Consider the following 1,153,433-nt stretch of genomic DNA (forward strand, 5'->3'; position numbering starts at 1 on the left):
GTGAGATCAAAAAAGACCTCTGGACCAATAGTCAGAATGCTGGGGTAGGTAGAGGATGCACTTATACTGCAGAGTCACGGGCATATCTCCATGTAGACCATAAATAACCAGGGATGTGCAGACTGTGCCCCAAGATGACAAGCCCCGCTTTTACTATAGCTCTTACACGAACTCCTTATCACCACCAGGTGCAGTCATGCATCGTGACAACTTGTCCCTACAATGATGATGAAGGAGGAATTATAGAATACAAAAGGGAGCAGACTCAGCCAAAACAGCCAACACTTGAGGGAATTAAAATCAAGACAAAAGAAAAATTAATGGAAAGACTAGTACATGAAAAAAAATGAGTCGGTAGGCCAAATAAAGACATTAAAAAATAAAGATAATACCCATGGTCAAAGATTAAATAGACCATTGCTTCACACACAGCTATGCAAAAGAATCTGACATTTTGACATTTGAAATCTAATCACACACAAATGGATGAATGAAACAGTTGAGAAGTGATATATCTTTAAATTATCCTAGAGCATGGCAGAAAAGGGCAAAGATGCAACTTGGGAAAGAAAATTCAACAGACAAGGATAGAATCAGAAATAGAACCAGAAGTAATATTAATATTAAATAAATATTAATATATTTAAATTGAAAAACACACTTTAGTCATCAGATTATAAAAGGAGTCGATTGTACGGAAAAGTATTAATATAAAAAGATCAATATCCAGACATGTTTTGGAGAAATTGTGAAATTTGAGGATAAAAAAAAATAAGAAAGCCCCTAAAAGGAAAAATAGATCTGTTATCTATTGTAAAAAGATAACTGAGCAATAACTTCAAAGTTCATATGAACATCACTGTATAAATGAGAATCTCATAACCCAGAAATACTAGCATTAAAATTAAAAATACATTAATTTAAACATTTATGCATACAAGAAATTGGAAAATGTATTACGGTCACATCTCTATAAAAAGATAACTCAAAGATTTAAAGCAATAAAATGAAAAGTACAAATGTGGAAACTATGAAATAACAATATAATTAAACACAAAAAAACCAGGTGTCAATGTTATTATCAGATGAAGTAGAATTCCAGGTGTAGATAGTAATAGGACCAAAGTGATTATTTTTCTTTTATAAATTGTTCAATTAACCATGGATATATAGCAACCATGTACATTTCTTTACATAGTTACACATTTCCTCTATCCCATGAGCTACAACAGCTGCAAATCGATAAAAATAAAAGTAGATATTTAAAAAAATCTATAATGTGAAGTTTGATTTTGAAAAAAAATTATCAATAAAATAGAAACAGGTAAATTATTTAACAGTAATCAAAAGCACAGAATCTATATAATTTATATAAATTTTACCTCACATGGAATGCTCATTTTGGGGGGGTATGACTATTTATTTATTTATTTATTTATTTATTTATTTATTTATTTATTTATATTTATTATAGATAAGATAAGGAATGTGAGTTTATTGAAGTATAGTCAGTTTACAATGTCGTATGAATTTCTGGCGTACAGAATAATGTTTCAGTCACACATATGCATACCTATATTCATTTTCATATTCTTTTTCATTATAGGTTACTACAAGATATTGAATATAGTTCCCTGTGCTATAATGGAATGCTCATTTTTAAAACACATTTAGACCAACTAAAACATAAATACGCTTATTTATTAAAACAATGGCGAAACACCAGTGATGGCAATAACATTGACAGTGCAATGAATGGAAATTGAAACTGGGAATTGTTACAGAAAGGGAGGGGGATCGATGGTGATCTGGGGAATTTTAAGGGATATAATCTGCTGTCTGCTTCTCTGATCTCAAGCTTATCTGGGAAAGAAAATTCTAGAGAGAAGGATAGACTCAGAAATAGAATCAGAAATAGTATTAAATATTAATATATTTAAATTTTATGGGCTGTAACATTGTGGTCGAAGGTCATGCAAACTGTTGAATTCTCATGGTCCAATTATGAAAGGTGCTTGGTCAGCTTTGTAAGACTGGGATAAAGGGTAAGGATGGAGAAGCAACCACTGATGGTCGGTGTGTTATAGACTAAATTGTTCACAGTTAGCTTTTGTTTTAAGAAATAATAATAAAATACCTGTTTGGCACACTGGGTTAAATGCGGAGGAGCTTCAGCTGCTCCCATCCCTACTAGGTGCTTCCAAGCTCAGGAGAACAGCATGTTGGCACCTACAGCCAATTCACAGAACAGTTGTCAGCTTGCATTGCTGTAGGAATCAGGCTCGGATGATTTAGAAGTGTAGGACTTAAGAACATGTGCATAACACAAAGAGAAGGCATACCAAAAAGGAAAATAAGACGATAAATATGTGGTTTAAGTATTTTTTAATATAGGATACTCTGTGTGTGTGTGTGAAAGAGACAGAGAGACAGAGACAGAGGCAGAGATGGAGAGACAGAGACAGAGAGAGAGAGAGGGAGAGAGACAGAGAGAAGGAGGGAGACCTACCGAGCATGTTTGCCCTTTTCTTGTCCATTTCAACGTGTATATGAGCAAATTAGTAATTCCCCTTGAGTAATCTCAAAGCTCAAAGAGCTCTTACATTTTTATAGCAACGTGCCACATTCAAACCTTGTTAGGATTGTTCTTTTTATTTAAATTATACTAGAATGTTTGGAATATTAACACTGAAGCTCTTCAGATTTCCTCTTGTAGGAATAATACTCACAGTTGACTAAACTATATTCCTCAGTAATTACTTATTGATAAAAAAAAATTGGGGGATACATTACTTAGGTTAATTAAATTTTGTTTAACAGGCATTTCTGCTATCTTTCTACACAGTCAATTCTGAAATGATGAATACATTTGCTCATTATAATTATAATACATGAACTTTTTGGCAGACATGCATCTGGGCATGAAAATCACTCTTTGGATGTAGAACCCTATGTGCCAATTTTATAATATTTACAGATGCATATTGACCCTGTTTCCTACACACATACACACACACACACACACCCTAACTGGATACAGAAGAAATCCGGAGGATTAGAAGGTCATCAGTTTAGAATCAGACAGTCCTAGGATTCTCATTCATTGACTGGATGTGTGATTTTAGCATCTTTTTTAAAAATTGTCAATGTAATCTTGGAATTTGCTTCACAGTAATGTTGTGGATGATGTAAGTAGTATATAAACATTCTTAATACAGAACTTTCTACCTGATGCTCAGAATATGGTACCTGATACCATTATACACTGTTTAGTCAAAACTAATAATATACATTTATTGCTTTCTATGTTGCAGGCATTATTTTAAGGCTTCAGTGCATTAACTCTAACAAAACCCTGTGAGCTGGGTATTAGCAAAATTATCTCCATCTTATAGCTGAGATCACTGAAACACAGATAAGCTAAGGGACTTATCTAAAGTTACATAGCTTGACAAAGAATACCAGGTAGTCATTAATAGTTCCCCAAGCATCCTTATGTTGGTCTTTGTGTGAGTGGTGCTTCCAAATTCAGGTGCCTCATACCACATAAGTGACCAGGTATGGTCACAAGAGTTCTTCCTACTATGCCCTCCAAACCCAATTTCTCTGATAATTACATACCTCCTCCTTCTCTTTACAAAAACTTCTGTGATCCCAGGCCTGGTACCACTTCTAGGAAGCCATATTAAAATTGTCACAGGTCGTTTTCCTACATCTGAGGAACTTTGAAAATATTTTTAATATCCATTTCATTCTACAGTTCATGGCCATCTTTCACTGATTACTTTGAAAAGTCACCCTCTCTCCTTGGCTTAGAAATGGTGTGTTCACCATCCAACACACCGACCTCTCATTTACTTAACTTTTCAATTTCAATCACCTTTAACTGCTCTAAAAACTGTCAAATTCAAGTGTGTCACTTACTTCTACTACATCATATCATTACTTTATTCCATTACTTCTGCTCTGTTCTCTCTAATTTCATGAGCTTCATGTGGCAATGATTCCCAACCCTGACACATATTACAATGTTCAATAAGAAGTCAAAACGATGCATTTGCCTAGCCCCGACCAGCAGGGATTCTGATTCAGTTGATCTGTTTGAGTTCTGAGCATCCATATGTTTTAAAAATCTCCTCCTGTGTCTTAATACACAGCTACTATTAACCCCCACTATTCCACATTCTCTCAATTAGTCCTTGTTTTACTAGGCAAAAAGTAAAGTCATCCCTCTCTTTCCACCAGGCATTGGTTCCAGTACCCACCTCAGGTATCAAAATCTGCAGAAGTTCAAGTCCCATAGTAGGCCCTGCCTGTCCACAATCACCTAGAGATTCAACCTACCAAAGATCGTGTGATACTGTGTTTATTGGAAAAAATCTGCATACAGGTGGACTTGCGCAGTCCAAACCCACGTTGACAAGGGTCAACTGTGTTAAATTCGATGGAAGCTCCCCACTTCATCTTTTTTGAGTAGTCTTAACTCGCCTTTTCTTTTGGCCATAAGGTTCTCCAACCACAATTGGGCCATTACTTCTGCATTTCAATTCTTCCAAGTTTCCGTTCCATCTCTGATTCACCATGGGCTTCTCCATTCTCTTTTCCTCCTGGTCTCTTGTTCTCAAGAGCTCCCTAAAAAAACATTCTTCCCTTTTGACCAGGCTGTATATCTTGTGAAGGAAGATAGTCATATGTATTTATTCTGCTATCTAAAGTTGGAAACTCTCTAATAGTTTTAACTCAGTTGTATTTGTTTTGTCTTGTTTTGCTTTTTAATCCTGGCCATCACAAAGTCTGTTACGCTAATGGACAATGTAAATTATCAAATGGCGTATGCAGTTCTTACCATTTCTAAAACGAATTGGTCTGTGTTCTTCTTCCAACTTCCCATGTTTTCCTATTTTTTCTTATTTTTTCCCCTTTGAAAATTTCTTAGCAGCTCTTTTAAAAAATGCTGGAACACTGAAAAAAACCCTCCGATTATAAAAAAAGAAGTCGTCTCAATTTATTCAGCATCATGACTGATGGTCATTAGGTCTTAATGTTCCATCAGATGCCCTACTCCAATGTCTTATCTCCGAAGTCCTATGTCACAGAAATCAGAAATATTAGGTGGGAAAAAGAAGGATTCTTTCCTGTGTTCTGACCACTAAAATCTGTAGCTATCACACCTGAGCCCTAAAGTGAATGCCTCCGGGCATCTATCTCTTTAGAGCCACAGTAAGTTGGCAGGACAGCTTCCATCTTGGAGACTTTCATTAGAAAAGCAAAGGAGCTGAGAATGAACCATTAGGGTTTATAGAGAGCGTTTTTTCAGAATTTGAAAGAAAAGCTCTGATAGATTGATAGACTTCAGAGGTCCTCCTGTCTAAGAATTCATCTCGGTTCACTTTGATTCAATTTGAACATCTCCTAGTTAAATCTACCTCATCTTTTAAAATGTCCTGGATGGTTTCCGAGGAGATATGTAGGTTATTTCCTGGGGGGAATGACAGGGCTTTTGAGACTAATGATTTGCCCTGGAGGATCTGGTCCTCCAGCAAGGGCTTACATTTCTGACAATATAAGAGAAAGGGGATTACTTTTTAACACAGTGGCCATTATTAAAGTTTCATGAAGAAGAAGATTAAAAAGGTTTTAGAAAATGTGCTAGGGCAGAGAAAGGGAACTGCCTGCCTAGCAGGGAGACCAGATGTTTCAGGTTTGTTCCAAGGATGATGGACAGATTGAGAAGAATGTAGTGCTGATATTAGGGAACAATGGATGATGCAGTTCTAAGAGTACCATCAGACCAGATTCCCAAGTTGTATATATTAAAGTAAATCAAAGTTCTCAACCTCAATGCTTGTGACACTTTGCATCAGACAATGCCTTGTTGTGGAGCTCTTCTCTGCATTGATGGTAAGCAGCATTTTTGGCCTCCACCCACTAGATGTCAGTAGCACCTCTGACCTCAGTTGTAATAACCAAATATTTCCCTGCTTGAGAACCACTGGGCTAACTGAAGGTTTTTAATTAGGAAAAAACATATATATCCTTTCTGAGGTAATTCTGGTGAGATTATGCAGAATCTATTGCTGAGTTGCAATAATGCGGAGAACCAGAACTAAACGGTGGCCATAAGAAGATGAGGACAAAATGTTAGTGAGAAGAAAGGGTTTAGGGAAACCAGCAGAGTGATGACTGAGCTTGAGGAACAGAGAAGAGGGAGGTTGATTGTTTCAAGGATGTAGGTGGTAGAGACAGTGAATACCGTCTTGTTCTCATTCCTTTTACTCTTGTGATTTTGTTGTGATTCCTTCACTTCCACCTTTGTGCAGGGACGAGTTGAATGTTTGTTCTTGATATGATAAAGAGAAAAAATGTGCAGTACTTCGATGGTGATTTAGAATTAGTTATGGGTTAAAGCTGGAGAACAACTTTGAGGAATTACAGGTACAGAAGTTCTTGAAGAAATAATGTGATTGTCTATGAAGAGAAATCCAGGTGGAAAAATTAAGGAAGATGACGAATGTCATAGATAAAGTCTTCCTGTAAAGAGGAGGAAGAAGCAGGGGACAGGAGGAGGAAATGTCAGAAGGGTCAACAAAGACTCTAAGTCAGGAGGAAAAGGAAAAAAAAAACCTTTCAAGAAGTTTAAAATCAACTTCAATATTTTGGGAAGTTAAAGATCATAAGACCTCACAGGAGACCAAGATATTTGTGTGAATGAAAGACAGAGATCATTTATTGAGTAGTGGTGGGGCTGGAATTAGATGAATATGAGTTATGAGGTGATGGGTGGTTACAGAGAGGCATATGATGAGGACTTTTCAACATTTTGTCAGAATGAGAAAAATAAAGAAATGGAATGTTATCCTGAAGGCAAATACAAATCACATAAACAATTTCTGAAGCTAAGTGATAGCTATGGATATAGGAGGAATGAGTAAATGGGAGAGAAAACAATTGAAAACTTGAGAGATGAATTCCAACTATTATGGATGCTGGTTAAATGTGGACACATCCCTGTGTTAGTGCGGCTTTCGCAAGTGAACTACTTCTTGCTTCAAGAAGAAGTTTTTGTCTTTGAGCTGTGTTGCACCTTTTAACAGAACTAAATGAGGATGACACAGTTGGATAACGTATCTATTTATGCCAAAAAGAAAGTGCAAATCCTATGAAGCTAGCCATTTTTCAAGAATTAAAAATGTATGCCTACAAAAGGGAAAAGAAATTAACGGTGTTCTTTAAATGTCAAAATCAAGAGCAGAAGGACATCCACAAGAAACAATAATACTGGTGTATGTATACCCAGTGCTCCTGGATCTCCAACATGTAGTCTTTTTTGTTTTTGCTTTTTTTGTTTTTTTGGATTTTTTTTAGTGAACTATATACTCTGGCCATTTGTTGCTCTTTAAACCTTTGCCATATTTTTGCAAGAGGCCTCAAATTTTCTCAGCAAAGATTATTACCCATAGATGTTGAAACAACAAAGTTGTGCAGACCATGTTTACCCAATTTGTTTCAGAAAATCAAACAGAAATAACTTACTTACTGGCACTAAAACAAGAAGCTTTAGTCATTTCAATGGAAGGACTTTATTTTTGTTTTGGTTTAGACATCAAGATGAGGACTGACATTAAAATGCAGAGCCTCAACCCTGCCTGTCTACAGCTCTCCAGATCGCTGCCTGCCTGTCCCAGATTCCCACTGTTGACTTCAGCTGGGGAAGGTAAAATATTCAAATAGATTCTGGGGCATGCTCTTGAGGTGAGTTAGAATTGTGGACAATGTACACATTATTCATTTAATGCTCTGTTTCAAGTCAAGGGTGAAAAACGAATGCAGTCACTAGATAATGTGAAATAATGCAATGTCATTTTTGTATGTATGGTCGTCCCTTGTATCTGCAGGGAATTATTTCCAGGAACCCCTGTGGATACCAAAATCCATGGATGCTCAAGTCCATTATAGAAAATGGCACAGTACTTGCATATAACTATACACACCCTCTGATATTCTTTAAATTTTCTTTAGCATACTTATAATAACTCATACAATGTAAATGATATGTAAAGAGTTATAAATACAATATAAATGCAGTGTAAATAGTTGCCAACATGTGGTAAACTCAAGTTTTGCTTTTCTGGAGCTTTCTGGAATATTTTCAATTATTTTTGATCCTTAATTGGTTGAATCCGTGGGTATGAAACCTGCAGATGATGAAGAACAAGTGTATAGTCATAGTTTTTTAAATTATTATTTAAAGTTAAAATTGAATACTTGATTATTCAACATGTTCTTCAACTATAACCTTAAAGAAATCAGACTGTGCATCATCAATCTTTATTACCATAGGTATTGGTGAACTTCATCTCTGTTTCCATCTACAAGTTAAAAATACAGACCACAGAAACTGACTACAGAAATTTAGTTCATGTGAACGTGTTGCTGATCTCAGGTTTGTCTGCTCACTGCTCAAAAGCCAATACTCGAGAAACAAGTGTTGGTAGAAGGAAAAATTGCTTTAACCAGAAAAGCCAGCAATCTGGGGAGAGGGCAGACTCATGTCCTGAGACCACCTCCAAAGATTCTGCTCAGTCATGATAGTTTTTAAAAGGGGAAAAAGGAGAAGTAATATCTATTAATCATTGAGGCAGAAGATTAGAGTCTGCATCATTTTCCATGGCATGCAGGCTGGCTGATTCCTCACAATCTTTCTTCATTTGTTATCTTGGCCATGTGGTCTGCCTGCAGAGTTGCAAATGGGACTACTGGGAGGAGACAGCTAATCATTCTTTAACTACTTAGTTCTTCATTCTGACTTCTTTTAATCTAGGGAAAGAATCAACAGGTTAGGAAAGATCTTGTGTGCATTTAGCAGAGCTTAAATCAAGAGTTAGAGCAAATGTTATCTAGGAATCTCATTTTTATAATTAAGGTTAAAGGGGAACAGAAATAGACAAATAGGAAAGGAACAAAAGAACTACTTGCAAACCCACTTGCCAACCCCTAGCTACTTTCTGCCCACATTGTCCTAACTGTTACTCACTGGAGAAAGACTCTGGAATGCCTTCTTTGTGCAGGCCTTAGACTAGAGACTGAGGATAAAAAGAGGAAATGAGAAATACCTCCTACATTCTCATGGCTCACAACGGGGAGAATCACACAGAAGGTGCACCTCCACAGTAGGGGAGTGGGGAAGAATCAAGGAAACCTTCAACAGAGGAGGAGACCCGTGAATGACATATTGCAATATGCCAGGTCATCAGATGTGTTAAGGTGACTGGGCATCCAGGAAGCTAAAGCAGCAAAAGCACAGAAAATCCAGATTCTGAGAGCCCATGATGTATTGGCACATTTTAAGTTTTTCAGAATCTCCAAAGCCTGGAGAACATGGCTCCATGATTAAAATGAGGAAAGGCTTAGGAATAGCAGCGTGCGGAAGTTGCAATGAGAGGAATGTTCTGGAAACTGCATCTCCCTAACAAAAATATGATCAATATTGACTGAGAGTAGCCTTTGTGCTAATGGAGAATATGAGGAAGAGAAAGTCTGTCCTGCTCTCCAAAACCAGCATCTGAAGCTTCCTCCAAGGATGGATTTTTTTTTTTCCCTCAAGAAATCAGACAAAAAAGGCAAAGGATAGATCCTAAAGATCTTCTTGCCCTATTTTTTCCTGAAATGATGGGAGTCATAAAATGTTCTCAGCCAGAATGAGACATTGGTTTCACAATTCAAGAGGAGCTTTGAGGAATTCAGCAAAGTCTGGGTTGGAGGGGGCCATGGCTGGAGTCGGGGTGGGTGCTATGTTTAGCACTCTGTCTTGGGAATTAAAGGACACAAAGATGTGGTTGAGATGAGGCTATGAAACTCCTGTGGGACAGACTGGCATTTAATTTGTCTGCCATTGATCACACTTTAATTACTTCTGTTTTCAAGTGGCATTAGGTAATGAAGTCAGACAGTCAACTTCAGATTAGAATTTGCCCAATCGTTAGCCACAAGACATCGGGCAAATTCTAAAACCTACTTCCCTCCCTTGCTCCTTTCCTCTCTTCCCCTTTCTCACATTGAACACACACACTCTGGTCTGCCCATCTTCATCTCCTCCATTCTCCCAACACAGGTGAGCCATAATTAAATCAAATCGATTTTTTACATTTTTATGATCATGTGGGAGCTGCTGTTCCCAGTTGGAGCACATGTCACACCACCTTGACCTTCCCTCTCCTCTACAATATTTTAGTTGTGTTGCAGTTGAGCTTTGTTGTCATTTTCTATTTTCTTTCTGCCTAGTTTTCTATAAACTTGTAATTCGTTCAACTCTAAACCATCTCTCTCCATATAATGTTTCTGTCAGTTGTTCAGTGTTACTTGGTATTATATTGCTTTTATTTTTTTGGTTGTTGAATAAATGAATCCTGGAGCCTCTGGTCTACTCTAGTTTCCCAGTTTCTACTACTGGAACCCCTGTACAGGCAAGGCATAGCCATCATCCTAGGCAGAATTTGCCAACAGAAATTGAATGGAAGCTACATTTGTAAGTTTAAAGTTCTAGTAAAAAGTAAACATCAAACAGGCAATTTTAATTTTAATAATATAGCCTAGGCAAACTGCTATGTTCAATAATCTATCGTTTCAGCATACGATCAATATATAAATTTAAGATATTATGTATCGCTTTTGTTTTTAACAAATGTTGAAATCCACAGTGCACTTTATATTGAGAAGGGATCAGCAAACCTATTAGCCAAATCCTGCCTCCTACCTGCTTTTGTAAATAAAGTTTTATTGGAACAAGTCCTTCATCATTTGTTCCGCATAGTCAATGGCTCTTTCATGTTAAAATGACAGAGTTGTCCAGTCTACAAAGCCTAAAATATTTACAACCTGGCCCTTCGTAGAAAACTTTTGCCAATTCCTGACTTAGGTCATGTCCCGATTTGGACTAACCACATTTCAAGTGCTCAGCAATCTTGTGTGGATAGCAGCTTGCATGCTGAACACCTCTTCAATGTGTACCTGGAGATTTTGCTTTCCTTTCTCTTGGCTTATAGACTTCTAGTCTATTCTATTCTTCTTCCCCTTTTATTTTTCTTCCATGTCTTGGTAGATAGAGGATATCTTCCAGCATCTTTTCTAGAAAAAAGTGCATGGAAAGTAAAACATTTTTTAAACTTCACATGTATATTGTATCATCAAAATGAATCAATCGATTGACTAGGTAAGAATATCCAGATTGGGAGGCATTTGTCCAAAATTTAAAATTTAGCTTCTTGGTCTTTTGACATTCAGGACTACAGCTGAGAATCTGAGACTCCTTCCTATTTTCCTGATGTTTTATATGAGACTTGTGTGTGTGTGTGTGTGTGTGTGTGTGAGAGAGAGAGAATGTGTGTGTGAGTGTGTGTGTGTGTGTGTGTCTCAGGAAGCTTGTAGCATCTTCTCTTTGTCCACAGTACTCAGCGCCTTTACAAGGTTTAACCTGAATTTCTATTTATGAGTATTCATTTAAATATCCTTTACTAGTGTCACTATTTTTAGCTCCAAGTGGTGTCCCCAAAGCCAGAAACACTCTGTTTTGACTACTGTAGAAGATAAATCGTTCCTCTTTTTGTTACGAAGCAGTTGTCCAATTAGGCAAAGTGGGAGAGGGAATAAGAAGAAATATGTCTTTAGCCTCGCCTTCACCCCTACTATTGTAAGGAAGTGCTAACACCAGATTATGGACATTTTCATTTCCTTCCTTCCTTCCTTTTTATTTTGTTTTATTTTTTGGTACTTGGTGACTTGCTTTTTATTTTTTCTAAGGCTAGCTAAGGGTATATCTCTCTCTGGTCTGAAAAGACAATTTCCACGCATCTGTCTGCTTTTCAGTTTCCAAAACATTATAGTCATTATCCTTGCTTCTATCTCATTGTATATTTATGGTTGTAAACAAATTTTTTTATGTAATTCTCATGGGATATTGGGATAGAGTATGCATGTTTAATCCAACAACTTAAATAAGAATTCCTCCAATTGCTTTTAAACTCATATTTCTCATATTTAGAGTGGGGGGAGTAATATTTACCTCACACAGTTGTTTGAAGACTAAAGACAATATTTTCCTAAACAATATTTCTCACCTATACACTCCATAAAAATAAATCAAACCACTTTGTTAAATGTCTTCAGGATAAGACACAGTGAGAACAAAATCAGATAATGACAAAATGAGAAGATTGTGTCACTAGACTTTCGCTTTCATAATTGGACTACAAATTCAATTGTCATTTGTTTGTACTTTCTAATCTCATTACTTCATATGACTGCTCATTTGTACTGTGACTTAGAGACAGATAGAACTCAGGCCAATTATAAAGGAAGTAAAAAGTTTGGTGAGGCTAGACTTTTTAAAAATAATATATATTCTTTAAATAAATCTGTAATCCTTTGTTTCCATACTATATATTTTTTATTGAAGTACAGTCAGTTACAATGTGTTCACTTCTGGTGTGCAGCACAATGTCCCAGTCCTGCATATATAGACATACATTCGCTTTCACATTCTTTTTCATTAAAGGTTATTACCAGATATTGAATATAGCTCCCTGTGCTCTACAGAAGAAATTTTTTTTTTATCTATTTTTATACATAGTGGTAAACACTTACAAATCTCCAACTCCCAAATTTATCCCTTCCCACCCTTTTCCCCCCAGTAACCGTAAGATTGTTTACTATGTCTGTGAGTCTGTTTCTGTTTTGTAGATGAGTTCATTAGTGTCCTCTTTTTTTTTTTCTCTTTTTAGATCCCACTGATGAGTGATATTGTATGATACTTTCTTTCTCTTTCTGGCTTATTTCACTTAGAATGACAAAGTGCTGCAAATGGCATTATTCTATTCTTTTTTATGGCTGAGTAGTATTCCATTGTATAAATATGCCACAACTTCTGTATCCAATCATCTGTCGATGGACATTTGGGTTGCTTCCATGTCTTGGCTATTGTAAATAATGATGCTATGAGCATTGGGGTGCATATGTGTTTTGAATTAAGGTTCCCTCTGGTTATATGCCCATCCATTTTGAGAAGAACTGAGTCATCCTAAAAGAGAAAGGACAGTTAAGCTCAGCAGAAGTCATCCTTCTGATGCTTTCAGGACTGGGAGCTCATGGGTACCTGAGTAGCCATCACAGGAGAGGTGGAGAAGCTACCCTTTTCCAGGAGCTCCAGCAGCCATGAAGCAAAGCATCCTCATTCAGAATCCAGTCTACAGAGCAGACTGTATCTGTTCCAATCATATTGCCAGGAGGCAATCAGGAAATGGACATCAAAAGAAAATTGAAGATCCTGAAAAGCTATGGACAGTGAAAAACCCAGAGGGTTAACAATAGAGAAGATCATTAACACCTCAAGGGGCACTGGGAGGAGGCAGGTATATTTAGCCCAAGATCTGGGGTCACCAGGCAGAAGCTGGAACCCTGGTGTGCCTATTAAATTGGAGATGAGAGCCCAGAAGAAGTGTCACCTGGGCCCAAAACAAGGGAAAGAAATACGATGGTTTTTCCTTTCCTCTTGGTCTTGAGCTTATTTCAGTGCCTTCCATTGGTCAAGCCTGTTAGCGGTCAAAGCCTTGGTGGAAATGCAGTTGACAAGCGCCAATTTCAGAGCAGAGGGGAAGGTTGTGGAACGTACCTGAGACAAAGGTGCCCCAAACAACCACAGCATCAAATGAGACCTGCCCCCCTGTGGTACGTGGTACAGAGAGGAGAGAGGGAAGCAGCGCAAGACAGAAGACAGAGAAGAAACCAGCTGTTTTCATCCCCCTGCCGCTCACTCCCAGACCCCTCTCCACGCTAAGCCTGTGCTCAGGGAGTCTAATCTCTGTAGTATTAGGCGGCCTGGCAAGAGCAGACCAAGTGCACATCCACACCCTGCCCGCGGCTCAAGCTACACCCACCGCAGGCTGGTTCTATTCACTGGATGACTCACTGACAATAACAGCCTTTTTCCTTAGAAAAGAAGGCAGAGTTAGGAATTCTACGGATTCTGATTCAAATCAGGCTCTGTCTCTGTCATTACTCCTGATGTCATTCAAGTTGTTTACCCTCAGAAATGAAATGTCCTCCTCAGGGTGTGGGGGTAGAAATGTCAGTCATTAGGTTTTCCCAAGGACAACGCCGCCATGTGGACCAGAAAGATGCTTGCTAGTATTGGTCTCTCTGCAGTTTCATGAATAGGGTTATTTTTAATCTCCTCTCTGTCTATGAGAAACCCATTTATTGGATAAAACCCTTCATAAGCCTCTCTTTTTATGATAAAACTGTCAGAGAGGAGTTCTGTTTATCCATACATCTCTTTTCACCAAGCTCATTCCGCAGTGGCCACATGGTAGTTATTTGATATATTAATTATGAAGGGTCTGGAGGATGAAGTGTGTGGGATTCAGATGCTTGGAACCAAGTCCGGTGCCTGGTGGGCACTAGGTAGACATTGGATATTGTGGTCCTTTAGATGTACAGATAAGCTTTTAGATCTCCCATTAAGTTATTAATATTCAATCAAGTGTGGCTTGTTAGTGGGGGCTTTTTCTACTATTTATTTGGCATTTATTTATTTATCTATTCATTCATTCATTTTTAAAGATGATTTTTCCAATATATTTATTATCCAGGAATATACACGTGCACATAAATAATTGCCAAGATGCGGCCCCCTAAATACTTTGGAGAGACATAATCTGTTTTGTAGATGGCTTCCCTACACTAAATGAGAGATATCTGTATAAAAATCAGCACAGACTGAATGGAACCCCATGGTAAAATGGAATCTTACCATGTATGTATTTAAAAGGTACCCGTATATACACCATCTTGGTGGTTGCTCGTTCCTCCCATAATAAATGTTAGGAAATTAACTCTTGTCTATGCAACGCATCCATTTTATTTTTGCAAAAAAGGAAACAAGTGAATTTATGTTTTAATATGTTTTTGACGTGTTTGCTTTACCATCTGTTTGTATAAAAACTTTGGTCCCTGATTTTTGCCTCTAGTGCTAAACTCTGTGCATCCCTGCCGCGTGCTGTCCTTCTGCACAATGTGTAGGTTGCAAAGAAGAGGAATCAATTACACGTCGGTCTGCCCTGGCAGAGGTCCTCACCTTAGCAGGCAATCAGCTACAAATCTACAGGTCTACAGCCTTACATCGCTTACCTTTGGGTCACTTTTGCTTCGCCAGTGGTCCTCTATGAGTTTGATTCTCTTGGCTTGTGCCTTTCAGGTAGGGTGATGAACACCTGTCATTTTTAGACCAATATAATTTTAAGCACTGTTTGTTTATTTTTCTCTCCTTCCCTCCTTTCTAAATAAAGATTATATCACCACCCATGACCCAGTACTCCCCCCACATACACTCCTCTACCACCAAAGGCACATCCAGCCACACTGTTTTATGTCCAATTTGTGTATCGTGATGAGAAATGTGAAAATCTTTGGCAGAGATCATTAATTTTATAGCTTGTGTTTCGAAAAGTAGTTCCTGGGCTATTTACATCTCTTCATATTAACACCTGAGAAAATGAGTGTGCTGAAGATATAAAACTTGAAAGCAAATTGTGTTTACTGTCTCCTTCTAAGTATAATTCATGGCTTAGAACAGATCTTTATGACTCATGATCAAATATTTTCCTGGTGTTGCGTTTGATGTGTGCTGTAGTGACACTGAAGGTCTTTGGGCCCTTTGAGTCCAAGGCATTTAGCTGCCTTTTGGATTTCGATATTCAAGGTGAAATTATTACAATTCATCTTGGCAGGGACAATTGCTCTTGAATTAACTGATATGAGTATGATGAGTTGCAAAAGATTTCCAATTCTGGAACTCAAAATTTATTCACCTTATGAAAGGAGGAGTTGAAGGGAATCCCAGAAGTTATATAAGGTCATTTTATTTATTCTATTTCATTAATTTTTAAAATTCAGCTTCATTGAGGTATAATTGATGAAAATGTAAGATATTTAAAGTATCCATTATGATGATTTGATATATGCATATATATTGTGAAAGGATTCCTGCCCCCTATCTGGTGAATTGATACGTGTATCCTCTCAAGTATTTTTCTGTTGTGTGTGTGTGAGAGAGAGAGAGAGAGAACGTTTAATTTCTATTCTCTCAGCAAATTTCAATAATACAAACTAGTGTTATCAACTTGAGTCAGCATGTTTTATGTCAGATCACTAGACCCCAGAATTTATTCATCTTACAGCTGAAAATTTGTACTCTTTTGCCAACCTCTCCTTTCTCCTCCCATCCATCAGCCCCAGCAACCATCTTGCTATATCTGTCTCTATATGAGTTTGACTTTGGTTTTTAGATTTTATACGTAAGTGTGATCATACAATATTTGTCTTTCTCCATTTGGATCATTTCACTTAACATAATGTCCCCAGGTTCGATCCCTGTTGTCGCAAAAAGAAATTTCCTCCTTTCTCGTGGCTGAATAATATTTCATTGTATGTTTACACCATATTCATCTTTCCCTTTATCCATTGATGGGCAACGGGTTTGTTTTCATATCTTGGCTACTGTGAATAATGACGCATTGAACCAGGGATTGCATACATCTCTTCAATATCCTGTTACAACAGCGGTGAGAACACAGCCCACAGAAGCTTAAGGGCTTTGTGGCTGTTTTCACAAGAGAGAGGCTCTGGTTTGATACTGGTGGGCAGAGACCACCAGAGAGGGGTAGGATCAGAGAGGTTAATCAGTCGGTGATCAGACGCACCAGACTGCGTCCCACTCCACACCTCCTGCAGAATCACAGGCACCAGAGAATTACTCCAATCGAAAGTGAAAAGATGATCAGCCAGTGGCATTTTACCATTTCCCCTAGGAGAGTCAGCGCTCCTCATTTGTACCTAATATAAAGCCTCTGCCTTTGGAGCTGTGGGGTGAAAAAAGTGTAGGTGATTTTATACCCCTCCATGGTCAACCACCTGCAGTAAAATTCTCACTCAAAACAACCCTTCCCCATGTTCACGCTCGGCAGCGTGATAGTCAGCCCCCATCTCCTTCAGACACAGGAATTTACAGGCAAACAGATCCATTCAAGAGCAGAGGAAGCTCACGACAGCTTCTTATGCCAATTAGCATTGCCTTTCATCCATAGCTACAAACAAACATCCAGAGATTCTCACACGCCTTTGAGAAAAACAAATCTAAACAACAACAATAAAAAAAAAAAAAAGAAAAAAAATGAAGATGCAAAGTGCATACGCCCAAAGAAAAACAAGAATTCGAGGGGGAAAAAAAAAAAAGAGAACTTAAAAAAAGCTAGGAGAAAAATAAAATACTGTCTTCATGAATGAATTGACTTATTAATAAGAGTACATATTTAGCAGACGTCTGCTATGAGCCAGACACTGTTGGGGCAGAGAGGGTAGGGTTACTGCAGTGAGAAGACGGGTAATGGCTCTCACCTTGTATCGCTTACTTTGTTGTGGGAAAATAGACACTGAAAAAAAAAATAGCAAATAAAAGATAAGTTCAGATAGCAATTAAGTACCAAAAAGGTATTTAAGCAGGTTAAAAAACTAAAGAGTTGGCGGTAACAAAAAACTGAGTCTGTCTGTCTGTAACAGAGAACACATTTATTACTTGGATTTCAAGGAAGCCTGGGGAATCAGGCTTTTATAGCTCCAGAGAAAATTACCCTGACCCAGATCCCACCACGAAACCAGTACGATGGAGAGATCGGTGATTGAACCCCTGAGGGCTCTCTGTGTTACCTGGCACCCTCATCATCAGACACACTGAGAAAGCACTGCCACGGTGGCTTTGGGACGGTCGATGGACTCGTCCCCTCTGTCAAGGAGAGGCGGCGACCCCACCTGAGACACATCACTAGCTTCCAACCTGAAGTCGAAGGTGGATGCCTCTGGTGGGGGAGCCCTGGCCTTCCTAGCAGCCAGGAAGCGGGTAGAAGTCGGTGGCATTTTCAGTTCTAGAATAGGAGGCACACTCCGACTCATAAATGGGGGAGTTTTTTGAAATACAGGAAAGGGTTTCAGGTAGTGGGTCACCCAAACCAGTGACAAACATCTTCCACAGTGGATGGATGAAAGGATCAACTACAACTCTAGGACACACTGTCATCTTCCTCTGCCTTCTGTGCCTTCGTTTTCCTCATCCGTAAACAAAAGACCAGGATCTAATTATTGCTGACGTTACTCCCATCTTTTACATTGTAAGACTCACTGGTTCAAAGAGAAATGGCGAGACGAAAACAGTTCACACAGAATGTTCAGAACGAAGACAGATGAAGCCAAATGAGGAAAGAATTCTCTGAGGCAAACAAGAAACTCAGAGCAGCCTTGTCACGGCAAAATGATGACAGAATTCAGCCTTATAAGAGGGGGGAGAGGGAGAAAGAGAAAAAGCGAGAGAGACTGAGAAAAAACAGTCTACAGAGAGCTGAATCATGCATCTGAGAGGCAGTTGAATTCCGCTTAGAAATGCAATCATCCGAACCGACTGATGGAAGAACATAACGATGAATATTCCTTAGCTTCACATTCACGGCAGCGTTCTCCAGACAAAACTTACAATGCTGAGTGCCTGACCCGAAGGGGGGAAGGTCTAAGACTGTAATGAAGGCATCTCACACATTCATTCATTCAGCAAATTTTTGTTCCACCTTCCACATTTTTTTAAGGACGAGACACGTGCTCCCAGCTGGCAGTGACTCACAGCCTAGAAATCAGTGATTGCAAGATCATGGCACATGTCAAAAAGTTAGGAACACATGTGACATCAGAGAACAGAGGGAGAGTACCCAACAGCCCCAGAGGCACAAAAAATATGTCCAAAAAGTGTTTGACTTGATTTGAGAATTCAAGGTCAGCGCTGTTGAGATGGGGTTACATATGGACAAAGCACCCGGGAACCTAAGACGGGAGCCACGTCACACCAGGCTTTGTGCTTCTTGCCAAGTAGTTGACACGCAATCCTGGAAACAACAGACTGGCACAGAAGGAGGTGGAGCCCAGGACAAATTAGAGGATGGTTTTAATAGTGCCCGAAAGAAGTGATGATAGATTCAGGGCAAGGGGATGGGGTTGAAGGAAATAGCATGATGGATTCAAGAGAAAATACAGAAGATCAGTAAAGAAAAAAGCTGCAGTGTAGTATAATCCTGGGTGTGGTGTCCTCAAGCCCTAACTTCAAACTAATTTCAACCTGAAAAGTAGGACAAAAAAATATGTGTTTTTATATGTGTGTGTGTGTGTGTTATGGAAAAGTCTAAGAGGGTCTATTTTCACATCAGAATTGTTTTGTGATCAATATTCTGACTGCCATGTTTCCTAAATGTTAGCATTTTTATAAGGCTAATGTATTCAAGAAGCACTTGTTTTACGGAAAAGGTGGAATTTGTAGTACATCTTTAAAAACAGGTGATATTTATCTCCCCAGAAGGGAGAATGGCAGGCTCTGCTCCATGGGAAGCAGATTGATCGGTATCATGAGGTCGAAATGAGTCTGATTCGGGCTAGCGATGATAAGAAGATGACACCAGCTAAATCCACCAACCACATACGCAGAGAACAAGTGTAAAAATAATCAGCTTCCTCTGGAAGAACTGCTGATCTCCGCTTACCGGCGGTAGTAGGAGAAGGAACTGAAGAAGGTTGGTTTAAGAAATCATTTGAAGGCAGGATGGGGTTAAATTAGATGAGCGGACTGCCCCATGAGGGACAGGCGAGTGGCTTTCAGTAGCTAGGGGAAAAAAAAAAAAAAGACGGGAAGAATCAGGAACTGGGAGGGTTGTGAGTGTTTCTAAGATCAGGAGAGATGGAAGAGATACACTTGATAGCTGAACTGCGATCTAACAAAGAGACAAAACAGAAATGGTCATTTCAGAGAGCAGCACGATTACCTGTGAGAAGACAGGCGAGCTCTCAAAGGCGAGGTGTGTTTGCGGCACTGAGAGTGACTGAGCAGATTGGAGCCAAGGGCACGTGTGAGTGCGGGCTCGCCCATGCGCACCTGGGCTAGGGATGCTGAAAAGGAAGTGCCGCTCCGTGTTGGGGGTTGTAATGGATGAAGAGGGCATGAAGTTAGACAGGCAGGAGTCAAATCTTAGCTAATCTTCTATAGAATACCATTGAATTTGAGCTTTATCTGATAATGTGTTGTCATTAAGAAGACCTGGGACATTGTGCTGTACACCAGAAACTGACCCATTGTACTGAACGTACTTCAATAAAAAAAAAAGAAGAAGAAGACGGTGGGGAGGAAGGTATAGCTCAAGTAGTAGAGTGCATGCTTAGAATGTACAGGGTCCTGGGTTCAATCCCCAGTACCTCTATCAAAAAATAGAAGTAAATAAGTGAAGCTAATCACCCATACTGAAAAAAAAATTTCCTTAGGGGGAGGGTATAGCTCAGTGGTAGAGCGCATGCTTAGCATACACAAGGTCCTGGGTTCAATCCTTAGTACCTCCTCTAAAAAATAAATATATAACTAAACTTAATTACCACCCCCCAAAAATAAATAAAAAATTAAATTAAAAAATGTTTAATGAAGAGCAGGAGAACTGAAAAATAAAAAAAGACCTAGGATAAGATTTGCAGTTTTGAAAGATCTGTCTTTATGGTGGACAATGAGGGGAGGTAGGAGAGAGACAAAACTGAGCCATTCTGTTTTTCCTAGTGATCCTCAAAATGTATTCTCTATACGAATCACCCAAGAATCTTGTTAAAACACAGATTATGATTCATTGGTTCTGGGTGGAACCTGAGTTTCTGTATTTATAAGATTTCTTTCAATTATAAGATTCCAATTGCTAATCCTCAGGCAGCATTTCAAATAACAAGAGTTAAAAGGTCATTTTTCTGACCCTGGTGAAGTGTTGACAGCCTGAAAATTAGACTGTAGCTGTTGCTGTACAACTAATTAGTCTTAACTAGGTGATTTCATGATTAGTCATATTCCTGATATGTGACACACATGAACTTCCATTATTAACAGCTATAACCACTTAAGAACGTTGACACAAGCCTGTAGCCTCTGGGTTTTCTCCTCTGTATAAATCAAAAACACATTCTATTAACATGTTTCCCTTCTTCATGTAAATACCAGTTCCACAAAATTATATGTCTGATTTTTTCCGATAGAGATATGAAAACAGGTAACAGAATCATAGTGCAGTTCTTGCGTTTCTCCAGGACTCACAGGATTGAGTTTCTGCTCCAGCCTGGAGAGATGGTGTAAATTAAATATGCCCTTTCCCAGCCTATGTTTGAACACTGATGTAATGAGGCTTCTGTTTCCTCTCCTGGACAAATTGATTTGAGAATCAATGAGAAAATTTTCTTGTGCTTTCATATTCTTCCAGTGCATATTGCTGTATTTAGTGACTGGTTTTAGTTAAAGAGTTACTGGGTATTCATTTTCTAAACACAAGAACCAAAGAAGAAGGGAATTTCTGCAGAGGTTTGATTTTTGTTGACTGGATCAAGCCATTCCCTAAAGTCACTCCTCCATCACTCCCTGCATACGTTTTATATATGATTTGAAAGAATAATAATGGATAGTTGATTTAGTTGTGAAATATTTTCTCAGGCTCACTTGTGGCTTTTATTTCTTCCTACCTCATGTTTATTCTTTTTTATCTTCTTGGCCCCTTTTCTAGTCTCACCTGGGAAATTTGCTTACTCAAACTACCCTCCAAGTTTCTCTTAATAAAATTAGATGCATATTGATTAAATAAAAGGAAGGAAAGTAATGAAATATTTCTTTGAAAATAGAAAAAAAAATAGATTTATTGTCAAAAACTGTGAATGATCAGAGATTTTAAGCCACGAAGTTCATCTGCTGGTTTCAGTGTCCTGAGAGGAGATACAAGCAAGACTCCTGGGTCAGGATCATAGGACATTAACAAGAGATTCAAGATCCAGTCCATCTTCCTTGTTGCCCCACCTACTTTCACAAGGGGGAGAGCCCCAGTTGGATGTCACCCCTGCAGTGAGTTTGCACCACAGCTCAGAACACTGAGCTTAGGGAATCTGAATATTTTATAACGGGCAAGCAAGCAAACTTGCCCAATATTTCCCCTAGAGGGAGACATGATCATGATTATAGAGGATGGTAAACAAATCTGCCCTCTGCTCTGGAGGGCGACGCTAGCTTTGTATTCCTAGGCTGTTCATTGTACAAACATCCTTGAAGAGACAGTCGAGTGGAGAAGATGTTAGTTCCAGCAGTTGAAAGAGGTTTAGAAATGGGAGAGACCCATGGACAATTATCTCCCAACACTTATAAAATGATTTTTTTGTAATTTAAGATATAAACCAACTTGATGACTCTAAAAGATTTTTTTAAATTTCATTTTGAGCAACTGCCACAATGAAAAGTCACCATTTCATTATTCAAAAAAGGCAACATTAAAGGGCTTTGGATTTTGAAAGTTGTGAATTTCATTGTGCTCAGCTACACCTTGATAAATAACTTTGGACAATACATCCTGCCTGCCTAAACCTCAGACACCAGGAACCCAAGGAAGGTAGAGCAGCTCTTCTGCAGCACCGATCTCCCAGCGTGTGCCTGGCGGAGTATCGAAGGCCATCACTAAGTATGTCTGCCTCCCACGTCCTTCTCTCCTCCCCTCACTCTGGGAGTTTATCCCTCTACATAACAGCATCCTCACCTTCTGACTCAGTTCTAAATATCATGAGGAGTGCTCACGTCTGCTATTTATGTTCCATTTATTCTCTGATTGACCAAAGCAGGAAAGAAAATGAGGTATCAGTATTTTTAGAGGCACAAAAAGCAGATACACTGGACCACATACCTTATCGCAAAATAATTGAAGAAGGCTGTAGTTACAGTGGTGCAACTGAATTTAGAATTATCTCTGGGCACCTTGCATAGCAGCTGGAAAAGAACAGAAACTTCAGAGCTATGCCCACCTGAAGCCTGACTCTGTTGGCTTAGTTGATAAACTGGTAAAGTTATCAGACCTGGATGATTTCAGTCTTCCACAAATAAATAAATACATAAAATTACTGATTCAAACACGTGTCTTTGTACATTGAAGTTCATTGTAGTTTTCCTGTGATATACATGACCCCTTTTCAGCTTTGACCTTTCCAGTTGGTTGTGATCAGTACAGAAATATTGTCATTAGTGAGCATTGTTCAATATTACATAATATTGAAGATAATTTTCTAATCAAATCAGTGAATTGCAGAAGGATCTTGGAAAGAGAAAAAAATCTGTCATAGAAGACTATCATTTTGATTTATCATAGAAAAGAAAATAAATAACAAGTTTGCAGGGCAGTATCTCAAAAAGACTGTATTTTGCAAGAGAACTGCTCCTTCCTTGTAAGTATTGGGTGGTTTATAAATAATTAAAAATCTGTGACCCAATATTGATAAATTGCAGATACATCTCCCCTAGGGAGTTGAACAGGGACAAGTGACTGAGATTCTTGAAAGGCTATGACTGATGCATTCCTTCAAGACACTGCTTTTGCATCTGGAATGCCTCTAATTTGAAAAGCAAGAAAAATCTGGCGTGAGGAGTCTATTGAGACACCTACTTTCAAGTTGTAGCAGTAACATCTGAGCCCCGGTCTCATCATCTCTAACATTTCATATCAACCATTAGATCTATTAACAGAAAAAATATATATATAAAATCAAATGTATTTGCTCCAAGAACATAATGCATTTATGATGAAGAAAATGCAGATCGCTACAGATCAAAATGCCTCACCCCTGATATCTTATGATTAACGTAAACAATGAGCAAAAAGGTCCAAAATGTGTGAATTCTGTCAGATGATTGAAAACCATGCATTCACTCTGACTTATGTTTGAAGTGCTATCCACTGGCTTGGAGAATGGCCAACAGGCTAGACCTAAAGTCGGTTGACAAACAAGCTTATTCAGTCAGGAGGCTTTCCTGCGAGGCGCCAAAGGGATGAGAGTGGGTTGCATTTAATTTATCTTTGTTATTAATGATATGGAGCAGAGGATAAACAACAGAGAAATTAAATGAGCAGGCGATAGGGGATCGGAAGGAGTTTCAGGCCAGTGCAATATAATGATAAGCCCCAAAGCAAGCTGGAAATCCACAATGCACCCAGGAGATGAGAAAGAACTTTTCAAATTGGAAAATACAGAAATACACACAACAAGAAATAAAATACTTAAATTCAGAAAAAAAAAATTAAATTAAAAAGGGTCAAGTTAAAATAATTAAAACTTGCAAGACTTAGAGTAAATCAGATATGTGATTTTAACCGGGTCAAACAGCCAGGGACCTCTGAGCACTGTATTGACTTACTCTCTGTTGTAATTCATCACAATCGCCATGCCAAGTAAATGTATTAATGTTTATCGTCAATGTTTACTTAAATGAACATGTATAGATGGTTAGTGTGTGTCCTTCTGGAAAAATGATATAAACCAAAGTAAAAAGGACAATGAACTTGTCAAAATTCAGCTTCTTCGTGACTTTTTTTCAGGACCCTATCAGATGTAGTGGGGACTCTGGGGCAGGGAAGATGCCTACTGAAACGGGCTCCATCTGCTCTTGTTCCCATCTTATCTTGTTTTCTTGACTAAATGCACTGAGGCTTATTGCTCACGTTGGTGTGGTCACTTTCCATGGATTTAAAACCTTACAGTCCTATAGCCCCACTTTGGAATTGCCTTCTATGAGATCCTAGTTATCTTTCAACTCTTTGAAAGAGTTTACAACGATTTTCATGATTTTACAAATTGTGAACCATAAAGGGGAAAATAGAAAAAACTTTATTTATTTTTTGTGCAGAAAAAAATAAAGATTCTTGAGAACAGTGTTTGGTGCTCACCTCTGTACATATTATGGCTGATTGCTTCTTCTCTCTCTGTGGGAAGTCAGAGCGAAGCTGGGATTGGAAACACCAATCAACATAAGAGAGCCAATTTATTGACTCCAGCTATAATAGACTTCAAGAAGGTATATAACAAATAACAAAACACTAAAAAAAAAAAAAATCAAGGGGCTGCTGAATTGGTCATAGATCCGCCAAATTGTGTTGGCTCAAGCTGCTAGTAATCACATTAAACCATTCTTGGAATAGACAAAACCAAGTATCAAATCATGGGCTCTCAGAATGGGAAGTAAGATTAGGTCTATATTAACCCTCTAACTGGTTGCATAAATTCCACATAAGTGGTCATGTAGCCTCCAATTTCTCACTTCCAGTGATGGGGAATTCACTGCCACACCAGGCACTTCGTTCCACATCAGGACAACTATAATCATTTGAAAGTCCTTTCTTCCATTTAGCCCAAATCTAGCGCCTAATAATTTCCACTTGTAGATCTTAGTTCTGCTCTCTGTGACTACAAAATAGAAAAAGCCTAACAATTCCACCTTAACATAAGCCACTCACTTTTTGCAGACAGCGATCACGTTAGCCTAAGTCTTTGGCATGGGCTAAATACCACCATTTTCCCAATTTTTCTCTTGATACACCCTCAGTTGCATACCTACCACTATCTTGGCCTCCTTTTATGCCTTCATCTCCAGTTTATCTTGGTCATTTGGAAGAGTTTTATGCAGGATTCAACATGCCACTGCTCTAAGTGGTGACACAGCATGAACCAGAGTCGCACATCCTCACCTGGTGTGAACACAGAGTTCATTCTATTACCAAAGACAACACCAGCCCTTCCAGAACCTCTGCTGGCTGATGGTGGCTGTTTTCCACCTGCACTGGGTGCTTTCTTGTCCCTTCTCTCAAAGCTCTTTTTTCTCAAGAGACCATTGGTACTTCAATAATCTTCGAGTAAAAATGTAATTTCTCATGCCACAGTCCCTTGGTGGAGGGCATATGATGATTTTAAATCAATTATGTGATGGCACAGATACTTATTATTAAATTATTGATGAGTGAATGAAGAATCTAGTAAAGTAAATGGGGATTTGTATAGAGAAGAAAGTAGGGTAAAAGGACATCTCTCTGTAATAAAAAAAACCTACTTTTATAACTTATATGTTTTTCCTATAACCATTCCTAAAAAAAAGAATGTGAGGAGATATAAATGTCATCTTTGAAGACAAGTAGATCTGACCATGAATCTCTGCTCGTCCACCCATGGGAACTGAAAGGATTTGCAAAATTTCTCTAATACATAATTTTCTTCTTTCTAAAACTGAGATAATTCTAACATCTAGTCTGAAGATTTAAAATGAGAGGTAAGTAAAATAATGTACGAAATTGATGAGCTCAATTTAGGAGTATGAGGCTCTGCATGAATGCACAGTAACTTCCTTCACCTCCCCGGTACCTAAGATATGACTCATGAAAAGTTTTAAGTCTGCAGATAACTCCTTAGTCATTCTGACTGCTCTTCTTTCAAACACAGCCTAAGAGTAGATAGATGCCTATGAATTGTGACCAGAGAGCAAAAAGGTAGCTTTGTCTCCAAGCACCCTCTCCACCTCACCGCCACTGTGTCTTGATTCCTTCTTAGTACTTTCTCAAATCTCTTTTCCCTGTGAAAGCTGAAGGATCAGGAAGTTTGGGGGAAACTGAAAGAAGGTAGAGAGAGGAAGATGAGGACATGAATCACTGACCACCCGGAGAAGGTCAGCTCATGAAGGATGCTCTGTACACCCGGGAAATGGGAAAGCCACAGAGTAAGTGACGTGGATGGTAATAGGGGGGACCAAATGGGATATTTGCTTCTCCTCCAATATTTATTTATATCATATTCCAGAATGTCTAGACCTATACCTAATTGGCATAGTAGGCATTCTACTACCTCTGCCCTTGGACCCAGCATGTGCAAAATTCTGTGTACACTTCCCAAGAGAGTAACGTCTCTGTTTCCCCAGTCCCATGGGGCTCCTGGACTTCAGCCCCACCTGGGGGTATATCACAAGAATGCCCCTCCTAATGTCTCTCTGCAGTTCCCTCTTTATGTTTCCAGTTGAAGAGGATCATTTTTGCTAGAATCCAGTCCTTTTTTTTTTTTTAAATCTGATGATTGTTTAGCAGTCAGTTGTGGTTTTGTTGTAGTCATGTGGAGAGATGAGCTTGTGGTCCTACTGCTCCGCCATCTTGACTGGAACTCAGGAGGGGCATTCCAAAGCCAAAAGATAGCTGATCCAAAGGCAAGAAAGACTCATTTTTCACTTTTTTTTAATTACCAGAAGAAAAATAATAAGAGCCAGGGCATAAGACTCATGGCAGGGCATAAGGCAATTATTCAGGAGCCACGTGTTGTTGAATCAGGATGCAGAAGATAAGTGAGATGAAGGGCTCTGGATACCCCTTGGGGAGAGCAGGAATACTAGATTTGCGTTGCCAGTGGACAATAGTCTCTGGGAATGGGAAATGGGATTCTCCAAGGGTTCAGACAGAAAAAAAAAAAAAGCCAAATATCCTTTTTAACTGTATCCTGTGCTATCCATGACCAAAGCAATGGACTAGTTCAATATCTTATATCCTTTTTTTTTTTTTTTTTTGAGGTACTGGGGATTGAACCCAGGACCTCGTGTATGCTAAGCATGTGCTCTACCACTGGGCTATAGCCCCAACCCCTTCTTACATCCTTTTGTTAAGACATTTTTATTTTTCAAGACCTAGAACTATTTGGAATGTAATAATATACATGATTAGGATAAATCCCACCACCACAATTATCACCGGCATTTTAACCAAACATAATGAAGTTGTTGGTTAGATCTGAGCACGTAAAACAAGAGGGCATCGGTGACTGAATCTGCCACAGTTACGCCTGGTCTGTTGTTTATTTTATTTTAATTCTGTCTATAGATAATGGTGGTGCCTGTTAACTTGCCTTGCTTTAGAGGAACTCTGGTTTTGGTTTGTTTCATTATGAGATTTTTTTTTTCACCTACAAATAGATATGATTACGATATTCTTGGCAACTGTATTCTGTCTCCTATTTACCATAAATGAAGTAAGTCAGAAAAAAATAATCCTTTTCTTGAATAAGAAGAATTTTAAAAACTACTTCTCTAAAAGAGCAAGTCAAATCTATCACCTTAATCATGGTTTGAATAAATCCAATTTAGTTTTTAAGGACTCCTTCTGCCCTAAATAATGTGCAATTTCAGTTCTTAAAAAGGCTATCTTGAAAAAGGTCAACTGAGCTGTGAGTCTTTTGTCAAGAGCTTTTATTTCAGACATGTATATAAAGCAGCCTAAAACCAGTGACTTCACTGCGTTCCTGTGCACACGTGCGTACACACACACACACCCCAGCCTTGGAGAAGAGCAGAACAAGATCATGCTGCAGAATCAGACTAACCCAGACTCAGTTCAATGCCCCTGAGTGTGCTAGCTCCGTGACCTTGGGTGATGCATCTAATGTCTCTGAACCTCAGTTTCCTTGCCCGCAAAACGTCTCCACGTTTATTGTACCAGGCTGAATAATGCTAGCACTGCTCCTAGCAAATGGAAGATGTGTATCATATAGTGGCCAACAGTTTCACCATCCACATGAATAAAGAAATTCGCATAGTGCCACAGATATAGATGCTAGTTAAGAAATAGCGATCGTCATTCTAAGTGATGTAAGCCAGAAAGAGAAAGAAAAATACCATACGTGGAATCTAGGGGGGGAAGAAAAGGACACTATGAAATCATCTACAAAACAGAAACAGTCTCTCAGACATAGTAAACAATCATGGTTACTCGGGAAAGGGGGTGGGAAGGGATACATTTGGAAGTTTGAGATTTACAAATGTTGACCACTATAAAAACAGATTTTAAAAATTTCTTCTGGATAGCACAGGGAACTATGTTCAATATCTTGTTGTAGCCTTTAATGAAAAAAATATAAAAATGAATATATGTATGTATGTGCATGACTGGGACATTGTGCTGTACACCAGAAATTGACACATTGTAATTGACTGTACTTCAATAAAAAATAAATAAAATAAAATAAAACAAAAAGTGCCTAGTGGTATAGTTACTTCTCTTTTATCCCGCATTAGGGGTAAATCATCAGATAGAATTACCACACACATAACTGACGAGGAATAAATGACAGCTGCACCGTGTGATATTAACCAAAAACTGTTCTTACACAAACAGAGCAGGGAGCAGCACCTCGGTCAGGACCACAGGCATAGGAGGCTGGGGACAAATGGTCCCGGTAAGAGGGGTGATTCGCAGTGCACTTGAAGCTCCAGGTACCAAGCTAAACCCACAAGAGCTGCTAAATAAGTGGTAGATATTAGGGTCTCCATAAACAATATCTGACCTGATCTCTTTATCCATTGTCTCAACTGCTTCACATGTGAATAAGGAATATTTACACTTCTTATGCGGGTGGTTCACTTTACTTGAGGCATCCAGTTTGCCTTTTCAGTAAGCCTTCTGGTATTTTGTTTTGCTTTCTTTTTTCAAAGTGTTTACACCTTTATTGATAAAGTCTTATCTAAAACCAACAGCAGGAGTCTGCACAAAGGGACTGTACGTGAAAGGAGAGAGGTGTCGGAGTCAGAATCCTGGTCAGTACAGGCAGATCCAGTACCTGCTGACAGGGAGAGTCCACACATCCTTCCCTCTGTGCTGGAGTTCCGGAGCTGGCAGTCACTAAACAAGCTCACTGCAGAATGCCGACGGCGAGGCACACATCTAAAGGGGGGCTTTCTGTTGAGGAATTTCCTCCTCTGTCCACAATTCCAAGAAGGAGGACCACAATCTCTTCCATCTCCGATGGGGAATCTGCCTTAGCCAGATTTCACTACCATGCTTCTGATAAAAGTGACTGCAGCCAAGCTAATGGAGACCATGGCTACCTGCTTTAAAAGTGCTTTGTTGTTTGTTCTGTTTGTTTGCTTTTGTAATTGGTCCTGGCTCAGAGCCATCTAAGCCTGCTATTAGGTGGAGCTTCTGATAGTTGACTAAATTCATCCAGGATTCACTGGGAAAACACACATATATTCTCCAAACAGAAGAACAAATAGAAATTTTCAAGTACTATTTGACACAAGCTTAAGGATAAATCGTATTTCGTGTACCATAGATTTAGACGTCCTAGGTTTGTGTGCCTACTGGAAATCAGGCATAAGTTCTCAAATAAATGCAGTACTTCTTCCTTTCTCCTTTGAATGTTTTTGTTGACTTAGGTTTATCACCTATACTCAGGAGAACGTATGTTTGATGTTTGAAGTTACCCTCAGACTTGCTAGAAAGGTGTGGGTCATGGTTATAATTAAGCAGACGAAGTCATGTTTCTCATGAATGAATTTCAGAGGCACAGGCCTTCTGGTTTATCTATCATTTCTTTGACAAAGCCTGACACTCTTTTTTTAATTTTTTAAATTAAAGTATAGTTGATTTACAATATTGTATTAGTTTCTGCTGTACAGCATAGTGATTCAGTTACACATATATATTATTTATCACATTTTTATTATAGATTATTACAAGATACTGAATGTAGTTCCCTGTGCTGTACAGTAGGGCCTTGTTCTTTATTTTATATATAGTGGTTTGTATCTATTAATCTCAAACTCTTAATCTATCCCTCCCTGCCTTTCCTCTTTGCTAAACATGTTTGTTGTCTATGTCTGTGAGTCTGTTTCTGTTTTGTAAATAAGTTCACTTGTGTCATTTTTTTTTAGATTCCACATAGAATTAATATCATATGGTATTTTTCTTTCTCTCTCTGACTTACTTCACTTAGTATGACAATCTCCAGGTCCATCCATGTTGCTGCAAATGACATTATTTTATTCTTTTTTTTTTTTTTTACAGCTGAGTAGTATTCCACTGTATAAATATATCACATCGTCTTTATCCAGTCATCTGTTGATGGACATTTAGGCTGTTTCCATGTCTTGGCTATTGCAAATAGTGCTGCTATGAACACTGGGGTGTGTATATCTTTTCAAATTAGAGTTTTATCCAGATATATGCCCAGGAGTGGGATTGCCAGATCATATGGCAGCTCTATTTTTAATTTTTTAAGGAATTTCTATACTGTTTTCCATAGTGGCTGCATCAAACTACATGCGCACCAACAGTGTAGGAGGGTTCCCTTTTCTCCACACCCTCTCCAGCATTTATTGTTTATGGGCTTTTTAATAACTACTGAATGAGTGAGAATATTTGCCAAGGATGTGATTGACAAGGGCTTAATTTCCAGAATATACAAACAGCTCATACAACTCAATAACAAAAAAAAAAAAACAAACAACCCAATCCAAAAATGGGCAGAAGACCTAAATAGATGTTTCTCCCAAGAAGACATCCAGATGGCCAATAGGCATGTGAAAAGATGCTCATTATCACTCATTATGAGAGAAATGCAAATCAAAACTACAATGAGGTGCCACCTCACACTGGTCAGAGTGAGACTCTGTTTTTAAGAGGTGACTATAAACTCTAGGATCTTTGGGGAATGAACACGATGACTTAAAGTTTATTCAGTATAAGTGACCATCCACCATCTTTCCTGAAAGTGGATTCAGATGCAAGAAAAAGGAGAAGAGAGAAGAAGGTGTTGGAAGATAAAGAAGGGACCCATGTTGGGGCAGGTCCTCCCATGGGGCCACAGGTGGACTGCAGGTTGAGTTGCTGCTCAGTGGTGTCTGCTCCTGGGCCCACGGGAAGGAGGGCACAGAGGTGCCACCATCCTGAGTCAGAGTGCAGAGCACAGACCTGCTAAGGCTGCTGGCAGTGCTGGGGGTCTGGAAGCCCGTGGGGGTAGCGAAGGGGCAGGGTGGGGCCCTACGGACAAGGACGACCACCCAGCTCATGCCGTGGCTGAATCACTATCACGATGCCAAGCTGAGCATCATGGCAAATGAGCCAGAGGGGGCTGAGCTAATTTTCTGTGACGTTCTTCATCTTGCTTGTCAGAGTGATAACAAGACCATTGGGATGGCTTTTACCAGAAAGACACGGGATAACAGATGTTGTAGGTGGTGTGGAGAAGTGACCAAATTCATTGATTAGTTCAGTTAGTGATAGGGTAGAAATGGGAAACCCCAAAATAGCTCATTCCTATTATAGTTTTTTTTTGGCCTGAGCCACTGGGGAAATGATATGTTTAATAAATGACCTTCGGAAAATGAGGGAAAGCATAGATTTGGGGGTTAGTGAGCTAAAAATTCTGGGGCATGATAAATGTAACTTGTGTCTTAGCCACGCAAGTAGGAGTATAGAGCAGGCAGAGGAATATGCCATATTTTATTGATTCCAGGGCTCATTTTTCTTTCACACTTTAATATCAGTGTAAAATAGGAGTGTCTCTCCCAATCGCTGTTCTCGTCCATCACGGGTGGCCAGGGGCTGGTCGTGATGTGGTCGCCATCATCAGATCCTGGACAAGCTTGCTTACACTGTTTATATTTTCAGGACTTCAATTAAGTGCTGTGTAATGTTAGTCCTTTGTTATATCAATGCCTTTCTTTGAGTTATTGGAAGTATTTGAAACTCTACAGCATATAAGTAGCATTTAAGGCGTAGGAATGGATAAGATGCCCCATGGCATCAGTAAAGAAAGCAAGACAGTAAGACCGAACCTTAACCCAGTGACATGGCAACAGTTAGAACTCTTAAAGGCAGGGTGGGCTCAGTGAGGAAATTTAAAAAAAAAAAAAAAAGGGTCATCAATCAAATAGACAGGAAAATGAAAGGAAGTGGATCCTAGACACCAGAGAAAGTGTTTACAGAAGGACCAGCTAATCAGCTGGGTGAAATGTTGCTGAAAGCTAAATTAACCCAAAAACTGAGGACCGACCATTGAAACTGGCAACATGTAAGCCTTCAGTGACCCTGACAAAACCAGGAACAGCTCTTTGGGAGAGGCAGAAACAGAGATAATTGACGTGACTCGGACATGAGGAAGCAGCATCATAGGAGGGAACCGCTTTGAAGAAGTTTGCAATAAGGAGGCAGCGAAAACACAGATGAGGCGTGTGTTGTCAAGGGACCTATTTTGTTTAAAGAGATAAGATCTGACAGCCTGTGTATAAGCTGATTATAATGTCCTAAAGGAAAAAGAAAAATATGGTATAGGAAAGAAGGTGTCAACTGAAAAAAAAAAAAAATGCACAACCTGAAAGTTAAGAAGTATGTTTTATTTGGCAAACTTTCTGAGGACTTCAAGCCCAAGAGACAGCCTCTCAGGTCTCTGTAAGGGACTGCGCTGAAGAGGCGAGGGGAGCAGCCAGGATGTATAGGAGTTTTTATAACAAAGTGCAGGTAGTCTGAACATTAAAAGATCACTGTTAATTAAACAAAACCAGACATCTCAAGTTAAGGAATTTAGTGCTTTTCTATGTATGGGAAGATGCAAGAGTCTGGGCTCCTTGAAATCATTCCTTCGAAATGCACCTTAGCTGTCCAGGGCCAGCATCCTGTGCTTTCACATTCTGAGTGCCCCCAGGGTGCACCATTGGGGTGGCCTCAGAGGCTAAGTACATGCAGGGGGTGCCCTGCTTGTGTCCACCCTGAGCTCCCTCCAGCTCACCATAATGGGCGGTGGTAGTGGCTGATGACCTGATGGCCACAGCATCCTTCGTTTACTGATGCGGCGGGCGGCATTCCTAGTCCACAAAGAAGAGTAATTACGGGAACAAAGTTGCTAAGTACGTGAGAAGGGATGAGTTTCGGCCAGAGTGGGTTTGGCCTTAAAAGAAACAGGAATAAGGCTGCCTTTGCTGCCTTGAAGAACTTTCTTGACATTGAGTGGAGGGGAGGTCACACACCTGTGCTAAGGGTGGGCAGAGTTATGTGCGGACAATGACCTGGACTGCGGACTAAGGTGCGGGTCTCCAATGCCCTCCTCTGTCAAGTGCGTCTACACCAGGTGCCTTTACATGACACCCACGATACTTACAAGGACTCAAGGCGAGTGAGATGCTAGGGTCGTCTGAACAGTTCCAAAGAGTCTACCACAGCAAGGCGCTATGATTGCCTTCCATCCCACTGCTGTCAGCAACATTTCCTCATCCTTGTGCCACTGTGTCTCTGTACACCACCCCCACCAGCACCCGGATTTATTTTATTAGCAACAGTAAGAAAGCCTTGCAGGAGGAGAAACCATGTGTTCCACTCCACGCGGCATGTTGCACGCCAGTAGCTTATATATCAGGACAATTTGGAACACAGTGGGTGCCCGGGATCTCCTGGTGTGACTTTCTTCAGGGTGTGATGGTTGTCCCAGCACCACCTGGCACCCCCAGAAGCCACCAACTGTTGTGCTTTGGAAGAACCCATGAAAGCCTGGGATGCAGGAGAAGATGTCAATACCATACATCTGCAGAAAATTAGAAGATGTGAGAGAATTGCTCGCATTTGCTAAACAAAGAGTTTGGGATTTTTTCTTTCTTTCTTTAGGAACTTCAGGTAGGTGCTGTGTGTTCATTTCTATGATTGCTGTCAACTCAATCCTGCAGATACCTGTGAAATTTCATTTCAGGTATGGCCTCAACCTTGAGGGGCTCATAGCCTAGTGACAAAATTGACGAGCACACAAGTACTTGTCTCAGGACAGCTACGTCAGGAGAAAGCTCAGGTGTCAGGGTTTCACAGTGGAATGAATCGATATCTCAACATCAAGCAGGTATTCAAGGACCTTGCTTCGGTAGTTGGTTTTGAAGGAGATGGCGGGGTGGAGGGGTGGGCCATTGTGGGAATTCCAGAAAGAGAAAACAAACATTTTAAAAAGCCAGAGATATAAAATGGCAACATTTGGGAGACCTGTTCATTTTTATCACTCTTCTGGAGATGAATTGGATCTATTTTTTATTTTTCTGTGATCTAACCAAGGAAGTGGTCAGTAAAAGATGTACCTGAGGTGCGGTCAACACGGAGATGCATCACCAAGTCCCCTTCCGAGGAAGAGTCTCTGCCCAGCTGCGGGGGTACCACCAGCAGACCGCATCCGGCTGGCATCCGTTCTGGACTGCTCTTCAGCTGCAGAGAGTAGCCTCACCTGGGGACACCCTCTTCCTGGGATGACCCACGTGTGGTCACTGAGCAAGACTGGACCATCCAGGCCCAGCCTTTTGACTCTATACGAAGACCGCACCATCAGCCAGTATTCCCTCCAGGGCTTCCCGCCAGCGTGGCTGAGGCTTTGTGGGCGTGTGTGCCAATCCCATTTGCCTTTCGCAGGAATGGATTCCTATGAACACACTGCATTTTAAACTCCGTGTCAGTGTCTATCTCTGGAAAGCCTAAAGTGTAGCAAGGGAGTGCATGGTTGGCTGCCTTTAAGCTCTGGGATGCCCTATAGGAAAATATCTTTTCCTTTTTTTTCTCCTTTATAATTGATACATTCTTTTTTTTAAAAATATTTTTTATTGAAGTGTAGCCGATTTACAATGTTGCCTTAATTTCTGGTGTACAGCATAGTGATTCATTTATATATATGTATATTTTTTTCTTTTCATATTCTTTTTCACTATATCCCATTGCAAAGTATTGAATGTAGTTCCCTGTGCTCTACAGTAAGACCTTGTTGTTTATCTATTTTATATATAGTAGTTTCTATCTGCTAACCCCAAACTCCCAATTTATCCCTCGACCCCTTTCTTTCCCCAAACCATAAGTTTGTTTTCTGTGTCTGTGAAGGACATGAAAATATCTTTTTCTTATGGGATATAGTTTTTACTTTCAGTCGTATTCAATTTTCCTTAGTGAATTAAAAACTCTTTATAAGGATTTAAACTGTCTTTTACAACATTTTTTTCCATTAGAGTGTCAGGTTTTTTTTTTTTTTTTTTTTTTTTTTTTAAATGTGAGAGGCAGTTGAGATTAGGGCATTGAAGGGCAGGGACAGGAGAGAGAGAGAAGCTTTGAGGAATTAGAAAGCTGTGACACAGAGGAAGCCGAAAAGCAGTAGGAGGGTCAGGAACCCAGTCGTCCCCTGGGTTGGGTAAGAGCAAAGAGCGGAATGAAGGAGATTCAGGGCGGAAACAGAAGATGCTGCCTGTTGGGGTGAGATGGGAACTAATCTCGTAATGCCATGAGGCAGCGCCTTGTTACAGCAATATTAATATTACAATACAGTGTATTGCTATGGTAATAACGCAGTATATAGTGAATATTACTATTTTCCGTTGTTTTCATTATAGTTATTATCAGAAAGAGAAGAGGGAGAGAGAGAGGTGAAGACAAGCTTCCACTGCTCTGTAACTGTGCCTACAGCCAGTCTTCTTGCCCGGCCAAACTGAAGAAGCAATTACTTAGCATCAGTAGTTAAGCAAAAATAAATGAACAAAAGAATGATAATTTTCTGCAAAATCTTTACACAAACGCAAAAATGGGGAAATGAGAAACAAGAAATTAGAGATGATAATAAAACTTGAGGTAATGAGCATTGGAGAATTAATGGTGATTCATTCTTTTAATTGTCATACAGATCAGCATGGATTCAGGCCATCTGCAGAGAAGAAATGTGAAGAAGAGGAGGAGAGGGGTCTGAATACCAAAATGATTGCAAAGGCTTCAAGAGAAACTCAGATAAAAGGCCTGTGAAATATTGAATTTGACATAAGCATTCAAGGGATTAAAAAGCTGTGGGAAAAAACTCCTCTCTCCTGTATAAATAATGAGGTCTGCTTAAAAGGGGTGTGTTTATCTTAATATCTGTTGTTTTGAGAGATATTAACCAGGTTTTCTTCTATGAAATTATTTTATATGTATTGTCAGGCAAGTAGCTTCAGAATATACTTCTTCTAAGTCAAAAGTTACCCATCAGGAGAACTTTTGTTTCAGTTTAGCCCAATCCGTTCATTGTGAAACTGATGCTACAGATCCCAAGGGGAAACAAAGTGGTTTATATGAGGAGACAGAGGTATCAGAACCAGGATGAGAGTTCAGGTCCTGGAACTCAGGCTAGCATACTTTAAAATATCACAAGATAGAAAGTATCATTTAATTGCAAGTAAGAAGTGTTAGGCAGTTAGATAAGTGGGGGCACCGAGCAAATAAGGTGGAGGAGAGGAAGGATGGTCCAGGAGATGGCGTTATGTCTGCCTCCAGCATAAAGGGGCTTTACCTCCTCCAAATGAGTGCCAGCAAGAAACCAGTTAGAATCTGACAGCCACGACTGGGTGGAAGTAAAAAAGACTTAACCGGACACAACCCAATGTTCATTGTATTATAATTAGCATTGCAGTTTATCAGCCCCCAACACATACCCCGTGGGATTTTCTGTGTGCATCATGGGCAAGCACATGAGCAAAAGGAGCCGAAATGACTGAGTATTCCAGGGACAAGAGCTGTCAATCAATCAAGAGACCACCTCTAAGTGGGGGTGTAAGAGAAAGAAGAGACAAAAACCCATTTTTCCTCCCTTGGATCAGCCTGCCTCCCTCCCGTTCTTAGAGACACACTTTTCCTTTTTAAATAAATGTTTTAAAATCTTTCACTACACAACGCACTGTCTCCCAACTGTAAACTTATCTTTCTGGTGTGGCAAGAACTGGGGTCTTTCCCTTTTGGGGTATCAGAAGCAGTTCCGTTTCTTTGTCAGAAGTAACAAAATTTTCTTTGTTTGCGATAGTGGGAATTATGAAATAACTCGGGGTGGAGGTATGATAAACTAGAGAGTGGAAGAAACAAGAGATTGGCCGCCTTGTTGGTTTCTGTGATGTAAGTATTTACACATTTGTTCACCGTGAACAATTTCAATCCACTGAAATGGCATCACCAGACTTGAGCGAGATGTGCATAAACAGCTATAATCACAATCACCCAGACTCAGTTGGTGCGTGGCAACCCTCTCCAACCCCTCTTGCCTTCCCGGATGCTTTGTGTGCTCAAAGAACACATTCCTTGTAGGCTGCGAATAAGGTTAACTAGACAAGAAACAAAGTTCAGCTCCCCCGAGGAATCAGTAGAACGGATCCTGCAATGTGAATCACTTGCTTTTAAGGTCCTTAGTGAACAGGTGGGAAAGACGAAATGGCTCCAGATCTTCAGGGATTAGGATACAAGATAATATGCTTGAGAATCGTGTCTCAGTTTGTACTTTAGAGTCCTGGATCCGTGCAACTGATGTCATTTAATCACTTAAACTAATGAACAACTTTCAACACATAACAGAGCTTTCCTATTGTTCCCCATAATAGATGAGAACCAGAACTCTCTGTACAAAGCATCCGGGCAAGATGAGCATTAGAATCCTGTCTCCTGACTTCCGAACATTCTCAATCCACTCCTCTCTGCTGCCTTCCTCAGGCTTTTTTCCCAGGCACATTCCTCTGCCTGATCTATACTCTTGCTTGCATGGCTAAGACACAATTTACATTTATCATGCCCCACAATTTTCCAGGAGTAGTAATAAGTTTCTGTAAAACCATTTGTCTCTCCCAGAAATAGGAGGTTCTGGAATTTTTTTCCCACTGTGGGAGAATCTTAATACCAACTGTGCCCTAGATGAATAGCTCAAGCCTCTGGTTCCAACATCTCCCTCTTGAATTCTTTTATCTCAGCATGATATTCTTTCCTTCATGTGTTCATCCTCTGATCTACTGATAAAATATGTAATATACAGTAACAAAACCTCAAAATTAGCATTCAGAATGCCCGTAGTCTAAGATGGAAGGAAAACAGGGCAAAACAAAAACAACAAAAGTAATATCAGGATTAAAGAATAAATATAACAATGGATGCAAACACACATGGGAGACAGGAAGGGATGTGTGGTAGGCAATTTTCTTTGGTAAGCAATAACAGGTTTAAAGGGTTTTGGAGTTTGCCAATGGGTTGGGGAAAATGATTCAGGAAGAGGAAGTAGTAACATGTCCACATGTTCAGATGCTTTTTTCAAGATTTAATCAATGAGCATATTTGCTCCTGGTATATAATCACTTTGTACCATTTTCTCTATCAATCCATGCTACTGAGTCCAAGGAATATCATGAACAAGTGATCATGAAACATATAGACCTCAAATCTTAGCATACATTGAAAAAACAAAATTAAAGTTCTCACACTTGAAAGATTTTGAAAAAGAAATACCTTTAGATGTAATGTTCAGACCTTAGAAAATATATGAAATTGTTAGATCTAGGGGGCTGAAGGTTTGTTAAAGAGAAGGTAAAATAGAGTAGCTGGTGGTATCTCTGAGAAAGTGCATGGGTCTAGGGAGTGTTCTGAGCTGGAAGAATATTAATAGAACCCTCAGTTAAGTTTGGCAGTCTGAGGCCAGCCATCATCTGCAACCTGCTTTAGGGTATAACCCTGAACGGTACCTGCCTTTTAGGGGTTTCTCTTTGCACTGAGTTTCCAAAGCAGAAGAATCAGATATGTGCTGGGGAAGAAAGGAACCAAACTGGTAGCTTCATGGCTCTTATTGCCCCAGAGAAGAATGGAGGAAGGATTGCATTTCCCTTAGTCACTGAGAAGAATTCTCATTTGTTCTGAAGGACAATGTTGAACACTCTCATGACAGCATCAGGACCTGGGGATGCTGGAGGGATGAAGACAGTGGACAGCATGGCATCAGAAGTCAAGGTGGGGAGAGGATCATACCTGAGATCAGACAAGAATGAACGCCTGAAAGAATTCCACAGGATGTCGATGAACCCTGACTTTTCCATATTTTTTTCTCCCCACCTTTAAAAGAGTCTCCTGAGAGTTAAAGTAACCCCAGAGTAAAGAGAAGAAGGAAAATTAATTAGCATCCTGAATGTCCTGTTTAAGCTAAAGTAACTGAGAAACTGAAATGACTGATAGGGGACTGGAACTGACTAGACTGGGTTTTCAGCTCTCTAATAGAAGAGATGATTTCGATGAAAATTTAGTTCAGATATAGAAAAACAAAGTGTGTGTGTATGTGTGTGTGTGTGTGTGTGTGTGTGTGCGCACCTGCATGTGTATGTATGTAAAGAGGTTGGGGATAGAGAAAGATAACAGCAATATTAAAGGTGCTGAAAATTCATCAGAGGATTAACTTCAGGCAGAAAACTACTGGGAACTCTTGCAATTTGCACTCCAAGTAAAACTGATAAAACTTATGTAATAACAAACAAACAAACAAGCAAACAAACAAAAACATTTAAAACTTAAAGAAATCATCTGAAGGAGAAGGAGCAAATGAGGAAAGATCTTTTTAAGCAAATCTATGAAAATTTGTCGAGAATGGCAAGAGTACATGGTATTTGAATCGAGACTGATCCATCCCTGGACACTTTCGGCTCAGTAAGACAAACACTCCACTCCAGATTTCTGTAGCCAAGAGGACAGCACTCCCTTTCCACCCAGGATCCAGACAGAGGGATTTCTAGGACTTCAGCATTTCTTATCTTATTTCCTGGTGATTGTTGTTGAGGCCAAGTCCCGAGTAAGTGCAGTTGAGAAATGAGGCAGAGGGGGTCTCTTTTTCTGCCCATCCTATGCTGGTGGAACAGAAGCTCTACTTTGGTCATGGGATGCTAAGAATCCCATGCTTATAGCCCTTCCTCCAGCTCATGAGGTAGTGATAATATGCCAGGAGATGCAAGCCAAGAGGCTGTTGTCTCTGCTTCCACTGAGCACTCAACACCTAGAGCAGAGGTACCACTCAGAGAAAATAACTCATTGTCCACACTCCCAGTTCCAGAGCCCTGGCTTACAGATATTGCTTGGGGGAAGGAGAAATCAAATGACTTCTTATCTCTTCCCAAAGGAACATTTTGCTTTTACTACAAAGTATAGAAAACCTTAAACCTAAGAAAATCTAAAAAGTATGATGAAGGCAATTGAGAAGAGATCTGTGGATCTGATGATGTCATAGCCTAGACTGTAGGCTATTTAGTTTGCCAACGAGAACTGGAGGATAAGAGAACATGGAGAAGACATCTTGCGATCAGAATAAATATCCAACACCAATCTCAGGTGATATTTTGTTTAGGGAGCCATGATTTTCTTGGAGTAGTTGTTTATAGAAGAACTTCTTTGCAAGGCATTTTTTGGAGACAGTAGAGCAATTGCTGTCAATTAGTGGAGTACAGAAGCTGGATGCAGTCAGGAAAAGAGTGGCAGAAAGCCTTACCAGTGCTACCGTCATCCCAGAGTGACAATGAGCATATGAAAATATGTGCCTTGCTGAGGAAAAACACCAGAGGCTTAGTGCTGTTTATGGGGGTAGATCAGTGGTGTGTTGACGTCACTAAAGAAATTCAGCTGGTCACTAAACAAATAAATAAGCAAATCATAATAACAAGCCTCAGAAGGGGGCAGAAACTAATACCCATAATTTCTACAATAAATTATCAAACGACCACTTTTCAACAAAAATTTATGAGGCATACGAAGAAAGAAGAAAGTATAGCTTGTACACTGGGGGTGGGGAATGCAGGTGATGGCAGATGACAGACGGCTTGTGAGAGCAACTAGATATTGGATTTAACAGAAAAAAGATTCAAAGTAGACATAATAAGTAGATTCACAATATTGAATGAAAGCATGATTCAGGAAGGATGATGACAGTGTAACATGATACATAATATGAATAAATAAGCAGACATGATAAGGAAGAACTAAATAAATATTCTGGAATTGGAAAGTATAATAATTGGAATTAAATGTTACTAGAGGGTCACAAAAGTAGATGTGAACTGGCAGGAAAATTAGTGAACTTGAGGATAGATTAATAAACTTTATGGAAGATGGAGAACAGAGAGAGTCATGGAGGAGAATGAGCCGAGCCCCAGAGAATGTGGGATACCACAAAGTACACCAATATAAGCATCATGGGAGTGTGAGGAATGGGGAGGACAGAGAAGAAAAATATTTAAAGAAATAATAACTGAAACTTTCCAAGTTTAATGAAAAAGAATAAATAACCTATACAGACAGATAGTTTAACAACTCTTAGGTAGGGTGAAAACCAGCACATCAGAGGAAATATGTTGAAAATCAAAAGACAAAGAGACAGGGGAGGGTGTAGCTCCAGTGGTAGAGTGCATGCTTAGCAGGCATGAGGTCCTGGGTTCAATCCCCAGTACTCCCTCCAAACAGAAATAAACCTACTTACCTCTCCCCAAAATAATAAAAATGAAGAAAAAAATTGTTTTTAAAAGACAAAGAGAAATCTCAAAAGCAGCAAGAGACAACTAATGTGTCATTTATAGGAGAAAGCAATAAAATTAACAGATGACTTAGCATAAACAATGGAGGCCAGCACGCAGTGGGATAGCATATGCAAAGCACTAAAATTTAAAAACAAAACCTGTTAGCCAAGAATCCCGTATCCAGCCAAGCTATCATTAAAAAATAAAAGCAAAACAAAGACTTTCCTAGATAAACAAACACTAAGAAAATTTATTACCAGCATACTTTCCTTATGAGAAATACTGAAAGAACTTCAGAACTTAAACAAGTGACCTGACATGGTAATCTGAAGCCACAGGAGCAAACAAAAGGACACCAATAAAAAGGTAGTGATTTAACTATAAAGACACTGTAAATGTATGCTTTCCCATTTCTTCTTTTAACTGATTTAAAAATCCATTTCACGAGATCGTAAGTTTATAATGTATTGTTGGGAGTGTAACATGTAGAAATATAATACCGGTTTCTCTTGCTATCCAAAAGTGGAAGATGATTTTGAAAACTTCCTTTCATAAAGTGTAATGACATGAAGCAAAGAAGCAAGTTTACCTTTGGACACGTCTTGCTAACGGATGCACACAATAAATGTAAATAAAGCAGAGATGCTCAGACACAGTTCAAAGCGGTGGCAGCTTGGTGCCGAGATGCTGAGTGTAGTTCATGGGGATGCCCTTCTCACCGCTCAACGTGTGACCTGCCTCTAAAGTGTCTCACTGCAAAACAAATGCTGAATGCTAGGTTCACTCTGAGTGTTTTTCTACAAGCAAAAATCCTCTTCAGATTGCTTTTGGCTAGTGAAAACAGGTACTAATGTAGACCTTTTATGGAAACAAAGTGGCATGAATCAAACTTCAAAAGGCAAGGGATACCTACATATGTGTAATAGAATTACTAATTATGGCACAAAGGAGATGGGTGAAAGTAAATCTCTAATATGCTAAGTAAATGATGGCAGATGCTCAAGTAATAATTATAACAACTTATTATTCAGTTTACAGCATTAGTGGATATAATGTATATGAGCTATATAGGACCAATGATTCCATATGTTACTTGATTCAAGCTACTATACATTTAAAACTGATTCTGATAAATTAAATGTATACAGTAAGCCCTGCAGCAACCACTTTAAAAAATCAGAAAAGATACAAACAACCGTTAATGAAATTAAAGTGCTACAATAAAACTTCTTCACTTAATGAAAGCAAGCAGTAAATGAAGGAGAAACAAATGAAAAGAGGTATGAGATATATAGAAAACAAATATTTAAACGACACATAAATTCAATGGTATCAATAATAACAATGTGATAATCTTATCAAAGGAAAGTGGTTCTCATATGTTAAAGAAGAAACAAAATCCAAACTTTATGTTGTTTATAAGAGGTATATTTATAGTCAAAAATACACAGATTGAGAATAAAGGTATGGGAAAGCATTTATCATGCAAACAACAACAGAAAAACTGGAGTGCCTATTTTAGTATCAGACAATAAAATTAAAAACAAAAAAAATGAGTTGAAAATAGTGTTCAAAAAATAGATTTTGTTTTAAAACATTACAAAAAGGGACCTCTTATAATGATAAAGAGGCCAACCCATCAGGAACAAATAATAATCATAAATATACATGCACCTAAAACAGAGCACCAGAGTACACAAAACAAAAATAACATTTTTGAAAAGAGACATAGATAATTCAACACTAATAATTGGAGCATTCAATACGCCATTTTCAATAACGGACAGAACAATAAGGCAGAAGATCAACAAGAGAACAGAAGACTGGAACATGAATATAAATCACCTAGTCCTGATAGATAGAGATAGATGGATAGATGGATGGATAGATAGATAGATAGATAGATAGATAGATAGATAGAGAGATAGATATCGACTGATCAATTGATCAATCTACATATATAGGATGTTCCACCCAAACAGCAGAAAATGCACACGTCTCAAGTTTACATGGGATACACAATGCAAAGTATGTACCCAACCACAATGGAGTTAGGAAACTGATCATTTCTTTATCCTGAAAGAAAAAAGGATCAGAGGAAATCGTTTAAGCAGTAATCTATTCCACCGTAATTAGGAAGCTAGATCAGACTTGATTAGATGAGCTGGAAGGAGACCAATTAAAGGATCTTGTCAGTGTTCTTTGTCTGAGTAAAGGCCCTAGAGGGGCCAATTTAGATAAAACTCACAAAACGTTACCTTTATCCTACCACTTTCCTTTTGAGTTTGTACTTTGAATCACAGACAACTTCTCAGCCAGTTCCAATTTAACTGCTATCCCCATCAATGGAATGCACTACTTAATAGTCAATTTCTTTTGGGGGGGAGGCAACACTATTAGCCAGAGCTTCTGTCTCTGTGAAGTATGACCTGACCCAATTAGAAGGATGCTGCTATCGACAACAACAACAAAGCCCAGTCCATGTAGTAGCAATAGTAACAATAATAGCCACAGCAAGGACAAGTGCCTAAAGCAAATAAATCAGAGTGAGGAGAGCGCGTACAATATCAACAATACTGAGAAATGTTTGGGCATGTTGGGTCTTCATCAATAACGTGTGAGAGAGTACAGTGTACATCAAAATGAGAGAGCTCTTAGGAAAAAGAAAGCCTGCATTTTGCAATGGAATTTTTGCCCCTGAGTTTCTTCCTGTGAATTGAGGCAGAAGACAGCCATCAGGTTAGTAAGGTGATTTTGACTAGGTTCTTCATTGATTAAAAGCCAGAGATACCAACCCCTATGCAAACTCACATGGGGGTGAAGGATAAAATTAACACTAGGTGGGAGGGGACACAAGAGCTCCTAGCTGAGCTCACCTGTGCAGACACAAAGGGGGGAGATGGAAATGCGGTATTGGACATAACTCCAGATGGGATTCCCAACTGCAGATGCAGACAGAATGGAAGGTAGTGGGTGGAAAAAAAGCAGATGACATAAAAAGGGCTGCATATAACGAGGGTCAAAAAAATTTGGCATTAAGCATCAGATCGAGTGGCCCTATGAGTTATGGGACGACAACCAAGGTGTTTCTTGCAAAGCCCATTCTCCATTGGGTGGGTCAGAATTTCTGAGGTGAATTAAATTTACCTGCCAGCCCCAGTCATCAAAGGGAAATAAGTTATTTGAGCAGGGAAGAGATTCTGCTGCATGGCGTGGGCTGAAGATTCATCTTAGGAAAAATCTTCATTCACAGTACAGTCAAGGGAATAAATAGAATGCCAATTAAACTTACATCTCCAGAAGTGTGGCAAATACCCATATTGACTGAGAAATTGTTCAGAAGTGCCTAAAGAGGTGATAATTGTGATACAGTAAATGAAATAAGCTATTGGCAGCACAATGTGTTGAATCATAAAATAGGGCTTAAATTTAAAAAGAAAAATCCATCAGGAGATGGTGAACACAACTGAACTACTTATTGATCTGCAGACACGACCTCCCCATTCCCCTCCTCTGTGCCTTTGCCGGCACATCCACACAGTCCAGATGCCAGCACACCTGGGATCTGTACTCCCTGGGAAGTCCTTCCATGATTCCTACCCCCTAAATGTGCACATATCCACTTCTCAATGGTCTGAGAATATTTTTGAACTCCTTATACCAGAGAAGCCTCCTTGATTGGTAGTTCATTATGTAGATTGAGCCTCCTACCCAGCTGCCCTCTTGCTAGGGTGTTAGATGTGTAATTGCAACTCCTAAAATGCTTTAGGTGGAAGAGGAGGAAATGAAGAAGAGGAAAAGATCGAGAGGAGAAGAGAAGGGAAGGGAAGGGAAGGGAAGAGAAGACCAGTGAACTGATGCTTAAGTGTTTAAAGTGTTGATGCTTGAAATCAAACACCGTAATTGGGAAGTGCTCATTTGCTCACATGTGGACTTACATATTCTAACCCATAAAACTCTTCCAGTGTATCCAAAGAGAAAAAAATGAGGGGTGGGGTGAGGATACATTAGGATGTTGGGATTAAGAGGTACACATTACTATATATAAAAGAGATAAACAACACGGTCCTACTGTATAGCACAGGGAAGGAACTACGTTCAATACTTTGTAATAACTTATAATGGACAAGAATCTGACAAAGTACACATATATGAAGTATTTATGTATATATAAAAAGCATTTATACATAAAGTGTATATATACATCTAACTGAATCACTATGCCGTACCCGTGAAACTGACATTGTAGACACATTGTTGTGAGACAAGGCAGATCACGACTGCAGGCAGTAAAAGAATTTACCAAAGACAACGGGTGAAAGTTGAAAAGGAGTTTGTTAGGTACGCTGTCACAGACAGCAGTGGACCACACAGAGAAGGGGTGTCTCTGTGTGCACTGATGGGGGTGAAAGCTTAGGGTCTTTTATGGGGAAGGGGCTGGTGAACACAAGGAGTTGGCGGCTGCATGATCAGCTGGTGCACAAATTTCTGATTGGTTGTAGGTGAGGCAAGAAGGTGAGGGTCTGTGAAGGGGCGGTGGGATTTATGACCCTGATAAGGTGGAGACCTGGGTTGAAACAAACTAGCCTGAGTTATTGAGAGATTAGGCATCACCAAAGGGCTATTAATTCTGCAAGGGCAAGCACATGTCAGAAAAGAATATACTTTATTTTTGAAGGATCGCAGGCCGACATCTGGGAGCCCAGAAATGGGGGTCGTTGGCCTTTGAAGGATGCCAATTGGCCCCACATACATCAATTAAAAAAAAAAAAAGAAAAAAATGCATTTATAATTTCTTTTGTTTAAAATTAGAATAATTAAGTTTTGGAAAGATTTAGAAAAAAGAAATAATTGTCAGTTGTCTGTGAATGGTTAAGATGAAACTTGGCCCAAACACAGAGAATCTGATAAAAAAGACAGGAGCAGTGAGGAGATCTCAGAGTCAAGAACATCTTCCTGGGTCCAGATGATTTCTCATTGGAACAGGGAAGCCAGGGCCATAGAACGTTCCTATAGCATCCGAATTGATACCATAAACAACAAGTGTGTTTAGAGGTGCCAGTGAGACAGGAAGGGGGCAGGGCACAGCCATTCAAGGAATGACGCAGCAATTAACACCAGGATGGCAAAAGATTCAACCCCCAGGAGGCCTTGAGGCTCGAGATGGTGAGAGATTTGACCTCTAGTGGACCTTGAGCTTCATTATATGCCCATTGTAATATATTAACATGGTGAATAACACACCCACAGGTGCCGTGGCAGTCCCAAGTCTAGCCAGGAAAGGTCAAAGAGTGGAAAATGGCCAACTTCCTGGGAATCCCAGCTGCTTCGCCAGGCTAGTTAGACTGGTCCTTCCACTTATTAGCATATGAAGCTACCAAGCCCATAAAAACTGGCAATACCATGTCTCCTGGCTGCCTCTCTGACTCCCTCCTCTTTGGAGGTGGCCCACACTCTGTCTGTGGAGTGTGTACCTACTTTTACTTTAAACTGAGCACCCAACCCCCACACCTCGTGGCCTTTCTCTTGCCTTTTGATGTGTCTCTAAATAAATCTACCTTTTCTCAACTGTGGCTCGCTCTTGAATTCTTTCCTGCGCGAAGCCAAGGACCCACACTTGGCAGGACATGTCCCGAGGGCTCAACCAAAGCCTGGGACATGGCCCTTTTCATGTTCCACATCTGTTTTTCCTGCATCATCAGAACTTATTTTATTCTTCACTTAGATGAATATAAAATATAAGATCACTGTGGTGATGTTTTTGCTCTTCCTTCTAGACTTACTCCTGATTTTTGGAAAGACATGGTTTAATGCAGAAATCCTTTCCCACAAACATTTTCCTACATTGCCTCAGAGAGCAACCCAAGGACTTAATGTTATTGATGAAAAGGAGGAGGATGTGAGAGGTTACATGATTCCTCTAAGGACTTTATCTCAGCATTTATAAAGCTATAGTTGGAACCCAACTCTTCTTATTCCCAGGGCCAATGCCTCTCACATTCTCCTACTCTCTTAAGAAACCTCCATTTATGCGGACTAGCATTGAGGCCACAGGTAAACACTAACATTTCTCTGAGAGAAAAGGGCTCTGATCCAAATTCCAGTTGATCTGGAAAAGCCAGACTTTTCACAGAAGCAGGAATAAGATTGGCATTTTGGATTATGTTGGTTAATGATGACCTGGGATAACAAAATGTTCTCTGTCTTTGCCTGCTTCTGCGAACAGAAAAAGAGCAAAGAGCATCACTCATCATCCAATTATACAGGGGTTAAATTGCAACCTGCTACAGTCAGTGTGCCCTGAGGGGAATTCCAGATCCACAAACAGGATGTTGCACTTTGTGCTTCAGATAATTGCCCCCAGTTAAGACACATTCCTCAGGAAGAATTTCAGTGACCACGGATTATAGCATCCTCACCTACATAGAAAAGCACTAAAATCATTAAGTTGAGAAATCTGTTCTTTGTTATTAGCAGTGTTTTTTTTTTAATCAAAATGCTTGACTACATGTATTTCCCAGCCAAAGATAACTGGGAAATCATTCCAGTTTCCCAGTTATTTTTGTGAACTGGGGTTGGCTGTGGAGGCTGACAGAGCCTGCTGGTCTCCGTCCTCAACTCCCTTCCCCTAACCTTGCTGGGCAGTGATAGTGGCTGTTGGCTGCAGCATTCTTTGTTTACTGATATGGCAAGTGGCATTCTTAGTCAGGTGACAATATTCTCAGAATTTGAGATGCTTTAAAAAAGATTAGCTATTTTCTCTTTAGTTATTATTGTACCCACCTTATAGTTAGAAAACGGAGTCTCAGAGACATTCAGAAATTTGCCATAGTTACACAGCTAAAGAATGTAGTGTGAAGGAAAACCTTCCAAAGTCCTGCTTCTTCCAAGAGACCGTATTTATCTCCCATATAGCCTCCAATGCCTTTTCCAAGGTGTTTCCTCCATCATCCCATTAAAGCAGCCTTCCCTAATCTCCCTTCATATCAGCATGACCCCTCAACATTTTTTGGTTGCTAAAGCATCTGATATAAGATTGTTCAAACTGTTGCTGGTGGATGCAACCGGTGCTCTGGGTTCTTGTCCCGTCCCAGAAAGAATTCAAAGACAAGACATAGTGGTTAAAAAAAGTAAAGTGAGAATTTATTAAAGGATGGATAGTACACTCTTAAGGGGAGAGCAGGCAGGCTCAGGGGAGCGGCTGCCCTGAGTTTCTTTGGCAACTTAGTTACATAGGGTGTAAAAATGAATGGGTAGAATATTCACTGGGGAGGGAAGGGCTTTGGGGTCATATTCCCTGATTTTCATCCCAGCCCCACGTTCCCAAAGGGAGGAAGGATTTTTGTCCTTATTTAGTCTAGATGGGAAGTGTCATGGCATTGGTGTATGATGGGTACATCTAACCTGCAAGGCAAATTTTATTGAAATGAGGGCATAAAGAGCAAAAAGTTACATTCAGACACTAGAAATTCCTATCTTTTCTCACCTTCCTTTGTTGGTCTCCAGGCCACTCATCACCCCAAAATGTATGACCATTTTGACCCAAAGGTTCCTACTTTGCTTTTTCTGCCCAGGGACCCCTGGTGCTTACATGATGTGTGGTTTCCTGCATTTGGCCTGTGCCCCTCCTCTCGGCCCAATTCCTGCCATTTGGTCTGTGTCTTCCTTTCTCTGCTCATATCTAGCTCTCTGCCTGCTCTAACAAAACTATAGTAATGATGGTGTTATAATTACTCCCGTACCTGTCAATCCTCCAGCTGGACTTATGTTCTAGGGAGATGAGTCAAGATAGTCCCATCCATGTCTCCCTTGGTCGCAGAATTGTTTAATAATTGTTTTTAGAATAAATTGCATTCTCCTTTCAAAAGAAAACTGAATTGAAAATCCTATGGAAGAAAAGATTAATAAATTCTATGTTACAAACTTGCACATCTTCCTGTTAATTTCTTCCTTGTAGATAAAATACCCTGCATTATGATTGAACCCCTGGTCTTCGTTTATCTGAATGTATACCTTAGGAAGTTATTTACCTCCTTCTATTTCTCTCTCTCTCTTTTTTTTTTTAATTAGACATAGCAACTTCTAGTTTATAGGGTTGTTTAAAAGTTGACATATGAAGGCATTTAGCGCTATGAATGGCACAGATTTTCTATTAACATCCTCATTCTTATTCTCAAAATTCCGACAGGATCTACTTACTAACCCAGAGCTTGTGATTAATAGATAGCCTTTAAAATTTTTATTTTCTCAAATATCTGTTCATCTGATTAAAAAAAAAAAAGACAAAGCTAGCCTAGATATTGTATTTTTTTTCTGTAGTTGCTTCAGTATAATCCAGAGACACAGCGAAGTATTTGTTACACTATTCACCAGAGCAATCGTCAGACTAACATGTGATTTTATCTTTCTACACTTGTGGCTGCCCAGAGCATGACGTGGAGAATGATTCTGAAGTCACATCTGAACTCTTGGAAAGGGTGCCAAGGCTGATCATCGAGGACTGTCATGTCAGGAGGAAGAGGGAACATATATATTGGGAACTGTTCATCTCTGCACACTGTAATTCATCAGGAAGTCACAAAAGTGGAAAAGAAGGACTTGGTAGCTAAGGTTGATGTTTGATGCATCCAAACACTCCTCTTGAGTCTTCAACTTGTGGAGTCCTGTCCTCTTCTTACTAAGGAGTCAGTGTGATAAAGGAAAATGGGTGTGAGAGGACAGCGATGTCCCAGGTCCCAGGCATGTCCCTGGGACCCACAAGTGAGGGTTCTTAGCTTCATGAGAGAAAGAATTCAAGACTGAGCCACAGTTGAGTAAAAGCTGATTTATTTAGAGAGATACATACTCCCTAGACAGAGTGCAGGCCATCTCAGAAGGCCAGAGAGGCCACAAGGTGTGGGGATGGGTGTTGAGTTTAAACTAAAAGTAGATGCACACTCCACAGACAGAGAAGGCAAGAGAGGTGGCCCCGAGATGTGGGTTAGTTTTTATGGGCTGAGTAACTTCATGTGCTAACAAGTGGGAGAATTTTTCCAACTGCTTTGGGGAAGGGGTGGGGATTCCCAGGAATTGGGCCCCTGCCTACTTTTTGGCCTTTTGTAGTTAACATGAAAACTGTCATGGCGCCTGTGGGTGTGTCATTTCGCATGCTAATATATTACAGTGCACATATGGTAAAGCTCAAGGTCTACTGGAAGTCACGTCTCCCACCATCTTGGGCCTCAAGATCTACTGGGAGTCACATCACCATTTGCTGTGTCATTCTTTTAAAAGTTGTACCCTTTTCCCTTCCCTCCTGTCTCAGTTGTGTTACCCCAGCTGATGCTCAGGGGACTTACAACTTGACTAACCTGAAGGCTTCGGCACCCTACCCACCTACTCTGATCTCCTGCTATCTGCTTTATTAGCATGTGTTACATTTGTTCTCTAATCTACTTCTTGAATTATTTTATCTAATACTTTACTTTTAAGTTCTTCATTGGTCTGAACCAACTCTGAGTAAAACTCATCTCAGATGCTGTGTTTCTTCAGCTTTGTCCTCAGTACAAGTACATGAGCAGCCGGAACACTAAAAACAGTTACTATGTGAAGGTGGTTATTTATATTGAGTGTTTGCTGCATGCTCAGCCAACATGTGAAAAATGTTTGTATGATTCTCTTCTGAGAAATTCGAGGCAATCTATTGAAAGATGAAATTCCTTTGTATGTGAGACTTAACAATTAGAAAGTTTAAAAACATGGAATGGACCCATGGATTCTGAAGTGCCTTAGCCTCAGCTTCCCTGAAGGCAGAGCTGGAAACAGAAGTTTCCAATGTCAATAGTTCATTTAAAAATGTGATTGTGGGTAGCAAGTGTGAGGGACAAAGGAGTGAACCGAGAAGAGGGAAAAGGTGAATAATGTATCCGTGAGGTGTCCTTTGCCACAGGCCTTTTTGAAGAGCTCATGGAGAGCTTCACAGAACCAGCTGCCCAGGAGGCCAAGGGGAGAAGCATTGATCCAATGGCTCCTCTTCCCAGTTGGTCAAGGTGACCATGTGAGTGTCAACTTTGATTTTATTTTGGATTACCCATGATGAGCAATAAGCAGTTTCCTGTGGCTATATTATGCTACAGAGTCAGAAAAACTCCAGGATAGGAAGTGAGAGGTCTACAAAACCAGGTCAAGGTGAAGCACTGACATAGTGCACCTGCGTGAACACGTGAACACTTACACCCAGCTAGTCCTGGTGGTGGTTATAGAGAATAAGAGGTGGGTTTAGAAGATAAAAAGTAGTGCCCGAGGGAAGTAAGACTGTCTGCTCCTCCTGTTCAGACCCATTTTGCCTTACATTAAGTCCACTTTGTCTCAAAGTCTCCTTCAAGTTGGTGACCAGTCATGGTCTCTACAAAGGCTCACTACAAAGGGTAAATGGAGTAAGCGAGGCTCCCCACTGTCATAGCTGGACCTAAGGCAATAATGGGTTTTTATCCTCTTCCTCTTCTATTCCAAGTCCTACAACCCTTTGCTTGCTTGATGCGAAGACCCAGGTATTATGTGCCTGCAGGTCCCTTGCCCTTGTTGATCTGAGGTTATTCATCTATCCCCTTCGCCCTTGCCACCTACGTGTAGGCATCGGGAGTGACCTTGATGAATTTCTGGGATTGTGAGATCCCCTGCTCACTGACCATATCATGAAGCAGAAGCTCTGCCCAACGGTAACCAGGGTTACTTACCCTTACTAGTAAGGCAACCCATCCTTTGCCTTTTGGTCCACGGGCAGGAAGAACCCAAAGTGTCTACATTATAATTGTGGCTTGAAGTTCTGAAGAATGGTTTCTCTCTGTCCCCTAACTGAACATTTCCCCCACCTCTGCCCCAGAAACAACACTCTCTACTACAGCACAGCTTAAGTTTGGGAGGAAAAGGAGAAAAACAATTTATAAGCATGTCGCTGTGAGTGATGGTAAAACGGACATCTTAACTTCCATCTTCTGCTTCAAGGACTCTAAGGGCTAGCTTTTGGGGGCATAAAGACCACATATGAGCAATTTATTCAGCACAGACACTTGAAAGATCACTTCTCAGTGCTATGCAATATTTTCTTTGAACTGGCATCTTCTCTGAGACCTTACTGGAACATCCCTTACCCAAGCCTTCTGTACCTCCAGTTACATAGTCGTTAAATATCTCAGTGGCAAGAGCTCAGGCCCTGGTTAGGGTCCACAGCATGCCAGTGCTGATTTCAAACGCCGAGTTGTCCTCTGTCACCACAGACATAGCTTTGTCCTAGAAACCTAAAGGTGTACCCTGCTAATATTCCGTTGGGGCTTGCCAACTTCACACAGCATTTTTATCCATTCTGTGTAGTCACAGCTCCAGTAGATTTGCCAGGTCATATGACTCTGGTAGGATAGCAGTTTGCACCCCGCTTAGGCCTGCTGTAGAGATTCCATTGTTTAGGACATTTCTCAAAATGGCCAGCCTTGTGAGTCACTAGGTGAGTAAGTGAGGGTGGTGTTTCCAAGCACAGTATGTGCTGACTGCAAAATCCAGAGGCCCACCAAGTGCTGTCTATGCCTCTTTCTTGGTGATAGCAGGAATGAGAAGCAGCAATGTGTTTTTGACCTTAGATACCATATCTCAACATGCTTCAAACTCTTGAACTAAAAATTCATTCATGCAGCAGACCCACAAATCCTTGCTGAAGTTTATCCCCTTTATCCTGGCACAACAGAGTCTTAGCAGGGTAGAGTACTTACTACCCTACTCATCTGATCCCATTAACATTGTGCCATCAGAATAGTGGGTTCGCAAGATGATCTAGAGGCCGGCAAGATAATCCACATCCCGTAGGACTATATTGTAAAAGAGAATTGAATTAACGTAGCTCATGGACAGTTAACGTAGATGTCCTTCCCAAAAATATTCTTTTTGTCAATTTTGCTTCATTTCAATAAAAACAGCTCTCAGTTTTGCTGATCTTTTCTGATGTTTTTCTTATTCTTCATTACATTTTTTTTTTCTGCTTTGATCTTTGTCATCTACTTCCTTGTGCTAACTTTGGGCTTAGTTTGTTATCATTATCATTATTTTTTTCTCCTTGAGGTGTAAATTTAGGTTGCTTATTTGAGATCTTTATTTTTAATGTAGGCATTTACTGAGATACAGTGGAAGCTCTTGTTTATTTGAGACCTCGTAAGTTTTGGTATATTGTGTTTCTGTTTTCGTTTGTTTCAAGATTTTTTTCAAGAATTTTTTTGATTTTTAAAATTTCATCTTTGATCTATTGGTTATTCAGGAGTGTTTTGTTTCTTTTTCACCTAGTTGTGAACTTTCAACTTTTCCTACTGTGATTGATTACTAGTTCTATACGATTGTGGCTGGAAAAAATACTTGATATGATTTCAATCTCTTAAAATTTCCTCAGTCTGTGTGTGTGTGTGTGTGTGTGTGTGTGTGTGTGTGTGTGTGACCTAACATATAATCTATTCTGGAGAATGTGGCAGGTGTACTCGAGCAGAATATGTATTCTACTACTGATTGCTATAATGTTCTGTATATGTCTATCAGGTCCATTTTGTGTAAAGCATGGGTCACGTCCAACATGTGTTTACTGATTTCCTGTCCAGATGATCTATTCACATTTGAAAGCAGAGTACTGAAATCCCCGATTAGTACTGTACCGTTTCCTATTATTCCCTCCAGATCTGTTAGTATTTGCTTAACCAAGAAAAGTGAAGGCTCAAATAAATACAATTATAAATGAAAGAAAAGACATTACAACTGGTACTGCACAAATACAAGGGATCATAAAAGAAAACTATGAACCATTGTATGCCAACAAATTGGACCACCTGGAAAAAAAAATAAACAAGTTTCTAGAAACATGCAAACTACCAAGTCTGAATCATGAAGAAATATAAAATCAAGACCAACCAATAACAGATGAAACTATTTAATTAAAAATCTGGCCTGCATGGAGAGCTGACGGAACTTGCCCAAAGGCCACAGATCGTTGGCCAAACACTGTCCCCACCGACGACCTTGGATCACTCAATCCTCATCCCACCCTGGAGGTGTGAGAGCAGTGATGAGGCAAGTTTACTGACCCTGGATGAAAAACAAGGGAAACAAAGTGCCACACTGTTAAAACAAAACAAAACAAAACAAAACAAAACAAAACAAAACAAAACAAAACAAACAAAAAAACAGGTTGCTTCTCTTACCCCACAGCTGGCTCCTTGGTTCCAAGCCATACAACAGGACATTTCGTGTTCCACAAACACTACATCAAGCCCAAGGACATGCCCCAGTATCTCTTTCTTTGTTCTCTTTTTTTCCCCACCAAAGTTTCTGTTTTAGGGCTGAGATCCTCTGGACTAATAGAAGTAATAGAAGATGATTGGTGCCAGGGAATGAAGGTGAGGATAAAAGACCCTGAGGCACAATTGGGGCTGGAGCCAACTCGACCAGTGACCTGGCTGAACGCTCTCCATTGGAGTGTCTTCCTTTTCTGTTTCTTTCCCTTTCTTTCTCTGAACAATAAAGTGGCTCTTTTTCACATTGTCCCTCTCCGTCTACTGAGAATTCTTTCTCAATCGGTGGGCAAGGACCCTCATATTTGGGGGGCTTGCCCACTCATTTGGTGGGTTTTCAAATCTGGGGCGTCTCTCTCTGCTAACAGGCACATTGGGGCCAGCATTTCAGAGAAGCCAGACAATGTGCCTGCAGTCCCGAGGTGATATCCAAGCGGTCTGAGTCTAAAGACAGACTTAACCACTGTGCCCTGCTGGCCTCTTTTGATCAGTGAAATTAAAAAATTAAAGGAAGTGATGGAAAAATGACTCAATCTTGTAATCACTTTCTGATGAAACACTATTGCTTTTTTAATTGAAGTATAGTTGATTTACAATATTATGTTAGTTTCAAGTGTAACAACATAGTGATTCAGTTTTTTTTAGACTATATTCTGTTTAAAGTTATTACAAAATAATGGCTCTATTTCCCTATGCAGCAAAATATATGTTTGTTGTTATTTATTTTATATATATATAGTACTTTATATCTCTTAAACCCCAATTTCTATCTTGCTCCCTGACTTCTCTCTGCCCACTGGTAACCAGTAGCTTGCCCTCTATATCTGTGAGTCTGTTTCTGGTTTTTTTTTTTAATTTAATATTTATTCATTTATTTTATTGTTTTAGATTTTAAATACAAGTGATAACATACATTGTCTTTGTCTGATTTATTTCACTAAGTATGATACCCTTTAGGTCCACCCACGTTGTTGTAAATAGCAGCATTTCATTCTCCTTTATGGTTGATTAATAGTCTATTTTTACTCTTTCTTTATCATTCTTTATCCATTCATCTGTCGATGGACACTTAGGTTGCTTCCACATCTTGGTTGTTTTAAATAACGCTGCTGTGAACATTAGCATGTGTATGTCCTTCTGAATTAGTGTTTTTGTTTTCTTTGGATATGTATCCGAAAGTGGACTTGCTGGATCCAATGGGAGTATTAGTTTTAATTATTTGAGCAGCCCCCATCCTGTTTTCCATAGTGTATGTGCCAATTTACATTCTTGCCAAAGGTTCCTTTTTCTCCACATCCTCACCCAAATTTGTAATCTGTAGACTTTAGGATGCTAGCCATTCTGACAGGTGCAAGGTGATATTATGGTTTTGATTTGCATTTATCTGATGATTAGTGATGTTGAGCATCTTTTCATGTGCCTGTTGTTCATCTGTATGTCTTCTTTGGAAATAATTTGTTATTTTTTATATCATGTTGTATGAGCTATTTACATATTTTGGATATTAACTCCTTATCAGTAATATCATTTGTAAATAGTTTCTCTGATTCAGTAGGTTGTCTTTTCATTTTATTGATGTTTTCCTTTGCTGTGCAAAAGCTTCTAAGTTTAATTAGGTCCCATTTGTTCCTTTTTGCTTTTGGTTCTTTTGTCTTAAGAGATTGATCCAAAAAATGATTGCTGTGATTTATGTCGAAGAGTATTCTATGTTCTCTTCTAGGAGTTTTATGGTTTCAGGTCTTATGTGGATAATTAACTATCAGAAAGGGAAAATAAGCAAACAACTCCATTTAAAATCATATCAAAAAGGATAAATAACCAAGGAATTAACTTAACCAAGGAGGTGAAAGACTTACATTATGAAAACTATAAAACACTGATTAAGGAAATTGGTGATGATACAAATAAACAGAAAGATATCTTGTATTCATGGATTAGAAGAATTGATATTGTTTAAAATGTCCATACTACACAAAGCAATCTATAGATTTAATGCAATCTCTATCAAAATACCCATGACATTTTTGACAAAAATAGACCAAATAATACTAAAATTTATATGGAACCACGAAAGACTCTGTTTCCAAAGCAATCGTGTGAAAAAAGAACAGAGTTGGAGGTATCATGTGCCTCGACTACAGATTATACTACAGAGCTACAGTCATCAAAACAGCATGGTCCTGGCACAAAAACAGACACATGGACCAATGGAACAGAATAGACAGACCGAAAATAAGTCCAAGAACTTATGCTCAGTTAATTTACAACAAAGGAGCAAAGAATATACAATGGGGAAAAGAGTCTCTTCAATAAGTGGTGTTGGGAAAACTAAACAGCTACATGTAAAAGAATGAAATTTGAACATTTTCTCACATTTAAAAAATAAACACAGAGTGGATTAAAACCCTCAGTGTGAAACACTATTGTTTTTTGTGTGTGCCTTTTCATTTATTTTATTTATTATTATATTATATTATTATTTTTTTTATTTTGACAGGATGGGGGGATGCAATTAGGTTTATTTATTTTTGGAAGAGGTACTGGGGATTGAACCCAGAACCTCATGCATGTGAAGCATGTGTCTACCACTTGAGCTGTACCTTCCCTCCACCATTGTTTTTAATTATAGTGCATTTCACGGACTCGTGGGACCACTGGGAGCCTCCTCTGAGGATGAGAAAGGGAGAGTGATGTTTCTTCTCCCCACTGCAAGGGGGCAGCTCCTGTAATACACACAGCATCATTCTCAGCTTGACACAAAGTCAGTACCCAGCTGCAAAGCAGAGATAAATGGGGACCTAATTGGTTTCCACATCTCAAGTGAGATGTATATTTATATTTATATTAAAATAATTTGATTTAGAAACAGTTCTGAATAATGCCCCCATATTGTATGTGATGAAGGCAGAAGGGAAGATATTTCCAGTTAAACACTTGAAAACATCTTACCCACAAATTATTTTTTGCCCAGTTTCCAGCAATAAATCCCAGAGAAGCTAATATGTGACTGGGAAAAAAATGTTTTCTTCCAGTGAAAGAGGGATAAAGAAAGCACATCAATCTGACCTTAATCTCTTCTGAGACACTCCCTGAGGAAATGTGGTCTTTACTGAAGTAACTGTCTTGCTGAGTACTTATAAAAATATTTCATCAATTTTTCTTCTTTTTCTATTAACTCAAGTATGAGTTGTGTTCCACATCCACCCATGACACCATGTAATTAAACCTTACCACGTTGTGTTTCAATTCTCCGTTTATTTCACTGTCTTCTCCACTAGACTGTGAGCATCTTGAGTCCAGACACTTTGCATTGCGTTCTGCTTACAAGAAACTCACAGTCCATTTCTGTGCTTCTCAACTGTCCTTATCCCTTGTTGGTCCAACCAAGATTTTTGAGGGACTTAATTTCTACAGTTTGTGTTATGAGAACAATACATACTTATTCTAAATATAAAGTCATAGCAAAATACTGAGCCTGTTATTTGTTACTACCTGACAGCCATGTCACTCCTGGAACGCTCATCCTCTTTAGAGAGGAGTGTTTCCTCGCCACTGATTGTGAATAATTGGTATTGGCTGAGTAAAATCATACCGCCTTTAAACATCTGTATCTAATTGAATTAAACCACTATGAAAAGCTGGATAACTAATCTGCACTGTTTAGCATGTTTTGCATATGCGCATGTATGTTTTAGAGATTCAACTGGCGTCATATTTGAAGCAAGCATCCTTTGTCTACTATTGTCCCAGATTAAAATGGATATGTTTAATCATCAAAATAGAAAACTTCATGATAAAGCTGATCAATCTCTCTTTTTGCTGCTGTGAGTTTTTGGCCTAAGGGGGTGACTCCACTTGAAGATAAGGACACAGAAAATGTTATCCCCACTCCTCAGTTCTGAATGCTTCTGCTGAAACCGCTTTGCCTGTCAAGAGTCTGAAGCTCACGTCAATACATTTAATTTGGTCTCAGCTTTATTTTGCTCTGAATCGTGGTAAGCAGACCCCTTTCAGTTTCATAAACCTCACTTGTTCCCTTTCTTGCCTCACACCTTCCTGACAATGGCTCTTCTGCCCCATTCTCTTCTTGAAGTCTGTTTTCCCACTGGTCCTCTAAAGACTATTTCTTTATGCTATAGTTCATGGCAACTAATCCTCTAAAGACTTATTTCCTTTTGCTAGTTTATGACCACTAAAAATAAACAAACAAGGTGGAGATACTTTTCTACTGTGGAACTAATTTATTTATGCTTTTCCAATTGCAGAATCTTCTCATCTGTTGGTCAATTCACAGCGATAACAATTCTCACAGACTGGTTGGTGGTGTCAGCCATGCAACTTTAGGCGAAGTTGTGGAATTTGGAAACGACCCCTGGAATAGCTGGAAAAACTCAAGGAAATATTTCAGGAAATGTGGTGGCTTCTGGCAAGTACATTCATTCCTGCCGTGTTCCCTTCCTGTGTACGTGCGCCAGGCACTGAGCTGGGCTCCGTGGGTGAGGGAGCAAAACCCAAGGATGGGTTCTGCCTTCCAGAAGGTGATAGCCGATTGAAGAGAGACTTGTGTACAGATCCCTGCAGCTCACCGTATGGTAAGTCACTGCTTCCAGAGTCCAGGCAATAAATACTGCAGTGGTTTAGAAACACGAAAGAGTAATAAAATGTGAATTGGAAAAAAAATAAGTTCTGTCACTTATAGTCTCAGTGTCCAGAATCAATGCCTTTTTATGAATTAGGCACAGGTCAGCTGGCTTCAAACACTCCCCTTTCTTCCCCATAGTACACACTCCAACATTGCTCATGGAGTGGGGGCTCCTTTGTTTTCTTGGAGTTTATCTTGGTGACCTCATTTTTAATCTGTCTTCTGCCCTTTCAGCGTATCCTCACATAAAAAGGCACTAAAAGAATCTAAAACAAATGGGAAAAAAATTAGTCCTTCTACTGTGAGCACTGGAAATCACCCTATGTTTACAGACATGGATGGATTTCCCATAACAGAGATTGTTTCAAGGGTTCCCCAATGTGGGACAGGCTCTGCAGTTAGCATTCTGAACACATTTTCCTGTGGGACTGACGTGTAAATCAGGGTTAGTTCTCAGGTCAACAATACCCACATAGGAACACATACAGTACCAGAAGCATCATGTTACACTGTTTTAAAAGCTAAGTTCACTGTAAAGCAACGCATTCCAGTAGAAATCCCAAAGAGGATCTAATTTGAAATTCCAGAAAGTTTGATATGGGATCCAGGGGAAAAGGTATCATAAAGAATCAAGGATTGACATCACTGTCCAACAGTGTATCTTTTCCCCCACTCCACCATTCCCAAGCTCAAGTTTCTGTCTTGAAAATTCTGGTAGAATAGATGGACAAGACTATTCTGTATAGCACAGAGAAATATACACAAGATTTTATTTTAGTTCATGGAGAAGAAAATGTGACAATGAATATATGTATGTTCATGTATGATTGAAAAATTTTGCTCTACACTGGAATTTGACCCAGCATTGTAAAATGATTATAACTCAATAAAAAAATGTTTAAAAAAAAAGAAAATTCTGATCATCTATATAATTACTTCTCAAACCACCATGGATAACCCTACCACTTTATCTTTCCAATATGTATTGTCTTTCCTTGAGCTCTGGGTTCTTGCAAAGTTTCTCTCCTGCCTTCCAGAAAGTACTCTAATTGAAAAACATTTCAGGGCTAGAGAAAATGGAAAATAGACAAGGGTCATGATAGCTATTTGAGGCATCTCCCACTTCCTTCTCTTTGTTCCTGACTGTAAGACTTTGGTGAGTGGTGGCTTTTGTTAATAGTTGTACCGCCATGGGTTCCCAAGGGATTTAACAGATGGATGCCTTATAACTATTTCTTAAATTGAATACTTTCCCGATATTAAAAAAAAAAAAAGCCTTGTCAATTTCTTTATAAAATAATGAACACACAGTTTAGTTTTATAATGCTAACTTCTTTACTTCTTGACATAAATGCCTACTATAATATTGGAAAAGCTTGCCATTGTAATGGACACAGAGTAGCTTGTGTTAAACATACATGCCCGTGCATTGAATTCCTCAAAACAGAACTTCTCTCTCCCACTCCCTTTGTTAGACAGATGGACTACCTGGCAGTCATGCTTGTTCAATGTAACAAGGTGATATCTAGTGATATGGTTCAGTCCAAGGACCAAGTCATGGTAATAATTTTTGCCAGATATAAGGAACCAAATATTCGTAAGATGGGTTCAGTGAAAGTGTCTTCTTAGTGGAGACTAGGTAGTTTAAGTTCAGTAGAGCCAACAGCTGGAGGATCTCAAGTATGAATGGGAACAGAGGGTCAGAACCATAATTCACAGCATCAAAATGTGCACTGACGTTCTGATAACTAACTCTAGGGTTTGCTGCCACTTATGGTTGGACAGCTTAGGACCAGGATAGCAGAAAGGTACTGAATCCATTACTTTATGCTGTATTTTCAATGTGAAAATAGATAACCTTCAGAACCTTCTGTTGCACTTGGAAGAATGGAGATGATGTCAATCATTCATACCTCACTCATGTGGTGGGATAAAATGAATGTAGATTGAAAAGTACATTGCAAAACATATCATTGAATGGCCTCTTGACCTTACTTATATCTCACCTGAAGCCTTCATGGTCCATATCTAAGGGTAGACCTACATCCTTGCACAAGGGATGGCTTCTAATCGCTTTCTGCAGTTGAATTCCAGATCCAAATATGGCCATCTGTAGATATTTCCCATCTGTATGGTACTTAAGTCCTCTGAGGCAAAATGGCCTCAAGAGAATTCTTTAATGTCTTCCAGAAAATTTCATCCTTTTCTGAGTTATGACTGGCACCCCTAAGTGCTAAACCAAAAAATAAGCAGTCACCTTTATTCTAAACAACGAATCTAATTCATTTTCCTCATGTATTGTTGCATCTGTCTTGTTGCTACTACTGTTGTTCTTGTCTTATTCCAGGCCCCCAGGTTGTTGCATTAACCTTTTAATTTTTTTTTTAATTCCTTTCTGACCTGTCTTATACATGCTCTGGCACCAATGACAAAGTATTCTTTTGTCATTAATAAAATTAAAATTTTACTTTGACAGAACTCTTCATTAATGAGCACTATACGTTGTCAGTAGATTATCTCCTCTACCCTCACCTGGCCCCATTATTTGTCCCCACCAAATCCTGAACTCTACTCCCCAACCTTGATCAGTATTACACAGCAAGGAAGGGGTAGATCAGGACCCAAATCCAGTTCTAATGACTTTAGGACTCTGTATGGCTTCCTTCACTTGCCTGTAAATTTGGGGGATTTTTGGTTTTTGTAGCTGTCTCATTCCCCAGGAATTACATTCCACAGAATTCTCTTCCTCTCGCTTACTCTCAGAAGGTGCCCGGCTGTGTCTATCGTAAGTCACTCCCTCTGGATAAGTGCATTGTGTCGTGTTCACTGAGATGGAAATTGCTACTCCCACCATTAACCCCGTGCCACCTCCTGGCGAGAGCAGCTGTCATTACAATCACCTTAACATCACTTAAAACCAGTCAGGCTATTCCAGTCTTTAAAGGATATAAAATCGATAGAAAAATAAAAATGTAAACAGTCACTTAATGAGTTGCATGTAAGGAAAAAGGTGTTTGAAGGGGCATGCCAAGGTGCTGCGGATGATGGGAACCAGACAGGCACTGCTGAACTCATAGATCAGAGAGAGCAACTGCATCTGAGTATCTGGAACAAGACACCAGTGTCCTACAAGGTATCGCCTGCATTGTCAGTGAAAGGAGTGTGGGGCAGAATGGGGTACCATATTGGGAAACTGAACACAGCATTAAAAGCTACATCATTGGAGGTAGAGGAACCGTTTGGAGGAGCAAAAATAGTGACACTAAAGATAGAGGTCTGGGAAGAATGTGATGGTGTGCCTCCTCCTGGTCAGTCATCCAAACACAGAGAGATGCATCCTCTGCGTAATCTTAGAATCAAAAGGAGACTAAGCAACCTAAATGTCCATGGACAGATGACTGTATAAAGATGTTGTGGTATATTTATACAATGGAATACTACTCAGCCATAAAAAATAGTAAAAAAAAAAATAATGCCATTTGGAGCAACATGGATGGACCTGGAGACCTTCTTTCTTAGTGAAGTCAGCCAGAAAGAGAAAGACAAATACCATATCATTCCTATGTGGAGTCAAAAAAAAAAAAAAAAAAAGAGAATGAGAGAAAGAGAACACTAATGAACTCATCTACAAAACAGAAATATACTCACAGACATAGTAAGCAATTTTATGGTTTACCAGGGGGAAGAGTGTGGAAGGGATAAATTTGGGAGTTTTGCAAATGTTAGACACTATATATAAAGATAGATTTAAAAAATTTTTCTTCTGTATAGCACAGGGAACTATATTCAATATCTTGTAATAACTTTTAACAAAATAAATATGTGTAAGTGTACATATAACATTATGCTTTATGCCAGAAATTGACATATTGTAACTGACTTACTTCAATAATAAACAAATAAAAGCAAAAAAAAGAGGAGACTCGGAAGTCATCTTAGTCTCATTTCTATCCAGTTACGAGTCCCTCTTTCAGAGACGTAATCCAGCTTCTGCTTAAGGAAATCTAGTCCTTTCATTGTTAAGAGGAGCTGTTACTTAATTTAGTTACTTTTTCTCCTTATTTTGACCCTAAATCATTCTACAAATATCACAAACCAACAGACAAGCTCTGTTCTCTACTTTTAGGCGGAAAACAAAACAAAACAAAACAGAAGAGACCAGAAATGAAAAGAAAGAGCTCGTGCAATCTCCTACATGTCACCTTTAAAATGTGGAATTTGAAAGTGACTTTGTTCCTCAAAAGGGGGTATGTGTGTCTATACCTGAGGCACATCCAGAGATGGCAAAGGACACACGATGCCACAGGATCAACGCCGGTAATCTTCTTAGAGTAATAGTTCCATTCAGATAAAACATTGGGTGAGAACTCTTAATTTTAAATTTTAAAAGGGTTTGTATTACACCTGCACCACCTAATTTAATAGAATTTTCATGTTGGCTAGTCTCACGGATTTTATGAAAGCTGGGAGAGTATAAAACTTATATGTGCAAGAAATGAGTGGAAAATTTGGTTTAGGCTCTTTTCTGTTATAATTCTTTTCCTGAAGGTAAGTGATTTAATTTTGATTAAATGGACATCAACTTATTATTGAATAAAATAAAATATTTCACACACATTTATAATGGAATATGGATCTTAATATAGCATTCCAAGTGTTTTTTCAACCATTTTAGGTAATTTTCTGAGACGTCCTTGAGTAATGTATAGAATTTTATAGAAGCATGGAAATGATCCATCCCTGGTCTCCAATGCCAAATCCTCTACTATAATACAGCTTACTTGTTTTTATTACAAAAATAGTCATTCTCATTGCTTGCAATTTAGAAAATGTAGTAAAGAGAAACTCAAGAGTTAAGGTCATTTGTAAATAAAATTTGGCATCTGACTTTTTCTAATTACCAGCACATTATGAGCATTTAACAGGTATCTAAATATTCTTAGTAAATAGAATTAATAATGGCTGCATATTATTCTGCCAGAAGTTTACAGCATAATTTATTTAATCTTTTCTTTATTGGGTTGGGAACTTACGTTGTTTCAAGATATCCTCTGTTATAAACAATTCTTTGTAATGTCATTTGCAGCAACATGGATAGACCTGGAGATCGTCATTCTAAAAGAAGTAAGCCAGAAAGAGAAAGAAAAAATACCATATGGTATCACTCATATATAGAATCAAAAGAAAGAAAGAAAGAAAGAAAGAAAGAAAGAAAGAAAGAAAGAAAGAAAGAAAGAAAGGAAGGAAGGAAGGAAGGAAGGAAGGAAGGAAGGAAGGAAGGAAGGAAGAAAGAAAGAAAGAAAGAAAGAAAGAAAGAAAGAAAGAAAGAAAGAAAGAAAAAGAAAGAAAGAAAGAAAGAAAGAAAGAAAGAAAGAAAGAAAGAAAGAAAGAAAAAGAAAGAAAGAAAGAAAGAAAGAAAGAAAGAAAGAAAGAAAGAAAGAAAGAAAGAAAGAAAGAAAGAAAGAAAGAAAGAAAGAAAAAAGAGGACACTAATGAACTCATCTACAAAACAGAAATAAACTTGCAGATGTAGTAGGCAATCTTATGGTTACTGGGGAGAAGGGGCTGGGAAGGGATAAATTTGAAAGTTTGAGATTTGCAAATGTTAAATGTTAAAATGTTATTTATAAAAATAGATAAAAAATAAATTTCTTCTGTATAGCACTGGGAACTATATTCAGTATCTTATAATCTTTAATGAAAAAGAATATGAAAACGAATATATGTATGCATGTGCATGACTGGGACATTGTGCTGCACACCAGAAATTGACACATTGTAACTGTACTTCAATTTTTTAAAAAAACTATTTATTAAATTTAAAAAAATTGATAACAATTTTTTTATAAATATTTGTCATTTCATACCATATGTTTAAAAAAGATTTCTAGAACAAAAAACAAAAAAAAGAAACAAACAAAATTCTTCTTTATTAAGGCTAAATAAATTATTCCCATGTGTCTCTCTGATACAAATCGATATTCTTATCTAAACAAGTCTTATAGATCAATCAGATTACTTATGAGTTCCCCATAGTAGGTAATCTTCAGACAACTCCTTAGCATACTGTTGCCCAGGGGAGAGGCTTTTGCCAGAAGTGAGGGCTGCCTTCTGGGAAGCCCTGTGCCCTCTGTCTGATAGGTAGAAATCTTGAACACTAAAAACACCTTCAGTTTTGGTAATTCACTCGAAGTACTCACAGAGCTCACTGAAAGCTATTACACTCACAGGTATATTTGAGAACAGTGAAAGGATACAGATCAAAACCAGACAAAGGAAGAGAGCTGGGGCAGAGTCTGAGTTAAACACTTTGGCCAGTGGAAAGTCAGAAGAGTCAAACGGGCTGCTTGACGTAGGCTAAATAATTTGAATATTCTATCCTCAACCTCGAAGACCTCCTGGAGAAAGAGAAACGTGTTTGAGAAGGAAAACATTTCAGAAAGAAGAGATAAACACAGTGACAGTAATATCTCTGAAGATAGTCATGGAAAAGTGAGGGGCCCAGAGGGGGGATAACTAAAACCCAGTCAGAGTGAGGGGACTGGAAGGTTTTGAGTAGGAGGCGGACAGTCAGGACAAATTGGGATTAGAGAGGTAAAAGTTAGAACAAAAAACTTTGAAAAGGCTTATCTCATGCCTGTACACAGGCAAACACGTACACGCACACACACATCACACAAGAACAAAATAATCTATGTTAAAATAGTCAAGATAACAATAGCAAACCCTTATTGAACATATAATTATGGTTCAGGTGCTGTAATAAGCTTATTGCTTTTATTAACTTACTGTTTGACAGACAGTCACAAAGAACCAATTTTATCTTTTTTATTTTTGGTGGGGGCTAGTTAGGTAGGTTTGTTTGTTTGTTTATCTATTTGTTTTAATGGAGGTACTGGGGATTGAACCGAGGACCTCATGCATGCTAAGCATGCGCTCTACCACTGAGCTATATCTTCCCCCTTATATTATTTTTAATCACTCCCAGTTGTGCAGTAATTCCACTGGGCATGACTGATGCCAAAATCATACCACCTGCAATTCAGCGTGTAAGTTTGACAACATCAAAACCTGTTTCCACCCTATTCAACAAGACACATCCACTGATTACACATTTAGATGTCAACACATTGACAACTTAGTATAAAAAATATGGATTCTTCTTCTTAATTTCTCTACATTTTCTGGACCAGTAACTAACAAAGCTGCACAGATAAAGCCCCTTCATGGATGTGTGACTGTGAAGCTGTACAAGACACGTGCCCCCAGTGGTCTCATGTTAGTTCTAGGCTCTGTGGTTACCATCTTGAAATTCTTAATAAATAGTGGACAAGAGAACCCTCACTTTATGCATTGGACCCTGCAAACTGCACAGCTGACTCTATCCAAAGGCCACACTTTGAGAAGCACTGTATTAATACACTGAATTGTTACAAACACCCTAAAAGGTATTTACTAGTGTTATCTTCATTTTCAGGAGAGAAACATGAAGCCCAGAGTGGCGGAGGTGCATACAGCTGGTGCGGGGACAAACAGACCTTAAGCCAGACAGTCTGACTCCCAAGCCCAGAGTCTTAACCTCATGCAAAGCAAGATGAATTTAGGGGAAATTATTAAATATCCAGTGTTGCCAAAACAGAAGAAGAAAAAGTGAAAATAAAAATCTCTTAACAGATTCTTTTCCACTATATGTGATTACAAGAAACTGAATCAGAAAAGAAGAAAAATATCTGTATGTACAGGTATAACTGAATCACTTTGCAATATACCTGAAACTGGCAATGTAAATCAACTACACTTCAATACAATAAAATAAAAAATCCCTTAACAGAGAAAAATAATTTGCCTTTGACCACCAGAAGGAATAGCAGTGCTCATTTCAAAGACACTGGAGTGTGGACAGTGAAGCTTTACTTTCTGCAGCTTGGTGAAGACGGCAAGGAAGAATACAGTACCGGGCATTTGTCCTTCGTGGAGCTCCCACGGCTGTAATTCCTGTCTATTTGGAGTGCAGTCCTGCTAGAGATCCGAGTGTTCCAGAATCTCTCTCTCTTTTTTTTTCTTTTTCATCCTTTCTTGTATCAGAGGATGGGCAAGTGACTGGGTATCAATGAGATGGATGTTCGATCCGCTGTATCAGACGAAAGGCTAGTGAGGGATGGGAGCAGCTACGGCAGAGGCTTCTCGCTGGTGGCTAAGGATGGTGGCAGTCTGTCTAGTCGTGGGGTCGGCGATGGGGCTGGGCCCATGTCCAGTGCAGAAGTCTCGGAGGTGCCTTCGATGGTGGCGTGGATTCAGTGAGGGGGCAGTGGTGTCCCTCACTCACGCAGTTCTGGGATGTGGGTGGTAGGTATGACCTCTTCTGGCGTCTGCACATTTACAAACCAAGTTTTCCAACCTTCACTACTCTGTGTGACATTCGTCCAATAACTTCCACTTTTGCTCGTATCAGCCCTAATGTGTGGCTTTGACTTGCTAATAGGAGCCCTTGTAAAGAAAAAGACCAAGTACAAAGAGGGCATAAATCTTGGCATTTCAAAAGCAAATGACGGCCCGGAAGAGTGAGGTGCTCTGGGGCACGCGTGAAAGAAAGTACAAGTTCCCGAAACACCATAAAAAGGTGGAATTAGAATGAGGTTAATTATTCATTTTAAAATTAAATAGTAATAACCAAGATTAATAACAATCTTACATTTATGGAATGCGTTTCCTATTTGAAGAAACTCCAAGAGCCCATTTGGATTTATAAGCCAAGGTAATATATAGAACATAAAATCATTAATTAAAACATGAAATTCATGAAATATATACATCTTTAACCAGCAAGAAAAAAAAGATTACAGGAACCTAATTAGCATTCATCAGTAACAGAGTTTCAGGAAGTCACCAGCACTGGGTTGACCAGTTTTCCTTACTGATGCCTTCGTGGTGGACAGTCCTCTGCCTCTTTTGTCTTGGGTCCCCTAGCAACCCCTTTGGGCTACTTCCCCGCCTCTAAAACTTGTTCATGGCCCTGGATGACCCCTGCCAGCCACTGTCTCAATAACTGGGGGTTGGAGGAAGAGCCCTGGGGACTGGCACCTTCTCTGGGTCAGGACTGACATTTATACGGGCTTCCATTCCAGTCCCCTGGGCTGCAGGCCAGAGTTCTGCGTCTGGGGTGTCCTGGGTGGGTGGCATCTTGGAAATATAAACCATCCACTTCCTCATCGACCACCATCTCTTAGAAATACGTTACGCATTTGCATTTTAATAGGCATTTTATATGCTTTCTCTTTTAGTCCTCATTAACAATGCTTTTATTAAAAAAAAAAAAATCTCATTGTCTAGGTGAGCACTAAAGTGCAAAGAGAAAAAAGAAGTAACTCACTCAAGGTCACAAGGTTTAAAATTGGAGGACTCTGAGTCCCAAACCCACACTAACCAATGCTAGTCCTGCTCTGTCTGGATTCAATCTCTAACCCCAAAGACATGATCCCACGGGACAGAGTGACCTTGGTGGAGACAGAGCACAGGCCTTCCTAAAAGTGGTGTCAGAATTCTGTGTTGAGTTAGGGCTTGAGTCTCACCATCAAAAGGAAAACAATGAACAGTGATGGCCCCTGTCACACCCTATGATGGTGCCAGCCAGCCGTGTCACATCTCAGCCAAGGTCAGGGGCTGTAATCCCAGGGACCTGGGCTCATGCTCAGTCTTCCTCATACATGTGCCAAAATCTCTGCCAACTTATTCAACTTTCCCAAGCTTCTGTTTTTTCATCTGTAAAAAGAAATAAATAGTCCTCTGCACGGACGCCTTTTTGTACTGCACCTGAAGCCTGGTTCCTGGATCCTAAGGTCTTGCAGCAACGTTACATCTGTCACCTTGATATCACCCATTAATATCCATTGTCTATGTCTGTATAACTAAAAAGAGTTGATGTGTTTTGTATTTAGGAGAACCAAAGAAAGAATTCAGGTTTAGAAGAGAAAAGAGATGGCCAAGTTAGGGTGATGAAACTTGACCAAACCCCTGGGACTGGGGGCGAGAAAGAGGGAAACGGGCCAGCTGGATGCCTAGCAGTGCCCTGGGTGGGACTCACCTCTTACTAAAGCAGTGCAAGCAGTGTGGAAGCAAGAGTGAACCAAAGACAATTTAGGAAGTAAAACATTTAATTGATTGATTGCGTACATTCAAAACACCAAAAATATGAAACCTTTCTTGGCAGAAAATGATGAGCACGTTATTGCCCAATTATCTATGCATCTCTCCTCTACCTCCTGCCATCTTGGAGGAGATGCTTTTCAGCATAAATTAGTTGAGATAGTAACTTCACTCTTTAATATCTTATCCATACACGTCTCCAGATCCTAGTCGGGCACCATATTAGGGTCAGAGTGAATGTTCTTTAGTCCATGTGTCACTGTTAGCTGGCTGGTAGGAGACTTCTAATATGACCGTGTAAGCCAGATATGGTATGTATGACCTTCTGAACAGGGAGAGCAGGTGGAGACGGAAACAAAAACAAAACACCACTGTCAACGGCAACACCATAAATCCTCCCTCAGGGCCCGATTAGCTTCCTCAGACCTGAAAATGTATGACTCTCCTAGGGGTAAATGTTCCCTGAAATACTCTGAATTCTTCTGCCTTGAATATCATCTCGTATTTTTTTAGCCATCGCCTCCCTGCAAGGGCGGGGCTAGTAGAGATTAAGGGATAGATCGTTTTATCGGAATTAAAAGGCATCTTCTATGCTTTCTGTTAAATATGATTTACCAGACCCTATAAGGGAGCGAGGCCTCAGATGGTTTGACATTCATCTTCCTGATTGTCATCAACTGCGCTGACTTGACTGGAGAAGTAGCGGGAAAGATGATCATTTTCCTATAATAAACACCCAACCAGGATAAGCCATCCAGATGCAAAGGGAGTTTTGAATGTGACCTTATGGGGAATGAAGCAAAGCCAGTTTAATGTTGACTGAAATGCCTTGTTCTTTCCCGCCAGCCCTTTTGTTTATTTCTTCTCCCCTTTGGAACTTTCTGCCAGTCCCTGTGGCAATTTCTTCTGCCATTTCATGACTTGCGCTTAGAATCTATGCAGTGAAAGGCCACTTCTGTAATTTAAAAACAAAACCACGTTGTTCTGTGGGTTAGAGAGATCCCCCAGGGGGAGAGGGCGTGAACTGGTCCAGGTGTGCGGGACTGACCTTCACCCAGCAGAGAGCAGGCAGTCACCCTGCAGGAGTGATGGATGACACCACTGGATGCTCCCCAGTGGATTTTGTGTCCTTCTGCTGGTCTGGGGAACCAGCCTCCCTTCTGGTCTAAGCTACAATGGCTCTGATTAGTGGCAAATGGGTGAGAGAGAAAAGCTCTCCAGACTCCTGGAATGTGTCTCTTATCTGTACCTTGGACTTGCCAGGTCTCTCCCGCATCAGGACCTCTGTACTTGGTCTTTGTCTCCTCAGAGCACTGTCCTTAAGAAAATGTTATATCCACTTCTTTTCTGCACCTGGGCCTCATTTGCAATATCTCCTTGTTAACCTATCTGAATCGCACACTCTAAGCCCTGTTACTCTCTGAAGTTATATTCTTCCCAACACCCAGCTCTACCCCAAGTTGTCTTCCATTCATTTCCTCCTTTGTTGTCAGTTGCTTCCCACTCAGAGTATCAGGTCAAGGAGAGCGGGGACTCAGATTTCTTCCTGGCTCTATTTCTTGCACCTAGAACAGGGCTGATGATGTAAACATGGTCTGAGATGGAACCAGAGTAGAAGGATGTGAGGAATACAGACAGTGTGGTTATACCCAAGCCAGAGAAAGCTCAGTTTGAGCGCAGGCTCACCCACTGTTTGCTCTTGAGTAGAATATTTAAATCCTCTGGACTTCAGTCCTTCCATCTGGGCACAGAACACCTAACTTGGAGGGAGGCAGGTAGAATTCCTGTTGGATGGGAGCAGAGACACAGAGCTGTCTTCTCTTCTGGCTTCTGTGTATCTATAGACGTATGGATTGGAGTTGCATTCAGAAGGTGCATCATTGAAGCATCAGTGGTGCCTTGGCTGCTGCAGATGAGGTGAGATTATCTGTGAAAGGATGCTAGCAGAATACCAGGTGAGTTAGCACTCCGTGAGTATTAGCATCTTTATTCCCTATGACACTGTATCAAAGGTCCGATTTCCCTGACTTTTCCTAGACACTAACAGACCCCCCAGGTACAGCTAAGAGAGAGCTGCTGTTTTCTTTTTTTTTTTTTTTAACATTTTTTATTGATTTATAATCATTTTACAATGTTGTGTCAAATTCCAGTGTTCAGCACAATTTTTCAGTTATTCATGGACATATACACACTCATTGTCACATTTTTTTCTCTGTGAGTTATCATAACATTTTGTGTATATTTCCCTGTGCTATACAGTGTAGTCTATTCTACAATTTTGAAATCCCAGTCTATCCCTTCCCACCCTCCACCCCCCTGGTAACCACAAGTCTGTATTCTCTGTCTGTGAGTCTATTTCTGTCCTTTATTTACGCTTTGTTTTTGTTTGTTTGTTTGTAGAGCTGCTGTTTTCATGCTTGTAGAATGAGGTGAAGGGTAGAGGGAATTCAGGGGGAAAAGGCAGAGAATAAATCTTAATCTTAGCGGGAGCATCTGGAAGACAATGGACAAAGGAGAGATGCTGTAAGGCCATGCCGTATCTGTTCAGCCTGCTTCCTCGGAGAAGACTAGACGGTGCCCATAGACAGCTGTCATCAGGCAGGTACCAAAAATCAACCTTTTGCTGCACCAACTCTCCCGCTGGAGTATTATAGCAGCTGGACCTCAAGAGATCATCCAGCTCAAGTCCTACAAAGACAGCACTGCATCCCAAAGGAGTCAGCGCACTACATCTGAATCCCGGATGTGGTCCTCACTGCCTTGTTCACTTTGGACAAGCTACTTAACTTACATGAATCCCAGTTTTATCATCTTCAAATTGTTGATAGTATCACCTAGCCTAAGATTACTATGAAGAGTAAATGAAATATTTCAGGTAAATATTCCTAGTCCAAGATCTTCTTAGAGTAGATTTTCAATAGCAGGGACCTATTACCACTCTTTAGCAGAGAAATGACAGTATTTTATTATGTTTCATTGCATTCTATTGTGGTACATTTGACAAAAAAGCAACTGAGGTCATAATGTTAACTGATTTTTTTTCCCTAGGTCCCAAAGTCCAGTAGAAAAGAATTTGGAACCACTTCTGGTGCTATTTATTCAGTGTTGGCTTTGCCCCCACCCCACCCCACCCCACTCCATGAAGCAAGGATTTGGACATTTTCAGTGACTTGATCAAGTTCCCCATGTTTAAGGATTTATAGGATCTCTTTTGCCTTGTCTGTTGATCAGCAAATCTATGAAAGTTTAATGACCTCTCAGAGTCTGGCAGGATGCTGAAAGACATTGAATAGATAAATGGTCTAGTTGGGGCTATAAAAAAATATTATTGTTAGAAAAGAACTTATCATCATCTGATTGTAACCCAAACTCCAAGATAGGTTAAAGGCACAAGAATGGCCTCCTCCAAAAAAAAAAAAAAAAAAAATTAGTTCTGCCTAGATTTTCTTGTAGTTGTCTGTCTGATTCTTCAAATTTAGGTAGATGGGGAAATGGCACGAGATTCACACAGAAATGGTTGGAGGCCACCGAGAATGGGCTACGCCACCACGCTTGTGACAGTAAGAACGCCTTGTGTAAACACTGAGGGTAGATGTTTACCCCCGACTTCTGTCATCAGAACAGTCTGTGGAGAGGGGCACATCTAAGTGAAGGATGTTGAATATTGACAGAAAAAGTGAAGTAGAGGGTGTTTCTGCACAATATGCCACCAACTGATTACATTCTGTTCTGTCAGAGAAGTTTATTGCCGTTTCCTGGGTGCTTTTAGATTATACTTTCACTTTTCATAAACTCTGAGAAACTTCTCCCCAAGTTTATCTTATGTTTTGTGATCTTTCATATCCAGCATCTAGACATTCCACATTATATTCTTGGCCACAAGGAGAAACTAACCACTATTTTTTCTTCATCCTCAAATGCCTTTCTCTCCAACTTGGGACTCTGATGGGAAGGGACCCGTCTTAAATGTGAGCACCCAGTGTGAAAGCCCCTTGAAGCAGAATACTGCCCAGGGTCAAGGAAGAGAAGTTTCACAGGCTGTGTCACCATCCTGGGTTGAATAGTGCCCCTCCCCACCATTCACTCCCACTGGGAATCTCAGAAGGTAACCTTCTTTGGAAATAGAGTTTTTGCAGATGGAATTGATTAAGTTAAAAATGAGACCCCCCCCCCAAGCCAAGGATGGATAAGGAGGAGAAACAAAGACAGAGGAGAATTTAGAGAACGCCGGGTGAAGATCATGAAGATGGAGATAGAGATTGGAGTAATGTGTCTGCAAGTTAAAGAAGGCCAAGGGTTCCAGCAGCCACCAGAACCTAGAAGAGGCCGGGAAGGATTCTTGGTTAGAGCCTTGAGAAGGAGCATGACTCTGCCAACCCTGTGATTTTGGTTGTTTAGCTCCAGAATGGCGGAAGAGTGAAGTTCTTTTGTTGTACACCACGTGGTTTGTGGTACCTCATTATGGCAGCCAAATAAAGCCAGTAGTCATCTTCAGGGTGAGAGGAAATAGGATACAGACCATGGGAACTTGCAGGATGATGCTTTTATCAACATTTTGGGAATAACTGGGAACAGAATACCACTATAACATAGAGGGTGGTAGCAAAAGTGGCAACATTTATTCTGACTTCTTGAGAGAAAGAGATAAATTTCTGGCAACCATGAGCAACTTAGACCTTACAAGACATTCTCTTTTAGAGAAGACAGCATTGGATTACTGAGCCTCGCCATCTCCTGGATGGAAGTCTTTAGAAAATTCTCTCTCTCTCTGGTAAAATTTCACATTTCACAAGCCTTAGCTGGAGGCACAAACACGCTTGTCCATAGAAAGGACTATTGATCCTTTATCAATAATTGACCCTATATCAATAATATTGGCATATTATTGACTAAGAACATATTAATAAACTGGCACACTAGCATATTAGACTTATTTTTCTCCAGGTTCTCATGAAGTCCGGTTTCCAGTCTAGCAAGGACGGGGGCAAGATTCCACGTGTGGAGGATGTGACGGAGGGTAATCCCCTATCAGGGCAGGGATATCGACTTCATTCTAAGTGGAGTAAACACTCACTGAAAAATTATGAGTTCAACTCCTTTGGGAAGTTTTTTTAAATTCCCTCACGATACAACCACAGTTTACTGCAAATATGTGTAATTCCTGCAAATAATATTCCTCAAATTTGCCTGCCCAATGGAATCACCCAGGGAGCCTGGAATGTATTTATGCATGAATTTCACCCTTAGAGACTCGGACATAATTGCTGAGCACAGGATTTGTAAAACCTCCAGGATGTGGGGCTGGCAGAGAAAAAGCACAGCAGACGAGTAGCTACAACTTGAGAATTTTACCAGAAGTAGGTAGGACTTTCGTCTGCCCATGCAGAAAGATGACTTAAGCTAAATTTTGGCTTCCTGAAGAGATGGATGACTAAACGAGACTGCTTACCTTTCAGTCAGGTCTGTTGTCAGTGGAGACAGCCTGTTTCAAAATCCAGTACTAAGCCCACATATAATTCTAGAACTTTCTCCCTTCCACCCTACTCCAGGTCTTTCGGCCGGTGAGGATGCCTTTGGATGTGGAGAGAGAGGAGCTGACAAGAGCATCTGAAATGGAACAAGGAGACCCACCGACCCAATGATTCCCATGAAAGGACTTTCTACAGGGAGAGAAGAAGGACCTCAGTTCGCACCACAGCTGAGCTGGGCTGGGCTGGAAAGGTGAGAACAGGCTGGCTTTGTTCAGGTCCAGCCTCCGTCCACAGAGACAGTTCCACACAGCTGTCATCGGACGATGATGGTGCAGCTTGTGCTCTCCCTCTGGGTTTCTGGAATTCTGCAGGTCTTGGAAAGCTGGCCTGATGTAGAACACGGAGAACAAGACCTGTCCCCTCCCCAGTGACTTCAGTGCCGCCTTCGTTGTCTGCGGATCAGCCCCTCAAACAGTAAGATGCACTTCTGCCCAGAACAGCCACTAAAAAGAAATGAAGTTTTTATCTCCTGCCTGAGATGAGTGTGGAGATGAGTGTGGACAGGAGGGCAGAGTGCTCTGTGGGGAAGAGTGGCATCTGGATGTGACTGGAGAGTGACCTTCTGAAGCACATTGTTTAGGCTTTGTCTCCACTGAAAAGACTTGCAATCTCATTTCCCCCACAGGGTCTTCGTCTTTTTTTTTCCCCCCTTCTTTCATTTCTCCTATTTTCTTTTCCTCTTCCCTTCCCTTCTATCCTGTCCTCCTCTTTCTTTCTTTCTTTCTTTCTTTCTCTCTTCCTTCCTTCCTTCCTTCCTTCCTTTCTTTCTCTTTCTTTCTTCCTTCCTTCCTTCCTTCCTTCCTTCCTTCCTTCCTTCCTTCCTTCCTTCCTTCCTTTCTTTCTTTCTTTCTTTCTTTCTTTCTTTCTTTCTTTCTTTCTTTCTTTCTTTCTTTCTTTTTTTGTGGGAGGAGAAAGTAATTAGGTCTATTTATTTATTTTCAGAGGAGGTACTGGGGATTGAACCCAGGACCTTGTGCATGCTAGGCATGCACTCTACCACTGAGCTATACCCTCCCCTCTCCCTGCAGGATCTTAAGTTTTTGTTGTTTTTTTTTTTAATTTATTTAAAATATTTTCCTTTTTAATTAAAAAAAGTTATTGTATTTTTTAATTTTTTAAAAAAAATTTTTAGAGGTCTTAAGTCTTTCCACAGGTTTGCTCTTACAGGACTTAACTCCTCTTTCTACAGGAACCCTGAGAACAGCAGCAGTCCTTCACTCTCAGAAGGGTTAACAGCTGAGACGGGGGGAAGGGGTCAGGGCACAACCACTGAAGGAAGGACACAGCCTCTGAGGACAAGACCAACTAGTTAGAACCATGATGGCAGAAGATTGGACCTACAGTAGGCCTTGAGCTTCATGGCGCACCCACAGATGCCATGACAGTTTCCAGGCTGACTTTAAAAGGCCAAAAAGTGGGTGGTGACCTGATTCCTGGAAATCCCTACTCCTTCCCCAAAATAGGTGGAATAACCCTCCTACTCATTAGCATGTGAAATCACCAAGCCCATGAAACCTAACAACCCGCACCTCATGGTCACTCTCCCTCTTGCCTTCTGAGACGGCCCACACTCTGCCTACAGAGTGTGTATCTATTTTTACTTTAAACTAAACACCCCACACCTCTCGGCTTCTCTCCGTCTCACTTGTTGAGATGGCCCCCATTCTGCCTGTGGAGCATGGATCTCCTGAGCTGCTCTCCCTTCTGAGTGAGATGGACTGCACTCTGTCTGTAGAGTGTGCATCTCCCTTTACTGTGCCTTATTCTTGAATTTTTTCCTGCGCGAGGCAAGAACCTATTGTCTGGCAAGCCAGCTACTGTGTTCTAAAATCGCAAATGAATCTCATGAAGACTTTGCTCCATACCTTTGACTACGTGCTGTGCTGGGCTGAGCATATTTATTCAAGGGGCTTGGAGGGAAGAAGCAAAGATTCTGGGAGGAGGTGGCAGACCTCATCTGTTAATCCATGAAGCACTCAATACATATTTGGGTTGGGGAGGAAGAGAGAAGAAAAGAAAAAGAAGTGAGAAAGTGAAGAAAAGCAACGGGGGGCGGGGAAGCCAGCAAAGAGCTTGGACAATCTGATCTTATAAATGGGAAACCTGAGTTTGAACCCAGTCAAAGGAAAAGGCTGTGAGTTCCCAGTGTGAGAAGCTGAAGGGACTGTCCTCTGTACCCCACTAAAACTTCCAGGTACTCATTCTTCAGGCAGAACCTGATTCTCATGCATATGAATGAAGAACGTTGCCAGCCATCTCAGTAAATAAAGGATGCTGCGGCCATCAAACCATCAGTCACCCCCACCCTGATGGTGAGCCCCAGGGAACTCAGGATGGAGACCAAGCCCTCAGCCTCTGTAGCCACCTCAACAGTGCCCCCTGAGGGGACTCAGGTTGGGAAAGGACAGGATACTGGCCCTAGACAGCTAGGTGCACAACAAAGGAATGATTCCAATGAGCCCAGAACTCTGCACCTTCCCATGCATAGAAAAGGGCTAAATTCCTTAACTAGTTTTCTTTACTTTTTTTTTTTAATTGAAGTATAGTTGATTTACAATGCTGTGTTCATTTCTGATGTACAGCCTAGTGATTAAAATTATCAGTAATCTTTTGACGTTCCAACTACCTGGTCTTTGTTGCAAAAACTCATATATATCCTAGCTCCTCCCTTTCCTCTTCAGAGCAGTCTCTTAGGGCTTGAGGTCCTCAGAAAGTCTTCCAAATAAAACATAACTCTCAACTGTTAGGTTGTGCACTTTTCTCAGTCAACAGGCAGGATTAGTCTTGGAACAAACAGTTAGAAGAAAGTAAAGAATGCTGGTTGATGGGGGAGTGAGGAGGGGAGCGGATGTGAGCTCCTAAGAAAAAGTCCACAACGCTCTGTGATGGATCAGATCGGGGAACGTGAAATTCCAAAGGGAAATATCAACCCGCTAAGTTGACACTCCCCTCCCCCTTCTTTCCCTGCCATCACCCCTTCTGATTGGATGGATAACCAAACTTCCTCAAATTTGTCAACATGGAAACCTAAGCCAAGTTGGAACATCATGTATGATTTATAAACTCATAACTCATCATGTCCCCAAAGAATTTGAGAAGTTTAAAACCACTTACAAAAGTCCACATAAAGTTTACACATTTGATGGCCAAATCATGGAGCACTGTTATGAAAAAAGAAGGCATTTTCATCTATTTTAATACATGAACACAGTTTACCTTATTGTTCACATATAAATGATTATACGTATATTTGTTTAGAAATAGACACACAGAGTTTCAAGCCTGAAATATGAGACAAGCTGACATTTTACTCAAAGATGCCGTTTTATTGGAAGATAAAAAGTAAAATCTGAAAATCTTACTAGTAAGAAGAGACCAATGTTGCAAAGCCAGGTGCCTTAATTGAATTAGTCACCTGGATCACGTGCTTCTATTTTGTTATAAAAGAAAATAAAAACTGTAAGCAGATAGCTAAGTCTAAAGAGATTTGAGAGAAAAAAAATTGAAATATTTTCACCTCCCAAGAGAAACCATATATCTATAAATGGGGACATGGGGAGTATATATTTTCCTCAAAACACATCTGTTTCATGCAAAGAAAATTGCTAGCACACTTATATTTCCATACAGAAGATGTAAACTGTAATATTTTACACTTTGAATGGCTCAGAAGAACAATCTTATATTACTCCATGGATGGGAGATAAATTGATATTTTTCCCAGGCTTATTTTTCCCCAATTCCAGAGTGATTATGTCTGATTCAGTGAGATTACAATAGAGAGAGGCAGAGCTGAAATACAGGCTTATACACTATGTTCCATAGAAATCTTGGCGTTATAATGGAGAATACAATTCTGCCAGCCAATGTGTCTCCACTCACTGACTGAGTCATGACCAAACCCTTCCCCCTTCCAGTCTTCTCTCTGTCTGTCTGTCTGTCTCCTCTCTCTCTCTCACACACACACACACACAGATACACACAACTCCCACTTATACAACCCAGTGATTCTTTTTTTGTTTTCATTTTTGTATATATATTTTATTGAAGTATGGTCAGTTTACAGTATTGTGTCAATTTCTGGTGTACAGCACAATGCTTCAGTCATACATATGCATACATATATTCATATTTTTGTATTCTTTTTCACCATAAGTTACTAAAAGACATTGAATATACTTCCCTGTGCTATACAGTATAAATTTGTTGTTTATCTATTTTATATATGCCAGCCAGTATCTGCAAATCTCAAACTCCCAATTTATCTCTCCCCACCCTCTTTCCCCCGGTAACCATGAATCTGTTTTCCATGTCTGTAAGTCTGCTTTTGTTCACAAAGCAGTTATTCTGTCTTGTTACAACTCAATAAGTCAGTCCTGAGGCTCTGTCCCCTTTTATTCCAGAAGATCTAAGGGTTGAAACTTTATACACTGCTTCTCAATGGTGGTTGAACCCCCATTTAATTCGTTAATATAATAGACGGATATTCTTTATTTGGAACTGTAGTTTAAACTCTACGTAATACTTAACTTGAAACAGTAGTATCACTCACAGAGCTGATGTCCAAAGGGTGAGGCTGGATAAACCAAAAGGTCCTACTGCAGCGCACAGGGAACTATAGTCAATACCTTGTAATGGCTTATAATGAAAAATACGAAAAGAAATGCAAATATATGTGTGTATAAATGAATCGTGATGCTGTATCCCAGAAATTAACATTGTAAACCAAATATGCTTCAATAGAAAAAGAAAGGGTGAGACTAGCAATGTGTGATACCACACAAGAACAGAGGAAATGCTGTGTTCTCCATATTTCTTCCCACACGGGAGTTTATTTTCAAGACCGACCTGAATAGGAAGTGTTGGACATGAAAGCGTGAAAATCTCCTCTTTCGCTCCAGCCAACCAGAGGTGACCACACAAAAGGACTGCTTACGTTAGGCTGGACCAGAGTTACAGGGAATCTTATTGGCAGAAATAATTTTCCTTAGACCTTCCAGTGAAAACCAAAATGATCAACCAATCCTAAGAGACTTAACGCAAAAGAGTGAACATAGTCTATTGTCAACCACGGTGAGACAAAGTGAGGGTGAGAAATGCCTTCAGAAAGACCAGAACACAGACTGTTTAAACGGGGTTGATTGTTCGTAACTGTTTCTGAGGAAGGAAACACCAAAGCTTGTGTATTATTTCCCTTATGGTTTATTGACAATATCTGCCCATCATTTATTCTGACATGAGTTCAGACACATCTAATAAAACCCGGTTATGTTTTTTTAGGTACTGAGTTTTCTGATTGTGAGATGGGTGATTGGATTCAGTGGGTCACCTCTGGCTACCAGAGTAAATGTTCTGCTCCCAGGAATGGGGGAACCAAGTCTTCGGTCTTGTTTAACAACTGTACTTTAGTAAGTTGTCCTGTGTAGAACCTACCACGCATTCTATCACGGTACGTGAAATATTTCCACAATTGTCTGTAATGGATTTTTCTAATCCCTATTCTTTCTTTCAAAAAAATTCAGACAAAACCGACTCTGAACTGTTTTGTGTCCTTAGACCAAGACGGATAACTGACCAAAGTGTTCTGGAAGTGTAGTGATTTGTAATCACTTCTCACTCTGTGGTCTGGGGAAGCTTACTTAACCTGTAAGCTGCCGTTTCTCTGCATGTAAAGTATTATAAAAGACTTTGTGGAGCTGCTGGAAGGATTAAATCGATCCAAAGTCACTTACCTCATTACTAGTTTCGTCTTAGTACCATTCTCAGTGAATCATGAATCTCTGAAACAGAAAGTAAACTCAAATGCTAAAAAAGCCAGTGCCTTGGTTTTGAAGGGTTTTTTCCCCCCTTTTTCTCATCTTATGAGTCTTACTTATTCTCTGGAAGTCTGATTTGCTACAGAAAATTATTTAGCAGTTGAGGGTTGGTTTTCCCTCCACTGATGCTACTGAAAATTTTACTCCTGCCGGCAAGACAGGCTTATAACTCCTTGTGGTGCTCTGTCTTCTGCAGCCTCACCTGCTCTGCTGGCCAGTGAGGGGCCTTGGGGCTCTCAAGTCCTTTCTGCCTGCAGTGTCCTCATGTACCATAGAAGGAGATTTTAGAGTCTTTCTAAGAATTGAGCATAAAGCATTACAAAATGGCTTGCAGGTTTAGGGGGAAATGTTCTATGCAGATTAATGTTAACTTATCAGAACAGCAGTGTGGTTGCTTCCTTTTTATCTAATGAAAGATGAGAAAATCTCATCTTAATCTAATGTCGCTAGAAAGTAGTTCTGTTTTCTTTTTTTTTTTAATCCTGGCTGTGACTATTTATAATAATTTTAATTAGTAAACTAAAAATAGTTAATGCCTTAGCTGGTATTATTTGTATAATATCTTGGCCACAAGATGACCTCTTTTACCTGTTCCAGAGCTGTTGAAATAAACCTCAAATGTTCGATGGCACGAACTCGGCGTCAAAATTTTCTCTATTTATCACCAAGTTACATAAACAGCTGATTTGTTTTAAAATCTTTTGAAGTCAGCTATTACTTTAAAAACATGGGAAGAATAGTAGAAATCAAAATAGGAGATTTCCAAAATTGACTGTTTTTCTAAAAATAGTTACCATATGATCCAACAATCCCACTTCTGGTTATATATCCAGGGAAAACTCTAATTCAAAAAGATACATGCACCCCAGTGTTCACAGTATCATTTTTTACAATAGCCAAAACATGGAAGCATCCTAAATGTCTATCAACAGATGGATGGATAAAGAAAATGTGATATGTATTTTTCTTTTACTTTAAAAAAATAGACAATTGCAAGTAAATTATCATTTAGGTGAACATCAAACAGAACAAAAAATGTTGCAAGGAAATGAGAAAGAGCCTGTTGTTGAAAATGTGAGTGCATATTATTGTTTTAACAATATTAAGCAGCAAATATGAATTTCCCAGATGACTAGGCGTACATCAGCATCCATCAGCCCAAAAAAGCCATTAAAGATTTTGCAAAGCATCTTCCTTGTAACATGTATGTTAATGATGAGGCAAAAAACCTGGTTGACAGGGGAGAACATGTTATTCAGAAATCTTCCACATGTTATAAACTGATGTCCTTGGATGGGAGTCGAGGCTGACCATGTCAACTGCAGATCGAGGGCTTGGCATCCTGGCGTCATTTCGAGGTGACTCGATTTTCTAATACACCACGCTGCTGCTGCTCTAGACAGGAATGGTACCAAATGGGACTACGGGCTTTAATAGTCGGGGGGTAGGCTGGAACATCATCTTTGGGCAAGACACATGGCTTGTGTGAAGAGGAGTTTGGAACTAAGGGTACTGAATAAAGGAAAATTCTCTTTAGCTGCCTTTTTGCTGAGAGACTAAACACACCTCCCCCAACGGCCTGAGGAAGTGTCACGTAAAAAGCAGTGAGACCCAAATCTACAGCACCCATGAATGCAGAGGGAAAATTTATATGCCACATACTGAATATAAACCAACAAACTGAGAATTTAACACAAAACTGTCAGTGCATCTGCGGTCTGTGAGCAATGCACCTGGCTCCCCAAGGTCACATCCATAAACGCAGGGTAAAGTAACATGTCAGCAAAAGTAATCCCCAATTGTATTGAGCCCACAAAGAAAACTCGAAAACCACACATGAGGGAAAACCAAACGAAAGAGTCAGAAAGATTAAGGGTCCAAAGAACTTAAGATAATAAGACAATTTGATAGACACTATAAATATGTTTAAGATTATTAAAGGGATAAAAATAAGAATATAGATCAAAATGAAAGAAAGGAAGAATACTATAAAAACAAAATAGAGCTACTTTCAAAATGTACTAACTAGAACTTCTAAGAAAGGAAAATGTAATAATTTTGATGAAAAATGCAACAGGTAAGTTTAACAACAGACTAGACACAGCTGAACTGAGGACTGACCAGAGAAAACCCTTTGAAATGCAGGACTGAGAGATGAAGATGAAAAAAGTAAATAAATAGATGAGCAGTAATGAAACCTGCCTAGTAAAATCATACGATCCATTGAACGAATACCCAGGAGATATCGATGTGAATTGAGAGAACAGAAGAATGCTACATAAAACAGAAAATGGTGAACATTCTCCAAGTTTGGTGGGAGAACCCCTGGATTGAACAAACAAGCCCAGGGCTGAGCAAGATAGACTTAAATCCATACTCAGAAATTTTTCCAGAAATAGCAGAACACCAAATGCTGGGGAGATAACTGAAAAAAGAACCAGAAAAAAAATGGAATCATATTATTATCCCTGTGCTGATGGAAAGTAACTCTCAGCCGAGAATTCTCTGCACAGCAAAAGCAACCTGCCATTCAGCAGGGAGGGAACACTCAAGCTATTTTCAGCCAAAAGGAGTTGACAGGTCACAGATCCTCTTGGAAACAAGTTTAGGGGGGAAAAAAGGATATTGGAACAAGGAGAAGGAATGCCAGATGCGATCATGAGCAAATAAACATAAACGTAAATGAAAACCAGGTATCCACCAAAAAAGCAAAAACAAAAGGACTAATTTTGGATTTGAAAAGTAGACAGACATAAAATTCTAAAGCCCATCATCAAAATAAATCATTATATATCTCCTCTATTGTTCATAAGGAGGGTGGTGACATTAACTCTAAACTTTCCTGTGGGTGCATGTTCTATTTTAAGGGAAACGATGAAAATAATGCAAATAAAAGAAAGGCTTCCAAACGGGAGCACAAAGCAATGAAACAAATTTTAAGTTTAGTGGAAAGATGGGAATAATTTTTTTTAAAAAAACAAGGTAACAGTATAAAAAATTTAAAAATGATATAGGGAGCAAATTTAATTTATTAATGATTTGAATAAATTATAAGTAGATTATACTTGTCTTTTAAAGCTTAGAAATTTGTAATCTGAGTAAAACATTATTTTCTTTAATGTATTTCATTTGGAGGGATGATAATGTAAATGATATCTTCTTAAAATTTTCAAATTCCAGTTGTCCATTGTGTATGTATATATATATATATATATATATATATATATATATATATATACACATATATATATATAAATTGACTTTTGTATGTAAGCCTTGTATTCTGCATCTTTGCTATAATCACTTACTAGTTCTAGGCGTTTTGTTGGTGGTGTTGATTCTCTTTAACTGTCTACATAGACAATCATGTCATCTGCAAATAGACAGTTTTATTTCTTCTTTTCCAGTTAGCATAAATTTTCTTTTCCTTCTTTTCTTTCCTTTTCTTTTTGCTTTCCTTTTCTTTCCTTTCATTTTCCCTTTCCTTTCATTTTCCTTTCCTTTTCTTTTCTTTTCTTTCTTTTCTTTTCTTTTCTTTTCTTTTCTTTTCTTTTCTTTTCTTTTCTTTTCTTTTCTTTTCTTTTCTGTCTGTTGCTTTAGCTAGGACTTCCATCCAATATGATGTTGAAAAGAAATATTGAGGGTGCACTCTTGTTCCTGAACTTAGTGGAGAAGCTTCTAGTTTTTCACCATTAAGCATATTTATCTATAGGTTTTTTGTTAATCTCTTAAGTTGAGAATGTTTCCCTTTATTCCTAGTCTTCTGTGAGCTTTTATCATAGATACACGATGCATTTTGTTGAATGACTTTTGTACTTCGATTGATACAATCATGTGATGTTTCTTCTTTAGCCTACTGTTGTGCTAGATTACACTAATGATTTTTGAATATTGAACTAGCCTTTTATACCAGGAATTAATCTCACTTGATTATGTTTAATGGTTTTTATATATTGTTGAATTTGATTTGCTAATATTTTGTTGAGAATTTTAGCATCTATATTCCTGAGAGTTATTGGTCTGTGGTTTTCTCTCTTATAATGTCTTTGTCTGGGTTTGCTTTAAGAGAATGATGGATTTGTAGAATGAATTAGCAGTATTACTCTGCTTCTGTCTTCTGAGATTGTAGAAATTTAGTGCATTTTGTTTCTTATGTTTGGTAGAATCTGCTAGTGAACCCATCTGGCCCTGGTGATTTCCATTTTGGAAAGTTATTAACTATTAATTCAATTTCTTTAATATATACAGACCTATACACATAATCTTTTTGTTCTTGTGTGAATTTTGATAGATTTTGTTTACTACTACTACTATTGGATGAACATGTCATTGAGTTTAGATGGTTAGTACTGTGCTGAAAATTATTGCATCTCTATTTATAAGGGATATTGATCTGCAATTTTCTTCTCTTGAATTGTGTTTATCTGGCTTTGGTACCAGGGTAAGACTTGCCTCATAGAATGCACTTGTTCTATTTCAGAGGCCATCTGCTGGCAGAATGTCTTCTCGCTTGGGTGAGGTCAATCTTGGTTGCCCTTCAACTACTTAGGCGAGGCCCACCCACATTATGGAAGGTAGTCTGCTTTGCTCAAAGTCTACCTGTTTTAAATGCAAATCCCATCCAAAAAAAAAAAAAATCCTCAAAAAAAAAACATCCAAAATAATCTTTGACTAAATACCTGGGCACTGTGGTCCAGCCAAATTGAGCCATAAACTTAAAGCAGCACACCCTTACACACCCCTACACAAACATAAACATATATGTATCATTTTTATTTTTCAAAATTAGTCTTTTTATGAAACACAGTGATTAAGAATAGGAGTTCAGGCCTTAGAATCAGGTAGATCAAGAATCTACCTATTTTATCTAAAATTCACTTTATTCTCTTCTTCATCCTCTGCTGCTGCTGTCTCTCCCTCCCCTTCCTCCACCTCCCCGTTCCTCCTCCTTCCCACTTCTCCTCCTCCCTCCACCTCCTCCTCCCCCTTACCCCTCCTCCTTCTGTTTCTTCTTCTTCTGTTTTCTTCATTTTCTTATTCTGAGGAGGAGGGCAGTATTACACACCCTTCTAAGGAGAGTGAGGGCTTATGAAGTAGTTAGAAGAATGAATTGACACTATGTGTGTGAAGCCAGACTGCCTATCTGGCCTGTAGGAAGGTCCCCACAGTGTGTCATTTCACTTTGGTTACTACTATGGTCCTTGCCTAAATATTAATTAAACAGAGAAACATTTCCTTCCATTTTATCTAAAATAACGTTCTCCATCACTCATTCACCCCCTCCCTTCTGTATTTCAGCACTCTAGGAGGGCAGAGGTCTTTCTGTTTTGTTCATCACCGTATTCATACAAAGTATCTCATATATGAATTTAACTAAAAAAAGAAGAGAGAAAAACTGAGTAAGTGGATTATCAATATCACAGAAAGCTGATATCTACTCCAACCACTTGCACACCTGTCTTCACCTCTGACTATATCTCAAAAAGGATTAAGACAGTTTTCAAGACGAAGCGTGATATAAACGACTCTCAGTAATAGAAAGCAGGATGATATTAAAAAGGAAACAATGATCTTTTGTCAAAATAGAAAGTTTTACTCATTATTTACATCATTAAGAAAATAAATGAATAAGTCACAAACAGTGAGAATGTATTAAAAACAAAATAGAAAACCTATAGTTGGCAAAGGACTGGCGTTCAGGATACATAAAGAATTCCTACAATTTAATAATAAAAAGCCAACCAATCTAAAAATACTGAGCAAAATATTTTGACACCTCACAAAAGAAGATATAATGGCCATTAAGCACATGAAAAAATGCTTAATATTATTATGATAACAAAGAAAATCTATGATAACTACCATCAGTGCGATACAGTTATCTCCCAGTAGGAGGGACGGAATTAAAGACTTGAAGGGCAGGAGACAGCTCAGTGGTAGAGCGCGTGCTTAGCATGTGCAAGGTCCTGGGTTCCATCCCCAGTACCTCCATTAAAATAAATAATAATAATAAACAAATAAGTGAACCTAATTACCTTCCCCTGCAAGAGAAAAAAATTAAAAAATAAATTAAAGACTGACAACAACGAATGTTAACAGGTATGTGGAACAGGAACTCTGTTACAGTGTTGGCATGAATATAAAATGATACTGAACACACATCTCTCCAGCAGCTCTAAAACCATGTGTGTACCTAAAATAAATGAAAAAAATATATACCTGCAAAATGTGTATCCCCAAAAATATATATTCACAGAAGTCTCTATCCACATATGAAAGGATTTTTACATGTTCACAAAAGTTTATGCATGATAAACAAAATATGAAAACAATTTGATATCAGAAATGGATACAGAAACAGCCTGATATATATACATGAATAGATAAACTGCAGTATATTCAGACAAAATATTATTCAGCAATATAAAATGAGGAACTATGTACATCAGCGGTGAATCTCAAAAATATTATGCTGAGTAAAATAAACCTTTTATGAAAAATCACATACTGTATGATTCCATTTATATAAAATAATAATAATAAATAATAAAATATAAATGATAGAATCAAAATTAAAAGATAATAAAATAAACACATCCAATCTATGGTTGAATAAAAAAGAAAAAAAAAAATCAGAGTTGTATTTGCCTGTGGTGGGGGTGGAGGGAAATGTCTGGCAGAGAGGATAAAGACTGTTCATAGGTGGTTGTAAATTTTAGTATATTAATAGGAGTTTGGTCATACAGTGTCAAAATTTGTCAAAATTTAGCCAAAAATTTAAAAAAATGAGATATATGCAGTTTATCATTTGTAAGTGTTTCTTCAAAGGCGGGAAACACTATTCACAAAACAATATACATGATATATTGTAATTATGTACGTAGTAGAGTATTCAGTATGTTCATTTATTTAACTTACTTTGAAATGCATCGGAAATGACAACTTAATAGAAGAAGAGAGGGGTGGATAGAAAGACAGGCATATGGTAAAGCAAGCATTATAAAATGTTAATGATAGTTTCTAGAGGTGTTTATTGTAAAATCCATTCCATTTTGTTGTATCTTTGAAGATTTTTTGTAATAAAATGTGGGAAAACATGAAATGAGAATAAAAGAAAATAAATACAAATCAAAGAGACTGTAGGTTTTCAGACACCTGAGGTTTGACTGCTGCTCTAGTCATACATTCAAGGTTTGAGTTTTCAAGATGTCAGGACAGAGGATGGATGAGGAAGGGCATGGAGTCCTTGTTGCCTGGACTTGGATGGCCATTGGCCCTACAAAGGCCTTCCTTGCTCTCAAAATATCACTTTAGCTCAGATACCAGCTCTCCAAAAAGCAGACATACTCCTCTTTCCCTTGTCTTTGAGAGTACAAAGAAAGCCATGTTTTCCAGGAAAGTTCCATTTAAATGTCAAAGATGTGAACCTTATTCCAAGACCACAGAGCCTCTGCTGCTGACCTCTAGTGATACCGGCCCCGTGAAATTTTTCCACAACAATCAAACTTCCTCTGGTTAAATCAATACCTTTAACTTGATGCCTGGAGTTTGGGTGTTTGATTACCACTGAGGGGTTCCAAGCATGCTGTTTCACTGAAGTTAGTTTAAACACTATTGCTCAGAAGAGGGTTTGGGAAGAAAAAGACGGTGCTATGTGTCCTCAAAAATGGATGCTCCGTGATGCAAATATTGCAAAGTGGAGAGAAAAGATTACAAAGTCCACACACTTTAAGACTCACTTTAGACAATTTTTTGCATCCAAAGCCTTCTTCATTTTGCAAAACAGACTTAGTTGCTCCAGGTTTAAGTAACATTCATCTTAACAATTTTGGGATGGGGAGGCATTAATAACAGTGTTCACCCTGCATTAGAGCCATTTGCAAAGAAAACTTTCTCCTAGACCATGAACCCTCTTAAGCAAGGCCAATAAATTTTTATCTTTATTTTTCATCTAGGTACTCAATATATTTACAAAGTACAAGTAAAATTAACTATTTAATAAATCACTGATTAATTAAAAATGGATCTGTTGGTCAACTTGTGTTTAGATTTTGATTCTACATATTATCCTATGCCACGTCATAAGATGGTGTATAACTTAGGAATGTTGTTACTGCAAATAAACAAGAAAAACAGCCCAAGTTGGCTCAAGCGAGAAGACTCATGTAATAAGAAGGTCAGTGATAAGACTGGCGGTAGATACATGTATATAATCTGAGACTAATGTGAGTCTGTGTTTCCTTCATCTTCTCCCCTTCTCTTCTAACCTATGATTCCCCACATTTTTGTCTTGGTCTCTCTTAGAGCCTTCCTCAAGTTCCCAAAGTGGCTGCCCACAGCCCTCAGGAAACATCCTTCCAGGTTCTGAGCAAGAATCTTTTTCCCTGTGTCCCAGCCGTAGTTCTGAGCACTACACTGATTGCTGTAGTTTGAACGTTTCCCCTTCTTGCACGTCAAAATTTTTGCTTCACATAAACTACCACATTCAATATACAATAAATAAATTAAAAAATCTGTAAAGAACCTACAGACTCTTATTTGAATGACCTATATACTGAAATTGTTTTTCTCAAGCATTCTTCGTATGCAATACTAGACAAATTGGTTTTATTGCTTTTTTTCACTCCAATTTATCTTTCCGCCAGACAGTAGATGAAATAGAAAACCACTTCCTTAATGTGTTTCTCCATCTTGCCATAAAAACTTAACAACTTTTCCTGGTTGCTAAAGCTTTTTCTTGCTTATCTGAATCCCACCTAGTCATCCTTCAAGGCCAGTTCAAATTCTCTGTCTCCTCCCTGGAAATTCTTTCCAAATATCCCAAAGACAAAGGTCTGGGCCTCCTGTCTCTGAACTACGATGATGTTTAAGGTCCTTGCCAATCATTTTGTATCACCCACAGTATATTCTCTGGCAGTGAATAAGGTCCTTTGTTTTGTACAGTAGATAGAAGCATTCTGCATGAACTTTGTGGCAACATTTCTCACCCTCATTTTTTCTTAGCTGAGATGTGAGCAGAAAAGGTACACATCAATCTATCCAGGAATAAAGAGGGGCCAGAAGCAGTATTTTCAGCATGTGTTTGGGATATGGTAAACATTCCAGAAGTTGTAGCTGCAATTGTCATTATTTTTGCCATTACCTTTTAAGGACAGATAATCTATACCAAAGGTTTTTGTTTTGGGAGGGTTTGTTTTGTTTTGTTTTTTTAGTTTCTGTTTTAGTTTTTTGTTTTGTATGCTCAACATATACCACAATGCCTTGAAGATCAATGACGTTCAATAAATTTTGATCGCATGTCCCCAGGTGTTATTATGTGCTATGCGAGGTTTGTGCAGTGGAAACTTTTAAGCATAAGATACTATATGCTGGTTGGAAGGTATCTTTTTAGTAAAATATTTATCACTTTTTAATGGAGTTTTTGTCTTTTGTGAAACTGTTTTGTCCCCGGTACATTTTTCAAGGGTCCTTGTCCACAGAAGTTCATCCACACAGACCGTATAACACTGAGTTATTTCTTTTCCTTTTTTAAAATCCTATTGAGATAAAACTCTGACAGTAAAATAATTCAGCAGGGAAAAAAATTGCTCTTCATACGTGATGACTTTAAGGTGGACAGGCTCTCTTTAAGAACATTCTTAGAAAAGGATTTTCAACGAAAGTATTTGCCTCCATTGTGCGTACCTCTGGTAGATCTTCTGAGCTTGATTTTCCAGATATTTCTAAAATGAGTAGCTTACGTAGAAATATGCTATGTTGTGACGTGCGATCATGATTTGCTGCTGGAGTGGTTTGAAAACGTATTTGCAAATTATATATATTTGCTCTCCATCAAAAGACGGAGCCTACATTCCCTCTCCAAGAAACTGGATAAGAATGTGGGGCTGCCTCAAGGAACAGGAAGTGACGAAGATGATGTGGCCTGACTGTCACAGCTGGTTTAAAAAGAGACATGCAGCTCATGCCAGTTTCTCTTGGGACGGTCACTCCAGGAGCCCTGAGCCAACATGTAAGATGTCCCACTGACTTGAGACCGCTTTATGGAAGGTCAAAGTGGAGAAACCTCCTAGAGACAGGGATGCCCGTGGAGCCCCACCTCGCTCAGGCTCCAGCTGCTTGTCTCCCCAGCCCAGGAGCCAGGCATGCCGAGAAGGGGCCCCCAAGGTAGCTCCAGCCTCAGCCACCATCTGACTGCAAAGGCATGAGAAATCCAAGTCAAAAGTGCTTAGCTGAGCCCAGTCTCAAACCCCCCAAATCGGTGATCAAAATATAATACTGCTAATGTTTCAAGCTACTGCTTTAAGACTGGTTTGTTTTGCAGCAATAAACAGCTGCACTAGATAACCGCTAGAGATAGCAATGTTTTTCACAAAGTTCTAATTCCAACGTATCGAAGCCAATCAAAACTACAATGTAATAGTTTTCATCTCCATATGGGTGGTTGGAAACACTTGACTGGAAAAGGAAGACGAGCATTCGGTTCTAAGTGGAAGATAAAAGTGGTGTATCTAGTTAAGTCTTTTCCTCCCAATTTTTGGTGAGTATATTTCACATCGTGTGATAATAGAGGGTGCAGAATGTACTTCTGAGGTCTGACACACTAATTTACTAATGTGTTATTGATAACACTTATTATCTGTGTCCCTTGGCCCCACAGGAGAGACATTTTTCTCCAGTTTGTTCACTGAGGTTTCCCAGAAGGTAAGACCAGTGATGGACACATAGTAGATGTTCGATGTAATATGCAACTTTATCAGTGATCAGAAAAAAACTTAAAATACTAAGATTTTATTTCAAATTCATCAATCACAGATGACTTAAAGATCACAAACTCTAAAAGTTGACAAAAATGTAGAGAAGCAAGCTTTGAAGATGTAGCAATAGATTGTTTCTGAGATTTCTGTCCTTAATAAATGGATAAGTTGTGGCATAAACAATAGAATGTTTTATAAAATAGCTTTCAGTAATAAATATGATCCACATGAATAAAAACTGAAAATTTAATGGAGAATGAAAATAAACTAGCAAAAGGATATAGGCACTATGATACCAATTATGCAATTAAAAAAGGAAACAAAAATTTAAAAAAGAAATTTAACAATGTATATAAATAATATACATTATCTAATGTGTATTTATATAAACTAGTATGTGCATATAAATGATATATTTTGATGGCCACACACATATATAGTAAATGTATAAAAGATTACTCAGAAGAATACATATGAACTTCAGAATATTGGTTACTTTTACTAATAAATGGACAGAAATGAAAACAAGAAGAAAAATTACCTTCATGGTATATATTATATTTTACATCCTTTATAAAATTTAAAAGATATGAATCCTAAATGGCAAAGTGTTACCGTTTGTTAAATCTAGTCGGTTGGTGCATGAGAACTATTTTTTTTGTACTTCTATCTATATTTGAAAAATTTCACAAAAAAGAAGGTAATTAATGTCGTCTTGGGATCTGTTTGTAATATTCCACAATAAAGGAGTAGATTATGTAGGCGTCAGGAGAGAAGAATTCACGGAGAGCAGTGGGGCTCAGATGAGACATTGAACAATATTCCTGGAGCAGTGGTAAGAAAGGTTTCATAAAGCAGATAAAACCATCTCTAAGCTTTAATGACTTCTCAGGCTTCATGAGGGAGTCACACTGAGAACAGAAATCCCAGTTAGAAGACACTGTATAACCAATGGCTTGGAGACACGAGGGGAGATGCTGAGGCTGAAGCTAGCTGCTGTGCGGAGGACCACAGAGGAGGGGCCAGGCTGGTCCTCAAAGTGGGCAGAGAGCTGGATGCCTTGGTTGGCACCTCTGGTGTAGACACGTCCAGGTCCCAGTGCTTAGTGGTGAAAAGGCTGCACTTTCCCCCAGTGGCACCACTAATATATTTTATAACCACAGCAAGTCATTCCTTAAACAATTTCCTCTTTTATTGGACATTATTTTCAGTATTAAAGATTAATAAAACTAGTAATATCAATGGCAAAGAAAGGAAATATGGATGGTAAAAATGTCCTTTTAATGAATTTTGTCTATATCATCATGCCAATCAAAATTTAAAAAAAATTAATAAAAGGGGAAATAAAGTGAAGAATACAGGACAAAAAAAGGCAAACAAATTACACAGATAATTTTTAATTTTAAATATATGGTTCATGTAAGAACGCTATGTCATGAGCGAATTAAATTTTATATATATGAAACAAAAATGTTCTACCTCAGTTCCCACTTTTTGATGGATGGGTTAATCAATTTGATTGCAGTAATCATTTCACAGTATACGTGTATATTACATAATCACGTTGGACACCCTGAATGTGTGCATTTCTTATTTGTCAATTATATCTCAACAAAGCTGAAAAAATGTTTAGTCCAATATGAATTCCAGTTGATCACCTTGAAGTAACTGAAGTTCTCTTTCTATATGTTTTAATCACTGTTATTTATTTATTTATTTCTTCCTCCTACAGAAATCTGTGCAGTACCCTGGGCAGGCAAGACACAGCATAACAACCAATCTTAAATAATTCCAACCCGTTCCTAACTCCTCTTCAAGTGAACACATGCAGTGAGTCCAGCCAGACATCTCATTCCCTTATTCTCTGCCTTTCTTTAGTGGAATTGGAAACATCAGCTTGTAAGTAAGTTCTTCAAGGTGTGGGATTTGACCAAGAAAAATATTACCTTCCCTACCCCTTCACCATAAACAGCCTTCTAGCCAGAAACAGCGTTTCCTGTTTGGGAAGGAGAGGAGTTTTAAGTTTCAAGCCAGTAAAGTTTTGATGAATAACTAGACATTTACAATTTCTCAAATGAGACTCTGTCTGGGATCTGAAGTACCTCTAGACTTTCAGCTAAGAGCTCCACAAGGTCACAGAGACCAAGGTTCACACAGAAGTAGAGAAAGGAGGTTCTTACTGTTCTTTCAAGCTGATCATTCCTGGAAATTGGTGGTTGGATTCACCCCACCGGACCCAGTATAGCACAGTCAAAAGAGTTTGTAAAAGTTTGATTTATTAGATAACTGTATTAGTCCACTAAGGTGGCCATAATAAAATGCCACCAACTAAGGGGCTTCAACAAGACCTTTGTTTTCTCGCAGTTTGGGAGGGTAAAAGTCCAAGGTCAAGATGCTGTCAGGCTAGGTGTGAGCTTTCTTCCTGGTTTGCAGATGGCCCCACCACCTCCCTCCTCCTCTACCTCCCAGCCTCCTCCTCACATCACCTCCTCTGTGTGCTCACCCAAAAAGAGATGGACAGAGAGCTCCCTGCGTCTCTTCCTCTTAGAAGGACGTCACTCCTATTGGATTAAGGACATACCCCAGTGACCTCCTTTAAACTTTCATAACCTCTCTGAAGGCCCTATCTCCAAATACAGTCACATTGAAGGACTGGGCTTCAACGTATAAATTTGCCTGGCGACATAATTCAGTCCAAAAAAATAATTCTGGTAGAGAAAAGACTAACTGACAAGTATTCTTGAATACTGAATTTATTTCAATACGATGTAACATCAAAGCATCAGCTGATGAGATGTGATAAAGTGCGGTTAGCAGTGAGGAGGGCAGGGCAGTGAAACCAGCCCAGGACGGGAAGGGAGGTCGTTGGTCTGCTGGTCCCAAGTCCTACTGTTTTAGCGCTGGTATCTCGGAAAGAGCCTGTCTTCACACCTGAATCACAAATGTATGCTTGAGGGGGAGGGTATAGCTCAGTGGTACAGCGCATGCTTAGCATGCATGACGTCCTGGGTTCAATCCCCAGTACCTCCTCTAAGAATAAATAAACAAACCTAATTACCTCCCCTTTCAAAGAAAAAAAAAATGTATATTTGAACAAATCTAGTTTAAACAGAGCAGTCTGTGTGAAAGGAGTTTCACTCATAAGAGTTTTCCTCAAAGCTATTTGACAATGTGAATTTGCTCAAACTTGTAATGTAGATTTGCCCAAACTCGTATCGGTAATGCAGTTAATTTTGATGAAAGAAGACAGAACATGAAGGGGGAAAAACAGGATACTATAATAAAGGAAACATTAAGATAATATAAAAGGACACTTGGAAAGCAAAATTATAATAGCGGAAGCTATCAAAGGTCCAAACCAGAGTGGACAACATGTGAAAGAAGAATAAAATGATGGAAGAATAGACCAAAAGAAAAAAAAAAAAAAAAAAAAAAAAAAGGGCGTGGGGAGCGGAGAGAGAGAGAGAGAGAGAATCAGACCCAGGTGCCCAAAATCACTTGTTCCACCAAGACAGATGGATAAATCAGAAAGGAGAAATTTGTCAAAGAGAGGTTGAACTTTTCAAGCCACAGCCTGGAGCAGCTTGCTGTGTGCAGGGCACAATGAACGGAAAAGCACTCATTCCAGACGGTAGTGTCGTGGAATTTCAGAACAACAAAGGGAAAACCCACAAGGTTTTAGAAAGTGTAGATAAGCAGTCACCCTATGGTGAGTAAGGAGTCGGCACGGTATCAGATTTCCCAGTCGCTACATCAGAAGCTGAAATTTCACTGGAGCACCGCCTTCACAATTCTAACGGAAAGCCTTTCCAAGCTACTAGCTCTGTACCACACCTGGCTAGTAATCAGGCATGAGAAAAGAGCTAGGTCTTTACGAATAAGCAAAGTCTAAATTTTTTCCTTTGCCTCATATGTTTTTCTTAAGATACACTCTTCCAAATCGAGGGAAAGAGCCCAAGAGCAGAAAGGCATGGATGGTATCCAGGCAAAGGGAATATAATTGCAAAATGAAGCACAGTGTATTAAGCTTCCTGGATGCCCGGGATGGGATGCCCCAGGTGGATAGCTCAGCAAGGAGGCTGGAAAGCCAAAGTCGTGGCAGGAACAGGCAGATCAAAGGCTTCAGGAGAAAAGGATGAAATGAAATCACAGACCTGATGTGTTTCAGCTTATTAAAGGGAGATGCCCGCACCAGGCAGTTCAAGGATAACCCGGTGATAGGCATTTAGCCAAATAAGAAGGTGAAGATATAAGGAAATAAGGATTTGCAAGGGAATAAATGCAATTATTATACATTAATTGGCCTGGGTTGGACAATAGATATGTAGTCACAGTGATATAAACACTGATTATTGACGGAACCAACAATGATGGCTTAACTTTTCAGGGTGGATGGCAGAGGGTGTAGAACAAAGCTAAACCCTTATTGTCCCCAGTAGGAAAATCGTAGTGATACTTAAAATTGAAAAGTCAAAAGTTAGCTGCATAAACGTGTTATTTAGAAAAATAGAGGATGATACTGTTAGAGCAGGCAGAGAGCTAGATACGAGCAGAGAAAGGGGGACACAGAGCAAATGGCAGGAATTGGGCAGAAAGGAGGGGCAAGGGCCAAATGCAGGAAACATACATCATGTAAGCACCAGGGGTCCCTGGGCAGAGAAAGAAAAGCAGGAACCTTTAGGCTGATAAGGGGCCATGCCTTTTGGCCTGGAGACCGACAAAGAAATGTCAGAAAAGGCAGGAATTTCCAGTGTGTGAATGTAACCTTTTGCTCATTATGCCCTCATTTCAATAAAATTAGCCTTGCAGGTCAGAAGCACCCATCAATCACGGACTCCATGACACTTCCCATCCAGACTAAGTAAGGACAAAAATCCCTCCTCCCTTTGGGAAGGTGGAGCTGGGATGAAGATCAGGAAAGATGACCCCAAACCCCTCCCCGCCAATGAATATTCTGCCCATTCATTTTTACACCCATATAACTAACTTGCCAAGGAGACTCAGGGCAGCTACTCACCTGGGTCTGCCGGCTCTTTCCTTGAGAGCGTATTACCTATCCCTGAATAAACCCTTGCTTTGCTTGTTTGATCTCTCTGTCTCATTCCTGAGTTCTTTCTGGGATGAGACAAGAACCTCATCACTGACAGCACTTGCTCTAAGACCTTGGTGTTTAAACTCTCTAAGATTCTGCTTCCTTATCTGAAATCTAGAAAAGAAAGAAAGAAAGAAAAAAAAAAAAAGAATGCTTATTTCACAGGGCTGTTATATTAAAGGAGGTAATTAGCATCAAGCTTCTAGCATCATATCTAGCATTTTAAGTTTCCAATACATATCAAGTATTCTTATTTGGTTCAGTTTTTTTTTTTTTTTTTTGAATTTTTCAGGGACTTATCAATGTGTGTTTCCATCTTAACCCCAATCAACCCACCGGTTACTTTAGGACCAGCCTTGGTTCACTAACTGCAGAATCAACTTTGAAATACACATTAACCAGCCACGCCCAGACGTACATCTGAATCCTTGTCCTTCTCTCTTGTCCTTCTCTCTTTCTCGGGACACTTCTTTTAAGGAGGTGAACAGAGTGATGTCGGTTACGCTGAAGAACAAGGCATTTGGAATGACATCCTTTCCCATCGGCTTCCTCCCTCTTCCCTCAGGGACTAGTACAGCAGTTATTGGAGCAATGATGTGATCTTTTGGAACTACTTTGAAATGCCAGGACCGACCCTGTAAGGTAGCGTGAGAATTAGAAATAATGCATGCAACTCAGTGCATGGAATGTACACTCATTAGAAGCTGTCATCACTGTTGTGGCTGGAACGGAGCAGGGCCTGGTGGGGCTCTTCCCCTTTCCATGTCCCCCCTTTCTTGTTTGTAGGAAATAAGCCTCATTCAGCCTCCTTGACCCTCCCTGAGTTCCTAAGGACAGGCTCAAACGTTTGCTAATCAGGGAAGGGAGGGATGAGCAATCTGGAAACAATAGTGCAGCCTTGGGGCAGGTCCTGATTCCTCCTCAAATATGCATAACAATATCTTTGAGTTCTTCTGCAGGAACTAAGGCCCCCCCCACCCAGGTGGCAGATGGCAACTTCTGGCTGAGCACAGGATTTCTGAAGCACCACCCTGCTACCTCCCCAATCAGCCAGAAGACAGCCTGCACACAGTGGAAGAAGACTCTGATCCCCTCCCCAAATGATTCTCCCTGAAAAAAAACACTTTCATGGTCCAGCAAAATCTTCAGAGTTGAGTATTGGACATGAGAGCCCCGTCTTCCTAGGTTACAAGACCCCTGAATAAAGCAACACTGCCTTTTCCAACCAGCACTTGTCTTTGGAGCAGCCAAGCCTGAATTTGGTAAGGAGACTGCTGGCCAGAAGGAAATATTAACTGGTCATGATTTTCACTTCTGATTTTGATCATGATAAGTGCTAAGATTCCTTTTCTTTTCTTTTCTTTTCTTTTCTTTTCTTTTCTTTTCTTTTCTTTTCTTTTCTTTTCTTAATGGGGAGGTAATTAAATTTTTATCTTTTGATTCTCCCCCAAATATTCTGAAAATATTTCTGAACTCTCAATGATCTATTATTTTTCTCCGAAAGAATCATACAATTATAAATTGAGTGGCAAGGAATCCCAGAACACATCTTGTCTAGTCTCTTCATTTTAAGAGGAAGAAACTGAAGCCCAGGATGGTAAAAGACTGATTTAGACCCACACAGCTCATTAGGAGAATTTTGCCTGGTCAGAGGGGTTTCACATCTTTATGGAGCAAGGTTCAATTGCCTGTTCTTTGCTGAAGTTTAATAACATATTCTACTTTTGGAAGTCTTTTGAGCATTTGAGATTTTTGAAACATGTAAACACCCAGGATTAAATCACGACACTGCCATTCTCTTGGCTCCTTGCTCCACTCTCCACCCTTAACACAGCATCTGGGCTGTATCTTCTCTGCACAGAGATGAACTCGGATCTTGCCCGTTCACATCACTAACCTGTTTAAAGCCAGGCTTCAGGGACAGTGAGCATATCGGGTACCCTGCTCCAGCTACCACGGAGCCATTCAGAAATGTGTTTTGTTTTTGTTTTTGTTTTTGTTTTGTTTTTAACTAACAGCCTAGCTCCCATCAGTTGACACTTTCATAGTCATATATCTGATACTGAAAGCCAGCACATTCAAGCCCTTCTCAATTTTCATCTGAATTAATTCTGATTCTCCTAATTCCCCTTTTTGGGTCTACTGTGATGGTCCATTATCTTCTCAGCTTTCTCTCTTTCTTCATTCCCAGGGGCAGGCTCCCACAGTTTAAGGGTATTGTATTGCTTTGAATGGACCCAGTGGGAAACTTCTTCCTGACAAAAGGATCTGAGGACAGGCTAAGATGTTTAGGTGCCCTCAGCATACCTGTGGGAGGATGGAAAAAGGCAGAAAAATCAAGAGGAGAGAGACAATGGAATTCCAAGGCTCCTACAGCCGTCTGTAACTAAGACCATCCCTCGTGTCCAGCTGTGACAGGCTTAGCGGATGTGTCTGAGCCTTGAGTTCCCCTCCATGTGTCACTCTCATATTTCCCTGCTCACCCCTTTCAGGCATATGAAATTACTGAGCCATCCCACACCTTGTGATCGCTCTCTCTCTTGCCTTCTGAGACGGCCCGCACTCTGCCTACGGAGTGTGTATCTGCTTTACTTTAAACTAAACACCCCACACCTCTCAGTCTCTCTCCCTCTCACCTGTTGAGATGGCCCCCATTCTGCCTGTGGAGTGTGCAGCTCCTGAGCCGCTCTCCCTTCTGAGTGAGACAGACCCCACGCTGCCTATGGAGTGTGTGTCTCCCTGAGTAAACTTCCTTGCACGTCACTGTGCCTCGCTCTTGAATTCTTTCCTGTGCGAGGCAAGAACCTATTCTTCCACAATAATCTCACTTACCTTCAGCTTCTGTATGGAGGAAAATGGGGGTATGAAAGCCTGGAATTCATCCTGTGAAAATCTGAAATAGTCACTCAGCATGTGGGAAGAGAGACGCTGCCACCATGGGTGGGGAATCAGGGACAATGGGCAGAATTCACCCCAAAATATTGGGGAAGATGATGCTTCCTTAATTCTTCAGGCTATTATTTTAGAAAAATAGGCAACAGTAGTTTGTTTCATCCTGGAACTCTAACCTGTGGAATTAGCTATGCAGACAAATTTTAGCAACTGAAATAGGGCTGAAAGAGAGACTGTCCTCATATAATAGACTTTGGGGGCGGGGGGGGTCACCAATACTGATGTGAAGGTTAATGAGGATGGCGGGAGGTGAATTTTACTTTGTGGACGATGTCAGGACAGCTAACTAGGAAAGAAAAAGAAAGAAAGCACAAAGAACTTCTGTGTCTTCTGCTCACATGCTGTAATCCTGGGCCTGATGTGCTGGACTTGCATTCTCCCTCATCAGTCTCTCTCCTGTGTCCGGTCATCCTTCAGACTCATCTGGGTTCAAATTCTTGATCACATTCAGGGTACAATTTGAAAATTCTTAATGTTTTGTGCTAATTTTTTTGTTGTTGTTCTTGTTGTTGTTTTTCTTCTCCAAAAAGGTAACTCATTTATCAGCCCTCAGTCTTATCTTCCATTGATATTTTTCTTCTTAAGGCCGACTTAGACTCAAGCTGAGAAATCAACATGGGAGAAGCTGCATCCTCTTTGCTGAGAACTTTGTTAGTTTCATGAGGCTGCAGATCTGCACCAGCCCCGAGCTACATCTGCATTAGCGCCCTCTTTTGATAGCAGAGGGAACTGCATGGCTGAGAGTTGAAATGTCCAAGGTCAAACAAGGTGCTAGGAACAGATTTGAAGCTAGGATCCAGCCAGGCTTTGGACTCCTGGGCCGGTATACTGTCTGCTTTCGTAACTAGAAATTAGTTAATGGGGTTTGGGAGACAATGTTCCATATTCACAAATGCTGGTGTACGTGGGATAACCAAAGGTCATCTTGTTTCTTTACCACAGAGATGCTTTCACCTTGTGCACACACACTGAACTCCCAGATTTGGAGAACACACTTCTCAAATATCATTGCTTATGTGGTTCTTTTTTTTTTTAAATTTTATGGTATTTTAGTTTTTCATAGGACATATATGTACAGCTGTTATAACTCTTTCGCAGACCACAGTTTAAATGGTGCTGCATTAATTACCCGCAGCCTTAACTCAGCCTGTTTTTAATGCCCTCAATCCCAGGGCCAGCATTAGTCATTCCATATCTATGAGACCACTGAAGACCTGGCGTGTAGTGGGTCCTGTGAGTTTAAACACTATTTCTTATTTTCTTATTTTCATCATAATAAAAGCAAAGCCAGTGAGCGGTTAGGCCAAGAACTGAAAATGAATGGCAAGTGTTGTACCTGAGATAGCCTACCATGCTACTGTTGGGAATGTAGTTTAATAAATGAGTTGGAAGTGGGGTGGGGGGGTGTAGCTCAAGTGGTAGAGCGCATCCTTAGCATGCACAAGGTCCTGGGTTCAATCCCCAGTCCCTCCTCTAAAAATAAATTTTTAAAAAAGTAAATGAACCTAATTACCTCCCCCTCCAAAATAAATAAAATGAAATAAATTAAAAAAATAAATGAATGGTCTAGAAGTCTTGTCTCTATCAGTTAAAAGTAATCAACTAAAACCTTAAAAAACAAAACAAAACAAAAAAAAACTTTCCTTAACATGAGGTTCATGTTTAAAGGGCATATTTATGAAACTCATCTACAGAAACTCAGTAATCGCTCGGTGACTAGAAGCTAGGGACAATATCTGAATTTTCTGGGAGAAACGAATCATTCACTTTCCTGCCAGATTTTCAGGATGTATTCTCAACTTTATGTATGTCTTTCTCAAATCCCAAATATTTTGTGGGATATATTTTCAAATACTTTAAACTATTTTCTGAATACCCATCACAGGCCTCACTGGCCCACACTTCTCACTAAAGTTATTGGGGTATTTTAGTCTGACAAATCATTGAGTGATGCAACGATAGTAAAGGAGATGTCCCAAAGCCTTCTCTGTTTCCACGAGTGTCTCAGGGAGGGTACGAAGGTCTGGCCACTGCCCTCCAGAGGCTCAGATACTGGCGGGTAAGCATGCAAACGGACCATAGGCAGGGAAAGTCCTAAAAACAGAGGCAGGCATATGTTACTGAAAATCTCAAAAGAAGACATCTTTGGCATAGATGAATGATACTCAATGGAGACAGAGGTCTTCATCCTCACTTTAATTTATATTAAAATTTTGGTCTTCACTGACCTCTGTTTATCTTCCCCCATACAAATTCTTCCCCTTTCTGAGTACACGTGTTTGCTTATCTTCCTCGTGTTCATCACATTTCATCACCTTTTCTTTTTTTTCAGTGGTGAACTTTGGCCAGCTTATAATATCATCTTGACGTATATTTCTTTCTTTTATATGAATAGTTTTGCCTTCCGAGTTTTATCCATAGATTTAACTAGCACATTCCCGATTTTTAAAAGAGCAATTCAGTTATAAAATGCAATATATTCTAGGACTCATTATTGTTAAATAATACATATGACCCTCGCTGAGACTGGGTCAGAGATAATCACTTCAAAGTCAGTTATTTTTCTATCAAAATATTACAAAATATTATACTCAAGTCTGCAGTTTTGTCCCTTATTGAGAAGAATGCCCTTTTGAGGTGGAACTGATCAAAGTCTTCTTGAAAACAAGACAGATGGCTGCTCCATTGCTTTACTGTTCCAACTTTCTGGTACATTTTTGTGGAAATAAATTGGATTTGTCTAGAAAGAGTCGTTCTCTTCAGAATCTTGCATTTAATACCGTAGGATCTCAGGCTGTCTTAGGTGACCCACAATAGGTTACTTGGTGGTTTTCTAGGATCTTTCTTCCTTTCTTTCTTCTCTTTCTTTCTTTCTTTCTTTCTTTCTTTCTTTCTTTCTTTCTTTCTTTCTTTCTTTCTTTCTTTCTTTCTTTCTTTCTTTCTTTCTTTCTTTTCTTTCTTTCTTTCTTTCTTTCTCTCTCTCTTTCTCTCTTTCTCTCTTTCTCTCTTTCTTTCTTTTTTTCTGACTGGTCAGTAACTTTTTAGAATGTTGTTTTTCCTCTCTTACGGGCAGGTACCTGGGGTCAGTGCCAGGGATCACGGCCAAGCCCACTGAAAGCCTGGAGGGCACAGCGTTCAATTCTTCTGATTTAAATATGACACTGCTCCTGGTTCTTCTTTATCTTTCAACATTGAGATCTGACCTTGCAACAAAACTGACAGTTATTCTCCTCAAAAAATTCACATCCAGCTTTCTTAAAAACAAGAAGTGAATAAGTCACACAAACCCTCAGGGTTTGTGCAGCTTTCTGTTTAAGAGTTCCACATTTAAGGAAAAACAGAGAACTTTCGATTTTCATCCTTTTTCCTTTTCTTTTGCTTAACATTGATTGTCTTACTGGCTGTAGTCTTAAATTTAATCCTTAAATAGCCTTTCCATGTTTTTCTGATTTCTGCTAAGCTATTTAGTTTGTCTTGTCTGTCTTATTTCCAAGGTGGAGATTGGGGTTACGGAATTTGATCTGCCCTCCCCACAGTGTCCCTTCTAACCAGACCATTATTTCAAGACTTCAGACATGATCACCAACCTAAGTATTCCCACGACCCAGAGCCCTGCGGTACCTAAGGACTCAGGGAATTGATATCTTACTATACACCCATCCTCCACTCAAGACACACAGGTTTGGAAGTTTAGAACTGTCCTATTGATCCTCCTGTACATAAACATCATCCACCCTGGGCAAGCAAAACCTCTTCTCTTCACAGTAATTCCTATTTTTCTTTAAAGTGACTCAACCTAATTAGATGTATAATCCTACAATTAAACGTATAATCCAGTTTTATCCTGGGGCTTCTGCAAAAGTGTCTAACTTCCTTTGGGTCTCCTAAAGGAAACAAGTGAGATTACATCAAAGGAGAGAGTTTGTCACAATTCACATTTATTGTGCTTTATGGATAAGAAGTATTTTGAAAAACTTTTCTCTATAAACCATCGAGGCATTTGGGGGTTTTGAGCACAAGCCACTCATTCTCCTTGCTTGGTCCTGCAATAAACCTTTCTCTCCTCAAAAAAAAAAAAAAGTGTTTTCATATTTACAGTCTCTTCTTTTTTTTTCTTCTTCTTCTTTGTTTTTTTTATTTTATTTTAATAGCAACTCTTTGAGTTAAGCAGGAAGCTGAGGTTATGCCTGTCAAAGCTGTGGCCCAAGGGGACCCACTATTTAAGTCCTTTCCCATTCAACTAACTCAAGAGCAGTCTCGATTTCTTTTGAATTCAACACCTCTCTGTGAGAGCTCTCAGAATTTCAACCTTATTTTCTACGTTTGTGCACACATTTTAACGGTACTGGACAACAGTACCAGGACAAGAGAAATTATGTTGTACCTCCACTTCTCACACTCAGAGAGGCTAGATTTCAAGTTCAATGGAGGGTTTGTCCAATTAAAGGGCTAGTGAACCATGGCCTGTGAGTCCAGTCTGGCCAGCTGCCTGTTTTTGTGCAGCCTCTGAGTTCATATTTTTTGTTTATTTGTTTGTTTGGTTTCATTTTTAAATAGTTGAAAAAAATCAAAAGAAAAAAATTTAACTTCATGACCTGTGAAAAGTCTATGTCATTTAAGTTTCAGTTTCCATAGATGAAGTTCTACTGGGACTCAGTCTGCTCGTCTGTTTGCACACCGTCCACACGGCTGCTTTCATCTCGCGAGGGCAGAGTTGAGTATCTGCACCAGAGACTGGCCCTCAAAGCCTAAAATATTTCCCATCTGGCTGTACCATAATGATACGTACGTTTTCCCGCTCCAGGCTTGCAGGTGTAATAGTAACTATTACAGATTACAATTAATTACACTTTATCACAAATAAATAATATTTGCACCAGTCTGTTTAATTTACAAAATACATTTGCATCTCTGGTTTTTTTAATTATGGAAAAACTCAGTGAATAAATATTTCACATTCGTATTACCAATTAGACACCCAAAGCTCAAAGTACTAATTTGATGGCCCCTGGGGTACACAACCAGAAAGGAGAAGGTTTGGACAGGATGGGAATCTTCTGACATCAAATCCACCTAATGCTTGCTTGGACATGGTAGATCCTAAATATAATTCCATTTCACTCTTACACATCCCGTTTGTCACCTAGCTTTCCTCATCCCTATGCGGAAACTTTGATGCAAAAGGTCATTCTCACACCTTTGTGGGGCTGCCTGTTACATTTGAATAACAACCTTCTAAACTTATTCTGAGCTGTACTGAGCTACAGACAATTTCCTGAATTGGCACACTCACTCTCGTCTTTGTGCCTTCTTTCAAATGCTGTTTCTTTCCTTGTAAGTGCCTTTTTTGACCCAACTTCCAACCATTCTCTAGACCTGTGAGACACAAATGAATCAATACCTCCCTTGGTCATGTGCCGGCTGCCCCATCATTTGTGTTAATTAGATACAGCTTGCCATTTCCCCGCTGGCGTCCCCAGCTAGACCTGTAGACCCTTTACCAGCAGGTGCCATGTCTTATTATGGGATGATCTCCATCATCTCACTCAAAACACACATCAAAAGAGCACACAGATTTTTGCTGGATGAACGAATGAGCAAGAGAATGAATGGTTGCTCTCAGATAACACACAACAGAGGTGGTATGACATAGGATAATGTTAACACTGTGAAGTCATCTTACAAATCATAAATGATGACAGACTAAGAAGATGTCTTTTCATATAAGGTCAAGTGCGGAAGAGCCCAAACGCACACACACAGTAAATCGATCTCTGTTTGACTTCGTGCAGTTTGTTTTGTAAGTCTGTGGGCCTTATAACATTTAAATAAGAAAAGCAGAAATAGGAAGGTCAGCATATAGCAAACTGCAGGCTCTCAATTCATATCACATCATCATGTTCCCCAGATAAGTTTACCAGCCTCTTCTTAGACCCGCAGGGAAGACACACGGGAATTGGAGAATATTATCGCTAACCCATGAGTGCACCTGCAACATTCCAGAACGGGCTCCGTGGGTGGTGGAAGTTCTCTACCTGCTCATTGGGAGAGGAGCATTTGCTTCTTACTTGGTTGAACAGGTATGTGCTTCAAAATGTTTCCTGTTGGCCCCAGCTTCAGGTGAGCACTATTATTCCAGAAGAGACTGCCTTTCTAGACATCCATCAAAAAATTATCACCTACTCTCCCTGTTCACGAGAGACTGGCTCAGAAGTAGGTACATCACAGGGGGCTTTTTGCAGACACAAAACCATTCCTACCGTCCCAAGTCATGCTCTGCTGGTACCTCAGTTTCAGTGCCAGTTTAATGTAACTGCTTAGAGCTTGAGAAAGCTTTGTCTTGATATTCAAAGCCTCTAACAACTCTCTTTAGCACTTATTTATCTTTTTAGATGGAGGTGACCCTCTAGTTTCCCTGAGCAGGAGAAGTCAGGACAGAGCAGGTGCATGAGGGCTCCAATAGATTATCTGAATTAGTTCTAACAGCAGCTGGGGAGAGCCAGGTGTGATTTAAGGCCGAAAGGATTTGAATCTTTACTCCTTCACTAACTAGCTATATGATTCTGGGAAATAGGAAATAACATTCCTATTTTTCAGATGAGAAAGTGAGTCACAGATCAGGTAAGAACCTTACCTAAAGCTACGTAGGTGACCGAGTGGGCACAGAATCCAAGTGTGTGTGACAGCAAAAGCTATGCAGTTCTTTTTAGCAAATCAGTTTTCTCAAGCTGGACATTTTTATTGTGCACAATGAAAAAAAAGAGAGAGAGGGGAAAAGAAAGGAAGGAAGGAAGGAAGGAAAGAAAGAAAGAAAGAAAGAAAGAAAGAAAGAAAGAAAGAAAGAAAGAAAGAAAGAAAGAAAGAAAGAAAGAAAGAAAGAAAGAAAGGGAAAGAAAGAAAGAAAGAAAGAAAGAAAGAAAGAGGAAGAAAGAAAGAAAGGAAGAAAGGAAGAAAGGAAGAAAGGAAGAAAGAAGAAAGAAAGAAAGAAAGAAAGAAAGAAAGAAAGAAAGAAAGAAAGAAAGAAAGAAAGAAAGAAAGAAAGAAAGAAAAAGGAAGAAAGGCAGGAGGAAAGGAGGAAAGAAGGAAAGGAAGAAAGGAAGAATGAAAGAAATTCCTCTCGTACAGTTTCCGTGTGACCATAAGAAGTGATGTGCCGAGTCGACCTACCATAGACCCAAACAATCGGTAATTATTTGATTACTGCATTATTATTGCCCGAGAATTTCTGGCTCACGCCCACGCTCTTCATCAAGCCGGCAGCCCTTAAAGGAAAGCACTGCACACAACAAAGGGCGCTGGGGGACAAGAACACGCTGTCACATTTTCCAAACCGGAGTGCGGGGGAAGCGCCCGGCCCTTTCACGGGAGCGTCTGCCTGCGCTGGCTCGCGGGTGACGTCGCTTCTTCTCCGGCCAGGGAAGGAGATGCTGTGACAGGCTTTCATTCTCTCAGGCCCCTTGGGGCAGCTGGGGCTCCTGAGAGGCCGAGGCCGAGCTGGATTTGCCATTTCAGCTGGTCAGCGCTGTCAAGAGCGCCCCTGTTTCCTCCCCACAGATGGGCTGCTCATTCCAACCTCTGCTCTCGGCCCCCGGGGGTGTTGACGTCAGGACTGGGCTGCGCCAAGTGCTTCCAAGCCTGGCTCGGATGTGGATGTGCAGGTCGGTGAGATCATTACCTGATCCAATTCAGGCCCTTGCCAATCTGTTACTTTTAAAGCTTCCCGAAAAATAAAAGTAATTCCTATATAGTTTCAGCCTTTATTATTGAAAGTACAAAGAGGGTTTTTCTCCCCGCGTGTTACGTCTGTTTGGACTGACGGTCATCTTTTTCTCCTCTTTATGTCACAGGCTTAAACCAAATACAGACAGATATGAAAAGAATGATGAGATTAACACAGTCCATCACTAACTTCTTTCACTCTCTGGTTACATGATGTAACTAGAAAACAGATCGCAAAAAAGAAGGTAGGGAACAGAATTTTTTTTTAGTACGTGAGTATTGTTTCACAATCTATTAAGCGATGAAGCACTGAACATCAGAAATGAAAGGTTCGTTTAGAGCTGTCCCTCAGCTGCTAATTAGAAGGGTTGGAATTTGAAGTCATGAGTGTCTGGCCAAATTCTCTGATCAGTTCTTCTGATACGAAGATGTATTGCAGAAATTTCTTTTAAGATACTGGATTCATTCCATTACTTAGAATCCTGTACTCTCTTTTGGAGGGACAGGTGAGGGCATCTCAAAAGCTCACTGATGGCAGAACCAGAGCTAGACCTCAAGACATCTTCCCAGTTCCGTCCACAGATAAAATCTCCTGAACCCCCTTGCCGAACAAAGCCTTTTCTATACCTTACTTTATTCAACTCTGTGATATGGGTCATTTGTCATCTGTGCATTAATAAATGGTAAGGAAATCATGTTAGGTAGCTTTTATGGATGGATCTACTGCCCAGGTACCCAGCTAAGTGGTTAACTCTTCAGGCTCTGCAAAGCTTTTTATTTAAATTTTTTTGTATGTATAGTCAGTTTACAATGTTGTATCAGTTTCTGGTGTACAGCACAATGCTTCAGTCATACATGAAGATACACACATTCATTTTCATATTCTTTTTCACTATAAGTTACTGTAAGATATTGAATATAGTTCCCTGTGCTGTACAGTATGAACTTGCTGTTTATCTATTTTATATATATATTAGTTTGTATCTGCAAATCTCAAACTCCCAGTTTATCCCTTCCCATCCCTTTCCCCCACTGGTAACCATAAGTTTGTTTTCTATGTCTGTGAGTCTGTTTCTGTTTGGTAAATAAGTTTCTCTCTCCTCTCTCTTTTTTTTTTTTTTTTTTTTTTGGATTCCACCAATAAGTAACGTCATATGGCATTTTTCTTTCTCTGTCTGACTTACTTCACTTAGAATGACAATCTCCGGGTCCATCCATGTTGCTGCAAGTGGCATTTTTGCTTTTATTTTTATTTGCCAATTTACATCTGCAAAAAGTAACAGTTACAGGGGTTTCTTTATTTCACCAAAACTGGAGGATGGGCTTTGATGGGACTTGAGCCCCAGCTTGCCTGGCTCCCAAGTCCACGAATCTCTACCACATTAGACTCTAAGCCTTAGTCCATGCTGTCCCCAACCTTCTCCATCACTTCAGCTGACCCCCAAATGGAGTTTTCTCCCCACTTCTTCTTCAAGTGCCTTTAAAAATGGTCATTGGTCCCTTCATCTTGCCAAAGCCAATGGTGTTTATCTATTCTCATCTGACTTAGTTTTTCATAGATTTTCAGTAGCATTTAAGGACAGTGCACTCCCCACTGATTAAGCATTTTGTTTTCTGGACTCCAACTTACCTAGTTTCCTCCTTCCTCAATGTCTGGTCCCTTCTCCTGTAATAGACCACTGCTCCAGGCTCTGTTTTCTAGTTACACTCATGCTCTAGGTGAGCTCGATGAGTCTGTCTCTCTCACGCACACATACACTCATCTATATGTGTAGACCTAAGTGTACATATACATATACAGAGCTCTCCCAGGTGTCTCTCTGGGCCCGACCTCACTCCTGAACCGTAGACATAGACCCTGATCTACACCCACACTCGTTCCCTGGTTGGAATCTCAAACTTAACAAAACCCCAGACTGAACTCATCTTCCCCCATTCCCACTTCACAGCCACCTTTCCCCAAAACAAAACGATTTGCTGTCATCCATTCAGTTGTTTAAGCCTCAAATTCTAATCTCTTCTGATTCTTTTTTCCCCTCCTACTTTCCTTCTAGTCCATCTGGGTCTGTGTGGCCCTAGCTGTCATCACAATCATTGCTGGGACACCCATAGTCCAAGCCACCATCATGCTCCCCCAGGCTTCTGAAATGGGTCCCGACTCCTCTCTCTTCCTCTGCTTTTGTTTCCCTGTGGTCCACTCTCCACTGTGCCATCAGAAGAGTTTTTGCAAGTTCAGTCTGATAGTGTCATGATCTTGTCCTGTTTAAACCCACGTCAGTGTTTAATTTCTCTGTTAACTGACTACCCCACACACAGAAATCTGAATAAACACTCTATGAAGTGAGTTCTGTTTCATGACGATGTCTTTTGAGTATCTCAAGCAGTTGGAGTTAAGACTTTCTGTAAGAAGAGGAAAGCAGGGAGAGATAAGAAATCTGGCCGCTGTGAGTGGGTGTTGATGAAGGTTTAGGAGAGGCACCAGGTTTCAGGAAACCAGAACAGCCTCAGAGCCCTGAACGTGACTTCTGACCAAGTCAATGAACTTGCTCTTGTAGATGTGAACCGGGCGTACAAGTCAATATGAACCACTGGGCGCTGAGAGAGCCCACGGCAGCACTTTTTGGTCTGTTGAAATCAATAAACCCTGAGAGTGGGAGTTTCATGTTTCTCCAGCAGCCCCACAGCTCATGTTGTCTGGGAGTTAATGGTCTGAGGAATGAGAACTGGAGCCGAGGGATTAATTGTTTGACTCTTCATTAACCCAAGAAAACACAGCAAGACACATTTGTCTTCCACACAAAATCATACAAAATTCTCTCTTTATTAAATATACATTATTTACAGTTTAAGTCTTTCTTCTGTACAACAGGAACCATAGAAAACAAAGAAATCTAAGGCTAACTTTTATTTATTTTTTTTCCCCATACAGTGTATTAAGACTTGTTACGTGGTCTACAAAACTGACTTGGAACGAGGCAACATCACTTGGGATTCTGTTTTGGGAACGAAAATGAGCAGGTCCAAAGGAGAGGCTAGACTCAGGAGGATCTACAAAGAGAGGTGACCTGTTTTGTGCTTTTGCCATAATAAAGAGTCTGACATAGATTTTGAGGGAGGAAGTTAATTTGTACTTTATTGTTTACTTGTTCAAAAGTATCTCCCTACTCTTTCTCATTCTTCAAAAAGGAGGACCTCAATATTCCAAAGTGGGACCGATTGCCCAACTGAAGTGGACAGGGTAATATTCTATAATAGGGGTCAGCAAACTATAGTCCTTGGTTCGAATCTCTGACCTGTTGCCTATTTTTGTAAATAAAGTTTTATTGGAACACAGTCATGTCTGGACCACTTCCTGTGACAACAGCTGAGGGGAGTAGTTGCAACAGAGACTGTCTGTTCTGCAAAGCCTTAAATATTGAGTCTCTGACCCTTTACAGGAAGTTGGCCGACTCCTTCTCCAGCACACCCTGGGGACAGACCCTTGGTTTGCCCTCAGCCCTCATTCCAGCGATGTCTCTGTACCTTTTTGGCCTCTTCTGGTTGACTGGGGGAAGTGATAGCCAAAGACAGCACAGTCTGTCAGGAAGTCTGTCAACTATCAGATTCAGGAGAAAATTCTTGGTGTTGGACCTCACTGGATACAAAGTCCCTCTCATGATAGAACTCTGCTGTTGTAAGCAAGATTTGGTATTTTTTTGCATGAATCTTTAAGGCCGGACAAGTTTACATGGGTGGACACTGCCATTTAAAGAGAAGAGACTACGTTAATATTTGATGTGAAGACTTGAGGATGGGGTTGACTAATATGGGAAAGTCCGACTAGGCAGAAGCTCATTAATACTATCCCTCAGGTCTCACTGAAAGTTCTACTTGTGGGGAGGCCTTCCAAAGAGTCTGCAGAGTGATACAGCGATCCTGTTGCCTACCCAGCACATCTTCCATGTCCTCAAGGCTACTGCTGGCTTCTGAGGCAGGGGAGAATACACGGCTAATGACAGTGAAGACTGGGATTTAATCACTGAGACAATGAGCTTCACCTTTGGCTATGGCCTTAGACTACTCTCCTAAGTTTGTCCTGCTATCTTGCCAAAGTTCCCTTGGATGACTGGGGAGGATTGAGGACAACAGTGTTCCCAGAGAGCGTCAGATGATGGGTCCTTGGCAGTATTCACTGTCAGGGATGGGATGTACCATCTTCCTCCTCTTCATGGCAGATCTATGCGTGGTAGGACCAATGGAGGGGAGACAGAGACCACTAGACTGATTTCAGGACCTCAGGGCTTCTACCCATGGGGATCCTGATTCAGGAGAGTGGACCCAGGGAGCTATCTGACAGCCCCTTCTCCTTAAAGTTGTATCTGGGTGTTCACTCACTCCGGGCAGGTTAGGTCACTGTGGTGATAGCTCTAAAGCATCCTGGGACAATCAATCCTGATGGAATAAAAATCTTGGGGGAAAAAAAGATGTCACTGAAGTAGAGCTGGGAAGGGTCAAAAATATCATGCAAAGGTAACTAAGGAACATTTCATGCAAAGCCCATTGTATTGCCTCTTTCCTTAATGTGTAAGATGATGACCCAAGTGCACTAAAGAGACTCCCGAGTTAGGAGCCAGGAAAGGGGGAAGGGCGGCTGCAGGTGGATGATTCACGCGGAAGCCAAGCCCCTCCTCCTGTGGACAGGCTGTCACTTGTTGCCAAGCGTCCCTCTTCCTCCTCAACCTCTTCCCAGCAGGTGCGCTCAAAACACTGACACCCACTTTTGCCTCAGTCCTTGCTCACGTCTGTTCGGCCACTTTGTAGACTATAAACGTTATAAAAGACAGACGACTAGTTTACAAAGTATGATATTTCACTAAAAAATGTGCTTTTCTGTTCCCCCTCAGAGTACCTTAGTGCAAAAATAAGACCACCGTTACTCAAAAGCAGAAAAAGAGTTAAATAAGAAAATCTTCTATGAAGGTTTCAAATAACTGTCAACTCAAGTGGAAATGTGTCTCTCCCTATCAAACAGACATGTATGGAGGATGTCATAGGGAAGGAAGCTTGAGTAACAACCCTATTTTTACAATGTGTTTGTGTGTGTGTGTGTGTGATTTTTTTTTCCCCATTAGGAGGTTCAGCTATTTGGAATTTGTGAGAGCAGAGATGAAAACTAGGGACCAGCAACATCTGCCAACTAGATGTCTTGACAAGTAAGAGTGTGGGTTGAGGACATGAGAGAGGAGGGTAGGAAAGACCTAAGAATGCTGTGTGGAAGTAATTCAATTACACTATGTCTCTGTGTGTGTGTTTTAAAGAAAACATCTTCAAACTGCACAAGAGGCATAAAATAGCACTCAGGAGCCTCCAAGTATTCTGAAGGTTTGGAGTTGCCTGCATGTTGTTCCATTAACCACTTTTGCATCTGCAGGAACAAAGAAAGCTCCTGATGTATTTGGTCGACTTGTGACCTGCAGGACAACCGAGGACTAAGTCTGCCCAAGCCTTGAGGTTAAGGAAAAATGAGTAGCGGCTTATACGCTGTGTCTCCAGTTCCCTTTGGCGGGCTGATCTCACAATGTGGTTTTGATGGATCGTAGCTCTGGGGGAATTCAAAGGAAACCCAGGAGTTGGTGGACAAGCTGTCAAGACTTTTTATAAGAAAGAACTCACAGCCTGATTCCTATCTCCCTGAACACCTTGGAGAAGACGCTCTGCCTGTCTCCTCTCAGTATAGCTTCTCTAACTGACTGAGCTTCCTGCGGAGGAAGAGAAATGTGCAATTTTTCAGGACTGGAACAATTCACCCAGAGCACAGAGTGGAGATCACTCTTAGAGGGACAACGCCTTTTAGTCGATTACTTACTCAAAGATACATTTCATTTCATTCTCAGAGATCTTCCAAAGTTAAGTCAAAAACGGTTGATCAGGATGAAGGTGGGTTTTAGGAGGAGCTGGGGGACAACAAAGATACCTTAAGGAACGTCTGGAAAAGCAATGCGTGCAATCGGTCACCAAGAGATGGCAAAAAAGCACTGAGAAAAGAGAAAGAGGGGTGCAGGAGTGGAGATTTTTGTTTCCTGCCTCAAAAAGAATGCCCAGGTCATCTTTAGGTCTGACCCATGGAAGAAGGACTTGCAGAATTCCCCAACCAGAATTAAAACAAGAATGGAGAGAATCCAGCCTCCCCAGAAGGACTGTGGACACAGAGACTGTTCATTCTTGCTGTCACAAAGGAGCCAATCCATCTCTCTCCACAGAAATATACCTGCATAGATAGAGATTTGCTTTGAAGAAGAGAAACGAAGCAGCTCATTGAGGGTGGAAGTAATAAACAAGAAAAACAATACTTTGCAGAAAGTATCTATTTCTCTCAGTCTCTAGCAAGGGCTTTACAAGAACGACAGTGTCGAACCTTTATTCTCCATTTTATAGCATCTCATGCAAACCCCTAGTGCAACGATACCTACCTCCCCTGCTAGACTCTGAGCTTCCCAAGGGCAAGAATAAGGTGTGATGTATATTTGTTCACCTAATGCTTAGCGCAACCCTAGGAATACTGGGTAGTCAAGAAAAGAAAGAACAAAGTAGAGATCAGATTGTGTCTTTTGTCCTGATCCTCCTCCCCTCGCCCTGTGATGGGGGTTGGTTGGACAAAATATGGAAGTCAGGTTAGTACCATCTCTGTTATTACTAAAGGGAATCAAAACTGTTTTTTAAAAAAATCAGCCCTAGGATCCTTAAAAGAAATATCACATTTGTGGTTGAGTGTAGAGAAAAGGCTAAGCTTTTCTTAAAAAATATATCTAGAGGAGTGGCACATGTTTAATTCTCCAGACAAACTCTGGTGGAAACCATGGCAATCTAACCTACATGCACAATGAGTGATGCAGTGGCAAGTATTTATTTAGCGGAAGCAAATGTACTGTTGCTTACATACACAGACTCTGATGGGAATGACTTTGATGTAGTAGCCCCCTTAGAATGTGAAATTGCACGGGTATTTTTGGTTTAATAGTAAAGTGACCACATTCCATCAAATAATGTTGTAAACAGCAATTACCAAAGACTGAGAGTTACAGTGTCAGATCATGGGGTCCAGTTGCCCAGAGCGTGGGGTCGGGGAAACCCGATTACTGAAGCAGGAAAGGCCGATTAACGTGGGGATTAGGACGCTTTCAAGGACTGGGTGTTTCAGATGATGATTGTTCAAGAATCGGACCACTCACACAACTAAACAATTGCACAAAACTATGTGGATTTTGGTGCCATTGAGGGAAAGACAGGCAGAGTTAGCACTTATCTGTAATTGAAAGCTGTGTTCTCTTTTTTGCAGGGAGCAGCTTGCTTGCTCCTCAAATACGTCTGGTGAAAGTTAGTGATCTCTGGGGTTATGAAATATTCCAACCCTGTAAAAATAATTCTGGTTTAGCCCTGAGACTCTGCTTATAAGAGTGGCATGCAGATTGCCCTGTCTTGGTATTCGTCTTTAAGTCTATGAAACGTAGTAGGTGTGTCTCTGTGGTCTACGTATGCAGGGAGGTATGCTTGGGGACTCTGCAATGCAGATGCAACAGAGATGGAGCCTGACAAATTCTCCACCCTCCAGAACTACCTACAAGAGTGTATAAGTAGATGAGAAAAGCAAGTACTCTAAGTTGGCCTTTGCTAGTCCTCCAGTTCTCTCAGCACCATGTCAGCAAAATATAGTCCTCGCTCCTCAGAGACCTGAATAATGAGCGGTTCCAGCTTTATTACTCACACCTTTCTTTGCCTTTCCATTTCATTATTGGGAGATGCTTCAGGCTAAACCCACTCCACTTCATGGTGACTTTTACGTCAGGGGACAAAGGACTACGTAGCCAAGCAAAAGGCTGATTTATACAACCTTTTTATGGAAATAGAAAATTCAAAAGTGAAAATTGGAAACAGAGGAGAACAGGGCAGGAGGAAAGAGTATTTAAAGCTTTCTCCTCTTATTAATGGATCATTCATCTTATTAAAGCTAGAAGGAAAAAAAGTGCCCTTGTTAGAATCACTTTAAAAGAAATTTACTAGCAGAAAGATACCATGGGAATGAGTAAGAATCCACAGAAATATTTTTAAGGAGAATGTGTATTTAGAACAACACCTTAAAGTTGAGGAATCGGGTGACAAGCTAAATCCTTACCCCACGTGCTCGAACACTGACAGAAAAGTCTGACATGGACCTGAAATGGGATGAAACTGAGGAGTTCCTCAATGGGAGCCTCTTCACGCAGGAAAGTGTGAAACATTCGAGACGAGGGACACACTGAGAACAAGAAGGGATGCCTGCCAACTGTCAAGGCTGGAGAATGGAGATGTGGTCATTGTCTTCCAAATCGAGCCTGTGTTGTGAAAAGAATCAGCAAGTATTTTCCACATCTGTGGACTGTTATACCGGCATTCCCAGCATATGGAGCATTTGTATTGTTCCCCCGTTCTCTTTTCCCTTAAGATGGCCCAAAGGCAAAGAATGAGGGATGTCACTATAGCAAAATCACCAGGATTCTGACCGCCACAATGTGGAGCAGCTCAGGATACCTTCTTGAAGGAATGACTGTGTTTCTTGTATGTTTCCTTGTCAAAAGGGGGAAATGGCCTGACATTGATCACTGCCTCGTCTGGGAATGTATGCCTACAAAAAGAAGTGTGGTGGGCCTTTATACACACAGGATGCTGCAGATCTGAAACTGTGATGTGCTATAGAGCTTAAGGGCTCCTCTGAAATTAAGCAGTGGGGGTTCACTGGAGCTAACCAGACGCCTCGTATGACAGTGCAGCCTAAGCCTCTAAGATAAATGGCTCGGTGGACAGTAGTATGTCTATTCTAAAACGTGAAACCTCCTGTATTTATGTTCCTCACCAGATCTTTAGTGAGTGGATGGGAGGAAAGAACTGTGTTTGGTGTTTCTTTTCTTTCATGCAGTTTTTTGTTTGTTTGTTTTACTTTGCTTTTTGTTTTTGCTTTTCTAAAGCTGCATTAAGATGATTTAAACTCTTTCATGGAACCAGGCACTATTTTAGACTTTTATTTGAATTGCTTTATGCTTCAGCATATATATATATGTATATGTATCAACATACATACATATATATATATATGTATCAGTATAATTCCAGGAATAACCTAGCTAACATTTCTTACAAAATTGGAAGAGGCGTGTTTGAAGTTATGGAACATCTACTTCCTAGCAGATTTCTTATTGTCTCCTGGTTTCAAGCTACTGGTTTCCACGCTTCCCCTAGGTTTCTGCTATTGTGTGCGGTTCTAAGTGTCAGCCCCAGGAGAGAGCAGTAAGAACGGAACAAAGAAATAGCTCACTACTATCAGGTGTCCTATATTTGAAAATACTCAGGGGCCAGGAGTCAGAGTGAAAAATGATGATGTGTTAGGGCTTCCTATGGGAAGGAACATTAATATGAAAGCAAACCTCTCTTGTTCCTTTTAAAGTGCCGCCGACACAAACCAGGCCTTGGCATCTTCTTTCTGCACCCTGAGTTCCCTGGTAGGAGTGGACTCGCAATGGGGGGGATGACTGTTAAATGCTGAAGTCACAGAGCTCAGGTTCAAAGGAGCCTGTAAGCCTGGGCTGCAGGGTGCCTCTTAGAAACTGGAAATACAGAACCGACTATTCACGTGTGCACACATGTGTCTCTTCCTTGTCTAAAGGGGTAAAGTCAGTCTCTTGAGCCAACACGTTCACCACAAGAAGTGTGTCAAAGAGGAAGGCAGTGGCCATAGCTGCCTGGTGTTCTGGGCTGGTTCAAGGGGATAGGTGCTGGGGTGGACGCAGGTATGTCCCCAAAATAAACAGAAAACAAGTAAGAGAAGGAGAATGACCAAAAGCAAAAGAGAGAAGGAGGAGGAGAAACAAACAAATGAAATGAACAACCGAGGAAGAGAATCCACTGACCCTACAGTTCTTCAGATGAAATATTCCCGCTTACACTCGCTCACTGTGTTTTGCAAATCAATGTCATTTCTAAAGGAGCTGTCCAAATTTTCAGGATATTCCTTCTCCTTCATCTGGTTGGTACGATGTGACTGCTTGTGCTGGTAAAGGAAGCGGGTCATGATGCCGATGACGCAGAAGATGATGAATATCACCACGGCTATGACTCCTGTGGGGAGACGCGGGCGAGAGAGGGGACAGCACCGTCACAGAGCAGCCCATCAGAGAGTAAAGTCAGTTTTGATGAGAAAGCCACATAGTGGAGAGAACCAAACAAAACCAAACATCACACCCCGCCGCAGGTCCGGAAACAAACACGGACCTCCAGTCTTCAATGACAAAATACTTCCTCTTTCAGACTAGCTAGGAAGCGAGCAGGCCAGTTTAAATCAGAGAATGTTTTATTTCATCGACTAAGAACTCCATAAAGGAGACAGGAAATCAGACCAGCAAAGATTTCATAGACAATTTCTTCAAGATCTGCTTTAAAGAATGCATCAAAATCATTTTTAATCAGTGCATTCCTTTGCTACCTTGCAAATAAGCATCTTAGAACTACTCTAGCATCCTGGAAAGTAATAGAAAATGATATTTAAATATCTCACATTTCAACACATGCACTTTGGCTATAAATTTGTTTATGGTTTGCTAAAAATGTTTTGTTAATAATGGAATGTTTACCAAACATTTAGAGCATTCCTCCCTGCTCTGCACTCTCCTAGACTCAGGCTAGCTCGAAGATGGTACCCTCTGTCCCCCAGAGTCGGCTGAAACGGCACACTTCTGTCCTGTTGCGTCAGATCCCCCTCTACTTTGATTGCATGTGATTTTACTGGATTTTGCTGGCAAGTTGTCCTCACTGACCCTAGGGTCTTGTCCCTATCTTTTTAGGAAAGATCTTGAGATGTGCACAGCCAAGTCAGCAAAGGGACAGTGAAAATGTGGATACTGTCAAATTTTAAAAGGGAACAAGAGTCTATATGTGAAGAGAGGTTTTTCAGCATTAAAATATTTGAAAATTATTTATGACATTCAGATATAAAACTCATTCCTAATAAAGTGTATTATCTGCTGGGTTTTTTTTTTTCTATGTATAATGGATATTGAGAAGATGTTTATTTTACGAAGTTATTTTTGGAAACCCTGCATTATACTTTATATAAGCACGAGCATTTGAGAGTTAAATATACTGAGTGCATATCTGACACCAATTTCTATCAGAGCTGAGCCCATGATTAGGATTGCTTACTTTCTAAAATATTCCTAAGCCAGGATGTGACATTTTTCCCCAGCAATTTTAGAGCAAGGCGGAGTAGAACCAGGTAAGTTAACAAACCTAGAAATAAACTGGATGTGGTGAGTGACTCTCATGAAGGGACTAAACTGCTAAACGATGAGCTACAGAACTGGTTTCTACTCCTTCAGTGCAGGGAGTCTTCGGAGTTGAAGACTCTGAACCTGCAGGAATTTTCCCTGGAAAGAACATCTTGCTCTTAAACAGGCTCACAGGAGCCTGGACAAGGATGGGGGAAAGTCAGCAGTTACAAGAGTCTTTTCTCCACCTGTCAAATGAGAAATTACAGGAAGAGAAGCAGGCACCAAAATGATTCCTACATTTCTTGTTGCCGAACAAAAGTCAAGGTGGACTCTCTTCCCTGAAGCAGAAATTCAGGTCAGACAATTTAAGAACGTCCTTGAGGACAGGTTTTGTGTGTGTGTGTGTGTGTGTGTGTTTCCCTCACAATCTTATGGTAAGGATGCACCTCTGTGTTCCACTAACCATCCGTCCCTCCTCCCTCAAGACCCTACTCACTGGCTCTACCGTTATCTGTTTATCTGTCCCATCCCTACCCCACCACCCCTACCAAGCTGTGAGTCCTTTAAGGACAGTGTCCCCGTCTTTCATCTTCCTATTCCTTTGCTTAGCACTGGTTCTGACCCACAGTGTGGACTCATTACAGAGAAGTTAAATAAATGGTTACTGGTGATGGTTAAGAGGAGAAACCCATCTGGCGTGGGTCCGTCCATCTAGCCCGTGAGGCAGAGATGTGGGCATCTCCTCAGCATCTTACATTAAACAAGGCTTGGGAGTCAGGCTGTGTTGCAAGGCACAGGCAGACAGAAAAATCAGGCTCCTGGAGGCAGCAGCCAGGCTGAGGCAGAATAAAAGGGGGTGAGGCCAAGAGGCAGTGAGAAAAGGGAAAAGAGAGGGAGGAGGGACTGGGGCGGAGTTCACAGCAGAGCTGAGACTCTGCCCGGTAACCGTGCGCACGGCTGGATGTGAAAACACAGTCCTGTGGGCTTCACCTCCTCTTTAGACCCACTTGGTGGAGAAAACCCGACAACCCTGTGGCTTTGCCCATCTGTCTGCCCCAACGTGGCTTCTTCCCATATGTAGCTTTATTGGTTTGCTTTGTTTGTGCTTTAGGAAAAGTGACAACTGGATGTGAGGAACAGGCTGCACACTGCCTGTCTCCAAGTACATTATCCAGCTGTTGACTCGGTGTTCAGCTGCCTGGTGGTTCAGGGGAGGGACGTGTCCACGGGGCTGCTGGTACCTGGCGGGGAGGGGAGGTGCATTTGACCATCACAGCACGTATGATGGACAGATTCATGTAAAAGCTCACAATCTTGTAGATCATGCAGGGTTCTGGGCCCTGGGGAGCTGCAGTTGAGGATAATTTCCTCCAAAGCACAGAATCGCTTACATATGCCTTTCCTGCTCTCAGCAACAAAGAATGGTTTACCTCCAATGACTGCCGAGTCGCTTCGAACTGCATTGGTGAGTGGTTCTCGCTCGTCCGTCTTCCCAAAAAGATCTGAAATGATGAAAAGACACTCAAAGTCCTAGAAGGAGGTCTGTGATATGGAGTGGAGGTGACACACCTGTGGATTAGACCAGGTGCTCTCAGATCGGTGGGAGCTGGCATTTTGGAAGGAACCCAAACAAACACACAGATAAAAGCATTTGAGGGACACTGCGTACACCGGGTGGTTTCAGGACCCCGTTAGCTTCTATGTGAGTTATGAGATAAGGGGTTAAAATAGACGATGGTGGTTCTCTGCTCATTTGTCCGCTCTGGCCTACAGCTTCCCTCTCAGCCTACCCTTGAAGTCCCTCTCTGCTGGGCTGGACAGTTCCTGTGCATGACTTTGGCTTCCTACCTCAAGGACACTTGCCTCTGCTTCAGAGGTTTCTGTAGCTGCAAGAGATTTCTAAGTCCATTAACAGGAAAGGACAAAAGTAGAATTAACACCCGCCAAGAAACCTTCACACATGCTATTGTATGTTCATTAACATACATCGTAGAAGGAAAAGAGCATCAAGTTTGAAAACACACAGACCAGAGTTTGAATCTTTGCTTTGACACTTATGGGTTGGTAACGTTGAGCTACATACATTTTAAAGTAACAATCTGCAACTATATTAAAAGGGGGTAATGACACCTTTAGGCATGCTTATAGTGCACATGAAATTGCCAGGACCCGTAGCATCTATCACTAGTGTCATTGTACCATTTACTCCTCAGAGAATGACTACAACAAGCTTATTATTTTTCCCATTTCACAGATAAGATTGTTATATCAAAGCCATTAATAACCTGCCCAAAGCTCTAGAATTCATTCACGGAAGATCTAGAATTCATCTTTACTATTTCTTTTTTAATTGAAGTACAGTCAATTACAATGTGTCAGTTTCTGGTCTACAGCACAGTGTCCCAGTCATGCATATACATACATATATTCGCTTTCGTATTTGAAGATTTAGAATTCAAATCAAGGCCAGCCAAGGGTCCACTCAGGCTCTTGTCTATTACCCGATGCCACCAACAAAACAAGACCAGTGACGAGCAGGGCAAAACCCCATGCCCTTTCTCTGCCCGTAAATCATAACTTATTTGGCAACTGACTGCCACAACTGATTAAATCAAATCCTAAAACACTCTGAGGCACCTAGGATGATGGTAACTAAGAAAAGATAGAAAGGTATTTCAGGGAATGGTAAAATAAGAGAAGATAAATGGATGACAGTGCTGTGACACTTTCTTATTATTAAGGAAGGTTGATTTTAATCACATGAATTATTAGTTCAACAACCAGCCTTCCTTCCTGACCTCTAAACTCTTCATCCTCAGACCAGTAGCCACTTAAACAGTAGTGAATATACATATATATATAAAATTATATATATATACATATAGAATATATTTTATATATAGAATATATATAAAATTCTATATGTATTCTATATGGAGAATATATATATTTCTAGCTACTCAACACATTAAAAGTAGGATTATTTACATATACTTAATACCACTCTAAGAAACCAGTCATAATTCTGTAATCATACAAGGCAAAGAACTGAATAATCTTAGCTTTAGCCTGGAAGCACCTTCAAGACATCAAAGTAGCATGAGTTGGAGGTGGGTAGGGCTATACTCAGTGGTAGAGCACATGCCTAGCATGCATGAGGTCCTGGGTTCAATGCCCAGTACCTCCGCTAAAAAAAAAAAAAAAAAAAAACAGATTAACAAAAGAAAAAAAATTTTCACTAGTGAGCAAAGTTCCCTTGAGTATTTTTTTGTGTACCTGATGAAGAATGCACCGTGGTCACTGCGTTCACATCTGAATCCATCATGGAGGCACAACTGGATTCTGTCAGGGTCCCTTGGACAGTTACAGGTGCAACGGTGACATGGCGCAGGGCTGCCTTTAGTGGTGCGATGTGGTCGTACTGGACGGAAGCCAGACATCCAACAAAACCCAGGGTGTTTGCTTTAGCAACTTCTGAATCCAATCCAAGATTATCTGCAATATGAAAGAGAATCAGTTTTTTTTTTCCAAACTATGCTCCATATCTTCTTTAAATAATGTCTGAAATTACAGAAATTATCTTGTTATTCTTGGAATAAAAGAAATTATCCCCTCTCTCTCCTCATCTCCTCTTTCCAAACTCCATCCCCACTACAAGTATCAGTGTATCAACCACATACAGAAAATTGCTAGGGCTATCTCTACTTTAAGATAACGTTTCAAATTTCTAAATTTTCACTCATGTATTTTATGAACTGTAACAAATACTTCATAAATCTCTTTTACACTCTAGATGTTTTATAAAATTTATATCATTATCTCCATCAGCATTTATTTACGGATACTGGTGATTAACTCAAGCATACGATAATGCTCATTACAACATTTCACTCAAAATTACAGCAAGGAAAAAAAATGAAAAGAGGCAGACAGAGAGATCAGAATTCAAAGTGGTCCTTTCAAGTTTATCCCATTCGGTGTTTTAAGTGCCCTGCACATGCTGACCATCTATGCAAGATGGTCACATGCTTAGTTCTGTCCATGGTTCTGATGGGTGAGCATGGGTTTTATATGACAGCACTCAACCTCCCGAAGAATCTTTGAGTCTTCATGGAAGATAAAGAGGCTATCATTTATGATTCATGGCAAGATCAAATGTCTCATTGTCTTCAAATTGTGTGATAAGATTACTCAGAAGCCCATTTCTTTATTTTAATAAGGATCATTTGAACAAATGGCTATGCTGCAATTACATAAAACTGCAATGCAGAATGAACTTTTTTTTTTCCTTAAGGCATAATAGTCTCAACAGAGCTAGATGGTCCAAATAGTTATTTTATTATGACAATCTGTTTATTTTCTGGAAATAGACAAGGACTTTCCTTTCTGTCAGGTGGAGTACAATTGAGTTCTATTCACATATGAGCAAAGAATGCCTCCATCAATCACGAAGCAAGCGTTTTGTTGGCTGCATTTAGGAAGAGATGTAACGGACAGAGCAAAATGAGAAGTTAACCTCCCTTAACAGAGCTTTTTCTAGTTTTTGACCTCATTATACTTCCCCACTTCAACACCCATGTAAACCTAATTTATCACCTCTCTCTTCTTACAGTAAAAAAAAAGAAATCATGTGCATTAATTTTTTGTGGCTTTATTGTAACAAATTAGCACAAACTTAAACACTTAAACAGAATAAAACAACACAATTTGTTGTCTCATGGCTCTGCAGAAATCTGACACGGGTCTCCTTGGGCTAAAATCGAGGTGCTGACAATCTGCATGTCTTCCAGAGAGTCTGAGGAAATAATCCATTTCGTTATCTCTTCTAACTCCTCCAAGCCACCGACATTTCTTGGCGTCCAGCCCCTTCCTGTAACTTCAAAGCCAGCAATGCTGCATTTCCTTGCTTTTCTTCCAAAGTCACATCTACTTCTAATGATCTTCTTCTGTCCCCTTCTTTCACTTGTAAGAACCCTTGTGATTGCACTGGGCTCAGCCAGATAATCAGGCATCATCTCCCCATTTTAAGGCTAGCTGATTAGCAACACTAATATGATCAGTAGCCTTACCTCCTCTTTGCCAGTGAGCCCAGCATATTCACAGGTTCTGAGGATTAGACACTGTCTTTGTGGGTCGATATTCTTCCTACCATTGCATTCTTCTAGATACTCCATAGCTGAGATCCTGTGAAGACTTTTCAGGTGATTGATAATAAAAATCAAACACAGATGTGAAGTGACACCCTTCTTCCAGTGTCAGAGACCATTGGGGTCAGGGAGGAAACTGCTTCTAAAAATTCCCACAAGTATCCTACGGTGGTGGTGCGTATCTGTTACTTACTTATGCAAGCATCACGAGTAAGCTTATTCCTTATTATAAGCTTAAAAAAGACAGGTTGTGAGCATACGAGACTTTTCAAACATTGTTATGCAACAGTCCTCCACACCACACAGCTTTAATTAAGACGAGGTGGTATTTGCCAGTTAGCACTAGAACTCAACTTACCGGGGGTAATAATTCAGAACACACATTAGCTACCCATTGGTAGTTATCACGGGGCAGAGTTAGAGATCAGAAGTCTTCACAGAAAGAGGCAGAAGACCAGAGAAGGGAAGCATTCTCTGGCAGGAAGTTTTTGCCTTGTAGGATTTCAAAGCAGTAGAAAGTGACATGCCACTGTAGCTCTGTGTCAAGCGTCTAAGTCAAAAGTGCCAGATCTCATTTTTAGAACTCAGTTAAAAAGAAGCCCATATTGGTGCCAAGATCTTGGAAGGGTATTGCTATTGTGACTGCCATGAACACAAGTTCCAGGTACAAGAACAGGCACATGGGGGAAGTCAGGGGAAACAGCAAAACATGCCCATCTCTCTTTAAGCGAAGAAATGTTTTGTATAAAGTCCTATCTCTAGGAACGTTTATTAAAAAATGTGACAATGAATTTATATGTTCATGCATAACTGAAAAATTGTGCTCTACACTGGAATTTGACACAACATTGTAAAATGATTATAAATCAATAAAAAATGTTAAAAAATTATTCTATATGTATAAAAAGCAAACCTTGAGAGGTTTCTGAAAATAAATGAAGAGAACAAGTGTCTTTGATAGGAGAAAATATTCTCAGTGTGAGGCCCGACATAATGATTTCTCAGATTGTTACATATACAGAGAGACAAAAAAATGGTAAGATGGTTCCCAATTATATTTGCTTCTTATAACTTTGTTAACTAATATATGGTAGGACACAATTACTTGCATTTGTTTAATATTTAACACTTACTGAGTACCTCCTCCGTAATAATGCAGTATTTTTTATTATTGAAATGTAGTTGGCGTTCAATGTGATACTAGTTTCAGGTGCCCTCTATAGAGATTTGATATGTACATACATTGTGAATGATCCCCACGTTAAGTCTAGTAACCGTCTGTCCCCATACAGAGTTATTGCAATATCATTGGCCATCTGTTCTCCTACGAAGTTATTACAATATCATTGACCATATCTCTTAAGCTATATATTATATTATGATGGCTTATTTATTTTATAACTGGAGTTTTATACCTCTTAATCCCATTCACCAATTTTGGCCACCCACCACTCTCCTACCCCTCTGGAGACTGCCAGTTTGTTCTCTCTCTGTTTTAATTGTTTTGTTTGTCTTGGTTTTTAGATTCCACATATACGTGAAATTATATTATATTTATTTTTCTCTATCTGCCTTATTTCACTTTGCATAATATCTTCTAGATCCACCCATGGTGTAGCAAATGACAAAACTCCATTTTTTATGGCTGCATATTACTCCATTGTATGTATACCACAACTGCTTTGTCCATTCATCAATCCATGGGCACTTACGTTGTCTCCTTATCTTGGTTGTTGCAAATAATGCTCCAATGACCTTGGGGTGCGTAGACATTTTCAAATTAGTGTTTGTTTCCTCTGAGTAAATTCCCAGAGGTAGAATTGCTGGATCATGTAATAGTTCTATTTTTACTTTTTTTGAGGAATTTCCATAAAATTTTCCATAGTGGTTGTACTAATTTACATTCCCAACCAACAGTGTATGAGGGCCCCATTTTCTCTACATCCTCACCAGTAGTTGTTACATGTTGTCTTTTTGATTATAGCTCTTCTGACAGGTGTAAGTTGGTATCTGATTGTGGTTTTGATTTGCAATTCTCTGATGATTAGTGTTGTTGACATCATTTTATGTTTCTGGTGCCCATCTCTGTATCTTGCTTGAAAAAAAGTCTATTAAGATTCTCTACTCATATATTTAATATTTTGAAATTGAGTTGTATTAGTTCCTTGTATATTTTGGATATCAACCCCATATTGGATCTATCATTTGCAGTATCTTCTCTCAATCACTAGGCGGCATTGTCATTTTGTTGATAGTTTCCTTTGTTGTGCAAAAGCTTTTTAGTTTGATGTAGTCCCATTTGTTTATTTCTGCTTTTGCTTCACTTGCCTGAAGAGACTCATCCAAAAAAAAAAAAAAAAATGGTGGTAAGATTGATGTCAAAGAGTATACCCCTTTGTTTTCTTCTAGGAGTTTTATGGTTTCAGGTCTTACATTGAAGTCTTTAATCTGCTTTTAGTTTATTTTTCTATATGGGATAAGAAATTTATCCAGCTTGATGTTTTTGCATATAGCTCTCTGGTTTTCCCAGCACTATTTATTGAAGAGATTTCCTTTTCCCAGTGTATATTCTTGAACTACTTTGGTGTGGATTAACTGACATATAAATGTGGGTTCATTTCTGGGTTCCTTATTCTGCTCTGTGAGTTTTCTGTTATGTTTATTGATCTGTGTGTGTGTGTGTGTGTGTGTGCCAGTATCATACTGTTTTGATTATTTTATCTCTAGTATAGTTTGAAATTTGGGAGTGTGATACCACCAGCTTTTCTCTTCTTTCTCAAGATTGCTTTGACTATTCATGGCTTCTTGTTTCCATACAAATTTTAGAATTATTTGTTCTAAGTTTTGTGAAAAATGATTTTGTATTTTGATGGGGATTGAGCTGAATCTGTAGATTGCTGTGGGTAGTATGGCTTTAACAACATGAATTCTTCCAATCCATAAACACAGTATATCTTTTCATTTGTTTGTATTAAATTTGTTTTATCGATGTCATAGTTTTCTGAGCACAGTTCTTTTATCACCTTGGTTAGATTTACTCTTAGGTATTTTATTCTTTTTGATGTAATTATAAATGGGATTGCTCAATTCCTCTTCCCAATAGTTTGTTAGTGTATATAGACACACAACAGATTTCTGTGCATTAGTTTTGTATCCTGAACCATTACCAAATTCAATTATTAGTTCTAATGGTTTTTATGGCATCTTTAGGATTTTCTACATATAGAATCATATAATCTGCAGACTGTGACAGTTTTACTTCTCCCTTTCCAACTTGGATTATGTTTGTTTCTTCTTTCTTGTCTGATTTCTGTGGCTAGGACTTCTAACACTATGTTAATAAAAGTGGTGATGTGGGCATCTTTGTCCTGTTCTTGATCTTAGGAGAAATACGTTCAGCTTTTCACTGTTGAGCATGATATTGTGTATGAATAGGTTTTTCGTCTATGTCCTACATTATGTTGAGATATGTTTTCTTTATACCCATGCTGTTGATAGTTTTTGTCATAAACAGATGACACATTTTGTCAAAAGCTTTCTCTGTATCAATTGAGATGATAATGATTTTTTATTCTTCATGTTGTTAGTCTGGTGTATCACATCGATCGATTTGTGGACACTGAACCATCCTTGCATCCCTGAGTTAAAGTCCACTTGATCATAGTGTATTATCCTTTTAATGTATTGTTGAATTTGATTTTCTAATATTTTATTGAGGATTTTTTGTAATTGATGTGTTTTTTTCCCTTTTCTTTTCTTTCTCTATTCTTTTCTTTTCTGCCAATCTGGTTTTGTTATCGGAGTGATATTGATCTCATAGTATGAGTCCAGAAATATTCCTTCTTCTTCAATTTTTCAGTATATTTTGAGAAGTATAGGCATTAACTCTTCTTTAAATAATTGATAGAATTCACCTGTAAACTCATCTGGTCCTGGAGAGTTTAGATTTCTAAGAATTTACCCATTTCATCTAGATTGTTTCTTTTACTGGCATGTCATTTTTATAGTTATCTCTTATGATCCTCTGTATTTCTGTCATGTTGGTTGTAACGTCTCCTCTTTTATTTCTGATTTCATTGATTACATCCCTCTCTCTTTTCTTCTTGATGAGCCTGGCTAAAGGTTTATCGATTTTATTAATCTTTGCAAAGAACTAGCTCTTAGTTTCTTTCATATTATTGTTTATTATTGTTCAATTTCATTTATTTCTACTCTGATCTTTATTTATTAGTTCTTTCCTTCTACTACCTTTGGGTTTTGTTTATTGTTTTTTTCTGGTTCTATTAGGTAAAAAGTTAGATTGAGATTTTTCTTGTTTCTTGAGGCAGACTTGTATTGCTATAAACTTTCCTCTTAGATCTGCTTTTGCTGCAGCTCACAGAGTTAGGGTCATTGCATTTCCATTTCCATTTGTCTCCAAGTATTATAAATTTTTGCTTTGGTTTCTTCAGTGACTCACTGGTTCTTTAGTATCATGCTATTTAGACACCACGTGTTTGTGGGGGTTTTTTGCAATTTTTTTTCCTTGTAGTTGAGTTTTAGTCTCACAACACTGTGGTCTGAAAAGATGTTTAATATGATTTAAATATTCTTAAATTTATTGAAACCTGTTTTGGAGTCTAAGATGTGATCTATCCTGGGGAATGCTGCATGTGCATTTGAAAAGAATATGTATTCTTCTGTTTTTGAATTAAATGTTCTATATGTATCTATTAATCTATCTGGTCTAATGTGTCATTTAAGGCCGTGTTTCCTTATTGATTTTCTATCTCAATGATCTACCCATTTATGTAATGGGTATTAATGTCCCTACTGTTATTACATTACTGTCAATTTCTTCCTTTATGCTGCTTCCTATTTGCTTTATGTATTTAGGTATGCCTATGTTTGGTGCATACATATTTTCAATTGCTATATCATTGTCGTTGGATTGATCCCTTTATCACTATATAATGTCCTTCTTTGTTTCTTGTAACTGTCATTATTTTAAAGTCTATTTTGTCTGAAGTAAATATGCTACCTCAGCTTTCTTTCATTTTCATTTGCATGAAATATCTTTTTTTATTACCTCACTTTCTGTGTGTGTCTTTAGATCTGAAGTGAGTCTCTTGTAGGCAGCATATATATGGTCTTGTTTTTGTCTCCACCTAGGCATTGTGTCTATAATACTTGTTTTTAAAGTGTTACTTGTATTTTCCTTAAAGGCTCTTCTACATATATGTTATTATCATCCAATTTTACAGGTTAAGAAACTGACACTATGAAAGTTAAAATATATATAGGAGATCATGTGGTCAAGTTGAGACTTAAACCAAAATTGTTACGACTTGAAATGCCAAATTCTTTATGTAAGCTATGCTGCCTCCCTAAAAGACCTCCCCAAAATATCTTAGATATTTTTGAAAGATATTTTTTACATAAATGAGCCAAAAATAAATAGGTTGCAAAAACTAAGGAAAGCACAAGTCATTCTGAACTCCTCATTATATTAAAGATAATGTACTTCCTAATTAATTTTATTCAACTTTTAGGCTACACCTGCATTAGATTTATAAGGAAAAGGTGAGAGGACCCTTGTATGTGCTGAGCTACAAAATAAATATGGAAGACAAGCTTAATGGTAAATGTGGCTCCTGAGACGTGGGAGGGTGAGAGTGCAAACAAAGGTCCCTCTACTGGAAAACACCACTGTTCTCTTTCTCATTCACCCCAAGGTTTTTAGCTAACATATAAGGGTCCCATTCAATCAAGATGAATTACAAGTTTTCTCTCTCTCTCTCTCTCTCTCTCTCTCTCTCTCTCTCTCTCTCTCTCTCTCTCTATATATATATATATATATATATATATATAAAATGGTTTTGAGAAGTCCCAGGTCTCTTACAAATAAAAACCTTCAGAGCTTCTTATTTGAAACTGACATAGCTTCTACCTCCCAACACATTTTAAATATCATTGAAATATAGTTTCCAGTTCTCATTAGAGGTCCCCCCTCCCCTCAGATGCTGATGTAGAGGTGGCATGGTGTGCCGAAATAGCACAGGTTGGAGGTTAGACAGACCCAAGCTGATGGATTATGACCACACACGTACCACCATCATCATCATCATCATCTTTATTCTTCCCACTACTCATCCAAAGAGTTCCAAATGCCTTTGCCTAGACTCAATGGCCCTCAAAATGCCCAATTGATACTGCATTTATATGCGAGAACTAGGATGTAAATGTTGAAACGCTTGCTGTGAAGACGAAATTCCCACTTCCTGGTGATAAATGTAGCACTAAACGTCTGAACGACTCAGTTGGTTAAGTTATTATAGACTAACTTATTTAAGCATCTTAAGACTTGATTTTCTACATTAATTTACAAACACTCATTTCTTCAAAGCAAAGCTATGTGCCCCTCTATAAAGTCAAAGATTTATAAATCCAAGGGAAATGGCACAGAACCAATTTTAGCCCTAGAATATGCAATACTTCACACAGTCACTATTGTTCAACACTAAGAGAATGATAGAGCCAATCCAGGCTAATTTTATGCAGGCAGTTTTTTTCCCCCTGGATATTAAAAAAAGAAGAAAAGATCAGCAATTTGCTAAAAACAGACATTGCTCTAGGATGTAACATGACATTTGCTATATGTCAAAAGCCATTTATAACGTTTGAATCATGAAGTGTCAAAATACAAGTCATGCGGACCCACATAACCCAGGGTTATGAGAGAAAAATGTACCATCATAAAATATAAATAGAGGAAACTGATGTTAATGGAAGGTATAAGCATTATATACAAGTAAAGAGTTTTTCCCTTATGAGTACTTTGTAGCTTTCAGGTAAGAGAGGAATGGTCTGAAAATTTAAGTACCAGGAGCATCCAAAGTTTAAGAACTGCATCTCTCAGATAAAGCTTCTAATCCTGAAAGGGGAATGCCAAATTGCATTTAAAGAAATATTTAGCATTTACTTAATACGGTTGGAATGCACATTTGTACATCCTGTGTAGTTTCATCTTGGTGAAATAAGAAAGTGTGAGATAATGACAGCCACTTACCCATTAGGAAAATTAAGACACAGGGTCGAATAATTGTTTAAAGGAAATTAACCAGTTCATGGCCAATCCAGGTTTAACATCTAAGATTCTAGTTTTATGATCGAAGTGTCCCTATTTACTTTACACTAATGACCTATTTCTTAACATAGTATTTTGGACATAGAAGTTGCTAAATAAATATTTTTGTATGATTAAACGAGTGAATTGCACAGAGTCTGGCACATAGTAGGTATTCCATTACTCTTTAAGTAAAAATATATACATACAAATGATTGACAGACAGCTAGACAGATGCTAGTGATACAAGAAACCTAAACAAATAACAAAGGTTAGTCAGTCAACAAAAGTTCTAGCACTTGAGAATTCATTATCTCAACTGAACAACTCACTGGCTGAGCTCTAGTTTTCATTCTTTAATTGGGTTGCTTAGTTACGTGCATTATATAAAGGCAGCTCCATCGATACATGACAATCACTCCTGAATCAGTAAAACCTGAGCAATACGTCCAAATTTTAAAATTCTAGATTTCATACTCCCAATGTTAATTCTCCTTATTTTCCACAGAAAAATCACTTTTCTGACTTTAAGTCTGCAGTTTGCAAGTTGATGTGTAAACTTACTCCTTTGAGACTGAAAAAAAATACACACACAAAAAAATTCCTCCTCGGGTGCTGATAATTTATTTGATGTGGGCTCAGACACTTACCTATGTTGTTTATGCTGTTAAAGGAAATGCGCAAAACTAGAGGCTGGCATGTCCCAACAGAGTCTTTTATCAAAGTCCAAAAATAATCCATATAAATATATTCTACTCTGATGTGGAACTGCTGTAACCAAGCAGATCCTGGGGGGCCTCCCCAGGACAGACCCCTCCCCCATATCCTCTGCTGCAGCTCCTGTCTGAAGGATGCAGTATCTCATGTATGTTTCCTGAATTTTTCAGATGCTTAAAACCACCACCAAAGGGAAGGAATTAATTACTCAATAATGGAGAGCATGTGGCCCCCAGACCTTCTGGTCCTCAGGGGTTGATGGTGTTGACTGCCTTGTTCCTTCAACATCAACCTATCACAGAGCTGTACACAAGCTGATCACATACCTGCCACTCCTTTCCCTTAACTGGCCTTTAAATATGCTTTGCTGAAACCTTTCAGGGAGTTTGGGGTTTTCTTGGGCATGACCCACCCCATCCTCCTTACTGGGCCCTGAAATAAACCTTTCTCTGCTCCAAACTCCGATGTTTCAGTTTGTTTGGCCTCATGGTGTGGTGGGCACATGAACTTCCCTTCAGTAACATTGCTAGTTGTGAAGTTAAAAGCACCAAGAAGCGTGAAAGCCATATTGAGCACCTCCAGTGATTTGATGTTATTTCATTTTTTGTGTGTACAGAGGCAGGCATAAGGCAAATTTTGGTAGGAGGCATTCTGCTGCAGGAAATAGAGACTCCAGTTTGCATTAAACATTACAGAGACAAGTTACCTCAAGTAACAAAGTGTTTAGAGTCAAAGAGGTCTCTGAGGATGGAATTTCAGGGGTCTCCTCTGTGGCTTTCTTATCCTCACCTGGAAATGCAGTTCCAAGCATCACATGCAGATGCAACTGCGTCGAGAAGCAAATAATTAATAAATGAATGCATAAATCTGCCTCATTCTGTATTTCTTTTTAAGCCTGGAGAATCCTTTCTCAGAAACACATACTGTCAGCTACCCTGCAGATATTTTCCTATTGGTCAGATTGTGTCCCAGGTTTATGCTACTCCATCACTGGCAATGGAGAGGGAACCACAGACATTTGCTTAGATCAGCAGTTCTCAAGACCTGTTTTTAATCTCAATTCCCATTTCCACTCTTAAAAATCCTGAAGAGATTTTGGATATCTGTATCTGTTTTGTATCTATCAATATTAACTGTGTTCAAAATTAAAACTGAGAGTGGTATCATCACACATCCCGTAGCTTCTGAAAAGCTCCATTCTGTAGTGTAAGAAAACAGGAGTGTCAACATTCATTAATGTCTGTTAGTAAAATGAAGATAGTTTTGACCTTGAGGATTCCTTGGAAGAATCTCAGAATTCTACCCTCCCAATGACTGACCAAACTTTGAGAACCACTGGCTCAGATCAATCAGGAGGAATCCTCAGGAATTAAAGATAAAAAAAAATTCCTAGGAGGGCACAACTCCATAAAGAAGCATGAATGGTTAAATAGAATTGGAATTCTGTTAGAAAGGGAAAAAGAAGTCACAATAAATTTTGAGTAGGCAATCAAAACTGTCAGATACATATGTGGGAGCCAATTTCTGGAAGCCCAAAGAGAGAGGAGGAAAGACAGGAAGAAGGAAGGGAGGAAAGAAGAAAACAAAGAAAGAAAGAAAGAAAGAAAGAAAGAAAGAAAGAAAGAAAGAAAGAAAGAAAGAAAGAAAGGAAGGAAGGAAGGAAGGAAGGAAGGAAGGAAGAAAGAAAGAAAGAAAGAAAGAAAGAAAGAAAGAAAGAAAGAAAGAAAGAAAGAAAGAAAGAGGGAGGGAGGGAGGGAAGAAGGAAGAAAGGGAGGGAGGGAGGAAGGAAGAAAGGAAGAAAGGAAGAAAGATGACGAGTCATATATTGACCTGTATAAAAATTCGCATGTCTAGGTTGAATGACCTAAATTTGGTTGCCCTATATAAGGGAAAATAAAAATGAGCTATTCCTTAGGGACTGAATGGAGACCAGCCATCGGTAAAATTGCCCTGTTGGTGACGATTATATTTAGTGCTGCTTTTTTTTTCCTCTTTGGTGCCAATTATTTTCTATTCTGGTGCGTATCTGCATCACACATCTCATACTACTAGACAATACTGTGTGTCACTCAGGAAGGCTTTGGAGAACTGTTCTATAATAATAGAGGATACTTATCACTGAGCATCTTGTATGAGGGGTGAAGTATCATGCAGACAGAGGGCACAGAGTAGCTTTAAGACTTGGAAAAGATGGAGTACTGTGCCATTATACCCACTCTGCAGATGAGGAAAAGAGTCACAGGAATTCAAACTTTCTGTAGATAAAATTCCTTGCTCTTCCACTATATATATAATGTACACTACCCTTTGAACCACAGATCAGAGTTTAGCAACCAAGCCCCCAGCTTGTCTGTCTTTACAAAATGGCTCACCTTGTAGTTTTAGACAGTCAACTAGTACACATGGTGGCTACAGTAAATCTCTTTAAAAAGAGGCCATTCTCAAGGCTCCTGGGATAAGGCATGCAGGAATTTTAGTCACTGCAATTTAAATAACACCAGTCCCCCGACAACATGATCCAAGATATAAGTGTAAGTAATCGCATAAGGTACAAACTCTGCTGCTAGCTCTTCGGTCCACAAATTAATATATAAGTAACAGGCATGCATCAGGAGCAGTGACCAATCACATCATTTCCTTCAGAGTCTGTGCGTGCTTGGTCACTGTGCCATTGTTAATTCAGTTCACACTCAGACAGCAAAGCGTATGGTTGTGTAGCTTCTTTGTATTTCATTAATAAACACATGCAAAGTTTTACAAAAAAATAGAAAAGTCAAAAGAGAGAACTGGTCAACAAAGATGATTATGCAGTCAAGAAACAGTAAGTGATTACACTGGAAGGGAAAGTTAAATGCTAATGGATTTATAGAAGAAATAGCCAACACTGATATAAAAGGAAAGAACAAATTGATTCTATATTGAATCTGTTCCTTTGGCTCTGACCCTGTGCTCTGTCTCCTGGGCTCAGTCCTGCTGGTTCTGCACCTTTTGTAAAAGAATGTTGCCTAGAGCCTGATATAGACAGGAGAAGCCCTTCTCAAGGCTCTGACCTCTAAGGGTGTAACACTTTCCCATTCATATAGAGATAAAAAGTTGCAGAATGGAGAATAATACTTGTCTTGTTGGAGGTTTACAGGAACATAATGACCTGATCTACATGGTAAGCAGCAAGAACAAATGATTCTAACCCCAAGAGATTTGCAACAACCAACCACAAGCCCCCTCTCCCTCTTTTTTAGTATAAAAGGAGCCTAAATTCCAACTTGGGGAAGATGATTCTCCAGGACATTAGTCTCCCATCTTGTCAGTCTCCTAGCTTTCTGAATAAAGTCATTATTCCTTGTCCCCAACACCTTGTCTCCCGATTTATTGGCCCGCTGTGTGAGCAGAACAATTTGGACTCAGTAACACTGACATTGAGAGGCACTAGATCTGCAGTGACAGGAAACAGTGAAGGTGATATGAATTGATATAAATGATGTGGTTCATGACAAACAAAGTGACAGTGTCCCAGAGGAAGTGAGGCCAGCAAAAAAATTCACATTAAGGGACCTCTCCAAGACATTTCGTGACATTAAAAACACACAAGATAAAATGTTACAGGTTGATCCAGAATTGGGAAGCAGTAAGGCAGTTCACCAAGGCATAGAAAAGATGTCACCTCCGTATTTTTCCCACACATCTAGAAGGCAAATACCATGAAAACTACTCTTGAAGTTTTTTACAAACAAATGAAAGACTAATTCTCAAGGTTTCTAATATTTTAGATGACAGTCTGCTAAATTATTATCAGTTTTTTGTCTGTTTCCCTAAGAGTGATTTTAATGTTTTGACAAAACCTTTTCAAAGATCATAGAACCAATTGCAATTTTTCTCATGAGTTATTAACACGTCTTTTGCTACTTTCAGTGTGTGCAGTCACCTTTACTGTTCTGCAGTTGTGTAAAGTAACGCCTGCTTCTATGATATCTATCACGAAATGATTGCTTAAGAAGTGCCACATGCTGCTTTAAGTGCCTTATAACACTCTGCCATCTTCTGTGACATTATGCCCATTTTAAAGGTAAGAAAATGGAGACCAAAGAGGTTAAACAATACAGAGTAACAGCTGGGAAGTGGTAGAGCAGGGATTTGAACCCAGCCCATCTAAGCTCATTCCCAGACTGCAGGACACGACACCAGCTGCCTCTTGCAATTGCCAGCACTCCTAGGACATGAATGATGTCCCAGCTTTGCCCTGCTCAAGTTAAGTGAACAGTTGGGTTGTGTTGATCACCTCACAGTCACCTTGCAAAATAGGAGTTATGCTACTGTCCCTTTCACAGATGAGTAAAAGTAAGGTTTAGAGAAATGAAAGAACGTGTCCAGGGTCTCACAATTAATGATGAAGCCTGATTCTAGACAAAGAGTCCAGGTGTGGGAAATGTCAGGTCATAATATATTGTGTTGAATAAATGTGGTCAGTGATTGGACCTTTAAATTCTCTTCTCACATGTTTCAGAACTTGGTAGATATTTCTCCTGTGAATTGGTTAACCTACTTCAGCAAAATGTGCTCCTCCCAGGGATCCAAACTCTCTTCCACCCTGATACAAGGAGCAGCTAACTGGCTGGCCACCCAATGACACCATCCTGGCTGATGATTGCTTACTTGCTTTTCTTTGGGCCAGCATCTCTGTGTTTTAAAATGAATCTGCAAAGACTTATGGAAAAGAAAAGCATATTTCCTGGGATTTTTATTCCAAGAGGGGGTTTGAAACTAGTGTGTTTTGCTGTCTGTTTCAAATGATATCACAAATTTAATTCAGTAAATATGAAATGAGGATGGACTGTGTCCAAATCATTGGTTATGTGGTCTGCAGAAGGACTGAGTCCGCTTAGCTTTTGGAGAAGCCAGGCTACAATTCCAGTGCCATACCCACCAGCTTGGAACAGCCCCAGCCCAGAAGCCTCCCGCTAAGGCAGCCTCCCAACCATGCTGGTTTAGAGAGAGCTCTTTCCTCCACAGCCTGCAGAAGCCCTCATCTACGGCTCTTGTCTCACACTGGATCTTCTGCTCTCTAGTATTGTCCTTTGAACTGTTTTCTTTGATAAACCAAGAGGTGGCCTCCAGCAGAACCAATAGTAACTAGTGTCAATGACCCAGATGTGGGCAAATCTATTCCTCTGCTGACTTCTCAGTACAGCAAGAAAACCCATGAAGGATGTTCCTAGCCCTCACTCATCAGTTCTCAGTCATTTAGACAACTGTTCTTCATCTTTGAGCTTTGGATTTGGCTAAAATGCGAACATATTCTTCTGTCTTTCTCCATCTGATTTAGAGGGTATAAAATCACAAATTATCCCTGTGAGTGATCATTTGCATTTGATGGCATGTATCAGAAAATCAAAAAGAAAAAAAAGGAACAGTAGCTTGAATCAAGTAAGAGCTTATTTTATTTTTTATTCCCAGTTAATGAGAAGTCTGATGTCAATTAGTTGAGGGTTGATATTTTGGCTCCAGATATCATCAGGGGCCCAGATTTTTTTCTAGATTTATACTTCCCACTTCATAGAGCACAGCTTTTTGCTTCTTCCTCATAAGAGGACTTGAGGGGCTTCAGCCACTACCCCTACGTCCAGGCAGAGGAAAGTCAGGAGGACAAAGGGTAAAAGGGTACATACTTGCTAAGTCAGGCTTTTTGAAAACCCTAGTGACTTCTTCTTGGAGCCAATTGTCCATAGACAATGTTGTATGACCATTCTTAACTCAAGAAGGAGGCTGGGAATGTTCTGGTTTTAACTGAGATCTTTGCTCTCTCAAAACAGAAATGAAAATTAAAAACAGAAAACAAAACAAACAAAAAACAAACAAACAAAAAACCCACCACTGTGTTCAATTAAGATAAAGATAATGAATATTGAATGTCTGGTAGCCTGTGAACAGGCTTTGGCTCAATCCCCTTCTGACAAATAAACTTGCTTGTCTAAACTTTCCTCCAATTAAGCTGCTACACAACATCTCCTCCAGAAACAGGTCTCATCTCCAAGGATTCAGAGTCCCTGGTTCAACATTCACCACTTCTGTTTATTAACATTGTATCCTTAGGGCAGCCACATGATATCTTTTGGACTGTTTCCTCATCTACAAAATCAGAATCCATGCAGTGCATGCAACTGGCAGATTAAAGGAGATCACCTTTGACACACTTTCTGTTGAGACACTCCTGTTTTCTCTCCCTTGTAATATGAGTTGACTTGGGACTGCTGTGCTCAGTGGAACACACTGCAAATAGTACTCTGACTGTTCTGGGACTAACCTTCCAGAGGGCTAGTACCTCTGCCTTGGGGACTGGGAGCCCCAAGTTACCATGCAAGAAGCTCTATCATCCTGAGAAACCACGCAGAGAGACCTTGAGACTAAATGGACCTCAGCCTTCCAGATGTCCCTGCCAAGGTACCAAGCATGGGAGTAAACCTGTCTTGTCCACCAGACTGGCCAGCTACTGGCCACGTCTCACTAAGGGAGTCTTATCAACTCAGCAAGGAACTGAAGAAATCAACCAGGGAAGCTCTGTCCAAGGTCCTGACCCACCAAACTCAGATATTTGAAAAACAGGTGTTGGGTTAAACTATCAAGTTACAGGGTAGTGTGATAGCAATTGCTATGCAAGATTCTACCTCGTATGTTTGTTGTGATGATTAAATGTAATAATGAAGGTAAAAGTCTTAACTTGTGGCCTGGCACATGGTAAATAATAATGTTCGGCTTGTACGTATATTATCCTCTAAGATTCCATACATCTGCCTGTGGAAGAAGACATTGGAAGGAGACATCTAACATGCACTCACCACCCCAGAACTAAGTATTCTCATTAGTGTATGAGCTGATATTTCACTTGGATTCAGTCATCCCATTTCACCTTCACACTTCATGTACTGATATGAGTGGTTCTAAAATTTCAAGCTCTGTATAATGGGTTTATGCTTTCTATGCCTTTTATGAAAGGCTATCTGGTATAGTGGAATACATAGGGTGTCTGGAGTCAGGCCAATCTGGTACTGCACACCAGGTCAGCAGGATTAATGGAAGGATGGGCGAATGTTGTTCCTTGAATCCTGCCCCCTACCCCTGCCATGCCCCAAGCAGTCTTGAAGGCAGGCATTAGAGTGCAAATATTTTATTTACAAAGTGAAGAAAACACTGGTGGTGGTGAAGATAAGGCTTGAAAGGAAACTAGTAAAGTTGTTTTGTTTTTTTTTAATCACACCAACCAGCATAAAGGGCAACTAGAATTTAATCTTACTGGAAAAACTCCAGGAACCATCGGGAAATACACACCCAAACGTCAGACTTCTCCCTCCTGATGGTTAGGAATTGGGGTATGAATACACTGGTTCACAGGGTGTTCCCAGCAGGCATTAAATCCTTGACACTTCTGGCTTGTCTCATAAACAGGCAAAGAATGCTTCAGCAGCCAGAGAAAGCCCTCAGCAAAATAATTCAGGTTTTGGATGCTGTAAATGAGCCGGCTCTGCAGTGATAAAGGCAAGAGAATAGGGTGGACCACCAACAGCATCTTCTAGGGGAACCCTGGGCAAGTTACAGAACCTTAATCCCCTCATCTCTCCAATTAGGATGAAGAGAACAAATCCACAGTGACTACTCTGAACTCCATGCACATTATTTCTAAGACTCATGGAACTCGCAGATATAGAATAAAGTTGGAGAAATAGCTGGGGCCAATAGATGGTGATTGACTGAAACTCAGTGGTTCTATTAAAAATAACAATATCTAGCTCTCTTCAAATACTTCTCCCCATCTTCCTAGAAATGGCAATGGAGATAATATTGTCTTTGTTTACATAACTCAAATACTGTAATAAAAACAAAAAGAACATACTAAGCCAGAAGAAAATCCTTCTGTGAAATGATAATACAAAGCAAAAGCACCCACCTGTGGCTTCCATCCTAGGAATTACTGGCATTAGCAGTAACAGATAAGAGTATTTGCATTGTAATTCAATCAATAAGCACTCGTTACATTGTAGAGGAGCGCCTGAGTATGTGACTATAAAAATATTCCACACTATGATAAAAAATATGATACCACAGCTTAGAAAAAGAGCTCTCTAGATAAAGACAAAGAAAATCGTACACTTAAGAATTCCATCTTCTTTCTATTTAAGAGGGGAGAGTTTAACTCAAGTGGTGGAGCACATGCTTAGCATGCACAAAGTCCTGGGTTCAATCCCCAGTACCTCCTCCAAAAATAAATAAATAAACCTAATTACCCACTCCATACAAAAAAGCATCCATAACTTTGCATCATATTACAGATAAAGTAAAATCAACAATCTTGACTTTGCAGGACCTAGAACCACCTGTTTATCTCATCTCACCCCAACTGCCTCAGCTCTGGGCTGTACAGAACTGTGCTTTTAAAGGGGACACTCCTTGCCAAAGAGTAGAAACTATACAGGAGAGAGTTAGGAGACACAGAGTTTCTCACCTGCTGAGTTTTATCCGTGGCCTGAATTTCACAGGAATTCTTTTTATCATTTCCACTTTCAGATTCCCCCTTTTGCAATTGTCCCCATATAGTATCTCAATATTAGGCAGTCACTGTACCCTAAGCAGTGTGTTTGCAAATAAGTAATACGTACCTAGTCTTCCACATACACACGCAAGCACACAGACACTATTATTTAGTTATCAAGACAATCCTGATAAATAGCAATGATTATTCCTATTTTAGAGATAAGAAAACCGAGGCCCAGATAAAATGAGGAAATTGCCAGGGTCTCAACCAACCAGTGGTTGAGACACAATTCAGGTTCAGTCTTCTCCCTGATGCCAGACCTGTTGCTCTCACAGTGTACTCTTCTGCCTTTGTGACCTGTGCAAGTTTCACTGCACTCGGCTATGCAGATGAGTCCTTAGCTGATGATAAATAAATAAGTGGCTGTCATTTACGACAGCCAAGACATGGAAGCAACCTGAATGTCCATCAACAGATGATTGGATAAAGAAGATATGATATATTTATACAATGGAAATCTACTCAGCCATAAAAAGGAATGAAACAATGCCATTTGCAGCAACATGGATGGACCTGGAAATTGTCATACTAAGTGAAGTGAGTCAGAGAGAGACAACATTATATGATAGTATTTATATATGGAATCAAAAAAATGATAAAAATTCAATTTACAAACCAAAAATAGACTCATGGACATAGAAAACAAACTATGGTTATCAAAGGGGAAAGGGCAGTGGGGAGGGACAAATTAGGAGTTTGGGATTAATATATACACATACTATATATGAAATAGGTAAACAACAAGAGCCTACTGTATAGCACAGGAAACTACATTCAACCTCTTGTAATAAGCTATAATGGAAAATAATCTGAAAATATATGTGTATATATTTGCATGTATATGCATAACTGAATTGCTTTGCTGTACATATGAAACTAACTTTGTAAATCAACTACACTTCAATAAAAATAAAATAAAATAAAATAAAATAAAATAAAATAAAATAAAATAAAATATAAAATAAAATAAAGTAAGTAGCTCTCTCCTAAATAAGAGTCATATATTTAGAGACATTTGGGGAGGTGGGACCACTAGCTAAGATCTTCAAGAAAGCTAAACCCACCCTTCATTGTCCATGGAAGCCCTGGATAGAAACACTCCTGAAGATATTTGTCCATGAGCCAAAGGATGGCAGTTGCAAATCTAAATTTGGTGCTTTTCAATGTTACTGACATATTGAAATACAAACCACAATTGCTAATAACTTAGATGTTACTCATAGAATTTTAGAGCTTCCAGGAGCAGAGCCCCAGGAAGGCTAAATGTTTCATATCTCATGTACAGACAAAGGAGATGCTTTTTCTGATCAACATCCTAGGGGCATCCTAGGTGGCTAAGGGCAGTTTCAGAACCGGAACCCCCACTGTATGAGGCATGGTTCTCCAGAGAAACAGACCAATGGGAGGTATAGATAGATAAGATATATATAATGTACATATTATTATGAGGAGTTGTTTTGTGATTACAGAGGCTCACAAATCCCAAGATCCGCCATCAGCAAACTGGAGGACCCGGAGAGCCAATGGTGTGGCTATAGTCCAAAGCCAGCAGGCTCCAGACCTGAGAAAGCCAGTGTTCCCATCCAAGTCTGAAAACCAGAAAGGATCTATGTTATGCTCAGTCATTCCTTCGACCCAGCCTTTTCGTTTGATTCAGGCTTTTAATTGATTGGATGAGGCTCACTCACATTAGGGAGGGTAATTTTCTTTACTTCATTGATTCAAATGCTGATTTCACCCAGAAACACCTCAATGTCTGGATGGTCTATGGTCAAGCCAACACATAGACTAACCATCACATACATAGATACATAGATCAACACATCTTCTTGCCTCCCTTGACTGAAATTTTCTTTTCCCCACCTCACGCAAGGGAAGTGTTGTTTTACCAAGTATCAAAACCTCACAGTGAGTAGATTACATGGGTACACCATGTATATAAACAGCACATAAGGGAAATTTTAGCCGTAGAAAAGACACCACCATCATCCTCCGATGCAATCAGATGGGATGACATTCTGAGCACTCTCCAGACAGAATCTTCCACAGAGCGCTGTGAAGTCCTGAGTCTTATTTGTCACCATGGCTTTTGGACAGCCTCCTTCCTCCCCGTTTGAAATCCCTTGGCATGGCCAACACCACGAGTCCCAAATCCCTTTAGTCTAGCAGCCCTGAAGTGAAACTAACAGCTTTATGTCTCTTATCACAAAAGCACCAGGGGTGAGAAATCTCTTGTTAAAAAGGTTTTATCTTTTAAAAAGGATTCTCCCAGCAATTACACTGCAGAATCCAGACTACAGTGGACGTGGGTGGCGTGTGACTCCAATGCCCACATTCTTTCCACGAGGTCAAGCAAAAGGAAGAGGCGTAAGGGTAGCTTGGATGGCTAAATGCAGAAGTTACAATATATTTCAAAGGAGAATGAGAGTCCCTGATGGTCCCATGGCCAGGCACATGTCTGCAGAGCCAATGAAAGGAGTGATGTCACAGCAAACCCCAGATACAGGCATGGGCCACACACAGGTTCAAAGTACGTATATAGAAATGGTGCTGCCCAGTGGGGTAGGGAGGGGGAGCTTAATCTTTAAAATGTAAAATGGTGGTAGCTCAGTGGTAGAGCGCATGCTTAGGATGCATGAGGTCCTGGGTTCAATCCCTAGTACTGCCACTAAAATAAATAAATATACCTAATTACCTCCCCCAACTAAATAGATAAATACATTTTTAAACATATAAAATATCATAAAACTTCCAAATGTCTGCCTCAAAATAATTATTGTATTCATGTCAGTCTTTTAACACACAGACTATCATTAAGCTCAGTTTCCTTTTATTTCTGATATTGAAAAGCATTTCTACCAATAGCGTGGTGATTCATCCACTGGGGTCAGCAAAAGTGGCTTTCAGTTGCCTTTGTTTTGTTTTGTTTGAACAGTGTTAAAAAAAAATCACTTTGGCATTAGGATTTTCCAGTCCAAGTAGATGAAATTTCCATATATCTCAAAATCCTGTCATGCTCAACATGAGAATAAACTTCAAAGATCGTCTGGCAGACCTGGCAGCTCAAAGAGGACGGGTTTGCAGCCAGGAGATGTTGAACAGCTGCTGAGTGTCAGAGCTCTTGTGAGGATGGGCACTCTCTGGCCTCGGATCCTACTACTCCTTCCTACATTGGTTGTTAACAAAATCTCCTTGAACTACGTATTACAAAAAACAAACAAACAAACAAACAAAAATAAAACAAATAAACAACATCAAAAAACTGTTGGGATGGTAGCCAGTGATTGTTCTCATTCTAAATATTTTATATCTAGGGCTTAGCAGAGTAAAGTCCAGCAGTGTGTTTGCCTGCTCAGGGACACACACAGGTGAGGTTTTCAAAAGAATCAACACAACCAGGAGTCTTCTTTAAAGACCTCTTTGTATTAACAGAGAGCGTGAAAAACACAGCTTATAAGGCAGGATTCCCTGAATTGCTCCCCCTTCGCTAACCTCTGGGTGTGATGGTTTTGTCAAAGGTAGCAATATCCTCCTAGATATAAACCTAAGAAGATGTAAACCTGGTATTCCAATAAATGCATGTACACACGTGTTCGTAGCAGCACTGTTCAAAATAGCCAAAAGGTGGAAATAATGAAAATGGCCCTCAGCAGATAAATGGACAAACACAATGTGGTATAACCATTTAATGGAACATAACCATTTAATGGAACGTTACTCAATTGTAAAGAGAAATGAAGTATCAACATGTGCTACAATGTTTCTGAGCCTCAAAAACTACACTAAGCGGGGGAGAAAAAGCCAGAAGTAAAAGGTCACAAATTGCATGGTTCCGTTTATATGAAATATCCTAAATAGATAAATCCATAGGGACAGAAAGCAGATCATTGGTTGTCAAGGGCAGGGAGGAAGGGGGAATGGGGAGTACCTGCTTCTTGGTTCAGGGTCTCCACTGTTGGGTGATGGTTGCCCACCCTTGTGAATGTACCTAAATGCCCCTTACACTGTAAAATAGGTAATTTCATGTTATGTGAACTTTACTTCAATTAAAAAATAAAACTACAGAGAGGGTGGGATGATGGTCAACTGATGGTTCAACCTGGCTAGACTACAGTGTTCTGTTAGTCAATCAAATACTAATCCAGGTGTTGCTGGGAAGGTGTGCTGTAGATGTGAATCAAATCCATAAGCAGTTGGATTATTCCAGATAATCTGCGTGGGTCTGATTCAATCAGTGGCAAAGATTTAAGAGCAGAATGGCTCTCAGGCTCCTTGAAGAAGAAATTCCACCTGCAGCCAGTTTATGCCTGAGAGTTCCAGCCTGAACTTCCTGATAATCTGCCCTGAGATTCCAGACATCAGACCCAGTCTCTATAATCACCTACACTGATTATTTGCAGTACATGCCAATAGATCATCACCTACTAATTAGGCTTCACTGGTTGGACCCTGACTGATACAAGTGGATTCCAAATTTGGAAGGCATGTCATCTAAAAGCCTTTGGTTTTCTCTTAGCCAGTTCAGCAATGATTGTGTCACCAAGATGGAAATCCTAGAGAAAGAAAATGGTTGCAAACAGTGTACTTTAGAACTTCACTCAGCCACACTTATTGGAGAAATGAATGAATAATTGCTATCCTATAGTCAACATCTTGCAGTAACCGATAATGAAAAAGAATACGAAAAGGAATATATGTATGTATATGCATGACTGAAACACTATGATGTACACAGAAACTGATGCAGCACTGCAAACTGACTATACTTCAATTAAAAAATAAGAAAAATAAGTGCTGTGGTGGTGTGGGATTGTGACAGGTAGGCAAAGGAAATGCCCATAGCTGCGGGCAAGGATGCTCGTTGAAAACAAAGGACATAAAAAGATATTTCCCCAGCAGATAATGAGATCCACCAGCTCTCTTTGCCAACCTGATGTTTCAGGACTTCCCACCCTCCAGGAGGGAGATTGGAAAAGTCTTTCCTAGGAAATATGCCTATTCCAAGAAGAATGACCCAAAGATGAAGTTGATGTTTCTGTAATTAAAGCCCAACCCTATCTTTCAGTGGAGCCCCCGATCGATGCAGTCTAGTCACCTTGTTCTTAAAAATGAGCAGATTGCTCAGGGACTTCAGAAATCTGAGGAAATCCTCTAGCAGGAATGAGAAAGATCAAATGACATAACGGAAAAAGCAACAAGGCAGAAATGAGCGAAACCCAGGTAGACGCACACACAGATCATTAATACACTCAGAGTGATAAGAAAAGATAATTCAATCTTGAAACCTCATGTTTATCTCCAAGAGCTAAGCTGATTCCCATGGACAAAAACTTCCATTCATGCTTTGGGAGAACCACTTGACCTACATTTGTCATCAAGACCCCCTCCTCCTACAAACATGGCCAAGAGAGGTCCCAAGAGAAAGAACTCTTGCTGGAATGGAAAATCCACATGAGACTTCTGGTTCCAAGATCCGGAGCAGCTAACATGATACGCATTTGACATGCTTTCCGATGGGAAGACATTACTGCTCACATGGCTAGAAATGGTTGACTCATACACAAGGACCCGACCTTCCACCCAAGGTCCGTTGGGGAACAGCAGCCTGGCTACTGATAGTTTTACTTCTGATTTTTCCTTTCTCTGACATCCTAATGCCCCTGGAATCCAATTTCCATGAGCTAGGCTTCCATTATTCTATAACTACTGCTTGTGTGCAATTTTATGTCCCTACCACATCCACTGGAGTTTTAAGGGCAGAAAAAACATCACATTCTTTTCCAGTTATCTCAGGACACCTGGCTGCTGGGATCTGCACCCCAGGAGGGCTCGGCGTCAGCAGATGGGCTGATTGGTTCATTCTCACTCTTCCCGCCTCACCTGGGTCAACATACGGCACATCTGCTGGGATGGTGGCAGCTGGGCTCAGCTGTGACTGGGAAAGACATGAGACTAAGTTGCTCATCTTGAACAAATTTGCCAACCCCAGAGTCCAGCTCCATTGAATTATTCAAAATCCCTAAACTAAGTGTGGTTTAGGGGGACTGACTGCCTGATTTTTGGCCAGGATTGTTTCAGTTTTAGCACTGATAATCCCACATCCCTGATAATCCCTCAGTCTGGCAGACCAGAACGACCGTCCACCCTAGTATAGATGATAAAATTAGGAAGATGAACCCAGGCACCCTCCTCCTGAATTGAAAACAGGGACTCGTAATATGCAAATTAAAAGAACTGTATTGTTAGCCAAGACATGGAAACAACCTAAATGTTCGTTGACAGATGACTGGATAAGGAAGTTTGGTGTACACACACACACACACACACACACAGACTACTACTCAGCCATAAAAAATGAATAAAATAATGCCATTTACAGCAACATGGATGGACCTGGAGATCATCATTCTAAGTGAAGTAAGCCAGAAAGAGAAAAACAAATATCATATGGTATCACTCATATGTAGAATCTTAAAAAAAGAAAAAAAATAAGACACTAATGAACTTACCTACAAAACAGAAACAGACTCACAGACATAGTAAACAAACTTATGGTTATCAGAGGGGAAGGAGGTGGGAAGGGATAAATTGGGAGTTGAAGATTTGCAGATACTAACTACTATATATAAAATAGATAAACAACAAGTTTCTATTGTACAGCACTGGGAACTATATTCAATAATATATTCAATACTTGTTACTTCAATACTTGTAGTAATCTATAATGAAAAACGATGTGAAAAGGAATATATGTATGTGTATGTGTGACTGAAACATTATGCTCTGCACGAGAAACTGACACAACATTGTAAACCACCTAAACTACACTGCAATAAAAATTCTAAACACTCAATCTGCATAACAGTTATCAAAATTCCTCATATTGTAACTATTAAATGTGTCTTATTCCCAGAGATAAGGGTTTTATCGCCTTGGGAACAAGGATACTTGGGTTCTACCTCTTAAAAATGTTCCCAGTTTCACCTAATGTCTTGATTTGTACATAACAGAGGCACAAATGGCACGTGCTGAATGAATTACCTATGAATAACGCTAAGGTGTAATTTCCCTAATTCCAAATATTTATATAATATTATATTTCACGAGAGCCTTGACCTACCCAAAGGTTGTATTCTGGAGATACATTTTGAAAAAAAGTGAGAAAATATAGGGGAAAGAGAAAGCACATATCCAAGTTTTGCGGTGGAATAGAATAGAGAGCAATTCATTCTAAGACAAATTCAAACAGAACATTTCCAGGTAGAAAGTTTCCAGATTTACTGCTTTCCCCTCCCCACAGGAAAGCCAGCAACGTGCCTCTTTATAGAGCAGAAGGTGGAGAACATTAGTATGTTAGCCACTAGTCTCAAGTCCTGACTCTGATCCCTGGCCATAATTTTTGTGGAAGTAAAATGGAAAAATACAGGGACTGAGATCAAATATATCCTAGAAGTGGATGTCCTATGATCACATCTAAGCATAAAGGGCTTTATGTTATTTTAACCTGGCTTTTAAAAATTATTTTTATGTATCTTTTTGTGGGGGAGGTAGTTGGGTTTATTCATTTTAATGGAGGTACTGGGGATTGAACCCAGGACCCCGTGCATGCTGAGCACACTCTACCACTGAGTAGTACCCCTTATTTTAACCTGTTTTAATACTCAATGTATTATCACTAGTGGCATGTTCCAAAAATAAAATCCCAGTGGACGACGAAATGAGTCACCGGTAACCACATGACCCTCTTTGTGTTTGATTCCTTCTCCTCCTTTGTGGAAAAATGGCCAGAAATGTGATCTGTGCTGGCCCCACGTGTTCCTTTCAACTCCTGACCACTTGGGTGTTTCCATGCCCGCCGAGCCTGGGAGAGAGCTCGCAGGCTGGTTGCAAGAGTAGGCTATTCTTAGCTAGGATCCTCCTCACTTCCATCCCTTGTCAACACTGACATCTCTAACACCGGCCCAGATTCCCCAGGCAACGGTAAACAAATCAATAGCAGTGCCACCAGCAAGGAACGGGGGTACCAGCCAAAGGAAAGCTGTAAGCCGCATGGCTGTGTGATCCCAGGGGCGGCAGCTGCTGCTTTCAGAGCCCACCTCGTGCCAGGCACTTCACACACGTGATGTGTTGTCTTCACAGCAAATCGATTAAAAAAAAAAAAAAAAAGGATTTCTCTTACTTTACAGATGAGGAAACTGGAAATCAGAGTGGTAAACGAAGGACTGACAAAGGTAGGAAGTGACCATCGTAGGATTTGAGCTTTGGACTGTCTGATTCCAAACTCAGTTAATTTCCGCCTCACTGCCAAGCACCATGGTGAGAAAAAAGTCAGCGTGCAGGGAGACTGGAGGTCCTTACCCACCATCTAGCTGCAGCTAATTGTGTGACATTGAGGATGTGAATGTCCAGTCTTGGGACTTTTCAGTTTCTACAGCTCTAATGTTTATGTATTACCTTTTATTTTTCCTTCAAGAAACATTACGGAACACTTCATACGCACCGGCCAATATGGTAGCGAGAAAGATAAAACCATAAATGAGATGGTTAGGGTTAGGGTTAGGCATGCTTTAAAACACATTATTCATGAGGAGGTCAGATTAGACAAATGAGTCTGAAATATTTTATTACTCAGGGAAATAGTATCATTAAGAAATTTCTGGACATAATATGAGATGATTACACACAATAATAGAATTTGAGTCAGGAAGGGCCTGTGGTTTGGAGACCTTTTCTATTTACGAAAGATCTAGGAATGACCATAAACAAAAGGGAACATTACTCAAGGAACCTATGCATTCAAAATGCAATAATTTTTCAGGAGTCTCTTGGGAAGCTATAAACTCGTTCCAAAGAAGACAATGTGTGTTTTTCAGAAAAGCAACTCTCAACCGTTATCTTTTCTCCAACATGCTTGGACGTAGCACAGTGCAGTTGCCAGATTATGCAAAATTCCAAACCTACCTCAATATAATGGTATCCTATTAACTTCTGGTTAAAAGACATAGCAGAATGTGAATGAGAAAAATCAGTGTTGTTATTGCATTATTGTTTTGTCTTCCTAAGTGTCAACCTCATTCTTCAATGAGAACACTTGTGTTCCTTTTGAGAAATAACACTTCCCTATTCTCAAAACGTGTAGTTAATACTGAGCATAACCCTTCACTCCATCCAGGGCTGGGTGCATAACCCAAGCACGGCCACTCAGTGTCTGCCAGTCCCTTGGACATTGTAATCATCTGAAATTGTCACTTGACGCTAATGGGCTCTTTGAGACTCAATCCACAACTTTTTCTGGAAACTTTAGAAATGAGAAACTTTCTTTGCACCAGGGTTGTTGACATGGTAGTATTTAAGCATGGAGTTGGTGATTCCACCTTTGTCATCATCGGAAGTCTGCCTGAGAATAAAGCCCCATAGAGAGGCAAAGAGGGTCAAAGATGGAGTGAGAAACAGACAGATGGACAGACAAAGACTTATCATGGTCATGTTTGAACTTCTGAACCCAGCTGTGCCTGAAGCAAAGCCTGCACTTTGAACCTTCCATTTTCACCAACTATTACGTCCTCAGTTGTCACCGTTTCAACTGGTTGAGGCTTGATATACCCTCAAGACAACCTTACTTGACAGCAGGGCTCCCTCTCATCTTCAAGACTTGTCCTGGTTGAGAACTGCTCTGTAAGTTTGTGTCCCTCTTTGGAAGTTACCTCTATGGCCACTTTTCCAGACACATGAAAACAAAAACAGAAGCAAAATAAAACACAATGCTCAAAATATGTTCCCACAATTTTCAAACATCAGAAAGTTCTGACATGTACGGAGCCTGTGCTAAATACCAAACACTTTGCAAATGGCATCTCATGAGATGCTTAATCAGCTCTGTAAGTTAAGTGAATTCAGTGTTATCAGCTACAGACTGGACAAGTTCACAATGGCCACACAACAGTCATTACAGGAGAGAGAACCAAACAGGAGTCAGTTTGTCTCTAAAAAGCTGAGTACTGTGTACTGTGTATAAAATTTAAAAAGAGAGAGAGAGAGGAAACGGTCTTCCAAAACGAGTACTTTAAAGTACCCACCATTCAATTATATGCAGAAAAACTTCCTGTGCTTTTTCAAAATGGCAGGCATCCCTCAACATCTACAAAATGTTTGGGAAATGAGTTAATGTGAAAACCATCAGGGTATTTAGTCAGTGATGCTCTGATGTGCCTAAAGACAAGTTGGCTGGAAGTTCAAAACTGAGGGACCTGGGAGAATCAAAGAATCCTGTTCTAAATCCATAATCAGAACTCACTTCAAGGTAACAGGTCCAAAACATATGCAAGTGCTCATAGCTGGCCCTGCAATTTCTAGCTTAGCTGGGCTGTGTGCAGGTTGAGAAGGAATTCTTCCAATTTCTAGATGGCATGTTTGGGCCAAGTGAACTTTGAAGCTCCGTGGGCCAACAGCCATCAAAGCTAACAAAGAATGTCTCTGCCAGGTGTGAGTTTTGACCTGTCATACTGGCAAGTAGGCAGGAAATTAATACACGCTGGCTGCATAAAGAAATAATCCTGAGTGCAAACCTCATTTTACTGTCTATTCAGAATCTGGGAGCTAAATGTTTAAAAGCAATACTATAATTCCTTTTCACCCACACTTCAACACGTTTCCATATTTTAAATAGGAATGTGCAGGATAGTTAAGAGTCTCCTCTTGGGAAAGAAAAAAAAAATAACAGCAGTAATTCCTTAAGTTTTCATTCCACCAAATATCTATATATTACATAGATATTAATGTATATCTATTTAATATATGTGATGTATACAAATATATAGATTATGTGTATATATATATATATTATATACATACACATAAGTTTGCAGTCAAATTTGATGATATATTCTGGCACTGTAAATTAAGAGAAACCAGGACCAAAAAGAAAAAAAAAAATTAAAAACAACAAAAAAACACAGTTTCTTTTAGAAGTTCCAAGATTTTTAAGTTCTAAATCTATCTGAATGTCCATGTTCTTATACCAGGACTGAGTTAGATAGAGACTTGGAAACACACAGATAAGTCAAACTACTTGAATCTAAGGAAAGCACTTCAAAATTTTCTGAAGAATTAAGTAATTTTCCAGAAACAGATGATCTTGTCCAAAAAGGGTGACTTCTCTAAATATATATCCTCTCTTTTTTTTCCTTTTTAAGGATAATTTCCCTTAAATCCATTGATGCAACAGACCCAAACCAAGAAACCATTCTTAAAAGTCAAAAAGAGAAAGTAAAATACCATATGATACCACTTATATGTGGCATAAAAAAAAAAGACAAAAATGAACTTATTTGCAAAAAAGAGACAGACTCACAGATATAGAGAACAAACTTATGGTTACCAAGGGGGAAAGAGGGTAGGAAGGGACAAAATGGGAGTTCTGGATTTGCAAATCCTAACTACCATATATAAAAATAGATAAGCAACAAGTTTCTACTCCAGCACAGGTATACCAAAAAAGACAGAGTCAAAGAATGTCAGTAAACCAAAGAATCAACCTGACAACATTCCATGACTTACCTTCGGTAATTGCCCACAATACAGTTTTTTGGATTTTTTTTTTAATTGAAGAACAGTCAGTTACAATGTGTCAGTTTCTGCTGTACAGCGCAGTGTCCCAGTCATGCATATACATACAGTCATGCATATATTCATTTTCATATTCTTTCATTAAAGGTTATTATAAGCTATTGAATATAGTTCCCTGTGCTCTACAGAAGCTTGTTTTTTTTTAATCTATTTTTATATATAGTAGCTAACATTTGCAAATATCAAACTCTCAAATTTATCTTTCCCACCCCTTTTCCCCAGTAACCATAAGATTGCTTACTATGACTGCGAGTCTGTTTGTTTTGTAGATGAGTTCGTAATGTCCTTTTCCTTCTTTTATTTTTGTTTTAGATTCCACATATGAGTGATATCATACAGTATTTTTCTTTCTCTTTCTGGCTTACATCACTTAGTGTGATAATCTCCAGGTCCATCCATGTTGCTGCAAATGGCATTATTTTATTCTTTTTTATGGCTGAGTAGTATTCCACTATGTCTGTCTGGTCGATCTATCTCTCTATCTATCTATCTATCTATCTATCTATCTATCTATCTATCTATCTATTTATCTATCTATCTATCTATTATCTTTCTATTATCTATCTTTCTATCTGTCTGTCTGTCTATTATCTATGTATCTATCTATTATCTATCTTTCTTTCTATCTGTTTATCTATCTGTTTATCTCTCTATCTACCTATCTATATCTCACAACTTCTTTATCCAGTAATCTGTTGATGGACATTTAGATTGTTTCCATGTCTTGGCTATAGTAAATAGTGTTGCTATGAACATTGGTGTGCATGTATCTTTTCAAATCAGAGTTCCCTTTAGATATGTTCCCAGGAGTGGGATGGCTCGATCCTATTACAATGCAGTTTTAACGTCAATGATTCCATGTGCTATTATCATGGACTAGTGGAAACTACTCCACAATCTAGGAATTCTCAGGAAAGAGAATGTTTTACTCATCATGGTGTGTGTGTAGCACATACCATTCAGCGCCATCATTGGTACGAGATCACCACCCTCTACAATGGTGAAATGGCCCTTCCTCCTACAGAACGAAAATGGATAAATCTGTTCTTGCTTTATGATGAAAAGCTATTCGTGGTACTGAAGAGAGTGGGGACAATAGATTCACTACTCTCGTGAGTGCTTCAAATCGACTGTGAAAAATGCTTGCAAAACCTTGCTTTAGAGTCAAACATGTCCAACAGGTACTAGACGCCTCTAAAGTTGTGGAGTAGGGTTACATTTGTCATAAATAGCACCCTTCCATGTCTGCACCATCTCTTCCCCTAGCATCTGTCCCTCCTGCAAACTCTTTCTGACGCATGAGGCTTACTTCCAAAGGGTCTGCAGGACAGGTGTCCCCACTTAATAATAAACCCGATCTCTGTATCATCTTCCCTCACCTCCAGCTATAGACCTTTCATAGACTAAAAGCATCGAGGTTAATTGTGGATCCAAATGCTCTTGTCTGCTGAACAGCGGTTTGGATGGGAAGGCAGGGACGTAGGCAAGATATGCTGACACTTAGCACAGTGAAGACACTTTATTGGATACTTACTCGATCACAACCAACTTCTTTGCTATCCTTCCTCACGAAGAATCTCAAGCACAATGACAAGGTGTCCCTCAATAATATAGTACCTTGCTTTAAATTTTCATCCTTTCAGTCTTTTGTATAGATGAATGGAGAGAAGTTTTTAAATACAGGAGGTTTCCAGGGCTGCGCCACATAAACCAGCTGCTGTGAAAGGAGCCTGGGTTTTCTGACCATGCAGCCCTTCTTATCTCTCCTCCCAAAATTCCTCAGGTTTGGTTGAAGCGAGGATTAAACGACTCAAGATATATTTAGGTAGCAGAGGGCATACAATAAACCAGATGCCCTCAAAAGTAATTCTGCTTCATTAAAACCAGACAAACACATTTGTAATGTTTTGCTAAGTTTCCACTAACAGGAAGAAGCCTAAGTTTCAGACGGGATTTGGAGGAAAGGAAGAGGAAACCAAGGCAATGAGTTATAAACCTACATTAAGTTTGCATCAAGGGAGAAATAACCTGAATCATGTTGAAGAATAAGAACCCTAGCCTCCAGCTATTGCCAAGTAAAGATGTTCAGAGCAAGACTCACATTTAAAACAGTGAAAAGTGGACTAGAAAATAAAATCACCTAACAGAAGAGGGAATAAACACAAAACCTCTTCACCTCAGATTGTGGCTGTGGATTGAAAAAAAACTGTGATAAAAATAATCAAATGACGTATTATGATATTGACAGGAACAACATTTCTACCAGAGGCTTGCTCTCATTTGGGCCTGGAGGACAAGTGTATACTCACTCTCGTACCAAAAAAAAAAAAAAAAAAAAAAAAAAAACCCAAAGTGAGAAACTGAAATAATCTGAAATTGGCAGCACCACCTAGCCCCTGGCAGAAGTAAACTCAAATCTTGCCTGGAAGAAATCTTTCCAATGTCTGATGATCAAGGTTCCTGCAGATTAATTTCACCCAAGTATGAGCTCACACACACATAAACGCACAGTAATAAGAGAACAAACCACCATAGGAAAGAGTTAAAAAACAGAGAAGAATAGATTTAGATCCAACAGACTTCCAAGATTGGAAATATCAGAGACAGAATGTTCAATAAGTATTAGTGGAATACTTAAAGACATCAAATATTTTAAAACTAAGGGGGGACAACAGACTATCTCAATTAACAGATGTGTGTGGAAAAGAATTAAAGTAGTCCTTCTAGAAATAAAAAATATGACTGATGAGAAAATGACTAACTGAATGGGTTTTATGGGCTATTAGGCATAGATGAAAAGAGAATTTGTGAATTTGAAGATAAAACCCAATATACTGCACAGCACAGGGGACTGTATTCAATATCTCATAGTAACCTGTAATGAAAAAGAACATGAAAAGGGTTATATATATGTATGCTGCACACCAGATATTGACACATTGTAACTAACTATACTTCAGTAAAAAAGTGAAAAAATAACCCAATAAATTGGCCAGAATGCAAGTTAGGGAGAATAACACTTATTATAAGAAGATGGTATATTTCTACAATGGAATACTACTCTGCCATAAAAAAAGAATAAAATAATGTCATTTGCAGCAACATGGATGCACCTAGAGATTATCATACTAAGTGAAGTAAGCCAGAAATAGAAAGAAAAATACTATATGGTATCACTCATATGTGGAATCTCAAACAAACAAAAAAGGACACTATGAACTCATCTACAAAACAGAAACAGACTTGCAGACTTCGTAAACAATCTTATGGTTACGGGGGAGAGGGGGTAGGAGGGGATAAATCTGGAAGTTTGAGATTTACACATATTAGCCACTATATATAAAAATAGATTTTAAAAAAAAGTTTATTTTGTATAGCACAGGGAACCGTCTTCAATATCTTGTATGGAAAAATTATGAAAATGAATATATGTATGTATATGCATGACTGGGACACTGTGCTGTACACCAGAAATTGACACATTGTAACTGACTGTACTTCAATTAAAAAAAAAAAAGATGGTAAGAGACAGGAGGATAGAGTTAAAAAGTCTAAGATTTTTCTGGTGCATGTCTAAAATAACCAAGTAGAGAGAATAAGAGAGAAGCATTACTGAGACGCTGAGAATTTCTGAGAACTAATGAATAGAAACATATGAATAATACATAGGAACCAGATACACAGGAACTAATGAATAAATACAGGAAATGTAAACATAGCAAATAAGACAATTAAAAAGAAATCTACCATCAGATGTCTGGTAATAAAACTGCTGAACACCAAATTGAAAGAAACGGTCCTAAAAGTAGGTTGTGGGTGTTGGGAGTGGGGGTGATGAGAGTGCTTTTCAAGGTAGGACAGACTGAAAGCCACCAGCCTGTCTTTGCAGCAGCCACATTAGGAGACAGAAGAGACCAGTCATCCAGGGATGTGCTGGTGAGGGTTTAACCTGACTGTCCAGCAGCGGGGTAGCCCTGACTTGCAGCGTTCCTGAGCTCCATGGCATTAACACTCCTGGTATGGTCTATTTCAGACTACCATTGTGACATCACTGAATGCAGAATTGGGCAGAGATGTGTGTATAACAGGTTCTTATGAGCCAGCCGAGCTGGCTTCAACATAACCATGAATAATTCTCAAGATATGAGGGAAAATGTCCTTCAGCATTGAATTCCAGGTCTAGCAAAATTATCTTCCAAGAATGAAGGTGAAGACTTTCTATTTTTCAGATAAAGTCTCTCTTACAGAGAAAAACTTCAAAATAATTTACTTTGGAAAGAAGGAAACCAAATCTGGTAAAAGGCGAGGTTCTGGGACAAGGCAATTAGTGACTGCACTGGTAAATCAAAAAAGCAGTGTCTACATAAAATAACAGTTTTCATTCAAGGGAGAGGGGAATGAGATGAGAAGGAAAGATAAAATTTAGTCTAGAAGTCAGTCACTGTTGACTGGCTCATTCAACTGCAATTTTGGAAAGGAAAATGGACATTTTCCAGACTTGACAGCCCTAGGGTTTTGGACACAGATTTAGCTATGAAAATTAGATACTGTTTAGGAATCTGGAAAGCTGGAATGGGACAGAAGTCATTTTTCAGGCTTTTTAGCTCTTTCTCCCGGACAGCAAAGTCATGGTAACGCGAAATGGTCTTTGCCACTGTTTTAACGAGACCTTCTGCCTCTTGGGAGTTGAGATGCAACCCTGTGGCCACGGTGGCATCTGGACTCTCGCTCAGCATTAGTGATGACCTCAGAGTTCACAGCTCTCTGTTAGTCAGCTCGGAACTGCTTGGGGAGCCATTCCAGAAGATTCCAACAGGAATGCACACTTCAGGGTTGCCACCATTTTGCAAGCAATTGATTTCCTGCTTAAAATGTCTCCGGTTGTTAATGTTTTCTACTCTGTACTGTGACTCAGAGAATAAGAAAGAACAGGATAGAATCCCAGGAAAAGGTGAACAAGTAGAAAAGAAGGAGGCAGACACCAATCCAACCATACCAGTAACTGGAAATTGTCAAGGGGCTTAAATTTGCCAATTGATAAAACTGAGGTGACCAGGTTGGATCAAATGATGTGCATTCAGCTGTAAGCTCTTCATAAGATTATATATAAGGCTTAAAAAAAAAAAAAGACTAAAAGGAAACATATGCAAATGATATATCAGGCTAACGCTAACTAAAGCAAAACTGAATTAGCTGTATTAATAACAGAAAAAACAGGTTTAAGCAAAGAGAAGTTCAAGTTAAACACCATCACTTCAAGTATGAAAAAAAGTTTAATTTGCCAAGAAGATATAAAAATTTCAATCTTGCCCACACCTAATAAAAGCCCTCACAGTATATATAATGAAAATTCACAGAACTTCCTGTAGAAAAAAAGAACACTCATTATCGTGGGAGATTTCAATCCTCTTTGAAGTTTTGGTGAGTTCGCAAAGAGATTAAGGATTTGCAAAATCCAGTAGTTGGGTTGTGCAAATCCTTAATTTCTTTAGGTAAATTTCATGTAAATTTAACAAAAAAATCGAGTCAACATTTTAAATTAAAATAATCTTACTTAATTGCGATGCTAATTTACTTTACTCAAGCTTCTATGAAGTCGATATGAAGGGGATGTCAGTTTCCAAACTTGACATGTATGTATCGCAGTGTTTCATACAGCAGACATCTTGGTTCTAGATCTTGGATATTATCGAGACCTCGTGCTTACTGTGATGAAAAGTATTTGCTTACTTATTTGTTTTAATAGAGACTGCTGGGAAGGAACAAACTAGAACAACAAACCTGTGACTTTGCCCAAGGTGAGTGACCTGATAGCCCTGAACTCGACTTCTGGGGAGAAGTTGTAACTGAGTCGGAGTTGCTGGTCCATCTGCGGGAAAACAGAAAACACAGGCGCATCAGCAGAGGTCCCCGTGGACAGGGCATAAAACACTCCCGTCCGGAAATAGCTTGAAAACACACACAGGGCAGACTCCTCTCTGGGATGATCTCTCCAGAGAGATGAGAACTGCCTTGCTAATTCTCCAATAATGCACATAAAATATGCCTTTCTTTCCTCTTGGTGAAATAAAGGCTTTCACACAAGTCTGCTCCCTGGGAAATTCTGTGCAGCTTCTGACAGGTATTTATCTCCCCACTGAGATTTTCTTACCAAACTCTTTGCTGCAAACAAGCAAACAAGCGAAGCCTTCTCGGGAGCGTGCGGTGCTGGATTAACATTAAGTGGAAGTCGGGCGCTCGCCTGTTTTTCCCTCCTTCTTGCCATTTGGTCCTTAGAGCCTTCACTGCTCCCTCTCCTCCGATAATTCTGACCTGGTCCCATTCAGGTGTGCACAGAGGGATTTTTCCCAAGCAAATATTTCAGTTTTACAAAAGACTGGACCCTGGGGAGGTGAGGCCTGCTGAACGGTTGCCACCAACAAGAACAGCTGATAACCGCAGCCTGCAGGTAAGCAAAAGCCGCCAGGGAGATTCTCCAGGACTTTATTTCTGGGATCGTCCTTTAGGAAGCCTTCATTTCCTTGGGCAGTTTTCTCCAGTTCCATCTCCTTGTTCTCCCCTCCCCATTTCAGGGCATCATCCACCATCCATGCCCATCTAGTCAAACCCTACCAGATTCTTCCAGGCTCTACTCTGAATATTCACATGATGTCATCCCTGGGAAAGATCTTCGTAAGGTATTTGCGTTCCTTTGTAAGAAGAGGAGACTAGGAGCCCTTCGGCAGTGTGCCCACCTCCAGGCTCCCAAGGGGAGCAGCCCCCTTGGGGGGCAGCTGCTGGGAGACTGATACCCAGTACTCCTGGCTGCCACTGCCAGGACTCTCCCGCACCCCCTGCTGCTCAGAGTGAACCCCACCAGCAGCAACCTCTGCGTCCTGTGGTGGCGTCTGCTATGAGACACGTCTGTGGCTGTGACTTGTGCTATATGATTATGTGCATTATGGCTTTTTCATTTACAAAATTAGACTGTAATAATATTTGGTGTTTATTGAAGACTTGGTATGTATGAACCACCAAACTATTGGTATGTATGAAGATACCAAAGTATCCTTCCAAATGCATTCTTTTGCTAATTATCAGAGAAATGCAAATCAAAACAACAATGAGGTATCACCTCACACCAGTCAGAATGACCATCATTCAAAAATCCACAAACGACAAATGCTGGAGAGGCTGTGGAGAAAGGGGAATCCTCCTATACTGTTGTTAGGAATGTAGTTTGGTGAAGCCATTATGGAAAACAGTACAGAAATTCCTCAAAACACTAAAAACAGACTCATCATTTGATCCAACAATCCCCTCTCCTGGGCATATATCTGGAAGAGATTCTAATTTGAAAAGACACATGCACCCCAATGTTCACAGGAACACCATTTACAACAGCTAAGACATGGAAACAGCCTAAATGTCCATCAACAGATGACTGGATAAAGAAGGTATGGTGTATATATCCAATGGAATACTACTCAACCATAAAAAAGAATAAAATAATTCCATTTGTAGCAACATAGATGGACTTGGAAATTGTCATACTAAGTGAAGTAAGCCAGAAAAAAAAAAGAAAAATACCATATGATTATCACTTATACGTGGACTCTAAAAAAAAAAAGGCACAAATAAACTTATTTACAAAACAAAAACAAATTCACAGACATAGAAAATATACCTATGGTTACCAGAGGGGAAAGAAGGTGAGGAGGGATAAATTGGGAGTCTGGGATTAGCAGATACTAACTACTATATATAAAATAGAGAAACAACAAGGTCCTACTGTCTAGCACAGGGAACTATATTCAATATCTTGTAATAATCTATAATGAAAAAGAATCTGAAGAAGAATATGTATATGTATAAATGAATCACTATGCTGTGCCCCAGAAATTAGCACAACATTGTAAACTGACTGAACTTCAATTAAAACAAAATGCACGCTTGGCCCAGAACACACAGTGCCACACAGTCGTGTCCCCTGGTCACGCGGCCCACCAACCACATGGCATGGTGTTTGCCTTACCTGCCCTTGCCTCTCTAGATACTGAGCAGCTGTAGACCATCACTGTGTTTTTATTGCTGAATTCCTGCAAAATTCATTCCACAAACATTTGAGCACCTACTATGTGCCAGACATCGTCCCAAGTGCTCCCAGAATCCACCCCTTCCAGGAAGATTTCCTTGATGGATAACATGGTTAGATTAACTGAGCCTCTCCCCTGTTCTCACAGTGTTTGTTTTTTTTTTTCTACCTCTAACCTTGCATTTAAGATGCTGTATTGTAATGATCTGTTCTCGCTCTTTCTCTCTTTCATGCTCTCATTTTCTCCTACGAGGATATGGGCATTTACTGATGCACATTTTCTCTAGGGCCTACTAGAGAAACTGGTAAAGGAACTTCCAACACAGGTTTGCTGAGTGAATACATGTAAGTAAACGGTCTGTATTGATTCCCTCTCTGTCTCCCGGGCTATGGAGACAGAGTCCATCGCATCTCAGGATGCCTCTGGCCGCCAGGTGGCCTCCACACCTACAGATACAACATACGGTTTTCACACCCGTAGTCTCCATCCACAGTCTATTTAGTGCTCAGATGCTGTCCTGGACCTGAAGGAGTTTTCTCCCTGCCTTATCCTTACTGGCCCCGCCTACTCTCTGGAATTGCCCCTCCCAGCAGGGGCCAGGGTGCCGCCCCTCGTGATTTGCTGCCCAGCTTGGACAGGAGGCTAAAGAGACTGAGAATCTCCTGCTGAGTGGAGAGCAGCAGAAGATTCTCAGGACAGAAGGTTGAGCTGAGCCTCCCCTGGCTTCTGCCTCTCACCTCCTCCCCAGGATCCGCATGCTCGGATCCCTCTGCAAGTGATTCCCTGAGCCTGGACGGGCCCCGCTCACATGCCCCGTGAGGAAGCTCTAATCGTTCTGGTACACGAGTCATTCCTGCCCTACCTCTCTACTCTGTGGGGACTTACCTGTCCTGACACTTTACCTGGAGGACAAAGGAAAGAGAGAGAAGGTCAATAACACTTAGTTAAAGGGAGTTTTAAGAAAATCAGTATTTGTAAAGGTTTGGAAAGGAGGACAGGGTGACTCAGAGAAGGCTTGAGGCTTCTGGTGACTGGTGACTCTGGATAGCTGGGGGACAGGTTCCAGCTCTGACATAGAGCAAGAGCTTCACTAAGACTGGCCCAGGGGCTGGGTCACCGATTTGAAAAGCTTAGCAAACGCACAGGGCAAACTCCAACAACAAAACAGGGGATGTACCACAAATATTTATTTCTAATATGTTGACATTTATGATAGGGCATAGGCAATCTCTGAAGTATTCAATGGGAAATTCATTATTTTGTTACATTTTGTTGTGTTTATGTTATGTTTTAGTATTGTTTTTATTTTTAATTACTCTTGGTGAGGGGGTGAGGGGGTGAAGCACTATTTTCCTTCAAACCTTAGGTTGCCTGAAGACTTGAGCCTTCGGAACCACTAGGCAAATGACAATTCTCAGATTGTCACCAGGAGTTTGTCCTCTGGGCTGCAGCCCGGTCCCTAAGGACTGCTTCCTACAGCACACAGAGCAGAGAGGAGAAGGTATGACCATTCAGGGCCTGGAGGCCTTGTGAAGACCGTTCTGAGCACTTGGATGCCTCTGGCTGAGTTTAGTGATAAGCATCTGCCCTCTCCTTCTAACAGGTTGTGAGGAAGGTCGGGGACTCTGCGCCAGCTGAGGGGTGAGACTGGGCATATAGCAGTAGCTTTACCTTTTCTGTTCTTACTGTACAGCCTGTTCTAAGTGAGGAGGAAAAAGGAACAGTAGGATGAGGGTAGGAGTGTCACAGAGACAAGTGTGTTGTGTTAATAAATCAATAAACTGATTTCAAGTTGAAAAAAAAAAAAACAATTAGACTCTCAGCCTCTGGATCTTTCTGCTCCTTCAGTGCTTTGGAAATCATATGTCTTCCCCCAACGTATGTTCATCATGGACTATTCGTTCTTTGGTAGAAATCCTTTAGCTGCAGAAGAGGAGGGAATACGCCTTACTGTTCCCTTGCTGCCCTATTTGTGTCTTTCATTGTTGGAAAAGAGGACAGGAAATATAAAGAAAAAGAAAAGGAGCCTTTTATACTAATGCCCACCAGAATGTGTCCCCAATGTCCCAGCAAGACCTCAGGCAAAACATATTCAAACAAGAAGTCTTCGTTTCCATCGCTTTTATCCTCCAATCTGGCTTCAGCCCGAATTTGCTCTGAAGACTTTTTGACCCCTAAATTCCAGAGTTAATTCTAGAGGTAAGTCCATTCAGTTATTATCACTCAGGAACTGCGATTTGTGCTGGGTATTTGCCAATTATTCCGGAACTTCCACCCAATCAAGAAAATGAACGGTCAATCTTGACTTCTCCCATAGTCCATACCCAAAGGGTCACCCAGTGCTACTGATGTTACTTCCAGACCTCTCTCAGTTCCCCTGTCACTGGCTGCCCACTGCACTGATGAGGACCCTCCTCTTCTCTTCCTGCCTGGTCTCTGCCTCATGTCTCATCACTCTCAAATACATATTTCCACAGACAGATCATAGCGCCTCTGGAAATGAAAATTGACCCCATGATACTTCCTCCTCCCCCTCCACAGGGCCAATTTAATGATCTCTACACAGAACAGTAAGCCTTGTGGAATTCATCCATTTAGTTCACATGTATTTATTAAGAACCTGCCGTAGGTTAGGCACTGCTCGACAAAGTGGGAGTTCCGTGGGAATGAAAAGAGACCAAAATCCCTGTCCTCGTGAAGCTTACATTCTAGAGGAGGGAGAGGGGACAAGACAGTAAGTAGGTAAGTTACACTGAATGCTAGATAGTGTTTAAGTGCCTTAGAGTTGAGGTCAAGGAGCGAGGCTGCTGTATTAAATACGGTGATCAGAGATGGTGTCATTGAAGATGACGTTTCCAGTGAAGTCCTGGCTGATGGGCAAGGACAGCTGGCAATGCAGGTGTATGGGCAGTAGCATTCCAGGCAAAGCAAGCTCAACCGAGTTTGAGAGCTCTGGGAACAGCCAGGAGGCCAGGGTGACATGCGTAGGTGACGGGACAGTGATGGGTGAGCTCAGAGAAGTCACATCAGGAAGGGAACAACGGGTGTGGGGTCGTGGAAATCCTCTGAAGCCACTGCTAGGTCTTTGGCTTTTCCTCTATCTGAGAAAGGAAACTGTTGTGAAGGAATAGGAAACAAACTTACAAACTGGCTTCCCTGATGCTAAAACTGCTGATTCGTTCTGACTAAGACATCCTGCAACTTGCCTTTTCTCCCTCACTGCGTTTGTTCTAACTCCCAGACTTTTCCATTAAGCTCTCCTCTCCGTACACATTCTTTACTGGGAATAGCTCTAACCAACAGGCTACGCTCCAGGAAGGAGGTAACAGGCTGATAACCTCAGAAGAATGGACAGACCCTCTGGAGGTCCCCTATGATGCCAAGAGGATTCATCGAAGTTAAGAGGAATGTAGCAGGCTGTGAAATGCCCTGATTGCTATCACATTTTCTGTTCCATCCAGTTTTTCTATAAAACCTCAAGACCCCAAACCCAAGATGGATTCACAGTCCCTAAGGCATGACCCTGCTGCGACTTCCCTTTGCCTGGCAAAGCAAGAAAACCATTCTTTTCTGATTCTTCCAAAACTGCCTCCGAGTCTCAACGCATGCAGAGGCCAGTCTTGTGGCAACAACTGAAGGGTTTTGGAGAGAAAAATGCTGCAATATGACTGATGTCTTAATAGGATCCCCCTGGCTGCTGTGTTGACAAGAGGCTGAAGTGGAACAAAAAGATGAGCAGGGACATGTCAATGAAGAGACAAACTTCAAACTGCAACAATCCAAGGAAAGGATGAGGATGGCTTGAGGCAGAGTGGAAGCTGTTACCATCAGGATGTTGCCTGTGAGAGAAAGAGAGGTTTCCAAGATGACACCACAATTTGAAGACCAAGAAAATGCAAGCATGGAGCTGTCAGGACCTGAGATGTGGAAGGAGATGGGGAAAGGGGATTGTGTGGGGGAAGAATCTCAGTAACTCAGCTGTAAATATGCTACCTTCAAGATGCCTAGCAGACATCCAAATAGCTCTGGAATTCGGCCAAAGGGCTGCAGTTAGATATACATTTGGGATTGGTCCATAAGTATAGACATGATATCTGAGAATGTGAGTTTGAACGGGATTCGCCATGGAATGAGTGTGCATGCAAAAGAGAAGGAACTTAGAGTCCTGGGATTCTCCAGAGATGAGAGTGTGGATGATGAGGCAGGACCAGCAGAAGAGATGAGAATGAGCATCCGTCAGAAGCAGGAGGAAGAAAAGGTGAGCGTGGTGTCCTTGTAGCCAAACACCAGTCAGCTTCAAAAGCAGAGAGCACCACTGAGTCAGATGCCAGCGAGAGGACACGTGAGGAAAAGGTCATGGATCTTGCAAGATCAAGTCACCTGAAGTGTCATTTTGAGGTAGCCCAGTGACAAGATCTTCATCGGGTGGGTTTAAGAAAAAAGGAAGAGGACATTTGGATACTAAGTATATAAGCAACATTTCCAAGGATTTGAGCAATAAACTGAAAGAGAAAATGGGGCCATGTATGAAGTCGATAGGACAGTAAGAAAGCTTCCCTTCCCTCCTGACACAGGGTTTTTGGTTTTCTTTAATGCTTGTAATACTTGCATGCATTATGCTTTGGGAAGCCATGTAGTAGAGCTGGAAAAAAGGGAAGGGGGGTGGTAATGCTGTAGTGATGTCTGAGATCTGGTCCACAAGTGGTGGGTCAGGTCTTAACTAGAGCCACGAACTGGCCATATTCAGCAACAGAAGGGAAAGAGGGGGAACAGACAGAGAAGCAGGCAGGTGGACACGTGTGCTGAGAGTGTGTGGATTTCCTTTTCTGAATGCTGCATTTTTTTTTTATAAGAAAGAAGGAAGCAAAGTCATCTGTCAAGAGTGGAGGTAGAATTGGAATTGTTGGTGGTAGAAGGAGAAAGAGAAGGGTTAAAATTGGCATCTAGGAGATCAGGAGGATGGGTGAATTTTTTAAAAAATGGGGTGATTTCTGGGTAGATTGAAGAGCTCACTTGAGGTCCTGATTCTAAAGAGGATGATGGGGACTCTGCCCATTTTCTACCGTGATCCACCGTCACCTGCTGCTGCTCCTCAAACCAAGATCACTGGACCTTTGTGGTGCGCCCTCTATGCACTACACTCTTTCAGACAGTTTTGCAGATCTTGACTCGGACCCTCTGCCTGAACACTGCCCTCTTTCTTCTCCACCTAACCAACTCCTACTCACCTTCCAGACTCAGTTTACTGCTAACTTCCTCCAGAAAGTAAATCCAGTTGACCCTTAAACAATATGGGTTTGAACCATGCAGGTCCACTTATATGAGAAGTTTTTCACCAGTAAATACTACAATAGTACAAGATCTTCCATTGCTTGAATTCACAGATGTGGAACCATGGATACAGAAGAACTGAGTTCAGGGAGGACCATCCATAGCGACTCAGACTTTTGACTGTGCAGAGGGCTGGCACCCCTAACCTCCTCTCCTGGTTGTTCAAGGGGCAAGTGCACTGATGCCTAGATGAGAAGAGTGCCCTCCTCCGTGCTCCCACATCACCTGCGCACACTCCGACCTTAGACCTTGTCGGTCCCTTGTGATTCCTCCCACTCCTTATCTCCCTCATTATACCACAGTTATGGGTTATCAAAATTGAACAGGCATCAGGGTCACCTGCTGTCCCCTCGCCCCCAAAACAGCTTCTGGTTAAGTAGATCTGATGTGGGGCAAGAGAATTTGCATTTCTTACAAGATCCCAGGTGATGATGATGCTGGTGGGAAGGGGAAGGCGCTCTGAGGACCACTAGTCCAGTTCTCCAAAGGCTGGGGTTGAGCGCAGCTCACATCCACCCCCAGAACTTGGCTCCACACTTGGCTGGGCATCGAAGCTCAGAAAAGTTTTCTTCAGCAGCCAAGACACGTTTGGTTGAATGAGAAGAAGGGAAGTGAGTTACCTGAATGGTAAGCCCTCTGCCTTCTCGGCTGATCTTCAAGTGGTGCAGTCTCCTGTCGGCAAAGTTCTCCGTATCGATGGTGAATACGTGAGGTTTTTCCTTGCTTAGCTGATAACGAACTTGTAAGCTTCCTTGGAAGAAAAACATGAGAAATTAGAATTAAAAGCGGGACTTGTAAAATGCAAACATAGGATCAGATTGTCTTTTCATTGATTATGACTATTCTCTAGGGACACACGTCTCAATTCTTTCATCATTCACATTAAAAAAAATTTATTTATTATTTTTTTTTACCATTTGCTGAACCCTGTTGTATTTTTTTGAAGGGGCAGGTATTAGGTTTGTTTATTTAGTTATTATTATTTATAATGGAGGTACCGGGGATTGAACCCAGGACCTCGTGTATGCTAAGCACGGGCTCTGTCACTTGAGCTATACCCTCCCCCTTCATCATTCACATTTTTAAATGGTATTGCAAATATGCTGTTACTACAGCATCTAGGTCCATCTAGGAAATCCTGAGTGTAGCTGAAAACTGTGTGTGTGTGTGTGTGTGTATGTGTGTGTGATCAGAAACCACAATACCAGTTTGGAAAAGAAAACAACCACAAGTTTATTTTGTAATTAGATTATGAGAACTTTAATGAGACGAAGTTCTCTTCCACGCTCTTCAATTCCCATGACTTCCTAGAACTCACTTTCTCCCTAACTGCCTTCAGGGAAGTTCAGGACACAACGGAAAATACAAAAAGTCACGCAAGGCAGGACAGGGGAAAATAATCTGGGGCGATGGGGCCATCACCCAAGAGTCAGCAAATGGAGGAAGCTCTGTACAGCTGCGCCTGGTTCTCCTGATTCGCCCTCTCCTTTTGGTCCTGACCGTCACAGATGGGGAACTGACTGAGGGAAGACGCTATCTATGAATCTAATAAACAAAAAGATGAATTGTCCCAGCTAGGTTCTCACTATGATTTATCTAAGGTACTATAATGTATTCTCCTCTATGGTCTCAATGTTTTTGTTCTATTAATATATGTTACATTTCTACATTATAAAGAGCGTGCATTTCTGTGTGTGTGAATATGGACTGAAATAAGATGTTCGTTGTGTGGAAATTATATGTGAAAATGCCTTCAGCCCCAGTCACGGCTTTGCCAAATGTGCTTCTGGAATAGACATATATATATATAATCAGATGACTTTTGGTGAACAGAAGTATGCTGTAAAAGTTTTAATGCATCCTATTAATGTTGGGGCGCTCCAGATCTATCTTGTCTTTTTTTTTAAAGGTCTTCTGGCAAAATCCATGTCATTATTTTTAGAATTGAACAAATATATTCATGTCACTTAAAAATATTGGGGAGATCTCAATTACAAAAGAATGTGTTTAAACACAATGATAAGGAATCTACTTTAAGTCAAAGAAGATGTCGTCATATTCTATTAAACTTCCTTGCTACTTGCTGGACAAAGTTATGACCCCTTGGCTTATATCCAGCTTGAGTTCCTGCTTATGACTCCTCTTTCATCTACAATATTTTTTTCCCTTCCTCTGTTTTACAAATGAAGAAACAGAGGTGTGGGGAGGTGAGTAACTTTTCATCATTTGTAGCAAACGATGGACGCAGATTTAGAAACTAAGTCTTGTTAGGTCTGAAGTGCATGGTTTTCCATGGAACACAATGGTCCCATGTGTTCATCTCATCCAGAATGGTCTTCCACTCCAAACTTGCCCATTAAGCTTGTTCCTACACAGACTCCAAAACTAAGCATGATTACCTCTTCCAGGAAGCCTTATCTGGCTTCTCCAAGGCGCCCTCTTTGGCTCCTACAAGTCCTGTGCTCACTTTGATCCTAACACGTACTGGGTTGTGTTGTTTATTTACTCGTCTATTTCTTCTCTCCTTTTTTCCTTCCCTCCGTCCCTTCCTCCTCCCTTCCTTTTATAAAAAATTGAACTAAGTTTACAATGTTGTATCAATTTCTGGTGTACAGCATATAATGTTTCAGTCATAAATATACATACATATATTCCTTGTCATATTCTTTTTCACTATAGGTTACTACAAGATATTGAATATAGTCCCCTGTGCTGTACAGTAGGACCTTGTTTTTTTTATCTGTTTTATATATAGTTGTTTGTATCTGCAAATCTCGAACTCTCAATTTATCTCTCCCCACCCCCTTTCTTCCCTGGTAACTATAAGTTTGTTTTCTATGTCTATGAGTCTGTTTCTGTTTTGTAAATCAGTTCATTTGTGTTTTTTTTGGGGGGGTGGGATGGATTCCACATATAAGTAATATCATATGGTATTTTCTTTCTCTGTCTAACTTACTTTTCACTTAGAATGATGATCTCCAGGTCCACCCGTGTTGTGGCAAATGGCATTATTTTATTCTTTTTATGGCTGAGTAGTATTCCATTGTATCAATATACCACAACTTCTTTATCCAGTCATCTGTCAATGGACATTTAGGTTGTTTCTGTGTCTTGGCTACTGTAAGTAGTACTGCCTTTCTTTCTTTTTTAAACATTAATTTATTGTTTCCAATTCCAGAGGCTAGAAGTCTGAAATAGTCTCTCAAAGGCTCTAGGCTAGGATTCTTCCATGTTTCTTCTTGTCCTCTAGTGGATGCCTGCGTTCCTTGTCATTCCCTGGCTTGTAGGTGCTTAGCTCCAATCCCCATCTTCTTCACATGACCTTCTCCCTGGGTGTCTCTGATAAGCCTATAGGCAAGACGGCTCCATTACTCAACAAAGGACAGCTATGTTCCTTTCAGCCATTTTACTCTTTATGTAATTCTTGACCATCACCTACTCATGATATTGTGAAATTTATGGACTGGAAACTCACAACTGGAAAGTCCAAAAGCTATCTACGTGAGGTCTTGAGGTGAGCCTGAGGATAAAGATTCTCCCACTTCAGTTTTTTCAAAACATCATTTTATTTTGTTTTGTTTTCCTTGTTCCCACTTTTCCAGTTTTCCGACACTAATCTGTCTCAACACTGTCATTAGGGTGAGAATTATATACTTACTCGGCCATATGATTTCAGTGCTTTAAAAAAGACCAAGTCTCCCTAATTTTGCATGATACATTTCCACTTCTTAGCCCGACATGCAAGGGCCTTTTGTGACCTTTCCAACTTTATCATATACATATTATTCATAACTTAACACACCTGAACCATCAGCATCCCTTTAAATAATGCTCCTCCTTGCCTGTGTGTCTTTTATTTCTTCCCCTGGAAATTCCCCTGCCTCCTTATCTGTATAGCAAGACCCTCTTCATTCATTAAGACCCAACTGATGTGGCCCAGGTCAGGTAAGGCCAATATTATCTTTCCTTCAACTGTATTGTCACTGTGCTCACCGTGCTCAATTTATCATGCTTCATTTGTCTCTCTCCTTGAATTTAAGCTTCTCTAGGAGAAACAGCTGCTTACTCATCTTTGTGTCTACAGCAAATAACACGAACCTCTTATCTGAAGTCTCCAGAAGACATCTGTTAAATAAAATAGCTGGTCTGAAGAATGCTATTACCATTCACCAAAATTATAAATGAACCGTTGTTTGATGCCTACTGTGAGTCAGACGCTAATTAACATACAGTTATAATGTTACAATCCTATATTGAAGGAGTTCAGAATCTAGTTGAAGTAGGCGAAAACAAGGTCATACTCGCCTACTTATATGGCGACCATGTAATTAGGCTTTCAACCTATTCCTAAAGACGTTTTTTAAATCAAATTCTCAGATTAGAAAATATCATTTCAGGGAAATAAAATGCTCTACAAGCAAAACATAATCATCATAACTAATAATAATGATATCCATAATGAAATGAGGAATGCAGACCGAGGAGCACAGAACTTTAACAGGTGTTCTTCCATGACACCACGTTGGCCCCAAAGGCATGTCTGGTCAAGAAGATGGAGGAGCTGATGTGAACAGAGAAGTGGCTTAGTCTGTGGACTTCTTTTCACTGTCAACACTCATTGACTTGACGATCTCATCCAGCGTTATGGCTCCAAACACCATCTTTTTTGGTGTCGTAGGGTTGCTGCACCACACAGTTCTGGTTGCTAGAGGTTTGAAATCCAAGTGTCAGCTGGTCCGTGTCTCTATTAAATGCTCTAGGGGAAGTATTTCTTTGTCTCTTCCTAGTTTCTGGTAGCTCCTGGCAATGCTTGGTGTTCCTTGGCTTGTCACTAAATCATTCCCGTCTCTGCCTCTACTGTCATGCTAGGCGGCCTTCTTCCCTTTGTGTGTCTCTGTATCTCTAAGTCTCTGTGTCCATATCTTTCCTTTCTTAAAAGGACACCAGTGATTAGATTCAAGGCCCACTCTAGTCCAGCGTGACCTCATCTTAACTAATTACGTCTCTTATGACCCTTTTTCCAAATAAGTTTATATTCAGAGGTTCCAGGTGGATACAAATTTAGGGGAGACACTGCTGAATCTAGTATACTATGTCAATGCAGACCAGGTTCTAAATTTATATCCCCAGCCTGGTCTTCTGCCCGCCATTCCAGACTCCTCCATTCTATGATCTGTACCTCCAACAGTGAACTTACAATCTCTTCTTGATCTACTATTTCTATGACTCTTCCCAACTTGAGCATCAGCCATCCTATACTTCCAGGTGCTCTGCCAGAACACCGTGGCTTCCTCCTTGATGTCTTTTTTTCATACCTTATGTCCCATGGGCTTTTGACATAGTTTTATGCTCCACTCTTTAGAATGTCTCTTGAGTCTAACCCCTTCTTTCACTCCCCACCGATTCCATCATTACCATCCTCACCCAATCGACCAACGTTTCTCATCCAGACTATTTCAACATCCTCCTAACTAGTCTCTTACTAGTGTAATCTTTCATAGGCTGTTCTCACCAGAGCATCTAGAGCAATCCTGTTAATGCACAAATATGCTCATCAGGCCTCTGCTCAAAGCCCTGCAGGGGGTGCCCATCATCTTTCCCAGAGCAGAAGTCAATATCTTTGCTGTGATTACAAGGTCCTCAGGTCTTCCTTACCTCTCTCTTCATTATCTACTTCCTCCCCTTTGCCCCTGGGGCCCAGCCACCCTGCTCTCCTCACCAGTTCCCAAAGAACAAGCACACTTCTGTTTCAGTACTTTGCATTCCCTGTTTTCTCTGTTTGGAATGATCTTCTCTGGATATGCACAAGGCGACTCCACCCCATCCCCAACTCCGCCATGTCTTTGCTCAAATATCGCTAGTTTCAAGAGTTCTTCTCTTACGATCATACTACAACCTGCAAGATCCCCACCCTCCTCATACACGCCTCCAATTCCTTTACCTTGCATTTTTCCCAACAGAGCTTATCTTCTTGTAATATTTTGCTTCCTCTTACAATTACTATTTATTGCCTATCTCCATCCATTAGAATGGATAAGAGCGGAGATTTTAATAAGGTAGAAGCATCTAGAACAGAAAATTTGAATATGGTCCACCATACGTAGGGAAAATATTGTTTCAGACATACAAACCCTTGCTGGGTCATTATGTGAAAACATTTCTTACTGTAGATTTTGGCCAGACATTGTTGGAAAGGCCTGATCTTTCAAATAACTTTCTTTTTTTTTTACAGTATTATCACCAACCTACTCATGTGTTAATTTTTACGTTTTTCAATTTGTTTAGTGATTTTCATCCTATGTTTAATTGAAATATCCCTGATAAGAGAAATTTACCTGTATTTTCCCTGGGGTATTCTCAGTGTCAGGAAAATTTCCTAGCACATAGTCAGGGTGGGGTGGGGGAGCTCAGTAAATATTTATTATATGTTTTTTAATAGAATAAATGAATGAATAGGGAGTTTCAGTGATATATGAAATATATCTCCTTTAATCTCATCCATGCTTAAACATATAAAATGTAAGCAATTGGTCAAAGGTTGGTAATAATAATTATAAGAATTATCATTGCTATAGCTATAAATGTTAGCTATTGTCATAATCAGTATCATTAAAATATCATTTATTGCCCATTTTGTTCTAGGAATTGTCTTAAATGCTTTTCTCATATTTCATCTTTAGACCTCAAAAATATTTCATACACGTTAGTACTTTACGCTAACTGTACATATGGGGGAGATTTAATTTGTCTAGCCTGGTCGAACATTTAAATGTCAGCCATTTCACAAAGACTTGCCCTCTTACCTGACTGTGATCTGCATTTCCCAGAACCTCACAAACATGGAAGGGTGGCGTCCACGCTTGGCCTCCCTTCCTTAGCACTCATCATGTAAAGATACAACATGTAATAAAACCTATTTAGATGAAGGCATATCTCTGTATAATAATCCTACTTAGAACTCACCGAGAAAACATGAAAACACAGTTTGTGGCTATTCTGAAGCCAAACCCATATGTCCTGAGCTTGTTCTCAAATCACTGCATGCACAAATGCATGCTAAATTTCATGAGATGCCTCCCAATTAAAAAAAAAAAAACCTTGCATTTTTAAGCTTCTTTGAAAAAGAGACAGCTTATACTGAAAGGAATTGCAAAGTTCGTGGAAGATAAAGTCAATTTTCATGGCAAAATGAAACATGATGGTTATTCGCCTTACTTTCTATCTTCGGCAAGGTGAGGACAGATTAGAACTGAAAAGAATCAGCTACCCTAAAGAAAATATTCTCAGCTACTTGAGAATTTCTCATGAGTCAGTAACTGCGAGGCACTGGGCCTTCCCAGATCCACTCAGCTATGATGGTTTTCCAGGGCTCAATTCATTTCTTATTCAAAAACAACCTTGAAAGCTCTCAGAGGAAGTAATAAACAGGTACCACGTCTTCCAGCCTATTCGGTGATGGGTTCTGGTTTACTTCGTTCAGCCCTATTCTAAGCACCTTCATAAGCAACAATTATCTTCTATTTCTGTTTACATTTGTACAGAATATTCTACGACCTCCCTTACCTTTAAGGGAAAAGTCATTTGCATTGAAAAGGAGACTCATTCCTGGGGGGTAAATGCAGACCCATCGTCTCCCTTCCGTGGGACTCTGTCTAGACCCACTGTTTCTCTACTGCCTGCATCACATGGTGGCAACCTTTTTTCAACAAAAGGAAGATGCATTAAATTGTAAAATTGGGAGTTTATTTCTTTTTTTCCGTTGCTCTGTGTGAATGAAACCAAACAGGTTCCTCTGGTTCAGTCTTGCCCTCTGAATTTAGTCGTGTAGGAGGCACAGACCACGAAACTCCAGGGGAAGGACCAGCTGATGCTTCATGCGCTCGGAGGTTTCATTGCGCTACTAAAGATCTATCTGCCTTTCTTCTGAGACCTAATTAGTGTTCACTTACATTTAAAAACTCTCTCCTCTTATTTGTGTATGATTTAGGGGGTTTGAAGGCAATAGTAGTTAGAACTCGAGATCATAATTAGTCTTGAAAGTATTCATGGTGAGGCAGCTTTGTAAATTTTATGTTCACTTTTTACGATCCAGTTGCTTTTGAGTATAGATGCTTTTGATCACGGCACTTACAGTTTTACAATATTTGGAACTAATGCTAGTTGTGCGTGTGTTTGAACTTTTTTTTTTTTTTTTTTAAGTTTTGATGACCACCAATTCTAACGATACAAAGCAACGCAAATTCACTGGAATCCTGGGTCACGATTTGTGATTTACTCCCTGGTTGGGGACCATGCTGCTGCTTCCCTGTAACAAGGAGCTCTTTCCTGCTCATTTCTTTACATCTTCCTGGTGCCCAGTGCAGGGGTCCCAGGGCAGCACCTCCATCAACACAGAGTAGACTGAGATCCACGCCCCTGGATATGCCAAGAAAGGTGTTACTGACACCGACTGAGAGAAGAAAGATGCAGCCTTTCTCCCCAGACACACACAGCCTGGTGTGCAGCCCAGAATAATAAGACCATTATGAGAAGGGAAAGGGAAATGCTTAGAAAAAACATGCAAAGGGAAGAAAAATCACAGGAAGTCTTCAGGGATGTTACACCTGAAGCGGAGTAGCAAAGAACACATCCAAGTTAGCCACGTGGAGGAAAAGAAGGTGTTTCTAGAGGAAACAGTATGTCAAAGGGAAGGAGGTGGAATAGAGGATGGATTGCGAGTCTGTGGTTGGGTGGAAGGCAGGTCTGCACGTGGAGAATAAGCAGAAAACCACACTTAATACAAATTTGAGATGGGAAACAAAATTGTGTTTCTAAGGAAGCCATAAACCTTATTGAGCCATGATTTTTTTTTAACTCATCCTTTTGCTTTTTCCAACTGTTATTTATAAAGTTAATTTCAAAGGCACTGCTCTGGATGACTGCTCAAATACATTTTCTAAGGCTGTCATTTCAGGCAGTGGGGTGGGTGGTGGTTTGACCCACCACACAGACATATCCCTACAACCAGGAGCTGAGCCACCTGGCATTCGATGATCAGATCTGAAAGGTACCCTCAGCATCCACCATCATGCGCACCACGTAACAGAAGGGGTAAGGAAGTACCACTCAAAAAATGTTGAGCATAGAATTTATACATACTTTTTAAGTTTAAAGAAATGAGAAGTGCAGCTTTGTCAGAATGGTACCCAGACTCCTGGGTCTCTGGGTTTTCCTAACGTCTATCAGTTCCAAGCAGGCTGCCAAGTTCAAGGATGGCAAAGCAGCTCGTGCTGGCTTCAGGCACTTTCATAAATGAAAATATAAATGATGGTCAATTAGAGATGATTTCCTAAAGCATTTTCTAAAATCGTTCACAAAGAGCGTGACTAGCTCATGAATAACTTCAGGCACTTTTCACAATGCAAAGTCATCAAGACAGAACCACAGAATCCTGTTTCATGACCCAAAGACAAACAGATGGCATTCTTTCCTGGGAGGCAGGGCTCCTCCGGTTTCTGCTGGTGGAGTCCCACCTGTTCAGAAGTGAAGTGAGGGTCCCGTCCGGGAGGCGGTCCCTCCCTAATTCCTTATTCTTATTCCAACACTAGCCTGAGTGACGAAAATGTTGATTTGCTTCTGAAAGATGCACTTGGAGAAGAGGATGGACATGTATGTGGAGGGCCTATTCTGTGCCTAGGCTTGGGCAAGCCCTTGTGTGCTTATTCAGGACATTTCACTTGATGAAGGAGAACAAGGTGGTACTTAGGGAATGTCCAGGATGCAGGCCCCTTGAGTCTGTTTCTGGCCCCTCCCCAAGATCCGCTCTAAGATTCCTGCACCCATCTCTAAGAGGAACCAGCCACTCCCCTGAGTCAGAGTTCATGGCAACAACAATGTACAATAGTGATTATATTCTGCTATAAATGTGAAAAAAAAGAAGCTCAAGGATATTAAACATCTACTGAAAGTCTCAGTGGGAACATGAGGTTTTGAACTCCAGACTTAATCCTCTAATCAATGCTGTGGATTTGGGGTAGGTTGAGAAGCTCAGGGGAGGGTCTCTGCCTACGAATGTGAGATAGAACAGAGAGAAAGACTACAGCAGCAGCCCAGAATACTTTCTGTTTTTCTCCCCAGTCTTTCCTTCCTTCCTGAAGATTGGATAAAATGGAACTGAAATAACAATAAAGAACAACATTGCCCCCAACAACATACTAATATACTGACTCTCTCACACTCATGCATTTGTCCACACGCACACTTACACACACAGTACCTCCTTCCTAACTATTCAGTTGACCTCAAAAAAGATTTAAACATCACTTATGCACCAAAGAGGGATGACAAGCAACCTTGTTGCCTCCCGAGACAGTGAATGCCCTGTAGCAGGCCTCTGGGAAAAACAAGAGCAACACGAATAATGGTCCTTTGAAGTGGGGAAACCAAGGGCCTTCTAATGATTCCTCCATATTTTACAGGTAAGGAAAAGTTGGGTTCAGAAAGCATGAGTGAGGTCACGAGAATGAGCCATGATGCAGTGATGTCATCCACTCGGCAGTCAGTTCACAAGTGTTTATTGAGCATCTACTGTGTGCCTTCCTTTTGTTGGTGCTGGGACCACAGCCAAGACTTCTGCTCCCATGGAGCTCAAGCCTCCAGATCAGGATGGAAAGTAAACCCACATCTACTAACAAAACTAATGTCATGACCCAGACGAAATGTCCCAGACTCTGTGGGAGCATGTAAAAGGTAGACAGGGATCCAGCATACTCAAAGAGGTCCTGTTAGAGCAGGCAGACAGCTAGATATGAGCAGAGAAAGGGGGAAACAGGCCAAATGGCAGGAATTATGCAAAAAGGAAGGGTGTGGGTCAAATATAGGAAACCATACAATATAAAAAAACAGGGGCCCCTGGGCAAAGAAAGAAAAGCAGGAACCTCTGGACTGACAGGAACACATACATTTTAGGGTGACAAGTATCCTGGAGGCTGACAAAGAAAGGTGGGAAAAGGCAGGCCTCTCTGGTGCCCAAATGTAACCTTTTGCTCATTATGCCCTCATTACAGTAAATTTAGCCTTGCAGATTAGAAGCACCCATCATGCACTGATGCCATGACACTTCCCATCCAAACTGAAAAAGGACAAAAATCCCTCCTCCCCTTGAGAAGGTGGGTCTAGGATAGAGAACAGGGAATATGACCCCCAAACTCCTCCCTCTCCAATGAATATTCCACCCATTCATTTTTACACCCTATGTAAACAACTTGCCAAAGAAACTCAGTGCAGCTGCTCACCTGAGTCTGCCCACTCTCCCTTTGAGAGCATCCTATCACTTAATAAATCCCCAGTTTACTTTCTTGACCTCCATGTCTCATTTCTGAATTCTTTTGGCAATGAGACAAGAACCTATTCACCAGCAACAGTCCCCCCACCCCAATATTCTCCAATTCCTGAGCCAGTGTGAGGTCTTCACACTGACCATCCTTTCTGTAGCATCCTTCTACAAAACAACAACAAATGCACCTTCCTTTACCACTCCTGTGACAGCGATACATCTCTGAACAACCCTACCTATCAACATCGTAAAGTCCAATGCCCTGCCTGTATTCTCCAATCTGATCTCCACCTTTCTATTAGCCACATCCTCACAAATCCCCTCCCAGTATCCTGTGCTGTGGCCCAGAGGGGTTCATACCCTTGCAACCTTTATTGTGTTTCTTCCAAGTGTTCCTATATACAGTGAGTGCTGCTCACCAGATGAAAGAAAGAATGCCCTTAAGAAAAACCCATGGCTAGGAGAAAGAAAAAAACTCATGTGACTTTTCCACATTGTCAAATGTATTTGTTCACTGGTGGAAAAGTTGAAGCAGAGACAGGTAAGCATTTCTTGAAAGAAAAGCAATATATAATTGCACTTGAGTTTCCCCACCATCCCTCACAGATCTCCAGAGCTCCCCAGCCACCCCTTCTGATGGACCAAACGTTCTAGCTTAGAGAGCAGAGGTCAGAGTGGGACACTTGCTGACAGGAGGTGCCATTCCCCATGTAAAACTGGGCTAGGACATTAGCTAAAAGGCTTTGTACACCATGCCATGGGGTTTGGGTTCATACTGCAAAAGTTGAAAAGTCAGAGAGGGTTCACATGGAAAGAGTATTGTAAGTTACATATTTTAGAAAAATCACAAAGAACCCCCCCCCCCAGGCCTCAGTGAAGGGAGTGTCCTGGGGCGATGAGGGCTGGAAGGTGGACAGACGACCTAAAGTCCTCTAGAAAGAGATCAGGCAAGATTGAGGAGATCAAAGATGATTTTGAGAGGGAAATAGCAAGACAGCAAGACCAAGGGGATTTGGTGGTAGGCTGGGTGTATTAAGGCAAGAGGAGAGCTATGACCCAAAGATTCCAGGTCTGGGGGTGATCAGAGCCCAGCTGGCTCACTAACCCCTCTCTGTGGCCAGCTGGACCACCCCTCAGTGTCTCCATGTACACCCTTCCTTCCAAGAGGGCTTTTGCACACAGTTCATCTCCTCTACTGGAACCGACCGCACACAACCAGCCAGCCCTGCCCCCGTTTCATCTTTCATTAGAGATGTTTCTCCCAAGGGGAAGTCTTCTCTGTGTCCCCTCCCCCTAGTTTTGATACGAGCTCTCAAGGTATCATGAATTTTATCATGTGAAACTTTTCATGGGTTGCAACTGTATTCCTTTAAGTGTAGTTACTTTATCAACATGTGCCTCTTCACACAGAAGCCAAACTCTAGGGTGACAGAGGTCCTATTGGTTTCACTCCTCTCTGTCTCTTCAGTGCTTATCAAAGACATCTGGCAGTCAGTGGTCAATAAATAGTCATCTGGTGAATACATGAAGGACTTAATTCATAGCTTTAACTAGAGAAAGTAGGAAGAAAAAAGACAAGTTTTAAAATGGGGACAAAATAGGTTTTGATGACTTAATTTTATCTGGGGTATTAAGGTTATGATAGAAATATAAAACTGAAGATGGCAGAGAAACAGCAAGAAAAGTGGGGACTGGAAATTTGGAGAGAAGTGGAGGCTGGACATGGAGCTCTAAGCGCCATCGACAGGGAGGTTGGAAGCCTGCCACCCTCCTACAGTCACAGTCAGTCAGACACGGCTTTACAGGAAGGGAGGAATGTTGCCTTTAGCTCAGTTCTTCCCGGCTCCCCAGCTCAAAGACGTATTATAATATGTGAGAAGAAAGCCATGTTCTTTCATGAGATACCCCATGCCCCTTCCAATGACAGAATCATTAGAGTTCCATGACATTGGAAGCAGCTCTTTGTAGAAACTGCCCTCAGCAGGAAACCCTATCCTTGTCACTTTAGCTACATTGTCACTAACTTTAATTCAGTCACCCCCATTCTCTACTCATCTCTGGCCACAAGCATGCCTTTCAAGTCTTTTGATCAGACAAACCCTTGCTAACATGTTGTTTTTTTCCCTACAGATCAAAGAAGTACAATGGAGAAAAGTAACAGATGGCCAGACCTATTTCTCAGCTTCCCCTTCAGACGTCTCATGAAAACACTATGTGAGCAAGATGGCATCTAAAGAAAGATCACAAGAAGTCAACAAGTCTGCACACAGTATGGGATGGCAACGACTCTGACCCCATAACTCAATGATTAGTTGAGCTTACTTCTCCTTTTCCCTGTAAAAATTCTCATGGCTAAGCAGAATCTTTGGAGTTGGCTTTGGAGGACACGAGTCCACCTTCTCCCCAGATTGCCAGCATTCTGATTAAAAGCAATTTCCTTTCTACCAACAATTGCCTCTTGAGTATTGATTTTCCAGGGGTAAGTGAGCTGGTCTTGCATTCAGTAACAATATGGTGACCCAGTTCAAATCTTGAGCCTGTGTGCTTGTCAACATGTTTTCAGAGAGGTAGGACAGAATAAGAGCTCTGATTAGCTAATCTTCCTGGGTCAGATCCCAGTACCTCTTACATGTCACCAGTGAGGCCCCAGGCAAATCAAATGGAGTCCTGGTACTTCAATCCTGTGTGCAAAATGGCTATAATCATCGCAGGGGCTTCATGAAACTGATCGAAGTTTTATTAAGTAGTTTAAGTGTACACGACAAATAACATTCATGAATGTTAACTCCTATCATGATCATTATTTAATCTCTCTAAACAGTTTGAAGATTCCTTAAAAAAACTGAAAGTAGACTTACCCTACGATCCAGGAATACCATTCCTGGGCGTGTATCTGGAAGAAACTAATTTGAAAATATATATGCACCCCAATATTCATAGCAGCGCTATTTACAATAGCCAAGACATGGAAGCAACCCAAATGTCCATTGACAGATGACTGGATAAAGAAGCTGTTGGTATATCTATACAGGAGAATACTACTCAGCCATAAAAAAGAATAACATAACACCATTTGCAGCAACATGGATGGACCTGGAGATTGTCATACTAAGTAAAGTAAGTCAGAGAAAGAAAAATATCGTATGATATCACTTTCTTGTGGAATCAAAAAAAGACACAAATGAACTTATTTATAAAACAGAAACAGACTCACAGACATGGAAAACAAATTTATGGTTACCAAGGGGGAAGGGGTGGAGGGATAAATTGAGAGTTTGAAAGTTGCAGATACTAACTACCAAATATGAAATAGACAAATAACAAGGACCTACTGTATTGTACAGGGAACTACATTCAATACCTTGTAATGGCCTATAGTGAAAAAGAATATGAAAAGAAATATATATATATATATATGTGTAACTGAATCACTATGCTGTATATCAGAAATGAACACAACACTGTAAGTCAAATATACTTCAGTCAAGAAGAGTATATGACATATAACATTTATAAATATTAACTAGTACCATGATTATTATTTTGATTATTATTTAATCTCCCTAAAGTTACATTTGTAGTGATTCCTTCAGGAAGCAGTGAAAAGAATGCACCATCCTCATCACAAGTTGTCTCGGGCTCTATCCTTTGGGTCATCATTTGGACAGTTAAAATGATTCTGAAAGGAGCATCATTAATGCAACACCATATTTAGAGCTCCGTTTACACAGAGGGAAATTCGGAAGACGCGAGTGTGCTGTTGAACACAGACACAGCTGCCCGGAGAGCTGGTCTCATTACCAATTGATAAGCAATTGAATGTGTGCAATTTGCTCGGTAGCAGCAGCCTAGAAGAATTTTGAAAGGCCGAATCCTCATCTCAAGTTCAAATTTCTGCCTACTGAAAGGGAGATTTTGGAACAGTTTCCTGGGTGAAGTGGGCTTATATAGAAAGTAACCAGCGGTTCTTATTTATTTACTGTTTTGTAAACAAAACTGTGCTGAAAATATCACATTTGCTAGATCCTAATTCAATTGCAGATGAATTCTGTGCTCAACTCCAAAATGGCTCAAATAATTCTTCTACTGCTTCTCCTGGAGGAGGGACTAAAAATAGAGGAAATTGTTAAACAAATAGGTCTAACCTATCTGTATATATTTCATCTAGATAATTCCCTCCCGTAGGAAAAGAAATGAGTTATTTTAGCCAAAGATGAGTTAGTCACCAAGGTACTTCCAAGCCAGCAATTAACTCAGGATCGTAAAATTGTAGCCCATGTTTCGTTCACTCCTTCTCTTCTCATGTGTGTGGTTAATTAATGACCATTTCTGATGGCCCCAACTTAGTGTCAAGCCTTGGTGTTCCATCTAAAAGCCACTTACTGTCATCTGTCTGGTTTCCAAAACCCAGTTACAACATCATTCTCTCTCTATTCAAATTCTGCTTTGGTAAAATGGAGCCTGGTAATAATCCACAACTTTTCTTACAGGGGAAGATGAAAGATGGCTCTTCTTGCCCTTGGGTTGCGAGGGATTCACTCCTGTTAGGATGCTGAGACCAGTGTAAAACTAAACCCTAGGGATAAGTGTATCAGAAACCTAAAGGCATTATTTATTGTGAGTGATGTATATTTGCGAAAGTGCTCTGAGCTCTCTGGGGAACGCTAGAACACAAACACTAGGTACGTGTGTAATTAATAACCCTTCAGTAGGGATTATGGTCTTCCCGAGTAAGTGTATTTATAGGTTGACACTCACCAAAGATAGTTAAACAATTTCAAAACAGCTCAAGGCATATCCCCCCTGGATATAGGGAGAATTCATGTGCCGGACTCTCAGGAGCATGGGTGGCAGCTATCACAGACAAGGTGCATTTCAATTTCATCCCGGGAGACATTCCCATGGGAAATGACTCGCCGGCCTTACTTGAGGACTTGCAGGATGGAGCAGAGATGTCAGTAAGACTAAATGTGCACAGAATCCTCTCCGTGAGAATCATAAAGCAAAACAAAACCAACCTCTGGTTTTCAGTTCTTCCTTTGATTAGCAGTCCACCAAGTGGACATGCATGACTGACCTGAAGGTACGGATGCCATGAAAGCCAGCAAGGAGTGAGCTGTCTGTGGCAGAAATCGTTTCATTTCAGAGCTTCCTTCTGTTTTTCGATGATGATTCAAATATCATCCCTAACATAGCATCTTTGGACCAATCCCACTAATAATATACAAGCGTATTTGTAAGGAGTTTCTGGGCTTTGCAGAACATTTGATTAACTACCCACTGACTCCAGAATCACACAGAAGATCTCTGCAGTGAATAAGTTTCCTCCATCTGCTTCTCGGCACGGCTTCCCTATGGTCGTTCCCTTGGGAAATGCTATATTTTCCCCAATGTCCCTTCATTCTTGTTTCTACCCTCCCCGTCTTTAGACCTTTCTCTGCCTCATTACATAATAAAGTTGAAGGTTCTTACCATGCATGATGAACGACAGTTCCTAGAAGGAAGTGTCGCTGTTCTAACTGGGAGACTGGATAGGGCAGTGTAATTGTCGTGACATTAGTGTCTCCCTTAGTGATGATGGTGTGTGTGATCTGGGGCAAGACACGGAGCTGCTGAGTCAGGACAGAAGGAGGTAGGCAGACGTTCTCTGTGTAATTTTTTTTTTTAAATAACTTTTTTTGCAAGAGGTAGGTAATTAGATTTTTTTTTAAATTTTTAATGGAGGTACTGGGGATTATACCCAGGACCTTGTGCATGTTAAGCACGTACTCTACCCTTGAGCTATACCCTCCCCCCCTTTTTGTGTGAGCTTTGCCAAGCCACCTAACCTCTCTGCACCTTAGATCAAAAGAAGAATATTAACATCTACTACAGAGATGCTGTGTTAGATCTGAAAAAAAAAAAAAAAAAGAAAAGAAAACTAAACTATGTTCCAACCATGCACGATGCAAAATCAGACATTCAACAGTCACTCACTGCTCAGAAGCCAGACACCCAGAACTACCCTGGGGACAGGGTAGTGCTAAATGCTGTGTCAGGGTTTGGTTTTATGACTCCGACCTCCTCATTACCAAACTAGCTTTCTGGAGCGGCTCTGGATGTGGGCATCCTGGAAGATGCTCACTCCCTAGGTAAGCCCTCTTCCTTCTAGGTGCTGGGCCAGAGATGTCACAGGAGAGCTTTACCAAGTTCTTCAAACAACCCTGGTGATTTGGCAGTGTAGACCTAATGCCTGAAAAGATGTGCGTCTACATCGATCCAGAAATTCTACATCTAGGAATTTACCCAGGGCAGTAATGGAAGCCCCAAAGACTCAGCAGGAAGTAATTCATTGTAACATTTAAGAAAAGCGTAACATGAAAAATCAATCTAAGTATCCAACAGCAGGCAAAATATGAACACACCATATAATCTAACACAATTTATCTGCTGGTATATAACAATATAGAAGGATTTTAGAACGTGGCATTAAATGAAAATAATTCTAAGACAGTATGCATAGTCTGATTACATCTGATTTAAATAGCAGTTGCCAGAGAGAGTCAAGTCACTGTTAATTACACTTTCCAAGGGAGGCACTGTGTCTAAGTGCTTCCCTTATGTCATCTTATTTAATGCTAGCAATAACCCTTCCAAGTAGGTATTAGCTGTGAGTCATTTTAAAGATGTCCTTAAGGCAAATACAACAGATTAAGGCTTTGAAGAGGCACCTGCTGGATGTGTAAGTGGTACCTTTAATGCCAGGGCGCGTTCGCATCCATGGGGATGGTTTCGTCCAGACTTCCCTTGATGTGATTTAGGGGAACCTGCTGTCCTGTTACTTACAGATTGCACCGTGCCCGTCCCTGCTCCCAGTGCCATTCAACACGAACTATCTCCCGGCAGCTTGCAGAGCACCCGCCCTCGCTGCCACTCCTCCCCTTCAGGGCCTGGATGTTTAAACAGGAACTGCCTCTCTCTGCGGGAAACAGCTGGCTGGGAAGCCTGCGCCTTAATTAGCCATTTCTCCCCAGGGATCTGTGCTCAGTAAATTCACTCTTCAGAGCAAGTACAGATGGTGAGATGAAACAACAGAGCCGATGGTCGAAAAATTTGTTTTGAAGGGAACCGTTATCTGTGACCATGTGTGGAGATGGTATATGAGGACACTAGACCTCTGTCTCCAGACTGAGAGCCACTCCTCCGACCTAACCTCTGGCCCATCGGGGTCAAGAACGGAGATTTTAGTGTTGAGTCACTGGTGTAAATCTTGGCTCCGTCCCTTTATTAGCGCTTGGTTTCCCCCGCGCTACCTCAGTTTCACTCTCTGTGATTTGGGATGGTGCTGCCGGCCCCCACTGCGTGGGACCATCCTCAGTTCAATGCCCAGGATGCAGTGTGCAGGCATCACACACGTTTGTTCCCTTTTCATCTTTTATCCTTTGGGTTTATGTGCAAGGCACGTAGTGGGTCTTCAGGAAACATCTGTTAAGCCAATCCTTATACTTTACTTATATAGACGCCACTCCTCAGGCAAACCAACCATACAGACGTCTGAGAACTGGCTGCAAGGAGGCGGAAACTTGCATCTTTGAAAACCTATCAGTACAGGTATGGTTTCAGCTATTTTACATATTCTTCCTTTTTTTATAGCACATTTTTTTAAGAGAAGTAGACATCATTCTCGAACTCTGTCCAAGAGATCCAGCAGCCCTTGCAAGGTCAGGGCTGTGACGACATCAGGGCCCCATGTGTGACCGGTCAAACCAGGACACTGCTCCTGACTCCAAGGTCTGTCCTCCCGGCCCATGGCCCCCTGTTAGCACCATGCGGAGGGGGCGCAACTAGGGGCTGACTTGGGACACTAGTTTCCTCCAACTTTACACAGCGGACGGGTGACCCAGACCAGGGACGACCGGAGACAGCAAGTTAAAGGGCTCCCTGTCCAGCAAGCCCCTGGATCTGAGGTGGCTGACGCAAGGAGGATGGGGAAAAACCACAGAACACAGACAAGAGGACGCAGCTGCCTTAAGGCACACGGCAAGCACTCGTGTGTATTGGCCTGACACAGAGCTACTTCAAAAGGACACGTGATGTCTAGCTGATAATTACAAGACAGAAGCAAAATGTACTACACAAAACAAACCCTGAAATGGTCCTGTTTTATTTAAAAAGAAAATAAGGGTGTAAGTGGGCTATGGTCTCCCTGACTCCCTCCCTCTGTCGTGAGATGCTGCTCTGTCTCTGAGAGGTCCAGGGTTCGGGACTGAAGCACTGCTATCTGGATGGCTTGAGTCGCTCCCGGGAAAGTGATGGGGTATGAGGGGTCAGGTCTGGAAGGCTTCACGATGCTCTCAGCGTACCACCTGTTAGAGAAGCTGCAGTCCCCCCACCTGGCTCTTCAGAGGTGACCAGTCCAGGATGTCCACCAAGGAGTCCCAGCTCAGGGACGTCCTGGAAATACTGTCCGGGGAAGGTGGTCATTCTCAAACTGGAGCCTGCCTGCGTCAGAGTCACCAGGGGACTTCTTAAAGCAGATCGCTGGTCCCCCCACCCCACCCAAATTGTCCAGTTCAGTAGGTCTAGGGTGAGGCAGCAGAATCGGCATTTCTAACACATCCCAAGTGATGATGATGTGGCTTGTCCAGAGACCACACCTTGATAACCTCTGGGTTAACACAGCACATCTGGTCCTGCAGTAAAATGGGGCAGGGGACAAGAGGACACCCTCCCGGAGCTGTGTTCTGGAGCACGGAGATTGGGGTTGGGGGAGGGGCTGGAAAGTGTGTGGAAGCCCCACTCACCTCCTCTCTCTCCTTCTCTCTCCACCTCCCACCTTAAAAATTTCTTAGTTTCCTTTGCATCCCTGCTCCCAGTTCTAAGCCTTCTCCATCAACAACCCTGAACACCTCCTGGGGCCCAAACTGCCTCTGAGAAAAGGCCAGGCAACTAACTTAAGATATTTTGCTTCACTAGCAGTTCAGGGAATGAGATTCAACAAGACAGAATAGTTCAGAAAGATTTTCAACCGGTACAAGTATGGTCCTAAAGTTTCTTAAACTAAGGTACCTCTTTCAGTGTTTAACATTTAATGTGGTGACAAATCTGAGTAAGGTCTCAAAATCCAAATGATTCAAATTTTTAAAAATATCATTTGAAAAGAACGTGTTAACTAAATGTATATAATATGAAAGTATTTTGGTCATATAAAAATAGCAAAGTGGACTAAAATGCAAGGCTATCCAAAATAGAAGTTTAAATCCCTAAAATTGCTTATTTAATTTAAAAAAAATTAAATGATTTAGAAAGACTCTTGAGCCCTCTTACTTTTCTATAGTTAAAGACATTTTTGAGGTTCAAATAAAAGCTATGCATCCTGTCCCCAGAAAATTCTCACACACACGCAGGTGGATCTAATTCCAGAGGCTCCGGGATGGGCTGGAGGGGTCACCTCACAGCTCCCTTCCAAGACTGCCTGGTGCAGATGCTACAGCATGTCTTCTGCAGAAAGCGTATCTCCCCCCTCCTCCCCAGATTCCACAATTAATCAGACCTCTGATTAGCACACACCTCCATGCCCTGAACTATAATCCCCCCCATCTCAAAAGCTGTTCTGATTGGGAACCGTTTGTGTTAGACCAAGCATTCATATCTTCAGCTCGAAGGTTCTGTTTCCCGTCTTATAATGTCCTTACTCCCTCTGCTCTTCCACAGAGCAAAGGACTGTCCCACAGCCAACCTGAAATAATCCATGAGGCTTTTCGTAGATCTGTCCCGTTACCTGTGACAGCGCTTCCGGGAGAGAGTCAGCTCACATGGAGCTTTAGATCAGCAACGACATGGAAACGTTCCCGGCACTGACACACCTAACTCCAGATATAGACCAGGATTTTTGGGGAGATGGGGACAATATAAGAAATCACTCCTATTGGAGGCAATCAATGACTGTTTTCCAATTATTTTAAGAATAAAAACTTGTTATTGTGACTATGAGTAAGGTGAAGAGATGGTACAGATCTTTGGCCCTGGGCGAGAAAAATAGATGATGGATAGCAGAACGTGGTACTTTTTAAAACCAGAAGTCAAAATATACATGTATATTTATATAATTTATAGTATATTTATAATATAAATATAATTTATAGTATATAATATAAATATAATACACATCTATGAATATGCATACACATGTATGTATATATGTATATTATATGAACAAACATGTATATATGTATGCATATTCACAGATATGTATTATATATTCATATATGATATATGTATTATGTATTCATATATATGTATTATTATAGATATACATACATAAATAGTGTATACAAAATGTGCATTGTGTTTATAATATAAAATTATAAATAATAATTAGATAATTGTTGTCATCATCCATCAAATTCTTAGCTTTTGCCACTTTTTTTATTGGCTACTCTCCCATGATTAAGAATTATGAGCAGCTGTAATATTTGTATGACTAGAAGTCTATTGTTTTCAAGAAAAAAAAAAAGGCATAGGTGAGAAAGAACAATGGGAATTCGAACTGAATTTGGTTTTCTCCCTGAGATGTTGCGGAAGTGTCACACCTAGGAATAGAAGAGCTATTGGAAGATGGGTAGGTGAATAAATGAGGCATAAGGTCTTTTGCTGGCTTGCCGGTCCTGCAGGCAGGCAGTTAATTCAGGGACTAGGACCAGCATGACCATAAAGGGACACAGGAGCACAGCCACCACCCGCCCCCGCCCCAGGCAGGCACCTCTCACGTCCTCCTTCCACCCAGGGCCAAACAGCTTCCCAGTTGTTCCCAGGGCTGCCACTATTCATCGGCGGGAGTCTCCACCTCTGGACAAGATAGTATTTTAAATGATCGCCATGACACTGCTTTCCTTGTGCCAACATTCACCGGGTGCCGAGACTGAGTGATGCGCCTGCCGACTCTGCCTCAGGCACCCTTCAGAGTGAACATCTCACCCAGGAGCCCCCTTCCGCGGATAAAACACACTAGCAACCTGCATCCTCCCAGCTCTGTGTCTATTCCTTTCAGTCAAACACCAAGCACCTGCGGGCAACACGCTTCTTCCTGTTTGCAAATGCAGCAGGCCACGAGCCGCCAACTGTTTGTGGCATTTTAGCAGGAACGTGGAAAATAACACACAGAGCTGGAAGGAAAGGAACGACGGCTCCCAGATGCTTCTGGGGAAGGGCAGGGTCACTTGAGGAAAAGGACATCAGGACGGCCGCTGACTGCCAGCCCTGGGGGTGCGGCCTGCTGTTACATCAGCAATGGTAACGACAGAAACGCATCTCCCTGTACCGGTTCCCTACTTTGCGGGAGACCCTCTGGCGGGACGTCCAATTCTGGACCCACCACTGCTGTCAGCCCACACAGCTGCCCTCTGTGGCGCTCTGGTTATTACCAATGGCGACCCTGCGGTGCAGACATGTCCGTGGACTCTGGTCAGCCAGCTGGTCCAGGTCACAGATGGGATGCGTCCTGAAGTCTACCCGCTTCGCTACCCTACCTTCTTCAGTCTGATGGGGGCGCCAGAGAACAACGTGAGTGGGGACAGCGCTGGGCGCCTTCGTGAGTGGCGTCCGCTGACCTGCCCACGTTGCGTGGCTAGTCTGCAGGAAAGTCAGGGTTAAAACCCAAGTGCTTATTATACACGTTACTACTCTTCCTGCATTCAGTCTACAGGGCACGGGGTTAGAGCGGGGAAGGTCCTCGTCGTGGGGGAGGGTGTGAAGGTGGTAATGGGAGTTCCGGGGACCGCGGGTGCATCAGGGAGCCAAGCATTTGAGACTGGGCCCGCTTTAGAAGGTGATGCCTACACCGAACACAAGAGCTCATAAATAAATAACAAGGGACATCCAGATATCTGGGTGACAGTGATGCATACTCGCTCCTTTAGCTCTTAATCTGGTGTCTCAGGGAGCTTTCCCAGAAATACCCCTCAAGAAGAGGTTGGTTCCCAGCCTACTCCCTACCTGTGGGTATTGATTGCGGCGAGGGCAACCATTTAACCAGGGTGCCAGGAGCAGTGCCCAGTCGCACCTGTTATGAGCATGACATTATCATTAGCATTCCCTTTTACTGTTGGAAGGTTTCCTGCTTTGGGGGTAAATTATTGGTTGTACTACACATAGCATTTATGACAACATACTTGATTTTTTTTTAATGTTGTTTTTATTCTGCAAGACCATGAGCTCCTTGCGAACAGGAAGAGAGCTTTGGGCACATCTACATCCCCACATTTCAGGATGATGCGGGGAGCACAGAGGTACAGTGGGGGCTCAGTAAATATTGACTTGTTACTAATTAGAGTCTTCCTGAAATTTTCACCTAAGATGCACCTACCTCCGTTTCTGCTAAAGATCTATTTTTTTTTATTATTGAAAATTTCTCTCAGCAGGCAAACCACACACTGTCTTACAGAATCCCCCAGTACAGTTTCCCATTCTTTTAAATTCTCTTTTAGCAAATGCTCTAGAGATGAGTAAACATAACATCTGTATTTGCTATATAAAATCACAGATTTGGAATAAAATGACCCAGGATTTTCCCAGAAATCATTTGAGATGTTGATGTGTTGCTTGGACTTTATTGTCTGCAGCCTTATTTTTCCTTTCTCTCTCCCTTTCTCTCTTCCTTCCTTCCTCCTCTCCCTCCTTCCTTCCTTCCATCCTTCCTTCTTTCCTTCCTTTCCTCCCTCCCTCCCTTCCTTCTCTCTCTCTCTTTTTAAAGAAAAGGCTAAATAATTTTCAGATACAGAAATACTTTACAAAAATGACATTACCACATCTGGTTGGAAAGGGGCCACTAACCACATAATGTTTTCCACAAACAATCATGCAAAGGCAATCACGTTGATTCTTTAGATGGTTCGTGTTCCATAAATACACAGTAGTATGACTGTAATTATTTGTTTAATAGATTGCTTAAAATTGCCCATAATTCTAGTCTCAAACGATGAGGGGAGTTAAATAGGAAGATCTTGTAATGAAGAAAAGTGAAGAATCAAATTGAGAGACTCAGAGGCACGCACTTCTTTCTAAACCTAGAGAGGTCACCCCTATGTAAACTTCCCCACGCCAACCTAGCTGAGAAGAGGGTTGGGAAGGTGCACCCGGGCTAAGGTTCTGAGAGCTCACATTGGCCAGGAAAATACTTCGTGTTGAGCTCTGAGGCTGGAGATCATAGAACCAAGGGTCACAGAGGGGTAAGATCACATCAAAAGTCAAGCAGAGAGCCTGGTGTAAGTTAGGCTAAATGGATGGATAATAAGACTTGATCCAGATACTCGGCAGTGAGAGGAACGTCCAGGGTGGGAGGAGGAGTCAGTAGGTCTAGGGTGGAAACTGAGAGCCTGCGCTGCTCACAGGGTTCCTGGTGATGGAGATACTAGATACTGCTGGTCTGTGGACCAGACTTTGAATCTCAGGGACAGAGTCCGGAACCTCGGCTGGGTGTGGCGGTGCAAGTGCAGGGCGGTCTGTAGGACCAAACCCGATTCTCAGCGCAGGGTCTCCATCAGAATCACGTGGGTCCCTGGTTAAAATTCGACGTCCCCCAAACCTGGGATTCGGTTGGCTTGGGGCAGAACCAAGATGTTGCACTTCCAAGTGCCAACACTGCCGGTGCGGGGACCACACCTAGGGAGCTCCTGCTGGGAGGGCGTTCCAGCCGCTCCTAAATTCCAGTGGTACCCGATAAAGTCCTGGGCCCAACTCATCTCATTCCCTGCCCACTTTTCTGAGTAAAGCACAAAAACGAAAAGCCAATTTAGGAGTTGTTTATTACACCACGCTCTGGAAATGGGGCCTTAAGGCAGTGATTTTTGGAAGTGTGGTCCCTGGACCAGCAGACTCAGCCTCCCCTGGGAATCTGAACAGAATGAGGACGAGGCCCCACTCTAGACGTATCAAGACTGGGGCCCATCGACCTGGGATTCAAGGAGCCCCAGAGGTGATTCTGACACCCACTAAAGTCTGGGAAGAAGTACCTTAGGGTGAAAGAAAACACAGGTGGGAGAGAGAGACGTAGGTGGATATCATGGCAAAATCAATGCGCTAGAAATTAGATGACCTGAGATCCAGGCCATGTGCTGCTTCCCTTTGGTTTTATGAGTCTGGGGAACCGCTTGGACTTTTTGTCTCAGTTTTCCTATCTATGAGTGGAGCAGACCCACGAGCCTTACTTCCTTACTCGGGTAATGAGGCAGGCTGTCCCATTTTCCTCAAATAACATATGTACACATCCTGTAAAAGGATTCTACACCCCTGCCCGAGGCTACGAGCTGGCAGTGCCCTAGCTGACATTGAGCTGACTCTCTGACTTGCCAAGGGCTGATGAGCAGAAGTTTTAAGAAGCACTGCCTGCTTCCACCGGGGTGTTTGCCCTTCGCCGCTCCTCCAAGACTAGAAAGTCCCAGAGGGAACCACTGCCTCAACCTGGGACTGACTGAGATGACACACAGGCAGCGAATCACACACGCTGACCCACCACCAGAGGATGAGGACTTGCTGTTGGGAGCCACGGAGATTCGGGCTCCGTTAGATGTGACAGTAAATCAGACTCATGTGAGCAGAGCAACCAGATCAAAAGACACAATGCATGATGTAAAAGCTTGCTGATTCAGTATAAGGCGTGGCCATATTTCCAGGAGGATTACAAAGGCTGAAAGCTGGAAACCAGTCAATTTAAGGGCTTGCCCAATAGGACGTTCCTAACTGGACTTTGTCAATAAGCTTGATTCTCCTTGGGTGGCGCCCCTTTCCTTTCTCCCTTGTTTGTTCCCCTTTCCTCCTTCTATTTCTCCTACTGTCTTTGTATTGTCATTCCCCACCACCTTCCCCACCTGATATGAGGAGCAGGGTTGGGGATACAACCGGAGAAGGAGGAGAGATGCTCCTGTCTTGGTTACTAATCAGGCATTGGTTTAGACCTCATTCCAGAGTACCAAGCCATCATTCTCCCCAGGTATGATAAAATGGGCCCAAAGCACTGAAATCTCTATTCTAAATGGATACAATCCCAATTATTATAATGACAAAGCCTCCTAATTAAAAATGTCTCAACATTTGACATCACATCCACCTTCTGGGCAAGCAAACAAATGGACTAACGGCTCCATACAAGTTCCAGCAGATGATAGCTTGACTCTGGGTGTGTAACACACAACAGAGGAAAGGGAACACAGTACGGTCAGTGCACACTCATGGAGGTTCTAGGACTATCTAGATCTGCCCAGTTCCAGAAGAGGAACCTTCTCTCTTCCAGGGCATTCCATTAGTTTACAAATCAGACAGGTATGTTTCTCTGAGGAATTAATGAAAGCAGCTGGTTTTCCCCTTTTCCTGTTTGCCCATTTCTGTCCCCTTCTGACCTTAAAAGAACCCAATTATAGAAATGAGATCACTAGATCCTGATTTGCCCTCTCCTGAATGCACACCATGCCTTACCTAACCTGTTGATTCTTTTCCTAGATTAAAAGAAGAATGAAGAATTAAGCAGTTAAAGAATGACTAGCTCTCTACCCCTGATAGCCCCTTTAGCGGTCCTGCAGGCAGATCTCATGGGCAGGATAACATCTGAAGAGAGAGTCAGCCCACCTGCATGCAATGGAGAAGATACAGAACCCAACCTCCTGCCTCAAGGATTCACTGAGATTCTCCTCCCACTTCCCTTTAAAAACTGTCATGGTTAAGCGAATCTTGGGAGTTGGTCTTTGGACATGAGTCCACCTTCTGCCCAGATTGCTGGATTTTCTAATTAAAGCACCTTTCCTTTCTACTGACACTTGCCTCTTGATTATTGGCTTTTGACTGGTGAGCAGCAGAACCTGAGTTTGGCAACATTAGGAAGATTAAGCTATTGCACTCACAGGCTAAAATCCCCACAAAGAGAGAGGGCTAATAAGTGAGGTAGAGCCTGTGTGGAAAAGCATGAGGACCAGGAAAATAAATGTCAAGAAAAGAACTCCTGGTAAATGTGCAGCTGTGTCAGGTGAGGCAGCACTGATGGGACACCTTTGTGTCATGGAGCATGGTGGTGAGAATGTTTTCTCTTGCTGTCTTTTCTCCTCCTGACTCTCTGTTTCTCAATTGACTTTTTTTTTTCACAGTTTTGCTGCTCTTCCTTCTTCTCATTCCTTTCATGTCTGTTTATGTTTCTTTCCCTTAATTTTATATTATCTAACCTGGTTCTCCCTGGAGCTAGAGGAGTAAGTCATGCAAACAAATCTCAGTTCATCAGGTCCTCAGACCAACTGCTACTTTAAATATAAATTTAAGCAGAACTCATAGACATAGAATACAAACTTGTGGTTGCCAAGGGGGCAGAGGGTGAGAAGGGACAGACTGGGATTTCAAAATGTAGAATAGATAAACAAGATTATACTGTATAGCACAGGGAATTATATACAATGTCTTATGGTAGCTCACAGAGAAAAAAATGTGACAATGAATATACATACGTTCATGTATAACTGAAAAATTGTGCTCTACGCTGGAATTTGACACAACATTGTAAAATGATTATAACCCAATAAAAATGTTTAAAAATAAATAAACAAATAAATTTAATTCTATGATGGGCTAGCTACCAATTTCATGTAAGTGCCTCATCCACAGCATCACCAATTGTTTACTGATTTTTAAAAAATAAAATGATGATGAAACTGTAATGGAATAGATGATTCAAATTTCCAGCACACCTCAAGTAATGGGGTCCAGCAGACCCATGTTGCCATTTTATTAGTTAGAAAAAAATGTACCTGTAGGAAACAGAAACCCCCTGCCGTGATGGTGGGGAATCTAGAATGACACATGGAAAAGCTAGAGGGAACTTCCAGTTATTCAATCAGCTGATTGAAATGGATTGAAGCTGATTGAGTGAAGCTGTGCTGAGCTCTGTCCTAGGTCCTGAAGATACAAAAACTCCAGAGCATACATTCTAGTTTTCATCACCAGCAACAAAAAATGCTATAGTAGACTATAATGTTAGGTAATAAGTTGGTGAAAAAACGTCAGGCAAAGAGAACAGCAGGGCCAGACTCGGACACAGTGTGGTCCTTATAAGCCCTACTCCCTGGGGCCATCACCTTGTAGTGTGTGGTCGGGTAAGGATGCTCAGATGCGATGACATTCACAGGGGCCTAAGTGAAACTGAACCACTTGGTGTCTGGTGAAGGAGGGTTGCAGGCAGAGAGAAAGTTAGTGAAATCTCAGTGCATCGGCCTGCTCCACATTCTAGAACAGGGAGGAGGCTAGTGAGCCAAGCCCAGGAGAGAAGGTGGGAAAGCCTGGGGGTGAAGTCAGAGGCCAGACTGTCGAGGGCCTGTGGGACCCAGGAAGAAACCTCAGTTTCCTTCTGAGTGACAAGAAAGAAGTCACTGCATGGATTTGAGTAGAGGAGTGACAAGACTGGCCACCCACAGGACAAGAGCAGAGGGAGGAGGCCTGCTAGGGGGTGAGGGCAGCCAAGTAGGGAGAGTGATGATGGGAGCCCAGGGGCCTGGAGCAGTGCAGGAGGTCAGCAGTGCTTGGCTTCACAGTCCCTCCTGAAGCTGCAGATGACAGGATTGTCTGGGAATTCCTATACTGAAGATTCCTAGCATGAGCTCACTGCCAGTTTTAACCTAGGCAGGTGTCTCTGGGATCCCAACACTTAGTCATTCCAGAAGTCACTGTTGGTCAGTGGGGTCTGGATGAGGGACCTAAGGAGGCTAGAACACATTAAGTGTCTCACCTTATTTGAAAATCCAGAATCTTCTTTGGAGTAGATATTAGTTTCAGCTGGAGACACAGCCATCTCCTTAGCTTCTCTGTCACATTTTCCAACATAGAGACTCACATCTTAGCTATTTCTGTAGCCCAGGGCTTAGCACGAGTCTGACACAGTGATGGCCCCACAGAGGTGGGCACAGTGTGGGATCACTGGTGTCACCTAGGATGGCAGGTGCACGGTGATTATACAAGTGGACCAATTTTACTCACTTTGATCATTGTTTTCAAATTCTCTACAATGAACCCCCTTTTTGCCCCTATATTAAACCCTCCCACTGACTGCTTTCTACCCTTACAATACCACTGGTGCCCGGTCTGATTTCAGCAAGCCATAGACAGTTCCTGAGCTGAAAGGCACTAAGGAAACAGAAGTCCAATGAGACAAATTTGATTTTCTATGGCCAATACTTTGTATTTGTGTTTGGAAGTGGTATTTGGAAGTATTTTGAAAGTATGTATAGAATGAAACCATCATTCGGAGCTGTATTTGGGACAGTACTGATTCTGGGCACCGAACAGTCATCCAGGGAGTTTAACAGCCCTTTGGTATTTCATGCAACTGCACACATCACGTCAAAGGGTCCTTAAAAGTCACCAAGGCCAACCTCATGGTAAGGATCAGAAAACTAAGGTCCATGGAAAATAAGTGACTGATCTAAGGTTACCCAGGGACTTTGCTTTAATTTCTATTGAACCATGATATGTAATTCTACTTATGTTAAGAAAAGCGCACATATCATGAGGGTGATGCTCCATGTACTTTCACAGATGGACGGCGTCCAGGTCAGGAAAAACATTCCAGCGCCCCAGAGGACCCCTCAGATACCCTTATCATCACTGTGCCCCAAGGTTAACCTGTCTTATGCTTTCTAATTGCATAGTGTAATGTTTCCTGATATGGAAATTTATAAAAGTGGAATCAAAAAGAATGTACATTTTTATGTCCGGTTTCTTTCAACATTAAGTCTGTGAGGTTTATCAATTTTGTTTTATGCTTATATAAACCGCTCATTCTTATTGCTTTGAGAAAATATAGAAGAGTACCAAATTTTTAATGACCAAGAACACTATAAATGTGGTAGGAAGACTCTAAGGTGGACCCCACATTCAAGCCCCCTATATAGCCCCGACCCTTAAGTGTCGGTGAGATCTGAGACTTGCTTTCAACACATGGACTATAGCAGAGGTGATGGGCTGTCACTTCTGTGATTACATTTTGGGATTCATCCATTTATATATATGCTGGTACACCCTTGCTGGCTTGAAGGAGCAGCTTTGATGGCCTATGGAGGGTACCATGTGGCCAGGAACCCTGGGCCACCTTTAGGAACTGACAGCAATGCCTACTCGACAACCAGCAAAACACCAGGAACTCAATCCTAAAACCCCAAGGAACTGAATTCTATCAACAACTCATGGAAGCTTAGAAGCAGATCTTTCCCCAGTGGAGACTGATGAGAACACAGCCCACCCGACACTGAACAGAAGATCCAGAGAAACAGCGCTTGGAATCTAGACCCAAGAGGCTGAGATACAAAGCAGGTGTTCTTGTAAGCCACTGAGTTAGTGGAAAGGTATTAGTTAGCAGTGGAAAACTCATTCAGGAACCCAGTTTCCTGGATTTTTAGCACAGTGATTTTTATCCCTTTGTGCTGCTAAAAGTAGAGCAAACATCCCATAAACACCTCAACATTCTTTCTCTGTAACCCGTTTTCAACAAGAACCAATTTGGCAACCATAGATCATGAAGTACCTTAATCCTGGTTTCATAATTTAAAATATATATAACGTTTTAAAGGTCTCTTACCCTTTAAAAAGTCAATTATTAATTGGTGAGACACAAATGGGGAAACAAGCGGTAGAGACTAAGTTTGGGCATCTCGGGAAAACTTCTGGGAAGAAAGATCTTAGAGGAGGAAAAGAAAAGGAGGAGAGAAAACTGGGCTTGTATAATTCCATGGTGCTATTTTCAGCATGTATTTCCCATCGATGCTTCTTGAGCACTTTGGAGCAATGCCAACCAGGGTGTGATGTGGACATAAGTCATTATCATCACAACACAGGTGCCTCACAGGAAGACGTGCCTGATGCAATACACTTGCCCGCAGGAGAAGAAAGCTCCCCGGCTCTGGGGAAATACACTTCTGATGGCCCATTTCTATTCCTTTTCTCTTTGTCTTTGATTTATTGCCTTTGCCCGGCTTCGGCATGACCCAGGCTTCAGCTTCCAGCACAAAATGATATTCCAGACTCTACTAAATATGTTTGTTAAGACAAAGACAGCCAACAAAATTAAACTGCCGGCACCAAGATCGGTGGTTATTTTCAGCTGGAGAAAGATTAGAGAGGATTATTACTTTATCAAAAAAAAAAAAATTCAGCCACGAAACTAGTGTTTATTTCTCAAGTTTCTTTGGCTGTGTGCTGCTGTATCTCCCACCTCGCACAGATTTGGTCTTTCATTGCCAATTTGTTGAAAAGCCTGACAAATGTCGGCAGCCTGTGTTTTAGGACACTCAAGCTTACTTAGTTATTGCTACAGAGAGCTGGAAATTAGGGCCCTCACAGGGGGTTACGTGTGCTGTTTCTTTGACTTTTATTGTTGTGCTTTTATTTCCACCATCAGGTGCTTCATCTTTAATCTCGTTTGTCTTTCTAGACGTCCCACCTACAGATGGCAACTCAGACAACTAAAAACCCAAGAGCATGACCATCAGAGAGCCAATGACTCCATCATATTTTTTTCTCTATCTTTTTTTTTTTAAATTGAGTTACAATCAGTTTACAATGTTATGTCAATTTCAGATGTAGAGCACAATTTTCTTTTTTTTTTTTTTAAGGCAGTATTTTATCTATTTCAAATTGCCTCCCTTTTAAGATGTTTTTCCTCAGAACCTCTAATATACTTGGAGAGGAAAAATACCTAACCAAATTAGAAATAAGAGGATAAGAGTAATCTGTTTTTACTATCTGCTGCTTTTTAAAGTATTTCTCCCATTTTAGCTTCATTCATGCTTTTAAGTAAATTTGTTATCCAATTTCATTTATTTCCCTTGATTCTTGACTGTGCTTTAGTGAACCGCAAAGATGAGACAGTGAACTCTTTTAAAGATGAACCATTAGAATATACTTCTAAAAAGGCCCTTTGCTTGAGAAGAAAATGTGTTCTATTGTCATTAAAAGCTCTCAAGCAATGTCACTGGAGAATGTTGTCTGTAATGGTGGCGCATTTATCACGTGCAGACATGGGGCCCCCGAATGGTGCTGGAGCAGCCCTGGTCCCTGAGTTAGTGTCATTGTGGGGGATCCGAGAAGTCAACAGAGGTTGTGAAAAGGTGTGTATCAGGCTGTTGCAGAAGTCCATTAAGAGAGCACTTAACATAGTCTTTGGAAGGGAACCAGGGGTGCTTCCCAGAAGTGACATTAAACTTAGACTTGAAGAAACAAGAGTTGGCCAGCAAAGAAGGAATGAAGGTGGGAAAGGAAAGCATGTTTCAAGGGAAGGTAAAAATATACAAAGACCCAGACGTGAAACAGAACATGATTTATTCAATAATCAGAGTGTAACTCAATACGGGTAGAGGGTCCAGTGAGGTGTGAGGATAATAAAAATTGAAACTTCATAGGAAAGCAAGAACCTGGAATTGCGGAGTTTGGAAATAAGCCCAAGGGCAGTGAGGAGCTATCAAAAATGAGTGGCATACCCATATATCTAAACTTTAAAAAGATCATCCTGGTCAGAATAGAGAATGAGTCAAAATGCACAGGCCTAAGGGTTGTGAGAAGTGTTGGAACACCTTTGCAATAATCTGATTCTGAGATTAGGGAGGTCAGAACGAGGCTAATGATCATAGTGGGAATGAAAAGAATCGGACAGGTATAAAAGAGCCTGAGGAAGTAACTATGGTGCAATGCAAGGAGACGGAACACACCTTGGTGACTGATGGACTCTGGGGAGGCGAGGAAGAGGAAGACATGGGTGAGGCATCGTTCTGACTTGGGTAAACGTAGAGCACTTCTTGAGAAAGGGGAAACTCAAGCAAGAGAATATCTGGCTCTGTGTGTGTGTGTGCGCGCACATGTGTGTGTGTGTTGGGAGGCAGGGTTAAGCTTGGGGTCAACTGGGGACACACGGAGTTGGGGGAGTCTATGGGACAGCCAGGCGAAGTTGGCTCAAACACTTAAGACAATTCTCTTAAAGTCACAAAGAATCTCCATGAGAGCTAACTGAAGTCATGAGAATGAATAATCCATCTCAGTGAGGGTTTGTCTTTCCTCCCCAAAAAAGCCAGAACCGCCACAAGAAAGCCAACATTGAAAGGGCAGGCTAGGGACACAGTACCCACAGTATTTTGTTATCGCGGCTCAGTCAGACGAAGGCAAAGCCCAGAGGAGATGATGCAAGCAGACGTGCCCCTTAGAGCATAAAGTCAAAGTCAGAGGAAGCACCCAGAAGCATTACTCACTCCATGAAGTGCATGGAAGTTAAGGTCTGAAACAGATCAGGCAATGGGGCCACTTCGTAGTAGTCTGGACATGGACCACTTAATAAAGTGAACTTAACCATCAAAGAAATAGAATCACTTGTTTCTGATTAAATTTATTTCATTTATTCTTCCATTTATTCACTGAAGGACTCAGTTCACTAATGGAAGCCATGGAAACGGGGTATCGTGTGCAACTGTGCAGATAAGCATCTGAGATGTCTTCAGCCGATAGCCTTTAAGTGCATCTATCGGTGAGGGGAAGGACCCGTTTTTCATCAGCTAAACTGTACACCTCTTTCTTTATATTCAAACAATGGATTTTTTCATGCTTTTAATGATTTCTTATGAACATTATACATCTTAAAAGTCAAATAGTGTAAAAAGGCTTAAGATGAGGAAGTCACCCCTTCCCCAACACTTCCTGTCCTTAACCTGCCTCCTCTTTTAGTTCTATTAGTTTTCTTGCTATTTTCCTTCAAATGTATTTTATTAAAAATATCACTATTTCTTGACTTACAAATTTCAGATATTATATTTTGCCTTCTGACATGGAGGAATTACCTTCCTCGGACCCTGTCCCCTATGCCTCTAATACAGGTATACCATGGTTTTAGACAGGTTGGTTTTCTGACATAAATATCCTTTGCTGGTATCTATTACTTGCAGGTTTTCTGTAAGAGTCCTCATGTTAAAACCCTCTGTCGGTATGCCTCATTCTAGGCCCAGTTTTCTCAGTCTCAAAGCTATTGACTTTTTGGGCCAGATAATTCTGTGTACTTGTGTGGGGTGGGGGCGGGGCGGTGACTGCGTTGAGTCTTTAAGATGTTTAACAGCATCTCAGCATCTCCACCTCCGGTCCACTATACACCAGTAGCCCTTCTCATCCTGACAACTACAGACGTCTCCTAACAGTGTCATGCACTCCCTGGCAGGGGGGGCAAATCCCGCCTATAGTTGAGAACCACTGGCCCTGACCATAGCCGTTATCCTGAAATTACCTTCCTGCTCTGCAGAGTGTGACCTATTTATTGGACCCCATATCTTTCTTTTGAAAATTCTGCTTCCTTTGGGTGAAGCACAGGGTGGCAGGCGGGTCCTATGATGGCCCCCGGATGACTCCTGCCTCCTAGTATTCATATGGAAGCTCCCCCCACATGCTACACTATGTTTCCGGGCTGAGTTTAGGCTCTAAAAGATTTTGATTTCTGCCTGAAGCACTCTCCTTTTGTGTATCTCTCTCTTGCTCACTTGCTCTCCCCTCCGCCTTCCTCCCTCCATCACTCCTTTCTCGGTTGGGGTGAAGCCAACTGACTTGTCTGTGCAGCCCTGTCTTTGACTTGTCTTTGCAACTGACTTGACTCTGCAGTTTTGCAAAGTCTAAGAGCAAAGAGCGGAAAACTCTTGTCCACAGTCACACAACGGAGTTTGGAGGAAGGTGGTCCAGTCCCTTCTCTTCCCTGAAGGCCAGGCCAAGAGTCTGATTCCATGAGCGACCATGAGACCATGAGCCAGAATCATGCAGCCAAGCCCGTGCCGGACTCCTGACCTCTCACAGAACCACGTGAGGCTTTAGATGTTTGTAGTCTGAAGGTGCTCAATTCAGGGGTGATTCTTACATAACATTAGTTAACAAATACATTTGAATCATGTGGCATCTTAGTAAAGGTGCTTAGGAAGGTTGAAAGGATGACCTGAGATATCTCTGCCCTTTTATGTACAAATTCTTTTTATTTCTCCATGACACACAACTAATCACTTGATGCAGCGTAGAGTCCTAGTTTGAAACCCATTTTCCCTTAGAATTGTGAGGATGTTCTTCCATGATCTTCAAAGTGCCAGTGTTTCTGTTAAGAAATTGAATACTAGCCCGAGTCCTGATCCCATGTTTAGCAGATAAAGGATTTTGCCTTTGTGCATCTTCTGCTCACTGTGCTGTGGAGGATAGCACACTTTTAGATCAGATTTATTTCACTCTAGAAAGTGTTTTAAATCACATCTTTGCTCATGTCTCCACTCCATCTATTCTCTCTTTCTGTAAATCTTATTAGACATCAAAACGTGCTGTTCGACCCTCTGATTTTCTCTTCTGCTCTCATACTGTCTACTTTTTTTCTGTGATTTGCTCAGCTTCCTGGGAGATTTCTCAAATTGTATTTTCCAATTTTCCAGGTCCTTAAACGATTCCTCTGTTGCATTTTCAGAGTCCTTTCTTTCTCTTTGCTAGTTTTATTTTAAAGCACCATGTTCCTGCTTCGTGGTTTTATAGATTCCCCTACTTCTTCTTTTTACTGAAATATAGTTGGCTGACAATGTCTCCTCCTTCTCTGAAGATGGTTTCAATGTTTTGTCTGCCTCCTGCCTTGTCCCTGTTTCCTTCAATTATCTGTGTTTGTTCACTTTGAGCTTCATCTTTCCTGTCGGAGGTTTTATGGGAGCATCTGATGGTCCTTGTTATCTGTTCGCACTTATGACTGAGGTGTTACAAACTGGACTGAAGATTCCACTGCGCAGGGGCTGAGTTTTTTCAATAGCTGGGCTTCACTCTCAGGTCATGATATGGGTAAACTTTTTTTTTAGGGAGCATCTCTAACATTTTAGTTATTACACATATTCCTAATGGGGCTGTTCGGTTCTTCTACGAAAAAAATTCTTCATCTCTTGCATGGAGATGGAAAACTCTCACTCAAGGGCTCTCGAAAGAGGGCAAAAAATAATGCGAGGGGTCCCCAGCCCAGGGCACAGAGTGTCACTTTTTTGCTACCTTTAGTCTTTCTTCTCTCTCAACTCTTGACCCCACTGGGTCCAGTTCTTGTATGCTACAGAATAAACCTCTGGTCTCCTGAGATGGAAGAGGAAGGACTTGCTTACCTGGCTGGACATGGAAAAGTGGGTCTAGGGACAAGAGCTCCATGTAAAAGCTTCAGCCCACTTCCCCCAGCTCCATGTCTCAGCAGAGCCTCTCTGATGTACAAACAGCCCAAGTCTGAACCTCTCCCACGCCTTCGCAGAGACCTGAGGCAGCTTCTGCCTCCATCTGCTGCCCAATTTTCAAAACTGTTTTGAACCTCTAACCCATCCTGAGTTCTCTCTTTTGTTCTTTGTCTTCGTGAGTTCCTACCTTTTCTCTTGTAGTTTTTCACTTCTTTATGTCATCGTGGAGGAGTTTAAGAAGAGACTGACAATATATTGGCGCACTCATCCTCCATGTTTAAATAAATAAGAACATGCCTTGCTTATGTGTAATTTTTCTGAACCCCCCCAAATTTTGCGGAATTCTATTAATAATTATAAAATCACTTGTTTTGAGAAAGTAGCACCCCTCCCATGTGCTGTTTCATTTCAAAATTTCCACTGAAGAGTGGTCGCCATGTTTAGTTGGCTGGTCTCAGAGTGGGGGGCTCGAGCTGCACCCTACAACTTGCATCATAGGAATTGGCATCGAATGGTATTTTCTTTCCACCTGCTGGTCCTATGTGCCTCAGTACACAGCAAAGTACACTTTACCAAATATAAGAGCTATCTGGCAACCTCTTTTGTTGGCCATGCCTTTCTAAATATTCCAATGGGGTTTTAGAGCTCCTGGTATTTTGCCCCATCATTTTTGTCTGGTGCAATTCCCCCCCCGACCCCTTGATGGAGATGCTGGGGATTGAACTTAAGACCTCATGTGCACCAAGCATGCACTCTACCACTGAGCTCTATCCCCACCTCCTCGTCCATATTTTAAGTAGCGTTCCATCAGCAAGGCAGGCACTGTGAAGTGAGCATGGCATTCCTGACAGGCGCACAAAGTACCTGGAAGCCAGCACAAATACCAGAGAAGCCGACAGGTTCCACAGAGCTGTTCACACAGTAGAAGGAGGGTTCAGAGCAGCGAGCAGAAGAGTTCACAGCATGACAAGTGAGATGAGCGGGGCTGTTCAGCCTCACCGCTTCAGCTGTGTCTTCTTGAACAAGTCACTAACCTTTCTGTGCCTCAGTACCCTCATCTGTAAAATGGGGAAAAGTGGGTGCACACAACTCCACAGCCATTGTGTCAGAACTGAGCGAACGGGTGTAAGCAGGTGCTGGAAGCGCAGCTCGGCACACAAGGGGCACTTTGAAAGTGCTGGCTGCTGTCAGCTGTTTTCCGGCTGGGAGGTCAAGGGCAGAAACTTCCACTGCACTGCAAGGTGGAGACCGGGTCCTCCTTGTCCTCACGACTGCACAAGAATACGGCATCCTGTTTCCAGAGCCTTCACTTCTAAGCATCAAGAGGTCAAGCTTCTCATTATAGTGGAAACTCATTATCAATATCTTTAAATGAAGAGAAACAATGACAATCCAGGGCCCACTTGCTGCACAGAAGGCAATTAACTGCACAGAGAACTGAACGAGCCCTGAGTGTGGGCTTCCTGCTGAGTTTGTCCCGCATCCCAAGACGTGAGTGTTTACAGGTCAAGTGGGCAAAGGAGAAGAGAAATGTCTTTTTTTTTTTTTTTTTTCTGAGAAAAGCTTTTTTCACACAGACTTCAGCTACTTCCTTCATCCTGAAGCCTCTAATTAGAATTCTAATCCGTAAGGTAAATATGCCGCCCCCTGTTCTCTCCACAAGCTTGAAACAGGAACATCAAGGTGGCTCAGTTACCTGCCAGCTCTTTGGCCTGTTTGGCGATAACCCTTCTTTGTATTTATCCCACATCTTTCGTCTGAGCTCCCTCAGCCCCTCTGCACACGGGATCTCATTATCCTCAACACCAGCACAGCGAGACCCTTGACCCCTGCAATTATCCCCGATTCACACATGACGGAGCCCAGGTTGGCAGCACACGCCATCCCTCGTCTCAAAAACAACGAAGCCTAAGAACAGAGCAAAATTCTCCTGCTTCTCACTCTGCGGTTGTCAGCAACTGGCCTTGACGAGATGGCACAGGGTCGCTCAGTTCCTGGGAAATTTCTGAAGAGTTGTCTAAACTGGGAAAGTCCAAGCTGAGACGACCCAAAAGCCTTCAGAAAATACAACCGAAGTAAGCCAGCTCCACAGAGCCCCGCTGCCCAGATGGCACTGCCTCTCCCTGTGTATTACAGGTGACAGAATAGAATCTCAGGGAAAACATTTTTGAGGACATTAATACTCAATGAATAGAATGTATACTCATGACAATCTTCACTAAGGTATCTTTGGTGATCCACTGGGAGGAGCTGCTCTCTCTCCCCAATTTGGCCCTGCTGTCATCCTGTAAAGACTCTTCATGGAGTGTGTGAGGTATTCCCACGCTTGCTGGGTCTGTATCTTCTCCTACTGGATTCAAAATACATCATTCAGTCCAAGAACACCAAAGCCAACTATGTGTAGGGTACTCTGCAAGATGCCAACATTACAAAGATCACTTATACATGGAAGCTGACCTCAGGAAACTTTCTGAAGCCAGCTACACCCTAGTCATGATTCTGAGCACACAGGACAAGATCTAGCTCATGACAGGCATCAGGGACTGAGTGCTTCATCCCCCTCAAATTCCTGTGCTGAAGCCCTAACCCCCCATGTGGCTATATTTGGAGACAGAGCCTCTAAAGAAGTACTTATAATCACATGAAGTTATATGGGTGGAGCATTGATCTAACAGGAAGATTTTATTTTTTTTTCAGAAGAGACACTGGAGAGCTCTCTCTCCCTCTCTAACTCCCCACCTCCCTCTTCAAACACCCACTGAGCAAAGGCCACAGGGAGAAAGTGCACCTGCAACCCAAGGAGGGGAACTCCCCCGAGACTCCGCCCCTGCTGGCACCTGGATCTCAGACTTTCCGTCCCCAGAACTGTGAGAAAACACACTTCCGTAGATCTAGGCGTCCAGTTTGTGACATTTTGTTATGGCAGCCCTGGCCAAGGAAGGCAGTAGGTATCAAATAGATGCTTGTAGAGTGCATTGAAATCTGTTTCTTTTGTCATTAGCCTTATTTCCATGGCAGTCTTTGATGTCTGCTCTTCACCTGGAAACTACCAATGGTGATTCGGGAGCCATTCTTTCCCTATTTTGGTTTCCTCGATGCCGCCTCACTCGCTCCACAGCGAGAGGTTGGGGTTGGAGAAAGAGTTTGCCAAGTGCTTAACTGTCTCCGCAGCTGTGTCCTGCTGGGCCTGGCCTTGTGGCGAGCAGATCTCCCCAACTCTCCATCAGCCCTATTCTTGCATTCACTCTCTCTCTGTCTTTCCTTTAGAAACATCAGACAAGTTTCCCAAAGGTCTGGTTCAGAGGGTATTAGGGAAAGCCATTCTTTAAGTTATTTTTTTCCATTTCACATTTTTCTATATTACAAGCTGCTGTCCACGCCTAGTGACCGCAGCTGCAGTGCCAGGCGGACACCCTGTGTCTCATCTTCCGCCGTCCTCAGGCGAACGCCCTGCTCATTGGTGCCCTGCCTCTAGGAAAGGGGTGACTGGCATGTCGGCTGTGTATTCACGTTTAATCCCAGTTATCCCAAACCTGGCGTTTTATATTCGTGATAACCCAAGCATGCAGATCATTCATACTAGTTTATTATCATCAATAAGGCAACACAATGTGTTTTGTGCTTTACAGCCTACGGGGCACGTCCACTTGCACGATCTCATCTGAGCTTACTCTTAGCCTGACTGAGCTGCGATTTCAAAATGCTGTTGACTGAGTGACCCAAACAACGGAGTTTTATTTTCTCACAGTTCTGGAGGCCAGCAGAGCCAAGGTGCTGGCCAGTTCAGTATCTGGTGAGGGCTCTTCTCCTGGCTTGAAGTTGACCACCTGCTCACCGTGTTTCCACGTAACAGAGATGAGAGAGACAGAGAGAGAGAGAGAGAGAGAGACAGCAGTGGTGTCTGCAAGGACACTAGCCCTATCAGATCAGGGCTCCCTTATGATCTCATTTAACCTCGTTACCTTCTTACTCTAAATCCAGCACACTTGAATCAGGGGGTTAACCTATGAATTTTAGGGGGTCATGATTCAGTCCACAGTAACCTTCAAGGACCAGTGAGCACCCCACGAATGAACAGACCCACTACAGCAAAGAGTCGAGAACGATGCCCTGAACTCAGGCGTACCCATCATGGCTCCATCTCTCCTCTCAGACCCACCCCTCGGCACGTGGACCAACTACGTGGAACTGGAGATGCCATCTGCTCCTGCCCATGTCACTGTCCCTCCTCCAGAGGGAGAAGAGATCTCTCAAGGTCACAGTGTGTCACAGCCACGTTGTTGTGGGCTGGAGGAGACACCTGGCGTCCCCAAGCCAGAGAGGGCTGGAAAGCTCAGAAGTGTAAGAAGTGAACCGATTAAAACACAGTCTGGGAGATATCAAAAGACTTGGGGACTTTAAATTCAAAGCATCCAAGTGATGCTTGACACAAGCCCAGAGATGGAGGTGATCAGGGCTGATTAGGGCCAAGAAGACAAGCCTTCTGTGGCCTGCTTCTCTTGGGCTATTTATCAACATTCCTGTTGCTCTGAGGAACCCCAGCACCTGCCAGGGTCAGAAGGTGGGTGGTGGGGACAGCAGGGAGCTTTGAAGCTCTCCTGGGAGAATCAGCCAAGGCAGGGAGGTTCTAGGGTCACCCTAGCCCAAGCTAGACACTGTTGAGGATTGCACTTGGAAGACACTCCCTCTCTGGCTTCCTCTTTATCCCCATCTCCCTGGAGCCAGTCTGTTCCAAATGTGAAGTGTCTGGGTTCATCATTATTCCTTCCAAGGTGTGTGCAATCACACAGGCAGACAGTGCATCTCATGAATGTATATATTGAGAAAAGACTGATAAAAAGAAAACGCTGAAGCAAAGTCAGACATGCCATTTGGTGCTGGAGGGCACCTGAGCAGCCACCAAGGGGAGGTGACCTGGGAACTCTGCTTGGATTTCGTACACAAGTGATTTCATCACAGATCGATGGTCTTAGAATTATCACATATTCTAAATTCAATTTTTTAAAATTTCTACCATCAAGAAGCCAAGAAGGACAGATGATGAGAGAGTAGAAAAGGGAATTGATTGGAATAAAATATATATATCTCAACAATGGGAATAAAAAAGGGAAAATGAGGACCAATCAAAGGAACAACTTATTTTATTAAAAAATATAGTATCTGCATAGAGAACACTGATTTATCTTTCATAGACCAATTCAAGGGTCACTATCTCCATGAAGACTTTTCTGAAGACTTTCCAGGAAGAACTGTTCACTGCAGCTAGAACAGACCTCTAGGCAAGCATCTCTGACACATTGTGGTCCTTATTTGTTTTGGATCTCTGTTCCCAGACTGATCTTAAAGGCAGGATAGGAGCCTGTCTATCTCTGTCTCTCTGGTCCATGAAATAGTGCCTGCTACACAGTAGATGCTCTGTGAATATTGGTTACAGATGAGCTTGAAGGCGATCTCCCTGGTACCATACAGAAGGCAGAGCCATCACTCAATAAGATGCTGAGAAAGTTAAGTGTGTCTTTAGAACATCTCCTTCCCTAGACCCTTTTCCTTCTTCAAATGCCCATTGTCCCCCAACTGCCATGCCTCTGAGAAGTTTCCTTTTGAGAGAGGATGGAAGGGGGCAGGGCACAACCATTGAAAGAATGACACAGAAACTATCACCAAGATGGCGGAAGATTCAACTCCCAGTAGACCCTGAGCTTCAGTATACGCTCACTGAAATATAATAGGTGCTAAATGGTCCTCCCACAGGTGCCAGGACAGTTCTGAGGCTGAACGTAAAAGGTCAAAAAGTGGGTAATGGCCCAGTTCCTGGAAATCCCACCCCCTTCCCCAAAGCAGCTGGAATAATCCTCCCACTTGTTAGCACATGAAGCTACCCAGCCCTTAAAAACTAAACATCCCAACGCCTCGTAGCCTCCCTGGCCTTCTGAGATGGCCTGCACTCACTCTGTCTATGGAGTGTGCATCTCTCTGAATAAATCTATCTTCACTCTTCTATGGCTTGAATTCCTTCCTGAGTGAAGCCAAGGACCCTCACTCGGCGGGGCACATCCCAGGGATTCAACCAAGACTTGGGACATAACCATTCATCCTCTGGCCCCATTTTTCTGTCTCACGTCTTCTGACTCTCTGACCCCAAAATGCCTTCCTTTCTGCCACTCTTTTTCTATCTGAGAAATTAAAACCATTGTTTTCCTTTAGGAAGAACCTGCTTTCATTTGCAAAGACAGCAGCCCCTCACCCTGAATGTCTCTAGTTGGAGAAAAGTCGAGAACAATGATAAAGGATGAAGAAGAATTCCAAGGCCGTTGTATCCAACCCAGCCAGGGAGGGACCCATCCGCATGGCTTTGAATCACACTGCTCTTGCTTCTCTGGCCTGCACATCCTTACTAAAGACATTTGCCAAGAATTCTGCTCAAGATTTACACAGTTCATCCACTTGCCCCCACGCCCTGGCTTCTTCACCCTGAGAACTGAAATTGGAGCCATCTTGTATAATGGGGCCATAGGCATTTTCTTCCTCTTGGGAAGAACAAAATAGACTCCTTTTAAGAGTGACCCTGTCCTCATAATTTCCACCAGACTCCCAAAAGTGTCTTAAATCAAAGTAAGGTCAAAAACTTGTACCAACAGAAAACTCTTACACCACCTCGGAGAGATGGGCATCAATCTCATCCTAAAACCACTTCCAGAGACTTTCCCAAGTTAACCTTTTACTGCCTTTGTTCTCCTGATCTTTTTTTTTTTTCAATCTGTAAATACTCTTCACTTCCATGAATGTTTTTAGAGGTACGTTTCCACTAAAACGTACCAAAGTTAGTTGTATTCAAAATATTTCTAGCTTGTTACAATGCAGTGCCCCCCATATTCGTCACTGGCAGGTAGGCAGGTGGCCTAATACTGTGAAACTTCTGCAACAAGTTGTAAGGAGACCAATTCTTAATCCCTCATAGAAGCATTTCCAAGTCTGCAAATGGAGCCCTTGCGGAAAGAAATATGAATGTAAGACTACACAGGAAGGAAATGGAGACTCACAAAAAATAAGATTTGGCAAGAAACTCAAAGATGATTTTTCTCTGCCAACCGCTGCTGGAATTCTCACTATAGTTTCTCCAACAAATCATCATTTAACTATTATTCAAAGACCCCTCTCATGACAAGGAATTCAGTGTCATACAAGGTATTTATGCTACTGCTATAATTCCTTAATTCTTAGCAGATGCATCCTTAATGTTAGGCAAAATCTAACTTCCAGCGAGATTGCTTGAGAAATCTGGGCAGCTGGTGTATCTAAATCATCTTCCAAAAACTGTAAGGTGGCTTTTGAGTCTCTTTTTCCTTATTGTGTTAAGACAGCACTGTATCCTGCGTCCCGTGTGTCTTTGTTGGTCTCCGCAGTTCCTGATAATGTGCAGCAAGACTAGTCATCACTCCGGCATTAAGGAAAGGAGGAATGACTGAGCGCACATCTTAGCCATGTTTCTGTGGTAGAAAGAGATGTCAGGAAAAGCCCCAGGATCCTAAATCACTGAGCCAGCCAGCACCACTATGAGCCAGGAGGGAAGGGGGCAGGGCATAGCCATTAAAGGAACGACACAGCCATTAGCACCAAGATGGCGGATGATTCGACTCCCAGTGGACTGTGAGCTTCAATATACACTCACTGGAATTCAATAGCAGCTACATGGCGCTCCTACAGGTGCCAGGACAGTTTCAAGACTACCCATAAAAAGGTCAAAAAGTGGGTGATGGCCCAGTCCTTGGGAATCCCAGCCCCTTCCCCAAAGTAGTTGGAACAGTCCTCCCACTTGTTAGCATATGAAGTTGCCGAGTTCATAAAAACTGACAACCCCCCGCACCTCATGGCCTTTCTCATTTCTGACTAAGATGGCCTGCATTCTGTCTACAGAGTGTGTATCTCTCTGAATAAGTCTACTTTAACTCAACTGTCACTCACTCTTGAATTATTTCCTGTGCAAAGCCAAGGACCCTCATGTGGGAGGGCACATCCCAGGGACTTGACTGAGACCTGGGACGTGACCATCCTCTCGCCCCACATTTTTCCTCTATCACTCCTACAACAAGTGTTCCCTAGAGCAACTGGGGCGGGGCGAGGTGGGCGGGAACAGTCAGTCTCTGAACTGAGTGAGGGGAGTGGGGGGCACTCTGTTACTACCAGCGCCTTGGAGCCCATTTCTTGTATCTTAGACGGAGCTGAAAGGCTGGTACTTCTACACTACCCCTGAGATCTAAGCTTAAACAAATTTGCAAGCCACACATATCTCCTTGCTTCTTGCTCCTAGTCAGGATTCAAAACATGTAAATGCCTATGGGGTCAGGTAGAGCTTTCAGTGAACTGAGACTTTAAAGTATAAGAAAATAGAGGATAAGGCAAAATTCAAGAAGGCCTTCCCAAAATAAGGAAAGGAAAGTTATTTAACTGGAGAATGTCATTCTAAGTGAAGTAAGCCAGAAAGGGAAAGAAAAATACCACATGCTATCACTTATATGTGGAATCTAAAATAAGAACAACAAAAGACAAACAAACTTATTTACAAACAGAAACAGACTCACAGACATAGAAAACAAACTTGTGGTTACCAGTGCGGAAGCGGGTGGGAAGGGATAAGTTGGGAGTTGGAGATTTGCAGATACTAACTACTATATATAAAATAGACAAACAGCAATTTATACTGTACAGCACAGGGAACTGTATTCAATATCTAGCAGTAACTTATGGTGAAAAAGAATATGAAAGCAAATGTATGTATGTTCCTATGTGACTGAAGCATTGTGCTGGACACCAGAAATTGACACAACATTGTAAACTGACTGTACTTCAATAAAAATATATAAAAAATATGCAATCTTTTGAAAAATAAATAACACTCTTAGTTTATCTCTTGTGGTTAAACATACCTACTAGACTTAGGAAGGGCGGATTGAATTCCCAAACTTCTCTTACTGGCTGTGGGATTGTAAACAAGATGTTTAATGCCTGTATGTCTTGGTTTCTGCAACTGTAAGATACTGATTATATTAACACCACTAATGACACAGCTCTGTACATTAATTAGAATGGTGTCCAGGGTAGAGTTTAAAATACATATGTTATAATATAACAAAGTATATGAAGTAATATACATGTAATCTGATATATTTTTATGATGCACTGTCTGTATCCATGAACACGAACCTACAGGTGCCAGTATGTCTGCAGAACCACACCCAAAAGATGCTTTGGGGGAAATCTTGCCTCTCAGTGCTCTGTAACCATCTTAACACAGTCCAAGCACATGAGAGCAGGATGACCTCCTTTAGAGGAAAGATCGCTGGGCTGATTACCAAGATACCTGGCTTCCGCTCCCAGCTGTGTCATGAATTAGCTGGCTGGCCTATGTGAATCAGTGAGTCCATGCCTCAGTGTCCTCAGCCATCCTTACTGACCTTTCAGAGACATTACAGGCGCCAGGTTTAAGAACTGACATGTTGATATACTGGTTCTAATCAGACAAAGGTCTGCTAATAAATAAGAGATCTAACTAATAACCCATAATGTTTTCCTTTTCTCTTATAGTCTTTCAAGACCAGACAGTCTTGGAATGACCATTCATAATCCTAATCTATCTAGATCCTTTTTTTCCCCTTCCCTTCCATGTTGCTTTTATTTTTTATTTTATTTAATTTTTTTGTTGGATGTATAGTCGATTTACAATGTTGTGTTAATTTCTGGTGTACAACACAGAGATTGAGTTATACACACATGTATATATAGATACAGATATATATAAACATATACATGTTTCTTTTCATATTCTTTTTCATTATAGGCTATTCCAAGGTATTGAATATAGTTCTCTGTGCTGTACAGTAAGACATTTTTGTTTATTCATTTTACATATAGTAGTCAGTATCTACAAATCCTGAACTCCCAATTTATCCCTTCCCACTCCCTTCCCCTCCTGGTAACCATAAGTTTGTTTTCCATGTCTGAGAGTCTGTTTCTGTTTTGTAAAGTTCATGTTGCTTTTAGAGGGAAGGAGTCCTGTGACATGGAGTTAGCTATTATTATTATTGTAAATCAGGGCCGATTCAACCCACAGGTCCACCAGTTTGGATCCTTGCTTGGGGCTCACACATCATTCTCAATTTTCCATGTCGTAAATAGTTGAAAAGCAAGATGGCACAAAGAAGAATAAACCCAAGAAAAAGCAGAGCAGGGGAAATTTCTAGAGTCTCCAACAGCCATCAAAACCTATGCCCTTCAACATCCCTTCTATGAATTGGGTTCTGTCCCTTGATTATTCTAACCTTTACATATTTCATTTTGTCCACTTTCTTTCCAAAATCTGATTCTCACAACCGAGCCCCATGTTCCACTAGGTTAAGACTCACAGAGACTACTTCTCTGCAAGACCTCAGCCATCCCCTTCCATTAATACAGCCTGCACAGATGCTAGGTGTTTTGACAACCCTCCAGAAAGGATATATGTGACGAGTGTCCTTCGGCAACTCAGCTACGCCTACGATCTTCTCCTTCCACTTAATGGATCCCAGCACAGAATAAATAATAAAGAATTACTGCTACACCGTTGAGGCAAATTAAAGTCAATGCATTCGAGAGTTCAGGAATGCGTCAACACGGGTCCTGAATACCAACTTTAAATCATAAAGGCAAAGTACAGTCAAAGGCTTGGCTGGAGATCTGGAAATAAGCTGCCCAGATGGGACCACACTGAGGTTGCAATTACGCAGAATTTGGAGGGCATCTCCTGTCTCTCCAGCCCAGAATGACACTCATCAGGCTTCGTGCCCTCAGGACTCACCATTCTTACAGAGCAGGACAGCCAGGAAGTCCTGAGAAGACGAATTGATGAAGAGCAGGAGGCTGGGGGCCCGGGCTGTCACAAAGCTAAATGCGATATTTTCTTTGGATGGAGCAGCGTCCGCGTAAATTGCGGAGGATGAGAAGCTTACGTTCTTGGTCACCGGGTAGGGTTCTTGAAACCTGTAAGTCACTGAAGTGCCAGCCTCAAAAACAGCAGAAACCTCTGCAAAATAGAAGAGAGGAAAAGACATATGAAAACATTTAGTCGCGTTTTCAGAACAGCAATGCTAGCGTGTTGATGGTGTCCTATGAACCAGTTACCGTGTGAGGGTTTTTGCAAGAGTTCTGGAATATGCTTCCCACCATCACTTTGAAGTGGCAGAAATCATCACTTCTATTTACAAATGAGAAACATGAGGCTTGCCAAGTTCGAGCACCTTGAACAAGGTTGCACAGCTAAAAGAGAGAACTCAGATTTGTGCTGTGAAATGTCAGTCCAGCCTAACATAGATTTGCAGAAAAACCATCATGTGCCAGGCTGGTTTCTCAAGAAGCAAAGATGAAATGTCCCGGCCTCCAGTAGAGTAGAGAGAAATTTCACCAGGATTACCTTACTTTCAGAACAGAAATCCTAACCATTCTGGCTGATGTTTTTCTTGTGTGTCTGGAAGATGTTAAGTGGGCTCTTAGCTACTGGGAGTAAGACACTGGGACAGAAGGCAGTCATTCTCTGTGGTGTCAGATAAAGTGCAGGGACCCATGGAAACAGAGGAGAGGAAGGCTGGGGAAACAGGATGAATTTGGTTTTAACCACTTGTTCAGTCTTTTTTATTTTAATATTTTTAATTGAAGTATGGTCAGTTTACCATGTTTTGTCAATTTCTGGTGTACAGCACAACAGTTTAGTCACATACATATATTCGTTTTCATATTCTTTTTCACTGTAAGTTACTACAGGATATTGAATATGATTCCCTGTGCTGTACAGTATAAACGTGTTGTTTATGATCATTCTTATCTTCACATTTTGTCCATCTTCTTCCCAAAATCTGATTTTCAGAACCATGCCCAATGTTCCACCAAATTACAACTCACAGAGACTACTTCACTCTAAGACCTCGACCATCACCTTCCATAAATACAGCCTGCACAGGTACCAGGGATTTCAGTAGCCCTCCAGAAAAGATCCTGCAGGCAGGTGCCCACCAGCTCCTAGGAATTGGTGTTGAGTTCCAAAAAAAGAGCAAAGACTTGGGTAAGTAGGTTCTCCCCTGGGAAACAACTTCTATAGCCCAACATGTTGGGTAGAACTCTGCCACCACTGTGGAGAAAGGAAGCTTCTAGAGGCCAATGACATTCAATTAGCAGGAACAGGCAAGTCATGCCATCCTCCCTCTCTGATGTCCTCACTCCAAATGCTACCATTTTTGTTGCGTGGGACCAGCAAGGATTTGGCTTCAACACTGATCTTCAGACTCACTCGATTTCATGCTAGCTGTGTGGTCCCAGGCAAGGTAGTCAGCTCTATGGACTGTTTTCTTGTCTGGCCAATGGGAGGCAACACAACTCCCTCAACAGGATGTCTATGTGGATAAATTAGATGGATGTGTCAAAGAGCTTAAGAGAGTTAGCCAACACTGATTAAACCCATAGACTCTCCAGATTCAAAGAGAATTTAACCTAAACCCATCCCAGTTTCCTCTATGTAATATAGCTGTTTAATGATTGTGCATGTATTCAAAGGCTGAGATATTTTCTTCTTTCAATCAAGGCTGTTCTTAAGTTCACTCCCGATTTTATCTCTGCACGGTACCAGGGTCGGGGGCAAAGTTTCCTTGGTATAACACAGCTGAAATGTGGCAGTAAACCTCTGTCATAAAAAGAGTACAATAAACATGAATCTATATGGGCATGATTAATTTATCCTTCTCCTGAATGGTCTGTAGAATATCCCCAATTCCCCATGAAATTCTCTGATTAAGTTGGTGGCACCTAGAACATAATCCAAACTGGTTTTTGCTCTCTAATTCTATTGCAAATTTGTTCTACCTTGGTGAAAACTGTAACAACCTGTAACAGTGCCAAAGAAATTAAAGTTGCATATTTTTGCAGACGGCTTAGCAGATTGGGAATACTGGCTCATTTTTACTGAAGGTTCAGGGAAAGTGTTTTGCATTTCTCATGCAGGTTACAACCTCGGTACTCCTGATTGCAAAGATCTGCAGCAGAAACTTGTGACAGGAGCCCAGTTAATCATCAGTTTGATTAAAGCACTTTTCTTAATGTGAATTACCTCGGGGACATTTGGCCTGCATTTTGTGCTCTTATCCCCTGGTTAACAGAATAATGGCTTTTATTTGATGTTGGTGTATGTGTTCAAATGTAAGGATAATTCAGAGCATTTTGTAATGAATAGCATATTAAATACAGGCATTCGTATTACATTTTTTTCTTTATACTCAGGACAGGAAATTAAAATGAAAAGCATATTCTAAACTACAAACGTCCTACTAAGTTTCTGTGTCCCCTCCTCCCCTAGCCCCACTTTGAAGTATTTTTTATCGTTTAGATATTGTGAATTTCAACTTTAAACTAAATTCAGCCAAAAACCTGGATTTGATTATACTCTGTTTCTTTTCTTTTATAATCTAAGAGTTTAGACTCTCTGATCCTGTTTATGTTCTGTGATTGATTTATCTGAACATCCAAAATCGCTGGGGTAAATAGAAGAAAAATCTTCACTTGAAAGTGATTGTCAATGACCTTCAGGCCATGCCAAGGCCGCAATAACCAACATCAGCAACATCTCTCACAAGATCCCATTCCACCTCGGGTTATTCAAGTGCACACAGGGATGAATTCAGTCTTGCCGTGGCTGTAAGGATTGGAAGAACGTTTATAAAGGAACAGCACACAGTAGGGATGCGATCGACAGCAGCTGGTCTATATAACAGTAAATGAATTAGATTTAGAATTAGAATAAGTATAAAGATCAGGCCTGGGTAATGAATGGGCTACCAGTTACACAGAAATCAGTCAGGCTGTAGTTGATTTAGAAAAAACTTCATACAAACTGAAAATAAATGAAACACTTGGAAATCCGAATGCTGAAGGGATATTTCATCATATTAAAAAAACTATTCTTAAAACTTTCTTATAATAGTCCTGTGGGTATATGTTTTTATGGGTCCTCATTTTTTAACAAAACCTATTGCAATATTTATAGATGAAGTGATGCGGTACCTGGGATTTGCTTCAACATAAAAAAGAAGAGAAATGGATGTTAGCATATAGACAAAATAAAACTGATCATGAGTTAATAACTGTGGAAGATATCTGCAGACCCATGGTCAATTAATCTTTGACAAAGGAAGCAAGAACATATAATGGAGAAAAGACAGTCTCTTCAGCAAGCGATGTTGGAAAAACTGGACAGCAGCATGTAAATCAATGAAGTTAAAAGACTCCCTCACTCCATATACCCGAATAAACTCATAATGGCTTAAAGACTTAAATATAAGACATGATAAATCTCCTAGAAGAAAATATAAGCAAAACATTCTCTGACATAAATTTTATCAATGTTCTCCTACGACAGTCTACCCACGCAATGGAAATAAGAGCAAAAATAAACAAATGGGACCTAATTAAACTCAAAGCTTTTGCACAGCAAAGGAAACCATAAGCAAAAAAAAAAAAAGAAAAAATAAATAAAAAAAGAAAACAAAAAAAAACCAACCACCACCACCTAAGGAATGGGAGAAAATATTTCCAAATGGTGTGACTGACAGAGGCTTAATTTCCAGAATATATAAACAGCTTATACAACTTAGTAACAAAAAGACAAACAACACAATCCAGAAATGGGCAGAGGACCTAAACAAGCAGTTCTCCAAGGAAGAAATACAAATGGCCAAAAGGCATATGAAAAAAATGCTCAGTATCACTAATTGTCAGAGAAATGCAAATCAAAACTATAATGAGGTATCACCTCACAGCAGTCAGAATGGCCATCATTCAAAAGTCCATGAATGATAAATGCTGGAGAGGCTGTGGAGAAAAGGGAACCCTCCTACACTGCTGATGGGAATGTAGTTTGGTACAGTGATTATGGAAAAGAGTATGGAGATTCCTCAAAAAACTAAAGATAGACTTGGCATATGATCCAGCAATTCCACTTCTGTGTATATATCCAGAGGGAACTCTAACGCAAAAAGACACATGCACCCCAATGCTCATAGAAGCACTATATATAATATCCAAGACATGGAAACAACCTAAATGTCCATCGATAGATGACTGGATAAAGAAGTTGTGGTATATTTATACAGTGGACTACTACTCAGCCATAAAAATAAAATAATGCCATTTGCAGCAACATAAATGGACCTAGAGAACATTATTCTAAGTAAGCCAGAAAGAGAAAGACAAATGCCATATGATACCACCCAAATGTGGAAACTAAAAAAAGGCACTACAAACTGATACACAAAACAGAAACAGACTTGCAGACTTAGAAAACAATCTATGGTTACCGAGAGAAGGAGATGAGAGGGGATAAATTTGGGAGTCAAAGATTTACAAATGTAAGTCACTATGTATAAACACAGATTTTTTAAAAAAATTTTTCTTTTGTATAGCACAGGGAACTATGTTCAATGTCCTTTAATGGAAAAAAATTTTGAAAACAAATGTATGTATGTGTATGCATGACTGAGACATTGTGCTATGCACCAGAGACTGACACACTGTAACTGACTGTACTTCAATTAAAAAAGAAATGTGGAAGTTAAATAATGGCTACATGCCAGTTCTGAAACTCTTCTCTCTACTACAGAGTATAATTGAATGTTTCTGTAATAAAAAGTTAAAAAAATAATATAAGTTGGCAGGAAAGTATTTATTTAAGATTTTTTTAACAGGTTTTGGCAATTGCTAAATTACCTGAATATACATACTATTTTTTTTCACTGAAACTCCATTATTAAGGAAATAATCAATATATATTTTTTATCACAGCATGATTTAAGTGCAAAATTTTGAGGAATTAAAATTCCAAAGCATTCATAAAAGTAATTATTTAGTGGGACTTTAGATGTCTGGCATTCTCTCAATGGCTTTATGACATGCTCCTTAAATTTTCATCACAGTCTTTCATAAAGAATTTCATGAACTTTCCAAATTCTGTAGACAAGAAAACTAAGGGATCAAGATGTTGAATGACACAACCAGTGTCACATAGTGTAGACTGTAGATGAGCCAGCGTCTGACAATAAGCAGATCTGGTGTTGGAGATCTATTGCTAAGCTGAAATGCTCCGGTGATAGGGTGGGTTAAATACACAGAGGCAATTCTACCAGATGGAATATTTTGCAATCAAAACCAATGACATGTAAATTTGTAAATGCATCAGTAAAAACTGATAAATTATATGGGAATGCCTATGAAACAAAATAAAGAAAATTCAGGATATCACATGGAATGGATAGAATTATCTCAGCTACAATAAATGCAAAGGAAAGAGCTAGAGGAAAATCATATTTTCTTCTTATTCATTGTCTTTGAATGATTCAACTGACTTTTATTTTCCTAGATTTCCAAATGAATCTCCAAATAGAATGTCAAATGCATTCTCTAACTTGTTAAATTATTTTTTTTTAATTTTTAAATTGAAATATAGTTGATTTGCAATGTTGTGTTAATTTCTGGTGTATAGCTTACGTTTCAGATATACATATATACATATGTTTTATATATATATATATATATATATATATATATATATATATATATATATTCCTTTTCATATTTTTTTCATTATAGGTTATATTTTTAATTCAAAAAAATTAAATGACAGTCATTTCCAGAATCCTCAGGTAGTCATGGGATGAAGGCGGGTTAAAGACAAACACAAATCAAAAAATGATGTTGGAACAACTGGAAAGCCACAAACAAAAGAACACAGTAGGGCTCCTACCTCACACCATATACAAAAGTTAACTCAAAATGTATCAAAGACTAAATATAAGAGCTAAAACTATACAGCACTTAGAAAAAAACACAGGCATACATCTTCAGGACTTTGGGTTAGACAATAACTTCCTAGATATAATACCAAAAGTACAAACACAAAAGAAAAAATAGATAAATGTGACTTCATCAAAATTTGAAACTTTCGTGCTTCCAAAGACACTGTCAAGCAAGTGAAAAGGGGAGAAGTTTTTTGCAAATCTTAGATCTATTATGAGTGATATTCAGAATATAAAAAAAAATTCCCACAACTGAACAATATGAAGAAAAATAACCCAGTTTAGAAATAGTCTAAAAATTTGAAAAGACATTTCACCAAAGAAGATACACACTTGGCCAACAAGTACATGAAACAATGTTCCACATTATTAGTCATTTAAGAAAATGCAAGTCAAAAATTACAATTTTGATACAATTGAGGTGCCATTTTGCACAGTCACAGCAGAACATCTCTTACAGAAAAGACAGTGACAAGTGTTGGTGAGGATGTAGAGAAACTGAAATTCTCATACATAGTTGGTGAGAATGTAAAATGGAACAGTTACTTTGAATAGAGTTTGGCAGTTCCTCAAAATGTTAAATGTACATGTGATTACTATGTGACTCAGCAATTCCACCTCTAGGTTTATACCCAAAGGAACAGAAAACATAAATCCATACAAAAATGTACATGAATGTTAATAGCAGCATTATTCATAGTAGCCAAAGAAAGGGGAAACATCCCAATGTCCATCAACTGATGAATGGATAAATGAAATGTGGTATACACAGACAATGGGATGTTATTGAGCTTTAAACTAAAATCATTTTGTTAAAGGAATGTTGAAAACATTATGCTAAGAAACCAGACACAAAAAGGCTACTGACTGTATGATTCTTTTTTTTTAAAAAATATCCAGAATAGGCAATTCCTAGCAACAGAAAGTTGGATGAATGGTTTCCAGGGAGTAGAGTGGGGGGAAAGTTGAATGGGGAGCAGCTCTAATGGATGTGAGATTTATTTTGGGGAATGATGAAAACGTTCTCTTATATAGTGGTGATGGTCCTGCAACTTTGTAAATATGGTAAAAACCCTTGAATTGTGCATTTTAAAAGGGTGAATTTCAGTATGTAAATTACATCTCCATAATTAGAAAAGGAGAAAAATACACACACAAACAACAACAACAAAACTATATATTGGAATCCTATGACCATATTCCTATACAGAATGAAATTAGGGTCAAAAAAGGGAAAAAGGAACCCGAAGATGCTGGATGGACCTCCAGCTCTGACATTTATTAGCAAGTCACTAAATCAATGTAGCCTTCAATATTCTCATGTGTTAAATGCAAATATTACTTCTTTCCTTCTAAGTTGGGGAACAAATGTTGTAGTCAATAATTACTAACTAATACATGTTATCATTCTGTTCTATCACAGTCAGAAACAGAAAGCGGGTCAGTAGACTGTGGTTCTAACCCAGGCATTGATAACAGACAAATGTCCCTAACTCCACCCCAGATAGCTTCAGTGTTTGCATACCCTAAAACACACATGCTATAGAGTGTTGGCCCAGAGCATTAGCCAGGAGGGAGCACCCTGGTCCAGGACCATCTTGTAGCTAATGGCTCCCATCTTGGTGCCAAGCCACATTTCCCAGAGGCAATTTGCATGGCTAAATAACGCAGTTAAAAGGTTCATCTTACCTACTTTCCTGCTAATACAAACGAACTTGTTTCCTTAGATTTATTAGATAAGGGGCAAAGTTTGGAAGCAGTGAAATATGAAGCCAGCTGAAAAGGCTAAGCACATATTTGTCTATTTCTCTTAGAGATCAAAATAAAAAGTGGGGGGACAGCCCTGCAGATATTTCAACAAATGCAGTCAAAAGATGTGTGGCATGGACAAACGACAATTAATGCCAGTTGTTTCTGAGAAAGGAGCCAATGGAAAACTCGGCTGAATTTGGAACAAGGTGATCTAGGATATGTTTGGACAATGACCCTGAAGAAATGCAGTTTTCCTTTCCTTTAATTTAATTTAATTTAATTCAATTTTATTTTATTTTATTTTTTCACAAGCGGACACTTGGGTATAGATCTTGTCAAATGATGCCTGTATACTTTGGTGACTGGGCTTGATCGTGTTTGTTCTGCAGGGGCCTCGAACGCAGCCTGTCTAAGGATGGTATTCAAAATTTTAGGGGAAGTTATTCAGAGACTTCCATCAGTGGGAAAAGCCAGGAGCACTTTGTCTGTCTTTGCTCATGTAAAGAGCCTGCTGGGATGAGACCCATTTATCTCAAGCTACATCCAGACCCAACACTCCCTTGGCTCCAAAATTTCTACCATAAATTTTCTCCCAGGAGCATGATACTTCCCAGTAATAATAAGCAAGTAATTCAGACTAACTGGGGAGAAGCTCAGTGTAAATGAATGAAGAGCTTAAACTACAGAGTCCTTCAAAGAGAACACTGGGTGCTTTCCCCCTAATTTCCAATGATAATTGGAACTAAATAGAACATGGTTTGTTAACGGTGTTTGAAAAAATGTGTTTTAATGAACTGGAAATAAGTATTTATAATTTTCATCATTGTTCATATGTAAATAGTGTTTCATTTTAATAGGTTAAATGATCTCTTGAAATATTGTTTACATTATTTGCTCAATAAAACTTTTTTTTTCCCGTCAATAAACTAAACTTAAAAAAAAAAAATCTGTGAAGATGGATAGACCGGATCTTCCGTCCTTCTGTTTGAAAAATGTGAAGTATTTATACAAAATAACAAGTTTTTATAGTTTGTAGAGTTACCTTGACTTTCTGTAGAGAATTTACACCAAAACCATCATTCCTTTTCCAAGGTATATATTTTTTCTTGGTTAGCTTTTGTCAATGCAATGAATTCATAAGTTTAGGAGGTGATGTGGAAAGGCACAGGGGCAGGAATTTTGACTTCTGGGCTCCATACTTAGCCTCCTGATGGACTAAATGTGAATCGTTGGGTAAGGCTTTTAAAGCCTCAACCCCCACTCGTGTCACCTGCAGAGTAGGGAGATTTTACTAAATACATGATATTGATTTTACTGACTTACTCACGCTCTCCCTACTGTAAAAATGATTTACAATGGCTTAAAGGCCTCTAAGGGTTTTCCAGGGCTAGATTCTATGATTCTTTGAGCACATCCAAGGACTGAAAAATTGGAACTGAAAAAGTTAGTGCAACAGAAATCACAGTCCACTTCTCCCCGTGCTCAGCGGGCTCTGGGCCACGTACAGTGTTTCCCTGCACTTCCATCCAGTTTAACGGTACAGCCAGTATCCACACATAATGATGATCAGGACATGGAATGATGTTGAAGACTATACAGTCTCTAAAGAGAGGGAAATTGAGGAAGAGTAAATGACTGAGGACTGTGAAAGGGTGCAGGTAGCCTATGGCTTGACCACAGCCTGTGGGCGTTGCAAGGCAACACATGGGAAAAGCAGAAGCGCCAACGGTACCTTTTTTGCAAAAGGGCCCTTCGTACGGTGAGCGGGTGCAGTCACAGAAGTAGCCACTGCGCTTCTCCACGCACTTGCCCCCGTTGTGGCAGATGCCGCCGTAACTGCTGCAGTGGCCTGGGCAGCCCGGCCGGGCTCCGGGCGCGGCCTTCGCCCTCTCCTCCAGGTCCAGTTTCTGCCCGTTCAAGTGGAGAGAGCGTATGCACCCTAGGAAGCCTTTCTGTCTTGATGATGTCCCCCCTAAGCCGTGAAAAATAAAAGAAAAAATACATGTATAAATATAAGGTACAGAGTTCAGAATTTGTGGTTTCATATCAGCAGTAGTAAGAGTTAACCATTGTTCTGTTGGCACGTGGTGTTGAACTTTTTCGCTAAAGTTTCCAGGGAGAATTCGGAATTCAAAGAACCTGGGGAAAAGGCATGTATTTCTGGGATGGAAAATGCAACCCTCCACCAAAAAAAAAAAAAAAAAAAAAAGATGAAGTTTCTATGTCTGAAACTATGGCTACCAAAGGGGAAAAGGATTGGGGGGTGGATTGTGGTACATCCTTAATCATTGTTCCTCACTGTCCTTTCCCTTGAGCCCTCAAGATGACTAGAACCACTAGGTTGTATGTGTGTGTATGTATATATATGCATGCATATATATGCATTTTTTATATATATATAAAAAAATCCTGGTTAATACCCTCAAATTATTAGCTGGAAAATAAAACTCTCCATTTGGAATATAGAATAGAATGGCCACCCAACTTTCTGCTGAGGGTACATTTTGAAGGTTTTAGAGGAATTCATAATGATCAGTGCAAATTTTTCAAGAGCAGAGGAGATTCAGGGACAGAGTGTTTAGTCATCACTGGAAATCTAGGATTCTAGCAGCCTGCATCAGAGGATATTAAAACCATGTGTACTGAGAGACAGCAGCCAATAATTAAGCTAAATCCCATCCACAGATATTTTTTGGTGTCGAGAATTCTGGGAGATCCTAGAGAAAACACAGGGCCAGCTTGCTCTTAAAAAGACACAAATGTGATGTTTTGGGCTCAAGTCCATACAAGTGGATAAATGGAAGACACTCTCAGGTCTTCAAAGTCTACAAAGTGTCCTCATGGACCAGGGAAGGTGTGTCGGGAAACAGAAAGGGCGGGGCTCATGTGCCATTTGTTACTGTGTGTATCACTTCTCCTTTCTGAGCCAGTCAGTTGTAGTCCCTTGTGCTGCAATTTCATTAAATCTTGATCTAGTAAAAGACCAGATAAAAGTATATTTCCATCAGGGTGGCTACAGATGTGAATTCCAAATGTGTTATTCTGACCTGGAGCATCACCTTAAACAAGAAACAAAGCTGTACATTAAATAAATGAATATGTAACCTAAAAAAATTCTGGCATTTGTCTGCCTGGACGGGCGGACAAGATAATCATTAAAAATAGTGTTGGAAGAAGGGAGAACTCTGACTTCCTTGAATCACACCAGGCCATCAGAACCATAAATATATGTACAGCCATCACTGGCTGCGTCTAAGAGACTGAGACAGGATGTTCCTAAAGGATTAATCTAGTCTCTTATTCTGGAGTAGTGATAAAACTCCACTCTATTTTCAGTTCTGATAAGTGATACCCAAGCAGGCCAGAAGGTCAAACCCAAATTGCTTTCTCCTGTCTGTCTCAATTTTAGTGAGTAAATCTCCTTTTAACCACAAGATAAATCAATTATAAATACCACAGATCACAGAGAGAGGTTCATGATTTCTTTCCTAGAGACTGTATAGAACAAAGAGAGGAGGATTTATGTAGTCAAATGCTTTGTTTTATTTCCCCTTATTTTGCAGTCACCCCCTGTGGTGGATTTGAATAATTCTTTATGCATCTTGTTCGTGGCATTTCTCTTCTAAGCAGAGAATTCGAGATTTATTGCACATTTTCTTGAGTGTGACTTAGTCAACACGGTTATAAATGGAGAAGAAGGTGGCTGGGCTGTTTCTCCGGCAGAAACGCACTCCTTGAGGTTTGAGACGTGCAGAGTATGGTGAGAGTGACCCCAGACAAGGGGATAGTTTCACTCTTAGATGCTGATAAAACACAACAACACGGGAAACATGAATTCAATTGCCCAATGAACTAAATTTAAGTTTTCACCTGATTGCTGTTTATTCTTGAAGAGGGAGAAAAACTAGAAGTCAGGCTCCCTTTTTCTTCACAGAGAGGTAATACTGTAGACTAAGAACAGAATAGTTCTATAAAGATGCTCCCCTCCCACCCACACTCATCCCATCAGGGCATTGCTGGTCTCCGTTTTCTGACAACGTTACCAACTGCGTATGGAGTGTTGGTGGAAGTGTGAATGTTCTGTGAAACTTGAATTCTGTACAGAGATGCGGCCACAATCTCCCCTCCCCGCCCTCACTCCCAGCCCTCCTCCCCAAGCCTGTCCTGTGGATATGGTCTCCCCGTTATCTCTGGATCCATCTGCTTCTTTCCACACCAAGGGCTGCCGTCTTGAACTCCTCTCATCCCCATCTGAATCCATGGAACCCCCTTCCAGCAGATCTTCCCCCGCCTCAACCCTGACTCCTTCCATCCGTGGGCCACTTTGCAATCAGAGAGATCAACCAAATGCAAAAACTGGATTCTGCTATTCCTGTTTGTTGCCCTTCAGAGACTGGTCGTTGTCCTGAAGATCAAGCGCAACTGTTAGCGCAGCTGTTACAGCAGGAGGGATCAAGCCTCCACTTAGCTCTTCGTTCTCCTCCTTGTGCGCCTTCTGTCCTGACGTCGGTGCATTGGGCTTTCAAAACTATTAATGGCCCCCCAGCGCCCCATGGTCTCTCTTGACTTTGGACCTCCCCTTGGACTTTGCATTTAGGTGGGATGTTGCACAATGCACATCTCCCCACGGCTCACCCTACCCCATCCCTCAAACCTCACACCTGCACTCACATACATGCAATCTTTAGTCACATATTTTCCACCTACCCTGTATTTAATTAGTTGCCAATGTTTTTAAAACATAAACTGTTTTAAAACTTCTAATAAGTCTTCCATTGAAAAAAATCAGAAGCTCTGTTAACAGGAACCCTGTTTTCCTGCAGGATCGAGCTCAGCAGCACTGGGGTCAGTTCCTTTAAGACAGGCCACGCCCTCTCTGCGTGGCCGCATTTCCCACCAGGACCACTTCATTCATTCACCCTGCCTTCCTGGACCTTGCAGGTATTCGATTTTTCAACTGCTGCTCTAATATATTTTTCTCTTTACTTGTTGGCCTCTTGTCTGGAGTTCACTGTAAACTTGGAAGAATAACAATGACAAAAATGTAGCATTATCCTTAAAGCAGCTGAAAGTCATGTTTTTGAGGCTGCTACTTAATCTGCAAGCTGTTTAAAAATCAGAACAATACCTCTAATTTAAAAAAAAATCAAATATACCTGTATGCTAGAAACTTTACAATGAACTCATTCAATATTTAATAGGAAAGAAAATACTCTTCGTATTATTCACATTACACAGTTGAGGAAACTTATTAGTGTTGGAGAGGTTGCTTTGGCCAGAGTCAAGAATCAAACCGATTTTTTGTGGCAGAGCCAGGAATCAGACCGGAATCTCTTGACCTTCAAAGCCTGAATACCTTCAAAGCCCTAAAATCCTAAAATGAACTATTTTGATGAGACACCTTGGGTCAGTTCCACAGCTCACTGCTTCTTCTACATTCCTCTTCTCATTTCTCACCCGGTTTCTCCCACCAAGTAATATACACGTATGCATTTATCCTCTTGGCTTCTGTATCAATCTTCTTGATCATGTGCACAATCCGTTCGCCAGCCTAGCTAGAAGCAATTTTGTATGAATCTCTTCTGTTGGCCCTTGGTATCAAGTGTGTTCATTATGGTGATGCTTCCTGGGACCGAGTATGAATCAACTCTTAAAAACGCTAGCATCATCATTCTAAGCTTGTCTTAGGAAACCTCCATGTGTCAGCTCGACAAATGCTCATCATTCCCGGAGAAACATCTCAATGCCTACTGCCCTCCTGGAACACAAGTGCAAGGCCCCCATTTCTCTTGGGTGTGTGTCCATTGCCTTTATTTCACAAGTGCAAACACAACTCCTGTGTGGAGGACCTTTTTTTCCTGGAACAATATTGAATGTACTAGGTTGAGGTTGTACTTCACAAAAATAAGCAGTGTAGTTATCTCTCTCTCTTCTTGAACTTGGAGCCGCTGTTTTCTATATGAAACACTTTGCATAAAGTCAAGAGCTGGCTGAAGTGCAGGTGCATGATCACCTAGATTTCATACTAAAGTGGGGGCAAGGCTAGCATACACATGATGAACAAAAGCAGACGCACCACCCATCAGTTATCTTCTGTGTTTATCCTGCCCCTTCCACTGGCAGAGTGTTGGTACCAGAAGGAAATCCCAGTGGAGGCTTCCATTCTAAAATGTAATTTCTTTAAGGACACGGCATGTCTCTGGTTAAGTTTTTCCAGATGCAGTGATGGCTCACTCATGAATCAGTAAACACACACTGTGCAATAATACAGTTTGTACTAATTGGTTGCCTACAAAGTAAAATAAGGATTGCATTAGTCAATTTGAACTAAAAGCTTAGTTCTGAAGCACCTTCAACCTGCTGGGCTTCACGGGCCCTTTCTATTTAACCCTCCCTACAAACTGCGGCACCCCAACAGAATGCCAAGCTCCTTAGAAAACTGGAAAAGGGTTCGCTGACGATGTAAAATCAGTTAAAAAACAGATTGAAATTACTTCCTTGTTTGTTTGGAAGACTTGAACGCTGTGAAAAGCTTTTGAAAAATAATTCAACGACACTTATCAAGATCCATTAAAGTGTTATTATCATTGGCCTTAGTCCATATTTTAAAAGAAACATCCTAGTTGGAGCTGGAAGGATGATTATACCCAGATTTACTTAATTTAGCTTTAAACACAGTCATTACTAATGTTTCATTATTTGCACATATAGTAGGGTTGTATACTTCCAATTCTCCCCCTAAATAATAATGGCAAATTATTACAATTAAAATGAAAATATAAGAATGTGGATGGATATAAATACCAATATAGAAAATCAATAATGGTCCTATACAGCAACAGTAACCAACTAGACCATATGATAGCAAGAAAAAAATCCCGTTTAACAATCAAAGCAGCAAAACACCTAGAAATTGACTTCAGGTCTATGACTATAAAAATAAAATAATAAAATTTTTTCTTGGCTCATAAAGAGTATATAAAGAAATGATAATTTGTTTCTGCATAATTTAGAACATATGGTTATTCTCTTTAATGCAATAAAATTCCAGTTGATAACCCAAGAAAAAATATTTTCATAGAACATAAAAAGATAATTCTAAAATCCATAAAGAAGATGACTGACTGTTAAGAAAAGGAGTCAGGTCTGTGTGTGTCGGGCGGAGGGCTTCTCCTATTTAATATGTATCAAAATATACTCTGTACGTGGGATGTCCACGTGGTACCTGGGGAGTGGGGGGGAGCTATGCAAATAAAGCAGAGTAGGAAATTCAGAAACACACTCCTTATAGAAAGAGACTGTATACCTAATAATATATATTGGAGTTCCAAGCAACTAGGTAAAGGGGGAACCGTGAAATAAATGGAGATGAGAATAAAACGTTTTGGAAAACAAATACAATTACAATCCTACCTCAAAACCAGAAGCAAATTCCAGACGCAATAAAGACATAAAAATAACAGCAAACAAAACAACAACACACACAAAAACGAAAAATATTAGGGAAAATACCGTAGAGCAATTTAAAATAATACACTATTTATACTGACATGCTGTGTTTCCCATGGCATATGTTAAGTAAAAAAGCAAACAAAAACAGAAAACAGCAAGCACGCTGTATTATAATACATAGAAGTATACTGTTTATGTAAATATATCCACAAACAATAATATCATATGATGTTTCCTGAGGGTATTTAAACGCATGTAACCACCTTGAATAATGTCTGGCAAGTGTTACATTGTGTTAATATCTGTTGTCTGTCAGAAGAGTACTAGGATTATCACTGAATGTGTTTGTGTATTGATTGTACAATTTAAAATAAACCTTTTCATCTATTATGTATGTTCTACATAATGCTGTTGATCTCCTTTTTTGAGTCATTTAAGAAACTATTTATTATTTCAAGTTTCAAAAGAAACCCCTTGCTATAGAATTATGCCTATCTCAAAAAACCCTTTACTAGTCTATGTGGTATTTGGATATTAGCAAACCCCTTTCCCAGAAGCAGCATGTTGGTGCCCGTTGTGCGGGTTGGACTGTGCATGGAATGGCCATCTTTTTTTTTTTTTTTTAAGACCACAGGCTCAAAATAAAATTTGCCTTCTTTTTAGCAGAATGGTAGCAAGGCACAAGACTTTGCCCAGACAGAGTGCTGTATGTGTGCTGTATGGAAACCCCCATTTGGTCATTATGTACGATCTAGGGGGACTCGAGGAGGAAACAAGCGAAGACTTGAATTGTGTGTCTCTGTTGCCAGCAGAATTGTGGAGCGATGGGAAACCAGCCCCACCGCAGCTCACGGCGGCTGACTCAGTGGTCCAACCGTCCTGCCAAAGCTTCCTCTGAATGCCTGCCTTGCCCCTCATTTGGAGAGACCCCCCAAGAAAACACCAAGATGATGGGGCCAGAAAGCCCACCACAATCCTCATCACAGAGTCTGGAAGGGTAACCGGAGCCATTTTGGCTGAAAGGACCATCTCCTGCGTCCCAGAGACAAGAGCCAAGTCACAGCTCACCGTGCTTCCGCTGCCACAGTGAATGAAGACGGAAAATCACAGGTGCTCTCGCTATCAGAAGCAGCCTCCAAGGAGGACCGTCACCAAGGGCCCTTGCGAAAGCGCAGTGGGTACCGCCCTCCTTCCAAGAGCAGCGGGACAGGACATCTCATAAAGCCCCAGGCTTGTTCCAGACTCAGCTGGAGGGGCTCCCCCCTTCTCCCAGGCCGGCTGCCAGGCCAGGCAGTGCCCAGTAGGCAGCAGTTTCAGGATTTCTTGGATGTTGAGGCCCCTGGGAATCACTCTGGTTACTTTCTCCAGGGAGGCGCTCCTGAGGGGAGAGAGTCCCAGGAGCTGAACCACAGACTCATTCAAAGAAACAAGCAGATAAATAAAAGCCTAGAACTATAAACTTTAAGGATGCTCCCTAATAGTCTCACCTGACCTGGAGTGATTTTACGGGTGAGCCCAGGACACTCTGAGATATCGAGGGAGCCTCAAACTCACTAGAAGGACCACAGCAATGGCAGCTCACAGCCAATGTATTAACATCACCGTGACACTCAGATGCATTTGGGTAGGCACCGCTTCAGGGCTCTTTGCTGGCCCAGCTTCCTTTGTGGACGTGATGGCTGTAGTCCGACTAGGGACACACCATCGAACGTGGGAGGCAACTCTCTTATCAGGAAAATTAGCTGAAACTTGGATAGAAAGCAAAAAACATGGAAGATATCTGCCCAGTGGAGATGCAGCTAATTTCTTCTCAGTGCAGCAGGTGACTCCAAAGATGCTCTGGTGAACAACCGTTTCATATTTAACCCAACAACTTGATTCTAACGTTTTTGTTGCTGTTAAATTGCCCACACATATCCAAGCTTTTCAGACACTCCCTGAACTGGTCGTTGACATCCTAATGGTTTCCTCACTAATTAATGAGTTAAATAAAGTCTTTGACACGTGTACTGTTTCCATTTGCCCAAGACTCATGATTTTAGCTTTTTGAGGATTATATTTTAACACATACTGCCAGTATTAGTTAAAATGGTGTTGCTCATTATTGGAAAGTAGGAAACTGGTATGAAAAGGTCTTAATCCCACAATGCACAATAGCTGGGAAATAATAATAATAATAATATAATAATAATAATAATAATAATAAAAATACAAAGCTAACAGAGGTTGGAAAGGGATAAATCTGAGAGCTTGAGATTTGCAAATGTTAACCACTATGTATAAAAATAGATACAAATAAGTTTCTTCTGTACAACACAGGGAACAATATTCAATATTTTGTAATAATCTTCAATGAAAAAAATCTGAAAATGAGTATCTGTATGTATGCATGACTGGGACGTTGTACTGTACATCAGAAATTGACACATTGTAACTGACTATACTTCAATAAAAAAAATACTAAGCTATCTAAAGAGCTTATAGTCTTTTGTAATCATGAAGCAAGTTGGACATATTATCAATCTACATTTTCTTGCTGAGAATGTGGGCACCCACAGAGACCTTCAGAAATAAGGAAGGAAGCAAGGCAGCTTTGCAGAAGGGAAGGGAGAAGAAAAAAATGAGGGTGAACAGACAACGGGACAGTATGATGTCCTCTGATGGGACTGGAGCAAACATGGAATGCAGCAGGATCTGGAGGAAAGGGGAGGCTGTAGACATCAGGGACCCCAGAACGCTGCTGCTGTTGTAAAAAGAAATGAAAAACCACATACACACATATATATAATTGATCCTCTGCCTTGTACAGCTTCTAGAATGGAGCGAGAACTACTTCTTATTCCAGGTGGTGCAGGTGAGCTCCTAGTAAGTCTACACCACAATCTGGTTTCAAGGTGACAATCTCACCCTAATGGTACTTCCGATCCCTGTGCTTTTGATGAATTAGTTTCCTTGGGAAGGTGCACCGGTATGAAAGTTTGGAAGGGAAGGTTCCCAGGAACAAAGGTGTAGGGGGATAGGATGGGAACAGACAGCAGAAGAGCACCTGACCCCGTTGCTGAGAGGAGCACCATCTCATCGTATTAATATAGACCCAAGCTCCGAGCTGCAGGGAATACAATGTCCTGAGGTTTCTGTAGGCAATGGCCACTTGTGATACCCAAATAAGCAACAGGACAGCACAGTACTGATCTCCCTGAGGTTCTGGACACTTGGGCTTCAGTGGTACTCCCAGAATTCTAAGTAAGTGAGTGACTGGTGAAACTCAGGTGAGAGATACTCTCCTTACACCCTGAGTGTGCACACATCCCAGGCTGCCTTCCAAGGGCTGATTCCCTGAAAGCCTAGGTCTCATATCAATCTATTCCCCCAACAGAAGGAAGAAAAGCAGCAGGATATCAGTGCACACTGTGTAAGGGATCTTGTCTGCAAGCTGTGTCCCCTGGGCCCCTTGGATGGATAACCTACACACTACATCCTAAAGGACCTGTCTTAAAATCTCTCTTCCCTGTTTGATAAATCTATTAATGAACTTGCACTATGCCCAAGGATGTAAAGATAAATTAACCACTGTATCTGTCCACAAGGAAACCAGTAGAGGAGAGGGAGACAAGATCAAGTCACTATAACCCAGCTTGATAGGTGGAGGTGGAGGGTGGTTGGAGAATACACTCCCCTGGGAGAAGACAGTTCATCTGAATCATCACAGGTCTGTACCATCACCAAGACATGGAAACAACCTTACTGCTCATTGACAAATGACTAGATAAAGAAGTTGTGGTATATTTATGCAATGGAATACTACTCAGCCGTAAAAAATACTAAAATAATGCCATTTGCAGCAACATGGATGGACCTCAAGACCATCATTCTAAGTGAAGTATGACAGAAAGAGAAAGAAAAATACCATGTGATATCACTCATATGTGGAATCTAAAAAAAAGAAAAGAAAAAAGAGGACACTAATGAACTCATCTACAAAAGAAACAGACTCACAGACATAGTAAACAATCTCATGGTTACTGGGGGAAAGGGGTTGGGAAGGGATAAATTTGGGAGTTTGAGATTTGCAAAGGTTAACTACTGTATATACAAATAGATTAAAAACAAATTTCTTCTGTACAGCACAAGGAACTATATTCAATATTTTGTGATAACCTTTAATGGAAAAGAATATGAAAATGAATATATATATGCATGACTGGGACACTGTGCTGTACACCAGAAATTGACACATTGTAGCTGACTATACTTCAATTAAAAAAAAAATTTAAAGTCTGTGTCATCAATATACAGGAGTCTGCCAGGCAGCTCCAGGGTGGGATTCCTCATTCTAGTTTGAAGGACAGGACCACCAAAAGGGTATGAATCAAAACAATGCAAACTCAACCCTAAGAAATCCATTGGATTTTAGAATGTTTTGGAGAAAAAAGTGGGAAAAGAGGAGGTATGATTTTATGGTTAATCCTGGGGAGGAATGCTTTGGCAATTCTAGTTCTTTTGTGTTTCCATACAAATTTTATTATGATTTGTTCTAGTTCTGTGAAATATGTCCTGTGTAATTTGATAGGGATTGCATTAAATCTGTAGATTGCCTTGGGCAGTGTGACCATTTTAACAATATTGGTTCTTCCAATCCAGGAGCATGGGATATCTTTCCATTTTTGTTAAGTTTTCTTTAATTTCCTTAATCAGTGTCTTATAGTTCTCTTATAGTTCTATAAGTTCTCTGTCTTATAGTCTTTCACCTCCTTGGTTAGATTTATTCCTAGGTATTTTATTACTTTGGGTGCTATTTTAAAGGGGACTGTTTCTTTACTTGCTTTTCCTGTTGATTCATCATTAGTGTAAAAAAATGCAACTGATTTTTGTACATTAATCTTGCAACCTGCTACCTTGCTGAATTCAAAGCAAAGCATTACTGAAGAAAAAGAAAGAGACTGGACTCTCTCAGACTTCAGACAATACTACAGAGCTACAGTCATCAAAACAGCATGGTATTGGTACAAAAACAGACATATGGACCAATGGAACAGAATAGAGAGCCTAGAAATGAACCCACAAACTTTTGGTCAACTAATCTTCAACAAAGGAGGCAAGAATATACAATGGAATAAAGACAGTCTCTTGAGCAAATGGTGTTGGGAAAACTGGACAGCAGCATGTAAAACAATGAAGCTAGAACACTCCCTTACACCATATACAAAAATCAACTCACAATGGATCAAAGACTTAAACATAAGACAAGATACAATAAACCTCTTAGAAGAAAACATAGGCAAAACATTATCTGATACACATCTCAAAAATGTTCTCCTAGGGCAGTCTACCCAAGCAATACAAATAAAAGCAAGAATAAACAAATGGGACCTAATGAAACTTACAAGCTTATGCACAGCAAAGGAAACCATAAGTAAAACAAAACGACAACCTACAGAATGGGATAAAGTTTTTGCAAAAGATGAAACTGACAAAGGCTTGATCTCTGGAATATATAAGCAGCTCATGTGACTTAATGAGAAAAAAAAAAACAACCCAATCCAAAAATGGGAAGACCTAAACAAGCAATTTTCCAAGGAAGAAATACAAATGATCAATAGGCACATGAAAAAATGCTCAATATCACTAATTATCAAAGAAATGTAAATCAAAACTACAATGAGGTATCACCTCATACCAGTCAGAATGGTCATCATTCAAAAGTCCACAAATGACAAATGCTGGAGAGGCTGTGGAGAAAGGGGAACCCTCCTACACTGCTGGTTGGAACGCAGTTTGGTGCAGCCACTGTGGAAAACAGTGTGGAGATTCCTCAAAGGACTAGTAATAGACTCACCATGTGACCCAGGAATCCCACTCCTGGGCATATATCCAGAAGGAACCCTACTTCAAAAAGACACCTGCTCCCCAATGTTCATAGAAGCACTATTTACAATAGCCAAGACATGGAAACAGCCGAAATGTCCATCAACAGATGACTGGATAAAGAAGAAGTCGTATATTTATACAATGGAATACTATTCAGCCATAAAAATGACAACATCATGCCATTTGCAGCAACATGGATGTCCCTGGAGAATGTCATTCTAAGTAAAGTAAGCCAGAAAGAGAAAGAAAAATACCATGAGATAGCTCACATGTAGAATCCAAAAAAAAAAAAAGAGCATAAATACAAAACAGAAACAGACTCATAGACATAGAATACAAACTACTTGTGGTTGCCAAGGGGGAGGGGAGTGGGAAGGTACAGACTGGGAGTTCAAAATTGGAAGATACTGACAGACATATGTAGAATAGATAAACAAGATTATACTGTATAGCACAGGGAAATACATACAAGGTCTTGTGGTAGCTCACAGAGAAAAAAATGTGACAATTAATATATGTATGTTCATGTATAACTGAAAAACTATGCTCTACACTGGAAATTGACACAACGTTGTAAAATGACTATAACTCAATAAAAAATGTTTAAAAAAATCCTGTGGAGGAATGAAAAACAAATGTCTCTTAAGAAAATTACTTTGATTTCAAAAGGTGTGTATGTCTGTGTGCACATGTATGCGATGCACAAGAAATCGACCTGATTCCGTCTCAGGTAGGGCTCTCCAGTACACAGGCTGTGAGATGAAGTTAAAAGGGGCAGGAAGCAGGGGTGGGCAGAGGAGAAGTGAGCTGTGGGGCAGGCCTGAGGACAGTCTGGAGCTAGAAAACCTTGGAGAGGTGGTTGAGCCTTTATCCCCTGGACTCGGTCGATTACTGCCTTGGACAGCCCTGAGAGGGATGTGATATGGTGCTGGTGTTTTACCAGCAGGGGCAGTACCCACAGGGAAGGACAGATGGATACTGTCCATCTGTCTGCCAACAACACTCCCAGAGGCAGGGCCTTCTTGAGTGGGGACCCATGCAGCCCCTCCCAGTGTCCACACCGGCTCCTAAGCCCCTCCACACATAGTAGACGAGGCCTGAGACATGCATGATGATGCCAAAGCTGAATTAAAACTAGGCACGCCTCACCTCCTCTGCAGAACTGCCTTCCCTTCCTCAAGTGGCTTTGAAGCCACATCCGTTTCTTGCTGGATCAGGAGAAACTTGGTCACAGAATGAGAACAGAGTGTCAATCTGCCAATTTTCAGAGGGTTTCTGAGGACAACTTCCCTTCTATCTCTCTGTCACAGGCCCTCTCACCTCCTCCGCTGAGTCATCCGCTTTGTACCCAGAGCCTTGGAGAAACGGAAGCAGGTTACAGGCAGCTCGCTCCATCAGCACGCCTCCCTGGGTCTGATCTTCCTACACTAGGGTTTCCCTAGTTGTCCTGGTTACACCAGCTCAGTGGCACCTTGGCTTTGGAAAAGACTCCACTGTCCCTCAATTTGGGTCCTTCAGTGTCCAGGGAGTACTGTTTAATTTTCCAGAAAGATCTGGCTTGGAATTCCTTTTATATTACCACCCTAGCCCCACATAAACGGTGCCGCCCTGATTTTTTCTTCGATTACTGAATTTTAAAGTGATCAGAATGACGGCGTCTACCCTTGGGTTTTTGTGTGACCCGTATCTCTGGGCTTCTCTCCCTGGGCTGTATGAGAAAATGATGCTGTATTGCACCTTCCTTTAAAAAAAAAGTGTGACTTGAGATATGTTTTGCCAAAGGCAAAATTAAGGCTTAAAAAAAAAAAAGAAGAAAGTCAAACCAAACAAGGCACCTCAGCATTCTCCTTCAGCCTCCCATTATCAGTTCCATGCAGCCGTATGTGATGAAATGTGCTTCAATTAAAGCATAAGAGATTATTGGATAAACATTTCAAAAAGTTTGTGGAATATTAGGGGGCGTCAGACACTAACCTGGGCTATCGGGATGGGTTCATTGTGCTCAACTGTCAACGTCTCAAAGGCGAGACAACATTTCGTGGAAGGGGTCATTTAATCGGTCACTTCTCTGAAACTAAAAAGAACCAACGTTCTTTCAAAGCACTTTCAAGCAGAGGAGCCTGATTTTGTGGAGCAGGGGTGTTGGTGAAGAAAAGCGTGTGGGAAATCAGGTACATTTTCATCGTTATCCCCCCCTCCCATTGGAGAAGCATTCATTGAGTGACTGCTGGTCACTGAGTAACAAGGAATTAAAGCCTTTGTGGGACTTGTCCACGAAGCTTCTGAGGTCTCTTGTCAACTTCTTAGGCTAATCAGAACATTTTCTCTTATTTAGCTATTATGGAGGACATCAGAAATCATGCATTTTTTTAAACTAAGGGAAATGATTCAAGTGTACTTGATATATTTAATTTTGAAAATATAAACTTTGGGTGAATCAGACCTGCTAATCAGAAATTTTTAGGATGCTGAGAAGACAATTAGTTCTTCCCTGTTTTGTCTCACCACTGACACAACAATTCGTACCCTCCTCCACTCATAATGGTTTTATATAAAAGATGGGCTAAAAGGTGATTTCCCAGTTATTCCTTAATGTGAGGAAGTACCCCTTCTCCTGCGCTATGAGACATATCACATCTTCTCAGACAGAAAACCCTGCTGGCCTGTGTTAGGAAAGCCCCCCATGGAGGGCACTTATGAGGACAAATAGAAGTGACTACTCCACAGAGAGACTCTTGACCGCTTATCCTTGGGGACACATGTTGCCACCAAGCACCAGCTGACGACGTGAAGGTGTGCTTGTCTGGCCGGCTTCACGGCTGACCGTGCCCAGTCTGATGTGCTTCACCTGAAAATAGGAGTCATGACTGCCAATCAGTGCAGAAGCTGGAGCAGCACTGGGTGGGCTGGGGGAGTCTTTCCAACTTTATGATTTATCAGATCAGTGCAGTATTTTCCCCAAGGAGTTGTAAGTTGAGAGTGATTTCAGTTTACTTTGGCATTTGGACCAAAAAAGGAAGGGAAGAAAAAGGTGCCACTGAGCTGGTGTAACCAGGGAAAGGAAAGGAAAGGAAAGGAAAGGAAAGGAAAGGAAAGGAAAGGAAAGGAAAGGAGAGGAAAGGAGAGGAAAGGAGAGGAAAGGAGAGGAAAGGAGAAAGAAAAGAAAGAAAGAAAAGGAAAGGAAAGGAAAGGAAAGGAGAAAGAAAAGAAAGAAAGAAAAGAAAGAAAGAAAGAAGAGAGAGAGAGAAAGAAAGGAAGAAAGAAAGAAGAGAGAGAGAGAAAGAAAGGAAAGAAGGAAGAAGGAAGGAAGGAAGGAAGGAAGGAAGGAAGGAAGGAAGAAGGAAGGAAGGAAGGAAGGAAGGAAGGAAGGAAGGAAGGAAGGAAGGAAGGAAAGAAGGAAGAAAAAGAAATCCATGAAAGGCAAAAAGGGTCAGAAGTAAAGTCACCCAAAAATGAGACTCACTGGTCCATGTCTTGACAAACCGTCCATCCTGTAACTGCAGCCTACTTGGAAAGATGGGCTGTCCCAATTGGGGAAAATGAGCTATTTTCCTTGCTTTTCCATACCCCTGGGCATGAGGACAAGGACGATGGTCACTCCGAACACACATGGAGGGAGCAGATCCTCAGATTGTAAGAAACCAGCTGCCTGACTATGTTCATCCTTCAGAGAAAGACAGTGACGACACTTGTTCCGCCAGGGTCCCATTGCCTGCTGACAGTCGACCTGGGGTCCACACCCAGATCTCGCCATACACTTTCCCCTGTAGGGGCCAGTTCTCGGTTCCTCCTGCTGCACCCTCGGATGGGCGGGCAGAGCCAGCAGGGAACAGCAAAGCAGAGGGGCGATATCCCCAGGAGTTTTAAAGATGAGACAAACATGAGACATTTCGGAAGTTCCGTGTTCTGCAGTTTCTCCGACCCTATTAAAGAAATGGGCCCAGTGAAGTGGCATGGTTGCAAATGTCCCTAACCATCACAGTGGCAAAAGCCTGAAGTTAAAATGTTGATTGCAGGAATCCAGTGACAGGGGCAGTGAGAAGAGGTACATCAATTGTATCCAATTCAACCCGTTTCGGGTACTCAGGAAGCACTCGCCAGCACAACGGCGACGCCCGTGGTTTCCTGGCAGAAGGATGCTGTTTGGATGGAAAGATCCTTCCGTGTTTAAAGGCATCGAGACAAACATATCCAAATTAATATTTACATACTGCCACATTCAATCTATCTCAGTAACAGAGTGCACAACAATCATATCTTTTTCTGCCTAGCAAATACAAAAATCCAGTGTCTCTAAATCTCTGAATGAAAGGAAATAGGATTCATCATTTGGCTACTATACCTGAGTAGGGGGCTTGAAAAGAAAAATAAAACACTGAATCAAACACATTGGAATTACTGGGACTTCTGTAGGTTTTTTTGGCCACGTGACATTTCTAAATGGACATATTGCTGAACACAAAACAACGAAATTCAAGCCAACAGACTAAAATGACCTCCAACAGCATTTTTTGTCTTCTTCAAGTACATTAAGACAAACTCAATAAAGTGGAGTAACATCTGAGATGGAACTTATTGGAAACAAATACAAAAAAAGCCGGGGCTCTTGCTGCAGCCGACCTTGGCTCCAGCCCGAGCCAGATATCTCCCACAGACCCATCGACGTGCTCTCAGGACACACTGCATCTGTGATCAATTTAATTGAAACGTCTGGAGAGGAAAACCTGCAAGGAAACACAGCTGCCTCTTTTCCCTTTTGACTTGCACAAAGTTTATCACATATTCAGGCCATATGATAATTTCAGAGCCACATGAAGTTTGCATGAAGCGATTAAAAAAAATAATCCATCTCAATATACACCTTTCAGCCAGAAAGAGTCATAAACGTAGCCCAAAGATAAATTAAACTCCAGCATGGAATAAAATTTATGAAAATTGCGAACTACTTGAATTGATTACACCAAAAAAGACATTAAATCTTGATGACTAGCAAACTTATTCAGAGAAATAAAATGGGATGCTTAAATAGAATTAAAACATCAACATAAATTTTAAAAAAATATTTTAATAGTAAATCATGTCACTTATGTAGGTTAATGAAGTGAATGTCTTTTAATCATAAAAATGTTTTTAATCACTTACATCTTTGCTTCTGCTGGCTATGTAAAACATGACAGATGAAGAAAGAAATCTGATTCTTGTTGGGAAGAGCGATATGATATATTCTGTTACTTCCTTCCTTTTAGCTGGTGTGTTTTTAATGACGATTTTTCTCAGACTTACAAGTTGCACAGATCCAAATTTAAAAGAAGCAAGTAAGAAACACCCATTGATTGCTGATGGAGTTTCATTACTAGCAGTAAAGCTATGCTGTATTAGAGTTGGTAAAATAAATAAATAAGGAAAGAAAATTAAATCTGGGTATATTGGCAAATTTTGGAATTTATTTATACCACTGTTCTAAGTATCTGAACTCTAAGTTTTATAGAAGAGCAGCCTCTTGGCTTTGATAAAATTACATTACCCCTAACATGCGCTGCTCTGCTTTTTCCTTTAAAGTTGTACCAGCCCTGCTCAAGGGAATTTCAAAAAATCCTTTTTTATATTATACCTATAAGGCTGACTGTTCCTACCTGGGCTAATATGGCTAAGTTCTCTCTCTCTGTCTCTATGTCCTTCTGTCTCTTTGTTTCTCCCACTACACACACACACACACACACACACACAGAACCATGAGCCCTTTGAAAATTAATGCCATTGTCCAATTTCTCTTGAAATCCCTACCATCCAACAAGGTGCCTGACTTGTTTTAGGTGCTCACTATTTCTGAAATGAAGGAAGGAAGGAAGGAAGGAAGGAAGGAAGGAAGGAAGGAAGGAAGGACTGACTCAGAGAATGATGTTTCAGCCTTTCCAGTCCCCACCGCCAGCTGGTGGCGACCAGTTCAGTTGAACGACTTGTCTAAAGGCTGATTCTGAGTCTCATGGAGATCAACCAATGGAAAGACGTCTGCTTGGGGACATTCCAGGGTTACTTGTCTGTGCAAGTGTAAGGCAGCTGCCTCAGTGATGTGATCTCAGGGAGAGTCAAAGCTCCTGGTCTGGAAACCAGCAGTCCCTTTCCCCACCACACTACTGATGACCAAAATCCCTTTGCGATGCTGTAACATAGTTCACTACATGGTTATCAGTAATTACCAGGAGTTAGGTATCACTAGAAAGGGTGAAGGATGTCCCAGTGAATTGGAGTGGTCACTTCTTAAGGTGTAAATAGCTGAAACGTCCTTTTTGTAAGAGTAGACTTTGATTATAAGGATGAAAAATAACAGAGATCCTTGGATCTCTGAAGACATAACATGAACAAGGAGAAAAGATACCGAAAGAATCTGAGACCCCCTCAAAATTTGCTAAGGGATGGTATCATCTTCCCTTTGCTGTAGATAATTAATCTAGAAAGGAGGAACCTGTACAATTAAATTTATGATTATAAATTCTTTATGAAATAGTCTAATAATGTCCTAGGTCTACAGTAAAATAGTAATCGTCCTTGTTCCTGGTCACACAGTGGTCCTGTAGGGCGTTCGGCACAAAGGGCGCCCTAGGATGTCCCTTACCTACAAACAGCTGGCTGTTGAGCTGTAGCCGGAAGTGGCCCTCCTCTGACGTCTCCCTGGTCACCCTCGGGAGGCTGTCCACCTGGAGCGAGGTCTCCTTGAGGTTCCTCTCGGCTCGGATGTAATGCCACTGGTTGTCGTTCAGAACGGAAGGAGACTGAACTACGAGCTCTATGGGGCCATTCCCAACATCAATGGCGAAAATGATCTCAGACGGAGCTGAAACCAAAGAAGGAAACAGGTGGAAAGATGAAGGGCATCATCAGTGCATTTAGGGCACAAGCATATCCTGAATGAATGGTATACGTGATCATAAGTCAACAGCTAGGTAGGGAGGTCTTCGGCTGAAATCCCCACAGCACTGAAATTACCATCACTAGTAAGAATTACCAACTGCTAAGTCCCAAAGTCTATTTTGGGTCCAGTTGGTTCTCACTGTGATAATTCAGGAAACAGGACAGAGGCCAGGAGCACTGATGCTGAACTGACAAACATGCACCAGTGCCAAGGTTCTGGGCTTTCTGGGTCTATTCTAGCTTCAACATTGTCCTCACAGATAGCTATAAATAGTGAGTTAAAATAAAATTTTTTAAAAAAGGGAGGCAGGTATAGCTCAGTGGTAGGGCACATGCTTAGCATGCATGGGGTCCTAGGTTCAATTCCCAGTACTTCTATTATGAATAAATAAAAACCTAATTACCTCCTCCTCCAAAAAAAAAAAAAAAACAAAATAATAAAATAAAATAAAATAAAATAAAATAAAATAAAATAAAATAAAATAAAATAAAATAAAATAATAGTGGGTTAGCAAAGTAGCTATATTCCTACAGGGAGAAGACCCACACCCTGGAAAGTCCTAGTGCTCTGTATTATTCATTATGTATATTATAATATTTCATATATATAATTATGTAACATTATATGTATTTATATATTAAATATTATACATATATTATTCTATAATGTTATTTCATCAGTACATATGATACAAGCATTCATGCTATTCCTATGACTTTTTTTTTAATTGAAGTATACTCAGTTCCAATATGTCAATTTCTGGTGTACAGCGTAATGTCCCAGTATATACATATATTCATATATGTGAATATATACATATATTCACTTTCACATTCTTTTTCGTTAAAGGTTATTACAAGATATTGAATCTGGTTCTCTGTACTATATGGAAGAAATTTGGTTTTTATCTATTTTTATATATAGTGGCTAACATTTGCAAATCTCAGACTCCCAAATTTATCCCTTCCCACTCTCTTTTCCCCAGTAACCACAAGATTATTTACTATGTCTGTGAGTCTGTTTCTTCTGTAGATGAGTTCATTAGTGCCCTCTTTTTTTTTTCAAAGAGTTTTTTAAAGATTTTTTTTAAAAAGATGCTCAGAAATTTTAAGTGCCTTGTCCACATCGCTGCAAATGGCAGTGTCTGGGATCAAACATGACTCCCCCCCTCTTCACGCTGGGCTTTTTCTTCCATGACTCTCTCTGCCCTTCTAGAACAATCTGCATATCATAACAGGGAGCAGCGTCAGTGGTAATGACACCTATGACAATAATGATGACAGTGATAGGAAGATAACAGTGGTGGTCATGATGGTGGTGGTGGCGATACTGATGATGGTGATACTGGTGATGGTGATGGTGGCAGTGGTGGTGATGATGATGATGGCAGTGATGGTGATAGTGGTGGTGATGATGGTGGTGATGGTGATGATGACCATAGTGATGACGGTAATGATGACAGTAGTGGTGGTGGTGATGATGGTAGTGGTGGTGGCAGTGGTGGTGATGGTTGGGATGGTGGTGATGGTGATATTGGTGATGATGATAATGATGACAGTAGTGGTGATGTTGATGATAGTAGTGGTGATGGAGGCAGTGGTGGTGATGATCATAGTGATGATGGCAATGACAGTTGTGGTGGTGGTTATTTTGGTGGCAGTGGTGGTGGTGGCAGGGATACTATGACCACCAAGAGAGAGAGAAGTAACAGCCACACAGTGGGTACAATGAACTCTGCTAAGCACTGTACTAAGCACTGACCACAGATATTCTCATTTTTATCCTCAAAACAACTCTAAGAGAAAGGCATTATTTTTATTGCTATTTGATGGGTGAAAAAATGAAAGTTCAGAGAAGTGTAAATATTTGCTCTAACTTTCCCAGGTAGTAAGTAGAATCTTCATCATTTTTCTCTGCTTTAGTTCATCTTGATGTAGTTTCCATTATTATGTAAGAATTCTAAATCTGAAGATTGTGGAGAGGTAAATTACAAATTGAAGCTGAAGAGAAGACAGTTCCCTTTCAAAGACTGGAGCTTTCCTGTTTGAGGCCTTCCCTTCCTTCTCAGGACCTTGTGATGCCCCCTCTCTGTTACTTTCCAACCAGGACATGGGTATTTATTTGACAAAGTCATCAATGGACAGATCTGAATTGTCAGCAATACTAAAGGTCAAACATCACCCTGGATCACTGCCCGCTCAGCCTTTAAAATCTAACAGGAAGCCGATCTGGGTATAAGAAGCTGAGGTCTTGCACTTGGGATTTGGGACATCAACTGTGGACCCACTGTGACCTAAGGCAATTTTTTTTATCTTGTCACCTCTTGGTTTTCTCATTTGTAAAATGGGAATAAAAACTATACCTAACTGTGAGATTGTTTACAAATTAATCCTGATCAAGTTCTTAGAACTATGCCTGGTACACAGGACGTTCTCAACAATGAGCGCTATTACTATTATTAGCATAGCAACACGGTTCACCCACCCAGGTAAATTGTCTTTGGCTCATAAACACATGCATTAAAAGAACCAGAATTGAAGGGAACAAATTGGATACAGCAATGAAGAGAGTAAATAAGTGTGAAATTGGCCCTATGAGCCATTTCCTGTTTCTTATCAGGCCCCTGGTGCTGCCTTGCAGCCGGCACATCTTGAGACCAAATAAACAGCTACTGAGAGATTAAACCTAAATTTACTTCTAAACAACAGGTGAAGACGGGTGAGAGCTGGAGGAAGGAATGCTAAAGATTTTGCTAAAAGCCGTTCTGAAAGCTGGTCCTGTGGATATTAAGTTCCATGCAGACAGCACATCTTTGGGAAGGGCTTGCTGGACCCGCCACCCTTTGTCACCTCCGCCTCCATGTTGGTTTCCCATCTGTGCTTGTCTCTGCTTTAACACTCATCTCTGTTGTATAATGACCTGTTTATGGTCTGTCTCCTCAATAAATCTGCAAACTCTAGATGAACACCTCGTTTATTGGAGACCTGGAACCCAGGAATGAACTATGCATGAAGGAATCTAAAGGTTCATTCATTAAAATGTTACATTGCACATACTAAATGCAATTTTGGATTTTTTTTTAGTTTTATACCAAGGTATTAGTTTCCTTAAAAATCTTTTTAAATGATTATTATTTAACATTTACTATTAAGTTTGAACTACTATGTTCAAACTATTCCTCTTAAAACTGAAGCAGAATCAGTGAAATGCAATACTAATAGCTAACATTTATTGAGTGCTTACCAGAGCCAGGCACTCTGCTAAGCATTTTTCATCAATCAGCTCACTTAAATCTCATGACCATCCTAAGAGAAAGGCAATGTTTTACCAGTGAGAGAACTGAGACACAGGGAGCTGACACGTTGCTCCAACCCAGAGGGGGCACAGTCAAGACTTAAATCCAGGTGATGTGTGTCTGGAGCTCACTGTTGAACTGATTCTTCCTATAACAAAACCTATGTCTATTCCCAAAACCTGTGTGCAGTCCCCACTGGCAATCAAAGCTAGAATGTGTAATGTAGGTGGCTAGAAACGATTGAATGAAAAAAATTAGTAAATGGTGATACCTCCAACCTTGGCTAGTGACTTCGTGGCCTGAGGCATAGGCAAACTAGCTCTCAGTTGTGGAGGGGAAGATGTGGAGGTAGCCCAATGGCCCTACTGGGAGAGCTGGAAGCTCTGGGGCTGCATCAGCTCCATCGTGAATGTACCCGCCTGCCTCTCTCCTTCCCCCAACTGTCTGACATCATTTACACTGTATGGTTCAGGACAAAGCTAAGAAGTTACCTCAGACTTTTGTTTTTTTTGCTTGTTTGTTTGTTTGTTTGTTTTTATATCAAGCCATGTCCTGTGATAGGCACTGAGGATGCAGAGATGAGTGAGAAAAAAAATGGAATCTCAGCATACTTTTGAGAAGACTGACCAAGAACGGGAGTGACTAGTGGAGGAAAGTCTCATATGCATAAGAGAGTATGAACCCCAAGAACTCCTGGGAGGTGAGAAGACACCTTCTAAAAAGAGGCTTCCTTAAACAGTGACACCATCTCTGTGTCCTCAGCCCCCAGCAGGTCAGGCAGGGGAGAGATCTCAGGGACCACTACGGAACAAGGAAGAAGATGCAAGTCTTTAATATAATCTCTTAACCTCTCTGACCTCCCATGTATTCATCTGTAAAATGAAAAATGCAAACTAAATGAAATATTTTTTGAGACAAGGACTTTTTGAGGATCTGGTGACAACTGGGGCTCCTATCTCCAGAAAACACACACACACACACACACACAGTTTTGCATAAAATTGTCAGGACATCCTGAATGTCCAACACTTTATTATATGGAGGAAAATAATTCTACTTTCTTGAGTTCTAAAATCCTTGGTTCTTGAGGCAGTTTTGCAGAGTAGGGAATTCTTCTATTGAACAGAGAATTAAATCCTGCATTCCAAATCTCGCTGCGTGACTCTGGGTGTGTTATTACCCTCTGGGCTCACCTGCCTCATCTTGTATTGGACTGTGAGTTGAACAATGAAAATCATACTATAATAACCTGATGTTTATAGACAGGACTATTTGAAAACAAAGTTAAATGATGAAGATAAAGCATTTAGGACTGTCTTTATTCAGAGTAAATACTCAACGATTTATTACAAATATAATTATCATTAGCATTAATTTTTACTGTTCTTTGAGGATCTGAGGATTGTATCTTCGAGTTGCCAGCACATTTGATAATACTGTTGATATGATACCTCTGAAAACCAGAACTCAAATTTCTCTCTCTCTCTCACTCATATAGATATAGATCTAGATATAAATATAGATGCTCCTCCATTCTTCTTCCCCTCTTTACCGTTATCGACAATTAATCACCTGGGACAACTTTAGACCCTGTCAGCCTGGAGGTGGTACCAGAGGAAACTGTATAACAAGCAGTAGCCTTTATCTTTGCCACTGGGAGCTGTTACTGCGGAACTTTAACTTATCATTTCTCCATAAACTGACTGTTCTGAATTTAAGATGCTACATAAGCTGGAGTTTGATGCCACCTCTTTGAGTTACTCATTTTCCCCTGTGTATCTTCCATGCAGACATGAGGTATATATTGTTAACAAACTTATGCTTGTTTTTCTCTTATCAATGTGTCTTTTAGTACAAGCTCTCAGCTAAGAATTCAGAAATTTAGAGGGAAGATTAGTTTTCTTCACTACAGGCTTTAGGGACAGCCAGCCCCCCTGCCCAGGATAAAAGTGAACTCTGGCAAAACCAATCGGCAGTCTTAACTTCCCTGGCTAGAGGCATGAGTTCACAGGTGGCCAGATGAGTTGCACATCAGGAGGACTGTGTGGCCAGGAGGCAAAGAAGTGTTTTCCCACCAGCTGAAATGTAGCTCTCTCTGGAGGGAGAGCTAGCTTTGACTGAAGTAGATATTCAGAAGGCAGAGCTGGTAAAGAAGTAAAGCAGACCACTGACAACATTGTTCAACTGCTGAATCCAACCAGAAATAAAGTGCCTCACCAATTATGGACTTAGTCACATGTCCCAGTACCACTGAATTTCCATCCTTGTGTCTATCAGTTCAGGTTGAGTTTTCCTTCAATTGCAGCCAAGTACATCTGATTGGCATATGGGTGTGACCAATTCCATTTTGCATAACTAAGCACCGAATGGGTGAACAACTTGCTCACAATTAGAGAAACAGAAATTTGCATCATATTGGGTTCAAGAAAAAAGTTCCTTCCCATTATGCCATACTGAGCTCAACAGCCTTTCCTTCTGTTCTTCTCAACCACTCTAAAATACCTATTTCTATTTGCACAGCCGTCGTGAGATAGTTGCCAAATAACTAATTTTTCTCAATCTCATTTGAAACACATCCACTAAGATTTAAGGACATAGTGAAACATCTTGCCTTTCGAGAATATGGGCTAATCTCAAGGTTGCAGAATTCAAATATCTTAGTGGGAAATGACCCAGAAGGAAATAGATTTAGAATTTTATGGAAATTTCTAGTTCTCTGTCCAACAACTTGGATATATCAATTTTGAAAACTTCCGTTCAAACAGTTACAAGGCAACACTCCTCGGGGGTGAGAGAGAAGTCTACTCTGAGCTACCACATCTGCGTGAAGTTAATTTTCTTTCTAAGAAGTGGATCTGTAAAGAAATCTTGCTGTGAACCCTTTAGGGTGAAAATTCCATCCTACATCCTGTGGCTATTAATAAAAAATGCAGGATCTCCCCATTTGTTTGTTTTTCCTTTTAAATTATAATAATAAATCAAAACATTTTAGAAAACATGAGGCCTTGTACTTTAAAAAAATGTATATAAAATCTTCTTGTTTTCAAATAGTATATATTCTCAGATCTGATGAAAAGGGGTACACCAAACAATTATATCACTGGCTTTTAATTTTTTACCAGATTTCAAAGCACTTGCATTTCAAATATTGTACAAGCCAAAGGAGAAAATCTAGCACCCAGAAGTACAAACCAATCAGACACTGAAATGTAATTAACACTAAATCATCGCTCATTGCTTATGATAACACGCCATAACATTTGCTGCTGCTTTAATGAAAGAAAAGGCTTTAGGGCCCAGTTTTTATTATATTTGCATTGAGGTTATGATGTCCATAGTAGGAAATGGTTGGCATTCAACTCCACCTTTTCAGCCTGGCCAAGTTAGGTATGAGGGGTCTCATTTCACACTAAAGCCAGAAGCGTTTCCTCCCATTAATAGTCTAAATCCTTGGAGAAAAAGGAAGTTAAAACTACCAGTTAAAGAGATCTCTTCCGCTGTGTGTCTTGTGTTGTAACTGAAGAGGAGACACTTAGCTCCTTTGTGTTTTGCAGGAGACTTGTACCAACACCTCAGCCAGCTCCTCCAGACAGCACTTCTGTCTCCCTTCCTGGAGTTCTCAAATTTCCAAGCTTCTGTTGCTAAGACATTACTTATGCTTTCAAGGGTATTTTGTGCCATCACCTTAGTCTTGTAAAACGGTCAACTGCCTCCGTGAAACCACAGAAAACATCCTTTTAGAGCCAGATAAAGGAGACGCCTAATGGCAAGCACAGGTTTTCATGGTCATGGGCTTAACAAGGACAAGGTGATGGGGGCAGTCCACCCTGTGTGTAAGAAATCAGGGGGCACACTGAGGGCAGGGAGTCAGAAAACTTACAAAAGCAGCTAAAAGTAGACCTGTATTTTTAAAATTATTATCATCATTGCCACATAGCAGTTATTCTAAATGATGTCAGCAATAAAACATCCCTCCACCAAAAAATAAAACAAAACAAAAACAAAATAATGCTGTTGGTCTAAGTTCTAACAAATGCTGATGCTAGTATTTTTAATAATGTATATGTAAGTGTCAAATAATACATTTTATTACCTACCACTGATAAATGTTCTATTTAAGGGGGAAGTTAGTAGAGAAAACTTCTGATACCCCATTGGCTTGGCTTCTAAACGTGCAGACACAAATATATGTGTTTGTTTTTAAGAATAAGAATTCAAGTTCTGGTTTTTCATTTTTACAACTACTATACTATCATTGTTTAACTCAAAGCTATTGTTGAAACACATGAGTATATGGTATGATAGGGGTTGTGGACAAAAATTTCTCCCAAAGAGAACTTAAGCAACTCCAAACCCTTAGGAACTCGGTAAAGTTTTACCAAATTGAATACTAACTCATGATGCATTTTCTGGTAAAAATAGTTCAGTGGATTTTTTTTTTTTTTTAATTTTAGAGATATTTGAAAGTTGGTAGGATTTATCCTGAAAAAAAAAAAAAACAAGTAGGAAGTACTGTTAATTCCTGGAATTTATTATAAAATGGGATTTTTATGAATCTTTACCAAACTCAACCTTAAGTTTAAAAATCTCCTAAAATGTATATATCTGTTGCTTAATGTGAAAAATATTTTAAATTTAAAGTTAATTAAAAAGTATCCTTTGATCCACATGAGAGAAGATAAATGGGTAAATCTGATCCTACTCTCCTTCAAACATGAACATGCAGAGAAAATCCATTCTGATGAAGTCATTCACAAATCTGTAGTAATAAAGTCTAAGGGGCAGAAATCTTTTTTTTTTTTTTTGGTAGGGGGGAGATAATTAGGTTTATTTATTTTAATGGATGTCTGGGGATTGAACCCAGGACCTCATGCATGCTAAGTGCACACTCTACCCCTAAGTTACACCTTCCTGCGTAAGAAGCAGAAATCTTAATGTTACTACTATTACTGAAACAAATCAATATGCGATTTTTTTTATAAAAAAATTAATGTAATGAAAATTATTTATATATTATACTGTCTTTTATTTTTGTACTGGAATATTTTTATTGGCATGATTATATATGAAGGTTTATTAACAGAACACTTCCTCATCCGTATGTCTATTATTTTACATTTGTCTTTATGATTATTACTGAATGTAACTTGTATAGAGGAGATGGGTTGTGAAAAATGATCCATGTCCTGGCATCAAATTCGCTATATACACCAATGCCCGTGGTGAAGTGGTTGGGAAACAATGGAAATCCTGATTGGGTAAGTCACATACTCCTAGTGATGGCATATAAATCAAGAAATCATTTCAGAGCAAATGTCTAACAAAAACACTGACCCCAAATGTGAGTAGAATGCAGAATACTAACATTTTCAGCTTTGCAGTGAAAAAGTTTCATGGTGTGGAAGTTTAGAGGAATAGGTGAGAAACACCCATGGGTCAGATAAAGGACACCATAAAGAATTATCTGTGGGAATTTTGGGAATGTACTATTTTGAAGAGAGAATGGCTGATTAAACACTGTCAGGTAATAGGGAAACAAAAAGTATGGGAAGGAACTAGAAATAATCATTGCTAATTTTACAGAAGCCCAGGGGGACCAAGTTAATAGTCCAAGTTGTTGGTGGCAAAGATAAGACTAAAACTTCTGTTGACCAGTTACGTCCAATTCATAAGTGAGAGCACTTACAGCTTATTTCGAGTCGGATGAAGTCTTTAATGCCAAGGTTTTCTAGGAAAACTCCAGATAAAGCCGTGGTCTTAAAAAAGAAGGAAATGTCAGCACTGTATTCCGCGTGGAAGGTTGGGAAGTGGAGGTAAGAGGCTTCTGTATAAAACGATACCGCATTCCAGAAGTGTCCTGCAAATGAAAAAAACCTTAAGCGTGGTTCATTGCTTCAGAATAGGGTATAGGAAAACATCGGGCATGTGGATAATTTTCAAGACTGGGGGACACTGCAGGGAAAAGGGAATGAAACACCTTGTGCTTATGCAATGCAGAGAGAAAGCTTCTTTCAATTTAACACTCACGGTCACCATAGCAACGCAAGGGACCAATTCTCCAGGCAGCTTCTGAGTTTGATCTGTTGGTATCCGTGATAACTATCTGAGTGACAGGCAAGTGGTCTTTGAAGGAAAGAAAGCCAGTATCATTTGTCCTGCAAAACATAAATGAAAGAACAAAGAGGAGAAAATGTAGAAAATCCAGGGACTCTTTACCAAGATTCCCCTTTTCAAAAGTGATGTGGGTGGGGGCCGGGAGGGGAGAAACAGGAGGCGTTTCATCTCAGAAGTACGTGTAAAAGTCTGGATGCCAATTACAAAACCCATGGCTGCTTCCAAAAACAAGTGGATGTTACATCTTCCCTAAGTCTTTCCAGAAACGCAGATAGTTTACAGAGCTGGCTGCTGCTTTTTGTAGCTAGGAGCACCCCTCCTGCCCATCGCAGTGCTGATGTAACATTAAACATGCCTCTTTTTCCAGGAACTGATCGGCTACCTCAGTAACTAACCTGAAACAGGCATCACAAATCCCGCTGGAGATCCCTCCCGGGGCTTGTCACAGCTACCCGCCAACAGATTCTCAACAGCCTAGGACAGTTCTCATCTCCTTTTAACTCTAGGTGCTTTATTCCTTTTTATTCTGTTTGATGTTTTCAAGATGTTTGTAGTTAATGACTCCAGCCTTGTCTTTCTTAATTATACAAATAGGAAACTGACTAGTCACCCTTTGACAAGAAAATTAAAAATGAATGGAGTTGAGCGATTTGTTGGGTTTTTTTTTCCTTTTTTTAAGTTTTTTCCTTTTTTTTGAACTCGTGGTAAGGACATACCATATAACTGAGTGAAAGAATGTAGGTAAGAAACTGACATAGAATGAATGTGTAACTATTTTGAGACAGAAATATCCTAGTGGATAAGTAACACCCCTGTGCCGTGGGTGAGCGATTTGTTGGGTTTTTTTTCCTTTTTTTAAGTTTTTTCCTTTTTTTTGAACTCGTGGTAAGGACATACCATATAACTGAGTGAAAGAATGTAGGTAAGAAACTGACATAGAATGAATGTGTAACTATTTTGAGACAGAAATATCCTAGTGGATAAGTAACACCCCTGTGCCATGGGTACCTGTAATTTCCACTCACAAATGAGGAAACTGAGGCTCAGAGATAAATTACCTGTGGTCATGTGGCAGAGGGGAAGGTCACATACCATCCTAAATTTAACAAGAATGCCATAAATACACAGTAATCTGAGCTGGGCTGGATGGTATGAGGCAGCCTGACAGTCGCACACAAGTGGACTGGACTCCCCACCCACACAGCCCCCGGGAAGCACAGGAGGGGTCGTCTTGTCTGTACCTGGGAATTGGGACACACAGCACCGGGCACCAACAATCAGGAAGAAATATATGATGCAGCAGCCATAACAAAAGCCCAAAGGAGCAAATTCATATTGGGTCACTCTCCATAGTCACAAAGATGTCAACACCACGCTCAAAAAAACACTCAAAATCAACGTTCTATTTCATTGTCATTTACATATTATTTAGGGCTCTGAGTTTAGAGACAAAGAAAACAATATCCCAGATGATTAATTAGGGAGATACGGCAAGGACCAAGTCGTGTGTTGAAGTGCTTTAGGGACATAGCTTTCGAAGCACACGATTGGTTCTGAAATCCCAGATCCCCAGTTTCTACTTGGGCTAGTTTGGGCAAATCATTTCATTTCTGAGACTCCAGTCTCTTTAGTTTTAAAATGCAGGCAATGTCTAGATCACAGAGTTATAGAGGTGATTAAATGAGACTATATAGTCAGCATGGTGCCTGGTTTATGCTAAATGCTCAAAAATGGTAGTGTTAACACACATTTTAGTTCTCATCTTTGTCCCTGAACCACTCTGCAGCCTCAGGCAAGTCATCCTTTTATACATCCAGCTATGATTGTGTCTCAGAAACTTCATACTGCATAGAACATAGTGGAAAATTAAATGTTAAGATGTAGGTAACCCAACTCATGAGACTTGTGAAAACAAAACAAAACATAATAATTCATCTTGGTTATGGAAAAATCAAACATTCACCCGTACACATATCCTTACAGATAGAAACATTAACCAAAAATGTGAAGAAACACATTATCCGTTGTCTATAGTTTGAGGACCTGTATTTGGAGGCCAGTCAAAGGATCTGGAGTAAGACTTCTGATTCTGTCTGAAAGCACATCTATGACTGTTACATGGACACGGAATAAAATGTGAGTCTTCTGTTATCTTTACAAGCAAAATTGCAAAGCCAATTTCATGTAACCAAAGTGGAATAAAGACCAAACCCATATCCTCTCCTGAAGAAAGTTCATATTACTATAGGATTTTATTTCTCACCAGGTTTTTTGTTTTCATTTTCAGGTTGAAAATGGTAGATTCGGAAGTCTGTCCATCAATGCTGACAACTGTTTCCCTCACACACGGTGACACCTTGCGTCCATCTATTTGATGTCTTTGTGTCAAAGTGGTGGAAATATATACGAAGCACTCTAAGAATAAAAATCTGTTCCAAGTAACAGAGGAAAGGAACTCCATCTTCAATTTGATGATGCAAAGCACATTACCAAGTATACTTTTTATATAAAAACTACACAAAGGAGGCTGCTCTCCAAAGTTGCTTAGCATGATAGAAACAGATACAAACTCGAATGCCTACAGGGGCCGGGAGAGTAATACAAATGAGTGAAGCCACTTTTGTGTTAGATGAAAAATGGAACCTGACACACAGCTTCAGGGTCGGGGAGGGGAAAGAGGGAAAAAGAGAAAGAACCAGAGGAAGACTGGTAGAAAGTAGGTGTTCCATCTAAAGGAGGCAGGCATCCATTCATATCAGGTAACTTCAATATTCACGAATGTCAGACCAGCGGGCCAGACTGGAATATTAACACAAAACTTCTTGATTTTTAAATCTTGGAGATGGATTTAAAATTATTAAAAAAAAAAAAAAACCCTCAAAAAACTAGGGTGGGCATCATCACTGCTCTGGCCGGTAAACCACAGGTAATGGCTGTGTTCAGCCTGCAGGCATCAAGGGAATTTGCAAATTGACCTATGCACTTATGATAGATTGGATTTAATTCAGTGTGTGAGTGATAAGGTTGATTCAAACATTTCAAAGCATTAACGGGTAGAATATTTGGGGGGTGGGTGGTGGTGGCATCAAAAAGTGACACACATTAGGGTAGTAGCTACGGATACGTGGGGAGCCTACAGCTACGGAGTTGATGGTCTACATGCTCGTTTTTCCTTTGGCTTTTGTTTGAACTTGCCTTCTCAAGAGCAAACACTCCCCAGACTCTGTCTTCCTTTGGAACGCTCTGCAAGGACTTTATAAGTACAGAAGTGTTTGCTTGGCCTCATGCACAGGAACTTGCCTTCGGTAACACTATGAATCATCCCCTTTGGGCGTCAGTAGTCATCTGTAACTAACATGCACAAATCCCCTCCACTTTCCACATTCTGGGAGGTGGATGGATGCCCTCACCTGTCTGTGTTCCTCCTTTATGAGGATGCCCTGGCCCCGGGCTCCTGGCTGCTGAGGCTGCACACCTGCAATGCTCCATTTCTCCTCTTCTCCTCACTTCCTCCATCATTCATGACCAACAACGTCCACCAACCTCCCTTTCTTGATGTCTCTGTTCAACAGCTTTAGCCTCATCCTCTCGGCCTCAGTTTTATTTTGAGGCCCAGAGCCTCAGCAACAGGATCTAACCTGGCCCTCTGCTACTCATCCTCACCCCACCCTCCTCCTTCTTACTTGTGCCCACACCCCAGAGACATACACAGAAACACAGACCGACAGTCAGACTTTATTGCTTAAAACCTTTCAAGAAGTCTCTGTCTCTTATAGGTAGGGTCCAAATTCCCAAATATTTAACATATTAAAGTGGACAATATGATGCTATTTAAAACCACACTTGCCGGGGGGAAGGTATAGCTCAGTGGTAGAGTGCATGCTTAGCATGCACGAGATCCCAGGTTCAATCCTTGGTGCCTCCCTTGAGGAAAAAATAAATAAATAACAATGGGGAGGGTATAGCTCAGTGGTAGAGCACGTGCTTATTAGCACGCACGATGTCCTGGGTTTAATTCCTAGTACCTCCATTAAAAAAAAAAAAAAAGTAAAAAAAACTTAAAAAAAGAAAACTATTTAAAAACATAAAATAACACCACAGTTGCATTTTACAGGAGGAGTTCTTCCTCAAGAAAAGGATCCATGAGTTAGAGGCACTGCTGGAGTGTAGGGCTGCCATTCTTAGGATCTACTAAGGGATGGCTCTGGGGTCCAGCTGAGCAGCTCATGTCCCTGGGGCCAAGGATGGAAGCTGCCCCTCTTGCCTTTCCCTGGCTACGTAAGCATCAGATGAGAGTTGGGCACACAATCTCATGTCACCTCCAGAACAATCCTATGACGGCATTGGAATCAGTACCTGCCTTGCACAGGAGGGGAAACTGCGGTTGACAGAGGTGATGTAACTTCTCCACGGGCATCGTTCAGGAGGGGAGAGGCCAGGGTTGGAATCAAAGCTTTTGCTGCAAGCCGCAGGCTCTCCTGTCCTCCAGGGAGGGAGGGGCTCTCTCATGAGTGGAAGCTGGTGTTCCCCATGTCTAGTCCACGTCTCCTACGGGCGGTGCTGGAACAGCACCGCGGGGCCCTGAGCCCTTGAGCTGCCCTCCCGGGTCCCGGGCTGACCATCCCCATTCCGTTCACACAGGCTTTCTCACACAAGATACACTTCAATTGATTCGGTTCAGTTTTCTAATTTGCAGTCATCTTCCAGCCCTGCGTTCACTGAGATTACACATGGGTCACCTTGACGGGAATTCTGGGAGTCCGCACACTCTTCGGTGACACCATTAGGAGTGATCTCTTGGTTTATTTCTATTGAGGGAGACCCAGCCTTTACATGGTGAGTTTCACTTGTGAACTTTCGAGAGCAGCCCAGTTTGGGGGAGATGGGTCTCCAGTTCTCTTTCCTTTTTCCTCCCAGAGTTTGATGGCTGGATGGCAGATCTGATTTCTCTGGTATGCTATGTAATTATCCTATGTATTTTGTTGCATATGTGTGTATTTGGTTTTCATAGAAATTAGTTTAATGTCTCTAAATCAATGTTTCCTCTTATAGTTTATTTAAGATACTGTAAAAATTAAGAACATAATTTTTAAAACTTACAACAAACACGTTTTTGAGAACAGAATATCCAGCACATCTGCTCCATGTGCAAATTAATGCGAATGAACCAGCACTCCTCAGAGACAGGTACTCTCTTTTCTTTTTCTTTTTTTTTTTAATAACGTAAGAATCTGAAGCTCAGAGAGGCTAAATGATAGTTAATAAGTGACAAATCCAGGATTTGGATCATCCCACCACATAATGCAATATCACTTAGAGATAAATTACATTTTACATGCAGACAATGAGGGTCCTGTCAGCAGAAGCAGCCATAATTGTGTGTGTCCTGAGTGTGTTACATGTATTATTTCATGATATCTTTGCTAAAAACCTTAAAGGTAGATTTGCAAAGCAGACAGAACTATTTCTCCTCCTTCTCTTCTTCCTTCCTGGCTTTTTTCCTAATGATGACTCTTTGAAAACAATACAGGACCCTGAGATGTATTTGTAGTTGCCACGGACCTCAGAGCAGCACCAGGCGTGGTAGAAATGACAAACAGAGAGGCGGAACTGGAGAGGAATACAGCATCGTAGGGTCCTGTCACAGCATCCACAGCTGGTGCAGGGTTCCAGCAAGTTCTGAGCAAAAAGAAGCTGTAACTCACATCTCCGTGGATGCTCTGTTTGAGGCGAGCAAGTCCTGCATATCTAGTGAGTTCTGTGGTGAAGCCACCTGCTCAGGGAGACCATCACTTCACCCCAGAGTCAAGGCAGCTACTTCTGAACTGACTCCCCTGGGGTCTGCACAAAGTCCTAAGTCCCTTCAGCACCTTGGCCACATCTACCCAAATAGAAAGGCGGATGTTTTAACAATTCTAAGCCAGGAATCTATGTGATAGAAATAATAATTTTAAAAGTGGGGAAAAAGTGTAAGTCAAGACTCAAAATATTCATTGCCACATTTGTGTCTAATAGTAAAACATCATTTACCAATAAACTGTGTTACCATTTTCAGATCAGCTATGAGTTATGATACAACAATACTTTGCAGCCATTAACATGGACAGGATGCATTTGTTCTCATGTTTGTTTAATGATGCCAAGTAAAATCTCTCCAAGATATATTTCATGTAGGAAAGCAAGTTGCAGAATAATAGGTTTAATATGATCTCACATTTAGTGAAAAATGAATAAGCTTCCATATTAATAAATACGGCACATGCATAGGAAGATGTTTATATGTAGAAGTCCCCTACATGCTGCACTATTATCTTTAGGTATAAATTACATATTGGGTAGAAGAGGATTCCAAGTGATAGTGAGGGAAGAGCTTCTTTATTTAATATTTCTGAAATATTTCATTTTTTTACAATAAGAATATAATAGAATATATTGATTTTGTAATAAAAAAAACTTCCTAAATTTTAAAAATTCAGGACAAATTATTTTCACTATGCATTGTTAAATATAGATACCTACACTGGGTGAGTCAGAACTGACAGCTGTAAGTGAATTTGAAGAAAAGACAAAAACGGAGGCAGCTCATCTAATTTGGATCTGAGTCAGAGCTACCATTAGGTGAGTAACACCGTATACTTCGAGGTAAGTAGGTACATTCACATAGAAGCCAAAGTCTCATTGCATTTCTAAGTAGAATTATAATAATTTTGGTATGCAGTGATTGCCCAAATTAAAATAGTTGTAGAAAATGTATTATATAAATATGAACTTTTAATCTTGATATTAACTTTGAGTTCTAGTTTTACTACCAAAGTGGTTTGTTTCGTTTGTTTGTTTGTTTGTTTGAGGGGGAAGGTAATTAGGTTTATTTATTTACTTATTTGATGGAGGTGCCAGGAATTGAACCCAGGACCCCAGGCATGCTAAGCACGTGCTCTACCTCTGAGCTATACCTTCTCCATCGCCCTGAGTTCCGTCAATTTTTGTTACCCACAATTTGGCAGTTACCCAAATAATGAGACTCTATAGACAATTTAGAGTTGGTACATTTGTACAGCTGGACAGATAGTTGAGGCAATAGAAGATTCAGTTTACATCTTTGTTTTCTGTAATCATAAGAAGGACTATTTCATAGCTATGTTTTGTTTTCTAGAACTCACCAGGTCTTAAATTGCTTATTAGATATTTTCCAAATGGAGGTCAGGATGGTGGCATCATTGAATAAAAAGCACAAAACAAAACACTCCTTAAGGCTACCCTTGGTGAAGTATTAACTATTTCACTTCATCTAGAATTCTATAAGATCATGACATGATATGTTAGTTTTAAATTATCAACCCTTGGCTATAAGTTGTGCTTTCCCATTTTTTGTATTGTTTCTTGTTTTCTGGAGTGTCTGACACCCTTCAATTATCTGCTATCAGATATACTGCAAAACATTCTATCAAAAAAAAAATACCCTGAAATCCAGTCATGGGATTGTTAATGTGAACAAGGCAGTACCAAGTTGCCTTAGAATGCATGGTTTAGGTGGAAATGTAATGAGTGAAACAGCAGAACATAATTAGCAAGTGGAGGCCATATTTGTCCAGAAAGGGAGTGGGAGGAGAAAGGCATTCAGAAGTTCATGTATGAAGAACCTACCATGTCCCAAAGCACACTCTTTCAAACACGAGCTGCTGGCCCTGATTGTATCATAGATGGCTGTGGAATTCAGAGACTTGAGTAAAAATCCTGATAAATCCTTCAGCATGTCTGCATGGAATAGCTCATAAACAGATCCATGCATAAGAAAGATTAACTAGTAGAGATTGTACAATATTATTTTTTTTCAATAAGAGATAAAGCCTTAATGTGCCCTGAAGTGATCCTTTCTTTTCTTCAGGATTCAGAATTCCCCATCTTAGGACACTGCCAAGTATAAGGCAGCCTCATTGCACCAAGCACCAAGTCTGGGAATCTCAGGGGAAAGTTTTGAGGAAATCAAAGGAGGCTTGAGAGATCAAAGAACAGCCTATGTGAGGAAACAACAATCCTTAACTCTCAGCATCACTTCCCCAAAGGCAATTATCTCATTAAATCTCATGGGAAAGGAGTGAAGGGCCTTTCTGAAAGTCAAGATCCCGGGACTGGATTAGACACGCATTTACCAACAAGGCAAATGTATAAAAATATTGCTTTTAGAGCAATGTGATCACTTCTGACTACTCTTTGAAACCAGGAGAAAATCAATCTGCAGCAAAAAGTTTAGGTTGAACTTTGGGTAAATATTTCCAGTGAGATAATAAAATATGGGTAACAACCAGCAATAAAATAAATGTCAGTTAATCCTAGAATGACCATGGCCTAACCTGAAACAGAGAAAACCAAATCTGACTCCATACGAGATCTGTTCCTGTAGCTCCAACCCTGTGCTCTGCTTCCTGGGCTCAGTCCTGCTGGTTCTGCGCCTTTTGTAAAAGGATGTTGCCTGGAGCCTGAAATAGACAGGACAGCCCATTCTCAAGGCTCTGACCTTTAAGGGTGTAACACTTTTCCATTCATAGAGAGATAAAAAGTTGCAGAACAGAGAATAACATTTGTCCTGTTCGAGGTTTACAGGGACACCATGACCTGATCTACGTGGACAGTGGCAAGAACAAAGGATTCCAACACCAAGAAGTTTGCAACAACCAGCCACACCCTCTCCCCTTTTTAGTATAAAAGCTGCCTGAATTCTGACTTGGGGAAGATGGTTCTCCAGGACATTAGCCCCCCATCTTCTCGGTCTGCTGGCTTTCCAAATAAAGTCACTATCCCTTGGCCCACAACTCATCCCTTGAAATACTGGCCTGTTGCGCATTGAGCAGATTGAATTTGGACTCAGTAACAAACCTACCAAAAGACAAAGAGGTAAAAATGTCTCCAACAGAAGTCATTCACCCACCACTCACTCATGGCTTCAGCACCATTTATTAAATAATTTCTCTGTGCCAGAGAAGGGAAATCAAGGGTTAAAGAGTGGTCTGAAGCTCCAGGATTCCACATACTAAGAAAAAACATTCCCTAAATATCCTGCTTTAAAAAAAAAAAAAAAAAAGAACAATAGGTTTCCATTTTTGAATGATCAGATGGCCAGGATTTGAACCTTACAGCATTCTCTCTTCCTATGTTATGCCATATCACTTGATACCAGGGTGAAGTAGGGGCAAGAAGCAAAGAACAGGGTTATTAAAAATCACATAAAAATGCCTGCACCTACTTATGAATAAATAAAAGAATGTTCTGCCGTGAAGAAAGAGAGCTTCATCTTAGTTCTACTTGGTTGTTTGGAGGAGAAAACTCTTCATCTGGGCTATGGGCCATGGGAAGGGGAACACTCTGGATCATGTCCCTGTCCCGTCCAACTTACCCCCCTGCCAGTCTTTTTATCATTCTACCACCATCCTCTGTACCCTGACATGCACCCCTCTACCAGCCACCACCCGCACAGCCCGACACCCTCCTGTGCTGTCTCCAGGTTGTAGATGGTTTTCTCTCCTGGTCTCACCAGCCCATTGGTCTGAAGTAGGTGGATCAGAAAGCACCTGAATGGGTGGGTTTCTCGACGTTGAGTCATTGTATTGAGGGAAAGGGCCTTGGTAAACCATCATCAACCATGAGATTGCTATTCATTACAAGTTTTCTCATTTCTTTGTTTTCCTTCCTGTTTAGTTCTCTGGCTGGGATGGAAAGCCCAGGAGAAGTCAGCTCCATGAAAAACCCCATTCAGACGTCTCCCTGGGCCTTCCCTTCACTCTGAGAAGGACCCGTGCTCTGTGGTCATTGAGTTCCTTCTTTTGCCTCCCGCCACCCACCTCCCTCTCCTGAGCTGCCTTCCTTTCTCCCCCACCCACAGCATACTCACTTTTGCCATGTACTTGGGCCTCATTGAAATATATGACAGCAAGCTATTCAGTTCCAGAGGTTTATTAAAACAGAATAAAATATCAACAATTACCAGAATCTCAGGAGATAGCTGAGGATCTCCAAGCAGCCCCAGTTTGCAAAGAAACAGTGAAGTGAGGTGATTTGAGAGGCCCTGGGAGCCGTCTCTCTGGCATCCTCACTGGCTACCATAACTCACAACGCCAACTTAGCAGCTCCTGTGATGGGGTCAGCGAGGCCACCCTAGCACCTAGCTGGGATTCCAACTCTGCCCCCTTCGTCATGTGATCTTATCCAAGCCACTGATCTTCTCAGAACCTCCATTTTCTTCTCTGGCAAAAGGAGAGAATAAAACCAACCTCAAGGGTTGTTGGAATAATGTGAGATAGTGTCTGTAAAATACTAAGAACACCTAAGTGTATGATACTTAACATTTCTAAGAGCTAATATTGTCTAGGAGTCATAATATATTAAACTGCTGTCTACTAAATGCTATACCAGCTCAGATCAGTATTCTGATTATGTTTACCAAGAGCAGAAAGTTGTGGAAGTTTCTAAGGTAAGGATGTCAGAGCTCTCTTAGAAGCATCCAGACACCAATAGCACTAAAACGGGGATCCTTGTCTGAAATGAACACTTGAAATGTATGGAAAGCCAATCTGACCACATTATCTAAGCATCAGGCTGGAAGAATCTTAAAGAACATAATTAATTCACAGCAGTGCCTGATTTTGCACTTATCCCTTCTGTAGAAGGTAATAGAATTGGATAGATAAATAATGGATGCATTTCCACAAGGCTCTGCCCGGTTTCATTCTGAATGTATATTCTACATCCATAATCCCTGTGACAGACCAAGCCATCTCATGGTTATAGGATTTGACCTTCTCCCCTGCCTCTATCTCCTATAAATACCCCATGTGAAGACTGTACAAAAACCACACCAAGATGCTCATCTTTTGGGGAAGTCATGATTTTTATATTCTCTCACATTTCCCTGTGTGAACACATAGAATGATTCCACCTCCCTATGCTACACTAATTTTAGTTAACTTCTTCCAGTTTTTCAAAACTTAACTCCACTTTTCCTTCAAATCTATCCCGGCCCATGTGCACCCCAGGTCTGATCCATTTGTGCTGATATCTATAACCAAAATCATCACAATGATGCACTTATTGCTAAATAGCCAGCCTTTTCTTGTCTACTGTTCTGTGAGTTCCTTGAGGGCAGGGATGGTAACGCTCTTGACTTTCTCTGCACAGCAGACTGCCCAGAGCAGACACTCATCAGACATGAGGTATACGAGTAAATGTCAGATGGAACAGTACATACAGTTGCTCCATAACAAATTATTTTTCAGATTCATTTATGACTTGTCCTAAGACAATGACACCTAGCAGAGTTCAGTCTGAATTTCAGCCCCTGCTCCCTCTTGAGAATGATAGAAGGAACTTGCTGATCTCACCTGGATTGGTAAAGTCCCTCAGAAAAGTGATCTGGGCCAGCATGGCATTTAGTAGACAGCAATTTAATATATTCCAACTCCTAGATAACATTGTCACTTGAGGTTACCTGTCATACACTGAAATGCTCTCAGTATTTCATATACTACATCTCATATGATAGATATATGAGATGCTCACCATGTTACTCCAGGACTCTTATGGGTGAAACGGGCATCTTTACCCAGGGAAGTTCAAACCATTTGTCCTGATCCTTAGTAGAATGGTTGTTGAACAAAACCTGAATCTAAAATTAAATGGTGATGTCCTGATCAAGGTTGCTTGCCACAGAGGGTTGGACATGATAAGGGTTTTTTTTCCCCTCTGGCTTTAAAGGAAATGGAAAAGATTATGAAATATGCAACAACCGGTGTTGACAAAGGCATGATGGCATCAGAGTTGAGGCAAAGTTTCTCTGAGCCCGGCCGAGATGATGATGTGTCAAGTCAACATGAAGGGCTCAAAGGTTAGTGAGGGACTGAGTAGGTCCGAGGAGGGAAAGACTGGAATCTGAGTTGGAGAGACGATCAGTGGAAAGTTCCGGAGAAGAAAGTGCAGACTCACATCAACGCGAAGTTGGTCTATTTCCACTTCTAAGTGATGTGACATCATTACGCAGCACCGGCCCTCAGTGTTCAGTAAATTAAGCCCAGCCCTGGACCTTTGTTCCCTCAGAAGGGAAGGCAGTGTTCAGTGTGGAAAGGGTTCTGCCCAAGAAAATGAAAGAGTGAGCGAAGATCCAAAATTCAGCCCAAAAGCAAGTGAGAGTTGAAAGTACTTGGGAGAAACACGCCCCGTCCTCAGTCACTCTTTGTATGTTACCTCCCATATCAACCTCTCTGATTAAACACAACGAAATGAAGATGTTTCCATTGAAGTCTATAAATCTATAAATGTCTAATGTCACGCGGAGTGAAGAAAAATTGAAGAATCAAAACAAAATGAGTGAGTCTAAGCTGTTGGTTGCAGAGGGTTGTGAATATGTTGTCATGGCAACACAACCTTTTAACCTTGCCCACCTCTCTCAAGCTTGGAGATCACCCCTCCTCCTCAAAGATGGTCTAAGTTCATCTATTCAGCTAGCTGCCATCAATGTCTACTGTACACAGAGTTGGGCTTGAGGGGTAGAATATTAAGAGAGACACAGTTTACAAACAGAACACGAGTTATTTTCGATCTGCAGACCTCCTAGGATGCTGTGATAGAAGTCACTGCAGGGTAGAGAAGGGGCCAAGAGAACGGAGAAGTCCATTCAACTTCATCTGATTTTACCCACGTGAAGAGTGCGAGGTGGGGAGGCGGTACCCAGGACAGGTGTCTGGGGCCCAGCATCCCTACGGCACCCTGGAACGGTGGTCCATCCAGCATGACCTTGATGGAGCCACACGTTTGGTCTCTTCCTCACTGAACTGCGATTTGGACTTGAACTAAAATTTCATTTGAAACCATCCCCCCGTCATCAATTTAAACAGCAGAGGAAAAGCACGTGACAGAAATTTCAGCTGGGTTGAGAGAAGCGTGACATGGGAATCGTTAACCGTGCTTGAGTGTGATGGAGCGAGCACAGGTACAAAGCCAGAACCAGAGAACGTCTTAAATTCAGCCAAGACAAAAGCTGGCTGGGAAACGTCCTGCGCATATGCTCACGATCGACACAGCGAAAAGCAAGCCGCTGACCTGCAGGGCAGAGGAAAGCGGCTGTTACGGACATGTGAACGAAACGCTAAACTTTATCGACCAGAGTAACTCAGTGTGGGGCAGTCAGAGAGACTCTGGTCTCAGCTATACCTGACTTCACATTTTGGATCTGCCACTCAGTCGACGTGTGTGACCTGGAGAAAATACTTAACTTCTCTGTAATCTTCATTCCTCACCCTTAAGATGCGAAAGTGAGAAGATTATGAAGAATCAATAAGCTGTTATGAGGACTAAATAGATGCTCTCAATAAGATAATAATAGATGCTCATTTTCTTTGCTCTATTTTTATTGGCAACACTAGGGCAGGCTGGTGACTGGATCCTCAGTGGGTCAATGTGGGAATGAGGAAACTGTATAGTGACACCTCCCTGCCTCCCACACTCTGTACCCAGACCCACAGCCTACCCAGTATAAAATCCCGACTAAATCCCAAAGCTAATGTTGCCATATTCTTTTGTTTAAAGTGAAAGTTTCAGAATATAAGGAGGTGATGACGTGGCAACAGGCTTTGTGTTAGGAGCGTCAGTCCTGGCCCTGAAAGTACTAGAAATGGCGATTTTCAAGGTCGAGCACAATCACAATTGTTCAGGGGCCCAAGTTCATACTGCATTGGGACATCTGATGCCCCACTTAGTACAGAGAGACCACGGCGCCCCCTTACCATTCATCCTTGTCGGCGTCACAATTGCAGAAGTGTCTAACATCCAGGCAGGTCTCGTCCAGGCCGCACGCACACTGCTGGACCCCAGGGGGGACGCCGCCCCAGTAGGGGTGCCTCTCACCGGATCGCCCGATCCACCAGGTCAGTGGGGTTCCATCTGAAAGACAAGATACTTCACAAGTCAGAGTGGAGCAGCCTGGAGAGGGCACCGAGGGTGTCCCAGGAACCGACGTGAAAATGTTTTGAAGAATCTCTATGTCTGTGAGTCAGTTTCTGTTTTTTAAAAAATGCCAGAAACGAATACAACATTGTAAATAGACTATACTTCAATTTAAATTTTTTTTAAAAAATTAAAATATACGTATGCTCTTACGAGCAACACTACCACAAAAAATATTTCTATAGTAGAATATTGGTTAATCACAATGTTCAGACTCAGGGTCACACGGTCAAATGCTAACCAAATCAAGCAGGCATCACAATTGGGAACACAGGACTAGATTTTAGACCAACAAAACTGAATACATAGATACAAAATTAATTTTCTTTTAAAACCACCAAAGGAATAACAACACCATGATGGCCAAGATGAGCCTGACCTTAGTCCTCAGTTTCTAGCAGGGGAAAGGTGCAGAGAGGTGGACACTAAGGTGAAGGGGAGAGAGATGGCTCAGAAGAGGGGCAGCCCTGTCCCCTTGATTTCAGTCATGACAAAGATTAGCCCCAAGGTTACCATAGCGTTTGAATTGTTTTAAAGAGAAGTCATACGTTTCAAGTTCAAAGATCTGGACAAAAAATATATTATGAAGGTCACTCACTGTTGCATGAGCCAAAGACATCCTTCTAAGTGTCATATTTAACCCATACAAAGCCAGGATGCCACCTCTAATTTCTGGGTTTTGTAGTTAATGGAAAACTATTTTTGAATTTTTTCTTTGTCATCTTTTTTTTTTCCTTTGCTAAGTTTAGTGTGGTAAAAACCTGTTGAAGTTTTTCTTTTATGATTGGGACGATTTCAGTAGATAAAAATATTATCCAGAAGATGATACTATATCCAAAACAGCAAGTGTAGACAGAGATGGAGGGGTTATACACCATTAGGCTGAATGGGGTTAGGTCTAGGTTCCTTTGGAAACCACTGTATTGTTTCTGTTGGGCACACAACAGGCACTTAATATGTGTTTATTTAAAAAACAATGAAAGAAATTGTTCTTGAGAGCCATTTGTTATGATTTATCATTTTGAAGTGGAAGAGTAACATTTGTCTGAGGATGCTCCTAGGTGGAAATTTGGATCAGTCAAGACATGATTTCGCATGATATCAAACATATCATGATTTACAAACATATCATTTACAATTTACTCTGTGTAGACAAATAGCAATAACTTTCTCTGAATTGCTGTTGCTGCTAATGTCCTTATGGGAGTCACTGAGGCAAGGAGGAAGAGAATGGCAATCTCAAGAGTTCAAGAACCTGTAGGTCATGAGAAGAAGGTAAAAAGATACCATGAAAAGCAGAAGTATCTTAAGAGTGTGAGTCAGGGGACAGCCAGCCTCAGGGGCTAGTTTCAGCCCCAAATACCTCCCTTCACTCGATCTAAAATGTTTCAAGTCTTTTTATTATCTTTTCTTTTTTTTTTACTTTTTTATTGAAATATAGTTGATTTGCAATGTTCTGCTAGCTTCTGGTATACAGCATGGTCATTCAGTGATACACACAAGTGTGTATATTCCTTTTCATATGCTTTTTCATTATAGGCTATTACAAGGTATTGAATACAGTTCCCTGCGCTGTACAGCAGGACCTTGTTGTTTATCTATTCTTTACATAGTAGTTTGTAGTCTAGTTAGAGGTGTTTGTTAACCAGCGTCTTCTTTTAAGGAATAATCCTAAATGGTGTCAATCCACTTGACCTTGTTTTGAACAGCTGAAGAGCACTGGGCGCTAGCTCAAATGAACTGCTTTCTTTCTAACTCCCAACTTCGATAACCCATCCTCACGTCCCTAGACGGCTGGTGGGTTTATTTAGAGCATCAGACACTTTCAGGACTAGGGTCAGCTTAGATCAGTCACGCCAGAGTGTGAGTCCAGGTGACACAAGGGTGAAGCTTTGCATCTTTGAGTACGCTTGCTGATGCTGGCTTTGGGCCCAGCAGTGGGAAGACGTCTCTCCACGTCTCCCTCCTCCTGGTCCTGCCCAGACCTCTTCTCCCTATGGCATCATTAGGAAGCCACTGTTTGAAACAATGAGATTTCTGCACATACTACAGGTATTTTATTTCACTGACTGTAGTTGAGCATTTTGAGCTTAAAAAACGAGAGAGGAGAAAGGAGCCACCGAATTTGTAAGGACGAACTGTCACGGGTGATTGTACTAAATGTTTCATGGCATGATCAAAACACAGATCATCCAAACACTGGTTCAGGAAAGAGTCTGGAAACCAATGAAAGCATTTTATATACTCGTTCTTTCTAAATAGGATATAATTTCTAAAGGAACGTCTGGTCGGAAGGAAAAACAACCTTACCCATATCATAAAATAATGGTAGACATTCATCACAGTCAAGCTCTGTCTCACAGCTTGCTGGTCAGGATGATTCAATCAGGACAATCATCTAATAGTGGGATTAAGAGCGAGTCAGTGACATTAGGAATTAATTTTATAATGTTGTTCAACATTCTCTTCTCCTTGCCTATTTAATTGAAGCGAGCCCCAAAAGGCGGGTGGTGGTGCAGACAAGATGAATGATGTCACCTCTCAAACACATGATGAGTGACTTTGATGAGGTCACTTAAACCTATCCTGGACAAAGCTCCCTAGAAGGTACCACAGGGCCCTCTGCAGCAGGGCAAAGACACAACGGAGAACCCCAGTGATTCTATTTGCAATGTTTTGGATTTTTGATTTAATAATATTTTCCATTCTGATGGCATTTTATTGGACGAGCTGTAAGGAAGAGTCCTAGGAAGCTTGTTCAAAGTCACACAGTAATTGAAGGCCAGCCTGGACTCAAGGCTCCAGGTCCCTGAACCCCACACCACATGGTTCGTACCCTGAACACCCCCTTCCCAAAGGCTCACAGACCTTTTGCCTTTTAAAAGTGCGAAAAGACACAGAGATAAGGTAAGAAAACTTGAAGGTAAAAATGACCAGCTAGAGAAAAATGACCACTATTATAAATTTGCAGGAAATGATCATAGTAAATGAAGTCTGTGATGTGGGACTAAGATCGTTAGTTTGTGCAGAACTTCTCTGACGTGACAAACTCGAAAGCAGTAGTTTTTAGCTGTCAGGTGACACGAGGGAGGAGAATTCCTGTATCCACATCAAATAAGCCTTCCTTGTGTTGAGCCCCCGAGATGGGATGATTCCTATTTATAGCTTAACCTGGACTGATTAATACAGTAAACAGTAACGCATGAGAGGAGAGGGGGGTAGAGCTCAGTGGTAGAGCATGTGCTTAGCAAGCACGAGGTCCTGGGTTCAATCCCCGGTACCTCCATTAAATAAATAAATAAGTAACCTACTTACCTCCCTTCCCCACCCCACCCCCAAAAAGAAAATAAGTAAAATTTAAAATAATGAGAAAGAAATTAAGAAAACTAAAATACCTAATCTACACACAGTCAGGGAAATAGAGAATTACAGTAAATCTCTGTACTAAAAGGTCGTGTGTCTATACTAGTAATGCTAATTAAAAAACAAACAGACAAACAAAAACACCCAGCAGTGTGGATTGAGCATTTAAAATATTCCAGGCAGTTCTTTGCACTTTTTTATATTCTAGTTCACTCAATCTCCACAACGACCTTATGAGGCAAATACTTTTATCTCCTTTTGCAGATGAGGAAACAAGGGGTTTAGGCAGAAGACACATTGCTCGCCCAAGGTAACTGACTCAGCTGGTAAATTGCAGACCCTGGCCAAAGCCACAGTGATCTCTTGTAGGTGATAGCAAGAGACTCAAAAGGAAAATCCTTGCCTCCATGATTGTTCTGTCGATTGAAACAAAAATCACACAACGTGAGAGTTGTGGGTTAAGTTTCATTTGGGGCAAAATGAGGACTATAGCCCGGGAGACAGCATCCCAGATAGCTCTGAGAAACTCTTCCAAAGAGGCAGGGGGAGCTCAGTATGACACATGATTTCAGTGAAGGGGGCATGAAGTCAAGCACACGTTTAGATAGAGTCTGCTGCTAGTCACGAGGAGCAGATGTCACCATTAATGATTTTAGTGCTTTTCTGCATATGAGGAGATGTGAGACTTGAGCTCCTAAAATCTTCTCTTGAAAATATCTGACTATCTGAAGGCCTGTTCAGCAGTTTTCCCAGAGCACACAGTGCCTCATTCCTGATCTCCACCCTGAACTCCTTTCAGGGAGTGCTGGAGGTCAGCGGCTGCAGCGGCTCATGACTTAATCCAAGCAGCATTAGATGGCAAGTGCCAGCGTGATCCAAACCTTGTCGAGGCAGGTGACAAGTGCCAATTTTTAGTCAGCAGTTCCAGCCCCTAAAAGTTATTCTTAGAGCAGGAAATAGGGACTTTTAAGTTTATATCAGATGATTTAGCTCTGATTAACATCATCTGGTATTAGCTCCTTACAAGGATAAACCAAAACATCTTATGATGGCTCTGAAGACCTCATGGATCTGGTTCCTGACTTCTCAGCTGTATTTCCTTCCATGATCCAGTCCCGTCCACCTGCACTGATGGTCCACAGGCCCACACACGTGCACTTCCAGGTCTGCTGCTTCTGCCCAAATCCACCCTCTCCTGGGTTTTCCCAGGGGCCAACTGTGCTGTATCATGGGATCCTGGAATTCAACTCACCTCCTCCCCATGGACCTTACCTACAGTACTCCAAAGTCACCCCATTATTTCCTTAGGCATACTTACTATACCTGAAATCTGACTTTTGTCTCTTTTTGTTGTTCATTTAGTATGTGCCTCATACATCACCCCTCATCAGAATTAGAGCCAGGGCTTCTGAGTTCCCACTCATGACTGCATCCCTAGCATGTAGAATAATCCTGGTCTGTGCTAAGAGCTAAATACTGACTTGTTGAATAAACAAATGACTAAACGCCAAGAAAAAAAACATCAACATAGAAAGATTTGCCAAAAATGACATTCCGGATTTGCAGACACACACACTACTATGTATAAAATAGATAAACAAGGTCCTGATGGAGAGCACAGGGAGCTGTATTCAACACCTTGTAACAGCCTATAATGGAAAAGAAAATGAAGAACATATATGTGTATGTACATATAACTGACCCACTGTGGGGTACACCAGAAATTGATGCAAACTGTAAACTGACTATACGTCAGTGAAAAATAATGTAAATTAATTAAAAATTTTAAAATCACACACACACACAAATAGGTGACCAACAAAGTCCTCAGAACTATATTCAATATCTTGTAATAACCTATAATGAAAATAATATAAAAAGAAATATATATACAAATATGTATATAACTTAATCACTATGCTGTATGCCAGAAATTAACATCATAAACCAACTATATTTCAATTAAAAAGCAAAAACAAAACTTATTACAGGAGTGTATATGATCGTGCTGCCTTTAGTCTTTACATGGGTATATTCACCTTTTGTATTTTAGGCCATCACTGAAGACATTAAACATCTTTTTTTTGGTCATTGTAGTGGTAGACCCAGAGAATGACACCTATCAAAGCTTTGACTAAGTGCTTACTATAAACATGGCATAGAATGAGATCATCACACAGGAAGGTGTCCACACACCAGCTCATTTGTGTTTTTAACACAATGATATAAAGCATCTACAATGGACTAGACACTTGCCTGGCAAGAGTATAAAAATACAAAACAAATGTCAGCCTTGCCGACAGGACCCTCACAGTGTAGCAAATGAGAAGAACACGTTAAACATTATCTTTAATGCAAGTTAGAATTAAGTAAATTTGAAGTAGAATTTTAAAGAACACGTCGAATGTCAAGAGGGAAAAACAAGCTAATGTTTAGTGAAGCGCACAATTCTAGAGAAAACCCCAAAGTCATTTCTATTTTGAATACGCTTGCCATTTCTGTTTTCCAGCCAGGGAAATGAGGCTGGATTTCCATACCATTAGCATTCAAAACAAGGTTTGCACAACTTATGTCATTCAACTCTCCCTCCCAACAGCTCCGTGAAGATTTTCATTTTTATTTCACAGACAAATGGAAGCTAGGAAAAGACGAGTAAATTTCTCAAGATGACACAGATAAATAAACTTGTGTTTAGATCTTATGGGTCCAAACCCCAACAACGGTTTTGTGATCTCATATGAAACATAATTTTACGATGGGAATAAAAGGGTGTCACAGGTCTTCACTGAAGTTGATCTTAGGTCAAAATTATAAATATGAATCACAGAATTATTTTATTGGTATAAAGCTGCAGGGCTTTATTGAGTGTACATCCCCGACTCTCTTGGGAATATTTCAAACTATTTTGTCTCCCCAACTACGTCAGTCTATTTATTGATTTATCTATCACACAATGATTCAAACAGTAAAATTCCTGCAAAAATAAATGTTGTAATGATTACCATTGTTTCTAAGAAGACCAGTTTCCCTAAACTCCTAAAACTTTGCTTAACAGCTACGTAAGGGACTGAGCAACTGGAACTTCTGTCTAGAAATCTTAGATCAGTGATACGCAGCATAGTTTTCTGTCTGACTTTAATCACAACGATCTGGTGTGCTGGTAAGAACACGGAGTCACGGGGTCCTTTCCCAGACACTCAGGGAGTGGGGCCCCGAATTCTCCACTTCTACCGAACTCATCAAGTGCTGCTGGAATTTTACACCCTAAAATTCTAGAATCGCTGGTTAGAAGGTTGGAACCTTATTCAAAACGTTCAAACAGCACCCTTGTATTCTGGAAAAATTCTTGTTTAATGACACTACAGATTGCTAAGTACTAATAAGCTTCGTTTTAGGTTTAATTCCATCATTAAAATGCCCGAATTAGGTTTTATTAGTCCCAGCTAAAGACAGATATAAGAGGAGAGAAACAACATACAGAACAGAAATTAAGTTTCACTTGTCACTGAGAAAATGGTCCCTGAAGTCCACATGAGCTCATTTCTTCTATTTTGTCTTGGTCTATTGCAAACCTAGTCAGTGTGCATTTGATGACGCTAATTGTCTCACGAATTACTGTGTAAGCAATTCTCCCTAGAAGCTTCCCCAGTCATTCTTCCTTCTCTAGCTCCCAGCCCCACCCTACTTCGGCTCATTTTTTTGCAGCAAACTCTGTTCCTTACTTTAGAAAGATGAGGGAGGTTCCAGGTCAAGTTCTTTTAATTTTCTTCCACTCAGACTCAAAAGAAAAAAAAAAAAAGTGGCCACCTCCCACTTCCAGTGTCCAAGGGCCCTCCCGCCCTCACGTTACATTTGTTTGGGTGGAAAGAAGATGAATTTGCTCCTCTACCCGCTCCCTCCCTCTCTCCGTCTCCCCAGCAGTCTGTCCACCGCCCCTCCACTTAGCTGTGCCTACCCGAATCCCTCCCTTCGTGGGGCCTGGCCCTTAAAGATACGAGATATGTTTCCTTTGTCCTTCTTCCTAGATATTCTATCTGTTACTTACAAATGTCTACAAAAACTAGATTTCCCCAGCCCTGCATTCTTTCCTGAGTTGCTAGGTGCACATGAGGGTTCCATCAGTATTTTCCAATATGTCCTCACAAAGCGTGAAGAATATTTATGTGTTACTTGTTCTCCCATGTGTATATAGATGAAATATATGCACAGAGGTACTCACACATACATGTGCTCCAATAGCTCCTTGTCGGGGGAGAAGAGGTTCTTGCCTCGCACAGGAAAGAATTCAAGAGTGAGGCACGGTAGAGTGAAAGCAAGTTTATTAAGAAAGACACACACTCCACAGATAGAGCGAGGTCTGTCTCACTCAGAAGGGAAAACAGCTTAAGAGATACATGCTGCATAGGAAGAATGTGGGCCATCTCAGAAAGGTGAGAGAGAGAGAGACCAAGAGGTACGTGGTACTTAATTTAAAGTAGAAGTAGACACAGACTCCATAGACAGAGTGAGGGCCATCTCAGAAGGCAAGAGAGAGAGCGACCAGGAGGTGCGGGGTTGTTAGGTTTTATGGGCTCAGTAATTTCATGTGCTAATGAGTAGGAGAATTATTCCAACTATTTTGGTGAAGGGGTGAGGATTTCCAGGAATTGGGTCACCACCCACTTTTTGGCCTTTTAAATTCAGCCTGGGAACTGTCATGGTGCCTGTGGGTGCGCCATGAAGCTCAAGGTCCACTGAAAATCCAATCTTCCGCCATCTTGGTTCTAGCCAGTTGGTCGTGTCCTCAATGGCTGTGCCACTCCTTCCGTGGTGGTGCCCTGCGCCTTCTCCTCCCACTTCATCCTGACCTTCTACTAAATAAATCAATGACAGTGTGTTAAAGTGAGAAAGGAGTGAATGCTGAATGGCTAAACAAAATGCCCTTGCGATCGTTCGTGTTGAAAGACCGCCTCTAGGTCTCTGTTACCATTTACCAAGACAACCAACCCACTGTGGTTTAGAGCGTGGGTCTTTCAAGCATATTGTAAATTCCTTCTGATGATGGCATATTTTGTGGGATTTTTGTGTGAAAAACATGTAAAGCGTCAGCATTTCCTATCATTTAATCTATGGGGACCGATTTCATGTAAATTGCAGAAAGTTAGAAACACACACACTTCTCCATGCTCTTGGTAGCCTGAATGTTCTGTTTAATTTCTTCTTTCCTCCTCTTTTTTCTTTTTTCTTTCTTTCTTTCTCTTCTTCTTTTTCATTCCCTCTCTCCTCTCTTTCCCTTTTTCTCTTCCTTCTTCTTCCCTCCATCCCTTTTTTGGACGCCCCTCCAACAATAACTTTTAATGTCCTCTCTTTTAAGCACATAAACACATTTCACAGATGCAAGAAGAATTGATCACAATTCTATCTACAATATTCTATCACTGATGGTTAATAGACATTACTTGGTCACATTAAAAAAAAAAAAAAAGAAAAGGAAAGAGCTAGCAGGAAACCTTTATGTAAATATCTCCACCAGTCAAGCTTTCCTTCAAATTATAATCAGTGAGCAAATCCATCAAAGAGAGCGCCAGAAAGACAAAGTGAGCTTGCTTTCCATGGTGCTAATGAACAAACAGAAGCCCCAACTCATTGACTTCTGTACTTGAAACATGATTGATGGCTGCAAGTCTCATATGCATTAGAGGCCTGAACAAGGCAGAGGCAGAGGGCTGATGGAGCCCACAGATCACACGCATTAGGAAATGCTGCAAAAAGTGCGAGTCAGCGGTGCAAGAATGGGCCCAAAGCAGCTCGTCTGATGAATAAAATATGAACAACGCTGCAATTACACAGACCAGAGAGAAGTGGCCAGAGGACCGTCAGCATAATGACAATAATAAAAACAGGATTTCATGCCTGTATCTCCTATTTCACATCCCTAAATCCGAATAATATTTATGAACCACTCTCCTGTTTATGGTTATTTGCAGGGGACATAACAAAAAACAAAGCAAGGCCATGAGTTTCCTGCCTTCAAGGATTTTTTTTTTTCTTCCACGAGAGCCCACAAAGGTCATTTAATTATTCTGGAAGATATTCTACCATCAGAAAATATATGAAAGTGATAATTCTGGTTTCTGAGCAGGAATATGCCATTTAAAAGAGTACTTCACATTTTTTAAAAAACGAGATAAAATGACCAGCTGAAAACACTCATTGACCATGTGGGTCCATATGAAGTAATTTTCTAAATACAAAAGTGAAAAAATATTGGCTAGTGTTTACTCAGGACCCACAAGGTACCTGTTGCTCTGTTTCCACATCATAAAAAGTGGAAAGTGAGAAATGAGATTACAAGAGGTTGGCAGTAATCTACCCAAGGGCACGGATGATTTGTAATCATTAAACACCCAGCATATACTAGGCAGTCAGTAATTCTTTAAACAAAATTGAATACATATACATATATATATTGTACATGTTTGTAGACATATATGTCTGTACACACACATATGTGCAAAACATAAAGCACTCTCCTATTTAAAAAGTATGGTGGCATAAACACTCAGTGCTAATTCCAGTACAATCCCCCCAAAGGAATTATTGTACCCAAGATCTGAGACAGGACCTTTATTGAGAAATCTGTAGCTATCTTGCTCACAGCCAGGAGCACATTGTATCAGATAACATGACGCAGGAGTTTCATCCTCCAAGAGTCATTTTGCTGCGACCGTGAGGCCAAGCAAAGTGACTGGAACAGAACATGATACACTGCATCCAGGGCTCGACCCAGCGCTGGCAAACCTTCCTCGTCTCCTGTCAGGAGACACCATTAACAAAGGCCGCCTTCTGGGATCTCAGTCAATTGTTACAAGTCAATTAGGGGGCCCTGCAGTTGGCAGAGACTGCTAGTGCATCACTGGTTGCTCTTAGAAGTCTGGAATCAAACTAGAGACGAGCGTAGTACCAAAGGTGGGCAGGGGGACTCTTCTAAGGGCTAACAGTTTTTCCACGACAATGGAATCCAAGCAAGACCTAAGATCTAGGACTCATTTCTGGTTGTATGGAATATTGCCCCAAACAGAGGGTAAGATTGTATCCTAAGCATCTACGATTATTCTGGAATTGTGAATAACAGCTATCATATTTCATCGTATTAGTTGCTATATGTGCCATTGTTTTATGTACCACTTGGAAAGAAATGCTACCAGCAGTTCAGCTAAAATACACCATTAATTGTAAGACTCATTCCAATTTCAGAGATATTAAAAATGTAAAAAGAATGGTGGCTTTGATTACGTTTACATATACGGTCAAGCTTCCCATGACTCATTTCATCTGCAAACTAATCTCCTTTTTTCTCTAGTCAGGAAAGTTGTCTCAAATTTAGTTTTTGTTTGTTGTCCACATAATGAGGATAAAGGGTGTCTCCAAAAGGAGACAATAACAGAAAATCCATCAGGCAACTAATAGTTTTCTTCTGAACAAGTAACTGCTGTTTACCTTAAATTAGACATTTAATGCAAATATTTTATAAACGTATTTCAATGCTAGAGTTCTCAAATAAGAGATGGGTATACACGTGGTGATTTCAAAAGAGGGCTTGGAAATTCTCTGGCGTTCCCCTTCCCTTACATCTAGGTGGGCTTGTGACTGCCTCAGCCAATAAAGCAGGACAGAAGTGACACAGGTGACTTGGCAGACACGGGCCTGAAAGGTCACGTCCAGGAGTTGCTGGTCAGTGATTTCATGAGACGCTTGCTGATTGCATTCTGTGAGCCTGAAATGCACTCACCCTGTCTGAATGCAGAAATGAGGTGCCCACGCCGGAGTCTAAGGGTGCATTTTTATTTGGATAAATACCAGGATAACAGAAAATAGCTCATCTTACAAATTGGATTATGGATTATCATTTAGTTTAGTTCAAGAATTAGATTATTTAGAAAAAAATCAGATTATAAAGAACCATTCAACCATCTTTCTGGGAGTAATCAGCTTCCCAAAAATATCATTCAGAAGATTCAAAAGGACTTGGAATCATATTAACGTTTGTAATCTGATATTTCTAGTCCTCAAATTTTACTAAAAATGTTACTTATTCCATTTTTTCTTTGATCGAGTCAGCTCTAGGTAGGTACTTACTTTTTTTAAAACTTTTGTGATAAAAAATAAATATATTATTTATTCTGTATTCTGAAGATAATTTTAAGTACCTCAAGGGAAAGAACAATATTATTTATATCTATTCATTTCTTTGACTTCAGATGGTTTTCAAAAAAACAGATACATAAATCCATAATAAAATATGGATTACAATTGTCTTAATGAGAACAGAAATGAAATTATGGAAATGAGTTACTTTTCATTCTACTTTGGCAGGAAAAGAGAAAAAGAAGTTACCATTCATTATATGTTTCTTAATCACAGAAAGAAGAACTCCAATCCTCAAGGAAGGTAAAAGTTTTTTGAACACTGAATTTTGAAAAAGCTTTCATAGGAGATCCTTTAACAGATGACACTAAGGAATCCCCTGGGAAGTGTCCTCACGAGCCTGCTCACCACAGAGGGATGCACTGAATTTCACATGGAAGAATTTCTTGAAGGACTTTGCGTAAAGGGATTTCTTGGAGGTCCTGTGGAGAAAAGCTAAGGAACTACTGTTGATGCATCAATGTATCACCATTAAGGACTAGCCTTCAAATTACTGGCTTGATCTAAAGAGTGAAGTTAAGGAACAGGTGGGACTGCATGGCCTTGCGAGGACCCTCTCATCCCCTGATGCTACTCTTGTGAGCTGGGCTTTGTGTGAGGACTTGATAGAAGACTCTCTGAGAATGCTCTCTCTGATGATGTCGCTTTGAATCTGGCCCGGATGCTTTAGACAACGGATGAGATACTGAAAGCACCATCCATCCAGCCAGGAAAGGGAGGGAGGGAGGAAGGTGGACCCTTCTCCTGAATTCCCACACCCTGCATCCCCACGCACATGACTGTTCAGGTCATCTGAGCAGAGCAGGCTCTCAAAAAAACATCATTAACTGATGATGACCTGTGTCATTGTTGTTAGCTCTTTGTAACTGGAATTGGCTGGGTTGTGACCCCCAACGTCAGACATTCAAGTGCCAGCTCCAAATACCTGAGAACATCTTCACAGTTGGAGACAAGGTCTTTAAAGAGGTGATGAAGTCAGTATGAGGCTGTTAGGGTTGGACCCCAATGAATCCAGTGTGACTGGTGTCCTTGTGAGGTCTCTTTCTGTGAAGAGACACAGGGGATGTGCATCCACAGAAGAAAGACCATGTGGGGACATGGCAGGAAGGTGGACACCTGCAGGCCAAGGGGAGAGGCCTCAGGATGGAAAGCCAACTTTGCCTGCACCTCCATCTTGGACTCTGAGAACTGTGAGATAATAGATTTCTGGTTGATTTTGTTTTGTTTTAACTGAAATATAGTTGATTTAGAATGTTGTATTAGTTTCTGGTATACAGCATATGATTCAGTTATTCATATATATATGTGTGTGTGTATATATATATATATGTATGTATGTATGTGTGTGTGTGTATATATATATATATATATTCTCTTTTTCATATTCTTTTCCATTATAGGGTATTACAAGATATTGAATGTAGTTCCCTGTGCTGTACAGTGGGACCTTGTTGTGAATATCTAATAAATTTCTGTTCTGAAGCCACCCAATCTGTGGTGTTTGGACAAAGCAATCCCAGCAAACAAAATGAGTACTATTTAGGATTCCCCCTGATTTTTGAGAGTTTTGAATTTTAAATTCTCTTCATGATCTTAATGTTAAAGTTTCTCAATTGAGAATTAAGTAATTCTTAATTATCAAGGGAGATGATGGTATCCAAGAAAGGACATAGGGCAAAACAAATTCAGTTTGTCAGTTTTGTTCCGAAAAGCTGCTAACTTCAATGTCGTCTGTGATGTTTGCTTTGACGTTTGCTTGGTTTCTCTGTCTGTTTCCAGCGTCTTTCATTTGATAAACCTTTCAGATAAACCAAGTGGGCACAGGTCCGTCTGGCAGTTCTGAGCACCGAGATCTGCCCTCCACCCAGAGGAAGAGAAAGTTGAGCAGTGCAAAGTAGTGTTGAAATACACTTTTTTCTTCTGTCTTTTGAGTAGCATTTGTCTTCATTTGTCTTCAGAGAAATGTAGCATTCTATTTTGTAGCTAAAGAGGGTATAGCCACAAAGATGATATATTGTGTCAATTCTGGGGGAAAAGTACCATGAATATATTTTGCTATAACAAACTGATTGAAAGTTGACCTTTTAATTTCTGAATATTGTGGTGTTTTGTGTTTTTAAAACTCCCAGCAAGGCTCGTTCAGGGAAAAGGAAGTCCCTGCTCTATCTTTTCTCTCTCCATGTCCTGTCTCTACAAAATGGAGCTCTAAAAGCAGCAGAGTCATCTGAAAATGCACAACAAATTTGAAAAATGGATCTTCTGAGTCATTTTAAAATTGGGGATTGAGAAAAACAAAGCAAAACAAAAACAAACAAACAAAACACTAAAAACATTGTTCTGCAAAATACCATCAGCTGCTAAGTTATTCCTGGTTTCCTCTCGACTCATCGGAACACAACAGGGATTGGGAAGAACAGCCAGATGTGATCTCAGCTTCCACTGGAGAGTTGGGAACACATGTTTTCAGAAAATATTCAAAGAAGGAAACTGCTTGGTTTTTCAACAGCTTGAGTGACAATATTTAGCATTTAGTTAAAGTAGCTTCAGACACACACTGGAAAGACAACTAATAAATCAGTCAACAGGAGATATCCAGGAAGCACACAGTGCCTTCTCACAGATGGAGGAATGGCGCCCAGTTCTGGGGACTGGTCTCCAGGTGTGGGGTCAACATGAGAACGAAGCGACATTGAGATTGTGGAGGGACAGGTGTAACACTCAGATAATCCACATCCACTCTTGAGCTCAAAGCCTCACCCCCACCTCGTCCCCACTCTCAGTGTGGCCACCCATGATTCATTCATTCATCCTGGAGGGACTCGTACTTGTCTTAAGACTTCTCCTTTCCTTCTTTCCTCAAAGAAATCATCTGTGTTTCAGCAAAGAAACTAGTCTCCCACCAGAATTCTGATTACTGGGCCTTGGCTTCAAAGACCAACCTTATTGTTTTTCTTGTGAAAATCTCATAAGGTCTCCTACACTCTTGGCAGAAATGTCAATTAAGACAAACCTTCAAGGTGGGGAGGGTATAGCTCAGTGGCAGAGCAAATGCCTAGCATGCACGAGGCCCTGGGTTCAATCCCCAATACCTCCATTAAAAAAAAAAAAAAAAGGAAAAACTTTCTAGAGGAACATTGACTATTTTTTTAAAGGTTTACCATAAAAAGCTGCTTATAAAGATCTTTAAAAAAATTTCTTGGTTAAGAGTATTCACCCTGGTATTATTCAGAGTGGAAAAAAAAAGATATACTATTTAAGTTCCCTCAAAAGAAGAATGATTAAATAAATTGTCACACAATCACACGAGGAACTATTATGCAGCCACGGAAAATCACCTCATATAAGAACTTTTCCAAATTTCTAATGTGGGTTGCAATTAGGAAAGAAAATTGAAAGTAAATGTCATTTAAAAATCCCTTTTTAATAATCGGATATCAGAAGAATTGATATTCCCACCATTTCCAGTCCCAGGAGAAGTTTTCGACCTGGTCGGATCACTGTTTATGTGTGCTTGCAGATTGTGCATGTTCATAGACAGGAACTTTGATTTCATTCATTCACCAAACACTTCTCTGTGTCAAGCACCGTATTACAAATCTTTGCGTCTCCCACGGTGCATGCACGTCACAGGAGACGATGAGGAATTCGACACTTCTTAAATATGCCTTATTCACTAGAAATTGTAGGTGGTGATTTAGAGCTGTCATTCTATTTAAATCCTTTTAATAGTCTATGGAAGGAGTTTCATTATACACGTTTTATAGCTGGAGAGACTGAGACTCAGGGAAGTGAAACAATCTTCCCAGGATGTAAAGAGAAGAACCCACATTTAAACCTGGACTTCTCAGAATCTATCTATGCTGCTACCCAGGACAGGGATGTTTCCCCTTCTTTTGGGGGACACGCAGTAATCTGTGCTCAGCAAAGTCGCTGGCGACTTTTCATGAGTCCCCGTCACTCCTTTACATCACGGATCTCATATCACTTGTTTCCAGGGTCTAGAAAATTCACAGTCTGGTCCCAAGGAAACAGAGTATGAGCACACATCACATCCAGTAGGATTACGTTCAGCCCATGTAATCACCAACACTGTTCCAGCAACAGCAACATATTTAAAGATGATGATTGGAATATTTTTGTTTGCTTGTTTCCCAATAAATGGGCAGCTTGAGCTCTTTTCTCTTCCCCCTGCCCCAACACATGATGAAACAGTTGGGAAATGCCACAAAAGAGAAACAGAAAAAAACAAAACAAACAAACAAACAAAAAAACAATGTCAAGAAAATTCATCGATGGGAGCTTCCACTGAAAATGAGTGTGTTGGATGGATTTTTTATACTTTTTCTGGGTATAAAGGTGGGTTTGTTAAGTGAAAGTGGAAAGGAATATCTTTCTCTATTGCCAGACTCAGGTAGGACATAGGAGGAGCTTAATGAATAATAACAATTTATCTTTGTATTTTCATAGTTTTTCTATTTTAAGGTTTTTATGTTCCACATCTTGTTTGGTCAGAATGCGGCAGGATTGGAAATGTGCACATTCAGGTGAGATCAGCTGGTCCTCGAATTTAGTTGTTACAAAGATGTGGAACAAGTATGACAGGCTTTAATAGCATCATGTGATTGGTGTGGTCGTGAACATGTAGCTGAACCCACACCCAAGCTGTAACATTTTTTTTCCCAAGTGGGCAAGAGATTTGGAACTTTGGGTATCCCAAGACATAAAAAAAATCTAACTTTTTCTGTGGGCTATCCTCCTCTTACTTACTCCGGTAAAGTTTGTATGAGCATATTCATATCTGGATGCATCCGTCAAAAAATCATGAATTGAAACAGGAACGAATCAACTAGTTCTGTTGAAGGTGAGAGTTCCTTGAGAAAGCACCACCCTCGTCGCCCTTAAGTTTCAGATCATTGAAATCAGCATGGCTTCCATCATTGGTGCCGTATTTCCCAATACTCTGCGAAGGCTGGCATCTAGGTAGGTGCTTCCACAGAATCATACATAGTTGTTTTTCAATTATTTAAATTGCAGAGTCTAGGGTTTTAAGTCCCACTGACTGAATCAGAATTTCTGGGGATAAGGCCAAGAAATAAGCATTTAGCACCTCCCCAGATGCACATCAGTGTTGGGGGGGATCCTGTCCCACACCAGTGCTTGATTTTCCCATCACCTGTTTTATTATCTCTTTAAACCAATGTTTACTGATTGCCTCTGGGCAGGTGGTACTGTTCTGCCCACTAATGTGTGGCAGTCAACACCACAAGTATCCCCTCAATGTTAAAAAGCTACAAGTTTCAGAATTCCATTCTGAAATAGATGCCTTTCGTAGAGTAGAGATAATGCCAATCCGGCCGCACGCAGCCTCTCAGCCTCATTCTGGCAAACACAGCACACGGTCCCCTCCTCTATCCCCTCTGAATCACCATCACGCTGCAAATCAAACTGGATTCTCACCGTTTTAACTTTCCACCCTCCTCTGGAAATGACATCATTTGCTATCGTGGTTAAAGGAGACAGTGCTCCTGATTAAAATAATTATGCAGTGGGAGCTTGGCCAAATGAAAATAAAGTGTGGGGGATGATCATCTAGAGATTTAGCATCGTGCTGAACAGAAGAAGCACCCAGGGGATGAAGGCAGAGGGTGATTATGAGTAACGGGAAAGAATTAGGCGAAGAGACACTTACACTGAATACCGCAGAAGTTTCGCCAGACCAGCCCTATTTTCAAGCAGGATGATTTCCCAGGAGATGAATATTTACCCACAGGTTGTTGGAGGTTGCACAGAGACCAACAGCCTAATTTTATTTCGTCTCATCCTAACTAAGTTCTATGCCAGAAAAATCTATCAGCTAATCAATAGCTGTTTAATCTTCATTTAGTAGTTACCTATTTCAAAGAAACTGTGTATATATTTGTATTTACCGTTCACCAAGGCCACCCTGATATCCACCACCGGAGCAGGTGTTTGATTGCCAATGAGGGATGGAAGAAGTATAGAGAAATATATGATTTTTTCATTTCTCCTAAGTTTACAATCTAATGTAATTTAAAAAAAACTGATAAGATGACAGTCTGTGAAAGATACTTAAGAGTTTTCAGGAATCACATAAGTGATAGCTTTCACTAACACTGCTCCTGCTACCTCTAATTTGTCCAGCAATTCCAGAGAGGGAGATATTCCACAAGTGAATTTTCCAAATGAGAGATGTGAATTTTTTTTACATGTGATTAGGAAAAAAAAAAAAAAACCCAAAAACTACTGTAATATTTTCATGGCAATTTTAAACTGTCCTGGACTTTCTTTAGTAGAAGACGGCTCAAAATATTCCGGGTCATTGTTGCGAGCAAGAACTGTATGTACCAGGATTCGCTTAAGTATTTAGAGCGATTTTAATCTTTTTCACTTTTTAAATCATTTTCCTTTTGCCAGTGGTTGTGTAGGGGGGCTTGGCAGGAATATGAGAATTGAAAAATAAAGAAATGTCTATGGGGAAGAGAAAAGGAGAGAGTAAACAGAAGAGTGCAGATGAGTTTTTTCTCAATGCAATCTTCAAAAATTAAATGAGAGAGGAACTAAATCAAAGTACACCTGAGCTTGAAACTGTAACTGCTCACAGGGCTTTCATAAACATACATCTCAGAAGAGTTGTTTTAAGACGAGTTATAAACTTGTATTTTTATAGGTTCTGGTATGTTTCAATAGGAGGTCATGTTGGGAAGTCAGTTTGAGAAGGGGTTTGTTGTTATCTTAGCATCCACCTTTCTTTATTAGAGAAGGCAACAGAGACTTTCCGCCATCTGCATTCTCCCTCTTTGTATAGCAATGGAATTTTTCAGGGAGTAGAGTCACTGGAGTAAAGACTGTATTTCCAGTGCTTCTTGGCAGCAAGGAAAAGCCATGTGACTACGTTCTGGTTGGAGGTATCTGAGGAGGAATGGTGCTGTTCTTTAAAGGAACAACCACCCTGTCCCTAGCTGCTTCTGTATCACAGCTTCAGTGGGAACTTGGTACTGAGAGCCAGGATCATGCAGAGAAGGTCAGCTTCTCGGGGCTGGCAGAGCAGTGAGAAAGAGGAAGTTTGAATGGAAATAAATTTGGATCATTATGTGAGCGACATAAATGGATCTGTGCGAGACGTGGTTCTTGTCACTGTTGTTTCAGGACTCACATGTGTTTCTAAAGAGTAGGTTCCCAGTGTGAGGAGAACCATGCCCCGTGTCTTCCTTCCTTCTGTCTCCTCTGAGTCAGCCCAATGCCTGATGCACAGTAGGTGCTTAAATATTTGAAACGTGCCAGATGGCCTCCTCCTCAGTGAAATACCCACTAAGAGCAGCTGCCATGTGCATCTGATCAAATACTGAACAGAGGCTGCATTTCTAGGGCCAAAAATGAGAACCTTTTTTTTTCCTCCTGATTACAATTTCCTATCGTCTTCTTGTTTCTTTACCCCTTTGATGACATTTTATTTTCTAATCTATCTTAAAAGTTAATAACCAAAATGTGCTGGAGTTATGTCTAAAGGGTCAATGGGGAATTTTTTACGAGTCAAGAACATGCCTTTTGTGAATCTTTACAGATCAGAGGTTTTTCCAGATCATCTCTGAATTTGGAGATATATGTATCTGAGGGTCATTAAACTCAGAATGGAAATGATGTCAGGAAGAAAACCGAGAGACGGTGACATAATCTTGAAAAAGAAGAGCCCAGGGACTGGTCAGAGAGAGAGAGAATAATTGCAGAGTCGAGGGTGTATGAGAGAACATGGTTAGATCTGGAAATTATACTTAGTCAATTGGAGCACAGAGTACAAGGAGGGGAGTTTTTCTGAATGAAGGTGGAGAGAGCGGGAGATAGGGAGCCAGACAGTGATGGCCCTGACAGAGCGACTGATATTTCCCCGAAAGCTTATAGAGAGGCATTGAAAGATGTGTGTATCAGGGGAGATAAACGACAAGATTGTATTTTAGAAAGGACACTCAGGCAGTAGTACAAAAGCTGCTTTGAGAAGGAGGTGAGAAGGAACAAAATTGGAAATAAAACATGCTATTTGAATGTCATCAAGGTAGGAATAGAGCAGATATTCTTGGTAGCCAACCCAGCAACTCTCCTTCCCACAGACCCCTAATAAGACCTATATTCGGTAGAACGTAAAAGAATAAAGAGCAGAACCCAGGATTAGGCAGTTTGGATATGAATCCTGGTAGCTATATCGTCTTGTTCAAAACCTTTAACTTCCTAAGCTTTGGTTTTCACTTCTGTAAACTGGAGATGATCGTGTCTACCAAATATGGTTGTTGTGAGGGTTAAATAAGGTAACTACAAGCAAATGCTCGGAACAGCATCGGGACTGCTTCAGTTTAGCGTCCTTATTGCTATTGTTGCTGTTCTTATTTGGCTCACATATCCCCCCTGCATGAGCCTCAGAGGAGGTGGGTCCCAGAAGAAAAAGTACTATTGTAACTGATCTAAACTGATCAATGTAATTCAATTTCTTTTTTAGTAATTGTTTTCAACAGAGGTGTGTTATACAATTCTGGCCAATTAGATGTGAAAGGATACCAGATCAGGGACGAAATATGAGTTGCAAGGAAGACCTTCTCTCTGTCAAGATGGTGAAACTTCTATGTTCATCTGGGGATCCTGAGGGTGAGGCTTGTAGAAAACATTGAAATACTGAAAGAAACTTATCTGTGGTGAGATGCTGAGTTAAACAATCCTAGAACTGTCCAGATATAAAACTTTTTGTAAATAAGATCATTCATCTCTTTATTGTGTAAACCATTTTGCACTGGTTTCTGTTACTTGTGGCCACAGCGTCTTGACTGTTTGAATTCATACAAAATAAGAAGATCTGGAATGATAGCAGATAGAGACGGGGGAAGGAGGTGATTTTGAGAACATTAAGAATGCAGGATATAATAAAGGATCCAGCAATCATTGTTGAAGGCAAGGAGACAGGGAGAGTGTCTGTTGGTGCCACCCAGATGACTCATAGGAGAAAGGTTACTTGTGATGCTAAAGTTCACGAGCTCAAAGGACTTGGGAAGGGAAGAGGGGGGATCCTGTAGGAGACTGGGGAGCAGTAATGGAAAGGAGACCAGTAGAGCACACTTTCTGGAGACCAAGAGCAGGACTTTCAAAGAAATCAGAACGGACTCCAATGCCACAGAAAATTCAGCTCCGATAAGAACTAGGAAACATTTGTTCTATTTAACAATGACTTGGTCCCAAATTTCCCTGAAAAGAATAGTTTGAGAAAAGTGCTAAAAAATTGCTAAAATTTATTTTTCAGTGGAGTAAGGAAGAAGCTGGGGATGAAAAGTTGGAGATTAGGAAATTTGGCTGCCAAAGTTTAAAGAGCGATGGAATCACATTCGTCTTCATATCTTCTGCACTGTGCTTGGCAAATCATTGATACGTAATAGACATCTGCTAGGTGGATGGATGGACAGATGGATGGACACACACAATGGGTATCAAGTCTCCTCTTGTTGAACTGAGAAGACTCAAGCATTCTAGGCTGAAGGACACACATTTATACATAGCGAATCCGCTAATTTTCTACCCCAGGTCTTGTACAAAGCCATCCAAGAAACTAAAATTTCCCTTGAAAGACTGTTCTATTTAACTTTAGGGAGATGCTGCAAGATGGCAGCTCCATGAGCAGAAGTAGCCTGCAGACAGTGTTTTTAACTTGTCAAATGAATTTGCCAACATGTAAAACTCAAGAGATTTATCAGAAAGGTCTGGATTTCTGGGCTCACTGGGAAAATCAGAAGACCTGGCAGTACTGGGCTCACATTCCTACAAATATGTTTCCCTGTTAAGGCTGAACTTGGACCTCCAGTTCCTGTTCCCATCACCTCCAGATCACCACATGACCATCAGGCACTGAGGTCGAGCATCTGCTACCCTATTCATTCACCAGGGATGACAAAACTAACAAACAAAAACATGGGACCTGGATATGCTCTGTGTTTTTGTAATTTTGTAGTAGAATTAAAAGGAAAGCAACTATTTATTTCACTTTTATATCTATCAAAACTGGGGCAGCTAAGAAAACCAGGTGGTTGTGTGGTTAAAAAAAAAAAAAGAACACAGCATGTTCCCTTGTTAAATCAGTTACTTGAAACTCGGGAATAAGGCCAAGGAGTGACTGGTACACTTTCAAGGTCATACGAAAGCATTGGTTAACAGGCCCATCCAACACTTAATTCTCTAAAAGGTAATTACCTAGGGGATCATTTCTTTAAAGGATTTATCTTTATTTGACTTGCTCTTTTTATTACTGATGATAATTACATAAATATATTTTATTGAAGTATAGTCAGTTTACAGTGTTGTGCCAATTTCTGGTGTACAGCATGATGTTTCAGTCACACATATACATACACGTGTTCATTTTTATATTATTTTTTCATTATAGGCTACTACAAGATATTGAATATAGTTCCCTGTGCTCTACAGTAGAAATTTGTTGTTTATCTACTTTATACACAGTAGTGTGCTTCTGCAAATCCCAAACTCCCAGTTTATCCCTTCCCACCCCCTTCCCCTCTGGCATCCATAAGTTTGCTCTCTATGTCTGTGAGTCTATTTCTGTTTTGTAGATGAGTTCATTTGTGTCTTTTTTTTTCTTAAGATTCCACATATGAGTAATACCAGACTCGTTCTTTACTAATGATTAGGACCACATACACGTTGCTTTGTAGATTTTTGCCCAGTAGAGATAAAAATGATCTCTAACTCCAAAAGTTATAATTTTATTGCCCTCTAAGATATTAACCAGTTTTGTCTCTAACAAAGGACAGTTACTGTAGCAAGCTTTCCTGATGTATGCTGTGTTCTTCAAGTGGTCTTTGAATCAGCTTCACCAGCTTGCTGGTTCCCTCACCAACGACTTTATAAATCTTTAATCTGTGTTTGTTCTATATTTGGATGCAAGTCATGGTTTTAATTTGATGAAAACTGTAATTTGATATCTTTGAGAAAGACAGAACTTTTCCTAAGTATTTCTTGTTTACAGAAAATGGGTCTTTCTAGAAATAATGCTTTCAATTATGTTAGCTGGCTGGCCTCTCAAGACACTCTCATTTGTGATTCCTATGAAAATGAATACACAGCAGTGAAGCTGGCAGCAGTTCTTTAAGCAATGATCTCTCCTTAATCTCAGTGGGAATGAATGTTACAATAAGGATTTCCCGAGGAAACTTGCTATCTTTCAAAGGCCTGGGGCAGAAGAAATATGAAATAAATGTGATGTTAGATGTGGCCCACTTCCGCCCAGGAGAGACTCCATCGAACTGAACGCAGGACACAGTGAACAAGTTGTCATCGCAACTCAGTGCTCAGAGAAGGACGCCTCGAGCTGGGGTCTCTCCCCTGGTACAGTACAGAAAGACCCCGTTTCTGAAGTTTCTCTGTAGGCAGGTAACACATTAAGGAGAAACCACACGTGAATAACTGCTCACCCACCAGCGTCGTCAACTGTGCAGGCTTAGAGAACTCAGCAAAGAGGGAAGAGAGCTAATCACCGCTCAGCGACGGTGTGAGAATCCACCGCTACCCTAAACAAAGTCACACACACTCATTCTTAAAAACGCAGTAATAGCAAGGAAACTGTAGTGACCTCGCCCTCTGGGACCCCGGGAAGCTATTTCACACATGCGGTTCCCGCAGAGCCACATAAACACCGGGATCTGACATGATAGCAAAGAGCAATGCCACTGACATCCCTCCTGGGCTGGTTTTCTCCTTGGACCTCCGACCCCCCAGGATGCCCTCCTGCCTTTGCTTGCCTCTGCAGACGGCATCCCTGGTTCCCCCGTCTGCCAGCTGATGGAGGCACCAGCAGGAAGCTGAGAAGACATTTCCCTCTGGGCCCCCTCTCTGCTTTGGTAGAACTACCCACGGTGGAGCTTCTTGACCACATCCAGCTTTCATCTGGGAGGCAGCCTGATCCCCTCTCCCGGCCCCACCTGCCCCCAGCTCAAGGGGTAGCGATGGCCCCCACGTTTGCTCGTGTCTGGGGGTCTCCACGTTACGTGTTGGGATCTCTGTTCCTGCTGTCACCACTGTAAGCAGCTCCTACGGTAAAGCCTCTTCATTGTGACTCAGCTAAAGTCTACATCACACAGTATTAAATGTGATAGAAAAAGTCCGCTGGACGAAATATATTAATTATAAACTCAAATAACATTATGAGCTCAACTCTCAATGATTTAAAAGTGATAAACACAACAACCAAAACACCCTATGGTCCGACAGGTGACTTGACATATTAGTTACCTTGATTCAAATGCATAGTTTCTGTTTACATCGCTATTGATATAATTTTTGTTTTGAACTGTATCCTGCCAGCATTGGGTAGTCTATGAAAAGTGATTCATACTCACTTACACTTCAAATATCCAAATTGGAGTAAGTATTTTGTGTAATCTTGCTTGCATGAAAAGAGAATTTAATACTTGAGGCTAATGAAAGGACATTTTCTTTTATAATTAAATTTGTTAAGTACCCGGAAGATAAAGGAAGAGATATTCATTTCATAGAAATAGAAAGAGAGGCACAGAGGTGTCAGGAATCCTACTGCCATGAACTGAGTCCCTGCAGAACTGAGACTAGAATCCAGTGCTCACAGCTCTGTTTACCTTCCCTCATCCCTGACTACGCCAGCGATTCCCGACCGGGGTCTAAATGGGATGCTTTTGTTTGCATTCAGTCTCCTGAATGGTCAAGAGACGGCAAGGACGGGGTAGGTGGAGGAAGGGAAAGATTTTTTTTCCTTCAAACATTATTTACCTCTACTGCACCCTGGATGTATGTAGATGATATGGTACAATGTGTGACGCACTCAATAAATGAGCCATTCTTTCTGGAAGTACTTTTGATTCCCGCTTACTTGAGAAAATGACATTTGCCCATACCACAAGTGAAACTTTATTTTAAATTTTGATGCCTTGTTAAAGGAGGGATCCAAGCCCTTTCGCCAACCTCTGCACTCCTGTGTCCATCATCAGGACACCCGTTAGGGGAGGGGAAGGGTCAGGGTCATTGTTGACCAGAGACTACCACCCTCTCTCCTTGGTGTCACTGAATGTTTGGAAGTTTCTTCTCCTGCCCTAAGAGACTTTAAGGGCTATGAAAATCATGACAAGTAAGCAGCGAGCTAACCAACAATGCTTGGGGAGAAAATATATCAGATCGGATTTTCACCCAAGTTCAAATTGTCTCAAAATAAAATTACCCTGAAATGAGTAATCAGCATTGGGTTTTAGCTGGCTAAGAGGAACAAAAGGGTTGAAACCACATAAAACTTTCAATTCTAATTTTTTTCCTTTTTTTCTCTTCACTGAAGGACATTGACCCCAAGGGACACAAGACCCATCATTTTTAACATTTAGGAAAGAAGCACTTGCTGTTCTGACAACTCCACTTCAAACTGAGTGATGGAATCTCAACTGACATGGAGCTCGAATCCCAGCTACCGCTCCCCAGTTCTCAAGTGTGTCAAGGCCGAACCCACAAAGCCTCACTGTCTTCTGGGCCCAGCACCTCATGTGCAGGTAGGAGGGACAGGACCAGGGAAGAATGATCTGTTAGATTTCCCCTTCACCTGGGAAAACCAGAGGCCTGCAGGGGAAGACGCATAATGGAAGTCCTTACATTCTCAAGCCAAAAAGCATCCTGCAAGGAGACAGCAGGATCTGAGCACATTTTACTGAGTTGCTTTACTCATTACAGTGCCAGTCTGTTTCCAGGCACTTGAACATCTTAGGAATTTGCTTTGATTTTGAGAGCACTCATTTTATTACACAGGACACATTCTCCATTTTTTAAAGAACTGTTATCCTATCAAGTTGAATTCCTCTATTCTCATTACAAATCACCTACCATGCCAACCCCTGTTCATTTATCCAGTAGTGAGAGTGTCTACTATATTCCAGGCACTGATCTAAGCACCAGAGATACATCACCTGATTTAAACAGAATAAACACTACTTGCCCTAATGGAATTTGTACTCGAATGGGAAGTTACCCACCCACCCACACACATATCCCATGTATCTATAAAATATACGTGTTTGTGTCTGTGTATGTAATGTTAACTATATACTTTACATTATGTGGTTGCATAGTGTGCAATTAAGTGAAAAGTACTAAAAAAAAAAAAAGCAAAAGTAGAAGATTCTAAGGGGGATTTGATATGAGGAGAAGAAGAAACAGGAACGGCACTAAATAGGATTTCCATGAAAATAGACCTCCTTTTGTTTTATTACCCAATCTGCCACTCCGTGTCTTTTGATTGGAGCATTTAGTCCATTGGCGTTTATAGTAATTATTGACAGATGTGTGTTTATTGCTATTTTGAACTTTGTTTTCCAGTTGGTTTGGTATTTCTTCTTTATTCCTTTCTTTTCCTTTGTTTTTCTTTTTGTGGTTTGATCATTTTCTTTTGTATTAGCTTGGTTTCTTTTTGGTTTTCATGACTCTATAAAATGCTTTTGATTTGTGGTTACCCTCCATGACTGAAACATTGTGCTGTACCCCAGAAATTGACACAACATTATAAACAGGCTATACTTCAATAAAAATACATTTAAAAAATAGACTTCCTTTAAAAAGTTCATTTTAGTCAGCTCAGGCTGCTATAACAAAAATTCCATAGACTGCATGCCTTGAACAACACACCTCTACTTCTCACAGTTCTGGAGGCTGGAAAGTCCAGATGAAGGAGCGGACAGACCCAGTGTCTGGCTGTGTCCTCACGTGGCCAAGAGAGAGATCATCTCTCTTCTCAGAAAGGCACTGATTGCAGCCATAAGGGCCCCACCCTCATGGCCCAATTACCACAGTAAGCCTGCCTCCAAAATCATCACTTTAGGGATTTAAGTTTCCACGTAAATATCGGGAGATACAAACATTCAGTCCACAGCAAAGTGGCACTTGGGTCAAACTTGGAGGAGGTGAGGGAGCCACTGAGCATCTACACGCAGGGAGAAGGTCCAAGAGGTAAGACCTACCAGTACAGAGATGTTGAGACCTGGAGGAAAAACAAGTGTGCTATTTACGTGGGGAGCACGGGCAAGTGAGGAGGGGAGAGTGTGCGTTGGGATGGAGACGGGATCGGGCAGTCAGGACCCGTAGGTATTTGCAGAGCACTGCAAAGAACACTGTCACCAACTGTACACGTTCTGGTGTTTTTCCTCCTGACTCTTTTTTTTCTATGTTTACACACCGACAAATATTGAAAATGGTTTGATGAAACAGGAAACATACAAGAGATTCTCTGTCTTATTGTTAGAGCAGGCAGGTAGCTAGATATGAGCAAAGAAAAGGGCACAAGGGTCAAATGGCAGAAAACAATACATCTCATGAACTACAGGGGTCCTTGGACAGACCAAGAAAAACAGGATCCTCTAGACTGATAAAAAACCATACCTTCTGGGTTGATAAGTGTCCTGGAGGCAGAAGGGTGGGACAGGACAAGAATCCCCACCATCTGAAATATAACCTTTTGATCATTATGACCTCCATCCAAATGTAACCTTTTGCTTATGATACCGCCATCCCAATGTAACCTTTTGTTCACTGTGACCTCACCCAACTTCCCAGCTGAGACTAAATAAGGACGAAAATTCCTCCTCCCCACCTGGGAAGGTAGAGCTGGGATGAAGATCAGAAAAGACGACCCCAAACCCCTCCCCGCCAATGAATATTCTGCCTGTTAATTTTTACACTCATATAAAGAGCTTGCCGGGGAAACTCAGGGCAGCCACCCACCTGGGTCTGCCCGCTCCTTCCTTGAGAGCGAACTATCTGTCCCTTAATAAATCCTTGCTTTGCTTTCTTGACCTCTGCATCTTGTCTCTGAGTTCTTTCTGTGGCAAGAACCTCTCACCGACAACACTATCAATGAATGAGACTTTAAAATGAGTTCCCATGATATGAAAGACATCCTGTATAAACACATTAAAGGACCGTATAACCGTCCACTTATCCTTCCAACAGACAGGTGGAAGAAAACAGACCTTGCCCCTTGCTTGTTCCTGGAATGCAGTGAGCTTCACAGTTGATGTCCAAACACTCCCTTGTTATATTTGTCATGCTTTGAGAAAACCAGGAAAAAAAAAAAATGGCCTCTCACTTGGGTATTAATGGTCTTTTCAATGTGAGTCTTTTACTTTTCCAGGCAGAAAGCCCCCAAGAGGATCCCCCAGAGAACTCCCCCAGGGGGGGATAATTATATGTGCATCCACTGAGCTGGATTCGGGGCCGCCAGCTCTATCTCTGTGAATTGAGTTCTCTCTAGTTCATGCCTTAGGGTGGAAACTGAAATCCTGCATGTTATTATCCTAATAAAGAATACAGAACTAAAACAATTTAATAAAGGTAGCCCTTGTTCTTCTGATTTGTGTACCACACCCAGGAAAAAAAATCCCATCAGGCAACACTGTTCAAATGGTGACAGCTATCAAAATTCATGGGCATCTGCCAGTAGGGATGGAACCAGCTTTCCACAGCTGTGGATGGAGCCTTAAAAACCTCAAACCTAAACCTGGGACAAACTCCTTAAACCTCATTTTGTCCTGTGAACAATAAGAACATGGGATTCACTGACTTGGCTGACACCATCAGGCACTGATCTATGATACACTCAAAAACAGCAAACATTGTTCCAAGAAGCCTTGATTTTTTTTTTTTTCCTAAGACAAGAGAAAGAAAGGAAGGAAGGAGGGACGGAAGGCAGAAAACTGTCATTCATGTGGATATTTGGAGCACAGAGGTTTAAAAGCTCGGTTTTACTTTTAAATAAAATGTATAGATGTGCATTCTGCCATAACAGCTGGCGAATTTAACATTATAATGTAAACATCTGTTCATGTTCCTATGTTGAAACAAGCACATCAGATGGTAATGTTTAAAAATTCAGATGGGGTCTTTAAAATAGTGCTTTGTGATAACGTCTGAAGTAAATGACAAAGTCAGGAAGAGAGAATGGGGGAAAGGGGCAACGAAATCCTTGAACTGTGCCCCCAACTCTCTTGAATCCTGCATCCCATTCCTCTGCCAGTCATCCTAAATTCAGTTATATCTTAATAGCTGCTTTTACATAATGGGAAATTTTGTTTCAACTCTCTATCCCCCAGGGCTGTGCAAAATTGATATAGGGCAGACGCTGCTTGACATGCAATTCTCTGGCCCCTTCTGAAATTCTGCTGAACTGTCTCTTTAGAGCAAATAAACCAGGTAAACTCAATGGCCATGGAATTGGAACTATTAAATTCAGGGACATAAAATAAGGCACTAGAAGAGATAACTTCCCACGCACAAAGACCTTAAAAAAAGAAGTTCACGACTCTAAGAGATTACCTGAGCGGCTGGAGTACAAACAAATTTGAGGGCAGCATTAATAGTCCCTTTCACCTGAGAAGTCCCTCAATGGCAAAAGTAAAGGAATAGCTAACAGGTTCAGAGAAGGGCAGCAGCATTCTGCATTGGAAATGATTGGAAGCACAGAAATGTTCAGGCTAAATGTAGTTCTTTTTTAAAAATAGTTTTTTAATTACAGTATTTATTCTTTTTTTGTTTTGTTTTTTTGGGTGTTTTTTTGGGGTGGGTGAGTAATTAGGTTTTTATTCATTTATTGTTAGTGGAAGTACTGGGGATTGAACCCAGGACCTCGTGCATGCTAGGCACACACTCTACCACTGAGCTATACACCTCCCTAAATATAGCTCTTATGATGACTGACTGGATGCCAAATTGAGATGTTCAATGTGAATATCTTCATTTCGACCAGAACAATTTGGTTTTGCTGTTGTTCTTCTTTCTCCCCTGGGCTTGAATGGATTAACTCCTTTGTGAGTGTCCAGATAAAGAAGTACTGAAACTTAGGAAGGAGACAGCAGACTCTTGAGACTGGAACCTTAAGCACTCTGCCGTCCTGACACACTAGACAGGCCTCAGTGACATCTGAAATAGCAACCTTACCATGTGATCCAGCAATTCCACTCCTGGGTATATATGTAGAAAAAATGAGAACACTAATTCAAAAAGAGGCATGCACCCCAATGTTCCCAGCAGCATCGCTTACAACAGCCAAGCCATGGCAGCAACACAAGTGCCCACCAACAGATGGCTGGATAAAGAAGATGCCGCGCACATACATACAATGGAACACTACTCATCCAGGTAAAAGAATGAAATGCGGCCATTTGCAGCAACATGGATAGACTTAGAGAATATTATGTTCATTGAAATAAGTCAGACAAATACTATATGACATCACTTAAACATAGAATCAAAAAAATAACACAAATCAATGTATATACAAAATATAAAACAAACTCACAGATATAAAAAACAAACTTGTGGTTACCAAAGGGAAAAGGAAAGTGAGGAGGAACAATTAAGGTATGGGATTAACAAATACAAACTACTACATATAACATAGATAAGCAACAAGGACCTACTGTATAGCACAGGGAATTACACCCATTAACTTATAATAACTATAATGGAATGTAATCTGCAAAAATACTGAATCACTATGCTGTGCACCTGAGACTAACACAATATTATAAATTAAGTATATTCAATAAAATTAAAAACAAAATAGAAAGGAGGACAACGTTTGCACCAGAAATGTCCAGAAAGGCTCAAGAAAAATAAAAATAACATCAGCAGATTAGTTACTTATAAAGCAAAAAAAAAAAACAAACAAAGAAAAATATTAATTGTAGAATTGGAGGAATATGTATATGAGTGTTCACTACACAACTATTAAATTTTCATATATATTTTAAAAGTTTACAATAAGATGGTGGGGAAAATATAATCAGAAACTCTGTTTGAATTAATCATAAAAATAATAAGAAGATAACCTAAGAAGGGGGGAAAATATTTTCACATAATATATCTGACAAGGGTATAGTATCCAGAACATAAAAATAACTCTTACAAGTCAACAATATAAATAAAAATAACCAATAAAATTTTTTTTAAAATTCCTTTGCTGTGAAGAGATGTTCTACATCATTGATCATTAGGAAAATGCAAATCAAAATCACAGTGAGGTACTACTTCACACGCACTAGGATGGCCATAACAAAAGAGAGAAATACTACAAGCGCTGGCAAGAATATGGAGAAATTGGATCCTTCAAATTACTGCTGATAAGCATGTAAATTGGTGTAGCATCTGTGGAAAACAGTTTGGCAGCTCCTCAAAAAGTTAAACATAGAATTACATAAGACCAAGTCATGTCGCTTCTAAGTATACATCCAAGAGGGCTGAAAACTGATGTTCAATCAAAAACTTGGACTTGATATTTACAGAAGCATGATTCTACAGATTTATCCAAATGTTCAGTAACTAATAAATGGATAAACAAAATATGATCTGTATATACAATGGAATATTATTCAGCCATAAAAAAGGATGAAGGACTGATGCACGCGACCGAGTGAGCCGTGGCAATGTCATGATGTGTGAAAGAGACCAGACACAAAAGGCAGTACATCACATGGGTTTACTCTGATGAAATGTGCATAGTAGGTCTACCGACAGGGATACAAAGTAGATTCATGGTTGAAAGGGGTTAGGAGGGAAGGGGGAGGGAGACAGCCAGTGGGAATGGGGTTTCATTTTGGGTTGTTTGGGGATTAAAGAGTGGTGATAACGATGCAACCCCATGAATATACTGTGCTTCTACACTTTAACGTGGTGGATTGCATGGCATTGGGCCGCATTTGTATAACAGAAAGAAAGAGTAAAATAACAAGTGAAACACAAGGATCTGAAACTGGAAAGTGTACATGGGGTCTGGAAGTGACTTTATGGGTGTGACCATCAATCAAGATCGCCATTTTGCTCTAGCCACTTCAGCCGATTCATGTGACTATGTCGTGTGTGGTTTGTGACAAGTGCTGTGAGCAGCAGTGAGAGATCCATGGGAGGGTCTGGTGAGTGAGCAGAGGGTGGGTGGCTGGCAGGCCAGGCCCAGCCTCTGCAATCTGAGTGATCCCACTTCACAGACAGCCTTCGACCTGCCTCTGTCAAGTGAAGTGATGTTAAATCTGGTCTGAGCCACCTTTGTTCATTCGGAAGCTGTGTGTCGCCCCAGCCAGGCTTCTGGTGGGTGGGTGGGTGGTGGGGCGGGAAGGGAAGGTAGCCCTTGGCCTGGAAACAGCCTGCCAACACCGCTTCAGATATGGACCTGAGTTCCTCCACCAACCTCTAGGCTGGTCCTGCACTCACATCATACAATAACCATGCAATTGTGGAAGGGAACATATCTGTGTCAGGATGATTCACTGCAATAACCAGTTGGATACCTTTCCCTCCCTGTTCTAAGCAGATGACGATGCCTCCACGCTCCTCGTCTGAGGGATGATTTGCATCAAAAGGAAGGAAACACAAGCTGCTTGCAACAACCTCCTTACTTGCTTTTCTCTGCTGTACACACTCCAATATTGCAGCTAATAGCCACGGGGGAATGTTTAAATTTCAGTGTAAATTAATTAAAGTTACATATTCAGTCCCGCATGGGCACAAGCCGTATTTCAAGTAATCAATAGCCACATGTGGCCGATGGCTAGGATGGGGGAGCACTGCAGAGTAGAACGTCTCCACCATCACCAGATGTCCCCTTGGACACACTGGCCGCAGCTGCTTGGAGGGGCAGAGGCAGAAACAGGAGGAGGAAGAGAGACGTCCTTCTGTGGGAAGAGGACAGAGTGAGAGTCTCACCCAGGCTAAACGATGCCCTGGGAGCCATAGGTCCTCAGAGAGATGGGCTCCTGATGGATCTGGGATGGCCAGACCCTGGACCTCAGCACTTCTGGTAAAGTCCAAGATGTGGACCACATCACAGTGGACACACTTGCCTGGACGATGGAGGTGTTACCTTAAAAATAGGTCCTTGGGGAGTTCGAGATTTGCTGATACTTGGGGGAGAATACAGCTTGGTGACAGAGCCCAAGCTTAGCATGCACGAGGTCCTGGGTTCAATCCCCAGTACCTCCTCCAAAAATTATTAAATAAGCTTAATTACTCCTCTCCCCCTAAGAAAGCAAAAACAAATTGATATTTGCAGATACTAACTACTGTATATAAAATAGACAGACAAAAATCTTCACTGTATAGCACAGGGAATTATATTCAATATCTAGTAGAAATTTATGGTGGAAAAGGATATTAAGATGACTATATGTATGTTCCTATATGACTGAAGCATTGTGCTGCACACCAGAAATTGACAGAACATTGTAAACTGACTATACTTCAGTAAAAAGTTAAAACAAAATAAAACCACCAAAAAAATTAAATATATACATACATAGATCTGAGTGTGCCACACCCCTTTTTATAACTCTTCCATCATTAATTTCATCAGGGAGAAACTGAATCCCTTAGCGTGGCCAGAAAGAGTCTCTGGGATGAAGCCCTGATCATCCTGCTGGCCCACCATTCACCACTCACTGCCCTCGAGGCTTCACACGTGCTGAGATACTGTCTTCTTTCCGAAGATCCCACCTCTGTCTCCCCTCTGGGTCCAGGCACTTGCTGAGCCCTAATGGGCGCCTTGGTTTCCTCATGTAAAAGGAGTCTCCTAATGTAATCTCTTTCACAGGGTGGCTGTAGGGACTGATGAACCCAAGTCCTGCGTGGTCTATACTAGGGAGTAGAAAGGAAAATGACAAAAAGTGGTTGTGCTAGGTTGTTAACAAGTCATCAGAGGGCTAATGTGATGCTTCCGTTTGAGAAGCATCTGCCCTCCAGAGACCACTTCCGGATGAGCGGATCTCTGCTCAGGTTGCATAGGCCTTACACCAGACTTCTGGAAAGACACAGCTTTTCTTTCTTTCCTTCTCCTTCTCCCTCCACCTCCTCCTTCTCCCCCCACCTCCTCCTTCTCCTCCTTTTAATTAAAAGAGGGCTTTTCAGATCTATCCATCAAATTACTCATTAACATTGCTCACTTAAGATAAGATAAGCCTTGTTGAAGTTGCTAGGAAAAAAAAATCAGTATTGAATAAACGGAGAGATAACATTGAATTCAAAATCACGGCACTGACCTACAAAACACGTGACCAGTACTTCTCAAAACTGTCAAGGTCCTCAAAAGCAGGGAAAGCCTGAGAAACGACCACAAACAAGAGAAGCCTCAGGAGACATGATAAGTAATTGGGTGGTGGGATCCTGGAGCAGGTAAGTCACTAGGTAGAAATTAAGGAAATCTAAATAAATTATGGACTTTCGTGAATGATAATGTATAAGTATGAGTTTATTAATTATAACAAACATATTGCGCTGTTCTAAGTCATTAGTAGTAGGGGAAACTGGGGACAGGGCATTGGGAATTCTTGGTTTTAATTTTATTTTTTTCTGAAAATTTTAAACTATTCTTAAAATAAAGGTTATTTAAAGATCGGGTAGTCATAATTGACAAAACTTGGAAGCAACCAAGATGTCCTTCAGAAGATGAATAAACCGTGGCACATTAAGACATTGGACTACTATACAGCACTAAAAAGGAATGAGCTATGAAGTCATGAAAAGACATGGGGGAAACTTAACTGCATGTTATTAAAGGAAAGAAGCCAATCAGAAAAGACTACATATATACAATTCCAACCGCATGACATTCTGGAAAAAGTAAATCTACAGAGACATTAAAAAGACCTGTGATTGTCAGGGATTGGAGATGGGGGAGGGCTCAACATGCAGAGCACAGAAAATTTTTAGAGCAGCGAAAATACACTGTATGGCACTATGATGAAGGATACATGTCACTGTACATCTGTCCAAATCCATATAATGCGCAACACCAAGAGTGAGCTCGTATTTCATGTTTGGACTTCAAGTGAGTATGATGTGTCAGTGTAGGTTCATACACTGTAACAGATGTAACGAAGGAGGCTGTGCATGTGTGGGGCAGGAGGTAGCTGGGGAATATCTGTACTTTCCTCTCCAGTTTTCTGTAAACATAAAGCTGCTTTAAGACAAATAGTCTTAAAATTAAAAAAAGAAAAAAACAGCCATTGGCAGCAACATGGATGGACCTAGTGATAATCTTATTAAGTGATGTAAGTCAGACAGAGAAAGACAAATACCATATGATAGCACTTATATGTGGAATCTAAATGAAAATGATACAAATTCTGTTTACAAACCAAAAACAGACTCATAGACATAGAAAACAGACTATGGTTACCAAAGAGGGAAGGGTAGGGAGGGATAACATAGTGGCTGAGATCTAACAGATCCACAGCACTATATATAAAATAAACAAATAATAAAAATCTACTGTATAGCACAGGGAACTATAATCAATTTCTTTTAAAAACATATAATGGAAAAGAATCTGAAAAAAAATATATATATATATATGTATGTGTATGTATAACTGGATCACTTTGCTGTACACCTGAAACAAACATTGGAAATCAACTACACATCAATAAAAAATTTAAAAAAAACAAACAGGGCATCTGAGGTGTATAAACTCATGCCCCACTGAGTCGATGCATGTTTCTGTGGCTTAGAGTCATTAACCTTTTCCAAGATTCTCTTTCTTCCTGCCATGAGGTAGTTGAAAGGAACAAAATTTACTTTCTCACAAAGTCCTAAAGTGCCATGAATTTAAACAGAGAAAGGAAAGACTCAATTCATCAATGATGAACTAGCCGTATCAAGAACCAAATCTTACCCATTTTGGAACCAGGTCTTATCGGAAATTAAAAGAAAACTGTACGTGTGTGTGTGTGCGTGTGAGTGATGTTGTGATGTTGTGAGAGACCTGGGTAGGTCTGAGCACCAAAGAATGTCCCTTCCTGATTCTCATTTAGGAAGCTTCCAAAGTCGAATGGACTGATGGAAAGTCTACCTGGGCCATGGTTGTCTTCATGAGTTCATTGATTTCGGGATGAAGGAAGTATTTTAGAGAATTTTTAAATGAACACAACTTGCCTGTCCCTTTTAGGAACATGTAACACAATGATTTAGACGGGGACAGAGTACCTCAAAAGAACTTAGACCGAGCTGACAACGGCCAGGGAGAAATTAGCTTAATACTAGTTATTTAAAGATCACTTTTCACTGAGAGGCAGAAGGAAAAGAGTAAATGAACTTAAGGTGAAATTGGAAGGTAAAGGAATTATTTCTCTAGGATAGAAAAGATGCCAAGCCTGTTTATTTAATTTGAATTGAAATTTTAAGAGACAAAGGTGCAAGACAGAGAAGCGAGATCAAGGTTATTAATCTGTAATTCCCTGCATCTTTGACTTAGCTGCAAAGGAATGCTTGTTTGGGGGCAAAAAAAAAAAAAGCTTTTCAAAGCTTTCTTTTCAAACCCCAACCTCAACAGCAAATGCTCCCCAATATACCAAATTTTCACTGATAACATTTCTTCATTTTTCATAAAAATCATTCTGACAATCTTTCTCTGAATTATCTGAACAGGCCCTAGTGATAGCGAGTCACACATTTACCACCTGGGGTGAAGCTGAGTTTTTTGGTTGTTTTTTTTTTTCGGTCTCTAAATCTGTAGGATAAAAGCGTGGAGGTCTGAGGCTTCCCCTCAAGGTTCACATTCTGGCTTTTCTTCTTAAAATATAAATGATTTTGAACAAATTAACTTGGCTTTTCTTCAGCCTCAGTTTCATTGTCTTAAAAACAGGAGTGATAATTTTACCTAGAAAATTTGATTTAAGGATGCGAAGCAGAAACCTCTACAAAGAAGCTAGGACAGTACCGAGTGCCCTCAGCTCCCCTGCAGGACTCACCTGGAAAGCAGCTGAGAGTGTGAACGTCTTGTCACCTGCTTTGCAAGGACAGCCTTGGGATGGGGTCATAAGTGTTCGTGTCTGTTGGACCAAACTCCCTCTAGCTGGACCTAACGTGGATTTCAGGTTCCTGGGCTGGACAGCTCCCTTCTGAGTCACATATTATTTTTTCAGATGTGTATTGTTATATCCTTCTCGGTGTGGGAGAAGCTTGTTCTCCGTGAGATGATTTGAAAATGTCTGACAATTTAGGTGCATAATTAAAGTCTAACCCATCACTGAGACTGTATTTTCTTGTATCCAGATTCTTCAGAAGTGTTCTGCAGTCAGCTTGGACTGGCTCAAGAGAGCAGATTGGTAAATATTCAGAAATTGTGTGAGCTGGCTGTGAAATACACGTTATTAAAAATTAAATGATAAAAGAGACACATGGGTTAAAATTTCACCTCTTCCTTTTACCCATATTTACCCCTCAGATAAGACATGCAGATGACTAGCACATTCTATTTTTGCCAAGAAAGTTTTCAGGGAAAAAAAAAATATATATGTAAGCACTGCCAACATATATGAATGAAAAGTTATTTTAAAATGGCTTTATAAAGACAAATTTGCTTTTAAAAATTAAATTACATAAATTTACACTGATTAAGTTTTATTAAAAACAAAGAGAATACTCAAAACTATTTTTCAATTATTGAACTGCCTTTCCCAACCCCCTGGGTTCCTGAGGTGGTTCCTGTCTGTTGTCAGTGTGTGATGTGGACACGGTCAAACAATGGTCCTGCAAGTCTCTGATCAGCCCCACCTTCAGGGGCCCCATGTCGGTGGCATAAAATCAGCCCTGGTGAGTGCATTCACACCACGATGACTAACGGCACAACAAATCAGAAAATTTCATTGTCTAGACTTCAGAAAGTGTTGGAGAAAACATAATACTATAGATTAAAGTTAAAAGCGTGTCATGTTGCATCTATTCCATTTAAATAACACAAAACATTGATGAAATATTCTACTCCTATTTGAAATCTATCATCTGATTCACCAAAATTGTTGTTCACATCACTGATGGATGTCAGTTGTTTACATTCTTATTTGTGAAAATCCTGATTAAAATCCAGACTAGCCCTCCAGCCCAGTAGGTCTGAGAGTTAGTGTCTCTGATGCCTCATATTGAAAAGGATTCTATCCCTTCTGGTGTTCATCTTGGTCATTTCAGAGCTTGGCACAATGTCTTGGACACATTATGTTCTCAACAAATGGTTATCACTGTTAAACTCTTCTGGGGAAACAGCGCTATTCCTGGGATTTTTACTTTGAAAACTGAAAGAGATCATCTCCAGGCATAGTCCAGAAACTACATTTTCATTATTAAAAATAAAAAGATGAATTTAACAAGTGCCAAATATATTTTCATTTTTCCCCATCCTTTATAAGACAGTGACGCACAGAAAGATTAAAACTCCTTGTCCAGGTTCAATAAGAGAGTAAATGGTGAAGCCAGGATTTGAACTTGTGACTGTGGAAACATGTCCAAAACTCATGCTTTTACCACTGTGGCCTGGAATCTTCTTTAAATACTCTAGGATTTGTCTCTGAAGAATTTCAGAATTCATGAGAAGAGACTTATGTGTCGTGGGGAAAAAAATGTTCTCTAGCTGATTTCAAAAGAAGAGATGAACGTCCTCTTTGAGGGACCATTGGGAGGGCTGAGAGCAAGTGGAAAAGCTAAACACTTAAAGAGCCTACTTGTCATCTGGGACATTCCCCAGGGACCGCCACATACTCCCCTGGCTTCTGGATCGTTCACTCTGGCTTCCATTCGGTAATGTCAGAAGATAATATCTTAAGCACCTTTAACCCCATCACCAGAACATAATTGGGGAATACTTTTTACTTATTTTCTCTTACTCTGTGTTAATATTTTCTTATTCAATGTTGGCCATAAAAGAAAGAAAGAAAGAAAGAAAGAAAGGGATCTGGAACAAGAAAGGTATTGATTTTCCTTCGTACCAACCCGCATGCTCTGGACTCTCATTGACACTCGTACATCACGGCCTCACCTTTAACTCACATCAAGTGTGACATCTTTCTTTCCCCCTTTCCCCCCTGGGGTTCAGCTCATCTCTGACAGCGTGCATTTCAGTGATCTATTACCGCTCAGGAAACTATGCCAAACTCAGTGTCTTAACAGGGGATCCCCACGGTTTCTGTAAAGGACCAGATAATGTATATTTCAGACTTTGAAAGCCATATTGGCTCAGTCACAATGACTCAGCTTGGCCCGGGTAGTGTAACAGCAGTAACAGGCAATATATAAACAAATAAGTGTGTCTGGTTCCAATAACCCTTACTTACAAAAATAAGCAGAGGGCCATGTGGGCTATAGATTGCTGACCCTTCCCTAAAAACAACCATTTGTTATTTCTCACAATTCTCTGTGCTGTTCTGCTCCACAAGTGATATTGGCTGAGACACGTTAACCAGGGAGCTTGGCTCCAGCTGGAGCCTGCCAGAAAGCTCTGCTCACACGTCTGGCACCTCAACTGGGGTGGCTGGAACCGCTGAGGACTTTCTGATCCAATTTCTCCACGTGGTCTGCTACCTTTCAGTCATCCAGCTCACACATCATTACAAGGAGCTCAGAGAGATTCCAAGAGCACCAACGTAAAAACTGTTAATTTTCCTGAAGTCTAGACAGATGACTGGTGCAGAGTTACGTGGTCAAAGCAAGTCATGGAGAAGGCAGCCTAGACCTATGGGGAAGGGAAATGAATTCTGTCTCCTTACAGGAAGAGTTGTATGTCCCTACAGGTATGGAAGAGGTTATCATGGCCAACTTTACAAGCAATCTACCATAGCACTCATCACATTCATCACATAATTTTCATAAGGTAATGGTGTGTGCAGAGGTACCAGGTCCCAGGAGTTCATGGTCTAATTGAAGAAAAGTGGGGCCACTGAGTCTACAGAAAAACTCATCCATTCCTCAATCATCAATGAAGTTTCCAATAAGGACCAGTCCCTGTGCTAGAATGCCAGGGACACTCTAAATACAGACACCTCTCCCTCTCCAAGGTCACGTGATATGAGGAACAAGGGCCGGAAAGGAAATAATGTTAACAGCATAATACATTCTAGACTAGAAATTTGACTAATCAGAGAACTGTGGGTGCACACGGAGGGGGTTCTGCATGAAGATGTTAAGGAAGGCTTTGTGGAAGAAATATCTTAGAATGAATAAGGAGGCATTGCCATGATGGGCCAGGTATGGGGTGTTCTGTGTGGAAATGGAGGTCAAAACGGCTTGGCTGTTCCTACTCTAGGGGACTGTAGACAATCGGGTAAGACTGGGGCTGGAAAAGTCCAGCAGGGAAGAGTTACAAAGGCCTTGAGTGACATGCAAAGATGTCCCACATTCTCCCTGGAGGAAAAAGTGACCTGATGTAGGATTTCAGAATGGTAAGCATTGGAAGCAACTGTGTAGAATAGAGATGGGTGAAAGGAGAAACGAATGACAGGGTACCTGTTTGAAGGCCATGACAGCTTTGTAGGCAGGAATTGATGACGACTTGAGAGAAAAAAACCACATTACAATCTGTTGTGTTTCTTCATGCTACTCAGTGGGGGGTGAAGACTGCATCAGAAGACTTTGGCTTAGAGGAAAAGCAACACTTCAGGAAGGATGTCCAAAGAAATAAATTCAGAGCCCACTGTCTCACAGTAAGGTCTCTTGGATAAGACTGTTCTGCAGAAATTCAAAGAAATTAACACGACCTTCAAGATTTAAATCATTGTCCACTTCAATAGTGGACCTTGTAGTGGCACAATGCATTCTTAACTGCTATCTTTGTTTTATTCCAAGCAAGAATTCATATTAGTGCTGAAGTTAAGGTGTTTAAACAGGTTTTAGAAGCATCTCTTGTTTTTCCTAATTATATAAACAATGCTTATTTAGTCATTGGAGAATAATTTTCCAATAAGCGTAGATGAATGAGAAATTAAACAGAGTTTAAGAAGGGAGAACAGAACTTTCTCCTTTAGTCTTTCTTACATGTTCCCCTTCACCCCTGCCTTCTTCTAAAAAGTGTTAAGATTCATCATCCTATAATGAGAACAAGTAGGCGAAATGGAAGGAAAAGGAAATAGTAATGTTAATTTAATGTCTTACAGACATCTCTACTTAGTGCTCAGAGCAGAATCAATTGAACTAAGAATACAGCCAAGAATACAACTGAACATGGCCATGGAGATCGTGAACTGAGACTGCAATGCCATTGCTTTATACTCTAGAGTTAATCAGCTACCTCTGGTCACACTTCCCTCACATCTCAGTCATACAAACACCACACATACACATGTATACATGTAATTGCATGCACATGTATATGCATACACACACACACACACACATACCCATGTATGTACACACACATGCACACACACGTACAGAGGACACTGTTCGATTGCAGAGCCTCTGCCAATGGCCCCATTCACCCCCCAGCCACACGCGCACCCTCTATGATCATTTTAGGGTGGCTAATTCCCACTCATCCTCTGACTCTTTCTTAGACATCATCTCACTCAAGAATACATCCCCAGGGCCAGGGCCCTATAGCTACCTCCATCCTAACAATGGTTATTTGGTTTAAAATTGTTTGCTTGCTGACTTTTCTCCTCCAGTAGACTGTGGGCTTCTGAGGATCCCAGCTCCTGTATTAATTACCGTTATGCCTCCAGGAGTTACCACAAAGCTGGGCCAAGAGTAAAGGCTTGATGAATGGTTACTGAGCTCGATGTGGTGGAGAGCAAAGTGGGAGTAATGATGGCACTGAAAACAATTGTGCCCCAGTTCCCAGGAGCAGGACGGTGGCAACAGCTGATGTCTTCATTGAGGAAGACCAGTCTAATGAGCAATTCTTTATATCCTAAGTGTCAACATCATTCGCCCATAATTATCTGCCTGCTATTATCAAAAGGCATTACCACTGAATTCAATGTTTTCCCCACCTTTCATTTTTTAACGTGTACAGCTAACTTTTACCTGTGAATTATTCATAAAACATTTTAAATGGGTATAAGGTAATTGACCTTGTCTGCATGAGGCACCCATAATCGCACCCTGTAATAATTAACTCTCAGACGTGGGCCATTATTTAAGGGTAATGGCTTTTCATCAGTTTGGCAACACATTATTGCTTAACAGGTCCATCTGATACTATATTTCACACCTTCACTGTTTAATTACCCCCAAGATGTAATGCTGGCTTGCTAACCACTCGTCCTGAAATGAACTCAGTGCATTTCCAATCACAGCAGGGAATCTACCTCCTCTTTCTTAAAGCCAGAATTCTAGAAGTTGTCCTAGAACTCCAGACCATTCTATCTTCCTCATTTCCCTGCACTCTCCTTTTTCTTAAACAGTCATCAAGGCTTACCAACTTTTTCCTTGAAATTTGTCTCATCTTCTATCTCAGCTTCTGACAATGCCCCAGGTCAGGACTCAATATCTCTGACTACAGAACCAGGCTCTGTTATAACCCATCTCCCCTCCTCAGCCTCTCCCCTCAAATCCATTCTGCTGAGAATTCTAGAACACAAACCAGATCTTGTCACATGATTGCATAATCCATTCCAGACCCCCCTCCCCACCCCAAATGCCCTCAGGTTTCTGCTTGTTTAAAAAAAAAAATTAAACCATCAGTTCCAAAAACATCATTACCAAAAGGCTAGGTGATGATCGCATTTCAACAAAACAAAGACCAATCAGAATTTTTTTGTTGTTGGCAACCAATACCAGGTGTAGTTACACAACAGGATTTGGGATGGAGATTCACAGACAGATCCCAGCAATAAGCAATGTTTCCTCCAATATGTACAAGAAAAAAACTCAGGTCGAGAGGGCATGTGATGCTGGGAATTCCCACAGAATTTTCATAAATATAGCCATTTAATATATTTGAACCCCATTAGTTAGAAAATAGTGCTCGTAAAATGTACTTGAATATAGTCCTCGATTTTTGAATAAATATCTTGATAAGAAAATGTCTAATTCAGTATAAGGAAACAGGGTAAAATCAACTTATTAAAGAGACATAGTATTTCCTAACATTATGATACTCCAATTATATGAACATGGTTACTGATAACTACAAATAATTCTCTATATTCATCAACATCCAGAGCAGATTTTGAGAAGAGAATACATGCTCTTTTTAAGCTATTTTTAGCTATTTTTTTATGGCAGACTTGTAATTCAATCGGATCTTCCTGTCTGCCACTTACAGGTTTCTCTGTAGTTTCCATGCACAGGAAGTACCATCCTTTCTGAATATAGAAATTGCTTCCTGTGATTACCAACCACCTTTCACATCAATATTCTCTAAGCACTCGAGGGAGGAACTTCAGAAAAATGTAATTCTGCTTGAAAAGGAAACCCATGAGCCCACGAAACTTCTAGAACAGTGCATTTCAGATATTCTCTATCTTGTAACAGACTATGAGGAAGAATGTGAAAATGGTGAGATATATATGTATAACTTAGTCACGATGCTGTACACCAGAAATTAACGTGACATTGTACGCCAAATATATGACAATGAAAAAGGCAATACTTAGGGTGCTCTGAAGAATGTTAAATATGTATAATGAAATGCTTAATAACTGTTTAAGAAAGCATGCCTATTAAACCACTTATAGACATCTAGGTAAATTGAATGAATGCTCATGGAAAGAAGAGCTGGACCCACGTCAGCCAAGGTCCCTGTCACAATGCTGTGCTTGGCCTCTTCACACAGCACCCCAGTGTATGCACCCCATTTTTGAGATACACTGACATACAGTCTTTCCGCGGTAACTATACCACTTCTCCCACCTCTCACCCTGGCCCTAGTCATCCAACCAGTTGCATGCCAAACCTGGAAGGACCACAGCCACAAAGTCCGCTAATCCTTATCCTATCAACTCAATTCTAGATGCAAAAGCCAAGAATTACACATCCACCACTTGAATGAATCCATTTCCAAAGCTTTAAAGCTAAATTTTCCAATATTGTAGCTGCAGGTAGTTAGTTAAGTTAAAACTTAAATTAATTAAGATGAAATAGAACGAAAAATCCAGTTCCTGACTCACAATGACTACATTTCAAGTGCTTCATAGCCACACAAGGCAAGGGGCTTACAGTTAAAGAGCATTCCAGCCATAGCAATAAGCTCTATCAAACAGCACCAATTTGGAGAATTTATTTGGAATCTTAAATAATTCTGTAAAGAACAGGAAATCAATAAATACGTAATTATTTCTTATAATTTCCAGTGCCTATAATTCGTATCTATTTAGACAAACTGAAAGCTTCAAAGTTCTGTGCATGTCTTCATAACCAACCATGCCAACATTTTGTGGCTTTAAATAATTATTTTATTATTTCTTACAATTCTGTGGGTTGGCTATGTCTCAGCAAGATGATTCTTTTTCTAGCCTTACTTGGAGTTGTGATGACATGGTAGCGGCAGTTGGAATGTCCAAGATGACTCCACCCCCATGATTGCTGTGTTGGAAGATTGTTGACTTTATCTCCATGGAAGGAGGCACACCCATGAGCTGGGAAGGCCAGGCTTATCTGGGGCACCAGGAAGGCTGGGCCTCCCTCTCAGCCTCCCTCTGCTCCCCCTCCCCTCCAAGCAGTCCCAGGTCCTCTCCCTCTGGAGGTGGGCCCTCTTTGGAGAACACTTAATACATCCACTAAATCACACCCACAACCCGTCCATGAAGTCTTCTGCCATTTCAGTTCCCAGTTCTACACATTTCCACAGGCCTGCTTTGCAGCTAGCCTTCCGATGTTCACTTAAACGTCACAGTGTCCTTCAGATCTGTCTTGAATCCATGCCTCCTTCTCCACCCCACTCCACTAAATAGGCATTCAGCTCCTTAAGCAAAGGAATTGGGCCCTAAATATCTATTATCTGTGTGCCTCCCCCAGACTTGCAGAACTTAGCTGAGTGCTGTGCACAAATAAAGCCTCTAGTACATTAGAAAATGAATTAAATTCACCCTCCACAGCCACCCATTCCAGACACCACTGTCTCTGTTCAAAAGCAAGAGAGTGTCCATCAATTTCTACGTAGGTTAATAGGACAATAAACTTTGGAGTTACATGGACTCAGGTTTAAATCCCAGACCCAATGCCCCATTACATCATATTGCTTCCAAAACAATCATAGGATCTTTATAATGCGATTGTGAAGATGACTCATATCTATGAAAAGTAAGTTACAGGGTAAGAAGCGAAAACCAGTTCAAGGCGAGATCAGCAAAAACAAGAACTCTTAGAGGAATTATAATGGGAAGCGTCTGGACCGTGTATTACTGAAGAGCTCAGTTTTTCCTCTTCCACGCCATTCCCTCTTTCTCACAGGAACCATCAGTGATACACACATATGCACACCCTTATTTTAGTGTCGAGTGCCTCCAGACTCCTTAAAGGCATTAACCATATAGACAAACTTGCCAACGAAGACTGCCTAGATAATACATTGCACTCATTTAAAAAAAAAATCTCAGCTGTAAGTATTGCAATTTGCTCTACTGAAAACCTGGATTTTAGTGATCCAGGATTGAACACCATAAAACTGCTTTTGTCAGCAGTAAAAATATTTTCAGTGCCTCCAGTCGTCACAAACACCACACGTAACTATTTTTCTTTCAATGCAGAGATGCTGGGATATTCAGACTCATAACCTACAAGGAGAAAATGTTATCAGCTCCCTTAGCCTTTGACACAGATATTTCTATAAGCAATTGAGATGATTTATGTGGGTACTAAGAAATAAAGTGTAAGCAGAAATGAGCCATTTTACAGTATTTATTCTGCACAGTCTCCAAGGTAGTGAAGGTGATGAGATCTGAGACAGGAAAATGGAAATAATGTGTCTACCCTCATTTAGACGAGAGGCAAAAGGGAAATGGACCCCTCGCACCTTGGCAGTCGGAATTAAAAGCAGTGTCCGAGGGGATTTTCTCTCAGGGGCATCTTGGCTCTCCAGTAATTTACATTTGGAAGATCAAGAGGCTTTATTAACTGATTTGAAGGTTGTGTATCTCAGAGGTGAGCTAGAAATGTACTCAAATAGAGTTTTAATCCCTGCGGCAGAAATGAGCGGTGGACTTGGAATAAGAGCAAAGGCAGGACCTTGGCCTTGGGTGAGGGCTGATGTTTGCAGGTGCTGTCACGCCTGGTGATGGACAGCCAGAGCCGGCCGAGAAGTCCGCCCCCACCATTCACATGCTGAGTGACCTTGGACAAGTTGTTTGACCTCCCAGCCCTCAGTTTCTCCAAATGTAAGATGAGGTCAGTGGTGAGAATTAGATGGCATTGTAACTAAACAGGACCCAGTGGAGTCTTCCCTGGGGCAGACCCCTTCCCCGTATCCTCTGCTGCAGCCCCTCTCTGAAGGACCCAGATCATAGTATCTCATGTATATTTCCTGAGTTTTTCAGGTGCTAAAAACCACCACCAAAGGGAAGGAATTAACTGCTTGATGATGGAGAGCATGTGGCCCCAGACCTTCTGGCGCCTGGGGGTTGATAGTGTTGACCACCCTGTTCCCTCCACATCACCTCAGTAGAGAATTGTGCACAAGCTGATCATGTACCTGTGACCCCCTTCCCTCATATGACTTTTAAACATGCTTTCCTGAAACCCTTTGGGGAGATTGGGGTTGTCTTGGGCATGAGCCACACTGTCCTCCTTGCTCAGCCCTGCAGTAAAACTTTCTCTGCTCCAAACTTCAATGTTTCAGCTTGTTTGGCCTCATGGTGTGGTAGGCACACGGCTTGCCTTGGGCAACAACATGATGCATGTAAATCTCTTCTCATACTTCTTGGCATAGACTAAGGGTTCAATAAGAGTTACTATAATTATCATTGGCATAGTTTTAAAATTATTTATTCACTACAGTTAAAACCACCCCACAGAGTGATATTATCAGCACTTTGTATCTAAAGAAAGTAAGACCACAGAATGGCCATCATTCAAAAATCCACAAATGACAAATGCTGGAGAGGCTGTGGAGAAAAGGGAACACTCCTACACTGCTGGTGGGAATGCAGTTTGGTGCAGCCACGATGGAAAACAGTGTGGAGATTCCTCAAAAGACTAGGAATAGACTTACCATATGACCCAGGAATCCCGCTCCTGGGCATATATTCAGAAGGAACCCTACTTCAAAATGACACCTGCACCCCAATGTTCATAGCAGCACTATTTACAATAGCCAAGACATGGAAACAGCCTAAATGTCCATCAACAGATGACTGGATAAAGAAGATGTGGTATATTTATACAATGGAATACAACTCAGCCATAAAAACCGACAACATAACGCCATTTGCAGCAACATGGATGCTCCTGGAGAATGTCCTTCTAAGTGAAGTAAGTCAGAAAGAGAAAGAAAAATGCCATATGAGATTGCTCATATGTGGAATCTAAAACAAACAAACAAACAAACAAAGCATAAATACAAAACAGAAATAGACTCATAGACATAGAATACAAACTTGTGGTTGCCAAGGGGGCGGAGGGTGGGAAAGGATAGACAGGATTTCAAAATTGTGGAATAGATAAACAAGATTATACTGTATAGCACAAGGAAATATACACAAGATCTTATGGTAGCTCACAGAGAAAAAAGTGACAATGACTACATCTATGTTCATGTATAACTAAAAAATTGTGCTCTACACTAGAATTTGACACAACATTGTAAAATGATTATAAGTCAATAAAAATGTTAAAAAAAAAAAAGAAAGTAAGCCCATAAAAAGAGGCAAAAATCTTCCCAAGGTCACACAACAATCAGCTGACTTGATGGCAAATTCTGTGCTTTTAGGCAGTGCAGTCAGTGTCTTTGGTTAGGAAGGCGCTGGGTTCCAGTCTACAGGAGAGACTTAGCTCTCCAAGTGGAAGCAGTGGCCATCTCCAGGCCTTGGAAAGGGTAAGGGGTATTAAAATTTTAATACCAGGAGTATTCGAAAGATCATTTTTGAATAAATGAACAAATGGTTAGTAAAAATAGACTCTGACACTGTTGCTGCAATCTAGCACTCTGAGCACGCAGGAAGAAGATGGTTAGCTCAGGAGTCTGCTTCTAGTTAAGCCTGTGTTGAGACACCGGGAGACCACGTGTTCCCAGCAGTTTCTGGGCTTCATTTGCGTGGCCACAACTCCCCACCACAGATAGACAGTTCCTGTCATTTCAGGGAGCTTCTGTTTACACATTTAGCTCTTGCTTCCTTCCCCCAACCCAGATTCAAAACTATGACAGTGGGTCTAATGGGCTGTTACACTTTGCTAATTTACCTATTAATTTTGCAAATGGTCTGTTTCACGGAAGATAAACTTTATCCTTTGGAAACATGACTTTTTTTTTTTTCTTCAGCACAGTCTGGCTAGAAGGATCCCCAGGCCTTGTGCAGAGAGAGAAGATGTATCATCCAAGGTGGACTTTCACAACTAACGACCTCCCCGGGGGCATCGTGGAGATAAAGTGATCACTCAGTAAAGTTAGGTGATCAGTCAGTCAATACATGCTAATTGCCTAAGATTTTGAAGGATGGACTAAAGGACTTTTTTTTTTTCCTTTTCTATCATGAAAATGGTAGAAAATAAATGCAGTACATACATAACCTAGTGTGTCCAGAATTCACTAGGGGGCAGAATTTAAGATGATAAAAGCCACAAATATTCCCAGTAGTTCTATTAATGAAAGAAGCAGAAAAAAGACATTAATGAAGTTATCGGGAGAGGCTCCATACACTTCTCTGTTTAAAGAGTCCGCAGTGGACTCACCAAGCAGCCGAAGTACCTGCCTTCACAGTGTTTGGGAAAGGGTGGGGCACACTCTTCCCCCGGTGGCCGATATTCACAAATCAGCAACCCTGTGCTTACAGGGACTCCATAATTTAGATTAATGGGCGGAAATGCTCAGATTATTGGTTTCAGGTTCTAAAAATAGCAGCTTTTACCCCAATAAAGTGGCCCCGCGTTAAAACCAATACCCCAAACATACACACACACACCTACACATATGCCACAACTGCCACTGATTGTGACAACAAAAACCATAAAAATAGACTCATGCACACAAGAAACAAACTATGGTTACCAAAGGGGAAAGAGTAGGGGAGGGATAGATTAGGAGCTTGGAATTAGCAGATACACACTACGATATATAAAATAGATAAACAACAAGGACCTATGTACAGCACAAGGAACTATATCCAATTTTTCATAATAAGATACAATGAAAATGAATCTGAAAAAAAATGTGTATGTGTATTTAAAACTGAATCGTGTTGCTATACACCTGAAACTGACATTGTAAATCAACTACACTTCAATAAAAAATAATAAAGAACATAAAATTACTTTAAATAAATGAGAAAATTTATGATGATCACTATAGTTGTTTACCCATAAGAAAATATTTACAGAGTGACCGCAACACTTCTGTTTTGTACCCGAATGTCTTGTATCTTATTTTTGCATCACTAATTAGCAACATCTTTTCCTCTAGCTGGTAACAAGGCACAATTTGTTCCAAACCCAGCCTATACCCTTACAAGTTCAACACTATGAAATCAGCGCCTCTTCCAAAATGGCAGAGTGAGGATGCTGGTAAACTTAGCCTGTAAAACAACAAAAGTGCAGATAAAACAACCAAAATTAACCATTTCAGAACTCCAATAATTAACCTAACTCATTGAAACCAACCCCAAATTGCCTATCCAAGTGAAAGTACTGAACCGCAGGGAGACAGCGTGTGTGTGATTTTCTCTCCCACGCTCCTCCAGCTCGGGGGTTGCAATCTTGCAGACAATGGAGAGACCACGAGCTCCATTAAAAGCACCATCATCAGACCACACTCAGCCTTTTCTCCAAACTGGCATTTCCCTGGGAAATCTCCATTTTCACAGGGGGATGGCTGTTTGACTTGGAGCTCAAGGCTAGGCTGGCTGGGGAGGAGAAGGGTTAATTCCAGGACATTATCAAAACAATAGCAAAGCAGCAGCATCTCTGCAGCTTAATGTTGTGATTTCTGTTGGAGCATCAAGAGCCTGGTGTGGAATTTAACAGGAAATCTCGGAGAACTACAACACCACCAAGAATCTGAGAAGTTCCTATGTTGCTGGCCATCTCCAAGGTAAGAATACGCACATCCCAGAAAAGACTTAGAAGGGAAAGAAGGCAAAAGTCACTTACTTCTGGCTGGACTGAGGGCCCTGCACAAGCAGGAAGTGGTAGCCAAGGCTGTCCTGTAAGATGCTGGAAGTTCAAAGGCATGCCCATCCCATAGATGCCCTTGGCAAAGAGTGGAATATATGTAGGTGGTGCATTTAAGGAAACTTTCTGACTAGTCATTGAATGACCAGTAAATTATACTGACCCAGGTGTGCCAGGTTTAAAACCTAGGAAATCAGTTTTAAAAATAAAATTGAGAACTTAAACATATAAACAAGCAAACAAACAAAAAAACCTAGCAGTGAACTCAGAAGGTACACAATGCACAAAATACAAAATCTACAGAATCAGTCCAGGAAAGTCACTAAATGAATGAGTAGCAACAAGGGAAACAATAATAATAACAAAAACCCAGGAACAACAGCAAACCTTGGAGTGAAGAAAAACCTGGTAACAGAGTTGTTATAGTATAGCACCTAAACTTTTTAATTTTCAAAAAAAAAAAAAGAAGCATGCAAAGAAAGAAGAGAGTCTGACATACACATAGGAATAAAAGTAATCAACAGAAATTGCCCCAGGGGACCCAGATTTTGGACTGTGAACACCTACAATGATCATTATGCAAAATAGAAAGAATGAATCCTTTCCTCCTAAGATCAGTAACAAGCCAAGATATCCTCTCTCGCTACTTCAAGTCAACATTGGACTGAAGCTTCCAGCCAGGAACATTAGGCAGTGAGAAGAAATAAAGTCATCAGTATTGGAAAGGAAGAAGTAACACTCTCGCTATTTGCAAATAACATAATCTTGTTTATAGAAAATCTTAAGGAATTCAATAAAAAAGTTAGAGAATTAGTAAATGAGCTCAAGAATCCAGCGGGATGCAAGATCTGCATATGAAAGTTAATCGTACTTTTATATGCTCTCAATGAACCATCCAAAAATAAAATTAAGAAAATAATATATAAAAAAATACATATATATATATATATATAAATAAAAATAAAATAAGAAAACAGAATAGCATCAAAAAGAAGAAAAAACTAGGAATAAATTTAGCAAAAGAATTTCAAGATTTATACACTATCAACCATTGTTTAATAAATTAAAGAAAATCTAAATAAATGAAACACATCCCATTACTATGGGTCAGACTTAACATTGTTAAGATGGTAATAATGCCAAATTATCTACAAATCGACACAAGCCTTCAAAATCAAAGCATTGTCTAGGCAGAAATTGACATGCCAGTGAACCCTAAAATTCACATGAGATTCAAGGGACTGGCAAGAGCCAAAACAATTTTGAAAAAGAATTAATCAAGTAAGAGGTCACATACTTCCCAATTTCAGAGCCTAATATGGCACTGCAGTCGTTGGGACAGTACGACACTGGAATAAGGACAATGGGTCAATGGAATATAATTGAGAGTCCAGAAATCAGCATCTACACTTGCAATGAAATGATTTTTGACAAGGGTACCAAGACTATTCAATGGGAGATATTCGTCTTTAAACAAATGGTCCCAGTTCAATTGTACATTTCGTGAAAAACAATAAAGTTGAACCCCTACCTCACCATAAATAAAAATTAACTTAAAATAAATTATAGATCTAAATTTAACAGCTATAATTGTAAAAAGCCTGGAAGAAAACATAGGGATACATCTTGGTGACCTGGGATTAGGTCATGGTTTCCAAAAACAAAAGTGATAAAAGAGAAAAAGGATGTCAACTGGATTTTATCAAAATTGAAAAAAGTAAGCATCAAAGAGCATTGTAAAGAATTGAAAAACATCCCACAAAGTGGGAAAAATATTTTCAAATCATTTACAAGCACACCTCATTTTACTGTGCTTTACTGTGCTTTGCAGATACTGTGTTTTTCACAAATTGAAACTTTGTGGCAGCCCTGCATTGCCAGATAATGGTTAAGATTTTTTTAGCAATAAAGTATTCTTTTGTTAAAAGTATTCTTAATTCAGATCTGCACATTGTTTTTTCAGACATAATTCTACTGCACACTTACAGACTACAAAATACTGTAAATGTAACTTTTATATGTACTGGGAACTCAAAAAATTCATGTGACTCATTTTATTGTGTTTTTTCACTTTATTACAGTGGTCTGGAACTGAACCCCCGTCTCCGAGGTATGCCTGTATCTGATAAGACAGTACTCAGAATAAAAAAAAAAGTCTTACAAGTCAACCATAAACAGACAATCCAATTTAAAAAAGGGTTAATTATTTGAATAGACATCTCTCTAAAGAATATATAAAAGTTCCCTATAAGCCCATGAAAAGTTGGTCAGCAATTACTGATTCGGAAAAGGACAAGGTCACAATGAGATATCACTTGACATGCACTCAGAAAGCTAAAATAAGAAAGACAGAAGATAAAAAATGTTGGGAAAGGTGTGTTGAAATTGGAACCCTTATACACTGCTGATGAGAGTGCAAAATGGTGCAGCAGCTTTGGAAAATGGTTTGGCAGTTCCTCAAAGTGCTAAACACAGAGTTTCATACGACCCAGCTAGTTTACTCCCAGGTACTTATCCAAGAGACAGGAAAACCTACTCCTACTCAAAGATTATAGTTTAATGTTAACAGCAACATTATTCAGGATAGCAAAAATGTGGGGACACCTAAAATGCACATAAACTGATAAATGGATAAAGAAAATGTGGTGTATCTATATATTAGTGACGTATTAATAATTAATAAATGGAATATTAATTGGCAATAGAAGACAATTAAAAGCCGACACCTGCTACAACATTGAGTGCATTTTTTAAGCACTATGCTAAGGAAACATTTCCAGTTACAAAAGACCACATACTGTGTGGTTACATTTACGGGAAACATCGAGAAAAGGAAAACACATACATACAGAAAATAGATTAGTATTTGGTTGAGGCTGGGGCATTGTGGGAGACAAGGCAGTTCGAGAGACAGAATGGGGAATCTGGAAATGTGAAGGGCATTATTTTTTAGATGTGAAAATTGTTCTTAAAAACTGTATGTATGTATGTGTATAACTGAATCGCTTTGCTGTGCACACCTGAAACACACCGTAAATCAAATACCCTTCAATAAAAATTTAAATTTAAAAAACTAGAAAAATTCGACTGTATTGATGTTTGCAACTCTGTGAATATACCTAAAACCACAAACTATAGACTTTGAACGGGCACATTTTATAGCATTAAAATACAGTTTAATAAAGCTGTAAGAAAAAAAATCAGTGCCTCATTATTATGAAAATATATTAAGACTTTGAAGTCAGGAAAAAACCTGAGTTGGAATCTCCAGTTTTCCCTTATAGTTGTGTGACTGCAGTGATTTCTAATTCTCTCTGTGACTCATGTTTTGGTCTACAAAATCAGACAAACAGTGCATGTGATGATCGAATCATTCGATGCACAGTGTAATTAGCCTGGTTTCTAGCACAGAGTAGGTGTTCAGTAAGTGGATGCTGCTTTTATGATCCTGGCAGATAGTTTATTTTTTATGGGAAGTAGTCCTACTGAACAAAGCCTACTGAATATTAAAATGTATCTTCATTCTCAAGGCCTTAAAGAAACATAGGTTAGCTGAAATATTAAAAAAAAAATCAGGCTAAGAAGCAGAAAAGAAAATGTACTCACAAATACATAGACATTGTTTATGACATTGATTACTAAAACCCTTCAGGAATTGTGGATTCCTCGTCCTTTCCATCATGGCCCTCTGTACCAACACCACCACTGCCGTCAGTGAATCACATCTACTAGGAAATCACACTCTGAGCACATATTAATTTTTTAAAGATGACACAGAGCCTTAGGCCTGAGTATTGTAGTTCCTTAAGACAATACAATTATTATTTGTAATAAGCTTGACGCTTCTTATGATTGCTACCGTTCACAGGATTCCACGCCTGGCTTACTAGCAAATGAAGCTGAGCACATGGTTTGCATGGTGCGCGGCCCCTCCCTCAGGAATGACTGCCTGTAACGCTCACCATAACCTCATTTTGCAGATGAGGAAGCTGCGGTTGAGAAGAGCCGTGACATTGGCGTAGGTCATCAGCTCAGCTCCCAAGCGGTGAAGTGTTGGTGCTGTTTCCTCAGCCCATGTGTCTTCAGGCAAAAACTGGGTTACATTGTTCAATAAACTTATTTTTAAATCAAGATCGCCCTGGAAAAATCCCAGATGTGTGATTCTCTAGCTCAACTTAGCTTGGCCCCAGGGGGAGGTGGAAACTTTCTAAATATTGCTGGATAGTGATGATTATGCAGATAATTACACCAATGATGCAGTAACAGTTGAAGTCCAAGGGAGGTGAGGTAAGGGACATAAAACTGCTTTGACACAGCGAGAATCAGCCTCCTGGTGACAAGCAGAAGTCCCCTGCCAGCATCTCCTCCCCCTCAATGTCTTTTTAACTTAAGAAACTTTAAAATGATTTAGAATAATTTACAGCATAAAAAGAGATATTTAATCTTTTCTAGAGAAAGTTGCTAGTCACCTGTAAGAAAAACAAGCGTTGTAGGCATTCCTAAGATAAACACACTAAAATTCCATTATTTTTGGCTATTTTTATAAACCAGGCTTCTCACCAATAACTACTAATTTTTCTAGTATTCAGACATACCCGAAAGGAGATAAGAGAATGTCAGCTTCTAAATCACGTCCAGTATGAACTTGCGTAAATGCAAGGTGTAAATGAGAGTCCTTGTAAGTCCACAGGCACCTGACAGGCTCTGTTCCAGACGCAGGGAATAGCTTAGACTGTAAACAGCCACTAGCTTAGGGCTGGAGACATGCCTACACAAGTAAACAAATTACATCAGATGGAAATAACTGGTGAAGCAAAGTAAAACAGAAGAAAAGGGGGAAGGGAGTGCTGGGGCCAAGAAGGGTTACAGTGTTACACAGGATGAACAACAAAGGGTTATATTTATGCAAAATTCTAAAAGAGGTGAAGGAGCCAGGCATGTGGTAAACTGGAAAAGGGCTTTGCAGGCAAGGGAATGAATTCACAGACTCTAAGGAGGATTTTAGTTTTGACACCAAAAACACAAATCACGAAAGAAAAAATAAAAAACAAAAAAACCCAGATCATTGAACTTCATTAAAAAATTTTACATCAAAGGACATGGCACCAAGGAAGTTGATCTCCAGAGAATGGGAGGAAGTATTCACAATCATAGATCTGAGATGAGCCCATTTTCCAGAATATGTAAAACACTTGACAACAAGAAGGCAAAAATCCAAATCGAAAAAGGGCCATGGATTTGAGCAGATGTTTCGCCAAAGAAGACATACAAGTGACCAACAAGCACATGAAAAGATGTTGGCCATCATTAATTTTTAAAGAAATAAGACTCAAAACCATCATGAGGTATTCCTTCACCTCTGCTCGGAGTGCTGTAATCAAAAGGGAGCCATTGCTGGTGACGATTTGGAGGAGTGAAGTGGATCCAAAATATGGAGAGCCTGAGAAACCACCAGTCTTACTTTAAGTGAGATGCAGAGACGTTGGATCTTCGGGGTCAAGAAGAAACATACTTTGGCTTCTAGGTTAAGAACAAAATGGAGTGTGATGGAAAAGAGCAAGAAAATCCAGGTAGAAGGCAATCACTTCAGTCTAAATCAAAGATGATGCAGCTGGGGACTTGGGAAAGACCAAGTCTGAGGTGGGCATGGATAAATTCTAACTCTACTGGAGCACAGCCAGTAGGATGAAGCATGTTAGGAGGAGGCCTGGGGAAAAAGAGGAATCAAGGGTAACTCCGAGGTATCTTGGTCTGAGAATCTGACAGAGCGAGCTGCCATTGACGAAGCTGGGGGAACATCCTAGAGGAGCAGATACAGAGGGAAAAGATTAGAAAATTATTTCTACATGTCAGGAGACCATCAGGCAGATGGGTCTGTGAAACCTGCACTGAGAAAAGACATCTTGGCTGGATGTCTAAGTGTGAATCTCCAGCCTGAGGCTGAATTGTAGCCCTGAAGGAGATGCCAGGATGAAGAATTGGGCCAGGACCAAGCCCTGGGGTCGACAACTCATTTTAGATGTGAGGAGAAAAGAAAAAAAGCAACAAAGAAGACGGTGAAAACAGAGAGGGAGGGAGATGTAAACTGTAAAGCATTGTGTCTTCGCTCAATGAAGCGGGTATTCCAAAGAGGAGACAGTGATCCACTGGGTCAAGTCAAGAGATCACTTCCCAGTATTGCCATGGGATTTGGAGCATATTGGTGACTTCCCTAAGAGAAGTCTGGAGAAACTGTATATTCAAAGTGAATCATTTAGTATCTTCTAATGGCAGACCCAGGGGCTGAGAATATTAAAATGGATACCTCTTTGCATAGGTATGCAACTGGCTATAATAAATGGGATAAATAATGCCATGAAGATATGAGCCAGGTAAAAAGGGAATGGAGGGAACAGACATTAACTCAGCCTGCATGAATCAGAGTGAGCTTCATGGAGGAGGCAACCTTGGAAAAGAAAGAAGAGACATTACCCACGTGTTGCATGAGAAAGGCACCTCTGTTCATAGCAGCATTGTTTACAGTAGCCAAGATATGGAAACAACCTAAATGTCCATTGACAGATGACTGGATAAAGAAGATGTGGTTTATTTATGCAATGGAATACTATTCAGCCATAAAAACTGACAGCAGATCACCATTTGCAGCAACATGGATGTTCCTGGAGAATGTCATTCTAAGTGAAGTAAGCCAGAGAGAGAAAGAAAATACCATACGATATCACTTATATGTGGATTCTAAAAAAAAAAGAAAGAAAGAAAGAAAAGAAAAAAAAGACAAATGAACTTATTTACAAAACAGAAACAGACTCACAGACATAGTAAACAAACTTATGGCTACCGGTGGGGAGAGGGTGGGAAGGGATAAACTGGGAGTGTGAGATTTGCAGATACTAATATACTATATATAAAATTGACAAACAAGTTCATACTACATAGCACAGGGAACTATATTCAATATTTTGTTGTAACTTATGGTTAAAAAAGAATATGAAAACGAATATATGTATGTTTCATTATGACTGAAGTATTGTGCTGTACACCAGAAACTGATGCAACATTGTACATTGACTATACTTCAAAAAGAAAAAAAAAATTATATATATATATATATATAAAACAACAACTGAAAAAAGAAGGAAAAACAAAAACAAAGGCACCTCGGGACGTGGGGCCGGGCATGAGACATGGATGAGTAACAGAGCCTGCGTGTCTTGGGGAAGGAAAAGCACCCTAGTGCTGCCTGACCCTCTGTCATAGTGGAACTAGCTTTGAGTTTATTACCATTTCCTCCTGCGCTAATAGTTACTTCACAACTTTTTATTCTTAAGTTAATTGACCTTAAATTTACTAACTTCCTTTTAACTTACAATACTCTTTTAGCAGCAAGAGATTTGAAACCATGGGTTTGATGTGCTAATTGCATATATTTTTTGTAACAAAATGAAAATACACCTGTTGAGATGATCATTTGGTTTTTATTCTACAACTTGTCAACGTGGTACATCACATTGATTGACTTGCGGATATTGAAAAATCCTTGCATCTCTGGGATAAATTCCACTTGATCTTAGAGTATTGTTGGAGTTGGTTTGATAGTATTTTGTTGAGGATTTTTGCAACTATGTTCATCAGAGATATTGGCCTATAATTTTCTGTTTTTGTGATGTTTTTGTCTGGTTTTGTATCAGGGTGATGGTGGCCTCACAGAATGAGTTTGTAAGTGATCCCTCCCCTGCAATTTTTTTAAGTGAAGTAAGTCAGACAGAGAAAGACAAATCACTTATATATGGAATATAAAAACAATGATATGAACAAACTTATTTACAAACCGAAAATTGACTCACAGACATAGGAAACAAACTATGCTTACCAAAGGGTATATATAAATATACGTATACACACACATACTTGTATGTATAACTGAATCACTCTGCTGTACACCTGAAACTAACAACATTGTAAATCAACTGTACTTCAATAAAAAATGAAAACATAGGTAATTTTTTTTAAGTCCATCCATGTACCACATAAAACCTTCTTGTGTTTTATGCCCTTGGGAAACGCTGAGCTCAAGAATACAGTATCAGAAAGGACCCCTGGGGACAAATAAGATACTAAATAAGACATTTAAATAGTGACAAATTATTTAATATATAAGGAAAATAAATAATAATGAATAAGGAAGTAAAGGTAATAAAGGACCCAAGCAGGGAAGATAAACTGCAGACTATCAAATTTGGTGAATAAAATACTTTTGAAGGCTCACTTCATATCACCCAGTTTCCTGGGCCATTTCTTTCGACCTGTTCAATATACGCTCCATTGGCTCTTTTCCCCTCAGTATCTCCGGGACACATGTCAGGTGAAGCAGTTGCTCCTAAACCTTTCAATTAGTTGCTGAAATCTCTGGGACCCTTGGCGCTCCCTCAAGGATGCTCTTGAGTGAAGGTTTAAAGCGGAATTCACAAAGCAGAGCAACTTCTAGGCTTTCTCCACGGAAGCTCCGGATGCCAGAGGATTTCCTGGCTAAACACAGGACGAAAGCACGCTTTCACTGATGGACAAGAGAGCCTGATACCAGGCAGTGCTGCCAGGCCAGGGATTCCATGACACATTGCCATCCATCACTTACTTTAACCTTTATAAAATTCACTCTCTTACTGTAATGACCTTTCAATTCTAGGATGAAGGAAAAGTTCGCATTTTGTCATTTGATGAACGAGTCGCATCATATTTGTCAGAAGCACAGCTTTCTTGACAACTCCTCATCCTTTGGGTTTCTTCTCCCACCTCTGATCAATAGGCAAGCATGTCCCAAGGATGCTGCCCTTAGCCGTGAAGGAGTAAGAAAGAGACAAACAGGAGCAACGATCACCGTTCCTCGTCCATCAAAGTAGGTGCCACTGCTACCGTTAGATTTTCATTAAGCGGTCCAGGAAGGGGAAAAAAAATAGAGGGGAGAGAGAATAGACATGGAAATGGCTAGTGCTTAAAAAATGAAGCCACGGGGAGTGCTTCCCATGCACTATTAATGTTAATGTAGTGGAATTGCTCCATCCTCTTAATTAGATTCATAATTCTTAACCTTTAGGTAAACTGTGTACTCAGGCACGATGGAGGCTGAGAAATGAAATTAGCTCTGCCCTGAGGCAGGAAAGCACACATCCACCAAAGACCCGAGGGCACAGATGAATAACTGGGGGAGGCATTATACTTACCTTGATCAGAACAGCAGTGCGAAGCAGATGAGATGGTGCATGCTTAAGGGCCTGAGCACCTGCGTGCTCAGTGGAGAAGACGTGCTCCCATTTAAACTGTGAAATGCATGAGGTCACTAAGACACCAGAAGCCTGACTTATCACGTCAAGGACATAGAATTCCGTGGCACCCAGAGCACACGTGTGTAGGTTAAAGAATCCTCTGAGACAGCAGACTCCATCCTCCAATCCTTCATTTAGCAGGAGGAGGGACTGGATTTTTGGTGGCAATCAATCAGAACTCTAGCACCCTTAGCTGTGCCTATAGAGATGCATTCAAACTGCTTGTAGCATATGAATACTACTCTGCCATAAAAAAAGAATAAAACAATGCCATTTTCTGCAACATGGATGGAACGAAAGATGATCATACTAAGTGGAGTGAGTCAGAGATAGACAAACATCACATGATATCACTTATTATATGTGGCATCTAAAAAAAGTGAACTTATTTACAAAACAGAGAGAGACTCACAGACATTGAAAACCAACTTATGGCTCCCAAGTGAGGGAAGGCTAGATCGGGAGTTTGGGATTAGCAGATACCAACTGCTATGTACAGAATAGATAAACAACAAGGTCTTACTGTACAACACAGAGAACTACATTCAATAATTTGCAGTAATCTGAAATAAAAAAGAATATGAAAAAGAACATACATATATGTATGTATAACTGAATCACTATGCTGTAGACCAGAAACCAACACAATATATAAATCAACCATACTTCAATAAAAAATAAAAATTAAAAAAAGAAAAAAAATCACCTGCAGCATAAACTGCCCCAGGCCATATTTTCATTCAGCTTCATTCATTGATTAAAATTTCTCCAGCTGTCAGATGTTTAAAGCCCTTCGTAGCATCAAAGGATTTCTACCAATCTCTAACTGCCCAGGCATTTTCACCTCCCCCATACCCCATCTTTTGCAGAAAGCACATCTAGCTGCCATGAATGTGTATTTTATAATCCAGAGTAAGTACCTCCCTTTGGTCCTATGCTATAGTCTGCCCACCATCAACGGCTGCCTCTGAAAGTCTGGAAAGAGCACAACAACGTCCCCAAAGGTAAAATATGGAGCAGCAGAAGGAGCCACCGTTATCCAAGCTTGTGGAATGGACCCGTGCAAGATGGCCCAAGGGGCTGTGGGGATGCTCACCGCCAGGGGGCGCTTGTGGTCCAGCGAACCAGCCCTCGTTGACCAAGGGTGTCCATCTCTCAGCTGTCAGACTGAGTAGGCCAGCAATCAGAGTATGAGGGAAACTATGTCAGCCACTCACTGTGGTGTGCCACCTCATCTTGACAAACAAACACACACCTGTGGGTCCTACTGCAGCGGCAACAGACTCATGGAAGCAGCATTAAAAGAGCCATTTGTGTGAATCAAAGAATTCGGTATGTTTTTTTATCTGTACACAAACATATGCATATAGAAACAGTTTTATCCCCAGGCATGCTCAGCCTTTGTGACTAATTACAAAGTTAATTTTCCCAATTTGCTTTGATTTTCAAAAAAAAAAAAAAAGAAAAAGAAAAAGAAAAAAGAAGGAATAAAGCAGTACTTTCCAAATAGGAGTTGTCCAATTTAGTTTGACATTAGCAAAACCTAATACTAAAACTGCAACGCTAACTCAATGCTAAAGCGAATTTTGATATCAATCAAGAATTTCACTTTAGCTGAAACTAAAATTCAGGCCATGTATATTCATACTTACAGGAAAATCTATAAATAGAGGTTTAAAAATAGCTTGTAGTAGCTTGGAGGTCTGGTATAGTTTTTTTGGTGTGTCCGCGTTAAAAAAAAAAGAAGAAGAAAAGAAAAGAACATGACACACACTATAGCAGATGAGAAGAAAAAAAAAGCAATATTGCAAATGCCCTTTTATTTCAATTCTTATTTGGCTATGACTTTTTTTTTTTTTTTTTGTCTTTTTTTCCCTGTTTTTCCCACAGGGTTATTGACATCGAGGCTATGCACCAATTATTGCTATTTCTTCACCTTCCAGGCATATGGTAGGATTATACATCCTGGCTCTTTCAGTTTGTAGGTACTTGAAGGGCAACAGAATGTGCCACCCCAAAATGCGTCATTTGGCATAAGGATTACTTTGAGCTGAAGACAACTGAGGAGACTCAGAGACAAGAAAAGCTCTTTTCCTCCCCTACCTGCCTGAAAGCAAGGACATACATTTCCAAGGTGTCCATCTCCCTTCGCTACCAAGAGGACAAAAAGTTCATCACCTGGAGACAACTTCAGAGCCTGTCAGCCTTGAAGGGGCACCAGAGGCATTTGTATAACAGACTTCACTAAGTAGCTTTTATCTTTGCTGTTGGAAGCCTAACACTGCTGTCCTTTATCCTATTAACTTATTAGTCTTTGTTGAAGATGCTGTATAAGCTGGAGTTCTAAGCCTCCTCTTTGAGTTACTCATTTTTCCCTGGGTATCTCCCACGCACACATGAGGTGTACATGTGAATACACTTCTGTTTGTTTTTCTCTTGCTAATCTGTCCTTTTGTTGCAAGGCTCTCAGCCAGGAACTCAGAAGTTTAGAGGAAAAATTATTTTGCTTCCCCTACACATTTCATGCTGTGTAATGAGTTGTAAGCAGAAGTAACAAATGTCACGCCCAGGCTGCAGTAGGCTGGAGGCACCCCAGAGTCCTCTCTTCCTTTTTTAAGGTGACACTTGAGAGAGGAACTACTCTGTCATTTTGGGTCCCAGAGGGAGAAATCATAGAGCAGAGACCCCAGCCAATCCATGAAGCATATCTGGCCTACTTGAAAAATGAAACCTCATTGTTTTAAGACTTTAAGCTTTTCTTTCCTTCTGTCCTTCCATCCTTCCTCCCTCCCTCCCTCCCTTATTGTTATGATAGTATAATTTACCCTATCCTGTCTAATATAGGAATACACATTCTTGCTTTTCAAAGTATTTTTGACCAAACTCTCATATGATTTTTACATATAAGAAAGATTTCTTTGAGTACCTATTTTGTACCAAGTGTCAAGTAAGGCTCTAGAAGAATACAGAAATGAATAAGACTCAGCAGTTATCTCTGAAGAACTCACAGAATTGGAAAAAGTCTCACTTGGAGAAGACATTTTTATTTCAATTTTACCACTCAAGAAATATGTGTCCTCTGTTGACTCTTAGCTGCCAATGAGTTAACCACCCAGGGCTCCAGTTGCCACAAATCCTCACCTCCCTCTAGGAAACTCACTGTGTTGAAAAGTTGCATCCATTGTGTAACTGGACCCTTGTATGTCAACATCATAACTTGAGGCCCTTGGGAAGATCACACTGGGTTACTTGCCTAAGATCATGTCTCCATGTTGAGAGTGTCTTCAGTTTTACTCAAGACACAAAATGAGACAAAATGCAGGATCTTAATTCATAGACAATTACCCAAAAGGTTTTTTTTCCCCTTCCTTTTTCCTTCCTTTCTTCCTTTCTCCCTTCCTTCTTTCCTCTCTCTCTTTCCTTTTCTTAATCCTCCCAAGGTGGTTTCTGCAACTACTCCAATACTCTGACATCTTATCTCTTGTAAACTCAATCCAAAAATTCTGCTGAATATACAGATGGATTGTTAGAGTGTCAGCAACTTCATTTCTGATTTTCTCCTTATCTGACTTCTTTTCCCTGCCAGTGATGTGTTCCAAGAGAGAATTAGTTTTCTATTCTTGGGGGCATCCTATGAAATGATTACCCAGATAGATTTTGGACTGACTGCTGACTGTATCTATATGATACAGTTTACTAGGCAAAATCCAGTCCTGGATTGATTCAGACAAGGGAATGTTGTATAACTGGTGTGGGGATAGCTGATGACCTGGCAGACTCAAGCAAAGATTGGTTTTGCTTGTCCAAGAAACTGAATTTAATCATAACGGGTTTTAAGATTTGTGTGCATTTCTACAGATGTAGAGGGGGTCATGTGGTTCTTTACTTAACCTCTTTGAACTTCAGTTTGTTCATCAGCAATAACCTACATCCCACAAGCCATTGTAAGGATTAAACAAGGTGGTTTTACAGTTCATCTGTGTTAGGAACTGAAAATACTTGTTAAAAAGCCTGATACATTGCAAGTATTAGATTCAAAAACTATGCTTAATGTTAATATCTTTCCTTTCCGTCTTTCTCCTACTTTAAATGCCTCCTACATAGGGATTACTGGGAATCTGAAAATTAAAAAATACATACATAAGTGCACATATATATTATATAATATAATAATTATATAATGCACATATAATTATATAACATTATATAATACAACAATAATGTATATATGCACACCTTGTAGGCAGGTATATATAGGGAAGGGTTTGTTTTATATCTGTGTACATACGATATACGTACGACATTGTATATATACATATGACATTGTAACCAGCTACATCACATATAAATATGCTTTCCTCAGTAAATACATCTCTCCTTATTTGGTAGAACTATCACACCAAATAAGGAATCTGGACTCAAGATTCCAATCCTGCTTTTCCTTCATCCTCTCTTGACATCTGTGCCTTACCTCTAAGTCCCCTCATTTATATGACTGGAATAAAAACATCGTATTCAATGGTCGATATAAGAATATAAAATCATGTGTAATATGTTTCTTTTTATGTTTATAATGTGTCTATTGGAAATTTTTAAGTTGTCCATGTAGCTCACATTGTATTTCCATTGGACATCATTGTTTTAGAGTCTACTTTATTGATCAAAGCCAAGCATTCTTTTCTTTTTCCTTTCTATTCCTATGGCCCCACGCTTCTTACCTCTTTCCTTGACTCCTGAGATAAATACCTGACTGATCTCTTTGTCTGTAGTTTCCTCTGGACCCAATCAGTTCTTTCTAAAGCCATATGGTAAATCTTTCTGTCAGATCACTCTCTAGCTCAAGGGGTCTTCTCCACTTAGTGGAAATTGCATCCACAGAAGCACGCTGCTAAGTGTCTGAAACATAGAAGGCCCTCCCTCCTTCCTCCCTCTCTTTCTTTCATCCTCTCTGCCTCCTGATCTTCACTAAGCAGCCAGAACCTCAGCTGCCTCATTCTTACAGTTTCTCCCCATTCCCTGAGGCTGAATCACACCACCCTCCTCTATGCCTTTTCTCATCACAACTCTGCTCTCCATGCTGTCTAAAAACTGATGACTTTCCATAGAAAATCTCTGAGTTTTACCTCAGGGGAAGTAAATTCTCCTTTCCCGAACACTTTACTTCTTGCCGACATATACAGATTGTCTCTAATTCTGCCTACAAGAACGTAGGCTCCTAAAATTGTAGAAGCCCCAAGACCAGCCCCTTAACACATGCACTCGTAATTCCTGAAAAAGTCTACAAGTTAGGCTCACATGTGAGCCCTTTTGCAGATGAGAAAATGTGACTCAGACACTCAGGTTATATGACCTGACAACGGCCACTCAGCAAATAAGTGGCAGAGGAGAGGAACTCAGGTGTGGTCTTGCTTCAGAGTCTCCAATGTCTTTGTTGTGCCAGGCTGAGACTCTAGTTTAACAGTCTCTGTAATACCTAGCACACTGACTGAAATTTCTCTCCAGATGCTCCACACACACACACACACAACCATAAAGGCAGGCAGGAGGGGGAAAAAAAACCCTTACCACATTCAGTCCTGCCTCCCAGCAAAAGTGAAAGGACAGTAAAAACTACATTTAGAAAGGCATCTCTGTCATTTCAACAGAACTTAGGTAAATTGAGAACTTAAATTATAGCAACTACAAGTTTTCAACCATTTTTATCCTTCCAATGATGTGGGTACTATTCATGTTATTTTTGTCATCCTCATTCTTCGAGATGGGGAAACTGGGGCTTAGAGATGCGAAGCGCCTTACCTAAGGTCTCAGGGCTGAGAAGACAAGTTCTTGAGCCAAGACAAGGGACGTCACCCCCTTGGCTCTTCCCTGGACTCTGTTCCCCTTCCTCCGTCATGGGTACAGTGAGGACTCAGGCAGGAGGGAAATCCAGGGCCAGGTCTGACTCCCTGGTTACAAGCCAAGAGATGTCATCACAGCACGAGGTCTACGTTGACCAAGGTCATCTGTGCAGCTGGAATAATTGTATTTCTGTGTGTACCTCATAACCCAGCGAATATGCCATAAAGTACACAATGTAATGGATGTATAAACACTCTAAAGTAAGGAGTTATTATTCTTGCTATTCTTCACTTGTTATGACCTTAGGGAAGTTCATACCTTCTCTGCACAATCCGTATTACTGTATGGAAATACGTTCTGAGACGATCTGGTGCATGAAGGTGCCAAAAACTATCACCTACTATATAAATTATCATATTTCATGACCTTAAGAGTCTCAGGAATATCCTCTCTCTCTCTCTCCCTGATCTGTTTGTTGTATCAACTCCTCTCCTTCCTTGCTGTGATAAAAAAAAAACTAATAAACTATGACATGCATTTTAACTCACTTTCTGTGGGTTAGTATAGAATCATAAGTGTCAGGGCAGAAAAGACACCGAGAGAGCATCACATAAAACCTGGTAGGATTACCGATGGGAACCTTGAGGCCCATAAAATGTAAGTAACTTGCTCAAGGTCACAGGCTTGACAGTGGAGCCGAGAGCAGGACGGCAGCTCCCCCGCCCAGTCCAGCCCTCCCTGCTTCACAAAGCTGCCTTCGCCCTGTGAGGGTCCCTGCAGTGGGATGGCCAAGGGCTCTTGTTCTACCGTGAGTCCTCTGACATGGCATGAACACTAGAGACACTTATTACTCATTGAGAAGGGACTTCTATTCTTTCATCTGCTACTTCCTAATATTTGCCGGGCACCTGGTACACTTCTAGCATTTTGGGATAAAGTAGATAAATGAGACAAAGGCTTTCCCTCCTTCCCGGAGCTCACACTCTACAAGCCGGGTGTAGCACAGAAGAAGACAACAAACAAACAGATAGGAAGAAAATATTGGATAGTAATAACCTCTCAGCAGAATATTAAAATAAGATGAAATGGAACAAGGGATAAGATGGGTACTTTGGATGAAAAGTGGATGGAAAATTTAAGTTGTGAGCTAGAACGGAAAGAGGAAGGAAGCTTTCGATCAGTACTGAGAGGGGGTGAGGGCCAGTTGGGAAAGAAGCAGAATCAAGGGAAATAGAGATGAGTCCAGTGGGTGGGAGGAGGAAGGGATCTGGGAGCTAGGAGCTGGGAGCTGGGAGCTGGGGAGGGGCCCCGGCTTGCAGAGCTCTGTCTGCCGCAGGCAGGAGTCTGGGTTCTGTTACAAGGGCGCTGGGAAGGGTTTGAAGCCAGGTAACACGATCTCATCTTTGGCAAGATGATCACTTGGTTGTCGCATGATGTACAAGCTGTAGGAAGGGGGGTACAAGACGAGATGGGAGAGGAAGCAGAAATAGGACACACCTGTCCCATCAACAGATGATGATGATGAGGGTTATTTTCCTTTTAAAAAAGTTTCGGGGGGGGAGTAATTGCGTTTGTTTATTTATTATTTTTTAATGGAGGTGCTGGGGATCAAACCCAGGACCTCATGCATGCTAGGCACACGCTCTACCAGAGCTATATCCTCTCCGCATAAGGGTTTAAAGGGAGGTGGGAACAGTGGAATCGGAGAGCAGAGGCTGCAAGCCAGCCAGCTGCAGCTGATGAGTGAGTATTTGCTGGTGCACAGAACCGGGAATGGAGTGGGTGAGGAGGGAATGAGTCCTCAGTTTGGGCCTCGAGAAACCCAATGGTGGTACCATTTATTAAAATGAGAAAGAGACAGATGAGTGGATTCGAGGGGCCAGCAGAGGAGGAGACGCAGATGTGAAACTCTAAGACTCTCACTGGTGCTTTTCGGTAGGGCAACACCGCCTTGACCATAAGTGAGACGCAGCTTAGAAAATGAGTTTGCCTACAGCCTACAAGAGGCAGATCCCCCAACCGAACTCTTTCACTGGGCATATCTCAGGATTCCGAGACCCTCTCCTGGTAGCCCGGGGAGCCCACACCCCCTCGCTTTCGGAATATGTGATACAGCACTAGCTAAAGCCACAGTAGTACCTTGCATGTCTACCCTACGCAAGACACAGCATCTACTGTTTACAGTTGACAGATGAGGAAACTGAGGCTCAGCAAGTCCGTGTAACGTGCGCAAGTTCGCCCAGCTAGTAAGCAGCAAAAGTGAACCTGAAGACCAGGTTTGGTGATTCCAAAATGTGTGCTCTTTTCATATTGCTGTCCCTGGACTGCATCTCAGATTAGAAAACAGGATTCTTCTTCTTTCTGTGGGTACCTTGGAGGTAAAACCGGTGAACACGGTCTTTCATGAGTGGGGAGGAAAATAAAGACTTCATCTAATTGGTGCTTGGGCAATCCACATTGATTATTTAAGTAATTAATGGTCTGAACCGAAATTCATTTGCAGCCAGACACATTTCATGCCTTGCATTTATGTGGAATAGTTTTTTGTTTTTCTTTTCCTGAGAAACACTCACATCTCTAGTCCCATGAAGGTGCATGTCTTCTTTGCAAAATCTGCCCACCTCTGATTTTGACTTTCTGTCCCCAGGGAAACACCACGAGTGAGTTATTAGAACATTAGGGAAGGTGGCTTTCAAGCACAGTAAAATGCACTGACTTGATTCATGTGATGGTCTTTTTATATTTTTTTAAGACCCGTGAAACTCTTAAAAACACATTTTAGCCATGCCACTTTAAGGGTGACAAAAGTTACTAAGAGGGAAACATGGAGAGTCAGACACGTTTCCAGCCTGAATTATAATTGACTAAATCAATGGGTGGCAGGACATCAGAGTGAAAGGACGTACAGTGAGTTGGGAAGATCTGGGTTTGATTCCTGACTCTGCCCAGAATTTGCTGTGTTTCCTTAAGCCAGTTGCCTACGCAGACATCATTTTGAAGATATGGTCATTTGAAACACGTCGGTACACACACTCCATTAAAATGAAATCAAATCTGCCTCCCTTGGGGTATGAACTAGCCTGCGTGACCATCTTCAATTACTTAAAAAGCAGCAAAAATGAGACTGACTTCCAATGCTAGCTAGTCAAATCCAACCTGGCTCTCACCTGTCTCACTCTGCCTCGTGGGATGTTTGCCCCTGAGACCCAGGCTCCAGGCTGTGAGAAAGTCACGCAGCCACGTGGAAGGACCACATGTCCAACTGGGCTCCCAGCCACTTGCCCATCTGAAGACGCCAGCCCACAGCCAGCACCCACTGAGTGACTGAGTGGTGACCCCAGCCCCAGCCCCAGGTGATGCAGAGTGCAGCAGAGATGCTCAGGGCCTGCTGGACCCTGTCCAAGCTGCAGATGAGGGCACAATGAATGTTACCATGGTTTTAAACTGCTTACACTGCTAAGTATTAGGGTGACATCCTGGCTGACAACCAGAACAGAAGATGAACCTTTTCTTTGGCTACCTGAATCCTTTTTAAATCAGTTTCTTTCCTTCTCTGAGGTCTTTCATTATTCTCTTTTTCCTTCTGCAGGTTATTGTGGAATGCAGACGGGAGTTAAAGACAGAGAGGCATGGATGTGAAACAGTCTCCTGCCCTTCGTAGCTACAGGACTTCAGATGAGCTACCTAACTTCTTCGAGCTTCCCCTTCAATAAAAATGACGATGATAACACAAACTTCATAAGGCCATGGAGAGGACTGAACAAAATAATATTCAAAATACCAGGCAAACAGAAGGAGCTCGGAAGCCAAGAGCCAATCTCATCGGCAACAAGGATGACATCAAACAGTATGCGCTGTAGGAACCCTGAGCTTCTTTATAGATTCTTGCTGCACATGAAGCAGAAATAGCTTTTTATTAATGATGTTTCAAATGTCGCCCTGATATTTTGTGTTTTGGATGTCCTGGCAGAGTTCTGTAGTTTTGATTATGGGGCTCCTATGATAAGAATTGTTTTTAGTAGTATGGTGACGACCCGGTGTAGTGAAAAGACCATGGACTTGGGGATAAGTTCTATCCGCATAAATATAAATATAAATATAAATATAAATATAAATATATATATTGAGTGTGTGTGCATATGTGGAGGGAGAGAGAGGGGAGGGAGAGAGAGAAGTTGGAAAGGAAGCAGGGAAGGAAGGAAGGATGGAAGGAAGGAAGGAAGAAAGATGGGAGGAAGGAAGGGAGGAAAGAAGGAAATAAAGATATCTGGAAGGGATGTGCTGGTGGATGGAGGATCTCAGCTCTCTGATGGAGGCCTTTCAGATCTCTGAGTTAGGGGGGTAGAGGGGCAGCAATAAAATGCAGACGGAGCGGCCAGAACGATCACCTCAGCTCCGTGTAGCTGGGGCAGCAGGTACAAAGGGCTGTAGGTGATCGCTAGGCCCTTGGCTGACAGGCCCGAGCTAGACTGCAGGGCCAGAGCTGTAAGATGTGGTTCCTGCTCTCCGGAGGCTCACAGCTGTTTCTAGCTCACCAGCCGTAGGGACCGACCTACAACATCTATGTGCTTGGCAAATTTGGGCTACCTGGTGTAGCCTGACTTAAATAAACTGGCTGGCATTTTGATATGAGATAGGAAGAGAAAGTGACCCCTTGCTTGTGTGCTCCAGTGACCTCCCTGCGCACGATGACCCACATCCGCCGTGTTAGGGCTTGGGTGGCCTGGTCGGGACACCCCGAACCTCATCTTCCCATCACCCCTCGTTGCTCTCCGCTGCCTTCCTGTGGCCACACTGGCCTTCCTGCTGCTGCTCAGCCTGGAAGCTTCTGTCCCAGCCCTGACATGTCCCACATCCTCCCTCTGGGTCTCTGGGAGGGTGCCCCCACCGGGCCCAGGGCCCTTCCCACCAGCCTACCTGAAATCAGACTCCCTGCGCCTGGTGGCTCTTGGGCCCTCGTTCTTCGTGATGTCTCTGCCTCTCCTTTTCCATGAACTGATTCTGTGTGTGTGTGTGTGTGTCTGCACACACGTGTGTTTCGTTTGTTTCTGTCCTCCCTATTACAATTACAGGAACAGAAACGCTGTTTTTTCACTGTTTAATTTCCACTGGCCAAAACAAAGTGTGTGGCACCTAGGGGTAATCCCTTATCGTGTGAAAGAAAGTGTGATCATCTGTTAGTTGGTCTTGGTTGGTACAGGTACTGGGGACAAAGAGCTTTAAGTTTCGTCGACCCCAGAGTACTGTGGAGTGTTATTTCTTTTCTATCTGTAATTTGGCTTTTCTGCATCACAGTTCTTCACTCAGATTCCTAAGCCAAAGCATCCGTTTTGTGCACCTCGAGTGTTGAGCACGACAGATGGCCGTGATGGCTTATCCACTCAAGTGCATTCACGAATCTGTTTGGACCCACAAAGATTATATGATGAGATAGACCATTACAGAATATATATTGCATAGCATATACTAAATAGTGTGTAAATAAGGAATGTGTATTTCATTCATACTGTAGTGTACACACATATGTGTATATGTGTGTTCTAAACAGTATATTCACATATATATGGCCAGTTAGCTCTATGCTCACTAAAACATCATTAATTAAGGGAAAAGGGGATGTAAGAGAATTTTAGAATACTCTAAAACAAGCAGGATCTCGATGACTTTCAAATCCATTAGCACATACTAGGTCTAGCAATTGACTCTAAGTGGAAACACTCACGTGCCAGTATGAATAAATGAGCAGGAGCCCAAGACTGGTAGGGAGACGGGGGCCCTGGAGTGCTCTAGGACACTGCATCGTGAGTTCTGTTGAAGACCTTAAACAACCCTCACAACAAACCCCTTTGCATGACCGATTTGCTTGGCAAGTGGGTGGACCTGGAGGTTGTCATTCTAAAGGAAGTAAGTCAAACAGAGAAAGAAAAATACCATATTATATCACTTATACGTGGAATCTAAAAATGATACAAATGAACTTATTTACAAAACAGAAACAGACTCAACAGACATAGAAAATAAATTTACAGTTACAAGGAGGAAAGAGGGGTGGGAAAGGATAAACTGAGAGCTCGAGATTTGCAGATACTAACTACTGTATATGAAAGATAAACAAATTCATACTGTGTAGCACAGGGAACTGTATTCAATATCTTGTAGCAACCTATGGTGAAAAAGAATATGAAAATGAATATATGTATATTTATGTATAATTGAAGCATTTGTATGCCAGAAATTGACACAATACTGTAAACTGACTATACTTCAATAAAAATACATACACACAAAAAAATTCCATAGTCAGAATGAACATAATCCCGATTTTCCTAAAAATCCACCAAAACCAATCCTTGGGAAACCAGAGGGTAGGAGGGCTTTCTAGACACAGTCACACTGCAAACGGTGCCGTGAGGGCCACACACAGGCCTGACAGCCCAGAGACAGAGGAAGAGGAACAGATGCGAACACTGACTCACGGCAGGGCCGTCAGAGACGGACGCTGGAGAAGGGACACCAGACAGCACCTCCGCCTCCACCCTCATCGTCCCTGTGAGCACGGCGGAGCACAAGGAGGCACAGTAATTGATTTCCACAGTGATAACCCTGAGTCGTCAGCAACAGGTTACGTTTTATATTCAGAACTTTCTGTTCAAGAAGGCGAGGGAGCGTGGAATCCATTGGAGAAAGGTTTTCATTTCAAAGAGTTAAAAATTCTTTGAAAACTCTTTTGGTGCCTAAAGGGATCCGGGACAGTGATCTGGAAAATTCACTTACATGGAACGACATCTTCCCTCCAGATTCTAGATCAGGGAGGCAGTGGGTGGCAGTTCTTTTTCGGTGTTTCACTGGCTAATATTCTCAAACCTTCCAAAATTCCTGACTCTCAAACATCGGCTCCTAAGTTCCTTTAGGCTAAAGATTCTGATGCCTTTTCCTCGCTATTCCACATCCCTGAGGTACTCCAGCTTTTAATTTTTCTGCTGCAAAACAAATGATGAGCTGATACTCACAAAGATTCCTGGCTCCCAGAGCGTGCATAAGCTTTGACCTAGCCCTCCTAGCATTTTGCCAAACGCTTTGGGGTTTTGGTTAGCAATCTTATTATTATTTTTTTTTTTGCAATCCTTGCATAACTCAATCAATGATTCACTCCAAAATAATAATAATAATAACCATAGAAGAAACAGAAAGTTAATATGTTTTATCTGAGAGCAAACTATGTTTTTAAAGCATCATTTTCATTAAACCCTGCACTTTTCAGGTAACATGAGCCCTGCAAACACACGGGACTCCACCTGCCTGCCCTACTGACCTCCCTGCCAGTGCTGCTCCCCTTGCATCCTTTGCCCCAGGGATAACTCATTGCTCTTTGGTGGATGTGCCGAAATCCCTGGTGCTTCCTCTCTGCCAGGAACACCATGTCCACCTCCACCCTTTCTATGTCTAGCTCAAATGCTCTTTCTCTGGGTGCCACGGCTCTCAAGAAACTTTCCATTCTCACAACTGTTGCCAGATGGGCGTGGTCACCGTTCCTCTCTTGAAGATGCAGAAAAAAATCTTGAGAGGCTACAGGACCTCCTCTAGGTAACACCCTGGGTACCAGGAGTCCCCTCTGAGCGGCGTTTCTCTCCACTGCACCGTGAACCACTGTAGCTGCAGCCCCCTTGCTGGCCACTCCCCTCTTTGATACTCCATGGTTGCAGGGCCCATCTGTCACACCACGGTGGCCCCGCGTGACCCACACCAAGGACCCAGGCAGGGGAGGGCCTTACTGGGAGTGTTGAGCAGACGGGACCTCCTGCAGTGGTAGGACACCTCCTGCTCACAGTGCTCCGAGCCATCAATCACGGCTTCCAGCTGCTCCAGGCTGCCTCCGTAGTCCAAGGCCATGGAGTAGGGCTTCTGGGTGTCGGCACCTCGCACGTGGGTCAGCTCCGTGCTGTTGTGCTGCACTGATGTCCAGATCTTGTCCTCTGCCCAGAAAACACAACCCAAGGAAGGTCAGAAGAGGATCATGCTTATATACCTCCATAAAGCTGGAAAAAATAAATAAATAAAAGAGAATCGGGCAAACAGAGTGATGGGCAGGAGGTTCAGGTACCACCTGGGTGACCTACTCAGGCAAAGAATTCGACCAGAGACTTTTTGCCTCTCATAGCTCTCCACCTAGAGTTAGTATAAAGGCTAGTTATTCTAAGACCTAAATCTGGGCAGCCTTTGCTCCACAGGCTTGATGCTAAAGCACTTAATGTCCAATATCTCATTCAGAATTGGCACGATCGAAATCAGAAAGAAGTCGATACTGCCGTGACAAAAACGAGGGGACAGTGAACAAGGAGAATCAGGCAGGTTCCCCAAGATGACACCGTGAGTAATTGACTAAGCAAGAGCTGGAGCCCAGGGTGTCCGGCTCCAAAGCCCGTTCTTCCGGCTCCTGACGCACACACTTGCTCACGAGAGAAACACTAGAACTCGGATAACTGCCCCTGAAAGCTGCAAGTACCACGATGAAAATAAGACCCATACCCAGAAAGGATCTGTAAAGTCTACATCATAACAAGGATGAGACTGTGTGAACCACAACGGACTGGCAATGCACTTAACTGCCTTTCTTACCATTTATTCCCCATGCTACCTCTACTGGCCAGACCTGTTTTAAGAGGTTTACATTGAAATAACCAGCAGAGATGAGCACCTTTAGATGAGGGAGGGAGAACACGTTTTACTTACTACAGGTAAGAACAGAAGGTAAAAAAGGGAGAGGAATTTTAGCTTCAGAGCTTGAGAGATCTGACTTGGAGACCTATTCTACCAATAGCAAGTTCGGACAAGTCACTTGACTTTTCCGGGGCTCAGTTTTATCATCAGTTAAAAAAAAAAAAAAGAAGTTATAAAGTTGCAAGGCAGGATCTGGGAGGCATCAGACATTCTGGAATAATGAGCCAGACGAAAACATTTCCTGCAATTGGACCTAGAATCTAATTCTGAACATGCTCACAAATTAGGTGGAGGAGGAAATGGGAAAATGGAAAAGCTTTCGTTGTCTGAGAATCTTGCCCCTGCGTGACAACATCATGACTCTTCATAGAGTCTCGGAGCCGAGAAAGAACGGAGCACAGACATACGGGATCCTCTCCTCTCTCGCCCACTTGGTTTTACAAACAAGGAATCCAAGGTCCACAAAGTAAAGACATGATTTGAAACACATCTGTTAGACAAGAATGGTGAACATGTACAATGCAGGTAACCACAATTTCTAATTAGTACGACTAAGAAGCAGGATCATGACTGTTGGCCATGAAAAAGAAAAGAAGAAGGAAAAACTGGCAACTGAGACCCTAGTTTCAATACGTTCTCCACCTTAACTCTGTATGACTTGGGGTAAATAACTTTATCACTTGGTGCTGTCAATATATTAGAAATATATATCAATGTGTCAATAGATTAGAAAGAGGAGGAAGAGAAAACTTGGTTTCAATTATCTCCATTTTCCAACTCCTAAAAAAGGAAATATTTCCTGTAGCATCAAATGGAACTCTGCTCAAACGTTCTGACTCATCTTAACACTGTTTCCTCAAACCAGCCCACTGATAACCCACATCTCCGACATTTAATGGAGGCAGTTACATTGTCTACAAAGCCTGAAAGAAGTCAGAATGGAGGTTATTGGATTTTGATCTTGAAAGCAAAAATAAGACATGACTCAGAGTGGTAAAAAAATAATAATGTTGCACCAAAAATTAACCCGAAACCCCCCAAAGTGCTGAGGCCAATAAAGACACATGCGGATCAAATAACCAAAAAAAGGGAATTGTTCAATAATGCAATACTACAGAGGCAGAGATAAAGACGGACAATGTGGAAATGTTCCCGGTGCTTAGAAGAAGTAAACGAAAACCCAGTCTAATCTCTAATAATCAATGCTCTGCTACTGCCCCTATGCTAGGACATTTCTCATATATCATCTCCATTACTCATAACAGCCACGGCAGGTATCAATGTAGATATAGATAAAGGTATCAATTAGATACAGATACAGATGCAGATGTTGATATAAAGATGTAGAGACAGATGCAGACAGATGTAGATACGGATGAAGATACAGATGCAGATGCGGATATAAATATAGATACAGAAATGCGAAGGGGAGAGAAAGTAACCTCGTGTCCAGTCTCAATGTGTCCAATCCATCTGCTTCCCAAAGTGGTTCCCCCAGCACCGTTAAGTCATATGAATCCGCGTTTCCTTCCCAACACACACCGATCTTCACGTCCATGTATCCATTCATCTGATGGATCATACATTTCTTCATTGATCTGCTTTTTCCTTCACTAGCTCATTTTGCCAAAATCATAGTCTACCTTTGGCAAGATGGAAAAAGAAGCTATGTCTGAGAGACAAATCTTTTATCTTAAAGCCACACATAGTGCCAACCCCACCTTCTGGGCCATGAGAGTGAATTACAGTTTGACTGGTTCAACCATTGGCAGTTTTGACACAGGCAATACATAGAAGATACAAAGGAGCAATGGAGAGCTCCCCAGTGCTCCCCACAAATCACTTAACAGACATCGCAAGCCCTCCTTGCAAACAGTCTGGCGACCAGGAGGGAGACAGCTACCCAGAATCTAGGGCCTCTTAGCTGGCTTCCATTTCAAAGATGCACTTTGCCCTCTCATTATTTTTCTCCTGGGAGATCACAACACAGAGACTGAGAACAAGGAGACAACTGGACAGCATTTTTTCTCACTTCCTATTTTCTCTTCCACTCCGTGGGTAGCAGTGCAGACTAAGCCCTGAACCCTAACAAAGCATTAAAGGCCAGGGAGCAATGCCACTCAGGAGAGTCAGCTTTGATGGCCAGTGTCCCCGATGCTCAGAGTAGTATGAGGAAGGTCTAGGTGACGGTCTTCCAGACAATTAAAATTCATTTTGAACAGTCTTTTAGGTGGATGGAGGGCGATTCATTCAGGGACCCATACATACTTGAAATAAAATTGGACCCACAAAGCTAAATGTTCAAGATGGCAAATTTAGTCAATGGACGGTGGAGCTCAGTGGACACAGGTCGGGCTCTGTAAGTCCGAAGATCTGGGTTTGTGTGCCAGTTCTAGACTTACTGGTCAAACAGCCTTGGTGAAGTTGGTACTTATCTAAGGTTCAGTTTCCTCATCAGTAATATTCAAAAAGCAGCATGAAGGCCACCTGTGCAGGGTGGCTGCAAAGATTAAGTAAGCGGATTTGTATGAGAAGGTCCATTAGGTAACTAAGCTATTAAATGGATTGAGTTTATCCATTAAATAGCTAAATAGCTAAGCATCCAACAGAAATATGTGCACCTTTCATATAAAGCTGTATAATATCTCTGTGCTAAGCATTTATGGATGGGGCATGATTAGTGCTGAATAAATGTTCTATGGAATTGTTATAGCTCAAAAAAAGAGAAGAAGGTATACAACATCTCTGTCTTACGGAACTCAGATATCAGTGGCTGATATTAACAACAGCACCACAAAGAAGGAGAAGTGAGTGGGGTCTTGTTCTCACAATAGCTCTTTCCCAGACCCAAAGTAAGCCCCCCAAACACCTAAAGGGAGACAACCTGAGCCCAGCCCTCTCTCAGCAGATCCACAGGGAAAACACATCAGATTCAAATGTCCCAGTACAGGAAATGCTCCCCTCCCGCAGTTCTGTGAACTTGGACTCCCACATGAGGAAACCAACAAGGGTTTCCCTGTAACTCAAGTAGGTCCAGGTTCATGCAGAGACAGAGGGATAAACCATCTAAATGCCACGATTGGAAAAGCATCACAAAATTCCCCTGGCTCCAAACACCACCCTCAGCCGGCCTGCCCCCAGCACCTGACCCTGCACCGCGGGACATCCATTGTAGGTTCTAAGTCCCCAGAGGTGCATTTAGGGCTTCCAGGTGCCATGAGCCAGCCTGGCTTTAGAAAGTAGCCTATCTGATTGGGATCCGTGTTCTGCTACAGCTCAGCAGTGAGCCTTTGGGCAAGTTAGATATGTCTCTGAAGCTTCCACATTGGAAAATGGGATACTGGCCCATCTTTTCATCCACAATAATATTATAATGATTCATTATCATATTTTACGTAGATAGACAACTGGTTGCCTGACACGCAAAAGAGTAAAGAATCTATTCATTAGAACTTTTCTATAGCATTGGAGTGAGGACTGGGACCTCATGCCTTAGAGAGCTGGGGGTAGGGAGCTCACCTGGCAAAAGAGGTGAACGAACAGTATGGACTGCAATTTCTAGTAACAGAGTTGCTGCTGTAGATAATAAATTATTACCATCTTGTTCAATTATCTTCTCCCTCTGAAACAGCTCCATGAGTCTCTATATTTATTTTCATTCCTTGCATTTCCTGAAATGTCTTCATAGACCAAGAAACCTGGATTATTGCCCTTGATACGATGGTTTCTATCTGGTTCATTTCCTGGTATCTCTTCTACTGTGTATCACCATTCAGTCCCATGACGAGAAACAGAGCCCTGTCTTTCTAACTTACTCAAAGGGATGCAGGTAATGAGTTATCCAAGACAAATTCTCGGCTCCAAAGAGGACTGCATTTGAAGATTTTTGAAGTAGCAGGAACCATATTCAATTCACTAAGCATCTTGGTTAGCCTAAAGTAAGCTATTATGTATTTAAAATATTTGCTTTTCTATCCAATATACAGCTTGCAAATATTTTGTCTCATTCCTTAGATTGCTTTTTTGTTTTGTTGACTGTTTATTTTGTGCAGAAGCTTTTTAGTCCAATGGAGTCCTGCTTGTTGACTTTTGCTTTTATTGTTTTATTGTTTGAGAGCCAAAAAAAAAAAAATCATTACCGAGACCAACGTCATGGGGCTTCCTCCCTACATTTTCTTCTAGGTTCTTAGGTCTTCAGGTCTTATGTTAAAGTCTTTAATCTATTTCAAGTTAATTTCTGTGGGTGGTATAAGATAGGGGTCTGATTTCATTTCTCTGCACATGGTTATCCAATGCTCCCCACATCATTTGTTGAAGAGACTGTCCTTTCCCCATGGAATGTTCTTGGCTCCCTTGTCAACTATCAATTGCCCATATATGTGAGGGTGTATTTCTGGGCTCTCTATTCTATTCTACTGGTATACGTGGCTATTTTTATGCCAATATCATAAGTTCTAACTATGATAGCTTTGGGAAAATGGAGAGACATTGTTTAATGATACAAACTTATGGTTAGTAGACAAATAAGTTCTAATGCACAGCGTAATAATTATAGTCAATGATACTGTATTATCAACTTCAAAGTTGCTAAGAGACTAGATCTTAATTTTTCCCACAGGAAAAAAAAAATAATTGTGTGACATAAAAGAGGTATTAGCTAGCGCTATCATGTTAATCATGTTGTGATACATAAATATAAATCATATCCTGATATACAAATCAAACCAACATATTGTACACCTCATATGTACACAAAGTTACATGTCAGGTGTATTTCATTAAAAATTAAGATAAAATAAAATATTCGCCTTTTAAAAGCAGTGGTCCAGCCAATTCACCGGCATGCAGTGTGACCCAAATCCACACGAGCTGTTGTGCCCACTTTCAGGATAAAAGAGTTACAAGATGTAGACCATCAAGTAGCATGTGTTATAAAGGTCCAAGGCATCATTTCAAACACAGAGCAATGGGTTGTTATGGAGACGAGTAAAGTATTTCCCAGATCGCCTCGTGAATTTAGCTTCAAGTCTACCTCCCCATAGAGCTCTGAGATCCCCCAGGATGTGGAATGTATCATTCATTCTGGGTGCTCCGTGCTACCCACAGAGTATGTACACAGGAGGCAAGCGCCCTGCTCAACTCTTTCAACTGTACCATCATTTTGGGAAAAAAAGTGGTGTGCGTGAGAATAGCAAACGTCTCATGCTGTTATAAGTATTCTTGAGATGACGAGTAAGTGGAGCTGCCCAGTCTGCTGGGGGCATAGTTGGGGTGGTAATAGAGAGACCCTGCATTGTTTTCCTTGAGAATAGACAGGCCAACTTTGGTCTGGCATCCTTAGACCATCAGTAACTTGGCTAGCACCACAGGTCTCGCATCCTTAGACCACGAGCACCTTGGCCAGCACCACGGGTCTCGCACCCTTAGACCACGAGCACCTTGGCCAGCACCACGGGTCTCGCACCCTTAGACCATCAGTAACTTGGCTAGCACCACAGGTCTCGCATCCTTAGACCACGAGCACCTTGGCCAGCACCACGGGTCTCGCATCCTTAGACCACGAGCACCTTGGCCAGCACCACGGGTCTCGCATCCTTAGACCACGAGCACCTCGGCTAGCGCTGAGAACCCCATAGGATTTCAGGTTTTTGCCAAACAGTCTAATACCCAGGATGTATTCTCTAAGGATCCACGTGTAAAAGGAGTTTCCAGTTATAAGACCAAAGCACACACACACACTCAACAATATCAACAAAAGTAAAAGGGGTTTCACGAAGTGTCGTTGGAGTAGCAATGGGTGAATATTCCAGAACATTCTATCTCCTCATCCCTGTTGTGAAATCCTTCCTGTTCAGTCACCACCCCAGGAAGGCTCTCTCTGAACCTTCATCCTGGGGCTCTAGGCGATCAGCCTGGTTCCTCTTGCTCTTATTTCAGAAACTGTAAATTATTTACACATGGAGCCAACATTTAACTTTCTTTCCAATTTTTTCTCTCATTCTATCTGATGGGTATTATTATTGTGATCATTATGATTAATAATAATGGTAATTCCAGATGCTATAAGCTGTTTCCTCTGTTGCCGTAGAGATCACCACTCAGAAGAAAGAACAAACTGAAGGAGATTGAAAAAGGACAGACAGAGAGACAAGAAATAATTCTGATTAATAAAACCTCATTCTATACACATATCTATTTCTTTGCAGAGCCAGAAAAAAACCCTGCAATTTTTCTATATCAATGCTTGGAAAGAAGGGAAATCTATAGACTGTCAATAACCAGCTTAATTGAACCTAAATCACTGTGGGAGCTGCTCAGAGCCCTTTGAAAAGTAAGCCAATTCACTTACACTCCTATTGTCATAAAGCTAGTCCATATTAAGGTCCCTGGGGTCACTTCTGGTACAATTATCTATGTTGACAAAGTGAATTTTCTATGCCAAGAGTAGACTGCTTAAATAATTCTCAAAGGCCTGTCTCAACCACACATCTGCCATCTATGCATAGACAGCCCCATGACACTGCCTGTTGTTTGCATTGACAGTTGTTTAATTTTTCATATGTTTGTACCTTATTGCCCCATTTAAATTGGAGGTGATGACTGACGGGTAGGTATCAGCTTGGAAGGGGCTCCTCTGGTCAGTGGAGGCAGATGTGAGCGAGGAAAGCAAGGGCTTTGGGATCAACACGCTGCCAGCTCTGCTCCTGGCCAGATTCCTGGGCATGGCAGAGACATGGACACTCCTCAAGCCTCAGTCTCCTCATCTGGAAAGTGGACACAACCATGGAGCAGCAGAGTCGTAAGCACTGAATAAAGCAGGGGGCTGAGCTGAGCTGAGATGCTGGTGCAGGGTCCCAGCTTGGAAATCAGAGTTGACCTGCTGCAAGCCCATCTGATGAACGGACTCAGGGAGGAGCCGGAGGCATCACTTCATTATTAGAACCAGTCTGGGGAGGGGGTGTGCTAAGGGGCTCGGTGCCAACTTCCTTTCAACCTTTAAAGGGTTGGGAGATGACAGGTGGAAACAGTTTTCACCTTCTTGAAAAGGCTCCAGAGTTCCTACGGGGGCTGTTTCCCCTCCCCTGTTCCTCAACTCAGCTGCCCATGTGAGGCTCCCCTGCGCCTGCTAAAACCACTGCGGACACAACTGCTTTTAGTGTCTGGGCTTCTGCTGTTTGGGGGGAGGGAGTGTTACCAGTTTAAGGCTCCCGGTCTGGCCACTCTGCACGGTGCACTAGCTGGACACAGACACCGCAGCTTGGGGGGGGGCAGGGGCCCCTTCCAGCCACTGCCGTCCTTCCACCTGCTCACCTGGACCGCACACTTTATGACTTCCAGACAACCTACTTGACCGTGATTTATTCTGCTACTTCGCTCGAGCTTTTACTTTTTATGTACCTTTTTGAGGGGTTATTTTTCTTTTTCCTTGCTTTAAAATCACTGGGGAAAGAATGACTGGGGAAATCTATTTTATGATTTTGGTGGTGCTGGAGGTTGGGTTGGGGTTGAATGGATTTCACTTTCCCACATGGTGCTGGTTGGTTTCTGAGTTACAGGCTTATTCAAGGAAACAGTGCTGGAAGTCTAGTGGGTGCAGAACATGAAGTCAGACATGGAGGAGATGGTGGGGGCACAAGGCTGGTGCCACGCTGGACTTTAAGCTCAGGATGTTCACAGAGGGTCCTGGGAAAGAAGCTGACAGCTTGGCAGCAGCACGTGAGGGCAGAGGGGAGCCTGTGGACAGGGGCAGTGTGCCTGCTTCCCAGGCAGGGCAAGAGGGGAAAGTTGGAGTGCCAATCCAAGGCACCTGAAGGGAAAAGGGCTGTGAGGCGGGTGGAGGAGGTTTCTGTGGCTGTGAGACAGTTTGTGAGGTCTTCAGGAGCATCTCTGGGGCAGGCACTGCTTTGGCGCATTCTGAGGGAAAACCTGGGTGCTCACACAGCCCGGAATCCAAACAGTCCATCTGTCAGTCACCAGCGGAGGGATGCTGGCACACTCTCTAACCTCTCTGAACCTCTGTTTTCTCAAAGCACAAATCTCTACTCGATACTTGATCATATGGATTAGATGAGGTAGACTCTAAGACAATATATGTAACCTCGTACCTGGGCCACAAGGACACAATCAATCGTAGCTGCCATCCTTTGTTTAGAAGAGCTGAGTTAGCCGAGACTGAACTCATAAGGGAGTGAGCTGACTGCCGAGGGATTGCCTTAGTCCTAAGAAGGGAAACCCAGCATTCATGTCTCCTCGCCAGGTCACAAAAGAAGACAAGCCTTCTGTAAACGTGAGTCTACTGACTCTAGTTTCATGGGTCTTACATTCTGGTTCTGGAGGTGACAGATGAAAGCAAAGTGCAACGAGGAGAGTGGAGTTATTCACCTTTCTTCCAGCTGACATCTCTGCCTTGGAGTTCATTACAGTATCAGTGAAACTGCCAGCATCACCTGCGGTGGGAAGCCTTCTCAAACTCCACCGCCATCCTGTGCTTGTCTCCCTCAGGCGCTATTGCAATCACTTGTTTACTCAGACCCCCTGCGAAACTGGAAGCTCTACAAGGGGAAGGACTGTATTCATAAATCTTTGGATGTCAAACATCTGGCCCGCAGGAGGTATCCACTTACCAGTGAAGTCAACACCCAGCAGACTCCCAAGATTTTTACTTGCTTCAGTGACAGCTCTTGAGTTCAGCAGGAAAGTGATACATTGTAATAAACCATATTTCAGTATCTACTGGAAATTCTGCTGTGCAGCTCGGACTATTGTAAATAGCAGAATACTGAAACAATGTAAATATCTATCAACTGTCTAATGGAATAGAGTGAAATACTATGCAGCTGTAATAAAGACCACATACTATTGATTTCTTTAAACCCATCTAGAATGATTTCCAGGAATCAAGGTGCAAAAGACTTTGCTACATTTTGTGCAGGAATAAAGGAAAAATAGGCACATACAAAGGAAGGATAAACTAAATGGTTCTCTAGAGGAGATGAGTAAGAACAGAGTGAAGAGATTAGGAGTAAGAGGAAGATGTCCCTTGTCAACCACTTCTGTAACACGAAAATGTTTTACACAGTTAAAACATAAAATTATATCAAAAGGATGAAAAAAGCAAATCTCAACATTGAATATTAAACAGAAACCAAAAGCCTAACTATATATTAAATAGATAAAATAACCACAAGGGAGAAAAAAATAATTCAAGTCACTTTTTAAAATACAGTATTCTGAATATTACGTCTAGTTATGCATCCTTAAGATGTGTTCTAAGAACAAAAGTTAAAATTCAAGTGAATCTTAAACTTTACCTAATTATCAGTAGTGGTATGGCTGATACAATTCTGAGACTATTGGTGCATATTATAGGAGAGAATAAATTCATGACTATATTGATGTTGTTGGGATATTTTCTCACTGTGAGAGGGGAAAAATATATATGGAAGATAGAATGATGTGAAAAACATCTAATGGTGCTAGATTTACATTAAGGATAAACATACGAACTCATAATTTAAACACACATACACACACATTTTCTAGTTCTGGCCAAAGGCCAAGAAGCTATAAACAAAGCAAACACCTAGATCTTAATTTTTAGCTACACAAAGGAACCAGGCTTCTTTGGGAAAATACCTGAGTCTGAGTCTAAGCGGAGAAAGTTCAAAGTAACATCTTGGAACATCTCGTGCTAGGAAGCATGGAAGGGCTCCAAGATGAATGGGGTCATGGAAAAAGACATAGGAGCAGAATTAAAGGGACCATTCCTAGCTACACGTGAGACAATTTTAACATCAATATGTTATCATGATCATCGTAACAATGTTTTAAAGTGAAATAATTTATGAGCTTCCACTGATACAAGGGAAAACAGAGGCCAGGTGAGAAACAAAGGCCTCTGTAGACAAGAATGTGGAGAAGAGTTATAAATGGAGAAGGAATTATAGAATCAGAAAAAAGGACATTGTACAAATTCCAGGGTAATAACTTAGGTCAAGATCATTAACCGACTGGAAAGAAATGTTGGGGAACAGGATATGCATTCAGTGTCTAAAGAGAACACCACAGATAATTTACTGAGCATAAATCACCTTCATGATGCAGAGAACTGCTTTAGCCAAGTGATGGGGAACTCCCGGGCATGGCACAGACTGACAGCCTGTCCCTCTTGAGGGGTGACATCACCCATGAGACTTTTTTGCCAACATATTCTAACAATGAAGAAATAATCCAGAAAAAGCAAAACAAAATATGGAACAACTTACTTAACAACCGACTTGTACGCTTCAAAAACTTAATGTCATGAAAAGCAAATTAAATAAGTGGGTTAGAGGAAGAGATCTTCTCATTAAAAGAGACTCAAAGGGAAATGACAAGTGAATCCCACGTGGGGACACTGCTTGAAATATGAATAAAAATATACAAACAGACACAGCTAGAAAAGACACCGCGGGGACAAGATGAATTATATATTGGATAACATTAACTGAAGTGATGTTTGTTTTCTTGTTGCAGTTTTAGTGTTTGGTTGTCTAGCACAGTGTCTTTATTAGGAGATACAAGTGAAGTCCGAAGGTTTAAATGATCACTATGTCTACAATTTGCTTTCAAAGAGTTCAGACAGAGAAAAACCATTTTATATGAGGAAGACAAGAGGAGAGAGAGAGAGAGAGAGAAAGAGAGACGGATGTGGCACAAATGTATGCCAACAGAGCAAAATGTTAACATTCGGAGAATTTAAGTGAAAGTTGATTGGATGCTCATTTTCATATTCTTGCAACTTTTCCGTAGGTGTGGACCTTTCGGAATAAAAATTTGGAGGAAAATAAGAGTGCTTGACAGAATGCTTCGCATGTAATAAATACTCAAAACCTTCCTACTCTGCTCCAGCAAATCCGTGCATGTGTTCCTACAAAAGAAACACACACACACACACACACACACACACACGCAGAGACAAGGACGACTGCATAGCTGACTGACTGAATAAACATGAAAGAAGCTGAACACATGAAAAAGTCAACATGGAAGTAAATAAGTGTGCGAATTTATGAATGAGTGAATGGATGGGAGTTTAATAAAGGAATTCAAGGAGTGAGTTGGTGAATTTGTGAATGAGTGAATAAATGAACGAAAGTCACACTGCGATCACACTCCCCACCTTTGTCCTGAGCCTTCTGTTCCCATCCACTGTGGTTGGAACCAACTGGATGTGCTAACGGGTGTGTGAAGGCAATTTCTCTAAGTGCCTGTTAAAATTCTTGGCAATTCAAAGGTGACAATGCTTTAATTTCAGGGTAGTGCTACAGCTTTATGACTTAGCAGTTTTATTTAATGACCCAATTTAGCAGGAGATTATGCCGTCTGCTGCTCGTCCAGAGAGACCACTTGAGAGCCTAGACTTTCCACACAAGCAGATCCGCTTCCCAAGACCAGCCAGAAGGAAGCCCTGAGTGGTCAGCACACCTCAGCTTACAGCGCGATGCAGGAAACAGGAAGAGGGACATTAAGAAAAAAAAAAAAAAAAAAAAAAAAAAAGCTTCCCTTCTCTAAACTGTTGAATTGCCATCTTCTTCAGCCCAAAACAGTCCTCTGGAAAACACTTCACTTACAGAAAGCAAATTGTCCCTCTGAAATCGAAGCAACAATCCCAGTATTCGTCCAACTGGTTAAGCTGCTAGTGAGCCACAGCAGGTAAGCCACCCATGAGCGAGACTCAAGCAGGAAAGGACACTCACGCTACCGGGAGACACAGCTTGGGGGCTCCTCCCCGGACTGAGCTGAGCCTGCTGCCGGTGGTCAGCGGACTGCTTCCAAGGGAAGAGGGGAGAGAAGGAGGAGAGAGAGCCTCGCTGCCTTCACCACCTGCTCTGCATCAGTTGGTCTCCGGTGACACAGTCTCCGATGACACTCATTTAATTGACTACCTGCCAATCACAAAAAGCTGGATTCATCACCCTCCACTGAGAGTGAGAGAAACTGAACACAGCAGCTCCAGGGCCTTGTTTGTGGCCCCACAGAAAATAATTATAATAGGTAATAAGCATAATCACTTGGAGGATGTGACTAGTCCCAGGCTTTATTCTGAGGCTTCAAACTAACGCGTTTGAAGGCATAAATCCTCATGAACCGTGTCCTTCAGAAATTGTAAGGTGTGAATGAGGAGCTTGGAATTTGCACAGGTAGAAAGAAGAAGGCGGTGGGGAGGCATGGCCAGGGCTATTTTGAAAACACCACTCTTGCTGTTGGGTGAATTATGAATCAGACCGGGGAAGGCTGAAGACTTGGGTGTTTTTTTACCACAAGGACGTGAGAATATGAATTCTGGGGACTTGGAGGAACCTATCATACTCACTTCTAGATTCTCAGTGTCTTGTCAGTGCCTGGCTAGAACAGACAACCAGCGTGAATTGATTCAAATGGAGGAGAGTGGCCTCCCATGCTTTAGACCCTTTGACAAGAAGCCCAGGCAGAGTGAGTGCCTCAGCTCTCACGGCCATGGCTGGAATCCTCTTCCCATAACTTACCAGCCCCATTAGCACATCTGCATCAAAAGAACAATATTACAGCTACTCCCCACTGATGTCTCTCGAGCTAGCCCTGTGCCCAGCAGATATTCAGCGCAATGTTATGTAGTCTGTAAGCAAGTGACAACCTTCTGACAACAGCCCTTTTGCAGTGATGGCGACCCAACTGATGATAGAAACAAACACACTTGAGAACTCGAACCCAGCTTGTCCACGTAGAAGTTGGCAGGGCAATGGAAGCCAGTACTTCCTTTTGGAGTGTGTGTGTGTGTGTGTGTGTGGTGTTTGTGTTAGAAGTGGAGTGTTAGGGGTAGAAATCAGCCAATAGGAGATACGAGGGCAAAACTTTATTACAAATGCACATTGCATCAACAGCTGAATTTGACTTCTCTTTGGTGTAAAATACTGTTGCCGAAAATTAACAATGTACTAAGATGCTTAGGGAGAAATAAATGTGGCCATAAGTGAGTGGCCCTGTTATGTCCTGGGGAATTCTTGTTTCCAAAACAGGGATAGACCCTGGTGCTTCCCACACCTTAACTGTGCCCTCACTGACGTTACTCCAACTTTGGTAAGCAAGATGGAAGACTTTGAGACCTAACTGGACACATTTCTTTCTGTCAATGACTTGGATGAGAATCTATTACCTGCAATCACACGGCACAATTATGTGCAGGAATATTGGCGAGACTCCAACAGCAGCTTCCCAGCCTACTCCATTATGCATGCTTTGATGAGTCTTAATGAAAACAGAGTCAGCTGCCAAAGGGGTGAGAAACAGAGAATCATCGTGGCAAGAGTGGGAGATGCGGGGACTTTTAGGGGGGTTGCAGACGGGTTATGAGCTGTCGGAGAAGGGAAGACAAGGTTTGCTTTCGAGATTTGATGAAACGTTCCTTGAAAACTTCTTGCAATCCCTAATGACCCCTGCACAGGTCTAGAAAGATGAAACAGACATTGTATCCATCCAGAGAAGAAATAAATGTGTCTTTGTTAGTGGTTCTAGACAAACCATATCAATACGCAGTGGTACTGCGCAGAGGAAAAACAGTGCGTGGCTGGGAAAGATCGCCTCACGTCTTGACAAGGTGTCCTGTTGACATTAAAAATGGCAAAATGCAAACTAAGTAGAATGAGTTTCAGTGTCACCTTCTAAGGGAAATCTTGTCAGGGGGCCTCACCCTTTTAATTCTGCTTTATTGACACTAGAAGCTTCCCGTCAGAAATACTCCCTCCAGGTTCCTAAAGCCTCTGAAATCTCACAGCAAGGCAGAAGGAGTAAAGCTGACTTCTGGCAAGAGGAAATAGCATTCTTCTAAGACCAGGATGGCTCTTTAAATGGTATTAATGCTACTAGGCAGCAGTGAGAGGAAAAGAGAACATGGTTAATACTAAACCATGAGACCTGGCTACCCTATTTCATGACCATGTAGGAACTTTGCATCTATATCCTATTCCTCAGATTAATCTTGAAAGGCAGACATTTTTATCATCTCCATTTTCCTGATAAGGAAACCAAGACCCAGAAATGTCAAATGACTTGTCCAAGGTGACCCATCTAGAAGGAACCAGCACTAAAATGTGAATGCCAAGGTGACTTCAAACATGCATGTCTCCTGCACATCATCCTTACATTTGAAGAAAAGAAAGGATTTGGGAGGCTGGATGACGGTAGAAGGTTCTGGAAGCAATGAAGAGCAGTAGGACACTGTTCACTCTTGGACTTGCAGAATAAGTTGCAAATGATAGGAATGACCGAAGCCTAGTTAAGAGTGCACATTAAAAGGATATCCAGTAGTTCCCAACTGTCGCTGATTTAATGGGACAGGCCATTTGTCTAAGGGAAATTATTGAAGGCTATTGAACACAACTTACAATGCTTAATGAAAATCGTTATTCGTTTAGTAATAAAAAGGAGAAAGGTAGAAAGAAAGGTGGTGGGGGAAAGGAGAAAGGTACAAATTAATCTTTAAATTGGCTGTGATTTCTCGCATTGCATTGACACTGGGCTCATTAGAGAGTGTGTAAAAGTAGATTCAGGAATTCCTGGTGCTCTGTTTCTCATTTTCCAACAGGGACCTCACAGCCCCATGGGAACACACAAGGAAACATGGGCGATTATAATGCAGTGTGCTCAGTGTCATGGTGGAAATATTCAGAAAATGACAGGAGAGCACAGAGTAGGGGCACACAAACAGTAGATGCAAGGTGTATTAGAAAGGGTTCTGCAGAGAAACAGAACCAACAGGATGTAAAAAAAAAAAAATCTGTATTTTCTGCCAGCACGTAACTAGCTCACAGGACTGTGTAGGCTTGGCATGTCCGAAATCTGCAGGGTAGGGCAACAGGCTGGAGACCTAGCTAACAGCTGGAGTTTAAGTGCAGAGACAGTCTGCTGGCAGATTTCCTTCTGCCTTGGGGGAGCTTAGTCTTTGTTCTCTTAAGGCCTTCAACTGATTGAATGAGGCCCACCACACTGTGGAAGGTAGTCTGCTTTATTCAAAGTCCACTGATTTACATGTTAATCTCATCTAAAAAGGAAGCAAAACAGAACACAAACAAACAAAAATCCCAGAAACATTAATTATAACACCTGACCAAGCATCCAGGCATCATGACTTGGCCGAGTGGAAACATAAAATTAACCATTGCACCAGGGAGAGCAGGAAACAGCTGAGAAACCAGTCTCCTGTCTCGTCAACCCACACTTCCTGTGCAGGCACTTCAGATGTTCACTAATTCCAACCACTTAATACGTCCTGCTCTTTCTCTACTCTTGTTGTTTCCTTTGTATCGATCCCAGTACCCAGAACTCTCTCACTCCCTGAAGGCATCTCACTCATCCTGCAAGGCTACTTTACATGCATTTTCACCCAGCAACACAATTCTGAGCACCCCCCCACCAGCTTCCTTGTGGTCTCAAAGGCATCTCTCCCCACTTGCCCAACCAGACTGACATAGCCGAGGATGGTCACAGACTTCACATCACTGCTGAAAGTGTCCACATTCAGACCCAAGGACTTCTAACACCAGGTAGTAGCATGGGGCCCAGAGGTCCCCAGATGTGTGTTAAAAAACAGAACATTCCATTTCGGTATGTCACAGTTTCTCTGAGTTGCCTACTTGTCCCTTGATCACTCATCACTTGAGTGACAACAACTTGTACAATCAGTTAGCTCTCTGAGTCTCTCATTCACTGCATCCACCCTAACCTCACTTCCACTGAACCTACAAAGGGAGGCCCTCCCTGCTTCTGGCTGGAACCGGTTTAACGATTCCTGCCGCGTCTATTTGCATGCTTTGTGGATTTCATTCCCAGCTCCCACCTCGTTACCCTCCTTGATCCTTGATGAACTGGAATCATTTTTTCCCCAGGCTTCTTGGGATAATTTTTTTAAACAAGATATCGTCCATTTGTCCCACCAGATGTACTTGCTACCCTCCTGCCACCTTCTCTGTGCTCATGAGGGCTGATTAAAGGCATTACACGAATAGGCGCACTTGTCTTCTGATTCTAGCTGAATTTCCTTGATGAAGACATAGGTTTCCACCCATAGATTAAGGAGAGACTGAGTTTACTCCCCCAGCTCCCTGCTGGCTGTTCCAACACAGGAGGTCACAACTGTCTCAGGCATATCTTCTCCAAGTGCTGTCATCCTTCCCACTCTAACAACAGTCTCTCCTCTCACCTCTTCAGTCCTGATGTTGGGCACAGTCCCTTGGTGAGTAGGTCCCTAGTACCATCCCCTTACATAATTTCTTCCTGCATGTTCAGTCCCTAACTTGAGCAATCCATCAACCAGCTCCAGTCCCCAAAAGAGGGGGACAGTGCTTAAGTCCCAGCACGATCTGAGCAAGGGTCTTGCTGCTGATGCTCAGAAAATTGTTCATCTTTCATTCAAGGACAGCTGCACCATTGGCCAGGCTGGAAAATCACCTATGATGAAACCATTCCTTCTTTTCCCTGGAATTAAGCCAGCAGATTTCCTTGCTGGGAAACCAGAGTTCAGATTATAGACATTCCACAGCTTTTGCTTATTATCCCTACTCGAGTCAATTTTATTCTTTCTTTTCTAGTCATTCAGTGTCATGAGTTTGGCAGTGTCCTTGAGATGGGAAGCCCCATGAAAAAGACTGACAAGACCCCCAGGTAGGGCCACTACTCTTCTGCCAGCACCATCTGGTTCCCTGTCCCAGCGCCATTATCTTGCTTTTTAAACTCTGAAACGGCTTACTTCTAGGAAAGCAGAACCTACCCCTAAGATTCTATTGGTTCCCTGAGCTAACTCCTGATTGGTCCATTTGTAGTGCTTCATTTGCATGGAGCTCACTCCTGATTGGTCCATTTTCCTCACTCCTGATTGGTCCATTTCTACAAAGTTTGTCCCTAATTAGTCATCTTTGTTTTACCTTATTTGCATATGATGTTACAAAATGTTGCAAAGTCTAGACTGGCAGCCATTAAAAGCCTGTGTAAACCTGCAGACATGGTCCAGAGCTTGGAGTGTTAACTCCTCTGGGCCCGCTGGCGTAATAAACCTGAATTCTCCAACTCTCCAAGTGCTGCTTGGTCTCTCGCCTGGATCCAGGTTGCTGTCACAACTGAGCTGTAACACCGAGCTATACCACTGAGCTGTAACACGCTTTGCTGCAACATCCTAAACTAGCAAGTCATCGTGGAGTTTGGTGGCCCCCATAGAAATGCAGGCTCAAGGGACCCAGAACCTGGGTCCTGACATTCATTTGCTCTTCCTAGAAATGTCTTCCTTTGCCCCTTCTTCTGGCCAACTCCTATGCTCCATCCAGGTCTCAGAGACATTACCTGCCTTCCCAATGTCTCTTTCATGGGAAGCTGGGTTAGGTGACCCTCCTGTGGGCTCCCAACACACTCTGCACATTATATTTCCCCTGTTGCTGTGTCTTCCCCATGATTAGCCCATGAAGGAGGCTGAAATGATACTGTTATGGGCTGAACTGTGCCCCCTAAAATGATATCCCAAAGCCCTAACCCTCGGTATTTAGGAATGTGACCTTAATGGGAAGTAGATTCTTTGCAAATGCAATCACTGAGACAATGTCATGCTCCATTAGGTTGGACCCTAATCCAACATGGCAGACGTCCTTATAAGAAGAAGACACATAGAGAGATGACAGGAAAAGGTCACCTACAGTGCAGTGACATGGAAGCAGGGAGGCAACCTCTTGGAGGCAGAGATCGAAGTGCTGGTGCTGCAACCTAAGAACACGCAAGGAGTCAGCAAACAACCAGAGGCTGGAAGAGGCAAGGAAGGAGTCTTCCCTGCAGGTTTCAGAGTGGGTGTGGCCATGCCGGCACCTTCACTTCGGTCGTCTACCTTCCAGGACTGTAAAACGATACACTTCTGGGTTTTTTCAAACCACTCAATTTGCAGAACATTGTTACAGAAGCCCAAAGCTCCTAATGCAGACACAACTTTGTATCCTTTGCAGTTTGCCTGGTGCTTGCAACGTACCAAATTATCTTGAGCTGAAATCAACTGTGAGTCACTGATAGGCAGGTGAAAGCAGGCCGATGTGTATCCCCGAGGAAATTTACTCTTTCTTTTTTTCATCCATTTCACTCAGTCCTCCCTCCAGAGGCTGGGCTTTCCCTCTCTGCCACCCCTAGTCCCATGGTGAAGTGACCTAGAACCCAGCCTTGGGCGTGGAGGCCAACATTCCGTCCACTTCCTCAATGAGCCTAACCACCCCCTTAGTTACTCCCAGAATTCGCCCTGCTGTCCCCATGCAGAGATCATACTGCCTTACATCAAAGCGGGTAGTTGCTCCTTGGGCTTTGGGGACCTCATCCCCCCAGGATCACCCTGTGCAGGCGAGACGCACAGACTGAGATCTCCCAGGATGGGTGAGGTACAGCCTCACCTCTAGGAATGGGGAGCTAATGTTCCCCTGGGGCACAACATAAAGAGAGTTGCAGCTGGGATTCAAGTGCAGTTTTCCACGACTAAAACCTGGCCTTCACCCTCACGACATTCACCTGCAAGTGTCTGCAGACTGAGGAGAAATATCCTCTTTTCCTTTTATACTCAGATGATCTCGAGGAATTCTAAATGAGGAAGGTGTGTGGGACCCCTTGGCCCCAGACCCCTATTTTAGAGATGCACAGCCCGGTAGGGAGCATTCAGCCAAGCGGCACGAAGTGCAGAGAGAAAGAGAACCCAGGCGCCCTGCCTCCCAGCGCTGCTTACGCTGCCCGTGTTATTACACCAGTGATGCCCTTGAAAAGTGCGGAGAACAACAGTGTCATGCTTTTATAAACTGGAGTTAAACACAGAGCAAGTCTTCCTGGGCCATCTTCTCCCTCCCACCTCCTCCCTCCTCTCTTCTCCCTTCTTTCCTCCTCCCTCCTCCATCACTCTCTTCCCTGGACCACTTTGCCACACTTTTCCTAGTGCTGTAAGTCACTCCTATTTAAGAACGCTTAACATTTACTAATAAAAATATGTATTTAATCAGCATCATATTTATGTACTAAAAATGTTTGTCAGTTAAATACAGGGAATGATATACTTCAGCCTACACAGAGGTTTGCTTTTATTGCTAAAGTATTTTAGAAAACCAAAACCAAAACCGAAAAACCTACATACTTCGCAATTGCATATGACCAGAAGAGCATCTTTAAAAGAAATCTCCAGTTATGCACAATACAGCCTATCAACTCCGGGACACAATGTAGAGGTCCTGATTTCCTTGAGATCACTTCAGCAAAACAGCAACTTAAGTAAATATTCGGGGGGCAGGATATAGTTCAAGTGATAGAGTTCATGCTTAGCATGCATAAGGTCATAGGTTCAATCTCCAGGGCCTCCTCTAAAAAATAAATAAATAAACCTAATTCCTTCCCCCCTACTGAAAAAGTAAATATTCATCTGTAGCCATCCCTGGACAAAATAGCAAACAGAAACCCTGAGAGAAGTCTTTCCAAAGAGAGGCAGAGAGTTCCATGACTCAGCCAGACCTTCTGTGTCAATATACTTACATTACGTTGGAGAGTTAAATTTGAAGCTATATTTAATGTATATATTTTAATTTCACAATATATTTTCATGATGTAAGGCCATGTCTATGTTTGTCTATTAAATGCATAACGTCAAAATATGTATTTAGAAAAGGACACATTCAGAGAAAAGCACACATATACGTGCATAGAAAAAAAAATCCCAAGGAAATTCTAACAATAAAATAACAATAGCAATCCTTGGATCATGGTTTATAAGATGAATTTAACATTTCTTCATATTTTCCTTTTTTCCTTACATTTTCTATAATTATCATGGATTATTTTTCATTAAAAATCACCATTTAAAGCAAAACATGTGCAATTCAAATTATCCAATCAATGTTTTAGTGATATAGGTGATTACTGCACCAGGTTTTGTTGGCTTCCTGAGCCTTGACTGTTAGACCCAGTATTTATTACCTCAAGCAAGTCATGAAATTCTCACATTCCCTTTCCTTCAATGTAAGATAAGAGTGAAAAAATATCTGCCTCAGATTTTTGTTGCAAGGATTAAAAGGGATGGTATTTGTCAATTCTCAGTCCAGTTCCCAAAGACGGAACAGGCTGAGTAATTGCTACGCATCACCGCTAGTCCTGCTGTTATCTTCACACCCACCACTCAGCGGGCACTGGTCTCCTCTGCCTTATTCTGCAACCAGATCACTCCCTCCATTTCTTTGTAAAGTGTGGACCAGGGAAAATTTGCATCAGAATCACTTGTAAAGCTCAGTAAAGGTGCATTGATTGAATTAGAATTTCAGGGTCTGGGAGGTCTCTTTTTAGCATGATTTCCCCAAGATCCCTATGTTAATTACATTTTGAAAGTAACGGACATCTACCTAGGAGCCCACTTCCTGACCAGGTGTATAGGACATTAGTGCCCAGCACGACCCTGCAAAGAAAACAATCATACAATTTCTAATTACATTATAGGGCTATTGAGAAGCAGTGAGCATACATTTTGGAGAGAGAAAGTATCACAGAAATGAAATGGCATCCAATTCCATGTCACCAGCATTCTCTGCAGGAAAAATGTGGCCCTTTGTTCAGATGAGCAAATGGTCAAGTGTCCTCAAGCACCATTTTGGCAATGATTTGCCCGCATTTCTACCTGTGATATTGCACTTTTTTCCCCCCAATATTACCACCTCGTGAATGACAATGACTTTGTCTTATTTCCCTGCATATCCCAGGTCCCTTTCTGGCTACAGAAAGAGCTACACGGGTGTGGTCACCGTGTTGCAGAGAAGCCTGGGTCCTGAGGACTCAAAGACCCTTAAGAGGCCCCTACTTTCCTGCTTCATTGCACAATTCTGCCGGCATCTTCAAAGGCCAGTGCTTAAAACAAACAGGCAAAAAACCTGTATGTGCCGATTAATAATACTCGCAGTGGAGAGAGTGCTTGCATACTGTATTTTTAAATAACTGTTACATCAGGTTTGGGGTGTGGAATTTTTTTGTAGAATAAATTAGTGATCACATGCTATTTCTAACCCTACATAATAATTGACTCTTACTATGTCCTTACATAATTTAGAAAGAAGTGGCAAGATATTATGAGGTTGGCAGGGAAGACAGAAATAGTCCACTTTTGTTGTTAGGCACTTACTGGATAATTCCCCTGGCTGGTTGCTCCAAGACATGTAACTGTCTAATCTCACCGCTCCAGGAGGTTGGAGGTACCATTCCCGTTTCACAGATGTGGGACTGCAGCTCAGAGGGCAGGTGGGAATCGCACAGCCCTCGGGGCCAGACCCACATTGAGCTTTCTCACTTCCTGAGTCAGAGTTTCCTATTGATTTTGACAATTGGTTTTTGTTTGTTTGGCTATTTTCCTCTTTTTCCTGCTTTTGACCTTTAGGAGAGAAGTGTCCTTGGCAAGCGCGGGAGAAAAATGCTGGACAATTAACTCTTGGTTCAGTGGAACATTATCAAAACCATCATCAACAAGGTGTCTTCAATTCAATCATGAAAAACAACCTAACTGCTAATTCTGATTATTTACCTGAATGCCATTTGCCAGACCCCTCCCCAAAGTTGGTCCTTAAAATTTGTATTTACACAAGTGTCCCCTTCCGGTGGATTTCCCTTTGCTCTGCACCATCACATCACGACATGAAGCGTGAGGGGGGACTTTGTACACTTACCTGTGACATTGCAGTACACTCGGAAAGGTGCCAGGGGACCACTGCCATCTGAGTCGATGTAGAAGAAACCAGCTGTGTTGCCTTGGTGCCTGTACGCCTCGCAGGATTGCTCATAGACAGCTGGAAAGACACAAAGGCAGCAGAGAGGAAATGATGCTTGGCTCTGCATTTCCCTTTGGAGGGAGCAGAATCCCCTACTTATATTCTTTCCCTCTCCTGCAGCCTCAACTCTCTCCCCAGCTCTTAACAAACCAGCGCCCCAATGTTTGATGGAGCTACATCTCCCTTCATCCTCACGTTCATTCTTCCAAACAGCTCAGAAGTTCAATCCTCCAAGATGTCTCCCTTGACCGCTTACATGGTCTTTCCCTTTGCTGATGTTTATGCCTCCCTGTCTAAGCTAGAACCATCATATGCTGTTCTGTCTCCCCTAGTGTTTACAGAATCTCTAAGAGTGATGGTGCAACAGCAAAGAACCAATCTGCTTCCATTCTGAATTTGTTCCTTTAGTTCTAACCCTGTGCTCTGTTTCCCATGCTCAGTCTTGCTGGTTCTGCACTTTTTGTAAAAGAATGTTGCCTAGAACCTGAAATCTACAGGACAGCCCATTCTCAAGGCTCTGACCTTTAAGGGTGTAACACTTTCCCATTCATACAGAGATAAAAAGTTGCAGAACAGAGAATAACATTAGTTTATTTGAGGTGACAGGAACATCGTGACCTGACCTATGTGAACAGTTGCAAAAACAAAGAATTCTGACACCAAGAAGTTTGCAGCAACCAACAACACCCCCTCTCCTTTTTAGTATAAAAGGAGCCTGATTTCTGACCTGGGGAAGATGGCTCTTTACAACATGAGTCCCCGATCTTGTTGGTCTGCTGGCTTTCCAAATAAAGTCATTATTCCTTGCCCCAACACCTCATTCCAGATTTATTGGCCTGTCCTTCAGTGAGCAGAATGAGTTTGGACTCGCTAACAGTGGCCTTGTCTAGTTGGATGTTGTATTCCAGCATCCAGCAGAATGCCATGTTCACAGCAGGAATTCAAAAATGTTTGATTAGTGAATGAAAAACTGACTGAATAGATACAGTCATGACTTTTTAGTAATAAAATCAATTACTTTATCTTATTTCTGTCTACCCAGAGCTCAGCACAGTTGGTACCAGGTAATAGGTGTCCAATCAAATTTAGCTCGCTTTGACTTAATAGTGTTCTTTGACCTAACGCTCCCAACATGACAGCTGTCTGAAAGGCTGTTGTCCTGTGCAGAGTAATTATTACCCAGGTTATTTCCATGTGGGGGTCACATTGTGGGTAAGAACATGAGCCCTTATTAGGTGTCAACAGTGTGATTGCCACCAGACAACAGACCCAGGATGAGGCGATGAGTCTGTGCTTTAGAAAGATTGCAGCCATGGCTGCAGCCACAAAGATCTTTATGTGCTCAGAGAGGGGTAGACACAGCTATCCTGAGACAGGGACTCTGAACAATCTGCAGGTAGAAGAAATATATAAATCTCATTATACCAACATGAATGAATTTGGTGGGGTGTAAAGGAGGCATCTGCTGTCTCGTCCATGAGCAAGTAGGATGTCGTCTGATGCTTTAGACAAAGTCATGTAGCTCTGAGCAGCTGGTACACATCCAATTATGTCATCGTCTCATACTTAAAACACTTCAGTGGCTCCTAACAGCTTTCAAGACATAGCGCCAACTCCTCACTCAAGCCAACGTGCCCCTGAGATGAATGCTGCATCTCAGGAATATGAAGCCACAGTTTGTCACAATCAAGTGTGAGGGGTGCTTCACATAATTCATTACCAAAAGTTCGAAAGCTTGAGCGGGTTTGACTTTTCCCAAATTAGAGTGAATTCAAGGTTATCTTTGTTCCCATGTAATGTTCCCTGGCAGTCATATGTACTTTCTGAAGCTGTGGGAAGGTCAGAGGGAGGGTCCTGGTTTGTTCCTTATGTACTGAGCATAACATGCAGATTATTTCTGCTTGGCCAAACCTGACAACACACCTGGGTGTGTGTCACTGACAGGGTAACACACCTGGGTGTGTGTCACACCTATGAAAGTCAGTTCTTACATGTGTTGTACCTGACCCACCAGCCCCACGCTCCCAACATGACAGCCGTCCGAAAGGCTGTTGCCCTGTGCAGAGTAATTATTGCCCAGGTATTTACAGGCAGGGGTCACACTGGTTACGAACATGAGCCCTGGAACCAAACTGGGTAGTTTTGTGTCATAGGTCTACCATCTCCAGCCTGGAAGAGCTTGGATAAGCCACTTCCCCTGTGGTAGACAACCTCTAAGGTAACTCATCAGCACCTGGGCGTGTTCATGTCTTGCTCATGAATTTGTGTCCTCCCCTTGAAGGTGGGCTGGACTCAGGGACTTGCTTTTAACAGAATATGATAGAAGTGATAGACATCATTGTCAAGACCAGATTATAAAAAGACAGTGGCTTCCATCTTGGGTGCTCCCGGAGGACTTGCATTCAGGGAAGCCAACTGCGAGGTCCTCAGGCAGCCCCTCGAAGAGGTCCATGTGAGTGAGTTTGGGCGCTTCTGATGCTTGCCTGTGAGTGAGCTCTGAAGCAGGCCTCCTAGTTAAACACTGAAATGACTACAGCCCTGGCCAGCATCTTAACTGCAGCCCCGTAAGAGACTGAGCCAGAACTACCCTGCTAAGCTGCTCAAGGACCCAGAAGAGCTATGAGGTAATAATGTCTGGGGTTTCCAGATGCTAAGTTTTGTTATAACTCATTGTGCAGCAATGAATTGCTAACTCTCAAAGCATTAACTTTCTCTTGTGACTCTGGGCGTGAAAACAGTCTATCCCATGTAGTAAGGAGTCAAAGAGTTAATCCACGTACAGCACACATAGTGCTTGGCACATGGGAAGTGCTTGATAAATACAAACCATTATTATTATTGGTGGAGGTGTTATTGCATCGTTTCATGCTATGTTGCCTCCTCTTTTTTGGTCAAGTATTTGCTTACTTGATTTCTTTCTCAGTTTTTATCATGAATCACAAGACTTGTTATGAGAAACCAATACGCCCCCCCCCTCTTCTATGCAGAGATAATGACATTTAGTTCTTAGTTTGCTCTTTTAATATTGATTATCGTGTCTCCAAATTGCACGTCTATGTTGCTGCTTCTTGGCTTTCCATGTTTACAGGTTATCTATTCGCTTACCAATAGGAAAGGTGAGGATTTAGCTTTTTTATCACTCTCTCCAGACACAAAGAACTTTCCATCCCCCATACTGCCGTTATAGCTGTATGCTAATTTTAGCAGATCAATCATCACTGCTTACAGTAATGTGACAATATGCAGGCCATTCACACATATAATAATATTTAATATATAACGTGGTTATTTCCTTCCTTGAAGAGTAGCTGTTTTTTCTTGAAATTAATAATAGTCTCATTTTCTCTCTCTCTCTCTCTCGTTTGCCTTTTTTTCTAAGCATATATCACAAATTTAACTCCAAATTCATTGACAACTCTCTAAAAAGCCTTCTAAAATACTCAAGGGAAAACTACTTTAAGGGGATACCCATGGAGAGAGAGGGAGTGGGGGAGAGGGGACAGAGACGAAGCAAGCCAGACCTTTCTGAAAAGGGCATATTTTTAACTTAGATACGCTATACATATCTAAATAGCTAAAATACAAAATTAAGTCCACTAGAAGAAGAAGTACAATTCCTAAATATTGAAAGGGAATTAAAATCAATGAATTCAACTGCAAATTATTTCAAGTGATTTTGAAATTCAGTATTTTCTTTTAGCTTTTTCTTTTCATCAGAAAATTCAAATACATGCAAAGTATACAGAGAGTAATAAAATAAACCTGGTTTCAACATCAACCAATACTTGGTAATCTTGTTTCATCTATAATACTAGTATTATCAGTTACCCATTGCCAGGTAACGAACCACCCCGGGGTTGTCTTAAGACAACAATCATTTTAGGATTCAGCGATTTAGGCTGGATGGTTCTTAGCCAGGCTCGAGGGTCCTGTGAGGGCTGCTCGTTCATCTGAAGTCAGTGTCGGGTCAATGGGACTTGCTGACCCAGGCTGGGGTGTCTCCCTCATGTAGTGGCTCAAACTCTAGCAGGCACGTGTCCACCGTAAAGTTTCTAAGAGCAGCAATTGGGCAAATACTTGTCAGGCCTCTGATTTGCGGATGCTCCTTTGACCGAAGCAAGTCACTTAGCAAACCAAACTCAAAGCAAAAGGTCCCAGGGACCTAAAAGAAAACAGAGCGACAGGACAGAAGTGGACTCTGTCACCAATTTCAAGGAGCAGGGCCACACTGCAGTGCAAAGAATTTTTTATCTTACTAAGGGGTTGAGACGATGGAGTCATTCGCTGCCTCAGTTAGCCTGCTGTCCTGATGTGCTTTCTCCTTAAACCAAAGTTCAGTTACTGGGAGAGCTCTGAGGGTCAGGCCCGGTAACAAATGGTTTTATTTATGGATATTGTAAATGAGCTCATAAAACAAGGTCTTTGCCCAAAGACACACCAGCTGGTAAGTGGTTGATTTAATTCTATCATTCCTTCTTGATATATTAGCGGGAATACTTAATACAAATAAAGTATCACTCATCAATTATTTGGTTTCCCTAAGCTACAAGATTGTATAGGAAAAGTAAGATAAATGCTTAATGTTTTGTCTTTAATTCATTACTTTCAAAATACTGAAGTGGTTCCTAGTATCCTCCAAAATGACCACTAAGAATATTTTTAGTTTTATTATGAACACATAGATTTAAACATATTTGAAGTTAAAAGAATAATTTGACTGGTAGTAAGCAGTAGGCTATACCTATCAGAAAAAAATCAAACACAGCAAAAATCTTAAAATACATTAAATAGCCTTATTGTTAAATAATATTGCTATTGATTCATTAAGCTATTACACACAGATTGCAGGCAAAAGCTAGTAACTACTTATACTATTGACAACAGAAAACTAAAATTTTACCATAAAAGATAAAATGCAAAATGCAAAAATATATAAAATTCTGCAGTCGTAATTTGAGTTGGTAATATCATTATGAGCTCATAAATTTTTCTGCATTTTTTTAATTGAAGTATAGTTGATTTACAATGTTGTATTAGTTTCTAGTCTACAGCATAATGATTCAGATATGTATTATATATATATACTATGTATATTATATATATATACATATTCTGTTTCATTACAGGTTACTACAAGCCATTGTAGCCAACCATAATTTAATTTTTGATGATATATATTTTCACTCTGGACCACTGAAAGCACTAGAAGCAACCTCTAGACTACAGTCTCTAAATACAATTTCTCACCAAAAGGAAGAAGGGTTTTACTGAGTCCCAATTTGGCAGGATGAGATCAGAATGCTTGTTTTGCCTGAAACCAAGAAAGCTTCCAAAAGTTGGAGTCATGTCAAAACTGGCAGAGGAGCCAATCTGATGGAATAATTTGAGACTCAGAAAGAATAATTTTTGTTTTATATATTTAAATATATAAAACCTACTGGCTCATTATTTATCTGTCTATATATCTGTTTCCCATCTATCGTTCTACTTAAATCCATTGTTCACCTGTGGAGGTTGCTAGAGAATAAAATTGTATTCTGAGAACTGGAAAGAACCCAGATCACAACTTGCCTTTCTTGTGTGGACTGTATTTGATGGTAATTTAATAGTTCATGAAAGACGTCATTAGAGAATGACTGAAGCCAGAAAGTACAAAAGGAATAATAGAATTCGAAAATCATCCTTTTATAATCCCCAGGGAAGTAAACAATTAGACAATGATCATCAAGGATTGCTAAATCATTAGATGGGAAATTGCTGGGGGCTTTTTAGTGGATGAATTAAATTAACAATACCCAAACTCACCGATCAGTCTCCAAAAGTGATTAAGGTGCTTATAATGGGAGGCAATAAAAAATACACAGCACCACCTAAGACATACTCTTGCCAAAAATTTGAAGCTCAGTCGAATCAAGTCCTGAGCTTTAAACAATAATTTGCAGTAAAAAGTTAAAAAACAAAACAAAAAACATGCTCAACTACATTTCAAGGATACAATCAGTTAAATCCAGATTCTGGGAGCATCTGACTCAATTTCTTCAAGAAATAAATGGCGACAACAGAACAGGAATGCAGGAGAAAAATCAATCAAACACTGTGTTTGGATCTTGTCAGGATCCTGATTCCATCAAACCAAAGAAAAAATTTAGAGACCCAGAACACTTAAAATCAGATTTGGCATCTTTAATTTAGATATTTTTGATTTGGGTTGAGTATGATGGTAATGTGGTTATTATTTAAAGGTAAAATGTTCATCTTTGTTAGAGATACTTCTGAGGGATTTGTAGTAAAAAGATTATGTCGACAATTTGTTTCTAAAATATTCCATCAAAGAAAATGAAAAGAGGGCAGGGTAGCTGGAAAAAAATTGGCAGCATATTGATAAATGTTGAAACCGAGGGGAGGGTTTAGGGGCACGATTATACTATTCTATCTTTTTTGTGTATGTTTGAAAATGTCACTAATAGTAATTATTTTGTTTTAACATTTAGGCACTTCAGGTATTCTATGGATTTCAACTTCGTTGAAGAACTGTCTTCTGTACCAATCTGACCTGGGAACTGCGTCCATCCCGTCTGGTGCATAGATGTCTCCCCAGGTCACCCCTCCACCATCAGGCTGGGCAGTCCCTTTTGAAACTAGCTTTTTCCCTCAACATAATTCCCTTGAAATCCATTCAAGTTGTTTCATGCAGTAATCATTTATTTCTGTTTAATTGTTAAGCAGTATTCCATGGTATGGATATACCATCATTTGTTTAATAATTAAAACTCTGAAGGACATGTGGGTTACTTCCAGGTTTTGGCTATTTCATCTGTATTATTCTTAAATTCCCTAGAGGGCTTCCCCCTGCCTCTGAATATTTTTTTTCTTTAATAGAACGCATTTTCTTTCTTTTTTTTTTTTTTTTTTTTTTTTTGCCAGCGGAGGTAACTAGATTTATTTGTTTCTTTAATTATTTTTAGAGGAGGTACTGGGGATTGAACTCAGGGCCTTGTGCATGCTAAGCATGTGCTCTACCACTTGTGCTATACCCTCCCCCTAATAGAATGTAATTTTTGATTCATTAATGGAATATAGCTCTAAAACCTCTGAAATTATTTATTATTACATATTTTTTTTCTCTCTGTATATAATGTTTCCTCCATGGTAGGGGTGCATGCATGCACCTGCTCACAAGCACTAAATTGGTTTATTTGTTTTGTGTTTTATTTTGGTCTCTGCTTTATCTGTCATGTTAGATTCTTTTCTGAGATGTCAGGTGACCTTTTAAGTCCTCTCATATGTAACAGGAGTCTTTAAAATACTGGTGGTTAGAGCTTAGCAAAACTTTGTGGTTCACCCCTCTTAGACTTTTTACTGCAGGGTCATCTGGCTGGACAACTTAGCGGGAAATCCTCATGTCAATGTCTTTAGGTCTTTTCTCCTGGTCTTGTTAGCATCTATGATTTAGAAAGATATTTGATACAAGATTTGGAAGGTGTAAATGACATGGCACACACTTGTTGTTTTCTGCTTGTCAGGCCAATGCAGAGTACACAGTGCTTCTGTAGATGACACGCATTGTCACTCTTCTGACTTTAGATGTGAATGCGGGGCAGCCAAGCCAGCTGGGTTACCAACTCCTTTAGCTTCCCTAACTCCTGGCCGGATGCACATTTAGATCTCTCATGATCACCTCATTATTAAAGTTGAGGTTTGAAGGAGGTAAGAGTCGAGGTGTTTCTATGATCAACTGCCGACTGACAGGACCATTAAAAAAATAACTCACTATTATTTATGTGAAGTGTTAGAAGGAAGTGAAAATAAACACATATGTTCCATCCACCAACTCTTCCAGGCAGTACATACATGCTACTTGTTAACTGAATTGTTCTTTGTGGACATTTTGCCTAACACACTGTATAATATGCACTCTATACACATTTTTGAGAGACTAATTTTTTCAGTAACTCTGGCCTCTGAGAAAACGAAACAAAAGAGACATGGTTCTGATCTTGAGTAATTCAGAATTTTAAATTCATCAAAATTAATCCCAATGCAAATGGAAAATTTTATCAGAAAATTCTAAAATACCAATTTTTACAAAATAAAGAGAAATAAGTATTTAAAAGTCACCCAAGAAAAAAATACAGCAGGATCCAATGTTTTCTCAAAAGAATCCTTTAAAAAGCAGACAATCCTAATGCTACTTATATTTCTCTAGAAATCTCCCAAATTTGTTATATGAAGTGAGTATAAAAGTGATTCCCAAACCTGACAAAGATCACATCCAAAGAAAAAAAATTACAAACTCACTTATGAATATCAATTTTAAAATTAAAAAAACATAAGCAGAGAAAACCCAATAGCATACTTAGAAAGTACATAATGACCAAGTGGCTTAATCCAAAAATGCAGGAGTGGTTCAATGTAGGAAACTTATTTGTGTGTGTGTGTGTGTCTGTGTAAAATCATCATGATAGGGCTAAAAAAAAAAACATGATATAATCTCTCTACTCATTTAAAAGACAATTAATGTGAAAAAAAATCCAAAATAAACTCTATTTATTTTTTTAGAAAAAGGTAATTAATGTGAATACACTGACTAGAACTTCACTCAGGTCACAAAATGAACAAAAGCAAGAATCTTCACTATCTCTACTAATAATTCACATAGTCCTAGAGTTTGAGCCCCAGAAATTAGGTAAGAGAAAGTAACTAGAGGCACACAGCCTAAAAAGGAGAAGTGACAGTCTTTTTATAGATACTCAGATTATGTATCTGGAAATACAAAAATAATTGTTATAAATCTACTGTAAACAAAAGTAGTAAGTTAAAAAATCACATATGGAAATCAATAGTTTTCATGTATTCAGACAAAATTATAGAAAATGTTGATAAAGGACCCCTGCTTACAGTATTGAAGGGAATGACAGAAGGAAGGAAGAAATGGAATGAGGAAGGGAGAAAGGAAGGAAGGAAGGAAAAGGGAAGAAAAGGGAAGGGAAGGGAAAAAGGAAGGGAGGGAGAAAGGAAGATCTCCAAGGATAAGCTTTCTGAAAACATCCAAAACCGAAATAAGAAAATTAACACATGCCTAAAGTCACAAATATATTTGAATAGCCTCATAAGACAGCCTTTGTCTCATAATCAACATATATATTTAACACAATTTTAATCAAGAGACTATTAAGTTTCTAGTTTGTCTGCTTGTCTTATTTGATTACAAAGTTCATTTGGAGGAACAAATAAGCCAAAAGAGCAAGGGAAACACTGGAAAACAAGAACAAGATGGTGGGGCCAGGTCTACCCGATCTATATCAACCCACGGATGGATGCATGCATGCATGCATGGCTCAAGAGAACGTTGACCCAAGCAGAAGATCCAAAAGATATTCGAATGCATACAGAAATTTAGTACATGATAAAGGAAGCAGCTCAAATCAGTAGGGATAAAAGTGATTTTTTAATGAGCAGTGCTGGGAAAATTGAGAAGCCACATAGTAAAGAAACTGAATCCACTTGAATCCACTCCTCATACTGCACATCAGGATCAAAATTCCAAGTGAATAAGAAACTTAAATGCCAGAAAGTAAAATATATACATTTGTTAGAGAAGAACAAGAAATAAATTCTTTGTAAACAGGAAGTAGCAAAAACTTTATTAACAATGATTCAAAATCCAGAAGCAATAAAATAAAATGTAGGTGAACTTACTTATATTAAAAATAAATAAAAAGAAAAGAAGAAACGTGTTTCTAAAAAGAAAACAACTTCTGGATGGCAAAAGATTCCCAGAACAAATTAGAAAGACAAATTGACAAACAGGGAAGCATTACAACTTACATCACAGAGCATTAACATTTCTTAAAAATTTTTGAAACTAAAGTAAAAATGACAAAGACAACAATCTGGTGAAATATATGTTAAAGATATGAACAGACAGTTCACAAAAAAAAATAAACAAAAACAGCGGAAGAGAGGTCTGACCTTGCTCGTAATAAAATAAATGTTAATAAAAACTGGGTTGCCTTTTCTCACATATCAAATTAGCAATAATCCAAAAGATTGAGAACATGCTCTACTGGAAAATCTGTGGGGTGGAAAAAATCACTCTAATATATGACAAAGGGGATAAAAATCGTGCAGATGTTAGCTGTGAGATTTAGCATTCTCTGGCAAAATTACATAGGTATTTACACTCTGACCCAGAAATATCACTTCTAGTGATCTAGTTCAAGAAATGCTGGCAAAAAGAACTTTATAAAAATATATTATGGACCAAATGTGGCCCTCCAAAATCCGTATGTTGAATCCCTAACCTCCCAAAGTGATGGTACTATGAACTGGGGCCTTTGAGGGGAGGTAGCAACATCTAAACCATATTATAAAGGCGGGGCCACCACCGTGTGATTAGTGCCCTTATGGGATCAGCAAGAGAGACAGGAGAGTTTTCCTTCTCTGCCATGCAAGGATGCAGTGAGTAGGGGGCCAAGTACAAACCAGAAGCGAGCTCTCTTTAGAAACCAGATCAGCTGGCACCTTGACCTTGGACTTTCCACCCTCCAGAACCATGAGAGACAAATGTCTGCTATTAGACCACACATCCTATGGTATTTTGCCAGAGCTGACTGAGACAAAATGCATTCAGTAAGATGTCTCACACCATTGACACCAGCAAAATGAGGGAACCGTTCCAAATGCCCATCAACTGGGAGATAAATGATGGTACCCACACAATAGAGAATAGTTAAACTTTGACAGTGAATGAAGTTTGCACATAATACTGTAGTGTGAGCTCCAGAATATATATATATATATATATATATATATGTAAAATATATATATATGTATGTATATATATAAAATGTATTTATTTATTCATATATTAATGGAGGTACTGGGGATTGAACCCAGGACCTCGTGCACACTAACCACATGCTCTACCACTGAGCTATTACCCTACACCCCTAGAATATATGATTATGAGACAAAAGCCAAGTGGAATAAAGTGTGTATAAAATGCTAATATTTATCTGGGAAATGAATTTATTCGTATTTTTTTTCCAAAAAATAACCACATTAATGAAAGTTGATGGAGTGATAGGAATAGAAACAAGACATGTTTGAATATATGTGTTTCGTTGGATGTAGTGTGGAATTATGTAGATATTTTACATAGTTATATGGTTATCATTTTTTCTGCAGTGGTAGGAGAGACATCATAAAGGTCACCGCCTTTAAGTGGTGCTTTAAAACCTGAGTCAATGTTTACTGTGTAGAAACAGGTAGGTCCTCCTGGGCAGAGAGCAGCTTGAGCACAAAGAGGCAGCAGAGTCATAGGTGTATGTGTGATGCGACGTGTGGGTACTTTGGGACTGAATCCCAGGCAGGGTCCTTTCTTGTAGAAAACCTTCCTGCATCCTCAGCCTAAGTTAGATGGTCTTCCTCTCTGACCTGTGGAGACTCCGCATGTATCACTCTTTTCTATCCTATTTTTCACTGTCTATCTCCTTTCAGTCTGTCTCCCCTGATAGACCTTAAATTCCTAGAATGCAGAGATTTTCCTCCAAACTGAAAAGGTAAACATTTAACGAATATTAGGTGAGCATTCCCATTGTTCCTAAAGGTTGAATTGAGCCAGACTGAGAGTCTATGGCAACTTCCTTGCTCTCCACAATACCCAGGAGAGCTCAAGCCAGAGACTTCCATCAAGCGTGTGCAGAACGCCTTGGTATGTCTTACACGAAATGTAAATTGCAATCGGAAGTCATCTACGGGAGCATGAAGGAAAAACAAAACAAGTTCTATCAGGGTCGAGATATGTCTCCACTAAAAACAGCAACTAACTTGTAAATGTGGGTGCTATATCCGAAGGTCTCATGTGACTGGCACACACTAAGATATGTGCTCTTCCATGAAAAGGACTGTGATTGACATATTCAGACTCTTTACAATAGACTTTCATATTAATAAAAGCAGATGTGTAATGTAGCTGGACACCGCAGATGGGTCAGTGTTTTCATATGTAAAGAAAATTGTCTGAATCTAGTTCTGGCAGCTAATTTATTGCCTGAGGTACAGTTCGAAATGGCCTTGTAATGCCCACTCTCATTAGAGATAATGATAGTATTCCGACAGCAAAATAGTTTTATTTAGACCTCACCTTTTCAAGTACCAAGGTCAGAGCTGTCTTTTTCCTGCCCCACCATTTATATTCCAATGGCAGAACTATAGAAATAGACAAGAAACTTACTCAGGATGTATTTTTCAGGCCCTAAAAATGTTTCAGTCCTATCTCCTTCCTCCTTCCCTCTGTCCCCGGCAATCTATTCACCACATGATTGCATCTTTAGTTACAGATCTACATACACAGCTGACAGATACAAATAAGATCAAATTAATTCTAGTAATTAAGTAAATGCTTGTGAAAGCATTTTGCATTTAACAACCATTTATTTAATTAAGTTATGTACCCCCTCGTGCCATAGGTTTGCGGGACTCTGCCTTGGCCGGTGTTCAGTGAAGAAAAGGAAAAAGACTATGTTAAAAATGATTGGATGGGTGAAATTAGTTAAAAAAAAAATTCTCAAGGGATTAAATTAGAAAATAGATCATTTGCTGTCCCAGTCTGCACATAGCTGGTAAAGGCTGAAAATAGACCCAAATTCTGTAACGTTTTTGTCCCTTAAAAAAAGGAGAGTGGGGATGGGAAGAGATGAGTGGTTGGGGGAGGATACGGATGGGGGATGAGAGAGGTGAGTGTGGTTGTGAAGGGACAGCACGTGGTGTTCCTGTGATGAAACCAGTCTGCATCACGATTATGGTGGTGACTACACAAACCTGCACATGTGATAAAATTGCACCGACACACACACACAAGTGTTTGTCAAAATGGAGCAATCCCAGTAAGCAATGTGTACTCTATCAATGTCAGTTTCCTGGTTTTGATACTGTACCCCAATTACACGAGATGTTCCCATTGTGGGAAACTGGTTAAGGGCACACAGGACCTCTTGGTAACTTTTTTTTTTCCAATTTTCTGTGAATTATATCAAAATGAAAAGTCTTCAAAACAAGAAATGATCGAACATTTCCATTCCTAGGTCCATATGCTGTAGAAACGGAAAAGTATGTCCACCTAAAAACCTGTACATGAATGATCTTAGTTAGGAGTATTATTCATAACAAAAATTGTGTTATATCCATACAGTGAAAATGTATAAGGTAGTAGGAAGGAATGAAACACTGAGACATACTGCAACACTGGTGAAATTTGAACTCTGAAAAACGTTATACTAAGTAAGGGAAGCCAGCCACAAAAGCACACATACTGTATGATTCTATGTATATGAAATGGCCAATTGAGGCAACTATACAGACAGAAAGTGCATTCGTGGCTGGCAGGGGCTGAAGGCAGGGGTTGGGGGTGGGCACTGGAATGAGGAGCAACTACTAATGAGTGTGGGATTTCTTTTTGGGATGTTGAAAGGTTCTATCACTAGGTGGTGATGATGGTTGTACCACTGTGTGAATATACTAAAATCCACTGAACTGAATGCTTCAAATTGGTGAAATTTATGATGCAAAAATATGCCTGAATAAACCCCCCAAAAGTCAAGGGGCAGGGTGTGAGGTCACAGGACAGGTCCCAGAAGGTGTTTTGAGTTCTCCAGGGCACATTGGGTGTCTGTTATTATCTTCGACCCCCCAGTGTCTGCGTAGAGTAAGATGACCCTGATGAATTCCCAAGACAAGAAGGATGCCCACATCCACTCCACCTCCACCCAGGACTACACCCAAGATTAGAGGACATTCCATTTCCTCCTTAGAAACTACAACATATTTTATGAAAATAAAGGCTAACCACCAGTTGCTAAATTCAGATAGAAAACCTGGCGTCTCTGTGCCTGTTACATACCTTGTCAACCTGACCCTCTACAGTCCATTTAATTCATCCATAAAACATACAGTAATTATCCTTAATAATGTGTTATGTTGTGATAGATAAAATATAAATATATCAAGTGAAAATATAAACATGTAAACATGCTTGATATACACCTTTCCAGTAACCCCCATCTGAATTAAGTCTAGCTCATCAGGTTCATGGAAGCAAAGCAGTGGGGATCTTGAGTGATGAGCTGGCGGGAGCCTCAGAGGAAACTAACAGCCTCTAAAGCAGTGTGAGCCTCAGGCCAGCAGCAATTGGCATCGCCCTGGGCTTACTGGTCATGCAAATTCATGGATTCCATCCTGAATCAGAATCTCTGAGCATAAGGTTGTGGAAACTGTGTTCTAACAAGATCTCCAGGTGATTCTCCGCAAGCAAAAACTTGAGAAGCCTTGTTCTTAAAAAAAACAAACAAAAAAAAATAGTGAAAGCCACACTTATTAAATAATAGCCAATACCATGAATTTTTTACAATTTTGTCTCATTTGCTAAAAACTCAAGTTTCTAATAAGTATGGACATACCCGTAGTCAAAATAATGATTTCAATTTTTGCCCAGAATGCTAAGTGTCCATATATTTTTTCTCCCCCTTTTGTTTTGCCTGGTGATGTTGTATTTGGGGGGGAGGTAATATTCATCATATATTATATAAATGAAGAGCAATTACCAACTCACTCATTAAATAACCTGAGTGTCAGTTAATAATTTTATCATTTTACCATTTGATGTCATTCTAGAAAACTTTTGTAAGCTGATAGCTCTGAGTTCAAATACCACTGATGATTTATAAAGACCTTGGAAAGTTTCTTAGTCTCTTGAGTTTTGTTTTCTTTGCAAGATTTTTATAAGGATGAGAAGAGGTAAAGTATGGAAATTGAGTTTCACTCATAAGACATTCAATAAATACAAGGTACCCAATTACTAGCATTCATAAATATTCTAAAGCAAGTAAAACAGAAAAGAACTGAGTACATTTACACAGTTCTTCAGGGAAGTTATAAAATATGTACCATACCCCGACTATGTGTGAGGCATAGAGCTGGGTGCTGGGGACACAAAGGTGAATGAGATATTGCTCCTGCTCTCAAATGTTTGGTCAGGTGAAGGAGTAGATTTAATTGCATTCAGTGCATTCAGTATTCCTTGGATGATGATTTTTTCTGGAATTGGATCTTGAGTATCCTTGTATTCCCAGGGCTTTCCTGTTCACAGTAGGTGTTCCATGAATCGGTGTTGGTGAATTTAGAAACCTATGAATGAACAGAGAGAAAGCCCCATGGGGAGACCTACGGGGACAACATGTCTTTAGCAAACTTGCCCTATGAGAGACTTCTCTGGAAGCTGGACCAGAACTGATAGACTGAGGGCAGGAAGACAGGTGAGAAGACTTGCATTAATCCCCTGAAGAAGTATGAAGCTGTGAACCAGAGAGAGGCAATTGGAGATCTTTATAAAAAGAGGCATGACCCAAGGTCACTTTGTATATGTTTAAATTTGACAACAATAATCTATAACTTATCTAGGACTTCCTATATCTGGGCATCTCATGGGGAAAAAATTCATCAGACATCCACTAAAGAGAAATAGAAAGAAGCATCACTTTCTTCTGGGGAAAAAAAAATGTTTACAAGTTGATTACACAAGGGTAGGATTTAAGGCTTAAACACATCACATCTATCATTGTCATCCAAATGCCCACTTCAACTGGCACAAAGATTCAGTATTAGTCCTGGCCACCGCATCATACAGAAGCACAGAAATGTGAGGGAGAATTGTATCTGGCACAGGGAGATGAGAGTGAAGCATATAACTAGGTTCCTCAAGGATAATAGTCACCCTGTGGCACCACAAAGTCTACTCCTGTGCGCTGGGCACAGCCTGGGACACATTACACACAGAATCGCTAACCTCACACAGCAATGTTGAGCCTCAGCCCTAAGGAGGAGTAAACAGGAGCTCAGAGCAGCTCCTGACTCCTCTGCGCTCACACCCCGACCGGGAGCCGGCATCCCGCCGCAGCCCCGGCTGTGCTCTGCATACTCTCCTTCACAGGGAGAGGGTCTTGTATCTTATTCAGACACATTTCATGTGGAAAATCAAATATGATGCTCAGAGACTTATGTAAATAACAGTCTTCCCCGTAGTTAGCTTGGCAAACACGACCACCCTTACTTCCAGAAGTTCTCCTAGGTCCCTGGAAGGGCCCAAACTCCTAATTGTGACTTTCTGGCTTTCCTTATAGCAAAGAGGGTCTCAGACTGCTGTCACACTTAACTCTGAAAAAGATAATACCTGTCTTGTATTCGACAGGGGCTTCTGATCTGACCCTGCCTCTTTACCTCTCCCTAAGCTAAAAAAAGTGAAGCTTCTAAGAAGATAGATAATTAAAAGGAGTATTTTACTATCCATTTGATTCATAAAAACCCAAGCAAAGCTGAGACCCAGAGAGGTGCGATCATGAGCCAGTATCTGCTCCAGGTTCACCTCCCTGGGACTCAGCTGGCCTCTCCCTGTGCTCACGGGGATCAGGGGTCTGTAACTCACGGGACTCCTTTCATCTGCCATGGAACAAAATTCACTAATGCAGAAGGCTGGGATGTTGTGAACAGATCTGATAATAAGGATAAATTGCTGGTTGATTGACACACCGGGAAAATACTCTCAAAGACAAGATGCCCTATCTCACTCAGTGACCATGGCTTTGGTATTGAAAGTGCCATCTGCTGAGTGGGGTGTCCACATGAGGAACGCCAACCTTTCTACCCCAGGCATGAAACAGTACAACAGCTATGGTGCATCCAGCTCTCCAAGGCCCGGGTCCAGGCCCACCCACAGTCTCTGATCTGCCTGCTCCTGGTCGGGGTCAGACACTGGGAAAGGGATTCATGTCATGTTCAGAGTGGCTCACTGTTTCAGGCAAGCAAGCGTTGATTTCACAACCAAATGGTCATTTCCTTGAGGAGAGAGTTTGTGGGGTGCAGAGGAAAAGGAGCATTTTTAAGCCAAGAAGTTTGGCATTAAAATCCTAGCTTTGTGGCTGAGGAGTTCCCTAAACCTTATGACGGCTCTAAGTTTCACTTTCCTTCAACACACAAGGATGCTAACAGATCTACTTCAGAAGGTGTGTAATGAACCCCAAGCAAATGCATAGCTAATGCTCAAGAGTACTCCAATCCGTTTCCGCTCCTTTTCTTGCCCCTGCTCGACTGAAAAGTTTCCTCCACATGCGTTCAGCAAGGATTATTGAAAACATTCCAGCCCACAGTAAACACACCTGCCCGGGATTCAGGTTCTAGAAACATCAGAACGCTTGCATTGAGCAGCACCCTAATTGGATGTGTGTCTCTCTAATCTGGTTAGTAAATATCCTTTCTGCACCATTGGTGTGTTCTACGCATCACTTCTGCTCGGCGATGACTGTATTGACAACTATATCACCACAACACTGAATTTTAGGGATGTTAAGAAGGAAAAACAATTTCTGTTCTCCAGCGGCATAATGAAGAAATGAACATGCCACATCGTTCACAATATATTAGGTTTATGATGAGGAACTGTACAAAGTCTAGTTTACATTTGACAAAAGGAGAGCCAGGCCCAACTAAAGGCATTAGTTGGATATTCTTGAGCTGAATGTGAAAAGCTATGTACAAGTATCCCGTGCTGACATGCAATCCTGTAGCCTTCCCGGCAGAGGTGACATCATGTTTTAAGAGTCAGAGGTAGGATGACATGGTATGTGTGAGCTACTAAGAGTAGTTTAGCGCTGCTCCAGCAGAAATGAGGTAGGGAGATGTGTCCCACTACCAGGCGTGAACTTTAGAAACTTCCCATGCATGACTCTCATTTTTTTTTCCCTGAACCAGCTGAGCAGAGGTCCCCAATGACCAACAAGGAGGTGGCCCCATAAGACAGACGTGGACTGAGTCCCTGTGGAATGCATGGGTCAGTCTCACTGCAGTGTGATCTGAGCCAACAAGAAACATCTATTCTGCCAAGCCGCTGAGGTTTACAATTATTTATCACTTTACTTAGCCTTGGTCCTTAAACAGTTACTGGGAATTTTTTGAGAGCCAAGCTTGGTAACGAGCATTCCTAGTCATGGATAATGCAAATGAGCTCATCCAATCTGAGAGCTTTGCCCAAAGCCATCCCAGCTGGTAAGGGGTGGATCTGGGAATCTGACTTTGGTTCCCTGATTCTAAACCCTTTGTTCTTGCCTCTCAATGCTGAAAATAAACAAAAACTCATCAAATAGTTATATTGTGATCATAAGTTTGTAAAACTGGTCTCAAGTCAACAGAATCATAGGGCAATCCTAGAGAAAGTTTCTTGAAGGCGTCTTCAGAAATAATTACACCTAATGATCACTGTTAATGAGTTCAGGATCCTCTACACCGAGGCTACACTGATAAATTAATATTTTACATTTGCACACCATCAAGGATGGGTCTTCCTGTATGAATTGGTGAACGCCTATTTATTTAAGCTGTGAGAAAGATACAATGAATACAAATGTGTTTTTAATATGTACATACACAAGATGTACAATGAAGAGTTAACAAAAAAGACTTACGCTACTCTCACGGAGAGGATAATTAATTTTGCTCCTCAGTGTAGCTCATGTTGTTACAACTTGGGATGCCATTTCTATCCAGATTACACTTAAAACACATTGTAATTCTTCCTACCTCATCATGCTTTCAAATTCTTTCTCATCACAAAGTTCAGGGTATACTAATGGTCACAAAATCAGAAGACTACCGAGGAAGACACAGATCTCTGGGCTAGAGGTGAATTTACTATAAAGCCAGCGGAGTGACGTTTCAGGACCCCCGAGCAAAGCCCTCCATGGTAACCTAGCAACGTGTTCACACGGTTCTGAATTTTTGTAAACACTGTGTGTCTGCTGATTTCAATCAGAAAAGTCGACCATTGGGAGTTACACTCGGATCTGTGAAGAGGGTTCTGCTATGAATTTCTGGCAGTAAAATGTTCTCTGCAAGGCTGCTGCCTTTGAGTTGGATGCTGGAGCTTGAAGCTCACAGCTGAGAAGGGAAGATGCACGTGAAACGAGGCAGCAAGGACTAGCAGGAACCCCAGGAGGATGGACTGAAACCCGTGAGATTTCTTGTTACCTCTGACTTTAGTGGTGTGACTATCCTGCCAAAGCCGTGCCATTCATCTGGAGCTAAACGCACACGCACACGCACACGCGCACACGCGCGTACACATACACACACACTTAGCCCAGCAGTCACCCATGCTGAGCCTTGCCCCTCGCAGGCGCGCCGAGTTTGAACAACCCAAGGATAGTGCATCCCAACCCCCTTTCAAACCTCCTGTAGTGTCTCTCTTGTGCTCTCTCCCAAGTGGAAACGCATTAGCAAGAAATTTCTGGGGAACATGATTCAATCAGCCTAAGCTGTCACATTGTAAAACCACCACACTTTGCAAAAGTGAGGCATTTGAATTGCAAATGGCTAAAATATTAAGTGAGACTGGTTAATCGGCTTGTCCAGCCCATTCTAATACTTCCCGTGAGCCTTAGGGAAGCCAGGGACTTTTCAGATCTGGTTAAGTGGAAGTATGAGTGGATACACACTTAATTTAGAGGGGTCATCACCAGGGCTGCAGCCCCTCACCCGTCTAGTTACCACCAGCCTTTGTGATTTAGGAGTCACTTCCGTGAATCCACCTGCTGCCTCCCATGCAAGACCAGGCAGCATCGTAAGCAGGGGATGCAGGGCAGGGGTCACATCTCCACAGAGACGCTGCCTGTAGCCTCCAGCACCTGGAGTGCATATGTCGGGGAGGACAAGCCGAGTGTGAAGCAGACATGCCCAAAAGCTCATCCGGGGGAAATTCTTCCAAATCTTAACATCTAATTTATGAAACTGAACAGAAACTTTCCCAATTTCAACCACATTTATAAGTTTATATGGCCTAAGGAATGTGTGTGGGGGATGGAAGTTCTTGTTTGATGTGTATGGAGTTTCAGTTTTATAGGATGCAAATAGTTCTGGAGATACAGTAGTAAGAGCATTGCTTTATGAATACATTTAATACCACTGAGCTGCCCATGTAAAAACGGCTAAGATGGTCAATTTTAAATTGTGTTATTTTACCATGATAAAAAATTGAGTGAAAAACAAGTTTAAATGTTTGCCTACAAACATCTGATGATAGATTAATTTAGTGTCTAAAAAATGTTAATATTTAGCATCCATTATATTAAGTTTTGTTTATGAGGTAACCAGATAAGGAAATGGGATATTTAAAAATTTTCTATTCTGTTGTCAGATTGTTTCACATTAAAGTAAATAAACACCGGATATTTTGAAACTTTATGTGACGTTACAAATAATTAAATATGAAGCTAAAAAAAATTGTTTTCTAAATGCAATTTTAAAAAAGATTATTTTGATCCACCATAGTAGAGGAAAAGTTGAATTACTATTTTATCTGAAAAAAAGTATAAAAGCATCAAGTAAGGAGGGAACCAAAAAGAAAGTAGGCAAAAGTTATAACAAAATAGAAGTGCAGTAAAACTGTGTCAGGAAGTTAACAAAAATTTGGTTTCTCATTCTAAAAACAATTTAGAAAAAAAATTCTAAAATGGGATCCCAGGAATTATCTAAGTTATGAACCTTTTGAACCCTCAACCTGTCCTGGTTCAGAGCAAAAAGAGACTGAGCCCAGCATCAGAAGTCGATTCGATAATAAGAAAAAAAAGAAAGAAAGAAAAAAGAAGAAGTCAATTCGTTCCAAGGTCACCTAGCAATGCCAGCAGGCTGGGCCGCCTTTTGCAAGGATATGCCTGAGCTCCTCTCTCAAGCAAGCAGGAGCCCCGGGCTCCTGGCTCAGACCCTGCTTGGTGTCCAAGGAAACTCATCCTGCCTTGGCCTTCACTTCCAAGTAGGGCGATGTGTGCTGCTGGGTCTTAGATCCTGGAAAACAGACAGATCCCCAGAGCCAGACCAAGAAGGAGAAGCCACCGACCATCTCTAGACTGCCATTTCCTCTCCTGTAAAATGTGACAGTGATGTTTATCTCGTGGACTGGTTTTGAAGTTCAATGGGATGCTAGGAAGTGCCTGTATATCTTCTGATGCATCCTTGGTCTCTGATCGATGGTAGCTTTATCCAGAGGAGGGAGAAACCAAGAGGAAGAAAATAAAAACTGAAATACAGAAGTTGTAAAGTCGAATATTGGAAGGACCCTGGGAGAATTCTTCAAGATGCCCAAACGTGGCCTTGAGATGGCTTTTAGAAAGAGGTATGGACTTGACTGCCTAGGAGAGAGGACGGAGGCATTCAGAGCAGTGAACCAACAAGGATAATAACCGTGGTCTTCCACCAAGACAAGCCGGACAGCCTTGCTGAATACAGTATACATTTTGAGCACTTGTATAAACCCAAATGGGAACTCGGGACAAAGATTTCTAGACAAAGAAGATGCCACCCCTGGTCAGACAGGGAGGGACACACAGGGTTCAGGGCAGAGGGCTGGCCTTGGGACCTAACGGAAGAGGGGCCAGGGAGAAATCTTGACTTTATTGGTTACATGATGTCTTCCGCTTCCCAGCAAAGGGACTCCAGCACCCAGTCTCAGCACTGGATCTATTTTCATCTTTTACAAATATACCTATTAAACCAAATTTAATCTGGATTGAGTCTTCAAGTTATCCTTCTGTCCTTAGATATCTTTTTTTTTAAATTTTTTTTGAGGGAAGTAATTAGGTTTATTTATTTGTTTACTTGATGGAGGTACTGGGAATTGATCCCAGGACCTTGTGCATGCTAAGCATGCACTCTACCAATTGAGCTATACCCTCCCCCTATTCTTAGAAATCTTGAGTTAAAGACCCTGGTGGGAAACTTAACAAATGGTGACTTGACTAGAGAAGTCTGCCTACCTCATAGGATCTAACGCTGGTTCCCAGAGTGGGCGAATCCAGGTAAACAGCAATCACCCACCTAGAATGCAGTCTCCGTGAGTTTGCCCCTGGTCTGCACATGTCCACCAACCAACAGACAAGAGACGGCCGCTGACCCTCTGACCCAAGAAAACAAACTCATTCTGGATGGCACATGGCTCCTTGACACTGAAAGGGAACTCAATTCTCATAGCAACTTCAGCTTATAGTATTTCCTGATCGCTTGCATGTCAGCCTTCAAGTTTCATTTAAAGACAGAGAGAAAGCAGAGAGAGACATTTCACCATCTATTTTAATAAGGAATTTAAAACTGCTTTAAATCCCTGCCCTCCTGTCCGAAAGAGAGCCCCAGCTTAAGATCACTCCTCTCTCTTGGTCTCATAAATAGCTTCCCTGCAGGACTCTTAATACAACAGCGCAACTGTCCCCTGGGGGGAAGGTGGCCTCTGCCACAAGGGAGATCCTCTTCCTCTTCCCGGAGACCCATCTTGTACTTTTCTCCCTATTAAACTTGCATTTCCGGACATCTGTTTCCCTCCCTGTGCCCGCTAAGTCTTCAGGTCTGAGAGGATGTCTCTCTGCTGATCATTACCCGGGAACCTTGTCTTTTTGTTCAGTTTCAGTTTCCTGAAAACTGAAATCCGAAGTTACCCAGTTTCTGCAGAAACTCTCACAACACTTCTCCATCCCTGCTGCCTGAACTCTGCCGAACCCTTACAGACGTTCCACCAGGTCCTTAATGAGACTGTTTTATGTTGTCAGGCTTGAAAATTGAAAACGGAAGAGCTTTGATTTCTTAGAGGAATCACATAAAGGAGTCTGCGTGCTCCTTTAATTCTCTGTCTTCTAATTAGAAGACAGGAGTTTTGTAAGGAAAGGAGGAGACGAAAGAACACTTTCACAACCATATTATTTCAACCTTCACTTTTTCTTCTCTTTCGCTTTTATTCCCACCTTCACGCGACTTTAATTTACTATTAAGAGACCTGAAATGGTTTCTACTGCTGGAGAAATCAAAAGATCTGTGTTGTTCAGAGAAGAGTTTTGAAGGCTCGGAAAGTGTAAAAGAAGGTATCTCGCTCCAAATTGCTAGTGGCTTTCAGCTCATTCTCTCCCTTAAGCAGCTCATCCAGTCAACCTGATCTCCGTATTGGTTCTCAAGGCAGCTGCTTCTGACCCACACTGTCTCCATCAACACTCCACAGTCCTTCAATGAGAGTCTTTACGGTGCCAACATTCCTCCCGCCGCCAGTGACTCCCATCCCCACATCTTCCCCACTTGTGCAAACACCTGCATCTCATAAGGAAGTGATCCTCCTCACTCCTGATGTTAAAGATGCTCCCAAACAAAGGGCACCCCATATTGCTCTGAACTCCAAAATTACACTAGGGAAGAACATATCTGACTCCATGTGAGGTCTGTTCCTTTGGCCTTAACCCTGTGCTTTGTTCCTGGGGCTCAGTCATGCTGGTTCTACACCCTTTGTAAAAGAATGTTGCCTTTGGCCTGAAATATACAGGACAGCCCATTCTCAAGGCTCTGATCTTTAAGGGTGTAACACTTTCCCATTCACATAGAGATAAAAAGTTGCAGAACAGAGAATAAATGTATCTTGTTGGAGGCTTACCGGCACACCGTGACCTGATGGATGGGGACAGCTGCAAGAACAAAGGATTCCAACACCAAGAAATTTGCAACAACCAACCACACCCTCTCCCCTTTTTAGTATAAAAGGTGCCTAAATTCTGACTTGGAGAAGGTGGTTTTCCAGGACACAAGTCCCCCATCTATTCAGTCTGCTGGCTTTCTGAATGAAGTCTCTATCCCTTGCCCCAACACTTCATCTCCTGATTTATTGGCCTGTTGTGGGGCAAGCAGAACAAATTTCGACATGGTAACAGAATCTCATCTATCTACTTCTTTAACAAAGAATCAAATGCTGCCTGGTCAATCAGTCCACATCCCTAGATTCTATTCACCAAATTTTTAAAAGTTTTAAAAACTTTGATATATACGTATAAAACATATATGTGCATATGTATAATACACATACATCTGAATACCCAGGTATACAGGAAGAGATACAGGCACATTGTACAGATACTGATATGGATGCAGATATAGATTATATCCTTTCTAGCATCATGAACCAGTGATGCTATTAGACATATTGAAGGCTGTCAGGAGGAGGGCCAAACATTCAGAGCTCTCCTATCATTTGCTAAACAGCACCAAGCCTTTAAAAATATGATTTCTATTTTCTCAAGAAATAATTATCAGGCTGGCAAAACTCCAGACTTTTGAGAACACTCTTTGTTCGTTAGTGCATGGGGAACTCTCTTATGCATTGCTGGTGGGAGAGAAAGTTGTCCCAATGCCGAGGGAAGTCAATTTGGCAATCAATGTGTAGCAAAATCACATATATCCTCTGATTCAGCCATCCTTCTTCTGGGAGTTTAACCTACAGATAGATTCGCAAGTCTCTGAAATGGCATATGTTCAAGTTTAACTCATTGTGGTTTTATTTGTGTGGGATTAGAAAAAACATCTTAAAAAGCCTGTGAATTCGGGCCTTATGAGATGACTGATGGCACTACTCTACAATCGACTTCCATGCAACTGAAAACAGGACAGTGATACTCTCAATATGCTGATAGGGAAATCAGCATACGTGATCTGAGATAGACTGCTATTTGAAAAAAGCCAAGTGTAAAGCAGCATATATAACATGCATTTGCATTTATTTGTTTGTATTCCCACAAAGAAACTCAGGCAGGAGACACAAGCTACCTAGTATATCCTGGGGTCAGGTCTAGGTAGACAGAAGACAGGAATGGGAATCAGGATTTCACAGCCTATCTTTTTATACAGTTTGACTTGTGATCCCTGTCAACATATTACCTATTAAAACTTTAAAGATTCAAACACTGTCTGTATAGATTTAAAAGCACATTCTTAAAGTCTATGGATAGACTTCTATTTTAGACAAGATGCTCCAACATGTTTCTCCCTGATCTTCCTTAGTAACTAAATGCTCACTGTGGAAAATAACACAAGAAGTAGCCAAGGTGAACTCTGAAATGGGAAAAGAGGAGAGAAAAATGATTTGGGAGCTCAGGACTGAAGAGACAGCAGAGCAGTGATTCCTTACCCACATCTTGGCCCAAGAAGGTAACCCAAGTCCAGCATTTCCTGACCTTAATGGAACACAGAAGGCAGCTGATGTAGGACCAGACCATCCTCCCCAGCCCCCTACCCCACTGAATCGCAAGGGATTAACTCTGTCAGCATGAGGTAAACCTGGAAGTACTAGCAAGGGGGTACATCAGGGGCTCCAACACCACAAAGTGGCCAGTGGAAGGGGTCTCTTTCACCACTGGGGCTGACACTCATCTCTCACACCAAGAGACCCCGAGGATGCCAGGCAGCACCTCCAGGACAGATCCTGACACAAAAGCAAGCAACCTGACAGGAAGCTAAGGATCAGCCACTCTCCAGAAACACAAACTCTGGTACACAGTGTGGAATACTACTGAGAAAAGAAAAAGGCAGCAACATGAATGAATATTCAGAGAACTTCACTGAGTAAAAAAAAAAAAAAGTTTATTCCATGTAAACTGATGCAGTCACTATGGAAAATAGTATGGATACTTCTTAAAAAACTAAAAATGAAAGTTACCATATGATACAGCAATCCCACTCCTGGGCTTATAGCTTGAGAACATTCTAGTTCGAAAAGACACATGCACCCCAATATTCATAGCAGCACTATTTACAATAGCCAAGACATGGAAAAAACCTAAATGTACATCAATAGATGACTGGATAAAGAAGACGTGGTATCTATCTATCTACCTACCTACCTACCTATATATAATGGAATATTACTCAGCCATAAAAAAGAATGAAACAATGCCATTTGCAGCAACATGGATGGACCTAGAGAGTATCATATGAAGTGAAGTAAATCAGACAGAGAAAGACAAATACCACATGATACCACTTCTATGTGGAATCTAAAATATGACACAAATAAACTTATTCACAAAACAGAATCAGACCCACATAGAAAACAAACTCATGGTTACCAAAGGGGGAAGGGGGAAAGGGATAAATTAGAAATTTAAGATAAACTATACAAACTACTACATATAAAAGAGATAAACAACAAGGACCTACTATTTAGCACAGGGAACTATATTCAGTGTCCTATGATAAACCATAATAGAAAATAAAAAAAATTTATTCCACCCACACATCCTTTCCTCTTTCACACTGACACTAGCCTTTTAGAATCTCATCTTTGAATGAAGATTGAGGTACTAATACTTATCTTAACCTGCACCTTTTTGATTCTTGCACTGGATTTATGTTTTGTGATTTAAAGGAACCATAAGGATGCCTATCACCTAAGAGTGAGACAAGAATTTCAAGAAGTCTTGCCCAAGATTGGACCCAAAGGCAAGAGATTATCTTCATTAAGTAAAATTTAAAGCAAGGGTAAGAGACAAATACAGAGTCATGTTCAGACTGCATAAAAGATCACGTGCTCAGTGTCTAGTTATACCAGGGCCAATATGGATAATACTGCAATGAGTGTTACTATTATGGCACGGTGCTACACAAACCCATACGATACCAGCCGTGCCCAGGAGAATTGCACCAGGTGAAGCAAAAGAACAATCTGTCAAGTGTATATAAGATGATACATCAAGCATAACTAAATATGGCTCAAGGAGATGAACACGGGCCCAGCTGAAAAGTGGGCAGAATGGAATGGTTGATTTTACGTGTCAGCCCAGCTAGACGAAAGTCCCCAGTTATTCAAACATGAATCTAGGTATTGTTGTGAAGGTATTTTGTAGATGCGACAGAAGTCGACAATCAGCTGACTTTAAGTAACAGAGATTATCCTGAGAGATCTGGGAGGACCTCCTACATTCAGTGGACTGTGCACTCCAGTGTCCGCTCATGCCCTAAATCCCTTGCCCTGCCTGCCTGCCTGCCTGCCCCGTGGACTTCAGACTTGTCTGGCCAGTTCCCACAATCACAGAGGCCATGCTATACATTAAATCTTTTAATATCTGTCTCCTCCTGGTTCTGTGTCTGCTTGAACTTTGCTTGATGGATACCAACTTTGTGTCTTATCTCTATTCCTCTCTGTTAATAAGAACCCCAATCCATGCAGGTCACTCTCCTTTGGCCATGGAGTCTTGACCACCCCAGCCACGTTCTCTGCTGAGCAGGGGCACTGACGTGCCAGGTTTTTAGCTCAAGCCCAGAACTCCTGAGCTCCCTGCCCTTCATGTCTCATCTCTTCCTCCATGCTCGGTGCCTATATTTTTATCTTTACCCATATTCAGTGTATTCTCTGACAAAGTACAACCTCGTGTTATGTTTTAAGTAGATAATATAGGTACCCCATCCACCCCCCCAGTCTGCCACTGTTGCTAGTTTGAATGTTTTTGAGAACAGGAATGGGATCTTCAACCACCCAGGCATCACGCATGGTGCTCCCTGTTGGACCCAGAGGATCCTTATTTATACACACCTGATGAAAATGTATGATTTCTGGAAGGGTGATCTGAAAAGAGGAGAGATTTACAAGACTTGGTGCCAAATGAAAAATAAACATCTCAACTAAATCTCAACAGCAGCCAAAATAGTGTTGTGGAATCATCTATGTTTACTAATTTGGGGGCCACTTATAACTGTTATACTATGAAGATGATAAAAGTATATCTATGTCATTTTGTGTATAGAAAAGCAATTTCTTCCCCTGATTGTTACCTAAGTACTTTCTGAGTCCAGTGACTTCAAGAACTGTGGAACTCATCAACGTCTTCCTTTATTCCAGGTGACGGAGGGGTGATAGGAGTCGGAGAAAATGATGGTGGGTCCTATACTTTGGGGGACTCATCAAACTCTTCAAGGAGGGCTTAATGCGCAGATGTCCATGGTAGGTTCACTGAGGACACAGCAAAGACTAACCAGAGAAAGTGAGAAGAAGGTTGAGTTCAGCTTCAAAGAGAAACAAACCTTCTAGCCACCAGAGACGCTCAAAAACAGCAGGAGGCATTAATCCACCTGTTCCTAGCGTATCCGCTTGAGGAAGGATGTAAATAACTCATGTAAATAACTTGTACTGAAAGGTCTGTTCCAAACACAGAAATCAGCATTTGCTACCAATCTAAAATGTATCTACAAAGGGCCAGAAAAAGTAAACATGTAGAGGATTGATGAACAAGACTAAGTAAACTGGGTGCCTCCTATATAGACACCACAGCTGATGCCCTAAGTGTAATCTCTTATTCAATCATCAAAAAAACTCCTAAGATGTAGATGTTACTATTTCTGTAGTTGAAAGGAGAAACCAGGGTTTTAAGAAGCTGAGTAATTTTTCCCAGGTGATTCAATTAATATTTGCTAGAGCCTGGATTTGAACCCAAGGCAGCCTAATTGTTAAAAACAATTCTCTATTCATCCTTCATCTCCATCTCAAAAAACTAAGCACATTTATTTTCTACTTGTTTTGAAAATCCCTTCATGATGTTATTGGGCTGAAGACTTTTCTTAAGGAGAAGCCAGAGAGCGTTAAGTCCATCCTCTGACAGCCCATGAGCTCCAGGCATCCCCGGTTTGCAAGTTATATTATAGTAATTCTACTGAATGCTCACTTGGACATCATGCAGCAATAAAATCAGATGTTAGCAGACGGATTCACTTGCATTCTCTTCCAGGCATCACGACGGCAGGATCAGAGGCAGGAGCGAGGCAACGATTGCCAAGGTCTTCATCATCCCATTAGCTGCCAGCAGGAAATCTATGCTGCCAAAAACTGACTTTGACAGCTCCGCCGTTGACAGACTAATAAACTCAGTTACACGTCCTGCTATGACGATGGACAGCTTTATTTTCTTTGTACGTCTTCTACGTATATTTCCTTATCCAAAAGTCCCATTTATGCTTGTATCTTAAAATCAGGCACCACGTACGCCAAATGAAAGATGATTTATTATAAGACAGTTTGAGAGTGAACGGGGGACTGGAGGTGAGAATTTTTTAAAAATAAGTTTTGAATTCAAAGTAGGAGCCTCAGTTCTTTCATCAAACTGAAAACAGGAAGTTTGCTTTTCTTCTTGGGGACCAAAGAGGAAGCCTAAAAGATGCCGTGGGGTATCATGTGATTTGTGGTTTTCTACTTTCTCTCAATGGAGAAGGAATACAAATACATCTCAAAAAAGGGCCAACAAGTTGAAAATTGGAACTGTGTTCTCTCAACATTTATTTTGTGTGTGTGGTATTCCAGACCTGCTACAAGGTACCGGGGCCACGAAAAGCCAAAGGAGCTCAAACTCATGCCAAAGAGAGAGCGAAAGGTCAATGACTGCAACCACTTAGGCACCTCACAGTGACACTCAAGCAGAGTGCTATGGGAAAGAATGATCCGGAAGAAAATTTAGAAAGAACATTCAGGGCTGAAAGAATGGCTGTAGTATCATATAGAAACTACACTTCGACAAAAATCAACATAACACATTTGACAAAATAAAAGAATGGGGTGATGAAAAGAATCTGATGCCTTTAAGGAATGTCAATGAAGCAACCTAAATGTCCATCGACAGATGACTGGATAAAGAAGATGTGGTATATTTATACAATGGAAAATTACTTAGCCATAAAAAGAATGAAGTAATGCCATTTGTAGCCACATGGATGGAACTAGAGATTATCATATTAAGTAAAGTAAATCAGACAAAGACAAATTCATATGATACAAATGAACTTATTTACAAACAAGAAACAGACTCACAGATATAGAAAAACAAGCTATGTTTCCAAAAGGGGAAGGAGGCAGGGGAGGGATAAATTGGGAGTTTGGGATTAACAGACACACACTACTACATATAAAATAGATAAACAACAAGGACTTGTGTAGAGCACAGGCAACTACATTCAATATCTTATAGTAACATAATGGAAAAGGGTACAAAAAGGAATATACACGTATAACTGGACCATTTTGCTGTATGCCTGAAATTAACACATCATTATAAATCAACTATACATCAATAATTTTTTTAATTTTATTTGGGAAAATAAGTCAATGAGAGCTACTGTAACTCCATGCATATGGGGACATGACTGAACACTGTGTGACTGACAAGGGCCCCACAGGATGCAGGGCCACACTGCCTGGGCTGAGAGGCAGGAATCTGATCATTGAAGTAGCGAGGAGCCTCTGAATGATTTGATGTTGAGAAGTAATAGACTCAGCCCTTCTTTTAGACAATGAGTAACAAAAGCTAAATTTTAAATTAAACTTAGAATTTCACTGATAAAACCGTCTGTTGTCTAGAATGTGATACAGCAGGAGAGTCTTTTGCAGGGTACTCACACTGACAAGTCAGAGTCAAGAATATATGGATTTTTAATCCTACTCAGGTCCTATAACTGAACATCCTCGGGCTCTCCATTCTGAGGGGCTCTGAATCTTAGGTCCTTCCTCTGATCACTTGCCTTGTCCCTCACCAAGGTTGCAGTGAGAACAAAATGATGTAAACATGACAGAAAAAAAAAGAATTTGTAAGGGAGGGTTAACATCACACTTGTCACAGGGATGTCACACCCATTGACCCATGAATTTATCCCAATCGCAATCAGGGACAGATTCTATTATTTTTCCTTGGTATATGAAACAAGCAAGGCTCAAATCAGTGAAATTACTTGCCATAGGTCACAGTGTTATTGTGTTGTAGCATTTTAATGGAGAAAAAAATCTTTTCTGAATTTGATCTCTGAATCACACAGGCAAAGTATGTTTGCAAGATTCAGACTGAGCACGTTGGGAAATCCTTTATTTCATGGCAATTTAGATAAAGTCTCACTCAACTATTTAAAATAGAATTGATAAACTATATTAAGCAATCACACTGTTTCTCTCATTTTCTTATTGCTTGTTACTCTCATTATTTTTCCTAGTTGACCCACTCCAAATAAAAGCCATATGGGTTCAACTCAACCCAATGCTTCAAAGGCAAGATACAAGGCTTTAAACATGTGGGACCCTCACACCCTTCCTGTTACAACTTGTTCCTCTTTTTTAAATTTTTGATCATTTTTAATCGAAGTATAGATGATTTACAATGTTGTCTTAGTTTCTGGTGTACAGCACAGTGATTCAGTTATACATATATATACTCTTTTTCATTACAGGTTTCTACAAGTCACTGAACATAGTTCCCTGTGTTAAACAGTAGGACCTTGTTGTCTATCTATTTTATATAGAGTAGTGTGTATTTGCTAATCCCAAACTCCCAATTTATCCCGTCCCCTTCATCTTTGTTAGCCATAAGTTTGTTTTCTATGTCTGCGAGTCCCTATTTTATAAATAAGTTCATTGGTGTCATTTTTTTCTAGATTCCACATATAAATTATATCATATGATACTTGTTTTTGTCTGACAACTCCTGGGCATGTATCTGGAGAAAACGCCAATTCACAAAGACGCATGCACCCCAGGGTTCATAGCAGCACTGTTTGCAATAGCCAAGACCTGGAAGCCACCTCAGTGTCAGCTTGTTTTTCTTTTAAAGGTTCTTCTTTGAGGTAACAATGTGAAAGGGTGCTCAGTGTTTTCTGAACTGCAATCAAGAGATGGGCTATGTGATCTGTGCAAATGTTATTCTGAGCTGGAACATCAGAAAACAGCAAAGACGAGACACAGCATCTGTACAGTGTGATTATAACACTCTATTGTACTGCAACACACTTGTTCTGAGTTATACAACTGGAGCAAATCAAAATAATCCTTCTTAGTGACCATGCATAATCCATGTATAACGGACGTCGTACCCCTAAGGAATACGGGTTACAAACAGTATGCGACTTGCCCAAGGTCATTTACGACAGAGCTAGATCTGACTCAGGCCTCTTGTGCCTAGTCTGGGCTTCTTTCAGTGGCACTGTGCCTCTCTGTCCTATCACTAATGACAACACCTGTACCAGAACGTAATACTTGTTTAGTAATCTACAGTGTCAAAAATGTTCTCATGGCCGTACGATTTGGTAGCATAGGAAGATAACTTGTTGAATGTCTCTTACACGAAGAATACACCAAATACATAACAGATTCCATCTCACATGGAAATACCAAACCCCAAAGATGGTGCTAAGTGTTTTCCGTCCCTCACCTCTAGTCCACACAGCAAACGTTTCAATGAGTTATTATTGTTTTAGAGATCAAGCAACTGAGGCTGAAAAAAGGTAAGTAACTTGTCTAAGACAGGAAAGCTATAAATATAACCTAGATCTGTCTGGACCCAAAGCTGAGACACAGATGGAAAATGTGTCTTCAGATACTGCGTTTAATACGTATGTGTCCAAGGTAGTTGTTTCTAACTCACGGGGCACACCAGAGGTTTGTGTTTCTACAGCAATTTGTCTTCTGTTGGTTGAAATACATTAGGAATAAATGTTCACTGTCCCCGTTCAGTGGTCAAAGTGAATTTCAATGGTTCTCCAAGGGAAGTCAACATCAACAGTTAAATCATTTCCAGCTAATTATCATCTTTCATATTTTGGGCTCTTTGGCTGCTTCTAAAGATTTGGAATAAAGCCAAAACTTGTGATTACATTTTTTGCACATTGTCAGTCCAATCCAAGTGTTTGAAGCTAGCTTTACTGTAGCCTCAATTAATGAGAGGAAGGGGAGGAGGGGGAGATAACACGAAAAAGGAAGGAAAGAACAGATGAAACAATTCACCATGGAGGAAATAATTGTGGGAAACTCTTACATCATTGAGATGTGTCCAAAAGGCAGAAGATCAATCCGAGGTGAATAGGCAACCTTCCTTCATCTTCCTCTCTAATTAGAAATCTTTGCATCTGTTTTGTTTTTAAATCTTACCATGCTCCAGAAAATATTTAAGAGTGCCCTTTCTTCCACTTAGAGATGTGGTCATGTGGAGACGATGGGTTTTCAAGCCATCTAGAACTGAGTTCAAATCTCACGTCCACCAGCTCTGTGGCTTGAGACACTTGGGCTATAAAATGATGTTTGCATTCATTGATCTTCTACTGGGTATCAGTCAGGGCCAGGTATACAAAGGGGAATTCACAGGGCGTTGGCCGTTAGGAAGAAAAACAACATTGTGGAATAAATTCTATGTTAGTGGCTCCTGAAGGAAACAAGAGGAGTAATGTGGAGGAAAGGTCTGGGGAAGCTTCTTGCAGGAGTTGACCAGGTTACTCAAGCCAGGAATGTAGCAAGATGTCTTTCTGGTCAAAAGATTTGCAGATGGGAAGACCCCGTTGTTTGGAGCAGTGCCACAGTCTAACGAGGTCAGAGCTAAGGAGGTGAGGGGGCCTCAGAAAGTGAGAGGACATGTATAAACCACCCAGCACAGTGCATGACACTTGAAAGACACTCAGCAAATGTGTGTTCCCTTCCCCTTAGACCGTGCCTGGAGCGAAACAGAAACAGCCTCTTGCGCATCTGTATTTCCAATCTTCCTTTGATTCTCACCCTTAAAAGACACTCTCCTGAGACTTCTCCGCCTACCCAAGTCCAGCCCTGGGTTCAGGTGAGGCCACCCCTCTGAGAACCCTTTCCCGTCCATCTCCACAAAGTAGCACCCACTCTGCAGTTGGCTTTGTGCACATGACCTCACACTGCCTTGCATTACTTGTTTGTTAACAGATGCAATGACGTTAATCTTTTCTCCTGAAGGAGAGTAAAATCATCCCAATGGCAGGGGATGGTTTGGAATCACCTGGACCCTACAACCGCTGTGAAAGTTATCAATTAACGCATCCTCTTGGCACAGTGAATCCCTATACATTCCCACACCGCCGAAGTCACAGCTCCCCTAGAGAAAAACGGTGTCTTTCTTCTTTTTACTGTGCTTTTCTCCAACCTCTTATTTAAACATCTGTCCAGTCATTCAATTACCAACTGCCATGATGGAGAGGTAACCTGCGGAGGCCAGGCTTGGATGTGTTTATGATCTATTCTTAGAGCACTTCTCTCCTGCTTTGCTGGTGACCACTTTTCCTTTGTTCTTATTTTTCTTTGCCTCATTGTTCCTTCTTAGTTGTGTCTCAGTTGTATTTCCTCGTGATTCCTTGGAAATGCTTTACTCTGCAGGTTGGACTGCTGGTCTACCCTATCTGACTTCATCCGCTCAAAAGGCTTCAGCAACTATACACCCAGTGATTCTGATCTCCCCCCCAGGCCTGACTCTGGGATTTCCAGATACTTCAGCACCGTGAGCACCTCTACAGACAAACACTGCACCCCAAACTGAGCTGAAGACGGAGTCTGTGAGATCTCCTCTGTCTGGGTGTCCTCTATCTGATCAAATGGTAGCTGATAGCTATCAGGGACTTTGCACCTGCCAGGCATCAGCCTAAATCCTTGATGGGGATTCTTGTATTTAATCTTCATAATATCTCTATTAGGAGGTGATATTATTACTCCCATATTACAGATGAGGAAGTTGAAAGCACAAAGCACTCACATAACTTGTCCCTGGTTATATATCTGGGAATTTGTAGGACCTGGATTTGACACGAGGCTGTCCGGCGCAGACAGACCTGGGGATTTAGTAAGTACTTTTCCTCATTCATGAAGTATTCCAGACGACAAAGCTAAAAGGCATCCTTCTCTCTGCTCTGTTCGATTTGTCTTCAAGTCTGTTTGATCCAATTTTAGATATGCCTTTCAAGGCAGGTCTCGTCTTTCTAGCTGGCTCTGACCCTCACTATTTGCTGTTCCCACAATTGCAAATAGCACCTAGTAGCTCTCCTTTGCACCCCACCTCAGGACATGTTCCGCGGCACCATCGCAGTTACATTTCCAAAAAGAAATTGATAAACAAAAACATCCATATTAGCATGTCAATTCCCAGCATGAAAACAAAACCAAAGCATGGTGACTGGCTCACAAGTGCTCAACAGAGAAGCAGGCTCCTTCTCAATGTAGCACTCATCTTCTGGCCGCAAAGCCTGCCTCCCTGGCTTCCTCCTCTTCACCCTAGATTCCAGCTCTGTTAGGCATCTCAGAGTCCTCTGCTGCGTGAACCCTCACGTATCTTTGTCTTTGCACTTGTAGGTATTGTTCGTTCTCACCCTTCAAGTCTCTGCTCAGATGTCAATTACTGTAAAAACTTTCTCACGTCCCCCAGAAAAGAGACAGTGCCCTCACCCCGGGTACCGGATGCCCCTATCCGATCAGTCTGAGTATACAGCAAACAGCAGATAACGACCATGTGTCAGGGATCTGACAAAGGGTTGGAGACACGAAGAAGATTCAGACACCATCCTGTCCTTACTGAGACCCCATTTAACGGCAGCCTGAATTTATTTTATTTTATTTTCCCTTCCTGAGGAATACCTTTTTATTTCTTTTTGTATCATTTTTAGAAAGTTATCTTTTACTTATATTTAAGCTTGTAAATTTCCTTTAAACATTTTTTATTGATGTATACTTGAGGTACATTATTATATAAGTTACAGGTGTGCAGCATAGTGATTCACAGTTTTTAAAGACTGCTCTCCATTTATAGTTATCATAAAATATTGGCTAGAGTCTCCGGGTTGTAGAAAATACCCTTGTAGCTTATTTTATACTGAGTAGTTTATACATTTTATTCCCCTCTTCCTGCTTGCCCCTCCTCCCCACTCGTAACTACTAATTTGTTTTCTGTACCTGTGAGCCTGCTTCTTTTTTGTTCTATTCACTAGTTTGTTGTACTCTTTAGGTTCCGCACGTAAGTGATGTCAAACAGTATTTGTGTTTCTCTGTCTGACATATTTCACTTAGCATAATGTCCTCCACGTCCATCCACATTGCTGCTTTTAAATAAACCTCTTGGGAGCAAAATCCATTGCCCTCCCTAACCTTTTGTTCCAACCACGGAACATCATGCAGTTAGTGGACCACCTAGGTACAGTTAAAATAGCTGAAGTGTTACCCCTCTGTGATGGCTACCTTAGAGTCTGGAGCCCGACGGCTTGGTATCCTCCAATCAATGCCTGGCTATTGACTGCCCAGGGGGAGAAGTGCTGTATCAGTCTTGGGAGAGAAGATGGCTGACTGACATCCTCTTGCCCAGCTGAAAAGTGAGCTGAAAGGCATTGTCAGGATGTCGGAGAGGCTGAGAAATAGGGAGGAGACCCTGAAAAAGACTCTTGGTTGTGATCAGACATCGGTATTGAGCAGAGCAAGGACGGGGTCCCACTCATGTTAGGGGACTTACGGGAGACCATCGGTAAGTACCTGGGTCACTTACAAAGTCTGCCAGTCTTGGGAAATGTGAGAGTGATTGTCAATTGCATGGTAACTGACATCAGACATGTTTGCAAAAGTGACTTACTTGTTGAATGAGTAAGTAAAATTGTGTGGAGACAATCTAAATGCCTATCATATAATTCACCTAAAAACAAATACTTTCTTTTATCTGGAACTCACCATGAGGATCAATAACAATTTCCATCTCAATATGCAAATGTTTTCATAAAAATATGTGTGAAAACATTTTATAAAATATAGTAAACAATTCTGGCTTAGAAGATGGAACAAGATATCAAAAAATCATGATCAGAGTATAAACCATAGCAAGACTTTAGGAAAGCTAGTTCAAATATGAATCAAGATACTTAAAACTATTCATCATCTTTGACCCAGTGATCCCATCCCTAAGCCTAGTTAGAGAAAACAATAGAACGCATGGGTTAAAAAATTACTGAGGCACAAGGCTGCTCACGATTGTGATGGATATAATAATAAATGTTTGTAATATTTGAAGTGATATTTATAATAAAAATGTCACCTCAAAAATTTTTTTTAAAGATTAAAATGATTGAATAGATTCCACATACGAGTGATATCATACGGTATTTTTCTTTCTCTTTCTGGTTGATTTCACTTGGAATGATGATCTCTGGTCCATCCATGTTGCTACAAATGGCATTATTTTATTCTTTTTTATCTCTGAGTAGTATTCCATTGTATAAATACACCACAACTTTTTATCCAGTCATCTGTCAACGGGCATTTTGGTTACTCTCACAGAAACAGACTTGCAGACATAGTAAACAATTTTACAGTTACTGGGGGAAAGGGGGTGAGAAGGGATAAACTTGGGAGTTAGAGACTTGCAAAACGTAGCCACTATATATAAAAACAGATTTTAAAAAAACAAATTTCTTCTGTATAGCACAGGGAACTACATTCAATATCTTGTAATAACCTTTAATGAAAAAGGATATGAAAATGAATATATGTATATATATGCATGACTGGGACATTGTGCTGTATGCCAGAAATTGACACACTGTTACTGGTTGTACTTTAATTTAAAAAAAAAAAAACTGATTATAAGAAGAAAAGAATAATTTTTTTAAAATAATAGAAAATAAATAAAATGGTTGAATAAAAGCAAAAGGACATTAATTAGGCTATTTATCGTGCAGTCATTAAAGTGGTATTTATAGATATTGTAATAACACATGAAAAGCTTTGGGAATAAAGGAGAGAGATCTCAGACTTCCCCTATGGGAAAGTGCCTTATAGGAAAACCATTGGGGCTTCAGGAATGAGTGAAAAGAGCTACTTCTGTGTCCTTTCTTGAGCGAGGCAAACACCCACATTGTCCCAAAACACAGCATGTCTATTCCCCCTTCACGTCCTGGCTCTGGCCAGTCAATCCGTTTTCAACAGGGGACCCCGGTCCTCATCTCTGTTTTAATTTTAGCTGTCCTTGCTGCAAACTCATCCTACTTCTTTCCAGGATTTCATGATGATTCTAGGACACAGAAAGTTGATATCATCGCTCAGCCTTCTAGATCTGCATTTACAGTTATGGTATCACGCTGGCTCTCTGGGTCTCAAGCCATACGAAAGATGTCAAGAATGCTCCGTCACTAAGTTCACGTCCAGAGGCTTCCAACACATCTCCCTTGCATGAGAAAGGAAATCAAATAGAGGGTTTATTGCGCATCTGAGGCCCAATTCCCTCCATTCCAGTCCCAGCTCTGTCCTTTGCTGTGTTGCCCTGAGGAAGATGTGGCCCTCTCTGCGCCTCAGGGTGCTCAGCTATGAAATGGAGATGATGATAACAATAATCACTTCACTTTATCAGTGTGTTGTGGACCAGTCTATGTATCAAGCTCCCATGATCAAAACCTCTTCCTTTACATCTTAACTTGGATTCATAAATATACCATGACCAAGCTATACTTTGAGGACTCAGTGGTTTGGTTTCAATGACACCCCCTCCTAAACTTGCACGTTGTATGAAGCCAATAATCACAGTAACCATCTCTGGTGGTCTGAGATCTCCCATCATCAGGCAGAGTGCCAGGACAAGATCTAGACCGAAAACATTGCTTTACCTTCAGTTCTACTTCTGGCGAATAGGATCCAACTTAGAGGAGAAACTTGCTAACCCAAAGATCTTATGGACACGCTAGTGTTCAACTTCAATTTATGGGATGTGGGATTGTCTCCCATTTTGCCCTCAGACAGGGAAGCAGCCACGGGTTGGAGAGGAATTACCAACAAAGATTCACCCATCACCTCTCCCTAAGCAGGAGGTTTTGAACAAAGAGTGTTTGAAAAGTAACATAACTCGTGTACCAATTTCTCCACGTGTCGTCAGGTGAAGAGGAAAGAAAACTGAAATACAGTGGTGATATATCTAATTTTAACAGCAACCTGCCACATTTAGAGACTTCAGAAACTCCCATCGGGCAGTTACTTAGAGTCCATCACATTCTCCTCCTCGGCCAGACGCCCTCTCTGACCCGCAAAACCAGGCAGAAGGAAGAGAATCCTCTCTGTCCTGAGTATGCACTGTTGGTTCCCAGTTATCAGGAAGCACCAACGATGCAGAAAACAAAACCAACCCTGAAGAGCTTCAAAAGACAAAGGATGGTTCCTCGAGACAGTATGAGTTTTAACTATTATTACAAATGCCAGAAATCTGGGGCTCATGCCCTTACTGCTCTGACCGTGGGTGACTGTTTCAAGAAGACAGACCCCAACACACCAGGACCCTGCCGTTCCCAGACCAGCAGGGCTGTGACCGTGCACATTTTGCTTTAGCCTGAGGGGATCTGGTGCGCCGTCTTCTGTGTTTTAACAGCGCTCATCTCTGATCCCCCGCATTCCAGAGACAGGCTTCTTGAAGGCAGGAAAGCCTGGCTGGGTTGACTCGGTTTACAATTCTGACTCAAAGCAGTGCTCCTCACCCAGTGGGGGACAGAGAGGGATTTGTTAGAGGGAGAAAAATTCTGGAACTGCACAAGCATCTAAGGTGTGTGTGGCAAACCTCACAGCTGCCCAAGCACCTCTGGTTTGTCCTGTTGGGGTGCCCAGAAGGGAAGAAGGTGTTTAAAAAGCATTGCAGCCCGTGGTACAGGCACTGAGCAATTTCACAGAATGGAGAATGGAAACGTGTTTTAAGAAATGGTATTTTTAAGGCTTGAATTCAACATTGAGTTTCCTGCTCACCAACTAAATATTAACACCTCACCTCCAACAATTTCAACTTCATACTTCTTTTAAAAGCTAGAAAATCTCTTACTTTCAGCCTAGTGAGTGGAGAAATTCAGAGGGGAACATCCATAGAGATGAACTTCTCAAGAGATTGGGAATGTCTTTTAGGAGAAAGTGAGCCAAATATGCTTTAAAAATCATACGAATGTCGTCATGTGATTGGGCCAAAATTTGGGTCATTTTGCACTAAATCTTCCTTAAGTTTCTCTTGTCTCACCATGAAATTGGTGGCCACTCTGGTTGCCCCTGAGTTTCTCACGGGAGCACTGACATTCAGTCTGGCTGGTCCTGTGTACACCCTACAATGTATCTGTACAAGTGAATATTGTTCTTGACTATTTAGGGATAATATTTCTGGAACCAGGCTCAACCTTTATAGATTTGTATTTATGGAGCATCTGCAATTCGAACATGTAATTTTAGCCTTCAGATGGCCCACAAGATTTTACTGGTTTTCCCTTATAGGATCTGTGACCAAAAACCTGAGCTCTGGAGGGTTAAAGTGATGTACTTGTTCTAGGACAAGAGCTTGGTAACACTTAGATCCAATCTCTCTCAGTCCAGTGTTTACTGCTCCAAGTATCTAAACAGAAATTTGTAAATAAAATGCAGCATGAGAAAGCCAGGCGGCCTTTTACATTTCTGCAGGCAGCTGACAGCAGTAACAGCATCCTGTGATGACCACTGGGCTAGAACCTCTCTGATTTGATCAAAACCCTCTATGGTCATCACTGGCCTATGTTACATTCTGAGGCACAGAGGAGGTTCCAGAGTGACTGAGAGGTCTCCAGGGATTAGAACAAATGTCGACATGATTCATCCTGGACCGGAGTCTGACTCTAGCCTGGCCGGCCTCCACCATCCCCTTTCTCTGTCCCGACTGCCATCCCAGCAACAGCAGGGACTCAAGAAAAGCAGGTGAGATCCGCCCCCGAGGACAGCCTCCCTGCAGCCCTCAGAATAGCTCCAGCCTTGGCTTGACGCTTACATTTTTCTAGAAGGTCCGTCTCCCACCCTCTGCCTCCTGAGTCAATGTCAAAGCTCACATTTTCTGCGAAATCTCCTGCAACGGTAGCCGGCACCTCCTCCTTCTGATTAGGTCTTTGTCGGCCAGACTTGCGGCTCATGTCGCCCAGTTTGACATGCAATTCTCTAAACAGCAAACCTTCTCTATTTTGTCATGTGCTTTTTGTGTGGTGATTCCAGCAACACTATAAAGTCACAGAGGTCAGGGCTCACGGTATTAATTCCCTTTTCGCTGCTCACTCTTATTCTTTGTGTGCTCCCATTGGCCTCACTCCTGGCTTCCTTTCTGACCAGTTCTCACGGTCCACACCGTCCTGCCATGGAAATCTAAACGCAGGCTCCGATCCACATTCTGACCACAAGATCAGCTCAGACTTTCTGTCTGCAGCCCCCCTAAACCTGACATGCAATCGTGGGTACTTAGCAACGATATGCTGGTTCTGCTGTCTCAGCGCCCCCGGTAGGGTTCCACCCCCGCCCCTCTTGAATTTAGGGGTGGCCGCATGACTTGATCTGGCCAGTGGGATAGGGCATGTCGTGTTTGCCACTTTCAAGGAGATTTTAAAAGCTAGCCCAAGTTTCCTTGGGCTTCCGTCTCCCGGCCACAGCAACATTCCGGGTGATGGGGTCTCTGTTGGCCTCCCAGAGTGAGAGCACCGTGGAAGAGAGTCCCCTGCGATAACCTGGTAACACAGACAGGATGCGACTGCTGGTCACTTACTGAGATGGGGGTTGTCTATCACAGCAGCAGCACGGGGCCCATCCAGACGCCGCAGCTGACCTCATGGCCCTCCTCTTTGGCACCCTGTCTTGCCTCTGCCTCAACACTTGCCCGTCTCCAGGCTGCCCCCCCAGGCGGCCACGACTCTGTGATTTCAGGGCTTGTGTCTTCCACCCTCACTGCACGCACTCACCACACGCGCCCACCCGTGTTGACTAGACCCTGAAGTGAACCCTGGTGTTTCTGGGCTGTTCCCACGTTACTCAGAGCGAATCATGGATCGACTCACAGTTGTGACAGGTGGCGCCAGCGTAGCCTGTGTCGCTGCAGTTGCAGTAGAAGGTGGCCCAGGACTGGGAGCAGCTCCCTCCGTGTTCGCAGTAGTTTGGCAAACACCTGAAGAGAGACGGAGCAAAAGCAGATGAAATAATCCAGACCAGACGGCAAAAATGTCTTCTAGCCAGCTCCACGGATTGACAGTGGAGATCGGTCTGCCGTCCTCCTGTACCTAAGTGAGACCTGAACACATCAACATAACACCACACGTTCACGGCGAGGGGTGGGTCCATCCGGGCAGCGAAAAGCACAAAGCTGATTCAGGCAATTCCGTGAAGCGTTAAAACTCCAGTGCCCATTCTCATTGACCGCCCGTTCATTTGAAGTGCTCAGAATGTGGATGGTTTTTCATTTACCAGAGAACAAAATGGACAAAGATTGTAATTTTGCATTTTGGAAAGGTTTTGCGTTTTTAAAGGAAAGGGGAAAGGGGCAGATAATTGAGGTCATAATCCTCCAGCTTGTCTTTTGGGTGATGGCCAGGAATCTATTTTAAACAGCCCATGAAATTTTGAAAAGAGGATACCTGGTCACTGGAGATGTAAGGGAATTCTGTAATTTTAAAAGTGCCAAGGCCACCCTGAAAATGAGGCCTTTACTACTTACAATGAAAGCAGCATGGCTATTCTGAAAAATATTTTCACCGTACACTTTAAAAACTCTCTGAGACAATTATATAATTTGACCCAGCAATCACACTTAGATGGCTGTTGTCAGCATATATTTCAAAATACAAAAGCTACGTGGCTAAATTATCATTATTCACAATAGTGTCAGAATGAATTAGTTTGTGTGCAACACAAGAAAATGTCTTAGGAAAGCTATAGTACGTAAAATTAGCGGGCTGTCAGAGAACTACTAGCAAACGATGTTAGCAGAAAGCACTGTAACAGACTGGAACTGGATGAAGTGAATATTCAAGACAGGAAGCATGCTCACGACGAAATAAAGCAAACACTTCATGCTGCAAAAAAAAAAATGTTAAGTGTCACTTGGACTAATGGTGGTGGTGGCAATGTGCATTTCCTCTGGACAAAGATCACAGACTTCAGGGTCACGTATATCTGAGTTCAAATCCCAGTACAGCCATTTACTGCATGGTGTCTTTGGGTAAATCTCTACACTGCAAGAATTGTTGCTACAAAGAAATAACCGGGCAACTGTTCAATTTATAAATTAATAAAATTAACAGTAAAAGCAACGGGGAGGGACTAGCTCAGTGGTAGGGCACGTGCTTAGCATGCACGAGGTCCTGGGTTCAATCCCCAGTACCTCCATTAATGAAAAAAAAATGTAAAAAGGATAAAAGCAATGATAAATGATGAAATTGTGGAAAACCATCTTTACAGGATAAGTAAAATCCCACGAATTTCAACAGGCACAGGGTCTAAAGTGTGAGATTACAGAAGTGGTGTAACAGATAAAAAGGTTTACTGTGGAGCCTCCGAGCACGTGAGGCAAGGAGCTGCGGGATGATTTACCCTAAATGTCCTGTAGAGGTAGGAAACCCTCCAGCAAGGGTTGTCTCAAAGCCCAGAAACCAATATCCCTGCATACACTCAGACTTATTATGAGAAATTTTCTGCTCAGCACAGCGAACACACAATTATGCTGACAGGGCTTGTGTTTGGGAAAAGCTTATTGGTAACTCCGTGGTATCCAGCTAAGGCTTAAAAATGCAGAAAAAAAAAATAGGGGAAAAGAGGACCCAGTAATTTTACGAGAGGACTTGTTGACAAAAATCCACCCAATAAATAAATAAACAAAATATGGGCCCTTCCTCACTCCAAATTCTACCCTTCTTCTTGACTTCCATCCCCAGCTCCTGGTCTGGATGGGAGAGAAAAGGAGTAATAGAATTGTCACTTGGAGGAGCCACGCTTTCCGCCCCACATGAACCTTGTGCTGAAGGGAAGTTAAATACACTTGAAGCATCAGTGGCATCAGGTACAAAATCCAAGCATGAATCTCTGCCTCCGCGTGTGCCCTGATGAAGAGCCGGGGAAGGACCGCCTGCCTCCATACTTGTTCTTCCTCCGCATCCCTTGTTTCCGGAGACTGCTTCTCCTGCCGTGTGCCTTCCCCCGTGTTTCCCCTCTGAAACCATCAAATCCTTACACGACATCCCTAGAGCTCCCTTCTAGCCCATCCCACCCCCTCCCCCGATGCCACACACACACACACACACTCTGATCCCAGGATTGACAAATAATGGTATTATTTCTCTCTTCCCTCCCCCAACAAAAAGTTAATTGCTTTTTGTTTTTAATTTTGACATTTATTTCTTGGGAGTAATTAGTTTTCTTTCTTTCTGTCTTAATGGAGGTACCGGGAATTGAACCCAGGCCCTCGTGCATGCTAAGCACGTGCCCTACCACTGAGCTGTACCCTCCCCCCTGCAATGATAGCTGCTTTAAAGACTCAAAGTTGAGCAAAGTCAGGTCAGTAGGTACTTATCCTATAGTTCTTTTGGTTTTGGCACCAAGAAAGCTCAGATCAGCCACCTCTTCTTTAAAAATTTAAAAAAAAATTGGGGGGTGGTAATTAGGTTTACTTGTTTATTTTATTTTTAGAGGAGGAACTGAGGATTGAACCCAGAACCTTGTGTATGCTAAGCATGGGCTCTACCACTGAGCTATAGCCTCCCACAGCCCCTTTTTTGATGGCTGAAGCTATAAAATAAAAGCTCAGAAGTTCTCATTGGCCATGAGAAGAAAGCTTGTCTGCAGTGTGAGAGACAGAGAGAGAAAAAAATGCTGAGGTCCAGGATACAGCAGAAAAGAGAGATGAGGGGGTCCTGACAAGATTCGTGGGGCTGATTCCTGGTGTTCCCAAGATTAGGGTGCATGCATTGTTTTAATCTATCTTAGATTCTGTGAGATAAACTAAGATCTTTCTAGGAAAACCCCCATTTGATTCAGGGTAGCCTGAGCTGGGATTCTTTTCTGTGAACAATCTTAACTTTTTGTAAAACAGCGTTCTTTAAATACAGGCAGAAACGGAAACACCAGTTCCCTTAAAAGTTCATGCTTTAAAATATTTTTAAAACTCAAGATCACCAAGCTAAGATGGGCACTTAGCAGGAGGGATCTTGTGGAAAACTATCAACACTATCTGGGTCCTCTGAACATGTTTTAAAAAGCCTCACACAGACCTTGTGCTGCCCTGTTAATAAACTCAATTTACCAACAAACAAGTAGGCAAGAAATTCATTTGCTTATGGTCACTTAAAAAAAATGCTGTATTTCTGAGAGGGAAAAAGAGTACTTGGCTAGGGAGAAATCTAACATTCACAGAATGAGAAAAAAATAAATGAATACATATAGGGCTGCTTTTGAGCTGGATTCGTTTGGGTTCAATGCCCACCATGATTAGAAAAACTCATCTGTAAAGTAGATGTTCAAAATAAGACGCACAACCCCAATTTGCTTGTTTAAAAGGGGCAGTTTTACAAGGATCATTTCCGTATTCTTTAATCAGGTCATTTCCACTGGTGTTTTGTGTCTTTTTCTACTTGGTGTGCACCGAGCACTTAAGACATGAACCCGGGAAGAGGACAGGGGCATAGCGACTGTGGAGCACAGAGACTGTTACGTGCAGGGACAGCCACGATCTCAGGTAGAAGGCGCTTAATTCAGATCACTAGGAGATGATCATTCTGAACTGCTCTCTTCCAAAATCCTCATCATAATTCATATATCACTGAATCTGCTGGGTAGGCCCGCTTGAGGCATCATCTGTGGTTGAACAAACAAAGCTTTCCACGTAAACACTACTGTTTTTGTCATATTCTTCCGGAGCCCAAATGAGCTAGCATCGTGACACGTGCCATCCAGGACTCGGGGAGCAGAACGCACACATCAGAAGCCATTCCCTCTTGGTAAAAGCAGGGTGTGTGTGATCAGCAGAGAGATGAGAGAGAGATTTGAATGAAGGGAAGGTGGAGAAGAGTGAGGAATGGAAGGAGGGAAAACAAAACAATACAATAAGGACAAACGTCATATACACAAGTTTTATACAGGACTGTGTAATTTCCCACAAAATCCAAAATTCCTCCAGAGGGAGGGTGTAGCTCAGGGGTAGAGCTCACGCCTAGCATGCACAAGGTGCTGGGTTCAATTCCCAGTACCACTGTTTAAAAAAGTAAAAATAAAACCTAAAATTACCTCCCCCTTATTAAAATCAAATATTAAAAAAAAGAAAAAACTTCCAAAAGAGAAGGATCTTTGCTAGTTGGGATGGTAGACCATCCAGGTGAGAGATGACATGGGAGCAAGAGTTGTCCAGAGTGGACCACCGACCTCATTAATGGTCATGTTCATCTTCAAGAGTGTATGTGCTGGCTTCGCTGTTGTGATTTTGTGGTGTGAGATATGGAGGAGAAAAAAAATGCTTCTCCTGAAAGATGAACAGCAGGGGAGGCCGTTAAAGAAGTGGCTTCAGAGAAGAGAGTATTTTACAGGCTGTTGAGAGATTGACTTACTCGGAAGACTGGAGTCCAGTTTCCTGGTAAGCACATTTTCTGCAAAACATGCTTCTTCCCTATTTGCATTAGAAAGAATAGAGGGACCCCTGTGGTTTACCTTGAGAAAGATCTGACTGGTTCCTTCCCTAACCACTTTTAAGTGAGGTAGAGCACTTTTCCCTCTGGAGTGGACGAGGCCTGGGCAAACCCTGAACAGAGCAGTGGGACCCAGTAAACTTTTGGAAAATGCGGTCTCTCAATTTGTTTATCATTAGGAAAATTTCACAGAATAAATATGACTTTGGGGCTGCTCTTAAACAAGTCAGATTGCCAAGCAGCAGTCAAATCTCATGACTTTATGTTTCGAGTTCAGTTTCCTCTCCTGAAATCCAGACCCATCAATCTGGCTGCCCGCTTCCCAGTCCAACAGATGTTACAAACTGCATGCCCCTACCTGAATTTCTGACCTCCTTCCTCACCCCTGACCCCACCTTCTCCACCCATAGCTTCCCTATCAGGAGGGCAACTCCGTACCCGCCACTGTCCAGACCCCCAGACTTGCAAGTCCTCTCCTCCCCCGCAGTCCACATCTGAGGTGTGAGCACATCTCCTTGGCTCTGCCTTCAGAACCTGCCCTGCATCGGGTCACTTCTCCTCACCTCCACTGCCCCTACTCTGATCCAAGCCAGCAGCATCTCTAACCCAAACTACTGTGATTCTCAGCTAACTGATCTCCCAGCATCCATGTCTGATCCCTCAGTATATTCCCATCGCAGGAGCAAGAGAGACCCTTCTCACATCTAAGGCAGATCGTCTTGAAACCCTTCAAGGACTCTGTTCTTTTTTTTAATTTTTTAATTGACATATAGCTGATTTACAATGTTTCTGGTGTATAGCAAAGTGATCCGTTTTATACGTGTATGTAAATCTATTCTTTCTCAGATTCTTTTCCATTATAGCTCATTATAAGATACTGGCTATAGTCCCCTGTGCTATACAGGAAGGGCTCCCAGTTTTCATTCAGGCAAAAGCAACATCCTTCAAATGACCTCCCAGTTCTCTGAACTCCTCTCTGCCCTTCTCCCTTCTCAGCATCTGCTCCAGGGAGGCTGACCTCCTCGCCCTGAAAGCACGCAAGAGGGGCTGCTTTGGCAAGTTCTTTGCACCAGGTCCCCTTAGCCCAGAATGCTCTCCCTATGTCCACACGCCCCACTGCTCACCTCCTTCTCGTCTCTGCTCAAACGGCACCTTCTCAAGGAGGCCCTCCACCATCACGCTATTTAAAGTTACAACCCTCCTTCACTCTGTGTCTCCAATCCCCCTCCTCAGCCCCCTTTTTCAGTCCTTAACACTTGACTCCCTTCTAATACAATATACACCCTGCTTAGGCATCCAGCTGCGTTACCTGTCTTCCCACAAAGGAACGTAAGGGTGTAGGTTGTGGTCTATTTGTTCACTGAGTCCCCCCTGCAGTCATTAGGGTAGGCACTCAGCAAGTGGTTGTTGATTGAATAACCAAATAACCATTGTATATGTGGGATGCAACAGCCTGCAAAGCTGGCCTCCTTTAGCTAAGCCTCTTGAGTTAACCACAGCCTCTCCCCACTTAATATTACCCACTTGCCAGGGAGCAGCACAGTAGGAGCTAAGTGAGGTACAGGGGAGAAAGGAGACTCACTTTTTCTAAGCAATGTAGAAATGTGAGGCAAGTAAAGGGAGCCTTCTGTGCAGCCGTGGGCGGGAAGGGACTTGGAGAAGGGGGAGAGAAATCCAGGTGCGGGAGAGAAAGAAGTAAGATGGAGACCATGAACAAGACCCTCTTTGGTGGCCTTTAAGGATGCAAGTAAAAGATGCGATTCATTTGTATTTTGGGGCCCTCACAACTTTATCTCTGAAGTACGTATGGAGATAATCTTCTCCAAATTGCTTGGAAGCAGATGCTCTTGGATGATGCAACTTAGAGTTCCTCTGAGATCATAACTATCATTCCTGGTAAGTCTGGGTACAGTTTTTGACAGATTCTAATGAGATCAAAAACCTGTTGGGGAAAGGCAATTTACCTAGCTAACTCATGCTGAGTCTTGTTACCTTTCACCAGATATTAAAAAAAAAGCAATGACCTTTCACCTGCCTTGTGACTTATGCAATAACGTTTACCCAGACATTCACGGTTGGTCTCCTACAAAATATCTCCACGAAGGAGCAATGGAAATTTGGCTTTCTGGAAGACTTTCCCCTTGGCAACAAGCTTGCAAGGAAACTTTGACATGTGCTCACAATCACATCTGAGACGTTGTTTTAATGTATTATGTTCTCTGTTTTATAGATGAAGAAAGTAAGACCAGATGAGTGTAAACGGCGCGTCCACGTGTGAAGTGATGGAAGCAGGCACGTGAGTCACGCCGCCTGTCACTGAAGCCTGTGCTCTGAAGCCATGCAGCCCTCCCTCCACCAAATGCTACAGGATCCACATCCCTAAAGTGACTGCAGGCATGCATCTTACAGCATCACTTCTGCAAACGATGGGAGGGAGGGAGAGGGGCTTCTCATAGGTACCCACTGATCCCAGAAATTAGTTAACAAACTTGGTGATGCATAGAGGTCTAGCCATGAAGCTAATGTCTCCTTGCATTCAAAGACAAAAGATGCTGTCAGTTTAGAGTTCTTAAAAGATACTTTTGCTGGGAAAAGAGGTCTTAATGGCAATGACAAATGGGTTTATTGGGAATAAATAAACCCACACTAAAGAATTAAGTGTATATTTATCATATAATTAGCATAACAATCTAGAAGTTATTCTAAAAGTCTTCTACAGTGCTGAAGTGTGGGAATGAAGGTTTTGATTCTATTTTCAACTGTTTTTTACTACTAACTTGTGAAATCTTTGAAATAATAGCTAAGAAACAAGAACATGAAAACGAATACATGTCTGTGTATGTGTGTCTGAACTATTATGCTGTGCACCAGAAACTGACACAACATTGAAAACCAACTATACTTCAATAAAAAAGAATGAAAATGAAAAATAAAAGTAGGTAGCTAAGAAGATAGCCCCCACCTCTGCTCCGTTCTTTTTTTTTCTTTTTATTTGTTTCAGACGGCAAAGATTTTTTCTGCATTTCCTAAGTCTATCCGCGTTAATGTGATTGCTTCTAGACTCTGGCTGCTTTTGGTAGAAAGGCCTCATAAGTTATTAATGCAAGCCAGACAAAGCCATTTAACCCATCCAAAAACTGATGGCATATTATTTGACATAAACTTAATAACTGTCTAGTCCTACAAACACAGAAAAATGCAGAAACCCATCAAGGTCTATTAAGCAAAATGGAAAATGCATTCAGGATCCACCTTTCATCTTTGAATGCAGGGAGATGAGCTTCTCAGCCGGCCCTCTGTGGTCCACGAGCATCACCAACTAGGATCGTGTCCACATCTTCATCTCTTAGCATCGTACATAAGTGCCTATTTTAGGCATAAAATGTTTAATCCCAGAAATTCATAAATTCAGTATCAAATGTCTAAGATAATCAAAAGCTTAGTGTTCATAATTTGGGGTGAAGAAGAAATATGGTACTGAAAGAAAAATAATGGTCCCAAAGATCTCAGCCGGAAACTTCTATGTGATGTAATTTGCATCTTTCTGGGAAGGAACTAGCATTCTTGACTTTGTAAGGCATCTTTATAGTGGATTCTAATAAGCATATTTATAATGGATGTTAATGAGATTAAGACAAATGTCACTTGATTGTCAACCTTAGGAGGAATCTCACTTAGGGCCTTAAATAGTCTTGCATTAAACCAAAGAGTCTAATAACCATTAATTAACTATTTTTAAAATTCAGCCTGATGAGGAATGCTTAATTCTAAAATAGGACCCTGTCAACAGTTGGATCTTTGAACTGATGGGTCTTTTCCTTTGTACCAAGATTTCAATAAAACTTTGAAAAGATTTTTTTAAATAATTGTGTGATATTTGTAGTCTTCAAGGGAATTTGGTTTCTTCAAGTATGAACCTTGCAAACGCCAATTTAAAAAATGTAAGATCTCATTACTATATATAGAATAAACAACACGGACCTACTGTAGAGCACAGGGAACTATACTCAATTTCTTGTCCTAGCATAATGGAAAATAATCTGATGAGAAAATATACATATGTGTATAACTGAATCACTCTGTTGTACACCTGAAACTAACATTGTAAATCAACTATGCTTCAATAAAAAAAAAAAAAATTTAAATAAATAAATAAATAAATAAATTAAAAAAGTGTAAGGTAACTGATTTAGACCTTAAAAAGCTTCCTTATTAGCACAGGTAGATAAATTAAGTTCACCAAAGTTAAGTGTTCATTTTCTGGATATTTAAGTTTCATACCTATTTGGCATTCCATTTTTTAATGCAGTAAATTAAAGTGCTTGGAAAGTAAATAAAACATACTCTAAATGTACTTTGAAATATTTGAAGGTATTTAAATAGCTAAATCCATACATGAGAGCATGCGTTACTCAAAGTCCTTTAGACTTGATTGCTAATATTCACTAGACTTATAAATAAAAGTTTTATAAGCTGAATTTAGAAGGAAACTTTAAAACACAGGATTTTTAATTTGTACTTCAAAGAAATTTAATATCACTCTTTGAAAGCAAAAATAAACCTTGCGAACTGTCTTCCCTGCATACAAGAATCCTCCTCTGGGGGAAGCACAACACTCTCCCCGGCACCTGTGTGGGTTCAGATCTCAGTTCCCGCCTTTGCCCCCGGACCTCCCATCAGGCTCTGCTCAGGCCTGGGATCCTCCCTGGGAGCAATTTCTATCTACTGACCCTGAAGCACTGAATTCCGTCTCTAGTCCCTGTGCTTCTGCGTGTCCCTTTGTCACCTTAGTGGGTACTTTTTGATGAAAATAACAGACTTTCTCAGTTTACTCTGCCAGCCAAATTTTCTTCCAAAATGCCCTAAACGTCTCTAAACAGTATTTAGGTAAATCTGTTTCTTTAAAGCTAGCCAACCTTGGGTTTTATTTTATTGTCATTAATATGCAAGTGTTAGGGGAAAAGTGTTACTGCCTTTCACTTGCATGATTATTATTTTTTAAAATTGGAGGGCCGTTCTTCTATTCTCTTCATGTTTTCTGACTGTGTCTTCCTGTTTTACACATTGCTCCTCTCTAGCCTTGGCCAGTGTCCCCTGCGATGCTCCCTGCTGTTCATGCAGTGGGTGAGAACCGCTGCCTTCAGCGCAGTGGCCTTTCCGGACCTTAAGTTCCGTTTCTGCTTTGACCTAGCAATTCCACTTATTGAAATAATGCCCCAGAAACGCACTTGTACGTGCACAAAGACATATGCATAATTATCATCATTATTAACAGTCAAAAAAAAAGGAAACGTACTCTACCATTTTGGGAATGTTTAAATCAATGATGGTACATCCACCCTATGGAATGCTATGAGGCAGTAAAAATGAATACGTACATCTCTGTGTAAGGATTTTGGAAAGTTTTTCATGCATAATATACTATTAAGGACAGAAAGCATACTGTGGGGTAGCATGTAGTTTCTTCTGATGTTCTCCTTGTTTATTTACTTATTTTTCAATTCTTATGTTTTGTTGAAGTGAAGTCCATTTACAATGTTAGTTTCAGGTGTACAGCAAAGTGATTCAGTTATACATATACATATATATATATGTTTTTCAGATTATTTTCCATTACAGCTCATTATAAGAATTAAATATAGTTCCCTGTGCTCTACAGTAGGTCCCTGTTGTTTATCTATTTTATATATTGTAATATGAGCTACTGTCCTATTGTGTTGTAGAGAGAAAAATTTCTAGAAGGAAGTAAACCAAATTGGTAACCTGTTAATAGTGGCTAACAGTGGGAATAAAAGTACCACATGACTCTTTGTACATTTCTGGGTGGTCGTGGTTTTTGCAATGAAACTGGGAGGAAATACATACAGGAGATTATATTCATATTTGATTTCGCTATGAGCCAACAGCAAAGAGGAACTCATCCACTTAGAAAACAGTCACTATGCAGACACAGTCAAGCTGTCCCAAGACACACTACACTCTCAGCCCAGGGATGCGACCAGCTGGACCAGAGAGGAAGTCCAGGTGAATGAGTTCCATTTAATGCATAAAATCATGGAGGTTGGGTTAGCTCTCAGCTCACCAGCCACAGCAGAGGAGACATTCAAAGCCAGGTCTAACAGATCACCCTACATCTCTGTCACGAAATTCTGGAAATAAAATTCAATGGAAAAAGCCCCTGCCACCCTGGAACAAAGCCTATCTGGTAATGCATGCCTAGTGACCACTACTCATTATGACCCTCTCTCAATCCGTGTAAATTTAAGTCACTTGTAAAAATTTAAAGGTAATTGTCTTTGTTCAGAAGATTAAATAAAGAAGTTGTGAGATATATATATATATATATATATATATATATATATATATATATATAGACTATTACTCAGTCATAAAAAATGAGATAATGCCATTTGCAGCAACATGGATGGACCTAGAGACGATCATACTAAGGGAAGTAAGGCAGACAGAGAAAGACAAATATCATGTGTTACCACTTATATGCAGAATCTAAAATGTGACACAAATGAACTTATTACAAAGCAGAAACAGATTCACACAGAAAACAAACTTATGGTTACCAGAGGGGAAAGGAGCAGAGGAGGGATAAATGTGCAGATACTAACAACTATATGTAAAATAGATAAACAGCAAAGTCCTACAGTATAGCACAGGGAACTATAGTTTAATTTTTTTTAAAGCATTAAAAAAGTCTTTTGGTGGGGAGGGGGAGGTAATTAGGTTTTGATTGATTGATTGATATGGAGGTACTGGGGACTGAACCCAAGACATCACGCATGCTAAGCATATGTTCTACCACTGGGTTATACACCCCCCACCCCAAGAAAACGGTCTTTGTCTAAGGAAATAAGCCCAATGGTTAACTGTGCATACCTGAGTATCTATCATTCCACTACAGTTATTTAGACAAATGCACGTTTAGAAACATGCACGTTCCCCCAAAATTCCCAACTTGAATGCATCTAGAGAAAGTCATTTGTTAAAAGATAAATCAGTCTCAAAAATATTCCATATATTTTCATAAACACCTATAGAAACATTTTCCCTCACTATTAAATTTCCTTCTTCTCCATTTCCCATAACAGATCAAAATGAATAGAACATCTATTGGCAGGCCTTTGAAATTCCCAAACGTGCAGATAATCTGTTATATCTAAATGAGTCTGAATGTATTTATGCTCCACAGAGTTACTTCTCTTTTTGCGAATTCTCATCCTTTCTTCATACAATTGAAGGTCAGTTTCAATTTCTGTATACTTTTCTCAGAGACAAAAGAACAAAACATTTCAATAGTCCTCAAAATGCAAGCTGACGAATGTAAGCCCTTTAATGAAACTCATACGTGAAAAATCAGCGAGGTTGTGTGCATTCCTTTGTCTGTTTGCTCTCATTAGCCGCTGATTGCATTGATCTTGTTTTGGTCAGATAGCTTTTTCTGAAAGCTTTTGAAACCTATTTCTATGCTTCTCCATTCTAACAATTACCATAATCCCATTTTACCCCCACTGTCGAATTTTCATTATAATTGAATTTTGTTGTAATTACAGCAGAGGCAGACATGAAGGAATTAAGCAGATAAAAAGGAAAAGTGTCAGAAGTCAGCTTCCTAAATTTTTCCCAGGGTCTAGTGCACAGCAGGGAGTGGATTGTCAATTACTGTGGAGAGGATTCCCAGATAAGGGACAGAGCAGTCATGATCACACACACCAGTGATCCCAGAAGTACTGCTGGGGTCCGAGCAGAGCCAGGCACCCACAGTACACACACCCCTCCTCCCTACATCCACCTTGGATGGCGGATATTGTAAAATGAGGAGGTCCTCTCCCCACTCTTCTGCAAACCTAAAGTTTAGGACCGAGAGATGCTCAGAGCTCCTCGAAGCCATTTCTTCAGAGCAGAGGACGTTCTAAATCAGGAAGAATTCATCTGGGTGATTCATTCCAATACCGTTAATAAGAGAAGCAACTGGAGGCCAGGACTCTAACAGCGAATCATGGCTACCTGGTTACTTTGGAAGCAAAGATAAATATCCCCATTCTGCCGGTAATAAAATAATATGTTTTATAAAAAACCACAAGGGAAGAAAACGCCCTCTCAGCCTGATGGGGGTCATTTGGACTAAATAACATGAGGTCGAATTTCCCTAATCAATCCATTTGTCTCAATAACACAGAAGTGCTTCATCGTTAGGGAGACACAGCACACGATTTACAGACGGACTCTGCATCTCATGGCAGAGAAATCTCCTCTGGTTTTTCTTCCTCGTTATCAGTCAGGTAAAAGGTTGCATGTGCCCTGCAGTAGAATGATTCTGTTTACCATCATATAGATGGCGTCTCCCTTGTCAGGTTCAGGCTGTGCACGAGACACAAACAGTAGAGCCCTTTGAGGTTACGAGAATGGTCTTATTCTTAAATTTTAGGGCATCTTCAGATGAATGGGAATGATTCTACTGTCTGGTTCAGGGCTTCTCAAATTTTGTTTAAAATGCAGGCTCTGATTCAGTAGGTCTGGGGTGGAGCCCAAGGTTCTGCATTTATGCTTTTCCGAGATTTAACTTCCTCTTTAGTAAAATGAAGACAAAAAACAATCTCCAAATCATTTGGGGGAATTAAATAAGGTCTTGTAGAATATGAATAAGGATGAAACATTATTGTTTCCATCCACACTTGAAAGTGGTTTGTGACATGGACACAGACTGCTTTTTCCTTTGCTTTCTTTGTGGAGCAGTTATGTTTTTCCCAGTTCGTGGAGAGAGAGAGCTTTGGTCTGCACTTGGCTAACCTCAGCTGGCTACTCAGCCTGTCTCTGCAGAGCTGGCATTTCCATTCTCTTGCTAACATCAAGAGCTGCAAAGAAAGGTCACACTTCATCTCTGCTCACTTAAGTTTCATCAGTGCTCCGTCCACTTGCGCAGCAAACCCGGCTTCCTGGAGGGAACTGGGCAGCTACCACTTTGTTTTCGTTCAGAGCTGCATCCCGGGCTTGAGGGGTAAGGCAGCAGAGACCTGAACCAAACTCAGAGGCCATGCACTGCCTGGTAACAAAACCGCTGACGGCTGCAGTTTGCAGCTAACAATTTCGACCACAGCCAGGCAACAACTTCATGGCCCTGGACTTCGTGTCCACTTTAGGAAGGGGCTCTGCATTCAATCTGAGCTAAAATCCTATGACCCTCGACCCTGGAAATGGCAGAAAAACAACCCAGGGAGAAAACACTAAATCCTTCCTTCCGAGAATGCATTTTGTTTCTTTCCGAGTTGCTGAGTTTCTATATTGTCTACTTAAAATTATGAAAAACAGGGCCTACAAAGTCTTATATTAATGAGAGCCTGAGTTGGAAGCGTTCAGAACCCAAAATTAAAAATCCACTCCACAAAGTTCAGTCCTTAACTGTGCCTCATTCGGACTTTGGTTCAGTTGAATTGAATGACCTGTTGACACTCAGTCAAAGATGACTGAGGCCACCTCTCATTCTTGTGTTTAATTTGTTCCCGCATGACAAAGAACAAAGCTGGAAGGCACCCTGCTCTCACTCCCTCCTACTCCTAGGGGAGATCTCAAGTCACCCAAATGTCTTTCTCCATCAAGTCGGAACCCTGCCCTGGAATCCGCGGAATGCCGTCTGAAGCCACCTCTGCTAGCATCACCCTGGGTACCAAAACTGCAGCGCCATCTCAAGGGTTTTAGGAAATAAATCATACATTGTGCTCCGTCTCTTTCCTTCCTGAATTTCCCCCAAAATAGTTATATATGGGAAACAATGTGAATCTGCTCACCACTTATGAAACGCTACCTTTGGTGTGCCAGACATAGTGCGAGGCTGTCACAATAATGACTAAAACAACCCTGTAAGACCATTATCACTGTCCCTGGGAAAGTGACGCCCACACATTCCAGCAGCTCATGTAAGATCACGGAAGTCTGACAGGCAGGCTGTAAATTTACGAAACAAAAGCAGGAGTCCCAGGCTTCAGAATTAGGAAGAAAAAAAGAGGCACCAGGATTACCTTCGTGGGTAAATGTGTTTTATTGAGGGGAGGAGCCAAGGAAGGCTAGAGTCCGCTATGACACTCTGCAAAGCTAGCTTTTTGTTTTCTTTTTAAATTTTATCAGGTCTTGTTTTGGGGGAGGGGGATATTAGAGTTATGAATGTATTTATATATTATCAGAGGTATTGGGGATGGAACCCAGGACCTCCTGCATGAGAAGCATGTGCTAAGCTATACCCTTCTCCCTGTCATGGCAGCTTTTGAAGCCACTTTGTCCACACTCCTGACCACCTCCTGGGATTTTATTATACTCCAGGGTGTTAGAGCAGACAGGTAGCTAGACATGAGCGAGGGGGACGCTGACCAAATGGCAGAAAATCATACACCTTGTGAATAACAGGGGTCCTTGGACAGACCAAGAAAAACAGGATCCTCTGAACTGATAAGAAACCATACCTTCTGGGTTGATAAGTGTCCTGGAGGCAGAAGGGTGGGACAGGACAGGAATCCCCACCACCCGAATGTAACCTTTTGTTCATTGTGACCTCATCCAACTTCCCGATCAAGACTAAATAAGGGCAAAAATGCCTCCTCCCCACCTGGGAAGGTGGAGCTGGGATGAAGTTCAGGAAAGACGACCCCAGACCCCTCCCTGCCAATGAATATTCTGCCCGTTCATTTTTACACCCATAAAACCAGCTTGCCAAGGAAACTCGGGGCAGCCACCCACCTGGGTCTGCCCGCTCTTCCTTGAGAGCGAACTATCTGCCCCTTAATAAATCCTTGCTTTGCTTTCTTAACCTCAGTGTCTTGTTTCTGAATTCTTTCTGCAACAAGGCAAGAGCCTCTTGCCCCCAACAAGGGCAGCATTTCCAAAAGGATGTTATACTGGATGCGTAGCCTGCAGAAAGAAGGGTGTCACGGTCAAATACATTTGTGAAATTGGGACCTGCTTCTAATCAGTCCCCCTTCTGCTTAGTTTATAAGTGCATGAGAGCACGTGCACACACACACACACACACACACACACACACTCGCGCGCACGCTAAGAAATCCTGCCGTCATGAAACCCCTTTGACTTTACTTACTCCTGCATTTCTCAAACTCACTTGAACAAAGAAATCATTTTCCACAGAATACCACTAACTAGGAGCCCAATTCCCCACTGTGTAGAGAAAATGTGGATGACTCTATATTACGATGTGTTCAATAAGGACATTTCTGTTTAATCTGCTGACACAATAATTCTGAAAAAGACCGATCCATGGACATCCCGGGGTGTTTCAGAAAATGCAGATTCCATGACGTCATCTCAGGTGGACTTTAAATCACCAGTGTTATTGGGTCCAGAAATACGCATTTTAAGACAGCTTTCCAAGTGACTGGTATGCATTGTAAATTTGAAGTTACTATCCAACAGGGGTGGGGTCGAATCTTAAGAATCCTTTAAACCATTGGCAACATTGAAAGGTGTGCTAGGTTAAAATCTGCAGCCTGCTGTGTGTATTCGAGGCTGTTTTGTGTGAGTGCAAAGACTCAGGTGAAGTCAGCTGTCTGATTACAGAGACCCCCATTAGGTGGCCTTTACTTTGGAAAGCATCCTATCCAAAGGTGGGGTTCTCAATCTGGAAAAAACACTGAAATCCAGTCTTGACAGATTGATGGGACATTTAATCACCATGATGGTGACCCATGCAAGCAAGCCTCTCAAAAAATTGGTTATGTAATCCTACAATTCCAATTCTTGAATTTACATTGAAAGCTACAATTCACAAAGGGCCCAATATTTCCACCAGATTCACCTACGTGTTCTCTTCCTCTAGGTACATTCCATGGAGTCGCACAAGATTAAAAAGCTGTTAGTTAAACTTGAAATCAAACAAAGATAAGCTTTTGGATTTCTGGATTTAGGAATCCACTCCCCAACAGACTGACTGATCCAAACCCCTGCTAGTGAGTGAGTTCACATAGGTTTTGTTGGCTTCACAGGAGACCCCCTTACCCCAAAAATGCTTGAATGTGGGCAGGCAGTGTTTAGAGTTCTATCAACAACTCTAGCATGTATTACAAAATTTGAGATGAAAATAGTAAAGAAGATTCTCTTCTTTAAAGAAATTAGAAGCCATGACATGTTGACATTCAGTCTAAGATGAGGACGTCTTTCCTGATCTCTGTCCCAGCTCCGCCTTCCCAGGTGGGGAGGGAGGGAATTTTTGTCATTTAGTCCTAATCGGGAAGTTGGATGCGGTCAGGAATGTGGGAGTGCAGGGGGCGCTGCCTGGCCATTCCTCTCTCTTCTACTTGACGTTGCTCTGGAGAAATGGACTTCTTTCTTTGAGTGTCCGAGATTAAAGAGGTCTTAATTCAGTTCTTTAGCTACAGTAAGTTTAATTATTTGATCTCCTTTTTAAAATTCAGTTTCCTACCAACCTACTTTTACTTGACACATTCTTTCTTTAGAAATATTAGCATCAATCCAGGCATAGTCCAGCCTGACACTGATCCTGTGTGCATTTCCAGGGTAAGCCATTAAGATCTATTAGGCACTGAGCTTGACTTTCCAAGGCCAACGTTATTTCTTTTATTTCCAAGATGTTTGGAGGCTCATTTTCTAATGAAAATACTGGCTAACTATATAATCCTGGAAAAAGCATTTAACACCCACAAACCTCCATTCCTTCCTTTTGGAAATGAGGACAGTTTATTTTAAACATTTTAGTATAGCTTGCCATTTTGAACAAGATAATTAGTAGAGGGGAAAAAAATTAACATGGCACCTGGCCCATCGTTGAATTTGGCTAAACTCAAGTGACTAGTGAGAGTAGAATGTAGAAACAAGGAAAGGGAAAAACCTCAGAGGAGATGAAAAATAAGTCTTCCATATACTTGTTTTTTTTGAACAAAGAAGCTTTAGATGACATTTGGCAAAAGTTGGAATAAGCCACTGTAGAATTTGACATAGCCAAATGAATAATAACACTGTATGTTTAAGTCTTTGTCAGGTGTGAAGGAAAGAAAGAAAGAAAAAGAAAGAAAGAAAGAAAGAAAGAAAGAAAGAAAGAAAGAAAGAAAGAAAGAAAGAAAGAAAGAAAGGAAGGAAGGAAGGAAGGAAGGAAGGAAGGAAGGGAGAAAGGGAGGAAGAAAGAAAGAAAGAAAGAAAGAAAGAAAGAAAGAAAGAAAGAAAGAAAGAAAGAAGAAAGAAAAGAAAAGAAAGAAAGAAAGAGGGACGGAGGGAGGGAGGGAGGGAGGGAGGGAGGAAGGGAGGAAGGAAGAGGGGAAAATAAAGACAGTGTACAGATGGTACATGATTCCAGTCCTGCTCTCTGGGTTCAAAGGAAACCTTGAATCTGCTTCAATAACCTCACTTGCAGATAAACAGCTGACAGTCCCAGACACACTGGCACCTTTCAGAAGCGTTTTTTGTTTTTGTACCCCATGCCTTCCTAATAGGTAAACAATGCCAATTTCACAAGCTTTCCCAACTCAACCTCCGGGAGCTGCCTTCAGCTCATGGCATCCAGAGGGTGTACCTCCCAGATCCTATTACCAGAGACAAGTGACATTCTTTAACAATCACTGAAAACACTTTGCTTGTTTCTCCACGGCTGTCTTCTATTCAGACTCGCCTACTCTTGTAGAGATACCCCATTTTTTTCCCCCCTTAAAGCACAAGATTGCCATAAGAATAATGTGCTGGCATGCTTCCTTCCACTGTAATATTTATAGACGACATGCTCAAATACATCGCTAGGGTTTGCTTGTCTAATTTTATGATGGCCTTGCTAAACAGAAATACTGTTCTCGCTAGGGCTTGCAGAAGGAGCACGTCACACCACGTGAGCGAGGACAGCTGGCTCCAGCTGCCTTCATTAGGCACCGTTGCTCTTCAAACAGGGCGATGTTTGGTGTGAACCACGTTGGGAAATTTTTAAGATGAGAAAGCCACGAAGGGCTCTTACTTCTAAATCATGGATGGCAGTCTCCAGAGATTGGGATGAGCAAAGACATTAAAGATGATCAAGGTCATTCCATATCTTAAGGCAGCATTATATCTGGCTCCAAGAGGCGTGCTGAGTTTCACAGACTTCACATGCAGATCATTAGTAGCTGATGGAGGAAGAAACTGACAAACTGGCTTCCCTGATGCTAAAACTGTTCGCTGATTCTGACTAAGACATCCTGCAACTTGCTTCCCCCCACAACTGCTTCTGTGCTAAACACCCCCCAGACGTTTCCCTTCCACCCTCCCCTGCCTATACATTCTTTACCGAGAATAGCTTCAACCCACAGGCTATGCTCCAGGAAGGAGGTAACAGGCTGATAATCTCAGAAGAATGGACAGACTCTCCAGAGTTCCTCTATGACACCAGGAAGATCCCTCAAGGTTAAAACGAATGAAGCGCCCTTTAAAATGCCCTAATTGTCGCCGCTTTTTCTATTCCATCCAGTTTTTCTAGAAAACCGCAAGACCCCAACCCTAAGAGGGATTCACAGTCCCTAAGGCATGAGCTGGCTATGACTCCCCTTTGCCTGGCCAAGCAAGAAAGCCGTCCTTTTCTGATTCTCCCAAAATTCTGCCGCCAAGTCTCAATCTGGCTTTCAGGGTGCAGAGGCCAGTTTTGTGGCAACATAGCTATTGTGAGCAAATGCTGTTAAGGTTCAAATAATTCAATAAATGCAACTGTAACCAAGCAGGGGCAGACCCCTTCCTGGGGCAGATCCCTTCCTTACATCCTCTGCTGTGGCTCCTCTCTGAAGGTCTCAGATAATAGTATCCCATGTATATTTCCTGAGTTTCTCAGATGCTAAAACCCACCACCAAATGGAAGAAATTAACTAGCTGATCATGAACATGTACGTGGCCCCCAGACCTTCTGGCACCTGGGGGTTGATAGTGTTGACAGCCCTGTTCCCTCACCATCAACCCATCAGAGAATTGTGCACAAGCTGATCATGTCCCTGAGAACCCCTACCCTTCACGTGGCTTTTAAATATGCTTTGCTGAAACCCTTCAAGGAATTCTGGGTTTTCTTGGGCATGAGCCATCCCGTCCTCATTGCTCGGCCCTGCGGTAAACCTTTCTCTGCTCCAAATTCCCATGTTTCGATTTGTTTGGGCACATGGTGCGGTGAGCACACAAACTTACCTTCAGTAACACAGCCATGAACCCTCGGCTGACTGTACAGTAACCTTCAAGAACGGCCTCTGAGAAGGCAGAATACAGACATCTAGCAGGGAACAGTCATGCACGGGGGCTCAATAAAATAGGAAAAATGCTGGGGACCTGAACATAGGGGAGGGTCGTTGTGAACTCAGGAGCCGCCAGGGAGACTTCAAAGAGGAGGTAAGATGTGAACTAGCCTTTTGAAGACGGGCAGAATTTTAACACAAAGCGCTGAGAAGGGAGCTGCACGCCAGACAAGAAAAACAGCAGATAAGCACCTAGAGGCTGGAGCGAGCCTGGCTGCCGAGGTCCACTCTGGGAATGCCCCCTTCCCACTGCTGGTTTCCTTTCTGCTTGTCTGTCAAAAGGCATCTCGCATGTAATGTCATGCTCCTCGGTGCCATGGTCCCCCATGTAAACCCCCGTGCCTTCGTGTGGAGCTCTCTTGTCCGTGACCTTCTTCCGTGGAGGCAGAGGTCACGTACGTGTATACTCTGGAGCATAGCAGATGCTCAGCAAATGCATACAGTGGGAAGGATGAATTAATGTCATAGCCAATAAAGACGCATAGGAAGGGAGAGGTGAGGTCATGGTGAAACGGGGCCGGACAGACCTTCCCAGGACAGACCCACGCCTCCCGTGTCCTCTGCCTGCCTCTTGTCTGTAGGAAAAATTTAGTCCAGAAAAATAAGAAAATACAGAAAGAAAGGGAAACAGTCATGCAAAAGAAAATAATGTAGTTTAATCATTAAGTAAGTCAAGGACGTTTAGCTCCTCCCAGGGGCTCCAGATCGTACCCTGAGCCATGTCCTTTGAGCTGTCCTGTAGAGACTGAGACCCCCACCAGGTGGAGGAAGTTAGCCACGTGGTGACCAGACTGCAGCTGTGACAGAAGCTGCCACAGTTCCCAGCACTGGCCTCCAGGAAATGGGAACAAACCGACCCTGGAACTAAAGATGAAGTGTACTTGAAATAGTCAAGATGACACTGATTGGACCCCTGCTAACTTCAGGATGACTGTGCTGTTCTGCATGAGCCCCCTCCCTCCGCCTGTGCCCCCCGAGACTCCCCTTTAAAAGCTCTTGCTCAATGATTATCAATGGGGGCGTACGGGGGCAGCTGGCCTTTGAACAGGAGTCTACCCTCCCCCCACCCACCGCAGTTGCTGGCCTTTGGAATAAAGCAACCTCTCCTTTCGCCAACGCTTGCCTCTATTGGCTTTTGAATGTTGAGCAGCTGGTCGTGCGTTTTGGTAACAATGGGACATCTCAAAAGACAGGCTGGGAGATTTGGACCCTTGTGTTTAGTGCCTCCAGTCCCATCATACACTGGAGGGCACGCGAAATGCATGCACAGAATCTGAATTTCTCAGTAACTAGAGCTGGAACAATACATGTGTGTTGGGAAGTGGGAGAGAGTTCTGTGGCAAATTGTACTAAGGGATCAGCAATTTAATCACCCTATCTAAAATGTGGCTCTACACTTTAGAGAATTCTACCAAGAGAAGTTGTGTTACGATTTCACCGTGATGTGGAGAATGAAGCAGTCGTAAACAGAAATTGTAATGCAGTCATTTAGGGGGGCCCCTTTGTACGGGTCCCCATCCGACTGGACAGTGCATGGACTAGACGGATGTCCACCGTGGGATAACCAGCTTCTAGAACTACGAGGATTTGCCTTGCTCTTCATCAGTGCTTGGCTTGCCTCTACCTCTCAGACGTCTGGGACATTGAAGGATTATTTCATATCACGGAAAACAACAGTAATTTGTATTACTCTCCTCACTATTTGCCCAGGTCCCTGCTGACCCCATGTTCTCCGCCCCCGCCAGTGTGTGCGACTCGGCACGTAAACTCCAGAGCTGCACATTAATGTGAGTAAGCGAGGTAACTGGAATGGCCTTTGAAATGCACATTCCCCCTGTCACTTTCAGATTCTCAGGCTTTCCAGAATTGCCTGCTGAAATCTCATCCCCTCCTATACACCGGTGTTTATCTAGGGGGGCAGACGTGGCCTTTTTTCCTGATTGTGCTAAGTGTCGGTGTACTTGGTACGATACTAGGGATGAGTTAGCAGGTCAGCCTTTAGCCGGGGCAGTCAGGTCTGTGTGCGGGGTGGGGGCAGTCAAGGGATGTTATTAACAGCAGACAGAGGAACTCCTAGCATATCCACATGTTTTGATAAAATGTAGGGAATTTGTGTTCAGCTAAAACCCCAATTAGGCAATCTTATGGTTACTGGGGAAAAGGGGTGGGAAGGGATAAATCTGGGAGTTTGAGATTTCCAGATATTAGCCACTATATATAAATATAGATTTTAAAAAAGTTTCTACTCTAGAGCACAGGGAACTATGTTCAATATCTTGTAATAACCTCTAATGAAAAAATATGAAAACAAATATATGTATGCACAGGTATGACTGGGACACTGTGCTGTGCACCAGAAATTGACAAACTGTAACTGACTGTACTTCAATTAAAAATAAGTAAATGAATAAATAAATAAACACAATTTTAATACATAAACTAAAACCCCAGTTAGAAAGTCCCTTCCCATTAAAGACACCAGAATTTTGCACTTCTCAACCTCCGAATCTCTTCCCAGCAAACAGCGATTTAGGCAGACAACACACACAGGCCGGATGCTGAGATCAGAATCGCCAGCCAGAGGTTTGGGATAGCTCCCTGCCTAAATATGACGACGAAAACTATGTTTTTCAGCATGTAGTGAGCAGGTATAAGGTGTGGGTAACATCTTGTCATAATAAAATTAATGGTATTCTTGAGGCATCTCAAGAGCTCAGCCTATAAGGTTTGACGCATTAAAGTTCTCTTGTGTAACTATCAACTTTGGGTCTGTTTGTTTCCTTTGGTGTTTTCCAAGTGTTGAGACCTCTCTCGTTTGGTCCACAGACTATCCCAGTGTTGAGAGAGGCAGGCCCTGCAGCTGGCCCAGTAAATCTTGTTGAAGCAATCTTTTTAAGATGAAGCAAAACCTACAGGGAAGATTTCAAATCTGTAACTTGAACCAAGTGAAAACATTAATCACTTGCCCAACAAAAATATAGGTTGTGTATGTAGGTAAATTATTCAGAAAGGTGTCATCCTTTTCTGCCTAGATACAGGCTTTCTGCAAGTCTGCCTTCCCATGATACACAAAGCCCCATTCATTCCTGTCTCTCTCTCTTTTAAATTTAAGAACTTTCATCTTCTTGCTCTTGGTCAATCCTTGCCTAACTTCAAGAGAGAGGCAGGAAAAACATCACCTCACTCTTGTATAACAACCTACAGTGATGGAATGGACACACTGTCCCCATCTGACAACTGAGGGAACAAAGAAATGAGGTGGTTAAGACCAAAATGAGGCTAACAGAAAGAGGAATAAAAATACCATATGATATCACTCATATATGGAATCTTAAAAAAAAAAAAAAAAGAAAAAGACGCTATGAACTAAACTACAAAACAGAAAGAGACTCACAGACATAGAAAACAAACTCAAGGTTACCAGGGGAAAAGAGGTGGGAAGTGATAAATTGGGAGTTCGAGATTTGCAAATATTAACTACAATACATAAAATAGATTAAAAAAACCAAGTGTATACTGTATAGCCCAGGGAACTGTAATTAATAATATGTACTAACCAATAATGAAAAAGAATGTGAAAACAAATACATGTATGTGTATGCATGACTGGGACATTGTGCTGTGCACCAGAAATTGACACATTGTAACTGCCTGTACTTCAATTTAAAAAAAAATGTGTATAGGGAAAAAAGGTGGCTAAAATGTAAACAGAAGGGGGTTCACCACCTTGAAATCCTGAATCTGATTTTGTTTGAAGGTAAATTATTAAATATATGTTCAAGTCGGTTTCCTCACCTGCCAAGCAGAGAGGGCAACGTTCCCTTGGGGCACTGGGAGAGGTACAGTGAATGGTGTATTATCACTCTGCCCGCGCGTTGGAAAAGTAGCAGGAGGCTCTAGTTCAGCACTCAGAAGTCTGTGTCCCGGGGAAATCCAGGAGGCCAGATTCTTGCTCTATGAACTTCCTACGAGCTATCTTAATTCAAGATAAAAATAACATAGGGCTAATTTTAAATTTAGGTTTCACTGCAGACATGGGTGAGGACATTCCATCACAGGTCAGACCTGCTTTTTTCCCCAACTGAAAACATGTGAAGCTCCTTTTCCACTTCCAACTGTGTCTATAAATGGTACTTACAATGAGCCACCGATGGATGCTTTGGGACTAGAGAAAAACAGTGTTAAAGGCTTCTCCCCAGGAGCCCAGTGAGTGGACATCAGTGTGGACGAGGAAGGCCTGGATGTGACATTAGCCGTGTGGAAGGGCGCACTTTGGAGAATGGGGAAAATGGATGGAAGAAGGTCTTTATCTGGGTGTTGGATGAAGCTTATTAAGGTCATGATTGTGGGAAGGGAGCAGTAAGGAAGAATCTCTTTCTTCTTTGTATTAATTTAGAAGTGATTTCAGCACCGCCTCACAGAAGTAATTGGAGAACCTAAAAATCACCTTTTTTTTTCACATTCCGATCCAGACCGAATGTCCTCCTTAGCTTTCGCATCATCTGAATCTGAAATTTGTGGGCAGTGTTTCTTGGGAGTGATGCTCCCAACACCGACTGGTTCTGAGAGACACTGTCTTACTGCTCTCTGAGCACACGTCTCCCCTCAGCCTCAGAGATAGACTCGCAGGATGAAGCCCGCATCTTCCAAAGCACCCATGGGAATCCTCCCAGGTCCTCGCTCTGGCTTTGCATTTCAGCCTTGATATTTCAGATCACCCGTTGGCAGGGAAAGATTCTGACCATCTTCTGACGGGACAGCATGAAGCACTGCCCTGTTCTTTGTCAGCACGGTTGTCCACGCATCAAAGGCACCCCAGCCTCTTTCCTCAGGCACAGGTGGGGACATTCCGTTTCATCAAGACAAGGATCCTCTTTTCTTGTGAGAACAAGTGATGAGAGACAGGAGTTCGGTAACAGAACACAGGTGCACTCCTTCAGGGTCACCTATTCAAATCGAATCCAAGCTTCGTATTCCTCCAAAGCCCCTCCTCCCCGCTGACATTCAGAGAGGGGTGAGGTGGGAGGTGGGAGGTGTGAGGTGGGGAGAAGCCCAGTTTACGAAGCAGACAAATAAATCGGTACTTTTCCTGTGTGGCTCCGGGTGCAGGGGCCTTACCAAAATCTCAAAATCTCAAAATCTAACTCCTCAAAACAGTCCCTCCGTGTCAGCCCCTCTATTCCTCCAACAGCCCAAAGAAAGAAAGAAGAGAAGGGTGGAGCCCTCTTTCCCAGCGTGTTTGTCTCAAGCCTGTGGCAAGGAGCTGTGTGGCTGATAAACCAGGCCCTCGCGGTGGTCCACCCATCGCAGCCAATCTCCCTCCTCTTCCTGGGCTAATGTAACCCGCCTTGTGATGTAAACAAGAGACGAAAACACATCGTTTTCAACTTTGCAAGCTTGCTGAAGAATGTAGATGCCGCCTCGCTGCGAAGGTAGGCGTGGCACAAGGCGAGGACAGGCCTCATCTCTTCAACCAGACTCCTTGGTTGGTAGCCAGGCTCTGCCACATATTTGCTGTGTGACTTTGGACAAGTTACTGAGTGCCACTGTGCCTCAATCTCATTCTGTAGAATGGAGTTAATAATCTTACCGACTTCACAGTGTGACTGTCATACATACACCACACACACACACACAAACACATACACACACATGCACACACACATTTACAAGGTGTCCTGGCATACAGTAGGCATTATTTAAGAATTAACTGTTAATGTGATCTGCTACTCAGATTTTCAACTGTTTTGTGTGCTGCCACGTCCCTGATGGCTTTGACCTTAAGTTCTCTTGCACGCACCAGTGCCAAAGTAGCCTTTCCCATCCAGGGGGACAGACGTCCAGCACCTCATTCACTCACAGTCCCAGCCTTAAGTGCACCCTTCTGCCTGGAACACCCCTGCTCCACCGCCCTAAACCCAGCCCACACTTCCAGTCCCTCTTGAAATCTCATTTCCTCAGCGACACTCCCTTGACTGACCAGCTCTGGTTCCCAAAGCCCATCTTTTCTCTTTCTCTGGCCTGTAGGCACTAGACCCTTCCTATCTATCTGGATTTGTGCTAGGGAAGAACCAATCTGACTCCATATTGGATCTGTTCCTGTAGCTCTAACCCTGTGCTCTGTCTCCTGTGCTCAGTCTTGCTGGTTCTACACCTTTTGTCAAACAATGTTGCCTAGAGCCTGAAATAGACAGGACAGCCCATTTTCAAGGCTCTGACTTTTAAGGGTGTAACACTTTTGCATTCACATACAGATAAAAAGTTGCAGAACAGAGAGTAACGTTTGTTTTGTTGGAGGTTTACAGGGACATCATAATGTGACACATGTGGACAGCTGCCAAGAACAAAGGATTCAGACATCAAGAAGTTTACAACAACCAACCACACCCCCTCCCCTTTTTAGTGTAAAAGGAGCCTGAATTTGTCTTGGGGAAGGTGGTTCTCCAGGACATGAGTCCCCCATCTTCTCCATCTGCTTGCTTTTGAAATAAAGTTGTTGTTCCTTGCCCCAACACCTGGTCTCCCAATTTATTGGCCTATCATGAGGTGAGTAAAATGAATTTGGACTTGGTAATAGACTGAGGATTCAGCATTTCTCGATTTAATTCCTGGCTCCACCAACTACTTAAGAATATGATCTTGGGCAGCTTACTGGATCTCCACAAGCACTGGAGGTCTATTTCTTAAAGACTCTTAAATCTGACTGTGCCTCAGAATCACCGGGAGGACTCGTGAAAACTCAGATTGCACTGGCCCAGAAAGCACAAGCTGGGACCTGGGAATACACAGTCGTAACACGTTGCCAGGTGATGCTCTCATTGTGGGTCTAGCATCCACTCTTGGACAAGAACTTTGGAGGAGATCCTGCAGAACTCCGAAGATAATGAAATTCAATCATATTTATAGAATGTTTGCACAGTAACTGTTATATAAAACAGAACTTTCCCTTTCTGCTATGAAAGAGACCAGAAATGGTAAATAAAAACAGCAGAAGTGCTCTTGTTCCGATTCCGGCCCCTCCCACGAGTGAAGGGAGAATGCCATATTGTAACATTTCACACTTCAGAGTTGGAAACTCAGATTGTGTGGGCTGTGCCCTTCCCGTGGCTTTTCTGACACCCACTGGAAAAGCTTTCATTTTTAGAGAGAAACTAAAACATAGGCATTACCCTGCAATGCCATCTTTTTATATCGCCTACTGTTTTGAACAAACTCCCACACAACAGGGTGGGTTTTTAGCCCAAGTCTGTTGGTGGGAGGTCCTCCCACATTATGCCTCCCCACGCTCCGTGTTTACAACACTCCCAACTCTGCAGCAAGAAGGTAAGGAACTTGACCAGAGAGTTTAGCAGATACTTTTCTTAAAAGAATGTGTGTTGGGGGAAAAGGGAAGTCACTTATGGAGTGAGAAGCTGTATTTCATAACTGATTTTTGCCCCAAGAAATGTAGAGCAGTTTCCCACATGTGATTCACTCATTGGAACAAGCAAATCTGCTTAATTTAGGAAGTGTTAATAGGATGCAACAACAAAGACCCCAGGGGGAGAAGGCCCACTTCTGTACCTGTCTTTGCTGCGCACACTGCACAAAGCTCTCGGAGCTAAAAGAGCTCCAAGGACCTTCCCCGCTGCCCTCCCTCTATGAGGAAGGGATGCAGGAAGCGGGACACGCAACCAGGCAAAGCTTTGCCAGGCCCCAGGAGGCCAAGGGAAATCCATCTCTCTCAATCTTTGTGAAGGTTTGTGGCCACATTTTTTGGCGAGTGGAGTCACTCTAACGATAATGGTACCAACACCACCCACAAGGTGCGAGCCTTACCTAGAAGGGCAAACTAAGCTCTGACTTTCTGAAGGACCAGCAGGTAAAATGACCGTCCTCAAAGTGACCAAAAAAAAAAGAAAAGTTAGTTTTTTTGGCAGCCCCAGCGACTCTAAGACCCACACTCCCTTCCAACCAACATAGCCCTTCGCTCAGGCACCTCTGAGCGCTTCTGACTGTTTTCGTTTCCATTCACAGAGGCATCGTTTGTACGGGGAAGAAAGAGAAGAGGTAAGTGAGAAAGACCAAGGAAACTGGAGGGAGGTGGAATTCAGCTGCCCCCAACAGTATCCCCTTGGGCTGACTTCAACAGCCCTTTGGAGAGAGACACTGAGACAGAGTTGCTGGAACTTTTTAGAGACCCTCTGAGAATCCTGATCAGGAGGACAGCTGCCTGGGGGCCATTCCTCCCCGACACCTGTGCCACTTTGGTCCAGAACCCTTCAATCCCACTGCCTCCAGGGCTAGAAGTTTTAGGGCAGTGGTTCTCAAAGTCCGGTCCCAGCAGCACCCAGCAGCACCCTGGGATTTGTGAGACATGCAAATGATCCGGCCCACCACGGTAAAATCAAAAATTCTAGCTGATTTGGGTTTTGACCAGCCTTCCTGGTGACTTTTGAGGCAAACATACTGGGGTTTGCCTGCAAAATGTAAAGGGACATTCATTCCTAGATTCATGTAAATTCAAGGTCTGCACATGAATGAACCTGGAAGTAAGGACCACCTTAAATTCTGTGCCCCAGGAACATCACATGGTTCCTTTACCACATCCAGGCCTAGAGAATCAGTGCTTTAGGAGAATCCAAAGACCACAACCTTGGCACCCAAACTGGTAAGCATGTTCGTAATAGGTGGTGGTTGGTGCCCCAGAGGGAATCGAAGCCCAAGGAAAGTCATCGAGCAGACTGATTTGAGGGTACAAGTGAGGGACATTTATGGGGATCCACACCAGAAACTAGCAGGGGTCACTGAGTCGTGGCAGCAGCTGCGGAATCATCAGAGGGAAATCTGGGACCCTCCCCTCCCCAAGGAACCTAGAGAGTCGCAAACCTTTGGCTCTAGAAACGCACATGGCAAACACTTACTGAGCATCTACTGTTTACTGGGCGTGCAGCTGAGCACCTGACTCCTTACAGTCTGTCATTCAACTCTCAATGAAAAGATAGGTTTTATTATCATGGTTTTGCAAAAGAGAAAACACAGACAGAAAGGTTAAATAATACTCAAGCTGATAAACAGAAGATTGGGAATGAATCATGTTCTAACATCTCTCAAACCCGCTGCCACCTGCACTGGGCTCCCTGAATTTCTCCAGTGGTGACTTCTACCTCCCCTTAAGTGACCCATCAGCATCGCTGTTTGCTCCTCTAAATTTGGCTTCACACCTTGGATCCTGTCTCCTACTTGAACTCTTAGACAGCATTTGATGATGTCTTTCTTCTGCCCTGGACTTGGATCCCTGCAAGACTGCATATGGCTCCCAAAACCTACAGGTGAGATTCTTCAGCAAAAGTCCTTGGATGAGACACTTCTTGACCTGGACCACAAGGACCAGGACATCCTTACTTCACTCAGACCTAGCCTGACATCACGTACCATTTTGAATGCCTCCCCTTTAAATGGAATCTCATTAGGCACTTAAGGTTTACAAAGAATTTAATATATGACACATCCTGAGACACTCCTTTATTGTTGGGCAGAAGATGTGGTTACACATTTAGAGCCACAGATACACAATGACTGACATATCCAGCTCAGATCCTTTCGAGTAGATAGTGGAAGGGAGACAGGAGGGAAGGGGGCCTGGCACACTGCTAACAGAATGATACAGCCCTCAAGGCTAGGACGAAAACCGGATAAAACCAGCTAGGCCCAAGATGGTGCAGGGTTTGACTTCCAGTGGACCTTAAGACTAATTACACGCTCCCTGTAATATATATCAGCTGCTAAATGACACACCCACAGGCACCATGACAGTTCTGAGGCTGACCATAAAAGGCCAAAAAGTGGATCGTGGCCCAGTTCCTGGAAATCCCAACCCCTTCCCCCAAATGGTTGGAATAATCCTCTCACTTGTTACCATATGAAATTGCCCCGCCCATAAACCCCAACCACCCCCACACCCCTGGGGCTGCTCTTGTCTTCTGAGATGGATGCATTCTGCCTGTGGAGTGTGTATCTCTCTAAATAAACCTACTTGTACACTACCATGGCTCGTTCTTGGAACTCTTTTCTGTGAGAACCCAAGGACCCTCACTTGGAGGCCTGTCCCAGGACCTCACCCAAGACCTGGGATGTGACCATCTCTCGCTCCCTCCATTTCCTGCAACACAAGGGAGAGAACCCTGGCAGTGTCTAACCCTGGACAGCAACTTCAACCCTGTGACCATGGAAAAGTGGACATAATCCCTTGATCTTAGTTTATCCCCTCTTCCAAAAACAGGGCTATGAATCATCTCATTCTCCCATGCCTTCGACAGCCCTCTCTCTCCACATCTTCTTCTACTCAAGTATGTGCGTAAGACTGCCTCGGTCATTCACTCAATGTCTGTCTCTGAGGTTGAATAACCTAGGTGTGATTTTGCTCCATGGTAGTTTAGAACATCATGTCTCCCATATTTCAAGCCTAAGGGGTTGCAGCTCATGAAGAACAGTGCTTTGGGCTTGAGAACAAGGGACTGGAGATGAGCCGGCAAAGGAGGGATCACGGCTGCACATCATATACTAGAGGTTTCGAAAGACTACTGAAAGTGCCTGGGGTCTGTTGGGTCCCAGCTGTGACTCCCACAAGAGCGCACTACCTCCTTCTCCCAGCCTGTCCTTGGATCGTCAGTCACTGGGCAGGTCCCTTGACAAAGCCTCCTAAAGCCAGAACTGTCTCTGCTGCCAGAGCTGTGGACCAGCCCAGCTATTCCACCTCCTTTCCTTCCTGAGGCCAGAAGATTCAGCAATTTGCTCATCCTTGAGATGCATACTGTTAGTTTAAATCCTTTAGTCCCTGAGAAGGAACCCTCCCAGCTGTGACACAAGACTTGTCTCCAGGTTGATGAGTGAACTTGTGTCATCTCAAAGGGAACCTGCTTGAAGGACGCCCCTGGAGGGAACTCGAGATTTTTGACAGCTGTGTGCCTCTTCTGTGAATACCACCTCAGTTTTCAATGAGGTCTTCCCACAGCGGAAGAGGCCCATTGGGGCCAGCAAAGAAAGGACACTGAAAGGACTGGAGGGGAGGGTGTAGCTCAAGCGGTAGAGCGCATGCTTAGCATGCACAAGGTCCTGAGTTCAATCCCCAGTACCTCCTCTAAAAATAAATACATAAATGAACCTAATTACTTTCTTCCACACCAAAAAAGTTTAAAAAAAAATGCAATATCCTGAAAGGACTGGTTTCCTCTGCGCAGACAGGTCCACTCCCTCTGAGGGAGGAGAGGGCGTGGTGGGATGGTCAGGGAATGATGCCTGGCTCTCTATAACCCAAGAGGAGGGTGCGGTCTAGGGGAGGAGAGGCAGTCAGGCCAGATCAGAATCTGAACTTTCCAGACAGGAGCAAATGTAGATGAAATCACAGTCAGACTGTTCCTACCCCACCGTGGCCCACCGCACCCCATCCCCACTCCAAATGGTCAGCTCCTTGAAGGCAAAACTTTGCACATGCCCTTAAATCACATTCGCATTGATGAACACATTCAAAATAACATACAAAACTCAGAAGCCACCTGCTTTTCTAACCCCTGCCTCCCTCTCCACCAAATGTTACATATAAGTTCAAGAAATAATTAAGCACAGCTTTTTTTTTTTTTTTTTTTTTTTACCAGTTTCCTTATGTTAGAGACACTGTCTGGTAAATCAAGAAAAATGTCCCATTTCCCCACTAAACTAAACACAATCCCCGATTATATAATTAACCAAAACACAGTTGTATGTAATGCAATTATACAGACTACAATTACACAAAAGTAATGATGCAGTGTCGATGGCAGTGGCTTCCAAGTAATCAGAAATAATGAGCACTTCCTCGATTAGAAATTAAGTTCGCATAAGAGATCCCTATTGATACATGTTCCCTGAATTGATGTACACTTTGCAAAAGGCCGTCCAGGCTGGTGAAGTCAGATGCTTCCCCCACGTCATTAATAAAGCCTAGAGGATGACAGCCATTCCATGCAGTATCTTTTATTCCGAGGTCTCTAAACTAGCACATTCTAATGAAGCGTACAGTTTATTACCCACTTTTCCAGCTGGTCAAACAGAAACAGAAATGGAGCAGAAGAGTCTGGAAGTCTGTGTGATTTGCTGAAGATCCCAGGTGTGGTGGTATTAATAGAGAAACATGGATATAATGTTCCACCAAATGGTACCCAGCATTCCACACAGGAGAGATGGTGGTCTGCACAGGTGATTCCTGGGATGCTCAGAAGCACCTGTCACTTCTCATCATGGCCCTCCTGGACTGGGGCAGTCACCTCTCTACCTCCAGGCTGGTTTCTTTGCCAAATCCGTGCTTGTCACTTTTCCTGAGCACTCGTTTCCCTACACAAACCTGACTACCTTCCTTCCTGATGCCTCCTAGAGCGTGGTGCTAAATTCTGCAGCAGACGGAAGTCCTCATAATTGGTACCAACCCACCTGCCTAGCCATACTCTCATCATGCGCTCAACCACCATGACCCTACCATCCCCACTGAGGTACATTTTACTGAATCGAAGACACCGCTCATAGTAACACATGCCATTATTTTATAGGCTCCTAAGAAAAAGAAATACGGCCAATTAAACTATTCTACACCATCCATGGTAAAATGAACCCCAATATTAGAGATTTTTAAATGAAAAGGAAGTTTCTTGAGTTGATGAAATGCAAGCTATATCCCATCCACACCCAGCCACCTGTTTCTCCACCGACACCCCCACTCCTCAGCCAAGTCTGCCTGTCCTTTAAGATTCAGCTCAACATCACTTCCTGAAAACCTTCCTGACTTCACGTCCCCAAGGCCACACTAAGTTGCAGCTGTCACAGGTCCCACAAACAGGGGTGCACTTCCTGGTCATTTGCAGCATGTGATGGTGATGGCTAATTTGTTCCCTGACGAAACAGGAGCAGAGACTTGACATCACCAACACACAGACAAGCACTTAACACGTTGTCTTCACCCACTCAACACATGGTGTTTTGACCAAGGTAAGTGGAATTTGAAGAGTGAAAGAAGTCAGGTGCTAGAGAACAAACACAGGGGACGAGATAAACCTTGCTGAAAATTCAGAATCCATCCTCTTTAAATTGCTTTGAATCTAGAAATTGCAAATATTAAGAGGAGCCAGCGCCCAGGAGAAGCGAATAGAGAAAGTGACCTCGGGCTAGATTTGTAGGATGCAGAATGAAAGTGTTGGCTGGCTGTCCAGGGCCTGGTCTCCCCCACCCAGAGACACAGTGACTTAGGGGTGGTGACAGCAAAGATGATCCCCCCGGGGTCACCGTGTGCTATGAGCTCAGCCAAAACCTCTGTTAAAGGAGTCCCTCCCAGGGGGCCCGGCATCCATCCATCCATCCATTAAGGAAGCCCCTCACTGCAGTAAGGAATGAAGCGGAGAGAACTAACTCCTCCCCTCTTGCTGCCTTCCTCTTAACTTCAAAGTAATCAAATGTTGTTTACACATAAAAGTTTAATCCTTCCACAAATTTGTATTTTGATTTAATTTGCATATCCCATTTACCGCGAGTCAACATGAAGAGAGACTCAACTAATTTAAACCATTTTTCTCTGGGCCTGAAATCCTTTTAGAGAGATTTTTCCATTAGGCGACTCAATTATGTCTCCTGTGGCTGATGTCAGTGGATTCGAATTCTGGTTAAAGAAACTCATATTGAAAACAGTGAGAATGGGGGTGGGGGGCAGGGAGAACAGAGGAGAAGAGACAATAATTACCTGTCTTTGATGCTACACAGATCAATGTGTAAATCACTAAAATTCCCCAGGGAACCTTGCTGAACTGGAATGAGGTCCTTGGGTTGGTTATCGATAAAGATGAGCCTCATGCAGCCTTGGAAAGCCTTAATGGGGTTTAAACATTGGGAATCGGTGAGATTGTCAGGGCACCCTGCGGGACAGAGAAAAACACGAAGAAGAATCCTGAAATGATCAGTCATTGCTTCAGCGACCTACTGATGGAAGACCTTGAGGTCTAATTATTTGGGTGTTTTTTGCATTCACAGCAGTGCACACATTTTGTAAATCCTAGCCTTCTCAGAGAGGGGACAACACCGGTACACAGTGGGGCATACTCCATCACTCTATAGAACAGAAAACACAATGTATTCAAGGAAATATCAAGAATATTCCATTTGTCTCCAACTTATTTCTTTTTCCCTATTTGTAAGCAATTTGCCAATTTTCTGCGTGGTGTACTTCACTCGTTCCAAGGAGGCAACATGTTATAACTTGGGAATTTCCGTTCTGTCTGGAAATACCTTTTTAAAATTCTTTTTAAGCGATTTTTTTTTTGGTGGGGGAGGCAGTAATTAGGTTTACTTATTTATTTTTAGAGGAGGCACCGGGGATTGAACCTAGGACCTCACGCATGCTAAGCACGCGCTCTAGCTCTTTGAGCTATCCCCTCCCCCTGGAAACACATTTCTGAATGCACAACTTGATTCTGAATTACACTTTCAAAGAAAATTATGCTTTGAGTAAGAATGGTGGCGGAGTGATTGTCTGGTTAATTGTCAGCATGAACAGGCTTCGTTCCCGAGAAAGGGACACCTAGGAACATAACTGGAATTTTGAAGCAATGGCAAAGCAAATCCAGATGACAGAGGAACTCAGGGTTTAAACGTACAGAGTTACAGGGCTGTAATCACATACATGAAAGGTTAACACCATACCCTTTTAAAGGGTGTTCTTTTAAAAATATACATTAGGCCGATTTAGCATCCCTTGCAACCAGGGCACACCTACCTCTCATTAAGGCAGGTGGAGAGCAAGGCGTGTCTAGGTGCTTGTGATCTTTATAAACTCCATCCTGGTGGTTTTAATAGGTTCAGAGCATATGGGAATGCAAGCTTGAAAACATGGCAATAACCCGTAAATAACTGGAAATTATTTCCACCATCTCTAATAGACAGTGAGTGCCGGGATGGAGCCCAGCAGCTGGCTAACAGCTCACAGTAACACTATAAAATGAAGAGATGCTGCATCTTCTAATTGAGGCTGGAGAGGAAATTTATGTAAGTTGACTATTATTACTCAAACTCATTTTTCACCTTCCTTAAGTTTACAGTCTACGTGTGGGGCATTGGTTTAAACACTCTTCAAGCCACAGATAAATCTTCCCTCCTCTGCCTGGAGCCCCTGAAAACCCACCTCCAAAAACCCTTCTTCAAACGGGGGCAGGGGAGCCACTCTGGCTTTGAGGCACTTCAGATGATTAAGTAACATTATTAATTCAACGTCATTTTCCCCAGAAATAAACAGAAGATTGCTTCTCTCTCTCTGCGGATGAAACATTGCGTGTGATGCTAAATTAAGCAGTCTGCGAGCTCTATATTTTGGGGTCTCCAGGACCTTTCTTCTACAGTGGTTATATCCCTTTTGCCAACATGGAGGACACAGATTTGGGGGGCGAATCCTGGTTCTACTACTCACACCAATTATTTCATCTCTGCAAACACCAGTCTTACTATCTGTAAGATAGGACCGATGGCCCCCACCTCGTAAAGTTACTGTGTGACTTAAATGATGTAAGACACAGAAAACATTTACAGAGAATGGAAGTGTTCCCTTTGGCAAGGAACTGGATATCCAGGCACCCACTGAGAAGATTTGAAGTGAAGGACAGAGGCTCATCCTGAGGCCATAAAATCAAACCACAAAGGTATAGCTCCACGTGGCTTTCCTCCCGCATTGGTGCAAAGTCCCTTTTGTATTTCAAAGCTTAACTGCATGGTGTGGGTAGGAGAGAAGTGATTTGCAAATTCTATTTAAGAGACTGCACTTTGTAATTTTACAGGACACCTCTCTTCTGTTTCCTAATGGAAAAAGGATGGGTCACGGTGGAACGGGCCCAGCTGATGCTCCATATTTACAACAGTTGAAGCCAGTCTGTGCATTCTCAGATAGAAAGCACCACACTATACATTGAAACCCTGATCACACTGACCTCTCCCAGCAACTTTGCTTTGTTTCCCCACATCCCTGATAAGGACCTTCAGGGACCTTGAGTGTCTTGTTCAAGGTCAGACAGCTACTGAGAGTAATTACCCTTTAGAGATTGCTTCTATAATGCAAACAACTAAGTCATCAGATATTAATATTTTTAGTGAAAAACAGCCTTTAAAAAACTAAATAAAAATAGACACACAATTGTAAAAAATGAAGCAAACGCCCTAATCCTATATTTCCATCCGTACCAGCTTGCCCTTGGGTCTTTGTAGGGGTAGGATCTGTACTGCCTGCTCTCTGTGGACTGACAAGTTCATGGGCCTTCTGGGTCCTCCCCAGTCTTAGCTGCCCCACTGCACGGGCACGGCCTCCAGGGACGTGGGGAACGCCAGCACAGGGGATTAAGAAAGCAAACCTGCAGAGCTACGACCGAGAAAGTGGAGGATGCTGGTTGGGTCTTCCTACCTGGATTTTTTTTTTTTTTCTCTCGCAGGTACTGCTGACTGTTGGCACCCATTCTCCAAGTTTTCAGCTGAGTTTCCTCTTTGGAATGTGATCGCAGAGTTTGGCACGGCTACAGAAATCTCCTTTGGGCGTGTTATGTAACACCGGCTCTTATAGCTAGAGTTATTTTTTTCCCTCAGCACTGACCTAGATAATTTATATTTGTGCAGCTGTGAGAAAGTTTGCTTCTCATTATTTTGGGGCTGTGAGGGTAGGTCTGTGTGTGTGTGTGTGCGGTGTGTGTGGTGTGTGTGGTGTGTGTGCGCTGGGAGGAGAGTCTATTTGACAAAGAAAGAATCGTCCCAGTGAAATCATTATCCACGCATCCTCCCTCCCTCCCTCCCTTATTGTCAACCTCAAAAGCTGGAGAAGTTTACCTCCAAAGTAGTAGTGGTTTCCAGAATAAATCTGCATCCGGGTGGTGTCCTGAGCCGGTGAGGTGGCATCGTTATCCAGAGTGAGAGTGATGCGGTTCCTCCTGGCAATGATGCTAACTGAGTGCCACAGGCCATCATTCAGGTTGCTGCCTGCAACAGAACCAGGAAGGACAAGCGTAGGGGTGACTGATTCGGGCAGGTGTGGGGGGAGTGGGCTGCCTCCTTGCCTGCGTGGTCCATGTGCATCATCAGACGGGCCCCTCCCTTCTCTGTGCTTAAACCAGCCCCCCAGCCACTTCCCAGCAGTCACCTCTCTTTTCCTTCTTACCACTTAATTCTATTATTTTCTTTCTAAAAAGTGGCTGAACAACTTCAGGCGTGTTTGGTTTAAAAACCAAAGGGCAAAACGCAAATTGGTCTGCACACTACAAACAAAGGTATATAAAACATTAATTGATTGGTTGATAGATGCATGCAGAGTAAAAAGCTAAAAGAAAATTCAAAATGTTCCCAGTGGTTTCTTTAATATTCTGCTAAATTGTATTATTGCTTTAAATTTTGATACATCTTTTAAAAATGTACTTTTTTGTAGAGTTTTATTTTATTGAAGTCTAGTTGATTTACAAGGTTTTGTTGGTTTCTGGTGTACAGCAAAGCGGTTCAGTTATACATACATAGTTATTATTTTTCAGATTCTTTCCCATTACAGGTTATTGCAAGATCTTTGTTTCCAAGGGTTTTTAATCTCTGAGTGGTGAGGTTGTCAGCAATTTTAGTGTTCTCCCATTTGTCTCCACGTGGCTTCTATTTCTTTTTTAGCAAAAAAAATAAGCTATTTGTAAAAGCGAACGTAGATGAGGAAAGCTAGATTCCAAGGACATGCTAGGCAGAGGCGTCTCCTGTTGGAGGGAGGTGACAGACTGGTTCGGTTCCAACCTTTTCCCTTAGCTGAGTTACCCACCTGCGCTGAGTTCTGATTGCATCATCTGTAAATACCATCGTTCTCACTGTGTCATTGCTAAAGGGATCAACGGAGATCAAACAGGAAGTTCCTCGGGGCAGTTCGGGCCGTAGTGGGTGTTTATTAAAAGCTAATTTCTCTCTTGTTCTTTGGCCCCAGATGTCTTCGGTGCCCACTACCCCGCTGACCTACCTTGTTAAGGGAAGTGCATTGGGAATAAGTCATGAGGGTTTCAACTATTTCCTACAAAACGTTTATCATTGATCAAGGCTCGGTCTGTGCAAAGCGCTTACGGAAGGAAATGTGGTTGTATCAACCAGTCCGGTCACAAAGACTGGTTTGTACCAAGAGCACAGAGAGCCATGCATTTCTTCACCCAGCAGACGTTCACTCTGCTCTGCTATGTGTCGAGGTACCTTCCTTTGCTCCTTGCCTCAGCTTCCTCCCCTGCAAAATGGGGAGAATGATCACTCTCACAGGCTACGGTGAGAATTACACCAGTTAACAGAGCGGCGCCTGCAGCACAGTACACGGCGCATCTCAAGGAGACAGCAGTGTTACCCAGAACAAACGGCCAGAACAGCAATGACAAAGGGCCCCCAGTGTTTGGGAGCGTGGGTGTGAACACCGTATGTGCTCTATCCCGGGGTCTTCCCTATTACACGCAAGAGACATACGCAAAGCAGATCAAAACACTATCTTCTGAGAATTTCAGGCTTAGACAGAGAAGCCAGCAAACAACAATCCCACTTGCAAATCTGGGCGAAGCAGTGATGTGAGTACAGAGAAGAGAAGGGGCCTGATTCCACATAAGGATCTGGAAAAGTCTTCCACAGGCGAGGCGGTGACAATTTAGGGAAGCTTAAGACTGAGTAGGCGTGCCCTGATTATCAAGAATTCCAGGGAACAGGGAGCCTGTACAGAGAAGCAAAGGTCTGGGGTGAGAAGCCGGAGGCATGTGGGAAGGGGGTCTGGTCACCCAGGGGCCTCGCATATGAGGCTAAGCACGGCGTTTCCACAATGTCCTTGGACACAGGACTTTGGACAGCATGAGCCCATTGGATTAGAATCTCTGGGGATGGGTTCCTAGCATCTGCCTATTTTAAAAGCCCCCTGGATGATGTAACAGGCAGTGAGGAATGTAAATCGCTGCTTTAGGGTCTAAAGTCCACGAGGGATCTTGGTGTGGGAGCAGCAGGCGGGAGGTGCACATGCCAAGGTGCTGGTGTCGCATAAGGGACCGGGGGGGGGGCGGGGGGAGTCAAGGCTCCCAGCAGAACCCGGGTGCATCTTACTTGCACAGACCCCAGGGGACAGGGTGATGAGGTGCAGTGAGAATGAAGACTGAGGGCTGGATTAAGAGCTATTTCCGGAGGTAAGGAGCTCAGATTTGGGAGCGCCGCCTGCGGCAGTGCCCAGAAACCCCTCCCGGGAGGGAGGGAAGCTTGCAAAATCAGAGCAGCGTCTGCAGGCTTCTCAGAATTGAGCCCTCAAGTGCTGGAGAGGCTGCCCCGGGAAGGTGCAAACCTGCCTTGCAGTGGGGCAGCCTGCCCCATCTGTTCAGAACAGCCCAGATGCAAGGGCCCCTCCCGCCTTTGCAGCCAGCTCCTCGCGGCCAGTGTTTGCAGCAACCCTGAACATCTGCTTGGGCTGGAGAGGGAGACCAGGGGCCGCTCAGCCTGGAGGCCCCACTTCCTCCCAAAGGCCAGGGTTTGGGGCCCAACGATAGGGGTTCTGCTAATGAGGTAGAAACTCTTGTCAGGTGTTTCCTGATGATAAACATTTGACTTCTGCCAGGGGCACTGGGGGGCACAGCCAGCTGTAGGTCTCCGGTCCTTTTGCCTTCATTTGCATACAAATTTAAATACTTCTGCATAATAAATGAGACTGCCTTTGCAGATAAACTATAGAAGAAGCTGGAAGGGAGTCAGGAACTAGTTCAACACAGAGGGTGAAAAACTAGCCCCTAAGAGCCCAGCTAGGTATCCACAGGGAAGAAGGAACACATGGAGGCCACAGGGAGCATGAAGTCTGGTTAGATACACCATCGAGGCATCGGGCAAGCTACACCGGCCTGGGGAAGAGGTCTGCTTGGTTATAGGGGGTGGGAGTGGGGATGGGAGCTGGAGCACGAGCTGGTGTGTCCTGACTTGGGGGTCCCAATCCCTTCCCACGTCAGAATCCACGTTTCTGTCTTGAAAATCATCCCCTAGTAAGGATTTGCTTGCTGGGTTGTTTGTTTTCTTTTTCCCTTCTTTTTTCCTTTTCAGTCTGCTTTCTTTCCTTTGGATCTGATGGCTTTTGATTTCTTCCACAAGGTCCCTGGTCCCTGCACGGGGAGCCTGTGTGAAGTCTCAGCTTGTAGAAAAGAATCATTAGAACAGGAGTTCTGGACGCTGACCACACAGAGATCACCTGGGGAGCTTCGGAAAAGGCAGGTCCCTGGGCCCCATGCCCGGTTAATTAAAGCAGACTTCTGCAGGCGGCCCCAGGTCTTGGGGCATCAAAGATCCCCAGAGACTCAGCTGTGTGGCCTGGGGCGGGAACTACTCCACGGGAGGTTTCGGGGGAGGAGGGAAAGCAGTTAGGGAAAACAGGACAGCTCAGAGGAGCTGACCAACCCAGACATAGATTCCAGGCAAGCCAAGGGGCCGCAGGTTGCCCTCTAAAACCCGGCTTCTACCTGGCCTCTCTTTTCCCTTCATTTGGTTAATGGACCCAAAATAACACCCCTGGAGATTCTTCAAGGTTTAGTTTTTAAGGTGGCTCTTTTAAAGGTACAGGTTTAAGTGCTATTCATTATTCACAAACTAGGCAAAATCAATTTTATGAGGTTGCTTTCCTCCAAAAATCTCTCCGAGATAATTAGCTCTTGAAAAAATAGAAGTTTTCAAGGAGAGAGAACAGGAAAGCGTTACTTTGATGGGGAAAAGCCTTTTGGGGTCAAAGAGCAAGATATTTAGGCCCACGTTGGGGTGCTCAGCCCTCATGTGATTTAAAAGCTGAGGCTTAAAAGGTGAGACTTGGGTTCTGGGAAGTTTGTTGGGTGAGGACACACATAAAACTCCTGAACTTTAATGTGATGTGAAATAATATTTGGCTTCCCCAGACCAGCAAAGAATAAAACTCAATTATACTCCATGTTTGTGGATCTAGAGGGAACCAGGCAATTTCAAAGTTTTGTACGTTCTTGCTGGAAGAGAATATACCAATAAACATCTAAACCCCTAAAACTACCTCCATAATTTTTATTCTGAAGAATGAATCCTAAAACAGTAACAGAGCTGCAGTCAAGGTTTATGGTAAAGGGAGTTTGTAATATCATGATTTATAATTTAAATTTATAATATATATATATATAATACATATAATATAATATATATAATGTAATATAATTTATAATATAAAAATCCACAGCTCCCAAATATTTCCAGTAAGAATAGTTTGGCTACATCAGATACTATGTATTCAGTAATATGGAATATAATGCAATCATTAAAAAGCATAATGCCAAGAATGTTAGTCATATCCTGTTCAGCGAAAAATACTGCACGTAGTATGATTCCCATTTGGTTAAAAATGACAACAAAGAGAAAATACTGGCATGATGTCGAAGGACAGAAACATAGATTTTTTTTTCTTATACAAAGTACTAGAATTCTCAAAGTCTTTAAAAAGTAAACGTTTAACTTTTATATTTTTTTTAAACTAGCATAATGTTTAGGCTGAGATAAAGGATAGGAAAACTTTTCATTCTTTTCTACTTCTTAGGCCCCATTGTTTAAAGTGGCTGCTCCCTGGTCCCAGAATTCAGCCTATGCATCAGTATGAAAGGTCTTTTACAGACAGGGTTAAGTAAACTGCTCTGCACTCGCTCAGGAACCAAACTAAAGCTTAAAATGTTTTCTCATGGGGAAAAAAAAAGACACTTTTCAACCCTGCAACTGAACTTGGACATGAAATTTGAAACCCAGCCCAACTGTAAAAATAGCTCAGAATGCATGCGACCAGGATGGAATATCTGCCAGGTGCCAGGCACTTTTTTAATTCCTAATTCTCCCAATAGTCCTGGTGGCCACGTTTTTGGGTCCTTGTGGTATTGATGCTAAACCAGAACGTTGGAGCCGCTGCCGGGATCAAATGGCCACTCAGAGGCAGAGCCAGAATTCAAAGTGCGATGTCCGGCACCCAGACCAAGTTCCTCCTGCTCTCCATGCTTCCAAACTAGCCATGCGCTGCTCGAGGAGCTGCTCTGATAGCCAATCACCTCTGCTAAGTGCTCTCTTTTACTGTTGACTTCAACTTTACTTTTATTCATTTCTATTTTTTAAACAGCTTTACAGAGAGAAACTTCACATACCGTCCAATCCATCTATGTAAAAACACACAATTCAATGCTTTTGAGTATAGTCACAGACTTGGGCAGCCATCACAGTTCATTTTAAAACATTTTGTAGCCTCCAACAGAAGTGCTGTGACATGTAGCCATCGGTCCCCAGTCTCCTCAAATCCCACCTCCATCCAGAGCCAACCACTAATCTATTTTCTGTCTGCACGGATCTGCCTGTTCTGGAGATTTCGTATCAACGAAATCATACGTTATGTTGCCTTTTGTGCCCAAATTCTTCCGCTTAGCACAATGTTCTCAAGGCTCATCCCAGGTGACAGCTTGCATCAGTACATCTGTGCGGCTGGGCGGTGCTCCTTTGCGTGGATGCACATCTTGTTTACACTCTTGCCAGCTGATGGGCATCTGGGCTGCTTCTGCACTGGGGCCGCTAAGAACAACACAACTCTGAACATTTATGTATGAATGTCTGCGTGGATCTATGTTTCCCAGTCTCTTAGCCATGCACCCAGGGGCAGAACTTCAGGGTCGTATGGTAACTCCAGATTTCACCTTTTAAGGAGCTGCTAAAGTGTCTTCAAAGTGGCTGCATCAGGCTCTCTTCTCTCAAGGCACCTTCCCCTTCGACAATCCTGAGTCCAAGCTTTGACCCTGTCTTTTAGGGAACTTTTAGCTTCTGAGAAGAATTGAAGTGCAATTCAACTTTTGTTTCATCAGAACGTCTAGTTTGGTCTGACCCTGGAATTCTAGCTGACTTTTATGGCTTTGATCTTATTTTTCTAGTAAATATCATTAACCAAGCATCTAATGTGTTTTTAAATTTTTTTTAATTGAACTATAGTTGATTTACAATGTTACGTTAGTTTCTGGTGAATAGCACAGTGATTAAGTTATATATTATTTTTCATATTCTTTTTCACTATAGGTTATTACAAGATATTGAATGTAGTTCCCTGGGCTACAGTAGGACCTTGTGGGGAAAGGAGGGGGCAGGGATAAATTAGGAGTTTGGACTTAGCAGATACAAACTACTATATATAAAACAGATAAACAGCAATGTCTTTTTTTTTTTAAATACTGTTTTGTAGTGGAAACTTCCCAACTATTTACAGTTCACATTTGATGACACTGAAACTCAAAGCAGGTAAGCAGTATTCTGAAGACCTAAAAAATTTTAATAGGGGTGAGGTTTCCCCTTAAAGGAGATTTTCTCAACACCAGCACTGGATCTTTTGGTCTGGATAATCCTTTGTCGGGAGTGTGGTGTCCTGTGCTTTCCTTCTGTGCTAGGGAAGAACAAACCTGACTCCATATTAGATCTGTTCCTTTGGCTCTAACCCTGTGCTCTGTCTCCTGTGCTCAGTCATGCTGGTTCTACACCTTTTGTAAAAGGATGTCGCCTAGAGCCTGAAATAGACAGGAGAGCCCATTCTCAAGGCTCTGACCTTTAAGGGTGTAACACTTTCCCATTCATATTGAGATAAAAAGTTGCAGAACAGAGAATAACACTTGTCTTGTTGGAGTTTTACAGGGACACCATGACCTGACCCACGTGGACAGCTGCAAGAACAAAGGATTCCAAAAACAAAGAATTCATACACCAAGAAGTTTGCAACCAACCATACGCCCTCCCTGTTTAGTATAAAAGGAGCCTAAATTCTGACCTGGAGAAGATGGATCTCCAGGACATGAGTCCCCCATTTTCTTGGCCTGCTGGCTTCCTGAATAAAGTTGTCATTCCTTGCCCAACACCTGGTCTCCTAACTTATTGGACTGTCATGCAGAGAGCAGAAAGAATCTGGACTTGGAAATACTTCTTGTGTAGGACATTGAGTGGCATCCCTGACTTACCAGATGCCCCCACCCCCAGCAAAAAACATCACCTGCCATTGCCAGAAGTCCCCTGCATGGGACTGGGGGAATGGGAAGCTGAGGTTGGTGGGAACGTAGAATTTCTTTTGCTTGAGAACCACGGGATTAAAGGAATAATTTGGAGGTTGCAGAGCCTCAGAAAGCAAGCACTGTCTCTCTCTCGCCCTCCCTCTCTCTGTCTCTCCCTCTCTTTCTCTCTCTCTCTCACTTTCTCTTTTTCTCTCATTCTCAAATTCCTAACAGACCTTTGCATTTCAGCCTTTATCTTATTTCAGCGTCTTCCTTTAGGGTCTGAAGACAGAAACTTTGAAACTGAGTGGCTGTCCTCAAATCTTTAAGCATCAGTCACACAGTGACACAGGGACACACAGAGCTACAGCCCAGGCCAGAGCAGGGTCCCCAAGACCCTATTTCCAACCCCAGAAATAACTTGTTACATGTGTCCTCAATGCCTTTATTTGCCCGTTACCCTTGCTCAAGGCCCTGCCACTTATAATGTCTAGCAATTTAGACAGATTTCTTAATCTCCCTCCACCTGCTTCCTCATCTGTAAAATAGAGACACAATTGCCTGGCTGGACTTGGAAGTTTCTAGGCTCTGTCTTCCCTAGAAAAACCAATTCAGCTGTTTTTCCATATCCTTTCATACTAACCTTTACTTAATAGTTCAAAGGTAGTTTCAATTTTTGAGAGAACAAAGTGGGGAATAGATAAATAATTGAATAAGGCTGTCTTAAAATGTCAGTCACATCACAGAAGAACATCTTGCAATTATTAGTACCATCTTGCCACAATTCAGGTCCTGAGTTTTTCCTAGATTCCATTTACCCATCAATGGTCAAATTCTATGAACCCTTCCCTACACTGGGTGGTTTGAATTCATGTATGTCTTAAAAACTCCTCTCTTACTTTGACTGCACCCCCTACCTGGGAGTACACTTTGTGTGATGGTCTCCCTTTTCCCAGCCTCCGACCTCTTTCTGGTAAAGGACACATTGCTAGTTAACGATCTAAAGAGCAAGGTTATGACCCACTGAACAGCAAGTACCCCTCCTATGGGTCATGGAGCCCAGAGAATGAAACTCAGACTGCTTATCTTGAAAATCTCTGCCTCTGTAATCAACTCTCCATCTGTCCTGCAATCTGATTTCCCAATATTCCTACACAAATCCCCTCCTCTGGCAAGGCTAGTGTATTCATTATGCTCCCAGTAAAGCACTTAGCTAATTGGTGCCCTCACATTCAGACTCCACTCCACCTGCGTGTTGCCCTCCCAGTTATCTTTCTGTCCAAATTCACCTCCACATCCTCCAATGCCCAGTTTTTGTCTGTCGAAAGACTTCCTCTCCTTAACTGCAGGGACAGGAAGCACCCAATTTTTGGACTTTCTACCACAGTCACCTAGCACAGTACAAGACACACCGAAAGAACTGAATGACTGAAGAAATAAATTAATAAACCTGGAAATAAATAAAGCAGGCTTTCCTTGAAGAAATCAGCACATAGAAATTTCTCCTTTCAAATTCTTATAATATCCACAGTCTAATCTATTCACTGAGATCATGATATTTACCACCTTGTACTATGAGTTAACTTAACAGTTCCTCCGTGTAAGCATTATGCCCCAGTGAGATTCAAAGTTCCCAAGGGTCAGAGCCCGTGTCATGTTTCGGTGTCCCTCTCAGCCTCAACAGGGCACCACTCTGCCCTCTCCCAAATGCTCCTTGATTGACTGAGCATCAGACAGGCTGGATCTCCACTGCCAAGTGCCAGCAGCAGGGTCCTCTCTGGCACGTGGACCATAAATCACAGGTTAAACTTTTCCTAGTTGGTAAAGCCTGGCTCATATGTCAAGATAACCTGGATCCTCAGAACCCTCGGTCAGCATATGAAAGGGACACGGCTGCGTTTACCGTACCCTAGGGTCAGATATAAAACGTGACGAGTCCACAATTGATGCTTAAGGTGTTTCCCTAGTAAAGACTTGCATGCTTGGCTCCAATATCTACATGATAAAATTTAAAGTCAGTTTCAGAGACAGACATTCCGCCGTCACCTTTAGGAGACAGCCCAAACCTTGGTGTCCCTGACCAAGATTCTGCTTCGTCTTGTATCTGTCCACCTTTGCTCCCTGTGACCCAGGCACCCGAAGTCACCTATGGAGTCTTCCACTTCTCAATCTCCTTTCATTTCTCTCCTAGATTGGAGTATCCTTCCCCTCCTTCTTCGTTTGACTGAATTCTATTCATTTTTCAAAACCAAGCTGTGTTGTTCTCATCTGTAGGAAACCTCCCTTTCTCACCCCTCCTGGTGTTTCTCCTCTGTGCTCCCCCAGTATCCTGAACATCTGCCTACTGTATTATCAGCATCAGTACCATCCCTTCCAGCAGTGCCTGTGAGCTTTTGGAGGGCAATGCCTCCATCCTCAGGCTTGAGTACAGCACCAGCACAGAGGAGACACTTCAAAAGCTTCCTGAATTAGATGGGGAGAGGGAGCAAAGTGAATTCTAGGAAAGACTTATTAAAGTAGAAAATCTGAAAGCTCAAAGGGGATGATAGCGGTTTTGACGATCAGACTATTTTCCTGGAAAACAAATCTGGCTCCCTCTGTTTCTCTTTGGAGTGATTTGGAGAATAAGTAAGCCAAGAAATAAAATGTTTCCATTATCATTACACAGGCCTGAAAAATCTACAGATGCCTATGAGATCATTCTTTGGGTAGACATTCCCAACCTTTGCTTGGTACCTTGACGCTCAGGCAATTACCTTTCTCGGTTTCCTGTGACATGGGACATCTCATCACATTACTCTCTTCTGAAACTTGAACTCTGTGCTCAGCCAGAGAGTCTGTGGTGACAGTGATAGCCCTGTGGGTGTCTACTCGTTTGCCCTTGCTAGTGGGATTTTCTCATCAACGTTATCTTAGTTAAAGCACAGAGGCATTCATGACAACTTAATTGAAGCAGAGGATGGGGTTCACAGAGTCATCATGTCTACCTGATGTGCAGATGGCGGTGAGTTACAAATGGATGTTATGAAAAATGGCTGTGTTAGGGGAGCAGCACTGTTAATTGCAGGGCTGCAGACTAAAACCATCTGGCCACAGTATTAATAGGGTGAGCACTTTTATCCTTCAGGACACCGCTCCCCCAACCATCTCCCTACCTCTAGGAGCTCCACTGTCCTTTATCTAATTAGTTCTTCCCCTGAGTAGAGCTCATTCCTGGGTTTGATGCATTCTGCAGCATAGAATTGTTGTAACATGAATGTTTGTTTAAAAATCACTATTAACTCCTCTTTCACTGTGAAAATGCTACCCTTCAGAGATGTTGGGTGGGGTCGATTCTACAAGTTCATTTATTTGGACACCTGTTTATACATACAGTGAGGGGTTATAATAATTACTGAGGGCTTGTTATGAGCAAGGGTTAGACCAGCCTTCGGAAAATAGTGGTGAGAAAGGCTGACAGTATTCTCATTCCCAAGAGTCCTCATGTCCTCAGGGTGAGAGTAGCAGTGAACAACCCATTATGTAGACATGCAATTAATACACATTCTTATGGGCTGAATTGTGCCCTTGAATCCGTATGTTGAAGTCCTAACTGCCCAGTGCCTGAGAACGAGTCTGTATTTAGAAATAGAACCCTTAAGGATGTAACTAAGGTTACGTGAGGAGACCCATATCCAATATGGTGGGTGTCCTTTCAAGAAGAGGACATGAGAACACAGACCAGCACACAGTGAAGGCCGTGTGGAAACACAGGGAGAAGGTGGCCATCTACAAGCCAAGAGAGAGGCCCTCAGGAGACAGCCCTGCCATCTGATATCTTCAACTTCTAACCTCAAGAACTCTGAGAAAGGAAGTTTCTGTTCGGTCGCCTCAGCTGTGGCATTTTGTTGTGGCAGCTCTAACAAATGAATAAATGCATTTATACACATGCTTATGGCCAACGCAACAAAGGAAAAGAGCCACAAGACTAGATCATGGGGCCGCTGGTCTGCTTTGGGAAGGTTTCTTGAGAAAATATCAATTGAGATGAATTCTGGAAAAACAAGTGAGATAGGGTCGCCCTTAGCTCTAGGGGGATTTATTTAATGCAGAGCGAGCCAATGTGAAATCATCAACTAACATCCATTATGGCTGCTTATTTAAGGGTATGTCACTAGAATTTCAACCTATCTTCAGCTAGAAAAAGAACAAGTCGGTCACAGCAGTCTATGACATCTAGAAAATTAATGACTGGTTAGAACGGATTGTGGAATTAGTAATTCTAGATTGCCCTCTAATTCTTAGTACTCAAGAAACTATAGAAATATTGGGAACATGCAAGGTGGTAAGGACCTCTGATGAACACTGCTGCTTATACCTAGGAATGAAATGGAATGAGTTGGAGTGACCCCTTCAGTAAGCCATTTGCCGTGACTAAAAGCCCTTCCAGGGTATGTGGTTGACCTCTGGGTGTTTGTTGGTCATGTTTCCTTTAACCCAGGAATTCTGTTCTGTGCCTGGTGACTGGCTTTAACTTTCTGTCTTCCTAGCTCAGCATCATTTAGCAGGTCCTGGCTGCCAGGCTGAGATTTCGCCAGCTGAAGACTTCCTCTTTTATCTTCTGAGTTCTGCTCGGTTGTGCTGAGACTCCTTCCTCGATGCGGAAAATTCTACTCTGGATTTGATGCCTCTAGTGATATCAAAGCAGCATACTGTGAGGCTAGAATGCTCTGGACAGAATATTCTCTAATGAAAAACCAAAAGTGGCCTCTTTGCCATGTGGCTTTACTGGTGCTGGTTCTATTTTCTGCAGTGACATAAACACTCAGAAACTCTCATCTGTGACAAAACCTGTCCCACAGTACAGTGACCCTTATCATGGTTCTGTTTTGTTCTCTCCATGTGAAATAGCTCCAATAATTACACCTGCTCTTCTTAACAACGCTTCAAGGTCCTATATACACTTTTTTTTTTTTTACAATGTTGTGTTAATTTCTGGTGTAGAGCATGGTGATTCAGTTATACGTACATATCATTTTCATATTCTTTTTTAGTACAGGTAATTACAAGATATTGAACATAGTTCCCTGTGCTATACAATAACAAGGTCCTAAATATTCTGATTAATTCCCTTACCAACAAACACACACACACACACACACACACACACACACACAAACACAGTACTCTAGTATGATTTACAGAAGGCTACAAATAAAAACCAAGCACACAGCTTCTGAGATTAGGATCCTTGGTACCTAACTCTATACGGATCCCTGAAGGTAACATGAAGGATCTTTCTGGAACATCCAAGCATCTCATTCACAAAAACCATTGTATGAAAGAAGCTAAGTTTGCCATTCTTACTCCACAAAATGCACCGCAATTTTGGGAACTGAGAAATGACCTATGGAAGGGAGTTGGCCCTGAGTACATCTAACTAAGGTCACCTACCCTGTTTTCAAAAGAAGGCTCTGGGGTTGAAGATAATAAGGGACAGGGTTGGCCTACAGTTTTTCTTCAAGAACCCATATAGAAGTTCAGAAGGGACGTTAGTCATTCTAGACTGATGTTCTCTTTTAGCTACGAAAGACAAAGGTCTAACAGAACACAACTCACTCACACTCCGCATCTGTGCAGAACAGGGCTAGGCAGGAGCCCTGGGCTATAGCCTGAGTTCAAGCTCTTTGCCCAGACTGGTTTTTGAGTGGACACTTGACATTTTGGGAGGCACTAGAGCAGGGAAAAACAGACTTCAAATTTTCGTGACTGAAGCCCCCAGATCTTTCTTCCTATCCTCATTCCCAGCATCTACCCATCAGAAAAATAAAAATAACATTGAAATGTCACATTCATTTCACAATAATTATAGTGGTGCCTACTCTTTCTTCAGATTGCTTCATGTTTCACATGAAAGTCAAAACCCTCTGTGTTGATGGCCACAGGAATGAGCCGGGTGGGCTCCTTTACTTTTATGAAATTTCCTGTTTCCTTAGTAATCCAGACTGGTTTAGACAATAACTATCTCCATTCCAAGCACTTGTTTAAGGGCCTTTTAAAATAGCAGCCACTTCCCCCATTAAAAAGTAGAACGTGGATACAGTGGAGTACTACTCATCCATAAAAAAAGAATGAAGTAATGCTATTTGCAGCAACATGATTGGACCTGGAGATTGTCATATTAATTGAAGTAAGTCAGACAGAGAAAGACAAATATCATATAATATCTTATATGTGGAATCTATAATCTTATAATATCTTAATATCATGTAATCACTTATATAAAGAATCTAAAAAATATATATATATGAACTTATTTACAAAACAGAAACAGATTCAGACATAGAAAACAAACTCATGGTTACCAAAGAGGGAGAGGGGGAGAGATAAATTAGGAGTTTGGGACTAACAGATATACACTACTATAAATAAAATGGATGAACAAGGACCTACTATATAGCACAGGGAACTACATTCAATATCTTATAATAACCTATAATGGAAAAGAACCTGAAAAAGAAAAGAATAGATTTCTAAAAAAGATACATATAACTAAGTCACTTTGCTGTACACTTGAAACTCACACAACATTGTAAATCACCTATATGTCAATTTAAAGAAATTAACAAAAAAATAGAACATAGCATTGACTGTTCAGCAATAAGGGACAGAGTGGTCCCAAGACACATGTTTCCTCAGGACAAGAGATGAAGAGCTAGGGTCTGAGATTTACCAAGGAGGAAAGCCAGATGTCTGTTCATTTATTTAAGATTTGCATATACAGCTGTTCTGATTCCTGAAAAGAGAAATGGCCAGGCTCACTGGGCAGCAGGGCCCCTGGAAGGTGTTCTCTTTGTTCCTATGTAGACCTCTGTTTTCCAGGTGGGGTTCAGGGCACAGGAGTGACCAGAATGGGAAAGCTGTGCAAAACACAGCAAAGTCTCAGGAAGTAGACCAACTTCTGCCAGTATATCAAGTCACTTCCAACCTTGGTACTTAGTGATAATCTGACTGAGGAATTGACACTGAGCATTTAAAAAGGTCTGAGAACAGTATGTCACTTATAGCCAATGGATATTTGTGTGTTAATATATGGATTTGCATAATTTACTCTATAATATTAAAAAGATGGCATTAGGTAAAGTACAGAAAAATCTATGAAGACAATGGAGTCACCATCATGTCAACCCCTCCTAGCCCCCCGATCCATCTATTGATAGGGCCATAAGGTTAAATGTTTTGGGAAAACCCAACTTTAGACTCTAATATACCTATTTTCCTTAGTAGCCTATTGTACGTTTGTTCTTTCATCTCAAGCAGTTTCTTTACATTTTGGTTGTTTAAAACAAGAGACAATGTAACAGATGGATATGAATGGCAGTGAGAGACAGTGTAGAGACTGTGGACTTGGGAATGCAAAGGCCTGACGTTGAACACCATCTCCATCCCCTTAACTTAATTTCTGACTCTCAATGACCTCTTTTGCATGCTGGTGAAATAATAACCACTTCATAAGTGTCAGGGGTTTTTGTTTAATTTTTGTGTTTGTAGTATTATATGACAAGGCCCTCACATCATGCCTGGCCTACAAGAGTTGCATGGTGACTGTTGATCCAACTGTCATGCCACTGACAGTGAAATGACACCCTGAGTCTTCCTTGTTTCCACCCGTGCGAGGCTTTTCGCAGAGATGACAAACATAGAAAATAAAGAAATATGCAAGGTTGGGATTGCACTGTTGTTCTTCACCTTCTGGAAATGTCATCCCTTGGAACAACTAAATTCAAAGGCCTTCTATTTTGAAGATGATTTACTTTGTACTTCTCTTCCTGATCTCCAATGCAACATACACAAAATGATCCCCCCTAAAAGCTACACTGTACAGAACTCTGGGAACATGAGTGAATGTGCAAGGTATCTATGTGATACACTTTCTGGGGGGGGCCACCTTCTCTTTTAGACCCTGGACATTAGAAACACAAGTAAATATTTAAATATCTGGATTCTGTCTTCAATTAACAAAATGTAGTGCTATTTGTTATTCTCCATGAGGTTCCATCTGTCAAGAGGAGCCCCAATGACCCTCAAAAATTGTTGCACAGTAGTAATTAATTTCTATTCTCATATGGGATTTTCATATCTTATAAAGCCAATATGATCTCAAGTCTTAGAAAACAAGTTTCCCCAGGAATGTCAGAATGTAAGGGCAGAGGAAAGGATAAATTGGGAGTTTGCAATTGGCAGATACAAACTACTATATATAAAAGAGATAAACAACAAGGTCCTACTATAAAGCACAGGGAACTCTATTCAATGCCTTGTAATAGTCTATAATAAAAAAATATGAAAAGGAATGCATATATATATATATATATATATATATATATATATGTATGATTAAAACATGCTGTACACCAGGAAAAAATTTAAAAATAAATACTTTAAAAAATATTAATAATGTAAGGGAAAACTGTTCTTGTTTGATTTGTTGTTTGTTTGTTTGTTTGTTCTCCTGCCCTTTTTCCCCTGAGGTAGAAAAATCTCAGTAGACACAAAGCCTTGATCCATTTTAAAGAACAATTTAAAAAGTTCAAAAAAAAAAAGTTCAGATTTTCCAAAATTCAGGAAATCCTTCTCAGGGAGACACTCCAGAAAGGGTTTTCTGAGACAGACATCAGAACATTTTAAAAAACTTTATTTACCTGTTTGAATTTTTGAGAAACATGTCTGAAATAATTGATAATTTCCTCTCCTTCCACAGCTGGGTAATGCAGCAGCTCTTAGCAGCCTCTCTCTCAGCCATAAACACATTTTAATGGACTGACATATGCTTAATAACACAGGTAGCACCTGGATGTTTTTAGAGCAAAGTGCCACTGGGGCCTGTCCTGTATTAAAACTGCATCTCTGACCTGAGGCCTACATGTCTCTGTGCTCAAACATCTCATCGATTAGAGAGAAACAGCCCAGTGCCAGCTCACATTTTTCTTGTTCAAATAAGGAGGCTCGAGGTTTAATTTTCATAACTCTGCACACGAAAAATGTTATGTTTCCAAGTGATTAACTCCCCTCCATGACCAGAAATCTTATACATTTTATAGAAGTCCCAGGACTACACACATTCACTCAGCTTTTATGACTCTGTAAAGCAAGGCCCTTTTTAGCCATTGGTCTGGAGTCAGTATGAAAGAAAAAGAGACTTGCTAAATAACATCTCAACGCTGTGCTCAAGAGTTTAGAGACACTCTCTCATTTAATAGCCACCACAGTCTTATGATGGAAGAATGCTTTCTCATTTTGCATTGTAGGTAGATGCCCACAATGATCCCTGAGTCCTAGCACCCAAGACCTTGGATGATCCCAGGGGCTTGAGCAAGGGCTAGACTGAGTCACTTGCTTCTAGCGAACAGAATATGGTCAAAGAGATGGCAAGCCACTTCCGGTATGAGATTACACAAGACTGTGGCTTTTGTCCTGGGCATTCTCTCTCACTCCCTCTGGGGTCACTCACTCTGGGGTAAGTCAGAGGCAGCCTTTTGGAGAGGCCATGGGGATAAGCTTGGACATGGATCTCTGAGGTGGGCCAACAGCCATGTGCGTGAGCCCAGCAGCAGATTTAGCCCCAGTTAAACCTTGAGATGCCCGGAGCCCCGGCCAACAAGTTGATTGAGCCAGATTCACCTAGTCAAGGGGCCCCTGGATTTATGAATCTTAGAAACTGAGACATCATAAATGTTGTTTTCAACATCTACATTTTGGTATAATTTGTTATGTAGCTATAGAAAACTAATACACTCCCATTTACATACGAGACCTATGGCTACAGAGCAGTAAGGGGAAGAGGTGCCTTTTGAACCTGTCTGTCTGGACCCCCAGACCCAGGCCCTTCTGTTATTTCCAGGCGTCCAATGGGGTTTTTTTCCCCACTCATTGACATTTCAGGCTCTCCCAATGTCTGACCTGATCTTGACTATTAAGTCACATCATTTACTATTTAACTTACTTTTCTCTAATTTATCTGAATAACAAAACTCCCAGCCCAGTGGGAGAAAAAGACAATTGAATTAAAGAAAGACGCAGTGTCGTGTAATCCAGGATGGGCATCGGCCCAGTGTGCACCACGGAGGGGGATCTGACTCAGACTATAGAATGAGGACGGCTTCTCAGATTTCTTGACCGAGCAGCGTGACTTTGCCCCAGATCCAATGTCTGGCACGTGCTCTGACCTCAGTAAGTGCTTGTGGACTAAGAGAGCTTGCTGCTTCTGGAGGGACAGGAGACCGCAGTCGGGTAACACGTGAAAAAGGAGGGAGACGATTCCACTGCTGTGTGTTGAAGGGGCAGCAGTTAGAAGGACCAGAGAAAGTGCCCAGATTTGTCTCTTATTGCTACAATAGCACTTATACCATATTGTTATAAAAGTGAGCGTTTTCCAGACTTCAGCTTTCCGAGGACCTGTTTTTAAAGTTTTGCCACACCCTGATGCCAGAGGTAATAGTATTTACTTAATATCTTAAAATATATTTTTAAAATATTTTAAAAGACTCACTAATGTTTACTTGAAATGGAATTCAGTGGCTGTAAAAAACAAAGTCCTATGGGAGTGTGGGGTGCAAAGAAACTAGACACTTTGAAGTCAGACAGGTTCAGGATGAAATTATCTATCACCATGTGATTTTGGAAGTTATTCAGACTCCATGACTCTTCATCTAGAGAGTGGAAAATAGTATTTTTCTTGAATGAGCATGGCAGGGATGCCACATAACACATGCTGTGTCGGTGGAGACCTAAAAAAGAGCTCTGTAAGTGGTCTACATTATGCTAAATGGTGTTAGACAGGAATTCTTATCCCCATTTCTCAGATGAGACTGTTGAGGGGCAAGGAAATTAGGGGACGTGTCAAAGGTTACCAAGCTAAATCTGAATTCGGGGTTTTCCGCATAAGAAAAGAAAAATGTTGCTTCTCCACACTTAGGGTGAATTTGTGCCAATCCCGCATCCCCAGGGTCTGTATGTTTTGGTCGGAATCTCAGAGCAAGACCCCGACCTAGAGGTTTTCAGCAGACGATACCTGTGAGGATCTCGGCCGCGCGCTCTGTCACTTTCTGAATCACGAGTCTCAGGGTCCCACCCTCCAGGCTCAGGAGCAGGGTCCCTGAGCCCTCAGACAGCTCCGTGGACAGAAGGAGACCATCGTGGTTCCACGTTCGAAACTGGAAACTCACTGAGAGCCCGTCGATCTGGGGGGTGCCGGGCAGCAGCAAATAACTGCTGGTGGAGCTGAGGAACGTGACAGGAACAATTTGTGGCTCGGCGCAGGAGAAAGTGACGTTGCCCTGGAAAACAATAAACATCAAGTACATGAAAGCCATTTTTTATTCTGCAATCTGACAGTTGATAGAAACAGCCACCTGGAGCTGACCTTAATTTCAGGATCATTCTCCATTCAGCTGCAAGATCTTAAAGGGAAAGGTATGCCTGCTTGGTTCGGAAACACCCACAAGATTGTTTTCCATTCCAGTTTTACAGATTGCAGGGCTGTCTGCAAAGAGGTCACCAAAGACCTCGGGAGGGGTGGGGGGATGGGAAGCGGCAGACGTTTCTAGAGAACCAGAGATGAAAATCATGACATTCATTCAGTGAATCAGTATGGACTGCAAGTCAACTAGGTGCCAAGCACGAGGATACCTCTGACAGAGAGAGATGCACACACAAAAGCTTGGTGGCGAAATTAGCAAAATGACATCTCTGGGGAATTAGTCATTTCTGAACATAAAGTGGGGCAGAGAGGACCAGAGACCATGAAGGAGGTGCGGCAGAGAAAATGAAGGGAGGCAGAGATTAAAAGCCCTTTAAGCTTTTGCTAAAGTTATCGTTCAACGTTAGAAGCAATAAAGTGACATTGGCTAGATTTTTAATTTATTAAGAGTGTTTTTAGCCTATAATGAAAAAGAGTATGAAGACAATGATATGTATGTATATGGATGACTGAAACATTACACTGCACACCAGAATTGACACATTGTAACTGACTACAATACGTCAATAAGAAAAAAGAGAATATTTTCAGTAGCACAGGGAGAAGGGGTTTGCATGAGAGGATTAGACAGGGAGTAGTAAGTGGGCATAGACTAGAGTTAAGAAGACTGTTTTTTGATAAGTGAGAGGAAACGAATCCAGGATGATTAGAGTAAGAGTCTGCATCCAGGAAGTTACAGGAAAATAAAGAACTGTATCTATGTGCCCATCTCAGCTGAGTGCTGGAGTCCCTCTTACCAGATGAAAAGGAGAAGTCCTGGAAGACCTTACAGATTAAAATTGGTGTTACATTATGAAAGCCATTGGGAATTTTTATAGCCAATGACATCTTGTTTTTCACCCCTACCATTTGTTTCTTTTAGGTGCTGAACTAATCTTCACAACAATGCAGCGAGCTTTAACACAATATTCTCCTCTAAATAGTCATAGTGTAGTAGGGAAGAAAAAACCCCAACTCCATATGAGATCTGTTCCTTTGGTGCTAACCTGTGCTCTGTTTCCTGGGCTCAGTCATGCTGGTTCTGCACCTTTTGTAAAAGAAAGTTGCCTAGAGCCTGAAATAGACAGGAGAGCCCATTCTCAAGGCTCTGACCTTTAAAGGGTGTAACACTTTTCCATTCATACAGAGATAAAAAGTTGTAGAACAGAGAGTAACGTTTGTCTTGTTGAAGATTTACGGGAATATCATGACCTGACCTATGTGGAGCTGCAGGAACAAAAGATTCTGGCACCAAGAAGTTTGCAACAACCAACCACACCCCTCCCCCTTTTTAGTATAAAAGGAGCCTGAATTTGACTTGGGGAAGGTGGTCATCCAGGACATGAGTCCCCATCTTCTCGATCTGCTGGCTTTCTCAATAAAGTTGTTATTCCTTGCCCAACACCTCATCTCCCGATTGATTTGCCTGTTGTGTGGCAAGCAGAACGAATTTGAATGTAGCAACAAGAGGCACATCATGTTTCCTCTAAATCTGTCCACAGCCACCGAATGATGCTATGCTCCGCCTTGTAGAGACACTCCCATAGCCAGCACTACTTGTGCAAAAAAGACAGAGAGTCTGCAAAGGGCACCTCCCAGGCTTGCCTGGCTGTATGAATTCGACATTCCACTAAGGTGGCCAGGTAGTGGGGTTCGATAACCTAGTACAGCCACTCACGCTAGAGCAGGTTAACCATTCAGCTCAGAGAACCTCATAGTCCAGATACACATCCCTAAATCACAGTGATGTTTATTTGGGCTAGTTGTACATTTCTGAAAACAAATATTAGTCTCCAAACAAACATCCACCGATGGTACATTTTTAATGATTCACTCAGCAAGTACACTGCTACAAGCATCTGCTTGCATTAATCACGCGTTGTCCTGGTTTAGATGTTTTCTTCGCTTTAGGCTAGATCCCCAGAAGTTAATTAATGTGTCAAAGGGCAAGACCCTCAATATCCGTCAAGTAACTGCCCACAGTTTATATGCCCCAGGGGGCCCAGCGTGAGGCTAAGTGCTTACATACATGTCTCATGTATTCCGCACAATGGAACTGCAGCCATTTAGAGAATGCACAGACTGGGTCTGGAGAAGTTAAGCAGTTCAATCAAAGTCATAACCCTCCTTAGCCATGACGATGGGGGGCAAACCTATGCTCATCAGACATGGAAGATGTGGTCTCTGAGACCTTCCGCCTCTGAGTGAGTACACTATTATATATATATAAAAAAATCCATCAACTTGCTTTTGCTATCCCATTGCTCTTTTAATTTTTATTATTTTGATTTCTGGTTGTTTTTTTTTTCCAAGATGAACTATCCCCACTGATGACAGGTTAATGGAGGCAGGGCTGTGGTATTTGTTTTTTGTTTGTTTTGGGTGAGGGGAGATAGTTACGTTTATTTACTTACTTTTTATGTTTAATGGAGGCACTGGGGATTGAACCCAGGACCTTGTGCATGCTAAGCACGCGCTCTACCGCTAAGCTGTACCCTGCCCGAGGGCTTAATCTTTTAAACAAAGCTAAATCACAAATGCTTCCCAGGGGAAGGTGGGAAATAGCGTAACTTAGCTTCTTCTTTTCTTTTCCTGAAGTCAGTATCACCTCCTCTGGTCGCAATTTGCCAGAGCAAAGCAGCACCCAATGTTTGAGGCTCTGTAGAAGAGGGAACGAACGGTTGGGAAGCAGTGATGGGGCCAAAGACAGAAACAAAGGAGCTTATAAAATGCCCTCCCCAAGAGATTCAAAAGCCCAGTTTTATCCATCATGCCATTTCCCAAGTGTCCTACAGCTTGATGGTTATGGAAGGTGGTCCTCGGGACAGTGGGTTTAGAGTAACTGAGATTCTCCCTTTGTTTGATCAGTTCACTCACATCTGATGAGAGGTCCGGGGGCTCCCTTCCTCAGACTGGCTAATGTCTAATGGGTCCCTGTATTTGTGAAACAGGCAAGGGAACTCAGAATCCCTTGAGGGGCACTCCCAGGACACTGAAGTGTTCCTGGCAAGATTCTGGTGGCAGGCAAGAACTTCAAATCAATGCCTCAGGGATTCTCACTGGTTAAGGTAAAGCCATGGTTGGAGATCAACACTGCTCTACTGGGAGCAGGAGAACTCAGAATGAACTGGGACACAGACTCTGTCTGTAGGCAGTTTCTCTGGGTCACTGCAAGCCATGCCCCCACCACCACCACATTCCCTGCACACTGTTCTCTCTTGTTCTTGCCCTCATACAGCTGCTGGAACTGTCCCAAACTTCTCTGTTTTCAGAGCACTTCCCTGCTAACGTTCACCACTGCTGGCAGAAACACCACCATGTCGAGAAGCTTCGATACTCACCCCAGTCCACCCTCATGGGGATAAAGAAAAAAATCAGCTAAACAAAAAAAGGATGACTTTTGAAATCAGCATGGACTGTTTAATCACTGTCAATGACGCCATTTGTGACTTCAGATTCCTTCTCTGGACAGCATCTGAGGGTGTCCCCAGAAATGATTTTGAAAAAGCATGCGAGACAACATACTCTAGAATAGCATCAAAACAGTGACAAAAAGTCAACAGTCTCTGTTCTATTCTGTATACCAACTTAATCTCTTTAATTCAACTTCCATCCCATCCCCGCCAAGAAGGACGGTCCGTTCCGCAGACTCTCTGTTCTATTGTACATTTAATTTGTTAGGAATTTCAACATGCATTCAAGGTGTCTCAGACGTGGTGAAACAATGTGCTAAGCACAAGGGTTTATAAGTTATACACATAAATACGATTCTGGTCCTCTGCATTCTCTACTCACTCAAAGTACATTTTGACTGTAATTGGTACAGAGTGTGCCACGATACAGGAATGTACCATGGGGGTCAAATCTTCAAGGTAAATCAACCCGCCCTGGCCCTACGGATGAAACTGAAAGGAGGTCACTATCACCACGATGGTCCTTTCCCCTGTGTATATGACAAGGCCTCCAAGGCCTTTCCTTGTGCAAGAAGAAGCTCCCTCTACATTCGTGAGGTTAAATCCATGGTGTCTGATGTGCCTCTCCTGGTAACACCGCCATGTTTTGGTTGGATGGTGATTCCACTGAGCACAGGTCGCTGGTACCTCCAAGTGGGGGCCTCTCTTTGTCCCCAAAATGGCAGTTCTTTGCACCCTGGGCTTTTGCGTTTATACACATTTATTCTTCTCTAACAGACAAGGTATCCAGACGTGCTGGGCCAAAGATTAAGAAGCCATTTGTCCTTTGGGGATTCCAGACAATGTCTACTTTCCTACTCTGGGATCCACCATGGCCTTGTCTTTGCTGCCCTCAAAACACAGAAGTTCCCACCCCACCTCTTTCCTCAGAAATCAAAGTATTTGATTTCTACGGATGAAGCATAGAACTTTGAAACCCGAAAGATCCATTCGCAGACCATCTTAGAGAGACTGCCCATATCTATGGAAAACCACTTTGCTTTGTACCATAAACAGGGGTTCTACTGTCCCCTGACTTGTGAAGTGGGATGGGCTCCAAAGATTGGTAAGTGTCTTGAAAGACAAGAACCACATTTGTGTCAGTGGAAGATACAAGCTCTTTTCATTGAGTCTTCCTCCTCCAGGAAGCCCTCCCTTTGGAGGGCAGAGAAAAAGCTCCACGTCACTCATTGCTCTGAAGACACAGTCCACGAGGGCTTACACAGAAGAAACCTGTACTCATCTGGAGGGTTACAAACTGCTTCCTGAGGGAAGAGACATTGGAACTGAGACTTTACAGAAGAGCAGATGTAACTACTTGGAGAGTGAGATGTGTTATCTGAGCAGAGAACGAAAGGAGTTTCTAATGCCAGAGGCAGGAAGGGGTCGGCACTTTCAATGACTTGGCAGAAGGTCAGCTGACTTCAGGTCCAAGGCCAGCGTGACAGCCGTGAGGTGCAGAGGGGAGGGCAGGAAGGGCCACCATCACTAAGCCTTTAGTCCATGTCGAGGGGCTCCAACTTGATTCTATGGGCAAAAGAGGATGGGGTGGGTGAAGGGAGAATGGATGCAGAGACTACATGCAATCATGTTGTACTTCGGATGCATCCCTCGGGGGCCGTTGGAGAGAGTAGAGTGTGCGTTGTGTGCAAGAAAGAACCACACTCCAGGCAGCAATGGCAGTGATGTAGACCAGAGCAGTTAAGGGCTTGTGGAGGGCTCTGTCTGGAACGGCGAAGGGGGAGAGAGAGGACTGCAAATGGGCATTTTGCAGGTAACACTGATAGTAAGTCGTGTGCAGAGGAAAGGGCTGGGGAGATGGGTGTGTGGCTTCCACACTCTCCGCTTGCACAGGGACTTCAAATAGCAAAGAGCAGAGCTGGCCCTGGACCACCAGTTGACATCCCCTCCCACTCCAGTGTAAAGACACTGACTACAAACAGAAGTCCTTAAGCCCATTTGGCCAATCAATTTGCACCCCTGCTTCCTAAACACACTCCCTGCCTTTCCCCCTCCCCCAGGAGGGGCTCCTTCAGGCTCTCCACTCACCTCCACACCCCCTCCCTCCAAGGCTGAGTAGAACTTCCTCCTGACACTTTCTGGATGCCTTTCCAGACCCTCTCCATCCTGGAGGGCGCTGCCTTCTCCATGGGTTCTCAGTGGTTTGTGTTACTGAACCCTTTATCCGTACATCCATACGTGGGTTACCACACACTTATCATGCCTCTCTTAGTGCCTTCTAATAATTAGCTACTCTTTAATATGTATCTAGGCTTTACATAAAAATGCATTTGGAATTGGGTCTAGAGCATCTTGCTTTGAACTGAGAAGAAAGGGAAATTGTTCGATGTAGCCAGAACTGGATTCTTATCATGAATGTTTACCTGGAGAATCATCTGTTCCCTCAGGTCCCTAGTTTTTGTTGCTATAGCTGGGAGAACAATGGGAGAGGGCACTGTGGGAACACGGGGACCGTGTCTGGCATTGTTCTTGACTAGTTGTTTTTCTGTTTTCTGATCGGTTCTGGGTGACCTGATTTGGCTCCCTAGGTGGGTGAAGGGGAAACGGCCCAGGGCACTGGGCCTCCCGGCAGCCCCCAGCCTCAAGCACATGCAAGCACAGTTGCGGTTCACTCCCCGCAAAGGGAAGAGCCCATCCCCTCACTGCGCCTCTGATGGGTGGGGAGTGGCGTTAGCTGGGAGGGTAGCATGAACCAGAAATCGATCTGCCAGGTCTGGGACCCAGGTCCTCTGCCACCCAGGGCACCCAGCTGTCTCTCATCTGAGAACCCTCATCTGCCCTCTCAGAAAAAGGGAAAGGGGAAAAAAAAGTGGGGGATTTAAAGAATGGATCATTTTTTGTGTATTGAAAAAAAGACCTGGGGTCATCGATGGAGGTAGGCTAGGAACAGACCTTGACCAAAGGAAGGATGAGTCTGAACCAGGTGTGTCCGGGGACCAAGGCAGAAGGCAGAGCAAGGTCAACATGGACAGACAAGGGAAGTGCCGGGCAAGTGGCCAGTCTGTCCCACTGGGGCGCCTCATAGTCACAGCACGTCTGGGCACATCCTTCTTTGGGTCCTAAGAAGAGATGGTAAGTCAAGTATGGCTGTCCTGCTGCACCAGAAAACCAATTTTTCAGACCTCAGAGGAATACAGCAGACGCAGCTCAAAGTTCTGCTAATCTATACAGCTTTTAGAGTTTCCTAAAGGACCATGTCCAAGGGTTACTGTGCTGAGCTGTTATTTACAAAGCATTTTCATTGTGGGTGTTTGTTTTGTTTTTAATCTTCATCCACACATCACAACACCCTGCTGAGTAAAAAAATAGAGCTCGCGATGCAAGGCTGCGTTTCAATCATGAGGCAGCAAACAAAGCCAATCAAGCATTTATGAGCTGGGGGAAAATGATCTTGATCCAATCTAATTTGTGGGGAAAGATTTCCAAGCCAGTTGTTGATTATCCAAATGAGTACAACCATTTCTAATTTGATTTGTCTGAAAACTACCAGGACTGCCTGCATGCTCTCAGCAAATGTCAGGGAAGGCTGGCCTGGGAGCTAAAGCTGTCTTGGTGGTTCACAAACTTGGGGTGGGGGGCGAGGCAAATGAAGGCTCTTTTGCATGTTTGGGGGAAGATGGGCTCCTCCCTTCTTTTGTTTGTTATCTGGTCAACAGACATTAATTGAGTTGTTCATCTGAGACCGGGTTGGTCCTAGTCACAAGAACACAGCCCAGGAGACAGGCAGGCTCAGACTTTGCCCATCTCGGCTTCTGCTACATTAGGATGAAGGACATGGGACATGTCATCCCAGCTATGATGACGCGCTCTGAGAGAGAAGTCTGTGTTTCTGGGTCAGCATGTAACAGGGGTTCGTGAAGTACCTTTTGATTTGAACTTGGGAGGACACATAGAAAGGAGTGGAGTTGGCAGCGGGGTTGAGGTGGGGGAAGGAAACAGAGGAGGATGGATACTGGGAAGAAAGGCATGGTGCATTTGGGGAATTTAAGGGAGACCAGACTCTTGGCAATAGTATTCACAGGCCAGGTTTTGTTTCTGCCAAGGGAGGCCTTCCAGGATGAAGACTGTCCTCCATAGGACTTCATTTGAAGGACACTCAAGAGAGAAGCATTTTTAATATTGGAGGAAAAGCCCCACTTACAGCCAAAAAGCATGGGCGGGCCGGCAGGGAGTCCCCCACATGGCCCTCTCCCTTGGTCTCCCCCGAGCTGGCTGCATGCAGGCACCAGTAACAGGGACCCACTGAGAGCCTTGTACCACCTTGGGTCTCAGAGACTCTTGACTTGGCCTCTATTTTGCCCCACCCCCAACTCCCCACAACCTGAAAGCTCTGTTTCAGGTCCCGGGCTGTGGATTCAGTTTTGACACCCTGCCTGCGTGTTTCTCTGTTTCTGGCCGTGTATTTTATGCCTATTCCTTGTGCATCAAAGATGAATGGTACCGCCAAGATTTTGGCTTTTCCAAGTAGTTGTGCCTTTCAACTTGAGGCAAAACCCAGAGGAAGTCCCTGGAAGTTGGAGAATGGAAGGGAATGAAAAACAGACCCATGATTAACCTGATAACCTCTTAGTTTTCAGGCACAAGACAAAGCTGTAACTCTATTTTGGGAACTCTTGAATTCCTGTTTCCAAATATTGTGCAAGGCTATTTAGAAATATGAATCAAGAAGCTTAAGAATATTAACAAGGCTTTTTTTAATACTTTATGTTCATGTCTACAAATCTATGTTTAGAAAATAATCTGGAATTAGACTAAGATTACACACTAGGCACCATTATTTATAACAATACAAACCTGGGTCTAAAATTAAAGCAATGTTAAGTAAATCATGGTATATCCATTTGACATACTATTCTGTTCCTGCCAATAACAATGGTTACAGTAAACATAAAAATCATTTACAACATAATACTGAATGATGAACAGAATATAAGTTTGCACATACAAAATCAGATAAAATGCATTTATATAAATATGCAGACATAGAACAGAGACTCATTGGCTGAACAGTGGCTCTCTCAAGGAATTATATTGATTTTTACCTAATACAGGGGTGAGGGTATTGCTCAGTGTTAGAGTACATGCTTAGCATGCATGAGGTCCTGGGTTCAGTCCTAATACCTCCATTAAAAATTAGTAGTAGTAGTAGTAGTAGTAATAATAATAATAATAATAAATAAACCTAGATTACCTCCTCACCCTCCCCAAAACAAAAACCAAAAAAAACTTTATTTACCTAATAAAATTTTTCGCTATTTCCAGTTTAGTTAAAATAAAGAAGTATAATTTTAGAGTGAATGTTTTAGTGAAATAGTTTCCAAGCATTGTTTTACTTGAAAGCTTTCAAAATCACTCCACTCAGGGTTAGTAATTGCTCTCAAAGGCATTGGTATGGATTATTGAGAAAAAGAAGTAACAGCAGTTAATCCAGATAGGGCTGGAAACAGCTGGCTAAGAAAGCCAAGGACGATGACTTTTCAAATGGCTTCCATTTCTGAAAGATTTCAGAACCGCCTGTCCCGTCTACTGCAGTTTTTAATCAGGTGCCTATTCCGCTCAGGAAGGCAAAGGTAACAAGTCATTCTGAGAGTAAGGCCGAAGAAGGGTGATGTGTGCGTGCGTGTGTGTGTGTGTGTCTATTTTTTCCCTTTGAGTAAACTCACTTCTCCAAATGACTTCTCTTGGCCCAGACACACAGAGCAACCTTCTACGCTACGTGCACGCATATGGTGGTTTTTCATACTAAATTCACTTTAGGGAGGAACTAGTGTTCTTAGCTCTGAAAACATAATACAGGATTCTTGATTGTTGGGTAGAGACTGGAAAAGTTCAAGTGCGTGTGAAGGGCCAGTTGTCACCAGCTGGCCAGTAAGACCAAACAAACGTACAGCTCCAGAATGAGCATACAATAAAAAAGTCAGCATTTCCATTTCATCAGTAATGACTTACGAGATTGGAAGAAAACATTTCTAATTCTGGTATCTCTAAATAAGCATTTAACGCTCACAATGAAAAAGAACATGAAAACGATTATATGTGTATTCATGTATGACTAAAACATTGTGCTGCACACCAGAAATTGACACAACATTGTAAACTGGCTACAACTCAATAAAAAAATTTAAAAATCTTCCTGATAAAAATATTTTTTAAAAAGAAGCAGCATTTGGAATACTTATATTTGGGGTGATAGGTACACTAAATCAATACAGTCTAATAGAAATATAATGTAAGCCAGAAAGAGAAAGAAAAATACCATATATCACTTGTATGTGGAGTCTAAAAAAAAGATAAATGAACTTATTTACAAAACAGAAACAGACTCACACATAGAAAACAAACTTATGATTACCAGGGTGGGAGGAAGGGGATAGGAAGGGATAAACTGGGAGTTCGAGATTTGCAGATACACACTACTATATATAAAATAGATAAGCAACAAGTTTCTACTGTACAGCACAGGGAACTATATTCAATATCTTGCAGTAACTTATGGTGAAAAAGGATATGAAAAGGAATATATGTATGTATATGTATGACTGAAGCATTGTGCTGTACACCAAAAATTGACAAAACATTGTAAACTGAATATACTTCGGTAAAAAAATGTAAAATTAAATAAAACTCTTAATATAAAATAGAGAAATGAGCAATATAATGTAAAAAAAGAAAAAAGAAATACAATGGGAGCCACATCAATTAAAAAAATTTGGTAGCCATAAAAAAAAGGTAAAATGAAAGAAATGGATATAATCTGAATTTGAATGTTGGGTAATTTAACTCAATACATACAAATATCATTTAAACATGCAACTAATATTAAAATCATTGCCTTTACATCACATCCCAGTTTGATATAGCCACATTTCATAGGCACATAGCCACATGGGGCTGGTGGGTACCATATTGCACAGCACAAGTCTAAAGCATCATTACAATGGTGGTGGTAGAATTGTGCTTTCCAATCCGGATACTGAAATAGAAATTGTACCACTTCTTACATGAGAACTCCTATAGACTGACTTACTGTTCACAGAGATTTTGGCAGAGGTTTCTAGATAGCTGCTCAAAACCTCCCCATTCTCTCTGCCTTTCTGGGAGGTAGGATGCCAATGTAATGAGGCAATAGCGTTCTCAGCTGGGTGATTACATTTCCCCACTGCCCCTGAGATATGTGTGACCATGAGACTAAGTTGGGTTAAGAACAGTCAGGGTCCCAACAACTCCACAGGGCTGCTGGGACCTCTGTTTTTGTTTTGTTTGGAGGAGGGAGAGTTCACAGGTAGATGCCACCAGTACTTTACGTGGTCTCCAGATAACAACATCTTAAGTGATTGTTACGGGCTGAACTGTGTTTCTCCAGAATTGATACGTTGAAGCCCTAACCCTTGTACCCCAGAATGGGACTGTATTTGAAGATGCAACATTTAAAGGGTGATTAAGTTAAAGCCATGTCATTAGAAAGGGCCCCAAGCCAAGTTAACAGGTGTCTGTACAAGGAGAAACAAACTGCATACACAGAGAGAGCTCAGTTACACCCGCACCTACAGAAAAGGCCATCTGATGACACAGTTAGAAGATGACCATCTGCAAGCCAAGGAGAAAGCCCTCAGGAGAAACAAAACTTGCCAACACCTTGATCTCAGATTTCTAGCCTCCAGAACTGTAAGAAAATAAATTTCCGTAGTTTAAGCCAAGCCACCCAGTCTGTGATATTTTGTCACGGCAGCCCTTGTAAGCTAACACAGTGGTGGGGAGATTTTTAATAATTCTCCTTAATCAAATATTTGAGTTGAAAGGAATGGTAGAGCTTCTCTAGAGGACACTTCTCAGTTGTGGGCAGCACCAGAAGGAACAGGTTAATTGTGACGTTTACCCAGCTAACTAGTGACCTAACTGGATGGAGAAGTCACGTCTGACTCATGCAGTGCTCTTTCTAATCAGGCAGTACCACTTCTGCTGGATCAGAGAAGCCGAAATCATTAGCAGAGCACCCTGAAGATCATCTTCTAATTTTCCATCTCTAGGCAGCTAAAAGTTGGATGGTGTGAAGGATCTTTTAACTATACGTACAGGTGTGGAGAGGATCAATCTTTCTTTCAGAAGTTGCTACAGTTTTGAATACGAAGATGTTCTTCCTTACTGATAACCAGACCCTGAAAGTTTACCTTGGTCATTATCATCATGACATAAACTCAAATAAACATTTGTTAAGCACCTGCCATCTGTGAGTTTCCTGACTTCCTCAAGGGAAATTCAAATTATTCCTTTCTCTTCTTGTAAAAAAATCTATTGACTTATCCCACATGTGTTGATCACTATTTTCATAATGTAATTTTACTTCAGTTAAAATTTAGAAACTCAGCAATCAGAGTAGGATATAAAATGTGCATATCACAGAAGCTGAGCCTAGATTTGGCATCGGAAAGACCAGGGAGGGAGACCAGGTTCTATCACTTACTAGTCATGTTTCTTAGGCAAATAGCTTTAATATTGTCAAGTCTCCTTTTTCACATTTATGAGACCACAAAAAATCCACTGTATAGGGTTATTTCAAGAATTAAAATACATAGCTATGAAAGTCAGTTGACAGGTTATCTGGCATATAGTAAATGCTCAATAAGTTATTGTTCTTATTATAGAGTATATAGATAATAAGAAAAAATTTTTTAAAAAAAGACTGGGAACACATCATTTGTATAATATTTATGGTTGCCTTTGTTGATGGGAAGACATGATTTTTTTTCTTCTTTTCTGTCTTTCAAATTTCCTATAATCTGGAAACACTAAGTTTTAAAAGAAAATGAAAATTAAATATTGGTTCCTGTGTTGGTTATTCAGTTACATTGCTGTGAGGGCTGTGCTTTCCCAGAGCACTGTCACCTCAATTACCTTACTACTCTTATGGAACTCAGGGACCCACTACTTCCTATAGACTGCCGGGATATCTAGGTCACAAACCACTGGGTTTAATACACATGCTATAAACAGCCAAACCCAGGTTCTAAACACGTAATTGTATAGGTAAAAACAAACCAACAGAAAAGATGCTTCCATGGTCTGGATGATTTTTGCCAGTCATCACATTGAGTTCAGAGTCTGATAAAATGCACATGCTTTCTAGTTTCCTGGAAGAATACAGGAAAGGTTTTTGCTGCTGTTCCTGGATGGAGTATTTCATTTGCCCATGCACACAGAAAGAGGAACATTCACCAGAGCCTGCCTAGACAACCAAGGGCATCTTCTGGGGCTGCCTGGTCTTCTGTTCACCTTGAGAAGCTGGCACTGATGTTTCATCTCAGGATCCGACTCTCAGCTGGGGTTCTTGAGTGTCCCACACTAACATGGTGTGCTTATAAGCTTCCACCATGTGGCATGTGCAGCTGAGGTCAATGATGGGTTTCAGGGTGTATCCTCACCCTCACATCTCATGAGACATGAGATTTCTATCAGACACCTACAGAGGCTACGTATGTCTCTCTCTAGACTTGTTCTTGATCTCAGAGTTACTTTCATAAAGACTTAGTCAATCTTGTTTGTTGTGTTTTAACATGATCATTATTATTTTTTAAAGATAAGATGTTTACTTAGCTACTATATTGTATTGATTTCCAAGGAGGACAAATATGAATATTCTTTAAAGGGTTTGCTTCCTTGAGCGAAGCAAGGAATTTATCGACCTTGGAACAGTATCAGGGAAGAAACTCAAGCAGTAACTGGTTACCATGGGGGACAATGGATAACCCTATGGGCTGACGTAGGAATGGAGTGATGAGCTGAACTAAGATCTTAGAGAAAATGTAGACAGAAAAGGCAAGTAAATAAAAGTTTCAAAGGAGAAGGGTCAATGATGTAAGAAAAACTTGAGGTGAAATTTGAGAACTGGATCATACAAAATCCTCATGTTGAGGGGTAAATTGTTTGGGGGCTTCAAATGGAAGGCTGTCTACACAGCGTCCTAAACTTTTTGACTATGAGAGGTTTTTTTTTTTTAATGTAATAAGTTGTGTGGACCTATTAAAGAGAATATCTGTGGTTTCACTATTTTCCATTAGCAAATGCATAAAGACAGAGTTGATAAATTAATACTTTGCTATTCACAAGAGCCTGGACCTGTCTTTGAGATTCTGTAGCTCTGCTCAGGTGATAATTAAATCCTGAATGTATGTGTGCCTGGCTTCGTCTGCCCAACCCCCTCTTCCAGATGCCCAGGGCTTCTAATTTTCAATCTAGATCTTCAAAGGAAGAGGAAAGATTAGAGGCTATGCCAGTTACCCACTTCTGAGTTGCAGCTCCAAAGCCACCCTACGGGTGATGCTGGAGCATTTCTCTTTTGTCCGCTGTCCAAATGGTAGGCTTAGTGGATAGAGGGCGCTAGAGAGACACTGCAGGACCGCAGCTCTTGGAAGACATCCTTTCTGGGTTCCTGTCCTACATGATTGTCTGTCAGTGGGAGCCCAGGTGCTCTGCAGTTGATGTCCAGCTGCAAACTCAGCCCACACTCTCCCCATGGCTGGCAGCCTCCATAGATGGCTTTCTGGCAATCTTCTTTGCCATCTGCAGTTGCAGGTTCCCCTGGGAAGCACACCCTCTTTGGAAAGGTCTGAATCTCAGCCCAGGATGCAGTCAGGGGAGCTCTCCCAGTTCTCAGTTCCTTCACTGCCCACCTTCTCGGCCTAGAAGAAGTACCTGATTTTTTGCACTTGCTATTTCTGGACCCCTCACCGTCCTCTTTCATCCATTTTAGTAGTTAACCACCTTCTACTGGCTAACAATTTTTTATATAGAATTTTTCCTTTCTCACAACCCGGGACCCCGGCAGAGATGTCGTCTAAATCCTGTGACAAAAGGTGAAGAATTTCTAAGAAGCCAGCCCAGCTGTCCCACAAAGAACAGATCCAGGGTCAGTCCTCTACTTCTTTGGGGTCCTGGTGATTCAACACGGAATCTTTATGTAAGATTTCTGAGAATTTATAAAGACAGAAAAGGGTTCCTTTTATTGACTATTCTTCTAATCCAAAACTGGATCTGGAGTGCTTGACCTGCTGTCCGTGGTACAATGCAAGGACATTTTTGTGCCCCCAAAATGTTATGCAAAATAAAATGAGTCCATAGGTTTCATTATATTCTTAAAGGGTGCAGGCCCCCTAAAATGTTAATTATCACTGATCTAAAATCTTTAGTGCTGTACTTGTAGAAGGCCATTTGTATAACGGGATAGACATAATCATAGGACTACGGGCTTCGTGGGAAACATACAATGAAAGATGGCGGGCAATGTTGGACAATAAAAATAATTACGATGATATTATTAGATATTAGTGAGCCAATGCCTATAATATCCCAGGAGTCGCTGTAGGAGTAAAGTAGGTGTGATGATTTCTTCCTTGTAGATGGAGACATGGAAGCATGGAGAGGTTCAGTAACTGCCCAAATGCTATAGCTATTCGGTGGCAATGCTAAGACTTAACCTGACGGCCTTCATAGACCATAGTCTCTTCAATACATAGTGCTTTCATCTACCTAATGTCCTGAATAGCATGCTGAACTTGTGTATTTCTCAGGCCCCTCCTTTTCCCTCCTTCCTATTACCTTGGAATTGTCCAAGAGGCATCTTTCTTCAAATCTCATGTCAAGTTCTTGCACTTTCACAACTTTTATGAAGTTTTTCCTGACTCCATCATTTCCCCTCCTTATCTCTTGTAAACTCTGTTCAAGTCTTGCCAATCACGTGCGTGGCTGGGAATACGACAGTCAGAAGAACTGTTGGCCTTGCAGGATGGAGGGCAGGGGATATAGTCAAAGAAAGAAAGCAGAAGACTGTAAACTCAATGCTGTAAACCCAATGAAAAAGCAGAATCACTGAGAGGAACCAAGGAGGTAAAACAAACAAAAAGAGTCAAACCATAAAGGCAAAAGGAATGAGAAGAGAAGAAAGAAGGATTGACAATCAAAATGGCAGCCAGGAGAGCAGAAAGCAGGACACGGTCAAGGTCAGTGCCTGGGTTTTGCATTCTGCGTTCCCAAATGGTGGCCTGGTGCCCACAAGGAAAACACTGGGGGCAGAGAGAGGTTTCAAGTTTCCCATCCCTTGAAGGCAGGGTCGTTTTCTTTGAAGACAGTAGATGCTTGGTAACTACATCTTGAGGACGCTGAGGAATGAAGTGCAAATTTGTGTCCTATTGGGTAAGTGTGAGGTTCACAGCCATGGAAGCATCAGAATCCTGAGAGTTTGAAAGATGCTGGAAGAGAAGATGGGCTCTAGAATTTGCCTAGTCAGGGCCAGCACACACAGAACCTTCAAAATGACTCCGTTCCCAACCTCATGATGGTTTCTGCTCAGAGATCATAGCACCAACTCCCGGTTGGGACCCGGCCCATGATTCTTCTTAGTGCTGTGCTCCAGGAGGCTGTAGACAACCCACTGAAGTCAACACAGGCAAGGCAGGAACACAGCAGGTTCCCACTGGTACACCCTACTGGTGCTTCCATCTTTATAGTTTTGAAACTTCCTAATTTTTTGCTCTATAGCCCCAAAGCCCCTAAGTTGCTCCTTGAAACTTAGGATTGCGTGCCTGGCTTGCAGCTCAAGGGTCTGTGGTTCACACAGCCTGGGGGAACTCCAGGACCATGCTCCACCTCTGAGCATCAGTTAATAATATTGTGTCTCATCCTGGTATAAGATGTTAGCCCTCCTTATGAGCTTGGTGGAGAATGGCTGAGTAGTGTCTGAACCAGCAAGGAGTGAAGGAGAAAGGCAGCTCAGCTAGTTTGGGAGAAACGGCATGGAGGAGGCGATACACTGAGTGCATCCCAGAAACAGAAAAAGGTCTGGGCTTGACGAGGGAAGAAGAAGCACTGGTGAGAAACTAGGCAGTAAACCTATATATTGGAGGACATGATTCAAAAGAATTTGAAACTCAAGCAGAAAAGTTGCCATCTGTCTTGCAGAAATACAAGAGCAACTGGTCTCAGAGTTTCCGGGGAGGCACTGAATCCCTGTGCAGGACTGACCTCAGCCATCTGCTTAATCCCAGAGGAAGAACCTACAGGCAGAGGCCAGAAACTGGACAGGCTGAGAGCCCTGGGACCAGGACCAGTAGGCGCTTCTGCCAAGACCATAGGCACCTAGGTTTAAGGAGATTAGGCTCTTCTCAGATACTCCAACCTCTGTGGCCACCTCTCTTCCTTCTGCCCAAGGCAAGGATTCTGCCCCAAATCCTGATATTGCAAGAGATACCCAAGAGAGATTTATTGGGCAATAAGCAAACCACACAGGGGCCATTTCTGAAATGCCTCATCCTCTTCAATTCCCAGGTAAGTGGTGCTATTCACAGATCTGCCCAAACTTGCTTTTCCTTTTTCTTTTTTTTTTTTCACTTTGACATGAAAGTCATTCAGGACCCTAGGAAAAAAAATAGATGTATAATAAAAATGAATAAAAGCTGATGGTGTGGTGCTTTCCAGAAAGGAAGGAGGAAGGCTGTGAATGACATACTCACTGACTGTATATCATCGACTTTCCCTGGTCCTGAGCATAAAGTATCTTTTAGTAGAAAATGTGGAGACTGACGCCTGCCCCTGTCTGCCTCTCACAGATGTTTCAGGGACAGAGGAACTAATATGACCACAGGTCCATCTGTCATCCTTCCATTTACTGCCCTTCTGGCACTAGCACGGTGATTTGTGGCACTGTCTGTAAGACAGCTCTCAAAAGAAGATGCCTTCAAATGAAGGGATATCATTGTTGTTATTTTGAGAGAAAGAGCATAAAAAGAACATGCTCAGCTCATTAGTTGGGAGTCTTTCCTAGAAGAAAAGCACCTGAGAGGATTTCGACTTTCATTTAGCGCCATTCTTTGGAAAGGCATTTGCATATTCAAATTGCAGGGGATCAAGAGGAGAAACTGGCAGGATGGGAGGGTCCCTCCTACACCACGGGTGGGTATGGAAGTTGGTATAGACTTAAACAATACAAATGGAGTCAAAAATCCATAATTATTGACTCAATAAACTTCATTTCCAGTTACCTATTCTAAATTTTGGAAAATATTTTTGCATTATATTTGTAACCTCAGTGTTAGTTTTGGCAGTAAAAATTCAAACAGCTCAAATTTTAACACAGGGGAATCTTAGATGAACTATAGAGAATTGATTTAACATAGAAAGTATGTTTGTAAAGAGATTTTAAATGTTTAATCAAAATGTTAAAGTCACAGGAAATACTTAGAGAAAATGTTAAGCATCCAAAGCAAGATAGAACATTGTCAGTAAAATGAAGTCTATATTATATCAAATAGGTACTGAAAACAGAAATATGGAATACGTATAGATGAGAATAGTGTTTTCCTCCCTGGCTGGTGGGGTGTTCTATTCTGTGTATTCCAAATGGCATCAGTAATACACAGAAATGTAAATATTTTTCTTTTCTTAGTGGAGATACTAGGGATTGAACCCAGGACCTTGTACATGCTAAGCATGCACTCGACCGACCGGTGAGCTATTATCACCTCCCTAGAAATGCATATTTTTAACATTCCAAAGATGTTTTCTTTAATCACTTCAAGTAATGATTTCATCACATGAGCTAATGAAACTGGTCACCTTAGAAAAGAAAGTCATAGCACTGATTTAAAGTGGAACCATTTTCAGAAAGGATGACCATTTCATTATTAGTTTTTTTTTTTTTAACTTTGTCATATTATTCCTCCTATGACCTTGAAGCTATTTAATTTCACTTGGCCCAAAGACAGAAAGGGAGAAACATCTTCGTAAGCTAATAATTTAAAAATAATTTTGGGGGGTAAGAGGAGCCTGCAACACAGAAGTAGGTGATGAGAAGGTCAGATGGGTTGAATGACAGTGGCAGATGGCAGGAGTGCAGAGAGAAGGTGTGATGTGTGAGTCGCTTTTCAAATGATTTCTCCCATCCCGAGAAAGTACCATTTATCAGAGCATGATGAAACGCGATCCCGGGGACAAGATGAAGAGATTATAAGCTTTGCTAGACACCAGGGATATTTCTCTGAGCAATTTTCATGAGCTTGTGGGTCACAGGAAGAGAAGACAAAGGTTGCCATCACCACATGTGGTCACGTGTGCACATGCACATGCGTGTATGTGAATGTGAGTGTGTAAGTGATCTCATGGGTACACTTTTACTCATCTCTTCACTTCAGAGCTGTACAAAATAGACAACCAGACTCCAATGAGTTGCGTGGCAGCAGAGGTGCAAACAAAAGACCATAAACTTCACAAACATCCACTATTGCTACTTATCCATACAACTGTCAGCTCCATGTCCACTGGACAGCATCTTTTTAAATACTTTGTTTTAAAGCAGCCCATCATTTGACCAAATCTGAACCAAAGCCAGTCATTAAATTTCCTCCAGTGAATGAGATTGCTAAGTTTCTTATATATTCACCTCAAACCCACTTCATGATGTATGCAGTTTGAGAATAAACTAAACTTTAGATCCAGGAGGCAGAACATGAGCTGTCTCCAATCTACTTTTATTATTTGTTGGGATCATAAAATAGGAAGTTATCCATGATTATGTACCAATTGGTGCTGCCAGAAACACTGGGTTGGGAAGACCTTGAGGCTTCCCATGAGACTGAGAGGAAATGCATTTTGTGATTGTTTAGCAGTTTCAGCTGTGAACTTGGGAGCATCATTATACATGCTTGGTATTGGCTATCACCATCCAATTATTTGGAGATGGTTGATGTCATCAACGAACTCCAAAGCCAATTCTAGGACCCTGGTCCTACTACTCACATGGGCTTTTTTTCTCCCCTCCCACTGAAGGCAAAGTAAAGTAGTGTGAGAATTTCTATGATGTTTTTCTTTTAAATGAACAAAAATCATTTTAAGACCTACAGTGAAGTGGGTGAGACCTCAGCCAACTCCCAGACAACTGTGTTACTCCGCTTGCCTCTGGGAGAAGGGAGGTAGGGCTCAGAAAAAAAGAGCTCAAAGCAAGCATCATTTCTGATGAGGTGGGAGGTATGAAATTAATCATTTTCAGGAAACTTGCAAGACAATATATTTCTTCTATTACGTATATAATAATCCACATTACAGGTACTGTACACACACTTCAATGGGCCATTTACTCCCTGATTGTTTGTTATATGGAGCTGTATTAGCATAAGGTGGAAGATTTGAGGTAGAATAGTGAGGTATTTTTCATGTCTACTTGAAGCTGTTAGTTTTACTGCATTTGGGATGTGGAGGATCGTCTGGTAGTCAAATCGAGCTATAAAGACTAAATTGAATTATTCCCACAGAACAGCTGTTAAATCTCCGGGGAGTGGGCAGGTCCCACAAGAAAGGAATGACAAATTACAACCGGGCTGGTGCATAAATGCGGTCTGCGCTGGATGAAGCCAAGGCTGGTGCCAGCTGGAGTCTTGAATCACATTTTGTAATTTACGGCTATTACCTTACACTTGCTGCCTGATTTGTTGCTTCCTTGAATCTCCTGCTAAACTCTGAACTTCCCCAAACTCAGTCACCGTGAGGGAGTCTGTGAACACCGGGAAAGGACAAAAACACTATCCCTCTCAAAAGTCCTTACGTAGCACAGCTGTGGCTTAGTGACTTGGAACAAAGCTGATTTCGTAGATGATACTGTGTCTTTGGGGGAAACTTTAAGCCTTTGGAGGGGAATAAAAGAGTTTGTACTTGTAATTAACAGAGCAAACCATCCCTTCTCACAAGGAATTCCTAAAGGAAAAAAGACCAGCCATATAAATGTGTGTGTGTGTGTGGTGCCAGGAACTCTCACCTAAGTAAGGTGATGGAAGTAATTTGGGGGAAAAATAATGTGGTTTTTTTTTTTTTTCTATTTAAACTGTGAAGGTTAAAACTAAAGGGTGCCTTCCTGCAAAGTAAAATACTTTTCCTGAGATGTTCTTTTCCCCAGTCCGTTAGTGATAAATGGATTCTTTGTGCTTCATATTAACAATAGTGCCAATTAAACTCATAGGAATAAAATGATTTAGCAAAGTTTCAGGCAGCTTGGTAAGTGCTACAGTAGTTTCCAATCAACAAGACATTTATTAAAATGTTGGTTAATGATTCTCTCCAAAAAGGAGATGAAGACCGCCCATATTCCAAAATGTCATGTTTTTCCTCCATGTTTTCTGTATTTTTCCTTTTTTTGCTCTGTATACTCAATGGTTTATCTCTTATTATATCTCATCACTAAATATATATTCTTGTAAAATAAATAAGTTTATATTGTATAGCATAAGCAAGTATATTCAACACCCATAATGAAAAAGAATCTGAAAAGGAATATATACATGTATATGTACGACAGAAACATTATGCTGTACATTAGAAATTGACACATTATTGACTATACTTCAAAAAAAATCTTATCACTCAACCAAAATATGAATTTGTAAAAAAAAAATACATATATGTTTTCTAATGCATAATATGTATGGAGTTTTTTTTTTTAATGAATGCTGTCATAGGACTCTTAGTTATATCTGAAGCCCAGGTCCCCCCTCCACACTTTGGAGCCCAGTTTATGAACAATGTCAATGAGCGATGTTTTCATAAGTTCCATGCATTTCAGTTGGTTCTGCCAACTCTCAGGACATCAGCAGATAACACCGCCCCACCTTCCAGGTGTGTTGATATTCAAGACATCAGTCTAAGCTAAACTCCTAATAGTGTATGATCTCACTGCTTTAGCAGATTAAACTCATTGAAACTGGTGTGCTATGAACTACTCGGGGAAAATAATATTGGGGAAAGGATGGGCATGAGTACGCTCTACATGGTTCGCATCTCCTGACCTAGACTCAAAAAACGTGTTATCAGTGAGCTCATGCTTAGGTTAATTTGGTAATAAACAACCTTAGCGCACGTGCTTGAGCATAAGGCAGGGGCAAGCCTTTTAAAGCATGGCAACCTTTAACCCAAGCGTGATCTTCCTCAAGCAATCTTGTTTCACACCCTGGAATCCAACAGCCACTTTAAATAAAATGTGTTAATATATGGAACCCCCCCAAACAAAATATTTATTTACAGGTTGTTTAAAAAAAATAAAACATCAAAATCATTTAAATTTTATAGTTTGTCCAGAAAATCCAATGACCAGATCGCAAGGAGAATCTGAGTTTGCATGTCAATGATCGGGTGGTCTACTCTTGTCAAAAGCTTTCTTCGGGTTACCTTTTTTTTTTTTTTTTTCTTTTTCAAATGGAGGTACTGGGAATTGAAACAAGTACCTCGTGCATGCTTAGCATGCCCTCTACCAACTGAGCCATAACCCCACTCCCCAAAGTTTTAAAACAGTTTAAGGGATGTCTGCTTCTGGGAAGATGGAGTCGTGTGATTTTCTCTATTTCTCCAACCAAGTACAACTAAAAAGCCTTGAACATTATATATAAAGGAAACTCAGTGGAAAGAAGAAAGCAAGCAGGTATTAGGATCTTGAGACCCATGGAGCAACACTGAAGAGTTCCCTAGATCTTCTTTTGCTTTATAGCTCCTAGACATGTTGCTGAAGAAGCCAGCAACTCAGAGAGACCAACTGGTGAAGACAAAAAATAGTTCCCTTCGGAAGCTTCCTCCTTCTATTTAAAGGACCAGGAAAGGAGCAGCACAGGGAGGCAGAACACCTTTAGACAATACCGACTCCAAACCTGCCAACAACCTTGAAAAAACTATGGCCACAGTCTCATCCAGCCATCTTCTACTAGGGTGCCCCAAACCTTCAGCCAAGCGTGGTGTCAGAGAAGACCACATAGGGAGCCTGGACTTTAATCCTTGTCACATAGTAGCAAGTCTCTTCCCGTCCTATCAATGGAGGCCACATGCCTAGCAGAGTCTGGACTTTCATCGCTCCCTAGACAGTAATGAGGAAACCCACCCACTCCCTGCATGCATGCTGTCAGAGATGGCTTGGTGGGAAGACAGAATTTTTGCCAGAGTCCAGTGATAGCAAAGGCACTGCTCCCACACACACACCCCCACACACCCACACACACACACACACACAGACATGCTGTGAAATCACCAGAGGTCACATGGAGAGAAGTAATGAGGTTTTCCCACCCTTCCCAGCCAGGGAGGTGTCAGTGAAGAGTTAGCAGGGAACCAGAACTCCTACTCCTCTACACCTAGTAGTAACAGGGATCTCCCCTACATTTGGGTGTCAATGGAGGTTGCGTAGGAAGTTTGGATTCAATATCCCTTTCCCCTACTGGACCAAAGTCAGAGGAAGGCAGCTAAAACAGAATTAAACGAGATTCATCATAATACATAAAAAGTTCAGGTTACAATAAAAAATGTTCTTCTTATACTAAGAAACAGGAAATCTCAAATTAAATGAAACAAAGCAATTAATAGATACCCACACTGAGATGGCAAAGCTGTTAGAATCCTCTGACAAATACATTTAAGTGGTCATTGTCATAAAAGTCCTTCAGGAAACAATTACATATTGGAGACAAAGAAGGTGATACAAAGCCTTAGTTAAAAATAGAAAAGTCTTAGAAAGGAAATAGAAGATGTAAAGAAGAACCAATTGGAAATTTTAGAACTGAAAAATATAATATCAGACATAAAATGAACAGAAGATTAGGGACCTGTGAGATTATAATGAAAGATCAAGCATTCATATCTCTGGAATTCAGGGAGGAAATGAGAAAGAGAAAAGGGCTGAAAAAATATTCAAATACATGACAGAATATTTCTCAAATTTGGTGAAAAACATAAGCCTACAGATTCAAGGAACTGAGTGAAACCCAAACAGGATAACCCAATGAAATCCACACCATGCCATATCATAGTCAACCTTTTGAAAGCTAAAAACAGAGAAAATACATTGAACGCAGTGCAAAAGAAATTACATGCTATCTATAGGGGGAAAAAAATCAAATGACAGTGATTTTTTTTTTTTTTACCAGAAACCATTGAGGCTGGAAGAAAGTGGCTCAAGCTTTTTCAAGTGCTGAAAGAAAACAACTGTGACCCCAGAATCTTATGTCAAGAGAACATATCCTTTAAGATTGGGAGAGATATCAAGACATTATAATATGAAGGAAACGTTGGAGAATTTGTGACCAGCACACACACCTTAAAAGAGTAAATAAAGAAAAGAAATGACAAAAGAAGGAATCTAGGAAAATCAGGAAGGAAGAAGGAACAACAGTGAGCAAAAATATGAGAAAATGCAATATACTTTACTTTTCCTCTTGAGCTTTTTAAAATTATGATTGAGAGGTGAAGCTGTCACATATTTGAGCCCTAATACGTCAATAAATTGAACAGTTGAAAAATAATATTGATATGATTCTAAATATATAAGGAGGAAATAAAAATTAAGGCCATTATATAATAAACATAATTAAGACAAATACGTAATAAACAGGGGAAGGTAAAGAAAAGGGACACAGGTTTCTATATTTCACTAAATATGGTGCAATATCAGTAAACCATAATAAGTTATGTGTATAGAATCCCTAAAGGAACCATTTAACAAGAGTTATACATTGAGGCACATTCAAACACTAGATAAATCAAAAGGGAATTCTGAAAATCATTCAAGAAATACACAGGAAGGTGGAGAAAAGAGAGAAATGAGAAACAAAGGGAACAAACAGAAAACAAACAAAAAGACACATTGGAGCCCTAATACATCAATGACTTTAACATTAAATATAAATGGTTCAAAAACACTGATTGAGAAACAGAGAATTAAAAAACATGACTGTCCTATTTACTGTCTACAATAAACTCACTTCAAATATGATACAGGCAGGTTAAAAGTAAAAGAATGGGGAAAAATATATACATATATAAGAAGAAAACAAGAGAGGCTACGTTAATATCAGATTTAGTAGACTTTAGAGCAAAGAAAGTTATCATAGTCAGAGAAGAGCATGCTGCAGTGGTTAAAAGGGAGCATCCACCAGAAAGACACAGTAATTTTCAGCAATCCTAACTAGGTATGTACCAAATGACGAAGCTGTAAAATATATGAAGCAAAAACTGATAGAACTGGGAAGATAAAATGACAAATCCACAATTAGAGCTGGAAACATCCACACCGTTATCGATCATCTGCTACGTGCCAAGCATCCTACAAATAATAATTATTTATAAAAATTATTTAACTTGTTAACATGATAAATGGTATAAAGGGGATCTCAAAGACACCAAAAATGGGACCTCTCTTCTTCAAAAATGCCCTCTTTTTTAACAGCATTAAGTAGACAAATATAAAATTTCCAAGCAGTAGAATTTAATAGAATCTGTGGCTCTATTGTCGCATCCCTCAAGGATAACAAGGAGATTCACATTAGCCCAGGGAAAACTGCCAACTCTGCCCACTGCTGGCACAAACTCACAGTCAGGAAAATAAAATTCTGTAGGTGCCTCTAATGCGTTTGTTTCTCCCATTAACACGATGCACACTGATCACTCCCTACTTGACCTCCATCTCTCCAATCTCACCTGGGACTCTGAACCCTGACAGGAGGTCCCAGGGGCAGGATGGAGAAAGCCAGACTTGCCCCTAAGTGTTAGAAACTATCAGGCTGAAAAAGATTTGGACTCACCACAGTGTAGATCTGATGCTTTCTTCTTTTAGCCAGGTCGATTATGTTTACTCCATTGTAGTAAAGGTTCTCAATACAGCCGTGGAAGTTTTTCTTCAGAAAGGTCCCAGGTTTGCCTGGTACTGGAATTCCTCCAAAACTAAGCTTTATGAGAGGGAAAAAACAAACAAACAAAAAGACTCCTAGTTATAAGCTCTGAAGGAACAGGAAAATGAACGTGAGCAAGTGAACTTCAGTAGATTCAATTGTATGCATGAGCCAAGTGGTTCAAATAATTATAGATCCCACTTGATTACACATTTAAAAGGATACTGATTGGCCCACATAAAAATAACTGGAATTGCTTGCTTTTTAAGAGCTTATTTTGCTAAACTATTTTACTTCCTTTCCAAACCCTTTTAACACTAAATAAAACAATAATTTACAGAAGGAGAAATAAAAAGAAAAGAAAATCTACAGCTTCACGTTTACCTCTTATGCAAACATCTGAGAGAGTATGGTCAAACGAAAGTCAAGGGATGAACAAAATATACCTCATGTAGACCTAGTTTATTCTGTACTGTGCCAAAAACAAACAAACAAATAAAAAAAAACCTGAAGTACACAGTTTTCCCCAGATTATTTTTCATAAAGATGAAACATAGGAAACGATTCAGATATTTATTTAAAGGAACTCACTGAGACTCAACAGAGTAGTATTTTACGTAGCTGTCAATAATGGTACTAATTAAACATTTGTTGTAAAATGGGAAAAGAGTAAATGCTGATTGAAAAAGTGCAGTTTCATTGGGTGCAAAGTGTGATGTCAACAATAAAAAACGTGTTTACAGTTTAGACTCGAGGACGTACGCTGAACTACTGGGAGGGGCAGTTGTCCCTGAGAAGGATATGGGGAACTACTTTGCTTTATCATCTTTCTTTCCTTCCTGTAAAAATTACTACAAATTACCTTTGCCATGGAAATACTCTTTTAAAAACAAACCTAATTTGTTATGAATATGCTTTCCCCGTATATGAAAGAGAAGCAGAACCATAGTTCCTATAGTCGTGTTTGTCCCAACACCATTTAATGAGTCACCCAGTTTTTCTTTGCAGCTTTGAAATGTTACCTTCAGCTTGTGCTTAAACCCTACGGAAGCTTGAGTGTGTCTCAGTGGGGTTTGTTCTCCTAATCCAAGTGTCTTCTATGAATAGCCACAGATATTGCAAAGGCTATTTCCAGATGTCTATCATTCCCTGTTAGTTCCATTTATTTTTCATTTTTTTTAAAACATATTCATCGTTTATTATTTCCAGTATATATGGCTGAAATACTAAATGTTTATCTCTTTCCAAGGCAAACCAGAACAGTACTTTTAAAAGTTTCTTCATTAAAATTTTTTCATTTAATTTTAAAAGTTTATTACAATTTTTCCATGTATACAAAAGTCATATACATGTGTGGGTGGGTGTGGTGTGTAAGTAAAAATAAAGGCTAATTAACAAGTATTCATCTACCACCAAGCTTAAGAAAAAAGTTAAGAAATACATAATAAATTTTGGTGAATTCTTCTAATAATTTTCAAAATACATTATTTTTATTTTCTATTTATTTTTTTATTTTTTTAAAGCAGTCAGTTTACAGTGTTACAGTATTAATTTCTGGTGTACAGCATTGTGTTTCACTTATACATGTAAGTATATTCTTTTTCATATTCTTTTTCTCTATAGGCCATTACAAGGTACTGAATATAGTTCACTATGTTATACAAGACCTTGTTGATTTTATATAGTTTATTTATCTATATAAAATATATATTTTTTATATATATAATAGTTAATATCTGCAAATCCTGAATTCCTAATTTATCTCTCCACTCCCCACCTTTCCCCCAGTAACTGTAAGCTCCAACTATTTTAAATATTGTTTCTTTGTACATTGTAATATATGATAAGGATTATTAATCCTGCTACCTACTTTTACTTACCATTGTTTTACTCCGTCAAGAGAATTATTTGATATTTTTTGCCTATTTTAATTGAAAGTTTAAATTCAGAATAATTTTATTTAAAATAGTCTGTTGAACTTTTGATTGAGAATTCATTATTTTCATTAACATATTTAGTTGCGAAGAATAGATATTTTTGAAATATTTCGTCTTCCTGCACAAGAACCTTTTCTGTTCTTTTCTGTTCTCAAAATATTTTTTATCTCCATATTCGCATATTCATCATTAATTACTATAAATTTCAAGCTTTTAAAATTTTCCATCATATGGAATCTAAAAAACAACACAAAACAAAAAGGCAAATAACTCACAGATAAAGAGAACAGACTGGTGGTTGCCAGTGGTGGGGGCTTGGAGGGGTGCAAAATGGGTGAAGGGGGTCAAAAGAAGGTACAGATTCCATTATAAAACAAATAAATCATGGGATGTAATGTACCACATAGTGACTATAGTTCAAAATATCGTATTTTATATTTGACAGTCGCTAAGAGAGTGTATCTTAAAAGTTCTCCTCACAAGGGAAAAAGAACTTGCAGCTGTGTGTGGTAATAATGGATGTTAAGTAGACTTATTGTGATGATCATTTTATAGTATGTGCAAATGTCAAATCATTATGTTGTACACTTGAAACATATATAATGTTATATGTCATACGTCTCATTAAATTCCATTGTAAATGAGTTGCTTTCATTAATTATTTTATCAAGCAAATTATATACCTTATTGTTTCCTTTATCCACATACTTGTATATCAAACAATATACTTTTTAGCTAATTTCATTAAGCTTTTGAAAGAAATAATCATGTGACATATTTAAAACACTTTACTCTTTTTCAAGTCAATTTTTAATACATTTACTTGGTTTCCTTGTCCTGATCAAAACTTTCTAAAATAGAGCCAAAACTTTTTAAACATTAAATAATAATCGTGGTATAAAACTTTGGGAAACAAACAAACAAACGAAAAAGAACAGTCCTTTTGATATATTTCCCAGTACATCTAATACTGATTCTGACTTCACATCACATGAAAGATACCCTCTTACTCTCATTTTACACATAAATCATTCATTTGCTTATTTTAGTTATTGCTTGTTTGAAATGAGAAATGAATGCTCAATTTTATCCATTTTTTTTCAAAAATTCATGTGATAACACAGGGTATTTTATGTTTAATCTATTGATGGGTTGAATTATATTAATAGATCATAAATTAATAGATTCTCTTTGATTAAACTACACTTGTGTTCTATTTGCCTTGAAATGTATGTGTTCATATTTTAAATTGTAAATGAGTTTGAGCTCTACTTTTTTTCTTTGGCCAAGTATTTAGATCAAGTCTAAATTTGTCTCTGAGTAAAATTATGGGAGTCTTATCTCTGACTTTATTTATGAATAACTTATAAATCTTGGGAAATATTTCAGAAAATGTTAAAAAATGAATTTGCTAATTCCACAAATATTTCTGTAAAAATATTGCTTGGATAATTGAACTTCCATGTTGATTTATAGCAGTATTCAATTTTTTCTTTAATTTGAGTCATTTGTATATAAAAAAATCAATTTCTCTTTTATAAATTGTATAAGTCAAATTTGTAATGTAAAGATATAGTTGAATACTTGCCACTTTTGTTTATTATTTTTTCAAAACATAATTTTTTAGAGCAGTTTTAGTTGCATAGGAAAACTGATAGGAAGGTACAGAGATTTCTCATTTACCCTCTGCCCTCACATAGGCACAGCTTCTCCCCCTGTTCTCAACACCCTGCACCATGCTGGCTTGTTTGTTACAACTGGTGGACCTATGCTGATATGTCATAGTCACCCAAAGTCCATCGTCTACACTACGGTTTACACTTGGTGTTGTCCATTGTGTGGGTTTGCACAAACGTATAATAGCATGAATCCACCATTACTGTATCATACAGAATCGTTTCACCATCCTAAAAACCTTCTGTGCTCCACCATTTCATCACCCCTCACATTGGCCCCTGATTCCAACTCTTAGCAAACATTGACCTTTCTACTGTTTCAATAGTTTTGCCTTTTCCAGAATGTTCACTCTGTTGGAATCATACAATATGTTACCATTTCAGACTGGCTTTTTTTCCACTTAGTAATAAGAAGTCAAGGTTTCACCTGGTCTTTTCAGGGCTCAATAGCTCACTTCTTTTCAGCACTGAGTAATATTCCATTGTTTGGACGGACCACAGCTTATTTACCCATTCACCTACTGAGGGACATCTTGGTTGCTTCCAAGTCTTGACAACTATGAATAAAGCTGCTTTAAACATCTGTGTGCAGGTTTTTGTGTGGACAAAAGTTCTTATTCTTTTCTATAATTTTCATATATACTGGCAATTTTCTTTCCATTTTTTTGTTCTTCTTCCTCAATTTGTGAAAAATAAAACAATGTTCTATTTCACTCAGCTGTGATTTCAGAAAAATATTAGTCATAGGGCATGTTTGAAAAAGAGAGAAAGGAAAAAAAAATCACTGCGTTAAATAGCAAAATGTAGTATTTGAATGACTTGGGGTAGAGGGTTTTTTTAAGCCAAAGAGTATGGAGGATATTATATATAACAAAAATTATAATTTCCAATTACATTAAGGGGAACACAACTCTTTTCAGTCTGGGTAGAGGATATTTGGAGAAACTAGTGGAGATAATAGAGTTACACAGTTTGGTACCTGCTCTTTGATTCTCTCCGGGAGACTGAAACCTGATGAAGTTTGGAAAGATTTTGGAAAACACAGAAAGTTATTTCTTCCCTGATTACTATAACTGTGATGGCTGTAAGCCTACTAAAGATGTCCCGAGTTCAGCATGGCCTCAGGGCAAAACTTAGCTGGAACGCAGACAGGTTAGCAATGGCTGTGAAAAGGGTCTGACGACTGCCTACCAGTGGTCTGATTCCTGGAGCACAATGTGAAGTAGTAAATATGTAAAGAGCTGGTAGCTGGACTTGGAGATCTGAGAGTGTCCAGGTGACCAGACCTCACAGACCAGGGCCATTGTGGGTACCATGGACAGCAGCCGTGGAAGCTGAAGCTTTGTTCCAATGAAGAGCTATCCACCAGCCCCCCCACCCCTCAGCCAGTGATCTGCCTGGGGAAAAGGAAAGAGAAAGGGAAAGGAGAAATCCCATTACAAACCAATATGTACACAATAGTACAGTAGGTTTTAAATAAGTGCTAACTAGCCATCGTTCACTGTCAAGGTTAGATTTTTCTGCCATCAGGAACAGCGGGAGGTGACGACCACATTGAATTCAGATGGGGAGAAGCAACACTGCATTTCTGCACATTGGATTGTGAGTATAAATTTTTAACTTGTTTTATATTTTAAATTATTCAAGTAGCTGAGAATTTAAAGTAATAATTGTACTATTGAATTATACATTTAGTTCACTATCAGTTAAGTTAGAATGGAAAAGGTTGCTTCGTATATTGATTTTTTTTTCTTTCCCATGTATTATAGGTATTGATTTTTCTAAATACTTCATAAACACTTGTAGGTAATACTTAGTATTTACCTATTAATTTTACATTAATAATTCTTTCCCCCGATCATTTCCCTTCTTATTTTTATCTGATTTAACAAAACTGTGAGAGTAGAAATTGAAATTTTGCTCTAAACTAGGTTTCTGTCCATCAAGCTGTCCACATTAGGATCACTGCTGTGCATGACTGGGGATGGTCATATTAGTATAACTGTTATTGGCAAAAATTGAATATTAATCATTTTCTTTTTTTAACATTTTTTATTGATTTATAATCATTTTACAATGTTGTGTCAAATTCCAGTGTTCAGCACAATTTTTCAGTCATTCATGGACATATACACACTCATTGTCACATTTTTTTCTCTTTGGTTTATCATAACATTTTGTGTATATTTCCCTGTGCTATACAGTGTAATCTTGTTTATCTAGTCTACAATTTTGAAATCCCAGTCTATCCCTTCCCACCCTCCACACCCCTGGCAACCACAAGTCTGTATTCTCTGTCTGTGAGTCTATTTCTGTCCTGTATTTACGCTTTGTTTTTGTTTGTTTGTTTGTTTGTTTTTGTTTTTGTTTTTTAGATTCCACATATGAGTGATCTCATATGGTATTTTTCTTTCTCTTTCTGGCTTACTTCACTTAGAATGACATTCTCCAGGAGCATCCATGTTGCTGCAAATGGCATTATGTTGTCGGTTTTTATGGCTGAGTAGTATTCCATTGAATAAATATACCACCTCTTCTTTATCCAGTCACCTGTTGATGGACATTTAGGCTGTTTCCATGTTTTGGCCATTGTAAATAGTGCTGCTATGAACACTGGGGTGCAGGTGTCATCCTGAAGTAGATTTCCTTCTGGATACAAGCCCAGGAGTGGGATTCCTGGGTCATATGGTAAGTCTATTCCTAGCTTTTTGAGGACTCTCCACACTGTTTTCCATAGTGGCTGCACCAAACTGCATTCCCACCAGCAGTGTAGGAGGGTTCCCCTTTCTCCACAGCCTCTCCAGCATTTGTCATTTGTGGATTTTTGAATGACGGCCATTCTGACTGGTGTGAGGTGATACCTCATTGTAGTTTTGATTTGCATTTCTCTGATAATTAGTGATATTGAGCATTTTTTCATGTGCTTTTTGATCACTTGTATGTCTTCCTTGGAGAATTGCTTGTTTAGGTCTTCTGCCCATTTTTGGATTGGGTTGTTTATTTTTTCCTTATTGAGTCGTATGAGCTGCTTATATATTCTGGAGATCAAGCCTTTGTCGGTTTCACTTGCAAAAATTTTCTCCCATTCCGTAGGTTTTTTTCTTGTTTTACTTCTGGTTTCCTTTGCTGTGCAGAAGCTTGTAAGTTTCACTAGGTCCCATTTGTTTATTCTTGCTTTTATTTCTTCTAGGAGAAAATTTTTGAAATATATGTCAGATAATGTTTTGCCTATGTTTTCCTCTAGGAGGTTTATTGTATCTTGTCTTATGTTTAAGTCTTTGATCCATTTTGAGTTGATTTTTGTATATGGTGTAAGGGAGTGTTCTAGCTTCATTGCTTTACATGCTGCTGTTCAGTTTTCCCAACACCATTTGCTGAAGAGACTGTCTTTATTCCATTGTATATTCTTGCCTCCTTTGTCGAAGATGAGTTGACCAAAAGTTTGTGGGTTCATTTCTGGGCTCTCTATTCTGTTTCATTGGTCTATATGTCTATTTTGGTACCAATACCATGTTGTCTTGATGACTGTAGCTCTATAGTATTGTCTGAAGTCTGGGAGAGTTATTCCTCCAGCCTCTTTCTTTCTCTTCAGTAATGCTTTAGCAATTCTAGGTCTTTGATGGTTCCATTATAAATTTTATTATGATTTGTTCTAGTTCTGTGAAATATGTCCTGGGTAATTGGATAGAGATTGCATTAAATCTGTAGATTGCCTTGGGCAGTGTGACCATTTTAACAATATTGATTCTTCCAATCCAAGAGCATGGAATATCTTTCCATTTTTTAAAGTCTTCTTTAATTTCCTTCATCAATGGTTTATAGTTTTCTGTGTATAATTCTTTCACCTCCTTGGTTAGATTTATTCCCAGATATTTTATTACTTGGGGTGCTATTTTAAAGGGAATTGTTTCTTTACTTTCTTTTTCTGTTGATTTATCATTAGTGTAAAGAAATGCAACTGATTTTTGAACGTTAATTTTGTTACAAAATATTAATCATTTTCAAGCTAGTCTGCTGCTTAGTTCAGCTGGCAGCTGACAGAGTCTCAGTTCCCAACATTGGCTTTTGTCCTTGAACTCTGCCCATTTGTTGATTCATCCAGCAACACAGCTGGAAACCCAGTGCCCACCTCCTTCAGCCTGGCTCCTAGGTCTCTGAATCCTGGAGCTGTCACACAGGCAGTTCACATCAGGACAGGTTAGCCAACATCTCACCAACAGTTTTTGATTTTTGTATTTGGCTGATGTTTGATTTTATATATACACCTGTTTAGTATATGTCTATTTTTAATCTTATTTTTCATGGAAGTGTAGTTGATTTACAATGTTAGTTTCAGGTATACAGCAAAGCAATTCAGTTATTCATATAAATATATATACATATTCAGACTCTTTTCAATATAGCTTATTACAAGAAATTGAATGTAGTATATGTATTTTTAATTAGAGATCACACAATTATTATTTTACAACAGGCTTTCTCTTTTGATCTTAATTTTTACTTTCAATGGTAGTAATTTTTAATCTTGCTTCCATCTTACATACAATTAATTGGTGTACCTTTGTCTTAAAGTCCAACTTCACATATAATTTTCTGTGTTCTCTGCCATAAACATGTTAATTGCAAGCCACATATATCTGGTGTCTGTTTATTAATGCAGCATAAGACTACTTGCCACCTGAGGGAATTTAGACAAATGTTAAGTTTATTGCCAAGATTAAAAGGATGATCAATATTGATTTATTCTATTATGTTTCTTCATTTTTGACTATTGTCGCTTTTCTGCTTTTTGCTATATAGATTGGATAATGTTTAGTTTCTTTTTTTCAAGTTGACTTGGAAGATAATCCTTTTGAGTACTAGTTTTGGATGGCTGTCTATGAAGTAAGTCTACATTTTTTTCTTTAACCCCAACTTGTTCTGAACGTTAATTACTTAAACTATTTTATTATTTACTAATCTGTCCATCTATTTTTTCCACTTTGAAGAAACTCTTTTTTGTGGCCATTTGTTACAAAATTGAAGAAATTTGTGAGCTGTATCAGCATCTATGTCTCAGGAGCTTCTCTGGCTGGCTTGAGACCCAGATTTGCCTAGAACATTCGATGGGACCTTGATCAAAATACTTAACTGTTGTGTGATTCATTTTCCTCATATATAAATGAGGAGAATGTCTATCTCATATAAACAGTTTAGATTGATTGGATTAATGTGAGAATTGAAAGACTAACTATACCTGAGGCATTTAGAAGGGCTCCCAGCTCAAAGCCTTCACTGTTCGTAGAACTGCTCTCGCCAGGGGAACTTCTCAGGTAAGAGGTTCTTCCAAAATGATGTTTTGTGGCTTTATTTGCCCCAGTTTCTGAGTAAAACCTATATGGATACTAACTTTTCTAAGATTTTGCAGTCTGAAGGTTGCACTATTTTATGTTGATGTTTTATATCAGTAGAAATTAAACTAAGTAACTTTTCTTTTTTGATTTAATAAACAGACAAATTTTCTTCAAGATCCTGTAGAAGTTTTCTTCTGATTTTCAGATTTTCAGAAAGCTGGAATTAATATGCTGTGTCCTCCTTTGAAAAGGTCCATTGATCATTTTTAGCTTTCTGTTTATTTGAGAGGGACAAAAAAAAAAAATAGAGAGAGAGAGGCCTTGCTAGAAATATATGTGAAACTATATGATCACTGTCTACTTTCAATGATTTTTCCTCACATTTGGGAAAACTAGTAATTGAACAGTTGAGTGTAAAATTCCATGTCACTCATTTTCAGGTAGGAGGCACATCTCAGGCCCATGTCCTTCTGCATTTTTATTCAGTCAGCATTCAAAACAGCATCACTTATTTTTATTCATTTATTTGATTTCCTAAATTTTATCCTAAAATTATGGTAACTTTTTTCAGTTATTTCAATTGCTGTGCTGTATAAACTCCTCTTTTTATTGCCTCATATGTATATCACTCTTGTGTCTATAACTGCCCAGGAACTTCCTTTAAATTTTGAGTCTCCTTGAATGAATCTGTTTTTAAGCCTACCTTGACTATATTCATTCTATGAACCTCTTCACTCCCCGATTTGATTGTCCAGGATGCTGATGACACAATTCTTCCCTTCCCTGCAGACTTGGGCACATTTCACCATGGGGCAGGTGTCCATGGTGCTGAACAGATTACATTTTAGGGCTCATCATCTGTGTGGAGTGGCCCAAAGGCCTTCAGTACACGGATCTCAGAGCTGTGAATCCAGCTTCCGTTACAGCACAGAATGGTTGTGATCATGTCAGGGAGCCAGGTGCCCTAAGCCAGTTCTCCCCAGATAGCAACAGGACCAATTCACATTTTTTTTTTTTTTTAGCATCTTGGCTTAAATGATACCATCTCAATAATCTCCACCCTGATCAGAATATCTAAACAGTTGCAACCTGTTTCCCTCAATCTTTGACCTCCCAATCCCACGACCTACATCTGTTTTTGTTCCCCTTTCCACAGCATTTGTCATCTTTTCTTTCATTATGCAGTCCACTTACTTGTTATGTGCATTGCTTACAGTTTGTCTCTCCTGCTAAAATGCTAACATCACAAGGGCAGGCGTCTTGGTTATTTTCACCGACGTATCCCAAGCACTTAAAATAATTCTTGGTACATAACAGATGCTGAATAAATATTTGTTGAATGTTTTGGAATATCTCTCTAAAAAAAAAAGTTTCTCAAGGATACCAGCCACATCTTGTTCATTCTTGAATATTCACCGCAAGAGGTATGATTCAAATAGCATAGAGTCAACAAATATTTGTTGAATTAGATCAAAAAGAACACTAGTAATTTACTTCTGAAAATGCTTCCCCTTACCGTCCTTCTTTTAGTCAGTCCAGCTTCTTTCATTTCCTACTTTGCTGACCGATTTGCTCTTGGAGACCTGCAGAGTGAGTCTTTTATTGAGCATGGTGGTCTGGTCAGCGGAACCAGGTGTTAGATGGTCAAGTTTCACTCTCAGCTTCGGTGTCTTGGGCACCAGAGTCCATCTGGCAACCTGAAACCTGATGAGTTTGCTGGTGTCACAGGTGGGATGAATCCCAGGAGAAAACCTGCTTTGATGTTAAATGTATGAGGCCCCAGCAGCTGCCACTCTGTCCTCCTTTGATCTCATTCCTCTTCCGCCTGACATTCGCTTGTCTTTTCCTCAGTCTTTGATGTTACTTCCACAACAATGCATTCATTTCTCCTTCTTGGTTTGTTCCTCTGGCCTTGTTTAAGTTTGAGACTCTTCCTGTTCTAAAGATTCCTTTTTCTGTCAGGCTTGGATTCCAAACACATTTGAAGTTTCTCATTAGTGAACATTTGTCTCACTTTGGCGCTGATAGTCTGTTTTGTAATGAAATGTATACAAAAAAAAAAAAAAACAAGGATCGAAATGTGTGTCTTTTCTTCTGCCCTTTAAAACTTGCACTGGCTGAGTGTTTGTTGAATTACATATAGAGTTTGTGGCCCCTCTGGAGGAATGCTGTCAAAGGTAGATGGATTTCTGGCACTTCAAGTGAGACCAGGCTCCTCAATTTTTTTGTCATATCTCTTGATTTTTAAATACTGGCATGAATTCAAATAGTTAAAAAAAAATACCAAATGGGCCATCTGAGATGGTGGCATTCCAAAACTTTCCCGGCATCATCATTTTATGGATTCTGCTCTGCTCTTGGACTTGATCAGTGACTCAGTTTGTGACGCCTGTAGAACGTCTGATCTCTGTAACTTTTTAATGGGTATAGTGCCTCTGACGTCTTATCTCAAGGGAAGGTAGTTGGTTACACTTTCACTTCTTCTTTATTGCTTCTGTAAAGAGCCTACTCTTTCACAAATTCCCGGCGTCCCCTTATTTCTGCGTGATAATTTTCCCTTTCCGTTTTGGTAGAGAAAAGAGCGAGCGATATCTGCCCCAGACGCAGCCCTGCATTGAATAGGACGGAGCCCTGATCTCAACAGCCCTTCTCGCGTGCATAAAGCCCCTCACCGGTGGCCCTGCTTCCTGCCCGTGCTCCAGGCCCACGGCGGCCCACCCCGCCTCCAGCGGGGCTTCTGACCCAAGCCCCGATGTCACTCCTTGCGCTTGGGTTTGACCTCAGCCCTCAACCTTGGAGAAGGCTGTGTCTCAGCAATGACGACAGTGGCATTTACCATCAGTTTTAAACACTGGACCCCATGCTCAGAGCTCACTTTCATCATTTATTTTCTCTGATGTTTAAGTTACGTATTATTATTTGCTCCACTTTAAAGCTAAAGATGAGGTACGGAGGTTTAGCGGGTTTACTGAGGCCTCACAGTCAAGTAAGTGGCTCCTCAAAGCCCTTCAATTCAGAGCCGCATCTCTTAACCGCTGTATACCCTGCCATTATATTTTTCGGGGGGAAGGGGTAGGTAATTAGGCTTATTTGTTTATTTAATGGAGGCGCTGGGGATTGAACCCAGGACCTCGTGCATGCTAAGCACGTGCTCTACCACTTGAGCTACACCTTCCCCACTGAAACTGGACCATTTTTAAAACTGGAAGTCCCTGGCACACTGGCACACATGTGGTGAGGCTTCTGCAGGAGAAGGAAAGGAGAGATGCTACATAATTGTATTAGCAGAGACCACCAATATCTTCTCAGGAGCACATATCAGCCCCTCTTACTTTCTCTGCTGGAGCAACCCTCTGATTTCAGTCTAATAGCAAAGTCTGCACCAGGGGCTGATTCAGACCACTTTTATTGTTAGTGTTGCTGCTGGCCCAATCTGGTCAATGACTAGTCTAGGGTTCCTTCCTCTAATTAGGCACCTTTATACAGATTCACAGACATCAGTGTCTGACACAGCCCAATGGGTTCAACATATATTTATTTGTCTGAATGAACTTAACAGTATTTTAATGTTAGGTTATTTGGAGAATGAGTTAAACTGTGCAGGTTTCAGCATTTAAGCAAGAACTCATTGAAAATTCTAACTTCAGTGTCCCCAGTGCATCCAGGCAAGAGCGCCACCTGCTGTGGAACTAGTACCCTCGGGGGCCCCACTCTGCCCATCCTCTGGTCACCTCCTGCCCCACGGGGGAAGTATGTGCAAACAAGGGCAAATGACTATAGGTGGCTGCCACCTCCCTTCTAAACCATCATCTTCGTACACAGCACCCTGGAGTTCTGGAACAGCTCTGAAATTGCTTCGAGGGCCTGAATTCCCTTGTCCATCCTCCTGAGAGTGGACCACAGACCCACGGGTCTGAGGAGTGGCCATGGGGCAGCTGTTTACACTGTGGACATATGGGATGTGATTGTGAGCGTCCATTTGTCAAAGTAGGAAGTAGAACACATTTTTTTTAATTTAAAAAAAAACTTTACTTTTTTTAAAAAATTTGGGGGGGAAGTAATTAAGTTTTATTTATTTATTTATTTGGAGGTGCTGGGGATTGAACCCAGGACCTTATGCATGTTAAGCACGTGCTCTACTGCTGAGCTATGCCCTCCCCCCCATATCTTTTACACCAGTTTGTTGATGTACTTGTAACTCCTTAAATATTTAGAACTATGTTATGTGGGCCCCCATCTGTACTTTTGCCTCAGGCCCTACAAGTGCTCACGTGAAGCCTGGGTAATTTTACAATATTTTGTTGATGATTACCATAATTTAGCCCAAGTTCAGCCAGCCTCAGAATGTGTTATTAAGTAATTGAAAACTACCAACACCACATCCCTGATAGCTGGCAAAATACAATAAGGAATTTTATCACGTGTTCTTTTGGTTCATGTTAATAAAAACAATGATATTTTGGACATAATAAGGGTACTGATAAATTCTTTCCATCCTGTTCAACACAAGTAGTTTATTTTCAGTACACACTTGAGAGGTCTTTATGTTCCTTCCCACCGTCCTAAAACGTGGGGAAACATGAAATTAGCAACTCCGCAAATCACAAATCTTAACTTTAAAACTAGGAAGAAAAGTGGCCGCAGTAAAAACGGGTTTTGAGTCTTGTAAGCATGCAGAGGCCAGGATAAGGACCACCCCTCCTTCCGAGTGAAACCTGGTCACGAGGACGCTTTCTGGAGACTGGCCACACAGATCTAGGCTCAAATCCTGTTTCCGTTACTCCCTGGCTCGTGAGGAGTCGGGGTGGGAGACTGATCAGTCGCTTTTGTCTGGGTTTTATATCCGAGACATCTCCCTCACTAGGATGTTTGAAGGATTGAACAAAATCACCAAATGCCACACAAAAGAGGTGGTCATTTTTTTTTCCTTCCATTTTTCTCCCCTTATTTCCATTTTGCTTCTACTTACTTGCCTTTTCCTTATCTTATTTTCTTCCATTTATTTTATACTGCTACAGCAGCTGCGAACAGTTTCCCTGGTGATCTGTAGTGGTTTTGATCACCAAACAAACAGTTGTATTATGTGAGGCCAACCCTTTCATCGTGTCTGAGCTCTAGCAGAAGTGCCCACTGGGCAGTGCCAAGCTCAAGCAAGGGCAGCTAGGAGTGGCTCTGAGCACGGGGACCTGCTATGAACTTCTTATGGAAAGAAAAGCAGGGTGTAAGTTGATGGGTGTAAGCTGATAGCTTTAAAATTCACAGAAATAAACTTTAAAAAAATTTTTTCTTAACTATTTGAGTGTGTATTACATACCAGACACAAATCTATAGAAATAAACTGAAATAAAAAAAAGAAAGTCTTAACCCTTATGATGAGCTTAAGTTCTATGGCTGGGGTGGGGATGAACAGATAGATAATTAAAAATAAATTAACAATAATATATTGTAAAGTGGTAAGTGTCTTTGAAGGAAAACTGAAAAACATTATTGGGAGGATGCAATTTTAGAAGCAAATAAGAAATATCTTTTAACCCATGTGTTTCTTCTGTTGATTCAGTTTCCTCTTAAAAATACTTTTTTGCATGTGGTACCAAACGTAAAAAGTTTAGAGTGTATCGTGAAGAATGGAGCTTTTTTCTTCATTGATCCTGCTCTTATGTGCTCATCCTTATCCTTCCAGAAATTTCTGTACTTTCAAGGTCAACACTTGTCTATTGTTTTAAACACAGACACTGAGACAGGAGGGAAGAAGGCAGGGCACGACCATTAAAAGAATGACAGCAATTAGCACCAAGATGGCGGAAGAGTCAACTCCCAGTAGACCTTGAGGCTCAAGACAGTGGGATTTGACTGCCAGTGACCTTGAGCTTTATTATACACTCATTGTAATGCAACAGCTGCTAAATGACACACCCATAGGTGCCAGAACAGTTTCAAGGCTGCCTATAAAAGGTCAAAAAGTGGGCAGTGGCCCACTTCCTGAGAATCCTCACCCCTTTCCCCAAAGTAATTGGAATAATCCTGCCACTTGTTAGCATATGAAATTACCCAGCCCATAAAAACTAACAACCCTGAACCTCATGGCCTTTCTCTTCTTCTGAGACGGCCCACACTCTGTCTATGGAGTGTGTATCTCTCTGAATTAATCTACTTTCACTCGACTGTGGCTCACTCTTGAATTTTTTCCTGTGTGAAACCAAGGACCCTCACTTGGCGGGGTGAATCCTGGGGACTCGACTGAGACCTGGGACACAGCCATCTTCTCACATCCCATTTTCCTACATCAATACTGTTTACACCGCACTGTACATTGGTTTTTTTTTTTTTTTCATTTAACGATTTATACTGGAGATGATTCCACACCCGAACATTCTCTATAACAGATGTATAATCCTGCTGTAGGAGTTTGTCAGGTGCACACACACTACAAGGTGAGCCCAAGGTCAAGGCCTGAGAGACCACTGGTAAAGATAAAAGAGCCACTTCAGATTTGGATGATTTGTGACTTACACAGACAGCAGAGAAGTGTAGCCAAATATCCCAGCTCCCTATGTTTCCTGTCTCACAAACGAAAAAAGGTAATACTAAAACAAAAAGGGCCAGATGACTCTGCGGGGTGAGCTGTGGGATTCCTCATTGCTACAGATCTGGGACTAGATTTCAGCTAATCAACTCTATGTGATGCAAGTCTATTATGAGAGGGCAGGGCAGACCACCTCTTGCCTCATCAGAACCTAGGAAGTACCAACAAACTGTGTCATGACAGCCTCCTAGGGGGCAGGGAGGTGAATGGGAGATGGCCTTGGAGTCACCAATTGAAGGTCTCCATCCTCTTGAGTCTCAGGAAGAATACAAGGCATCTGTCAAGACTCAGATCAGCTGAGGAGTGTGGTGGACCTGACTGGGTGGCCCATGTGGACAGTGCAAGGTCACTGGGGCACCTGGAGTAGCTGTTTCCCTTCAGGGCTTACCATAATTATTAATTAACCCGCCTGTGATGGCCTTTTGAGGAGTTTCCAATCTTTATTACCCTTAATATGTACCCCAGTACACACATGTGCTTATAATTGTAGGATAAATTGCTAGAAACAGAATCATTGGATTGATGAGGACTTGTTTCGCATTTCGAAGATGTTGCCCTCTTTTTGCTATTGTATTAAGTACAGTCCCACTCACAATAGATTAAGTGATTCCTGTTCCTTCATACCCACACCAACATTAAAAAGATTTTATTCTTTGCAGTCTAAACTTAAAAAAAGCACTGTAGTATTTTTTATACATGAATATTCTTTACTTATTTTTCCACTGAGTTACTTTAAAAAAATATTTGTAGGGTCTTTTTATTCATTAACTAATTTTTGATGTACTTTTCCAAGTTATTAGGGTGGGTGATATCTTTATATGTGTATCTTTTTGTGGAAGTTCATGTGGATTTTCAAAAATATTGTATGGACAAAATTTTTCATATATTTTATTTCCAGGTTTCTGAAACTTATGTCATACTTGGACCTTCCATAATCTTTGATTATAAAAGTACTGGCTCATATTTTCTTTAAAACTTTAATAAAATTCATTTTTGAAGATATATATATAGACACCTATTTTTTAATGCTTAGAGGGTTTAGTTGAATCTAGTGTTTTATTTTAACTAGGAATTTTTATTAAGATATTTTATTTAAAAAGGTCTTTTTAATATTTATGACATGGTAACACATAAATCTTATATTTTAAAAATATGTTTTAATACTTTTAATATGTTAAAAATATGTTTAATACTTTTAAAGTGGTTATGTAAAAAAGGATTACTGAGCATTCTAGATAATAAAAGATTTCTTGGATTGCACACTCTCAAAGAAATAGAATCTCACTAAGACCATAAAAATCTCTTTTCTAAAACCCTTCCACTCCAAGCTAGAAGTAAATGAATTACAATAATCTTAAAAGAGTAGAAAACTAACAAGATGCTTCTGAGTTGTTCAGGCTCGTACTTTTTAGCTAATCTGATGTTATGACTAACAGGCTCCCCTCCCTGTGCGCTCTTTTCTTAGAATAACTTAGCCTTTCACCCTAGAGGTCTTGAAATGTCATGCACTAAACCTCAAGAAAATGAGCAGACCCTCCTAAATTCTTCCAGAAGAACATCTTGCCAAGATGAAAGGAAAGTAGCCCCTTCTCACACCCTGATTGTCATCACCCTCCTGTTCCCATTTTTCTATAAAACCCCAGGACCCTTACCCCAAGGCAGGCTCACAGTCTCTAAGGCATGGCCCTGCTCTGACCTCCTTTGTCTGGCAAAGCAACAAAGCTGTTCTTTCCTGATTCTTCCAAAACTCTGCCTCTGCCTCTCAATTCGGCTATTGGGGTACAGAGGGTGGTTTTTTTCAGCAACAATCTTTCTCACAAGCATTTGGAAAAAAAATCACATGAGCTGAGTGATGTGAACTGGGACAACATTCCAGTGGGAAGTAAAGGATCTACACCCTTCCTGCTTCTTGTTTTGTTGGTGGAAGATCCTATGAGCCTTTGTCTGTTTGTCTTCCAGGCAGGAGGAGAAGCTGATGACTGCACACCTGTGTGTGCCAAATTCCTTTCCAGATGCCTCATGGAAAGGCACTTGATTGATATCCTTGATGTAGTCTAAGACCGAGGACTGAAAGCTACCATATTTTCCAGCCAAGTATCTCCACATCATGCTGAAATTTGAAGAGGAGCTTAGATTTGTGGAATGTACATGTCCCTGGTGTAGAGTTTGGCAGAGTACAGCTCGAGACCAGCAAACGTGCTCTGACAATGGGTCTCTGGAGCTCAGGGGCCTGAATTCAGTCATTCTTCTACTTGGTGGTAGCAGGGCTCATGTTCCACATTTGACTTATGGTCGATATCAAATTGAAAATGTGGATTCTGATTAAGAGGCAACATTGTTATGGCAAAGACCTTAGTTTCTGTTCCTTAGATTCTTAGCTCTGTTCCTTCCACTAAGAGTGCTAATACTGCTTCTGAAACACAGCAGGACTCAGTGGGGTCCTCCTGGATACAAACCCTTTCTGTGTCCCCCATTTCTTGTTGGTAGGAAACAGGCTTCATTCAGCTCCCTTGACCCTCCCTGAGCTCCAAAGGGCAGATTCAAAGAGTTGCTAATCAGGGAAGGGAGGGAATGCAGAGACTAGGGAGGAACAATCTGGAAACAACAGTGCAGCCTTGGGGCAGGGTCCTGGCTCCTCCTTGAGGAACACACAGAACACTGTGTCTTTGGGTTCTTCTGCAAAAACTCAGACCCCCACCCAGGTGGAGAATGCCAATTTCAGACTGAGCACAGGATTCCTGGAGGCCTGCCCTGTTACCTCCCCACCAGCCAATCTGAAGACAATCTCCACACCCTTGTACCCCTCATCCCAAACTTTGCCTATAAAAACTTCTTCTCCTTGAAAACCTTTGGGGAGTTTGGGATGTTTGAGCATGAGCCTCCCATTCTCCTTGCTCATCCCTACAATAAACCTTTCTCTGCTCCCAACTCCTACCTCTCATTTTTTTTGACCCCTCTATGCATCGGGCACACAAAATTTTGCTTGGTGACATCTCTGGGTAACTAACTTAAGAGTTTTCACTTCCCAGGTCTATAAAACTAGTTAGTGTCACGCGGTAGCTACAACACAGGACCACTGTCCCCAGTGCTCTTCTCTCCCCGTGGACTTAAAGGAGGGGAGTCTTCAAAGGCTGGAGAGCTCTCGTTGTTCCAGAGACTTGTCCCAGCACAAAACTCTCCTCACCCAATGGAGCCGATTTCTACTGTCTCTGCTGAAGTCAGTGTGTCTTCTTTTAGGTTCATGTGGCGGCACACCCCGAAAGGGGCTCAGTTCTCTGAAGTGGAGGTTGCATTAGAAGAACATTTCAAGATTTTTTTTTTTTGGTTGTTGGTTATTTTTTCTCCTAGGAAACACTTTTTTTAAGGCACCAAGAAATTCAGGCTCTTCTAGAAGAAATTCATTCCCACTTGACAAATTGAGTGACATCCTTGGATTTCTTCCCCTAGATGCTGACATTCACTTTAATGCCACTTGTCTGTGACTCCATATGGATTCTCCACACTGGATACTAAAGGTAGGTCGACATTAGTCTGAAAATCAGTGTTAAATCAGGCAACTGCGTGAGCTTTAGAACCATCTCTCGGGCCATTAGAGGCAAAGTCTTTGGGGAACTAGTGAAACTTAATGATGATTTTATGTTGGCTATTGTCCTCAAGTTCATAAAATATATCTTTGCTTCAAGATAATTCCAATATTGTTTGTATTCTTTGTTTTTTCAGTCACTTAAAGCTGACAAAGGAGAGTGATTGATATTCATAGATTTTCAGTTATCAGCAACTAAAAAAAATCCTGCCCCGTATCTTGCCTTCTGAGTCAAAGAATGACAAATACTCTTTCAAAGTTAATGAATGGCCTCTCTTATCAATAGTGAGCTAAATGAAAATTAGGACCAAAAGAGGAGATCTTTCTTACTGCTCATGATAGTGATTGGGGAAAAAAACAAAGTCAGACCCTAAGTTTTCAATTATGCACCTCTACTGTTCTGTCACATATCCCACTGGTGACTGAAATTGTCTGCTGACAGGATTTCCAACCATCTGTCCAGCAACCCTCTCCATCCACCTCCAGACAAACCTAAGCAAAAGAGTTACTTTCAATAACCTTCAGAGTCACTGCCCTGAAACAGTGGTTCTCAAATGTTAGGTACATCAGAGACACCTGGAGGGTTTTTAAAAACAATTATTAAAAAATAAAATTATTGAGCCCCTCTCCCAGAGTTTCCAACTCTGTAGGTTTGGATGGGACCTGTGCATTTTCATTTCTGATACATTTTCAGCAGAGGCTACTTTAGCTGGCTCCTGAAACATATGTTCAGAATGGCTACTCTGTAACATAAGACCAGCCATGTCACTGCTCTGCAAAAAATTGTTCATGGGCTCCTTTTCCCATCAGTACCTGGGTCTGCCATAATTCTTACATTTTCTCTCTCACTAATCCCCTGCCTTAAGTGGTGTGTTGATAAAGGCTTAAAATCTGGCTGTTCAGGATCCTTACAATAGCCTTTAATAAAAAAGAATATGAAAAGGAACATATATATCATCCAGTTATATATCTATATATAGCTGAATCACTATGCTATACACCAGAAATTAACACCACACTGTAAACCAACTATACTTCAATAAAAAAAAAAATCTGGCTGTTCAGGGTGAAATGCACACACACACACCTCTATATGTATGTGTGTGTGTGGGCACACACTTGCATTCAAGTGTCAGATTATTTCATGACATAAGCATTGTGTAGACACAATTTACTGCTAATGAAAAATATGCAAACTTTTACTATAAATTCCATAAACTTATTGATTCTCATAAAATGCTTTTGTTGATTCTTCACTGAATTTTCATCCGTAATCACACACAGACTCTGTCATATAGTCTTTTTTTTTTTTGCCTTATTTTTTTTAAACAACCCTGTATAGATATAAAAATTATTCTTAACACACAGGTTGGAGGAAACTTCAGGCTTCAAGCCAGACTTGGCCTACAGGCTGCAATTTGCCCATCCCTGGTCTAGACAGTCCACAAAGCAATCAGTCAAAGCCTGATCGATAGCATTTGCCAATATCCATGGTGTAAATATCCCCACCTTGATGGATTTCACACTATTGAGCAGATGTCACTAAATCTGGAATTGGGAAGACCTGCACTGTAGCAGCCCCGTAGAATGTATTTCCCCCCATGCAGATAGAGCAGAAGTAAAAGTCAGAGACACATAGATAGATACACAGAGAGATACAGGGATAGGTAGGTAGAGATAATAATGAATTGATTACCTTTGAAAAATATTTTGATGAATTATAAGCTTATATAACTTAATTTCTCATAATGGCCCTATTTACCAGCCAGCTTACACAATTCCTGAAAACCTACCAGTTGGCCTTCTTGAGTCAGTACCAGCTGGCTCCAACGCACCACTGCCAGCCTATTGTTTCAAACCCCATAGACACTGGACCGTGACTCTTCACGCGCAGTGTGCTCTCTGGCTTGGCCTGCCTTTTTCCCCTGCCTCATCAGGCTAACCCTGCTCTCCTCTCAAAATGGAGCAGCACCTCCTGCTGGAAGCCTTCCACCATCTTTCAAGGTTGAGCAGGTGCCCTCTGCCCCGATTCCCTCCCCCCACCCCCACCACCCCCCGCACAACTCTGCCTGGTGGCTCTCACCTCCTTGTTCTGCACAGGTGTTTCAGGCCTAACTCTGCTTTTAGAATGTGAGTCTCTCCAACTCAGAGGCTCTACCTTGGTATCTCTCTCTCTCTGTTTTATTTTTTGTGCCTACAACAGAGCCTGGCATATAATCAAAGTACAACATATACAACTTCAACTAAACTACTAGCCAAGATGGATAACTTGTGGCTGCCAGTTTGCAAAATGCCATGCAGCCTTCTTTGTGTTACAGACAGGTGCACCTCCTTGTGCTTCTTTTAGGTGAGAGCACGAAAGAACTAACCATCCATGTGTATTGGTCAAAAGTTTGCTTGGGAATGAAGATTAAAATCAAGGGCTTATCTTGTACATTTTCTGTTTCTTTGGATTGCGTTTATCATTTCTTTTTTAGTTTATTGTGGCATAATTGCTCTTCTAACTTTCTATTAGTACAATTTCTCTATTTCCTATTACCCTAGCTAGCTGACACTGACTTTCAAAAGAAGAATGCCTGAATGTAAGCCAGAGACTAGACAGACGGTGAAGACTACAAGCAAAAAACAAAAAAGTTTTAAAAAGTACAACGGAGACTTGCTATTTTAAAACACCTTGTTAGTTATCACCGTATTGGGCAAGGCGTTTTCCCCAGGCTCACGGCTCAGACTCTCCATGGACTCCTCCCCTGTGGGTCCCTGGGCTTAGATGGAGATAAAGATAAACCTCGATAAGATTTGTCAGGGCCCCTCATCTTCTCAGTTGCTCTTTGGTTTGCTGATTCTCTTACTGATTCTGAGCAAGGGATCTGGGGATCTTCAGGGGAAGTCAACTCACCTCATAATCGATGTCTAAGGCATCCGCCTCGCCCTTGGTCCGGAAGTGCTGGGTATGCTTGTCCACGGTGAAGTTCACCTGCTTGCCCACCCGCTCGAGGAGGACGGAGTGCCAGTGCTGGTCGTCCAGGAGGCTGCCCAGGGTGGCCGCGGGTGGGCTGCTGCTCAGCCGGGGTTTGCTGTCATCTGTGAAGGGGACAGGGAGACGGGATGGCATCGGTGCCCCAGGGCAGCCTCTAGCGCTAGACCGTTCTACAGGCAAGACCACCTCTCTCCAGCCAAAGCTAAAGGATGACTCTTAGTCTACACGCCCGGAACGGTGCTGGGATTGGGGAGGAAAACCCGCCTTTTCCCACAGATCCCAGGGCCAAATTCTAGGTCAACTGATATACACACACCCCTGTAGACATGAAACGCCATGTTTTCAGGGCCTGCACAGTTAAATAATAAAAGGAACTATATACTGATATTGAAAATAGGGGTGACCACATTTAGAAATAATGTCCATTCTTTGCATTTGAGTGACTTGAATGGAGAAAGGGAATCTTGAGTTGTGTTTTGAAGGAAGATTGACCTCTGGATGAGTACAGGGAAGACAGAGGGTACACTGAGTTAGGGAAACCCCTGGGCCAAGGCCACGATGAGGAAATAGCCATTTTAGCCTCCATTTTCACATGCCTACTCTATGGACGGCACTGAAGTAGGGATTTTATAACCTCCATCTTTAACGCTCTAAGGCAAAATTATTACATATGTTTGACAAATAAGGAAACTGAGGCCCAGTGAGGTTAAGCCCGGGCAGAGGTACAGCCAAGGTTCAAATCCAGGTCCACTGGACCCTTTGACTCTGACCTTGGCACAGCTCAGATGTGCTGATTCAGCCTAAGTTGAGCATGGAAGGCTCCCTGCCTTGGGAGGAGGATGTGAGAGATTCAGAGAGAGACGCATTTCTCAATCATGTCTGCCTGGTCCCCTCGCCTCTCTGTCCCTCCTCCAACTTTATGGAAGTCCCTGCCTGTACCCTTCTGTCAAAAAGATTATAGCTTTTTTTTTCTTTTTATTTTCCCCCTGCAGAATGGCTCAGACTTAGCAAAATGAACAGTTAAATGCAACTAAGTCTTGTGCATAAACCTTCTGATTTTTGAAGATCTGATGTATGCGGTACCCTTAGTAACTGAAAGCGAAATGTCTCCCTCTTCTCCCCTAAGATGTGTTTTTTTCACCAGAACAGCTGCCACAGCCCACTCCACAGTGTGGCATTAAGGGGGCAGGAGCTGCCACTTCCCCTGTAGGCTGCTCCCTCCCACCTCCAGTATGGTCCTAAGGCGCTCCCTCCTTCACCGAGCAACACTGTTGCTTCCTGTGGGGGAGCAGGTGGGGGCATCAAACTCACTGTCTTTGAAAAGTAAAAGCTGACTTTACTCAACTGATTTATTCACTGCAATATGTATTTGTTCCACATCGTTTGAGTTCTTACATTGCATCAAATGATGCTAATAAATTAATAGATATTTTCCCTTTTCTTTTTCCCTCCTTTCTCTTTCCTTTCCTTTCCACCTTCCTTCCTTCCTTCCTCCCTCTCTTCCTTCCTTCCTTTCATCCATAAGAAGGTATGGATATCCACCTGTCTTGCTCACAGTGACAGATGATGTACAGAGGAGATAGAGGAGACACAGAGTTGAAAGGCACACCTCCCTCTCTGAAGTTTTCAATGTGGTGACTGCTAATAGGGACCTGATAACATGCATGCTGCTGGTATGAACATCAGGGTGCCCAGGAAATAGAGGGGAGGGAGCTGTGGGGACCATTTGATAGAGCAGTGCCAGGCATAAATTTGGCCAGACAAGGAGCATGGTTACACAGCCAGGAGAAGTGCATGCCAGGGCTGGGGGGCGTAGGGGAACTCTGTAAAGGGATTCCAGGCAGCAGAGTGCCGTGACCATGCAGGGCTGGCTTACAGCCTCCAGGACAAGTGTGTTAGTGTGAGCTAGGTTACAGCTTGTGTTTTACTTTTAAGAAATGGGAGCCACTGGTGAATCAGTAAGTCTGAGATGACTAACTCAGGTGAACATTTAAAAGAGGTTTTATTATCCCACTCCTGGGTGTATATCCAGAGGGAAGTCAAATTCGAAAAGATATAGGCACCCCACTGTTCACAGCAGCACTATATACAATAGCCAAGACATGGAAACAACCTAAATGCCCATTGACAGATGACTGGATAAAAAAGTTGCGGTATATTTATATAACGGAATACTACTCAGCCATAAAAAAGAATAAAATAATGCCATTTGCAGCAACATGAATGGAACTGGAGATCTTCATTCTAAGCGAAGTAAGCCAGAAAGAGAAAGAAAAATACAATATGATATGACTCATATGTGGAATCTTACAAAAAAAAAAAAGGAAAAATAAAAAAGAAGACATTAATGAACTTATCCACAGAACAGAAACAGACTCACAGACATAGTGAATAAACTTTTGGTTACCGGGGTGAAAGAGGGTGGGAAGGGATAAATTGGGAGTTGAAGATTTGCAAATGCTAACTACTATATAAAAAATAGATAAAAAATAATTTTTCTGTACAGCACCCACCACCACCATTGTCACCACCATCTTAATGGGCCAGAAAATCTGCAGAGTGAAAAACATCAGTAACTCCATCCTTACTCTCTTTAAGGATAAAGTCAGCTTAAGTCACCATGTCCTAACCTTGGCTCACAAAGTTTGCTATTATCATTCCATCTAATAATTACACTCTTAATTTTAGGACTTCAAAAGGAATAAAAGGCACAACTCCTTAAATAAAATGTAGCTACTTTTCTCTTACTGCAGCTAATGAAACCATAAACCTTAATTAATGCATTTAACTTTTCATGCCGAATAGCTCATGAAATTTTCATGAGTACTTAAAGCAATTTGTTGACCTTTACTCCAAAGTGAATTAATATCGCTCCTTTACATTTTCATTTGTTTCACCAATTTTTTTTTTTACTGTCCAAACGTAATGAAAAATAAAACCCCATCTCACCAAATTTTTTAAAATACGTAAGTCACTAAGTATGGAAGGACTTAAAAAAATGTTCATAACTTTTTACCTAGTAACCTACTTTCTGGAAATCTATCCTAAGGCGGGGAAAAAAAAACTGACACATAGTGATTTTTTTCCCTAAATATCTAATAATTAAAAAATTGGAGATAATGTCCAATCATTTGGAAAGAAAGAGAAAAAAAAAAACTTGGAATAAGCTTGGATAGAATCACCAGATGGAATATTATGTAATCATCCAAATGGATTTGATGAGATGTCTATGAAGTACTTATTTCAAAAGTGTACTCAGTAGTGACTGCCATTTTTATGAAATAAAAAGTAACTTTTAGTAAAGGTGATATTCAATAATTACACCTTACTGGTTTAAAATATATAAAAGCAGGATAGAAAAGTATCAACATAGAAAAAATGACAACTATGGAAAAGGAGAGAAGCCCTGTGTGCAAACAAAAACCAAGAATGCATTTTCTCAAATATTAACAAAAGTTCTGATTTTTTTTTCTTTGTTTCAGAATGCGCATAAATCTTTCATAATGGGAAAAATAAACTTCATTAAATACATAATCCTTAACCTGCATAGCTGGTCCACTGAAAACTATACAGGTGATGTGTGAATTATTGAATAGCTCCTGCATTGCAGGTTACTTTTTAATTAACAAAAAAATGGCAGGTGTGATGTATTTCATGCACTTTCTCCATGACTCTTTCTATGCTGATATTCAGAAATAGCGTATTAAAACAAATTGAGCAAAGTTAGTTTATGCAGTTTGATAAAGAGGAAATTCTGCTCTTCATCAAGCAGGATATTTTGAATTTTACCTACACGAGGTGTTACTGTGAAGAAAGAAGAACGTTAGCCCTAGGAAATGTTCCACTTTACCTAGACATGTTCATTATTAGAAGTTACAATAAAAGCTTCATTCTCAAAAGCTTATCCAACTCTTTATCCTGTAATATATATCTCAAATTTTATCTCAGTGGCCATAATGGTTCATTGACTAGTTTTAACTAGTTTCCAATTTATTATGGCATGATAAAATTGCCTGTGGGCAATTGTGGAGAACAAAGACAATAAAAATATGCAGAAGCTACATTCTAGGCCAGCATCATATTAGAGTGGGAAAAAAAGAAACCTTTTATTACTAATTAAAGAAAACACTTGTTTTTATGTGGTTTGAGATATAATTAAAATGAAGCAAAGTAAATACTACTCAAGGTCCTTAAGCATATGACAATTCTTAAAGGAAGCTTGAAATGTTTGCCAAATATTTCTAACTTGCTTTTCTCATCCTCCTCCCCCACCCCCACTGCCAACATACTGACGATAAACGTGTCAAATTCTTCACCCTTAGAACTAACATTTTTCTGGCTAAGGGTATGCATATTGCAATGTCTTCACCCAAAATTCTTCTTTGATTGACTCTTTTTCTTCCTTGGGCTTAACTTAACAGTTTAAACATGGATGCCACTTTTGAAATCTGTGAATTGCACTTGGCCTGAGCAAAAGGGAATGGAAACTTCCTTTTTTAAGATGGCATTTCAACAAAAAGCCACTCTTGCAAAGGGCTTGATTTATTGCTGATGAAATAGGTGCCACTTACATGGAGGTCCCCAGTGCCTGCCTCCATCTGATCTTCAAAATTAACTTCCCAGTTTTTAATTTTTCAGGTTACCAGAATTAGTGTTCACCTCTATTTTTTAAGCTTCTCTTCCATCAAGTGAGGTAAGCACTTGATGTTACATATGTTGCTTTGGTTATTTCTCTGTATGTAGCCCTACAAAAAGCTCCCTCTCAAAGAAGACACATGGCTTACCCAAAGACACAAAGAATTAGGGTTACCACCCAGCTCTGTCTGACTAAATAAAAAAAGCTAATATTCTCACCCCTACCCCATTGGAAACACTGGTACTCCCACTCACCCTCATTTCTTATGTTCTGGCGTCTGCATCCCACCATATGCACCTGTAAGCTCATGTAGCTTAGCAAGGATGGAGGGTCTCAGAAAATAATTTGATGAACTGGGAAGAGGAGAGTCGTGGAATAGGAAAATGGGACAACACTAGAGGGGGATACGATGTAGAATGAAAAGACAAATTTCACCTCCATAGGTAATCCAGGATCGTGAAGACCCCTTTTTGGTAAAATTCAAGGCTAATGAATGTTCTAAGTACTCAGAAGCCTTTTGAAGAGAATAGCAATGAGCAGAAAGCCATGTGATTTCAGTGGACTTGACCCTCAAACCAGAGCAATCCTTACTTATCACGAAAGTAATGAAATATATCTTTTTAGTTGTTAAAGAATTCTAAATTTTATACAATAAAACATTCTCCAGATTTAGGGGCTGTTGCTCAAATCTGGCCCCTAAATTGTATCCTCTTCTGTGCCTTTGCTCTCTCAGAAAATGCTGTTTTATTACCACTATGAGATATGGTTTTGATGATACATACTCATCTACTTTTAGTTAATATTATAAAATTAGAAAGTAAATAGAAATAATTAATCTACGAAGCTGGGACCTTCTTGAAAATCAGAACTGGTGAATTCAACTTTTAACCTCCAGTGCAAAGCTCAGTGCCTGGCTTAATGTACTTGCTCAATGAATTCTTATTACATGAGCGATGCAATTAATAAAAAGCCTGGTGCAACTTGTCCCACTGACACTTTGTCTGAAATGCCTGTCTTTCTCTCCTCTTTGCAATAAAATCTCAAGATAACTCAAGGTTAATCCATGAAGGTTTTCTGGACTCCTTTATCCCACTCTGGTCTCTCCATCTCAAAATATGACACATGAATATCAACTTCCTGATATTTAATATATAAATGTTTCATGAAGGTTTATAACATTTTTATGATTAATGCCAGGACCTTGGGGTCAGATTGAGAGGGTTCTAATTCGGGGTCTTCAGCTATACAATCATGTGAACTATGTGACCCAGGGCAAGCAACTGGGCATCACTGACCATCAGTTTCTTCATCTGGAAAATGGGTTTGGATACAGTTTGTAGGATTGCCATATAATTTAAATGAAACACATGTGTAAAATGTCTAGTACATGCCTAAGTGAGGGCTCTCAAAAGCAGGCAATGTTTAAAAAACAAACAAAAAATCTTTCATAGTATTTAGTACAAGTACAGAAGCACAATAAACATTTTATAAATAAACACGAGTTGGCTTATCAAAATGCCTGAATTTCAAAAAGCTAAAGAAAATGTTCATTTGACTCTCTGGAGAATGTGCAGAACCTTTGCTGATATCCCAGGATAGCTCAGTGGGGTGGTTATGAAATCAAATGCTTTGCCTCTGAACCAGACACGTGGCCCCAAGGACATCTGCTCCACACCTGTTTGTGCTATTCCAGGATCCTCACTTTCCTACAGCTTCCCTTACTGCACAGATATTCTGCTTCAGTTCAAAGGCACTGGGCTCTTGTAAGGATGAGTGACCTGCATGTAGTATTGATGTTTTGTTTAGTTCTTACAACAATTCCCCAGTCACATAATACCTCTGCTCTTTGATTCTCCCACCTGTATGGATGGGTTTGTGCTGTTGTGATTCTACAGAGGGCAAGCTGCCACAGGTGATCTGAATGAGATGTGTCAAACTTGGAAAGACGGATCTCTATTAACCCCCTCAAGGACTGAGAGAAGGAATCTCTTTCCCATTAGTAGCCTTAGAAAAATCATTACTTTACCCTAAGGAAGTGGTCAAAGGGGAGCACCTAGTTCAAGGTCAGCATTGAAAGGATAATTTCAAGTCAGCCTCATATGGGTAACTAGGTAATAGGAATCACCACATCAGCAAAGAGCATCACTTGTAAAGAACCACAGATCACTACATACATCTCCCAGGGCCACCCTCTGCCGCTGGCCATGGTGCTGAACCCCTCCACTCAACCTTAATGCCTTCTGCCCTTGGCCGTAGTGCTGAACCCCTCCACTCAGCCTGAATTTCTGCATTGTGAAGTCACAGGTTAGACAAGGAACACACACCAGAGGACTGTCACTAAAGGGACCGCTGCTGGAGTGTCTGCCTCAGCTGGGAAAAGAGAAACTTCCTTCCTCATTGGCCTATGCCATTATTTAGCCCATTAACTTGGGTTTTTGGATTCTCCCTCCCTCCCTCCTTCTCTCTTTTGTCTTTCTTTCTTGATTCATTTCTCTTAAGAACCTGATCATGGATGATATGAACTCTTTCCACTTTGAAGGCTGTGGGGCAACATAGAAAGAACATGGATTTTACACAATATGTAAATATTTTATATGAGTAACTAGGGAATACACTTGAAAAACATACCAAAATGTTAATAGAAGGGTGACTGCATTATAGGATTTTGAGTGACTTTTACCCTTCTTTCTAATTTTTTTCAAGTTTTCTAAAAGTGAAATATAGTTTATAATCTGAAAATAATAGTAAAAGAAAGTTACATATAACTAGATTTTAATAATGCTTATGCTAATCAGTAACCATGTAATTTGAACAGGTGATTTATTCTTCTTCAGCTTTATATTCCACATGGGTGAATTGGGGGTAATATTTACATACCCAACAAGGATGCTATGATAGGATACCAACATACTCAATATGTTCTGCAAATATCAGGGCCCCATCATAGGAGAGAGAGTAGCTCAGGCTTTAAGGTAAGCAAGCCAAAACAGAATAATGTGTATTTGTGTCAGGCTCTGCTATGTGAGATGAAAAGCCCTTTTTCCAATATACTCAATTTACCTTGAGTACCTACTTCAGGCAGGTGTTCCGGTTTCTGAAGATACAGCAATAAACAAAGGGCTGTCTTGCCCTCGTGGAACCTACGTTACAGATTTTCCATTACGGGCGTATCAAAGCTCCCTTGATTATCAGCTTTGATTTAATTATCATGCCCCTCTTTCCCTCTAACTCAGTGCTTCCAGGGATCTGCTGGCTCTAACTGAGTTCTGCAGAGCGGAGGTTCTAATATATGTCAGTGCCTCTCTAGAGAAGGAACATAGAAATGTATGCTATTTTACAGGTATCCTAGGTGACTGCCTAAAAGAGGTGAGTACAAGAAACAGTTGTGGTAAATGGCTAGAGATGGGTAAAATCCACGAGATGAGGAAAAGATGAAGAAATAAACATATTTTTACTACTGAATCACTCACTAGATGAGATTTCCCCTTATCACCACCAGTTAGAAATAGAGGGCAGATGGAATCCGGGAAGAGAGAATTATTCTACTTTCTTTGTATCACAGCAAGCAGATCTTCTTGATCTTAATATAGCCATTTATTTCTAGGAAGACCAGCATAGCACAGGGGGTGGAACATTCAGATACTGAGTAGAATAATGAGTAGAATTAAGAGCTTCTGTGTTTGGTACCTCACTATGTTTATTTACTGACATAAAAAAAATTCACTTTGTAATGCTTTTAGTTGTCATGTTCATGCTTTGCAAGATAGTTATTATTAACCCCAGGTTGGAAATGAGTAAACTGAGGCTTTGAGGTTATGAACTTTCCCCATAAGAAATAGCTAGCACATGTCTGCAATTAAAATAAGATCTGCTGCCTGACCATGCCCACTCCTCTCAATCATGCTATACTGTGACTGAGGCTGGTGTACATCGCTGGGTTATGCCTGTTGGGGCAGAGCTTTGGAAGGGCGACGGCATATCCGAATCGGGAATCTAAGTGGCAGATTCAGCATTACCTGCTTTACTATTGATAACTTTACGCATAACCCACAATGTTCTGTGAACCACTTGTAACTGGGTGTAGTGGGGGTGAGGGTTTACTCCATTCTCCTTTCATGAAAATTGAAGGCCAGGTAACTAAATGATATATTTCTGCTGAGTACTTTTATGCTCACCTTTCCTTCAATTCACTGATAAATTTCTTCTTTAGCTATGCTAACACAACCAATTAGGTTACTGAAAAAATCATCTTCCTGCTATCCTCTGGGTGTGACTCGCCTTCTAAAGATGCCTTTGCTGTAATTTAATTGACTCCATTAGATTTAAATTTTATGAGTTAAACTTGGGATCCTGAAGTTCTCCCTGCTAACCCTTGAAGGCTAAGAAGATGCCCAGAAATGCCTCAGAACAGAGGCTTATATTGTTTGGCTCTGGGGATGAGTTCATGGTAATCTTCATTCTTCTGTTTCTCCTGCTAATTACTAAAAGAATTTCTTACTAAATACTAATTACTTAAATACAAAATGCATCTGTGATTTTTCCAGTCTTTCCTGCAACTCGAGCTCACAAACTCTGACTCTGCTTTCTTTGCTAGTCTTCTGCTCTGACTTTGCTTCTTTACTATTTGATACTTAGGTGATAATTCTCTCCCACAAGTGTAATATCCAGCCCTCCCCCTCATACTGATAAATGTCAAATGGGAGGCAGGGAGTAACTCTGAGAAAGTGGTCAGTTCCTTTGCCATCAGCCTGGCACTTTTTCTACAGCAGAGCTTGCCTTTGCATCTTTGGGAATTTTGCTCCCTGCCTTGTGCACTAGGCACATCCTTCCTTCTTAGGTGCCTTTCACGTCAAGGAGGATGAGCCTGTCTTTCTTTCCCTGGGAAGGGAAGTTGATTACGGTGAGACGCAGACCTGCATGTGGAGAGGCAGGCGTGATGGATGCCAACTCATAGAGGGAGGCCTGAGTCCGAAGCACAGAGAAGGTAGAGGGCATCCTGCACCCAATTAGCTGGCATTTGGCAAATCTAGGGTTACCCCTGGGATAAGCTGGACATTCAGAGAAAACGGTGTTTCCCTTAACGTAACATGAGGATGCCCAGGAGCTTAGATTTTTCCCAACACACTAAAGACCCCTTGTCCCCCCACCTAAAAGAACAAAATAAATTAAAAAAAAAAAAAGAAATTGAAATGTTTATTTTTCCCCCTGAAACTTAACTTTCATAAAGGTAACAATTATAAGATTGTGGGCAAGCCTCCTTATAATATGTGTGCATTATAATAATGTGTGTTTAAACATGCTTAAGGTAAAGTTTGGTACTAAAAAAAAGTTAATTATGGAGACAAATAAATAAATACATGAATAGCAACTAGCTAGTGGCACTATCCTTCTACCAAAATTTCCTTGTTTCAAAGAAGGTTATTAATGGTTTAAACATTTAAAAGTATGGTGCTCTTTAGCGGGGAGGGCACAGCTCAGTGGTAGGGTGCGTGCTTAGCATGCACAAGGTCCTGGGTTCCATCCCCAGTACCTTCATTAAATAAAATTTAAAAATAAATAAATAATAATTAATAAATAAATAATATCTAATTACCTTCCCCCAAAATACAAAAAGAGTTTTTAAAAAATGGTACTTTTCTTCTCCAACCTGGATAAGGAAATTGTGTCTCTTAGGTTGTGATCCAGGAACCTGCAGCTGATGCACTAGGAGAATAAGGAGCTGGGCTCTGCTACAGAAGGGAGCTCCCCAGGGCCCGGCCAGGGCAGGGAAGGGGCAGAGCCTGGCTTACCCAAGTTGAGGTGCAGGGCCAGCCTCCCCTTCTGGAGCTCCAGGGTGATGTGGTCCCCACGTTGCCCTTCTCCGTGGAACAGGACTCCATCTCCTTGCATGCTCTTGAACTTCAGAGAGATCACATCCTTGAGCGTGCTCATCAGTTTCTGATTGAACCTGTACAGGAGGGAGCTCCGGCCATCGAAGTCAGCAACATCTGATTCTGGGCACAAAGAGAGAGGGAGAAAACCGTCAGTGCCCATCCTCGTCACTGCCCTTCCTCTCTGGGATCTGAGTTGTTGTCCAATTAATAGAAGCGTTCCTGGCATCTATAGGGTCCCGACTCAACAGGAAACATATAGACTAGACCCAATCTAATTAGACTAGGGGAGCATTCATTTACAAGCAGCCATCACACACACAGTCAAAGTGAACTGATCGTCAGCCTGGAAGGAAAACCTCTCATTAGTGATATGTCAGCTTTTGCTTGAGGGGACAGGGTGTGAACAGCGCAAGGACCCTTGTCAGGCTCTGCTATGTCAGATGCCCGGTTGTAATAATTTCTCATGATTTACCTTCCCCATTAGTCTGCTTCTGATGGGTGAAGTAATGTGATCCTCCATCCAGGATCAAGGTTGGGGATGAAAACTACAGTTTATTGTTTCAACTCTGAACAGTACTGTCTTCCTAGACCTGTGCTGAGAAGGGTTCTGAGGGTCCCTTTAAGTTCAATGTTAAAGGATATACTGTAAAGGATGACTTACTATTTGAACAGAGAGGGCAAAGGCATTGCATCCTTATTGTCTCTGCCTTATCTTGTGTGGGGATGTGTATCATTTTAGTTTGCATGCACAAAAGTGTTTGCTCATTATTGTTAAAGGAAAAAAAAAGAGCAGGTCCAGTTCATTCCCACTAGGGTTCTTGAACACTTTAATTAATAGAAATTAGTAAGAGTCCAGATGAGAAATTCAAGTAAGGCTTTGTTGGGACTGGGATGGAAAAGAAGTAACAGATGCCCTTTCTGCTTCCTGAGGGGGGTAGGCTGGTACCTTAAATGGGGTGAAGGGGGGGTAGACCAGTGGGTCGGGCCTGAGGGGTGGCTCAGGCGGTCTGCCCACCCCCTTGGTGATGCCGGGTGCAGGGATCATGCAGGGTACCCTGATTTGTCCCCAACATCTCAGAAGTGGTCCCAGGTCCCAGGTCCCAGCCTATCTCACAGTAATCATGATTTGGATAAACGTATGGAGTAGATGTGTATAAACATGTCTGAAAATTGTACGCCAGAAAGCTAAGAAGGACTTTCTTTTGGTTTTTTTTTTTTTGATACAAATTGAGATAAAACATTTCATTAGTTTCAGGTGTACAACATAATGATTAGATATTTGTATGTACTATTAAATGATCACTACAAAAATGTATCCTTGGCCGCCATACACAGTTACAGATTTTTTTTTTCTGGTGATGGGAACTTTTAAGATCTACTTCTCTTGGCAACTGTCAAATAAGAAAAGTCTCACCTCATCAAACAAACAAGTATCTGAAAAGATTCTCTACATCACGTGTCATCAGGGAAATGTGAATTAAAGCAGCAATGAGATACCATTAACTGCACACCTATTAGAATGGCCTAACTCTGGCACACAGACACCACCAAATGCTGGCGAGGATGTGAAGCAACAGGAACCCTCACTCACTGCTGGTGGGAATGCAAAATGGTGCAGCCACTGTGGAAGACAGCTTGACAGTTTCTTGCAAAACTAAACGTCCTCTTGCTGTACTGTCCAGCAACCTAGCTCCTTCCTATTTACTCAAAGGACTTGAAAACTTAGGTCCACACAAAAACTGGCACACGGATGTTTATGGCATCTTTCGTAATTGCCGAATCTTAGAAGCAACCAAGATGTCCTTCAGTAGGTGAATGGATAAATAAACTGTGGCACATTAAGACAAGGGGCTGTCATACAGCACTAAAAAGAAATGGGCAATCAAGCCGTGAAAAGACATGGAAAACAATTTACATGTATATTACTTAATGAAAAAAAGCCAGTCTGAAAAGACTACTATATGATTCCAACCATATGATATTCTATAAAAACAAAACTGAGGGACAGTAAAAATATCAGTGATGGCCAGGGGTTTGTGGGGAAGATGAATTAGCAGGGCACAGAGGATTTCTAGGGCAGTGAAAACACTCTATGGTATGATAGTGATGGATACACATAATTATACGTTTGCCTAAACTCGCAGAATGGACACCACCAAGAGTGAACCACAGTGTAAACGATGTGTCAGTGTAGGGTCATCAGTTGTAACAAAGTACCACTCTGGTGGGGGATGTGATAACGGGGGAGAGAGATACACATTTGTGGGGTTCTATGGGAAATGTCTGTACTTTCCTCTTAATTTTGCTGTGAATCTAAACTGCTCGGAAAAAAATAGCCTGTAACAATAAGTTGTAACAAATAGCAACTCTATTTAGAAGGTGTTATTATAGGTTATTTTTACATTATTTCCCCCACTTTTTTAATCATAAAAACTTTTACAGAAAACTTTGGTTACTTATAATAAGAAAAATTTAAGGCTATTTAATTATAGCTTGAAACAGATTCATTATATACCATCTTATGTGGGTGGGATGTTGGTGAATGGGTGTGAGGGAGGGGGTGAGGTTATTCTTATTTGAAATCAAGGACTCGAGAGAACTCAAATCTGTATTATTCACCAAGCAATTAAAATACTCAGCTTGAGCATACGCAGTGATAAATTAAGTGTTTTTTCTGTTTTGTTTTTGTTTTTTTTCACCAAGGAGCTAGAAACATCCTTTGGAAAGCTGAAATGTTGAAATGAAAATAAAAGTGAAATCATGCATTTATGGTAATTAATTTTAAAATACAATTTCATAATTTAGTCCTATGGAATAAAGTGGTCCTAGCCCAGAGATTGCTGATGACTTCCTAGAGCCTAAAAGGAAAGAGTCTAGACATAAAGGAATTTTCACAGATCCCTCCCCCTACCCGTTCTCAGACTTTCCCCATACTGCTCGTCAGCGCCCTGCCTCCGTCCTCTCAAGCAGACTCTGCCCAAGCCTCGTGGAGGCTACAGACTGCAAGCTGTGATCCATCACGGAATGATGAGGACCATGATGCAGCAAGATATCGTGGCTCTTAAATGGTGACAGCCACAGCTTGTAAACTGGGTCACACTGGCAGCTCTACCTTTCTAAGACTTGATTTCCTCACCCATAAAACGGGGCCATTGTATCCTGCAGAGAAGACTGCTGTGAGAATTCAATGCTCCAGTCCACGTCAAGTGACGGGTGTTCAGGTCACCTGGGGAACGCTGCCTTCCTCATCGGACGACCTTCTTGCCCAGAGGGACGCTATTTCCCTCTTAGGTCCAGTGGCTTATGCCCAGGGGATGCAAGTTGGCCCCAAGCTTCCTGTCCTGCCGTATTTCAGCTTCTCAAACTACGTAAAAGTCTTTGTGCACAGAAGGTGCACCTTGTGTCTTCACGCTGTCTTCTGAGCCCTCCCCCTCTGCCTCTGCTCCAGTCTCTGGGTTAGGAACTGGGTCCCTAGGAGTTTAATGCTGAGTAAGTGGACGTGGGACAATTTGTGGACCGGGACACTAATACGACATGTTGTGAGCTAAAATGGAAGGGTACGCCCGGTCCCATAGGAACAGTATAAAAGTTCAAACACCGTACATGCCAATGGAATTGGGTCAAATGATGACACAAATAAGTGTGGGATTGGAGATACTGCTTACAGGGTCCACCTCACTCCCTTTGTCTCAGTCGGCAGGGCCCAGATGCTACCTCTGCCCACCCCTCCAGTGCTGTCGCCCCTGTCCCCAATCCATCACAGCCCTCACGATCTGCATTTCACTCCCTCAAATGTGCAGCTAATCTAGTGACTTAAATGAGGCTGTAAGTGCCCATAACATGGGTTACCTTTAAGAAAATGCACTTCCAGGTCGCCATGAGACCTTAAGGGAAATGAGCCAACCAGTAGGACAGGAAAAAAAGAAAATGAGGTTGAAATTTAACAGACCTGGGCTTCCACTCTGGTTTTGCTACTTACTGGCTGGGGGATTGGAGACAAGAACCTCTCTGAGCTTCAGTGGTCCTGTCTGTGTAGTTGGGCTAAGACAGCTCTACCAGAAGAGTCATTAAGGGAATTACATAAATCGTACCTGGAAACGAACAGTCACCCAGTAACACTCCCTTCCCTCATGAATCCAAAGGAATGACTGCACTGGTAAAGCTCTGAAGCGTCATATGAGGGGGGAAGAGGGTGTAGCTCAGTGGTAGAGTGCCTGCCTAGCATGCATGAGGTCCTGGGTTCAACCCCCAGCACCTCTTCTAAATAAATAAATAAGTCAACCTAATTACCTCCCTCCCCAAATAAAATAAAACTAAATTAAAAAAAAAAAAAAGACGAAAAAAAGATGGTATAAAGAACAAGGAAACTCTGTTTTGAGTTTGGGGTTCAGCCCCCCTCACATCACACTGAGCAGATGTTCACCCAAGCCTTCATCATCGCCTTCTGGCTCTTAAAATAGCTTCATAACCACCCGATTCGACGTTTGCAGCCTCTCTCCTCTCCACAGCACCTTTGCCGAAGCCCTTCAGTAAACTCCCTCCATGCTAGGAATTAAATTTTAGTCTCTGAGACCCCACATGCCATGCAGTCTGCCTCTGTCCTCCTTGCCCGCCTCCTCCTTCCTCTGCTTCTCCCCCTACCCTCACCCCGCTCCAAGCAGGATGCATTTTCAGCATGTGCACACATGTGTCGTGTGCATGTGTGTCTGCATGTGGGGGCGGAGTAGGACACCAAGTACAGAGCACACGCCATGAGCCTCGTGATGCTCTAAATACTTTTCTGTGCATGAACTTATTTAATCCAATCGATCACCCTATGAAGAACACACTATTATTATTGTTGTTGTTGTTGTTGTTGTTGTTGTTGTTGTTGTTGTTGTTTTACAAATGACCCCACAGCACAAGAAGTTCACATTTAGCAAGGGGCAGAGCTGGGGATCCAACCTCCCTTATGGGACTTAGCCCCTCTCTGAGTGCTGAGCATCTTCCCAAGTGCTGTCCCTCTCTGGTCAATGCTCGACACCCACCCCATCAGCCTGGTGCCCTGCTGTTTCCCTAACAGCTTTGTCCCATCAGCCCGCCCCTAAGCACCCTGCCATCCCCTTGATAGTTCACCTCCCAACTGGACTTTGACACGTGGCTCTTTGCCAGTGTTTACACCCCAGCTCTCCACCAGGACAGTGTGTCCCAGGAGGACAGGAGCCAGATGTGTACTCATCGCCTCATTAACTCCGAGCTCGGCACCAGCTGTCCCGACTACCTGTGAAACGGTTTAGTGACCCAGTGAAGCCTGAGGGCGGTGCTGCCAACTCTCCCCCCACTTCCTGGCCCCTGACTGGCCCCTGCCCCCAAGAGCTGGGCTGCCCGTCCACACTCACAGGGTTCATTTCTCCAGAGGCACACACTCCGCCGCCTGGGACCTGATTACTGCATGACTCACAGATGCCCATGAAAGCAGGGATGAGAGGCCCCTTTAAGGAGCCTGGAAAGTAAAACTTCCTCTGAACACCACTGAGGCCAATGAGAGAAGCACCTGGGCCATCGGAGAGAACTCAGGTGAGCACCCTGGACCTCGGCAACATTCATTAAGTCACACGCAAAATGCATCAGCCGTTTCACAAATGGAGAAACACAGTAAAAATTGTTTAAGGAGGATTAAAGTTTTCCCTCCACTGAATACTTAATAATTCCTCCAGACACAGGAACTATGTGAAGTATTCCAATCCCTAACTTGGATACAGCCCGTTTTTTTTTATTGAGGTATAGATGGTTTACAATGTTGAGTTAATTTCTGGTATACAGCATAATGATTCAGTTATATATATATATATATATATATATATTCCTTTTCATGTTCTTTTGTGTTATAAGTTACTACAAGGTATTGAATATAGTCCCTTCTACTATACAGAAGAAATTTATTGTTATCTACTTTATCCATAGTAGTTAGTATTTGAAAATCTCAAACTCCCAATTTATCCCTTCCCATCCCCTCCCCACTGGTGATGACAAGTTTGTTTTCTATGTCTGTGAGTCTGTCTCTGTTTTGTAAATAAGGTCATTTGTGTCATTTGTTTAGATTCCACATATAAGTGATATCATGTGATATTTGTCTTTCTCTATCTGACTTACTTCACTTAGTATGATGATCTCTAGGTCCATCCATGATGCTGCAAATGGCATTATTTCACTCTTTTTTATGGCTGAGTAGTATTCCATTGTATAGCTATACCACAACCGCTTTGGATACAGCAGATTTAAAATGTTAACGATAAAGCCTGTATTTTTATAGTGTTGCTCGGAAGGGAAGCAAGTCTATTCTCTGCCGGGTTTTCCTCATCAGACACTTTGAACCACTTGGTCCTGATTCTCTCCTGTGGTACTTAATTTGCAGCCTGGGGTCTGGCTCTGGTGATTCTCACCTTCATTCATGTTGCACAAGCCTCCTGAAGCAAGATTCTCTCTAATGATACAAAAATAAAACCAGAGAAAAATGAAGATGGTGTGTCGGAAAGTGCAGGACAGATAGAGACAGGATCGTATTGGCAAGAGGAAGACCTGTGTGAGCCCCTCAAGGTGTGGTTTTCAGGGCACCAAAAAGATAATGGACAAAACTAACTCTGCCGCCCACATTCTCTCTCACCGCTCCTCTAAGCCACATGCACACATCTTCTTTTGGAGGAAGTACTCCATCCTCTAGAGGAAAGAGAAAGTAATTAGCATTTTTGCCTAATTTAATGTTCTTAACAACCTTGTGAGGACCACGTTTCTCCCCATTTGTGAAAAGGAGATGCCAAAGCAAGATTACGCACCCTGCCCCAAGGCACACACGTGGTGTGTGTTTGACTCCGAAGCCGTGGATGTTTCCTGATTAGAAAGTGGGGTGTTGGGGTGCGGGTGACGGAGGAACCCCTCGTACCCCGTGAGACTGCGTGTGATTGTCCAGCAGACATCAGGTGCACTCTAGGGGGCGTGAACATGGGTGTGCGTGTCAGGAAGGTTGAAAGGAGGTTTTCTTTCTCTTCAAGGTTGATGCTAATTTCCTCGTGGCCCCTGCCCCCCTGAACTTGCTCCTTTACTCACAGACCAAGTTGGATCAGAGCAGCTGCCCCTCCTGGGAGCCACATGCATACCTGAGAGGCTTGCTTAGACTAGACAGGAAATGCCCTCCTCACCCTCATCGTCTGCACTAAGCTTGAACCCCCTATCCTCGTTGACTTGGGGGATCCCGCTTCACCCAGACATTCTCCTATCTGAGCCTTTATTGAGCACCACCCCAACCCACAGTGTGTCAGGGTCCGTGCTCAGCGCAGGTCACTGGCAATAAACTCCACAGAGGTCCCGAGTCTCAAAGGCTAAGCTGGAGACAGGACCTCACAATCACACATCCCCAGTAAGGAGAGGATCCCAGAGGAGGGAAGTCTAACCCTCTCCAGGCTCTTCAGGGGGAGATGGCACTTCTCGGAGGGGTGCCGGAAGTTAGGCAGATGAGGGGCCTCACCAGCACAGGGAAGGGGCCACCTGCTCCCGAGGGTCAGACCTCAGAACCAGAGGGATCCAGACTTGCTGGACCAGTGGATCTAAAAGTGTGCTCTCTGCACCAGTGGCCTTGGGCTCCCCAGGGAGCTTAGTAGAGGCTCAGGATTTAGGACCTCTCTGCAGACCCAGGGAATCAGAGACTCAGGGCTTGGAACGCAGCCGCCTGCCTGTAGTCTTGTCCTCACTGAGGTTTGAGAAGCTCTGTGCAGAAGCTTAGAAGTGAGGAGCCCAGAGGCTGGGGGAGACAGCCAGAGGTTTTACCACAGAGCATCCTAGTAAAAATACAGCAATACAAGTTTTAATGGGGCCCTGAGATTAATGGAGAAATAACTGTGAAAGTATTTAAAGTAGGGAACGTGCAGGGCCAGTTGGGGTTTTTAAATAGAACTCTTCGAATTTTAGAAAATTCATCCCTGTTTCTTATTGGCCAGTGCAAATTCCAATCCTGGCCACCCAAAAGTCTTTTCTTCTTGGTGGAATTACCCAATTTCCTTGCCAAGGTGGCAAAGCCTCAATGTAGCCTTTTTGGCCTTCTTTTTCTTTCTTTTTCCTGCCACGATTACATGATGATCAACTCATCAGAGTTCCGTATTTTACCTGCAAGGCTGGCCAGGACACAGCTGTTAGGTATTTGCTTCCTGGAGTGAACAGTTTCTCCCTCTTTCTCAAAATCAATTTTTAGAATCTCCTCATTATGAATTCACTTCAGTTCAATGTATGGTTGGTGAAGACGGTGATACACTGGCAGATTTCTCGAGAATATTAAGGTCAGGTCTATTGTGGGCCCAAGGAGTCTTCAGGATGGACGGGTCCTCCAGCTCACAAATGCCTTCTTTAAGGTCAGGATGAATCCAGCACACACTCGCCTCCTTCCCGGCTGCACTAAGAAAGACCAGGGCTGGCCAACTTCCCACTGGGCCCTTAATCGGTGACCCAGCTGTCATCTCTTGTTGTCTGAGAAAGACAGCGTTCCGGAGGCATATTCAGGCCTATTTGATAGATGTTGGTCGCTTGTCAACAAACCAGCTGAAAAAAGAGCCCCACTGAATAAAAGATTCCAAGCTCGAATCCCCAAGTGAGCTAAGAAGGAACAGGGAGTCTGTTTTCTCACTGGCCGGAGAAGCTGAGGCTCAGAGTTGACAAGAGAAACCATCGATTTCCCCTGAGAAAACCAGTGCCACTGCAACGTGATTTTCAGTACAATTACCGTTTGCAGCTTATCTCATGATACATCATCTAAGAAAAGCAATTCTTATTCAGACCATATGCTTTTGCACTGAAGACTCAAGGGTTTTGGTTAGCAATCCCCAGACCACAGAGGTTTCCACAGTCAGCTCAAATTTACACAGCAACTCCACCACTTCTGTGACTTTTCCAGCTCTTATCAGAAGCTTAGGATAACCTCAGATGAACCGCGAATAACAACAGAAGTTTCCAGAACTATCTGTGCCAACTCCTCAGAATAGCTTTTCTTGCAGAATTTCTGACATGTCTGTGCATGAGAGCAGTTGGAAAAACAGGAGAGGTCTTGAGAAGACAACATTGAAAACAGTCATGGTACGAAAAAAAAAACCAAAAAACAAACAAACAAAAAACACAAAACAGAACCAATGCTCTAAATTCCAATCCTAGCTTTAGCAGATAGACTTTTTAGCTCTGACAGTCTCGCTTGCCTTCTTTATTTTTATTTTTTCACTGAAGTCTAGTCAGTTTACAATGTTGTGTCAATTTCTGGTGTACAGCCTAATAGTTCAATCATCCATATACATGCATATATATGTTTTCTTTTTCGTTTTCATTATAGGTTACTACAAGATATTGAATATAGTTCCCTGTGCTACACAGTATAAACATGTTGTTTATCTATTTTATATATAGTAGTCAGTATCTGCAAATCTCAAATTCCCAGTTTATCCCTTCCTTCTCCCTTTCCCCTCTGGTAACCATAAGTTTGTTTTCTATGTCTGTGAGCCTGTTTCTGATTTGTAAATAAGTTCATCTGTCTTTTTTTTTTCTTTTGATTCCACATATGAGCGATCTCATATGGTATTTTTCTTTCTCTTTCTGGCTTACTTCACTTAGAATGACATTCTCCAGGGACACCCATGTTGCTGCAAATGGCGTTATGTTGTCGGTTTTCATGGCTGAATAGTATTTCATTGTATAAATATACCCCATCTTCTTTATCCAGTCATCTGTCAATGGACATTTAGGCTGTTTCCATGTCTTGGCTGTTGTAAATAGTGCTTCTGTGAACACTGGTCACCCTTGCCTTCTGAAAACGTCTAGATTATTTGGGTATCTTAGACTTGTGGACACCTCCGAGCCCACCCAGTTTTGCCGTCCGATTTGAGTCTTCTCTGACTACAAAGACTACACCCAAAGGATGTGTTCATTTTAGGTGACTTCCAACATGGGAGAAATCCTTCCAGTAGTTTAAACTTAAATGCATAGGTAGATATTGGGTACATTCTGTACTCTTTCTGGTCTCTGTACTGAAAGGTGAGATGCAAAGTGATTCACACACTGGCCCTCCCATTCAGGGACTCAAGACACACAGAACTGAGCAGGCAGATGAATCACTCTCCTGGCAAAGGATGCAAAGAAGGAAAGGGTGATCCTAGTCTTTACCACCTGTGAGCCACACAGGGACTGGAGAGAGTGAAAAGGGGAGCAGGTGATAAAACAAAGATGACCGGCAGGAACGAGGACCCCAGGGAGCAGGCTGGGACATGCCGTCACCACAAGGTGCAGACAGGTTAACAGAGGGTTTCAGTAAAGTGGGGTATGGTTTCATAAACGTCACTCACAAGCTCACAGAAAGAGGGATCAGGGCGAAGGTGGCTACTGAGCAGGGATATGGAGAAAGAACCAGCATTCCACCGTGACCTGAGCCGTCAGAAGTCCTCAACCGCAGCACAAAATTGCTCCCTGAAAGTGTTCACCTAATGAGAGGCAGTTACATAATGGCATCAGAATTGGAGAAGAGAGCTGCTAGCCCCCGCCAAACTGGTTGGTATTTTTTTCCTAAAGGAAAAAAAAAAAAAAAAAAAAAGCTGTTCATGGTTTTCTGTTTGGGGGAAACTGAACACTCTCTGGTAATGATTCTATCCTGGCACCATCCACAGAACTCAGTGCCAGGAGACCGGGTGCGGGGGGGAGTAACAGTAAATCAGTCCAGTGACCATTTCAACAAGGAGTAAACAGAAAACAAATTGCAGGAGGCAAGGCCTTGGCATTTGTGTGGGAAGCCACTGCTGCATTAAGCGGTTGATCTAAGTCTTAGGTCATTTTCCCTATCAAGTTGTCCTGTACAATCGCCACTATGAGGACACAGGTCATGGGAATCAGAGAGATGGAGTCAGTCAAGTCACACACGGGGCAGCAAGACATTAGCCCATCAGGGAACTGTCTGCTGTGGGCGTTCCCTCCCTTTGCTGGCCTTACCGCAGGCTTGATTCCTCAACCTCCACTGCAAGCATTTACTGGTTTGCTTTTAGTAGCTGCAAAGAATTCTTGAGTTCCCAAAGGGCAGGGGTTGTGTCCCTAATTTCTCTGTCTCCAAAGCTTAGTGGAGGAGGGGTCACTGAGGTGTGTGCATTATCTGCTGAGGAAGTCTTAAGACTCAATCAATCAGTAAAGTTATTTTAGATCAGAAAGTTTGACTGCGGTGGGAGGGTACAGCTCAGTGGTAGAGCGCATGCTTAGCATGCACAAGGTCCTGGATTCAATCCCCAGTACTTCCTCTAAAAATAAATAAACCTAACTACCTCCCTTCCTGCCAAAATAAAAATAATTAAATAATACAGTGATTTAAAAAAAAAGAAAGTTTAACTTTTGTAGCATATCAATGTTTTTTACTGAATGTGTCTTTATTGCACGTACATACATGTATCTGTCTCTTCATAGAAGAGACTCTTCTATGAACTAAGAGAAAGAGTAGGCAGATCTCATTCTTTTTAACTATTTTTTAAGAAATTTCTGGGCCTCAGTTTCCTCATCTGTAGAACCAAAGAATTGCAATGAAAAATCTTGGGGGTGTTTCCAGCGATAAAGTGCTCTGATTTCCAAAGTGGGATTCAAGGCTTCCACTGAGGCCTCCGAACCCCTAGGTCTGACAGTTACTGCCTTTCCCCCTCTTCTCCAGGATTTGGGGGCTATAAACTTGGCCTTTTAGGTTCCTGTAATCAGGCCATATGGATTAGCATGCCAAGGATGAAATTTACAACCCTGTGGCCTCCACTGCGTATGATCGATGGCCCAGATGATGAGAAAAACGAGAGAGAGAGGGCAGCTGAGGCTGGATGACAGAGATTTATTTGGGGAAAGGGAACATGACTTCAGCTCTGAGGCTGAGGAATTTTCGATGACACCATTTGGCAATCATTAACCAAATAGCAGAGAGTCTGTTTTGTGTGGATGGAAGGTGAGCTCAGCTATCAAGTGACGGTTGTAATTGTTAATGAGGGAAGCCTGACAGATCCTTGCACCTTATCAGAATGTATAATGCTTTTTAAAATTAATTAGTATTCCCCCTTTTTTAAGAAACTCAAATAGAAGCCCCCAAATGGAAGTCTACACAGCCTGAAGTCTCCAGAAGGCCTGATGAAAGAATCTTTAGGGATCTGCCTAAAGGTGTATAAAAAAGTTGACTTCCTTCTTTTGAGGTCCAGGTGGGATGTGGTCCCGAATAAGGAGGTAAAGGTAAGATGGGGAGAAGTTTGGCCACCAACTTAAATATCAGACGAAGATAATGATGCTAATACTTTTCGGATGCTTATCATATGCCAAGCACTATTTCAAGTAAATTGCATATAAGAAATGAGCACTATTATTACCATTCTCTTCCTAGAAAAAGAGACTGTGTCCACAGAGGACCTGAGTGTCCAAGATTACACAATCAGTATGTAACAGAGCTAGGTTTACACCTCTGGGGATTTGAGTGCAGAGCTCATCTTTTGTATATAATATTAAATAATCAGTTTAATTATATAATATTGAACTGATATTTTATATAATAATAATGCCACACTATTAATTATACCATAGTATACTACTTTCAAACGTGTTTCCATGTTACTGAAAATCCTTAAGATTAACAATCACAGACGTGAAAATGACAATGTCAGTTATGAACGAGCTGACTCTCACAGTTAGAAGAGGATTTTGAGAGAATAGTTTTAAATTCTGGCTCCAAGTAACACTTACCTGGGAAGAGGGAAAAAATGTTTATGCTGGGGTCCCTACGGTGATGATGATTTAGGAATAGTGTGGCCAGAGCAGGTACTGACAAATACATGTCCCCGGGTGATTCTCCCAGAGTTAGGTTTGAGAGCACAGGTGAAAGGTCAAGGAGCTCCTGGACTGGGCACTAGTTACCTCTGTCTCTAGACATCTTAACTGCACATGCTCGGAAATCGTAGGACACTCACTTTTGTCTTCCTAATACAGGTATTGGGAAATTGAAAATGATGTTTTCCCTCTCATAAGCGTTCCCTGTATCACATGACTAAATGCTTTCAGACCTGCCTTGGAGGGCTCAAGGAGGTAAAAGCAGTACGGACTGTGTCACCTGGGGGAAGCTGTTCAGTCAAGAATGTAACTGCTTTAATTGAAATGGGCCTCATTCTGTGCTGAGAACTGAGTATCTCAGTAGGTATGCGCTGTAACGTTATGGAGTCCATAAACTGGGAGGTGAGACAGGTAATTCACAAGGAAATACACATGGAAATAACTATTAGATATCTATGCATGTATGTATATAAATGTATCTATCTGTGGATGGATTGATCAGCAGTGATTTCTGTACACTGGATGTTTGTATCCCCCCCAAAAATTCATAAGTTCTATATGTTGAAACCTAATCCCCAATGAGATGGTCTCTGGAGAAGGAATCTTCGGGGAGTAATTAGGTCATGAGGGCAGAGCCCTCATGAATGGGGTCAGTGCCCTTGTGAAAAAGACCCTGGAGAGCTCCCCTGCCCTTCTACCAGGTGAGGACTTGGTGAGAAGATGGCCATCTATGAACTGAGATGTGAGCCCTCACCAGACACGAAATTTGCTGTGCCTTGGTCTTGGACTTTCCAACCTCCCAAACCATGAGAAACAGATTTCTGTTGTTTATAAGACACTCAGTCTATGGTGGGTGTTCCAACCACCCAAGACAGTGATCAATGCTTTGAAAGAACAGCTTGCTATGTTTCAGGACAGGAAAATAAGAGTCACCTCATTTAAACTGGGGATCAATTGGAACCTGCCTGAGACAATGATGATAAAGCTGAGACTGGCTGAGATGAGCTGCAGGAGTTGGAGGGAGGGGAACATTCCGGGTAGAGAATGTGGGAGAGAGCATGGCCGAGGGCAAGATGGAAGACTGATGGGGTCTGAGCCCAGAGAGGGAGGGGAGCTTGCTGGACGATGAGGCCAGTGAAGCAGGCAGAGGCCCGGCTCTGCAGGCTTGTCCTTATGCACAGGACTGTGGTTTGTTCCCAGTGCGGGCAGAAGCCATTGAAAGGTTTTCAGCAGGAAGTGGCTCAACTCTGTATTTTATGATGATCCTGCTGGTTGTTGCAGAGAAAATGGACCAAGAGAAAAGAGGAGTGAAAGTCGATTGCTGAGTTAAAAGTTCAGGTGACAGAAGAAGTGAAGAGGAAAAGAAGTGGACGTGTTGGTGGTGACTGATGGAGCTCAGTGTTCAATTTACTGAAGGAAGCAAGGGGTATGGAGATTTCGAGGAAGAATCTCAGCTCTGGTTTGGACAACAGGTGTATTTATCGAGGTGAGAAAGATCACGAGGAGAAGACACTGAATATGGGCAGGATACACATTGATTAAGAATTCCCTTTGGGATGTGTTAAATTTGAGCTACTTATGACATAACCAAACTGAGGTATCAATCAGGCAAATGAATATAGTCTTTTTAGAGCTCAGAAGAAACATTTGACTCAGGATGCAAACTGCAAACCACCTTTATAGAATTCAGTTTTCTTTTCTGTATACCCTGGAATAGTCATTCTTATCTTAAACGATTGTTGTGACGTTGGGAGTGTGAGTTGCACCATACTGTGCATATTGAATGGGGGGAGGAGTGTTGAGGAAGATGGTGGTGGCATTTCTAATGGAAACTGCTAATTTCATGAAGCAAAAATGGACACCAGTAGGGAAGAAACTGGCTTTCTCTCTCTCTCCCCTAGGAAGAGGCACCATTAACCACAACTAAGAATGCTGCTCATTTTCCCACCTCTTCTTCCCTTGCAGTCTCCCTAAGAGGTGATTTATTTTAGACAAGTCTATATGGACATCCTTTTTTCAAATGTGCTTCTTCATATTATCAACTAAACAAGGTAGCAGGACCCGCATCCTTTATTTACTTGGCTGACCAGCCTGAACATGTTTGGCCAAAGACGAATCAGTCTGAAAATTGATCAGAGAGAGAAAACACTCATGCGAAAGTTAGAAGCCACATACCCTCTTTGACAAGAGAGGTGACAGAGCGGGGACACCTGTAATGGGGGAGGTATTCAGTAATCCTCATGAGGATACAATGTAGCATGCTTGGCTTCCAGATACCCATGCACGGAAGGCGTGAAGAAGCCAGAATGAATCTGACAGACAGCAAGGAGAGGGTATAACTTGTTTCAAATAGTACCCATCAGGATGTTAATCTTATCTCCTTGACTTATCATGGAATTATTCACTCCATGGAATTACTGAGCAGTGGTCATCATAATAGGCGAAGACCTTGTGTTTTGGTCTTTGTAGAATGCAGAGGGAGACCACAACGATCCTACTTCTGAGCAGAGAGAGAGTGCAGGTGGCAGGAAGTTGAGATCCCGGAGCCTGCGACAACAGAAGAGAGAGCAACAGCAGACAGAGGTCTGAATTGGAGGGGGTCCTTGCCTGGTGGAGAATATGGTTCATTTTTCCCCAAAAGGCAACATGTAGTGACAACACAGGGATGTCTCTCTGTGGATACACACCTATACTAGTACTGGCCATCACCTCCCAAGCACAGGCTGTTTGCTAGATGCTCTGCTCTGTGCTTTACTCAGCAAAACTCAAAAATGACATCGTAGTCTTTACAGTAATTACCACTGTCATTTACAGATGAGAAACAGAGGCTCAAAGAAGTCAAGAGTATTTGCTGAAAGGTTTTATCTTTTTAAGAGCAGACTGTTTGTTCAACTGCTCATATCTGAATACACAAAAGGAATCTGTCACTCTGAACGTCCCTGTGACCACGGCAAAAAGATGGCCCTGAGGACACGAAAGTAACAGGAAAACCCAGTCAGTGGAGCAGTCACCCTGGCATTTATAAAAGGGAATGGAAGCAACCAGAGAGAAAAGATTTTAAAAAGATAAATACTGAGGGAAAATGGAGACACATCCTTACTTCTAGAGATCTGAAAACAGAATGAGCCAGAATAGGCTTTAAACACTTTCAGTTTAGGAATTGCAACCATGCTATTGTCAATTATTCAATGAGAAAAAGTGTGAGATAGTAAAGAAACTTATGTAGAAGGAAGCATCTGAAAAGCTCATAATTTTCAGTACATACATGAAACATACACATACAGTGGGGAGGGTACAGCTCAGGGGTAGAGCACGTGCCTAGTATGCATGAGGTCCTGAGTTCAATCCTCAGTACCTCCATTAAAATAAAGAAATAAACCTAATTACACCCCCCCCAAATACTCATACATGAGAGGAGGCTGCTGTTAAAAAGGACTATCATTAAAAATAAATACAATAAAAACTTTCCAAAATCAGTTCAATATCTTGTAGTAACCTATAATGAAAAGAACATGAAAATGAATAAATGTATGTGTATATATGACTGAAACACGATGCTGTACACCAGAAATTGACACAACGTTGTAAACTGACCACACTTCAATTAAAACACAAAATGAGTAAGGATGGCCAGGCTCTTGGTCTGAAACATCAAATACACAGTAAGACTCCATGGAGCGTACGAGCAGCTGTCAGACAGATCTAGGTCCCCGCAGGCAGCACTAGGGCATGGTCCCCACCTGGTCCATAAACAGACTAATGAGCAGTGAGACAGGGAGGCACCAGCTGAGTTCAATTTCCCAAGATAAGACCCCGCGTTGGAGCACAAACCATAAACGGGGGTCCCAGGACAAGGCCTGGGCGTCAGAAAGCAAGTGGTGTTTGTTCTGGGTGGTGAAGGACCACCAGGAGTCATCCTGGTGGAGGAGACTTGGGATAACTAAGGAAAGAGCATCAGCAAATATAAAAACGTAGAGTCAGGAGAGAGGCTCCCAGTCCGCACAGGGACCCGCATGTGCGCACGTAGTGGAAATTGAATGAGGAGGCAGCAAAATAAGGCGGGGTGGGGTTCAACATGCTTGAGAAGCATGGGCTTTTCCAAAGGCTACAGGGAGCCCTTGAAGGGGGCCAGTCAATGCGCATTTCAGAGCGGTCTTGGAGATGGAGACCACCAGAGTGACTCCTGACGTGCTGGGTGAAGAAAGATGGGGGACAACTTGGCTAGTGATGGGGGGCGGGGGTACCTGGAAAGAAGATCCCACGGGATCGCGTGCCTGGGATCTGCCCAAGGAACCGACATCCTGGGATGTGTAAGCCAGGTTTGGAGGAAGCAAGAGAAAGGACAAACAAAGCCAAACAAAACCCCCAAAAAAGTCTCTGTTTGGGGCAGACCCTATAATGATGAGAGAGGTTGGTTGGCAATTCAACTCAGTCTGCTTTGCTGCCTCCAGTGAGGAGGATGCTTTGCAAACTGGAAAGGGTAGACTTGAGGAGGAAGGACTTGCAGCCCCGGGGAGGTTAGCACAGAGGAAGGGCTGCTTCCTACTTAAGTGCCTCTCCTCCGCCAGGCCGATGGATTCTATTTTCGGCTCTGGAAGACGGCACAGACGGCATGGGAAACGCAAGAGCAGAAAGAGGCGAATGTCTAAAGTTTCGCACTGTACCTTTCCTCGCCTCTTACGCACTAACCGTTAAAAAAAAAAAGAAGACACAGAAGTCTAGCTGTTCCCTGCTTCCTTTGCTGACAGCCCCTCTTGCTGCCTGGGGCTCATTTCTGCCAGGGAAGTGCCTACCAACTTTTGAGACTCAGCCGAGGTGTGACAATGTCACCTGACTCTTTCTGTTGCCAACAGTAACACTTATTTTCTCCTCCAGGTCCCCATGGCCTCCTTTGCAGATTTCTGGCAGGCACACGCAATCTCTCATTGTATGTTTGTATTTACATCTTTGTGGCCCCCATCTCTTACAATTGGTGATGCCAGTCATTTAACAAATACTGACTGAGTACCCAGTATTCTCACGACACTTACAATAGGTGGCAAACCATATGGACTGAAGTTACTTATGAAAAGGAATCTGTGTTCATATAATGCCATATGTCAATTACACCTCAATAAATAAGAGAAAAGGAAAGAATCTGGGGGATGATGAACAGGGAAGGTTGCCTGACAAGCACATCTATTGCCTTTTCCAAGTTTAGAGTCAAGTAGGAGGAGGCAGATGTCAAAAAGAAACAAAAAAGTACACAATTAATTTATAATTGCAATCATAAAAAGTTCTCCAAAGAAAAAATACAAACTGTAAAAGGTCCAGGAAAAAGTCTTTTTTTTTCTTTACATCCCTGAAGTTTTGTATGATTCTTAGTATATGTTAAGTGATAAATAAATGTCAACTGAATGAATAAATGATTGAATTAATGAGTTCTTTCTTTCCCAAATGGTAAAATTTAAATCTTAGGAAATTACAGAACTATGAAATTTCTGCCAGTCTTTAGCAACATATTCAAGGGAAATTTTGAGAAAAAAATTCATAAATCAAAAGACAAAAAAATGCTTCGTTACAAACTACAATGGGCACGTAAATAGCAAGTAATTTCATGCTGAGATCATGAGACTGGACTGATATATGTGTTCATCCATTCCACCAATATTTACTGAATTCAGATGTGTGTCTAATGCATACTGACACTTGTAAGGTACGGGGCCTGCTCTAACCGACACTTACCTTCAGATGCACGGACTCAGAGAGACAAACAACCAACAAGGAAGCCAAGACAAACATGACTCTGGTCTGTGGCAGACAAATTAGAAAGCAAAGCAAAGCAAAACATGTCATAGAACCATGGGTTTATGTGTTTATGACTAGTGCACAGGAAATAGTGCAGGGGTGATCAGAGTGAGCTTCTTTAAGAGGTGATGTTGGAATTGAGAATCACATTACCTGAAGGAGATGACCATGAGAATTCTGGGGAAAATAGATCTGGGCCCAGGGAACAGAAAGTGCAAAGGCCCTGAGGTCGGGGGGTGGGGGGCTGGCATATTTCAAGAACAGGAAGAAAGCCTAAGTGGACAGAAAGAAGTAAAAAAGTAGAAAGATGTTGAAGATGTAGGCCAGGGACACTCTGTAAGGAATCTGACTTGCCAGGAAGGCAATCCAAATGTATCTTAAGTAGGCAGGGGAATGATATGGCTGTATTTCTTATTGATGAAGACCACTTTGGCTAGTGCATGAAAAAGGAATTTGGGGAGACAGTGGTATGAGCAGGAACTCCAGGTGGAAATCTATTTAAATACTCTGGGAGGCCTGGCGGAGGACGAGCATGTGCATTTAGACTGTGTTTTGGCGGAAGGAAGCGGGAGAGCGACTGTAAACTGCAGATGAGCAGCAAGGAGCAGAGGTTCTGGGAGAGGAGACACCAAGCTGCCTCCTGGGTTTCTGCTCTAGCCAATGACTGAATAGCAGTGTCGTCTATGGAGACGGGAGATGCGAAAGAGCTGGCTGTTGAGAGACTGGTACCCAAGGGTTCTATTTCTGCTGTATCAGACTTTACACACTTATCAGATTACCAAGTGGAGGCATGAAGCTTACTGCACGTGCCGTTCCAGAGGCCAGGCCAGGGGGTGATCAGCGTGTAGCTGGTGTTGACACTCATGGAACCCTGTAAGTCTCACTGGGCATCGAAGGGGCTACATGAAAGGTACAGATCCTGAGCCCGAGCCCTGAGAATGAGCAGAGGCAGCAAGTGTGATAAAAAGGAAGGCTGGGTTTTTAAAACCGGAAATATCTAACTGAGCCCTAATCCCTCTGAGAGGTGAATGCAGCCAGAGAAGTGCAGGGCCCACTGGACTTGGCTCCATGGAGGTCACTGGTGGTCCCAAAGGGGCTGGTTTCTACAGAGCAGCCCACAGGGGTCAGTTCCCCAGAGAAACAGAACCAATGAGCTCTGCGGACAGAAAGACCGATGGCAAGGAATGGGCTTGTGTGACTGTGGGGGCTGGCTCGGCAAGTCTGAAATTCATCCGGAAGGGCAGGCTGTCGGGAGGGCCAGGCTGGAAACTGGCAGGAGAGACGCTGCAGTCCACAGGTAGAATGCCTTCTTCCTCAGGGGAGGGAAAAATTCAGTTCCGATTGGGAAACCTTTCAACTGACTGGATCAGGCCCACAGATTATCAAGCATAATCCCCTTTACTGAAGGTAGAATGACTGTAGACGTTAGCCACATCACAGTGACACCTGGATTGGTGTCTGGTTGAATGATAATGAAATAGCGGGAGACCAGCGCCAACCGCACTGATATTGACACGTGAAACTGACCACCACGTGTCTGAAGACCCATTGGGAAGAGTTGCAGTGGGAAGGGAGAGGAGCAGGTGGAGACAGAAACAAGACGTGTTCTGGCGAGAAGCCATTCTCTGAAGAGGGCGGGGGAGAGAAGGGCAGGCAGATGAATAGAGCCATAGGGTTTTTGTAGTTGTTGTTTTGTTTTACAGCTTATGCGGCAAAGTTTTATGTTTATAGGAATGAACCAGTAAAAAAGCAGATACGATGATGTTGAAAGGGAATTTTTGATCCAGAGGATATGCGGAGGTGTCGGTTTTATCTAGAAACAGAGAGAGAGAAAGAGATGTGTTCTTTTTTCCTCAAAGGAATAAGCACCGAAGCACGAGGACCAGTGATGGAAGACGACTTTGTACCAGTTTGAGGGTTGTGACGGAGGAGGGTGTTCTGTGTCCAGAGAGGGGTTAACTTCCCATCACTCGCACTTTCACCTGAAGGTAATTTATCTCCTCAGAGGATGCACATATTAGATGCAGAGCTTTCCCGGAGAGGAGTCCAGGTAGGGCTGGACCCAAAGTCAGGAACTCTTTGCCTTGTCAAGATCTGGGCTCTTGCAGATCTGCGAACCTTTTAATATTGGAGAAAAACTGCTCTGTTACTGTGGGCACTTTTCTTAAGAGAGAGTCCCTTGCTGTCATCAGATTCCCCAAGGAATCCATCACCAGGAAAAAAAAAAAAAAAATAGACACGCTGCCCAAAGGTCCCTTTCTACCCCGCGGTCGATTAGTTAACATGATGCTGTGCGTCTTTCTGTGCAGCCTGCAGAACCAGGGACAGGGGAAACAAAGACGCCGCCAAGAAGAAAGAAACAAAAGTAGGAGGGCTTGTTCAAGACTAATAGGATTATGATACCAAAATAGATGGCTGAAGTAATAACATAGATAATAATACAGATGCACTATTTATTTCCAGTATGGAAGAGCCACGTTGTCCTTAAAAAGGAACTTCTTAGTGACAACTGTGCTCAAGAGAAGAGATAGCGTGGGAATGTGGTGACCCCAGAGATCCGGGGTTAGGAAGCATGTAAGCCCTTGCTTTGCAGACATCTCTGGTTTTTGATGGAAGGGCTAGCGTGCGAGGCATTCTCTCCCTGGTCTAATGGTTTGCTGGTGCATCTGTCCTAAAACACATTTCTTTCTGACAGTGCCTTTTCAAAATCAAGACCACCATTTCACAGGTAACTTCCCTCTGTGCTGGACTTTATTTTCAGTAGAGACTCAACTTCCATAGTCTCCCTGGGGAGCTGGCTAACACCCAGCTTTCTGAGTCCTTCTCCCCTGAAATCATATTCCAGGATGTAGGGGACAAGATTAAGGAAATGCATGTTTCAGAAACACTCAGATGATCCTGATGTGAGCGTTCTGCAGATCACGCTCTGGAAAGCAGTTCAAGTATGTAACTCACAAGGCACTCCGGTAACCGTACACAGGAATCTATTGAACGGGTCCATATTAAAGTGATAGTGATCGCATTTGTTCATTCATTAGGGGTCACTGGGTTTCAGTCTATAAGCAGGAGATGTCACTGCTAAGGTAGAAAAAAAATATTAAGATGCAATTTTAGATTTCAGTTTAAACCCTGCAGGGAAGAATTATAAGGTTGGGAACCTCTCCTGCATAATCTTAACCTTATTCTAGAGTGATCGCCACCACTACCTATATTTACAACCTTCCTCATCTGGGAGATGGAATGCTAGGTTTAAATTCAGCCCCAGCAACTCACAGAAGAGCGGAAGGCTTGCGTAATTCCAGGAGAGATGTATTCCATCACAGTGGGTGGAAATGTTTCTTCCCTTCCCATCCTAGAGCAAGGAAGGGGAGTGCCTTATAACAGCTCACCTTCCTTCTGCGAAAAACCTGAACATAAATTATTCTTTTACTGCAAAGACAAATGGTGGCTCAAACTCCCAAAGCTCTTAATTTTAAACTTTGTTGTTGCTGTTGTTGCTGTTATAAGCTCTTATCATGTGATCACCTCCAGGCTACTTCACCTCTAAATAAAAGAAGAGTTTTTCTACCTCTGGGTTGATTTTCACATTTTCAAATGCACATAAGTAATGAAAGGGTAGCGATAACTTTCAAACAATGGCAATCTCATTCTCCAGGCAGATAACCCAGTGCAGTGTGGACGGGGCCACACACAAACGCACCGCAGCGCTGGGTACTTACTGTAGGAGCATCCGTAGACCTCAACCCTCATGCCAATCTTGCCAGTAGGATTCCACTCCAGGGGCACGAAGCGGACGAAGCGGGCTCTCACTGAGTGGAGTAACTTGTGGTGTACCACACTGTCAGCATTCATGTTTCCTGCAAAGGTCTGCAGGGAGAAAAGGAGGCCCAATTAGGTCCAAGGGAAAAAAAAAAAAACATTAATTTTTTTTTTTAATGGAAGTCCTGGGAATTGAACCCAGGACCTCACACATTCTAAGCACACACTCTACCACTGAGCTATACCCTACCCTGCCAAGGAACATCAATTAAAATCCATCTACATTGCTCCATAAAGTCTCTCAGAGAAAATCCTCAACTTCTCAGATCTTTCCAGTGAAATCTGACTCTGGTAAAAATTCAGCATTACATATTATATACATTTTTTTCAGAAATACTATACCTTATTCTTTAAGAAGTTCCCTCCCCACAATTTTATGAATAAGACAAGCCTAGCAAGTCATAAGACTTGACACCTAAAAGCTTTACTGAGTAAATAACAGAATGAATTTCTGATACTCCAAACATTCACAGTCACTGTGGTGTAGGGGGCAACTGAAAATCTCCTCTCAGAAGGAAAGGCTTTTATAGCAGTAATTGTTACCATTAATGGAAGCCGGTTACTATGCTAAGCATTTTCCATTATCATTATTACCTTTTTACAGGTTAAAAAAAAGAAAAACAAAAAACTGACATCTAGAGAGAGAAAAGCAGAAGAAAAAAAAAACCCTGCAAATCATCTGATTGGTTAGTAATTGGTCTGGGATTCGCTTCTGAAGTTGTCTTATCCCAAACTTTATGGTTTTTCCACAGTCCCACACTCTTCAAATATTCCACTGTTAATCACTGCACGAGGAAGAACAGGAGGCTCTGGTTTTTATGTAATTTATATTCACATTTCCTTGTGAAGTTTAAGCAAAGGAACGCACAGCATGGGAGGTACCTGGTGCACTAAAATTATGCCTCCTGGCCTTCATTTGGGTGAATGATTTCTGGAGTAGAAGTTTTTCTGTAGATGGAATCCAAAGTCTCATGTCTAATCTTTTTTCCCCCCATTGGAGTCAAATGTGCATCAGAAAATTTACCATTTAAACCATTTTGAAATAGGTAGTTCAGTGGCAGTGAGGGCATCTCGTTATTGTGCGGCCATCACTGCTCTCCAGCCACCCCCAGGACATTCTCATCATCCCAGTGGTACCTAAACTTTAAGACAGGATGTCAGCTAGAGCACGGATTTGCCTACTTCATTATGAGTCATTACCTGCCTTCCTCTCCCACTGGAGTATCATAGATAAAGCCCCTTAGCATCAACCAATAGAAAGAAGATCCACTGGTTTCTCAAATGGCCCAAGTGAACAGCAGGTAAAGGCTTTTATCGATTTACTGGAATTCATTTCAATTATTTAAACCTCAACCTTGACTGAATCCTCATAATATCTGTGAATCTAGGGTACCTTGAACAATCTGACATTTCAGCTGGACATCAATCACTCCAGCTAATCACTCTGACATTGGGCAATTGATATAATCACTATTGGATCCCCCACGGGGGCTTTTGAGCAAGGGAGAAGCTCACCATTCATTTTGCAGCAAAACCTTGCTGCATGAGAATGACTTGGTGGAGAGAAATTCCTTGAGATTTGAAGCCAGTGTCCCGGTCCACAGATTTGTCAAAGGTTTGGCCATTATCTCAATTCAAAAAAGAATGACTTGAGGGGAGGACATGGGCTCAGTGGTAAAGCACCAGCTTAGCAAGCAAGAGGTCCTAGGTTCAATTCCCAACACCCCTATTAAACAAATAAAGAAATAAACCTAATTACCTCCCCCTCTAAAAATAAACAAAAAAGAATGGCTTTATTTAGCAGGCTTATCTTCTCCATGTCGTGATTCCCACTTCAGCAACTGGTCCAGGTATAAAACCGCCTCCCTCGCTTGCTCACCTGGGAAAGACTCTCCCCTATAGAGTGTAATTCCTTTTAAAATTGACTCTTGTTGCTACTTCTTTTGGGTGGGGGTGGGGAGGGAGAGAGATTTGAGGGGTTTCTCCCTGTTTTGGATGGAATGAAGGCATCGCACATTTTTCTACAGCCTAACTGGGGAGATTTCCATTAGTTCTCTGGACTCCCTGCTAATCCTGTACGCTATAAGCCACTCTGCAAGCATGTAGGCCCCTGTGTTTAAACAGTACTTGATTCACACTAAGAGTAACAAGGTGCCCTGGCCTGGGTTCTATGTGATTTGTAGACTGGCTATATCTTAAGCTGGTATTGAAATCCTGGCTGTATAATTCCAGATAAAAGGCTTATATTGGGAGCTTGGAACCCCTTGTAGATCTCTTATGTGCTGTGTGCGATGAAGAGGGAATCCTGGGGTCTCTTCAAAGGGGCCAGTATCCTGGCATAACTGCATGCATGGTACAGACACCTTACTCGTTCTGTCTCACTATCGTGCAATCTTGTGATCTCAGCATCTTGCAGTCTTAAAGTCTTACTATTTCAGAGTCATGTTATTTGCAGTCCCATAGTCTCGTAGGCGCCTGCCCAAGTGGACTCAAAGTTCTGAGATTTCAAAGCGTGCAATGCATGATCCCTGAGCCATCCTGGAGCCAGTAGACTCCAATCAACTCAGAAACCTTGAAAGCCAGAGGCAGACTGAATCTAAAGGAAGCTGCAGCCCTGCTCTCACCAAGTTCGCCAGTTCCTCTCCCTACAAGATCAAAGGCAATCCCCGCTTAGCAATGCAAGCAGCTGTAGGAGAGGACAGAAAAGCCCAGAAAGAATTTCCTCTCCAGGTGCTGAATCTCAAAGCCCTGCTAGATGCAGGAAAGCTACCACCCACTCAAAGCCAGCTCAAATGCTGAGGATAACAGCTGAGCAGCAGGATGAGTGGCAGGTGACTTCTCCCAAGAAACAATGGAGATCAACCAACGCTGTAAGTAGGAACCGCTCAACCTTGCATTCTGAAACCAGCCAAAGTAGCTTGCAAATCCGAAGGAAAAATAAACGCAATATCATTTAAGCAAAAGCTGGGATCATGTATGACCTATAGACTTCCGCGGTGAAGAATTGCTAAATAAATTCTACCGTCTCCAGAAATTGGTGCCAGATGGAATGTTCAGTGTCCAAGAAGGGATGGAGAGCAAAGTGGTAAACAGGTGGCTAAATACAAGACTAGTTTTCTTTTTTTTTTCCTTAAATATTTTAAAAGCCGATGCACATCTAAAGGAAAAATAATCATATACTGTGATATTTTTAGCAAATGTGGATGTAAACACATGTCAGTAAAACCACAAAGGGTGGAATGTAGGCAAAGTGGAATCATACTGTTGTAAGGCCCTAAGATTATAGGATTTTTGTATGAGATTTCCTATTTAAGAGTTTCTATATAAGATTATACAAAAACGGTATGTTGTCAATTTGAAGTCAACTTAAGTAAGTCAAGAATGAATAAAAATAAAAGAAAGAAGGAGAGCCATAAAAGAGGATAGATTACCTGAAAACAATTCACAGGGGCACCAATCCTCATTTAATACAAAATAAAATGGGAAATGAGAAACGAGTAAATACAGAGGAGAAAATTAAGAAAGGGATTTGAAGCTAGTAGACGTAAACTTTCCCAACTGACGATTGCATTAAAAGAAGACGAGTCAAACTCCAAGTAAAAGGCGTAAACTGACGGGCAGAATAAAAAGCAAGGCCTGTTTATATACTTTTCATGCGATAGTCTTTTTCAATAATAAAGATTGACAGGTTGAAAGTAAAATGACAGGGAAAGACATTACATGCAAATAACAGACATAATGAGCCTGGAACTTCTCTACTGATAACAGACAAAGTGGGCTGTGTTACAAGGCACAAGAGAGTTTCAGCGTCATAAAGGGTCGATTCATCATGAAGACAGAAGCACCTACATGCACACACACCTACAGTAAATTCAAAAATAATCAGCAAGAATATTGACGATTCAAACAACATTACCGCTGAAACTGGCTGATTAATGGTCGTAGAATACTTCGCTGAACTCCGCAGACTGCACACTTTTTTCAAGGGCGCATGGAACATTTATCAAGACACTATATTCTACATAATTAATGTAAGTCCCAGTGAAACCATATTTTGTTTTCTGACCACAATCAAATTAAATTAGGGGTTGATAATAATAAATTATCTAGAAAACTCACCAATGTTTAGGAAGTTAATAAGAAACACCCTTCCAAGTAATCCTGCCTTCAAAAACAAAACTGTAATGGAAACTAGAAACTAGTTTGAACAATGAGAAAAACACTTACATCAAGATTTGTGGAACTCAATCTAAGGAGTCCTTAGAAGAAAATTCATGGCTTTAAGTGCTTTTTTTTTTTTTAAACAGAAGAAGAAATATATAAAATTAAAACTCTAAGCTCCCACTCCAAAATTTTTGAAAATTTTTGGGAAAAAAGGGCAAGCTGCACTCAGAATAATGGTATATTGGAATACTACTCAGCAATAAAAAGTGCAAACGACTGACGTCTGCAAGAAAACATTACATGAGCACAAGCAGTCAGCCATAGACAGCACACACGGTGTGACTCTCTCTGTGCGAAGTTCTGGAGGAGGTAGAAATCCAAGCAGAATTTTGCTCGATGGTGGGAGGCGGAAAATGACAGCAAGAGAATGTTCATCCCTTTAATTTGATCATAACACCTTTGTGAGGGAGGAAATCTGTATTCGCTTCTTTTTAAAACAAGAAGCTTTGTTTTGGAGAGTTTGAGTGGGGTCGTAAGTCATAAATCAATAAATGATCAAATTGGAACTGGACTATAGAGATTTTGATTAAAGCCAAGCGACCCTTTAATTTCATTGTCATTTTCACTCCCTCATGTCAGGTTACTGAAACCAAATAATTCCTGGGGCACAGTAATAGCTACCAGGGATGGGTCTCCCCCACATCAAGGTCTTGCTCAGCCTTCTGCATGTTTAGTTCATTTCCCTCCATTATCATCAGAAAGGTTTTAGCCAACTTCCTCACTGAAGGGGCACACCCCACGACACACACACACACACACACATACACACACACACCCTCATGCATACCCCCCCACACACACATATTTAACCTTTCTAAATTTGGAAGACATCTTACAATTGTGCAGCTGGACAATTCAGCATCCCCATATCACGAGGAGGCCCCAAGAATCAGACAGGCTAATTCTGAATATTACATGCATGACTTTCTTAGAAGTTTTTGTTTTTGTTTTTGTTTTTGTTTTTATTTTTAAACTTTTTTTATTTAAATCAAAGTATAGTCAGTTTACAATGTGTTAGTTTCTGGTGTTCAGCATAGTGATTCAGATATATATATATATTCCTTTTCATATTCTTTTTCATTATAGGCTATTACAAGCTTTTGGATATAGCTCCCTGTGCCCTACAGTAGTAACGTGTTGTTTATTTTATATACAGTAGTACCTATCTGCTAATCCCAAACTCCTAATTTATCCCTCCCCATCCACCACCGTTATATATAGAAAAAGGTATAATGTCAATTTGAAGTCAACTCCAGGTAACCATAAGTGTCTGGAACACAGTATTCCTTAAAGGCACATTGAAACAGCATTCAGTCACCCAAACCAAATCTGCCTGGTTGTTTCAAAGTCAGTGAATTCCAATCAGCCTGACGCGTTGTTAGTAGTGAGTTGCTGAACGAATGGGTGAATGAACGCAGAGACGTAATGGTTATGAATCTTGGTTTTCTCACCAGGAAAAGCGTGAAAATAAAATCTCCAGGGTGGTTGTGAATCTTACATTAACTACTACACGCAAATGACATTGTGTGTAGTAGATTTTCACCAAAACAAGTGATACTCTTATAAAGAGAGACACAGAGATTCCGAAAGCTAATTCTTGCATACAAATGCCTGGTGTAAGAATGTCTTTGGAAGCAATGATTTATGAATACCCTCCAGCCCCACGCAAGGCACTTGTCAATCAGACTGAAATTTTCAGAATGCCATTGAGGGATCTCCCCTTAAAAAAGAAAGAAAACTAAAACTAAGAAAGGACTAGCAGCCCAGAGCCAATTAGAAATATACTTTTTTGCTATTTAATAAAACATATTTAATAAGTCAGGGGGTAATGAACAGGCCAACTGCAGAGTTAAGACTAAAAATGGATAGACTCACTCAGTCTATCCAATCAGTGTTCCAAGCTGCTGTTCAGGGGTGTGTGTACAATGCATTTCAGACAGGCACTGAGAGGTAGAGGTTAGACACTGGCCACTACTGGCTGACAAGACTTCTAAAATGATAGCCTTTAAGGAGATAAAAAGGATAATTGAAGTACTGAGTTCCCTTGTTTTCTAACATGTTTGTAAGGCAGTACCCATTGCATCCCCACAAGTGCACGTGTGGTACGTTTATGTGTAATTTCATAGGAGCAGTTATTCCAGCAGTTTAGTGCCTCCTGGCCCTTGAATGATGTCAAAGAGTGGTTCCACCTGTCTAGTTGGCTCTTAAAAATTTTAACAAAGAGGATGACTGATCCAGGCCACTTTCCTCCCTGCCTCCTTTGCAGGGTCAAGGTCTCCAGAGTAGAGGAACAACTCAAGGAGTCAAGGCAATGGTGGAGAGAAACGGACCCTCCCACTTGATCGTGACCACCATGTGAGCTGTGCTACCTATAGTCATATACTCACGTCCTGCTCTCTTAGGAACTATATCCTCTCACTCCCTCCAGGTTGTGTGACTGTATCACTGAAGAGAGATGTATTCTTCCTCTGTTTCTGGCAGTAGGATGATCCTCCAGTGGATGTGAGTGCCTCCTTGTACCCATCTCCGCCCAGACACAACCTTTATCACGCACGTGCTCTTGTGCAATCAATGCCCAAGTTGTCATTTTTCTCCTAGCCTCCTTGTCAGTCATCCTCCTGAAACACGGTAACTGGTCAATGGAATTTTAAGTGAAGTCCGAATATGGGCCACTTTATTATTACTTTACCCATAGTAAAGTTATTTGTGATGCAAATTTCCTAAGATATAAAGTCTCCAAACACATTGCTGAAACCCCCTCCGAATGCATCACATCCTTGCTTTTTCCCACTGACGGGATGTGGTAACACTTGCAGCAGAAGTCACTGCCTGACCTACCAAGATGGCAGGTAATGTCTTCAATTAACTGTCTCTCCCAGCAGCGCCTTCAGCGCCCAGCACTCAACCTCACGCAGAAAAGGCTGGCTTCTTCTAGGTGCAGAGCACCGTGGCTGTGGCACTTGGATCCATACCACCATTTCCTCCATCCAAAGTGCTTAATTCTGCATCCCATTTCCTCAACATTCTCCTGGTTTGATGAATCAGTGCGGTCCTCCGTCATCTATTTGTATTAAAACTATCCCATCAATAACTCAAGCACAAATAGACCTCATTGAGTGTTAAAAGGCATAAGCACCAGGAAAGGGCATTGGTAAAGCTATTTTAAAAATTGAAGTTGAAGGGCTTTCAAATCACCATTGGCCTCTGCCCACTAAGAGCTTTCACAAGTCAGCGTTATTGATTTGAAGGAAGTTTCTGAATTAAGTTGCTCAGAACTCTTCTTAGACCAATAGAAATGTTATGTACACAATTGGCTGTCATCTTCTTTATGATAATTGTTGTGCCTAGACCATGTTTTACTAGAACATAAAATATCATCAACTAATATTGTAGACGTAATGGGTATCAGAACCCACAGCTGAATAGAAAGTGGCTTTTATTTTCCCCTGGCTTGGAGGATCCAGACCTCCAGTCATTCTTGAGAATGCTGTGCATGTAGATGAATATTTGTTTAAAAATCAGTATCCACGTACGACACCAAGCTTCCTTATTGCCATGACTGTGTTTGTTCAGAGTTCTGACTTTTGTGTGACTTCTACCGTGTTAAGTCAAAGGGGCGGTGAAGCGACTGTTGATGGGACTGTCACGTATTTATGTTTCCAGCTCTGTGCTGAGAGCTGTAACACCAACATGTATGGCAGCTCGACCATATGGTGCACACCTGGAAAAGACTGAAACACCCGCTTAGCGACATCAGACTTTTCACACTCCGCTAAAGCAAAAAGCAAAAAGCAGGGGAGAAAAAGAAAAACACAATGCCTCTGCCCTTCTTCAATTTCAGAAAAAGGAATAGAAAGCTTTCTCAACTGCCTCCCGGCTGAAATGGGAACTGAGCCTAGAAGCTGACAGGGGGCCTGGCCTCCCATCACAGGACCCAGCATTAAGGAGACACAGCAGCAAAGGCTGGACCCAGGGCAAGAAAGAGATTAACCACCGTGTCCAAGGAAGAGCCGCGGGCAGAGTGAAAATCAAGAGAGAAAGACGGCAGAGATCTTCACCCACTGTGTGCATGGCCATGGCTTACACGTGATCCTGCCGACCCCTTCCCCTGTCCAGCATAACCTGCCCTCCTAGTGTGCTTTATTATCTTTCCTAAATGCATCACCACCTGAAAAAGCTACTCTGTATATTTACTCCCATTTCTGTCTCTGTCCATGGTACTACAATTGTACTCGGAGTGAGTCAGGACTTCTCTGAGAATCACAAGTAAGATCCATAAAGGGTGACTCAGGAAAGGGCTGCGCCCCTAATTTGTTTCATTATAGAGCCGAGCCTATTACTTTTTCATGGGGGCTCTTAAAGGAATCATGCTCCGTAGAAATGTAAAGCTGATAACATAATAAGGGAACTGCACGTTCACAGCTTTCGCTGGCCAAACCGAGAAGTGTTAAGACATCTTCTCAACGAAATGCATGACTAGTTGAAAGGAGAACTGAACCAATTACGTATTAGAACTCCTTCGGCTGCAATAGCTCTCTCACGCTCTGAATTCCTGGGCTAGACAACTTCAGACAGGCAAATAGACAGCCAAGGTTCAATGGATGTAGTTAAGAAATCTTGTGCTACTCAGTCTCTCAGGAGCTATCCAAGGCAGAGACATCAAAGGGAGATAGTGGGCAGCTTCTAAAAGGACCAAGTGATGACAAGAATGTCCTAGGATGCTCTCACCCTTACTTCTTCCTCAGAGCTTTTTGGGCTCACTTCTGAAATCAATGTCCTCAGCAGCAGATAAGACACAATTTACCAGTCATGTAGTTGATTTTCTCCTAAGATAATTGAACTTCCTTGAATAGGAATCTTTAAGGAGGTAACAGATGCTCACTGGCAACAGAAACATGAAAGCAGACATTCTGTGTATCATCATCATCATCATCATCATCATCATCATCATCATTATTGTTATTCATTTTCCTGAGATTTGGATCTCCAGATAACCCTCTGTAGAGATGTCACCTCAGTGTCAGCCTTTGGCAAAAGCATGTAATAGGCCAAGTTTCTCTTCTCTCTCACCTCTTTGTCTCATTTGTGCTCTTAGCTGACTTTCAACTTTTTTCTAGTCAACTGTTAGTAACACAAGCAATGACCTGTCCTCAGGAAAAATAAGCATTTCCAGTTATAAAGGGACAATTGAAGCACAAAAGAAGAAGGAAAGGAGGGAGAAAGGAAGGAAGAAGTGAAGGAAGGAAGGAGGCAGGGAAAGAGGAAGGAAGGAAAGAAGTTTTTACATGTTAAAAGAATTACATTATGATACTAAATAAAAGGGATCCAAATTGGAAGAGAAGATGTAAAACTGTCATTATATACAGATGACATGATACTATATACAGAAAACCCTAAAGGTTCCACTCTAAAACTACCAGAGCTGATAAAAGAATTCAGCAAGGTAGCAGGATACAAGATTAACTTACAGAAATCAGTGGCATTTCTTTACACGAACAATGAAATATCAGAAAAGGAAAGTAAAGAAACAATCCCTTTTAAAATTGCATCCAAAAAAATAAAATACTTAGGAATATATCTGTCCAAGGAAGTGAAAGATTTATAAAGAGAACTATAAAACACTGACTAAAAAATGAAAGGTGACTTAAAGAAATGGAAAGATAGCCCATGTTCTTGAATTGGAAGAATTAATATTGTTAAAATGGCCATACTACCCAAAGCAATCTACATATTTAATGCAATATCAAATTACCTAGGACATTTTTCACAGAGCTAGAACAATCATCCTAAAATTTATATGGAATCACAAAAGACCCAGAATTACCAAAGCAATACTGAAGAAAAAGAATGAAGCTGGAGGAATAACCCTCCCAGACTTGAGACGATACTACAGAGCTACAGTAATCAAAACAGCATGCTATTGGTACAGAAACAGACATATGAGTCAATGAAACAGAATAGAGAGCCCATAAATAAACCCACACATTTTTGGTCAATTAATCTTTGACAAAGGAGGCAAAAACATACAAATGGAGTAAACAAAGTCTCTTTAGCAAATTGTGTTGGGAAAACTGGACAGCTGCATGGAAATATATGAAGTTAGAACACTCCCTCACACCATACACAAAAATAAACTCAAAACAAAGGCAACCTATGGAATGGAAGAAAATATTTGCCAAAGATGAGACTGACAAGGGGTTAATTTGTAGAATATATAAACAGCTCATTCAACTTAGTAAGAAAAAAATCAAGCAACCCAATCCAAAAATGGGCAGAAGACCTAAACAAGCAATTCACCAGTGAAGACATACAAATGGCCAATAGGCACATGAAAAAATGCTCAGTATCACTGATTATCAGAGAAATACTAATCAAAACTAGAATGAGGCATCACCTCACACCAGTCAGAATGGCCATCATTCAAAAGTTCATAAACAATAAATGCTGGAAAGGCTGTGGAGAAAAGGGAGCCCTTCTACACTGTTCGAGGGAATGTAGTTTGGTGCAGCCATTATGGAAAATAGTATAGCGATTCTTCAAAAGACTAAAAATAGACTTACCATATCATCCAGCAATCCCACTCTTGGGCATACATCCAGAAAGAACCTCAATTCAAAAAGATATGTGCACCCCAATGTTCACAGCAGCACTGTTTACAATAGCCAAGATATGGAAACAGCCTAAATGTCCATAGACAGATGACTGGTTAAAAAAGTTGTAGTACATGTATATAATGGAATACTACTCAGCCATAAAAATTAATAAAATAATGCCACTTGAAGCCACATGGATGGACCTGGAGACTGTCATTCTAAGTGAAGTAAGCTAGAAAGAGAAAGAAAAACACCATATGATATTGCTTATAAGTGGAATCGAAGGGGAAAAAAAGAAACAAAAAAAGCCAAACAAACTTATTTACAAAATAGAAACAGACTCACAGACATAGAAAACAAACTTATAATTACCAGGGGGGGACATGGGTGGGGAGGGATAAATTGGAGTTCGATATTTGCAGATGCACACTACTATATATAAAATAGTTAAATAACAAGTTCATACTGTATAGCATGGGAAATCATATTCAGTATCTTGTAGTAACTTATGATGAAAAAGAACATGAAAATGAATATATGTATGTTCATGTATGACTGAAGCATTGTGCTGCACACCAGAAATTGACACAACACTGTAAACTGCCTACACTTTCAATTTTATATATATATTGTGTGTGTGTGTGTGTGTGTGTGTGTGTGTGTGTGTGTGTGTATACACAAAAACAAACAAATAAAAAAATAGGATACTAATTTGGCTAATTAACTAGACAAAATACCTGAATTCTTGCTACAAGCAAATGAAAACTGAAGTCACTATCTGGCTTCTGGTTCCCTTCCTCCATCTCCACCGCCCCCTTCACCCTCTCTTCCCTGGACCACTGCAACAACCTCCAGACAATTTTTCTTCCTCCAGTGTTATTCCCATCTGACAAGAGAGTTCAGTGCCTTAAAGGTCCAGGGCTGATTTCCTAGACGCCCTGCAAAACCATCTGTTTTCTAAACCATCTGCCCCTTCTCTCCCCAACGTGCCCTGCTTCTCCACGTCAAACCACTAAGCTAATGCCATCTCTAAGCATCTTCTCCACTGTGTTCTCTTCAGCCTCTTTCTTTAAACTGGGGGCACTCTCCTTCTTTATCGGCATAATCTCTCCTGTCATAACGACACATCAGCAAAAAGGCTAGAATTTCTGCATGATGGTGATTTCCTCCTCTAGATCACAGTCACCTGAGGACCTCAGTCCTCATTCATTCTGTGTCTCTAGCACCTGGCACAGGCCAGAGCACACAGAAGATGGAAAGTACCAATTCTTCTCTTTACTCATTAACCTTGATCCCCCTTGAGAAGCATTACTGGACCCTGGGATGCACAATGTTGCGTGAAGCTGTTGGGTCTGGAGAGGGGCTATTTTTTTTTAAAAAAATTATTGAACTGTAGTTAATTTACAATGTTAGTTTCTGGTGTACAGCAAAGTGATTCAGTTATACATATGGATATATGTATGTATATATATATATATATTTTCTTTTCAGTTTGCAAATTCCAGACTTGTCTAATATTATGTATTAAACACGGACTTAAAGCTGAACCGTACCGATCCCACACCCAGCACCTCATCTACATCTTTATTCATCCCTTTGTTTTAGCAATGTGCCTGCTTCTCATCTATACAATTCTTCATTTTTGGAATGAATTTAAATTTTGGAAGAATCTTTAGCCCCACATTTACTACAGGGTAAGAACTGAAGTATTTTTGTTTGTTTGTTTGTTTTGCTTTTGTTTGTTGTTTGGGGGGATAATTAGGTTTATGTACTTAACGGAGGTACTTGGGGATTGAACCCAGGACCTCATGCATGTGAGGCACGTGCTCTACCACTGAGCTATGCCCTTCCCACAAGACCCAAAGTATTTTAAGTACTATTTTACTGATTTTTAAAAAAATGGATAAATGAAACACTGCCATGACATGAGACCTTGACACTTTCCTAGACCACTGAGCCTAGATTATAGATTTGAGTGTGACGAGGTTCCTGTGGCCCGCAGGCAGACTGCGGGGGTCTCAGAGGAGGGGGATCATAAAAAGGAAGAGGAAAATTCAGCCAAATGGGCTGTGATCTTGTCTCCATCACACTGGGACCTGGGTAAGTCTTTCACTTCTTTGTGCCCTGGTTTCCTCCTCTGTGAAATGGGGAGAACCAGTTGGTGTATATCAGAGGGCTCTGATAGGCTGAAAGGCGATGGTACCTGCACACTACTGAGCGGTCCCTGCAGGCAGCAAATGCTCATCACACACTCACTATTCATATTCTCCTTTTTAGAATAAATTTATTTTAATTTTTAATGGAGGTACTGAGGATTGAACTCAAGACCTTGTGCATGCTAAGCATGTGCTTTCCCGCTGAGCCATACCCTCACCCCACTCCCAATATTCTCCTTCTTGCTGTTAATATGTCACTTGTCAGGACAGGGTCAGGGTGGGCTCAAACTCTCCGTGGGAGTCTAAGCCACACGCGATCTGGGGCTGTGTGTGTGATGCTGGTCCAGGAATGCACGATTTCTGTCTCTCCTGTTTCCATGCCCTTTTTTCTCTTTCCATTAATGACAGGAGAAAAGCACATGATGGCTGTGACAACTGAGTATTAGCAACGTATGAAATACGGCTGACATCTCTTCTAGAGGGTTCTCTATTTTACTCTCAACATTTTAAAACCTTGGAGGCTAGCCGCCAGGACAGACTGCTAGGTTAAAGCCGATCACGTTTGCTCATTCATACATGGGGAGAAACTGCACGATTATTTTGTAAGAAATAAAGCACGGGATTTCAATGGGGCCATTCATTTTGCCAAAGTAAAGCCACAATCCTGTTCAGTGAGACGAAATCTGGAACGAAGGCATGTGGACTGTGTCCAGAGCGAGCCCGAGCCTGGCGTAGGGGCACCTACATCCCCCGCCTTCTTTCCATAGACCCTAGAGAAAGCTGGGGAAGGATGTGCCCCTGGCTATGAGCGCAGGAGATCTGGTCCAAGGCATCCTGTAGGGCAGCTATGTGAGTCTTTGTTGCAAAGTGACATACCAGAGGTCAAGGAGAGAGATGCCGGGCAGGGCAGCCTGCGAGGAGGTGCTGGACTCTGTGTAAGTCTCGCATCTTCAACAAGTGATCATCCACTTGAAGCTTGTCTATGTTGTGATTTTCCTCTTATTCTCAATCTTTCTTCTTATCTCCAAACCCTACAGTTAAGTCTTACCGGGACTCTATGACAAGAGGGACCTGTGTCCTTACTTGGAGGATCTGGAGGAGCAGATCCTGAGACAGTAAAAGGCCAGGGGTCCTCCTGGCTGAGATAGGGAGTAACACCCGAGATGAATTTGAAGAATGAATAAGCCCTCCTTAGCATCTCAGAAAAACTCAGAGGGCAGAGCAGTCGTGGGAAGTGGTGGCTTAGCTAAAGCCACTTGGGCATTAAAGGAAGTAAGATGCATGAAGACCAGCGGTCCCCTTACACGGTCTGTACCCCTCACTTCACAGTATGCAATGGGAAATAGGCAAGGATTCAAATCTAAGAAAAACTCCGCTCACTAAGTTCCCTCAATCCTAGACCCAGAAGAAATGATTAGGAAGGAAAGTACAAAACAGAACATGAGCCCATCTTTGGAACTTGGTTACCAAGGAAACCAAAGAGCCAAACAAATTCCAGGCGTGTTCTGAGGTCAGTCTAGAATAGTCTTAAATGTCTGTCATATATTTATATTATATTATATTGGATGAATCCATTTCAACATGGTTTTACTTCTTTATGACATAATCTCACACTTAATTTCCAGGGCAGCTGTCAAAATGCATTAGAGCTCTTACCTCCATCAAAGAGATTTTGGGTTTTGATGAAGTTCCTTAACCGAGCTATTCGGAGATCTCATGTAACTTACCCATTCCTAGAGACTTGTAAAGGCAAACTGGCTTAAAGGATTAGCATTTTTTAAAACCATTTTCCTTTTAAAAGCAATCAAAGCCATTTTTTTTTTCATCATTGGGGGTCACTGTTGAAGATACCCCATTTTAATCTGTTTAGATTATTTGACCTTTTCCTTGTCAGCTTTTATAGCTCTTCATTCCTGCTAACATTTCTTCACAGTAAGCAGTCCTGGTGTATATAGTAAATGCTAATTAGCCCTTTCAAAGGTTCCCATGATAAATATCTTAATGCCTCCTTTAGAGTTTCTGGGCACAAAGCAGAGATGAAAGAAGTCACTTTGCCTCGTGTCCTTATCCAAATTCATGTCTCCCTCATCCTTCCACCTCTAAACAACCTCTGATGGCTTGCTTTTTTGACTTTCTCACCTGCCCTTCCTGGTGCCTGGTCCCACCATGCCTTTTTTTTTTTTTCGTTGAGGACAGCAGTGCCCTGGATTAACCAGACCAGACTGTCACTGCTCCTGTGTGGATTTTCCACTCAAGAGCTAAAACAGAAGACTCAGAGATTACAAACAAAAACACTGCAGTGGACTCCTCCCAAAAAATGCCCTCTGCCCAGTGCAGGTGGCAATTTACTGAGGGCAATGAGTGAAGAAGGCCACTTTCTTTGGTTTTTATTGCCTGAATTACACCAGGCATACAGTGATGCGAGCAGGTCAATAAGTTGAACTCAACAAGATGACTTTATCAATTCCATCCATTTTAATGATCAAATTGTGCCTTCTTGCAATTTCAACTTTCCTGTATGTTCTATTCCTGTTAACATACCTAAATTGTTCAAAGCTTAAATTTATAATACCTTAAGGATGAACTATCTCATTCCTTATCCATTCCTCTTAACAAATATTATGCATCTATTACGTAGTTTTTTTTCACACATGAGGAATTTGTCGTTTTTAGTTAATGCATTAAATAGTCTCTGTGAGCTAGATTTTTTGGTACCCATCTCTAGAAGAAGACGTAGATTCACAGATAGATCTCAAATAAATAACCTGACTGAGGCACCCCTCTGATAATCTGTAGGCTCAGAATTCAAAATCATGCCGGTTTGGCTTCAAAATTTAACGTTTCTGCTGGGCAATGCAAAACCACCTGAGAGTTCACCGTTCTCTGAACTGATGTCTGGCGTAAATACTTGTATCTCCTTGCAGAAATACCTTTATAGAACTGTCTCAGTTTTAGTCTTCTGCCTTTATGCGTTTCTGTCTTGTGCAAAAAAGATGATAAGCTGATTTCTGTCATATCATTAATGCATCTCATGTTTACGTATTTAATATATTGTCCATGAAGATATTCAGTGTCCTTATATATGAATTTGACCCAATAGTCCTGTGATCATAAGAAAAATCATTCACTTACTACAAAGCTGAATGTGTATTTTCTAGTCAGAGAGGGGATGAGTACACAATCCCACGTTACTGTAGCTGCCTTACATGCTAGAAAAACAAGCCTTTCCCAGGTGTTTCAGTTCAGCGCCTTCAACTATATTCTGCATTTGCATCTATCCCTATGCTCAGCTCCGGTCCTCTCTCTCATGAGGCCTTCTTTCTCATGAGCTGACTGGGGCCAGCATGTGTGGTCCAGGAAGTGAAGGGGACTAGCGGGCCACCCTGGCTTTTCAGGAGAGAACCCAACGCTGAAAGGTAAACTCTTCTGCATCATGGGAGCAAATGTGAGCCAATTTAGGAAGTGGAAATTCCCTCACTGGGGTTAGCTACCAGGCTGTTAGGTAAGCAGGTGAGAGGTAAATCAGAGGATGCAGATGGAAGCAAAAATGATGGATGGATGGATGGAAAGACGGATGGATGGATAGATGGATAGATGGATAGATAGATAGATAGATAGATAGATAGATAGATAGATAGATAGATAGATAGATAGACAGACAGACAAGACAGGCAAGGATTTGGGAGTTGACTGGGTCAGCACTTGGATCATCGGGAGCCAAGGAGACGGATTAGCATATGGTTGTCAATAGGAAGACTGAACAAAACTCGCCTCCCTTTGATATGCTTAGTGATGTTTTTAAAGCCCTTCTATCTGATTCTTTAGCTGGAAGAGACTGGGGGCTGATCTCTGCTTCAGCGACCAACTCATGGTTTTGTTGTTGTGATTGTTATTCAGACTCGATTATAAACAAGGATACACAGGTCCTTCTCTGCACCTGTCTTCATCTCTGTTCTCTGGGAAAGTGAGGAATACCTTGTTTCTTGTCCCAGAGTAACTTTTCCAAGAATCTCCATTAGGTGAATAATTAATTTACTTGTTAAATATGTGCATTCCTTTCGTCTGTCAAAAGCAAAGCTCATCCTGGTGTGAAAAACATATTTTAGAAGGCAAAAGACACAACCTATGGGCTACTTAACCATATAAGGGTCTATGTAAAAAGTGTCAAATGAATTTAAAAAGCACTAGCTGTCATGTCCTTATTACTGGGAAACAATCAACATTAAAAAAGAAAAAGAAAAAACCTGCAGAATTGTATTTTTGAGTGTGACTTGGAATGGAGGACAGTGAACTTTCACTATTTCCAGCAGACAGTTGTGTCTCCCAGATTATAGCAACATGTATTTTTTTAAAGCAAAGCATTTTATTAGCTTTTCAAACTTCCTGTTTGTATTCCTTACCTCTACCTCAACGTTACAGCACAGAAAAGGGCTTTTTGGTTGGCTTGTTTAGTTTTTAGCTGTTACCTTTCACCCATCCCTACTGAGTGTGTTGAGTTTGGTTCTACTGAATTGAAGTTTTGGAAAAGGCACATGTGCAGTGTGCATGGGTGGGTGTGCGTGTGTGTGTGAAATCGGGGTTCCTTTGGTCTCTTAGGTGTCACAGACATAGTTCAGCCTCTTTGTGAATGAATGAATGAACCTTGAGCCCTTCTGTGTGCCGGGTGTTCCGTGAGGCACTGGGGATAATGATGGGCCCAAAAATGAGCCCTGTGCCAGGTGCTGGAAGTCAGGGCGGGGACACACATTAGTCTAATTCTCAAACAAATGAGTGCCTCCTTGTGCAGGGTGAGAAGTGGGCGGACACGTGCTCTGGGAGTGGACAATCGTGCACCCACCTCAGGGAATGTCTTCCCAGGGCGTGATGCTGGGCTGCCAATGGCTCCCCAGGCTGCTTAAAAACCAAGGCTTTTGCTAAACATGAAAAAGACATAACCTGAGGGGTGATGGGCAGCATTTTGGGGTGCTGCTGCCCTGTGGGAAAGGATTCCCTCTACAGCAGGTGCTCTCTTGGGCCCCCAGCCCTCCCCACCACTGCCCCACCCTAGAGGCATGTTTTTTTGGGAGACAGTCCTTGCTTACGAAGGCTCAGCTGAAAGTGTGACACCAGTCAGTATGGCCATCATTAAAAAGTCCATGAAGTATAAACTTGTTGTTTGTCTATTTTGTATAAAGTAGTTAGAATCTGCAGATCTCAGATTCCCAATATATCCCTTCCCACCTCCTTACCTCCTCCCACCCCCATAACCATAAGTTTGCTTTCTATGTTTGTGAGTCTGTTTCTGTTTTGTAGATAAGTTTGTTTGTCTTTTTTTTTTTTTTTAAGATTCCACATATGAGTGATATCATATGGTATTTTTCTTTCTCTTTCTGGCTTACTTCACTAAGAATGACAATCTCCAGGTCCATCCGTGTTGCTGCAAAGGGCATTATTTTGTTATTTTTATGGCTGAGTAGTATTCCATTGTATATTGCACAGGGGACTATATTCAATACCTTGAGGTAAACTATAATGAAAAAGAATATGAGAACGAATATATATATGAAAGTGTATGACTGAACAATTATGTCGTACACCAGAAACTGACATATCATTGTAAACTGACTATACTTCAATAAAAAATAAAATAAAATAAAACTATTAAACTGTAAAAAAAGAAAAAAATCCACAAAGGATAAATGCTGGAGAGGATGTGGATAAAAGGGAAGCCTCCTACACTGTTGGTGGAAATGTACTTTGGCGCAGCCACAATGGAAAACAGTATGGAGATTCCTTAAAAAACTAAAAATAGAGTTACCATATGACCCAGAAATTCCACTCCTGGGCATATATCCAGAGAAAACACTAATTCAACATGCACCTCAATGTTCAGAACAGTACTATATGCAATAGCCAAGATATGGAAGCAACCTAAATGTCCATCAACAGATGACTGGATAAAGAAGTTGTGGTGTATATAAATATATGGTGGTATATAAATATATGGTGGAATACTACTCAGCCACAAAAAAAGAAAGAAAGAAAGCCATTTGCAGCAACATGATGGACCTGGAGATTCTCATACTAAGTGAAGTAATTCAGAAAGAGAAAAAAGAAACATATATCACTTATATATGGAATCTAAAAAAATGACATAAATGAAATTATTTACAAAACAGAAACAGATACAGACATGGAAAACAAACTTATGGTTACCAGGGGAAAGGGGTGGGAAGGGATAAATTGGGAGTTCGAGATTTGAAGATACTAAAAACTATATATAAAATAGATAGACAAGGTTGTACTGTACAGCACAGGGAACTACATTCAATGCCTTGTAGTAAAATATAATGAAAAAGAATGTAAAAAGAATATATGTATATATAACTTAAACACCATGCTGTAAGCCAGAAGCTAACACAACACTGTAAGCCAACTGTACTTCAACTAAAAAAAAAAAAAGTAAATCCTTTAGAGGTTAGTTTCACTAGACAAAAATAATCTGTGAAATAATTTTCCTTTATTAAAAAAATCACATTTACAAATACAAAAAAAAAGTGTGAGGAGTTAACCCTTGGAAGGGACTTATGACCAACGATGGTTAGAGTTTATAGATGAATTTATCCCCTTAGAATGTGCAGGAGCTTCCTGGGGCTGCTATGAACAGGTCTGGCCAGTTGGAATCCCATTCCTTTCATGGCACCCCCTCCTCCCTCCCTTTCCTTCACCCCTGCTTCCCTGGAAGTGCATTCCTCAAAGTAGCTTTGGCCTCAGCCTCTGTTTTCTAGGAAAGACTGGTTAAGGTAGGAGATCTGTGGACTAAATCCAAAATTGTCCTCCATTCTGCTGGAATATCAGAGTACCAACAACTCAGAGATTTAAACAACAGAAAAAAATCCCTTCACTGTAAAGAGTGGATTCTAAGAAAACTAGCATTTGGACATAGTAGCCCAATGGCCAGTGGCTGGATCTGCTGTCCCCAGTGGAAGGATGACATCCTACTGGGCTCTGCACACATCAGGACACGGCTGGAGTGTGTGGAGGAGGGGCTGGTATGTTTTTAGGGGAGCCTCTACAGGATGTGATCAGAGAGTTAGGTGACTCAGAAGACATTTGGACTTGACCACGTGAGGAATGCTGAAGCCACTGAGGCACATCATATTGAGATAAACACACAACGGGTGGGAAGCGGGTGGTGGAAAGGAGATTAAAATCACCATCAGATAGTTACTGAAGAAAGGGGCAACTTCTTTTGTGTACTTTTAAACTGCAGAAGTGGAACAAATTGGAAGACGTCATTAGGAGCGATGCTGTTGGAGAACAAAGGAGGCTGCATCATGAGGTAGCAACATCGCCTTCCCTGACATCTGTCCCGTCTCTGCAAGGACGTCACTGGCGAGGCCGTTCCTGCAGAGGGTGAGGGCCCGGCTGGCCCGTTGCCAAGGTCACGTACAACGTGGAGAGTCCAACCCTGGGTTTCAACACGATTAGTGCTTCATTTAGAGGGAGTCTGTATTGGAAGGCTCTTATGGTCCAGGATTTCCACCCCTTACTGGCCAATGACCTTCACACCATAAAAAAGAAATTTAAACAGCAGTCTTCAGCCTTAGGGATTCTGAGCAGCTATCACACCAGTGCAGGCATTTGGTGGTCGCAGACCAGGTGAGAGAGGGCAGTGTAGCAGCGTTAATCACAGCCACAAGGAAGACAGTGCAGTACTCCAGGGCAACTGACCACATCCCATCCCCTGGTGCCTTTCCCCGTGGGTGGTTCACTTGGTCACGCACTCATTCATTCATTCAACATGAAGGCTGGATACCGTGGAGATCTAGTGGGAAGGGACACCTTGGGAATCCACAGCCCAAAGGAAGGAAACACAGGAAGGGACGGAAACATTGCCACTGAGCATGATCAAGAACGAAATACAGTTGGGGAGGCTGTTGTGCCTGCATCCAGGGCTACAGTACTAGCAGGACACTTCTCACTTCTTGGGAAAGGGCTGCTTGACTTGCCTCGAGGGATACCTCTGCCGGTTCTTGCTCAAGAAGGAAGCACAGATCCTGACACACTGAGGATGCTCAGGTGAGCCTGGGATTGGAGCCTGCCTCTGCTCCTTACTACTGAAGCATCTGTAAAAGCAGGTTCATTTATCCGGAAAATATCTTTGAGTGCCTGTTCACGTGGCAAGCATTGTAAAATGTGCGGAAGATTGAATTACGGAGAGAGAAAGAGAAAGACACGGACTCCGGCCCCACGGAGGAGACCCCGTGATGGCGGAGGTCATCGTTAATTGCACGCCGATTTGCTTCCACTGTCGTGCAGCACAGCTGCGCTGGGCGGGAGGCACGGGGCTTAGTTTGGCCACGGGTTCCGGTGCTAATAAGAGCCTCTCTCTCGGGGCCAGTGCTGGTGTCAGGTGAAATGACGCGTGCGAAGCGCTGAGCCTGACGGCGGGCAGCGCGCGTGATGGAATCCTGGCCCTGTTTACACGACGTCAATACTGATGATCATGCTTATTTCTCTCCACCGATGTCTCCGCAGAGAAAACACACACATCTCACCTACCAACAGCTCTTTTTTGTTTGTTTGTTTCACCCTGATTGTCAGGCCGGCGTTCCCTTGTACATGTACAAAACTAATTTATATTTTCAAGTCCTGTTCAAATGAAAAGTCTCTCACATCAAAAAGGGAGATGTGGGGTACGGGTCTGGCTCAGTGGTAGAGGGCATGCCTAGCATGCACGAGGTCCTAGGTTCAATCCCCAGCACTTCTGTTTAAAAATAAATAAATAGATAAACTTAATTACCTCCCCGTCAAAAATATAATGAAGTAAAAAATATATATATATATTAAAGGGAGGTGTAGTGGGAAACTTTTGTTCAGTGGCTGGGTTCCTGTTATTTGCAAAGTGACCACTAGTCATTTGCTAAGCACCAGCTGCTTTGGTGGAAAGTCTCAAGCCAGTGAGGGAGACATGCCCCATATTTGAGTCCATATGGCATCTCTGCCTGGATCCTTCAGCCTGTCTGCAATCTCACCTCTCAGGATGGGAGCTACAGTTGGGAAAGACAGGCAAAGCAGGGTGAACAGAAAAGCATAGTGGGGGCGCCTTCGCCCCTGAGAGCATCCGGTTCCTTTTCTGTAGCTTCTAAGACTGGGGACATGAAATAACAGGAAGAACGAAACAAATTCACAGCTTATGGAACATGTCGATGTGTTTTTCTCCTCAATCACAGGAAGGATAGAGGTTTTGGATTTAGATGAACTTGGATTGAAATTTACCTTTTCTAAGTCACAGTTCCCTCATTTTTAACATGAAGATCATGCACCTTTCCCACGTGGGGATGAAGATGTGACAGACGTAAAGGTCCTTAAAAATAATAATTACCCAATAAATGTCATCTCCCTTCCTGAGCACCCAAAGTTAACCTCCTCTCTTGATCCTGCACCAGACGTTAAAACAGGCTTCTCCAAAACCACCCAAGTAAACTTCCAAATCCCCCACTACAGCAACTCATAAGTATACATTCCCATATAACGAAGAGAAGAGAGATGAAATCCCGTTGCATACATTGGTAAACTTTTATACATTGTGACCGCGTAAACTCCATATGTCCAAGAATACTCATTCTTCTCAGGCACCCTTGGAAAATCTGTAAAAATCTACCCTACACAATGCCAAAAAAAGAGATCACCACAAATTCCAAAGAATTAGCCACAGAGAGACAACTGTGTTGTTCACAAATATTTTCAAGACCTAATAACATAGTAAAGTTTAAAAATTATGAGTCTGGAAACTCAATAATCCACTAATAATATAATAAATCATGGCATAAAATGGGCAATGATAAGAGAAATGACACAGATTTAGAACCGAACAAGTAAGTGGCTAAACATGAAAGCTAAAGCATTGTCCAGAGGGAAATGTGTAGCTTGGCTGCACGGATTAGAAAATGTGAAATTGTGAAGGTAAGTGAGCTAAGTCGAACCGACAAATGTGTTATCAGTCATATCCTGCAGGACCTTGCTATTGTCAAAGAGAAAATAAAAAAAATGTATCTACATGAAGCAATTAGAGAATAAGATATATGTTGATTAAAACTCATGAGTTAGAATTCAGTGAGTTCAAACATGGCTGAATATATGCTAATGAAGCACTTCGCATGAATTAGTCTTGACCTTCAGCACAGTATTGCGATTCTTACAGATCAGGAAACGGAGGCTCAGAGATTTTTCAGAAGCAGCTAGCAAATGGTGGGGGTCTTATGAAGTTAAGGTTTTGCTCTGCTTTTTTTTTTTTTTTATTCTACCACCCCACACTGCCTCCCACTGGACTACAGTCCCAAACCTATGGGCTGTCCAGACGGTGATGTCAGGGTGTTACCAAAACGCGGGTCTGTCTGCTCGCCGCTCAAAAGCCAACACAAAGAGAGACACATGTTGGTAGAACGGAAAGGCTGCTTTATTCTGGAGGCAGGCAACTGGAAGGTGGGCAGACTCCTGTCCTAAGGACAACTCCCCAAACCAATCAAGGGGCAAGAGCTTTTAAAGAGGAGTCTCGGGGGCACAGGCTGAGGGAGGCGGATCCATGCAGAACAGCAGTCAGCTCTGACAGTTAGTCGTGCAGGGTGTGATCAGCATCATCTTGACTACTTCAAGTACAGTCTTCCATCTTCAGTTCCAGGGGCTGTTTGTTCCCATTTCCTGGAGGCCAGTTCCAGGAACTGTGGCAGCTTCTGTCATGGCTACAGTCTGGTCACCAAGTAGCTAACTTCTTCCACCAGGTGGGGGTCTCAGTCTCTACAGGACAGCTCAAAGGACATGGCTCAGGATATGATCTGGAGCCCTTGGGAGGGGCTAAAAGTCCCTGACTTTGTTTAATGACTTAACTGTTCTAATTCTGTTTCTCTTGACAACTTCCCTTTGTTTCTGTAGTTTCTCATTTCTCTGAGTAAACTGATTCTTTGACTGAAGTTTTCCTACAGACAAGAGGCAGGTGGAGGACATGGGGGATGGGGGTGTCAGTCCTGGGAAGGCCCCAGGGGGTGAAGGTCCTACTCCATTTCAATGTGAATTCAAATAGCAGGGGCGAGGGAAGGCTGGAGCTCAGAAAATCTAAAGAACTGTTACTATTGCCCCAGAGACGACTGTTGCCAAGTGCTTTCAACCCCCTGACAGTGACATGGGAAAACCCAGGACCCTTGTCACCCCTGGTTTAGGGATGTGGAACTGACTCTGGGATGCCTGTGACTTAAATGAAGGCGTGTGTGCAGAAAGGATCAAAAAGCAAAAACTACTTAGAGCTGCTATAATTTGAGTATATTTGAAAACTTGGCATTTCAAAATACACACTTGATTTTATTTCAAGAAAATGCCAGAATCTGAAGAATGTTAAGAACGCTTTAAAGGGGGCAGAGGGGAGGAGGATGACAGTCTTTCCTGTGTTAAACATCTTGTTTTGCTTTAAAAAAAAAAAAAATGCAGGCTCAATTTTCAAACATCAGATGTAGAAATTAAACCAGAAGGAATCCTGAGACTCAGTCAAGCACTGAATAGTTTGACTTAGTGGGTAAGAAAAAATGGCAGGGAAGTGTTTTAAGTGCTTAGATTTTACACCTTGGAATGATCTTTCTCATATAAATACAATTGTCCTCCAGGTAATCTCATCTTGTAGGTGTCATTATCCTCACTGCACTGATGAAATTGGAGGTGCCTGACACCCTGGGGCTTTTATGCAAAAGTTCTCTATAATTATCATTTTCGTTGTCTTGATGGTGGACCTAGGTTAAAGGATTTAAGTGGTTTTTACAAGCTTTTGAAACTGGAGAGGGAAATAAGTGGAAACTGAAATCTGATGTTCAGATTTTGAAAACCACCCTGTTACGCTCCCCTAGATAAATTCACTCTCCTGGTCTCCAAGATCATTTTATGCCACGCAGCCAACCTAAGCACTTCTGCACTTTTATGCCTTATCTTCACCCCCTGACCGGTCTTCCCTTCTGCAGTTACTCCTTTTTCCTCAGTTTTCTCTTTCTCATGCATTGTTCACTTGAGAATGGGAACCTTCATCTTACAAAACAAATAACAAAACAAGGAACGAAACTGACTAGGTCCCACTTCCCGTTGCTGCTACCGCCATGTTGCTCTGCTTCTCTCCTTCTCTGCTCCCTTGATACCACTCCCTCCTTGCTTTAATCTTTCACTCTCTCTTAGCAGCTTGCTCCCTGGCTCTGCCATTCTTGTTTCTAATTGTTGGAGGCTCCAGGGCTCTGCTGTGCTGTGTACCATTATCTTCATCACCCAGAAACATCTTTTCCTAGATGAGCTCATGCGAGCCCTTGGCTATAACCACCACTGATATACTTGGTGACTCTCACGTCCAGGTGCCTGATCCTCTAGCAAAACTACTTTTGGGTCCTGCTGCACCCTCCTGGGCTGTCTAATAGGTGGTTTAAACTTTAGAGCTGAAATAAAACCTTCCTGCCTCCCCTACACCTACTTCCTGACAAGTCATCTCTTGTTCAATACTTTCTCATCTCAGTAATGACACCACCGTGTGAAGATTGCCCTCAAGATGCTCAGTCTTGGGGGCCACCCTATTCCCAGCTTTCCCTCACGCATCCAAGAGGCTCTATCAAGCCTTCCCCATTGGCCCTATCAAACATGATCACTGTTACATTCTTGTCCGAGCCATAATCACGTCTCTCTTGAGTTACAGCAGTAACTTCTTAAACGGTCCCGCTCTTGTTCTGCCTGCTGTCCAGTTACCCAAAGTCGGCGTAATTGTTCCAACAGCTAAAACAAATCGCGCTACTCCCCCTTGTAAAACATCGTGTAGGCAGCCTCTGCCAGTGTGAATGAAGTTCAAACCCCAGACTGTTTACCAAGTTCTACAGGAACCCCCGCGTGTTTTGTGTCTACCTCTGCCTGTTTCAGACAGGGAAGTATCAGCCCAAGGGTCACCAGCTCTGAGACTCCTGCCCGCCCTTCCCCAGAGAAGCATCACCCGCTCCATTTTCTAAATCATTTTCCATCACACTGATTAATATTTTACTTTTCTGTCTGGTGTGCATCATTATCAAAGAGCATTTCTTGTTGGTGTATTTTTTTTTCTTTCCAGTGGAATAGGAATTTTGTGAAGTCACGGACTCTATTTCCATTGCTGCTCTACGCCCAGATCTACAACAGTGCCTTGCACTTGGTCAGTTTCCAAAGAATATTTGTGTTACTGACTGGCTGTCAGTTCATTGAAAGGCGAAAGGGGGAAAAAGATTTATTTGGTCCAGTCTTTATTATAAATTTGAAAAGAGATGATATAAACCCATGGAAAGGAAAACACTGAGCAGACAGAATACATAACTGAGTGGTAAAATACACATGCGCTTCAGATCCTGTAAGGAATATGCTTGTTTGATGGAATGGAAATGAACGGATGTCTAGGTTCCTGTGCTTTCAGAGAAATACAGCAATTATCTACGTCTGCCATGCTGTGGGGCATATATTATAGTCCCCTGTATCCTCAGGAACAAACTCATTACAAACTGGTCACCAAAGTGAAAAAATGTGAGCATTGCAGGGAAAAAAAAGAACTCAACTTTGAACCTTAACTCAGCCACGAACCAGGCCTGGCAGGTTTCCTTATTTTTTGCATCCTCAGTTGCCTTAGCCTCCAAGATTGGTTTTAAGATTAAATGAGAAGATGCACAAAATGCAATTCTCGCCGTATAATTAGTCTCAACAAACTACAATTATCAATATCTGGAATACTATCTCCAAATACTAAAATGTATACCAAATGTACATTAAAGCCAATGATAAATCAGTAAACAGGATGAGGGTTCTGGATACACAAAGCAAACGAACTCTACCTAGAATGCCAGAAAACCCGTTTTAAGAAAAACCATCAAACAAGCACAAGGCAAGCAAATATGTTAACCCAGGTCTTAACTCCAAGTCTGATTTGTGTTCAGTCTTCAGGAAAGGAATTCCCACAAGCAACATAAGAGGAACAACGTATTCAGATGGGAACACCCTGACCATCTGCTGTCCTTGAGTATCACCATGCTCTTCCATTGACAGACTGTGTCACCTACATTTCTGCCCAACCCTAGATTCATTTTGGGGATAGCCTCCACCTAGGAAACTGATCTACCACCACCCGCAGGAATTGAATCCCAGGACTGGACGCAGGACACTGTCTCCGGTGTTGAATTCTCCAGGAAGTCAGTGACCTCACGAATGGGCAGTAGCCATTTTCCACCAGGAATTGGAGAAAGCAAGCCTCAAATGCAAGATAATTCATATGCCAAGTGAGCTTGTTCCCTGGTCCTCCTGCAGCTGGAACAGCATCTCCCTCCATCAAGAGGTAAACAAAGACTAGCCAGGTCCACACATGTCAGTAATCACTGAGGGCAGCAACACCTCAGCACCAAACAACTTCCAACAACACTAGATGTATAAATGCACTTTTGTCTACCTTTATCTAGGTGGGTTTTAACTTCTGATGTGGCATTAACATATACATAGTGGGAGCTGTTGGTCACTACACATCTCCTTTTTTCTGCCAACCTCTGATCTAAAACAATTTTATTGTCTAAAAATTTCAGTTACAAGAGGAGACTTTGAGGTCATAAGGATGCAGGTGCCAGCAGACACTACTCTGAGAACGATTTGCAGTCTCCCGGGTCTGACACGGCTCAGAAAATTCAAGTTCTCAGCAACACAAGGATGTGTCTGAAATCACAACCCCATGGCCGCTTAGTTTTACCTTGGATGTCTGAACCACGGCTACTCCATTTCGACTTTCAGATGCATTCCCCTCCTCAAGACCAAAGCAGATGTACAATACATGTCCAAAAGGCTGTAAAACAGGCTGTTTCCGTCAGTAAAGTTTAACTATGTATAAGCCAGAATAACTTCCCCATACCTCAACATGTGCAGATTTTTTCATTTCCCCTTTTGATTGCAAATGTTTTCAATAAAATGCATTAATGATCAAAATGACCATCCCTTGATTCTGCGATGATGGTTCCTGCCCGAGGTTCAGATCACGTCCCTCAGTGCTGGTCCTCCTTTATATTTGCCCAGTTATCCATGTGGGGGGAAATCTAATCAGATATTGCGAACCTGCTCAGAGGTATGTTAATGGGAGACACATTATCGGCCATACATTTTATCACTTATACCCAAACGTTACACAAGCATTGTACATGTGCTTTTAGCAATGGACACAGAGCAAGCATTGCTGTACGTCATGAGTAGCCACACTGTGACAACTCCGTCAGAGAATTCTCTTTCTATCCTAAACACTGGGGGCAACAGTGTGGTTGGAAGTAAAATAGTAACTTTTAATATTAATAAGGAGACAAACATCTGATAAACAATTCAGTTAGAAAATGTAGATTAAAAGCCAGCAAAATTTCAGACAAAACCAAAAAATGATAACCATCTTCATCAATTTACTCAATCCCGTATAATCAATCCTTTTTTACTAACAGTTTTATGAAATCAGGGTTTTCACCAGGCTTCTTAACTATCTTATCCAGCTCTGCAGTTATGATTTAAAAGAAACCTGTCCAAAAGTCCCCTTTAAGACTCTCACTGAAGATAAGGCAGTTTTGTGAAGCATCAGCTTCACTGTCTATGGACGACAAAAGACTTAAAAAGGCAAGGTTAAAGATCTGGTTACAATGGTTTTGACCAAGATGTTTAACCAAAGTGCTGTGGCATACAACATTTAAAGATAACAACTAGACTGACAGCATTGTACCAGGACACATTGAAAATTCAGAAACCTTATATAATTTCCAGAACATCTATATTAATAACTTTCATCGGCACCATATAATCTGAGGAAGCTTATCACTCATTTGACAATATCGTGTAGCTTAACATAGCAACCAATCTTAGTTTAATATTTTTCTCTGAAATGTCTCAGGGGTCCTCTGAAACCTCCCAAAGTTAGCTGAGGTCAAAAGAACTTTGATTAATTTTGATAAGAAATTTATCAACAACATCAAAGTTTCACATAGTCTGTTATCAGAAACATTTGTTATCACAAGCAAATACACTTGTTCTCTTAACAGAAAGGAACAAATCCAGTCATGTACCAGTCTACTTTTAATAACAAAATCCATTTACCGACTTATGTGTAATCTAATCTCAGCCTGACCACGCACAACTCTCCCTTTCTACAAACTTTCCATGTCCATAATTAGTTTGGCTTTTTTTTTTCCTTCATCTAGAAACAACCTTCTTTAGGACTAAAACATTTTTTTTTAACTCAAAACATATATCCTACTTTCCCACTGTATACTGAAATATTTCCTTTATTATTTTTAGTAGCTTTGATAACATATTTAAATCAGAATCCTTGTCTCTTAGAAACCTAATTTCTAGTGAAAACCAAGAAGAAAGCAAACATGACCTTTTACATGAGCATTCTGTAGATTGGCAAACAAAAATACCAGTAAAATTTTCTAAAAACACGATTTTTATTGAAACTATCTCAGTGTGGCATGAAATATATTTAATAATAGTCCTAAACACCTTTAGTTCCTCTCTAAAGGGAAGCAAATGTTTAGTAAATAATGTTCCAATATCTTATTTTGTTTGGCAATGACTTAGCTATTCAACAAACTTCCATTATTTAACTTAAATTAGCACGACTCTAAAATTTCAAATTCCAAAATATCTGGAGAGATCATTTCTAAGCAGACGTTCTCAAAACAGAATTATTTCTAAAGAGTTCATCTAAAAGCTCTTACATTATTTGCATTTAATTCATTTATAAGAATTTCATCATACCAAGTTAACTGAATTTTTTTTTCTTTCTGCTGAGGAACTCTGCCAAGAGAAATGTGAACCATTGCCCTTCAGTAAACCTGGAACAATAAAAAGCATGTCTGTGTTGACTATACCAACAAGCTTCAGCTAGCTTCAATATTCAATCAGATATTAACTTAACAGGGAATGTTCCCTACACCACATGAGACTGAAATTTGTGCTCTAGCTTCTTTTATACTTAGAAGCATTTAATTTATAAGTGTTTACTAAGTGCTTACATTTAAGTCAATTAAATAGAGCCCTTTTACAGGTTAATTTTTACTTAAAGACAGACAGAACTAGAGATCTCATGGTTTTTCTGCTTGAGTTAAAAAAAAAAAAAAGTTTTTCCTAGAGAGCCCAGGTGGATCATTTATGTCTCGAAGGCACAGGAAGAGAAATGCAAATTTCTCCACTGCTTGCTTATACAAAATTTAACCACCTTGGCTATTTTCAGGGATTTTTTTCCAGTTCCCAAATATCCACTTCAGTTTAAAGAAATAGCAATAATAGAAAATTTGATTCATAGACAGACAGACAGACAGACAGATCGATTTCGCTCACATTCGCATGACTCACTTTCAGCAAAACTAGGAAGACAGAACAGGGTTTGGACTCTAGGTACCAAGACACACACACACACCCTCAAGATAAAAGCCAAATTGCAAAAGGACCACTTCCATGTAACACCACAGCCATCAGGGCTACTGTTCTCCAGATCTCAGGGAGCACTGAAGTCACACAGTGTTACAGTAAGAATATCACTTTATTTTTTCATTTATGGGAGCATAGTTGAAGATCTCCCAGTTTTGCAAAATACACTCTGGGAGGACTGTACATAAGATGGAACAGAGCTCTGGTCATCCACACTTAATTATTCAGGGCCATTGTTATCAAATGCCTAGCAAACAATAATTCAAAATGATCTCTCAGGGTCACAGTTTCCCAGCCCCAAAAGGGGGCTTCCTAACCAGCCCCCCATCAGTCCAAAAGGGGAGAACCCTGAACAGCACCCCTCAGAGGCGAAGCTGAAAGACCAAGGCTGGAAAGGGAAAAGAGCCCAACCAACGCTCCACAAGTGAGGCGAGTACAATACGGAAGATGCCCTGGTGTCCTCACACGTGAGCCCCGCTACCCAAGACCCGCAACGTCAGTGTAAGCACTGATACGCACACACACGCAAACCACAAACGTGATCTCACAAACAAAAACATTAGACAAGGTGTAGCCCCCAAATTCCACTTCCATTCCCAGACGGGGGACTCCGAACAGACAGGCCCAGCTCCCAAAAGACAAGGGACCCAGAGTGGCTCACGATGAGCTCAGAGGGGCTCCCTTCCCGGTGGGACTGAGCCCAGACAGATGAAGAGAAGCCCCAGCCTGTGTGGGCTGGCAGGACTCACCCCCAGGTGACACCGAATGTCCCAGCTTGGACGTTGCTTGGCTCCAAAGGGCCTCTCGACAGGGAAGCTGCACATGCTGAGGGCATCCGTCCAGGATCCTCAGAGCCAAGTGACCTGGGGCAGCTGCCGGGCTCCAACTGGCAGGGGCGCGGACTGGCTTCACCAAAACTGTCACCTAAGGCAAGTGTGCGTGCCCGCCGCAGTGTGAGGCCAAAGAAACCAAAACATGGGAGTGTGGGGCAGAGAAAGGCTTCCTGCTGGGCAGAGCAAGGAAGACAGGGTGGCTCAAGACCCAAAAAATGCCCCCAAACTCCTCGAAGGGTTTCGGCAAAGCATATTTAAAGGCAAGTGGTCGGGGGGGGGGGGGAGGGTGGCAGGTGCATAATCAGCTGGTGCGCAGTCCTTTGACTGGTTGCTGTGGAGGTGACAGGGCGGTCAACACTATCAACCCCGAGGTGCCAGGTCGGGGGGGGGGGGGGGGGCACGTGCTGTGCACCATCAAGTAGTTAATTTCTTCCCTTTGGTGGTAGTTTTTAGCATCTGAAAAACCCAAGAAATTTACATGAGATACTAAGATCCGGATGCTTCCAAGAGGAGCTGCAGCAGAGGACACGGGGGAGGGTCTGACCCTGGAAGACCCCACAGGGTCCTGCTCCATTACACACTGACTTTAAAATACATGGGAAGAGAATTTTTTGAAGAATAAATCCTTCTACTAGAGCAAATTATTTCTAGCGGAAAAGGGGGTTTATAATATAAATAAGCACCTCCTCGGTTACCTAGTGGTGGGCTTGAGTTTTGCCTAGCACAGGATCATAGAAAGCTGGTAATAACTGCCTCTGAGGCTGCGGCTTTAAGACTGTTAGCAAAGATTTTTTCCCAGCTTCTTTCTCCCCAGGGACTTTTATTTTAGTCCCTCACATTTCTTTCTTGAAAGGCATGAAATCTAAATCTCACTCAGATTCAAACACAGGACACAGCCTCACACCCCCAAACCCTTGGGAGAAACCTGTTTACAGGTATCAATATTTCCATTTTAATATGTTGGAGCAGGCAGGGAGCTAGATATGAGCAGAGAAAGGGCGACATGGGCAAATGGCAGAAAACCGTACATCTTGAGAATAACAGGGATCCTCGGAAAGACCAAGAAAAACAGGATCCTCTGGACTGATTAAAAACCATACCTTTTCTGTTGATAAGTGTCCTGGAGGCAGAAGGGTGGGCAGAACAGGAATCCCCACCACCCGAATGTAACCTTTCAATCATTATGACCTCCATCCAAATGTAACCTTTTGCTTATGATACCCCCATCTGGGTGTAACCTTTTGTTCATTATGACCTCACCCAACTTCCCGATAAAAGACTAAGTAAGGATGAAAAATGCCTCTTCCCCACCTGGGAGGGTGGATCTGGGATGAAGATCAAGAAAGACGACCCCAAACCCCTCCCCGCCAATGAATATTCTGCCCGTTCATTTTTACACCCATATAAAGAGCTTGCCGGGGAAACTCAGGGCAGCCACCCACCTGGGTCTGCCCGCTCCTTCCTTGAGAGCGAACTATCTGCCCCTTAATAAATCCTTGCTTTGCTTTCTTAACCTCAGTGTCTTGTCTCTGAATTCTTTCTGTGACAAGACAAGAACCTCTCGCCCCCAACAAATACAGGAAATGAGTTAAAGAAAATAAATCCATGGTGCCTTCCCCAGCACCTCTCCGGAGGCCTGAAGCCTGACTCAGGGAGGAACTTTAATTCATTTCTCATTACTTTGTTCAGCGTAAGAGAAGAGAGGTTGGCCATCTGGACCCCTTGTGGAAGCTCACACCAAGATCAACATCTTCTTTAAAATAGGAGAAATCGGGTATTAATGTGGAATGGCATGTACACAAAAAGGAATTTGTGCAACCACAAACTGCCACCCCTCCCCAAACGCCAGAGTTTAGAATAAAATTCTCACGTGCCCGTTCAGCTTGGTGTGGCACGGAGCACCAAGCACATGCACTAAAGCCACAACATCACAGCATCCTGATGATTTAGGTAACACAGGCTCTCGGGGGTGAACAACTCTTATCCCTGCCCGGAGCACCTTAGCCGCTTAGCTCCAAAGTGAGCATCTCTGTTCCCGATCGCCTCCTCTCACCTGGGACACAACGCCTTGTAAATAACCATGGCAAGCGTTTCTTTTCTTTTCTTTTTTTTCTTTAAGTCTGAGTCAGCATTTACTTCCCAGTAACTTTTATTACTGTTCCTACTTCTGCCTTCGGGCACAATATTAAAAAGACAACTTTATGTGCCTTATTATAGATTTTCAATAAAGAGAGCTCAACTTTGTTCCGCGAATGTCAGCCGTCACTCACTCGCACTTCACCTGAATTTGTGACAGGCAGCATCTCTGCATTTCCATATGGGGGTGGATGGTTATTGCAAAACTAAGGGCCGTATTTCCCCTTATTTTTCTTAAAATAGATAATTTTTTTTCAACCCCACGTTTCCAGTTAATTAATTTGAGACCGATTTTCTATTTTCTGCTATATTCTTCCTTCTTTTCAGTTTCACATCTGATAAAAAATTTACAGGCTTGATTCTGGTCCCAACTTGATGACTATACAGAGCGGCCAGCCAGGGTCTGTAAAGGCCTGCGGTGCCTTCCTGAGGACACCACTTTTCAAGGTGATGCTCTCACGAAACATTTGGAATATTTTATGTTCAACAGTTTTGAATTCATCAATGTCGCTATTTAATACATGCTTTCATTTAATCTATGTGAATGTTTAAGAGCATGTTAATATGGATGGCTCTATGTTTTTCTAAATTTTTTATTTTGAAATAACTTTAGACTTATAAAAAATTGCAGAAACAATTCACAGAACCCCTGTATACTGCTCGGCCTGAACCCCTTAAGGAGAACAACTTGGTTAAGCACAGTACAATTATCAACACCAGGAAATCATACTGGGGTGTTCTGTCACCTCTACTGTAGTCCTTGCCTGCATTTTACCAGTTCCTTGACTGTTGCCCCTTTTCTGCTCCAGGATCCAGTGCAGGACCCCACGTGGCATTTAGTTGTCACGTCTCCTCCGTCTCTTGTCATCTGTGAGAAGTCTTCTCTTGCTTTTCAAGGCCCTTTGACTTAAGGAGTATTTACCGGTCAGTTATCTTCTAGGATGGCCCTCAGGGTTTGACGGATGGTTTCACATGATACTGAAGTTTTGCATTACTGGCCAGAGTGCCCCCTCGTGCTCTGGCCAGTGCATCATGCTGGCCGGTGGTGATACACATATGCTTTATTACCTGTGACCTCAATCTTGATCACACAGTTGTGCTGGAGTTCGTGGGTCCCTTTGTTCTGGACTTAATCTTTTTCCCTTTGCAATGAATCCATGTCTTTGGAGAGAGACTTCGAGGTTTTGCAGATACCTTGTCTCTCCTCCAACTTTGACCCACTGATGTCGGCATCCCCGGGTGATTCTGGTCTGCTTGGTACTGTGACGCTCCCATGCTGAGTTTCTGTTTTGCCCATTTACTCTACCTTTGTTAATTATCATTCATCTGTAAGGAAGAGCCATCCCCGCTCTCACTTTTTATTTGTGTATCCAATAATTTGTATCAGGATGGACTCCAAAGTCCTTAGCCAAATCTAAGGGTTATGATCTAATATGGCCATGATGTATTTTATTTCTCAAACTGGTCCAGCTCCATCTTTTATTCTTTCTGCCCCAGCTCTGATACCAAGCACTTCTCCAAGAATCTCTGGCACTTTTTACCGAAGAACAGTGTTTAGAAACCAAGGTCTTGGCACACAGTGTGCTCACTCCTACCGGACTAGGTCTGACTTACCCCTGGTGACATCTGGCCAGCTTGTAGTGGCCAGCATTTTACTTGCTAGGCACTCACATGTCATGCTTTAATGAAGGCATTCTATAATTTTGCCTAGGATAAATCTTTCACTTACCAAGCACATATTTTATGGACTCTTGTTGCTTCTACTTGTATTTTTACTTTCCTGGAAATGAGGACTACTTGGGACCATTCCCAGTGTTTGATCACATCTGTTCTCCGTAATTCCCAAAAGGAATTGTACTGACCTCTGTAAGTGCACTCAGTCACCAGAGATGTGACATGTCAGAGAACAGGACCCAGGAGATGTGAACTCATTTAGGGCAACTCGAATCTCTTTTGTGATCTCTCTACTGGTTGAAGTTCAATTCCCTGCTGACCTTGAGTGTTCAGTTCTTTTCCATCTGAATAAAACTATAGTTGATAAAACACTACATAACTTTTACTTTCTGTTTGATTGTTATCAGAACATATTTCTCCTTCTATAATCTTATTTTCACTAATATAATTATTTCCTAATATACCTAACTTTAATCTCATTTTATAAAGTTTAATTTATCTTTACTTAAAATTAATTCCATGCCCCTATAATTTAAGATCACTGTGGAATAAAAAAATCCCATAACGTCATGATTGGAGAGATATAGTGTACCCATCATGCACACACAAACACACACACACACACATATAAAATTATGCAAAAAGTGAGATTATACTAAATATATATTACTATATCATTTTATTATCTAATGTGGTATCATGGTAGTAATTTCACATGGAAAATTACTTATAATTATAATTATTGATAACTATATTATTTATAACTATAACTATATTATTTATAACTGTAATTTATAACTATAATTTATAACTAAATAGCATGATAGGTCACTTTAGGTATTAATTGGAATTAATTTAACTAAATCTATATTATTATATCTTTAGTTTTTTAATATTATATCATTATCAGTAACACTGTAACAAGTCATCTTTGTAGATAAGCCTTTATCTGTATTTATAATCATCTCTTTAAGATCTTTAGAAGTAAAATCACATTGCTTCCAATGTAACTGGAAATATACTTAGTATAATTGAAAGTACTGGTTTACTATTTTTTTTCTTTACACTTTTTTTGAATGCCTCGATTACTCTGGGCCTTAGGCTTGTAGAGAGTATTTTATAATCCTGTTCCATGCTTTTGTATTTATCTTTAATGATACAGCTTTCTTTACATAACTTGTAGATATCTTGCTAACATCTGAGTTTATCAATGAGTTTTTCATGCAACCATTTCAAATATTTTCGTTCCTCCTTTTAATTCAATTGTTATGGTTATTGCTGATTTTTTTTTTTAAATCACATTTTAATTTTGGACTATCTCCCAACTTTCTTGACATATTCCTTTTCTAATTGTCCTTTCTGGGAAGGACTATCACGGTCATCACTGAATGCATGTGCTAGCCTCCTTTATATGGATGAGACTAAATGCTTTCATGAGTCTTCTATTGTTTCTGATTTACAAAGCAACATCTCCTTGTGGATAAGCAGTAGTTCTCTTTATCCTTCCTTATGCCTTCCAAGAGTTACAGGTTGCCTGCAAAGCAAGTCAAAATTTTATCAAATGCTCCTCTACTCTGAGACTCCAAGCTAATGTCAAGAACAAGATGCTCTTCTAACACAGTGGTGCCTCCCACATGTGACTGCTCCATTCTCTACCTTTGGGCTGCCCTATCCTTGCATCTAGTTTGGATGGTAGTCTATTCCCTCAAGGACATAATTTCTGTTGCCTTTGTCTTTTGCATTTATGCAAATTTCCTCAAATGTGCTTAAACAATCAGGTTTAAGGAATTCTACATTGTAGCATATTCGACTCCATTTTCCTTTTTTTTTTTTTTTTAATTCCCTTTGGACATAGTTACACTTCTATTCTGTGCTAATGTTATATTATTAATTTTTTATAGGGGTGACAATTAGTTTTATCTGCAATAACAGAAACCCTGAGCCCATCTGGTTTAAGTGAAAGAGAACCGAATATTTTACACACTAGTAAGTCCCAAAGCAGGGAAAGCTTAAGGTTTGATTGACTGAGTTCTATGATATCTTCAGAAACATAAGTTCTTCACAGTTGTCTTTCAACCATCCATAGGTTTACCTTCATCCTAGGGTACTTCACTTCCTTGTCAATAGTTGGCTGCCAATGGATACCAGGCAACTAACTTGTTTCCTACATCCCTTCAACTGGAAAAAAAGTTATACCTTTCCAGCAATAATGTATAAATCATCCCTTGTTGTCTGATTTGAAACCTTAGGGCATATGATCCTCCCCAATGGAGTAGAAACCCTGTACTTTTGAATCCACTCTGGAAATGGGATGGTGTAGACCCCATTCAGTCTATTCCTTTATTATCGTCATCTGAGGATTTTTTTTATAAGTTAAGATCAGATATATGATTTCCTGTACCATTCCACCTTTACTGTGGTTCAACTTTACCCCTACCAACTATGGCAACATTTCTCAAATTGTCTTTCAGTTACATGAGTCTCACACATGTACAAAATCCACGTATTTGTATTTGTCAGAGTGTTCATAACGCGTACGAGCACCCAAAGGTCTATGAGAAGCCCTGTGATTAAAAATAAAAGTCCCTTCTGATATATTTATCACAGCATTTTCCAAACTTACTCCGTCATGGAACTTTCACATTGCACATTGTTTCTTTGATTTATGGTAATTATGTTTCCAAAGAGGACACTTTGGGACAAGCTCCTCTATCATACATAATTGTTATTTTAATTAGACATTTTATCTCTCATTTCATACTTTGGTAGACAAAGACGATTCTGGTAAGATTTCAGATGTTAGAGCGAGTATCTTTTTCCTGCACCCCATGAAGTACACTTAGTCTCCAGCCAAGGGCATTGAAACCATGATCCTGAAAAATCAAATTGTGATGTCAAATATCAAAGCCATAACCAGCAATTTGCACTTCATATCTGGCTTTATTCCCCTAATTCTCTCTCCCTTCATTTGGAGTGGGAAGTAGAAAATGAAAATGTCCCAAATCTCCAAGAATGCAATCTGTTCTTAAGGACTTTTGTATTCTCTAGAGTGGTCCAGATTCCCTCTGTTCGTTCTTTTTGTTTTTTTCTGTGACTCTGAGAAGAGGCTGGCAGTCAGGGTGTCTGAAAAGCCCTAAAGGCAAGCTCCCCAGTGGACAGGACCTGGAATCCCCACGCTGTATGACTGTTTCTCAGGGGTCACACAACCTGCCATGATCCACTCCTTTTTCTTTTAACCACTACAACTCATTTCCTTGTTAATGTTACATCACCCTAATTTTCCGCAGAACACAAAGCCCGCCACAGAGGGTCTAGATTTGGCATGCCATTCACACAGGAGGCTTTAATTTCGCTGTCTCTTTCCCCTTGTGGAGTATTTTCTCACTTGGTAATTGCTTGAATCCTTTTTCTCCCACCTCCATTCTTTATGTACATTTCCCCCCTCGGGGTAATTATTTTAGCTTTTTAAGTTATTTACATACACATCACCCATTGCCTGGCTTTAATTATAGTGAGTACTGATTGTTTTTAAATCTTCTAAAAGTAGCTGCCTTTTCTCTCTTTCCAGCAACTTTGCAACGTAAGTATTGTTTTGGTCACTTTGTGTTAAAGGAAACAAAGGCTGAACAGAACAGTCCCGTGACCACGTGGTGGGTAACTAGTGCGCCTGAACCCAGATGGCTCTGATCTTAATCTGATGCTCTTCCTGAGAAGCTCAGGGGGACTGCCTTTCCTCCATGTTGATGTGCATATAGTAAAATCACTACCGGTGCAATTACGAACCTCCTTACGCTGGTCCCACGGAGATTTTTTTAAACGTACATGTGACATATGTACACATACCATTTCTTACACAAATTCTATGTGCTGAAAACTACCAGAAGCACTTTAAAAGCTTCTGTTTATTCTTAGAGCACTTTCTGGGGCAAAAATATGTCATTGCCCATTTATTATGTCCTTGGATGCTTATGAACCACAGTTTGACAAGTTATAAAAATGAAGCAAAAATTTGAAAAGTTTTTTCACCCTGGCCCCAATCTACAATTTTAACAACCAGGGTAATTTTTTAAAATGCCAAAGCCGGCATCCCTTAGATAGTTAGTTAGTTAGTTAGTTAGTTAGTTAGTTAGTTCAGGAGTTTTTTTGGGGGGGCCAGGCGACAGGGAGGTAATTAGGTTTATTTATTTATTTTTAATGAAGGTACTGGGAATTGAACCCAGGACCTCGGGCACACACATTCTACCACTGAGCTATACCCTCCCCCAACCTTGCATCCCTTCTTTAGAGATTCTGTTCCAGTTGGTCTGAGATGAGGCTCCTAAGATGAGTATACATATTTTTAAAGCTCCACAGTTACAGCCAATCTGTAGGAAAAGTACAGAGCCTTGAGATTAAATGGTACAACAAAAACCACATATTTGACTGTTTTCCATTAGATCTAGAATCTCCAGATTCCTACTCATGTTATTTTTCCTGTAGGCTCAGTGGTCTGCAAGAGTTTTTTCTATGCAAACATACAAAGCCATTTAGAGACACTGAGATTGAGTCCCTGACTCCTCTGAAATGATTAGATGGAGAACATAGGTCTCTTGTTTCCTTTCTCCTGGAATCCTCTTCTCTCCCTGAGACCTGAGGGAACCTGGGGGCTCACCCCGGCAGGTGCCACCAGGTCGTCTACAACCACATTTCTTCTTTCTCTCTTTTCCTTTTTCTGATTAAATCAGCTTATCTTCAAACTACCAACTATCAATCTGCTCAATTTTGTTTGTTTGTCTTAGACAGACAACAACTCTACATGGCTAAACATTGAATGGGTTTTCAATAAAGATTTCCCTTCCAATCCTCTACCCTAGCCATTCAGGCTCTCTCTCCAGAATGACAATCTTAGTTTCTTTCACATCTTTCTAGAGATATCTTATAATTACACAGTTTTTATATGTGCATTTAAAAAATTGTTTCCAATACAGTACCCTATTTATACTGCTTTGCATTTTACCTTTTTTTCCCCCACTGAGTACTATGTTTGGATATTTACCTGTATCAGTACGTAAGATGCTCCCTCAGCCTTTTTTACATCCCTGTGTATTTCAATTACATCTCACTCTTGTACTGACGGACACTTGCTTTATTTCTCACCTTTTGTTATTACAAGAAAGTTTCTAAATGAATTTACTCCATTAGTTTGCCCATGTGGTGTGTATTTCTACGATACATTTCTAGAGATGAAATTGCTGGGTCAGAGTATACACATTTGTAACTTTGAAGGATGTTGCCAAATTGATTTCTTCAGAGGTTGCACCAGTTGTCACTCTGACCAGCTACCTGAAAATGTGGCTTTCTTCATATCCTCACCAGCACAGTGTGCTATAGAACACTATGACCTGCATGTCAATCAGACAGGTAAAATGACTTTTCCAGCACATTTTTTATTTGGCGTGTCTCTTATGATGATCAATTTTTAAAGCTGTATTTTTGTGTTTTTCTTATATTAATTCTCAGTATTGCTCTCATCAAACATGCTATTTTATTACTGGAACTGTTTCTTTCAATATAAACTTAAAAGGCTAATACATGGGCTAACCAAAGAGTTCAGCATTTTTATATGAAAAAAATCAATTAGCATTCCATGTCTCTGAATGATAAACACATATTAAAAAGCGGGCAGTGTAGAGCACGGGAACGCCCTGGCTTCACAGTTTGTTTGTGCTGCGTCTTTGATGGGAAGTAAATATGTGTTCAGACTCACCGTGCTGAACAGGAATGTGTTCAGTGAACACACTCAGGAATGTGAACAGTGCCAAATGCAAGTGCATTCGGAAATTTTCTGTTAGTCCCCTTCCAAGAATTGATTTTTCCCCCCGAGTAATTGCTCTTTGAATGAAGGTAATTAAATGGCAGTCATGAAAGACTTAGCATTTTAGAAAGTTTTTGTGAAATTTATAATTTTCCATCACCTTAGGGAGCCAAACCCTTTCTGCGGTTCGGATGGAGCACAGTTTACAACCCAAGGCCCTCAGAAATCAATTTATGCGAGAGTACAGCTTTCAGATGTGAAACAGAGACCCGGAGAGGTCAGCAGAATGCGTAGGATCACGCTGCGTGTGGCCGGCTGGACTCAGAAACCAGCCCTGCTGCCCCAGCACCAAGATTTCTCCTTATCCTGCTCTTCACTCACCAGCTCAAAGCGCGTCTCTGTTCTTGAAGCAACAGCCCCAAACTTAAACTAATCGTTATCCCGAAGGGTCACCCTGAACTTCTAATTACCTTTTTCTTCCTTCTGACTCTGTATCACATGTGCCTTAACAGGATATTGACTTACTTACATGGATGTCCACCTTGGTGGGTACCAGTCTCAGGCCCGAGGCTCGCATCCTCTCTGCTGATGGGGACAATGGTACCTGATGGCCTCAAGTGAGTCCCTTTCTGGGAATTGCCCTCCATAGAATAGAAGCTATTCTATGCCCAATGCCATGTGTCTCCCCTAGAACCTACAACCCAAGACTGATCTGTGTCTGTGGGAGACTGGAATCATGTTCAATAGGAGCACCTTTGAAGGGCTCTCCTGGCTCCAGAGCTGCCTGTGAGATTGGCTGAGGTCCTGGTTATGACCTCATCCCTGCCCCGACTTCTCCCTCAGCCTCGCCACCCTGCCTTCTCCTCCTTTCCACTGTTATTACTTCCAGAACACCTCCAAATGATCCTCCTACACCTTAATCTCTGTTCCAGAGCCTGTTTCCCAGGCAACAGCAGCCATGCCCAGCATACCTGTCTAGCCAGAGGCACTAGTCCCCTAGAATGTGCAGACACGGGCTGATTGCATGAATGGACCCATTCAGCATCAAGCATGTGTTGAAAACATGTCGCGTGCCGCGTGCCGACCAGGTGCTGAGAGTAAAGGGATTAACAAAAGCCCAAGCAGTAGAGTGAAGGCTCTTGTGCCTCGAGATTAGAAAAATTTCATCTGGTAAAGAGGAAATTTAACGAGCACATGGTTGCTGCCTTTAAATATGTTACGGCGCCTGATTTTCTGCAATCCCAGAAAAATCCCTGAGCTGTTTTCTGTCTTATGTTTTCCTGGTTTAGCAATGATCACATTGCATATCACACTGCTCTCCTCTGCCAGCATTTCTATGGTTTCAGAATGGATCGTGGTGAGACTCAAACACCAGAAACATCGTATTCCCTTATTGCTACAGCGAGATGAGCTGTGTGGAGCCTTGGCGATGCGGGAGACATCTTCAAGGCCCCGTGTATGACTTCTGGTCCAGAGACATCACCAGGGATCCTCCGGTCTCTGCAAGCACAGAGGGTTCAGCCTCATATTTTGTTTTATCCGAACTGCTCTTCAGCCGGGTTCTGGTGTTCTGGTGGGTCACCGTGGGGTCTAACAAAGTTTAAGATACATCATGTCAGGTTTGTCATGGACTCTGATTAAGGGTTCACAGAATATAAATTTTAGAGGCAGATTGATGAAGGACTGAATCCTGGCCCAGCCACTTACCACCTGGGGGACCAAAGAGAAATTCACTGGTCCTCTTTAAGCCTCAATTTCTGCATTTTGAAAATGGGGCAATGTTATCTACCTCATAAAGTTTCTGAAAACAGAGGGGTGAGTATAGCTCAGTGGTAGAGCACATTATTGTGCATGGGGTTGGGTTTAATCCCCAGTATCTTCATTAAAAAAAAAGATTATAACAGAGGATTAGAGAGGTCTTAAGAGTACTTGGAAATGTAATTATTTAAATCAGTAATTTTGGCTAAAATATTTTTTTGGTGACAGTAAATACATTTCCCTCTGAGCTTATAGTTGGATTATGTTCTAGCTACCTTGGAAGAGGAAAGGGCTGGCAGTGTTAGATCAGACAGAGAGCTAGATATGAGCGGAGAAAGGGGGACACAGGCCAAATGGCAGGAAATTATACATCATGTGAACAATGGGGGTCCTTAGGTAGACAGAGAAAAGCAGGAACCTCGGGACTGAGAAGGAATCACACATTTGGGGTGACAAGTGGCCTGGAGGCTGACAGAAAAAGGTAGGAGAAGGAAGGAATCTCCAGTGTCTGAATGTAACCTTCTGCTCATTATGCCCTCATTACAATAAAATTAGCCTTGCAGATTAGAAGTACCCATCATGCACCAACGCCATGACACCCCAGACTAAATAAGTCCAAAAGTCCCTCCTCCCCTTGGGAAGGTGGACCTGGGGTGGAGATGAGGGAATAGGACCCCAGTGAATATTCCACCCATTTATTTTATACCCTGGGTAACCAACTTGCCAAAGACACTTAGGGTAGCTGCTCACCTGAGCCTGCCTGCTCTCCCCTTGAGAGCATCCTGTCCCTTAATAATTCCTCACTTTATTTTCTTACCTCCATGTCTCATCTCTGAATTCTTTCTGCGATGAGACAAGAAGGTAGATGCTACAGACAAAAGAAAAAGATGAGTGGGGTAAGGAATGTGGTGGGTGATTTGTAGCATTAAGGAGGTTCTTCAGAGAAGTATTTACTGAAAGGGTGAGATCTGAGAGAAAGGAGTAGAGAGCGAGCCGTATGTTATCAGAGGAGTGATCCAGAAATAAAGAACAGCTGGAGCACAGGTCCTGGCGTGGGCCAGCCAGAGCAAGGCAGCCAACGTGGCCAGAGAGAGTAAAAGAACAGTGGGGGCCAGAGAGGTCCCAGGAAGCTGCGAGTACCAGGTACAACTTTGCAGAGCGCTCTACAGACATCTCCATTTACTATCCTGAGTTCAGGAGGGAGTCGTTGCCTGGGATTGAGTATAGGAGAGACGTAATGTGATCTAAGATTTGAAAAGATGCCTCTGACTTCTGTGATGACCATAGATTTCAGGGATACTGGTCTGGCTTGGAGCAGTGGGTAGCACTGGGGCGGTGAAAATTGCTGGTATTCTGTAGACCTTTTTGAAGGTAGAGCTGATGGATTGTTAATGAAAAGTTACAGGGATGTATCTAAGGTTTGGGAGCTGTTGGAAAGACTGAGTTGCCGTCCGCAAAGATTTCGAAGGCTGAAGGTGAAGCAAGATTGGAGAGAAAGTCGTTTTGTTTCAGGCACGTTGAGCTGGTGCAAGGAAGCTGCTGAGAAGGCAGGTGGGTCTGCAAGTCCAGAGGTCAGGATGAGGATGTACTTGCAGATACACATTTGAGAACAGATGAGATTAAGTCAGAGGATAGAGAGCTATCCTACAATGGGATCTGATAAGGGTCTATCACTGATAGAAGATGAAAACCCAAAGAGCAAAGTCTCCAGGTAGCCGTTGAAGAAAGAAGGGATACAATATGATGCATGGTGGAATTACAGGTCCTGATTAATAGCCACCGACAGAGCAATTAGAAGGAGACGTTGGGAACAATCATAGTGCCTTTGTACCACTCACCAAAGCTGTGATAAGTACAGCATATTTGTGTATTCCTTGTTCAGTATCTGTCTTCTCCACCATATCATTGTCACCTTCTCTGAGTGTCTTCTGCTGTATCTTGAGCTCCTCGAAGGAACTGATTGCCCCACAGTAGCTGTGGTCACAGTAATTATTGAGCACTGGTTGAATATATACAGAAAAATAAAATACAGACAATGACTCATTGACAGTGTGGCATGTGCTTATTTGGCATACAATCCATTGCTAAGCAGTAGGTGTAGAATGAGCTAAGTGAGCACAATGAAGAGATGCAGAAAGGACCCCCAGAAAGGTCAAATCTAAGGCTGGACCTGGAAGACTGAAGGCAACGGAAGTTGACAGCCAGGTAAAGGCAGAGTCATGCTGCCAACTGCTATCACGTCTGCTTCCTTGCAGGCCAGCGGACAAGAGTTTCCTTTGTCTGACTTAGGCACCAAAATCATCCGTGGTAGAGAAGCTAAAAGAGGTGCCCAAAGTTACTGAGGTAAACAATGATTCAAGAATCAGAACGGAGCCCAGATTTTGGAATCATGGCGAGCGATACAAAAATAAGCCCAGCTGTTTGTTGAATTTACAGTGAGACACGCTCAATGTTTTAGGCAGTATTTAGCTGTGTCTTGTCAATGATATTTAAGGTGTTGAGATCCTACAGAGCAACATCTGTCAAAGCATCTTTCTAAAGAGAAGTGCTACAATCATTGAGTGTGTAGATACTTCAACAAAAACTAGACAGTATATTTAACTTTTACTTCTTCTAAATAAATTGTGACAATTTCATCATACTTTCCTAATTTACTAAAGATCATTTTCAAGGCATGTGACAATCTTGACTCTCTCGTTTGGTCAAAATATATTTATTCTCACTGCCAAGGCTTAGAAGGAATTTTGTTTATATCTCATCTATGAGTATTTTTATCACCCACTCAACACCCACGGAATTATCAAGCTCAGGAGGGAAAGATGAGGTCACTTCTGTTTCCTTTGCAGATGCTTTGTTCTGGCATTACACCTGTCCTTGTTGACAATGGAGGTGACAAATGCTAAAGGAAGCTCACAAAGTCAGCCTTTCCAATCATGGACATGCCCCTCTTCCTCTTCAATATCACGTCCAGTAAATTCAGATTAGAAATATCCAAGCTTCACTTCTTTTTTTAGGTTTCTTAAGTGGGAAACATAAAAATAGACCCTGTCTGTAAAAGCCATAAATTAAATGCAGTCATTTTGCCAGATGCAACATTGAACTTGCTTCTGGAAGTGTCTGAACTTCTGGGTTCACCTGTGGAAAATGAACTACAGGAATCTTATTCAGTGTACCTAAGTTTTCTACCAACCGTGGCTCATGGCTGAGGCAGCACAAAGTGTGGGTGTGGAAAAGTCGATTCGGGAGATGGATCTGGTGTTGGACCCTGTGGGGCTGTTTGCGGTCACACTGACCAGCTCTGGTCAATTCCAGCAGCACGTCCCCCAAACTGGACATGGCAAATTTAGGAGCACAAAAAGATGGTCTGGAAACTTGCACAGATTTTGTATTATGTTTTTGTAAATTCAAAAAGTGTATCTATTCTTTAAAGAGAGATGGAAAATGAGAGTAGATTTTTTTTAATTCACGTATTTAACTGATTTTCCAGAAAAACAGACTTCATATAAACTTTAGAGCATGTATCCTCTGATCGATTTTTAAATCCATATATTAAATGTCTATTTTAATTTTTTAAAGTATCACTCACTTCTTTTGGGAGACAAATTATACAGAAAAGAAAAAAAGTGATAAGAAGACAATGATAAATATGGAGTGTGAAGAACATAGGCCTAATTTAGGAAGAATGGATGCTAAACAAGAAAGAAGTCCTGCGTGGGGCTGGAGGTATCGCTGAGACACAATGAACTGAACCTTCTTAACCTGATGAGCAATCTGATTGTGATTATGAAAGGCAGGGCTACAGTCAAGCAGAATTAATGAGAAAAACTCTACGTATGGCAAAATCCAGTCACGTTTGTAAAATAGAATAATAAAAGGAAAATAACCTCTATTCAGAAGCAAAAACTAGATTGCTTAACTGAGAATGAGAATCAACTGAATTTTCTGTATATAAAACAATGTGGAGAATAAGCAAAAACGACCCACCTCTGACCCTTGGAAATATTTGTTCCCTGAGATAAAGCTGTGAACCAACAAAAACAGCTATTGTCACACTAAGTAAGCCAGAAAGAATGAAAAATATCACATAATATCACTTATATAAGGAATCAAAAAAAAAAAAAAAGGACACAAATGAACTTATTTATAAACCAGAGACAGACTCACAGATGTAGACAACAAACTTACGGTAACTAGGCGGGGAAAGGATTTGGGGAGGAATAAATTAGGAGTTTGGGATTTGCAGATACAAACTACTATATATAAAATAGATAAACAACAAGGTCCTACTGCACAGCACAGGGAACTACATTCAACATATAGTTGAATATATACATAACTCAATCACTATGCTGTACACCAGAAGCTACCACAATGTTGTAAATTGACTATATTTCAATTAAAAAAAAAAAAGGCTATCTGATCAATATAACACCTTGTCCATCAGGCCTCACTTCAGGGTTCATGATCCTCTGGGTCACCAATGTTTCTATCTATCAGGTATAAACTCTGCCCTGTCCCAACCAATTCCTGATTTTGCAAGATTGTCCTTAAAACACTCCAGCCCAGGTCCTTGACTTCTAAAAATATCATCTGCCTTTCCCCTTCTGAACACGACTAAGACTCTGACAAAGTGGTCCTTCCTCATTGCAGTAGGTCTGAGACATTAGCCCTCCTCGAGCAATGTGTTTTCACGGCTCTTTGAAGGAGTTGTCACTAAATACTAGTAAAGAGCTAATCATTTATATGTGGAGTCTAAAAACTAAATGACACAAATGAACTTATTTACAGAACAGAAAGAGACTCACAGACATAGAAAACAAGCTATGGTTACCGGAGGAATAAATTGGAAGTCTGGGATTAGCAGATACACACTACTGTATACAAAATAGATAAACAACGAGGTCCTCCTGTACAACACAGGGGACTATATTCAATGTCTTGCAGTAACCTTTAATGAAAAAGAATATGAAAAGGAATATATGTATGTATAATTGAATCACTATGCTGTGCACCAGAAACTAATACAACATTGTAAACTGACTATACTTCAATAAAAAAATAAATAAATGGACAGAGTGTGAGCTGTCTGAGAAGGCAAGAGAGAGTGACCAGAAGGTGTGCGGGGTGGTTAGTTTCAACTGGCTTAGTAATTTCATATGGTAACCAGTAGGAGGATTATTCTAACTGTTTTGGGGAAAGAGTGAGGATTTCTAGGAATTGGGACCCCCATCCACTTGTTAACCTTTTATAGTCAGCCTGGGAACTGTCATGGCGTCTGTGGGTGCGCCATGAGGCTTGAGGTCTACTGGAAGTTGAATCTCCCACCGTCTTGGTTCTAGGCAGTTGGTCCTGTCCTCAATGGCTATGTCCTTCCTTCAGTGGTTGTGCCCTGCCCCTTTCCCTCCTGTCTCAGTAGCATTTTGTAAGATGTCAGCTTCATCTCCCCTTTGCTTAAAGACCTGTCTCAATGTGGCCCGTCCCCATCTCTGTGGCCCTACTGAGGGTCCATCTTGTGTCTCTCTCATATTTTCTACTTTCAGTTCCATGTCTGGACATCCTGCTTCAGTTCCACTCCCCCTTGGACCAGGCCTGAAACCTGATCACTTTATTGCTCTTCTTACTTATTAAAATGGAAGAACACATTATCCAAGTATTTTATGAGTTTAAATAAATTTACCAAAAAGTTTTGGAATTGGAAGGAGGGGTCATTCATGAATGTCCAGCTTTCAATTACCCTGCCGGCTCCACTGAGACTCTGAAGCCACACCAAGTGATTTTTTCTTGTCTCACAAGCGGAGCAATTTTACTTATCTTTGGGCCCTGGAATCTAAACTTCCATCCAGAAACGTGCTTGTTCAATCGCAGTTTTCACTACAGATGTACAAAAAGTAAAAAACACGTTCTCTGTACGTCTATGTTTATGGCACCTTTGGGTGGATCTCCTTGCTTTCCAAAGCAGCTGCAGAAGCTCAGAGAAATCAAGTGACTTCCTGAACGTGCACAATGGTTTGGTGGCAGATGCCCCGACTAGCGGTTAGAGGACCGGAGCTCTTCCTCCAGGGAAGGCCTGTCTCTGTTTCCGAGGCACTGGGAGCATAGATCTCCAGCCCTTGCCTTCTGCAGGGACCCCTGGTGAGCTACTGAAGTAAAGTGAGGCTCAGGTCCTCATGTGTGAGACGGTTACGTGTGTTTACGTAGAGAACAGTCACATGATGGGGCCCCCAATGGGTAAAGCAGTGCTGGACCCGTAATAAACACTGCATACTAATTCCTTTCTCTCTCCCTTGAGAAGGCTCTTCGCAACATGATGGCTGGTACAACAACTCCACGTGTCATAAAGAAACAGATCTTCCTAATGATGCTTATTTCAGATGGATTTGGTGAAATGGGGCAAAGTCATTGCAGCAGACAATGTGTGACTCGTGTGACTCTCCTACTTACACACCGAAAGGCAGAAGTGTGCTGAAATTCTTCAGGCACCTCCTCTGGAAGGATAGCCTCCCCCACGACGACAGCTCAGTTGTTGCCTCTTGGACTCCTTCCTCTACTCCCAAGATTATGCTCAGGGTCTTTCCCTCCCTCACGCTATCATTGCAGTTACTAAGTTAAATTCTTTGCCTGTTTACTCCTCTGCATAAATGTCAGCCTTCAGAGCTGTGTATTTATAATTTTACTTGAGTAATACAATTGCAGAAATTAAAGTATAAGTAATATCATGGACAGTGGGTGAATGAGTGACTGTCAATCTCCTTTAATTCCAAAGGGAAATATTCGTTGGCACTACTGATTATTATATAATTCACCCCAGATCCTTGAACTCCGCCTGTCCAGATTACTCAGCAGATGTAGGGAAACGCTTTTTCATTCTCCATGACTCTCTGTCTTTTCTATTCTGCTCCTTTTCTTATCTTCTCTGTTCCTCAAACTTTTTGTTCTTTTATCTCCCAACCGCTTACTCTCAACATGAAATTCTTGCTTTGAAAACCCATTCAGCTGAGCTTCTTCCATATACCGACACTAGCCCCCCGTTGGCACCTTCCATTGTCTCTCTGTCCGTGTTTCATGTGAGAGATGAGACTGTAACTATGCTGTCACACCAGCAAAAGCACTGCCATGGTGGCTGGCCTGCCTGCTGGAGAGAGTGAACTTGGGAAGTGGCAGAGGATGGCCAGTAGCAGTAAGATATACAACACAGAGTGGAAGGAGCTGTCCCAGCACTTGGCCTCTGTCTTGAATTTATCCCTGGAATTGAGGTGGAAGAAAGAAGTTGACCTGAAAGGGATCACATTCAATACCAGGAAACTTTTGGGGATAAGCAAGGCATTGGGGAAAGAATGTAGAGAGTATCTTTGGTTTCAGGAAGCATCTTTCCTAGGACATGTCTGCAAATACTTTCCCCAACCCCCTAAAAGAATGAGCTTCTTGGTTTGATGTTCAAAACTTGTTTTCTTCTCTAGAGAAATGTAACTATCAAAGATGCCATCTGCCGTGTACAGATAAGGTGATGTCTGGGGATGGGATGGAAGACTGTAACCTAGTGTAAGTTGAAGTCTTTGGAAAAATGGAGAGCTTAAAGGGAAATATTTCGAATGATGTTCAGGGCAGTAACTTCTTTCGGGAGACACACCGAAACCAGGGTTGTCTGTATCCATAAAGTATCAGGCAAAGCACTGAAAGAGAAGGTCATGAGGTAAGCAGCCCTAGCTGCTAACTTAGAATGCACAAAGGCTTCGCCACATGTGTTTAGGGGCCCCAGGAATTGTATTCTTAATCATCTGTATCTGGGCAGGATTATACAGACTCTACATGTAATATACACTCAAAAAAGTCCTATAAATTTGATTCAGAAATTGTTGATATGGTAAAGTAGCAAAAAAAAGTCTAACCTTCTTATTTTGTTACTTAAAAAATATTACTCATGTCTCCTCACAAACTCTAGATATTAAGGTTTACTTTTTAAGAGTTGTGAAAAAGATTGATAGCTTTGTGTACACTTGTTGAAGAAATGTAAAAAATATAATCAAATTTTTTGAGTGTGGAGGTGTAAGAAGTGACCTTGAAAAAATGAAGGATTAAAAAAAGGAACAAACATTACTTATATTTCTAAATATATATAAACATATGTTTATGTATGTATTTGAATGTAGCAAAAGTATAATGGATATTTCAGCATTCTAAGTGGTCAGAGTTGGGAGGAGATTATGTTTTCCTGATCACGCTAAGTTTGCTTAAAAGAGTTCATAAGTCTTTCTAACAAACTGATTTTAGAAGTAAGTTTTCATCCTTTTGGTACTATCAGTAGCAGCAAATATCGAGCCTTTCCAAGTGAATTTAAGTTTAGAGATATCTGGAAGTCATTTTAAGTCTGGGAAACAGGTGAGTGAGCAACCTGGCTGCAGTGAACTGGGTTCACAATGATGGGGGTGGTGGGTAATTCTACGGTTTGCATTAGAAGTCTTGAGACCATCCCAGAATAAAAGTGTCCAGCAGTGTTATAACAAATGGAAACATCATTGAAATAAGTATGACTTCCCGATGTGACTAGTTTGATGGAAATGCTGCTTAATTGGAAGTATAGTTTATAATATGTTAAACAGAATCAGACTTCTCATGGGTGTGGTAGACAAAGGCTTCATACTAGACAGAGGGTTTAAACACTTTAAGATAAAGTACTAACAACCTCGTAGGACTTGAACAGTGATTCACAAGGGGGAAAAATCAAATGGCTCACACAAAGAAGAAAATATAGAGTTTAAAGTAAGATCTAGGGGGGAGGGTAGAGCTCAGTGGTAGAGTGCATGCTTAGCATGCACAAGGTCCTGGGTTCAATACCCAGTGCCTCCATTAAAAAAAAAAAAGTAAAAGTAAACCTAATTACCCCCCCAAACAAAACAAAAAAAGTAAAACAAAACAAAACAAAACAAAAACAGAAAAAAGAAAAAACACAGCAAGATCTTAAACTAGAAACATCAAGTCTGTACAATCTCTACTCATTAAGTTAGCAAATACTGAGTAATAATAAAACATAATGATACCAAACTGCTAAATGTTTGCAAGATAACAAACAATGAAAACATGTACTTCTGCAATGACTACAGACTGAAAGGAGAATTCCTGAAAATAAATTTTAACTTTTTATGTGTATTTACACACATAGAGAGAGAATCATGTATGCAGATAAGTTAGATGCATAGCTATGTAGATGACAGATGCTAGAGAAATGGATAGATAAAGGTTGATAATAGGTAGACAGTTGACAGGGAGAGAAAGATGGATGGATAGATAGATGGCTAGATGGAAAGATGGATGGGTAGATGGATGAGAGAGATGAGTTCAGCAAAGCTGTTGCATCTAAGATCAATGTATAAAAATTTAATTTTATTTTCATGTATTAGCAATGAATAATCTAAAAATGAAATCAAGAAAACAATTTAGAAAATAGTCAAAACTAATCAAAATAATTAGGAAAAATGTTAAAAGAAGTGCAAGATTCATCCACTGAAAACTTCAAAACGTGGTTGAAAAAAATTAAAAATCTAAGTAAAGGGAAAAACATACTGTTTTTAAGGATCGAGCCTTACTATTGTTAGAATAGTGATACTCCCTACACTGATGAACAGACTCATCATTATCAAAGTCTGAACTGCTTGTTTTTCACAGAAATTTATAACCTGATCCTAAAATACATATGAAAAGGCAAGAGACGCAGAACCCAGAATAGTCAAAACAATAATGAAAAAGAAAAACAAAGGCAGAGAACTCATATTTCTCAATTTCAAAACATCTACCAAGCGATAATAAACATGATAGGGTGATCCTGGAATAAAGATAAAAATCCACAAAATTAAATCAAATGAAGAGTCCCGTAATAAACCCTTACACGTACTTTGACAAAAATGCCAAGACAATTAAATGGAGGAAAAAAAAGCAGTCTTTGCAACAAATGGTGCTGGGACGACTGAGTATCCACGTGCAAAAGAAAGTGTTTGAACTCCTATTTTAGACCTATTTTATACCATTTACAAAAATTTATTCCCAATGGGTCATAGATCTAAATGTAAGAGCTAAAAATATAAAGCTCTCAGAAGAAAACATGGTGCAAATCATGATGACTTGGCTTAGACAATATTTTTTCCACACATGACACCAAAGCACAAGTGACAAAAGAAAAAAAAAAAAGAAATAGACCGGGCTTCATTAAAAATTTTTAAAATATAAATTAAAAGGCACTAATTAGAAAATGAAAAGACAGCACACATAATAGGAGAAAATACTTGCAAGTCATGTATTTCATGTGGGTCCAGTATCCAGAATATATAAAGAAATCTTACAGCCCCATTTTAAAATCAGCAAAAGATTTGAATAGATACTTTTCCAAATTAGATATGCAAGTGTCCAATAAGCAAATGTAAAGATGCTCAAGACCGTTTGTCATTAAGGAAATGCAAATCAAAACCACAGTAGTTCCCCACTGCCGCTGTAATAAATTACCACAAATTTAGTGGCTTAAAGCAACACACGTTTTATTGAACAGTACCGGATTTTAGTAATGCCATGTGCAAAGTTATTTCCAATCATCCCAATAGTGAAATCAGCGATAAAATAACTTCACATTTTGTCACTTAGTATATTAATAAAATTTCAGTTATTAAAACAAGTCTTGATATCTTCCCCTACCTTTCCGCTTTGTCTAAGAGTAGTTAGGAAAGTATTGAAGAATAATCACTTGTAGTTTATTTTTTAAATGCTAATCAGTAGAATTCACACATTTTAACGTGTTATTCATCAGCACTTAAAAATTTTTAAATCCACAACACACCCTGCATTTCGTTTAGAAGCCATGGGTGCTCTGTTGTTGCAGACTGTGTTCATAGTGTCCATGCTCAGAGGTAATACGGATGCATTATTTTACTTTCATCATCCAACTTACTTCCTCTCTGATTCAACATTTATGGTCAAAATGAAAAAGAAACCAAAGTAAACCGTAACAATCACAGCTCACAATCCTGCTAACGATTTTGAACTTTAAGACTCAAACAATGAAAAAAAAAAAAAAAGACTCAAACAATGACATCGGTGACAGTTCCTTAGTTCCTTATCCAGTGTCGGAATTTTAAGCACGTGCTCTGCTCACCGCAATATCATGCTTCTTCCTGCCACTCAGAACACATTGGGATTCGGGTGAGCAAATGAGAGACGGTAGTATTTATTCTAGGGATAATACTGGGATCACCTTGAACACACCTTAGTTAAATTTTAAAACTTAAATCATTCACCACTTTAACACATGATCATGAGAGAAAAATATTTGCTGTACACTTTTGAATTGACTTCAACCCACTGGTGTGGCAAACTGTTCATTTGAAACCGACCCTTAGATTCTCATGTTTGGAACTTATGTTCAGTAGTTTTCATGGGACAACAAGGTCAAACAGTTTGGTATTTTGCTGTTTTTTTCTCAATTCTAACAATTACTTCAAGCGAATTGGAACTTTGGGTAAATGTAATTGAGTGGGAGCCAGGGAGAGGCTAGAAACAGAAGAGGGAAGGATGATTTTACTGAATAGAGTAAGAAAAAGTGGCCACACCAGAATATGAAGAAAATTAGCTGTGTGTTGGCCAAGCCACTCCAACTCTGTGTTCCTCATTCTCTCCTCTGCTCGACTGCAAACAGTTGTGATGAATCAATAAGACCGTGGATATGAAAACCACTTTGAAAAATAACAACTATCATGTAAATGTGAGGACATATGGAAGGAATTGTATTGTGAAGGCATCCGCTCCATTATTTCACTGTGAAAGCTGACATTTTCATAAGCACTTATTTCCATTTCTGTTCCATTTGAAACCCTTGTTCAATTTTGCTGTACAGTTTCTCCTTGGGAAAGTCAGAATTTTGGCATCTGTCCTCCCCCATGCCAATGGCAACAGGTCTCCACATCCACACAACTGATAATGAGCTTGCTATCACATTGTCCTGATTGCCACCGAGTTTTTATTTAGGTCACAGTAACAGAGGGAAATATGAGCAAGAGGAAATTGTTTCTTAGAAGCCTGCCTGACTATCTAGCAATTGGGACTAAATGCATATTCTGACATAGTTAAAATATTTTGGAAGATGCGTTCATTCAATCTGTTTCAGTCGTAACAAAATCTTTCATGGCTTAAAATCAAAGAACTTCATTGCCTGGGAGCCAAAGCTTTTTGTAATTCTGTGAGATCTCTACTCTTTTTTTCTTCCCCCCACAGGTAGGAAGATTGCCTCTTCCTTGTACAATTGTAACACTCTTCCCACTGATTTCCCATCTCTTCCGTTTCTCTTCTCCAATCTGGTCAATGGACTTCTCAGGATGTATCTTCATCTACAACTTTAATCACAGTATGCTCCGGATTAAACACTGTCAAACATCTATCATGACTTGTTGTGGAATAAGGTGCAGGAACACGTCTGGCTGTTCAGGTTATGATGGGAAGGGACCAACATACCAGCTGACCATCTTGGGCATGATTTTCAACACACCGAGGATTTCCTTGATGTGAAATGGATGCTAATTTTACTTCTCAAAGCCATGGCATGTTTGAATGTTAATAAATACAAAGCTTTCAACAAGGTGATAGTCCTCTTTGTTTTCTTCTAGTCCCACCTACTTCTGTCCCCCCCACATGCATCTCAAGTCCCCTACATACAGGACCATCGGCTCTTCTGTGAACAGAAACCTACAACCATCCACCCTTTTCTGACCTTACCCCAGATGCTGTACCCACTAGGAGGGTCCTCCCCACATCCAGAGGACCAAGACACACAGTTCCAACGGTACCTTCTCTATGAAAATGTTGATTCTCACCTGATCTAGATTTAAACTTGTCTCCTTTGACTCTTCTCAGCATTTCTATTATATTCCTGCTACAGGGGTGCTTGCTTTAGCCAGTCCTATTAGAGCATTTCAACAGAAACCTGATTCTCCCAGTGATATTGCATCGTTTCTTCTTCTTTTTACCTCTGCAGGGAGGGAAGAGCCTCTTTCCCATTTGCATTTCTTAGAGGAGAAATCTTGCAAAAAATAAGGCTTATAAACATTTAAAGGGAGTGATAAGAAGAGAGCTCTAATTGCCCTTCTAGAGTGTGAGGAGGGAGAAGGCACTAATTTAGCGAAGAAAAGGGGAGATGTTGGATGGATCTCTGAGATAAGACCAAGAACTGAACAAAGTCATAGAATTCTGAGTAAGAGGCAAGATACTGTAAGTACTATCGATGATGTGAACAAGCTGAGCAACTAGCTGGAGAGAGGGAATAAAAACAGTAAGACAGTCATCCCTGGGCATCTGCAGGGGATCGGATACTAAAAGATGCCTGCATCTGCAGACGCTCCAGTCCCTTTCATAAAGTGGCATAATGTATTTTATATAAAATGGAATAATGCATAATGTAGTTGGCTCTTTGCATCCATTAATTCCACATCAGCAGGTAGGGAGGGCTGACCGTACTGGTTTGAAGAACAGAAAAGAATAATGTAAAATCTGCATTAGAAACTAGAATTTCCCTACAAAATTTCTCCGCTAAAGAGAGAAACCCCTTGATCTCATCAATCTTCTATATGACATAAGAAAACCAAGAGAACTATCTGTCCTTCAAAATATAACGTGTGCATCGCGGTGTAGTAGGAAAAAAAACCATTCTGACTCCATATTGAATCTTTTCCATTGGCTCTAACCCTGTGCTCTGTCTCCTGGGCTCAGACCTGCTGGTTCTGCACCTTTTGTAAAAGAATGTTGCCTACAGCCTGAAATAGACAGGATAGATCATTCTCAAGGCTCTGACCCTTTAGGGTATAACTCTTTCCCATTCATATAGAGATAAAAAGTTGCAGAATGAAAAATAACACTTATCTTGTGGGAGGTTCACAGGAACACTGTGACCTGACCCACATGGACAGCTGCAAGAACAAAGGATTCTGACACCAAGAAGTTTGCAACAACCAACCACACCCCTTCCCCTTTTAGTATAAAAGGAGCTTGAATTCTGACTTGGGTAAGATGGTTCTCTAGGACATTCGTCCCCCACTTTCTTGGCCTGCTGGCTTTCCCAATAATGTCAGTATCCCTTGCCCCAACACCTTGTCTCCCAATCTATCGGCCTGTTGTGCAGTGAGCAGAACGAGTTGGGACTCGCTAACAGTAGGACCCGAAATTAAGCATAATTAAGAAAAAACACTACCTTGTTCTTCCTATAACTCTGCTTTTTATATGTCTTAAGAACTTGTTTTTTTCCATTCTAGCTTTCATCAGTTTGAAGCACAACCTTAGGCCCTACTCTAAGATATTGTTGTTTTTACACATGGAACACTATCTGAATTCTCACAACGGTCTTATGAGAGTAGTGTTTTTATACTGTTCGTCTTAAGGATGAGAAAAGTGAGGCAGAGAAAAAATAAGGACTGTGCTAGATCACCCAGCTGACAATAAATTTCAAAGCAGGGATTTTAACCTGAGGAATCCGCCAACTTAGCTTGTGTTTTCCACTGCTTTAATACACTTTCTCTCAAATATAGTATTCTTCTTCCTGATTGACAGTTTCTCCTGCCCTGTCAAGCAAAAGCTTAACGCTCATAGTTCGGACCGTGAATGGAAAAACGTAGTGCTTTACTTTAGGAGTTTCTGTCCACAACCATCACCCGTGCGTGCGCTCATGCGTGCGCGCACACACACACACACACACACACAGACACACTGGTGCACACGACTAGTCCTTGGCCAAAAAGCAAATTTAATGCTTTAAAAATCATTCTGAAAACTTCGTAATTATAGCATCACTTCCAAGAGGAAGTGTATTTTGTGCAGATCATGAACATAACTTATCAGGAATTTTAAGCTCCAGGAACAGGCCCCCAGGGGATGAGTTATTCATGATGAGTCTTCTACAAAGAAAGTCTTCTACATCACTCTTACTGACCCTCTTGTGACCAAAATGCAAGTTCTCTTGGCTCTCTCCTAGGATGGGACTCCACTCTGGAACATTCGGCAGACACTTAATCCTATTTATTATTTGTTTGTTACCTGCATTTATCTTCCTTCTACTCACTTCATGTTTTCACTGTGGGAGCCAGCATGGCTGTGCTTCAATCTCTAGGCTCCAACTGGTGTGGCTAACATTCTTTGTCCCTGCGCAACGCCCTGAACTGTCCCACCCACCAGGAAGGGTGTGAGGATGACGGGGCCCAGCCAGGGCTGCTCACCCTCCCTGGGGAGGTTTGCAGTCACAATATTTTCCATTTCTCTGAATAAATGTATGGCAGCCAGATTCCTAGTTATGAGTTCGTATCTTTGTTTTCAATACGTGAAGAGTTAGAATATAAAATCCCCAATTGGGCAGGAAGCTTGGAAATACCTCAACTCATTTTGTCTCTTTAGAGATGGAGAAACAGAGGCCCAGGCTAGCGGGAGAAGTGACTTGATCAATGTCTTTATTATATTAATGAACACCAGAGTGGAGGTCACAAAAAATTTTGACCCCAAGATTAATTACTTTCTACCCAGTTGTGTTACTGAGGGGTGGCTCGGGTGGCCTGCCTGCCCCCTGGGTGGTGCTTTGTGCAGGGATCAAGCGGGGTACCCTGCTTTTGCTTCTGACAGCCCCAAAGTGGCACTTCGGTTTTGGCTTGTTTGTATCTTGTTCATAATTGGCCCCAACTGCACATCTGTGCAGTTATATTTAGATCCTTATAGTTTCTTTGTGTTCTGTTGCCGGAGCTATTTGTCCAGGTGCAAGCACTCCAGTAAGAGGTCCCAGATTTCAGGTCTCAGCCTGTCTCATTTGCATTATAGGCAAGAAAAAAAAAAAAGAGAGAGAGAGAGAAAGAGAAAGGAAGGAAAGAAGGAAGGAAGGAAGGAAAGAAGGAAGGAAGGAAGGAAGGAAGGAAGGAAGGAAAGAAAGAAAGAAAGAGAGAAAGAAAGAAAGAAAGAAAGAAAGGTAGGAAGGAAGGAAGGAAAGAAAGAAGGAAAGAAAGAAAGAAAGGGAGAGAGAGAGAAAGAGAGAAAGAAAAGAAAAGAAAGAGAAAAGAAAGAGAAAAGGAAAAAAAATCACTTCATAGAGACACACTGTATCACAGGCCCATCATTGATGGGATGAAGATTTTATAGGATTCCACCTTGTGACTGTGAATCCTTTCCTCCCTCCCCTTCTAGCAGTCATGACACTGACTCAGTTGCTCACCACCAGCCCCTGGAAACTCTGTTACCGATTGGATGGCTTTGTTTCTATTTTCAGTCATTTTCAAACTATCTTACTTAGAGCTGGAATAAAACAAGTTTTCTTAAACTGTGTGCTTGTGTTGTTCCCACTCAAAGGATTTCTATAAGATCTCTTAGATGCCTTCAAAGTCATAATTAACAAAACCCTTGAGGTTAATGGAAACTCATTTTTTTAAAGACCTAGAAAAAAAAATCCCAAACAATGAACAATATGGCATTAAGAACCTACATTTTGATAATTACCTTAAATGTAAACGGAATCTCATTTTATGCAGTGACCCCTTTGCATTGTGAAGAGCTCCTTTCCCACTTCTCCCCGTTGAGGTCTCCTCCAGGAAGCCCTCTTTGCTGCCCACTCCCATCAGCTCAGTGACTTACAGTCTCTCTCTTCCATTACAAGCAGTACATTGTTTTAAGGTTGCCAGTTCACAAGACTGTCTCACTCACTGGACCACAAACACGTTGAAAGAAGTAACACATTCAGTCTCAAACACCCAGTACTTAAAACGTATCTCAACTGGCTTACCTATCACCCAGACCCCCAACCTTCAGGGATGCGCTGAACTGTTCTGTTATGACTGAGCACTTCAGGAATCCCTCTGGGTCCTGCCTTCCAGTTGCCACAGATCTGCTCACTCCCTTCTGCTATCTTTGTTCCAGTCCCATTTTCTCTGACTTTGTATCAACTTCCCACAGAACCATTTGGGTCTGACATATACACCGAGAAGCCTAGAAATCCAATGTCTAGGGCCCTGCCTTCCATAACCAATGCAGCCTGACATCCACTCCGGTTCTGGGAACTCCCACTGTCACAGGCCTGGGCTCGCAGACTGCCCGGGAAGGTAGCTCAGTTCTTCAGGGTGAAATAGAACTCCTGTCCCAGTAGACCCAGAATGCAGGGGCTTGTTATCGACCATGTGGACTGGTGGAGACTAAGAGCTCCACGGAACTGAGCCCTATCAGTTTTGCACACCCTTTATCCTCACTTTCCATCATAGTGCTTGATAAATATCAGACAATCAATTTTTTTTTAAAAAAAAGCAATCAAGGTAAGAAATGTCAGTGAATGTGTCCTTTTATGGCTCTGTCCTTTTTTTTTTTTTTTTTCAGACATTATTTCTCCCAAATTGAACTTCCAGATCTGAGCATAGTATTTTCTCCTCCTCTCTCACTCTACTTCTGCAACCTCCCTCTAATCTCTCTTGCATTGTTTTCTCTCTTTCATAGACACGTGGACATGCATATGCATCTAGAGACACACATAGAGGTCGTAATTTTTTCCCTTCATATCAACTTTCAGTTTGAGTAATTGAAGGTGGAATATCACATGAGCCAATGCAAGAATGAGGTAACGCTTTCCTGTGGGAGCGATCACCATTGTCTTGATGGGCATCATCCTCAAGTTAATCCTCAAAGCGTCCCTAGGAGGAGGCAGGCTGGCAGACCTGATGTAGCTTGTCCTCTGCTTGTGATCTGAGCGTGCTGTGGGTGCTGTGTTACATCTGCACGCAGAGGATGCTGTGGTCTCCACCAAGGGCTGGGGCATCTGTTCCCTAGGGTCAAGGCCAACAGGCACCATGTTATTCTGTAGCTGATGCTCCCACCACTGGCTCCTTTGCTTTCCTGATTCCCTTGGGTCACTTGGTTAATGCAAGAGATATGCTGCTGAGCGGTGTGACTTATGGGACCCTAAGGATTCTCACACTTGTGTCACGACCTTATTCACATTTGTTTATAATGTTGGGTGTCGACTTGAGTCTGTAGGGTTCTGCTGGGAGGCTTCTCTGTAGCCTTAGGTTCAAGTTCTGCAGCTAGAAGTGCGAAGAATTATGGACCTGAGATGTCTGGTTTGTAAATCCCTGACTGTCATGAGAACCTCAGTGCCCAGGTCAATGGTCTCTTCGAGGGAGGTGCTTATGACCCCTCTAGGCATATATGGTAACTCTCTCTCTTTGTGCCTGGTGCGCTAACTTCTAAAATCACACAAATTTATGGGATAATTTGTTAACAACATCATGGTTCTTTAATGAAAAAGAATATGAAAGCAAATATATGTATGTACATGCATCACTGGGACATTGTGCTGTACATCAGAAATTGACACATTGTAACTGAATGTACTTCAATGATAATAAAAAAACAGATCATAATCTCCCACAGAAAAAGTATGTTCCCACCACCTTTGTTTCTGTATATTGTAGCCCCTACACAGTGCCAGTCACGAATTTGGTGCTGAGTTAATGTTTACTCAAGAGTAATTTTGAGTGCCTGGAATGCCAGACAGGCAGCACGAGGTGGACCACAGTCTACAAGGCAAGGTTTGGTGATCCAAGAGGAAGCAACACTCTTATCATCTGAGCACCTGCTTCGTGGACACATGTTACATGGAAAATTCCCACCACACAGGGAGGTTGTCACAAAGCAGCTAATAAAATGCCACCTAGAAAGGATAAAGAAATTGTGATATGTAAACACACACACACACACAATGAAATACTACTCAGCTATAAAAAATAATAAAATAATGCCGTTTGCAGCAACAGGGATGGAACTGGAGATCTTCATTCTAAGTGAAGTGAGCCAGAAAGAGAAAGAAAAACACCATGTGATAGCACTTGTATGTGGAATCTGAAATAATGACACAAACGAACTTAATTGCAAAACAGAAACAGACACACAGGCATAGAAAACAAACTTATGGTTACCAGGGGAAATGGGTGGGAAGGGATAAATTAGGAGTTCAAGATTTGCAGATACACAGTACTATATATAGAATAAATAAACAACAAGTTCATACTGTACAGCACAGGGAACTGTATTCAATATCTTGCAGTAACCAATAATGAAAAAGAATATGAAAATGAATATATGTACGTATATGTATAACTGAGACATTATGCTGTACACCAGAAACTGACACAGCATTGTAAACTGACTAGACTTCAACAAAAAAAAAGGTTAAATTGCCATCTCCATCTGTCAATTTCTCAGTTGAGATTCCTCAACCGAGATCTAACCAGCTCTACTAGGTAACCATTTACACACATAATGATCATCCTGATTTTTATTATTATTACTATTAGTAACTTTGTTTTAATACAAACTGTCAAAACCTTTTATTACTCCTGCCCCTTCTTTATTCCTTTACATCACCTGATTGCCTTACCTGATATTTGGCTGTCCTGAAATTTGTCAGGTTAACCTGAGGAGCTACACATGGTAAGTTCTCAAGTTTGTAACAGAATAATACTAGCTAGTAAATGACTTCTGACAGAGCTAGAAATGAAGGCAACCATTAACCTGTGTGTGTATGTGTGGCTGGCTCTGGAAAATTCTAAGGTTGTCATCTATCAAATAAGAATGATTTGTTGTCTATCCAGATTCATTTTGAAAAATAAATCAACAGGAAAATAGCTTATAAAAGCTACATAATAATTTTAGGTTTATATTTACAGCCTCAAATTCAGGAGACTCCAACAGAATCTGCCCAATTTTTTTTTTTTAATACTGAAAAAAGTCCAGAATATCTCAAAACTCATGCTGAAAATTGGGACTGACAGTCAATCCAGATCTGGGAGACATTGCCACTAAGTCCCAATCAAATGTGCTTGAAAAACACAGTCTCCAGACAATCACTGCTACGTGGCCATTAAACTTATTTTTCAAATTACCTCTAATGAGCATGTATTCATTTATAATGGAAAAAAATCTCTTCCAAAAAATTCAAACTAGAATGAATATTTTTCTCTTTTATTTGATAATCAAAGTACAAGGTTAAAGAAAAAGTTATAATCCTTTTTTTATTTTTAGCCCAACACCCAATTTCTCCTACATCCTCTCATTGCTCTGCAAACCTGTTTTCTCCAGCCCGTCCTCTGTGGAGCTGTGTTGCAGCAGCCGCTTTAAAGACTTGACGCGAGTTCCCGAATGACAGCTCAGCAAGGTCCCGACAATACAGTGACTTCAGTCTCCCCCCAACCCAGGCACTCCATTTTCCCTTAAACTAAAGCCAGCAGGCATTCATTTCACAATTGATCTCATTTGCCACTGTGGCACATTCCTCAGAACTGACAGTACTTAATGCGGCATCAGAAATGCGTTGTCCAAAGTGGACTCGTCTCCACTCTTCCATTTCCAGGACACACACTCAATACACAAATGCCCACAAATGTGAAATGCGAGAAACGCTCGGAAAAAAATCCAACTGTGAGTCTAGTCTTTTTTTTTCTCGAAATGATGCTGAACACAATACCCAAATCCTTATGGTTTTGTTTTGTTTTGTTTGTACAGGGAAAGCTTATTCGATGAAGAGGTTGAAACCTCCCAGCCTGGAACGACCTCTCAGTACATGAGGGGAGGTGACTCTGGGCTTGCCTCGAAGTGACCAAGGCAGCCACTCCGGGGATTACAGGTGAGCCGTGCAGAAGTGATGCAGGGCCCCGCAAGTGCCTGACACCAGGCTATTCCAGTTAGAGACTCGATTAAACCAGCTTCTCAACATCACTGCTAGTAAAGGAAATAAATGCAAGGTATGATGACAAGGGGCAGCACTTCAGACCTATTATATTGGAAAAAGAAAAAAAAGCAACAGAGCCTTGCCAAGCAGTGCTGACTGGTGTGCGGGCAGGCAGATGTGGGGGTCCTTAAACACCACTGGAGAAAACGTGTATCGTTTCAGCCTCTTAGGAAATCAATCTATCCACATCCATTTCCGTTAAACATAAACATCCTGAGTGTAGAAAGCTCACTCCAGGGAAGGTAAGCCATAGAAATAATAGCGCCGGTGTGTATGAAATAAATGCAAAGGCGTTTACTGCTGCATCGTATGTGTGGCCCCAAACAGAATCAGAGTGGATGTTCACAAAGCAATGAGGACTCAAAACACTGCACCGTATCTGTGCTGTGGAAGATCGCGTGGACATTAACAAGGGGCAAGTGTGTGCCTTACCCGTTGGCTGGGAGGAAGCCGAGAAGGGGGGTATAATAGGGTCTTGATTTATGAAACACAGAATAACTAAAACTCCTGTGTGTGATTTTAACATATGAATCTATGATTATGCAGTTAGTTATAAAGGGATCTCCACAAGACACTTAGCATTGGCTCTCTAGACTAGTGGCTTTCACTTGAGAGTAATTCCTCCTCTTTCCACCGCCCCCCTCCCCGTCCCTCAGGGGACAGCTGATCACATCTGGGGACTATTTTGGTTGTGACAGCTGGGGAGAGGGGTGTCACCAGCCTCTAGTGGGGAGAGATGCTGCTATAACGCACAGGACAGCCCCCCATCACAAAGAATGACCCAGATCCAAAAGTCAGCAGTGGGGACGGCAGGAAATGCTGATGCAGAGAATGAAGAAGCAAGAGGGGGTGGGAACCATGAGAGAGGGATGGATAATGTGAACAAAGAAAAGTGACTTTACGTTTGTTAAAGAAGTCTGTGCCAACACACACACGTATACACACGCACATCAAACAAACAAGCAAATGCCGCATAACCAAATTGCAGACGACTGTCAGGTACACGCAAATCTCAGCTGACATAGGAGACTGCGCCCCCATCTCGAACTGTCCCACTTGAAAGTTTACCTTTCCTTCATGTAGCCGGGAGGTAGAATCTTACAAGGAGCTAGTGTTGGATTCATTTCATAGACAACCTATGAGACCTCTTCGTTCTCTTGGTGCCATGTTGAAAGTCAGTTGTCTGTTCACGTTTTTGCCATTTACCATATCAATAGCCCCCACATCCCAAGAGCAAAGACTTGCCACCTGTTTGGCCTTAGGTATTAATGGGGATGTTAATTCATGTGAAAAGCCACTAATGGAAATGAAGGAACAGAACTCCTGGGCAGGAAAACGTTTGTAGATGTCTGGTCGCTCTCTCAAGAAGTTCTGGCTGGTTATCTATCGTGTCGGGAGGGTGCCCAGTGCCAACAGCAGGGGTGCCCACGTGAGCGCAGCGCCATCTTTGTTTTCCAAAGGCAAGTGATCACGTAGTCCAGGAAGGAAGATCCACATGGAATGAAAACCAGCCAGAAAACAGTTCTGGGAGGTTCAGGAATGAGTGCTCAGTTCCCCTGGGCGGAGGGAAGGTGTAGAAAAGTTATATAGGGAGCTGCGTCTTGATGGACAGCCAGGCCAAGTAGACTCTGTAATTGTCATTGTCCCAACGGGTTTGAGAGAAATGGAGGGAGACAGATGTAAGAGACAGAAACAACAAATGGACTGGAAGCGGGGTTGAGGGAGGGTGACGAAGGAAGCGTCCAGCTTTCTGGCTTAGGGAACAGAGTGGTGTGAGGTCAGCTATTAACATCAGGATAAGCTGAAATATGACAAAAAATATTCTGCTGCAGGATTTTCAAAGATCCTTGTTCTATTCTGTTCTCTTTTCTTTCTCTATTCTAGTCTCGTGATCTGAATCACTAAGATAAAACTGTACATGCTGTCTTCCAAACCCTTCCCTTGGTTTTTAATAGCTGCAACAATTAATAGAATTTGAGACAATCTTTGAAAACGAGGAAGCCTTGCTGTGGCGCAGAAAGTAACATAATGATCTCATTATTTCCCCATCACAAGTCTATGCACTGTACCTGGGATGTAAAGAAGGTTCATCCAGACTCACAGGGATTACTGATCTTCTAAGTCATACTTTAGCACACGTCTCTGTAACGATGGGTGGTGGAAATACATGTTCTGTTTACACTGAAGACTGACTTTAACATGATTTCTCGCTAACGTCATTTAAGGTTTTGGTATTCACTATAACATAAAAATACTGGCTTTTCTTCCTAGGAAAGGAAGCCTTTAGAATTTGGCCCCTGTTTTCTTCCCTGGCGTCACATCCCTGCCAACGGCCACGCCCTGCAGCTCTGTGGTCCAGGGACACTGATTAGGAAAAGTCTGTCTGCTGCTTTCCTCGGCTTTGCTTTCCCCGGCTTTGCTTTCCCCAGAGATACCTCAGCCCTTCTTCCGAGTCTTCCTGTGATACTTCGGGGAAGCACCTTTTCGTTTCTCCTGCGAAGCTTTGCTCATATTCTACTCAGGAACTTTATATCATATTTTGCAACTTTAAAGAAATGTGTGAATGATGTCTCTGCTCATCCGGCCGTCACACTGCCGGTCTCATCTCTCCAGCACAGGTTCCGGAACATAATCCGGACCACACACGTATGTCCTATAAATACAAAGATTCAGATATGTATACGTGTGTACGATTTTGAATGATATGCCTTTGTGTGTGTACTTTATTTTTTATTTCTTTGGGGGTTTTTTTTCAATGTTTAAAAAAACGTTGTTGGTGGGGGAGGTAATTAGGTTTATTTATTTATTTTCAGAGGAGGTACTGGGATTAAACCTGGAACCTTGTGCACGCTAAGCATGTGCTCTACCACTTGAGATATACCCTCCCCTCTGAATGTAGTTGACTATGGTGGCTTGCCCAGGCCCTGCTGGGGATGGCGTTATACCCAACACATGCTTCATGTGACCTTTCTAAAACCCAGAACATTTTGGATTCTAAAACACCTCTGGTCCTAAGAGTTTCAGATAGAAAATTGAGGACCTATGCCTACGTCATAAGTGAATTATTGAGTGTAGACCCTGGCATGTATGGCTCTCTAGATAGCTTTTGTCAGTGCACTCTAGCTCTGCTGGACATGAGAAGGCCACCTTGCATTTTGCTTGATACATTACATCTTTTAACGGGAGCCTTGTAGCAGTTCTGTGACTTAGATATTGTACAGATATTTACTGCCAATTCACCAAGGTGATAATTGAGATACCAAAGGATTAGACAACATTCAGACAAAGAAAAAGTAGGTAGGTGATTTCACTTGGAATCATATTTGAGTCCGCAGACCCCAGCCTAGTTCTTTTTTGCAACCCCCAGCAGGTGACCACACTTGTCCAGGGATGTTCTGTCTGCAGGCATGGTAAGAGTCACATTTCACATCAGCAGATGTGCAGGAGAACATCCAGTTAGTTCTCTCTGGCCTCACCCACTATGGCGATCAAACCAAACAGTTGGGAGCTGCGGGCAGTATGAGGAAGGACAGGGAGCAGGCGAGCTTCCGTTGGGGGTCTGTTCCCATGTCTCTGTGTCTGGCTCTCTGAGCCTGGTCCTCTTCTGTAACTGGCCCACTGGGACGCAGGGCGGTTGTTTCAGACCTCACAATAGCAGGTAAGAAGAAGGTCTGTCTTTTCTATTTTTTGTCAAGATTGAGGAACTTTCTTTTCAAAAAATTCTTTATTGAAATGTAATTGATTTACAATGTTAGTTTCAGGTGAACAGCAAAGTGATTCAGTTACACACATGCACACACATATATATTTTTTTCAGCTTTTTTTTTCATTATAGGTAATTACAAGAGATTGAATTTAGTTCCCTGTGCTGTACAGTAGGTCCTTGTCATCTATTTCATATATAGTAATTTGTATCTGTTAACCCCAACCCCTAATTTATCCCTCCCCATCCTTTCCCTTTTGGTAATCATAGTTTCTTCTATGTCCACAGTATGTTTTTGGTTTGTAAATAGAATTTGTATCATTTTTTTTAGATTCCACATATAAGTGATATCTTATGATATTCATCTTTCTCTGTCTGACTCACTTCACTCAGCATGACAATCTCTAGGTTCATCCATGTCGTTACAAAATGCGTTATTTCCAGAATCAGGAGCTTGCTTTCTCAGAAAGAAGCTCCTCGCAAAATTCTTCTCTGGCTCTTTCTACCTTTGACCGAAAAAGCAATGGACACCTGGATTCTTACAAAGTCGTATTCACCAGCATGAGGTGGTGGATTTTTCTTGAATCATTCAGGCCCACCCCTTGGAGAGGGGGGCTTTTGTACTTGCTTGCCTGCTTAGCTGAAAATCACCTGGGAGAATGCGTAGCATCTCCATAGCCACCTGACAGGCCCACTACTGGAGGGACAACACCTTGAGAGAGAACAAGATCGACAGTTACCAAGGTTTTGGTGGGTGTAGCTCAGTGGTAGAGCTCATGCTTAGTATGCATGAGGCCCTGGGTTTGATCCCCAGTACCTCCTCTAAAAAAAGAAATAAGTAAACTTAATTACTCTCCCTTCCCCCCCCACAAAAAAGAGAAAAACACATTAACCAAATTTTTTTTAGAGGTAGAAACCTTTACACACACTCACAGATACACACACGCACACACACTTAAATAAATCATCTTGTGAAACAACACTATTTATAGAACACAGGAGGGGAAGAGCTCTGGCAATAGTTGTGAAGCCCCGTTGCCCAAGGCAACCTGGGAGGCAGCGCCCTGGAGCCCTTGAGATTGGAAATCCACAGGGCCAGATGGTCCTTGAGCTCACTTTCAACCTCAAAAGTAGACACTCCACACAATCAGGTTTTTCTCCAGTGGGAGGAAGGAGAGTGCAGGCAAAGCAGAATACAGACTCCAGCAAACAGCAAAAGGAGGACACACCAGTTGCATGCATTCTACGTGCTATTAACACAGATGTGTATACTAACAGCACATTCCAATATGTGTCCCTTAATTTCCTTTTTATATTTCCAAAGTAAAAATTGTCACTGACATGAAAAAACCACTTTTGATGTGTGTTTTAATAATGTGATGGGGAAATTTTTATAATATAAAATAAGCCACCTTAAATACATTCTTGTTTTGTTGTTTTTTGTTCTGTCGTTTTTTGTTTGGAGGAAGCTAACTAGGTATAATTAGGTTTTTATTTATTTTGATGCAGGTACTAAGGATTGAACCCAGGACCTTGTGCATGCTAAGCATGTGCTCTACCACTGAGCTATACCCAGCCCCTTAAATACACTCTTAAATTAGGATTTACTCCAGTGGACAGATGGATGGATGGATGGATGGGTAAATAGATGGCTAGATAAGTACATATGTAGGTGGTCTTTAAACTACCGAAATTATGGTGAGATAATGAGAGATTCGTGTTTTCTTTATATATATATATATATTGTATTATATAAAATATAATTGTATTATATATATATTGTATTATATAAATTGTATTAATATAAATATATATACTGTATTATATAAAATGAGCATGTATTACTTGTATAAATGGAAATGGAAATCCATTCATATTTATTCATTTAAAAGATCAAAATGGGAATACTGAGCTCAGATTGAGAAAAGTTGGATATGATCACACAGAGGCTCCCAACATTATCCACACAAAAATAATTCAGTCAGCTGGTGCCTCAAAGTGTCCCCTCAGCTAAAGTCGTGAATCAACTCTGGGTTGTGTCTGCTTCCAAAGACAAAATATGGGTCTCTCAGGGGCCACCAAGGAGATTCAAACAAGTTACAGCCAATCAAGTCACTTTCTAAGTCAAGCTGTGCTTCCTTTACCCCTGAAGACCAGGAAACCACGTTTGTGAAACAGGAAAATCAGTAATAGAATGCGGACAAAATTCTCCATTTAAGTCATTCAGATGAAGTAGCAAGCGATTGCCTGTTAGCAGCTCCAGAAATGCACAACTGAAAGCTTTACAAAACAAGGCATCATCATCGCATTATTCTTTGAGAATCCAGGACTCAGAAAATATACAGCATCTTGGTTTCTTTCTACAAGTCACTCATTGACCTCGTTTCTGAAGAGATCCACTGGGACAACCAGTCAAAGGCTACTTTGAAGAATGGGGAATATTTTATGGTATATTTTTGGTTATTAAGAATCACAATGGAAGTCTGATTTAGCTCTGTCACTAAAGATGGCAAAATAAAGGAAGCTACTAAATTCATCTGCAAGCATAATTTTGGTGTCCCAGGAAAACCATCAACAATTGAATGACAAAGAGGAATGATCTGGGTTAAGATTTCTGGTATCCCCTACCCCATAAACCACCACCACCTCCTGCCCCCAAATTTTGCTGGATTCCAGATAATTCTCTTGGGTTTGGCTGGCTGGGTGTATGTAGAATCCCATTAGTCACATGGTCATGAAAGGATGAGCCAGATGGTGTTAGCATAAATCCAAGTGCTCGATGAATGCGAAAGGTTGAAGGGATATGAAAACAGAGGAAGAATTTCTTGTTTGTTGTTTTCTTCATGTTTACGCCAAGAGACAAATAGAAGCATATTAAGACAGGGAAAGAAAGAGACGTGGACAGCAGAAGCCGAATATTGGATTTCTAGGCCATTCTATCAACAGAAAGAGTCCTTGAAGCTTGGCTTTCTGTTGGCAGCTGTTCACATCTTTCTTGGGTGTGCTTTGGACCTGCCGCACCAGCTCAGTGTCAGGGCTAGAGGTTGACTATGTCTAAGGAGTTCCAATGACATTAAAATTAGGGACCACATTGTGAACAAGTTCCTATCCTGGTAGGGGAGGCTCTAGAACTTTTGCTGCTTCTGTCACAAATGTATTTGATGATTTGTTTTCTAAAAGTAAGTTAAAAGAATATTCCCTACCACACCTGACTGGTGGTGATTAATCGTATAATAATTGAGAGTAGTTACGTCATTGACTGTTTTTGGTATGAGTTGAATTTGTGAGCCTGAGCAACTCTTAAATGTTGATGATGGCACAAGGTTAACTGAGTAACAATGAAGAATGTTCTACATATGGATACTGGTCATTTCCAGACCATTCAGAGCTCTGAGTCCTACTCGTTCAATATTCCCCAATGAAAGGACTGATCACTTGCAATTATAATGCTAAATTCTTACTCAATTGCAAAACCCACTCTTGCCCCAGTCCCACATTTCTCCAACCCCGTTCATATTTCAAGCACTGCACCTTTTTGTTAAAATGCACTTAATATCTTCAAGGGCAAAGAAGTTGCTCTTCAGCAAGACATGGAAGGTCTTGCATAAAAAAGTGCCTGTCAGAGACACTGGCTTTGTGGCTCCTGAGTCCCCCACCACTCACTTCTAATCCCACTTCTAGATCCTCCAAATTGCCTGCAGCTTGTTTATTGCCTTCCATTTACTCTCCACATCTCCTTCTGCTAACATCTCAAGACTCCCTGGAATCCACATTTACAGCCCTGAGTGAGGGCTCTCTTCTTTGTACACTCAGAACCATGAACCCACTTCTGTGAACACATCACTAATATTCCCTTGCTGTTACCAAGGCTGTTGTCCTAGAATCACACTCTTTCCCCTCCCTTGAATAGAAATCAATTACTCTTATCTAAGTTTCAAGAGGCAGCTGCAAAAAAACAAATAAAAAAAAAACCCCAAAAAACAAGAGCTGGTTAGAACCAACTCAACCCAAGATGGGGGAGGATTTGACTTCCAGCTGACCCTGAGTCTCATCATACACTTATTGTAATGCATTAGCTGCTAAATGACACACCCACCAGCGCCATGACAGTTAGCGGTCGCCATGACAGTTAGCGTTCACCATGACAGCAAACAGAAAAGCCCATAGAAGGACTGAAAAGGGGAGTGGCATCAGTTCCAGCCCACACCACACCCCTGTTTTGCATAATTTATGAATATCCCTCCCACTCTTCCCAGTTTCCTCTCGTTTACCTCGACCCTACTATATATGGTGTCTCCACCCAAATTGGGTTAAGAAGTTGATTTGCAAAGTAGGTTGCCACTTCTCCGTTCTTTGGCCACTGGATAAAGCCTGTGTTATTTCAATGTCAGCATCAGTTTTGTTATTGGTTGCATGAATCTGATCAGAAAAAGTACCTCTCCCAGGCTAGGACCGGGGGTCTCAGCCTCAGCTAGTACCTGACCAATTTGCTAACATTGCCCCTAATTTTTAAGTGTCTGTCACTCCATATTCAATTTAATAAGGATAGAAATCAGGTCTTATTAATACCAGATCCCAGTATAGAGCCCAACATATAGTAGGATATTAATATAGTTTTATTGAATTAATACACATATGACCATCAGGCGACTTGTACAGATGATTGACTTCTTCCTGTGGGCACATTCAGAAACTGGAAAAGCTGAGGACTGGAGTGTAAGAGCTGAGAAGTGCTGTGGTTTGGCTTGTGCTCCCCCCACCCCAGATTCATATGGTCAGGCCCCCAGCGTGACTGTGTTTAGAGATAGGGCTTTTAGGTGGTAATTCAGGTTACTTGAGGTCATAAGGGTCATCGCATAACCCTGATGTGATAGGATTGAGGGTCTTCTAAGAAGAGGAAAAGACAGATCGTATTCTCTGGCACCACCAAGGAAGCCACACATCCAGAGGAAGCTGTCTACAAGCCAGGAAGAGAGTCCTTGCCAAGAACTGAATGGGCTGACACCCTGATCTTTGACTTCCAGCCTGAAGAAGTGTGGGAATAAATTTCTGTTGTTTAAACCACCCTGTCTGTGGAATTTTGTTATGGCAGACCGAGCAGGTAGAAAATAAGAATGACGGTTTCTAAGTATAATCTAAGAAAAAAAAAAAAAGAGACAGAGAGAGAAAAGAAGACCATCCAAAGAGGCTCTAAGGAGAAGTAAAATAAAAAGACTTGAAGTTTTCAAATATTATCAAAGTGAAGGAACTCATTGGTTCTAACTACTAGGGACTGAGTTTTATTTGCAGATACTGTCTCATTTTTTAGAAAAAAAATGACATGTACTTGGTTTACAATGTTGTGTTAGTTTCAGGTGTATAGCAAAGTGGTTCAGTCATGCATATACATGTATAAATATTCTTTTTCAGATTCTTTTCCATTATAGGTTATTAGAAGATATTGAATATAGTTTGCTGTGCTCTACAGTAGATCCTTGTTTTCTTTATCCATAATACTGTCTCATTTTAATCCAAAATTTAAAAAAAAAAAAAACAGTAAAGAAAGTGTCAGGGAAGTGATTCGTCCTCAGTGAACATAGGACCCACATAAGGAGTGAGGGCGAGTACTTCTCAGGATTCCAACACAGACCTGTCTCTGTTGGCCGTGGTCCTGCCAACCCCAAGCTCCCACCGTGAATCTGGTTAATGACTTAGCGAAACTTCATCTCCTTATCCATACGTTTAAAAATAGCCCTTTTAATCACATGTGACACTGTCCTTGAAATCATTGCCTATTTTTCTTAATGAAAGTTTCCATAAATCCCATGGGGCCTTTGACACGCCTCTAATAAGAACATTGTTGGAAAAGATCTAAAAGTAAAATGTTAAAAAAAGGCTTTTTGAAAGACTCATTAGGGAAATTGATGAGACCTGTTTTCTTTTCTTTCTCTCTCTCAGGGCTCGTTAAGGGAGGGGTTGGGCACAGGAAAGGGGGCAGTGGAGGAAGGAAGGGAAATAAATTATAATAAGAAGTTATGATTTCAGCCAATCTTGACCTTTTCTTCTGAAGGGGTGTAAAGATAAAGTTTATTGTTAATAGAAGGGACAAAGTTTACCAGCCTACTAACTAGGAAGTCCCACATGCGTGCATGTTTTCTTTATCACTTAGCATCTTCTGCCTCCCTCGTTTCCCGCCCACCAGAACCCAGAGATACACAATGACAAGTGTGTGTACACGCACACACACCTTCACCTGGAATCTAACCGGGATCTCCACATACAGCCCACATATGCCTGCATTAATACCAACACAATCCTGGGACACACCTGGCTCAGCTGACTTAGAGCGATGGAGAAATACAAGTCTACATTGTTGACAGGCACCTCTGAGGGTTCTCCTGCTTAAACTAGTATTTGAAACTACTTGTCTACCTCCACTAACTATTCATGAAAAGTAGCAGGTGCCTGTCCTTTGCAGACCTAAATTACCTACAGCAGGTTGAAATGTGTAAGTTACCTACCTTTATCTTGTGACATGTGCCTAAGGACTATCCAAAAAAATATTTCCGATGCCTGCTCTGTGGGAGACACCATGTCGGAACTTGGGAGGAATCTGTGGAATGGAAAGGAACACCTGCCTTGTGATGTCAGCATTCTGTCAATTTCACACAGAGCTCCTTTCTCCCTTCCATCTCTCAAGGATCTCCCTGGCAAACTTGGCTGGCAAGGAGCAGGGGCCATGGGACACAGCCCTCACGGACACAGATGCAGAGTAGCTCAAGCTGGGGGAGGAAGAGCTCTGGGTAAAGTCCCCAGACTGTCAACGTCTGGAAGCTGGAATCCAGCCCTGACTCTGCCCAGGAGCGGCCGGGGGCCTTAAGTCTGTGTCTTAACTCCTCTCTCCTTGTGTGCCACCTGCATCAATTAACCTGAAACAACGTCTGTCTCCCCTACTCCAAAGTTTGTCTGTGAGTCTCAAGCACAAAACTAGAAGTGATTTTCTTCATTTTACTTTTATTAATTAATTTATTTTTTTATTTTAACCTTTACCTAATAGGTTTATTGTTGTGATACTATCTTAATTCTTTTTTTAAACATTTTTTATTGATTTATAATCATTCTACAATGTTGTGTCAAATTCCATTGTTCAGCACAATTTTTCAGTTATACATGAACATATATATATTCATTGTCACATTTTTTTTGTGAGCTACCATAAGATTTTGTGTATATTTCCCTGTGCTATACCATATAATCTTGTTTATCTATTCTACAATTTTGAAATCCCATCTATCCCTTCCCACCCTCCACCCCCTTGGCAACCACAAGTTTGTATTCTATGCCTATGAGTCTATTTCTGTTTTGTATTTACGCTTTTTTTTTTGTTATTGTTGTTGTCAAAACTACAATGAGGTATCACCTCACACCAGTCAGAATGGCCATCATTCAAAAATCCACAAATGACAAATGCTGGAGAGGCTGTGGAGAAAGGGGAACCCTCCTTCACTGCTAGTGGGAATGCAGTTTGGTGCAGCCACTATGGAAAACAGTGTGGAGAGTCCTCAAAAGACTAGGAATAGACTTACCATATGACCCAGGAATCCCACTCCTGGGCTTGTATCCAGAAGGAACCCTACTTCAGGATGATACCTGCACCCCAATGTTCATAGCAGCACTATTTACAATAGCCAAGACATGGAAACAGCCTAAATGTCCATCAACAGGTGACTGGATAAAGAAGAGGTAGTATATTTATACAATGGAATACTATTCAGCCATAAAAACCGACAACATAATGCCATTTGCAGCAACATGGATGCTCCTGGAGAATGTCATTCTAAGTGAAGTAAGCCAGAAAGAGAAAGAAAAATACCATATGAGATCGCTCATATGTGGAATCTAAAAAACAAAAACAAAAACAACAACAACTTCATTTTACTTTTATTTTTAAGTGGATTGAGAAATGTTCCTTAGTATTAAACAGTGCTTCATTTTTGCCATGACTTCTTTTTTGAAGGAGAGGGAAATTAGGTTTTATTTATTTATTTTTAGTGGAGGTAGTAGGGATTGAACCCAAGACCTCGTGCATGCTAAGCACGTGCTCTAGCACATAGAAGGTATAGCTCTCTACCCTCCCCGCTGTCATTACTTCATCAATTTATAATTTTTTTAATTTACTAGCTCCTTTTTCCTGATGAATATCTGTAAAAACGCTGAGCTCTAGGAATCAATAATCTCATTTCATCTCTGTATGGATTTTATTACTATGTCCACTTTATGGATAAGGAGTCCAGCTCTGAGACTTGAAGCAACTGGCCAGTGTCCATGGTTCACAGGGATTGGAGGCCAACTCAGTCTCATCCAGAGACAGAGGCTTTTTCTCTATCTCACAGTCTGTTTTCAAATTCTACAATTTCACAAAAATGACTTTTCAGCACATTCTGTGGGAAGTTTGCCAATGCAGTGCTTTTATATTTATATATTAGTTCATCTTTAATTCCCCAAAGAGTAAAACAGCTGAAACTTCATTTAAGAGATAAATCTATAAGTCAAGAGGCAGGCTTTTCTCTCCCTGATTCAGCTTAACTTCTTATTTTTACACTCAAACAAACTAACCCTGTTCTTTTCCCGTGGTAACCTTTTAAGTCTGTTTAAATAGTTTCTGCCTTAAATCTCCTCTGCTTTAATTTTTCATGAATTTGATTTGAATCTTCTGGTAATTCAAGTTGTTACATAAAGCATTAGTCAATACGGTGCTTAGCACATCTGGTTTGATTTTCCTTAGTGGCACTGGGATTGGCTGTCCCTGCCAAAGGACATGGAAACAGAATATGTCAGCCCACTAACTGAACTGGTCATAAAAAATCATTTTAGAAAACAGGGCAGAGGCTGGCGAAAGGGTTGGAGGCAGAGTCAGAACTGTGGGTAAGTGGCCAAGACTGACAGGCTTGTGAGGTCATTCATCTTTATGCCAGAACATAGGACTTTCTTCCTTTTTTTTAAGTCTTCCAATGTTGGCAATGAAGGGAGAGTTTTCATGTAGGGAAAGGACATTCATGTAGGCTCCACGATTCTCCCTTGAAATTTTACCTTGCTGAGGGGAGAGCTTGCCAAATTCACATTCTCCCTTAACACGATGGCCAAATGTAGACGCAAATCTCTCCTGATACCCAGGAGTGCAGCATACTTGAGACTAAAAATTTCAAAGCAGTGTTTATCTAACTATAAAGTGTGTACAAATCACCTGGCAGCCTTGTTAGAGATGGCAAGTTCTGATTCAGTAAGCCTGGGATGAGGTTTGAAATTCTGCATTTCTAATCATTTCGCAATGGCTTTAGAGAAAGCTCTGCTAAAGTTACAGAGGACCAGTGGGGAAATAAAGCAGCACATCCCAAGAAACCATGTGATCTGGTCGCTAAAGCACCATTTACTTCCCTTCCAGTGTCTCTCCTTTCTTGCTCAAGACCTAAAAACACCAGTGGAGCATCCATGGTCCCCTAGAAGACCCCTAACTATTGTTCAGTTTTTATTATTTCAGCTCAAGAATATAAGTCCCTGTCTTCTTACCTTCTGAGTCCCTGCCTTTGGGGACATGGCATTATTTTTTCCAGAATGATCTTAAAGGTCAATGGCTGTTCTCTCCAGGGATGACCAGAACATCCTATAATATGTTCAGAACACAATAGAAAAATAATGGCTGGGGTTCCAACCAAAAGCCCTTAAGTCTACAGACGTCAGGTCCAAGATAAAACCCTGGTGCAAAACATCAAGTGTGGACTCAGTGCCCCAGCAAGATGGGTTCCGGACGTAACAGATGTGGTGATGCCTCTTCATCCCAGCCACTGCTGGGACTGAGGGGAGGTCCGAGTGAGCAGGTATGCTCTGGGAGGAGTGCAGCAGATGCTGTCCTGTATCTTTGCCCATCCTGGTGTTGACCTTGCTTCACTGTCTTGTAGAACCTTCCCTGGATCCACCGTCAGCCTACATAATCTGTGTGGAACAAGGCCATCCAGAGACGCACGTAGGCCTGTAAATTGGCCGGCCAAGGTAGGTCCTACTCCTGGCTATCATTCATTCCCAGACTAGGATGTGACCATATGGAGCTCGGGTCTCGACTTTGGTCCAACTACTGGGAAAGAAAAGATGACTCTCTCTTGTGTTTGACCCACCATCAGGTTATGAACTTGGGACCAATTTTGGCTAGCTTGCCTTCATATAATGTCTGCCTGGGAGTGGAGCAGCCATGGAAGCTAGAGAAAGTGGGAGAAATGGAGAATGACTGGGAATGGGGAGGGAGACAGAGCTTCCGGGACAGATTTTGATTCCCGGATTCAGGGTTGCCTGCAACTGGTGTAGTTTTAAATGATCAGGTAGATCAATCAATCATGCCCCATCTTTTATGAAGCCATTTGAGTTGAGGTTCTGTCAAATGCAATCTCATGTTCTCTGACTAATGAAAAGTATTCAGGAGACAGAGCTAAATATAAGAAAGAGGAGGAGGGGCTTCAAAGGAGTGAAAAAAGAGTCTGGGTAGGAAAAAAGAGACCAGATTAAAACAAGACTTAGGAATCTCAGCAGGACATATATAGGCATGTGTATGATGAACAATAAGGAACAGAGACAAAAACGTGATTTTACATGCTTTAAACCCCAAAAGATTATATATATATATGTATGTATATATACACATATTTAATAGTGTTTGGGAGTTTTGTCCTCAATTCTCCTAAATCCCAAACTAACAACTTATGGAAAAAAAGTCAGTGCTCATCAGAGACCCTGGCTAGTTTTGAATCCTTCTTTAATTCTGTGCATCTGCAGAAGTACGTTTCTGGATCTGTACGTGGGGAATGTCCTTCCCAATGTGACTCTCGCTCCTGCCTACCCTTGTGATTGCTTCTGTCACACTTTCATTCATGTGCCTGCTTCTCCCAGAGTGCTCCTTGGGGACCAGGTTGTGATTTCCATCCGTGAACCCCAGTGCCTTGCACAGGGTCAGTGCATAACCAAGGGAGATTGAATGAGTGAATATATGACTGAGGTCATCTTTAAAGAAACACCTGGCACCCATCAATACTTTTGCAAACACAGAAACCAAATGAAGAAGTCTCTGGCCATTCTCATATAGAGACATGGACTGAGAAATGCCACTGTCCCTTTTCCACTGATAATAATTTCCTCCCTATTGTCTGATAGTTGTTCTTGCCTTCCTCTAATTTCTTCTCCATACTGTAGCCAGAGTTTTATTTTTAAATGAGAGGTCTCCACTTAAGATCTTTTGACAGCCGTCTGATTCTCTCAGAACTTATCACTGCCATCAAGAACCTGAACAATCTGGTCCTTTCTTACCTGACTCCTCTAATTAATGCAGATTTAATGTGCTCCTCCTAATTCAGGTTATGCATTGTCTCTTCCCTCTCTGGGTCTACTCTTCCATTTCTCTTTCCATGGGTATTCCTTCTTCAGTGTCAGATTTTGACCTAAATGCCACTGCTTCCATAAGGCCTTTCTTGGCCCATCAGCTGAGGTCAAGCATTCTAGTTATGAATTCTCTCTACACGAAGTACTACTTTTTCATAGCACAGTAATGCAAAATATTTATGTTTCTAATGATTTGCTTAATTATCTCTGTCGGAAGAACACAGACTTAATAAAACCAGGCTTTTGTCTGTCTTGTTGACCATTATCTTCAGCACTTAGCAGTGTTCTGGCACAAGGAAAATTTGTGATGGTGGTGATGGTGTTGATGATGGTGGTGATGATGGTGGTGACTGATGGTGACCTGGAGAGGTAAGATAGGTAATGCCTCATCGTGTCAAAACAGCTGAGCCCAAAGAAGATGATCTTGTAACCATTTTTGATTTCTTACAGATAATCCATATATTAGTACAATGAATTGGTGAAAATTACAATTCACTTTAATATGTTGATGTTTTCTAGAAGCTGGCAGAAGCAGTATTTTGGGCAGTTGTTTGTTTCTGAATCGAACACCTGTCTTTCTTGTTGTGACCTACATCAACAGCTGCTTTTCGCCTCTAAAGGCAGGGCCAGCGATTTCTGTGACTGTGTTGTGGGCGAGCGGCTGCTCCGTCTGTCTTCCTGAAACATCTGCACAAGGGTTTGCAATGTGGAACCACCCAGCTTTGCAAATCCCCATTTAGAAAAATGTGTGCCATGATTGGGTACAGAGATTTACGTGTATATTGTCCAGACCATCTGGCTGTGGGTCCACACAAGCACTGCCCTGTTTGAGTCAATTCTGGGAAGGAATATTAGGTTTCTGTTTCCCTCATGTTGGGGAATGATACTGGAGGCCTCCAACAGAATGACAGAATCTACCTCCCAAACTTTCACGAGAGGAAGTGAGGGTGTTTCAGTAATGCACGGAAGTTGATGGAAAACATAATGCATGGCAAACTGCAGTCAAATACAAGAAGGTATATTTGCTGAGGAAGGAACCATGGAGGTGGATATGTGTACCTTTATGTAGGCAAAGATCAAATATACAGAGTCTGCAATAAATAAATAAATAAACAAAAAATCCTCAAAGGAACAAAAACAAAAACAAAAAAAACAAAGAGCAACGAAAGATCCATTTGCTTAGCAGAAGCTCTCAGAACTGGAGGACATGATCCAGGCCAGAGATCTGGAGATGAAGCATGTTTCCAGGACAAAGAACAAATTTGACGTCGGATCACCTACTTTCTAGTAACCTTTCTTTCCTGTTTTTGAGGGTTTTTTTTTTGGGGGGGTAATTAGGTTAATTTACTTACTTATTTAGCAGAGGTACTGGGGATTGAACCCGGGACCTCGTGCATGCTAAGCACGTGCTCTACCACTGAGCTATACCTTCCCCAATGAGTCAACTACTTTCTAAGCTAAATATTTCTTAACACCATGCGTAGCTTACCTAGAACTGCTTTGGTGGAGGGAAAGACTAAATTGACAGATTGAGGACATGGACACTGAAATGCAGAACTGAGCAAAGGTCTCGAGAAATCGTGCTTCACCATTATCATTACTACTACTGTTTTTATTTTTATTATTTTCCTTAAGAGCAAAAAGAGTCTACTTCACTGAAGTTTTCCCTTAAGGAGTCACCTCTGGTGGGTATCGTCTCCCAAATAATCTGAAATGGAGTGCTTAACGTAGACCCAGGAATGAGTCCCCAGAGAGATCAGAGACAAAAGGGCCAGAGTAAAAAGGTCTTTTTTTCAAAATAATATGAAAAAAATTTAATTATAGTAGGAGAGCCAATACTTCCACACTATGCATAAACCTTTCCCTTGTGATTTCCCATCATATAACTTGGGCTGGGGGAGGGAAGAGAAGATAAAGTTTAAAGTCAAGTGTGACAGGTCCAGGGGCAAAGTGAATAGTGTAATGTTAGTTTAAAAATTGTGAAAGGCGTGATGGTTTTAGAGAATGATCAATACTGTACGTAGCGAGTGCAGCTGTCCAGTTTGGAGAGATTACCTACCGACTCTGCAAAGAAAATAGAGATTCAGAGACTGTCAGTAGCAAGTGTTACGTTGTCCAACATCAGGGCAAAGAGCTTGTGGTTGTAGCAACTGCTGACCCACGTCCTTGCAAAACACACAATGCCTAATCCAGTAACTGCAAAATCGCACACTGGAGAAGAAACAAATGTGTCCTCAGGTACTGCAGCTTCTTCAGGGCACGTCGTTTTGTTTAAAAGAATGCAACAGTTTTGATTTTTCATCTTTATGCCCTCTACCAACGTATTGGAAGGTACATCTGTCTTGAAAGCAGAAATCCATTCTGGGGAGAATGCCCACGTTCTATGGTTCCTTCATTCAATCTGATAAATAAGTATATTTTCCTGTTGTTTTTCGAGGTTAAAACTTTAGGAGAGTCACGCCCTTTGGCCCTCTGATGACCTCTGTAGAACCAGCTGGAGAACTCAGCTGCCAGAAAAGCTGCTGTCTGTACAGCAAACGTGTCTGTAAGTCCTGGTAGCCCGCAGTGCATGGAAGGGAGACAGAGGAATTCCTGGCAGTAACTACTTAAATCGCCCATCCTCAGGATCAATTTGAAAGTCCTTACTGTGGCCGGCCAGCCCTTTCCTCTCTGTTGCCTGCTAACTTCCCTTCCCTCTCTCCCCTCCTCTGCATTCAGCTTGCAGCCCTGCTGCCCAAGGATGCACGCCTCCTCCTCTCTCTGCTCTAGGGCAGGACCACCTGCCTCTCCTGGCTTCACCTGGCTCATTCCCCCAACAGAGCAGCTTAAACATCTCTTGTTCCAGGAGGTCCTTCCTAGTGCACAGACGAGGTGAGGGACCCTGCTGGGGGTGGGGAGGGTCCTCTTAGCACTTGCCACAGTTTATTGGAATTATTCACCTTTCTTGTAATTCTGAGCCTTTGTCACTGCAGGAAAATTTGGGCCCAGTGATACGATTTGGACAATAAGAAGACAGATCTCTGTGGGTACTAAACCTCAGGTAAGATAAAACCCTACAAGAGCTAGCGCAATCAGAAGCAGGTGTAAACCGAGGAGGCTTCTCTACACAAAGAAAATCAAAATGGAGGTGGTATTGCTAAGGGAACCTTTACAATGGAGCCCCGAGGCCACTGGGAAGTGGGACTTAACTCATCTCAGCCTGGATGGAATCGGAACTTTTGACCACTTATTGCCTTTTTTTTAAATTGAAGTATAGTCAGTTACAATGTGTCAGTTTCTGGTGTACAGCACAATGTCCCAGTCATGCATATACATACATATGTTCGTTTTCATATTATTTTCCATTATAGGTTACTGCAAGAGACTGAATATAGTTCCCTGGGCTGTACAGTAGAAACATGTTTACCTATTTTATAGTAGTTAGTATCCGCAGATCTCGAACTCCCAATTTATCCCTTCCAACCTCCCCCTCTTTCCCCTCTGGTAACCGTAAGTTTGTCTTCTATGTTTGTGAGTTTGTTTCTGTTTTGCAATTAAGCTCATTTGGGTCTTCTTTTTTTTAGATTCCACATATAAGTGAAATATCATATTGACCACTTATTGTCTTAATGCAGGCATCCAAAACACCTGCACAATGTTCCAGAAACTCCAGATACTTATGAGACCCTCAGTCTACATAACCTGTGACAGCCAGTCCCTTAAGAAAATACTTCCTCTTTGTATCAGGGTCAATTATATGTCGTGCAAGACAACTTTAACAAACTTGTGGCTTCTGCCTTTATAAACCCTTGAGTCTTTCTCTTTCCTGGAACACCCTTTCTATTTTACCTGAATCTGTGTCTCCCTAATTCAATTCCTGAGACCCCAGTAAGGCTCTTTGTTCTCTGTAGCCTTGATACTAATGATTGTTCAACAGTTCTCATCCTTAATACCAGAATGAGTCATGAACTTGCTGCCTTGCTGCTCAGAGGAAGTTGAAATTCATATTCAGTCATGGATGTGAAAGGAGTTTTAAAAGGATAAACTGGTTTGCATCAATGGTGGCACAAGGAGTTAACCCTCACCATAAATTATACCTGTTCCTCTAAGTTTCCCTGCCACCCTCGAACATACATTGGAGCCATCAGTGGTTCCCACCAATAGACGCCTCTGAAAGCAGTGGGTACCGCTCAGGGAGAAAGAGGGGGCCACTGTTCCAGATGGCGGGGCTGTGAGATGGAGTCTGCCTGTCCACATCCAGCTAAGTGTGAGGAACAAGAGGCAGCATCTCCCGCCGAGTCTCAGAAGTTTGTCTCTTGTGACCAGTTAATATGGTAATTACTTAGACTAATGTCAAACTGGGTACTTTCAAGTGGAGAGCTTCTGGGAGCAGAAAGCAAGATGAGGAAGCTGTAATGACCCTTTCCACCTCAAAACAGACATTTCCTCTGCAGTCCATTTTTGTTGGTAACAGGAACAATCATAGGAAAGCAAGAACCTCCCAGATGACGACCTATAAAGGAACCTCCCCCAGAGAGCAAATATGAGCCCCATCCTTCAGGGTAAGAGGACACTGTAGCATTTGCTGAACAGGATTGCAGAGTGGCAGCAAGCCAGTGACCCTGTGTGGCATTTGTCACCTCCCCAACTTGCTTCTGTGTCTATGGTGGTGATTTTATTCCTGCCCCACCTCTGCATACTGGATGTGTATGTGTGCGTGTGTGTGGAGGTAAGGAGCTGGGTGAATGCTGAGGACAGGAGATGATATTAGTTTCTGTTTGTGTTGTTTTTTCTTCTAATTCTTCTTTTTTTATTGAAGTGTAGTCAATTTATAATGTTAATTTCATGCGTACAGGACAGTGACTTAGTTATACATTTACACACACTTATTTTTTTCAGATGTTTTCCATTACAGTTCATTACAAGAAATTGAATACACTTCCCTGTGCTATGTGGTAGGTCTTCGTTCCTTATCTATTTTGTGTATAGTAGTGCGTGTATGTTAATCCCAAACCCTTAATCTAGCCCTCCTCCTTTTTGTTTGTTTGTTTCTTTCTTTCTTTCTTTTTTGTTTTTATTCAATATCTTTATACCAAGAAAAGCCACATCCAGACTTTATGGAGACCCTGCCACACACCTGGATTTGGAAGTACATGCAATGATGAGGTACGATCTTGGAGCGCCTTCCTTCAGGAGGGGTGTGGCGGGTCCGATGTGTGGGGAGTCGGGAGGAGAGGATAATCTGTGGGAGAGGGCGGCAGGTACATGGGGACAGAAAGACTGGAGGTGACAGAGACGGTGCTCAGTCCTCCACGGTACTTAGCCATGAAATCAGATCTGCCCAGTGGACCGTCAGAACACACGTTCTGTGCCATTTCCAGCCAATTAAGAACAAATGTTCACACACACTCCATTTTGTTTTCTCTGCCATGGAAACTTTACGGGGTACTTGTTCTAAATGGCTTCGTACAGGATGGTGGATGGTCACCCAATCACTTCTGAGGTGACTCGACATAAATCTTTGTGGCATTAAACCACTGAGATTTCAAGGGTGTTTTTCTATTCTGGACAGCTAGCATTAATTACTTTGACAAATGGCATGGAAAGAATGTGCACTCGCATTACGGTCAAGTGAGCTGCAGCTTATGCAGTATGAACAAAACTGTATAAAACATACAAAGAGCAAAACCAGAAAGAGAATAGTCCAAAACATTCATAGGATGGAAAGATGTGATATAAATGGATACACTTTTTTAAGACTTTCTTATTTGAATAGACACACACAGTGTGCTACTTGGGCGAGGATTATCCACAAATTTTACTTACATTTTGCTCACCGATAGGATTCCTTTAATTGCTCATTTCTTGCCAGTGATTACCTCTGCCAGAGGCTGAGGCAAAATCAAAGTCAAAATGGTAGCGATCACAGACATAAGGAGAGTCAGAAGGAAAATTAACTCATTTCTGAAATAATGACGTACTTGAAGAAATTGTCAGAAAGGCTCCATTATACACTGGAATGTACAAGACGGAAGCCGAGGCCTCACAGGGAGACCTGTGTTGTCTCTGCCCCCCTGTACCATCCACCCCACCGAGACTCCTCCCACCTCTGCCCGGGGTTGAGCCCCTGAGGTGGAAACCTGAGACAGAACAGCCTTCTTCTCAATAAAAAGCAATCCAGAATGATCTGCACAGCTACTCAAAAGAAAAACAAAATTGAGAACCATGTTCAGGTCTCTAGTTTCATGGGAAGCTCTGTCTTCAAACATTAAGTATGACCAAGGGACGCATTATTCTGAAACACATCCGTGTGGTACATATGCTCTTCCACGGAAGGGTACCAGTATGTGTGAGCTGAGCAAGCTTTAAAAAAAAAAAAGGAAAATAAATAGGCTTTAAAGATCACATTATCTCACTCTAGAAAATTCCAGCAGCTGCCCGTAACCCCTAGCATAAAATTCAAACGTCTAACCAAAGTCTAGACGCTCTAGAGGCATTTTATCCTCTAACTCTCCATCCCCAGAGAAGCATGTGCCCCTCATTCTCATTTTGTCCCTGACCTTCAGCGCCTGGCTTTCTTCCAGTCCTTCACACAGCATGCCAGGCCTGATCCTGCCCAAATGGCATTTCCACTTTCCAAGTTTTCATCCCGACTGCCTGCAGGCGTTTCCCTTCAGGACCAAAGATGGCTAAAGCCGGCTTAGCGAGATGCTGCTCAGGTCCACGTATCATCTTTTCAGAGAGGCCTTCCCTGACCTCTTGATTGAGAATATCTCCGTATCTAACTCCAGCCTAACCATTCTTTAAAATTCTACCCTGTTTTCATAACACTTGCCCCGATTTTAAATTGTCATCTTATTTCGCTTGTTTATTAATAGCATGCTCCTCTGTTGTGCCTGATGCGTGTTTCTGGGAATTAGCATTGGGCCCATCCCGCAGAAAATAAGGTGCCCGTGAACACATCTTGGATGGACACGGAGCGTGGAGCACCGTGGCCGTCGTAGCTGCAACTGTGAGTTAATACAGGGCGAGAGCATCCGCAACGAGACCAGCGAGTCTTACACGAGTCTAATTCCGAACGCGCTTCCCCTGCGCGCCCCCAGCTTCTCTTCCAGCCTCCTGCCTGTTAGGTCGTCCCGCTGTCCCTCAACACGCCATGCTTGTCCTAATCTGAGGACGCTGTTCACACCAGTGTCCATATTTACACTCTCTTCTCTGCTGACCAGCTACTCAGCCTCCCAATCTCGGATCTTCCATCATGTTTCTTAAGAAATCTGTCCAGTGCAACCCGGACTCCTCCGCGGAAGGGGCGGCTGCTCTCTGTGGCCACTGCCTTCCGATGCTCTACGCTAGCAATCACATGTGTCTGTGATAATCGTCTCTCTTGTTTGCATCTCGGCCACCACCAGCAGAATTCCCTAAGGACACGCTCTGTGCCTCGTTTATTTTAGGCGTTATGCATAAAGTCCAGAAGGTGGCAAATACCCAACAACTCCCTGGGCTTTAAAAATACAATCGATTGAACAAAAATGTAATTATTTTAAAATAATTTTCACAAGTACCCTTCCCATTATTTGCTTAACGTTAGCTTTCTACAAAGTACTGTTAATAATCTTTTAGTTATTTAAAACCTATTTTAAATAATTTATTATGCTTTAAATTGTGCATTAGATTTTTTATTACTATTAGTTCCTGATACTCAGAGAACATATGAAGTCATTCAAAAGACTTTGATGCCATTTAGTTTAAAAATGTCATAAGATTCAGAAATTCCACTACTTGGAATCTATCCAAACAAAATGTTTGCATTGCAGGTGGAGAGACATCCGTTTAATATGTGTGCTATTAAGTACAGTAGGGGAAATTTACAATAAACTAAATGCCCTTCTGTAGGGGAAGGATTGAATATCTTATTACGTATCATAAGACATTATTTTCAGGCATAAGGAAGATTTTTTAAATATTTTTAAATGCTATTTAAATTTATTATTTATCAAAAATAAATTATTACAATATAACATGTACTGGGTAATAATTTATAGTAAAATATGATACATAATATAGCATATAAATATAATCTACAGCCATGATATGTAATAATTGGTTATCTTTTTAAAATTAAGAAAATAAACTATTTTGCTAATAAAAGTATTTCTAAGAAATAAAAATATGATATGGTACATTTAAATAATTTTTAAAAGCTTGATACGGATGATTTAATTTCAATATTAAACACCAAGTAAGCAAGAGAATTATTCCTGTTACTTATTCATATACTTCAGTCAGTGCCTTGACCCAATCTGTCTATAACACCTCAATATTACATTTTTCTGAAAAATTCATTTTTTTCAATATGATCATATGACATTATTTTTGAAAATACAATTGCTTCCAGTTTTCTTTATAGTTTGTATATTGGAAATTGATACATTCACTTGACTCTTCAATAGATCATAATATTTGTTATTGTGAACATTATAAATACTGAGATTTCTTGCTAAATGCAGGGTATTCTCAATCCCAGTATTTTTTTTTTATAGAAGTGTTTATATATTTCAGCTCAAATATTTTCTTTTTTGAGGGGGGGAGGTAATTAGCTTTTTTTAAAATTTTAATGGAGATCCTGGGGATCATACCCAGGACCCCATGCATGCTAAGCACATGCTCTACCACTGAGCTATATGCTTCCCCAAAAAATATTTTCTATATGTAGTGTCTTTGCCTCCTTTCACAGTATCTTCTTCTGATAGATCTTTTTAAATTAAAAAATTCTCAAAAAATTGCTTCTATGATTCTCTTGAATGTTTTACAGATTTAGATTTATGTGATATCATAGGCTTTCTTAATTTCAACCCCTTCTGATACAAAATGTCTAATTAAAAATAGAAGTGCCATCAAAACATTCTTCCCGGAAGTCAAGACAGTCCAACATGCAATTACAGATTTTTAAAGTTCAATTTCGTACACATCTGAACGTTCATCATTTAATTTGTTCAGTTCCTCCCTTGCTTTTGTAGGAATAATTTGTGATATATTCTTGTTTGCAAGTTTTGTTTCCAGTGATGATAATTTTTGAAAGACCTCAAAAGCTAAGGTTTTCTGGCTCTACATTTGTTGAACACTTTGAAAGAAATACTTTTTTTGGATGAATTTTAAAGATACTGGGAAATGTTCCCAAATTAATGTTGAATGGAAATTTTCAAAATGACAAAGCTAAATAAAGCATCCTAAGAGAAAAACTGTGTAAAATAGTTCTTTTTTGGTAGTTCTAAGCTGTATATGTTTTTCACCTTGTAGCAAGTCTGAAATCAGGGTGCCTCTCCCCATCAAAGGCTCACAGCTAGCCATTGTGTAATTGTGCTGGTCACATAAAAATTATGTGGACTTGGACAGAGCTGGGACATATCATTGTCACTGTATTAGCTATGTGCATTGTTGGGACTACAAGTGTCGAGTTTAATGGGCATTTTAAATGGTATTAAGTACTGTACAATGATTCAGCGTTGCAAACACATTGTGTATGTGGACAAGTAAAAGCACAGGGAACATTATATTGGACACATACACATGGCTGTGTCAAAGGTGAGTCTGGACAGACAAATGATGAACGTAGAAGAGTTTTAGAAATATCTTAATTTTGTTTGACATCTATTTTCTTGTGCACAAGAATGATAACATGATAAAAAAAAAAAAACCTCTGCCTATATAATTTAAGAGGGTCAAGACATACAAAAAAAAAATTCTAAGTGATTAGAAAGACATGGTGAATTTTGATTTGGTAGCATTTTTTTCTTTCCTAGGAAATAATGGTAGGTCTTAAAATTGCTAGTATGTTAGATTAAATCATAGATGTATGCATATAAAAAAAGACTAGGAGTAAATTAGGAGTTCGAAATTGGCAGATACTAACAACTATATATAAAATAGATAAACAAGTTTATACTGTATAGTACAGGAAACTATATTCAATATCTTATAGTAATTTATGATTAAAAAGAACATGAAAAAATATATGTATGTTCCTATATGACTGAAGTATTGTGCTGTACACCAGAAACTGACACAACATTGTAAATTGACTATACTTCAAATAAAAATATACATTAAAGAAAAAGACAAGAACATAATATTTTAAAATGTTAGTAGTGGCTATCCCTGGCCTATGAAATTGCAAATGATTATAATTGCTTTAATTTATTATCTATAGTTTCTAACTAAAATATATATGTATAATTATTTATATAATGAAACTATTAATTAAAATTTCCAGTATTTGCAGTAGCAAGAATAAGTACTTATGTCTTGTTACTGAGTAAAGAAGGTATAATGAAACTTGTATAAAAATGTACATGTATGAAAATACCTATAGAATTAATAAAAATGAAACAGGAAAACACCAGAATGTTAACATTAGTGTAAAATGATGGCAGAAACCAGTGACAGAATTATGGATTCCAGTCCTACTTTCTTTTTGCCTATTTTTCATTAATGAATACACACACACACACGCACACACATATATATGTATAACTTTTATACTGTCAGTCAACAAAAACCAAAAAATACAGAAACACAGGAACCAACATGGAAAATCACTTCCATCTCCATCTTCAGATGGATGTGTGGACTGTCCGTGGAGAACTCGCATGGTGACAGCCATTGTGTCAAGTTCTCTACACATGTGACTTCGTTTCCTATCCACAACAAATATGAAGGGCGTTTACGATCGTCTCTACCTGAAGACTAGAGAAACTGAGGCTTAGGGAGGTCCAGGGACCGACCAATGCCTGTAGCAAGTAAGAAGGTGGAGCTGTTCTGTGAACTTAGATAACCTTGTTGCCAGGATCAGGCAATAACCACAGGTCCCTTTAGCAGCTCCATGACCAAAGAAGGTCATGAAATGCTTGCTGAGCGAATTGCAGGTGTGACTGTTCCTATGTGACACAATGAGACACTGAGCTAGAGAAAGACCACGTAACCTACTGAAGATGACCGAGCCATTCAGTGAGACCATTGGGTCTAGAATCTGACTAAACAAAGGTGAATACCTGTGAGTAATGGACATTGAGTTGGAGGTCCCCAAATCATGTTTCAAATAGTCCCACGGTCTGCCTGACACTTAGAGATCACGGGTCTAAAATTGATGTTTCATCATGAGGTCCAATTTCAAAGATCCATGAACAGAGGAGGTGCAGACAGTGAATCTTTCATAACAGCCTTGTAGTCCAGATGTGGCCTGAATTGATTTCCCCTTCCTCTGGCAGATGAAGGTGGAAAATAATTGCAGCAATAACTCATATAGTGATTTTCAAACTCAACACACTAGGAAAAATGCATTAAATAGCTCAAAACCATTTGAATACGGCATTCTGTTAGTTACAGAAAATGCTACAAAAGTGGCAGACACGTTGGAGCTGACTTGATGAACAGCTTATGATCAGATATGTGCTTTACACATATTATTTCATTTATGTGTAATTTAATTTTGTATTTAAAATTAAGTTACATTTAATTTTATAATGTAAAATGTGAAATTAAATGTAATTCTACAGTTGTCATAAAGGTAACTTTACAATGTAAAAAATTGCATGGAATTTTACAATTACCATTAATTACATTTAATGTTGTATTTAAAAATGTGTAATTTAAATTTGTATTTCAAAGTATCCATTGGACCTCACTAAATTAGAAAATAATTAAGCATTCATAATCATACCACAGACTATATATGTATGTATAGTCTTTTACATATAATGTCATGTGTAATATTAACTGTAAGATATGTATGTATAGACAATTTGGTAGAGCTTCCCCAAAATCACACCACTAGGTAAAAGGCTATACATACCTAACATCTTTTTTTTAAATTGAAGTTTATCGAATTTACAATGTGTCAATTTCTGGTGTACAGCATAATGTTTCAGTCGTACATATACATACATACATTTGTTTTCATATTCTTTTTCATTGTAGGTTACTACAAGATGTTGAATGTAGTTCCCTATACTTTACAGAAGAAGCTTGTTGTTTATCTATTTTATATATAGTAGTCAGTATCTGCAAATCTCGAACTCCCAATTTTTCCCTTCCCACCTCTTTTACCCTACTGGTAACTATAAGTTTGTTTTCTATGTCTGTGAGTCTGTTTCTGTTTTGTAAATATGTTCATTTTTGTCTTTTTTTAAATTCCACATATGAGTGATATCATGTGATATTTTTCTTTCTCTTTATGGTGTAGTTCACTTAGAACTATCTCTGTTGCTGCAAATGACATTATTTTATTTATTTTTTCTTTTTATGGTTGAGTAGTATTCCATAGTGTATACACATGTATTTAATGCTTTTATACTGAGTGTAATATCAGCCTAGGCCACAGGAGACAGTGTTAAAACATGCAAAGAACATGGTTACAGCAAGAATTTCTGGATCAAATTCCAGATTCAGTTGCTCATTAGCTCTTTTATCTCTCTGGCCCTCAGTTTCTGCATCTGTCAAATGGTGACAATTTATCTACCACACAGGACTCTAGTAAAGTTTAAAGGAAATAACATGCATTGAGTACCTGGTCCATTTGGTGCACTATTGAGCTAACAGTAGACATTCAGAATGAAAATTGCTTTAAAAAAAAAAAAAGCATGGGTTTTGCTTCCTTTTATTTCTTCTAAAATCAAACCAATTTGCTTATGTCTCAAGCAGTAAGCCCTTGTTCTAACATCATGGGGACTGATGGACAACTTCGTTTATTCAAACTCACACTTATTTATTCCTTTTAAACATATGCCTGTAAATGGCCATACATTTAAGCCATGTGAGATCAATCTTATACTTATTATTCCTTACTCTTAAGACAGTTGAAAACTCGAAATATATTAATTCTTCTAGTTTGTTGGCAGCAATAGTCTAGTCACCAACTTCATTGAAAACAATTTTTAGGAAAGCAATTCAAGGGTCCCGAGCAAAAATGGAAGGTATCTGTAGCTAGCGAAATGGTCTTTAAAAGATGCAAAAGAAAAAGAAAATTGTTTCACGGCAAGAACTCTTTGAAGACTGAAGCAGCATGACACAACAGATAAACGTCAGCAGTGATTGCTGTTTTGATGTGACTACAGTGTCCTCAGATCACTAACCACTCAATCACCCTGATCATATACTGCAGGATCCTGAAGGATCAATCAGTGATAATTATTAATGGTTATCAGGAAACTGAACTGTAAAATCCTAAAGTCTTATGTTTAGATGGAGAAACCGAAGTCATCTTTATTTAACCTCTCAACCAGTGTAGAATTTTCTTCTTTGCAGCCTGTGGCCTGTATTCATTGATTCATTCGTGCATCCATCCATCCAAGGAGTATTGTTTGAGTGCCTCTTATTTTCTAGACTCTGTTTCTGGTTTTGCTGACATACCACCAAACTAAACAAACATTTCTGTGGCCATGGAATGTCTGTGACACATAGCATTGCCAATCATAACAGCAAGTGTCCCTCCACAAACATAAGAAATATGTTTGATCAAAGAATTACTTTTATAGAGTGAATAATAGAGGTTTAAGCCCTCTTATATGTACATCCAGTGAAGGAAAGATGATCAGGATGTGCAAAGGAATAAATAAGTAATTTCAGAGAGTGATAATATGCCAGGAAGGAAATGCAGCAGCTGGAGGAGAGGTTGGAGAGTCACTTGGGAGAGGGCTGTTTGGGGAGGTGTTTCGTTAAGACAGCAGGGGTCCATGAGTTTTATTTTTTTTACCATCATCTGAGACACCATGATGATCACTGACTCAGAAACAAAGAATGTATCAGAATGTATGGGTTTTCCATTAAAACAAGAAAAAAGACTACAGGGATAGCAAAAAAAAATCAATTAAAAAAAAAAGAAATATTCCCATTCATGAGGAAGGATGAAATCTCTATGTGGGAAGGGCTCAAGTCTGACTGGTTCAATTTTCAAGGCTGAGGACGGTTTCCGGTATAGAGTTGTCAGTAGAGGCTTGTTGCCTAAGTGACTGGCTTGGTTTGGAGTGAAACTATAAGTGATGAACTGAACCAAAAAGCTCACAGGGAATGCCTTCAGAAAGTTGTGCTTACCTGGTGCTTAATTTCTAGCAATTTGGCTTTAGTACTACATTATCTAGTCTTTAGACCTTACTGGAATCACAATTTTTTTCCATTTTTGTAGTATTCAATATTCACTATAAATTTCAAAACTGTGTATTACTGAACACCAGTGCTTCAACAGATGTAGCTTCCCCTTGAACTTCTTGCTTAAAAAGAAAGAATCTGCATTCAAACTCGTGTTACCTTCCCTGCGGAAACAAAGCAGACCCCCCTCGTCAGATACATCGGAATCAAACTTAAAGTTGAATGAAGACGTCCCTGGGCTCCTAGCCCAGGGCTGGTTCCTTGTAAACTGATGTCAAAGCAACAGGACCTGGACTCTCATCACGATGGTTAAATCTGTGGACACACTTGCTGCTCATCATAGATGTAGTTGTAGTGCTCCCAATATTATAGTTTATCAGTTTTTAAAATACAGTCATGGTCCGATTCATGCTTCTCTAAAAACACAATGAATCATGAGGCGGTCATCATCACTGTAAATTGAGGGAATCATACAGCGAATTAGCAGGTAAGATAGGGCTTAGAAGAATATACTTTGAAGGTTCCAGCCTTAACAGGATGCAAGTCATCTGTTATCCTTAACTTATGCTCTAGTGTGTAGCATAGGAGCCCAAGTTCTTGCCTTCCAGGTTGCTTACAGGCTGTAAGCTGTCAGATTAGAGCCATGCGCTCGTTTCCTCACCTGCACAATGGGGATCAGGAGGCTACACCCCTCACAGAACACCTTGAAGAGTCTGAAGTGTTTAGCCCGGTCCTAGAACACGCGAGCATCCAGTCATAGCTAATACTGCTGACTGTTTATTTCCCATCAGGAGGATGTGGTTGACCTCTGTGAGTGGGCACGAGACACTGGCTGCTTCTCTGGCAAGTGCATCCTGCATGATGGATGGAGCCTGCATCCCTCGGGGACAATCACAGCCAATCACAGCCGTCCGTGTGGTGGCCGGGAGTGGGGAATGCTAACTGACCACTGCAGGCAGTGCACCCGGACAGTGAGCCTGTGCCCTGGACTTCATCACGCAGCACCCTCTAGTCCACTTGGTTCTCAGGGTTTGTTTGAGTGGGAAACGAGCTTCCAGGTGACTTACTGGAAGCTTCCTTGTCTTACTGGGTTTGCTGGAAGAGAATGGGGGGACATGTCCCAGGAGGAGCTTCCACTGGATGAGAGACACTGGACATTCTGGGGTGCTCCTTGAAAGACACCGGTCTATGGATGAGCTGCACTGGTGTCCCTGGGGGTGTTCTGCAAACACAGAAACCCAGGCTCAACCCCAGTTCTACAGAATCAGTATCTCCTTTAACAAATCCCAGAGGAGATTTTCGAGCTGGAGCCAGGTAGATTTGAGATGAATCCCAGAACCACTAATTAGTAGCCGGATGGCCTCAGGGAAATTAATTAATCCCTCTGGCTTCTGCTTTTCTCACAGGTAGGCTGAAGATAAGAATATCGAATCTGGAGGATGTGATCAAAATAAAAGGCAACCTGTTTAAAGCACCTGCCCCAAATTGTGGCAGATCAAAAAAATTAAAAATATTGACTATTTAAAAAATTAAAAATATTGTTAATAACATTTTAAAAACTTATTCTGGATGAAAAGTTATTCAAGGCTGGCGAGCAGGCAGATCCTGCTCTGCCCTGCTCCTTCCCCTGCCCCTTCCCCTGATTTAAATAAAAAAAGTTATCCAAATGATCAAACTCCCTGCATTTGATGATTTTCTGAGGAAAGTGTGAGTGTTTCAAGCAGCTTTAACAAGCACCCAGAATTACATTTATGAGGCTGCGGAAGGAGGGAAAATCAAAAACGGTGGGCGAGGGGAAAGCCAACATATAAAAATGGGCTAGCAATTTAAAAAGACTCAGTATAATGTAGTCCCCCCCTGCTTAATGTGTATTATGCAGGGCATAGTGAATTTCACTGATGATAACTCTGTGAGAAGAGTGCTTGTCCTATGTCCCAGGTATTCCCAGGGGTCCCAGGAGAGGGAGGAGCTTCTCCAGTGGCCACAGTTCACGATATTAATGATCTGGGGGATGCCCATGGAACTGCACTGACTCCGGTAGAGAATGCTACCTGGCATCCTATAAACTAAAGCTAGACATGGTCCCTGGAGGAAAAAAAATACACATATACACCAATGAATGTATCTTCACGCTTCAACCACTAGCTTGTTTTAAAGTAGCAAACCATACTGCAAAGCCGCTCTGTGCCTTCCAATTCCTCGAGAAGAGGGGCTGTTCCCACTTCAGTGCTAAGGCTTAGGACTAAAAGGGTGAGGTAAGCCTGGCTCTCGCTCTCAGAAAGTTCCTGGTCTATCAGAGAAACCAGACAAGGGGAAGCAATACCAAAAGCAAAGTAGTGTTTAAAATATTTAATGAGTTCTTGCCCATCAGGGTTTTGGCATCACCGTATGGGAACCAATTCCTGATGGAGCACAGAGGCGCCCAGCTGTACCTTTGAGATGGTGGATCCAGGGTGTTCCAATGGAGGGAACAAGACGGCCATAAAGTTATGGGGACAAGAGTGGTATTTGGATAGCTTGAGTATTTTACCAGTTGGCGAGGAAGTATTTGGCTCCTTCCCCCAGTTCAGCTACCCGAGAGCATCCTTGTCTTGCATGAAAGGTTAAGTACAGATACTGGGGCTAGCTTTGCAGGAAAAGCCCCCCTTCTGTTCTCAGGGGGCGAAGCAAAGCTTCCTAGCAAAAATCAGTATTGCCAAGACAGAGTGGGTTTCCGGTTGTCTTCTTTATTTATTTCATTCGGCAGGCTGGAAATTCACCTCTGCGTGCTTGACTGAAGCCTGCATCCTTCCTGGATTACCAGAGCCAGCAACTCCCAGAGCCCACCCCTGGCTTCCAAAGGCATCTCTGTCCAGATCCTTCCAGCCGTGGCACTCCTGTGGGTGCTCCAGCCGACTCTCCAGGTGGATGGCTCACCCAGCAGTCCTAAGCTGGTGAAACTTGCAGCCTCTTTGTGCTTAGCTTCCCGACAGCCTCAAACTCCCCACACAGGAGATTCTGAGGCAGGCTTTCACATGATTAAAAAGCACCCAGCTTCCGGTCAGAAATGCTCCAGGAAAATGCTGTCCAGCGGACACCAGAACAAGCACACAGGAAGCAGCTGAAGCCTGTCTCCCAAAGGATGCTAGGCCAGTCTAAGATGCTGGTGGGACTGAATCCTCCAGGTCACTGAGGGCAAAAAAAAAAAAGATTTGTTCCTGCCTGAGCCAAGCAAATCCCAGGCAGGAGGCAGAGAGGACCGTCAAGGCTCTGGGAACATCCAGGCAATGGTTTTCACGGTGACCAGAAAACAGGTTGGAGGCAAAGACCTCTGGACATCTCATCGGAGCTCCGGCTCTGCAAACCTCTGTCTGGGAAAATTATTTAACACCCTCTAAGCTTCTGTTTATTCATCTGTGAAAAAATATCATGGTAATGAGACACTGTCTATCTTAATAGAAACTGTATTCCCTCTAGGGGATCACTTTTAGGACTCATCTCAGGCCCTCGGTTTACTACCTACGTCCCCCTCGGAAGCTTATTCTTTCCGAGCTTCAGCCTTCTCACCTGTGAAATTGGAAAACATTATTTTGCTGGGTTGTAAAATTTCATCTGATCAATATCTGTGCGCGCCAGTCATGGGCTGGGCATCTTTGCGTGCCCTGGGGATGCGTCTATTGACGGATGCAAACAACAAAACAAAACAAAACAAAAAACGGTGCTGGCCCCGAAGAAGCTAACAATCTGATAGGAGACACATTTCAACTATATACAGGAATAAATAGAAAACTTCAGCTGTGATAAATTGAGGAGAGGCACTTGATGCTAAGAATATATATACTGGAAAGGTTTGGACCAGCTGGAAAGGCTGGCTGTGAATGTTCCCTTGCATGCGTCACATATCCCATCCATCGCAGACAATTCCAGTGAGGAATGAAGGAGGAATCATTCCGAGATGCCACGTGACTTTCACTTCAAGCACATGGCTCTAGCTTATTGAGTTCCTGACTCTTGATAACCAACACCTCAAAATCTCAGAACCGACTCTCATTCCCATTTTAGAAGTAAGTAGACTGAGGCTCGTAGTGGCTGAACGTTGGACCCAAATTGCTCAGCTGGCTTGCTTTTGAAATGCCGGATTCAAACACAAGTTGACCTGATTTCAAAGCCCACTGTCTAGCCAACCATCGTCCTTCTTGCCCTGATTGAACGTCTATCCTTGTTGGAATCTCTACTTGGGTCACTTGTTTAAGCTTTAAAACACTTCTGCCTAGAAAGCCTGAAAACCACGCTACCTTGAATCTTTGCGTCTCAGACACGGCAGGCTGCTCGGACCTACGGAAGAGAGGGAGGACAAGGACGTGGTTTTTGAATGAGATTGAAGCCTGCAGGTGAAGGCCAGTGGGGCTCCTGGGAGGAACGGCAGTCAGTGTGCGGGACGGCTTGGTTAGCTACTAAAGAAACTGGCTGTTCGGCCTGAGCCTGGGGAAGCAGAGTTTTAAAAGCTGCTTTTGGCTTCCATCCTTGGTCAGCGACACCCCTGCAGCGACTTTGCGCAACCACCACAGAAGAACGCCAGCAAAAGCTCATTTCTCCCATTTTTTCTCTAATTGGTCCCGGGAGAGTCCACTTTTGCCAAGTTTCCTCAATTAGCTGGCTTCTCCTTGGGGCTGACCTGCAGAATGATACTAGCTTTATGGAGATGGCAGCCTTTTAAACTCCTCCATGTGTAAAAACAAAACAACATTGCCGTTTCCCGAGACAAAATTATTCACCTTAAATTTTCTATGGTAAAGTGTTTTCCATTAGTCTGTGTTTTCTACTTTGAGCACGGCCAAATATTTCACAAAATAGCTTTTTTTTTAATTGAAGTATAGCTGATTTACAATGTTGTGTTAACTTCTGGGGTACAGTAAAGTGATTCAGTTATACATACATACATATTCCTTTTCATATTCACAAAATAGCTTCAAAATACTTTTTTGGCAACGTGTGTTTTACTTTGGGTGCCATCACTTACTGCAGGGATGGGGGCTTGGAAAAGAAATAAGCATCAAATTAAATTCAGTTAATTTACTTAAAGTGTAAAAAACATATTTCTTACTGCAGGTGTTTTCCTTTTCATCTTCAAGCCAGTTTTACCTAACCGGGTAAGAAAGCAAGTGTGGGAGAAACACCTAGCCTTTTTGTGATCTTTCTCTTTTTGTCTGGTTTTTGAGAACCTGCGATCTTCAACAGACTGGAAAGCTCCTTGAAGATTCATATGTTATGCTGCCTTATAGCCCCATGGTCTTTGCTACATTCCTGGAGCAGTGCAGGTGCTCAGTAAACACATTTTAGTGATTAATTAAATATATTTGATTCTATTGCTAGAAGAAAATTACTAATGGAAAAGCGATGTCGGAATTTCCTCGTTCTAGGAGATAAAACAGAGGTCACTCCTCTGTTTAGGAAAACAGCTCCGTGAATATACTGGTTACGGCAAAGTGGAGACAAAGGCAGTTAAATGGCAGAGTGTCACGACAGCAAAAGGAATTTTCTTCGAGTAAGGCGGTTGCTGTGATGTAGAGGAATTGTTTAATAACTGTAGGTAAATAAGCAATGTGTTTTTAGAAGGATTGGGAAGGGTGGAGGTAAGGGGGGTTGCAGTGGGGCTGGCAAGACAGAGGACAGAATAAGGCTGAGTCCCTGAATCTAGCAAGTGTCACAAGAGAGTGGGCAACCGCACACACTCATTACACATGATGGCCGTGACTCCTGCCTCTTCCTTCTGTCCCACATTGTCCTCACCACGTCCTCAACCATGTGAGAACAGGTTCCGTGCAATTTGTGGGCAGAACTGTTTTATTTATTTATTTTTATTTATTTATTTTTAATGATTTTTTTTAATTAAAAAAAATTTTTTTTGAGGGAGGGAGATAATTAGGTTATTTATTTATTTATTTTAATAGAGGTACCGGGGATGGAACCCGGAACCTCGTGCCTGCTAAGCACGTGCCCTACCACTGACCTCTCCCCGCCCCTCCCCCAGAATTGTTTCAATATAGCAGATCCATAAATTCAATTCTGGTGCGGGTACAGTTGGGTCCCCCAGGGCATCTTGCTTCACTTGTCAGAGCCTCAGTGTCCTCAATAAGAAAATGGAAATAGACATGCCTGCCCTATAGGATTGTTGCTGAGGGCTGAATGGTGGCGGAGGGCCAGTTAAGGTACTTAATATACAGTCAATTAAAGTTAACTTTCATGGCTTTTATCCTACAAGCGACTAGCACACAGAGCGTGCTCTGGGTGGTGACTGTTTTCTGGTAGGCATAGGGGGCTCATTCTGTACAGAACTGTCACACGACCTTGTCAAATCATGTGATCTGAGGTTTCTTAACTATTAGACACTCTGCAGGCTGATGAGGTCGCCAACTTAAGAAACTGCATGTCCTATGATTCTAACTAAAATGAACATATAAAACTCTCCAAACTGGAAGACTTGAAGATGAAAAATCTCACTATAAATATCTATGGTCAGACCATAAGCGTAAACCAGGACTGTCCCAGAAATGACCAGCGTGTGGTCATTCTAACTTTGCTTTCTCTGGGCTTTGGGACAGCTAAAAGGGCCCTTCCAGAGTCTGCCTTTTTCAGTTCTCCAGAAAGATTTGATGCCAAACTTTGACACCTACTGATCCTTCGGTAAATATTGAATATAAAAGAGAAGGAACGAACAGAAACAAATGTAGGTGTATTATAACCTGAGGCATGAACAAGACCCATGGTAAATTATGTTATAGCTCTTTTTAAGGAAGTATAAAGCTTCCAAATACAGAACTTTGGCCATAATTAAAAGGGGGAGAGTTTGAAAAGAATAAAAGGGTTGGAAGGAGAGAGGAAAGAGATTCATTTATTGCACAGGTGAAATCAAGGCATGGAAACCAGCTGTCATTCAATTTGGGGGTATCTCCCTCTAATTTAGTTTGGGCTCTTTGTCAAAGTCACTGATCTTCAGCTAGAAATCACCTGTTGGAGTGACATGATTGGGTCTAATGAAACCACTAGACATCATCTTAAACTTTCGATCACTCAGGAAAGACACTGTATCATTCTCTCGAGGCTGGTTTCTTCAAAATTTCTTCTAATTTGCAGAAAATGTTGAAGTCGCTGCCTGTGCAGGGCTTTGTTTTGATTGTGGACAGACAAGCAAACACATGATTGGCCACACGGGGGATTAAGATGTGGTAATTTCCATATAAAGTTGACTATGATGAATAATTAGGCAAAGGTAAATATTTTCTAAAGTCTGTTTGGATTACTTCTCTGCAGGAGTAAATGCCTCACTTTTTTTTTTTTTTAGTTGAATTACCACATTCTTTCGGTATTCTTTCTTTTGAAGATAATTTGTGTTTCCTTGGCAGGAATTAATGTAATGAGTAGAATCTGCCTGTACATGATTATGAACTTGTTAGTTTCAGTATCTCCCCTTCAGTATGGTCTTGGGCCTGTTAGGTCTGATGATCTTGGCTATTTTGAGCAAATCGATGATCTTACTGCCCAGTCTAACTCAGTCATGGGCTTCATCTTTGTTTACAAAACATGCCATGTCTGCCCTAAAATTTCCTTCAGCCTTCTTAGTGTTAATCACCTTCAGGGAAGATGCTGTTAGTACCCACTGGGGGATGAACTGGCCCTGACGGCTTAGCACACCGAGGACATCACTGTCCCAGCCGCTGAGACGTAGGAACTTGGCAGGAAGGTCGTGAGGCCGGTTACAGGATAGCCTGTTCCCCGGGGCTAGTCCCTTCTGCGTGTCTACACAGTGATTCCAAGCGCAGAGCCCTGACCTCAGAGGGACCCAGATTCACACGTTAGGTCCTGCGCTCACTAGGCACCTGACATTTGCTCTAGCAGCCCTGAGTTGCCTGGTAGATTTCTAACTGCAAAGGGTAAATAATCACACCCCCCCCCATTAAAACTGTCTTTGCTAGCAGATAAACCTAGTTCTAACTGATGTGCTAAGGTCATTATTGCAGCAACAGCAATGATAACAGTAATAATGCTAATTACGAGGGTGATTGGCTCAATATGGATTTTAACGTAACACAGTGGTACACAGTAAATCCTTTGGAGCTGAAAGTTAATGAGCATTGGTTTTGGCCAATCACTTAGATAAGAAATAAATATTGAAGTTTCCTGGACACACGGATAAGCAGACAGACTGTTTAGGTTTCTGCATAGCTGTTGTATCTTGCATCCAGTTTGAGAACATGACAAATTCAAGACCAAGGCTTGAGATTCATAGGACTTTTTGGGGGGGAGGGTGATTTATTTAATTAATGACTTTATTTGTTTTTAGAGGAGGTACCGGGGATTGAACCCCGGGACCTCTTGCATGCTAAGCACCTGCTCTATGACTTGAGCTATGCCCTCTCCCCCTCGAGACCTCTCAGTTTTTCTTCTTGAGCTGCAGATTATTCACGACAAGCACCATCAATAAAAGCCTCCTTACCCAAGGCCAAAGAGGGCCCGGCTTTTCCACCTCTCGTCTAATGGAGGGAGGCCAGGAAAATGCGCGGGGCCAGTCCTGCCTTGCGTGGCGGTGCGCGCGGCTGATGATTTAGGAGAAAACAAGCCCCAGGTCACGGTACAGACGTCTCTCCCGCAGGCAGCCCCGTGCCTGCCGTGGTTATAAGCACTCTGTTCTCGGTTGTGGTCCAGGAAGCGACATTTATATTTTACGTGTGGTGATGGGAGAGAGATATTTTGAGACAGACTCTCAAGGCCCCCGGGGCAGCTCAAGGTCATGAAGCCCGACTCTGCCATCTTGTGCCGGCATCATTGCCCCTGGAGGTGGTCCGGCTGGCTGATGCCTCCCGACCCCTTTTCTTCATGGCTTTGGGTCCTAGTCATGGGAATCACATCACCTACTTCCAACCCTGCCTAAGTAACAGCCTTCAGATTAGATCGCTCTAATATTTTTCACCCGTTTCCACTGGATGTGGTTTTCACCTGCTTACTGTCCGAACGCCTTTCCTTTGTTGCATGTTAACTTGTCTGTATTATTCTTTTAATGCGGAACACCCCAAGGTAATCCCCCAAGTAATTTTTTTTTCTTTTCTTTTTTTTTTTTTTACCAGCCTGGAGAAGACCAGTACTAAGCTCCTTCTCATCAATGCATTTTTGGGGAAAGAGAAAGTCATGCTTAACTGATTCAACTCTAGACTTGGTTCAAATACCTAAGTTTCCCAAACGGAAGAGGTATTTTTGACAGATTGAACTTAAACCTTTGGAAGTTCGGGTCGAAATGTCCTCTCCCTGGATGGGGCCCATAATCTGAACATGTATAGATTTTGAGGGGTTTTTATTTTGGTATTTACTATACATAGATATAATTTAAATAAATTGGGGGTCATATTTGCATACATGGCAACTGAGGGATAGCTGTACATTTTTTTCTTAATTAGGTTTTTAATTGGATCAAACCTTTCGCTAAGTTAAAAGCAGAGACAGAATCTTGCCTCTTGAGGTCTTTCGTTTTTATTCATTTTCTATCAGAAGCATGTCTAACCCGCCCTGAGGCATGCAGTACTCATTTTCTCTCCTTCTTTATTTCCTAGTTCCCTGTCCTCATCAGCTTCAGAACTGCATCCGATCACACGTGGTGAATCGAAATTCATGGGGAAACTCTTGTCTAAGAAGTTGTCCTCGTATACCTTTGGCTTTGTGGCTCTGAACATGTTTCCCAGGAGTACAGACTATTTCAATGTGAAGTTTGCTGAATAAGGATGCTACGCTTATTTCTGAGAAAACTCATAGCCCTTGAAATTAAGGGGAAAAAAAAAAAAAAAAAAACGACATTTCCCCTGGGCAAACATGGGGCAGTTTCATTGGCAACAAAGAAGCTTGGCAAAGCAACCAAGAGTGGCATGAGGAATGCGAGTGAGGAGGAAGCTTGGTGACTGCACGCAAGGCTGGAGTCCCTGATGGGGCCGTTGGGGCAGGCATTCAGTGAGAGTCACGCCCTTCAGGCTGTGGAGTTCTGCATCTCAGTGAGCAAGCAGCAACGACAGTGGACACTAGAAATGATGGGCGAGGCTGCAAAATAGTGCCGAGGGCCGTGCAAGCTTTCTGATCCCGGGTTAGAAAAATCATGGTAAAGATGTACTTCTCAGGAGGGAGGGTGTGGCTCAGTGGTACAGCGTGTGTGCAGCATGTACGAGGTCCGGGGTTCAATCCCCAGCATTTCCATCAAATAAAGTAAATAAATAAACCTAATTATCTCCCCCTCCGAAAAGTGTGTTCCTATAAACCAGTCCAGAATAATCACAAATAAAGAGGGTGGGAGGACACTTCTGGTGATGGATGTATTTATGGTAAAGATTGTGGTAATGGTTTCACAATGTCTGTTCATCTCCAAGTTCATCAAGTTGTATACGTGAAATATGTACAGCTTTTTGTATGTCCATCAAACCTCAAAAAAGGGGTTACAAAAGATGCTCTCTTTTAAAGACTTAATACCAAAGAGAAAAAGATCTGATACATAATGTTACATTATTATATATTGAAATAATAATATTTGGGGTGTATTGGTTTAGATAAAATATATTATCAAACAGTCCACTGCTTCTTTTCACTTCCTTGAGAGCTTGTCTGGAGGTTCTAGCAGGGGAGCGCAGCTGCTCATATACCCTTGACCGAGAAGAATGGTCCTCCTCTACCAGGGATGGTCTCCTCGTCGACCAAGCCTGCAGCTTCGGGAGGGACACACGTGGAGCAGTAAGGGAGGAAGGGGACCCCCGCCCAGCCAGCCAGATCAGCCGAATCAACCCTGGAGATCAACAGGGTGACAGATGTCGCAGCCAGATCGCCCTCACGTCCTCTTTCTGCTTTCTTAATGAAACTACCAGAAAATGTAAATTTGTGTATTTAGCTTGCTTTCTGCTTCATCGGAGTAGCCCTGGTCTGTCGTCTTTGGCATCACACAGATCCGTGACCTGACACCACCAGCTCTTCTATCTGGTATCCAAGTTACTTCAGGGACAACATCTGGATTATTGGTGTGAAGTCTGCCTGTTTCAGAGCTCAGGTGAAGATAAGAGGTCAGTTACAGAGGGCACAGGTGTTACAGGGGCACCCCCACCTGTCTCCCCCTGGGGCTCCTTGCTGAGACTACAGCACCCAGTTGTGGTCCCAGGAGGGTGAACCAGGGTTCACAGCCCAGCAGGAAGGAGTTGGGGGGCCATTGCTTTTTGTTCCTTTCCAGGGCAGGTAAACAAACAGGGCATCCAAGATGGAAGCACATTTCATTCCTGCTCTGAGTGGGAAATAGAAATGTGGGTTATTCCGATCAGTGGTTTTAATGGTCAGGGTTAAGACAAGCTCTTTAAGTCTCTGGCATGGACGCGGATGGATTAAACAAGGAAGCAGAGGGTGTGCTCACTGTGGGGGACTCTGGAAGTCTGTCTTCCTCTTCAAGTGATCGGGGCGTCTGCTGCTCATCCACTGTTCCATATCCGGACACCATTCTCACAACTGATCTGTGCTTGTCTGTCTGTTTTTACTGAAGGATAGTTGATTTGCAGTGTCATGTTCGTTTATGGTGTACAGCATGGCGACTCAGTTATACCGATGACTGTGTCTACTTTTTGTTCCCGTAGGTGGTCACCCACAACGCATCGCTATGTCATCTGCTAGGTTTTCTGAGCCCCAAATAGGCCTGAGAAGCAGAAAAGCCTGGTGGCATTCTAATGTTAGAGGTGAGACACTGAGGAGAGGGAACTAATATTCACTGAACACTTAATAGGTGAGAGGCGTTATCCTGGGTGCGTTGCACACTGTATTGTATTTAATGCTCAACGATCTCTTAGCGTGAACATTTAAATGACTTTCCTAAGGCTGCAGGGCTATACGTGTCACAATCAAGAGTCTCACCCCTCTTTGTGTCTTAGCACTTCCTTCGGAGAACAAGGTCAATACCTAAGGTTCCCCAGGAAATGACATTCAGGGTCACGCGTTTGTTTCCTCATCGGATGCTTCAAGGTAGCGTTCAGCAAAGCCCTGCATTACATTCTTTACTTTCCCAAACAAAACCAAAGACTCTTTGCTGTCTTGTTCCAAATTCATTTTTTCTAAAAATAATATTAATAAAATAATAGCACATAGAGATGATTTATTCAAGGCTTACTTCACAACTGGTGTTTTACACATGGTCATGCCATTTCATCTTTCCAGCTGCTGTGTAAGGTGAACACCCTTATCAAATTTCACAGGAAATAGGCTCAGAGAACTTAAGCAATTTGATCATTGACACACAGCTACTGAAGGGCAAGGAAAAGGCACTAAAATGTATTTAATTTACTAACTTCTTCCTTTTCTGCACAATGATAATTATTTTAGCGTCTCTGCATGGCTGAGATGCTAAAATTTGATGATTTAACATACTGCTTCTCTTTACTTTTCCACCCTCCACTAAAGTGGTGAAGGGCAGAGAGGATGATTTCCGAAAAGTTCTCAGCCTTCAGATTTGCTTTCTGTAAGCACATTCGGTATAAAAACGCCTGCTGGAGATACACTCCTGCCAGTTCCTATTAAAGACCATCTCAATCCACTTTCATAACATATTTAAAAGTAAAGTTTATTGCTGGAGAAAGTACCTACTTCATAAGCCAAAGCGATCCATCTCAACTGAACTAAAGAAAAGACATGAAAACTGGATGTCCAGATCAGGGATTGGGAAAACTAAAAATACCTTTGAAATAAGTTCCTTCTCTGCTTAATTTTTGATGATAGCTATCTATAGCAAAGTCTCAAATGTGAAGGGCCAAGAAAAAAAAAATAGGTTGATGTCCCGGGCATATGCAATTAAAACCTAAAAACAAAACTGAGATGAATTTCTCAAGCAGAAAACTACTTTTTAAAAAATACATGAAGTCCATTTGAGAAGAAGAAGGAGATGAAAGCTGGATATTTTTGCTGCCAAATTTTCAGATGAAAGCTGATTTATAGATTCGGAGACCCTCCTCAGATTTCCTGGACTCCATGTCTGTCTCTTCCCATTAGTTAGTCCTGCGTGTGTGCAGTTAAGTGATGTAGTTTTCCGAACCCCATTTTCATCATGTGATGTCTTTGCCCCAGACTGCCTTTCTCTCCATGTAGTCACATCCCACCGTCCTTTTGGACCACAGTGCTGGCCTCAGCTGTTGTCTTATGGCCTGAATGTGCCCCCTCAGAAAGTCAGCCCCCATCCAGACTATTTCCTTCACACCTTCTAATCATGTCTCTTGCTATTGTGCCTCCTAGAATTTAAGCTCTTTCCTTTTTAATTTTAAACTCAATGATCTGTCCAAGTAGATACAGGCAAATCCAATTTCCTCCATAAATGTTCTCTGATTTATTCAACCCAAATTCCTCTAACCTTTTTTCTGGACTCACCTGGCAATGTTTTCCAACTTTTTAAAAATCATACTCAATAATTATGTTGATAGGGGAGGGTATAGCTCAGTGGTAGAGCACGTGCTTAGTATACATGAGGTCCCGGGTTCCATCCCCAACATCTCCATTAAAAAACAAATAAATGGCTAAATTAACCTAATTACCTCTTCCACTTAAAAAAATTTCTGAAACATTATGCTGTACACCAGAAATGGACATTGTAAACTGACTATATGTCAATTAAGAAAAAATCCATTCAAGAAAAACAATAATAATTATATTTGTCTGCTGCAGGAGGAGGTGGTCCAGTCTTGGGGACAGGATCTCTGCCCAGCAGCTCCAAGGACTGAGCAAATCAATGACTCTAAGCCAAAGTAACCCATTCCTTGCCACAGCCTGCCAGTTAAGAAGCTCTACTTCATGGGATTGATGACTGTAACTTTGAAACCCTAAACTGGGTGTATATAGTGTGACCAGTGTTCTTAGTCTAACGGTGGGGAAACTGGGGCATAGGAAAACAGGGTCTGAGTTTTTTCATTCAGTCATTTCAATATGGCCTCGTAATTACCTTTTGGAACATACATATTTTGGCATCTTTCTTTTGATAAGAAATGTTGTTGCAACAAATTTTGCCTTGATCTAAAAAGACACAAAGTCGTTTAATGTATAAAGTTAAAAATTGCCACATCACTCGCTCAACAGACTTTCTCATGCAGCTCTTCACAAACTTACAGGACTCAAGTATTCTGCATGGACAGAGGTGACCCTGAGCTGTCATCAAACGTTTACGGAGTAAGACTGGTGCGTCCTACACACTCACTGCTGCCCGTCCCTGACCTTGGAGCTGTATGTTTGTTCCAGCCTCACCACAGTTTTGCAAAGTTGGGGGTGTGCCCTTGACCTGCAACCCGTGGTCCTTGGGCACTTGCAAACACTGTGCTCCCTCCTGCGGGATCTAACATCTGGCTTTCAAAAATTACTCAGAGATGCCTTATTTCTATCTGTAAACTCTGTAATGTAGGAACTGTGATGGTTCCCTCCCCCAGCGCAGTTCTGCCCTTATACACACCCCCGGATGTGGTTTAAGCAAGCAGGCTATCCGTCTGACCAAACGATGCCTCCGGTTTTCCAACTGAGCCAGGCTTTGCCTTGCTTGCTTTCAATCTGATTGGACGTTTTGACCTATATTAATAGTGGAGACCTTCAGACGTCCTTGTACGATGTATATATTTTTGGCTCCAGCGTATGCTGTAGGGTAAGGCTGTGGCTTGAATAGATGGATGTGCTCCAGCCGGTTACCAGCTGAAGGGCTGCCTCATCCTCTTACGTTCAGGGCTCTTCTGATCAGCCTGATTGGGCTTTGGGGTCTGTCTGTGCAGGCCTCCCTCTCATCACTGTCAGTGTTCAGTTACGGGGAGAAAAATCCCCCTCTGGCTGGCATGTTTCGTGGCCGCCCTTCCCCAGCGACCACAGGCACAGAGCACCCCAGAGCCCCAGTCGCTCCCTGGAAGCCCCCTGGGAAATCTGCAGAGCCCTGACCATCTCACCTCAGGCGCTGCCAGCAGATACATGGTCCCGGGCAGACCTAGAAGGAGACCTATCGAGTTTAACGGAGGTTCTGATTCGGGGCCGGTGGCCACTTCTCAAGGGCACACAGGGACCGGAGGGTTCTGCACTGAAGCCTGACTCTTGGAATCTCTGGTTTATGCAAGAAGGATGCCTGGAATTGTTAGCCAGGTTCACATTTTAATTTCTTACTTTTGCATTGAAAGCACTAGGAAGAGGGCGGGTACAGCTCAGTGGTAGAGCGCATGCTTAGCCTGCATGAGGTCCTGGGTTCAATCCCCAGTACCTCCATTAAAAAAATTAAGGAAGGGGAAAGGAAACAAAAAAAAAAAAAAAAAGGAAAAAAAGGACTAGGAAGTCAGCAAGGTAGCCTGTTTAAAATTCCAGCTTTCGAGTCCCGTGATCCCATTTCGTACCGATTCATTTCAATCACAACTTCCAGGCTGGGGTATCTCCCTTAGGCCAGGTAGGAGGGGCCCTGTCCCGGGTTCCCTACGTTAAAGGCGCCCTGCTCTGATCCTCTTTTTCTGGAGTTACTCCCTCTCAGTGAGGACTCTGGCAGGTAATGAACTTGGCTGGAAACCGCTCCTCCTCCTGCATCGCAGGTACAGCTTCCTCAGGGGAGGTGGGCCAGGCCACAAGACTAGCGTGGGTACCCAGGGGGCCGAGGCATGGACAAAGGCCAGCTGAACAATGGGCGGGGAGGCGGGAATATGGGCAGAGGCTGGAAACGTGAGCTCTGACCCCTGCGATGTGCCGTCAGGAGTCACGTGTTCTGATCTGAACAGCTTCCACATTGTTGTGAAAATACATTGGTTAATAATAATGGAGGAGAAAGCACAAATTATTTAGCATGCAAGCTATTTAAGTTTGTCGGCGTGATTTATAGCTTCCATCCCTGGAAGCATATGTTACAATATGATATTCAGTATGATTTGCCCCAAGCCCCACCGTGGTCAGATAAAGTACTGTCTCTTTGTATGGACTGCAGTAAATTGAATAACCTCTATGAACCACAATTTTTTTCACCTATAAACAGGATAAGAAAAATTATCTTTGGCTTGAAGTTACTTTTATAGTATTTATAACAACACAGAATATAGATTAACTAATCATCAAATAAAATTTATTAATCTTTTACCCTAGACAATACTTATATTTTAATAATATTCAATTATAACGACTCACAAATGTATTGTTACTCTTTAAAAAAAAGGCAGTCCACCTTCTTGACTGCCTCAAACCAAGAAAAGTCTTGACAGTCACAAAGCACCGATTTATTCTTGGCTTTGCCAATATCTAATCTACCCAAAGACAGGGACTCAGCAAGTTCTGGGAGGGAGGCGGGGGGAGTACCACGGAGGAGGCTGGGCCCCAAGTTCACTCAGAAAAGGACAAACCAACTCCCTTTTAAATGAAGATTCATTTGTGCTGAAAGCACTCTTTGAAGAACTGAGCTGGGTCTGGATGTAACCGGAAGCTGTCTCACTCGGTCTGTTTACCCCACCCCACCGTATGCCATCATCTTCCTGAGCGGGGCCTCCCTTGGATAATGTTGGCATCTGCATTAGGAGCAGCATATTTTCAGCTGTGAGAAACTAAGTTGCTTTGTGTTTCGCTCTGCTCCTGGGTTTTCTATGTTACCTTCTTAAAAACAGTCCGCTTGCCAGGAGCACTTTCCCCAGATCCTCCCAAGCTGTGAACATAATCTTATATACTGAGCATTTTATATTATCCAAAGCTGCGTATTAGGAACATATATATTTCTCCCTAGATATTAGGCTGTATAAACAATGCAAGTCAGTCTCTTGGAAAACTACATACACTTTGTATATTTTTGTACCAAAATGCTCCCCCCCAATTTCATCAAAGTTGATAAATGAGTACAGAAACAGAAGCTGAGGCCTGAAGACTAATATATTTAGTCTTCCTGATGTACCGTATGCCTGCTCACTCTCCACAATTAAATGACATACATGGAAATGTGCAATATCCCAAAGAAATCCTGACAGCTTTATTAATTTTGCCAACAGCTCACGGGGTTGTTGGCCACCTGGGGAATATTTACTGAATCTCTTGCCTATAAGAAAAGTTACATGTGGAATGGAAATTAATCACCATGACCCCAAAGGTGAGGATTTGAATTTTTACTTGAAATGTTCACGCTACATAAATTCAACAGCCCTTTCTTTCCAAATATTCCTCTGAGCAGTACCCACTTTGTTTAGGATATGATTTTCACAACCTGTTAGAAAACACTTTCTAAACTTTTCAAATGTGTTTTTGCTACGGCAATTGTGTCCCCGTCAGACACCGCTCTCCTCCACGCCGTGCACATATTCTGTGCAGGAGCAGGTGAGGTTTAAAAATTCTGAATCTTAAAATAGAGTTTCACCATAAAAAAATGGGAGCGATAGATCAGATAACGCCTGCTTCCTAATGATAATGAAGACAGGAAATAATTTTAAAGCCTTGGCAGCCTGTTTGTAAAAAAAAATTTCTCATCTATCTTCCCCGTATAATAAATCCACATTATGCTTGAGCCAGCAAAAAAACTGTGTGTAATTTCTATTCTATGGAGGTGTATTTTGGGCAAGGCAAACAAGATGCTGTCTTTTCACCGGTCCTGGGTTAGCACACAAAAGACAAAGTGTCTCTTGTCGGATGAATCCTAATTGGCTGACGGGGCTGAGTTTTATGGCTTCACTTCATCTGCACATGAAGACCAGGAGCATTAATATGCAGGGAAGTAAAACATGATATAACGTTCACAGAGCAGGAGTTAAAGGAAGAACCCCAACCCATCCGTCAAGTGTGATCATCGCAAGACCTGTCAAGAGCAAGTTTCAGCAAAAATACACCTGCTGCGTGGGAGGTCGCAGGGACGACATCAACCAAATCCTACACAAGAGACACATCGGAACCACCTTTGGACAAATGCACTGAAGTAAATGAGATTTTATGCAGCAGAGACCGACATATAAATCATTCTGAGGGCTTCCCAACTTTTTTTTTTTTTTTTTTTTTTTGCAAGGTGAAATTTCACTCTCTCCCGGAGCCACATGGAACCAAATCAGTGTCTGAAGTCTGCAGAAAAAATAAAATTTTATTCATAAATGCCCAGTGGTTGATTGAATCCAGTTTAATAACATGTTGACTCAGTTCTTCTAAATGGTTATTTCTAGTCACATAGACTAAAAAATTCTAACTGGTTTGCAGGCATGGTGACGCTGCCCTAGCATAGCGTAAGATGCCACAAACTTTCTTCCAAATCTATAAATAAAAGCAGATATTGTAGGACAGAGGGTAGAGCTCATTGGCAGAGTGAATGCCTAGCATGCATGAGGTCCTGGGTTCAATCCCCAGTACCTCCATTGAAGACATAAAAATACAAACCTAATTACCTCCTCCCAAAAATTAAAAAAAAAAAAAAAAGTTTAAAAACCACTAAAAAAAAAAAAGTAGCCATTGTATCTGCAGATAAAAATAGCCGTTTGTGGAGCCTTTAACATATACAAGATTCAAGAGATAAGACCTGGTAATTACATCAGTCTTGGGGGTCAGTAACATTCTTCGCTTCTTTTATAGACGAGGAAATTAAAGTTTGGTGAGATAAAGCAACTTGCTCGCTCATACAGCTGGTACGGACTGGAGCCTGGCTGTGGGACCCCAGGGGCTGAACTTGTAACCACAGGCAGTGTGCCAGGAGCAGAGGCAGCGGGGACAACATGGGACACATCTGAGACTCCGTGGTTCGTCTCCCGGTGGCTATTGCGTCCTCCGCTTGGATGTTGGACTTTGCGTTGACCCAAATCCTGACTGACCCCATTCTTTTTACCATTCTCAGGCTGCCAACAGAAATGTGAAGGCTCATTAACTTTGTGTAGTCCAGCCAGAGCTGCTGGAGCAAGAAACAGACCCCCAGCTCCCAAACCAGCCGTCTGTCATGGAAGTAAGCCAGACGGGACACACGCCCTGCACCAGCCCCGATTTCACATCAGGATCCTTGACCCGAACATCAGTTCCATTCGCTGCACCGTGAAGCCCTGCCAGAGTGCCTTCTCGCTGCCCTCACATGCTGTAATCTCTCCCAGGCACGTTGCCCTCCGTCCCCTCAGTCTCTCATCTCCGAATGCTTCCAGGAAGCACAGGCCCAGAGCGTCCTTTCTTGGGCTCTAAGAGCAACTGGAGTGAAGCATCGTGATGCATCAGGACAGAAGTGGATGTTAGAGTGGCCATGTGTCCCCAGTGAACGTGAAGAGGATTATGATTCCCCTGGCACAGCCAGAGTCAGACTGTGCAGAGATGCCCCGCAGTCCATTTGGACCATCCTGGATGCTGAAAATGACACTGGGATGAGGCAGACCAGCGCTGGGGAGCAGCAGTGGAGTGACACAGTTGTCACGTTCTGGATTCCAGGTGACAAAGCGTGTACAGGGGAGCTCTATTCGTGGTCCTTCCACACCAAGGTGAGGACAGGACCGCTGAGCAATCCCGCAACTGTGGGAGTGGCTGGAAATGTTCATCCTCATCCTTGTCTGAAAACCTACATTCCCAAAACAGAGAATGGATGTGTTTCCAACTGAAGCACCTTCAGTGAGAAGGCCCCTGGATTCACTAGCAACACCATTTATTATCTTTAAAAAAAAAAATTTGGAGGGGGAGGCAATTAGGTTTATTTTTATTTATTTATTTAATGGAGGCACTGCGGATGGAACCCAGGACCTCATGCATGCTGAGCACATGCTCTCCCACTGAGCTACACCCTCCCCATCTTTGTAACACCATTTATGAGTGGGAACCAAGAGTCTGGGTCTCTTACGAGGTCTGTGCTACAAACACTCCACGTGGCCTGCATCATAAAGTCAAATCCCTCATGGAAAGGAATTGTTGCAAACACACTGTCAGACACACAGACTCAAACACACAGACACACATTCACAAACACACTCACACACACACACTCACACACACACACACACACACACACACGATCGTATTACAGACAGATCCCAGTATCATGAAGGATGCAAATAATACAGGACTGTCTAGGGCAGCCTTGGGGGTGACAGTTGTCGGATCCACCCCAGCCTTTGAGTTCATGAAGCCACAGGAGCTGGTTGGAGGTGATCATTTGGGACCTCGCCGTTGACCAAATCTGGTTTCATTCCATCCCACCCTCCATGAGCCCAGTGTCTCTGCTTGATATTTGAAATTCAGTCCTATGTCTGGCCTCTTGGGCATGGCTGGTACTGTATCCCTCAGCTGTCTGATGCTAGGGTTTCCACGCAGAGCTCCGGTGGGCTGACCCTCTGGCCGTCCACAGCCGTGCCGCCTCAGGAAGGGTCAGCTGTTCTAGTTGTGGTGTCTTGGACTCTAAGCCTGACGTCGATCACTGGCCATGATGCCTGGTGTGTGTGTGTGCGTGAAGGTTTGGGCATTACTTGGTTAACTCAAAGACAGCCCACTGAAGGATGGTTTCTGCGTCTTTTAGCAACAGTCCAATTTATGCAGTTACTTACAAGAACAGGTTCAAATATTTATGTGGGTGAAGTGAACCCATTTTGTTAATCAGCTCAGAAGTCTCTCATCAGTGCCCATGGTTTGAGTATCTGGGTATTTCCCAAGGGCGGGCTGGGTTCCGTTACTCTGACACCGAGGGTTGAATACAGTCTTCCTGTGTATGGCACAGTGAGTTAGAATAAGGCAAAATGGCCTAATACACCACCCCTCTGTTGAGCACCTACTGGGCGGTGGACACATTTATGAGCTCTAATCCCCCAGTAATCTGATATGAGAGACAATGTCATTTGCATTTCACAGAAAATGAAGTTGGAGGAAGTACAGTGACTTCTCCAAGGGCACGGGGAGGTCGGTTGGCTGGAGCGGAGTCCAAAGGCAAGGCTTGCTGTCTGTGTGCCCCGTGCTCTTTCTGGCATCACTTCATCTCCTGCAGGGGGACTTTGGGAACAGTCTTCATGCACAAAGGAGAGTCAACGGAGAGCAGCAAGCCTCCAAATCATGAATGACCTTTGAAAAACTGGTCAGGATCACCAAGACAGGTCGGTCAGGAAGCGAATTAGTTTTTGGCAGGGAGTTGGGGAGGGCTGGTCTTTGGATTTTACCACAGGGACCCTGGAGCACATAGTAAGACAAATACACTGGTTCATGTTCTGTATGTTTTAGAAACAACAGCTTCTGTCCACGTGACCTCTCCTGAACAACGGCACCGTCTCTCAGGACTTACTGCTGTGCACCTGTTCCCTCCATTGCCTGCCCCTTCCTGGATGGGCATTCCAGGCCACATGCTGATGAATGGAACCTCCCTGCTTCCTGCTGCTGCCCAGAAAACTTTGGGGAAAATCCTGTGCGATCCTTCATCAAAAAACCCAACAAACAAACAAACAAACAAAAATAACCCTAGCCTCATTTTGCTGACCAGCAAAATGTCTAGCTACTTTACTAGAAGTAAAAGGGGACCAGGGAACACATTGTTAATATTAATACCTTAATGTCTTTAACTTGTAGAGGGATGTGGTATTCACATGCAATAGCCATGTTGGCAAAGATGATACTACTCATAGGGAAACCTGCCATGTGGTCAGTCAAGCCACCATCACTTAGGGTTAGGGTCAGGGTTAGCATTAGGGTTAGGGTCAGGGTTAGCATTAGGGTTAGGGTCAGGGCCAGGGTCAGGGTCAGGGTCAGGGTCAGCATTAGGGTTAGGGTTAGTGTTGTATTCACCTTACACTGGATTTGATTTGTGTCTGCACAATTATTTTCTCCTTCCCGTGATGAATGTATCGATTGATTCCACACACTCCTATTACATGCTTTTCAAAAGCCATCTCCTGCCCAGAATGGCTGGACTGTAAATAACCAATAAGCCGCTATAATCATCACAGGAACACTGAGAGCTGCATGGTCCAATCTTCCCAGGACTCCTCGAACCTTTCAGTTAGAAAATCCTGCTGAGGTCAAACCTGCAGCCCTCCAACTACAGATATAGCATCTTTTCTCTTATTCAAGAGTGCGAGAACTGGTACCTGAACAGCCTATGCTTTTGACAGCCAAGAAGGAAGGAAGTGTCGCTTCAGAAATAGCACCTGATCTTCTTTATAAAACTAAGAATAGAGTTACCATATGATCAAGCAATCCTATCCTGGGCATATATCTAGAGAAAACTCTAATTCAAAAAGATACATGCTCCCCAATGTTCATAGAAGCACTATTTACATGCGCATACATACACACACATATACATACAATGGAATACTACTCAGCCATATAAAAGAATAAAATAATGCCATTTGCAGCAACATGGATGGACCTGGAGATCATCAAAGTGAAGTAAGTCAGACAGAGAAAGATGAAAATCACGTGATATCACTTATATGTGGAATCTAAAAAAAAAAAATGATACAAATGAACTTATTTACTAAACAGAAACAGACTCAGAGACATAGGAAACAAACTTATGGTTACCAAAAGGGAAAGCGGGGAAGGGAGGGAGAAATTAGGAGTTTGGCATTTGAGATACTAACTACTATGTATAAAATAAATAAACAGCAAAGTCCTACTGTAGAGCACAGGGAACTATATGAAATATCCTGCAATAATGTATATTGAAAAAGAATATATATATATATGTGTGTGTCTCTGTGTATAACTGAATCACTATGTTGTACACTTGAAACTAACACAACATTGTAAATCAACTGTACTTTGATCAAGAAAAAAGAGAGCTAGCATCTTGCCTGAAGCTCCCATGTACACAGCGGTCTGGTGACAAGGCAGACACTCCGGCAGGCAGACCATCGGTGGGTGGAGCATCTCCTGAGGAAGAGAGTGCTTGTCCTCACTGATCTGGACATGGGAACTCAGAAAGAGGCAAAATCTGTGACCCCACCCACCCGGGTGGGGAGAATACTTTTGCTGCTGCTACTTATTACTACTATCACTGTCATCAGTCATTACTGACATTCTTACGTAAGTGGTGGCACCTGCCTCCTCTCAAAACTGACTCTTTTGGAGGACAGAGGCAAATAAAAAAAATAGAATAAAATGTGATATGTCCTCTTAAAAAGGCAGTTGTAGGAAAATGTGGTGGTGATTAATTCTGCTGGGAAGATATTTGTGTTTTAAAGATGTCTATATTTAAATGAGCTCCAATTGTAAAAAGGAAGAACAAATCTGACTCCATATTGGATCTATTCCTTTAGTTCTAACTCTGTGCCGGTTCTGCACCTTTTGTAAAAGAATGTTGCCTACAGCCTGAAATAGACAGTGGAGCCCATTCTCAAGGCTCTGACCTTTAAAAGTATAACACTTCTCCATTCATGTAGAGATAAAAAGTTGCAAGATGGAGAAGAACATGTGACTTATTGGAGGTTTACAAGAACATCATGACTTGACTTATGAGGACAGCTGCAAGAACGAAGGATTCTGACACCAAGAAGTTTGCAACAACCATCCACACTTCCTCCCCTTTTAGTATAAAAGGAGTTTGAATTTTGAGTTGGATGAGATGGTTCTCAGGGACATGAGTCCCCCATCTTCTCAATCTGTTTACTTTCCAAATAAAGTCATTATTGCTTGTCCTCAGCACTTTGTCTCCTGATTTACTGTCCTTTTGTGCAGTGAGCAGAATGAGTTTGGACTCAGTAACACAACTCAGGGAGCTCACTACCTCTTCAGTTGCTAGATGAACTGTATTGTCCGATAAATGTGGACCCCAAGAATTTTAGGATCAATGTACATCACTATTCAAAATGACTATTTTATTTTTTAAATTGTCATAAAAAATTCATGATACAATGAACCCATAACCCTCTCTAATGCTTTTATAAAATTATAATTTAATATAAATTGCATAAAATAAAATAGAAATGGAATTAGGGATACATCCCCACTGAAAAAGTAAATACAAGATAGAACTCCATCTCTTAAGATACTTACAAATGAGATTAGGAAAGGGAAAAATTCTTTAGTAAATACAATAATTTGTCAAAATTAAGAGGTGAAAATTGTACTCCATTTCTGTGCGTGTATTGTGTGTGTGCAGCTATAATATTATTGTATTTACCGCGAGTCAGATCTGTAGGCAAGGGATTCTGTTTTACATTGCCTGGTGTTTTAATTTCAGGATGTAGCTCTTTATTAATGGGTGAATTAACCTTTCTTTTCAAACTCTAAGAATTAATCTGTCTCATCTAAAGCATTTTGTATTATGAAACCTATAAAGCTATGATGGCTGGAGGCATTCCTGGTTATTGATATATGCATTTAAAATTATTCCACATTGTTTAATTTCAAATGACCACACGTGAAGATCTGCATTATCACAGGTGTCAGTCAGAAGACAGTCTTTGGAGTCTTAGAGGTGAGTCTTAGAAGACAGTTACCATGCCATTCTCTTTGCCACTGTGTTACTTGTTTAGTGGAATTCCATTAAGTGAACCCTGTGAGAGCGTGGCCTCATATTTTCCTGGATTATTGTGTAACAACCAGAGGGCCAATGTCTTCCTGAAGCACAGCACACAGCAAAACTCAATTAGAACTTGTAGCCTTAAACGTACAGCACTGTTCATATTTTTCAAATAATGAAGGGTGAGAGAAGGTTCTGCATGTCTCAGACATCCAAAGAGGCATTTTAGTGTCATCTTGCATTTGCCCAACTGCCACCTTGGAACCCATGTATAACAACGTATTCACCATCTTCCAAATTAGGTATAATGAACCCTCTTTCCTCAGCGATGTCATTAATCCAACAATTACTGTCTTGAAATGCCTGTCATATCATCTTTGGTCATGTGCAAAGAGCATATTCTTGGAGCATCACTATGTGGCTAATCCTTGAAAACAGTTTGCTGGGAACAAATTAATGAGGCATTGCACCCTCTTCTTTCCCCTGACAACTCCAGCTGCTTCCTCCAATTTCATCCATTGCCCACACTTCAGGTCTCTAGCCATCCAGAGTCAATGCATTATCGGCATTGCTGGTGGTGGGTGTTTTTCTCACGCCAAGCCATTTGCACGGGCCCCTTTTTGCTTGCGAGCTGATGTTCCTATGAATATGTGTGCTATATAAGAACAGCCTTAATGAGCTATGGGCAGAAGGTAATCCCTAGCAAATGCATAAATTGCATGGCTTTCAAGTCAAATTTATAATGATGGAGAAGTAATTTTAGAGAACACTTCAGTTTTATCACTGTGGAATGAAGCAACCAGGGCAAATAGTCAATGTATTACTATCAAAAATTTACTGTCTGCAAGGCAAAAGTAGAGAGATGGAGATGCATGTCAGACTGGGCTCCGTCTTCCAAAACTGCATTGTCCAGTTTCTTGGACAAGACTGGCTCACACGGAACAATGTTTGGAGGGATCACAACAAAACACAGAGAAGAATTGCTACAAGTCCTAAGAGATGACTCAACAGATGTGCAAGAGATCACTTCTACTTGAAGTCATTGATTCAGAACCATCATTGTGGGCTTGGGATGATGTCTGAACTGGATATTAAAAGACAAGAGGAAATTTCCAGATGTGGAGATGTATATGGTGAAAGGACTTGGAGAGACTGAAGGAGAATTCCAGGTGACGGTGCTACCATGAGTAAAGGCTTAAACAAAATTATTCTTTCATAATTCTGGAAGCCAGAAGCCCAAAATCAAAGTGTCAGCAGAGGCTTCTGGTACCCCTTAGCAATCCTTGGTGCTCCCTGACTTGTAACTGCATCACTTGGTCCGTGCCTCCATCTTTTTACATTCTTGCCAGTGTTAATTGCTGTCTTCTCTTCAGTTTATAAGGAGGCAAGTCAATGCATTTAGAGCTCTCCCTAATTCTAGGATGATCTCATCTCAAGATTCTTAACTACTTACACTCACAAAGACTTAATTTCGAAAAGAAGTCCACATTCTGAGGTTCCAGGTGGACATGAATTTATGGGGGTCATTATTCAACCCTCTACAAGTCTGTGTGCAAGTTAAAAAGTGACCAAAAAGACAGTTTAAACTTGGAGCCCCTATACACACTTTCACTCAGTGGAGGAGTGATTTGGCTCCTCTGACGTTCTTTTGTGCGTGGTTTTTTGGGGGGAGGTTTTATTTATTTATTATTTTACTTATTTATTTGTTTACTTTTATTTATTTATTTATTTACTTACTTTTATTTATTTATTTACTTTTAGTGGCGGAGCTGGGGATTGAACCCAGGACCTCGTGCATGCTAAGCACATGTTATACCACTGAGCTATACCCTCCCCCCCATTTTTTAATTTTAAATTTTTGGAGGAGGAGGAATTACATTTATTTATTTATTTTTAATGGCGAGCCTAGGGTTTCTATACTGACTGCACGAGATCATACAGATTCCTAAAGACTTTGACCTTGTAAAATCACTGGAGTCTTACAACCTCAGTTTTACCCGTTGGTGGCCCTTCTATTGTGTTTAAACTTTAAACTCTTAATAAAGTATCACAGGCGACCTTGAATTGACATTCGGGGGAGGGTCATCCAACATCACTTAATATCTTAATAGCATGGCTTGTCCTCTAGTCAAACACGTTCAAAAGGTACTACACTTTGTTATCTTCTGAGTTAATTGGACGTTGCTCACTGTGAATTAATGGGCCCTGGAAGTTAATTGACCACATAATTTACCATCCAAACCAAAATATTTCTGAGAGTGAAAGGTGGCCCAACTAAAAATTACACTAGAAAAACAGGTACAAACAAGGGATTTACCTGAACAGCCCAGAAGTTGCAGCCACCACTATACCTGTCCAGCCTTATCTCCTATGTCCCCAACATCGGTCCCAAGTTTCAACCAAACGGATGCCATTTCTGTTATTTTCTGAGCAAGTAAAGGACCATATAAGTATTTTTTCCAAAACTCAAGTTGGTGGCCTGTCATGATACATACTCAGCTAATATATGTATTGAAAATGATGCAGTATGGACTTATTCACAGAGAGTATTTATTAAAAACCTCCTTTGTGCCCACACTGGGTACCTGCCTTTGAATAAGACATCCTTAGAGGCTCAGAGAGGTTAGGCGGCCCTGAAGATGCACACGTCAATTAGGCCAAGGGCCAGGACTGGGACAGAGGTTTCCTAATTACAAATCCTGTGTTTGTTCTACTCTGGTACCTCTCTCAAAAGGTTAAGTCACACCAGATAGAGACGATTCTGAATTTGGTGACTTAAGCACCTTCTGATCTTTAAAAAAAATTCTCTTTTTTTTTTTATTCTAGTATTTTATTAATTTTTTTTGTTCTTATTTTTTATTGGAAGTATAGTCCATTTACAATGTTAATTTCATGTGTTTGTCAAAGTAATTCAGTTACATATAGAATTTTTTTCAGATTCTTCTCCATTACATGCTATTGCAAGATATTGAATGTAGCTCCCTGTGCTATACAGTAAATTCCTGTTGTTTGTTATACATATAGTGGTGTGTATCTGTTAATTCCAAGCTCCTAATCTCACCCTCCCTATCCTTAAACAAATCTTGAACCCTGATTCCTGTTCTCTTCCAGGTCCAGAATCTGTTACATCTTCTTGCCCACCACCCCCTCCTTGAGGTCTTATCGCCTACCTCTTTGTCTGAAACCTGCTGGTAATTGAGATTTTGGGTAACAAAATATTCGCTCACGTGGATTTGTTTTTTTTTTTTTTTCCACAGTGGAAGGAGGCTAAGGAAAATGTGTCAGTAGTAAAACAAATTACAAAACAAGTTTGTGCTTCTGGAAATCAGTCAAAAGTCAGCATTTCGACTGCTTCATTTTGACCTGCTAGCCAGCCCATTCTGAAATGAATAAGCCAGACTCTGCTGTTACCCAGCAGTGCCAAGAATAGAGGCTGATACATGATTCTTGAGATTCTGAGCCTCCAGCCAGATGTCCCTCATGAGGTTCCATCCTAAACCAAGGCCCCGGGTTTTCATTTTGAAGCTATGCTCAAATGATTTTCCCTGGGACTGATTTAAACAAAGTGTCCATGGCTGAAAATCTGCTCAGTGTTCAATTCCAGGACCTCCAGGGGGTCTGTCTCGTTTCTAGACCCATTTACATTTTATGTCGTGTTAGTTAGTAACCCATCTCTGCCCCCAAGAGTGGCAGACACTTCATCTCTCCTGGGAGCCATCCTTACCCCAAAAGGGGAGATATTTAACTCTTCAGAGCCACTCAGGCCCTGCTCTCTGCCTCTTACCAGCCGGCACCTCACATGTCACGGCCTCTGGAATTCACAGATGCCACTGACCTAGAAAATACACTGGGAGTACGAGAAGGGCTATTTTTTTTATGGTAAGAGTATTTTTTTTTAATTGAAGTATAGTCAGTTACAATGTGTCAGTTACAATGTGTCAGTTACAATGTGTCGATTCCTGGTGCACAGTCATACATGTTCATACATATATTCCTTTTCATATTCTTTTTCATTACCGGTTACTCCAAGATATCGAACATAGTTATTTTGAGGTAATTATAATCTTGCACTTGAGGGAAGAAAGGTGCCTTTTAGGATTCTGGCAAAGTCTTGGCAGCATTCACAGCTGCTCCATATAAGGATTCAAAGATTGCTAATTTGACCACCTCTTATATGTCGGGGGCGTTGGGGTCTGTAAGGTTAATACTTCAATGAATTCTTGCATCACTCTGAGTAGGTTTTATAAACTTTTATAGAGGTGAGCTTTGAGGTTCAGAGAGATAAAGTGCTGCTCAGGGTGACCCTGCTAGGAAGCAGCAGAAAATCAAACTCAGATTTGACTAAATCCAAAGTTCGTGCTCGAAATCTGCTCATAAAGGAGTATTGTATTAAGGACTGTTGAATTAAAAGAGACTCGAATGAAATGATATAATCCTGATCCAGTTTGAATAAAAAATCCTCCTTCTTCCTCATCTTCTTATCTAAATCCATGGAGTGCTGTCCCACTAGTGTTAGATAAACAAAGGTGGTTGTAAGTGGAAAACGATTAGTTCAGGGTCCAAGCTCCCTTATTAGTATGCGGTCTGCCAGGACTCTGAGAAGTGGTGCCCAATTATTCCCCAAATGCATGCATTTATTTTCTTTGACTTCTTTTTCTTGTTTTAAATGAGGAAATCACCCAAGTTATGGAACAACAGAGCAACACACCTAACAAATCTTTAATATGTTCCTTCATCTGGGATTATCCTGATTGGAGAAGAGCAAAGAAATGTGACTGTCTCAAAGAACTGTGATGGCTGGTTTTTAAAGTAAGGCAGCTGATACATCTGTATTAGCAAGCAGGTAGCTCTTGATTGATTGCGGACGAGTCGTGTAGTGGGAAGATGAGAGTTTGGACTCCAATGGCCCCTTTTCAGAACTCAGTCTTGCTTCTCACCTGGATCTGGGTTCATGATTCACTCCAGGAGCCTGTTTCATCTTTAAGTGGAAATAATCTCTCCTCTGCAGAGTTTATAAAAGCAGTCAGCACAAACGTGACCCACAGTAAACACTCAATATATGTTGCAAATACCGTTGTTTCTAATATGCCTAAAAGGTGGATTCAGGGGAAAAAAATACATGCAGTTGCAATCCCATCAACTAGTCCTTCTCATTCAGAGGTAATCTCTGCTGTGAAATGTTAGCGTCCAGCTTGGTCATTATGTCATGAAAGTCCTATGCTGTCTCTGTTCTCTGCACTTGAATACGGCTTTGGCAACTAGAAACAGAACCTGAGAATAACTTGGCACAATGTATGCATCATTGTTGTTGTGACAGCTAATCTCAATATTACAATTCTATTCTTTAAATTTTTTATTGAGGCATATAGTCAGTTTACAATGCTGTGTCAATTTCTGGTGTACAGCACAATGCTTCAGTCATACAATATTACAAAATAATTGGGGCAAAAATCTTCTGAATCCCCTAGTAACTGTCAGAAAGGTAAAGATAGTTTGAAAGATCAGAATTTATAATTAAGAAAAAAGATGAAGTGTGCTAAGATTTAAAGATACGTGCATGAGTATATACACATATATATACCCTATTTATTTATTTATTTATTTATTTATTTATTTATTTATTTGAAATTAAATTGTTGTTGTTGTTGTTGAGGGAAGTAAATTAAGTTTATTTTTTAATGGAGATACTGGGGATTGAACCCAGGACCTCATGCATGCTAAGCACACACTCTACCACTAAGCTTACCCTCCCCCTTTTTTATAAATAAATAAATATATATATATATATATTTCAATTTATTTAAAGGTAAATGTACAAACATATATTTAAATCTATAAATATATATTCATATAATTTAAATCTATAAATATATGTACATATATATCTCTAGTAATATGTATACATATGCATGGGTACACATTTGTGTATATATAGACATACACATACATATGTGCATATGTATATATCAATGTAATTTGCAACTCTAGCTTAAATAACAGGATCACATTCTAAAAACAGCAGATTTTTCATTCATATCTCTTACATTTAAATAAGGTCATCTGTAAGGTTTCAAGTTTCCGGAAAAAAATTTGAACGTTTACAAAGTATTTTTACTGACTTTGCAATTACCTCACAAGTTTTTGTAACTGGGCAGTCATTTTTAAAACCTCTCTGCCATGTTGCAGGAAGAAAGACTTTCATTTTCTTACACGATCATCTGGCTTTTCCTTTGACCAAACTGACAAAGCCATTTATTCTGCTGTCATTTAATTGTTTTAGAACTTACTCATTAAATGACAGTCCATGGCAAAAAGAGAATTCAACTCGTAACGTGAGAAGGGTGAGGGATGGATGTACCGAGGCATCACTAGCCAGAGATGAGAATCCTGACCGAAGAAGGAGAAACGGGACTCCCGGGCATGCTGGGCAGCCGCCTCTCCCAGGGAGGTCCCCGAGATTAAGTGACCCGGGCTCAGCCGAGCAGAGCGGTGCTCCTCACCATGAACCACCTGGAGATGCACCTGCAGATGCTACCTGTGGCAGCCGTGGCATCTCTGGACCGAGCGGCATGGGGCAGGCAACTTGATGGTGGAGTTGAGGGGCAGACCTCCAGGCAGAGCGTGGCTGGCAAGCACAGGACCCGCCCTCAAGGGTTCCGTTTATTCGGGAGGCTCAGGGTGCCCCTCCCAAGCTGGGGCTCAGTGCTGCCTCTGTACCTGCCCAATCATTCTTAAGTTCTCACATGCTTACAGCACTCACATAAATACAGTGTCTGAGACACAACATGACACCCACAAAAGTATGCGTGACCTAGGGAAGGCTGGCAGAATCCCTGGGCGTAGAAATTTAGGGCAGAAAGTCCTGCCCCATGAGAGTAAAACTGGATGTATATCAGGGACCTCTCCCCTTCCCTCTTGCCCACACTCGCAGACGGTCCCACACAGGTAACATCTGAGTTGTTTGGAGCAAGGCACCAACTTGATCAGGCTTATCTACTTGGTCCTTACCAGTTCCTTCTACTTGCTTTCACAGTCCATTAATGGGACTCTGGCCCTCAATTATTGCAGTACATCGGAAATAGGGACAAATAAATGAAAATTGTGCATGCACCATTGCACGATCAAAATAGCTAATGGAAAAAAACTTCATTGCACATATTACACTGAGAAGTCAGAAACTTCACGCTCTCACCTATGCGCCCATCTGTGCATATCTTTTCAGTGTGTATCTTTCCATTTTTTTATCTTACCTCTGACTAAGGATTTCTACATTCTACTCTTGAAGTGTCCTTAATTTATTGCAGGCAGAATGTGCCTAACAGATGCTTGATTCCCTAAATTACAGTCAGATAAGACAGAATGTTAGAGGTCCATGATTCTCTGAGACAGATGTTTTTGTTGTTGTTGTTGTTTTTGCTCTGCAAGTACATCTCCCTTCCTACACCACAAAGCACCCATGACGTTCAGGTCAGAATAATTTCAGCCCGATTTTTATGACTCGCTCTCCCGACCTCCAATACTTAAAAAGATGCAAAACAATAAAGCACTGTTTCTTCTTTCCATGGACTCATGATTTAATTTCCAAATACGTCTTGAGTCCCTAAATTAAGAGAATTATTTTCCAGGCTAGAGTCTAAACAAATTTAGGACTATCCTTCAACTCATCTCTCTAACTCAGAGAGCGTGCACAGCCGCAGGGGTACCATGGGTGACAAAGCAGAGGTGAGGATGCCCTCCCGCACCAACGATGGTGATTGGTCAGGGTCAGGTTTGAAACACAAGAACAACTTCTGCCCACACTCTTATTTTGCTTGAGTTCTCTCCTTTCATTAGCATTGAGGCAAAAAAAAAAAAAAAAAAAAACCTGACCAAACAAACAAACAAAAAAACACCTGGAAACCATACTTCACAGGAATAGAAATTTGCGGTTGCTATATTATATTTTTGTCCTTAATATCAACCACGATCATTAAAATAATAAGCGTGATGAAGCCTACTTTCCTTTGCACCTTTTTTCTTCAACACACTTGAGAGACTGTTAGCCTCCTTGAGGTCCCTGCCAGCCTGGAGTCTTTCCATCTGGCTAGAGCCAAGTAGACACCCAGGGCTCTAGACTTTGGCTTAGAGACCTTTTCTTTAGGTCAGTAACTCCCCCAGGTGCTTCTGTCTGCTAACAGGACTCCTCAATAATAGTCTTTAATGAGCTTGGGTGGGGAGCTGCCTTTGCCTGGAACCACACAGAGATCTTACCTTTTCCACTGAGTATTCAGTTTATTTAAAAAACAAAAACAAAAACAAAAACAAAAAAACAAAAACAAAAGAACACCTGACTTATTAAGCTTGTGTCCCATTTTGCACACAAAACTCAAAAGAGAGAAAACCGAGAGCTAGGGTTCTCGCTGGGCATCCTCACCAGGTGTGTCCCCTGCATGTCACAGTGGTGGTGACGATATCCATTTGTTTCTCTAGCACTGGGTAAGGCGCCCAGGAATTCACCCAGTTATAATTTACACAGTGTTTCTTGCAATGAGGCTCCTTGCCAGTAGCACCGGAATCACCTAAGCTATTGTGATAAATGCAAATTCTCAGACCCACTCCAGACCGACCGGATCAGAAGCTCTGCTCCGGTGCAGAAGCTCTGGACCAGAGATCTGCATCTTAATGAGCCCCAGGGGACATGCTGACATCCATTCATTTTTGAGACTCTCATTTACAGACCACAAGAGGTAGGTTCACTTATTATACTTACTTAACAGAGGAAGAAACTGAGCCTCCTAGGGTTTTAGTTATTTATCAAAGTCACAGAATCTCTAGCTGTTAAGACTTTAAAGCCAGAGATAATCTCTGCTAAAAAAAAAAAAAAGAAAAAGAAAAAAGATCATGGTAGTTGAAAGCTACATGAATAAAGGCTAGTGAATAAGATTTCTTCCTTCTGGTTGTTATACATAATTCAATATATTTACACAAAAAAGTTTGATGGTTTGCTACATGTGAAAGCTGAGATATCAACTCTAATTTCTCCTGAAATTAGTATCTCCAAAACCTAACTGGTTTATGCCTATTGGAAATACAAGTGTAAGTCAAGTTTCCCATGAACCATTAAGTACCTTAACACTAAGATTGATTTAATAGCAGTGGATTTGGAAGAATTAATTTTAAGCAGATCACCCTCCTTACTCTGATGTCAGCTGCTGGATCCTTTCCCATTACAAATGCAGCTGGTTTGTAGGAGACTGCAAACATCTGCTCTCCCCTAGAAAGTGTCCATGTGATTATTAATCCTGAAGGCTCCATGTGGACTCCCTGTCCCTGGGATGTGTTTAAATGCCACACCTGTAACTGTGGGCAAGATTTCTACTCCTTCAAGAGGCTAGACCCCATGTGGGGAAGTTCTCTGAAACATGTCAGCAAAGTCTACCATTAAGAAGGGCAAACAGATGGGTGTCAATGAGGAACTTTCAAGGGCTAAGTGTGGAACCAGAGGGCTGGAGGGAAGACTGCTGATGCTGGGGTGAGGACCAGCTGTTGCTTCCACGATGCTAATTGGCCAGTTGTTCCCTGGCCCTTTTCTGCAGAGATTCACCCAGTGATAAGAGGATCTCAGGTCGGCAACAGTGCTCAGCACAGAACCATGAGGGCTTGAGGGTTTGAGGGTTTGAAGTTTTGAAGGCCTTTAATTGTTCTAAACTGGATCCACAGGGAAGCTCAGGGTTTGTTACCATGTCTTTCCCAATTCAAGCCATCAGGCAGCCCATAAACAGAAGGGTCTGAGCGGGGAGGTTCTAGATAAATGATGGTAAAAGGCCTGGAAGGTTCTAGATAAATGCCTGCCATGGACAGGGAGAACGGTCACTCCAACAAGGTTTAGTAGCATTTTCAAGGTCATGTAAGCAACCAAAGGTGCAGCTGGAATCTGACCATCTTTGAAAGTCTTTGCATTTCTCTTCATCCCTGTTTCTGTTGGTCTGGTACATGGTGAAAACTTGCCCTGCTGGTGGTCTCCATTAAATTGAGGGCAAGATCTTGAACATACCAAGCCCGTAAATGAGTTTTTAACAATGGCCAACTAGGAAATGAAAAGCTATACTAAAGCTTAGGTGTGTGTGTATATGTGTGTGCATGTGTGTGTGTGTGTGTGTGTATATATATATATACACACACATATATATATATGAGAAAACTAGCAGCCAAATATATAAAATAGATAAACAACAAGGTCCTAATGTACAGCACAGGGAACTATATTCAGAATCTTGTATTATAATGAAAAAGAATATACACACACACACACACACACACACACACACACACATGTAACTGAATAACTATGCTGTACACCAGAAACTAATACATTGTAAATTAACCATGTGTCAATAAAAAAAAACTTGAAAAATATATTTAATAGCATTTTCTTATACATAGTCTATGTTGTTTAACAAAAAAATGTCAAAACAAAGTGACTAACACACAATGACTTACTTGCTTTGGTCTGTGGCTGAAGATGTGCTGGTACTAGAAGTTTACAATCTGCAGCCAGCCTTGCTCTCCACAGTTACCAGGGAAAACTTGAATCTAAATGTATTCATTTGGGTGTCTTCAATACTTATTATATATCTTCCTTTAAGCATTTGCTTATAGCATTTCCCCTAAAACAGAGCAGCACCCTGTGGGGCCTGCTGGGGGACAGAACCACCTCTTGTTTGTAGAAAAGCCTTAGTGTCCTAGGCCTTCCCCCAGTTCCAAAGGGCAACTTTAATCAGAGAAGTGAGAAAATGCAGAAACAATGGAAAGTAGTCAAGCAAGGCAAAATAATAATAGTTTAGCTATAAAACAAAGTCAAGGACTTATGTTCCTCCAGAAGGGCTATAGTAACATCCTGAGCCATATCTTTGAGCTGTTTTGTAGATATTAAAACCTCCACCAGGTGGAAGAAGTTAACTGCATGCTGACTGCCAGCGTAGGATGGGTTGGAGCCAGAAGGTTGATGATTGAGATTCCCAAACATTACTCTGTTACCTCACCATCAACCAATCAGAGAATTGTGCATGAGCTGATCACACACCCTGAGACCCTCCCCCTCATGCTGTCTTTAAACACCCTCCCCTAAAAGCCAGTGGGGAGTTTGAGTCCTTTGAGCATGAGCTGCCCATTCTCCTTGCTTGGCACCCTGTGATAAATGCTGTACTTTCCTTCACTACAACCTGGTGTCAGTAGATTGGCTTTCCTGTGAGTTGGGCGAGTGGACCCAAGTTTGTTTCAGTAACACTCCTGCTATGAATTCTCCTCCTTTCCTACCATTTCCTCCTTCTACCTTCCTACATTATTGAATTTTTATTATGCATACAGCATTTTGTAGTTTCCAGGAAGCCAAAGTAACTAAACATGGTCCCTGCTCTTTGGACCCATCAAAGTCTGCCCCAGCCATGCGCTCCCTGCCATCAGGGCTCCTTACACAGATGTGCTGTGTTGTGGTGCCTCTTAATGGTCCTGCACGTTCACAGGAGGGACAAACATAACTTCAAGCCCTTTGTTATGCACGACACCCAGCATGGTGTTCGGTGTTTAATGAGAATTTAAAAGATATATGTTGATGGTAATGAGATTCTCACTCTTAAATTGTTTTCTGAAATGAGTTGGCTTAAAATACTGCATCAAACAGTGATCAATACTCAGGGTATTTTAGGCCAAATTGGCAGAATAAATATGTATAAATCATGAAGATCAGAGCAGCTCCCAGAGCGTTTAGAAGTCACTGGAGGGTGAAATCAGGGAACTGATGACCTAAATGTATAATCCATTGTTTCAATTGACCTTTGTGAGAGAAAATGCTGGGTAGCATATGCAAGCCTTTCATGTAAGACAGACTCCAGAAAGCTACAGAAAGTCACAGACCATCACATCATACAGACCAAAGGACTCTATGATAAAAGACTAGGTGGCTGATGTATCTGAGAAGAGGCAACATGATTTTTATAAGAGAAAATTGTCAACTGAATATGAATAAGAGTCCATGTATGCAGATAATGGTCTTCAGGGTTAGGAGAAGAGGAAAGGGCTCCTGACTGACTTGTACAAGATCAGTCATGGGCAACGTGGATAAGTGATTTAAAAATAAGACCCCTTATGTTAAAGCACAAGCACAAGTGGCTGTCTTTGAAATTTCATAGTGATAAACAGCAGAACATAAGGGAGACTGCAATGTGCATAGAGGGCAATGCATTTTGGGGACACTTAGGAGTTGTGTGTAGGAAACAGGTGTATTCAGGAAGGATGTGAACTCTCACACGAAGGACCCACGACTGAAAAGGTAATTCGTGGGTATAACAGGGACAGGAAGTGATTCCCCTGAAACATCTTTCAAAATGATTGGTAACAGGACTTTGATCTCTTTGGATTTGGAGAGTTAGAGGTTCCTTTGTTCCAAAGAAGTTTATCCACTTTACTGAACCCTGGCTAGCACTGCTGCTCAGAGTTAGAGTCTTGATATTTGTATTGATTTGGCATGTCGACAAGCCAGACAGAAAGAGATTTTTGGATGTGCTAAGATTCTAAAAGTGTTGCTAAGTTTGTCCCTGAGACACCTTCACATTTGATTATTTAGTGACATGGGGAACCCTGGCTTATATATAAATCATGAAGCATCACTCAGCCGCTGCTTGGTGGCCTCATTCATGAACATTCCATCCAGTGCCAGAGCTGAAACTCTAAAAATTGGATTTTTACAGCTTGAATATTTGTGACTGTATGTTGGACAGTTACATTTCCAGGATTCTTGTTTCATAATAAACTTTGAAAAACAAAATAAATCTCTTGAGTACTGGTAAACTGATATCCCATCCAAGGAATGTACAATAATTGTACTGCTTGGTAAATCAACTTAAAAAACATTACAAACTCTGTATCATCTGAAAATGGAAGATTTTCCAAAGACCACATGAAACCCTAATTCAAGAACTTATTTTCAAAACAGAAACAGACTCACAGACAGAAAACAAATTTATGGTTACCTATGGGAAAGGGGGTGGAAAGGGATAAATTGGGAGTTCGAAATTTGCAAATTCTAACCACTATATATAAAATAGATGAACAACAAGTTCATACGGTACAGCACAGGGAACTATATTCAATATCTTATAGTAACTTATGGTGAAAAATATTATGAAAACAAGAACATGTATTTTCATGTATGACTGAAGCATGCTGTACACCAGAAATTGACACAACACTGTAAACTGACTATACTTCAATTAAAAAAAATATATATATATATAAAAAAAAGCAAACAAACAAAAAGAGATGCCCTACTTCCATGCTACACCACCGTTAGTTAAGTCAATACTTGGTACTGATGGTTTGAGGTATTGACTTTTTTCTGAAAAATTAAACGGAACCATTTAGAGTTTTATAAAACCCTCTTGTTTGACAATTGCTTTCATCTTGTTTAGCAGGATTTACTCTGGTGAAGCTATAGTCTTACTTAAAGTGTTAAATTTAAAAAGAAAACTCTCAAGGTAATCTGTTTATTCAACTAGATACTACGGTGGAAAAAAAAATGATGAATATTAGCCGCAAGTCAGATTTTACATTCGTTCATGAAGTGTTTGCTAAAATACCCTGAGTCTCTGTTTGATGGCTGTTCTGTAAGGCTGACACAGTTTCAGAGACGTTGAGCGTGACTTATAACATGCAGAAATACAGTTAGAGTTTATTGGTGCTTCTTCATTTTTATATTTTAGCAACACAGGTGAATTAAGCAATAGGGTTTAATGCTATTCTTCTGGAGTAAGTCTGACAGAGTTTACCATTAAGGTGAGAAAAGTAAATCAGTTTTGTGGAAATTAAAAAAAAAATCAAGTGTAGTAAAGAAGAAATAGAAAGTACAGTTTTGTAGTCAAGTATAAATTTAGGAATAAATCTTGGTTTCGTATTCAGGCACCATTGGTGTCTGGTTACGTGAGCTTGGGTTGCTCTCTGTGAGCCCCCCGCTTCTCCTTTAGGGAGACACTGATTGCTGAATCCCCAGTGCTTGTAGAAGAACACTTACTACGTTTACAGAATGACGTCTGCTCACAAATGCAGCATGTGATTGGTGGCCAGTAGGTGTGCGTTTCCTCAGTAGGGATTCGAATGGATGTGCGCTTTTCCAGATCTGAGCCTTATTCCTGTGCGTGACTCATCACGTGTGCCTGCCCCTGTCACCCGAGTCCTGAGGTTGCTTCCAGTGTTTGCATTTGACAGGTTGATCCTAAACCTCTTCTCCCAAGTGCCCAGCAGGCAACGTATCTCCAGGGAAGCCTCAGCTGGAATTTGACATCTTTGTGCACAACAGTTCCCCACCTCTTCTTGGCCCACCCAGTATCTTTTGCCTCCCCCCTAAAAGATCAAAGCTGTTTTGAGGGTGAGGTGAGGGACAAGGACAGGAACAGTCACCTCCCCTCCAATCCTGGAAGTCTTACTCTTTCTGCAGGTCTCGTAATAACCATTCAAACAGTAGTTCATGCCCTGTGTCCAGTCATAACAGGAATGGAGGCTGCCAGGACCTATAAGACTGGCCCCTGTCTCTAAGGGGCTTGGAATTTTGCAGAAACGCAGGTAATCCAGGAGGGACAAGAAACTGAAACAGGCCTGAAGCCAGCTGGTCACAAGCCCAGAGAAACTGTCCGTCCTTGGAACACACCCTGATCCAGGCTAAAAGCGGGTCATTTGGTTCTAAAGAAAATAAAACTCAAGTTTTTAAAAAATATTTAGACGAAATAACTCAACACTGCCATTCAATCTGGAAAACAAAGACCAGTTCTGATTGGAAACTCCAAAGAAAAGAAATGACCCCACGACCATTTGTCTCTCTCAAGTCAACAGAAACCCTGAACACTGTTTCCCAAAAAGGAAGGCGTGCTCATTTCTCTTTTCAAACTAAACAACTGGAAAATGTCCGGGGGCTTCGAAATTGGGAAAAACATAGAAGAGGCCCCAAAAGACTATTCGTAAGATGAAGAAAATCCATACTCTCTATAAGTCACAAGCCACCGCTACAGGCAACTCAGAATAAAGATGACAATTATAATATTCTCCACATTCAATCTGCCACAGTGAATCTTAGCCCTACTTAGGGTTGCCGTTACTTCCAATTAGAAAGAGTGATGTGCAGGCAATTAACAAATAACAAGGGATAGAAAATAGAATTTTTTTTTCCAACAAAGTGTGACCAACACAGAAAAATGCTTGTGCAAACAACAGCCACTTGAAATCATAGCTGGGATTGAATTAAGGCAGGAAAATGCTAAGGAGATCATGAGAGGGAAAGATAATGCTATCAATTGCCAAATCTTCACATCGTACCAGGTTTTGAAAAAAAAAAATCTGGTAATGATCTTTCCCTATACCAAAAGAGACATGAGCTAACAAGTCATTTGGTGCATGAGTTTCTGGTCCACTCTGGGTGCCTTTTTCTCTCTGTCCCGTCCCCTTTTGGGGACAGCCTTTCACTTACGCTGTGGGGTCAAGAGCTTGGACCTTGTCAGGTGGAAAGGATTTGTGTTTCGTTTTTTTTTTTTACAACTTGGCACACACTGTCCTTTGCTTCCAAGCTGAAGATTGTTTATAAAGGCAGAATAATTCTCAATTTTCTAGTTTTTTGCATTTTTTTACCCTTTTGATTATCTTCAAAACTTGCATGGAGGCAGTCAAGCCAAGTGGCTTGAAAGTCAGACCAGATTCTCAGGCCAAGATTCACAAGCTGGGCAACTTTGGACCAGTTATATATCTGAGCTGGTTCCACCATGACAAGGTCTGGAAGGTGCCCGGTAGGTAATAAACAAAGAAGTGAGTAAATTAATACATACTCAGTAAATCAACACGTTCTCAGCAAAAATCAGGCTTCGGTGGTGTGTTTCTGTTTTTATAGATGACAGAACTGAGACTCACTCGGTGCATTACCCACATTACCAGAAAAGGAGGAAAATGCTAAAGTTTTTGCAACAGACACCCTAATTTCCCTCGATACTGGAGTCACGCTGGAGATGGAGCTCATACATGGTCTAATTATTTCTGAATGGGCACTCAACAGTTATGAAGCCACCAACAATCTGGATACAGGAAAACGACATAGACGTTCACTGGGTACCATTAGCGCATCTCAGTTGCATGCATCTGATGAGAAAAGATGTCCTACCCAGATGCCGTCTTCCTGTTTGTACTGTTTCCAGTTGCGCCCCGTGTCGCTGAACATCAGGCTGTAGCTCGTCACCCAGTCAGAGCTGCCATATCTTCCCTGCGTGGCCACGGCCGTGACCTCCACCCTGCTTCCAAGGTCCATCTGGAGCCACTGCTGAGCGTTGGAGTCCGCTGGGGACCAGCCGCCCGTTCCTGGAAGACAATCAACCAGAGAGAGCTGGAGCAACATCTCACACAGCGACAGCCTCACCTCGCAGAGAAACAAAACCCTGTTCAACTAAGATGTCTTTATCCCCTCAGACATGCTCCACCCCTCTTCTTAGACCCCTGGTACTTCTTGACCCAATTTCCATTCTCCTCCATCTAATTCCCTTTCAGAGTTTAAGATTCATCTCTAATGCTGTCTCCTCTGTGATTCTTCTCTTGTCTCAGCTATCAGAGTTTTCATTTTCTGGATTCCTAATAGAATTTGCTTCATTTGTCTTTGTTTCTTTTACAACCTTCTCTTTTAACATGTCCTATACCTTCTGCCTGACTGATCTCACCTTCCTTCCTTCTTTTCTTTTTTCTTTTTCATCCCTTGCTCTCCCTTCACTGATCCTTATCGCTCTCCAGATACATGCAGCACACACACCGGGGACCTGACATTTTGCTGTGGACACAAAGAAGAGTAGTCATGGACTATGCCTTTGAGAGGCTGGTGTTCATTTATTGAGCGTATGTTCACTGAGTACCAGGAGTGGGTGAGGACTGAAGAGAGAGCGAGAGCGGCAGACAAAAATGTGTGATGTGATGCTGAAGGAAAGCTTTCAGAGAGGTAAACAGAAGGGACAAGAGGACAGAAAGGCTCGGTAGGTGACCAGAATGGACTAAAGAAGGTCACAGTGGAGTTGAAGTGAATATGGCCATTTCCTGAGCCAACAAGGTGCGATGGAGAAAAAGTTGGTGAGATGAACCTGGGCGAAGCATCTCAGAGAGATGTGAGGGAGCATGAGCACCCCTGGATCTCCCTGTTGGTCCACGTATCTGACACCCAGGAACACTCCAATATGCAAAGGAAGCCTTTGGGGCCCCAGAGTTATATTATGTGACACCATGGAACTTCATAGATCAATCTCAGCTCCTGCTTCTTTGGAAGACTTGGGGTCTAAGTTTTCTGCTTTTATTTCATATTTGAATAAAGAGGTCATTATTCATTCTTACTGACCCAAGAGTTCTCAAAATGCCTGAATCCAGAGTGGAACATATGGCAGGATGTCTCTGCCAGCCATGGTTGGGGTGAGACCATGAAACCCATCCCTTGATTGAGAACTTTGCTCAGGGTGTCAGGCTGGGTGGTTCATTGAATTTTCAACTGAAAGGCATTAATCAATAAATTCCTCTTTGTTTCAGCACAGGCCATTGAAAAACATCTAGTGATGTCCCAGTCTACTTTCTTGCTATCTCGGGAGGAGTCAGTTGGACCTCTTCTTGGTCCTGAGGAATTTCTGAACCCCGACTGGCTCCCCACTGCAGAGACAGCTTGTCATCATCTGGGAGTGGACACGTGGACACGGGTGACAGAGGACATGAGTGGGGCCCCACTCTGGCCAAAGGACACAGCCTACATGTTATGGGTCAATTTCACCCTCATCAACAGCTGTGCTATTATGCTTCTGTTTGACAAATGTTCAACAAATCTAAGAAGATTCAGATGCAGGAAAAGGCAGAGAAGCAGTACGCTCAGCACCAACCATGGAACGTCTTTATTAAGTGTTTTGCAAGACAGAAATACAGTCACAGACACTGCCAGTTGTGGTTAATACCCATTCTCTCTCCCTTCTGCTGTAATACACCTGTAGTGGGAGAATGGCTGGGCTGTGCTTTTCAGCATTCAATACAATTAGAGCTATGGCCAGATGGACACTTCTCCCCAGTAAACATGTGAGTAGAGGGTGATCTGTCACCTGCAAGCTGTTGAGTCTTTTCCCCTCTTGCTTTCCCTGTCCACTACTGATGGGTGCAGCCGACAAGGACGTAGCTGAATGCTGAACCCGGTCATGGAAGGATGCTGGGTGCCTACATCATCCTGAGTCAACTGCACTCTGAAGGAGAATTCATTCTTGTTCCAGTGAAGCTATTGTGCCCTGGAACCTTTCTGATACTGCAGTTACCCTAGCTTAATGCAAATACAAGATCTGGTGGAGTAAACAGAACCATCACATGGTACAGTGGGGGAAACCGAGACCCTGCAAGTTTAGAACACCTGGCACTCAGGTGTCAGGTACGGCCATTTGAAACTATTATATAAGGGGGAAAAAAAGCTTCTAAAAAGCCTAAAAACCAATAAGGAGGGGAGGCACTGGGAGGAGACATCTGGACAGGGATTTCGAGATGCGAGTTCCCAAGTACAATTTTATCAACTGATTCTGTCTTCACTTGTGTGCCCACAGTTCCCAGTCCATTCTGCTCTCTCCCAATTTCTCAAAGCCGACAGGGAGGCTTAAGGAGGAGGAGATACCACATTTCCAGGAAATCGAAGATTATTCAGAACCTACTCTTTATTTCCCCTTCATCTCTCCTGCTGCCCGTTTCATGAGGCCTCTTTCTTCTCAAGGGAAAAAAGCCAAGTTGTGTAAATGATACGATCTCAACATCGTGAAACTCTGACACAAAGAGAAATGTGTATGGTGACTTCTTCTGGGGGGTGGAAATCGGAGTGGTTTAATCCTTTGATCCTTTCACATGTAACGTGTTTTCTAGTATCAGTTGTGTTTCTTTTATAAACTGAGACTCATTTTTTACATGTTTATTGCGTTAAGAATGTATGTCGCAGTTTGAGAGCTGGGCGATATAACATGGAATTCTTTGAGCATCAATATTTTTTTAAATTATTAAACTTAAATTAATTTAATTAGTTTAAATTATTAAACTCAAACCTTAACTATTTCTCTTTATCCCTTATTGTCCACAACTAGACTTCCCAGTCAGGCTTTAGAGCTTTTCCTTCATTTATTCTAATTATTCTGATCACATTTGCGTATGATAAAACTGTATGCTAATGATGGAAGAAAGAAAAGACAACAAGGAACCCTCGCTGCTGCCTTGCAAAGGATAAAATCACAAAAGACTGACCCAAACCAAAGTGAAACCAAATGGAAACAAAACCAAAAGGCGGCGTTAATACTAAAACTATTTCTTCAAATCTGTCTAAAGAAAATCACATCTTCCATTTGCCCACAGTAAGGACCTTAGCTTATGAATCCCCTGAAATAAACCCAAATGGACTGGCTGCTTTTGATGTTCATTAACACATCAAGTCAAGAATTTTCCAAACCCAGGGGCTTCAGCCTAAGCTGGTAAAGCGGAGGCACACTCTCTGGGTGATAATTGCTGAGGACTCTTCCTCTGCTGTGGGAGATGCTCCCACATTACAGCTAATAGGCAAGACGCCCTGGGTTGCCTTGGTTGCTACGGCAAACATTTTTTTATCGCTTCCCCCAAACAATAAATGTGTTTTCACAGATGATGAGAGTAGCCTGAAGACACTATTTGCAGTTGCTCTAAAGACACGCTGTGCCCACACGAGCTTTCTGTCTCCGGATTATTCTCTAAATCGGGGTGTCACATACACGCAGACACTTGCGTTTGGCAAGTTGCTGGTGTGAACGCAGGCAGCCCTCTCTGGAACTGTGGCTGCGGTACCAGTGACCATTAACCGCAATTCCCATAAATCTGTAGTCTGAGCAAAATGAAATTTAATAGAATTTTAGAGGAAAATAATAAATTTAAGGGAAAAATCATCCCCTCTCAGATTTCTGTAGCATCTGAGACATGGGACCCTGGATGACTTGCAGATGGGAACTTAGTTCATACTTTCCACACCCCAAGCATCACACCTTACATCCAACATGACTTCACTTGAGGGAGAAGATGCAGCTTAAAGCCCAGAGACCTGGTCCAAGACCCAGCTCTACTCCTGAGGTTGGATGAGATGAGATTCTCAAATGTCCTCAAACCATCAGAAACACCTGGCAGGCTTGCAAAGGTGACGAGCCCCTTGGCCCACACCTGGGTAACTGACCCAGGCGCCTGACCTGGGAATCTGTATTTTTAGAAAGGTGCTCGCAGCATGCTGAGTGGTCTGGGAAGCAGTGTATGAGATAACCTCTAAAGTTTTGGCTCCACTACTCTATGAATAGTCGCTGTGTTACGTACTTATTTAGTGGTCCAAGTTAGCTTACATCCAACGAGCTAGTCTTGATTATTATGAACAAAAAATAGTAACCAGAAATCACCTCTGGATCGAAAGATGGACACTTGTCTCCAAGTTGATCCCCGCCTCCCCACATATCCAAACACAGATGGATACTTAAGGTCAGACTTAGAATTGCCAAGGACATCTAAACATTTGTGAGTTCAGAAGTGCCCATCTTTGCTCTTACTTGGACATTTTCATGCTCAGTTAGCCCTCTTGCTTCTCACCATCACCCCGCTTCCACACGCCCTCGGGGTGTTGGTTCATTCACAATAGCAGGGACAGTTGGATTGTCCTTGCTTAGTGTTCGGCAATGCCCCAGACACTTGGCAGACACCCACTCATCAGCATCACAGGAGATCTACCTGATAAGGATTATTGTCATTATCCCCATTTGACAGGAGGGAAGACCAAGGCCAGAATGATGGGGCAGCGTTTCCAAGATCACGCAATAGGTAAGTAGTAGAATACAGGACTCAAACCCAGAAAACTGACGCTAAGAGCCCAACTTCTTCACTGCTCAGCTCCACAGCCTCGCAGCAGCAGGGACAGAGCACCCCACCCTCCTCCTCCCTCTTCATAACAGCAACTCTCCCTAGAAACATGATTCACACTTCACATCTCTTTCAGAATCTCACTAGATTCTCATGGCCATCAGCAATAGCATTTTTGCGGGGAGGTACTGGGGATTAAATCCAGGACCTCCTGCATGCTAGACGTGAGCTCTTCCACTGAGCTCCGCCCCCAACCCCCAGTGATAGTATTTCTAACTTCTATTTACTAGAGACTAAACCAGGCTTAAAGTGTCACTTAGCATACCCAGGTTACTTGGGGAGACTGCTCTCCAACCCAGTTCTGCAAATCTCTCCTCCCTGCCTGAGATTTTAACCTGAACCAGTGACTAGAGAAAACAGGAAGTCACGCTTATGGAGAATTCTAAGCAAAGTTTAATGTAGGCAAGAGGTCCACTTCCCCGCTCAGCCCTCTATACCCTGGTGCTTACACCTAACTTCACATGCTAGGGTAGGCTCTCCTGGTAAAACAGGAAAATTGGAAGGTAACGCAGAAATTCCTCAGTTGCTACCCTTACTTCCATGTCTAACTCAGTAAGAGAAATGAGAATTGATTAATGTCATACACTGGAAATGGCACGAAACAGATAGGCATGTCTTTTCTAAGCCATATTTTACAACTGTCATTCAAAAAAAAAAAAAAAAAAAAGAGCGAATTTAGTACAGGACCAACAGGAGCTAAAATAATCACATATACATAGCATTTTCAAGCCTCATCTGTTTTAAGCACTCAGCCGGGCCATTTTTAAAAACCCTAAAATAAACCCCGAAGAGAGCGGGTTTCCTGGGCACGTGTTTCTCCCCAGATTTGCACACAGCCCTAAAAAAACCACAAGCGCCTTCGCACAAATGACTGGGAGTTTAGATTGAATTATTAGCTGCGTTGTTAATTATTAAACAGGCAGTACTTCTGTGAGCACAGATCTGAGATTTTGGAGGGGACAAAGCTACCTAGTGATGGTGATGAGTAAGGTGGACTCACCTGTAAATATTTAACTTTATACAGCAAGGGTGAGAACAGAAACAACATTCACAAACAGGCCCGTAGTGCCCGGGAGGGCTTCTTGTGTCTCCACTCTGAGCATCGTTATGAACGGTTTGTAACAGGACCCGCATCTGGGCAGGGACTTCTGAGGCTGGGAGGCTGCTGGCTGGAACACTGGGCATCCCGCTTTTGCATCTGGGCACGTGGGGCAGGACCGAGGTGCTGTTGGATGGCCCTGGGCAGGGCTCCTACACCTGTATCTGCACAATTATTTAGGGACTAGGGAGCCTCTTAGGAGAAAAGTAAGTGGGGATTTGACCAACTACCCTGTGAGCTTCAAAATGGGTAAAAACCTGTAGGAAAACCTGGAGTGGCCCTATTGAGGCCAATCTGCAGGAGAAAATAAAGGAGATCATAAGAAAAGACTCATGTAAAGGAGGGGAGTTTGGATCCGAATGAGACCCAAGAATCGTAGTTAAGGCAGCTTCAAGGGCAGGCAGTGTCTGGTGGGGGCTGGGGACAGGGCACGCGCTGTGTATGACTTAGTCTGGGTTCCCACTTCCCAATTATGAGACATGGACTTGAGTGTAAGTAGTTCATCTGGGATCTGCCCCCAGGAAGCCAGTGAGGGCCGTGGAGATGAGACAGAGAAGGAAGGGGAACCAGTCCATGGCGCATTGGCAAGCCCTCCATTCCTGCGGGTGAGTCAGTCCCACTGATGTAGGATGTACTTTAGGGTTAGAGCAGGAGGAAAATGGGGTCAAACATTGATTGAAGGTTGCTGGAGGGCTCGGCAGTGTTTAAAGCACAGAGAAAACCCTGGGACAGAGAAGGGAAGGTGTGGTTCGTTACTGGGGTTGGAAGTGGTTCTGCTGGGGAGACCAGTAGGGCTCAACTCTGATCCTCTTGAGCAGGTGGAGTCATTCCCCAGTGCTGTGCTGACAGCCAGAACTGTTTCCTCCTCCAGGGATTTGCCCTTGACCACACAGAAGCCTTTTGGCCTGGGAAGCTACCACTTCCCATCTCCATCCCAGCCAGTGACTGACGGATACAAGGTTCAAATGATGGTTCCCCATGCCTCAAGGCGGGCTGACATTTATGGTGCGATCAGTGGTCCAGAACGCCCTCTTGGCATCCAAACGAAGCTAGACTTCAGTGGAGACCACACATCCTGCTAGCTTCCCATCCCTCAACTCCACCACCTACCGGCACAACCTGTCTCCGGAGATCATGCACGCCCCACCAATAATTTGAACAGAACGTCCCATCTCAACTCAACTTTTAAGATTTTGTTCTTGTGTTGAAGTGAGGAAAACCAAGGATCAGGGGTACCACGGGCTCTGAGACAGTGTGTGTACTTGGCCACACACTTGTCTGCCTGCCGTGTTTATGGAAGAGAGCTGGACTGTTACTCTGAAGGGTTCTGACATTTATTCCTCGGACAGTGTCTCTGTGATGTCTTCCTATAACTCTCTTCCCTCGGGAAGACTGGAGCCTTTAAGGGCCTCATGGATCAGAAAAATCTACCTGGCTGCACATTTCACAGTTCCGAAGTTACACAAGAAGTGAGGAAGGTCAGCAAGAGGGCATTTTGGAATGTAGAAAATTTGAAGTTCAGTCCCAAGGAGGACATTTCAAATGTGCCCCTTGGCAGGTCAAGGACCAGTGCACAGACCCATAAAAACACCCAGGCATTTTTAGAAACTTAGGGGAGAGGGTCATGAGTATAAAACTTGAAAAGACTAGAACTACACTGTTCAATATGGTAGCCACATGTGGTGGTTTAAATTTAATTTTCTTTAACTTAAATGAAAACTTCAGCTCCTTGGTAGCATTAGCCGTATTTCAATAGCCATGTGTAGCTGGCAGCTATGGTGTCCCAGCACAGCTATGGAATATTCCATCCTTGGAGAAATTTCTATTGGTGAGAACTGCTCTAGAATTTCTCTTGTAAAATGGTGGAAGCTGAGTTCTCTCTTAATTCGGCAAATCAATACAATTTAACTCTCTCCATCCTAGAGGCCTGGAGAATTTTTAGTGGATTATTTATTCTTCATTTAATGAATATAAGATTTTTGAGCTCTACCCATGCATAATGCAGTCTAGAAGACGGAGCAGGCAGATAAGACACTCCTCTTGCTCTTAGGCGCATAGAGAAAAAGACAGCTCTCCCAAAAATCTTTGAAGGGAAAACGGAGAAACAGAGTTGAAAGTCGTTTAACTGCAGCTCTCATAGTGCTGGCCTTGCCACTTGGCACTTCTCTTTCATGAGCGGCATGTTTTGCCCATTTACTCTGGTTTCCTGAGGCCATGTTGTTTGAAGGACAGTGTCCAGACTATGTCTGGAGTCTGAGTGGAAAGGGTCACCTTCTACTCTGTGACTTTGAGAAGTGATTTCTATGAAAATAACACAGTTAGTGTCTATTTTATGAAGAATCAAAGATCAAGATTATATACATCAGCTCACAGATGTCAGGCCTTGGGCACAAAATGGGTAAATACTAGAGTTTTTTTTTCTTTTTTAATTTAATTTTATTTAATCTTATTATTTATTTATTCATTTATTTATTGGAGTATAGTCAGTTACACTGGGTCCATTTCTGATGTACAGCATAATGTAGAGTTTTTTTTTTAATGTAGAGTTTTTAATCGTTACCACAAGCCTGTCATCTTGGGATCATAAAAAGGAACTCTGGCCTTAGTTCAAACTTCCATCAGGAAATTACCCTTTTGATTGGAAGATGTGTAATATGACCCTACATAGCAAGATGTACAGCCTAAGAGAGAGAGGAAAGGAAGGGATGCAATCATTTCTTCTCTTGCTCCATATCATTATTAGTCTAAAGCCAGTCAAGATAATTCCATCACCCTTGACTGTGATTGGATTCAGAACCGAACACACGACCAGATACAGGTAATTGGACATGAAGGAACACCTGCTGGTGATGCAGCAGAAGAGTGGGTGAGTGGGCTTGGGTCCTGGGAGAGTTTCACTGTCCCAGACAGTGGTTCCTGGCCTTCAGCACATCACAATCACATAGGGAGCTTGGAAAAAGAGGGATGTCTAGGTCCTACTGGCAGAGTTTCTGGTTCAGGTGGTGTGGAACTGAATCCAGACAATCTGTGTTTTCTAACAAATTCCTAGGTGATGCCCACCATACTGCCGTTCTGAGGAATTACAAGTCAATGGCTTAAAAGCAAGCCATAAGAGGCCATGGTCTCTTTGTTTCTCACATTGTTGTGTCTGGCTGAGAGGCTGGGCAGCTTTCTTAGCTCCAGAAGGATGCTGACACTGAGGCTGGCGTTGTTGAACTGAATTCCCCAGCTCTGAAGCCTTTCACGTAGAGCAATAAATTTTATGTTTAATTCTATTAAAATGTTAAATAGAACACAGATATGGAAAAATCTCACCAAACACATTTAACTTAAGTTATTACAAGGTAAACAACCCTGCAACCACCATACGTCCTCTCAATTTCCATGTGTCTAGTGTCAATAATTTAATATTTTTTCAAGCTAGTGAATTTTCTTATGCTGGTGAGTTTTCTGTCACTTGCCCACAAAATTACCCTGACAAAGCTGTCTCAGGGATATCTGTCTGCTCTGGATGTTTGGGTGGAAGAGATTTATTAGAAGGAAGTCCTTAGCAGAACAAATGATAATAATTATTTTATAAAATCAGGATTTTAATCAAGCATATACATTGATTAGAAAAACAAAGTCCAGACATAATCAGCTGATTGCATAAACAAATACTCTAAGTCAGGTAAGTGTGGTTTCAAACACTCAAAGTGGCCCCAGGGAAGGGACCACCATAGAATAAGGGACATTTAAACTGGTATCCTGAAGAAAGATGAATTTCCTGTTCATATCAACTTCTGTTTTCTGCTTTTTTTTTTTTTTAGAGTTGGTTACAGCTTACTATTTTCACTCCACATGGTAGATTCAATAACCCTTAGCTTATCTTTTTAATGCCAATTCCACAATGTCTGAAGTGAAAGATATCTTCTAGAGAGATTGAGTGGATTGAGTAGATCCCAACTATTCCAGGTTAGACAAAGCAAAAGCATCCACCATACAACACGCTATTCAAGTACAACTTATTTCTTCCTGTGTGTGATGCTCATGGCAGATACAGTAGCCAACTGCCAATCACTGGAGAAATCTGTATCACTGATTATGTTGCTCTTAATTCATGACTGTATGTTTCAGTTATAATGTTTTAAGTTAAAAGCAGTGAACTGATAATTGAAGAAGACCTTGTCTCTTCACAAAGTATTAGTGACATCAGATTGGTGATTCACTTAGCTAACATTTTAAAGAGTGCTACTTAGACATAAGATCAACTTGGCCTTTAAATAAAGGGTGAGTTGCATGGGCTTATCTAATGCCTTCGTGATGCCAAATACTGATGTTCAGAATTGTTGAAACATTATATTATTAGTGAGCAAACGTATTCATAAGACACCTCCTTCCCCTCTTAACATCGTTTTGATTTGCAATTATTCTGGCTGAATAGAAAGAGGGTCATCACACTGGATTTGCCTGCATTTGAGAAATGGTCCCAAGGCTCCCATTAAATAGCGGAAGATTCCTTTCCTGAATCTCTAAATGATCTGTAGCTGTCCCAGTAAAAGAAGAATGTCCCAGGGCATTGTTTAAATATCTAGGTCAGGTTAGCTTTGCCCACAGGCTTATTAGACCCCAGTTCCGTTATCCGGGCTGTGGAGGGAACATAGAGACCAGGTCTCTCTTTCTTCTTTGACGCCTGAATGTCCAATCTTTGTGGTTAAAATATTGACAAACTTAGCTGAAAGGCCAAAATTGCCGAACAGGGTGATTATTTAGTCAATAACACCTTTACTCAGATTAAGACCTCAGATCAACACGGAAGAATATATTAGCAAACAGGGGATAGACAGAATTCATTTCAAATCCAAGTCCTACCAAAAATTAGCTGTATATCCTTAGGTGCATGGCTTGTCCTTTCTGAGTCTATTTCCTAATCTTTAAAAATACAATACCAACTATCTTAGAGCACTGACATGTTGATAAAAAATAAAGATTATGTTTCTAAGTTTCTATTTTCTAGCATGACTTCCTCTTCATAATAACTTAGCTGACTTTGATTTCCTTCCATCCTCCCCTAGCCCTGACAGCCAGAGTGAAAAAAAGGCACAGAGGTAGAAACTGAAGGAACAGAATTTTCAGGAATGTGCTAGACTTGTACATCTCAGATTTGAATGTGAATGCAACAGCTGTGAACGCACAGGTGCACCAGAAGGTTTGATGCAAAGAATAAGATTCTGCATTTCCAATAAGCTGTCAGGTGAGGTCTATGTTACTATCCAGAGTACACACTTTGGGGAAACAGGGAAAGGATAAGACAGTGAAAGAAAGCTTAGAACGCCACATCTGCCTTGCCTGGAGCTGCTAGGACAGGACCAAAGAAAGGACAGTTGCTGAAAAGAAGGAAAGAGCCCTTTACAGGGAGAGGGGTAATCCAGTGACAGACTTGTGGATATCCCACTGTCTTTTTGAACCAGTGAGATCATATTCCTAGCGCATCTGGCTCAGCCAATCCAGATGGGAGACTGGTGCTATCTTTTGCATGCAGGCATTTTCATGCTGCCGGTGACATTGGATCCTCAGGATTGTCACTTGCTATCTGGAACAAATCCCTGGACAGTTGATATCGTGCAGATTGTGAGAACCCTGATTCCTGAACTGTTCTCAATGTGCATCTCCTCGGGAGGGACTGGTGAGACCAAGAAAAAAACCAACATCCAAAGACTTTCATGGGTCCTTAGATTTTGCAACCAGTGCTGCCCCAGGGGCAAAGAAAAAGGCTGCATTGATTTGGTGCCAAAGGGAAGCAAGGTCTCTAAGCCTCTTCATTCGTCCATGAGCCCAGGAAGCTGAAAATGCCTTGACACACACACACAAAATCAAATTCTCCATGGCAACATAATCATCATGCTAGAAACACAGTCTCAGCTCACACAGGCAAGCATCTCAGAAATATATTGAGTGAGGAAGAAGAACAAAAGTTTCAGGGAAGAGATGGGAAATGTGATTGCTTGCAAAACTTGATTGGTGGTGGGGGGAGGGAAGGATGGGAAAGAAAACTCCAGATCCTTCTTCTTTCATGGGGCCAAAGATGCCTCTTCCCATTTGCCGTCTAATCACATCGAGTCACTGAAAACCTTCCCCTGACTTTCAAGCCGGTCTAACCAGGGCTCAGTGGGTTCCTACTGTGCAACCTGCTCCTCCTCTCCCTCTTCCCACCGACGGTAAGTGCTTCCCACAGCCCAGCCGACTTTAAGCCCAGATCAAAGGCTTTCCTGCCACAAAACAAATCACATTCGATAGCATCAGGTCCCTGCTAAGCCACAGTTACATAGACCGACTTGACAGCCCAGTTAATGGCACTCTGACCCCAGTTTAATGTGTGTGGCCAGTCTTTTCAAAAGTAATTAGTTCTCTTCTTTGCTTGTTATTTCTTTGTGTGGGGATGAAAGGTGAGGAATTCCATTGGGCAAATCCCTTCCTCAGAGGCGATAGCATTGTGAAGACAATTACCGTGGACTTTAAGCATCCAACCCCACTCCTTGTCAGCGGGTTGCCTGGTCCTTGGCTGCCGCAGCAGGACCTAAGGTCAAAGCCTGTTTCTAAGGGTGTGTTTTCTCTCAGAAAGATGGGATTGTCTCTGACAGAACTTGCTTTCCTTGGAGTCTTGAGGGAACTTATTAGCACTCCTTTTCTACACTTTTCTTCTCAACTTTTGCCAGGACAAATGGACCCTCTCTGCCCCCTTCCTTTCTGGGTGTAAGATGAGCCAGAAATGGGTATGCTTGAGTTCCCGGAGCACACTGGAAGCAAAGTGGTCCTTAGTGCCATATGTTCAATGCATGACAAAGGTGTATGTGATTCCCAGGGGGTGTGGCAGTATTAAAAGTTGTCTGAGTGAAAGCAGCTCTTTTTCCTCTTTCTTGTTTGTACATTTCTGTCCCCCCTCTAACCTTAAAATAAACTACTTATAAGAATGAGATCACCAAGCAATTGAAACCAACTCCTGAATTATGACTCCTGAGTGCACACCATGCTTTGACTAACCTGTTGATTCTTTTCCTAGATTAAAAGAAGTAAGAATGAAGAACTGAGCAGTTAAAGAATGACTAGCTCTTCACCCTCAACAGCCCCCTTAGCAATTCTGTAGGCAGATCATGCGGGCAAGATAACAGCTGAAGAGAGAGTCAGCCCATCGGCATGCAATGGAGATGATGCAGAACCCAACCTCCTGATTCTTCCTTTCCTCTTTCCTTTAAAAACTGTCATGGCTGAGCAGAATATTGGGAGTTGGTCTCAGGACATGAGTCCACCGTCTCTCCAGATTGCCAACTCTTCTGATTAAAGCAACTTTCCTTTCTACTGACACTTGACTCTTGATTATTGGCCTATGAGCAGTGAGCAGCCAAACTTGAATCCGGTAACATGAAGATTTGCAGGGAGTTGGTCTTTGTAAAATAGTTCAGCAGTGAGGGGCTGCAAGAACACATTCAGCTCACTGAGGAAGACGTAGCCTTATGGATGTCAGGAGTTTGACAATGTAGATTTCATCTGGGGTGGATACGAGGAAGTTCCCTGACAAGTGCATAGAAGGCTGAATGGGGTTGAGAGAAGGAATTTGTAAAATACGAGATACGTGACTAAATGAATGGATGGACTATATAAAAAAAAAAAAATCCAGAACTTGGAAATCAAAAGAGAATACAGTTTGTTCTTTCAACATCATCCTCAGGCAATTTTTAACAAGTCTACCCAATGATTGTTTAACTCTCAAGGAGAATGTACCTGTCATTTGATTTTGCTATTCACAGGTTGATTCAACCTTAGATGTTAAGAATCGGCATGTTAACTCATAAATGCTTGCCCAACAGAGAAGCTATAACCCTTCAATGTTTATTATCCTGTAAGACATTAACTAGTTCTGTGTCTGCCTAGAAGTATTATTCTGATATTCTTTTCTTTGCTTTCTGTTCTGTGGCATTTTTATCTATGAAAGTGAGATAATATTAATCATACCTACAGGGAGGGCAATTGTGAGGACTGAGTTGATGTGCCTTAAGGGCTGAGACCGGGATGGCTCATGGAAGTGCTAAGTATATCGTGATTTTAGCTTTGTGCTGGCGGGCATAAGCTGCTTGCAGAAGGATTATAAACTAGGCACCTTATCTTACCTCACAGGGAGGAGCCTCACCTGATAACGATAGAACTAGTAGCAATTATCTGGCATCTGGCTGTGAACTTGCTGTTTAATAAAACACTATATGCAGAATTCAAATCGAAACCAAGATGCTTTTTGAAATTTTCACGCGTATCTGACATTATTCTAGATTTCAAACCATGTGGAACAGTTTGCTCTTTGGGGTATGTTTGAAGTCTACCCTCTTTTAAAATAAAAAGGAAGTTTAAAAGGAGGACATGTAGAAAAAAAAAGTTGTTCATTAGACAGAGCGAAAACTACTAGCCGTTTCAGTGGACAGATAGCACATTACTCTGTTTTTAAAAGGTGACAAATAAATTATTGCTTTAGGCTGATATGTTCAATGTTAATAAAAAATTACAGGTTTCTCGGCTTTCTAAATTTTACATTTGGAAAATGTGATAAAAATCTGTTCTTAATAATATTAACATAACAACATTTGTTTTATTATAAATATTCTATATTTGCTTATTTTCTATATATGTATTATATGTGTGTATCATATATTACTATGTACATCCATATATGCATCCATAGACAAGTATATGCATATGTAAACATATTCTATTACATGTGGATATGTGTATCCGACCATGTGCATATGCACCTTTCTCTACATATGTCTCTGACTCTGTATAAATCCAACCATACGAATAAATTTAACTCTTTGTATATCATACTGTATATATTTATATACACATATGCACATCATTTATATTGTGTATATATATGACGTCAAAATTATCACTAACAACAAATGTTAGTTATTGATTTTATGGTAATTTGTATTCTCCATGTAAATTCTATATGAATAAGTTTTGTACCTATTTTTCCAACCACATGCCAGAGTTTCAGCACAGTGCCTGGCACATAATAAGTGCTCATTTAATATTAATAGAAGAATTGTTATTCAGGAATTCATCCAAACTAGTCATTTGCAGCCTTTGTTGGATTTTAGAATCACCAGGGAAGCTTGTAATTATTTACTTTCCCAATAACTGTGGTGAGTCCCATTCCAGACGATTAGTTCAGAACACCTTGGGGATGGGCTCAGGCATTGCAGTTTACAAAGCTCTCCAGGTTATTCGAATGTACAGTGCTTGGAAGAGAACCAGTGACCTACTATCTTCCTGAGCCTGTGTTTAGTTCCCCTAAGGGCAAGGATCAGCCAGGTGAATGGAGGGGAAGTTGTCAGCCGTGGGAGCTGTGCTGCATGTTGGGTTCTGGGCCACTCCATTCCGACCCTCTTGTTACAGGGAAAAACAAATCTGACTCCATATGAGATCTGTCCTTTGGCTCTGACCCTGCGCTCTGTCTCCTGGGCTCAGTCTTGCTGGCTCTGCACCTCTTGTAAAAGAATGTTGCCTGGAGCCTGAAATATATGGAAACCCATTCGCAAGGCTCTGACCTTTAAGGGTATAACACTTGCTCATTCATATAGAGATTAAAAACTTGCAGAACAGAGAATAACATTTGTCTTGTTGGAGGTTTACAGGGACACTGTGACCTGACCCATGTGGACAGCTGCAAGAACAAAGGATTCCACCACAAGAAGTTTGCAACAACTAACCACACCCCTTCCTCTTTTTAGTGTAAAAGGAGCCTGAATTCTGACTTGGGGAAGATGGTTCTCTAGGACATGAGTCGCCCATCTTCTTGGTCTAATGGCTTTCTGAATAAAGTCATTATTCCTTGTCCCAATACTTTGTCTCCTGATTTATTGGCCTTTTGTGTGGTGAGCAGAATGAGTTTGGACTTGGTAACACTCTGACCATATCTCCTGAATGATCTTCCTGATTTAGACCCCAGCTGGGAGAAGGAGGAGAGGTCAGCCTCCTCTCTGTATACACTCATGCTAGCCTTGTGCTCAGGTGCCCAGATTTCCCCATGAGCAGGTAATTATAATAAACTGAAGCAGAGACATCTGTGTCCTGTCAGTATCTGTCCTTTAGGAGAGGAGCTGGCCTGTGATCAGACTCATTGCTTGCCCAGAAACCACGAAGAAGCTAGAGGCAGTAATGACCTTCTGCCACCACTCGACTGGGTGGGATTGAGATGAGCCCTGGCTCTGGATGCCCTGTGGGAAACCCTGCAGTCAAATCTGCCCACCCATGTCTTCTCCTGGAATGATAAGTGGTCCTCCTTGCTCCAGTCTAACACTCTACCCTGCAGTGAGAAGGAGCTTTTGAATATGCAAGTCTGCTCTTAGCATGCACACAATGCTTCAAAGCCAGCATCACTGGTCCACTTTACAGATAAAGAACCGAGGTTGAGAGCAGGTAAGTAACTTACAGATGCTCACAGAACTTGTAAGTAAACGCTATAGGCAGCATTTGAACTCTGGTTAGTTTCCAAGTCTCTTTTCTTTCTAATACACCCCTCTTTAACCCATGTTAGTGAATCAATTTGCTGACATGATTAGGAGAAAAACTTTGGATTCAGATGATTTAGATGTGAATCCAAGCATTTCTCCTTCTTAACCATGTGATTTTAGGCATGTTCTATGAGTTCCCTGAGCCTCAAGAAGCCTGTCTAAAATAAAAGGTCATAATGCCTACTTTACAGTATCTTTACAGAGACTAAATACCACAGTATGGGTGAAATGCTTTATAAAATTTTTGGCACAGAGAATTCATGAAAAGGCAGTATTCATAAAAAATTGTTATTAATATTTTCCTGCTGGGTCTTTGATTGGCCCTTCTTTTTCCTTTAGAATAGCATTCTTAAACTCCTTTCTCAACAAAATGTAGAAATTACTAAGTTGTAAGTCATTGATCCCATTATACCAGAATACTTGTGACATGCAGTATGAAGCAAACCATAAATACACAAATAAACATTATAAATCAATTTTTCTGTTAATGGAGATTCAAAGTTATAAATTAGAATATTAACAAATTAAATCATGCTGTACATTCCTAGAAACAATATCAATAACACAGCTACTAATTAGGACTTATTCTAGAAGGTAAAGATGAATCAAAACTGGAAATTTACTAATGTGATTGACCTCACATCTCAATGGGGAAATATAGTCAAGACTAATTCACGTGAACTCTGCTGGATCTGTGTACCTCTTGAAACTGCATACAATTTTTTTCTCAACTTGAAAAAAAGTTTCGCATGTTAATTTGATATGTAAACATCATCAGGTATTTAAAATAGTCTTTCAAAATTAAGAAATTCAACAATACAAATATATCTATATACACACTTTAAATGTGATTTAAAATGTATCTGTCTAGATATCAAACATCATATTTGTTAAAGGCATTTCACATAAGACGTTAAGTGCCCCGTTCTTAATTCTATTATGTAAAGACACACGTCCAATATTTAATCACAGTTATCTCTAGCTGGTAGGATTACACATTTTTTTTTGTATTTTCTCATTTTTCATATTAGTATTTTATATGTGTAAAATGAGAAACATTTATTATATTGTAAAAATGAGTTATTGAAGGAAATATCTTGGTAGAATTCATTCTTCCTTCTTATAACACGTTATAATAAGAATATATTTTGGTAGGTTTTTATGGTAAGTACACGAAATACAAAAATGAAGGAAATTAAATTTTTAAAAACAATTTGTAAAAAATTCCTCATGATAAATCAAAGAAGAGTAAGGTGGGTTTAGGGGAACAGTGATCAGCATGCTTTGGATGTCCGTTACGTGCTGGGAAATCTGGTTTCATTCCATTTTAACCCCCTCCCCGTTCCTCTCCTGAACGCTGTCCTTGGGCATGGCCCCAGCGCGTGGAGACGCTCGCTTTACTCAGCACTCGCCTTTAGGGCTTCAATCACCTACTCACCAACTCTTCGGTGGAGTTGAGCCGGGCTGGTAGTACCAGCGAAGTCTGAGGAACTGGAAAAAGCCATTGGCGAGAGCAGGGAAGCCAACGGGTCATCACAGTTGTCTAAAACAATAGGAGACAGAGAGAGAGAGAAAGTCATGTTAGCAAGAAATATTCCATAAGGAGTGTAATCAAAGCCTTAACCACAGCCGCTTATGAACTACCTGCTCTGTCCGAGGCCAGTGCTCCTGTTTCCATGTGCCAGTTCAAATACTCCTCACAACAGCCTGAGAGACAGGTGGTACTTTTCTTTCACAGTTGGGGAAACTCAAGTTCAGAGATCCTAAGTAGTTTGTCCAGGGTCACAACACTGGGACCTAATATGACCAGAATTCCTGCCCAGATTTGTTTAACTCAGAAGTCCAACCATCGATGCATTCCTTTCATCAACCACTTGGGCAAAGCCTCAAGTTAGGGCTACTGAGCTTAGCCTATAAGAGAGAAGACTGTTTAAAAATGGGGAATGTTGTTTAACTACCCTCTCACCTTCAGGGAGGGTAAGGACCCTCCCTAAGGACCCTTGGAATAGTTCTGTCTAGAGAAACAGAATGATTCAGAATGTCTCACTCACAGTTGTGAGAAAGTCTTTGGAAAATGACTTACTAAGTTTAATTATTCATTTCTATTCTATGAAGTGACAGAGAATAGTCTCCAATCTCATACAACCTTGAATCTGACATTTCCATCAGTAGCTACCCTTCCAGCCTTCCCTAAATGTAGTAAGGCTCCCCTGATACCGCCCAGATGTGGAACAGGGTGGAGCCATGGAAGAGGTGTGGTCTTGACAACATGGGTGTGTTCCCCGGATTGCCCTGATCATCCCATCTCATGTCCTGGACCCTGTTCTTCACAGAGCATCGTGGCCATGTGAACAGTTTGTGATCAATCATTTGTTGGTTTGTGTTCTCCAATAGGTGACACGCTCTTTGTGGGACCTTAGCAAATAATCTGGCATATAATAAGGTTTCAGTAAAGGTTCATTGAAAGAATGAAATGGTGAGGGAAGGAGGGAGGAAAGGGAAGAAGGAAGGAAGGGAGGAATCCACATAACAGTGACAATGCTCTTACTTTTCTCCCATTTTATGTACCATTGATCTTGCAGAACATGGCAAAATGAGCTCATGAAATCTAGACACACCTCGTTCAAAAAAAATTTGAAACGCATTACTCAGTTCAAAGGAAACTTCATGGCATCAAAGGCTCTGAGGAAGAGCTGATTTGAAATTTTTAAGGGGAAAATGTACATGGGATTAGGACGTGGCTTGTTTACCCAGCAAATTCCTGGAGAGCAGTATTTCATCTACTTGCAAGAAAATTAATGAGAAACATAAGGATTAAAATTTTGTTTGTTGAATGTGTAAAAAAAAAATATCAACTGGCAAAGTGTATTTTGAGTTTTTCCCAAACACAAATGTTTGAAAAATATTTTGAGGTATTTGACTAACACACAATAGAGCCAGAGCCTCCCTGGGGAGGAATAACATGAAAATCACAGCAAGGGCACCTCGGAAGTGCTGGTCATTCTGCAAACAGAAAGCAGAACTCAGGGCCACTTTACAACAGGCAGAAGATGCTGGTGAAGGGGGTGGGGGTCCCTGCACGCTTCCCACACACTTGTTTGGAAATACAAATTTGTTACTCTGTTTATATGGTAGGAAACAATTCGAACGTAATGCAAATCTTCCATTTGCTTCTGCTGATTTCATCATCAGGAAACATTTGACTGCAGAAGATTGAACTCAGCCGAACTGAGCCCCAGATGAATACACCATGCACATGTACACACACACTCAGCACCACAAAGGATTTCTCTTTGCAGCTGAATTACGAACCTCACTTATCCTCATCTATGCTTACAATGCTCCTCCAATTTCAGATAAAACCCCTTCCACAATCTCCCAATAACTCAAAACTTTTCTAAGACCCACTTCTATAAGAAAACTAAAGACCTTTTGAAGGTCAAGTAATATTCATTATGGTATGCATTAAACAAATAACATGTATAAAACTATGCTTCCATTTTCATGAGGTCCTTTTTTTTTTTGTTTTTAAAATATCACTAATGACATTTTTGAGTATCGTGTTCCTAACTTTATTTTCCTCCTTGGGCAGAAACAGAAATGACCTAATCATTTCCACTTAATTCAGTCCAATAAATATTTATTTATTATAGGGTCTTACTTTATGCTTGCCCTTGAATAGGCATGAGGATAAAGTTGAGTAAAATTGAGCCTCGGACCTCAGGAGCTCAGAGACCATTGAGAAACATGAAGATGTCAACAAATAAGTAAAGATGGAAGAAAGTTTCACCGACATTATGTCCAAGCCAATTAAATGGGTGTCTAATGGTGCAGCCATCCAGGCAAGCGATCTTTCTGGTCTCCCCAGCCCTGTGCAGGTGCCTTTCCCCCAGGCGCTGGCCTCAAGGAGAAGTAAGCTTCCAGCCCTGCTGGCCTCCTGATACCAGTGGTCGCTTTCCCCTCTGCCCGTTTCCTCTTCTGAGAAGTCCTTCCCTCCTGTCTCCCTCGGTGGTGTCGACGTTTCCACTTTGGAAACTGATGAACCCATTGAAAACGATCTGTGCTCACAGAAAGGGAGTTTCTCAGGACCCCTTTTTTCATGGACTGTGTACATGGCAGTGGCTTTTAGAGGAAGTGTCTGAACATTTGTTCTCCTGTCTCTAAAAGTTTTCAAATGAGAAAGGAAGAAAAACCTTCCCCTCCCCAGCCCACAGAAAGTTCCTTCTGTCTTCTCAGCGCCACCTAAACAAACCTGACAAGTCACCTAAACGGAGACTAGACCAGGACTCAGACTGGTGGCCAAACTACCCCTCGTCATCAGGAATTAAGAGTGTGTCCATAAAACCATTCTGAATACAAAAGTATGTATTATTTTTACATGCATCCTATTCTTAAAGCAGAAGAGAAATGATCCAGCATAAATGAGAATAATACCGTCAAACAATGAGGGTTTGAACTGGACAGGTCCACTTATACCGGATTTTTGCTTCAATAAATACCTAGGACAGCGCCTCGGGAATCACGGTGGGTGGGATCCGCGGATGCAGAATCCGGATCCGAGAGCGGATTTTCCACTGTGTCAGAGGGGGGCACCCCTCAACTCACGTTGTTCAAGGGTGAACCGTAATTATTATTATTATCATTATTTTTTTTTTTTTTATTTCTGATTTGGGACAGTCTAGGATAGTGGAAAGTGTCAGGATTGTCAGAACCAGAGGATCCTCACTCTAGATCGGTCTCCTCTTTCCACTTGGTGACTCCAGATAATACATTCGATGCACTCAGCTGTTTCTCCATCGGCAAAACCGGGTCATCTCTGCCATATCTAACCAGAAGATCATTTTTATAGATGAAATGAGAAGAGAGGCAGAAAGTCCCCCTTTAAAGGATAAACTGCAGTATATGATTTGTCTGTAATGTCTCCTGCGCTCCAGAGCAGCCATTTCAACACTTTTATTCCTGGGATCTCGTTTCTGTGTCACGAAAGCTGCACAGGAATGGACATCACCAAAAGCTCTTCTGTACTAGAGGTCTGCCATCGACCTGGGAGAAGGAGGATAGGAAGTGGAGGGGAGACGAGGGGTGACGCCACCGAGGGAGTGAGGACCACATTGTGTGGGGCAGTCCTTCCCTCCTGATTGGTAGCCTGGCTAAAGCTGGGCCGACATCACACCAGACACATGGCTGGGGCGGGAAGACACATAGCACCATCTGCTCCTCCATCCCTGCAGGCTTTAAATAAGCAAACCAGTGTGGTTGTCAGATTTTAGGCACCACTCACAGCTCAGCCTTCTGACAGCATGTTTGCACAACACTAAATTCATCCTTCGGTTCTTCCCAAAGTGTGGGGATGTTTATCTGTATTTACATGAGGGAAGAGGATAGGGTGAAGGAATCCGGGGAGGAGGAGAGATGTTTGCAGTTGAGGAAAAGTGTAAGGCGGGACTACAAGTCCAGTTTCCTGTGGAATTCACAACCTGAGACAGACTGTAACGATTTTCCCAGAAATGAACGTTGCATTGGTGAAGTAGAATATTTTCAAAATATTCCCTTAAAAGGTTCATTCTCTAAAAGACGTGTTGCAAAAATCAGGTGAGATGAAAAGGCTGTTTAAAAAATGCAGACCCTTATTCACATGTGATTAGTTATTGTCTATTTTCCTTCAATGAGTAATTTGCTGCCATCTTTACTGCTTTCCCTTACGACGTAAAGGCCACCTCCAACCTCACCCCACACCGGGGCAGATAAAAATCCACACCTGCGGGTATGACCTCTTTCCATTCACTAGGTGTTGAATCACCCTAGTCCGATCTGCACATGACTTAGCCCTATATTTATGGACTAAGACAATGTCAAAACCAGAAGGAACTCCTGAACTTGTGAAAGTTACAAATGAGGACCTCAGGGTTTAACTGCTCAGAATTAGTTAATTAATGGACTAGCCTGGACCAAAACTCAGAGTTCCTCACTCCCAGATGGTGACCACTAGGTCAAAATTACCTGCCACCTGTGCGTAAGTCTGGTAACCATTAGTTATATCATTCTTCAGAACGTTAGTTGTAACAAATGACTTTTTTTCTGCAAAAGGAAGGGCACAGTTTCATTTCCTGGATAACAGAAAATCACTGAAGGGTAGTTCATAATTTTCAAAAGAATTTGAATTTTTCTTTTCTATGTTTCTTGTGTCCTACCCACAAAAAAGAAAAAAGAAAAAGGAATAAAGGGAGGACAAAAGAATAAAGAAAAATGTCTTTGTTTCCTTATTAATATTTGTGTGGATCCTCAAATCCAGCATTTTATTTGATATTTTCTATCTGAAGAAGTGGGGATAATTTTTTCCTCAATGCATGCGTACTGTTAAACACTAAAGGTCTTCTGTCACATTAATTAAAAGCTAAAGACACAAAAGAGAATTCTGAATACATATGATATTTACACAGCTTCTTAGAAATTGTCATGAACTCTACTTTAAGAAACATTCTTTGTTGTCAACATATATTTTTATTCATCATTATTAAAATACGACTAGATTCACAGATGGTCCTGAAGTTAAATTGTGAGCACTGCCTTGATTACCAGAGTAAATTGTCTGTATACGGGGATTTGGAGCTTGTATTTATAGGTGAGATAAAATTCCTCTTAGCGTTACCCACTTAATGGCCTACTTTGTTTAAACAGCATAAAGCATGCATTTTGTGTAGTGCCTGCAGTGGTACTCAGAGGTGACAACTCATGCTTTTAGCTTCATTTATTTTTCCCCTTGTTACCTATAATTTCACTTAACAAACAACAAAAATAAATACCCTAATATTACCCTGGAATCTGACCCTGTTCTGGTTTTCCACCATGAAATCCTAAAAGATAAATTTACTACCTATTGAGCCGACCGAGAAACATGGCTCTCTAAAATGAGTCATGAAAAGAAGGTTCAACCTTCTCTACGCTGACATCTGCTTGCCTTTTGATTGCCTGCTGGATACACAAAGTTGTGCACTTCGCTGTGGAAAGACAGAATTAAAGTCAAGAACATAGACCCTGAGTCAAAAAAAGCCAAACATCTACTTTGGGTTGAAAGATAATCCATTAAAAAACAAACAAACAAACAAACAAACAAACAAAACCTCCTTATGTTTATGAGCAATTACATGCAGGAACCCTTTGGCCCTGGGCCCTCTTCTGCCTTCTTGGTGAATGTTCCCCGGGTTTTACTTTTCTGGGTTTCAGATTCCTCAACCACAATGTGGAGGTTCTTGTTGGTTTGTTCAATCAGCAGACTTTAAGGGGGCACATTTTAGATAGCAGAGTTTCCATCAGGCTTTAAAGAGAGTAAAAGCAATTGCAACAGGTTCCTCCAACATGGTAGGGATGTCCACACCGTCACTGCCCTGCAGTAGAGGCTGGCGATGGACAGACTGGGGAGCAGCAGGTGGGCGGGCGTCAGGCGGGGAGTGGGGTAATCCTGTCCAGGGATTAGTAAGAGGGCTCTGGGACTCTTTGGAGGCTTTTAAAATAATTCTATTCAAGATGTTAGGAGAGATTAGGTTTGCAGATACTGAGCTTCACTTATAGGTGCTTGCTAGGACTCACTGGTAATCAAACCCACTGGTAATAACTCACTCACTCACTCACTAGCTAATAGCCAGACAGCAGCGGCAGCCTTCATTCCTCCCGAGCCTCTGGTCAGCTCCCCAGCCCGGTGGTCAGCCGTCACTTCACTGCAGCGAGGGGACGCTACCATTCACGTGGGCTGGGTGAGCAACCTACGAGTCTCTGTTCATTTCACACTCTAGTCAGTGTCGAGACTGGGCTTTGAACCAAGGTCTGTGTGGCTCTTGGCACATCGCCTGTCTGAAAAAACCTGCTTCCCACCCCTCAAATGATGGCAGGGGTGCATCATACACTGGCCAGGGCAGCCTCCTCTTTGATCACCTTGTGTGACTTTAGCTCTTTCCTTCTTAGATTTTCAAGAACACTCGTATACGGCTGTCCCATCATCAGCCCAAACATGATGGCCCCAAAATACACTTCCCCAGATTAACTTCTTTCCTCCCAGATGACTCCCTTTCCCCAAAACTGCCGCTGATGGATTTTTTTTTTTTTTTTTTTGATTCGCAGGTTAGGAATGTCGTGTTCACAACTGTTGCTTAGTTTCATGTATTTTCTCCTTTTTAGCCTTAAGTCTAATTTATCAGTGACTCAATCTAATGTAACAAATGTCTCTGAAGCCTCTCATGTGTGAGGCATATGATGTACTGACCATCTGGGGCATACAAACATCATGTTGAGCAAGGACTTAAAAAAAACTTTTTAAAGGACATTATTAATTTGGAGTGGCACAGATAATTAGGTACTTACTTGCTTATTTTTAATGGAGGTCCTGGGGATTGAACCCAGGACCTTGTGCATGCTAAGCATGTGCTCTACCACTGAGCTACACCCTCCCTGCCCAAGCAAGGACTTTTTTAATCATAATACTTCACATCTAGGACTATGTGTATGTTCAATAAATCTTTGTTGAGAGAAAGGATGAAAGGTACAAGTCCTACCATGCTTTGTTGTTGTTTAGAAAGATCTCTCAGATTCATACTCACTTTTTTTTCCTCCCTTGCCCACTCCTGGATGTTAATTCATGCTTTCATATATCATGTTATGATTTTACAAGTCTGCTGAGGCTCCCCTGGGCTCTACCCTCATTGGACCATCCTTTCTAAAATCCTGCTTTCAACGAATTTTCTTCACCAAGACATACGAGTCACGCCAGCCTTTAATCTGGTTACTACAAGTAGCATCATGAAGATGAAAGAACGAAGAGGAAATTATTAACAGATAACAGGTCCAAATTGAGCAGAGTGTCATTAATGGAGGCTCCCAGGCTGATCAGAGAGTCAGAAAATGACATTCAATAGACCGAGGTCAGGAGTATGGGGCTGGGATTGTGATGACATTTGTTCAGAGGCTGAGGATCATGCCCCCCAGAAGAATCCTTCTGACATTGTCCAAATTCAAATGTGCTAAAGCTATTAAATCTTTGGGACTCTGAATGGTCATAGTTTAACTGGATTAGCTAGAATACATGATACCTCTGATGGGTAGAAAATGTAAAATTTATCGATGAAAAGGATTAGAAGTTTCTGGAATAAGAGAAGCTGAGAGTGGTGGCTAGATTGCTTTGGAGGATTTTAGAAGAGACTGATAAGGGGAAAAAAAAAGCAAATCTTTGAAAACAAAATGTTACCAATTTAAAAGCTTCCTAAATCCAACTTTGTTTCTATATATTCTCATTCCCTCTTCCCAGTCCTACCTCTCAACACTCCACATATCCACAGACACCCACACACCATCATAAAATAGTGTCAGACCAGCTTCAGAAGTTATTGGGTTTTAAGCAAAGCTAAATACATGAACAAATGATCTATATAATGATAAAGGGAGGAAATGGGGAAAATAAGATAAAAGCTTTAAAGAATGTAGAAATAATGTCTTTTGACTTAGGAAAGTGCATTGTTCAAATGATCATTCATGGGATATTGAAATGAAGAAAAAGGGCAGCTGAAGAATTGTGAAGATGGTGCTTCCGTCAAGTCAGAGATCATAAGAGTTGAGAGTTTCTCTCCTAGAGCTGTGTCTTTCTCAGTAGATATCTATTCTTTTTTGAATACACTGGAGCTAAACTTCCAATAGATAATCATGATCTTGTATTGAGTGATTCTACATTACACAGAAAATCCTGGTTACTCAGGAAACTATGATCTTAACGTGCAGGTCGATCAATCCACACACAAGGATAAAAATCCTCTTCATCTTTAATGGGTCTAGGCGTAGAGTTCCTAAAGGAAACACTAACATCTCTGTGTGTCATCAATCTATTCTCCAGAATTTAGGAAAAATGCCTGATTGAAAAGATAGGCTTGAGTTGGGGACTGGCCAGCTGGCTGATAGCACAGCCAGATGAGTGTCAATGCCAACCATTTACAAGTAGATGGGGTAAACATGCACTGATAATCTGAACAAATATTGACTTTTATTGGTCTTTGTAGATGAGAAAATAATGCCAGCCCAGAGGTGGAAGCAGCAGTACTTCAAGATCATAGTCTGGCTGTGTGTGTGTGTGTGTGTGTGTCAGTGTGTGTGATTTCTGGACCAGATGGAGACTGCAGTGTATTTGGAAAGAGGCAGACATTGGATTCCTGCCCAGTCTAAATTCAGATCCTGACTCTACAGCTTACTAATTATATGGCCTTTGGAAAGTTACTTAGTATCAGTTTTCTGTATATATAATGGGGATAATTACTATATCCAGGCTTGTTATAAGAATAAAAAGAGACAATTCTTGTTAAATATTTAACCCAGTGATTGGCAAAAAACCGGATAAACATTAGTTTCCTTTCTTTTCTTTTTTTAATCATAAAAAGTTTATTTCAGGTCAAGGAATATTATCAGGAATAAAGAGGGTCATCTCATAATAATAAAAATGTCAATTCAATAGATATGATATAAAATTTCTTAACATGCATGTGCCTAATAACAGAACTTCGAAACACATAAGGCAAAAGTAAATCTTAAAGGAGAAATGAATAATTCTCTTTTGTATCTGGAAATTTCAGCCCTCCACTTGACAGAGTAAGTAAACATAAAATCAGGAGCAACACAGTTATCCTGAACAAAAATGTCAGTCAACTGGAGAGTTATCAAGCAACTCCAAAAGACATAATTTGTTTAAGTGATTATGAAAGATTTGCTTAGATCTATGACAGTTTGAGAACTAAAGCATGTCAATAAACCTAAAAAAGGCAAAAAGAGAAGTAAGTTATTTCCCTTTACTTTTTATCCTTCTCTCCTTAGTCAGGCTTGTCATCTCTAGTTCCAGCCATTGTTTTTGAAAAATGTCATTTCTATTTTTGGTTTTTTTTGGGGGGGGAGGGGTTAAGGGAGGGGTGGTAATTAGGTTTATTTATTTATTTATTGTGATGGAGGTACTGAGGATTAAACCCAGGAGCTCATGCATGTCCTCTACCACTGAGCTATGCTCTCCCCACCCTGAAAAATGACATTTCTTGTACCCTCTACTGTGTCTTTTAGACTTTGTCCATCCAGGTGATTTTAACATGGTTTCTCTATCAGCTCTTCAGGGTACATTCTGTACCAAGAGCTTTTCTGTTTATGCATTACTTGTGCTCCAAGGCCGAACACAGTACACTTTCTCAGTTTGACCACATTTTTTCCTTGCATGCGTTTAATAGTTCTGAGACGCCATGTGCCAGGCATCATGCTCTCTGGTCCACAGACTGGTGAGACCAAAAAGAACAGGAAGTAGAGCCCCTCCCTAACATTACTAGAACGAGGCTGTGGACAATGTTTGCATTTCTTTCTAGCCCTTACATTTTATTTACTTAAAAACTTTTACCATATTGAAATAGGGCCTTCCATGTTTGTGTTTTTAGACTATAAGTTTAGAAAGCTGAGAAGCACTGCTTTGGGCAAGACAGTCACACCCACTGTATTTTAGAAAGTCTGTTCCGATTTCGTTGTAGAAAATGGAGTGTGCGTAGGTGTGTGTGTGTCCGGGGTAAGGATGGGGTAGGGGGATGAGGGTCAAAGGTGGGTGACAGGAGAACCCAGTCAAAGCCTTTAGGAATAGTAATGAAGAAGTAACGAAGACCTGGACTAAGACAATGGTAATTGGAACCGGGAGAAGCTAAGGAAATTTACTTATGTAAGAATCGTCATTGCCTGCTGATTTGAGAGGGAGGTGAGAATGAAGGACCACTTCAAGATTTCTGGCTTCAGAGACTCTAGGTTTTGTTGTCCTAGAGACCTGGAAAGCTCACAAATCGGTTTGTAAAATTAGCAAATTTAAATCAAGCAAAAGAGAGATGATGAATGAATCACACAGTAAAATGATGTCCAAACGATACATAAAACTCCTCATCTTTCTGTCAGATAAATAGAAGTAGTATCAGGGGAGCAAAAAAAAATATATTTATACATCAGATGGCAAGTCATAGGATGTTATCAAGAGATGCATTCTTTCTTGAGAGGTGAGCAATGAGCATGCTCAAGGGGAAAGAAGGATGGCATTGGCCCGAGGCAGGTAGTTCCTCAGAACAAAACTCTAGTTCCTTGCTCCTATATGTCTCTTCAAGGTCAGACTCTTGGGTGCTTTTCTGCTGACATTCCTTGCTTCTCTGTCTATGCTCAGAACTGTCAAATTCCTGGCAGCCCCCAGGGCACGCTGTGTCACCCGTCTGTACCCCTCCACCTCTGACTCTGTCCCGAGTGCCTCCTTCCTCTCTTCCCCTCGTCCAACCCCATCCACTGCACTGGGTGCAGATGTCCCCAGAAGCCTGCCTTGATCTCTCCAAGCAGAGAGCACCACCTCCCCCTTGGGGGGTCTTTGATGTTTTATCTGCCACTCCACTGGGAGGCACCGTCACAGTGACGGGCTGGTTTTTTTTTTTTTTTCATATTATTTTTCATTAAAGGTTATTACAAGGTACTGAACATAGTTTTATCTATTTTTATATATAGTGGTTAACATTTGTAAACTTCAAACTCCCAAATTTCACCCCTACCTGTTCTCAATGTTCTCAAAAGACTTTTCTCACTGAAGGGAGGGAACCAAGCGGAGTTCAGAGCTAAGTTCCAAATCTGGTCCTTCTGTTCGAGTATGCTATTTTTCAAACAAAATTTATCCACACCAAAGCACTAGAGAGAAGACAATTTAATACGTGCTGATAAATATTAATTATTCTGAGATCCTCCGATAATCAGAGTACAATTTTGGAATTACTACCTTTTATGTAATTCAATACGAATCCTGAATATAATTTACTGGATCAGATTGCGGTGTGCTGTTTGCTAAAACTCTGCACTCTAGAGAATGTTTGCTCTTCAGAAGACAGGGGAAGGGGTAGGTTCCAACAATCTATTCCACCAATTGCTTCTGTCCAGAGAGCCTACTCATCTGGTATCAAATATGATCCTGCAGGACTCTATGAGATGACCTTCCAGGCACTCAACTATAATGATTTTTTGAGACATTTCAGGCCTCTAGATAATGACTTTTTGGGGACAGGCTAAAAATAAAAGCTTGTTCCAGGCAAAACGCTTCAGAATGTTCTACTTCCCCTTGTAAAATGCCCTCCTCCTCCTGAATTACAATTGTGATTCTTAAGCAAACGTTGGCTGTAGCTATGAAGACATAAAACGCTATAAATGTTATATGGACGTGTCCAGGTAGCAGGCACTGTCATTTAAAAGCATCAATAAAGTTTGAGTTGTGTTCCAAGTTTGCAAATTTGTCACTATCAGATGAGTTCAAGTTCCATTTTTCCCCCATCACCCAACCCTTCAAAGGATGCAGGAAGAGATGAAAAGGAACAGGGAAGCACGTTGTATTGTGTTCACTAAATATCTCCCATTTAGGAGGAAATCTTTAACAATCAAATAACATGAGAAAAGACACACTGGAAAGCAATTATAACCCTGGGAAAATTTCATTTCATTGCTGAAGACAGAAAGTGGTGTGTTTCAAATCCCTGAGCCAAGATTAACAGGGATGGAGGGAGTGGTCCATGCTCGTGAACCAAGACAATTAACTTTAACGTCATTACCAAACACGAGAAGTCATTCTTTCAAGTCTCAATAACCTCAAAGTGAGATGCACTCATTGCTACTTTTTCTTCCTTTTTTCTTCCCTCCCCCCACCCCAACATTGTACTTCACAAGCTGAATGGGCCTGACAAGGAGCCGGTTTGAAAGTTAAGGGTTCTTTCCCGGAACAAGGTTAAGTTTAGCTTTGATGACAGCACAGCTTGAAAATCTCCTGCCAAGCATTTCCTCCGGGTAAGAAGGAGAGGATTTTCACTCTCTCTGTCAGCTTTAGCTCTATCTCAAGTGGTGATGAGTCAAGCCTTGGAAGAAAGAAGACAGAATGAAGGAAATAAACCTTTAATGCCTCACATTGGTCCGAGAGGTCCAGACAGAATGCTTCAAGTGCATTTTGATGAACTGGGTCGCAAAGCCTAGTCGCCTGGAGTCAGCATAATGTGTTTGGAAGGTATTCCAGTCTGTTTGAATGAAATTTTAATCGGGAAGTAAATTTAGTGGACTGGGAAGATGTGAACGCAGGCCATTTGATACTAAATACTGTATTTTCATGCAATCTTGAACTGAACTTATATGAATACTGACAAATTGAAAAAAATGATTATTTGCTCATATTTGATATTAATTGATGCTTGGATTGGATAGTATTTTTTTTTTCATTCTGGCTGAGGCTGCCTGTGCTTTTGGAAAAGGTGGATGCTGGGGAAATTCTACTTTGGTCATCTCCGTGTCATATTTAACCTCGGTTCCAGCATCCTCAGGAGTTTTACCACCTATTATGGTCCAGGCACCGGATTTTGATTTCCTGGGGAACTTCCCGGAAGAGTGTTTCTCAAGCCTTATTGACAGCATGAACTACAAGAGGATCCTGGTAAAACATAGATTCAGATTCGGGATCAGGTTCCCAAACAGCCCATGACGCTGGTACGCGAGTCATATGTGTGCAAAGCCTTCAAACACTGGTGGCCTCTCTCTTCTGGATTTCTCTTATTTTACTGTTTCATGGAACTGCCTCACTCACTGGCCCAACTCAGACCTCTGACATCTAATGAACTCCTTGCGACCATCTGGCTGAACTAACCCAGGATACTTCAGTCCATTGCTTTCATTTGCTCACAATCTCTTGACCACGCTTGCAATCTTGGACTGTTTAGAAAACATACAAGTGATTTCTACAGACCCTCTGCTCAACACTGTTACAACATCAGAGTACATCCAAGCCGAACTTGAACTAAATCACCGAGTAGAGACTAAGGGTCCACAATAAAAACTTCCAAAGGGAGACCCCATCCAGCCCCCTTTCAGAGGCTTTTACTGCTTGGAAATTGGAATTACCCTGAGTATGTGCATGGCAACATTCCCACGGTCTCCAGAGCCGACACGATACAGAGACAAGGGAAAGCGAGAAGGATCTCTGCCTTCAGGTTGGTTCCACTCTACAGCCTCCTCTGATCCTGGGGCTGCAACTAATTGGTCCTACCTTCTTGAGATTTGGGATTCTGTCTTCTGCAACACTGGAGATACAAGTCCCCCGTGCCTTACTGAACTTCCTGATGTCCTGAGGAGTTTCCTTTGTCTTTTTGAGGATCTCCCAGACCCCTTGGCCATGGACCCTCGGAATCTGTTTCTGGACGATCTAGAATTGCTGGTAGGTAAACTCTGCTCCTGAAGCTGACATTTCTGTGGTCCTCACGAGTCCAGCCCTCACCTGACCAGCTGGTCCCCACTCACAAACCAGCAGGATGGTTTTTATTCTTTCACTTTATATGACTAAAGAGATACCGACATGAAATCAGCATCTAAAAATCAAGAGCCTTCTTCTGACAGCTGTCCGAGTGACCGTCCAATCACTTTGGTGAGGCCGTGGTGACTCTCCCACCGTTCGTTTTCAGTCCAGCTCTGATGGCAATGTTGCATTATCACTGAAACCATCCAACTGAGAATAAAGCATTGGGAGAAGCCTCAGTCCAGAACTAGAGGGTCCACGACTAAATGATAGAATGCATTTTTCTCTCTTGATTTATAGAAACAGTTTAAAAGGATTATATTAATATTTTTCACTTTAACCTTCTCCAAAAACTTAGGACAGGGAGAGACTTATGCTAATATTTGAATTAGCATCAGGCTGTTTTACATTACGACATACATCCTTTAAAGTATGCTTCCAGAAGCTTCTCTGCATAGACGGATCGGATCTCAATTATGCAAACACTGTTTTGGGGGCCAAGAGAAAGAAAAAGCAAAACAATAATACCGAAGAAGCTAACAGACAGAATCTATAATTCTTCACCAATTTTGCCACCTGAGATGAAGGAATACTATGAATATGGAATGCCCCTTAAAATAGCCTATGTTGTAGACATTTGGGAACAAATCCAAGTATGCAAAGCCCTAACCAAGGTCAATGTCGGATGTAGCTGCCCTCCTGCACATATTCCTGAACACTCAGCTTTAGAACCAGGCTGTGGGTGGCTCCTGTCATTTACTGCTTCACGTGACAGTTAGTCTGTTTCTCCAAGGAGATGGTGTATCTCAAGAAGAGCCCGGCACTGTCCTCTGTTCTCCAGAATGGTGAGCCCCACGGGGAGATTACTATTGTGTAAAAAGAGCAGGATTTCAGCTGCCCACCCTGGAATTGCCTGTCTAACCTCTCTGAACTTTCCTTTCTTGGACATAAAATGAGACAGTTATCCTTTTGGAGTATAATTATGTTGGAGAAAATTAAATGTGATCACATAGAAGGGACTTAGCTTAGTGTAAGGATTTAATAATGGCTCATTCCTTTTCTTTTTCAAAAAAGCAGTGATGGTCCAATGTCTCCTGATTAGCTGAATGATTAATATGATTTCCATAATTATTATAAATTGCTACACTTTAATCTTGTTTGTGCCTTTCTTGGCTGAGTGTATAAGTGGTGCACAGACTTAAGAGAGGTCTTGGGCAGGTTCTCCCTGAAGATTTTGATCTGTCACCTCAACTGAGTGAGCTTTACAGGCAATTATACTGATGCCAGACACTATTTTGCACTCTGATGTCATGTACAAGGCTGAGACATGAGACTTCATCTCCCCAGGAAGGCAAATTCCCAGACTCTTCCCTCCGTGACTGATGGAAAAGATCCAATGTGGTATTTCTGGATGAGGAATGGCTGAAAGATGTCTCAAGAAATATGTGGACCTATGATGCCCATTGGAAGATAAGGAAACTTAGAAATTGACCAAGTTAAGTCATTTCACATGGAGTAGGGAAAATATCATTGGACTTTTATCAAAATTTGATGTCCTATCTTCGTTTTTATTTCCATCAGTTATCCCAAATGTAGCAGAAAGCTGTTTCTTGATTTGCCTAGCACTGCAATGAACATTAAATAATGTTATGTTCTTGAGCTGGTTGCTGGTTTTTAAAAGAAGGTAACAAATAATAATTCCAACAACATTTTCGACTCATTTTGAGATGATTGCTCTGGGAAGGAGTGAATCATTTAAAATGTAAATGAATCTATATTTAAGTTAATTCTTTGTTGATCATCTCCTTGATGACAAATCACGCACCAGCCTCCACTTCTGTGCCCCACTCCTGCCTTCAAAAGAAAGAAGGAACAATATTAGAAAAAAAGAGAGGAAAGAAGGAAGGTTATGAGGAGGAAGGAAGAAAAGAAATAAGGGGGGAAGAAGGGGACAAATAAAGGAAAAGAAAACTAGTTTCCCAAATTGAAATTTTCTCAGAAATTTCTAAATTCCAGGATCATTTGGACTTTAATAAAATAAAATGATGCTTAACTCTATAAAAGTGAAAATGGGCATTAAATCAATTTGCAACTTGATTTTTTTTCCATTCAAAATTGACTTCAGATCTGCCCACACTTACACATCTAAATCTCACCCAATTTTTTTAAAGCTTTGTTTAGTTTTTGATCATGTGAGTATTCTACATTTAAATTATGCACTTTTCTGTTGAATTTAGGTTATTTTTAACTTTTTGTATGCTACAAATAATATTTCAATAAACACCCCTGTGTTTATGTGTGAGTATATCCAGAAGTAAGGTTCTGGATTATAAATACATATATAAAATAATATGCATTTTAATTTTTATCAGAAATTGTCATATTATTCTTCAAAGTGGTTGCATCAACTTGTACCCATCCCCCCCAACAATATAAGATAACTGTACTTTCTTCCACACATTTCTCAACATTTGATTATTGTAAACGTTTTATTTTTGCCAATATGTCAGATAAAACAATGTTTCTCAGATTACTGGGGTGGACAGGTTGTCTTTTTAATATCCTATTGACCATTTAAATTTCCTCTTGAACAAAATGATTGTTTCTACTCTTTGCCAACTTTTTTTGGTTTTTTTAATTTTTAATTTTTTTTATTTAAATTTTTATTTTTATTGTGCTCCTGGTTTTACCTTATCAGTTTTCAGAAGCGTAATCATATATTCTGGATCTCGATTTGTTTGCATGTTGTATAGTTCAGACATCTTTTTCCAGTCTTTCAGGCTGACTCTGACTCTAACCCAAGTTCCTTGCCATAAACATGGTGGTGATTCTGTCTGAAAATCCTGTTTTCTGTCCGTTCAGCTCTTCTCTATTTCAGGCCTCACCCTGCCCTCGTTTGACACGGAAACCTCCCTGTGGACCCTTCTCCTTCCCAGGCTGCCCGTCCTCTCCTCCATTTGCACACACTGCTACCACCAGGATGGGAGATGACAGTGCTCGTTCGCTCCACAACCACATGCTGAACTCCCCGAAGTTCTGGTCTCCTTGATATCCGTGTACCTCCAGTGCTTACCAGCGGTGGGCACACTGTGACTGGAGTAAGTGTGAACCTGAGCAATCGCAACATAAACATTAGAGAAGAAAGAAAGTGACCCTGGCTCCTCCCAGGGTCTCGGGAGATCTGGCTTGGCTGGAAGACAGGACGCTGATAGAGGACTACAAGAAGACGGGGGATACTGGGGACAGAAGGTCCCAATTGCATGGCATCTTGGTGCAGTTATAAGGACCCTAGATAAGGGGGGCAGGACTCCATTGAAGAAGCAGAGTCCTGGAAGGGAGTGGTTTCAGCCATTCGTGGAAAAGAGATTCTCCAAAGAGAGGGTAGAAATACAGCTTTCAAGGAGGACTGACTTACCTGGTAAGCAAGAAACGGGAGGGGTCGGGCTTAGGCAGCTGCAGCCTTGGAAGATGGTGCCACTGCTCTGAACTGTGTGGGAGGAAGCTCATTCCATGGGATGAAGGGAGGAGGCACCGGGCATCCACAGGGGTGCGTGGGTCCTCAAGACTCCCAGGCCGGGATGGGCAGGGAGGCTGGGCATTGGCCCAGTGGCACTTTCAGACAGGACAGCACTGCGGGCACCATCAGGAAGCAGAGGTGTCCAGGCTGCGAGGGAAGTGGGAGCTGAGGTGACCCGCAGGGGAGGCTTCCGTACCTGACACCCTGGTATGAGCCGTTTGAGAGAATCACAGGAAAGGAATAGTGGCTGGATTGACTTTTATTTCCAAGCCATGTTTGCTTACTGTCAGCACTTGTGATGGCAGAAGCCCGGGGAAGAAAGAAAATAAAACAGCGGGGTACCGCTTATTCCCGTGGATGAGGTAGGTGCTGGGAAAAGTGCTGATACCTTGTGGGCTGGCTCCCGAGCGCTCATGGTCCTCGGAGATGATTCAGCCTGAAGATGGCTCTGCTGTGGGGAACGGATGGGAGGGAGCCCCGTGAGGGGGTGGCCAAGCTGCAGGGAATCTGGGTTTCCATCAGCATTTAGGTATTAGACAAGCACATTGGAAAACAGCCAGAATGTGGGTAATTGGGGCCCCTGGATAAAGGATTAGGGATCCAGGTAGGGAGTGAGATGGGACAGCCTCAGAATAAAATCAGGGATTGAAACTGGGGTGCAATTTAGGATGCAGAAGGGGTTTTAAAGTTCTTAAGAGGATATTATGAACAACTTTATGCCAATAAATTTGAAAACCTTAATAAAAGAGAAATATTTGGGAAAAAAATTTAACCAACCAGTGATCTGTCTAGAAGAAACCTGTGTGTATGTGTGTGTGTGTGTATGTGTGTGTGTGTACACCAGAGTCTAACAGAGGAATTCTACCAAAATATCAAGGAACAATCATCCCAGCCTTCCAGAAATCCTCCCAGAGCATAAATGAGGAAGTTACCCTACAACTAATGCTCTGAGACTAACAGAAATGACTGAAACTCAGTAAGGACAGTGAAAAAAATTTCCAGACCACTGTCATCACCAAGAAGGTGAGAATCTTGACCAGGTCTAGCAATGGATTAAGATAATCAGCATGACCAAGACTGGTAAATCACAAAGAGAATTCAGCAATTGTCAACATGTCCAGACAGTTTCACGTTAGAAAATTGTTTAACACTATTTACCAAATTAAGACACAAAAGGAGAGAGAGAATGTGATTGGCTCAATAGATACAAAATGTCCAAACTCTTTATCCGATAAAAATATCTCAGCATCTATTCATGAGAAAAACTTTCAGCAAGTCAGAATAGAAGGTTATTCATGACAAACCCAGAGCAAATGTAAGACAAATATGCCTGTCAGGAGTAATTCTTATTCCACGCACATCGGAGCCAGCCTAGCGTGGCAAGAAAAAGAAAGAAAATTTCTCATCATTGGAAAGGAGGGAGCAGTATTCTCATTATCTGCTGTGATGCGACTGTACACCTCAAAAACCCTCAACAATCTACATAGAAATTATTAGAATTAATAAGAGCATTCGTCAGGTTGCTAGACATACAAGAATCAATGTACAAAAATTGATGATGTTTATACACACCAGCTGCAAATTACTGAAAATATGATTTCAAAACCAGAAACTTTATAGTAATATCAAGAATCTTGAAAAAAAATAAAGTATGTGAGAAAATTATAAAATATGCTTAAAAGACCTTTTCAAAGGCTCAAATAGATGGAGAGAAACTCATTACGTCTGAATAGGAAGACTTAATATAGTCTGGTTGTATAATTGGCAATAATAATTCCCCCTAAATAGATCTATACTTTTTATTTTATTTTATTTTTTATTTTTTTGCATCTATACATTTATAGAAACTTGAATCCAAACCCCATGTCTGAATCCCTTTTCTTTTTGTCCCTCTCCTCCTTCCTTACTTCTTAAATTCGGACAAGTTAATACCTATGTACCAATATTTGATACTAATATTAAATACTAAATACTAATATTTAGAAGAATAGACACCCAAGAATATGTAAAATATCCCCAATGAAGAAAAAAATAAAGAGTGTCTTGGTATTTGTAAAGAATTATTAAATATCTGTAGTAATTAAGACAGTATGAGCATTGGCCTGAGATAAAATATTACCACTGCAAAAATCAATCAATCAACAATTAATCAATCAACCTGACACAGCCCCAGAAACATACGGAAACTTGATTTATTATAGAATTGGTGCCGTGCATCAGTAAGGAAAGAATCAACTTTATAACTAATGGTGTTGGAAAAAATATCCGTTTGGAAATACATGAAATTAGACAAATGTCTATCTACTCCATACACAAAAATATACATATGGCCTTATACCAGGGAGATAAGATTTAAGTGTTAAAGGCAAAGCTAAACAAAAAAATAGGAAACAACATAAGAGAGTGTCTTTATGACTTTGAGGTCGAAAACTAGTTCTTAAACAAAACAGAGAAAATTCAAGTGTGGAGGGTATAGCTCAGTGTTAGACTATGTGCTTGGTGTGTACAAGGTCCTGGATTCAATCTCCAGTGCTTCCATTAAGCGAAATTAAAAAAAAAATACAGGGAATTCAAATTACCAAGAAAATGTATTGACCTACATAAAAATGAAAAAATTCTGCTCATTAAAAAAAAGTACATAAAAGAGAGTAAAAATACAAGCCACAGGTTGAGAGATCATTTTGGTAACCATACAACTGACAAAAATATTACAATTCAAAATAATAAATAATTCTAAAAATAAATTTTAAAAAGCAGATGGCCGAATAAGAAAATATTTTAAATATCTGAGAATTCATTTTTTGAAAGAGAAATTCAAATGTCTCACAAATTTAATAATAAAAAATTCATTAGTATTTAAGCAAATCAAAATTCAAATGGAAATGAAAAACCATTTGGCACCCTCCATTTTAAGACAAAACAAAATTTCTGACAATAAGAAGTCCTGATGAGAATAAATAGCAACTGGAATGCCTACAAATCGCTTGTAAATTGGTACAAACGTTTTGGACAACACTTTGATGTTATTAACAAAGTTGAAGATAATGCCCAATTTATGACCACGGAATCCCACCGCTCAGTGCTTACTCTAAACAAATGTTTTCCCAAGTGCGCTAGGGTAAGTGCAAAATTATTCATGATGGCTTGGCAGAAAACTGAAAGCCACACAGAGAGCAAGTAACAATTGAATGGATAAACAGACGTATACGATTACAAAGGAAAATCATTCCACACTGAAAATACACCAAAGCGACATGAAAGACATCTGTGAAGTGCAAAAGACTATATATGGAGAGAGAGTAAAAAAGTCAAGTCCTAGAAGATAACACAGCAAATTAATTTATTTATATGAAGTTTAAAATGACATAAAGCTAAATAGAGAACTGTAGGTGACAGAATCTTCTTAGAGGAAGCACAACATTTGTCAGGATTTGGGGCATCTGCAAAAGTGGAGGGGGACAGGTTGGAGGCCACACATTGTCACAAGATGATGATGACATCATGGTCTTCCCTAAATTGAGATGGGGGCATGGCGATACGGATTCATTGCCATTATTCATATCCTTCGCGTAATTTATCGATATTGTTTTATAGAGTCTCAATTTAATAAAAATGACTTTAGACACACTAAATATTTCCTGGGCATAAGAAAGTATATAAAATATTAAGCACTGATTTCAGAATCTGAGACACTGTATAAATACCGTTTATCCAGACCGCCTGCCGTTCCAACCTGCAGGCTTTTGAGAAAGTGTGTGCTGGCTGCCTCTCTCGCTGAGAAAAGAACTTGGGGAAAGGGCTGAGGCTCAAACTTTGAGAAGAGCCAACGCTGTCTCCCAGGTTTGGGACTTGGGAAGGACGAGAGCAGATGACAGATCCTGACACTCGTTGCTGATTTTTGAGGCTGAGACACCATGTGGTATCGTGGGTGACCTCTGACCACCGTGGTGTGTTTTCTTTGCATTTTACTAATTTCGTAATTAATGATTACTAGCATTACCTTTTCTTGTAGTTAATCTCTTTAATTTTTTTTTAATCTGAGTATTTTACAGTGGAAATTGGAATTTCTAGATGCTTTGGGGTTCAAGACAATCCATTGGTATTATGCCCATAAAATGTGCTATACTTTTGTGGCAAGAGTCATCTTTTTGTTAATGAGCATGGGTGAACTTGTATAGCATCTTTGCATGGAAATATGGAAAACAATAGAAATGAGAAGTTGCTACTCATACAAACTCTCACCAAGTCGTCCACGATAGGAGTGCTACTGTGTTACGCCTGGGTATGCACCCAATTTTTTTTAATTGAAGTAGAGTTAATTTACAATGTTGTGTGAATTTCTGGTGTACAGCATGGTGATTCAGTTATATGTATACATATTCCTTTCCTTATTCTTTTTCGTTATAGTTTATTACGAGATATTGAATACAGTTCCCTGTGCTGTACAGTAGGACCTTGTTGTTTATTTATATGTTATTTTTTAAACTAAGCTCCTCACCCTCAAAAAGATCCTTCAAGGTATCTTTCTCGTTAACAGAAGGAAACTGAAGCTGTTAAGGGTACGTGATTTAGCTGTGAAGTGGGAGACTCAAGATATGAATCTCCAATTGACTCCCATCCCTCGCTTTTAACCGCTGTAGCCTGCTTATCCCTTACCACACCTCACAGAGGAACAGTTTTCTTACAGACAGAGCCCCATTCTTCCTTATCAGAGGCAGTGTCTTGAACAACTGAAGCCATTGTACATGGAACTTGACAATTTTCTTCTTCCTTTGAGTATTTTTCAAATCACTTGCCTGTTCAACGGAAAAAAAAAAAAAAAGGCTGCTATTCTTAGTGAGTGCCATTTATGTTTCAAAAGGGCACTAACAATGGCTTGGCCCAAAATACTGCGATTCCTGCTGCAATTAGGGACATCGTGGAACCAGGAGCCCACGCTGTCTGCTCATTCACAGTGGGCAAGTTGGCCGTCCTTGACACGGCACACCTGTCCTTGAGAAGCTGAGGGTAAATCAAAGTTGCATATCCAAAACCAGAGCTTGTTTGCCCTTGTTTAGACAAAAGAAAAGTGGGACTCAGGTACAGTGTGTTGAATTAATGAGATGCCTAATTTCAGGCTCACCTTCTATATTTTCCTCCCTTCTCTTCTCTTTTATTATCATTATTAGTGTTATAATATTTTTGTATTATAGGTTATGTGTAACTATCTAGAATGGCTTTGCTATGTTATTTTGTTATATATAACATTGTTATTATAATAATTATCATTACTGTTATAATATTACTATATTATAGATTATATAACTATATACAATGGCTTTATATATGTTCTTTTGCTATGTGTAATATTAGTTATGTTATTATTTTTATTTTATAATAATGATTGCTATTATTGTCATAATATTATTGTATCATGATTATTGTAATATTATGTGCATCATATATAGTTATAGAGAATGACTTTTATATGTTCTTTTGTTATGTATAATGTCATATATAATATATACTGATATATGTTGCACATCATATATTTATGTATTATATACTATTTTATTATATTATAAAATTATAGCTAAATAATTCTAAGTAATTTTTTAAAATATGGTTTTATTTTCAAATAATATAGATTTGTCACTGATTTAATAATTGGATGTAAGTTGCTTTCACATATTTGGAATGACTCGCCACCCTCTAAAGGATGTGTCTTTGGAACCGGGCCAGCACATGCATCCTTGTCCAGTGACATCACGTTCTGAAGGAGAGACACCGGGTTGCATCGAGATATGTGAAGGGGTGGTACCCTGTATCAGCGGGCCTGGCTCATCTCTGTAATGTGTGCGGGGTGGGTTTCATTAACATAGATGATAGCCAGCTGGGTTGCTCAGGGACAGCGTGAGGAGAGTGCCCTGATATGCCAAGTGCTGGAAAGACTCAGCAACCCAGAGAGAACAAATGTGGGATGGGGGAGGACTGGAGGCAATTGGAAGTGAGGAGAAGTTGCAACAGCTGTGTCCTGGAGACCATAACGGGGCCTGGACTCACCCACAGGCCGGGGGTGAGTGAAAGGTGGGGCCGTATGCAGGGAACAGGCACAAAGCCACAGCCAGAGAGACATGGTGCCAAGGCTGATGAGGCCATTTATGACCCGGAGCTGGTGGGCGGCAGTGAGGCCAGCTCCACACACGGGCCTGCTGGGCCTCACTTCTTTTGATGGCCAAAGTCTGCTCAGGGCCACGGTGGCCGCCCCCACCACTGCCCTTCCCTCCCCATCTCCCAGCTCCCTTACTCTCCTTTCCCAGGTGCACAGCAACCAGCTGCAGGGGAGCCAGATCCCAGGCCTGAAACTCAAAATACTGACTGGGGATTGCTTTAAATAAAAATGGGTATTTCAGATTTCAGGAACAGGCTATGGAACAGGGAAAAGAAAGCATTAGGGTCAAATGTGGATCCCACATGGCCAGCCAGGAATTGTTTTCCAAGGGAAGATCAGTGGTTCAGTGGCTTTTAAAATATTAACAAAGTATTTGCTTTACCAAACCAAGGATGTCAAACCAGAGCTTCAAAGATGTCTCCTTTTCCAGGCTGGAGGAGGGAAATCTCATTCAAATTCATCCTTAAAAAATACCCTTCTAAGGGTACAGGGTACAGCTCAATGGTAGAGCACATGATTGGCATGCATGAGGTCCTGGGTTCAATCCCCAGTACCTTCCTTAAGGGGGAAAAAAAAAAAGAAAGAAAAATTTTAAAAAAGAAAAAGTTAAAAACAGAAACAAAATATCCTGCTATTCAGACTTTTCCTTCATGTAACAAATTTCAGTTGAGCACCTGTTAGGTTGCCTACACATCCTTGGATGCTTGGTATATTGCAGTGAACAAAAAAGACAGATTCCCAGCCTGGAAAATCTTAACTCTTGGGCAATAGAGACAGACAACTAATAATGGACATAATAAATAAGTACAGTAAACCACATGTCATGGGTTGAATTTTGTGTCCCCAATCTTACCCCAAAAGGAAAAAGATATTTTGAAGTCCTAACCCTCAAAATCTGTGAGCATGACATTGAGAAATAGGGTCTTTGCAGATCTAACTTAATTTAATCAAGATAAAGTCATTAGGAGATGACTGGATAAAGAAGTGATACGTGTGTGATGGAATATTACTCAGCCTTGAAAAAGAATGAAATGACGCCATTTGCAGCAACATGGACGGACCTAGAGATGATCATACTAAGGGAAGTAAGTCAGGCAGAGAAAGACAAACATCATATAATATCACTTATATGTGGAACCTAAAAAAATGCATAAATTTTATTTACAAGCCAGAAATAAACTCACAGACATAGAAAACAAACTGTGGTTATCAAAGGGGAAAGGCGGGTAGGGACAATTTAGGAGTTTGGGACTAACAGATGCACATTACTATATAGAACAGATAAATAACAAGGCCCTACTGTAGAGCACAGGGAACTACATTCAATAGCTTGTAATAGCCTACAGTGGAAAAGAATACAAAAAAGAATATATATATGTATACATATATGTATAATGGAATCACTATGCTATACACCTGAAACTAACACAACATTGCAAATCAGCTCTACTTCAATACAAAAATTTAAAGAGCTTCAAGGTTCACATCCTCTGTGGGCGGCCAGTCTGTTAGTCAGTTCTGGATGTCGTTCTTCTGTGACACTTTACTACTCCCTGACTGTCTGTGTCATCGAACCAACTACTGTCCTACTGGGACATGGATTTGTCCATCTCTTGACCTTGCCTGCACACTCCTGTGGGCAGCTCCCGCCTCTTCCTCACCTTGCTCTCCCTGTGGAGTTCTCTGTCATAGGCACCCAGGGCCTCTCTGACACATGAATGTGTAGCTGTTGAGTTGGCTTCCCTTTGCTCTGTGTCTAGTTCTTTCATTAGTTCCCTTCAAAGAACATCTTCCCATTGTTTTGTGTATTCTGTTCCTTGAAATAACCAGTGATGGTCTCAAGCTTCTCCTTGCCAGGTAACATCATCTGCAGTGCTTTCAAATAATATTGCCTTGAATAGTGAGACATCTGAAGAAATTATGCAATGTGTCAAAAGTTTTTCTCTTTCTTCTTTTTCTTTCTTTTCTCTCCTTCCTTCCTCCTTCTTTCCTTCCTCCCTCCCTCCTTCCCTCCTTCTTCTTTCCTTCCTTCCTTTTTTTTTTTTTTTTTTTAACTTCCCCATATAAATTGGGTTTGACTCCAGTTGGGAGATTTCACTGTCTAACAAAAAATGTCTCATTTCTTCTGCTTATTTCTAAATAATTCATGTCAATTATAAAACAGTCATTTTTCTCCCAATATGGTAAAGCAAGAGAGACATCTCTTGGCTAAAATAAAGTCTCTTTTGTGGAACATTAACACCATTTCAATGTGAGATATGGATTGGCTAATTTTATTTACAGATGGCTAAAATTAATTCTTGGGAATATTCAGATGTTAGAGGGTTAATATGCCAGAAGAAGTTCTTTGTCTAGTTTTAACTCTATAAAAATTTATTGATTTAACAGTAAACATGACCTTATATTATGCACCTGGATATGTAAAGAATTTTTATTCTGAATTAAAGATTGAGGTAATGCAATTAACTTATAAATCAAATTAACACCTCTTCCCTTTATATTTTGCTTCAGGAAAAAAAATCAGAGAGGTTAGTGTTATCAGATGAAATTAAAAAAAAATACAAGCTATTTTTTGCTTTATGAATCTGGTTAATCCCCTTTAAATAAGCTGTGTAATCTATGTTCGCTATCACTTTTAACTTGGAAAAGTAATCCAGGCAAAACAACCACTTTCAGAGCAGTGGTTAATCTTAAGATGTCAATGAGACCAGAAATTCTAGTTTCTCAAAAACGACGAACCTCCAGATTCTAATAACATCAAGACACTATACCAAAGGGAGAGCATCTGTTCTTCAGGCTGAATACAATTATCACTCACGTTAATAATTACACTTGCCCATTATTAACTTCTTAAGCCCGATTTCCCCCAAGACATCTATTTCTGTCAACATCAACATTTGCCAAAAAATATGGCTGTCATAAACAGTAACACTAATACAAATTTCCTTTAGAGGATTCTGCCTCTTTTTAAGAAAAGGGAAAGAAAGAATAAATTATTAGTGATGCAGTTGAAAAAAAATTTGATGACCAAAATTGTGTAATGGTAATAAGGCCAGAAGGAAGGAGACTTGAACTGTCCCCTGGCTTTGCCTGTAACTAGCTCTTGGTGGCAGCTGGATTTATGCCTCTTTTACTGCATTTCTCTTAGTTAAACAGAACGTGTGGGCTAGGACCCTCTGGTCTTGTACTTAAAAGATCAATTTGGTGTGAGCTCAACTTTTGCCAGTGAAAGAATAACCACTTAATAGTTGGATTTACTGCCTTTGTAAGGGTGCAAATCATGGTAGAATAGGCTATCCATCTATCTCTCCTACTACTTATCTGTCTGGCTATTTATCCATCCATCCATCCATCTATCCATCCGTCTATTCATCCATCATCCATCCATCCATCTCTCTCTATTTATCCATCTATCCATCCATCTCTCTCTATTTATCCATCTATCCATCCATCGATCTATCCATCTACCCATCTCTCTATTTATCTGTCTATCCATCTATCTGTCCTTCTATCCACCCATCTATCTTTCTATCCATCCATCCATCTATCCATCTCTTTCTCTATCCATTTACGCACAGACATGTACATAGATATTTATATGTGTTATTAACACCTGTATTAATTATTAGATATAATTTGAACTTATTAGTGGAATGGGTGTCTGTTGTTACACCGTTTTAATGAGGAAGAGGCAGCTTCAGAGATGTGGATATTGTGTGGGGAGTTTCCATTTTTGCCTCTCTTTTCTAGGGCACAAGTACTTTGATTGAGTTTTTCTCTTCTCACATACATTTCTGATTAATTGATATATAAGGAGGTGGTTACCTGCAAGGCTGGGATGTCTGATTTTAAGATCAGGATGCTTGACCCAGTAAGCATCCTTTGGGACCAGCATGGATAAATCTGTCAGTGGAGCCCTCAGCATCCACATGAGGAACGTGCATTATTTAAAACTACACTCACCCCTTCCTCCTTAATAGAGCCTTTAATGTCGGTCACCACCCACTATTGTTTCTAACTTATAAAAATGCTTAACATTCGACTTCTCCAACTACCCTGGATGTTCTCTCAAAAACATCACTGCTACCAATTTTTGGCTCAGATTCTATCCCTGCACAGAGCACCACAGCAAGAAATTCTTTAAATAACATGCACATTATGGAACAAAGAGAGAGGGAGAGAGCTCACCCTAAGTGGTATTTAGAAAAGTCCTCTAGCAAAACATAGGAAGCTGATATTTCTTAATTCAGGCATGAACGTTTTGTGTTTTCTCTTTGGAGAGAAGCCTCAGTTCTAAGGCTCTACAAACAGGCAGGCAAGGAGGGCATATCTTCTAATTTTCCAGATGCAAAAAAAACTCAGTGAGGTTAAGAGACGTGACCATGGCCCAGGAAGCAGATGGAAGGCTTGGTGTGAGCTTGGTGCCTGCTCTGCTCTGTGGCGCTGACTTTTATAGGGGGTTGCGGAGGGCAGTTCTGTCTCACAAACCTTAATCCCCATGTCCTGGAGAGGAACTCAGTACCACTTATAGATTTAGAATAGCAATCCTGTGACCCTACAAGATGTTTTGGAATTCACTAGTAATCTAATGACAAAGGTCATGCCGATTCTTAAGATGCAGACCTCTGTCTGGTCTACTGAATACAAACAAAATGAGACAAAACAGAAGATACAAACAGAACAAGATACAAAAGATGCAGACAAAATAAGATACAAAAATACGAACAAGATGATTGGATAAAGGAGATGTGATACACACACACACACACACACACACACACACACACACACACTGGAATACTACTCGGCCATTAAAAAGAATAAAATAGAGCCATTTGCAACAACATGGATGGATTTGCAGCAACATGGATGGATTTAGAGATTGTCATTCTAAGTGAAGTCAAACAGAGAAAGAAAACTGCCATATGACCTCACTGATATGTGGAATCTAATAAAAGAGGACACAAATGAACTACTTATTATTTATAACTTAGGTGATGATTTCTTGAATATGTGTAAACACACGCCACTGTCCTTTATGACTGGATTACCACATTCTGTTGATTGTTACTTTGTGGTTGGCTTTATTCCTTTGATAACTATGTAAGTTTAAAAAGCTAAAGATCTAATTTGTTCTTAGAAACAATGGACAGTACATATACATAAATTTAAAAAATAATAATAAAATAAAAAAGAAATTTAAAAAACACAAACAAGATATAAACAAAAGAAGACAAAGAGAAACAAAAACTGTCTCTCTGTAGGAAGAGGATTCTTTTCCCTTGATTAACCTGAGCTAACATGTTGACGAGAGTATGTGAGTGAAGATGGCCCAGGAAGTTAGTGAAGATTCTTGTTTTCAGTTCCATTCACACTAATACACACACACATATACACACACACACATATATATTAATACACATAAGATTATATTAATATAAAATTATATATATTAATATATCATTTATATATATTATAATTTATATAAAATCTTTAATAACTTTCACGATAAATACGGTGACCAGTATTTATAATACTGGAGTTATCGTAATAGAAGCTCAGGATAGTACAGTGACCTGTCCAGGGTCAGAGGACCAGGAAATTTCAGAGCGGATGTGTGAGCATCTCTCAAAGCTGTATCCCTCACAGGGCCAGCAGTGGCTCCTGGAGTCACTCGGACTAGCAAGGCCCAGGAGAAGACTTTATGCAGGTTTTAAACAACATAAAGTATTCAGAATACTGCACACTTTATTGGTTTATTGTAACCCCCTCCACTGGTCAGAAATTTCTGTTTTATTTATTGCAGTCAGTCCAGCACCTAAAAAAATGCCTGACACAGGTGCTCAACAAATAAATATATATATATATTTTTTGCATAAACAACAGGAATTAAAATTTAAAATGACAATCCCTAATTTTCTGGACAATGCACCTGGTTAGAATATGTGTTTCCTACACATTTTGGTTAATTTCGATCTGACTGCTGGATGGAAGGAATCACTGAAGAACTGACAAAAGGCTTTATCTTCCAAATATGGAAATCCGTTTAGACATGGTCTTGGGTTCAATCATCAAGGCCAGACTCCAGGCATCCAGATGTAAAATCCCTCAGGCCATGATGAATCTCCCTCTTCACGACAGCAGACAGTCTAAAGCATGACAGAAGCCACTCTTTAATGCTGGCTGATGTTGAAATAATTCTCTGTCTTCCTCTCTCTCTCTCTGTCTTTCCTTTCTTTTATGAACAGATTTTTTTTTCAATGAATGTGTTTAATTGTAAGTGTCACTCTGGGTTTTATTAGAACTTTTCCAAGGATCATTGGAAACTGATTTTGCTGACTCATCAGCCTCTTTATCACTGTTTTTTGATGTTTGGTATCTCCTGTTCTCCACACTGGTCAGTGGGAATCCTCGCTGCTCAGGTGAGGGGTCTGAGAGCAATACTCCTAGAAAAAGAGGGCACCAGAAAGGCTTCTGTGTCTACAGTCTGTCCCCCCAGATCCAAATGCTCACCCCTCCCCCGCCTCTGTTGAAGTCAGCTCAGAAGGTCAGAACCCAGGGAACTAGTGAGATGAGAACATTTTCCTCCCCACCACTCCATGTCCTGACTCCTGCAGCCAGCCCCACGCCCTGCTCAGACATCCAGCGACCTCCGTCACCTCTAACAGCCCATAATCTCAGACGATGATCTGCCCTTGATTATTTATACTTCCAGGTGCTGAGTCAATGTCTTCTCTCTCTCTCTCTGCATTATTTGCCTTTAACCTGATCTCATTTTATGAAATCAAATCTTACCCCTTAAAAAATGGAGTTCGGGAAATTGAGAGAACTCGTTGGGGAAGACTAACTTTAAGCACTGCCAACTCGAACTGGGCAATTAGCTCAGTGATTGCTCGTTGTGAACGTACTACAGGTCAAACACCCTGATAAAAGCTGCTGATGTAAAAGTGGGGGAAGCTCAGACTTGACACCAGGGAGATGCCTGGTTGGGCGACTCACCGCTCTGCGTTTGGTGAATGCTGAAGCGGACAGCCCACCACATATACATCTACCTCCCCTCTCATCCCTCATATCCCAGATTTATTTTACTGCTTCAAAATGCACAGTCCCCCTCAGGTCTCTCCTGCTGCCCCTCTCACACGTGTACTTTGATAAATTCCCAGGGATTTCGATTCATTCTCTAACCCTCTCTTACAGATCACTTAAGGAAAGCACTGATCTAAATTTCTGAACCTAAGCTCTGGAATCAGACTGATCTTTGTTCAGATTCTGGTGCTTTTATTTTCAGCTGGGAGCCCTTGAACTTCTATTAAAAGGCTCTGAACCTCGGCCAATGTAGTTAATGCAGGAAGAATAATGTTTATTGGAAGGTGGTGTCGTAACATGCGAAGAGAGGATGGTCTTGTCTGTGAGGCACAGCGGCTGGTGGCACGCAGCGGTCTCTTCCCTGCACTTTGCCTTGGCGTCTTCCAGGGCACACCTCCCTCTCTTCCACTGTGTGCGAAGGACTTTGGAGCAGCGAGGAGACTGGAGGTGGGAAAAGAGGTGCTATTTTTATATTGAGCGTCCGATGAAATCTGGTAAACGTGGTCCTTTCACTTCTTTTTCTTCTCCCTCTGCCTCCCTCACTCCCCCAAGCATCAGACCCCAAACCCACGGTTCTTATTTCCTCCTTCTCCAAAGACAGTGTTTGCCTTTGATGAAAACAGATGCTTCTAGCTACAGGAGGAGAGGACACAGGAAAACACAACGCACTAAGTTTGTACCGCATTTTCGTTCATTTTGCCAGTTAAATGCCAGCGAGGTGGCACTATCTCTTGAGAGGAGGCAGAAAAAATGAAATGATTGAAATCTGACCTTATAGGAGGACACTGGTGATTCTGAAGGAACACATTGCTTGTTGAATCTGACACTTCCACACATGAAATCAGGCAGGTGCGTGTGAGACGCCAGAGGAACTGAGAAGATCACCCCGTGAATAAAGTTTAACAGGACCAGCATGAAGACAGCTCTGCCCTCGGGGTGGAACACTTAACCACTGCTTCTCAGGGTGATTTTAACAGAAAATATAGAGCTTGATGTTTGACTTACTAAGGGTGTTGCCGGAAAAGTGAAAGACACTGCTGATTAACACATGTACATACACTGTATAGGCATCACCTACAAACACATTTATAGCTAAATTTCTGTATACAAACATGCACACATGTATATATACAATTATAAGTTTGAGTGTATAACTTTTCATATGCATTTATATAATCAGCTTCCATAAATATGCATATTATTTGCATATGTTTTATATATGTGAGCTTGTGTATTTAAATATACACATAAGCATATGTATACTAACATATCTCAAAACACCATACACAGCTGTGGAACAGATGCGTGCAGGTGTACACCAACAATTATAACACTATTTCGTATTAATGGCTCTCAGAATGTAGTCCTGGATTAGTACGATCAGCATCACCAGGGAGCTTGTTAAAACCTCCAATTCTCAGCCCCTTACCCAGACCAACTGCATCCAAAACCCTGAGACCCCAGCAGCCTGTGTGCTAACGAGTTCTCCAGGGGATTTCAATTTACACTTTAGACGAAGAATGGCTTTTCTATACAATATACAGTGAATGTACTTTGCACATATTTTATTTACAAGAGGATACACATGTGTCCTTATGTTAAACCATAAATAAAACAAATACTTGATTTGATGCATCGATGGAGAACCACTGCCCCTTAGTCAGGGGCTGATCCGCAGTTGGTGGGTAAACCTTTGGTGTGCAGAGGGGGCCCCGCTCACACTCCCTTCCCCGCACAGCACTCCCAGAACATGGGCAGTGACTCCAGAGGTCTAAACTCACACCCCCAGTATGGGTGGAAAGGAGCCAAGACTTAGAATGAGGTGTCTTAGGAGGATACGTGTGTGTCCGGTGTGCACGCCTCACCCCATCTCACAGTTAAACTTTACCCTGGTGCGGCTTACACAGGCACTGTCCCTTTAGTGGAGTTTGGGACCAATCCTACACTGAGTTTGGAGATAAATGAAGTATCCTCTGCACAGAACTTCAGCCTACAGTTTTCTGTGTTTGCTAACATACTTCTGCCTGGTTCCACAGGGGATGGAATTAAGAAAGGGTATGAGGGGAAACCCAAAACAGCAGAAGGCTGCATATCAAGAAACTTGTATCCACTTCTAGCTCTGCCCATGCTAGTCTGATCATCAAACACCTATGAAGAGCCTTGTACATACGATGGAAGTTTCTAGAAAAATGCGATGATTCACCTTTGCTTTTTGGAAACAGTCTAGTGGCTGGTAATATGAATGCACAAGATGAAACTGAATAAGGTCTCAAAGAGCAGCCTTGTGTGGGACTGAAAAATGGGCCGAGAAATAAGGCATTTCAACTGGGACTGGCAGATTAGGGTGCTTTACTAGGAGAGCTAAGGTCGAATGTTTCTAGACATGTAGATTTCTTTATTGGTCAATTTGGGTGAATATAAGTGACCCCTGGCTGTGAGACCACTGGGTATCAATGCGAGATAATGACTTTGAGAGGAATTTGAAACGTTCCAAGCATAACACAAACACGAATATGCTACGTGTTTCAGAACATCGCTCTGAGACCAAGACAAACACAAGGGGTCTCTACATCCCTGGCTTCATTACCGCAGCATCTACAGCGCCCGCAGCCTTCAGGACAGACTTGCATACATGCTTCTCTCTCCTCAGTTCAACCCATGCATCTCTTTGTCAGTAAAACTGCCTACCATTCCAAAATATCCAATGACTTCTGAGTGAGATCTAAAGATCTAAAGACAGTCTTTCTTTTCAAGCTTCGGCTCTCTTTTGAGGTAGAGGGGGAGTAGGGAGTAATTAGATTTATTTTTATTTATTTACCTTTTTAAACAGAGGTACTGGGGATTGAACCCAGGACCTCACGCATACCAAGCACACACTCTACCACTGAGCTACCCCCGCCCTCTAAGTTTTGCCTCTTTGACTCTCAGTGCCCACAATAAGCTGGTCCACATCCTGGAATCTAGCACAAAGCCTCCCTACTGGCACTGCGGTTCAAAGGGGAATCTAGATTTTCATAACTTGTTCCCCAGCTTGGTCTCTTTGCCTTGTCTTTCTCTTCACCAACTCACTCTCCACACTGCCACCAGAATAAGGTCATTGGATTTAACAGATAAAAGTACAGGGTACCCAGTGGAAGCTGAATTTTTAGGGCAGAAATGAATAATGTTTTTAGTGTATGTCCAACACAATACTTGGAATGTGCTTGTACTAAAACTTACTTGTCTGAAATTTAACTATATTTTATACAACAGCTCTACACCAGAGTGTTGCTTCCAAGTATTAATCTGATCATACAGCTCTTTTATTTTAACTCCACCTCCCCGCAAAATGCTGGAAGGGAATATGTGGTCCTTTTAGAAGTGGTTCTTGCAAATGTAAATTAGTGCATCCACTATGGAAAACAGTATGGAGTCTCCTTAAAAAACTAAAAATAGACTTACTCTATGATCCAGCAATCCTACTCCTGGGCATATATCCTACATGCACCTCAAAGTTCACAGCAGCACTATATAAAATAGCCAAGACACGGGAACAGCCTAAATGTCCATTGATAGATGACTGGATAAAGAAGATGTGGTATATTTATACAATGGAATACTATTCAGCCATAAAAAATAATAAAATAATGCCATTTGCAGCAACATTGATAGACCTAGAAATCATCATACTAAGTGAAGTAAATCATATGGAGGAAGACAAATATCATATATTACTTATACGTGGACTCTAAAAAATGACACAAATGAACTTATTTACAAAACAAATGAAATCACAGACATAGTAAACAAACTTATGGTTATGGGGGGAAAGGGGGTGGGAAGGAATAAATTGGGAGTTTGCGATTTGCAGATATTAACTACTATATATAAAATAGATAAACAACAAGGTCCTACTGTATGGCATGGGGACCTATATTCAATATCTTGTACTAACCTGTAATAAGAAAAAATATGACAAAGAATATGTGTACGTGTATGTATGACTGAAACATTACCCTGTACACCAGAAATTGATGCAACATTGTAAACTATCCTTCAATGAAAAGAATGCAAATGAAAAAAACATTAAAAAGAAGTGTTTCCTGCAGTTATTTCTAGCTTTATCTCCTTCCAACCTCTTAGAAATGCAAATCCAAAGTTCCTATAATCCAGCCAATATATTTTCAGTCCCAAATGTGTCCCCATCATTTCTGTTGACTTGTCTTTGCACACAGATCTCTCTCTCCCTCCAACCCTGTCTTGAGCGCCTCCTTCCTGCCCCAAGCCCATGCACCACCCCTCCAGAATCTCCCCTCTGTTAGCAGGTGCATCACTTCCTCTGGAATCCCCCGCATTTCCTGACCTGTGCGGTTTTCTCTTCTGCTCTTTGTTAAAATCCTGGGTATCTGTCTATCTTCGACCTACGAACATGATCTGTTACCATGATCGCCTTATCCACCTCCCTGCCTTGAGCATGAACATCTGAGGGGAGGATGCTATCTTTCACCTCTCGACCCTCCTCGGCCTTTGAGATGTTCCTTGTGCATCACACTAAGAATGGGTTTTGAATGAATGTGTGAATAAATTAAGTCTATCTCATTATAACCTTCCATAAAAAAGAAAAAAAGAATAGAAAGCAGCCACATGGGGGGTTGCAATAAAATGCATTAACTGTGTTTTATACATTTGTGGAGTGAGAAAGGATTGACTGTGATTTACTATTTGATTAGATTGATTAATGCAATGGATGATGGTTTCTGAAAGGAAGCTATTCAACCCAGCAGAAGCACAGTGACATAAATTCAATATCAATTGATTTCCCTGGATTGCAACACACTGAACATACATTTCATTTTCAACTTTTCAGAAGACGTGAATGTATTTCAAAGGAAAATAGACATTTTTACAATTTATTGAAAATAGTTACCAGGGTTTCAAGGTTGCCATAAAATAATTAGCAGAGACTCTATCTTTTAGAAAGCTATTATAAACGGAATCAGAGAAATGAAGAATTTTAAAGCCACTCATCACTTACAGGCAGATATTTCATTCACTTGTTAAAATGTTCGTCTATTCTTTCATGAGTGAATGTTTATTAAATGCCAATCACTATGTTCAGTGGTCGGGGTACAAAAATAAATGGCCATAGAAAAGAAGAATCTAATCATCCTGAGGTATCAGATCTACTTCCTGGCAGAAATAACCTCTAAACTGGAGACTGAAGGATTGTGCAAATCACAAAAATGAACAAGCAGCATGTGAAGGGTCTTCCATATTGAGAGATTGATTTGCCACTTCTTTGCTACTTGCGAGAATGAATCACAGAGATTCTCCATCCAGTATGCAGAGGTTTCACGGTAAGGAAGGCAAAATTTAAGCTTGAAATGCTGGGGAGAATAAAAGTGAAAAAGTGAGGAACAAAATGGAAGAAAGCTTCTGACTGGAAGAAGAGAAAACAACCCAGCCAGGGTCGCTTTCTTGGTACTAAACACACAGGCAGAAGGTAAGTGGAGAGAAAACGTAATATCTTAGAGATGAAGAATGACTTAAAGGCAAGAAAGAGAAGGTGACATTACATGGCAGGTGCTTGGTGTTTGTAAAAACATTGGAGAAGTTTTCAAGTAACTGAAAAATACGTAAGTAGAAATGTATGGTTAAGGAACAGGAGAGATGAGGCTAGAGGATGTGTTCCTGGATTTGTCACTGATGAAGTGGGTTCCACAGCTTTGCTGTGCCAAGGTCAGCATGCTTGACTTGACTGATACGAGCCTCAGGTTGTCTGGAGGTAGTGGAAGCAAAGATGTAGGCTTCTGCAGTCAGACACCTGGGGTCAGATCTGAGTCTCCTAACAGCTGTGTGAGTTGCAGCAAGTTGCCGCCCATTCCTCAATCCCAGTTTCTTCATCTGTAAGACTGAGGTGATCAATTCCCCTGTTAGAAATACTTTGAGAATTAAATGAGATATTGTCTATAATTTCACTTGCCACGACGTTTAACGAGGAATACATAACTGCGTTTAGAATAATTACCTTTTCACATTTCCTTCGAAGGGAATGTGAGGGTGATTTCCAGTGCTGATTGACAATATTCCTGGAAGGGATGGGTACTAAGTTGGCAGATAAGGAACAAACACGTAATTGTTTTTCTGCCACTATAGAATAATGAGATTCGTATAATGACTACGAGTGTGCTCCCAAGTCTGATTCTTTGGGGGAAGGAATCATATTTAGAAAGGCTTAATCTTCAGTCTATTCCCCCCAAATTGTAGATAATTAAAGGTCTATGAGCCAAGTCAAAACTGTACTTAGCTGTTGGAATGACTTTTTTTTTTTCTAACACATTCAAAATCATGACATGCCCTTCAGTCTTATAGCCAACTTTAAACCCTAGTCTACTTGCTGTGTGTAAGGTCTACTGTACAACTAACGCTGCTATCATCATTGTATAAATAATACCATCTTCCACATGTATACCATGCATTGGTCATAGTGTTTGCCTCCCCCCACAAACCTGTAATGCAGGCAGGAGACACACTGTTAGGACAGGCAGCCGGACACCTAGATATGAACAGAGAAAGGGGGATGCAGGCTAAATGGCAGGAATTGGGCAGAAAGGAGGGGCAGGGGCCAAATGCAGGAAACCCTACATCATGTAAGCACCAGGGATCCCAGAAAAGCAGAAACCTCTGGACTGATAAGCAGTCACACATTTTGGGGTGACAAGTGGCCTGGAGGCCGACAAAGAAAGGTGGGAAAAGGGAGGAATCTCCAGTGTCCAAATGTAATCTTTTGCACACTATGCCTTCATTTTAATAAAACTAGCCTTGCAGATGAGAAGCACCCATCATGCACCGACGCTGTGAAACTTCTGATCCAGACTAAATAAGGACAAAAATCCCTCCTCCCCTCGTGAAGGTGGAGCTGGGATGAAAATCAGGGGATATGACCCCAAACCCTTCCCTCCTCAATGAATATTCCACCCATTCATTTTTATACTCTATGTAACCAACTTGCCAAAAAAAAAACTCAGGGCAGCTGCTCACCTGAGTCTGCTGCTCTCCCCTTGAGAGTGTACCATCCATCCCTTAATAAATCCTCACTTTACTTTCTTAACCTCCATGTCTTGTCTCTGAATTCTTTCTATTATGAGACAAGAACCTAGTCACCGGCAACAACGCAGCTTTCCTTAGGTAAAGGAGGAATAAAACACACAAAAAGAAGTAACTTGCCCAGCCACACACAGACAGTGGAGCCCAGAGCTGGGACTGGAACCAGGACTCCTACCTTGTCACAATTTTCCTGTGGTTCACGGGATCCCTTCCCCACCTGACCTATGTATTTGCATATTGGTAATGCATTCCTAGAATATCTTCATGACGTCTGATATTCTAAATTAAATCCCACGTGGCCACAGCTTGATGACATACAAGGAAGGGAATTCTACATGATAGCATTTTGGCTCAGAAACACAATAAAATCACTCTTAGGAGCACAGAAATTCCTATACACTTTAATTCATTCTACAATTATTCATTGAACTCCCAAAGCTAGATACCGTACTAATTGGTAAGGCTATTCAAAGAAACATCAAGGGTTTTATAAAAGACATAGTATTATATAAAAATAAATATAAATAGGAAATTCATATTCAAGTGAAATTAAATGTAAAATGGTATTAAAAGTCTTTTAAAGGAGATCAGTTTTTATTGTCTTTTAATGTCTCAGTGTGTGAAAGAAAAATATTGCAAACCATGCTGTGGCCATCAGGTCATCAGTCTACTGCCACCCCTGAGAGTGAGCGGAGGGAACTCAAGAATCAGACAAGCAGGCAGCCCAGCCTCTGCTGCCACCCTAACTGTGCCCCCTGAGGGGACTCAGGACGTGAAAGGACAGGACACTGGCCCTAGACAGCTAGGTGCTTGTCAAAGGAATGAATTCAATGAGCCCAGACCTTTGCACTTCCCCATTGTCGACTGAAATAAATGCGCAGCCTAAACGTTGAGAGTTATGTTTTATTTGGCTAGAGGACTCGAGCCACGATGACAGCCTCTCAGATGGCTCTGAGGGACTGCTCCCAAGAGGTAGGGGAGGAGCCAGGATATACAGGAGCTTTACAACAAAGGCCAGGTAGTTGGAACATTAAAAGCTTACTTGTTAACTAAAGAAAACCAGGCATCTCAAGTTAAAGAATTTAGTGCTTTTCTCTGTATGGGAGGGAGCAAACATTTGGGCTCACTGAATTCATTCCTTTGACAAGCACCTAGCTATCTAGGGCCAGCATCCTGTCCTTTCTTGTTCTGAGTCCCCTCAGGGTGCACCATTGTGAGTGGCTGCAGAGCTGGGCTGCAGGCTTGTCTTCCCTGGGGGGCAGCGGCAGCCACTGATGACTTGATGGCTTCAGCATTCTTTGTTTACTGATGTGGTTTGCAGTATTTTTCATTCACACCATGCATGGAAAAGTGCTAAATTCCTTCACTAGACTACCTGGTTTTCTTTAATTAACAGTAATTTTTAATGCTCTGACGACCTGGTCTTTATTGTAAAAACTCCTGTACATCCTGGCTCCTCCCCTACCTCTTCGGAGCAGTCCCTCAGAACGATCTGAGAGGCTGTCATCCCGGGCTCGAGGGAATCACATCCTCAGAAACATCCCCCAAGTGAAATAGAACTCTCAACTTTCAGGTTGTGCCTTTATTTCAGTTGACAGGTATAAATGAGTGGACTCTGCTGGATGAACATTTCTGGCTTCTCAAACCTCCCTGCACTTCTCTAGCAAAAGGACAATTCATCGTGCTCCTGGGTGTCTCTGAGCCAGCTTTATTTTATTTTATTTTTTTCGTAGAAGCTGTCGGCTTTTACCAGGCTCAATAGATCTGAAGGGAGAAGGAGGTACCACGCTGTAGCTGAGGGGCCCATTGAATGTGAACAATAAGAGGAAATGAACCAGCAGAGGAAGGCATTTCCTGTTACTTACACAGCAGAGCTGGAGTTGGCAGGGGGGTGATTTTTCCTTCCTGGAATCCAGAGCTCAGAAAATGGAAACATTTCTTAACTGTTAAGTTTTCAGGTAAGAAATTACCAAAGAGTATCATAATTCTTTAAATGATTTCTATCAATTGTTGGGATTAGCTATCATCAGTATAGTAAAACTCATCTTGAATTTATATGCTATTTTGGCCTCATCTAATATTTCTAAACTTCCCATTTTCTTTTCAATTTATATAGGTCCAGACTTTGGGTTCCTGACCACCAGAGGATGGGGGATGGCAATTGGGACTTACCACTGGGCACATTTATCTTTTCTCCATCTTTCACTAGCATTTATGTGCAGGCTGAAAACAAGGAGCATCCAATATGTACTCAACTGTACTGAATATTTTGTGGACGAAAACTGGGTCTAAAAATATACATAAAACATTAACTTTGCTATCGCCAATGACAATGGAAAGAACGAAGGGAAATTAAACGATGGTACAAAATATCTATTTCAAATTTCCATTGAGCGCTTCCAGAAAACAAGCAGAAAATAGACTCTTGAGAATCATATCTGATGTGAGCCTAAAATCTTTGCTTCTTCACCATTTACAGGAAATTGATTTTCTGTGATGGAAATCATCTCAGCCCTGTAGACTCTCTGAAGTCCTGTCAAAGACCATTGTGCATTTTCATGCATTGTTTGTAAACTCTCAGAATACACTTTCATGAAATTAATTGTGGTTCAAGCCAAGCTCCTTGCTCCCCCTTATTTACAGTCTTAATGTTTTTCAACTCATGGCTTTTCATCTCTTTCCTTTAGTGTGGAATCATCCAAATCACATTGGTAGGGAAAGAAAAAAAATAAAGTACTGCAGGTTTATTTTTCAGAGATGCCCTCCAGGTTTTGATGGAAATACAAAAAAAGTGTTTTCTGAAATAGACTTCTCCTTTGGGAGCAGAAGTGAGCAGACAGCAGCCCCAAGCACAGGTGTGGGGCCAACTATTGAAATCTAAAAGTCAAACCTATCAGGAACGAATCGGAATCCTATTAATTCTGCTAGAGCCACAGGGTTTGGATTTTAATAGTTGAAAGTTGGAAGTGCATTTGTCTTTTGGGTGAATTAGCATAAAACTCCCCTTCCCACCCCATGCGACTTGCAGACCGATGTTTCATGTAATTAAAGGCAGCATCTTCATCCTGAATGTTGATCGCTCCCGGTTTTGCAGAATGCAGTGCCTGATGATCATGTGATCACCCTAAGGGACACTTTCATGTCATTGTTTTGTGATTCAAAAAGGAGAGAAAGAAAGAAAAGCACGCATTCATTTCCTAAGCGAAATTGATCTTTCCATGTGTACATTCCCCGTATCTGATTAAAGTTGCAGACTGAGCATCCATGCATGTGTATACACAGCCAGAGACAGGAACGGGGTGAGAGCGGATTGTGGGTGGGTGGGTGAGGGACTAATTTTGACAGTCTTTCTTGGAAGAGCTCTGAAATTCTGAGATAGATATATATATATATACACACACACACATACACTCTCTTCTTATTCAAATGACTGCCTCCAACATCTGTTTATAAACTATGCCAATCCTATGACAATAAGCAAACCACCAAGGGTCTAAGGGAAAATGTAGGCAGCTTAAAAGTCTGCCTTAATCTCTGGAGTTGAAACAAACAAAATAGAACCATCACCACCAGCATCACAGAAACAAAAACATTTCAAGCCCCAGATGGTCAAGAAGTACCGCCTTTGAAGGACTGAGGCCGAAGTGGACTCTGTCATCTTAGTAGAACCCAAGCTTAATGGCAGTCTACCAGGGCCCGTGAAAACTACAACATTAACTGAGATGTCAGAATAACTAACGGATATCGCGGTACATAGGAAACACCAATTAATCCCTGTATTTTGTTCAGGCTGGTCAGCCTATAGACAGCTAGCAACTGAATGATAATATCAAGAACTCAGATAAGGTCTAGTGGAAAGCAACACGCCTACTTAAAAGGTGAAGACATTAGACACTAAGAAATAGTAAAGGAATTAATTCCATAGCCCAGCAATCATCTGGACTGTGGGGCCAACTGGCGTCCTTCAAAGTCCAAGGACCCCCATTCCTGGGCTCTCAGATGTCTGCCTGCGATGGCTCAGCAGATAAAGTACATTCTTGACTGGGCGTGTTTCCCCTGGCAAACTTGTCAGCCCCAGGTCATGCCTGATCTCATGATAGCTCAGGCTGGTTCCTTTCTGCCCAAGTCTTCACCACACCAGTCAAACCTCCCTGCCCTTCTTAGATGCTGAACTTCCTAACCTCACCTGCAGCCAACCAGAGATGTGTGCCCATTGTGCTGTACACCAGAAATTGACACATCATAAAAGACTATACTTCAATTAAAAATAAATAAGTTGATTAAAACAAAACATTGTGCACAGACCTTGTGACCCCTCGGTACCTGACGTGACCCTCCCTGATGAAAAACCTCAGCAGCCAGCCCTCAGTGCTCACACAGGCACCTCTCCTCTGAGTGACCTGCAGCTATCTAAGGCAGTGTGACCTAATACACTCCTTTTCCTATTTTCATTCTTTCTCTTTGGTAAATTCTTTTACTGTCCAGGCAGTGGCCTGCTGGACCCCACGACGTGGATTGATTGAAGGTGCAAAGTTTTACACATAGAACAGGTTCAACTGGAAGGAAAACAGTACCTAAGGAAAGGCCGTTTGTGGGAGTGGACACCTGCTTGGCGCATCACCCTGGCCTTTGCTTCTACCTGGGAGGTGGTGGGTGTGGGGTGTGCTACCTGGGTGGCCGGGGAGGTCTGATGCAGGCATCTTTCTAAACCTGAGTCAGCCTCAAAGCCGTCGATGGATCCCCAGTTGACAATCTGTGTTAATTTCTACGCATGCTCAGCCTGGTTTGGGCGTGGAATAAAAATTGCTAATAGTAACGGTAATAACTTTTGCTCTTTCTGTTTATTTTCACCCCACCTTTCCCTACGGAGGATTGGAGGCCCCCCGGGGTCTGTGTTGATGTTTCCATCTCACAGAAGATGCTCGACAATTTGAGTCGCCTCTTCCTTCCCGGGTCTTCCCTCTCCTCTGGCCCAGCCAAACCCTCTGCGGGACACGCTGGCCCATACTTGAAAAAAATCAAGAACGTTTCCTAAAGGATCCTTTCCTTCCGACCAGAGCAGGACAGGGTGAGTCCAGGATCTCTCAACATTCAGCTGAAAGTTTAGTAGGAAAAAAACTTTCTCCCAGTCCATGGCGCGCTGGGAGCTAGCGTTATGGTTGTCACAGCTGCCAGCAAACAACAGGACCCAGAGGACGGAGGATCCCGCGGGGTCCCCTGGGCCTCACCAGGGAATCTCCAGCCGGCTCGCCAGCCCTGCACTGTTTCTGATGCTCGGGAAATCTCGCTCCTGCCCCAGGTCCCTCAGGGATGGGGTCCCTGCCTGCGAGGCTCTGTACTCCCTCAGTCCATGGGCTGTCTTCTCTTGAATGAAGGACAGAAAGCTCATTAAAATGTAAAAAAAAAAAAAAAAAAGAAAAGGAATCCTGCCAGTGGAGAATTATGTTTTAACAGTCGAGAGCCCTCTGCTCTCTAAGAGCCCAAGGCCTGTGAACACTTTTGCCTTCTCACCCTCTAAATAAACTTTTTTATATGCATGTATATATTATGTAAATATGTATTTTCAATGATAAATATATATTATATAAAGGTATATTTTTAAAGATAAATATAAAGGTACATTTTTAAAGATAAATATATTATATAAAGGTATACTTTAAAGCTAAATATATTATATAAAAACATATTTAAAAGATTATATACATTACACAAAGATATAATTTTAAAGATAAATATATATGTTTTCAATTTTTAGTGTAGTGAAGTAAGTCAGAAAGAGGAAGAAAAATACCCTACGGAATCACTTACACGTGGGATCTGTGCAAACTTTTAGGAAAGGCCCAGCGCCCCGCGGCCGCTGCCCTGCGGCGGGTGAAGGCCAGGCCCGTCCGCCAGCCCCGGGGTGGCGGCTGAGCGGGGCGCGGAGAGCAGACGCTGCAGGCAGAACGGAGCGCAGAGACGCGCTCCCCGGCCGGGCCCCCGCGCGGCCGTTCGCGGGCTGGTTGCTGCCCTGCCTCCCACGGCAGGTGCGCCCCTGGTTAAGGCTGGATCTGGTACTTCCGTCCGCCCTGGCGCTCTGCCCTCTCTTCCACCTTCGTTTCCTGCCCCCTCCCTGCGCCTCCCTTTCCTCCTTTTTTGCCGTAAATGTGTTTGACAGCCTCCTTCGGCCTCGCATCACTGGGGACCATCTTCAACAAACCTCAGGGGTGGACCATCAGCTCTAAGAAGGGGAAGGTGGTTCTTCGTGAACGTGACCTCTCTGGACTCTTGCAATCATGCGGGTTGGCCCCTCCTGCCCAGAAGAGCAGCTCTGACCTTCCCCCTCCCCGAGGCAGCCCATCGGTCCCTGAGGTCCCGTCTACACAGGCCTCTGCCCGCTGCCTGACAAGAGGTGGAGACAGTCTGTCCTCTGAGTCCCACGAAGGTTTCTGGAATCCTAGGGACACCACACGCGGAGGAAATCGGTTTCTCCACATAAAATGTGCTGCCTTGTGTTTACACTTAAAAAAAAAAAAAAAAGCAAGAAAATATTTTTTCCCCCAATAATTTTGATACAATGTTGGGAAAAGTGAGAATCTTAAAAAAAAAAAAAAAAAAAGTATTTTATTTTTAACGGCGACTCCATGTGTGCTGAGCAGTTTAAATGGCCAAATAAAAATGGACCCTGGAATGTATCAGGAACCTCTTCCATCTCTTATGACCTTAACTCTGCAATCACGTTTGGACATAGATTAAACAAAGACCAGCTCTCAAACTTTTTCCCTTTTTTTTGAAAAGCAGAAGGAATTTTTTTGTTTTGTTTTGTTTTGTTTTGCTTTCTGAATTGCGTGTGGTTTCCATAAGCTCTTCTTTGGGTGGGAGGAGAAATTATGAGGGTTTTCCTGAGCATTGATTAGGAATCTTTTATTTTGAAAAAGAACTGTGAGGCATAGTTTGCAAAATAGAATATGTTAATCTGGAGAATTTAGGGGAGATGATGGGACAAAAGGACAATCAATTAAGAAGAGCAAAGAGTCATCTGTCTTCATAAACCTGAGACACAAGGTGGCCTTCCACCACGTGGAGCAGAGACCTTGGAGAGAACTGAACTTCCCGGGGCCATGACCGTGCTTCCTTGTGTTACACGCTGCCTCCGGATACAAATGACAGTATGTAAGAAAAGCAAGAAAAGGAGGAAAAGTGGGAACGGAGCAGGGCTAGTCCTGCCCATGCCATCCCGGGGGAAAGTTCAGAGAGGGGATGAAGGTAGTTTTGTCAAAGGACAGAGGGAGAGCTGTGTCTCTCTTGGGAACCCCTTGGATGCTACAGACCCCTCATCGCTCCAGTAACTTAGTCTTCATCTGTGTGAATATTCTAATTGTGCACCCCTTTGTCCCATTTCTTCCTCGTGGTGGCCAAGATTGCACAGAAAGAGACCTCAGGGATTGGAAATGGTTGCTTTCTTTTTGACTTCTGCTAACCAGCTTGTGTTGCTGGCCCAGCAGTAGAATTACCACCACAATTTAGAAGAAGCAAAAGTGGAAGGCAGTAAGACAGCAAGGTAAGCAGGAGCCTGGCGTTACCCAGCCTAACGTTAGCTAATGATGCTTCCGTATCAGCGGATCCGAGCTGACCTGCCTCTCTGAGATCTGAGCAGATCTGGAGGGCAGCCACGCCCACTTCCCCATCCTTGGGCTCCCTGTTCTTAAATCCAAGTAAGTGCAGCTAATTCCAAGCTTTTAATGATTAACTGGGAGTTCTGTTTTATCAGCTCTAATGAGAACGACGTACCATTATTTTTCTAAAATCTTCCACATGTTGCTTTCATTAGGATTACAGCGCATCAGTTTTAAACAGAATGGCAGTCCGTGGAACCCGATCCATGTGCTGCTCACAAGCTCACAGCTGTTAAGCCACAGGAGAGAGATGTGATGAAATGGAGCAGGCAAAGCACAGCGCAAACAACCCGCTGTTTGGAGACTCGCTGTTTGGGTCATTAGCATTCACGTTTCAATCAGAAAAATGAATTCTGTGATCTGGATATTTGGAGAGTCTCCATGTCTAAACCATACTCTTTCTTGGAATCAGCCAAGGTTTCACCCTCGTAATCCTCTGTGTACCCACCAGGTAACGTGGATGAATGAGTGGGCTGGGTGTGAAAGGGACCAGGAGTTTTGGGGGTTGAGGGCACATGCCTCATGGAGAGAGCCAACTGCTACACCGCTCCATATAATTGTGGTAAAATATTCATATTTGTACAACGAAAAGTCAACAAGCTGGGGCTTTAAATGTAAAACACTCCTGATTTTAAATATGGGAAATAATATATATATATATTTTTTTAAACACATGGACCACACATGAGCCACCCTTGCGCCATCAGTTTGGGACTTCCGCTCTGAACTGTGTGGATTTCCAGGGTAGCTAGCACCTATCTTTGCTTTTTATGTATTTAGTTGGCAAGGGGGCATGTTTTTCAGTGTCTCGTGCCCTGGAATGGAATGGACCACTGAATGTGTGTGGAATGAATAAGACACAAATGGATGCAATGGTACGAGACGGGGAGGGACTTGCCCACAGTCAGGTAACGAGTGGCAGGAGCAGATAAAGACTATTTCACGTTCTTTCTAATGTCCTTGGCCTTATGCTCAGCCTCTGCTCCAGCTTTTAGTGATGCAAAGGCAGAGAAAGAGGCTTGCAGACATTTATCAGGCTGAGCATATAAAGCCATTCTCAATCTTTAATCTGAAAATGTGTGTCTCATGTGCCTGGGGCAGGGGAGGGGAGGGGAAGGTGACAATCCTTATATCACCTTGCATTTTGAAGCATGGACTACATGCCAGACATTCTGGCAAAAACTACAGATGTGTTTCCTTATTTGATCATCACAAACATATCAGCCATTTCCATTTCAGAGAAAAAACAGTGGCAAACAGAGATGAAGAGATCTAGTCCCAAATCACGCAGCTGCTAAGCTGCATTCACTCTACACAGGTGCTTCCACATGTGCTCTTAATTCTCAAAACCACCACGGGAGATGGTCATTATTATACACTTTTTACAGAGGAGGGACACAACCTCAGAGGGCTTACCTGATGCACACGATCATACACCATGCCAGTGACTAGTTAAACTGAGATTAAATCCTGGTCTGTTGCTTCAAAAAATATGACTTTTACATTTATTACAATAGCTGCTCTGCTAGACATACTGGATGTCTTCTCATGATGGCTTATAACCATCCCCTGCAGGATATACAACAGGATCTAGATCCCACAGTTGAGGTCAAGCCTCTCCTCACAAAATCTCACTACTCTATGCTTTCATACCACACCCCCTCTCCCCCCACCATCAGGTACCTTAGGACAAATCCTGCAGCCTCTCTCTTTCCCATTAAAGTCTTCCTTCCACAGTGTCAGCCAGGTGGGTTTAAGAATACTGAAACTGTGTCATGTAAACCTTGCACAAAAGCTTCCCATGGCTCCTCATCACACTTGGAATCAAATTCAGTTCTCTTCATGTGATCTACGCGGCCCCCTATACCCTGTCCTTGCTCACTCATCTTTCCCCTCCTGATGCGTCCCTTCTGGAACAGCCACCTTGGCCCTCCTGGAGAGCCTCCTGTTAATCAAGGATGTCTTAGTCTCATGGACTGCTCCTTCCTCCGAGAATGTTCTTCCAAATGTTGCTCCCTCACTTTATTTCAGCATTTGTTCTAATATCAATTCATCAAAGAGACATTATTAGAAAAATATTATCTCAAATAAAGTACCTGCCCTAAGTGGAGTTTATTTCTCTCTCTTTCTCTTTTTTTTCCCACTTAAAGCTATCTGTAATTATATTATTACCTCTGTATTTGATTGCTGCCTGTATCCCTCACTGGAATGTAAGTTCCACGAGGGCAGGGTTTTTGCCACATTCACAGCTGTATCTAAGCACAGAGAAGTGTCTGAATATATCTGAACTGAAAAAGTCTCTTTGCATGAATGGCTGACTGACTCCCAGAATGCAGGCACACGCTCTCCCATTTGGCATGCCTCTTGATGTCTTCAGAGCCCAAACACAAGGAGAACAGTCATGTTTTGAAATCCACTGAAAACAAATATGATGCATAAACACAGACTTAAAAAAAGGAATATTTGGTTAGATTCCAGCTACGTAAGTGAAGCGAAGAACAGAGTCCCAGACCTTGGAACAGAGAAGGAAAATGATTAAGCTGTGACTGTTTGTAAGAGGAGAGCTCCATTCTTCTAAAACTGTACACAGAGACAATAACTTGAACTTTAAAAAAAAAAAAAAAAAAAAGAGGAGACTTATTCTTCGTCGTAGAAGAATGAATATTCTTTTTTTCCCCCCTCTTTTCCTTAAGTTGGAAAAATGAAGCAAAAGACAAAGGGGATATATCACGGGGCAAACCAGGAGGTTACACATAATGTTGAAGGCTGTTTATGATGGAGTCGTTTTAATTCAGTTGTAGATATGAGGGAGGAAAAACACATTACTTTCAAAACGGGAGCTTCAAGCAAATCCAGTGTTGCTTTCATTGACCTTTATGGGAGGGAGGTGGACAGAGTTTGCTTGTTTAAGTTCTTGGGGAATGATGGACCCCAGCAGCTAGCATTTCTGTCCGGTCTTCTTGGAGCAACGCCACGGGGATCAGATTTAGACCCCCATGCCTGACTCCTCGAGGCATGCTAATCCCGTCTTGACATTTGTAGTAACTGAAAGCTCTGTGGGTAGATTGATAAGAAGTTTCCCTTCCGAGAGTTTCCTGTGATGATAAGGGTATAAACAAAGTAACAGCGTGGTGGTCTCGCTTCTCGGGCTTGGAGGGAGCAGGTCGCTGTTCTCCTTGTGACCTGCGGGGGGCAGTGTGGTGTTGTCAAGGTCGCTGGCGTGCGGGTCAGGGGATGCTCGCATCTGGTTCCAACACGAGTTCCTCTTGCTCCATCTCGAGCCCTCATTTTTCCCCACTTGTGAAATGAAAGGATGGATGGTACTAAATACGCTCTATGGACTGTTCCCACATCTACAGTCCCATCATTCTAAATGTGAAATGGTGCTGGGGCAGTTCAGGAACAGGATGGTTAAGGAATATTTGGGGGTACGCTGTCACTCGCACCTTGGCCCCGCCCACTTTCTGTTTTCAACTTTGAAGCGTAACGTTTACTTTAGAGAAACGTCGGTTTCAACGTGCTGCTCTGCCTACCTTGGGGGATTGTACCTGGTTACTTTAGGGGTGCGAGGAGGTGCAGAGAGGCCCAGAGTCATGGCGACATACCCAAGAGGCTGGCCCTGAAATACGCTGTATGATATATTTGGTGTTAATGTAATTCTCACTGTCTCTAATCCATGTGGTCATATAGTCACTAAATAATTCCAAGCTTAGCTGCAAAATGGGAACCGTTAGTGTTTTTCCCCTTTGTTAATTTTAGAAGAAATCTTTTCCCCGCCCACCCCCAAAGATCTTACCCTTATTTTGATTTCTACTTTTCTCTCTTTATTTCAAATTATGGGTGAAGGTAGGATTGTTTTTAATAAAGGCAGAGAATCACGTTGCTTTAATTTTAACAGCAGGGCAGACATTTCCAAATCAGTGATGAGGGTTTTATCTGCCCAGTGTGGACAACTTGAGTTAAACTTACCAGCAGTCAAACTAGGTACATTGGATGGTGTGGTTGGAAAGCCCAGCCTTGCCATCTTTACCTGGGCTGCGTCTGGTGAGTCACTTAATCTCCCAGTGCCTTGATTTATTGTCTTTAAGATGCAGATGATAAAAGGACCTACCTCATAATTTGATTATGAAGAGTATATGAATTAATGCTGATAAAGTTCTTAGGACAATGCCAGGCACCAGCTAAATATGCAATATGGGCGAACTCTCAATAGGAGTCAATTTTTTTTATTGTTGTTCAAAAATAATCCTTTTATGAGGAGGGGGATCAAAAACAGAATTTTATCTACAAAAACACTGTTTTGATGACATATTCACATGCCCCAACTCCAGTCTCCACTACTCCTTTAAATGTATCCGTCACTTCATTCAATAATTTCAATAAAAATACCCACCATTTACTGAGCACTTATTAAGTGCCAGGCTCAGTGCCATGAACTCTAAGTGCACTGCATTATTCAAGCTTTACTTTGTGGGATTTTTACGGAGTGGAATATGCACGGGGAGAAGAATAAAACACTTGCTCAAGGTCATTCGGGTCAAGGGCGCAGGACTACAGTCTGAATCTTAAGACATAATTAAAGATATATTTCAAATATCATTTCACCACGAGACATTTTCTCATCACCCACCATCCTCTGTGGAGTCTGTGGGTGAATTTTGAAAAGATTTCCAAAGCTTAAGTATCAGTGGCTGACATTTTCCATATTTTGATCTGAGGGTGTCATGGGCCATTGCATCATTAGCCGTTTGTGACCTAGGGGAGTTGGCATCTGTTTTTGTGTTAGTTTCTCCCTGTATTTGCATTGAGTGCAGAAATCTTTCACATTTTTTTTTCCTTTAAAGTATGAAAGTCTATTTTAAAGTAAGGAAGGCGTCCAGAGATGAAGATTTAATAATGCCAGTGTATGGACTCTCACATACTTAATACCTTTTTAAAATTTATTGACGTCTACTCCTGTCAATAAATCATTAAGTAAGTGCTGAGTGCTTGCTAAGTGCTCATGGTCTTCAGAGCTGTCTTCCTGCCAGCCCTGTGAGTGCCTGTGTTTGCGTGGATCATGCAAGACCACAGACTGCTAACTCTGGTCCCCTCTGTCTACATCACTCTTCTAGAGGCTGGGAACCAAAGTCTGTTTTCTCCAAATCCCAGCCCCTCATCACCCCTCATCTCTGTCTCACCTCCAGTTCTCCCCTTCCCCGTAGTGGACGATGAGTTTGAAGTTAGAATGAACTTTAATTTATTAATTGGCTAGCTGAATGAACTTTGTAAACATATTTTTGTCTCTCTGACCTTATGTGTACAATGGGTGTTAGAATCTCTGCTTTGCAGGATTGTTATGAAGATAATTAGAAATAAATGGATATACTAAGCAGTCGGTTCACAGAAGTTATTATAATCTCAACATTGCTCCGAGAAACACTGTCAACTTTGAGCCTCTTTTCTGGTCTGAACCTCCTTTTCTCATTGATCGTGCTGTTTGGTTTATCGCTGTATCTGTATATTTTCCTGTTGCACGGTATCTGGTTATTGCAGAAGATTCCTAAAGCCTTTGTGAAATTGGCAGGATATGGTATAAACACACAGTGTAAGCAAACAAATAAAATCAAATAAATAAATATAGCCTTTTGGCCGCAAATTCCCAAGGCCTTGCATTCTCTAGTTATAAAATCTGTCAACAATGATGATAATTTATAAATCCCAAAGAACCAACAAAGTGAGAAACGTAAAATTTAGCACAGGGCCTGCCTGTGCAGAAGCAATCCTAATTGCAGTCATTTATGTCAACAGCTTACCATTTAGACCTAATTACCATGCCTCAAAATTGCATTATGTATATCATTAGGTGTGTGTCAAATTAACTCTGTTGTAAGTTGGATTTGATTATGCTACGATTCTCTACACCTGCATGCTCAGTTTTTCTAGTTTGTTGCGTATGTACTAGGGTCAATTGCTCTCAATGCCGCCCCCCACCAAAAAAAAAAACCCAAGGCAAGACAGCAAACACCGGGGAGTAAGATACGTGGCGTCAAACTTTGAAGACTTTATTGTTGGGGGAAGAAAGGGACTCGGACTATTAATTTGAGGACCCTGCTGTTGATCTGCTCCTTCCCACTGTAATTTTGTGTTTCTTCATTCCCATGGTGGGAATACCCATCTTTTTCTTTATTAGCTTAAGAGAGTCTAACATGGTAAAAACAGAACGGCTTTGGGAATTAGTAGATGTGGATCCAAAGTGCTGCCATCTATTTGGTGTGTGATCTTGAGACAAATTCTTAACTGCTCACAATCTCCACTTCTTCAAATATGAATAGAAGTAGTATTCCATTGTAGACTGGATAAAGATGTGGTATATATCTAAACAATGGAATACTACTCAGCCATGAAAAAGAATAAAATAATGCTATCTGCAGAAACATGGATGGACCTGGAGATCATCATACTAAGTGAAGCATGTCAGGCAGAGAAAGACAAATACCATATGACATCATTTATAGGTGGAATGCAAAAAAAAATGACACAAATGAACTTATTTACAAAACAGAAATGAACTCACAGACATAGAAAACAAACTTATGGTTACTGGCAAGGGGAAGGGAGTGGGAAGGGATAAACTGGGAGTTTGGGATTTGCAGATATTAACTACTATATATAAAATAGATAAACAACAAGTTTCTTCTGTACAGGGAATTATATTCAATATCTTGTAGTAACCTATCATGAAAAAGTATATAAAAATGAATATATGTATGTATGACTGAAGCATTATGCTGTACACCAGAAATAGACACAACATTGTAAATTGACTATAATTCAATAAAAAAATAAATACCTAAAATAGAGAAAAAATGGGAATATTGATATCTACTTCTTAGGCTACTTGTGAGGATAAACAATATCTGTGAAGAATAGGAATACTGTTCAGTATTTGGGAAGTTTGAAATAAGGAGCAGACTCTCTTGTCCTCCTCTTCAAATGTATTGATCATTCAAGTCCCTGGATATCCCTCAGGTCCTTCAAAACCTGGATGAAATTCTTTTTTTTTTCTTGTGCATTCCTAGAATCCTTGATTCTTTCATACAGGTGGACATGCTGTTTGTTGATATTTGATAGTGAGCTCAAAAGTGGAGGTTTGCTTTCAGAAGAAGACCATAACCTTCTTATGTCTGTTTGCTTAGTTTTCAGCTGTACTTTGGAAGTGTCCCACTAGAACCACAGAACGTCATACATCAGGTGTAGATGGAAACCTAGAGGTCACCTTGTCCAGCATCTTCATTTTCCAGATGAGAAAAATCAGGACCCAGACAGGTTAAATGACTTCACTGTGGCCTCGTGGTTGGTAAGTGACAAAACTGGGGTAAATTTTTCAAACTGATCTTTTCACTAAGCAGAGGGGTTTGCAGACCATGACCCACAAGCCAGATCTGGCCTGCCACCTATTTTTGTAAATAGGATTTTATTGGAAGACAGTCTCATTCTTGTTCATTGACATATTGTCTATGGCTCCTGTCTGCAGCCACTGAGTTGAAAAGCTGCCGAAGAGATCATATGGCCTGAAACACTCGATATGGGTACCAGTTGGCATGTTGGAAGTTTCTGGAACCCTGACTCAGAAGAACGTTCTCAAACTCCAACTCATAAGTGAATTATCACTCAAGTCTTTTTTTAATTGAAGTGTATTTACAATGTATCAGGTGTACAACAAAGTGATTCAGTTATATATGCTCTTTATCAGATTCTTTTCTATTATAGGTTATTGCAAGATATTGAATATAGTTTCCTGTGCTGTACAGTAGGGCCTTGTTGGTTATTTATTGTATATATGTAAGATACATGCATCCCCACTTTCATAGCAGCAATATTTTCAATAGCCAAGACATGGAAACAACCTAAATATCCATTGACAGATGATTGGATAAAGAAAATGTGGTATATCCATACAATGGAATATTATTTAACCATAAAAAGGGATGAAATAATGTCATTTGCACCCAAGTCTTTTTTTTCACTCTAGTGAACAAAAACAACCAACGAGCAATGTTCGTTGTTTTTATACTTAAGTGGCTTTTATATCCCAGGAGACACACAATGTCACATATGCAACATCAACATTACGGGGAATTGTTCCTGTCCGGGGTGTGACTGTGGAGAGCAAGTGGTGATACTCATGAAATATGAGTGCCTCTCAAAACCACTTCACATAACCCCCCACAACCCAGGTTTGCACTGACAATTAGGAAGTTCTTACTCAAAGGAGACTTGTTATGTTTTAATTGCAAGATTCCTATGGGCACTTAAGGCACTCACTGTTTTGTTTGTCAACCAAGTAATCAACTGGCCATAAGCAGTGAGCCCCCATTCCACCTGCTCCACACCTGCAAAGGCTATTCAAGTTCACACTGTCAATAGAAAGAAACACCAAATATCTCCCTTGGTGGGATGCTGTGTTCAGATGAATTACATTTGGCTAACAAAAATAGCAACCTATGTCCAGAACAGGCAAAAAACTAGGAAGTGCTTTGAAGGAAATACATGAAGTATGCTGGATATAAATGAAATATCCCCTCAGAGCAGGGAAACAGGCATGACAGAGGCATCGACATTTGTGAGCACGTTAGCAAGCCTGGCATCGACACACGAACACTCAGCATTGTCTGTTACCACGTCCGGCAATCACTCTGTAGTGTGAGTAATGCTCTACACAAAGCGCTTGGATTGTCAGTAACAGAAAAAGCCAAACTAACTGGTTTACACCAACGGGGAAATGTGTCATCTCAGGCACCAAGAAAAGGCACAGTGTTTCCAGAATTAATTCCATGGTCCAGCAATATTGTCAAGAATCCTTTTTTTTTTTTTTTTGGCTGTATTTTCCTTTGACCAACTTTAGCATGTCATTTTCATTTTCAAAGTTGCCAAAGCAGACACAGTTATGACCAGATACAGTGAAGGAAAACAAACTATTTCTTCCCAAGAACTGTTGCCTCTCTGGTCAGAGAAATCCTTCGCTTTGATGGAATTTCATCACATACCCCTGCCAGAGGCAGTTTCTGGTTGAGATATCAGACCTCCGTCTTGTCTTAGACTTTGGGGTTTGAGGTTGGGGTGGGGTCTGTCTCCCCATTGGCACACAGCTGGGTGGAACAGAGTGAATAAAATTGAACCAGGGACAGGAAGAAGGGACAGAAAGGGATTTGGGGACAGGCCACTCACAGCACCTGCCATGGGTCCCATTTAGCATATGGATAATGAGGCTCAGAGAAGTTACGTAACTTACTCCAAATCCTAGAACGGGTATTTTTTTTCTTTGCTTTCTTTTTTTTTTTTTTTTTTTTGGTATTTATACCCTTCTTTCTTCTAAAAGGAATTGTAAAAGATTAGAATTATACCTGCAGTATAACAAGATAAAAAAAGACAGCAGTAGGGAAACTTCAGTAAAGGGACCACAGTGATGGCATAACTGGGAAGGAAAAATAAATTAGGAACATCAGAAATCAGAGGAGTCAGCATTTACTTCTTGCTCTCCTGACTCCCAGAACCTGGCTTAGCAGCCTCATCCAGAGCAGCAGAGAAGCCAAGCCCCAGAGGCACAGGGACAGGTGTTAATACATTTTTATATGCAGGACTTCATCTATCCATTCATTCAGTCCAAAACCTGTCTTGAATACGATCTAAGAGCCAGTCACTGGGAAGTTAAACTCCTAGCTCTGTTCTCAGGCAGAGGGCATCAGTGGGAGGCAGACACACAATCAAATGACCAGTGCAATTTGTTAAATGCTGCAGTGGACGGAGAACCCCCCAAACCAAGGGCGAGCATCCTCCATGATTCCCATGCCCCACTTTGTTTGACACTTGACAACACTGAGCCCCAAAGGTTTTGGAACTAACAGGAGACAGTTGGGGACAGACCCTTAAGTACTAGCTGACTCTTTTGCTTATGGTGTACCAGGCTCTGCCCCGTGAGCTTTGCACATACATCAGATCATTCCGTCCTCACCATCAGCCCACAGGGGAGGTATTCCTGTGGTTCCATTTTACAGAAGAGGTAGCCAAGGCACAGAGGTAATGAGGAATGTTCCAGGATCATGTTACTGGATATGTGAGGGAGCTCGGGTTTGACCCAGAACTTCTAGGTCTATGAATTCTTAAGAATGAGGCAAAATGCCCTGGAACAGACACTAGTTCCTGCCATTCCTGCAGGAGATGTTGGGCTGTGGTTGGACATTGACCCAATGATGATTACTTCCCTTCATCTCACAGCTGCGTACACCAAGGGTTGGAAAGCAAGGATCACTCTCGGGAGGTCATTCTGATGATCAGCTGTAGACCTGGGCTTCCAGTGTTGTCTCTCTGGTTCAGGTCCCTCCTCTGGGCCTCAAGTCATCTTTACTATCTCTCTGACCACCCCACCCTCAGCAACCCCCGACCCCACTACCTCCTTACAATTTTTTTTTCAGACTTCAGTCTTAAAGTCTTAATCCTAGCTCCAGATCAAGATTACTGATTGCAGCCATCTGCCAATTCTATTTGTGTTTTCAGAGATTATGTTATGTTTATTGGTGCAAATCTACCTTCCCCCACCGCCCTTCTTTGAGAGGCACTCTACAAGCTGGCCGGAGTCCTGTTTTGTGTTGGGGTTGGGGTGGGTAGCCAGACATGCTCACTGTCTCTAGAGTAGCAAAGATTTGCCCCATCAAGCTTGTCCAGAAGAGGTCCAGCTGCTCTCCCCTCAAATGTGCAGTAGATTCGGCCATCGAGCTAAAACTTGCTCTCCTTGGAGTACCACAGCTCTTTAATCCCTTTCTTTCAAAAGCAAATATATTGATTTTATTCTATTTTGCTTTTGAGTTCATGAATCCTGTGGCTCAGTACCTAGGAAAAGGACTGGTGACAGACCTCAATATAAACCCTTCATGTTATGCAAATTAAAAATATATTTGCATTGTCTTTAAAGCAATTCAAGGGCTGAGATGTTCAAATAAATTAACCAAGACAGAAAAAATAAACATGATTAGGAAAGTCAAACTCCTGGAGATGGGAAAAAAATGTGAAAATCCTGTTTTTCCTAATAAGCCAATTAAAACGGATATATTTTAAGTGGACACATCACTAATAACTTTTACACCCACACACATACAAACACGCTTCACTTAACACATGGTCCTCTTTATATTTCCATATACAGGCATGGACCATGGGCTCGACTGAGAGTTCCACAGGATGCAACTGAATTGGCAAACTCAGACATGATTAGAGGAGTTTGAATAGCAGTTGTTGAAAGAACTAAGCGTGTTTAGAGTGTAAAAAGTGAAGGTCAGGTTGGGGCATTATCCCCGCCTTTGAATATCTAAAGGGCAGTCATGTAGAAAATGGAATAGACTCGTTTTGCATTGTTCCAAAAGTGCAGAGCGAGCATGACTGATGGGAGAAGTACAGAGGCAAGTTTTGGCTCAATGTAAGGATGAAAAATTGGAACAGCGAGTGCTGTCACAAAAGGGAAAGCTTTGCTTCTGGGAATAGCGAAGTCTCTCCCCAAGAAGGGTTTCAAAAATAGACTGGTGTGGCCATTGGTCAAGATTCTGTAGAAAGAACTCACGCATTAGTTGAACAAGAGCAGAAGCTCTCCATCTTGGCCATTAAATGTTCTGGTACTGGAATCTCACCAAGGAGATTCTGATTTGATTCGTCTGCGGTAGCGCCTGAACATCAAAGTATTTACAAGGTCCCCAGCTGATGCTAATGTGCAACCAGATAAAGAACCACGGGGCAGAGGATGCATTCGTTCATCCTGTTGCTCATTTGTTTGGCAGATGTTCATGGAGAAAGCACTGTCTGCTCTGAGCTGGGGGGAGCATAGCAGGTGCGAGTGGTACCCACCCATCACTTGTATGCCTCACCCTTAACACTTGCACACATTGAACTTCCCACTGTGGCCCCTGCTTCATCTGAAGACTCTCTCTTCCAATATGAGCCCTCTTTGCCCATGATGGGGCAGGACAGAAGTGCCAGAGAATTATTTCTCCTTCAGGTACCCCCAGCCCAGCACTGATGGGAACCTACTCACCGCACAAAGGCATGAATCTGGACTGTGTTCTCTACTGGCCCTCAGAGTTCCTTCAGTGGGATTTCACTCCCATCCCGCCTCTCCCGACCTCTGTTAACTGATAAAGCTGATAACACCCACTGTGTGATGCCCTCTCTCTCCTCCCTGACTCACTCCCTGGCCTCAGTGCTTCTCCCTTTATTCCCCAGACAGATCTCTTTGCAGTTGAATATTTGCCTTAGGTTCTGTCCCAGGGGAATCCACACCAAGCAGCCAGAGGGCAACTAGGCTCGTCCAGGCTCAGGGTGACCACATCATAAAAGGAAAGCCAACAAGTGAGCAAAACTTGAAACTAAGTGGAGCCATATCCCCAGTGTTCCAATGAGATTAAGACCAGAGAATTTTCCTATCCGCCCCATTGCATTCAGTTCACATCCCCGTCAGAATCTGAATTCAGTGTGGTCTGGTGCCCGGGGTCACACTCTACACCAGTGTTCTATGTCCCCTCTAAGTGCTCTCATTGTAAAATGACTACCATTGTGAAATATTCATCAAGTAGAATTTTTTGTGTGTGGCCATCCCATATATCACAGCTAGATATTTTTCTAGTCTTCTATTTTTTTCTATTTTCTGACTAATGTCATTATCCTTCCTCCCCTTTTCCAAAAATCCATGAGTGAGTTGAACGATTTAAATCATGCCATTATGTTATAGAAGGGTTAAGTTTCTACAACTCTACTGTCAGTAATCCTAACCTCAACTTCCAACCCTAGCCGAAGGGTAGTTTTAAGTTGACTAATCACTCCTAAAATATTCTAAGCAGAACGAACCCCAGGGACAGTCCCGATGACCTTGATTCCAGAATCCTGTACAGAGCCTCACCGACAGTTTCCATAGCAACCGAAGGGAATGAATGAAGATGATTTTCATTTGCCTGTCTCTGAGTTACAACTTCCTTTTAATAGGAAACTAGAGGAGAAATGTGATTCCTACGCAGAGGAGCATATGCTAGAATAGGACAGGATTTCCAGCTGTTTTCCTTAGAACTGGATTTTAGATTCTGGCTTGTCTGTCCTCTTGAAGGTCCCTCAGAGCTGTCGTGTCTCTCCAACACCCTGGCCTGTTCATGGTGCTGCCTTGCTTGGATCGCCCTCCGTTTTCCTCTCTCTCTTTCTGGATTCTCTCCAGGTCCCAGTCCCATGTCTGCTGCTCTCTGCCTCCACAAAGCCTCCTCCAATCCTCATTGATCAATAACGACCCTGAATCCATACCAATTTTAGTTTCATCTGCTGTAGGATAGTTACTTCATTGTTCACAGGCGGGATGGCTAAGAACAAAGATGTTGGCCAAAGGCAGATCTGTGACCCCAGCTCTGCTTCTTGTTAACTCTCAGGACTTGGGTCCCTTGGCTTCACCTGCTAGCGTCTCATTTTGGTCCTCTGCACAATCTGGGTAATAATAGAATGTACCCCATAGATTTGTGCAAGGGCTTCAGTGGAATAATAGATCTAATATGCTTAGCACAGTGCCCACCATGCAGTATGTATTTGGGAAAAATCAGCCAGATCAGTGTCAACTTCTATCGCTGTGACACTTCGTGGGGGGCGCTCACATCGGGAGCATGGAAGGGACAGTCAGAGGGTCCCTGGTTTCACAACTTTCCTGCCTGTGCATCAGTACATGAAAGTTAGGGCTCATTCAGCGAGTCACCGCACCTCTCTGAGGCTCCAAGTCCTTGTCTACAAAATGCATTTGCCACCATCTGCTTCATGGTTTTGGTCAAGTTCAAGTGAATGCATTACGGCAGGGAAAACACTTGCCACGATGCTTTTAGTGGAGCCCAATACATTCATTTCTTTGGTCCCACTTATCCTCTCACCCACCCTGTAAGACGTTGTAATTTTTTTTTAATTTTATTTTTTATTGAAGTGTAGTTGATTTACACATTCAGTTTCAGGTGCACAGCAAAGCAATTCAGTTATACATATACATATATTTTTTTCAGATTCTTTTCCATTACATGTTGCTACAAGAAACTGAATACAGTTCCCTGTGCTATACAGTAGTTCCTTGTTTATCTATTTTATATAGAGTAGTGTGTATCTGCTAATCCTGAACTCCTCATTTATCCCTCCACCCTCCCCATTCCCCCCTTGTAACCATAAATTTGTTTTCTATGTTCATGAGTCTATTTTTGGTTTGTAAATGAATTTGTATCTTTTTTTTAGATTCCACATATAAGTGATTCATATGATATTTGACTTTGTCTGACTTCATTTAACATGATAATCTCCAGGTCCATCAATGCCGCTGGAAATGGCATTTCATTTTTTATGGCTGAGTAGTATTCCTACACACACACACACACACACACACACACACACACACACACACATCATTATCCAGTCATCTTTTGATGGACATTTAGTTTGCTTCCATGTCTCGGCTATTGTAAATAGTGCTGCTATGAACACAGGGGTGCATGTATCTTTTTGAATTAGACTCCCCTCTGGATACATGCCCAGGAGTAGGATTGTTGGGTCATATGGTAAGTCTATTTAGTTTTTTAAGGACCCTCCATACTGTCCTATATATGGGCTGCACCAACCTGCATTCCCACCAGCAGTGCAGGAGGGCCCCTTTCCTCCACACCCTCTCCAGCATTTACTGTTTGTGAGCTTCTTAATGATGGCCATTCTGACCGGTGTGAGGTGGTAACTCGTGCTTCTGATTTGCGCTTCTTTAACAACTAGTGATGCTGAGCGTCTTTTCACGTGCCTGTTGGCCATCTGGATGTCTTCGGAGAAATGTCTGTTTAGGTCTTCTGCTCATTCTTTGGGTTGCTTGTTGTTTTAGATATTAAGCTGTATGAGCCGTTTGAATATTTTGGAAATTAGTCCCTTGTCAGTTGTGTCATTCGCAAATATTTTCTCCCATTCTGTAGGTTGTCAACATGTTGTCATTTTCTTAATCACACAGAGTGTCTGATGTTCACTGGATCATCAGTGCACCATTAGATGACTGAGCACACATGTGCATTTGATACAAACATGTGCCGTGTGTGTCCAGCTACATTCATGGAGCTGCCATTGATTCCTGGGCCTGAGGCCTTTGGCCATCTTGGTAGAAGGACAAATAGGGATTATTCAGGCTGAAGAGACAAGGTGGCAGCATCTTCTTCAAAAGCAACTTCATAATAACTAACTCCTGTGTTATCTTTTAGACACAACAGTCTAGAAATGTATGCTTAAATGAATTCATCTTGGCAACCCACTTAAGGGCCTAAGGCCAGTGAGCGAAGACATTTAATTGAAGTTCCTATGACAAGGACAACCGAGGAGGACATTTTTAAAGTGTTGAAACATAGACTTAATTAGTAGCCCATTAGGAGGTCCAATTAAGGAAGAACATCGTTGCAAGGCAACATCTAAAATCACACGGCCAGTAAGTGACAAAGCAGAATTTTAAACGTGGTTCGTCACACTGCCAAGTCCTCCTGGCAAAGTTGGGCCCTGACCAAGTCCTGAAAGAAGGCTCAGGAAGAGGGTCAGAGAAGGAACCGACACTGTGGTGGGCAGGCAGAGTAGGACGGGCCTGAAGGATGCGGGGTTGGGGGGTTGGCTGTGTTTCTGTCACTTCTCTGTTTGGAAGCCTTCCATGGCTTGGCATTGCTTTTAGGAGACAGCCCAGATTCCTGACACCAACCCAAGGCTTCCCAATTGTGGGCTGTGTTCCCGCTACCCTCCACGATCTGGGTACCTTGGGTTTCTTTTGATGGCGGGTTCCCCCTCCTGTGGGCCTGGACATGCACTCTTTCTACTTGATAGAACCTTCTTTTCTCTGCTCCGCTATGGGACCAGAGGTGGGGCGTCACATCCTAGACCCTGTGGGTCCTCTACTTAGAACGTCCCATGAGCTGTCCTCGGGAGACACCCCACTTTCTCATGTACTTGCACATGCATTTCCAGCAAAGTAGGTGTGAAATGAGTATCTATTTCTAAATGACTGAATAGACTCAAATGTATCAAAAAGAAGACAGAGCACTCTTCGTACCAGAGGAGGGGACGCTGAGCTGGATCTGTGACCCAGTATCTCTAGATCCTGTGTTGCCATTGTGTGCGCTACCAGCAGAGACCTGGCTCACGGCTGCAACTTGCATTGGGTACGTGAGTAAAGGAAGGCATAGAATTCATAAACGAAGGCTGAGACGTGAATCTCAGGCACGTTTAAGAGAACATGTCACTGCATTTCAAGTCTCATTTGTTTAACCCACTGAATTAAATATAGTAGGTGTCAAAGCATTTCAATGTTTCGATATAATAGCAATGTTCTTTCTAGTTTTGATCTTTTCAGGAATCAGGAATACATTTCACAGGCCCTTAGGGGAAAAAAAAGATATTCTGATTGGGATTCAAGTCCTTAATTTCCATGGTATCTTTTACAAATAGACGGGCTTCAGGACTTTCTTCCCCGCTCTACCAGTCACAGGATGTCTTGGAGTGATGCAGAAATGTCGAGAGAAACAGAAGCTGAGAATTTCAACCTGCCAGGACAGAGGTAACTGTGCAGCAGTGGCACCTGCTCAGAGGTCAGAGTCAAGCACCTCCTCACCAGCAGGACTGGTCCAGCAGGTCAGGAAGCTGCTTCCATGATGCTCAGGAGCGTCTAGGGAACCGTTCTAGCAGCAACAAGAGACACACAGGTGGCCTTCCAGTTGTGAGCTGTGCAGGGCTTGTCAGTTCCATAGAAGTGGTAGGACGTATTTAACAGCCAGGGCTCTAGGAGGGGAAGAGGGACTGGCAGTCTGGACGTCACCATTTGCCCCTTGTCCTCTCACTGATCATTTCATGCCTGCTCTCAGGGTTCACCACCACCCTTAAAAAGGGTTTAGTTTGGGGTTTTTTGTTTTATTTTGTCTTTATCCCTTCTGCTTGAAGAAAATTTTTTTTTTAGCTAAAGAGAAATAATGCAGAAAATCATGCTATTTGCCCTAGTTACACATCTTAAAGTGGTCTCAATCCATTTAATGCAGCCATGAAGCCAGCTTGTTTGTGATATTAACCTCCATTTCCACTGCCATGGAATAAAGTTGATTTTTTTCTAGGCTCCTTTGCTCTGTGACAGGCACTTCCTTGGATCCCAGGGTCACAAACTCCTACTTCCTCCCCTTCCTGCATCCAGTTCTTCTTTGTAAGGACAAGCATCAAGATTTAATGTCTGAACATACCTCTTCTCTCCTGACTCATTTATCAAGATTAAATATGATATAAAGGACTCCAAATAATGCAGTGGCTGGAAGAAGGGTGGAATGGAGTGGGAGATGTGGGTAGATTGACTGGAGGGGTGCTGGATGGTCTGGTCAGAAATAAAAAAGGATTTAATGGAACACTCACGAACCTGACGGGTTTCAGGGAAACAGGAAACAGACACAATTACTCTGGAATATAAAGCAATTAAAAAGGCATCTTTGCCTTAAATTTTACAGGAATTCAATATGTTCAAGGAAAACTGGGGTAATATTCATTAGTTCCATATATGTGTGTGTATGTGAGTGTTGTGTGTTGCATGTATGTTATGTGTATGTGTATATACGATGTACACACAAACACACATATGATGCCTTCTGTCTCATAGACACAGATCAAGGACCTGAGGCTGTGGCAGGGAACAGAACAACGCAGTCTTTTCCTTGTGGCAGCCGGCATTTCCACGGTAAAGTACTTTCATTTTATTTTATTTTTTAAAATGTGTTTGTGTATTTATTTTACAATAAACTTTTTAAAATTGAAGTATAGTTGATGTACAATATTATATGCTACAGGTATACAATATAGTGATTGCCAATTTTTAAAGGTTATACTCCGTTTATAGTTATGATATATTTGCTGTATTCCCCCTGCTGTACAATACGTCCTTGTAGCTTATTTTGTACCTGATGGTTTGTACCCCTTAATCCTCCACCTCCATCTTGCCCCTACCCCTTCCCTCTCCCCACTGGTAGCCACTAGGTCCTTCTCTACATCTGTGAGCTTGTTTCTTTTCTGTTATATTCACTAGTTTGTTGTATTTTTTTAGATTCCACAAGTCTATCCATGCTGTATACCAGAAACTAATACAACATTGTATTTTATTTTATTTTATTTTATTTTATTTTATTTTATTTTATTTTATTTTTAAAATTGTTGGGGGGGAATAGTAATTAAGTTTATTTTATTTATTTATTAATTTTTTAATGGCAGTACTGGGCATTGAACCCAGGACCTCGTGCATGCTAAGCGCACACTCTACCACTGAGCTCTACCCTCCCCCCACCAACATTTTAAATCAACTGTACTTCAGTTAAAAAGCAAACAATACTTTCAGGGTAAAGTATTTTTTGAATTAGCTTTTGGGACATGTAAACCGAAACTAAATGAGAACATTTAAAACCATTCAGTGTAGCTTCTAATCTTTGGAAACACGGGGCAGGTGACCTGGGAGACCTCCGGGTGGGGCCGGGCGTGAGCAGCAGGGGTGGACATGCACACACCAGGCGTCTCATTTATTCAGATGCTCCCTCAGCTCCTGTTTCTTGACTCCCTCCCATAGACCAGCATCATGTTGATGCTGCACGTGGCTAGTTTTATTCATCCCTCAAGCATACCTGTGTCAGAACATCGCCTTTGGAATAGTCACTGTTTACAATGGCCGTTGCACGATGATGCAACGTATTTATGCCTTATGGACTGGTGTTTTCATAGACTGGAGGGACGCTCAGGGGTGAACTAGCCCAAGCCTCTTTGCAGAGCAGGACTTTCCTGAAGCCTCGACCATTTGGACCCAGCCATTTGGTGACAGGGAGCTCGCCAGCACAGGCAGGAGGTAGCCCACTCCCTCTGCCAACACCTGAAGTGTTGCAGGTCTGCCCCTGGGGGCAGTGTTGTCTGAATGAGTACACTGTTACGGCAATAAATGCAAATGGTTATTTCAGTTTGCAGTTTCACCAAAAAACTCTGGGCATTACAGCTTTACAGCCCCTGATCTGTCTTTCTGAAACCCAGAAAGGGGTGAAATTGAACATCTGTTCCTTACAACACGTTTGGTGGAGAAATCTCATGCACTAACATTCTTTTTATTGATTCCACTTTGTGTGTGTAGTCATATGTTTCCTTGCAAAAATATTAATGTGTTTGATGAAGAGTGCTGACTCAGTGGCAGGGTAGAGCTCAGTGGTAGAGCGCATGCTCAACATGCCTGGGGTCCCGGGTTCAATACCCCGTACTTCCTCTAAAAATAAATAAATGTAAGAGTGCTGACTCAGACCCCCTGGGTACTAGTTAATATACAGCACATCCACTGAATGTTTTCTCTAAATTTTGAAAACTTCTGAAAACAAACCTGGCCCCAAAGTTTCAAATAAGGTTATGTTTTGGCTAAGGTTCCCATCTCTTGAGGGATTTTGTTCAGGGTCTACCTTGTTGACAGTGAGCCCTCCTCTGCTCATTGTATTTAAAATTTCAGGGCTCACAGACTTTAAGACATGAGTCTGCTTTGTCTCCCTTTGCCTGGCGAAGCAATAAAGCTATTCTTTTCTATTCTCCTTTCAAACAAATAAAATAAAATAAAATAAAATAAAATAAAATAAAATAAAATAAAATAAAATTCCAAATCTCCCTCTTCCTCCAAGCTCTGTATCCTGTACATTTTTTTCTTCTTTTCCATGTCACCATCTAATTACTTAGAATATCAGCTGGCACAGAGAAAGCGTTATAAAGTATTTGTTAAATGAAGAAATGTGATGTCATTTATTTGGTATATTTACAGCTGATTATCTGTCTTGTGCACCCCCAGCCTCCCACCCAAATGTGAGCTCCACGGGGTGGGGCTGGTGTCTTCTGGTCACCAGAGATGCTCAACAAAGCACACTGAATGACAAAAAAAAAAAAAAAAAAAAAACTACATTAGTTGAGTTTATCATTTTTGCAAATGAACCTTAAAATATTCTTTTCTTTTTATTCAAATAAGTTGATTTTAAAATGTTATAACTCAAACAAAGAAAACAAAAATCATCCATAAAGTATATGAGTCAAGATGCTTACTAATAAAACTGGGATATGCCTTTTTCTTATTATTTATTCTCAGTTTGTCTATTCAAGGTCAAGTTATAAGCATTCCCCATCTTGTGAAATATTTGTTGTTAAGTGTGAATTTTAACAGCTTCACAAGATTTCTAGTCTATGGATACAGCATAACTCCTTTAAGTTTATTTTCAAATATTTGCGTCCATAATTCTGAGGTGAAGCTTAAAATCTGTACATTGTTTCTTTATCTATTTAGAGTAAATTTCCAGAAGGGGGACTCCTAGGTGAAACGGCCAGGGTGTTAAGGTCCTTAGCATTGAAAGAAAACTTGAGAAATTTCTGATATTCCTGTGCCCTGCCTCTCATCCAGAAAATATCAGGAGAGAAGGGGTGTGTGTGTGTGTGTGTGTGTGTCTGTTTTGGAACAACACTTAGCAACATGAATACCTTTGGCACATTAGGCATTTGGACATTTAGCACTAGGATCGAACTGAAGTGGCAGCTTCCAGTGGAAAGTCCACATGCCCAGGTATCAAGACAGCTGGAACCAGCTCCCTGGCTTCACATACCGGCTTCTCTTCTCTGTGCCTCCGTTTTCCCTTTTTTTTTTATTGGGTATGGTGGCCTCGGCCCCACCTGCTTTAAGTGGGCTGTTCTGAAGATAAAACAAAATATTGCTCATGAAAGGCCTTTTATAATAAGACTTGCTGTCCTGTAAGCAGCTTTGGGCAGGAAAGGGCTCTTTGCAGGAGACTGCCCCAGCTGGAAACTCCTTTTCTTGTCACTTTAGCAAAACCACGTTATCATGCACCTTAAACCAGATGCCCTATGCCCTACTCGTCTCTGGCCCCAGCACACCTTTCAGATCTTTTGATCACACAGTCCCTTGCCTAACCTGTTGTGTCCTGAAGAAGATCAAAGAAGTAGAAATGGAGAATAAGTAAATAACAGATGACCAGCTCTCTCCCCAGCTTCCCCTTCAGTGATCTCACGAACAAACCGTGTGAACAAGATGGCATCGGAGGGAAATTCATGAGAAACTGACAGGTCTGCACGCAGTGGGGGGTGGTGACAAGCGGACCTCCATCTCAATGATGAACTGAGATCGCGGTCCCTTTTCCCTTCCAAACTTTCATGGCAGAGCAGAGTCTTCGGAAATGGTTTTGGGGGGACACTGAGTCCCGCATCTCCCCAGATTGCTGGCTTTTCTGATGAAAGCACCTCTTCTTTCCACTGCCTCCTCTCGAATCACTGGCTTTTGAGTGGCGAGCAGCTGAACCTGAATTTAAGTAACAGCACAGCTGCCCCATGTTATTAACTCAACACACCAGCAGTGAACACTCCTGTCCACTGCACACTGTTCACCATCACTATCAACTTGTATCAAATTTTAATTCTTCCTATGAAACCCGAAGTTCAAAAATCCCATTAAGTGGACTTTAAGACGTCAAGTCCTCCCTATAATTAATAACCATGATTGGGCATGGAATTCTCAAAAATAGACTTATTTGTATTTAGCGACCGTATGTACTAATGGGAAACCAAAGGGAATAGCTAATGATAGACCAGCGTCTCCTCTGCCACTCCCTGGGGGACCTTTTCTCGTGTGACAAGGACAGGATCTCTGAGCGTCAGCGCTGACTCCATCCTCCCTCTGGTGAGGAGGGGAAGCTTCGTCTGAAGGGGGCTGTGCCAAGAAAGGGGACATCATAGGGCTGCACGTGTCAAGAGATCCTTCTCTTATCTTTAACGTCTTTCAAATGGAAAGAATTCTTTTTTCAGTGACATGAAGGTGACCAGATGGCGTTCAGAGGATTTTTTTCAGCTCTTGGAAGTGTGTGTGTGTGCGCGCACGCACATGTGCCCACACATGGTTGCGTGTCTCGGTGTTTGGAAACAGGAAGCTTTATATTCAATACCGTATTTTATACCATTTATTATGCTATAAATATGTCAGAATTTTTTGACTAAAGATAAAAATCATAGCCTTTGCCTAGGAGTCACTCACAGTCTTTTAGGAGAAAAACAAAATAAAACAAGTTAAGTGGATAACTACTACACAGGTTTATTTCTTGGATGAAAGAAATTCTGAATGGCCCTTGGGATAAGGTGTAAGACTACTTGCCCCGTCTCAGCGCACAATAGACAGAATCAGCGGGAGTCCTGACAGGCTAATAAGAGTTAGATAAACAGGGTTCCACAGAGGGAACGTTCTCCATGCGAAGGCTGATGGTGGCGGGCAGATCACGGCTTCTTCTAGAATTGTGAGTAATTCTGGAGGGCTGATACAGAGCTCTGTGCGTGTGTGTGTGAGAGAGAAAGAAAGAGGGACAGAGGGGGAAACAGTGAGAGCAGGAGAGAGAGATGGAGAGAGAGAGAGACTGGAGAGGTAGCATCTGGAGAGACTCAGATCATGTGGATTCTGATGTGCGGCATTAAGGAGATGAGATAGAAATAACAAAGCCACTTATTCTTCTGTCAATAATCAAATCAAATAAGCTTTCTTTCAATCTCAGGGACAAATTATTCAATTCGGTTTTGAGAGCAGAACATGGCTTCCCCCGAAGCTTCGGAAGCTCTGACAATGCCGGGGGAGTTGAAACTTCAATGTGGGGCTGCTGAGGGATGAAATGGTGAATCTCAAAGAGACCCTTAGGTTGAAAAGCGAAGTTGAAAAGGCATGTGTCCTTAGCCCTAAAAGTCACAGCCCCGTAACCTTCGTGAATTAGGCTTCATAGTAAAGCTCCTTTCAGTTCAGCTCCGCTAAGCACACCAGCCCCTCCAGCACAGTGATGTTGAGTCAGTCTTAGTTCCCTGCGTGAAAACGAGGTATCAGTAACTGCTCTGGATGCATTGTGATGTGAGTATTTTTAAGAACCACAGACCTGTCCTGTGCTGGCTCCTCTGCTCTGGCCTGTCATGTAGGCAGAGGGAGAGGAGGGCAGACCTTGAGTCTCTGGTCGGGATCTGGGTTTTGCCTGACTTGGACCACAAGTTCAGTGAGGTGCTGACATGGGGAGGGGGGAGCCTTTGGCCTCAGCCTCACCATCTGGGGCTGTTCTAGATTAAGTTGCTGCCGGGGTTTTACACCCAGTCACCTCCACTTTCCAGAGCATGTTCTCCACCAATGTTCTTGGATCCAATTTCTACTTCTGACAAATGTTTTTGAAATAGGAAATGTAAGTTCCTTCTACAAGCCGAGTCCTCTTTAAGGAAATGGTTGCAATGACCCATTTTGTGTATTACTGCTTTAAGATCATTCCTTCCTACACCTCTATTCCTTTATTTGAGTCATTCCTCACCATGGTGTCTCTCCTCCTAATGCCACCTCTTCAATAAAGCAATACAGTGTTTAAAAAAAAAAAAAAAAAAAAAGAGTTCTGCCCTTAGCTTCCTCATCTGTAATAAATAATTTCTAACTTTCCTCTGTGATCTAACATTTTTCAACTCTTTGTTTTTCATTATCTGTGCTCACAGCGGAAGTTCTCCAAGAGTCCAGGGAGACTGAATTGCCCCCAAATATTAAATGCAGTAGAGGAGAGCTTGGCAGGGCACCCCCTTAGCTTGCTTCCTGGTTTATAACCCAGTGCCCTTCTCTGTAGGCTGTTTACTCCAGCAAAACAACATTGGTCTCCAGGTTCAGAACCCTCATGTTACCATGATCCTATAATTTCCTTCACCCAGAATGGCCCCCGGCTTCTCCATGCGTGCAAGTCTTAGCACCTGTTCAACAGCATGTACCGATCCATCGTTATCTCCGCTGCTGATGACACTGCTTCTGCACCTGGCAACGGCGCTTATATACCTGTCCCCCCTCCTTACCAGAATGTGAGCACCTCAAATGTGGTTTTAATAATATTTTGTTTTTCTTTTAGAGCATCTGAAAGAGCAATGTTTTATTTGTATTCAACACATGAGTACTGATAATGAAAAATTCTCTAGAATTGGACTCTACTTATGTAATTTGGTTCCAACCTATTAAATCCACATTATCAGTGAATGGGCTTCGAATTTTTGTTAGATCACCATTCAAGGTCAGAAGACTTCAATGAGCTTTTCTCTGCACCAAGTCCTGTGTGGATCCAGCCAGAATTGAGCTTTTTCTTTCTTTCCTCTCCTTTCTCATTTATATGCAAATAAAATCTGATTAAAATTAATATGGAGAGCAAATTTGAAATAAAATAAAGAAAAAGAGATGGCGTGAAACTGTAATATGTGGCTTTATTCATATATTTATACATACATTCATACGTTCAGAAAACACTGATGGAACTCAGTGCTGCGACCAAGCCTGCTCTAGGCAGTGAAAGGTGGGGCTGGGAAGAGCCACCTAGCTCTTGAGGAATTCATGGCCTGGCGAAAAGACTGGTGCATACCCAACACACCATAACATGAGTCATGCTCAAGGGAAATACGAGAGCGTAACTCAGGGGAGGGACATCTCATCCAGCCTGGACTGGGAGGGGGCACCTGGCTTAGAGGATGTTATGTCTAAGAACCCAAAGAAGTTGGGAACAGGCCATCCCAAAGACAAAACAGCACATGCGATGCCCAAAGTGCACAGAGCATGTTGAAACAAAAGCATGGTGTTTACAATTGCCAGAGCCCTCCTGAAGGGGCAATGCCACGGAGATGGGACAATTAATCCAGCCAATGTGTGTGGAAGAGGTCCAGGGCTCCCAGCCGGCCAGTTCCAGTGTGAGCTTGGCTTTGTATGTTTCATACACACACACACACACACACACACACACACACACACACACACAGAGGCACACGCACGTTAGTCCGATGGGCAGCACTAGCTGTCTCTTCCACTGCTGCTACTTCCCCCTCCCGTTCCAGTCCCGCGATGATGGCAGCAGTGGAAAAGGTTAAAACACCAAGGCTAGGGGCCATTTTTCAGGCTCTTGGATTCCGCTACAGCTCTGGGGCTGTATGGAACAGAACGGCTCTGGCCCCTGTCCTTGAGAGCCTCAGATAACTGCAAGAGGAGATTATACCTTTAGAACAAAAGGGGGAACTGCATTAAATTGGCAATTGGGCATCACTGTCTTTAAGTATGAGGACCACACATCCTCGATTATTCAGACAACACAACTTCAATGCTCCCCATCTAAAATTAGACAGCGTCTGCAGATTAAGGTCCCATTACTGCCACAGTGATACATTATGCAGGAGTTCGGAGAATCGCATGATGAATAAAAATGAAGACCATTAAGAAGTCTTCGAAGAGGAGGTTGCGCATGTCCTCGCGTTAGAGGACAGACTAGGAATAAATGAAGTTTTCATGGCAAAGAGCAACTTGTATGTGAGGCACAGACAAGAATCACAGCCTCTGTGAACATGCTAGAAACAAAACAAAACAAAGGAACAAGCCTTCCTAGGTCTCCACACCTCGCTTTTGTGGAGAGGATGATGGCGACGTGGATGTAGATGTGGGTGGAGGTGTAGAGCTAGGTGAAAATGGTGGTGACAGGAGGTGAAGAGACAGGATTAGGAGTGGGAATAGCCAGGTGGTGACACACAGAGTGTCCCCAAGGGGAAACTGTCTGTGTAGCTGCAGCGGGAAACGGACATGACTTTGGTAAATATCAGCTCTGCAGATGGCCCATTCCTCTCTTGCCTCTCTTCAAGCCCATCCTTACTAACTCAGTGTAGACGTGTATCATAGAAACATGGGGGAAACGACGCAGCCAAGCTCACATTCTCCACATGTTTGTGGAGAGGCTGAGGCCCAGAGAGGTGTAAGATCATCCAGGGTGCCTCCTCTTCCCTGTGGCTGAGCTTTGGGGGGAAGCTGGGTTACCAGCTGCCAATGCTCCTGTTGCTCTCAGGAAACACACCCGGCCCTCAGTTAGAGCTGACGTGGGAAATGCCCTGCTCACCAACAGTACGGATTCTCAGAAACGTTGCAATTATAAGGCTCCAGAAGACTTCAAAACCTAGCCATTTGTTACTTATTCAGTGAACAATTATACTTTTTTTCTCTTAGTGTCTTACTTCTTGTCTCTCCCTGCTTTTCTTTTTCAATTTTTTATATCTTATTTTATTTAATGTTACTTTTTGAGTGTTATTACATTTTTTCCAGCATGATCATTTTGATGGCCAAGTGATACTCATTTTTTAATTGAAATATAGTTGATTTACAATCGTGTTAGTTTCAGGTGTACAGCATAGTGATTCAGTTATACATATATATATATATATTTCTCATATCCTTTTTCATATGAGTTATTACAAGATATTGAATATAGTTCCCTGTGCTGTACAGTAGGGCCTTGTTGTTTATCTATTTTATACATAGTAGTGGGTATCTGCAAATCCCAGACTCCTCATTTATCTCCCCCCACCCCTCTTTGCTTTCTATCAAGGACTGCACAGCTTCTTAGGGAGAAAAAAAGGGATTAATATGGAGCTGTACTAATTGTGTTGACCGACACTGTTCCTTTCAATTTATTTTACTTCTCCCAATAATCTGAATAGTACATATTTTTATCCCAATTATACAAATGAGGAAACTGAAATTCTAGCATAAAAGCTCAGGTCAGACAACCATAAAAAGAGAGAGCCACAATTTGAAGCCTCGTGGAACTGATCACAAAGCTCAGTGCTGTTCCTGCAAAACGACCCTTCTTCATGGAGGGTGGGGTTTTAGGGTGGGGCCAGGCCTTGGGGGGGACTGAGGACTGGTGGCTGCTGGGATGAGAAAACAGGTGCTGATAAATGCAGATATATCTCAAAAGCTGGGAGTGAGAGGTCACGAGGGCTATTGACCACAGCCAATGATTTGTATTTCTGTGTCTTTCATTTCAATTATCCACATGATTTCCGGGCCTCAGAACCACGCACAATTGAGTTTTATTAGCTAGTGTGTTTTATTGACTAGAAGTAGACAATATGGATTTTATGAGATAGAAATAGCATTGCTCCACACCCCTTGCTGGGGGGACTTCACTAACAGCCAGCTATCTGAAGAAGAGATTGCCGTATTAAACAGCCCTCTCTAATGTTGTTTCCAAACTAATTTTTATTAATAGACCCCATAGTTTCTGCCTGGAACTCAAGTTCATTAATGTAAATGTCAAGCAAAGCTTACCATTCTTTTTTTTTTTTCCCAAGGGCTAATTAGTTTGGAAGTATTTCTTCATTATCTCACCTTAATGGAGACAGTCACATTGTCCTCACAATGCTTGCTTTTCTTTTACTCCAGGAAGAGAGTGAGAGTGAGATTCAGTAACTAATGGCCCCATGGATTGAACTCCAAAGGGACTCACTGGTGCACAGAGCTGAGACTTTCACAGCATCTCAACTTTGGCCTTTACAAATGAGTGAAGCGACAATTCAGCCCCACGTACATTTAAAAATGTGTCTGAGTGACACGTTGGAAGAATTAGCACATTATGCTGGTGATGTCATGGGAAAGAACAGCAGTTAAGGACCCACGAAAAAGAGAAGGCTGCTGCAGCCACGTCAGCCCCCATCAGAGCTCAGCTGCCTTCCAGAAGCAGCAATAGACACTCTGCCCTTTAACATGGGCAACACGTCTCCCCTGTGTATTTTTCTATTCATTCATTCAAACATTGACTGTAGGTTTTCCATCCTCTGTGCTACAGTCGGTCACACAGACATGACCAAGGTCTGCTTCAAGCTCTTAAGGCCCCCACAGTCTTCCGGGTGGGATGGATTAGTGACTATGTGATGGAAAGAAAGAACCGTTCATGCTGCACTGAAAGTCGGTGCTGAGGACAGACCCCAAAGGGACCAGTGCTCGGTGAAAGGGGTTTGGCAAAAACTTTTCCAGGAGACCCTTGTGCTGAATCTTGTAATCCAGCAAGACAGACAGAGGAAGAGCCCCTCCTGTGCAGAGAGCGGCCCGGCAGTGTGAGTCCTTAGCCCTCCTCTGTGGGACCAGGTCCTCCAGGGAGAAACAGAACGAGACATGATCACTGCAGGAGGATCTCCTTCTGACTATCCGGGAGCTTGGACAACCCCGGGGCTGCCAGGACCACAGAAGAAGCTGTTGATGGGAGAGGTTTGGAGAAAGCATAGGGACAAAAAGGGCTTGGGAAGGAGAAGGACTTCCACTTGAAACAGAAGCAGCTATGGAATCAAAAGAAAAAAACCGGGGTGTGAGTCTCACTTTGCTACTGGGGTGAGTTAGAAAAGTCAGTTGTCTGAATCTTAATTACGGCTCCTGAGAAATAAGAATTATGATTTCTGCTCTCTCTTTTTCACAGGGATTATAGATCAAATATATACAATGCTTTGGACATAAAAATGGCCAATAGGCACAGGAAAAAATGCTCAAAATCACTGATTATCAGGGAAATGCAAATCAAAACTACAGTGAGGTATCACCTCACCCCTGTCAGAATGGCTGTCATTAAAAATAAACACTGGAGAAGGTGTGGAGAAAAGGAAACCCTTCTACATGGTTGGTAGGAATGTAAATTGGTGCAGCCACTATGGAAAACAGTATGATGATTCCTTAAAAATAGATTCCTTACAAATAGAACTCCCATATGATCCAGCAATCCCACTCCTGGGCATATATCTGGAGAGAACTCTAATTCAAAAAGTTTCATGCACCCCAATGTTCATAGCAGCACTATATACAATAGCCAAGACATGGAAACAATCTAAATGTCCATTGACAGATGACTGGATAAAGATGTGGGGGGTATATATATATATACATACACACACAAACACATACATATACATATATGATGGAATACTACTTAGCCATGAAAAGAGTACAGTAATGTCATTTGCAGCAACATGGATGGACATGGAGATCGTCATACTAAGTGAAGTAAGTCAGACAGAAAAAGACAAATGCCATATGATATCACTTATACGTGGGATCTAAAAAAAAATGACACAAATGGACTTATTTACAAAATAGAAACAGGCTCACAGACATAGAAAACAGAAACTTACAGTTACCGAAGGGGAGGGCAGGGGGAGGGATAAATTAGTAGCTTGGGATTAGCAGATACAAACTACTAAATACAGAATAGATAAACTACGAGGCCCTCCTGTACAGCACAGGGAACTATATTCAATGTCTTATTATAATTTATATTGAAGAAGAATATGAAAATGAATGTATATGTATAATTGAATCACTATGCTGTACACCTGAAATAATACAACATTGTAAATCAACTATGCTTAAATTAAAAAAAATAGACATTGTTTGATAATCATTAGGACCACGTAGCCTCCGTCCTCTGTGAGTCCCCAGACAATGATGAAGACCTTTGCTGACATATTCCTGGTTCCCATGAGACTAGTTACCCTTTCATAAATCTTGACTTAAGAATGCATGTCTTGTTTCCAGGCACCTGCCCCCACACCCTAGGTTAACTGTAAAATTGTCCTAGTGGCCCCTGGGCAGTGCAGGGTACAGCTGCCAAAGCTTCCAGAACATTCTCCACTGACCCTGATACACCCTGTAATGAACTGACCCATTGATCACTGGGAGCCGCCTGCCTCCTTGTTTGGTCTCAAGATGCCTCTGACTGACAGCTCCAGGAGCAAAAATAATTAACCAAGCTTCTGATCTACAAAATGAGGTTAATAAGGCTGATTCTGTTTACCTCACAGAATTATTCTAACAGTAAAGCCAGGTGACCGGTTTGGAAGTATATTACATAATATGGCCAGATAAATGCAGGTCGGTGTAAGACCATATTCCGTAGGGAATATTTGGTTATCTGTGCAAGAAAATCTGAATCCTACTGGTTGAGTCTTGTTCATCACACTCAATTATCTAACTGCATTGATACCATTATCTCTGCACTTCCTGAAGCCGGCAGAAGGATTTGGAGACAGAGAATGTGCATTCACTGTAGTGAATCTCGCCTACAATGTCCTGGGTTCCAGTGGTTACTGGGCTGTGCTCAGATCCCCAGCCCTTCCCACCAAGGGACAAGACAATGGTCCTGCAGTCTGAGCTTCAGCCTGTGGCCTCTTCCAAGTTGGGACACCTGCCTCTTTCTTCAGGTCCTGCTAGCTGGTTACGGATTGTTCCAGAGTTGGGCTGATCCCGGCGAGGCCGTGGATGCTCTGTGTCTCTGGCTTCACCTTCCTGGTTGTGTGTTCTCTGAGCCCCCAGCCCTGTGCCGTCATTTCTGCTGAGTACAATCTATGGGAGAGGTTTGAATATCCCTTTGGTGTGTGGATATCTTTTCTGCTCAGGTGCAATATGAACACGGGCTCCTTTTAAACCCAATGGCCCTGCCTCTATAGCTCATTTAAATATCCTTCTGTATCCGGCCGAGGTAGAGCATCCCTGTGTAATCGTTTTCCTCAATAGACCAAGTAGATACTTCCTAATACACTCGTGCCCGTGCCTCTTGGATGGTCTTATCTGGAGAAGCCCAGGCCCCTGGTTTTCATTCATTCTTTATGCACAAACATGGAAGGCTTGCAAGACAGAAAGCTGGATGAAACACTGACCTCATCCTGGCTAATCCAAAAAGGTGGCTTTGTAACAGAAGGAGCCTATTTCTTCCTGAAACTTGTGTGAGTAGAAGGAAAAATATGTAAACAAAGGAGAGCTTATAACTTACCTGTGGGGCTTTTTTTTTTTTTTTCCCTGTGCAAGTCTTTCATTTAGTTCATGCATAGAAACCACCCGCTTCCCTCAATGGAGAAATAAAATCAATGCCTTGCAGCTGCACTACCAAAACACGTTTGTATTGAATCTGCCTGGAGCCACTGAAGCTAAATGAATCCTAAGATCAATCCCAATCCATTGCCTCCCAATCACTTGGCCATCAGGAAATCGTTAGATTTGCCAGAGCAATAACACAATTCAATTCCTGATTATGGAGTCGAGTGAACCTGAGGTTGAATCCCAGCTGTGGCTGTTACTGACTCGGTCAGCTTATTTCGCCCTTCTTCAGCTGCAGGAGGAGTTTGTAATGCCTCCTACGTAAGACTGTTGAGAGGATTTAGCAATCTTGTGTGAGAAGCATTTCGTGACATCCCTGTTCGGATGAACAATAAAACACCTCTCAGAAAGAGTGTGATCTTAAGAAGGTCGTGGCAGCAAATGCATCTTCACAGTATGGCTGTGAGTTAGGTTAAAAAAAAAAAAAAAAAACTACTTTATTAGCCCAGTTTACAGATTGGAAAAGTGAGGCCCAGTCAACATGAAAAAACAGATTTAAGATCATGAACCTATTCCACCAGGGTCAGGACCATAACTCCAGTCAACTAATAATCTTAGGCCAAAACAAAAACACTCGTATTAAGAGAAAACAGGTAGGTTATGGCACACTACTTTTCAGATTTTTCGAAAGAAATCAAACTTCAAAAACAGCTCTGCTACTGTTTATGGGAGTATCATTCTGGGAATTTTTACACTTCTGGGGATTCTCTTCCTATCATGACAGAACATTTCTTCTTTCCCACTTACAAAATGGAGGAAGCCACCTAAATAATCTTAATTGATGCATACTCTATATTTATTCATTCGGTGTTTCAATGTCTGCTCTGACCATCCCACGGCATCCGTAGGCGCTAAAGGAGGAGGGCCTCTATTCAGAGGTGAGAAACGTCACTGGTGAGATAAGGCATATCTTCGAAGTAACAACAAAATTGCACCCCCAAAAAAGAAACAGGATTAAATATCAAAAAGACTCTGGAACTCACAATTAGTGTTGGAGGAGCTTAGAGGGAACCAGAGGGGAAGGTTGGCTTAGGTGGGGTGACCAGAAGTCCCGGGTGGCCCAGCTGGGTCTCAGTTTATGCATTTTCTTTAGGAACAATAAATGTGTTCCTTTCACTCTCAAAAGTTCTACGGTCATCCCATGAATAGGCCAAAGGGCAGTCATCTCAAATGAAAGGATCAGCTTGGCTGAAGAGAGGGGACAGGTGGCTGAGCAGAGTCTGAGCCGCAGAGCTGTGGGGGTTGAGACTAAATCAGGAGCCCAGCGACTGGCCATGCAGAGCTGAGCTTGGGTGGACCGTGGCCACCAAAGGACAGAAGAGCCAGGACTTCTCGCTCCCTCGCCTGTCCACGCACAGCAGAGTTAGTGCTGTAAAGCCACCCCAATTACTACAAATAAGAGATAAACCTACTCTATGGCACAGAGAACTATAGTCAATATCTTATAGCCACCTATAATGAAAAATAATTTGAAAATGAATATATGTATGTCCATGTATGAAACATTATTCTGTACATCAGAAATTGACACAACATTGTAAACTGACTAGACGTCAATTAAAAAAAAAAGCCACCCAAATTCATCACTGAAAACAAAAGGCAATTTTTTGGGAGCTTAGAGAAGAAATGAAAGATGGTCAGATACAGACCTTGGCAGTGTATCCGCAATTTGCAATTTTAAGAAGCAAATCCTTCTTACAGATAAAGGGACATCGAGAATAGGTTTTCAAAGTCTAATCATGACAGCAGTTTAGAGTCTTGAATTTGGCGAGTTGACAATCCAGAAAGGATAAAGACAAGGTCCCAGACTGGGATTTAATGCCAAAGACATTTCTTCATCTACAGTGCATGTAATTCACTGGGATTCTGTAGCACTCTCAGAATTAGGGAAAGTATCTGTCGACTCATTTCCCAGGTGACAGGAGGCTATTAGACTATAAGGTAGGTCAGTTGGGGGCATCCTCCCCTCCAAAACCAGATAGTAAAATAACAATCCAAGACAAAGAGATCATAGAGCAGTCATTTTGGAGCTGCAATGGCGCCTTCCTTATTCTATTTAACACAGTTTTCATGACTTTCACCATAAACCACAGTTTAATACCTTGTGCTGGAACAGGACGTACCTATCACGTTTGCCAAAATTTGTACAATATACAATACTTAAGGCCATCTTCAAGCAGACAACAAGCAAACTCTCACATGAATATAACTGAAAATGTTGACACGTCTACCATCCACCCTCCCTCCCGTTCCCTTTGTCTCCTTGTAGCTATCTTCTTGTAGATATCTTATCTCCACTGAATCTTCTTAAACACGATTGAAGTAGGGTCCCATTTTAAAGAAGCAGGTGAGGAGTCCTGTGTTTGTGGTCACATATTTCTCCAGCTGACCTGCTAATGGGATAAAAGATCTGCTTGACCCCAAAACCCACTGAGTTCTTCTCATTGACTTTAGAGATTTATCGCTTCAAAGAATTTAACTCATGAATGTGTCCACCTCTGGAGAACACCAACCCCTTTGTCTCCTCCTTAATGTGAGAGATTTTTTTCTTAAACTTTCTTATCATCAAATTCAATAGATTTCAATAGACGTAAAGATGGAGGGGGTGGGAGGAAAAGGCACCTTCCAGGATGTGAAATTGGCCTCAGGTTTGAGACGTGGTCTGCCCCACATTAGCTGGGCCATACTTGAGAAGGTTATTTTTATTTTCTTTTTCTTTTCGCATCTCTGTGTTTTGGTTTTCCCATCTGTGGAGTGGGAGAGACCAGGTTACTGTTTCAAGGATGAAACTGGCACAAAACAGGTATCTGTTACTTCTTTGTTATGTCTACCTCTTCCTTCTACGTTACGTGGCTGGGCATGTTTGCTTCTGGAGGTTATAAAGTTTCAAATTTGCTAATTCTGAAATTGCATGGAGCTCAGATTATCCATAGAAGGACCACAGAGTGAAGGAGAAAGTAAGATGAAGGAGAAATTACCCTCTTGGGCTTGAGTTTATCTTTGATGGCCTGTTGTGCTGCCGAGATCAAGGAGATGAACGCTTTAAACTTGATCTGATAAATAGAAACAATTTTACCAGAATCATTCCATATGCAAGCGCTTTAAAAATAAGCAAGAGCTGTTACGGCTTTAAATATATCTGTGCTTGACAGCCTGCCTAATGCGCCACGATTTAATTAGTAATATCATTTCCCTGGACTTAAGGTTATCAATCATGTTACAGTTATTTCACGTCTGGCTATCTAAATACAGCTGGATGGAGCTCTGGCATCGCTCCCTTCCCAAGGATAAGGGAGAATTTTCAAGGAGAAAATGGTGGCAGGAAGAAATGAGACGGCTGTATATTACAAGCCAAGAGACTCCAGCCCACCGACTGACTCCACCTTGAATAAATCCACAGCTATTCAGCATCTCCGCTCCTTCCACCATGGACTAGCTGATATGGAACCTCCAGTACAAGATGCACAAAGGAGCCAAGGAGAAATAATGAACACAAAAGCCAGTTAATCTAATTAATGGTGGGAAAAGTGCCACGCATCTGTCTCGGGCCATTCACACCAGGCTCTTCTACAGCCGTGATTTTATTTAACCTCATTTAATTAGCACTAAGTGCGAAATTGTTTGGTACACACCATAAAACTCGGCTGATGTTCCTATAAGGGAAAGCTCCGTGTGGGTTGCAGTGAGTGGCAGGGAAAGCTTTAGGTCTTGCTGTGGTTCTAAAAGTTGGGGACATTGGATGATTTCAGGCACCTTGAGGGACACAGGCAGCGAGTTCTTTAAGCCAGTTTCCTAGGGTACATCTCACAATTCATAACACACCCAATGTTTTCCAACTGTAGACTCTTTTAGAGCCCAATGCAGCCCTTGACCACAAAAGCATGTATGTTGAGTTTTGCGTCTCTCCCTGACGAGAATAAAAATCCTGAAGTCAGGCATAAGCAATAGTTGTGTTGACAGGGCAGACCTCAGTGAACCAAACGACAGAGGAAGGAGAAAGCCTCTGAAATACTTCAGAGATGAAAATAAGTGCAGAAAGCAGGGAAGGAAGATGTAACACCACGTGCCAGAGAGAACGCGTGGGGCAGGAAGTGTGGTGCTTCTCCGTCCGTGGTTGGCAGGGATGAAGCGTGCTTTATGTGGCCAGTCTGCGCTGGGACAATCACAGGGTCGGGAAAGTTCTCCGCTCCTTTCATTGGCAGCAAAGGCACCCATGTGTGTGTACACCTCTGTGGTACGAGGGAGGGGGCATTAACACCAGAGGCTTCCATCCTTTCAAAGTAAAGAAAAGCAGCCAATCAATGGAGGCAGCCAAGACTCAGAACACTTTGGATTGCGGGGATCACCCGCACCCACTGCAACATTGTGATTAATTCTCATACATTTCTTATTCCAAAATCTGATACACACCAAAGACACAGTGAGTAAAGTCAACACACAGACCTCCCACATAATGCCTATCTTAAAATGAGGAGCATCTTTGGAAACAAGGCAAGACTACGGGTAACTGACTTCTTTGAGGTCGTGAACAAGATAAATATCCCATGTGTCTCTATTCAGTCGGTGTCCGCTTTTCTCTCACGTCAAACCAGTATACTGACTCTTTCAAACACGCAAGACTCTTCTGTGTTTACTGATGTAATTTCTCCTGACTGCACTGCAGTGGTGGGAACCTGCCTGGAAGTCTCCAGGACTCTAACGCAGCCTCGGCTTTGCCCCAACATGATGTGTTGCTGGTTTGGGGCTGGTTGAGTCACTCTTCTGCACCTCAGTGTCCTCACCTAGAAAATCAGCTGGTTGATCAGACAATTCCTAAACTTGTTGCAACTTTAGTTTTTCCCCAAGATTGACTTCTTCGTCTCTAAGTCTTTTCGTATTCTATCTATCTTTCAAGGCACCGCTTACATCTCAAGTCCTTCAAGGATGCTTGTCTAGACCTGGTCTTCTTTTGGTTTTTTTTGGCCTCTCCATCACGTGTTACTTCTTCATGCTCCAGAGATGCCAAGCCAGCTCTCCGTGGCTCACCTGTATTCCTTTCCATTTGGTATTTCCTCTGCTTCTCCCTTAAATGTTCTTTCTCCCTCTTTGCTTCTCCATCCCCTGTAACTCTGCGTAGGTTCTGGGAAGTGATGGAGGCCATCTGAGGGACGCCTACTATGTGCTCCCATATCAGGCTCAAGTCCCTGTTGTTGGACATCACGTCTTGCTGTACGTCATCACTGCAGTATCTGCCAATCTCATCAGACTCTGACATCCACTAAGGATGACACGCTATCCCCGAGCGGTGTTTCTCAAACCAGGCTCGTAGTCGAGGGACCTGGGGAGCCTTTCAACATCCTGATACCCAGGTCGCCCCACAGAATAGTTAAGTCTTGAACTATGGGGTGCACCCTGACAATGAGTATTTTTTGGAGCCCTCAGGTGGCCTTAGAATGTCCAACTTAAAGTGTCCTATAACTGTTTGTTAATGAATCATCCCATTTGCTAGGTATGTGATCCTGGACAAATTGCATGGCCTCTCTAAACTTCAATTCCCTTCTGTAACATTGAAATGTAATTTTAGAATGTGGGCTGTTACGAGGATTAAGTGAGACATGCGTGCAAAAACCCAGTCCGTATTGGGCACTTAGCAAATGTTGGTGCCCCCTGCTTGTCACCTCCCCTAAGTATCCAACCCCAGGTTCCGACAGGTCAGGAAGTAGGCAGCTTGGATTGAGGAGCACGAGCTGCTATCAGAGAGCTGCTTTTCTTTGACCTTCCGCTACCCTCACTCCCCTCTATAACGCTCTTTCCACGTTCTCTGTAAAGCACTGAGTTTCCACAAGCAGGCTGGGTCACGATGGTTACGAAGTGAGCTGGCTTACCGTCCTGCCACTTCCGTCCTGGAAAATAAGTCGCACTATTTGTGCACCTTCTCCTATCCCTTCAATCAGCCCTGTGACTGAGCATCCTCTGCAAAGGACAGGTCTGAGAATGACTTGTCAACTCTTCTAAGTTGAATGCAAGACGTGTAGCTTACACTCGTGACAGTCAGAGGCCAGTATTGTGGCTTTTAAGGCTCTTTATCAAAACGCTGAAGGATGCACATTTAGCTTTTAAAAGCTTGTGCAGGTATATGTGTGCATATATATGTATACATTACATATATACATATATATTTATGCAGAGAGAGAGATTTTGAAGTATTTATTGCATAGTCATGTTATTTTTTAAATTTTATTTTAGAACTAAAAAATAATGATTTAAAGATAAAATAGTGGTCTCTCTCTCTCTCTCTTCTTTTCTTTTTCTTTTCTTTCTTTTTTTTTTTTTTTTTTTTTTGAAGACATATACCAATGGGTCTCACATTTGACCATGACTTGGAGACCTTGTTAAAACTCATGTTGCTAAATCTCACTTCCAGAGTTTCTGATCAAGTCATCCTGGGGTGGAGCCTTGGAATTGGCATTTGAGAACCACCGCTCAGTGATTTAGTATGTTTTGTGCTTGAATGTAGAACAGAACAGTAGGTCGGTAAGGGTTTGTGAAGAAATGGGTGTTGCAGGAGGAAGTTCACCTCTGTGGAACAGGTCCTTTTTGGTATGGCAGTGCCATTTGATTAGAAAATGCACTGTTAAGTACTCATTGGATTATTGTACACTCCATTATACACTGAATATTCCTTTCCTTCAACCTTCATCCTAGCTCCTTACCCCAAAATCAACTGGATAATTCATAATTCAATGCATTTTGTTGTAAATTGGATAATTATTTTGACAAAAATTTGCTGGGCACGTGCTATATGCCATGCACTGTTCTAGACATTGGGGATATGTGTAGTCAAGTATCTGTTTCTGTGGAGTTTATATTCTGGTAAAGGGGATGAGTAAGAGACAATTTAATTAAATAAAATATATAGTGTGTTAAATCGTGGTAGAAAGCATCAAGTGAGAAAGTGGAATGGGGAAGTTTTGAGAAGGAGTGAAGCTGCCACAGGAAGATGGAAATCGTTGATTTGGATCACATCCTCTGAAAGCCAAACCAGAAAATTAAATGAAAATGAGGAAAACTTGAGCTGAAGTAACACTTTGAGAATTATGTTGACCTGTTAGTTTGTAGCACTCTTTGAGGAAGGAGGTAGGAGAGAAAGTTAACGCAAGGACTCTCTTAACGTTTTAAGGGTGATAGAACAGAAACATTGACAAAACATGTCAAAGACCTGTGCTTAAAGTTGTAATTGTTTTATTTTCTAAAAGTCCTGGCTTGCCTTACTTCAATCTAGAACACAGTCCAATGCAGTAGCTTTGTTGGAATCAAGGACCAAGTTGAACTGTGAAAAGCACGAAGCTTCAAACACCCATGACTAAGCAAGATGATGGAGGAAAAATGGCACCAAGGACATTGATGAGAGGTGGGGGATATCCGTTTCTTTAAGGTGGTTTTAATAGAAACTCTGATAGTTGAAAGTTATTAATAGACAAATACAAAATTCTCAGTAGCAACGTCCTCAAATATCTGGGAGTCCTGGGCTACAAATTTAAATTCATGTAAAAACAAAAGTTCATTTTTAGTAGATAACTTAAAAGTATCTGCAGTGCTCCTGTACCCCAGCAGGACCCCGGAGGGCCCTCCAGGGTCAGACCCAACCCCCTACCCCGTATCCTCTGCTGCAGCCCCTCTCTGAAGTACCCAGATAATAGCATCTCATGTCTATTTCCTGAGTGTTTCAGATGCTAAAAACCTCCACCAAAAAGAAGAAATTAACTACTTAATGATGGAGAGCACGTGGCCCCCAGACCTTCTGTCGCCTCGGGGTTAGTAGTGTTGACCACCCTGTTCCCTCACCATCAACCCATCAGAGAACCATGCACGAGCTGACCACATACCCTGTGAACCCCTCCCTCACCTGGCATTTAAATACGCTTTGCTGAAACCCTGTGGGGAGTTCTGAGTTTTCTTGGGCATGAGCCACCCTGTTCTCCTTGCTTTGCTCTGCAGAAAACCTTTCTCTGCTCCAAGCTCTGATGTTTCAGTTTTTCTTTGGCCTCATGGTGCATTGGGAACATGAATTTACCTTCACTAACTCTCTGTGCACAGACAGGGAGTCAGCCCTGAAGGACTAAAGTGGAGTAAAACAGCAGAGGCTGGATGCACGGATGCAGTTAAATAGACCGTGATGTCCAGCCAGTAGCATTGTTCCTGTCACCCCTCCCCTTCTCTCTGATTCCTTTGAGTCAACGACTGGGTAGAAGAGCTTCACCCACTAACCCTCTTCACACCCTAAGGAAAGTCCCAGGTCATCTCCTCACGCTGCGGGAACTGAGGTCATACCCCTGCAAGCCATGCCTCTGTTTCACATTTTCTAGCTTGAACCCCTGCTGCCCACTTTATCCCTGTACCAAACACAAGGGGGACACCGCAAACTGAACTGCAATCTGATCCGGACTTCCCTTTGAAGGTTACCACGGTCACATGTTCCTACCTGGTAGTTTTTTGTTTACACCTGAAAAACTGGACCCTTCAGGCGTTTAATGTTTTTCCTTCATTGTTCCATGTTTGTGTTAACGGAGGGCGGATGCAGAGAGAAGGAAATTAACATTCATTGAGCATCTACTGTGTGCAAGGTGTGTGCTTTGCAAACTAGCAGAGTTCAGTTGCTTACGGCTCTTGTAAGAAAGGCAACGCTTTTTTTGGTTTTACAGATGTGGAATCAGAGTGTTAGAGGAGGTGAATAAAATCTCCAAGGTGGTACAGTAAGTAACAGGAGCGTTATGTTAATCCCAGGTCTGTCAAACTTCATAGAGTGCTTGCTTTTTTCCCACTTAAGGGTTTCTTCTGGCTCTGCCGGCATCTCACTCTATTTTGTTTTCAAAACGTATCACCCTTTTCAATCGTATTCAAAAGCTGAGGGCTTTTCCTTGGTTAGAATGTCAATAATCCTTACGCCAAAGATCCTTACTCCCAACTCTCTGTCTTTAAGTCCCAAATTCTTAAATGGGGTGATTTTTGAAAATTATTTAACTCAGCGTGTCCGTGGTTCAAGAGGTTGGTATATGTTCATCGGTAAAATCTGAAACAGAGTAAGTAGCAAACTTAGTCTCATGGGAGCTGCCCATTCTGTTACGATGAACCGAGCTGTACACTCATGACTTTTCACTTTTTGCATGTTTGTCATGATTCAGTAAAACATTGAAATCTATTAAATACTGAATCTAAAACTTTACTAAAAGGATATTTAGAACCCTTGATTTTATATATCATGACATGATAATCATATACTATTATCCTAATATGCTCTTCCATATATATACACATATATAATAGCTTATGGACATGAATGATTTGGGTTAATTTTAAAATGCAAGATTGCCTTAACATTTGAAAATTAATCAATGTAATGAGTTATATTAACAATATAAAATGATATCATCATGGATGCAGAAAAAGTATTTGACAATTATATACCTCTATCAATCAATCAATCAATCAATCAATCAATCAATCATCAATCAATCTGCCTATCTTCTATCTATAGAGAATATTGCATATACTAAAGTGAATTATTTATCGAATAAAAGGAATCTACGTATTTAAAATAAATCATATTATTGATAAAATTTTGAAAGATAACATTTTGTGATCAAGAATGAACAAATGTGTCTATTATTCTTATGTCTACTGAACATTTGACTAAAGGACTATCCAGTGCAGCAAGGCAAAAATAATGATTTAAATGGTAAGCTCAGAAAGAAATAATATGTATAATTGCCATTAATCACCATGGATGTAATGATGATAAACATAGAAAATATGAAAAAAAAAATCCAGAGGTAAATTATTATGATTAATGAGAATAGCAAGGCCAGTGGATGCAAGGTCAACTTACTAAAGTAAATTTACTTTTGTATACTGGCAACAAATAATTAGGAGATTATGTTTGAAAAGTAAGTATAATTCATAGTAGCCTCAAAAATATCAAATACCTAGGAATAAACCTAACAAAAGAAGGACAGTCTTCTGTGCAGAAAATGCTAAAATATTATTAGCAGAAATATATGATTAGATTTAAATAAATGAAGAGAGAGAGAGAGAGAGACAGAGAGAGAGAAACCAGTTTCACTGACTCATGACTTAGTATCATAAAGATGTCAGTTATTCCCAAACTGATCTGTTGATTCGATGCAACCCTGGTCAATATCCCAACACGTTTTGCTTCGGAACTGGACAAGCTGATCCTGACATGCATATGGAAGTTTAGAGCAAGCGACAAGAGCCAGTGGTGCACTTGAATAAGGTGGAGGGGCTTGTTCTCTCATCTACCAAGAATTAGTGTAACTATAGTCATCAGGATCATGCGATTTTGGGCTCAAGGTTAGACAAATGACAAATGGGATAGAATCAGAAACCTAGAAATAGAACCGTAGATATGGACACATGTTTTATAGCAAAGGTGACTCTCGAGAGCAGGTGGAAGATGATGAGCTTTGCAATGCTTTTTGGACGATTGGAAACAATAAAATAACATGTAGGCTGACTCCACATTGTCCATAAAAATCAAGTTCAGAGGGATTACAGGTATAAATGTGGAAGGTAGAACCCTGATGCTTCAGGCTGATAGAATGTCTTATGATTCCTTAGACAAGTTACAAGATGCCATAAAGAAACATAATGCCCAATTAGATTCTTAAAATGAAGAACATGTTTGAGCTTCATTAGGAGAGTAAACAAACAATAGGATGGGAGGAGATATTTGCAGCACATAATAGACCTGGGGGGGCCATTCTAGATATAAAAAGAATTCCTGCAAAATAAAATTTATGTGTATAATCCAGTAGGAAAAATGGGCAATACATTTCAACTGACCAAGTAGTTAATTTGCCCAGAATGGAGGTACAAGATATTTCTTCTATTTAAATTTGTTAAGCAATTTTTTACCCCCCCCTTTTTTTTGAGCAAGAAATATAACACATGCGCAGAAAACTGTATAAAAACTTTAAAACCCAAAGATTTCTCACACTTTATAAGTTATTGTATGAACTTAATAATGTATCTTTTTACCGTTGTTATTCATTTGGAATGTTTCTAGTTTTTAAATCCTGTGAACAAGGCTGCTATGATCATTCCTGCACGTGTCCCTTGGCATATAGCTTGTGCATGAGTTTCTGAAGGATATACATCCAGGAACAGAGTTGCCGAGTCTTAGAACATAAGTATGCACTCCATTAAAGTTGGTGGATAAAAGAGAGTGGTCCCCAAAATATCTGCGTATATATATACTCCCACCAGCTGTACGTCAGCTCCTGGCTAACACCTGATATTATTAGTCTTGCTATTATCAAGAGTTTTTAAATTACAGGCCTTCTGTCACTTGTGCATGGAATTATATTGTCCTTGAATGAGTATTTCTCCAATTATTGATGGAAATTAATGAACTGTAACTGAGCAGGACCACGTGGGGCACTCCCAGGAAAGACCCCTCCCCGTATCCTCTGCTGTGGCTCCTCTCTGAAGGACCCAGATAATCGTGTCTCATATATATTTCCCAAGTTTTTCAGAGCACGTGGCCCCAGACCTTCTGGTGCCTGGGGGTTGATAGCGTTGACCGCCCGTTACTTCAACATCTACCAATCAGAGAATCGTGCACAAACTGATCACATATCTGCAACCCCCTCCATCACCTGGCCTTTAAATACACTTTGCTGAAACCCTTTGAGGCAGCTGGGGGTTTTGGGGCATGAACAACCTGGTCCTCCTTGCTGTGCACTGCAGTAAACCTTTCTCTGCTCCAAACTCTGATGTTTTGATTTCTTTGGCCTCACAATGCAGTGGGCACACAAACTTGCCTTCAATAACAGAACTCTCATTGCAGATAAGAACTTGAAAGAATCTCAAAAGAACATAATATTAAGCAAAAGAAGCCAAACACAAAATAATACATTTACAGAGGTCAAAATACACAGTGTTTAAAAGGATACTTGCTGCAGAGGTAAAACTATAAAAAGAAGTATGCAAATGATATCCACAACAGTATGGAGATGGTCACATTTTCAAGAGAAGGAGAAGGTGGTTATGAGGACCTCGTCCAGGGCTTCTGGGTTCTGACAATGCTTTTTTGTTTTGTTTTTTAACATGAATGGTGCCTACACAGGTCATCACTTTGTAATATATCATTAAGATAAGAATTTTTGTATTGTGAATTTAGGAGCATGCAACTTAATCAACATTTAAAAGAAAAAATATATCCTCAACAAGTGAGCTCAGTTGAGACATGAAAGGAGGGTGATGTCTAACTGCCCTGGCTGCACTGCATGATCAACAGGAACACACCAGCTAATAGCCCTCTTCTCAGGGGCTGTGACCAGATGGCCAGGAGACATGGTCCTCCGAGAAAGGCAGGTGGTCAGAACACCCCCTCAATAAAACTTGAGGTTTCTGATAAGAGGAAAAACAATGTTTTATGTTTTTGACGGAGTCCTGGGGCTGAGCTGGCACCCATGACCAAAAAGGCAGGAAACCTAAGGCAACTCAAAAAAAAAACAAAAACAAAAAAAAACCCTAAGGCAGGGAGGAGGGCTAAAGCAGGAGAGCTATGTCTTTGAGAACTAGAGGAAATTCTATCAAGGAATGACAAACCCAAATACGTAGCATTGAAAGGTAGTCCTTATGAATATCAAAGAAGCCAGCCAGTGATGGGCTTTGGTTCATTCCCTTAGTTTGACAACTGGCCAAGACAAGTTTGTGAACAAAACCTTAAAACCTTGAGGAAGTTTATTTACAGATGCACCCCAATGCCATGTTCATGGTGGCACTGTTTACAACAGCCAAGACATGGAAACAGCCTAAATGTCCATTGACAGATGACTGGATAAAGAAGCTGTGGTATATTTATACAATGGAATACTACTCAGCCATAAAAAAGAAGGAAATGATGCCATTTGCAACAACATGGATGGACCTGGAGATCGTCATTCTAAGTGAAATAAGACAGACAGAGAAAGAAAAATACCATATGATATCACTCATATCTGGAATCAAAAAAAAAAAAAGACACAAATGAACTTATTTACAAAACAGAGACAGACTCACAGACATAGAAAACAAACTTATGGTTACCAGGGCGGGGAAGCGGGGGTGGGAAGGGATAAACTGGAAGTATGAAATTTGCAAACACTAACTACTACATATAAAATAAACAACAAGTTTATTCTGTATAGAACAGGGAACTATATTCAATATTCTGTAGTAACTTATAATGAAAAAGAATATGAAAATGATTATATGTATATGTCTATGTATGACTGAAACACAATGCTGTACACCAGAAATGGACACAATACTGTAAATCGACTATACTTCAATTAAAAAAAAATTTAATGCTTCTTGGGAAGACACATCAAATATCGTCATTATATTTGGAACAGCAGAAGATTCCAACAAACTCCCATGGCTGGGACTCTGAGGTCCAGTGAGGGACACGTGACTGTGGGTGTAGTGGCATGTCTCGGGGGACCAGACAGAGGTGGGAAGGACCTGCCAGCACCACAGCAGTGGCCATGTTGACCTAAGGGGTGATGTGAAACCCTAAACAGATGTGGTCTAGTGACTCAGCTCTGACACTGGAGAAATTCTGAAGTCAGAAATGAAAGCCATTACTTGGCAGGGAGAACCACACCAAAATTAATGTGGGGAAAGCCTGGATAGAAAACAACACGGTGTCGCAGAAATTTTTATCATCTGCGCAGGGCCTCAGATGTCTCAGACGCTTGGCGTTTCTTCTTGAGGCTGCCCGAATGGTTTTGTTTCAGGAACCTTGTCATTTCTTTGGGAGGGCTGTGTTACTTTGTCTGCATCACTCACAGGGCCCCGAGGTGAGGGGACAGTGATTTGAACTCCCGGGAGAGATCAATAATTTTATGTTCCGTGAATTATCAAATAATGTACACACTCCGGCAGACTCATACTTATCAGACTGCAAGCAATATTGAGCTCCTTAACAATGTCAGATTCAGGCACTACAGGCTGAAAATGAGTGGAGCCCCCGGCCCCCATCACTGCCCGAAAGGAGACCCCAGCTCATCTGTAACCATGGCCCCACCTACAACGTCACTTTGAGACCGGCAGCCTCGCTCTGGTCTGTTCTCACAATGGGCTTCCGGCTCCTCCAGAAATCCACACTCAGGCTGCACTCTCAGTAGCACCCCCATCTTTTTCTGGGTTTTTCCTTCGCCCTCCATGGCCTCTCCCATGGGTATGGAATTTGCCCTCACTCCGTTTCATTTTTTTAATTGTCTGCCAGCCAGATCATCACAGGCATCTGATTGAGGGTTAAGTTAAGTGCTCCATCCAGCCATGCTTCTGCCTCATAAATTATTCATACATTACCACCCTGGACAGATCGCACTTTGATTACACAGGCATCTTTCTGTCCATTCATCTCCCAGATGAGCAGAGATCGTGGGAGATCAGAGGAGCCAGGTCTGGGAATGGGTAATGACCCCGGGTGTCCCCAGCATGCTGCCCGGGTGGTGAGGTCAGATGAGGCAATGGATGGGAAAGTTCTGTCAGTGGTAAATGTACTGAATAAACAGACACGGTTGCCCTTGGGAGCTCTGCTCTTTAAGGGGATGCTCTGGGTCCCCTAGATCTTGCCTTTGAAAGCCAATCAGTTTTGTGACCCTGAGGACCAGCTCACACTCTCTGAGACTCTGCTTTATTGTCTGACAAATGAGGAGATGGACCGCCATCTCTCAGGAGGGCGGAAGGAAGCAGTGACCTCACACACACGGAATGCTGGACCCCCTCGCCCATGGTGGGTCCTCGGTAACCAGTCTTCTCTTCCCTATGGCTCTTTGATGTCGTGGTTCATTTGGAAGCACCACAAATATCATGATTCATTTTTGTTTGTGTTTCTTTAATATGTGTATGTACTTGGCTGACAGTTCAATTCCAAGTTCCTGAAAGATGACAGTGTTTTTTTATTGTCCTAACCTCTGGCCCTCCCAGGGCCAGACATGATGCCCAGGATATGTACGTGATTTCATTGACTGGAAGAGCAGCCCACAGATGGCTTTACATGTGAAATCCCCATTCAGCCCATGTCCCCCCAACTTGTAAACGGGAAGCCTCATGCTTAGTGCAAAGGAGTCAGTCCACACATACCTACAGACCGTCTAATGTGAGGATGCCATGGATAGTAATACAGATGCTTCACTGAGCCGATGGCAAAGCCATCACAACCCGGAGAGGCGTTCTGCAAATGACTGGCCCTCCCCAAGCAAGTAAACAGCAAAAGGTGAGTTCCTACACCGTCCACGTGTGCAGTTCACTGAGCATCGCCTGCAGTGGTTCCTCAGGGAGTGTGTACACCATGCCATCACACACTAAAAGTCAGAGCGGGTAATCACGTTGTCTGTCTTGTACCTCAGTGACTTGGAGGGCTAACTGTGTGATTTGAGAAGCCCAGAAAAATAAAGATCTGGGTCCCTTCTTTAAAAACATCAGAAAAAAGGGTGCTGTAATTACTAAAATACAGATACATATATTTTTCTTTCTTCCTTTTTATTTTTTATCTGTTAGAGTGATCTTTTATTTAATGGCACGTTCTGTCAGGCAAGGTGATGCTCGCCGGGTGAGTGCGGCCCCCGGCAGGTGCCTGCAGGTCCTCCCTGTGACCCGACAAGTGGGCAGAGCAGCTCAGGCGTGGTAGTTCCCTGCCTCTGGCCGCCCCTCGGATGCTCCACGGTCAGAGCTCCTGGGAAAGTCAGGGTCCTTTTCTCGTCACCCTGTATCCCAGCCCACGGCTGATGGGCAGTCCTAAGGGACTGTGACGTCTGTCCCGGGACAGGCTTGGTACTCGCACTTGGGGGTGGGCAAGAGGCTTGTCTCCACCAAGTCTCCTGCCTTGTGGGCACGGGGCTGCCCACCTGGAGCAGGGACCGCTCTGCCACGAACCCTGAAGTCCTCCCCCAGCCATCCCTGAGGGTGCGCCCAGCCACATCCCTGCCACGAGGGGAGGCTGACAGCCATCCTTGTGTGGGTACCAGGATGGGGGCATCAGGGAGGAAGGTGACGGCCCCAAGTCCATTGTGAGCTGAGCTCTACCCCTCTGCACGTGGTTCTTTGTCCCACTGGACGTCTCCTCTAGACACGAATTCAAAGGCCACATTAGTCATAATTTCCAGGATGCTCAAGTAGGGACCCTCTGGGCCTGGGGCCCTGTGTGAACGCACTGGCTGCTTGTCTGATTCCCTTATATGACTACGTTTTCTGGGATCGCTTGGCTAGCTACCAGGACGTAAGCTATTACTCAATAATTCTCTCAGAATTTCTGATTTAGTACTTCTCACACGATGGGGGCCGGGTAATAATCTGGTTTGTTGGAATGTAAAGAGGAAACAGGCTTAAGGGTGCATCTAAGGGTATCTCCTCTAAGAAACATACATGTGCTTTATGACCTCTGCTTGGAAAAAGCATTTTCTGATTACTTTTCAGTTTCTGAAAGGTATGAAGGAAATTGCTATTATATCTGGGCTGAAAAGGTGATTCACCAAGGCAGCGTTTCTACAAACTGGTGCGTGACTAACAGCAGCAGTCTAGGGACAAATACACCTTTTTTAATGTCGTCTAAAGGATTAAATTCAGGAATCCTTTATTTTGAACATATTAAAATTATCTGTATAGTAATTCTAATGTACGGACAATAGAGTAACATTTCTCCTTCTTTTCTGAGAAATGACACAGAAGCATAAGGAACAGGTATCAGAAGCTCAAATTATGTTACAAACACTGATAATCTAGAGATGATGTAAGAGAGAAAGGTTGGGAGGGCAAAGGGTTAAAGAATGAAAAGAGAAAAAATTAGCGAATGTATAACTCATCTCACAGTATTAGTTCATTTCTACACACTGTAAAGTACCAAAAGGGCTCAGAAAGTCAAATATGATCAAGACCAAAAAATGCCCTTTGGATTTGACAATATGGAGTCATTGACAGCCTGACCAAAAAACCAAAACAAACAAAAACCAAAAAAAGAAGAAAACAACAACAAACTTTAATGAGCTGGGTTTAGTGAGACAGAACGAGTAAGTGAGTAAATCACTCGTCTGGGACAGGCAGACTCTCCAGTATTTTGTGATGCTTCCCAGAGTATTGAGAGGGAGCCACCCATCTGTCCATCACATCTGTATCTGGAACCGACCAGTGTTCCTTGTGAAGAAGCGAATGGAGACTCAAAAAACAGAGACAAAGAGGATCCCAACGACATGCACTGATGTTTACAAAAAAGACTGTATGATGTCAGTCATTTGTTACGAAGGAATGTAGAAGACAGAAAGTTGATAAGGTCAATGAAGGATGAGTCGATCGTTTATAAAACTAAGTGATAATTATATAGGATTCAGCATAGGTTTTAAATTTTTCCTTAAAAATAGCCCCAAAAAAGTGAAAATTGTTTATGTTGACCACGTGGTCAAGAAGTTTGGCTAAACGGGAAAGTTAAGAAGGTGGTTGGTAGCCAGAGGCGAATAAGGGTCTAAGGTGATTAAGACACGCATACTGTCTGTTTATATTACAATTAACTGTATTCTCCTTCATTTTGTTCAGATATAACTGACATACATTGCTGTACAAAATTAACATGTCCAGCATAATGACTTGACATACATATATTGCAAAACGATTACCACCATAAGTTAAGCTAAGTGAATTAAGTCACCCAGAGAAAAGACAAATACTGTATGATTTCACTTCTACGAAGAATCTTTAAAAAAAAAAAAAACCCTTAAACTCATAGGTTAGCTATATTTGAGTAATACAATATGTATAATAAATTAGATATTAATTATGTAAGTATTTATATGCATATATAAATATTTACAGATAACATACTCTTGGAAAATTTTTTTCTTTCTTTTTTTTTTTTGTTGACCATAATGATGCTTTAATCGAGTTTTGGAAAAATTTTATATGCAAAAATGTAAGTGCCCCAAGTAATAAGCTAACGTTTATTGGGCACTTTGAATGTACCAGGCACTGTCTTCAGTGCTTTGCCAGATTATCTCCTTTATATTACATTATAAAATGTTACATTACAAGCAGCCTTGGGAGGTAGGTAGTGTTTTTAATCCAGACTCAGAGATGATTAGTCCAAAGTTCAGAGAAACTCAGCTATTTTTACCAGGCTGCATTTCCCCCAAGGGAACGGGAGGCTGGGTTCTAGAGCACAGATGGAGAGATCAGATTTCATCAGAAGAAGATGCCTTTCTCAGGCCTGGAGATTGGGGCGTGGTTCCTATTTGAGTTAATGTAATGAGAGTAGAGACAGACAGACAGAGAGTCCGGGGAGCTTCCTCACTGCTTTCCAGTCCAGCTCTGTGCATTCTCTCGGTGTTACCATCCTCTGCAGCAGAAGAGCAGCTGGACCCCCACGGGACTGGGTGGCTTGCCCGAGGTGTGGCCACAAGGCCAATGAACGGCCAGCGTTAGGATGAAGACCCTGTTCAAGTAACTTCCTGCCCTGCCCCCCTTCATCAGCAAAATCAGATGAAACCCAGGGTATCAGCACCCCCTGGGGAGGACTAAATCTCTCTATTTGATTACTCTGCAATTTCCCCTAGTAGTGTCTTCATTTGTTTCATGCAGAGGTTTACTTATTTTTTTTTTTTAAATTTCTTTGAAAAGTGGCCCAAGGGACTTGGATGAGTGCCTGTGGCATTGCTTTTAATATTCGCAAAAGAGAACTCAGAGGTCACTTTAATACAATGCATTTTGCTTCCTTGAGATTGAATTGTTTCAGGGAGTGGTGGAGGCGATCTGGAAGCTTCAGGGTTTAGGAGCTCATCTGTGGGGAGGTCGTGGTGGTCTTTCATATCTGCAGTAGTCCTGGGAGACTTGTAAGCACGCTTTTCTGCACGAGGCAGTGGCTTGCCCGTGATACCCTGTCAGGGACCCCGTCAGTTCCTGAGACAAAGGATGAGGAAGCTATGGTTGGTTTGAGACAGAAACGAATGCCCCATGTTCAAACGAGCATATGTCTAATAAAACCAACCTAATTCTATTTGGGAAAAGGGCCGAAACAAGGGATCGATGTGGATTGGCCATTTAAGCACCGCACGTTGATACCGCAGACTTGCTGTTTCCGCCTTAGTGTGAACATCAGGCACATATTGGCAGCATCTCCAGCGTGCTGCTCCATGGCGGCATTCAAACTGGACTGAGTGACTCCCTGAACCAAATCAACTTTCAGGCTCAACTTCGGGATCTATTCTGTATCAATGATGCTTTATCTGGACTTGCTTTCTTGCAGAAGGGGCTACAAGAAGTGCTTGGGATTCCCAGTGCACAGTCTCAGCTCACCGCAAATACATCCCCCCTCGCCTGCCTGGTGGGGGGTTCTTGTGCTCTTTTCCAGTTCTGTTCCTCCAGGATGACACCACACTGGAGGACAGCACTCATGGGGCGGTATGGAATTCTTGTTTTGAGTGTAGGATCAGCCTGAGTTAGAGTTTGGTGCCTATTTTCTTTCACTTAATATGTGGCGATTGTAGAAAATCCCTTCATTTTTCTTAGTTTTATTATTTAATGAATGAAAATGATATGTGCTTTTAAAAGGAGAAAGTAATATCATATGTGTAAAGCAGTTAAAACCATCAGTGTCTTGTAGTAAGTGATGGAAAATGTTAACTATGCTTAGTTTCATTATCCTGATCAATATCATCGCTATGAGTCATCCCGGGGCTCTGTTACCTCCCGAGCACCTGTGACGTAGGCTTGGTCAAGTTCTGTGGGTCCAGCCCCTTTCTAGCTAAACCATATGTGAGAAGAAGGAAATGCTAAGGCATTCCAAAAGCTGCTCCATTGATTCTCATGATTCTTGACTCTTCCGCTCAATTTCCCAAACTTCAACTGTCATCTCCTTTTCCGGGAGATAGTCGGTGTGGTACAGTGTCAGACTTTAAAGGGTGCTAGGCTGGAATCTTTCCTGAATCTGCCGCTTACTTATTACACTTACTGCTTACCAGATGCAGTTTTGAATAAGGTATTTTATTGCTCTGAGCTTAAGTTTTCTGTACGTTTCTTCTGTAATCTAGACTTGGTAGTGTCCAACTCGAGGGTATATTGAAGTTAGAGCTGGATTCAGAGTGCCATACCAAGGTTTGCTACATAATTCAACTAACTTTTTGATGTTTAGCATGTGTCAGCAGCTATGCTAGACCCTAGAACACAAAAGCAAGTTTGACAGACTTTACCCGCAAGGGTCTTTCAATTTGGTGAATGATGGATCTACTAAAACCGAGGTGGTCATTCTACTGAGTAACTATCCAGAAGTAGGTGAATACTTGATGCCCCAGAGGAAAGATATCTCATCTACACTCTAGACTGAGAGGAGCCTTCCTGCGGTGGAGAATGGTTGAATTGAGGCTGAAGGGAATTCCAGGCAGAAGAATGTAAGTAAAGATCTCAAATTCAAGAGTGTACAGGGAGCAGTAAACCCATGGATATTATCAAAACTTACAGTGTCGGGGGGAGATGACAGAATTTTAAGAAGTAGACTTTAGCATCAGGAGACCTGTGTCAGAATCCCAACAACAAGACCCTTCATTTGTTTGGCACTCCCTGGGCAGGTCGCTCAGCCAGTGCAGGGTCTCCTCTGAAAAATAAGAATACTTCAAGTACCTTTCTCCCAGGGATATCGTGAGAATTTGATGAGCTAGCCTATATGAACATGCTTAATACGCTCTCAGAGAACACCTAAATTCTAGTTCTTATTGGAAATGGGTCAGGCTCGGAGGTCAGAGAAGTGTAATGACAGTTTAGTCAGAGCAATAATACAGATACGTGAGAAGATATGGCTCCTTTGGGGGCACAGAGAGAAAAACAAGTTGCCCGGACCGGTGGATACCGTTCTCCAACTCCTTCATTGGAATGAGTAAGACATGCTTCCTGTCCTTGAAGCTGGGCTGATCGGGGAGACAGACATGTGAGGATTATGCAAGACAGTTTCTGTCAGGGAGAATGAAAGAAATATGCTTAGAAATAGGTGTCCAAACCCCCAGAGGAATGTGTGCTAACGTGCAAGGAATGAAATTCACTAAATCAGCAAAATGGGGGAAGCCACTGGAATTTTTAAATGAGAATGACGGAACCAAATTCAGTGGTTTCCTGCAACCCTCTTGCCCAAAGAGATTTCCATGTAGTTCTTTTAGCAAAGCTCCCCTGTGGCCCTCAGGAATGTGTTTTGATGGGTAGATAGATAATGAGACAAAACTAAGGCCCTCTAAACGCAAGTGGGAACTAAAGGAAATGAGTGAAAGTTGAATTACTCATGGGACAAGGATACTGGATTTGTTTGGGGGGCAGTCATGTAATGGAATAGAAGAAAGTGTGATTTATAAATGCTTCAAATATGGGCATGTCAGTGAAAACAGGAAAATATCAAAAATAACTTTGGGAGTTGGATGGGAGAGAATGCTCAGGGCGGAACTGGGGAGGATTCACAGTACTTCCTCTTGGAAGAAGAGGTTTAAGAGATGTTGAGAGACAGGTAGATTCAGCTTTGAATCTATGCTCTGATATCTGCTCACTCTGCAACCCTGGGCAGTTACTCTTTCCCTATTGACACCTCAGTTTCTTTATCCAGAGAATGGAGCGGATGGTGCTGATCTCAACACGGTTGTTTTAAAGATTAAGTAAAATAAAGTCTGAAAAGCATTTACCACAATGACTGTCACTCAGTGTGCATTCAATACCTGTTGGTTGACAAAAAAAAAAAAACTAAAAATAAAGAAGAGAAGAAAAAAAAGGTGTCTAATGAAAAATTTTTTGGAAAAAAGAGACAAGTTAAAAGAAATAACTCCAGAAATGTGACATTGTCCTCAGTGGAAGACAGCAGAAGAGAGAGAGATTGGTTCATGGCTCATGCTGGAAATAATGCGTCAGGTATCTCAGATGCTCAGGCGCTTTTCTGTGGAAGTAGGAGCACTAAAATTTGCTGCCAGTCTTGCAAGGCACTCAAGTTTCAAGGAAAGAGCCTGATGAGTAAACTGATGACTTCACTGCAGCATTTTCAAGGAAGGATTCTGTAGGAGGAGGGCTGGGTCCACCCTGGTTGGTTCTTCCCATGGCCCTCACCCTCAAAGGGTCAATTTTCCCTATACTTTTCCGTGGCATCCCCCTGACCCTTGGTCAGGCCGCCATCTTATCAATGGGCAGCGTCACTCCTGAGGAAGTCGCCATCAGAGATGGCGCCCACATCCACCCTCTCGCTGGTCCCTCCTGGGCACCTGCCATATTCCAGGAACTCTGCTTGCCTCAAAGCATGCGGTCTTCAGGGCCCTCAACAGTTCCTATGGTACCCTTGGCAATTTCAGAAAGATGTGCCCCTTCTCAAGTACTTTGCCTCCATAGAGTGGAAGTGTTTTGTAATATACTGGTTAAACACACACATGCACACAAGACTTTAGGCCCATCTTCCAGCACAAGAAAGCGTGAAAAACCCAACTGACAAAATGGCTTCCCTAATGCTAAGAATGCTTAATAGTTCTCTCTGCATGATTCACTCTGACTGACTTATCTTTCCTCTTGCTCTCCTATGGCCCCATCACTGTTTTACCTCCTTCACTGCCTATGTGCTTAGCAACCCCAACCCCATGACTGCACCTTGCCCTAAATAACTTGTACCTTAACTCAGGAGCTATGTTTCAGGGAAAGAGTCATGGAACCATAACCTCAGGAGAATGACCAGACCCTCCAGGGTTTCTCCATGGCTCCAGAGGAGTCTGACCAGATAGAGAAGGTCAGGGGCTGATGACCTTCCAGAGCATCAGAAGGTCCCATGATGCCAGACAGACTTGTCAAGATACAGGAGTAAGTTTCACCAGGGACAATTATCGATCGTTATCACCTATTTGTCTACATAATCACTAAGCCCCAGTCCCTAGAGGGGTTCACAGTCTTTGAGACATTAGCCTGGAAAAGTAATAAAGTTGCTCTTTTGCTCCCAAGAAACTCTGCCTCTGAGTTTGAATTCGTCTTTTGGGGTGCAGAGGCCAATTTTTGATAACAAACATAGTTGTATGACTTTGGAAAATGACAGAGCAGAAATTAAACTCCTGGGAGCCTGAGTCTAAAATCCCTGCTTGGTCTGCTCTCTGAAACGCTGCTGAGTCAAAAGTGGCAGTTCCTTCTGGTGAACGCTTCTGCCCCTCCCTGCAAAGAGGAGAGTTTGACTTTTAATGTTTCGATCACCCCCTCTCATAACTCGCCACCTTGCTCTGAGTCATTGTACGGAAGCACTTCCAACCCATTAGGCATTCCTTCCCTTTAAGTCTGTGTTTCGAAACTCATTATTCAACATTTATCTACACCAAACTGTACCTGCCATCCATTAGGTCTCCATCAGCCTGAGGTGCCCGAATGTGCAAATTTCTCTTGCATCAGAATGCATTGCGCCCAACTATTTGCTGTGCCCCTGTGATTTAGCAGCACCTGCAAATTTCCAGGCTTGGTTTTGAACTCTGGGGCTGTGATCTAAGTAATATAAATCATGCAAGATCACGTGAAGTTGAAATAAGCTTCTTCATTTCCACCCCCATCAGGCTGCTATGCGAATGCAACGCTATTATCGCTGTGGCCCATATTCCGTGAGCCATTTTCCCTGTCTTATAACAGAGTTTGAAGATTAGAGAAAGGATGAAAACAAGAAGTTCAAACTGGAGATTGGCAAGATGAATTATCAACTGTGGTTTTGTTGTGCTTTGCCTTTTCAATGTCAAATGGGCGTTAATTTTTAATGTGACTATGGGTACATACTCCTCTTTTTAAAAAAAAGATTCTGCCATCTCCTACACTACCCTGAAACACCTAGTGTCTAGTCGATCACACTGAGGCACTTACAGAGACTCAGCAAGCCCTCATCTGGCACCAGATCAGTACTAAGTCCCTGATGCCTAAGCAATCACCCCTCCTTCAAAATGTTAAGTCAAACATCTACAGTGAGTAATCGTAACAGTTACCATTGACTGAACATTTCTCACTTGGGAGCCTGGACTGGAGGCTTCACATATTTACTGTTCCTCACCACACACCCTCAGGTAGCTTTTCTTATTCGCCACTTCACAGATAAGGTCCTGGAGGATGAGAAAAGCCAAGGAACTTGCCAAAACCACACGGTGAGAATACACCACAATAGCATCCTAATGTGGGTTTGCTTAATTCCATGGGCCATGGTCTGGCCCATTGCAATTCAGGGATAATACTTACGAAATAAAGAATGTGAACGAAACCAAGAAGGCCTTGTACAATCCAGCCACTTCACATAAGCTGGGTTTGTGCTATGCTGAAAGGGCCCTTTCTCTAACGCCATTCTCACTCGCTGATCGAGGTTATGTCTGTGAGAAAGGATGCCTTTCCCTCTGGGAAGGGGAATAAAGGTGCACTGCAATTATCCCTGGAACATAACGGAAGACGGTTGGAAGACCAGTTGTTTACTGGGAACAGAAGGGTCCAACCACTCAAAGAAGTGTGCGCAGGCTGCTGAGATGGGAAGCGGAAGGCTAATCCCCATTACCTCGCTGTGATGACAGAGCGGGTACTTAAACGCACAGGCTTAAAAACACGTCAGTGGGTTGTGCTCTCTGCCATGTACGGGTATCAGTAGTTCTTCTCTCATTGGCCACTTTGTTTCCAGAACCCCAAATATGCTCACTAAATATCCACTCAAAGGATGACGGTCCCCGTTACCATCCCCAGCCGACTGGCACCACATAACCTGAGGTGTGGCTCTTGGCGAGAGCTGCAAGCTATCCAGAAGGGGAAGGCAAAAACGGACTATGGTTCTGAGAAGGAGCAGGTGGGATGAAAAAGCAATCGCTGGAGAATGAGGGCTTGGGGGGCACGTTACAGCAGGCAGACAGCTGGATCTGAGCAGAGAAAGGGGGCTGTGGGCCAAATGGCAGGAACTGGGCAGAAAGGAGAGGGGCAGGGGCCAAGTGTAGGAAACCCTGCATCTGTAAACACCAGGGGTCCCTGGGCAGAGAAGGAAAAGCAGCAACATCGGGACTGATAAGCAGTCACACATTTTTGAGGCAACAAGTGGCCTGAAGGCTGCAAAAGAAAGGTGGGAAAGGGCAGGAATCTCCAGTGTTGAAATGTAACCTTTTGCTCATTATGCTCTCATTTCAGTAAAATTAGCCTTGCAGGTTAGAAGTACCCATCATGCACTGATGCCAGGACACTTCTGATCCAGACCAAATAAAGACAAAAATCCCTCCTCCCCTCAGAAAGGTGGAGCTGGGGTGAAAAATCAGGGAATATGACCCCAAACCCTTCCCTCCCCACTGACTATTCTGCCCATTCATTTTTACACCCTATGTAACCAACTTGTCAAAGACACTCAGGGCAGCTGCTCACCTGAGCCTGCCCGCTCTCCCCTTGAGAGTGAACTATCCATCCCTTAATAAATCTTCACTTTCCCTTTTCTTTTTTTTTTCCCAGTGGAGGCACGGGGGATTGAACCCAGGACCTCGTGCACACTAAGCACATACTGTACCACTGAGCTATAGCAACTCCAAACCCTCCACGCCGCTTTACTTTCTTAACCTCTGTGTCTCGTCTGTGAATTCTTTCTGTGATGGAGCAAGGACCTAGTCACGGGCAACAGGCAGAAGGCTCTGTGTGCTGAGCGCCAGGGTTAGAACAAATGGCTGTGCGTGCTCCTGGCTTGAGAAAGCAAAACAAAGAAGGAACAGGCTCAAGTGTCCAGAGGAGGAAGCAGGCCAGGTGAAGAGGAGAAACCTGCATCGGGGAGGAGACCCAGAGGAGGAAGAGAGCGGACACTCCCCGGTTTGCTCTTGGACCTACTGAATTTAGACACCATCATCTCTTCTGTCTGCAAAGTGATGAACAGCAAATTGAACACAAATGCTAACTGCAATAGTCTTCATCCTCAAACTTTGGAAACACTTAGCCACACTGGGAAGAGGCAGGTGTCAGGGCAGAGTGGACAAGGAATCCAGTCATATTAAGTACTTACTGTGTTCAAAGCCTTTGGGAATTTGAATGAAAATCCATTCCCCTGAGAGCTAGGGCACAACCACTGAAGGAAGGACCCACTGGTTAGAACCAAGATGGCAGAAGATTCGACTTCCAGTAGACCTTGAGCCTCATGGCACACCTACAGGCGCCATGACAGAGCCTAGGCTGATTATAAAAGGTCAAAAAATAGGCAGGGTAGGGGGGTGTTTCCTGGAAATCCCTGCCTCTTCTCCAAAATAGTTGGAATAATCTTCCTACTCATTAGCATATGAAATTACCTAGCCCGTAAAACCTAACAACTCTGCACCTCGTGGTCCCTCCCCCTCTCACCTGTTGAGATGGCCCGCATGCTGACTATGGAGTGTGCATCTCCTAAGCTGCTCTCCTTTCTGAGTGAGACGGACCCCATGCTGTCCATGGAGTGTGGATCTCTCTAAATAAATTTGCCTTCACCTTACCATGCCTTGCTCTTGAATTCTTTCTTGCGCGAGGCAAGAACCTATTCTCCGACAACACCCCTACCATAGAAAGAATCATTTTCGGTGTGGAAAGACTTGCTTTGGCCCAGGCTTTACCTTCCTTCCTCCTCCTTTCAGGCACCTGGCCTGACGGGTCTGGCTCTCTGAGCCGTCAGAGCAGACAGAGTGGGGCAGGTGGAGGTCGCCCTGCCAGAGCGCTGGGTGTGGGCTCCTGGTCCTCCCTCCTCATCTCAAACATCAGAGTCACAGTGAAGCCAGAGGTCAGGGGACAGCCTCAGGGCTAGAAGTTAGGTCTGACCTTGATAAGAGCAGAGAAAATCAAGCTTGTAAGAGAACCCCCAGATCTGGAGACAAAGGGACTGGGGTTCCCCAGAATCCGAGCAGCCCCCAGGTTTGTGCTATTGTCTCCAGCTTAGCTGTGCACCTTGGGTTATTTTGTCACGCGGGGTCCTGTTCACATGCAGCTCCTGGGGAAATACTTCTCTGGTCTCAAACTAGGACCATGTGTGTTGCAGCAAACAACTGATTCTTTTTAGTCTTTTGAACACTGGCTTTTGTGACTGACCATGAATCTCTCCCTGCACTTGGCAGGTGGGAGTCCAAGGCCACATTTACCTCCTCCTGCTAATGTTTTCCTTAACATTGTTATTTCCCTGTTTGATTTTGGGCATGATTATGATTGCCTCCTTTATTCGATTATTGTAAGTTATGTGTAATTTTATACACGACCTCAAACACTGTTGGACTAAGGCAATGCCAGATCGCTTAAAAATGTGAGTGATGAGGGCAGACATGGGTGGGCAGACAGAGCCCAGTGCCCCAATCTCCACGGCCCTTCACATGGTCCTATTTGGGCTTTAAGTAGGTTCGTGACTGTTTCCACAATTGGCAAGTGCCCGAGACATTGAGCCGCGGTCAGGAGGGAAATGCTGGAGAAGAAATCTGAGGTCTGAACCAGCTCCATCACCCTCTGGCTGGGTGATCCCTGGGCACCTCACGAAACCTGTCTGCTGCTTTCTCTCCTCACCTATAAAATAAAAAAACCGAACTAGTTTGACGTTGACAAATTTGGCTCCTGGCTGGTTTCTATAGCCTTCAAGCTAACGATGACTTTTAAGTTTTCATAGAATTATTAAAGAGGAGGAATGAGGTGGCAGAGGAGAGAAAAAGGCAGCAGAGACAGCAAGCAGCCTACAAAAGCTCAGATGTGCACTCTCTGCTCCCTTGCAAGGTCCCCACTCCTGGACTAGGTGATGGCTGTCAACCAGCTTTCTCCCCGGTTCTATAACAAGCTTTACTCTAGTAAGCTGTTGACCCAAATAAATCCCTTAAACCTTCTGCAAATTAGTTACCCCCCACCGCCGTTCAATGGATATGAGATAACCTAACATTGTGATAGGAGAGTTGTGGAGCCCAGAAAGAGATCTTGGGTGTTTTTGTTTTTGTTTTAAGGAACAGGTGTTCAGAAAGCAAAATTTAATAAAAATACAAGGGCATCAGAAGTGATGGGGGTGGGCAGAGCTCAGGGGTAGTGTGTTCTTGGCATGCACCAGGTCCTGGGTTCAATCCCCAGTATCTTTGTTAAAGGGACTTTTTTTTAAATAATAATAAATAAAGATAAATATATGTTTTAAAAAAAGACGAGAAAAAATTTAAAATAATCTATCCGAAACAACAACAACAACAAAAAACAAAAAAGAAGAAGAAGTGATATAGGGAACATTATTCATCTAAGCCCATCTCAGTTGAAAAAAACACCACCCCAGCACAACTCAAAGGCGGCCAGAAGCCGAGCGTGGTGCACACACAAAGCAGAAGGTGCTAAAGTCCACGGGAACTTCAGGCAGCGTGCACTTGACCTCCTTCGGGTTTTTCCATAGAAGCTGCCGGCAGTATTACACGCACACTCTGTGCTGTGCTCGCCTGAGAATCTCAGGTCACAGAGGCTGTTATCCGACTTCATGAACTGAGGACTCCTGATCTACCTTATGGTCCAGATCTTCCTCCAAATGTGTGTGGATGTAACCAAGCAGGGCCTTGTGGGGTCTTCCAGGGAAAGACCCGTCCCTGTATCCTCTGTTATAACTCCTCTCTGAAGGACTCAGACAATTGTATCTCATGCAGATGTCCTGAGTTTTTCAGATGCTAAAAACTACCACCAAAAGGAAGAAATTAACTGCTTGATGATGGAGAGCACGTGGCCCCAGACCTTCTGGCGCCTGGGGGTTGATAGTGTTGACCACCCTGTTCCCTCACCATCTACCTATCAGAGAATCGTGCACAAGCTGATCAGGTAGCTGCAACCCCCTCTCTCACCTGCCTTTAAATAGCTTTGCTGAAACCCTTCAGGGAGTCCGGGGTTCTCTTGGGCATGAGTCACCCCTTCCTCTTTGCTCGGCCCTGCAGTAAACCTTTCTCTGCTCCAAACTCTGACATTTCAGTTTGGCCACTCGGTGTGGACTTGCCTCCAGTTATGGACTTGCCTCCAGTTACATGGGATTTAACACAAAGACGTGTCAGGGCTCCCAAGCCACACGCACCTTCTTTCCACCTCTCTGTGCTTTCTTCTCCCTTTGAAAATCACTGCCACTCATCCAAGGATATAAACTCACAGTCCTTGGAAGCCTGTCATGGGCCAGGTGCATTCAGTATTTTATCTTATTTAATTTTCTGAACAACTCTGTGGATAGCTCTTGTATATCCACTTTAAAGACGAAGAACTGATAAAGAGACTGAGGTTCAGAGTGGTAAAATAACATTCCCGGATCACAACCTAGTTATGGCGAGGTCACCGTTGCAGGCTTGTCCACCACCTCGTGTCCTGTCTCTAACAGCCGTGGGGGAGTGGGCCATGCAGTTCACTTCTCTCCTTCCCTCACAGTCACTCCATCACCCAGATCCGAGAGCCACCCCTCCTGGCATCAAGCCTGGCTAAATCCAGGCCTGTGCAAACAGCCCACCCCCTCACCCCTTCACTGAAACCATGCCTGCGTTCTGATTCATTTTGCACCAATTGAACGGTTAATCTCTGAACCATCCTGACACTATACTGTTCTGTTCAAAAGTCTCCGGTGTTCTTTTAATTCCGCTCCCATCACATCCGACTTACACTTCTGTCCCCATCACTTGGCCCTACATTTGAAGCTTCATTCATTTCCCTTGTGAGTCTCTCTCCTGATCAGAGGGGTCTGTTCTACCCTGTTTGAGGAAACTCTGTGCCTCCAGCCTGGCCCCATGTCTCTTTCTCTGCCACATCCAAACCCACACGTCTCTACCTCCTCACTCTCCTCTCACACTCTTTCTTCTCTTCTTAATTCCTGAGACACAAACCATTTATTCAGCTCCTCCTGCTTATTCAGCAAAACGGGCTTGCTGTATTTTATGGAGCACGGATTTTTGTTTCAAACTTCAGTTAATGCGTAGCATTATGCAAGTTATTCAGCCTCTCAAAGTCTCAGATTTCTCATATTTAAAAAGTAGGTAAATAATATCTATTTGGAAAGGTTTTTCTGAGGGACAGCACAGGAACGCGCCTTGTGTAATAGATAATACACAGCAGGCAATCAATGCCTATTCACTTATTTCCTTTTTTTTCAAGCTGCTACTGTGTTTATATAATATACCCTTCAGCACCCAAGCTCCACAGTCATGTGCTGTTTTCTCATTATTTCTTCAATGTGGACAACATGACGGGGGTGTCTTTAGAGCTGTCTTTAGAGCTGTGTTCATCTAAGCTGTATTCAATCCAACAATAAATGGGTTAACTCGTTGCCCCTTTATTGTAGCAGAGGGGGCAATATGGAGGAAGGAGAGCTGAACTAGGAAATATACTTTGAACCCAAACTGTTACTCCTTGGGGTAATTTATTCTCAAAATCTCTCATGTTAGTGAATACTTCTCCCTCTGACTTTATGCATGTTATAAGACTTGAGAATGATATTCATTAAACTGATTTGCAAAACCTTTGCAACTCTGAAAATCTGAAGGAGGGCACAGGTCTTGTGGGAACAGTGTGGGCTGGTCAGTTAGCCCCAGGAGGGTCCAAAATTCCAGCTATTTTGTGTTCCACTTGTGTGATCTAGAGCAGGTTTCTCAAGCTTTCTGAAACCTGGATATTTCATATGTATCATTGGGAAAAGATTAGGAGAGTAGGGAAAAGATGAATGAGACAATGAAAGTCAATGCCTGGTGCATAGTTATCCAACAGAATGTCAGTGCTCTCTTCTTGTATTTAAAAAAAATCCTGAGGTCTTCAGCTTTCCAGAAAATGGAGTAGACACACATTTCCCTATTTCTGCCACTAGGTACAACTGAAAATTCTGAACATTATAACTAAAACAAGCTTAAGAAGACTCAACATTGGAGAGGACATGCAGGTTGGCTGAAGAACTCGGGACCTGAGGAACGACACAGTGGTCAGTGCCCTAACTTTTCTTCTTGCCTCATGTCTCAGAGGGTGGAACTGGAGAAGCTGAGAACCTGGAAATGCCAATGCGGGTAGACAAAATCACACCCCAACAGAAGCCTGTTATCTAGAGACAAAGATCTGGAAAAGAGCGACCAGTAAGTCAGAAAGCATGCAGCCAATAACCTCATTGCTCTAGGTAAAGACCACAGAAAGAGACAGAAAAAATAACCAGAAAACTGAAAGATAGAACAGTACAAATTACCTAATTAAAAAAATATATAGAAAATAAACTGAAAAAAAAAAGAATAAAATTTCAGTCACCTAGATTCTATTGAAAAAAAAAAGTGTCATCAGAGTCCCAGAAGAAGAGGAGAAAGTTGATGAGGCTGAATGAAAAAGAACTCAAAGAAATAATGGATAAATGCATCCCAAATTTGACATGAGGCAAAAATCTATAGATTCAAAAGCTGATTAAATTCTAGATAGAACAGACCCAGGGAAATCCATACCAAGAGGTATTATAATTAAACTTCTGAAAACTAAAGACAGAGAAAATTCTTGAAAACATCCAGAGAAAAATGACATTTCACTCATAAAGGAAAAAACAATTTGAATGGCAGCAGTTTTTGCATCAGACATCATGGAGGCCAGGACATCAGAGGCATATTTCTCATCTGATGAAGAAGGAAACTGTCAATCACAATCCTTACCCAGCAAAAATATCCTTAAAGAATGAAGAGGAGATAAGGAATACAAGAAATCAAGAAAATTCACCAGCGGCAGACCTACTCTGAAAGAACGGCTAAGCTATATGCTACCTCAACAAAAAGAAAATGATCAAAGGAAACTTGCAACATCAGGAAAGCAAAAATAACACAGTAAGCAAAAATATGGCCCAAATCAATTGGCTTTCCTTCTCCTCTTGAGTTTTCTAAATTATGATTGACAGCTGAAACAAAAAACCTAACACTATCTAATGCAGTTCTGAATGTGTGGAGAGAAAACATTTAAAACAATTCTATTATAAATGGGGGAGAGTAAAAGGTCTTAAAAGGAAATAAGCTTTCTATAATTTATTTAAATGGCACCAGTAGATTCTGATAAATTGCATATATATTTATACAGTAATACCTGGAGGAACCACGAATAAAGCTATATAAATAAACACACTCAAAAGCACTACAGATAATTCAAAACATTCTAAAAAGTTTCAAGTAGTCCACAGGAAGACAAGAAAAATAAAATGCAGAAATGAAAGACAGAGATAACACCCAGAAAGCAAAATCTTAAATGTGAAGCCCTAATATTTTGATATTTAAATCAAATACAAATGGTATAAAGACGCCAGTTAAAAGACAAAGTATCAGAGTGGATTGTAAACATAGCCAAACTGTACGCTGTTTACAAAAGAATTATTACAATAGGTTGAAAGTAAAGAGAGATAAAAAGATATACCATGGAAACATTAATCAAAGGAAAACAGGAGTGGCCAGGTTCGTATCAAATAGAGTACACTTCAGAACAAAGAAAATCACCACAACCAGAGAGGGGTATTATATAATGATAAAAAGGTCCGCACACCAAGAAGATATAGCATCATAAAAGTTCATGCACCAAACAAGAGAATTGCAATATATGCGAAGAAAATGTATTAGAAGTGAGAGGAGAAAAGGCAAATCTATAATTATAGCAGACACTTTAATACCATTCTTTAAATAATTGATAAAACAGCTAGACAAAATATCCCCAATGTTCTAGAACTCAACAACACCATCAACCAACAAAAATAGTTGATTATACATTCTTTTTAAGATAGATCATATACTGGGCCATAAAACAAAGCTCAACAAATTTAACATAATTGAAATCAGATAGTATGTGTTCTCTGATCACAATGGAATAAAACTAGCCATCAATAACAGAAATAAGAAAATCACCAAACACTTGGAAACTAAACAGCACACTCCTAAATAATCCACTGGGTCAAAGAGAAGTTTCAAAGGCAATAAAAAATGCATTAAACTGAATGCAAATGAAAATACAACGTATCAGAATTTGTGGCATAGGGCCAGAGTAGCGAGTGCTGGGAAGGAAGTTTACAGGACTAGCAGAATGTGTCAGAAAAGCATTCAAGCCAGCAACATGAGCTCCAATCTCAAGCACTTGGAAAAGGAAGAGCAAAGAGAGCAGACGAAGGGGGAAAAAATAGGAAAGACAATAAAGAGCAGGAATCAAAGAAACTGAAAAAAAATAGAGAAAAATCAATGAAGCAAAGAGTTGTTTTTTCTATAAAGATCAATAAAATTGACAAAACTCTAGCAAAACTGACAAAGAGAAAAGAACAATGCCAGGAATGAAACAGGAGCTAGCTCTATGGACGTCAAAAGGGTCACAAGAGAATCAAAAAAAAAATAAAAACCTGTATCTCATAAATTTGAAACTTTTATGAAATGGTCAATTTCTTAAGAACATAAACTCCCGGAACCCAACAAACATGAAATATGTCTTTTGAATGGTCCTATAACTATTAAAGAACCTCAATTCATAATTTTTAAATTTCCCCCAAAGACGAAATCTCCAAATCAAGATAGAATTCTGCCAAAGATTTAAAGATGAATCACTATCAATTCTAAACAATCTCTTCTGGAAAATGGAAGAAACTCTTCACAATCCATTTCATATAAATTGTAATATAACATATCTGAATATAAAAATATAAATAAACATAAATTTCCTCATGAATGCAGAAGCAAAACTCTTTAAGAAAATGTCTGCAATTAGAATTCAGCAATCTATAACAACAATTGTTCCCATTACCGGTCGGAGTTTCTCCTCCCCTCCCCTACACAGGGATGTTAAGCTGGTTAAGTATTTGAAAATCAAAATAAACTACCATAAAACAGGCTTAAAAAAACACAGAGGATAATATCAATCAGTGAAGTAAAAGCATTTGATCAAATTCAACACTCATTCATGATAAAAACTCTCAGAAAATAAAAACAGAGGGGAGGGGTCTTCCTCAACTTAATGAGTATCTAAAGAAGTTTTTACCAAATTTTCACACCTTATACAAAAATTACCTCAAAGTGGATCATAAATAAATTTTAAAGTAGACATGAAACTGTAAAAAGAAAACAAAAGCAGAAAACTATTAGGATCTAAGAGTAAGAATTCACAGGCTTGACATCAGAAGCGTAATTCATGAAGATAATTTGGACATCATTTAAATTAAAAACCTCTGCACTACAAAATACCCTGCTCATAGGATTGGAAATCAAGTTACTGAGTGGTAGAAAATATTTTCTAACCTCCTATCCAACCAAGAAGAGTACTGTTTAGAATATATAACTAACTTTCAAAACTCAACAGTAAGTGAAAAAATCAGTTAAAATTGAGCAAAAGACATAAAGAAAAATTTCACCAAACAAGATACTCAGACAGCAAACAAGCAAATGAAAGATGTTTGACATCGTTAGAGAGTAGGGGAGGGCAGATTAAAACCACAGTGATGCATCACTTCGTAGCCATCAGAATATCAAAAATAATAAACCCATGCTGCTGAGGACATGGAGAAACTGGACCACTCATATTGTGGGAATGCAAAATGGTACAGACACCTGGAATACAGTTTGGCAAAGTTTTTAAAAAGTAAACGCGCCACTACCATTGGCCCAGCAATTGTTCTTCTGGGTAATTATCTCAGAGAAATGAAAAATGATGTTCACAGAAGAAGATATGCATGAACTTTATATTGTCTTTATTCATAATGGCCAAAAATTGGAATTAACCTAATTCTCCTTTAACTGGTGAATAAATGGTTAAATAAACTGCGGCCCATCCATGCAATGGAAAAGTACTCAGTCATAACAAGGGAAGAATTATCAACACATGCAACAACCTGGATGAGTCTCCAGAAGTTACACTCAGGGATGAAAATCAATCCCAGACTGTTACATACGATATGATTCCACTTACGTAACATTGCTGATATGACAAAAATTATGGGAATGAAGAACATTTTAGTGGTTTCTAGGGTTAAGGAGGAATTGAGTTTGGAGGAAACTGACTTAAAAAGGTCACATGGAGGATCCAGCGGTGATAGAAAATTTCTATATTTTGACTGTGTTCTTGTCATTATCCTGGTTGTGATGTTGCACTATCATTTTGCAAGATGTTACCACTGAAGGAACCTGGTAAAGGTACACAGGATCTCCCTGAATTATTTATTTCTTACAACTGCATGTGAATCTCCAATGATCTAAAAATATAAAGTTTCATTAAAATGAGGGATGATCAGGACATTTGCCCTATGCCAGTCCTCTTTGGAAAAAAGTATGTTTGCTATTTTTGCCCAATGCCTCTTATAAAGGCAAACTCTCACTGCACAACCCCTTGTCACAGAGAACTTTACTGCACCTAAGAAATTCTCCTTTGTAGACCTGATTCATTTAGACTTTTCAGAAGAAAGCCCCTTTGCATGCACAGCTCAGGAGAGGAAGCCATAGTGGAATGCTTACATTTTCCGAAGACAAGTCATAAAAAATGTTAGCAGGTACATGGATTTGAAGGGCTGTTAGATGAGACAAATGAGACTTATTTCCTGTGACTCATAAAGAGTGTTCTCTAAAGGTTGGTTCATATAAATGATCTCTAAAGGGTGGTGTAAGAACTAGCATATTTCATATTAATTGTTATGTTCTTGTGGAACTGTATATGGGGAAAAATAAAACCAGCACCTCTAGTAATACAAAATTTTCACTTAAATGGACTATACACATTCTCTATTAAAAATATACCTAATTTTTAAAGACAGTCTTTAAAATAAAACTGTGAGTAAATAAGACTATAGGTAGGTCACACTGTGATGATTTGGAGGGCTGTTTATGAATGCAGTGTGGGTTTTCATTCAGCAAATGTTTATTTAGCACTGGAAGTCTTCAGCCAGACCTAGCAAAATGCATCAAAGATGCTGGAAGGAAAGGTCTTACCACAGTTGATGTTTGGGGAAAAAGTGATCTCTGAGATCCTTCCAGACATTTCACATTCTTAGGGTCCATGATTTTCTGTCACTGGTTTTGGAGGAGTGGTGGAAATCAATGTATTGCATAATTGGTGCAGACTTACTGAAAAGAATTATAATGACATTATTTCAAACTAAGGCAGAACAGTCAGAAAATTCCAGATCAGGTATTCTCAAAGTTGCTTGTCTCTGGATCCACGTCACTTTCCAGAAACTTTGCAGAATGGGTTTGGGGGCCTTCTCAAAGTTTCTATAGAACTGGGCCAATGCGATTGGAAAACTGCTTTCAGTATTCTCCCAGATGAGTCTGGTGTGTGCTCTAATCAGGAATGACTGCTCTAGATTAAAAAAGCAGGGCACATCCACACTCATTCAGTGTTTCCAGGTCACTGCCACAGTCAGGACGCCACGTCACAGTATTCTTTCTGAACTAGGAAGTGTGACAACTGTCTTTCAGTTTATGGCAATTTGAGGTTCACTTGTTTAGATGGCAAGATTATTTACGGCATTGACCATACTGTACAGATGATTTATCCTCCAGGATACTGGACAAAATACCTATTTTTGAATGGATTTTAGCTTACTAATGTAAAATATTTATATTAATTGTCCTAATGGTCTAAATTAATAAATACTGCATATATAGAGCTAGAACGTTCACAAATGAGAAGCAGTTGGGAAGGAAGAGAGAGAAAATTGCAGGAAATTTTTCGTTTAATCCAACCCCAATAATAAATCTTTCCAAATACTTGAAAATGTTGACGCTCCATATTGAACAAATATTGTGCATAAACTTTATCCTTCCTGGATGGATGGTACATTTGCAATTCTAAAAAGTAACTTTTACCTTGTGATCTTAATGTGTCAGGCATTGTTCTCAACATTCTACGGCAGTAATCCATCTATTCTTCTCAACAACACTTGAGGTTAGGAACATTTACTGATAAGAAGGCTAAGACTATCCAAGTAACATGCCATGGAGCTGGGACTAGACCCCAGGGGTTTTGAACATGATTTAGCACCTACAAGAAAGACACTTGCAAAATTTCTCATCCAGGACCAATCATATGAAATATGCTGTCTGTAGAAACTCAAAATACACACACATACACACATGCACATACATATGCATGATGAAAACGAATGCTTTTGGAAATGACGGAAGCCATGCATTTTTTTATATATTTTTCTCATCATTCAATCTTTGAAATTCTACTCAAGACCCACTAAACTGGTTTCACAACCCATCAATATATCACAATTAAATGTTTGAAACAAAACGTACATGGGCACTTGTTAGGTGTTAGTAAATAGTAATTAGAAATTAGGGATGGCACAAGAAAAAAGGACGCAGACCCTGTGTCTGAGTACCATGGTTGTAGGACACACAGTAGATGAGTGGTGCACAAAAGGCAAGTCACCACGGTGAATGCCCGCACACCTCGGGAGGGGAGTAGAGTGTCTAGAGCTTCCAGAAAAGCATAAAAGAAGTGTGCTTTTGGAGGCTGCATGGGGCCTCCAAAAGGATGTGTGTTTTGGAGCCAAGAAACCAGGCTTCAGATCCTAGATCTGCCGATTACTGAGCGTTCCCAGGCAGTAATAATAATTAATCTCTCTGAGGTCCAACTTCTTGCCTATTACACTGGAATAAGGTCATAGGCATTTTTGTTGCCAGGAACAACATACCCTTGTGCTCCTCATGAGTTCAGCCATGATTGCAGTGGACATTTCCATCTAACTCAGACTCACATGGATGAAGTTCCATTTCTAAGTCAAATAGCTTTTGGACCTTCTAGATCTAACCATGGGTATTAAGAAGAATTAGTGACAAGCAAGACAATCTTCAGCTAGTGAGTAAATCCTCAACTTCCTGTCCTTGAAGAAATAGATTAGAAACTGTTGTCTGCCCTTCCCAGAGATCCCACGGGAATCCTGTCCCCTGTGCAAGCTGCAGGCTGTGACCCTTCTTGCAGACTGTCCCCATTTCTCCGTATGACCGTCCCCACTCCCATATTCCTGCTCCCTCCAGTCACCTCACAAATAAACACTCTGCACCCAGCTCCTTGTCTCAGGCTCTATCATCACAGCCACATGATGGCAGAGAAAGAAAACTGATTTATAAGTGGTTTTAGCTCATACAACTTAGTAACAAAGAAACAGACAACCCAATCCAAAAATGGGCAGAAGACCTAAACAAGCAATGAAGACAAACAAATGGCCAGTAGGCACATGAAACTCAACACTGCTAATTATCAGAGAAATGCAAATCAAAACTACAACAAGCTATTACCTCACACCAGTCAGAATGGTCATCATTCAAAAGTCCATGAATGATAAATTCTAGAGAGGGTGTGGGGAAAAGTGAGCCCTCCTACACTGCTGGTGGGAATGCAGTTTGGTGCAGACTTTATGGAAAACAGTATGGAGATTCCTCAAAAAACTAAAAGATAGACATCATATGATCCAGCAATCCCACTCCTGAATATATATCTGGAGGAAAATATAATTCGAAAAGATACATGCACCCCAATGTTTACAGCAATACTATTTGCAATAGCTGAGACATGGAAGCAACCTAAATGTCCATCAACAGATGGCTGGATAAAGAAGATGTGGTATATTTATACAATGTAATACTACTCAGCCATAAAAAAATAATAAAATAATGCCATTTGCAGCAACATGGATGGACCTAGAAATTACTATTCTAAGTGAAGTAAGTCAGAAATGGAAAGAAAATTAATATATGATATAGTGGAATCCAAAAAAAAGAAAAGAACCAAACACTAATGAACTCACCTACAAAATAGAAACAGACTCACAGGCATAGTAAACAATCTTATGGTTACCTGGGGAAAGGGGATGGGAAGGGATAAATTTTGGAGCTTGAAATTTGCAAATATTAGCCACTATACATAAAAACAGACTAAAATCTTTTCTTCTGTAGAGCACAGGGAAGTATATTCAATATCTTGTAATAATCTTTAATGAAAAACAATATGAAAACAAATATATGTATATATATGCATGACTGGGATATTGTGCTGTACACCAGAAACTGACACATTATAACTGACTGTACTTCAATTTAAAAAAAAAAGTGGTTTTTGAGGATTATGTGACAGAAGTACATTCTACCCATAGTGGAATGCCTAGGGCATAAATGATGATCAAAAATTGTCAATTGTCCCTACTTGAAAATTCTATCACACTGTGAAACCTATCTTTTGGAGGGTAAAGCCAATGTACTTAGACTAAAATATAATTTACAATTAAGAAGTAAAATAACGCCAGTAAGTGATGAGGACAGACATTTGAACCCAGATGAATCCATTGTTTTCTGCAGCTTAACATATTTTTGTAGAATTTAACCCAGAGAATTTTTCCTTGGAGTTCATCTGAAGGGTGTAATTAAGGATGCGCACAAATAAAACCATCATGCCTATGTACAATCAACTGTTATGAACCCATAAAAAATAAGTTTACAGATGTAGAAAGATGTTCACAACATATTGTGGAATAGGAACAACAGTTTTGCGTATGGATCATAATCCTGTTTGTAAATATGTCATCCACAGGGACACATGCACTTATAAGGATAAGAAAATAAGATTTAATGACTATATACTGCAATTTGAAAAGCAGCTGCCCTTTCAAAGGTAGAGCTCTGGGCTTTGTTTGACATTTCATTTATTTTTCTCTGTATTTTATAATATTTTTTAAAGAGCTTTTTCAAATGCTTTCTTTTTTTTTTTAATGGAGGCACTGGGGATTGAACCCAGGACCTCGTGCATGCTAAGCATGTGCTCTACCACTGAGCTATACCCGCCCCCTCTATAATATTTTATTTTTAGAGTCAATATATATCATTTGAGCTGACTCAAACAGTACATTTGGCCCAACTGCCCCTGCTCCTTCAACCTCACCACGTGATCTTTCAGTCGGTTTTGTAAGGAAGTAAAGAAATGCCTTCACCGTGTTCTGTGATGTTTACAGCAGTGTAGCCTGAAGCAGTAACTCCCATTTTGAATCCTATTAGGGTAATGTTAAACCCCTAACTCCCAAAAGTTGATTCAAGTCAAGTTGTGTTACAAGCCAGCGAGAATCTGGGTCGGCTCTACCTAGTTGCGCTAATGCTGACACCTGAGACTTATATCTCATTTACTCACCTATTAATAATCAGAGACAAAATGACAGGAGGGCCAGTCCAAACTCAAGGCAAGATGACACTGACAGACCACTGAACATAGAGACAAAACTCAAAGAATAAAGGCTCTGAGGTGTGATGCTGGGTGACAGAAGATCAGGGTTCCTGTAGTGAATGTTTCTACGAACCAGTGCCTAAGTCAATGTACCTTTGCCTCTGCACTAAGTTCATCACTGTTATGAGGCCACAGGTACATAGGGAATTCTCAAGCAAGACCTAATACTTTATGACAAAGATAATGTCAGGAAACTAGAGCTGGGGTGTGAATTTGAGACATCATCTCTGGATTCGTCACACATTTCAGCTTTGGGGGACAATCTGCTGCCAAGGACCTCTTCCAGGACAAAGTTTACAACTCTGATTACAGTTCTCTGGCTACACTTGTCAGATGTAAGGGACTGTACTAAGACTCATTTGGAAGCATGCTAGCCAGCATGTAGTTAATGAATCACCCTGCTCACAATAATAAATGGAGTACAGATATCAGGGAAAACAGCAAAAGATTTCTGAATTAATAAATACATGAATGAAAAAAATAAAGCTTTGCATATAAAAACCCATGCTACTGTGCCTCATTCTTCCAAGTCCTAAAAATAAGGCTTGACTTCCAGCCCCAAGTACTGAGATTATTCCATCGCTTAGTTAGAGATAGAGGGTTGGCACATTCTCTTGAAAATGCAAAAATGCAAAGGAGCCATCTGGGAAAAAAGAGGGTTGCATACAGTTCTCCTCTCCCAGCAGAAATTAGTGAGGGAAAACTTCAAATTCACCAAGAAGGTGTTTGTGAAATAAACCAAGAACAGAAAGGTGATTGAAAGAGGCTCTATATGGCCCATTGAAGGAAGAAAAACAAGGAGTAAGCCTGAAGTTCTCAAGCAGAAGGGCATAATTAGGGGATGGAAGATACAAGAAAAAGCATCAGATGTGAGCCTTTTTGTACTTGCTCTAAAGTTAACCCAAAATCTCCTCCAAAGTCTCAAGAAAATGGAGAAACTGGAGGCTGTGCAATTAGCAGAAGGTAGGATCCTCGCCGGACTAGAGCTCCTGCAGAATGAACCATCCTCCCCAAGAAGTAGAGTTGACTGAGGTCGCCAGTCAGAGTTTATCTGATGGTGAGAGGGTTGTGGGTAGGGGACCCAATCTGAAGCCAAAGAGTGTGAAGATGGTGTCTGGGGTGAGGCTCACCAGCTAGTACTTTAAATAAATCATTTAATGTGGCTTAATGTCCTCTTCCATAAAATGGGCAAAATAATAGTCCCTACCTCATAGTATGGGCATCCTCACCTTGCACGTTCCTGCCGTGCACTCATTCTACTCACCACAGTTTAGTTCAGTGACAAAGCCCTCCAGCGGTTCAAATTTCCAAGCATACCGTGGTACGTTAAGTGTGAGCAGTTGCAGGAAGTGCACATCTGGCTGCTAGCTCTCAGCCCACAATTCATCGCGTAAGTTAAGAGGTGGACAGCATGACTAGCAGCCATCACGTCACTTCTCTCAGAGTCGCCCGGGGATTGGATACTGCGCATCTGTTATTCAGTTCTGCACAGACAGCAAAGTACGGGGCTGTGTGGTTTCCTTGTTCCCAATGCTACACACGTGGCATTTTACAAAAGTGGGTCGTTGATACGGGATTTGGGCAACACGGATGAAACTGCAGTAAAGAAATGAAAAGTGATCACACTGGTAGTGAAATTCAAATTGAATGTGAATGGAGTTTTAGGACAAACAGGTGACCCCGGGAATGTTGACCTTGCTGCCCTTCAAGAGACTAAATATGAAGCCAGGTGAACTTAGGAAGCCAAACTTATCAACATAAAGGAGAAAAGTGGTTGTGACAAATGAGATGATGTCCCAGAGAAAGCGACCACGCCAACAATCTCCGTACTGTGGAGACCTCCGAGATATTTCATGACATTGAAAGTGCGTAATATAAAATATTAGCATCTGATTCAAAGTGAAAAAACGGTGGGTCAGGTCAACTCACCAAGGCTCAGAAACGATGCTTGCCTCGTATCGTAAGCCAGACAATGAGAACAAAGCAAGCACTGCTCACACCATTTTTGATAAGTTTTTTGCAAAAAAAAAAAAATTCAGTTCTGTGATCCTACTATTTCCAATCAAAGTGTTCTAAATATATAGTCATTTTGCTATTTTTCCATAACGCTATGCGTTTAAAACCAACCGTGTTTTTCATTTGAAAGCGATTTTTAAAAGTCACAGAACAATTACACTTGTGCCCGCTGAGTTTTGAGTCAGCTTCGCACAGTTTCAGTTTATCCAAACAAGGGGAGAACGGCTTGCGTTGCTGTGAAGTTTATCACCTTTAAATGAGACGAAGTGTAGAAAGTGGGTAGACCATGCTTTGCCTGTAGTGAATGAAGATTAGGAATAATCAAAATGACAGTGATACTAAGAATTGCGTAAAAGCATCATAATGGTGGTGATGAATGACTATTATTGTTATCTGTGATGTCGAGGTCATTGTCGGAGACACTAGACAGAAGATCTTGGGGCTTATAGAACCTGTTTTACCCTTCCCCCTACCTCTTCATTCTCTGCTCAGAAATAGAGGTCCCAGGCTAGTAAATCCCAGGGGTCTCTTCCCCGGAGCGTGGCTGAAAGGACGGGGCTAGGGGACAGGAGCTTCCTCCTGCCCCGCCTTGTGTGTCTGCCCTGTTCTCTGTGCAGCTCTGTTCTCTGCTCTCAGGTGATCCTTTTGTTTGTTTCTGTTGTTTCTTCCTCTCACTTTTTCCATTTAACCACCGTACGACTGTCGCTCTAGGTCCAAGCTATACCCATGAAGTTTACTCATAAGTGAAAGGAAATGTAAAGTATTTATTTCAAATCATGCAGTTGAATAACATTGAGTCCCTGAGGCTTTTTAAAATCAGTCTGATTAGAGGAAACTCACAGCCCTCATTTCAACAAACACCGAAACTTTCCAAGGAAAAGACAGTTTGAACAACAGTGTCTAACCCTCCCACACACTCTTCTCACCCTTAATAAGTGTTTCTAAAAAGCACAATCTATGTTAAATCTTTAGCTGAATTTATGTCCTATTAGTGTGAGCTGGGAACATCCCCCTCTCCCACAGGGAAGAGAGAGCCACGTTCTAATTTCTGGAACATGCACATTTTCTTTATATGGCAACAAATTAAAAAAAAATACTTTTGGCAGATGGGATTACGTTGATGATATTGAGATGGGAAGATTATCTTGGGTTATCTGGATGAGACCTGAAAGCAACCACATTTATCCTTACAAAAGGGAGGCAGAGGGAGATTTGACACACAGAGGAGGAGGCTTCAGTGGCCAAGCCTGGCGGGACGCAGCCACAGCCAAGGATGCTGGAAGAGGCAGGGAACAGATTCTCCCCCCGGGCCTCCAGCAGGAGCTTTCTCTGCCAACTCCTCATTTTTGGCCCAGAAATACCGATTTTAGTCTCCTGGACTCCATAACTGAGAGAACACATTTCTGTTATTTTAAGAAACCAAGTTCATGGTAATTCGTTACAGCACCCACAGGAGATTAAAATGTTTTCTTCCTAGATTTTGAATATTATCCCAAATATCTTTGTCTTTTGGTTTAATTCAAATGCACAAATCTTTATCCAGTACCTGCCAAGTACAAGGCAGATAAGACTACGGGTTTAATGAAGCCTGGGCTCCTGTATTGTTGGTGCTCATAGACTAAACAAGTAAGCGAACAGAACAGTTCCAATAGAGTAAAATTAACACCAATTCTGGAATTTGGTACAAACTGTAGCCCAGTTGCACGGTGCAATACTGTTTGGCCATTTAAAATGAGGTTGTAAACAAATGTGTTGATATATAAACATGTTCCTAGACTTTGATCTATTAAAAAGACTGGACCATTAAAGAATTTTGATGGTGCATAAAAACTGTTCTGGAAGCATATGGTCCAAGACATGATTCATTGTTTTCTCTGGGTGGTAGGTTTGTAATGTTCATTTTCATCTTCTTTTTGTGTATGTGTGTGTGCTTTCCAGTGTCTTGATTTTTAATAATGAGCCAATATAAGTATTTTTTACTAAAAATTGTCTTGAGTTTAGTGCCACTTAGGAGAACTTTTAGGATGGAAAAGGAACACAGAAGAGGGAGCTAAGAACATTTGCCAGACGGCATATCTCCTCATCAAAAGTCCCAAGCACAGTAACAGAATTACATCTTATTCTAACGATAGGTGCGCAGCCACCTTGGAAAATACAGATCATCTTTATTTAGTGCTCAGATGGCATCAGTCCAGTGGGGCATCATTTCATAACCGTTTCAGAGAGAAAAAGATTCATCACTAAACTGAATACGCATATTCTAACCCCCAAATATTACAATGAAATAAAATTAAATCTATCTTAGTTTTCAGCAAATGTGATGACTTTCAGAAAGTAACCCAGGCTCACACTCTGCCCAAGGCTAAAGTGAAATCATTTGGATTAAATGGAAGCACTTCAGAAGTTTCATGTGAGTGTCCGCTGTCCATCACGCTTTTCAATGTATGGGGAGAAAGGAGCTGCTGTCTGTCATTCTGCAAGCCACCTGTCTCCCTGCGTCCCCCGACCCCATCACAGGTACTGCCACAATGATACCCGGGGGAGCGGAGTAGAGATGTCCTAATTTAAGCACTGAGGCAGTGAGGAGACAGTCCTCTGATTGTTCCCTTGATGCTTCTCGCCAAGAGCGTATCCACTTACTGTTAATAGCCCCAGAAACTATTTCTCAATTTAAAACCAAAATCAGACTGTGAACACATTGTGCTGTTTTCGCTTTATGAGCCAGATGGACTTTAAGCTGATAAACCTCCAGACGGAGACTAACGTGAGTATCAGTCCTGTGAACTAAATTGGATCTTTTACTTTTGATTCTGAGTCACCTAGTTTGTGGATCGTAGCTCAGCCACAGTGAGCTGAGAACACCAGCCATGAGAGGACGTCGCTGTTGCTCAGTGCCGGCATCCCTGTTTCTCCTGCCGTCCTGCCCAGGTTCTGCATTTGGATCCTTTGTGTTACTGTGCTGTTTTTCTGGGCATTATAGTTGCTGTTACGCATACAAAGTTGGCATTTACCTGACTCTTAAAAGCATTGATATTAGTTCCACTTTCAAGATGTAGAAACAGACACTCAGGGGGATTGAGAAACCTGACCAGAGTAACCATGCTTGAAATTAATCAAGCTGGCTGCTGACCCCAACTCTTTGTGGCTCGTTCATTTCCACACTGACACTCTGGCTCACCTCTGACTGTGGGCAGATCTCTTGCTGTTTGTACCCACATAATTAGGTTGAATAATGACCTCGGTAGCACCCAGGCACTAGGCTGGACGGATGCAGTGGAATTGTCCAGGAGGTGTGACACAGCTCAAGGTCTGAATCAGGGGCCCCACCAGTGTTGTGTGTGTTTTCTTTTGAATGCTAGCCACTGGTTCAATCTTAGGGCAGAATGTTGAGTAATTAATTGCTATTCTTTTGCTGGAATTCTCACCACTTTTCCTTACCATCAGGGTCTGTGCCTGCCCTAACCTGGCTGCCTTGTTAGGGGCTGCCTGTCTGATTATTTACGGCTTCAAGCGATTCATCTCTTTGATAAGTGTGGCAGCTCACTATGGGTGGGCACTAGGATGAAGAGAAATAATTAAACAAACGATTATTCCAGAATGGGGTAAAGTGAGCACAGAATTATGCGAGCACCTAGCAGAGGGGAGCAATCCAAATTAGGGTCAGAGGAGAACTTTCACAAGAGGTGACACTGTAGACAAAGCCTGAAGGGCGATCGGGGCCAGACCACAGTGAGGTGAGGGCGTTCCTGGCAGTGTGACAAGTGTGTCTGAAGGGCTGATGGCCTGTGAGGACACGCCTGCATTGGTAGGATTTCAAAGACATTCGGAATGGCTGAAGCTTGGGGTCTGGTCAAGGAAGGGTGGAGAAAAGGTGAGTAATGTGGTGGGACGGTTGAACAGAAACCTGATCCCTCATGTCTTCATAAGCTATTGTAAGGAGTTCTGACTTTATCCAAGAGCAATGAGCCACCACTGAAAATATTCTTTAAGCCAAGAAATGGTCCTATCAGAATTGTCTGGTGGAAAATCGAACAGAGGAGTGAAAAGTTGTGGACATCGACCAGAAGACGCACAGCAGTGCAAAGATGGCAGCCAGGACTGGGCTGGTGTCATCAGAAACGCAGCGAAGCCCATAGACTGATGAAGCTCACAGGTCTGACAGGACTTGTGACTGATGTCATGCCGGATGAGGGAAGGGGAGGCCAATGGATCCTTGCCTGGACGCCTCCCACCAAACCTGAAATACAAATTATAGCAACCCTGCAACTCTAGACCCCCATCCCACAGTGCCCTTCATTCTTGGCCTAAATACTGACTTGGAGCCCATTCATAGTATCATTTATATTCCTTCTGCCGTGAGTAGTAGAAACCCCAATTCAAATGTACTTAAACAATGCAGAAGAATTTTATCTTCGATATCCAGAAGTCCAATACTAAGCACAGTCTTAGTGTCACTCGATTTAGCCCCTCCATTGCATCATTGGGTTCTTTCCACACATCTCTTCCTTCTAGACACATCAGCTGCATCCTAAGTCCGGTTTTGTAGGTTTTCATGGGATAGTTTCCCACGACAATACAGTTTGTATCATTTCCAGCACGAGAAAGAGCCTGGCTTCTTTTCCTCAGAAAATATGGTGGATTTCACTTTGCATCTCATTGGCCCAGATGGGGCATAAGGCCGCCCCTGCCTGAACAAGTCTCTAGGATTTCATCTGGAGATATTATGCTGCCTTAAACCGATCACCCCAAGTGGACTGTCCTGTGTCTCATCTGAATCTGGATTAATCCTGCTACTTTGATGGCATCCCCTGTGTCTTGGGATCTGAACCTTTCTCCTGATCCACATCCATTATCAGACCTGATGATGGATTCTCCACATCTTCTCAGCCTGGACCCCTCTGGGTCTGTGTATGTACGATTCTTTCCTGGAGTAGAATCTGAGTCTTGACCCTGCTCTCTAGTCCATGCTTTGTGTTAACAAAGGTCTTCATCTCTGGGCCAGATGATTTCTGTAGCTCCCTAACTGGCATGATGTCCTCAAACGCACTTCTCTGCACACCTCTGACCTCAACCCCCTACCATGCTCAGCCAAGGAGTCCTGCACACAACTGCCAGATTTACCTGCACTTTTAATCATGGGGTCCCCTGATAAGACCTTTCTGTGTCAGAGTCAGATAACTGAGCCCCAAATCCTCTTTCCTCTTTCTAATAGATTTCTGCTAAGTTTCATCAGCACACGTGGCTTACATCACCAAAGTCTACCTCTCCTATGCTTCCTTGCAGCTATAAGTGAGCACAAGTTCCAACCAATGGGGTAGAAGCATAAATTGATTTGGGGAGGGGCAATTTTTAGTTCATGTTCTTGAAGAGAAACCATCCTATCTCAAAGGATACAGCCAGGCGAACCTTAAAAGCTTACTCCGTTGTAATCCTGTTATGTCTTATACGTATTATGAGAGTTACATATTTAAATAGCTTAAATTAAAATTAGCAAGTGCTTGAATAAATGACCACCAGCCTTTCTGGAGTCCAGGCAAAGACTTTGACTTTTTTTTCTCTTTTTTCTTTTTTCTTGTATTCCTGGCGCTTATTGTAGCCCTTGGCATACAGAGAGACTCAAAATGTGCTTGCTGAAAGTAAGAGGTGTGTGTTGAGTACTGTGTGTCAAACAGAGTCCAGGCGCTTCCATAATTCTCATTTAATCTTTCTTCTGCATTAAACTTCTCTTTCCAGATCATAAGTCAGTAAGAACGAGGACCAGAGATCTTCATGTATTTTGGTTGGTTTTGCTACACATAGGATTTGTAAACACCTTTGGAATCACTTAAATTGGAATTGCAGAGAAGAGGGGAGGGATAAATTAGGAGTTTGAGATGAACAGATACACACTACTATATATAAGATATATAAACAACAAGGGCCTCTTGTATAGCACAGGGAACTATATGTAACTTCTTGTAATAACCTATAATAGAAAAGAGTCTGAAAATATATGTAACTGAATCACTTTGCTGTACACCTGAAACTAACATTGTAAATCAATTGCTCTTCAATAAAAAAAAAATTTTAAAAAATTGGAATTGTAGAATTTGGAAACATAGAATACCAAAGTCATAAGGAATCTTAGAAATTGTCTAAACCAATATTCTCATTTTATGAAAGAGGGAAGTTACCCTTGCAGATGTGTACTAATTAGCCTAAGATGACATAACTAGATGAGACAGAGCTGGAAAATAAAATGCGATCTTCTAACTCCAAGTCTAGTGTTAAATGACCTTTTGCAACGTGTTGTGATTTTTACTAGTTCCTAAATTAGTGCTTCTGAGCTCATAATTTGGCTGTATCAGTTTCATAAGCCTTATGGGAAATTAAAATGAAAAAAAGACAGCGTATTGCTGACCCCCAGTTTCCCTGATCTTTTTGCTGCAAGAAGACAAGCATCAAGAAAAAATTCGGTGGAATCCAGGAAAAAAACAAACAAACAAATAAAAAACATAACAACAACTAAAAAAACCCAGCAAATACTTTCTAGTCATTAATGAGACTAACTCATAAATGAATAAATGTGATAGTTACCCACCCCCACCCCCACCCCAGAGACCTTGAGGTAAATGCAGAGATATAGAAGTGCAGGCTGGCTCCCCCATGGAAAAATTCCACAAAGAACCCTCTGCGAATTTTTCTTTCTTAAAAGAAAGAAAGAGAAAGAGAGAAAGAAAAGATGGAAGGAAGGAAGGAAGGGAGGAAGGAAGGAAAAACAAAAGCTTCCACAGAAGAATGGGGTTCCATCTTTTTGAGTTCTAGTTGACTTGGCCCTGAGGAAGCAATAGGATTTCCCCACATAAGCAATCTAGAATTTTCCCCACCTCTTGCTCTAAATCTGTGGTCACTGCCCTGTCCTTAGCCATGTCTTGTGTCATGCGAAGCCTCTCAGTTGTTTCTGGAAAGCATTTTTGAGTATCTATTATGTGTTGGAGACTGTAATTGGTACTCCAGTGGGGAAAAAATGATTAAAATGGGGTCCCAGCCTTCAGTGAGGTGATGGTTTAATAGGGTGTCACATGCAAGGCAGGTCATTTTCATATACTGTGTACACAGCTCTAGCTAAACTCCAAGGAGAAGACATGGCACATCCCGGGAGCAGAGACAGCTTTCTGGAGGACAAAACTCCTGAGCCTAATTTTAGGAAGTAGATGAACAAGGGTTAGTCAGGCAAAGATGGAGAATGGAATCACAGGCCAAAAGAAGTGGCCTCATAAGGGTGGTGGGAGGGAGTTTATTGGAAGGAGTGTACCGGAGGGGTAGAGGGTAGGAACGTGTGGGAAGGCTGGTAATAATAAGAGAAGGAAAGGTAGGTATGAGGCAAATCATGAGGAATCGTGTGTGCCAGAAAGTGAATTTTGAGATTATAACCTCTAGCAACTGAACAGAGTTACAGCTGCTAAGCCAGCAAATGACACTGTCAAATCTGCAATCAAAAGTATTGGGCAACCTGGTGCCTGGATTTAGGTGATGGGGTGAGGGTAATCCTGAAGGCAGTACACTCCCTAAGAAGCTATGATAACAACCCAACCAAGAGATGAAAAAGCCCTGGACTAGTTAGATGCATGCAGAGCAGGGGGTGGATTTGAGAAACATTAAGGAGGTAGAATCAACAAGACCCAAGTCAACCAGGTCTAAGGGTGGTGTGGGGGGGAGGGGGAGGTGGCTCTGCGCTTTTCTGCTTGCTTGATCGAGGATAATAGTTCCATCCATTAAGACAGAAACTCCGGAAGAGACACGGTACGTTCTGAAGAGGATGTATCAAGTCTGGATGCATCAGGGAGACTGGAATTCAGGGATTAGTTTTTAAGCCCAAATCTGATGTGATTCACTTGGGTGGCCTTGAGCTAATTATTAACCTGTCCCAGATTTTTGTTCTTACTTGTCAAATGGTGTGCTTGTCTTAGATTTACAACTTAATTACAAACTCATAGCCATGGAATGTCTTAACATTTTCTTTTCTTATTGTAGTTTGGTATCCTAACCTGGAAGAGGAACATTAGAATGCCCTCCTCTGGGGCCTTCTTTCTATAGAGTGGCTAGCGATGTGTCTGCCAGACACCGTGATTAACAAGCACCCCCAAAGCCCATATCTTTCTCATTTTCCTTTTCTCGTAGCTTTAGGGTCAGAGTAGCTTTTATCATAAAAGGTGAAATAATGACCATCACTAGATAGAGACCAAATACAAGCTAAACAGATCACCAACCTTTTGGTCAAAGACAAAGTCAAGTTACAAATGATTTGTGTAGGCAAAAGCTATATTAAGTGCTGAATTAAAGACAACAGTGAAGCTTCTCCGTGTTAGAAAACATTTTTCCATCTTTGGAGGGAAAATGCAGTCATGAAACAAATGCTGAAGTTTTGTTCAGTGGAGCCCAGTCAGGAAGGGTTTCAGGGTGAGTCACGGTGGGGACTGTCCTACCTCGAATGTCCCTAGCCTTTCTAGAGCACTCATTCCTCCTGGAGACAGTGCATGTTTGGTTAAAAAAAAATTGAAAAGGAAATGTGGCCAGATTCCAGTCAAAGCAGCAAAACAGAATGGCACTGGCCACCCTAGACCTCTCCCAGGGGCCCTCAGATGAGGCGTGAACAGAGGCTGAGTCCATCCACTGCTGAGTCAACTCCACCTGCATCTTTTTCCTGACATTGGGTTCTCAGTCAAAAAAAAAAAAAAAAAAAACCAAACCCAAACCCAAACCCAAAAAGCAAAAGCAAAAAGCATAAGCAGTTTAACTCAGTTAACTTGGACTGAAATTAGAATCTTTAGGTGACAAATCAGAGCTCTGAGGCACTGACAGATTTAGGGTCATTTGAGGGCGTTTGATTGGAAAACCCCATTTTATCACAAGTGTATTCTGGAATCTCCGAGTGTGGAGTTCTTCTTCTCCAAGAAATGTCTGTGATGGAAATACGCTTAGGCGTGTTCAAGGCTGGTCTTGATCATCATTTATCCCGGAAAGACAACAATATTTCTTTGGGGGTAGGCCACATAGCAAACACAGTTCCTTCTCTGCATTCATTCACTCCTTTGTCCAAATGCTCGTTTACGTATGTGGACCATCCATCCTGTTGTATTGAACAGACAACCTGCCATTGGTTGGAAATCAGGTGTGAGACTTTGGGTGAATTACTTAATCTCACTGTGTCTCCTCTTTTCCCTCTTCTAAATGGGAGGAAAGATGTTGCCTATATTGTGGGATTGTTGTGAGGAAGACAGGAATTAATAAATACACAGTGCTTCAAACAATGCGTGGAAAATGAACACCATTTGGCAGATCTCAGTGACTACTGCTAACATCGCAAGTCTGGTCACATCACATCCCATTTATTCTCAATTACCCTCTTACGCCCTGGACATTGAAGGAGAGACCATGCTGCATTTTTGCTTGCAATGCAAAATCTGACTATCATTAAGGAAATGAAATCAAACTGAGAATATTAAAACTTTATTTATTAAGTAGTTATTACTTACAATGCACTGCATTTAGCCTTTTATATATATTATATCACTTAATCAATTGATCCAATATATTATGCAGTTCCTATGGTAGTCAGAATGATGACCTCACAAATTTCCCATGCCCTGCTCCTCAGAATCATGGCAAAGGGGAAGGGAATTAAGTTGGTACAGCGCATAATTCATGATGTACCTGGAAACAAATGACCTCCAAAGTCCAGATTCTTTTAAGAGTCTATGTGAAGAGTTAAGGAAGGGAAAGAAAGAGGGGGGTCAGAATCCACATGTGTTGAGTTCATTTTGTCTCATCTGCTACTTCACTTAATCGTCAACAAGGTTCCCCAGATGGAACTAGGTCTCTTTGGAGAAGTACAGTGCTAGGCACAAATCAATTAGGAGGCAATCAGTGAAGGAAATGGGAAAGGGTACTGGGCTGGTTGAGGCGAGAGAACAGAGAAGACGGAGCTATGTGAAGGGGGTGGTTCTGGGCAAAAGGAGAACGTGGACAAAGACTTGAACTATGGGAACAGGAGAGCAAGCCGAGAAGGGCATGGGATGGATGCAAGAACACCTGGCGGGTAGAGTTGGCTCAGGGGGAGAGTCAAGATTTCAGTGGCCTTGAGTTCCAAGGGAAAACAAGTTGGACTTAAGCCACCGGCACTGGGGAGCATCAGAGAAAGCCAGACTATGTAAGGACTGGAAAAACACGGCTGCGAGTTTCCAGTTGTGATCCTGCTTCTGCCCTCCGTGGGAATATTATGCTCAGCTCTGATCTTCTCTTTCCCAAGGGAATAAAGGGTCTTGGATCTCCGCTGGAACCTTCTTCTAGACAATCTCACTTTGATCCAATTGAACGATTGGTGATGGAGAACTTACTCCGTCCCCCTTCTAGGCACTGACAATTCAGAGATGAAGAGGAATTCTTCCCTTTTCTTGATGAACTCACAATCTGAAAGTGTGAGGAGTGACACACAATGTACACGCCAGCGAGACTTCCAGTGAGGTACAGAGAAACCTCCTTACCCCCACTGACCTCGGGAGTAATATCTAAGGATGCTGGAGCCTCAGTTTGGGGCTCCCACCTTCACACTTTCCTTTCTCTGAGCTCAAGCCTTTGAGGGGCTCACCAGGTGCCCGGATGACTGTTCATAGAAACGGAACACAGAACCTGATACATAGTAGGTGACCCCCAAATGTTTACCTGAATGTCTTGGTGCTTATGATGCTGTAACAGGTCTTCTCTTCCCCAGGGGGTTCCTGCGTTTTAAAGGAGCTTCCTTCTTAACCACAGGAGCAGAATGACCACAGTGAACGTTTCTGACCCTTTGTAAGATTACAGAGGAGATCATTTTAAAGTTAAAGAACTTTCTTTTTTAATTGAAGTATAGTTGGTTTAGAATGCTGTGTTAGTTTCAGGTGTATAGCATAGCGATTCAATTGTACATATACATATTTTTTTTCATTTCATAAGTTATTATAAGCTATTGAATATAGTTCCCTGCCCTATACAGTAAGTCCTTATTGTTTATCTATTTTATATATAGTAGTGTGCATCTGCAAATCCCTAACTTTTAATTTATCCTACCCATCCTTTCCCCTTTGGTGAACATAGTTTGTTGTCTATGTCTGTGAGTTGATTTCCGGTTTGTAAGTAAGTTCATTCGTATTGTTTATAAATGATACAGTGTTTTTTAAATTGCGGCGGGGGAGGGTGTATAGCTCAGTGGTAAAGCATGTGCTTAACATGCATGAGGTCCTGTGACCAATCCCCAGTATGCCCATTAAAATAATCATAAAAGATAATAATAAATAAATAAATGCATAAATAAATCTAATTACTTTCCTCACCAAAATATTTTTAATGTTTATTACATAATAAATAACTAAATAAACCTAATTACCTCCTCCCCCTACATTTTTTAAAAATGTTTATTAAATCGGGGCAGTTGATGGTATACAGCTCTGTGGTAGAGTGTGTGCTTAGCATGCATGAAGTTTTGGGTTCCATCCCCAGTACCTCCATTAAAAACTAATAAATAAATAAGTAAATAAACCTAATTACCTCCTCCCCCCAAAAAATTTAAAAATGTTTATTAAGTTGGTATGATCTAGATACCAGCAAAAAGAGGACGTGATGAGGGGGTATGAGTTTAGAACCTGGTCTCATTTACCCCTAGCAATTACTGTGACACATGACTTCTCCTTTAGTATTTGACAGATGTAGATCCTGGAAACAAGTGACCCGCAGGGGCTCACACAGCCAGGAAGCGGTGGAGCCAGGATTCAAACTAAAGCCTGCCCAGTGCCAAATTTCACAATTCCTCACTCATTTTTGACCCACTGACCAGTCCTTCTGCACCTGTGGAGGCCCATAAAGCAGGCAGGCACACAGGTGTGCTGTAAATAGGCTGCTTGGGGTTCGTGCTTTTGGCTACCTGAGGTTGCAGTTTTTTGGCAGGACGTTTGTGCAACTCTGCTTCTCAAATGTTAAGCGTACGCTTTCCTGTGGGTCACAGGAGGAGTTTCCCACAAGCAGCTGAATAATTTCATAGGTTCCCCAATCTGTTTTCCCCTGGTAAGTTGCCACCTCCAGCTGTCTCCCAAATGAATGCCATCAGGGCAGGTCTTTGCAGCAAAACAAATTCACTCATGCTTTCCTCATTGAGAACTGCTTACTATGATGAGTCATGGCAGATGTCTTCTTGTGGACGGATTTCTCATACAGCAAGTGGATACAGGCATCTCTCAGCCTTTAATTCCATTCCATTTTGTACTTGAGTCTGAGGAGGGAAAAGGGCCGCCCTACACAACGTGACAATTTCTCCTTAAGCTAAATTGTGCGTGCTGAGACTTTGAGGTTATGGACATCAGTCAACTACAGAAAAAGTCTTATAAGTCATTCACTATTAGAATCGGAAAATATTCAATTTCTTATAATGAGACATAATGGAAAAGAAACTGAAAATATACATACGTATGTATATGTATAACCGAAATTCTTTGCTGTACACCTGAAACTAACATTGTAAATCGACTACACTTCAATCAAAAATAAGAATTAAAAAAAAAGAATCAGAAAAGACTGGAAGGATTTTCATTTTCAACTTCATCCTTTTAAGGACACCATGTTTGTGAGAAAGAGAACTATTTCTGTAAGGGTTATGTCGCTTCCCTTACGTGATGCTCTGCCTGTGGTTTGGTGTTGTATGCATCAGATAGTTTTCATTCACTGAGCATGTACTCTCAGTTGGCATTTACAGGCTTTTGTCCTTGAGGAACTTGCCATCTTCTTGAGAAGTCTAAAGTCCCACATACATGGAATAATTTTACAGTGAGATCATACAGAAGCTATTCAGGCCTTATCAAAAAAAAAAAAAGAATCACAATAGTGGTTTCTCAACAATGTCTTAATGGCCGTGAAAAAAACAAGTCTGCCTCCCACCATGAGAGAGGACAGGAAATGTATTCACTGAGGACCTCATATGTGCCGGGTGTGACAACAGGCACCCCAGGTTATTTTTTAAATCTCCCACCGCCACCCTGTAAAACGGATATCACTATTGGTATGTTACAGATGGGAAACCACAGGGTTAGGGATGATGCCAACAGCTGACAGCCCAGGACCCATGGGTGTTCGGTCCGACCTGAAAGGCTGCACCATCTCAGTGCAGAATGCAGTTTCCCTTTGGGAAGCAAAAGCTCAGTTTTCTCAAGACGTTCACATGCTTAGAGGCTTTCAGGTGTTTTAGTTATTGCTCACAGGAACGTGATGTACATACATCATTTGTATACATGGATCCATTCTACAGTTACAGTTTTCAAACACAAACACATCTAATCAGTCCGTTCACGGTTGAACATTTTAATAACACTGCTAAGGGCAACTTCAACAGCTTAAGGTAAAGAATAAATATAATACATTAAAAATGCACTAGCATTATTGAAAATATCTTTTTATTTCCGTGACTTATAACATAAGGAACAATAAATACTTAGTCACTAAAATTTCAATAACATTGCTGGCAATAGTATTGCTGATGGTAATTTTGCTTTCATAACTTAAAAATACCTGCAAGGTAAGAAATAATTCCATCACCAGAGTAGGTGGGATGATAATTTACCTTACGGAATGCCAAGGGAAGATGAACAAGGCCAGTTTAATATTTCTGGCAGGTTGGATCGGCAGGAAGCAACTTGCAAAGGCACTCACTTAGAAGTACAAACTGGAGTCAGTAGTCGGAGGGAAAACTTCCACTTGAATTTCAGAAGGTCAATGATAGACAAGGTTAAACCCATAGGACTGGCAGGAGACAGCCAGCAGACGTAGCAATTTACAGACAGATGCTTCTTCAATTAAATAATTGTTAGCACCTCATACATGTCATGTACTGTTTCCAAGTACCAGGAAGCTCCTAGGTTGGTGAGGAAGACAGGCAAATACATGAACGATTAATGTCCATGTACAATGTGCTTGAGGGGGAAAGGGATTGGGACCTGCCAATGCCTTGGGATTTATGGAAGCACAGAAGATGGACATTTATCTCAGAATAAATGAGTTGGTGAGTAAGGCATCTCCTGGAATTCTAAGAGTGAGATGATTGATGTAAGCTAGTCTTAGAAAGATGAACACATCTGGTAGGTGAGCCAGGAATGGAAAGACCTTGACTTTCTGCAAAGACATAGTGGCATGAAGGATCAGACCATGGGACAGGTGCATAAGTCCTACAGCAGGATAAGGATGGAGGGGCAGTCAGAAGCTAGATTTTGCAAAACTTTATTTAGCATTCTATGGAATTTGATCTTTATTCTGGAGTCAGATGTTCCCAAATTTTTGTACACGTAAGCTTTACCCAGCCAGGAGACCATTCAAGGAGTCTAATTCAAGTCAAAGATTCAGCATTTCATTTTATTTATTTATTTTTATTTTGGCGGGGAGGAAGGTAATTACGTTTATTTATTTTTGGAGGCGGTACCGGGGATTGAATCCAGGACCTTGCACATGCTAAGCATGTGTTTTACCACTGCTTGTACACTGCGAAGCATGTATCCTCCCCACTAAGAATCAGCATTTCAAATAATCTATCCAGGCTGTTTTACTTCAGGTGCTTCTGAAACTTCTGGTACGTCTAGGGTCACGATCCTAAAAGACAACTACTTAGCAGAAGCTACTGGAAGGTTTTTACTAGGAGAGTTGGCCGTGTTTGTCCATTTGAAGGTTGACCACAGTAAAGTATGTTATATATGGGATTGGAAGGTCAGAAACTGGAGTCAGAGTGAGTCCTTAGTCAGTTATTCTCATAGTCCAGGTGAGACATACATGCACGAAAATTGAGGCTGGACTTAATTTATTAGATGTTGGGGACAATGAAAATGACAGAATCAAGGGCTGACTCCTGAAAACTGGTGCTGTAATGCAGTGAGGGAATGTGTGGGCCTGACTGGGGGGCAGAGATGAGCTCAGAATTAGCAGGCTTTTTGCTTATACTCATTCCAAATTCTTCTTTTTTTTTTTTTGATTGAAGTATACTCAGTTACAATGTGTCAATTTCTGGTGTCCAGCACAATGTCCCTGTCATGCATGTACATACATATATTCACTTTCATATTCTTTTTCATTAAAGGTTATTACAAGACACTGAATATAGTTCCCTGTGCTGTACAGAAGAAATTTGTTTTTTATAATCTATTTTTATATATAGTGGCTAACATCTGCAAATCTCAAACTCCCAAATTTATCCCTTCCCACCCCCTTTTCCCGGTAACTATAAGATTGTTTACTATGTCTGTGAGTCTATTTCTGTTTTGCAGATGCGTTCATTACTGTCTTCTTTTTTTTTTTAGATTCCACATATAAGTGATATCATATGGTATCTTTCTCTTTCTGGCTCACTTCATTTAGAATGACAATCTCCAGGCCCATCCATGTCACTACAAATGGCATTATTTTATTCTTTTTTATGGCTGAGTAGTATTCCATTGTATAAATATACCACAACTTCTCTATCCAGTCATTTGTTGATGGACATTTAGGTTGCTTCCATGTCTTGGCTATTGTAAATAGTGCTGCTATGAACATTGGGGTGCATGTATCTTTTCAAATTAGAGTTCCCTCCAGATATATGACCAAGAGTGAGATTGCTGGGTCATATAGTAAGTCTATTTTTAGTTTGTAGGAAAGATTTTAAGAGGAGTAGAGGCATATTGGGGTGGGCCTTCAGTACTCCACCACCACAAACTTTATTTCCTGGTAATGCAACTTGTGACAAATTACCCAGCAAAGTAACATCAAGCAAGCTTTTAAACAGAATATAAATAACTGCCTCTAATCATAGTAGCTACCGTTTATGGGGTCTGACACGGCCCTAGGTGTTTATGCAAGTCATGCCCTTGAACTCTCAAACAGATTCTATGACATAGGTTATTATCTTGATTTTTATAGTTGAGGAAAACAGAGACACAGGCCAGATTCTAATCAAAACTGGTCTCTGCCACCATTCTAGACCAGATCCCACACCTCTCATGCTCTTTGCTATCCTAACATAGAGACCGTTGACCTCATGGCTGATGGCGCTCCATTGTTTGTACTTAAAATGTTTGTCCAATAATTTAGTTTACATCAAAGATAAAGCAGGCTCAAGATGGGCTGCGTGCAGAGATTGCTTTAATTATATAGTTCTTGCTCCAATGGTGGTTCAGTCTGATGATCTTGGGTTCTGCTTTGCCTCAGCCGTAGGTGGACCATAAATTTTGGGTTTTTGCTTATTTGTATGCAGGTCTCTTCTTGACTGCCTGTCAGCAGGGCCCTGACAGCTACCTCAGTCATGGTCAGTTCTCAAACATTTATTGGGCATTTGCTGATGAATAAGAAATGAGGACGAACAGATGGTTTCAGACTAATGTGGTGGGTTCAGTGGTCAAGGTATACAGAAGGAAGTGTGGGTCCCCAGAGCAGGGGAATCTAGCCCAGACTTGGGGAGAGAGTCAGAGACATTCAGAGGACACCTGAAGTCGTTCTTTTTCTCTTTTTAAAGACTTTTTAAATTTTATTTTTTTAGGAGGAGGTAATTAGATTTGTTTGTTTATTAATTTATTTATAACGGAGGTGCTGGGGATTGAACCCAGGACCTCGTGCATGCTAAACTAAGCACATGCTACCACCAAGCTATACCCTCTTCCCAACCTGAAGTTGTCCTTAAAGGATGACTAGACACCAGCCAGGCATGGAGGCGCTGAAGGTGGGCTAAGCAGAGGAAAACGCACGGACAGAAGAAGGTACCAAGGAATTGAAATAGCGAGGTGTGAATTCTGCCAAGAGTTCAGGATAATTAGAACATACAATGCAAGGCTAACTGCCCAGCTAGGAGGGAGAGCTGAGTTGAGACAAGTCAGACAGAACCAGGCCAACCAGGGTCTTGTAGCTGCAGGAGGGGGTGAGGGTTGCCCAGACGGAAGTGCATTTTATGTGGGTCATCTGAATCAGAGCAGAAGATGTGATGAAAGAGGTCGCAGGTGGAAGGCCACACCACAGGCCCAATGACCTCGTTCTCTAAAGAAAGCAAAGGGAGTATTAAGAATTACTGAAGGGAGACTTCAGAATGGAAATCTACAAAGCACTACATGTCTACACTGCAGAAGGCACACGTTGGCTCCCGCTTTCTCTCTGCTGTGAACACTGGGGACCTTGGTTGAAAGGGACTCAGAGAAATGCCCAGGCTGCCTGGAATCCCTTCTTCTCCCATTCTCTGCCTTGTTAAGTCTCCTCCGAGCACATCCCTGCTGGTCTTTGATGTCTGTGCATGCGCGATTACTTCCTGGGGTCAGGTTTTTTTTTTTTTTTTTTAATTACTTGCAAATGAAGTTTGGTCTTTCTGTAGATACAGGCATGAAGTGAAGTCTTCAAACCCAGTAACTCAGTGATTTCTGCTCTTCATCCAATCAAATGTTAGGACCGTATCCGTTTTTCAGCTTTTGTTCCTCAGAGTGAAATCTGCAGACCAGCTCAGGCCCAGGGACCCTTTGTCACCAGTCCAAGATAAATAAGGTAGGTGCAGAATTTCAGAGCGATCATTCAGAAAGCTGCAGACAACTGGCTGCATGACTTTATCTATGTGGAATCTAAAAGGAAAAATTTGGCTTGTATTTTTTTTTTTTTATTTTGGTACTTTTGGTGTTTTCTTCATTCTACTTTTCTAGTAGTTCACTGTGTTGTCTTTTATAAAAGTATACGTCTGTGATGGACGGAGCCAGGGAGAAGGGTGTGGGAGGCCCTGGCCCCTCATCACAGGTGGTTTGAGATACTTGTTCTGCTTTACATTGCAAAATGATTGCCTTAAGGAAATCAAATAAAGAAAAACAGTCTTATTAGCATTTTTGAGTGACTACTGCCTGTCAGGCAGGTACATTGGATGTCTCACCTGACCTTTACCAAAGCTCTGTGACATGAATATTTTAATAGTCATTTTTGCAGATGAAAAACTGGATCTGGATGCACTATGTGGATTATATGGGTTGGGATTCAGCCTCAAGTCTATGCAATCCTTAAATCGATATTAAATTTAGCACCCCCTTTGCCCGGCTACAAAGCATGCAATTTATTGCTAAACTTAAACGCTTAGCTTCTTGAAGAGATGGAAAGTTCCTTAAGATCAGGGTCCAGCTCACACACCACTTTGAACATCCTTAATCCAGAGCACAGCCCTAGACGGGGCAGTGATTTTCAGTGTGCTCTGGACAGTCGGGCATTGGTGCCACCCCTGAGGGGCCCGTGCCATCAACATGTTGCCTCAGAGGTGCCAGGCAGACCCGAGTTCTCTGGATGACCAAGTGAAGGCCCCCCACAAGCCAGCCAGGGCTTCTGTTTGGGGCATCTTTGCATCAGATCTTTATGCAGAAACAATGAGGCATCAGATCACCTCTTTGTGTCTATTGCGTCATTTTGTGAGAACTGCGCTTGTGTGCCTGTGTGTGTGTGGGTTTGTGTGTCTCTTTTGAGGGCAAGAGGGAAGACTTGGAAGGAAAACCAAGTTTAGTCCTTGTGAAGGCCCCAAATGCTCGCGGGTGCACACGCAGGCTGTAACATCACCCGGAAACATTGTCCCGCGCCGCGGCCAGTCCCCGCCCCGCCTCCGCTCTCTGCGATGTTCGGTTAACTGGACAATTGTGTGCACTTCTCTCTAGGTTTTCACCATGAACACTGAACACGTTGCAGCCTGGGAGGACGCTCCTCATGCCCAAGTGGATGATCTCCTAGTGCCGATTTCATTCAGAAAAATAAGGTTGATTGAAGACAGCTGGAGTATCTGAGCTGGTCCCTATTACAGTTTTTCTCTCAGCAGCTGCCCGGGCCCTGAGCAGGCTGTGCCGAGGGTAAGCTGCAGACCGAGTGGAAGACTGATGTTTCAGAGAAATTGAAATGCGGTCGGAAGTATCCAGCCTCAAAGTGCAGAGCTACGTCCTGAAATCCAAGGGGAACCGGGTGCCCGAAACTGCTCAAGGTTCTCCCCACTTCGGGGGAAAGGGCAGCTCGTGGAGACAGGACAGATGCAAAGTGAACACCTGTACTAGGGAATCTGACGTCCAGATGCTCCCAGAAAATCCACTGTGACCCTCAACACATTTTCTCTGCCAAGATCTTTTTAAAAAATCTAGTTATTTATTTGTTCTTAATAATCACAATTATATGAGAAATATCTTCAAGGCAAGGCAGTGTAACCAGAGCGAGAATATCTCTCCTTGAGCGAGTGTCTACTGGATGTAAAGCACTCTGCTTAACGGATAACGGAAAAGGTAGTAGCTCCTTTAATCCTCTCCCTGACCCTGAAGGGGAGACGCTGTTATCATCAGCTTACTGAAGAGGAGACGGACGCTCAGGAAGGACCCAGGCTAGTGAACAGGGCAGAACCTGAATTTAAACTCATGTGAAACTCAACCAGATGCTGCTATTTTGTATTTTGGGGGGTTTTTGTGGGGGAGAGGGGTAATTAGGTTTGTTTGTTTGCTTGTTTATTTGTTTGTTTGTTTGTTTTTATGGAGGTGCTGGGGACTGAACCCAGGACCTTCTGTGTGCTAAGCATGCACCCTACCACTGAGCTCTACATACCGTCCTCCTATTTTGTAGTATTGTGTTTTCCTCTAACAGGAAGGACAGCAGGCCTGATGACTTTATTCTGGTTTGAAAAATACAGGTGCGGACATTGAAAGGTGACATTTATGTGCCAAATGTGTGATGGTTCAGGTTGCAAATAAACACCGGCGTCATTCTTGGGGAGAGCGTTGGCTTGAAGACTCCTATGTGAGCTGCCACCACCTCTGCTTGTCTCCTGAGCTGCGGTTAAAGCACCAGACCCCTGGGACCTTCGGTATTGTTTGCCTCCACGGACCAAGGAGCAAGGCAAGGGCTCCTCCTAGTACCTTCCCTCCTGAGTCCCTGCAGGACCTTCACAGAGAGTGAGATGACCTGACCCTAGAGGCTGGTGGTGGCATCACAGGACAGGGACAGTGACACATTAGAAAGCCCTCAGATCGGTGTTTCCCAAAGTGACCTCCGCAGAGCAGTGGTCCTGGTAAATGAGATGTTTGGCTAAGCAACCAGGATGGTGGGGGACGAGGTTGAGGGGACACCATCTCTATTTTAGAAGTTCTCCCTGGCACATTAGCATATCAAAAGCTTGGAGAAATCCTGCCATTAAAAAAATACAAGACATTTTTATTCGATATAACCCAACATCTTGCATAATGTTCCTAACAATCAAATGCATAAATATTTCCCTTAGCGTCCGACTCTAAGAACACTATGATAAATCTCTGCTGTGGGCGAATTAGGGCATCAGAAATGGTTCACATTCTCGTGAGACCCAAATAACGATGGCTTTGCAATTCGTCATTGTCTACCTGTGTGGATGCGTAGATGGCCAACACTACAGTCTAAGTGAATCAGGTTAATGGAGAAATACAAGGTTGCCTAAAAGAAAAAAAAATGTATAAACAAAATGATAAAGGTTTATTAACCTTTGCCATTTTTTAACTTGTGCCCAATAGAAAGTATGATGAATGCAACCAAATGTACAAAGAGTTCTGCAAATAACTTAAGGAAATTTACATTTACCTCCGGGTGTCCATGGACCCTCTTATCCCCACCCAGTTAACAAATCCTAAATAAAAATTAGAGGCAAACAGGCGTATGATGACTCCAGTTCTCAGATAGTACATTAGGAAGAACCCATACAATGCTTTACTGAGCACTTGCATGAAACAGAAAAGAAGAAAGGGCAACCATCGAAAGACAGGTGAGCATTGTGCCCAGGATTTGCTCAATAAACATGAATTCAGAGAAAGAATTCTCATTTTGCTGATAGGCGAATGGGTAGTTGAGAGGCTTCCTAAGGTCACATTTCTGGGGTGGAGTTAGGATTTAATCCTGGTTTTGTCCCATTCTTGAAAGAATGCCTTCGCGGCACCATGCTGCCAATTGAATGGGAACAAATGACTGCCGCTACAAAGGTGGGTGAGGAGCAGCTGTAGCTTCAAGCAGCAATCTGCTGGGGGGAGATTAGAGCTGTGCATGAGAAAACAGTCATACAGACGCAAGGAGCCATCAGGGACACAGAGAAACGGCACTGTGTGAAAGCGAGCAATGATGGTTTCAGCATAGGCTTAGGAATGGCTGTGATTGGACTGAGTAAAGGAGAAGTCCTCAGTGTGTGTGTGTGTGTGTGCGCGCACATGCATGCATGCAGGTGTGGGAGGCATGGACAGAGAACAGCATGAAAACAACGAGGGCGCCGGGGACAAGGATCCCCGGACCTTTCTGATCCCAACCTGTAATAAGGAGAGCAGAGTACGCCACCCCAAAACCTGCCTCTTTAGTAGAAGGATTATCTTCAACTGGTTAATTTTAAGGAACAGCAGACACAGGGGAAGCTCTGAGAACCTAGCAGACTTACCCTCCGGGTAAGAGACACTACATTTATTAGGGAAATCTCCACTTATTAGGGTGTCTTCCTTGCTGTATCAGGAAGAGGAGGCTGGAACTCTTATCAATGGAGAAGATTCCGATTTAAATCTGTGTAACAACCTTACCCTTGGTTACTGTGGCTTTCCTGGTAACCTCCAATGATTGTCTCCATCTCAACATCTTTCCTTTGTCTTTAGCTGAACAAAGTACTTGGATAAAGTCTTGGGCCATTTGATGAAGTTTCTCAGTTTGTCTGGGTCCCCTCCACCTATACAGGGGGCTTACATGTTATTCAGCTTCTGTTTGCTTTTCTCTTGTTAACCTGTCCTTTATTACAGGGAGATCTCAGCCAAGAACCTAAAATAGTAGAGGAAAAATTTTCCTTCCCTTACAGTGTCATAAGGCGAGGGCTGACTCAATGCCATTATTGCATACCAATTGTACACAACAGGCACTCAATAAATGCACACTTAAGTGCATGGGAGGGGATGGTGTAATGGGAGAGAGAGGCTGGCTTGTGGGAGACTGCACTTTCCTGAGTAGGAATCTAGATCTTATTAAAAAAGAGACCACAGGCCCAAGATAGAGTCACCTGTGCTCAGCCCACGTCAACAAATCAAAATTTAATTCCTAGCTTAACTGAATTTTCCTTCTCTCCCAGGAATGTAGCTAAGCAGTCACTGGTCAGCAGTCCGTGGTCAGCGGTCTCTGGTCAACCCCACTAAAGTAGTTCACCTGATAGACCCCTCGTGCCCTTCAAAGGAAGGTGACCTTGCCTAAAACAGTTCACTTTTTGCCGGTAACTTCTTTGTTCTGCCTCCTTCTGCCTATAAACGTCTTCCGTGCTTCACAGCTCCTCAGAGAGCCTTTCTCTCTGCTGGGTGGGGTGCTGCCCCATTCATGAATCATTACAGAAAGCCACTAAGAGCTATCAAATTTACTCAGCTGCATTGTTTGAAACAATCTTGTACCTTTTGTACTTGAGTTATTGACTGTACTTGAACATACCTGGGACCCAGGAGAAAACGGCATAGCAGTGAGACCGAGGGCAGTGCCATGAGGCATGGAATGCTCCAGCGTGATGGGCTGACTTCCAGGTGAGCTACAGCCTTCCTACCGGATTTGTTTGAAACACCAGCACTGGGAACCAGTATCTCTACGAGAGCTGAGTTGCAATAAAGTGATACGGAGCATGCGGTTATATGAAAGGGACATCGAATGGGAAAAGTGTTACCAGACAGACCTAGGTCAGAGGCGAGCTCTGTGCACCACTGGTAAACTATAGCTGAGTTCCTTCACTGGCCCAGCCACATTTTCTCCTTTGTCAAATGAGGAACATAAGGTCAACCCCTCTCATGACAATCGTGGGTCCTGCAGCCATAGGGGACACGTCCACTTTCTAGCTTTGTGACCCTAGGCAGGTGACTTTACCTCTCTGTGCCTCTGTTTCCTTATGTACAACCCAGGGTTCAACATATACTGACCACGCGGGGTTATGATGAAGGTTAAGTAGGCTAATAGCTGTTAATAACAGCAGGTGTGACCATGATGAAGATTAATTGTGCTAGCAGCTGTAAATTACAGAATTGCTTCCAGTCTGTGATTTGTCCATAAATGTTAGGTCTTCTCCATCATTCTCCTTGTTCTTATGATCGCTCCCATGCAGTGAGGACTCAATTCTTATGCTATAGTTGATGCTGAGGAAGGATGATTTGAACCAGCTGCCCTCTCAAGCTCAGTCTTAGGGATTTTTGAATTTTCGGTATCAAAGCAATCTCTTATATTGGAGATCTTAAAGGCCGTTCCAGTATTAACCCAATAAAAAAATGTCTGCCCGTGGCTACATCCGCTCCTCAGTCCATCCTCACCGTCCTCTCCCGGCTTCCTCTGCACAAGGCACAGGACAACTCAGGGGCCATCCAGGCACCCTAGGGAAGCCTTTGGCTACTGTGAGACCCTTTCCCATCTCTCTCTGTAGACAGAAAGTCCCCTTAGCACTGACAACCCGATTGTCTTCTTTTCTTGCATGAAATGTGCCTCATCCTGTAACCTGAACTGGTAGGGGTGTGATTAGTTAATTGCTGTGGGCACCTGACATTTTGAAGGAAAAATGAACACCTACACCATCCTTCTTCTGATGCGATGGAAAATGGTTAAGTTTCAGTGGTTTCTCAGTGGGGGGCAGCTGTTTTCAGGCGGATTTCCAGAGACGTGCGAATTCTAGACTTTAAGCTGTTTCTCTTTGTCTTTTATTCTTTTGTGAGGGGATGGAAGGGGAGGGGTCAGGAAAGCTAAAGGGACAGGTTCTGAATACTTTTAAAAAGCCTCTACTCCTTGTACTAAGAATGTTCATCCATATTAATTCCAGATTGTTGGCGATGTGCATGTTTGACCACCAGCAAAACTGTGAAATCTCCAGTTTCCCTTCCCTATTTTTGCCTTTTATATTCTCTCTGGTGGCCTTTCCCCTTTGAGGGGCTCCTTTTCTCTCCCCTCAGGCCCCCAGAGCTCACAGCCCTCCTGTCAGGAGCTGACGAGGAAGGTGCAGTGCATGCACACTTAGGTAAGAGCCACTACCACTGGCGTCTAGAATAAGACCTTCCCCTCCTCCCCTCCCTGAGGGTCTGCAGGTAATGAGGCTCGCAGTGTCTTTCCCTCTTCATCTTTTCTGGGTCATTTGGAAATCTTTGCTGGGTGTTTTGGAAATCAGGTGAAATATAAGATCTTTTGCCAAGAGAAATGCAGAGATGCACATACATACACAGCAAGTTGTGCAGCATTTCGGGGGGTTCTCAGCACTTCTCAAACACAAAATGGAAATCCCTAAGCATCCTAGTGCAGGGTCCCTGAAGGACCTTCTGTGAAAGGCTGGGATGGGTGGGGAGAGTGGGCAGAGTGTTGGATCCTCTGTCAATACCACTTTCTTTTCTGACACAGAAAATTAGCAGTGGAGATAAGTCTTAAAAATGGATACTAGAATAAAAAGAAAGTGAGTATTAATATTATCAACGTCAATATGGTGCTTTTTTATCAGAGGATACTGAGAGATAAGGCATACACAAGTTCAACATCGTTCTGTGCTGTAACACGATCTAGTCTTAAGGCAAAAAGAAAAGAAAAAAGAAAAGAAAAGAAAAGAAAAGAAAAGGAAACGAAAGGAAAGGAAAGGAAAGGAAAGGAAAGGAAAGGGAAGGAATAGAAAGGAAAGGAAAGGAAAGGAAAGGAAAGGAAAGGAAAGGAAAGGAAAGGAAAGGAAAGGAAAGGAAAGGAAAGGAAAGGAAAAGAAAGGAAGAAACGCAATGCTTGGAGAAAGCCATTTTCAACTGGTTGCCAAGCTGAAAGGTTTATAGAGGCCTTTAGACTTTCATTCAGAGATACTCTTTACAAAGTAGTTTTTTTTTTGTTGTTGTTTGTTTGTTTTGTTTTTCTCCTGAGGAGTCCCTAAGTCAGAGAAGAGTGAGATCATTAACACATTCTGAAGTCAGAGATGTGTCTGAAATTTCGTTTCATTTGAACATTCCATGAGACTTGATATGTTACTCCAGAATACATCTGTATTTCAATATTGAAATAATTTGCATTTCTTAACCTTTGAATGCAATTGGTGCTCAAGGGAAATGGGCTTTATTAAAATTGACGTGTGTGTGTGTGTGTGTGTTTCTCCATCATCACTGTTTTCTTCTAAAGCTGCATTTGAATAGCTTGGGTTCTGAGTTGGGGTCACCCTGAATGACAAATGTCCTCAAACATGCAGTGATTACTTCTCAGCATCCGTCATCATGACAGTTGAGGAGATATGAGCATCAAGGGCTTTCTAACACAATTTAAGCAGGAGTAAAAGCACAGAGTGTAACTGCTGACTAGGGGCTAACAGAAACCATCGTCTCCCCAAGGAGGCCTTGGGGACAAGGAACCTCAGGCTAGAGGGACTCTGTCTTCCACTATGAAAGTAGCCACAGTTTATATTCAGAACTTGAATGTGTTTCTTCACTAAGAGCTAAAATCATTTCCTGGTCTAGAACCGGTACTCAGAAAACCTTGTGAAATGATGTGATTTCCTCCAATCAATGAGAAACTGAGAGAAGCCGAGACTTAGCAGGGTCTAAAGTCTTCTCCTCAGTAGAAAGAGCATAGTGCTTTGGAGTTAGAAACCAGGGTCGGATCACAGGTCAACTGCTTAGGAGATGTATGGACCTGGGCAAAGGACTTAGTCTCTCTAAACCTCAGTTTCCTAAGAAATGTTAACCATGTGGAGTTGTGGAGCAGATGAGAGGTAATGTAGGTGCATGCCAAGGTCTGATGCAGTAGGCGGTCAATTGTGGTAGATGCTATTACTATTATGTTACTATAAACTGAGGCTGCATAAGCTGCAGTTCCTCATATTGAATTGTAACTGGACAAATTCTGCATGAAAAGAAAAATAGAGGCCCATAAAAAGAAGCATGCAATTAAGAGCTTAAAGATGTAACTTGTATGGTATAGACGTTAAGGGTTTCGAGGAAAGCAATAGTAATTAAGATGAGAGACAAGAAGGTTGGAACTGAACCAAGGGGACGATCTGTGTAGACAGAGGTCAGGTGAAAGTTCATAGTTGACTCAATGGAGGAGAAGCCATCAAGATAAAATTTTGCAAGATATCCTTGAGCAAAGCGAGGAGAACCATTTGTATCAGCTGAGAGCTAATTAAGTGAAAACAGTGAATGGGTAAAAGAAGACATAATGGCCTTTAAACAAAATAGCTCTTTGATGCCTGCAAGCTTGATTCATTTCAGACTTGAAGGTTTATGTTGTAAAACCTTCCTGAATCTCCTTTGCCACCCAGCTTTCCTGATGGTCATCACACCGTGGCCACCATAGTCAGCAAGAAAAAAATCTGCAGAAATGGTTGTTCTATTCTGAACATTGTATTTTAAATACATCATTGACCAAGTAGAATGCGCACAAAACAAGGGAAAGATGATGGTGAGAAGTCCAAGGAGGGGAAACCATGTTGCAGACAAACTGAAGGAAAAGAAGAGACAGGAAGACCAGGAGACGTGGAGTTGCTGCCTTTAGATATTTGTAGAAAAATCATGATGGAGAGTGGGGAGACTTGGTTTGGGATGTTCTAGATGTGAGCAGAGCTACAGGGAGTGATTTGGTGGTACTTGGAGGCAGACAGTGGAAGGAAAGATGACCGATTTAAATATGATTTTTGCAGAGGAAACTGAACTGTCCTGTGAAGTCATATTTCTAGGCTTATAAGAAGTAGCAATGAAGCAGCCAACTATCCAGAATGCTTTTAGTGAATGTGAAAATCTATACAGGTTATGTGGGTTCTGGTTCACTGTAGAACTACCAAGATCCCTGTTATAACCTGCCTTTTTCCCAAAAGCAAAAATCCAGCAGAGGCCAAACACAACCATCTTATTTCCACTACAATGACAAAATTACAGATTGTAATTCTGTTTAATTCATTTTAGAAATTGAAGACTAGGTTGGAGCAGGTAAGGAATCAAAGCCAGAACTGCTTCCTAACAGATCTTGAGATGCTCAGTGAGGTAGAAAATGTCATCTGGGTTCATGGCCTTCCCGGAGCTGTGCAGCCATGTCACTGTAGCTGTTGCGTGACAGCATGTGACTCTACCAAAGGTGGCCTGACCAGATGATTTTCAAGACAAGCCTGAAAGAGGAACCCTAAGGTCACTAGACAAACTGAAAACTGATGTGAAGTCGACTTCAGCTTTTCCCAGTCCAGGTCACATCCCCTTGGTCCCTCTTCACACTGTGTCCACCTCACCTCTGTCATCCTTGGTTTGTCTAAAGTCTTGGGAACAGTACAGCCAGGTCGTTACTCCTGCTCCTCATAAAGATTATAATCAATAGCAACACATCAAAAATATACATGTACAGTTTCTCCAAGGACACTCTTATCTTGTTTGTTATTCATGATAGCAGATCGTCAGAGAAGATATTATCACCCTTAACTGGGAAAAATGTGGAGTGAATGATGAGCACAAAGTCACAGCCAGCAGGTGGCAAAATCAGGACCAGGATTTATTTCTTCTTCTATTCTAATCCTCCTTCTACAAGACTAGATGTTTGATGATATCACTTATATGCGGAATCCAAAAAAATAAGACAAACATGCTTATTTTCAAAATAGAAACAATCCTACAGACATAGAAAACAAACTTAAAGTTACCAAAGGGGAAAAGGTGGGAGAGGGATAAATTGGAAGTTTGGGTCCTACTGTATAGCACAGAGAAATAGATTCAATATGTTGTAATAACCTATCATGAAAAAGAATATGAAAAATAATATATATATCTATATAACTGAATCACTATGCTGTACACCAGAAACTAACACAATGTTGTAAATTAACGATACTTCAAAAAAAAAAAAAGACTAGATGTGTGTGTGTTTTGGACATTTGTTTTATTCAATTAACACATGAATGATTCATTAATGACTGACAGGTCTAAACCGGGTTCCTCAAACTTCAGCAATCTTGATATTTGGGGCTACATAATTATCTGCTGTGGGATGCATTCCTGTGCAATGTCGGGTGCTTACTAACATCTCTGGCTTCTACCCACTAGACACCAGTAGCAAACCCCAGTTGCAATGAGACAGAAGGGTTGGGGCAGAGCACAACCATTAAAAGAATGATACAGCAATTGAGGACAGGACATAAACTGGTTAGAACCAACTCAGCCCAAGATGGCAAAAGATTTGACTCCCAGTAGATCTTGAGCTTCAGTATTCCATCTCTGTGATACATTAGCTGCTAAATGACACTCCACAGGTGCCAGGACAGTTCCCAGGCTGACCATAAAACTCCAAAAAGTGGATGGGGGCCCAATTCCTGGAAATCCCCATCCCCTTGCCCCAGATAGTTGGAATAATCCTCCCACTTGTTAGCATATGAAATTACCCCGCCCATTGAAAACTAACCACCCCATGCCCTGAGGCCCCCTCCCTTGCCTTCTGAGACGGCCCACACTCTGTTTATGGAGTGTGCATCTCCCTGAATAAACCTACTTTCAGTCTGGCTTGCTCTTGAATTCTTTCCTGCTAGAGACAAGAACTTATTCTGTGGCAAGAGTGACAACCAAAAACATCTCCAGGCATTGTCAAAAGTCTCCTGGGAAAAATCACTTCCAGCTAAACACTGTGGACCTAACACTGGAGTGAATTTGTTTTAAAAAAGAAGCAGAAACAAAATGAATTGCAGTGAGCCCTTACGTGTGCTGTGTGTAGGCATGTTTGCACATGCACACGTAGAGAATGGACAGAAAAACCTCCCAATGTCTTTGGCTTCTTCTGGGAATCGTATTGTCCCAGCACAACAAAGCAGAGGTGCCATCTTGGCTTTGGCTTCTAATGTTGGATGAGATTAGGGTGGTGTAAAAATGAGACTTTCATTGGCTGACAAGTGAGGTGTTTTTATTTCCCCATGCACGAAACGACATCATTTCTTCAACAAAGCCACACAACACTTCGCAATAGGAACCCAGTAAGTCGAAGTGAATTTTCCAACAAAAATTGATATTTATGCAGAAAACATAGAAATCTTTACCCCGCACAATGTGTTAACAAGGGGGAGAACATCAATAGAGTCATACATTCTCCCCTTGAATTGATTTTGTTTCACTCGCTCAGGTGTTTCTTGGATTAACCTTACTAATGAATTTTCACAGTGGTTTCTTCCCTCGACTACAAAGCCACAGCCTGTGCTTAATGATGACGTTCTTTCTTAAATCCAAGTCTTTTCTCAGACCATTAACGGCTAGAAAAGATTTGCTGACATCACACCGAAAGGACAAAACCAAGAACGCAATGTGTGTGGATTTTGCTATAGAAAAAAAAGTATATATTTTGCATATGTAACAGAACACAGCCTGTTACAGTGATAGTTTTATTTAAATGTCTTACCAGTTCTTTTTAAGCCAGAACATTACTATATATATATATATATATGTGTGTGTGTGTATATATATATATATACACGAATATATATAATGTATACATATATGTGTGTATATACAAAAATATAGCTACTTAGTACCCAAAATTGATAAAACAGTGACAACAAAAACAATAGGAACTATTTCTGCTGTAGATTCACAATTTTAGAAAGAATTTCAAACTGGTTTGATATATTAAAAGATACCTAAACATGGGTGCGGTACTGACTACTGTTACTACGAAGTGAGCAATTTACAAATAAATACACACACACCACACACGCACAGACATATATATCGTGTCTCCAAAACACATAACACATCATAAGGTTTTCTCAAAACAACAAATCGATACCTCAAAACCAGAGGAACCACTCTGTAATTTTATGTCTCTTCCTGTATTCTTGATTTAATTAGATCATTGTTGAAGGAGCTCTGTGTTTCTCAGGTAATGGTATCTTGTCCTAAATAAATTCCAAGGCCGAGGTGCTCATTAATCCCATGTATGCTTATTGTCCATATGCTCAAGTATCATTATCTCCTGATTATGTTACTCCGATGTCAAGCTGAATGTATTTGAAGTTTTACATTCTGTCCATTAGGTAAAAGAATCATGTGAACTATTAAAAAAAAAAAAGCCACAGTAAATCAGAATGCAAAGGACGCTTACTGATCGCCGCCCTGAATCAGAGCACGCTTGGAGGGACGCGTTTGCACATCTCCCAAGAGCCTTTATCCATCCTCCTGGCAAAACACATTCAATTTCAGAAAATAAATTGATATTAATTTCCATCCAAATGCCCATTTCAATTCATTAGCTAGAGAGGTAAATATTCAGAAAGGTGACACCCAAGTCAATATTGACCTTGGGGGATGATGAATTTTGACATTCTCCAGAATAAGTGGATACACATGTGTATATACATGTAAAATTCTACCGGGTTTATTAAACACGAAAGAAAATAAATAATATCTCAAATTTTAATATACATGTACATGTATAGGTATGTATGTGTATATATAAATGATTTTATTCATTGTATTAAATTCTGTTAGGAATTCAGGGCAAGAGCTTTAGGGGTTTGCTCATATGAGAGTGCAGCGTAGATCTGAAAGCAATGTGACTTTCTAATGAATGGTACGCTAAGCAAACATGCAGGCGTGTGATTTCAATTAACACCCCTACCAGAGTCAGGCACCAAGACTGAGCCTGGATGTGCTACAACTTTATTCCATTCGTGTCCTTTCACCACTTCTGGTCACGTTGATTAACATCAGAGCACACTGAGAGGGCTTCAGATGGCAGCCAGACGTCCGTTTCTCACGCAAGTTAGGAGTTAGAGGCATGAGATGAGGGGGGAGCCCTGAGCTGGACCCTCTTACCCAGCCATGAGGTCTGTGTTTGGGTTTCACTTAACCTGCCTAACTTTGATTCAGCTTATTACGTGGTTACTTCGCCATTCACTATATGGCTAACGTGAAATCCCTTCTTCTGAAAAGGTCGAAGGGAATATCTGAGGTAGAGGTGGGCAATTCAAGGACCTTTACAAGATAATTTCTGTTTACCACAAGAATGGCTGTGGACGTGAAGATCAAAATGAGGAGACATTTGTTTGACAAGCTACTATCTTTTTGAGACAGGAAGGAAGGGGGCAGGGCACAATCATTAAAAGAATGACTCAGCAGTTAGCACCAAGATGGGGAAAGATTCAACTCCCAGTGGACCTTGAGCTTCAGCACATGGTCATTAATATACAAGAGCTACTAAATGGTCCTCCTACAGGTTCCAGGGCAGTTTCAAGGCTGACCTTAAAAGGTCAAAGAGTGAGTGATGGCCCAATTCCGGGGAATCCCTGCTCCTTCCCCAAAGCAGTTGGAACAATCCTCCCACATGTCAGCATACGACATTACCAAGTCCATAAAAACTAACAACCCCTGCGCCTCATGGCCTTTCTCCCTTCTGAGTGAGACGGTCTGCACTTTGTCTATGGAGTGTGTATCTCTCTGAATGTATCTACCTTTACTCAACTGTGGCTCGCTCTTGAATTCTTTCCTGGGTGAAGCCAAGGACCCACACTTGGCGGCGCACGCCCCAGAGACTCAGCCAAGACCTGGGGCACGGCCATCCTCTCACCCCAAATTTTTCCTGTATCATTTTCGAATCAGTCAATGCCAATAAGATTCTCTTGCCCTGAGACTTATGTAAAAGAGCAACAAGATAGAACAGATTTCAAAGAGTTAAACATAGGCAGTGGGGCAGAGGTAGTATTTAATAACGTCAACAGCAGGTCATGAACTGATGCAAACAGAGGCAGGTGGAAAGCATCCAGGTGGCATCACTGTTGTACACAAGCAACATGTTGACCACCATTGAAGGCATCGCCCCCACTTCTCCTTAAAACCCTCATGTGCCTAATCACTGTTGCATACAATGATAGACTTAGACATTCCTACCATTAAGGGTAAGGCAGGAGTCTTCACGTGGTACTTCCAGGGAGAATCAGACAGAGAAGAAGGCTGAGGGATCGGGTTCCGCCCCACCTCTCCCCATTTTCCCCAAAGCACCAGTCCGTGTAACTTATTTTACATACTGCAATTCTACGTAAGATTTCATTTTGGAGACCAAAATGTTCTTCTCCTAAAATAAGTTTAAATATTTAAGATCTTATTACTTAGAACACTAACTAGTTCTTTCTGAGAGCTAGAACATGGTGCTTATTAATTGCCTCGGTGGAAACTACTTCAGGATCCTCCAAGTCCTTTCTGGGCAGCAGCCAGGGATGCAGGAAAGAGAGGCAAAATTCAGAGGATGCTGATCATCCAACCAATCACTTAGCCTCTCTAAACCTAAGCAGGTAGGTCCACTGAGATGAGAAAAGAGCCAAAAAAGAGGACGGAGGAGAAGCAAAGACCTCCCAGCTGAGTCAAACAATAGCCCACCTTGTTGAAGGGACAAAAGCAGGGTGCTGGAGGAGAAGGCCCAGAATTCCCTGGCCTGGCTTTCCAGGTGGCTGGCGATGAGAGGAAACTGGACACTGGGGGTGCCTCCTCGGTTAAGCAGACGCTGCGAGGCCAGCAGAGCAGATGCTCATCCCGGCGCCTAGTCTGGGGTGCAGAGTAATGGTACGGGCATGTGCTGGTTCAAAACGCTCCCTCCATCTGTCCCCACTGGGTGAAAATAGGTGAGGAGCTGGGTACAGGGCCAACTTTGCAGCCAAAGATGGAGAACAGATCTGAATGTCACCTGATCCTTGTTAGAACCTGTGATCTAAGTATCACGAATAAGGGTTCTCTTATTAGCGCCAACTTAAACAAAGACAGAGCATCCCTCCAGCAAAGTCTAGGACTGGCGTAGTTTGGTGAGTACGGTCCCTAGGGAGCACAAAATAGAAACAGGCACACTAACAGTGGACACCGATCATGGAACCCGCAAGGCCACCAATGATAGGGACAGAGCCTTAATGGCTTCAACGAGCAAGACAACCCACTTTTACAAACAGCTAGACTGACCAGAACTGTTTGCCAGAGGGACTTCTAGGGGTGGGAGAAGCACTGCAAGGTTTGAATAAGATGACCCCCACCCCCAACACTGGGGAGGAAACTGGAGTCTAGACTGACAAGCCTTTTCTTAACCCTAGATCAGAGAGATGCACTGGGTCTGCAAGATTGAACACCTCACGTTCAAGACTGGCGCGGCCTTAGCTTTGGGTTCAAGGAAAGGGCAGATAGAGTGAAAAAGAACATGGACCCTGGAGTCAGGGAAACGTGGGTTCTAATCCCAGGGTGAGCTATTTGATCTCGGGAAGTTACCTAACCCTGCAAGCCAGCACATCCTCACTTCGGAACAGAGAGAAGGACAACTATCAAGGAAGACTGTGGCGAGGAGCAGAGTGAGTCTCACAGCTGCCACCTCTGGCGGGAGGTGTATATTTGGGAACCCTGCCAACAAAGAAACACGTGGCTTTATCTCTAATCTCCAACGTTCAGTGTTCCTATCTGCTGGTTTCATTTCTTTTGACCCTGACCAAAGTTTCCTGATTGTCATAGAAAGAGAAGTATTAATCTCTCTTTTAATAACCTGGTGGCTCAGCCTGCCTCCGAGCAGAACGGTCCTGCCCTCCTTGACCCCAATCCAGTAACTGGGCAGAGCCCATTTACTCAAAGGTAAAGTCCGTGGAGGAGGCAGCCCATTGTCAGGTGACGCAGTGGGGGCAGCACAGACCAGGAGCGGGGCTGGGCAGACCGCTGACCCACGTTCCCTCCAAAAGGCTCCACTTCTGTTCACCAAGGAGGTGTGTGGGTTTCCATCCCTCCTGTGAACTGATAAGCCCTTCTCATCCCCCATGCTTGGTGTAGCATCATCTGCAGCTCACAGACCAGGCAATGGCGATGGGAAAGGAAGCTGCCTGTGGTTCGAGGTCGAGAGGAGAGACAAGGAAGCTGGAAATTGTTCCCCGTCCCATAGGAATTCCAGAAGGCGTAAATAGGGAGGAGGAGCCACAGAACTCAAGCTTGTGCTCCTGGGCGTGCGTGGTCATTTTCCAGGGGTTGAGTGGATCTATTTCACTCGTTCATCTTTAATTGGAGATTGTGGAAAATTATTTTCCTTGTAATATAAACGTGGATTTAATATGGAGCTGGATGCAAATTTCTCTGAGTGCTTAAGACAAAATTCAAGACATTACATGTTCCAGCAGCCACGGGAAGTTGAGCTCTCAGATTCCCCTGGGTTCACATCCACTCTCTCTTTTTCCTTTTTTTTTTTTTTTTTCTTTTTTTCCAGTCAGCCGCGCTCCAACGGCAATGTTGGCTTTGGCCATAAAACAAAAAAAAAGCCAAAGTCATTTAGTAAATGTTAATTGAATCAGCCAGAGTGAGGGCAGGAAGATAGAAGGGAGAGAGAGAGGTGGAGAACAGAGAAAGGGGGATCCTGGGAGGGGCGGGGGGAAGGAAGAAGGAAGGAAAAGAAGGAGCATCAGAAAGAAGGCAAATGGGGGTGAAGTGGAGGAAATGATGAGGGGGAGGAAGCAGAGAGAAAAGACCCAGGGAAAGTAAAGAGGTGCTTAGGAAGCTGGGCAAGGCCAGAGTGGAGGGCCACAGTGCCTTGGCTTTGCTCTGAAGGGACACTGTTATCTTTTGTTGTTGTTCCGTCTGCGCTACGTTGAGGGCCATCCCGATCTTCCTCTCCTCAAAAGTAGGCTTTCATGGATGTTCAGAGAAATGCACGCACAGCAGGCTTTGCCTAAGCAGTGTTTGAATGAAGAAACGATGCACTAGAATTTATCATTCATCGAGCAGGATCAGCACCTGATATTAAACCTGGCATTAACAAGAATAAAAGGACACGCCTACTATTTATTCACCAAAAGCAGTCTTCGGCGGTACCCAGGAGGAAAGCACGGCTCTCCACCTGAGGATTTAACTTCCATCTCCCTGGGTCTCCCGCAAACGGAAGCTTAGGATCCTGGAGACACTAGGCACATGCTCCGGCTCAGGTTTACTGACTTTTTCTCATGGTCTGTTCAAGGATACTTCCCCCTTAATGCTGACATCCTCAGCAAGGGCTTTCTGGGGGGTGGGGGGGAGTCCTCCTTCCTTTTCTAGATGAAGCCCTTTTCTCCACTCCCTTTGTGAGCTTTCCAGCAAATGGTCTCACTTGCCTGGAGAGCAGGGATCATCCTGTGACAGAGCCCAGGAGTCGAGTGGGGAACGCAGCTGGTCACATGTCTCTGTCAGGTGGAGACCGATCCTGCCCACAGTCCCTTTGACACAGATTAAAATGAGAACAAGTTTCGATTTGCCTGGGCGATCACTCAGCTCTCTGATGGGAGCGGAGGCCCTTCCATCTCTGCTTGGGAACGAAATGCAGTCGTCTCTGCCCTAACTGGTATTGTATCTGATGCTGAGAGAATCCACTCTGGGGTTCATCAGTAACCATAATAAGAAGTATAATTATTAAGTTCCCCCATTATGTGTGTTGTATCCAGAGTAACACTGACTTTATAAGGTCCAAGTTAATATCCATAGGAAATACTCACTGAGTGAGAAATAAATCAACCCAGAATTGTGCGACTTGTGCCCTTTCCACTGTCTTTTGTCTCCCCGCCCCACCCACCACCGTTGCCCACACACTCCACTTTCAGGCTTGTAATACAGAGAATCAGCCTGGACGAAATCAAGGTAATAACCCTTGACTCAGACATCATGACCATTCCTCTAATTTGCGCTTCCCCCACCCAGCACACTCGGATACCTGTCTCCTCTATAAACGTTTCTTCTAGAAAAGATCTCTTTCTCTCTGACAAGCAGAGTTCAGTCTAGATTTAAGTTCCTATGTTTTCTTTCCCAGGGAGGCTCTGTGCCTTAAGGCTTATCTCTGTGAATTGAGAGGCCCTTTCTCAAGTGTACAGATCTGGGGGCTAGGGGAGTTAGCAGAAGAGTTGTTTGGGGACAGATGGGTGGGGGGTGTTGGCATGCGGTGGGCTTTCCCGAGTGCAGTGGGTGACAGGTCCCTGTCAGGAGGGCCCTTAGAATTGGCCTTGATGGGAGATTTTCATAGTTGGTGACTGTGCCCATGTAGTTCAGCCAGGCAGCCCTGGAATCCAACAGACGTTCCTCTGCCTCCTCTCACATCTCTACACAATCAGGGGAAAGTCGATGGCAATACCCAAGGTATAAAAGCCAATGGTAATACTCAAAACATAAAAGCCAATGGGAATACCCAAAGTATAAAAGGCAATGGTAACACCCAACATATAAAGGTAATGGTGATACCCACAGTATAAAAGGTAATGGTGATACCCAACGTATAAAAGCCAATGGTAATACCCAGCGTATAAAAGACAACAGTAACACCCAAAGTATAAAAGGCAATGACAATACCCAATATATGGCCGCATGATAGAGAGAAGGAATGGGACAGAGAGGAAGGGAAAGCAAGGGGAGGGGGAGGGAACTGAACATATATATTCAGCAAACAGTAGCCTAGACTAACACCTACAAGCATCTGTCTCTTAGGCAGATTTCTTTAGACTGTCATTTGCCTTGGACTGTCTTCAGAAGGATATATCTGCTTCCAAAGGTGGGTAGTTAAAAATAATATACATCATGAGTGATGTTTTGACATTTTCCTTCACTTTCTTTCTATCTTCAACATTACTGTTGTCATCCTTTAAAACTCAATCAATTCAGCTGATCCAGTGAACAGATGGCATTAATCAACCCCCAGGAATATGCACAAAAGCAATTAGACATGTAGAGACATGGAATTTATGCCAGCAAATCAATTACCAATGATGACAAATCAACATGGCACTGTGTCGCCGGTTTCTCTTTCCACGGAGCCACCCCTGAGAGGAGCAATGATCCCTAGTTCACCCCCCTGCCAGAGTGGGGGTGAGAACGGGGACGCAGAGGTTTAATTGCACATCCCTTCATGACTAGTTCTCACTCTGCTGACAAAAACCAGCGTAATTTACAGACTAGAAGACGCATCAGGGTGATCGATGCAGACAGCACGTGCAATGTGGTGTCATGCAAATATGAAATATACTGCGCTGAGAATATGGGCGTTTGGTATTCCCAGAGAAGAACTTCATTTCGGAGAACAGAGCACCTTTTCTAGCATCTATTGCTCTCATTTGTCAAAAACAATGGGAGCAGCTATAGAATATGTTTTAACCGCAAATCTGTGCCTTCTGTGGGTTTACTAGCTCATGTATTCCTATGTTTTGAATTTACTTGGCCAGGATTTTCTTTCTGATTCTTTATAACCTTTGCAGGTTCTGAAACTTTCTTCCTCGGGCCCTTATTAATTACCACCCGAGTTATTGTAATAATCTCCTCATGGGTTTTCTTGCTACTAGTCTTCGCTCTTTCGAATCCATCCTTCACAGGGTGACTTTTCTAAAAAACAAAAATATGATTATGTATTATCTAATTTTGTGTCCAAAATCCTTCAGTGACAATCCATAGCTCAACAGTAGAACTCAAAGACTCCTATGCTTACCTGATCTGGTTTCTTCTTCCATCCCTGTGCCTATGAGCCACTCCTACAATTTGTCACTACGACATGCCTCCCTGTCATGCCGTCACCCAGAAGCCTGTAATCACCCCTCCTCCTGGCCCCATCTGGTGAAGTCTGACTGTAGGTCTTGGCTTGCATTTTGTTTCCCTCAGAGAACCTTCCTTGATGCCCCAGCCAGTCTGAGATGCTCCCCTGTGCCTTCTGTCCTGTGCTTCCCTTGTTATGATATTTATCACTTCAACGTGATCCAAGATGTGTTTTTCTGGCTGCTCGTGTTCAAAGTTCCCAGAGCTCACAGACTCTATCTTCTTATGCATCTTTATGTCTCCAGCCTCATAGAAAAACTTGAGTTTAGGAGAGAGAACCTTTCACTGAGACTCATTTCTTCAACAAACTTTTCAAATGAGTAACACACACAAACTATTAACACTTAAATCTCCCAACCGCAGCTTGAGATGACACTAGAGACTCAACATAATATTATCAGGGAAGTGTTATAGGTTTGCAATGAAATTGGATCTTTCCAGTAATTTACTACTAAAGCCCTATTAAATAGAATCGAAACTTTTCCTCTTTATACTGAACACTGGACTACGAGGAAGAATTTTTATAGCAATAGACTATATACAAAACCCTCATTAAAACTGCAAAAACAAGTTAATAAAATTAGCTCAAACCTAGGACTGAGGCCAAACAGGTGGAAGGGCTTTCTCTTTTAGGAACAAATGGCCATTTGACACATAAATAAGGTCATCTCAGCAAGGAAAGTTACAGAAATGAGCAGCTCTGTATAAGGGTAGGGGCCCTTCCTCCGGTTCTCATATCCAATCAAATGATCTAAGCTTTGGCTCTCTCACCTAACAGCTGAGCATTCTAACATCTTCACATTTCCAAAACTAGACTAAGTAATACTTACTAGTTAAAAATAAAAAAAAAAACATAAGGCAGATATATTTTAAAAGACTCCAGCAATTGGACCGTAGAAGGATTTTAGCTGAGAAATGAAAAATCTTAGTTGGAAGCCATTCGTTTAGTCTCTCATCCATTCATTCATCCAAGATTTTCAGTATTGAACATACACATTCAAATGAAGTGTGATCATCAGGGAAATTTGCATCTAGTTGGGAGTCAAGGACTATAATAAGTGTGATGGAAATACAGCAATAACATACAGGGACTCAGTCGGGGAAAGTGTGTGTGGGGGGGGGATTGGAAGAAAGTGACAGAACATAAAAGACGGGAAAGGGTATTCTAGACTAAGTAGACAACATATGCAAATAAATACAAGGAGGTATGAGAAAATGTGGCCTGATTGTGGAATGTGGGGTTCCATAACAGAGAAATTAGGGAACATGGGAGGAGTATTGAGGACCAGCCCTGTGCTGGGAAAAGGTCATACCTGCTATTTAATTAATATGTTTGATCTGACACCTATAGACTTACAAGTCATGATGCCAACAGAAGTAACTTTCATGGGATGGTTGGGTGTTCGTGTGTGGGTGGTCACAAGTCTTCATCAAGCCTCTGCCCTTTCCTTATCAAGTTTTAAACTGAAACTTGTAAAAGCGAAATGAAACATCTGGTGCTCATCCAGATATAAGCCTTCGTATCTTTGACCGTGTGATGTTTGGCATCGTTTTTACGGTGTAACTCAGGTGCTGGCCCTGGTGGAACTTGCTGCCTCTGTGGCCTTTGCTGTGGACAAAGCTACAGAGACTAAGCCCAGAGACCCCAAGGCAACATTCCGCAGATGCTTACACGTGGACCCCATCCGAATGCACAGGAATTGATTTCATTTCCTGCAGAGTCTGATCTTTGGAGAGGGATAGACATAGGTGCAGATCCTGATTTTTTCATTGCTTAGCTTGATGATCCTAGGAAAATGATTAACTTCTATTAACCTTAAATTTACTCATCTGTAAACTGGATTTAATAACGTCTACATAGCAGTGCTGCTTTCCCAAATCATGTGGACACAGCACATGAAGCGAGAGTTATAAAGTGCACAGCAGTTAGTGGGAATTAAAACCCTATTATGTTGTTATTCTAAATATAATTGCTTGACAATTTTGAGTACATCATCCCAGAAGTATCCAAATGGAATGGCCAGTACACAACATCAGCAGTTAAAGATAAAAGTGCATTAAGGCTAGATAAGAACTTAATCATCATTTGCTCCAATGTCTTTACTTAAAACACCAAAATCATTAGGATACGTCAATAACCTTTGCAAGGACACCAGCCAGAAAGTGTCAGAATTTTGATGAATGAAGACAACTTCCCTTACGAATTCAAAAAATGTCATTAATGGCTCCAAATGAGTACCCTGAAGCTTCAAAATGAAGTCTAATTGAGTGAGTGACTTTTCTATTCTGGCCTTTCAGGTAACTAGACCCTCTCCCCACTGTCCTATATGACAAGGATAATTAGCCTTGTCTATAGAGGTCATGTTTCAGCAGCGTTCTGGTAGAGAAGATAAAGGAATTTGGTTCACCAATGAAAGGTTGTAGAAATGTTTCCAATGTTACCACATTACTTCGTTTTGTAATAAATGGGCACTGAAAAGTAAAGCAATGTCGAGGAGGAAACCTGGGTTCCACTGAAGAAAGAACAGGCGAGAGGAGCAAGGAAAAAACAAAACTGTAGTTCAGAGTTTAGAATGAGAATAAGAGCCGAGTAGGAGGGTAGTAAGGTTATTTTTAGAGAAACGGATTTTCTCATAATTCTATACCCTAGGGTGGAAATTGCTACTCTTGTTTTTCACATTTTCCAGTTGTGAAAATATGAATCTGGTTTGGAGATGAGGACTATGTGGAGAGAAAAGTAAGAAAGTTCATTTAGATTGTCAAAGATAAACCTATTCAACCACGGGAAACATTTTAGGACTCTTGTGAACAAGCATTATAGGGCTTCCTTCACTTCTGATGACTCTAAATGCCATGAGAAGTTGACCACAAACTCTGTCCTGCTGAAAAAAAAATCTGATCTTTGTTTATTTGTGATAGTACCTCTTGATTGGGTTTGTGCATGAGCTTCAGATGACTCAAGGTATAGTGCATCTCTTTGTTTGAAGACCTTTAGCAATATGGTTGATATTTTTGTATATTTTAGATAAAGTTCTGCCTGTGAAGAAAGAGGCTAAGAGTTTTTGATTTCTCTCCCAAGACTGTTATGTTCATGAACTGAGTACAGATCAACAAAGAGATGAGACTCTGAGAGATCATTCAAAGTGACATCGGAATTAAAGCTCTTTATAATCACGTAAGATCCAATTATTGTACAGTAGAGTGGAAGTGACCCTCTCAGGGTCCCCGGCATTCCTCTCACCTTCTGACGGCAAATTCTCCCATTACCATCGGCCATCCACACACCTACTATTTGAAGAATCCCCTCTGCAAACTTTGAGGATCTATTTGGGAGCAGGTACATAGCTCAATCCTGTTTTACCCCTGAACTGGGAGCACAGAAAAGACGCATAACCTGAGGGGTGTTTGGTATCTTAGCTTTGGCATTGTTAGGCTAGACCTCCCAGCATTTCAAACTCCTGGCTTCACTTGAACCTGACTATCAAGTCACATTATTTCTCCTTGTGTCCAAGGAGCCTATATTGTATGCAAAATGGTTTTTCATTTAACACTAGCCTATCACAGCTACATCTGAAATTAACTAATTCCCTCAGGGTAAACCCAAAGGAAGTGTTGTAGTTATTTCACATCCTGAAAATCCGAAATGGGAGAATTTCCAGAGACTTATTGCTGGTTGGTAATTACGTTCTCCCACAGATTCGTATTATCTATACTGTAGCTGGCCTCTTAACCTGAATTTATTTTAATGTTGTTTAATTAGAAATTTATAAAATCTATAATTGGGTAAGCATTCATTTTTCCCTTGCAGATAATTGCCCAAATTTTGGTCAGATTATGAGAAAATCAAACACATTACACATGCACACACACATCCTATACACAGCAATAACAACAACAAACTATTATTAGAAGAAGGGAACCAATTAAAAGTTGTTTTTACTTGAAGTTCACAAGTATATCTAGGTACCATGGAGCATCTTGGGTAAATAATCTATTTCCAAGATGACTGTCGCAAATGACTTGAAATATTATTTCAAAATAAAGAAATAATAATCCTGGGGAAAATTCTCCACATGATCTATAAATTTATAGAAATTGACTACTTGAAAGAAGATTTCTCTTCCTCAAAATATGCATATAAATATGAATGGATTGGAGTTAAACAGTAAATCAAAGCCCTATGTCTAATGGATAAAGTGCATGGACAATAGAAGTCTGGAAGAACTGTGGAATGCTCTTTTTTTTACCCCCCTTAGAGGTTCTGCATCATAGGTTTGAAAGACCAAGCCTGAGTTCAGAAGTAATTTTCTGCTGCTATTCTATTGTTCACTGAATTAATACATTTCATTCAGCAAATAAAAACATTTAACATTGTTCTTTAAGAACATTGACCTCAAAATATTTAGCAAGCAGTGCGCATGCAATTGAAATGCTGATTGGAAATAGGAAAATTAAACTGTCACTGATGAAATACTAAAGCTCATTATCACCAAGTTTTATTTTAAATGTTCAGAATTAGCTTTACTGCGGCATCAGTCATGATAAGCATGAGCCTTAAACTCGTGCCATTTAGGTTTTATGAGCATTATTATAACATTAACCATAATTCAGTTAATTTACAGAAATTGCCATACTATCACTTTTGTCCTTGCTCTTGAGAAAAGGCGTTGCATAAGGAACCCCAAGCTGTATTCCTTTGGAGTATGTTCTATTTATTTCACCCTTATTCCTCATCCCTCAAAACAGTCACTATGTTCAGATAGGTATATGTGCTAAAGGAAAAACCCAGCTAGTTCCCTGCCACACCTTTGCATCATTAGGACAATGCTGACCTCTAGTGTTGCAAGATGTAGAGAAGCTAACTCAGCCCATGCCTAACCCCCTCTTACTAAGCCACTTAGATGTTTTCCTAAAGCACCATGGGAACAATTTTACTCAAAAAGAGAAAAAAGGAAGAGGAGGAGCAGGAGGATGGGGGTAGAGGAGGAGAAGGAGGAGAAGATAAATGTCAGATTCTACCCTGTCCCTACCTAGTCTCTGAAATCATTTCTAAGCTATAGCTCTTTGGCTCCTCCCTTTTAGAGAGGCTGACCTCTTCAGTGCTCCTTTAGAGTACAAACTTTAATAAAACCTTTAAGGCACATTACCACTAACTACAGATTCTGGATCTCCAAAACTTCCAATCACAGGTAGAAGCACAGGCTCCAATCTGGACCATTCTCAGGAAACAACATTTCTCCAGGTGTCTTCCTTTGAGGTGTAATACTGGGTTGAGCATCTCTTTCTTAAGGTCCTCTTGGCCCTCAGAGTGGGGAGTGAGGTAGAGAAACTCAAAAGTTGAAAGTGGTCTTCCTACTTTTCTAACAGTGATGGTTTAGAGTACTAAAACAAACAAGTAAAAGTAATAGAACTGTCCCAATACGGTTACATATTTCCAAGGTTCACAGTGAGGTTAGAAGTTAAGGGAATAAGCCCAGGAACTTGAGGGATCTTGACAAACCATCTTTGGAAACAACACAGATGGCTTAATTGCATTCTTTCTCATTTAGGAGTTTCCAGGGCCGGAAAAACTTCCCTTTCTCTGCCTACAGAGGCAGCTGAGCAATTGAGCTTGAACCTCTGATGGCTTTAGCGATTTATTCAAGTTTGATGAACTGGGATCTTTAAATACACGGTGCAGGTGGCAGATCCCCAGGTGTCCAGCCTCCCTGCCTATTAAATTAAATGCCCTGCACTTGCCGAGGTTAGAGCTGGACGACAGAGCGTACACTTAGTGCATACTCATTATGTGTGTTCTTTGGCACACAGATTTTGGGGGTGGATTGTGCATCAAAGCTCTTCCTCCTGTAACAGGGGCAGCCATTGATCTTGTGGTTTGAATACATCGGGCCATGACTCTTAGGCCAAAACTCCCAATGCCATTAAACCGATGCCCATTGGTTGCAAGGTACCCCGACTGGAGCCTCTGCCTAGGGGAGAGCTGGAAGCCCTGGATTGTGAGGCACTGGGCAGACTTCAAATCCGAGCCAGGCAGCTGCAGGCAGAAAGCAGCCGCTGTCACCGAGTGCGGTGGCTGGCAGCCTCTCTGTCTCTGGAAGCTCAGCCCCCAGTGCACGCAATCCGAACCGGGGGCCCTTCTCGGGAAAAGCCCCGGCTGAGACCAGGCAGGCAGAGAACGCGGAGCTGACGGGAGGCTGGGGAAGAGAACCTTCCCTTGTCCCTCGAACTTTGCGATCCGAGGAGAAGGGCAGACAATCCAGCGGGGCTGGCTCCTTCGAGCTCTACTAACTTTTGGGATGGTTAGAGTGATAAAACACACCACTCGGCATTTCCCCCTTGTCCTCTGCTCGGAGCAGACACAATTGAACACGCTTGGGCAGTTGGGTGTCTTTCCGAACGCTAGCGTTCCCACCTCGTCTACCCGCCCCCAGCTCCCAGTACTCACAATTCGCCGCTGTTAATCCTAAATGCCACAGGCCGGAGAAGAGCAAAGTGAAAACGCTGGTCAGCCGTGGTCCAGAATCCATTTCCCCCGAGTGAGAGGTCCCTCCCAGTGGAATCCCAAATTCGCAGGCGCCAGCCGCGGCGTCTTCTTTCTCTTGCTCTCTCTCTGCCTCTCTCTCCACTGCACCGCCTGACCCCCCCACCCCCCCTGGAGAGGCACTCGCCGCTTCACTCCATCCCGTGCCCAAACGCTCTACGGAAAGCGTAGCGGGGGCTTCTCCGGAGCTGCAGATGTGGCTACAGTCCCCGCCACTGCCGCCGGCTGCACAAGCCTTCCTCGCTCGCCTCCTCCTCCTCCTCCGAGTCCCCCTCCTTCAAGGTGCAAATCCAAACCCAAGGCGACCGCAGGCGCCGAGCTAGGAAGACCGCCCGATCCACCCGGTCGACCGCTGGAGCTGGAATCAGCACCCGGGAAGCGGACAGCTCCTTATAGGCGAGCCGGGCGCGCGGCGCCGCCCCCGGCCAGGCGCGCCCCGCGCTCGCCTATAAGAGCGGCCTGGGCGGGGCTCCGCCCCGCGCGGGCGCCTTCCGCCCCGGCCGCCCGGCGCTGCGGAGCACTCCGGCTACCTGGAGGCGACCGGTGAGCGAGCGCCCATCTCCATCTCTGCCTCCGTCTCTCCGCTTCCCCTCCCTCCCCGACCCTCCCGACGTGGTGGGTGCAGCAAGGCACCGAAACTGAAACCAGGTTTTCGAAGAACGCTGCTCAAAGGATGCTTTTTCAAAGGAGTTGGAAGACAGAACGCATTAGCAAGAGGGAATGGAAAGCTTTGCAACGAGATGCTTTTTTGTTTTCCCAAAAGGAGAGGGAAGACGAATTTTCAAATAACACGATTTAATTTCCCCTCTACTTGTTCTCTAGAATGGAAGACTGCCAGGTATTGGTAATATTGGGGTTTCTGATCTAGCGGTTTAACGTTGTCCCGACCCCGCACCCAGCTCCCATCTCCAGTGGTTCATCCTTTCACCGCGGACTGCCTCTGCGTCTCCATCCCCGCCGCTGGCACGTAGCTTTGGACAAGTACTGCAAGGTGTGGGTGCTTTGGGGAGGTTCCCGGCGTCAGAGAGAGAGGGAGAGACAAATCGGGTGTGGTAATGATGAGAGTCAGGGTGGGGGTCCCGGTTGGCTCAGAAGAATCAAGATCTGAAAGCTCCTCTGGAAGGATTTCAATTTAAAAAGAAGGAGAAGAGTAGTTTTGGTTTCTTCCTAGAGGGTCCCTATTAGAAACCCTGGTTCTGTCTTTGGTGTTTAGTTTACAACTGGGGACTCTCCTGCTTAACCATAAATCAGCCTATTTTGCTTTTATTGGAAGCTGTAAGAAAGCTGTCAAAACTTAATAAAATGAGGGGCCCATAATGATTTCTATGTGAAGCTTGCAACCAAGTTGGGGTAGAGTCACTTCAGAAGAATCTTATGACTCCCTTCCCCCCACCCCCCTCTTCCCTCAGCAGTAACAAACATGCAGATTTATTTCACACTGTAGGTTCCTGACAAACCTTGGACTTCAGGTACCAGCTGCACAGCTACAGCAGGTTGAGCTGGGATTGAAGCGTGAATCTGGAGGTTAACTTTGTGGTTTTGGTTAGAGCTGGACCCACATCGTTAGAATACTAACAGATAGTGGAATGAAGCTGATTAGTGACACCCTGATTTTATTAGAGATGAAAGAATTCTGAGATTCTCTTCCTTATAAGTAAATGATCCTTCTGTCTCTAAGCTTCTAACTAAAAATAAATAATCACTTTGGTTAACAGATTCTTGGACAACTGCAATACTCCCCCAGCCCAGGCTTTAGCTGTGGGAGAAAGGCCATGCCTGGAAGATGGCAAATCACAAAAGATCAAAACTGAAGTGATCCAAGAAGCTGCCTGAGTGAGGAAGGGGTTAGGGTTCGACGTCCAGCTGCTGGGTTTGACTTCTCCTCCTCCTGAGGGCCCCAAGGGCCTGCATCCCAGCCCCAACTTTTGAGGATTCCAGGTTAAAAGCACCCATATGGCCAGTTTAATCACACTAGGACATCTAGGGAAACTGAGCAATTACCCAGATTTGTATGTTCTTTAACATTTAAACATTTTTTAAAATAAAAACAGTTAAAAAATATAATTTAAGTCCATTTTGCATTCTTGCCCAACCCCATTCATCTCCCACCATATCAAAAAGTAACCTCTTCTTTTTCATTTCTATACATTCTGTTTTTATACTTTTATTAAGCAGATTTACATCCCTAAACAATATGTAGTATTGCTTTGATTGTCTTTAACCAACATATAAATAGCATCATACTTTTTCATTTTGTACCTTTGCAATTTACTCAGTACACACACACACACACACACACACACACACACACACACACACACACACGTAAATTATGTATTTGGATCATAATTATTTCATTTTAACTGTTGTATTATATTTTATTTTATGAAGATACCACAATGTATTCAGTAATTCATCTGCTAATGAAGCTACAGATTATTTCCTGTTTTTTTTTTTTTCCTCAATAGAAACCATATAATCTTGTGCCTGTCTCTTAGTTTTTCTCAACTATGTAATTAGGAGTAGAATTTTTGGATTGTAGGAAATGCGTGTCTTCAGCTTTAGTAGGTATGCCAGTGGCTCTATAAAATAATGTTAGCAATTCATCCCTCACCCCCAGCAGTGTGTGATTTCCTCCAGCTTCACACCCTTCCCAGCACTTCAAGACCTCTCTTTTTACACATGGGGAAATGATACCCAGGGAACACAGGTCTTTGTTCACTGAGTTTAATGCTCCATGCCATCATCCTACTTTCTCCAGCTCTCCAAAAAATGTTTAGCTAAATGTTTCAAATATTATGAAAAATGTTGGCTTCATTTTCTGACAGAATGATTTGAACCTATCTGTGTCAGTAAAATGTGCTTGAAATATACATTCAAAAGCAATCAGGGGCACTTTTTTACATGAGGCCCCCAGACTGTGAATGATCTCTAAGTTATTAGTAAATATTGGAACTCTGCATTTAGATCTCCATATGCAGAGTTGATATAGAGTATATAAATTGCACCTAATTTAAAATCCTATTTACAGTTGTAGCTTTTTTCCCCTCTCTCTCTCAAACACACCTGTTCTCAGAGCAACTTTGAGCCTTAAACAGCAGACATTTGTTTAAGATTTGTGAACATTTCAGTAAGAGTACTGCAGCTCTGAATGTAGTGGGGGTAAACAGCTGTTCCTCTTCCACGATAGTGTAAACAATGCCATCTTCTGGGGGCATTTTGCCAGCAAGTTTTTATTAGCTGTAGAATATTAATCACTATTAAAACTGTTTGCTGCCAGACTGATACTTATTTATTGAAATGCTTTTTGTAAACCTTTTAGTTGGATAAATCCACCTTTTGAACAGTGAAACAGCACCTGGGTAATCTCCCTTTTCCCTCGTTGCCTGATATAGGAGAATAAGGCATGTTGGCAGAACACCTTGTTTTGAAGAGGGTTAAAAGCCCTGCAGAGGTAAAGCAAGCAGATCGATTGCTAACAGGAGATAGGGAAAAATGGACAATCAAGATCCTCAAAATCTACATTTTTAAAATGACAAATCTGAACATCTTCTCAAGATCCCTAACATATCTGAGCTCTTTCAAGAGGACTGAAGTGAATAGTTCTGGGCTTTCCTGTCCCTTCAATTCTTCCTTGTGCATTTCCACTCCTTTCCCCTTAATGGAGCAGAAGGGAAGTAATCGTTTACAAACTGGAACCTTAGCTTTCAAATATTCAACAAGTTTTTAATCGTTGATTTTGTAATCTTCCTGTGAAACATATGGAAGACATGTTTGGCCATCTCTATGCTATAAATGGGCTCCTAAGAGGTGACAGATATTAACATGTTAAATAGCACACAAAATTAATGCCCCCAACCCACGTGACACTTGGAAATTTAAACCTCCCCTTCTAGTTCCCTTATCTTTACAAAGTTGATAGGTAAAAGTCGCTATGACATATTGTTACCTGGTATGGATGTGAGACAGGAGAGAATGGGGCAGGGCACAATTGTTAAGAGAATGACACAGCCACTGGGGGAAAAAAAAAAACAAAACAGGATATGACAAAAACTGGTTAGAGCCTACTAGGCCCAAGGTGGCGGGAGATTTGACCTCCAGGAGACCTTGAGCCTCATTACGCACGCATTGTAATACATTAACTGCTAAATGACACACCCACAGGCATCATGACAGTTCTGAGGCTGACCATAAAAGGCCAAAAAGAGGGCAGTGGCCCAATTCCTGGAAATCCCTGCCCCTTCCCCAAATAGTTAGAATAATCTTCCCCTTTATTATCCTATGAAATCACCCAGCCAGTAAAAACTAACCACCCCTGCACCCCGGGGCCTCTCTCCCTTCTGAGATGACTGCATTCTGCCTGTGGAATGTGTATCTCTGTAAGTAAACCTACTTTCACTTTACTACTGTGGTTCACTCTTGAATTCTTTCCTTCATGAAGCCAAGGACCCTCACTTGGCTGCCCGTCCCAGGAACTTGCCCAAGACCTGGGACATGACCATCCTCTTGTGTCCCATTCCTCCTGCAACAGGTGGGAGAAGAGTCTGTGTTGGTCACAACAGGTTATTCTGTTTTGAATATCAGTATTTTGGGATTATTTCACCATCACATATTATGATTTTGAAGCTGAGTCCCCCTAAATCCAAGTTCCTCCAAGTTTATGATTACCTACCCTGACCAAAATATTTTTCCCTTTCTTGCCCAGCATCTGTTCTCAAGATTGAGGAGTATCAAAGGTAAGGGTAGGATTGTAACTGAGCAGGACCCTGTGGGTGGGGTCCTCCCTGGTACAAATACTTTCCATGTCCCTGTTTCTTGTTTCTAGAAAATAGGCTTCATTCAGCCTCCTTGATCTTCCCTGAGTTCCAAAGGGCAGATTCAAACAGTTGCTAATCAGGGAAGGGAGGGGATGCAGAGAAAAATGAGGAATAGTCAGGAAACAATAGTGCAGCCTTGGGGCAGGTCCTGGTTCCTCTTCAAGGGACATGCAGAACTACGTCTTTGAGTTCTTTTGCAGGAAATAAGACACCCACCCAAGTGGAGGATGGCCACTTCTGGCAGAGCACAGGATTCCTGGAGCTCACCACCAACCAATCAGAAGGAAGTTACATGCCCTGCGGCCCTCACCCCAAGTTTTGCCTTTAAAAACTTGTCCCCAGAAACTCCCAGGGAGTTCAGGGTTTTGAGCTCTCCTTACTTTGCCCTGCGATAAATCTCTCTCTTCTCCAAACCCAATATTTTGGTTTCTTTGGCTTCACTGTGTGTTAGGTACAGAAATTTGAGGTCTGAAACCGTTTGTCTTAAGTTGAAAGACAACTTTTGTTGCCCCCCCATGCCTTCAAAATAAACTTTAAAAAAATTGATAAGGCAGAAAGTTAAATTAATTGCTTTATTTCATTCTTTTTTCATTTAAATGTTTTAATTTCCCCCCTTTTTTGGTCTTTCTTCTTTATAGTATGTAACCAATAATATGCTGTACCTGTAGGGTGTAGGAAATGAGGAAATAAAGCCTGTTCTCATGGAGCGAAAAACAACTTGGGAAAATATGATGTAAACACATTAAAAATGAGAAAAATACAAATTAGCACGTGATTAAGTGCCAGATAATATGTGCTATCGGAGTTTCTAAGTTGACAAAGATTCCTTCCCCTGGGAAGGGAAACTTACAGTTGGCATAATGAAGTGGTTCTTTGTCTCTTTGTGGGGGGAAGGGATTTGAGTCATCTTGGGCCATGAAGATTGTTATTCAAGTCGGATTAGGTCAGGTGCGTTTGCCTTAACAGGAAAGTCAAATCTAAGGTAATGAGGGCAAAATTCTCCTTTTGCAGGAGAGTGGACTGTTCTACTGAAGAAAATGGACTTCAGCCAAATGTTGAGAAAAATTCATTTGAGCCTCTCCCTACTACTTCTCTCTCATCATTCTACCTCAGACTCAGTCTTGCCACCACAATGCTCCTCTTTGACACCAAAGCTAGTCATCTTATGTCATCTGTTTCCTACAAATAGAACAACCCTTTAAATGCCTTTACCTGAGCTGCAAGTTTCTCAGCTGGTAATGATGTGGGAAAAATGGATGTGGGGTGTGAGGAGGGCCTTGTCCCAGGTTTTGGTGGAGCCCCTGGGATGTGCCCCACCAAATGAGGGTCCTTGGCTTCAGGTAGGAAAGAATTCAAGAGTGAGCCACAGTTGAGTAAAGGTAAATTTATTTAGAGAGATAAATACTGCATAGAGTGTAGGCTGTTTCAGAAGGCGAGAGAAAGGCCACGAGGTGTGGGGGTTGGGTGGTCAGATTAGAGTAAAAGTAGGTACACACTCCATAGACAGAGGGCAGGCCAACTCCAAACACGAGGGAGTGGGAGATGTGGCCGCGAGGCACCATGCTGTCAGTTTTCACGGGCTCGGTAGCTTCATATGCTAACAAGTGGGAGGGTTATTCCAACTACCTTGGGGAAGGGGCTGGGAGTCCCAGGAAGTGGGTCACTTGCTCACTCTTTGACCCTTTATGGTCAGCCTTGGAACTGTCATGATGCCTGTGGGAGTGTCAATTACCATGTTAATATTACAATGAGTGTATAATGAAGCTCAAGGTCACTAGAAGTCAAATCTCCTGCCATCTTAAGACTCAAGGCCTCCTGGGAGTTGAATCTTCCACCACGTTGGTGTTAATCACTGTGTCACTCCTTGAATGGCTGTGTCATGCTCCCCTTCCCTCCTGTCTCAGTGATACGCAGCAATGTTTTCTCATACCCACCTCTCTCTCTTCTGTGGACTTCCTCCCAGCTGGTTGGTTTTCACTTGCCATTCAAGTCCAAATTCAGCTAATATCTCTTTTGAGTCTTTATTAGTTACTATGTGATATTACTGTTCGCATATGTTTTTCTAACTCGGTGTTTTCTCAAGAATAATCTGTCAATTAGTCACCAACTTTGAGTCTTTATCACACATGTTGGCTTTCAAGAGATGTTTGATGAATGAATAAAGTTTGATGCAAAAAGGCTTGTCAGCTTTTTAGAGGTTACACCCACCGTCTCACCCTCACCCCCATCTGCCTGTTGCACCAGAATTCAGAGGCTCTTTTGAGGCCTTATTTACCTTGGAAGTCAAGATATCAATTAGATGGAGAATCATGGGAATGCACTTTGGAATAATAAAGATATTATCCTATCATATTATACATTAAGCTAATATATTAAGATATAATCTATATTAAGATATATATAATATAAATTATATATAAATATAATATATATGGGGCATCACAAAAAATTCAATCAACGAACATTAATTTATGGAGCAATACTCATGTGCCTAGATTTACAGCATTTACTTTGGTTAAATATATGAGATTTATTTATGTATTATATGTTCCAAGGTTCTTATACACCCACAATTTCTAGGTGGGATGAATACCATATACAAAAATAAGTAACAAATGCTTATAGGACAGAAACAACTAAATTTCTGACTTTGAAATCCATCAAAATGGCAGAGATTGTTGGTTTCTTGATCACTGGCCATTTCAACTTCCTTGATTGTAAAGCAGGCTGTTGAAGAAACTGATGCCACCAAGTCTGCCTCAGCAATTACATTCCCCTTTGAGAGTGATTAACTGGTTCTTGCCTGGTGGCCCAGCTCCGACCAATAAGACCCAAGTGTCAGGAGAGATTTTCTTCCTTGGGAGAAGGGAGAGGGGTATGAATGCAAATCCTGCTGTCCCTGCAGATTTCCCCACAGCAAGGTCAGTAGACATGAAGGTGTGAGATTTGTCACTATGGTAGCCAACCTGGAAGCGTGGGAAGATGGCCAAGACATTGAATGGCAAAAAGCAGAGAAACATTTCATAGGTCTTCATTACAATGTTGAGCTATTTCCACTTTGGAATAATAAGTGTCTGTATCACTTAACACACTGCTAGCTAAGTTCTCTAGAAGAACGTAGAACATTTATTAAAAACAACATGAGGTAGACATCTTGACTTTGTTTCCTTTTTTAGAATTCATGGCAAAATTCTAAAGGGGGTGTATTAGCGGCTACATTTGGCAGATAAGGATACTGAGACTCATGAAATTTAAGTAACATTGCCCAAAGCACAGAGCTGTTATGCAGAAGCACAGAGTTTCTGATTCCAGAATCTTAGCCTATTGTGCCTTTGCTCAGTGCCATCAGTGCTCAGAAGTGAAATAAAATCTAAATCTTGTCTCTGTGTGTGTGTCTGTGTCTGTGTGTGTTTAACCTGCTCATTTGAGCTCAGATATGACTAACAATTTTATTTCTACTCTAAAAATTTCTCTGGAGGGTTACTGTTGTCTTACTTCTGTCTCTCGGGGAATAGCTGTCTCCACAGCTAACCTGATATTACTAAGTTTGTTAAAGAAAATTAACCAAGAGGAGCAGAAATCTGTTCAGTTCCAGGCATACACCTGGTCTTTAAAGAAGTCAGGCTGACATTTTGTGCTGAGAACCTGGAGCTGGCGTATAGAATTAAGAATATGGGGACTATGACATCCTCAATGAGATGGTCCAAGCCACCCACATGGGGTTGGCAGGGAGCTCCCTCAGCATGCAAGCACCCACTTTGGGAAAGTGAAACCCATAGGGCTGTTTTGACTGAAGGTGCAATTTCCATAAACCCCACCACACAAAGGAGGTACAGTCACAAGATTTATTATAGATGCTCCCTACCCCCCTGCCCCCATTAGCCTGGGCAAGGGCAGTCCTCAGTCGCAGGTCAGGAGTGAGCAGGAGATAGAAAACAGGATAGTAACACAACTACCAGTGCTTATGAGATGGTTGGGGCAGAGGTCATTAACTGTTTAAGGCCTTAAATCTAAGTAGTCATTTGTAAAGTTACCCCAGGGAAAGCAAATTGGGGATTTAAACTCAAGTCCTTCTCTAAATGTCTAGACTCTGGGTGTGGGTAGGACTATCATACTGTGAAATGTCTAGGCAGAAACTCCTAAAAACAAAGTGCTTTTTTCTCATCACACATCTGAACATAAGATCTAGAATCATCACTACTGTGGAAACTCATCTATAAAATGTGAACATTTCCAAAGGTGTATTTTTCAGGAAATAAGTTATCTGGAGGAAGAACGAGCTTATTTCAAAGGATTATTTCATGATGTAACCCTAATGCATAGCATTTATGTCCTTTTATCCCCTTTGCATTTAAATCAGCATAAAGAACACGGTGAAAAACACCCATAATTTGTTTTTTATTGGCACTTTTAATAAGGTGGAATGAATGTTAGCCTAGAGCCAGCAGGGGGTGTGTTGACTAGTAGGAAGAAGAAAAAAAAAAATTGAAGCAGATTTGAAGCAGCAGAATGAGAAACTTTGTAGGTTGTTCAATTATTGGGGGAAGGTGGAGAGGGCCTGCAAGAGGAGGCAACAGAACAGAAAACCCAATTTGTTGATGATTTATTTTTAAATGTTCCTTGTAACTCTGACACTGTGTCTATTAAGAAATCATGCAAACCCAAGAATAATACGTGTTTGTCACCCAACATACTGAATAAAAACATTATCTTAGTTATTTTTATTAAAAATAAAATACGCTGCTCCTCTTTCAACGGAAAACTTAGGGCTTTTCAATCACTTAAAGATGTAAAATTTAGGGAAAATTTTAAAAGGGATATATACACAGATATAAACATGGAGATATACAGGTATACATAGAGGTCCACTTTTTTTCTATATAGCACCAATTTTATTTCCATTTTCTTTATAAGCCAATTCATTCACTGTCTACTAAGGACCTTCTCTGTGCTAGCTTTGTTGCAAGGCACTGCAGATACTGGCTTAACTGGGGATAATCTGTGGTTTTGAGGAGGTAGTGGCATTGCGCTGAGGACAAAATACATTCAAATTGCAGAGAAACTTGCTACATGGTAAATCCACTGTACCTTTGTTTCAGCAAGAAAGACACTCTATTGGTCAAAAGAATCGGTACATACGATTAAAGAAATTGCCCATGCCAAATTATTGGAAGAAGGAAGTTTGCAATAAGAGTTAGTTGCCTGAATGTATTTAAATGGAACGTGTCCTGATTCCATTCACACAAGGGGTCACTTTGGGATCCGATTATAAGCCTTCCAATCCATCCACAGATGCTTGGGTACATACACAGTGCCTGCTCTGAAGCTTCATTCAGTTTCAGAAAAAGGATTGGCCCACAAGCAAAAAACAATCAGTGTATCTATAAATTTATGTGTCTCCCTATATAGACAATGGATTGGGAACCCTTGGCCCATAGGTCAAATCTGGTCTTCTGCTTGTTTTTGAACAGTACACAAGCTATGAATGGCTTTACAATATTTAACAACTAAAGGACCACATAAGAATACTATATCGTGACACATGCAAATTCCATGAAATTCAGATTTTGGGAAATACAAATAAAGCTTTGTTTTGTTTTAAATACAGTCACACTAAATAAGTCAGACTGAGAAAAACAAATCCTCTGTGTGATGACTTACTTGTATGTGGAATCTAACAAGTAAAACAGATGAATGTATGTGACAAAACAGAAGCAGACTCACAGATGCAGAGGACAAAGTAGTGACTTCTAGCGGGAAGAGGGAACGGGGTGGGGCAAGACGGGGTGGGGATTAACAGATACAAACTACTGTGTCTAAAATGGATAAGCAACATGGCTATATTGTGCAGCACGGGGCATACAGCCGTTATTTTATAATCATGTTAAGTGGAGTATGATCTATAAAAATATTGAATCACTATGTTGTACACCTGAAACTAATCTATTATAAATTGACTACACTTCAATAAAAAAAAAAATCTACAAAAATATTTGAAAAGTCAAATAGAAAAATAAAGAAAGAGAAAAGAAAAATAGAAGTGAAGATGGCAAAGAGTACACGGAGCACAGCTCCCCCCATGAATACATCAAAACCACACGTACACGCGGAACAGTTTTCACCAGAAACTGGCAGAAAGACTCCTGTACAGCCAAGGCTGTAAGAAGGACACACCTGTACTTGAGTGGGATGGGAAGAAAAGCAATCAGGTTGGGCCCTGTCCCCTGGGAGGGGACTCAGAGGAAAAGGCTGATGGCGTGGGTGGGCACCCAACCTGGAGATTGATGGATGAAGCTGCAGCGTGGGCATCCCAGTCCTGGGGTTCGATGTAGAGAAGACAAATCTCCTTGGCTGTTTAGGGGGGCAGCTAGGACAAATGGAAAGCTTGGGGAGGCCTGGACTCCCGCCGTGCGGAGCAGGCACTCACTCGCCAGCCCCGAGGCAGGGCAGAGAGAGGTCTGCTCTAGCGGCTGCTGGGTTTCCTGCAGCTATCTTGCCATATGCCATAGATTGAGCTTTGCAGATGCTCTGACTCCACTCACTCCATGCCACAGTGTGGCACTGGACCTGGGGTGGCCATGACCAGGAAACATAGTCACCTGTGGGAGGCAGAGGTGATCTGGTCCTGGGGTGGAGCTCAAGAGGGCAGCGGTGGCCACTGCTGATATTTCCTCAAGCAGCACCCAAGAAGTCACCCAGATCTCTGATGCTGGCTGCTCTACCGCAGCTCCTCCTGTGCAGAGACCACAAGCACCCTCCTGTCCTGCAGAGAGTTTCCACAACATGGCCAGAGCAGCAACAACTAGGGACAGTGATCAGCTGTGAGAGACAAAGGGCATTTGCCCCCAGGCAGGGCACAGATTGGGTTCTGTGCTAGTGGCAGCTGGGTTTTCTGCCCCCACCTCCCTGTGAACCCCAGGCAGAACCCAGTGGACACTCTAGTCTTGCCTAATCCAGGCCACTGTGCAGCGCTGGGTCTGGGGCACCCACAACTGGGGAAGCAACTCAGCCATGGAGCACAGAGGAGAACTGGTCCCGGGGCAGAGCCTGGCTGGGGCAGCAGCAGGCTTCACTGATGCTTACTCAGGGACCTCTGATGGTGACTGGTCCACCACCGCTGACCTCCTGGTGGACACCAATAGCAGGTGCGGTGGAGGCAGAGGGCAGTGACTGGCTACGAGAGACAAAGGGGACTTGCACTGGATGCTGTGCCTGACTGGAGCCCCGGACATCTTCACAGACAGCGCATCAGACCTCTGAGCATGGGTCCCGCTTACTTCAGCCCCCACCTCCCAGGGGCAAAGTCCCCAGTGCCAGGAGAGGGAAGAACTCACATCCAAAGGGGACAGAACCAGCTGTAAAAAACAACGAAACCATGCCATGTGCAGCAGCAGTGACCTAGAGAATATTATGCTTAGGGAAATAAGTCAGACAGATACTATGTGATTATTCCACTTACATGTGGAATCTAAAAAATAATACAAGCGAATGTATTTGCAAACCCCCCCCCAAAAAAAAACCACTCACAGATAAGAAAATAAACTAGTGATTACCAAAAGGGAGAAGGAAAGGGGGGGTTCCAAATTAGGGATATTAAGGGATAAAAATACTATGTGTGAAATAGATAAGCAAAAGGATATATTGCATAGCACAGGGAATTATAGCCACTATCCTGTAATAAATTTTAATGGAGTATAAATCTGAAAAAATAACGAATCACGATGCTGGACACCTGAAAATAATGTAATATTGTAAAAAAAAAAAACTATTTCAGTTAAAGAAGATAAATAAATAAGACCACACTAACTTGCTTACATGTTATCCACGGCTGCATTTGCATTAGAATTGCAGAACTGAGGTGTTTCCAGGTGAACTGGTGGCCTGCAAAGCTGAAATTATTTCCTAGATGACTCCTTACTGAGCCCTGACATGGTCTCCTAAGCGCAGCATTAGAACAGAGCCCAAGGAACAGAAGTACTACAAAATACAGGGCAAAATATGGTTCACTCATCTATTCAGAATTCTTTCATCAAGACATTGTGATGTATCAGATACCATGGGTCAAGTCAATCATTAAAATAATCTCTCAACTCTCGGAAAATATAGACTAGATATGTAGGTTTATTGGTGCTAATTGGAGGGGGTTAAAATCATTTCTGCTTTATGGTTACCAGTGGGTAAAGGAGCAGGGGAAAGGGATAAATTGGGAGTTAGAAATTTGCACCTCTTGGGGAGTGATGGAAATGTCAGCTATCTTGACCGTGGTGGTGGCTTCATGGGTGTACACATCTATCAAAATTCATCAAATTGTACATCTGAAATGTGTGTAGTTTAGTGTATAGGAACCACACCACAATAAAAGAGTTAAAAAAAAAAAACTTTTCTACTGAATGAATTGAGTTTAAATATTCACATTCTTATCCACTTCACTTTCTCTAAAAATATAAAATATTTTGTGGTTCCCATTTCTCTGATCTTTGGAGATTTTGGTTACCTTTTCATAACCTCCTGTGGCTCAGTATTGAGTGCAGATTTCCATGCATGCTTGCAGTTTAAATTTTATTGTGGCGTACTTTCAAAGTGAATAGAGAATGCAAAAATGGCCTTAACCCCTTACAGCTCCGCCAGTTCTCTGACTCACCCAACAACTGGATCAACACAAGAGCAGGTCCAGGTCCAAGAAGTGGTCAGGTGGTGAAGGCTCATATATTTCCAATGACTACCTACAATTGCCTTCCATACCAGGGAGGGCAAATCCAAGGCAATGGGAACTAAAGCCTGGAAGAGAACTTGTCTTTATCTGAAGGGCAGAAAAAGTTCCTTGATGAAGTAACTTCTGTGGTGAGCTGAGAAAGATCAGAGGTTGACCAAAAGGAAGACAAACAGAATTATTAGTGACCTCCACATGGAGAGGAGATTTGCTGAGAGTCAAAACTGTTTTTTGAAAAATTGTGAAGAATTAGTATTTATTGTAGGGATTTAAAAAAAAATTTAAGGAGGGGAGAGACGACTGGTTTCATATTTTATAGTTCTTTGGCTCCAAATACCGTTCCGCTCACTTCTCGTAGATGCGTTAATAGTTATGATGAGAGAAGGTGTTCCTCTTCCATTCAGCGGGTTTCAGCTTTATGTATCTCTAACACTTTACTCAAATAACAGCTTATGGAGTTGAGATTTGGTGTTCAGAGTATTGGGCAAGTATTACGTTTTCATCTTCCTTTTGGCGTATGATACAGAGGGCAATATGTTTAAATTCTTTCTATGTGTCAAACGACAAGGCACCAAAGAACAAAATAATTGTGAAAATCAGAGGTGAGGTAAATGAAATGAGATGCTTGGTGCCTGAAACGCTCATTAAACGGTTATTATTGCAGATTGTTTGGTGTCATTAGACATGACACTTTAATTTTCAGCAGGTCCTGTTTGGGACCACTTCATGTCTCTCACAAGCACAGCTTTATGGGGGTGGCAAGACCAGAGTTATTGTCTTCATCAAACATATCTCCATTGCCTTGGGGAAACAAGGCTTTAGAACGTGGCCAACGAAAATTTTCTAAATGTCAGACATCCGTCTGGCAATTGGTTCCTGATGGACAATGACTTATCTTCTGAAGAATTAGCATCAAATTTCAAAATCTAAATGACGATATTTCACCCTCAAAGAAAATGTGTTTTCAAATACAGCCAAAAGGAGTTGGTACGATAAAGACTGTCTTAAAATTGGATAGTGAGAAAAAGACAGATGGAAAGCAACTAATTTAGAGAGGATTTTAGAGTAAAGGCAAAAAGTTGTAGGTCAGTGATTTTTGTCAAAATGATTAGCCAATTGGGAAGGGCAGATGTGTAGATGTTGAAAATCAGAAGTTTGGTGATAAATTTACGAGACAAACACGTCTTGTGGAAATTTCATTGCTGGAAATTTACTGAGTGATAAATTTACTAGAAAAACACATCTTGTAGAAATTCCTTTGCTGGAAATTTACTGACTGGATCCCCACTGCCCATCACGGAACTCTCTTTCTTTGATACGATAGTTTAGGAAAGAATCATTCCACCCTTGTAACTCCAGGAAACATCATCTATATTAGTACTGAGATTGGAGAAACTTCAGCTGGTTTCTTCCCAATGTCCTTGGAATTCTATATAAAATAGTATTTCCATTTTTTAAAAAAATTCAGAAAACCTGATTAATGGATTTCAAAATCCATTTCTTGGTTTTGTAGCAATTTTTCATCAGATGGAAGTGAACACTGGACTCAGCATGAGTCTATGAATTACCAGTGTGCAAGTAAAGATTTATAGGATTGGACGGAATTCAATTAGACTTGGGGGAAAGGGTATGTATGAATAAAGTATGCATACCATTTAACATTGCTCCAACTTTTCAAATGAGGGATTTTAATTGTTTCAGCTCACCATGTTTGAACCATTTGCATTATCACGTAATGATATTTGTTCTGCTATTAAACAGAAAATAAAGCAAGCCCGGACCAAATGTGTTAGAGGGAAATGGGAAGATGAGAACATCACTTAATAAATGTGTTGTAACTAAGAAGAAAATTAAAGAATTGCATCACTTTGTTTAACTGACAAAATGCCACGTTTTCCTGTTTGGACTAATTTAGCAATGCGGGTCATTTGGCTACTATTACAAAGACCTGGAATCTTCACTGATTTCTGCTCTTTCCTTAATTATATCCTCCCTTGGCACTCAATTACACCCTTGTCTGCCCACATGGGTTGATTCTGCACAGCAAATCATGGGGCATTGGTAACGGAATTAACATATATTTTCTTTCGGGGTGATTTCCATAGACATGTTTGATGCTCTTGGTGTATCAGGGCCCTGAGAGCCCTATTACGGATGTAGTATTAAGCCTTTTGCTGTGGGGCGTAGTCTGTGGAGGAGTCAAACAACTTGGAGTTAATACATTCAACAAACATTCTGAACACCTACCGGATGCCAGGTCCCATGGTGATCGCCCTAACTATTCGATGAATAAGACAGCTCCCCTCTCCTCAAAATGTTTCTACGTGTGGGTGATAAGAAGAACACCAAATCTAGCCAAGTATATGCTAAGTGATGAATGAACAAAGGGACGTCAGGGCAGGGAGAAATGGAATCTATCTTCCTGGAACTCAGCAGGGCTATGATTTTTTGAATCCAGAACTGATAAGTAAAATTTTATCTGTTCTGGAAGCAAAGAAGGAAAATTCAGGGAAAGGCAAAGGCCCAGAGTTGTGAGTCTGTGCTGGGGGAAAAAAATGAACCTCTCCAGAGGACTAGAATGGACGCTGCATGCCTAGGATGCATACAGATACAACGAGAAGGATAAATAGTAAGTTATCGATAGCGTCTGTATTTCAGGTTGGTCAGGAAGGAGGTTTGAGAGCAGAAGGCAAAACCTTAATCCAAAGTAAGGGCATTTTCACTGTTTTTTGTTATTGTTCTTGTTTTGTTTTTGTTTTTGTTTTTTAAGTGGAGATACTAGGAATTGAACCCATGACCTTGTGCATGCTAAGCACATGCCCTACCACTGAGCTATTGCCCTCCCCCTAAAGTAAGGGCATTTTCATGTTTAGGTGTAGAAAAGATTATAGATATTACTAATGGACCATAGAAATATAAGATATGACAATATTTTTAAAAAGTATTAAATTTTATTTTTATTTTATTGTGGTAAGAACACTCAAGATGAGACTCACTGTCTTAATGAAATTTTAAGTGTACCACACAGAATTGTTAACAGTACATGCAATGTACACTGTCTCTCTAAAGCTTCTTTATTTTACATAAATATTCCCTCTGTCCCTTGCCCTTGGTAACCACCACTCCACCATTGGAGTCTACGAGTTTGACTCTTAGACACCTCATAGTAGTGGAACCATGCAAGATGTGTCCTTCTGTGACTGGCTTATTTTACTTAGCATTATGTCTTCAAGGTCTGTCCACGTTGTCACATACTGCAAAATTTCCTTCATTTTTAAAGACTGAATGATATTCTATTGTATGTATGTATATATCTCATTTTCTTTATTCATTGATGAACATTTAGATCATTTCCCTATCTTGGCTATTCATAATAATTACAATAAATATGGGAATGCTAATATTCTTTCTAGATCCTAATTTCAGGTCTTTTGTATAAATACCCAGAAGTGGGATTCCTATATCATAGGGTGGTTCTATTTTTAGTTTTGTGAAGAATCTTTATATTGTTTTCCATAGAAGCTGTACGTTTTTATATCTTCACTAACGTTGTATAAGGGTTCCAATTTCTTTGCATCCTCACCAGCGCTTAATGTCTTTGTTTGGCTTTGTTTTTTTATAATAGTCATCCTAACAGGTATGAAGTGATATGCATTTTGGTTTTGATTTGAATTTCTTTGATGATTAGTGACATTGAGCATCTTTTTATATGTCTGTATGTCCCTTTAGAGAAATGTCTATTCAAGTTTTAGAACATTTAAAAAAAATTGAGTTATTAGATTTTTTTTTTTTGCTGTTGAAATTGTAGGCGTATCTTATATATTTTGGAAACCAACCCCTTATCAGATATATAGTTTACAAGTATTTTCTTCCATTTTATAGGTAGCCTTTTAACTTTTCAGCTTGATTTAATTCCACTTGTCTATTTTTGCTTTTGTTGACTGTGCCTTTGGTGTCATATCTCCGAAATTATTGCCAAGGCCAATGTCATGAATCTTTTTGCCTACGTTTTTTTCCAGGAGTTTTACAGTTTCTTCTAGCAGTTTAATGTTTATGGTTTTGATCTATTTTGAGTTGTTTTTTGTGTATGGTGTGAAACGAAGTCCCATCTCATTCTTCTGCATGTGAATATCCAGTTTTCCCAGCACCATTTTTTGAAGAGAGTGTCTTTCTCCCATTGTGGGGTTTTGGTGCTCATGTCACATATCAGCCAACTGTATCTGAGTGGACTTGTCTCTGGGCTCCCCATTCTGTCCCACTGGCCCATATATTTGTCATTATTTCAGGACTATGCTCTTTTAATTACTGTAGCTTTGTAATATATTTTGAAGTCAGGAAGTGTGATGCCATCCGTTTTGTTCTTTCTCAAGGTGATTTGGCTATTTGGGATACTTTGGATTCCATACAAATTTTAAAATTGTAGAATAAAAGAAATAATACAGATTAGAGCAGAAATAAACAAAATAGGGATTAGAAAAATCAATAAAATTGAGCTGGCTTTTTGAAAAGATAAACAAAATTAGCAAATCTTTAGCTAGACTGAGAAAACTAAGAGAAATGACTTAAATAAATACAAAAGAGGAGACTTAATGGAGAAGATGTAGACCTAAAAATTATATGACATACTAAAGAAAAAATAGTATAAATGCAGATTCAAAATTTAATAAAAATAGGTGTTTCTGTGTGTATATATACATCTATATATACGTAAATAATATAATACAATAAGCAAACAGTTAAATAGTTATGCTATAATAAAATCATTGTGGGATTTTTCTTTCAGAAAATTCTTTTTAGTGTTGTTACATCCATTAATGGTCCAACAAGAGAATTTCAAAATGTAGCAATGGATGCCATGGAGCCAAAGAAAACACTGATGGTGGCTAAATTAATTAAAATGTTAGCATTCTAATTATCACTGCTTAATGATATAAGATCAGTCTACAAATTAGATAACCTCTTGTGAGAAGTAGAAAGTAGCAGTGAGAGTTTATTGCATGCTTCTGATGAAGAATCTCACCATGGCAGTATGCGGTCAAGGAAGACAGAGTTGGAGAGAAAAAGCTGAGAAAGTGAACGCGGTTGGTTGTTTGCTGTGGGCTGGGCACACGCATGGGTTTGTGCTGCTGTCTTTCCTATACACCTGGGTTTACCAGCAGTGATGCACGTGAACCACTTTATGGGAGGATCAGGCATCTGTCACAGACCCCTTCCTCAGTTTCCTCCTGTGAAATGAAGGATTTAGGGTTCTCTCAGCTCTGAGCAGTATCTTATAGCAGTGTGGCCTTAGATGTATTCTGGAAAGACTTAGTGGTTGGGACCCACCATAATGGATGTATTTGACAGAAGAATAAAAGATGGCAGCTAAATGAAATGCCATAGACCTGTCCTAGTTCTGCATTGGAGTGGGAATCTATCTGCACAAGTTTGTAGAGGGGCTCATCACTCAGACAAAGCCAGATGGGACAGAGGGAAAGAACCAGCCTGAGGATTGCAGGATGTGGCCGATAGTCGCAGCAATCCCACTGAGTGACCTTAGGCAATTTACTTGACTCTCATTGGTCTCAAATGCTTCACCTGGATACAAGTCTAATAATAGGTTCTTCACCTTTTTTTTTTTTTTGCAAGCCTTCCTGAATCAAATATTGTCCCCATAAGCACTTTAAAAACACCAGCAGCTAACTAAATGCTAAATACACAAGAGATGCCTAATATAAATAGTCATCGATGAAAGATGTTATTTGCTCTAATCACTCTCAATTTTTGCTAGAGTGAGATGACTACTGTTCACTCACTGCTGAAATCCTTAAATGGTATAATGGTTTCAGAAAACAATCTCATGATGTGTATTTGAACCATTGAAAACGACACTAAACTTTGACTCAGCAATCCCAGTTTTGGGGAATCCATTCTAAGGAAGTAACACTGGAAGGATATCCATTCGAAGAATGATATTTACACCAAAAGAATATAAAAGGCAGATAAATGCTTAACCATAGCAGAATGGTTACGTGAATGAAGGCATGGTCGATTAGAATATAATCATCTTGAAAATATTGGCAAAATACTAAGACTGCCTCTTTGTATTGTTGAAAAGAACATCAAGATACATCATATGTGCAGTATATGTGAACAGCTCTGTAAAACATATGAACATTAACTCTGGCAACATTTCTCTTTTGCTGATAGGAGTTTTCTAATTTATTGAATTTTCCAAGTGATATTTATAATTATACATTATTTTACAACTGGAAAATATTTTTCAGTAAATCTCAAGTGACCAAGTGTCACTAGTTGCAAAAAAAAAAATGCATGGTGAATGGTATGATTATTAAGCAAGTTATATCTCATATTATTTTATCTATTCCATTTATAAACACCACATGTGCCTACTATATTTAACACACTGGTGAGCACAGATTGACTGATTATTTTAAAATTTTATTTCGGGGTTTGTTTTAAGAAAAGTAGTTAGTGAGAGTTTAAAATTCAGAAGATAAGATGTAGTACATAAGATCTAAGACATATAAAGGCAGTTTTAATCAATGTTTTTCTGGAAGTGCGAACAAACTGGAAAAGAGAGAGTGTGAAAGGAATCTTCTGAACAACAGCACTGCCTGTTAAAAAAAAAAAAAACTCAAAGTATCACAGTGTGAATTAAGAAATGGGAAAAGGAGTGAGACAAAATTGCTGCATTAAAGAAAGATTTACAAGTACTATTTCTACCAGATCCTTAAATTAAGTCTTTTGATAATGTGGTCACCAAATTGTCGTTTGAGGTGTGATGTCCTTGTCATTTTTGCTCTTGAAGGTGGTTTCCTTCATTGCACCCACACTCATCCTTGCTAGATTTATACTAAGGAGAAAATGAAAAAAAAAAGCTTACAATTTGACATTCTAAATATATCTAGAAGATGTGTTCAATTGCACTGACTTCTTAAGGACACCTAGGTGCCTGGAACTTAGACATTTTAATTCAGACAAATCTTAGCCACAGTGTGCAAAATCAAAACCCTTCACAGGACTCGAGCTGGTTTAACTGTTCAGAGTTTACAGATTTCGTCTATCACTTCAAGTCCTTCATGGGTAAGAATATGAGCAAATGAGATACAACGGTTTGGAATCAAGATAGTCCATACTCAAAAGACTGGCTTTGCCCGTTAATACTAACTTGGAAGAAGTTGCTAATGAGTTGAATGGGGGTGATGATCACATTTCTGGAACGATTACAGGCGATAACATATGAAACCATGTTTAGCACTGGATGGGTACCCAACATATAAATGCACTTCTTTTTATACACGTACAGATATGTAAAAAAATTAAATGGGATCAGAAAGGTGCCTTCACAATCTTAATCTGGTAGGAAAATAGAAGTTGTGTTACAATAGGAGGGATCAGTTGCTGGGAGACAAATTAAAGGGCATTTTTCATGATGCATGGATGAGCTAATAAATACCAGAGGTGACTTAGCATTTATGGAGTGCCTTTGGGAAGGTATTATAAGAAAGATATAAGCTAGGGAAGAAATTGGTCAGGTGTCCAACAGAAATGAAAGAGATGAGATTGATTCCTGGTAGTCAGCCTCACAATAATGGAAGAGAAGATGCATTTGAAATCCTAAAGACTAGGAAACAAAATTGAGGAATCTTTGAGAGACAGAGGGTAATTTAAATATAGCTTCTCGACAAATAGGAGCTACATATGGCATTCACACCTTTGGCTAAAACTTCTCAAATGCAAAACATTCTGCAGGACAAAAATGAGGTTAAGGACATGACATGTGGTAAAAAATCTTTCCATTGAATTAACCGGCACAGGCAAGGATCATTAAAGCTATAGCTTTTCCATACACTGTCTTGACTCTCAAAATAGCCCTTTCAAATGGGAAAGGGAGTGAGAGATAAGGAAGAAAATACAGATGTTGACTTTAAACTATTTGATATTAAATAGACAAGAAACCTACAAACTTTTTGAGAAAATTGTATTGCTGAAAACACTATGAGCTTGAGTTAAATTGTTAATTTTTTTGAGATTCAAACAACTCTTAAGCCTTTCCATTCTCTCACAGAGCTGTATAGATAACTCCTGTGAAAGAGGAGATATTATTTCTCAATACCCATTTAGGATGTGTCCAAGAAGGATAAAGGAACAGCAATAATTCTCCAGAGCGTGTTCGGTTCCAGAGGAACCTTGAGTGTTTGGACATAGATTCAGGTGTAGTCAAAGAAGGTTTTCTGACCCAGAGCAGGAGGACTTCCCAATATCCATCCCATGAGAATTCAGGTTCCTATGGGGATCTACACCTGCCAGCTAGTCTCCTCCTTTTCCTTTTTCTGAATGAGATAAGGATGCCTATTGTGTTTTTTTTTTTTTTTTTGTCTCCATTCCATTTTTATGGTCTGAGTCTAGGTGGTATGGATGATTTGTCTTTTGGGTTCATAAGTCTTTAATCTAAGACAAGTTATTTTTGGAACTAGTGAAAAAACTGTAGAACATCAACCCAAGATCCCAGACTTTGAGCTTAATGTCCTGGATGAATGAGGCTGGGTTGTTTCACTGGCTGGGTATAGAGTGTGTTACGTGGGTGGAAAAAAAAAAAAAAAACAACAAAGAAATGTTCAGTGATCAGAAGAGTGGATTGTGGCAAAGACAGTGGTGCTTACCCCAAATTCTATATAAGACCTCCTACTTTCCAGTCATTCTCCAGTTAGGCAGGGCCCCATGACTTGTTCTAACCACTAGAACTTTGGGTGGCAATGATAGGTTTTCCTTCTGGACTGGAGCACTCCAACGTCTACATACAACTTTTCACTTTCTTTTTCCATAGACCGGGAGGCTGTGGTTTTAGATGGAGTAGCTACAACACAGGGGATTATCCGTTAGCCTGGAATGCCTTTTCCCCTTGAGACCTGAAAGAGACATACAACAAAGCAAGAAATAAACCTTGGGGATTGTTTGTTTTGTAACATGCACCTAGCTTATCCTGATTAGAATAGACATTATGCGGTACAAAGTTTAAGACACAGAGCGTGTTATTTTCAGAAACTCTCTGGCTGCACCTTCCCAGAAGGGGGTACAGTCTAATTTGCATTAATTGAAGCAACTCAGAAAAGTTATACGTTCCATGTGTGCTCAAACTACAACAGCAGAGCAGGAATAGAAAATCTGGAAGGAATGATCCAAGAACATTTACTAGGATTTTCATGTATTCATATAGCCTCTTCTGGGAAACTGAAGGATTTGGGAACATGTTTCTCCCTGATTTAAAACACCACTCCTTCATTCCATTTCCCTTTCTCAGGAATTCTGAGATATAAATGAACCTCTTTTCCCCCTCTTTCTACCAGATCTTTTTAAAATTTACAGTCTCATACATGCATTGCCTTGACTTCAATTTTTCATCAATCACACTCTTTCTTTTCTCCTTCACAGAAGAATAGGAAAAATTCCCAAGATTTACTACGCAGATTTCTTTACTTCCAAGTCACATGACAACAATGTCAAGCCATCAGAATGTCTCTAGGCATGCTCACCAGTGGCTCCATGGTGGACTCAATGAACACTGCCATTCCCCAGCACACTTGGCCTCTAGTAAGCATTCCAAACCCTACCATTCTCTTGTTTTGAAGCATTCTTACCTCTTGGGTTCTACAGATTATTCACTGCCTCTTGCTTTTCTGATAGCTCCTTTACTGCTTTTATTTTCTTCCATTGAGTCTCTAAAGTTTGAAGTTCCTGAAGGTTCAATTTTAGATTGTTCTTTCATGATATACACTTGCCCCAAGTAGATTCTTACATTCCCGTGATTTCAAAGCTAACAATTTTATCCGAAGCCAAGACCACTCCTCTGAGCTCCAGATCCACAAATACAACTTCCTTCACACCATCTCCACTTGATGTCCAAGAGACCTTCAAACTTGGCAGGTCCCAACTACCTGACTTCCGCATTGCCCACTGCAGCAAACATCAATACCCTTTTCTGGGTTATTCAATCCAGGATCTCCTTTATCCCCTCCCTCTCATACACGCCCCCATCAATTCTAATCCACACATATTTCCAGAAACTATGAACTTTTTGCCATCTCCTCATATATCCCTTAGCCTGACCCACCATAGCACCTTACATGTTCTCCTTAAGTAGCCTTCTAAATGGACTGACTCCCTTGCATCTACGGTCCCCTCGCCAGACACTTCTCTCTCCTACAGCCAGGGTGATCTTTTAGAAACAATTCTGATCTTTTAATTACTCTACTTTTCAATGCTTTTCCATTGCTGTCATAAAATATTCAAATCTTTAACATAGTCTCCCAGGCCCTGCTTCTTCCTCTTTTATTTTGGCTCCATGTTTGATTCCTTTTATGCACCATGGTTTTGCTTGTTGCTTTCCTTCTCATATCCTTCTTCTATACTCTTCTCTTCTGAATAGAATACCTTGTCTCTTTACTATAATCTGTCTATCTGCAACTTATCTCTTACTTGTCCAATGTATTTATCCTACCAACCTCCTTCAATAGTATGTTACCGAACTCAGGTCTGGTTGCTCACTGATCAAAAATCAATACAGAGAGACAAATGTTAGTAGAAAGAAAAGTTGCTTTGAATAAGAATGCCAGCAATCAGGGGACATGGCAGACTCATGTCCCTCAAAGACCGTCTCCCAAGATTCTGCTCAGCCTTGTAAGTTTTTAAAGGGGAAAGGGGGAGTAATCTCAGTTCATCATTGACGTAGGGGATCAGACTTGTCATCATCCCCCCACAGTGTGCAGGCTTATCAGTTTCTTGTGAATATCCCTTATGTGCCATCTTGTTCACACAGTTTGTTCATGAGATCACTGGAGGGGAAGCTAGGGAAGAGATCTGGTCATCTGCTACTTACCTATTCTCCATTTCTACTTCTTTGATCTAGGAAAATACCAATATATTAGGCAAGGTATTGTGTGATCAAAAAGTTTGACAGGTGAGTTAGGCCCAGAGATGTGTAGAGCATGGGGACACATGGTTTAAGCTTAGTGACAAGACAAAAAGGGGCCTCCTGCAGAGTGCACTTTTCTGCCAAAAGCTGCTTACAAAAACCACCTCTAATTTCCTTTCATCACACTTATCATGCTTGTAATTATTTAATAACTTGTGGAATTTCTTTTAGGAAAAAATATATTTTATCTCTTGACTAAAAGAGCCATGTAAGGGAGAGCTCAGTTTGTCTTTTTCACCAATGTATTTTTGGCCCCTAGAATGATGCTTGCCTCCAAGTTGTCTCTCAATATATACTTATTGATTTATCGAGAGACACACTGGTTCACTCACATCAAAATCCATAGGGGATACATTTGAATGGACACATGGGAAAGGAAACACACAATTGTGCCACCAATGAATATACCTGCCTGTTCTTTGCATCGGTGGGATCCATGGTGCTCACGGAGACAGAGTTGTCTTGGGGCTTGTCTTCTGTCTTTGAAGGGGGCTTCTGAGGGAAGATAAGGAAGGATCCTGCCAGCCTAGATGGATGCTGAAGGAAGGGAAAGCCTGAAGTAGGATCTCAGGACAATTCTCAGTCTGGTCTGGTTCTCCGGGAGGAAAAAGATTGCTGAGGCTTCCTGTTGGAGTCAGCATGTTGTAAGAAAGTTGGTCACAATTGGGACCAAAGCAATAGATAGGAATTAAGAGTGGATTTGCAAAGTTCATCCCCAGTTAATAACCCCTCTGAGTAAGAAGTTTATTGGGTAACAATAAAAACACTTCATTAATGTTATGTGATAACTGGATCCCAGGGCGCTCTTCTAAGCCTGTGGTATGTGTGATCTCATCTCTTTTTCACAGAAATCCTATTGGGTAGGTAATATTTCAATACTTTATAAGTGAGGAAACCAAGGAGCAGGGCATTAATCCACTTGCCTAGGAACTCAGAGTTTAAAGGTGATGGGACCACCATTCCAGTCCAGGAAGACTGCATGTGCAGAAGCTCAGCCCTGAGCTTTTCTGCAATTCTTTAGAACCAGGAGAAAAAAAAAAAAAGAAAAAAAACCTGTTTTGCTTCCTATTCAGATTTTACGTGAACTTAGTAAGAGGAACCCTGGCGAAAAATTTTTTTTTTACATTTTGTCTCCTCTGGAAACATTACCCTCCAATTCGTTTCTAGCCTGCACACAGGAGAATCCTCAGGCATTTGGTTTTAATGTTGCAAACATTACTTAAAAAATCAAGTGTGTCCATTCAGCTTCATAGGAAAAAAATGCACTACATTATTTTCAAATGCCGTTACCTGAGGTTTTGACACTTACAATCATATTTCCTCTCTAAACATGTCAAAGGTGCATACATTTCATAAAATTTTAATTTATTCTTAGGTTTGCATTGGGAAAAATCAGGCTTCACTGTCAGTAAAAGCTAAGGTGTAGGAATACTTGTAACTGGGGGCAAATAATAACTTGGTTGGTGACATCAGAAAGGACTGAATGGATTTTTGATTAAATTTTCAAAATTCCTTTGCATGTGGATGAGGTAGAGAGATTTTTAGTCTAGTAGGTAAATCTTTTATACATATCAAAGTGTTAAAAAAAACAAAGCCCCATTAATGCACTTCCTTCCACAATAGTATGTTGGGATGTGTGTCGTTGACAAACTACCCATTGGCCCCAAGTATTGCCACACCAGACTTCATGTTGGTCAAAATTTTAACAGCGAATCATTTTTTTTTTTCAAGTTTAGGTGGTATCTCTAGTTAAAATGCAAATATTGTGCCTAAGGAAATACATTTATATACAAATTAATGATTAACACATTAATATTAATTGGTTCTCAGATACGGCCTAGTGAGACAAAGTTGAGAATAGTGTTGTAAGGGACAGAAAAGAGACATGGATGGGAGAATGGTGTCTTTGGGCGGACATCATGGGCCGTCTACACAAGGCAGAGACCAGCGTTACGACAAATAGTATCTGGAGAACGGACAAGAGCAAGAGAGACTGAGCAGGGACATATAAAGGGGAGTTTGAGAAAGATATAAAATAAATTGTTTTGCTTCTGAATTTTTCTAGGGCTGACCATGACCTGGGTAAGCACTCTGACTATCTTATTTTAGCATCTTCAAAGCAGTTTTGGGAAAATCCTGAACCCTTGATTTTATTTCTGTCTATAACCCAAAGGTAATGGTGTCTTAAGAGTGACAGTCAGAGGTAGACAAGATGTCAGAGCTGGTGAGACCACAGTGCCCACCCAGAGTGAACTTCTCTGGCTGGAAGCAACACCTGGGGTGACCTCCTCCCCTTTGAAGATTCAGATTTAGTTCATTTGAGGTGGGTCCTGGGGAATCTGTAAACTTGACAAATAATATCTCATGTGATTCTCATAATTAGGTAAGTTTTGAAAACCCCAGTCATTTAATAGATTGAAAAAAAAAATGAGCCCTAGAAACAGGAAGGGAGACTTGCCTCCAAACCCCAAATCTAGTGATGAGAGTCTTGCTGGGTTACAAATCTGAGTCTCAATTCAAAACTCAGTGTTTCATTTACTACACACAGTCCTCCTCAGCTGTCCTTTGATTTATGTATTTGCAATACTAGCCTAATGCCTGGTACCGCTTTTTGTCTCTGTGACTTCTAATGTATGCTACAACCCCCGTAAATCAGACGAGAAGGGTGGGGAGTAAAGATTAGTTCCCTCTGATGCCAACCTTTTAATTAGATCAGTCGCGTATGTCTCTAACAAAAGGGAGTGTTTACATGGGAAATGGGACAGAACCACAATGACATGGGATGCCCTCGTTTATGAGGGACCCAGAAGACAAGAAGGGCCAGGAGGCCAGAATGCTCCCATTTGCATGAAGGAGTGGTCCAGGGCTCACAACGCTGCAGGCTCCTGTTGTTAGAAATGGTAGTTCAAGTCCACAGACGTCTCTGGTGGCTCTGCCAGGCGGGAGGAGGAGGAGGGCCTCCCCGGAGAGCACCCATCAGCAGGCTGGAGCAGACCCAGGAAAGCAGGCTGCCTCGTTGTTAATGGCAAATGAAGTGTCGGCGATGCCATCAGATAACCTCTCTCCATCCGGCTCGGGCTCTTCCCTCCACATCATCCCCCGTACGGTGGTGCTTTTGGAATGATGCTCAAGCTAGGTCTGAAGTCTGCTTCCCTCACTCTAGAAGTGGCTGGTCGCCAAAGTGCTTTTGTACCGAGAACTAATTGGGGGTGAGGCGAGGTGATGTGGTCAGCTAGAGCAGAGGAGATGTCTAGGGAACCTATTTTTAACCGCCTTGGCGCCTAAATCAGCTGCTCAGAGGGGGAGCTGCTCAGAATGTTCAATAAGCAGATGCCTAATGCATCACACCTGAAGCCAAAGCAGTGCTCACTGGGGTGTACCTTGCTACAGAGAGGTGCATTTCTCACCACCCCACGGTTCAGCCCCCTACAGCTCCCCTCAGCTCCCTGCTTATCGAATGCAGTGATGCAGTAGGAAAAATAAACAGCTGCAGAGTGGGACACTCTTGGGCCAGATGGACCCCTTTAAGATGTATGACTTATGACTTAAGCCATCTGATCACTTCATCATCAACTGAAGATAATCCTTTTGCGCCTTCACTTTTAATAGGAATTCGTTTAAATTGACATGTCATTGTCTGGCAGATACAATCATCAGATTGTATGTTCCTTGAAGCCATAGTTCTGTTCTCAAGTGCCTCCCTATTCATTTCTGTAGCCCCAGGATTCACTCTGAAATGTGGTACAAAAAATAAACTTAATAGGTATGTTTGAGTGAATGAATGCTTTCAGAATGGGAAATGGAACTCAAAGTGCCATTTAAGCTTAAAATGGGTAAATATAAATTTCTCTCACAAATCCTTAATAGCCAACCCGTTCTTACCTCCTTCATATCACCTTCCTAACACCCTCCCAAACTGATAACCCTGTCCTCAAAATTTCATGAGCAGTTAATGTCTCTAACATTTATTCAACCTTGAGTGTATTTTTCACTTATGTATTTACTTATGTTTATGCTAAATCCTGTGCGATTTGAAGAGGGAAACTTCAGATGAATAAAACACAACCATCTTTTCCAAAGGTAAGAATCTATACACACTTACACTGAAATAAAAAATTAATCTAAATATAGTGTCTTGTTTTTCATAGAAGGAAACACAGAAGCATCAGAATAGAAACACTTAGCTCACCTGGGAGAGTCAGGGTGGTTTCTGGAGATTAATCCAATATTGCCACAAGTCCCTCCACTTACAGAATTGTCAAATACAGGTCTATGTGAGTGTGCATGTGTCTGATAAGGTAGAGTCTGGGGAATAGATTTCTTTATATTTTCATATGAACTCAGTAAGTTCTGGGAGGGAGAGATGACATAGCTTCAACTGATGATTTCCTCAGCTGTCTTGTCTATTTGTAAAGTATTCCTAAACTCATCGAAAGATTGACCCAGAAGCTAAAAGATTCTTTTAGTAAACCCCCAGAATGTTATTTTTCCCAATGGCACTGACAGCCAAATCCTACAGAAGTTGGGAACCATGTTGGCTAGTAGACTGTTGATTTAATTTGTATGACTGATGATGGAAAAGAACATGTCTGCATTACTCCATGGCTATCCTCTTAGAACAATGATTGTAACAGACAACCCGAGGAGGTGGACGCCTCACATGGGGCTCAACTGATGTTATGCATGGAGCTGCCTTCTTAATTGTGTTGTGAAAACGGAGGCAGCTTGGCGGACACAATACTAGACCTGACTGCAAACCCATCATTCCTCTCCAGGAAACTGCACAGAGTGAAGACCCTAGAATAATTTTTCATCGACTGGTATTTGATTTTGAGGTGGAACAGGATGTTATGAACTCGGCTTTAAAGCTCAGGCCAAGCCAAACTTCATCAGTAGATTTCTTAATAAAAATGCCAGACCCTGCACGATCTCTATGCTTCAGCCTTACATCCGGCTGTTGTAATTCAACCTCTGAGACATTTTCTATCTGCAAATTGATGTCAGAGTTTCTTGGAACATAGTCTACCTCCTTGCGGCAAGAGGTACGTCCCTGAGTTGAGGCTGCACATTACTGTTGAAGTGTATCAGAGCTTAAATCAGGTGAGATTGAGAGGTTCTGTAGAAAAAAACAGTATCATTTTAACACGTTAGCATCCTTTCTTGTAACAATAGAAATGAGAGACAAAGATAAAGCATCTCTGAGCCTTGTGCATAGAAGACACTCATTAGGAGTGAAACACACTAACCTTCCGGTGCATCTGTTTGGGCAGACATTTTCATTGGTAAAGTAATTGGTTCCCAAAATCCAAATAATAGAAAATGTCCCTGTTTCCTGGCCCCAAACCCCAAGCCTTCTCTGAAACCTCCCTGCAATCCTGAGTTACCTGGGAGGCTTGAGAGAGAGCTGCTTAATGCTTTTGATATAAAAATGGCATGTGGAAAGTTACAGTGGTCAGATGCATGAAGCGTTCACAGGGAATGGATGCTGGCATCCACCTTTGTCGAGGAGCTGAGCGAAATACTGGCTAAACTGCTGACACACCACGGACATCCTTGAGCACAGAGCAGAAAGGATGTGTGGTACCACTTAGTGAGTTCCTACTGTGACTCCAGCATCGGGTGAGTGATGCAAGCTTTGGGTACCATATCCCTAAACACGCTTCCAAGATACACATTGTACACCCATTTTTTTTTGTTGTGAAAGATGAAACTCAGAGAGTGTAAATAGCATTCCCTCAGTCACAGAGCTGAGAAATGAAAGAAGTTGAATTTGAATTCAGATCTAAGTGAATCGATCTTGTATTTTAACAAAATATCCATTTTAGGCCTTGGAGCAGGAGAGAGATCTATTGATTAGAAATCCCTGTTTTTACTGCTTTTCTACTTTTGCTGTCTTTTGCATACCCCATTTCCTCCAGTATGATGCAGTCCCTCCTCTCCACGTTATCTCGCTCCCAAAAAACCTTACCTTCAGCTGGATGCCACTGTTAATAACAGTGTCCTCAAAAGTCTCGCATTGCAAAGAGGTTGGGATTTTAATGGGGTTTGGCAAAAATGCTTCAAATATATAAGGTGTCAAAAGAATGCTCTCAAGAGATATGATAGATACGTGGTGTAAGACAGAGTTTCAGAGGGAGCAAGACATAAATAAAATTTTGCCCCAGTGATTTGAATTTAAACCACATTTAATTTGGATGCTTTTTCGTGACTGGCATCTAATTTACAGCCTTTATTCAACAAATGGTAATTGGCACAATTCTGTGCCAGAAATGGTCATGGCACTGGGGATACAAAGAAAGAAAAGTCTAGTCTGTGCCCGAAGGATGACATCCTCCCATGGGAAAGAGCGTCAACCACAGGCAATTAGAGCACAGGGCCACTGAATCCACGGTGTGGGGGCATCAGAGGCCTTCTAGACCAGATGATGAGATCAGGTCTTGCTCTCTGCCTCACCCCAAAGAACAAGATGGGAGCTTAGTGGGAAAACTCATGGAAAATAGCCAGAAATAAAAGTAAGGGATTTAAGAAGGAAAAAGCTGCTGCCTCAAGGGTATGTGTGTGGGAGGCTGTTAGTCTGCGGAGGTGCCCAGCGAGTGCTTAAGTTGAGCAAGGTGATTCTTCTCACACTGAAACCAGTATCGCCAATTTCTCTGTGGCGAGGCTGTCCTCTTTGTGTAAGGGACGACTGCGACAAGGTGAATCCGTCCAGGATCCCATAGGGCTGTGGCGGCCGACATGGCAGCCTCTGCCCACGTGTGGCGAGGCAGCCCTTGAAGCGTGGCCGAGACAACTGAGAAACTACGTTTCTCGTGGAACTGAAATGTCCAGTAAGCGTAAAGGACAGATCACAGATTGAAAATTTAATTTGAAAAAGCAAATGTAAAAAACTCATTGATTTTTATCTATTGATTATCTGTCAAAGGTTATACTGGACTAAAGAAAAGAGGACATTAGGCGAACAGGAGAGGAGCATCCCCGGGAGACGGAACCGCACACCCAGAGGGGACGGGGCGTGAGAGCGGACGCCGTCTTCGTCGCCGGGGCCGCCACCGCAAGACGCTGCAGACCGGGCGGCGTGAACCACGGGAGGCGCGGTGAGCGGCGTCCGGGGCGAAGGGTGCACGGGGCAGGCGGGGAGAGTGATCAAGGTGAGGGCGGAGGCATAAAGGGGCGCGAGGTCGAGGAGTGGGGGCGGTTTGTGTCTGTTTAAGGGAACTGAAATACAGTCCCTGAAGACAGCATTACTGGAGGCTATGCCCATTTTTCAAAAAAAAAAAAAAAAATCCACAGGAATCATTTTTATTTAAAATCATAAGAAGTGCAGGTTTCAGTGATTGCGGTCCCTTGGGTAGTATTTTGGGTCTCTCCTTGAAGACACCTAACCCATTTGTACTGCTAGGCAACGAATTGCTCACTGAGTACAGAGCACTTTTTCTTTCAGAGTAAGGATGCTCTGGACACGTACAGCTGCCCTCCGACCAGCTGAGCTCTACTCATTGGCAGAAAACACAACCAAGCCGCTAAGGTGATTGATTAGAGATGCTTTCAGAAGCAGGGATTTGAAATTATTCTGCAGTGAGTGTGAATGTCCACCAGGTGGCAAACAGCCGTGGATCCTGGTCCAAAGGGACCTGCTCCCTGTTCATCCCACTGCCTCCTCAGTGAGAAAGGGCCAGGGAAGCACAGAGCCACACCTGGGGGGCTACCGTGTTGTCATCTGACATTTGACTCTCTTTGCTTCAGAAGAGGACACCTGAAGGGGGAGTGAAGAGGAGGCCTTGATTTTTGCAAGTATGAAGGCGCTAGCTTTACTTGGAGCTAAGTTTTAACTGAGATTTGGAAAGAATACTTTGGAAAGAATGCTTCATCGTGGAGTAAAGGGGACTGGAAAAGGGAAACGTGAATTTCCAGTGAGAACCCAGAACAGTGGTTTCTACTAGTAGACACGTAGGATACATAGCCTTCTGGTCTAAACATCTGCTCATCTTCTCAAAGTTTCCTAAAGGAAAAATAAAACAAACTAAAGATGTTCAGAAACAGTCCCTCTGTGAGAAGCCTGTGCTTGTCTTAAAGGAAATGCTGTGGGTTCCCGTCCTGCACATGCTAGGATTGGGCTGTGTGATTTGGTCCTGCCTTTGCCCTCTTTGGTCTTCAGTTTTCTCAACTAGAAAGTGAGGGTGTTGCAAGATTAATAATCCTCATTCACGACCACCAATGAAGCACTAGATTCTGTGCTAAATGATTGGTGACAATATCCACTGCTTTTCACAAGGACCCTGTAGTAGGCAACCATTTAAGCCTTCCCATGAGGAAACAGGTGCACAGAGTTAGGGAACAAGCCCAAGCCATGGGGCTGGTCAGTGTCGGAGTCAGGACATGAACCCAGAACTGGCCAGCTCCAAGTCTGAGTTTCCATCACCACCCAGAATGCACTGAGGGATGGTCTCTCAATGCCTATTGTCTCTGAGAAAGATGATAGACGATTTGAAAGGGTATTTAGAACACGATGACCTAGCAGTTTTATAAACTGAAAGAAAACTAGAAAAAACTTGAATAATTGCTTTAAATATTTTTTATGGGTTTCCTATTGATATTGCCCCAAACAACCACAAACAGTGGCTTAAAAGCAACACACATGTATCATTTTACAAGCTCGGACATTCGGAAGTCTGGAATGGCTGTAACTGGCCTCAAATCAAGGTGTCAACAGGCCTGCGCTCCTGCTGGAGGCTCCGGGGACAATTCCAGTTCCTTGTTAGATTCATAGTTCTCAGTACTTTACACATTCCCTCATCCAGTCGACACCTTCTGAAATATTGGAATGATGACAAAACTGGGACAGAACAAGTTCATACGGTTACAAGGTGACAGAGTGAAGATTCTAACCAAGGAGTCTGGGTCCAGATTCCATTCTATGAACCATCGTGGTATCCTACCTACCTCAGTAAATTATACTTGCATTATTGTTATTATTATAAGATTCTTCTTATTGTATCATTCCTGTTATTTCTAATCAACTTCTCCCTTTGGAATAACAAAATTCACTCTTCCGTGTTCTTTAATTTATAGCCAAGCCTGAGAAGCTAAATCACTCATCATGGGACCCGTATCTTGTTTAGTGCTCTGCAGCTGCCAATTATCCTCATATAAGAATAGCAGTCTTGCCTCCTTTTAGAGAATCTTTTAGAACAAGAAAGTTGGCAGAATCCCATCTTTCAGAGGGATACAAATTTTTGTCTTCATAAAATGGAGCTGATGACAAGTTTTGGGGGTAGGAGATCACAGGCTAAAGCCAATCATCAAATAATAATGCATTTGCAAAGCCTCTATGCTCTTGGAAGAGATATGAAGCTATAATTGATAATGTCATATAATGCCAGGTAAGGAAGAAAATAGTTCACCAAACATATGCAAAAATATTTATAGTAGCACTATTCATAATAGCTAAGAAAAAAAAAAGAGGGAGAACAGCTCAAATGTCTGTTAACAGTAAACTGAATTAACACATTTTATATTTAAGGAACAGCCTAGTACAATAAAAATAAGTGAACTACAATCCCGCTTTACAGCACACATGAATCTCATGAAAATAATGCTGAAGGAAAGTTATATCATATGATTTAATTTTTAAGCTCAAAAACAGGCAAAAATCAGTGGTTTTCAAGGACTACGAAGAGTGGTTATTACTTCAGAGGGAGTAGAGTCACCAGGAGGCAGGATGAGGGGCATCTCAGGTGTTGCTGAAACGCTTGGTCTGGCTGCTGACTACGTGAGCACGCACCTGGCCATGCACTGAGTTGTGTGTGTCACTGCGTTTGTTCTACTCGGTACAAGTTTACGTTTATATAAATGGAGCAAATGGAGCATCAGGGATTCAGGGCAATGGGGTTTGCCTCTCTGAGCTGCAGTTTCCATGTCTGTAAATAAAGGAGCACAAGTAACCTCTACATTCTGCTCACATTGTGATATTCTGCGATGACTGTGCTTTGTGTTCGATTTTAAACCTCGGCTCCACAGTTAACAAAAGGATCACGATTTACACGTGTGTCGGAAGAGAGTGGCTGAGCTCAAAGAGGCTCAGTCCGTGTTTCTCCTCTTCCTTCAACTCCACATCCAGTCCATGGGATAGCCTGTTGACCCTGGGTTCCCACCGCTTTGTGCCGTATCCCTCTATGCCCCAGCTTCAAGCCTCTGTCAGCTCTCATCTGAAAAAAATCCTCTTCATTGGAATCAGTTCTTCTATCTTAATTTCCCTTTACCACGGCAGCCAGAGCCTTTGAAAACAGAGGTTAGATAGTGTCACTCTTCTGCTCAAAATGCTGAAATAGGTCCCCATGTCACTCAGAGTAAAACCAAATTCCATGAGAATGGCCTCTGAGGTCCTGCACTCTCTGGTGTCCTGGAATTCCTCTGGACACCCCTCCTGCTACTCTCCCTCTGGCTTATTTGACTTCAGCCCTGCTTACCTCTCTGCTGTTCCTAGGGCCGGGGTGGGGGCAAACTTGCTAGTGTATCAGGGCACTTGTAACTGCTTTCCTCTGTCTGGAATGTTCTTCCCCCAGTGTTCACAAAACTACCTCCTCAATTTTCAAGGCTGTGCCCAAACATCACCTTCTTAATAATACTTTTCCTGATCTCCCTTTATAAACTGGCAAACTACCTCACCTTGGGGAGTCCCTGTCTTCTGGTTGTTTTGCCATTTCTCTCCTTAGCACCATGCCTTCTGCTATGTTGTATGTTTTATTCATTTATTTGGCTTATGCTCTCCCTCCTCAGTCAGCCACTGTCCTCTTCATCTCAGAATGTTGGATCCTGGGGGGAAAGCCCGCGAAAGTGAGAATAAACCATCATCAAAATTATGAGAATTTTACTGTATAGATCATTTTCCTACAACTAGAAAGCAATCAGAATCACAACCTATTTCGAGAGGAATGGATTTGAGCCAGATTGAACACAATGAAAACAATCTAGAGTTCTGAACAACTTCTCACCTGAACTTTCACTCAAGTTGTAAGAGCTCTTAAAGTTCCCTGAAAAGAACCTTTTTTTTAAAATCAAATGAATACAGCAATCCATGAAAGAAGATGACTTCAATGATTGGGCTGTTTGATATGTAAATGAAATGAGAGAGAAAGCCAGAAAGAGAGACAGAGGCAGAGGAAGACATAGAGAGAGGAGAGCAAAACAGATTACATTGAAAGATTATAAAAACATGTTTTGGGTCAGGAGGTTAAGATCATCAAAATCCATTTATTTACTAAACTGTTCCATATTGTCCTTCCCCACCCCAGCCTACACATTGTCCCACTTGAATCTTGAAAACCCAACAAGCAATTCCAATAAAGAGACCCTGCTTGGTGGTACAGAATACATGTCACGGGTGAAAAATATGCATTTTTTCAAAGGAAGTTTGGAAACATGTTTCAGGCCATCCAGTTTTGTAAAACAAAACATAAAATAGAGATATAACTCAAAAGCTCCCGGAATATCTATATACTCTTTCTTTATTAATGCAGTCCTATTTTTCCCTCTGTTTCTTATTAACATTCTCAAATTCTTCTATAGGAAATATGTTTTACTCATAGATTAAGAGAACAGGATGTTTTAAAATAAGAGTATGAAGATGGTGCGTTAAATTAAAGGTCAATACTTTATTATTAACTGTCTACAAGGAAATCTGAGATGTGCACAGAGGGCATAATCCTCCACCCCTGAGTCTTTGTTGCAGACACAGGCTGTTCCTCTGATGCCTCACATCTCAGCGGCTTTAAAAGAATCTGATTAAAACCAGAATGTTTATTTACCTAGAAGACTAAAAATACTTAAGGTACCTGAAAATTACCCCAGGAAATAAATACGGAACAGAGTTAATATAGTTTTAAACAAAAAAGAAAAAGCTTAAGGAGGACAGACCTCCCCTGTTTCTCCAGGGCCAAGACCCGTGGATGGAAATTTTAGGGAAACATACAGTGTGGAGCAACTGTATTCTGTGTAATAGTTGGAGCTATCTAAAAATGCCTTGGTCTGCCTGGAAACATAAAGCACATCCTTCCCCAGATTCTCCAGGCTGAGGGAAGATGGGCCCTGGTCAGATGGCTGAGAACAACCCGAGCTGCCTCCAGAGGGAGGCTATGCGAGCCTTTCTGACGTCCCTCCTCACCAATTCCAGAGGGAGGATTTGGGACCGTTAAGTTAGGTGGCGCTGGTCTAGCAAACCCATTTCAGTTCCTTGAATCATCTTCATAAAAGGTGTGTTAACTACGTGTGGTTGTGCTTTGAACAACAAACTTTGAGCTGTGTAGGTCCACTTATGAGCGGGCCTAACTACTACACCCCCCCCAATTTTTTTTTTAAAAAACTGAAAAAAAAAAATGCATTACAGCACTTCAGGCTCCAAGCTTGGTTGAATTTGAGGGTGTAGAACCCCAGACATGGAGTCCCAGATATAACATTGTATGTGGGGTTTCCACTCTGCTGAGGGTCAGTGTCCCTAACTCCGTGTTGTTCAGGGGCCAACAGCAATCCTAAAACAACGTCTTGCTCGATTCTGATGATGTTATATGTTGTTAGTTTACTTTATATGTTACGTGTGTATAGGCACACACTCACGTATAAGCAGATGTACTCCGCATTTACACTGGTGAAATAAAGAAAAACATTCAAACTCTATCAGATAAAAATAATTACCAGTGATTTGAATGTTTTCAGAAATCTGTATGTTTCAGAACGAGTAGAGGTGACAGAACAACACAGTCTTCCTTAATTCCACCATCTAACATTAAAAGATCTTTTTGTCTCTGGTATTGTCTCCCTCCCTCCCTCCCTCCCCCCGTCCTTCCTTCCTTCCTTCCCTCCTTCTCTTCCTTCCCTCTCTTTCTTTCCTACCTTCCTTCTCACGCTACCAAAATACGGTAATTGAAACCTCATGTTACTAGAATATGACACATTATCTTCAGGAACACCAACAGCCAGAGATAAACTTTGTCCACAAGGATGGAAGGCAGCAGTGAGTTAAAAAAAAAAAAAGGTAAACTGGACATATTCTCCTAGTTCCTAAAAAGAAAAAATAAGAGATGTCCATGTTGCTTTTCTTTCTCATTACATTTTATGTTGGTGACAAACCCTTGGCCTCCTTGGATACCTGGAGACACCTTGGAAACTGGTCCTCTTAAGCTGGTGAAGGTACCCAAGCCCCATGATGCAAGCCAAGGCAAGCAATTCAAGTTGTGCTGTTACAGATTATACTTATTAAAATGTATTTTTGGATGTGGTTAGTACAGTGCATCTTAAGATATAGTCAGTAAAGAGTGAACGGAGTTTGGGACAAACACACTTGAGTTCAGAGTGTTTGTGCATCACCTAAGAGCTGGGCCACCCTGATCATCGCTTCCCTGTACTGACCCCCTAGTACCCAGCTCTGAACGCACACAGGCGTCCACTCTCTGAGACTTAAATCAGATAAGGTGTGAAGGAGCCAGCATCGTGTCGGGAAGATAGTAGGTGCCCTGCAAACACTAGCTTGGTATTGTTAAGAAGCAGCACATTTTGAGGCTCATTTATACAAAAGCGTTCTACTTAAGGCTTATTTTAGCTAATAAATGGTGAGCAGAGCAAACGCGTAGAGATAAATATTCCGTGCATGGGACTAAAAATGTCCACTGATCATCAGCCTATTGATGGAGAATGCTAAGGCAGGCACTTTTATTTTCACCCGGCTTTCATGCCATCAGCGTTTCCCACAAACGCCAAGATGCATAAATGCAGTGTGTCTCTCCCGAGCCCTGAAAGCCCTCTTTCGGCGTGTATCAGATCTCTAGCACGACCGGGCAAGATGGAACTGAAAAATGGAATAGGCAGCAAACCATCATTTTCACTCTCTGGCCAAATGGAAATCATCCTGCGAGTCCTAGCGCTTTGAGTCTTTGAGTAAAACCAGACGAACCGATCTCAGGTCTGAAGAAGGCTAAGTTCCCGTCCGGAATTTCCCACAGTTCCAGTTGGCACACGTCTTGCTCTCCGGGCCCTGCTTCCTCCTCGTTGCAGCTCGTTCTGTCTAGTTTCCTGTAAGTGCTGCTCTTCCTCCCAGGCAGGGAACTGCCCCTTTCTTCATTTCGTAACAGATTTTTAAAAAAAACAAAAATGAATTTTTAATACGACATATGTGTTTGTAGATTTTGTTTGAATTGAGGTAGGGTGGAGTGGAGAGGGGCCAGAATTCACAGATGCTCTTAGCATTTGTCGGGGTGGTGAGAAAGATGGGAACCTGGAGCCCGGGGACTCCAGAGGGAGAAGCACCCGGGAAAAGGTGTTGCCCAACTCCGGCCCTCCTCCCTCCCGCACGGAGCACAGACCAAGTCTGCGGAGCAGAGAACTTGAGCATTTTCTCGCTTCTTGCCAACCCTCACCCCTGTAGGATTCTCTCTGACTCCCCAAATAGAGTATCAAGGTATTTTCCCAAACAAAACCACTTCTTTGCCTAAGATAAGTTATATTTCCTCCAGATACAAGAACTTTTCAAATTTTCCTCTCCACATACTTACACTGTCCTGTCTCCATCAGAACCATGGGTCACCAACTTCCATGATAATCCACTGATTAAAAAAAAAATTAAAAATTTTAAAGAAGAAGCAAGCCTGGCTTTAGTGTCTGATCCGTGGCATCAGGGGACTAGCAGAGCTGGATAAGGACCATTTCTCCCACTAGGGTGAAGTGGGCATCACATGGAATGTCTCTTCACTCTTACCCTGTAACCCAAGAGGTGATATAAAATCGTCAGGGTGGAGACTTACAATGATGTGAGCTATATCGAGGGACTAAAGTCTCTTAACATCTTTCGTGTCCTATACCATCAAAACCGGAGGCTGCAGAAGCTTACCTCCCTTGCTCTCCCCTTGCCTTCATGAAATGCTACAGAGCTCCCTTTCTCATGGACTTTGTCCCCAGATTCAAGGCTCTGGGCTCCCAGGTAGCTATACCCTACTGTTTCTACAGGCAAATTCATTGTCAGGACTTTCCAGGACATATGCTTCCAATTTTTGTGACCCCAAACTCCTCCTTTCCCTCCCATTAAAGACTCTGAAAGAGTTAAGCAAATTGGAGCAGCGTGGGGAGTCAGAGACTTAAGTCCAGACTGGGAAAAAGAGAGCCAGGACTCTAGTTTGCTCATGGTATTGTTTTAATGTTATTTTTCATTTAAGTGTAGTTGATTTGCAATGTTAGTTTCAGATGTATAGCCAAAAAGATTCAGTTATACATATACATGCATATATAACATTTATTTTCAGATTCTTTTCCATTATAGTTTATTATAAGAAAATGAATATAGTTCTCTGTGATATACATTAAGCCCTTGTGGTTTGTCTGTTTTATATATAGTAATGTTTACCTGGTAATCCCAAATTCCAAATTTATTCCTCCCTGCATTTCCCCTTTGGTAACCATAGTTTGTTTTCTATGTCCCTGACTCTGTTTCTGGTTTGCAAATAAATTTTGTATCTCTTTTTGGATTCCACATATAAGTGATCTCATATGATATTGGTCTTTCTCTATCTGACTTAGTTCACTTATTATAATCATCTCTAGGTCCATCCACATTGCTGCAAATAGCATTATTTTATTCTTATTTATGTCTGAGTAGTATTCCTTTGTATAAATATACCACATCTTCTTTATCCAGTCATCTGTTGATGGGCATTTAGGTTGCTTCCATGTCTTGGCTATTGTAAATAGTGCTGGCATGAACATTGATGTGCATGCATATTTTTGAATTGGCAATTTCTCCAGTTATATGTCCAGGATTGGGATTGCTAGATCATACAGTAAGTCTATTTTTAGGTTCATTAAGGAAGCTCCATACTGTCCTCCGTAGTGGCTGCATCAATTTACATTTTCACATGATATGAGGTTCATACTACAGTCAATTACTGCGAGTTAGAGGAGCTTGGTGGGTACCTTGTCCCCTGCGGTCGAGCTGTCAACCTTCAGATCTCAGCTCTGCTGCCTGTTAAGTTGTGTCACCTTGAACAAGTCACTTAACCTCTTCTCTCATTCCTTTTTCATAATGGTTATCTCTAAACTATCACACAGTAAGTACTCAGGAAGTTTTATCTATTATTAATATTACTTGAAAAATTTACACACTCATCTGCAAATATTTGCTAAATGCCCAATATGCAGAAGCACTATACTATGCCTAGAAAGACAAGACACGTAAGTTCTCTATTTTCATAGAGCTTTCATTCTAGTGGGGAGGTGAGATTTCACAACTGTGATATGACTACAATTCTCCTCAATTTCTTTGTGCAAGAAAGAAGCAAGCAAACAAACAAGCAGAATTCATGGGAACATATACTAGAAGGACTTAACCCAGACCAAGGAGAGAGAGGCACTGTCTTCAAGGACAAGAATGCCGACCTCCCAGATGAGCCAGGTGGAGACGAGGTCAAGGGACAGAGAATCCACTCTTTCCCGATTAGCAGCCATGTGACTTCAGTGGGCTTCACTGGAGACACAGCTCTAGGGCTGAAACGTGACAAGTTCCGTAGGGTGTGTATCCCAGTGCCCTGTCATAGGGTTTAGATTAGGAAATTGCAGCCAATTCCACCAAGGAGAAATAGGCGGGGGGTTCTACGAATGGAAAATACAGCCCTTCTTGCGAGGTTTGAAACAATTCTCTTTACTTTTTTATTTAGAGTTAACTTGATTTGAGATTCCTCTCTTCCTTCTTTTCTTTCTTCCTTTCACCATCTCCTCCTCCTCCTTCCTTTTCCTCCTCCTCCTTCCTCTTCCTCCTCCTCCTCTTCTTCTTCTCCCTCTTCCTCTTCCTCTTCTTTCTCTCCCTCTTCTTCTTCATTCTCTCTCTCCCCATTTCTTTTGGCCATTAGTGATGGTAAAGTCCCTAGCTGATATTGGTGTCCACAGATATAAATAAAACCAAAGACTACAAGCTACAGTGAGACTGATATGGCTCTAAATCAGAGGGGAGGAAGAGAGAGACAGAGAGAGAGAGTACTCTTTAACCTCCTGTAACCAAAATGCTTTTTCTGAATACTCGTTCATACTTTCATTTATTTAATTATGCTGCTTGACCCACTCAATGCAGTCTTTCTTTTCCGATCTGATTAATTCCTATTCTTTCAGCAAGACCCTCTCTTCTGGAAGCCTTCGCTAACCGCCACCCCCCAACTTCCTGGGCTGGGAGCCTCTCCACACACAGCTCCTGGCTTAGTCATCTCTATATTCCTGTCACCCAGTGGAACACCTGACTCACTGCTTTCACTCTCTCTGTGTGTAAAAATGGCAATCAAATTTTCTCAAACTAGAATGAGCATGGTAGGAACGCTGGAGGTATTCAAACAGGTTAGACCAGTACTAAAATTTTTTATTGCTGGTCTAAGGTGAGCTAAGTTGATTAACTAAGAAGCATTGAGAAAGTTTTATAAAACCTGAAATTAACACACCATCCAGGTTGTTTTGTATTTGACAAAATCAACCCACAAAGAACTGAAAAAATTTTTAGCATGAATATTTTGATATTTGGCTTGGGATAATGTGGTAGAATAAATTCAAATATCACTTGAGGAATCACATGACAGGACCTGCAGGGTAGTTGTTGTTTTATTGTGGAGACAAAAAAAAGGGAATAGAAACATATGCACTTAATATGTGAAATATTAGGGAATGTGTGTGGTTTTCTTCATGCCCTCTCACCTATTTCAATTGTTACCCACTTCTTGCCAAATGCTGCTCATGTTACCCTGAGTCCACTGCTCATTGTGGGTCCAGCACCATCTTATATCAAGTTCCATGTCTAACTAAAGGTGGCCGTTTATATCTCAGTGGTGATGTGTCAGAGACATGTGGGTGCAGCTGGGGTGTTGCTCCCTGTTTGTCACTATAGATGAGTGCTTCCTCTGTGGGTGTGGGAGCCAGGACCTCCAACTGGCTCTTAGTGTGGAAGTTTAGCAGAGCCATTTCTGTCTCCTACTTCCCACCTAAATGCTTTGCCCCTGCTCTCATTCTGCTCTATTCCTTCTTCCTAGCATTGTGTCTTTGTTACATCTTTCCCAATTGGCTTTTGGAGATTGAGGATAAAATATCTTTATATTACAGTGGTTGTGAGGTAACTGTGTGTGTGTGTGTGTGTGTGTGTGTGTACTTAACCCAAGATTGGTGCAGTTCCAATGGAGGAAAATGCAGTCTGCCCCATGTACTGATCGTGGCATTAAACTTGCTGCATAAGTACACCATGCAGTTATCCTTTTTATTATAACTCACACAGGTCTAATGAGCTACAGTATCACCAGTGTGCAAGACTCACAGTTCTAATGACAGTGCCGAGTTTTATAAAAATGCTTTAAAACAGCAGTTGTGCCAAACAGCTTCAAAGCAAACTGCCTAACTGAGTCTGCTGTCCCATTACAAGGAGACGCCAGTCATCCTCCCAGGCAGGTGTGGGCAGCTCTGGGTAGAAGGTGGAAGGTCTTTTTAAATTTTCTGTGAACTGCTTCCACTGAGCCCTCCTGCAGACTCATGAATACCTTGTTCATTCCCTGAAGAAGACATAAACTTTTCATGCTTTTAATAGCACTGTAAAACTTCTCAATTTGGGCAAACTAGCATTGGGATTCTGCCTCCAACGCTGAGTAGCTCTTGAATTTTGGTTAATTAGCTTTCTCAAGCCAGTGTTTCTCAAAATGCAGATCACGACCTGTTGGTGGTTGTAAAATCAATTCCATGTTCACAAAAATATGTGAACCAGAATAGAAAATATCACAGTTGGTCATATGTTTTAAGGATTAAACTTTTGTTTTATCTTGCATAACATGATATATTCCTTCGTGTTTCTGAGTTTCTCATTTTTTTTTAAATGGTGCCATAAGCATCAGTTGCGTTATCTCCAATTATGATTTAACTATTTAAAATCTGTATAAAATCAAAGTTGACTATATCTCCTCCTCTCCACTAGGGCAGAGCTAATGGCTTTCCCAAGTATTTGGCTCTTTGTTTAGGAAACTACTCTAAAAGCTGGGTATTGAATGGAAGGTGAAGATTTATTAGCCTGTGGTCTTCAGAGAGACACTGAAGCCAAGACAAGGCTCAATTTTTCCACTGCAAAAATAGTTTGAGAAGGGACAGAGGTAGGCTGAAGACAGACAGCTGGACAGGGAGGGCAGAACGGAAGTTGAAGCCCAGTGGCACAGTGCCGGTCAGAGCCCTGCCTGCAGAGCTCAGCAGTGAGGAATTCCCATAGTAAGAATGGCTGAAAGATTTCCAACACTGATGTTTAAGATTAAGTTTTACGTATTGTTTGTTTGTTTATAAGTTCTCAGTGCTAAAACCAAAAATTAATAAAAGCAAAAAAAAAACCTAATGAAAATAAAACAATACAGTTTTCTGATTTGCCCTAGTGGACTGACTCTTTATTTTTACCGTATGTTTTCAGGAGAAGCACAAAATACTCCTCAATCCTTTGCAGTGATATATTATAAATGGAATTGTGTACCTTTTGAACTTCACCTTGAAGCTCTAACTCCTAGTGTGACCAAATTTGGAGATAGAACCTTTAAAAAGGTAAGTAAAGTTAAGTGAGGTCATGAGGTTGGGGCCCTAACCTGACAGGTCTCATGTTCTTTCAAGAAGAGGAAGAGATACCAGGAACATACTTGCAGAGGAAAGGCCACTTGAGGACACACAGCAAGAAGGTAGCTGTCAAGGAAGGGGAGGCCTCAGGGAAACCAAACCTGCCAACACCTTGATCATGGACTTCCAGGCTTCAGAACAGTGAAAAATGCATTTTTTGTTTAAGCCATTCAGTCTGTGATATTTTTGCTATGGCAACCAAAACCGGCTAATACATTGTATCGTTGTAGAAACGGCACTGGTTACTGTGCTTGTATCACAAGCATTCTCTGCAAGAAGTGAAATAGAAACTTAAAAAGACTAAAAAAAAGAAAAAAAACTAAGGTAGAAAATTGAAGTCAGATGGTTCCTGGTAGATTACAAATACCCCTTCCCCAAATTCCCATAAATGTTAAGTGACATGTTGGCTTTACCTCATCACAGAGCCTAATATGAAACACTCCTTAGGGTTGTTAAGAGACAGACTGGAAGCTCAGAGCTACCAAGCAATTGACACCTGGTTTACATAAGGATGAAGTATAATGAAACTTACGTATAAACACACATGTTTGGTAAATGACCAAGAAGAAAATGAGACTAATATTCCTATGTGGATGAAAAGTGGACAAACGGATCCAAATATCTTTGAATGTATGTAGGCGAACTATTGGCAAATCAATTTATCATGCTTCTGAACAGAACACAGACTAATGTGAATATCAGAGTTCTTTTACTTCATACAGTAAGGACTTGACCTGGTGCATATCTAAATTCTTATATTAAAAACAAAAGACATTATGCATCAGTGGTTTACCATATGATTCTCAGAGGAAGTAGCTCAAAATGATTCTCAATTAAGTTCAATTTCTTGAAAGGAGAGCAAGAGAGAGAGCGAGATTGATAGGAAGGAAGGGATAAAGGAAGGAAGGGAGGGAGGGAAGAAAGAAGGAAGGAAGGAAGAAAAAGGAAGGAAGGAAGGAAAGAAAAAGAAAGAAAGAAAGAAGAAAGAAAGAAGGAAGAAAGAAAGAAAGAAAGAAAGAAAGAAAGAAAGAAAGAAAGAAAGAAAGAAAGAAAGAAAGAAAGAAAGAAAGGAAGGAAGGAAGGAAGGAAGGAAGGAAGGAAGGAAGGAAGGAAGGAAGGAAGGAAGGAAGGAAGAAAGAAAGAAAGAAAGAAAGAAAGAAAGAAAGAAAGAAAGAAAGAAAGAAAGAAAGAAAGAAAGAAAGAAAGAGAAGGAAGGAAGGAAGGAAGGAAAGAAAGTATGGCTGACTGAAATTTCAGCCTGCATCTGTATATTGGCTTGATGCACAAGCCTTTGCACTGGGTTTGTGTGTGCGCACATGTGAGCTCGTGAATGTATGTGTATGCATGTGTGTGTTTGATGCCTAGTTTTGAAATCTATGGGGTTCTTCTCCAGTCCTCCAGATTCTCTCATTCCTAAGACATGGTGAATCTGTGCTTGTCACTGCCTTAAAGCTGGGCATGGCCATCTGGCTTGATGCGGCCAGTGACATGTGAGCTGAAATGATATTTGTCTCTTCTGGTTGACATTCAAATATTTATTACATACCCTCCTCATTTTTATGGCAACCAGTTCAGGTTGGTGGAGGCCTGGAGTGAGGCCATTGTGACGCAGATCCCCGGTGTGCCCTGAAATGGACACGTGTGCATGAGCAATGATACTTTTTGCTTTAACCCACTAAGGGTTGGAGACTAATTGTTATTAAATCTGTCCTTACTGACACATGGCCAGGTGGGTTAGAGGGTATGCTCTGAAGTCTGACTGCCTGAGTTCTAGTTCTGTCACTGCCTGCAAGAACGGTGTGATGCTGGGAGAGTTACTTACCCTCCACATGCTAATACTGTGTCATCTGAAAAATGAGAAAATGAGGGTAAGCGTTGTATCTGCCTCTTAGTATGTATTTGAATAATTTATTATTATTATTATTATTATTACTAATAGAATTTCAAATAAAATCAATTTGGCTTCAAGGCATAAAAACGATTTCTTATTAAGTTTTGGAAAAACATTTAACAGAATTTTTCCCAAAGGAATTGACTTGGCACTTCAATATGTTTTAATAATTATAATACATCAGGAATGCTTATATATTACATTTTATTTAATTTTCGTGGCCATCTCTGAGGGGATAACTGTGTTTTTTTCTTTTACTGGCTGACAAAAGTTGTATTCATTGAGCACGAGAGCACACGGCCAGTTTTCTTGGCCATCCCAGTCCATGCCTGTGTCCAGAAACAGAAATGCTGACGCTGTGAGGTTAACATGATTTTTATGGCCATTCTAAGAAGTATTGTACTTTAAGCTGGATTCATTGCTTAATTCAATCAAACGACAGTAAGTAGAAAATTACGACTTGTTGGGAAAAATCAAGTTTGAGATCAATGGACATCAGTGGATATACAGCGTCTCCCACTCAGACACCTTCCTTCGGTAGCCATTGAATTTCCCTTTGGTCTTCCAAAGTGGCTTGTTTTCCAGAGGAAAATAACCAATCAATCAACATGGGGGCTTTATGGGGATCTTCATTGGTGAGAATTGTTAGATAAAAGCCTAACACTGCCCAGTCCAGCAGGGGAGGCTGAGTCTGGTCCAGGACCTGACTTCTTTACAATGAGTCCCTTCTTGAGTCCACATCCCTGGTCCTGGGAAACTTACCAGCTCCTCTAAATACCATCCTAGACATACTCTACCATTCTGACTGTGAAGCGAACACAAATTAACCATCTTAGTTGTCAATCCAGATTAACTGACTTGCTCTTCTGCTGAGCTGAGCAGTGGTTTGACTGAAAATGTAGACACTAAGTGAATGCGCTGGGCTCTTAGACTTAATTCTCTTTGCCTCCTCGCCCCTCTTTCACCACGAATCCTCTCTTTGCCTCATGACTCGATCGAGACATCTGTCCTCTGCTACAAATTATTTATTTATTATTTTGGGGGTGGGTGATAAGGTTTTTTATTTATTTTTTACTTGGAGTACTGGGGATTGAACCCAGGACCTTGAGCGCGTTAGGCATGCCCTCTACCACTGAGCTACATGCTCCCCGCATTGTCCTCTGCTTTTACTAGACCTTATAATGAAACAAAGCAAGGAAAGTCACATCCTACTGACTAGGACTGGGACTGGCAGCCCACCATGAGTAGTAAGTGTATTTTCCTTAGAATCTCAACACTCGGGGTATTTTTACTCTGAATGAAGTTGGCAACTGTTTACATGATTCATTCACTGTTGCGAGTGTGAGCAATTTCTGTACCTGTGTGAATGCATTTCCCCCATACTGACTTTCTTTGGTTGCTATGAGTCATGCAGGAAGGAGTGCAAAACCGTTTTCTGCTTTTCTGCAAAACCGCCTTTCTGCACAGGGTTATACAAAATGAGTTTAGCGGAATAAGCCAAGGAATGGAAGCCAAGAGGCCTGGGTTCCAGACCACACCGTACCACTTCTGTGTGTCGCAGTGGCTCCGGGACACTGAAAATAAAACCACCTACTTGTGGGCTTTGCTTCCTGGACTGTAAAACACCAACTGGGCACATGCACGATGGGGACTGGGAAGAGTTTTGAAAAATTCAAAATTCTTATGTCTTTAAAAAAAATTCTGAACTATAAAAAGACCTCACGTGTAAAGATAGCCATTATGCTGCTAATTAAATAATGCAAAATTCCCAGGAGACGAGGTGTAGGCGATGAGTGAGCGAGATAGGACATGATTATTTAAATCATACTAATAATCATAATGGTTGCTATTGATTGGAAGAGTCCTATGAATTAGGCATAGTGCTAAATGCTCTAAAAGCGCTATTTTATTTAAATCTCCCATCAATCCTACAAATGTCGAATTCTACATTATCCCAATTTAGCCTGAGAAGACCTGACTTCAGAGAGAGAGAAAGTTGTATGGTCAGGATTTGACCTCAGGTCCAATGCTTGATTCTCAAGGTAGAAATGCCTGATTGTAAAGTTAACATCCTTAATCATCGCACTTTGTGGTCTCCCACTCATTTTATTCACAAGGAGTTCTTAATAAAAGCGGAATTTTTGTGAAGGGTTTGTGAAAAACCAGGATATTAAGTGAAAGCCACAGGTTAAAAAATTTTATGGTAAATGTGATCAAAACTGTAAAATATGCACATCATGTAAAACATGTCATCAGGGAGATGCCTATTATGAACTGAAAGAAGACAGTTGGAAAAGGCTACACACTGTATAATTCCAACTGCATGACATTGTAAGAAAAGTAAAACTATGGAGAGAGTGAAGGAACCAGTGGTTACAGGGGTTTGGGGGTGAGGAGAAGTGGGTCAGCAGAGCACGGAGGATATTTAAAACAGTGAAAATACTCTATATGCTACCGACATGATGGATATATACCATCATATATTTGTCCAAGTCCGCGATTGTGTAACACCGGAGTGAACATCACTGTGAGCTATGGACCTTGGGTGATTATCATGTGTCGACGTGAGTTCATAACCAACGTACCTGCCTGGTGAGTTCTGTTGATAATGGGGGCGACTATGCATGTGTTGGGGCAGAAGGTACATGGAAATCTCTGTACTTTCCTTTCAAATTTGCTGTGAGACTAAAACTGCTCTAAAAAATAGTCTTACATTAAAAAAAAAAAAGGTAAAACTGTAACACACACAGAAACAGGCTGAAAGGATTTATACACCAAAATATTAACAGCGATACTCTTCAAGATGTTGGACACTGCTTTTTAAAAAAAAATTATATTTGCTCTGCATTTGTGTATAAAGCAATTTATTGAATGAAAAATGAATATGCTTCATAATTGAATTAATATTTCAAAGTGAAGGACTCTTTCAAGACACCACCTCTCACAGCTGATGAGGGTTGTGTTAGCAATATTTTATGCACTAAATAGAAGACCATTCTGACACTTTCCAAGGAATGACGGTAATGACAGCGGATATTAATAAATGCTTTATGTGCTAGGGATTGTGCTGAATGCTGTGTAATTGTTCTCCCTTTAGTTCACACAAGTCCTTTATGCAGAGGGTCCCGTTCATCCTTCTATACTGTTGATTAAGTAACTGTGATCCCCAAAGTTAGACAACTTCTGAAGTTCACTCAGAAGTAAGTGATGGAACCAGGACACTTTTCAAAATGTGCCTCACTCCGGAGACGGCACCCTTTACCATTAAACAGCACTGCCTGCCCATCCACAGTCATAGAAACCTGGAAGGCCAGAGCTTACAGGTGACTTTAGTCACCCTTCCTATATGAGAACTGAGAAAACAGGCTGTAAGTATTTGGAGTCAGAGTCACAGGGAACATTTGGAATCTTACTGTTGACTCTCAATGAATTACTTTATCAGTTTCTCATTTACACTGATTTATTTAGTGGGATACAAGCAACCCATGTCCCAGTTTACCCTGCAAGCGATTTCCTTAGTTCAGAAACATTTGAGACAAAGCACACGCTCTTTAATTATAAAAGCAATTTTGGTTAAAAAAACGTCAGCATCTTTATTCATTGATGGATTGATTTTCAGAATGCCTTTAGCTGTGCAACCCAAGACTGCACAATAGGGAAAGAAACGAACGTTCAGAAATCACACAGAGTGAAATGCCTTATATTATGATTCCTGCTATTGCAGGTAAGTCCAACGCTTCAGAAAAAGTAGGCACAGCCGGGGTTGATTCTGGGATTTGTTTTGTTACCACGTCCTGGCTACCACAGTCAGGTTTGCCTATGATGTGACGATGCAGCCGTGATGTGACTCTGGAGCACCTTGTGGACCATTGGCCCCCTTGTCCCAAGTAACTGTCTCACTCTTGGTGCCAAGCGTTTGGTACTTTCTCGGCTCTGTTCATCATACATTCATCAAGAATCTGCCCTGAACCTGTAATTCTCCTGAGCACTGCAGATGCAATCACTAAGGCAAAATTTCCATCCTTTGGGACTGTTGGCTCCTACCCGTGGACTGTTTTATAACTCAGAGCTTGGTTAACGCAATGCAGAGTGCATTTTATGCACTGCTTAGGTCTCCAGAATGGAGCCACTGCCCAAATATTATTAAATTGGAGGAAAATTTAAGCCTGGAGCAAAGCAGTTGATGTCTTATAAGTCAAAGTTAATGGAAATGTCCGGCAGAGTGGAGACACAAATAGGAAAGAAAAACAAAGTGGACAGTTTTTTGTTTATCTAACTCTCAGGGAGAAATGAACTCAACTCACAAGTAACCACAGAGAAAGGCAGGGGTAGTTTTCTGAATAAAAGGAAAAGATGAGGGGCAACAGCCAGCGTGCCCTGTGGCAGTTCAACGAGCCTCTGATCAGTCCTCTGCAGAGAGCATCTGACCCTGCAGATCTCCGAAGCCCCTGCAAATGGACCACAGGTTCCTCATATCACACGACGGAACTCAAGAAGTCCAAGCTATGAACTGTTTAAAGTGCCACAGGTTAAAAGCAGGTACTCCTGCCCCCAACCTCTGCTCCCATCAGTCACCGAGAAGATCAGATACCCCACAAGTGGATTAAAATGACAACTCCTAGGTACCCTGAACCCTGTCCCCCTTTGATTCTTCTGAACTGCAAAAGTCATCTGAATTCAAAGGCTACACTATCCACATCAGCTAACCATGCGTGCGGTGACTTAACTCCATATGCTTAGGTGTCTGCCTAGATTCCATCACAGCTCGTTTTTTTAACAGCTTCATCAAGGTGTAATTTACATGCCAAATGACTCACTCATTTGTATTGGACAATTCAGTGGTTTTGAGTATACTCAGTGATGTTCAACTATTATCATAGTCAATTTTAAAACATTTTTATCACCTCAGAAAGAAATCTTATGGCCTTTAGTTATGACTCCCATAGATCATTGTGTGGACAGTAGCCCCTGGACCAACCTCACCCACTGCTGGGCAGGCACCAGCCCCAGGATGTCTTGGGCCCTAGACTTGCCAATCAACACGTTGACGCATTAACTCTGGGGCCCTAAGGCCCTGCAGCAAGAGAAGCTGGGACATGGCTCCATCTACCAGTGAGCCAGCATTAGCCCCTCAGACCTGGCCTCACGCACCAGTGGATGGGCATCAGTCCTGGGAAAGAAACTGCCAAGGGTGACGAAGACTGGTTGGTAAAGAAGACCATTGGCTTAGCTTAGATTGTTCCCCCAAACTCTCAGTCTGTTCTCAGTTATAAAACAAGCTTATTTTTGAATGCATCTTTTCTTTTTCAAAATTTCAACGGGGAATCTCAAAACCTGCCAAATATTAAATCTTTCATTTGAAAGCTTTTCTTAAGACTTCTTATTGATAAGAAATAATCAGGGCATGAGTTTGGGTTTACTTAATGAGAAATATTTTACTGTGATACCATAAGCCTACAAGTTAGGGTCCCCAGTTTTGGCTAATGTCAAGAAATTCCAAAATTGACATCTGTACCAGGAATATGTCAGAAAATGTGTCAAGGAAAATCTGAAGTTAATCAAGACATGGCCAGGGGTCACAAAGCTAATTAGTGTGCAGAATCTCCCTGTAAGAGGCAATTTGCTGTCACCACTCCTGGGTCCAATTTGAGAATGACCTCAAGTCACATTTCCCAAGAAGACAGTATTAAGGGATTTCATATCGAGGGCTCTGAGATGCTCAAAGGAAAAGGTACTTTTTTTTTTTTTCATTCGTTGATAAATCTGTTCCTTTAACTGTTAAAGTTCACTGGTTTATTTTTCACTAAACATTTCTCAGAATCGTGAAATGTTAATCAACGCTATCCATCTCAAAGAGAGTGATGTGATGGCCAGTCTTCCTCCAGCTTCTACAGCCAAAGGTGAAACTTACTGGAAATAGTGCCCCACGCATCACTGATTGTGAAATACGACGACACATGAAAGCAGATACACCATTTTACTCATTCATGGTCTCAAGGATAAAAATATATCTGTAGACTGTCTTAAGTGCATATTTTTGTCCACAAGGTTGTGGAGTCACGCTGTTTGGTTTGTAACTGACCCCGCCACACACTAGCTCCATGAACTGGGACGAGAACTTTAACTTTTCTGTTCTTTGGTTTCCTCATATGTGAAATAAAGATAATAACAGAAGTTACCATGGCCTTGGTACAAAGACAACTTGCCATGGTAAAGGTTTTTGGAAGCCAGAGCTGGGTATTTTTTTCACATTCCAATTCATTTTTCCTCTTCTCATGTGGACGTTTGTCCAGCGTGCACATCAGCCTGGCATAGAGCCGCTTCCCTCCCTCCGCTGATTCCCGTGGTCTCTTTAAGTGTGCCAGCTGTGTTTTGATGTTGGTATTCATTTGGATACACAGAAGAGCCTGAACTAACTCAGCAAACGTTAGGTAATGTGCACACAATTTCATAGCTTCCTTTTCTTCCATATGGTATTTCATACTTTCTCATGTATCACACATAGATAGTTCTACAATCATGAATAGATTAGTTTATTTGAAATTGTTCTTTTCAAAAATGTGTCTAAATTACTAGTTCATATTATCATTGTTGTAACAACTATGCATTAAGTATCTTCAGTCCTGTAAAATCTCTCTAGCATGCCCCACATACTCAGAGGTCTTTCGAAAACTGGAGAAGTCTTAGGGGGAGGGTGTAGCTCAGTGGTAGACTGCATGCCTAGCGTGCGCAAGGTCCTGGGTTCAATCCCCAGTGCCTCCATTAAATAAATAAATCTAATTATCTCTCCTTCCAAAAAAGCTAATTAATTAGAAACCTGGAGAAGTCTTGCAGCCTGATTCTTGGGGTATTCAGACTCTGTGGACTGCTCTGAGACTAATTTCAAACACAGGTCCCCTTAGGAAGCACTTGGCACAACATTCAGGACCAGCAGTTGAGTCCTTCTTATGTGAACAGTTTTTACACCTGCTATTTCTAATTCTCATAATAGTCATATGATGCCAGTAATCTCACTTCAGATAGGGAAGTTGAGGCTTGTGGACGTTCCACGGAAGTAACACGTGGAACTGAGGTCACAAGCCAGGACTTACTGGTATCAAAGCCCGTCTCTGTGTGCTCCCCCTGCAGCCACGAGGGCTCTGAAATCAGATCCGTCTCAGATGGAGAGGCTGGCTGGCGAGGCAGCTGAAGCACAGACAAACAAATTAAAGGCAGCAACACACGGGGCCAGGGATTTATCCTAATGGATCAAATCGTTCACATTTGCCTGTAAGTTTGGGGGAAAATTACTAAGGATTATTTTCCAGCTTTTACATTTTTCTATGCATTAGGTTTTTGAAAAAAATCTGTTTAAGTGTTCCACATAAATAACTGAATGTCTGGATCTGACTATACAGAGCTTGCTACTTGCTAACATTACTTGTTATGTAAGTGAGGCTGCCCATTCAGACACATTGCACATTTTCTTAAGGGAAAATAAAATACTTCATACTTTACCTCATTAATCTCCTTAGCACTCCTAGAATTTCTAAGGAAGTATCTGGCTATACATATAAATCAGGTAGAATGGATTCAATAGGAATGATATTAGGAAAAGGCTCAATTTGTCAAGTTGACAAGAGTGTTTCTTTGTTCCTGATGCCTAACCTAAAACGTAGGCCCTCCTCAGTGGTTACAAATCACTAAACAGATGATAATGAATAAGGTGTGGACACGAGAGAGACTATCATGTTTTCAACTTTGTGTTACTTAGTTACTCATTTTACAATATTTATCAGACACAGTATGTGCCAGCATTGTTTGAAGGCTTGCAGATACAACCCTGCACAAAAGGGGCAAAAATCTCCGCCCTTATGCACCTTGCCTTCAACGAGGAAGAGAAGATGATAAAATAGTAAATTACAAGCACGCACACGCGTGCACCAGTGTACCTTACGCTGCCACAGCATCTCACGTAGGAAGGTAGTAAGCGCTACGGAGAAAATGAAAGCAAGGGTGAAGGAAAGCAAACGTATCTTGAAGAGGGGGAGGTGCAATTATAAATAATGTGGCCAGAAAAAGTCACTGTGAGAAGGCTCTTGCTTTTTTTTTTTTTTCCATCTTCTTCCTTTCCTTTATTTTTTGTTGCTGTTGTTTTCTGTTTGTTTTTTGTGTTTTAAGATTGAATGGGGAGAGGGAGGGATCCGCGCTGGTGCAAAGGTGGGAACGTGCTAATGTGCGTCCGCACAAGACCAGCAGCAAGGTGATCAGACCAGCGGGATGGAAGGAGTTAAGTCCCGGGGAGACCAGGAACAAAGGAGGTCAGGTGGTTAATAAAAGGCCAGCTCCTGCAGAAGATTGTTCTACGGATTCTGGCTTTGGTTTAGAGACAGTAAGGTAGTAGACGACTTTGAAAAGAGTAATGGGGTAAGATCCTTATTTAAAAAGATCATACTATATGAAAACGAATATGTGTATGTATATATGTATATGCATGACTGGGACACTGTGCTGTACACCAGAAATTGACACTTTGTAACTGACTGCACTCCAATTTAAAAAAGACTAAAAAAAAAAAAAAAAAAAAAAGATCACGCTGAACCTTTCTTCTTGTAATAGGTTGTAGGATGTTACAAGAGGCTGGCGCACTGATTCCGTACCAACAGAAAGATTCCCAATCAGAGAGCAGAAAACACAGAGAAACACAAGTGAGCTACATTCCTGAAAGGAACTGGCCATTCCTAGGAACCAAAAGATTCCTGGGTGCTTTTATCTCTGGATCCAGAGCTAGAAGGATCACTCATAAAAGAGAATATGTGAGAAAAAGCCAAACTTCAGAGAAAACTTCATGACCATGTGAAGTCGGTCTGAAGGATGAGAGTCCCAGTCATGGAGTGAGTCAGCATCTATCAGCTCTTTCTTTTTCTTGGGCCGTTTGCTGTGGGGAGAAGTGCAAGAAAGACTCAGGGATAAGCAAATAAAATGGGCAGAGCTTCTCCCAAGGCATCTGAGACCATCACTTAGTGTAACGCAGCTAAGGAAGTCTGATGAAGAATTTTTGAAGTTAAAAAATAATTAAGTATAATTGGTTAATGTTGTGTTAGTTTCTGGTGCACAGCATAGTAATTCAATTATTTATATATAAGAATATATATAAATATATATATGTGTGTGGGTGTGTGTATATATGTGTGTATATATTATATATATATATTAGTACTGAAATTTTTAGCCACTGCAGTAAGGTAATAAAAAATTAAACTATGTGGATTGGAGAGAAAGAGATGAAATTCTCTCTATTTACAGATGACATAAATGTCTACATGGAAAATCCAAAAGAATATATAAAACAGAAAAACAAAAAAACTTGGAATTAACAAGTGAAGTTGACTAGGTCACAGGATCCAAGACCAGCACACATTCAACCAGTCACATTTCTATATAAGAGAAAGAAACATGTGGAAATCAAAAAAAAAAAAAAAAAAAAAAGAAACCAAACAGTATCATTTACAATCATTATACGGGAAATGGAGTAGCTATGTATACACTAAACAAAACATGTAGAGGCTACGTATGCTTAAAATTACACGGTGATGCCAAGAGAAATACAAGAAACCCAAAGAGGGGAGTGAGAGATTCAACATAGTAAAGATGTTAATTCTCCCAACACTATCTATAAATTTAATATGATAACTATTAAAAATCTGCCAGTATTGGTAGAAGGAGAGATATATAGGTCAATGAAACAGCAGAGAACCCGGAAATAGACCCATATAAATATGCTCAACTGATTTTGACAAAGATAATAAAGCAATTCAATGGGTGGAACATAGACTTGTTAAGAAGTGCTATTGGAACCATTGAAGGCTCCTACAAAAGAGAGAGACAGAGAGAAAAACAACATTTGTACAGTGTTTGGGCCAAAAGCCTGGTTATGTAGGTGCAATGGAAAACAGAAGAAAAGCATTTGAATATCATAAACACAGAATATTGTTTAGAGAAGTTTTATTATAAGGGCTAGAAGGAACTCTGAGAGTAGAAGGGAAAGTAAGTTGGGTCAAGAGAGAAATACTATCAAGAAGAAACAGACAATGTTTTTAAATCTACAAAGTCATTTAACCAGCTATCAAAACTCTATACCTTCATTCTACATGAAATATTCATTGAATGTCTATGACAAGCCAAGCGTTATGCCAGGCACTGATCTAATGATGATCAAAACTGAAAAACAACAATGAAACTTTGCTTGCAAAGAATGTACAGTCCAGTGGAGAAAACACCCATTTAACAGAGAATCAGACAAAACAAATGAATTAAATGTGAAAGGTAAATATAAGGGACTAACAGCTGGAAAAATAAGGTTAATAGATGTCATGGTAGAGACCAGGGAAGGTTTCTCCAAAGAAGTGGTAATTGGACAGAAACTTGAAGCAGAGTAGAGGTTTCTAGACAAGGAGTATTGGATTAGAACAAGGATGGGCGTTCCAGACAGAACAACAGGGGCGAAGACTTGCGGGCCGAGAGAGTTCTGAGACACATATCTTGAACAAACAGGAAGCAAAACACAAAGCCCCTGGAGCAAGTATCAGGAGGGAGCTTTCTGCAACACAAGACTAGCAAGATGAATAGAGGCAGTGACAGGCAATCATTGTGGGCCATGTTAATATGTATTTTCTTCTTTATCTTAAGAACCATGAAATGCATTGAAGCAAATTTCTTTTAGCATAGCATTGGTATTATCGGAGTTTTCAAGAGACTGTTCTGACCACCACAGCTGATACTCACTGAGAGATGACTCTTGCCAGCAACTGTTCTGAGCACCATGTCTGTATCACACATTGTGTTACTGAGTCCAAACTCATTCTGCTCACCACACAACAGGCCAATAAATTGGGAGACCAGGTGTTAGGGCAAGGAATAGCGACTTTATTCAAAAAGCCAGCAGACTGAGAAGATGGTGCACCGATGTCCTAGAGAACCATCTTCCCCAAGCTAGGATTCAAGCTCTTTTTATATCAAAAAGGGGAGGAGGTGTGGTTGATTGTTGCAAACTTCTTGGTGTCGGAATCCTTTGTTCTTGCAGCTGTCCACGTGGTTCAGGTCATGGTGACCCTGTAAACCTCCAACAAGACACATGTTATTCTCTGTTCTGCAACTTTTTATCTCTGTATGAAAGGAAAAGTGTTCCACCCTTAAAGGTCAGAGCCTTGAGAATGGGCTCTCCTTTATATTTCAGGCTCTAGGCAGCATTCTTTTACAAAAGGTGCAGAACCAGCAGGACTAACTCCCAGAGACAGAGCACAGGGTCAGAGCTCAAGGAACGGATCTCATATGGAGTCAGGTTTGTTCTTTCCTATTACAATCGGATGTTCATAACAGCTCTGTGAGGTCTGTACTGTCATCCACGCTGAATGTGTGAGGATCTTAAGGAACAGAGCATTGATCTCGACCAAGTTCACAAAGTGAATCTGTAGCAGAGCCATCCCCAGCCAGCTGACTCCAGCACCCACACTCTTAACCCCCAAACTAAACTGCCCCCACAGTGTAAGAAGAGGGAGTTCCAGAGTAGGTGTGGGTGCCCAGTTAGAAGGCCAATTCAGCCATCCAGAGGAGGGGAGAAGAAAACTTGGTCCATGTGATCAAAGTGAGGTGGACAGAAGTGAACACATGGATTATGGTTCCCAGTGAGGAGCTATTTTGCCCTGTGTTCTCACTCCAGACAATTGGCAATGTCTGGAGTACATTTGGGCTGTTAGAACTTGGGAGGAAGGTGCAGCTGGCACCTACTGAGTAGGGATGGTGCTCAGCACAAAGGAAAATTCTGCTTTTGAGACATGTTGTGTCATTGGGGTCTAGATGACATTTAACATCATGAGCACAAATGTTATCTCCTAGGGTTAGAACATAGAATGAAATTAAACAATGGCTTTGGACCAAGCTTTAAACAGATCAAATATTTAATAGTCTTTTACTGAAGGAAGAAAAAGAGAGAGAGAGAGAGCAAGAGGAGAGAGAGACCAGAATGAAAGAGATCAGAGAAGTAGGAATAAAAAACAAAAGAAGGTGGTATTCAAACTAAGGGAGGATGATGTTTTTAAACAGTGGATAGTGCTGAGAGGGGAAATTTTTTTTAAGTCTGTTTCAGGGACATGAAAATCATTGTGTTCCAATCACGAGCTAATTTGTAAAGATGAGAACTTTTTGGTGTGTGCCCCCCCCCCACAGCATTCTGAGATGTAATTCTTCTAAACGCCTATTGACTGCTATGCAGCTTACAAAGTTTTAGACCTTATGCATGCAAAATGATAGATATTTACCCAAATACCATGAGGCGTGTGTTATTATCCTCATTTCACAGAAATGAAACTCAGGCTCAAGGATGTTAAGTCATTCAATGGAGGACATGTAAAAGGTGTATTTTGGAGCCTAATCCAAGAGGCGTGGGATGCAATGCCCATATTCTTACTCGCACACAACACAATAAGGAAAAGTTCTAAACTCAGTGGCATCTGCCTCTGTTGACTTTAATCTTCTGTGAAAAATCTGGATTCATCTCACTCTGATAGAAAATTGTTTTCACATGTTTTCCTTATTTTTGTAAGCAAGGTTGACCACGGGGCTATTAATCATTGCCGCAGCAGATAAAGCTGACTTGTAAAAACCAATCTCCATTATTCATTTGAAACCACTTTGTGGACTGAGATACTGTATCACCAAAGGAAACAGATGGTCCACGTCCCTGGTAAAATTGCTTTGCAGAAGCTTTCCTACCTGAGTTTTACTCTTTCTGAATCCATTCCTAACATATGTGATACTCAACAGATCATACTATACAGTCCACCTTTAATTACTTTGCAATGGGAAATATAGTGTATTTGTAAATGACAGTAGGGAAAAATATTTTATATGATAAATTAAATATGATGTACTCTGAGTTCAGATCTAACAATGAGAAAAAGCTAACTGAATGAAATTATTTCTCTAATTCCTCCTAACTGCCCTCCTTTTACCCAACTGGCCTGCTCTGGTCCAAGTTCAAAACTTTAGTTAGAAAGGCTTTTCTAAAGAATAGGAAAACAAATATATGTACGTATATGCGTGAGTGGGACATTGTGCTGCACACCAGAAATTGACACATTGTAACTGACTGTACCTCAATTTAAAAAAATAAAGTCTTTTCTAAAATGCAAATCAGATTACTCTGCTGTCCTATTTAAAATCTTTAAATGACTCCCCATCACCAGCAGAGAAATGATCTTGAGTAAGCTATTTAAATTATAACTAATTCAAGATTACAAAGTTAACAAACACATTGAGTTGGAAGTAAACCTCCAGCTTTCAACCACTAAGTTGCAATGAGTTTTTAAGCTCCCTTCCAAGGTCCAAATCCATCCCACCCTTTCTTTTTGTATGGCTCACAAGCTAACAAAGTTATCTACATTTTAAATAATTTTTAAATTGTTTACAAAATAAAATTTCATAACACATGGAAACTGCACGTAACTCAAGTATCAGTGTCTACTGGAAAAAAAGTTTATTGGAACACAGTCACTTAAATATTTACTATCTGGCTCTTTATGGAAAAAATGTATGTCAACACCTAAAGTAAAGACGATTGTTAAGAAAGAGAAGTAGGGAGCTAGAGAAATAAGTCGAGACAAGTTATGAAAGATAGAATTGATTCATCAAGAGATTTGGACTCGTAATAAATAAATTTACACATCAACACATATTCTTTGGAAGTTTTGCCTCTTGTAAATTTAATTGTATCAGACAGACAGATGTATATCACAATGTTGTCTGTTACATTAAACATGTCTGAAAACGTATGTATAATCTCCTGAGTGCATTTTTCTGTTTTATCTCTTTTGCCTTCAAAGAGCTATTCTCTCTCCTTGAAAACTCCTCCTTTAGTGTCTCGTTAACACTGACTCTGCTTTCAAATTTCATTCTAGCCATCATCTCCTCTAGGAAGGTGTCCCAACCTCCTCCTTCCCCTACTGGCAGGTGCACCTTGTCTGTGATCTTCTAGCTTATGCTTCTCTGGGTGATAGACATTTTGAAAAATGTTTTCTCATGATTGATTTCTATAATTAATCTCCTGAAAGCCTGAGAGTCTTTCTTGTTTTTCTTTTTATCCCTTGTGTCTAAGAAATGGCCGGACACATCATAGACACTAATACAGGTTTGTGAATTAATATTCAAGAAATGCCACACAAATCTTTGACTAAATCTTTGATTTCATGCCTAGGCAAAGCCTGGATTTCCTCTTTGATAAAATCCCTGGAGATGTCAGAAAATCACAGTGGCCTGTTAGCACCTTTGGGAAAATGGGAGCCTGTTGGGAGACTTAGAGAATCTTTGTAAGAGACTCGAGCTTTGTTTAGCTAAAATACCTGTACACGTGATGGGGAAAAAAGGCTGTTAATCATAGTGAATATTCTCTGTTGATTTGGTCAGGAAAATCTTAGTACATAGGGGGTCAACAAACACCAGGAAGGGTGCTTGGGATGTCATGGGCATCCAATATGTATGTGGCAAGTGGAGTTTTAAAAGAACAGACCAGTAAATCACTAACTGGGGATACGGTGGGTCTGTCATAGAGGAGCATCGAAGTCCAGGCGCAGAGCTAGGGCATCTTCATAGAACTCTATGTAGTTCTGTTATTCAGAGTGAAAAACAGAATAATCATGATCATTATGGATGAATGAATGATGGAATAAATGAATAAATCTTTAAAAATGACACTTCTCTATTTGTTTTATTGTGCAGTGTCTTGAGAAGACACCATGTACAAGAAGAAAGTCCACTGAATGATGCTTTCCTGTCTCAACTTGTTGGAAAAGTAGGTAAACTGGAAAGTTAGATGGGAGGACACTTTTTACTATGTCATTTCATTCTTCTAACAAACTTGTACGCTGTATCTTTCTACTCCTACTTCAAATAGAAAGTAACTAAGGGAGGCCCAGGGAAGTTCACTGTCCTACCCCAGGTCACAGGGATGTCTAACTCCAACGTCCAAGGTCCTTCCCGTGTTACTCAGTATGCAGAAAAATTGGATAAAGGCAGAGAAATCTTGCTTTTCACAGTCTTAGCTTGAATGCAAATACGCTAACACGAGAGCCTTTTGAGACAGAGAAACAGTTCAGTTTAATGCCAGAAATAAATCTCCAGCTATGAGAGGTGCTTACGTCTGTGTACAAGAGCATTACCCATACTCTGCACACGGATTATCAGTGATGGCATCATTGCACGAAAATTGTGTAGCATCGAAGTCTAAGAGACAGCCTACAAACCCGGGTACCGTTTTAAGGTGAACTTCAGTGATTTTTTTTCAAAGTTCCCCATCTGTTAAATCACAGAAATACCCAGTTTTAAGATGCCAGAGAAGACCTCTAAGGTCACCTATTCTTTATCCCATCATTTTTTTTTTCCTGGTGGTGAAACCAAGAATCAGAGAAAAGAAGGAATTATATAGCGTATTAGATTGTAGCCTATTTGATCGAAATACATACTAACAATTTGCTATGTCTTTTATGAACAGCATTTGTAAGAGCACAGCACGACGATGGTATTACTGTCTTCATAATAGAGATAAAACCCCACGCTGGGAGGCTTCGGTGGTTTTCTCAGGGTTACACACCTGGTTCACTGACAAGATCGGCTGTGAGACTGACTTGGCTTGGTTCTAATTTCTGCTCACCTGTGCAGAAGGAGGGCCGGAACACAGACTGTCACACCTGATCGTGAAGTGCTTCTGCACCAGTGGCCCTGAGAGCGTCCCGCCCACAGGAGACTGCCCAGAAAGGGGCAGGAGAGTCACGCAGGGGCAGGGAAAGGAGGACATAAAGATCATTCCAGTTCATTGTACATAATTATGGCTTCCCTCTACTTAAAAGCCTCTGCCCAATTTTATCCCCCATGAAATCCCTTCCATGCTAAGTGCCCGGAACCTTCCTGCTCACCGACTGTACCCAGCTGCACTGGGGATTCCTTCTGTGACCTTGCCCGCACCCTAAGCCTTTCTCTGTCTCAGTTTCTCCATCCATAATGTGATGATAAACAATCCGTGCCCCTGAGCTCCTTGATGGGGGCCACAAAGGCATTAATAATGTAATTATTTCTAAAGCACTCGAAATCCTTAAGTGAAAAATGATATTAAAAATATCACCGCACTCCAAATACTCCCTGGCAGGAGACTTGAATGAGAAAATGATTGCTCTCCGCGTGGAAAAATTGGTCTGATGAGGTCCATAATTTTGCTTGAGAAAAATGTCTTTTGTACAGGGGTCTCAAAGCTTCATTTATTTTGCTTAGGGTGAGGTATACTGTGGTGTAAGGACCAAGGATAAAGGGTCTTTTCTCTACACTTGCACAGCTCTAGTGAAATTAGGAGGGGGGATGAGGTTACAAGGGTCCCCGAACTAGGGTTGCCAGAAAAAATACAGGACACACGGATACATTCACATTCCAGATAAACACAAACTAACATATTACATAAGTACATCTCAAGTATTACATGGGACATACTTAAACTAAAAATTCGTGATTTACATGAAATTCAAATTTAATTGCATGCTCTTTTTTTTTTTTTTTTTTTTTGATTTGCTAAACCTGGCCCCTCTGTCTCAAATCCTACTCATTTAACTAAGTTGATTATTTGAGTCTGAATTGGTGGCACCCTTACGTGCAATGATTGGAAAGACAGGCAATGTCATCGCTCTCAGATAATGTAAACGTTAAACAAATTATGTCAATGGTTTCCCGAAGTTGTGATTCCTCAAAGTCAAATGCGACGTTTGATTCTTCTTTGCATTTTCTGAATTTGGCATGGTGTTTGTAACACTGTAAGCACCAGATCAATGTTTGTTGAACAAGTGAGTGGATAAATGGCAAAGTGAATGAGCAACTTGAATTAAACTAAAGGAATTTAAGGAGTTTTGGGAACTCATTCAAAAGATAGGTTTGGGTTATAGTCTGTTACCATAATAATTCTACGTGGTAGGCACTTCTAAGGTGACTAAATTTATTAACTTTTTTTTACAAGCATTTATTAAATTCAGCAAACATTTGTTGAAGGCTTTATACGTGCAAATTGTTGATCTTAGTGCTGGAGTGTACTACATATTACTTATCAGGTTATTTGTTATTAATTCTGGGGCAAATTCTACCTTCTTCCATTATAGAAATAATCACATCATAGTAATTTTTACTTGTAATTCATTGCAGATTGAGAATATTAGAAACAAAGTAACAATGTCTAGTGTTACTAAACTGTAGTCATGCTGTACTTTACATCTCCAGAATTGATTCTTTCTGCATAACTGAAACTTTGTATCTTTGAAGAACATCTCCCTTTTCCCTCACCTACAGCCCTTGGTAACAACCTTCCACTGTCTTCTAGGAGCTGAAATGTTTTTGGTTTCACATATGAGTGAAATTATGCAAGTTTTTTTTTCCCCTCTGCTGGCTTATTTTATTTAGCATAATTTCCTCAAGGTTCATCCCTACTGATGGACACAGGTTGATTTGATGTCTTGGTTACTGTGAACAAGGCCACAATGAACATGGCGGTGCAGACATCTCTTCAAGATACTGATTTCATCTCCTTTAAATACATCATACCCAGATGGGGTTGCTGGATCATAAGGGTTCTATTTTTTGTGTTTTTGAGGACCCTCCATGTGGTTTTCCATAATGGCTGCACCAGTTTACATTCCCGATGGACCACATCCATTATGGTCCATGCCCATATTATTACATGTCCAATACGGGACCAGGATCTCCTTTGCTCTATGTGCTGGCCAATACTTACGTTTTATCTTTTAGGTAATAGACAGTCTAATAGGTGTGAGGTGCTGTCTTATTGTGGTTTTAATTTGCATTTTGATTTGCATTTCCCTAGTGATTAGTGATGCTGAGGATTTTTTTACATACCTGTCAGCCCTTTGGCAAAGTGCCTATTCAGATCCTTTGCCCATTTTTAAATCAGGTTGTTTATTTTATCGCTATTGAGCAGTAGGGCTTCCTTCAGTATTTTGGACGTTAGCCTCTTCTCGGCTGTATGCCCTCCCATTCCATAGGGTGTCTCTTCACTTTGTTCCATGTTCCTTCGCTGTGCAGAAGCTTTTTAGTTTGATGCAATCCCATTTTTTTTTTTTTCTATCTTTGCTTTTGGTTTCTCTGCTTTGAGAATTATAGCCATAAAGTTATTATACAGACCAATGTCAAGAAGCATTTTCCTTAAGTTTTCTTCTACTAGTTTCACAGTTTCAGCTCTTATATTTCAGTCTTTAATCCATTGTGAGTTGACATTGGTATGTCGCGAGATCAGGGCCCCATTTCATTCTTCTGCATGTGGATATCCAGTTTCCCCAGCACCACTTATTGAAGAGACGATTCTTTCCTCTTTGTGTGTTCTTGTGTGTTCTTGGCACCTTTACTGAAGATCAGTGGACCCTAAATTTATTTCTGGGTTCCCTGTTCTGTTCTTTGGTCTGTATGTCTGTTTCTACGTCAGTACCACGCTGTTTGTATATTTTGAAATCAGGTAGCTTGATGTCTCCAGTTTTGTTCTTTTTGCTCAATGTTGCTTTGGATTTTCAGTCTTCTGAAAAATGTAAATTATAGAGTTGATTTTTTTTTATTTGTATGAAAAATGCCCTTGGAAATTTGATAGGGATTGCATTAACTCTGTAGATTTCTTTGGGTAGGAGAGACATTAAAACGTTACTAATTCTTCCAAACTAGGAATACAAGATATCTTTCCATTTATGTGTGTCTTCTTCAGTTTGTTTCCTCAAGGTTTAATAGTTTTAAACGTACAGATTTTTGGTTAAATTTTAAACATGACTTTGGTTAAATTTCTGTCTAAGTATTTTATTGTTTCCGATGCTTTTGTGAATGGAATTATTTTCTAAATTTCTATTTCAGATAAAACTTTGCTACTAGTCTAGCAACTTTGTTGTTACTGTATAAAAATGCAACTGATTTTTTAAAAAAATTTATTTTTTATTGAAGTGTACTTGATTTACAATGTTAGTTTCAGGTATACAGCAAAGCAATTCAGTTATACATATGCGTGTATATATATTTTTTCTTTTTAGATTATTTTCCATTATATGTTATTATAAGAAATTGAATACAGTTCCCTGTGCTGTACAGTAGGTCCTTGTTGTTGCAATGCAACTGATTTTTGCATGTTGATTTTGTATCTCGATCTTAGAAGAAAAACTTTGAGCTTTTCACTTTTGACTAAGGTGCTAGCTATGGACTTGTCACATACGGCCTTTATTATGCTGATATACATTCCTTCTATAGCTAACTTGTCAAGAATTTTTTTATCATGAAAGGTTGTTGAGTTTTGCCAAATGTTTTTTCTCTGTCTATTGGGATGATCATGAGATTTTTATTCTTCATTCTATTAATGTAGTGTATAATACTTACTGATTTGTGCATGTTGAACTATGTTCGCATCCCAAGGATAAATCCCACTTGATCATAGGATATAGTCTTTTAAACGGATTGTTAATTAAAATTTGCTCGTATTTTGTTGAGGATTTTTGTACCTATATTTATCAGGGATATTGACATGTAGTTTTGTTAATGTGTTCTTGTTATGAGGACAATTCTGACCTCATAAAATGAGTTTGAGACTATTTCCCGTTTTTCGTTTTCTGGAAAAATTTGAGAAGGGTTGGTCCTAATTCTTTTTAAATGTTTGATAGAATTCACCAATGAGCCATCTGGTTTCTTTTGTTTCTTGGAAGGTTTTTGATTACAGATTAAATTTTCTTAATAGTAATCAGTCTGCTTTGATATTCTATTTCTTTATGCTTTATCTTGGTAGTTTGTATGATTATAGGAATTTATCCATTTCTTCTAGATTGTCCAATTTGTTGGCATATAATTATTTAAGGTAGCCTCTTAGACTCCATATTTCTGTGGTATTAGTTGTGATGTCTCCTCTTTCAGTTATAATTTTATTTATTTGATTCTTCTCTCTTTTTTTTTCTTAGTAAGTCTAGCTAAAAGTTTGTTGACTCTGTTATAAAAATTGGAAAATTCACAAATACATGGAAATTAAACAACACATTCTTTTTGAAACCTAAAAATTATCTTGAGACAACTGAAAATGGAAACGCAACATACCAAAATTTATGAGATGCAGAAAAGTAGTTCTGAGAGGGAACATTTATAGCTGTAAACGTATGTATCAGGAAAAAAGAAAGATCTTTAAAAACGACCTAACTTTACATCTCAAGAAACTAGAAAAAGAACAGTCTAAGTTTAAAGGTAACACAAGGAAGAAAACAGCAAAGATAGAACAAAAATAAATGAAACGGAAGCTAGACACCAACTGACAAATTATTTAGAGGTCATGTTAGGAATACACATATGTAGGTGAAGAAAGAAATCAAGAGAGGATAAAACCTCCACTGAGATGTAAAATAGAGCCTGGGGCATGAGGTCAGCCCGGCTAGCTGTGTTTTTTTGTTTGTTTCTAATGGAGGTACCAGGGATTGAAGCCAGGATCTCACACATGCTAAGCATGTGCTCTACCATGAAGCTATCCGTACCCCCAGACAACCTGAGCTTAATTTCTGACTCCTTTCAAGCTCTGTAATCTTGAGTCCACTTAACCTCTCAAAGAACAGTCTGTAACTACACGGCAAGACTATAGTAGAATCTACCGCCTGACGTAATTTGGAATGTTGCACAAGATAATGCAAGCGAAACACTTAATCTAGCCCCTGGTGGGAAAGACATGCTCTGCTCTCCTGTTTGCTTTTGCTATCATCCAGGCTATTATCACTGATGCCATGGGGTGAAACCCTGATGACTCATTTACTTGAAATGAGTGATTTAAAAATATATTGTGTATAAAACTGATATAGTTACATTCCAGAGTTACGTTTATAATTCACATAGAAACTAATATAAAATGCACGTATTCATACAAACAATGCTATTTGCAGGCCACATCGGACTCTGTGCCTGGATTGTTGTGGTATCATTCATTCTCCTTTGCCATTAAATTATTATGGGGATAATGTGTAAGAAGCTGTAGGGGAAAAAACACCCAACAACTTGAGGAAGTACGTATCGGTGTGAAATAGGTGCTCAGTAAAAGCCAGCTATTATCAGGACAATTATTATGTTTCAGGTCCCTATATTTTGTTATCATGTTTAACTCCCCAAAATAAAATTTATGTTAGGGTTTATCATTCCCAATATACATAGGAGAGTAGAGAGGCTCAACGAATCAGGAATCTTTCATATCATTTCTATATCATTCATTTTTTTATGTTATATAATTTATCATGTATCATTTATATCATCAAGAATCATTTATATCATATAAATGAGCATAGTCTCGTTTATAAGTGGACTGATGCCAAATTCCATGCCTGTTCATTTCCCATCACTCGTTCAGTGGAAGTGTGACCAGGGTTGCGCTGCGGGGAAGCGGCCCCATGTAAATATGCAGAAAGGGTTCCAGGGTGGAGCTAAACATTTATTTTGCTCCATAATGGACTTGGCCCTTCAGCCCTGCTCTCTTTCCTAAACCTCACCCACCCTGATAACCATCAAATACATTCATAAACTGACAAATGATTATTACAGACCTTGACAACTGACACTTCTAACAAAAATGACGGTGCACTGAGGACCCTAAGTGTTCCTGGAGCCATCACACAGCAGATTCGGCAGCAGCACCCCGGAGAGAGGAGCACAGGGCTACCTGCTCTGCCACAGGACACGTCTGCGGGGCTGGAGGTAACAGCCGTGAGTCCCGGTCTGGTGATGCTGTTAATTTCAAGCTCTGTTAAATACATGAAACTGTAATTGTGCAATATCTTATTCAGAACAAAATTACAACTCCATTAACTGCTTTCCTAACAGCAAATAAATTACCCTTTGACACATAGTTTGCATGGGTCACGCAAAAAGAACACTGTGGACTGATTTGCCCCTGACGTCTTCCCTCAGTCTCTCTGGCTTTTCCGGATGGTCCTCGTTTTTCTCTCCGAGCTTTAGCTGCCCTGAGCCCTGCGCCTCCCCGACTCACTGAAGCCAGCTAATTACTAGTTACCCCGTTTAGGACCTCACTTCTGTCCTCCTTCTGAGACCTATGTTGTCTCCAGTCCAGTGGTTTAACTTTAGTGTTCATCGTCATCACCTGGAGACTTTGCTGAAGTAAAGATGGCTCAGCCCCACTAGATTTTCTGCTTTGAGGCCCATGGTTTGCATTTATAACAAGTTTCTAAATGATGCTGCTGGCCGGGGGCGTACTTTGAAAATCACTGCTCCTTCCAGAGAGATACCGGCCCAGAAGGGCTTTTGACTCAGTATCCAGCTGCTCACTGTGGGTAATCTATTCGAATCTTTCTGCTCAGTGTCTAGCTCTTTTCTCTAGATAACCAATTACGATGGAGTCTGTTCTCAGAATCTAAAACCCTTCAGGCTTGACCTTTAGAACTCCTTGACTAACCCCTGTGACCTATTCACAGAGCATCCCCACCTTGGCTGGTTACCTACACAATACCTGCTTCCTCTTTCACACCGAGTGTCTGTGGAGCCTGTTGGGAACAGTGAGGAAAGTCAGGCAAGACGCAGGTCTGAAGTCAGGCAGCTCTGAATCGGAATTCCAGCCCTCACGCTTCTGTTCCACATGTTTCCTAATCTCACTGGCTTTGCTTCATTATCTTCAAAGTCAGCCTAAACCACACCCAGCTTGCAGAGCTGTTGGGAAGTCTGCTTGTTGCAACAGGAGGTTCTCCAACTTAGGGACACATCAGACTCGCCTGAGGATGTGTGAAGGCACAGATTTCCAGGCTCATCCCCAGAGGTTCCGAGTCTAGGTGTGGGGTGGCACCTGAGCATTTGCACGTACACTAGGTACCCAGATGAGGCTGTGACTGGTCCGGAGAGCATATTTTAAAAACCACTAACTGTTAAAAACAAAGGGGTTAGCACAGGGTCTAGCCATCTCTAGGGAGTCAAAATGTATTTCCTTCTCTCCCTTTCTATTTTGGTTGGTCCTCATGGCCTTTCTTATTTGAATAGATGCACAGAAATGTCCTTGTTCCAAGGTCAGCCCAACCCGATTTCTCGAAATTTGACATTCTCATCCACCGGTTCACAAGTCCATTCCATTTTTATTCTTAACCCTCACGCCCAATCTGGTCCTGTCCCAGTCCGTTTCTTTGTTAATACGGCATCCTTCTCCGGACTTCAGGCTCTTAATGCCTTCTCCGTTTCTCTACCTTTTCAGCTCCCTGTGGCGTCTCCTCAGAATCTCTCCCGTAATTAGTCACGCACTTTGGCAGCAGTGAAGGCGTGAGACAGATTGTTTTCTGCTCCAGGGGAAGGCAGAAGATCATTTGAACTCTCGCTGTTGGAGAGTCTTTGAATGCAGCGTTCTGTTAAAACAAACAGACTGTCTCCATGCAGACAGCTGTGTCTGCCCCCCAACACTTTCAACTTTTGAAAAGCAACAGGAAGATAAAAGAGCATCAAATCTATTTGGAAATGTGTCCGCCGGCAATAAGCCTCTTGTTTCTTACTCTGGGAAAAGCTTCTGAGCTCTACTGTTCTTTTCATCTGCTGTGCCCACCTCCCTTCCCCGCACTTGTGCTCTCTGCCCTCCCACGTCCCTCCTCATCCCTTGTGCCCAGCTTACGGGATACAGAAGGCAAAGATCAGACTGTACTTTTCAGAGATAAAAGCCAGCGCACTCCATTTATAATGCCTTCCTCCTCCACCACACCTTTCATCTAAGGATCTTCACCACTACGTAAATGCTTTACAAAACTTGCTATTGTCCTCAGTTCCCCAAGGGGAAATTGAATATAAGCCTCTCTCTTTACGAGGCTGCATCTCATCCACTCCAATGGCTTGTCGACTAATTTAAGAAGTCCACGTGCTTTCCGGAGCCGCTCTTGTTTCTCTAAAATGTACTGACTGCTTAAAGGGCATTGTAGGTAAATATGAAGAGACCACTCTGTGCAAGAGCGGTCTCTCGGAATGAATTCTGGAAAATTAACTTTGGGACCAACTATATGTGACAAATGATATATGACAGATGGAGTGATTGGTTTAAAAAAAATCAATTTTAAAATAGCACACCATAACAGAATTCACATTAGGGAGTCAGTAGACCTAAATGCATAATAATCTAAAGCTCATCATAAAGTTAAACAGAGAGCAGCACTTCGGCTGTGCCCCTCACCCGCCTTCCCCTCCAACACTGGACATTTTGGAGGCTGGAGAACATCTTTAGAAGTGTCATCCATCCTGTGCAGCATTTCAAGGAGTGTGAGACATCCAGTGTGCATCTTAAGTCGCTCTGCCTTCTGGAGATTAGAGAAATGTTGCAGCGTCAGTCTGGGAGCAGGGACCAAACCCCAGCCCAAGAAGTTTCATTAGCCCTCCTTATTGCTCAGTATTTCCTCTGACTAATCTTTCTTTTTCTCTTTTGTGTTAATACGATCTAAAGTTCCTAAAACAGAGTTTTCTTTAAATGATTCTGTCTGTAACTGGTTAGAGGCTGATCAATCCACACAACTTACGGTGCACTTACAGAGAGGAAGGGACGCAGATGACTCGTACCGTCAGTGGCACAAGCCTCGTTTGCAGAAACAGTTATCCATCATGGAAAGTACATTCACTGACATCCACTGACTGTCTGCTCCGGGGCATGGTGGTGCATTTATTATTTTATTTGTACTAAACAACCATGCTGTGTAGCAAATATCAAGCACCCAGCTTCTCAAGGCTTAGGGATGACATGTAACTTGATTGAATTTATATCCTAGCAAGAGAATCAGGGTTAGAATTCAAACCTGGCTAGATCAAAAACCTATATTCTCTACTCTTGGGAAAGATTGCTTCTACCCTAGATGATGAGAGAAATGTCGGCCCTGGCTTCATCACATTTAGTTTTTTTTTTTTTTTCCCTATATATTTATCATGGCTTTATATATGGAATTTAATTAAACTGAGCAATTAGACATTGGTATCTGCTCAGCTTGAACAGTAACTGGTTAGTGACTTGTTAGGTTTAACCGGCATTGAATCAGTAATAGTATGTTTAGATTTAGTTTCAAGGATCATTTAGCTAAGCCAGTAATTTTCCATGTCCAGGGGATGTTTTGGTTGTGCCAAGGGTGCTGTTGGTGTTTTGTGTGGGCAGAGACACATGGCAGAGAACAGGAGGGTCACCAAAAATGAATCGCCCTGTATTCATCCCACTTCATTTTCAAATGCCTCAATGGACCTTCGTGAAGGAGGAAAAACTTGTTCATTTTACATATTTAAAAACTTGGTTTATTGCATAGTTTTACTGTTACTGAATTTTCTAGGAGTGCAACTAACCTGTAACTTGAGGCAAGGTTTTAGTCTTTTGAATGCTGCCAAGAATTGTTCACTCTTTTGGAAAAACACATCATGAGCAACAGTGCTGTAATATTTGAATTGCTAATAAAATACCTGATTCAGGCAGCTTCTGTAGCTGTTGCTCTCACTGTGAGTCTACGCATAGATGCAAGTATTTATTTCTTTATGTCTTCTTTACTGGAATTTCCTGGTCATTTGCATATTCAAAAGCACATTAATTCAGTATAAGTTCATTTCTTTTTATTTCTCCTTTATAGTAGTCTTAGAGCAATATTTAAAAAAAAATTGTGTTGGTAAGTTACATTATCTATAAATTCCATTTCAAAATATTAAAGGGCACTGTGAAACATTTATTACAAAATGCTGTATTGGTCATTATGGGGATGAGAGCCATTGTGCTGCGTTCTCAATTAGCCTACACGAGCTCTCTGACATTTATCCTTTTTTCTTCCAAAACAAAACAGGTTAAATGCAGATTTCTGCCTTCCTCTTGACTGCTGTGGTCTTTATCTGCTTTATGCTAAGTGGAAAGATAGGTTTGTAGTACTTAGCTGTAACCCACATAATTCAGTTTAAAAGTATCAAGACAGTTAAAATAATATGGTCTAGAATTAAAACACCTATTAAAACAGCAGGTTACCACTATTAACCTGACAAAGATTAGAAAAATGGATAGAGCCCAGGGTTTGTGATGGAGGTTATAGAAACCTTCTCTTAGTGCTGCAGGGACTGGCGCTGGGGCACAGGTCTAAAGAGAGAGACACACAAAACATGTTTTTTGCAGTATTAGGTATGGTGGCTGAGAACTGCGGGCAATCTGTGTGGCAGCGTCGGGACAGTGGACAGGTAAACTTTTGGAGTTTCGTGCAACCTTACACTAGAATTACATTATGAAAGCAGTACATTAGACATACACATAGGAACGTGCATGAATCTAAAACCTAAGTGATCAATACAAATATCAAAGAAAGATATGTTATTTAGCAATATGCTATTTACACAAATTTTGAAAGTGCGTAAAGAGCATGTACATTTTGCAACAATGTAGAATAACAAAAATACATAGTAAGCACGTTGAAAAAGTAGCTTTTAGTGGGCCAGTGCTATTCTAATGTTAGTGTTGGTCTAAAAGATACTAAAGGATTAACTTTTAATTGTGTTACAGTCTGTGCAATCAGATGCAATTTCACAATTACCTGTTCTACTTGTATTTCTTCATACAAAAGATGTAAAATTTCACAACAACCAAAAAAACCCTTCCTTTGTAAGCTTTTAAAAACCCAATTGCTTTCTCTTTAAAGTTGATACATATTAAGTGCTATGTAAGGGGTCCTTACAGGGAACATACGATTTCATGCAGGATGCTTTATTCATTGTCCTATGATACCCCTTTACAGTCTGGCCATCACACCACTGCACTGCTGCTTCCTTCCACATTCCATCTCTACCCTCCGTTGCGAAAGTGCAGGAGGATGGAAAAAGAGAACCTGCTACAGAACAAGCCTGGATCCTCCTTCTTCTTATCCTTGGGAGGAGAGAGCCAGGGGGAGACTCACAGTAGACACTCCTATCAGCACCACCTCCTCAGGACAGCTCCGTGGCCTCCCGCAAATTCCTCCACGGAGTGAGTTCCAGTCCTTTGCAGAAGCAAACTGAAAAGACAGGCCCAAACCAGCAAGATCTGGTTCTCACAATCAAGGTTTGAGACGATGTTAAACAAAACAAAACAAAACAAAACAGTAAAATGGTTCTAACATAGTGCTATCACTATAGAGGAAGTTATTTATGAAAAGAAAGGGTACAAACTACCATATATAAGACAGATAAACAACTGTACAGCACAGGGAACTGTATTCAGAACCTTGTAATAGTGTATAATGAAAAGAAATATGAAGGAAAGGAATATATCTATATCTATCTATCTATCTATCTATCTATCTATCTATCTATCCATATATCTGAATCAGTGTACTGTACACCAGAAATTAACACAACATTGTAAACCAACTGTACGTCCATAAAAATCAATCAATAAATAAAGGGGGTTCTTCTGGCCTGGAGATGCTAATCTCTGTTGGGTATATCCTATGGGGAAAACTTTTTTTTAACCGAAGCTAAAAGTTGAGTCAATAAATAATACCTGAAGACTATCTGTTCTCCTTTGCTTCAAACTTTTGATTGGAAATTCAATTCTCAGAGTTCCTGACTTCAAAATGGAAGAGCCCTAAATATGGAGGAAGGAAAAGAGACAATGATAAAAGGTTCCAAGGTGTTTAGTTTGTACAACAGAGTCCAGTCAATTTCGTTGACATGTGTACCCTTGAATCCAATTGTTAGTGGCTCTGATAAAGTCAATTTGAAATTGTAGAATTGGGGCCCATGCCTGGAATGTGGTACCCAACCAGATGTCCGTGTCTGCACGGTCACCCTGGATACCATCTCTCTCTTCTCATTCCTTTCGCTGTACCTCAGTGGAGTGTCCAGCACTAAGCATGACAACTTATGCACATAGTTGAAAATAGCTCATATGTATGAGTAATAACATCCCCTTTCCTTTCCATTCTTTAAGTCAAAGGAATGATTTAATTTAACCAATTGCTCTATGGAAACTTGCATACACCTATACTGTACATTTAATACAATTTGAAGTGAACCAAAACAAACAGGGCACAGAGATTGTGCTTTTTACGTTGTAACGTATTCTGTATCAAGAAAATTCTCTGCCTATTGTAGATGAAAAAAGAATTGAAAGTATTCCATTTAAGAAGAAAAAAAGGATTTCTACTAGGAGAAAATTTTGAAATGTATGTCAGATAATGTTTTGCCTATGTTTTCCTCTAGGAGATTCATTGTATCTTGTCTATGTTTAAGTCTTTGATCCATTTTGAGTTGATTTTTGTATAAGGTGTAAGGGAGTGTTCTAGCTTCATTGTTTTACATGCTGCTGTCCAGTTTTCCCAACACCATTTGCTGAAGAGACTATCTTTATTCCATTGTATATTCTTGCCTCCTTTGTCAAAGATTAGTTAACCAAAAGTTTGTGGGTTCATTTCTGGGCTCTCTATTCTGTTCCATTGGTCTATATGTCCAATACCATGCTGTCTTGATGACTGTAGCTCTATAGTATTGTCTGAAGTCTGGGAGAGTTATTCCTCCAGCCTCTTTCTTTCTCTTCAGTAATGCTTTGGCAATTCTAGGTCTTTGAGAGGCTGTGGAGAAAGGGGAACCCTCCTACACTGCTGGTGGGAATGCAGTTTGGTGCAGCTACTATGGAAAACAGTGTGGAGATTCCTCAAAAGACTAGTAATAGACTTACCGTATGACCCAGAAATCCCACTCTTGGGCTTGTATCCAGAAGGAACCCTACTTCAGGATGACACCTGCACCCCAATGTTCACAGCAGCACTATTTACAATAGCCAAGACATGGAAACAGCCTAAATGTCCATCAACAGGTGACTGGATAAAGAAGATGTGGTATATTTATACAATGGAATACTACTCAGCCATAAAAACCGACAACATAACACCATTTGCAGCAACATGGATGCTCCTGGAGATGTCATTCTAAGTGAAGTAAGCCAGAAAGAGAAAGAAAAATGCCATTATGAGATCACTCATATGGGGAATCTAAAAAACAAACAAACAAACAGACAAAAACAAAGCGTAAATACAGGACAGAAATAGACTCATAGACAGAGAATACACACTTGTGGTTGCCACGGGGGTGGAGGGTGGAAAGGGATAGACTGGGATTTCAAAATTGTAGAATAGATAAACAAGATTATACTGTATAGCACAGGGAAATATACACAAAACGTTATGGTAGCTCACAGAGAAAAAAATGTGACAATGAGTGTGTATATGTTCATGTATGACTGAAAAATTGTTCTGAACGCTGGAATTTGACACAATATTGTAAAATGATGATAAATCGATAAAAAATGTTAAAAAAAGAAGAAAAAAGGGAATAAAATACAGTCACAGAATGTTCTAAAGATGTTCTTCTGAGTAATTTTTTTGTAACGTGTTCTGTATTTCTTCTCTTCTGTTTTTGACATTAACTGAGTCATTATGGTATACGATGGATTTGAATTACACACTTTTCCTCTGACCCGAGATCAGTGCTCACTAGGATGAGTGGCAGTCTTGCTGAGACACAGGTTGTGCTCTGTGATACAGTAGGCAATTGAGCAGAGGTCAAGTCTGAGTTAAGATTATGAATGATCTAAACATGTGACCTTTACCCAGTAGGGCAATGGGGTGTCACTGCAAAGTATTTGACTGGGAAATTATATGGGGATAAACAACAACAACAACAGTGTTTTAGTAACCATCATTTTGCAGTTGTATGTACTATAGAACATCCAATCTGGGAGCCAGGAAGACTTGAACATCAAGTCTACCTCAGCCAGTTTCTGGCTGCGCAGTTACTAACAAATCATATCACACTTTGCGCCTTAGTTTTCTCATTTTAAAATAGACATACGTATACTAAACTTTCAAGGTTATTGTAAGGATGGAATACATTAATGCATGCAAATCATTTACACATTATTTCACACATGGGTATTTTTAAAGATTTTTAAGAAACTGCATGGAAACGTTCAAGGGATAAGCAGGGTTAAAGTGGGAGAAATTACAAGCAAGGAGAACACGTGGTCCAACCCACACTTCACTCTTTATCCAAATTATTTTAAAGCTTCGGGCTTAAAATGGAGACGCGTCTAGTTGGATCTGACCCAGGACACATAACTTATTTGGATCAGGTGAGTAAACCATACTGATGACTGTTTTATGTCATCAGCAACTGTGCAATCATATTCATGTCTGTTTTATGCAAAAAAAAAGAAAAAAGCTGTGTGCTTTTGAGTGCTCGGCACTTCGGGGACAGAATGTGAGGTCATAGTTGGTTAGGATATGGCTGAGAATGTCAGCCACATAGGCTGACAGCACATGTTCCTACCTAAGACGTAGCAGCATGTGCCAGTCACAGGGCATCTGCCAAAGAAATGAGGATGCTAATATAAAAAAGTTAACGTCTAGAAGGATTTTGGAATGTCAAATGCTGCATCTTTAAAGATGCAAAACTTTCAAAGTATATATTTTCCTGCACTTGATTGCAACACTCCATACCTGCCACTCCCAGCTCCTTTGCTGCACTTCAAGGTCTTTGCACGCACTGTCCCATATCATCCTCACAGCTGACCATGTTACAGGCATGTCCCCCGCATTGCTATACAGGAGACTGTCACACAAAAAGTGACTTTCGTGCCCAAGATCCCAAAGCCATTAACTGATGGAGCTGGTATCTGAATCTAGTTCAGTTTTTTCCCTGACGCAGTCCATGTTGGCTGTACCCAGTGGTGCTGTCATTGGGTGTCATTATTTGGGGGGCCCAAACCAGTAAACACCAGGAAGTATAGAAAAATGTTAAATGGGAGAGATAAAAGAAGAAATAAAAATGAAACCACTATTTTAATAATTGATTTAATAACATTACTATCCATGAGAGCATCGTCTGGGAAGCTTTTTGCTTCACCAATCCTGATTCTATCATTCTGATTTCCTAATGAATATAGACTTTCAGTCAACACCCAGGGATGCCTCAAACTCCTATATACATGACATTTAATAGAATCAAAAATACATGCATGCCTTTTTCTTTAATTGTCCTGACACAGAGCTACAGAGCTTGAAAGAAGTATATCAAAGTTAAAACTACTGTACACCCCACCACAGGAAAAAGTAGACTATCTAATATTTAAACTTTCTGATAAAAACACAATTGTTTCCCACTGGTGTTTACTTAGATGTGGTAATTATATGCACTACTCCACGCTGTCCGAACGACTTGAGATCACAGTCTTGGTGAGATCGCCTCTAGAATGCAGGACCGCTCTCTGTCAGAAAGATTTACTGATCGGAACCAGGATGTCAGTCCATCCCGGCCACCCCTCCCCTTCATGCTGGTGGCCTTTAGGGACTCTCCCCGCTCGACCTGACACTGCACACCACTTGGGCACCTTTGGAGAACTCACTGCTCTCACAGTCTCTTACTAGAGGCCAGCCCTGACTTCCCACCCTACCCTGCTTCTTCCATTGTCTACATGACACCCATTTACGTTTCAATCACTGCCTCGAGTTCACCAGACCAGGAACTCACATTTTCCTTCTCTCTTCTCTGCCAGTGGGAGCTCATCTCCTGAATGGCTGACTTATGTCAGTGGCTTCCCCATTTCGTTTTAAGAAAGTGAGTGGAAGAGGGTTTGTGGCTATGCACTCCCTTGAATAAATCCATTCTAATTTTACCAGCTCAATGTAGATTGATGCATTTCAGTGCCAGGGTGATGAAGTGGGCCTGACATCTTGCCTTTGACTGGGAGGGTCACCCTAGCTTTCTACGGAGGGTGGCAGAACGAAGCTAGAGTTTGCTGAGAAGGTAAATCTGGTGCCAGATGAAATGAATCCAGAAGGCTCGTCCCCTCTTTAGGTTTCCAAAATGTATTTTACAACAAAAATTATTTTTAATAAAAATTAAGATACCATCATTTTATAAATTTGACCTCTGCTTCTTCTTAACAACAGCAACAATAAAAACCTCAAAGAATTAAAAAGTACAAAGAAAAAAGAGGAAGGTAAAAATGACAGAATGATCATTATTAACACTCCAGAAGTCTTTTTAATGGGTATGGACTGAATGAGACTTAAGAGCATTTGTAAACACTTTGAGAGGTAATACAATTTTATTTACATTAGTTTGTATACATTGTCACATCTGCTTTAACTTGAAAATAAAACAAAGGTGAAATTCAAAAAATTGATAAATGTGAGATAGCCATTTAATTAAAGCAAAAATATTGATTTCTAAAATATTCCTTCAATTAAAGATAACTGTTATGGAAAACATTCATATTTTACATTCACAGTGATTTCACATTAACTGCGTTTCAGTTTTACATGTAGCAATTTTCTCCCTACTTCAGAAGTGGAATAGCTCTCACAAGACTTCTCACCTCTTCCATCCTCTGACTTCCGTATTTTTTCAGTTAGTTAAAGAGAAAAATTAACCCTGTTAGAGTTCAGTACATTTGCTTCCTTTTCTATAGGTGCAATCACCAGGTGGCTTTAATTTTATGTCAGCATCTCAGAAGATTAAATATTCTTTGCTGGTTTGTTTGCTGTAGATTTTTCATTCCCCGGTCGTTTATTTTGGCTTATATGTTTCCTAGTTTAATCACAAAATAGCTATTATAAAAAGGTGTCATATTTGGGGTATTTTGATTTTAGATGATCTGTATGTTGTTTTTATATAAAAGGAAAAGTTGGCTAAATAATTAAAGTTTCTTGGACCATTTATAATTGCATAGATACTTACAGATGTGGCTTCACAACTTCTGTAGTTAAGTTAGAACTTTTACAGCAGCCATGTAGGTTGTTTGGATTTTGCCTTTTTTTATTATTATTATTAAAGAAAGAGGCATACATACAGCCTGTATTTCCAAGTTCTTACACACTAGATTATATCTTTCATGTCCTCTTTCCATCAATAAAAGATGGACTTGGGAGTATTATTTGCCCACAAATATTTTCCTTCCTTCTGCATCAATCCACTTTCCTCTGGCAGACTACACTTGCATTTTTCCCTTGTAGGTGAGTTGATTTAAATGACTAAATAATTTAAACATTTAAGAAATTACATTGGAAGTTCAACCGCTCATAAAAGTCACCTGTCCTTGCTGCCTCCACGTTTCTCATTCTCCCATGACTGCTGCTCAGTCTTGCATCCTTCCCACCCCTCCAAAGGCCCAGCCCTGATCACATCCAAGGCTGGCTTCTTGGTGCTCATTTTTATGCGGAGCGCCAGGAGCTGGGGATGAAGTCGACCATCTGTTCTTTCTCCTCTGCCACGTGTCTTGTATTCTGCCGGCTTCCATCCCTCTCTTCATCTTTTTTCTCTGCATCAACCTTCATCCTTTCAAGCCCCTTTTCTATGCCAGCATTTCCATTTTTAACACACCCATTTCTCCCCTTAGTGTTTTTAGCTTGTATTCCTCTTATAATAAGAATGTTTGTTTTTCTATTATCTCCTCCAAAAAGGAACTCTACACATTTTAAACCGAGTATGCATTTTTTTATGTTAAGCACTTGTTTCCTGAATTCAATTACCAATTCCTTCTAAAGCACATATATAAAAATAAAGGATGAAAAAGGTTTAGCAAGATAATGACAACCAAGGTAATATTAGTATAGCTATATTAATAATAGTAAAGCAAAATATATAAGAAAGGCTAAATAATGAAAAAGAAATGTGTCAGTAAAATATGAAAATTCTGAACTTTATATGCATAATAATATATCATCAAAATATGCCAAGCAAAAAGTCACAGAATCTGAAGTAGAAATTAAAACCCACAATTAATACTGGTAATAATATTAATTTCAGTATAACAGCAATCTAGTAAGGTCATAGAAGGTTTGAGAAACCCTATCATTAAGCTAAAACTTAATTAGAAACCAACAAAAACTTCCCTCAAATACTTAGAAAACTTAGTCTTCAGAACTTTAATAATTTCAATTAATGCTGTAAATGTTCTTCTAAGTACCCTTTTAGCTATGTGTCATAAGCATTGTTTGTACTGTGTGCTTTATTACTGAGCCACATGAATGCTTTCTAAATATCCATTAGGAGGGGAACCAAAGAGTAGTATTTAATTTGACAACCGAAATCAAAGTCTTTAATCTCACGGGAAAAACAACGCAAGAGAAATGGTCTTCAAGCATTAGCATGCATTGATATCACTGGAAAGACTTATCAAAACATAGGGAGTTGGGCCCTAGCCAAGAGTTTCTGATCCACTAGGTCTTGGATAAAGACCAAACATTTGCATGTGTAACAAGTTCACAGGGATGTCAGTGATGCCCATCTAGAACCACAATTTGAGAAATGATGGGAGTAGAGCTATGAATTAAAAGTTATAAATTAGAGGCAACAAATAGATTATTCTCCCCCAAAATGAGGGACAATTTGAGTTATTAGGAGCAAGGAGAAAATGACTTTTTAATAGAGGAAACTTAAGCACGTGTGTAAGCTAAAAAAGAGATGAAGGTCTGTAACAGAGAAGAACAAATCTGACTCCATATGAGATCTGTTCCTTTAACTCTGACCCTGTGCTCTGTGTCCTGTGCTGAGTCATGCTGGTTCTGCACCTTTTGTAGAAGAATGTTGCTTAGAGCCTGAAATACACAAGGAAGCCCATTCTCAAGGCTCTGGCCTTTAAGGATAGAACACTTTTCCATTCATATAGAGATAAAAAGTTGCAGAACAGAGAAAAACGTTTGTCTTGTTGTAAGTTTATAGGGACACCACGACCTGACCTATGTGAACAGCTGCAAGGACAAAAGATTTTGACACCAAAAAGCTTGTAACAACCAGTCACACACCCAACTCTTTTGGTAAAAAAAGAAGCCTGAATTCTAACCCAGGGAGGATGGTTCTTTGGGACACTAGTCTACCATCTTCTCAGTCTGATGATTTTCCAAATAAAGTTGCTATTCCTTGCCCCAACATCTAGTTTCTTGATTTATTGTCCTGTCATGCAATGAGCAGAATGAGTTTGGACTCGGTAACTGTAGGATGATGTGTGATCCACGTAAAGACAAGGAATACTCTGCTCAGCAAGGTGAAGCATAGACAAACATAGTGAGGGATCCAAATTTTTGTGGGATTTTTTGACATCTTTTTAATGGAAGTACCAAAGATTGAACCCAGGACCTTGCACATGTTAAGCATGCACTCTACCACTGAGCTATACCCTCCCCTCCATGCTTTGTTTTTGTGTGTATTTTAGTGATTCAATAAATATTACTGAGAACTTGCTTTGTGCCTAATGCCACCAGAAGCATAGGAATGACTGAAGGCAGTCATTTCCTTCCATGAGTTCAGAGGTGAGTGGGACCAGAGGCAGAACAGTAAATGCCAGTTACAGTGGAGTCGCCTCAGGGAACAAGTCAGCCTGTGGTCTCCGACTGCACAGAAAGGAGAACCAAGTTAGTCTGGAGGGTTCTCAGAAGAAATGACACCTGATTTGAGTCTTTAAGTCTCATTTTAGGAAGATGAGGGGGATAAAGAAGGAAATTTGCATCAGATTATAAATTCCCTGGTTATAATAGATGCTTATTAAGTTTAAATTAAAAATGGAAAGAAGCATAAAGGAAAAACAGAGGAAGGGAGAGAAAAGGATTGAAGGAAAGATAAAATAGTTAAGAAAATTATTTTGAAGTAGGAAGTTATGTAGAAAGGCTTAAGTAGTAGCATTAGGGAAGCACTTGTACACTGTCATCTCCCTGGAGGGAGGGGTTCTCAGCGTCGGGTATAGTGAGGTACGTTGAGAAGCCAACTGGAGATGGATGAAAGGGACGCTGAGGCTCACGGGGTGGCGGCAGCTGTCATTACTGCAATTTCGTAGTGTCACCAGTCATGGGTGACATTTCCCAGTGTCATCCAATAGCCTGAGGTTTTCCATAAACCTTTCATGGCAATCAGCCTTGGCTAGGGATTGCCAGATGAAAGCCGAACGATACTGGACACTTTTATAAGGTCAGTGGGCAGTGTCAGATGTTGTTCATTAAACCTCTGTGTCTACCTTGGAACGGCCCTCTAGTCTGTCAAAGGACTTGGCAGCTCTGACTGCCCTGGGAATCTAAGTATCAATAATGTTGTTTAGAAACCAAAGGATTTTGGCCACCAAAAGTGACATCTGGGGATAAAAGGAGGTGCTTTCCAAACTCTTGGAGATAAAGCAAATACTGTTGCCAGTTCTCCAAAGTAAATTCCCAATGCCTAGGAGAAGTCAAAGCACTTCCTGGATGAGCAGAAATAGCTACTTGGCTGTAGCTTAAAGAGTGATCTTAACATAAATAAAGAGAGAGTATCAGGGAAGGGGCATAGACATCAAGAGCCAATAAACAGAGACCGAGAGCAGCACAATGGTCTAGACTGTGCAAGAAAGAAGCAAAATACAGCAGATACATGCACCTAGTTAACAGGTAAGTGTTCTCTATGTAATTAATATGCTCCCTGGGATGACAGCTTGTGTGCAGTTGTCCTTGTGACTAACCACTCCTTCCTCTCTCAGGATGTTCGGCCTCAGAGATAGAGCACCTTGGAAACTCATCATGGTATGTGATGTAAATCTAAATCTTTCTTTCGCTTGTGTTATCTTCAAAGATGCACTAGCCATAGATTCAGAGCAGCAATCTTCTCCCACCATCAGGCATGCAGTGCCGCCCAGCCTCTCCTCCTTCCAGGGTGACCTTACCAGCAAACAACAGTGTCAAAAGGACAGCCTCTCTTGACTACATCCCTTGCACGAACCCGGTTGGCCTCTTGCCCTCTACCAGCAGCACAGGTTGACTTGTAAGCTTCCTTCTCTATCTCAATCCTGCACTACAAAAACATAGTTTTCTACACGGCAATCCACTTCATCTCCTTTCCCTTAATCTCCAGTTCTCTCAGCGATACCCTGAAGAATTAGATCCTGACTTCGCTCAGTGATGTGAAGGCACAGTCTGGTCCAGCTCTTCTTCTGATCCTCTATTAAATATGCAACACACACATGCACACTCAAGCTGAAATCAGCAAGAGAATCACCAATTCAGTTGGTCCCTTTTTTAGCAAAGCAACTGACCCTTCAGAAAGAAAAAAAAAATTGCACTAGACAATATGGGGCAATCAAATTTGCAGAAATGTTTCTGTTTTGAGTATCAAAATTGAATCTGCTGCAGGAATTATGTGTGTGAGGCCAACTACATTTAAGAAAGGGAAAAATATATGCTGTAGTAAGACATTCATTTACAGGAAAACTAGTTATAACTTTATGTGTCACTTTCTGTTTAATTTCAGCAACTTCCATCCCCAAATAAAGGAAAACATTTTACGGATAATGAACAGGAGATTTAATATTGTATGGGTGACTAATTTGGTTACTTAAGAAAAAAATTGGAAATGAACCAGATGTTCTAAACGTGACTACTGCTTCTGTCATAAGGATGTGACTTTGGCTTGACGGCAATGGAAACTCAGAACTCATTATTTTTGTATGGCTTCTCCATTAGCTATAGTTCTTAGAGTTTTGCTGCTCTATTGGAATTGTTCATCTTGCTTCTTGTAGAAGTTTTTCTTGGTAAAGCCAGTTATGAGGATCCCAAATAAAACAGAATCGAAGAAATTGTATAAATCATTCTGGACCCAAATTCCTCCAGGTCTTTTTTTTTTTCTCCCTTTCTTCCCTCTTTCCTTTCTCTCTCTCCCCCTCTTTCTTTTCTTACACTTAAAGTTACCTCAGATTTCCTGTTTGCTATGAACAACTAGACTAAAGACAAACACTTCTTCAAATGATGTAGAGCACTAATACACTTGAGAAAATTCCCAGCAGGTACTTACTACTCCTTCTCATGTGAACTTCCTTACTTCCATTATCCTTGCAAGAAAAGGGTTCATTAAGATGTGCTACTCAGTGATGCATTGAATGAGTTGTGAGTCACTCACACCTTAACACAAACTAGTCGAATCAACTCTATTTCTTTGTAACACCTTATCAAAGAAATGAACACTTGAGACAGAAAAAGAAGAGACTTTTAAAAACAGATATACTATTGCTGTGCAAAAGCTTATAAGTTTAGATGAAAAATGCTCAATATCGCTAATTATCAGAGAAATGCAAATCAAAACTACAATGAGGTTATCATCTCACACCAGTCAGAATGGCTCTTGTGAAAAAGTCCACAAATGATAAACGCTGGAGAGGGTGTGGAGAAAAGGGAACCCTCCTACACTGCTGGTGGGAATGCAGTTTGGTGCAGCCATTATGGAGAAGAGTATGGAGATTCCTAAAAAACTAAAAAAAGACTTACCATATAATTCAGCAATCCCACTCTTGGGCATATATCCAGAGGGAACTCTACTTCAAAAAGACTCATGCACCTCAATGTTCATAGCAGCACTATGTACAATAGCCAAGACATGGAAACAACCTAAATGTCCATCAACAGATGACTAGATAAAGAAGATGTGGTGTATTTATACAATGGAATAGTACTCATCCATAAAAAAGAATAAAATAATGCCATTTACAGCAACATGAATGGACATGGAGATTGTAATTCTAAGCGAAGTAAGTCAGAGAGAAAGATAAATACCAAATGATATGTGGAATTTGAAAAAAGGGGACAAATAAACTTATTTACAAAACAGGAACAGACTCTCAGACACAGAAAACAAACTTATGGTTACCAGAGAGGGAGGGGGTGGGAAGGGATAAATTGACAGCTTGAAATTTGCAGATACTAACTACTATGTATAAAATAGATAAAGAACAAGTTTATTCTGTATAGCACAGGGAAGTATATTCAATATTTTGTAGTAATTTATGGTGAAAAAAATATGAAAATGAACATATGTATGTTCATGTATGACTGAAGCATTGTGCTGTACACCAGAAATGGACACAACACTGTAAACTGACCATACTTCAATAAAATATATAAAAAATAGAAAAAAAAAACAGATACACTAGTAAAGTTAAGATGACTAAGCAGACGCCCAAAGCTGTGGGATTAAGGAAATGGGGGTAGCTAGACACCGCCTTCCTCCACCTGAGCTGGGGCTACAGCAACCGGAAGAGAGAATAATAGAAATGGATCATATGTCAAAACACATTTATTTTTGCCAGCCTGACAAATGGAGTTCTCTGTTGGCTGCTTTGGGTTGATACAGTTACATACCCTGAAGAAAAGAAAATTGGGAGGTGCATGGAAAGATCTGTCTTGTCCCCCACTTTGGTGGTAACAAGACAATTTGCCAAAACTCTGTTGGTTAGAAAGAATTCTTCACACGACTACGTCACCGTGCAGCTCGTTTATGGAGCAGACTGGGGCGGCTTGCTCACAGGATACCACGGGAGTCTAGCCAAGGGAGCAGCAGCAGGCTCCCAGTTTGGTTTCTGGGTGGGTGTGTTTGCTTGTGCATGTCTATGTGTGAGCCTGTGTGCCCAGGAGCCCCAGGAAGAAAGCAGAGACCAGCCCCAGGAGGCTGTCCCAGGGGGTTACACCCTTCTGCTTTTATCCCTGCCCCTTCATGACCTTCTCCACCCACACTCCATAAGGCTTAGAGTCTAAAAGGTTAGAGCCCATCGTTCCAGACTCAGTTTGACGTCCCTTTTCCCCTGACAGGTGGACAGGCAGGCAGGCGTGATCCTGGAGATGGCTGACGCACCTGGGAAGTCAATATCAGCACACTGGCCTTGGAGGAATTGACCTAGAGTCTTCTGGGCACCCTTGGGTCCCCTACGTCTGTCCCAAACATGAGGCTGATCTGACCCCTGAGGAAGAGACGTGTAGGGAGTGGTGACTCGGTCTCCAGCATCTCTGTATCAGGTCAGCCTGTGTGGATCACACACGGATCATTTCTCTCTCTTCGGTAAATGGAAGATTACCTTTCCTGGTTCCTAAACCCATAGAACATTGCCACATTTTTTACAAGATTATTTCTTTTTTCACTTACTAATTTCTTTGACTGGGGGCCTCATTTTTCTAATGCTGGTGGTAGGTTCACTGCAGTATTGCAAGAAAATGGTTCCCTGGTACAATGAGTTTGGTAACATCGGGGTAAACAAAATCAAACTTATTTTATGCTACAAGATATCTCAGATCCTTTATTTTGCTAACGTGTATGATACACTCTAGGAGAAAACCTATTTTCTGTATTCTCTTGATCTCAGGGCAGTATCTGGAACTAGTGTCCCTAAGAACACAAATTAGAAAAGTCTGCTTTAGTAAATAAATGAAAGTAGAGCTGAGGGGAAACTATAACATGCAGGGAAGAGTTTAGATTGCTTGAAGCTTGATCTGGCTCTAGAAAAGGTTACAGGCACGAACTGTGCTCAATCTCCCAGCACTAGGCTGCACCGGTGAGCACAGGAGAGGGACAGTCATTGAACTAACTTTATCAAAACTATCTGGGTTGTTTGCAGAGTTGGATCTGCAGCCAGGATAGGGCTATGGGGTTTTTTTTAGTGTTTTTTTTTAACTGAAGTATAGTTAGTTCACAATGTTATGTCAGTTTCTGGCGTACAGCATCATGTTTCAGTCATACATGTACATACATATATTCCTTTTTATATTCTTTTTCATTATCATTTACTACAAGATATTGAATATAGTTCCCTGTGTTACACAGAAGAAACTTGTTTATCTATTTTACATATAGTAGTTAAGATCTGTAAATTTTGAACTCCCAATTTATCCCTCCTCACCTTCTTTACCCTCTGGTAACTATAAGTTTGTTTTCTATATCCACGAGTCTGTTCCTGTTTTGTAAATAAGTTCATTTATGTCATGTTTTTAGATTCCACATATGAGTGATGTCATATGATATTTGTCTTTCTCTGTCTGACTGACTTCACTTAGAATGACGACCTCCAGGTCCATTTGTGTTGCTGCACATGGCATGATTCCATTCTTGTTTATGTTTATGGCTGAGAAATATTTCATTGTGTAAATACACCATGACTTCTTTATCCAATCATCTGTCAATGGACATTTAGGTGGCTTCCATGTCTTGACTATTGTAAATAGTGCTGCTGTGAACATGGGGGTGATGTATCTTTTTGAATTAGAGTTCCCTTCAGATATATTAGGGCTATGGATTTCCAATTCAGTGAGTGTGCATCGTGGGTGGTAGGTGGGAGTGATTAACAAAGCAGCCTGGATAACAAAACTAAATGTAGTTTCTCTATTTTTATTTTATTTAAGTAATAATTACCTTCTGTTTCTTTATGAGGAATTTTTGTTTCTCAAAAGTTAATGCTTAATTCTGATATTTTAAAAAAGAAAATATTGCATGGAAATTAGTCAGAACTTTTTTTTTAAACATTAATGTTACTTTATGAAACACTAATTATTATAGAAAAATGTCAAAAACAGATGTCACTTGTGTGTTTAAGTGTTTTTCTTTCACAAGAAGAATATACTATCTGGTAAGCCAAGTATTTTTTCTCACCTGTAAAAAGAGATGTGGTTTGGACACTTGGTGTATAACCCTCTTTAAAAATCTAGGGCATATGATTCTTCCTTATCTGGGGAGATTATGACTTACCTATACTGAAAAAAATTTTCAGTGGTGAAGTAAGGAACTGTGTGCAGATATGTTCTATAGACATTCGATGTTTAAATATTTGAAATACAAATAAAAGGGCTAGAACCATAGCAGTAACAGAGTGTAATTTTAGTTACTATGAAAGTTGCATTGACTCTGCCATCTCATTCCTTTTCATTATCAATCAGTCAGCCAATCATACTTTGGAACAGTGATTCTAAAATTTGGTGTGTATTAAAGTGTACATGTCCTTGATAAACATCCAGATTCCTAGGGCTCAAAATAAAGAATTCTGACTCTATAGATCTGGGGTGCAGTTAATAATAACCTCATAAGCTTCAGATGCCAGAGATCACAGGCAATTTCATTGTACAGTGTGGACAGATCGCTCAAGTCTCAAGTTTTACTCAATAAATGAAACAATGTCAGAAAACCCTTAGAATATTAAATGAAATAATGTACGTGAAGTCTTTAACATAGAGAGGGCCATAACACAAAGTGAGCTCCTTTTTCGTTCAAGTATTTGTTGACCACTGGCTACATGAGACCAACATTTATTTCTGGGCTTGTTAGCAATGCAAATGAAGGAAGATGCACTTGGCATGGCCTTTGCAGAATCTATTGTTGTCTTGGGAAAGCCTGGGGCTGCAGAAGGGTGTGATTTCTCCTTCCACCCTCTTCCACACACCTTTCACTCCAGCCTTATTCTTCTGGTGGTTTAAGTCAAAGATCTGCCATTTTCTTCCGTCCTTCCTTTCTTTCTTTCCTCCTTCCTTCCTTCTTTCCTTCCTTCCTTCCCTCGTTCCTTCTTTTCTCTTCCTTCCTTTCTTTTTCCTTCCTTCCTATCTTCCTTCCTTCCTTCCTTCCTTCCTTCCTTCCTTCCTTCCTTTCTTTCTTTCTTTCTTTCTTTCTTTCTTTCTTTCTTTCTTTCTTTCTTTCTTTCTTTCTTTCTTTCTTTCTTTCTTTCTTTCTTTCTTTCTATTGCTTGTTCACTCCTTCCTTCATTCCTACTTGCTTTTCTGGAGGAAGTTCTCTCTAATATTCTTAGGGATATTGGATATAGTTAGATAATATAGTCATTGGTAGATAAGATCTAAATCTTCCAGTTTGATCAATTTCTTTAATTGACTTCAACAGAAGGTATATGTTTGGGCTAAACTGTCAGTGTCTAGTTAATTCATGTTCATGAGACCTTATGCATGTTTAGATAGTATCGCCAAAGACATTTTGTTAATGGCTAATTTTGTACATTCTCACATTTTGTGGAATGTGAAAACTCTATCATTAACAAATCTGTATCTCCACTTAGCATTAATTGGGAGAGTAAAGCATTAGTGTCATCCGAAGATTGTCGTGGAAACTTGTAGCTGCTTCGCTTGTGATAGCTGTTCTTGACTGACTAAATTTGGAGTTTTAATATGGATTTACTTAATATTTCTTAAAAGATACCATCAAGGGCCTATAAATTATGACTTGCAAATCTTTTGTAGGTTTGACTGAGTAGCCTTGCCCACACACATGGCAATATTGTAATTGACATGTGTTCAAAGATACTAGGTTAATTCTCGGTAAGACGTCTTCATACAAGTTATCTCCCCCTTGAAGTTCCTGCCCCTTCTTCTATCTCCATCAAAATTTAAGCAAGGTGTAGGTGACACCGTCATATTATCTATAAAGCTTCTTTTTTGTTGTTTTTTTTTTGTTGTTGTTGTTGTTAACACTGCTATCTTCCTTCTTTACTGTCAGTTACATATTATGCTCTCCCCTTCAGTCTACCTTCTCTTCATCCACAGTTATTCATTAAACTTATGCATTCCTAGCCTACGTCAAGCTCAGAATTCTTGGATGCGACCTTAACTGTGACATATGCCCACTCATAAGAAAAGTACAGCTATTTGACATGTGTTTTATTTTCTTCACTTAAACATTTCTCGAACATCTGCAGTGTTCTATATTCTTTTATTTAGAGTGTAAAGGTAAATAAAAATAGTCTTTGTCCTTCAAGGGAACACACTCTAATGAAGGAGAAAAGCACATAGACTTATGATCACAATATGATCTGGTCAGTACTGTTACTGAAATGCAGTGTGATGTCAGAGCACAGAGAAAAAGCACGTGGTCCACTGGGGAAAGATGCAGCCAGGGAAAGAAACAGGAGGTGGTATCTGAGCTGAACCTTAGAGGAATAGTAAGTAAGAGGAAGCTCAACCAGGGTTGGCCAAGATGGGACGGTTTTGAAGGCTGAAAGATAGTTCTTTGTTGGTTTTCTTTCCAACCTTAATTAAGCTCTCAGTGATCAAGAACCATGGGTCTGTCTTAAATGATAGCACAAGACTAGTCTCCATGGTAAGTACTCAATTACTATTTTCTAAGTGACTCTATTGACTGGTTAATAAAATGCTATTTAGGTAAGTACGGTTATGCCCTATTCAAGACACTTACCTTAGCTCTTCTGAAGATACAGCTAACAAATTAAGATGTACTTCCAGTCTTCACATGGGAATTGTAGGCAAAAATGGAAACAAGCAAACAGATAACAAGAACTTGTGTTTTCCGTTCCTCTGTTGTGTAACTAACATACGACAGAAGAAACTAAGAAGTCAATATAACATTAGTTTTCTAAGTTTCTGATTGTTTCACAAATTCTTCTAACCTTGATTTAAAGCTTTCTTTCCTCTATTTAGTAACCCCATGAGTGAGCTGACTTTTCTGCAGTGACACTCTGCTATCACCTGTGGGTTTTTCCCAGCAGGGTCAGTTGCAGCGTGAACTTCTGAGGATACATGGGGACAAGGAAACAAATCTATTCCCAGACACACTCGGCAGCACAAAGCTTTGACAAAGACTCCACGCTGAGAACGGGCCACTAAAGTATCCCACCGTCACGTGACAGTCCTTTCACTTTGCCTGGGGCGGCTTCGGGCCCTGCCACACGGTATGGAGTCAACAGGCAGGCAGTCTGGTACTGGCTAAAGAGCTAATGAGATGTGTAGCTCCTAGCAAGACAGCTGACCTCTCCAGGTCTCAGCCAGTGCTCGTCCATAAGATGAAGAGTGGGTGCTGAGGTTCTGATAATGAAATCAAATGAACATTTCTCTAAAAGATATTCCTAATCTCCTCATTTCCTTGTGTTCTCAGCCTATCTCCCTTTCTTGGGTGTTAGGTGAATAGCATCATTATTTCTTTTTCCTTTTTCTTTTTAAATTGAAGTGCAGTCAGTTGCAATGTGTCAGTTTCTGGTGCACAGCACAGTGTCCCAGTCATGCATATGCATACATATGTTCATTTTCATATTCATTTTCATTAAAGGTTATAACAAGATATTGAACATAGCTCCATGTGCTATACAAAATAAATTTGTTTTTTATTTGTTTTTATATATAGTGGTCAACCTTTACAAATCTCAGACTTCCAAGTTTATCCCTTCTCATTCCCTTTCGCCAGTAACCATGAGATTATTTACTATGTCTGTGTATCTGTTTCTTTTGTAGATGAGTTCATTAGAAAAAAGGGGACACTGATTCTTTTTTCTTTTCCTTTTTTCTTTTCTTTTTTTTTTAACTGAAATATAGTCAGTTACAATGTGTCAATTTCCAGTGTACAGCACACTGTCCCAGTCATACATGCACATACATACATTCGTTTTCATATCCTTTACACCATTTAATTCTTCAAGGCTCCTCTGTAGTGACTTTTTTTCTTTTAGAAAGCCCATTGGGACTCTCTGTCTGATATAATTTCTCTCCTTGCTGTCTCTCAACAACCTGTGTACAGCTGTCCTTGTGTTAAAAGCATGTGTCTCTTTGCACCCTCAGCTCTGCTGTAAATTCTTAGCACTGGAAATCTGACTCTTCATCACATCCTGTATGTCTGTATCTTAGTAGCTGCTCAGTAAATATTTTATATGTGAACAAACGAATGAATATGGTGGTATGTGCACATTGAACATATGTTACATATACTGTAATATCTCTCCAGCACAATATAAGAACTATTTTGTTACATTTCTAGTTAGTTCCCTTTTCAACTTTAGGGTCATAATATTGCATTATTGTTAGTTTAGACAGTTATGTTTTTTGTTTCAGGCTATACTTAACGTGGGCCATTGGTCACTTTAATCAGCATAAAAAAGTCTTTATTATTAAATTTTACATCAAAACTATATCAACTGAGCAAAGTTCTGTGGATTAAAAAAATTATATGTCTTATTGCTTTCCAAGTTTTACTGTTGTTTGTTTTGCAGAAGACTCAATGGATGAAAAGGGAGATGCAGTCAAGCTCTCCTGTGGCCACTCTCCAGTCTGTCATCCACCCAGAGGAGGGAGACCTCCTTTTTTTTCAGTTAACTCCTACTCATCCTTCAGAGCTCAGCTCAGGCGTCACTTCTCCAGGGAACCTTTCCTTGACGTTCCAAACTGGTCAAAAATCCTCATACATCTCATGACTCTCCTTTGGAGCAAATTTCACAAATGTCAGTTTGCATATATTTATCTGGTTATTTAATTTTTCTGTTTTCCCTATTGGTTTTTGAGTTCCATCAGAGTCTGTGTGTTCATTATATATTCAAAATAATTAAAATAATGATATTACAGTCCAATGAAAAACTGAATACTGACAGCTCTTTATAAAGAAATTGTGTCACTATAAGCCTATTTCATTCATTTCTAGAATCCTCACTAAGAGAAAAGTCAACTGGGACCCATTGTCTTCATAACACAAGAATCAGATTTTCCCACCGACATCACACTGAATTACACTGTTTTAAAATAAAGTAAATTACTAGAAATTCTGAGGTATAGTCAAGACAACAGATCAGGAGATGCCTGTGATTAAAAAGACAGTTTGCTGTGCTTACAGATCCCAGAAAAGGCAGTGAACATCCTGCCGTGGTTGGGGGACGTGGTGGGTGGGAGGGACAACTGGAGAATCACGCGGGTCAGTCATGAGTCAGAGGGAGGGGAAGAATTATGGGTCAGAGCCTTTATTGTGATTTTTCATGAGAGAAAATATGCGAGGCAGGGTCAGCTGGCTCAGGATCTGCTCATTTAAAAAATACCACCAACTCTAGGGCATCGGGGCATTCCAGTTGCCTGTATCCCATCTAGTACCTGACCCTGGCATGACTCATACAGGTGTACAGTGGCTGGAGTTTGAGAATCTAATAAAAGAAGTAGTTGGCATAGACTCCAGATTGATTTCTTTGTATTTGAAAACCATGCCTTCCAGGGAAAGTCTCCTAAGGAGAAACGGAGGCAGGAGGCCAAGCCAGGTGACTTAGGCATAAGGACAGGTTGTCCCAGAACAAGAGTGTCTGGCACACGCCTTTAGGGCAGATGTAAAAGCATCAGGTCCACAGACTAGAAACAGAAATGAAGCCAAGCTGGTAGAAGGACAACTGAGGTGTAACACCTAGACTCTCAAGCAACTGAAAGTTCCCCTTTCCATGTGCATGGTGGGCACAAAGACCACTTAAAACTTTTCATTTTATACTTTAAAAAAAAAAAAATTCCCCAAACTAGATGCTGTGAAGAGAAGAAAGAAACATAATTGTATTTTGATGTCTTACCTTATTTAATTCGCATGACATGACTAAGACATATAAAATCGATCTGGCAAATGAAGACACGGAAGCTCAGCAGAGTTAAAGGATTTACCCCAAATTCACACAGTAAGCTGCTTACTGCATCTCTCAAGAAAGCCCGATTTTCCAGAGCATTCTACCTCCTACATTCTGCTGCTGCAACCGAAAGACAACATATACAGCATGTTTAGAGTGCTTCATTTGATGAAACAGAGGATTTGAAGGAGTTTAAAATATGAATTCCATTCACAAAGGATGCAGAGTCCATCTGGGAGACGAGGTATATATGTGAGTTTTCTTGCTACGTCGTCTGTTTATCCACACATTGTAGAAGAGTAAAGCCATATGTCATCTTGAATTAGTGCCCAGAATTTCTCTTTCTTTTCGAAATATCACTAAGTCACGTTTGGAGGAGGAGGTGCCACTTAGGCACCTAATTATCTCTAGTCTGGACCAAGGAACCAACAAAGACTAATATATAAATAAATCATATGCATGGGAAATGAACAGGTTGTGGAACACGGGGGTTTAAGATAGAAGACTACAATGTGGAAGGAGAGAGAGCAGGCAAACATCTATAGTCTGAATTTGGGAAGCGGGAGGGAATTTTTAGGCATAGAAAAGAATTTGAAGCCGTTGGCATTGCTGCAATATAATCTCTCCACGTCCCCAAATCTACGGTAGAGTTTGGTGGCAGTCAGGAGAATAAGCTGAAAAGGAGGGCTGATTGGAAAGGGGCCGCTGGGAACCTAAGCTTGAGCTGACCCATAAGTTATGGATCCAGCAGAAACAAGAATTCAGACCCAGGAAGAATGTGGAAACAGAATGTTGCTGGGAATGTATAGAAACCAGGAACATGTCTATAGGAGATGGAATGAGTGTGAACACCGCTCAGTAGACGGCAGCTATGGGGCCATTAACATCAGCGTTAATTTCACTATTTCACTATGGCCTTGACGGTATGTTCCATAAATGCTTATCAGATGAATTAAGTTCTCAGTTGCCCTCTCCCTTGCCTAATTTGTCCAAGACCAAAGCACTAGATGAAGGTGAATGTCAGTAGTACAATCTGGAATTTCAGGTCTTCAGTAGCCCACCCAGAACGGTCTGTGACTATTTCCAGCCTCATTCATTCAAGCACATAGCAGACGGAAGGAACATTTTCACCCTTATTTCTAGCAGGCTGAAGGCTCTTCCAGACTAGGCTGCCTGTCTCCTGAGGACGAGGGCACGGTCTTAGTCATCGCTGAGTCCTCACTCCCGAGCAGAATGGCTGGAAAGCCAGCACTGAATGGTGGTTGAACTGGGTTAGGTGTGTTATGTCAGGGTTGGGTAGATTTGACCAAGTGACTGAATGTAAAGGTGGGGAGGGGATGGTGGTCAAATGTGGAACTGAATTCCATCTGGTCCAGCTAAGTGTGAACACACAAAACTTCATCTTCTTCTCTGGCACTTTGAGTCAAAGGATCATTCTGACTTTTTTCAGACAGGTCAGAATCTCCATTCCTCAAAGCCGGTACTGTTGTTGTTTTAAATTTAATTTAGTTTAACTTTAAATTTTGTTTTAATTTTTAAATTTTATTTATTTTTTATTTATTTGTTTTATTGAAGAAATATAGTCAGTTTACAATGTTGTGTTTTAGTTTAACTTTTAAGTTAGTGTAAAGATTATGTTTCTGAGTGTAATTTTCAGATTTCACGAGCTAGCCCTTCTTCGTGTACGGAGGGGACTGCTGGTAATTTACATACGGTCCACTTCATCAGTCGGTCTCAGTATTAGGAAGAAAAAGACATCTAATGAATGCTGCTCTTTTCTCCAATCTTACAGACATTTTGAACAGTGGAGAGGCCCAGTCCCTTTTAACTGTTCAACAGGTGAGATTTTCTCCCGATTGGCCATCATTTTATAACTCCAGCCAGTCCATTTGCTTAAAGAAAGATGGCTAGTCCAGGGCTAGTTACCAGTCCAAGGTGGTCCTTTCTCTCTCATCATCTTATTAAATAGCTCATTTGCTTCCTAAATATTCCTCCAGTATTTCAGAATGGAATTCATCTCTGTTTTTATAATATTTGGGGAAAATGTATAAAAAGGGCTGTGGGGCCTGAAAGCAAACATTTAACTTATTAAAAACTAAGTCTGGAATGGGTTGTTTTTTTTTTCATATTAAGTCATATGAGCTGCTTATATATTCTGGAGATCAAGCCTTTGTTGGTTTCATTTGCAAAAATTTTCTCCCATTCCGTAGGTTCTCTTCTTGTTTTACTTATGGTTTCCTTTGCTGTGTAGAAGCTTGTAAGTTTCATTAGGTCCCATTTGTTTATTCTTGCTTTTATTTCTTCTAGGAGAACATTTTTGAGATGTACGTCAGATAATGTTTTGCCTTTATTTTCTTCTAGGAGGTTTATTGTATCTTGTCTTATGTTTAAGTCTTTGATCCATTTTGAGTTGATTTTTGTATATGGTGTAAGGGAGTGTTCTAGCTTCATTGTTTTACATGCTGCTGTCCAGTTTTCCCAACACCATTTGCTGAAGAGACTGTCTTTATTCCAATGTATATTCTTGCCTCCTTTGTCAAAGATGAGTTGACCAAAAGTTTGTGGGTTCATTTCTGGGCTCTCTATTCTGTTCCATTGGTCTATATGTCTGTTTTGGTACCAATACCATGCTGTCTTGATGACTGTAGCTCTATAGTATTGTCTGAAGTCTGGGAGAGTTATTCCTCCAGCCTCTTTCTTTCTCCTCAGTAATGCTTTGGCAATTCTAGGTCTTTGATGGTTCCATGTAAATTTTATTATGATTTGTTCTAGTTCTGTGAAATATGTCCTGGGTAATTAGATAGGGATTGCATCAAACCTGTAGATTGCCTTGGGCAGTGTGACCATTTTAACAGTATTGATTCTTCCACTCCAAGAGCATGGGATATCTTTCCTTTTTTTAAAGTCTTCTTCAATTTCCTTCATCGATGGTTTATAGTTTTCTGTGTATAATTCTTTCACCTCCTTGGTTAGATTTATTCCTAGGTATTTTATTATTTTGGGTGCTATTTTAAAGGGGGTTGTTTAAAGAGGCCATTAACTTCAGATCTGAGGCAGGTGTCACAAAAAGAATATGGACGCCTCTGCTTTCAAAGCCAGAGTATGACGTGCATTTGCTGTGAAGTCTGTGAATGAGTCAGTTCATTGCCTGCGTCTTGGTTTATCCATAAGAAAAGCAGGAGCAATAATTATTATCTAGCACTTGGTTTCTAAGACTCTACAAAGCACCAGGATGATGTGTGAGACAGTAAAAGGATGATCAGTAAGTGGTGACTAACCACAGTCATTAATTTCAAATATGGGTTGATTTTGAAGTACAAAATATCTTAGCGAATCTGGGTCAATTACTTTGTTTTTCCTACTATCTGTCACATTGTTTACACAGGCTGAAGGCGTTGACTGAGTGGGAGGTTAGAATATCAGAGACAGAAAACTAGTATTTATTGAGTACTGACTTCATAACGACCTCTTGTTTTAGATACATTGTCATCATGTTTATCAAAAGTGATTCAATATTGGATGTCTATCATTTTTCAAAAAATCTTATGTCATTGAGTCCTTGTATAACCTTCTGTCTCTGTTTTTCAGATGAGACAACTAAGGATCTATGTAGTTTAATTAGTAGGAAGTAAATTTGGGATTTGAACCAAATCTGCCTGATTCCAAAGTAAGTGTAATTACTGCAGCCAGAAATTTACTGAGAACTTCCTTTCTGTCAAATACTCTTCTAAATATTTTATGTGAATTACTCCTTGGTCCCTTGTAAAAAAATCATTTGATCTAATCACTAGCGTTCTGAATCTAATTTATAGGTGAAGAAAATGATGTGCAGAGAAGGCAAGCAAAGTTTCCAAGGTCACACAGCTAGAAACGTGAGCTTAGGGAGTTAATCCCAAATAGACTGAATCCCCGACTAATAGTCAAGCAACATGGACTTCTCTGGGAAAGAGGCTGGCTTTCACATGTTGCTCTGTGAAGGCTTTTCTGCCCCTAAATCTCCCCAAATTTATGTGGACCCTAATCCCCAAAACTGAGTGATTAAATTCCTGTATTTTTCCTTCTTCTTAAAATTTGAATATATTTTCAAGAACTATATATTGGTATGAACTATGCTTCTAATGAATGAGTAAATTCGACCTCAAGAGCACAGGAAGGATGGCAGATAATAATGTAAACCCTGTCCAGGAACTCAGTGCGGAGCAAAGCAGTGTCTATGAGCTCAAACCGCATCTTATTTGCAAGGTAGGCAAGTACAGTGTTGAGGGAAGAGAGACTTTCGCTAGGAATGAGTCATGGAAAGACCCTAGAGAGATGTGGATCTAATCAAGAAATCCATTTATACTAATACCGGTGGGCAAGGTTGGGCTGGAAGGATTAATGGGCACTCTGTTTCTCTAAAGGTTTTTCTAAAATAAAAATAAGTAAGAGCAATGGGCAGAAAGCTATGATATCCGCCTCTTAGACATCAATTCAAACAGCCATATTTACAACCTTGACTTTTTCTCTGAAGCTGACAAGAAGCAGGATTACTAAGGTCCTTCCCACAATGGCCTAATCAGTACATTTCAAGTGTCATTATAGTTAAGTTTTCAACTCTGAAGGGAGTTCTATAATTTTCTTTATTAATAGACAAAGAAATAGGCAGAGGAAGTCTAAAATCTCTGCTTAAAGGATGGTAGAGCTGAATGAGTTATGGTACAGCTCCGCTAATGCCTGAATTTTACCCCTGTGAGTTTAATTTTATTGCTTTTACACAAAGACCCTTCAAACGATAAACACTGAAAAAAATGTCTCTTTATGTCACATTATTAACTCCGCAGAGTGAGCCCAGGAGAAAGCAAGAGAGAGCAGGGTTTATATTGAGCTTTTTTTCACATTAAAGGATTTCAAAATGATTTCGGGAATTGTCAATTTAGAGCTTAGGTATTTAGCTGCAGAGAAACAGGATGAGCTGTCAAGGAATTGAATCAGGCATGGATGCCAAGCAGTGATTGTACAGATGGAATCCAATATACACAGTCCAATACCTATCACCTGACCATCTAGGAAAAGCCTGCTTGGCACGGCATCAGATACGGAGGAGAAGAGGATTGGACAATCCATTAGATACAGTGGCAGAGCCCAGCCTGGCCAGAAAAACCTTGCTACCCAGCCTGGAGTGAGCTCTTTTTCCCCTTCTGAATGCATTCAGTGTTGTATCTCTACATTTCTTTTTTCCCTGCAAATAATCACACACACATTTTTTACATCCCATTTTTACCTCTTATTTTTATCATGTAAATCTAGACTCTGAGGCTTACATTTTGTGTTAAATATAGCCCACCGACTTATTTTGTTTGGCTGACACAGGTTTTGGTTGTTTCAGTTTGAATGCTGTTACGCGGGAAACCGTTTCTTCATTAATGACACCATGCTTGTTGTTCCACTGTCTTCCATCACCCGGTCCCTGAAGAAGGAGTGTGAGTTTGCAACTCCCAGTAGCTTACCAACTCCTGCAGAGTTACTCTGATGGATTTTAAGCTCATCATTTTGACTGTTCTTCAGCGGATTGTTCCGGAGCCTTAACTACATTTACACTGCTGTGCAACCATCACCACTGTCCACTCCCAGAACTTCTGCATCTTCTCAAACCGATACTGTGCACCCATTAAACATAGCAACTCATTCCTCCTTTCTCCAGACCTGGGAAACCACCGTTCTGCTTTCTGTCTACATGATTTTTCACTGCTCTAGATACCTCAAATATGTCGACTCGTATCATATTTGTGCCATGGTGACTGGCATATTTCACTTACTGTAATATCCTGAAGGTTCACTGATTGTGTAGGATGCATGAGAATCTTATTACCTTTTAAGGCTGAATAGAACTCCATTGTTTCATATACCACATTTTGCTTATCCATTTATCTGTTGATGGCACTTGGGAGCTGCCTCGACATTTTTGGCTATTCCCTGCATTTCATTATTTTGGGTTTATAACTGGAAATGAAATGACTGGATATTATAGTAATTCCATGATTAATTTTATGAGGAGCTTCCATACAGTTTTCCAGAGCAGCCACACCAATTTTACAATCCCATTAGCAGTGTGCCAGGGTTCCAAATCCTCCACAGCCTCACCCGAACCCATCTTCTGTTGCTTTTTTATTTCTATAATAGCCACCCATCCCAGGGGGCACGGAGTCATGTCCCATTATGGTTTCAATTTACTGTTTTCCTAATGATTAGAAATGTTGAACATATGTTAATGCGTTTACCAGTCATTTGTGTGCATTCTTTGGAGAAATGGTTATTCAAGTCCTTCACACACTTTAGAGTTGGGTTATATAAGTATTTTGTTGTTAAGTTTTAGGAGTTTTCTATATATTCTGGATATTGATCCCTAAAAGATATGTAACCTCAAACTCTTGGGATTGCCTTTTTAATCTGGTTATAGCCAGATTAAAGTTTTAAATTTTAAAGAGTTTTAAATTTTAATAAACACCAATTTGTCTATTTTTTTCCTTTTTTTCTCTGTGCCTGTGGTGTCATAACCAAGAAATCATTATCAAATCCAGTGTCATGAAGACTTTCTCTCATTTTGATCTAAAAGTTTATTATTTTTAGCTCTCACATCTAAACATAATCCATTTCACTTCACTTTTTGTGTATAGCATAAGGTAAGGGCCCAAATTAATTATTTTGTATGTGAATATCCTTTTTTTCAGCACCACTTATTAAAAATATGTTCTTTCCCTTTTGAATGATCTTGAAACTCTTGATGAGAACCATTTGTCCTTAACTGTGAGGCATTATCTCTGAGCTCTCTATTCTGTTCCTTTGGTCTACAGGTCTTTTGATGACAGCATCACGCTGTTTTGAGTACCACAGCTCTGTAGAAGATTAGAAACCAGGAGGTGTGAGGCCTCCAACTTTGTTATTTTTCAAAATCATTTTGGCTCTTCATGGTTCCTTGAGGTTCTATATGAATTTTGGGATGGATGTGTCTATTTCTGCAAAAAATCATAATTTCAATGGGTTTAGCATTGAATCTGTAGATCATTTTTGTACTATTGGCATTTTAACAAAGTTATGTCTTCCAACCCATGAACGCAGACTGTCTTTCCATTTATTGGTGTCCTTCAAAATTTCTTTCAACAATATTCTGTAGTTTTCAGCATAAAAGTCTGCCTCCTCGGTTCAGTTTACCCCTAAGTATTTTGTTTCTGTTGATATTGTCATAAGTGGAATGCTTTCTTAATTTTGTCTTTTGGATTTTTTATCATTAGTTATATAGAAAGGAAACTGAATTTTGTGAGTTGATTTTGTGTCTTGTAATTTTACAGAATTTGTATACCTAAGCTTGCTTGAAGATTTAAAATCCTTCCACTTATTATTAAGAGAAAAGTCCAAGTTCTGAAATAACTGGCTTGCAGATGGGATAATAGCCAGTCACCCACAAAATGTGCTATTAAGCACTAATACGGGGGCCACAAGCAAGGCAAGGCGGCTCTCCTACCAGAACTAACGGAAAAAGATACTTGTACTTTCATGAAGCTTATCTTTTAAATTAACTTTTGGCCAGCACAGCTTTAGGCTTAGGGTGACCCTCGTTGTAAGCAATGTGGCCATGCTGAGCCCCTGGACATGGTGCTAGCCCGAAATTAGGAGACAGTCATGCATATTTGTTGAATGTCAAGTATAGGAGTGAATGAGCAGCAAATCGTACCATTAATCCCTTTATCCCTGATGAATTATTTTGCAGACGTTGTAGACAAAACTCTCATATTTGAGCTCCATAGGGCAAAACTGAATTAGGGACATTAACCTAAGTATAATATTTTGGAATGTTATATTTGTATAAAAACATCATGATATGACCTTTTTCTGCCACATCCCTATGCACCTCAGGGTCACTGACAGCAGGTAATTTAGCTATGTTTATTATACAGCAAACACAGGAATATTTCAGAATGCAGAGTGCTTTATTTCATCTTTTTATTTTTTTAAATATTTTATTTTATTTTATTTAATGGCGGTGCTGAAGATTGAACCCAGGGCCTCGTGCATGGTAAGCATGTGCTCTACCACTGAGCTGCACCCTCCCCCGTCATGTTTTTAAATTGCAGATGTGTTCTGTATTTTACTACCCTAATTCTACAGAGATGGAACATTTTAGACAAGAAATATAGAGACAGAGCCAGGTTTGTCTCTTCCAGAAGGCTGGCCTTCAGATGAATTACTCATATGCATCTAAATAAGGGAAGTAAATAGCGAGTGACACCCCACATCTGCAGAGGAGCTAAGGATGGATCTAGAATCCATGGACTTTGGAGTTAAGAGGATGTTGGTTCCAGTCATGGTTGTGTGTGACATCAGACAAGTTGCTTTTTTTTTTTTTTCTCAAATAGAAAATGAGATGTGTCTCAAAAATGCTTTAAAAATTACAGCCTTTCAATTATATTCCCTGTAGATGGCTGGGCGAGATTAATGGTAGGCATCAAGCCCAAATTATTTAAACTGATGTGGTCCTAGATAGCTATGTTTCAATCAAATGTCAATGGATATTTAATGAATATTTTTGTAAAATAAGTATTTTAATCAATTACTGATTAACTTCTTTGGATGTTACACAGCTCGGTTTTATAAAGAAAGACACACACACACAGAGACATATGCATATGTGTGGACACAAATGCACACATACTTGGCCATGGAAATCAGATTCTGAAAAACATTGATTTTCACCTGCTGCTTTGGAAATTTTGAGCTAATTTCTACTAAATCTATGTTTTCTATTGCCCTGTGAGCCAAAAGAATAATTTTGAACAACTTTTCTTGCATCTAACTAGGCTACACTGCCTTAAAGTTGGGGAAGAACATGAAAACACTTGACCCTCATCTCGTGGCTTCTGTAGGAAAGAACGCCCCATGTGGAGCTGGCAGTCCTAGTTATGTGCTGACTCTCCTGAGCTATCTCGACCAGCTGCTGGAAAATGGCATTTCCCTTGCTGAGGAATCTTACCTACAGGAGAAAATTATCCTTTCTGGATTTACAACAGGGTTTATTCACAGTGGGCGTATATCTGAGGTTTTGAAATCCATTATTTTAAATCACTTAGAGGAATGCCTCCCAACTGAGCTCATTTCCTGAACAATTTCAGAAAGCTAGTGCTAAAAGGGCGACATATTGCGACTGGTCATTTAAAGGAGCAGCTCTGTGAACTGCCTTCAGCTTAATAACGCACTGAGTTAATCTACACTCCATAAACCTCAGAGACCGATGCTAATGGAATCCTGAATCCTCCCGGCCAGCACATTCTTGTCCAATATGGCTGAGCCATCCTCCTCACACTGGATGCGTTTTGTTCCAGAATGTTTTTGTGCCTTACATAATTTGATTAAATACTACATGACTAGATTTCAAAAGAGTGCAATAAAGAACAGACGGCTTTCTTTTCACATCTCTCTCTCCCCTTCTTTTTACTTTTTTTATGTTACAAAAACTAAGTTGAATGATTTGGAAAGGCTGGATAACATTGAGAACAAAATTTCTATCTGTTTTCCTTTTTACACTTTTGTGTTCTTTTTTGTTTTTTTCAAAAATTCTTATTTTTATTGAAGTGTAGTCAGTTTTCAATGTTAGTTTCAGATGTGCAGCAAATTCAGTTAAACATATACATACAAATATATATACATATACTTTCAGTTTATTTTCCATTACTGCTTGTTACAAGAAATGGAATATAGTTCCCTGTGCTCTACCGTAGGTCCTTGTTGTTCATCTGCTTTATATACAGTAATGTGTATCTGTTAATCCCCAACTCCTAATCTATGCCTTCCCCGCTTTCCCCTCTGTAACCACAGTTTGATTTCTATGTCCACGAGCCTATTTCTGGCTTGTCACTTGTGTTCTTTGGTACCTCTTTTATCCAGCTTTCTCAGTACAGTATGTCATCCATACAGTTTTCAGGAGTTACTTAGGATTAAGGAATGGTGCCTGAGATTTTATATTCTATCCATTGTTGTAACAGCACTGATGATGGATTTACTCCATTTTGGTTTCAATTTTACCCTCTAATTCCCTCTTCTTTTTGGTCTCATTTTCCCTTTTCCTTCCTCCTCTGACTCCTTTTCTCCCAGTTCATTTCTTTGTTTCATATGAAACCACCTTCTTTTTTCCCCTGTTTGTCAATGGTTTGGGGGCTTTATATTCTATTATGATAAACTAGTGTGGTTCCCAAGAAAGCCCCAGAATCGTGAGACAGGACTTTTTGTTTTGACTCTAGGCAAGCATGCAACCTCTAACTTGTGGGCGTGTCCCATCTGTAAAATGTGGGCGATCAGTGATTAATCTTTCCAGATCCTCCGTAGATTTGAGGTGCTGGCACTTTGAGAAATATTTCAGTAAAATGGAGTCACTGTGGCCAACTACTTTTTCAAGCCACTGAGAAGCAGCCTGGGGTCAGAAACTGGGTAAGAGACAGACAGCACTTCTAGGCTGGAGCTATTTGAGAAAACTGAAACCCCGTGCCTTCAGCTATCTTGAGAGCTGTAGAGCTTTGATCTTGTCATGGTGATGGGCAAAATGAACAGATGCTGTCTAAGGCAGTAGTGCCCCGAGTCTTCCTGCCCCGCTGTTCGCATGACTTTTCAGATTTATTGGGTTTGAATTTCTGTCTGGCCGCCCAGCACACGCCTACCTGATGCTAAAGGTAATATTTTCCTTGGCTAGTAAGGTCTGCATTGTTGCATTGTGCTGTTCCATCAACACCAAAGAGACTGAAATGGACCCAGTGTCCAAATTTAAGGCCCATGAAAAACATTTCCAGGATGACAGGATCAGGCTGGTTCTGTCTGTCTTTTATTATCTTTTGCCATTCTTCACAATCACGACATTTCTGGCAACAAAATGAAACCACTAAATTCAATAAATATACCTAGGGAGAGCAGTGGGGAGTCAATCTTACAACTACATAGTAAAAGGCCTTTGAGGGAAAAAATATACACATCTAGTGGAGACAGAGGAATTTCAGGTTTTCCAAAATGATGGAAAACTGCTTTTGCCACTGCTGTACGTCTAGGACAAACATCACTTCTTTGCTGTTTTACAGACACAATTTATGTTGTAAATAAATATCACCGGGCCTCAAGCAATAGTAAGTTGGAGAGACTCAGGTTAAAGAGGTAATGCTTTGAGGTTCTGTCTAATCAATGCCTTAAAACAGTAAGCTCTACGTAAGCAATGTATCATTTAAAGTCTCTAATTCTTAAATTCGTGAACACACGCACACATAAACACACTCACAGACACATTCTGTACTGTCACGTAGGAATTTCTCTCAAATGCAGGGATCCAGGCAGGTAGGAACTTAGGACATACACATTTATGAGTGTTTAACAGTCAGAGTAATCCAAAGTGACTGACAGACTCCAGGCACAAGCCGTCCTGAACGCCTTTCCCCTCTGCTCTTTACTTTTAAACCAACCTTCCTGGGAACTTCTTTGCTGCTTCTCTGAGATCTCCTCTGCCCGGTCCTAACACTCAGTGCACGCCTATCACTCGCTAAAGCTGTTGTTTAATTATTGTGCTCTCTCGTTTTAATTACAGGAGCGATGCATGCTTATGATAACCCTGATTTAGAAAAATGTAGAGATGAAGAAATAATTTCCCTCCGGCTCCTTTAATATTCTCACAAGCCCTTTCTGTTCAAATACTTGTTGTAGAGGTATTTATTCTTAATAGGACTACATTTTCCCAAACTTTTTTGTTCTGGACACGCATGGGATCTTAGTATTTGCATAACACTTTACTTTTCACTGTAACACTAAAGCTTACCTGACTTTCTGCGTCAATATGTACAGACTTAATGCATTCTTTGTTTTTTTTTAATATGTTAACATAAATAGTTGAATAAAAACAATTTATATTTCCCAAAACAGAAAAAAAAAAATAGTGAGAAGAGTAACACTGTTTTACTTATTTGCAAATCTCTTAGTAGAAAACATTTGTTTCAAGAAACTAGCCTGGTTGTTACCAGGGGTGGGGCGTGGGGACTGGAGATGCTGATCAAGGTGTGCAACATCCAGGTGTAAGATGAATAAATTCTGGGGATCTAATGTACAGTTTAGTGATCCTAGTTAATAATACTGTGCTATATACTTAAAGGGTGCTAAGAGAGTAGATCTTAAATGTTCTCGCCACAAAAAAGAAATGGTGATTACGTGACATGATGCAGGTGTTAGTTAATGTGATAGTGATGATCATTCTGCAATATATGTGTATTCAATCAACACATTGTAAGGGGAGAGGGTATAGCACAAGTGGCAGAGTGCATGCCTAGCATGCATGAGGTCCTGGGTTTGATCCTCACTACCTCCTCTAAGAATAAATAAATACTAAATAACCCTAATTACCTCCCCACCAAAAAATAGATAAATAAACTTAAAAAACAAGAAGAAACACGTTGTACACCTTAAATTTCCCCAATGTTATAAGTGCATTTTATCTCAATAAAGCTAGACATTTAAAAAAAAATTTTAAAGTCACTAAATATAAATGAAAAAAAACCCCTCAGCTTTTTCAAGTCATGCTGAAAAGCCAAGCAGAATTAGGAGTAAACATTGATCAGTGAACTTAATGCATTCTCTTCAATGAGTCCGTATTATTCCTAGCAATGGCCGTATTATAATTTAGTTTACTATGCCCAGTTTGTTCTCACTTAGATTATTTCCAGTGTCACTGTTACAAACAAAGCTGTGACATAGACGTGTATTCATGCTCCCCTGCATACGCGTTTCCCTAGATGAACCCTGAAAAAGACAGTTTCATTCAAAGGCTATGCATATTTAGAATCCAATAGGGCTGCACTAATTTTTTGCTCCGTGTCTACAGTTTATGAAAACAGCCAATCCATCTCCACGTCCCCATGGCAACCCCAGTATCAGCAAACTCTGAACAATTTTACCAGTCTGTATAGAGTTTGCTGCTTTAACCTACTTTTCTTTAGTTGCCAGTAAAGTTAGACATCTTTTACCTATTCATGGACCATATGAATGTCTTATTTTGTGAACTGTCAGCTTTTATCCTTTGTTGATCTCTTTTTTGGGTCATTCGTATTTCTTCTTTTATAGTTACAGAATTCTTTTCAAAGTTTAGATATTAACTTACGTATCTGTTAGCTGTACCAAAAGAAAGTATTTTATTCCCTCATATGGCTTCTTGTTTTGTTTGTGGTACCTTTTGCTGTTCAGCTCTTTTAGTTTTTTATAGTCAAATCTCTTAATCTTTTGGGTTTCTAAATTTTTGTCTTTCTTATTGATTAAATATCCTCAAGTTCAATACAGTTTGCTAAATTTTCATGATGATGATATGATTCTGGTTTTTACATTAGATTGTTAAATCCATTCACCATTTATTTTGACTATAGGTAAGGTAGGGATTAAATTTTTTTCTAAATATTTAGCCAAATATCCCAATGACATATATTGAAAAATCAGCCTATTTGCCACTAATCAGAAATGTCACCATCATATTGTAACTCATTCTACACATTTTAAATTCTCTGATCTGGTCTAATGACACATTTGACAGTTTCTGAACCATATCCCACAATTTTAATTAACATACCTTCATATTGTGTGTTAATATTTGAAAGAGCAATTACCTTTACTATTCTTCTATTAAGAAAACTTAGATATTCTTATATAAATAATCACACAAATTCCAAAAATGAATATTAGAAAGATTCTAATGTGAAGTCCATACATTTATAGATTTTGAAAAATTAAACATATTTTAACATTGAAATTTTTTCATATAAAAACATGATTATCTTTCTCTTTATTAAGTTACTTTTTGTCTTTCCAATATTTAGTAGTTCTTTAGATCTTCTTTTTGACTTTATTCATAGACAAACTCATTTTAAATTTACTGTTTAAAAAATGCATCTTTTTAAAGTTAACAGTTCTAATTGATTATTTCAATAAAAGAGCTTTTACTCTCCTAGAATTCATTTTATATCCTGGCAATTTACTATAATAATCATTAATTCTAATAGCTTACAGTTTATTGTCTTGAGTATTTTTAGATAGTTATTAATAATGGTAGCCTTCTCTTACCAACATTTAACCTCCTTTCCTTTTTCTCTAATTGTATGGGCTAGAAGAGGTCAAAACATAGAGGCAGGAAGTAGAATGGAGACTGTGAGTCCCTTGTGGGAAGGAAGGGAGTGGGGAGACAATGTTTGCTTGGTACGAAGTTTCTGTTTGGTGTGATGTTCTGGAAATAGTAGAGATGAATATACAACCTTTTGAATGTGTAGGTACCAGTTGGAGAAGAGTTTCAGATATAGAAAATAAAATACAAAAATACCCAGAGATAGGGGAGTGCCTGGAGCAGGAGGTCAGTCTGAGTAGGATGACAAAGAGGATGAGGGCACGGAGGTGAGGTCAGAAACGTAAGCAGGGACCAGATCTTTGCGGGTCTTTTAGAGTATGATGAAGTCTTTGTGTTTACTTTAAATGAGATCAAGCTTCTTAAAGGGTTTTGAGCAAATGGATCACGTAATATAATTCATGTTTTAAAACAATAATGCTTGATCGTATGTTGAAAATAGTGTTGGGGGGCCACGTTGGAACCAGAGAGGTAAGTCTGTATGTATTGTCACTGGTCCGGCCAAGGGGTGGCCGAGGCTTGAACTGGGCTGGTGACAGGATGAGTAGGGAGGAGTGAGTAGATGGAAGACACACTTTGAAGGTAAAGCTGACAGAATTTGCTGGTCCCAGATTCGATTCCCAGTAACTCCTCTTAAAAATAAATAAACCTAATTACCCCCCCCTCCAAAAAAGTAAAATTAAAAAGAGTAAATAAATAAAATATGTGTAGTTTACTATATAGGAATCATACCACAATAAAGGTGTAAAAAATAAAAATAAAAATCATTAAAAAAATAAAATAAAGTAGCTTGGTGCCATAAACAAGTTCATATGTTGCAATATGATGCCTAAATCATAGGAGAGAGGAAAAGAAATTGATGATTCTAGGGTTTTTGGCTTTGAACAGCTGGTGACATAGAATTGTCCTTTACCAAAACGGGGAATACTGGTCAAGGAGAACTTTTCAAGAATTTCATAACTCATAAAATATTATCTACTGATACTGATGGATTCCAAACAATTGTCTTAGTCACAGGTCCTTCTGCTGAGAAGCTTGAGTAGGACATGGAGGATTCGGCCATATGACACTTCCTGGCTGGCTTCTCTGTAGTTCACAGGGACCTCCACGGCTTTGTAGTTCTGGATAAACTTCTCAGAGGCTTATACGAGCTGTCTAGGTAGGCAGAAGCCTGGCTCTTTTTCTGGAAACATAAATATAGCTAAGGCCATAGATGTAGATATGTCTCATGCAAAAGGCAGAGCACATGACTTGGAAGTTCTGGCAACTGACAACAGCGAGCAGGACAGGTAAGCTTTCTATAGCACACGGGATGCTAATTTAAGTCCTGAAGATGCTCTGTATGCAACTGAAACATGGCAGTGTTGCTATGTATGCAGGTCAGGCACAGAAGCCCAAGGCGGGCTGTCAGTTTCAGGACCCAGGGAATTCTGACGGCAGGTAACCCGAACTCAGTCAACAAGTAGAGGTTTAGGGTGAGAACTCAAAACTGGGGCAGGTTCTGAATGGCGTGTGGCATTGTTACAAGGAAGGGTATGAAAACAGACAGCCCAGGACAAGGACAAGGCTTTGGAGTCCTTGACTTTCCAAGGATCTCTGCCTTCACATAAGAAAATAATTCACTGTTGCTCCCCGTTCGCTAGCCCTTTCTTTAGCCCCGTTTCTCAGGAGTTCCTGAGACTCTATCATTAAATGAAGCTGACAGCTGTACTGAGAGGAAAAACAACACGAGATGTGTCTCCATGGGAAGAGGAATCAGAGTTATCTTTGGCTGAAAGAGAGCGTAAGGGAGGTCTTGGAACGGAAAAGGAAGGAGCAGCGTAATCTCTGCATCCCTCGGAAGCACAGCATCGAAAGGTGCAAATAAGAGATGGCCCTGTGTATGAATCCACTGTTATATGTTCTATATTTATCTAAGAATAATTCTGGTGATAAGTCACAGGCTGTTTATCTCTTTGACCCATTGATATAGGTAAGTCCCTTGTTAAATATTCACTGCCATTTAGACTTCTCAATTATAATGGTTAATGCTTCGTGCCTGGGTCTGTATGGTGTGCATGTGATCTGACTACCTTCATTTGTTTTATTTATAATTGGGTATTTATATTCTTATCTGCAGAATGCAGATGGTGTGCACAGAGCTAGCGAACCCCTTCCACTGCAGATGCACCTTGACTTCTCTTCCGAGAACTAAACAGCCTGGTGTTACTGACAGCAATAGCATGCACTTGCCACTTTTCCTGGCTGAATTCTGGGGCTGAGGAAGGAGGGTGCTATCTCGCAGTGACCGGTGGGGCTTAAGCCGGGGTCACCATGCAGCTCACCCCCAGGGAAGCCTGCCATGTCGAATGCCGGTGTGTTTGTGGAAATGTCAGAGCTGATCTTTCTAATGACAAGGGAGATAAGCCAGCAGGCGCAGAAGTTGAGGTTATGAGCTGTTGCTGACATTACACGGCTCCGAACTGCTGTTCCTCATCCGATGCCTGGCTGGGTCCCTGTTTTCACCAACGGAAGATCAGCGGATTCAGTTTTACATATCCTTCTACTGGGTTTCTTTCCACCTCATCTGCCTCAACAGTAGTTCTTTCTCTGCCAGGCATGAAGTTAGTCAGCACCATTTATTGCGTTTCCACAGTGTGTATAGACACTTGGAGAGATATATGGGTATTAATCGCAGCAGGCTTCTTTGAAGGGGGTACTGAATAAATTATTATTTAATTAAAGCTCAAATCAAGGCTGATAATAAAATGAATGTCAGAGCAGTTGGACGGTTCCTGCCTGAACCAATTGGACTATAATTATATACGGCCCTGGACAAATCATTTCACTGGCACACGGACGCCTGTAAAAGTGGGCAACCTCAACTAATGGCTACTGTAAATCAAGGGATGGTGATTGCTAATCAGATGGGGGTCTTCCCACGGCAGTGAGTTAGAGTTCTGTGAAAACAATTCCATACCCTGGCCAAAGTAAAGAGAGACTGTTCTTTCTGAAAGCATCATGAATGAAGCCTTAAAAAATGTCGCCTTGAGCTTCCTTGATGTCACCATGAAGAGACTGGCTTCTAAGTGGATGAACAATGGGTCAGTGATCCCAGGTGGAGAGGGAAGTGAACTTGGAGTCACGCAGTTATAGATTTGAATCCAGGTTTTGCTCGTCAGTTGGAGAGTGATCTCAGGTAAGTTACTTGAGGTTTCCAAGGCTTAGTTTCCGTATTTGCCTAGAATGTATGACAATGTATATGGGCATGTATTTCTGAAATTGGAGATAGAATATATAAGGCACTTATAATATATTCGGCTCTAAATACTCATGGTGTTGATTGCTACCAGTTTTATAAATTAAATGTTTTTTGATTAAAAAGAGTCTAAAATTGCGACAAGATTCTATTATATTAAAAGCTTAGGGTTTGGGGGCTTATTTAGAATACCACCTGGAGCTACAATTTTACCTAATTTGCTTTAATGAAACCCATGTTAACATTTGTTTTGTTTTTTTAATTAATACTTCTTTTTTAGAGCTGTTTTAAGTTCACAGAAAAACTGAAGGCAAGACAGAGATTTTCCACACTCCCTTTGCCTCCACACACACATAGCCTCCCTGATTATCAACATTCCCCACATTGTTCACAACTGATGAATCTACATCAGTACATCATGATCACCCAAAGTCCATCATTTACACAGCAGTTCAGTCTTGCTGTTGTACGTTCCACGGGTTTGGACAAATGTCTAATGACATGTATCCATCATTGTGGTATCACCCAGAGGATTTTCACTGCCTTAAAAATTCCTGATGTTTTACCTACTTATCCTTCTCTTTTCACTCCCACAACTGCTAGCAACCACTGATTTTTTTCCTACTGTCTATACAGGTTTGCTTTTTCCAGAACAGCTGTATAGTTGGAATCATACATACGTAACCTTTTCCAATTAGCTTTTCTCACTTAGTAATATGCATGCAGCGTACTGTTTTATTGCTACTCAGTAGCAATAAAATTTGTTTAAAAACTTGTTAGAGTAAATCAACAAATTATTTTTTATCAAAATCTGTTATTTTCTTCAAAATTTGTTAAAATAATTGGATACGCACCCTCCAACCAATTTTTAAAAGGATCACAGTTTGATATACAGATACAACTGCTTTAACTTTATAGTTATGCCATAAATATTTTCCTATGTCATTACTGCCGGATGTGAGCAATCACTGGAATCAACAGCTCATTGAGTACACAGGCTGTTATATATTTTTATTGTTGGATGCTTCTATTTCTAGTTTAGTACTATTACCAGTGATATGGCCAATACTTGGGAGTTTTTAAATTAAATAAGTATTTGTGGAGAATAACCATATAATTCAACCCCACTTTTCTGGGGATGTGTTAGGTTAGGTTACAGACTCCGACTGGTACTAGTGAAGATGCTGAAGACGTCTCCGTCCCCTTCACCGCTGCATCCTTGCTGCCCAGGCTAGTCTCTCCTTACCTTCTCCATCGCTACACAAGAAGATTATGCACAAATTCCTGGGTTTCCACCCCTTCTTCATGTCTAATGCTATTTTTCCAGTGATATATTTATCTTAATGACTATGCTTGGCCCAGAGGCATTTTCAACTGTAATTTTTCAGTGGTCAATGTTTGAACAATGGTTGTGATGGTTTTTCAGTATTTAACAATTTTTTTAACTTTTTTTATTGATTTATAATCATTTTACAATGTTGTGTCAAATTCCAGTGTTCAGCACAATTTTTCAGTTATACATGAACATATATATATTCATTGTCACATTTTTTTCTCTGTGAGCTACCATAAGATCTTGTGCATATTTCCCTGTGCTTTAAAGTATAATCTTGTTTATCTATTCTACAATTTTGAAATCCCGCCTACCCCTTCCCACCCTCCGCCCCTTTGGCAACCACAAGTTTGTATTCTGTGACTGTGAGTCTATTTCTGTTTTGTATCTATGCTTAGTTTTTGTTTTTGTTTTTGTTTTTGTATTTTAGATTCCACATATGAGCGATCTCATATGGTATTTTTTTTCTCTTTCTAGCTTACTTCACTTAGAATAACATTCTCCAGGAGCATCCATGTTGCTGCAAATGGCGTTATGTTGTCGGTTTTTATGGCTGAGTAGTATTCCATTGTATAAATATACCACCTCTTTTTTATCCAGTCATCATAGGCTGTCTCCATGCCTTGGCTATTGTAAATAGTGCTGCTATGAACTTTGGGGTGCAGGTGTCATTTTGAAGTAGGGTTCCTTCTGAATATAAGCCCTGGAGTGGGATTCCTGGGTCATATGGTAAGTCTATTCCTAGTCTTTTGAGGAATCTCCATCCTGTTTTCCACAGTGGCTGCACCAAACTGCATTCCCACCAGCAGTGCAGGAGGGTTCCCCTTTCTCCACAGCCTCTCCAGCATTTGTCATTTGTGGATTTTTGAATGATGGCCATTCTGACTGGTGTGAGGTGATACCTCATTGTAGTTTTGATTTGCATTTCTCTGATAATTAGTGATATTGAGCATTTTTTCATGTGCTTATTGATCATTTGTATGTCTTCCTTAGAGAATTGCTTGTTCAGGTCTTTTGCCCATCTTTGGATTGATCTCCAAAATATATAAGTAGCTCATATGACTTAATAAGAAACAACCAAACAACCCAACTTAACAATTATTTTTAACCTTGGATAGTTAAGTATTTTATTTAGATTCTTAAGTGTTTATGACTTATATACTAAATTTCCTTACTTTATAAGGTTAAGAACATATACTCCTATTTATCCAGTATCTGAAGGGAGACTCTAGTAACTTAGGAGAACACGTACATTTTCCCAATTATGTTAAAATGTTCAATTTTCTACAAGTATTAGGAAGTATGATGAGGGTCACCCCTTTGTGGACTGTAGGACACCACAATCTTAGTTTGGGGACATTGCAGAGAGGAGAATGAGTGTTGGGGGGGGACTTTCAACTGCACAGGAGGTGGATAGCCTGCCTGTCGCAGCTGCTGATGGTTCTATTTCCAGACTTTCTTTCACTAAAGTACAAGGGAAAATAACCTTCCAAAAAGCACACACCATAGAATTTAGTGAAGTTTGCTTGTAGTTTATAATAAACCTAATATTAATTTACCTTGTCAACTTAAGATGAACATTTATAATCAACCAAATGAGTAGTAATATATAAACTGATTTCTCCTTAACACCCTAGAAGATGACACCTTTCTTAAACAGTCTTCTCCAGTCATCATTCACCTCTACCTTCTTCCCAAGGTGACTTAAAATTAAGAATTTTTTTCAAAGGTTTAACTCTTAGGAATGCCTATATTCATGGGAGAAACTTTCTGCCAAAGTAGAAATGGTGCTTTGGATCTCGGGGACAAGAAAAAGAACATCTTGTGCCTTTTCCAAAATGTCAGAAGATTCTGAGCCGATCTTTCATTGTACAGTTGTGATCAGAGTGATCAGGCCAAAATACGGAATCATTGGAATTTACTCCAGTTGTCATGTTTTATTTCTAGGTAAAGTAATTTTTGTTCAGACAAGATTTTGTTCAATCAAAAATCAACCAACGCCCAGAATTTATGATTTAGGCATCATATTGCAACAGTGTTGACATATGAACTTGTTTTTGGCACCAGGCTACTTTTATTTTATTCTTTTAATGATTTTTATTTTTATTTTTTATACCTTTATTGAGGTATGGTTCCTGTATAGTAAACTACACATATTTTATCTTATTTTAATTTTACTTTTTTTGGAGGGGGAGGTAATTAGGTTTATTTATGTAGGAGTTACTGGGAATTGAATCTGGGACCTTGTACGTGCTAAATATGTACTCTACTACTTGAGCCATATCCTTCCCCAAAAACCAAGCTACTTTAAAGAAGGTTACAGCACAAGGCACTGATGTATTACTGGCTTGACCTTTTAAGAAATCCTGATAAAAGTGAGACGTATGGGAAAACATACCACAAATTAGAATCTAGAAACAAAAGAGTTCTAGACACATATATCAACACTAGATTTTACTCACACTAATAAAAAAAAGTTATACCCACTACAGAAAATCATAGAGTCATTACATATTTTTCCTTATGATAAGGTACATTGATTTAAGTTAAGGAGATTTAGCAAAAATTCTATCAAACTTTAGCCAAAGTTGTTTGACCCAAACTCACAAATGGCTCAGAAATAAGATCAAGGGTTGTGGTGATAGTGATGAGTGGATATGCAGTGTGTGAGTGAAGCGCTCTTACGACACGGTCTGCACCTTGTCTTTGTCACTTGTATATTAAGTGCTTTTACTAAGAAGCTAGGAGGATGTACAGAAAGCCTGAAAAGCAAAACATTAGGGTAAAGGTGGTCTATCAATTATCAGAACAGTCAAAATCAAGGGTAAAAATCCACCACAATGAGCTATAAGACTGAGCTGAGTCAACTGTATGAACTGCTTTGAATTACAATCAAAACCAACAATAACAAAGTAATTCTCTGCCTTGGTGTACAAATTCGAGTAGAAATAAACAGATAGAAATTTTAAACAATATATAAAACTGGTCAATCAGGGAACAAAGGCCTGACAATTGCAATTTATTTGCAAGTAAGGAAATACATTTCTATGAGACCCCATGAGAATGCTGAAAAGTTCATATAGAGCTATTGTTGGAAAACACTTGAGTAGAAGTAGATGGTTCCCCTTCCTCCCATCTCTGCAGAAACAACAACAAAACAGTGACAATGGATAACCCTGCTCACTACTGAAAACTCGGGAAGGGTGATACTCAGATCGACTGCTCCCGAAGAAGACCAACATCAATGTCTTTCCTCACACAGCTGTGTCTTGTGTGAAGTAACTAAAAGACATCTTGGATTCCATGAGTTCTCCAGAGATGGGAAAGGATATAGAGGAGACTGAGATGTCTGAAGAATGTGCCACTTAGATTTAGAGAATGACAGAGTCATAGGAGTGGTGAACGATGGAACCAAGTGGGTGTTTTCCCCACAGTAGAAATGGGCTGCCCTGGGGAGCAGGCAACGGCATTTGGGACAATGTCAGTTAGATTTGAGGGGGATTGTACCCTGGAGGTCCAAAGAATGCGGGGGGGGGGGATCACCTAAAAGCAAGGTATCAGCCATGGCTCTTAAGGGAAAAATAGTGAGATGTCCTTGTCCTTTACATGTCAGGGGTAGTATCAGGAATGGAGCTTAAAACTATGTGCAAAATCCAGTAGACCTAGAATTCAGTAAGTCACACCATGGAGTGCCCTTGTGGCATCTTTGGAGGCTTGACAGTGTCCTTTCCTGTTGAGACATGTGTTTGCACAGGGAGGAAGCCACCAAACAGATTTGATGGAAGGGATGTAGAAATGACAAGAGTTTCTTCAGGAGGGGTACATGTTATTCCCTGACATTGAAGATGAAAATAGCAAAAAAGCATATAGATGTCATAAGACTTACTGCCCATCAGGGGTCATTAATTCCCTCCTGCTCAATTTCCTGTGACCCCGGCCGTTTGCCTGTATCTGGGGCTCCTGAATCGGCTCTCTAGTTATTGATTCAGGAGGAGAGATACCTACATGTAAACAAAAAGCATCAAAGACAATTACCCTTATGTTGTTTTAGGAATAGACACTAAATCTTAGAGTTATCTCCCTTAAAAGGGATGAATAAAGATGGAGGAAAAAAATAATACCAAACCCAAGAACATCTTCTATTATGTCAGAGAAGCAAAACATAACAATAAAAGGCAGAAATGCATATTTTTCAACAAATTCACCATAGGGAAGAGGAGTAAACTTTAAACAGCATCTGCTGTTATCTTAGTCAAATTGATGGAGCGTGGATTCTATAAAATGAGAGAGAAGACAGGAGAACGGTGTGGGGTGAGAAGTTAATTAAGCAGAAATTTCACACAAAGAAGCTAGATAATACAAAGAATGCTATAAAGTCAAATACGCTTCAACATAATTACAAAGAATACACATTAAATGTTAGCAAAAAAGATAATTCAAAAAGTAAATTAGTGATTTAATGGATGTGTGTGTGTATTTGATTGCCTAGTCAAAAAGCACTCTTTAAATTTTGGGGTACGCCAAAAGGAGAGGGAGGCAAAGCCCTATTCCCCTCTCCCTTGAAGAAGGGTCCATATTAATAGGGTCATGGGGCCGAAGCCTGGCCAAGTAGAGGGCACTGCTGAACGTCCAGGAGCAACAGTGCCCACACTGTGTCCGAGGTAGCTGGTTCCCGGTGATGCTCTCCTCTGCGCCTGGCCACCTTCCATCCCTCCCGCCTCTTTGAGTCTAGTTCTGCAGACTCACTCCTTCAGAGATTGATCAGAGTATTTGGATATACTTTCTACAAATGCCTTTTTGACTGAATACTGTGAAAATTTATGTGTGTTATTGGAAACCAAGAAATTGACTGATGCATACTATTTGGTGAAGAAACTTCAGTAAACTAGAGAAATGTACAAAGAAGAAATGATGCTGGGAATAAAGGCAAGGAAATGGTTATCCAATGTTTCAGCAGACATAAGAAAATCAACGCAGAATCAAGAATCATCAGTAATGCAACATAACAAAGCTTTCCTACTGAAACATAATATGAACATTTATATATTGAAAAAACTCATAAGTTATCAGAAAAAGATTACTTAGAAAGTATCGATATTTATAAAATATTTCCTTAAAGAATAGTGTGTCCATGGATGTGGCTAGAAGTCATAGAAAACAAGTGTTTGAAAATATTTAAATGAGTTTGGAGAGTGTTGGATGGAGCAGAATTCACCAGGTTCCTTGACTGGTGGACTTCTCAGAACCCTGACATGCTCGTGTGCACAGGGGTTCTTCAGGAAGGATGATACAGTATATTCCATTCCCCAAATTATTGGACCCTTAAAACTGTTTTTTCAAGTGCTTCTCTTGGGTATATTGTTTCACCATACACATTGGCAAATGGTGAAACAGTTTTTAGGGTCCAATAATCTGGGAAATGGAATATATCCTAGTGAAAACCATGAACTTCAAGGCTAAATAATGAGTTATTTAAGCATCAGGCAAAAAAAAAAAAATTGCTTAGAGAGGGAAAAAATCACAGTGACATTAGATTTTCCTACAGCATCACTTCCAGGAAAGGAATAAATCCATTTATAAATTTTGAAATGAAAACATGTCTCAAAAATGCTTTACCTAGCCAAGTTGTCACTCATATGAGAAAGTTACATAAGAAGATTCTCAGATTTGAATGGTCTCTGTTAATACAACACCCAACCACCACGCCTATTTTTGCCTTTCTGTGAAAGATACATGCACCCCGTTTGAGACAAACAAAGAATGACTTCATGTGATTGAATAAAATCACAGTACTTTCTGGGACTCCAGTGATAGGGCATTGGGAGTGTCTGGGTTTATAAAAAAAGGGGTCTGTGTTTCATGTGGACTTCAAAAAACTGGACAACAGTGCACTCACCTGGTCACGGCTGATAAGAAATGAATACAGTGAGCATCGTATATTTTAATGGTTAACAGCTTCTGTGGGACTTTAACCATCCCTAGAAGGCCTCTAAAAAGGGCCTTAAGATGAATGCCCCCAATAAGTTTTTGCCGATGCCAGCCTTGCACATAGCACTGTGCTGGGTGCTGTGGAAAACATAAAAGAGGTTGAAGGGAATTCAAGTCTATTCTCCTGAGACCTTTTACATTTTGGAGGAGTCACTGCGAATGCTTTCCTACATGAATTACATTTTAACTATTTTAAGTGATATGGAATGCACAGGGCTCTTTCTAGATTAATGAAATAATGAGTTTGCCAGCCGTGGGGTGCCGGTTCCTAAGCAGACGGTTCGAGCACAACGCTGTGAGCTGGTCTTCTCTTTTCTAAAATCTCCTGGCCACATGGAGGGGTCTCCCCCAGCTCTCTGTTTTTATCTTGTTTTAACAAGATATGACAGTCATAACAGACTTGTTTATCCAAGCTGCTTCGTCAGAGTCATTACTGAGTGTAACAAGGTTAGGCAGAATTTGGTGTTATCACCCAGAATGGACGTTAACAATAGATGATGGTGCTAGGTGATGTAAAGTGTGTCCAAATATTTCCTTTTCTCCATTTGAAATGCATTTAATTAGATATTTTGACTACTTCCTTTGCTCTGATTTGGATAATGATGCAATTCATTTCTTATAATTATGTAGCACTGAGACATAATCTTTTTATCTGACACTCCTGGGACCAGAAGCATCTTAGAATTCATATATATATGAATTCTAAATACACGTATGTTTTGGATTGGTAATACAGGATGTATGTGACATATTTTGTAATCTACCCATCCTATATTTAAAAAAGAAATTCCAAAAAGTAAAAAGATGACCTAAGTGGGAAAACTTAAAATATTTCATATCCATTCCAGTCAGTTCTGCCACAGATGAGTCCAAATAGAGTGAGCTTCTTCTTTTGCAAAAAAAACAAAAAGTTTTTGTTTTCCAAGCTTTATGGATTTCAGGATTATGTATAAATGGTTGTAAGCCTGTATTACCTTTTGGAAAACTCCTTCATATCCATGAATGTACACGAATACCTCATTTTATGCAGCGGCTGTGCCTCTAAAACATGGTTGTACACAAAAATCTTCTTTTATACATTCAAAACATCAACGTTTTGTTTTCCCTTGCAACCAGTGCCATCTAATCAGACACCAAGTTACAGAGATTCTCCCACAAAGGGTCTTTTAAGCCTTTTATCACTTTGTTCATAGAGTGTTCCTCTAAATTTGTTATTAGATGATTGAATTTGAGGGAACCTTTTTATTTTGTGCTTATCTGTAAACATGCCTGTCATAATGTTAGGCACAACAAGGAAAAGGTCAGATCCAACACAAATTCCAAAAATACTATAATAACTACTTCAAACATGCTATACCATTATTAATAAATGCTATGCAAACACTAAAAACTACGTTCACAAGGACTTAATATTATATCCTACCTTAAAGAAGGATAAAATTTATTTTAGCATAAATTTAAAAGTATTAAACTTGGACAAAATAGGAACTATAAAGACATACCCCCCCAAATTAATAATAGATCTTCTGACTTACAAGATCATTGAAGGTTGCTTTACATCTTTACACAAATTTGACAAGAGTTACTGTACATCTCTTCCATAATCAGCATTTCATTGAATTAACTTAATTGAAAATAAGTGAATAATTCCTAGTAGTGATGACCATGATAACAGTGACTTTCAGAACAGCACACCCCCGAGAATCTGGATACATACCAAAACATAAGGAAGACTAAAACCAAAATTTGACTAGAAATACAACTTATATATTATGCAGGAAATAAGTATAAGGATTTAAGAAAAATCATTAATATCACAGCATGGAAGTACAGCATTGGAGTCAAGGGTGGTACATGAAGAAATCCACTGTCAATGGAGAAATCTTGTAGATCCAGAAATAATTATTTTCACAACTGTCGATGAAGAGCAGCGAATATTTCTGCCTGCCAGATGATATATGCCACCCTCAATCAGAAAGTCTTAGCGATTCTGATTTTTTCCTTGCTCAGCTCCTCAGCAACATGATGGGCTCACAGCGATTCCTCTCCATTCTCAAACCAGCTGATGAATATATGGATAACTTGAATTGCAGCAGAAATGATTGCTTCCAGCAAAATTCCATCTCTCAGACCCAGGGCATAGCACTGAGAAAAGACTTGCAATCCAGGAACTATGTTTTCCTGGTCCTTCCTGTCTGAATATGGCCACGTGACCAGTTTTACCAAGTGTGATTTGCACAGAGTTGATGCACTGCCACCCACTCTGCCAATTATCAGTTTATTGCCTCTCAACGATAAATTCGTAACTTTGCCTGCTTTATCATAATATAGCCAGGTCCTGCAAATATTTTTCCTTGCCAGTAGTCTAATGCCAAGCCTTGTAAAAAAAAAAAAAAAAAAAAAAAAAAAAGGCAAAAAAAAAAGCACAAAAGGAATACTGGGAGAGGGAAGGATTTTCCTCTTGTGGTTTGTCAGAGTGGAAGAAATTTCCCTCTACCCTTCCAGGTTCTTCTGGATGGTCTAATAATTAAATTGACATGAGACAGGTCAACAAGAGGAAATTGAACAAAATTTTAATAACATGTATACATGGGAAAGACCGCCAAAAACTGAGTAACTCACCAAAATGACTGAAACCCTCCCTCTGAATAACATTTTCAGCTAAAGATAAAAGAGGATGTGAGGAATCGCGTTTTGGGACTGCAGAGTGGGGGAAGGCAAGTCACAGGAAGATGGAAAAGCAAATGTGGATGAATGTTTGCTGGGCCAGGCAGAGACCTAGGACACAGAGTGGACTCTGGGGTCTAGACCCACCAGCCCCCACCACACCCAGCCCATGTTCTTTGTGGACGCCTCTGATGACGCTACTATTCTGGGATCAGTGATTCTATCTAAATATTTTAGGCAGTTGGGGGAAGGTCAGAGGTTCTTCCTGAGTCTTTCAGGCCTTGGATTTTGAAATAATCGCATTTGCCAAAGAGACGTTTTGCGGTGGCAGGCTTTGCTCCACTACAGATTCTAGAGTAGTCTGTACACCGCACTGCTGCAGGGCACATTTGTTCTGCACTGCAAGACTCCCTTTTAAGCAGCTCTTTGCAGAAAAATGCCCCAGCAGGAAACCCCTGTTCTTGTCACTTTAGCAAAACTATACTGTGACTGCCCTTAAACCAGGAACCCCCATGCCCCACCCATCTCCCCACCTCTGGCCTACGCACAGCTTTCAGATCTCTTATCACAGGGTACCTTGCCTAAGCTGTTGGTCTTTTTCTGTAGATCAAAGGCATAGAAATGAAGAGCAAGTAATTGAACAGATCCAATGAAGAACAAGAAACTGATGAGCAGATCGCCTCCTGAGCTTCCCCGTCGGTGATCTCAGGAGCGAAGTGTGTGAAGGAGACAGCACCTAAGGGAAATTCACAAGGAACTGACAAGCCTGCACGCAGGGAGGGATGGTGTGGACTCTGGCCCCCGGTCTCAGAGGTCAACTGAGATCACTTCCCTACTTTCCCTTTAAAAGCTTTCACAGCTGAGCAGAATCTTCGGAGGCACTCTTTAGGGGACACTGAGTCCACTGTCTCTCCAGATTGCCAGCATTCTGATTAAAAGCAACTTCTCTTTTTATCAGCATCACCTCACTCACTTATGAATGTTAAGAGCAGGAAGCACTCGGCCCATGTTCTATAACACCTTCAGCTCTGGTTTCCCGCAGGCCATGGCTTTCTCTGACTTCAGATATTGTACATTTTTTTCCAGCTCTTGACCCAGGTAGTGACAGCAGAGCCAGGAGCCCTAGGTAACCGAAGCCCATGGCCCAAAGTCACAGTTCCTCATACCCTCTCCTCAGGTACAGAGAAGAGAATCCTGGATGCTGTGAACTAAAATGCACATTTTCTCACAAGACAAGAGACATCTAAACATTGAAAGTTGTCTCTACCCTTTGGCCTCCTCTTCTCCCCCGCTGTGCACTGTGCACCGGCATTTATGTGTCAACCAAACCTCCCCCACCGGCAGGAACACCTGCTCAGCCATAAAGAGCAACACTCTCCGAGCACCAAGACAGCTCCTTAAAGATGATCTTCCTTTCTGATCTTGTAGGGGGTCACACGATCCACCACTTTGTACCTACAGATATAAATTTTGCAAATTGTCGATAATACATCATTTAATGTACAGCCTTCTGTCTCAAAAATCTTACATAATTGTGCTTTGACTTTTAATTGGCAAAACAGTTCTCCCAGCTTTCTGAGTATTCCCAGGTTATAATCCTCAATTTGGCTCGAATAAAATTTTCCATTTCTCTTTTTTTTTTTTTGGTTTTTTTTAAGTATTTTTCTTTTTCTGTCTTTGTTTTCTTTTTTTTTTTTTGAAGTATGGTCAGTTTACAATGTGGTGTCAATTTCTGGTGTACAGCATAATAATTCAGTCATATTTATACACACATGTATTCCTTTTCACATTCTGTTTTCCTTATAGGTTACTACAAGATATTGAATATAGTTTCCTGTGCTGTACAGTATGAACTTGTTATTTATCTATTTTATATACAGTAGTCAGTATCTGCAAATCTTGAACTCCCACTCCCTTCCCACCCCCTTCCCCTCCTGGTAACCATAAGTTTGGTTTCTATGTCTGTGAGTCTGTTTCTGTTTTTGCAAATAAGTTCATCAGTCTTTTTTTAGGTTCTACATATAAGTGATATCATATAGTATTCGTCTTTCTCTGCCTGGCTTACTTCACTTAGAATGACGATCTCCAGGTCCATCCATGTTGCTGTCAATGGCATTATTTTATTATTTTTTATGGCTGAGTAGTATTTCAGGACATTTTTCACAGAACTGAAACAAACAATCCTAAAATTTACATGGAATCATAAAAGACCAAGAATTGCCAAAGCATTACAGAAGAAAAAGAACGAAGCTGGAGGACGAACCCTCCCAGACTTCAGACAATACTACAGAGCTACAGTCACCAAAGCAAAGATAATTTCTATCCTATACATAGCAGTTGTCTTACTATAAATTTACTGTAGTACTTTGCAGAAATGAAAAATTAGTCTTCTCAGACTAAGTAGAGAAATGTGTTTCTATGTGTAATGGATGCTCAGAGTGACTTGAACTTCCAAAACTGAACTCTAGGATTTAGTAATTTCAGCCTCTTCCTTTTGCTTCTCCAGCTTTAAGGCTAATAGCTCTTTCCCTAAGTGATTATCTCTAACATATCTTCGTCTTGTTCTCTTTTTAGATTCTTTAGTTATCTAGTTAACAACTTTACGTCTGATTAGTAATTATTCATATTTTGCTTCTCTGTTAAAATAAGTGCCACGATTTCCACCACCTGCTAGGCTTCAGCTGTTACAGACAGTGGTACCAGAAGGGGTGCTGAGAAGTAGAAACACTATGAGGGGGTCTGGGGGATTAACTGGGTTGTATCCTTGGGTCTGGACACAGCCTTGGCTCCTAACCACCGGGTAATGGGATGCGCTCTAATCCATGACAGACCATGTCTCCATGATTAACTAGGTTTTACCCAGGGTTGACTTTTTGTGATAAAGTACAATTAAGGAATGAGCCTTGGGTGATCAAATGAGCTCCTGTTGTCAAGTCATGGCAGTCGTGATGACTACAAGATGCATCCTGGGCCAGACTTTTATAATTATTCTGAAGCAAATACAGAGAGAAAAATTAACTCTCTCAGATCATTCAACTCAAGTCAGAGAGAATCAAAGTTCTTCTAAGGAAACTTTAAATACTTTCTTTTTTTCTTGTAGCCTCAGAGATTATATTTTCGAAAATCAAAGCCAAAATTTAATTACAATGCAATCTGAAAATTTACACCAGACTCCTGAAACTTGGAATAGGGACTTCTGGCAGAATTTAGATGAAGCTCAGAATTTTGAAACTCCAAGTCACTCTGAGCTCCCATTGCACTTAGAAACACATTTCCCTACCAAGTCGAAGAAGACGTCTTTTTCCTTAAAACACTATTGTAAATTCCCAAGGGTCTACAAAGTCTGATCTCATAGGAAGTCACATACACTTCCAAAGTATTGCAAGTTTCAAACTGTGAGGCTGAGGAACTGCTGGGATGGTGTTTGTGTCTCCGAGGGATGTGCAACCCAGCTAGACCTGCAAGTGTTGAACAAGAACTGGATTTAGCTGGTGTGTAGGAAGGAACCACTGCGGCTGTGGTGAAGAAGCAATAGGGAGTGCAAATGGGAAAGAGCAGATCTCGTCACCCTACTTGTGCCTAACACCTTCCTTTAGTGCCCCTCCTGGCAGAGACTAACAGGGGGGCAGCTGGTAAAACTCTGGTTCGCAGAGTTCCCACGTCTGTATCACAAAGCAGAAGACCGAAGGTGGTTTGGGAGCAGAGAAGCAATTGCATAGTAACTGGCACAAGGAAGGAGCCTTACACCCTCCTGACCACCTCGAAGAAGACTAGAGGAGAGACAAGGGACCATAACCCAGAAGGAAAGGCCAAGGGCATCTGGGGAAACTCGGACAAGGTGATTATTCCTCGGGAGCAGAAACCAGCATCCACACAAGGAATGTGCCCCCTTGCCAAGGTAGGGGGTCTTCATAACATCTGTCTAGCAGGCATTTATCTTCCCTATGGAAACATCATATGTATGACTCTTATTTTTATCTTTCCTGAATGGGACAGTTTATTGCAGTTATCTTGTTTTTTCCTACCATGCTAAGGGAGGGTAAGTTGAGTTGACAAGCCTGCCAATCTCCACAGCCAGAACTGAAGGAGAGGACTGTGTATCACCCAGACAGCCTGGACTCTGAGCCGGCTGCTGTGACTAATGGGACTTTGGGTCGTCTTCCATGAGAGGGTGAATATATACTGTATGTGACAAGGATGCTTAGTGATAATTAGTGATCTGAGGGACAGAATACGGCAGATATGGTAACTAAGCACCAACCTGTGACCCCTCCCTTACATTATATAGATGTATGGAGTTGCAGACTAGCTTCCCAGGCAGACACCACATTTACCAGCCCCCCACCCTATTTCTAGGTGTAACCCTGGGAGTAATTTTGTCAATGCAATGCTAACAAATGCAACAATTATTGCTCTGGGCCAGGGCATTTTAAATAGCAGATGCATTTTCTCCATATTTTCTTTTTTTCCTTCTGCTAACTGGGAAAAAAAAAAAAAAAGCAGGACCCTAGTGGATAGTGTGATTTCAAGCTGGAAGGGACCCCTTAACTATCTCAGACCCATAACACCAACACTAGATTGTTACATAGGAAACAAACTTCTGTTATGTTACACTACGGAGATGTGGTGTTTTATTGTCACAGCCGACACAGTTACCCCATCTAATTTAGGAGTCTATGGCACTGGCCCATGACCTTTGGTCCCAAAGAACTTGGAAAAATCGTTTTAAAAAAGAAAAGAAAAAAAAAATCATGTGTTTTTTCCAGAGAAGAACATACATAGTTTGGGACAATTCAACTCTAGAAAAGAATTTATTTTTAGGCAGAAATGGTTTACTCTAGAGGAAAACAATAATATGAAAAGGAAAATAATAAAAGTAAAACAATAATAACAAAAATAATAAAAATGAAACCATCCATAAAAGTTAGATGTTATGAATGTAGACTAAAATTGTTACCTATATGAGCAAATAGGAAATCACATGTACATATAATACAGTTACAGAATTAACATGGGGTCAGAAGAGTGAAATAGCTCAAGGAAAACAGACAATAACAGATTAAATTTATAAAGTTTGAATTTTTCAAACAGAGAATATAATAATGAAAAGGGCAACTTTCCAACATAAAACTGGAAGAAACATTCTTGTGCTCCAGGAATTTGTTCTAAACATTGCCTAGTCGTTCCCCAGGATAAGTGGGGGTAAAGAGTGTCCGTTGTGTTTTTGAGCATAATGAAAAAAAAAATTCTACAAAGATGGAGAATGGACTAAAATATCAGAGGAAAAAAAGATTTCTCTGATTTCTACTCGATAATATCATCTTCCTATTTCAGAGTAAAATAGAAGATAATCCACATCTTTGAAGAGATATCTTGGTTGCAGTGAGCGTTTCACATCAAGTTAAGTCATTTTTTTACATATGTGACTGCAACACAAAGACATTCCCAAATATGAAAAGATTCAATAATTTCACTACAATTTTTTTGAAGGGGGAGTTAATTAGGTTTGTTTTTTTATTTACTTAATGGATGCACTGGGGATTGAACCCAGGACCTCGTGCATGCTAAGCATGTGCTCTACCACTGAGCTGTACCCTCCCCCCACCATTGATTTTTCATGGAGGAAAAAAAAAATAAAACCAACCCAACAACCAAAAAAGCATTTCAAGCTATGATTAAAAATAAAAAAAATCTATTCAGTGAAAACTTAGGAATGTGCTTGCAAGATAATTAGCAGAGAACATTTTGTCCATTTAAAAATGGAATCAAGTTTATGTAATTATGATACATTACAACATGTAGTATAAATATTATAATTCTCAAAATAATGGCAATATGACACAAAGATAATTTTTAAATTATCACTTGATGCCCACAAAGCCAGCAGGTGTGGGGGTGGAAGGGGTGGAAGGAACTGTAAATATGCAGATTTCTTCATCTTTCATGAGGGAGAGCAACCACTACCGCTGTACTTCCGAAACTGATAAATGTAGAAACACAAATTTAAAACCACCTCCTCAAAAAAGCATATCTATTTTCATTCTGAAAAAAAAAAATAAATACTTTGGGTACATGTTTGGCAGACTTTGGAGAAATGTTGAGTTATCTTCTTTTAGGATTCAGTTTAGATAAATGGCATGACACAAATTCTTATTTTGATTGATTTCATTTAGATGAACTCAGCTGACATAATGAAATTATATAATTACATATATTATATAATGAATTATAGCTAAAACTTTCCTCTTTTCACATTTTTCTTCTGTAGGGTTCCAAAGTCTTATTTCCTCCTAAAATTACATAACTTCACAGGAGTAAATCCACATTAAGCAGTCTTCTTTAATCACTTCTTGCTAGAGCATAGATTAATAATTGTATCATTTGGTTTCAGAAAGATGAAGATATAAACACTGATTTTGATACAGTACAGATTTGTAAGTATTGCATAATATTTTAAAATCTCAGTTTTGTATGTTATAGTGTAGGGAAAACATTCATTATCACATTGTCAAAAATTAACAACCACCAGACTGAAGGTTAAATCTTGCTGACAGATAGATTTTCTTGGACTCCAATAATTTTTTTCCTTCTTTCAATATTTAGTTTGAAGAAAAAACTTACATAAAACTTGGCTGTCCTTATGAATAGGCCTTCTAGCAATATATCTTATTTCTTGTAATGGGTCCTTATTGAGGTGGTGGTCTTGGGGTAGAATCCTCCTTTTATTTTGCTACTTGATATAAAGTATTTATTTTTGACAGAAGCTGTGGCTTCCATTAACAGTATGTTTCCTTACTCTAATATGCAGGTACTGGCTTCATCTGCTCAATTTGGTAAGCGCTTTTGAATTTAGATCATTGTATAACTCAAGGAGACCACAATCGCTTTTCTGTCTCAGTCGTTCTGTGCCTGAGAACTTGTAGTTTAATAAATATGGGAAATTCTCAAAAACTTTATTTTTTAGTTGCTTTACTTGGTTGGACTTTTCTAATATGTTAGTATATGGCTTCTTTCTCTGTATATAAACTCCCATTTTATTTTATTATTATATGGATGGAGATAATACATTACTAATTTGAATTGTTAATGCAATTCTTTTCACTTCCCCCGATTAAGTTTAGTGTTGTATTTTGGTGCCTTTTAAACTGGTTAATTATTTCTATGACTTTTCCAATATTTTCTGAGATCTGGATTTCTCAAGGTAATCTCATTGGGTCAGGGGCTAATACGTTTTTAATAGACAGCTGGACTCTGTAAGCTAATGCTGGATTTAGTTTTGTTGTATTAATCCATATTCATAAGTTAGCCCAGTTTTCCTATTGTGCTTTTTTAAAAAACAATTTGTTCAGGGTGTCTCCCTCTCCTCAAAAACAAATTAAATTACATGAGAAATACCTTTTTTTCTTGTATGCTCAATATAAATCTTTCAAAAATATACTGAGTTGAAATACACATAATGTAAAATGAACCATTTAGAGTGAACAATTCAGTGGCATTTAGCACACTTACAATGTTGTGTGACCGTAGCTTCTATTTGGTTCCAAACACTCTTCATCTCGTGAAAAGGAACCCCCACACCTGTTCATCAGTTGCTCTTACTTCTGCCCTACCCTCAGCCTCTGGCAACCACCAATGTGCACTGTATCTCTGGCTTTGCCTGCGCTGGACATTTCATAGCAATGGAATTATACAATATGTGACGTTCTCTGTCTGGCTTCATTCCCTTAGCATGTTTTCAAGACTCCTCCATGTTGCTGCATGCATCAGTAATTTTATTTCCTTTCATGGCTGAATGATACCACATGGCATGTAGACACCATAATTTGTTTACCCATTCATAAATTTTATGGACATTTGGGCTGTTTCCTCTTTCTGGATATTGTGAATAGTGCTGCTATGAACATATGTGTACTTGTATTTGTTTGAATACATGTTTTGGACTCTCTTCCTAGGAATGGAATTTCCAGGCCATATGGCAAGTCTATGTTTAACTTTCTGAGGAACTGCCAAGTGGTTTTCCATAGCAGTTGAATCACCAGCAATGCAGTGTCCCAATTTACCCAGGTTCTAACCAAAATTTGTTATTTTACACTTTAATTTTAAAATCACTTTAGTGGGCACAAATTGGTACCAAAGAGTAGTTTTGATTTGCATTTTTGTGCTGACTAATAATGTGGATCGTCTTTTCAGATGCTTGTTGGCTATTTTTATATCTTCTTTGGAGAAATGACTATTTAATTCCTGAGCCCATTTTTCAATTAAAAAAATATTCTTGTTGGGTTTTATGAGTTCTTTGTATGTTCTAGATAACAGACTTATCTTAGTTGGTTTGGGCTGTTACAGGAAAATACCATAGATTAGGTGACATAAGGATAGAGAACAAATTTATTTCTCATAATTCTGAAGGTGAACATGTCCAAAATCCAGACACCAGCAGATATGGTGTCAGGTGAGGTCCCTCTTTCTGACTGACAGTTGGCTGCTTTCTTTCTGTCACCTCACATGAAGGAGAAAGGGCTCTGGTCTTTCCCTCTTCTGATAAAGGCGCCAATCCCACCATGGCGGTGTCCATCCTCATGGCCTCATCTAAACCTAATTAGCTTCAGAAGATGCTCACCTGCAGATATTATCAACATTGGGGGATTAGGGCTCTAACATACAAGTTTTTTAAGAACACAACATTCAGTCCACAGCAAGACCCTTATCAAATGTATGATTTGCAAATATCTTCTTCCATTTTGCAGGTTGTCATTTCATTGTCTTGATAATGTCCTTTGATGCACACAAACTTTTAATTTTTAGGACGTCTAATTTATCTTTTCTTAAAATTGTATTGCTCGTGCTTTTGGTGTCAAATTGAAGATTCCATTGCCAAATCTGAAGTCATGATGGTTTACCATATGTTTTCTTTTCACAGTTTTCTAGTTTAGCTCTTATCTTCGCACTGTTGATCCATTTTGAGTTTTGTTTTTTTTTTTTTTTTTGTATATGGTGTGAGGTAAGGATCCAACTTCATTCTTTTGCATGTGGCTTTTCAGTTGTCCCAACACTATTTGTTGAATAGACCGTCCTTTCCTTATTGAATGGTCTTGGTATCCTTGTGAAAAATCAGTTGGTCATAGATGTATGGGTTTATTTCTGAGCACTCAATTATATTCCATTGTTCTACATGTCCATCCTTATGTTAGCACCCCATGATTGTGACTTCTAAATTCTTGTAGTGATTTTTGAAATTGGGAAGTGTGAGTTATTCAACTTTGTTCATTTTCAAAATTATTTTGGCCACCTAGAGCCCCTTGCAATTCATATAAATTTGAGGAGCAACTTTTCAATTTCTGCCAAAAACAGCCATTGTAATTTGGATAGATATTACATTGAATCTATAGATTGTTTTCAGTACTATTGGCGCCTTGACAATATTTCCTTCAAATCCAAGAGATCTTTTGATTTATTTGTATCTTTCAAATTTCTATCAGCAATGTTTATCATTTTCATTGTACAAGTCTTTCATCTCTTTGTATATAGTTCAGTCCTGAATATTTTATTCTTTTGGATGCTCTTTTAAATAGAATTCTTATTTTCCTTTTTGGTTTGTCCATTGTCGTTATGTAGAAGCACAACTGCTATTGTTTGCATGTTGATCTTGTACCCTGTAACTTCACTGAATTTATTAACTCTAGTTGTTATTTTATGAATTTTGGGGGGATTTTCTGTATAGAATTATGTCATCTTAGAATAGAGATAGTTTATAAAGTCTTCTCTCCAAATTTGGATTGTTATACATTTATTTTTCTTGCCTAGTTGCTCTGACTATGACTCTAATATGATGCTGAGTAGCAGTGGTAAAAGGAGGCATCCTCATCTAATACTTGCTCTTATCGATAGAGTTTCAGTATTTCATGACTGAATATGGTGTCTGCTGTGGGTTTTTTATAATGCCCTTTATCATGTTGAGGAAGTTTCCTTTGGTGCATCATTTTCTAAATGCTTTTAGCATGACAGATTGTTGGATACATCAAATGCGCTTTCTGTATCAGTTGAGTTGATGATACGTTACCCACCACACCTTTATTTATAGAATTCTTTTCTAAACTGTTAGCCCTGAAAAGTTTTCCATTTTTCTATTCTTATTGTATGGGTTGCCATATCTTTTTGAATAAAATATCATAGCTATTTCCTTACCAACACTTATATGTTGCCCTGTTTTCAAGTATGTAAAATAGGTCCAAAAATTTTGAAAATAATTATCATCCTTTTCCTCTCTGTAACATTCTTGTTGTGGCAGTTTTGTCTCTGTTTTTCTCTTGTATGTTGTCTTTTTATAAAAATGGCTTTGAGTGTATTAACTGTTTCTAATTCTTCCTGCTGTTTTAAAATATCTCTTTCTCAATTCCTTCCTTCTGCTTTCCTACACTTATTTTTTAACTAAACTTTTTGTTTAGAGATAAATGTAGTTTCATCTGCAGTAAGAAATAACACAAACCCCACATATACTCTACCTAGTTCTACTCAATGCTAACATCTTGTGAAATTGTAGTTCTGTGTTATAATCAGGATATTCCTCTCAATACAGTCAAGATACAGAAAATTCCCATTCCCAAAAGGTTTCCTTATTTAGCCATGCTGACTTCCATCTGCTACCACCCTTCCCTAAGCCTTGGCAACCACCAATTTACTCTCCCTTCCTATAATTTTGTTATTTCAAGGATGTTACACAAATAAAATATATTATATGACGTTTTGGTATTGACTTATTTTTTCACTCAGCATAACTATTTGTGCATTCATTCAGGTTATTGTGTGTACCAGTAATTCATTCCTTTTTATTTCTGAGTAATATTGCATGGTATAGATGTGCTACATTTTGGTTAAGCATTCATAAATTGAAGAAATGGGTTGTTTCCTGTTTGGGGTTATTATAAATAAAGCTCTTATAGGTATTCATGTATAGGCTGTTGTATTATTTTCTCTGGGAAGAATGCCAATTATGTAGTCATATAAGAAACTAGCAGATTGTTTTGCAGAGTGGCTGCAACATTTTACACTCCAACCAGCAATGTATGAGTTATCCAGTTTTTTTTTCCATAACTCTTCTGATATTTAGTGTTGTCACTATTTTATTTTAGCCATTCTAATAGATGTGTAGTGTTATCTGATTGTAGTTCAATTTGCATGTCCTTATTCTGTCATGCTATTGAACCCCTTTTCATATACTTACTTGCCATTAGCATATTCTCTTTGGTCAAATATTCTGTTTATGTCTTTTGTACTTTTTAATTTAAATTTTTTTCTAAACCATTAGGTTTTGAGGGTTATTTAGACTAGTTAATTAGATTATATTTTAGATTAGTCCTTTGTTAGTTATGTAGTTTTCAAGTATTTTCTCGTTCTGGCTTTTCTTTTCATGTTCTTAACAAATTCTTCTATGGAGGAAAATTTTAAACTTTGATGAAGTCTTACTTATCATATTTTCCTTTTATGAATCTTATATTTGGTATAAGTCTAAGAATGTTTTGCTTAGTCCTAGATCCTGAAGATTTTCTTCTGTTATAAGCTAAAATTTTTACAGGTTTGCATTTTATATTTAAGTTCATGGCCCATTTTGAGTTAAATTTTGTACAGTGCATGAGACTTAGGTTGAAGTTTGGTGGGTTTTTTGTTTGTCTTTTGCTGGTGTGTGTGTGTGTGTGTGTGTGTGTGTGTGTGTGTGTGTGTGTGTGTCTGTGTGCGTGTGTGTGTTTTGCCTATGAAAGTCCAGTCTTCATCCACTGGCAAAATTTCAAAACTGGTTAAATACAGTTCAAATTCTATTGTCTAACATGATCGTCTGAATCTCGCTAAAGAGAAACACACAGTGATTCTAACTGACTTTGCCTTAAGTTCATGGTCTAACATCACATGTTTTCTTACTTCTGACTATGTTATCCTGGTCCATGCTACGTTGCTTACTTGTAGATGACTATGTCATTTTTTTTTTCTTTCTCCTCTGTCCTCCAACACTTCCTCTCACTAAGCTCATTCTTAGCCTCATTTCAATGATAAAATAGAAGTAATCAAAAAATAACTCTGAGACTCTCCCACACATATAACCACCAACATGAATCTATATTTTCTCCTGTTCCTGTGGACGAGTCATCTTTATTCTTAACTAAGTGCTTTTTTTCATATATCACTTGGCAAATTGGACATTCAGTTTTATAACATATATTTTTAGTGCATTTGCCATTTTTAAATTAGTTTGTCTACTTTTCATAGATGTATAGATGTTCTTTATAAATTATGGATATGAATATATTTTCAACCTTTCCAGTCTTCCTGCACTATGTGTTGATTTTCACTAAATGATGTCTTTGGATAAACAGACATTCTTAAATTTGATATAAAAATTATGTCTTCTCCTTTATGTTTTACGCTTTTGGTAGTTTGTTTTAGAAATTTCTATTGTTTTTCCTTTTATAGGTAGATCCACAATCCCCTTCAAATCAATATGGGAAAATGGCATGAGGTTGGAATTAAGTTTCTTTTCTATATTTTGTCTAGTGGTCCCAAAAACATTTGAGAAGATTGCCTAATTTTTATTGCTCTGACCATCTATCTTTATTTTAATTTGTCTACATATGCATGGATCTGCTTCTTTTCTCTTCATTCTGTTACATTAGTCTAATTGTCTATCTTAGGCCAATGCCATTCTTTCTTGATCACTCTAGCTTTGTAAGAAATAATTTTACTCAATAGAACAAATTCTTCCACCAAGATATTCTTCATGAATGTTTTGGCTATGCCTGTAACTTTTCATTTTCGGATTCTACTTAATCCATACTCCTTTATCATGCTGTTCTGTAACCTGGAGGGCTGATTTCCACCGACTGTAGCAGAAGCCTCCATGTCACACAACTTCTAATTAGATTTAACCACTGGGAAGCAGAGTCAATTAGAGGCTAAGCAATGAGTGAAATAAGCTTTCTTTTTCTTCCCCTTTTGGTTTTCCTTTTCCTAGGGTTTCATGACTTGGCTACCTCACCCTATCAATGGCCTCAGCTTCTAATGAACTCTGTCATATAACTACTTTATTTAGGGTTGGTTCAGTAACATTTTCCTCTCTTTTTCCCTTTCAAGAAACTTTGTTGGAGATATAACAACAACCGTAGCAAATAAGAAAAGTCACAACCTTAACCTTATATTTCATAGCAGACATAAGTATGTGAATTAATTAATATACACCTTTTTTCTTTATGACTCATACATTTTGTATTCTCAGTTAAGAAGAATTATTGGTTTGCCTTAATATTTAGATCTACAATCCATGTCAAATTGATTTTGGGAAATAGTATGAGGTAGGAACAAAATTTTTTTTCATATTATATCTAGTAGTCCTAATATCAGTTATTGTAAATTTTGTCTTTTTGTTGTCTGTTTTTGTGCTCCTCAATTCTACACTTGTCACAAATTGTTTATACACGCATGTGTTTCTTACCGTAGCTGGAACAGAAGATCCCAGAGGAACACTGATTATCTTTAAATAGGTGGTGGGAAGGTTCCGTACAAGCAGGAAGATGAGGAAATGGTATCTATATAAGCACAAAGGTTAAAAAAAAAGGGTAATAAATATTGTGAATTATAAATAAGGTTATAACATAAGTGTTTGGTTATAACATTGGTTACAAACTAATAAAAAATGAGGTTGAGGGAGAGAAGATTGTGAGATTTCATTTACAGGCTCCTGATCAACTTATGTGTTTCTTTTTTTTTAATTTCCTGTTTGTTTTTTTTAATTTTATTTTGGGGTAGGTAATTAGGTTTTTATTTATTCATTTATTTTAATGGAGGTACTGGGGATTGAACCTAGGACCTTGTGTATGCTAGGCACACACTTTACCCCTGGGCTGTGCCCTCCCTGCTATGTACTTCTTAATAAAGAGCAATATAACCCACTGAGTTTCTTTTTTGACATGACAAATAAAGATCTATACATGCAAATAAAAATAAATAATAAATAAATAAACAAATATATCTAATTTTCTTCTCCTTACTCTCTTATTCTTTGTTTTATTTCTACTTGCATTAATAATTTTTGGCCTTCCTTAGAATTTTATTGTAAATTTCTGATCCTTTTTGGGGCAAACTTTATAAATCAATCAACAATGATGTAAAAGTAAAAATGGTATTCAAACTTTGACACAAACTTAGTAGATTCGTATCATTTATTCTATGTTGAAAAAAAGTAGTTTGTAGGAAAGAAATCAACATTTCAACCAGGGAGAATTAGTTTCAAGGTAAATAGCTTAGCGATGTAATCATCTCTCTACCCAATGTTTACAATGTGAGAGGCTGGCTGATTTGTTTGTGAGGTTATTTCTGAGATGCTAAATATGATTAGAATAAATTCTCCCTCTGGGTGCCCTTGTACACCGTAAAACAGAGACACACTGACTACTAATAGAAAATCAAAATCTATAAATAAATTGAGTCACCAAAAAATACTAGGCACCATGAACATTTTATTATTCAATATGTTTTTTGCTAGTGGCCTGTCTTCTTATTCCAAAAGATCTATGTTTCTCTAAACCAGGCAAACATTTAATATCTAATACTTTAAAGCTCCCTTTGCATAACCAAATGTTCTCAGACATTTAACAAATAAAGAATATATATCTTTGCAGAAAACATAAGAGCATAAGATGCTGAAAAGAAATATTTCCAGGTTCTGGAGGGAACCAGGGAACATCACAGTAGAAACTTTCTCTTTCTTTCCTTCCTTCCTTCCTTCCTTCCTTCCTTCCTTCCTTCCTTCCTTCCTTTCTTCCTTCCTTCCTTCCTTCCTTCCTTCCTTCTTTCCTTCCTTCCTTCCTTCCTTTCTTCCTTCCTTCCTTTCTTCCTTTCTTTCTTTCTTCCTTTCTTTCTTCCTTTCTTTCTTTCTTTCTTTCTTTCTTTCTTTCTTTCTTTCTTTCTTTCTTTCTTTCTTTCTTTCTTCCTTTCTTTCTTTCTTTCTTTCTTTCTTTCTTTCTTTCTTTTTCTTTCTTTCTTTCTTTCTTTTCTTCTTTCTTTCCTTCTTTATTTCTTTTCATCCTCTCTCTCTTTTTCTCTCTCTTTCTTTCTCTTTTTATTTCTCTCTTCATCTTTTTTTTTAGTGCAGCAACTCTTTCAGGAAATTATTCTATTGAATAGTATACAGATTTAAACAAAAAACATCTGATTAAAATGATTATTTGGCATTAATTTCAGTGCAATAATGGTGAAAATGAATGGGTCATTCTAAAGAGCTTAACTTGATAAAATATGAAATTCTCATTGCTATTGATGTCTATAAACACTTAGCCAATGCAATGAGAAATTTGGTCACTTTATAAGCATATTGGAAAATTGACAGGAATTAAGGACTATGATGAGTTTTCTGTTAATCTGTTAAACACAAGTAGATATCACCAAACCATGTATGCATGCTCCCCAGATACTGATGTCAGAGAATTCACCTGCAAAAGTTCATGATATAGGATTAATTTGTACATTTTGAAGGAAGAGCTTGCCTATTTATTACTAAGTAATTGACATAAACATTGTTCTGTGATAATTGTCCATATTTTCAATTATTTTGGCTAGGAAATTTCACAAATCTCAGAATCATAACTTTAGCTCCTAGGTAGTGACTCATTCATGTTCTCTCTTTTTCTTACATATTTCATTCATGTTAGGTATAATTAAACTTATTTAAAGTTGTGGTAATTTACTGTTTTGTTTTTTCTTTTTAAGATTCCACCTCAATCTTGTTTCTGTTCTATAAACAGAGGAACTACCAATCTTACTTAGTTCAGGAAAATTCCATTTTACAATTATTGTCCAGGCATTTAATTGACTTAATATCTGTCTTATCAGCTTTCACTATCAGATTGTCATGTTTGTGACCATAGAACATATGGTCACCCTATGAAAATAAAGCGTAATTCAAATCACAAATTTTGGCACCTAAGATATTAGCTAAATCTTATAAGTGAAATGTGTTGAATAACTAACACTCTAAAAATAAGGGTTTTTTAGGACAGGCTATAATGTACTTTAATTTGTGGCACAAACCAGGTAGACCTTCACATGAGAAAAAGCTGTATGGCTAAACAAATTGAAAACAAGATGTATTCAGAATAGCCCCAAACTGGAAACCAGCCAAATGCCCATTAACTGATAAATGGATAAATACATCGTGGTACATTTGTACTTGGAATGTTACCAAGCCACGAACAAGAGTGACGTACTGATATATTCTACAACACAGATGGATTTCAAAAACATTAGGGTAAGTGAAAGAAGTCAGTTGTAAAATACCACACATTGTATTGTTGCATTTTCATGAAGTGTCCAGAATAGGCAAATTTATAAAGATAGAAAGCAAGTTAACTATTGCCCCAGGGTGGGGGTGGGTTGGAGTAGGGACAGGACTAACTGAAAATGGGTGTGTTGTCACATCTCAGGATATTGAAAATGTTCTAAAGTTAGATGACAGTGATGTTGGCACAAGACTGCAAATATGCTAAAACCCACGGTACAATTGCAACGGGTAAATTGCACGGTATAGAAATTATATCTTAATTAAGCTGTTTTATCCACAAGGGTTTTCTTTTTGGTGGGGGAACTACTTTCTATCATTTATTAGTAAATCTACTCATTCAAAATCAATCTTTTTGAATCCCTGATATTATTATGCAGATTTACCTCACCCCAATTAATTGTGTGTTTAGAAACCAGAACTTAGAAACCATGAATGAAACAGCCTCTGTCTGAACTTGTTAACTCAAGTTAATCTGATAGAAAAGAAACAGTTTACATGACATATAAATTTATCCACAAAATACAGTCGGCTTGCTTTCTGACTGTTAAAATATTACTATCGAATTAGATCACTCTTCATCAGCATGTTAATCAGAGATAAAATAAAACTGTGAATGGAAACCTCTTAGGAATTCATGAATCTGTTTTCAATATTTATAGGCACCTGCTGTGAATTTCCAAATCCTAGAATGGAGAACATGAAGGTTATTCCTCTTTAATCAACCTACAATCTTTCAAAGGATTTCTAACATTATTTTGAGCCAATTTCGAGAATATTACTTCTAGCTTGTCCCCTGGCATCAATGATAATATAAAATTCTCTTAAAACTCATCAGCTATGGATTTTTCAAAAAGTGAAGGACATATTCTCTCCAAATACGTGTCATTTTGAATGTATAACACCTACTGGGACAGTCATCTAAATGAAAAAGAGAAGGTTGGTGGGTGTAGCTCAAGTGGTGGAGCACATGCTTTGCTTGCACGAGGTCCTGGGCTCAATCTCCAGCACCTCCTCTAAAAGTAAATAAGTAAACCTAATTGCCTCCCCCCACAGAAAACAAAATAAATTTTAAAAGATACATTGAATGTCACAGGAAAACACTGACTGCGATCGGAAACAATACTTCTCTGAGTATGTTATTCAGGTAATCTTCCTTTTCCTATTTTTTCTTAAATTCCAAATCTGATTTTTTAAAAAGTTTGTAAATGTTTCATTATTTATACTGTAGATGTTATTTACTCTGGCAAAGGATACTAGAAAATCAATTAAATTCACCTTGACCTACATCCCCTATACATAGCTGTATTTTTTTAACTTAAAAATCTTCTAAAATTTAGTTTTTTAATTTTATTTTAAAATTATCTTACAGACAAACTGAATTTTTATATACTTTGATAAATATCAGCATACCTCTAGATCCTTATAGCTACCACCATAATCAGGAAACAAAACATTTTCTCCAACCCCATAAAACACCCCCATGTTATCCCTTAATGGTTGCCCTGTCCCTCCCACTCAAAACCGCTGAAAACGGCTGTTCTGTTTTCCATCACACGAGTACTGTCTTTTTGAGACGATCACAAAAATGAAAGCATGTGATATATGACTTTTTGAAACTGACTTCTCTTCCTCAGTATAACGTCTTTGAGATTCAACCAAGTTGCATATAACGCTAGTTTGTTCTTAGGTTATTCCTTGGTGTATATCCTTTCAACAATCAAATGCCATTTAGGTAATTTCCACATTAGTGTGATTAAAAATAGAGCTCCTACAAGCATTTCGGTATGAGATTTAGTGCAAATGTAAGTGGTCATTTCTCTTGGGTAAATACCCAGGGCTGGGTTTGCTGGGTCACATGGTATGTCGAACATTATAAGAAACTACCACCAGTTTTATAGAGTGGCTGTAACATTTTGCTTCTTCACCAGTCATTTATGAGGGTTCCAGTTAACTTTTATTATTGTGTCATCCATCCAAGCATCTGGTAATATTAATATTTTCCTCCGCCTCCTCCTCCTTCTTTGGCATTCTAATAAGTGACATGTAAGCTAATTACTGTGCAATGAGCTTAATATCGGCATGTGTGTTGTCAGCTTTGCCATGAAATTAACTCCCTTTCCCAGCCTCAATTTCTGTGTTTGCCAAACGGGAACTGAGGCCATTTTTTCCCTGGTTTCTATCTAGTGTTTTGTAGAGTTGAATTAGATACAAAAGCATTCAAAAGCATATAAAACTATGCATATGAAATACTTATTTTGATAAAAATCACTTTTTATCTTTAACTGTTGATTCTTATTTTAACGCAGAGGGAATATCAATGATTAACCTTTAAACATGTCTAATGAGGTTATGTGATTTTGAGGAGATAGGTAGCAGAAGGTTTGACATGATTTATCACATTTTATCAGGTTTTTATTTAATCCAGAATGAATAAATATTCTTAACACATAGCAGCATCTAAATTGGAAGGTACTAAAGGTAACTGAAGGGTCTGCAAGTTTTAGGAACTAGAAATCAGAATAACAGATCTATTTTAAAAGGTAAGCAAATATGTAAATAATTGCATCTTAGGAGATCAGATGCATAATTGCAAGTATTTTTCCATTAGTTTTCAGGGGAAAATATGTACACACATCTGCAAAATTTTGCTTTTCTCTTTTCTCTCTGTAGGGGAAATTTCTAAGTGAAGGGCTGAGGGATTTCATATCAGAAACTTCATATTTTATTTTACTTGGAAATAGTAATGAAGAGAAAAATTCAAGAACACAACATTGCCATTTTGACCTGCATCGCAAGTTCTAATTTGTAATAAAGGAAATAAGAGGCTTAATAATAGTATACTCTACAAATATGCATTTAAGGGTCAAAGAGAAAGACAGATTCTGCATATAAATATTTCATTGATTGCAGTGGACTATGTCTGTAAATATTTCACTCCGGTCTTTTAAACACTCTGTGCTTATATAGTTTCATCATGAAAAAATGCTATTAGAAGAAATATGTGACTTTCCAAACTGGGTTACAAAAGCTACTTCCACTTCCACTTGGGCACTACAGTTTTATCCAATGCCATTTATCCATTGCTATTTATCTCATTCCAAAATTCCTTTTCATATTTGTCAGAAACGACACACATCATGGTTATGAAAGGTTTAAATTTTGATCCAAATATTAGAGCTTTATTTTTCTTTGTCTTATCCACCCCAAAAAACTTTGTAACTCAAAACATCAAATAATGGCAGGGACATAGAATAAGAATTTTTATAGACATCTTTGATTGTTGTAGCCACAGTGGACTTCCAGTATTTCAAGAGCAAACTTTCTTTCTCAGATTGTCCATATAAAGCCAGGCATCTATGCTGTGTAGAGTGAGAAGGTACGGTTTGAGACCTGCCTCTGGAAAGCATTCCCTGCTAAACCTTGATCAAATACCTGAATTCATTAATCTTAATCATATAAATGAGAATGATAATGAAACCATTAGTAGCATCATCCTTTCCACAGAGCATCGTGAAGATGAAAATAACATGATGTATATCAAAATGTGTTAAACTGCAAATTATTTAAAAATGTGGGTATAATTATCAGAATAATCTTAGGCCATTAAGTTAACAAATGAGTATATGATTAAGATAATGATAAGAATAATACTTTGAGAACATTTATTCCTGATCAGGCACATTGTCAATATCCTCCCCCTACTCCATTTTATCTTGCCCCCCACTCTCCAAAACCTTTGGTGTGTAAAAGGCAGTAGGTCTGGCCCACACTAACCTGACAAAAGCATTCTGATTATGTGTTCCTCCTTTGTTCCAAGACCCTCTGATTCAAGATTTTGAAATTGAAAATAATTTCAAATTCTTAAGACCTTCAAAATGTTGCCTTTGTTTATCCAAATAGCAATAGAGATTGGCTCTATGAAATGTTACCTTATGATCATGTGGGCATTATCTCAATGAATAAAATGTTTGGGGTTGCAGTTTCATAATACCCTAACTCAATAGGTCAAGATGTCAGAAAGAGGGGTCTGATCAGGAGGTCAGTATGCTAGGCAGCAAATCTTGCCCAGAACTGTTCTACTGAGCAAGGCAAGTTATCAGCCTTGGCAAAAGCCTACGCTGCTGCTCATACAAAACAATCCATCCATTTGCAATGAATAGAGAGGGAAAAAAACAATAAACATGCAAATGTGCTCCCATTCTTTACAAATAGATTTGTATACTTCTTCAGTGTAAGAATGGAGAAAATAGGAACAGAGAGACAAAAGCAAACTTTAATAGTCTCTAGAAGGAAAAAAGAAAACTTGAAATTTATATATTATAGTCTGAAAGTTTTGCCTAAAAATAGAGACTCTCAGGATAACAAATTTCTCTTAATTTATAATTAGTTATTTTTAATTTTAAATTTTTTAATTTTTTAATGGAGGAGGTGATTAGGTTTATTTATTTATTTTAACAGAGATACTGAGAATTGAACCCAGGACCTTGTGCATGCTAGGCATGCACTCTACCACTGAGCTATACCCTCCCCCTTAGTTACAATTAGTTATTAACTATTTGTTCCATATTATCAATTTTAGACCATAAAACTACCCTCATTCATGAAAACTTAACATGATAAAGTTCATATATGAATACCCTAGAGCTAACATGAAAGCTTTTCCTATGATCTGGAATAGGAAAAGGATGCTTGCTTTTCTCACTTCTCTTCTACCTAGCACTGGAAGCACTAGCTGGAGAAATTAGATAATAAAAAGAAACAGAAGTCACCCAAATGGGAAAGCAGAAGTTAAAATCATTCCTGTTCACAGATGACATAATCTCATATGTAGAAAGGCCTATAAGATTTCACACCTAAATAAACAACTGAAAAACCCTATTATAACTAACAAATGAATTCAGCAAATTTGCAAAATGTAGCATCCACACACAAAAATCATTTGGGTTTCTGTACACTAACAGTGAACAAACCAAAAAGGAAATCAAGAAAATAATCAATTTACGATAGAATAATAAAACATAAAGCACTTAGACATAAACTTAAGCAAGCCGGTGAAGGACTTGTACACTGGAAACTACAAAATCTTGCTGACAGAAATTAAAGAAGATGTAAATAAATGGTCAGACATCCCATGTTCATGGATTGGACTATGTAACACTGTTAAGATGACAGTACTACTCATGGGTGTGTGTATTGATTCCATGCAATCCCTGTCAAAATTCCAATGACATTTGCAGCAGATGGTTTTGGGAGGATTAAAATCTTTCTCTTTGTTCTGCTTCATTACTATTCTGCCAATAGACAGCATTTATGTAAAAGAGAAACAAGAAAATCATTTTAATATTTTTTCATTTCATGAAGTATGCATCCTTTATTGGAAGCTGTCATTCACAAACAGCCCTAATGTAATTTCACAAGAGACTTCTGTGCAATTAGAACTAAATACATAGGTTACTGAGTCTAATACACTTTCCAAGGAGGCTATTACAAGGTGACCCTACCTTATTAAAGGGTTATTTCAAAGTCTGTTATCTTAGCCTTAGCCTTAGCCTTAATTTCTTCTCTATTATGTAACTCTTCCTTTAAATGCAAATACCTGTTTTAATATGTCTGTAACATTAGATGGTTGGCCTGGGAAATTTCCCTCAGAATTATTTCACTTGTCCCTACATGTATTTTCCACATGCTTTTTGCTGAAGGGTTATCAACATTGCATCTTTCCCCAACTCCATCTTTGTCCAACTCTTTCTAACCAAGCCTGTTGAGTTGCCATTGGAATAAATGGCTGAACACAAACCAGTCATCCTAGGCTGAATCTGGCTAATAGTCAAGTTTTATTTTGCATGAGCATCTTAGTCTGCAAATTAATTTTGCATTTGAATTAATTACCAACAAAAAATCAGAGAAATTCACATTAGATAACAGACTTATAGCTCCCTCTAAAAATGAGAGAATCTGGTAATGGAGGGCCCTTATGACAATATCAGTCAGAGCTGAGTGGAGTTTGCCCCTTATACATGGAACACATAAGCTCCCCATCATCTGACCCCACTGCATTTACCTTACTTCAGTAAATTTATTCAAATTAGTTGGGTGACCGGCCTCTCTGTGAGCAATTGCGTTTGGTGCATTCCTCACCAGCTATCTCTGGAGGGATTTCAAGAAGGAAGTCTCAGAATTACTGAAGCACTTTGGCATCACTAGACTGTTCATGGTTTGTTCCAAAGGAAAACAATAGCACACATTTGAGGTAGTAAGTTCTGCAAAATTAAAACAAACACCCGCGTACACCTCAATAGTGTCATTATTTTATATCCCTACGGCATTTTCTTTTGTGGTATTTATGCTGCTGCATATGTAAGACTACTGCCTTTTCTCATGTTTTGTGAGAGTTACATGAAGTATGAACTTTGGTCCACGGAGCTAAGCAGTGCAACGAGTGCAAATAAGATGCATTATTTTTTGATTCATTTCTCTAATGTGCTTCTTGTCCTGACTTTAGCAATTACATTTCCTCTGCTTTTTGGTAAGAAAAATCCTTTTGTTGTGCTTCTATTACTGTGCAGTTGGAAATATCTCACTTCATACCCTGTCACAGTCTCTGTTTCATGCTCTGAGAAGAAATCAGTGGGTTTGACCATTTTGAAATATTTGACGTGAAAAGCATAGTTTATGTGGCTTCAAGTTCCGTTTCTCAGCTACTTCAACTCAGAATTTTGAATTAGAGATACAAATCAGATGGGATTGTTAAAACAAACATGTCTAAAACATATTGTGTTGAGAAGCTTTTCCTGGCACTACCCTCTCTTTGTATTATTTGACTACTTTCTATTGTTTCTCTTTTTACTTTTATGTGTTTTCAGAGATGCCAAGTTGATGGCTCTTGAATCTCCTTAGTTGAAGATACTGACTGTTGTCCCTAGGCATTTTGAGAGGAAAAAAAAATATATTATCTCTACTGGTAGGTGATGACAATAAGTATAAATGCCATTAGATTGTTCTGGAATAAATTGAATCAGCCCTGCAATGCTGTTATTAAAAGGTATTATGATTGTGTATTGTACAATCTTCAGAATATAATTCATTTTCAATGCCTGAGACCAGCCAAACCCTGAAAAAAATTCTAGTCTAGGTTTGAGACTAGATATTAAATGGAGTTATAAGTACCTGGTTAAATAATTGATGTTTTTACAAAAATTATTATTTGTCTGATTTTCAGAAGTTCTCTTTCTAATGAAAATTAGAATTTCACAAGCATCTACCTTCTACTGTTCATGAGACATGAGGGTTATTTAATATCTAGGCTTCATTTAAATTCCTAGGAGTAGTCAACTCATTTTGACAAGTGAGGATATGTATTATTTCAGCAACATATATCCAGATTGAACTAGGTCTGTCCAAATCATAAAAAGTAATGACTTGCTAAGGGATGTGTGTGTGTGTTTATATTGCAAGACATACTCAGTAAAGCTTGAACTTTCATAGCATGATGTATTACTCATCCATTGCTGTGTGTGTGTATATATATATAATTGCCCACATTTTAGTGGTTTGAAACAACAGCATTTGTTATTTCACAGTTTCCAGAGATCAGAGTCCAGAGTGGCTGTGACACTCTGCCTCGGGGGCTCTCAAAGGCTGCAGTCAAGACTCAGTAGGGACTGTGGTCTCACCTCAAGCCTGGGTGGGGAAGAGGATCTACTTTCATGCTTACTCACGTGGAATTGACTCTCGTGAGCTGTTGGACTGAGGGTCTTGTTTCTTTGGCTGTAGACCAAAGGCTGGGCCACCCTCAAGTCCTTGCCACATGGGCCTCTCCACACAGCAGGCAGTTTCATTAGATCTGGCAGCTCAGAAGGCCAGAGAGAAAGTTTAGACAAAATTCTATAAACCAATCTTAAAAGTGACATCCTGTCACTTTTTGTATTTATTGGCTACAGAAATGAATCAACAGGGGGTGAAGACCAGGAGGCAGGCGTCATCCAGATTTATATTAGAAGCTGCCAACTCTAAGAAATATATAATTACGTATATGTAATATAACATGCTGCATATGTAATATATGCATATCTGTTATGTATATAGATATGTATATATTATATATTTATATTATATATATATACTTATTGAGGAAAAACAGGGAAAAGGGCAAAGTCACAGGTGTGAAAACACCAAGGTGTGTACAGAGAAGTCCAACTTGAAAACAACTCCAAGCTTCATAGAGTTGTTGGAGAGTCAGGTACACAGCTGCAGTTGAAACTGATGCGGTAGCGGGGCGGGGGGGTGGAATGGACAGGTGCGCGTGTGTTTCGTGGAGAGAGGTGGTGGAGAATGGCCCACTTGCAACGCCACCTAAGAGCTGCGACCGCACCTTTTCATGATGGTGAGCCACAGAAATGGTTTAACCAGGATGAACATCACGATGGTTTAACTCGTAACGATCAGGTTTGTATTTTGGCAAATAATTTTTGCACAAAACACTTCCAAAGCATGCTGAATTGTGTTACAGTCTGGAATGATTTTATTCTTTTTTCTGCCTCTATTTTGAAATACATCTAAAAAGATCTAACCATTACTTCACATCCTTTTACTTCAATAAAATGTCTTGTCTCCCCCTCTCTCCCTGTGCCCCACCTTTGGGTCTGCCATTCCCATTCCGCCCCTCTGAGCTAACCTAGGATTCTTTTCTTCTTTGAAGAGGCAGGCTTTCATGAAGATTAAAGGATTATGAGCCCAAAAACCTGATCTGCTTTATACTAGCTGTGTGACCTTTGTCTTAGATTTCTCACGACGACGGCAAATAACATCCACCTTACAGTGCTGTGACAATTAACTAAGTCATGAAAAGTGCCTATACCCACCTTCAGTGCCTGGTAAACAGCAGTGATCGCCCTTACGCAGCTTATAAACCTCGTTATGCCTGATGCTTCTTGGATTTCCCAGCCTACAAATTCTCCCTTTTCTGAACACGCAGCATATATTCCAACTGCATTACAGATATACGCACACACACACACACATATATGTATATATTTGAATATTTGTTGAAAATTTTGCATATATAGTTCTTAACTATAAATTCCCAAAGAGCTTACTGTATTTATGTTTGTAAATTCCTGTATGCTCATTTTTTGATAGGCCACTCACACCTACATGAATAGAATAGATTTATTTTTTTAATCTCTCTACACAAATACATGTATAGAGAGAAGATAGACTATGGCATAGGTTATAGATAATAATTATATATTTAGATAGTAGACAGTTTATTTAGAGTATGTATATATATAATGGTTGCCATGTGCAAAGCACTATTTAAACACTCAGCAGTTAAATGAATATAAGTATGTCTGTTAGTTTATAATTGTCTTTTCTTATCTGAGGGACTAGGTAAATATTGACTAATCCTATGAGATGATTACAACCAATGTTTAATACTAACATGGAATTTGCACTTGAACAATGATAAAATGCCTAAACTCAAAGAGAACTAACAGAAATGTTTTCTAAGTAATTTTCACAAGGCTCCGAGGTATCTTTTGTGGATTTGTGGAATCTTGGCTGGAAGAAGGGAAAAGGTCAAGTCTTCCTTGTGACTTTGTCCCTCTGTTTCCCCATCAGAATGGTAAGACCTGGGGCAGGTGATCTGATTACAGGGCGGCTCAGGTCTCTGCAGGGAGAGGCAGGACCAAGGCGGAACTCGTGGACAAAGGGCACGTGCCTGCTGACAGCCGGCTTTGTAGCTCTTGTTCAGAGCAGAGGTGAGACAGGTTCCTGTGTGCTGTCTCATGGTCCTACTTACCGCCCTGAGGTCGGAAGTGGAAATCAAGATTATGCATTTGGTTCGGGTGGTTCTCATGGAACATCCTTTATCTGTCTAACTCAGGATTATCGTTAAGACAAGACACAGACACAACTGAAGTAAGGCAAAAGCTTTTATGGAATAAATTAACACGTGGGCAGAGTGGTAAATTCCTTAACACTCAAGAATCTCAGATGGTGGGAATTTCAGAAACTGAAAAAGGAACACAATGAGGAATTTTCATTGGATAAAAGCCCTCTTTCTTAACCTATGAATGATATTTGTTTAATTTACATATAAGGCAAGAACAAGCACAACCTCTGGGTTTATTTGTGTGCATTTGTTTGAGGGGGAGGAGGGTTTTGGAAGGAAGTTGAAATAAACAAACAAGCAAACGAAACAAAGTAAATCATATAACCTTATGGAATTTGGACTCAGAAGAATGTAGATTTAAATTCTAATTTTCAAGGGAGGGTATAGCTCAGTGGTGGAGCACATGCTTAGCATGCACGAGGTCCTGGGTTCAATCCCTAGTTCCTCCATTAAAAATAAATAAATAAACCTAATTACCTCCCTCCAAAATAAAAACTCCAAAAAAATAATTCTAATTCTCTTGCTTTGTAATTGTTTGAATTTGGGCTTTTTTTTTTTTTTTCCAATTCAATACTAATATTGGTCCTTTGGAAATAAGAACAGTGATGTCATTTTGCAGGCTTATTGGTATTTAATGATGTGGAATATGTAAAATGTCTTGCAGAGCATGGGGCACAGACTGCATGTTCGGTGAGAATTTGTCCCCATTCTCTTCTGGTGCCTTCTGGTGTCCATCGCATCGCTATGGGCCAGATGACCGACTCTGCTGGGAACCATTCAACTGACCTAGAAGCTAAGCAAGCTCAGTGGTGTCAGTGGGTGGGGGCCTCATGAATCTTGGTTGGTGGTGATGGCGTGGTGGAGACTGTGCTGTTGGAATCTCAGATTTGGATGCAGGGCACCTTGGCTTCTGCGGCGGTATGAACCCAAGTGCTTGCTTCTGGCTCCTGTGGAGGGAGACAGGAGGGTAGCAGCAAGGATTCTGTGGGCATTTGTTAAAATGGCTTTTAAATGATAACACTGACTGTTTTCACATCTTAGGTACACAGCAGAATTGGAAACAGAAGTAAATCACCTTCTTGGGCTCTTGGCACAAAACCAACGAAAGAACCAAAACGACTTTAAAAAATGAGAAAAAGAGATGTAAAATTTACATTTAAATATGCTCACTGATTTTTTCATTTGCATACAATTAGTTAACTAAAGAACCAAGGTTTCCAAAGGTCAGAAGACACCTTTTTACAAATGCAAAATTCCATTTTTCTAATCATTGCAATTAAAAAAAAAAATCCCAAATTAGTGATTCACGTATGATTGCCTTAATATATTCTTAAATGAGACTTGGTGACTCCTGCAAAGTTTGGAGGAGAAAGAAAAATTTATTCCTCTCAGTTATTTTAAGGTGTTATATTGGACCATTCATGGTTCACAAATAAAAATGCTTAAATCATGTAAATATTGCTCAAGTCTTGCCCTGTTTCTACCACATTAAGGAAAGAGTAGTGACCTTGTCTGCCTTCGTGAGCAGCTTGACAGCCTTAGGTTCAAGTTTCATGTGTGTATTGTTGGTGATTTTTCTTTCTTAACCATGTTACCCAGTCCTTTACATTAACTCATGGCTTTCTTCTTATACATTTCGCTGCTTAGACATGAATTCATTTAAAAAGGGAGTGGACTGGTATGATCATGATGGTGTCCTTTCCCTTGGAGGGTTTTGTTGTGATGACCCCAATTCAGATGCTCGGTCCACGTGAGGAAAACTTGGGGTCTTCAAGGTGATTTCTTCTGTCTGGTAAGAATCCAGGGGTCCTTGTACTTACTGAAATCAGAGCAATATAGTGACTTATAATTGTCATTGAGGGAAGAAGGGGACAGTCAATTTAGAGCAAGGAATTTACTTCTTTAATCTTCCTTTACTCCCCCTGTGACATGGCAACATTCAAGTCTTCCTTAAAATATTTTGGAGAGTATTGACATGTGGCCTTGAGGGCCAAAGTCACAGCATTTGGCTGACAGTAGATCCATAATCAGTTTTGGTTAAATTCTCTTTCCATGATGGCTTCAGAGACACTGACCTTCATGCCAAGAGAAGGGTTTGGGCTGGAGGAGAAGGACACAAGCTTTAGTGGGTGGAAATTGCTAGGACACTAACAAAGCAGAAAGGAGTAAAGTTAAATGAACTCTCTTTTCAGAATCAGAGAGACAGCTAAAAATGCTTTAAAATGATAAAATGTTAGCTAGCACTTATAGTTATGTCTTCTGGCAGGTGGCCCCTTGTCTTTTCAGCAGTTTCGAGGGGAACTCTGCTAAATAAACCACATACCTTTTTAACCAATCTCAAGACATGAAATCTATATTTCTCACTAATCCAAGGAAGCATATATTTGAAAGCCACCGAATGAAGGAGAGTGGCCAGTTTTTAAAATATCCAGATGCTCGAAGCTATTCTGGATACCTTATCTTTCATCAGATCAGACAGATTCTTTCCTCTGGCAAATTTCTTCATCCCAGCCTCTGTCTCCGGGGGACAAGGTTGAGAGATATGGTCACTCATCAGCTGACTCAAATCATTTAGGGTCAAAAATGAGGTTTTGACTAAAATAGAAAAAGACCATGTATACCTGGGTTTAGCTGACTGAAGTTATTCAGGGAGTTTGAGGACACTTTCAAGCAAAGCAGAACTGTTTTCACTAAGAGCTTGGCCTCCCATCATGGCTACTTGAAGACCACACGGCACACAGTAGGGTCTCCAAATAAATACTAACTACTATGAATCACTGGAGTCAGAGTCCAAGGAGGATGAGCTCCAAGAGGAATTAATGAGGATTGAATTAGCTGCCTACAGAGGTTTGCTTAAACACGAGCAGCCTCAGCAAAGATGGTCTTTCCATCTGCAAAGCCCACAATAGAGAATCTGTTTCTTCAGGAAGAGCTCCGTCCTTTTTGAGGGCTTATCTAATTCTTACCTAATCCGGTCACGTCAACCCAGGATAATCTCCCTTTCTTGAAGTCAGATGTGCCAAATAACATAATCTCCCCCTGGGGAATGACTGGCCAACCATGTGGATGCAGGGTGGGTATCGCACAGCATGAGACTCTTGGACACTGTCTTAGAATTCTGTCCCCCAACAAATGGAACGCCTCGAGCTGTCTTCACCAGATGCCATCATCCCCCAGCCATCATCTTCATTTTCATGAGGTGGGCATGTATAAGACCAGGCATAGAGACTGGAAGGGGGAACTGTCTCTTTGCTAGTGGCACCAAAATCAGTGGTTTACTTTTTTTTTTTAAAGGCAAAGCACTTTACTTTTTATTAGGTTTGGGGGATACAAGCTTTATCAATCCTTTACACATAACAAAATGTTTGAGAATCTCCAAACCATATTTAAAAAGGCCGTCTATTCAACACGTATTTATTTGGGGTAATGACGGTAGCTGCAGGGTCTGCTGCTTTTCGTGTAGCTCTGGCTCAGCCCTGTATCTCAGGCAGAGCTGTCTCCTTCTCTGTCACCTCTTGAGGCTCCGATGTCAAGGCTGTGATAAACGTGACCCGCGTGAATTCCCTACCGGCACACACAGTGATTGGAATTTCTGGAGACAGCATCACTGCACGGTGTCTGGCACTGCAGGGAAGAGCACAGTGGGGACAGTGTCTTTGTTCAAGTTCAAGTCTATGAGGAATTAGGGTCAGCAGGCTGGCGCCTGTACTTTCTATCTGTGCTTCAGATAAGAGAGAATAATGAATATAATGGAGTAAGTAGTTGGCTTTGTGCTTTGTTTATGATTTTATCGACAAAATGGGACCTTCTCAGTACTTCCTGACAGGCTTGAACACCCATGGGGGCAACTATCTAAAGTTTCAGGAGTTCAAAAACATGCAGCAAAAAAGAGAGGAAACTCATTTTACTCATCAGTAGGTGTTTGCCAAATATCTTCTCCGCACACAGTCCTGTTTTAGACACTGTAGGAAATGTGAAAGAAGGAGATATGACATAAAAAAATATATATTATACATATGTTATATACATATATATAATATACATATAATTTCCTGCACACACTGGTACCACAGCTATATCTACAACTGTATCTATTTCTTTTTTTATTCATGATTTTCTGTATTTTAATTTTTTCCTTTTTTTAATGTATATATTTTTATTGAAGTATAGTCAGTTTACAATGTTGCATTAATTTCTGGTGTACAACACAATGCTTCAGTCAACCATGAGCATACATATATTAGTTTTCATATTCTTTTTCACCAATTACCTATTTCTATATCTTTCTATCTTTCTGTCTATGTTCCTTTAAAATACAGATTTATTGGTTATTAGTAGATCACAAAAACCTTTTCACAGAATGGTCACTAGGAAAACTTCAGCTGATAAAGCAAAATAGAAAGATAACAAAAATTCTGCATGTGAAAAACTCTCTACAGTAGGCATAATAATGATTCCCCCCAAAATGTCCACATCTAACCTCAGAAATCTGTGACTGTGTCACCTTACGTGGCCAAAGGGCTTTTGGAAATAGGAAACTAATGCACCCTCATTCTTGGCAGTTTATGCACACCCAATTATACCCCCGTCCTATCCAACGTGGTCTTAGCAAATGTATCCGTTAGCATCCATTTCTATGTCCCAATTACAAGCAAATCTTAAATTAATCCTTCCTTTTGAGCACCTCATGTTTGGGTCATGTCTTTGTTATTTTAACTTCTTTTCTGTCTGAATTTGACAGTATTTTTTTCTTGTCAGTCACCTTTAATGAACCCTGTGATGCTGGAGCTTCCCTTTGGCACCATTTAATTGTCATCACACAGCAGTGCCTAGAACATGGGAAGTTTCCTGGTAATTAACTTTGGTAAAATTAACTACCTCGTTGTTTAAGTCTGACAATAGTTAGATCTTTGGTATAAAATCATCTGCTTACATGATTTTGTTATTTATAAATATAACTTATTTTATTCTTATCCCTATGATAATCTTTCTTCAATCTGAACTTCTCACAGCAGTTTCTATTGTGGTGCTTAGTGTAATTTGTAGTTTTGTCTTTTTCTTTTTAATTTATTTTTATTGAAGTATAGTCAATTTACAAAGTGTTAATTTCTAGTGTACAGCATAGTGATTTATTTATACATATATATTCCTTTTTATGTTCGTTTTCATTATAGTCTATTGCAAGTTATTGAATATAGTTCCATGTACTATACAGTAGGACCTTATTGTTTATCTATATTGTACATCATAGAATCTGCAAATCCCAAACTCCTTTCCCCCTGGTAACTGGAAGTTTGTCTTCTATGTTTATGAGACTGTCTCTGTTTTGTAAATAAGTTCATTTATGTCCTTTTTTGGATTCCACATATAAGTGATATCATATATTTTTCTTTTTCTTTCTGGCTTACTTCACTTAGATCTATGATCCCCAGATCCGTCATGTTGCTGCAAATGGCATAATTTTAATATCTTTTATGGCTGAGTAGTATTCCATTGTATAAATATACCATATCTTCTTCATCCAGATATCTGCTGACGGACGTTTAGGTTGCTTCCATGACTTAGCTACTGTAAGTAATGCTTCTATGAACTTTGGGGTGCATGTATATTTTTTGAAGTAGAGTTTCCTCCAGATATATGCCCAGAAGTGGGATTGCTGGTTCACAGGATAAGTCTATTCTCATTTTTTAAAGGAATCTCCTGTTTTCCATAATGGCAGTACCAAATCTTGTTTTTTTAATTGCCTCAAATATTTTAATTCTCCAGCTAAAGAAACAAAATTTTGAAGATAATGGCAAATATTTTACTTTTCTTAAATTCTCCCACATCAGTAGTCATAAAAGAATTAAACAACTTTCTTTAAAGATTTCTGAAAGAGGGTAGGAATCATTCAAAGGCATTTTCATCCTATTCAAGTCCAATTTAAAGGTTAAAATTAATATTTTTCAGAGAATTCCTTATACCTCTGAACCAATGTATTTGATAAATGTCTAGTCTAGTGCATTCCAGTAAGATAATGGTAATTCCTTAAGGACAGATATTTGAAATATTATCTGATGCTCAAAGAGGGAATCACAAAACAAATTAAGGGCATTACAGAGTGAAAACACCAGTTATGATTACAGAGAAAAAAACAGCATTTAAAAATAGAGAAAAGTATGACTTTTGTATTTATAGAGCATATTTTTATTGAAGGTGTGGCAAGTGCCTTACCAGTCATAAGTAAGAGACATAAATATGTTAACATTTCAAGAGAAAAAATGTCATATAAATGCCAGCTTACTACTTCCACTGCCAAGGAAATTGAAGAAACACATTTAAGTTGCTATCTCCCTCACTTACGGAGTGTGATCATTCGCCTTCCCCTAACAAGGGCTCGAAAATTATGAAAATATTCTGCATTATTGATAGAATACAGTCATGACAATGGATTTTGATAACATGTCAACATGTCTTGAACCTCATTCGTTCAAGAAGCTCAGTTCACACCACTCCTTTTCAGTTTCCGCCCAGCTCACTGGCCCCCTAAAGTTGACAAAGACCGAAGTTTTTGCCTCATTTTTAAGCCCCTCTATACTCAGTTATCAATCTGTCTCCCCTGCACTGCTCCCCCTCATCAGAAAAGGATCTTTTGAGAAGGAAGAGCGTTCAAGGGTGAATTCAGGAAGGGAAAGCTATTAGGTACTAGAATCAGCCAGACACAGGGGGCCCTGAATGAGCAGCTTCTTCAAGGATGAATGCTTCATACAGGATGTTTGTGTTTTGTGGGGGGATTTGAATTGTTTTGTATCTTCTTCCCAGCAACCAGTAAATATGCTCCTTCTGCATAGAGACCATACATTTGTTTAATATTTTCTTAATCTCTGAGATTGCCTAAATAATCAATGAGCACCTGTTACATAATTTAGTTTGTTCAGCCCATGTAAATTACTCTCCATACACAATTCCAAAAAGTTATTACAGTGAGACCACTATGTTTCTATGTCCTTCTCTTTCAGAAAGTATTCCATCTACAGAAAGTACACGGAAAATACAGACTATGTGTTAGTGAATTGAAATAAAATTTTATCCAGGAGACTAGCGTTTTGACTACACTCAGTACGGCTTACTTAAAAGCAGGGGAGAATACACCACTTTGCCAGGTAATCCAGTAACACGTCACTAACATACGAGTTGACCTTTGGTGATTTGTTTATCCTTGCTGACTCTCACATTTCTAGACACACTAACTCAGTGCAAGCATAAAGAACAACTTGATGGTGCCAGGAAAGGGAAGGATCGGCGGTGACCATTGCCTGACGAAGGAACGTGAGGTGTTCTGCATAAGATTCCATTAACATCCCTTTGGTGTCGTGTTCATCTGTAACCCCAGGGAGGAGAGAAGTGCTTATTACTATCTTAGACTAGCATAATAGGGACAACACTGTTTAAAAGGAAACAGCTGGAGTGCGATCTAATCTCCATGTTCCAATTTACTTATGTATAAAACATGCATAAAATATTAAACCTCCCTGAATAATTTGTCTGCTCTCTGTTCCTGGTTTGCCTCAGCCCTGCCAGAGCAGCAGTCCTGGCTTGAGAGAACCCAGGGACGTCCTTAAATAATACATAGATTATTTAGAGAACAGAGCTTTTATAAATTTAATATTAATTGGACTGAACCATGGTAATTATGTCTGCATCGTAAATACATCCTGTTGTTCAAGCCTTTCTTGTTGATGCCATTTGACCTCCCTTGACGGTGACAGCAGGAGTGGCAGAGCTTTGCACCAGCTTTGAGGAGTGACATCAGATTAAATTAAGCACTCATGCATTTATGGAAGAGCATAGAAATGCAGGAATACATCCAGAAGGGATGAATAATGCATCAGAAAATTGCTCTGTAGTTACTTGGTCGTGTGTAGATAATGTGAACCTGTGGTCTTGTAGGAAACTTCTGATACATTTATAATAGCAAGAGACTGTCCTTTAAAATTTTATGCTATATATTTCAATATTTTGTTGAAATTGTCAGCAAAGAGAAATTTTTTCCTCCAGTATAACTTTCTATCAATGACTTACTGTTGTAAGTAGAATACTGTGCTTGACTGTGTTAAGCAAAAACAAACATACAAACACACACTCCTCAAACCTTGAGAAACTTACAGCTTGTATGTCAGCCACTAGGATGGCTGGTATCAAAAAACAAGACAAAACTTAAAATAACTAGTGTTGGTGAGGATGTGGAGAAATTGGTCCCATATGCACCGTTGGTAAGAATGTGGATTGGTGCAACTGCTATGGAAAACAGTATGCATGTTACTCAGAAAATTAAAAATAGTTAACATAGAATCCAGCAATTCCATTTCTGAGCATGTATCCAAAAGAACAGGCAGGGTCTTGATTTGTACAGTTATGTTCATAACTGCATTATTCACAATAGCCACCAGGCAGAAGCAATTCAACAGTCTATATGGAAAAGAATGGATAAACAAAACATGGTATATACAAAAAATGGAATATTATTCAATATTAAATAAGAAGGTAATTCTGATACTTGCTATAGTGTGGATGAAACTTGGGGCCATTATGCTAATTGGAATTAGCCAATCACAAAAAGACAAACATTATGATTCCATTTATATGAGGTGTCTAGAGTAGTCAAACCCATAGAATGAGAAAGGTGTTTGGTAGTTGTCAGGGGCTGAGAGGTAGGGGAGTTGGGGGTTGTTAATGAGCACAGAGTTTCAGTTTTGTAAGATAGAGAAGTTCTCAAGATTGATGGCACAACAATATGAATATACTGAGCACCATTGAACTGTACACTTAGAAATTGTTCAGATGGTAAATTTTATGTTATGTGTTTTTTTACCACAATCATTTTTTCAAAGTCTCTATCAATAATTAAGTCATAAATGCATTATAACAATCGGAGAAATATCTGAGTGATCACATGGTTAGACACTGAATATACGCAATGGCTGATACTTGGGGGGTGTGCACTAGGCTCAAAGTACCAGCTGCTCCCACTGACCAGCCATTCATTATAGCCCATTCAACCTGGTTGGTTGATGCTCACTCCTTATCAGTACACACACACACACACACACATATATTAAACATGCGAATCACACTGTCTCATGCCTACAGAGCTGGAGACAAGTGGGGTGGTGCAGACAGAAACAGATCCTCTGAAGTAAAACAAGACCTGAAGACACACGTTCCCTGGGAGAACCTGCTGGTGGCACAGTGGGTGGATCAGAATAAAGTCAGTTGGTCTTCATCAGCCCAGAAACACCAGGTAGCCAGAGGTGAGAAGTAGAAATCCCGCTGGCCACTGAGAGAGAGAGGCCAGGCTAGGGAGTAAGGAGGATGGTTTGGGATATTTTAGAAAGATTTCAAGGATTATCAAAATGTAACTCACAGACACAAAGTGAGCAAGGGCTGTTGAAAAGTGGCACTGTTAGACTTGCTTTATGCAAGGTTGCCACAAACCTTCAATTTGTAAACAAATACAATACAGTGAGGCACATTAAAATGAGGTTTGCCTGTATATTAGCAATTAACAAGTGGAATTTGAAATTGAAAACACAATGCTATTTACACTGAGTAACCACTGAAAGGAACTATGGTATAAATCTAACAAAATATGTACAAAATCTATACAAGGAAAACCGCTGAAATAAATAAGAACTAAATAAATGGTGTGATATCCCATGTTCATAGGTAGGAAGACATTATTGTCAAGATGTCAGTTCATCCCAAATTGATCTATTGATTCAATACAATTTTAATTACAATGTCAGCAAGTTATTTTTGTGGGCATCAATGAACTGATTCTAAAGTTGATTTGGAGACGCAAAAGACCCATGATAGACAACAGAGTATTGAAAGAACGAAGTCAGAGCACTGACACCACCTGACTTCAAGGCTTGTTATAAAGGTACAGAAATCAAGACAGTGTGATACTGATGAAAGAACAGACAAAAAGATAAACAGAATAGAGAGACCAAACACAAGCCCAAATAAATGTAGCCAGCTGACCTTTAGTAAAAGATCAAAGGCAATACGATGGGGTAAAAATTGTCTGTCAACACATAATACTAGAACAATGAGACAATGACATCCAAAAAAATCTATACACACACCTTTCACTTCTCACAAAAATTGACTTGAATTATGACCTAAATATAAAACACAAAACTATAAAATTCCTAGAAGATAGTCTAGGATAAAATCTAGATGACCTTCTGTATGACAATTTTTAGATACAATACCAAAGGCATAATCTATGACAGAAGTACTGATAAACTGGACTTGGTTACATTTTTTTAAAATCTGCTTTGTGAAAGACACTGTCAGGATGAGAAGACAAGCCACAGGCTGTGGGGAAATATTTGCAAAACACGCATTTGATAAAGCACTGTTATAAAAAATGTACAGAGAACTGTTAAAATTCAACAATAAGAAAACAACCAACCAGCTAGCAGATTCCCATGGGTAACAGACAATTGCCTTGCAAGCATACTCTTCACATATAAACCAACCAATCCGGAGTCCAAACCCTCACCATCATCTCCATCAGGTTCTCCCACTCTGGGGCATTGCCACCTGCCCTCACCACCCTAGGCAGGGACCAAAGCATAGGAGAAGCCCCAGCTCAGCAGAACCCACTGGAATGATTCAAACTAGCCAATCCTAAATCTCCCCATCCTGCCTTTCCCTTTCTTTCTCCAAGAAGCCACAGTAAATTACCTTGCCCATGGTCCTGCCGGTCCCTTTGCCTCCAGACAGACCTGGTGTTTCACTTGTTCCTCCTCTGTGGTGTGACCTGCCCTCTTCTCTTGGGAACTATGAGTAACAATTATCTTTCCAATGCCAAATGTCTCTTGATCTGTTGGTCTCACTGACCATCAAATTTTTATTAATACACCATATCTTAAAACACATTTAAAGAAGAATTAGCACCAATACTTCTCAAATGCTTCCCCCATTTAGGAGGCAAGACTTCTGAACTCATTCTGTAAGCCCGGCATCACTCAGAAGCCAGAAAAAGACACTGCAAGATAGAGTAAAACAGACCAGCATCCCTTATGAATGCAGACACACAAATCTTAATCAAATGCCAGCAAACTGAATACAACTACATATTAACAGAATTACATATTACGACCAGGTGGAATTTACCCCAGGAAGCAAGGTGTTTCATAATAAGAAAATCAATCCATGGAAGACACCACATTAAATGGAATTAATGAAACACACACACATGATCATTAATTGACACAGAAAATGGGTTTGACAAAATAAAATACTCTTTTATGGTTAAAATACTGAGAAAAAGAAGAATATAAGTGAACTTACACAATATGATAAGGGGCATTAATGAAAAACCTACAAATAAGATTATGCTTATCGGTTAAAGACTGCAGTCTTCCCCACTAAGGTCAGGAAGGAGCTTGCTTTCATTATTGCTATTCAGCATTGTACTGAGGGTTCTAGCCAGGGTAGTTAGAAAACAGATAAAATAAAAGCATGCAAATTCAGAAGAAAGAAGTAAGATGATCTCTAATCACAGATGGCATTATCCTGTATATAGAAAACCCTAAAAGGTCCACCAAAAAAACAAAAAAACAAAAAACAAACAAAAAAAAAAACCTGCTAGAGCTATAGAATGAATTCAGCAAAGTGGAATGGTACAAGATCAAAACCCCAAATCAGCTGTGTACTCTCACAGCAGACAATCTGAAAAGGAAATTAAAAAGAAATTCCATTGAAAATCATGCACAATAGAATAAAATCTCTAGGGATACATTTAACTACAAGGTGAAATATTTGTTCACTGTAAACTATAAAGTATTTCTGAAAGAAGTTAAGGAAGACCTAAAATTAATTGAAAGACAGTCTCCAATTCATGGGTAAAGAGACTTAATTCTGTAAATTTGTCAAAACTATCTGAAGTGTCAGCTTACAGATTCAACACAATCTTTATCAAAGTTCTGTCTTCATTTTTTTTTCGGAAATGGAAAATCTGTTCCTTGAATTCATATGGAATTAGAAACCAAGTGTACATCAACTGATCAAATACACATTCAGTGGAATATTATTCAGCTATACAAATTAATGACATTTTGATACATGTTACAACATAGATAAAACTTTAAAAAAATTATGCTAAATGAAATAAGCTTTACACAAATGACTAAATATTATACAATTTCACTCATATAAAATACATGGCATAGACACTTGTCTACTCTATAGATGAGCGATATGATATGTACACATATATCTGTTCTATATATGAGTAAAATTTTATGTGAGTGAAATTTCTCTTCCATTTCAGAGAAATGGAAAGTAGATTACAGTTACCTAGAGCTGGTGGAAGGGAGGAATGGATACGGAGTTTATGTTTGGAATGCTGAAAAATTGTGGAGTTAATAGTGATGGTTACACAGCATTGTGATTATAATTAATGTCCCTGAATTTGTCGCTGAGAACTGGTTAAAATGGAAAATGTGTATGTTACACTTATAGACACATTAAACATTTTAAACAAACAACCTAGGTTTAAACTCTTGCTACTCTTTGTTGCATTTTTGATACTAGATGAGTCACTTAACCTCTTCTACTTAGTTTATTCACTTAAAAATTGGAAATAACAATGTTCTCTTATATGCTATCATGAGACCTAAAATAAATTACATTGCATATGCCAGGTGTCTAGCAGAGCATCTTGGACAATACTGAGTGTCCCCCACACACCTATTCCTTTCTTTTCTTCACTTACTTTCCCACTTTTATCATTTGCATCCATTGGTTAATTTGTTTTTACAAAGCAACTCTGTCAAACTTCAATTTTTAAAAATTAAACTCTTTTTGTTGTTTAGAATAGCTTTAGATTTTTAAAAAAACTATGGAGTGTCCGTATAACCCACATCCAGTTTCCCCTGTTACTAACCTCTACATTCAGAGAGTACACTTGCCAAAATTAGTAAACTAACATTGATTCACTATTATTAACTAAAGTCTATACTGCTTTTAGATTCACTTAGCTTTTACCTAGTGTCCTTTTTCTGTCAGGGTCCCATCCAGGGACCACGTGACATTTAGCCATCCTGTCTCCTGAGACTCCTCTCCGCTCTTCAGTTTCTCAGACACAGCTTGCTCTGATGACACTGAAAGTTTACAGGAATCATAGGTGTTTTGTAAAACACCCCTCTATTACAAGTTGCCCGATGTTTTTCATGATTGCACTAGAGTTTTGGGTTTGGGGAGGGAAAATCATGGTGGTAAAGTTGCCAACTATCAGCATGACTCATTAGGACTGATGTTAACTCTGACACCTGGCTGAGGTCCTGTTTGTCAGATTCATTCTTTCTCACCACTCCTGCACTGTAGCAGTAATAATAATAGTTAGGCCACATAACACTTATTATGTGCCAGGAACTATTCTAAACACTCTTCATTTATTACTTTTTCATGTAATTTCTTCCATAGTTAAATTCTCTGCAGTTTTTATTCCAATACATATTCGTGTATCAGGCTGCAGAGGACGATCTCCGTGTCACCTCTTTCAAATGAAAAATTATTTGCATTTGCCTAACTATGATTCTGTGGAAAGTCCATTTTTTAAACCTCCTACAACACTTCAATTCTCAAACATGTTTCCTAATATTAACTCATTTTTATTAATATGTATTCATTTTTCTCATTCAGTGGCCATTTTTCATGCCTACTATTTTTGAGGCTTATTAAAATATATATTACTTTCAGACTACTCCCAAGCACAGGTGGGTTATCTGCTATAAATATGGACATTCTTAACATTTTTATTCCAGCCCAGTTTGATCAAAGTACTTTGACTTTTTGCTTAAATAAATGTTTTGAAACTTAAGAAATTTCAAAACCTCTGTTTTTTTTACAAGTAAGCTAAAATATACTTATGATTCCTAAATAGAAAACACACAAGGGACATGACCTTAAAATAATTTGAGAACATTTACAGGTTGTTTTGTGTATGTATGTGCACTTGAACCTACAAGGGATGTGTGGGAAATGACATTTAAAGCTACAGTGTCAACGAAAATTGTTAATTAAAGTAAATTTGGACCTAAGAAGCACTTTTTCTAAAATATCCTGAAAAAGTTATGACTGGAGATTCACACTTCTGTGTTTTTTCATTAGCATGTAAACTGTCTTCCTGAATAGATTTCCAGGTTTAAAGGAAATGGCATTTCATTTGGTCGTCGCTAATACTATGCCCACTGGAAGCAGGGACACCATGAATGTTGATTATCTGGCTGTCAAGGGAAGACACAAGTCACCAGCAACTATTTGTAACTGGTGTGACTCTCGTTCCACAAACTCAGGTATACAAGGAGTATAGCTTTTTAAAATTTATCCATTTAATCCAACTTTATTCTATTTTCAGCTCTTATTTTTTTGGGGGGTGGGGTGGGGGAAGAGGCACATGTGGAATCAGAACACACCTGCATCTTAGAGTTCATTCTGAGCCCAGTAAGTCCACCTTCTTTATCTTCCTGGCATGGGGAGAGTGTTTTTCACATGTGTTGGAAGGAAGACATCAATTCAAGGGCAGGAAGTGGATGGTCATTGACTTCCTCGTGTGATGCAAGGTCTGGCGACACTGGTAATGCACTGGTGATGACCTTCTCCAGCTTGGCAGAACCAGCTCCAGTTGGCTGTATCTCCCCTGACTTGTTCTTCTTTGTGTTAAGTGATTTCTGAATGGAGCCCGTGTTTGTTTGTTTGTTTGTTTGTTTGTTTTACTAGTGCTTTCAGAACTTTCTCCTTTGTTTCTCCTTTCTTCTATCTCCTGAGATCTGCCTTTGGTTTTCCTCTTTGGATTCTGCCTTGTGTGACTGCTTGACGACTGAAGCAGAGGAATTCTCTTCACACTTGGCATCCACCAGGAGTTTTTTCCTTGTGGGAAGATTTGTTCTTGCTTTGACTCACAACCTCTTCCTCTGGGGATCACCCAGTGTCATTCTTGACCAATCCCCAGACTGTCCTGAGAGGCATCCGTGTGGCTGGATTTCTGGCATGGAACAATGAGCCAGTGGTCCTCCACGGGGGAATCCATCATGGTCAACGGGCATCTGATGAGGACTGGTAGACAAAGGTGATGTTGGAACATGGCTGTAATCAGAAGACTCCTAATTTGAGGAACAAGAATCAGAATAAATTAGTAAGACTCTATGGCATCCTTTCTCATGTCTCCTCTCATGACTGTGAGACACATTGTGAGTTCTTTCCAACTCTTGAGTATTTTCTCTGGCGTTTTTTATTTTATTGTATTTTATTTTTCTGTCTATGGTCAGGGACGTGGAGTGGCTACTCCAGGCTTCCCTATGCTCTTGGTAGTCCTCCTCCATGACCTCCTCCTTCTGAAGGGCATCCCTGGGACACTTCCTGGAAATCGGCATTTTTTTCAAGTCTCATTCATCAATCTCAGTGTTTTCTTCAACAGGAATCACCTTTTTCCACTGGGCCACCACTAATTCTCTAGCAAATCTTCCAATGTGCTTGTGTTTTCACAAGGTATTCATGTCATCATGACTCCGGTCTCTGCAAGAATGGCTACTGTGATAGGTAAGGTGGAGGATTTATTCAAATATTTCTGTATCTTTTTAAGGTTGGGTTCACAGCCAGGCATGCCTACAGTGTGTCCACAAGTTGGAACATCTAGCCTGCTGTCAGCACCATCACTGGGAGTGCTTCCTCACTGGAACCCAGCTCTCATAGTCCTCAGTGCAGACTGAGGTCTGCTTGACCCCATATGGTCTTTGCACCTGGGACTCGGGTATGCATGTCAGGAACTGGAGACCACTGTCTGGCCATGCTGGGAAGTCTTGCTTCTGGTCCTGGGTATGAGGAACCAAAGCTTGAAATGACACTCCACTGTGCCATACAAGACCTAGGAAAGCCTCAGCACCAGACCCTGTCCTGGTAAACCCTAACCATAAAGTACTTCCACTTCTGCAAAGGAGCTGTGGACCATGCCCTGACGAACACCTGTCACTGGTCCCTGGGCTGGCCCGCCCCCTTCCAGACCTGAGAGTTAACAAGATCAGCCAGTCAGTAGCAACCACCCTGGTTGAGGGCTGTGTGCCAGGAGTTGGCTAACTTAATTTCATCCTCAACACAACCCAAGGATACAGGCTATAATATCCTCATTTTGCAGGTGAGGAAACTGAGGTTCTGGGAGATCAAATTAACACACATGCAGTCACATAACAGAAAGAGGCAAAGCCAGAATTTGAATCTAAGTCATGTAGGTCAGGTGTGAGTACCTAGAGACAGAAAGAGCTTTTAAAGGAGTTTGTCTAATATCAAACAGCTTAGCCCTAGAGGATGGTAGTAACCCATGTGTCTCATTTTCCCCCAAAGCAGTGTCTGGTACGTAGGTACCAAATAAATCCACTTGAATGAATGAATAGGTGAATGAATGGTCATGTGCTCTGATGAATCTGCCCATCAGGATAGTCCCTGAGTCAGACCAGCCCAAGACATCATCCTTGAGGGCACTTTCCCTTATCCTAAAAGTCTAATCTTTACTCTTATTATTCCTGCTACTAAAAGGAACAACTAAATAGTATTAAAGTGTCAAAATTGATTACAGCTCTCTGATTAGGTCAGATCAGACCAGATTCTAGTCAGAACTTCAGCCTGGCCTGACATCTCCCTTAAAGTAAGGAAGCCAATGGTTGCTCTTCCCTATTTTATTTTTCCTTTTATGTGGACTATTTTAGGGCAGTTTTAGGTTCACAGCAAAACTGACCAGAAAATACAGAGTTCCAATAAACCCCTTGCCCTTACAAGGCACAGCCTCCCTTACGGTCAATATCCCCACCCAGTGTGGTGACCTGGTTGCAACTAATGAATCCACATTGCACATCATTGTCACTAAAATTCATCAATTGAAATAGAGTTTGTGAGCCTACTTATGGCCTCACATAAGCACAGACTGCATGCACATCCACGTCCCAGCTTTCAAACCAAAATTGTTTATACTGCTCTGCACCACATCAAAAATGATTGAATTTAGCTTTTATCCCAGTTTAATGGCAACAGAATCACCTATCAAAGCTGCCCGTTTTTTAAAATAAAGTGATATTTTCAGGTTTAGTCCGTGTTTTATCCACTTTTTTTGAGAGCCCAATTTGCCCAGCATTCTGGGATTCAGAAAGTTCTGAAATACCAGATCGACGCAGGAAAAAGCTTGGCATTCAAACAGGCTGGGTCATATTTTTGGTAATTACGAGGACTGATGCATCAGAAAAACTTAGAATGAAATCTTGGAAATAGCAGATATGCACTACATTATATAAAATAGATAAATAATAAGGACCTACTGTATAGCACGGGAAACTATATTCAATACTTTGTAATACCATATGTATATGTATAACTGAATCAGAGTGCTGTGCACTAGAAATTAACTTAACATTGTAACCCAACTATACTTCAATTAAAAAAAAAAAAAAAAGAAGCAAAAAAGAAATAAAGTAAGAGAACGATGTCCAGAGTTCAAATCCCAGCTCCACCATTTACCAGTTATTTCTAGACAACAAAAGCAAAACAAAAAATAAAAATATAAAAGTGAACTACTCCCCTGGGTCTATTTGATGTGAATAAAAATGAATATTTACCTTTATGCTGACCTGCAATTACTGTAAGTTAGGTGTATGCCAGAAACTAGATTCATTTCAAATCTGAATACATAATGATAGCATTTGCCTTTTAGCTGGCTATGGAGCTTGAGTGCAAAGAAATTCGCAGTAATCCAATTTCCCACCAATGCGTTTCATAAACACAATCAAAACGCCCTCAAGGCAGGGGAGAGGGAGTGCTGCTTACTAGATGTGTGGCGTGGTTCTGGGCATCTACGAAGCATGCAGCAAATACTTTTTGTTTAAAATAAATAGAACACAAATTAAAGATATAGAAGCCAGGATGGTGGTCTTTGATAAATCTCTTAATGAGAGAAAATGGAGTGATTGCTCATGTGTGGCTCAATATTGCCAGACAGGAAAAAAAAAAAAGTCCTATTAAAGCTACCCTAACAAGCCAAAACACATTTATTTATTAGAAGTCTTTGGCGCCATTCCTCCAACCAGTTCCAGATGCTGTGCATAAAATTTTTAAAGCACGGAGTATTCAAAAATAGCAGTGAAATAGTTGGGGAAAAGAGTTGGAAAGAGTAAAACTCAGTGATGCTTCAGAAAAGTTGGGAAAAGCAGGCCACAGCAACTTTTTAAAATTAATTTTCTGCTGTGAACTCTGACATATACACAAAATTGTATGGGCATGTGTATAACCCAGCAAACTACTCTAAACTGAAGAGATACTTTATGTAAGTACCCCCAATTACTGACACTGTCAGCATTCCCCAGGCCTCTGAACACTCCTTCTGAATTACAAGCTCTCTTTCTCTGGAGCTAACCATGTCCTGCTTGGGATGGAAATCACATATTTGCTTTGTCTTCTAGGATTACCACTCTATGGTGCACCTGTAAATGCAACTACCTAGTTTTGCATAGTCTTGAGTTTTATATAAATGGAATCACGCTACATGCGTGTTTACATACTTTAATATGTAAAAATAACATGTAATAATATGTATCATGTTAAAATAGCACTATGGACTTAATGCTGTATTTTCTTTTCAAAATATATATATATTGATTATCTCTGTCCACTAATGACCAAGGCAGTAACAATTAACATCCCCTGTGCCCAAATAATGCAATAGAACATCTAAAGGAACCAAGACCTCTCAGATAGATAGCCAGTTCCAGTCCTGGAGCAGAATTACTAGATGCCTAGATGTGGAGATGAGGAGAGTCTTGGCATTCTAAATGAATTCTGCAAAAGACAAATGATGGACGCGTGGATGGATGGATGGATGAATGGATGGATGGGAGTGTGGATGCATGAACAGATGAATGAGAATATTCTCAGTTAAACTGCACTGCAGCCCTTCTTTGAGCCTGTGTATCCCATGCAGCTTTTAAGGAACGGCTCAGATTGTACCCAGTCCCTCATACTTTTCCTAATTCCGTGGTGTTTTGGTTGACAGCTATTAATTGTAGTCACATGATCAGAGCAACAGACACATGAAAGAGGGGAAAAATGCTAAGAGTTATAAAAGGACAGTGTAAAATACATCCTAATATTTCCTAGTGGTTATTTTAGGAAGCTTTGGTTGTGAGTTGTTTTTGCTTCACCTAAGAGAATTAATTCTTTATGTTCAGTGATGTAACTTCCCTGGTTAAAACCAGGGCTCTGGTTTCAAAGGTTCTGTCTCAGCCACAGGATATAACTCATCCTGCCTCTGCCTTTCTGGTTCCTTCCTACCTCTCCTGCAATATCTTTCTCCTTCCTTGCATTTTACTGGTCAGCCACTCAAAACAATCTTATCCATTCCCTGTGTATGTATGTATGTTGTGCAATTTCTCTGTGTGATGGCTCTGCTGGGAGTCACATCCAGTGCCCTCCAGTCCTGTCCTCTGCCCCAGTTAGTTAACTCCCAATGTGTCTTTAATATGCAAGACTGTCTTCTATAAAAAAAAACATTGCATTATTTTAACTTGAGACCAGAGCTAGTGCTTAAGTGCCCAGCAAAGGGTCTAAATATCCTAGAAATATTTATTATGGTTTGTAATTAATGTTACATAGTTTAAAAAAAATTAAAACAAAAAGCTTTCTATTATTTGGTGGACAATAACAAGTATTTACTTAGGGTATTTATGTATGTATATATATATAAAGAGTTATACATGAATTCCACTCATCTTACTGTTCAAAACATAACTCAGAATTGTATAAATGGCTATAGGTAGGAATACTCAAGACCTCAGGTTAAGACAAGACAGCCTTGTTCACAAGAGCAGAACTACAAGCAAGCAAACAAACATTTGAATTAAGACCCAGCTAATATCTAGCTCTGGTTTCTATACACGAGTCCCCAGCCAGTCTTTTGCCATAAGAGACACGTTTATGAATAACCATTTAGACAATCTCCAGAAACCTTCAGATAAAAGTAATTGCTTTGTGTAACACAAGGTGAAGTAGTCAGCTTGAAAATCTGTCCTGAAATGGAGTAAAGCAGTCAGTTCAGGGGCATCCTATAAATATGGATTGTGAATAGCTTTTTTCACTGCCCTTAATTTCATACATTTTTAAGCCCAGTGAGAAATCTCATTTGAACCAGTTCTTTTCTCTTTTCTTTTAGAATTTATTATAATTGTTTTTATTGAAATGTGTTTTACCTCCTGACGTGCTATGATATTGACTATATGTATCAATCAGCATTTTATTGCATTATCTTGTAACCTTTTAAAATAATTGATCAGACAATAAAAATAAAAATGGACATTAATTGTGTTGAGGAAAGTTTTACTTCCTCTTCAACTTGATCTATTTTTCTTCCCCAAATGCTTAGAAATTGCTAAGAATAATTTGACGATATCAATAATAAATTTGGGGAGTTCTGCTGAGTAGATATAAAATGACAAACTTAACTGAATTTATATTAAAGCAATTTTCTGCTCATCAGAGTGAGATGAGAAAATTAATATGTAAACCATTAAGTTAGACCCAGATGAAATAGATATTTGGAGATGTTATTGCCAACAGTTGATTAAAATCTCAAAAGGAAAATGCTTTAGAAAAATTACTTGACTGTATTCAAAATATGTTCACTAAAATAAATTCTTGAAAGATATAGCTTATGAACTATGTTGCCTGTTTTTTATGTCCTTTTTAATATCTTTTATGTATTTATGTATACATATATATTTCTTTTCTTGAATATTTTGTTACAACATTTCCATTTATAACACAGAAGATTGTATAAACTGATTCATCAGGAAAGTTTTGATTAGTGGCATAATTTTCTCTTTAATTCTTAACTACCTTGAAAGTAAAATCAAATTCTAGAACTAAATTTAATGCTTTCTTTACAAATGAAAAAAGAAAACAACTGTTTCTTGGCTTCTTAGAAAGTTTTATGTTCAAATCAGCTAGATAGGAGTTCAACATAACATAAGCTTATAGGACATTTTGAGGCTTAAGGTTTCCCATTTATAATGTTAAAATGTATTAACACCTATCTTAAAGGCATCATCATAAGATTAAGTGGACTATTCTATCCTTCACCAGATTGTGAAGTCATATTTCTGGTAATAGTGCAAAACCCAGTGACTTTGGAATAGCATTGTACTTGACAGCTGGAAACCAGTTTTCTCCTAGGTTCCTCATCACCAGATATTTCTGGGTGCATCCTGGAGATAGTCATAAGTGAAAGCGAGTTATTGTTGACACCTTGACTGTCTGTCTGGCTCTCAGGACTGATCCACCCCTCCCATAAACTGGGCCGTGCGATGCCAGGGAAGATGTCAACCAAGGATGAGTGAAAACAACAAAATTTTCTACCATTTGGATTTTTTTTTTTTTTTTTTTTTGGCTGGGCATTGTTATGGTTGTTGTAGTTCTTTGGCTGATTTCCACAACTCCTATAACATTATTTTAGTCATTGTCTAGCTGCTTATTTAAGGTTTCCATGGGAGAAGAAGGGTCTGGAGTTTCTTAGTCCATCTTTTTTTGTTTGTTTTCATATTCTTCTTCATTAAAGGTTGTTACAAGATTTTGAATGTAGTTTCCTGTCCTATACAGAAGAAACTTGTATTTTTGAATCTATTTTTATATATAGAGGCTAACATTTACAAATCTCAGACTCCTAAATTTATCCCTTCCCACCCCCTTTCCCCAGTAACCATAAGATTGTTTACTATGTCTGTGAGTCTGTTTCTGTTTTGTAAATGAGTTCATTAGTGTCTTCTTTTTTTCTTTTTGTTTAGATTCCACATATGATTGATATCATGTGGTATTTTTATTTCTCTTTCTGGCTTACTTCACTTAGAATGATGATCTCTAGGTCCATCCATGTTGCTGCAAATGGCATTGTTTTATTCTTTTTTATGGCCAAGTAGTACTCCATTGTATAGATCTACCACAACCTCTTTATCCAGTCATCTGTCGCTGGTCAGTCTATCTTCCTGTGGGCATCACTCCTGGCCTGGCATTTTTCTCAACAAAAGCATGTAGGCAAAAGTGGGACAAGCCAAATGAAAAAAAGAGAAAAACAGGATTTGAGTTGAGACAGGTAATGGGGATTCAGGTAATACAGAGCTTTTTAGACCATTATAAGAGATGGGATTTTTACTTTGAGAGAAATAAGGAGCCATTATGGGTATAGGGGCAGCATAGTCAGGAGAAGTGACTGAAGATTAGAAGTAATACAGTGACTGATGTGTGAGTATAACGGACTGGAGGCAAGCAAGGTGGACAGCCAGGAATCCATTGTAACGATCCAAGCAATCGAACCCAAGTGGTACCTGTAAAAATGCTGTGATGTGCTTGGGGTATATTAAAGCCAAAATGTCTTCCTGAAGACTGAATGTGTGATGTGATCAAAAGAAAGAGATTCAGAATGGTGCTAAGATTTTGGGTCCAAACAGGTGGATAATTAATGGCCATTGATCCCAGGGGATGTTTGGAACAGGGAATATCTGGAATTGTTCTTGACAACTTATTTTCATTTTTGGAAAATTAGCTAATGCCCACCAATGTGAATCTTTTTAAGATTGCACTATAGGAGTTCAACTATCACCCAGTTCCTAAAAGAGGTAGATTTTCTCCCTCCATTTAATCTACAGCTTGCATCCCTGTTTCTCATCTGCCATCGAAAGTTAAGTTGATTTATATCAACTTAAATCAGAAAATTTATATTGGAAATATAATTTTCCTTGAGGGAAAACCTCATCTGTAAGTCATGTCTTCTGACACTGACCCAGTACAGCAGTAATACAGAAATACATAGTCCAACATCTTTACCTTCCTAAATGACGCCACGTGTCAGACATTCAAATACCAATCCGGGTTGAATGGTGGCAAACTCTTTAGAGCTCCTTGTCACAACCTCTTCTCTCGTAGGAAGGAAGCAGCAGCCTTCAGGACCTTCTCCAGCAATTTTAAACTTAGCTTCTGGTTTCCTGGGAGTAACTGCTCAAAGAAGAGCACACAGATGTGTGATGATCCCGCAATAGTGTACAGGTCACACCGTGCACTACGTCTCTCCGTCAGACGAGAAAAAGAGCCTACGAAGTAGCCCTTAGACCCGGCTGTGACAACTGAGCTATACATCAGATTGTGTCCTCTGTCAATCCACATCTGACGCCACAGTCAGCACACGGTGAGCCTCCCCTTCATGTTTGTCTTCAGTAACAATGAGTAGGTGAGTACCTGGTTGACACTTTTTTTTATGTAATTGAAGTACAGTCAGTTACAATGTGTCAATTTCTGGTGTACAGCACTGTGTCCCAGTCATGCATATACATACATGTATTTGTTTTCATTAAAGTTATTGAATATACAAGATATCGTTCCCTGGGCTATACAGAAGAAAAATTTTTAATCTATTTTTATACATAGTGGCTAATATTTGCAAATCTTAGCCTGGTTGACATTTGTGTCCCTTAAAAATCAATTTCAAGTTTGCCTCAACACTGGATAAAGGCAAATTGTCAGTATAAATTTAGTTTTATTGTTTACTAGATGAGAACTGCTTATAGCTCTTACATACTATTTTTCCCTCCAATGTAGTCTACGGACATATATTTTATTTAAAACAAGGTCTCAGTTTCAGGCTGATCACCTTTATATCATGATTAGCAGCACTACTTGGAAAATCTGTGAGGCTTTTTTTGGGGTTTTTTTTTTGGTGATAAGAGGTCCTTATTTGAATTATATGCTAGTACATATTAACATTTCGTTTTATCTTTAAGTAAGAGATCGGTTTGTTGTTTGACTTTCAATTTGAAGAAACGAGAAATAACAGATGTGCTTTAATCATTAGTAGAAGGTGAAGGTTTCTGTATGCTCTCGGGGATGGTTTACTCTGGGAAGCTCTTCCTAGGCTGTCGATTTTGAATAAAAGGAATGTGGGACGGAATCCTATAACAAGCCCTGGCAGATGAGGCTGGGAAATCAAATCCAATTAAATGGGTTCATATGGAGGAGAATATAACCAAAAAGTCAGAGCTCAAGGAAAAGTCTAGGCAGTGGAAGGGCAATCAGTCCTTCAGGAGCTGAAGAGCAGGATGAAGGACGACAAACCAAAGTGAAATAAATCCAGAATTATTTTTAACATTGGTTCTCTACTATTAAAGCATATAAGATACTTGTAAAGTAATTTGTACGACAGCTCTTGAATAAAATAAAGCTTCAAATTTGGCAATATTATGGTCATATAGAAAGTGAATGGGTGGAAAATATTATAAACCATATATTTTTATGATGTGTGTGTATTTAAATGGTTAGATTTAATCTCCAAATGGAACAAAGTTAAACCATTTACTCTGATTTAAGTTTGATTAATGATCTTCGATCTTTCATTTAGAGAATATTTTACTATTGATCTGACAGTGTATTTGTGCTATTTAAGTGTTTTGTGGGGGAAAACAAGACAATTTAGCAGGATATGTTGCAACCAATTCTAAAACTGGTTGCCAGATTGCCTTACCCACATCATAAAGGTTTGAAAAAAAAGAAACTCAGAAGCCTGAGCTACACAAAACTGAAATGTCTCACACATGATGTGAATCAGATGGTGGCAATCTGAGGGGAATTTTTCACACTGTTTTCTGCTGCATTACAGTATGTTTAAATAAATTTACACTTCTCTTAATCAGTGTTCCTTTTTCAATTTTTGATTCTAATTCCTGCTGTGGTTAGGCAGTGCCATATCGTCTGCATGATTTTATGTCATCTTTTGAGTGTTTTACATAAATGCTTGGTGATTTTAAAAAAAAAGTAAAAACATTATAATGTTAAGGATGTAATTATTCACATTTACAATTCTCCATGTCTACAAGATAATGCTTTTGGGCAAATTTCTTTTATGGTCTGAAGTGCATTTTAAAAGCTTTGTATTTGAGTGTAATGCGAACAATTCCATTTTTAAAGAATTAGTTTTCAATGCTTTTTTTAAATAAATGACTCCTTTTTTTCTAGTTAAAGTGTTTCTATTTAACGTGTGATTATTCCCATACTTGAATTTTGGTAGACATTCATTTTTTTTCTTTTATGATTATCGCCACAGTAATAATACTTGGCATATATTTAACACTTTGTAGTATATAAAAATGTTTTCCTATTGCTTACCAACTTCTTTTATCCACACCAGATGTGAGTCAACAGAGATTGTGGCATGTTGGCATGTTTATCATTGACTGATATAGGAGGTTCTCACTTGTTCCTTCTTTCTATATATATATACGTATATATATTTACATGTATGTAATATTTCTATTCATATATGATATATAATATATATAAGTGTATAAATACATTCATACACACACATACACTCACAGAATTCGTATCTTGATATCTTATGTAATGATGGGGCAATTCCTTGCTTGATCTTGTTCCAATTAATTCTGTACCTTCAAGTCTTTGTCTCAGCCAAACTTGGATTAAGAAAGAAATTTCTAGGGATTATCTAACTCAGTTTTTCAGTCATCAGAAAACAATGATAAAACCCTCTTTTCACTCCTTTCAAATTCAAATATCTTAGGATCCATTCATTATTTTCTTTCTACCTTTTTGTTTCAATCAGATGTTGGACGACTTAATCAGTACTGTACTTAGATGGAACCATGTTTGCATTTTTTAATTTTTATTTTTTATTGAAGTGCAGTTGAATTATGATGTTAGTTTCAGATGTACAGCAAAGGGATTCGGTTGTACATGTACATACACATATATTTTGTTCAGATTCTTTTCCATTATATGTTACTGCAAGATATTGAATATAGTTCCCTGTGCTGTACAGTAGGTCCTTGTTGTTTATCTATTTTATGCACAGTAATGTGTATCTGTTAATCCCAAACTCCTAATCTATCCCTCCCCACCATTTCTCCTTTGGTAACAATAGTGTGTTTTCAGTGCCCAGGAAGCATCTTTATCAGTGAATAAAGTCCATTAGCAATCGTTTCAGGGGTGTTAGTAGTTTGTTGATGTTCATCTTGGCTTTTGTAAGTAACTTATGTTTCCCAATTAGATTTCAGCCAGATCTTTTAAACTTTACAATACTTACTTCATATGTGTATCACTCAGAATTCTATTCCACTTGACTTAAAAAAATAAAATATAGACATAAGCAAAATGAAAAAAAAAGCCCTAGGTGGTGGTCTTCAGGAGCAATTAATTCAGATGCCCGAAATATGTCAATAAAATTCAATCTCTCCCTCTCCCTCTCTCTCTCTCCCTTTCTCAGTCCCTTTCTCTCTCCCTTAGCCCCACCTTCTGTGTGTTTCCTTTACTTTTGGATAACATCTTCCTTTCTAACAGAAAAATAAACACAATTCCACACCTATAGCTTCTCATCTTCAAGATCAATAGCAGCAACAAAAATGCAAGCTTATCACAAAAGTCAAATAAAGTGGCCATGCCTGACTCCCATTAGACTAAAATGGGGAATATGACCATTCTTGGTCAACTGCAATGGCCTGGAAGAAAGGATATGCTAATTGGCTCAGGCCAAGCAGGACCTCCACCTGCAGACTGGAGAAGGGTTGCCCACCCCAAATCTGACTTGAGAGAAGGAATTGTTGAAGAAGTAACAAATGCTCTCTCTAATCAGATATTTTTCTTCTCCTTTTTGGCTGGCTTTTTTGACATTGATGGATAAAACAAAATATGAATCTGATGACACAGACTTTCAAAGAGAATTCTGTTGAAAGATGAAGTCATAGGAAATACAGGACTTAGCCTGCAACTCTGCCAAAATGATTTACCTTTCTGCATCCTCTTGTAGTACTCAGTTGTCCCTGCAAAGAAGATCCTGGGTCACAAGACCCACTGTCCCTTGCATGTAGGGTTCGCCCTGTGACCAGTTCTCACCTGTGGCCTACAGCACAGGTTCCATATACTACAGAGTCTTAGGGGTTTCAGGAAGAGTTGTTCTCTCTTTCTTAGTCTGCCATCTCGATGTGGAAAACTCAGGCACTAAAAGATGCAATGAAACGGAAGCAACCTAGGTCCCTGAATCACCGTACGGCGGTAAGCCACCCCCACCACAAACATCTACAATGGGCTATTACATAAGGGAGAAATAAACTTCTGAAAATTGGGGCTTTAACTATTGAGGAGCTGCTGGTACTCTGATTAATATAAAATCAAATAAAGATGGACTAATTCCTATACCAGCGATTTCTAAACATTACTGTTCATTCTATTATTAACACAATCCTGAGAGAATGAACAAGGAGATGGACCTTATCTCTTCTTATAATATTTTTTCTTTTGAAATGGAAATAAAGTCAATCTCTAAAACTAAGTCCCTGGAGAACAAAAATATCACTTGCATTGGACCATGCATCCCATATTAAATAGAAATTACTATTTAGAATAATTATGTCAGCATTCTACCCATGGGTAACTTAAAATTGTCTTGACTCACTTTAAAGGAAATTCCAGACAGACGGAGGAAGCCTAGAAGGGAACGGGATTTGGGTATGTGCAGGGAATTGTGAATGGTTATGACTCAGGATGTCTTGAGCAGAGAATATGAGAGGAGAATTTAAGCAATGATACTGGAAAGTTGGCACTGAAGGCCAACTTAAGAAGTTCAGATATACCCCAAAGAGAGTAGAGTCACTGAGGGGTTTTAAACAGAGGAGTCAGGATTTTGTTTCAGAAGGGTCACCCTGGGCTTCAAGTAAAAGATGACTAAGTAAGTACTCTTCTCTTTGAAATCAAATGAAAACAAAAAGAATGGGAAACAGGAAGTGCCATCTATAAGAACTATGGAAAACTAACCAACTACAAACCATAACCTGTAAGATTCTGCCAGCTGTAGTGACAAAACAAATTAATACCCCAGAGTTCATTAACAATGCATGTTTCCAAAAGTTACACGCTAATTAGGAATCCACTGCTGAGATCAATAGGTTTTGGGTGAGTGGAAAAATTTCCAGAGTGTTACACACTTCTCTACTGACATTGCAGAGTAGCAGGGAAGATGCAACTGAATAAAGAAGCAGGCGGGCACTATGTTTTAGCAAGAAGAAGGTTGTCAAGACAGAGGATAGAAAACATTTTCTTTTTCAGTTGAGTATCAAATTTTGTTAAAGAGAAATAAATTTCAAATGGTCTCATAAAGGACCTGTGACATATAAGGTATTATTTGTCCTTAATTAATTTCCAGCTGGCCTGGAAAAGAGCCAAGCTCATGGGGTTGAATCTGGTTGACAAGGGTTCAGAGACAATAGAGACAGAATCCAATGGCCTCTGGGCCTGACTCAGTCCTTTGATTTCTCTCCTTCACCCTCTGTCATCAAATGAGTGAGGCTTAAAAGGTACCCAAAATGTATAATACACAGACATATATCAGCATGATATCCACCTAAAGATATTGCAAAAACAGGAGATTGAGCCAAAGGACCACAAGAAAGAAACAAGATCAATTATTCAATCAAATCAAAGCACAATATGCACACATTGCTTCACCAAATCTGCCTGTAGCAAAAAAAGTTGTTTTAAGAGAGACCCCATCCTGAAGACAACAAAGAACCGAGTTAGGAGAGAGTTTAAATAATCTTGATCCATCCTAAATTAGGATGCCAACAGTAAAAGTAGATGCAATGGTACAGATCACCGTTGTCTGCCTTTGTTGTTCAGTTATCGGTGGGTAGATGACTTGAGTTCACATCTACCATATGCTCAAGCTCAGTTCTCAGTAGGGTACGGCCAGAACAAAGAAAGCTCAACCCTTTGCCTGGACAGAAATTAATCATTACTAAGAGGTTTAAAACTGTGAACCAAAGAGAACTTAGGGTCTTTATAAGTAATGGCAATTTTCTGATACAATTATCTCACTTGGGACGAAAAGAATTATAAAAAAATCTCCATGTCCCATCCTTCCCCAAATGCCCTGACCACATGGTAAGGGCTTTTAATGACAGATGCCCAGTGCAAAAATATTCCAGTTTTCTTTGGATCAGCTCTCTTCTTTTTGGATTTATTTACTATTTCATAAGGTTTGTTTCATAATTTTCTGAATATTTTTGAGACAGAGAGAGAGACAGAAAGATCCTCTTCTGTATTATTAACTGCCAATTATTTTGCTACTCTCTAACTACACAGTGGGGTGGCCCACTTATATTTCCGTTATCATCATAATTTACAAATTCAGAATTTTCAGGTTTAAAAAGGAGCCATCAGATCATTTATTTTTCTGACAAGCCAGTAAGGTCTGGAGCAGCATTTTGTATTAGAGCTTGTTAATATTTCTCCAGCAAAACAAATTAGCATGCATTTGATGTGAGACAAATAAGGACTAAAAATAGGTTGCATCATTTCATGTCAGGTGTTCTCATAAAATGAGTTTGTGGCAAATGTTTTTCAGGTTTTTAAGACATATTGGCTTATGATTTTATAAACATTAATAGGAAAAGTGTTATAAATCTGTTTTTCTATAAATGTAATGGTGCCACGCCACTGTTACCAGATTCTAAGCTCATACTGCTTACCATAAAAGAGTCCAGTGAAACAAGAGACCAGTTGTTGGGGCAAGGAATAGCGACTTTATTAGGAAAGCCAGCAGACTGAGAACACAGGGCACTAATGTCCTGGAGAACCACCTTTCCCAAGTCAGAATTCAGTCTTCTTTTATACTAAAAAGGGGAGGGGTGCAGTTGGTTGTTGCAAATGTCTTGGTGCCAGGATCCTTTGTTCTTGCAGCCGTCCGTGTACGTCAGGTCATGATGTTCCTGTAAACCTCCAGCAAGACAAATGTTCTTCTCTATTCTGTAACTTTTTATCTCTGTATGAATGGGTAATTGTCTACCCTTAAAAGTCAGAGCCTTGAGAATGGGCTTTCCTGTGTATTTCAGGCTATCAGCAACATTCTTTAACAAAAAGTGCAGAACCAGCATGTCTGAGCGCAGGAGACAGAGCACAGGGTCAGAGCTAAAGGAACAGATCTCATATGGAGTCAGATTGGTTCTGTCGTATTACATCACCACTTCTAATACTTCAGTGGATGCCCAATTACTACATGATAAATATCAAAACCCCTGAAATAGTATACAAGATTCTCCATGCTCTGATTCCATCTTACTGAGCCAGAATTATCCTTGACCGATTCTTGCCTTGAAGTTTATGTTCTAGCAATAAGAAACCCATAATAGTCTGTTATATGGGTTTATGTCTTAAATTTCCAAAGAAATATTACACTTTCGTCACTTCTTTTCTTTATCTGGATGGCCAATCTTACCTCTTATTTTCCCTTTGCCTGTGTAACTCCAGCACATGTTTTAAGGCACATCCAGAATCAATCCCTCCAGTGAGGCTGCCCTGACAGAACATCCTATCACTCAACCATTCACTCCACTGCCCCCTGCCGCCCCCTCCCCACCCCCACTCACACTCTGTACACACAGGAGCCCTCTGAGTTCAGTGTTCCTGCCCCTATTTTATCATCCTTGGTGATCGTATTGATAATCTCTACCAGTGCATTCATCACATTGTATCTTGCATTTGTTTATATCCATTTTTCTCCATCCAGATTGAGTCTTTAGGGAAAAAGACTCTTCTTGTCTCATCTTTGGATCCTAAAGTTTTTAAAAATAGGTGATGATGCTTGAAAGATGTGCATTGTTGAGGGTAAACAACAACGTGTAAGAATGAATACATGAGTGAGTGAGTGGGTTTCTCGTGGTGGGGAAACCTGTGAGTCTCCCTTTGGTTGTGAGGTGGAATGGAGGAAAGCAGTGGCTTTGCTAGTGTCATCAATGGTTGCCACGCCTCGGGATCCTTGAGTTATTTGGACAGCGTTAATTGCCGAACTTTGGAATGGGTTATCAATATGCTGCCTGCTCCAAGTGCCCAACCTATGCACCAGCAAGTTCCTGAATCGTCTGCATGTTATGTTTTTAAAAGTAGCTTATGTTGGTGGTAACTGTCTCACAAATGCTGTTTCTTCCGGATAAATGATCAGCTGGTGCTAATCGGATTCTGCTACCTGAAACCATCAGCACCATCCGGGGGATCATTTGTCTCCCTAAATACACTGTAGAACAACTCTCATCATTTAAATGCAGTGCATTTTAAATAAGTGAGCTTTAATTTCAGGGGAGTCCGCTGCAAAATAGATCAATATGACGCCACCAAGCTCAGACAACAGGAACTGGTTGTAAACGCTTCATCTGTCATGTTTTCACTTGGTCTGCTGTCAGCAGAAAGAGTGTGGCCAGAGCTTTTTTTTTTTTTTTTTTTTTAGTGAGTGGCATGTTTGGTTATGGAGTATATTCAAGTGTTCAAGGTTAAAAACACTATAGTTTTGTTTATTTTTCTGTTGGTTAGAATCAATGCTTAACTCTTCTTGGCTACCTCTGCCTAAAGATTTTATAACACAACCTGTGGTTAGAAGGCAATTATTAAAGGGTGAGTATTTGGGTTCCCCTATTCTGCTCTGAGAAAACTATTTAGTGGCTCATTTTTTCCTTCCTTCCTTCCCTCCGTCCCTCTCTCCTTCTCTGCCTCCCTCTCTTCTCTTATACAAAGAGAATTTTTGAGCACCAACGTACACCAGAATTGGGACACTAGGATTTCAAATTCAAATAAGATATGGTTTCTGGTGAGGGGAGGCTATAGCTCAGTGGTAGAGCACATGCTCAGCATACACAAGGTCCTGGGTCCAATCCTCAGTACCTCCTCTAAAAATAAATAAATAAGTAAACCCAATAACCTCCCATCTAAACATACATAACTAAATAAATAATTTTAAAAAGTTATGGTTTCTGTTTTGTAATAGTTTATTATTAGAACATTATGGATAATCCTAGCTACCTCGGGGGATTTGCTGATAATATGGTAAAACACATGGCCCATGGGAGGAGTTTGAGAGTGGGTAGCTGTTTTCTCTTCTCTTTCTGTCTGTCACCCTCTCTCTCTCTTTCCAACCAGCTATTTGGTGTCCTCGTGGTCTTTCAAAATAGTTTAGACCTGGGAAGAGAAAAGACATTACTTAGATTTAATGTTTCTGCTAATTAACATTTTGATAGAGAAAACGATTGATTTGGGAGAAACTAGTGTCTGATTTTAACATAATCTTGGATGGAAAATGTCCAAATGTCTTACGTCTGCAACATTAGCTGTCTTATCTCTAGATGTTTAGTTTTCATCCAGTCGACTGGGATCTGAAGTTTCATTTCATAGGATCTCTAACCTGAATGGATCCTACAGAATCCTTCAGGGGAGGAAGCTGAGAAGCGGGGTTCCAGGACAAGTACGAGGCCCCACAGAGAACCAAAGGGGGTCCAGTCGCAAGATGTCTGCCTGCGCCCTAGTCCCTCATATCATGATGAACATAGAGCAGAAAACACAAAGGACATTTATACTTGTTTTAGCCCAGCTAACACCCCTGAGTTATGACCTAATGAATCCCCTTCCCACAAAAATTCCTCAAGTGCACCAGACCACCTGCCTCTCCTTAAAGATAAACTACACCTTGCCCCAGGCTTAACGAACTTAGGCCCTCAGGTAATGAACCAACTAACATCTGGAAACTTTTACCACAGCCCTCTTCCTTAAAGCACATTGATGGTCAGGTCATTCACACATAGACACCGCTCATCTGTCTGCCTGCTGTTGCATGGAGCAGCGTACTGAATAAACTTTTCTTTTTTTCTGGTAAATTCTTTCTTGTCCCACAAGAACTTGTGAGGTCAAGGAAATAAGAGTGATGCCCAGCTAGTCAGTGGCAGACTGTAGACCACTTATCTTACCTGATGCCCTGAGATTAGGCTATGTCGTCTGGAAGTCAGTGAAGTGAACCAGAATAAAAAGGAGCAGGTGAGTAAGGAGGACTTGTTAGATAAAATCTAAAGAGTCTTGAGTCTATGTGAGCAGCGCCAGGTGATGCCCAGTCACCAGGTGACACTGCAGTGACCCTGACTTCAGAAGGGAGACTGCCTCTCTGTGGTTCCACATCACCATGAGTCCTAAGTCCTGGGCCCATGAGTGATTTACTAGACAAACTGAGAATGATGTCAATTGTATGATTTTATCAACAGCGCCCCAAGATTTACTTTTTTTTTCCCCAAGATACTATGAAGTCCATCCAAATTTCAATCAAGCCATCTCTTTAGTATTTAATAGAACAGGTGACAATTTAAAGTGTTGTGTGATGCTGAAAGGCAGAGGATGGGCAGCCGGAAGGGGAAGGCCAGGATTTAGTCTCAGTGGCTGAAAACTGCGTCATTCTTATTTTCTCATCCTCATCCCTGAAGTAATCTCAATGGGTTTCCAATTCTGCTTCTAGTCAGGCTCAGAAACACACAGCACACTTGCTCCCTGTTAGGTAAACGGAGAGATACTTGCCTCCACACAAAGTGAGCTAACATCTGGGGGTAAGAAGAGTGTTGCTCTGAATTAAACTTTCCGGTGTTGGAGATGCTTAAAAGTAGAGCAGAAGCCACGAGCGTCAATCCTAAAGCGACTGAAGATATGTGAAATTCCAGCATCCTCTTTCTGTGCAGGAAGCTTTGCTGGCAGCAGCAGTGTATGGTTTCAACCTGTAAAGAGGGCTGATGTTCAAGGGTTTGTTGTTACTTGGCCAAAAATCATGTTTCCTTGTCATTATCTTTTTTCTTCAAACGGAATAGACCAGAACACACACACGCTTTGTCATGTAGGGCCCATTCCTTCCTACACATGTATCTGTGTGAGCTGTTTCCTCGATCTGGAGTTTTGGGGTGTGTCTCTCTCCAGATTTCTCATCTTTTTTTTTTTTTCTCTTCAGTTCTTTTCTAGGTTCTGTCTCTTTTTTTTTTTTATCACTTCTGTTATTCTGTGATTTTTTTTTTCTCCTTTAATCTCCGACATCACTCTTAGAGTCTGTTCTATGCCTTTCATGACTTCTGTGCCATCTTCAGTTGTCATCGGCAGAGAGACAGTGGAGAGCAAACACAATTCAAAACCATGAGCTATCTGCTACATTGTGGCTCCATGTTTAATTGTTTCATCTGCACGATGCGAAATGATATGCATTAGGTGTGGGTGATGTCGAGTGAGAGGATCGCGTTCATCTGTGTGTTTATGAGTTTGCTTTACATTTCACTTATGTGTCATTTTTGAGGAAACGAAAAGGCTTTTTTTTTTTTTTCTTGGTCATTTACCCCATAACTGCAGTTCTAAGTTAAAAAATAAATGCTCAATAAATATCTGGATAATTGACTGAACTACTCCAATTCCTGTGTAATATTACGAAGGTCTTCCTGTGCAACTTTATCCCATTTCGGCTATGACTCTGAAGGCCAGACGATGAGGTGCGCAGCCATCACCTTGACTGGTACCATCACCTCACAGCCCTGCTTTCTTGCAGATCAGAGTGGGTGGAAGGAAGATGTTCATTCCTGCCCTTGGCTTCTCTCTTCGAGTTAGAGTACAAGGAGAACGGATCCAGGCTGAATAATTTGCTTTGAATAACAAACGGCATTCACATGAGTACATCCAGTAAGTGCTTCTGGAGGATAATGACATTGATGATCTCTCCTACCAAAAAAAAAAAAAAAAAAAAAAAAATCGAGCGGAAGCTAGAAGGATTGAGTTTTTGAAGTAAATCGGAAAGAATTAGCACATTTATTATGATCCAGGAATAGCTGGTGGGGGGGCACTCTCCTTAAGCATTTTTATTCCATTCCATTTCTGCACATGTCTGGTACTTGTCACAACAGCTTCAGGCAAGTTGGGATAATGAAAGCAACATATGGCATTGGAAGAGTGTCAACACCAGACAGAAAGCATGATTTACAAGGCGCGGTCAGGGGACGGGATGGAGAAGCACTCATGGGAGGTCCTATCTCTGTGTTCTGTGAAGTCTGCCCTTCTCTCATTATTTTTATCACTGCCTTCTTTTCCTATTGTCTTTCTTTAAACATATTGACCATTAAAACAGGTGAGATTATTGTCTAAAAACAATAGCTGGAGTCTGTCACTTGCACCAAGACAGATTTTGATGAGATATAAAGAAACACAGACTCCGTTTAATGTCGGGTGAGATATTTCTGCATAATGAACAAGAAAGAGAAAAACAGGTTATGAGTGATCAAGTCTAGTCTGATAAATTATTTGGTGTTACACAGAAAGACAAAATATAAATAAACAAAGTAAATGGGCCAACACTATTTTTAAAGACATCCAGATCACTCATTCGGATGAGTGGTCATGATTATTGGAAAACACTGGTACTGGTTGCATAATCCTCACAAAATCTTAAAACTAATTTAGACAATTATTTCCCTGCTGGATATCAAGACCATGTCCTCACTTAACATTTTTCAAGATCATGCTTTTTTTAAAAAAGAAATATGAAAGTTTTAGAATGAACACAAATTTTTGGAAATCTTTTTGTTTGTTTGTTTGTTTTTAAATTCTGACTAGAAATTCTGCATAGCTCCACGGAGAACAAGGTTGTGTATTAAAGAGTTTAATATGAGTTGTACCAGGAAGAAGAGTCTGCAACTAAAAATATTTGGGAAAATAACTTTTCTTGGAGATGCTTGATGAAGGAGCATCTCCAGCAAATGAGTAGGCTTATTTTAGAAAAGAAAATTGGCTGTGGTCAACGTATTTTGTTGGAGAATTGTGGTACTGGGACATACACACCTGAGAGACAGATTCTCTTTTATAAGATGTGATTAAAAAGATCAACTTAGGGGTTGCTTAGATAGGGAGACAAACTATAGCTGTGCTGGACGAGGCTGATGGAGATTGGAGCCATAGATTACCCTTTTTGAAACAGGCACAGTAAAACTCAATCCACAGGGGTATTTGGAGAAATAATTATGATAATATATGCAAAATATCCATTTAAGTGAAGCTTAAGATGACTCAAGAGTTTCACTACTGGAGATATTCCTGGCCCTAAGTTTTGAAAATAAGCTGAATTATTTATTTTCTATAAAGTTACATAAACAGTGTATATGTTTGCTTCTGTTAGGAAAAAAAGAAAAACAACAATATGATTTCTGATTTATTTTTTGGCAAAAACAGCAGTGAGTCAGTGTATACAGTACAATTCAAATAGAGGGCCTGCCTATTTCAAACCTCTGACAAAGTGAGAATCTTCAGCAAGATTAACATTTTAACTGACAGCAAGGAGTCTGCTAAGTCACAATTTAGGGCTGATTTGTTAGCTGAAAATTACTGTAACCAATAATGGATGTTCCTACGAAAAATAGTCATGGGTAAACAGTATCTAAATATGCATGAGGTCATTTTGTTTCAAGAGTCATAACTCAGACTGGCATCTAAATTCTTCGCGGAGATTATCTTTCCTTTGTAAAACCTTGTAGGACAGAACTGAAGTTGTCCAGTTCTATTCAGAACCAATGAATATTTTATATTAGTTCATCTCCAAGCGGTAAAAGATTTACGTCTTGAGGACATTAAAATTAACTTAAGAGATTGATGCACAATACCAAAAAATGGTAGCTTCACTTAGAAGTTAGAATCATGGGGAAGACCTTGTTCTGAGACTGGCAACCTGCCACCGAAGGCGCAACCCTGTCCAAGGATGCTCTGCTACAATATCTTCCTCAGGACACAGGTCGACAGAATTTTATTGCATTTATTTAAATAATCCGCTTGACAATTGTTTCTTTGATGAAGTAGCTATTTCCAAAAGGTGCCCTGGGGCAAAAATGGTGAGACTTAAGACAAGGTGATCTCATCTTCCATAATTACAAAGAACACAGAGCAGGAGAAGGTCTTTAGACATTCAGAGTTCAAATTTTGGTGTGTTTTCTTTCACTGAAACATCAGAATCAATAATACGGTAAAAAAAAAAAAAAAAAAGCCCAGTGACAATACAGCCTCAAATGCAGAATTGTTTGCTTGTTCACTGCAGCTTGGATCTGTGGTTTCCTCAAAGGAAGAATTTATTTTAGAATTTCAGATGACAGGACTAGGGTGAGAATCCTTTGGGCAAATCGAGACTAGTCCTGTGCCTTCAGCAAAGGGGAAAGTAGACGTGAGGGCAAAGTTTATTTCAGTAGCAATTTTAAGAGGCACGTCTAGAGCCGGGAGACTTTTCATCGTGAGAATGTAAGTGTTGCAAGCCATCACTCAAAAACCCAAAGTCAAATAAAGGTTATGAATTTGAGTAAGTTGTTGACTTTGTGAACTTGGTTTCTTCCTCTGAAAAGTCACGATGCAAATATTTACAGGGCGAGGTTGCTGATGAAATGTGATGATTTATATACAGAGCGCAGAGTAGGTTCCTCATTGATCACGCATGTACGTGCAAAGCAGTTCACAAAATATCTGAACTGACTTCAGGAGGACATTCTCTTTGGAGATCTGAGTATGAGCAAATGCGCGTTTACCTCTGAGTATAAGTGTAAGTGTGATAGAGAGAGCCGAAAAGAGAATAGGAGGGTGTGAGAGCAAGAAACTTCCTGGGAGGGAGAAGGACGAGCTGTCTAGTCCAGTCTGTGTGAAGCAGGAGAGAGATGTGAGCTGGGTTTCTCCCTCTGACTCGTCGTCAGCTCCCTCCAGGTCCAGCCCTGTGATGGGGATGGCACCGATCAGCGGTTCTATACTCATTCCACTCTTCAGCCTGCTGAGTTGACCCAGGGGGCAGGGCTGGAAGTTTCCTTTCAACTCCCAGAAAGGATTTTGAGACTTTTGGTTCTTGTGACTGCAGAATGGTTTCTGTCATGAGTTTCAATCCTAGTGTACTTTAAACTACGAAGATCTAGCACAAAAGGACGTGGTGGGACCACCTTCAATTTTCATGAATATCAATATACTCCTGAAAGACATCCCAGACCCCTCACATCCACAGGCACCAGGGACCTCAACTGTAGGAGGAGAACCACCATGCCTAAGCTCCCAGGGAACTCAGGGGGGCTCCACGGTGTTGGCTCACGTGTTCCCACCAGCAATCTCTCACCATGCTGAGTCTCCCCTGCTCTTCAGCTCCTGCTCTTAACTTCTGCTTGTCCCCATGGGGTGCTGGCAATGCCATTGAAGGACAGACCTATCAATGTCTGTGCCAGGAATGAGTAGCTACACCCCCTCAAAGCTTCCGTGTCTCGGTGGGACATAGAGATGGCAATGGGGCTCAGGACAAGTCATGCTGCTTTCCCTACTGGAGCGGTTGGTTGTGGGGCAACTTGGGCACGTTTTGTCTCTCGTTCCCAGAAGAATGTCCCTGTACCTAGAGTTTTTCCTACTTCTCTCAAATATCTCCTCCAATCCCCTTTCACCAAGAGTTCAAGCCAATTCCAACTTCTTAACTCAGAGAGGTAAAGGTTCATACTAACCTCACTGGATTTCTGATAGGATAAAATGTGGCACTCCGTGAGGAATTTCTGTAACAGTGCATGGCATGCAGAGAGGGCTCAATTAATAGGAGGTAAGTTCACATCACCATTACTACCATTATTGTTGGCACTAAGAAACGTATTTGTGGTTTTTTGTTTGCTTTTTGGTTTTTGTTTTAATGAAAGATAAATGTAACATAGTCAAGAATCCTGAAGAAAAATGTTGGTATGTCACTGCCCAGGAATGTTCCTAAGGCATCTGGAGAGACTCTCCAGTCTTATGATCTTATCTTTCAAGATTTTGTTTTCCCTTTTAAGTCCTTTTCAGGATTACATTTCTGAAAGGCAAGTAACATGAGTTGTTAAGAATGTGCTTTGAAGAAGTGAGAATCTTCAGTGAATTACAGATCTTCTTGGACTTATGATGGGGTTACATCCCAATAAATCCATCATAAAATGAAAATATCATAAGTCGAAAATGCATTTAATACACCTAACCTACCAAACATCATAGTTTAGCTTAGCCTGCCTTCAGTGTGCTTGGAAAACTTCTATTAGCATATAGTTGGGCAAAATCATCTAACACAAAGATTATTTTATAATGAAGTGGTGAATGACTCATGTGCTTTATTAAATATTGTACTGGCAGTGAAGAACATGCTGGTTGTCTGGGTACAGAGTGGTTCTAAATGCACTGGTTGTTTATCCTTGCGATCATGTGGCTGACTGGGAGCTGGGCTCACTGCCCAGCATCACAAGACAGGATGGAGTGTCATACCACATATCATGAGCCCAGGAAAAGATCAAAACTCAAAATCTGAAGTGCACTCTCCTCTGAATGCATATGGATTTTTCCCCATTATAAAGTCAAATCATCATAAGATGATGATATGACAAGTTGGAGATGGTCTGTGTTTACATTTCCTGAGAGTGTGAGATTAAGTGAGAGAATAGTGGCAGGGGAACGGTTGGGTTGATGACATCCTGCCTTTGGCATGTAGGATGAGTGTAATTCACCTCCCATAAATTGTCTGTTTTTGTCAGATGTCAGAAACACTGTTCAGTTTCACTCAGTGTTTGATCTAGTTGGAGCCTTATGTCAACATCAAGTTTAGGGCCATTGTTACCCTGAAATCTCAGCTGGGCACCTTTGTAGGTTTGTGTCCCACCAGGCGGAATAGAATTTTCGTGTGTGTGTGCTTAGAAACGCCTTTATTCCGCCAGCATCAAGCAGTGATTAGAACAATGGACTTTCCCATTTGGTTGCACAGGATTTTGTCCACCTGGTGATAACTCTTTCCAATCTGGTTTCTAAAGGTTTCTTAGCAGTGGTCTTCAGACACTGGAAATGTGTTTGAGAATCTTCTGGAAGGCTTGTGGAAACACAGATTGCGGGACCTCAGCCCCAGAAGATCTGATTTTGTAGGTCTGGGCTGGGGCCTGAGAATTTGCACTTCTAGCACATTCCCAAGTGATGCTGTCTTTCCAGGGAGATGCTGTGAGAGTGGCTGCCTAGAGGATTTCTTTCTCGCTGTGGGTTTCTGGAGACATAGGATAAAATGTCATGTTTCCTTTCCTGACAGATAACATTCCATACTGGATTTTGGATGTAATTGCACTTCCTATTTCTTACTAAAATGCTTTGGTAAAGCACATGTTTTCAACTTTTGTTCAGAGTGAGGGATAAATAAAGGGCTGGTAAACTTTTTTCCGTGAAGGATCAGATATTAATTATTTTAGATCATAGTTCACGTACAGTCTCTCTCGCAAATAGTCATTGTGGTGTGAAAACAGCCACTGACAATGTGTAAGGAAGTGGATGTGTCTGTGCTCCAACAAAATTTGACTTACAGATCCCAAGATTTGAACTTCATATATAATGTATGTGTCATGAAATATTGCTCTTTTGATTTTGTTCAACCATGTTAAAAAAAAGACAACAACTTAATTCTCAAGATATAAAGAAACAGAACAGGACCAGGTTTGGCCCCCAAGTCTTACTTTGCTCTCCTGGAGGATGGATTCTGGTGCCCAACACATCAAATGATCAATTACCATTATCAGAATACAGAGGAAAGCTGTGAAGTCTCACTTCTTTTGTCCCCTACAGGAGGAGTTTCCAAGGACCGAATGGGTTGTATTAGAATCACCTGGGAATATTATTATTGTGATAAATTCCATCTCTGCCACCACCCTCCAACTCAGATTCTGATCTTTCAGGGCTGGAAGGAGCTGGAATATCTTTTTTTTCAAACAAACAAACAAACAAAAAGATAAAGGTATGTGTGATATTAATGCTCAGTGGGTTTGGGAAGTGGTTCCATTTGTGATAGCCACCACAGGGCTGGGTAGCGTGGACCCCTGGTGAGTCACTACCTTGGAGGTTGATGAAGCTTTTCATATTTTCAGGCATTTTTTTTTTCCGCTGGATTCTGCATTACAATATCTTAGAACATGAGACAAGAACTAAAAATAAAATAGATTTGGCTAATGTGTACCTAGCCTGGGATGGAGAAATTCAGCAGACGGAGCTAACTGAACCAGCAACTTTTACATCTGAATGGAATTAAACTTAATCTGCCCACTGACTTTTAATCTCCAATTAAAAATAAGCTATGGAAAATAGGTTTCCAAAAATAAGTGTCAACTTAAGCCATGTGTTCGACAATGACTGTGAAGTTTGAGGGAAACACTAACAAAAATACGTTAATCTGACCCCATGCTTTGAGTCAGGCTGTTTGGACCAAAAAAGGGCAGCTCTGCTGAGTAATTTTCTTTAAAGCACAAGAGACAGTTAGACTGAAGGAATCTGAGGCATAAAGATGCATGTTCTACTTATATATAAAACAGAGACAGACTCACAGACATAGAAAACAAACTTATGGTTACCAGGGGGGATGTGGGTGGGAAGGGATAAATTGGGAGTCTGAGATTTGCAGATACTGCCTGGTAAATATAAAATAGATAAACAAGTTTATACTGTATAGCACAGGGAACTGTATCCGATATCTTGTAGTAGCTTATGGTGAAAGAAAAAATGAAAACAAAAATATGTATATTCATGTATGACTGAAGCATTGTGCCGTACACCAGAAATTGACACAACATTGTAAACTGACTATACGTCAATAAGAAAAAAAAAAAAGATACATGTCCTTAAAAAAAGAATTCTTGTCCTTGAGATAGTGCATTAATTAATGCTGGCAAAGTAATCTCATGATAAAGTATTGCATTCTTTTTAAAAGTGTTACTGTAATTGAATGGCATGTTCTGTGGGAGAGGAAAAGAGCTCCCTCTGAATGTTCGACTAATTGTCACTGTGCAAAGCCTCCACCAGCACCACCAAGCCTGACTCTCCTCATGAGTATGAGTTGCAGATGACATGTGGCATTTTTCTTTTTCTCCCCCACTGAAGCGTCAGACTCCACCAGAAGGAGGCAGTGGCAGTTCTAATCTTATTTGGCAGCCTTTTTCTTAAATACACCCCAGTCCTTTTACTCTTTCCTTCCTTCCTTCATTTATTTATTAATTCATTCGTTGTTTAATTGAAATACAGTCAGTTACAATGTGTCAGTTTCTGGTGTACAGCACAATGTCCCAGTCACGCATATACACACATGTATTCGTTTTCATATTCTTTTTCATTAAAGGTTATTACAAGATAGTGAATATAGTTCCTTGTGCTATGCAGAAGAAACTTTTTTAAAATCTATTTTTATATATAGTGGTTAACATTTGTAAATCTCAAACTCCCAAATTTATCCCTTCCCATCCCCTTTCCCTGGTAACCATAAGATTGTTTTCTATGTCTGTGAGTCTGTTTCTGTTTTGTGTAAGAGTTCATAGTGTCCTATTTGCCTTTATTAATTAATTTTTAATTGAAGTATAGTTGATGTACACTGTTGTGTTAGTTTTCTGGTGTGCAGCATGGTGATTCAGTTATACATACACACTCTTTTTCATATTTTTCTCTTATAGGCTATTAGAAGCTGTTGAACATAGTTCCCTGTGCTCTCCAGCAGGACCTGGTAGTTTATCTATTCTGTATATAGGAGTTTGTATCTGATAATCCCAAACTCCTAATTTAACCCAATGGCAGTGTTGAGTCATGGAAATGGCAGTGATCTGGGTGTTAGGAGTGACCTACGAGTCATCCACATCAGTCCTACTTTATACCAAAGCTTCTCACACAGAATATGGAGCCAATCCACTGGTTCTTCCTACCCATAGGGGTGAATTGAGAATGAGATCCCTATGTAATAATTTTATTATTCTTCTTCTTATGGTAACTGTTCCTCAGCTGGGTCTGTTTTGGAGCTTGAGTCCTGGGTACTGTATTTGAAATGGGGTTTCTTTCCTGATGAAACCTGGAGTGGGGGAAAGATGGAGGCTGAGAGCTAAGGTCCTCCTGCAGACTTTGAGGCTGGTCAAACCAGGAAAACCTCAGTTAGTCATTTATGTCCATAGGACCAATGCAGTCCCATAAGTGGTGGGCATAACCCTTCAGTGGACATGCCAGACAGCTTAAAGACACAGAGTTGGAGCAAAATAATCTAAACAAAATGTGGAAAGTGTGCTGCTCATTTTCACGCACTGATATCAAAAAGGGCACCTGCTGTGTCGTACACGCTTCCTTTAAGGATAATCACCTTGCATGGCAGCCCCATCACGTGCAGTCTCTCTCCTGTTCGTGATGTTCCCCTCAGATGTACAAGCGTATCTTTTCTTTAGTCGTTGTTGGTGATGGTTTGCTTTCATTTTATTTTATTGTCTTCATACTAACATTTGGTCAGTGAAGCCTCAAGGTTTGGCTGTGAAGGGAGTGAAATGAGAATGGACTGAAATCTATTTCTTGCCCTTCCCCGTTTCATGGTTTAACACATCTCTCCATTTATACTTTTATGTACTTTGCTACCGTTCAGCATAATTGCATTTTGCTGAATTAATCTAAGCTATTCTTCCAACGCTAAGTGGATCCTGTGCTCTCAGAACTCCATTTGCATTCCGAGGAAGTGATTTGCTGGTTGTTCCCCACCTGAAAGAAATATTTGGTGTTCCTCTGACTTCAGAATCAGTTACATCGGGGTTCAGATCTTCACTTAGCTTATTACTTGCAGTGTCATATTGGGCAAATTATACATTATCTTGGGGTTTTACTTTTCTTTCCTGTAAAATGGAAATAAGACTATCCATTTCAAGGGGGAGGGGATAGCTCAGTGGTAGAGCGCGTGCTTAGTATGCATGAGGTCCTGGGTTCAATCCCCAGCACCTCCACTAACAACAGCAAAAGACTATCAATTTTATAGACCTGAGCTAAAAATAAAATCACCTCAAATTTTCATGCCTCAAACTTAGTACCATGGCATAAAAGAGATACTTGAAAATATTCCTTAGGGGGAAAAAATGATGAATAGCTGAGATTTGTGTCCACTTTTCAGAGAGAATGCCAAACATTAAAAGCAGATCCTCTGCTCTGTGCACTGCTAAGCATGACGTTACACAGAGGAGAGCGCCTTTCTGTCCTGTGTGTCGAGGGCGCTTCCCAGACCCCAAGGCTAGATGGTTGTTTCTTCTCATTGTTTCTGGAGGATGGTTAGCACTTTGCAGACTCCAGTCCCTCCTGCCCAGTCTTATTTCAGTCTTTTCTCTTCTATCAAGTCTTCTTCCACCACCCTTGGCCCCGGTGCTTTCGCTCATCCTGACCGTTATAGGGTATGCTTCCTAATGTGTTACCATGCCGGTCAGCAGGGGTTCCCAGACACTGATCAGATCAAAAGAATCTCCTGGCTCTTAATAAAAATACAGACGAGGCTGACTCAGGCACCTCTCATCTGTGTTGCCTGCTGCTGTCTGTGGCAGCGAACCCAATAAACTCCTTTTCTAGTCTTCTCCTTCATCTCTGGTAAGTTCTTTTACCAACCCGTGTGTCACTGGCTCACCGTCCTGCCACCATGGTGTCTCACAACAATTTCCCAGAGTTTGTGTAAGTCTACTTCTGTGTCTTGTTTCTACTGGCTTTTTCACGGAGCCTTGTGTCCTGACTTGAATTAACCTTTGTGCAGAGGCCATTGCTTGGGAAAAATGGAATCTGAGGCTTCCCAGAGTCCCCGGAGAGAGGGGTTTGTTTCTTCCATAGACAATTTTCACTTCCTTCTGTCTGGTACCCAGGGCTCTACATTCAAGGGCACCTCAAACCTAATGCCTGGCTTGAGATTCCAGAGGGGAGCTTGGCCCGCAAGTCTGCTCAAGGTCACAGGGGTGGGGCTGCAGCCAAGGCCCCTCCAGGACAGCTTTTCTTCCTCCATCTTCCAGCAGTGGTCAGCAGCCAACCTCCCCTGAGGCCCTCTAGGATCCTGGGGAAGGGACAGGTTATTTCTGGTTTAAACTCTCCTTGGCAGACGTGGGGCTCTCTGGAACATCAGCCTACAGGAGGGACTCCAGGAAGACCCCCACCTGGATCACAAGCCCCTGAGTCCCTGTCTGTGAGCCACTGCCCCCGAGGCAAAGAGGCTGAGCCCCCTTGTCTCTCTGGACTCAGATTTTCCCTCAACTTTGGCCTGAGTGCTGGTGACCAACGTATGAGCCCTTTGATGTGTAAGGTGATGCTCTCCGTATCTCGTCTAGGAAAATGCTGTTTTCGTTGAGAGGGTTACTCAGGCTCTGGAGTTATTTTTATATGAGAAAATACATTCATTATTAAAAAAAAAAAATACAGACCAAGTTCTTGTTAGAAAAAAAGAGAATGCAATCAAATCAACATGGCCTTACAGTGATACAACCTTGTCCACCAGCTGAAGGGGTTTTTATTTGTGATCTGGAAGCTTTACATCTAGTAAGCATTTCCTGTGGTCTCTGAAGATTTGGGTCTCTGAAGTGGGCGTGTGTTGTCCTTGTCTCTTCTAGTCAGATTGTTAGAGTCAGTGCAGAGGGGCCCACGCTCATGCCTTCAGGCCTACGCCATCCAGGCATGAAGCAGATGAGTGTTGAACAATCCCGTCTACAGAATAAATTGTCTGGAAAGCTCCTAGTATAGACCAATGTTTGGGCTCCATCCAGGCCAGTAATATCAGCATCTGTACATCGGGGTCCAGGGTTCCCTAGGTGATTCCAGCGTGCAGCCAGGGCTGAGTGGCTTTTCAGTAATTACCTATTGATTTATTCATTAGGCGAATGATTTATAGGAAACTCTGTTGCGTTGGGCTGGGGTGGAGAGAGGAATCAATTCTCTTAGTGACTACTGAGGAGGTTAAAATAAACTGAAGAAAGAAAAGGGGGTGAAACAGTTCAAATGAGGAAAATAGAGGCACGAACAAGGGTTGATGGTAGTTCACTGCATTTTCTCATCGCTACCTGCTTTCCTGTCTCTCATCTCAAAGGCACTGGATTGTTGCCCTCCCCACCTGCACTCCTCACATCACCCCCTAAAGAAGGAGCTCCTAGAAGTGCCAAGGATGAAAGCACGTCCTCGAAATGAATCTTTCTGCCTTTTCTGGTTGCTGTATTAATGCAGAGTCAGGGTGCTTTATTCCGTCAACCAAGAGTGACTCAGAGAAGACATAGTAATTACCCCAAAGGGGAAGAGGTTGACTTTGCAGGGTTGTCAGGGCAGGGCTTGGTTCCAGGAGGGTGGGGAGGGAGAGGAGGTCACTGAAGATTCTAAGCTCTTCGGTCAAGTTTGCCACAATAGAAAATCATGTAAAGATTTTGAGTCTGGCACTCACACATGAATAAGAGTGCTGCTGGTCTACATCATGACAGAACAAGGCACAGATGTTCACGCTTACTACGTCCATGCAGCATCGTACTGGAGGTGTCCTGTTCAGAGCAATGAGGCAGGAAGCTGAGGTAAGTGGCACAGGGACTGGGAAACAGTTAAGTCACTGTCCCTATAAACAGACAATAAGACTGTATATGTAGGCTATCCCATGGAACTTCAAAAAACTTACAGGATTCAAAGCCAATAGACAAAAATATATTGTGTTCATGTTTACTAGCAGTAAGCAATTACAACTAAATAAGAAGGCATAATCTCATTTTTAATAGATTCTGAGATATTAATTTTTCAAATGTAAGCTAAATTTATACTTGGCTATAAACCCAAGAAAACATGTTTAGATTCTTTATACTGAAAACTATAAAAAGAGAAATCAAAGGAGACCTAAAGAATCAGAGGACATAGCATATTGGTGTTTTGGAGGACCCAACATTTTAAATATTTCAATTTTGCCCAAGCTTAACAATACATTTAATGCAATTCCAATCAAAATCCCTGAAGGGTTTATTGCAGATATAGATAAGATGGTTCTAAAGCCTATACAGAAAGGCAAAAAGAATAGAATAGCTCAAAGAATTTTGGGAAAGACAGACTTAACTGGAGCAATCATACTGCATGATCTGAAGACACTGTAAAAGTACAGCAAACAAGACGTCATGGTATTCACGGAGACAGACTGATCAACCTGAGCAAAGAACTGAAGGAAAGCTCTGCACAAGTCGGTTCATTTGGCTTTGATGAAGGTGCAGAGACAAGTCAATGAAGCTATGAGATCTTATAACAAATGGTTTTAGGATAATTAGACAACCAAATACAAAAATAAATACCGTGGTACATGTCACACCTCATGTTCATATCAACTCAAAAATTGACCATAGATTTAGTAAAGCATAAAAGAGAACAGGAGAAATCCTCTGTGATCTGGGTTTAAGTAAACAATTTTTGGACACAATACCGAAGCATAATATAGAAAGAAAAAAAATCAACATTTCATTAAATTACAAATGTTTGGTCTATAAAATATACTGTTCAGAGGATGAAACAGTCATCCATAGAAACTATTTGCAAATCACACATCTGCTAAAGAACTTGTACCTAAATTATATAAAGAATGCTCAAAACTCAAATATAAGAAAACAAACAAACCAAAAAACAAAGTAAAAAACTTGAAAAAAATACTTGAACAGACTTCTCACCAAGAGAATATAAGAATGGCAAATACACAAGTGAAAAGGTGGTTGACATCAGTAACCACCAGGGCACTTCAAACTGTAGCCACAGCGAGATATTCCTACCCAGGTGTCTGAATGTGAGTTATGGTTCCACCATTTCCCAAAGCTTTCAGCTCAAGGAGTTCTCAGAATGTGAATGCTACTGCAGTGAGCTCCAAGTAAATAATGGCTATTTTTTCATTTTTAAATATTCATTTTTTATTGAGGTATAGTTGATTTACAAGATTATATTAGTTTCAGGTGTACAACAAGGCGATTCAATATTTTTTATACATTATACTCCATTTAAAGTTATTATGACATATTGGCTATATTTCCCATGCTGAGCAGTATATCTTTGTAGCTTATTTATGTTATACATAAAATATTCTTAATATGTTTGTGCATCATGGATTTTGAACTGTGGAACACACCCTTGACCATACTTTCTTCACTATCTGTACTCAAAACTTTAAGGATACTGTCTCTGTCCACTGATGAAGCCAAACAAAGGGCCATGTCTGTTGGTTAAATCTATAAATTTCCTTTACCTATTCAACAAATATTTGTCAAGCTACCATTATCCACTAAATGCAGGGGTCACAACACAAACAAAGAAGATCTGTGTCTACGGTGATGGAGATCTCAGCCAAAAAGTAAGGCTGATCTTTATAAAACAATCACAAAATGAATATAAAATCTGAAAACTATTGTAACTTCTCAGGAGAGAACACAGATTATATTTGGTGTGATGTATTATATTTCTCAAAGTTTGTAATTTGCCTTGGGAAACAACAGAAAGTATTTTCACTCCTTTTTGGATAATGGGGAAGTTCAGCTCCATGGAGATTCAGGGCTTGTCAATGGTACCACAGAAGTGAAGTCAAACCTTTCTCTGTCTTAATTCAGTCCCTTTCCACTCTGCCACATCATCACAACCAATTCCAGAGAAAGAGAAACAGAACTTTTACCCGTATAATCACGTGGACGTTTTAGAATGAATGCAGTATACCAAGGAGCCAACATCAAATATGTCAAAGTGTCAGGAATATTAAACAAAAATTGGCAGGTAAAAATATGATTCAGGCAGTCAATTTCAGATGCCCATTTTGGCTGGAATATGCAATCTCAGAGAATCTGGAGAATTAAAACTGTCCCTTTACAAAAATGTAATATAATAATTAGGATTACAGAGATTTCTTTCATTCCTGCTCTCAGGAAAAAAAAAAAAAAATTCCCCAAATCAATTCACTGTACTCTTGTTATTAGAGAACATTTAGCGTGCTCCAATATTTCAAGCCAGATGGCATTCCTTAAGGATGTGTGAAAGGAGATTTCTAACTGTAACCTGAATAAATATGGGTAATTTTCATCATCATTATATATGTCTTTTTCTCCCTAACCAAGGAGTTAAATACAATAATGACTCATGTATAATTAATGTCAGTCTTAATTCTCTAATCTTGAGAGGCTTATTCACTGCAAAATTGCATTTGTCTACAGATGATTATCTTTCCTCCTAAACTAGCCTCAAGAATAAGCTGCTATAATTGAACTAAGTATGCATAAATTCAGGTTATTTTTTTATACATTGGAAGTCATTAATTTGCATGTTGCAAAGCATCCTATATTATTACAGTAACAAGATCTTAAAAGGAGCATTCAAGTGGATTCTCTTCAAAATGTGTCTCTTGACTGAGACATCTAATATCTCATGGTTCACCTTAAGAGCTGCGAAGATAAGCTATTGGGAGCTTGACTGATAGGCTGTGTAGATGTGCATCCTAGGATGTAATCCTCCTCAATCTGATGCTGTGGGATACCCATCAATAGGCAGCAGAGCTTCCCCCAGACGGGGCTATGACTTCCCTACCACAGACAGAGGATGTCGGGGGAAGAGGCTTTTCTTATAGAGCCTCCACTGTGTGCCAATTACTGTGCTTGGGTACCAGGGATACAAAAAGCAACAACCAACTATCCACGGGCTCTAGTCCTCTAAAATCAGGGAGGGAGGCAAGACAGAAGACAACGGTGATGCAATGGGCATGTGATGTGACTGACAGCTTCATGGACAGAGGAGACCTGACTCCTTCGGACTCATTGGGGAGGACAGCCACAGAAGCCTCCAGAAGGAGGTCATGCTTGAGATCCGTTCTGTAGAAAGGTCCTGAGTCCAAAGGCAGGCTGAGTTTGGTAGAGGAGAGGAGAGGAAACCAATAGAAGAAGAAAACTAAAAGCCTGGGGACTCATATCATTAAGGGACTTGCTTGCAGGTGTACAGACCTGCTTTGGGTAAGCCATGCATCATCCACCTCAGAATACTCAGCAGGGAAGTCACACTGTCAAGTGTCTGTGCATCCTAATGCTGACTGCCTTTGAGAGCAGCCCCACAGTCCTACAGTCTCACAGGTGAGAGAAATGACGTGGTGTCAGAGAGGATCACCCAGGTGTCATTAGAATCCAGACATGTTAAGGAGATAGAATGATGTGACCTCAGAGGGGTCTCAAGGATGTTTTCCAGATTCCTGATTCAGGAGATGGGTGGAAAGGGCATAGAGGAATGCATGTAAGAAAAGAGAATTTAGAGGAAATGATTATTTCAGTTGTGGATACACTGTGTTTGTGGTTCCTTTGGGATCTCGAAGCAGAGCTACTCAGAAGTCAGATTTGATACCAAGGAGAAAGTCCTTATGGGAGAGCTGTATTCAGGAGTCATTGGTAAATCAGATTATGAGGAAAGATCTATTCATTCAGGGGGAGTGAAATTTACATATAAACCTGTGCTTCCCAGACCATGGTGCCTGGACCACCAGCAGCCTGGACACCTGAGAGCTTGTTAGACATGCAAATTATTGGCCCTGGCTCAGAACAATTGCATCAGAGATTCTGAATAGAGCCCAGAGTTCTGGGCTTTAGTAAGTCCTCCAAGTGATCGGATACACACTAAAGTGTGAGGACTACTGATAGAAAAAATTTTTTGTGGGTCATAGATATTCTGAGTATTTGCTGGAAACTATACACTTTCCTGTGGACAGGGTCAGGCTGCTTCAGGAAATAGACATTTTACATTCGGTAATCAGTTCATGAAACTCATCCAGTGACACTTAAGGAAACACACCAACCACACCCAGTTCTATCAGCACAATCACTGTGCCCTCGTCTGCTCTGCTCTGCTCTGGCCACCATAACAAAATCACAGGCTGGGGACTTACACAACAGAAATTCATTTCCTCACAGTTCCAGAGGCTGGAAGCACACGATCAAAGTGTCCTCAGGGTTAGTTTCAAGCTTCTTCTCTTGGACTGCTGTTGAACAGCAGCTTTCTGTGTCCTCACACAGCCTTACCTCTGTGCCAGGGGCGGGGTGGCAGGAGGGAGGGAGAGGGGAGGAGAATAGAGGGAGAGACAGAGGAATCTGCTGTCTCTTCCTCTTCTTAGAAAGATGTCAGTTCTCTCAGATTAAGGCCCCACCCTTACAAACTCATTTAACCTTAATTACCTCCCTAAAGGCCATATATCCCAATAGAGTCAAACTTGGCTTTAGGTATGAATTTAAGGAGACAAAAATGCAATTCATAACAACGCTGGATGTAGAACTCGGGGTCAAGGACTCCATCTGAGCTGGTAAAACACAATGAGAATTTCAATGGATTTCTGGAAAAAGAGATTTTATCTCTTCTGCAATTTGACCTGAATTTATCAACGGGAAACACTGGCAGCCATTCTGACACCATATGGGATGAGACTGTCTCGGAATAGAAGGGTCTATTATAAGGTGGGGAATCGAGCAGTGGAAAAAGAAAAACATTTGGTGCTGCAAAATATTTGGGCTCTGGATCACACTTTAACTGTAGCTCCCCCTGATACTGTCATCTCTTGAAAAAGTATTTCCCGTTTTGAGGACATTTAGGTTAGTTCTGTCACAAACAAAGAATTCAGAGTTAGACAAGATTAGATTAGAAAATTATCGGGAACTCTTCTCTGCCCCTGCTGGGATACACAAGATCATCCTTCCCTTTCCCTCTGCAGACCAGCTAATCGACCCTCTCATGTACATGTGGGAACAGACACCCCAGTTCAGAGCTACCAACCTTGCTGTTCTGTAACCAATAACCAACTGATCCAAACCTCAGTGTTCTGATTCCAGGCGTCCTAAATATGAAATCTCATTAGTATTCTTAAACTCAGAAGTCCACCCTGGTCTTGGGAGTTATGGAGACTTAAAAGGTCATTCACCTGGAGGATCTCAACAATCAAAACTTGAGCGTAGGTGGGAAGGAAAACCCAGAACTTGTGAAAGGCCATTGGCTGATCGCCAGCTCTGCATCGGTCAGGTGGGAAGGGAGGTCACACCACAAGGTCTCTTCAGCTCTCATCTGCAAGGGGTCCTCATTGTTTCCATGCAGTAGGAGTCACTCCACCTGTCACCCACTTGTCTTTTAGTCCTGGGAGTCTGTTGTGCAGAGATGCAGGAGACCAATCCAAATCATAGTTTCCGAAGGTTGGGTTTTTGTAAATGTCGAAAGACAGAACACTCAAACTGCTTTTGCTTTTTAAGAACTAAATAAATACTTTCTTTGCTTGGTTTTTAAGTATAGGTTTTGCTTCCCTAATTATCGGTTCCCTTAAGATTAAAGAAAAGAGAGGGGGGAAGAAAGACTGAATCGCAGAGTTGGAAATAACTAAAGGAGAAAAAAATTTCACAATATGTATAATACTTTTATTGAATCAGTACCCAGAAAATATTGTGGACAAATCATCAGCAGGTGCCGAGGTGTTTACATTTAGGGATATGAGCATGTGATGAGAACCCCATCTCCTGCAGGGAGACAAAACAAGTGTGAAATGAGATGTCCAAACTGGGTGTCTCATTAGAGGGAACAGAGGTGCCAGGAGGGCCTGCAGCCCACTGTCTCCAGACGTGAATGGCTCTGATATGACAAAATAATACAAGCAAGTTGTTCTGGTTCTTGATCATAATATCCCAGGAGCAGAGCAGAAAATGGAAGCTCTCAGCTGTGTCCACATAGCTTCTCTTGAAGAAGCAGATGATTAATTTCCCTTGTGCTAATATTCATGATGGCAAACAGATAGTCTCACCAGGATCCTAGGAAATGGAGGATGCGAGACCACATCCAGGGTACAGAGTGTGAAAAACTCAAATAAACCTCAGCCATTATCTTGGTTCTAACAAATTCCGTGTTAATCCAATAAGAGAAACTTACCCCAGGACCACTACCACTTAACTGGGATACCTGTATTTTTTAAAAGCTGAATAAACCTTTCATTCTTATTAAAATATTGTCAACATATAATCAGAAAACCTAAAAGAACCTATCTCTCTACCAACCTGTATCCATAAGTTTAATTCTGAAAGATAACCTCATTTAATAGTTTAATGTAATTTCTCAGAAAATATCCACATCTGTGCTTCCATATATATGAGCGTTTGCTAATAATTTTATGTTTCTACTTGAGTATGTTTTTCACTTAGTATTTCTTGGAAGTGTGTAAACTCCCGTTCTTTTTGATGACCACATTGTACCTATCATCAAATTTGTACATGAACTGCTCTTTTCTTGGTTAACCCTTAGATGATTTCTAGTTTTGTTTGTTTGATTGTTTGAATTTTGTTTGTTGTATTTACCATTAAGGAGCAATGCTTCAAAAGACATTCTTGTATGCAAATGTTCACATCACACAGATGTATACATTCAGGACAAAGTCATAGAAATGCAACAGCAGCTGTTGATGTTCAGAAACAACGTATGAGACACGTGCAGTCACACCTGTTAGAGTTCGGGCTGTTGCGTTACTTTGCTAGTTATGTTATCCAGGTCGGCCATATGCTTATCTGTGCTTCCCTACTTGATTGATCATGGAGTTAGATAGGCAGGCTAATTACTCATCGCAGAGCTGTATTTTGGACCATTTTCCCTTTAGCTTATTAGTATTTTTAATTTATATATATTTGATGTAATGATATAGGGGAATAAAGATTTGTGGCATTTAGATCTTCAATAGCTAGAATACATTTTACTAGAATTAGAACAATGACATTTTCTGTAAAGGGCCAGACAGGAAATATTTTAAGCTCCTTGGGCCATGTGATATCAGTAACCATTTCCCAACACTGTGCTTGAATAAAACGGCATAATTGTTTGTCATTGGCATACTTATATGGCCTTATTTTCTACTGCATTTTAAATATTTTTATTTATAGCTTATCTAACTTTTGCTTTTCAAACTTTACCACATTTTTATACTTTGAAAGATTTACAGACTTTTTTCATGTTTTGGTTGAGCGTTTTATAACTAAAGTATATGCTTAAACATATTTTTCTTCATTCATTTTTAAGTAGTGCTTATTGACTTTGGAATGAAAAATGAGGAAATAAACAAACATACACTAGGTCCATCTTCTGTAGCTTCTACTTCTCGCTTTTACTAGCATTTAAAAAATGCATTGTATTTTTTCAACACAATTCTCACAACTTTTTATTGTGCTTTAATTATATATTTTAATTCATTTGGTTACAACACACTTCTCTAGATAAACCATGAATGTCTAGATTTCAATAGCAGCCAATTAAAAAAAAGTCGTGGCTGTGTTTCTTGAATTCTTGCATTTTTGAGCAATTCTTGAACATATGGACAATGTTATTTTTGCCTTTATGTTTGAACAACAAAGTTCTAAGTATCAAATTCTTGGCTGGTGCTTTCTTTCCATGGCTATTTCGTGGACTTTCTTCCATTGTTTTCTGTTGTTGCTGGGAAAGTCGATACTAACCAATTCAGGAAACAATCCAGTTTCCTCTTTTTAGTTATTTGCTGTATACAGTTTTGGCTTGGATTGATGAAATATATTCTATTTTATCATAATATTTGTAGCTTCAGATGAATATATCTTAGGTTAATTGTTCTTTACCAGTTTTTCCCAGATAAGGTATCTGTTTTCAATGTACAGACTCAAGTAGTGTTCTTTTTCCAAGAAGTTTTCTTCTACTATGTTTTAATAGTTCTATACTTTATTTCAAGTATAACATATGCTGGAGTAACAGCTTCTGTTTTTAATGTGTATCTTTTTTTCTCTTACTGTTTTTAACACTCTAATTTTTTTCTAATTTATTCTGCTTGATAGTAACAAGATTTTTTTTTTCCATATCCCTAATTCTGTTTTCAGCAATGGCTCTTTAAATTTTTTTGTTTGTAAGGTGGATATTCATAGCAAATGGATTCATTTTTCTTTTTAATTCATTCTTGGATTGCTATTTATCTTCTTCTGTTGCATTATTGAGTTGTTTTATAGAGCATAATTTATTTATTTGGTATCCTATAGAAATGTTTGGTGGACATCTACTTTGTGTTATGATTCTTCTTTTGATCTACATCCATTTTATGACTTGTTATGATTCTTACTTTTTTTCATATAATTTGTAGCCATAAGCTTTACAGATTTATTTTTATGATTCTTACTCATCTTTGAAGGAATCATATTTTCACAACAGCAATCATCGGAAGAACATTTTAGGGAAGAACTTGGGGTATAGGTGGGTGAGGTATGCAGCTTGAATTCTCCTGTGTTCAGATAAGTTTCTGATGAATTCTGCTATGGTGATATTATAGGGGGCAGTTGCCATATGTTCTTCATCTCTTTCAGGTAATAAACTCGTCTCTTCTCTCTCTCTGTCTCTTTTTTCCTAATAAAAATGTCTTGATGACTAACTATGGAACTCCATATGGCTCAGTGTGTTTGTGTATGTTGATTCTGTTACCAGAGAGTGTAGGTTCTTGTCTCACAAGGGACAAATTCAAGAACAAGCCATAGAACAGTGAAAGCGAGTTTATTTAGAAAGAGACACACTCCATAGACAGAATGTAGGCCATCTCAGAAAAGAGAGTGGCCCCAAGGCATGGGATCATCTAGGAAAGTGAGAGTGACCCTAGGAGATACACATTTCATAGTAAAGTGACAGTAGATTTGTTCAGGGAGATACACATTCCATAGACAGAGTGTGGGCCGTCTCAAAAGGCAAGAGAGATGGCTCCAGGGCATAAGGTTGTTCATTTTTATGGGCTGGGTAATTTCATGGGCTAACACATGGGAGGATTATTCCAACTGTTTGGGGGAGGGGGCAGGGACTTCCAGGAATTGGGCCACTGCCCCCTTTTGGGCCTCTTGTAGTCACCCTGGGAAGTGTTATGGTGTCTGTGGGAGTTCCATTCAGCAGCTGATGTATTACAATGAGCGTGTAATGAGGCTCAAGGTCTCCTGGAGTCCAATCTCCTGCCATCTTGGGCTGAGCTGGTTCTGACCAGTTTATGTCGTATCCTCAATGGCAGTTTCATTCTTTCAGTGGTTGTACCCTGCCCCCTTTCCTCCTGTCTTATCTCTACTCAATAGCTCCATTTGCATGTGCAAATCATCTCTCAAATCTAGGGTGTTCAAAATTGGCTCCTTGATTCACACTGGCCCCCATGCACCCAGCAACACGTTCCACCTTGGACATTTTGCATCTCAATTAATGGCAGTCCTCCACTTACCCCGACTAAAAGCTGAATTCATTCTTTACCCCTCTTTTTCTCTCATATCAAAGTTTCTAATTTTTAAGGGAAATCCTATTAATTCTATTTTCAAATTTGTAAAATAAAATTCATATTTTATGGCAAGACAAGAAAAATTTAAACATAAACAATTATTCTCTGCCCTTTGGCCTCCTCTCTCCCCACACTGTGCATTGTGTATCTGAATTCTATATTGACTAAACCTCTCCCATTGGTAGAACTACCTGCTCAAACATTAAGGGTAACATTTTCCCAGTATCAACAAGAAAACTCCTTAAAAAATAACATTTCTCCTTGATCTTGTAAGGGGTCACATAACCCACCACAATGACACTTAGATCTGGAGTATGTAAACTGTAAATAATAAGTGATTTGATGTATAAACTTATAAAACTGTGCCTTGATTTCTAACCAGAGGAGCAGTTCTCAGAGTTTTCTGAGATGCTCTTCTCAGGTTATACTCCTCAAAGTTGACTCAAATAAAATTTTCCATTTCTCTCTTTGGTCAACTCATTTTGTATTAACAAAATATATCCATAGTCTTAGTCCTGCTCATTGTCTCTATTGCTGTATATGAGACATTGAAGTAGGCTTTTCACACATCTTTCTGTTTCTATCCTAGTCTCCCTCGAGTCTCTTCTCCAACCAGCAGCTAGAGTGATCCTGTTTAAACAAAAATTAGATAATATCATTCAACTTCAAAGCTGCCCATTTCACCCACAGCTGTTAGCCTCTAACCCCTACAAAGAGAATGTGTGTATTTTCGTAGGTAGGGAATGGAGAAGAGTCATTTAGAAATACTCTTAATCAGATGGCTGTAGATTCTTGTACTCAGTGATCCCCTTCAAGGTGGAGGGAAGTCGGAATATGTGGCTACTAAGTTATAGACATCTTAGACTTGGCAAACATGGGCTCTGAGATCAGACATACTGGGCAGGCTGTCCCACAGTTTTACGTTCCAGCTGAGAGAACCAGGCAACCGCTCAACATGGAGATAACATCTCAAATTATTAAATGAGACTAGAAGAGATTGCCTGTACAATTTCAAGTACATTGTACAAGTCTAGCACATAGTCCAATAAAGACTTGGTTCCCATCAAGCACTTCCTAATAACTATCAAATGCATAAAACCCTGCACTTATAAAACAGAGAAATTATTTACATTAGGAAATAGTCTTAAAGCAATTTGAAAGTGATAAGGTAAAGAAAGAGAAGAGACAGAACAGACTCCCTCTGACTGAGTTTACTGTTTTCTGTCTGGCGCGAGCAGATTAAGTAGAGACTTATGTGGGCATAAACTAACTACATCACAAAGTACTGGCTTCAAAGTGGCAGAGAAAGAGAAATACTGAAGCATTCCAACCCAGATGGCTTTGCTTTAGAGGATAGCTTAAAAAAAAAAAAAAAAACAGCGAAGGTAATTAATTCTACAGAAATTACATTTTCATCTGTATCTTTTAATTCTTCATTTCCTTTTCCTATTTTTATCCATCACTTTAAGCTCTGCTATTTTTTGACTATGATTAATGGTGAGTAGGGCAACAGAATTTTATTTTAGACCATTGGCATGCTGAAGCTATCTGAAATTATGAATCTTACCCAAACTTGAACAAAAACTCACACACGCAAAAAATTTTTTTTTGAAGTTTTTGTTTTGTTCTTGTGGGGTTTGTATAGGTTTCTCCTAGGAGCTAAAAGGAACTGAGCAGATATACTGTACACTTCTGTCATTCCTCTTTGTGCTTCTAGGTGCAGTCCCAGAGCTTCTTTCTTAGAAGCATCAACACAGTTAAACAGGACAGCAGGTAAATGAAATAGGTCATAAAAATATGGAGAATCTGTAATGGATTTCTCAATTTCCTCATTACATATGCTTCCTGGAAATGTCTCAGAATTGTGGAAAAACAATAATTAATCAAATCATCGAGCTACTAATTAGTGTGTTCCTCCTTCATTTATCTGACTTCATTTTCTGAATTAACCATGTTGCTTCAGGCATTATAGAATTCACACTGCTCTCTACAGATAGATCAGGCTCATTTCTTCTCTGACCTTTGCTCAGCATGGCCCTCTCTTGCCAAATCCTTTCATATGACTCTCTGATCCCTCTAAGATTCATCGACTGCAAACTTCTCTCAAGTTCCAACACACTAAAAATTGGTGTAAATGCTGCATAGAATGAACAAGAGGTTATCATCTCAAGAATATGAAAGAATGTCAATGTGATTATTAGTTGGCAATTTGACTGTTGGTAACAAGGGCAAAATATCAGTTGCAAATTTCTCTCTCCATCAAAGCAGCCCAAACATAAAGAGTGCAATGTTAAGATTCCAGGATTCTTCAAGTTTATTCCTTTGACACCCTCAGGAGTACAGTGCTGTTCTGGCTCCTGAAGCCACATGTTCATTCCAGCCAGCATTACATAGTATAACTCCTTCTGTGAGAGTTTCTCATCAAGTCCATCCATGGGAGCTTTGATAAGGACTCAAATGCTAACCCAAGCTGCATGGAAGTCTTTAGTTGGATGGTCTTATGTCCAGTTGGAACTTTGGGTTCTGAACATACACAGAAGTAGAGGAAATGAGTATGGAAATACTAAATACCTCTTGTCTTCCCATCAATACAATCTGCCACCAGGAAGAGAATGTTTTAGTCTTTCCTATGCAAGATTCCAGAATATTCTGCAGTTCCATTTCTGTTCATTATGAATTATTTAGTTGGCACTCTAGTCTTAAACATTGGTTGAACGAGCTTTGTTAGCATGAACTGGTATCTTCAAATCTCATCAAACAGGAGTGCTGACAAGTCTGAATTCCAGGGCTGTGAGCCAACAAATGGTAGATTTTACCATGGCAACTGCCACTTCATAGCATAACTTAGTACCCAACCAGTCAGTCTCTTTTGGACAATATGTCTCTGAAAGGCCACGTGCCAAAAGAACATATTCCAATTTGTACATTTTCTCTCTTCCAACCATATGGACACTCAATCACTGTCTACCAAAAACCAATTCCAAGGGCATGTCTCCTGCTGGAAAACAGAATCCTGGTCTCTCATTTAATCTGTAGAGCTAACTCAATTCTCCACTGAGAGTTTCTTGGACTCCAAACACACTAGGCCGTTTTGATGGCAAATAAGTGTATTACTGAAGTTTGTAAACCTACATATCACAGCTTCCCCAACATACCCATGCTCTACCATAACAAGACCAATAGTCATGGAAACATGGTGAATTGACCTTCTTTGCTTATATGAATCTTAAAACAAAAAGTGGTATTTTAGGTATATAGTCTTACATTTTCAAATACATTATGAGCTTCTTTAGGAAAGACTATTCCTTGTACTATAAGCTGGACTGTTAATAGTTATCAATTAGTGTTTATGATTTGAATATTTTATACTTTATGCACATGGGCATATGGCCAGAATATGATAATTTAATACCATGCAGTGATTATTAAAGATAATAACTGTGTCATCTAATTTAATTTTTGGAAAAGGTCCTATGATGTGTCCATGAGCACTTTGAATATTTGGATGAAGATGCTGAGGTTATGGTAGTGCTAAGTTGAGATCCACTCTAAGAGCGTGTGGAGGAATTTTCAAATTAAATTCTAAGCGTAAAGCCTCTTTAATTTAGTAAATCAACATAGGGTTCCTTCCATAATTCTCACTTTCTTCCTATACCTGTTGGCTATAAAGATACTGAGTTCACCCATGTATATAAGGTCAATATTATGAATAATTATTTACCTTCCATTATGCACAAACACTCATCATTATTGTACTAGAATGAACAAAAGTCTATTTGTTTAGGTTTTCATATTGTTTGAGATATCTTTGAACAAAAGTTCCACAGAGATAGATGATATCTGAAAAATACAGAGAACTGCTGTTAGAAAGGGGAGGAAAGCAATAGTCTTTTTGCAAACTATGTGAATTATCAAGCTGTTTTGTTTACTTATCTGGTAAAAAGTTCTCTGAGCGTTGGGATTCCCAAGTTTTAGAAAAGATTAGAGTTAGACAGCTGTCTTTTTGCTGTGTCCTGACGTGGTGTAAGGTGGGCGGGGCAAAGCAACCTTCTCCAGCCTCTCTTTAAGGGCACTAGTCCCATTCCTGAGGACGCCGCCATCATGAAACTAATCAACTTTCAAAAGCCTCACCTCCAATACTGTCGCACTGGAGATACAAATATTCAGCCTATAGCAATTTGTTAAAGCTTTTCTCTAAACCAGACACTTTCAGGGTATTTCATATATATTATAGTTTTGAGGTATCATGACAGTCTCTGAAGTGAATATTATGATCCCATTTTACAAAGGTTCTAAATAATTAATTGGCTTAAGAACGCTCACCTAAGAAGTAGTGGGGCCAGATTTCTACCCAGAGATGGATATCTGACAAAGTCCTGGCTTCACCCTTGGCAAGCTAAGTGAATTTGTTCAATTGTTTACTATTTAAGATTTTGGGTTTTTATGTACTTTTATTGTGAAAGGATAAAAAATATGTTTCAGAATATTGTTATAAGCATTAAACAAGACAATGAACCTAAAAACACATTGTAAATAAAAAAGCAAAATTTTAAGTGTTCTTGAAATACCAGGACATCAAAAAGAAATCTACACACATACTGCGCTAAGTATTAAGACATGATGGCGATGCTTGGTACCACAGAGAGAAGAGATGTGTGTCAGATTTTGTAAAGAAATGTACATTAAGCAAGGCAACAAAGATGTCATGGTGTGCCCACATCAGACAGAATGTAGGCGTGAGCACCACAGGTGGAAGACAAGGTGAGTAATTGAGCGGAAGCTCTGGTACACCGGACACTGAACTGTGACACTGGAATAGCAGACTGGGGCCAGAAGATTAGGACAATCCATGTGGAATGATGATGGACAAGTTATATTAAAGTTTAAATCCCTGCATTAAAAGGATTACTAAACATTAGCTAGATTTTTTTTTACTATTTTAATGAACATTTATATGGCAGTTTACACATATTTATTCACTAGTCCTCATGATAACACTGAGAGGAAGGTATTGTCAATATTACAATTTTAGAGGCAGGAAGCTGAAGCATAAAGAATTCTGTCAAAGAGAAAGAGCAGCAGATGCTGGTTAAGGGCAGCAAGACAGATTTTATTTAGACTACCGCAGTGAGGAAGAGACTCCAGTATAAACTGAGCTCAATTCTAACTAAAATGAACGGCGAACGGAAAAAGGGGTATTGAGAAAATGGGAATTATAGAAAGGAGATGAATGGACAATGGAATGGCGATGTGGAGCAGGACAAAGTCCATTGTGCAGTTTGGTGGCATTGTATTTTCTTAAGCAAAGACTCAGCAAGGGGCTGAAGGCGCCTTTAAGGACACCACCAATGGCAGGTGGAAACCAGGGTAATATTTGGTCAAGTATCTTAGCATAGTGGTCAAGCAAGTTCTTTGTGCCGTGGGGGCATCCACAGTTCACTGAACAACATTCACACAACTAGTCATTGACAAAATCAGGATTCCACACCAGCCTCCTGGCTGCTGAGTGCATGCCGAACCCTGATGTGAAACTTACCACTTGCTAATTCCAACACTTTACATCTATTTCTTCATAGCATTTATGGCCCAGTTTATGCATATTCAGATGTTTGAAACCTCTCTTGTGGTGCAACATGTTTCAGAAAATGTTAGATGTATCCACACTGTTATTTTGGACTTTTGAATGTAATTCCTGCAGATTTTTGACATGAAATTATTTAAACCACTAAAGATGTTGCCTCAGTTGTTGTCATGAATCTGGGTTGGAAGTGGCTCTTCCCTGTTTTGTTCTATACTTTCTTAACGATTGTCATGGAAGAAAGTGAATGTGAAGTAACAGATGTCTGAACTTTTTTACTTTAAAACAAAACCAAATAAAAATCCACCACCACCATTAACCACAAGGCAGAAACGTTCTATATTGAACTTACTCCTCGCTGTTTTTTGTTTTTTTTTTTTCAATTTCTCTTGACTCAACACTTGGTTTCAACTGATCTTTTATTTGATCACTGTTCTTTGAGTTTTACCAAATTTCAAGATTGGGCTTATCTTGGTTTCTTGTCACCCAGGTTCTCAGCACATAAATTTAGTTGAATAGTGAAAATCATTTGTACACATACATGATCTCCTCTTTCCAAAGGTTTCCGTGAAACTGAGAGAGAAAGAAGGTATGAGCACAAGGTGGCTGGGTGTGTGGGGAGGGAGAGACCCAGAACTTCAGGGTCATGATCAAAGGCTGTCTTATCCTCAGGAGAGCAGCTCAACTCCACCTCCTCCATCAGAGATGCTCCAAGAGTTTGGCTGAGATTCAGTGACACTTGAGTTTTCCTTGTGGGAAACTCAAAGGGCTCAAACAGAAGCAGTCCTCACTTCTAATATGCAAAATAGCCTTAGAAGTGCCCTGTAATATAGTAACTTCTTTTTTTAAAGATGGGAGAGGATAAATGCACGTGGGTTCTAGTGAAATATATGGCCCCTAAGGATCCATGCAGGTGGTGAGACTGAAAATAAAACCCTTACCGCTAAACCATTTTGAAATACACTTAGTTTGATAATTGAGCAAAATAGGAAAAAAAAAAAGACTAATAAAATGCATGTTTGAAAGAGCCTTGAGCCAGAAATATCCAGCTATGATTGATTTTTGTATTCAGCAATTTGAGTAGCTTCAACTTTATATATTTTGTCATTTGTCATCTGCAGGCTGATAAAAGGGAGGAGCCAATCTCTGTGCAGAAATTATACCAAAAGGAAGGAAAAAAAAAAAACCCGTATCAAACATTTAAAACACACACACAATCAAGGCATTCATGTTTCTGCACTTCACGACACCTTAATTTCCATCAGCCAGTGCAGCTGTGTGCTTCCCACCGTGCAAAGTCTCATGAAGGGTACATTAATTAAGTCATTATGCCCTAAGAGATAGGTATAATTACGAATCTTCTCACCATACTATTTTGAGTTTCTAAAATTCAACAAGTTAGAGGCTGAGTGTTTCTTTTTTTTTTTTTTCCAAATGCCACAGGAGGCAAAAAAAGCCAACAGCAACAAAAAAATCCCAGAGGCACAAACTAACACACTCCTTATTATAAAAAGGCTACCTGAGCGCAATCTGCACAGAGGAATGAATCATTTGCCCCTCTCAGCCCACTTTAAGAACTACCATAACAAACTTCCAAGCAAGAAGCACCAAACATGGTTAGGTACATGCACATGTGAGAGGAATTGCCCTAAAAGAAAATGACCAAAAGGAAACCAAGGTTGGAGAATCTCCCTTCTTCCATCTCACAGGGATGCAATGCGTAATTATAGAGTGGAAAGACAGACAAGATAAGACAATACGGTGCCATTCTCTCTAATCTCTTTGTGAGAATTGCAATAAAAGGTATATTTAGTATGTTTGCATGAAAAGCCCCAAACACTGAGGACCATATTCTATACCATAATCCAGAGAGCTTGTTTGCATTTTAAGACCAGAAATATTGAACAGCCAGAAAATAGATTGCATTTTTGTCACAGCATATAATTATCTATTTTCCATAGATAAAGTCTAGATTCTTCAAACAAATAGAAGAAAACAATTAAGATCAGAAAGAGGATACTCTAGTTATGAGGAGGGGAACCAAATTTTAATACAGCTTGTCTAAACCAGCCAGGGTTTAAAATTGGATATTGGATAAAATTGAATATTGGAAAAGTAATGTCTAAAATGCTGCTAGAGTGAACTTGATGTAATCTCTTTGCATTCAGAAATAAGATTCCTCCAGGTATTTGTAACTGATTCAGAGAACAGAATAATTTATTTCAAAATTTAAGGACTTCTAAAGATTGAGTAGGATGTCTTTATTTCAACTTCAAGTTGAGTAACCTCCACATGTATTGTCAGTGCTGGATCTACATACCTACACTTTTATGCAAAAATTTCTTTTTGCTACAAACTATCTTTTTAAAATGTTTGTCAATGCTTACCTCTCTCAATAAGAATACAAGTATCTTGAAAGCAGACTTTGCATCTTTTGAATTTACCCAAACTCTCTATCCCATCAACGACTTCATTCTAATTTGCCGTTGTTATTTTCAAGTTGTCTTTATAGGAAACTCCCTTTCAGTTAAATTTGTCAAATGAAATATAACACAGTAGGTAAGCTGGGAATTCTAGTTACAACTCCACCTTTGTATAAGTTCCTTAACTTCATTTTGTCTTAGTTTTCACGTCCATAAAATGGGGGTAAAGCACCTGCCTCACTGAGTTGAGAAACTTACGTGGTTTAATCCATGTAAAATGTTCACGGCGCTGTTTCACACACAGGAAGCACTCAATCGATGTTAGCTGTTATCATTTTACCACAAATACATTTTGTGCTTTTACAAGTTTGCTCATTCCACTTCTTGATTCTTTGCCTATATCAGCCTTCCCATCCTTCAAGGAGAAAGCTGATTCCTCAGCTTTGTGAAGACATTCCTGAACTTTCTGGCCCAATCAGCACCACTTCATCTCACAGTTAGAAAGCTGAGTAAACATTTTATCATCCCCTTCTCAGAAAAAATAAAAAATAACGTGTCTCCCATGTTATAGACATGCCAAAAGCCACTTTGCAATTCTCCATAGTAACTGTCACGTTCAAATAGTCACACTCTATTTTTTCACATGCTACCTCCATGGGCAATTAAATTCCTTTCATTTCTTGCTTCATATTATATATCCTACCTGAGCCATTCACCACCTACTATTTATAATTATTTTGTGTTCTGACAAGTTTGGAATTCCAATTGATTCTCTCATGGATCAGGTGCCTACATTTTTTCTCTGTATCTCATTTGACTGCTTTATTATTCCTTCCCTTTCAAAATGGCTATAAAGACTCAAATTGAAATCATGGCTACTTCTTTGTAGTTAATCCCATATGAAGTCGCAGGACATCAGCATCAAGGGACATGCACCATTTAAACTTCGACTGAGGTTAATGCCTTTTACGTCTATCAGCAGAGCTTGACGTAAAACCCCACTGAACTCTTCTCTGAATCACTGACTCTCTTATACCCCAAAGATGGGGCAGCAAGAAGGGTTGAAACCTGGCATCAATAAGGAAACCTTTCAGGCTGGTACATGTGTGTACTAGAAATTTATGAGGGACAGGGAGCTAGGGTCCTGGCCCCTGTGTCTATGGAAATGGAATGGGGAAAGATAAAAAAAAAAAAAAACTCTTGGTGTGCATGAACAGAGATTCTCTCTTAAGCATTTGGTATCAGAAAATTCTCTGCCTTGGCCTATCACATGGACCAAAGGAGGTCGTTCGGCCTCCTAACTTTAAGGGATGTAAAGACGTGCAATCTTATCACATGCCTTAAAGGGGAAGATGTGTAAACCCTTGGTGTAGCAGCACTAAAGATCAGCTTGTGCGCATTTCAACATTGACCAGAATAAATAACAGAATATGACTCATACAGAAAATTTTTTATTGTCAAGTTACCTAACTTTCCCAACTTAATTTCTGCAGTTATATTATTAACCCAACACAAACCAAGACTTTCCTTCACACACATAAAGACATCAAATAAAGTCCAGGGTGTCATGTCCGCAGTGCCCGGCTTCTTTTTCCACCCTGCTTACCTCTTCCATCCCACGTGATGGTCAGTTACATCCACCTTGCTTCCTCCAGACCAAAGAAGCAACCCCAAAGCACACGGACAAAGGAGACTCCCCAGCAGATAAACTGCAATGTTTCGCCACCCACCTGTCCTTTCTAAGGTTATCATTTCCCTGGAAGAGTAGACCGACTCATCAGCTGGATGAGACAGCGGGTCCGAGGAGGTGGAGGTGCCAACAGGGATGTTTACAGAGGCAGGATTTACAGGCTTGACTTGGCTGCAGGGCGTTAAGATAAAGCTGGCTTAGGTGTCTGACACAGATATTTTATCATTATTTGTTTGAGTTGCCCAGGGACCATAAGAAAAAGACTGGCAAGCAATCAAGAGATTTTTCTGACAGCTGAGAAGACATATGTGAGGACAGAGACACTGGTCCAGACAGTCTTCACAGGCTGTTTAATATACTGTATATCCTTGCACAGAGCTTGAGAGGGTCACTAATGCTGCTTTGGCTTATCAAGTAACCTCTGTAGGAAATCTCTCCATTCTTTGGGGAAGCCTCTATCTCGGGTGAAAAACAGCTCCTGTATAGGTGATACTCATATAAGACATAAGCATACAATTTCCACTTGGACTCATTCATCATTTTTATTAGGAACCAATTATTCAAGGCTGTAAGATATAATGAAAAGAAAGTCTTGTTAATACTAAAACGTCCAAGAGAGTACTTAGGGAAATTAAATAGACTGGAAAACATATGTTAGATGTCTTCCAAATTAGAATTTGTAAATAAATGATTCTGGTCTAATCACATGGCGATTTACAGGGACATTTTTGGTAAAAATGATCACATCACAGTCTCTGACAAGAATTTAATACAGATTGAGCTATTTGGCTTGCTGCTTGAGTAGTTTTAGAGATTTTATTTGCCATTAATCTTTTTAAACACTTGGCTTATTATTTTACTCAAGAATTCTGTTTTTAAATCAATTATACAATGAATTTTGAAACACAGCTCAGTGTCTAAAGTCTGAAAATCTATCAGCCTTCAAGCCCACTGCTCTCCATGGTCCTGACCGTATGGCCCAGGCCCTTGAATAGTAGAACACACACTCTTCTGTAAGACTGTACCCAGCCTGTGCTACAATGTTGTGAGCTATTTTGTAGATCCATTGGCTTTGATGAGAGAAGATAAGCCAGAGCTCTGACTCTGGGTACTGGGACACACAGAGGCAGACAGGAAATCTTTGACCCCACAGATAGCTTGTCAATTAGTTCATTCAAGCAAAATCATTAGTGCTGAGTTTGAGTCTCGAATGGTGATAGACATTTAAATGGAGGAGGGGGGAAGGAAGAGGTTGGTGCTAGGGAAGTCATACACAGATATAGTGCCGTGGAGGCAGGCTAATGTTCCTCCTAAAGGCCCGGCCCTTCTTCTAAGTTACATGGCTGTCTTTTCCCTATTTATCTTGCAGCTCTAAGATAGGTGGAAGCTATTAGGTTTGGGACGATGAAACATGTGTGGACAAGACATGAGCAATGAAGCCACGTCACAATTTAAAAAGGCCTCTATCCTTGGACTTTGACATTTTCCCTTCCCAAGGTCTGAAGCCCTGATGTCACAATTGTCCACATCCCACCACACAGATTAGTACAACAATCTACAGGTTTTTGCGGCAACAATGTGGAAGGAACTTGGGACCCTGAATAACCTTGTGGGGTGAAACTTCTCAGCTGTCTTTGGAGAACTAGGCTGCCACATCAGAGAAGCAAACACCTTTTTAAACTGCTTTACTGAGGTCTTACTTGTTCTTTTTTCCACCCCCCCCCCAACTTTTTAAAAAATTTTACAGTGGATCATTCACCCTAAATAATTCATCACTTTATTTGAGGTGTTTATAAACTCGTTCAGCCTAATAGGGAGCACTTAACTTAGACATCATATAAAAGCCACTTGAGGGCAATATTCTTTTTAATACTCAAATATATATACTAGGAATTGCATATTAGCACCCAGCAGTTGCTTATGGAGTGGGCTTAACTTCTTCTGTAGAAAGAACAGTTTTGGGTCCTGGGTTTGCTTGTGCAGAACTTCATCTGAGTTAACCTGAATCACCCAGTTTTTCTCTGGCTTGTTTCCTCCTTCTGACTCTTCTGACAACTTAGACAAGTGAGCTGGATATCCCTTCCTCTTTCACAACCTTAATTTGATGGACGTTAATGGATTTTACAAAAAGGCTCTCAGGAGCAGCAGAAACAGGGCCTTAGGTAAGGCTGCCTTTCAGATCCAGAACCATGTGTCCAGATGTTGTCAGAGCCAATGGACTGGTATCCTCTTCTAACCTGTCACTCACACTAGCTTCCTGACACTTAGCCTGAGCCAAATGTCCTCCCTAACGTATTTGTTCAAATGTGTCCCAAATATCTGATAGTAAGTGTACTTTTGCCAGGAGAAGTATACATCAAAATACTTATGGCAGTAAGTAATCAATGATGTCAAATAAGGGAGATAAAATTACATGCACTTCTTAAAAAATTAACACACCTTTGTAGCCTTTAGAGAGAAGAAAATACAGGTGCTTCAGGCTACCAAATAATTAAGCTATAACTTAACAAGAGAAGACTATTAGGTGAAACAAAATAGCTAAATAAAATGCCCCTTTCCCTACTTTCTGTTTCCTGTTTTTCTCCACAAAACATAGAAGAAATGAGTACTCAGATGGGAAGCTTAGATCTTTTTGATTTTCTAATTTTTCAGATTCACTGTTGGAGGGTTTAGCTTCTCTGTAGATTCCTTGCTGCTCATCTACATTTAAATTAAGCGCCGATCTCCCTCACCCTCCTCCCTCAAAATAATCTTAATCAGGGTGGTCAGGCATGTCAATTTCTTCCAATTACATGGGGCATCACTCATTCTATGTCCAGGATCTTTTTTCCTCCTCCACAATTTTACCAGCGTCCATCATTATCAGTGACCCTGACATAATGACATCTGAAATGAATAAAAAAGGAGAATCACATGAGAATAAAGAGTTGTCAATCTCTTCCTCTTCAGTCTATGACATATTGAATATATGTATAGCATGTCAGGGGTCATTATCTAAAGGTGTGTCTGGAGGTCACTGCTACCTTATACTCCCCTCACTAAGGAAAACAGTAACCTTGAACTTCAGATTCCATAAAGGACTGAATAAACAAATCATTGCACTTAAATTTAAAGTTTTTCTGATATACATATTTATAGATATAGATATCTGTATGTAAATATACTATGTGTATGCTTTCTCTCTGTATGCAGATAAGCAGAACAATGGATAATTATACCTATATATGTGTCTAGATATACCTGTACCTCTGTATATATATTGCATTTGTGTTTATTTTACAGATCAGAAAGCTGAAATTTAAAGGAGAAGTAAGCTCAGCAAAGGCACAGAGCTAATAAGTAAATGAAGTGAATTCAAAGCCAGGTTCATTTACTACCAGCAGACACGCCAAGATTCAACTGTCTAAAATAAGAGTATAAAGAAAAATTAAGGGACTGAGACTCCAGCCTCATTCATACCCCTTAACAACCACCAGCTCAGGAATGACCACTGAGTGATTCTCCATTTGTTTAAATAATCTGTGTTTCCTCCAATCTTACCGACCTGTGGTATCAAATAAAACTGCTGGAGTGGTGACAAGCTGTGAGCACTCTGGGTCAGTTCTCAGTTACAAGATGTCCTCAGAGTCCAATTTCTTGAAACGCCACATTTGGGTCTCAAGTATTCATAAGTACCGCAAAAGATTTTCATCTGCTGCCTTTAGACATAGCTCTTAGGTGTCCGCCCTGAAGTTTCTCACAAGTTAGGCATATGTTTCAGTATCAACTTCCTGTGGTTAATTTGGGCTCCCGGCACGGACTCTGAAATGCTTTCATATTCGGATGTGCTCTGTCACTCTAGTGAAGAAGGGAATGTTCGCTCCGCCCCTTTGGGTTATGGATTCACAAAGGCTCTGGGTTTCTCATGTTGGCGTGTTAGTGACAGTTGGTTTGCAGCCTCATCTTACAGGTACTTGGATGTTAGCCCTGGAGATTGGTTTTGAAAACACACTGAAAGGCTTATAGCAGGGTCTAGTTATGACCGCTTCACCATTCCCCTCCCTAAGATAGCTAGAAGTTGAATCTGTGTCACAGGCATGTGTCTCCACCTCTTCTGCTTAGGGAGAATCTCTTCTTTCAGATTTCTTAAAGAACACAGACTCTCTGCTCCCTGTGAGCTCTTCTAATGTGATTCACTCAAGAGTTGATCCTGGGCTCTAGGGTCACCTGTTACATTTATTTTTTATTGAAAAGTTGATAGAGACTAGAGTTGGAAAAAAATCACTGCAGACCTCTTGGGTCTATCTCTCCTAGAGCAATTCACTATGCAACGTGGCTCCTTTTATATAAATATGATAATTGTGTTATGATGATGCAGTTTTGAGGTTGCAACTGAATATCTTCATTGAACTGGGTATTGCAATAATGCTTGGAGCTGGTGGGCTCTACAAATACACCCATTCAGCTCTATAATTGCGTGACCCTCCAGCTTCTATTTTATGCAGACAGATGCAACCAGGCCAAGCTCTGCAGCCTTGCCACTTTGCCTGCACTTATGACCGGTAGCCAGAAATGTCATCTCTGACTGTGATTGAACAAGAACCACCAGTGCCCTGTACCCACAGGCTGCTGCAGTATTTCCATCTTATCTCCTTCCATAAGCACACATCCGCAGCAACAGGTTGGAAGAGATTGTGGGAAAACCTTCCAACTGGACACCAGGCTCTTCCTCTCTGTTTAAGCCAAGGTATGTCAGAAGGCAGTCATAAAAGCTGGGACATTATGCTCAGTGAAATGAGCCAGGCAGAAAGACAAATGCTGCACAGTATCACTGATGAGTGGAATCTTAAAAAAAAAAAAAAGTCAAAATCATAAAAATAGAGAGTAAAAAAGTGGTTCCCAGGGGCTGTGGTAGGGGTTGGAATAGGGAGACATTTGTAAAAGGGTACAAATTTTTGTCAGACGAATAAGGTCTGTAGATCTTACACATTGATCATATACATTGTTTACGTATACGTGGTGACTGTAGTTGGTAACCCTGTATTGTAGAATGGAAATTTGCTGTGAGTAGAATATAAATGATGGGAAACCTTGCTCAACGTATATGTATATCAAAACACCACAATGTACACTTTAAATATCTTAGAGTTGTATATGTTAGTTATACTTCAATAAAGCTGAAATTGAAAAAAAAAAAAAAGCTTCCTTAAAAAGTCCTAGTTCTCTATTGTTAGACATAGCCAAACGGTAAAATCCAAAGTTGATTTGTAACCTGAGGGCAGCTTCTGGCCATCAGTTGTAAATAACGCCGAGTCGGTATTTAGATGAACAGTCAAATCCTCTAGACAAGAGAAAAAACAGGGAAAAGTGAACAGCAACTGGACTTTATAACGATCACTCTCACTCACTGAGTCACTGGCTCCATTCTCGGTCGTGTGTGTTAGCCAACTGCCTCGCCCCGCCTGTTGGGTGAAATTAGCTGGCAGAAGGAAGATAAGAGATTTGTTAATGGCATACGCAATCGGGAAAGAGAGTGGATTTTTCCATTCTTATTGACAATTGATAGAAAAATATGGAAATTTAAAGAAGAGAGAATTAGAACTCATAAAAGGACTCATTGCTGACTGTTAATTGCCAATTGTTTACTTTTCCAGACATTCCATAATGGATGCTAAGAGAGAAACCGGCTAACCCCTAATACTGGGTAAGAATTGAGCAGGATATACAGCACATGTGTGCATGACTCTGTGTCTGCAGTATATTTACTTTGGTGCTGCCTGAAGGAAAAAATGAATGGAAATGAAGGACCTTGGAGTTCATTTCCACTCCTAGGAGTCAAAGGAATTGTTCAGAATATTATGAAGGAGTTATCATTTTAAATGCAGCTAATGTGTCTTTGGAGGCACGGTGATTGCAGACAGTAGAGAATTGAATCTCCTATTTGTAATAATAGCAGCGAGAGCAGTGCCATTCATCAGAGATGTTTCATGAGACAGGAAAAAGTGCGGAGTGCAGCCAAATGGAACGAGCAGATAAAGGACCCCAGCGCAGCATGGGGAAGGATTCCTGGGAAAATTGATGTGTCCCCAAAGGGCTATCTGCTACTTAATAATAAACATGATTTGAGAAAAATGAAAGCAAATGACTGCGAATAAGGGCAAAAGTTAATCAAAACAACTTTGCCAAATGGTAAAAGGCATCAACTAAAGAGGCAAGGAATTAAAATGTGGGTATTGCAAAAGAAAGAATTAAGTCCCTTGCAATAAGGATATCATCCTCTCTACATTTGCAGATCTTGTCCCATCTTCAAAGAGTTTCTCAAGCCCTGCTACTTCCAGGAAGCCTTCCTAGGAAATTCAAACTCACTTTAACTTAGCTCCACTCATCTGGCAATACATCCTGGGTCTGGGTGTCTTAAGGGTACAGTAGAGGGGGTCAGGGAAGAGGGGGAAGTGGTTCATATTTAATGGTTCACAGGACTCCACATCTCCTCCTCATACATGGCAACTGCATTTTTCCGAGTGTTCAGGACATAAAAATTGAAGTCATCCTTGGCTTTCTTTTTCAATAGGCTTTACTTTTTAGAGTGTTTTACATTGACCAAAAAAAATGTGAACATAGTGCAGAGAGCACCTGTACACCCTGCACTCAGTTTTCCCTGTTATTAAATCCTACAGTAGTCTGGCAGGTCGGTCGCAATTCATGAATCAATACTGATAATTTTTAATTAACTGAAGTCCATACTTCATTCAGTTTTCTTTAGCTTTTACCGAATGCCCCCTTTTTTCTATTCCAGGATGCCGTCCAGGGTAGCAGTGCCTTCTTCTTGTTGGGGGCACCTGGTTCTCAGACGTGCCTTGTTTTTGATGACTTGAGCAGGTTTGAGGAGTCATGGTGGGGTATTCTGCAGGACAACCCATCATTAGATTTTGTCTGATGCTTCTCTTCTAATGAGACTGGGTGTATGGATTTTGGGGAAAAAAAACATAAGGGTAATGGGCTATTTTCATCCCATTATATCTTTGAATCTTTTTTTTTTTTTTTTTTTTTTTTTAATCTCAAAGAGCACAGCCAACCCATTAGCAAATCCCATTGGCTTATCCGCGGGCATATCACCAGAATTTAATCAAGCCATAACCTTCCACAGCTACCACTCTGGTCCATGTTATCATCCTTTTCCTCTTGGGTGATTTTAGAAGCTTCTTAATTGCTCTCCCTTCTTTCACTTCTCCCCCCACAGATAAGCCAGAGTTTTTTTTTTTTAATATGTTATTTCGCTCCTCAATTAAAACCCTCCAGTGAAATCCCATTTCACCCAAAGTCACGGTCCTAAACTCTTTACGATGGCCTTCAGGGACCCGTGTGATCTAGCCCTCACCACTTCTCAGACCTAATCTCCAAGCCATTGATACTCACGACCCACCTCCTTCTTGTCTCATCTGCCTGTGTAGAGGCTCACTGTTAATGGGCATCTCTTCCTGTCATTTCCCAAGGGAGCGGCAGAATCCCAGTGAGATATTACACTCTGAGACCATCACTCCTTGTACCTGATATGCACTTCACAGCTCATTGGCTGAGGTTAGAGGCAATATAAAAGGGCTGCAAGCTGCTGAACTAACCAGATTCCAAACTTGGTTTGAGTCCCATACTCCACAAAATAATTTGTATAATCTATGCTTATTTACCAAGATCCTATGAAACTAACCCACAAAGAAAGCTTTCAGGCCAATACTATCATCTGGGATAAATAAGAATAATAGTCATTATTGTTTACACTGACTGTGAGCAAGACAGTGCTTATCCCTTTACATACATCGCACTGACTCTTGAACATTCCGGTGGATTCCATGTCATGTATTATTAAATACACCCTCTTTTTCCTGATGCACACAGTTCACAGATGGTGGTCCCTCTTTTTCTCTCCAGCTTCACCTCTTTTCATTCTTCCTGCTGTGTTTCAGCCACGGGCATTTCAATCCCATCTTACCACATTCCCCACACTGTGCCTGGAACGCTTCTCCACAGGACTTCGTATAACTTACATCATCACAGTCCACAGGGTCTCTGCCCAAAGGCATCTTCTCAGAGAGGCTTTCCTGGTCCCCTTGGAACATAAAGTCCCTTCTTCTCCTAGACTCTCTAGTAATAAGCTAGTAGGTGGTAGAGCCAGAACTGTCAGTGGGTCTATAACCTCAGACTCCTCCACATGGCAATCACTACCCAGTCAACACCTCATCTTCTTAGTGGCCATTTTTGTTCTTTATTTTTTCCCACCAACCCAGGTTTTCTGACCATGACATTGCCCCTGCCCTCACTGCCTCTCTACAAGACTTCTGTTTTCTTCAAAGTCACAAATTACTTGTTTCAACTGTGAACTCATATGAAGACTTCCTACTTGGAAGTGACCTTCTGCTCTTAAGGTCTCCTGTGCTGTGTCTATGGTCATCTTGTGGGACTTCTTAAAAACTGTGTTATTCAGCAGATCACTTCATGGTTACTGTACCTCCTTACTAGATGAGGTGATTATTGATTAAAGAGACTATGTTTCATTTTTTTTGTACATTTGCAACTTTCTCTGTGCTCAAAATTTGTTCTGAATAGAGTGATTATTCAGTCACATTGCTTGAATTAGAAGCTTTTGGTAATGATGTGGAAATTCTCCTCGGTATATATATTACATGAAAAAAAAGTACAAAATGATGTGCATAACATGAAAATGTGAATAAAAAGAAGCTAAATATATATTAGTACTTACTTGTATATGCATAAAATGTCTAGATGGACACATATGAACCTAAAAAGTGTGATTACCCATTTGGGGTGGGGAAGATCTATTCGCATAAAAATATATGTGGGAGAGATTCTTTTCATAACTTTTTTCTGAATCTTCAACTATGATAATATATTAACTATCCAAATGAATACATAAGAGGAGAATATAAATACGTATAAAAGCATCTGAGATGAATTAGCTTTGCTCACTCTGTCTGCTGGGAATATAATGCTAGAAAACTGACTTTAAATTTGCCCACTTCTTTATAGTCGGATCTTTGTCAAAGCACATAGTACTTTTGCCATTAAAATGGCTACTTTTTAAAATGTATCCATTCAACACTTAAACTGACCAGACTTAAAAATAGAACATGAACAACTTTGAGTAATATCTAACTCCAAAAGAAACACTCAGTGGGCAATATTCTTCTGAGGCTATGTAGGACTCTAGCCCATGTTTGAGTGACTGGGTGGTAATTCTTCTTTGTATGAATTTCTATTTACTGTCTTATTTCTTTGGCTCAGTGTCTTAGCTGCCTGTCGCTGCTGTAACATTTCACCACACACTTAGTGACTGAAAACAGCACCCACTGATCAGAAGTCCACGTACAACCTACTTGTGTTGCCTTCCCCACAGAGTCCCATGGACCAAAATCAAGGTGGAGGCTGGGTTGTTTTCCTGCCTGGAGACTCTGGGAGAGAATCTACCTGCTGGTTCATTTAGGTGGTTGACAGAAGTCGGTCTCCTTTCCCCAGCTGGCTGTCACCTGGGCATCGTAATCATCTTGCAGACACTACGGGATCTCCCTGGCCCTAAGCCCTAAGCCCTGGTAGGTGGGGCACCCCTCACACGCCCCTTCCTCTCCATCTGTCTGACTGCAGCCTGAGAAACCTCTCAGCTTTTCTGGGCCCATGTGATTTGATTGGACCCTCCTGAATAATCTTGGATACTCTTCCATCTCAAGGTCTGTAGTTTTCCTCACATCCTCAAAGTCCCTTTTGCCACGAAACTTAACACATTCACTCGTTCTGGGGACCAGGGTGTCGGCATCCGTCCTGGGTGGCATTAAGCTGCCTGCTGGGTTCAGAGGGTTCTCTTGTGACCACCAGGAAACGTGTTGTATTTAAGCAGTTCAGGACAAGGGACTTCATCTGAAACACAAAATGTGCAGTCCTCAGTGCAGTGTTCTGTGTAAAAGACAATAAAAATTCAGGACAAAAGTGATTGTAAATATTGAGCCTTCGGCTTTCTAAGTTGTTTCCTCCAGATTTGTTATTATGTGAAATAATGCAAGACTATTAATTATGCAATCAATGTTATAATGCCACCTCTGCCACCGAATAGCTGTGACTTTAATTCAATTTCCTGAGCCTCGGCTATTTTCATCCCTATTTGATCCGGAAAAAAAAATGTAAATAGTGTGATGAGTACTTGGAAAATCAGACAGAATTAAAGAATTCATACTTGTTCTTTTAAACGTCTCACCTTGGGGATCTGCTTTACATATTGTGATTCTTGAGACTGCCCCTCAGAACTGTATTCCAGTGCAAATGTAAGAGTGGAATCAGTTCCTAAAATTTTGTCTAATCATGTAAATCCCTTTTAAATGTGAGACTCATCATAGCATGTCCAATATTCCTCCATTTGTTACCATCAGCAAATTGCTAAATGCATTGTTTTCTTCCACTTTCAGATCATTAATTAAGATGTTTTTGGTAACCAAGCATCACCCAGACCCACACACCTCATTAAGAACCTTCTGGCACCAGAGTCTTTGGGCCATTTATCCGTTCCAGTTGGCCTCAGTCTCTCAGTCCACTTACATGTGAGAGGCTCATCAAATCTGACTGCAATCAAAGCTGCAGATCGGGCTCTGAGAAGCCACCACAGACGTTCAGAGGAATCACAATGAAATCAGCATCCTCCAAATAAAAATTAGGTCCCCTGGTGGCCTGGATTCAGGTCTCTGCCCGTAGCTCGGTGGTCCACAGAACAGTAAGTCTGAGGCAGCATTGGGAAAAGAGACAGTGCATGTGCTTGGAAACATTTAAGTCACAATGTTGATATGACTATGGAATGGCTCTAGGGCATAGAAGTTACTCTCAAGTTGTAAGTTTTGCTTGACTTCAGTAACTGGGTGGAGAGTGATGGCATTTCCTTAGAGAATACAGGAGGAACAGTAGCTCTTGTGTGTGGTGGGGGTAGGGGTGGGGGCTGTGAGAGCAGGGAGGAGTTGTGACAAGTCTGTTGTTTTGTTTTGTTTTGTTTTGTTTTAATTTTTTACTGATGTGAAGTTGACTTACAATGTTAGTTTCAGGGGTGCAACAAAGTGATTCAGTTATATGTATGCATACATATGTATATTTTCTTCTTAGATTCTTTTCCATTATATGTTATTATAAGAAATTGAATACAGTTCCCTGTGCTCTACAGTAGGACCCTTTTGTTTATCTCTTTTGTATACAGTAATGTGTGTATGTGACAAGTCTGTTTTTATGAGATGTGTCTGATACACCTCGGGAAGATCTAAATAGTGACATCTAGCAGTTATTCCAATACAAGTGTCTGATCGATAATCAGGAGTGTGGTTTGAGCTTGGACAAGGGAGTAATCAGAGTTCAGGCACGCAAAATGGAGCTGCATGGTCATCGAGGATCTGGTCTCAGACATGTCCCTGCACTGCTGAGAACTTGAACTTCTCTGTGAATCATACCAAACCCAAGGATGCCAGCAGTTTTTAAAACAACATCTGCCAGCAGCAACCGCATGGCCTCAGGATTGTTTCTCTTGTAACTCTGCAACCATTTCGGACCCCAACCAATCCTCTCTTGACAAGTGCCCTGACTTCCTGCTAGCTCCAATGATAATTTTGATAAACAACTCATGCGATAAACTGTGGACTTGAGGTTTTTGCCTTTATACACTTCCTCCGTTTTGTGGTCCAGCAGAACACAACTCAGGTGCCTCTGGAATCTATGTCTCCTGGGATACCATCCTAAAAAAAAAAGAAACATCAAATACACACCTTTTAATTTCAATCAGTTCTTCGTTTCTGAAATTTTGGTTAACAGAGTTGGAGCACATCCTAACACACAAGGTAACTAACAGCATCCAGGTAGATGAACTCCATCTGGAAGAAGCTGTGTTGAGAAGAACACTGACAACTGTGATGGAGACAGTTATGTGTAGCCGGGAGTGCAAGGAAGCAATAGTTTCAGGGTAGTGAGAGCATTCAGCAGTAGCGAATATCACCAACTAGTCTGGAGCCTAACGCATAATGTTGTGATTCAAGTCTTCTTTCTAACCGTCAATAAACTCCTGATGCAAGGAGAGCTGGCTCTGGAACTAGGCTGTGCCTGAGTTGGAATGGCAGCTCTGTCACTGAGAGAGGGGCACAGAGCACACTCCGTCACTTCGCTAAGCCTCGGTGCATCACGTGTCCTATCTGGGGGGCTGTCTCTCCACAGAACAGGGAGGTGTCCTGGTGATGTACCTCTATCATCACGGGAGGGGCACATATTGCTCCCATGTAAATTTCAATTAAGTGGCTCGTGGAACAAGACTTTAGTCATTTTTGTTCATGGCTATATCCCTAGTTTCCATAACAATGTTTTTGATGGGGTAGGTGTTCTGCAAACTTTAACGAATAAGTAGCAGATACTTCCTTTATGGTCACTAACACTACATAGACCTGCACAACTCATTACGCTAGATTCTAGTGACCAGGATAATGCCAGTTGAAATGTTTGAAAAGATAAATGGGATTTCTGAATTTGGTCTTTGAACTGGAGGATAATTGATAATTTAGTTATGAGGTGATTTAAGCAGATTTATTAACAATTGAAAACTGGTCCTGATTATAGATATGTATCAATTTAATATATTGGACAAAATATATTAAAGGACTCATGTATTTAAGGAAACTTGCCATTGAAGGAGATGGAAAGAAAAATAGAAGAGAGACTGCCACCAATAAATCTTCCAAATTCCACTGATAGGATACTTGCTAAGCAGAAACCATCTCCGTGTGTCCTCTCTTTATCTATATTATGGACTGAATGTTTTTGAGCCCCCAACAAAATTCATAGGTTGAAGCCCTAACCCCTAATGTGATGGTATTAGGAGGTGGGTCCCTTGGGAAGTAATTAGGGTTAGACAAGGTCATGAAGGTGGCGTCTTCATGATGAGATTAGTGCCCTTAGAAGAGAAGACACCAGAGAGCTTGCTTGCCCTTCCTGTCTCCATGAACACACACCTGGGAGAGGCCATGTGAACACAAAGCAAGGAGGTGCCTGTCTACCAGCCAGGAAGTGAGCACTCACTGGTAACCACATCTGCCTGCATCTTACTTTTGGACTCTCCATCCTCTAGAACCATGAAAAACAGACATCTGTCATTTAAGCCTCCTCATCTAAGATATTTTATTGTCATAGCCTGCGCTAAGACGTCCATAAACCTCACTCTTTCCAACATCTTTGAAGCTCTGTTAAAACTAAAGTGATGGCAGATGGGTTCTCTTGTGGCACAAACTCATGAATAATTGGCTTTTGCTCATTTGGTTGGTGACTTGGCTTTATTTTTGTCAAAACTCAGCCATATGACCTCACCCAACTGGAAGGGAGATTTCAGTGTGTTGTTTATGTCCACAAAGTAGAGAAAAGCAACTTGTCAGAAGCTAATCAGCCCTGCCACATAAAATACAGAGGCGTTGTTAAAAGAGAATGTTTATTTAATACTGCAATATTCATAACAGCAAAATCTTCAAATAAGCCAAATGCAACAATATTTATGAACTTATCACTTCTGCAGCAGCGTGTGAAACTGTCAACTTTTTTTTTTTCCTTGAAACACTCTTTTCTCTCGACTTCTGTGGCAGGACACTGTCCTCATTTTCCTTCTTATCAGGTCCTTGGCAGACTTCTCCCTTTGCCCATCCATCAGATGTTGGATTCTGGCCTCAGTATTTGTTTTTCATATGACCCATTCTCCTCTGGCAACCCAGTCAACTCTTTCAATTTCAGTTCTTGCCTATACTCCTGATAATATTCAAATATATTGTTTTCAACTCAGATACAGTTTCTGAGTTTTAGATATGTATCTTCAATTCTCTGGTACACAAAACCGTTCCACAATCAGTTTTTTTAAATGAAGAAATAAAGATTATTTCCTTTCCACACCACTAACTGGACTCCTTTTCTGAGATGGTTTGTCTTCTTTTTTTTTTTTTTCTCACAATGGAAAAATGAGTGCCATCTTTACCCTTCTTGTGTGTCACGTGTCTTACGTAATCAAACTCCAACCCTGTCAGTCTAACCTCTCTAGAGTCCTTTGAGTTGTAGGCATTTTCCCATTCCTAATGCTGTTGGTTTAATTCTGTTTAATTCAACATCATCTTTATTAAGGACTATAGAACAATGATATTAATTGCCCTTCCCCCTGGACTATCCACCTCTTATTTTTAATTTTTGTGTCACAGTCAGAATAATATCACTAAAAGGATTGTGGCTAAGATGGTGGAATTAGGAAGACCCCGATCATCTGAGATACAAACAGACTGATTCCAATAATGAAACTGAATCCAAAATTTTAAAAAAATCCCAACAAACAAAAAGTCCAGGACCAGATGGCTTCACAGGAGAATTCTACCAAACATTCAAAGGAGATTTAACACCTGTCCTTCTCAAATTATTCCAAAAAATTGAAGAGGAAGGAATGCCTCTGAACTCAATCTATGAGGCCAGCATCATCCTGATACAAAAACCCAACAAAGACATCACAAAAAAAAGAAAATTATGAGCCAAGATCACTAATAAACAGATCTATCCATCTATCTGTCTATCAATATATATATAACCAAGGTCACTAATGAATATATATATATAAATCCTCAGAACTATTAACATATTATATAATATATATATTATATGTATATAAATCCTAAAAAAAATTAGCAAACCAAATTCAACAATGTGTTAAAAGGATCATACACCATGATCAAATATGATTTATTCCCGGGATGCAAGGATGATTTGACAAGTGCAAATCAACCAGCTTGATATACATTAACAAATTAAAGAATAAAATTCACATAATCGATCATTTCAATGGGTGCAGAAAAAGCTTTTGACAAAATTTAATGTCCATGTATAATAAAAACCCTCAAAAAGTAGGTGTTGAGGGACCATATATTAACATAATAAAGGCCATATGTGACAAAACCACAACGAACACCATGCTCACTGGTGAAAAGCCGAAAGCACTTCCTCTAAGATCAGAAACAAGACAAAGATGCCCACTCTCACTATTTTTATTAGACATAGTGTTGGAAGTCCTACCCACAGCAATCAGACAAGAAAAACAAACAAAAGGAATTCAAATTGGAAAATAAGAAGTAAAACTTGCAGTGTGGGCAGATGACATGATACTATATATACAAGTTCCCAACACCACCACCTAAAAAAAAAAAAAAAAAAAAAAAAAAAAACAACTATTAGAAGTAGGAAATAAATTCAGTAACATTGTAGAATAAAAAATTAATATACAGAAATCTGTTTTGTATTCATATAATAATAACTAACTATCAGAAAGGGAAATTGAGAAAGTAATCTCAATTACAAATGCAGCAAAAAGAATAAATCTAACCAAAGAGGTAAAAGAAAATACACTCTGAAAAGTATAAAGCATTGATGAAAGAAATTGAAGGCAACACAAACAAATGGACAGATATACCATTCTCACAGATTGAAAGAATTACTATTATTAAAATAACCTTACTACCCAAGGCAATCTTATGATCCCATGCAATTCCTATTAAAATACAATGACTTCTTTTTCATAGAACTGGAACAAGTAATCCTGAAATGTGTATGGAAACACAAAAGATTCCAAATAGCCAAAGCAATCTTATCAAACTTATCCTGCTGATCACTTCACAAAGTACGACAATGTCCAGTCCCTAGGGAGTACACCTGGGACTAACGTAATATTGTGTGTCAACTATATTTCAGTAATGATAGTAAAAAGGGGACAGTATCACTAAAATGTGGTGAGATGTGCTATTTTTTGGTCTAGTCTCCAGTAAATCAGTGTTTTTGCACTGCTGGTATCTGTATTGTCAGAACATAATTGTGCCAAGAGAGTAACTTCTCTCCTTGTGACATAGACTTATTACCAAATGCCCTCTTTAGCTGTTTTGGGCTTTATTATATTCCAGAATCTAGGAAAAGAAGGACATTGAGGGAGAAGGGAAAACACTTAATCCCAATCCAGGACAAATAGTAATTTAATTAGGAAGTATTAAAAAAAAAAACTTTCTGGGCATTTGAACACTCACTCAAGATAATTTAATTGAAAATGTGTTCACATAATGTTTTATTCTCAGATTTACATTGCATGGAATTAGGGTCATTCTCCCTAGGTGCTTTGAGTATTTTATTCATTTTAATTGATTCTAGTTTGACTCCTGAAATGTTTTTTTTTTTTAAGTTATTAATAGAAACAGTTACCTTGCCCATAGGGAAGTTCTGCATTTGTGGCCCAGCTGAAAAGCTTCGGGATTGGGCCTCCTAAATCAGCATTCTTCATTCGCACTCCAAGTTTGTGCAGGCTTGCGTCACAGGTCGGGGAGGGGCATGGAAGCAGCGGAAGCAAAGTAAAGTAGCAACGGGGCAGCGCTGCAGTGGAGAAAAGGCCTGTAGCTGCACTCTTAGGCTATGAGAAGATAATGTTGTTCTTTACTATTTTATCCCTTTCTCATATTCAAGATTGGCAGCCTCTATGATTAGCTCTATCAAGTTGCAAGCAAATTGCTTGGAAGAGAAAGTAAAAATTAAGTGCAAGTCTCATTTTAGCAGATGAGAAGAGTGAAGCTCAGAGAACGGAAAGGGTATATGGACAAAGAGCTGTAGTAAAAACAACTACAGATCTTTGCATCTGTGTTTCTGATCCTTGAAACGTTACCTGTATTTGGTTCATCTTGTGCATAACACATAACCTCAAAATGGGTGGCTTAAAAATCACATTCGTTTATTGTCTCCTAGTTCCTTTGGTTGGGAGTCTGGGTACAGTTCAGCTGAGTCCTTCACTCAGGGTCTCACAAAGGTTACGATCAAGGTAGCAGCCTGGACTGCGGTGTCGTCTGAAGTTTAGAGTCTTCTTCCAAGTTCCCGTGGTTATTGGCAGACTCATTTCCTCATAACTGTGCAAATCATTGTGGCTATCTTCTTCCAGGACAGCTGGAGACCCTCTTAGGCTTTTAGATCCTTTGGTTTAGGACTTACATGATGAAGTCAAGCCTACCCAGGGCATTCTTCCTTTGATGACTTCAGAGTTAACTGATTTGAGACCTTAAACGCATTGGCAAATCTTTCCACCTCTATAATATAGTAATAACCAAAAGACTGATATCTTACCATATTCATAAGGTTTTCACTTTCTTTAGGGCAATTTAACAACATAGACAAAGACACAAAGTGAGATGTCTTGAATTAGACAGCCTGATTTCAGAGATTGTCTCTGGCACTTACTGATTTAATATTTATGCAACCTACTTAGTCCTTACCTCTGCTTTTATGTCTTTGTTTTCCCCTTCACAAAAATAAGATAAAATACATTCACAAACCAGGAACCTTTTGAATTACATGTCCGGTAGAAACCAGAAACTGTTTCTTGCCATTTGATCACGTTCTTCATCTCTTGTTTTCAAGTCAATGCTGCCTTGTTTCACTGGGTAATATATAAGACAGTTATTAGTCTTTTCCTTTGAACCCAGAACTCAATTTCTTTTGACCTAAAACTTCAAAACCTTAATAAATAAAATAAAGTAACTGCATTTATTTGACATGAAGATTAGAAAACCAACATGAATGTCAATGGTTGGCATCTGCTAGGGAATGAGTATTAATAAGATGCTTTGACCTTGGCCACATTTTCTTGCCTTTAAAACATATTTTGAAAAAAAAGCAACAAAATGGCAACTCTTCAACATGGATCTGAGACCCAAAATGAGACTGTTTTGCATTTCTGTGTTTAAATTATAAGACTACTAACATTTGAGCCAGTTGGGCAAGAATCAAGTCTTACGAAACAGCCCTTGATTGGCAATCAGCAATTAGAAATTTCAGAATGTTCAGAAGGCAATTTTGGATAAGTATCTAAGCCTGTGGCTGCATGCCTGATCCTTTGCCAATATTTTCATGTATCTGAGTTGCAAAACGGAGGGGAAAATTTCCCAGGTACGTGTTGCCTTCAGGGATATTTCCAATGCTTTCTCCATTTAAGGCAAAATGGATTTATTTCACAGTTTTTTTCAAGCTGTGATTCATTTTTGAAGCAAGAATGTGGAGGTAAGTGAAAAGGCAAAAATAATAATAATAATGAATCATTTGGTACATATTTTGTACCTGGCGTCTTTCTCAACCCCCAAAATAAAGAATTATCACTTTAACTTTCCAGATGCTACATGACTTCTCCAAAGCTGTTAAGTGTCTATTCTGCATAAGAGTCCAGTTCTATCTGACCACATGGTTCACAAGGAGAAGAGCTTGTACAAGGAAGTGGAGATCATTCTTTCTTGTGGAGACTGTCAGAGGGAAACAAAACCAAACAATTTGCAAAATTAGAAGAGATGGTGAAACAGAATTTAAGTTTTTCCACTGTGTAGTCTCTGAGTCCTTCATTGATTTATTCATTCATTTTAAAACATTCACTAAGCACCTACTATTCACCAGGCACTGTAAGAGGCCTTTAAGATACATTTATGAATGAAATAAACAAAACCTTTGGTTCTTTAAAGCTTGTTTTTGTATGGCTCAACGGATTGTGAACAATGCATGCACAAAGAAGTAAATTACATATATGTCAGCAGATGATGGGGCAAAATGAACAGGCAATAAAGATCAGGAGTGCAACATAAAACAGGATGGTCAGGATGGGGTCTACTGAGAGGAAAATCATGGTTCAAAAATAGAACAAGGTGAATTAGATCTGAGGGGTTGAGAGGGAAAACAGTAGAGGAAGACGGACTGAAAATTAAGTTGAGGGTTAGTGTAATCTCTTTTTTTTTTTTTTTCACTACAAAAATTCACCCTACATCTGTTCTGTTTTCAGTTCTGCTGGAGGCCACGGCCATCGTGTTTCTTTCTTGTCTCTTCCTTCTGTTGTCCCTTCTCTGACCATTTCTAATTACCCATTTACTTTCTCTTTATTTTTCTTCATTCTCCTTACTTTTACGACTCATCTTCAAGACTTGTTCCATAATGCATGGTCTTATTTTTTATATTTCTCTTATGACCCCTTACAACTTCTACCCAAAACTTCCATGGGATACTGTGCAGAGGACATGTGAACAACTTTTTTTCCTTCTTGCAAACTCTCATCTATGCCTTATATTTATGCAAGGATTTATTAGATCTTTGTGCTATATATTCTTCATTTGACTCCCAAGGTTCATTTCTCACCCCTGTTAGGTGTCCAGGAAGTGGTCCTCTATGGATCATACCACCTAGCTGTCTTGTCATCATACTCGCAATGGATTTCATCCAGATCACAGGACCAAAAGGAAGTGGTCACCCTCATCTTCCTCCTCTTTGACCCAGTTTTTCAGTGGTCCACCAAGATCGCAGCTCTTGTCGGGTAGCCCTCTCTTCCAGCTGCAGTTCCTCCTGGTAACCCTGCACTCTCTTGTCCCTTCAGACAAAGGCAGCAGTGACTTTCTGCAGTCAAGAGATACTTCACCTTTTCTTACTTCTATGTACATCTCTGTAAATACTCCCTTCACTAACCCCTCTTTGAATGTCCCTTTTTCATGAACCATCTGTTTCCCCCTGAGACTGTGACTTACAAGATCTTCATCTTTCTCACCTTATTATTCCATAGCAGGGTCAAACTCTATCAAAATTAAGTGGAATAGGTTTGGCTTAATGCACTTATAAATATCTCCACCATGCTCATCAAATTCATGAGGACTTCTTAAACTACAATTTGTCTTGTACCAACTACGTGCCAGATACTAGATTAAGTGTTGTATATGTGTTATCTCATTACGTCTCATTACAGCCCTGTGAGTGGAAACTTTCTCCATTTCATAGATGAGGAAACTGAGGCTTAAAGAGAACATGAGCTTTGTCCACAGTAACAAAGCTTGTTATTGTTGGAAACAGAATATTAACCCAGGTATCTATAACCTCAAAGTCCATCCTCCATTTAAATATAGTTTTGGAGAGAATTTCTTCATCCAGTGTACTTAATTTAAAATAAGTAGATCTCTTAAATGATCCTTAATATATTGCAAATGTCATTGAGATGCTTGGTGGGGAATTAAATGGTCTTAAGAGATCCCAAAGGATAAAGATAAAATAAAGTTCCAACAGAAGGGCAAAAATCAGGAGGCAGACTGAAAGACACATTTTTCTTTTCTTCTGAGAGTAGCCCATATCAAGTTTTTTAAAATTTTAAGTCAGCTGAGTCTCCGAAGATGAGTGTGAGCATCCTAATTCCTTTATGAACTGAACATACAGTAAGAAGCATGCCATGTTAGGAGCTCTTTAGAATGCTGAAAGCTTGCTCATTGACAGTGATGCTGATGAGTCATGATACAGAGTGCCCAGACTGTAGTTTAAAATTTTAAGGAAACTGTCATCAAAACCAAGTTCTGCCAATTTTACTAGCTGTTTGATCTTGAGCAAGTCACTTGACCTGGCTGAGTTTCTCCCGATTAACATGAAAACTGGATATAACAATGACTACCTCATAGAGATTTTGAGTATATTCATTAAAAACAGAAAACCTAAGTGAAAACACTTTAAACATTATAAAATATCATAAGACATACAGAATGATTTTGATGAAAGCAATACTCATTATCAGAAAGGGCTAGGAGGAAATCTTGGAGATAGTGAATACCACTTGTTTAGAACCCTAAAAATTGACCTTCTCTCATGAAATATCTTATTCTTTATTTTTCTCCAATTGCTTCACTTTTGGGGAACTTCTCTGAAGCACTAAAGCATTGCTAGTAAACTCAGACATGCCTGTGGTCAAACTGTTACTGAGTCCAATCTCATACTACTTACCACACAACAGGCCAATAAATCAAGCGAAAAATTGTTGAGGCAAGGACTAATGATATTTGGAAAGACAGCAGACTAAGAAGATGGTGGACTGGTGTCCCAAAGAGCCATGTTCCCTGAATTAGAATTCAGGCTCCTTTTATACTAAAAGGAGAGGGAGTAAAGTCAAGCATTTCCTGTTTCTGGTCAGCCACAGAGAGGATATGTGAATTTCTTCTCTCTCGCCATCATTCACAGGTGGGCCTGGCCAGGATATTTCCTGTGAGCTGAACAAAGGCATTTTAGCTTAACACTCATTACGTGGGAGGCAAGATTTCCAGAGATGGGCCATTATGTCTAATTTAAGCTTATAAGCAATATTCTTTTAGCAATCAACTTTTAGCAAAAGCAAAAGAACACAAAGGTTAAAGTAGAAAAAAAACCATATCCAATATGGAGTCAGATTTGTTCTTCCTTACTACAAAACAATGACTTTTTCTCTTAGCTTTCTGGCTAACATAACCTTCTCCCTTTTTTGTTGGGGAAGGATACAAAGAAGGTGAAACTCAATCATGAAACGATTTATGTGGAATAATATGAAGTGTATACCATTTCCTATTACATGACTTATCCATGTCCTAACATTGACCCTTTTTCAACAGAATTTGAAGTAACTTATAATAAAAGATATATAAAACAAGGTGATTGGATTAATGTTAAGCATCAAAAAGATATACTAAAAAAATTTAATGATATCAAATTTAAAAAAGAAAAGAAACCAAAACATGACCCTGAAATAAGCTTTTCAATTAAAAATGACAATTGTTTCCGAGATGCTTGTCAGCCTGAACAAAAGAGGGAAAACATGACTCTTAATATAAATGAGAAAAGCATGAAAAAAAAAACCTTGGAGGTGAGCATATTATATACTTGTAGACCCAGAAATAGCTTCATTGTTTTCCCTAATTAGAAAAATAATTATAATAATAGAGAACTATTAATATTTATAAAGTAACATATTTTCATCTCAAAGTATAGAATAGTATTAAAAGGAAAACTTAAAACACTCATAACATTAAAACCCAAAGATACTAACTATTCATACGGGGCATGAGTTTTATTTTTAAAATTGTTTCTATACATACATTTTTATAAAAATTGGATGTAATCATATTCAAAGTGTTTAGTAAGCCCTTTTTGCTCGTAACAATATATAATGGGTATTTTATAGTATCAGTAAAGAAAGATATCCAGTTTTCATTTTAATGGCAGCACAACATTTTGGTATAGATATTGATTAAATAATTGTGTTTTTATGTGTGCGTGTTTGTACAGAGAGAAACAGAGAGGCAGAATTTGCTTTTTTTTTTTTTTAAGTATTTCAATAAGCAATTTTATGTAGATAACTTCTCTGTTTCTCCTAGTATCTCTTTAGAGTATTCTACTAGAGATAAAGTTTCTGGACAAGGGCATGCAGTATAAACTTTCATAAAACAGAAACACATGAAAGTTTGTTGTCATTATTTATATATATATTGTTTATTGCAAATATTTCTCTCTCAACTGTCTATCTGTCTCCTGTCTATCTTTCTACTCCGAAAGACAAAACATGGCATTGTGACATTTACTTGCATTTCTTTGCTTGTTGAAAATAAATGTCTTTATACATACGTCTTTAAAAAATATTTCACTTTGTGATTAGTCCTTTAATACTCTCAGCCCATTTTACTACTGTTTCTTCTCTTACTGATTTATGAAATGCTCTAATTAGAGATGTTAATCCTTTGCTTTCAACTGTGAATTAGTTATCTATTACTTTTGTTAGTTTACTTTTTGGTCCTTAGTTTGTTGTCTACGTTTATCATCTTAAAACTATCACTTTTATAAGTAGCTATACCTACCTATCTTTTTTTTTTTCTCTTTTGTGCTTTTACTTGACTGCCAAACTGAAAAGAAGCTTCTCTAATACCACAAACTTGTGGGGTTTTATTTCAGCTCTAAATTTTACCCCAGTAGATTTGGAACATTGTTTAATATTGTTCATCTACAACTTGTTTGGGTGAAAATTATAAAGTAACTATAGAACGTTTTCTCCAAAATAGTGACCTAAATATTTTTAAATAATATATTATTTTCCTGCTAACTTAAAATGACATCTTTCTCTTATTCTAAATTCTTTTTCACAGTTGAATCTGTTTTTGAACTTTATAATCTGTTCTTTCTTCTGTGTTAATACCACACTGCTGTAATTGATATAGCTTTATTCCAGAAATTAGAATTTTCTAGGGTAAATCCTGCCTAATTATTCTTTTAAAATTATCTTATCTGCTTTACAGCATTTGTTCTTCTGGGTGAATGTTAGAATTATTTTGTCAAAATATCAATCAAGTATCAAAATTCCACTGAGAATCTGACTTAAATAATTTTATTTAATAATATATCCTATCATCATTAAAATGAAATAACAGTATTTAAATCACAGACTGAATTCTCATTACAGGATTTCTGCTTAAAAATGTTTGATTTATTTGGGAGAGAATCCAAGAACCTAGAAGATTTCTCTAGTTATTCCGATTTTCTCTATGTCCCTGTATAGAGTTTAATACTTTCTTCATACAAGCCTTCAAAATCATTGTTTGCTTTGCCATATTAAATTCATCTTGTTACTGCAATTGGGACTTTCCTTTTTCTTTCATTTTAAATTATTCACTGCTGGTATATACACAACCATTATATATTTATAGAGTTATATGCGGCTACCCTGTCTCCTTAAATCTCTGTCTCTGTCACACACACACACAGACGTGCATACTTAGACAGTTATTCATTTATTTTGAATACTTACGCATCTTTTTGATTTGACAGGGAGACAACTCCACCCACGAGCATTAAGACTCATTTCTCTTTTCTTCCTCATTGTCGATGCTGACATCGACGTGACCCTCCAATAATGACAACTAACAGCAGTGAGACCAGCTTCTTTCTCTCGTTTCTGACTTTAATGCAACGGATTCCACCATTTCGCATTTAAGAAGGATATTTGCTGTTATTTCTAAAGACAGTCTTAACTATTCCTTTTTTATGAAGACTTGAGGGGGAAAAAATGGAATGAATGGGTCTCAAATCTTAAGAAAATTTCTTAGCTTCTACCTAAACATGATGTTCAATCTGAGACAGCCTCCCACGGGGAGCACTTGAACATGGTATAAAAGTGTAAAAGGGGAGAGTTATAATTTTTGGTAGCTCCAGTAACTAGAGAATGCTATGAGACCACAAATACCAAAGGTTCTGTCTGGCATAACCATGTTTTTCTCATTTTCAATGTGTCTCTGCTGAGAAATACTCATACAGCCTTTTTTTCTTCTTTAACGTCCTAACGTTATGGGTTAAATGAGTAAATGTCATGTTTTTCAGAAGGAAATTGCATTCCAAAATGATACTGTAGTTGATTATGACATCCTGGACTAGATTAGGTCATATTTTATTTCAGAATTTTATATCCACATTCATAAAAGAGATTGAGCTAGATTTTTTTACACAATCATATATATATGAAAAGAAAAATTCACATGTTGGTGTTACTTTGCTGTCTTCTTCTATGTTCTATGTTTATTATGCTTTCTTGCAATTTTTCCCTCCCAGATGTTAATCGTATCTCCCCTCACCCCTTAATTTATCTGAAAGGTATGAACCTTACGTTTATTCCACCAATGGTTAAATTATGTATTCCAATCTAAAATTTTGTAATAAAGTCACATGCAACAAGAAAAAAAAAATCATGGAGTCAAAAATTTTGGAATTTCTCTCTTCTGACACACAAATCTCACTCAGAAAATGTTAACTGGAAGGGAGAAAGGGATGATTGTGTGAAGGGAGAAAGGGACGATTGTGTGGATGGAGACAGAGCTGGGAAGAAACCCCAGGCAGTCCTCACTGGGTTTGGTGAATGGAGGCTGTTAGATTGTCAGCCTCTACCCCACTTTCTTAGCCTCATCTCTATCCCATCCCCATAAATACCTTTGAGGATCCCCTTTGTTTCCAGTAGTGGTTGAAAGGTTTCTTCTTCATGTGGACTGGGTCTTTCAACAGGACATTTGAAGAGGAAAGCAGTCATGTGTGTAGGTTTGCCCCCATGTCGTACCTCATGCAGATACTAGAAGAGATTGATTACCTAGCTCCTACTAAAGAGGACATATGGTAAAATAATGGGTAGAGGCTTAAATCATGCAGTATTAATCTTTATCTTTTCTGATGCTCATTTCTTCTTTTAAATAATACTGATGTATACATATGTTAAGAACATAAAATGGTAATAAAAGTCATGATAACTAAAAGTCTCTATCCCATCTTGACCATGCATCTAATTACCTGAATAAGTTGTTAACAGTTTCTTATATAAATTTTTGGATAAAAGAATACACACATGGAATACACACACATTTTTATTATAGGATAATAATATATACTCTTTTCCTTCTGTAATAAAATCAATGAATTCTTGTTACCCTATAGAATATTATGTCATTACAATTATAGCATAAGTTTGTGAAGCCATCCATTACTGTAGGTAAATGTTAAACTAATTTTATTTTTTTTTCTATTATAAATATTGCTGTACTGGATGTCTTTTTACAGTTATCTGAATAGATTTGGTTAAATTATATCAGTGGAATTGCTGTGTTGAAAGATATGCTTATTTGTGATTTTAGCGTAAGTTTTCCTAAATTTTTCTTAAATATTTTTGTATCCCTGGTTCTTAGCATAGTTCTTTGAACACAGTAAACATATAACTGCATGAATGAATAAATGAATGAAACATTTCACACCTATTTCTACCAATGATGTTAATGAGTCTGTGTTTCCACATTTGGCCCAAATTTGGAACATTGCCAAACTTACACACTTTCATATGGTTTTCTTGAACTGATTCTCACTGAAATCAAGGATGCATGTGGATGCAAATCTACTGTCAGGTGAGATAATATTTCTAAATCATCCCTTAGGCTTAAGCTAAAACAATAAGTTTGGTACTAAATTACATATATATATATATCACTTAATCACAATTAAATTATTTTTTTTCATAATATTTCCAAATTTTTCCTAAATAAAACTGACCCCATCAACACATGCTGGGGCTTTTTGCTGTCAAACTAGAGCACTTAAATTCTGTCATTTGACTTCTGTTAAACACCATCATCAAGTTTTCAGCCTAATTTTCTGTGTGTTTTTTTCATTTTCTTTCACTGAATCTATTTCTCTAGCAAACGATGGAAGATTTTCCCCACAAAAGTTCTGTTTATAGTTTGTTGTGAGATATGTACCATCCTCATTTTGTACTTGACGAAAATATTGCTTGGGTTCATTATGTGCCCAAATCATATGGGTATTAAGAGACAGAACTGAGATTCCAAGTCAGCTGCAAAACCAGACACATAGGTCAATAGAACAGAGAAGAGAGCACAGAAATAAACTCATGTACTTATGGTCAGTTAATCTACAACAAAGGAGGAAGAATATACAATGGAAGAAAGATAGTGTCTTCAATAAGTGGTGCTGGGAAAACTGGACAGCTACCTGTAAAAGACTGAAATTAGAACATTCTCTAACATCATATACAAAAATAAACTCAAAATGGATTAAAGACCTAAATAGAAGACCTGAAACCATAAAACTCCCAGAGGAGAACATAGACTGAAAACAGACATTAATCATGGCAATACTTTTTGGGTCAATCTCCTAAGTCAAAAGAAATAAAAGCAAAAATAAACAAATGAGACCTAATTAAACTTAAAATCTTTTGCACAGCAAAGGAAATCATCTATAAAATGAAAAGACAAACTACTGAGTGGGACAACATATCTTCAAATGATGTGACTGCCAAATGGTTAATATCCAAAATATACAAACATCTCATACAACTCAATATAAAAAAAAAAGAAACAATTAAAAAGTGGGCAGAAGATCTGAATAAGCATTTTTCCAAAGAGGATATATCGATGACCAACAGGCACATGAAAAGATGCTCAACATTACTAATCATCAGGGGAATGCAAATCAAATCCACAATGACATATCACCTGACACCCATCAGAATAATAATCAAAAAGAACACAAATGACAAATGTTGGTGAGGGTGTGGAGAAAATAAGATCCTTGCACACTGTTGGTGGGAATGTTATTGGTGCAACCACTATGGAAAATAGTATGGAGTTTCCTAAAAAACCTAAAAATAGAACTACGATGACTTAGCAATTCCACTGGAGGGTTTATAGATGAAGAAAACAAAAACATTAACTCAAAAAAATACATGTACCCCAATGTTCATAGCAGCATTATTTGCAAAAATCAAGACATGAAAGTAACATAAGTGCCCACTGATAGATGACTGGATAAAGAAAATAAGTATATATGTGTGTGCATTTATATATATAATGGAATATTACTCAGCCATAAAAAGGATGAAATCTTGCCATTTGCAACAACATGGATAGACCTAGACAATATCACGCTCTTGAAACACATTAGAGAAACAAATACTCTATGTTATCACTTACATGTGGTATCTAAAGAATAAAGCAAATGATGTATATATTTTAAAAAAGAAAGAGCCAGACTCACTGATACAGATAAAAAACTAGCAGTTACCAATGGGGAGAGGGTTGGGGAGAAGGACAAGATAGGGGTATGAGATTAAGAGATACAAAACGGATGTATAAAACGGATACTCAACAAGGATGTATTGCCCAACACAGGAAAATACAGCCATTGTTTTGTAACGACTTTAAATGGGCTAAAATCTATAACAATGCAGAATCACTATGTTGTACACCTGATAATAACATAATACTGTAAATCAACTATACTTTAATAAAAAAATTATAAAATGACTAATGTTTGTCCAAAATATCAATGTTCAGATAAAGAAAGACAGGACTGTCCAGATCAAAAGACGCTAACGAGACATGACAGCTCAGTGCCACACATCAGTCGTGTGGTTTGTCAGTTATAATGAACAACACTGGGACAGTCAACGAAATCAGAATAATGTATGCAGATTAGATAAAGCTATTCTCTCAATGGCAGTTTCTGGATTTTGAAAATCATGGCTTTTATGTAAGAAAATGAATGTCCTCGTTTCAGGAAAACGCATGTGTTTTTTAGTAAAGAATATCATATTCTCAACTTACTCTCAAAAAGAGTAGATAGATGATAAATAGACATGTTATATAGGTCTGCTTACACATGTCTGCTACCTATGCAAATATCTGTATGTATGCAGGGACCTCTAATTATCTACCCACCTATCATCTACCTCCGGATCTGGAGAGAGAGAAACGAGCATGAAAAGGCAAATATAGCGATATATTAGTATTAACACTTGGGGAATTTGGTAAAGGGCATGTGGTAGCTCTTTGGATTAGTCTTGCAATTTTTAAGTGTGTAATCTTGTCCAAAGAAAAAAGTAACAAAGAATAGCAATACATCATTTACTTAATAATATATCTGCCATAATTCTGTCTTCTTGTGATCTAAAGGTTCTCTAGTTCTGATTGTATCTTCTTGGAGTTAAAAGAAAAAACCAAAAAGAGTCCACCAGGGGAATTAATCCTTCCATGCCTCACCAAAACCTTTAATCTCATGAGGCCCTTTCCTAGTCAGCCAACAGCTTTGCTTATTGGAGCAGACCTTGTAGTATAAAAGCATCGTGGCAGCTTTTAACAACCTAGTTGTTAATAATTTGGGTGTTTTGATGCCCTGTGTGTTTTCAAAGAACTAAATGAAGCCTCACAATTTTCATTGGCATCAACTGAGTTCTGGTGCACCTGAGTATTACTTAGACACACCAGAGGAATCATATTTCCAATAACTAACTTGCTTTCACACGGCTCCTTGAAACTCTTGAAACTCTCCTTGGTACCCCATGGCTTTGGCTGAGTGTCAAGGAAATAGCAGAGGTATGAGAGGCCAAGTGTAAGAGAGAAAAAAGAAATCACCAAGGGATGGGAAATTTAACCTCCTTTCACCAGAACTTCAGCTCCAGAGGGCCAGATATAGGGAGGAAAGGAAAAACTAAGGAATAATATAGGAGGACGAAGGGGTGTGAAATTCTCAAGTCGAGAAAAGGGATACCCATAATGTGGATGGGTTCCTGAAAACTATTCAGAAAACTCATGCTCTGGTCCCAGATCTACAACTGAGCAATGAGACATCATCAAATTATTTCAACACAACTTTGGATGTACCTACAAGGCTTTAGGAGGAAAATGTGTGAGCTCACCTGTGAGACCTCGGGAGAGGGCGTCAGTAGCCTTCTTGTTGGCATTTGACATCCTCACCCTGTGAGCAGGGAAGCCTGGCCTGGCACTGGGCTCCAAACCCAAGTTGAGATAATGAGTCCCTGTGGGAACATTGACTTAAAACTAAGAGAATTCAGACTCAGCTTCTTGGATGGAGAAGATGTAAACATCAGAGTGGAGGGCAAGCTCATTCCAGGATGTCTATGCCTCTTCCAAAAACAGCAATAATCAAAAACAGCAGCAGCAGGCAATCGACAGTAAAAGGTACTGAAAACTTAGGGTCAAGTTCACTGGTCCTCTTTGATTGGCCTGATTTTCTTTCCTTCAGTAGACGGATTATAATAATAAGGCTAGTAGAATGGTCAGAAGGCTACAGGGATGTAAAGGGAATCACGGTTGTAGACTCGGAAGTTACCTTTTACAGGAAGATTAAATATTCAGCCACTTTTATTTCTATTTATTTATTTTTTTTAGCATCATTCCCAAACCAGAGGAATGATTAGATTCTTTCTGCAACTTTTTCATCTAGGAATTGTAACGTGATTTGGTTGTTTTCAGTGAGTATCTCTAATCCTATCTTCTTCAGGAAGGAAGGGTGTATAAGACAAAAACGAAACTATCATCAGTTACAAGAACTGAGTACGATGGTGAGAACAACAAAAAGCCACAAAATGGACCTGAAGTTCATGAGAAGGCAAAGCAGAGGCCACTAGGGAAAATGTCCAAATGAACGTGAATGAGTTCAAGACGATCACCTAATGTACATGGAGCTGTCAGCCCTGGTTTTTAATGGATGCTTTCACGAAGTACAGAAGAATCTTGACCTGCTTTAAATGTGCAAATATTAAAACAATCGTTACTTAAGGAGCCACTGATTTAATTTTCTAGTCCATGTGCACAGAGCCACATTACCTACTTCTCTTCAGATTTTTGGCTAGATTTTCTCTTTTTATCTTTTTAAATCTCTCCCACTGAGACGGGCCTGAGTACAGGCAATGCATAAGAAGATCAGCCTCCGAAGAAAACTCTTGCTAAAATGTTTTAAACTCAAAAAAAAAAAAAAAAGGAGAAAATTTCGAAAGAATGACTTTATTAGAATCACATGAAAAAGATCATAAAGCAATTGTACGTAAAGTGGAGGATGACAGATTTAGAATATAACGTAAACCATTCAAGCCATAGTTATTCATCTGTGTACAGCTGATTATGCCCGTGGCTAAGCTGCACACACAGAAGACACAGACTTGTTCTGCTTTGGGTAGGAATTATTAAAATGCCTTTAATATGCATTGGCTTCACCTACTTACCTGCCCATATTTTACAGGCTCACTTGAGGCAAAGTCATCGGGAAGATGCAGGTTTTGTTTGATCTCCAACTTCTTCCTGCCTGTTAATATATCTGCCAGCCTTGGGCACTCAGCGTATTCATTTCCTCGACTGCCCTCCCTCCTGAGATGCCTCACACATTGGGAAGCAACACGTATTTCAGGCTCCCTGTTCACTCTTCTTACCAAGATAACCTACCGCAAGTCTCATTCCATCAACACCTCTATTCATTTTCTGATGACTGCGCAGGCAGACCTCGGGGTATTGCCGGTTAAGTTCCTGACCACCATAGTGAAGTGGGTCACATCAATTTTTTTGGTTTCCCAGGGCACATAAAAGTTATGTTTGCACTCTACAGTAGTCTATTAAGTGTGTGATAGCATTATGTCTGAAAAAGGACATATGTCAAAAGCAAATACATCTGTATCTCTGTGTACACCTGTATTCCTGCTTGTGTATGTATGATAAACGTAGTCACATAATACACATGCACATACACACAGAAATTTAAAAATGTAGAATATATATAAACTATATGTATGTATTAATTATATGTATGCATATGTACACACAAACACACACACAGATACACACCAAAATAGGGGAAAAGATGCCAGGGACACCACACTGGGGCCTCCAATGGTAGCTCTGGACATTTTATTCTGGGGCAACTTAGGGTCAAAGATCTTACTGACAGAGATGCTACAAGATCTGTCTTAAAACCTTGTTTTATGAAACCTCTTTTTACTTGCAGTTGTTGACCTTCAAGGATTGTTTTAGGGGGACCGGTGGGGGGGGTCAATGACTCTCATCACTGGGTCCCCAGCCTGAGAGGAACTCTTACAATGGCGACTGGGGAAGACCCTTCATAGAACATGAGAGCAGTGTCTGTAAAAATCCCCTGAGGGATTTCTTCCCCTGAATGGATGTGTCCCTCTGCTCAGGGATGAGAACAGCAGTAACAACAGCAAAATCAGAGTAAAAGCAAGAAATAGAAGATGGAAGACAGGAGAACAGGAGGTGAGTCTCGAGACTGTGATTTTGATTCTGGGCTGGGGTCGACTTCCGGCCCCTGAGGGCCTTGTGCAGATCTTCACCAACTGTGAGGGATTCACAGGCTCCAGAAAACATCTTACCAAGGGCACACAGCACCCTCTATATTTTTGAGGAGTTTATTCCCACCATTGCATTTTTAACTTTTTCCTTTAATTAATAAAGTTTGCTCTTTTCCTAAATGCCTCCCCTGCAAGGACCTTTCCTATTCAAGCCTTCTTTTTGTGCTTAGGAGAAAATAAAGAAGGAGGAAATTTTGTTTCATAACCTGGAGGAAGAGGTATGTGTTTAACTTTGCAGAAGGGTCAAATTTTACCTACGATGCTATTGAGAAGGAACCACTACAAATGTATTCTAAGAAGTGAGTGCCTGGGGGGTGTTCTTTTCAGTTAATGTATGTCAGCTCCTTTTTTTGTTAATATAAAACATACTTTTTTTTTTCAAGGCTTTTAAACTTATTGGGAGAATTCACAATGACTTAAAGTGCTTGGCAAAATAGCATTTTGATGATATAAGTGTAAATGAACTCATACTACTTAGCTAATTTTTTTTTAAATTACTTTTTATTCAAAAAAGTTTAGTGAAAATACATTTGCAAGTGTACTGGATGGTTCAGTGGATCCTGGATGTTTTGAAATTCAGCAGGAGTCGGTTGATAACATTCAGATCTGTCCATTTCCATCCAACCAGTGAGCTGTACCTGGAATTTCAACGAAATCTTTCACCTTCAGACACCAAAGTAACTTTAATATGTAAATTCATTAAGTATCACTCCCATGTCCTTCAGTAGTCTGTGAAATGGCCGGAGAGAGGAGAAATCACATACCAAGGCTGTGTCTGCTTGATACAGAACATCCTGATTTTGGAACAACAACCCCTACCTGCTTCCAAAAAAAAAAAAAAAAAGACTCAGACAAATGTCACAGGATTTGTTTCTGAAGGCATCTGTAAAAAACAAAAAAACAAAAAAAACAAAAAACATAAAGCTAATCTTTACTTAATGTAAACCATGTGACCAGAGCTTTAATGCATTACCTACTTAATCCTGGCACAAAATAAGGATCATTGTCATTAGCCTACAGAGAAAGACTTACAGGCTTCAGAGATGATGGAACTTGCTCAAAGCCCAAGTGTTCAGAACTGATGAAGGAAGGCTGAGGGTGAGTCAGTTCTGCATAACTAATGACCACTTTGGATCATATCATGGTCCTTCCTGCCATCACACTGCTGGCAGAGGAGGTGTAGAAGCTGGGTTTCAGTGCCTCCTCTTCCTTCTTTAGATATTCTAGTCTCTATGACATCCTAACCTTCCCCTCAAGGTCCTTTTCTGCTCTGTCCTACTTCTCTGATTGAAACTTGAGCCCAGAATAGGATTTAACATCAACATAGCCTGATGTGTTAGATTTGAAAAGCTTACCATTCTTTTCCAATGTCTTCCTCCACTTCCAGGCAAAACATTTCACTTCTGACAATTTGGTCGCCAAATGTGTGGGGGTCTTGGCCACACCGAGCAATTCTGTGACTGCAATTTAACTCATTTCAGACACTATCTACCTGGAGGTAGAGTCAAATCCCACAAGTGAAGGGCTAAGTCACATAAGACTGCCCCTCAGCTTCAGATGTCAACCGCAATCCTAGGTCCCCAGGGTACCCGTGACTTCTGTTCAACTTGGCAACAAATCAGAGATTTTTATGACCTCCTTCCCCTTGAATATGATTTTTTGCTAGAACAGCTCACAAAACTCAGGGAAACATATTTATCAGTTTATTAAAGGATATGATGACGGACACATCTGAACAACCAGAGGAAGAGATACATAGGGTGAGGTTGGGGAAGGTCCTAGCTGCAGGAACTTTGTCTCCTCCTGGAATGTGATATGTTCATCAATCTGCAAGCTCCCAGGACCCCATATTATTGGGATTTCATGGAAGCTTTCTCATGTAGACATGATCAATTATTCTAGTCTCTGTGACATCCTAACTTTCCAGCCCCTCTCTGGAAGATGAGAAGTAGCACTAAAAATTCCAAGCTTCTGATCACGGTTTGGTCTTTCTGGTGACCAGTCCCCGTTCAGGAGCCCACCCCCAGTCACCTCATTAGAACCAAAGATGCTCCTAGTGTTCTTACCATTAGGGGTTTGCAAGAGCTTCAGGGGCCCTTTGTCAGGGACGAGAGCCAGATACTAACATATGTATTTGGTATTATTTCACATATATATTCTGTGAAGGAAAGAAAATCATTACTAAATACACAATATTTTGGGTTAGAAAACCAGTGACGAAGGAATTTGGGGGAAAAAAATCTTGCTTCTCTTAAATCAGTTTATTCCAGCTTGTATTGAATGAGCACTGAGCATGGATATTTATTAATAACAACCCTGTAGAAATAACATTTTAATCTCTAATGATTTTCCTGATACCACAATTGAACTATTTTAAAACTCAAGTGTGCTAATGTGGTTCACATTGATGAATTTTTGAGGTTACATAACTGTCACATTCACATTATTTACAAAATCTCCTATCTTGGCACCGACCCATCCAAATGTCAAAATTGTTAGAATCCACAATGTTACAGCAGTGCAAAGCTCTCATTCCTATGTTTAATGGCAAACTTAGGCAACTAAGGAATATTTGGAAATATTGAATCATGCTAAATACAGCTTATGGAAGTAATCAAAAATGTATACTATTCAATTCATAATTAATTTATACAAATAATTACCTTTTTAGAAATACAAATGCTATTAGTCTTATAGACAATTGATTAATGCATCTATATTGCTTAACATCTCTGAGTATCTCCCTTGTGCTTTTCAGTTTGAACAGAAGAATTTGGACTAAGTTTTTTTTAATATTCTTTAATTCTTTTTTTCATGTATGTATGTATTGTATGTATGTATTTCTCTTTAATAATTAAATATATCTTTTGGTTATCACTCTTTTTCAAAGTTACTTACTCATGGAGGGGCCTGTTGACAAACCCATTTATTTATTCACATCAGCACCCAGTCCATACTAGGCACTGTTCTAGGTAACTGGGAAACAGATAGAATAAAACAGAGTCATACCCTTGCCATATGTTCTTTTAGCATCGGTAGGTTTATAAATAAATAGTTACTATTTCAACAACTGCTACACAAATGAAAGTAAGAGAAAAAAGAGTGCCAAGGGAGGTGCAGGGGTTAATATCTGCCTTTTAATGAATTAACCCTTGAGAAGAGACTGGCTACCTGGGGAAGCATACATGGATGGAAATGATGGGAGTAATAGCATGTGTGAGGACCAGAGATGAGAGTGTGCATGGGGTGGGGAGAGGGTGTAGCTCAGTGGTAGAGTGCATGCCTAGCATGCATGAGGTCCTGGGTTCAATCCACAGTACCTCCACTAAAATAAATTAAATAAATGAATAAAGGTAATTGCCTCCCCCCCCAAAAAAAAGTTATTAAAAAGAAAAAAAGAACGTGCATGGGGTATTTAAGCAATGGCTGGCTAGGAGGCCAGTGTGGCAGGGGTGTCACTGACAGGAGATGAGGTTTAATAAGAAACAAGGGTCAAAGTACTGGATCAGACCAAGTGGTGGTGCCAATACACGTATGTCTACCATCTACATGCATATGGATGTTTTATGATTTTTCCAGAGAGGCTTTGGGATTTGCTAATGAATTAGAAGCCCAGCAGTAAGAAAAATAAGAGTTAAGTATGTTGTCAAGGTTCTTTTCGGCATGCCTGAACAAACAGGAAAATAAATTTGTCACTTACTCAAATGGTAGGTGACTTTAGGAGAGACTGTTTGTGGGAGGCAAAAATAAGTTAGGTTTTGGATATATTACCTCAAGATTACACTCATAAATTGCTGATGAGGGTATAAATTGGCGCCACGTTGGAAAACTGTCTAGCTGGGTCTACAAAAGCGAAATATACACATATCGAGGAATTTCACTCTGATATATATGCCAAATAGATGTGTGCACAAATTTCACCAAAAGACACGTACAAGAAATTTTATAGCAGCATTATTATACCACCCCAAAACTAGACACAAACTAAAAAATGATCAGCAGTAATTTATGATATACTTATACAACATTATACAGCAATGTGACTATTTGTAACATCTTGAATGCATCCCACAGATAATGTTAAGACAAAATAGGTGCAAAAGAGTACATACTACAAGATTCCTACATTTATATAAAGTGTAAACACAGACAAAAATGGCCTGTAGTAATTAGGATCACTGTTAACTTGGAGACTGGTACTTGTGTGATGCTGGTAATCAGTATGTTGTCTTTTTAGAAATTTATTGAACCATACAATTGTATTTTATACACTCTTACCTATGTTTTAATCCAATAAAATGTTCTTTAAAATTATTTTGAGGTACTTAGTTTACTTTCAAAAGAAAATGATGAATTGCTAGTTCCATAAATAAGTCTAGAGTTTTAGGGAAGATCTGGGCTGTATTTAAAACTGACTTAGGCTCAAGAAGGCTTATGTACAGCAATGGGAAAAAAAAGTAGAATATATATATATATTTATATATCAGTTGGCACATGTACAAGATGGTGAAGTTGATTTCTCTGATGATGAAAACATCTCAGTGGGAGAAGGAAGGTCATCACCTAACGGTGAATATGGGGGAAGAGTGGATGCAGATTTGAGAGAGAAAAAGGCATCAAAACTCCCCTAGGAAAGCAGCATGTTGGTGGGCACAAGGGATGTCATGGTATTACTGCAGGGAACTAACAGTCCATTTGCTGCTGGAGTCCGTCTGTGGTAAAACAAATGATTCAGAGCCGGATATTGTAAACGAGTGTAACCTTCACTTACACAAAATAGATAAAGCTGTTGAAAGATCAACATCGCACTTGGGGGCGTTGTTAATGAGTAAGTGTCCTACGATCAGCAAGGGGCTAACTAAACAGAGATTGATCTTTGCAAAGATTTACCAAATCAGGCATGAAGGTGGTTTTCTCCTCATGATCTGTGTTCTTTCTATTGTTGTTCCCCTTCTTCTTTATCAAAAATGAATAATTAAATACGTTATTGAAACAAATACCAAACGGTTAAGGGACACCACGACAAAACCAAATCCTGGGTAAACTGTTTACCTATAGGAGAGTCTCTGATAAGATAGCAGATGTTTTCCAGTTTGGGGAGATTCGCAATAGTGCGATGTGTGTTTATGGGATGTACCTAAGTTTATCGACACGTATTTTCACACCACCAGTTTTAATTGTTTGTTTCCTTGACTGTAAAGATATGAGAGGTAATGAGCTCTTCATTGTTCACTAATTGTGTACTTAAGAGAAGTCTCAGGCAGCAATTGTAAATTGCTGCTTTACTCCAGAGTTTGGATATTTCAGTGCAAATAATCACACATACATCTGTTCTCACATGAAGCAAACTGCTTCTCTTATGAAAATAAACAGATGCAGAGAGCGTTCAAAACCACCATGGTGGATTTGGCTGGTTAGAATCTGGTGATTTCTGCTGTTGATATGAGGTATCTTTAAAAATCCATTTCTGTGTATCAATCTACCTATATGTCTATATTCATAAAATAAAGCAGAGATATGAAAAATACTACTGTCTACGTTGAGACCCCAAACCACTTCTCCAGAGGAAGATATTTTTAGAAAAGGGAGGCTTAAAAATAATTTAGAGGGGGAGTGACATCAGAAAAAATAATGTCAGTAGCTCCCAATGCCCAAACTTCCACAGAAACCCCCCAAAACAAGCAAAATTGACAGAACTATCAGAACGCTGGAAATCAGCCAAATGTTCACAGCAAACAAGCAACACTGAATCCAGAAAAGACCACTTACAGCGTTAAAACATTGTGGCATTTTAACTAGCCCTCGCCGTGCCCCTCCCCACTTTCAATAATGGGTGGAGTATGTAGAATAATATCCAGTTAAAAAAGACTGGATTAAACAACACTCTACGCCAATTGGACCTAACTGACATAAATCCAAAACTCTGTTATCCAAGAACATCAAATGAACGTTCTGAGCTAGTTAGTGCACAGGGAACATTCTCCGGGATGGACCAGATTTTAGGAAACAAGTTTCAATGAATCTAAGAAAAATAAAATTATACAAATATCTTTTCTGACCACATTGTAATTAATCCAGAAATTAAAAAACAGAAGGAAAACTGGAAAATTTACAAAGTTGTGAAATTTAAACAATTCACCCTCAGTCACCCTCTAGGACAAAGAAAAAGCTACAAAGGAAATTAGAAAAAAAAGTTATAGATGAATAAAAATGAGAACAAACCATGCTCAAACGTATGAGATGCAGTGAAGTCAGTACTCAGAGGGGAATTCAGAGCAGTAACCACCTACATTTCAAAAAAGTCAAATCAGTAACTTAATTTTAAACTTTAGCAACTAGAAAGAGTAAACTATAAAACAAAAGAATTAATAAAAATTAGAGCAGGGATGAATGAAATAGAGATTTTTTTTAATGACAGAGAGTGTCAATAAAACAAAATTTTGACTTCTTGAAAAAATTAACAAAATTCATCACCCTTTAATTAAAACATCAAAGAATAAAAGAGGTAAGACACAGAGGGTCAATCAAGGTGGCAGAGTTAGAGGATGGCGAGCTCACCTCCCTCCAAGAACCCATAAAAAACACATCTACAATTGGAACAGTTCTGACTGAAAACTGGAACTAACACAAGTCCTCATGTGCATCCAAGGCTGTAAGAAAGTTACACACACCATCAGGTGGGAAGGGAAGAAAAGCAATCAGGTCAGGACCTGTGCCCCGGGGAGGGGACTCAGAGGAAAGGGGAGAGGACGTGGGCAGACACCCACCCTGAATGGAGTGAGAGCAGAGCTCCAACTGAAAAACACCCACAAAGAACATCCTACATTCTGTTCAAAGATGTTTCTTCAAAGAGGATATACAAATGGCCAACAAACACATGGCAAGATGCTCAACATCATTAACAATTAGGGAAAGGCAAATCAGTAATTGCAATGAGGTGCCACTTCCCGACCACTGAGATGGCCACAATTTTCAAAAAAAAAAAAAAAAAAAAGGAAAAAAACCCAGCATTCATGAGTTTGTGGAGAAGTTAGAATCCTCGTACATACATTTCTGATGGGAATGAAAATTATTCAGCTGTTGTGGAAAACATTCTGTCAGTTCTTCCAAAAATTAAACAAAAAATTATCCTGGGACCCCATAATTCAATCTCTAGATACCAAACCCCCCCAAAACTGAAAAGAAGTATTCAAATAAGTTTATGTACAGACATGTTCACAGCACCACGACTCATTATAACCAAAGGGTAAAAAATGCCCGGATGTCCCGCAACAGATAAATGGATGAAGGAGTTGTGCGTATACATAAAATGGAATATTATTCAATAATAAAAATGAAGGGCTGATATTTGCTGCTATTGGCATGTACCTCTGGAACACTGGAATAAGTCAAAAAGCCAGACACAAAAGGTTACATTTTGTATAACTTTATGTACATGAAATATTCAGAACAGATAAATCCAGGGAGATAGGATTTACATGGTTGGTTCCCAAGGCTTGGGCAAGGAGTTGATGGCCAGAAACGGCTTACCAGTAAGGAGTTCTACTTTAAGTGATGGAAATACTTTGGAATAAGATGGAGGTGACAGTTATACAACATTAAAACTGTCTGAAATGCCACAGGAGTGTTCATTTTAAAATGCTACATTTTATGTCGTGTGAATTTCATCCCAACATTACGTTAAAATTTAAACAAATTGGACATATGACAATATGTTTATAAATTTCAGTACATTAAAATGGGTGTGGAAAACCAAAACTTGCCTAAACTACATGTGATAAATAGAAGCATAAGTGTAGAAGAGTAGACATTTGAAGCCTGGTTTCTTTGCTTGTAAATGTGAAGTACACTTTATCATGTACCCCTATCTAAGGATACGTGGCATCCATGTGCCTGCAAGACAAACTCCGTGTAAACCCAGAAGCATTCTGTTCATTGTTTTTTTTCAGGTAGGATACTAATGCTTCATCCATAAAAGTAAGTCTCAGATTCCTATAGCCTGAGTTGTGTGTAGATAAAAAAAAATGTATAAAACATCACAAGTATGAGCACACTGCAGTGCATAAGCATCGTTACCCAGAATCACCCATCAGTTGAGGAAGCAGTTGAGATCTGTTTGAAGTGAAAAATTGCCTTTTCTTCCTTATGAATTGTGCTGTATGCAAATAAAATGAATGGAGGAAAAAAAAAAGAATTACATTGGATTTTCCTGGTTCTGGTGGATGTATTACTTAGTAATTCATCCTTAGCTGTACCTCGTTCCTATTCTCAGTCACACTGTAGTCATCTTAAATCTGTGAACTAGATAGATTTAGGCTAGTTTGCTCAAAAAGTGATGTGTATATGTATATGTGTATGTTTTCTTGACAACTGTAAATCATTCTTTACACAATTTACTCACTTGGATTCTAATATCTATGTACACGAGTAAGGGAAAATGTTAAGGGAACTTTATTTTGTGATTCTACTGGATAAATTCTAGGAACCCTTATTGAACTCCGCTGTTGAGGTAATCAGAGATAATCCAGGACATTCATTTCATTTTCTAGCTGATAAAATGGAGACACAGAGAAGTTATTTGCTCAAGCATCATTTATTATGTAGCAAAATCTTTGATGTAATTTAGTACTTCTCTTTCTTATTCTATAATTGTACCCAGACTATCAGGTAAATGTACACTGTACAATAAACCTTTTTTTTTTTCAATGTCTGTGATAGATTGATACAAAAATCCTACTCCATTTATAGACGTTCTTTTCTTCCCTCAAATAGATTTTCCTATATAGTATTTTTAAAGTAAAGTACAAAGATCAGAGCTCTTTCTTTAACCAAAATGCACTTAAATTTAATAAGGCAGAATATAAATATATAATTAAAAATAATTTAAATATTCTATTCTAATATGCTACATACTGCTTTCTATTTTAGTTACAAACTTTTTCCTGTTGTTTAATTTCAAAATGTATTTATTTGTTTTGAAATATATGAATGATTTGACATATATTCTCATCATTTAAAATTCGCAAACCTTCCTAAGATAGGTGGGGTCAATATGAGCTTTTATTGTAACCACGCTGCCCTACTTTATCCATTTCCTTAGTAAGTGACTATTACTGGCTAATATTTGGGATTGAGTTTCAGTTCATATAAAACAACATATCTACGCTAAAGTAATGTGTGAATCTGTGGAACATGAAAGTCAGGTAAACAGATCATTTCTGCATAATGTGATAAATGTAGAGAATGAGCTAAATTTTCAGGGTTCACCAGAAATGTCATCATACAAAAATAAAAATATACAATAATTTTTCTTCACTGTTTGTTTCAGCCTTCAGAGTAATCCCTGCCCAAGAATTGAGTTCCAAACAAGGAATATTCTAATGAGAAATGCTTTATTGGTCACCTAAATGGTGTTTAAAAATGGGTGACATCATATACTGTATGATACTACACTACGTATCATGATCTGTGCAATCAGACAATATTTTCCAAGGGCTGTATCACAGGGCTGAATCGTATACTTTCTCTTCCTCCTGCTCTGTTATACATTTCATGGCAAATGACTATTAAAAAAAGCTCTTTGTTTCTTTAGAGATTATTTTCTCCTGCTACTTCATTCAAGTCTGAACTTGTAATCTTCCATTTGTGACAGCAATGCTGTCACGGAGAAAAAGACTTTGACCTTGTAAATACAAACTGGGGATTTCAGATAAGCAAAAAAAAAAAAAAAAAAAAAGCAGCAGAGCTTGAGGAAGAACAACATAAGCAAAATGTCAGCTTGGCATCAAAAGTTCCCTATGAAAAAAATGTGACTCTATCTTTAGGTAGTCTGCCAAACTCAACTTATAGTAGGGTTGTTTATACACGTTTTTGAGGAATTTGTTTCCCTAAGATGTAGCATGCTACTGGTAAAAATAATATGTCAGACGCAGAAACATTTGGGTTCCAATCCCAAAGCACTATTCCTTGAATTATCTGTGTTCTGAGCCTTGACCTCAGCACCTGAATAATCAAATTACTAAACTCTTCCTGTGTCACTGAGATGATTTGTAAAGTAAATTAGCTTAATAAATGGTGGCTATCACAAACAGAGTTCCCTCCTGCCATGGTGATGTTGGTAAAATATGAGTATATTTTTCCCTCTCAGTTTATCTAAAAGATGATCAAAAATCATAATCTAAGACTGTTCTGTTTAGAAAGTGATTTTGTTGCTATTTCCAACAACTGTCCATTAATAAACATTGTAAACCATCATGGTCAGGTATTTAAAAAAAAAAAAAAGAAAAAGAAATTAAAAATCATTGCAGTCCTGATAAAAAGGTATAACCCCAGTTTTCTATGCATTAGAAAAATAAGCCAAGGAGTAGGGAAAGTCAAGCAAAGCAGAATCTATTTTGTTTTTCCCACATTTTCATTTCCCATCTAATGCTGTTGAATTAAGTAAATGTTGGAGTCAAAACTGTAAAGTGTGAGCCTTCTTAATTTGTACTGTTCGATCAATCAGCAAATATTTGTTCAAATCTGACTGGGTGTAAGGCAGAGTGATGGTGGCAAGAGTGGATAAAGAAATGTTTATTTTAAGAAAAGGCCCCTGTAATATGACCTAGGGGATTTTACATAATAACAGCAGACATCCTCATCCCCATATGACAAGCATGGCGACTTGGTCTCAGAGATGAAGTAACATGATCAAGGAATGTCTGACCGAGAATGAAGCTGTTCTTGAATTCAAATCCAGGCTCACCTTAGTCCAAACTTTGTACTCTAATTCAAACTACTCACACTTTAGTTATAAAACAAAGCATATGTCCTAAAGAAGTTTATAATATAGCAAGTAACATAAATTCTGTGCCCCTCAAAAGATAACTAACATTGCTAGGTGCCAAAAAAATGGCTTAAACACTTAGGACATTTCAGAAGAAAGACAAATGGAGACGATTTCAAGCTTGGACAATCAGGTGATCAGGCAAAACTCTCGATATGGAGCCTTGAAGGATGTGCAGGATGTTTCATTGTAGAGGATGTGGGGTCTGGAAGTATTCCAGGTGGGAAGAATGCTTAGAGAAATGAAGCTTAGCAAAGAACAAGGCGTGTTTCAGTGGACAGTGGGCAGAGCAACTTGACTGCAGTAGCTGTTTAACTTGAGAAACTAGTATAAAAAAAATTAAGGGGGGAAACAAAAGTCATGATGGGAATAATTCTATTCCTTTCAGGCCTTTTATGGATGATCTTCAGACTTAAAATTTCTTGTTTGAATCTTCCAAGAGTATGCTTTATTTTGAAAAGCAAATATTACTAAGACGAGTGACAAATACGAAGCAGAACATGATCACTGGATCTTGTGTGGCCAGGATTTGTTCCCCCAAGCCCATTGCATGTGGTGGTCATAAGAATCAGGCCAGCATAATCATAATACCCTTTCCTTTTAACATATAACATATTGGTTACCCTGCGGTAGCTACAGGGAATAAGCAAATCTGACAAAATGACTTCCCTGGAACTGCTACGTAGAGAGTGAAAGTTCTCCATCCATTAAGACTTCTCCTGGTCATACAAGGTAAGTGTGATTGTAAGGGGGTAAAATGAGGTCAATACAGAGGGAAGTGAGGAAGCAGAGTCAGGGGACAACAATGAACTGGGAAGGAGAGAGAAAGAGACAGACAGAGACAGAGAGAAATATTCTTTTAGGGTCCCTGGATCTAATAGAACTTAAGACCAAAATTTAAGTACTGACATAAACATTATTGTTTTTCCCCTTGATATGGTTTGAGTTGGGTTTCTATTATGTATAGTTGACAGTAAAGTTTTATTCCACTGAAACATATACATTCTAATTGTGTGACTCAAGTAAGTCTTTTAAGATGTTTTAAAAGAAGAAAATTAAAGTGAATGGTCTGGGGATTCTGATAAAGATGGGAAAGTGAGCACCACAATCTTCCACAACTCAACTCTAAACACAGAATGAAAGGGATCCTATTTTAAAATATACCTAGCAGAACACAGAACCATGATTAAGAAGGAAAGAAAAAAACACTTGGGAGGATTTCTGCTTTTTAGCCATGAAGAAAGCAGATGTTCTAAAATTACCCTTGCACTGTAACAGCTAGACATCTAGAGAAAATATAGGACGTAATTTTTCTGACATCATGCCACAGCAGCACGGACCTGTAATTCACAAAGAAAAGGAAACAAACTGAATGAACCAAACGAATGTCTAGACTTTCCAACCGGAGATAATTTCCAAACAACAGCACAGGCAGGAGGAACTCAAATCACACTTGGAAATCCCACTGAGCTAAAGAAGCAGAGATTGGAATTTTCAGAGAGCAAGACAATGAGACATTGTTCAGAGAGGTAGAAAGATCTAGGGAAGTAAAGCTCCAGAAATCTACAGAGGGGTCCACAAGTGTCTCCCCAAATGTAGTATGCACATGCATAGTATGAAATTCTATAATTCCTAACAGAACAACTTCCAAGGAAGGAATAATTGTGCAGACTATAAAATGAACAGTAGTCAAAGGTCACACAGGACCAGGAACGATTTGCTTCCTTCTGCCAGAGTGTAGAGACTTCACTGAACATACTGGACCTTCAGTTCATGTCTTAAAAGGAAACTGCATTAGCTCTAGAATTTTTTTTCTCTAGTTCCACCCAAAGCAAGCTTAAAAACAAACCTCAAAAGGACTAAATGAATTCAAAAGTAACTTGACTGCCTGCTAGAAAAAAATTCAATGTTCTTTCATTCTTTAGAGAAATACGAAAAAATATAGGATTCAAAATATGAAATTCCCAGTGTCTAACATCCAGTCCCAAAGTACTTAAATAAGGATCAAATGATATCACTCAAAGCCAGGAGGAAAACTGATCAGTAAAGACTGGCTTAGAAATCAGAGACTTGAGAGAATTATCTGAAAAGGTCATTAACACGGTATTATGAAAATGACCCATATGTTTAATGATATGAAAAAAAAAAAGGAATACAAAGAGAAGATAAATAAATCTCATAAAAAAGAACTGAATGGGACTTTAGTTATGAAAACACAATACTTGAAATAAAAATAAAATCTACTGGAAATAACTAATAGCAGGTTAGGCATTGAGAAGAAAAGAACAGTAAACTTTGAGTTTCCTCTACTTTCTTTTCTTTCTCTCTCCTTCCCTCCCTCTTTCCCTCCCTCCATCCCTCTTTCCCTCCCTCTTTCCCTCCCTCCATCCCTCTTTCCCTCCCTCTCTCTCTCCCTCCCTCTCTCTCTCCCTCCCTTTCTTTCTTTCTCTCCCTCCCTCCCTCCCTCCCTTTCTTTCTTTCTTTCTTTCTTTCTTTCTTTCTTTCTTTCTTTCTTTCTTTCTTTCTTTCTTTCTTTCTTTCTTTCTTTCTTTCTTTCTTTCTTTCTCTCTTTCTTTCTCTCTTTCTTTCTCTCTTTCTTTCTTTCTTTCTTTCTTTCTTTATTCTTTCATGTATCCTCAAATGATAATAATACAAAGTATCCAAATAAAGGCCAGGGGTAAACAAAACAAAATAATGCATCATTATTGACCTGTGAGGGAACATTAGTAGGTGACCTGAAATACTTTTAACATATCCAATTGCTATGGACTGAATGCTTGCGTCTCCCCAGGATTCATATGCTGACGGCTAAATCCCCAATGTGATGTGTGATTTGGAGGTGAGGCCTTTGGGAGGTAAATAGGTCATGAGGGTGGAGGGCTCACAAATGGGATTATTGCCTTTATGAGGTGATGAAGAGACCAGATCTTGTTCTCTCCACCATCTGAGAATACAAAAAAAAAAAAAAAAAAAAAAAACCTCCAGCAACAACAAAAAGACTGTCTGCAAACCAGGAAGTGGACCCCCCACTAGACACTGGATCTGTCTGTCCCTGGATCTCCAACTTCCCAGACTCCAGAACTATAAGAAATAAATGTTTGTTGCTTAAGCCACTCAGTATATAGTTGTTTGTTATAGCATCTCTAACTGTCAAAGACACTAACATCTATATAATGAGTCTCCAGAAGAGAGGGGAGCACTATATACATATACCTATATTTATATATACATATACATATATATATATATGTGTGTGTGTGTCAAAATGTCCTTTCTAAGTAAAATTATCCAGTTTAACATAAATGGAAATTATTTTAATGGTGTTTATATATGAGATATTCAGCAATGTGACCTCAGAGGTGTGGGCTGGGTAGTGAAAAGGCTAAGAAGAAGATGAATTTAAATCTCTCATTGGGTGACTTACTTGCTCTATGGTACTTGTCAGATCACTTAATTTTGGAATCTCAAATATGTGATCCATAAACTTTAGATAAATTTTACCTATCTTTTAATATGAATAGTGAGAGTATATGAAATAAACTATAGTACCAAGTGTCTATTAAATAAAGGTAATAAAAAATGAGAGCTAGCTCATAGCAAACTTGTCCAAATTTTTAATAGAGGCTGAATGATTCTCTTCAGTAAGTGTAGAAAAAAGTAACGGTTGAAATGCACAATGTATATTTAGAGGCCAGTCAGGAAGCATATCTGATCAAAGAGATTTTTACTGAAGAGAATGTAGAAATAAGACGAAAGTAATAATTTATTAGCCTTGTGACCAGGAGAAAATTTATTATCTCTGAGTTTCAGCTTCCTCACAAGTAATGTGATGTTAGCAATGTTGCCTATGTTGTTTAAGGATTAAATGAGATAGTGTATATCACACACCTGGGTACTTTCCAGACTGTGTTCAATCACTGTTACCTTCTCCAATTTAGACAGGAACAAAGGAATATGACTATTTGTCGATCGGTTTGCTTGTCCACTTTGTGGTTTCATTTATGTAGTTACTTACTTGTTTTTGCTTGAATGCTAAGGAATAGCCTTAAATTAGTCTCTGAACGTTGTTTCTTGAGAAAACCATTCATAGGACATGTCTTTCTGATGCTGTAAGGCAATGTGTCTGGTTTTGAGAGTTATTGATGCCAATGGGATAAATGACATCCTGTTCTCTAAATAATTAAACAAGTTCTGCGAACTTCCTCTCATTTCTGGTAGCTAGGAAGGCAGGCTTTTTTGGTTACCATGTTGATTAAACAAACAACAGACCCCAATGGCAGGCTGCTGCAGTCCGCAGGCATTAGAGACAAGAGCAATTGTTTTGCCAACAGGGTTGAATGTTTGGCCTTGTCTATTTCCAACGAAGTGTTAATTCCCTTGTGGAGGAAATTAGTTAAAGCTTATTAAAAACACAAAGAGATTCTTCAACATCTTATAACTTTTAAACAGCTGTTCTAAGAGGGAGGCAGATTATTCCAATATTCTATGGTATCAAATAGAAACAAATGGCTTAAAAAACCTAGTACCATTTAGGCTATTTACTTTCTAAAGAAAAAATATGGAAAAAATAGAGAATTATTATCAAGGAGGGTACAATTATTTCAGGAGGCATTTTCCAAGGGAACTCAGAAGATGGCTGCTATAATTATCAGATAATTGAGAAAACTTGCTATTGAGTTAATTAAAATCACAATTCATTGTGTTTCAGGAAGTGAGAGAGGAAGAGATGCTAGAATGAGTTATCAAGACACAAAAGACATACAAGAAGCTTAACTGCATATTTTTAAGTGAAATAAGCCACTCTTAGAGTTATATACTATTTGATTACAACTCAATAAAAGTCTGGAAAAGATAAAACTATGCAGACAGTAAAAAGATCAGAGAGAGGTGGAGCACAAGTGATTTTCAAGATCATGAATCTATTTTGTATCACACTGTAATGGTAGGGACATGTCACAGGTTTGTCAAATGTCAAAGAACGTACAACACAAAAGTGAACCCTAAGAAACTATGGACTTGAGTCAATAATAATGCACTGATATCAGATCAACAACTGTAACACATATGCTACACTAATGCAAGATGTTAATAACAGGGAAAGGAGGAGGAGTCTATGGGAACTCTGTGTACTTTCCACACAATGTTTCCATCAACAGAAAACTTCTCAAAAAATTCTATTAAAAAATACTAGAGGAGTACAGATCTGCAAAGGTTGTGATGATGATAATGATGATTTACAAAATAATTTGCAAATACAGATATGTTCATTAGATTTGAGGGAAAAACAAAAACAACAGCAAGAATTCACACAGCAAGCACTTAGAAAGTATAAAATTCCAGAAAAGAATTGATGTAAAAAACCCCAAAATATCAAGGAGAACATATGGGCACCTGGTTGTTAGAAGAATCATCAGACTACACAAGGGTCAATGGAAAGAGATCAAGTGAAGAACAAATGAACTTCAGTTAATCCTTAGCTGGATCACTTAACCTTATTAACTTCAGAAAAGAGGTACATGTCATAGTTTTGAGTTTTACAGAATTTAACAAAATCTTTTATGATAATTTATGCTTTTAAGACACAGAATTGGGTAGGCTAATTACCAGAAGTGCTAATAGTTAATGGATTTATAGTGAAGTGAAATTTGACAACTCTCTTACCTCAATTCTATCATTCGTGGAACAAATGAGACAATGGCATTAATATATTTAGCCTGTCAAATGTATTGGACAGCGCACATCAATCTAAACAGATACTAAAATACCCACTTACACTCATCTAAATAGACTCATCACACACATCCAATAAAATAATATTCATCAGGCATAAAACAAAAGTATTACACTTGCATCCAAAATACATATTTATTAGCAAAAAAATGGGAGAGATGGAATTCATGGAAATTCCAATTTAAAATGTGTGTATATAATATATATGTCAACAATATATAAAATACGCCATAATGGTGCCACATGTCTATCTGAAAAACAATGTGATTTTTAGTTCATATTGTAACACACATTTCTAGAATCAGCATCTAGGAGAGATAGAATCCATAGCAACCAAAATTTCATAAAAATATTTAAGAATACTGGAAGTAATTTGTTCAACATTATAGTGATAATATGCTCACCTGCCCACCTACAGCTACTGTGATTTTAGTTCATATTAATGGACACATTTCTAGGCGAGAGAGAAGAACCTCTCTCTAATGGCCTTTTTGCTCACACTCTTTTTGCCCACACTCTTGAAATTCTAAATTCTGTTCTGGCACTACACCTTAAAGTAAATATAATCAAATTCCATATGTTCAAGGAAGAGTAATGTAGTAATAATAGTGCTCATGGTGTTACAGTAAGAAAAGTTAAATGAACTGAAGATGTTTACCGTTGCAAGGAAAGTTTCTGAGAAAAATACATTTTCAAACATCTGCAGTTCTCCCTTGGCAGAGGGATAATTCATCCTTATGATCCTAAATATGAGGAGAAAATAAGAAATTTTAACTTCTAATTAAGCTAAAATAAGAACATTTCACACTTTAGTACAGTATTAGTCATACTTAAGCCAATAAGGATTTTCAAAGAATTTACCTCCTGACATGACCAAACACTCCATTTTCCTCAGTGTCCACCATGATCTAACAAAGCTCTTTGTTGTCATTCTGGATCAAAATGTAGCTTACACATGCTTTTTGTAATATTGAAGAAAATAATTAGGATTTCATCAGTGGTTGGAAAATATTCTAGGGCCAGGAATAGAAAATGTGGTAGGTTCTAGAAGGTATTACAAATCTGCAAGTGATGGAGAAAATGGATGGAGAAAATAAAACAATTATGTGGCCAATGAAACCAGTTAAAGATTCTTTAAATATGTGATCAGTTATAAGATTTATTGATAGCACACAGGAAAAGCTGGAGAACAAATAGTGTAAAAGCTATCTAAACTTTAACAATTTATCCAAATTTAAGTATCAAGTTTTCTTATGGCTGTACTAGGCCTCTGAAAGTTTAACCTTCATTAACGTTCTCAAGTCATTCACTTTAATTTAAACCTGTGGGGTTCTCTGCTCTTTAATCTGATTTCTAATGGTGACTTTCATTGGTTCTGCCATGGATCCTCTTTTATCCTACGCATCAAACCAGAGGATAATGAAGGACGGCTCCTCAAGGTCACTAACCTTGTTAATATCTTTAATGTGGCCAATCTCCCTAGTTCGTTGCTGGAGGTAAACCACAGTGAACCGAGGAACTGCACAATTCACTATATTCCATCGCTATTCCAGCATTTTGCCAATTAATCCTCGGCCCAGTGATCCCAGGTCCTCAACTATCCTGCTGTGTTCTGCAATCACTTAACCCACCTAGGCTTCGAGACATTAAATCTATAGAGAATTTACAAGGAGTCTAGTATCTTCCATAATTTTTAAATGACTGATGAGAGATCATTCCTTGTTTCCCCAAAACACAACACAGCCCTAAGATGCTACAATACTAAGTTTTATTTCATGAATTGAACTCAAGGACCAAAGAAATTTCTAGGGAATATGTGTATGTGTGTGTGTATAAATACTCTGTATGGATCAAAATGGCAAAAATGTTAATCTCTTTTCAAGATTTAAGTAAATGTGATTTGTTTTTTGTTTTGTATAATTTTCTTCATTGTATAAGTTCATTGCAATGAGCATCCATTATTTGTATTATACAAATAAATAAAAAGGCCAACCACTTTAAGGCAGAAGTATGATTATATAAATATATATGTCTACATTCGTATCTATATCTATGTGAAACAAATATATTCGAATTCATTTAAATCACTACCAGCAATAATTTTAGGGAGTTGGAATTTGGCTGATTTTTTTAACCTATGTCTAACTTTGCTAAAACATGACTGAACTGCTTTTATAATCTAAATATATGTATACGTATATGTTCAACAGAGACAAATGAGCTGCAATTGTGGGTCAGTTTAACAAATGGAGCTTTTTTTTAACCAAGTTCAGCTGTCTTTAATGTGGCTTTTCCATCAGGGCACATACTCCTGATTCCTTCACAGGCTGTGACTTTTCATGAAGTATTATTGCCGAACACCTTCAGGCAGAGACAAATGACTCATCCCCGCACACTGAAGGAGAGACTAAAGTCAGAGGTTTAACAGTGGGTGGCAGCTACCCACCTATATTTAACATACTTTCACTTAGCCCTTGCTGCATGCCTAAAACTATAAGCCAGAGACACAAAGAAGGGGGCCATCCTCTCCTGAGGTGCTGAAGATAAAGGCAGATAAGCCAGTAGCAACAGAGCGTCAGTAATGAGGTGCTACGTGTGCACAACAAGCTGTCTTAGCGCAGAGGGCGAGACACTGTTTTACCAGTGATGGTTAAACCAACATGGTGGCACTTGGGCTGGGTCTTGATGATGTCTGTGAACCTACCAAAAACACAAGAGAACTGAGCTTCCAACAGGCAGGGGAACACCATGTACAAAATGTATGCACATTAAAAAAAATTCTAGAAATAATATTTTCTCTTTCCAAGATCATTCCATTGAGTCCTTTCAAGAAACATATATACACATATTGTGTTTATGTATCTACCTATGTGATCTACAGAAATGGAGCTGGGACAGTTGTGTTTTTCTCATGATGAATATTTCTATGGCTACACCGAGCATTAAAAAATATTTATATAATCGAAAACAACCTTCTGTTTCTCACCAGAGGACAAGAAGATATTCAGCCAGGGAACAGCAGTAAGGTTTTCAGATTCTCACCGATTCCGGGCAGGCTTTGGAAGCGTTGAAGTTGTAGGAAAGGCTTCTGTAGAAGGCTGGGACAGAGGGGCCCCAGCACTCCCAGCAGTGGGCCCCAAGGGGACAAAGTAGCCCGGACTTGTTGCACATCTGTTTGCCTAAGGCTTGACCAGAAACTCAGAGTCCTTTTACAGGGAGAGACCAAGAAGGCAGGACCAGTAGCCTGAACTCACTGCATGCCAGGTGCTCAGAGAAAGTCTGCTTGGCTCTAAGGAGAGTCAGAGAGTTATGTCCAAACCATCACAGTCTCCATTTCATTGCTACAAAGAATTTGCAGTAAGCCAACAGTGAGACTAAAGCCATTGGTCTCTGATCACTTTAGGGAAGACTCTGTGCCATAGAATGGGAACGTTCTTGTAAGGTACCTCCTGCTCATAAGGGTCTGGACCTGGGAAGGAGGTTATCTGGGCAATTCTCAGCCAGATAGAAAAAGGGCACATGAAGGGTTGGGCACCCAACTACAACAGTGGATAGGTATGTAGGAGATGATAGATTATTCTGTCAATTTCCTCAAAGACGTCAGTTAGGGTTTGTCCATCAAGGTACACAACGGGGTAATGGGGGCTGCAGGATTATATTCAGGCGTGAGTGAAGGTAGTCTTAGGTTCAACTGGAATCCTTATAACAAACCATTGCCTGATTCAAACTTCAGAAAACAAGACGATGTGCAATACAGATGCAATATAGTTCATAGTTGGTTATGTGTGTGCATTCAGGCAAAAGTGCTCATCTCAGAGTCAATAAAGAGTGCTTTAATTCTAGCAATAAAGAGCATGTGAAAAGCATTTATAAAATGTCTCACAAAGTTTTCATGTATTATAGTTAGCAAGACCAAGGTCAGATCTGCTGTAAAATAGAGACAATTTAAGTTAAACAAAGTATTATTTTAATACTTAAGCCTTTGGGGGAGTGTCTAATTCTGCTATAATAAGATGTGATTTTTTTCAAGTCCAATCATTGTGTTAATTCCAAAGTTTTAGTATTAGGTGAATATGCTCCAAAAACATGGGAAAGTATAAACATTAAACACAAAAAATAACACAATTAAATAAAAGAAAAAACATCACCACTTATGCCAAGAACAGCAGATAGAAAAATATGTTTTGGAAACTTAACTTCCCAAGTATATTAAATAAAAGAAAAAAACAGTTGTTTTTTTTTTTAATAATGCAGTACTGCTAAGAGAAGAGAGGGTTTTTGTTTTGTTTTGTTTTCATCTTTTAAACAGAAACAATTACTTTCAAGAATCAAACTGAGATTTAAAAAAAGTACTTTTTAAATGCTTTCATTCTCCAAATAAAAGTGTTGCCAGGGGCTCATCCAGATCTCATAGCAGCAAGCCTGTATTCACAAAGAACCTTTGTTTCCAGTGGGAAGAGGAACATGCAATTCCAACAAATCTATATGATACATTTACTCCAAAGATTTTCGAAAGGATCATGGGTCTACAAATCTAAAGCCTTCTGGAAGAGAAAGAATATATTGCTACCTGGAAAGGAAAACCAGGACAAATGGGAGTAAGTGAAGAAAATGATGCTCTGATTCTGTTGACCTCCGTCACCTCCATGGTGATTGCCTTATTATTTTAAAAATTTCTGCAGAAGCTAATTACCACTAATTCATCAGCTTGGAACAACACAAATGTGCTGTTATAGTTCTGCATGTTAAAACCCCAGTGCTAGTCTCACTGGGCTAAAATTGAAGTATCTGTAGGCAAGACCCTGTTCTTTTACAAGATGTGATGGGGAAGAACAAATCGGATTCTATGTTGCATCTGTTCCTTTGGCTCTAACCCTGTGCTGTTTCCTGTGCTCAGTCTTACTGGTTCTGCACCTTTTGTAAAAGAATGTTGCTTAGAGCCTGAAATACACAGGACAGCCCATGCTCAAGGCTCTGACCTTTAAGGGTGCAACACTTTTCTATGTATATAGAGATAAAAAGTTGCAGAACAGAGAATAACATTTGTCTTGGAGGTTTACAGGAACATCATGACCTGACCTACGTGGACAACTCCAAGCACAAAGGATTCCATCACCAAGAAGTTTGCAACAACCAACCATACCCCCTACCCTATTAGTATAAAAGGAGCTTGAATTCTGACTTGGGGAAGACAGTTCTCCAGGACATTAGTTTGCCGTCTTCTAAGTCTCCTGGCTTTCCAAAGTCGTTATTCCTTGCCCCAACACCTCGTCTCCTGGTTTACTGGCTCACTGTGCAGTAAGCAGAGCGAGTTTGGACTTGGTAACAAAGACTCCAGGGGAGAGCCTGTTTCCTTACCTAGTCCGTCTTCTAGAGGCTGTCTGCGGTGCTTGGCTTTTGGACCCTTTCTTCATCTTCAAAACCAGCAGCAGCAGCCTGAGTCCTTCTCGTACTGCCGTCTGTATGACCCCGCTTCTGTGGTCACGTCTCTTATTCTGACCACAACCCGGAAAGGCTCTCCATTTGTAAGGATTTATATAATTACACTGAGTCTACCCAGATAACTAGGTTATATCCTAGGTTTCCTTAACCTTAACCATCTGGGCAGAATTCCTTTTGGAATGGAAGGAAACCTAGTCACAAGTTCCAAGTATTAGGACCTGGACAACTTTGGGGGCCCTTATTCTGCCTATGACAGTGACATTACCACCATCTTATTGTAACTCCATATTGACTTTATAACCTCCATTTATTATTATTTTTGTTACCTATTAGGAGCTACAAGGTAATCTTCTTTATTATATTTTTCACATTCACTTATTTAGACATTCAGTAAATGACATGTTGCCAAACTTCCCATTTTAAACTCTCACTGCCCTTAGGAACACTCATTCATTTGTACCTTTATGTAATTAATATTTGTCTCCTCAACTAGAATCTAGAGAGTGAAAATCTTGTTTTATTGAATGTTTTATCCTCAGTAACTAAAACAATATCTAGCGATAAAAAAATGGATCTCACTAAATATTTGTTTAAAAAAAAAAAGAATGAATGGGTAAACAAGTATTTATTATGAGATAGTATTTGCCAGGACTCGATGCTGGTATACGTGAAGGCAGGCAGACGGAAAGGTCATCCAAGCCAGGGACAGTATGCGACCCGGATACTGTTGCTACAAAAGTTGTTCAGACAGTCAGCATCATCCATCCTCCTTGCCCAGCCAGAGTCACCTCATCACCCCTGACCAAAAACGACCATGGGGAATGCCTTATTATACTTTCAATAATCAAGGTCCAAATGAATTCCTGGAGCCAGAAGTAAATGCAGACAAACTTCAGCTGGAGATTAGCAACTGTAAGCTGCAGTTTTAACTCTGCTACTTATCAGTTGTGTCAGATACGGGCCGGAAGTGAAGGACCCTAGAAATATTCTAGCCATCAGACTGCAAATGTCTGAGTGATTCCTGACTTTTACTCCTGTCAGAAGATGGATTTTGTGACGCTGGACACAAAGATGCAGGTCTCTAAACAGCACCTGACTGTCTCCCAGCAGGATGCAGAAGCGAAGTCACTCCACTGGGAGGTCAGAAAGGCATAAATAACCATGGCAAGACCCAAGCCAGGCGGATGATAAAAGACCCCCCGGGGCAGAATCCTTCTCTGGATCGCACATCTGTCTCTGCACGTAATATGCGTGCGTACCTGCAACCTGCGAATGATAAAACTTTATTTTGCATGACATCTCTCATACTGCACTCCTAAATATTTGATAGAGCTAAGTAATGCAGTTACTAAGAAAGTAATAGGAGGCAGCAGGAGAAAATTAAAAGGCAGAGACAAACAGCAAGAGTTATATTTTGGGAAGAGCCCAAGGATGATCTCTTCTTTCTTAACACTGACTTCCTAGAAAGCAGCCCTGAAGCCAGGAGAAAGTAAAGGTATTAATACTCCAAAAACATAGGAGCATTTCTTGGGAGTCAGTTCTGTTCCTAATAATCCATACGACCTTGAGTGGGACATTTGAGTCTTCTGAACCTCAGTTTCCCCTTCTGGAAAGTGGAGCCGTATATTAGTGGTGGTGATGAGGATATAATTTGCTAAGGTAGGTAAAATGATTTTGAAAAGGTTAGTACCATAAACAAATCCCTTCACCAATAAAAGATTCGAGGAGGATAGAATAAGATATATCCATGAGACATCAAGAGGATAGAGTGATGGCTTTAGAGATTAGCAAGCTGTGGGTGAAGATCAATTTACACGGCAGCAAACCAGAAAGTCAATTCTGAAGGCGCTTAGAGTTGTTCTGTGAAACAAGTGGTTAGAAGACAGTCCATCAGCGTGTGCTTTGGCAAGTAAACTGGCCCCCCTGCTTTCATCTGCAGGCTTCATTTCCTACAAATGCCAGTAGCATCTTGGTATCAGGATAGTGTATCTCTCTCCTGTTCTCATTGCCTTTCTCACCATCCCCAAAATTCAATTCTCCTCAACCCTAATCACGTAGTTTTTAACTGCCTTGCCGTCCTCTTATTACCTGCTTTTTTTTTAAAAAAAGAGAGAAAGAGAGAAAGAGAGAAAGAGAGAAAGGAAGGAAGAAAGGAAGAAAGGAAGAAAGAAAAGGAAAGAAAGAAAGAAAGAAAGAAAGAAAGAAAGAAAGAAAGAAAGAAAGAAAGAAAGAAAGAAAGAAAGAAAGAAAGAAAGAAAGAGAAAGAAAGAAAGAAAGAAAGAAAGAAAGAGAAAGAAAGAAAGAAAGAAAGAAAGAAAGAAAGAAAGAGAAAGAAAGAAAAAGAAAGAAAGAAAGAAAGAAAGAAAGAAAGAAAGAAAGAAAGAAAGAAAGAAAGAAAGAAAGAAAGAAAGAAAGAAAAAGAAAGAAAGGAAGAAAGAAAGGAAGAAAGAAAGGAAGAAAGAAAGGAAGAAAGTAAGTCTCTTAAATTGGTGGCTCAGAAGTTACCTCTCTGAGGACTCCTGCAAGTCTCAGCTCCTCCGGGAAGCCCTGACCTCATATAAAGACATTTTTGGTCTCTAATCATACAATACCCTGTTCTCAAAGTCTGGTGTCCCACCCACCCATGGCATCAGCACTCCATGGGGTTTATTAGAACATAAATCCTTAAGTGCCACCTCCTATCTACAGCACATAATCAAAAACTAATCTTCAAGGGGGGAACATGGAAACAGCCAACTCAATAGAAGGAGGAGGTATATCCTGTTGCCTTGACCATTTCCCCCTGAGAATCTTCTTTTCCTCTGAGAACCAATTCTCAACCCTTAGTGTTCATCAGAGTCACTTCGAGGGCTATGTTTAAGACACAAATCACTAGGCAGACAGAGCTTCTGACGAAGCAGACCTGGGCTTGGGTCTTGAGAATTCATGTTTCTAAAAAGCTCCAGGGTGATGCTGGTCCTTTAGTTCCCAGGACCACACTTCAAGAGCACAGCCACTGAGCATCTTCTTCACGTGTGACACCTTTCAACACTCAGTCAGGCTGCCAGTGGATGTGCCAGTCAGTGTGAAACCCAGCTTAGCTCCTGGTCTATTCCCTTTAACACAAAGGCCATGTCTTCCCTGTGACTTGGGGACAAGTCCAAGTGTGCCCAATACCACCATGCCAGGGCTGAATACTTCTGCAAGTTTGCTTCAGCTCCCTTCCCTACCTTCACAGGATTTATCACGCTGTAATGTTTAATTGAGATATAACCAGAATAAGCCAAACTGCACAGATCTTAAATGTTTTACATTCACTGAGCTTAAACCATTGGATAAAATTCTGTAACCACTACCAAGAAGAGTAAATAGAACATTTCCATCCCCCTTGAAAGTTTTATCAGACCACTTTCCAGTGAGTAGTAACCTTCCTTTTCCTACGGCTATCTGATATTCATTACCATTGATTGGTTTTGCTTGTGGTTGTGTGTAATATAAATGATATCATATTATATATATTCTATTGTGCCAAGCAGACTCCTTTCACTTACCATAACATTTTTATCCTCATCTAAGTGATGAGTGGGCTTGGGAGATTTTTTTTTTATTGCAATAAAATATTCAGTTGTGTGGAAATAACATAATTTGTTTATCAGTCACAAGCAGAGGGATGACTTAGTCTGTTAGGGTTAAATTGTTATGAACATTCCCAGACAAATCTTTTTTGTGGACTTTATGTTTGTACTTTTGTTAAGTCAATACTTGAGAGTAAAATCTCTGTATTACGAGATAGATTCATGTTTGAATTTTTTTTAAAAAAAATGTCTGCATAGATCTGCAAAATGATTGAAATATTTTTGTCCCAATCAACAATGTATCAAAGTTCTAGTTATGCCATATCCCTATAAATACTTGTCATCAGTTTTTATTTAAATTGCATCTATTCTCGTGCTTGTGGAATGGAATATCCTTGTGGTTATAATTTACATTTCCCTGATTACTAGTGAGGTTGAGTATATTTCATGCGCTTCTAGGTCACTTTTTCTAGATTGGTCTTGTTTTGTTTTGTTTTGGTTTTTTGCCGTGAAAATAATTTTTAAGTATTTTGCCTATTAATTATTGTTTGTCAATGATTTATTATTGATTTGTAAAGATTCTATGTATATTCCATATAAAGGGTCTTTTTCGTATATAGTTGTGAATAGTTTCCCAGATAGTAACTTGTCTATTCATAGTTGTAACTAGTATCTTTTGATTAAGCAGATTTTTAATTTTTAAAAAATCAAGTTTAACTTCTTTCTTCTTTTGTGAGTTGTTTTTTTGTGTGTGTGTCCTGTCCATGAAATCTTCACTTCACATAAAATTACAATTGTCCTATTTCAATATCCAGAAACTTTATATTGGATTTAATTTCAAAGTAATTATGTATGAAGGAAAAAAGGGTCAACGTTCATATGAAAACACAAAACAATTTTTCTTGCGATATTTGTAAACATATTTTTATTTTTCTCATTGAATTACCCTGGCATAATGGCTGAAAATGAATATAGATTTATGAATATATTCCTATCGTTTCTAGTCTCTTACACTGACATATTTGTCTATCTTTACATCAACATCAAATTGACCTGAGTATTATAGCTTTGTAGCAAGACTTGAAATCAAGAAGTATGTCTTCCATCTTACTTCTTTGTATTCAAGATTCATTCTGCTAATTCAGATCATAGTTTTTTCCAAAAATTGTAGAATTTCTTTTAAAACAAAAATGTGTTAGGATTTTGACAAGGACTCAGTTAAGTTTCTAGGTCAATTTAGAGAGTCGGCACAAACAATCTTTGAAAATATTGTATCTCACCATTTATTTCTCTCAACAAAGTTTTGCAGTTGTTGGGCCTTATATACCTTTTGTTACATTTATTCTAAGTATTTCATTTTTTGCTGCTATTTGTATTTTTGTTAAATAAAGTTAAACATCACATCACCATTTTACTGTGCAGTTATGAGAATTTTGATACATACATAGACATTTAACAGCCGCCATAATCAAGATGTAGAATATATCTACCAAAAATTTCTTGCTTGCTCCCTTGTAATCCCCCAACTCCTGTCCCTACATAATCACTGATAGATTTACCTGTATTCTATGCCTAACCTACCCTTAAATACTGAAGATTTTCTTCTATTTTTTTCCCTAAAACTGTTATAGTCTTATGTTTTACATGTAAGTCAATTTTGTCTTATTTTTTGTATAAGATAACGATTTAGGCCAAAAGATCTTTTTCCTTTCTTTTTTCTATGGGTCTAATTGCTGTAGGACCATCTGTTGAAATTGAATTGCTTTGGCTCTTTTGTCAGAGATCAAATGAATATATGTGTATGGGTCTATTTTTGAGTCCATTATTTTGTTCCACGGATCTAAGATTCCCCTGTGCCAATACCACATTTTTGCTGTCATCACTCATCCAAAATGGTAGTGTGTGTCTCTGTTTATTTAAGACTTTTTCGACTTCTTTCATCAGCATTTTAAAACTTTCAGCATATCATTCCCGTGTGCATATTTATTAAGAGTATGTCTAAGTGTTTTACAATCTTTGGAGCACTTGTAAATTATATTGTGTTTTTAATTCTGGTGTCTGCATGTGCATATTTGGTGTATATAAATGAGATGGATTTTTGTGTGTTGATTTTCTACCCTACACCTTTGCTTATAGTCCCAGAATTGAAAAAAAAAAATTCTAAAGATCTTATTTCTAAAGATTTCTTGGGATTTTCTAAATGGACAATCACGTTGTGCTATCTGCAAATAGAGATAGTCTTATTCTTTTTAAATCTGTATGCCTTATATTTTCTTTTTGTTGCCTTATTACAGTGGCTAGAACTTCCATAATTTGTTGTGTAGAAGTGGTGAAAATGAATATCCTTGTCTGGCCTCTTTTGAGGAGGAAAGCATTCAGACTTTTTACCATCAATATTAATAACTAAATTTTTTGTAGATGTTATTTATCGAGTAGAGGTAATTTCCCTCTATTCTTTTTTATAAGGCTCTTCCATGAGTGGGTTTTAGATTTGGTGAAATAATTTCTCTATGCAATCAATATATGTTTTTTTCTTCTTTGGCTTTTTATGTGGTAGAGTATATTGATTGATTTAAAAATGTTAAACCAGCCTGACATATCTGGAAGGAATTCTACTTGTAAGTCATGTATAGAAGAGTTTTTTTTTTTTAATTTTTATTTGTTTTATTTGTATTTTACTCATCTCAAATAAAGAAAAAGCATTTGACTAAATAAAGCATCCTTTCATGATAAAAACCTTCAAGAAATTGGGTATAAAAGGAATTTACCTCAACATAATAAAGGTCAGGTACAACAAAAGCATAGCTAATGTTATATTTAATGGTGACAAGTTGAAAACTATTCCTCAAAAGTCAGGAACAGGACAAGGGTGCCCACTCTCACTACTCTTATTTAATATAGTACTGGAAGTCTGAGACAGAGCAATAGTGCAATATAAAGAATTAAAAGGCATCCAAATCAGAAAGGAAGAAGCAAAATTGTATTTACAGGTGGTGTGATCTTATACATAGAAAATCCTAAAGACTCAACCAAAAAACTACTGAAACAAATTAACAACTTCCATTAAGTTGCTGCATAAATATCAACATACAAAAATCAGTTGTGTTTCTATACATGAACAAAAAAAATCTGGAAAAAAAAGAAAAAAATCCCTTTCACTATAGCATGAAAAACAGTAAAATACTTAGAAATATGTTTAACCAAAGAAGTGAAAGATTTGCACAATGAAAACTATAATACTTTGACAAAAACAAAAAATGAAAAAGACCAAAACAGAAAGATACCCTATGTTTATACATCAGAAAAAATAATATTGTCAAAATGTCCATACTACCTAAAGCCATATATAATTTTAATGCAACCTGTATCAAAATTCCAATGACATTTTTCACAGAATTAGAAAAAACGGTCCTAAACATTGTATAGAACCACAGAAGACCCCAAGTAGCCAAGGCAATCCTGAGAAGAAGAACAAGGCTGGAGGCATCACATTTCCTGATTTCAAGCTATACTACAAAGCTATAGTAATCAAAAGAGTAACAGTGTAATACATAAAAATAAACACCTAGAGCAATGGAACAGAATGAAGAGCAGGAAGAAAACTCCTGCATATACAGTCAACTAACATTTGCCAAGGGAGCCAAGAAGGCACAATGGAGAAATAATAGTTTGTTTTTTTTTTTCAGTAAATAATATGAGGCAGATTGGATAACCACATGCAGAAAAGTAAAATCGGACCCTTATCTTAAACCAGTAACAAAAATTAGTTCAACATGGATTAAAGGCTTAAATATAAAACCTTAAACAGTAGAACTCCTAGAAGAAAACACAGAGGAAAAGCTACTGGACATGGATCTTGGCAACAATTTTGGGGATATAATACCTAAAGCAAAAGCAACAAAGGCAAAAATTAACAAGCAAAACTACATCAAACCGAAAAGCTTCTGTACATTACAAAAAGAAATCAATAAAGTGAAAAGGCAACCTATGGAATGGAGGAAATATTTGCAAACTCTGTACCTGACATGTGGTTAGTACCCAAAGTGTATAATGAATTCATACAAATCAATAACAAACAATCCATTTAAAAAATGGACAGAGGAACTGAAGAGAAATTTTCCCCAAGAAGACATACAAATAATACAGGAACATAAAAGGATGTTCAATATTACTGATCATCAAAGAAATACAAATCAAAACCACAATGCAATATCACCTCATATCAGTTAGAATGGGTGTCATCAAAAGGATAAAAGATAGCAAATTTTAGCAAAGATGTGGAAAAAAGAGAACCATGGAAAAAATGTAAGTTATTCAGTCATTATGGAAAACAGTATGGAGGTTCCTCAAAATTTAAAAATAGGTTTTCACATGATCCAACGATCCCATTTCTGGTTATATATCTAAATGAGATGAAAATGGGATACTGAAAAGATATCTACACTCCCATGTTTAATGTAGCATTATTTACGACAGCCAAGACATGGACGCAATCTAAGTGTCAGTCAAGGGAGGAGTAGAAAAAAAGGTATGGTATTATGCAGAACATAACACTATCCCATTGTGGGGAAGAGGAAACTCTGCCATTTGCAACAACATAGAAGTAATTTGAGGGCATTATGCTGAGTGAGATAAGTCAGACAGAGAAAGCCAAGCACTGTGTGATATCACTTACGTGTGAAATTAAAAAAAAAAAAAAAAAAAAAAAAGCACCTCTAAGAAGCAGAAAAATGCTGGTTTCTGAGGAGTGGGGAGGGAATTTGGGAGAAACTGATAAAACAGTACAAATGCACATTCAGAAGATGGATAAATTCTGAGACTCTAATGCATAGCATTGTGATTACGGTTAACCACACTGTATTACATACTGGTATTACATACTTGAAAGTTGCTAGGAAACTGGATCATAAATGCTCTCACCACAAAAAAGAAATGATAATTATCTGAATTCATAGAGCTGTTAGCTAATGCTAAGGTGATAATCATACTGCTATCTGTAAGGATATCAAATACACACGAACAACTTAAACTTACACAGTGTTATATGTCAATTACATGTCAATAAAGAGTGCCTTGTCAAATTTCTTAATTCTTTTGAGAACATGCAAAGTTACAGAATATAGTAGTTGAAGGGACAAGACTGCACTAATGTTATAGCTGATAGAAGTCCACATCTACATTGCTTAAAATAAGCACAGATTTCTTAAAATAAGTAATTTCCTAAAAATCACTTTCCTTGATAGCCTCCTCCATCCCAATGCCTATCAGCATTTTCTACAAGTTTTTTCCTTCTCTGTAAGATAATATAATTTCTTCCTGTAACGTCCTCAAAGGAGAAGGAGAATTATAGCACCCCATAGGCATCTCCCTATTATACATGAAATAGATGTGAGAATCTTAAATCAGATTGTTATGATGAAAAAAAAAAAAAAAGAAAGAAAGTTGAGACTATCTTGATAATTATACCCCTTCTTGGATCAGAGAAATTACTGTTGTCAGATGACTTGAGTAATTCCAATTAGGCACATAAAGAAGAGAATGACATGGGGCTGTTTTTGTTTTTCATTCTGTAAATTAAACAAAAATTGCAGTGAATCAGAGCTCAGACTAAAAACTACATTTTTCTCCCTTCCTACGTCACCTATATGTAATACACCATTTCTTACCTGAAACATACTTCAGGCAAACATCAAAGCAAACCATTTTTTTTAATTTATAATCTTTCCAGTTACCACTTGGATGTGAACAAATTCTGAAATTACTTTCTCTACTGACAATGATACCCAGGTGTGGTAACAATAGAATATTCTGATGAGGAGGTAAATCAAAGTGGGTTTTTTTTTGAGACTCAAATATGTTCAGTTTTCATTCTTACCCTACTGACAAAGAACTCCCTTCTTTTGTGAGAAAAGAATGCTGATCACCGGGTGCTGGATTATCTTTAAACCTATTTTCCTATACCACTTCACGGCAAGATTCACCTGCCATCATCAGGTCACATACATTACCTGGAATTCATCCAATTCCAATGAGAGTGAGGATGTGAATCCATGGGGACCAGTACGAGCCACAGGTGTACCCTACGTGGTCTGGACTGAGCCAGCCAGGGGGACGGTCCGGAGCAAGCCTTTAGGGGAGAGTTGACTTGCAACTAAGGCTATGAAAAGCAGAAATAAACTACATGGAGGACCAGGACCAAGAGAAAACTTGTCCAGAATAAAAGCTGTAAAAAAAATGTAGCAAGGATGACACATCTTCCCCCTGGCTTTCTTTTTGATAAAATTCAACCTCATCATTATGGCAAACAAGACTTTTATTTTTCAGTATATATATTTTATTGAGGTACAGTCAGTTTACAATGTTGTGTCAATTTCTGGTGTGCAGCACAATGCTTCAGTCATACAGGAACATACATATATTCGTTTTCATATTCTTTTTCACTCTAAGTTACTATAAGATATTGAATGTAGTTCCCTGTGCTGTACAGTATAAATTTGTTTACCTATTTTATATCTAGTAGTTAGTAACAAGCCATTTCTTATATGCTTTTGTCTTCATCTTCAACTCCTATCAAAGTTCTAGAAATTAATACTGAACACACTCTCACTTCTTTATAGTCACAGCCTGAGTCTCCTTTTGCTTATCCTCATATTCTGGATTTCCTAATTCTTATTTTTCTAGCCAGACTCAGCTCAGTTATTACTTCTTCCGGGAAATCCTGCCTGATGCCCTCACTGGGATCTTTCTTCTTAATATCACGCCATGATTTTGTTGTTGCTTTTCTAGCAATTATTATATGATACAGTAATAATCTTGTATTAAACAAAGCAAAGACAGAGCTTGCCTTTAACATAATATTTGAGTTCCTTCTTTCTAGCCCTGTTACTGAGATCTCCCTGGATTTCCCAATTCTGATCCTGCCTGTATCTTTGAAGCCAGTTTCTTTTTTTTTTTTTTTTTCCCTTTCTTTACTGTTTCGGTAGTCTGAGACTCACTGGGCATCCTTTTTCTCATAGCAACCCTCAGCCTCAACGTACCATCAGCTCCTAGGAGAAAGAAGAAAAAATTGGAATCAAATACAAAAACCAGAATAGAGACAGAAATCGAAGTTTAAAAACATAAACTCAATGGATGATCTAGTTTTTCAATTGTCAGAAACAAGTTATGAATTCACCTCCCAGAAATACCAAACAGCAAGAAAACGTTCCTTGGTTAATCCATCCTCACAGCCATCTGCAATGATTGACCCATGCACATCATATTTAAGTCTCCTTTTTAAAGAGCTTTTAAGACTATATTGCATTCCTCCAAGGAGAATGTAAATGCACAAAGGACAATGGGAATATGAGTGAAGTGCCTAATGCCTGCTGCTCTTGTTTATTCTAAGAGAGATGCTGTTGAACTTTTGAAGGCTACGTTTACTAATGTAGATTCCTATATAACAAGAATTGTTGAATTTTCCCTTGAAAGCTGAATTAGCAAAGACCATTTCTACTGTTTTTTCTTAAGCAATGTCCAAATTTCTTAATCATCTTTTTAAAGTAGAAAATAATGCATTACTTGTCCTGCACGTATCCCTGTGTTTATTGTGACAATAAATAAATAAATAAATATTTGGGCTGTTTCTTTATAAAATAAAATTCACAAGAGGAATATACCCTCTCACTTACCTATGGGAAGACAATAAAATATTTCAGTGAATTCAGGAACACGTGATGAGATTCTCAATCAATTGAAGCTATATCTCAAAACAATCGGGAATCTAGCAAATGATCAAGGTTAATAAGATAGGTGTAAGTATCTTACTAAAATCACTGATTTTTTTTTTTTCTTTCTTGCATTTGAGTTGGGTGGATCTTCTCAAAAATCTCAGGTATATTGTGGGCGTTCCTCCTAGCATTTCTACTTCTGAGTGTTCACTAATTCCAAAACCAAGTTTTCTCTTCTAATTCTTTGCAGCAGAAGGTAAAGCAGGGGTCGAAAACTACAGTGATTACAGGGTCCTATGTGGATTTCCTCTCATCTCAAAAAACTCGAGGTTGAGCTGTACTGAGAACTAAGATACGTTACAACTTTCCCAAAGTCTTTTTTTCCCCCCATTTTTAAAAGACACTTCACAAAATCCCTACATTTTATTCTTGAATGTGATTTCTTTGTCTGAAAATTTGGAGTATTAATGGATGCTTATAGAATGAGAAACAAAGGAAATGAAGATTTAAAGAATAAAGACTTGAGATAGAAAATCACCTGCTCCCTCAATAATATTAGCCAAGTCAATAAAAATAATACATGTCAAGTAGTTCAGCACGAAAGCACTGCATGCTTAGTTGCTGGAGACTGACACAAATAAATGGGAAAAGGGAAATGTGGATCGACATCCAATTTAAATATAAATCCATTCTTGCTGAAATGATAAAAGTCATGCGTGCGTGTGCATGTGGGTGTAAGAAAGTTAGCAACTCAATTAATCATTCAACGTTTAGATTCTTATAACATTGCAAACCAACACTGTGAGCTAAAATTTTCTTTCAATGGTTTTTTTCTTTTTTTTTTTGAAAAAAATAATTTTGAGACATGTTTATTTTCCACTCAGCTCAACCGGTTTCTGGAAATCAGTAAAGCAAGTAACTATCTCCATTAAAATGCCTTATACCTTTCAGAATGTCCACCATCTTTCAAATTCCAGTTTAAAGGTTAATTTCTTCTTCAATCATTTCTTGGCATCTACCGTTCTCCTAGCAAATTTAATTGCATGCACATCTGTACTTGAACATTTATTGGTTAGTAATATTACTGCACTTCTCATTAGAATGATCTGTTTGTGTGTAAACCTCCTCTGCCTATTTAATTTCACTGGGTCAGCGAGTCAAATCGGTTTGTTTCTTTATCCTTTGCACTGAGTAGAGGGCCTGCTGTATAACTAGCACTGCACAGAAACAGAAGGAGGATACGAAAAGAAAGTAAGAATGGAACTACAAAAGGAAGAAAGGCAGGGGAGAAGTTAGGGAAAGAGAAAGATTTTAAATAGGACTTAGATATTAGTCTATTACCATATCATCTGTTAAAGAAAAACCATTTGATCAATTTTTTCACTTATATTTTGATTCTCTCCTCTAACGGAAATATACTAAGCAGGAAAGACGAAAAATCCTTCTGACAAGAGACAGGAAAAAATAAAAATTATCTCAGATTGTCATGCAATAATCTCTTAAGAACTTAATTTACCCAAAGCTGTGGGTACAACTTCCCTAATACAGAAGGAATAGTTAAATAGCAAATGCTGAAGAAACTTTGTTAGCAGAAGGATTTCCTAAATCTCATTTCTAAGAGGGTTTGTTTATTATATTTTTATCTACTTTTTCCTAAGCTAAATGGTTTATTGTCCTTGTTTTAAACATGGCGAAACTGATGCTCAGAAGGTACAAAACACATCTAATATCACAGCTGATCGGTTGTAAGGGCTGGGAGTCCAACCAGGTCATCTGATTCCAGGGTATAATTCTTAACCATTAGGCTGCAGCATAAGTAATCAAAATGTTAACTCTAAATTACCACTGTTTTATATGTAAGGGCATTAAAAATGTAGAGAGATTAATTAATTCATCCAAAGTCTCAAAATTAAAGTGTACTGGAACTAGCTTTAAAATCAATTCCAATCTTCACCCTGAGCACAACTGCTCCCAGGGGCACACCAAAATTACCACCATGTAGAGAGCACTTGTTGACGAGAACGCCCTGAAAACTAGGAGAAAACATCTCCTGTGACGAAAGATGTAGGAGGAAACCACAAAGAGATGGCGGGAGGTGTAAGACACAGTCTACTCAGGATCCACTCCCCCTGCTTCCTAACCCACGCAGAGGGATAATCAGAATTGCAGAGGTCACCCTCAGGAAGTGAGGGGTCCAGACCCCACGCAGGGCTCCCCAGCCCGGTGGTCCTGCACCAGGAGGATGAGGCCCAGGAATGCTTGGTTTTGAAGGCCAGGGGTTTGTGCCTTCAGGAGAGCCAGGGGGATGTGGGAAACAGAGATTTCACTCTTAAAGGGTGCGTGCAAAATCTCACATGCTCTGAGATGCAGGGCAGAAGCGGTAGTTTGAAGAGGAGCCTGGGTGGGACCCACATGCTGATCTTGGAAGGCCCTCTGCAGAGTCAGGAAGCAAGTAGAAATCACCCTGGGGATGTAGACACAGGTGGTAGCAATTTTGGGGAGCTCATTCTATAAGGACACTAGTGGAAGAATGGCAAGGCCACTTGGGAATACTGTCTTTAGATTATTAGCACCAGTATCAGGTCCCACCCATCAGTTAATTGGGACCAGTCCTGGGGCCCCATGGAGAAAGCAGTTAGACACACCCACCGGTAGGCTGACAGCAGTCATGGAACCCCTGAGGCCAGCCACCTCTGCGGGGCTCGGCCACACCCACAGGAATGCCCAGGAGCCCTCCTTGCACACTAGTGGGCTGGCGCTAGCCCAGGGACCCAGCCTCACCTACCAGTGGGCAGGCACCAACCCTGGACACCCTGGACCTACTCACCAGCAGGCTGACACCAGCTCCTGGTCTTCCAGCCTCTGAAACCAGGTGCCCTGTGGCTTGGCCCTGCCCAGCAGCAACCAGCACTAACCCTGGGACCTCCCCAGCCATGGCCTGCTCAAACTCTGTCCCTTCCATGAGGAAACTGTCCAATGTAATCAACCCGCCACCAGGTGGCTGGCTCCCTTTAGAGAGGTTTACATACATCCCTCTTCCCCAGACTTCCTTGTCACCAATTTTCCAATCACCTTCCTTTAAAGTTTCTGACCATCCAGCCAAACAAACCACTGGCTGCAGCCCACAGATCAGTGTATCATCACCCACCCGATCATCTCTCATTCTAAGCAAAGTGAACAATCAGGCGCACTAGCCAAATTTTCCCAAACTATGGGAAGGTCTGCCTTTACCACTGTCCCTTAGGGATGTCCCAGAGAAAGGCTGCTGTTCCCCTCGGGTGGTACCTGTTTATCATGCACCACCATCTGTAAATCGGGCCCAAACATTCTCTTATTTTGGTCTCCTGCTCAAAACTAGCAGCTTTTCTGGGTCACTTGGTAAATGGATCAGGGTATAGCACCCCCAAATCAGAAATAGGTTGCCTCCAAAATTCAAAGAGGTACTGTGCCACTTTTATGGTTGTAGCAGGAGCCAGATGCAACAATTTATCCTTTACCTTAAACGGACAGCTCAACATGCAACATATCTAGAAATTTCACTGAGGTCGGAGACCCCTGAAATTTTGGTCAGATTTATCTTCTTCCCTTGACGTGCAATTGTCTTCCCATTGAGGCTAAAGTCGTTGCTAATTCTTACAGGAACCATTCAGGATGATGCCGTCAATAGAATATCTTGTGGAATGGAAAGCTGATTACCATCCTTGTGAACAGCATTATGACAAAGAGCTGGCGGGTTGATAATACTCCTGCAGTAGGATGCTGAAGGTGCATTGTTGACCTGGCCAGCTGAAAGCAAACTGCCTTTGTTGGTCTTTATTAACAGGGATGGAGAAGGGGAAAAAAAGCAATTGCCAGATCAACAGCTGCATACCAGGCACCAGGGACGGTGTTAATTTGCTCAAGCAAAGAAACCACATCTGGTACTGCAGCTTCAATTGGAGTCGCCACCTAGATAAGCTTATGCTAATCCACTGTAATTCTCCAAAATCCATCTGTCTTCTGCACAAGCCAAATATGCGAGTAGGATGATCACGGGCTGGGAATTACTCCACCTACGTCTTTCCAGTCCTTGCTGGTGGCACAGATAAATCCCTGGAGTCTCTTAAGGAATGTAGTACTTCTTTTTGGTTGATTCTTTTCCCAAGTGGAGGTGGTTTTAGTGGCTTTCATATGGTCTGTCCCATCATAACGCCCCTCCCTCCACAAGTCAGGGAACCGATGTGAGGATTCTGCCAGGTTCTGAGTATGCTGAGTCCTATTATGCATTCCAGAACTGAGGAAACAAGCACAGGATGGCTTTGGGACTTACCCACTGGACTCCCAGAGAGGTATATCTGAGCTAAGACTTAGCCTTCAGGAGCTCCTCATCTGGCTGGTGAAATGAGTTATTACGGTGGGAGAGACTGCTTCTCCTAGAGCAGATTTCATGACCCCAGGAAGCAAAGCGTAGGAATGAAAGTGACACCACTCACTATTTCGCCTAGTGACTCACCAGCAAAATTGTGGCTTCCTGTCTTTGTGACCTTGTGCTCTTCTCAGTTAGAGGTTTTATTTCCAAAAGAAGGAACGCTGCCACCAAGGGACACAATAACGGCCCCCCTGAGCTGGAAGGTAAGCTATTCACCCTGCCACTTTGGGCTCCTCATGCCTCCACAGGTGAAGTAGGGAGTTGCGGGATTGTTTGGGATGACCGATCCTGACTACCAAGGGGAAACTGGACGGCTTCTCCGCAATGGGTAAGGAAGAGTAAATCTGGAGTGGGACATCTATTGGGCTGTGTCTTAGTGTGACTGTGCCCTGTGACCAAAGTCAATGCAAAACTGTAATAACCCAGTCCTGTCATGGCGAATAATAGCCCAGATCCTTCAGGAATAAAGTTTTTAGTCACCCCACCAGGTAAAGAGCTGGCTGAGGTACTTGTTGAGGGCAAAGGAAATATAAAATTGAGAGTAGGAGAAGGTAGTTATAAGCATCAGTTTTAGCTGTGTGACCAACTTAGAAATAAGGGCTGTAATAGTCGTGAGTGTTTCTTTCTCCTTATGTGATGAATATGTGTGTATACATCAGTTTTCCTTTTATCTCTCAGGTAATATAAGACGTTGTGTTCGTATCACAGTATTTAGCATTGTTAATTCTATGTCATAATGTTCAAGTTACAGGATATCAAGGAGAGAGGTAAACATCACCCAGGGGCTTGCGATTCTCTTCCGGGGGAGGTGTCAGTGAGTTTCCATTTGTATACAGGATAGTCGTATTAATAGGGAAATGTTGCATAACATTTGGGGATCAAGCATAACTTAAAGAGAAGGGTAAAGGTATCAATTTGACAAGGGGTGGACTTGCTTATGCTGATTAGTTCATGTGTCAATTTGGCTGGACCATAGTGTCCAGTTATGTGGTCAAATACTATTCTGGATGTCTCCATAAGAGTGTTTTTGGATGAGATTAACTTTTAAATAGATGGGCTTTCCACAAACAACAAATGCTGGAGAGGGTATGGAGAAAAGCCAAGATAGGGAAGCAACCTAAATGTCCATTGACAGATGACTGGATAAAGAAACTGTGGTATGTTTACACAAAATAAAATAATAAAAAAAGAATAAAATAATGTCATTTGCAGCAACATGGATGGACCTAGAGGTCATCATTCTAAGTGAAGTAAGCCAGAAAGAGAAAGAAAAATACCATATGATATCACTTATATGTGGAATCTAAAAGAAAAGAAAAAGGACATTATGAACTCGTCTACGAAACAGAAACAGACTCACAGACATAGTAAACAATCTTATGGTTACCAGGGAAAGCAGGTGGGAAGGGATAAATTTGGGAGTTTGAGATTTACAAATGTTAGCCACTATATATAAAAATAGATTTAAAAAAAAAAGTTCTTTCTGTATAGCACAGGAAACTATATTCAATATCTTGTAATAACTTTTAATGAAAAAGAATATGAAAATGAATATATATATGTATATGCATGACTGGGATATTGTGCTGTACACCAGAAGTTGACACATTGTAACTGACTGTACTTCAATAATTTTTTTTAAAATAATAAATAAAGGAAATATAAGTAAATAAATAAATAAATAAATAAATAAATAAATAAATAAATAAATAAACGGACTTTAAGTAAAGCAGATACATAATGTGGGTGGGCCTCATCCAATCAGTTGAAGGCTTGAATGAGCAAAAGATTGACCTTCTACTAGCAAGAGGGAATTCTGCTGCAAATAGCCTTCACACTTGAACTGACCCATTAGCTCCTACTTGTACCGCTAGCCTGATAGCCTTTGGACTTGAACTGCAGCATCATTTTTTCTCAGAGTCCCTAGCCTAGTAGCCCATCCTACAGATTCTGAATTTGCAAGCTGTCCTAACTGCATGAACCATTTTTTTAAGATAAATCCACAGACACACACACACACACACACACACACTCTTTTGGTTCTGTTTCTCTAGAGAATCCTGACTAATACAAGCATCATGCCTATCTGAGATTATCTCAGGAAGCTTTTTAAAGAACACATCATATACAGTAATTTTGAAAGTTGACAGAATATCACAAGGCTCTCCTCTAAGGAAATTCTTGAATAACAGATCATTAATAGAGTCAAGTTTTTTAGTTAAAGCATTTGCCTTTTTAGTTTGTTTACAACAACAAAAATAAAAAGCAAGTTACTTTGGGTCATCATAATGGAATAGATACCTACCACATTTTAGCCCCTTATTAAGTAAACTGTATATGCTAATTTCATCAATTTAGCTACTGTGGTGACATTTGATGGGTTTCCTATGATTCACATTAAGGGATATTGGAAAAAAATTAATATTTTGTTGTTAACTTTTCTAGACAATTTTTCCATATTTTCCAACGTAAATGCTTTGTTGATTAATGTTGACAACTGTAGACACTGGACTCCTAAAATGATAAGAATAGTCCATTTGTAGAAATTTTCCAACAATGTTGTATGATTTCAGTACATAGCCAGACCAATAAAGTATGCCATTAGCCCACATTAAGAAAGCTAAATAATCAAAAACACCAGCAAGAGACCTTCCAAGTCCTGATACAGAGCTTTTAGGAAAAATTCACTGCTGACATCCATCTTCATGGTGAAAGGCTGGATACCTGCTCCCTATGAATTGGGAAAAATTCACTCACCACATATAGTCAACATTATACAGGAAGCTCTGGCCAGAACTAAACAAGGAAATGAAAGTAAAGGCATCTATTTTGTAAAATAATAATTAAAGCTACCTCAATTTTCAGATATATGATAATACATTAAAAATTCTAAGGAATCTACTAAAACAATTTTAAGAACTAATAAATAAGTTCAGCAATGTAGGGTCAAAGTCAATATACAAAAAACAATTATGCTTCTATACATTTGCAATGACTAATTTTAAAATGAAATTAAGAAAACAATTCAATTTACTGTATCTCCAAAAGAAGAAAATAATTAGAAATTGGCTTATATTAAAAAACAATAAGAATAACTTTTTTTAGCTTTTAGGCTACAATAAAAAATGAATGATTTATATCCTAAAAACTAAAAATAAAATATTGTTGAAAGAAACTAAAGAAAATCTAAATAAATAAAATTACATCCCATGTTCATGGATTAGAAGACTTAATATTGTTAAGATAACAATATTTCCCAAATTAATCTACAGATTCAATATAATAAAAGTCACATGGACCCCAGAGCGGGTGGGTTTAGGCTCTCTATTCCCAGTCACTTCATGAGTCTGAAGTGGTAGAAAATAAACCCCTTCAACTTCTGAGCCCCAAATTTCCTCTAAGTCTCTTTTAAGCATCTCAGCAACAAAGTGACCAGTAGGTGATTAAGGATCCCTACAAGTAAGGCAGGTCTTAGGTCCGGGCCAAGCTCAGCTGTAGAGCTAGGGGTCACATCCTTTAGCATAAGTCATCCCTAGTGAACAGTAGCCTGTTCATGGTTTGGATCTGGAAGACTGGTAAGCCATTTGGAGGATGGTTCCAACTTTGAACCCATCATATGGCTTTCTGCCACCCCTAGGCCTGAGCTCCTGAAATTATAATTCATAACAATCAGTACTGTTTGCTGTCATACAAGACAACCCCTCCACACACAAGAGTGCAGGCACACTGAATCGAAAGTGGCTTTAATCCTATTACTTTATAGACCCTTAAGATACTTCCCGGGAACTCAATTAGGGTGACACACATTTTGGTTTATTCACTGGGCAAATAGTAAATGAGTATTTCATATGAATCAGACTTCATTCTATATACTGGGATACAACAGGGACCAAATAAGCAAGATCTTTGCCCTCATGGTACGTATATTTTATAGTGAAAGGCAGACAAAGAAACATGAATAAGTAAATTAATAAGTAAATGAAAATTAATATAAAAAAATTCCATGAATTCTCATTAACAGCCATCTTCAACTCCTTTAGCTTTCTCCTTAACTAAGAATTTTATGTGAAGAAGCCTAAATAGTATTTACTTATTATATGTCTTTTTAAATATGCCCTCATTAGTCCATAGAGAGAGCTACTTTTTTTTTTTTTTTTAATAGTAATGGTCCAAATGGATTCTTTCCAGAAGACTTGTCTTTACGTTGTGATTGGGTCATATAAAAATGCAAAGCAAGGTGTTGGACTCAGCTCTGTTATCAGAGCACGATCAAAAATGTGTGTATGCCTTCCAGAGTCTTCCATGTTAAAAGGTGAAGGGTCACTATTAGACACCCACGTAGAGGAGCCAGGAGGCAACAACAGGGAGGATCCGGTAAATAAAGCTACGTTCGGCAGTAATGAAAGTTTTGTGATTGCAGCAGAGGGGAAAAGTGATCCCTGAATATCTACAGGAATAGAACAAATTGCTTTAAAATAGGAACGCACTTTACCTGTGGTCATGAGGAAGCTGTTCTGGGGTGGTGCCGTTTGTTTGCATGATCTCCTGTATTTTGTTTTGTTCCTTTTCAGTTTTGAGTTTAGGCGTTCATTTCCACAGCATGCAGATGACTGATCTTAGGGAAGACTTGTCTGTACAGTTTTTGACGGGCCTGCAAAGATGTTCATTTGGACAAATGACTGTTGCATTCATGCCTCACCCTCCCTTTCACTCCCCACCCCCTAAAAGAGCATTTTGCATAAGTTAAGATTAAACGCTCTTTGGTTGATTTGAATTTACATCTTCCAAACTGAAGAGGACATTACCTGAATCTCTACCACTTCTTCTCTTGGTGAATGTCAAGGCCTATTTATGGGAGACTATAAAAAGGTCTATTTCTGATCTAGTAAGTTCTTTAGTAACTTCGTTGTTTGGCTTTATTTTTGTCATAAGGAAGAAATGGGCTTTTTACTGTATAGCCTGTTTCTTTTCACAAGGCAACGGTGTCTTCTTCTTGAGTGGGAAGCAATCTTTGAAGGCGTGTTCTTACACAATTGGAATGATTAGCTAATTCCTGGAAAAGCTAGACTAATGTAAGGAAGTTGTTACTTCCATTGTCGTCAGCTTTAACACAATGGAAAACTCTAAAGAGGAAGCTGAGAACCTTTAGAACGCGCAAATCTCTTGCAAATGACTTATTTCATTATATGAAAAGACCCTGAGCTTTTGGTAGACCTGGATACGTAAATAATTGTGAAACTTAAATTTGAAACATATTCTACTCTTGGTAATTTCCTTATGAGTGTGTTTGAAATGGCTGGGCTGTTGTCTGTTCCTGCCACATTCCTTCCCATTTCATAAGGCCCCATCCCTTAGAAGAGGAGTTTCATACCCTATTTCCTTCCCTTCTAGTTGATTCCATTGTTCACAGCAGTGAAGAACATACTTAGCATCTCAGTACTGTTTCTCTTACGACTTTTGGAGGCTTGATTCTTCTTCTATGTATTTTCCACAAAAAATATATTACATGTACAGTTGAACTTCCAACAACATAGGTTTGATCTGCCCAGGTCCACTTGTACACAGATTGTTTTCAATAAATATACTGGAAAAAAATTTTTGAGATTTCTGACAATCTGAAAAAAAAAACTCACAGACAAGCTACAAATATTGAAAAACATCAAAAACCTAGGTCTGTCATGAATGCATAAAATATTGTAGACAACAGTTTATCACTCACTACCTTAAAATATATGCAAATCTATTATAGTGATTTAAAATGTATCAAAACTTACACACACAAATCCTTACAGATCATATGTGGCACCATTCGGACAGGTGAGGAAAATGCACACAAACACAAAGATGCAGTGTTACACTGTAACTAAGTAAAATTAACTGTAATGCATATCGTACTATTGTAATAACTTTGTAGTCACCTCCTGTTGCCATTGCAACCAGCTCCAGTGTTGGGAGTTTCTGATTAAAATGCCATGTGGCACTAATCATCTCTGCACGAGCAGTTTGTCTCTATAATAAATTGTGTATGACAGCAAAAGGTGTTGTCTTGTGTTCTTGTGTATTTTTCATCATGTCTAGTGCAATACCATAAACCTTGAATAACACCATGGGACTCATACGAAGTGCCACTAGTGATGCTAGAAGTGTCCCCATTAAGCAAAGTCGTGATGTTACAAGGAAAATATCAATTGCTTGATATGTACCATAGGACGAGGTCTACAGCTGTGGTTGCTTACCATTTCAAGACAAGTGAGCCCACTGTAAGGACCACTGTAAAAAAAGAAAAGGAAGTTTGCAAAGCTGTTGCTGCAGCTAAGTCAGTAGGCACAAAAAGCTTGCACTTTTTTAGAAACTTCTGTTTATCTCATGTTGAAAATGCAGCTTTTTGTGGGGGCAGGAATGTTGTAAGAAAGGCTTGGTGTATTGGTGTAAAACAATTCAAGAAAAAGTGAAGTTATTATATGACAACTTAAAGCAAAAGGAAGGGAAAGGATCTAAACCTAGAGATTTAATGCCAGCAAAGATGGTTTTGATAATTTTGGATAGATGTCTGGCTTTTAAAATGTCAAGATAACAGGAGAAGCAGCTTCTGCCCACCATGAGGCAGCAGACGAGTTTCCAGATGCCATGAAGAAAAATCACTGAGGAGATAGGACATGTGTCTGAACAGGTTTTTAGGCAGATAAAAGTACCCTAATCTGGAGGGAAAAATGCCACGAAGGATGTTTATTAGTAAGGAAGAGAAGGGAGCGTTAGGCTTTGAGGCAGGGAGGGATAGCCTACTCCGTGAAAATGCAGTTGGGTTTATGGTCAGGACTGCCCTGATCTATAAAGCTGCTGACCCCTGAGCCTTGAAAGGAAAAGATTAACAGCAGCTGCCTGTCTTTAGATTGCAAACAAGAAGACCTGGGTGAGAAGAACCCTTTCTTGGACTGGTTCCACTGATGCTTTGTCCCTTTGACTCTTAAAATTCTTGTAATATTGAGCAATATCCTTGAACCTCATGAGTTAACCAACAGAAGTGTTGACAGGGGTCTACTTGGCCCCAAACACAATGTCTCTAATTCACGCTCTAGATCAAAGGGACATAAGGACCTTGACGGCTCTTTAAGCACAGTATTATTCCATGGAAAGGATCATCAACTTTATGGAAGGGACCCCCGCTAAAGAGAACATGATAAATATCTGGAGACACTGTACACACACACACATATATACATATAATAAGATTTTCTAATACACACACCACTATTTTAACCATGGCTATCTTTGTGTAAGTTACGGCAATGTGATAATTTACTCTTTACTAATTTTATGATTTCAGGCAGCAAATATATATTATTTTATAATTCAAAACAATAAGGTTTTGCACATTCAATTGTTATTGAAGGAATGACCTCAAGTGGTCTTCTGTATCTTTTTACTACACTATTTAATATCCTATAAAAGCTATTGAAGGGCTCAAAAAGGAAGTCCAAATTGCTAGTGGTGTTCAAAAGTCTAATCTGAACTGTCTAATTTATCCAGCCTTTTTGTCACAGTATATTTTGTTCAATGTTGGATTGGATCTTCCTTTTATTTATTTTCCTAAAGACACCTACTTTGGGACCAGCTAGTCCCAACCTCCAAATGACCTTGATGAAAGTTGCCCACCTGGTAAAACATAATTCAATAAACTAATTCTATCTGCATTTTTAATTGAGAATGTTACTTAAAGGATTATCTCATTTAGCTTCATCTGCAAGTTTTTCTACAGAAGCTTAAATCTAATATTTTCAATATTTTTTTCTGTAATTCTTCCAGTGGTTAATCAATTGAGGATAATGCAGTGCAATTTAGCAAGTCATTCATTGAGTCAATTCATATTAATTTTTTTAATGTTAATAAGTTTCAGGCACTAAACTGTTTTTTTTCTTAAGGAGTTTACGTGAAAAGTCCCATGAAAACAGGGCAGAGGAAAGAAGGAAGGAAAGGAGGAAGGAAGGAAGAAAAGAAGGGACAGTCAGAAAAGGTTTGTTCCCAAATGACTCAGCCCTCTGCTTTGGGACCACCAGGACTGCAGTACAGAGCTAGAAGTCCTTCAGGTCATGACAGTGCTGGGGAGCTGCAGGTGCAGAGACTGGAGCCAATCCACCATTTGAAGGAGCGGAGTAGATTTTGAACAATGCTAGCAATTTGGACTTCATTTGCAAGCCTTTAAATAGCTTTTATCAGATATTAAATAGTACAGCAAATTGATACAGAAAGCCACTTGAGGTCATTCCTTTAATAAAAATTGAATATGTAAAACTGTATTATTTTGAACCATAAGATAATATCTATTCGCTGCCAGAAATCATAAAATTAGCAGAGAGTAAGTTATCACATTGCTGAGCAGAGAGGGGACCGCGTAAGTTCATATCTGGGCCATTGTAAGTTCAGCGGAGGGCAGGGCCCAGCACCAGCAGAGGAGGGCTAACTGAGGTTTTCCAACCAGCAGCTACTACAAAAACTACGGGGATGAGATGGTGATGAGAAAACAGAGACCAAAAATATTTGGAGGGAGAGCAGTGCTTGGGGGCATTTTGTTTTAACTCACCCAAATAGATGGATCATTTTAATGCCTCGTTAGCATCTTTGATATCCAGCTAAGATGAGGCAAAGGCCTGAACCTTAAAGCAAGAACCACGCCTTGAATGCACACATCCTTCTTCACCAAAACATATGTATATGACCTACCCCTCTCCCCACCACCGCCACCCCGGCCCCTTTGGGGCAGATTCTCGGAGCTGTCTGAGAGGCTGTTTCCCAGGCTACAGGTTATAGACTTGAATTCCCCCAATAAAACCAAACTCACAGCTTTCACAATGTGTATGTGTGTGGCTTTCCTCTAAAAGCAAAGCTCCACGATTCCGCCTCTTAAGAGTGCCTCATTATCACCTTAGAACACTGTTGGCCTCCAACAATTTGTCCAAATTACTGTTTTAAGTTTTCTACCAGTTTATGATTCCGGAAGATTTTGCTCCATGTAATCAGTTCTCATCTGTGACTCTTTGGTTTCTCTCCAGACGTCAGGACGACAGTTTTCCCTGAAAACTCAGTTCTCAAATGTATAAAGGAGAGAAAAATTTTCCTCTACCCTTCTGGGCTCTTGACTGAGACCCCCTGTAATAAAGGATGGATTAGTAAAGGAAAAGAAAAACACAGGAATTTATTAAAATATATACCTCAGTGACTCCCTGAGATGGCAGAAGCCAGATTAAATACTATCTTCATATCCTAAAGACCACCTTGAATACCATCTTTGTCTAAAGACAAAAGAAGGATGTTGGGGGCAGGCAGGGGGTCAATTCAGTAGGTAAGAGGAGGAAATGTTTGGTAAACAAAGGTTGCTATAGCAACCAGGGAAGTCTCTGACAATGCCTCTCTTCCTAGTACAGGTCCATTTCTAATGTAAATTGCCTTAATGAATGTAGATTTCCTTTACAAAAAGGTAACTTACACTCTCTTTTTAAAACTTCCCCTGTGTCTGCAGTTTCTCAAATACTCACTTCAACGTAATCCTTATGCCAAAAAGGCATATCCTGAGGTGTCACAATCTTCTCTCTTTCAAATATATCTGAGAAAAATTGTTTTTCTGTCCAGGCTTATGTCAGAGTTGAAACTGAACTATTGTAAATTATTTTTTAAACTTCATTTTTCAATTGACTGTGAGTCATATATAGAAATATGATTGATTTTTTTTAATTGACCCTTATATTCTGCAACCTTGCTAAATTTGTTCTAATACTTCTTACTTGTTAAAACCACTGAATTTTCTATGTATACAAACGTATCTTCTGAAAGAAACGAGTTTTGCTTTTTCTTCGAGTATACAACTTAATGGTTCTAAAACTGGTGCTTGGGGAACGAGTTTAGGAGAAATCAGAGGTAACAATACTGAATTTAAACTGAGATTTTGAGAGTCTTATAAAGGCACAGAAATTGGAGGACAGATTCTCTCAGGCTTTGAGTTCTCTCCCTGAAATTCTAGACCTGTTTTCCTAAAAATACCATTTTATTCTTAACTGCAGACTGTGGTGTGATTATCTGTCCCCACTTTGGCTGTTACAAACAAAAGCAAATCTTTATAATATTTTTCAGTTTCTTAAATTATTCATACATTATCATTCACAGTGGTATTTGGTTAACAATAACCTGTGTCAAATCACAAAACTAAAACAATTTTGTGACGCATTTGATGCCCAGCATTCAAGGGAAAACATTCCATTGACTGGGGAAATACAGTGCCTCACTCACAGTGGTGCTTTCTTCCTGAGGGATTTTGGGCAGGAGTGAGTTTTACAGAGAAGGGGCAACACAGGACATGATTGACTGGGGTCGCAAATCTGACCTTCTAATAGAAAGGTCAAGGAACAGAGATGTATGGAGCCCAGAATCGGCTTGGCATTTGGGGATTGGATGACTGTGTAAACTGTGTTTCCGGTCAGACAGAGCATTTAGCAGGAATAAGGAAGTTTGGTTTGCTGATGTGCCAGCTGGGGCAAGAGTGGCTCCGCGTGGACATAAAAATTCATTTCAACACCAGGAGTGTAAAAACATAAAATATAATGCAGAAATTAAAGAAAAAACTGGTAACAATGGACATAGGCTGTAGGAGATGAATACTGGGCTTACAAGAAATGGACTTTCATATATCTGATTAAATTGTTTATTAAATAAGGTGACAATATAGATAATCTCATCAGAAACTTGGACACTATATAAAAATTCAAAAGTATATTTAAGAACTACAAAAATACAATAATTGAAAATAAGGTCTTACCTGAGGGTTCAGACAGCAGATTGGACAGTGTGAAATAGAGGAGAACTTTACTTGCATACAAATCAAAGTAATGATATTCAGATTGAAACACTGTAGAAAATAAAAGAATATAACTGCAGAAAGGAATATATATTTAAGATATAGTAAAGAGACCTAATGTGTCTGTAACACAGGTATGTTTCTTGCCCCCAAACTCTACAAACTCCAAGTTTATGAAAATTGACACCAATGGTTTCTCTTGGAACCATACTTTAAAGTCATACAAGTCAAAATTTTCCAAAATTGATGCCAGACATCCAGGCAAAGAAACAAAAATTTCTATAGCTACATTAACGTAATCTTATCGGAAACTTTTTAAAAAACTTAAAAGATGATTAGAAAGAAAGAAATAAAAACAGAGAAGACTTCAAAAAAAGCACCAATATACAGGCAGCTGACTTCTCGAAAGAAACAATGGAAGATATAGACAAAGAAATTTAATTAATATTCTCCTTCTAAGTAATCCAGGGGAAAAGCAATATAGAAATCAAAAATTATTTATAAAGGAATGATGATAAATATCCAAAAAAAAAAAAAACCCAAGTTATATCTCAGAGCACATGACATCAGATTTAGAAAAATATGTGTAGTGTTAAAACTCTGGTGATAGGGGCCAAAGAATGTTTTTCACAAGCACCCTATGAGATATTACTTCTATACCCCAAAGATTTAGAACCCACGAATTTTGTGATCTAATCAAGAAGAAACTGGACTTCTTTGCTTGAAAAGTTAGAGGATGGGTAAGTCTTAGGTGATTGAACTTAGACCTCCTCTCCCCTTACCTAGATGATGACACATTTATTTTAGCTCATTAAAAGATTTTCCCCTTTCACACCTCTTTAAAAAAGGTTACTAAGATACTTACTTTTTACACTTATTTATTTATTTATACTTATTTATTATTTAACTGTACTGTTTGCTTGTCATTTTCCCCCCCATTATTCCATAATGCTTTTAAATGGCCACAGAGAACAGTTATAGTAAATTCCTCCTTCTATTGCAAATTATTTTTGAAACTTGCTTAAGTACTGTCATGTGTGGATTTATGGATTTCTAAGTCATCTGTGGTTCCTGTTAAACTCAAGATAGATTTGACCATATCCGATTGTTAAAGTATTTCAAAGAGCAAATTGCTTTATGTATTTTGCAACAGGATATCTTCATGATTTGTCAAACAGCTTAAGTGTTTTGTTATTTTTATAACATCTGCATTTGGTTATTATGTCACTCATTTTGTTTTGAATAAATCTGTTCATAATAAAATTGGAAGATATTTTGTATTTATCATATATTTGGGGAGGGTATGTAATTTTCCTCTGTAAATATACCAAGAACATACACACACAAGCATACAATCAGAGGTGTACACTTACTCCTTGGAATATTCTCCTATAAACACATTTAGAATAAAAACGTAGGAGTTCTTAATGTCAAGTACCCTAGTAGGACATGCACTTTTTTTCTTTGAGGACCGATAACACTGCCCTTTACTATACACTTTAAAAAGCGTTTTTGATAATACTTTCCACTTGCTCTCCATTGCAATTCTGTAAGTTTTACACAATTATCCACATTTTTCAGGTTAAAAAACCTGAGGTAGTGAGATGATAAGCAACTATCCTAGAATCACAAAGCCAATCATTGACAGCTGCATTAAAAAAAAAAAAAAAAACACTAATTGTTCTATTTGAGAAAAAAATGTTTGAGTTAGAAAAAGAATTTGCAAGAATACTAGAGTTTCTGTGCACCTCACCCCCAGTTTCCCCTTTGTTAACAGTGCCTTAGTGCATTTGTCACAACTAATAAGTCAATAATAACACATTATTGTTCACCAAAGCTCATATTTTTGGTACTTCATTAATTTTTACCTTGTGTTCTTTTTTTATGCCCTAATCCAGCCCATAACCCTGCCATTAGATTACTTTATTTAGACTTTCATCAGTTTCTCAAATCTCCCTCCCTCTCCACATTTTTTTTTTTTTTTTTTGGAGGGGGAAGTGATCTTTATAGGTTTGAGAATATTAATCAGGCATTTTGTAGAATATCCATCACTGGGATGTCTCTGCTATTTTTCTCACGGTTACTGGGGTTATGGGTTATTGGGAGGGAGATGACAGACGTACCAGTCTCATCACATCACATCACTGGGGGACAAACACACCAGTTTTACGCTCAATGTGCGTTCATACCAATGTCTCCAACTTTCATCTAGGATGCATGCTTCCTTCTAGCCTTTCCTCCTTGCTTATAACTAAGCTCCCAATCCAACAGGGAGAAATCTGCCTCCCACCATCCACCATCCATTTGCATATCTGTCCAACCCCACTCTATATGGGCATCATGTTCAGAATTGTTAACCTCCACCTCCATGGGAAATCATTTTTCTAACCAGAATGCTTATATAGAGTTCTCACCTCTAGTCCTACAGTGTCCACTTCTTTCCAAAGTTACCTAGGTTAGTCCCTTTTCTCTTACCCTCTTTAGGAAGGTACACCTCACATTTAGAATAGAGTTTGTCTTTTTTCCACAGTCTGCATTACATTCTAGGACCCTCCAATCTCATACTGAATTTAATTTAAACTTTCACATATTATGGTCCACCCTTTTCTCTATGAAATTCTCCTTATTTAGACAAATGCATAGTGTCCTGTATTTGCTGCTATAGTATCATAAAAAATTCTTTCACAACCCTAAAAATTATCTTGCATCTCACTTATTTAACCATCCCCAAATTGCAAATATTTTCTCCCAGTGAACAGGCTGTCTTTTCATTCTCCTAACAGCATCTTTTGTTAAAAAAAATTAATTTTAACAAAGGCCAGCTTATGAAATTTTTTTCATAGATTTGCTTTTAGCTTTTTTTTTTTTTTTTTTTCTCTCTAATTTTCTTTCGGGGGGAGATAGTTAGGTTTATTTCCTTTTTTTGTTTTGACAGATGTGTTGGGGATTGAACCCAGGACTTCAAGCATGCTATGCACATGCTCTATTGCTGGGCTATACCCTTCTCCTCTGCTTTCAGTTTTGTAATTAAAAGTTTATTAGCAAGTCAGAGGTAATACAGGTTTTCACCTATATTTTCCTACAGAAATTCTATAGCTTTGAATTTAGCATTTAGCCCTGGGATGCCTTTTTAGTTATTTTTTTGTGAACCAGGTGGTCTGCGTCTGATTCTGTTCTGTTGCAGATGGACATACACTTGTTTTAGCACCATTTGTGGGAAGGACAATGGTTCTTCCGATGAACTGCCTTTGTGCCTCTATAAAAAAAGGACTTGATTATGTTTGTGTGGGTTGACTTCTGGGTCCTCTCTTCTGTTCTGTTCATCAAAGTGTCTGTATTTGTGTCAATACCCATGCCACCTTAATTATGGTGGTATTCTAGTAAGTTCTAAAATCAGGCAACAGGAGCACTCTAAGTTTGACCTTTTATTTCAGAATTGTATTGGCTATGCTGGGTCCTATCTCTTTCCATATCAGCTTTAGAATAACTTTGCCAGTATCTACAGAAAAGCTTGCTGGGGTTTTAATAAGGATAATGTTGAATCTTTAGCTCGAGTTAGGAAGAATTAGCACATTAATGAAATTGTCTTTCAATCCATGAACGTGGACTATTTCTGTATTTATTTATATCTTCTTTGATGGTTTCCTTTGATGTTTTGTCTTTTTCTGCATGTATATCCTGTACACGTTTTGTTAGATTTACATGTAATTACTTATTTTTTGTGTGTGGCACTCCTTTTTTTTTTTTTTTTTTAACTTTAAATTCCAGGTTATTATCTAGGAAAGCAACTGACTTTTGTATGTTGAATTTGTGTCCTAAGACTTTTCTGTATTCTCTTATTATTTCTAGGGTTCGTTTATTTTCTTAAAAATGGATATTTGAGGATCTTCTAGATATATATTTTATGCCCTTTGCAGATAGAATTTTACTTCTTCCTTTTCCATCTCTACCCCTTTTATTTGTTTGCTTTTCTTATTGCACCAGGTAGGACTTGCAGCAAGATGCTGAGTGTGAGTGGTGAGAGGGGGTATGTTTGCCTTGCTCCGCTTTGCATCTAGAAAGTGTTCAGCCTCTCACAACTAAGTGTGATGTTAGGCAATGTTTTCTTGTAAATACTCTTTATTATATTAAGGAAGTTCTCTTCTATTACTAATTTTCTGAAGAACTTTATGATGAATGGTGATTTTTGTTAGATGCTTTTACACATTTACTGATATGATCATCTGGTTTTTCTTTAATTTTTTATGCAGATGTAATTTACATATTGATAACACGCAATTGTTTATAAGTAAAATCCAATTTTTTTTAGTATATTCAGAGATGTGTATAGAAAACGTCAATATTCTAATTCGAAAACATGTTTAACCCCAAAAGAAATCTTTTACTCACTAGTAATTACCCTCCATTCCTCTAGTCCATGGTAACCACCAATATATATATTCTGTTTCTATGGGTTTGCATTTCTTTTAAGTGGAATCATGTAGTGTGTTGTCTTATGTCTTGCTTCTCTTACTTACCTTAAAGTTTTCAAGTTTCATCCATGAACTTTCCCTTGTTGCATATATTTTGAGAGGCGTCTTTACACTAATCAGTTTAACAAATCTATGTTCATCCTGGTTATGAGAAATGTAATAACTAAAAAATGCTAGATATCATTATTAGTTCCTGAGCTCTTGCAATATTGCTGATAAGTCACGGGACCTTCTGGGGAAGCTAAATCATATAACTGATATGTCAGAAGAGTAGGGCAAACATTTTCTTAAAGCAGAAGCAAAGTAGAAGAATAAATATATTTAGTTTTCACATAGTGTTCCCTACCAGGTTTGCTGTACACTTTGTGCATTGATATAAATATCTAAATAACTAAATAAGTTGTCATAATTTTATAAAAAGTTTGATGTTTTAAATATTAGATATACAGTAAGAGGTTAAGTCTCTAAATTCTCATGTTCCAAACGAAAAAATTAAGTAAGTCAAAGGAATCTTCACCTAGAGATTAGGTTTATAGTCATATTTATTAATAAAATATGCCAACATATGTTTCTATATGACAGGTTTGAAATCATTCTCATGGATTAAATAAATTAATTTTAGTTGATTCCTTATATGTTCTGAGTACAACTCAATTACTTAAAGCAAAAAGCAAAACTTTTGCACTTTTGTTTATACCATCAATCCACTATTATTAAAGTTGATGATCTCAACAGAATGGATTGTGATGTCAACTAATTTCAGTACGTTCACCTGCAAAGTCCTTTCCTACTGGTCTCACAGCATACAATGAACCAGAGGGCTTCACCCCCAGATTCCAAAATTCTCTGAGCCTGAAATCTCTAACAGGCTCTACTTGATTCTACCTTTACCACACCATTTAAACCAACCTAGAAAAGTCAACAATAGCTCCAAAATCGCCAGATCCAAAAGCTTTTTCTTGGCTGGTGCCTTGCAGAATGTCTCAGAAATACTCAATGCAGTCAATTACACTCTTCCTCTTAAAACATGTTTGTTTTTGCTCCTAATTCCAGGAGACAGACCCTCTCTCTAACCCTTCTGCTCCACTGGATAATACTTCTTTGTTTCATTTAATCCTTTTCCTTTCAAAATTAATTTTCAAGAATACATATATAACAATATAGTAACAGATTTTCATTTATAAGAATTGCTGATTTATATCTATATTTAAATATGGGAGAAAATTTGGGAGAATACTACTCTCTCAAAATATTACCTTTTGCTCGTGTCTTTTCCTTACTGTTTTAATTATTATAAACATTCAAATCAAGTGAACTATAGCATATAAAATATATATATATATATATATATATATACCTGTATATGTGTATGTATACATATAACCAAAACAGAAGTGTTTAATTTTCACAAATTGGCATTCCTCTGTAAGTCGCATTTAGTTAAAGAAACTAAATATTGCTCAGTTAAAGAATATTGCTTAGTTAAAGAAACTAAATATTTGAAAAGCTTTTTTCAAACTCTTACTGTCTTATAAACATGACTGGTTATAAACATGACACTATTTTTATGACCATAAGTAAGTTTTGCCAGTTTTTGACTTTCATATAAATAGAATCATAAGGTACAAACTTTGGGGTTGGAAGAGTGTGTTACTTCTTTCATTAAGCATGATGTGTGTGAGATTCATTTATGCTGCTGAATGTAGAAATCATTTATTCATTATTGTTATATAGAATTTTAGTGTATGAATATATTTCAATATATCTGTTGGTGAACATTCAAATTTTTTCTTTCATGAATGATGCTATTATACACATAATTTTACATTTTGGGGGAGACCACTTAATCTGTGTATTTCTGATATATATATATATATATATGAAAATTAAAAATTGATTTGTCTATTTTATTGTAGTAAATGCTATACAATAATTTTTCAGAGTGGTTGTACAAATTTACACTGTCAACATTGCATAAGAATTTTTGTTTTTTCATATCTTTCCCAACATATGCTATTTCTAGTCTCCTGAATTTTAGTTGTGGTGGTACATACAAAATGGGTTTTCGGTAAGATTTAATTTTTCAGATTACTACTAATAAATGAGGGTGAAAAGTCTTCTCATATGTTTTCTGGCCATTTAGATCTTTTGGGAGACTTATGTATAAGAATTTGCTCCTTTTTCTACCAGATTGTGTCTCCCTTGTACAGATTTTTCAAGCACCCAGTTGAGTGTTTAGGAGGGGGTGTTAATTTTTCTCCATTTTCCGTAAGCAGCTTTGTGAGGTTAATTTTCTTTCTTACTTAAAGTTTTTTCTTAGTTTATCAATGATATTAGCACGGCCTAGAATTACTTGTTGAAGCTTCTTAATTATGCATTTGAGTTTTAATAGCTATTTGATTTCTTTAATGACTATACAAGTTTTCTGTATCTTCTTGCATTATGAGTGAAAAATTTGGCTTTATCTGAATTCATCACTTTATTTAAAATGTCATTTGCCATATTGTTCATAATGCGTTTTTATTTTTCAATACCTGTACTTTCTGCACTTATTTCTATGTTTGATTTCCTACACTGGGTATTTCTGCCTAATCACTTTTTTCCTTGTCTAGTCACGTTAAAGTGTTATTAATTTTGTCTTTATTTCCTAAAGAACCAACTTTTTGTTATACTGTGTACTATATATTTAGTTTTCTACTTTGCTAATTTCTCCTTTTGCCTTTATTAGCATCCACTCATGATTTAAAAAAATCAACTTACTATTAATTTTCCATGTTGCATAATAGATATCTCAATCATTGATCTTGTAAATTCCTTAGTTCTAATATATATATATATATATATATATATATATCTCATATATCTAATACATATTATATTTATATCATCAGAGTTCCCGACTGAGTAAGACTTGCTGGGCTCTGGAATCTGCCTTTTAACTAATTATCCCCAGGACTTTACCACGGTTCCTATTCTGACATCCAGTCATAAAAATCTACGCACACACACATGTATTTACAGAATATGCAGTACAGCAAAGGCAGAGCAACAATTTCACTCTGGCTAAGACTGACTTTCTCACTTAGAAGTAAGGGCTTCTAGGAATCCAAGGGCATTGCTCTAACAAAGCTTGGCAGACCCAACTAGCCCTGAATAAACCAAATGAGAAAAGGCCTGTACAGACAAGAAGTATTTATGGGAGTTTCTGAGTCATTAGAATGGAACAAGACTCAAATTCATAAAAAGAAATGTGCATATATAAATGTTCTGAGACAGGTGACCAGTAAGAGTATTATCAGCCTAGACTAAAACAGACTGAAAACATTCAGAATGTGACAAATTCTCCAGGGTCTCAACATTATTCTGGCAGGAAGTGGGCAGAGAAAGCTGCACAAAGGGAGGGTTTGTGTGCAATTAATTTGGATGCAAAATAGCCCCCGATTCAGGACACGCTAACTATGCTAATGTTCTTCGTTCTGATTTGAATAGTGCTCTTTGCATATCCTCCTACATATTAATCTACAATTTTTCTTAAAAATATTTAAACCTCAGGCATTCTGTTGCAGATTTCTTCAGATCTCCAGATGCACATGGTACCTCTTCTGCCATGCTCCCCCTCCATTCAGTGCATAACATTGTGTTAGCTGACAGCGGGTCCCGAGATTATCCCAAGAACCTGTGAATGTTACCTTATTTGAAAAAAGGGTCTTTCCAGCTGTAGTTAAATTAAGGATATTGAGATAAGGAGACCACTTTGGATGATCTGCGTGGATCCTAAATGCCGTTATAAATGTCATCATAAAAGAATCATAGAGGGAGATTCCACAGACAGAAGGGCAAGGAGCACCCGGAAGACAGAGGTGGAAAAGTGAGTGATGAAGCCACAAACCAAGGAAGCCAAGGCAGGTCAACAGCTACTAGAAACAGGAAGACGTGAGGAATGGCTTCTGGATTTCCTCCCAGATTTGGTGTCCAGATAGCAGAGCCTTGATTTTGAACTTCCAGATTCAAAAAATGTGAGAAAACAAATTTGTGTTTCTTTAAGTCACTAAGTTTGTGGTACTTTTAAAAATAGCAGCCGAAGGAAACTAAACACATCACTCTCCAAATAGGTGTTTCAGGTAATTAGTTATTTGTATCTCTCATAACTCAAAACAAGATTCAAGCAGAAAATTCTCTGATTATTTTATTCTAGTGTTTCAACAGATCCTAGCTTTAAAACGTACCAAAGGAAAATCTGTTCGAGTAATTAAATATTTTAACATGACAGATTGCAAACTTTCCTGTAAATATATCTTATTTGTCCTTGCTCAAATTTCGGACTATTTTTGCCAGTGAGTACAGAGTGCTGTATCTGAAAATAAGAATCCGATAATGACTCATTATCTGAATGTATACTTTGTCTATTTTAAGCTTATTTGGATCCTGAGGAATAGCTCTCATTTTCACTCAAGTCCTATGCTGATTTTAAAGAAGTAGTATTTTAACATCGGGCCATTTAACAAAAATCACTTATGAATTAACATCTGCATAATTTTCAATTCAGGAAATATTTGTAAAAAAAAAACAGTGATACACATATGAATGACATAAATTTATTGCCATCAAGGAGCAAATAGTCTTGCAGAGAAAATACAAATAAACAGCCAAATTAAGCTTCCTTTATAATACTGTGAATACATCTATAAATGTATAAGTACATTTATAACATTGTAAGTGCCATTGTAAATGTAACCACAAGTTGCTATAGAGAAAAAGAAGCAAAGGGCCTTATTTTGATTGGAAGCCAGAAAATAAGGCTTGAAGATATCTTCCCAGATGATATGAAACCCATTTTCAGTTTTGAAGGATTAGTAAGATGTGGACAGGTCCTGGAAGAGAAGCCATGAAGAAGCATGTGCTAAGCAAAGCAGTGCATGTAAAACTTCAAAGATCAGAGGAAGCATGGAACACTCTAAACATACAACTTGCCCTCTTGGTACAAAGAGAATGAATCGGTGAAATAAGAATGGAAGGGCTTCTCCTACTGGGCAGGAGTCCTCCCACAAGCTCTCTTCCTTGGGTTTTATATGTTTTGCAATGAGACCACCTCCAGGACATGTTTAGACAACAAGGAACATCCTTTTGGAATAACCTTGTTCCTGGAGAATGTAGTTACAAATAATCATTACTTATTTATTTATTCATTTTTAAAACCGAGATGACCTTGGGTTTTTGGCAATGACTTTTTATTTTTAATTTCTGCAGGTGGGGGAGGTAATTTGGTTTATTTATTTCTTTCTAGAGGAGGCCCTGGGGATGGAACCCAGGACCTCATGCATGTTAAGCATGCGCTCTACTACTTGAGCTATACCATGCCCTGCAAATAATCATTATTTAAAGAGGTAATACTATATTCCTTTTTTTCTCTCTTACTGTGAAAATATAGCACTAAACACTGATGTCAATGAAAGTGTTATTGAATTATGGATTATCTGAGTCATTAAGCAGTGCATGGCTTAGCGATGGCCGGTCACTAGAACTACTTTCATAAGAATTTATGAAAGAGATTAAAGAGAGTGATGGGTGGAGTCAATCAATTTCACAAGCTAAATGGCAAGATTTCTTGGAAAAAAAATCAAAATAAGTCATTGTTTCTGGAAATCATAGCTCATAAGAAAAGCCAAATGCAATGGAAAAAAAAAAAAAGACCAAACAAATGTAAAAGTAACTTAATATTACTAATTGATTTGTTGTCAAGAACTGGGTTAGAGAACCAGTATGCTGAAAAAACTATTAAAAACGTAAATATAATTTAATATCTCACCCGTGCAAATACGGGGACACCTTGTTTTATTGTGCTTCCCTTTATTTCACTTTGCAGACAGTGCGTATTTTGCAAACTGAAGGCTTGTGGCCAGCCTGAGTTCAGTAAATCCATAGGGTCCTTTTTCCTGATAGCATTTGCTCATTTTCTCCTTCTGTGTCATTTTTTTTTTTTTTTTGGTGATTCTCACACTATTTCAAATTTTTATTATTATCAT

At 40.6% G+C, this 1,153,433-nt stretch overlaps 1 protein-coding gene and 4 non-coding genes across 6 annotated transcripts; 2 read left to right on the top strand and 3 right to left on the bottom strand.

Annotated features, from left to right (window-relative positions):
- Positions 1-116,545: 116,545 nt before the first annotated feature.
- CNTNAP5 (contactin associated protein family member 5) lies at positions 116,546-850,415 on the bottom strand. Of its 2 annotated transcripts, none has more exons than XM_045516101.2 (24): positions 850,334-850,415; positions 688,002-688,106; positions 670,128-670,321; positions 536,859-537,006; positions 514,438-514,641; positions 503,932-504,116; positions 481,840-481,980; positions 456,327-456,591; positions 438,087-438,236; positions 434,974-435,145; positions 401,365-401,471; positions 359,788-359,907; positions 337,129-337,329; positions 264,356-264,512; positions 250,500-250,627; positions 250,159-250,329; positions 240,881-241,099; positions 222,680-222,919; positions 213,165-213,389; positions 166,450-166,580; positions 158,205-158,292; positions 122,525-122,743; positions 120,679-120,750; positions 116,546-118,100 (listed from the first exon to the last, which is right to left on the bottom strand). In XM_045516101.2, the coding sequence occupies exons 1-24, from the start codon at positions 850,413-850,415 to the stop codon at positions 117,904-117,906; spliced, it is 3,921 nt and encodes a 1,306-aa protein (XP_045372057.2). In that variant the 3' UTR covers positions 116,546-117,903. The 2 variants fall into 2 exon arrangements, with proteins under 2 accessions (XP_045372057.2, XP_045372064.2); XM_045516108.2 differs by having other exon boundaries at positions 481,837-481,980.
- TRNAP-AGG (transfer RNA proline (anticodon AGG)) lies at positions 143,395-143,471 on the top strand. Its single transcript has one exon. It is a non-coding gene; the product is annotated as a tRNA-Pro (tRNA).
- TRNAN-AUU (transfer RNA asparagine (anticodon AUU)) lies at positions 254,541-254,616 on the top strand. The gene is given in 2 exon segments: positions 254,541-254,577; positions 254,581-254,616. It is a non-coding gene; the product is annotated as a tRNA-Asn (tRNA).
- TRNAV-CAC (transfer RNA valine (anticodon CAC)) lies at positions 549,552-549,626 on the bottom strand. Its single transcript has one exon. It is a non-coding gene; the product is annotated as a tRNA-Val (tRNA).
- Positions 721,477-721,550, bottom strand: TRNAT-GGU (transfer RNA threonine (anticodon GGU)). Its single transcript has one exon. It is a non-coding gene; the product is annotated as a tRNA-Thr (tRNA).
- Positions 850,416-1,153,433: the final 303,018 nt, after the last annotated feature.

The sequence above is a fragment of the Camelus bactrianus genome, chromosome 5, assembly GCF_048773025.1.
Source record: "Camelus bactrianus isolate YW-2024 breed Bactrian camel chromosome 5, ASM4877302v1, whole genome shotgun sequence".
Taxonomy (NCBI): Eukaryota; Metazoa; Chordata; class Mammalia; order Artiodactyla; family Camelidae; genus Camelus; species Camelus bactrianus.

Excerpts from the sequence above, each read along its gene's own strand:
- CNTNAP5 (XM_045516108.2), bottom strand. The coding sequence starts at position 850,415 with ATGGATTCTGGACCACGGCTGACCAGCGTTTTCACTTTGCTCTTCTCC. Across the intron at positions 250,628-264,355 it reads GACGCCGACAAGGATGAATG|GACAAATGATACTGGCTTTC; the intron begins GTAAGGGGGCGC and ends TATGTTTTGCAG. Across the intron at positions 213,390-222,679 it reads AGGGCCCTTTTGCAAAAAAG|AGGTTTCTGCTGTTTTTGAG; the intron begins GTACCGTTGGCG and ends TCTATTTTGCAG.